We start from the raw sequence: 1101535 nt of genomic DNA, 5'->3' as shown, positions 1-1101535 counted from the left end.
GATTGGTGCTTAGCATGCTATAATCCCAGTAGACTGAAGATATCTGCCCGTGAATTCAGCAGTGATACGTCATGGATTAGAAAACCCGGAATAAAGTTCTACTGATGGAAGAGATTGTCATCTATAAGGTACTAGATGCCACTAATGCCTCTCAGATCCTGTAGTCAGCCACACAGTGTCAAGGACCCGCATGTAGGGTTGTTAATTGTTAGTAAGGATTTACTTAACAGGGAACGGGGGGGAGGGGGGTTGACTAGTGCTGCAGCATTTTAATATTCGCCTCAGGCAGCAAATATGCTAGAATCGGCCCTGGTCACTAGGTCCTCTTTTCAGGGGAGGGCTTATATTTCTAAAGTGAAAGAACAAAGGTAGCCGGCACTCATTGAAGGTAGATATGAAAAAATCTTTAGGAAGCTTTATTTAACAGGGATAAAAACTGCATATGAACAGTGGCATAGAAAAAGAGAAAGGAGTTGTAGAGCTCCGTGTCTTAAAAAGCGGTAATCGGACCTACGCGTTTCAGACGCTATGCATTATGGTCCTTAGTCATGGTCTACCTGTTACCGCTGTGAAGGCTTATTTAAAAGAGACTGCATGTGTTACGTCATGTTGCAGGGAAGGGCAATTAGCACCGGAAATAACATAAGTACATTTAAAAGGATACATAAAAAGCATACTATACAATGTAACCATTAATAGAAATACATAGTATCTGTTCTCTTGTTTAGACCGTATGGTACCCTAGTATTGATTTTCAGAATCCAATATATTTCTCTGTTGCGTAATATATGCAGTTTGTCCCCGCCTCTGGCAGGGGCGATGATTCTTTCTATTGCCACGGCTTGTAAGCCTGAAATATTACCTTGGTGGGTCTCTAGATTTTTAGCTTCATTGTAGTGTTTGTTTTTATTATCTAATAGTAGGAACTGTCTATCAATTGTGTCTACCTTTTTTTTGGCCATATTTAGGGAATGAGTAGAATAACCTCTGTTAATGAATCTTTTGTTCATAATGGATATCTCTTTATTGTATGCCTCCGGTGTACTACAGCTCCTTTTGGCTCGGATATATTCTCCTACCGGTAGATTTTGTATAATGTGGCCAGGGTGATTACTGGTGGCATGTAATAGAGAATTACCGCTAGTGGGTTTTCTGTATAGCGTAGAGGAAATGAGATTATTTTCTGAAGATCCTTCTAAAAGTAGATCCAAAAAATGGTATAGAATGTTTCTCGAAGGTATATGTAAAATGTAGATTGAAAGAATTGGAATTCATATATGTGACAAAGCTTTCCATATTCGGGACAGACCCCTGCCAGATAATGAGTAAATCGTCTAGAACACCTGGTTTTCTACAGGACTCTAAGTCAGTGCTTCAAAGTCTTTCCAATTTAGGCTGGTCGGACACATATATATGGTTAGCATGCGACATATCAGCGCTGTACACCTGTATACCGCATAACAAAGCTTTACAAGCCCTCGAATGGGCTACAAATAAATATACAACATACCCATCTGATCTTAAAAACTATATGATTACAGTCGCTGAATTTTAACTTCATAATAATAATTTATGTTTAATAACCAATTTTTCCTTCTAACACAAGGATGCCCCATGGGCTCTTGTTTTTCTCCATCTTTGGCGAATCTCTATGTTGCTATGTGGGAGGAAGTCTCCATATACAATACTGACAACCCCTTCCAGAGCCACATAGTGTGGTATGGAAGATATATAGACGATTTACTCATTATCTGGCAGGGGTCTGTCCCGAATATGGAAAGCTTTGTCACATATATGAATTCCAATTCTTTCAATCTACATTTTACATATACCTTCGAGAAACGTTCTCTACCATTTTTGAATCTACTTTTAGAAGATTCTTCAGAAAATAATCCCATTTCCTCTATGCTATACAGAAAACCCACTAGCGGTAATTCTCTATTACATGCCACCAGTAATCACCCTGGCCACATTATACAAAATCTACCGGTAGGAGAATATATCCGAGCCAAAAGGAGCTGTAGTACACCGGAGGCATACAATAAAGAGATATCCATTATGAACAAAAGATTCATTAATAGAGGTTATTCTACTCATACCCTAAATATGGCTAAAAAAAAGGTAGACACAATTGATAGACAGTTCCTACTATTAGATAATAAAAACAAACACTACAATGAAGCTAAAAATGTAGATCAAAAGAAATTAACCTTCTCTACCCAGTATAGCAAGGACTACTACGATATAGTGAAAATTGTGAAAAAATATCTCCCCATATTATCAGGAGATGAAAAAATTTACCATATATTGAAAGACGGATGTCAATTTGTAGCTAGAAAACCCATTACTATAGGAGGAGCGATTGCACCATCAGTATACATTTCGAAAAATAAACAACAGTCAGAAACGTGGCTATCATGCACAGGCTCATACCCATGTGGAGGAAAAAGATGCAATATGTGCCAATATATGACACCCACGAAAACATTTTCCTCCTGCAATAATGATAATACTTTCAGCATATCTTCTATTATTAATTGCAACAGCACATATATTGTCTATCTAATTACATGTACCAAATGCCAAATACAATACATTGGTAGCACCATTAGACCTCTCAAAACCAGACTTTCTGAACACATCCGAGATGCCAAAAAAACAAATAACATTATTACTAAAAACATGTCTATGCTTTCTAGACATTTTCTAGAGACCCACCAAGGTAATATTTCAGGCTTACAAGCCGTGGCAATAGAAAGAATCATCGCCCCTGCCAGAGGCGGGGACAAACTGCATATATTACGCAACAGGGAAATATATTGGATCCTGAAAATCAATACTAGGGTACCATACGGTCTAAACAAGAGAACAGATACTATGTATTTCTATTAATGGTTACATTGTATAGTATGCTTTTTATGTATCCTTTTAAATGTACTTATGTTATTTCCGGTGCTAATTGCCCATCCCTGCAACATGACGTAACACATGCAGTCTCTTTTAAATAAGCCTTCACAGCGGTAACAGGTAGACCATGACTAAGGACCATAATGCATAGCGTCCGAAACGCGTAGGTCCGATTACCGCTTTTTAAGACACGGAGCTCTACAGCTCCTTTCTCTTTTTCTATGCCACTGTTCATATTCAGTTTTTATCCCTGTTAAATAAAGCTTCCTAAAGATTTTTTCATATCTACCTTCAACAAGTGCCGGCTACCTTTGTTCTTTCACTTTGGATTTTCACCTGCATCGACACAGGACCTCCTTCTGCTCCGGGCACCGTTCACACGGATAAGCGATCCTACTGAGAACATCTAGACCAAGGGTGAGCTGTGATTTTTTTCATCTTCCTTTGAGCATATGAGAATGTTTATTCCCATATAAACACTGGAGATACATATTGTTTCCTTCCTCCTTTGTCGATACAAATCACTTGCTCCCGCATCTCCACTGGTCATAGACTTTTTATATACAAAAATAAATTTCCTATTAAGGATTGCTATATTATAACATAACAACAGGGATAAACTGCACTCACATCTTCCATAATGTCTAATACGAATGCAGCCTTTGAAGATATAAACAATGAGGACAGACAAAACAAAGCGGCTGCTATATCCTTGGGTGCCTCCACAAGCTCAGGAGGACCCAACCCCAATTTAATTAACCTTATGCATGAATTGGAAAACAACATGTGTGACCAACTAAAAATATGGTGGGATCATACAACTCTTCTCAACTATCTAGAAAAAGACATGATACCGAGAGGTCTAAGAATAAGAAATTATCCCACTAGTATATATGATGAAGATTTTACTAAGGAATGGTATGATATCCTATCTCAATGCTTAGCCAAACTTATGAGACTGATAGCAGATAGGGAAAACAAACGGTTGAATGAATTGGGAGACAATATAAAACAAGCTCAAGAATGTCTAAAAGCATATGTGGACACTGAGGAATTCAAACAACTGGACGATAACCTAAAGCTAAATTTAGCTAAATTAGAAAAAGATATTATGGAAGTAAAACAAAACAAGTTCAATCGGGACATGATGGACTATAAAAGGGGAGAGGTCTATACATGGCAAAGACGAAGAAACCCTTACAAGTCACATTCTCTCCCTAAGAACAGAAATAAAATACCCAAAGTATCTTTTGCATCATCGGAGCAAGACTCCTCAGATAATAATACTGATATATCAGATGGAGAAGGTATAATTGGCAACACCATAAACAAATCGCAACCAACTCGCAATGTGAACGGTGCCCAGACGAGCAACTCAAGACAGTACCATTCGCAACAACAACAAAAAAACCAGATGTTACCAACAAACACCAAACCTCCCCCAGAAAGAAAACCCGGAGAGCAGGAAAGAAGCACAGGAAACACAACATATTACCCCAATACGAGGACATACAGATCAAACAAGAAAAACAGGATTTAACTGTACTAAATCTATCAGCCAACATCATGAGTCAGTCTCAACTTCTAGTACTAAGTAAAGGTTTAAATTTTGTACCTACGAAACAGTTTAACTTTTATAATACACTCATGGACGTGAACAAATTTGTCAGATCGGTGACGGTGAAAAGACTTTTTTTTAACATTAACAAGGATGAAACAACTCACCTAATACAACAAGAAGCCTTACCCAACAATGAATATAAAAACATGGACTTTCAAACACAATGTGCCGTTCTAAATCTACAACACCTCACAGAGGACGACTGTAACATAGCCAAAATTGACATTAGCCATTTACCTCCTTTCCATATTAATAACCCCGATTTTTATCCAGTAGCGTCCAGAACAGCAGAGATGGATGATTTTCAATACTTAGTGGAAAGAGATTTAAAGATCCTACACGATAAAAAAACACAAGGTCCCTTTAATTTAAATAAAAAACAAATGCAAGCCATTAAAGAAATACAATCTAATAAAAACATTATAGTGAAAAGTGCAGACAAGGGAGGTGCCATTGTCATTCTAGATAGTGGTCTATACGAAAGGGAAATAAATAATATGTTAGAAGATACTCAAGTATACAAAAAGATTCCCACAGACCCTACGGAAGAAATCAGAACCAGTTTAAATAGACACATAAACTGGGGTGAGCAATTAGGCGTTCTATCCAAAAAAGAAGTAGAATATATAGTTCCCCAATACCCTAAAATTCCTATATTCCATGCCACACCAAAAATACACAAAGGTACATTTCCCCCACCTTTACGTCCCATAATATCGGGAGTTGATACTATACTTGAAAGATTCAGTACATGGCTAGATAGACTCTTGCAACCTATAGTACACAGAACACCTGGTTTTCTACAGGTCAGTGCTTCAAAGTCTTTCCAATTTAGGCTGGTCGGACACATATATATGGTTAGCATGCGACATATCAGCGCTGTACTCCTGTATACCGCATAACAAAGCTTTACAAGCCCTCGAATGGGCTACAAATAAATATACAACATACCCATCTGATCTTAAAAACTATATGATTACAGTCACTGAATTTTTACTTCATAATAATTATTTTATGTTTAATAACCAATTTTTCCTTCAAACACAAGGATGCCCCATGGGCTCTTGTTTTTCTCCATCTTTGGCGAATCTCTATGTTGCTATGTGGGAGGAAGTCTCCATATACAATACTGACAACCCCTTCCAGAGCCACATATTGTGGTATGGAAGATATATAGACGATTTACTCATTATCTGGCAGGGGTCTGTCCCGAATATGGAAAGCTTTGTCACATATATGAATTCCAATTCTTTCAATCTACATTTTACATATACCTTCGAGAAACATTCTATACCATTTTTGGATCTACTTTTAGAAGGATCTTCAGAAAATAATCTAATTTCCTCTACGCTATACAGAAAACCCACTAGCGGTAATTCTCTATTACATGCCACCAGTAATCAGCCTGGCCACATTATACAAAATCTACCGGTAGGAGAATATATCCGAGCCAAAAGGAGCTGTAGTACACCGGAGGCATACAATAAAGAGATATCCATTATGAACAAAAGATTCATTAACAGAGGTTATTCTACTCATACCCTAAATATGGCCAAAAAAAAAGGTAGACACAATTGATAGACAGTTCCTACTATTAGATAATAAAAACAAACACTACAATGAAGCTAAAAATGTAGATCAAAAGAAATTAACCTTCTCTACCCAGTATAGCAAGGACTACTACGATATAGTGAAAATTGTGAAAAAATATCTCCCCATATTATCAGGAGATGAAAAAATTTACCATATATTGAAAGACGGATGTCAATTTGTAGCTAGAAAACCCATTACTATAGGAGGAGCGATTGCACCATCAGTATACATTTCGAAAAATAAACAACAGTCAGAAACGTGGCTATCATGCACAGGCTTATACCCATGTGGAGGAAAAAGATGCAATATGTGCCAATATATGACACCCACGAAAACATTTTCCTCCTGCAATAATGATAATACTTTCAGCATATCTTCTATTATTAATTGCAACAGCACATATATTGTCTATCTAATTACATGTACCAAATGCCAAATACAATACATTGGTAGCACCATTAGACCTCTCAAAACCAGACTTTCTGAACACATCCGAGATGCCAAAAAAACAAATAACATTACCACTAAAAACATGTCTATGCTTTCTAGACATTTTCTAGAGACCCACCAAGGTAATATTTCAGGCCGTGCAATAGAAAGAATCATCGCCCCTGCCAGAGGCGGGGACAAACTGCATATATTACGCAACAGAGAAATATATTGGATCCTGAAAATCAATACTAGGGTACCATACGGTCTAAACAAGAGAACAGATACTATGTATTTCTATTAATGGTTACATTGTATAGTATGCTTTTTATGTATCCTTTTAAATGTACTTATGTTATTTCCGGTGCTAATTGCCCATCCCTGCAACATGACGTAACACATGCAGTCTCTTTTAAATAAGCCTTCACAGCGGTAACAGGTAGTTCCTTAGCATCAATTATAAAAGTTGAATTTAGGAGGATGGAAGCCATGGTTAACAAATATAGGAGGATTAACACAGTCACATTCCCTGGATCTATGAGTAAGTGCCCCTGGTTTATCATTCCTTAAATATTTTTTTAAAGGGAACCTGCCACCACCTATCTACCTATAAAGGTAGATCGGGTGGTAGGTGGATCTATAGGACGTGAGGATTAGCCCTTTTAAGGGCTTATCTTCACGTCCCCACAATCTTTTGCAAACTCTTATTAGACAAGTATGTAAATTTTCTAAAGCAGCTACTGGGGCGTGGAGTAGCCGGAGCTTAGGCTACATGGTGCGGCAACTCCACGCCCAGGTAGCTTCTTTGTTCCTCCTACCAAAAATCTTCGGCGCGCAGCTCCTCGTAGCTACGCGTCCTTGTCCAAGAATCCTGCCGTCTGCGCATGCACAGTGGCTCTGGCTCCGGAGCAGTGACCGCACAGCCACGGGCCTGCCCTTCCGCGCATGCGCAGAAGGCAGGATTCTCGGACAAGGGCACGCAGCTACGAGGAGCTGCACGCCGAAGATTTTTGCTAGGAGGAACAAAGAAGCTACTGGGGCGTGGAGTAGCCGCACCATATAGCCTCAGCTCCGGCTACTGCATGCCCCAGTAGCTGCTTTAGAAAATTTAGAAAAACCAGGGGCACTTACTCATAGATCCAGAAAATAGATCCAGAAAATCCTTACATCCTATAGATCCACCTACCACCCAATCTACCTTTATAGGTAGATATGTGGTGGTAGGTTCCTTTAGGAAATCTCTTTATTATATGAAAATCTTACACTTATAGATATCATGCAATAAAATTCCAATACTTACCGTACTATAAATTTGTATTTTAATACATACAAGAGAAATCGTCATCCTAATTTCTAACACCCTACCCACCCCTATCTACCCACATTTGGGTCAAAATGATGAAAATTGTATACCCTTCCTGTGTCCATGGTGTACTTTTTTATTTCGATCAATATAGAATCCAAAGTAGTCTCATATGTTTTAATTTTAAATGTGAAGTTTAGCCACTCCTTTACCAATTCCTAATCAAAAGTATCTAAAAATGAAAGTTTTAACATCAAAATATATTTATTTTTTCATAACAACTGTAGTATATAATAAACCTAGTAACCGAATCCAGAGAGATATTTATCTCTAATTTCTCATTCAATAGTTGAAATATTTATCTCCAAAATTGGAGGACACTAGTACAACTCCAGATCATATGAAAGATATTAGCATCAGTCATCTAACATTTAAAGCATTTTGAATTGTTTCTACAATTAAATTTTTCTGATAAAGCTGGAGAATAATACGATGTAAATATAATATTCTGTTGAATCAATCTATCTGTGACATTTTTAAATATAATCTCCCATTATTTCTTATCCAAAACACCATTTATTTTGACTAAAGTGAAATGAATCTTGATCCATCATCTCTCTGATTTTCTTATTTGTACGTGATAAATTTTTACCCAAACCGTGCTTCAAATTATAAATTAAAGGGTAGAACCTCTTGAGAATCTATTACAAAGAGGTCTCTATTTTTCTTTCTTATATGCATGACAAAATTGCAGGTATATAAACAAATCAGTTTTATATAGAACTATCTGTAGCTCCTGGTGTTGCCTGGGATCGTAAATACCTGTTCTTAGCTACAACAAAATAGAATGGGTTAACAAAAAATATTTTATATGTATCTATAGATTGTCTCATACTGTCTCTGGCCATCACTGTCACCGACTGTCCCTTTTTTATAAACTTTTTTGACCTTGTCTGTCGCTGGCACTCTCATTCCAGGGATTGTCTGTCGCTGGCAGTCTCATTCCAGGGACTGTCTGTCGCTGGCACTCTCATTCCAGCGACTGTCTGCCTCTGGCAGTCTCATTCCACTCAACAACTGCAAAATTTGGTGATTGTAAACGCGACAGTACAGATTCTTTTAGCAGACATACATACATACACACACACATACATACACTCAGCTTTATATATTTAATTTTTTTAGCGATAAGTGTATCAAGAGAAAAAAAATATTTAAATTATCTAATAATTGATCTACATAGTGAAGATCTTTTCTCTTCCAAAATATTTAATCAGTGAAAAGAAAAAACTTCCCCTAATTATGCCACAAAGAACTGTAGCTAATTGAACCTTGTATCCCTAATTTTTTTTTACACGATCTCCAACATTATTTAACAATGCAGGCAGTCCCTGGGTTGCATACAAGATAGGGTCTGTAGGTTTGTTCTTAAGTTGAATTTGTATGTAAGTCGGAACTGTGTAGTTTATCATTGTAATCCCAGCCAGAACTTTTTTGGTGTCTGTGACAATTGGATTTTAAAAATGTCGGGTTGTCATAAGAATCAATATTAACAGTAAAGCTTCATTACAGATACATTTGATAACTGTTACAGCTGTTTATTGTAGCCTAGGACTAAAGTACAATAAATTACCAATATCCAGAGGTCCGTTTGTAACTAGGGGTCGTATGTAAGTTGAGTGTTCTTAAGTAGGGGACCGCCTGTATAGAGGTGTATATGTAAATACCCTGATTCAAGTAGAGAAAATATGGAGTCATACTGTCCTCCTGCTAACCTCAAAAGGGTCTGAAGTACTGCACTTACCAATGAACTCTACCTGGGCTGAAATGTAATAATCAAAAAAGGAAGGACATTTTTCCTTGAATTTGGTGGTAGATTTCATTTAACTGTAAAGTGTGGGAAAGAAGCACATTGTTAGATTAATAAATACAAGTTTGCACTTGGCAGGCTAATTCATGTGGCCTTGATACTTCATGAGCAAATGAAAATAAGCTTCATTCACATGCATACTGCAGAAAGTTGAGAAATACAGTGGCCCACATTTATAAAACTGCTTGCACATGTATTTATGTAGTTTTTGCAATTTTGTTGTGGATGCACAAAACAAAAATCTACCTAAAGTGGCGTTCTGGTGCAGACTCACACACATTTATGTCGTGAGACTGACATAATTGTGGCACATACCCATCAAACTGAGTGCACGTAAGAAAAAATGGAACCGAAGAAAGGAAAATGGAAATAGAACTGTTGATTCTGCAATTTTAAGGGACACTTACTCATAGATCCAGGCACCGTGAATGTGCTAATCTTCTTATATTTGTTATCCATGGCCTCCTTCCTTCTAAAATCAGCTTTTACAGGGGCGGTTCCCAGAGCTCCTTTGTGCTGTAGCTTCACAGACTGTTAGACTATTGTCCCTTGTTTGCGGCTTGATGATGAGGTGAACTCCGGCGGACTTCGGCGCAGCATCGACACCTGGTGGATATCGGGCAGACAGAGCTTAGTGAATCCTGGCAGACCCGAATCCTCATCGGAGACCCGAATCTCTCACAGGATCCAGCCTGGGCGAGCACCTGGCCATGTGAATGCACCCTTATTCTCCATAGGATACTAAACTTCAAAACTTTCAGGCATAACTAATTTTGCTACCTTGATAGCTTTTGTCTTATATTATAGTTAGGGTCCCAATTTATCAAATTATATACAGTGATTTCCTGAGGTATTTCATATATAGCTCTAACCCATTTTTTATATGTGTATATATATATATATATATATATATATATATATCTATATATACACACACACACACATATATATGTATATATACATATAGAAAATTAGTTATACTTTCTACAGCACCCTCCCAATTCTTTACATACAGCACCCACTGAACCGGTGTTGTTACCGGTATATGTTTTATCCCAAATAATTTTGTTACATACAATTAAAACTCCACAATTATTTTTGTATACTGTTCATCAATTAATTTTATAATATACAAAACAACACCTGAATTAATTCTATCGTTTGCCACAATGAATTATACTATATGCATCAACAATATACCCACATGAGTTAATTGAAATACATAGCTCCCAGATTATTTATATTATCATATACAATTATGTTAACATATATTTTATATTTACCTGCGTACACTCCCAAGACTTCCACCTTTCCTTCTTATGGCTGAGCTCACACAGGGTGCAGATAACGATGGAGTCATTCCTCCACTTGTGTTAGGGTGATCTGCATGTACAGAGGCAAGGAAGCTCTCTGTGCTGCTTTCATAATCAGTTGTATCAGTATCTTAGAGATACACATACAAATGTTTATTCCTGTCCCACACTAATAGTACATGTGCAGTATGTTCTGACTAGCACCTGCCGGGGCCGCATGTTAAAGGGTTAAAGTTAAAGACTAAGTAGTGACAGCGCCTCTAGGTTAATGGGGCCTATTTGACCCCCATAGATAAGCCACTGTTGGGACTGCAGTGCACATAAAGTTGTCGTTCTCTACTGAAATGCCCCTAAAAAGAAAGACATTTTTAAAAATGCCCTGGAAAGCTGCCATAAAACCCCAAACTGATGTCATTAAGAGATTATATGTAGTACCCAGCCAGCAGGTGGTGTGTTCCCACCATGTTTATCAGGTATAAGTGGGAATAAAAGCAGGTGTACAAGAAATAAAGGCCAATCCCTGACACTAGCTCAATGTAGTCTATGAAGGCAAAACAGTATATATAGAGTGCCTTGCCTGTTATCATTCTAGCAATTTCAAAATGAAGGGTGTCCTAGCATTACTTGCCCTGGTGGCATCTGTCACCAGTATGGAGAATTACAGTGGGTAAGTACAATGGACTGGATGTAGTAAGGTCATGCACAGGTAAAGTGGAGTTTTTTGGTGCAGAAATTTGTAGTCCGTTTTTATTTATTATTGCCATGCACCAGTTTTAGGTACAAATTAAAAAGTAAAAATAGCGGTCACACAGAAATGAAACTTCACACTTTGCAAGAATATCTACCACTCTAACCATCTGTTTTCTAAAAGTTACATTTTTGTGTATATTTTACAACATTAAAAAATGTGGACCAATGGGGAAAATTTACTAGACAGTAAATTTAGTCCACAGTACAATGGAGAAAAACATATCAATTTGTACAGATGTACTTTGCTGTAAATTCTGTTGTAAATTATAGTAAATCTGCTGGGTCACAGAAGACCATGTCTCCCTCCACTATGGCAACAAAAAATGTTGTGAATATATTGTAAAAAGTGGATGAAATCTTCCCCAACATACTTTTTGAAAATAGAAGTTCTATCGCTATAAGATCAGAAACAATCTTGTATCGCTTGGAATTTAAATGTTTTTATAATGTAAAATGTCATCAAAAATGTTAATACTATGTGAATAAACACTAGTAATATCTTATTCCCCATTTTCACTACAGACAACAAGTCCTAAGAATTCTTCCAGCCAATGATAAAGAGGTGAACCTGGTGCAGGAGCTGGAAAACCATGCGGATCTGCAGGTAGTCAACCAAGTTCTAGAGTCCCAAGACATACCTGATTCATTTTATTAATAAATACAGGCAGTCCCCAGGTTACGTAGAAGATAGGGTCCGGAGGTTTGTTCTTAAGTTAAATTTGTATGTAAGTCGAAACTGTATATTTTATAATTGTAGATCCAGACAAAAAATTTTTTGTCCCCAGTGACAATTAAAGTTTAAACATTTTTTGCTGTAATGCGACCAAGGATTATCAATAAAGCTTAATTACAGACACTTTACAGCTGATTATTGCAATCTGGGACTATAGTAAAGCATCCAGAAAGCTTCACCAGAGGTCAGAGGGGTCTGTCTGTAACTATGGGTTGTCTGTAGTCGGATGTCCTTAAGTAGGGGACCGTCTGTACTGTACATATGAATATTTAGGTTGAGATGGATCAGAAGTGGTGTCATGTTATCCATTAAAAAGGGGCACATTTACTAAGGCCCTTGTGCCAGTTTTCCGTCGGATTGTAAACTGGTTGCACAGGTATTTAAGAAGTGTCTGCGACACATTTGTGTCGCACAAGACCCTTTTGTGGGTCTTAGGCTTTGTGCAATGCCCAACACCGATCCAGTCATTCTGCCACTATAAAATTATTCAACTAGCCCTCTCATGATTTGTTTTACAGCTGGATTTCTGGAGGGAGCCTAGTAAACCTGAGAGGTTTATTGACATCCGCGTACCCTTCTTCAGTCTTCAGGATGTAAAGGTCTATCTGGAGTTTCACAATATCCAGTACAGCATTATGATCCAAGACTTGCAGGTAAGCGTTGAGATTCACCATATCCAGATTTTTTTAAATTATTTTAGAGAATGGAAAAATTGAGGTAAAATATTGTGATGCAGTATATAAACAAGTTCAGTTGCCTTATAATTGCAAGTTAAGTAGTAAAGAAGACAAATGCCAAAGATTCTAGCACTTTTGACTGTATGGTGTAGTCCATAAATTGTCCATCAAACCCGTTTTTTTGGTAGCTATAATACAGTAATGAGAAGAAACCTAGTTGCAGCTAGGTGATGATGGATTACTATTGAGGTCTCAGTAGTGGAAGAATATGGAACACGTTCTATATTAGTACTATATTGTTTAAGCATCCATTACATAGAGCTGAGCAGATATAAGATTCCTTGTTAAAAAAAAAATGTATTATTTATACTGTTTTTGTTGACTTGTTGAGCTGCTAAAAAAGCTGGTGGATATAAGGAAAAGTTGTGTGGAGGCCCTAGAAAAACATGGAGCTCATGAGTCTTTAGCAACATCTCTGAATTCTGAGGTGAATGTATAAAGCAAATAACTTTATATATTTTTCTACTACAGGAATTGTTTGATGAAGAAAGGAGAGACATGAAAATTGGACGTGCCATGGAAAATGCCCGCTCTACTGACACATTTAACTATGCCACATATCACACCTTTGATGAGGTAAGATATAATGACTCTGCATATATAACACCAGTCCATATGTTCTCTTCTGCATTTAGCTGAAGTCACCAATGTAGGTACAGATATTATATCAAAATGGCAAAAACTATAACATAATGCAATAATGGCCAACTTTTGACAAGCGTTAGTAAAGCCAGAGCTCTTTCCCCCAACTAAATGTATTGCTTGTTTACACCCTGAAAAAAGCAAGGGACAATAGAACTGCCTTCCAAAATTGTTCTGTCAGCGGCAGATGGCTGGACCAGGGTCCGATCCAGTGACTACAACGAGCATGTGTGCTCCTTTCACCCTAGCCACTATCTTAAAGCAGCTACCAAAATCCCACCCTGCTGCCAGTAGACCCACCACTGTTACCGCTCAGCAAACTGGGGGAAGAGAACTTTTTGTTATTAGAGCTAAAAATATCACACAATTATTTTTTTAGTAGTTTAAAAGTTTAAAAAAAACGAGCTCAAAAGGTTGGCCATCATTGTCATAATGGATGAAATATACATTCAATTTATATTCAATGTTTTCCTGGATCAACAATTTTATAGATACTCTGGTGGCTGAGAATCCTAGCCTTGTGAGCAAGATTCAGATTGGCAGAAGCTATGAGGGTCGCCCGCTGAATGTTCTGAAGGTAAAATGAATCTATAGGTTTCATGTAATCTAGAGCAGTGGGGCACATTAATGTATTTCATTTCCATATCTAAGCTTTTTTGGCAGTTGTTAGGTAGATGTCACAGTGTTTAGTAGCACCTACTCTTGTATCTAGTGGTTGAAGCCTAATTCCTGCTGTTTCTTAGTTTACATCCGGTTACAGTGCCCTGTAAAAGTATTGATAAACCAACTATGTTGTTCAGTGAAAGAAAAAAACTCAGTAGTTTTTTTTTAAGGAAAATTAATAGAGTATACCAAATATATTTGTTCCACCTCCACCTTGAAACTGTGGTCCTGCAGCTCTTTCCATATTATTATACTGGAGTACTAAAAACAGCACAGTGCAATTGTGAATATGCCAAAAATTTCCAAGATGAAAATAAGTCGAAGATGTATTCTATATTTTATTGTAGTTCAGCACTGGTGCCAACCGCCCAGCATTCTGGATTGATACCGGAATTCACTCCCGTGAGTGGGTTACTCAGGCCAGTGGTTTGTGGTTTGCAAAGAAGGTAAAGAATCAGTACTCTTATTTTATATGTAATGGATGGAAAAATTAGTAATCAATCAATAATTGTATCATAACTTTATTATTATTTCTTAGTTTTGTCAATTAATTTTCTGCTACATTTTTAGAGCTAAATTTTCTAAAAGGCAAGGATTTTTACAAATCACGTTCCATTCTCATGCTGTGAAAAAACTTTCAGTGGAAAAACTATTTTTGCTGAATGTGCAGAAGGTCAATTGCTCATGTGCATTCTGGGTTTGGGGTTTAACCTATACAATGTAATGCAACCTTATAGTTATTATGATTGGTAAATTATCTCATCTATTCCATTATCTACAGATCACTAAGGATTATGGACATGACCCATCTCTTACTGCCACACTGAACAAAATGGACATCATCTTGGAAATTGTGACCAATCCTGATGGCTTTGTTTACACCCATACTACGGTAACTGTTGACTATGATGAAGGCATATTCAGTGAGCTGTTATTACTCTTTACCTGACACCAACTCACTGCTTATTTTAAAATATGAATTTGACTTTTTAATAATATTATATTACAGAACCGTATGTGGCGTAAGACCAGATCTCCCAATTCTGGCTCCTCCTGTGTTGGAACTGACCCCAACAGAAACTGGGATGCTGGTTTTGGAGGTAACAATGCTTATGTACATCTACCTGTTCCATGGTCTATTTTACTATCTGACTTATCAAATATATGTGTAAGACAAATATTAAAAGGGTATTCTCACCTGGACATTCTGTTTCATTAATCTGCCATATATAAACATTTCTTCAATTAGATGTTATTAAAAAAATTAATTGTGTGAAGATAATTTCTCATAAATGTAGAAAGTTCACATGAAGGAAAACTGGCAGGCACTATCTTCCATCAGAGCAGTATCCCCACTCGACACACATTAAGCCACAGACCAATCCTGGAACTAGAGATCGCGGTACAGGACCATGCGGTGGTGCTCAGTTAATAAACATAAAAGTCCATAAGCAACATGTAGAAGAAAGTAACGGCACTCACCCACTTGTTAGAAAAGTGCAATGTCCTTTATTCAGGTGAAGAAGCATAAAATCACATGCAGGGAGAAGCAAGCCTTGGCAACGGGGCCGTTTCGTGGTCAGTGGCGCTTTCTCAAGCCAATGCCTGAGAAAGCGCCACTGAGCGCGAAACGGCCCCGTTGCCAAGGCTTGCTTCTCCCTGCATGTGATTTTATGCTTCTTCACCTGAATAAAGGACATTGCACTTTTCTAACAAGTGGGTGAGTGCCGTTACTTTCTTCTACATGTTTCTCATAAATTTAGTCATATGGTCCCCACACAACGGGTGTTTGTATATGAAGTGTCCAGCAGTTATTGTATGTCCCACAGCCGTCCTGTGGTAATGATTGCTGAAGCCAGGTGGTCAGGAAGGACTCTATAGCGCATGTCTGGTCACTGCTGCCAAAATGTGAGGTGGCCGTATCTCAGGGACAACATGGCTACATCTATGAGAAATTATCTTCACAAGGGAACACTTTTTTTTCAATAACATCCAATTGAAGAAATGTTTAGTTTTGGAAAATTAATTAAAGTTAATGTAAATGCCCAGATGGGAATACCCCTTTAAGTTCAAGGTATGTTGACTTAAAAATGAGTGTTGGGGTGAAGACACATATTCACGTTGCTTTGATGCAGTTTTTGAAGTCCAAACCATAAGCTGATCATGATGAGGCGTGAGATGCTATAAATTTAAGATAATACTTTTCCAATTCTATTCTGGAATGGAATGTTTTTTAGTGGGCTTCTTTGCCAACTCCCTATATACATACACAATCCTTGTCAATATGCAGGAATACATTTATGAAAGTTGTGCTGCCTCCGAACTCAATGAAATGATTTGGATAAGATAATTTCCACTCTTTTTGGTCCATTTAGCAGCACACACAAGGGACTTGAAAGAAGTATTTTTAGTTGCAATTTGCTAAAGGCTGAACCCTAAAAGGTAGATGTGTCCAACTTTATAAACATTGGTAAAAAGGAACATTTGACTGCTTTTCAAATTCAAATGTCTTGTCTGAGACATCTCTCACCATGTCTGAGAGTAGTAAGAATATGCTTACGTTTTTAAAGCCACCTGAACTATGTTGATTTGCTGGGATTTTTACATCTCTATAATATTTCACAAAGAAACTGAGAATCAGAGTGGATGGTGTGTTCCCAAACAGGTAATAAAAGCGTGTCTGATATCTAAAGTTTGCAATATTTTCTGATGCAGACGGATAGATTCCCTAGTGACCTTAGGGATGCACTTGGACAGGTACATAAATGAAGGCAATCTCACAGAATATCTAGATAGGGGTCCATAAAGAAAACACCTTTGAATTCTCAGTGGGGCAAATTGTACTGCCTAGTGGTAACATTTAATATTATTTGCAATACACTGGAAAACTGGGAAAATATCTCAAATGCAGAGGAATTGACAAATAAAAACTGCAAATGTTCCAATTTTGGCAGGCTTTTTTTACAGCTTTTACTTTGGGATCCAAATTATCCATTCTCTTCACTATACTATGTGCAGTTTGCCTGTGTATAGTTCAGAGGGCCCCAGATTCAGGAATTCTGGCGCACGCTTTTCATTAATCTGGCGCTCCTTGCACTCCCCGACAGAGTGCACCACTCTTTTTTTTTTTTTTTTTTTTTGCACCTTTAACATGGGGTGTGCAACACAATTCTGTCAGACTTTGCATGTTAAATCTGGCGCACGGTCCGACTGAGCAGAGAAACACCCCCTAATTTGTGTTGCAAGAAGACTAGTGCAGCTGTGCCACAAAAAAGGGTCACTTGCAGCACAAATGTGGTGCAGACACTCCTTAAATAACTCTGCAAGCAGTGTCACATGACCCTTAGTAAATGTGCCTCATTATCCTTTAAATCTTGACTTAGTTTAAGGGGTTGATTATTTTTCCTCATATTTTCTGTAATATGTATGTAAGTAGGTCTTTTACCAATACACATCTATTAAAAGTTCTGCAAGGCTTTCTTGATATGTAAAGTGAAGTCCCATGTCTTTTTTAGGAATCTGTGGCCTATGCGGTAAAAGACTGGAGGCCTCACTTTACATATCAAGAAAGTGGCACCAAACTTTTAATAGATAGATATTGTTAAATGATCTAATATCTTGCCCCCACACTTACAGAGAAGCTATTTGACTTTCTGTTTTGTACATCCTGTTTTTTGCTTTTGTCACATCTAACCAATGCTATTAATTGACTATTGGTATAATATATCTACCTGCTAAAAGTGGCACATGTTTCGTTAATGCTTTAACCCAGCTGTCCATGTCGGTAACACTTCCCCACTTTTTTCCAGAGCCAATTTAAGTTCCTAGCCATCCAATAATTTCTTTTCAAACCAGATTTTGTTTAGTTCTTGGTGGATAAAGTTGATGACTTTATAAAATGTGTACATATATGTATATATGGCTATACACGTAAATGCTGCTATATTTGTAGAACATGTTGTTAATAAGCAACTGATAACAACTTCAAATTCTTATTCACAGAGTAGTTGGAAATAATAAGTGAAATTATTTACATTGCATTACTATTAGAAATAAATTGAATAAATTATATCTTATTTGTACCTAGGTGCTGGAGCAAGCTCCAACCCTTGCTCCGAGACCTACAGAGGACGCGCAGCTCATTCTGAGCCAGAGGTCAAGGCTATTGTTGACTTTGTGAAGAGCCATGGCAATATCAAGGGATTTGTTTCCATCCACAGCTATTCCCAGATGCTCCTTTACCCATATGGTTATACCACCACTCGTACCCCAGATAACGCCGAACTGGTACATTCTCTATATATTATTGGTTATAGTAAAAATCTGCTTTTATTAAACTTCTTGCCACAAAAAGACATAGTTTCCACTGACAGTCTATATTGCTTTGGTATACTCATTTCACCAATGCATTATAGAAATGATAAAATGTCCCAGAGTGGAATATACAGAGACATTTTTAAAAATAAAGTTTGCTCCAAAAATATAAAAAAACACATATAAGTAAAACCTTTTTTTGTATAAAAGGGTTTATTTGTAAAAGTAAAAAAAAAAACATACACATGTTTGGTATCACCATGACTGCGACAACCCCAAAAATAAAATGTAACATGACCCATACAGTGAGCAATATAAAAAACAATAAATATGTAAGAAAAAAAATTAAATTTTTCTCCCACTCCTTGTTGAAAAAATAAAGAAACCATAATCCTAATCCCAAAATACCGTATACCAAATTATTATGAATAAAAAAATTTTTTTTTTCCAAATTTAGACATAAAACATACAAAAATAATACATATAATAGTAATACATATTGGGTATACAGTAGACATCATTATAATGACCTAGATGAAGGTAAATAAGTACACATAGAAAACACTAAATACAAGGCCAGAATTGTTTAGTCCATCCTCCCACATTAATAATAGATATTTAATAAGCTTTATGAAACACAATTCACAAGACGCAACAGATCCTGCAAAAAACAACCCCTCATACAGCGCCAATAACAGAAAAAAAAGTAATGGGTTTAGGTTGATAACAATGAAAAAATATAAACTGTTTTTGGTCATGAGCAACATAGGTTCAGGGTTAAGGGGATAAAGGAGCTAAGTCATTAATAATAAAGGACTTCTGTCCTGCTTGCAGGGCTGCTAAGCATGACATAGCCATTGACAACTATAGAAATAAATCAAGGTACTAGGGCAACCTATGGCCAGATGTGGCTCTATTGAAGGCTACATCACAGACAAATCTTTAATAAATAGTGATTGGTGCCGTGTGCATATAAGACACACCGCTTATCACTGACCATTTCCGGCATTTTTTTGGTCATTTTTGAGGAATCTTGGGTCCAGCATCCACTCCTCTCTATGACCTAGGCGCTGACACCTAAGAAGCTTTGGCGACGCCTGGGTCATAGAGAAGAGGGTATGAGCGACAAAAAGCCAGCTGCAGGGAGCATGTGGACTACCTCTACTGGGGGGTATTTGCTGTGGTTATATACTACCTGGCATGTGCATATTGTATGGTTCTCACATAATTACATTTTAAAAAATGTTATGTTCATGGCTCTCTCAGCCAAAAAGGTTCCTGACATTAGTAAGTCATTATATTGAGAACTAGGCAAAATTGGTAATAGGCTTATATTACAAGCATGTTCAAAATGTTCTGATGTCCTTTGTTGTTAGTGATACAACCCCTTTAAAGATATGTCAATCTGAAAGCTAACTATACACAGTAGATTAATGATGGCCAAATCCTCTCATTTCAAATCATATAGCTTTTAATTATGGGGATTTCTCAACTCTGCTTCTGTTGGTAGATGGCATGGAAGAGAGGGATTGGATAGTTGAATGTTTAACATGCTTTGATCCTCTTGCTCTTTCAACAGGGTTGTCTGGCAACACCTATTCATTTAGAACACATGCCTAACATGCGTGTTTATGGGGTCACTTCTTTTATGATCAGTATGTGTATGGGGTTGTTACTTTTAATGACTATAATTATCATCCTACTGCTCTTTCTTATACACAGGACAGTGTTGCTAGAGCTGCAATTGGTGCATTGTCATCATTGTACGGAACAAAATACACATATGGAAGCATTATTACAACCATCTGTAAGTCCTGTTCTTTCTATTATTGGTACAACATGGCTAGTATTAAATAGGACCTTTCACCACCATTAATATACACATATTCAAGGGCACTTTTAATTTTCATTTCTAGCCCTCAAGGTTGCTGAGATATCAGTCCCAGTATGTGACCGTTATAATCCTCTCCACTGTCAGAGAGGAGGAACTTTGAAGGGGTGGTTGTTATGCTAATACTCTCATTGACTAGGTGTACGAGAAGATTAGCATAACACACACCCTCATCTGCTCCAGTATCTACTCTATGACAGTGGAGAGGAATATAATGGTCAGATACTGTGAATGTTATCTAAGCAACGGTAAGAGCTTGAAGGAATGTGCCTCTGAATCAGTGTAGCAGCCCCTACAACATTGTATGTTCACCTCCAAATGTATGAGGTGGTGAAAGTCATCTTTAAACGTACATACAATAGTAATGTTTTAATAGTAATTGAGGCTGATAGGTATATAAGACACAATATAGTTTTGACAGTGGGATGTTAAATTTAGATTCTTTGGACAACTTTGGACTCCTAGATAGGCTGACCTGGCAGGCAATGATACTGAACAGATATTTCAAGTTCTATTTCTAGTATCTGTTCCCAATCACTGGCCAGTTGTTTGCTGCCATTTGTTAGCAGTATATGACCACTTTTTTTAATAAGTTGATGTGCGGCCAATCTAGCATGTTTTCTGTTACATACATGATGTATGTAGTTTGCACATTTACAAGGGCCAATTATCAGATACAACTTCCTAGAAATGTTTTTTCCTGAGAATTGGCCTGACAATAGTCTTATAACTTTCAGCAGCATCTACCATATATCAAATCTATCATTTATTTTACTATTACTGCTGCCGTGCTGATCTAACCCTTGAGATAGAGTGACCTTCTGCTTCACTCTATTACCAGATGCTCTTCTCACAACCGTCTTCAGATCTATAAGACTGTCCCACACTTTTCATACCTTTAAACTTAACCTGAACAGCCACCTGTTCAACATTGCCTAAAACACACATTGGCCCACATTTATTAAAAACAGTACAAATTGCACCTGTGAAGCATGGAGGGTGCGCTAGATTTATCAATTGTAGTGCAAGTTCTTCATGAATCTGGTGCCCCTGCACTGCTCTGGAAGTGTGCACCATTTTTTTTGGTGCAGTTTTCATGCGCAACTAGTCCAACTAAGTACTAACACGCTACTTTTGGTGCACATTTTTCCTGTCTTGTTGGACACAGTGCAGCCGCATCACAAAACTGGTGCAGACTTTATAAATACATGTGCAAGCAGTTTGTAAGTTATTTTCAGTGCAAAGTCAGACAGAAAACTTGGTGCAAACGCTCCAGTAAATGTGGGCCATTAACTGCACTGCTCCCTCATCTCATGAGCTTTTACCGGAAGGGTCCTCCTCCCTTATTGATTGTGCAGCACTATAGAATTAATAGTGCCTATAAATAAATAATATTAATGAAAGTGAAGCAGAAGTGCTTGGGGGCATTAGCAGAGCCCCTCCAGGTTCCAGCTTCACTGTTTTTTTCACGTACCCTGCTTCTTTGGCACTGCTCAACCCAATGACGTCACCACTCTAAGGCAAAATTTTTGCCAGAGGGAGTTAAATGAGGCAGTGCAGATCTGATGGCCCCCAAGATTTCAGCTGAGAGTGCTGATGTCATAGGGATGTAGATACAAGTGGGGTAGAATAGTTAGTGATCACTCCTCAGAGATGTATGCTTCATTTACATAAATATCAAATATTATCTATAGGGAGAGCAGCCAGCATATATAAACATATGGCTGCAATCTCAAGGCTAAGATCTAGAAAGTAGCTCCAGCAGATTTAGCCTTTAACACAATACTTACAGTATATTAGCTTTAGGAAGATGTGGAACGAATGCGGCAAATGAAAAAAATTGCCAAATTTTAAGTGTTAATTGATTATTTTATTTAAAAAAATGTAATGCAAAGTTAAATCTAAATCCATCCAATATTTGTGGCCACCCTTTATCTTTAAAGCATCATCCATTCTTCACATATATGATGTGATGATGAAAATATAATCTTGGACTATGCTAAAACTATACTATATTGATAGACTGATAGACTGAAGAGTAGACTATTTATGATATAGTGGACATTTACTTGATGAACACTGTTTTGCCTCATATCTCTCAATTTACAATTGATTTTTTTTTACTCTACAGACCAAGCAAGTGGAGGTACCATTGACTGGACCTACAACCAGGGCATCAAGTACTCCTACACCTTTGAGCTTCGTGATACTGGCCGTTATGGTTTTGCCCTTCCAGCCAACCAGATTATTCCAACCGCTGAGGAGACCTGGCTGGCCCTTATCAAGCTCATTGAGCATACTCGTGATAACCTCTATTAAGTAATAAACTATGAAACCCAATAAAGATCCTTATTAAAAGTAAATCGAAATTACCTTTTTTAAATGTTATTTTTTTGTCACATACATGCAATGCATAAAATAATTTTTAACTCAGGAAATTAATTTCTCATTTTTCTACTACTACAACCTGTGCATAAAACTCAAATGAAAGTGGCTGTCCACTTTCAGCAAATAATTAATACTGTTTATGTAATGAAAAGTTATCTAATTTTCCAATATACTTCCTGTATCAATTCCTCATGATTTTCTAGAGCTCTGCTTGCTGTCATTCTATAGAAAGCTTCTATGTTTACTTTCAGCACATGGAAACCATTAGTATCACAGAGAGTAATGATACTATCGGCTTGTGTACCTGCATGTCCATGACAAGGCCATGGACAGATTTCTATGTGCTGTAAGAAAAACATAGAAGCTTTCCGTAAGCAGTGATCTATAAAATCATGAGGAATTGATACTGAAAGTATATTGGAAAATTAGATAACTTTTCATCACACAAACAATATTAATTATTTGCTGAAAGTGGACAACCCCTTTAACTGCAAAAAAACTCTCATTGAGACGGATACTAATTGTAATAGTACTTTTTACAGTTGGCATGGGTTGTAAGATGTGGTACCTTGCAATGTCTGTTTTTGAGAATAAGTGCCCAGCAGAGTATTCCACCCAACCTAAAAGACAAATTAAGTGGTACAGTATGAAACCTCACCCTTGGTGGGGGGGTGACAGTGTATGGGGGTGGCTGTCAATTAGGACTGGAGTGGCTGGCTTGATGGTGGCTGGGCAGCTGATATCACGGTAGCCTTATCCTAGCAGAGGCCTCATACACACCCATCACACCTAGCAAGATGAAGCAAGAAGTGGGGTTCCCGCTAGAGCACTCCTGATTTAGGTGACTGAATCCCGGCAGTTGGTAAATGAGAGGCCTGTGGTAGTAGCGGCAGGTCAGAGATGCACACAGAAAGCAGATATCTTGTAAACGTTTCATAGTTGACTGGCTAGGTAGTATAAGGTTCTTTAGATAGCAGGAACAAATAGCATTACCTCAGCCTGGATCCTTGATCAGCTTGGCTGGCAATGATCCAATGAGCCGTTTCGGTTCTGTTGCATCAGAATATCGTCCAACGACCCGCCCCCCGATTTTTGAAAGCCGATGAAAGCCAGCGCAGCTGCGCCACAATCCGATTGCGTACGACAGAATCCCAGCTAAATACCTGTCTCAGCGGCGCAAATCCCGGAAACATCGGAAAACCCAACAAAAGTGCGGCCGCGGACCCTTTGTAAATAAGCCCCACAGTCTGTATGTTTGTTAGCCCAAGGGCTGGATGTTTTATTTACATTAACTATGCAACAATTGTAACAATTGTATTGTATGATACAGATCTGTAATTAATGCAGCTGTTGAGACCTTTTCTTGCCACTTGGTGGTGGTGTTGTACAATGCAGCCTAATTTGGGAATTAAATGTTCTATATTAGTACATAAAGATGTTAAGTTGGAGCCTGAAACTAAGTAGTGACCTGGATCGCAGAGCCCACTGGGGTTATCAATCCCACAGAGAGACAAGACAAGAGCTTCAGGGCCCAGTTTTCGTAATGGGCCAACTACAGGACATTACACTGTGCACCATCCATATATACAACATAATTGAAAAATTATGCAAAAATGCAATCAGCATACAGAATGAAATGAGTGGTACTTTGTCCTGTCATGTATTCAGAATAATAGCAAATACTGCAATATTCATCTTTAAGCAGGAAAGCATACATGGTATTGTGCATACAAAGTTTGCGGATTACACCCATTATACGGGACAAGTGAAGTGGTACTTTGTAATTTTTATGTATACAAGATGTCAGGCTCAGAGGTAGTAGATCCTCTGAACAACTACGGACGATGACACAAGCAACTACCTGGGACCGGAGTCTAAATGGCAACCGGTTTTTACCAGAGCCCGCCGCAAAGCCGGTTGGACTTGCTGAGGTGTGATTCCACCAGGTCGTTCCACAGGCATGACTTGTCCGCAGTGGCAGCCAAGGTCGAGGTACAGAAACAGAAGGCAATCTCGTAGTCGGGGACAAGCAGGAAGTCAGGATGGGCATCACAGGATCAAAGTCGGAGACGTAGTAACAGGTCAGGGCAGGCGGCAAAAGAGTGAAGTCAGAAACAGAACTGGGGTCACAATGGGAAACAGAAATAGCGCATGGCATCAAACACAGGAACATCTGAGGGAACAGACAGAGGAAGTGGTGGGCGTGGAATTCATCTGTAAACAATAAAGAATGGGGCTTCACCAGCAGATTCCGAGTCCAGAGAGTTATAGGAGAACTCTGCCCACAGCAACAAAGTGGACCAGTCATCCTGATGGGCAGAGACAAAATGACGAAGGTAGCTGCCCAGAGTTTGGTTAACTCTCTCTACCTGTCCATTAGACTGCGGATAGTATGCAGAAGAGAAGTCCAATTTCACCCACAGCTGATTACATAGAGACAAACCGGAACCGTCGGTCCGAAACAATGTGCAACGGAAGTCCACGTAGACGAAAGATGTGGGTGAAGAACAGGCTAGCAAGGTGAGGAGCAGACAGCAGACCTGGCAGCGGGACAAAATGCAACATCTTAGAAAACCGGTCCGTTACCACCCAGATGACGGTATTGCCAGAGGAAGGCGGAAGGTCCGTGACAAAGTCCATAGCCACGGACCATGGACGATTGGGTATGGGCAACGGAAGCAAGAGACCAGCCAGTTTCAGATGAGAAGGCTTATTATGGGCACAGGAAGTGCAGGATCCCACAAGTCCCGAACATCCTTCACCAAATCAAGCCACCAGTAGTAGTGGGAGATGAGGGCCAAGGAGCGTTGCACCACAGGGTGCCCAGCCAGGCACAAAGAATGTCCCCAAGACCAAATTTTCTTCTGCAGTTCAGGTCGGACATATGTCTTGCCAGGGGGAAGCTGCAGAAGATCCACCGGAGCGGCAACAACCTAGTGTTCCAGAGAGATAATATGAAAGGGCTCTTCACCAACGACAGCGGATGCACGGGAAAGAGCATCCGCCTTGACATTCTTCTCCGAAGGTCGAAAGTGGATAAACAGATTGAAGCGTGAGAAAAAAGTGACCAACGGGCTTGCCCGGGATTAAGACGTTGGGCTGTCTGCAGATATAACAGTTTTTTATGATCTGTATATACGCAGAAGGGACGGTGAGCTCCCTCCAGAAGATATTGCCATTCCACCAGGGCAAGCTTAATGGCTAAAAGTTCTCTGTCCCCAATAAAGTAATTTCTCTCTGCAGGAGAAAAGGTTTTTGAAAAGAATCCGCATGTGAGTGTTCGGCCCTTTGGCCCCTTCTGAGTGAGCACCGCCTCAGCACCTACGGAAGATGCATCCACCTCGAGATGAAAGGGCTTCTTTGTGTCAGGCCTAGTCTCAGGCAAAGGCAGACTTTTACTTAGAGAAGGCCTCTTCAGCTCGCGAGGGCCAGGGCGTAAATTGTCACCCTTCTTGTTGAGCGCCACAATGGGAGACACCAGAGTAGAGAAATTGCATTACAAGGTACTCAAAATGTCATTCACGAGTGTTAAACGTTGTCTTCCATTCGTCACCCTTGCAGATGCGGATGAGGTTGTAGGCCCCACGAAGGTCCAGCTTGGAGAAAATCTTGGAGTCGCACAGGCGATCAAAAAGTTCTGTTATCAACGGCAGGGGGTATTGGTTCTTAACCGTGATTTTGTTTCGTCCACGATAATCTATGCAAGGTGTCACAATCTCTGGGAATAGTCCCTTAGGACTAAAGTCTTGTGGACTCCCTGGACCACCGCTGGAGATAAAGATGCCAGCCGCAACCCGGGAGCAGAGTCTAAGTGGACTCCTGTTCTTCGCCAGAGCCCGCAAAGCGGGATGGTCTTGCTTCGGCGGGGAGCCACCAGGTCGCTCCACGGGTGCAACTAGGCCCGCGGTGGCAGCCAAGGTAGGGAGGACCACGGTATGGACGGCTGGCAGGACCTCGGATGGACGGCTGGCAGGACCTTGCATGGACGGCTGGCAGGACCTCGGATGGACGGCTGGCAGGACCTTGGAAGACCACTAGGATACTGGACCGCCACAGGATAACCAGACCGCCACAGGATTACAGGACCGCCACAGGATTACAGGACCGCCACAGGATTACAGGACTGCCACAGGATTACAGGACCGACCACAGGAGTGGGATCAATGAGGAGATAACCAAAGGCTTGTCGAGTAGGACCACAGGGAAGGACCCACAGAACCGGAGTCCAAGAAAGCCGGGACCCGGAGCTGGGTGCAAATGCCAACGCTGAGGAGCCCTGGAATAGTCAAGAGTGGTGCTGGCGTTTCCCAGACATTGAAGATGGACTGGACACTTCCCAATGAAGTGCTCTGGGCTGGCACAATACAGACAGAGATTCTCCAGATGTTGTCTGGAATGCTCCTGGAGGGAGAGTCAAGTTGTGTCCACCTGCACAGGTTCTTCAGCAGACAATACAGGTGGGGGCTCAATCAGAGACCAGATTGCGGAACTGAACTGCATGCTCTCCCACAGTCACCTTGACGCAGGTTCAGCAATGCAGTCTCAGCGGAGGAGGCCTCTGCAGGTTCTTCAAATACAGACTGGAATTCTGCCAGAAATGCCATGTTAGTAGCCGTGACAGGATCGGCTCTGTCCTACAGGGGAGTAGCCCAGGCCATGGCTTTTCTGAACAGGAGACTGATGATAAATGCCACCTTTGATCGCTACATGACAAACTGTGTTGGCATGAGTTCAATGTGCAGGGAGCATTGGGTTATGAAACTTAGGGTCCCCATCATATTTATTGGGCACGGACAATCGTAACCTAGGTTCTGCAACAGGAAGGCAAGCCGGGGTATCAGGAGTTGCAGGAGCAGCCTCAGTGACCTGTTGCTCTTGCTGGGTAGCTAGCAGCTGTTGCAGCATGGCGGTGACTTGCTCCAGTTGTTTGTGTTGTGCAGCAATCTGCTGGGATTGGTGGAGCACGATGGTGGCAAGATCGGGCCGTCCGGGAAGCGGAACCTTGGCGGGATCCATGACTGGATCTTACTGTCAGGCTCAGAGGTAGCGGATCCTCTGAACCACTGCGGAAGATGACACAAGCCAATACCTGGGACCAGTCTAAGTGGCACCCGGTTTTCACTAGAGTCCGCCGCAAAGTGGGTTGGACTTGCTGCGGCGTGATACCACCAGGTTGTTGTTGCCTGGCAGTCGCAGCAGATTGCTGCCCAAGGAGAACTTTTAGGCCAAGTTGCTTTCACTCTCCAACAGCTGCTTGACTCTCGGCTACAGCATCAGGCCCTTGTGACTACTCCTGCGGCAGTTCCAGTGACTACCCCTGCGACTTCTCCTGTCATTCTGGCTAGTCCACTGGCACCAGAACGTAGACTAAGACTGTCTATGCCTAATAGATACGATGGTGTTCCAAAACTGTGCAGAGGATCACCCAATGCTCACTGCATATAGAGTTAATGCCATCTTAGTTTGTCAGGTGGCGTTCATCATCAGCCTTCTCACCGGGAAGGCCCTGGCCTGGGCTACTCCTCTGAGAGACAGGAATGTTACCGACACCCAGTTCTGGTCTGTGTTTGAGGAACCAGCACGAGCCTCCTGAGCGGAGACAGCACTACTGAACCTTAGCCGAGGAGACTCATCTGTGGGTGAGTACGCTGTCCAGTTCCACACCTTGTTGGAATGATGCAGCCTTATGTGCGACCTTTAAAAAAGGACTGTCCTCACGGGTTAAAGATGCATTGGCTGCCCATGATCTGCCGGCTAGTCTGAGTGGTCTTTTTACCTTGGCCACCCTGATAGACGTGCGGTTCTTGGAACGAGCTGAAGAGTTGCGGCACGAGCAACCACTAGTCCGGCTTCCACCTTCCACGTCTGCCTCGGTTGGCTCCGGTCTTCCAGAAGGCGTTCCAGCGTCCGCTCGTACAATCTGCAAATGAACCTATGCAGACAGAGCTCGACTTATGCCTGGGGAATGATCCAGCTGTTTCCAAGAAAATCTCTACTTGTACTGCGCCAGTCCCAAGCACCTCATCGGGACTTGTCCAGTCCGTCCCCATCATCCGGGAAACGCCAGCACCTAGGGCTTCTGGGACAAGTGTCCTTAGGTGTGAATTCAGCGTCTCCACACCTTACTATTCCAGTGCTCGTCGGTGTCGGTACCAGCCCTCCTGTGCAAGTCTCAGCATTTCTGGACTCTGGTTCCACAGGGAACTTTGTGGATGCCCCTCTGGTCTCACGGCATCACATTCCGGTGGTTCCCCTCAAGTCACCCCTGGTCATTTCTGCCGTGATTGAACAGCTTCTTTCCGATCCGGTCCGTTACTGCACGGAACCCATCTGCCTTCAAGTTGGAGTCCAACATCAAGAAAGACTGGTCTTCTATGTTCTGCCTCGCTCCACATCAGCGCTTCTTCTGGGTCTTCCTTGGCTTTCCTGTTGAGATCCTGCATTGGGGCCCTGAATGTCAAGCTCGATGCATGGTGGCACCACTTCCAGTCCTGACCTCTTCTGTGTCTTCCAAGTCTCTGGGGGTCTTCTGGGTTCCACTATCCCAAGAGGTCGTGTCTATCCACTTTATGTTCCCGAGAAGGCTGCCATGTCCGAATACATCAAGGAGAACCTGCAGAGGGGTTTCATATGCAAGTCCTCCTCTCCGGCTGGCGCAGGTTTTTTCTTTGTCACCAAGAAGGACGGCTCCTTACGTCCCTGTATAGACTTTCGTGGGCTGAACAAGATCACGGTTAAAAAACGTAGCTCCCTGCTGTTGATTATGGAACTCTTTGATCGGTGCGCGATTACAGGGTGTTCTCCAAGCTGGTACTTATAATCTCATCTGATCCGCAAAGGTGACGAGTGGAAGATGGCGTTTAATACCTGTGGCGGGCAGTTTGAATATTTAGTGATGCTCTTTGGACTGTGTAATGCCCTTGCTGTCTTTTTCCGGAATTTGTTAATGACATTTTCCGGGACCTTCTCTATACGTGTGTCATGGTCTACCTAGATGACATCTTGGTGTACTCTCCAGACCTGGAATCCCACCAGACACACGTACATCAAGTTCTTGGTCGACTTCGTGTCAATCATCTCTACACCAAGCTGGAGAAATGCGAGTTTCACCAACACAGCCTTCCATTCCTCGGTTATATAATTTCCGACAGAGGTCTCCAGATAGACCCCGCAAAACTGTCTGCAGTTCTTCAGTGGCCCCGCCCAGAAGGCCTCAGAGCCATACAGAGGTTTCTGGGTTTTGCGAACTATTACACGCAGTTTATTCTGAATTTCTCCACTCTGGTGTCTCCCATCGTGGCACTCACCACGAAGGGTGCCAATCCACGTGCCTGGTCTCCTACAGTTGAAGAGGCCTTCATCTTTAGGTGGCTGCGTCCTCCATAGGAGCTGGAGTGGTGCTCACCCAGAAAGGGCCCAAGGGCTAAACTTCCTCATGTGGCTTCTTTTCCAAGACCTATTCTCCAGCTGAGAGAAACTATTTGATTGGAGACAGAGAGCTGTTGGAAGAATGGCGGTATCTTCTGGAGGGAGCTCTCCATTCCGTGAGTGTGTACACCGACCATAAGAACCTACTGTACCTCTAGAAAGCTCAGCGCCTGAATCCCAGACAGGCCCGGTGGTCACTGTTTTTCTCCCGCTTCGACTTGCTGATTCATTTTCGTCCGGCTGACAGGAATATCAGGTCTGATGCCCTGTCCCATGCTTCAAATGGCGAAGAACCGGCTCATTGGCACATAATTTCTCTTGACCAGCATGTTGTTGCAGCTCCGGTGGATCTCTGGCAGCTACCTCCCGGCAAGACTTATGTTAGACCTGCTCTTCAGAAGAGGATTCTATCTTAGGGACATTCTTCTCATGTGGCTGGGTACCCTGGAGTTCAACTCACCATGGCTCTCATCTCCCGCTACTACTGGTGGTCAGACCTGGTCAAAGATGTTTGGGAGTTTGTGGGATCCTGCTCCTCCTGTGCCCGCAACAAAGCCTCTCGTCTCAAACCGGCTGGACTGTTACTTCCGTTGACGATACCCAGTTGTCCGTGGTCCCACGTGGCAATGGATTTTATCACCGATCTGCCTGTCTCTTCAGGCATACTGTCAATGGTCAAGTAAAGAGGGTGAACCAGACTTTGGGCTGCTATCTCCACCACTTTGTCTCAGCTCGTCAAGACAACTGGGCTGACCTTCTACCCTTGGCTGAGTTTTCCTACAATTTCTTGGACTCGGGGTCTACTGGCTCGGCTCCATTCTTTGTGGTCTATTCCTCGCCCTCCTCTTCTGCTGTCTACTCCCTCTGATGTTCCTGTGGTAGAGGATCTGGTGCAAGACCTCAAGTCTATTTGGAACCAGATCTGCCAGTCCCTTCTACAAGTTACAGACTGTATCTAGACCAAGGCTGATAAGAAATGTCAAGATCCTCCGGTCTTCTCTCCTGGTGACAAAATATGGTTATCCTCCAAATACGGCCGGCTTAAGATACCCAGCTACAAACTTGGTCCCCAGTTCCTTGGTCCCTTTGAGGTAATCAAGAGCATCAATCAAGTGGCCTACAAGCTCTGCTTTCCTCCATCTATGCGTATCCCGAACTCCTTCCATGTCCCCCTCCTGAAGCCTGTCATCTTGAATCCCCTCCTCCTGCTTCTGAGGTGGATTCCACTGATGCCTATGAAGTTAAGGAGGTTCTGGATGTGAAGATCGTGAGGGATAAGCGGTTCTTTCTTGTAGACTGGAAGGGGTTCGGGCCTGAGAAGAGATCCTGGGAGCCCGAGGAGAACATTTTGGATCGGACTCTCCTCCAGAGATTTATTGGGACCAGGAAGAAGAGGGGGAGGCCGAAGGGGGGGTACTGTCACGGGTGCTCCCGAAAACCTTGTCTCGGATGACGGAGCACCCGTATCCCTCTGTGTGCCCCCGGAACCCAGCAGTTTTCAACTCCTCTGGCTCCAATGGCGGTCACAGCTGCTCCCGCGGCTCACCGCGCATCCCCGTCTCCTAGGGCGCTCGCTCGCCGGCTCGCTACGATTTAAAGGGCCAGTGCGCGCATATTGGCACTGGACTGATATAAATTCCTGCCCCTTCCTGTGACCCTTGCCGAATCTTCAAGCCATTACCTGAAGAGAAAGCTCCCCTGCGTATCCTGCGTTCCTGTGTATCCTGCATTCCTGTGTATCCTGCGTTCCTGTGTGCCAGTCTGCTTATGTGTTCCTGATCCGTGTGCCAGCTCCTGCGAATCCTGAAGTGAGTCCTAGTGTGCCTTCCTGTGCTGTTCGCCTGCTGTGCCCCCGGTGACAGACCGTCTCCTGCATTACTACCTTGGCAGCCGTCACGGGCTAGTCGCACCTGTGGAACGACCTGGTGGTACCCCGCCGCAGCAAGTCCATCCCGCTTTGCGGCGGGCTCTGGTGAAGACCAGGTGCCACTAAGACTCCAGTCCCAGGTGTCAGCTAGTATCATCTCCCGCGGTGGTCCAGAGGGTCCACAGACTCCCAGCCCTGACATGCATTTTTCACAGTGCCTCTAACAACATAAACAAAATTATGACCTGGGCCTTGGTGCTGCTGTAGTGCCTAATTTTAAGCTCCTGTTTGCAAACATTTGAATACTTTGAGCTTTTGATTTATATCTAGAACATTGGGGCACATTTACTTACCCGTCTGCTGGAGTTCACAGTGCATTGTTCGACAACAATGCACTGTCCCACGATTCACTACTATCGTGAGCCCGATATCCTGCATGTGTTTCTTCCCCGCTCAGGTCCGCCAGAGTTGACCTTCTTTTTCCTGGTGTATGAAAGTGCATTGTCTTGTGACACAATTTGAAAGTTAAATTCCGTGCTCAGTCCGAATCATTCGGGTCGTACGATGGTGCGCTCCCCAATTTGTGTCGAATGGAAGCCAGCGCAGCTGCGCCAAAATCTGATCGTGTGCGACACAATCCTAGTGCAGACACCTGTTAAATACCTGTCAAACCCAAAAACAGTGCAAAGTCTGACGAAAGTGAGTAGCGCGACCCTTAGTACATAAGCCCCATTGTCTTCATTATACCCCTAGCTATCAGAAGGTAATATATTTCAGCTTGACTTGATTTTAATGGTCAGTAGGTGCAGTTGTCATAACCCATGTCCTCTGAATTGCATTTACTTAATACACCCTTTGGATTTTTTACCCATCCTATAAGCTCTATTACAAGGATCTGCTCTTTCTTCTGTTTCTAATGAAAAGTATGATTGGAGTATTCCCGGCTTTAGTTCTTGAGACCCAACAGCTGACAACTGAACTTTGTACTTGTTTATATCAATACTTTCTTGAGATTCAGAAGGGTTGAGGATTGTGCTTAAATAATTTGATTTCTCAGCTTTGATGTTCATTTTGACCTCCAGTTTAGCATTTGGGATAGGTAAATAGAAAAGGTGAATGTGGCTGTAGGATTGAGTTTTATTTTCAATATTCTGCTGAAATAGTTTGAAACATTAAAGTGAAATTCAATTTTAGCTTGAGTATTGTGTTCTTTGTATTTTGAATATACACTCACCGGCCACTTTATTAGGTACACCTGTCCAACTGCTCGTTAACACTTAATTTCTAATCAGCCAATCACATGGCGGCAACTCAGTGCATTTAGGCATGTAGACATGGTCAAGACAATCTCCTGCAGTTCAAACAGAGCATCAGTATGTGGAAGAAAGGTGATTTGAGTGCCTATGAACGTGGCATGGTTGTTGGTGCCAGAAAGGCTGGTCTGAGTATTTCAGAAACTGCTGATCTACTGGGATTTTCACGCACAACCATCTCTAGGGTTTACAGAGAATGGTCCGAAAAAGAAAAAACATCCAGTGAGCAGCAGTTCTGTTGCCGGAAATGCCTTGTTGATGCCAGAGGTCAGAGGAGAATGGGAAGACTGGTTCGAGCTGATAGAAAGGCAACAGTGACTCAAATCGCCACCCGTTACAACCAAGGTAGGCAGAAGAGCATCTCTGAACGCACAGTACGTCGAACTTTGAGGCAGATGGGTTACAGCAGCAGAAGACCACACCGGGTGCCACTCCTTTCAGCTAAGAACAGGAAACTGAGGCTACAAATTGCACAAGCTCATCGAAATTGGACAAACGTTGCCTGGTCTGATGAGTCTCGATTTCTGCTGCGACATTCGGATGGTAGGGTCAGAATTTGGCGTCCTGCCTTGCATCAATGGTTCAGGCTGGTGGTGGTGGTGTCATGGTGTGGGGAATATTTCCTTGGCACTCTTTGGGCCCCTTGGTACCAATTGAGCATCGTTGCAATGCCACAGCCTACCTGAGTATTGTTGCTGACCATGTCCATCCCTTTATGACCACAATGTACCCAACATCTGATGGCTACTTTCAGCAGGATAATGCGCCATGTCATAAAGCTGGAATCATCTCAGACTGGTTTCTTGAACATGACAATGAGTTCACTGTACTGAAATGGCCTCCACAGTCACCAGATCTTAATCCAATAGAGCATCTTTGGGATGTGGTGGAACGGGAGATTCGCATCATGAATGTGCAGCCGACAAATCTGCTGCAACTGTGTGATGCCATCATGTCAATATGGACCAAAATCTCTGAGAAATGCTTCCAGCACCTTGTTGAATCTATGCCACGAAGAATTGAGACAGTTCTGAAGGCAAAATGGGGTCCAACCCGTTACTAGCATGGTGTACCTAATAAAGTGGCCGGTGAGTGTATATCGGCCGTATATACGTCGGCCGTATATACGCTCCCCATACGTTCGTGTGAATATAGCCTAAGAAGGAACAGTGGGCCACATTTATTAAACTGTCTGTGCCAGTTTCCTGTCACACTTTAGACTGAAAAGAATGTTCAAAGTGCTTGCACATGTAATGTATTTATGAAGTGCTTGCGCCAGTTTTGTGTCGCTGCTGCACTGTGTCTGACACGTCACAAAATTCACCTAAAGTTCTCCAAGTTCAGCTACAATCTTTTTGCTTTTTTTTCACATTACTGCTGCTACTATAAACACACACAAAGGTATGGTTGCACAAATCTCCAAGACTGTTACCTAACACCCTCTGAACGTTTGTATGGTTACACTCCCTTTAAAGGGGTATTCCCACAAATATAGGATTCTTAAATATACTCAGAATAACAAAATAAGACATTTTATAATTCAATGTTATTAACAAAAATACAGTATTTCACAAATACTCAGAATAACAATACTCAGAATAACAAAATAAGACATTTTATAATTCAATGTTATTAACAAAAATACAGTATTTCACAAATATAATTCCAGCCTGTCTCAAACAGTCCTGGTATATACAATTTCAGGTGCCCCAGGATCCGACTGTAAATCTTCTGATTATGGTCAGACGGGGCAGATTCTTCTCATGAATAGCTTCTCCTGTCTGCTTCTCCTCTCTGCCTTCAGTCCCTCTCCCCTCCATTACAAGACAGGCTCATATGCAGACACTTCCTTCAGACAAGCAGTATGCAGAGCTTACTCTACAAGCTACAAATAACATAAGGTCTTTATCCGGTATTGTATCAGTCGGTATTTGTATTGTATAAGCATCACTAGGGGATTAAAATTTGAGAACTTTATTTCATGGGCAATAACTTTTAGCAACCCTCTCTCCTTGTGAATGAAACAGACTCAGTATTTGTGATCTTTAATACACTGAGATACTGATTCTGGAGCTGTAAGAAAGTATGAGAAACAATATAGTTCATGAAAGAGGCTACCCGTAAAGTGCTTAAAAATTAAATTCATAGGGAAGCGGATTAAAAAAGCAACCATTTCAATAAAGCAAAATAATTTCTGAACGCAGACAGTGAATGACAAAAGTAAAAAGTTCAACAACATGAAAAGTAATCAAAATGCCCTATCTACCCCACAATGGTGCCAATGAAAAGTACTAAAAGTTAAACTTTTAGTAGCTTGCATAATATGTAAACAACTCATGAATCACTAGATTCTTCACTGCAAACTGGAAGAAAAGAAAATCTATGAGGAATAAATAATCTGCACCAGAAGTGATTCCTCAGAATGCTCCCTCATCCTTTTTCAATATTGTTTATTCATATTTTCAAATAAAAGTAATTGCCATAAAGGGGTTAGATCATTTAAGTATAACAAATCTCTTATAAATAGAACATTGCTTGCAGCAATTATTCGACAGTTATAAAGTAGCAAAAAAGAGAGAAACTATTATAAAAATAGAAAAATAATATAAACAATATAATGCTATGTAGATCAAGGATTGCTAGAGTCCTGCGCAATCTGAATTTTCTTTGAAAATCATAGATTTTGTTCTTGTTAAAATTATAGATCTTTGCAAGTTTTGAAAACGTATTGTCATACAAATCATTGTTATACAAAAGTCCTATTAACCATTTTATTTGCTATTTTGGGTGATTTACTTTTAATAAATTCAATTAGCAGGGTGGTGTGTCTTCCACATAACTCATATGCATTCTGTTTCAACATCTAACCATCTTGTTTTCTGTTGGGTTCTCTAGTATTTTCCTAAAATCGATTAGGTTGCCTAATGTGTCTCTTGGAATATGATGTTTATTCATATAGAAAGGTAACCACACAAGGTAGAAAAAAACACCAGCTCACCCCACCTCGGAACTTCCATTGCAAGCTATGGCTCTTGAGACTCCTCTGGTGCATGGAGAAAAATCCAACCACGGCCGTCGGGTAACAAAGCAAAATATGGGTTAACCCTGTTATCTCCTTGTGTTGGACTATGCATTTTATCTTAATAAAGGATGTTTTCTTGATAAGATTCTCCGTTGTACTCTCTCATGAGTGCTGGTCCTTCTTGGTATGTCTTTAATTGATAGTAATTTAGTGAGTATTAGATTTTTTTAGATTGCCCCCCACTCAGAAATTAAATAGTGCAGGATTTGATATAACCAATAGGACTTGTTCAGTTTATACACCGTATGCTTCAGCTCTAGAAAATAAATGGTTGTGACTTAATTAGGTTGCAATGCTCACAAATTTTTAAAAAAATCTACAATTTCTGTTTCTTTTGAGTATGCTAAGTGTTTAACAATTACTATACACTTTGAGACATTCCCAGTACATTGATTAGCTTTCTTAAAGGGAAGCTACCACCACGGATCTACCTATAAAGGTAGATCGGTGGTAGGTGCATCTATAGTACATGAGGATAGCCTTTTTAATTCCCTACTATGTAAATTTTCTAAAGAGGCTACAGGGGTGTGGAGTAGCCGGAGCTGAGGCTACACGGCGCGACTTCTCCACGCCCCTGTAGCCTCTTTGATCCGGCTCGATCACTGCCCCGAAGCCAGAGCTGCACAGCCGTAGGCCTGCTGTTCTGCACATGTGCAGATGGTAGGCTTTGCAGACGAGGGCACGCAGCTACGAGGAGCTGCGTACTGAAGATGTCTGGTAGGAGGGTCAAAGAGGCTACTGGGGCGTGGAGTAGCCGCACCATGTAGCCTCAGCTCTGGCTATTCCACGCCCCAGCGTGGCCTCTTTAGAAAATTTACATAGTAAGGAATTAAAAGTTATTTAAAAATTGTGGGCATGTGAGGATTAGTCCTTAAAAGGCTGGATCTCTGTTCTTTTGTCATCTGTTCTGAGCTCATACTGCAAGTAGTAGGGAACGTCGGCCAGTTTCCACCTGTGGGTTAGTGCAGTGCCTGGCAAGCAAGAAGGGACAGGGGTTGTAGGTAAGTTCAGGGCCTTCACCCCTTCCTCTGGGCATTAAAAGTAAATCTGGCCCTTTATGTATTGAAGCAGCAAATTTAGAAGTTTGGTTACACATTTTTTATGTATCAAGGTAAAATGTATTAACCTAAATTTACCAATGAAATAACCTCAAAATCACAAGGGTAAGTTAAAGCAGTTCATAGTTATTACCACATAAAGTGACACATGTCAGATCTGCAGATCTGAAAAATTGGGCTTGGTCCTAACAATGAAAATACTTGCATCCTTAAGGATTAAGGTGTACCCTGACATTTTACCCTGACGTAAATTTAAAAAAAATATATATTGCTTTATGAATAGGAAGCAACAGATGTTTGTAGACACAAACACATTAGTTCAGAATGCAAAGTCACCGTATTGCCACAAAATTGCATAATATTTCAATAGTAGAGAAGGACCAGTTGATAAAAAAAAATGAATAAAAATAGTAACCAAACTAGCAGATGGTTTTTTCCCAGAATGTTTGTCACATATATGGGAACAGAAACAGGTGCACAAGGGAAACTGGCCAATCTCTGTGCAAGCTCACTGTTGTCTATGACATAAAAACAGTATATATACAGTGTTATGTATGGTAAGATTATAGCATTTCCAAGATGAAGGGGGTCTTGGCATTACTTGCCTTGGTGGCAGCTGTCACCAGCATGGAGAATTTCAGCGGGTAAGTAAAATGCCTTTAAGATTTTGCCCGCTCCTTATTCTACTACACCACATGTAAATGTCCTAGAAACATTGTTTTCTCTTTGCCCCTGCTTTATAAAAATAAGAATTTGTATTGATTGTTCTCAATCAATACAAATTTTCTTGTTTTTTGTCCCTGTACTTGGATATAAATTCCTTTCTTCATTTGTTACCTAAACAATACTTCAGGCAGTATATCTCACATTCTCCACGTTTTAGGGCTCTGAGGCTCATACCTTTAATGGCTATTTTCTACAGTAAACATTTCTCTGGATGGGTAGATTAAACCAATATAACAATTCAGATAATTCCATTTTGTACTACAGGGGGTTCCTAGACTCTGCGTGTAAGACTAACATAATGTACAATGCTATACATTACAGCATTATCACAAGTAAAGATACTGTAACACTGCATTAAAGAAGGGAATATAAGTAGTTGCAGATAAACCCGTCCCTTCCAACTTTACTTTTGATGTTTTTAATTTTACCAGCACACATCATATTGGCACAAATATGGCATCTGTGTGCTCAAAGGAATTAAAGTTGCAAACATTAAATATTTGTATACAATGTAGAAGAACATGTGTACTTGTTGAAAAAAATTAATTGTCCAGGTTTTAAAAAAACCCTTGCAAATATCCAGCTTTGCCTTTTTGTTGGTCATCCTGATCCCTATTTACATGTACATGGCATGTATTCATGACAATCTGTGACTGGGGCGGCCATGAGCCACACTGCTAGTAACATGGTACTCATTACTCTGTTACAATGTTACAAAGTAATACAGCATATGACCACTGTGTCCACCAATCACTGCAGAGATCAAATGCAACATCTAATGGTAAGAGAACCAGTCCCTAAGGAAGAAGACAACTGAGAACTCATTTATCAAAAAAATATTACTTTCATTACAAAGATTTGTTGTAATTATTCAACATAATTAAAAATGTAAAAGAAATTCGCATTCAAGAACCTGCCTATCCCCTTTTGGGTAGTCCCCAGGTTAAGTACACGTTTTTGTAGGTTTGTTTTTTTAAAGTTGACTTTGTATGTAAGTCAGATCTGGTATATTTTGCAAGTGTTACTCCAGGCAAAGTATTTTTTTCGTCACTGTGAAACTTTTTATAATAGTTATGACCATTGCAGCCTTGGTCAAAAGTTCAATAAATTGCCAGAATCCAGAGAGCTTTATTAGAGGTAACTGTGGGCAGAAAGGTCAGTTTTTAACTAGGAGTTGTCTGTAGGTTAGGTGTTCTTAAGTCAGGGACTGCTTTTATGTGGAGATACACTTAGGAATTCTGCATACATCATCCCCAGTAAATCAAGGAACAAGACAGGTAGGTTAGTTACTAAATCAGAATACAGAAAGTCCAAGGAAAACAAACCCCACTCTACCCAAGAAGAGCACAAAATGGGACTGTTCCTTACCAACTTATATTTATAATGTGAAGAGGCAGCATTGTGTACTTTACCAATACAAATCTGATTAACTATGTACTCGTCAACAATTGGTTTTGTTTGGCTTGATGTGGCACAATATCACTGTAGCTGAGGCTCATGAAAGGAGTGGTTTGTCCTTCATGCCCCTCTCATCAATAATTACTTTTTTACCATTCGAAATATATTGGGTGGAAGCTTCCATTTTGACCAAGGGCAGTAGAAATATTCTTGGAGACTTGGGGGTATGTTAATGGCATCTTCCATGATGGGCTTTAACAGTATGTTAAAGACACCTTCTAACACAATAGATGGTATCTGTCTAGGGTGAGGGATAATGATCCACTGATTTAGAATGGTGCAGATGTAACCAATAGGTGCTCGGGACCTGATAGCCTGTCATGTTTCCCCCTATGTACCCCCTTTAACACCCTCATGCCATCTGCTGCCTGGGTCTCTTGCTAACCCTGAAGGTTGTTCAGACACACCAATCACCAATTTCTACATTACCAATGCAAAAGGTCAATGTAAAATGACAATTGACCACACCTTTAGGATAAGACTTACCCATATGCAGTGTTAAAACATCCTCCTACCAAGGATTGAAGACTGACTATTGAAATGGTTAAATGTCTTTACAGGCAACAAGTCCTGCGAATTCTCCCTGCAAATGAAGAGCAGGTGGACTTGGTACGGGAGCTGGAAAACTATGAGGATCTGAAAGTAAGAATTTAATTCTAAGGCTTAGATAAATCACAGCTTTTACAATTATATGTATGTTATTCAGCAGATTTGGAGTAATTAGGAGCAAGGATGGTGTAACAGGTGCTGCCATTCTATTTATTCCTAATTATTGAATTACTTTATTCATGTTTTGTTTTATAGCTGGATTTCTGGATGGGGCCCACCAGACCTGAAAGATTTGTTGACATCCGCGTACCCTTCTTCAGTCTTCAGGATGTTAAGGTCTATCTGGAGTTTCACAATATCCAGTACAGCATTATGATCCAAGACCTGCAAGTAAGTTTTGGTTTCAACCAAAGAAAAATGTTTTATTTATTTCAGAGGAATAGAACCTTTAAGTTCACATACACGGATACCTAAGAAGGTGATCAAAACACTGAACATTATTGTCCTCCATTTTCAAAGCAGTGTCCTAAATGAAAAATATGTACTAAATGAAATAACATTGGATAAACATGCCTTGGAAAGGGAGTTTAACACTTAATGTGTGGTAATTGCTACTAGTACGAATGAATTTAACTAACATAAGGGAACATCCTGTTTTTTGAAGATAATTTGAACCTTAATTAGAGGGGTTTAGTTGTAGCAGAGAAGAGAGTTTTAGTAGGGATAGTAATGGGTGTAGACTACTATCAGTGTCTGAAGAAATAGTTGTAGTTACATCAAGTAATATAACCTATAATTATATGGTGCTAATTAAGAGGAAGGGGAAAAAACTACTGTACATTGCTATTTCCAGTTGGCCCATAGTAGGAAAAAATCCTTCCTGACTCCAATATAGCAGAAATTTTCTGGATCAAAGTCACACTACCAAGTTTGTTCCTATAATATTCCTATAATAATTTTAGTTGTCCACTTGAACATGCTCAAACAATCAGTCATTAGAATATCCTGTAGCAGAGAGATTGTTGTGATGGCTGCTATGTTGCAGATATAAATCCTGTGCTATACCCATCACCACAACCTTATATTGCCAATCTATATAATTATCAAGGTACTTGGTACTCAAATCTTCCTTTACATATTGAAAAGGAACTTTCCATTTTAAATACCCATTGATCCATCTGCCTTCTGTATCTAGCTGTGTACTTATTGCTACTATCGTGCATCATTTAGAGAAAGTAGATGGTAATTCTTTCAAGCTTGTATTGAATTCTGCTAATAAATATCTAAAGAAAAACATATTTTTTTTTATTTTTATCAGGAATTGTTAGATGAAGAAAGGAGAGACATGAAAATTGGACGTGCCTTGGAAAATGCCCGCTCTACTGACACATTTAACTATGCTGTATACCACACCTTTGATGAGGTAAGAAATTATGGCTGTCAGTACATTATTACCAAACCTTGTCCTCCTTGTCATCTTGTCTATATTAACCAAACCCGTTTTGATGTAAACGATGCCTGTATACTGCTGATAGTGCTGAGGGTAAAGTTGTAGGCATCCCTTATTACCAGTGGCTGCTTTGTTGTGATTTCATTATTGTTGTGATAAAATAATTGATATTGTTAGTGTAATGTATATATACATTTACAACCTTTTACAATTTTCTAATGTACTTTCTGTATCTATTTCTTGCAGTTTTCTAGTTCTCTGCTTGCTGTCATTCTATAGGAAGCTTCCATTTTTACTTCCAGGGGATAGGAATCTGTCCATGGTCATGTGATATACATACAGGTGTACAAGCCATTATTATCACACGGCTCTGATTACTCTCTGTGATAATAACGTCTGGTTTACCTGTGTCCATCACACGACCATGGACAGATTTCTATCCACTAGAAGTAAACATGGAAGCTTTCTATAGAATTACCGCAAGCTGAGATCTAGAAAATCATGAGGAAATGATAAAGAAAGTATATTGGAAAATTGTATAATTTTTCATTAAACATACAATATCAATTATTTGCTGAAATTGAACAACCCCTTTAATCATTTTTGTCAACATAGCAAAACTTAATGGATAAAATATACATTTCATTTATATTTAATGTGTTCCCAGATCAACAACTTTATTGACACTCTGGTGGCTGAAAATCCTAGCCTTGTGAGCAAGATTCAGATTGGCAGAAGCTATGAGGGTCGCCCATTGAATGTTCTGAAGGTAAAATGAACCCACAGGTTTCATGTAATCTAGAGCAGTGGGGCACATTTACAGTGTGAAAAACATGCACCATTTTTCTTTCAATTTCTTTGCTAGTTAGATGTTAGGTCCACAAACAGCTATTCTTTTCTTTATATCTTCAAAAATTAACCTGTGTTTACATTATTTACTATTACTATTTTATAATGCATCTACTTCCCATGATAATAAAATATCTGTATTTTCGATTACTTTGAACCACCTATTTAATCTTCAGGAATTGATCACTTTACTGTACTTTTTGGTCTTATTGTGATAATTTCTAAGGTCTATAGCAGTGATGGTGAACCGTTTAGATACAGAGTGCCCAGACTATAACCAAAACCCACTTTTATGTTGCAAAGTGTCAACATGACAATTTGAGCAGTAACCTATTGATCTCTGCTGTATCACAAGTCATGTAGATATACTAGGCAAAACAATGAGATAACAATACCCAGCATGCACTACATTCTAAAGCATGAATAATAGCTTGAAGCAACATATTTACACTACATATTTATACATTATTATTTACACATTAAATAAATGGTTGTCAGCTAATAAAATGTATGGCTCAAAATGAGTTAAAAACAGAAACTCATTCTTACCTCTTTAGTTATCCTGGGGTACCTATTCTGATCCCTCTCCCTACTAACACACATAAATAACTGGTCCTGCCAAGGTGGGACATTCCTTTACACGTTGACTGGCTGAAAAGTCATCATGTAATTGTGTTAAGGGGAAATAAGAAGAGAAGACAAGAGGAGGATTGGGCAGCACTGTAATATGAATCCATTCTGTGGCTTTACACAATCATTTATATAGGCCAAATAAGACCCTCAACTTAAATATATATTTTATATTCTATTCTAGTTCAGCACCGGTGCCAACCGCCCAGCATTCTGGATTGATACCGGAATTCACTCCCGTGAGTGGGTTACTCAGGCCAGTGGTTTGTGGTTTGCTAAGAAGGTAAGGAATACCTATTTTTGCATTGTGTTTATGGCTAGTTAAAAAAAATTGTCTAAAATAATGCATCATTATTTAACTGACATGTACATTCCTTCTGTATTATATTCACTAATTACACTTATGTTTCTTCTTTTTTTTACAAATTAATTTTGGGATATTAATTATATTTTATGCAAGACACATTAGTTAGAAATATATAGCCTGTATATGGCTTCAGCAAACATGCCTTATAAAATATTAATTATTTTATGTACTGATTTAATTATCTCTAGATCGCTAAGGATTATGGACGTGATGCATCTCTTACCTCCACCCTGAACAGAATGGACATCTACTTGGAAATTGTGACCAACCCTGATGGCTACGTTTACACCCACACCAGAGTAAATATTACTAACTTAGTTATAAAGAAGGCAATATTCTCTGTGTTCTGTCGTTTCTTTAAATGACAGCACATTTCATAGCAGTCATGACAAGACTTTATTTTACAATACAGGACCGTATGTGGCGTAAAACCAGATCTCCCAATACTGGCTCCACCTGTATCGGAACTGACCCTAACAGAAACTGGGATGCTGGTTTTGGAGGTAACCATTTTCATTGTTTCATCCTCAATTCACATGCTATCAGAAGAAATATAAATCTAATGTGAGCTCCAATATCAGAACCAAAGTAGAATGGCTTAAATCTGCGTATTAGGGTGTTAAGTGGATGAAAGTTATGGCTTTGGAACATGCTCTATTTGTAGAACATATTGGTAAGCAAAACAACTTCTGTGAAATTTGTAACTATGAAAGACTTAACACAAGACACAATGAAGGTTAGCTTAACTGTTTCAATGGATGCCATTTCACTAGCACGAGAGGACCTGGGCTGCAGGCAGTCAAGACAGAGGAATGAAAAAAGAACTACAGCTTGGAAATGGGATCATAAAAATGCTTAAAGCTTATTGCAGTCTTGCACTGCACACTTGAGCATATCCTTTGCCTTCCTGTTTGCACATGTTTTATCAAGAAGAAAAATAAATAATAAAATAAAATAAATAATAAATAATAAAATAATAAATAGTTCATCCTCAATGCTTAAAGCTTGTTACAGTCTTGCACAGTGGAGCCTTCATATGCTTTGCCTTCTTGTTTTTACATGTTTTAAAAGTAAAGCTGGAAGATTTTTATTTTAATGACCCCGTTTCCAAGTGGGAGTTGTTTTTTCATTCCTCTATGAAAAGTGAGAAAAGAGTGAAAAACAATAATAAATATCACAATAAAGCAATGTTGTAAAATGACAAAATGTTAATTTAGTACACTTAAGCAAAATGCATTAAATACATGATATCTTCTTACTGGTATCTAGGCGCTGGATCAAGCTCAAACCCTTGCTCTGAGACCTACAGAGGACGCGCAGCTCATTCTGAGCCAGAAGTCAAGGCTATCGTTGACTTTGTGAAGAGCCATGGCAATATCAAGGGATTCGTTTCCATCCACAGCTATTCCCAAATGCTCCTTTACCCATATGGTTACACCTCTGCACGTACCCCAGATAACGCTGAACTGGTACAATCTTTATATATGTTATTATTAATTATAATTGACAAAAATCTATATGTAATACAAGATATGTAAACATATATTATTAGTATGATCATCATTTTAATTTTCTATTTTGTATACAGGACAGTGTTGCTAGAACTGCAGTAACTGCATTGTCTTCACTTTATGGAACACAATACACATATGGAAGCATCATTACCACCATCTGTAAGTACTGCTTTTACTGAGTTTACTTCAAAGAAAAAAATAGAGATTTATTTTTTATTAACATACACTTTTTGTGAATATTTTTTATAATGAATAAGAGAAAAGAATTCATGTTCTATAAGTAAATAATAATTATTACAGTTCATATAGGGGAGTTCAATTAAGGAACCTTCACTAATGACCACCAGCTGTATACTTACAGCAGGTAGATCAGCTCCTGAAAGTTTTCTGACGGACGAATGTAGGGTATCCCTCTGTAAGCAGCTACAGGGCTCCCTGGTAAAAATGCAGTGGAAAAGTACTATATTTAAAGCAAAAAATAAATTAAAATTACATATACCTTTAAAGGACAGAAAATATATTTTTTTAGAGTAACATTACATTACTCCCTGATAAAAATAGCTAAAATGTAGAAGACATTTTTTAAAGAAAATGTTTTCAGGTTTTAAAATAATTTAAGTTACGGTAATAATAGAAATTATGCATTTGCAAAGCTGAGATCCATAAAAATAACACATGCGAAAAAAGTCATAAACACTGTGAGCCTGCCCCAGTTAGGGAGTATCTAGGAAAATTCAAATGTTGTTTAAGGAGGTTTCTAGGAATTCCAGGGCAAGTGTAAGAAAATAAATGGTTCCTACTATGTTCCAGTTTCCAGTTTTAGTGTTGCTTCAAGTGTCTAGTAATCAACACTCCCGGTTAGGAGAGAAGTGTTTGTGGTCATGCGGCTGTGGCCAATATATAGTCTTAGTGGGCCTCATTGCTGTTTCACGTTCTGGGGGGGGGGTCATCTTGGAGTGTTGGTGACCAGACAATAAAAGTGACACTGGAACTGGGAGAAAGAACAGGGTAAGTACATTTAGTTTGTTTTTCTTACATTGGCCCCCAAAGTGTAGGAAAAAAACCCTTCAATTGGCTTTAGATGGGGGCTCCATCATGACAAAACATTGCTCTCCCTAACCGAATTCCATGATACTCTTATTCAGAAGCTGCGCGGTTCCATGCTGATTTTTACTTCCTTACAGGAAATGCTTGAAAATTACCAAGCAGCCAATCACATGCTGCAGTGTTTAACTAGAAAGTGGAGAGAAGTTGAGATCTGGCCGGTATTTGGATCAGATCAGTGGGGGTTTAAGAGAAGCAATGTTTCGGAATGTTTAGCTGTATTAATTATATCTTCATATTAGACCCAGTTTTTATTTTTATTACAGCAGTTCTAGCAAGAAGAACCTACAGTATACTCGCATTGCATTGATATAAAGACTACTGATAAGTTATTCTGATATGGACATCAATAATAAATAGTTTATCCTCATTTCTCTTATTAACTGCTAACATTTCTTACTTTACAGACCAAGCAAGTGGAGGTACTGTTGACTGGACCTACAACCAGGGCATCAAGTACTCCTACACCTTTGAGCTTCGTGATACTGGCCGTTATGGTTTTGCCCTTCCAGCCAACCAGATTATTCCAACCGCTGAGGAGACCTGGCTGGCCCTTACCAAGCTCATTGAGCATACTCGCAATAACCTTTATTAAGTAATACCCCTTGAAATGCAATAAAGATCTTTTTCTGAAACTGCAAAGAATAGTCCTTGTGTTTTAATATTGGAAGTCAAATGTAAACTGTGCTTAAAAGGAACCTGTCACAAGCTTCAACATCACTTCCTACTATCCCCCTTTTTTTGTATTTACTCATCCTTTAAAAAATTGCCTTCATAGTCACATGCAAATGAAGTGAAAAGAATCACTTTTTGCTTGAGATAAATCCCTTTATGCTGAAGGTGGAGCGTAACTTTAGAAACTCCTCTGTCTCTATGACAGACACAGCGATGCTTCTTAAAGATGTGATTTCAAAGATTATCTTATATTTTAATATGCATCTGTATCTCCAGTTATAACTGGCCTGTGCGCCATAGATTGCTATGGAGAGGGGTCACCCCTCTCCCTCTCCATTACGGATGACGTATGCCCGCCTGGGCGTGCTATAATAAGTTAAATCCCGCGCTCAGTCCGAATTCGTCGGATCGTCTGACAGCTGCCCCCCGATTTCTGTGGCATGAAAGTCGGCGCGATTGAGTAAAATTATGTTGCAAGACCTGCACTTACATGCGCCGAGAAGAAGAAGGTGAACTCCGGCGGACCTGAGTGGGGAAGCGACGGATGCAGGAAAACGGGTGCACGATCTTTGTGTATCGCGGCAAAGTTAATTTTCCTCAGGACCGGGTAAGTAAATTTGCACCATTATGATCCAGTTCTGATCTAGTTCTGTGGGGTTTCAATGTGGTTATATTATCACGGTTCAGGGTTATATACACTTTCATCTGGCTACTGACATTGTTTTAATACACTGACACATAGAAAGAGAGAGATGAGACGGATGAGATATGATGAGATGCATAAGATGCCTATTACACAGGAGGCACAGAGCAGAGAGAGACAGAAACTCAGCAGCACGGAGTCTCACAGGAATCCAAGATGGCGGCCACCTGACCCTAAGTCAGAAGTTACAGGGTTGTGTCTAGGGACAACTGAAAGTTGTAAATAATGTTAATGTAAATTAATGTACTTAGTGAATTAGTACACAGTCATACATGGAGCTACAGCTGCATCACACAGCCATACATTGAGCTACAGCCACAATACACAGCCATACATGGAGCTACGGATGCAGTACACAGCCATACATGGATCTAGAGCTGCATCACAGAGCCATACAGTACATGGAGCTACAGCCGTGAAAGCAATACAAGAAAAAAAGAGTGCATTCAAGGGTTCTTGTATAGTACAAAGTGAAAATCCAAGTTTATTAGACAAAAAAGTTTATAATGACGAATGTTCAAAAAATACACACATTTAAAAATACTATATACATGAAATCATACAGTCACCTCAGGCTCCATACAAAATGCAAAAGATATATTGTAAGCAGATAAGCATGAAAAAAAGCATAAATGGATACCAAGGAGCAAAGCACGACTTCCTCAGGGGTATGTGAGGAAGTCGTGCTTTGCACGACGAAACGCGTGGGGAGCCCGCCACCCCCGTCCACTTGTGCCCTCCTTGACTGCTCATAGGTCCGCCGCTTATATCAGAGTCCTCTCCTTGGTATCCATTTATGCTTTTTTTCATGCTTATCTGCTTACAATATATCTTTTGCATTTTGTATGGAGCCTGAGGCCGCCATTTGGCTTTTGACATGTTCGGATAGGTTAGGGGACCCACCTTGTTTATTTGCATTCAGCAACTGAGCATTTATCTCACTGTTGGTCAGTCAGGTTGGCCTTGTACCACTTACCTTGTGTTGGTCGGGGGGTAGTTTACAGATTCACTATACCAGGTGACTGTATGATTTCATGTATATAGTATTTTTAAATGATTTTAAATGTGTGTTTTTAAAGCACGGGATAGAGCATCAGCCTTGACATTCTTGTCAGCCGGACGAAAATGGATTAGCAGGTTGAAACGGGAAAAGAACAATGAGCACCGGGCTTGCCTGGTATTCCTGGTATTTTGGGTGAGGACCGCTCCAGCTCCCACGGAGGACGCATCCACCTCAAGAAAGAAAGGTTTGTCTGTATCAGGCCTAGAGAGTACTGGAGCCGAGGCAAAAGTAGGCCTCTTCAGCCTCTTTAGGAAACCAGGAACGGGGATTGGCACCCTTCTTGGTGAGGGCCACGATGGGAGACACTACAGTGGAGAAATGGGGAATAAACTGTCGATAATAATTTGCAAACCCTAGGAACCTCTGTATGGCTCGGAGGCCCTCTGGGCGTGGCCGCTGAAGAACTGCTGACAGTTTCGCGGGATCCATCTGGAGGCCTCTGTCGGAAATTATATAACCGAGAAATGGAAGGATGTGCTGGTGAAACTGGCATTTCTCCAGTTTGGCGTAGAGATGGTTGGCACGAACTTGACGTACGTGTCTCTGGTGGGATTCAAGGTCCGGAGAGTACACCAGGATGTCATCCAGGTAGACCACGGCACACATTTAGAGGAGGTCCCGGAAAATGTCATTAATATATACCTGAAAGACAGCAAGGGCATTACTAAATATACAAAATGCCCGTCACGGGTATTAAACCCTGTCTTCCACTCGTCACCTTTGCGGATCCGGATGAGATTGTAAACACCCCGAAGATCCAGTTTGGAGAACACTTTGGCACCGCGCAGGTGATCAAAGAGTTCCGTGATCAAAGGCAAGGGGTATCGGTTTTTAACCGTGATCTTGTTCAGCCCACGATAGTCTATAAAGGGACGTAAGGAGCCGTCTTTCTTGGTGACAAAGAAGATTCCTGCACCAGCCGGAGAGGAGGACTTGCATATGAAACCCCTCTGCAGATTCTCCTTGATGTATTCAGAGATGTCAACCATCTCAGGAACAGAAAGCGGATAGACCCGACCTCTGGGGAGAGTGGCACTTAGAAGGAGATCCTTAGGGCATTCATAGGAACGATGTGGAGGTAGAGTCTCAGCTTGTCTCTTGGAAAACACATCTGCGAAGTCCATATACGGAGCGGGAAGTCTCTGCAGAGATTTGTGAGACAACATAGAAGTCCTGACAGGTAGTAGATGAAGGACCCGCATACAATGTGAAGAACAATCCGGACCCCAATGAAGAATCACCCCAGAAGACCAGTCCAGAACAGGGGCATGAAGCTGCAACCAGGGGAGACCCAGCAGAAGAGCAGATGTGCTTTGGGGCAGCACAAAAAAAGAAAGTCTCTCTTGATGTAGGGTACCAACTTGCAGAAGCAGGGGTTCCGTGCGAAACCAGATGGGCACGGAGAGAATCTGACCATTGTCTGAGGCAATGGACAATGGCTTCTCGATACGAACCACCGGGAAGTGATGCTGAGAGACCAGGGCAGCATCCACAAAGTTCGCTGTAGAGCCCGAATCCAGGAAGGCAGAAACCTGGATCTGGGTACCGGTGCCAGCGCTGAGGAGCACGGGAAGAGTCAGACGTGGAGAAGCTGTACTTACACCTAGGAACGCCTCTCCGAAGAAGCCTAGGTGCTGGCGTTTCCCGGACTTTGAGGACGGACAGGAAAGGAATCGATTAAGTGCTCTAGGCTGGCACAGTACAGACAGAATTCTGTCCACCTGCATAGGTTTCTCAGCAGACAATTCAGGCAGAGGCTGGAGAGGTCTTTGAAAAGCAGGAGCCAGGCGAGGAAAACGTCTTACCCGGGCTTGAGGGTGCTCGGTGCGGAGTTCCTCGCCGCGTTCCTTGAACCGAACATCAATCCGAGTGGCCAGTGTGATAAGACCACTCAGAGTTGACGGCAGGTCCCGAGAAGCCAGAGCGTCCTTGACCTGCGCAGAGAGTCCCTTCTTAAAAGTAGCTGCATCCTTCCAGGCAAGTTCAGAGGCCAGGGTGCGGAACTGAACCGCTTACTCTCTCACAGACGAGCTGCCTTGGCGCAGGTTCAGTAAAGCAGTCTCGGCAGAAGAGGCCCATGCAGGTTCTTCAAATACAGCCCGGAACTCTACCATAAAAGCCGTTAGAGTAGCCGTGAAAAGCTGTGAGAGTAGCCGTGACCGGGTCGCCTCTTTCCCAAAGAGGGGTAGCCCAGGCCAGGGCTTTCCCGGAGAAGAAGCTGACGAAGAATGCCACCTTAGACCGCTCCGAGACAAATTGCGAAGGCATGAGCTCTATTTGCAGAGAGCACTGAGTTATAAAGCCCTGGCAATCCTTGGGGTCTCCGTCAAACTTGCGGGGCGTAGACAGCCGTAGTCAGGGTTTAGCGGCAGGAGGACAGACTGGACCGGAAGGGGTCACGGGAACGGAAACAGGAGCCTGTTGCTGGGTGGCTAGCAGCTGTTGCAGCATGGTGGTGACTTGATCCAGCTGTTCTCGCTGAGCGGCAATCTCCCGGGTTTGCTGGACCACAATGGCGGCAAAGTTAGGATGAGTAGGAGGGGGAACCTCGGCGGGATCCATGGCCGGATCTTGGTACCAGCCGACACCTGGGACCGGAGTCCAAGTGACACCTGGTCTTCACCAGAGCCTGCCGCAAAGTGGGTTGGATTTGCTGTGGCAGGATACCACCAGGTTGTTCCGCGGTGGCAGCCGAGGTCTAGGTACCATAACAGGAGACAGTCTCGTGGTCGGTTCCAGGCACAGGGTCAAGGCAGGCGACAGAGATGCAAGGTCAAGTCCAATCCGGGGTCAGCAACGGGAGGTCCAGGTAGAAGGTGACGGGAACACAGGCACAGGAACACAGCAACACGGAGGAACACAGGTAACACGACAACACAGGAAGGCAGGGAGGAACGCTGGAGGACACAGGAACACAGGAATACTCGCAAGGAAGCTTTCTCTTAGGCTGTGAGGCTCAAAGATCCGGCAAGGGTCACAGGAAGGGGCAGAAACTTATAGCAGGCCAGTGCCAATTATTGGCGCGCTGGCCCTTTAAATCTTAGAGTGCAGTCGCGCGCGCGCCCTTGGAGACGGGGACGCGCGCGCCGAGCCGCGCGAGCCAGAGAGGACATCGCGGTAGCCAGGGAAGGTGAGCAGGGCCCGGGACCGGGGAAGCAGAAGGAACACAGGTGCGCCCGCGATCCGAGACAGCGATCGCGCGAGCACCCATGACAAGATGGTTCCCACAAAGTTGTCAGCAGTACATCAGTGGCCTTGCCCAGTAGGACTTCATGCTATTCAGAGATTCCTGGGCTTCGCTTATTCTTAGCGGCAGTTCATACCACATTTTTCCTCCCTCGTGTCTCCCATTGTGGCGCTGATCAAGAAAAACGCCAATCCTAAACTCTGGCCTCTGCGGCTGATGTTTCTTTCTCTATGCTGAAGTTTGCCTTTGCCTTTGTTCCCGTTCTCACCCAGCCTAATACTGAGAAACCGTTCCTGCTGGAGCCTCGGTTGGTGCTGGAGCCGTTCTCAACAAGAAAGGGCCCAAAGGTTGAACTCTCACTTGCGGCTTCTTCTCTAAAACCTTCTCAGATGCTGAGAGGAATTATTCCATAGGTGATGGGGAACTTCTAGCCATAATGCTTGCTTTGGAAGAATGGCGTTATCTTCTGACTGCTCAGCATCTCAATCCACGACAGGCTCGTTGGTCCCTTCTCTCGTTTCTATCACAACAGTTTTAACTTCCTGATCCATTTCCGTTTAGCAGAGAAGAATGTCAAAGTCGATGCCTTCTCCGATGTAATTGGGGAAGAACCAGCTCATCCACACATCGTTCCTCTTGAACGACTTGTTGGTGATGCTCCAGTGGATCTATGCCAGATTCCTCTAAGATGTCCCATTTCGTTCCTCTGCTAGGCCTGCCATCAGCTCCTCGTCTTGCCAGCCAGTTCTTCCTCCACATCTTCTGGCTTCATGGACTTCCTCAACACATTGTCTCGGACTGAGAGGTCAAGTTTGTTTCCAGGTTCTGGCGTTTCTTGTGCAACCAACTGCAAATAAAGCTGGACTTCTCTTCTGTATATCATCCGCAGACTAACAGGCAAGTGGAGAGGGTCAACTAGACTCTGGGCTGCTATCTAAGACACTTTGTCTCCGCTTGTTAGGACGATTGGTCTACTCTCTTGCTACCCTTCCTCTTGCTGCACTTGCTGACCTCCTACCTGTCCACCACTAGAAGATTGCCTGCCATTCCTGTACATCGACCTTGGCTGCCACCGCGGACAAGTCACGCCTGTGGAATGACCTGGTGGTACCACGCCACAGCAGGACCATCCTGCTTTGCGGTGGGCTCTGGTGAAGACTGGGTGCCACTTAGACTTTGGTCCCAGGTGTTGGCTTATGTCATCGTCCTCGATGGTGCAGAGGATCCACTACCTCCAATCCTGACCTCCCTTCTGAAACCTGTCATCCTGAATCGCTTCTCCGGCCAAGTACCACCTCCAGTTCTCGAGGCGGATTCCACAGATATCTATGAGGTAAAATAGGTACTGAATATGAAGTCGGTCAGAGGGAAGCAGTTCTTTCTTTTCGACTGGAATAGGTTCGAGGTCTTGGGAGTCCTAGGACAACATTCTGGACTGTGGTTTTCAGAGGTTTCTTCAGTCCAAGAAGAGGGGAAAGCCGAAGAGGGGGGTGTACTGTCACTGGTGCTCCCGCAACCCATGTCGCTAGCACACCCGTGTGTTTCCCTGTGCCTCTGGAGCCTGGCTGTAGCTGCGCTTACATTCCCTCGCTCCAGCGGCGGTCCCCTCACTCTGGCATGCGAATCCCAGCTTCCTCGGGCACGCACTTGTCGGCTCTGTAAGATTTAAAGGGCCAGTGTGCCGATGATTGGCGCTGCATGTCCGCCTACACTGATAAATTGCTGGCCCCTCCTTGTGTGATGTGCCGGATCTCTGAGCCTCGTGCCTTAGAAAAAGCTTCCCAGTCGTTTGTTCCTGTGCTATAGTGATTTCCTGTGCCGTCTGTCTTGACCAGGACTATGTCTCTGCCTTACAATTCTATACCTCGCCTTGGTCATCACAGGAAGTCCCGCTGCAGGAAGTCCAACGCCTTTTGCACCCACCTCTGGTGAAAACCGGGTGTCACTTAGACTCCGCTCCCAGGTGTTGGCTTACGTCATTGCTCGTGGTGGTTCAATGGGTCCACTACCCCTGATCCTGACACTTTGTAGAAGTCAACTGCCACCTAATTCTTCTAAGTCTAGAGCATTTTTAAGAGATACTTGAGCTATCAGATCTTTCCTGCTCTCCTTTACACATCAAATAGAACATTAAAGTTAGTATAAATAACCATCCATTGTTAACCAAAGCAATAGATGTCACCAGTTGTAATAGAACATCCTTTTAGGTCAGATCAATTCATACAGAAATTAAAATAATATAAGATATATACGGCTACAACACTTACAGCTTTCCTGATACAGATGTGTAGTTGTGGGAAGAAGAGGCAGATACAGAAATGTGACAATCGTGGGTCCCTCTTTCCCTGTAAGCCCAGTTGCATCAACTACAAACGCAAACAGTAAGCGCTTGGATGTCTTTGGCAAGTACCACCAACAACTTCTATGGAAGTGGTTATTATGGAGGGAGTGTGCACAGAAAAATGATTGCATAGCCTCTCCATCCACTGGAAGCCAGCAGGACAAGGGATGTCTGAGGAAGCCATGAGTACTGCTGCTTTTGGCACATGTGACCCACGGTTCAGGTCGGCTTTACAGAAGCTTTATGGGGTAAACCCCTTTACTTTAGTTCTGGTGTTGTAACTTCTACCTTCTGTATCTATGCAGTTTATACAAAAATGTTGTATTTATGTAGTGCTAAAGGGGCTGTATTTGTCTTTCAATTAATTCATTTAGATCAATAACTAAAGGTAGGTATATTAAAAACAATTTTATCCATGGTTAGTAAAATGTTTATATTAAATTCTATAGACTATAAAGTTGAAAAATGTAAATAAAACTGATTTTAGATACAGAAAGTTTGATTTAAATATTAAATTAATATAAATTGTATTTTAAATTTTGTAAGTGTTTATTAGAGTAGGTATGTTTTTGCACATATGAGATGTCTCCACAACAGACTTCCCACATGCAAAGTAGGGAGCCTGTTGTTAAAAATTTCTATCCCATCCCTGGCACAACCCAAATAGTATTGGTGGTGAACCTATGGCATTGGTGTCAGAGGTGGCACTCAGAGCACCCTTTGTGGACATCAGGCTGTCACCCCAGCACAGAGTTTGCAGTCTCATCATTGGAAGTCCTGCTCTGGACCCTATGATTCTTCGTGTTCAGGGTTCCCTGGAGAGAAACTACAATGATAATGCAAATTTCTCTATCTTCTTTCTACTGTATTGGTGTCTTCAGGGTGCCGATACAATTGAAAGCTGTGATAGCAATAAGCTACTGTTTAAATTGTCATGTTGGCACTTTGCGCCATATAAGTGGGCTTTAGTTGTATTTTGGCCACTCTTCCTCTAAAAGGTTTACCATTATTAGCCTGTGGATATCACGTACACTGCCTTTACACTGTCACTTTATGTACGCAGATACACTTATGTTATTTGTGTTAAAAACTGAATACAACTATTGAAACGTACAAGGTTCCCCATCACTGCAATACAGTATGTATTATGGGACCTACATTAGTCTCACTAATCAACAAATTCCTTTACTACAACATCTAGTTATCCATAATTTCTGATAATTTGTTGCTTGTCTGTTGCACTGAGCTGCTCTGCAATAAGAACATGTACATAACTGCATATTTTACAATTTATTGAGTAAGATGCAGGTATATTAGGAGATCAGGAGATCCATTATGTCTGTGCTTCCTATTTACAAGTACAACTAATAGGAACCGACAGCGTGATGGGCCTGAAATGCTGGAACCGGTTACCCCAGCACGGCCCTCGGCCCCCGGGCAGCCTGGCGGGAACACGAGCAGTGACCACAGCGTCCTTGTCGCCTAGCAACCACAGCGAACTGTCACCAGCCGCAGAAGCCCCGCCTCCCTGCACAATAACGACTCTTCTCGTTTGTCCTCTCTGAGCTTTACACCAATCAGCGCAGTGGTTGTAGGGAGGTGACCCGGCTGAGGCGGTAGAGCGGGGGAGGAGGCGGGCGGTTGTCGCTCTGGCTGCTGTGCGCTTCTGTTTGAAATAAAGAACATCATGTCGGCCCGGAGGAGTATCGGAGACCCAGAGGTGAGAGCCCAGGCCACACACTCAGCGCTGGCTGTCTGTAGCTGAGGGTGCGGTGCAGTGTGTACTGCTCTTTGGTTTTCTCCATGCAGATTTTATATGGATAACGGTTTCGTGTAGGTGTGATGTCCGCTATGGCTCTCCTGCTGTTGTGTGTCCTGTGGTGGTACTGCAGCAGATTGAGAAGTGTTGGGTGGGCAGTACATTGGTGAGGTGACTGCAGGATAACGGGGTCATAGGTGACACGTTGCATCAGGTGTCTCCAGCATAGCCTATCTCTATACCATGGGGCAGCTCCACAGGCTCCTGCCACTGGGCATCTTGTACAGTGTGATGGTTGTACAACCCGTCAATGCACCCATTATGAAGGGGACACCACAGATGGGCCGGCACCAATAAGGCCCAGTTCACACCTGCTCCAGAGGTTTCCATTACTCTCTCCATTATAGTTTATAAGATACTATGCATTACTTACCTGTTCCCAGTCTAGTGGGTCATAACATACTGTAGATGGTGTTAGTAAAAACGGCACTAGACTAAAACAGACGCAGCAGTGTTACAATGCTAACGTTATCGGAAACCTCCGATAACGCAAGCAAACACTGCCGCGATGTATGCTAGAAAGGCCGGACCACTCTCAATTTTAAATAAATTCTATGGAATCTTTAGGGTTTTTTTAAAAAAATTTTTTATAACTTTTTATAGATTTTTTTTTTTTTTTTTTTAAACTATGTTTCAGACTTCCTAGGGTTTTTTAATTCTAGGGTGTCTGATCCTACCATATACTGCCTACTACACTATGGCAGTATATCAGGGTTTTACACAGGCACACTGTAACAGATGCTGTTAAACTGCACAGCTTTGGGTCTTACAAATTGTTTCACCCCAATGACGTTGGGCAGGATGGCAGTGCCGATGCGCCACCCCCTTTTGACAGCCGTCTGCAATAAAAGGGTTAACACAGCAATAGGAGCCTCCTGTAAATTCTTGGGCTTGTGATCTCCCTGAGAGGCTCAATCATATTGAGGTCAAGAGACTGAGATGACTTCTCCAGAACCATTACCTTGTTCTGCTGTAGACAATGACAGGTTGACTTGGCCATGTCATTGGGTAGAATAAAATAATAACTTTATTATTCTCATAGGGGAAAATATCTCTGTCACAACATGCATTAAAATAAAACCATAAGTATGTACCCTAATACACACATAAACATTTGTCACCATTAAAATCTATCAGTCAGTAGCTCCTAACTTGTTGAATAGGCCAATCACATACGGGATAAAAGAGGATTTAAATCTGTTGGTCCTACATTTCAGTTGTAGGAGCCTGTCACTAAAAGTGCTACGCTGCCTGTTCAAGATAGTGTGCAGGGGGGTTGCAGGGGGTTGGATTTGTTGTTTAAAACAGAGTCCAATTTGGTCAACATTCTTGAACACAAAACTGTCTCCCAATTTTCCAACGGCGCACCCAAAATTGAGCTTTCTTTTCTCACTATCTTTTTCAATCTATTAGTCTGCGGCGCTCACATTGTTGCACCAACAGACCACTGCATAATAGAGTATGCTCGCCTCTACAGACTGATAAAATTCAATCAGCATTCGCCGTTCCACATCAAATGCCCTTAATGATCTGAGGAAGAAGAGTCTACCAGAGACTTTCCTGTTTACTTTATCAGAATTAATGTGCCAGGACAGTTTCTTGTCAAGATACACTCCCAGGTATTTATAGAAGGAGACCTGTTACACCTCAACGTCCCTGATCAGAAGGGATTCATGCTCTCCCTTTGCAGTTTTTGTAAAATCAATCACCATTTCTTTGGTTTTTGTTAGATTTTATTCCAGACCATTTACACCACACCAGGTCACAAATGAATCTACAGGCAACTTATACTCCTTCAGATCTCTTTGTTTTATACACCCAGTATCCGCATATTTTTGCATAAAGCACACGCTGCCGTTCTTCTTAAAATCTGCGATGTAAATGGTAAAAGGAAGCTAATACTGTCCCCTGTGGGGCTCCAACATTATTTACAGCCAGCTTCGATCTAGTAGTACCCATCCGCACCCTTTTTGTGGTCTCGCTGTAAGGTACTTAAAGATGCGCTGTATCGGAGTAGATCCTACCGCCATACTCCTTAGTTTGTCACAAAGACGTTCTGGAATTATTCTATTAAATGCGCTTACAAAATCAAAGAATAGAATCCTACCCGCTGAATCCGGGTTGTCCAAATGGCGGTAGACCCTATAAAGGTGTAAAAATTCCCCCAACCTCGGTTGGTACGCAAATTGCAGTGTGTCAAGATATGGCTGCACCTCTCCCGCCAGGTAATGTAGAATGAAACGCTCAAATACCTTCATTATTATTGGAGTCCGTGCAATTGGTCTAATGGGCACAATGCCCAACGTTTTCCAGAGCGTAGGCACCTGTCCTGAAGTCAGGCTCTTTTTGAAAATGTCACAGAACACTGGACCTAGTTCCCTCGAACACACACATGCAAAATTTTAGCACTTATGCGGTCCGGTTCTGGGGATTTTTTAACATTTAATTTACTTAATTCTTTACACACTTCCTCTTTAGCAATTTGAAAACCTTTCTCCTGTATCTTCTCCCTGGCCTCTCTAACCTCTGTATCTCCGGTATGGGTGGGCCTGCTATATTCGTTACTGTCTCCCTTTTGGCTCTCAACTTCACTGGTGAACCTATTTAAAACATCTGCAGTTTCCTGATCTCCTGCCAGGCTATCGTTCTTTGTCTGTAAGCCAGTAATGAGTTTCATGCCTCTCCGCACATCACACGACTGCTTACCGGCCAATTTTTGATCTAATTTTTCCCTATATCTTTTTTTACATTCCCTTATCTTAACCTTAACCTCCTTTTACTATAACCCTGTACTGATCCTTATCCTTTGAATAAAAATCTTTATATTTCCACCTTAGAAACTCTCTTAACTCTTTTATAACCAATGGCTTTGAATTTGGGTAGACTCTGATATTCTTTACCGGCACTGTAGCTCCTACACAAAAATTAATATATTCCGTCACCATGTCCACCCACACGTTGATGTCCCCCTGCGACTCCGTATGGAACAAATCCCACTCAGTTACTTCAAAACAGGCCTGTAGTTTACATTCTATCTCTTCTGTCCACAAGCTAACGTGTTGAGTGCGAACGGGCAATCTATATCTCACCGGGCAATACTTAGGATGTAGTAACGTTAGATTATGGTCAGATCTTCCTAAAGGTGGTAAAGTTACAGGGCATAAGCATCTCTTACATTTACAAACAGTGGGTTGAATACCTTCTCTCCTCTTGTTGGATTCACAACATATTGGGAAAGCCTGGGTAAAATCTTACTCCCGTCCACATGATTGAAGTTGCCTGTGATAAAAACTAAGCTGTCGAAATACCTATTTTGCATATCACAGACCACACCCTGCAATGCTTCACTGGCAGCTTCCTTAATTGCCGTTGGCGGAATATATGTCACTATCAGTACAGCTACAGTAAATTCCCTTGGTAGGTATATTGGTCTAATTGCTAGTGCCAAAAATTCAATGTCTTTACTACAACACGGGGCGCCTCAAGCCAAGGGTAAAATCTCATTGAAAGAAATTACTTTGTAAATCTCCTGCCGTCCCAACACTGATGTTGTGGTTATTAGGTTTTTAGCAGCTGCTCCTGCGGGGGCCCCATACCGCAGTGGGTGCGCGGCGCGGGGGGCCCCATACCGCAGTGGGTGCGCGGCGCGGGGTAGGAATGATTCCTTGGTCTAACCAGTGGTTCACAAGTGCACCCGATAAGCCCCATATTGTCCCTATTCCTCAGTACAAGGAGGCAGAGCAATTATATAAAGAGACAAAGAGATGTCAGTCAGAATAAAGGGGTCTGATTCACTGGCAGCCTGAGAGAGAAGAGTTACAGCCAGCAGACATGAGTCACAAAAGCTAATTTGCATATCATAAAAATGTTTGTAATTGAGGTACAGAGCCCCTCTGGCAGCTAATTCTAGGTGATATGGGGAGGGCTTGTAACCCTTTATCAGCAGGCATTGTTAGTCAGGGGGGTCAAAATCTGGTGACAGGTCCTCTGTAAGGCCAAAGGACATATATCCCCTTAAGCTGCAGGTAACTGCACGACAGCTGCTTGGTATAGCTTTGTATTCAGTTTTCCGATGCAGATTTTGACCAGAACACCCTCTATTCAGAGCAGTGTGTGACCAAATTAGGTTTCTAAAATAGAACATGTCCTATTATGTCACAGCTTTTCCAATGGTTTTATGTTTATTTTATTATCTGTTTATTTTAACCTTATGACCTTCAAATGCAAAATAAAAACCTCGTTCAGTGCTTTCTGCTTTGTAAATCTGGTTTCCTGGGTTGATTTTTATAAACTATGAATTCTTTTTATTTTAGATTCTTAAGAAAAGAATCCCTCAGAATCCAAATTACCAGCATGTCAGGACAAGGCTTGATACAGGTCAGTGTGTCGTAGTGTTGAGGAAATGTCATTTTAAAGGGAACCTGTCAGGACCATTTTTTAAGATGGGGACGGGTTCCACAAGTGCAAGATTTCCTTGCTGTGGTCAGCGAGATTAGTTTGAGGTGGAGGGAGGCTTGATATGAACAGTGACAAGAACAAGCATTTACCTCATGCGCAGGGATTCGGCTCATTTACTGTCCAGTGATAGATGAAGTTGAATAAGTTTTTATTCTGTTGTCCATTGCATATACCGTATATACTCGAGTATAAACCGACCCAAGTATAAGCAGAGATACCTAATTTTAACACAAAAAACTGGGAAAATCTATTGACTGAAGTATAAGCCAAGGGTGGAAAATGCATTGATCACAGCCTCCCCAGCATATAGCCAGCCCCTGCCCCTTAGTATATAGCCTGCCAGCCCATATCCCCCAGCAGTCGCCTGCCCCCTGGTACATGGCCAGCAGTCGTCTGCCCCACATTAAAAAAAAAACCCTCTGTACTCCTCTTTCTGACGCCCCCTGCAGGTCTTCTATCTTTAGCTTTTGGGCTCTCCCGTGGTCGCGTCACATACATCATTATGTCAGCCGCATGCTGACGTCATAGTGTTATGTGCCGATGGCGGCACGCACACTATGAAGTCGGCAAGGGGTCGACAGAGCCAGAGTTGAAGACAGAAGACCTGCAGAAAGGGGAGTACAGAGGTGTTTTTTTTTTTTTTTTTTACTTGAGTATAAGCCAAGTTGGGGTTTTTCAGCACCTTTTTTATGCTGAAAAGCTTGGCTTATACTCTAGTATATACGGTAATCTCTAGTGTGAATATTGGCACAAACCAGACTTTCTATCAGTAAATGGGGAGAGTTTAGTCTTGTCAATGATCAATATAGAAGTAAATCGTAAGGTACCTGTTTGCAGACTGTTTGTGTCTAGGGAATATTGAGTTTACTTCAGTGTATTTGGGTTAAATTCCCAGGTTAGTAGCATCAATTAATTTGTAGGCCTACTACCAGTAAAGAAAACAAACAAAAAAGCTGATTTCACTCTAGAGGTATCACTGTTGTAATACTATAATATAAATGCCCTTATTAGATGTAGATACTAAATTTGCCTGTAGCAGGTAGATACATGGAGCTTACTTCTAGCGCTGTTTTGCATTGGAACAACAAACAAGTGTTACTCAGGCATTAGGCAGTGGAATGATTTTGGCTTTGTCTGAATTCACTGCTGATGTTTGGAAGCAAATGGTTACTGTTACCAGAGTGTTTCACCAACAGACCATTTAGCCGGGTATGCATGAGTGAAGAATAAAGCTGCTCTTCTCTCTCATTATCTCAGCTCATCTTACAGCTCTGTGTTCTCTATCCAGTGCCTGCAGAGACCGCATTTCTGTTGCGCTCTGTTACGCCTGTAGTGCCTGTATTTCTGTTACGCTCCGAAATGAAACGCTTGTCCTTAACTTGAATATGGACTCAATTTTTTTTTTATGGACATTGCATTCTGACTTTTTACAGCAGTGCAAAACTAGTGGCACTGTCTGACTCAGTATAACACAGTATAACTTTTTATGTTGATGACATTTTCTAATACCCTAGCATATGCATAGAGATGAGTGGACCCATCCAGGACATATTGGTGGCTGAACAGCCAATCCAGCAAATTGACACAACTAGCCATGGCATGTCAATTTTCTGGACTGGTCTAAGGTAAACCTCCTGGTTTTGACTTCTACAGTTGAACCCTGGTGCCAGAAGTAGAACAGGAGAAAGTGCTGAAAGCACAAGGTATATGGCATGGGGTGGGCTCATCGGCTGTCATTATCAAGGTGTCCACAGTATAGCAGGCATGCAGGGTTACGACCACACCGCTCTTAGTTACTAGCATAGTCTGACACAGTAATGACCTCCAGTCCACAGGATTCAGCAGTTATAATGTGGTTATGTGTGTTGGGTAAGAGATTACCATTGCCCATTATAGATACTAATAGAGAAAAGAATAAAGCAGTGTGTTGGGCTGCTACCATAAGCCCAGAACACACGTGTCACAATGACTACAGATAAGAGACTGTGACCTCATAGCATGTAATAATCTGCTGTCTGATCACAACAACTTGTTTTAGGTGAGATTTAGAAGTGCCATGTCTCTCTCTCCAGGTAACAGCATGACCAAGTATATGGAGAAGATAGAAGAGATAAAGAGAAGTAAGTACAATCCTAATTCTATCCTTCTATAGATGGGTAGACTGGTGATGAGAGCACAGCAATCAGTCATCACACAGCTTTCAAGAGAACTCTAGGAAGTGGGAGCTGAGCTATGATTGGTTGCTATGGGCTACATTGACAGTTTCTTTTTTTTAATCACCTAATCGAAGGAAAGGGCATTCGTTTCATAATAGTTGGGGCCCGACACCCCCATTCAGCTCTTTGAAGCAGTCCTATCATGTAATAATATCACATCTATCAGTTACATGCCCATTGGTAGTTCAGTGAATGTGGCTAAGGTGCAGTACCAAGTGCAGCCACTATTCAATGTACAGCGCTTTGCTGGATGGACTATGAAGAAGCCACAGCAGTGTAAATGCTGCAGTTTCTTCTTGCATCTGACTAGTGGGGAATGCTGTTGTCTGACTTACCAGATATGACTTGGAAAGGTGATCAATAAAAAAAAAAATAAAAACCTAGAAGTTATTTGGTTTCTGGTATCTGACATGATGCCTGATGGCATCAGTTCTGTATGAAATCATGTAATAAGATGACTTCTGTTGATTCCTTGGAGTGATTAACCCTGACATTACAATATCTGTGTAGATTGTCTCCACTTTCCCGCTGCCACATTCTCCACTGTCCTACCAGGAGCAGTCGCACAAATACGCTTTTGTTGCATTGAATTCCCTCGATGCTCATCAGATTTCTTTTTATTTTTCTTCTCTTGTTGAGAAGAGTCTGGGGCACACACAAATCTCTGTCTATTCCATGCGCTGTATAATATACACCTTCAGTGTTCACTAGAATAGTTACTTTTGTGCCCCCTGGTAAGGGTACCTCCTATCCATGTGAAATCAAACCCAAGTTACAGTAATTCTGTCTTATGAGAACAACTGAGAGAATATGATGTCTAAAAGCCAGCACAATGGTCAGGACTGTCCCTGGGCATGGCATAATGAGAGAATGTAGGACCAGATGGACCATTCCTGACAGCTTTGCAGACCTGTGGAGTCGGCTCCTAGTCTTTGGACCAGAACCTACACAGTAGGGTATTTAAGGCCTCATCAATAATGTCCCAGGGTTCTGATGAAGCGTCTGGCCAGACAGAACCAGGTAATGGATTTCTGCTACTTACCTGGGATGTTGGTGTGTAGATTTGTCCCAAGGCTTGGTCCTACACAGTCCTGTCTTTACAGAATGCAAGTGCTATAAACTGTACCTTGTCAGATGTGCATGTCTGTGTCTGTCCAGCTTCCTTCCATTGTTTTACAGGGAAACAAACTTCTCCTTATTGGTTGCAGATGTTGAAATCTGTGGGCAAAATCCATATATTAAAATTCATGTGTAAATCATATCAATACAAGGCTGAAAGTTTGTTGTTTATGTGGTTTTCAATTATTCTCCCTTTTTATCGTTTCACATTCTTTTGACGTCTGCTGCCTTAAAAGACTAAATATTGTATGTTTATTTATGTTACTTTGCATCAAAATTATTTGACCACAGCCACTATCACAAGTCCTACATGGTTATTACATTGTCTAATTAACCCAGTGCTGCATAATTTTCGTAGTTGCACATGAAGCTCGGATATGAAGAGATTAATATATTACTGACAATGATGATGTTTAATTGATGCAGCTTTATGCATAAAAAAGGCAGATTCAAATTCGGCACAATATATATCTTAATGGCTCTTGCTTGATAGAAGCTGCATGTGTGTTTTCTGTGAGCTGTTGTCTCCTCCCTGTATTTCACCATTATGGATACAAATCTTAGTGGGATATTTAGTATTATGTAACTTTAATAGTGAGGCTATCCGCTTACTAGCGAGCCTGCCTTTTTACCACTAAGAAAGTCTTTATTTATCAAGTCACACTCGATTAATAATTTGGCCTTCTAGGTGAGCTACATCACAATCACAATGCGTTTTCGTTGCACTCCCCACCTTCAAAAATCCTTAATTTTTTTTCTTCGTTTTGGTTTTTTCGTTCATACTTTGGCATGCGTGGTGTAACTTTTTGCTGGACAAGCTGGCATATTTTGATAAATTGGGATGTGGGGAGTTCTAACATGTTTATGATTGTGTTAATTTGTTTATTTTTCTTTCTGATCTATGGAAAGTGGGGTGAAACAAAAAGATATATTTTTTTATATTTTATTTCTAGACCCCCCCCCCCAAAGCACAGTGACTGTGTTAATCTTCTTATTTGTTATCCATGACCTCCATTGTTACTCCAATTTTACTGCTGAGGCGATTCACAGGCTGCAGATTCCCATGGTGTGCTGAAACTTTCTGTGCTGCAGTGAGATTTCATAAGGCAAAGGGAAGGGGGAATGCTGAGCAGAGGGGGAAGGAGAGACATTGTAACAGTCTGTGAATCTGCAGCATGGAGGGGCTTTGGTAATGCCTTTTAGTAGCCCTTCAGGCTCATTAGCATATAGTTATAAGTTGATTTTAGAAGGAAGGAGGCCATAGTTAACAAATATAAAAAAATTACCACAGTCACAGAGCCTGTATCTATGAGTAAGTTTCCCTGATATATCATAATGGATTTTGATGATGGTAGATTTGAGTCCTTGCCTCTGTTATTTAAGCAGCTAGTGTAAATTAGCTTCTTACCTGTACACCAGTACAGGTGTTCCACTGAAAAATTATTTGTAAAATGTCTCCTCAAGCTGCATAAAATTTTCAATAACCCAGCCCCTCCCTTACTATCCCCTCAATATACACTTACTGCTCCATCGGTGAGGTCCCCACCTCAGGGGCTTGTCAATGACTGTTACGGTGGAGTACAGGGGGATCCTTGAGTATGGGCTCCATGAATATTAAATAGATATCCAAGTCAAGAAGAAGCTCAACCTATAGTCTTCACTACCACTATCTGTGCCGGGGAGAATAAATCTAATCAAGATGGTTGTCCAGCCATGTCCTACAACATGTTTTAGTGCCAATACCACACACCTTTTTGACATACTAGACTCTCTATCACTTCTTTCATTTGGGGTTCCTCACTTTCCCAGCTGAAGCTAGTAAAACTACAGTGCCCCAAAGAGCTAGCAGGAATGGTGATGCATGACTAAAATATCTAGGGAAATAGCTATCACCCCTACCCTCTACTTTCCCAGAATCCCTCCTGGAAGATTCTGCAGGTTTACTCCTCCTACAGGGGCAGACTACTGCCCATACACATGACACCCTGGAGGTAGTGGCGAGCAGCGAGACTGGTGGCCTGGGCCGTAGCTATTATAGCCGAGACCCCACTATGGGAAAATCCTGACACACCTAGCCCAGCTACAGGATACTCAAATCTGCAAGACGGTTGGTATGTGTGTCTTAATTGATCTGTACGAAGATAATGTCCTTTGAACAACTCGGGGTTAGACATCATATGCCTCATAACCAATTCTATAGCTATCTCCAATTGCGACCTCACTTCACAATTTCCTGAACCCACACCTCCCCATATCAGATTAACCACTCATTGGTTTCATCTGCTCCTAGGGCCCAGAGGCACTGGTCTCCATAATCTACTCCCAGCTAATATGAACTAAGGCAGAGGCAACCCCACTCCCTGCAGTTGCTATGTGGGGGGAACCGATGCCTACCCTAGACGATGACCTTCTATGTTCATACCTGCAGGTGCCACTGGCTGTGAATAACAAAATGATTCAGTTTCAATGTTCATCTTCATACAACAAAGCTACCTCAGTCCACTGCGGTTATTTAAGATGTACCATATCCCTTCCCCTGAATGTCATAGGTGCCATCATTTCCCTGCTGCATATTGGCATATGCTATAAGAATGTCCCGTGTTGCATCCATACAGGTCAGAGGTAGCTGACTTACTCTCCTTTGCGACCGGAGGGGGTGCCTCTTTACACTATTAGATGAGGAAATATGGCCCAAATATGTTAAGACCTTCTTAACGTCCACCCTCTCCTTGGCCAGAAAGACCATAGTCCTTGGATGGACCCATGTAGAAGGGCCTTGTTAACAACATAATACCATACGAAAAAGTGGTGTATAAGAATAGGAAGCGCCCAGAAAAGTTCTGTAAGATTTGGGACTGGTAGTGTACATCTGATCTAACCGCCTATGCCTCGAACAACCTGACCAATGCCATTTGGGCCTTTTTTGTTTTGTTTTTTCACTACTGTATTTGTTTGGTTTCTGGTTTACATTCTGTACATGTTGCAATATTTTTACAATATCTCATGCTCAGTAGAATGCATGCATACTGTGTGGGCCCGCTTCATCTGATATATTGAGCTGATGACTAATGGTACACTACCAGATGCTCAATACTGTATTCTCACTGTTTGTATGCTATTGCTACAATAAAATGAGTTATAAACCATAGACGGCCAAGACATTTTAACTCTATATGCCATCAAAATAAATGTAATCCCTTGCTTAATTCTCCAGTAACTAACACCAGTTTCTACAGATCATCAGTAACTATTTTATTACTTGTCAGGAAAATGTAAAGGTTTTCTATTTCTTCCACAGATTACAGGTATAAAAAAGATGAACTTTTCAAACGGATTAAGGTTACTACCTTTGCCCAACTGGTGAGTGAACTTATTTATCATATACACATTGGGGGTAAAACTGTTGTAGCTGTCCATGGCAATCAATCAGAGCTCAGCTTTAATTCTATAAACAGCTGAGAGAAAATTTAAAGATGATCTCTGAAGTTGCCCTGGTTAACTTGAACAGTTTGGCTCTCAGACACTTCTGAACAATCTCCCCCACATTCTGTACTGAATTCCCTACTTAATGTCTAAACTAACTGGCAGTGTCCATACATCCACATGTGAATGTGAGTTACTACACGATGCATTGCACTGATCGGCTGCTCCAACAGTGTAAAGCAGAAGCAATTGTGGGTGTCCATTGCTAGAGCGGCAGGTTGAGCATGTACCCAGCCAGAACTATGCAAATATCTTTTTCAGTACAGGATAAGGATAACATAGCCTCTTAGCTACCTTATAACGCAGCCCCCTTACCATCAACATGCCTTGGAGACTTACAGCCATTGATGCTTTACTATGGAATTAAGGGAAATATGTTTTCCAGGATAGGATAAGGAAATTAATACAGGCGTTACCCTACTTAAGAACACCCGACTTACAGATGACCTCTAGTTACAAACGGACCTTGGGATATTGGTAATTTACTGTACTTTAGTCTTGGGCTACAATAAAAAACTATAACAATTATCAAAGGTGTCTGCAATGAAGCTTTATTGTTAATCCTGGTTCTTATGAGAATCCAACATTTTTAAAATCACAGAGACCAAAAAGAATTTGGCTGGGGTTACAATTACAAAATATACAGTTCCGACTTACATACAAATGCAACTTAAGAACAAACCTAAATAACCTATCCTGTACATAGCCCGGGGACTGCCTGTACTCTGATATATCTCCCTAGGTACATGCCACAGATAAAACATCGTCTGCTATCCTTTATATAGTTAAAGGAAACCTACCATTTCAAATGGTAGGTTTAAGCTGTAAACACCGAGCACCAGCTCAGGGTGAGCTGGTGCCGGTGCTTAGTTTCGTTAGTGTTAAAACCGCGGTATCGCGGTTTTAACACTTTTTAAACTTTATAGCAGAAGCCGCTTCGGCGCTGCGCGCGACCGTGCGCGCGCAACGCCTGCGGCATTTCCTATGTAGGCGCGCATGATCGTGCGCACGCAGCGCCGAAGCAGTTTATGCTATAAAGTTTAAAAAGTGTTAAAACCGCGATACCGCGGTTTTAACACTAACGAAACTAAGCACCGGCACCAGCTCACCCTGAGCTGGTGCTCGGTGTTTACAGCTTAAACCTACCATTTGAAATGGTAGGTTTCCTTTAAGTCGCATTTTTGTATCAAGTGACACAGACCTTAGTAGGTGTTAAAGGATAACCAGAAGAAGACAACCGTATTTTAACTAAATTTATATGTTGTTTTTATGTAACAAATAAACTGACTTCGGTATATTACAAATGAATGTGTTTGGAGATTATGTAACTAATCTCAATAAGTTGGCACTGCATGTTCCATGGTTTAGCAGGTTATTTGTTGTGTAAGGATTTGTGTATTCTTTTTAGGTACTTCAAGTGGCATCTGTTTCGGATGAGACTGAAGCAGCTGACCTTACGAGCGAGGAGCTATTGAGACTGGAAGGTAATGAATATTTCAGAGGTTTGAGTATTAAATATCCGTCACCTGATCCGTCACCTTAATAACGTACTGACAAATGTCAAGAATGCGCTGCAAACCATTGTTCCCTCAATTGTATCTCAATTTCCTTTAGTAATTATTCCGGCTTACTGTGAATTTTTTATTATAGCAATGTTACAGCGGCCTGCATCCTTGTTGTGACCCAGGCACCCTTGCTGCCGGTGTGATGGAGCCTAGGTCATATAGAGGAGTGGACCCTGGCATCTCTAAGCACCGATGGAGTGCAGATAGGTGGCCACAGCAAAAGAGAAAGAATACTCCCCTATCTCATGTGCTGTGGCTACCTATCTAATAGGTTTTTTATCTGCATATGGCCCCCATCTACTGTATCCAAGGACAACAATCTCATTTCTAAGGGACCATATGACTACATTTATGGGAAATTATTTTTACACGGGTATTTATTTATTTTTTTAAACATCCAATTCAATAAATATTTATATGACAGATAAATTAAATCAAATATCAATGCCCAGATGAGAATACTCACAGACCCAATTGCAATAAATACTTCTGACATCTTCATATGCTAAACTTACAATCCAGTGAGCTTGTGTCTTTGTTTGGAGGTTTGAAGTTTCCATTCATAGTTGTCCAAATGTTGCAAATATGTATTGTGTAAGAGTCCAGTGTAAAAATTATTGCAGCCAGAAAGAATGGAGCAGCGTCCATTCAGATGTCAGCTCTCACCAATTCTGACCTCTGGATGTTGAGCTATATGAAAATAACCTTCACATCTGAAATGCAACTTTGCTTTGTAGCTGCCCTGTTTTAAATGTTTTTTTTTTTTTGTTTTGTTTAAGAGAGCAATTCTGTTATGTCAGAGGTGGAAGCAGAACTTGTGACAAACCGAAGTAATGGAAAAGGTAGTCCGTACAACATCCCTTTGAGTCCAGTCCAATTAATTGACACTATAGGAGGAGGAGAAGAAATAAGTTCTGCACGCTCTACATTGCAAAGGTGAGGATGGATTGCACAGTTGTCTGTGTTCCTTTTAACCCCTTAAGGATCCAGGGTATTTTTGCTCATTTCTCGCTCTCTATCTTCAAAAATCCATAACTTTTTCATTTTTCAGTGTACAGAGCTGTGTGAGGGCTTATTTTGTGCGTAACAAATTTTATTTTCCCGTGATGTTATTTATTATTCCCTGCCATGTAGTGGGAAGCCGTAAAAAAAATTCCAAATGTGGAAAAATTAAAGAAACGAGTGTGCGTCACGTTCTTGTGGGCTCAGTTTTTACGACTTTCACTCTGCGCTCCAAATAACACCTCAGCTTTATTCTTTGGTTCGGTGTGATCGCGGTGATACCAAACTTATACAGGTTTTTTTGCGTTTTAATACATTATCAAAAATTAAACGAATGTGTACAAAAAAGAAAAAAAAACATTTTGCCATCTTCTGACGCTAATAACTTTTTCATGCTTTGGTGTACGGAGCTGTGTGAGGTGTCATTTTTTCGGAAATGAGCCAACGTTTTCATTGCTATGATTTTGAGGACTGTACGACATTTTGATAATTTTTTATTACATTTTTTTTATGTCATGTAAAAAGGTGTAAAAGTCGCGTTTCTGACATTTGGTCGCCATTTGCCGTTTCGGAGGTCACCGCCGCCAATAACCGTTTTTATATTTTGATAGATCGGGCATTTTGGGATGCGGCGAGACCTAATGTGTCTGTTATTTTTACTATTTATTATATTTCAGTTCTAGGAAAAGGGGGGTGATTTGAACTTTTTAATATTTTATTTTATTTTTTTTACATTTTTTTTTTTTCTTTCTTTTTTTCCTTCGCTATTTTTTAGAGCATCTAGGGTACATTAACCCTAGATGGTCTGATCGTTTCTACCATATACTACAATACAACTGTATTGCAGTATATAGCATTTTTGCACACTATACATTACAATGAGCCAATGGATATGCAGAAGCCATGTAGCCTCGGGTCAAACGAAGACCCAAGGCTAACATGGCAACCGACCGCCATGCACTGCCATGCTTCCAGCGCTGCCGGCGGCAAAAAAAAGGTTAACACCCGCGATCGGTGCAAGAACCGACCGTGGGTGTTATATGAAGAGGACTCGTGAGCCCTCTTCATACAACTTTCACAGCTTCGTGGCGGATATATCCGCCACGGAACGTGAAGGGGTTAAATTGGGTTTCCTACATATGTAAGTATTGACAAGAACATGCTGCACTTTCACAAAGAACATTTGGTTAAATTACCTTTCAGTTTCCCTACATTATAAAAAGTTGCAGAATTTTCCAACATAAGGGGGATATTTATCAGGGCTTTTGTACCACGTCAGTGCCTTAGAAGCCCTGAAATAATCGCAAATGCTAGCTTATAGCACTTGTGATTATATTCCCCAAACTGCCACCTTCACACCAGAGGGATGTGAAGGGGGGGGTCCACAAGTGCTGATGTATGATAAATAACCCCCATAGTTTCTGTATCTGGGTTGGGTTTTTTCATAATGTCTTTTTACAACTTTTCATTATTGTACAGTGTCATCAGTGGAGTGGGAGAATTAGACCTGGAAAACGATCCAAAGAAAACAAGCAAAAAAGAGCCTCTTTCTAGCCCAAGATCCTTGGAAAAGCCATACCTAGATTGTCCATTCCTTCTGCTTGATGTCCGTGACCGAGATTGTTACGACCAGTGCCATGTTATTGGAGGTTAGAATGCGACTCCCGAGTTACCTTAAATAATTGTATATGTTTTTTTTCTCCAAGTCCAAAATAGATCTAAATTAAAAAATAGGCTAAAATAGGGGTTAATTGATTAACTACTGCTCCTTTTCTGCTGCAGCTCACATCCCTGATCATTGTCCTGAAGGGCATGTCAACGGTCAAACACCGATTATTTTTTTTTAATATATATTTATTTTTTTCCCCCATGTGTTTTTTTTTTTTTTATTTTCTACAGACCTGTGGTTTGCTAAAAATTTTTAGAGCCTGTCCCATTTTTTCATTGTGGCAGATCATTGAGTTCAATTGAAGTTTATGGCTCTGCAAAAAAAAAAAAAATAAACTGACCAGCAGTCAGTTACTGATGATGCTGGGGATGCCTTGTAAGAAATGTATAATTCTTTTTATTTTATTTTTTGATACTATATGTACGTAAAAAAAACAAAAGGATGCGGGTACGAAACAGATCAGTTTTTAACGGATATGCAAAAGGAAGGCCTGTGTGAATAAGTCTTGTTGCTGATGATCCCGTCACGTGACCCTCAATCCAACAGCAATAATCGGGCTGTGAGCTGCAGAGTTGCAAAAGCAGCAGCATTTTAACATAAGTTTCTGTTCGGCTGAGGTAGAGAAAAGTCTAATGTGTATTAATGTGCATAAAACTTTTCAAAGCATAAAATTGACAGTGCAAGCTTCTATACTTGCACAAGTGTTATTGTGATGTCGGGGAGACGCATTTACAACAATAAAGATGTTTTTACAGTAGATTTGACCACACTTGGCAAGGCAGATATTGGTGTAATACAGTGGGTCTCCTAGTATTATTTTTCACTTTATGACATCATTAGAAAACTGAATTATTAGAATCTGAATATGGAAATTTGGACAATTTTATAAAACTCCTTTCTTAGGCCTCTGACATGGCGTGATAAGCATTTATTTGTGGCAGCCCTTTGGGAGACCCTGGCTGCCCTAAAAACTATTGCCACCATTTCAGTGATTCAATGTCCCATTCAACGTTGACGGCTGCATCTAAGGGGCTATCAGTAGCCTTTGGGGAGTGTCTGACTGCTGGGCTCCTTTGGCGATTCCAAGGGCAGAAGTTATGCTCCTATATTATTACCTGGACATAATTATACTTCCTTACATGCTGCTGTGATCCGTGTGGCCATTAGCAGTGATTGTGCTGGCACAACTTCTCTGAACCTGTGTTCACCCTGATGTAACTGTACTTTATGTCCAGGTAAATTATCTGAAAAACTGGACATAACGTTTCATCAAACCATGGTAAATGATGAAAGATTTAATAGGTCTCATAGCTTGGAGATGGCCATCCCCAAACATTTCTAATAAATTATCCATGTGCCTTCATACTGCATGTTCCACCCATTTATAAAGATCTCAATATGCTGTGAATATTCTGTTAAATGATCATACTGTGATCTGCTGTGCACGATACCTAATGTAATATACTTATTTTTCTTTGCCTTTGCAGCCTACAGTTATCCTACATCAATGCTTTCCCGAACAATGAATCCATTTACACCAGAAATCCTAAATTACGTATCCTTTTGTGTCATTCTATACGTCGAATATGGCGATTCAGCTTCTCTAAAATGTGCCAAATTCTGACATAGTTAGTCTCTTAAAAAGGGGCACGAGGGGTCCGATGGGGTCCCACGTACATCCGTCGGACCCTTCGTTGCTCCGTCAGACTAATGGAGCAAACAGCCCTGCGTGACCATTCTGCTCCATTAATCTATAGGTAGCGGATAGAGATTGCCGAGCGTGGTGCTTGGCAATTTCCGTCAGTGCAATAGAGGATAGGGTCTACCCCTTTAACACTTTGGCAGTGGCTAGTGGTTTTTAGTAGGAATAGACGTTCACCAAGGAATAATCCTCAGAGTTGTTTAGATGTACATGCAATTACTCTTCAACAAAACTTAAAATGAATGCATGCAAATTACAAAAATGATCTGGAACAACGCGTTTCGCGCTTGTACCAAGCTTTATATCTAATACAATGCTATTACACTTAGGAGCGCCTCTTCTCTCTGTTTATGCACTTAGAGGATGGAGAGAGATTGTGGCATAAAGCATACCTAGATCTTAAAGCCTGGATACCTACTACACAACAAATGGAGCTGCCTACTTCCTGCTATGTCTTGTTTGGTTTGTAGAAAAACCCCAATCACCACTGCTCTCAATTAATTGTAGGGAAGTCATGCAAACTCCACGATCACCTATTAATGACCTTCCCTGTAAATAGGTAATTACTTGTTTTGGTCTAGAGAAAACCTTTTTCTCAAGCTCCTTCCATTCGCAAGCAATCAGTGCCATTGGTTTTGGAACCCAATACTTTCTGCTGTCCTGGAATGGGGCAGGCAGCCTGACAGTAGAGAGCCTAATGGGCATTTTGGGTGCCAAAGAGTTGGAGCGTGTGAAAAGTCCTATTTATATAAAATTATTCCAATTTATCTACTATTTACCTTTTTCTACTTAACAATTGTGTGAAGAAAAATGCCCATGGTAAAATTATTATCCTGTATGATGAAGATGAGAGGATAGCCAGCCAAGCCGCAACAACAATGTGCGAGAGAGGATTTGAGAATTTATTTATGCTTTCTGGAGGTAAGAAAATCATTAATTTACAATGAAAGGGGTTGTCCCTAGCATACAACTGTAACACATGTACCCGGGGTATTTACCACCAGATTACTGGCTGCTCGTTCTGTCTAGGGGATGGGGGTGCTGTGTTTTTTTTTTTTTTTTTTTTTTACACTTTTTCCAGCATCTTTTTTAACCAAATATTAACCTTGTAAAACAGCCGGAGGTGCTGAGGCTGACGACACCCAAACGCTTCTCTGCATCCCTGGCTTTTAATTTATGCACACGCCCCGCTGCAAGCCTCCTGCTGCTGGCCGGGGAACTAGAAGAGAGCTCACGCCACGGCTCTGATGTCACTGGCCAGATCCTAATCTAGCAGGAGGAGACTTGCAAAGTTTTACAAAGTTAATATTTAGTTATTAAAGATGCCAGAAAAAGTGTAAAAAATCTGTTGTCCCCCCCCCACCTCCTAGATGGAACGGGCAGCCCAATTAGGACACTCTACAACCAGTAATATGGTGCTTGATGTTCTTTAACACCTTCGTGCACCAGGACGAACTATATCATCCTCGTGCTGCAAGAGGTGTATGGAGAGAGAGCTCTCTCCATACACAGCGGGTGTCGGCTGTGTAATAGCCTTAACTCTCCTGCTATTTATAGGTTGGTTTCTTAAATAATAGTTTTAGTTTAAGCATGGTAAGATGTATGGTTGTGCTGGAAGACCCTTGCAAAACTGTTAGCCCCCAAGAAACTGACCTGTCCCTAGAGCAGCTCCTCTGCATTACTTTCTTTAATATCTGTTCTCTTATAACTGTGTGGATCATATGTTCAGAATAGGTTTGACACTAGTGGTTTTTGTTCAGGTTTGAAGGTCATAGCTCAGAAATTCCCAGATGGCCTTACAACTGGCACATTCCCAGTCACCTGCCTGCCCCAACCAACCCAATCCAAATCTGCTCGAAAACGGACCACTCCAAGAGAACCTACCACACCTGCTGGGAACCAGTGGAGATTTTCTAGTGAGGATCTGGAAAAGTTAGAGCAGCACCTAGAAAAACTTCTCATGCCAACGGACACTGCCAGTGAGTATATTTTACCTCTTGTGACTGTGCGCTGAAGCTTTCTTCTTTTTACCAGTGGAAAGGTTTTAGAGATATTCTTATTATTACTACAGTAATTTTTCAGTTTTACTGAATATGTTGCAGTGTTACGTTTATTGTCATTAACTGATTACTGTATATACTGGAGTATAAGCCAAGGCACCTAATTTTAACACAAAAACCCTGCCCACCCAGTATATAGCCTGCAGCCCCGGCTCCCACAGTATATAGCCTTCTTCCCTCCCTGTATACAGCCATAACCCCTGCTGAGGTATACCCAGCCTATAAGGAAAAATGGTGTACTCGCCTTCCGACACCCCTCTGTCAAGTCCTCTTCTATACATTGATGCTCTGGCATCGGCTCCGTGACCCCCGCTGTCCGTTGCATGCACCATGACGTCAGCGCTCACTGACAACATAGTGGGTGCCGATGGCTGACAGTGCAAGGACACGGAGCCGATGCCAGAGCATCAATGTATAGAAGAGGACTTGACGGAGGGGTGTCGGAAGGTGCGAACACTTAAATAACAGTTCTTATGCTTGGGATTTTTCTTGTTTGTCTGGGATTTTTCTTTCAAAATGTCAAAAAAAAAAGGCGCAAAATGCAGAAAAAGTCAGCGCATATTCACCAGAAGGGGTCTGGAGTGACCATGCAACTTTTTAAAAATGTTGCAAGTCCTGAATCTGTCTTTGCACAGTATTGCACTAGCAGCAGTTTTATGTTCACACCAGTATAGTGAAGTGGCGGGAATAGTCCTGTGTGACTTTTGAGCATTGAAAAGTCGCACCCTCTATGCACGTTTTATTGTGACTTTTATAAACCAAAAACCATGATAAATCTCCCCCTTTGTACCCAAAAGTAAACATGTGGTTTTGCAGCTCCCCTGTGCCTTTGTGTGCTGCTCCTTCCATCCTTTGTTCAAGTGTATTGGTTTCTTTCACGACAGATGCTCCCCCTTCTTTGTTACTTACTGGAGAGAGACACTGGTGACGACTTAAAGGGAACCTGACACCAGGGACCTCATTTTCACTAAAGACAGGTTACAGAATCCCATTACACCTGCAGTGAAAATCTGCCTTTCTGCTTTCTCTAAGCATTTGCAGCATTATATAATTATGTGTTTTAACTTTCCGTGCACCCTGACAGAATCCTCTGTGTAGTCCCAGGGGATGAGCTTTGGTTTGGATGCATTTCAAAAAACATGTGACTTGTCTGTGCTGCAGACTGCTCAGCTCTCAGCCCCCACCTTTGTGCTCTTGTACTGATATCAGCTAACCAGCCGTGAGCTCTGTTCCTGTAATTCCCTGGGATTACACACGGTTCAATCAGGATGCAGGTAAATTATAACACACAATTATATTGTAATGCAAGAGCTTAGAGAAAGCAGAAAGGCAGATTTGCAATGCAGGTGTGATGGGCTTCTGCTACCTGTCTTTAGTGAAAATGAGGTTTCTGGTGACCGGTTCTTTTTAATAACTTCAAATTATATTACTGGTGACAGAGTGTTTAGACCAGAGGTAGGGAACCTATGGCTCGGGAGCCAGATATGGCTCTTCTGCTGGCTGCATCTGGCTCACAGACAGATCTTTAATAAATAGTGATGGCTGCTGTGTGTCTCTTAGACTGATCACTGGACACAGGCAGTGATTTCACCGCTGCCTGCTTCCTTTGTACGACCCAGGCGCCATCTTCTAAGCCTGGGTCAAAGAGAAGGGAGCGCTAGTAAGTGAATATTCTTTTTTTTTTGCTGTGACTACCTATCTACTAGGGGGCATGTGCTGTGGCTACCTATCTACTAGGGGAATGTGCCGTGGCTACCTATCAACCTGGAGTATATGCTGGGGTTACTTACCTACTGGGAGTATGTGCTGTGGCTACCTTTCTACTGGGAGTATGTGCTGTGGCTACCTTTCTACTGGGAGTATGTGCTGTGGCTACCTATCTAACGGGAGTATGTGCTGCGGATACCTATATACTGGGGGGTATGTGCTGTGGCTACATATATACTGGAGGGCATGGGCTGTGGCTACCTATCTACTGGGGGAATGTGCTGTGGCTACCTATCAACCTGGAGTATGTGCTAGGGCTACCTTTCTACTGGGAGTATGTGCTGTGGCTACCTTTCTACTCGGAGCATGTGCTGTGGCTACCTATCTAACGGGAGTATGTGCTGCGGATACCTATATACTGGGGGCATGTGCTGTGGCTACCTGTCTACTTGAGGCATGTGCTGTTGCTCCCTATATACTGTGGACATGTGCTATGGCTACCTATCTGCACACACGCTGGTCACCGGGACGGGAGACAGCAAGTGGTGAGTTGAGTGAGCTCGGAAAGGGGCACCGCCACAGAGTGGGGCACAGGTGTGCCTGGGATCCAAGACCTAGATTGCAGGGGCACCTGTGACACTGGGACTACCTATCTACTGGGGGGCATGTGCACATGGTACGGCTCTTCCGGAATAACATTTTAAAATATGAGGCGTTCATGGCCCTCTCGGCCAAAAAGGTTCCTGACCCCTGGTTTAGACGCACAACAAAAAAAGTCTGATTTATTTTCATGTTGCTCCACAAAGTTCAGCTGTTTCCACCTCATCGGACTTGGCAAAGCTGCGGACTGAAATGTGGTTATGGCTGTTTCTTCTCTCTACTTTCAACATATTTAAAACAGGCTAGACCATTTTTTTGGCATAATGTTTCTGGAGTCTAAAACAAAATAAAGTGGTCTAATTCAAGCGGGGGGGGGGGGGGGACGACACTTTAGTCGGCAGTAAAAGTCTGCGCCACATGTAATAACAGCTGCACACCACATAAATATCAGCCAGCAATCCGACACTGAAGCACAATAATTAAGATGGAGGAAGTGCCAGTAATGGTAAATTCACAAACCCAAAATGACACATGGAGTGGTTCCCCTATTATTTTGCACTCATTAACCCAAAATAAAATGTTAAAAATCTTGACATTTGAAAGAAAATCAAATTAAATATTGCATTGAGCTTCAGATCCTATTCTCAGTTATTTATTAACTCCTTTAGTAGTGGTTACAGCCAGCAGTTGTCTTGGCTATGACGTCAACAGGTTTGCACATTGGTGGACAATTCAGGGCTCTGTGGGTAACAGTATTTTTTTATTTTTATTTCATTGAAACTTTTTTTGTTATACATTGTAAAAATTGAAAAACTGGTCCTTATTCTGTAACAAATGTGTCATAATGGATAATGCTTGCAGTGAAGATTTTATCCCCATTCTGTTTCTTGCCATCAGGTCGTCTCAGCAGATTATCCACTGGAAGATCAGAGTCAAAAACCTTCAACTCAAGAAACAGCCAAATCCCGTCATCTGCCAGTTCCATTAGTTCCAGATCTATCCGTAGCCTCAGCCCACAATCCAAGCCATGGAAATAACTGAGCTCTGTAATAAACAACTGTTCTCACCATCCCCTTGGTCTCAGCCCAGTAGAACATCCCTTTATCCATGCTCCAGCAGTATTGATGGGTAGGAGGGGACGTACCAATAGAACACTGTTTACAGGTTATTTAAATCAATGTATAGGAAGAATATTTAATTTATGTAGGTTTTATTTAAATCTAGTTGGTTGCTGTTTTCTTGTAAGTCATATAATAGGTCCCCAAGGCTCCTGAACGTTTCTCTTGTACCTTTCTTTGTACATAACACTACACCATGTACTGTGGCCACATCTCTTTGACTATCTGCCTTTGGCTTGCCTTTTATGGAATTGTAAGGATAGACACAAGCTGCATATGAACTGGGTTTTTATGATTTTATCTAGGATGATGTTTCATATTCATTGTTACCAGAGACTTTTCTTATCCATGCAGATTTCCCAACTTCTGGTTCGGTCATAATTGGGCACTTATTTATTATAAGTGTGCCCTCTGTTTGGCTTTTTAACACACATTGAAATTATTATTGTTTATATTTGGGAGATCTGGCAAGAAAGATTCACAAAGCTGCTAAGTAACCTTCCTGACGTAATATGTAGAGATAGAAAGGAGAAGAAAGAAAACATGGAATACCATAATGGAGCACATGGAAAACGTAAACTGTGGCTCAGAGTATGACAGATCGTTAAAACCATTCTGTTTAAATGCTGGTAGCTGCTGTGAGATTCTTTGCGGAGCCATCAGAATGATGAACTGTGAATCGAAAAAATTATATGTGTGTGTGTATATATATATATATATATATATATATATATATATATATATATATATATATATATATATATATATATATATATATTATATATAATAAATCAAGCCACTTTCCAAAGACAGAAATGATCACGTTAACAGAAATGCTAAAGTGACATCACATGATCACAGCATATAGGACTTGAGTGCCAGTCCTAATGTGCACGAATGTGGAAAATTTGCTGCCCCCATTGAGTTCTATTGTGCATGCACTGTGAATGTGCCACAAATTATAGAGCAGGTCCTAGTCCTATGTGGATTTGCAGCATGGCATTGTCCTACGGGCTGCAAACCGTGGCACAAAGCGTGAGAATTCTTTAAAGGACATCTACCACCAAGATGAAGGATTGTACACCAAGCACACTGACATACTGGTGTGCGCCCCCTCTGGCAGGGTTTGCTCCTCTTTTGAATGACACCTACCACCAGGATGAAAGACTATGCAAATGATGCATACAGTCTTTCATCCTGGTGGTATATTCCCTTTAAGCTTCCTATGCCCTTTTTTAAGGAAAAAGGGCTTTAAAAATATGCAAATTAGCCAAAGGGGCTCCAGGCTCAATTTAAACCTATGGTGATACACCTCAGACTGATTTGCATGATTTTAAAAACCTTTTTTGTTAAAAAAAAGGACATAAGAAGCTAAAAGAAGAGCAGATCCCGACAGAGGGGGCACACATACCAACCAGTATGTCAGTGTGCTTGGTGTACAATCCATGGTGGTAGATGTCCTTTGAATTAGCATGTCATATAGTTGCACATGTCAGAAGAAATAAACAAAAATCATTCTGCACCCTGAAACAATCCAGCTTTATCTTTTCTTAGAAGTTTTGGCTTTTGTAGATTCTTCTGTTATCCTGCGGGCCATGCCGTAATTTAGAACTTTGTTGGTTTCTAGAGGTTCTCCCACCCAGAGCAATATGATACGATTCACTACCATTTAACTACCATGGTTTGCTGTGTTAGTTTTTATTGTTAAAGTTAACATTAGGGTATTGTGGGTTTCAGAATGTCTCAGACAATTTAGCTGTAAATATGTTAAAAAAAACATTCCATAAAATAAAAATGGGTACTACTGATCTGTGATACTGAAGACAACATATCATAACCATGTACCTCCTTTCGATTAACAGCCTGGTAAGTCTGTTGTCCTTATGCAGGTTGCGAGAAAATAGTTTTTTTGTTGTTGTTGTGATACTTATTATATTGCCAAGATGGCCCTCCCGACTAAATACTTTTTTCAGCTCACAGCTTGAATGGTCACCACCAAACTTTGAGTCTTGTATACCCATACAATAGTATCCTTCATTTTGTTGAGGTTTTTTTTAAACTTGAAAATAAAAATAATGATCAGGTACCACAAATGTGGCAAACGTTTGAACATTAACTGTCCATGCCAGGATTAAAATTAAAAAAAAAAACAAAACCTTTTGCCCAGGTCCGGAGCTCTCAGCGCCTGCTCAATGCCGTCAGTAACTCAGCAGCACACCTTGGCTTCTTTATGCAAGAACCATTTCTTTAGCACATGTTCAATGTTAACGATTTAAGCGGCTCCTCTCAAGATGCTTCAATGAAGCCAGGATGAGAGCTTCAGATGTGACTCGCATCTTTTTATTGCGCCCACGGACAGAGCTCATATAGGGTGATTTGGAACACCAAACCACATGTCCATAAGGACATGTAGTTTCCAAAATTCTTTAAGTTTTATGACTTGCACAAAAAAGAGTTGTAGAATCAAACTGAATGTGGATAGCAAGTATGAGGTAAGATGCACCAAGGCCCACATTTTGCTGCATTTTTAGGAGTTTGGTAAGCCAGCTTAAATATAAAGGCACTGAGACCCCACTGATCAGCAAGTTAGGTCCTATCCCATGGATAGGGCCTAACTTTCCTTTGTGGGAAAACCCCTTTAAAGTGAGGTGTAAAGTTAAATAGTCTAATAATGGGATCTATTTATCTTTCAGCATTAGACACTAGAAAATGATATAAGTGTTGCATTCTAAGATACAGTTGACACAACGAATCTGTGTCATAATCATCTCTCGTGAAATCGGTTGGATGCCACAACTTGCAATGTAGTGCTTGTTGTTCACAATCTATGTCAGAAAGCCAGATAGAGGATTTTAATATGGGATTTAACCCAGATTTCCAGCAGAACTGTCAATCTTGCATTGGCTTTGAAATACATCCTATGGGGGAGATTTCAACCAATCAGACCTCCGCTTTCACTTTTCCACAGCTGTTAATAAAATTAAAGCTGAGTTCTGATTGGTTGCCCTGGCCAACTAGATCAGTTTTACCTCAGACACTTCTGATAAATCTCCCCCTATATCTTTTGTTGGCTTATTCTATGGGGCTTGATCTTGTGATAAATTTCTGACCTTTTATTGTCTGTAGTTTAGGAACTGTCAAGTAACATGTAAATGACTAATACTAAAGTTGCACTTTAATTTTCTCAGCTTGTCTTATAAAGTGACCTCTGTGTTTGAGTAAAACACTATATATAGGCAGTTGTGATATCTGTAGGCATTTTGTTTTAGATGATGTTTTCTAAAAGCCTTGGGAGTTCTTATAAAGCTATTGCCTTGCGCTTGCACTTATTGAAGCATGGCTTCTAGTCCATGTGTGTGAAAATTACATATCTCAGTGCTAAAAGATGATCTCAAACCTCATTACATTGTAAAATGTTTTAATTGATTGAACATTTTTGCAGACATATTTTCCTAGATTCATTTATGGCAGAAAGATGTCCTTACTAGCAGTGCGGTATAATTATTCTCTATATTTTTACTACTTCTATGTTCATTGTGTCCACATTTTTGTGTGTCAATTTAATAAAAATCTAGTTTCATTTATTTTACAGAATTGAGTTTTTCTAAGCATCTGAATAGAGCTTGGAGTTAAAAAATGAAGGCACAAATTGCTTTCTGGTTCCTCTCAAAACACATTAGGTTGGTGACACACGTGGCGTTTTGAACCTGTTTTTAGGCGGTTTGTAAGCAGTCCGTCAAAAAATGCATGCGTTTTAAAAACGTGTGGGTTTTTGAAAACACATCCGTTTTTTTTTTCAAGTTTTGTCTGTTTTTTCAATTAGCATAATTATCATAATTGGGAATACTCACAAAATGCTAAAAATGGATGCGTTTTCAAAAACACGTGTTGTTAAAACGCATGCATTTTTTAACGGACTACTTAAAAACTGCCTAAAAACAGGTTTAAAATGCCACATGTGCCACTACCCTAATGCTGAGACGGGTCGCTTCTGTGGCCATTGATTGCCTGTGTAGTTAGTTTTTGAGCGGGACAAGGAATCAGAAAGTAGAAGGGGTTTTAAAACCCTTTTTTTTCATTTGAAACAATGAGTTTTTAGTACTTTGCTCCCTCATTAGGGTGATGTCACACACAGCGTTTTAGGCCGTTTTTGGGCCGTTTTTAGTTCGTGCGTTAGTGCGTTTTCAGATTGTAAAAACCGCAAATGTTTTTAATTGCGCAAATTCGGAAAACCGGACAAATATGTATGCGTTTTTTAAAAAAAAAGCATGTGGTTTTTAAAAAACTGATGCTTTTGTTACGATCTGAAAACTATAAATGGTCCAAAAACGTCCTAAAAACACCATGTGTGACATCACCCTTGCCCCAGTTAATAAATTAGAAAGGCTGGATTTTTTTAGTCCTGTTATGTTTAAGACTTATACTTGCAGTAAAGGGCATTACCTCTATTAAATGATTAGATCCCATATGTAGGATATGAAATATCCTGTCTAGAATTGCCTCTTTTGTGTGATATCGCTGATTTTTCTGTAAAAAATTAGACTCCAAAGCCCTATGCAACTGAGGTGAAGACTGAGATGAGTCTGTTTTAGAGCTTGGAAAGGGAGTACAGGCAGTCCCCGGGTTACGTACAAGAAAGGGTCTGTAGGTTTGTTCTTAAGATGAATTTGTATGCAAGTCTGAACTGTATATTTAATAATTGTAACCCCAGACAAATTTTTTTTGGTCTCTGATTTTAAAAATGTTGGGTTGCCATTAGAACCAGGATTAACAATATAGCCTAATTACAGAGATATTTAATAACAGTTATAGCTGATTATTGTAGCCTTCGACTAAAGTACAGTAAATTACCAACTTCCAGAGGTCCGTTTGTAACTAGGGGTCGTCTGTAAGTCAGGCGTTCTTAAGTAGGGGACCGCCTGTATAACTTCAGATGGTCCTATCCTGTTGCTTTATGTCACCCAGAGCCATGCTTTAGATATGTTATTGTTAAGAATCTCCTTTTTCAAATCTCATGAGGCCGCGCTCACACGATGTGCTGCGTTGCATTTTTTGCTGCATTCCAAAGGCTTCACCCTTGATAACATTCTAAGGTTACATTGCGTTTCCACTGCATTTGCTAAAACACAATGTAACCTCAGCAGGTGGTCACGATTCAAGCCTCCTGGAATGCGTCAAAAACGCAGCAAAAACACAACGCATTGTGTGAACGTGGCCTAAGGTTTTTACAGAACCACAATCCTGATGTGCTCTGAAGATCTTTTTATGACACCAAAAGCATCTGAGAGGGCTAGTAGTTACCGTAATTAGGTAAAAGCTTGTGATTTGTTTCTCTTTAAAAATTTACATATTAGCGAAATAAAAGTTGGCAAAATATTGTGGGGACGTGAGGATTAGCCCTTAAAAGGGCTATCCTCACGTCCTATAGATGTACCTACCACCCGATCTATCTTTTATAGGTGGATATGTGGTGGTAGGATCCCTTTAAATCCATGTGGTGGATTTCCTCTAAAAACACAGCACATAAGTGATTGTATTATAACCTCAGTCATGATACATTTATTACTTATATTGTACATAATTAAAAAATGGACATTGTAGAATAACCCATTCAAATCCCTTTGGCTGCAGTAGGACACTGTACAATTGTGTAATAATATATCACACTGCACTTTAGTAAGAAAGGTCATTGCATATTTGGAGGATGTTTGGCCTGTATCAGATGTGCACATGATAGCTCTGTTATCACATTTTGTGCATCGTGTAATTGGAGACATCATTCATTTGTCAATCTGTTAACATTCACTTGTGGCCTATTCAAAAGGGTTCATGTAACAGGAAAATAATCATCTGACTTTAAAGGGCACCTACCACCACGGTTCTACCTATAAAGGTAGAACGGCTGGTATGTAGATGTATGGGACGTGAGGATAGCCCTTTTTAGAGCTAATCCTCATGTCCCATACATCCACCTACCACCTGTTCTACCTTTTATAGGTAGAATTGTGGTGGTAGGTGCCCTTTAAAGACACATGATTACAGTTAAAACTGACATTTCAAATTTGAGAAGAATTCTAAAAAAATGCCCAATTTGTAATCAATTGGACAGTTTTTCCTTTTTTTGGATTTGCAATTTCTCTTAATACGAAGTGGAAAGATCTGTGACCATAAGCAGCTCAGCCGTGTAGTGGTTGGGTTACACAGACTTACATAATGATATAAGAGATTTTGCTTTATAAATTAGGTGAAAATTATTTGTAATATGCCCCCGATTCATTGAAACAACATTAAAAAGTTATTTTTGCCTTGTTGTCCTCCTGCCGATCAAGCACTGTTGGTCTGGCATGTCCATGTTTTATTTTGTGAAGTGTAAGAAATGTGACCACTTCAGCAAATAGTCTACTGAAAGTCACATGCCATATTCATTGGCAGGATAGCTCGCTCATGGTAACCCTCATGCCAATGTACAGCTTGCGAATGCTTAGCCACTGAATGCTGCATTGGTCATGTGTCTCCTCTTTCACAACTGAGAGTGGGATTCAAAAGGAAAGATAAGTTGACTGCAATTGATGGTATTGTAATACTTCTACACTGGAGATCAAAATGAGAGAACACACAATTTCCTAAATGTCAAGGTTATTATAGTCCCATGTGAATATATACTTGCATGAGTAAAATGGCAGTGTTTTAAGTTTATTTCATACATTGTATATATTCTAAGGGTGATGGCACATGTGGTGTTTTGAACCCGTTTTGGGTCTGTTTTTAATCAGTAAGTTTTTTGACCAGTTTCAATTAAGATAATTGGTCAAACCTGTCAAAAACGGATGCCTTTTTGACGGACTGCTTAAAGACAGACCAAAAACGGGTTCCAAATGCCACATGTGCCATCACCCTTAAGCTCAGAATAAAATGTAAATGAGATCATTGTAAAAGAACATTGATCAAAATTAGAGAGCACTTTAGATACCGGTGTTGATCTCTCACCTGCTGATAATTTCCATAGAAATGCTGATGCAATCAAGCTGCGGCCAACCCTGGTGGGTGCAGCTTGGTCTGCGTTTGCAAACGCAGCCAAATGCAACGTGGCCCTGAAGGTAGTACCCTATCAATCATAGCAGGAGGAATTGGTTGTTGCAGTCTGATTTCTAGAATATTTTATCTTTATATCATCACAAACTCATTCCAGTCCTCCAAGAAGACTGCTTGCCCTCGCAAGACAAATGCAAGAGAGAACAGGATAACTCGGAAAATCTCCATGGCTAATTGTTTCAACACTGTAGCCGAAATTACATGAAAGTTCAGCATTGAACAGGGTTAGGATCTGTCTTGTGTCTCACTTTAACAGTGACCAAACCTGACCAAAAGAATTAATTTAAAAGGCTAGATAGAGAAAGCCATCTCGGCAATCTCCGTCAGCTCCATAGAGATGAACGGGCAGCTCACGCGTGCGTGAACGGCTGCTCTGGTCCTCTCTGGATGTGACGGGTACATCGGAGCACCGTTCTCGTAATCTGGGTGGGTCCTATCACTGACCCCCACCAATCAACAAATTAGGTCCTATCCTACTTAAAGTCGTCTGGGGGTAAAATGTAACATTTTTAACTACATAATTAACATATAAAAGATTACCTTTTTTATTGTTAAAAATTATAACAATTGCTGTCTGTTAATTCATTGACAATGCAGTTCTTGCTACATATTACACATGCACCAGGAGTTGGAGCTGCAGACTTCAGTTTGTACAGGTGCCTATGAGCTCAACTGTATGCGAAATTGGTGTTAAAAAAAAAAAAGAGAGATGATATAAAGAGAAGTATATTGTACCTATCTGCTTGATTTAGCACATGTAGCCCTAGTAACACTTGCCAGCAGTAAAGATGGCCGCCGCTTCGCCTCTTGCATGTTTCCGCCCTTGGTTCTCACAGGCGCGCGCAGCAGAACCTGCCTCCCTGTGGACGCGCACTACAAGGTGCAGGCGGCAGAATGGGAAGTTGAGCTCAGGTAAGGAGGAACTGAAGTCACCTCTGGGGGTGCAGCTGGTGTCCCGTGTACTCTCTCCTAGAACAGGGTGACAATGTGGTCGTGAAGCAGTGTAGCTTGCTATAGGATTAGTAGGCGGACGGGACGGTATGGACTGTGTAGACACATGGCTTCGTGGAGTCGGTAGGTGCAGAGTACGATCCTGACCATGTACACCTAAGAGGACTTATAGACATAGTATTATCTGTCCCAGAAGAGTCACCCTCTTACCAGAGACATAACGCCTCCATAACAAGGTGACTGTAATATCCCCATAGTATTATCTGTCCCAGAAGAGACCCTCTTACCAGAGACATAACGCCTCCATAACAAGGTGACTGTAATATCCCCATAGTATTATCTGTCCCAGAAGAGAGACCCTCTTACCAGAGACATAGCACCTCCATAACAAGGTGACCGTAGTATCCCCATAGTATTATCTGTCCCAGAAGAGTCACCCTCTTACCAGAGACATAGCACCTCCATAACAGGGTGACTGTAGTATCCCCATAGTATTATCTGTCCCAGAAGAGACCCTCTTACCATAGACATAGCACCTCCATAACAGGGTGACTGTAGTATCCCCATAGTATTATCTGTCCCAGAAGAGTCACCCTCTTACCAGAGACATAACGCCTCCATAACAGGGTGACTGTAGTATCCCCATAGTATTATCTGTCCCAGAAGAGACCCTCTTACCAGAGACATAGCACCTCCATAACAAGGTGACTGTAGTATCCCCATAGTATTATCTGTCCCAGAAGAGTCACCCTCTTACCAGAGACATAGCACCTCCATAACAGGGTGACTGTAGTATCCCCATAGTATTATCTGTCCCAGAAGAGACCCTCTTACCATAGACATAGCACCTCCATAACAGGGTGACTGTAGTATCCCCATAGTATTATCTGTCCCAGAAGAGTCACCCTCTTACCAGAGACATAGCACCTCCATAACAGGGTGACTGTAGTATCCCCATAGTATTATCTGTCCCAGAAGAGACCCTCTTACCAGAGACATAGCACCTCCATAACAGGGTGACTGTAGTATCCCCATAGTATTATCTGTCCCAGAAGAGACCCTCTTACCATAGACATAGCACCTCCATAACAGGGTGACTGTAGTATCCCCATAGTATTATCTGTCCCAGAAGAGTCACCCTCTTACCAGAGACATAGCACCTCCATAACAAGGTGACTGTAGTATCCCTATAGTATTATCTGTCCCAGAAGAGACCCTCTTACCATAGACATAGCACCTCCATAACAGGGTGACTGTAGTATCCCCATAGTATTATCTGTCCCAGAAGAGTCACCCTCTTACCAGAGACATAACGCCTCCATAACAGGGTGACTGTAGTATCCCCATAGTATTATCTGTCCCAGAAGAGACCCTCTTACCATAGACATAGCACCTCTATAACAAGGTGACCGTAGTATCCCCATAGTATTATCTGTCCCAGAAGAGTCACCCTCTTACCAGAGACATAACGCCTCCATAACAGGGTGACTGTAGTATCCCCATAGTATTATCTGTCCCAGAAGAGACCCTCTTACCAGAGACATAGAACCTCCATAACAAGGTGACTGTAGTATCCCCATAATATTATCTGTCCCAAAAGAGTCACCCTCTTACCATAGACATAGCACCTCCATAACAGGGTGACTGTAGTATCCCCATAGTATTATCTGTCCCAGATGCCAGTTGTGTGGGGCAAGGGAGATCTCTCGTTATATACAGTGACCTGTGGATGTTTCCAAGACAGAAGTACATTTTTTTCTTATATTTCTTATGTTTGTCACAGCAGAACCCTTGTAAAGAATCCATACTAGACAAGAGAAATGATCACTGCTTCTGTATGTGATTTGTGGGGATTAGTGACAGTACTAGTTCCTAATAATTGAGCTTTATGGGGAGCATTTTGTCCATCTGCACTTGCCAATCAGTTTTCTGCCATTACTGAAATGGGAACAGAGGAATGTCAATGTCCTATCTGTATTGTATCTGTACTCTGTACTTTATTGCTTGCACATAAAGGTTACCCAGCACTGTGACTTGGCAGGAGCTTGCAGATCCTGATATGTGTGTTGAAGGAAATGCCCACATTTCTTGTCAAAGTTGAAGAAAAACATGTAAAGGCATTTTAACAGCAAAAAATAAACTGGTCTCTATTCAGTTTCCTTAAATTCAGCAATTTATTTTATGTATTGAAAAGTCCAGACTATGGCTGATGCTGCTGCTGACCACCCCTCCCTCCACAAGACCAGAGTATGGCTGATCCAGCAAGACCCGACTATGACTGAAGCGCTGACCCCCTCCCAGACTAGACCAAACTATGGCTGACACTGTGACGTGCCCAAACCTATGACTGAAGCTGCAGGCCACCAGATGGTTGTTATGTTGGGTAAACTGGTAGTTTAACTGCAAGTTTACCCAACATTCTGCATTTGGTGGTGTTGGAAAGATACTTGGGATCTATCCTGTAGGTACTGTTGCACAATCACTATTACAACCCCCTCCCCCATCCATTTTTCCTTCTGTTATGCCCCGCATTGTGTCCCCCCCCCCCCCCCAACCTCACATATAAGTGCATCGTCGGAGCAGTGCACGCCGCGTGCGGAGGAGGTAGTGGTGCACGCGTTTTGACAACTTGCTACTAAAACTATAAACCCTCTAAAATTTGTTAAAAAAAAAAATTTGAACATTTGAAAGTTAAAAAATTTTAATTTTTTTCAAATTTTTCCTAGATTGTTGAATTTTTACCACCCAAATACCCGACCAATCAGCAAAATTCTACTACTGATATAAACTACAATGTGTCACGAGAAAACACTGGTCAGATTTCAAAAAAGGCTCAAACTGGCTGCATCCTGAAGGGGTTAAAAATAAAAAACAGAACCAGTCACAGCACATGATCAAGCTGTCAGCATGAACCTGTGTGTGTCATGTGACCGTAACATCAGCAGCCAATACAATATTGAATGACACTGCTCCGATCACATGACCTTCTGTTGTGACCATGATCTGCAGCTGCTTGGTGGATTTTTGAGGAATAAAACATGAAAGTGTCTTCTGGTTGTATTACTACAGGGATGAAGGTGGGCAGTAAATGACCTGATCCTCTCTGCAGATGTTTTACATTGCTCATTCTGATCCTGTTCTCAGTGTGTAGGTTTTCATCACATAACCACTACTCCCAACATTTCACAGCTGGGTCACAATAGGCGAAATAGTTGGCAGGTCATTAAAATGACTATCCTGCTTCCTATAGTCCCACTTCAAGTGCGTCATAGAGCTGCGTCTAGTAGTAGGGAAATCCCTTTTATACCCTCTTTGGCAATACAACTAGTATTGTATCATCACAGGGTTGATTGAACAGCCCTTCAGAGAGCAGATGGACAAGGACCCAAAATATACTGTGAAAGCAACCTAGGAGATCTTTAAGGCAGAGAAGTAGAATAGACTTGACACTTTCCATTGAATGAGCCCTAACGGTAAGGACACAGAAGATGATCCTGATTTTCTTAAGGAAAATCTACCATTAAAATCCATCATGATAAACCAGGGACAATTACTCATAGATACAGGCACCAGGACTGGGGTAATATTCTTATATTTGTTATCCAATGCTTTCTTTCTTCTAAAGGTCAACTTTTTAAATTATGCTAATGAGTCTGAGGAGCTCTGTAGGTGTCACTTTACATCCATTTCCATATATAGAATGACTGTCTTTCAGAGTGTATGAAGAAAGGTTTGCAGTAAAGGTTTTGTAGTCATATTTAGAGATGGTAGACGCTGTGCTATGTCCTGAGCAAGCAGAAATACTAAGAAGATTAAGTGTCTTTGCCCATAAAGCAGCTTAAAACTTATAAGTGCAATCTGTATTCCCCATTTTTGTCTTTGACCAGGAAGGCAGCAGTCAGCATACAGCCTGGTCCCTCAGGATGTACAATGTGACCCTCCTTTTTTAAAGAATATGAAATAAAAGAAGATGTTTTAGCAAATTTTGAGTGCCGGTCATACTCTACTTTTTTCTTGGACACAGCCGGCTTGTGCACAGTGGTATACACGTAAATGGCACACTCCTTAGATATGTGATACTTCAGTCCGCTGCTTGTAATAGAATATGATGTTATGTATTCATTGTAAAGCATAGCATGCTTTATGTAAACTTTCCCTGTTGGTCGACTACAGATTTGTTTTTAACAATCAGTCGCACATGCCCCATTCAGGTAGGACAATGTGGATGTACCCCCACTATGGCACATATGTATTGCAATCTATTTCATCTTGTACCTATGTGAAATTCTGAGATCATACCCTCCTGGGCACTTGTTTGAGCCTCTGTATCTCTGGTACTATAAAGCAGTGTTCCCCAACCACCGGTCCATGGCCCAAGACCGGGCCATGGAACACCTGGTTCCAGGCCGCACTGGACCTCTGTAAAAACAAACAAAAGAAAATATACTCACCTTCCCCGTTCCCCTGCAGCAGTCTTCTCTCCCATTACTTAATTTCCATGTAAATTCACTGTTCTATTGACGGTGAGCGAAGAGAAGACTGCTGCAGGGGAACAGGGAAGGTGAGTATTTTTTTGTTTTTAGTTCAGCTGGGATAGTAGAAGGTGGGGGGGCTTCTTCAGGAAATTGGACAATATAAGCTAGGCACACAGGGAGTTATGTGGGGCATGCAAACTTACATTTTTGGCTATGAAACAGAAACCAGACTGTATCCCCCCCACCTACTGGTCCCCGGAGAAAATATATGTTTACAGCCGGTCCCTGGGCAAAAAAAGGTTGGGGACCACTGATATAAAGCATTTGATTTTGGTACCTGCTGATATATCCACCTGAATAACTTTTCATATTTAAAGGGATGATGATCAAGAGAGTTACAAGTTGCTCATCCAATCAGAGCTCAGCTTTTCCCACAGCAGTTTTCTAAAATGAAAGCTGAGCTATGATTGGTTGCCATGAGCAACTAGAACAATTTTGCTCTCAGACCGCTTTGATAAATGACTGGCTCATAACACTGTCTCTTTTGTGAATCTTATAGTAGTGACCTCTGGGTGCATTATTGTACAGGCAGTCCCCGGGTTACATACAAGATAGGCTCTGTAAGTTTGTTCTTAAGTTGAATTTGTATGTAAGTCGGAACTGTATATTTTATCATTGTAATGCCAGCCAGAACCTTTTTAGTCTCTGTGACAATTGGATTTTAAAAATGTTGGATTGTCATAAGAACCAGGATTAACACTAAAGCTTAACTGCAGACATCTGTGATAACTGTTACAGCTGATCATTGTAGCCTAGCACTAAAGCACAATAAATTACCAATATCCAGAGGTCCGTTTGTAACTAGGGGTCGTATGTAAGTCGAGTGTTCTTAAGTAGGGGACCGCCTGTATATCCATTTCTATAGAAAGTAGTGGCTGACGAGAGGCTATTACAATCAGGATTTTTGTATAAATGCCTGTTGCCAATGCTAGAACAAAGTACAATTGTTTACAAGTCCAGACTCTCTGAGCCGAATACATCAGTGTTTTGTATCTGCAGTCATGAAAAATGAGCCTGTGGTGTATCGTGTTCAGTCCATACAACATGTATGGCCAGTAGGAGTCTTGTAGAGCCAGTAGGAGTCTTGTTGTTACGTGTTAGTTTATACATATCTCTCGTGACCATGTACATGTATATGTTGCAGGATGAAGGAATGGTGGATCCAGGTGGGGCTGATCGCGGTTCCTCTTCTCGCTGTGTACCTGCACATACCCCCGCCTAACCTCTCGCCGGCGCTCTACACATGGAGGTCCACTGGTGCATTTTTCACATACCAAGAGCAGCGCATCTTTTATAGAGGTTTTATTTTTATACCTTTTATTTATGTTAAGCTAAACCAATTATTGGACTATTATGTAGATGATTATAGTAATTGAAGGTCGCTTCACATTGGCGTTTTCACTGAACCCATTTTGGCTTATGGACACATACAGATTTGTTTTTCCCTTCCTGGTTGCAGTGACTTGTCACTGATGCCTTACTGACCCATTCCTTTCAATGGCCTTTTTCACACTTTGCTTTTTTCCACTGATCAGTTTTTGTTGCTAAACAGTGATCAGTTTAGAACCTGTTCTTTTTGTGTTCACTCACAACAACTGAAGTGTTAAAAAGCTCATTTGGGTTCATAGAAAAATTACTAATGTGAAAAAAACACTAATGTGAAACCACCCTGGGGTGTCATGCAGGTGTTTAGAGCCATGGTTTGAGTTCTTTTTGTCAAAACCAGGAAAACCTACTTATTTTGGCCTTTCCTGACCTTCCCAAAATCCTTGGCTCTAAGTATGTGTGTGTATATATATATATATATATATATATATATATTAATATATTTAACCCAGAAGCTATTTTTCAGCTCCTACCCTGGAACCTTTGTTGTGGACTTTTGGTGGGAGGATTCAGGATAGCACCCTTTCTTCAATTACCCCAGGCTGTGATGCTGTTTTTTTTCTTTTTCATGTACTGTATAATAAATATATATATAAAATCTTTTGCCTTCCTATTCAGACTCTTGGGGAGCTGTGGGAAGCTCAGATGTGGTAATTCTTTTACATGGATTTCCAACATCAAGCTACGACTGGTATAAGGTAAGGATTGTACATGTGTCAGTCGTAAGGTTCACAGTACATCATTAAATCCGTTTGGGATCTGTAGAATATTCCTTGTGAACATCATGTTCAACAACGTGTGTATTTCCCATTTTATTTCCTTTGTTGTATATGTCTTGGTCTTTATAGGTTTGTATTATATTCTTTTTCAGGTCTGGGAAGGCTTAACCCAAAGATTCCAAAGAGTAATTGCCCTGGACTTTATTGGTTTTGGTTTTAGTGACAAGCCAGTAAGTATAGAAGGTTATCTCCAAATGTATGTGATCATTGAATGATGTGCATGTATGATATGGTTTATCAATAGGTATTTTACTCCTCTTTTTATTCATAGTGAATTCTTACTCCTATTTTTTCATCGTTTTACTTTTACACACTTTGCATTAAGACTTTTTGGCATGAATTCTCTGCTCTATCTTGCTCTCCATTGTTATTTCTTTTTAAAAATAATGTTTCATCATTGCTTCCAACTCTTTTCCATCCTTGTGTCTGATTCCGGGCGAGATTCATCTTTGGAGGCACATTAGTTTTCTGGCGTACATATGTCTCCTAATTGCCTGCGACATTTGCCAACCTACTATACCTTTCACTTAAGCCAGATTTATCAAGAGAATCCAGACGTATTAGGCTTTTCAAAACTTAGTACATTTGGACAAAAAATCACTCAAGTCTCCTCCTGGTGTAAGAAATACTCAGCCACTCTGAGAAATATAACCTATATTAAAAAACCTCCTAAATATTTCCTTCACCAGAAGCCGACTGCAGTGGTTTTGCGTCCAAATTTATTACGTTTTGAAAAGCCTAGTCTGGAGAAATATGACCTGTATAATATAACTGGTGCAAGAAGCCTGCCTAATGATAAATCCACCCCAATGTGCTTTACAGCCAGATTTGTGGTCCTGTCTTGCTGGAGAACAGTGGTAGCTAAAGAAACAAAGGTTGGTGAAAGGTCCTTTTTAAATGTTTGCTCTTACCTTTGCTGGCCTCTAGTTACTCGATCATTTTGCGCCACTTCATTATTACAGAACAGTGAAATTGAATAAAAAGGGTTAAAAAAAGTTTCTAAGAACCCCAAAATGGTACATAAACTCAACTGATGAATAATTAAAAATCTTTTGGTAGGTGAAAATACCTACAAAGTGTGCATGGACAATTTACCCCTTATTGACCAATATGTTTTGGGACTAGGATTTGTATAAGTTTTACCTTCTTTTCTTTTGTGGCTCAGTTCCATACATTAATAACTTCATTTTGCAGAGATTCCACCGCTATTCCATTTTTGAGCAGGCCAGTATTGTAGAAGCTCTGGTCAATCACCTTGGCTTGATAGATCAGAAAGTGAACTTACTTTCTCACGACTATGGAGACACTGTCGCCCAGGAATTGCTTTATAGGTCAGTATTATATCCCTGAGTTTGTGTGTAGCTTTTATTTGTGTTGTGAACACAGTAAGATTATAGTAGCTGTAGTACTGCGTGTGGCACAAAAGTTACTTGTTTAGACATTAACATTGGGGAGGGTCATCTTTTACCACACTTTGTTTTTCCTTGTACTCTGCAGTGTATCAATATGTTAGTTTATACAAATCTTACTTTCTCTTTCATGTTTTTTCATAGGTATGAACACAGAAGACAAGGACACATTAACATTGGAAGTTTGTGTCTCTCCAATGGAGGTAAATGTTGTCTGCAGTTTGACCTGCTAGGAGATTGAGCAGCATTGCCAGCACTTGATTTGTTTCCCACAAGCCACTGTGTTGTGTAGTACAAAATATTAAAATGTTAATATTTAAGATTTTCTTTTTATTAAAAAACTGCGAGTGGTCGCCTGGGATTTTTTTTATTTTTGACACTTGGTTACTACCTGCAGCCCAGCACTAGTCTCTGTTAGTACACAAAGGATTTAGCTGTGACTTTTTGTTGGCCGTACCCACAACCTGCTAGAAATCTAAGGTGCAAACTGTAGCAGGTACAGGCTGTCAACAGGACGTCACTGCTGGGGTTCTGTATGTCAGCTTAGCCAAGGACCGATGTAAAGTTAATTTATTATTTTCACACCACTTGGAGCCAGTAAAAAAATATAAATCTAGGACAACCACTTTTAAAGAGGTATTCCTACAATTTGAAATTATGCTGGATACTGGATAGTTAAATAAGCAATGAAAAATAATGACTGCCAGAAGGTCTAAATAAAGAAAAAAAGTTCACTGTATTCATATATCTCATTTTGGGTTCCTGACAGACTTGGATCTGGAACATCAATGGCTGTAAGTCTCCACATGTCTGCAATGCGGTCTTAATTGGTTAAAGCTACATAAGGTTTCCTCTTACTTTCTGAGACTTACACTTGAGCATACACTTCTCTTGCTGGCGTAATGTGGGTTACATTGAGCAGTTATATCGTTCATATAAGCAGTTACCGTATATACTCGTGTATAAGCCGAGTTTTTCAGCACAAAAAATGTGCTGAAAAACGTCCCCTCGGCTTATACACAAATCAATACTGGTAAAAAAAATAATTAAAAATGGACAAAAAAAATAAACTTATATACTCTCCCTCCGGCTCCCCCGATGTCATCGCGGCTCCTCTTCTGGCTTCCCGACTCCTCTTCTTGCTTCCGCGCCGTCTTCTGTTTTCTTTACTGGGCGCCGCCATTGTTCTTCTCCCGTGCGGCGTACTAGGAGCCACACGGGAGAGAACAACACGATGTTAAAGAAGACAGAAGATGGCGCGGAAGCAAGAAGAGGAGCCGGGAAGCCAGAAGAGGAGCTGCGATGACATCGGGGGAGCAGCGCTGCGCATCGGGGCCACCGGAGGGTGAGTAAATAAGTTTTTTAAAAAAAAAAAATTCTGGGCTGACTGTATACTACTGGGGGCACGCTGTATATTATAGGGGGCTGGCTGGCTATATACTTGGCTGGGTCTGTGACCAATGCATTTCCCACCCTCGGCTTATACTCGAGTCAATAGGTTTTCCCAGTTTTTGGTGATAAAATTAGGGGTCTCGGCTTATACTCGGGTCGGCTTATACTCGAGTATATACGGTATTTATTATTGAGAATTATTGCTAGTTTGGAGAAACTACAGTCACTTTTGTTAACAAGGTATATCTATGTCTGGGATGATATATACATGGCCTTAACATTTTTTTTTCCTTATTTACAGGGATCTTCCCAGAGACTCATCATCCCAGACTGATTCAGAAGGTTGGTTTGTTTATGGGCTTGCACATATGAAGTTACAGATATACTGTAGCCCTTGTCCTATTATGTTGTATGGGAATGCTTAGAACATAAGAACTAGAGACCTTTGGGGTCATCTATAGTTAGGACTAGCTGGATATACACCGACATTATGATTGGGCCATGCATTGTGTAGTAGTAAGAGGATTGGAAATGGGAAATCATCACAATGTTTTACAAATTCTACAATCATGTATTAGAGCTAAATATTTCTCTCTCACAGCTGCTTAAGGATGGTGGCATTTTTTCTCCAGTATTAACTAGACTGATGAACTTTTACTTCTTTAGCAAAGGGTAAGTGGTAATAGAGATTTCACATTACAACCATTTCTAATTAGTAGAAAAATAAGTGTCCATTGTTGATCTCACTCCTCTAATGGTATTTCCTGCTTTTGTGTTGTCAGTATCGGTGAAGTATTTGGCCCTTATACACAGCCTTCAGAAACTGAATACTGGGATATGTGGACTGCTCTGAGGACCAATGATGGCAATCTAGTTGTAGACAGGTGAATAATACTTCTTGTCTTTGGGTTCCCCTAGGACACTGGGTCCCTTTTACCAAAGATGTCAATGTCTTTTCATAAACTCCAAGTGTACTTCTCATGATTCAAAACAGAAATCCGTGTTTGAGCTGTGGCTTGTATATTGTATCCGTGTTTGAGCTGTGGCTTTTAAGGGGCAGGTTTATGTGCTGACAGTTTTTCCAGCTTTATAGTAATGAGCTGGATATGTGGGAGTTAGCTGTTATACACCAGTAACTGCAAGAAAACAGCTGCACCCGTGGTGTTGTTTTTATTTAACGGCAGATGGATCTGTAAGGTTTCTGCTCCACATGTACTGTAGTCACATGGCTACTAGGTGTTGCATACACACAGATCTAATATTACTAACCTATCCTATGAATAGTGTATGAATACTATGAATATCGATAGTAGAGGCCAGAAATCCCTTTAACTTGTCACTCACAATTTCTACCTGAAAGACCATTCCTAACAGTAACATTCTCCACAATGACAAGTCTCATATAATGGCTTCAAAATGCCTTTACTGTTTATTTCTTGCAGCTGGATATCGATTAAATTTTGATTCCAATTGATTTTTTTTCCCGTTAGTATTTTACAATACATAAACCAGCGCAAAAAGCACCGAGATCGCTGGGTTGGTGCTTTGTCCAATACATCGGTTCCATGTGAGTATTGTGCTTTTATCCTCTATTCTTTAAGTTTTTAGAAAATGTCTTATTTGTGGAACTTAAAATATAACGTGCAATATCACAAAACATTTAGAGACACATTTACTAACAGTACTATATGCAGTTGACTTGTGTATAATGCAGGGTGCGCCAGATTCAGGATTTCTGCTGCATGTTCTTCATGAACCTGGTGATCCCTGCATGGCAAGGACCAAGTGCTGCAACATGGGGCATGTAAAACGTTTCTGACGGACTTTGAATGTTAAAGGGGTATTCCGGGAATATGAACGTCTGACACAAAAACCCATGAGGATATAAATAAATGAGTACAACAATACTCAATGTCATTAGTCACAAAATGGAGCTTCAATAGTTTGATTTTCTGATTTACAAAATTTATGGCCTCTCTAAAGTAGGTGAAGTTATCACTAAGATGGCCGCCACTTTAAACTACAAGTTCCATGATCCTTTAGTTCTCAGTAACTCCTCCTCCCTCTTATGCTCTGCTCCCAGTGATGATTTAATAGGTTTTCTTGCTCTGTTACCATAGTAATGATGTGCAACTGCCATCACCACAACACTGGCCATACTGGATGCACTGCAACCAACAGACTACAGCCAAACATAGTGGTGATCACATGACCTGCCCAGGCAGGTGCAGAACATGTGATTTGGACATGTGACCAGCGGCCATCTTCTGTCCTGTGTATGCTCTGCAACGGACCGCGCGGAGGAAATTAACGGACTGATTAAAGGGCCAGTAGCATTTTAATTCCTCATTACAGTCTATGTCATCAGCATTTTCTGCTAAGGGGAGCAAAATTTTTAATAACAACTAATTACATATTAGCTTATATTTTGAGTATGCATTTGTATATAAATTATGCTGATTCCTGGAATACCCCTTTAAGTGCAGCGCACAGTCCAACTTCGCACCGGAGCGTCCCCTTCAGTGCAGGAATTTGTTTTGCATGAAGAATAGTGAAGCAGCATCACAAAAGGGTCGCATGCGACACAAATGTGGTGCAGACACTTCTTAAATACCTGTGGAGGCAGTTTACACTAGAAAGAAACGTGCAAAGTCTGACAGAAAAGTGTCGCAAAGCCCTTAGTAAATGGGGCCACAGAACCAGTGCTTCGAAAGAGGACAGCATGCTACATGGTCTACTCTCCTAGTAGCCTAAAAGCAATAAATTAACAATATTACTAATTTTTTAAAAAAAAGTATAACTTTTATTTGGCAAACACCATTATTTATGAGAAGAGTTCTCCCCTCACTGCTGCTGTGGATACGCCATGTCACAAGCCGCTTTAGGAGTCATGGCAAACAGTATAGGTTTAAAATATGATGCATCTTAAATCTGTCATCAGAACAATAATTTGTATTCTGTACACACAGTGCATTTAATTTATGGACCCCTGGATCCTGTCAATCCCCATCCTGAGTTCTTAGATCAATTCAAGTGAGTATAATATGCATATATCATTATAAATCACATCAGGTTTTTTTTTTTTTAGAAAACTTTGACAGGAGCATATAAATCTATCAAAGAGAAGGAGGAGAAAAATGTTAGTAGGGTTGCACAATGCATCGTAATTACGGTACCTTTTTGGTTTTAAACGAGGGAGCACGGTTCAATACCAGGATTTCTTGTGGTGCGATGCTGAGCACGTGACCACTGCTCCACCAATCAGAGAGAAGGAATGGCTGCTGTGTGAGCGCGGGCAGTGGAGACAGGAGCAGCGAGATTCTGTGCTGTGGCGCTAGAGGAAACGGAGAGTCTACATTCCCCGCCCCTTATCTCTTCAGCCTGGACCTGTGTAACCTACCCGCTCAACCCATATGTCCAGCCCTCAGTGTTTTATTAGTATTAGCTCCCAATGCTGTGATAAAACACGGGAAAAGTTTAACCCCCTCAGCCCCATTACCCATGTGTCCTGCTCGCTGTCAGTATCTTCATGCTGTCGTAATGTCAGTGCTAATTAGAATTTCTACGTGTAGGCTTCTGGTGCCCCTGTAGGGTTATTTTTAAACGCTTTATTTTATTTTTTGAAAAAACACAGTATTCATCTTAAAATAAAAAAAAACATTCACTAAAATCCCCTCATATTTGTTATCGGTGAGTTCATATTGCCACAATCTATAAATATAATCCATTGTTTAACCCATTTGGGAGTGTCGTAAAAAATATCCCCAACAACTTCCGTAGAAATGTTTTTGTTACTATGATTTAAAAAAAAGTTACAAAAAGTGATCGTAAAGTCGATAAAAACCCTGAATGCTACCAAGGAAAATTATAGCTCATGACACAAAAATAAACCTCAACTAGCTCAGTCAGTGGGAAACATTTTGAATTCAATGCTTTTTTTTTTTCTTCTCAGGAAAAGTATCACATCGGCATCGAAATAGTTTTCTACATATCGTATCACACTCATAATTCTGGTGCACCCTACTTTGTTGTTACAGTATATACTGAGGTTCTAATCTCTCTCAGGCTCAAAAAAGCCCCAAATCAATAGAGAATTCCATAAACAAGTAGTGTGTGTGGACTAGCCAACAAAGAAACCCGATCTCAACTCCTTCAAATCCTAGATGGATTCCTAGGCTATTTCCAGCAGAGCTCTCTGTATAAAAGGACAAGAGTCTCAGTGTTGTAGTGATTGGGGATTTACGGTATGTTATACCTGGACAATTCCTTTGGCGCAGGCTCCTATAAGCTACTGTGTGCCTCATCTGGTGGCAGGAGATGGTTTAAAATGAGAGAGTACTACTGTATCTCATCAAATTATCCCCATCAACTACATGTAGCTGGCTGAGATTTTTTTTTCTGCATGGCACTAGATAGTGGAAAAACCTCAACAGTGCTTAAATCTAGTGAGCTGCTATAAGAAGAAAGCACGGACATGATATTGAAGTATATTCCTTATAACCACACATATATTTTCTTTCATACAGGAAACATATTCCCAAATCAACCTTCACTGTGCTGGATGATCACATCAGTCATTACCCTCAGCTGGAGGATCCCACTGGATTCCTGAACGCCTATCTAAATTTTATCAATTCTTTTTGAGCCACAGAGAACAAAATTAACTTGACTTTTTTACCTTATGCAAACCTGGAGCTCTGATATAGCAATAACAAGTTTACCTGATTTGGGCTCCTGAATTGCTCTGCACCAAAATACCAGCAGTGGCCACAACACCTCTCAGGGATGGCTTGTCTTTTACCTTTTATGTACAGTCATTTTTTTAATTGCCAAGTGTAATTCTAATTCCAGGGGAAACTAATCTTTTCACAAATGACAATGGAAATTAATTAGGAAGATGGACTGATAAAATGGTGTGGTTTTTTTTTTTGGGGGGGGGGGGGAGGCAAGGGGGATTAATTTTAAGCACCTTAAGCCATACATCAAGTGCACTAAACGGGCTACAGTGCTTGACCATCTTCAGGAAGGCTACAGCTTCCATTTTCTACATTAATAAAGATATTTTCAGTGGAATTACAGTGATCCTTTTTATACAATGGTGCCTACATCATAACCAAGTAAGCCAGTTTTACAGTGATTTCATGTCTAAAAAGCTAAACTATGTGTCTACATAGGCTACTTGTTTCTTTCTGAAACAAATTCTTGGAGAGTAACGTGTACATGCTGCAGAAACTATCCCACCCTGGCATATAATGGATTTGCTGAAATATCTGTGACAGATCTGCTACATGTGAGCATACTGTACCCTTTTACTCCAGCGCTGCATACACAATACAGTTTGTTGTAAAATATCTTGAACCCATTCCTGAACACATCCCTGTTTCCTTAGAAAAACTGCACTTTCTAAAGTGTTTATTACCGTATGCACTTATATATCTTAGTTTTACCAAAGATACAGGATAGGATTTCCTATTCTTAACTTGAGCTATTCGGCACCTAAACATGCAATTGCAGGCCGCAGACAACGGAGCCATGTTTACACACTTTGAGGGCTTCTTTTTTCACTGATCAGTTTAGAACCCGTTTGTATTCACTGACAACATATTCAGTGTGAAAAAACCCATTGAAAAGAATGGTTCAGTAAGGCATCAGCGAAACATCACTGAAGCCAGGAAGGAAAACCAATTCATATGTGCCAATAAGCCAAAATGGGTCCAGTGAAAAATCACTGATGTAAAAAAAAAACACCAATGTGAAAGTACCATTCGAGGTCTGCTCCCATGCCTAGTGAGCTCATTAAACTACACGGCACTGTGTGTTAGTCGTTAAAACAATGTCTAGCACACGGATGAAAACTTAATTCACGTGCATATAGCATTACACTTGGATTTTGTAGTGTAATGAATCGTGTGCCATATCTTTGTATAAGCAGCAGGTTATACCTGCGTCATACTGGATGCTTACTACCAGCATGTGTTGGTTCAGTATGAGCTTTGTATTTTCTGTGAACTTTTCCAACTGACTTTTTTTTTTTAACAAGGTGCTACAGAAAACCCATCATTCCTAACATAGAACTGGAATACTATGTAGTAACAGCAATAGAAATATGGTGTTTGGTGGGTAATCAAAGACCATGCCGCTGCAAGGTCCAGAACTGTAACAGACATTCCTCTTATATGCAAAATAATACTCGTGTAGAAGCCGAGTTTTTCATCACAAAAAAATGTAGTGAAAAACCTCATCTCGGCTTATACACGAGTCAATTAAAAAAAAAAAAAAAAAACTTGTATACTCACCCTCCAGCAGCCCTGATGCTCAGGGTGGCTCCCTGATGTCGGCGCGGCTTCTCTCCTTTCTTTGGTCTTCTATACAGCCGGCAGGGACGCGGCCATGTTATCTTCATGGCCGGCGCATACTATGTCATCAGCGGGCGCATCATAGTATGCGCGGGCCAGGAAGATAACATGGCCGCAGGGAAGACAATAGGAGCCGCACCGAGCATCGGGGCCGCCGGAGGGAGCGTATACAAGTTTTTTTTAAGTGCTGGCTGTATACTACATGGGGGCAGGCTGGGTTGGCTGGGTTGGCTGTATACTACTGTGGGGGTTTTTCCAGTTTTTGGTGGTAAAATTAGGTCTCGGCTTATACTCGAGTATATACGGTAAAAGGAAAAATGCTTCTCCTGTATGTGTGTAAAACCACCTTGTCAGTTTTCACAATACAGACTTTTCAAATGATCTCCTCCTCCCCCCCCCCCCCCCCCCCCCCCCCCCCCCCCAATTTTTAAAGTTTCAAATTTTTTTAGTATGACAGAGGTAATATATTGGCTACAAGCTTATACCCCTACAGTCAGCACCAGGTTGAGTTATTATCCAATCAATCACAGAGGGTGCTTCCATTTTGCCTCCATCTACCCATATGTCATATCCAGCTGGAAACAAAGGATGATAAAGCCTTGTACAATCTGCTTTTCCATCCTGTTGAAAAGAAATGGTTTACACTCAATGGAAGCCCTGAGGAACAGAGCCATATATAATATATATTATATATATAATATATATATATATATATCTTCCATCCTTGTTCTTAGTCGCATTAATTGTCCATATAACATACATCCTAAACATTGGTAATAGATAATCTATGTTCACTTCTCATTCTGCTTTCCGGGTGGAAGAGCTGAACCAGAGAACATACTCGCTTGCATTCTTGATTTTGCACTTTGTTACCTGTAAGTTTGTACTAGCGACAGTGTATAAAGTCTGCATTTTATTTGACAATAAAGCTGCAGTCAGTGGTGTAGTGGCCATCGTCAATGAGAGTGGCAACTACAGTCTAACAGCTCATTTGCAGGGCTGTACCCCCACTTATAACCTAGAAAATGCATATCCAGTGGATAGATTCTTAAATGTTTTGCAAAACCCCTTTATAGTTGGGTGCATGCAGTCACATTCTAGTTCTAACCATAAATCAAGTAAATAAACAAGGTGAGGAGACTGAATCTTGTCCCTGGAACTGAAAGTATAGCTCATGTTTTGAACAATTGCACTTGAACGGGGTTAAAAACAAAAAAACAAACAACTGATTCTTGACGATTACATTTATTTTACTAGACAAGTTACAGGCTAAGAAATACCAGTGTGTCCAGTACAGTTTCCAAATAAAAGTCAACATCTGCTAAAAAATATTGGAAACAAAAATAAAAATGCCACTTTGCTGTCATTTACAATAAAGGTAAAGACCTCTGGAAACATAGAGGTGGCAAAGAGTCTGCATTACAGGTATTCAGAAGGATAAGAGAAACAATCTCAATGAATACAAGAGGTCAAGTGATGGTTCTCCAGGACCATCCCCCTGCCCAATTGGAATGGGCAAGGGGACGGCAGGATCCTGGACTTTGATGCCACTCTGTGGCTTACTTAAGACTTAGATCGTTGTGGAGAAGGGACTCCAGAAATGTGAATAACCAGTGAGTGAAATGTATTGGATCCCTGGAAGGTCTAGCCAACAGAGGCCAGGATGACATCAGCCGGGGTCTCATCAGTACTCCGCACTGTTACCTGCATGGTAACTCCATCAGCCAGTGCAAGTCTGGATCTTACCAAAACATCATGGCCGCCTCTATATACTCCTAAATATGGATTTGAGAGGGGAGATAAAAAAAAAAATTATAAAGGATCAGTATGTATTTTGCGTCGATAATTATTTTATTATGCATTTTCCCAGGACAAAGACATGAGATAGTCATCAATAGAAACGTCTAGGAGACTGATGAGGATTTTTGAGCACAGTGCCCAGAGGATGAAAAGTGCACACAGAACCATAACCAAAATTAAAGGGGATGAATTGAGCCATCAGACACTTATAAAAGATCGTAGGTTGTGATTGTGGGCAACCCCTTTCAAATGATAACTACCCATATTTTCTTTAAAGAGAGGCTACATTGGTAACAACTCCTGATATTACCTCTACAAGGTGGGTTAATATTTATAGTGTTAATTTCCTGGTATTCTCAACTACCCTAGAGGCATTATAATGGAAATATGGAATCCATTTTAATGTGAATATTGCATATTATATTCAGATGTAATGTATACTGGGTGGTTGATTAATCTGTTAATAAAAGGAGTAATGGATTCCGTTTATAAACATCTATAGTAACCAAGTTAATATGTCCTACTAGGTAATATGAATAGTGTAAGGGTCTTATATTGTATACCTAGAGTAACTGCTCTGAAATTGGACTGAATAGACATGTGCTCAGCTTGTGCTCACCTGAGAGATACAGCACATGGGAGTTCTTGTTCTCTGGCACCTTGTCAGATCGCTCACATGGCTGCATCCCTAGAAACTTGATTATATTTGTCACAGCATCTGCATAAGGAAAAGTTATCAATACAAACATCTTTATAATACATGGACTTGACAGGTGCACCTTCTGATGTAAATTTATAGACACCACAAAACTAAACATGGCTTTTCTGCTACACTTTAATACAGCCAAAGGGGAAATCACTTGTGAACATGGCTTGTATGCCAAACAATTGAGTCGTCTAAGTGTATACATATATCCAGATAAATGGTTAATGCAGAGTGTTACTCACCTTCCAGGGTTTTTGTAGTACTGAGTGCAAAAGTCTCCTCTTTCTCATAGGCATCTCCAACCTCATCCCAGGCTGCACCAAAATTTGGCTTTAATACCTTTTGAATGTGGTCTTCAATAGTAACTTCCAAGTCTTCAAGCTTAACAGACAACAGAAGTCTTGTAACATATACCATTATGTTATGTCACACATGTGCAGTGTAGCACTTCTGAAAAAACTCTATACTGGAACTCTGGGGCAATAATGTACCTCCAGAACTGTGAAAAGCTAAGATATGCATTCACCATGTAGATCATAGGGACTGCCTATGCGGCTTTAGATCCCTGAAAATAGTTTACGCACCACATATTCATCGCTGTAACCTTCATCATCAGGAACTCCTGTGTGAGGGTCACAGTCTCTGACCACAAACTTCATTGTGCAGTTAAATGTGCAAGAAACTGCAGAAGGGAAACAAATTCATTAGATGCACAAAAAAGCAAGATTTCTGCAAGTCAAACAGTCTACAATTGTCCCAATTACGGGTATTGTAGGCAACGTGTCAATGATTTAAAGGGGTATTCCCACCTCAGCAATTTTTTTTTTTTAATGTTTAAGAAAGGTTCGGTAGAGATTCATGTGACTAACATACTTTATTTAAAAAAAAAAAAAAAGATGTGTGCAAAGAAGTGCAACAAAGCAGGAAGACGCTAGCCACAAAAAAGGCAACAGGCCCTTTCACGCTAGATATCACTTTTTCAAGCTACTGATGAGTTGGAAGCCAAGCTACATTTAGTGAACAGAGGATTCTTTTGTTCCCATTTACATACCTGCCGTGGACTCCTCTTCTGGAAGTCTGACCAGAGTGTAACATATGCCAGGTTGATTGTATGGTAGAGTTTGCAAGGGGACATAATAAACCACTTCATACCCTTCTGAAGGCTCCACCTGAACTATCACTTTTTCTAAGAGCTGATCATTCAGGGTATTGGTACAGTCAAACTAGAGGAATAAAGAAGAAAATCTATTTTCCTGAGGAATTCTCATGTAGTCAGCCCCTTAAAATATACAACAAATAAAGTGTACAAACCTGAAATACAATATGATCCGTGAATACATGCTTAATACAGCGTACAAAGTATTCCGTTTCTGCTTCTGTGAGCTGAACCGGTTCGGAGGACTTAAAGAGTGGCCCCAAGTTTTTGAATTCTGGAATGGCTGCTAGTTGCTCTGCATACAAAAATGAACACAGCATAAAAATTAAGTCTAAATACTTACATCATAATGTATTCATGAATGTGTACCTAATTACACTATCGGATACATCTCTTAAAGGGAACTTGTCACTGCGGTTTGAAAAAATTAAGTTGCGGGCAGGTTCCCATAGAGCCCATATAGCATGAGAGAAACCTTTCTTCAGCTAATAAAATCGCTGTGCAGAAAAGGAATAAGGTAAGCTTAAACTGAGAATCAGTATAAACACATGCAACAAAAATCACCTTTACCTTGAAATATGTCTTGGCGAACAGGCACGGCTTTACCAAGCTTCTTGCCTGCTACTGGTGCGAGATCTAAAAGAAAAGAAGGTATAGAAAAAGTCACTTCATACTTTATTTTATTATTATTATTATTCAATTTGAATAATTGTGATGGAATCAGTAGTGCACTAGTAAGGACTAAAGATGATCAATTGTATTTAATTTCTACAGTACGGAGACAACGTTACCTGCTTTCTGTTCAACAAGAGGAACTGTAGATAAAGGAACAGACTTCAAATCAAATGGTTTTTCTGATGGCTCTAGGGTGTACTGGTGTAAAGCCTTCTCCATGCCCAGAACAGACACAGTCAGACCTAAAAAAAAACAAAACATACAGTTAAACAGATCTCACACACACACTAAAATGAAAAAAGAAAAATTAAATAGCTGAGATAAAAGCAAAGCAAGAAGGAGCCCCAGATCAGATTTAATATATTCTAAGCAACACCACTCACAAAGGCAATAACAGGCAACTAAATACATGACTTAGGATCATAGAAAAACAATGCAGCCAATGACAGAGAATCTCAGTAGGAGAACAATATACATGCCCTACCATTCAGAATATAAGCAGCATTGAGATTTAATTGTTTCTGCTTAAGAACATTGAAATAAAATGTTGCTCTGTCTCGGACTTCGTCGTCACTGTCCATCATGCACCTGGAAAGAACAGAGGAACACAAAGTTAGAAGCGTAGACAAAATAAAGAGAACTCTGCAATACTCAGAGAAAGGCTCTGGAAATCATAATTCGAGAACAACACACATTTCCTAATTGTCAAGGCCATTGTGTGGTCCCATGTAAATATATATTAACATAGAGTAAAATAGCAGTATTTTAAGCCTATTTAATAAGTTCTATATATTTTAAAATGTCAATGTTCTTGTTATAATGATCTAATTTATATTTTTATTCTTTTCAATGGGCTTCATCACACTTTAGTTCTTTCCACTTATACAATGTGGTCAGTGAATACAAAAAAGGACAGGTTCTAAATTGTCTTTCACTGAAAAAAAACTGAAGCGTGAAGAACCAAAAGCTACTTAAACCCCTTGCCGCACCACAATGTTTCCCAATATCATTGTACAGCAGAAGATGTATTTACAGGGCTCACGGACTGAACCCTCTACATACACACTGAGCACTGATTGCGGTGTAATCATTTAAACCGCTGAGAGCGCTTAAAGGATATCTATCACCAGGATGAAGTGTTGTAAACCAAACACACTGACATATAGGTGTGTGCCCTCTGCCAGGATCTGCTCTTCTTATAGATTCTTATGCTACAAAAAAAAGGCTTTTTAAATTATGCAAATGAGCTTGAGGGGCTCCCGAGGTGTTAATGAAGCCTTGAGCCCCTTAGGCTCTTTTGCATAATTGTATTTTCTTAAAAACAAAGGCATTTAAAGCTTAAAGAGCAGATCTTGTCTGAGGGGGAACACACCAGTATCTCAGTTTGCTTGGTTTACAATCCTTCATCCTGGTGGTAGATGATGGCAGAGAATGGCCGCCGCCATCTTGGGCCATATCAGCTGTAAAAATAGGGCCCAAAAGCAAATTGATTATGTCAATTTTCACTGCATTTGGAATTTTCCACACAGCTTCCCAATACAGGCGGTCCCCTACTTAAGAACACTCGACGTACATACGACCCCTAGTTACAAACGGACCTCTGGATATTAGTAATTTACTGTACTTTAGTCCTAGGCTACAATAATCATCTGTAACAGTTATCAGAAGTGTCTGTAATGAAGCTTTAGTGTTAATCCTGGTTCTTATGACAACCCAACATTTTTAAAATCCAATTGTCACAGAGACCAAAAAAGTTCTGACTGGGATTACAATGATAAAATATACAGTTCCGACTTACATACAAACTCAACTTAAAAACAAACCTACAGACCCCATCTTGTATGTAACCCGGGGACTGGCTGTATATGGTATGGAATATAAAATTCCATCACTAGGAAGTACAAATTGTCACACATAAAACACGCCTTTGTACAGCTTTGTATGCTGAAAGATAAAAGAATTATGGAATTTTGAAAGTGGAGAGTGAAAAATGGAAACACAAAAAAGTGCTGCGTTCTTAATGTAACCGAGGGCAGCGAAGCTCCAAAAGACAGACATAGAACTGTCTCAAGGAGTAGCCGAATGATATTACCCCCCATTGAAACAATAAAGTGGCCAGCTCAGAGTCCTTATCTAAACCCAATAGAAAACCTCTGAAAAATCGTTGGTGATAAAGTTATGGTCAAGAAACCAACAGAAGTGTGGAGAATGTTATAAAAATAGACAAATATAACACCAGAGACATGCAAGAGGCTAATGTTGTCCTGTGGCTGCAGATGTGCAAAGACCTGTGCATTTCCTACTGATGGGTGACTGTTGTCACCAAACCTTCAGAAATTGTTATAATCTATCGCTGTGCTACAGTCATTGCTGTTCTCTAATTATGATCATCAAGTTTTTGCAAAATAAAGATTTTATGTTGATGTACTTTGGTAATTTTGTAAAACACTGTTCTAGTGGCATAATGTGCATAATATGCCATTTCTGAGAAAAAAAAAATCAAGTGATCATCCATTATTCTCCAATTGTCATCTGTAACGTACACTGTTCCCCACCCCTCACCAAGGACAAATGTTTCAAAATTAAAAGCAATTGTGTTACCTCTGTAAAAGCACCAAAACACTAGGAAGAAGACACTCATTCTGGGCACCAAACTTTGCCAATGCACTAACAGCAGCTGCAAAGAACAAAATTCATCTATTACTGTGTAGAATTGAGTTACGGTAAGTTGCACTACTTCTATACACTTCCTTTCCTTCTAGTGCATATCATTTATATTTTTTCTACTCATTGTTACACTTTTAATTGAAGAATTTATTTATTTATTTATTTTTATAAAAGACATTGTACACATTGCTATTTATTCTGTGATATTTTTGCACTTTGTTGCTTGGTGTACACCCATGAGCGATGCTTACTCTTGCATTGCAATGTACTCCCTCCATGATGAATTCTTTTTCAGATTATTACCATGAAATGATGATGTTACAAAAGTTTGACTGTTTTTTGGTAGGTTTTGTACATCTACAGACAACTTGTGTCAGGGTTTGTATGATAAGCAAGGGATGAATCATAGCACTGACTTACACTTGCCAGGTATATATATTAGAATATCAGGTTCAGAAAAGAGAAGCCAGCGTAAATGCAGTCCTATGGAAATGAGATGGTTTACTTTTCCTTAGAATTCCATTTAAAAGTAAACTATCATTACATCTAGCAGTACACTACAACTTGTGTCTTATTTAATGTAGCCTGTACTCACATTTTTCACCCAGCCTGTACAAGGGACACATTGCTTATACACACATATGTAAAAGGGAACCTGTTGCCACATTTTCACAAATACAACTAGTGACAGGTTCCACACAGCAGCATGCTCTAGCAGCGAGACCTGTCAATCAGGAACAATGAGGCAGGCAATACAAGTAAAATTTAATATGGAGGACTCTGTGTGATTGAACTCACATCAGGTGAGTTGCATATAAGTTAACTATTTTTTTTTTTTTAAATTTCAGGCATGGAAAGGAACCACTTAGGAATAAGGACAGTAAGTATTATTTAAGTATATGTATTTATTTTGTGTGGGTTAATTTTATATGGTCTAAATGAACCATTACTCCATGCAGCTTTATTTTGTATAAGCAAATCGTAGAAACCTGACTACAAACCAAAAATTTCACCCCAGGGATTCAATAAAGAAAGCAAAGCAAAGAAAACAAAATCTGTATTGTCTGTCCTTACCTGCCCTTACAGCCTCATTTTCAAGGACCACTCTGTTAAAAACAAAGCGGATGTATTTAGAAGGGTTGGGTGTTCGAGGACCTTCTCTGCCTAGTAGGTGTAAGATCTTTGTGGCAAGCACAGTATGTTCGCAGTCCTCAATGAACTCGCAGAGATGAGCTAGCCCAGATTCTTTGCTATCTGGGTTCTCCTCTATAATGCTGATAATGCAGTCCACAATAGCTCGCTTGTATTCAAAACCCCCCTGCAAAGAAATCAAAGGGTACAATTAGGCTTCATGCACACGAACGTTGTTACCTCAGGTGATATGGCTGCAGTTTTTGCGGCTGTCGCAGGGCTCCATGTATTTCTATGTGCTCATACACACAGCTGTGATTTGTCTCAACCTAGTGCCCCCGAGGTCCTATTCCTGGCCTTGTTTGCTCTCCCATATGGGGGATGTGAAAAATATAGCTCACATAAGGTGTGTCATCTGTATTTGCGGTGGGTAGCTAGATAACATCCTCCCTCGATTTGCAGATCTCCAAAAACGGGCTGTATCTCATATGGCTATATGTTGGAGACGGGGGAAATGCTGTTTACACAGGCCACAATAGGGCTACCATACGGCCGCCATATACTTTAGTGTGCATGTTTTTAAATACATGGTTAAACTTCATGCACTTGACCATGTGTGCTTAAGGGGCCTCAAACAGTCAGGAATAGGGCCTGCTTTATAATTTGCTAGCTATGAGCTAGCTAACAGCCATAAAATATGGTTGTGTCACTGACAGACCTTCCTGTCCACCCATGCATACTATGCAACCCGGGACTGATGGTGTCTGTGGGATTGGAGGACCCTCTTCTAATCTCCTCACACGCAATTGGCTGCTCCCCCCCTCCCCTTACTACACTTCCTTTCTTGTTTGGTGGTAGATGTTTAATGTTATCAATCTCTTATGCAAATCACCTGATACTCACATCATCCCTAAGCATGTTTGATAGAAACGTCATCATTACTGTGTGTTTACGTGGATATTTCTGGCATAAGGCACTAATAGCTTGTACAACCACAACCTGAAAACAAAAGAGTGAATATATTTTAAAATATTTTTAAAGCGATTTTATTAAATTTACAATAAAATGTGTTAAGCGCTAATATTAAAAAGCCACTAATCTACATTGCAGTAAAGTAAAGCAGTCATATGTAGTTCTGTGAATAAGCTGGTGGTCAAAAGATCTCCATTCTCACAATAAGTGCAAGTTACAGAGATGCATCTTAAACATATTAGTCATAGAAAGAACTTACCTTAAATTCATCAGAAATCTCAGACACAAAGGTAGAGATCTGTTTCATCAGCCTGTCCACACTGCTTTCGCTGCCAGTTTTCAGCAGTGTTGTGATAGCAAGGGTAGCAATACTGCGGTTGGAATCAGTTATAAGGTTTTCCAGGTCCAGGTTACATGCGGTGACCGCAGAAGGATGTTTCATTGCCACCTAAGAGAAAAATAAAACTATGTATGAGTTTACTCATTTGTTCCTTTAATGAGCATTTACAACATAAGGATCAGACAGAGTTACTGCATCATCTTTTCAAAAGTCCTTTAATACTAGTGCTTCCCCCATCACCCTACAACTGTTATATCTAACTGGGGCTTGTTTCGCAGGACAGCCCTGCATTTGGTGCAGACATTTATATAACATTTACATTTCTGTACCCAGTTTATTCTCTTATTTCATTCCTATGTCCATCTAGTAGATTTTTCCACTATTAGCATACTGAAATATAAGGCCTACCTTGTTAAGAGTCCTTACTGCAGCATACCTCAAAGCAGGCTTTGGAGAGCTACAGAATAGTTGTAGAACTGAAAAAAGGCACAAAACAACAAACTTCAGTTGTATTTTCATGACCGTTATAAACTAGAGCTGTTCTAAAATCAGCCTTTTATGTCTCATTCCCAACACGTTTAATCAATGTGAAATTATTATTAGGCTATGGTCTCACCTCTGTTCAGCCCTTCCGTTACAGTAGAAAAAAAAAAATATAGCGGAGCAGGCCGTGTCATATTATAATATAAAACATCTATACTTCCATACATGGAACTCATAAGGGGAGAGAAGAATGGAAGACTAAGTTCACCTTGCTTATTTCATTTCAAGTGGTATTTTTAAACTGAATTCACAATTTTGTAGAAATCAACACAGAGTGAGGGTATGCTATATAAAGATATTTATTGGGTACTAGGGGCAGCACTGACTACTGAGGCTTGGCTGCAGCACTGTGACTACTTTGGGGTAGGTGCTGTGCGTATTGCCACTGTAGGGGTACAATTGTGATCACTAAGGGAACAGAGAAGAACACTTAAATATGTCAAAAGAAGGTGGAGGCGATGGTCATAAACCTAAGTGAGGAACTTCTTTGCGTTTCTAAATCTTCCCAGGGTGCCTGCGTCTATGCGGTCAACAGAAGAAACGGGAGAAGAGAGCTGTGCGGCATGGGAGCACATTGACTGCAGGTAAGTATTTATTTTTCTTATTTTTACTGACCAATGATTTGGGAGGCTGTATATAAGTAAACTGGAGGGGGTGAGCTATACATTAGGACCAGATAGTAATTCCACTGGGGTGGTGTACTGTTTAAAATCCAGCCCATTAAAAAATCCATCAAAATTAAACTAGGGCGTGTACTGTATATTGCTTAACCCCTTCCCGACATTTGACATAATAGTACTGCATCGCGGGAGGTGCGTTCCCGCAAAATGCAGTACTATTACGTCATGCTTCTGTCCCCGGCTCCTAAACGGAGCCGGGGCCAGAAGCTGCGGGTGTCAGCTATATATTATAGCCGACACCTGCCTCTAACACCCGCAATCGGAGATTGCCGCGGCGTGTTAGGGGAAATTTAAAGTGAATCGGACCCCCTGCGGCGCTTACCGGGGGGGGGTCCGCTGTTCCGATCGCAGCCCCGGGACTTCCGGTGCCCGGGGCTGCGCGATCCTCCTTCCTGTAGCCGGGTCCGTGCCTTCTGACAGGACCCGGCTGTAACACACTGAGCATGCGCAGCATGCTCAGTGTGTTACATTACACAGTGTAATACATCTGTATTACACTGTGTAATGTGAAGAATAGCTTGAACAAGCGATCCGTGGATCGCTTCTTCAAGCTTACCTGTAAAAGTAAATAAAAACATTTTTGAATAAAAATAATTAAATAAAGTAAACACAAATATTCCCTACACACATTGCAATAAAGGGAGAAAAACCACAAAAATCGCCAAAAACCCCCACATATTTGGTATCTTCGCATCCGTAACAATCCGTACAATAACTCAGAAACATTATTGGACCCGCTCGGTGAACGCTGTAAAAACAAAACCTGAAAAACACGCCAAAAATGTACATTTTTCATAAAATCTCTGCACAAAAATGTTCTAAAAAGTGATCATAAAAAGGTATATGCGCCAAAATGGTACCACTGAAAAGAACAACTCAACACGTAAAAAATAAGCCCTAAACCAGCTCTGTCAACCAAAAAATATTAAAGTTACGTCTCCGAAAAGATGGTGATGCAAAAACAAATGAGATTTCCTCTATATTAGTTTTTATCCAGTAAAATTGTAAAAATAAATGAAAAACTATATAAATGAGGTATCACCGTAATCGTAGTGATCTGTAGAATAAAGATAATATAGTATTTTTAGTGTACGGTGTACGACCCCCAAAATATACAAAAAGAAAGGAAACCAAAATTGACAATTTTCTTTTCACCCATACATTCAAGAGTTCATAAAACCTCATCAATAAGCTAATGACCCACTAAAATTAAGTATTTGTAAAGTGCATCTCATGTCGCAAAAAATAAGCCCTTATATGTCCAAATTGCCCAAAAAATAAAGATTGTATAGCCAATAAAAAGTGACAATGCATAATCTGCTCTGAATGGCGCAGCTTCTCTTTGATGCCCTGGCGTGTGCCCATTCAGCAGGTTACCACCACATATGGGTTATTGTTATACGCGGGAGGGATAGGGTATAAAATTTTGTGGAGCGTTTTGGTATTTTATCCACTGAAAGTTTGTACATTTTTTGAAAAACACATTAATTTAGCCAAAAAAATTTCCCTTTCAAAATTGCATCCGATTTTGTTTTAACCCCTGTAAAACAATTAAAGGGTTAACAAGCTTCATAAAAGTTGTTTTACTTACGTTCAGGGGTATAGTTTCTATAATGGGGTAATTTATGGGGTTTTACTTTTATTTAGGTCTCTCAAAGTGATTTGAAACCTGAGCAGGTCCCTCAATAGCAGGATTTTGCGTTTATGAAAATGTGAAAAATCGCACCTAACGTTCAAAGCCCCATAACATCCTACAAAAATAAGAGTATGCATAAAAAACCATGTCCACATAAAGAAGACATTCGGTGAATGTTAGTTATTAAGTATTTTTGCGGTTATGACTATGTATGGAAAAAGTAGAACATTTTGAAGTTTGAAAATCAAGAATTTTTCCAAATTTTCACCAAATATCTGATTTTCTCATAAATAAATGCAAAACATACCACCAAAATTTTTCAACTAACATGAAGTACAATGTGTCACGAGAAAACTATTTTAAAATCACTTGGATATGTTAAAGTGTTCCGAAGTTATAACCACTTATAGTGACTCAGGGCATATTTGAAAAAATGGGCCGTGTCAGGAAGGTGAAAAGTGGCTTCAGCGTTAAGGGGTTAAACCCTAAATGGGGTACAGTATATAACTAAGCTGTGAGGGCTGTATATATGGGGCCAGATTTTATTTAAGATGGAGTGGATCTCACTCCTATTGTTCCATATGACTGTTTGTACTCTGTAATGTAATATATTTGAAAATGTTGTCTATGATTTGTAAAGCGCTATGGAACATGATGGCGCTATATAAAGATTATTATAAACATGGAACCTTGGTGTGTTAACACACACAGTGTCCCTTAAATGTGTACATAGTGAGTGGAGCAGTTGGAATACTGGGCAATACACAATTGCATTAAATAATTATTAACATACCGAATTTTAAAAATCGGCAGTTGCATACAAAGTGTTAATTTCTAGTTAATTTTACTGCTGTCTGCTTGGTAGTGAATGGCCATAAAGGAGTATTTTTCACCTGCTGGTCTTGGGCAGAAAGGAGGATAAAATGTACCAAACACATCAAAGTTATAGGTCTGCGAGCAGAATATTGTGGTTGTAAATGGACTTTGCCATAAATTCCCCAAAATGTGACTCCCTTTTGTGTATTTAGCTTCAGATTAAGTTTTAATGTCTTCACTGAAAACACAAAGAAAGTAGAAAAAGACTAGGCAGCCCTAATCTCATTGCCCATGAGAGAGTATGGTTTGACAAACAAAGAACGGTTATGCCGATTTCCATTTAGTTATTCTAGAAAGTTCAACTATACGAGTTTGTTATTCTGTTCTCATACAGGGGCAGAAAAAAAATGCCATCATGTACAAGTTGTTTAGGACAGAAAGAAATATCAAACAAACAGGGGGGAAGAGAGGGGGGGGGGGGGGGTTCTCCTGTAATATAATGATACAGACCACAAGCCCCCATGGTGGTGGTAATGCAGCGTATTACATATCAGCCACTGATAAACATGGTGCAGTTTCAGACAGCCTCTAGAAACCTGTCATTTAAAAAAAAATTTAAGAATTAAACAGATACCTGAGACTGCCGGGGCCAACTCCCTCGCCGTGCAGTTGGGTAGGTGAATAATTGCTGAGGCCGCTTCATAGATTACCATTTCATGTTTGTTTCTAAGGCATCCTTCAATGAAGTCAAACAAAGGGCTAGTATGTCTAGACAAACACAAAAAAAAAAAATTTTGATAAAAGAGGATTCAACACCAACCTACAATATGCATTACTTAGAGTAGAATTACTTTCACAGTCAAAAAAATATAATAATGGGTTGAGTTGTTTCTCTGAATCTATTCATATATGTAGACCCAAGATGGGAAAATTACATTGTGTGCCCCTCCGAGGACCAAGGCTGAAGGAAGTACAAACAGTATGTATATACTGAACTACAAGTAACTCTCACCCTTCATCAGACTCTTCCAGCAAGCGACTGGCAATTCGTATTAACATGCAGTATGCAAAGGGAGATTTCAGGCCAGATTTGGTAAATTTGTTAATCATTTTGGCAACAGCAAGGCGGTCATTTTTTCTCAGATAGTAAAGCAGTCCTAGTGCGTGATACTGTAAAAAACAATGACAAGGTTACCAATATGCAATAATAGATACAGAACCATTTTCACTACATTTATATTTGTGAAATGCAATGTGTTGCCAATGACAGCCCTGCAACCTACATAATTTATAACAATATAAATAATGGAAGACAGAAGACCTCTTTATCTCCAGTATATTGTTTCGGTTATGCTCTTCTACCGAGAAATGACGGCCAGTTTACTTGTGCGCCTTCAATGGAGTAAATAAACCAAGGCTGACACTGCCAAGTTGGACTAGACAGTCTTATATTGTCTGATGCTGGATGACATATATAGCTCAGTATAATACCATTTAGTCTATCTTTGCACCTCATATTGGTTGGCTTAGTTTTACACCATAAAATGTGCCAGAATGTTGCACACCAGTGGCGCAAAGCAAGTTTGACTGGTGCATTTTTCTTTTTTTTCCAGTCACCCTACACACACATACAGGGGGGGGGAAGGAAAAAAACAAACCAACTCAAGTTTTGAGATTCTTGAAGGAACTATATCAATGAGCTAAATTTCTACAAGGGGAATCAATGGGATGTATGTATCATCTCTGTCTTGATTGTCTTATGACTTTTTTTGGTTGTTTTTTCGCAGTTTGTCTTTTTTTGTGCGTTTGACGCGGTTTTTTTTAAAATAAATTTGAAATTTGAATTGGTTGAAAGCAGAATCTGTCATCATGCTTACATCAGACAAAAAATTTTAAGAAGCATCAACCCAAATGACTTTTGTGAGACAAATATGAGGATTAAACACATAACCATCCACATTATAGATACCTGGACCATGATGTTATCACTTGAAGCAGCCTCCTGGGCCTCATTTATCCAGCGTTTTACCACATCATAACTAATTTTCATCATATGCTGATAAAGAGAAAATGTACATATCACAATTAATATATAAAAACATTATCCAGAAAGTTATTCAGTGAAAATATTTGGATTTAGTCATTACAATGACAGCTTGGATATCCAATTTGTTCTTCAACAGTGATTGACATCTGCAGATCAGGGCACCTTAATCATTTCATTTGAGCTTGTAATCTGGAAAGCAGACAGCCCCATAGTGCATAGTGTAATTACTGTTCTACTAGATACAGAGAGATAGATATATATATATATATATATATATTTTACACACACACACTCACTGACCGCTTTATTAGGTACACCTGTCCAACTGCTCGTTAAATCTTAATTTCTAATCAGCCAATTACATGGCAGCAACTCAGTGCATTTAGGCATGTAGACATGGTCAAGACAATCTTCTGCAGTTCAAACCGAGCATCAGTATGGGGAAGAAAGGTGATTTGAGTGCCTTTGAACGTGGCATGGTTGTTGGTGCCAGAAGGGCTGGTCTGAGTATTTTCGAAACTGCTGATCTACTGGGATTTTCACACACAACCATCTCTAGGGTTTACAGAGAATGGTCCAAAAAAGAAAAAACATCCAGTGAGAGGCAGTTCTGTGGGCGGAAATGCCTTGTTGATGCCAGAGGAGAATGGGCAGACTGGTTCGAGCTGATAGAAAGGCAACAGTGACTCAAATGGCCACCCGTTACAACCAAGGTAGGCAGAAGAGCATCTCTGAACGCACAGTACGTCGAACTTTGAGGCAGATGGGCTACGGCAGCAGAAGACCACACCGGGTGCTACTCCTTTCAGCTAAGAATAGGAAACTGAGGCTACAATTTGCACAAGCTCATCGAAATTGGACAGTAGAAGATTGGAAAAACGTTGTCTGGTCTGATGAGTCTCGATTTCTGCTGCGACATTCGGATGGTAGGGTCAGAATTTGGCGTAAACAACATGAAAGCATGGATCCATCCTGCCTTGTATCAACGGTTCAGGCTGGTGGTGGTGGTGGTGGTGTCATGGTGTGGGGAATATTTTCTTGGCACTCTTTGGGCCCCTTGGTACCAATTGAGCATCGTTGCAACGCCAAAGCCTACCTGAGTATTGTTGCTGACCATGTCCATCCCTTTATGACCACAATGTACCCAACATCTGATGGCTACTTTCAGCAGGATAATGTGCCATGTCATAAAGCTGGAATCATCTCAGACTGGTTTCTTGAACATGACAATGAGTTCACTGTACTCAAATGGCCTCCACAGTCACCAGATCTCAATCCAATAGAGCAGTGATGGGGAACCTTTGAGAGACCGAGTGCCCAAACTACAACCAAAATCCACTTATTTACTGTAAAGTGCCAACATGAAATTGTAAGCAGTAACTTACCTGTTCTTACACATCTTTTAATCATATTGGCCCCCTGAAGCCACCAATACAGTTGAAAGGAGGAGGGCAAATTCAGACTATCATAGTTGCTTCTCTCCAGGGACTCCAGGGACATGTACAGGAAAAATGGTGGGTCTAGCAGGAGGACCTCCAAAGACATTGCAGTTCAGTCCGCACCTTCAGTCCACATTTTACCTGCAGTTCCAAACAGCCAATGAAGTTTTGCTTTAGAGTAGCGCCGAGAGCAGCATCTCTTAAGTTGCTTGGGACAGCAGGAAGATTTGGTGGATTTGGTCCTGTTTGGTGAACTCTGTCCTGAGTGCCCACAGAAATGGCTCTGAGTGCCACCTCTGGCACCCGTGCCATAGGTTCGCCACCACTGCAATAGAGCATCTTTGGGATGTGGTGGAACGGGAGATTCGCATCATAGATGTGCAGCCGACAAATCTGCGGCAACTGTGTGATGCCATCATGTCAATATGGACCAAAATCTCTGAGAAATGCTTCCAGCACCTTGTTGAATCTATGCCACAAAGAATTGAGGCAGTTCTGAAGGCAAAAGGGGGTCCAACCGGTTACTAGCATGGTGTACCTAATAAAGTGGCCGGTGAGTGTGTATATATATATTTTTTATTACACACCACATCTATACATAGAGTTCTTTAGGGAAAAATTCCTGGCAACAAGAAAAAACCCATAATTATATTACAATAGTGTCCATTCACATAGTACCTAAATATGCTCCAAAGTTTCGAATAAAAAAAAAAAAAACATTAAAAATAAAATAAAAGTAAATATGAACATACCAAGGAGGACACCAATGCAGAACTGGAAACACTGGGAACTTTATCCACAATTGCTTGTTTCATGTATCTTTCAATCGCCTGCAACATGGTGGCCTGAAAATATAAACAACCCATATTTCTCATAAAACTAATATTTGAACAGAAAAATAAAATCACCAGGTTATCATTCAGTTCAAGCTCATGTTCATTCTGAACAACAAAATCCTACATATCAGGAGTAAATCTTCACCGATATAATATAACATTGTGTATAACCTGCCTGAAAAACCACATATTTGGTGAAATTATATATTAGCAAAAGCTACAGTTTACAACTTAACCCTTTCCCTGCCAAGTGTTTCTGGCAGGGTGATTGTTCAGGAACAGATAGGGATCACATGATCACGTGGCCCCTCCATCTGTGGCCACTTTATGGCCTGGAATGTCTGGCTGATGAAGGAAAAGACAGGAGGCTTCACTTCACAAATCAAGAAAGCACTGCAGAACAGTAATAGATTTATATTGGTAAATTGCCCCCCCCACCCACACACACACATACATTAAAAAAATATGAGGAAATGTGGCCATCCCCTTTAATGCACACAACTGCCTTCTTGTAACTTTGGAGCAAACTAATAAAATGCAAAAATTACATGAACACTCGAACTTGCCACTAAAATGTACAAATCCAGAATACTTCTATAAAGAGAACATACTTTCCTAAAAACAGATGTGAGGAGTTCATACATACCCCATAAGTGCATAATCACCAAAATAAGCAGCAAAGGGAACTTTTAAATCCACAGGGTGCGCCAAACTACCAGTATTTTTGCTGAAAACTGCACTGAGCTTCACACAAATATATTATTGCAATTTACTTTGCATAAAAGTAACCAAAAAACTATTATCCATAAACCAAGCTAGTGAGAGGACAAAGGCGACTTTTAGATTGGTTTAACGTGCACATGTAACGTGGCATGAATAATGGAGGGATGGTGTGAAATACAAACTGTATTCAAGAATGTGTGTTTTTCACTTTACATTAAACTTTTTGGACAAGTTCTGAGTTGTGGCATTAATATGTTCACCACATTAGGTGAAGAAAATCGAATATTCATCCTCTCCCTCCATCATGTTAAAAAAAACAATATCACTCAATATATGACAAACAGTATGCTCAAAATATATCTACATATAAATTAATTGTGAGCTGCGAGAAGCTCCTCTGTTTATCCCTCTTTCTCTTCTTGCAGCCTGCCGACTCAGAGCCTGTTGGGGGAAGGCACACTTCAGAGGGCTATACCTTTGATCTCTGGCACCTAGAATCACCTTTTTCTTATGATCTAGGAATGCGTTTCAAGCTGACAGGGAATTGGAGATATTAACTGTTCTTATTAGAAATTGACACTTTAAATGTGATCATCACCAGAGACCTGGCACCTAAAAAGCAATGCTAGGTGCCTGAGATCCAAAGTTATGGCTCCTAGAATCTAGGACTTATCCAATATGTCCTCAGCCATCGAGGTGCCACTTCCTTGGCAATAAAAGGGTTAAAATGCTTTTATAGACACACAATATTTAGGTCTTATAAAATACAGCTTTCACAACCAACTGAAGCTGAAACCAATCAGGTAAATATCAGATAATACCTCCACATACCCATACATTGCAATGGCATGGGTTTTAGTGCAGCATATACATTTACACATGTGGATTTTGCCATTGGTGCCCATATCTTTAGGAAATACTAAAAATACTTTAATGCTTTTAATTCAGAAAGCCATGGCAACAACCTTAGCCCCTATGGCTACTTACGTCAGTAATCCGGCAGAGAGCTCGAATAGCAGGTCCGCGGTAAACATCTTCTTTCCCAGTCATATCCTTGGTCAGACTAATAAAATTCAATTATACAAAAAGGTTAATCCAATAACTTGTAGTATACATTTTATTGTGGTGTATCCTTATTCCTAAGTATGTCAAATGCACATGACAGGTTTCTGATCTATGAAGAAAGGTGCACTTAAAAATATATCATTAAGATTAACCGAAATGTCAGTTTCAACCCACTGCTGAAGTGACCTAAAGAAATCAATCAGATAAAAACACAGCGAGAAAGAAGGTCTGTTTGATAGCTATCCACTAGAATGGAGAGGTGAGTGTGAAGCCCTTTCCTTAGACTTTAGTCCAATGCATGTGGAGACCCGGTCCTTGTAGAACAGTGGTCCCTTTTTTTTGCTCAGGAATGTGAACATAAATTTTCTTCAGGGACAAGAGGGAAGGGGGTGGGTGATTAGCCAAAAATGTATGTTTTCACACCCCACGTAACACGCAACTCCCTGTGTGCCCAGCTTATATTGTCCCATTTCCTGTAGTTGCCCTCCTATTCCCATGGTTCCCTTACGGTTAGGGCTAACCCTGAACTGCCCCCCTCCTCTCATGTCTTCTTTTTCTGTTGTTCACCCCCCCACCCATCTGCTTCCTATGGTCACTTTCCCAGCCAAACTCTGTATAAAAAAAAAAATCTTTGGGTTCGGTGTGATCACGAGGATACCAAATTTGTATAGGTTTTATAATGTTTTAATACATGTACAAAAATAACAACTCTTGTAGAATTTTTTTAATTTTGCCATCTGGCGCTAATAACTTTTTTATACTTCGGTGTACAGAGCTGTAGGTGGTGTAATTTTTTGCGACTTCCGGTAAAATTTTTTAATGCTACCATATTTACGACTGTACGACCTTTTGATCACTTTTTAAATATTTTTCAAAATGGCAAAAAAAAGTGGCATTTTCGACTTTGGGCGCTATTTTCCGTTACGGGGTTAAACGCAGTGAAAAACAGTTATTCTATTTTGATAGATTAGGTATTGTCGCGTCCGAAAATGCCCAATGTGTTTGGGATTTTCACTATTTATATTTATATCAGTTCTAGGAAAAGGAGGACGATTTGAATTTTTAAGGTTTTTTATTATAATTTTTTTTTTTTTTTACTTTTTTTAGATTTTTACTTTTACCATTTTTCAGACTCCCTAGGGTACTTTAACCCTAGGTTGTCTGATCGATCCTACCATATACTGCCATACTACTGTATGGCAGAATATGGGGATTTTCCTCCTCATTCATTACAATGTGCTGATAGCACATTGTAATGAAAGGTTTAAAACGAGACAGCCTCAGGTCTTCGGAAGATGAGGTCACAGGGAGCAGCAATCCTCGTCAAGATGGTGGTGAGGGTGTTATCGGAAAGTCTTTGCTGCGATATACAGCAAAGACATACTGGCTATGGAGAGGGCTCAGCCCATGAGCCCTCTCCATGCACCAGGGGCCGACCCGTAACGTGCTATTTTGTCACAGGTCGTCAACGTGTTAAAGAAAACACATCATGAGATTTCGGTCCATGTAAAACTGTCATTAGTCATCAATTGTGCAGTGCACCCAAGCCGGGAGCAGAATGAAACATTAAGACTATCTGCACACGTTGCGGATTGCCATTCAGAAAAACAGTATGTAAATCAACATCATAAAATTCTGTTTACATTTTTTATGCAGATTTGTCCTGTGTGTAATGAGTTTTTGACACTTGTGTTATTTTTACTTGATCTGATTTAATTTCAAGCTCAAATCTGCAGAATTCATGCAGATATTCATAAGCCCATAGACTTCAATGTGAAAAAAAGCTAGTGTATTACATAGCAGATTCTTTGCGACAAAATCTACTCTGAAAATCTGCACCAAGTGCAGATAGTTTCATTACACCTAGTCTGGGGTAAAGGCCTTAAAATTCAGAACTAACTAGACAAGTGAACTTTTCTTAGTGTCCATTTCACACAGCCAAGTTCACAACACGTGTGCCCGATTTACCAACCTGAACTCCAATTAGCTGAAGTGAGCAGATCATTCTACCTGACAGCTTGTGTGAAATGGCCCTTGGAGAGGAAGGTGGATTCCATTAAACCTATACCTCAGGGGTTTTGGGAACATTTACATTTAATAAAAGGGAAAAAGAAAAGTTACCTGCTTGTGACAATAATGACATCCTCAGATATATTAGCCATTTCCTTAATAGTGAGGTAACACATCCTTCTCAGTGTTTGCTAACAGAGAGGAAAAGAAAGACACTGTAAGATCAATTAAAATAGTAAAACAAAGAAGTAGAAGGTCCAACTGACTACAGACCACCATGATCTCAAAATTTACCAAACAGTTACAAGCTTTATTGTTTTTCCAATTGTTCTCCTTTCACTCTCAGACTGTTAGGAGAGTGTAAAACAGTGTGCCCTGCCAGAGGGAGTATTCTTAGCAAGAGCACCCAGGAACAAATAAAGTAGAAAAACACATTGGGTATTACCACATCTGCAATGACTTTAGCTAAAAATGAGCTATTCCATAACTTAAAGAAACCTTAAATAGATTCTATATCGGTTTTCTTCTGAATCTACCAGAATACAGAAGGACGCCATTGTGATCCGGTCACAGCCCTCGATAACAGGTTGGTGGAAGTTTCCTCATGAATGTTTCTATTGAAGCCCTATTGTTAATGGTGCAAAATTTGTGTGAAGGGGATACTGTTGTTTTTTTTAGGGGCTTTTGATATGCTATTGAGGGGTCCCCCCCAAAAAAGGCTATATTGTAAAATTGTTCCCGTTTCTACGGGCTCATGCCATTGCTGTGGATTCCACATCGTTGTGAATGAGAAGACCACCCGTTCCGCAAAAGATGGGCAAGAATAGGACCTGCTCTATCTTTGTAGTCTAGGAACTCTTTTTCTATTGAAAAAACAGCACCTGTTTGTACCATTTTGAGACACCACATGCACACAAACTGAAGAAGCCTTGGATAAAACTACAGAGTTATAGGTGGCTCCTGAAATATGCCAATTCAACAAGGGGTTGGACACACTGTAATGATTTCTGTGGCTTAACTACTGCAGATCCTACAGCAGCAAGAAAAACACATCTTATCCCTGTGGACATTTGTAGAAGAAAAAAAATAAGCTCCAACCATTCATTTAACCTACATCATTAGATTGGAATAATCGGGTCATAGCAAAGAAAGCTTCTGTGGCTTCCATTGTTCCAAAATGTTCACCCTAAGAAAAAGAGGAGAAACAGTTTTATTATTAGAATTTTTGCCATTTTTTTTGCAGATTTTATGAAAACAACAATTGAACGTACAGCAGACGGCTACATGTAAGGGTTATACCTACACAGTATCTTATTGATGTAATGAGCTTTTTCATTAACGCTACATCTACAGTGGTCACAGTGATTCTGTGCTGTGCTGCTTGCATCAAAATGAAGTAATATTAGAGCAACTAATGTAACTAGGAATGCGCATAATATCAAACAAGATAAGAATAGGTAAAACACAACTATTAAATCAGTCTGCGATGTAATGGATTTAAATGTGACATAGGAGGTGAGGGAGGTAAACAGTGATGGGGTGATGTATTTGGGTGGTATAGGCCTATATACGTGGCTACATGGTCTCGTACCGGACGCAATGATGTTGCCAGAAATCATATTAAAGGGGTTGTCCGAGTTCTTGAAAAAAAGCTAAAAGTGGCCGGGACAGGGCTGCTTAAAAAAAATAAAGCTGTACTTACCTTCTGGTGCCCTCCGGTATCCAGCGCTGCTGTCACTCCGGTCCGGGCGCCATGTAAACAAACATGGCCGCCGGAGCAGCGCTGGATTCAGCTTCCGGCCGGCCGTGGCTGGGCACGCCTATCCGTCCCTATACACAGCATTGTGTATGGGGGCCGGAAGGTTGTCGGGTCCGGCCGGAACTGAGTCCAGCGCTGCTCCGGCGGCCATGTTTGTTTACATGGCGCCCCGACCGGAGTGACAGCAGCGCTGGATACCGGAGGGCACCGGAAGGTAAGTAGGACTTTATTTTTTTTAAGCAGCCCTGTCCCGGCCACTTTTAGCTTTTTTTCAAGAACTACGACAACCCCTTTAACATCAAATTGGCGGCCATGAAAGTTAGTGTTCAGCAGTTCTAATCTCCATAATATCCTCAGAGAATACTCTAATACTTTAAGCAAAAATGAAAACTGCAACCACTCAGGGCACCTCCCTGAAGGTATTGATCAGCTCGTCGGGTGTTGTCTTGTGTAAATAAATAATTATAAAACTTTTATTACACTTTAGATTTTGGATAGAGGTCAGAGAAAGGCAATGAAAGAATGTGACCATGTAATAACAAACATTCAGCCTTCTAACCCTAGACAGAATCACTACTTTGCACTGACATGCTTGAATGTTTGTATGTTTTAGGGAAATAAACTGTGGGTTGGGTAGGTTATCCCTGCGAGTTGCACCAGATATACTAAAAGGCTTTGTCCTTCTGGAGTAGAATTGCGCTATAACCTGAGCCTGGAATTGCACACTCCTTGCCAACTTGGCATGGATTTGCCGTAAGTGGCAAAATATATTCACAATTCCTTTTGTACCAGAGACAGAAAAGTATAATTTTAGTAAGTGCAGATTGATGTATATTAAAGGACATCTACCATCAGTAGTGTCCTAATAAGAAGTTCCTGAAACCGGGGACCAGGTGGGACCACTAGCGCTACAGGGGGAGTGCATAAATTAAAATATGAAGCTCCATGAGGCGCTTGGGTGATGTAGCTCGGGCTCCCCAGGGTAATTAGCATAACTTTTATATCTCTTTCCACAATCTGGGAATATAGAGTTACAATAAAAAAAGTCCTAAGGAAAGATGTTTCTAAGGAACTTCTTATTAGGACACATCTATCATGGTAGATGTCCTTTAACACAACCAAAGTGTTCAGTTTACCTGGTTCAATAAGTACAAAATCTTGGTTAGAATGTGAAGACATCGTCTTGGATTTATTGGAGTTTCGTTGAATAATCGAGCCTGCGGAGACAAAAACGATAATGGAACTATTTTTAAATTGAGATGTAAAACTGTACAATCAAAAACATGGCTCTGATCTTAAATTTCGGTGCATACACATTCTCGTACATGCACTGCCTAGACAAATATAACGGCACACAGCACAGAATAATTCAAAAGTTGTGGTCATCATTCTTTACACGGTGCACAGAAAATAAATGGGCAGGTTTAAAATTCACAGGCAAGCTAATTCTCCAAAAGCTGCCACCTGCAGAGGCTTACTGCTCTGCTTATGTAAACCCAATATGAAATAAAGGCAAGACAGTAATAGTCCTGGATGAACACCTCTATTAACACAGTGTAACTTTAGGGATTTTTCCACACAAGCATTTCTCAACTCTGTATGCAATCTGTTATTTTTGCCAATAGGAAATAATGGGTGAACATGCTATGTGGCCATTAACATTTTTTTCAGCTTTGTTAGCCCAAAAGAGCACTTATTAAAAGCTACATTACTTTGAGAGATGTGCAAGAGACCATTTTGGGGCAGTCGGAATAAAATAGACCGACTCCAGAAATATACACCGTTTATAAGTTGAGTTTTTTTAGCACAATTTTAACGCTGGAGAAGCTTCACTCCGCTTATACTCAAGCATATAAAAAAAAAAAGTTAGTACCCTCTGGTACTGACCACCAGTGCCCTCTTTGGATTCCGACCGGGCCGGCAGATGCACTTCTTTGCATTCTACCAGCACAGAAACCATGATGTGGCAGTATGTCATAGCTTCTGTGCCGGGAGATCCCATAAATGTTCCCGGCCGGGACGGCAGATGCACAAGAGGTCTCGAAGGTTCAGCACCAGAGGGTACTTAGTTCATTTTTTTATGGGCATTATACTAACTGGAGGCACTCTGCTGGGCATTATACTAATTGGAGGGGCTGCTGTGGACACTTAGTTTATGAGGGGAGATTATTGGACAATATATCAGAGCAGCGGCTGAATTGTTTTGTGGTAAAATTAGGTAGCTCGGCTTATATGGTAATAAATATAAGGAAAACATCTCAAATTCAGAAATAAATGCATGAAAAAAATACAATGGGTATAGAATCCAAGCCTTCATGTTACATAGCTCTGCTGGGCTGTGCTGCATTAAGATGTGAAACATTTGGTGATCTGTTCCCAGAGAAAAGCCCGATATTGAAAGTTCAGCTCAACAAAACTGACTGTTCATGAGGCAATTACTTTATATCCAGAAATTGTTAGAGATGTTGCCCGTGTGGCTAATGCATTGCCACCACCCATGTTAGTGTAGAGAGGCTGTTCTCTACTCTTAAATTAATTATGTCTGACTTGTGGTCATTTATGGAGGAGGATACTGTTTCTAAGAACAAATTCATAGACTTGCTAAACAAATATTATTCGGTCATTTTTGTTAAAACTCCCCTTTCCCCACAGTGTTTTGCACAATTACAGTTTACTATATAAACTTGAGTATAATCTGAGACCCCTAATTTTAACACAAAAAAACTGGAAGAAACTATTGACTCGGGTATAAGCCGAGGGTGGGAAATGCATTGGTCACAGCCTCCCCAGTATTTAGCCAGCAATCCCCCTGTAGTGTATAGCCCGCCGCCCCTGCCCCTTGTAGTGTATAGCCCGCTGCCCCTGCCACCAATATATTGCCTGTAAGAAAAAAAAACAAACAGTGTACTCACCTGCCGACTCCCCCCCGGCAGGTCCTCTTTTATACAGCGATGCTCCGGCATCGGCTTCGTGTCCCCACGCTGTCCGTCGCTTGCTGACATCATAGTGTGTGCCTATGCCGGCGCACGTAGTAGTCAGCATCTGATGTCATGATACCTGCAACGGACAGCACGGGTACACGCAGAGGACCTGTCGGGGGTGGGGGGCTTCGGAAGGTGAGTACACTGTGTTTGTTTTTCTTGACTCGAGTATAAGCTGAGTACTCAGCGTATACTCAAGTAAATACGGTATTAAAGTTCTAAGGTTGTATTCCAATAAATATTTTTATGTTCTACCTAAATAACTTACTGCATCATAATGACGCTATAAAGCCTTATTAGTCTAAATTCAGCACTGAAATATGATCCATGTATGTTGGTGACGAAGTCTGGGAAATTGAAGAGTCGGAGGTTTGGCTTATTGACTCCAAAGCTCTGGCTACTTCAATACAAGTGTAAGAAAATATGCAGCATGGGCAAGTGTCATTATAACAATACTTCATGAATAGTCAAGTCAAAACTCACTTCTTGAAGAACAGCGCTCTTCTCCAAGTGCTGGAAAGGATTTGAACCACTTCCTGAAAAATAAATAAAATGAGCTTCACAGATGTCCAATCTAGTTCATATAGTGCAGTGGTGGTGAACCTATGGCACCAGCGCCCTTTTTATGGGCACCCTTGCCATCAACCTAGGGTAGAGTTCGCCAGACAGAACTCAGTCCCAAGCAGCCCACGACCCCAGAAGGAAGCTACAATGATAATCCAAACGTCTTCTTCTTTCTACTGTATTGGTGTCCTCGGGTGCCTACACAATTTAAACCTGTGAAAGAGCAGGGAGTAATAAGTTACTGCTTAAATTGTCGCATTGGCACTTTGCGAAAAATACATGGGTTTTGGTTGTAGTTTGGGAACTCTGTGTCTAAAAGGTTTGCCATTACTGATATAGTGTATTCCTCCATGTATTTCATTTGTATTGTAAGCAATTGTACTAAAGCCAAGTGCACTAATCTACAGGCTGCAGGGCAATGTTACCAGTGTGACAGACACCTTACATATTCTGTTTATATAGGATGTGGTGAATAACAGAGCAGTCCATAATATAACAAATTCAGAAAGAAAGAAGAAATCACTGCAGTGGTAAAAAGTAAGGTTTATACCTCACACTAGTCCACTAGTTCCACATCCTTATAAGTTACACGGGGAGCTGCCCCTGGCAATCAGTATGGCACAGTGTACACTAACCCCGGGCAATGTGAGGCCACCATGTGCCCATATGTATGACTGAGGTATGTATGGCTGGTGTACGAGGCTGTGCACTGTTCACATGGAGAGGTGTGCACCCAGTTTACCAAATATCACATTCACCAATTATTTAGCCCTCATACTGGAGGGAGGGAAGATACAATGGTTCCCGCATATGACACTTCCTCCTGGTACCGGCTTTAGGTAAGTCCGCGGCTTTGAGGCCTGCAAGGAGAGGACTCGCCAGACTCAATGTTCCGTGATATAAAAAAGGCAGACAAGTCTCACCCGCCTCCTCGTCCTTCTTGTCAAATTTCTTAATCATTTCCGGTGCCGTTCTCCTCGTTCCCGGTATCGGTTGTAGAGCAACACAAGGTTCGGCACTGCGCATGCGTACAGCTTTAACACGGATACCACGTCCCAGAAAGAAGGAAACGTCTCCGGAATGGGCGAAGGCGTGAATCATGTGACTTCATACGTCGCGCAGAGAGCAATCCATGTAGTAGTGTCACCACGAGGTGGCGCTGGAGGGCGTGCAGTGGTCACACCTGAGTTGTTAGAGCCGGTGCTTAACCCCTTAAAGTCTGACCTATTAATACATTTTTAGTACTGACTAATTTCTTTTTAACGATGATTTCATTTGTAGCCAAACATTGGTGTCGTTTCACAAAGAATAAGTTAAATGGAAGACTTCTAGTGGATTTTTATACTCAATGGGTCACATTTACTAAGTGCTGTGCGCCAGTTTTCTGTCACACTTTGCACCTTTCATGTGCAAACACCTTGCACAGGTATTCAAGAAATGTACGTGCGGCTGCACTCTTAACACGACACAAATTTCACTTACATGGGCGGTTTGGTGCACACTAGGACCATGCGCCACATTTATCATGCAAAGTCCGACAGGAGTGTGTCACATGCCCCCTCTGTCAGGGGAACCGCGCAGAGCGTGCCAGATTCATGAATAACACGCGCCACAAATCATGAATCTGGCGCACCCAGCACACTACACAGGCAAACTGCATATAGTAAATGTGCCCCCTCAGATTCATTGCAGTCGATTTGCCTGGCATAAAGCCATTTTGATCTTCTGAAATAATACCTGTTATTATTTTTTAGGGTGCTCAGCGAGGATTTTTGCTATAATTTTGTTATTCAAGTTTATCAATGAGATTGGACGATATGATCTCGGATCTGTAAGATCTTTATCATGTTTTTTAATCAAAACTATCAGGGCCTCGGACATAGAATGTGGCAACTCTCCTGTTACAAAGATATTTCTTATTACCTGGTATAAGTATGGAGAGATTGAATCTCTATATTTTATATATACTTCTGCTGGAAACCCATCTAATCCCGTAGTCATATTATCTATAGCCCATTTTACCTCTTCTTCTGTTATAGGTAAGTCCATATATTGTTTCTCTTCTACTTTTAATCTAGGTAATTTAATTGCTTGTATGTATGTTACTTTTGTGCCATATAGCTCAGCATAAAATTCCAAGAATGTTTTACTAATTTCTTCATTATCTGAGGCTATATTGTTATTATACCCTTTTAATGCCTTTATATAGGAGATCTCCCTTTCATTTTTAACAACAGAGGCCAAAATTTTTCCCAACCTACTTCCTTCCATAAAGATTTTATCCTTAATTTTTGTATTTATCTTTTTCACTCTTTGTTCTGCTTCTATTTCATAAGCAACAATGCATTCTTACCATTCTGTCCTATTGATTTCACTTGGATTATTTAAGAATTTTTGTTCTCCCGCAATTACCATTTTTCTTTTATCTTCTACCCCTCACGATTTTGCTCTGTGGTGTCATTAATCCTCTAAAAAAATATTTAAATGTATCCCATACTATTCCCCTATTGTCTTAAAAAAAACCTTAATTTTATTGTGGAAAATTTTATGATCCGTAATTGAATTAATAGTATCCGCATATATTCTATTCCTTATAATTTTTGGTCTATCCCCCTCCACCTGTGTATATATAGGAAGATGGTCTGACATCCCCCTTGCCCCATGTGTGATTTTTTTTAGGTACGATAATATAAGGTCATTACCCAGTACGTAGTCTATCCGTGAAAAAATGTAATGTGTTTTAGAGTGACATGAATTTTTTTTTCATATGTCCATCCATCCAATCTCCTTTGTGAACTTATATAATGTTGTTTCTTTACCACTCTTCCCTAACTTATCTATCCTAAATCCATGTAGTTTCTCACACATAACCATAATCAAGTTTCCCAATAAAATCATCGGGCATCTAGGGAATTTCATACAAAAATTATTTAGTTTAATCAAAACTTCTAGTGTGGAAGGCGGAGGTGTATAAATTCCTGCCACTATTATTTTGACTCCATATGGGGTACCATATATAAACACATATCTCCCATATTCATCTATCCATTGTTCATGAATCTTGATACAAATATTGTTATGTATTATTATAGGGACCCCTCTAGAGTATTCAGAAAACACTGAATGTATTGCAGTCCCAATCCATCTTCTTGCTATAACATTTATTTTATCGGGCCTAAGGCTGGATTCACACGACCGTTGAAAAACGGCCGTATATACGGGCGTATATTCGTCCAGAATATGCTACCATTCATTCCTATGGGAGATACGGTGATACAAAGAATTGCCCTGTTTGTCACTGTAACGTACCGTACGTGTATGTGAGCCGTATAAAAAGATAGAGCATGTCCTATTTTTTCACGTTCTTGCGGCCGTATGCCCCATTGAAGTCTATGGGAACGTATAAAATACGGGTGACATACGTTGTGGCCACCGTATGCTGCCGTATATACGTTCTGTATCTAGGAATACCAGGAACTAGGGGAGGGGAGGACTTTCCTGGGAGTCAGAAGCAACATGGCTTATGTGCAGATGGAGAGGCTCCTGGCTCTGGTGCAAGCGCACCCTATCCTATGGGATAAGCGTTTGGAAGACTTCCACAACCGTGCCCTCAAGCACAAAAAGTGGGAGGAGATTACTGCAATACTGTTGCCGGACGAATGGGCTACTAGCAGTACCCGGGAACGTGCATCTCTTGGTAAGCTAATTTCCCTGCCCTGCAGCCATGTGCATACCCCACCCCTGCGGATCCCTGCAGCCATGCGCATGACCTTCCCCTGCAGACATTTGTAATGCATAATCCCAGCATCCATGTAGCCTGTATTAGCCCTGCAGCCATGTGCCCTGTATCACCCCTGCAGCCATGTGCCCTGTATCACCCCTGCAGCCCTGTGCCCTGTATCACCCCTGCAGCCATGTGCCCTGTATCACCCCTGCAGCCATGTGCCCTGTATCACCCCTGCAGCCATGTGCCCTGTGTCACCCCTGCAGCCATCAGGCCTGTATCACCCCTGCAGCCATGTGCCCTGTATCACCCCTGCAGCCATCAGGCCTGTATCACCCCTGCAGCCATGTGCCCTGTGTTACCCCTGCAGCCATGTGGCCTGTATCAGCCCTGCAGCCATGTGCCCTGTGTCACCCCTGCAGCCATGTGGCCTGTACCTTCTTATTACTATTCTGTATGATTGCTTGAAACCGCAAATTAATAAAACATTGTTTTTTTTATAGTAAAAAAGGTCTCCACACGATGGGTCTCAGCAAGAGACCAATATAAGAGGGAAAAGTCGGAGAAAGGGCGAAGTGGCAGTGGGAAACTGCACAAGAAACCGTACCTCTACACAAGTTTCATGCGTTTTTTGGATCCGGTGATGGACGTTGGAGAGTAAGTTATCAAAATATATTTTTACTTTAAAGCATTATTAATAAAAGAATTGTAAGTTCTTGTGTCCTCAGAATTGTCGTTGCATCAATGCACTATAGAATATGTGCACAAATTTTTTTTTTTTCTCTAGAACTGCGGATAATTTAGAGGACTCAGCCTCTATGCAGATTGGGGAAGATGTGTTGGAGGAGTCCTTTGAAGAGCAGGCAGAGGATCTATCCACCCAGTCACCAACACCTCAACCTCCATCTACACCACCACCACCACCACCGCCGATGCGTTCTCGTAGAAGGAGGCAGCTGGGAGTGTCAAGTCTCAGTATTGCTGCTGAGACGGAGGTCTTGGATCAGTTGAGGAGGAGGCGCAATGAATCGGCTGAGGACATCTGCATGCGCTCCATGGTGCAAGACCTTAAAGGAGTTCATGAGGATGATAGAATGAATTGCAGGGTAGCCATGATGGCTGTCCTGCAGATTTTTCAAAAGGGCACACCGAAGGACAAGTCCGAGGTGGCTCTTTTTTTGGAAAGACGGCGCCAGCATGTGGGTGGACTGCTACCTCCAAGCCCACCTCCATCCACCAGATACCCTGCCATGGCCCCTGTGTTCCATGGCCCCTACGAAGGCTCTTCAGCCATGGCTTCTCATGGCCAAGCAACATCAGGTCCATATACAAGAGAGCTGTATGAACTCTAAATACAGCATTTTGAATTGTATATATTGTTAATATTTGTTTATAAATTCGTTAAAAAAAAAAATTCTTCTTTCATTATTCTTTACTCCATCCACTAACATCCTGTATATGCATGCAAAAGAGACAGATGGGTACAGGGATCAAACAGCAAAGTAGCCTTGCACTCCTCTGTCTCTTCTTCTTACAGACGTACTTTTAAATCACCATCAAATCAAGCATGGATAAACCAGGTACACTTGCTCATAGATACGAGCACCTTGAATGTGGTAATCTTCTTATATTTGTTATAATACCTCCATCTCACTCACACCTCCTTTACTTACCCCTTTGTTAAAATTTGCAAATGTGCTTGAGGAACTCCAAGCTCCATTAACGACTATGATACCTGGAGCTCCACATGTACATTTGAATTATATCCTAAATATAAGGAACAAAGAAGCTAAAAGAAGAGCAGATACGGCCACATTTTTAAAACAATTTTTGAAGATTATTACATCCAAATTCAAATGCACACATAACCATCCATCCACATTGCTAATGTCTTAGAAAAAAAAACACATGACAAAGTATTGTGTATATAATTTTATTTAAAAAAAAAAGATTGGATGAGGTCTTAGTTTACTCCTTTGACTCATTTTCCAATGTCAGCCAAAAAGCAACTATTCGAATATGGGTCAAAGAAGTAGTAAGCTCACAACCCACGTCAAGGGGCCCCATCACTTGCGAGTCCCTACACTAAACTACCAAAACAAAAAAGGTTCAAAATAAAAAAAAACCACTAATCTAAAAGTCCAGAGCCTCAACGTCCACTAATAGCATCCATCTGCCAGGGAACGACACCCTCCGAAGAAAAGTAGGAGGCAAACTGCTCACGAACAAACAGTCCAGCCACTCCGGGTCGTCCTTGGAGAGTGTTGTCCAGGGGGATAGACGCTGTTGGATGTTGTCCCTCCACGTCACCATCTGAAGCACCATCGTGGATCCGAACGAAGTTGTGAAGAATAACGCAGGCTTGCACTACCTTCTTAACGTTGTCCGGGTCCATCTGAATAGAGCTATGTAGAACCCGCCACTTGCTGCAAAGAATCCCGAAGGCACACTCCACATACCGTCTTGCTCGGGTGAGCCGATAGTTGAAAATGCGCCTCCGTTCATCCAAACCACGCCGCAGGAATGGCCGCAGCACATGACGGGAAAGTCCAAAGCCTTCATCAGCAACGATAACAAATGGTGCAGGAGGTCCAGTAGATCCAGGTAGACATCTCGGCTCGGGCAGGGTCAGCTGGTTGGAGCGAAGTCGTTCACCCATTCTGGAAGCCCTGAAGACCGCTGCATCCGCAGAGCTTCCATAGGCCCCAATATCAACAATTATAAACTTGTAGTCACTGTCAGCCAAAGCCAACAAAACCACAGAAAAATATTGTTTATAATTGAAGAATTGGGACCCTGAGTGAGCTGGCTTCTTCACACGTATGTGTTTCCCATCCAGCGCCCCGATGCAATTTGGAAACTGTGCTGAGTCCAGGAAACCATCAGAAATCCGGATCCAGTCTTCAGCAGTTGGCACAGGCATGACCGCAGGTCTTAGTCGCTTCCATATCACTTCGCAGGTCAATCTCACGATCATTGAAATGGTGGAAACGCCCAGCAGGAACTCATAATGCAGCGAAGCAAACGAGTTCCCAGTGGCAAGAAACCTAAAAAAAAAAAATACATTTAATATTTAAAGAGACTGTCCAACTTGAAATAATGAAATGTATATACTTGAAAAAACTTACCGCAGTGTCACAATGAGCCGTTCCTCTGGTGTCACAGACCGCCTCATGTTGGTATCCTGAAACCGGAGCCCCGATCGCAGGTCCGCCAAAAGACGATCAAATGAAGTCACAGTCATCCGAACGTAGTTGTGAAACTTGTCCGGATGCTGGCGCAGGTCAGCGTACAAGTTCATGAAGTGACCCCTCCTAGGCCGCTCGGCAACAATGGGATGAATCCAAAATCGCCTAGTCGAGCGCCGCTCCTCCTCACGCATTGCAGAACACCTTCGGAGAAAGCGCAGAACAACCCAGTCCAGGAGCAGATCGTCTGTGGGATTGTACGCCATCGCAAAATATAAGAAGTGCCAGAAACCAGAACCAGAAGCAGCAATGGAGACTAAACCTTGCTCTCAGAAAAGTCAAAATGGAGTCTGGGCCGGTCAGGTGACCAAATTTGGGGATGGGCAAGCTTTTGTCATCATTTGTCATTATTTGCTGGCCCACCGTATTTTTTACGGACACGGTACGGATACGGTGCAATACGTGCGCATACGTGCGCATACGGGTAAAAACGGCACGTATATACGGCACAATACGCCAGAAATATACAGAACGTGAAAATTTAAAAGATCGTGTGAATGCAGCCTAAGATGTGTTTCCTGGAGACATACCGTATTATTGCTGGTGTGACTGTTGTAAAAGATCAAACACTGCTACTCTTTTTAGTCTAGTACCAAGCCCCCTGGTATTCCATGAAACAAAGTTAACTACAGTCATTTAACATTACGTAATGATAGTACTTGAGTTGAGCATACCATAAAGGGAAAAGGAAAAAGAAAGAGAAAAAAAAACACTCACAAAACAAAATAAAATAAATAACATTTCGCTCCTGCAGCTTAGTTCCCTCCCACCCTCCTCCCCTCACGCTTTCCCCAACACAATGGGGGTCATTTACTAAGGGCCCGATTCGCGTTTTCCAGACGTGTTACCCGAATATTTCCAATTTGCGCCGATTGTACCTGAATTACCCCGGGATTTTGGCGCACGCGATCGGTTTGTGGCGCATTGGCACCGGCATGCACGCGACGGAAATGGGGGGGCTTGGCCGAACGAAAACCCAACGGATTCGAAAAAACCGCCGCATTTAAAAAAGGAAATTGTGTCGGGGAGCTTGCACTCACCTTCATCCAGGATAGGATCGTAAACATCAGTGCATTTCAGGGAACCTCAGCGCAGCAGCGCCACCTGGTGGACGTCGGAGGAACTGCCTTGATGAATCCCGGACAGACCTGAATCCAGCGCAGAGAACGCGCCGCTGGATCGCGAACGGACCGGGTAAGTTAATCTGCCCCAATAGGTCCTGACTCTCAGTACCTTATTCACTTCTTGCCATTGCTAGTCCCCCCCCCCCCCCCACAGCCATATACAATGAAAAAAGTACTATATCGTCCTTATTACAGAACCTCACTATCCAACCATTCCGCTATTTCTTTAACGGCGGTAAACACTTGAACTTTCTCCTGGTAAATCACCCTTAGTTTAGCTGGATATATCACACCATACTGAATCTGGGCATGTCTAAACTTCTTCTTGACCTCTAGAAATCCTTGTTTTTTGTTTTTTTTCATAAACCCAGGGCTGATTCTAGCATATTTGCTGCCTGAGGCGAATACAAAAATGCTGCCCCCCCCGCTCCCTGTTAAGTAAATGCTGAAAACGTTACAAACAATTAACATCCCCACAGGCAGCTCCCTGACACTGTGTGACTGACTACAGGTTTCTGGGAGTCATTAGTGGCATCTAGTACCTTCTAGATGACAATCTCTTCCATCAGGAGGACTTTATTCTGCGTTCTCCAATCCATGAAGTATCAAAGGTGAATTCATGGCCAGATAGCTTCAGCTCCGTGCAGCATCTCCACCCGGGGTCCCTAAAAATACCACAGTCACTTACGGTATAAAGTCTCCTGGATAACAACACTGTGCTCCTAAATAATATATACCCCTCACAACACAACTGACCGCACTCTCCCCACATATAAAACATCCCTTCCTTATATATATATATATATATATATATATATATATATATATACATATATATATATATATATACACTCACCGGCCACTTTATTAGGTACACCTGTCCAACTGTTCGTTACCACTTAATTTCTAATCAGCCAATCACATGGCGGCAACTCAGTGCATTTAGGCATGTAGACATGGTCAAGACAATCTCCTGCAGTTCAAACCGAGCATCAGTATGGGGAAGAAAGGTGATTTGAGTGCCTTTGAACGTGGCATGGTTGTTGGTGCCAGAAGGGCTGGTCTGATTATTTCAGAAACTGCTGATCTACTGGGATTTTCATGCACAACCATCTCTAGGGTTTACAGAGAATGGTCCGAAAAAGAAAAAACTTCCAGTGAGCGGCAGTTCTGTAGGCGGAAATGCCTTGTTGATGCCAGAGGTCAGAGGAGAATGGGCAGACTGGTTCGAGCTGATAGAAAGGCAACAGTGACTCAAATCGCCACCCGTTACAACCAAGGTAGGCAGAAGAGCATCTCTGAACGCACAGTACGTCGAACTTTGAGGCAGATGGGCTACAGCAGCAGAAGACCACTCGGGTGCCACTCCTTTCAGATAAGAACAGGAAACTGTGGCTACAATTTGCACAAGCTCATCGAAATTGGACAGTAGAAGATTGGAAAACCGTTGCCTGGTCTGATGAGTCTTGATTTCTGCTGCAACATTCGGATGGTAGGGTCAGAATTTTGCGTCAACAACATGAAAGCATGGATCCATCCTGCCTTGTCTCAACGGTTCAGGCTGGTGGTGTCATGGTGTGGGGAATATTTTCTTGGCACTCTTTGGGCCCCTTGGTACCAATTGAGCATCGTTGCAACGCCACAGCCTACCTGAGTATTGTTGCTGACCATGTCCATCCCTTTATGACCACAATGTACCCAACATCTGATGGCTACTTTCAGCAGGATAATGCGCCATGCCATAAAGCTGGAATCATCTCAGACTGGTTTCTTGAACATGACAATGAGTTCACTGTACTCAAATGGCCTCCACAGTCACCAGATCTCAATCCAATAGAGCATCTTTGGGATGTGGTGGAACGGGAGATTCGCATCATGGATGTGCAGCCGACAAATCTGCGGCAACTGTGTGATGCCATCATGTCAATATGGACCAAAATCTCTGAGGAATGCTTCCAGCACCTTGTTGAATCTATGCCACGAAGAATTGAAGCAGTTCTGAAGGCAAAAGGGGGTCCAACCCGTTACTAGCATGGTGTACCTAATAAAGTGGCCAGTGAGTGTATATATATGTATATATATTTCTACTGGAATTATAGCATGCACAGCACCAATCAATATACAACACCCCTAATTTATTAATACAGACCCCTAACATTTTGTTTAAATGATGTAAAGTAATCTACCTTATAACTAATATATCCCACCCTGTTATTATGTTACATGATTTAACATACAGTGCTACCCTGACCAATGTGAATGTATAGCACCCCCTAATATACAGCCCCCCAGCTTAGTAATATACTGTATCCCATATACAGCCCCCCCAGCTTAGTAATATACTGTACCCCATATATAGCCCCCCCAGCTTAGTAATATACTGTATCCCATATACAGCCCCTCCAGCTTAGTAATATACTGTACCCCATATACAGCCCCCCCAGCTTAGTAATATACCGTATCCCATATACAGCCCCCACAGCTTAGTAATATACTGTACCCCATTTACAGCCCCCCAGCCTAGTAATATACTGTACCCCATATACGGCCCCCCCAGCTTAGTAATATACTGTACCCCATATACAGCCCCCAGCTTAGTAATATACTCTATCCCATATACAGCCCCACAGCTTAGTAATATACTGTATTCCATATACATCCCCGCAGCTTAGTAATATACTGTATCCCATATACAGCCCCCCAGCTTAGTAATATACTGTACCCCCCAGCTGAAATCTGATCCCATATAAATATATACCCCCCCCCCCAGGAAAAGAAGAATCTGGCCTCATATAATATATACAACCCCCAGTATAAAATTATTCTGGCCCCATATAATATATACTGCATCCCCCCCCAGTATAAAACAATTCTTGTCCCATATAATATATACACCCCTCCCACAGTATAAAACAATTCTGGCCCCATATAATATATACGCCCCCGCCACAGTATAAAACAAGTATGGCCGCATATAATATATACCCCCCCCCCCCACAGTATAAAACAATTCTGGCCCCATATAATATACACACACCCCCACAGTATGGCCACATATAATATATATACACCCACCCACACAGTATAAAACAAGTATGGCCCCATATAATATATACCCCCCTCCCCCCACAGTATAAAACAATAATGACCCCATATAATATATACACTCCCCCGGCCACAGTATAAAGCAATTATGGTCCCATATAATATATACAACCCCCCCCCCCCACAGTATAAAACAAGTATGGCCCCATATAAAATATACAGTACTTCCCCCCTCCCACGATAGCATGACACCTCCCCACTCCCCCTTATTAGCCAAATAGAATTAATGAAAGTGCATTAAAAATCATACTCACCTGCAGGCAGCTGCTCCCTCGGCATGCGGGTCCCGTCTTCACGTGGCTCTTCTGTGAGCCGCGGCTCCGCTGAGTGACACAGGCGGCGTGACGTCATGATGCCTGCGTCACTGATTGCAACGGAGCAACGCAGCAGCCGGAAAGGCGCTATTTCGCTCCGCATATAAATCGTGGCTGTGTCTTAAAGAGACAGGCGCGATTTATTTAGCTGGTGGGCGATTTGGATGTTAACGGGCGCCCGAATCGCCCACTTTAGAGCAGCCCTTTACAGGGATGCGCATTCTGCCGCCTGAGGCGAGATTTTCATCTTGCCTCATGGCAGATGCGGCCCTGCATAAACCCTAGCACTGCGTCCATGTAGTGGACTACAATATCCAGCCTAAGCGTTTCGAGCGCATTCACAAGCTCTTTGTCAAGCTTATAGTATCCTTGCGGCAAGAACCAAGAGGAAAAAATCCAAAAAAAAAAAAAAAACAATAAAAAATACAAAAGAAGGGAAAAAGTTATTCCAGTGGAACGGCAACTCAATGCTTCTTGCCTTGTTAGTGTCCACAACCTCCTTGTTATCTATATAGTTCCTCTTAACAATGGCAAATACACTAATCGGTATCACATTAAATCCGGAGCCCATTCCACATTAGTTGCTATTTATAGACTTACAATTTCTTTACAATAAGCTTCCTTAAACAGCGGGCTCTGTTTCATAAAGTTTTTTCTGACCAGGTTTCCAGGTTCATATATCAACACAGGTTGGGTTGGTGACTATAGGGAATGGTCTATATATGACTGTGTGATTTCTCAGGGCCCAGATTGGTGAAGCGGATTGAAGTCCACAATTTTTACGTTGCTAAGATAAGGGTAAAGGAAGAAGAAATAATTGCAACCGATACACTGGTCTGTAATCCCCAGTATTATCTCCTGTATTATCGCAGCCTGATCGCGAAATTCCTCACCAGCTAAAAATGATATTCACTTTAAGTCAGGAACTGCCTGTCCATTATTATTAATGATTTGGTCATTATTAACTGTTTGGTTTGGGGTCTTTTCATATTATTGTTTATCTGGGGTCTGTCTTATTATTGATACTCTGGTTTGGGCTCTGTATTAATTAGGACTGTCTGGTCCATGGTCTATACGGTAGTATCAGGGCCTATTTATTTGCTACCTGCGTTGAAAATTTAAATGCGGCCACTCCCCCTCCCCCCAACACCAGACCTCCCCTGCTTTGGGATATTAGTAACTGGCCCTCTGTGACACCATAAATGCTAACAGCTAGTCACTTAGTGACAGAGACAATAGTGGCATCTAGTACCTCACAGGTGACGATCTGCTCCATCAGGAAGAGGACATCATTACGTCTTCTCCCGCCCATGACTGTTGAATTTGCTGGCTATTCTTCGGCTCCCAGCACGACATCTCCACACTGCACCCATAAAATACCACAGTCACTTACAGTATAAAGTCCCCTAAATAACAGTGTTCCTAAATCATATAAACCTCTCACGACACAACAGACTACTCAGCCCCCTCCATCCCCTCCACACACTCAGAGTGGAAATAGAATCCACTTTGTGGCCCTTCTTCATTTATTTTAGAATTTATAATAAAAGCTCCTCTCCCCCCATTAAATTATATACAGGGTTTTCCTACAAAGACAAGTTAGAAACTATCCACAGGATGGGGCCTAACTTGCTGATCAATGGGGATCTCAGTGTTGAATCCCCCACAGATCGCGAAAAAAGTGGTCCGACCTACCCCTCGGTGCTCTAATGGAACTCCTAGACTAATGGAGCAGATGGCCGCGCATGACTGTGAATCCTAATCTTGTAATGTGGTGAAGAAGAAAGCCACTCGGCCACTGACATCAATGCTTATGTTTACTCACAAAAACACATGGGGAAGGAGGACATAAAGGGCATTCCAATGGTAAACCAACAGACGGTTTGCTCTGCAACTCCTTCCAGCTACCATTTAAAGGAAACCTACCACTTGAAGTGGCAGGTTTCAGAAGAAAATACCGAGCACCAGCTCAGGCTGAGCTGGTGCCGGAGCTTATTTTTGTTAGTGTTTTAAACCGCGGTATCGCCGGCGCAGGGAGGTACGCGCTCGGCGCTTACCATGCGCGCGACCGTGCGCGCGGCTACATAGGAAGTGAAGGAGAGCCACGCGAATGGTAAGCGCCGAGCTCGTACCTCCCTGCGCCGGCTATAAAGTTTAAAAAGTGTTTTAAACCGCGATACCGCTGTTTAAAACACTAACAAAAATAAGCTCTGGCACCAGCTCACCCTGAGCTGGTGCTCGGTATTTCCATCTGAAACCTGCCACTTCAAGTGATAGGTTTCCTTTAAAGGAAATCTGTCATCAGAAATTGACCTAATTAACCAAACAGATCAGTGTGATAGTATCATTCAGAAAATCAAAATCAGTTGTATAAAGTCATGGAGGTGCAGAGCTCAGTATTGAAGTCAAGCTCTCCTCACCTTTGAGATCTTGTTAGTGATGTGTCTGGACCATCAATTACAGTGAAAAGGGCATTCTGAAGTGAGGAAAGCTTGACTTCAGTGTTAAACTCTCCGCCTCCTTGACTTTATACAACCAAATTACATGTCACTTCAAAGTTGATTTTCTGGACAATGCCACCGCAGAGGGCCATGAAATAGACATGATCTAAAAGGTGTTCAGTTAATTGATGACATACTGATAGTCGTTTATTAGGTCAAATTTCTGCTGACAGGTTCCCTTTAAACGGTCACTATACCATTCCCTGTATTTTCTCCCTCTCCACCTGTTTTTGTAAGTATGTGAAATAAACTAGTATATGCAATGACGTAAGTAGGTGAGTAACATTCTTTTTTTCCTCCTCACATTGTTACCGGTTAGGGTTATTGCTATTATGAAATTACGATAATGAGGATCTATGGCTCCTGTGACTGGTTCTCACCCTAATTATGCACTGCTTTGGCATTGTCCTGCCCAGCATAAGCCGAGAATATGTCATCACTGTGTTGTCCTTGACAGGCAGAAGTAATCAATCGCTGCACCATTCCCCAGCTTCTGTGTATGAGTCATCCAGCTCAGGTTTATTAGTCCTGTCTGCACAGTTCAGGAAGCTCCATGTGTAATGTGTTTATATAGGCACCCAGCTTTCCCAAGGTTCTGAATTGTATAATTGTTTTTTTCAGCAGAAACACTCTGATATGTTTCTGCATCAGTTTTGCTGCAGCATTCTCAAGGCATGTTTGGTTCACAATACATAAAAACAAATGGTAAGCCACTTCACACTTTTCTTTGCATCCCTAAATCTTAATCTTGCATATATATTAAAGTTTCAAAATAAAATTCTGTTCTTTGATCCATACCAATAATGAACACGCTGCAGCATAAATCAGTGATTAGGATTCTTCTATGAATAAACACGAGTATAAGCTGACCCGAGTAATGACTCCAGTATAAGCCTAGGTTGCATGGGATCATGGGAGAGCGAGGTGCAGGGGCGTGCATAATTGGAAGCCGGAGTGCCGGACATCTTGCCTCCCAGTATACAGCCTGCTGCCCTGCTGCCGCCTGCTGCCCCTGCCTCCCAGTATATGGCTCGCAGACCCTGCCCCCCCCCCCCCCCAGTATACAGCATGGAGCCCCCTGTCCCAAGTATACAGGCTGGAGCACCCTGTCCCCAGTATACAGCCCCTTCCAGAGGAATGGGCAGCCTATAAGAATAAAAAAATGTGTACTCACCTTCTGACGCGCCGCCCCCCTTCCTCCGCGGTCCTCTTCATCTATGGATGTTCCGGCTTCAGCTCTGTGTCTGCGCTGTGCTGTCGCTTGCATTGTGACATCAGCTGCTCGTTGACATCATAGTGTGTGCCGATGGCGCCACACACTAGAATATAAGCGAGCAGCTGACGTTATCCAATATGCTGTGTCCTGCCCTTTCATATTCAGTAGCTACATATAACTATTTTATCACAGTGCTGTTACTGTTTGTAGAATTTATAGTGACAATCCAGCACATTATAAATTCAAATACAAACACCAGGTGGCGCCCTGTTTCCTTCTATAAGGGAATTAATATTTCAGTAAAGTACTGTATAAATATTGTAGCAGAATATGCTTATAAATAGATAATAGCAGAAACCAATTATATCTAATACAGATGGTCCCCTACTTAAGAACACCCGATTTACAGACGACCCCTAATTACACACGGACCTCTGGATGATGGTAATTTACTGTACTTTAGCCTTAGGCTACAATAATCAGCTGTAACAGTTATAACAGGTGTCTGCAATGAAGCTTTATTGTTAATCCTGGTTCTGATGACAATCCAACATTTTAAAAATCCAATTGTCACAGAGACCAAAAAAATTCTGCCTGGGTTTACAATTATAAAATATACAGTTCCAACTTACATACAAATTAAACTTAAGAACAAACCTACAGAACCTAACTTGTATGTAACCCGGGGACTGCCTGTAATTATCTTTATTTTTGCGTTTTGAGTAGTAAAATTTGAAGTAACTGCAAGACAGCAATTGACTACACTTCAGTGACCTTTATGAAAACAGTGTTGTGTAGGACTGATCACTTGCCAATATGTTTCCTGTCTGTCCTACATATGATTTTACGCACCTAGGTTTCTATTGGAAGAAACATGTCAGTAAACAATAAGCAATCATATTAATCAATCACCATTGGGGCGCCTATGTTGGGGTGAGCAAACCACATGATCTCTTTATTTCTTTGTCTCTTCAGGTGTTTAGAATAGCATAGGTCCACAGGTGTGTCTCTTGTGATTATACTTTACACAAATCATGTTATGGGGAACTTATAATCAGAATTTCACATTTTCACCTAATGACAGGTTCTCAGAGTCTATTTAATACTAATTCCCAATCTGCTTTTAAAAGTTGATAAAAGTATACCTGGCTCCCTGAGGCTGGAATCATAATTATTATCTGCACAACTATACACCGTGTTCCCTCCTTCCTGCAAACATGAGCTGACCCTGTGCTGCAACAGGGTCATTAGGTAAAAATGTGTGAGCCTGATGACACGTTCACTCTAAGAATACGCTGTTTGTGGGCTTCCAGACTGGCACACTGGATTTCCGCTGTCCCTCCGTCTGAAGGTGTGCTCAGAGGTTTTCCCCTATAGTCTGATTAGGTTTGATTCCCTAACACACACTAGGGTACTTAATAGTACCATAACTTGCATATGCGACATCTCCACACAGGAGCCTGATCTTTTGGGCTTGGGGGCAGCTGGATTCCCCTGGTACCTGAATGGCTGGCTTTAGCTTGTTATAGGTGGAACAGGCCTCGTCCACGGTGGGCAGGTGTCCGACAGGTGGTTTGTAAAAAAAGAGGGAGATGCTGCGGATGGATGGAAACAATTCTCCCTGGGGCATTCCATATGTATATGAATGGGAGGATCCCCGGGTAGATGGTAGGCCAAGATGTAAAACATCAACTCATGGTTCATTTATTCCAGAATACCAACTTGACAGAGGCAACAGGCCAAGGTAACAGTCAAACTAGTCCATGCCCCAGGTCACTGGTGGATTGTGTTTGGCAAAGGGTGCTCACAACCTATCTTAGGTAGCTTCAGGCTGGAGAGATGAGGAGCTGCTATATCAGTGCTCAAAGGCAGGTTCTGGTATGGCTGAGAGTCCTGCAGACCTGGAATCTCTGCAGGTCATGTGACAGCAAGTCTCAGAAACACTTGCAACACCCCTGCCAACGCTTTGGCAAGGGGGTAGTTGCGAATAGCGCCCTCTTCATGTTAGGAGCTGAGGAGAGACTAATCACCAGACTGATCTGTAGGAGGTTTCTAAATACTGGAGAACTTTATAATTGTAACAGTAGCCACTGCCTGGTAGGGAAAGAGTTAACAATGCCAAATGTTATATTTCAATGATATTTCTTAATAATATTAATAGTAATATTGTAATGCAAGATGGAAGCTGATTTGAGAGTGCTACCATCTGACCAAGGGAGTATAAAAACCTCTGGTGGGTGGGAGTACATGGTCTTCTGAGACCATGTACTCTCCTGGTCTGCAGAGTCAGAACTAGGACAGGGAGAGACTCCAAGCAAAACAACCAGAGGAGAGAGCAGCTCCTGCCAAGCTACACTAACCAGTGTCTTAATACCAGGAAGCAGAAGTGTCAAGGCAAGCTACCTGACACATTAGGGCAAGTCAGGAGACTTAAGCCCCAGAGCTGAGATCCACTATCTGGACTCAGCACCATCTCTACCAACCCAGCCCAAAGCTACTACCAGGCTGAGAGCAACCTTCCTGTGGAACAGCTATCTTCATCAACCTTATAGCTTTCTGAATTTGCTGCTACTGTTTGGCCATTGCCTGCTGTTTAAAGATGAATAAAGAACTGTAAGTTGAATTTCACAAAGTGCCTCCATCTAATCCTTGAATAAGGCTGCTTACCATCATGGGCTTCCCATCCATCATCCAGGGATTCATCCTACATACACCTCAGGGGTTGCCCCAGGGAGAAACCATTGCATCAACCTCTCCCTCCATAGTTCTTGCATACACCATCTGCTGGAGAACTGCCAGACTGTAGGGAAGCCCTCTGGTCCACATACCAAGCAGCGTGATTATAGCGTGCCCTAGGCCACATTAGCCAGCCACTCTGGTATTCAGGACCCGGCTGCCCCCAGGCCACAAGGAAACGCTAGGCAACGGTGGGGGATGTTGCATACTCTCATCAGGAAACTCATACTAGGCTGGCCTAAAACTTTCCAGCCACCAGGGAGTTGATATAAATTTCACCTGGGGTGGAGAGAGATTATACAACCAGGACCTTTGTATAAACATGACATCCATAAACATGACATCCATTCATAAAGATGACATCCTATTGGTCACAATGTAAAGCTTTCATTACCCAAGCAGATCTAATTGAGCTGCAAAACCATATATAGATATAGTAGATGGCACAAAGAGGTGATAAAGCCTTATGGGATATATTCAATGTACTGTATATACTTGAGTATAAGCTGAGTTTTTCAGCACAAAAATTTTGCTGAAAACCCTAACTCGGCTTATACTTGAGTCTATGAAAAAAAAACCTCTGTACTCACCCTTATGACCCCCCTTTCCCCCTTGCAGGTCCTCTTCTATCTTCTGGCAGGCACTGGCTATATACAAAGGGGTAAGCACTGACATTATACAAGGCGGCTGCTGGCTATATACTAAGGGGCAGGGAAATGGCTATATACCAGGGGGCTACTGGCTATATACTGGGGAACATGGCTATATAATGGGGGCAGAGGGCTACTGGCTATATACTAGGGGGCAAGCGCTTTGGTTGACATGTTTTGCATATACTCAAGTATAAGCCGACCAGAGTATAAGCTGAGGCACCTAATTTTACTGACTCAAGTATAAGCCTAGGGTGGAAAATGCATCGGTCACAGCCTCTCCAGTATATAGCCAGCAAGCACATGCCCCCAGTATACAGCCAGCCCCTGCTCCCTAGTATATAGCCAGCGCCAGGCCCCTAGTATATAGTCAGTAGCCCCCTGCCCCAGTATATAGCCAGCAGCCCATGTCCCCCATTAGATAGCCAGCAGTCCCCTTGTATATAGCCAGAGCTTGCCCCCCTGTATATAGCCAGCAGCCCATTTGTATTTATCCAGTGTCTGCCCCTTCTGTATAGCCAGTGCCTGCCCCCCTTGTCCCCTTGTATATAGCCATCAGCACCTTTTTATATAGCCAGTGCCAGACCCCCAGCATATAACCAGTACCGGCCCCCAAAATATAGCCAGTGCCTGCGCCCCAGTATATAGCCAGTGCCTGCGCCCCAGTATATAGCCAGTGTCTGCCCCCCAGTATATAGCCAGCAGCCCCCAGTATATAGCCAGCCCCTTCCCCCTAGTATATAGCCAACACCTGCCCCCTAGTATATAGCCAGTAGCCCCTGCCCCCAGTATATAGCCAGCAGCCCCTTAGTATATAGCCATCAGCCCCCTTGTATACAGCCAGAATCCCCCACGTATGTAGCCAGTGCCTGCCCTCTTATATACAGCCAGTGCCTTCCCCCTTGTATATAGCCAGTGCCTGCCCCCAGTATATAGTCAGTGCTTGCCCCCCAGTATATATCCAATACTTGCCCCGCAGTATATAGCCAGTGCCTGACCTCCCACTATACAGCCAGTAGCCCTCTGCCCAGCCTAAAAAAAACCTAACCTTTCCAACGCTCCCAGCAGGTCCTCTTCTGTCTTCAGCTCCGGCTACATCTTCAGGTCCCCGCGTGGTGCTGTTGCACATACCATGATGTCAGCTGCTTGCTGATGGCGATGCGCACACTATGATGTCGGCAAGCAGCTGATGTCATGGTGTTTGCAACGCAGCGCACAGGGACCCGAAGATGGACCTGAAGACAGAAGTATATACGTTAGTTATAAAAAAAAAGGAAATATTTGTTGAAAGAAAAATTCACTATTTTTAAAATTCTAAATTATCTTCTTTTCAGACAGATAGTGTTAACCAAAATGAGTTACTTACATTCCCCACATGTCTGTTTTATGTTTTCTTCCCTTTCAAAATTTCTTTTTATTCTATTACGATATTAGATGGCTTACAAATCAAACAGCACTTACAGATTTTGTAAGTTTTCAAAATTGACTTTTATCGGGTATCATTTTTGTTTTAACTGAGCTTTGAAATATGTAATATTTCATTTGCAAATCTAAACCCCTCAAACTATTAATGGCAGCTTTTAACCCAGAGAGAGCTTCATAGCTAAAATAAAACGGAGGTGAAACTTAGAATACTAAAATTTTGTTGGTAATGTTCATAATGGTCAATAATGTTCAATAATAAACTTCAATAATCTGGCAACATTTTTGTCGAGTGGCTGTAATAAATGTGGACCACAATATGAATTTACACCGGCACGCCCTTCTAACTGCAGAACGTTTTGGCCCAGTGGACACAATGCAGTTGCGCTACAAAACTCTCTCAGACACTTTACAAATACATATGCAAGTAATTTCTTTCTTGTCAAAGAAAGACAAGCTCGATACAAAACTGGCACAGCCAGTTTAATAGATGTGGCCCAATGTGGGGAAAAAATCTATAGTCTTTGCATTGCTGTATTCCAGGAGGTATAGCAATTTTTATTTTTTGAGCTGGTTATGAACTTATTCTTTGTGGGACATTCTGTACTTTACAACAGTACCAATCTGGAGTATATATACGTTTTTTTTTAGCAGTTTTTATTGCATTTGTAGTGGGACCAGATAGGTTAGAAGTACACATGTTGTGTGTTTTATTTATGGTGTTCCTTGTGTGGGTTCAATGATCACACAGTTGTGTACATGTGTGTAATTTTGCAGGATGTTATGGACATAACAATACAATAAGTATGTGTAGGGTTTGTGTGATGATTTTCACTTTTTTACCCATTATATTTAACTTTTATATGTAATGGGGGGTTAGCATACTTTTATGGATTGATTTATTTTTATTTAAAAACTTTTTTTAAACCCTTTTATGCTTTTGTTTTATTTGCCCCAATATGGGAGATGAACATGTATTGCAGGGTATTATCAGTGTAAACCTACGCAGACTGACACAGTGCCTGTAGGCTGACACAGTGCCTGTAAGATCCTGTCTGTGTGACAGGATCTTACAGTCTTTGACTATGGACAGGACCAACCAGGACCCCAGGGTTGCCATAGCAACTGTCAGTGCCCCCCGAAAGTGGTATGGGGTACCCAATCATGGTGGAAGAATCCACAGGCATTTAAATGACATGTCTGTCACTGAGCATTAACTAGCAAAGCTCAGTGACGGATATATCACACTGCAAATATAAACGAACGTAACTGATTTGTAAAGCGCTAATGAATATGATGGCACTATATAATATATACACATTATTATTTTTACTTACAAGCTCCTATTGTCACCCTTGTTCTGTTTGTTTCTAATTTCCATTGTTCTATCTTCTGATAGAACAAAGCAACAGACAAATGGCAACTTTAGTGTAGTTTTATATCCTCTGCTATCGATGGCATTTAGGTTAGACTACATTCAGATCTTGTATAGGACATGTTCAAACAACTGGAAAGCTTTCGGCATACATATGCTTTATACATTGCTGCCCACCATTGTAGGGATATGTTGGAAATTCTCTTACTTTTGCTTACAACAAAAGTCACAAAACATGTTATGAACGTAACTTTCTTTTTAACATTGTTATATGATAAGCATTTTGCAAATTCACTTCAAATTCATGTTGACATGTATTATTTATAACAGAATTACTTGCAAAATTTTTGTTTCTACTCTAAGAAAACATTACCAGTCCTCAGAAACTGAATATGATAATTCAGTAATCACTTCTTACATCCATTGTAATAAACTTTTTGGTGTCATAGAAACAAATGTGGCACTGATAGGTAAGCCATCCCCTTTTCTACCTATAGAATCTGTCTTCCCACTCTTTGTAAGTCACGTATCATATATTAATTTTAATCCCTGGAATGTGCATGTAGTCACATTATGGTGTGTACATGCATTCATCTGTTTAACCCTGCAGTGAATCATCAATGGATGAATCAACAAGCATCCTTTATTAATGGTCAGTAGTATGGCAGAGGCATGTAGTATTTTTAAATGTGACATATTTAAATGACATTCAACAATTTATATTCTGAAAGGTTAAACTTCTGAATGTACTGTAATATAATGTTAAAATAATCTTATCTTTTGCATCTGTAGAAATAGAGAGAAGGTTGTAGTTATTAAACTGATTTACAAAAATATTTGTTACAAGCTTTACTTGAGTTTAAGGTAGTTATAGCACTACTTTCAGCAATATCAGCCAAATTGACAAGAAATCATGGTATAAAAAATCCCAGATGTTACTGTAGGACTATCCAGTGGCATTGATCGAAGATATTATATTAGTAGATAAATTGGGAAGAGTATGGAGCCATTCTTCTTGACAAGATGTTAGTGATCTGTCTAGTACTTACGGTAATTTTTTTTTACATTAGGCACTACACCTTTTTGATGAAGGCACAGCATGCAATATCATAGGCATGTACTAGCAAGGCATACTGGAAGTATGTGTGTTAGTTGCTGTAGGAAGGGGGTCTTCTGACAGTATACGTTGACAGCACTTATTTCCTGAAATCCAACATTCCTCATCCTAAATTACATGTTTCAAAGAACTCAAAGAACATTTAACATTAGGTTTATATGTGATTTTATGAACAACCATCATATCAGGGTGATTTTAGAGGTATAAAAAGAGATGGCTTTGTGGTTTTATATTGCTTCTATAAAACTACAACTACCTTGCTACTATTAACTACTTGTCACTACAGCAGCCCTTTCAGAAATAGCCTTTGGCCTCCATACCCATACATGTTGAACAACAAGGTACTGATGCTCTTCACATACAAGTTGAAGCTCCATTAATTTAAATGAAAAATGAATTATATATATATCAATTTATATCTAAGACATTATATAAGGCATCCCCTCCAGAGCACATGTGACCTTTTATATGGTTTTAAACCTGTCTCAGTAGTGACCTGTTTGGAAAAAGCTTTTTGATCCCCACTGGCAGGAGTCTCCCATTCTCTTAGCAGCCTTATGCTGCTTTTGGTTAAACAGTCTCTGCATATTCAGTCAACTCAGATGAAGTCATTAATTATATATTTATTGAAAGTTTTAGCAATCTGATACATCTGTCTAATAAATATTTATTGAATAATTCTTTGGAAAGTGACTTAGCCACGCCCCTTTCTGGTCCCATTCCATTTTTTTTGCTGTGAAGAATAATTTGTATGAGATATGTTTTAGCCTGACAAAGGTCAGAGTTGCGAGATGAAACATTTTGCCAAATAAAACAACGGCCCATATTTATCAAAACTAGTGCAGTCTAAACTATCTGCGGTTTGCCTGTAGGGTGTGCGAATTCTTCCAGATTAATCAAAACTGGTGCACATTCTTCATGATTCTGCTAACCCCTGCAGTGCTCTGGAAGTGTTCACAATTTTTTTGGTGCACTTTGTTCATGCTGCAGAATTGTAGCGCAAGTTGGTAATAAATGAGGCGAAAACTCATTTTTTCCTGTCTTGTCGGTCATAATGCAGCAACGACCCAAAACTGGCGCTTACATGTGTAAGCAATTTGCATGTTCTTTTCAGTGCAAAGTAATAGAGAAAACCGGTGCAAACACTTTAACCCCTTAAGGACGGAGGGTTTTCCGGCTCATTTCTCGCTCTCCAACTTCAAAAATCCATAACTTTTTCATTTTTCCGTGTACAGACCTGTGTGAGGGCTTATTTTGTGCGTAACAAATTTTACTTTCCCGTAATGTTATTTATTATAACATGCCGTGTACTGCGAAGCTGAAAAAAAATTCCAAATGTGGAAAAATTGAAAAAAAACCGCACGTGCGTCACGTTCTTGTGGGCTCAGTTTTTACGACTTTCACTCTTCGCTCCAAATAACACGCCTACTTTATTCTTTGGTTCGGTGCGATCGCGGTGATACCAAATTTATATCGGTTTTATTGTGTTTTAATACATTTTCAAAAATTAAACGAATGTGTACAAAAAAGAAAAAAAAATTTTTGCCATCTTCTGACGCTAATAACTTTTTCATACTTTGGCGCACGGAAATGTGTGAGGGGTCATTTTTTGCGAAATGAGGCGACGTTTTCATTGCTACCATTTTGAGGTCTGTGCGACATTTTGATCATTTTTTATTTCATTTTTTATGTTATGTAAAAAGGTGTAAAAGTCGCATTTCGGACATTTGGGCGCCATTTCCCGCCTCGGAGGTCACCGCCGGCCGTAACCGTTTTTATATTTTGATAGATCGGGCATTTTGGGACGCGGCGATACCTAATATGTCTGTGATTTTTACTGTTTGTTATGTTTTATATCCGTTCTAGGGAAAGGGGGGTGATTTGAACTTTGAATATTTTATTAATTTTTTTTATTTTTTAAACTTTTTTTTTTCTTTTTTTTTTCACTATTTTTTAGACCATCTAGGGTACAATAACCCTAGATGATCAGATCGCTCCTACCATATACTGCAATACTACAGTATTGCAATATATGGCGTTTTTGCAGGTCTTACATTACAATGAGCCACTGGCTCATTGTAACGAACCTGCATAAACCATGTAGCCTCGTGTCAAGAGAAGACCCGAGGCTACCATGGTAACCGATCGCCGCCCCCCGATGACGTTCGGGGGCGTGGCGATCGAAAAAAAGATGGCGGCGCCCGCGCGCCGCCGTCTTTTAAACGCCGCCCGCGACTTTGCGGGCGGCGTTTAGAGGGTTAATAGCCGCGATCGGTGCAAGCACCGACCACGGTTATTAGCGGTGGGGGTTTTGTGCAAAATGCAAAAACCCCCACCTCTGTATGAAGAGGACTCAGCCCGTGAGCCCTCTTCATACTTCCCTTATACCTCTGCGCCGTAGAGCTACGGCGCAGAGCGTTAAGGGGTTAATAAATGTGGACCAATGTTTGACATACAACATGGTGTCCATCTGATTTATATTACGCCAACACCTCCAACTTTATAGATTCCTTTTGGATTCTTTGAACCTGGGGTCCCGTAAAATTTCAGATTTCAGTTTCAAGCTGCTTTGGAAAAAGAAACCTTTTAATATCATCAATAGATATCATACTTTAGTAAATGGATCTATAGATAAACAAATAGGGAGAAATGTGAAAAACTTATGATTTTTATGGTACTCATTTTTCCTAAACTATTCTTCAATAATAGCCATTACATGGCAACCTATAATGAATAATCACAGGGGGAGGTAAAATCATCCAGATATATAGATATAGACATAAAAGATATCTAATAAACCTTCATTTAACTCCACCAATTCAGTTAGCTGGATATATTGCCAATTATTTTATTAATAATATTTATGGGAAGCTTAGTGCAGTACATACTGGCACTTGTATAGAAAACTCTTTGGAGTGATGCTACCACTACTAGAGATTGTATTGAGATTCCTTAACTGTTTAATACTTTCACTATACAGTATTTCAGTTTATTCAGAAATTGACACAATAGTAATATGCAGCAAAGAAAATAAATATATAAGCAGGTCTTGGAACATATTCAGCTGTTTATTTTATTACAAAGAATGAAATAACTTCAGGCCTACGAGTGCTAGTGCTATATCACAGAAGATATGACAGAAATATTGCAGCTGTCAAAATTACTCAGCTGCCATTTGCAATGCTAAGGCTTCTCATAAAAGACAACAGGTGTTTACACAATTAAGCACCGATGTCTTGCCTCCAGCTCAGTTCATTCATTAAAATTCAGGCCCTCTATTAAGCCCACTGCTAAAGTTTAATTCACAAATCTGTCACCTCTGACAGTGGGGGGAAAGAGCAAGTGCGGGGTTATTTTTGCTAGACAGGTGGTTTGGATAATTACATTGTCCTCCCTTGTGTTTCAACCCAAGTGCCAATGTCAAGACGTTCAGCTTTTAGTCTGTTCAAGTCATTCATTCCCTTTTATGTGTATTAATGACATTTACTCTTTATTTTCTTTTTATTCCTACATCACATTTATAAATAGATGTCTTATGTTTTAGCATGAATTACAATACTTGTCATTATATAAACTATTTTAGACACACTCATCAGTGAGCTGCAACAAAGTCAATTGATAGATTATAGTTAGTCTATTAAATTAAGTACCATACTTCTTTCTTCGTTATATAGCCTCATAAACGTAACTTTATTACAGAACTATATCATTACAGTTCTGTATTTCACTGCTAATATAAGCCTATGAAGATTCCTGGATTTTTGTTTTATGGTAAAGACAGTACCTTGATTATGAACAAGATATGTTACAAACCTTTGTTCTTGAGTTGAATTTCTATGTAAATTAGAATTGGTATAATTTTCCCTGTGATAATTGAATTTTGAAACTTTTGGGGTGTCATGGGAACAATTATTAAAAATAGATATTTACTGCAGACACATTTGATAACTCTCCCAGTGAAGCTCTCTGGATGCGTCTCTAATGATCTGTAGACCCCGATGCAATGTCACTGTGAGGCGCTCCAGAGTGATGTCACATGAGTACAGTTAATTACCTGTATCCAGAGACCTTCAACAAAGATCAGATTGGGCAGAGGGGTTTGTTTGTAACTAGTAGTCCTTATTAAGCTGGGTGTTCTTAAAGCGTAATCAATGATTTTTGATATTGTGTGGGTTATGTTGTGAACATTTTTTTAATATTCTTCATAGTTTGTAAAGAAACAGACTGCTAAGTGACAATCAGTTACAATGTTACCTCTACGCTGCTATGGCAAATCTGTCTACAGGGTTGAAGACGGATCTCTCTCCTCTCTTAATAACAATAATAATAATTCTTTATTTATATAGCGCACACAGATTACGCAGCGCTGCACAAAGCATGTCAAATTGGTCCCTGTCCCCATGGGGCTCACAATCTAAACAACCTAACAGTATGTTTTTGAAGTGTGGGAGGAAACCGGAGTACCCGGAGGAAACCCACGCAAACACGGAGAGAACATACAAACTCTTTGCAGATGTTGACCTGGGTGGGATTCGAACCCAGGACCCCAGTGCTGCAAGGCAGATGTGCTACTCACTCAGCCACCGTGCCGCCCATTGTTTACGCAGCTGTGTGTTAGTGTTAACTAGAGATGAGCAGACCCGATCTTTAAGTTCGGGATTCGGGTGCATCTCACACGACCCAGACATATTTCTGGATTGGCGGCCATGTCAGCAAATTGAAGCCCCTATCTACTGTACATATTAAGTCTAATAGCTCAATTTCAAACACTTGTGGATTTTACAGGTACATCCATAGATTATATAAATATTCAACCAATAATAATAAAGACAGCAAAAGAATCAAAAAATTCAAGATTATAGATTTATAAACATATTATGAAAGTATATAAAAATATAAAACTAATTACATATAGAGAACAATAATAATACTAAAGAAAAATAAAATTAAATAAAACAAACTTGGTGTAATGACCTTAATGAGCTATATGAATCCAAATGTATATAGTTCACATCCACCAACTAGAAACCCTACAACATCCTAATTAGGGGTGCCTAAAGTTGCAACAAAAATAATGGAAAGAGACAAATTCATAAATGTATTGAGAATATAACCAGGACATTTTAACTATGGAGTCCTTTAGTATTTTTATTATGAACTTACTTGAAATGTGCTGACAAGGTGTGATTGTCAAAACCATTAGTTATATTGTTAATATGTTTGCTTACCCTTGTTTTAGGCTTCTGAAGGTGCGGCGTACTGTTTACCACACGGCATTCAATTAAATATATAACTGATGTTGTATTACCAGTAGAGATGAGCGAGTATACTCGTCTGAACTTGATGCTCGTTCAAGTATTAGCATACTTGAAACGGCTAGTTGCTCAGACGAGTATTTCGCCTGCTCGATAACGAGCTTTCACTTAACGAAACACAGTGAAGAACAGTGAAGAACACAGTGAAAATAGTGAACACAGTGAACACAGAATCATTTAAGTGAAGAACACAGTGAAGAACACAGTGAAGAACACATTGCAGATGTTTCCGTACATCTGCTAACTTATCCGAAGACACGAGTGCCAAACGGTGTTCTTCACAATAGTATGTCTACCACCCTGGACACTTTGTATATACAATTGGGGGTTTAGATGGAAGTAAAGGTCCAATGTCCTTATCTTCATGCAACAGATGCCAATGCCTGTCTATAATGTTATATTTGTTTGTATTATGCATTAAAGGGAAAAACTATCCTAGTGGAAATAATATCCTTATCTACTAAATTTGGCATGTTAATATCTGTATTTTTTGGGAAAAGGTTTGTCTATCTGACTCTCTAACTTTTTGTAAAGAGTTTTTAAGTACAGGCGGTCCCACCCAGCTTACAGACGTCTCATGGTTACAGACGGACCCCTCTGCCCACTGTGACCTCCGGTGAATAGACTATAGTCCTAGAGTGCAATAATCAGCTTAAAAGTGTCTGTAATGAAACTTTATTGATAATCCTTGGTCCAATTACGATTATCAAAAAAGTTTGAAACTCCAATTGTCACAATTGTCAAAAAATTTGTCTGGAGCTACAATTATAACATATACAATTTCGACTTACATACAAATTCAACCTAAGAACAAACCTACGGACCCTATCTTGTACATAACCCGGGGACTGCCTGTATTTGGTCAGGGTAATTTGAAAAACTTTGAAACTGTCTGGTAAGAATCTACAGCTTCCATTTCAAATTCTTCTATAATAGTGCAGTTGTGGCGTAATCTTCAATATCGTCCGTAAGGGATATGTAATAGCCATTGTGGTAGGTGAAAACGATCAAATGGGAAGAATCCATTCCTAGCTGTAGGTTTGTATTAAGTACAACTTATCAATTTATCGCCTTTTGTTTCTATCCGTAGATCTAGAAATTAAATTTTCGATATGCTTGTGGTAGGTGTAAATTTGAGATTGAATTCCTCTAAGTTATTTAAGAAGTCTAAGTTATTTAAGAAGGTTGTTAGTTCCTCTTTAGGGTGTTCCCAAATTAAGACAATGTAATCAATGATCTTATCTTCCCAGTATGTCATAAATAAATTAGCATAACTGGGTGTGAACCTGATCCCCATGGCCATTGTAAAAAGAATTCCTTATCGAAATAAAAATAGTTATGTGTGAGGATGTAGTTTATACTTTCGAGTATAGAGCATAGATGGTATTGTGTGGCTTCAAGTTCCTTTTCATGGTTACCACATGTATATAGTGAACTAACATCAAGTGTTCCTTAGATCCAGTGGTCTTGCCAGTGTATAACCTCCAGTATTTGGACTATTTGTGTGGTGTCTCTGAAGTAACTGGCTAACATACGGTTGAAGGTATTGGTCTGGGACAGATTGGATGTAAGTGAACCAATGCCTGACACTATGGGATGGCCTGGGGGTTGTTGGCATCCTTATGAATTTTTGGGATACAGTAAAAAAAATGAATCCTATAATGTTGTCCCAGTATATAGTCAAACTCTGGTTCTGATAAAATGCCATTCTCCTGTGCTTCTTCTAGTAAATTTTCTAATTCTCTCCCAAATTTCTCTGTAGGGTCCATTCCTAACTTTTTAAATACCCTATTGATTTTTAACCTTCTGGTCAACTGTTGTTTTGAAGTAATCATTTTGTCGCTCATTTCCTGTCTGGGATTTTTTTTTGCTTTTTGGCTTTAAATCTGTATGTTTGTATAGTTTGCTCATGGCAGGCTGTTTGATTATTGGATTTCCGATAAAATATTTTTTTAAGCATAAATATATATACTTATATATATAAGTGCTAAATTTGTCCAGTTTATTTGTTGGTATGTATTTCAAACCTTTATTTAATAATGAAATATGTGATGGTGAAAGTGTTGTTGAACTCAAATTCAATATAGCTTAATCATTTTGGGATATAGCCTCTTGTTTGTTTTTTCCCTTAATTCGATTTCTTCCCCTTCCACCGCTCCCTGCGCTCTTGTGTTTCATATTATGAGGTTGCTCCCTCGAGTTCCCTGAGTGTCTCCCTCTGGATTACTTGTTGTTGCAGATAGTGATGAGATAAGCAGACCCAAACTTTAAGTTGAGGTTCGGGATTCGGGTGCGCCCCACGTGACCCAGACAATTTGCCTGATTGGCAGCTGTGTTGGCAAATTTAAGCCCCTATCTACTAGCCATGGCTGTGATTGGGCAGAGGAATGCACCTGGACCTGAACTTGAAAAGGAATCCCACTCATCTCTAGTGTTATCCTTTCCTGCTTCTCTGCCTGGCTGTAGTATGCTATGTACATATGCTACCCTCACTGCCAGAGCTGTTGAAACACAGAAAGGGAGATTACATGGGAGATCATCGTCAGCTTGATAGACACACTATACAGGCTGGATTATGTATCTCAATGGGAATTGGTATCTTGTTTTTTTTTTTTATAAACTAAGTAGATGAACTAAGTAGATTTGTTATATTAGAAAAATGTTCAATACATCCCACTCACAATAATAAAAATGTTCTCTAATGATTGTTATGCTTTGAGCTGGGGACTTAATTGATTAAATTACATTATTTTTATTTAGCAAATAGTGCACCCACTTAGAAGCTAGGCTGGCTTCCTAGCTGCTGGGTTATTATGTGCTGTGCATCATACACCATCGGGCACATTTACTTACTGGTCCACCGGAATTTCCCGAAAGTACATTGTCTGACAAGAATGAACTGTGCTGTGATTCACTAAGATCGTGCGCCCGATATCCTGCATGTGTCGCGTCCCCGCTCAGGTCCGATGGAGTTCACCTTCTTCTTCCTGGTGTATGTAAGTGCATTGTCTTGCAACACAATTTGAAAGTTAAATCCCGCGCTCAGTCCGAATAAGTTGGATTGTCCGACTGAAAGCCATGCGCAGCTGCCCAAAATCCGATTGCGTGTGACACAATGCCAGTCCAGACCCCTGTTAAATACCTGTCACAGCCATGAAAACCCGAAAACATCAGAAAGTCCAACGAAAGTGCGCATTTCTTATGTCTGATCCCGAAGCATTAAAGAAAGTTTACCACCCAAAATAAGGGTCTGCCGGCAGTGTGTTGTAAGGAAATACACTGTAATTCCCAACCTACCTACATTCTATTTGTCCTTTGTCCATTCCCATTTCAATACTGATGTTAATGAGGTGCATCTGGGAAGTGCCCCAGCACCCTGAGCACATATATTCCTGCTTGGGCCATCCATTCTCCATCTCAAAATGGGGGCAATAAAAGAGCAATTGCCCTGCCATAAATAGTACTTAAAATATAACAAAAAATAAAAAATAAACTAAATTAATAAAAAACATGAAACTAAATAAAATTCTGTTAATGTCACTGTGCTAGAATAGGGTTTGGGTATACACATGTAGTTAATGTCACTGCACTATAAGGTGTTATGAGTATATACACACAGTGATTTTTACTGCACAATAATATTATATGGATATCCAGACACAGTTATTCTCACTTTGCTATAACACGCTATGGGTATCTATTTTTCACTTTTGTAGAAGACGCTATCAAAACAATTGCCCCGCCAAAATTGGGGTAGAGGAAGGACTTAAAGTAATAACAAAACATTAACAAAATTAAATAAAATTTAAGTAATTTTAAGTGGTGTTAGCGGCTTAGGAGGAGAAAGAAGAGTTGGATGTGGTGGTATAAGTGAAAGAAGTGGCAGTAGAGGAGGTAGCCAAAACTTTAACCACTCACCCAATTGCTGGCACATCCAAGTCCCATGGGATCCATGCCTGGTTCATCTTAATAAACAGAATAATGTCTGTGTTGCATGTGAACAGTTGGATCCTTTTGTGTGTGATAACACCCACGGAATTTCTGAACACACACTCTGATAGGACACTTGTCTACGACAGTCCAGCACCTCCAAAACATAAAGAGTAGAGATGAGCGAGCACTAAAATGCTTGAGTGCTCGTTATTTGGGTTGAACTTTTCCCGATGCTCGAGTGCTCATATCGAATAACGGACCTCATTGAAGTCAATGGGATACTCAAGCATTTTTTACTTAAAGCACACATTGAAAGAACACTAAAGAAGAACACTAAAGAAGAACACATTGCAGATGTTTTCACTGAAAGAACACATTGAAAGAACACAGTGAAGAACACATTGCAGATCTGCTACAAGCAAGCTTTGTCCGTGTTTAATGATTCATTTTATTGATATGGACAGCAAGACTTATAGAAAGCTAACTCCTTCCCATTTTATATGATATTTCCCAAATGCGCAGTGGCCTACAAAATACTTAAATTGAAGATGTAAAATGGAAAGGTCCATGGTAACAGATGAACCAAGCACCAATGATCACTATGGCTAAGCTTCTAAGAACCTGTGAACTTCCAAAAGGTCAACCAAAACTGCAGTACTCCATTCATCTGGGATTTATGGCAGAGTTGGCATAGAGACATTTCTCCTCAGTAAAAGACACGTCAATTTGTAAAATAAATAAAGGTCAATTTTAGACTGTGAGAAGCAAGATTCTCTGGTCTGATGAAACCAGAATTGCATTTTCTGACCTAAATTCAAATCATCATGTCTGGGAGAACCAATGCAATTCTCATAACCTGCCCAATACTATTGCTATAGTGCACACAGCCAAGACAGGAGTTTTTAGCAAAATCTCTGTGAATGTCTTTGGCTTGAACCCAATTGATAACCTATGGCAGTGGTGGCGAACCTATGGCACGGGTGCCAGAGGCAGCACTCAGATCCCTTTCTGTGGGCACCTGGGCCTTCACCCCAGCACACCAGACATGACTCAAAGAATCTTCCTGCAGTTCCATGCAACTTAAAACATGCAGCTTTCGGTCATATTTTGATACTTACTACTTGGGACTGTAGGAAGAGGGAGAATGTATAGACAGGGCTGAATTACCTTTGGAGGACCTTCTGCTGGCCCCACGATTTTCTGTGTACAGAGGGACACTGGAAATAAGGTATAATTATGTACATTTTCCATCTACTGTGTTGGTGTCCTCAGGAGGCCAATATAATTGAAATTTGTTGAAGAACAGGGAGTAATACCTTAATGCTTTAATTTTTGGTTGGCACCTTGCGATAAATAAGGGCGGTTTTGGGTCGTATTTTGGGCACTCGGCCACTAAAAGGTTCACCATCACTGACCTATGGGGAGGGCAGAAAATTGTTGACCAACATCTGTCCCCATCTAATCTGACTTCATACCTGGCACTATATAACCTAAAAGGATATATATATCAATGCATAAATGTGTGCACATAAGTGTATACATTTGTGACTATACAAATATGTAGAAAAATACAAAAGGCCACAGCATCCAATATGATGAAAAAAGGTGATAAACCTTTATTCACACAGGCATAGAAAAAACTGCAATGTTTCGATTCGCCATGAATCTTTGTCAAGCCTTGACAAAGATTCATGGCGAATCGAAACATTGCAGTTTTTTCTATGCCTGTGTAGCATCATATTGGATGCTGTGGCCTTTTCTCTTTTTCTGTCTTGGACTATGGATCCTGCACACTAGGACCCTGGGAAGCGTGCATTAAACAAAACAGCTTTTAGTAATTACATGGGTTGCTGTCTTTTTTATTTTTTTATACAAATATGTACCCTATATTTTCTAAAGGGAGTAGGGGGGTCCCATTCAGAAGACTGCTACTGGGCCCTGCCTCTCCTAGTTGAAACCATGCTGATATTATCTGAATTGCTATGAGCTACAAATTAAATATCTTCTTTCTGTGTGTCTACCCTCAATTATATCATGTTGTAGCCAGGCTTCCTTGTTAAAAACACAGATCCTTTCCTTGGTTGTTATATATTAAGTGAAACCCTCATTTATTTTAAATTTTAGAGAGAAAACTCATGTGGGATTTATATACTTTTCAAAGGTCGTTTTCTTCCTTTATAATAGTGTATATTTTTAGCAATTAAATGATTTGTAAACAAGCCGTTTTTGTGTTATGATTTATTGTGCAGTATACAGTTAAGTAATAAAATACATGATGTATTATACATTGAGATGTAGACATGTATATGCCACCATTTTAGACAACTCAGCATTAAGTCAGAACAGATATATTTTGTAAGTTTAACTTTTTTTAATTTTGTGTTATCGTGGTAACAAGGATTAACAACAAAGCTAATTTCAGACATTTTTGATAAGTCCTCCAGCTGACCATTGTATCCTGAGGGAATTGTCTGTAAGTCAGCTGTTGTTAAGTAAGGACTAGAGATGAGCGAGCACTAAAATGCTCGGGTACTCGTTATTCAAGACGAACTTTTCCCGATGCTCGAGTGCTCGTCTCGAATAACGGGCCCCATTGAAGTCAATGGGAGACTCGAGCATTTTTCAAGGGGACCAAGGCTCTGCACAGGGAAGCTTGGCCAAACACCTGGAAACCTCAGAAAAGGATGGAAACACCACGGAAATGGACAGGAAACAGCAGGGGCAGCATGCATGGATGCCTCTGAGGCTGCTTAAACGCACCATTATGCCAAAATTATGGGCAACAGCATGGCCATGACAGAGTGACAGAATGAAGCTAGATAGCATCTAAAACATCCAATAATTGACCCTGACACTATAGGGGACGGCATGCAGAGGCAGCGGCAGCAGTGGCAGGCTAGAGAGTCTCATGGCGACATACCCTAAATGGACTCAGGCTTCAAACCAATGGGTGGCAGAGAGGAACCAAAGGAGGTGAGCAAGAAGCGCTGAAATTATTTCCTCTGTGAACAAAAGGTTGACGGTATATTTAGTCGATAACACAGCATGGTGGCGACATAGTGACCAAGTTCCATAACGTATCTGGTGAAACACCCGAAAAATAAGCCTGACACAGCTCGTTTGATAAGAGGAAGACATTTGGAGGCAGCCATGGAGAGGACTTCCATGATTAAGAGCGACAGTATGGGGCATCCATATTGCGCTTCTATGATTGCAACTGCAGGTCTCCAGCATGGCGGCGACAGACGCGCCGAGTTCCACTATGTATGTGGTGAAACACCTGAAAATTCTGCCTGACACAGCTCGTTTGATAAGGGGACCATGTATGGAGGCAGTGAACTAGTAGTAGATTAAAGGTGCTGCAGTTAAAACTATGTTAGTTGGATCTTGGGATGGAGCTGGCGCTCCGCTGCCAGGCGAGCTTTTGCCAATCCAAGCCCCTGTCTCTAGGCTACTCCCCAAACAGCACTTCTAAGAACCTTTTGTATAAGATCAAGTGTAGAAGCGTTCTTATAAGTTTGGGATATGGCGGGTGAGGGGAATGTAAACAGATGCGCAAGAAGCGCTGAAATAATATCGGTTAATCATAAAAGTTTGCCAGTATATTTTGTGGATAACACAGCAGGGTGGCGACAAAGTTAACAACTTTGATGTGGAATGCCCTGTAATAGCTCTTGGGCGGTGTGCCTTTTATCGCCTAGGCTCAGCAGCTTGAGCACCGCCTGCTGTCGCTTAGCGACGGCACTGCTGCTGTGCCTAGAGCTACCGACTGATGGCGCCATGCCCACGGATGGTAATTCGGAGGAGAAGGAGGTGGAGGAGGGGTGGGAGGAGGAGGAGGTATAGTAGGCCTTTGAGACCTGGACCGAGGTAGGCCCCGCAATCCTCGGCGTCGGCAGTATATGACCAGCCCCAGGGTCAGACTCGGTCCCAGCCTCCACCAAGTTAAGTGCAGTAGCGTTCTTATAAGTTTGGGATATGGCGGGTGAGGGGAATGTAAACAGATGCGCAAGAAGCGCTGAAATAATATCGGTTAATCATAAAAGTTTGCCAGTATATTTTGTGGATAACACAGCAGGGTGGCGACAAAGTTAACAACTTTGATGTGGAATCCATGAAAACAACCCAAATTTCTGCCTGACACACCTCGTTTGATAAGGGGACGATGTATGGAGGCAGCTATATGGACGACTTTTGGAGGTAGCAATGGAGACAACGTGTGGAGGCTGCTATGGAGACAATTTAATTTGGATAGTGCCTGTATGTGGCAGTCCAAAAAAGTTTTCAAACCAGAGGAGCAGGTAGGTGGCCCTCCAGAAAAATGAAATAGATTGAGTGCCTGTATGTGGCAGTCCAAAAAAGTTTTCAAACCAGAGGAGCAGGTAGGTGGCCCTCCAGAAAAATGAAATAGATTGAGTGCCTGTATGTGGCAGTCCAAAAAAGTTTTCAAACCAGAGGAGTAGGTAGGTGGCCCTCCAGAAAAATTGAATAGATTGAGTGCCTGTATGTGGCAGTCCCAAAAATTGTTTAAAACAGAGGACCGGGTAGGTGGCCCTCCAGAAAAATTAAATGCATAGAGTACTATAGCTAGAGCCAGTGGGCCCTGTCAAAAAATAGCCAGTTTCCTCTGCTTTAGTGTACAAAGAGGAGGAGAAGGAGGAAAATGAGGAGGAGGAGTGCATAAATTATTCAGGTTGAGCTTCCTTCACCTGGTGGAGATTGGAAATTATGAGAAATCCAGGCTTTATTCATCTTAATAAGCGTCAGCCTGTCAGCGCTGTCAGTCGACAGGCGTGTACGCTTATCGGTGATGATGCCACCAGCTGCACTGAAAACCCGCTCGGACAACACGCTAGCGGCAGGGCAGGCAAGAACCTCCAAGGCGTACAGCGCCAGTTCGTGCCACATGTCCAGCTTTGAAACCCAGTAGTTGTAGGGAGCTGTGTGATCATTTAGGACGATGGTATGGTCAGCTACGTACTCCCTCACCATCTTTCTGTAAAGATCAGCCCTACTCTGCCGAGACTGGGGACAGGTGACAGTGTCTTGCTGGGGTGACATAAAGCTGGCAAAAGCCTTGTAAAGCGTACCCTTGCCAGTGCTGGACAAGCTGCCTGCTCGCCTACTCTCCCTCGCTACTTGTCCCGCAGAACTACGCACTCTGCCGCTAGCGCTGTCATAAGGGAAATACTGTTTCAGCTTGTGCATTCTCACACTCCTTTCCTCTCCAGGGATGAGAGTGGAAAGATTTTGCTTGTACCGTGGGTCCAGGAGAGTGAATACCCAGTAATCGGTGCTGGAATAAATTCTTTGAACGCGAGGGTCACGGGATAGGCAGCCTAGCATGAAATCTGCCATATGCGCCAGAGTACCAACGTGCAAGAATTCACTCCCCTCACTGGCCTGACTGTCCATTTCCTCCTCCTCCAACTCCTCCAACTCCTCTTCTTCTGCCCATACACGCTGAACAGTGAAGGACTGAACAATGGTCCCCTCTTGTGTCTCGCCAACATTCTCCTCCTCTTCCTCCTCATCCTCCTCCACCTCCTCCGATATGCGCTGAGAAACAGACCTGAGGGTGCTTTGGCTCCCAACAAGGGAATCTTCTTCCCCCGCCTCTTGTGACGAGCGCAAAGCTTCCGACTTCATGCTGATCAGAGAGTTTTTCAACAGGCCAAGCAGCGGGATGGTGAGGCTGATGATGGCGGCATCGCCACTGACCATCTGTGTTGACTCCTCGAAGTTACTCAGCACCTGACAGATATCAGACATCCACGTCCACTCCTCATTGTAGACTTGAGGAAGCTGACTGACCTGACTACCAGTTCTGGTGCAAGTTGACATCTGGCAGTCTACAATCGCTCTGCGCTGCTGGTAAACTCTGGATAACATGGTTAATGTTGAATTCCACCTCGTGGGCACGTCGCACAACAGTCGGTGAGCGGGCAGTTGGAGGCGGCGCTGCGCTGCCCTGAGAGTGGCAGCATCTGTGCTGGACTTCCTGAAATGCGCACAGATGCGGCGCACCTTCGTGAGCAAATCTGACAGATTGGGGTATGTCTTGAGGAAACGCTGAACTATCAGATTTAACACATGGGCCAGGCATGGCACATGTGTCAGTCTGCCGAGTTGCAGAGCCGCCACCAGGTTACGGCCGTTGTCACACACAACCATGCCTGGCTTCAGGTTCAGCGGTGCCAGCCACAGATCAGTCTGCGCCGTGATGCCCTGTAATAGTTCTTGGGCGGTGTGCCTTTTATCGCCTAGGCTCAGCAGTTTGAGCACCGCCTGCTGTCGCTTAGCGACGGAACTGCTGCTGTGCCTAGAGCTAGCGACTGATGGCGCCATGCCCACGGATGGTAGTTCGGAGGAGGAGGTGGAGGAGGGGTGGGAGGAGGAGGAGGCATAGTAGGCCTTTGAGACCTGGACCGAGGTAGGCCCCGCAATCCTCGGCGTCGGCAGTATATGACCAGCCCCAGGGTCAGACTCGGTCCCAGCCTCCACCAAGTTAACCCAATGTGCCGTCAGCGACATATAGTGGCCCTGCCCGGCAGCACTCGTCCACGTGTCCGTGGTCAGGTGGACCTTGTCAGAAACGGCGTTGACGGGCACGGATGATGTTGTCTGACACGTGCTGGTGCAGGGCTGGGACGGCACATCGGGAAAAGTAGTGGCGGCTGGGGACCGAATACCGAGGGGCGGCCGCCGCCATGAGGTTGCGAAAGGCCTCGGTCTCTACTAGCCTATAGGGCAGCATCTCCAGGCTAAGCAATCTGGAGATGTGGACATTAAGGGCTTGGGCGTGCGGGTGGGTTGCACTATATTTTCTTTTCCGCTCCAGCGTCTGGGGTATGGAGAGCTGAACGCTGGTGGATGCTGTGGAGGATCGTGGAGGCGACGATGGGGTTTTTGTGCCAGGGTCCTGGGCAGGGGGCTGACTATCAGCTGACACAGGGGAAGGAGCAGTGGTGTGCACGGCCGGAGGTGAACGGGCTTGGTGCCACTGATTCGGGTGTTTAGCATTCATATGCCTGCGCATACTGGTGGTAGTTAAGCTAGTAGTGGTGGAACCCCTGCTGATCCTTGTTTGGCAAAGGTTGCACACCACAGTCCGTCGGTCATCCGGTGTTTCCTTAAAGAACCTCCAGACTTCTGAAAATCTAGCCCTCGCCGCGGGAGCCCTCGCCACGGGAGCTTCACTACGTGACACATTTGGCGCTGATGCACCTGCTCTGGCCCTGCCTCTCCGTCTGGCCCCACCACTGCCTCTTCCAACCTGTTCTGCTATAGGACTCTCCTCCGTCTCAGAAGCACTGTGTTCACCCGGCCTCTCAACCCAGCTTGGGTCTGTCACCTCATCATCCTCCGATCCCTCAGTCTGCTCCCCCCTCGGACTTCCTGCCCTGACAACAACTTCACCACTGTCTGACAACCGTGTCTCCTCATCGTCGGACACCTCTTTACACACTTCTTCCACTAAGTCAAGAAGGTCATCATCACCCACAGACTGCGACTGGTGGAAAACCTGGGCATCGGAAAATTGCTCAGCAGCAACCGGACAAGTGGTTTGTGACTGTGGGAAGGGTCCAGAAAACAGTTCCTCAGAGTATGCCGGTTCAAATGCCAAATTTTCCTGGGAGGGGGCAGACTGGGGGGGAGGAGGCTGAGGTGCAGGAGCTGGAGGAGTGCCGATTTCGGTGACATGGGTGGACTGCGTGGAAGACTGACTGGTGGACAAATTGCTCGAAGCATTGTCGGCAATCCACGACATCACCTGTTCGCACTGTTCTGGCCTCAACAGTGCTCTACCACGAGTCCCAGTAACTTGAGACATGATGAACCTAGGGAGTGTAGCTCTGCGGCGTTCCCCTGCTCCCTCATCAGCAGGTGGTGTCTCACCCCACCCAGGACCACGGCCTCTGACCCCTGCAGTAGATGGACGCCCACGTCCCCGCCCTCGTCCTCTACCCCTAGCCCTCGGGTTAAACATTTTGAAAATGAAAGTTATATAACTTTAATTTTTTTTTAAACTTTTTTTTGTGTTTTTTAGTTTTTTTTTGTGTTTTTTAGTTTTTAAAACCAAACAATGCTATCCTATTGCTATGGCTATTTTCTAGCCAAGTATGAAAGCACACTGCTATGCCAGATGAGATGACGCTGAGTTATGAAAAAATAAACGTAAAATAAAAAGGAAATGGCAGACTGTGCCTAATTGAAATCCAACCCCTAATAAATTATCCCACTTCGGTCTTTGCGATGGATATGTGCGTCACTAAGCGCTAAACACAGCGGTCGCAAGTCTCACTCCAAATTCCTCACAATTGGCTAGTATATGCACTGCAGCAAGGACAGCCACCAGCAGATCAACCAGAAATAAAATATATATAACGCTATTGTAGGCGTAAGTAAGCCGTTTGGATTCTCCTTTGGCTATTTTCTAACCAAGTATGAAAGCACACTGATGAGATGACGCTGAGTTATGAAAAAATAAACGTAAAATAAAAAGAAACTGCCAGACTGTGCCTAATTGAAATCGAACCCCTAATAAATTATCCCACTTCGGTCTTTGCGATGGATATGTGCGTCACTAAGCGCTAAACACAGCGGTCGCAAGTCTCACTCCAAATTCCTCACAATTGGCTAGTATATGCACTGCAGCAAGGACAGCCACCAGCAGATCAACCAGAAATAAAATATTTATAACGCTATTGTAGGCGTAAGTAAGCCGTTTGGATTCTCCTTTGGCTATTTTCTAACCAAGTATGAAAGCACACTGATGAGATGACGCTGAGTTATGAAAAAATAAACGTAAAATAAAAAGGAAATGGCAGACTGTGCCTAATTGAAATCCAACCCCTAATAAATTTTCCCACTTCGGTCTTTGCGATGGATATGTGCGTCACTAAGCGCTAAATACAGCGGTCGCAAGTCTCACTCCAAATTCCTCACAATTGGCTAGTATATGCACTGCAGCAAGGACAGCCACCAGCAGATCAACAAGAAATAAAATATATATAACGCTATTGTAGGCGTAAGTAAGCCGTTTGGATTCTTCTTTGGCTATTTTCTAGCCAAGTATGAAAGAACACTGATGAGATGACGCTGAGTTATGAAAAAATAAACGTAAAATAAAAAGGAAATGGCAGACTGTGCCTAATTGAAATCCAACCCCTAATAAATTATCCCACTTCGGTCTTTGCGATGGATATGTGCGTCACTAAGCGCTAAACACAGCGGTCGCAAGTCTCACTCCAAATTCCTCACAATTGGCTAGTATATGCACTGCAGCAAGGACAGCCACCAGCAGATCAACCAGAAATAAAATATATATAACGCTATTGTAGGCGTAAGTAAGCCGTTTGGATTCTCCTTTGGCTATTTTCTAACCAAGTATGAAAGCACACTGATGAGATGACGCTGAGTTATGAAAAAATAAACGTAAAATAAAAAGAAACTGCCAGACTGTGCCTAATTGAAATCGAACCCCTAATAAATTATCCCACTTCGGTCTTTGCGATGGATATGTGCGTCACTAAGCGCTAAACACAGCGGTCGCAAGTCTCACTCCAAATTCCTCACAATTGGCTAGTATATGCACTGCAGCAAGGACAGCCACCAGCAGATCAACCAGAAATAAAATATTTATAACGCTATTGTAGGCGTAAGTAAGCCGTTTGGATTCTCCTTTGGCTATTTTCTAACCAAGTATGAAAGCACACTGATGAGATGACGCTGAGTTATGAAAAAATAAACGTAAAATAAAAAGGAAATGGCAGACTGTGCCTAATTGAAATCCAACCCCTAATAAATTTTCCCACTTCGGTCTTTGCGATGGATATGTGCGTCACTAAGCGCTAAATACAGCGGTCGCAAGTCTCACTCCAAATTCCTCACAATTGGCTAGTATATGCACTGCAGCAAGGACAGCCACCAGCAGATCAACAAGAAATAAAATATATATAACGCTATTGTAGGCGTAAGTAAGCCGTTTGGATTCTCCTTTGGCTATTTTCTAGCCAAGTATGAAAGAACACTGATGAGATGACGCTGAGTTATGAAAAAATAAACGTAAAATAAAAAGGAAATGGCAGACTGTGCCTAATTGAAATCCAACCCCTAATAAATTTTCCCACTTCGGTCTTTGCAATGGATATGTGCGTCACTAAGCGCAAAACACAGCGGTCGCAAGTCTCACTCCAAATTCCTCACAATTGGCTAGTATATGCACTGCAGCAAGGACAGCCACCAGCAGATCAACCAGAAATAAAATATATATAACGCTATTGTAGGCGTAAGTAAGCCGTTTGGATTCTCCTTTGGCTATTTTCTAGCCAAGTATGAAAGCACACTGATGAGATGACGCTGAGTTATGAAAAAATAAACGTAAAATAAAAAGAAACTGGCAGACTGTGCCTAATTGAAATCAAACCCCTAATAAATTTTCCCACTTTGGTGTTTGAGGTGGATATGTGTGTCACTAAGAGCTAAACACAACGGTAGCAAGTCCCCCTGCAAATTCCTCACAATATGGTACTAGCTGCACTACTAGTGCCAGCAAGCCCAGCCACAAGCAAACAAAAAAAAAAAAGTATAACGTTATTGTAGCCCTAAGAAGGGCTGTTGGGTTCTTGTTGAATCACTCCTGCCTAACACTATTCTAATAGAACACCCTAACGCTTTCCCTGACCAGCAGCAGCTCTCTCCCTAGCGGCATCCAGACACAGAATGATCCGAGCAGCGCGGGCAGCGGCTAGTCTATCCCAGGGTCACCTGATCTGGCCAGCCAACCACTGCTATCGACGTGTAAGGGTACCACGTCATGCTGGGTGGAGTGCAGAGTCTCCTGGCTTGTGATTGGCTCTGTTTCTGGCCGCCAAAAAGCAAAACGGCGGGAGCTGCCATTTTCTCGAGCGGGCGAAGTATTCGTCCGAGCAACAAGCAGTTTCGAGTACGCTAATGCTCGAACGAGCATCAAGCTCGGACGAGTATGTTCGCTCATCTCTAGTAAGGACTATCTGTATATAACACACACATATTGTGGGAGATTTGGCCCAGTAGAGACCGTGGTAGCGGGGTGCTGTGATGCAGTTCACGACAGTGACACCAAAGTACAGTCCAAAACAGGTCTCGCCTGCGTTTATTTCAGCAGGAACCTAATAAAACAGCCTTCACATTCAGGCATAAAAAACAAAATAATATCCTACCCGTCAGGGTGCTAACTAAACAAAGGTTCTCTGACTCACCACTTAACAGAACACTTTCGCTGTTTCAGGCACAGATGTCAAGGCTGCGTGCTCTCCAGCCTCCTTCCAGAGAGACAACACTTTCAGCTCTGCAGAGCGGCTTTATGCGGGCTGATTGGGCTGTTCCCACCACCAGTGTCCAAGGTGCTGGACAACACAACCTCAGCACTAAGGCCTTGCATAATAGCAAAACCTAGGGGAAACATACCGCCCATCCACAGTTAACCCCTTCAGTGTCTCACATACCCTCCCCCTCTGTTTGACCTTGTGGGGGCGAACACTTTTGGCCATCAGACAGTGGGTACGAGACAGGGCATCCGCATTCCCATGCAGCTTTCCTGCTCGATGTTCCACCGTGAATTTGAAATTCTGCAACATCAGGAACCACCTTGTGACCCTGGCGTTCCTCTCTTTAGCCTGACTCATCCAGGTGAGGGGAGAGTGATCGGTCACTAGTGTAAACTGTCGCCCTACCAAGTAATACCTCAGGGATTCCAGAGCCCATTTTATCGCCAAGCACTCCCTCTCAACTATGCTATAGTTCTTTTCAGGAGGTGTGAGCTTGCGGCTCAGGAATGTCACAGGATGTTCCTCACCCTCCACTACTTGGGACAGGACAGCCCCTAAGCCTACGTCAGAAGCGTCAGTCTGCACAATAAAGGTCTTGGTGAAGTTAGGGGTGATCAGTACCGGTCCCTTGCACAAAACCGTCTTAAGTCGCTGACACGCCCCCTCAGCCTCTTCACTCCACTTTACCATCACCGCCCTGCTACCCTTGGTCAGGTCAGTCAGGGGTGCCGCTATGGTAGCAAAATCGGGGATAAATCGGCGATAATAGCCCACTATGCCTAGGAAAGCCCTCACTTGCTTCTTGCTCATAGGTCGTAGCCACTGCTGGATTGCCTCCACTTTATTTACTTGGGGTTTGATGACACCTCGCCCAATACGGTACCCCAGGTAATGGGCCTCTTCCAGACCCAGTGCACATTTTTGGGGGTTTGCTGTCAACCCTGCTGCCCTCAGGGAGTCTACCACTGCTTGCACCTTGGCCAGGTGACTCTCCCAATCGTTACTATAAACTATGATGTCATCCAGGTAGGCCGAGGCATATCTCCGGTGAGGTTTTAGCACGAGATCCATTAACCTCTGGAATGTGGCGGGAGCCCCATGTAGCCCAAAGGGGAGTACCACGTACTGAAAAAGCCCATCAGGAGTAACAAAAGCGGTCTTCTCTTTGGCCCTGTCAGTAAGGGGTACCTGCCAATACCCTTTCGTCAGGTCAAGGGTGGAGAAGAACCTAGCCTGTCCAAGTCGTTCTATCAACTCGTCAACCCTGGGCATGGGATAAGAATCAAATTTGGACACCTCGTTCAACTTCCTAAAGTCATTGCAGAACCGTACGGAACCATCAGGTTTGGGAATCAACACAACAGGACTCGACCAGTCACTTTTAGACTCCTCGATAACCCCCAGGTCTAACATCTGCCTGACTTCTTCGGATATGGCAAGCCGGCTCGCTTCAGGGACTCGGTAGGGTTTTTGGTGTACCCGGATGTGGGGTTCGGTTATGATGTCATGCTTGATGACTGAAGTACGACCCGGTAACTTAGAGAACACATCCACGTTACGGAGCACAAACTCCTTCGCTTCCTGAATCTGGGCCCTGGAGAGGGACTCCGAGATCCGTACTTCAGGCACCTTGTCATCGGGTACACCTACCTCCGGTGTCCCCTTCTTGGGGACAGATGCTTTTTCTACTCCCATGGCCATCAGGGACTCTCTTTCCCTCCATGGCTTTAGGAGGTTCACGTGGTATATCTGTTCTGGTTTTCTCCTCCCCGGCTGAGATACCTTGTAGTTTACCTCCCCCACTTTCTCCATGACCTCATATGGTCCTTGCCATTTTGCCAAGAACTTGCCCTCAACGGTGGGCACCAGAACTAGCACTCTGTCGCCTGGGTTAAAGGTCCCGAGTCTGGCTGACCTATTGTAGACCCTAGACTGGGCCTCTTGTGCCCTTGTCATGTGCTCCTTTACAAGGGGCATTACCGCCGCTATGCGGTCCTGCATAAGGGAGACGTGTTCTATCACACTACGGTGGGGGGTCCTCTCCTGTTCCCAGGTCTCCTTGGCTACATCCAAAAGCCCACGTGGGGAACGGCCATATAACAGCTCAAAGGGTGAGAAACCCGTGGAGGACTGGGGAACTTCACCTATGGCAAACATCAAATAGGGCAACAAACAATCCCAGTCCTTCCCATCTTTGCTGACCACCCTCTTTAGCATCCCCTTCAAGGTCTTGTTAAACCTTTTGACCAGGCCATCTGTCTAAGGATGATACACAGAGGTGCGGAGCTGTTTAACCTGGAGTAATTTACACATCTCCTTCATTACCCTAGACATGAATGGGGTTCCCTGGTCAGTCAAGATTTCCTTGGGGAGGCCTGTACGGGAGAATACCTGGAACAGCTCCCTAGCAATGTTTTTGGAGGAGGTGTTCCTTAACGGGATTGCCTCCGGGTACCGCGTAGCATAGTCCAGGATAACCAGGATGTACTGGTGCCCCCTTGTGGACTTGACTATGGGCCAACCAAATCCATTGCAACCCGTTCAAACGGTACCTCTATGATTGGTAACGGTACCAGAGGACTCCTAAAGTGGGACACCGGGGCAGTAAGTTGGCACTCAGGGCAGGAGCTACAATACCGGCTTACCTCCTCCCACACCCCGGGCCAGATAAATCTCTGCAGGATCCTCTCTCGGGTCTTCTCAGCACCTAAGTGCCCTCCCAGCACATGTTTATGTGCCAAATCTAGCACCAGCCTACGGTGAGATTGGGGTACTACAAGTTGCTCAACCTCCTCACCCCGTATCTGGTCAACCCTGTACAACAGTTCCCCAACAATCACCATTCGGGGGTATATTTTGTCAGCCCCTGGTATTTGGAATACCCCATTTATCACTTTAACATTCTCCCGTGCTTTAAACAAGGTAGGGTCCTGTAGCTGTGCAGCCCCAAAATTTTCACGGGAAATCTCAAGGTCCGGCAGGTCGGCTACCTCCTCGTGGCCCTCGACATCACCAGCTAGGACCTCTAGGGGAGAGAATTCATCACATGGGGTCACCCCTACTGCTGGTGTGGGTACATCGGCCTCAAAGGGTTCAGGGGCCAAGGCCGGACATACCTAATGTCCATTATCTGCAACAGCACCTGAGGTGGGTCTTCATCTCCAGAGGTCCCAAAACACTGGTAAGTCTCTGCCGATAATAGCCTCATGAAACAGGGTCCCCACCACCCCCACTTCATGGGTAATAGTACCACAAGGTGTATGTAGGTTGATGACAGCAGTGGGATATTCGCGAGTGTCCCCATGTATACACAACACTCCCACTTTCCGCCCACTGTATAGTCCAGGATCAACCAAAGTTCCCCGCACCAAAGTGACCAGACTCCCTGAGTCTAGCAAGGCTTCCACTGTGTGACCCCCGATGGTGACCATACACACTTGGGGTTCTGCATCCGTGACCGACTTGGCTGCCAGAACCGGCCGGGCAAACAGTGACACTCGCCGGGTCTGGTTGCAGTCCATTGGCTCCACTGACAGTGGACAGTTGGCAGCAATATGGCCCATTTCATGGCATCGCCAGCACTGGATACGGCTATGACCTCTGTCACAAGCCTCACTGGGTTTCTGGGTATCCACGCCCCCCAATGAACCCCCTCCCAACCTGACCTGTCTCCCCTTTTCCGCAGTAGTAGTCTTGCCAGATGGTTTGGTGACCTTGTCACTGGTACTGCTTCGTGTGGGAGAGGTAAGTAGAAGATCCTCCGTAGCCCGATATCTCTCTACTAGGGACACGAGTTCCTCAGCATTTGTGGGACCGGCCTGTCCAACCCATCGCTGGAGCCGAGAGGGCAGAGAACGGGTGAACTTGTCGAGAACCACTCTCTCTACCATCTGTGCTGGGGTGCAGTCCTCTGGTTGTAGCCACTTCCGGACTAGATGGTTTAGGTCATGCATTTGGGAGGGTGGGGGTAGTTTTTCTGAGTAAGCCCACTGGTGGACCCGGCTGGAACGAACTTGAACGGTGACCCCAAGACGAGCCAGAACCTCCGCCTTTAGCTGGGGGTACTCACGGGCCTCCGTTTCACTCAGGTCGTAGTAAGCCTTCTGCGCTTCGCCCGTCAGGAACGGTGCCAGGACATCTGCCCACTGCTCAGCTGGTAACTCCTCTCGCTCAGCTACTCGCTCGAACACAGTGAGATACGCCTCCACGTCGTCGGTCACCGTCATTTTTTGTAAAGCCTTTTGTACTGCAGCCCGTGCGGAACGCTGGACAACCGGGTACCCTTGCAAACCAGTATGGGACCCCTCAGTAGTCGTCGCTTGCGGTCCTGCCATAATGCCAGAAAACTTTGCCATCATCAGCTGGAACATGGCTCGGGACTCTTCCTGCTGCTGGCGGGACCTCTCCTCCTGCAGCTGGAACATGGCTTGCTGCTGGCGGGACCTCTCCTCCTGCTGCTGGCGGGACCTCTCCTCCTGCAGCTGGAACATGGCTTGCTGCTGGCGGGACCTCTCCTCCTGCTGCTGGAACATGGCTTGCTGCTGGCGGGACCTCTCCTCCTGCTGCTGGAGCATGGCTTGCTGCAGCTGCCGAATTAGCCTGGGACTCTTCCTGCTGCTGCTGCCGATTAGCCCTGGACTCCTCTTGCAGGTATTTAATAAAGTCCTTCATCTTGGCTTTATCCTGCAATTTGCCTGCTGCTTTCACCCAGGCCATGCAATGTTGCAGGATGTAGCGAGCCTTTCAGGTGTGTGTCTTTTGAACTGCCCGCAATCCGAAGCACCATATGTGGGAGATTTGGCCCAGTAGAGACCGTGGTAGCGGGGTGCTGTGATGCAGTTCACGACAGTGACACCAAAGTACAGTCCAAAACAGGTCTCGCCTGCGTTTATTTCAGCAGGAACAAAATAAAACAGCCTTCACATTCAGGCATAAAAAACAAAATAATATCCTACCCGTCAGGGTGATAACTAAACAATGGTTCTCTGACTCACCACTTAACAAAACACTTTCGCTGTTTCAGGCACAGAGGTCAAGGCTGCGTGCTCTCCAGCCTCCTTCCAGAGAGACAACACTTTCAGCTCTGCTGAGCGGCTTTATGCGGGCTGATTGGGCTGTTCCCTTAACCTGTGTCCAAGGTGCTGGACAACACAACCTCAGCACCAGGGCCGGCTCCAGGTTTTAATGGGCCCCTGGGCGACAGAGCCCTAGTGGGCCCCTTTATGGGCCGCCCTCCAGTAGTCACACTGCCCCCCCCATCCCCGTGTACACATTCCTCCCCTCCCCCTGTATACACACTGCCCCCTCCTGTATACACATTGCCCCCCTTCCTGTATACACACTGCCCCCCTTCCTGTATACACACTGCCCCCCCTCCTGTATACACACTGCCACCCTCCTATATACACACTGCCCCCTCCTGTATACACACTGCCCCCTCCTGTATACACACTGCCCCCCTCCTATATACACACTGCCCCCTCCTGTATACACACTGCCCCCCTCCTGTATACACACTGCCCCCCTTCCTGTATACACACTGCCCCCCCTCCTGTATACACACTCCCCCCCTTCTGTATACACACTGAACCCCTCCTGTATACACACTGACTCCCTCCTGTATACACACTGCCCCCCTCCTGTATACACACTGCCCCCCTCCTGTATACACACTGACCCCCTCTTGTATACACACTGCCCCCCCTCCTGTATACACACTGCCCCCCTCCTCCTGTATACACACTGCCTCCCCTCCTGTATACACACTGCCCTCCTCCTGTATACACACTGCCCCCCCTCCTGTATACACACTGACCCCCTCCTGTATACACACTGACCCCCTCTTGTATACACACTGCCCCCCCCTCCTGTATACACACTGCCCCCCTCCTCCTGTATACACACTGCCTCCCCTCCTGTATACACACTGACCCCCTCCTGTATACACACTGACCCCCTCCTGTATACACACTGACCCTCTACTGTATACACACTGACCCCCTCCTGTATACACACTGCCCCCCCTCCTGTATACACACTGACCCCCTCCTGTATACACACTGACCCCCTCTTGTATACACACTGCCCCCCCTCCTGTATACACACTGCCCCCCTCCTCCTGTATACACACTGCCTCCCCTCCTCCTGTATACACACTGCCTCCCCTCCTGTATACACACTGCCCTCCTCCTGTATACACACTGCCTCCCCTCCTGTATACACACTGACCCCCTCCTGTATACACACTGACCCTCTACTGTATACACCCTGACCCCCTCCTGTATACACACTGACCCCCTCCTGTATACACACTGACCCCCTCCTGTATACACACTGCCCCCCTTCCTGTATACACACTTCCCCCTCGTGTATACACACTGCCCCCCTCCTATATACACACTGCCCCCTCCTGTATACACACTGCCCCCTCCTGTATACACACTGCCCCCTCCTGTATACACACTGCCCCCCTCCTGTATACACTGTCCCCCTCCTATATACACACTGCCCCCTTCTGTATACACACTGCCCCCTTCCTGTATACACACTGCCCCCCTTCCTGTATACACACTCCCCCCCTCCTGTATACACACTGAACCCCTCCTGTATACACACTGCCCCCCCTCCTCCTGTATACACACTGACCCCCTCCTGTATACACACTGACCTCCTCCTGTATACACACTGCCTCCCCTCCTGTATACACACTGACCCCCTCCTGTATACACACTGACCCCCTCCTGTATACACACTGACCCCATCCTGTATACACACTGACCCCCTCCTGTATACACACTGACCCCCTCCCTGGCCCCTGTCCTGTCTCCCCCTCACCTGATGCAGCTCTCTCCGTGTTGTTACTGCTTTCCCCGGCATGTCATGTGACCATGACATCATCAAAGGTCCTTCAGCCTTCAGCAGTGAGTGCAAATGCTGGGGAAAGCAGTGAGTGCAAATGCTCTCATCGCGATCTGTGTCCGGAGGACACAGATCGCAATGAGAGAGGAAAGGAATCTCCCGGGCAGCGGGGCAGATGTTCTGCTGACCCGGGGAGATCCGTGGGCCCCTCCAGTACACCGGGGCCCCGGCACTTGCCCAGGTTAGCCGGGTGCTGGCGCCGGGCCTGCTCAGCACTAAGGCCTTGCATAATAGCAAAACCTAGGGGAAACATACCGCCCATCCACAGTTAACCCCTTCAGTGTCTCACAATATATACTCATATATACCGTATATACTTGATTATTAGCCGACCCGAGGATAAGCCTAGGTACCTAATTTTACCACCAAAACTGGGAAAACCTACTGGTCACACCCTCCCCAGTATATAGCCATCCCCCAGTGGTATAAAGCCAGCCAGCTCCATGTATTATATAGCTAGCCCCACTGTAATATATAGCCAGCCAGCCCCCTTTAGTAAATAGCCTGCCAGACAGCCCGCTTGAGTATATAGCCTGCCAGCCAGTCCCCTTTAATATATAGCCTGCCAGCCAGCCCCCTTTAGTATATAGCCTGCCAGCCCACTTTAGTATATAGCCTGCCAGCAAGCCCAGTGTGGTATATACGGTATATAGATACCCATCTATCAATCTGTCTTTATTATTATAAATTATTTCCTAAACTTAGGAAATACTATATTTAGTATAGTAGCATTTTCTCATGAAAGGAGGAAAGACCATTTCTTTGAAATGTTATTATACCTAGTGTTCTCCTATACATTATATTTTTATTTAAGGTTTCTTTTCTAATGCCATCTACACAGAGAATATCATTAGAATAAAAATGATTAGAATATCATTAGGGGGCATATGTCCTATGAATAAGTCATCATTAGTAGAATGGTTTAAAACCGTTAAATGCATTATATTTTGTGGTAAAGTCAGATTGAGAGTATCGCTGTGTCTCCATTTAGAAACAGAATCAATGCGCACAGGGAGTGCCAAGGGCCGATGCCATCAGTAACCAGAATCCAACGTCTTGCATTTAAACAATACAACATGAGGTACACACTTTGTGTTAAAGCATTCAAATAAAATCTTGTATGTTTCAAATATTACTTGTTTTAATAAAAAAAAAATCACAGTTGGAGATGCAAACTTTTTTTAATCATTTTCAATTTGTGCATTCAATTCTCAAACGAAATGAAATACGAAGAAAATAATAAACAGAGATAAAAATTATATAGTAAAATCCATAGAACACTGATAAAGCTAAAATACTGTAAATTAAGGGAGTTGGTAAGAGAAAGACAGAGAAAAGTTAACAAAATAGAACAAAATAATTTTATTAATGAATTATAAAAGAGGGCAGGGAGGGTGACATATCACCCTGTGGGCATAGACATGTAGGAAGTAAATGCAGCTTTGAAGGACTCATAATATAGCAGTGTATTGTACAAATAAAGTTCCAAGGTGCGGCCATGTGTGGGTAGGGGGATTTCATGACACAAGTTCTGTGCTAATTTATCTACCTCCCTTTGTGTGCCACGCACGGCCTAGCCAGCCTTACTTTCGCCTACCAATCTGGGCCATCAGTTGGGCATTTGCTGCAGCTTTCGCCCTCATGTTTTTAGCCTTTGCAATATCGAATAGAATGTTCATTAGATTAGTAGGTACATCCAGTGAAAGAGTAAATTTGGTCCGGCGATCACTTTTGGCCTTGTTTTGATATACCTTGCCCTTCACCTGGGCCTGTGACAGATATCTGTAACGTGCTGCTGGAAATGTCCTTTTCTCTTTCTCTTCCTCTCCTTCCTCCTCTTCTTCTTGGGATAATAGGTTATCACTTGGTCCAAAGTCATAGCCCCTCTTGTTAAGAACCGAATTGTCTTCTAAACTTCTCCTTTTGGCTTCCTCAAGGACTTCTTTGAGACAGCTGAAAATTGACTCTGTTTTGTAAAAGTTATAGTGGAGACTTGACCGGGCCATGCACAGTATGAGCAGTAGCAGGAGTAGCCTAGTGTGTGGCATACTTCCACCATGCACCTATTGAAATGAAAAATATATGTTATATCCATATGTATTAAAAGTAGAAATATGTATTGAAATATACATTTATGCATAAAATATTAATAACCAAATGTAAAATATCATTATAACAACTTGATAGTAAATATTCTATTTCTTTGCAAAGATAAAAACCTGTGGGATTGTTTTATGGTGAAAGAAGAAAATTGGTACCTTAAGACATTAACCCCTTAAGGACGCAGGGTTTTTCCGCTCATTTCTCGCTCTCCAACTTCAAAAATCCATAACTTTTTCATTTTTATGTGTACAGACCTGTGTGAGGGCTTATTTTGTGCGAAACAAATTTTACTTTCCCATAATGTTATTTATTTTAACATGCCGTGTACTGCGAAGCTGAAAAAAAATTCCAAATGTTGAAAAATTGAAAAAAAAACGCACGTGGTCACGTTCTTGTGGGCTCAGTTTTTTCGACTTGCGCTCCAAATAACACCTCAGTTTTATTCTTTGGTTCGGTGCGATCACGGTGATACCAAATTTATATAGGTTTTATTGTGTTTTAATACATTTTCAAAAATTAAACAAATGTGTACAAAAAAGAAAAAAAAAATTTGCCATCTTCTGACGCTAATAACTTTTTCATACTTTGGTGCACGGAGATGTGTGAGGTGTCATTTTTTGCGAAATGAGCCGAAGTTTTTATTGCTACCATTCTGAGGTCTGTGCAATATTTTGATCATTTTTTATTTCATTTTTTATGTGATGTGAAAAGGTGTAAAAGTCGCATTTCGGACATTTGGGCGCCATTTCCTGCCTCGGAGGTCACTGCCGGCCGTAACCGTTTTTATATTTTGATAGATCGGGCATTTTGGAACGCGGCAATACCTAATATGTTTGTGATTTTTAATGTTTATTATGTTTTATATCAGTTCTGGGGAAAGGGGGTGATTAGAATTTTTTATATTTTATAAATTTTTTTTCTTTTTTAAACTTTTTTTTTTCTTTTTTTTCCCACTATTTCTTAGACCATCTAGGGTACATTAACCCTAGATGATCAGATCGCTCCTACCATATACTGCAATACTTCTGTATTGCAATATATGGCATTTTTGCAGCACATTCATTACAATGAGCCACTGGCTCATTGTAACAAATCTCCAGAAGCCATGTAGCCTCGTGTCAAACGAAGACCCGAGGCTACCATGGCAACCGATCGCCGCCCCCCGATGACGATCGACTTTGCCGGCGGCAATGAAGAGGTTAATACCCGCAATCAGTGCAAGCACCGACCGCGGTTATTAGCGGTGGGGGTTTTCTGCAATATGCAAAAACCCCCACCCTTGTATGAAGAGGACTCAGCCCGTGAGCCCTCTTCATACACTCCTTATACTTCTGCGCCGTAGAGCTACGGCGCAGAGTGTTAAGGGGTAAGGCAGTGTTTTATAGTTCAATTTAGATATACCTAACATTACAAAAACATTTCTATGTCTCCATCTTTAGCTTGATAGTTACAAGAAAAATAAGTAAATCTAATGGAATAGCCTGCATTTCTTGAATGGTTATTAACAAAATATATAAATAGACAAAGTCTAAACAACATAAGTACCTGCACTGTTTATGTTTTTTTAACATATTGGGAAAACCTCTACAGTGCAGACAGAAAAAGTAACCCTGATATTCAGCAATAAAAAATATTTAGCAGTAATCACCTCTACGAAATGTATTCTGGAAATGCTATTTCTTAATATTGGACCATGCTATGCTCTTGTCATTCCCTAGCATTTGACAATGTTAAAGATTCAGATCTCTACAAAACATCAGGAAATACTGGCAGACGCATGCTATACCATCCATTGTCCAGAGCGAAATTGGCTTTATTGAGCAATTTATTAGTCGAGAAATCATATTTACTATATTTCTGGAAATATGGCTATAGAAAAATTTTGTAAACATTTCATATCTTAGTTATTTTTAGCTATTGCTAATTTGTGAAGTTACCTAGCAGTCCTCTGAAAAGAGTTCAGACAATCATATATTGAACAGATGTCTCCTTCTATTAATTAACAAGAGCTTGTTGGTTATAGTTTATCTTCATTTGTAAAAGGAAATAATAATAAATAAATATAATTATAGCATTCACAATTTTTTTTGTTGACCTCATAAATTTTTTCTATTAATTAATGCACAATGGCTTTTGTAAAACGAAAATTGCAATTTTTCTACAAATATACCATTTTTTCCCAGTATCATACTCATGTCATGCCAATGCCAAGTCAGCTCGTAATCTATTATGCAGAGTTTTAAGGAACACCCTATATGTAGTCCTAATTTTATAGCTAGAAATAAGACCGGTATCAGGACCAGGATCAGGAGTGAAAGACAACCATGCACATTTTAGGTATATCACGGTCATTTCCACTGCACTGCTGATCAACAGCCCTGAAATGGCCCCTTAATGGGCATAGATATTTTTCAAATGTCAGAGTTACTTTCCAAAAAGTAAAACATAGCTTATGGTAAAAATTGTATTGTCTCCCAGTGTGTTGCACCAATGGTGTGTCAAAATAGACACACATCACATAAACCGTTATGTTTGTTGTTCCTGGTAAACAATCTGGAGTATCAAATGTACTGTTACATTTTGATACATATACATGTGGCCCAAGTAATAACAATAATATGTCAATGTTCCTGTTATAGATTGTGCATTGTATCCTGAAGATCCAGGTTGCCCCTAAACCTCAAGTAAGCTTTGACAATACCTAGCCACAGATTGATTGTTAGCAGTTCTGGAGATCTATATAGCTATACCTTTGTGTGTGTAGTAAAAAGCAGCAGGACTGCGAAAATTGATTTATATCCTAAGATTTTAGAATATGGTGTATTATTACCGAACACAACACACTGCCTTCCCCTGCTATGAGTCACTGCTGTTGCATGCTTCTTTTCATTTCACAATACGTTAATTAAGTTTTCAAGAAGAATGCGTTACATGTCCCGTGGCATTGTCTTACACACCAGTATACCACAATGCACCAAGCCCCTCTACAATCCTGGATTATAAATAATTTTTTGGTTACACAGCTCCCTACCTGCTACCTAAGACTTTCTTACACCTCCCCTTTAGATTTTATGGTAATGTTTTTCATTTATAAATATATATACGTCTATCTATTTGTATGTTTATGTTTGTTGTGATGACTTTTGATGGCAAAATAGTTTAAACAATATTATTCATATAGCAGAACAATGTACACTGACCCACATTTATCAAAACTGGCGCACAGATTTTATTACTCTGGCGCCCCCGAAACTGGAAGTGAGCACCATGTTTTTTGGTGCACTTTGTTCATGCTGCAGAATTCTGGTGCAGACAGAAACATCAGTAATAAATGTGGCACAAACTCTGACTAAGCACTAACATGCCCCTTTAGTTGCACATTTTTTCTGTCTTGCCGGACACAGTGCAGCCGCGACACAAAACTAGCGCAGGCACTTTATAAATACATTTGTAAGCAGTTTACACATTATTTTCAGTGCAAAGTCACACAGAAAACTGGTACAAACACTTTAATAAATGTGTTCCAATATCTCAATAAATGTGAATAAAACAAAGACAAGAAATATCTTCAGGAAGGAATCGTGGGTTGTGCAATAGATTTAATAAATGAGAGTGAGTAAGTTAGTCTTCTAGAAAATTTTATAGAGTCCTTAATTTGGAAGATATTTAATTAAAGATAAAGACCCACAATTATCAAACTGGCTGCTCCAGCTTTCTGTTGCGCAGACTGCTTGCACATGTATTTATGAAGCTTTTGTGTCAGCTTTGTGTCACAGCTGCACTGTCTCCGCTGCAACACAAAACTGTCACCATTAGGGACCTTCTGGTATGGATTTGCAATGGTCAGCCACATTTATTTTGGAAGTTCCGACATGATTGTGGCTCACGCCCATTAAACTGAGTACACAAGAGAAAATGTGGTGCATAATCAGCGTGTGCAGGGTGTGTCAGATTATTGAAGACCATGCACCGGTCTTTAATAAACTGCTGCATTCAGCACAATAGTGAGGCAAACTGCACATACTGGGGCACATTTACTTACCTGGTCCAGTCGCGATCCTGTGGAGCATTGTCTGACGAGGATTCGTGTCTGCCGGCATTCACTAAGGTTGTGCGCCCGATATTCACCAGGTGTTTGGCCGCTGCGCCGAGGTCCGCTGGAGTTCACCTTCTTCTTCCGGGTCCATGTAAGTGCTGATCTTGCAAAACAATTCTTTTTTCAAGTTACACGGTTTGTCCGAATCCGTCAGGTTGACCGACGGCCAAGCCCCCGATTTCTGTCGTGGTGCAGATGTGCCACAATCCGATCGCATGCGCCTGGGGCAATTCAGCGCAAAATGGCGCAAATCGGAAATATTTGGGAAAACCTGACGGTATTCCGACCGCAGGACCCTTAGTAAATGTGCTTCACTATTGTTAAATGTCAATGTTTTATTAATGGACTGATAGATTAGGTTATAAACCAGTGGTGGCGAACCTATGGCACGAGTGCCAGAGGTAGCACTCAGAGCCCTTTCTGTGGGCACTCAGGCCATTGTCCCAATTTAACCATACAGGACCAAATCCCCCAAATCTTCCTGCAGTCCCAAGCAACTTAAAAGAAACTGCTCTCAGAGCTATTTTAAAGCAACATTTCATTGGCTGTTTGAAATGCGGGAAAAGTGAGAAGGTCAGTGGACAGAACTGCATTGTCTTTGGAGGTCCTCCTGCTTGACCCACTATTCTTCCTGGAGAGAAGCTACAGCGATGGTCTGAATTTGCCCACCTTCTTTCAACTCTATTGGTGGCCTCAGGAGAGCCAATACAATTGAATGTTGTTGAAGAACAGGTAGCAATAAGTTACTGCTTGAAATGCCATGTTGGCACTTCATGGTAAATAAGTGGATTTTGGTTGTGGTTTGGGCACTCAGTCTCTAAAAGATTCGCCATCAATGGTATAAACAGTAAGAATGAACAATAAGGTGGGATATCTCTTGAAAGATTCCCATCAGTTATAATCTGTACTATTAGAATAAATCTAAACATTTCATATCTCCTATCAAATCTGATAAGAGGCAATTTTTACATCCAAAATTATTTAAGAATTATAACACAATTGATTCTGAAAATAAACTATAATTTGTCCATAAACTATGCATAGTTTCCCCAGGATCTTAAGGGATCTGTTGAATGAAATAAATGATAAAGGTTTATGATTTTTTTCTGCCTGACAAGATTGCCTGAAATCAGTCTGCATTTCCATTTGTGCCAAAGGCTCTATCATATATAGAAAACACTTCTCTCTACTTTTCTAGTCCTAAAGCACTTTTACATGCTCTATTCTGATCAGTACCTAAAGATGTCTTCCTCTAGAATCATCAATGTTGTTATCATTACAATAAAGACTAAATACGTTTTTGAAGGCAGGTTATAACTAAATTCATAATAAAACTGGCCACCACATCCATTATTTTTTAATAAAACTGTTGGCGAGTATTTTGTTTTCTTACAGTGTTACATGTTGCTGGCTATCATAATATATACAATTATTAGATTAGATGCAAGACAAGTGCTCACTGATTCCGATAGCTCCTGATCTGCCCTGGCTTCTGATGCTGGCTGTATGTGCTGGCATCAGGACCTAGGGTGGTGCAATGAGTGAGAAGGGACCTGTGCACTGAGAACATTTCAGCTGTTCTGCACTCACCACTCAGCTCCTCTCGTGCTCCAGGCGCTACACTTTCCTGGGTTCAAAGCAGTGGCGTAACTACCGGCGTAGCAGCCGTAGCGGTTGCTACGGGGCCCGTGAGCTTCAGGGGCCCGGGCAGTGGCACAATCACAATGTCTCCAGACTGCGCTGCATTTCCATACCCGGTCTGAACACCGCCCGGGCCCTGCTATACGGCGCATTAAGGTAAAGATCAATCCCATGGCCCGCCCCCTCTTTATCCCGCCCGCCCCAGAGTTTCTGACCCATCGGGCCCTGCCCCACTGCTACTGCGGCCGCCCACTACGCTGCTCCCACGGCTGCCAGGCCGGTACGGCCTGACCGTTCGCAACGCTGTTTCCGCGGGTGCCCGGTCCTCCACAATGCTTCCGCGGCTGCCCGGCCGGCACGATGCTCTCGCGGCTGCCCAGCCGGCACACTGGTCCGGGAGCTGCCCACCGGTCCTCCACACTGCTTCCGCGGCTGCCTGGCCGCCACGATGGTACCCTTGTCCCGCGCCCTCCACACTGCTCCCGCAGCTGCCCATCCGCCCTCTACATTGCTCCTGTGGCTGCCTGCCCTGCATAATGTACTCATGGCCACGCGGCCGGTAGCCTGGTCCTAAGGCCACGCGGCCGGCACACTGCTCCCGCAGTGTGCCACCCACCCTCCACACTGCTGCCCGGCTGGCATGATACTCTCACGGCTGCCCGGCCGGCACACTTCTCCTGCAGCCGTCCGGCCGGCACACTGGTCCGGGAGCTGTCCGCCGGCACTCAATGCTGTTCCCGCGGCTCACCGCCCTCAATGCTGCTCCCGCGGCCGCCCATCCTGGCACCCTGATCCCGCGGCCGCCCTTCCTCCACACTGCTTCCTCGGCCGCCATGTTGCTGCCGTGGCTGCCCGGCCGGCTCACTTCCTAGGCTGGCAGGATGCCTAACCGACCCACCCCACTACACATCAGCCGGTCTGCAAGAAATGTAAGTCCCTAAATATGTGTGTATAGTTAATGATTGTATGCTATATATGTGTATGTGTGTGTATATGCTGTGTGTGTACGCGGTGTGCGTGTGGGTATGCTGTGTGTGTCTATGGTGTGTGTATATGCTGTGTGTGTGTGTATGCTGTGTGTGTGTATATGCTGTGTGTGTGTATATGCTGTGTGTGTGTATATGCTGGGTGTGTGTGTATATGGTGAGTGTATGCTGTGTGTGTATGTGTGTGTGCGCTGTGTGTGTGTGTATATGGTGTGTGTGTGTGTGTGTGTGTGTATATGGTGTGTGTGTGTGTGTATATGGTGTGTGTGTGTGTGTATATGGTGTGTGTGTGTGTATATATGCTGTGTGTGTGTGTGTATATGCTGTGTGTGTGTGTATATGGTGTGTGTGTGTGTGTATATGGTGTGTGTGTGTGTATATGGTGTGTGTGTGTGTGTGTGTGTATATGGTGTGTGTGTGTATATGCTGTGTGTGTGTATATAGTGTGTGTGTGTGTGTATATGATGTGTGTGTGTGTATATGGTGTGTGTGTGTGTATATGGTGTGTGTATATGGTGTGTGTATATGGTGTGTGTGTGTATATGCTGTGTGTGTGTATATGCTGTGTGTGTATATGCTGTGTGTGTGTATATGCTGCATATACTGAATGTGTGATTATATGCTGTATGTATATGCATTTTGTGTGTGTATATACTGTATATATACACAGTATGTGTGTATATAAACAGTATGCATGCAACTTTGATGCATATATACTGTATGTATGTACAGGGAGTTTGTATATACTGTATGTATTAGTGTATAAATGTATATATGAGTATATAAATGTGTGCATATGAGTGTATACGTATGTTTGTGTGGACGAGTGTATAAAAGTGAGTGTAGAATGTTATGTTGTGTATTTAAGTGTGTAAATGTTAGTGATTGTATAAACGTGTGTGTATGTATGAATATTTTTAAGGGGGGCCCAATGCAAAAATCTGCTATGGGGCCCTGCTTCTCCTAGTTACGCCACTGGTTCAAAGGCTGACACATACAGCCAGAGGTCTTCAGTATTATTGCCTGCTGCAGGGTCTCTAGAGTATTAGTTCCTGCTCTGAGGGTTTCTAGTATTTATGCCTGCTCTGAGGGGTCTCAAGTATTAGTGCCTGCTCTGGGAGCAGGAGAAGAGCCGAGTGGTGAGCGCAGAACAACTGAAATGTTCTCACTGCTCATTTCCCTTCTCACTCTGGGGACTCTCCAGCATTATGTGCCTTCTCTGGGGTTCTCCAGTATTAGAGCCTGCTCTGGAGGGTCTCCTGTATTAGTGCATGCTCTGAGGATCTCCTGTATCAGTGTCTTCTCTGGGGGTCTAAAGTATGAATGCCTGGTCTGGGAGCGTTAAGGCACTTTTCCTAGTTAATCAGGGAAAAATATCATTATGCTAATGAGGCTCCAGCACTCCTGTGACCATCACACATGGTGCTCAGTGCTCAACCTTTAGCTTAATTATGTACGCCTCCAGCCTGAATTAGATAAAACTGCCTGCTCTTCCATTCCCCTTCCCAAGAGCTGGTGACATCACCAAGATTTCAATGCTGACACTTCACAGCACACTACCCATGACTTATGCACAAGCACTAGAGTTCCTGAGAGCTCAGTGACGTCACCAGCTCTCAGGATGGGGAATAGGAGGGTGGGCAGTGCTGTCTCATTCACACTGGAGACGTGAAAAATTAGGCTAATGGTAGAACGCCGGACGCTCTGCATGATGGTCACAGGAGTGCCAAAACCCCATTAGCATCATTTTAATTTGTTTTCAAAATAATATTTTCCCAGACTAACCAAAATATGTACCTGAATCCATATAACTACCGCAATCTAACATTATGTTTAAAATCTAACCAAATAGTAGATTTCCGCTAAAGTATTATATTATTCATTCATTTCATTTAGTGGTATTCCCAGCTTGGGCATTTATGATATGCCACTGAAATGCATGGGGCAAACTCTCCATTTGGCTGGGCTGTGGAAAATTATAGTTTGTTTATTACTGTAGGTTAAAGGGCACAGATAATTAAAGAGCTAAAATGATGTCAGTGTTTGGTTTTACTCCTTTTCGGCTTGGTCCAGTGCGATCACCTGATGCTGAAAGTCAGTCTCATAGGAATGAATGGAAACTGTGGCTTCCGGTCCACCCCTAACATGTGACATCATACACATTTCTTCTAGTTATGAATTGGGAGCTTCAATTGGTGCTAAACTTAATTTAAAGGACAACTGAATCCCCCAGCCACAGGGGAATCGGTCAGTGATTCGTAATGTTTTTAGGGTTCCAAGTGTCTTAACAATACTTACAATAATTATTTTTTGTTAAAGAAGTTTGGAGCATGATGAATCTTAATCGGAGTTAAAGTTTCTGTAGGAGTTAAGCAGATACCAGCGGCGGTGAAATATTTTTGCCTCTTGTTTGTGGGTTAAGACAGCTATCCACAGCAATCAACCATTATCATAGTGTATGCCTGGACTTCAGAAATTCTTCAGTCATTGGAGGAAATTTATCATATGCCGCAGCTTGTGAGATGGCGTATAATAAAGTCTCCATCTCACCGGTGCAGCTCTGACCCCCAGATATGTCCAACGGATGGCTCTGCCTGGCGTATAATAGTGCCACAGCCTGCAAACTTTCTCTCACAGTTTTCATGCTATAGCCAGTGTGGAGATGTGGGGTAAGGGCATGTCCCGACCTACTCCACCAGTGCCACCGCCCCTTCATGCCAACTTGAAGCCATTGAGCCCCAGTGCAAAATGTGTGCCCCCTGTTAAAGGGGAAAATGATCGCATTTACTGGAGGTTGACTAGTAATTGCAATTATTTCAGGCCTGAAACCTGCCATACAATGCCAGATAAATCTCCCCCATTGACTTTGTAGAATCTAAAAAATCTCATCTTCTCTTATTAGCATACCATGTCTAATGTATACTTAAATCTAACTTACTGTTAGCAGAAAGCGATACACAATTTTTGTTTATAACTATATGTATTATTCTTTTACAGCTATAAATCTGCAGGTCTGTATTAAGTTCTAATTAGCTGCAGGTGATAGCACTGTTTATATATTTCTTTCACACATTATTTGAAATTGAACATATGCTATTATTATGAGGAAATAATTCACACCACAAAAGAGTTATTCAAGTAAATATCTTCATTAAAAAGGCAACACAAAAGAAGCGTGGAAGATATTATTTAGAAGTAGTGCAAAGGTAAATCAAACTGTTTTAAAAGGGACCACAATATGATACAGATTCATGCAGGGACCACACAAAACTCCGCACAACTTGGTGAAGGATTTCTGTGTGGAATTATTTTGGACATTGGAGTTGCATTTATGATGAAATCCTTAACGCTTATCATTTTACACATGGAAACAAAGGGTCAGATTTATCAGAAGTGTTTGAGGACAAACCTGTTCTAGTTGCTCATGGCAACAAATCAGAGCTCAATTTTAGGGGTGCACTGGCCCTTTAAATTTCCCGAAGATGCCGCGCGCGCGCCCTAGGAGGCGGGGACGCGTGTGGCCGGAACCTGGCAGCGATTCCGGTGCGGGGAGAGGTGAGTCGCGCTGGCACCGTGCCTGCGAACCTTGGGATATGGGTCGCGGGACCACCCGTGACAGTACCCCCCCCCCCTTCGGCCTCCCCCTCTTCTTGGGTTGTAAAAATCTCTGTAGCAGATCATGGTCCAGGATGTTTTCTTCAGGCTCCCAAGATCTCTCCTCAGGCCAGAACCCCTTCCAGTCAACCAAGAAGAACCGCTTACCCTTTACGGTCTTCATGTCGAGGATCTCCTTTACCTCATAAATATCTGAGGAGTCAGCCACCAGAGCAGGAGGAGGTACTTGCCGGGAGAAGCGGTTCAGAATAACAAGCTTGAGTAGAGAGACATGGAAGTAGTTCGGGATGCGCATGGTGGAAGGAAGGCGCAGCTTGTAAGACACCGGATTTATGCAAGATATAACCTTGAAAGGACCTAAGAACCGTGGACCAAGCTTGTATCCAGGAATCTTTAACCGGATGTATCTAGCTGACAACCAGACCTTGTCCCCAGGAGAAAAAACAGGAGGTGGCCTGCGTTTCTTATCCGCTTGGAGCTTGGTACGGGCGGAAGCCTTCTTCAACGAAAGGCGAGTTTGTTCCCAAATGGTCTTAAGGTCTCGTACCAACTCGGACACAGGCAGAGGGAGAGGAGGACGTGGATGTTGTCCATAAACAATGAAGAAGGGAGTAGAACCAGAAGCTTCAGAGTCCAGGGAGTTGTATGAGCAGCCAAGGGTTTGATTGACTCTCTCTACCTGTCCATTCGACTGAGGATGATATGCTGACGAGAAGTCCAATTTCCCCTCGAGATGGTTACACAGGGATCGCCAGAAACGGGAGACAAACTGGACCCCACGGTCCGAAACAATGTGCAATGGGAGTCCATGCAGCCCAAAGATGTGGGAGAAGAACAGGCTGGCAAGACGCGGAGCAGATGGCAAACCTGGCAAGGAGACAAAATGGGACATTTTCGAGAACCGGTCGGTTACCACCCAGATGACAGTATTCTCCGAGGATGATGGCAGGTCAGTGACGAAGTCCATGGCCACATAAGTCCACGGGCGGCTGGGTATCGGCAACGGCATCAAGAGAACGGCAGGTTTGAGGCGTGATGACTTGTTTTGGGCACAGGAGATGCAGGAACCCACAAAATCCCGCACATCTTTGGCCAGGTCTGGCCACCAATAATAATGGGAAATAAGGGCTATGGAACACTGCATATGTTCACGAGAGCAATGTCCCCACATCAGGATCCTCTTACGAAGGGCAGGTTTGACGTACGTCTTGCCTGGTGGAAGCTGCCTAAGGTCCATTGGAGCTGCAAGGACCAGACGTTCCGGAGGCACAATATGACTGGGAACAGGGTCTTCTCCAACCAAATCCGAAGCACGGGAGAGAGCATCAGCCTTAACGTTCTTCTCCGCAGGACGGAAATGGATTAAGAAATCAAATCGGGAGAAGAAAAGAGACCAATGGGCTTGACGAGGATTCAGTCGCTGAGTGGTCTGGAGGTACAGGAGGTTCTTGTGGTCAGTATAAATGTGAAATGGGTGACGAGCCCCCTCCAGGAGATAGCGCCACTCCTCCAAAGCCAGCTTTATGGCCAACAGTTCCAATGGAATAATTCTTCTCGGCAGGAGAGATTGTCTTCGAGAAGAACCCGCAGGTGAAGGTACGACCCTTGGGCCCCTTCTGGGTAAGAACTGTTCCAGCACCAACGGATGAAGCATCCACCTCCAACTGAAAAGGCTTCTCCAAATCTGGTCTTGTAAGTACTGGCGCAGAGGCAAAGGCAGATTTTAACTTAGTAAAGGCTTCCTCAGCAGCTGGAGACCATTGTCTAGGATTGGCATTCTTCTTAGTCAATGCCACAATAGGAGCCACAAGTAAAGAGAAGTATGGAATAAACTGTCTATAGTAATTGGCAAAGCGCAGGAATCTCTGAACAGCACGCAGTCCCACTGGGCAAGGCCACTGAAGTACGGCTGCCAATTTAGAAGGATCCATCTGGAGTCCCTGGCCAGAAATGACGTATCCCAAAAAATGGAAGACTGCTCTGGTGGAATTGACACTTCTCGAGTTTGCCGTATAAATGATTAGTTCTTAAGCGTCTGAGAACCTGCCGGACGTGGTTTTGGTGAGAGTGAAGATCTGAAGAATACACCAAAATGTCGTCCAAGTAGACTATGACACAGGAGTAGAGCAGGTCTCTAAAAATATCATTAACAAACTCCTGGAATACCGCTGGAGCATTGCAGAGACCAAAGGGCATTACCAAATACTCAAAATGCCCGTCACGAGTATTGAAAGCTGTCTTCCACTCATCGCCCTCCCGAATTCGGATGAGATTATATGCTCCTCGCAGATCCAGCTTGGTAAACACTTTGGCACCTCGTAGACGGTCAAAGAGTTCGGTGATGAGAGGCAAAGGATAGCGGTTCTTCACCGTAACCTTGTTGAGACCGTGATAGTCTATGCAGGGTCGGAGGGAACCATCCTTTTTAGAGACAAAGAAAAATCCAGCTCCAGCGGGGGAGGAAGACTTGCGGATGAACCCCTTTTGCAGATTTTCCTTTATGTAAGCAGACATGGCTTCAGTCTAGGGTGCGGATAACGGATAAACCCGACCTCGTGGAGGAGACGTACCCGGCAGCAAATCAATGGGACAGTCATGGGGGCGATGTGGAGGCAGGACCTCTGCTTGCTTCTCAGAGAAAACGTCGGTAAAGTCTCGGTAGCAAACCGGAAGGTCCTTTATAGACTTGGCAACCACGGAAGTTAGCTTGAGAGGCACAGGGTGAGGAGCATCCAAGCAACGAGAATGGCAGTCAGGACACCAACGTAGAACCTCCCCCGTCCTCCAATCAAGGACTGGTGAATGGAACTTCAACCACGGAAGACCTAGCAGGAGGGGCGAGGTTGAGCGTGGCAGAACCAGGAAGGACAGAGTCTCCTTATGCAGAGCACCGACTTGCATGGTTATCGGCTCCGTGCGGTACCGTACTGGGTCCGAGAGAATTTGTCCACTAACCGAAGAAATAACGAGTGGTTTGTCAAGAAGAATCACTGGAATGTGGTACCGGGAAACCAATGCAGCATCCATGAAATTCCCAGCGGAGCCGGAGTCCAGGAAGGCAGATACTTGGGTTTGATTGCCGGAACCAACGCTGAGCAGCACCGGAATCAACAGGCATGGAGAAGTACTGTTCACACCTAGGGACGCTTCTCCCAAGAACCCTAGGTGCTGGCGTTTCCCAGGCGTTGGGGTCGGATAGGACAAGATGCAAGGAAATGCTCAGGACTACCGCAATAGAGGCAAAGGTTTCCTTGGCGTCTTCTGATACGCTCCTGAGGAGACAGTTTGGCTCTATCCACCTCCATAGACTCCTCTGCAGGTGGTACGACTGGAGACTGGAACGGTCTTTGGAAGACAGGAGCTAGTCGAAGAAGGCGTCGTTGTCGGACTGGAGTCTGCTCGAAACGTGACTCTTTGGCACGCTCCCTGAAGCTCACATCAATCCGGGTGGCTAGGGAGATGAGCCCACTCAGAGAAGATGGTAGATCACGAGAAGCCAGAGCGTCCTTAACCTGAGAGGATAGACCTTTCTTAAAAGCTGCAGACAAGGCCGTGTCGTTCCAGGAAAGTTCTGACGCTAAGGTACGGAACTGGACAGCATACTCTCCCACGGAGCAATTCCACTGACGAAAATTCAATAAAGCTGACTCTGCGGAGGAGGCCCGAGCCGGTTCTTCAAATACTGACCGGAATTCAGACAAAAAGGCTGCAAGAGAAGCCGTAACTGGGTCGTTCCTATCCCAAAGGGGAGTAGCCCAGGCCAAGGCTTTCCCCGAGAGAAGGCTGACTATAAATGCCACCTTGGATCGCTCTGTGATGAATTGGGTCGGCATAAGTTCTATGTGCAGGGAGCACTGAGTAATAAAACTCCGGCACATCTTGGGATCGCCGTCGTACTTGCTAGGCATAGACAACTGCATTTTAGGTTCAAGAGCAGGCAGACTAGTCGGAGCAGTAGGGGTCGCAAGAGCAGCCTCAGGTACCTGTTGCTGGTTAGCTAACAGTTGCTGAAGCATGGCGGTGACTTGCTCCAGTTGATCTCGCTGAGCAGCAATCTGCCGAGACTGGTGGATCACAATAGTGGCAAGATCTGGCTTGCTGGGAGACGGAACCTCGGCGGGATCCATGGCCGGATCTTACTGTCAGGCTTGCAGGTGTGGATCCTCTGGACCACTGCAGACGATGACACAAGCCACTACCTTGGACCGGAGTCTAAGTGGTACCCGGCTTTCACCAGAGCCCGCCGCAAGGCGGGTTAGACAAACTGTGGCATGGTACCACCAGGTCGTTTCTCAGGCGTGACTTGTCTGCAGTGGCGGCCAAGGTAGAAGTACAGAGATAGCTGACAATATCGTGGTAGAAGTCCAGGCACAAGGTCAGGGCAGGCGGCAGAGGTGCAACGTCAGAATCCGGTCCAGAGTCAGCAACAGGAGATCCAAGCAGAAGGGTACGGGAACACAGCCCACATGACAGCAGCACGGAGGAACACTGGTACACGGGAACACGGAGGAGGTCAGGTAACACTGGAACACGGAGGAAGTCAGGTAACACTGGAACACGGAGGAAGTCAGGTAACACTGGAACACGGAGGAAGTCAGGTACACAGGAGACACAGGAACGCAGAAGACACAGGAACGCAGAAGACACAGGAAAGCAGGAATCGCAGGCAAATAGCAGAATAGCTTTCTCTCAGGCTGTGAAGCACAAAGATCCGGCAAGAGTGTGAGGAAGGTGCAGGGTTTTTAAAGGGGAAGTGATCAGCCAGTGCACCAATTAGCCGTGCACTGGCCCTTTAAATTTCCTGAAGATGCCGCGCGCGTGCCCTAGGAGGCGCGCGCCTAGGAGGTGAGTCGCGCCGGCACCGCGCCTGCGAGCCTCGGGGAGCACGGGTGAGCCCGCGACCCGCGATATGGGTCGCGGGACCACCTGTGACATCAGTTCTAAAGTGTCATGGTGTACTGGTTCCATTTTATTCACTGGGGTAGGGAAAATGCTAGTGCAACATCAATAGGCTTGAAGGCTGAATCTGTCAAAAGGAACTGAAAATTTTCAGCAAGTCATATAGGCTACAACAGCACAATCCGATCCGTCCATATGTTCTATGAAAAGTTGTGTGTCTTCTGCATTTTGCAGCAGCAGAATTGCATGAAAGTTGTTTGTTTTGAAATGCTGCATAATGTTGGACATAATACAGTACATATTTGTATGCAGTTTCTGTTTCCTTATTTTCTGTTTCAGGTATAGGTAACCTTGTTGTATTAATTCATGCACCAACAAAGACATTGGCAGATGTAGTACAATACAAGTCTGATTTAAAACCATCACAAAGCCATTGTTATTTATCATTGACTAACACATGTACTGCAAAAGCTCATGTCCAGTCCTAACATACAAAGATCCTGATTCTCAAATGTATGTATTTACCTTAACAAACCTTTCCAAAGTAAGTTGTCTTCCTATCTTAATACCAATGTCTCCTAATGAGCAGTTCTGGGATTATATACAAAATGTATTACATCAATATTAATATCATGGTATAAGAAAACATATTAGACTGAATTCAAAGAAAGATGTTACCAAGATTAACTTAATTAAACTATGCCATGCAAGTTACTTTAATAATTCAGGGTTGTGGTTATGTGACCAATGAAAAGGAGTCTATCCACTGGGAACCCAAGATGATTTTGTCCACTGAATGAATGGTGTGGCTGGTTGTGTGTTTGGCTTTAAGGTTGTCCTAGAGAAGTGAATGAGGTAGCCATTCAATTCATTTGGGGGTACATAGGAACCCCATACTTGTATTTGCCTGGGGTCACACTAGTCAGACTAACTGTTTGGCTAGTTAGCCCCTATCCACAAGATACTGTAAATAGACCAGAATACTCTTTTAATACTATATGTGTGCTATATCCATTAGCAGGTCTAAAAATGCTAATTCATACCATTTTCACTAAAAAGGTAATAAATGAGTCATACTCTGTGTGACACTAACGTTCCATTTACTTTTCCCAATAGGGCAGCATGTGTAAGCACAAACTCTTATTGATTCCTTGAAGTTCACTGGAGGTACAAGAAAAAAATCGCATGCATTTCTTCTTCTATCAACCTGCTTATGAGTAGAGTGGGCTCACTAAGGAGTGGAAATCCACCAAGAAAACCACCACATCACAGTGGGTCTGCCATGTTTAGTGTGTTATTGAATATACAGGATGAAGGTAGTAACTAAGAATAATTTTATATAGTTTCTTTCTCTCTACCTATAAGACTATGTGAGCAAGCACACATATAACTGTTTTTAAGCAGGACTGCCCATAGGATGCTAAGAGATTTCAGTTGAGAGTTCTGCTTTCTCAGTAACTCCTGCTCTATAACATGCCACAGTCAGACCTGATACTATTTACAACATGAAAGGTTTCATTTAAAAGTAAGAGGCCTGTAGGTGAGGGTATTCTTTCAAAGTGCAAATATGCCACAGCTTTTATGAAAATGACCATATAAACAATCTCAATCCAAAATGTAATACATGTCAGATACACAAGGTAATTGTGTTTACTCTGTATCAGTACAGTTTGACTCAGTAATTATTATGTTGTATACAAAATATTAATAACCAGACAACTTTAAAGACAACATTCCATCCTACTCAAAATGGACAAGTTTCTGTACTCTGCCTTGTATTCATATGTCCCATCTAATTGCTAACTATAGTTTTACACAACTTTAGTGGCAGTCTTTATAAATCACACTTTGATGTCAGTTTGCCTTGAATTCAGCACTTTTCTCTGATAAGACAGAAAACATTTTACACATTGCTGTGATAATGATGCCATCCCCTCAGCAGACATGAAATGGTTCACTGCAAGTGATGAAAACTGTAAGCAGCTATCTTTTATTATAATCTACAGATATATGTTAAGCAGTGCTTTCTGTGGGGCTTGGTCACATATATAATATTCAGGATTACACATTAGTATTCATCAATTTAACCAATGTGAAATAAACAAATATACTTAAGTGCAATGATACAAGCCTTGCAGCCCTGGACCATCAAATGAATTGTGATATTTAAAGACCATATGGTTAGTTTTTATTGGCTTTTTAGTCAGTAACAAGCTTCACTGTACAGAATGTACAACACATGCTGCACTATATATTCTATTGCCCATGCTAAACATGTTACATTAAAAATGTGCTTTGGTTTATTGTAAGTCATTAGTATAGTGATCTGTTGCTCTCCACTACATTTTAACATTCATCAATCGCTTTCCTATCTATCTTCTAGTACCAACTCATCTGTACTACGTTTCTATCTCTAAATGTACTATCTATCTCTTTCCATCTATCTAGCTTACATTAATTATATTGTTACCTCTATTTAACCTTATTTTATTTGTTACTTTAACAGTTTTATTTTTTTATCTCATATAGCTGATGTAAACAGTTGAACTGCATAATGTTTGGATTACTAACAAATGTATAACATAATTTGCTCTCTAATGTATCAAACAATATCTAGCTCTCCCAATAAATATAGCTATTTGGGAATGTGATTAAAAAAGTGGAAAGTGGCAAAAACATAATTTGTTCTGATTTCTTATAAGTAAGTGTTCATCTTAGAATACAACTCTCCTTAGTTTATTAAATATTTATACAATAATTGTCTGTTTGCAATACAAAGTTATAAAAACCTTAATCAGTAAAAATTGTGTACATTTAATTGCTGGATATATTTGATATCTTCCATATGTAACATGTGTAATTTCTTAACTTGTTTCTGTACAAAAATATTTAACATTTTCAAACATGTCTAAAAAGAAAACTTAATTTCTTAATGATGCTGGTATCTTCATCACTCCCTAAGCTTAGATGGCCAACATCACTATTAAGTTATTAGAAAAAACATTATTCCACTTCTCAAAGAGAAGAACAAGTCATGTGAAAAACCACAATAGGTCTCTGTGAGATGATGCAGTCCGTGGAGAAAAGCACCATCTCCCCAAGCTTAGAGAGGACTTGTAGTTAAAAGTGTCAGCAACAGTGTGTACTCACCTGAATGTGGCAGTGCAGATGAGTGACGCTCCCTTCTCTTTGCCTCTCAGGATAAAGAAATCATCAGGAAGCTTGCCTCTGACTTGAAAGTCTGCTCCCCCCTCTCTCACATTCCCCCTCCTCACTCTTGTGGAAGGGGCTCTGATATTTTCTCTATGGAAACGATCCCCTCTCCAATGTAGAAAGCAATGGAATGATCACAGTGTCTCATCATAATCTGTAGACAAAGATAAGTTGTTAGAGTGGGGATGGTGATAGCTTGAGACCTCCATTCAGGTAGTTTTAAAATTTACAGTATTATAACTGACATAGCACATGGGACAGCTGTGAATAAAGAGCCTTTATCTGAGGATTCTGCATCTTAAAGGACTGTAGTTAGTATGTTGGCTAAATGGAAATATTGTCTATACCATGATTAAGAAATATGGAAATATTAATAAATAAATAGCCCTTTACAAATCTTGGATATTGCTGACAGGTAATAATTTGACAGAATTTATTTACATTGTATTACAGTATTTTCTGGACTATAAGGCACACTGGAGTATAAGGCGCACCATCAATAAATGCCTGCTAAAATGTCTAGGTTCATATATAAGGCGCACTGGACTATAAGGCGCACCTGATTATAAGGATGAATGACCAGCAGGTGGCAGACCTGTGCACAGTTCAAGGCAGCTGTTATCTGTCAGTATGGTTCATATATAAGGCGCACTGGACTATAAGGCGCACCTGATTATAAGGATGAATGACCAGCAGGTGGCAGACCTGTGCACAGTTCAAGGTAGCTGTTGTCTGTCAGTATGGTTCATATATAACAGGGGTCAGGAACCTTTTTGGCTGAGAGAGCCATGATCACCACATATTTTGAAATGTTATTCCATAAGAGCCATACAATATGCACATGCCCCCCAGTAGATAGGTAGTCCTAGTGTCACAGGTGCCCATGCAATGTATGTCTCGGATCACAGGCACACCTGTTCCCCTCTCAATGGCGGCGCCCCTTTACGAGTTCACTCACCTCTCCACTCTACTGATCCCATTCCGTCTGGCCAGTGTGTGCGCGCGCTACACCTTTCCCGGGTTCTTATAAAGACCGGTGGCTCCCAGCATTCCTCGCCGGATCTTAGTGCTTCATGCCTATGAGAAAGCTTTCCACAGTGTTTCCTTCCCAAGTGTTGACCTCCCGTTCTCACCCCGAAGCTGTTCCTGACTCTGCTCCTTCACTCCCAGCCCTGACCTCTTGCTCCATCCCCAACCTCGCATCATTGCTGCCTGGACCGTCTGCCTGTTCCAGACCACGAGACTGCCTAGTGATCCTGTACCTCGACCTTGGCTGCCACCGTGGACAAGTTGCGTCTGTGGAACGACCTGGTGGTACCACGCTGCAGCAAGACCATCCTGCTTTGCGGTGGGCTCTGGTGTCTGCTTATATCATAGTCTGTGGTGGTCCAGGGGGTTCACTATTCCAAATCCTGACACCCTGCACATGCCTCCAAGTTGATAGGTAGCCCCAGCACATACTCCCAGTAGATAGGAAGCTACAGCACATACTCCCTAGTAAATAGGTAGCCACAGCACATGCCCTCAAGTAATAGGCATCCACAGCACAAGCTTTCCAGGAGATAGGTACTCACAGAGCATGTCTCCCAGTATATAGTTAGCCCCAGCACATACCCCCAGTAGGTAGGTAGCCACAGCACATGCCTCCAAGTAGATAGGTAGCCACAGAACATCCCCCCAGTAGATAGGTTGCCACAGCACATGCCCCCCCAGTATATAGGTAGCCCCAACACATGCCCTCTAGTATATAGGTAGCCACAGAACATGCCTCCCAGTAGATAGGTAGCCACAGCACATGCCTCCCAGTAGATAGGTAGCCACAGCACCACATACCCCCAGTATATAGGTAGCCACAGCACATGCCCCCCAGTAGATAGGTAGCCACAGCACCACATACCCCCAGTATATAGGTAGCCACAGCACATGCCCCCCCAGTATATAGGTAGCCCCAACACATGCCCTCTAGTATATAGGTAGCCACAGAACATACCTCCCAGTAGATAGGTAGCCACAGCACATGCCTCCCAGTAGATAGGTAGCCACAGCACCACATACCCCCAGTATATAGGTAGCCACAGCACATGCCCCCCAGTATATAGGTAGCCCCAGCACATGCCCCCCAGTATATAGGTAGCCCCAGCACATGCCCCCCAGTATATAGGTAGCCACAGCACATGCTTCCCAGGAGATAGGTAGTTACAGCACATGCCCCCCAGTATATAGGTAACCACAGTACATGCCTCCTGGTAGATAGGAAACCACAGCACATGCCCCCAAGCAGATAGGAAGCCACAGCACATACTCCCAGGAGATAGGTGGCCTTAGCACATACCCCCAGGAGATATGTAGCCACAGCACATGCCCCCCAGTATATAGGTAACCACAGTACATGCCTCCTCGTAGATAGGTAGTCACAGCACAAACTTCCAGTAGATAGGTAGCTCCAGCACATAACCACAGTAGATAGGTAACCACATCACAGACTCCCAGTAGATAGGAAACCACAACACATACCCGCAGTAGATAGGTAGCCACAGCAAAAAAAAAGAATATAAACTTTCTAGCTCTCCCTGCAGCCAGCTCCTCATTGCTCCACGCTCTTCTCTTTGATACAGGCTTAGACGATAGCAGCGATGGCACCTGGGTCGTACAAAGGACGTAGGCAGCGGTAACATCACTGCCTGTGTACAGTGATCAGTCTAAGAGACACACAGCAGCCATCACTATTTATGAAAGATCTGTATGAGAGCCAGATGAAGCCAACAAAAGAGCCATATCTGGCTCCCGAGCCATAGGTTCCCTACCCCTGATATATAAGGTGCACTGGACTATAAGGCGCGCCTTTGATTTCTAAAAAAATCAAAGGATTTTTTTATGCGCCTTGCAGTCCGAAAAATACGGTACTTGTAGGACATAGCTCTTTCTGTTTTGCTCACTTTCTCAATTAATTCATAGAAACCAAAATAGAAATTAAGAAACGCAAAAAATTATCAATGAAATCACATATAAGTTAGCCCTGTCTACCTTCTGTGCATATGCAGATGTTAATATTTTAATAACCACTAAAGCTACAATGACATATGGGAATGATAGGAAGAGCTTTGCATTAAGAACAGGTATATAACCAATTGTTTCCTTTTAAGATAGCAAAAGACCCAAAACTGCCCTCCATTACAGTTGCTAGTTAGTTACCATAGAGATCATTTTAACCCCTTACTTTACAATTTAACTCAGTTTTATTGCTGTTTTAGCTCCTATCACTCTGGTCAGCTGGTCAGTGCTGGTCAATTCTCTCTGAGAAGACACATTACTGTATTATCCATCAAGTTCTGTGGGGTGAACATGTGGTTACATTATCAGGGTACAGGTGTATATTCACTTTCATCTGGCTTCTGTAGTAACACACTGACACATAGAGAGAGATGAGGCAGATCAGAGATGCATGAGATTACACAGACAAAGGCTGACAGACTTTTACACTGTTACACTGTGAGCTCTGCTACATCTCGCAGATATGTGCCTGTCTCCCCCTTCCCCCAGATCCCTTATCTCCTTGTAGTTTTTAGTTTGCTACCTCGCTCTCTGCTAGCAATCTCCTAGCAGGAAGTAATCAGTGAGTGTCTATGAGCTCCGTGCAGGGGGCATGGCTACAGGCACAAAGCAAAGAGACAGAAAAATCTGCACGCTGCAAATACAATTCCAAGATGGCTGCTGACCATAAGTCATAAGTTACAGGGTCATGTCTAGGGGCAACTGAAATTGTGTACAGCAGGACTGTCAATAGCAAATATGTAAGGTTGGTTGGATTTATGACAGGTTGGATTTATACCCGTGAAATGCTGCATTTTTGTTAATAACAGTGAATGAGAGGATGTGTTATTTTTTTTATGCTGAGTACATATAATAAACTTGTCTTTGTGGGAATAAACATGTACAGATAATCGTCCATTACAACATCTTACGGCAGTGAGTTCCACAGTCTTCATAGTAGGCAAAAATTTCTCCCAAACCTCGATATGGCATTCAGAATATCTCTCTGGATCAACATCAACTATTTACAAAATATTTTGTTCCCATAAACATTGAGATTTTTTATCTCTAGAAAGGTTTCCAGGTTCTCAAACATGTACAGATAATCATCCATTACAGCATCCTAAGGCAGAGAGTTCCACAGTATGGCGACTCTTATAATAAAGAATCCCTGTCTATGTATATGGTAGAACCCCCACCGCTCTAGGCACAGAGGATGCCTTCTTGTCTTGTCCCCTTCTCAAGGCTTAAAGGTTAACTGTCACCAGATGGTTAGATTCGCGTACTGTATAGTCGCCAGGGTGAGACATGCACTGTAATATAACGGCGTATTACGGTGCCAGCTCACGAGTGGAGCTAGCACCGCACAATACGGGTGTCAGATGCATATCATAACTACCGTAACACTCTGCTGTGATACCCACAACTGGAGATACATTTGTATTGCACTGTGTTGACTTAATATGACCTGGAATAAGCAATCAGAAGATTACTTGTTCAAGCCAACCTGTCAAAAAAAGAAAGTTTTAAAACAAAAGTTTTTAAAATCAAAATTAAATAATTTAATAAAGTCCCTTAAACACCACCATTCCCTATACACATCTAATAAAGTACTTTTTCCACACATTAAAGCATAACTGTAGAATTACTTGACAATATTCACCGAATATATACTTGAAGTGGACATGGATTTTTATGCATCCTCTCATTTTTGTAGGATGTTATGGGGCTTTTTTTCACATTTCATACAAAAACGCAAAATCATGCTTTTGAGGGACCTGCTCAGGTTTCAAGTACCTTTGAGAGGCTTAAATTGAAGTAAAACCCCATAAATTACCCCATTATAGAAACTACATCCCTCAACGTATGTAAAACAACTTTTATGTTAAGTTTGTGAACCCTTTAATTGTTCTACAGGGGTTAGAGCAATATTGGATGCAATTTTGAAATTTCAAAAATACCAAAATGCTCCACAAAGTTTCATACTCAATCTCTCCTGAGTATAACAATACCCCATATGTGGTGGTAAACTGCTGTATGGGCACACGCCAGGGCACCAAAGGTAAAGTGTACCATTCAGAGCATATTTGCATTGTCACTTTTTATTGATTAGACAATCTTTGGGTGATATTTGTCATACGCAGGCGCTCGTGATAGCCTCGACACTGCTTTTTCGCATTGCGATAAATGAAGAGGCTGAAGCCTCTTGATGTATCCGGCGGGGTCCTGTGCAGCGTCTATTTCTATGCCAGGCCCTGCCTGGCGTAGAAACAAATGCAGCCGGCAACTTATCACATGTGAAAAGTCGCCGGTTGAAGCAAGTGTGCAGGCCCACACCCACGGCTGGCCGCGCACTCCCTTCACGCCCCACTGGCATCAAGGTGGCTGAGAGGGCTAAATAATTGCAAGTGCTAGCAATAAGCTAGCATTTGCAATTATTTCAGGGTTTCTACACCACTGATATGGCACAGAGGCCTGATAAATATACCACTTTATTTTAGTGGGTCATTAGCTTATTGATTAGATTTTATAATCTCTTGAATATATGGAGGAAAAGAAAATCGTAAATTTTGGTAATTTTTGGCTATAGATCACTATGTTTAAGGTGATACCTGATTTATATTGTTTATTTATATATTTTTATAATTTTACTGGAAAAAAACTAATGTAAATAAAATCTAATTTCTTTGAATCGTCATCTTTTCGGAGACATAACTGTTATAATTTTTGGTTAACAGAGCTAGTTTAGGGCTTATTTTTTTACGTGTGGAGTTGTCCCTTTCAGTGGTGCTATTTAGTACTATTTTGGCACACAACTTTTTTTGATCACTTTTTAAAACTTTTTTGTGAAGGGATTTTATGAAAAACTGGCGTGTTTTGATTTTACAGAGTTCACTGAGTGGGTCCAATAATGTTATTGGAGTTATTGTACAGATTGTTAAGGATGCGTCAATAGCAAATATGTAAGGTTTTTTGGTGTTTTGTGTGTTTTTTTTTTACTATATTAGATGTGTATAGGGAATGTTTGTGTAGGGGACTTTTAGTTAATTGAATTAATTATTTTTATTACTTAATTTAGTGTTTTAAACTTTTTAAAATTTTTTTAATAGGTTGGCTTGAACAAGCAATTCTCTGATCATTCATATAACACATATACAAGCTCTCATTCATATAACACAGTGTTATACAGATGTATTACTTAGTGTTACGTAACACTCTGAGCGTGACCACGGCGTGTAAGGGGTTAACACCTGCGAACGGAGGAAGCTCCGATTGCGAGTGTTAGAGGCAACAAACGCAGCTTCTGGTGCCATGTCCATTCAGGAGCTAGTGCCAGAAGCTTGACGTAATAGTACTGCAAAATATGGGAACTCACCTCTCGCCATGCTGTGCTGTCACGGCAAATGTCGGGAAGGGGTTAAAGAGTGAATAAAATCTTACCAAACAACTAAACACCCACTAAAATTAAGTTTTTTTTAAAGTGCATCTAATCTTCCTGACAGCCATCCAACCTGCCACATGGATCGGAGGGGTTTTGCCATTACCTCAGTTCATGATAGCAAATATTTACTGGTCAATGCAGTCCAGCCAATAGCAGCAATTTTACTTATGTTGGCAGTAACGCCGATCACTGTGTCTGCAGACATGGTGAATGGGGCAGAATGGTGGCTGTCCCCAACAGCCATCCATCTTTTCTCAAGGAGTAGAGGGGTTTTGCCCCCATGACACCACCTAGAGAGCTCCGATTGGCTGATCTGTGCATCCACTGTGCACTCACTGATGGATGCGGGTTACCACCAGCGTGGTTAACTTTTGTTCCAGCAATCCAATAATCCAATCCCTCAGCTCCACAGGTACAGTAGCGTGCAGCACTCTACACAGAAAACAGAGGCCTCCCTGGATCCCTTAATAGACAGCCACTTAGAAAGGGGGGTATGAAGACACTCTGCAATCAGAACATGATTAAGTATAGGGACAAGAAGGATATCCTTGTTCTGACCACAATTCATGGGGACCCCAGAACCCTCACCTCTCTATGAGGTAGCACCTCAGCTGCCCCAAAGCCAGACTGCATCCTGGCTTACAATAAATACATGGGTGGAGTTGATATATCAGATCAGGTGCTGAAGCCTTACAGCGCTCTAGGAAAAATGAAGATACAAAAACCTGGCCCTGTGCATTGTACAGATGGCTCTGTACAACTCTTACGTTCTGTTTCAGTGTGCAGGTCATGCTGTATCATTTCACTATTTTTAAGAGGTGGTGATTAAGGCACTAATATTTGAACAACAAGGACAGGGCCCCAGTACCTCTGGATTAGCTGCCATTTGTCCTGTGCCAGGGCAATATTTTCCCAGGTGACGTCCCACAGACTGCTACTAAAGGAAAAGATGCAGAGTCTGTCCCAAAAGTATGGTTAGGAAGGAAGCTATATACCATTGTAAGACTATCCCTGACAAACCTGGCCTCTGCATGAAAGAGTACTTCACAATATACCATACAACTCCAAAGTAATTAAATTTTAGTTGGTCCCCTGGGATATTCCACCACCTTCTATGTAACGCATTCACAATTTACACAATTTATGCCAACCTGAATGTTGCGAATTCTTTTCAGTAAAAGCTATTATTGTACAACTGTTACGGTAAAATTCCTCATTATTTCCTTGAGGGGTATAGTTTGCAAACTAGGGTCACTTGTTGGTTTTATTTTATTTAGGTTTTCTATTTCCTTCCAAGCCTCTGGACTTGTTAGCAGATCCTTTGTAATCCTCCTTGTTCTGCCTGAAATACACATGACACTTTATCATTCCAGAGCCCTGTTGAGTCTTTCCCATTTCAGGAAACAAGGCTTCCTAATCAGAGACCTGACATTCCTCAGTGCATAAACTGGGCATCACATAATGGGCACTGAACTTACAATTTGCAATTTTCATCATAGGCATCCATTCAAAATGATAATCACAGCTTGTTAAACTCTCCAAGGGGTGTACTTTCAAAATGCTTTTCTCATCTGTTTTGTACCACTAGGGCTTTCCAAATGCATCTATGTAAAAGATTTGTTTGGCTTCTAACAGGCCAATGTCCCTCTTTCCCTCTACTATGCGCCCATACAACATTTTATAGGTACATGTGGGGCACTTCTACACTTGGGAGAAATAGTAGGTTCATCTTTTATTAGAAAAATTAGGGGGAAAAGTGACTTTTTGGAAAAATGCTCACCATTGTATGGCCTAATATTATCATACACCTTTAGGGGCAAATACACATATTGCATTGTGCTAAATTCTGCAAAGGGTGCACTTTCCAAAATGGTGTCACTTGTTGGGGTTTTCCTCTGGTTTGCACCACTCTGTCCAAATGCATAATGACACGTGTAAAAGATTTCAGGTTGTTTTGAATATTTTGAGGGGTACGACTTCTAAAATGTCATTTGTGTGGGTTTTTTATCATAAAGCATATGTACAAATTCCAGGTCCAGCTCGTAAAAACCTTGAACAATTAGCGCGTATTAAGAACATCCAGGTTACAATAAAATCCAAACGTCAACACGTTTCATGACTAAAGTGCAAGTGTGTACATCATCCATTTATGCTGGTTTCAAGGTTAAGCAACACCCATTTCCCAGCACAAATTGGAAAACGCCTACCCATGCACAATGCTTATACAAGTAAAACCGTTATACATTATATCTACCAAAATATGGAAAAAAACAGACACATAAAACAGTATCCACAACTTATAGTTAGAATTTTGAAAACAACAGCTTAGGTGCAGGAAGTTATCACTAGTCCATTGTTAACACAAATTGCTTTCTAAGAATTATCGCAGCAAGCCGCTTCAATGGCTGCATTTCAATCCAAGAGGAAAAGCAGCGAAACGCAAAACACTTCTAGGAATTGTCACAGCAAGCCGCTTAAATAACAATATCTCAATACAGGAGTAAAATGCCCACCAAAAACACCATACGATGGCTGCCGGGTGCCAATTCAAGAATTGATGCATTCACAGCATTAATATTTAATTTAGTATGGAATAATTAATATTTCCCAGAATATTAAAATGGTTGTCATCCCGGTGGCCATCGAATGTCTTGCCTAGGCTCCAATTCACACCGATGAGATAAAATAAAAACATGGATATAAATATAAAATAAATAAACTAAAATACCAGTGTATAAGACACTGTTAACCACTAGAGTATACAGTATATAGTCATATCAATCATTACATATCATATGTTTTGATTCACTTATATACCTAAACAAATATAGCAGTGTTCCCACATGAGTTAGGCATTTTCTATGTACTCCAAAATGGACCCATGGAAAAAAACTTTTGTTATATAGCACATGACAGGCAGTGTGGCAGTACAACAACAGTTGGCTAGATGCGATAACATGTAATTTCATGTGGATGAGTTGCAATGTCACTGCTCTCTATACATCAATACCACACAAGGTGGCTATTAATGCATTACAGTTCCATCTTCAACGATAGAGTGGTTACAGTGCTAATTTACAGGAATATATACTTGAAGTCTGCAATTATCTCTTAAAACATAACTACTTGATGTATATTTGACAGACAATTTTTATTTACAGACATATAGGGTTAGCATGGAGGCCACATTTTCTCCATCTTTAGCTAATTTGGTAATGTTGTGTATCTACCTTATCACCCTCATGTCATATATTAATGGCAATCAAGTCAACCTCAAATTTACTGATGTCATACAAAAGGAATGCCTCAGAGGCATACCTGTCATTCCTAAAACTTTTAGGAAAACCACTGCGGGCAACACATTGCTACATGCAAAAGCCAACATCCAAAGCACATCATAAAAGTTATCCCTGTGTGAGAGCAAAGAATGGATGCAGAGTTGTGTCTCGCAGAAATCGTACCTGAATCGAAACGTAATGGGGGTCATTTACTAAGCGCCCGATTCGCGTTTTCCCGACGTGTTACCCGAATATTTCCGATTTGCGCCGATTTTCCCTGAATTGCCCCGGGATTTTGGCACACGCGATCGGTTTGTGGCGCATCGGCGCTGGCATGCACGCGACGGAAATCGGGGGGGCTTGGCCAAACGGTAACCCGACGGATTCGGAAAAACCACCGCATTTAAAAAAAAAAAATTGGTCGCACGGGCCATACTCACATGCACCACGATGAAGACGATGAACTCCGGGGCACCTCGGCGGACGTCGGCGCATCAGCAGCGCCACCTGGTGGACATCGGGCGCAGGACCTTCATGAATCGCCGGAAGACCCGAACGCTCGTCAGAGAAGCCGCCGCTGGAACGCGAATGGACCGGGTAAGTAAATGTGCCCCATTTTCTCCTTCTTTGTTCCAGAGTACTGGGAAATCACGTACATGGTCACGAAGTGTTGGCTTTTTCAAATGCAATGCTATGAAATGCAAAACCTGCACGTTTGTATTGAATATTAAAAATTTAATGACTAGCGATTCGGCTAAAGAATATAAAACATAAAACATAAAACATATAAAAACATTTAATGAACTGTAACACGACCTGTGATATTAATATCATCACATGCAGCAGTTGCAATTTATCATTTGTGGGACAAACATGCAGAGCATTTAAAGTGAGATTCCTGGAACACAAAATCACATGTATATGTTAACCCCTTCCAGTCAAGGCCTTTTTTTCATTTTTGTGTTTTAATTTTTCACTCCCCACCTTCAAAAATCTTTAACTTTTTATTTTTCCATGTAAAGAGCTGTATAATAGCTTGTTTTCTGTGTAACAAATTGCACTTCAAAGTGAGTGCTACGCCGTATTCATAGCGACCATTTACGCTGTATTCTTTCACTGTGCTCCCCAAATTACACGTCTACTTCATTCTTTCAGCTGGTGCGATCACAGGGATATTCAATTTGTGTAGGTTTTATAATGTTTTCATACATTTACAAAAATTAAAACCTCCTGTAAAAAAAAAATCTTCATTTTGCCATTTTCTGGCGCTAATAACTTTTTCATACTTCAGTGTACGGAGCTGTGCGTGGTGTAACTTTTTTGAGACTTTTGATGATGTTTTCAATGCTATGATTTGTAGGACTGTACAGCCTTTTGATAACTTTTTAAAGAATTTTTAATATTTTTCAAAATAAAAAAAGTGGTATTTTTGACTCTGGGGCTATTTTCTGTTACAAGGTTAAACGCCGGGAATAACCGGATATAAATCGGACATTTTGAGACTAACATGTTTATGATTTTTACTGTTTATATTTATATTAGTGCTAGGGAAAGTGGGGTGATTGAATTTTTAATATCATTTTTAAAAAACTTAGGGTATATTAACCCCCTACCCCAGTTTAATGAAATTCTATGCCCTATATACAGATCCCACCCAGTATACTGTAATTATATACAGTAGGTTCCGGCCCACTTATACAGCCCCCAGTATAGTCAACACCCCTCCTATCCCCCCTCCCCTACCCATTTAATTCAGATCTGGACCCCATATGCAGCCCCAGAAATAGTCCCCCACTCCCCATTTGATTATGCCCCAGCCTTATGATATAAGTTACATTGTACAGACTTGCCAGCGGCAGATCCCTAATTCTGAGAGTGGTTTGAGCACTACCTGTTTTACAAATTAAGATCATGCCGCTCCCTCAGGGCTCTGTCATCTGCTGTGAGAGGTGGGATTTTCATCCCACCTCATGGGGGATGCAGCCCTGTGTGGTGCAGCAAAATAGACCAACTAATAGGAAGTGAAAAGTAGGATTTGCCAGTCTTATACTGCACCAGATTAATCATCAGACACATTGATACATTTGTATTATCACAGGAACTTATGTTTCACCTTTAGTGTGCAAGATTACAGATAGGATTCCTATTCAGTAAGGTTTTGTGATTAAATTGTAGATTTGTTTTCAGATTATTGTAGTGTTTTACAGATAAAAACCCAATTTATTCAATCCAAAGATCTGGACTTCACCACTCGTTTTGTTCATGCAAATACTTCCAGTCAGTTGAACAAAGATAAGTAACTCCATGGCTGAATTGTTATTTAAACATACAAGCTTCATAAAATAAATATATCAATCAGTAACTTGCTATACTTGACCTTTAGGCCCTGGCAGCAGAATGGGACTAGGATCTCAGTCCATCTTTAAATTTCCTCCTAAAGCGGTAAAACCAAAGCTAATGAAAATCTACGTGAACACTATTTTGATACAATTAATCTGTTTAATGATAAACACATTAGCACCTAAAGCATATCCTCCATTGGATCTGGCTTACAAAAGCATTATATCATTGTTGCAGCACCACAATAAAAATAAAAATATATATGGAAATTTACTGTGGTGATAATACCGATAATGACAAGTATAAAGTGTAAAGGGTACAGTGATTTTCCGTTACGGGGTTAAACTCACAAACTCAAGCAATCCCTGAACCCTTTTCTCTCTCCTTTTGACGGGAGAAAAAAAACGTGGACCTATCATATTTTGATAGATTGGGCATTTTTGGACGCGGCGATAATTAATGTGTTTATGATTTTTACTGTTTATTTATATTTATATCAGTTCTAGGGAAAGGGGGGTGATTTGAATTTTTAGTTTTTTTTATTATATATTTTTTTTTTACTTTTTTTTATAACTATTTTTCAGACTCCCTAGGGTACTTTAACCCTAGGGTGTCTGTACAATCCTATCATATACTGCCATACTACAGTATGGCAGTATATGGGGATTTTACTACTCATACATTACAATGTGCTGATATCACATTGTAATGCATGGGTTAACCCGAAGTAGCTTCGGGTCTTCATGAGACCCGAAGCTACCATGGCGACGGATCGCCTCTCCCCAATGACATCACGGGGAGCAACGACCCTCAGAAAGATGGCTGCGCCCGCGCGCCGCCGTCTTTTTGAAGCCGCCACCTTTGCCGGCGGCGATCACCAGTAAAACACCCGCGATCGGTGCCGGCACCAATTGCGGGTGTTACCGGTAAGCCTTTGCTGCAATATGCGGCAAAACTTACCGGCTGTGGAGAGGGCTCGGCCCGCGAGCCCTCTCCATGTACCAGGACCCGACATGTGACGTACTATTACATCACATGTCGGTAAGGGGTTAAAATGCTTAGACCTAGATCTGCTGGATAGTTTTACATGCATTTACACAAATGTATGCCGCTACGGCTGAGTGGGCATACGTCCGCCATCATGGAGAGTAGAAGGGGTAACCCCTGCCCTCTAAATAGAAATGCATTGGGTATGGGCTATAGCACGGGGAAAGATAGGACATGTCCGTGCAGCCTCTTTCCTTTTTGTGGTTCTTCTTTGTACCCTCTCAAATTCCAGGGTATCCTTTCACGGCAAAAAGAATTGAATCAAGCATGTACAGTCGTAAATTCCAATAAACCCCATCTTTATTCTGAATACATAGTCCTTTCAATAAAAAAACACTTTAGTCATAACATAGGTTGTTACAGAAAAGAAAGGTACAGCCATACAAGGCCAAAGCGTTTTCTGTATCATCCAAAACTTTTACTCATGACAGTGCATCGGTCTGCATGTGATCTGAAATGCGTACAAAACCAGAATCTACATCATGGATCAAACATCTGTTGTGTATCCTCCTGTTGAGCTCCTTGAGAGCAGCAAGTTGTTCAAAAAGTAATGAAACATTGAACTTTTGGACATTCCCATTCAAATATTTAGAGAAGGTCACATTACCTGTAAATACATTTTCAGTTCATCATTTCAGTGGTTTATGTGGTGTATATATGTATGTAATGTGACCATACCAATATAAGTGATATGTTTCACATTCAATATGGACGTGTAAACTAAATATAACCATTGATGATGAGAAGAATATAGTAGAACAAGTGAGGTTGCAAAATATAAGACATGTATAACATTTTTTGCCCACTCAGCATTTTGTAAATTCTTAAAAGTTTAAATATTATCACTAATAGCCATTGTGACTATTTTGTGGTCAAGGTCTCAGAGGGTCCTACAGCCTAGACTAGTCACCATGCAATAGTGATTTATAGATGTGAAGCGGTATTTTATGCAGTCCTCTTTTACCAGCATAATTATCTGTTAGGGTAGTCAAGAAGACAACATTTTATGTACTCTTTAACATATTTTGATGCGCTTGGGTGATGGCATCTTGTGAAGGTAAATACATGTGAATTATCACTAGTTGCCAGGTTCCCTACATGACACAGAACACTTTCTCTCCCTCTCAGTTACCTTACTTTTCATTGTTCTGCTATATTGCTAGTATCCTGACCCTTGCCTCCTTTGTTTGGCTACTCTTTTGCATCTCAATTCTGTACCTCTGAACACTATCTTGGTTATCCTGGTTATAGTGACTTTTCTTTTACCTGTTTATCTGTTGTTCTTCTGTGTTTGTCTATTCATCTGTTCTGAACACATACTCAGAGTAAGGACTGTCAACTAGTTTTCCCCTTCGGGTTACCACAGTTGGGGCAATTAGGCAGGGACAGGGTCGGGGCAGGGTCTGTGGGCAGCTCAGGGCCTGCACCTCTTTCCCTCCATTGACAATGTATCTACTTCATATTGACAACATAAATATAATTTAATGGTATTTTATTTTATTTGGAAATTTAGAGGCTTAGAAATCAAACCGCAATTTTCTACATTTTTAGGAAATTTGAAAATAAATTATTTATAAAACTGAACCCCAAACTATTCCAACAGCTTTCAGTAAGATTTTTAACCCTTTTAACCCTGCACGGCTGGTTCTTCCCATCTATACCTCCCCATGTCCCAGCAAGTCATGTGACCAGGGTGATGTCATCTAAGGTCCGTTACCCAGTTACATTTGCACCATCCACCCAATCTATATATTTGATCACTTGGCAGTATCATGGTATGATCACAGCATGCATGTTTTGCAGCAGTGAGACCTGTCAATCAGGAACAAGGGGGCAGGGCAGTGCATTAACCACTGAATATGCAGGGCCTCATTGGCCTCACTTAGTATACTGCCATACTGTATATGGTAGGATTAATCAGTCCACCTAGGGTTAAAGTAACCTAGGGGGATTGAATTAAATTAAATAAAGTAAAAAAATTACTTTAAAAAAACCTAAAAATTCAAATCACCCCCTTTCCCTAAAACTGATATAAAAATAAACTGTAAAAATCATAAACTATGAAAATCAAAATATAATAACAGTTATTCCCGGAGTTTAACCCTGTAACGTGAAATAGTGCCCAAATGTCTGAAACACCACTTTTTTGCACACCTTTTTACTGCATATAAAAAATGTAATAAAAGGGATCTAAAAACCTCACTGTCCTCAAAATGTTAACAATAAAAATGTCAGCGCATTTTGCAAAAAATGACATTTCCCACACCTCCATTTTTTTTTGTATAGAAGGTTTGAATTATTTTAAATGTATTATAACACATTAAAACCTATATAACTGTAGTTTCCCCACGATCATACCGACCCATATAAATTAGACATGTCAGTTTGGGGCACACAGTGAAAGGCATAAAATCCACAAGAATCCACCAATTTCACTGCATTTGGATTTTTTTTCCTGCTTCCCAGTACATGGCATGGAAAATTAACTTCAGTCATTCCGAAGTGCAATTTGTTACGCAGGAAAACAAGCCTTTATACAGCTCTTCAAAAACGACCCCTGTAGGGGTCACAACAGGAAATCAACAAACAGACGTTGGGCAAGGGTACAAGCTTTATCAACGGCATAGAGCACGGAAACTCCAGCAGGGTATGCTGGAAAAGGCCAGCTTTTAACTATATCCTGGAACGGCTAGTGCCAATCAGCGGTGCGCTGGCCCTTTAAATGTCTGCGAGCCGGCGTGCGTGCTCTAGGAGTCGGGGATGCATGCACAAAGCCATTGGAGCCCAAAGAGCAAAGGGGACAGGTGAGTGGTGTGAGCACTGCACTGGAAGGGTGAGAGGGGCACGGGTAAGTCCACGTTCCGCGATATGGGATAGAAAAAAACCCCCTTCGGCCTCCCCCTTTTCTTGGGCAAGAGAAATCTCTGCAAGAGATCATGGTCCAGGATATTGTCCTGGGGCCCCCAAAATCTCTCCTCAGCCCCAAACCCCTTCCAGTCTACCAAGAAGAACCGCTTACCTCTCTCGTCTTCATGTCTAGGATCTCTTTCACCTCGAAGACATGGGTGGACCCAGCCTCAGGAGCAGGAGGAGGAACTTCCCAGGAGAAGCGTTTCAGGATAACTGGCTTGAGTGGAGATACATGAAAGGAGTTCGTGAATCACATGGTGGGAGAAAGGCGCAGCTTGTAGGTCACATGATTGATGCGGCTGAGCGCCTCGGAGGGACCCAGGAATTGTGGACCAAGTTTTTAGCCAAGGATCTTTAGCCAGACATACCGAAAGGACATCCAGACTTTGTCACCTGGAGAGAAATTAGTAGGAGGCCTGCGTTTCTTGTCAGCCTGGAGCTTGGTACGGACAGAAGCCTGTAACAAGGAAAGGTGAGTCTGCTCCCAAATGGACTTCAGATCCCGTACCAATTCCTCAACAGCAGGGGCCACAGGCAGAGGAAGTGAAGGGTGTGGAAGCAGTCCATAGCTGAATCCAAAGAATTACAAGAAAACTCTGCCAACGGCAACAGAGTGGACCAGTCGTCCTGATGGGCAGGAACAAAATGACAGAGATAGCAGCCCAGACTCTGGTTAACTCTTTCTACTTGTCCATTGGACTGAGGGTGGTATGCATAGGAGAAATACAGCTTTACTTGAAGTTGACTGCAGAGAAAATGCCAGAAGCGGGAGAGAAACTGTCCCACCTGGTCAGAGACGATGTGCTCCTGAAGTCCATGTAGCCTAAAGATGTGGGTGAAGAACAGGGTGACAAGGGGAGGGGCAGATGGCAGACCTGGCAGAGGCAAAAAATGGGAAATCTTGGAGAAAAGGTCAGTTACCACCCAGATGATGGTATTCCCAGAGGAAGATGGAAAAACCGTGATCAAATCCATTGCCACGTGAGACCACGGGCAGATGGGTATCGGTAACGGCTGGTTTAAGGCAAGATGGCTTTTTACGAGCACAGGAAGTTCAGGAACATACAAAATCCTATTCAACCTTGACTAAATCAGGCCACCAATAGAAACGGGAAATGAGGGCTACAGAGCGTTGCACCACAGAGTGCCCTGCCACACGAGAGCAATGTCCCCAAGTCAATATCCTCTTTCTAAATGCAGGTCGGACATAGGTCTTGCCAGGAGGAAGCTGCCGAAGATCCTCTGGAGCAGCAACAACCAGTTGCTCAGGAGAAATAATATGCTAAGGAGACGGTTCTTGCCCAGAGGGGCCTCTGGGAGGTTCTCTTTGATTTAGTCTGACATGGCTGCGGTTTTAGGCACAGAGAGTGGGTACACCCAACCCCAAGTAGGAGACATACCCCGCATCAGATCAACAGGGCAGTTGTAGGGATGGTGTGGTAGCTTGCTTCTTCCAAAAGAGATCTGCAAAGTCTTGAAAGCTGGGAGACCCTCCAGAGGCTTAGAGAAAACAGAAGAGGCCATGACTGGTACTGGACGAGGAATCACCATGCACCATTAAGCACAGGTGCGTGGAGTTGCAACCACGGAGGACCTAACAGGAGGGAAGATGTGGACTGAGGTAGCACATAGAAAAACAGTCTATCTTTATGTAAAGCCCCGACTTGCAGTAAAAAAGACTCCGGACCAGATCGGAGAGGATTTGCCCACTGACTGAGGAGATGACCAGAGGCTTCTCGAGACGGTAAGTGATGCCGGGAGACCAGAGAGACATCCACAAAATTTCCTGCAAAGCCGGAATCCAGGAAGGCAGAGTCCGCATCAGCTCAATGTGCAGGGAGCACTGGGTGATAAAGCCCCTGCACAACTTAGGTAGATTGTGAGCCCCATGAGGACAGAGGCTGATTTGGCAAGCTCTGTGTAGTACTGTGGAATCTGTTTGTGCTATATAAATAAAGGAATTATTATTATTATTAGATTTCCATAAAATAAGTACAAGAGGGTGTTCATGATATAAATTCGTAGATCTTTATTAAATAAATCATTAACATGATTGAAAACCATTAAAAAGCACTCATGGTGCATAAGACAGAAAACAAAACAATAGTCCCGGCAAATAAGTCGATCAGGTAACACAACCATTGTTACCTACATAGTCACAGTTGGGTTGGTCATAAAGAGCCAGGGACTAAGGAGGAATCCCCACGCGTTCCGCCTGTGCAAGCAGGCTTCCTCAGGGGTAGTGTGCAGCCTTACAAAAACTCTAAAGTGTATATATAGCGTTCCCTGCCCTTGAAGTCTGACACCAAACAGGTGTGAAATGCGGTCCAGCTCGGCGGCGTGCGCGAAGTCCGCATCATTGCGTGTCACAGACCGGAAGTACGTCACTTCCGGAAGAAGAATAAAAGACATTACTGTGCATGCGCGGGTGATATGACGGCCGTGATCGGACCTGTCATACACATACATCGCAGAGCAATTATTCAGAGCTATGCGCTTGCGTTACAATAAAAAGTACAGGGTAACCACACCGAGGTGTGGGAGGATGATGTAATGTGTAAATGAGTGTACAAGGTGAGTGATGTGTGAAACAGCACAAGTAATGAAGTGACTGTAAAATAAAGTGGCCAGAATGGTGTTGTGTATATTAAGGTGTAAGGTGAAGAATGAGCATGCATACAAATTGTAGTAGTGAAGGTTGAGGCATATTGTATAAAAGATGTGTGGGACTCCATAGGCAGGGAACGAGATTTAAATAGGTACACCATTAAAGATAGCAATTAATAATATGGGAAAAGTAGCAAAAGACGTTAAAATACATATAGTTTTGTATAGTCCCAGAGAAAACCTAGTACAGATCTAGGTATCCAGATCGAGGATACAGGATATTTAAGTTCAAAACTGAAGGTAAGTAAATAACAAACCCATTCATATGGGCTGGTAGGTTGGGAAGGCCGGCCAGGGTTGGTTTTCACAGGTCTCGATGTAGTGGATGGGTGAGATCTCCAAGGTGGTTGTAGTCATTCGAGCAGGAGAGACAACATAATGGATCAGGTGAGGTAATCACGACAGGGACACTAGACTGAGGCACCTAATGTGAGAAGTCAAACAAAACAGAAATTACTGTGCGTAAGGGGACTTAATAGAATACAAAAAAGAATAATACTAATTATGATAAAGAAAAAGTGAAAGATAAGGTGAGTAGGAGTCTGGGCATATGGGCATCCAGTCAGCGGAGGGGGTCCCCCGAAAACAAGTCAGGGGGCCAGCCCCACGGACGAGGGGGGGGGCACATGAGCAGTCAAAATAAGGGTCCAAAATATATACAAGACAAAAAATATTATAGAAAACCTGTATGAGGACCTGTGTGTAAACCCAAACAAAATACAAAAGACAAACACCAGAAAACCTGAAAATTGCTGAGATGTTGAGTATTCAAGAAACCTAATCCTTGTAAAAGCCTGTGTATAGCAGGTCCTCATTTAGTCCTGTGGGGGCCAGGGAGCCCAATTGATATATCCATCTATTATTAGATTTCCGTTATGGCAAAATTGCAATGTTTACTTTTCATAGTTTCAGCTGTATATTTATTTCTGAAACATACGCTGATGAAACACCAGAGGGTCAAAATGCTCACTGCATCCATTTAAAACTTTCTTAAGGGGTGCAGTTTCCAAAATGTGGTCACTTCCAGCATAATTTTCTAAAGTGTAAAAACATTCAAAAACGGAGCCTATTTTATAGACTTCATGGCAAACAAAGAAAAAACCATTCAACTGTATTCACATCCATCTGTTGTTACAGTAAATCCATTTCTCGGTAGTTAGTAAACGGTCTTTTGGACTTTGAGAATATTAAAGGGGTTGTCCGAGTTTTGAAAAAAAAATATATGTGGCCGGGAGCGGGCTGCCTAAAACAATAAAGCTGTACTTACCTTCCGGTGCCCTCCCGTATCCAGCGCTGCTGTCGCTCCGGTCGGGGCCCCATGTAAACAAACATGGCCGCCGGAGCAGCGCTGCATTCAGCTTCCGGCCGGACATGACAACCTTCCGGCCCCCATACACAATACTGTGTATAGGGACGGATAGGCATACCCGGCCACGGCCGGCCGGAAGCTGAATGCGGGAGGGCACCGGAAGGTAAGTACAGCTTTATTATTTTAGGCAGCCCGCTCCCGGCCACATATATATATATATATATATATATATATATATATTTTTTTTTTTAAACTCGGACAACCCCTTTAATTCTTTAGTTTTAATATCAATGTTATATGTGGTCATTTATCACATTTCAGCATTTACTGAAAGAGATTAATATAAATATTCTATATGTAGATTTCCTGCGTTCGAGCTTCTCTCTTATACGTCCACTCACTGCTTTTCTACCACTGGTAAAAAAATAAGACTTAAAATCTCTATAATGATTTTGACAAAAGATAATTCATGGAACAGATGTATTGAAGGGCAAACCTGTATGTATGTATGCAAATTAATATCTGGTAGTTAATCTATCATATGTTTCTATTTGACTCTGCTTATATACATAACATACACATACACATACACAACAACAAATTAAAAATTCTAGTTTAAAAAATGTTAGGCTGAAATGTAAAGACAATTTGTAAAAATTAACACATTCATAGGAATTCAGTAGCAGCCAGGTGCCTCCAAGCAAATGTCCTGGATTAATTGATCATCAGCAAGTGTGACTGCTTACCCCTTGGCAGTTTAGTGGTCCTGAGCATTCAGACATGTATAAACACAATGCCATAGAGAAAAACATCAGCAATATTCTAAGACAAGCAATGTTTGCAGTCCATTGATATCTGTGACCTCGTAGGACTATATCTAATCCCTTTCAATCTCTTTAACCTCTTTTGGTAAATGAAAAGTAACTTCAACATACAACCAAGAGAATTTGTTATTTTCCTTTTCTTCTTTATTATGTTTATTCTGCTGTAGATTTTCTGGTTTGTTTGGGGTTATTTTCCTGTTGCATAATCCATGTCTAACTAGGCTTTGATGTTAGATAGATGGGCTCAAAACTATTTTACGCTATGTTATTTTGGTACACCTAGGTTTCAAAATCTAGTGACTGCCAGATGCCTAAATCCTATCATTGCAAAACATGCACACATCATCACCCCTTCAGCACCATAATTCATATAAAAAATGTTTGTATGAGGTGTTTGTGCTATTATGCTGTGTTTGGTTTTGCAAAACTTGATGCTGTGTATGTTGGCAAAACATATCCACTTCATCTGATTGTCCAGGATCATAAAAAAGGTCTACTTCTTACCAGAAACAGTCCCATATTAATGTATTAGTTGTACTCCATTTAAATACAATATAACACACAATCACTGGATAGACCTGGAAATGTTTTGGGAACTTATAGAACAGGTTTTTTTTTTATGTCAGAACCTCTTGAAAAGTTGAATGCTTCTCATACTTATCATTCTACAAAATGTTAACGGATGGATGAATAGATTAATTTTGGTTTCAGCAGGTTACCCCATAATGGATAACTTTATTTGCACTGCTTTCTGTTTAGCTTTGTCAACTACTATATCATGTTATGATATGATCTACTCAGATCTTTAGTTAAAATATATTTTTCTGAAACATTTCTAATTTGGGCTTGCAATGTGAGTAATGTTGATGCCAGGCAACCATGCTGTCACAGTTACTAGAAGCTTTTATGATATGAATTAAGCTCCACTGAACTGGCAATTACCCTTTATTATATGTATGTTAGTTATCTTATCTTACTTTATGTGGTGTTGGTGAAGTGTTCCAGTCTGAACCTAGTGGATAGCTGCCAAAATAATCAAGAGCCGGGATTGGATGGCCAATCTATCTGATGTACTTTTGTTACAGACATCTGAACACATGCTTTCCATATTAATATATATACCTTGAATTTCACATTGCTTGCGATTCTGCAAACCTTTAAGGATGTGCTATATCTTTTCTCAGAATGCACATTATTAGTTTTAAAATACCAAATACAGACTTTTATGTTCTTATGACATAAACAATCTATGAAACTACATTGATGTTTGTCTAGCAATGGTGACACAAAATTCAAACACATAATTGAATGTGTAATAAAGGTCTTGCTGGACCCTAATTCTATTCCACCTGACTACCTTTAGAATTCAGTTTTTACTATAAATTTACTGGCAGATTCTAAGGCCCTGCTCACAGTAGAATAATAGACCCAGTCTTGTTAATGAGATAAAAATCACTGGAACCAGGGGTGAACCAAGCCTTTATGCTGCCTGAGGTGAAAAGTGAAAAGGCTCCCAACACTTGACAGCCCGGGGCGGATTACAGGTGGGGTCCGTGGCCCCCACCACTTTGCCCTTAAAAGGGCCCCACCAAATGTGGGTGATTCGGGCAGTTCAAATCGCCCACAGTATGTGCAGTATTTTCAGGTTCGGCTCGACTGGGCAGTATATAATAGATTTGAGTCTATAGCAGAGCGAGGGAACAATAAGTTCCCTACTCTGCCATAGACAATTGGGTCCTAACAAAATGGTGACGCCTTGCCGCTGGCGGTGCAGTTTGTGATGTCACTGCGCCGCCAACGTCGGAGACCAATTGTATGCTGATACTGGGGGAGGAGGTAGGCGCGCATCTGGGGAACGGAGGAAGGTTATTGCTAAGTGGTGTATATAATTCTTATTGGAGGGTTGTATATAATTATAGGGGGCTGGATATAGTAATTATAGGGGGGCTGTACATAATTATTACAAGGGGCTGGATATAGGTTTTACAGGGGCCTTTATATATTTATTATAAGGAGGCTGTATATAGTTATAGGGGGTGTATATAGTTATTAGAGTGGGCTGTACATAGTTATAATGGGGGTCTGTATACAGTTATTACATGAGGGCTGCTTATATTTATAACAGTGGGGCACACTTACTTACCCGGTCCAGAGGAGATCCTGAAAGTGCATTGTCCGACGACAATGCACTGTGCCGAAGATTCGCTGAATGTGTTGTTTCCCCGATCAGGTCCGCCAGAGTTCACCATCTTCCTCCCGGTGTATGTAAGTGCTTGTCTTGCGACACAATTTTTAAGTTAAATCCCGCGGTTTGTCCGACTCCGTTGGATCGTCCGACGCCTACTACATACCTGTCCCAGCAACGCAATCCCTGAAAAAGTTGTTAAACCAGATGGAAATGCGACCGTGGGACCTTTAGTAAATAAGCCCCAGTGTGTATATATATATATATATATTACTGGAGGAGATGTGTATATATGTATTACTGGGGGGGCTGTATAAATATATTTCTAGCAACATTTACTAAAATTGTGAGGAGGGCCCCCACCAGTCTGCACCCCGGGGCCTCCACCACCCTTAATTCGGTACAATGTTCTGTTTCACGGACTGACCATGGTGCCAGGGATGAGACTCCTTGCATCATAGTGATCTGTAATACAATGTTTTTTACAATATTATACAATTTTAATATCAGGCAAAACATCAGTGGTAAACTGTTATCATGATCCCCAGGAAAACAGGGACTTCCTGCACCATATATAACTGTGATGCAAGGAGTCTCAACCCAGCACTATGCTTGAATCCGAAGCACCACACAGTCAAGTTTTTATGTACTGAGCATGGTTGTGTGCTGCTGGCCTGGTTTCTACCCCATGTGTTTTTAGCATTGCTGCTACAAATGTCCTGTCCCAGATATGAAATTTATGATATATCCTAACCATTTTTATTTTAGTGTGATAAGTGTCAGATTTCAGGAGCAAGTTCTGCTCTAAGACATTCCTGATAAATCTCCCCCATACTTCATACATAGAAATAAGATGCATTTCACATTATACACATATTACACTTTTACATACATACAGTATTTATGAATACATCTAATGCTACAAACACATGCAATTATAAAGTAACAGTAAGGTCCCTCCTTGCATCCTTGCAGAGGGAGGGGGGCCGATATCCGGCCACACAATTTGCAACCAGAAATATGTCCCCATTTGGCCTTTGGCACCCGGTCACAGTGTGATGAGCACACGCTGTCTCACCACACCGTGACTGAGCACGGAAAAATATGTTCTACACTTTGCCGTATTACGGCTCTTGCCACACTGTGCTGCTCCCCCTCATCTCTCCTGCACATGGCTGTATGCTTCGTGTGCATAGGGCCACATTACATATTACACTATAAAAAATCACCTTTATTGGAGATAGATGAGTCTTCATTCTTGTACCCAGAAGATTCACAAGAGAATTCTTGCAAGCGGGCTGAGTACCTAATAGGGATGTGTAAATTTCCAGTGTAGCACCCTTCCTCCATTCTGCTCGTCCCATTACGCTAGAAAAGGTGTACATCAGAGGCAGCACATAGGGAGCAGGGCTGCACTTTACATAAGAGGGTAGTGCAGGATGGAGCACGAAAATAGGTCAGTTGATGGGGCACATGTTAGGGAGGAAGGGGTGGAAGCAGAGCATGATAATAGAGCATAAGCAGCTCTTGTGTCGCTCACACTGAGTGTGCTGCCGCCCGAGGCAGAAATCTCACATTGCCTAATGGTAGATGTGGCACTGACTAGAACTCTCGTCAAGAGAACAAATATAATGGTTTCCAAAACAATAAAGTTTTCAATATTTGATAATTGTAATTCTTTGGTTCCCACCTTTAATTTATCAGAGTATCATTGAATGTGCCATTTCAACATTTATGTTCAGTTGTTTCATTTTAGCTGTTCTCTAACCAATACAATTAGAATCTTTATCTTTTTAATAATGGGATAGTAGACAGCAAGTAGAAAGGGATGTACAAGTTAGGCTGCTTTCATACTTATTTTTTGTGGTCCGTTGTAACAATACATTGGGAAGATTTCTGAGGTTCCTTTACAATGGCGGGCAGCAACGTATCCTACTGTGTGCTCATGTAGTGGGAAATGTTCCCCGGTTCCCCTGAAAGCTTAAGGAGGAGCAAATATCATCAGAAGGCAGTGCTTTGCTGCTTACAATGTCTAAAGTGTCATCTATGTTATGTAGCTGTCCATATTTGGACAGTAGCATCACTGCTGAAGCACCCCCAGCGTATGCTCAGTGGTGCATGGGGATGAATGCCATACAGTTGCATCCATCCCCCGCAGCCTCTAATGGCCTCCGCTGAGTGTATACTGCTCCTTCCAGCTGGCTAAAAAAGCACAGTCTGCTGAACACAACTTATACTGAGCACACACACACAGACACAAACACAATACCTCCGTTTGCCAGTATAAATCTATGGACATGTTCAGCATGTGTATCTGGAACTTTCTTCTATACTGGTTAAACATGTGCAATTAATGAAGTTTTACTGTAGCCTTATATCGAAATTACTGGTGAATTTCATCATTTTATGAAAATATAGCAGCTGGTGATAAATAGAAGAATGCGAGTAAGACTTGTTTTGTACAACTATATTTACAATCCTTATTCTATGTTTTGAGGTCTGTAGTTTGTTGCTAATAATAATCTATTTTGATAGTCGTTTGTCTTTTTCACATCCCTATTTATACATTTCTGTTTCTCCTAGTTTTTTTGGACAACTGTTAGTTGGCAATATACCAATTATTGTCTACAGGGAAGCATAAAAAGCAGATGCATCAGCATTTAATCAGTATATCATCACATTTCCATCAGTATTTACATTCACTGACATTTCTATTGGGTGAAAAAGCTGATTCGTTTTGCGTAGTATAAAGAAAAAATATAAAATGCAAATACAGGTAGAAATGCTAATAAAATAATGATCTATCCTTTGTTACTACATATACATATTACATATATGCTACCAGTTGACAGGTAGACCCTTACTTAAGAACACCCGACTTACAGACAACCCCTAGTTACAAACAGACCTCTGGATTTTGGTAATTTACTTTACTTTAGCCCCAGACTACAGCTATAACAGTTATCACAGGTCTCTGCAATGAAGCTTTATTGTTAATCCTGGTTCTTATGACAATCCAACATTTTTAAAATCCAATAGTCATCGAGACCCAAAAAATTTTGCCTGGTGCTCCAATTATAAAGTATACAAATCTGACTTACATACAAATCCAACTTAAGAACAAACCTGTAGAACCTATCTTGGACGTAACCCTAGGAACCGCCTGTACTGTCATATGAAACATAGCATAATGACTGGAAATTACCCCAGTGATTCCCTAACCATTCTGTAGGCATCAGAAACCAGGGTAAAACATCTGTTTTTGTCGCAGGGAGGCAGCCATGACATGATGTAGATACCCTCACTCTACAATACGCTACATGTATGGGCCAGATTTACATTACAGTATTTACAGGCAGTCCCCGGGTTACATACAAGATAGGGACTGTAGGTTTGTTCTTAAGTTGAATTTGTATGTAAGTCGAAACTGTATATTTTATCATTGTAGTTCCCGACAATTTTTTTTTTTGCCCCAGTGACAATTGGAGTTTCAAATTTTTTTGCTGTAATAGGACCAAGAATTATCAATAAAGCTTCATTGCAGACAATTTTAAGCTGATTATTGCAATCTGGGACTATTTTAAAGCATCCAGAGAGCTTCACCAGAGGTCACAGTGGGCAGAGGGGTCCGTCTGTAACTATGGGTTGTCTGTAAGTCGGGTGTCCTTAAGTAGGGGACCGCCTGTATATCTGGCCTATATGTTGCATTAGTATTTGGAAGGCAAAAACAATAATAGATTCTAAACACATGCTTGAAAATGTCTTTATAGAAAAGACGAAACGTCGCATCTATGGTGGAATAAAAAGTTTTCACTTCACCTTCCTTGGAGTGCTGCTTCATCCTTTGGCTGTATAGATTCTAAACACAGATGTTCAACTCTTGCCATTATATTTTTTTCTCTGTAGCATCCACTCCAGGTTTTGTCTTACAAATAACGTCAGAAAATACTACAAAATACTTGCAAATGACAACAGCCTCATGTTGTCAATACTGACATTGCATTAAGCAAATGTAACAGTGAGTAACGCATATATACGCACCAACAGGGATGTTACTTATAAACTTTCTAATTTCATTCCTAAAACTACAAAATTGTTTATTACTTGAAGATAAATAAATGTTTAACGTTTCTAACGTGACAATAGTTCCATTAAGACTTCTAATATTCATCTTCTCTAATCTGTGTCCACTTTTTAAAAATTTGTTTTGATATCAACACAAATAATGCCAATTAATAAAAAAAAAACAACTAGAATGTAAAGAAAACTGTCTGGCCAGTGTGCTCTGAATTCCTTGGAGGAGCAAGTGGAGGTCTTCTGAGAACAATTCTCTCTCTAAATACCATCAAATTTCTGACAGCGTCATGCCTTTCAGATTGTGTTTTAATTGCTTCTTTTCTTCATCTCTATTAATTAATGCAATCACAATATGTATTTTAACCCACCCTATACCAAAACTTTTTTTTTTAATTTAGAGATTGAGGCACTAACCATGATAATATGTTATTTATTCAAATATGCGATTTATATCTATACATGATCTTAAAATATAAAGCAGAATTTACTAAGCAAAAAACTAATTAAAATTGTCTTCTGCTTTTGTGTAATCAACAATCTGATTACAAGCCTTGTTAATGGATGTAAAGAAACATTGATTGTTATTGATGAACGTATACAATCATAGACAAAACAGAAATATGTCATAGCTGCATGTCTGAGGCAGCAGTGACAATTACGTCAGCTTGTAATGCACTGAGCACAATTGTTTCACTATTTAGATGCAGGTGTCAAAGTTGACAGCAGTATTTAAATGGTAGAGAGAAGGAGGAGGCTACTTCTCCTTCACCATCAGCACCACCACACTGCAAGTACAGGGTGCCAATGGGTGTCATGACAGTGGGGGGCATCAAAGAGACCAAGCTGCTGGAAGTGGCCACAAGAGGAAAGTTTATGACAAATTGAAGAGATGGATAGTAAATATGGTAAACTAAGAGCACAAATAAGTTCCAAAGAGATTAGAGGGGACCTGCAGGGTCAAGCTACATCAGTGTCAGATTGCACCATCTATTGCTGTCTTTGCCAAAGTGGATTTAATGGACTAGGAATGAGCAGGAAATGAATAACGAAAGCAAATCATAAAAAGCTAAATTGGAATTTGCCAAATTGCATATTATAAAGCTTCTAGGACAGCGGTTCTGGGTGGGTTGCGACCCAGACGGGGTCGAATGGCCAAAACACAGTGGTCGAGATTCTATTCCGTTTTTGCCGCAATTCGCTGTAATTGGCTGTAATTACACTACATAATATATGAGTTTCACTTTTTGAATTTACGTATTGAAAAAAACTAACTTTTTGCTGATATTCTTATTTATTGAGAAGCACTCATGTCTTGGTCAGGGCTGATTCTCAAAAATTGAGATACTCCCCTCCCAGCAACAGTTCAGCAACTGCTCTTAGCTATAACAAAAAAGAATGGGTTAATAAACATTATTTTGTTCTCTATCAATCTAGTTATCGCTCTATGGCTCTGTCTATCTCTGTCTATCTACATGTTTTTCTGTCTCTGTCTGTCTATGCCCTTGTTTTATAAGAAAAAAAAGTTTTACAATTATGCAAATGAGCATGGGGGCTCCAGGCTCCAATAACACTTATAGAACTTGGATCCCCTCGGGCTCATTTGCATAATTTTAAAAGCATTTTTTTAAATTGCTAAGACAGGAGGATTCACTTTACATATCGGAAAAAGGGGTGCAAAACTTTAAATAGAAGTATATTGGTCAATTACTGTATATACTCGAGTATAAGCTGACCCAAATATAAGCCAAGGTACCTCATTTTACCACAAAAACACTGGGGAAACTTGTATAAGCCTAAGGTAATAAATGCAGTTGATACTTTGTAATAAAATGTTTAGTAGCCTTCCCTTATTAAAAAAGATTTCCAGCAACCTTCCCTCATTAAAAATGCAGAGCCCTCATTATTAATAAAATGTCCTGCAGATCACCCCTTAATAATAAAATGTGATGCAGAGTTCCCCTTGAAGAGTAACCATTGTAGGGCAGGTAATAGCCCTTTTGCAATTGGATTAGTTAACTGAATCTTACTCCTTCCTATTGTATTCTGCAGACTCCCCCCTGTTGTCAGTGACTCCTTAGATAACTGTTGCTAGACACATTCCGACTTCACTGAGGAGCTGACTACGGAGGGAGAGACACACCCCCTCTCTCCCTGCTCCCAGCTGTTCACCTCACAGCTCATGTGCTTCCAGAAGCCCTAACTTATGTAGTAACCAAACACCTACACTTATCTCTCCCTCAGCTTTCCCTACACTTGTATATAAACAAATAATCCACACAGACACAAGATGCAGATCGATCACAATCCCATCCTCCTTCCCATTCCCCATTCCACAGCAGGAAATGGCAGAGAGACTCTCCAAGCTGAAACGTTGCCGCTGTTTTGGGATATGCAATAAAGAGGACTCTACATTTTCACTTTTATCCTGAAATGCTGCCTTTTTTCTATATACATGGACGATTCTAGCATATTTGCTGCCTGAGGTGAATATTAAAATGCTGCCCCCCCCCCCCCCCCCGCTGCTCCCTGTACAGTAAATTCTGAAAACTTTACTAACAATTAACATCCCCACAGGCAGCTCCCTGACACTGACTGGCTACAGGTTCTGGGAGTTATTAGTGGCATCTAGTACCTTATAGATGACAACCACATCACAATTGACCACACGCTCCACACATATAAAACATCCCTTCCTTATTATATATATATTCTACTGGAATTATAGCAAGCACAGCACCAATCAATATACACTCACCGGCCACTTTATTAGGTACACCATGCTAGTAACGGGTTTGACCCCCTTTTGCCTTCAGAACTGCCTCAATTCTTCATGGCATAGATTCAACAAGGTGCTGGAAGCATTCCTCAGAGACTTTGGTCCATATTGACATGATGGCATCACACAGTTGCTGCAGATTTGTCGGCTGCACATCCATGATGCGAATCTCCCGTTCCACCACATCCCAAAGATGCTCTATTGGATTGAGATCTGGTGACTGTGAAGGCCATTTGAGTACAGTGAACTCATTGTCATGTTCAAGAAACCAGTCTGAGATGATTCCAGCTTTATGACATGGCGCATTCTCCTGCTGAAAGTAGCCATCAGATGTTGGGTACATTGTGGTCATAAAGGGATGGACATGGTCAGCAACAATACTCAGGTAGGCTATGGCGTTGCAACGATGCTCAATTGGTACCAAGGGGCCCAAAGAGTGCCAAGAAAATCTCCCCCACACCATGACATCACCACCACCAGCCTGAACCATTGATACAAGGCAGGATGGATCCATGCTTTAATGTTAATGACGCCAAATTCTGACCCTACCATCCAAATGTTGCAGCAGAAATCGAGACTCATCAGACCAGGCAACGTTTTTCCAATCTTCTACTGTCCAATTTCGATGAGCTTGTGCAAATTGTAGCCTCAGTTTCCTGTTCTTAGCTGAAAGGAGTGGCACCCGGTATGGTATTCTGTTGCTGTAGCCCATCTGCCTCAAAGTTTGACGTACTGTGCGTTCAGAGATGCTCTTCTACCTACCTTGGTTGTAACGGGTGGCGATTTGAGTCACTGTTGCCTTTCTATCAGCTCGAACCAGTCTGCCCATTCTCCTCTGACATCAACAAGGCATTTCCGCCCACAGAACTGTCGCTCACTGGATGTTTTTTCTTTTTCGGACCATTCGCCTGATCAGAGACACAGGCGGCGTGACGTCATCATCTGCCGCCTGTGTCTCTGCTTAGAACGGAGCAACGCCAGCAGCCAGATAGGTGCTGCATCGCTCCTCTAATAAATCGTGCCTGTCTCTTAAAGAGACGGGAGCAATTTATTTAGCTGGTGGGCAATTTGGGCGTCAACGGAAGCCCAAATTACCCACATTAGAGCGGCAAATATCGCCACTCTTTAAAGGGCTCCGCATTCTGCCACCTGTCGCCTCATGGCAGATGTGGCCCTGTCTATATAGATAGAAAGATATTAGATGGACATGGTTACAACAAACTAGTGTGGTGTGTAAGAAACGATCCTCAAAGAGGTAGATTACATTTAGAAAAAACAAATATGCGTTTATTGATATACTAATAAAAACATTTAAAGATGCATGATATCATGCATTAACAGTTAATGGTCCCCTGAGGAAGACACAGTTGTGGCGCTAAGCGTGGGGCTTTGCCCACACTCCCCCTGAATGCAGACCTGACCCTGGTAATATACATACAATATCTGTGCTAGCATGCGGTTGTAATTGCATTGAAAGGCTATTTTAGCTAGCATTGGTATCTATGTGATCTTAATCATTTGCTTTAGCTATCCATACATATTGTTATCTGTATCTGTACATTCATTGTGCCTGCATCATCATGTTATGGGGGTAGTGTGGAGGGGCACTACTGGTTGTATCATAACCATTCCCTTTTAATGCATGTATAGATATCATGCATTTTTAAAATGTTTTTATTAGTGTATCAATAAATGCATATTTGTTTTTCTAACTGTAATCTACCTCATTTCTTACACACCACACTAGTTTGTTGTAACTATGTTTATTTTTGGTGGTGGTCCTTTGCATATGGGCCTTATTGTAGATCTTGCTACAATTTGTTTAAAGAAGAGGTACTAAATGAGGACCGAGAGGCAAAATTCTTTGAGGAATGATTCCCAGGGACACCTGGAGCAGAATTATGTTTTTGACTTTTTTTTTGCTCAGAATGACGGTTACACTTTAATAATAAAATGTCCTGCAGAACCCTCTTTAATAATAAAATGTGATGCAGAGTTCCCCTTAATAATAAAATGTCCTGCAGAGCCCCCCTTAAAAATAATTAACGTTGTACTCACAGCTTCCTCTTCTCCCCCAAGCTTGTCTTTTCCCTGTGGCTTTGTCTTTGGAGCAGCTACGAGCACTTATCTTAAAAGCCAGAGTTCTGCTCATGCGCAGTAGCTTCAGCTTCTCAGATGAGGCACTGTACGTCCTTGGCTCCTATAGCGGAGCTACAGCGCATGCACACAACTCTGACTTTTCAGACGAGTGCGTGCAGCTGCTGCAAGCTGTGCGCTGAAAGCAGGAGGGTAGGAGGGATTCAAAGAGGCTACTGAGGCGTGCAGTAGCAATTACTCCCACTCCACAGCCCTGCTACTCCACGCCCCAGTAGCCTCTTAAAATAATTTGCATATACATCAAATAAAAGATTTATTAAATTTGGTGCCACTACAGTTTTAGCTAAAGCATAGGCATACACTAGATTAGCGGAACCTGCTACCGTAGCCACCTTTTTATGTAGATCAATGATGGTAGGTTTCCTTTAACAGTTTGAATTCCATAATACATAAGGACAGATGAATAGCTCTCATCATACAAAGATGTGTCCATTCTTCCTCAGGGGTAGCCTCTGCTTGTCTAATGTGTTTGTAGCTATATTATAGTGAAATGATATGTGGATAGGAAGTTTTTATTGTAAAGGTAGTTTTTGTATGGCTTATTAGAAATTATATTAGAGCACAGTAAGCAATGCATTATATTTGTATTACATTAAGAGTTGAACATATTCTTGTTCTTTACTGACATCTTGTGGCCTTTAACCTTAAAAGAATATAGACAACTACTATTTATTCATACCCAGCATTTTATAAGTTAAAGCAGTATTCCATTTTTATAACTTTCATCTGTCCCTTAATTCTATGCTTATGAAGCTGGAAAATGCATTTACTGTAAAATGATTCTTAACCACCGAAGCCAAACGGCCAACGCAGTTTATGCTTTGGGTTTGTGTTCAGGAAAATCGCGGCAAGTTGCTTGATTGACTCCTGCGCAGCCAATCATCCATCTAGCAGCCCCTTAGCAACGACAGCCATGTCATCTATAGGTATGGCTGTGATTGGCCAGGCTGGACATGTGACTGTTTTCAGGGCACTTAGGTAGGGAAAGTAGGCTGCTTTGATAGAGACAGGTGTAAATCTGTTATAATTGCCCTTTTTAAGGAGCTGTGAATAACTGCAGTAAGGCTGCTATAGAGCAGGACCAGGGCCCTGGAGCCTGAGGCGAAAATTGAAATGCGCCCCCCCCCCCCCAACAACAGACCTCCCCTGCTTCCAGGATATGTTTGGCCCACTGAATTTCCACATTTTTAATGAAGCAATGACTCACCCTGACTCCTATCTCAGTCCCCTGCCGGCACTTGCGTCCTCTTCCCGGCTTTTCCAGCTGCCTTGTGCTCTGTGAAGGGACGCAGGCAGTGTGACGTCATCGCACGCTGCCTGATGCATCCAAAGCAACAGAGCGGCACGTACAGTCGTACTGTCTTAAAGAGACAGGTGCGATTGATTTTTCATGTGGGCGATTCGGGCAAATTATCCAACAATATCTTATTTGTAGCAATCTCAATGCAATTTGCAGTACCTGCCTCATACAGGCTTAAAACACCAGTCTTAGATCTATTTGCATCATTATTACCTTACAGTTCTAGTCTTAGTAGTATTTGCATCAGTCTTAATTCACACTACCAGTTTTACAAGTATTTGCTTCAGTGTTGACTTACACTACCAGTCTTTGTAATATTTGTGTCAGTGTGACAGAGTGACACTCAGTCCATCCTGTCAGTCCAGTCTTTGAGAAAGGGTCGTCTTACCCGAAATGCGCGTTAGCAAGACACCAAATTGTTTGTTTATATATATATATATATATATACATATATATGTATATATATATATATATGTATATATATATATATATATATATATATATATATATATATACAGTATATATACTGTATATACTGGCGTATAAGACTACTTTTTAACCCCTTAAAATAATGGCTACAGTGGGGGGTCCGCCTCTCACAGTCATTAGAAGAGGCTTAGTACGCGCTGACGGGGCGGCGCGCTGTATGCTAATGCAGCCGCCCTGTCACAGCGGTCGGCGTCACAGAGCTGGGGGTCACAGGCGGCACTTACAGAAGCATGTCGGATCTTCATTAATATCGCAGCTTACAGTTATGATCACCAGGCACTTGCTCTCTTGTTTGTTTTGCAAAGTTTTAAGCAGACTTTTTTTCATTTGGGAGAGGGGTAGTCTTATACAGTGAGTATATACCAAATTCTATATTTTTAGGGCAGAAGTTGGGGGTCGTTTTATACGCCCAGTCGTCTTATACGCCGGCATATACGGTATATATATATATAAATATATATATAATAGATTCGGGGAAATTGGTTTGTACAAGCATTGTAGACAAGAAACAATAAACAATACACTACACTACATAATTCCCATGGATAAAGACAATGAAGTGTGAAGTGTCAGTGTGAAATAAAATTACAAGCATAGTGAGGGGGGGGGGGGGGTGGGGGGGGGGCTAGTGTAGGGGGGTACACACGTTTTTTTGTCCTAGTTGTCCAGTGCTCTGTTGTACAGTTTAATTGATTTGGGGATAAAGAAGTTATGGAATCTGGCAGTACGACAACATACAGTAATTGACTATATCGGTTACTGATGTTGCTTTGTTGCTGGAGACATGGCGTGGAATTTATTGAGTGCACATGTTTCAAATTTGCGAAGGCATCTTTCTTCCTAAACCTTAAAGTACATCTACCACCAGGATGAATGACTGTATGCAAATGAACCTGAGGGGCTCCAGGCTCCATAGGTGTTGATGGAGCCTGAAGCCCCTCATGCTCATTTGCATACCGTCTTTCATCCTGGTGGTAGATGTCCTTTGAGAATGCTATTGGTGGCTTGCCGATGATGATGTATGCCTTTTTGGTGAACATTTTATTTTTGCCTCTATCCTTAACGCTACCGCACACAAGAGATGTGGAAGGATTTGAGTTGAGAAAGTACATAAGTGAACATGCTGTTTGTATGCTTTATCGCTGTTTGCCACCCACTCTAGTTTGTTGTCAATGATTACACCCGGGTATTTCTAGGTGCTCACCTGTTCAATTTCTCAGCCCTTGATATTGATGGGATTACAGAAGGGTTTATTATCTTGCTGGTTTATGATCATGTCCTTTGTTGCTCTCACTCCATTGCTCAAAGCTTTTGATGGCCTCCCTATAGTATTTGTCATTTGTCATTGTCATCTCTGATACATACAACGATTAGAGTCCTCAGAGAGATCTGTGTGCAGTGTGAAGTCAGCAGTGTACACAGTAAAAATGGTACATGGTAAAATAAGAAAGTACTGTGCCCTGGAGTGCTCCCCGGTTGCTAACTATTATCTATTATGGGATCAATGTTCAATTTTATTATTTTTATCTCCCATAATCACTGGGTTAATGTGTTAAAAGCGCTAAAAAAATCAAAGTAGGTGACTGACTGTGGTGCCCTTCTCTTGTAGGCAGGAGTAGGCCTTGTGCACCATGGGCAGAATGGTGTTGTCAATCCATAGTTTCTTGTTACACACGAGTTGTAGTTGGTCTAGGCACCCTCTTACTGCCTCCCTCAGATCAGACATAATGAGGCATATTTACTTACAGGGTCACCGGAGTCAACTGAAAGTCCATTGTCCATCTATAATGCAGCATGCGACGATTCACAAAGATCTTGTGTCAGAAATCATGAATGTGTCGCTTCCCTGCTCAGGGCTTTATTAAACAAATACATTAATATATATATATATATATATATATATATATATATATACAGTATATATTCATTAGGGGAGCTATATATTTACATTGGTCAGGGTATCACTGTATACAAAATCATATGTAACATAATAACAGGGTGTGATATGTTAGTTATACATACATACATACATACATACATATGTTAGTTATACAATTAGTTATACAATAGATTACTTTGCATCATTTAAACCTAATGTTGTATTAATAAATAAGTGTAGCTGTATATTTATTGGTGTGCTGTGCTTGCTATAATTCCAGTGGAATATATATGTGTATATATATATATATATATATATATATATATATATGCTTGCATAAACATGCTTGATAAAGGTGGATTAAAGCACCGAAATGTTGCTATGGAATAAAATTTCACCCTCATTTTTTGGACTACAACCTTGGAGTGCTGCCCATTTTTTGGTGATATTTATAAAGACCGCTTGCCACGGATCTTACGGCTTTACCACCTTACCATTTTGCCAGTAGTGCTGCTCTGGTGCTCTGGACTTTTCTTTAAACTTATATATATATATAAATATTTATAATGAAGGGATGTGTTATATGTGGGGAGAGTGCGGTCAGTTGTGTTGTGAGCGGTATATATTATTTAGGAGCGCAGTGTTTATACAGACTTTATACTGTAAGTGACTGTGGTATTTTTTGGGACATCGGGTGGAGATGCTGCACAGAGCTGAAGATTTCTGGCCGTGAATTCAGCATTGATTCGTCATGGATTGGAGAACCTGGAATAAAGTCCTCCTGATGGAAGAGATTGTCATCTATAAGGTTCTAGATGCCAGTAATGACTCTCAGAACCTGTAGTCAGTCACTAAGTGTCAGTGAGCCTGTCCGTGGAGATGTTAATTGTTCGTAAAGTTTTCAGCATTTACTGAACAGGGAGCGAACAATGGAACAGGAGTAGGAGGGGCCAGCAATAGTCGCCTTAGGCAGCAAATATGCTAGAATCGGCTCTGGTTGGGATAGCACTTGATTTCCTCCTCTGGAATTGAGTCCAGGGAGAAATTAAAGTAACACTGTTTTCCCATTCATTGCTGTCCTCAGCCTTGGGGCTGATGCAGAGAGGAGCTAGCTACAGTGTCAGACTACTAGACCCTGGACCTCTGATTTACGTCCAGATCCCGGGACAACCCAAAATTACACCAGGATTGATAGAGACAGGCTGGAATTATACCTGTGAAATGCTGTATTTTTGTTAATAATAGTAAATTAGACAATGTGTTATTTTCTTATCCGAGTATTTTTAAGAATCTTGTCTTTATTGGAATACCCTTTAATTATGCACATGCACCAATATTTGATGCATATTTTGGCAAAGTTGTAAAGTCAGACCGTGTTAAACTTAGCCAAATTTGTTACCAGATGACATCTTACTTGGCTCCTCTCTTATTGTACCTGATTGGACATGATATATGTCTTCTCTGTTTCTTAGCTTTGTGATAACCCCCCCCCCCCCAGCAGCCACGTTCCTCTGAATGCAGCCTAAGTGTTTGGTCCTGGTTGATAAATCTGTTGTAATGATAAACAATATACAATAGTATCTTTTCTCACTCTTTTAAAGCAAGTTAATAAGCCAGCACAGTCTTTACCTCTCCATGTGTTTTTAAAACAAGTAGAAACAGAAAGGGGTAATACAGTTCTCACTCAGAGTGGTGGGAGATGCTCAAGAAAAGGGTGGCGAGATTCTTCCGCCAGCTCTCGAGCCTCAGGAGCCTGGACAGGTACCGCCTACAGTACAGTCGCTGCACTGGCTGCCAGTCTCCATTCGAATACAGTTTAAAATAATAACCCTCATCCATAAAGCTCTGTATAATGCTGCACCCCCATACCTCTCCTCTCTTATCTCAGTCTATCGCCCAACCCGTGCTCTTAGATCCGCCAGTGATCTTAGATTAACCTCTACCCAAGTGCGGACCTCCCACTCGCGTCTCCAAGACTTCTCTAGAGCTGCACCAATTCTATGGAATGCTCTGCCCCGGACTATCAGACTAATACCTAACCTCCAAAGTTTCAAACGTGCTCTTAAAACCCATTTCTTTAGGCAAGCCTATAACACTCATTAACTGCATGAAGTTTTAACTCTTCTACTAACCCGTCCTGTGTCGTCCTCCCATCTGTTATCCAGCAACCAACAGGCACCAGACTTCTCTGCAGTCCCATTCACCCTGGACCTGGTATATAAGATGACGGCTGAGTGGTTCAAGCGACAGCAATTCCATTTATTATATTTTGTTCTATTCCCTAAGAAGAATGGCTTGACCATTAAATATTCTTTTACCTCGTGTTACCCCATCATCTTCATAAACCGTAAGCTCTGGCGAGCAGGGACCTCACTCCTGTTGTTCCATACAAATGTTGTGCTCTGTTATATTACATTTGTATTTGTTTCCTATGATTTGTAAAGCGCTACGGAATATGATGGCGCTATATAAATAAAGATTATTATTATTATTATTATTATTATTATGGAGGCAGTGAACTAGTAGTAGATTAAAGGTGCTGCAGTTAAAACTATGTTAGTTGGATCTTGGGATGGAGCTGGCGCTCCGCTGCCAGGCGAGCTTTCGCCAATCCAAGCCCCTGTCTCTAGGCTACTCCCCAAACAGCACTTCTAAGAACCTTTTGTATAAGATCAAGTGTAGTATAAGTTATATAAGTTATAAGTTTGGGATATGGCGGGTGAGGGGAATGTAAACAGACGCGCAAGAAGCGCTGAAATAATATCGGTAAATGATAAAAGTTTGCCAGTATATTTTGTGGATTACACAGCAGGGTGGCGACAAAGTTAACAAGTTTGATGTGGAATGCCCTGTAATAGCTCTTGGGCGGTGTGCCTTTTATCGCCTAGGCTTAGCAGTTTGAGCACCGCCTGCTGTCGCTTAGCGACGGCACTGCTGCTGTGCCTAGAGCTACCGACTGATGGCGCCATGCCCACGGATGGTAATTCGGAGGAGGAGGAGGTGGAGGAGGGGTGGGAGGAGGAGGAGGTATAGTAGGCCTTTGAGACCTGGACCGAGGTAGGCCCCGCAATCCTCGGCGTCGGCAGTATATGACCAGCCCCAGGGTCAGACTCGGTCCCAGCCTCCACCAAGTTAAGTGTAGTAGCGTTCTTATAAGTTTGGGATATGGCGGGTGAGGGGAATGTAAACAGATGCGCAAGAAGCGCTGAAATAATATCCGTAAATGGTAAAAGTTTGGCAGTATATTTTGTGGATTACACAGCAGTGTAATCAACAGATGCGCAAGAAGCGCTGAAATAATATCGGTTAATCATAAAAGTTTGCCAGTATATTTTGTGGATAACACAGCAGGGTGGCGACAAAGTTAACAACTTTGATGTGGAATCCATGAAAACAACCCAAATTTCTGCCTGACACACCTCGTTTGATAAGGGGACGATGTATAGAGGCAGCTATATGGACGACTTTTGGAGGTAGCAATGGAGACAACGTGTGGAGGCTGCTATGGAGACAATTTAATTTGGATAGTGCCTGTATGTGGCAGTCCAAAAAAGTTTTCAAACCAGAGGAGCAGGTAGGTGGCCCTCCAGAAAAATGAAATAGATTGAGTGCCTGTATGTGGCAGTCCAAAAAAGTTTTCAAACCAGAGGAGCAGGTAGGTGGCCCTCCAGAAAAATGAAATAGATTGAGTGCCTGTATGTGGCAGTCCAAAAAAGTTTTCAAACCAGAGGAGCAGGTAGGTGGCCCTCCAGAAAAATGAAATAGATTGAGTGCCTGTATGTGGCAGTCCAAAAAAGTTTTCAAACCAGAGGAGCAGGTAGGTGGCCCTCCAGAAAAATGAAATAGATTGAGTGCCTGTATGTGGCAGTCCAAAAAAGTTTTCAAACCAGAGGAGCAGGTAGGTGGCCCTCCAGAAAAATGAAATAGATTGAGTGCCTGTATGTGGCAGTCCAAAAAAGTTTTCAAACCAGAGGAGCAGGTAGGTGGCCCTCCAGAAAAATTGAATAGATTGAGTGCCTGTATGTGGCAGTCCCAAAAATTGTTTAAAACAGAGGACCGGGTAGGTGGCCCTCCAGAAAAATTAAATGCATAAAGTACTATAGCTAGAGCCAGTGGGCCCTGTCAAAAAATAGCCAGTTTCCTCTGCTTTAGTGTACAAAGAGGAGGAGAAGGAGGAAAATGAGGAGGAGGAGTGCATAAATTATTCAGGTTGAGCTTCCTTCACCTGGTGGAGATTGGAAATGATGAGAAATCCAGGCTTTAGTCATCTTAATAAGCGTCAGCCTGTCAGCGCTGTCAGTCGACAGGCGTGTACGCTTATCGGTGATGATGCCACCAGCTGCACTGAAAACCCGCTCGGACAACACGCTAGCGGCAGGGCAGGCAAGAACCTCCAAGGCGTACAGCGCCAGTTCGTGCCACATGTCCAGCTTTGAAACCCAGTAGTTGTAGGGAGCTGTGTGATCATTTAGGACGATGGTATGGTCAGCTACGTACTCCCTCACCATCTTTCTGTAAAGATCAGCCCTACTCTGCCAAGACTGGGGACAGGTGACAGTGTCTTGCTGGGGTGACATAAAGCTGGCAAAAGCCTTGTAAAGCGTACCCTTGCCAGTGCTGGACAAGCTGCCTGCTCGCCTACTCTCCCTCGCTACTTGTCCCGCAGAACTACGCACTCTGCCGCTAGCGCTGTCAGAAGGGGAATACTGTTTCAGCTTATGCAGCAGGGCCTGCTGGTATTCATGCATTCTCACACTCCTTTCCTCTCCAGGGATGAGAGTGGAAAGATTTTGCTTGTACCGTGGGTCCAGGAGAGTGAATACCCAGTAATCAGTGCTGGAATAAATTCTTTGAACGCGAGGGTCACGGGATAGGCAGCCTAGCATGAAATCTGCCATATGCGCCAGAGTCCCAACGTGCAAGAATTCACTCCCCTCACTGGCCTGACTCCCCATTTCCTCCTCCTCCAACTCCTCCAACTCCTCTTCTTCTGCCCATACACGCTGAACAGTGAAGGACTGAACAATGGTCCCCTCTTGTGTCTCGCCAACATTCTCCTCCTCTTCCTCCTCATCCTCCTCCACCTCCTCCGATATGCGCTGAGAAACAGACCTGAGGGTGCTTTGGCTATCAACAAGGGAATCTTCTTCCCCCGTCTCTTGTGACGAGCGCAAAGCTTCCGACTTCATGCTGATCAGAGAGTTTTTCAACAGGCCAAGCAGCGGGATGGTGAGGCTGATGATGGCGGCATCGCCACTGACCATCTGTGTTGACTCCTCGAAGTTACTCAGCACCTGACAGATATCAGACATCCACGTCCACTCCTCATTGTAGACTTGAGGAAGCTGACTGACCTGACTACCAGTTCTGGTGGAAGTTGACATCTGGCAGTCTACAATCGCTCTGCGCTGCTGGTAAACTCTGGATAACATGGTTAATGTTGAATTCCACCTTGTGGGCACGTCGCACAACAGTCGGTGAGCGGGCAGTTGGAGGCGGCGCTGCGCTGCCCTGAGAGTGGCAGCATCTGTGCTGGACTTCCTGAAATGCGCACAGATGCGGCGCACCTTCGTGAGCAAATCAGACAGATTGGGGTATGTCTTGAGGAAACGCTGAACTATGAGATTTAACACATGGGCCAGGCATGGCACATGTGTCAGTCTGCCGAGTTGCAGAGCCGCCACCAGGTTACGGCTGTCGTCACACACAACCATGCCTGGCTTCAGGTTCAGCGGTGCCAGCCACAGATCAGTCTGCGCCGTGATGCCCTGTAATAGTTCTTGGGCGTTGTGCCTTTTATCGCCTAGGCTCAGCAGTTTGAGCACCGCCTGCTGTCACTTAACGACGGCACTGCTGCTGTGCCTAGAGCTAGCGACTGATGGCGCCATGCCCACGGATGGTAGTTCGGAGGAGGAGGTGGAGGCATAGTAGGCCTGAAAGACCTGGACCGAGGTAGGCCCCGCAATCCTCGGCGTCGGCAGTATATGACCAGCCGCAGGGTCAGACTCGGTCCCAGCCTCCACCAAGTTAACCCAATGTGCCGTCAGCGATATATAGTGGCCCTGCCTGGCAGCACTCGTCCACGTGACCGTGGTCAGGTGGACCTTGTCAGAAACGGCGTTGGTCAGGGCACGGATGATGTTGTCTGACACGTGCTGGTGCAGGGCTGGGACGGCACATCGGGAAAAGTAGTGGCGGCTGGGGACCGAATACCGAGGGGCGGCCGCCGCCATGAGGTTGCGAAAAGGCCTCGGTCTCTACTAGCCTATAGGGCAGCATCTCCAGGCTAAGCAATCTGGAGATGTGGACATTAAGGGCTTGGGCGTGCGGGTGGGTTGCACTATATTTCCTTTTCCGCTCCAGCGTCTGGGGTATGGAGAGCTGAACGCTGGTGGATGCTGTGGAGGATCGTGGAGGCGACGATGGGGTTTTTGTGCCAGGGTCCTGGGCAGGGGGCTGACTATCAGCTGACACAGGGGAAGGAGCAGTGGTGTGCACGGCCGGAGGTGAACGGGCTTGGTGCCACTGAGTGGGGTGTTTAGCATTCATATGCCTGCGCATACTGGTGGTAGTTAAGCTAGTAGTGGTGGAACCCCTGCTGATCCTGGTTTGGCAAAGGTTGCGCACCACAGTCCGTCGGTCATCCGGTGTTTCCTTAAAGAACCTCCAGACTTCTGAAAATCTAGCCCTCGCCGCGGGAGCCCTCGCCACGGGAGCTTCACTACGTGACACATTTGGCGCTGATGCACCAGCTCTGGCCCTGCCTCTCCGTCTGGCCCCACCACTGCCTCTTCCAACCTGTTCTGGTCGAGGACCAGAAGCACTGCGTTCACCCGGCCTCTCAACCCAGCTTGGGTCTGTCACCTCATCATCCTCCGATCCCTCAGTCTGCTCCCCCCTCGGACTTCCTGCCCTGACAACAACTTCACCACTGTCTGACAACCGTGTCTCCTCATCGTCCGACACCTCTTTACACACTTCTTCCACTACGTCAAGAAGGTCATCATCACCCACAGACTGCGACTGGTGGAAAACCTGGGCATCGGAAAATTGCTCAGCAGCAACCGGACAAGTGGTTTGTGACTGTGGGAAGGGTCCAGAAAACAGTTCCTCAGAGTATGCCGGTTCAAATGCCAAATTTTACTGGGAGGGGGCAGACTGGGGGGGAGGAGGCTGAGGTGCAGGAGCTGGAGGAGTGCCGATTTCGGTGACATGGGTGGACTGCGTGGAAGACTGACTGGTGGACAAATTGCTCGAAGCATTGTCGGCAATCCACGACATCACCTGTTCGCACTGTTCTGGCCTCAACAGTGCTCTACCACGAGTCCCAGTAACTTCAGACATGAACCTAGGGAGTGTAGTTCTGCGGCGTTCCCCTGCTCCCTCATCAGCAGGTGGTGTCTCACCCCGCCCAGGACCACGGCCTCTGACCCCTGCAGTAGTTGGACGCCCACGTCCCCGCCCTCGTCCTCTACCCCTAGCCCTCGGGTTAAACATTTTGAAAATGAAAGTTATAACTTTAATTTTTTTTTTTTTTTTGTGTTTTTTAGTTTTTAAAACCAAACGATGCTATCCTATTGCTATGGCTATTTTCTAGCCAAGTATGAAAGCACACTGCTATGCCAGATGAGATGACGCTGAGTTAGGAAAAAATAAACGTAAAATAAAAAGTAAATGGCAGACTGTGCCTAATTGAAATCCAACCCCTAATAAATTGTCCCACTTCGGTCTTTGCGATGGATATGTGCGTCACTAAGCGCTAAACACAACGGTCGCAAGTCTCACTGCAAATTCCTCACAATATGGTAGTAGATGCACTACAGCAAGGCCAGCCACCAGCAGATCAACCAGAAATAAAATATATAACGCTATTGTAGGCCCAAGTAAGCCGTTTGGATTCTCCTATGGCTATTTTCTAGCCAAGTATGAAAGCACACTGCTATGCCAGATGAGATGACGCTGAGTTATGAAAAAATAAACGTAAAATAAAAAGTAAATGGCAGACTGTGCCTAATTGAAATCAAACCCCTAATAAATTGTCCCACTTCGGTCTATGCGACGGATATGTGCGTCACTAAGCGCTAAACACAACGGTCGCAAGTCTCACTGCAAATTCCTCACAATATGGTAGTAGATGCACTACAGCAAGGCCAGCCACCAGCAGATCAACCAGAAATAAAATATATAACGCTATTGTAGGCCCAAGTAAGCCGTTTGGATTCTCCTATGGCTATTTTCTAGCCAAGTATGAAAGCACACTGCTATGCCAGATGAGATGACGCTGAGTTATGAAAAAATAAACGTAAAATAAAAAGAAACTGGCAGACTGTGCCTAATTGAAATCAAACCCCTAATAAATTGTCCCACTTTGGTGTTTGAGGTGGATATGTGTGTCACTAAGAGCTAAACACAACGGTAGCAAGTCCCCCTGCAAATTCCTCACAATATGGTACTAGCTGCAAATAAAAAAAAAAAATGTATAACGTTATTGTAGCCCTAAGAAGGGCTGTTGGGTTCTTGTAGAATCACTCCTGCCTAACACTATTCTAATAGAACAGCCTAACGCTTTCCCTGACCAGCAGCAGCTTTTTCCCTAGCGGCATCCAGACACAGAATGATCCGAGCAGCGCAGGCAGGGGCTAGTCTATTCCAGGGTCACCTGATCTGGCCAGCCAACCACTGCTATCGACGTGTAAGGGTACCACGTCATGCTGGGTGGAGTGCAGAGTCTCCTGGCTTGTGATTGGCTCTGTTTCTGGCCGCCAAAAAGCAAAACGGCGGGAGATGCCATTTTCTCGAGCGGGCGAAGTATTCGTCCGAGCAACGAGCAGTTTCGAGTACGCTAATGCTCGAACGAGCATCAAGCTCGGACGAGTATGTTCGCTCATCTCTAGTGAGGACATCTCCAGAGTGAAATCTTTGCTGAAGAGGTGTCAGTACGATAGACACGCATCTTTGGTTTTGAGAGGGATTACGGGAAATACCGCTCACCCGACCCTTACAGAAACTGCAAGATGTCAATGAATGGTAAAGTTGTCACGGGACTGGTTGACAGTACGGGATCCCTGAAAAGGTCAAGATCAGGGATTCTGGAGGTCGTCAGATCCTTCTACTCACACCTCTTGGGCAGGAAGGATCTAGATCGGGATGTGATGTCGGCTTTCCTGGCTGAAACTGTCCCTGAGCCAGGAGTAGGCCCCTCTCTTGATGTTTTGACAGAGATGATCAGCGAAGAGGAAGTCAGCCTGGCGATTGAAGGGCTCGCCCTCGAGAAATCGCCAGGTCCGGATGGCTTAACATCCGAGTTTTATAAGACCTTTAAGGACGCCTTGGTTCCCCTCTTGACTGAGGTATTTAATGAGTGTCTTTCCTCGGGCGCTCTGCCGAAGTCAATGAGGAGGTCTGCCATGATCATCCTGTCAAAGGGTAAGGACCGATCTCGTATTGAGAACTGGCGTCCCATAGCGCTTCTCAATATGAAGAACGATATTCAGTTTACCCTTACTCACAAAAAAGAATGGGAAAAAAAAAAAAAAAACGCGCAAGGAGGATACAGGTTAAAAAGATCCAAAAAAATAACCAGTGAATGTTAGTACAAAATTGATTAATCCTCCGCCTCTACGTTCATCCACTCCACATTTAGGAAAAAAGGTGCAGTACCTTTCCAACCAGAGATTTTTGGTACTCACGGGGACAGTCCTTAGTCCATACCCAATGTCCTCAGCGTTGCATTCCTAGGGCATGAAAAATCCTCATACAGGGTAAGGTAGCTCGGCACGGCGTCCCTCCTGGGGATTCTCAAGGTAGCTCGTAGCTTCAGTGCTACTCCTAATTGTTCCCACCCGGGAACTTGTTCCTCCACTACTCGTTCCACTTTCTTCGTTCCTTCTTCTAATTATTATTAGATTTGGGAAGAAAAAGGAAAAAAACGATGGTGCAGTACTTTTTTGATCGTAAAAATTGTTTTAATGGAAATACTCACAAGAGTAAAGATTAAAAAGGCCTTATGGATAAAACAAACACGCTCGGTATACCGCCCGACTCCGAGTTTCGCCTGATATGGCTTCTTCCGGGGCTTCTCAATATGGACAGAAAGGTTTTGGCAAAGGTGCTGTTTAATCGGCTGGTGCAATTTGCACCCCGGCTCCTTTTGGGGACCCAGCACTGCTCTGTTCCAGGCCGCAGTACATTTAGTGCTGTGCTTTGTGTCCGGGAGGCAGTGGAGCAGGGCAGGGCTGTTAACTGGAAGGGGTACTTGCTGTCCTTGGATCAGGCAAAAGCGTTTGATCGGGTTGACCACAAGTACCTCTGGTCTGTCCTTCTGAGGTATGGCCTGCCGGGTGGGTTTGTCAATTGGCTGAAAGTTTTGTATGCAGGGGCAGAGAGTTTCCCGCTTGTGAACGGTTGGATTGGCCGCTCTTTTGAGGTCGGGTCTGGTGTTTGCCAGGGTTGTCCTCTGAGCCCACTACTGTACGTGTTCGCAATCAACCCATTCCTTAGGAGGGTTGATCATGGACCGTTGATGGGAGTCGGGATGGATCGGGCAGCACCGGAAGCCACTCTAAGGGTGGTAGCGTACGCCGATGATGTCACCGTTTTCGTGTCCTCGGGAGGGGAGGCGCAATGGGTGATGTCAGAGGTTGACCGCTACTCAGAGGCTTCTGGGTCCAAGATCAACCGGGATAAGTGTAAGAGTCTCTGGCTGGGAGAGGGAGGTCCAGGCTTTGATCTCCTGGACACTCTTCCAGGGCCCCAGGACTCCGCCAAAGTTCTCGGCATCGAATTTGGCCAGGGGGATTACCCCATGCAAAACTGGGACGGCAATCTTAAGATCGCCGCTCAGAAGGTGGACCAGTGGAAGGGTTGGTCCTTGACCCTCAGAAAAAAGGGTGAATCTGATCAAAACTTACCTGCTCCCGTTGCTGATTTATCTGGGCAGTGTGTGCATGTTGCCAGAACCCCTCTGGACCCGGGTCTACAGTCTGTTCTTCCAGCTGTTATGGGGGAATAGGCTGAATCTAATCAAGAGGGAGGTTACTTACCGCACGAGGAGACAAGGAGGGTTGTGTATGGTCAACCCTGTGGTGTTCCTAGTGAATACCTTTCTTAAGATCAATGTAGCAAACCTCTGGAAAGAGAGGGCTCCTCCGTGGGTATACTCCTGCAGGGGATGGTTTCGGCCTTTCTTCCAGGAATGGGAGACAGGAGGGCAAGTGAAGGATCTCCGCACACCGCATGGGCATCTTCCGGCTTACGTTACCCCGGTTCTGAAGGTGATTCGCCGGTGGGGTCTGGGAATGTGGGAGATCAGGACCATGTCGAGGAAACTCCTTGACAAAAGGGTTCTGTTGACCCATTTCCAGAAGCCTCTGGCCCTCAGGGATTGCCCAAGTCAGGATCTGAGGGTGGGTTTGAGTTTATTGAATTCCATCAGGATCCCCTTGAAGTTTTGGGACGTGACTTGGCGCTGCTTCCATGGAAAGCTGTGTGTGAGGGACAATCTGAAGTGTAGGAGCTCTGAGGAAAGGGGTTGCCCCCGGGAGGAGTGCGGTGGCCTGCTGGAGAGCATGGACCACTTCCTGCTTCAGTGCCCCTTTAACACAGAGGTGTACAACCGGGTGGGCGCTTCCATCCATTGGCCCGGGTTGGCTGGTCTCTCCTATGCGGAGTGGGCCTATGGAGAATTCAGAGGCCTGGGTGCCCGGGACCACTGCACGTTATTCCTAGTTAGCCTAGTGGTCAGGTACCACACGTGTGCTGAGATCCCCATAGATCACGAGAACGAGTGGTCTGTCGGACACCTCATTGCTCCCTCAGACTAATAGAACAGATGGCCATGCATGACCATTCTGCTCCATTAATCTCTATGGATCTGATGGAAATTGCCGAGCAAGGGCAAGGGCCACTCTCTCTCACTTCCTGTGCCCCTTTGAGCATGTGCATCCAGGGGCCGTCAGTGAAAATGATAATGAGCTGATAATATGTATGCCTATGGAGTGTGGAAGGTCAAAGTCGCCAAATCATTGATCATTCATATTCATAATAGCACAGTTTTGGGTTTTACATATCTTACTGGTGAACTTTTATTTTACCCCCCAGCTGCCACGTAATGCCATCAGCATCCTGCAATGACTTCTTTGGGATTTCTTTTGGGTCTCTCCTATGCGGAGTGGGCCTATGGAGCATTCAGAGGCCTGGGTGCCCGGGACCACTGCACGTTATTCCTAGTTAGCCTAGTGGTCAGGTACCACACGTGTGCTGAGATCCCCATAGATCACGAGAACGAGTGGTCTGTCGGACACCTCATTGCTCCCTCAGACTAATAGAACAGATGGCCATGCATGACCATTCTGCTCCATTAATCTCTATGGATCTGATGGAAATTGCCGAGCAAGGGCAAGGGCCACTCTCTCTCACTTCCTGTGCCCCTTTGAGCATGTGCATCCAGGGGCCGTCAGTGAAAATGATAATGAGCTGATAATATGTATGCCTACGGAGTGTGGAAGGTCAAAGTCGCCAAATCATTGATTCATATTCATAATAGCACAGTTTTGGGTTTTACATATCTTACTGGTGAACTTTTATTTTACCCCCCAGCTGCCACGTAATGCCATCAGCATCCTGCAATGACTTCTTTGGGATTTAAACATATAGCTTTTCTAAGCTTTTACCTATATCAAATTTGCCTTATAGAATTTCCTAAATTGGTATGCAGGAATCTATACAATTATCACCTCAACAACCCCTTTGAAATCGAAGGAACTGAATTTCTGCTCCGAATGTTTGTATCACTAGAACCATGTTTCTGGAATTATTTAACCAAAATACCTTTATTTTATGTTGACTAATTGTGTGGGTGTGACTGAAGATGAACTACCCCACAGCTCAGAAAGGTCAGTGACCCATGATTTTTCCTCCTTTTAATTAGGGCTCAATGAGAGTATTTCAAATTAAGTCATTGGTTATTCATGTACTCACAAAGGGCAGGATGTCAAGTGATTCTTACACCAGTAGAATGCTCTTTGCTAAGTGTACTCAAAAGGCCATCAAGAAGTCAACAGTGTGTAAGTCTTAAAGGAATTATTTTCTTGGACTCTTTTCTCAGCAGTTTCTGCTGATGTAAGACTGCTGACAGATTAGGTGTTGGGGTCTACTAACGTGACCCTGAGGTCCACAATTAATTAGCGTATTGTGCTGAATGATTCTTTATAAAAAAGCATATTAAACAAACATAATATGAAATATTAAGATGCAGCATGTCATATGTGGGAATATTAAATCATTATGGGATATGAAAGCATATAACATAGACAAGTAAAGTGCTCATGAAGTAATGCTTATTTCCTGGTCGTCCTACGGCAGCACTGAATGGGTTAAGTCTCACATCCTCCTATTGGACAGAAGATAACAATTAATTAGCAATAGAGATTGGCAGGCTGACTCCCTATAAAATACCCCTGAGCCAATGAACACACATGTTTTTTTCTGTTGTGGAAGTGGATAACAAGAAGTTTGGTTGAGCGTTGGCTCCCTGTCCCACGGTTTGGGTGCTCCATTCCCTTGGGACCGCTGCCCGATGGGAGCTTGCTGCATAACCCGAGTGTGTTACAGGGTCACTGCACAGCACAGGATGTTTGGCTTGCTGTATGCTGATATCAGCTGTTATCACCTCAGGCAAGTATCCCTGTGTTTCCCCGCTGTATTTGTTTCCCCCGCCTTACCACGCCTGCCAGGGGTGGAGTTGGGCTTGCCGGGTGTCATGTTGCTTGTTGCGCTGCATCGGCGACACACGGGGCGGTCTGCGCGTGCGCGAGGTGGGGGCGTGGCTTGATTTCTGTCGCGCCCCTTTCTGGCGCATGCGCGGTCTGTCGCTCGGGCGCCCCGACCATTGCGTATGCGTGAGTAGGAGGTCCAGTCTCACGAGGCTTCCTATTTAAACAGATATGACGCGGTACGTGGGTAGCGCTCGCCAGGCAGCAGAGCCTACCCACGGGAATTGTAAGTGCTCACCTCCGGTGCCCTGCTGGTTCTGCTTTATGACAGTGTGATAGTGTTCCTAATGTTGTGTGTCTTCCAGATGCCCTCAGGAAGAAAAGGTGCCAGAAAGAGCAGGCATAGATGTTGTACTACCTGTCACCAGCCCTTACCAGAGGATTGGGAACCAGACTTGTGTGAAGGATGCACTCCACACCAGGAGGAGATGAGTTTACAGGCAGATTCCACCAGGTTTTTTTCTTGGCTTAAAACCACTATTGCTCAGGCAGTAGCTGAAACCTCTCACTCCCAATGTACAAATAGAAAAAGATCATATCCTGTACTATCAGACTCCCCAGGGCCCTCTAGTCATGAGGAGTATAGGTCTGAGGGGGAGGTCAGCTCAGAGGAGGAGGCAGAAGCCTCTCCACATGATTTCTATCTGTTTAATAAAGAAGGTGTTTCTAGGCTTATAAAAGCCGTAAAAGAAGCAGTGGAATCAGATAAAGCCACTGAAGATCTCTCTAAAAGAAAAGCTCTTTATTATTTCCCTAAAAAGAAAGCCAAATATTTGGCCAGCCATCCAGATTTGAAGAATCTGATGGAGTCTGCTTGGAAAAAACCTGATAAAAACCCCAACCCTGGGGTTAGATTTAAATCTGTGTACAGATTGGATCCTGCTTTATCTGCTGAATGGGAGTCTCTCCCTAAAGTGAATATGTCCCTGGCAAAGTTAGCGCTTAACTCCATCGTTCCAGCTGAGGAGGCTACCCTCCTAAAGGATCCTATTGATAGGAAGATGGACTCGTTAATAAGACGGGCTTATACCCATTCTGCAAATATATGTAAAACTTCTCTGGCTTCTGTTCCGGTGGCAAGGGCATTGAGGATCTGGCTAAGCCAGCTTACCCATGATGTCAGGGATGGCGTATCGAGGAAATATATTTTAGAGAATATCTCTCTTCTCAAATCAGCGGCAGAGTTTCTTTGCGACTCTCATGTGGATACAATCAAGCTAACATCAGTTAGCCTGGCCTCCATAAATTCTATAAGCCGTGCGCTCTGGATAAAGCTCTGGCCAGGGGATGTCCCTGCTAAAACCCATTTTTGTAATCTACCATTTCAGCCGTCAAGTCTGTTTGTTCCACAGCTGGAAGAGATCCTGAAGGTCATTAATGATGACAAGGGCACTTCTTTCCCCAAGCCTAAGAAAAGAACAGCTTTTAAGTCCTTTCGTTCTAGACAAAGATCTCCACAAGTTAGAAGACAGTTTAGAAGAGATGACAAAAGGGGTTTCAGGAATCGGTTTGTCCAGAATAAAAAACCTCATTCGGAGCCCTCCACAAAATCCGAATTATGACGCCAGGCCTGTCAAAGTCGGAGCAAGGCTTTCCCAGTTTTCCCACATATGGGTCAAAACTTCTTCAGATGCATGGGTCAATTCTCTTGTGAGAAGAGGTTATTCTCTGGAGCTAACCAGCTTTCCTCCAGACAGGTTCTTCATCAACCTACCTTGTTCTGCGTCTTCTTCAGGAATTCATAGAAAAGGGTGCCTTGGAGCCTGTCCCCTATCCCCAGAGAGGTACAGGCGTTTATTCCAGAGTAGTTCCGGTCCCAAAACAAGGAGGATCTTGGAGGCTGGTGATAGATCTCACTAACCTCAACCAGTTTATTCTGAAAAGAGATTCAGGATGGAATCAATCAGAACAACCCTTCTTTTAATCTCCAGGAACTGCTTCATGACGACAGTGGATCTGAAAGATGCGTATCTGCATATTCCAGTACTTCAGAGTCACAGGAAGTTTCTCTGGGTCGCTATACTACAGGACAAAACAATACTGCATTACCAGTTCACGTGTCTACCCTTCGGTCTGAGTTCAGCGCCCAGAGTGTTTACGAAGGTCGCAGTGGTGTTATCGGCAGCCTTCAGGTTACAAGGCATCCAGGTGATACCCTATCTAGACAACTGGCTTCTGATAGCTCAAACGGAGCACTTGATGTACCACGATCTAGCAGTGGTCCTGAAGACTCTGGAGGTTCATGGGTTTGTGATCAACAAACAGAAGTTGTCTCTGGTTCCTGCAACCTATCAGAAATTTCTAGGTTTCATAGTAAACTCTTCCAACATGACGCTCTCTTTGTCATCAGCCAGAATTACCGCTCTGAAGAAAGCGATCAAGTATCTGATTCTGCACCCCAGGACAACAATCAGGAAAGTCATGGCAGTCCTAGGATGAATAACCTCGGCTTTAGAAGCAGTCCCGTGGGCAAAAACCCATATGAGGGGTCTCCAGGCATCCATTCTCTCCCAATGGTCAAGGAGTCTGCAGTCCTTGGACAAACCTATGACGATCTCAGTCCAAGCTATCAAGGACTTGATCTGGTGGTCCCGAAACCCACTATTAGGCAGATCCATCCAGTTCCTTCAGCCAGTGGTCCTTACATCAGACGCATCCAATTGGGGCTGGGGCGCCCTATTGGAAGGCCAGTGGGTTCAAAAGAGGTGGACACGGTTCAAGTCCAAATTGCCTTCGAACCTCAAAGAAATGAGGGCTGTACGTCTGGCACTTCTCCAGTCTCCTACTCGGGCAAGAAGTTTTGGTCCGATCAGACAACCTGGCAGTTGTTTTCTATATCAACAAACAGGGAGGCACGAGGAGCCGGTCTCTTGCCAGAGAGTGTTCCCTTCGGATGACCCAACTCTCAGCTTCCCCAGTTTTGCTCCCTGTACAAGCAGGAGAACCCAGTAGTGTTGGATGCACTCTCATTCGACTGGACAGACCAATTTCTTTACATATTCCCACCGTTCCCTCTCATTCCGAGAGTGTTACAGAAGATCAGGAGAGAAAAAACGACAGTCATAGCCGTGATTCCGTTTTTGCCGAGAAGGGCCCGGTTCCCTCTTCTGTCATTGTCAAGAGGGGAATTCTGGTTTCTTCCTCCCCTCTGAAGGACTTGCTACTCCAGAACGGGTTCATTCATCCCAACCCAGCACCTCTCTATCTGGTGGCCGGGAAGCTGAAAGGGGGAATCTAAGAAGGTCAGGGTTTTCGGATGAGGTTATTGACACATTGTCGGCCTCTAGGAAACCGAAGACGTTAAAAGTCTACCAACCTGTCTGGGGAATCTATAAGCAATGGTGCTTAACAAAAAGAGCTTCTTCTACTCATGTACCTTCCCTCCTTTAATTTCTGCAGGATGGCTTAAAGAAGGGCCTAAAGTTTAATACACTGAAAGTCTATTTTACCGCCATTAATTCTTCCTTAGGTGGAATCTTCTCTGAGAACCTGTTGGTCAGGAGATTCTTCAGGGGTCTGAAGAACTTAAAGCCTACAGTTATGTCACCTCTACCGTCTTGGGATCTTTCTATTGTTTTAAAGCATTTATGTCAGGAACCATTCGAACCAATCTCAGATATCCCTCTGCATCTTCTCTCCTGGAAGACTGTTTTCCTGGTGGCCATTTGTTCTGCAAGGAGGATTAGTGAAATCCACGCCTTCTCCTGTAAGGAACCGTATCTGAGAGTCATGGAAGACTGCATAATTCTTCGTACAATGCCGGGTTACTTGCCAAAAATACCTTCTCAATCAGCTTTAAATCAAGAGATCTTCCTTCCTGTCTTGGGTACAGATGCCCCAGAAGAAGAGCAAGGAAAGCTTCAAGCCCTGGATGTATCTCTAGAGGGCAGAAGTCTTTAGGGAGTCTGAAGCCCTGTTCTTACAGTTTAGAGGCCCTAATAAGGGAAAACGGGCTAGTAAGTCTACCCTAGCCAGATGGATTAAAGATACAATTTCCATGTGTTATGATCTAGAAGGCCTTCCATCTCCTCTTAATCTGAAAGCACATTCAACGAGGTCAACGGCTGCATCCTGGGCGGAAATAGCCCATATATCGTTGGATCAAATATGCAAGGCAGCAGTATGGTCGGGTCCTTCAACCTTCATCAGGCACTATAGGCTCAATGTGGGCCCCAGGGTAGGCTCGGCCTTTGGCAAGAGTGTAATTTGTACGGCTGCCTCAAAGTAACCCGCCCCTTATGTTCTACTGCTTTTCAAGTCCCATTCAGTGCTGCCATAGGACGACCAGGAATATCGAAATTTGCTCACCGAAATTTTGGTTTCCTGTAGTCCGTAGGCAGCACAAAGATCCCCCCCCCCAATAAAAAGTACTTATTGCTGCATAAGAAAACACATGTGTTCATTGGCTCAGGGGTATTTTATAGGGAGTCAGCCTGCCAATCTCTATTGCTAATTAATTGTTATCTTCTGTCCAATAGGAGGATGTGAGACTTAACCCATTCAGTGCTGGCTACGGACTACAGGAAACCAAAATTTCGGTGAGCAAATTTCGATAATATGCTTACATATTCTATACGACTCATAGAAAGAGTATATCCTGCTGCTAGTGATATTACTAGAGATGAGCGAACACAATCGTCCGAGCTTTATGCTCGTTCGAGCATTAGCGTATTCAAAACTGCTCATTGCTCGGACGAATATTTCGCCAGTTTGAGAAAATGGCATCTCCCACTGTTTTGATTTTTGGCGTCCAGAAACAGAGCCAATCACAAGCCAGGAAACTCTGCACTCAACCCAGCATCACGTGTTACACTTACACGTCGATAGCAGTGGTTGGCTGGCCTGAGCAGGTGACCCTGGAATAGACCAACCCCTGCCCGCACTGCTCGCATCATTCTCTGTCTGGATCCCGCTAGGGAGAGAGCTGCTGCTGCTGCAGGGATAGCGTTAGGGTGTTATATTAGCTTACTGTTAGGCAGGAGTGAGTCTACAAGAACCCAACAGCCCTTGTTAGGGCTAGAATATTTTTTTTTTCTTTGCTTGTGACTGGGCTTGCTGGCACTAGTAGTGCAGCTAGTACCATATTGTGACGAATTTGCAGGGAGACTTGCGAACGTTCTATTTAGCTTTTAGTGACACACATATCCATCTCAAACACCTAAGTGGGACAATTTATTAAGGGTTTGATTGAATTAGGCACAGTCTGCCGATTTTTATTTTTTTTTCAAAACTGAAAGTCATCACAGGCACAGCACAAAGTCCTGTTGTGTGCTGTCAGTGTAGGTTAGAAACTAGCCATAGCAATCATCATCATCTTCTGTGGTTGCTGTGTGATTTCTTCTGATCGTTTTGTTAAAATAGATGAAATATTCAAACGACCCCGCCAGCTTTGAAAATTATAATCTTTTCAAAGTAAACGCTTCTGGCCCCCAGGCCCATTTTGGGTGTGGAGTAGCCGAGAGACAGGGGCTTGGACAGGCGAAAGCTCGCCTGGCAGCGGACCGCCAGCTCCATCCCAAGATTAGGCAGCCTCAGAGGCATCCATGCATACTGCCCCTACTGTTTCCTGTCCATTTCGCCTCCACGATCCTACACAGAGTCCACCAATGTCTCCATGTGCAACTTTCAACTGTCTATACCCCAGAGGCTGGAGCGCGAGAGGTAATACAGCACATCATCCCCTTATCAAACGAGCTGTGTCAGGCAGAATTTTCAGTTGTTTCACCAGATACATAATGGAACTCGCCGCATCGCGGCCATGCTGGAGACCTGAAGTTGCAATCATAGCAGTGCAATATGGATGCTCCATACTATCGCTCTTAATCATGGAAGTCGTCTCCATGGCTGTCTCCACATGTCGTCTCCTTATCAAACGAGCTGTGTCAGGCTCATTTTTCAGGTGTTTCACCAGATACGTTATGGAACTTGGTCACTATGTCACCACCATGCTGTGTTTTCGACTAAATATACCGTCAACCTTTTGTTCACATAGAAAATCATTTCAGCGCTTCTTGCTCACCTCCTTTGGTTCCTCTCTGCCACCTTAACCAGGCAAAATACTGATACATACAGTGCTACACGTTATCCTCGCCAAAAGGAATTTTTTAAATTGGTTTGAAGCCTGAGTCCATTTGGGGTATGTCGCCATGCCACTCTCTAGCCTGCCGCTGCTGCCGCTGCGTGCCGTCTTCTATAGTGTCAGGGTCAATTATTGGATGTTTTAGATGCTATCTAGCCTCATTCGGTCACTCTGTCATCGCCATGCTGTTGCCCATAATTTTGGCATAATGGTGCTATTAAGCAGCCTCAGAGGCATCCATGGATGCTGCCTCTGCTGTTTCCTGTCCATTTCCGTGGTGTTTCTATCCTTTTCTGAGGTTCCCAGGTGTTTGGCCAAGCTTCCCTGTGCAGACCCTTGGTCCCCTTGAAAAATGCTCGAGTCTCCCATTGACTTCAAAGGGGCTCGTTATTCGAGACTAGCACTCGAGCAGCGGGAAAAGTTTGTCTCGAATAACGAGCACCCGAGCATTTTAGTGCACGCTCATCTCTAGATATTACCCTAAACTTCATGGATACAAACAAGAGCAGTAAATGAAGCCTAAAATAATAGTAAAATGACTATACAGTATTTCTGTAACTAGTCCAAAGAAAACAGCTAACCATATTAGAACCTTATTCTAAAAATATATTGATCCCTTATGTCAATTAATTTACATCATTATCATTTCTGCACAAAACCTAACTACATTTAAAGGCACAACCATTTTAAGTCTTAACAATTTTGTTCCATTTTAAGTCTTAACAATTTTGTTCCAATTGGAAAGGGCCAGAGACTGGACAGGTCATACACAAAACAATTTAAACAAATTCAGTTTTAGCCGTGGACTAAAAGTGCATGAAAATTTATACCAAGCTTTCCAATGCAATCCGGTTTTTGTACTTTTGGATTTCATTATAGATTTTGTTGTGAATTTAGGCACCCATTTCACGGATTTTTTTGCTTTGATTGAATTGAATTTGTCAAATGTTCTGTATTGTTCTTTACTAAGGAACTTAAACTTAATTGGCTAATGGCATATGGGATGTTAATGTCTAGAGTGGATGGGCAACTAAAAATGTGCAAAGATGCTAAAGATGGATCTGGATCCACATGAAAAATCTCACATGCCTCACATACAAAAAGTAGCAAATTTTCCACAGATCAGCAGATACAGGAAATTTGAGACATTGTAAAGACTGAAAACAGGTATATTTTGCTTTCTAACCTGAAGTTATAAACATGTGACATGCAAGGTACTGATAAGTACTGTAATGAAATGTACAAGTGATAAAGCACAGCTTTACATATTTTGAGTTATGTGGCAAATTTTTGAAAAAAGGCTGAGGATGGAATAAAATGATATTCACCTCAAAAACTACATATATTCTTGTTCCAAATAATTCTGGTACTCCTGCATTCCTTGAATCTTGTTGTTTCATGACACAAAAGAGGAGGTAAGTTTTTAGCTAATCAGCCCTGATTTATGGCACGGCTGCTCAGCTCCCTATGGAGAGGGCAGGGGTAAGAAGGAACAGGATGTAACACCCTTTATGATGTAACACATTGCTCATGTTTTTTTCCCGTTTAGCCAAATTATCAATTTCATTTGATTTACAGTATATCCGACCCAATAGTGCAAAGCTAAGAATCATGTGAGATGATGTGCAGAAGCTGCTGTAGTGTATTGCTGGGATTGAGAGGCATGGAAGCTTCTAAGGAATAACATGACAGAGTGTGAAAGGATATTTCTGTTTTGCTTTTAGTTGACTTGCTACATTTTGCAGTAGACAATCACAACAGCAAAATCACAAATACATTTTATTTAAATTTAATTTTTGTATATTTAATTCACCATATTTTTGTTTGTCACATAGTTTCAATGGAAAAATATAATTTACATCAATAATAATATATTTGTGTAATAAACAACAAGGTAAATACAAAGTTTAATGACACAATAAAACAAATATTAACTTTAGGTGTGAAGTCAAAAGTGAAATCTGCGACTGGAAAGTCCTTAATATGCAAACACAAGACCTTATCATACTTCTCAGTGGTTGTGCCCCATGCTTCGATGCCATGTTGCTTAAGGAATTTGGAATTATTTTGGCTTCAAATCCCTTCCTACATACACACAGACTATGAAGTCTTCAAATGCATGAAAAATGCATCATCTGCTAATACGATATATACGATCATCCAGGAACATTATCACCTCTCTGGGGATGGTTCTGAGAGACAAAACGATATGGTATACATTAGATTACTTCTTGAGCTGTCAGTTTAACTCTTGACAGTCATGCAGGGAAATTCTGTTAAGAAGGCTTGGTTTCATTACATTGCTACATAAATATGTTTACTTTGGATGCAAATGTTTGTATATTTGTATATAAGCTTAGATACAAATAGGAGACATAATAAACAAGAAACCTTTGGATTCATTTCATTGAATTTTCTTCTCCTTGTAATCTGTATTGCATTTGGTCTGTTCCCAGGATTACACGGTCATGACACATAGCGAAATCAGTGCTGACACAGATCCTAAGATGACGCATACTGTCTTGCTGCCTTTGCCAGTGATTAAAGTAGGATGTTCTGATGATTTGCAGAGTTGGAACAACATTAAAGGCAATTACTTATATTTCTACTCTACTTAATATACATCTGCCATTTTTATGTTTGCAGTACAAAGGAAAGGGCAGGAAGTACATTGGAAAGTGAATGAGTCTTAAAGACGTCCTGTAATCTCCTCTACACATCTTTAATGTCTTCTTGTTTTATGGTTTTCACCTATATTAGTATATCTGTATATTTATTGCATGCTGTTATATCTTTTTTTATTTTATGTTAATCTTTGCTGAGAAAGAAACTAAACTATTATTTGCCCAAATTAACAAAATATATGATTCCTATAATATCTACAAACACATATTTTTGGATGATTCTGGAATTCATCTAACCTGATTTTGTTTTACACTTCTGTTCACACTTCTCTTTGCTTTGAAAACGATTATGGTTTCCTCCACAACCACCATAAACAAATGGACGACATTCATTAGCTTTCCAATGGTAGTACCAAAGCAAGGTATAGTTTGTACAAAATCCTTCATCCATGGGTTGTAAACAAGGACCTAGAATGAGAGAAAACCCATCTTATAAACTGTTAGTTTACATTAAATTATGATCTGAAACCCACAATAAAATTAAGAGTGTATCACATTTTAAGGGAGCCCTTTAGTTTCCTGGTTACATAGACTTGTAGGAGAAGTGCCATAAGTTATAAGCATGCTTTATCTTAATTTTTTATATGCAAATGAGAATTAAGATACAACATGTGCATAGCTGTAAGTTCCATTGTACCATCTCTTGCCCAGTTATAGCACCCAACTCCTTAAACTAAGGTTTGATTTACAGCGACCTATCATATTGTAAGCTATGTGTATAAGGAAAAAACTGAAAGTATAATGTGAACATAGAAAAGAGATTAAAACGATTGAACATATTAAGCTTCTGTTTATGATATTCTAGTATAGAACAATAATGAAATAGATTGCTGTAATTAGGCTCCCACTTTCTTCTAATCTTCGTCTAATGTTGTTTGCTTTCTATATTATTATTTTTCCATCATGTTTTCTCATTCGGTCACTTTTTATATCATTGCCTATCTTTCTGATGCCTTGTTACCTAGCAACTATATCAGCATGCTGTCATCTAGCACCTCCCACAAAAAACATATAGATCAAATATTATTCCAAATTGTTAAAAGTGAAGTTCTTTTCTCAGTTATGTATACTTCCAAAAAATTGAAGATTATATTATTATATGCTCAGAACCTATACCTTTTCCTTTCACCTCAACTTAAATAGGTCCATTTCACCAATCTATATCTTAATACTGTGAGCCACCAACTCCCCTTGGCCTAAAAGTGAACCTGTGACCAGATTTAAACTTAAAGCACCCTCAGGTAGGGTATGAAATGTCCTTTCTAGAATCCCCTCATTTATGTGAAATCTAAGGATTTTAAAGATTGTAAAGGTGCCCCTTTCAGTGAACATCACACATTAATACCTAGATTGTAAAGGTGCTCATATCAGTGAATAGTGCATGCTAATATCTAGATCATAAAGGTGCTCCTATCAGTAAATAGAGTGCTCTAATACAAAGTATGTAAAGGTGCTCACGTCAGTGAATAGCGCACCCTAATACCAAGATAATAAAAGTGATCCTGTCAGTGATTAGTGCGCACTAATAGCTAGATCATAAAGGTCCTGCTGTCAGTGAATAATGTGCAGTAATACATAGATAATAAAGGATCTGTTGTCAGTGAATAGCATACAGTAATACAAAAAAAATGTAAGATGCTGTTGTCAGTGAATAGCGAGCATTAATACCTAGATTGTAAAAGTGCTCTGGTTAATGAATAGCACATACTAATATATCCATATTAAAAGTGTTCCTGTCAGTGAATTGCATGCACCAATGCCTAGATCATGATCATATAGGTGCTGTCAGTGAATAGTGTGCAGACACCTAGATCATAAAAGTGCTGCTTTCAGTAAACTGTGTGCAGTAACACTTAGATCTTAAAGGTGCTGTAACAACATAGTTTGGCACAGTAGGTTGCCATGTGCAGCTGCTGGTGGTACAGGGAGAAGTAGTGTTCGGTCTCAGCCAGCTCCAAGTTCTTCTGACCATCCTACAGGGTGTCTGCAGTGTGGTATTTTTTCTCACAGAATGCAGAAGACGTGTCATTTCCATGTACTGCCACCAGTCCATAAAGCGGGGCCAAATCACTGCACCACTGTCAACCTTCACCAAGCTGGTCCACACCATCTGTTCAGCTTTCCATACCCTAAATAAAGCGTAAGTTTGGCCCATCACATTTTTACATCTCATTATATGCCCACTGGGTCAATGCCCTCTGGGTAGTCCAGAAGCAGGAAGCACTCTGGCTCACATTCTGCCACGACCCAGAATTTCAGGACATCACTTCTCTCCTCCTTCCTTTTCCAGTCAGTGCAACACCCACACCACCACTTTTAGCAGAGCTATAAGGAAAAAGCAGCAAGCTGTGCTTAAACTCATTTGCCTGGGTGAAAGATTGCACACATCACCCAGGAGTTGTGGACTTCCACTGAACCTCAATCCCAGCATGGTGGTGTGCAACAATGGTTGGAACCTTGTAGCAGCTTAGGACAGGACCAGGTTGACGCACATCTCATGTATTGCTCATGTGGTCAACTGGTGCAATTGTTCCTGGCCAACTATACAGACCTGCTGGAGCTACTGCCTAAAGTGCTTGCTCACATTTTTGTAATTTAAATTTACACCCTGCTGCTGCTTGCCTATCTGCACTGCAGAAAAATGAAGGCCTGCCCACCCACTGTACCAACTACTTTTACTAGGTGTTATTTCACTTTACCAGTAGCTTATTGTTATTGTCACTAGTGTGTTGTGTAATTATTCCCATGTACGTAATGTAATGTGGTTATGTCAACCGTATTTTGCTGTATTGTATTTGTCCTGTAACTATGTAACTATAATTGGATGCAACAAAGAAACTAGTAACCAAGGAACGAGCTACATGAAGGAATGATGCAACGCCCATAGTGTATGTATGTGTTGGAACGTTAAAGTCTATCTCTATCTGTGTGTATCAATTGTATGTAAAAAAGATTCCCCCCGGGGGATCAATAAAGTATTATTTTATCATATCTCTTATCTTATCTTTATATATGCTGGAAGGAGTGTGTGAGCAGCAGCAGGAAATTTTGGATTTCCAACTCCAGGACTCCTGGGTGAACCAAATAGTGACCAGTAGCACTTTACCAACAACAACTGGGCCTCTATGAGAGATATTTGTCCAGTGCGGCACTGCTTCAAATATGCCAACAATATGGCCAGCGCCAAAGACGTCATCCAAAACTGTACCATATCCATCATGATGTAACGGTGGCAGACAAGTAAAAAGAGGAAGAATAGGTGCCAGGCCAGTCCATAAAATGTGGTGGGCTCCTGGACCAGTTGTCTACCATTGCACTGTCCAGCTAGGGAAAAGTTTTGGAGCAGGAGCATAAGTCAGGGGAGGGGTTGGGTGACACCGAGAGTTACCGAGAGTTCACAGGTGTTACTGGAGCAGGGCTGTGGAGATACCTCCAACTGAGGACAACTTGTCCTTGTCTCTGGGCAGCCTCGACCACATGAGCCACTATATGATCCAGTTCCTGCTCACTGACATTCTAGTTGCCCCGATACTTAACAGTAATGAATACTGGGTGACTACCTTGCTGGATCTAAGCTACAAGGATAGAATAGAATCCTTCATTCTAATGCTAAAGTATGAGACTAAAATGAGGGAGTAGAAGTGCACTTTAGTGCAAGCACTATTGGCGGAGTTCCCATTCAACACTGAGAGCTCAATAGCAGCATGAGGAGGTGGAAGTTGCCAACACAACATGAATACTTTGGGAGGGAGAGTGAGCATAGCCATGTTTACTTTTCCTCAACCTCCACCACCATTGGATGGGGGACGTGGTACCAGGAGGCCGAATGTGACTCACATGGTGGAGGATTGGAAACATGGCCGGAGCTTGCCCTCTATGCATTGCAGGTGTTGTCCTGAGCTGTGGCTAGTGTGCCATCAGCACTGCTGGTGGTATCCTCACCAAGAAGAGAATCTGCCTCTCTACAGCCAATATGGAAATCCTAATGTTCATTAAGATGAACCAGGAATGGGTCCCACACACCTTGTTTTTGGCAGTTTCTAATTTCTAAAGTATCCAAAGTTCTGCATTTTCCCAACTTCAACTGTAAATTTTTTTAACTTCACATTCCCCGAACTTCAACTTAAAATTTTTAAATTCATGGAAATTTTGACTTCTTGTATTACTGGAACTTGCACCTGATGTTTTGACCAAAAATCGAACATCTTTCCAAAATCAAATTTTGTTTCAAAATTTGGACAAACCCATCAAACCCAAATTTTGACCAACTCACTCATCTCAAATTGTAAGCTTTTGCAAACAAGGATCTTTTTCTATTGTTTAACTGATCACTATTTTATTACTCAGTACTGCATTACCAGTAAAGTGCTTTTGAATATAACAGTATTACAGAATTTTTATTTTTTAAAAACACCAAGTAGGACAAAGAGAATAAATACATCTTGCAATAATATTTTGTAAAGTATGTCTTAAAGTATAATTGTATCTGTTTGCAAGGGTAAAGAACACATTGTTATTGGGAACATTGTTATACTTGTATTAATAGGAATAATAATTTAAGATTACCTTCAGACATTATTCCAGAATAACGTTTCCTTCTCAGCAGTTTCCCACTTTCCTCTGTAGATACTTTTATATATGCAAAAAATGAAATGCACATTTAATACTGATCATCATTTGTAAGCTTCTGAAAGAGGACATTTCTCCTGCATCCAATTCTTAATCACTCTACTGTTAACAGTGCAGTTTGAAAGGTCTCTCTAGACCCAATTATTACTGAGCAAACAGTATTGTTAGTCTTGGCTTTCAATATGCTGATTAAAGGGGTCTGGGAAATGTCTTTTTTAATATATAACAGAAGTGATGGGAGGTGCTGTGCTATTGGGTTACAGAGTTAAGTATCACTTCCTATTTTTTTCCTATTTTTTTTAAGAGCCCTTGTCACTAATCACAAAATAAATAATGCAAACACCAAATGCACAACAATTTTCAAATCAGGTGTCAAAATTAATGCATTAATTGCTCAGGAATGGTGGTGGCTTTAGAAAAAAATTACAAAAATGCCAGAATCATGGAGCTACAAAGAATTAGAGTTGACGGACATAGTGAAGTTTATCTTTAAAAAATATGTAAATGTACCAATCGCTTTAAATGAATGCAATATTCTGCTCATCAAATGTAACAAATTAGGTCAGAATTCCATTGTAATCTTTTGTAGTCCAATTTTCCTATTTGCCCTACTGAAGTACAACTGCAGTCTAGAAGTAGCTAGCAATTGAAAGGCTAAAACCAGAAAGCCCCACCAGACCCAACTTAAGTGGGGCCCAATCACAGAATGCATTATCGTTATTAGTCATGGCTTTCCATAGGTCAATGGGTACAAAATGGCAAAAAACATTTTACATGGAAAAATGTATGATACAATTATGATTTCAAGTGTACTAGCATTGTGTGTGAGAAAGAATTTATGCTCAACATTTCCAAAATAAATCAGCAACACTTTACTACCTTTTAGGTTGTGCTTTGGCGTAGTGCTGGGAGGTTGTGTTGTGTTTAGTGTTTCATACAATTGAGTAGCGGCATTTGCATTTTCAGCCACAATATACCCATGGGACTCAGTCACCTCTTCACCTAAGTTATCATTGTCTTCATATCCTTCATCTGGGTGAGAGGACTTAATGATCAACTGGAATTCTTTGCCTGTGGGTGTGTCAAGCATTCATTATCAGGTGTCCACTATAGACAGTCGCACATACATGGTTTTAATAAAAGGAGACAGGCTGGCTTATTAAAGAATAAAGATGAAGAAAATCATATATATGCATGCAAATGTACACATATATGTATATTGAGGGAAACTGAATGGCAAGAAGAGTTAAAATTATCCGGGGAATCCTAAATGTCTGTAGTCAGGGTGCATCCACTAACTCTGGCTACTGCTTGATTCAATATGTTGTCATTAGGAATCATGGGTGCTGCCACATGTGGCATCTAGGGTATGAATGTGGCAGAGCTGTGTTTATAGTCCCTGTGACCATCTACTTTGTGAACTACTGCATTCTGTCTTTGTACTTTACCATAATAGGGACAAATTGTAACAGACAAGCAATGCTGATTGATATGTCATCTGACAAAATGATAAATTATGCCTCTATGTGAAATTAGAAATGGGTAAACTAGAGAATTTCAGGGTCCCATACTCTGTTTCATATTATGACTGTACTTACAGAGAGGCTACATGTATTTGGCAGTGTAATAGAAAAAAATTAAAGTGGTAATGTTTTTATGTTTGTGAATAAAACTTTTCATAGTGATTCTTGGTTAATTCTAAATTCATAATATATGGCTGGTGATATGCAGAAAGCTCAGCGCCAGAGGTGAGATATTCACTGCTGATACTCAAGTAAATGAACCTAATTTCCACACTGATTAAGGCAGAAAGATCATTTTCTGTAGGAACTGTAGAGGACCAGAGGTTAAAAATTATCATTTAAAATCTCATTGTGGCAGACACTGTGTATGTAGATGTCCATACACAATGTTAGCTTCTATAATACTTTTATGATTGTGTAGTTAGGTATACCTAACATAATATTTAACTACACACTTTAACTTAATGACTGTTTATCAGTTATAATTCTATCTGATCACAAGCCCTTTGTATTTTCTATTACAACTTTATACTAGGTCAGCTGTTGATATTTCTGTAATGCTCACATTAATGTGGAACATGTAGAAGGAAGTTTAAAACCAATAAGATTGGTCAGGATTGGTGTTTACTATACCTTTATTCAGCCACTGTATGTTGGACTGCAATGCACCTTTCAATGCCTTTTATTAAACTAGCCACATTACATTAAGGGTCTCAGTCTGAAATTTGGTGGGTGGTTTGGGTGGCCATGGGCCCCAGGCTACTGCCCAAACCATCTATATTTTAATTCCCTTCTAGTGGGACTGGGGGCTAAAGACAAGGAGACTACAGATTATTAGGATGGGGGTATAAATAACAGAACTCACCACTTTGAACTTCATCACTTATTCCTTTTTGTGCTGCTGGTTGTGATGTAGATGCAAATGTAAAAATAAGACAAAATATAGTAAAGGTATAACGGTTCATTTACCAAAGGTGCTGCAGTTAATCTCTTTTTGTGTCCAAGCTGAAGCCATACAGTGCAGCTTTTTCATATTAGTTGTGGAATGAGGCTGGGTGCAGTGATAGCATCACAAATAGCATAGAGAAGTGAAGAGCAGTTGTGATTTTTAATGGTGATGTTAGGCAAGTTGAAAGTTTACTCTTCTTCAGCATTGTCCCCTACATACATTCAATATCCCTAAGAAAGGAGGAGGAACAAAGTTGTTGTCTTAACCTTGTTCCTGTCTACCCACATATATCAGTGGACCAATACATTGGGGCAGATTTATCAAGTGTCCGAAAGTCAGAATATTTCCAGTTGCCCATGGCAACCAATCACAGCTCAGCTTTCATCTTACCAGTGCTCATGAATATTTTAAAGGGGACCTGTGATTGGTTGCCATGGGCAACTGGAAATATTCTGACTTTCAGACAGCTTGATAAATCTGCCCCATAATGTCTCTTTGTGGCCTCAAATGGCATAATTCCCCCTTGTAGACTCCTCAGTGTATAATACCTCTGACTTGTCATCTTCTCTGCCCCCACATTGTTTACTGCTCATCTTTTGTGGCTCACCTATTGTATAACAGCCCCTCCACTCCAATCCTCTTATTCCAAAAAAATTCTAATGAATACACTTCCTGTTCCCCTGCAGTAGGTTTTCTCCATTACTGCCTACATCCACTGGATTACACAAGGTGCCAGCAGCACAAGATTAATGGGTTAGCAGGGAGCAAATGGCTCACTACTTCACCATTGTATTCATATCTATTTGTGTCTTGAGGATGCATTTATAGTTGATGTCAAGTCATACTTTTATGCCACTGGGACTGCTTTTATGCCAGTCTGCTACTTCTGGGAATCAGGGAAAGTTAGGAGATATGTAAAATTTTATTATTGTAAAAACTGATACCAGTAACTGGGATGTGAGAATATGGATGCACTGTAAACATAATAAAAAGGGCAAATTCATTCTAGTAGTTGATTGTTGTTGATGCCGTGAAGGCTTGAAATAATGTTATTATTTATCAGTGATTTTTCACTTAACCCATTGTGGCTTAAGGATGCTTACAGATAGTTTTTCTCTTCTTATCATCAGTGACTGACCCATTACTGACCCATTGTTTTCAATGGGCTTTTTCACACTTCGGTTTTTTTCACTGATCGGTGTGAAAAGGCCCACTGAAAAGAATAGTTTAGTAAGGCATCTGTGAAAAGTAACTTAAGACAAGAAGGGTAAACCAATCTGTATGTGTCCATAAGCCAAAATGGGCTTATAACAAATGTGAAAAAATGCCAATGTGAAACCAATGTGCATATTCACAGGTGATGCTCCTTTATCTGTAATCACCACAGGCTTCATGTAGTCTAAAAAAACTATAATAAATCCATATAAATCCATTCTTGCTAGGGCCACAAGAGTGAAGCGATTGGCATTGATGACCACAGAAGCGATGGAAAGAATCAAGCAAGACAAGCAAACAGACAGGCAAGGCAAGGCAAAACTGGACAAATTGGAAAAGTAAAAACATAGGGTAAAGCAAATGAGAAAAAGGCAAACAAAGTGAAATTTTACAGCTAAATAATATTAATAAATTGCGTAACAATACATTAAACATTTATATGTTAGCTGGCAATGGTAAGGCCATCAAGTAGTAAAAATTTATAGAATTTGATTTAGGATACTTATACTTATTTCAGTGTAGTATAACCAGGTATTTTAAGTTAAACTAAACTGACACCAAATGGCAATGACAGTACAAAATTCAGGAACCATTACAGCTTTTCAACTCCACTTTAAATAAAGTATGCTCCAGGGGGAAACTAACACATTCATTTATTCTGTATACAGACATTACCATTAAATAAAAGTTATTGCATATTAAACATTTTAAATATTTCAAAAAACAATTTAGGTAAAGAATGGTAATGATACAGTGTATAGCCCCTGCTTACATCGTAAATGATCAAAGCAGGCAGATAGCTTAATATACTGTAAATACATGAGTCTAAATAATTAAGTTTTTCAGCACAATTTTTTGCTATAAAAGCCACACTTGGCTTATTCTCGAGTATATAAAAAATAATAAACTTAATACTTATCTCCACACAGCTCCTTTTCCCTCATGGCTTCCTGTGTAACAGCATTTGTAGAGACAGGTCCATGCAATCTACTGCACACACAGTATGACGAGGCAATGTCGCTGCCTAATAACATTGTAATGTGTGCATGGGCAGAGTGTATATACCGGTCTCTACCCATGTTGTTGCATAGGAAGCCATGAAGGAAGAACTGCAAGGAGTACCGGAGGTAAGTACTATGTTTATAATGCTTGGGGCTGCTGGGCTTTTCATTAATAGGGGAGGCTGCAGGGGATTTCGTTACTGGGTGAGACAACTGGGCATTTCATTCCTGGGTGAGACTGCTGAGCATTTCATTAATGAGGGGAAGCTGCTAGGCATTTCATTAGTGGGGAGACTGCTGAGCATTTCATTAGTGAGGGGCGGTTGCTGGGCATTTCATTAGTGAGGGGAGGCTGCTGGGCATGTAATTAGTGAGGGGAGGCTGCTAGGCATTGCCATAGTAAGGAGACTGCTGAGCATTTCATTAGTGAGGGGAGGCTGCTAGGCATGTGTGAGGGGAGGGGGAATTGCTGGGCATTTCATTAGTATGGTAAGCTGTGACCAATTTCCCACCTTTGGTTTATACTTGAGTCAATAAGTTTTTAGGTTACATAGATAATATGTTTAATATAAGACACATGTCCGTCAAGTTCAACCAAGGGAAGGAAGGGTCAGGCTTGGCTTATACTTGGGATATACGGTATGTAACTTATATAGGATTGAGCAGAATGGCTGTTAACATGTGTGCCTGAAGAATTTAACTGTTCTGGGAATTGTAGCCAGCCTGAATGGATAACTGAATGGTTGGGAAAGTGGCTTCTGTTTATTCCATATACAATATCCATTTTCTCCTCTGGACATAAAAAGCAGCATTCTTTTGGGGAAGCATTCCAGTCTTTACCTGAAAGGTGTATATCCTTTACCCACCTGTGCAGGCTGTAAAGAGTAAAAAAGTAAAATTGTTAGGGAGCGGAATAAAAGTAGTTAAATACTTAATATGAAAAACAAAATGTAAAAGCAGATTACACTAACAGGTCATAATAAACTACTGGATATACCTTTTACAGTGTCAGCCTGCCACTGTAATTTGTAAGCATAAATTATTAGAGGCATAGAGGGGTAAAGTATTTCCATTATCCAGCAAACCGCCTTCTCCACCCATTTGTGCCCCCAGCCTGAGGGTATTTTTCCATTCTGATTCAATCGATGAAGTTTACATTAGTATAGAAAAGGTATTCATGTATTCCTCTCATTTTTAAAGAATGACAGAGATCAGCGAATGCTTGACTTTTCAAAGTACCCCAAATTGCTAAAGTTTCTCTGCCAATATCAGAGCTGCAGCCATTGAGCCATTGCTGGGGGCCAGACACTTATTAACTGCCTTCAATCACCCATATCTGCAGCAGAAACCACCCAAACAAGTCACAAGTGGAGGGGATTTACAGTATTACATGTTGTGCTGCCCCCATGGCTCCTGCATATTGTATAACCTGCCTCAGAATCCTGGAGCAAGTTAGAGCAAATAAACTCCCCACTTCACTTTGCTCCCTTCCTGTCCACTTGACAGCTGCTTTACATGAAGGATGGATTCATAGGCAGCAAACTTTAATGGAGAGATGTTTAAAACTTGCAGAAATCCATGTAAAAACACAGACATTTAAATGACAATGATTTTCCATTGCATTTTCCATTCATACATTATATTTATGGCAGATTTTTTTTGACTGAACATGGGTTCCATACATTAGAATGCTAAAAAAAAATCTTTTTAAACAAAAGTCTTTAGAATGTGCATCATAAAACCTTCCGCTTATTAAACTTATGTTTCACACTTTCAGCATCATACAGTAACTATGGAAATGTGGACGTGAACAATGATTGGAGTATTCTAACAAAGGGTCAGAGGTCAAAGCAAGAATAGCTGAACTTATTTCCCCTTTCTATTTCAGCTATTAGATGTAATTTAATATTCTGCTGCAGATGGAAGAGTGGCAAACAACGACATTATATCCAACATTAAAAATCTATTTCTTTACATCAACTTTTAACAGATTTGTATGTGAAATTTTAATCAGTAGAGATCCGATTCTAGTATGTTTTGAGGAATAATAATTGGGACTGAATCTTAAATTCCAGTTCACTTTTTAAGAAAGATGCAGTCTAAATGAAATTACTGATATTTTAAGGTATTATTATAATGCTTAATGGAAGCAGAACCTGAGGTATCCATGGAGATGGCTACATTTAATGCATTGTCTCATAAAATAATCCTAAACAGTTTGATGGCTGTAGTTACAGCCATTTCAGCCCTGAGCAAAGAGAAAAAGATGATGCACTTAGAAATTGAACAATCTACATTGTAAATGTGCATATCGGGATAAGAGGGGGAAATTATCACAACCATGTTAACCAATTCTAGAATACACAGAAACATAGTCCACTTTACAACTTCATCAAAGGGAATCTCTTATCACATATGATGACCCTAAACCATCATAACTACTGCAGTATTTAAGGTCTCTGGAGACATTTCAGGACATGTCTATGTATTGAGCAATAATAAGGAATATAGTTTTAACAACTCATGTGTCATCCACTACTTTTTCTCCAAAGTACAAGTGTCTTGCAGTCTCTGCAGTCACAGGTTGCGTCAGACTTGACTGACATCTCTGACACTGCTAGCCTCATTCAATGTTCTGTCCAATGAGATGTCCCTCAAGCCGTGATGGAAAGCGTTGCTGCTGAGATCACAGCAAAAAGGGGAGTTTCTTATATGGCACAAAAGTTAATAAAACTTTTACATCTTCTGAACAGTTTCTTGAATTTCCAGACAACATAGTAGCACTCCCTGTCCCCCTTTCTGCCAGGAATCTCGGTAACAGTAAGTATGTGTTGGCAATGCCGGACGAAGCATTTGTGCTTCATTTAAATAAATATATAAATTCATTGATTGATTCATTGATAACAATAATGATAATAATATTATGACAAAAGTACCAGAGGAAAGGAACTAATAAACATTTAGCTGTAATCATGCTTCTGGGATCAGCGTCTAAGGGGTTTTCCCACAAAGCAAGTTAGGCCCCGGCCTAACATACTGATCGGTGGGGGTGTGAGTGATGGGATCCCCACAGATCACAAGAACGGGGGTACATCGTACTCAGCAATCTCTGTCAGCTCCATAGAGATGAACGGGGCATCCTGGCCATGCGCGACTGGCTGCTCCGGCTATCTCGGTGGTGCTGCGAGGGTTGCAATGGTTGTACATCTGACACACGTTCTCGTGATCTGTGGGGCTCCCATCTCCGTGTCCCCCACCAATCAGCAAATTAGGCCCTATCCTGTGGGAAAACCCCTTTAATGGTATGTAAAGCTCAAACAGAGTGGTAGATTTCCTTTAAACGGTTTGTGCTGGAAAAAAAATGGTTCCAATCTAATGAAAAAGACTTCTTAAAGTAACAAACTAAAAATGTTTTCTAATGCAACTTACCACACTTTCCAATCACTTCTTTTCTGACCAGGTCTTTTACATCTTCCTCCTACAAAAACAGGTATGAACACAATAAATACACACAAATGTAATGGAAAAGTAACACATGTTTGTCAGCTGCTAAAAAAATCTGCTTAAAATTGTTGTCTTCCTGTTTTAACAGAAAATGTTAGAGATCTGTAAATTAGCACTTGCTTATTAAACATTGATCAGTGCTCATCATGAACCTCATATTCGCTCATGTAAGGTCCTTACTTTAAAAATAATCCCTATTTCATCTCTGCTTAAAAAACATTTCAAATTCTAAAGAGATGACACGTGGCACAAGAAATATATAACCAATAAATGTCATAGTAAAAAGTATTTAATGGTTGGTATAGCACAGGAAGTATAGCCAAGTACAAGTATATAAGACAGTTGTGGGGGAGGGATATGCAATAAATTAGTTGTGTATTATAAGTAATTTTTGTCCCTATGAGTAATAGCGATCATGACACATTGTAGGTGCAGAAATAGTAGTGTTGTTATGTTATTTACACTCTGCTCAAATGTCATACTTTTTTCTTGCGGTTATCTAGGCTTCAAGCAGAAATATTCCACATAGGGATCTGCCGGTACTGCCCATATTCATACACTGGAGATATTCACATGACTGACTTGTAATTATAGCATGTGAGCAAGAGAAAGAGATCATAGAACTGACCTCTGAGATAAACTATATTCTACGCCTTGCATCATTCCCACAACACTGTTTACCGGTATTCTCACACATTAAGTAGTCACCAATATATGACATTTCTGCTGCACAATATGAATCATGAGTAGGATGATGGGTAGTCTTCAAACAGTGATAATCTTGACATACTGTATGCGGTTCTTTGAGATGTTGCTTTTTTTCTCTACTGCTGCAGTATAGTAATAAGGTGGGTGACAAATGAGAGCCACGAAAAGCTAACCACCTCAAACTTCTGCTCACTTTTTCTTACAAAGTGGTGTATTTACATGAGGCTGCATGTTAGGGGCTGGAAGGATGTTGTAGCATGGCACTGCAGTTAGAAAGCTGGAGGGAAATGAGGGATTTATTTAGATGGGACTGCATGTTAGGAGGCTGGGGGGGCAAGAGGGATGCATTTACATGGGATTGCGTGTTAGGAGAGTGGAAGACAGGAGGGATGTATTTACATAGGACTGCATATTAGGAGGCTGGGACAACAGGAGAGATGCATTTATGTGGGACTGCATGTTAGGAGATTTGATTTGTTTTGTTAGAGGGCTGGGGGAAAGGAGTGATTTATTTAAGTGGGACTACATGTTAGGAGGCTGACGGGGCAGGATGGATGTATTTACCTGGAACATGTCTGCTTCCATCCATTTACAGGTAGTGCATGGTATTACAGCTAAGCTACATTAAGGCTTCCACAGCTGAACTGCAATACCAGCACAAAGTGTAGTCATGTGTAGCACTTTTTGTGGAAGAAACTACCCATGCCAAATGCCAGACAGAACCTTTATAGAGAGAATTGTTTGTTGGTTTTTACATTGCTAATGTATGTTGAACAAAGATTTTTACGTAGAGGTGGCCAAATGATGATATCCACACAGGCAATCAGCACCCGGTAGGCCATATTCATATATGGGGGATGAATCACTCGCTGGTGCAAGGTATGCCAGTACAGCCAGTTTTGTGGTTGGACAACATCTCAGTGGGGCTGAGGTGATGGCAGTTACACACACATTATTATTATGGTAACAGAGAAGGAAAGTTTTTTAGATCATCACTGGGAGCAGAGCATGAGATGGAGGATCTGTTACAGAGAACTGGGGGCTCATGGGAGTTGTAGTGTCCTCTGCCTACTTTGGAAAGCCCATTAAATTTTGTGAATCAAAAAAGCTAACTATTTAAATAACATTTTGTGATTAGTGACATTGAGTTTTGTTTATAGCATTATGGGTTTTTGTATCAGGCATTTATATTCCTTTAAACATAGATATGAACATGGAAAATTAAAACAAATCACCAAAAAAATTGTAACATAAAAGTAAAATGAGAATAGATTACTGTGATCTTCATCTAGGTATTACTCTTATGTGCAGTACAGAAATTGACTTAAAAATGTACAAAGGAATTGTATTACTTACAGAAAGCCCAGGGTCACCCTTCTCACCCTTAAAACCTTCAGGTCCATCAGCTCCCTTAAAGAAAATTTTAGTATACATAAAAACTATTAAAACATACTGTAGAAATCACAGTGTTGCGCAGTCACTTACCACTCCCTTATCAAAGGACAGCCAAAGAGCCCCCAAACAGTACTAGCCATGAAGTCAGTGTACTACAATAGTCAAAGAACCCACATAACACCAGCCTTAAAGCTCCTGCTTAGTGCAAACTTGGGAGACTGACAATGATCAGTGATCAGGATCATCCAATATACCATAGCCACAATAGGGGTTGTTTATTGTTAGGCCAGCTCCTTGCAACAGTTCTATGTCTGTTTTTCATGCTCCGTTGCCCATCAGAATTATTTAAAGGGTTTCCCCACAAAACAAGTTAGGCCCTATCAGCAATCTCTGTCAACTCCAAAAAGAGATGAATGCAGCAGAAGGGACATGCGCGTCTGTCTGCTCCGCTCATCTCGGGGAGCAACGCGCCATCTGATGGAGGTGCCTTGGACCCCATCAGACCCCGTCCCTGTGATCTGTGGGGTCTCATCACTGAGTTCCCCACCGATCATCATATTAGGCCCTATCCTGTGGATAGCGCCTAACTTGTTTAATTAGAAAAGCCCTTTAGGTGGCTTTGGTAATAAATGTTCTAATTGCTGTCTAGGCTTTTTTTTTTTAAAAGTCTAAAGAAAGTCACAAAATACATAAAAAAATCCCAGCACATATAAGTACCGTGTCATGTATCTGCGTTTGCATAGTTTTGCTCTAGTAGTAGTTCTATTTTTACACTTTATTAATGGAGTGGCCTAAATAGTCATGTGGAGCTTTTTAGCAGTCCCAAAAAACCTAAACAAAACTTTTTTTTAGACTTTTTTAAACAAAAAAGCCCAGCAAAACCAATGACAATGAACCCCCAATGAGTTAAATGGAACAAACTCAGTTTATGGTTATGAAACTATGCAAGTTGAGTTTGGCACAATCCTAAATATAAATGAAAGCACTATGTGACTGTCGCTGGTAACAGAAGTGGTGACCTGCACCCCAACTTCAATGTAGATCCTAGATGGATCTACTAAAAACAGAATAAAAAACGGAGTACCTGCGCCAATCTATTTGTTAGTACAAACCACATAAAATGTGAATGGTAACTAGATGGATACCTGATGGAGAAAGATAGCAAAACTTCCCAGTCCGATGTGGAGCGGGTCCTTCTTAGTTCCGGAATGTGGTGGTAGAGATGAATCCCCAGATGTATTTTTCCAGGCAATCTCCTTCAGGTAATCCAATAACTTTCTTAGACTTGCAGGTCGCTGTTTGCACATGGAGTAGAGCACCGGCCGGCGGCTACTGCTCCATACACAGTTCTGATTACGGCCCGTGTGGCGACGTCACCAGGTATGGTAAGTCCAGAGAGACAAACTTATTCCTACGTGTTTCGAAGGCTGCTGCCTTCTTCGTCAGGGAATTGTGTCACTGTGCACATGGTGTGCTTTTATAGCGATAGAGCGTCTAACTAAGTACAATGAACTAAAACATTTTAGGTATATAAAATGTATCTTTCTATATGATTTCATGTTGTTAAAAACTGCTTTATTCAAAAAAAAATTTTTGCTAAAAACTGAAAATATACCTAGTGTACGTTAAAAATATTGGTGTTCTTTGTAGGATACTTCAACTATTTATTTGTAATATCCTATATGGTGTATCTAAGAAAACTTTGTTGTGTTAAAAAGTTAGAATTATTTGCCTTCTTGTAAATGGGAATCTAAACATATATTTTATCTCCTGGTTTAATCCTTCGGATGCTAAAGAGTCAAGTAAAAAAATCCATTTGCTTTCCATTCTTGACATCTGGGAGATATAGTTCCCTCCTCTCCAACTAGGGTTTGCTTTTTCTATAGCGAAAAAACCTGAACTAGAAAATTGTTTTTGATGGAATAATTTGTAGTGTTTTGACAGGGGGTGTTCTTCCAATCCTTTTGTAATATTACGTCTGTGCTCATTAATGCGATTTTTAAATTTTCTCTTGGTTCGACCCACATAAAGTTTCTTACAAGGGCATATAATACAGTATATGACTCCCTTAGTAGAACAATTCATATGGTTTTTTATCTTATATTTCTCTGGGCATGTATTAGGTCCAAAAGTTTTTTTTGCCTTCTTATTTTTTGAGGTTTTACATGCATTACAATGTGTACACGGAAAAAACCCATTCGCCTGTAAAAAAAATTTTTGTGTACCATTATGTTCTAATATTTTGTTCTTTACAGTTGGTGCTATTAGGGTCCCTATTTTCCTAGCTTTTGTAAAAATGAATTTAGGTTTTTTAGACAATTGTTGTCCGATGATTTTGTCCTGGGATAGGACATTCCAGTGGCGTTGGACGATATGTTTAAGGATTTCCCGGTCTTGTGTGTACTGGGTTATAATGGGGACTTCTATTAAAGAAGTGATTTTATCTTCCAGATTTAAACCCTTTTCTTTTTCTACTTCTTTTAGCAGACTTGATCGATACATATTTGCTATTATTTGTTCAGTATTTTTTAATTGGGTCTCTTCATATCCCTTTTCCTCAAATTTCTTTTGCAGTATTTTGGCTTCCTCTTTAAATTTTGTTAAGTCCGTACAATTCCTACGGTGACGGAGGTACTGGCTTTTTGGGATTGCATCTAATCATATCGGAAGATGACAGCTTGTTTTTCATCTACCACCACATTCCGGAACTAAGAAGGACCCGCTCCACATCGGACTGGGAAGTTTTGCTATCTTTCTCCATCAGGTATCCATCTAGTTACCATTCACATTTTAATACAATATAGAGCTCATCTACACATACATTGTATGAGTATCTTGTATATCATTATATATATATAAAATAGGTTTGTACTAACAAATAGATTGGCGCAGGTACTCCGTTTTTTATTCAGTTTATAGTTAGTAAGAAAAATGAAAACTGTAAATACTGAACACTGAAATGCAGATACACAGCATTATTTTGTGATTCTGTATGAGCCAACTAGCCATTTGCACAGATTGCTTTGCTTACCATGGATACACTGTTTAAAAGGTGAAACAGTTCTTAAGAAATGTAATCTAATCCGTGTAATTATAGTATTTCTAGAAATCTTAAACTGTGCAGTTTATTGTTAAATCTATTTCTTCCAAATAAAAGTTTTACCCTTTTACGGGTTATATCTTATAGTTAACCTATCAAGTGCTTGATGTAAAGCACAAGTCTCCTGTATGTGTACGAGTTGGGGCTGTGCTTTTTAAAGACTGCCAGGTCCTGCACTGCAAACTGTAATTGAAAGGTATCTAAGCAAATAAAGGGACTGTCCGAGACCTAAAAAAATATATATGTGGTCGGGAGGGGACTGCTTAAAAAAATAAACATTTTCTTAGCTCCGTTGTTCCTCCCTGTGTCCCGTGCTGCCGTATTTCTGTTCCGTGCCCCTGTAAAGAAGCTGAGCTGAGTTCAGCTTCTAAATAACACCCACTCGCCCCATATCTCAGCGCATGATACTGTGCTGGGAATGGTGTCAGGTGGGCGTGGCCAGCCACCTTGGCCGGCCAGAAGCTGAACTCAGCGGAGCTTATGTGCCCCTGTAAACATACAATGACACAGACCAGAGATAATGAGGGACAATGAGAGCAACTGTGGAAGTAAGTAAATGTTAATTTTTTTAAGCAGCCCCCTCCCACCACATATAATTTTTTTTAAGTCTCGGACAACCCCTTTAACTACCTGCTATGTGCCATGATATCTCATCTAAGTGATTGTTGAGGTGGTGTATTCATGACACAATTGTGGGTTGCTGTTGGTTTCTACCTAGAAGCTTAATAGTTGTCTACAGGTCAGCTATATGTGTACGGTGTAATAGGCTGCTAACATACAAAATACATACAAAGTTTGTAATATACTTGCTGTATTAATATTATCAATGAGGCATTATTTCAAGGTTATCTAATGTATGCAAGGTTTTTAATTACATTGAAGATAAACAATGCAGTGAAATCATTAAAACAATGTAAAAAATGCTTCAACATCATTCACCATTACACCCTTTACTCCTGGTATTCCTGGATCCCCTCTTGGACACAGCACGGTTTTTCCTTTTTTACCTTTCTCACCCTTGTCAAAATGAAAAAGAGTGTTGCGGTTATTTCAATAGGCAATATACATTTTATCACTTCCCTATAATTCAATGCTTTGGATAGATTATATTTTGCTAAAAATATGTATTAGGATTTTTTATGGACACTTCTACTTTACACTGGGTATATGAAAGGGCTTAACTACAGCTGTAGCAATTGCTATGGAGCATAGCAGGAACAGGGGCCCGTATTCGGCAGTGTGCCCTGGGCACATGTACAAGATCCAAAGTCGTTCTATTCAGTACAGAGTCAGACAGTTGTGCATTATACCGTTCTGCATGTGAATTTGGAGGTTCTGCAGCGGCTGACATGTGTATTGGGAGGTTCTGAAGCGGCTGGCACATGTATTGGGGTGTTCTGACGCAGCTGGGGCATGTATTTGGGGTACTGCAGTAGATGGCATGTGTATTTGGAGGTTCTGCAGTGGCTGGCACGTGTGTTGGAAGGTTCTGCAGCGGCTGGCACATGTATTAGGGGGTTCTGCAGCAGCTGGCACGTGTATTTGGAGGTCCTGCAGCAGCTGGAGTGTGTATTGGGAGGGTATGCAGCGGCTGGTGCATGTATTGGGAGGTTCTGCAGCGGCTGGCCCGTGTATTGGGAGGTTCTCCAGTGGCTGTCGTGTGTATTGTTCAGCAGTGGCTGCGTGTGTACTGGGAGGTTCTGCAGCAGCTAATACATGTATTGCAATGTTCTGTAGCGGCTGGCACGCATATTGGGGGGGTTCTGTAGCAGCTGTTGCATGTATTTGAGGTCAAAACTTTACTAACGGTCCCACTCATACCTAGTTATTCCACTGGTATATCAGATGATTTGTAATATATTACACTCATATATATGGACACTCATCTAAAATTAGCTTTAGATGGTTATTGGGACAGACCAGTATTGCTGAACATCTCAAGCAGTTATAGCGCTGATGCCTTTTTGTATTGTAGTACCTTTTAGTACATTTATTTGCTTATTGTTCTACTAATATTTTCTTTGTTTTCTTGATTGATCTTCAATTGTTTTTATATGATCTATTTATTTATACATACCATTAAAAACTTTTATATGAAAAAAACACCTTAAGGATAAATATATACAAGAATCTGTGGGAATACTAATTTATCATTTTCATTAACAGATTACCAGTAGAGATGAGCGAGTATACTCGTCCAAGCTTGATGCTCGTTCGAGTATTAAGGTACTCGAAACGGCTCGTTGCTCGGACGAGTATTTCCCCTGCTCGAGATCGAGCATTTAATTAAAAAAACACAGTGAAGAACAATGAAGAATAGAATAAAAACAGTGAACATAGTGAACACAGGATCATTTAAGTGAAAAACACATTGAAAAACACAGTGAAGAATAGATTACAGATGTTAAGCACATCTGCTTACTTGTCGGGAGATACGCGCGAAACGGTGCGAACAAAATAGCATGTGAAGAACACATTGAAGAACATGGTGAGCAGGACAGAGACACCAGGGAGCAGCACAGAGACATCGGGGAGCAGCACAGGCAGCGGCGGGCACGGAGACATCGGGGCAGCGGCGGGCACGGAGATAGCGGGGCAGCGGCGGGTACGGAGCCAGCGGGGCAGCGGCGGGCACGGAGACAGCGGGGCAGCGGCAGGCAGGGAGACAGTGGGGCAGCGGCAGGCATGGAGACAGCGGGGCAGCGGCAGGCACGGAGACACCGGGGCAGCAACAGGGGCAGCGGCAGGCACGGAGCCAGCGGGGCAGCAGCAGGCACGGAGACACCGGGGCAGCGGCAGGCACGGAGACATCGTGGGCAGCGGCAGGCACGGAGACACCGGGGCAGCGACAGGCACGGAGACACCGGGGCAGCGGCAGGCATGGAGACATCGGGCAGCGGCAGGCACGGAGACATCGTGGGCAGCGGCAGGCACGGAGACACCGGGGCAGCGGCACAGAGACATCAGGAAGGGCAGAGAGATCGGGGAGACTTCAGTGGAAGAAGAGGAGCGGATCCCGGGACAGCGTATCTCCCGACAAGTAAGCAGATGTGCAGAACATCTGCAATCTATTCTTCACTGTGTTTTTCACTGCGTTTTTCACTTAAATGATCCTGTGTTCACTGTGTTCACTGTTTTTATTCTATTCTTCACTGTTCTTCACATCTGATAACTTGTCGGGAGATAATATACGCGCGGAACAGTGAAGAATAGGTTGTAGATGTTTGCATACATCTGCTAACTTATCAGAAGACATTCTTTTTCAATTGAATAACACATGGTCCCTTTGAAAAATGCTCGGGTCTCCCATTGACTTCAATGGGGCTCGTTATTCGAGACGAGCACTCGAGCATCAGGAAAAGTTCGTTTCGAATAACGAGCACCCGAGCATTTTAGTGCTCGCTCATCTCTAATTACCAGCTTATTAGTACATTAATAGATGTATGTAATAGATTTGCAGCAGTTGCACAGCCTATTGTAAAATAAAATTATATTGCGGACATATAATTAATATCCTATTTGTGTCTAGCACATTTCCATTTGAAATGTTGATATTACTGTACAAATTAATATTGAGATTTAGCTGGAGATGTTTCTATATTTAAAAGTCTCATTTAAAACTCATCTAAATAGCTGAGCTATACCTGCTATTAGGCATTTATACACAAAATCACAAAATTGATGATAATTTTGGGAGTACAGCATTCCTTAAAGGGGTTGTTCATTATTTACAAATAAGTGCTATGTGGCAGCTTAAAGCTAAAACAACAATCTACCCACATTCACTAGGGGCCTGTGGAAAGATGAAGACATGTTTTTTGTTTTAATAAGTATCTTTTAAATGTCAGAAACTATTTTTGAAGAATTTTGGTTAAATCAATTTCACATTTGCATTTCATGGGTATGTGGTGCATCTTTTGTTGCATTCTTCGGTAAGTTTACTGTTGGAACACTTTAGTAATATAATGCTAAACGCTTGTTGTAAATCCATGGGCCTAGCATAAGACAAACTATATGGGTCAACAAATGCATTATGCAATCAAGATTATCTTACCTTTAATCCCCTATCACCCTTTGGCCCTGAAGGTCCTTGTAGCCCTGGAACCCCAGTCGGTCCTGAAGGCCCTGGTTGTCCCCTAAATCCACTTAATCCAGGAGATCCTTTACTTCCCTAAAAATCAGGGTAGGGATTTGATATACAAAACATTTCAACTTTGAAGGCATATTATCAATCTATAAAGTTATGGCTTATTATTAGAATGACCAGTGGAGATTCAACCACTCGGACCCAAATATGTTCTATTTTATGTTTTCCTTGCATATTGGCCTTTCTTCTTACCTGGCACTACACAAACCACCTTGGAATAGCTGTGCAGGCAATAATAGTGAACGGGACACAGTATAGTGACCCCTTCATTCTAAGGACAAGATTGTAATGACATTGAATAGCCGGTAGACGGATTATACAAAAAATGTCTGCTTTTTCTAGTAACCGTGTTGTTTCTGGTATTGTTGTTCCAAGTGGAGACACAATACCACTTACAACTTGTGGTAGGTCATCATGAGCACTTTGAAGTGAATAAGGTGGACTTTTTTGTATTTGCATTACTGTTAAATGATACTTGTTGAGCAGATGGCCATGAATGCATGAATTGTACTTATTAAGTAACATATCTGAGGGAGTTATCATGTTTAAATTTATATATTGCCAAATAATTATGACTTTTGCAAACTGTATTGTACATATATTCTTTCCAACATGGTTAGGGTGAGGAATATAAAAACAGTGGAAAATGAAAATGTTCTCTTCAGGTGAGCTGTAAAATAGGAGATGTAACAACAGTTTAAATTAAAGTTAAAAGAATTACCCTACTAATACAAAATGTTTTTTAATGACATCCATCAGCAAATTGACCAACTATATGATGAAAACTGGTAGTCTCCCATTAAAATATTTACAGGAATTTACAATTTAAAGGAAACCTACCATGTAGAATCTACCATCAGGTCTTTTTCTAATGGTAGATTCCTCATGGTAGATTCCACCTGCCTGCCTCTGCCCTAATCTATAATCCTGGAAACTAATCTAACTTGCTAAAAACTTTATATTAGTAATAATAACTACAGAGGCTATTGACACATGTACTAGCCTGGCTAGTCTGGGGATACCAAATTTATATAAGTTTTAAAATGTTTTCATACATTTACAAAAATTAAAACCTCCTGTACAAAAAGATTCTTAATACCTTTTTTCATACTGTATGTGGTGTAATTTTTGTGACTTTTGATCATTCATCTACATCCTTCAATACTACCATTTTGAGGACTGTACAGACATTTTGATCACTTTTTATTTATTTTTTTATTTTTTGCAAAAAGGCAAAAAAAAGTGGGATTTTCGACTTTGGGCGCTATTTTCCATTACAGGGTTAAACACCAGGTAATAGCCGTTATTATATTTTGATAGATCAGGCATTTTGGGATGTGATGATACCTAACATATTTATGTTTTTTCTGTTTATTTATATTTATTTCAGTTCTAGAGAAAGAGGGGGGGGTGATTTGAATTTTTATAGGTTTTTTTAATTTAATTTTTTTAATTTTTTACTATTTTTCAGACCCCCTATGGTACTTTAACCCTAGGTTGTCTGAATGATCCTACATTCCACATCCTCTATTACAATGTGCAAATCGCACATTGTATTAATGTGTTAAAACGAGACAGCCTCAGGTCTTTGTATGGCCGAGGCTTTTATAGTAAGAGATCCCCACTTCCCTATGATGTCACAGGGAGTGACGATCTAAGCCAACATGGTGGCGCCCACGCTACCCCGGCTTTTTAATGGTGACCAGAGGGTTGAAACACCAGCAGTCGGTGCTAGTCGTTACCGGTGAGTGTTTACTACAATATGCAGATACTTCTCACCAACATCCGACGCATGACATCACAAGTCATTAAGGGGTTAATTAAAGTATCCCTCCATGGTATCATATATTCTCACTCTGTGCTCAGTATCTCTATAAATGTGAAGCCTAGTAGACAAGTTGGAAATGGTAACTAACTTCTGAAATGAAGGGGTTGCTGCTCACTGCTCACTCTGGAGGGAGGGGACCTCTCTGCAGCTAGAAGGAGAGCTATGAGCCTGTGCATCTCGTGGGTGCAAATGTCTCTTGCACAGAATAGGTCTGGCAGATAGGCTGTCTGTTATCTATTAGTCTCTCTAGCCCATTTGTGATACTGTAACAACTTTGTGTCCCTCTGAAGGTCAGTCTGCACCACAGTCCCCTCCACTCTCTGCAGCTACCTTCTCCCTGCTCTTAGGCCACTTTATTATAAATGCAGCAATTGTTCTCACCTTGTCTCCTTTATCTCCAGCAGATCCAGGTGGTCCTTCAATTCCTTTCTCCCCTATTTCTCCCTAAAGGAAATTAAAACCACATCCCTATGACTTATAAAAACAAGTGTACAAAGACAGTATTACAAATCTTGAGTAATCTTAGCTAATTTTGTACAAAAATACTACTAATAAAGACCTAATAATTTTGTATTATGTTGATAGATTAGCTTATGGTCTGCAGAAAAAAATTATGTGATATTTTGGGGTTGTATTTTTTTATCTTAAATTCATAATATTTCAGCTTTTTACTATATTCCAACTAGTGAGTTACAGTTGCTATAACACACCGCATTACTGAAGTTGTTGTCACTATTAGACTTGCCATATTGACTCTGTTTCAAACAAAGGCTAATAGTCCTCTGTTGTTGGAAGACCCCAAGGTAATTTTCGAGCCTTGAGTTACCAAGACAACCTTCAGAAGTCCACTACTACTTACTATAATCATCTTGTTCTTAATCACTTTGGAATGGAGTTATGTCTGCCCCAGTGTTACAGTCAGATATAATGGGACTCCCAAGTGTATTGTACAGGTCTAACCCCCTCCCCTCCCTCTGCAATCACCTTGACATAGCTTGGGAAAAAATGTGGGAACACTTTTCTGCTTATGCTGTACATTTAAATTAATTTTTGGGAAAAGATTTTATCAGGTATAGCATAGGTTCATCCTGGCCGCAGTTATCCCATGCACCATGTAAAGACACTCACTTTCCCACATACATTAACGATAAATGATTAGTATAGAAAAACCTAGATTGGGGCGGTGCTCTAACACGGTTAACCAACCACCAATATTAAAAGTGCAATCAGAATTGGTGCCCATGTAATGTATAGATGGAGAATTACCCCTTATCATTTTCTTTAAATTAATTAAATATATATATATATATATATATATATATATATATATATATATATATATATATTCAGATATGAGTGCTACATAATTAAACAGAATTAAAGGATAACACACCTTTGGACCAGGAGGACCTGGAAGGCCTGGTAGACCAGGGTTTCCTTGTACACCAGTTTCACCCTAATTCAGACGTGAATACATAGCAACTAATAATTAGTTTCATAGAAAAACAAAATAGCAAAGCATCATCATACACCAAGTAAATAATCGATTAGCCAGAACTAACAATTAACTTTGAAGCAGAAGTTCTTTAGGTGGGAAATTCAATGAATTTCACTTTTAACATCAAATGCAAATGAATGTCTGTATTATAGGAACACATTTTTTTAAAATGATGAAGCAGAAAAAAACTCTTGAAATGTATCTTGGATGTGCTGGTGTATGACTTTAATTGGTACTGTTACAGTCACGCACCAGTAACTCTCGATTTCTGCTAAAGCCTTTTTTTGAAACTTTCCCTCATTTCTTCATGTATGCAGTCATAAATCTGAAGTTTGGTTCATTTTTTCTTGACCTCCGCCTGGTTATAGAAAACCTGTCAGAATGTTCCTACTACTTTCTTTTTTGGAAACTTATTTAAATCTTGTAGACATGAAACTATCAAAGCTATTACAGACAATCTGACCATCGCACATGACACTAATCAATAGCTTCACATACTTCTAAAATTATTGGCACAACTAGGACATGTGAAACACTATGATATGACACTATCAAAATAATACAATTATACACTAAGGACACTACCAGTGCACCAGGCACTGTGATTGTGATAAATCATATTAAATTTGTTATCCATGGCATCTTTCCTTCTAAAATTGAGTTTACAATTATGCTAACGAGCCAGAAGGGCTATTGGTGCGTTACCATAGATCCTCCATGTTGTTACACATTGTAGGAGAATGTCTCACTTTCGCTACTCCTCTCTACGCTTTCCCCCTCCCTCTGCCTGCAGTACTCTTGCGGCAGCAGTAGTCTTAGCGCACAGTGAGAGGAGGAAGTGTAACAGTCTGTGAAGCTAAACCACAGAGGGCTCCGATAGCGACCTCCAGAGCCCCCCTCGCTCAATAGCATAGTTTTCAGAATCAGTGGGGTCTAAGATAATAGACTCCCCATCTGTTAGCATATTCTAATGCTCAGCTATCACCTTATATAATGCAAAGGACCTTTAATGATGTCTTACCCATTAACAAATTAATGATTATTTCAGGCCTCACAAATACGTTGTGCTGTATTATAGCAAGTATTTGATATAAGACAAATACTTGAATGTCATTCCCAGGCCTATTTAGTATTACTGTACAAACTAAAACTGCTAGATTAGAGTGCTTTGTATTATGCTTCTAACAATTCATCCCACCCAATTAGAACTTCTCATCATTGCAGCATGTAATAGTACTGTGCATAAGCATAATGCCTCAGAAAATAGCTTCTATGTCCAGCATTAACAGAAACAAGTATGACAAACTTACTTTCACACCCATTATTCCGGGTTCTCCTGTTTTACCTGGATACCCCAACATCCCCTGGGAAAAATAATATTGGTTAATCCAAAGAAGAATTGTGAGTGACGAACACTGAACATCATTTTTGTAGCCTTAGAAATTGATTTGAACTATTGAGCTACATCTGCAGACAAATTAGTTTTTTTGCAATTCTGTGGGTTGAAATTATCATTTATTAAAAAAACAATATTGCTACAAAAAGCATGACCGGTATTTAAAGAGTTCCAAGCATCTCACTGTTAAACGGCCGAACATCCCCTCCTCATCTGTCTGTGGCAGCAAGGAGACAAGACACAGGAGCATAGGTGAGTACATGATTTTTTTTTAACGCCACAGTTCAGCTAACAGAAAAGGGGGTGGGGCGGCCCAGTATGTAAAATTAATGGAGGGACCCAGTATATAAAATTTTTTGGAGGGCCCAGTATGTAAAACTGATGAGGGCATCCATTATGTAAAATTAATGGGAGGGCACAGTATGCAAAGTTCATGGGGGAGGCAGTATGTAGCATTCATAAGGGTGCCCAGTATGTAAAATTCAGGAAGGGGTCCTGTATGTAAAATGAATAGGGGGCAGTATGTAAAATTCATGAGGGGCCTAATATGTAAAATTCAAAGGAGGCCAAATATGTGAAATTCATTGGAGGGCCCAGTATGTAAGACTAATGATGGGGCCAGTTTGTAAAATTCATGAGGTAGTCAAATATGTAAAGTTAATGGGGGCCCAGTATGTAAAATTCATAGGGAACCTGGTGTAATATTCATAAGGGGGCCCAGTATTTAAAATGATTGGGAAAAATATTTAAAATTAATAAGGGGGGAAGTATGTAAAATTCATAAAGGAGCTCACTGTGTAAAATTCTTGGGGGAGAGCAGGATAGTATGTAAAATTTATAAAGGGGCCTAGTATGTAAAATTCATGGGGCCCAGTAAGCAAAATTCTTAGAGGATTCAGAATGTAAAATTCTTAGGGGACCCAGAATGTAAAATTCATGAGGGAGTCAGTATGGAAAATGCATAGAAGTGACACAGAATATCAAATGTTTTTTTGGGGGGGGGTTGCAGTATACATAAATAAAACAATTGGGGGAAATAAAGGGAACTAGACAACAGCGAGTTTCTGTGTAAACCAGCAGCAGTGATATGTGCAGCATACAATCCCCTTTCTTTACAACCATTTGTAGACATACAAGGATTTTCAGCTTTACCACCTTGCCCATAATTTCATACCATTAGTATATCCTAGAACATCATATAAAAAATCAACAAAAAAAAATGGAACAGAACATCTTGTCACATATTTATTACAACTCACATATAAAAATAGCTTCTTCATATGGCAAGACACACTGTGCTTTTATTCATAAAAACACATCACTTACGGTACAAACATTTCCGCTCAAACATTCACACTTATGTGGCGTCGCATCATTAGGCACATTAACATTACTCACTCATATGTATAATTGAAATACAACTCTGTTAGGTTAAATAAGTTCAGCAGCTGTTATATGATGTAGGAGGCGTATTAAATGTTAAAATAAAAAGATTCTTTACAAAATATGGAACCAAGCATATTATTTAATTTTTTTGGTGGCCAATTTTAGAATCTTACAAAAATAATACACCAATAAGTAAAACTATATACAGTATGTGCAAAATGAAGGTATGACATAGAGTCCCGTGATCACCAATGCCTTGATACAAATTCACTGGACATATCTAAGAACTTTTTCACGGATGATGCCTCACCATTTTTGGACATCTTTTTGTGGAGGTGGCGTAAAGCCCTGATAAATGTCCCCCATTAATTAAACCATTTTTTGCTTGAATATAATATCAGAGCCATGCTCCTTATTTATAAAGAGGTGTGCTCCTCTATTGAATCTCCCCCATTATGTTGCATTTTCATGCAGATTTTGCTGTGGTTTTTAGGAACCAAAAGCAAGAAACAAATTCAGTAGATGAAAGAAGCATGAATCATTACTATATAACTATATTAAATGCTCTACTAGATTTGGCTAAAAAGAAACCTCATGGGCCATTTATTATTGGCTTTGTGGCACTTTTTATGGCACTTCTGTTTTTCTTTTTCTTCTGAGCAATTGCACCATATTTATTACAGAGATTATTACTGTCAGCGATACAATTCAGTTTCTTTTCTGACAGACCTTTATCTTTTTTTTTGCTCACTTTGGGTGCAATTTGCGAATCCCAACAATTTTCTTGCAATTCTAGCTTCCCGACACATTTTTGGTACATTTTTTGGTTCAAAACTAGACCAACAAAAAGCAAGTATTTCAACTTCTAAACCCCTTCTTAAATATGGTTTGACATTTCTGACACTCATTTTTTCTTCTTACAGTGCGCCAAACAATATAACATCACAGTGCATATCACCACTAAAATCGGAAGCAAAACAAAACAAACCGTCTCCAAAAATAATTCATGCCTCCAGCCATAGGGGGGGGGGGGGCTATTTATATTTTATATTTTGAGTGTCCTACCCCTTACAACAATATCTAAATCAATACTGTATTCTCATACTACTACTATAATTACTGCAACTGTTACCTTGTCTCCTTTTTTTCCGATATCTCCTTTTAATCCAGAGTCACCTTTTTCACCCTGTATCAAACAGGACAAATAGGACATATACAACAAATTAATTCTTCTCACTTATACCAAATAATACATTTTAGTACTGAATGTAAATAGGCCCCCATTTACTAAGGTACTTGCACCAGTTTTCTGGCGGACTTCTTTTATTGCAAACTACTTGCAGTGGAATTCTAGAAATGTCTAAGACACAATTGTGGCGCACGCTGCACTATACCCGACACAATACAAAATTCTGCACTGAAATGGGCTTTTCATGCGCCACATTTAACATGCAAAGTCCGACAGAAGTCTGTAGCATGCCCCACGTTAAAGACGTACCAAAAAAAAATGGTGCACTCTGTCAAAGCAGTGCAGACGATGCCAGATTCATCAAGAATGGGCGCCACAAATCATGAATCTGACGACATCTGCACACTACACAGGCAAATTGCACATAAGACACTGTTTTTAGCAAATGTGGGCCATAGTGTGCATATTTACATTTAAAGGGTTTGTCCAGTTTCTGCAATTGAATGACATTGTTGATTGCTGAATGATATTTTGAATTGAATGATACTTTCTGTATCAATAACTCAAGATTTTTCAGATCATGCTGTCATTCTCTAGCAAGCTTCATTTTTTTATTTCATTGGATAAAAATATGTCCATGGTCATGTGATATCACAAAGGTCCAGGGCTTATCACAGAGAGTAACTCGAGCAGTGTGTTATAACAAGTCGTGCACCTGTGTCACATCACAAGACCATGCACCGATTTCTATCCACTGGAAGTAAACCAATGACAGCAAGCAGAGATCTAGAAGACTGTGAGAAATGATGATGAAAGCTTATCAGAACTAAAGGTACTCTGGCGTTTCAATAATCAGACATCCAGGAATCAGGCACTTATCCTCCATTCTGTTATGTATCTGCAGCCAGGGTCGGACTGGGGTGCCAAGGGCCCACCAGTGAAATTAATTCTAGGGGCCCACCAACTGATTCATGGATATGTTTGCATTATTTTAAAATAATTTTTTTTGTAAAAACCAGGGAATAAGAAGCTAAAAGAAGAGCAGATCCTGCCAAAGGGGGCGCACACCAGTATGTCCGTGTGCTTGGTTTACAATCCTTGATCTGGTGATAGATGTCCTTTAAGTACTGCACATGGTACATGTATGTCCTTAACAGGTTCCAGGGTGAGCTGGAGCCGGAGCTTACTTTCGTTAGTGTTATAAACCGCTGTATCGCGATTTAAACAGACATGTAACGCGGGGTATGCTGATAATACTGAGGCTGCGGTCACACGTAACACGGGGTATGCTGGTAATACTGAGGCTGCAGTCACACGTAACGCGGGGTATGCTGGTAATACTGAGGCTGCAGTCACACGTAACGCGGGGTATGTTGGTAATAGTGAGGCTGCAGTCACACGTAACACGGAGTATGCTGGTAATACTGAGGCTGCAGTCACACCTAACGCGGGGTATGCTGGTAATACTGAGGCTGCAGTCACACGTAACGCGGGGTATGCTGGTAATAGTGAGGCTGCAGTCACACGTAACACGGAGTATGCTGGTAATACTGAGGCTGCAGTCACACCTAACGCGGGGTATGCTGGTAATACTGAGGCTGCAGTCACATCTAACGCAGGGTATGCTGGTAATACTGAGGCTACGGTCACACGTAACGCAGCGTATGCTGGTAATACTGAGGCTGCGGTCACACGTAACGCGGGGTATGCTGGTAATACGGAGGCTGCAGTCACACGTAACGCGGGGTATGCTGGTAATACTGAGGCTGCGGTCACACGTAACACATTGATTCCTTCAGAATTTGGACAATACAAGACACTGGGGCAGATTTATCAAGTGTCTGAAAGTCAGAATATTTCTAGTTGCCCATGGCAACCAATCACAGCTCAGCTTTCATTTTATCAGTGCTCATGAATATTTTAAAGGGGAGCTGTGATTGGTTGCCATGGGCAACTAGAAATATTCTGACTTTCAGACAGCTTGATAAATCTGCCCCACTGGGTGCGGGTTACACATCGCAAGCGTCTGCATAAAAGCGCATCCCACCTCCATGCGCTTTGATTCCATTTCTAAACAGAGTCAGCGCATTACGTGTGACATCACCCGTTGTTATACAGCAACACTTAATACAGTCAATCAAAGTACTACAACTTTCAGCATCTAATTCAACTGCTGGGAGTCCACTGTTATTCTCTTGGTTTGTACCTTTTTCTTGTGCTGGAAGCCATCAGCAGCTCCTCATCCATCCTGAGCTCACCACACATGAGTGCAGACTGTGCTGTGCCAGGGGGAGGACGCTCCAGCAGGACCAGGAGGAAGGGGGCCCACTGTGACAACTAGGGGTAACTCTGGTCTGTAATTAGTGACAGCTCACTGTCTGCTCCTCCAGTGAATCAGGGGCCATGTTCTCCTGCAGTGACGCAGGGGCTGAGGTGCTCAGTGCAGGGAGGAGGAAATGTCTTACTCACTGCCCCAGCGCTGCTGTGGGAAGAGCAGAGAACCTGTCTCTCCCTCCTGCAGGATGTCATAGTCCCCCCTGCTGCCCCCCTCCTCCAGCCTCAGCTGAATGTGCCTGCTCACAGACAGGAGATGGTGACTTATGATAAGGGCCCACCATAGGTTTGACCAGTATCCCGGCAGGCCAGTCCGAGCCTGTCTGCAGCGTATGGCCCACATTTATCAAAAAACGCAAACTGCACTATGAGCAGTTTACGTGTTGAGGGTGCAGTGTGCAACATATTTAATTAAATGTGTCACACATTCTTCAAGAATCTGGCGCCCCCTGCACTGCACCAGAAGAATGCACTATTTTTTTGTGCACTTTCTTAATTCTGTGGAATTGTGGCGCACAATCCTATTGTGCACTGACAAGCCCCTTTCGGTGCACATTTTTTCGGACAGAGTGAAGCTGCTACACAAAACTGGCGCAGAAACATGCAGGACATGTGCAAGAAGTTTGCACGTTCTTTCTAGTGCAAAGTCAAACAGAAAATTGGTGCAAACCTTTTAATAAATGTGGACTTATGACATTTGGGATTTGTGACATGTCAAAGAGCTTATGGTAGTTTGAATGGAACTCAACCAACAATGTGGTTTAATGTTACAGTTGATCAGTGTGTATCTGTTTATACTATTTACATGTCCATATGAAATATGTTATTACAGATTGCTTCTTAATGTCTTAGCAACTAGTTTTCAAAGACTGTTTTTGTTCTGATTTAATCTTAAGGTAACTATAGAAATGTCATTTACCAAACAAACAATCCTACATTACTTAGTTGTGTTAAAAAAATGTTTACTCTTAGCAGAAAGGATATGTAATAATCCTGCAAAATGCATGACAGAACATATCAGATCTGGAAAGTAAACATCCAGAGAGATAATTAGCTGGAGAAGTGAACCAAAAATCTTAAATTTAGAGCTCCCTAGATACTCATGTAACGTCTTTTCAATATCATCCCATACATTTGGGTAAATAGGATATTAACCCATCATGGTTTATATATTTGCGATATGTTTATTGAAAACTGCAAATATTGAGGGACACAGTTTGTGAAGTTTCAATCCGGTGTCCACTTTTAATGTCAGCAACATATTACAGTTAGGCCTCTTTCACACGGACATATGCTTACCTGGCCGTAGCCCGGGGGAGCATATAGCCACATGCCGGAGAGGCGGTGCTCACCACTTCCCTTCTCCATAGCGAGGCATGGTGCCCGGCTGTATACCTATGAAAATGCTCTTGCATGCTCTTTCTTTTTCCTGTGCACGGGATGGTGACACACGTGTGTGCTCACCATACTGTGCCCGGGTGCCATAGAAATCTATAGAGATGTATAGCCCTATATTTAAAAGCAATTAATTTTACTTGCTTATAGGTTAAGAGAGGACACAATATTTCTTTTCTGAAAGAAGTTGGTTGTATAGCATTAGGCGCTGAGCTAATTGCTATTATCAGCTCGTTTTATGCTATGAAGCAATACAGAGATAGTTGCTAATCACTAAAAGGACTTTTAGGATACAAAATGCAGAGTTATAAATCGAAAAATACAAGTTACACAGCTTACTGGAATACGCTGATAATGTCCTTATCCTTTAAATCAGTAACAGATTACAGATATATAGAGGGTATTGTGAACAGTAATAGTAGATAGATCAGTTCTATTGTCAGGCAGAGTAATTAATTAAATAAATTAATTAGCTAATAACGAAGACTAAACATCAACTGCTCTAACTTTATTTATAACTGTAATAAAGTGATTTTTATTACAAAGAGAAATGGGAAAGGGGAGAGAATATATAATCCTGTCAGTTAATTAATTTATTAGTTGATTAGCTTGTATTATGCCAAGCATAACACTGGGTCGGCAAGGCTAGCTATGGTATAGTAGCGCATAGCGTGCTGCATCTTTATGATGATAGGTTTCCCCTTAAAGAAGACATGTCACACTTAAAAAAAACCCCGATAAAGCTAGCAGACAGTGCAGTGCCATAGCCTTAGAATACCGGACCGAATTCCCAGTGTGGTCCAAGGAAGCGGTGACTGCCGCATGAAGCCCGGGAGTCACCGCTAGCCTATGGAGTGGGAGGGGTGGTCCGGAGAAGAAGTACCGCCTCGGCCTGCCCCCTCATAAATACACCGGACCGCTGTGAGCTTGGTCTGGTGTTCCTAGGGTACGGTGCTGCAGTGTCTGCTAGCTTTATCGGAGGGTTCCAATAAAGCTAACAGTTCAACACTGTTAAAAATGTGGTAGCGCTAGCAGCTGCTTACTTTAGTCAGTAGCTCTTAGTGCTTTTTTTTTAGCGTGAAAAGTCTACATCTGAGACATGACTTCAAACGCCGAGGAAGTACAGGTGTAAGTTTTACAAAAGCACAAAAGTACATTTTTAGCAGTATATATAACTATGTAGTATAACTATGTAGTATATATGATATATTTGTTTATGTATATAAAATATTATTAGAAACATTACCGGTTCTCCTTTATGTCCCTGTAGACCTCTGTCTCCTTTGGATCCTTTCAATCCATTAACTCCATCAAGTCCTGCTGTGCCCTAAAAAAACAACACAATATTAAAAGAAGTAAATTGAAATTTCCCCAGAAAAAAAGTGAGACTACGTATATGCAGAAAATAGGTTCACAGTTGTCTTTTCATTGTTGCACAGTTGTCATTTCATTGTTAGGATTTTGTATTTCAGTGAAATAAATTGATCAACATTGAATAATGTGTTTTTGTGTGAAATACATGTTTTCCTATATCGTCAGATGAAAAACAAATCATAGATCTAGATTATATTTGCAATTTTTTTGTTTATTTGTACTGTGTACTTTGACTTTATTGCCACTTATACAGATAACTTTCAAAAACACACTTAAAAGTGCAGCAAATCAGTGGATTTAGCCAACCATATAATGTGTATGGGGTTCTTCCGAACTAATAGAGTTCAACTGCTTGATTCTTTTGAGAATGTATATGTCAGGCAACATAACTGTCACTGATGTGCATGAATGACTAAAACATCTTTGCTCACCTGGGTGCTATGGCCCCTCAATCGGCTGAATAATGGGGATAGAAGGCATTGGACCCCTACAGATTTGTTACTGATGACCTTATCTTAATGTTGGAAGTTCCATTGTAAAAATGCCTTTGTACTTCCTGACTTTTTCAGTGTTATACAGTGGGAATATTTATCATTAGGCAGCCTCCTTGTAGCAGTGTTCAGACTGTCTTTGAGCTCTGCTGTCTGTCAGATGCATTATGGTGGATTACATTGCTTGTTATGCCTGATTTATGAGGTGTTAATGCCTGCAGTGATTTGGGGACTTTTTAGCTGCAAACCAATAGTAAATAATGTGCCTACATCTGAAAGCAGGAGAAATAAAAACACAAAAATAGTGCACCTAAGAAGTCAAGAAAATACAACCAAAAAACTGCCTCAAACTAAGATTTATTCCTATCATTCCATCAGTGTTTCAGGAGTATTTACATTCAGAAATATTGGGCTTATTTATCTTAGGTCTGGAACTTGCACCTTTTTTATTTTTGGTGGGTTTTGAGCTTTCTAAATTTAACAAGGGTGATATATCTGTGTCTGTTGGTTTTGAGACTTTATTTTGAAAAGTCGCTTAAGTAACCCCCTTCTAAACGTTTGCCTACACCTGCTCAGGACTATAGTTTGTTTTACAAAAAACTATGACATTTATCTGATTTTGCTAAAAATCTGTAGCACATTCATATGTGCATTCAGACGCAACACAGAAAAACTTGGCCATGGCGAACTTTGCTAGATGGATGAAAAAGTCACAATGTTTGATGCAAAACCAGACAGTCGCAAAAGTAAAATTGAAAAAAATGGAAGAAAGTAAAATAAATTACCCCTATTGCAAATTGGCAAAAAAAAAAATTATAAAAGGAAACCAACCACAAAACGGAAATATAGGAGATTTACTGCTGCATCCTGTATCATTGTACATTTGTATTATGGTTGGTTACAATATGTTGGTCTGAAGCAAACTGTATTTGTTCATATGGTATAATTGGCATGGATTTGGCAGGTTTTGATGTCATTTTTCCCACAATGTTACAGTATTGGCAATGCTGGCAGACAGGGACTCCTTGCTTCATATATAGAAAAGAGAGGACCCAATGTGTGAGTTCGGGGTTTGGCATTCGGCTGCCTGACTTAGACATGTTTTACCAGATCCAGCAAATCCAGCAAATTGACACCCATAACAACTAGCCATGACTATGATTGGCCAGGGGGGTCAATCACAGTGGCAGGCTGTCAGGACACACCCCTTTATTGGGGTAACACCCAGTTTTTAAAAATGGGCAGATGGCTGCACTAAAAGTAAAACTTCTTTAAACAATCAGTGCCCACTGCTGTTATTGGTTTTTCATGGCAAGAATGGCAAATAGATGTGTAAAGAATGGTGATAGATCCTTCAAGTCTTGTCAGGAATGACAAAAAATAGCATAGCCGCTCTACATTCTCGTGAGGTACAAGAAAATAGAATTGTGTATCATCATCATCAAGACTTAAATTACTAATTAGAAGTTGCCTTAGTCCCCAACAAAATCAGGTTTTACTATATATTCAATTATTGAATGAATGAAGATGTTTAAGCAACACACTTAAGTGACATGTAAAAAGGAGAATTAACCTTCCCGAATTTTCAGAATATTCTTCATAATGATATTGTACTGTTGAGAATCAACATTCACAAGATGGCTTGTCTTTTGTTTCTTAGTTAAACATTATATGCACAGTTGTAGACAGCTCTAAGGTTGATGTAGAGTTAAATGTGTCAAAATCCATTTGTTGATTTCGAATGTATTGTGGGAGGTAAATTCTTGATTTTCTAAATGCTTTTCGAAGATATTTTTGTAAATAATGCAGCAATTCAGTTAGAAAGTGCTTGTAAAGTGGTAATGGATTATCAATATGGAAATCTTTTTCCTCCTTTTTGTATAATCACATATTCACTGTCCTCTGAGAATTCATTTCAAGCCGCTCCAAGAAGTGGCTCTTATTCATCATCTCACAGAATCATGAACCATCTCCCCCATATTTATGTAATAGGTATTCCGTCATAATATGCTAAGTTACTTCGATTAGGCATTTTACGTCCACACAAAAGAAAAAACAAGTTTTCTTAAGTTAACTTTTATGTTACTGTTCTACATTCCCTTTTGTAATTAAATTCATTGAAATAAAAAAAATCCTTTATAACATTGGTAATATATGATTTGCAAGATTACCGGTAGTTTAATGCACATTTAGTAGATTAAGGGTGGATAAGACCATCATTAAAAACCATGCAGAAAAGTAGCAGGATTGATGGAGAATAGGTTTTTGTTATTGTTGTGTAATTTGTAATATTTGTAATATGGAAATATTGGAAAATGACAACTAAAAAGATATATAAGCAGCTGTGCATTATAATATTCAGGAAATATCTTTATTGGATGGCTTCAACACTTATTGTCTTCTTTATGTTACCTAGAAGGAATGGATGTGCAGTATGATAATAGGCACACCAGCTCAGTGAAAACACTCCGCCTGATTTATGTTTAGACTCCAGATTTTGACATTTAAAGTAGTTGCACAAAAACTCCTATTCCCCTGCTTGCACATCCACTGGAAGTAAACATAAAAGCTTCCTTAAGGAAGACAGCAAGCAGAGATCTAGAAAACAGTGAGGAATTTATGCAAAAGCATATTGGAAAAATGTATGACTTCTCCTTACACAAACCATATCAATTATTTGCTGAAACTGTACAAACCTTAAAGGAAACCTACCATTTGATTTGATGCATTACGAAGCAAACATACCTTGAGACTGCTGTAGCTACACTGATGCAGAATCATATCTTGGTTAATCATTTGTGCAGAGTGATAATGATAATAAACATTATGATAATGAAGTTCTGTCACTTCTATGGCTCCTTCATAGCTCGGTTCAGGCTTGTGTGTGTAATGTGTTTATGTCATCCAGCTTGACCCAGCTTTCGAAAGGCCATGAATGTTATAATTGTTTTTTCAGAAAAACCACAAAGCTGAAGTATTAACCAAGAAATGATCCTGCATCGGTGTAGCTACAGCATTCTCAAGGTATGTTTGCTTCATAATGCATCAAATCAAATGGGAGGTTTCCTTTAAAGGAATCCATGAGGAATCTACCAGAAGTGTATCTGATTATATATTCCTCTTGCCTGCCTCTGCCCTAATCTGTAATTTAATAATCCTGGAACCTAACTTGTTAAAAATGTTATTTTAGTAATATTTAAATTGGTCGTAGAAAAAGCCGTACAGGTAAAACCTTGGTCGGGCAATGAGTGTTTGGCGAAGGGTGGCTCCTTGGTTAAGAGATATTATATTATGCACAGATTTTATATTGAAATGTGAGAAGTTAGAATAAAAGCTATTTTAAAGGCTTCAGAATGGTTTGCACTATGTTCCCTTTTTTTCTATTAGCAGTATGCATCTGTTGCCTCTTAGCCTTTAATGGACGTATGCTGGAGGAATGTGTTGTCATTAATGATATTTCAAAATATACATGTGGAGAAACAACCGTGTGAACAACACCAAGAACGTGAAGCTGTGAAGAGATGTTTTCTTTCTCCTACTACTAGACTTTGATTGGCAATAGGAGTTAAGTGACTTTTTGATGTAAGACTTGGATTTAGGTTCATTTGGAAGCTTACCTGCTGTAAAGGGTCTAATACACATGAGAACAAAACATATTTTATATTTAGCTTCCAGTGCTTGGACAGGCTAGTACATGTCCCAGTAGCCTCTGCAGTTAATTTACATATTACTAAAATAAAGTTTGTTGACAAGTTAGGTTAGGTTCCAGGATTATTAAATTACAGATTAGGGCAAAGGAGGAATCTACCCTTAGATCTACTTCTGATGGTAGATTTCTCATAGTAGGTTTCCTTTAAGAATCTGTTTGTAACCGGGGGATTGCCTGTATTAGATTTAGGGGGCAATAATCTTTTCACATGGGTTCCTATAGGGATTGATTGCTTTTTTCCTTTCTAATGAAGACATTGATTTACAAACTGCATTTTGTGTTTACTTGTGTTACTAATCTCTGCATCTGTTTTCCACGTCAATGCTAAGGCTATTTTTAGTTTTTTGTCAACGCCTTCTATAAGGCGCCTTCTATAACTTTCTTTATTTTCCACTCACCATAGCTGGGTCTTGTTTTTTTTGGGACTGACTGTAATTTTGAGATTTGGGTTTCATGTGTTCTACTGTTGAATTTTTATTAACCCTTTCTGTGCGGTATATATTTTTTTAAAAAGCAAATCTGTTTTTTAGCTAATAAAAATGTTTTGGGTCAATATGTATACAGCGATACAAAATTATAGGAATTTTCTTTTTAAATGGCCTTCATTTGCATAATGGAACCTTTTGCATTATCCCTTTCTAAGCCACATAACTTTTGAATTTTTTTGTCAATGTGGCCTTGTGAGAGCTTATTTTTTGCATAAAGAACTGTAGTATTTATTTGTTCACATTTGGGGTTCATTAAGATTTTGGATTTTGAACTACAAAATGTGTCTGATTTTGAGTTTTTTTCTTTTAAAAAGAACCTGTCACCACATTTTTCACAAATTCAGTTTGTGACAAATTCCCATAGAGCTCTGTTAACACACTCCACCCAATCCTACAACAGATGATGTTGGAGGATGGTGTGGAGTATAAGGGAATAAGGACGGCCTCTTCCGACTTGCTGCTGGATCTAGGTATGCTATGCTAGGTAAGAGCACAAACTTTATTTTATGGTGGAAGACATTATGAGTTATAATGTAAATTCTCTTTTGAATGTAAACATTTTAACCCAGGAAGAGGTACAGCACCGCTCACAACCACTTAAATCACCAGGACAAGATGGCATACACCCAAGGGTACTGCTTGAACTATGTACCAAGATAGAGAGACCATTATTTTTTATATTTGAAGATTCCTTAAGCACTGGTTTTGTTCGACAGGACTGGCGCATAGCATATATAGGACCAATATATAAAAAAGGATCAAAAAGCGATCATGGAAACTACAGTAGCTGCTTTCCCCCGCCTACCCTGTGATCTTCGGCGCGCAGCTCCTGGCAGCTGCGCGCCCTCGTCCGAGAAGCCGGAGTTCTGCGCATGCGCAGTAACTCCGGCCTCGTTCCCGAGATCGCACATCTTGGCCGGAGTTACTGCGCATGCGCAGAACTCCGGCTTCTCGGACGAGGGCGCGCAGCTGCCAGGAGCTGCGCGCCGAAGATCACAGGGTAGGCGGGGGAAAGCAGCTACTGGGGCGTGGAGTAGCCGCGCCGTGTAGCCTCGTGTCCGGCTACTCCACGCCCCGGTAGCCGCTTAATTAAATTAACATATTAGGCCAATAAAGTTTATGCTAGGCTAGCGGGGACATGAGGATTAGCTCTAAAAAGGGCTATCCTCACGTCCCATACATCCACCTACCACCCGATCTACCTTTATAGGTAGATTCGTGGTGGTAGGTTCCCTTTAAGTGCACAGGCAATTTTTGTGTTTTGGTGTTTTTTATTTCCTTTTTATTACATAAAATTTTTTTTCAAGTGATAGGAGATCAGTTGATCACTAATATCATGTAGTTTCTGACATGCCTCTGGCATTTTCTAATAGAAGGATACTACAGGCAGCCCAGGGTCCCTTAGAGGACCCCTCGGCTGTCTGTGACATCATCTTCTTCTTGTGGCGCCGTAGAAGGGAGTTGCATCAGAAAAAAATACCCTTGATGAGTGCTGTTAAATTTGTTTGGTGATCTGAAACATGTAAGTCATCCAAACATCCAAAAGATTAAGAAATCAGGAAGGGGGCAATACATTTTCACACTACACCACTCTTGTGCCAATTGCGGTCTACACTGAATAGAATGTAATGGTAGCACAAATGATAAGTTATACCTTTGAAAGTAAATATGTAAAAAAAAGTCATTTGTGATATTTCTTTCTACATGTTTTAAAAATTGTGCATATTCCATGCTGGTAACCATAAATAACTTCAACTATTTATGGAATAAGGGTGCTATTGTGAGGTTTTTATTCAATGTCTCCGCAGAGATTTAAGAAAGCAAAGTACAGGACAATAAAAGCAGCTAAAAGCGTAACAGAAAAACAATTATAGATTTATCACAGACAGAGTTAGGAATAACATAACCTACTGACATCAACATGTCATACTCTCATTGGTACAAAAAGCTAGTTGCATTTTCTTTTTTACACAGTACTAGAAGTAGAAGTATTTGTTTCTGAGTGTTCTCTCTGAACAGATGAGAAAGCCATTAACTGAACCCACCTTATTAGAATGTTCTTCTGCTTTCCCCCATGCAACGTACAACTGGCTGACTATTCATTTGTAGCCTTGGAAACTAAAGGTCATATAATGCCTTATATAAGTTGGTATGGGCAAATAACTTAAAAAAGTTTTACTAATAATTCCAAATTGTAGACAAATGTTCAAGAAGCACTCAAAGAGCTTAATGAGCATGCTCATTTAAATATATAGGGGCAGATGTGATGGCTTGGAATATCCTTACACCATCAACAGGAAATTACACATTACAAAATATATATTAGAAAAGTACATTTGTGCACTGATATTCTATGCACTTTCAAACTTTCAAGCAATAGCTTAACCAATAAATTTCAAAAAAGTGAATGCAAAAATGTCTATACAGGCGGTCCCCTACTTAAGAACACCTGACTTACATAAGACCCATAGTTAAAAACAGCCCAACAGGATTATGTGAAAAATTGTAAACATTTAAAGCATGTGAAATAGTTACAATTTACATGTTAAAACATGGTCCACGAAAAAAAATCCTTCCACTGCACCTTCCCTGCACCAATCGCAAATATAGAAAGATAAAATATACATAAGGGGAAAGTGCAGACAAAGGTATACTTGAGTAACACCAGCAAAAGATGCAAAAAAGCAAAAAGTCACAAAAAAGAAAATAACAAGCAGAAATAAATATACATGTCCCCCTATATGTAAAGTGGCTATGTTGTGTGCGTTGGGAGGGAGAGTAATAGAACATGGATGAAATTCATGTCATGAGCCTGAATATATATGTTGGTATGTTACATTTTAAGTACATCTGGTTTCAATGAGTCAAAAGAACAAAAACTTTATATACAAAATACAAAAGCCAAGAACATAAATACAGACAATATTCTAGAAAATATATTCTAACTACAGAGACTTCAACATTAAAGTAAATAATTAGTACATTTTATTATTAAGCCCTATAATATTTGACAACCCTAGGGTACATTTTCAAGTTTAGGTTTTTGTATGGAAAGTTTAAACCCAAACCAGGAGGGGATTGAGAAAGAGAAGTCTTACCTCTCATTGAAACTTTCTCTACCCTCATAATGCAAGCCTTTTTGGTTTTAGAAAATACATCAACAAAAATTGGATGCGTCAATGGACCCTCAATGCATACTGTACATGTAGCCACTAAATTATTCATAAACAAACCTGCATGACTACTTACTGCAATTCCAGGAATCCCGGGTTCACCAGGTTCACCCTTTCATAAAAAGAGAAATATATTGTACCAGTTGCTACCAAATCTTTCTTTACAAGATACAGTTATGCCGATTTTACCAATCTGTAATTTACTTATTTCACACATTCCATCCAAATAAATGTGTCAAATTATTATTACCTACAGTATGGAGATGGAGACTTGATAACCTCAATTTCAAAGCTCATTGAAAAATGTGAGGTAAAATCTAGTAGTTGGGGCTTTATAGGAGGGTGATAGTCTTAAGATGCCTGCTCATTACATTCTTAATTCTGTATTAGGGCATTTTTGTTCATGAAAAGTTTTACAAAATTGCTATAAAAGCAATTTTCCAATAATTGGTAAAGACTCTATAGCTCCATAGGAAAGTTGTAATAGATGCCAAAACCAATACTTGCCTTGTTATGAATAGGTTTTTTTTTAATAAATGGATGTGGTTTATATGAAATACAAATATTCCCATTAAAATATATAACTTGGAAAATATATATTATAAAAATCCCAATATTACTTTTCCTATTAGTGAATTTATTGCACGTATGCATACCTTCTGCCCTACAGGTCCCCTCGCACCAAATAGTCCCATAGATCCTTTAGTGCCAGCATCGCCCTTAAAACCCTGTGAAGAAACGATAATACTGTTAATGACTTAATGCCCTATGACAGTGGTGGCGAACCTATGGCACTGGTGCCAGAGGCGGCACTCGGAGCCCTTTCTGTGGGCACCCAGGCCATTGCCCCAGCACACCACACAGGACTCAAAGAATCTTCCTGCAGTTCCAAGCAACTTAAAAGATGCTGCTTTAAGAAAGAAGCTAACATTTTCCATCTTTCTACTGTGTTGCTGTCCTCAGGAGGCCAATATGATTGACAGTTGTTGAAGACCGGGGAGCAATAAGTTACTGCTTTAATTTTTGGTTGGCACCTTGCAATAAATAAGGGGGGGTTTGGGTTGCTTTTTGGGCACTCGGCTGCTAAAAGGTTTGCCATCACTGCCCTTTGATGTGAATTAATGCTAAAAAAATGTGTCTCTAAAATAATCCATTTTCATTTACATTATTTGAATGTTCATTGTTGGAAGATTTTTTTTCCATTTAATAATTTTTTTTACGCAATTATAAATAGAAGATATGCTGTGGGGATACAAGTGTTACATTCAACTATTGTCAATGTTTTAGTTCTGTTGGATGGGAACTATAGCCAGGTATATACTCAGAAGATGGCTGAGTGATTGACATCGTGCTGCCTCTCTGAAGCTGGGGATAAGTCTCAGATGCAAGTTGGAGTGATGGACATCCAAACCGATGAACTACTGGTGACTTATTTCAGAGCCTATAAGACAAGTCTTTTGGATCTGGTATCTGTATAATCTACTGTGCTTTTGATTTGTGTTAATTACCGTTTTCTTGTACCTTTGGAAATTCTATTGCCTTATGATTTTGTGCCGCACTGACATCTTGGTACTGACTCGGTTTGCCTGTACTCACCATTTGTCTGTCTGTCTCTCTTGTTTGTTTTTTTCTAACTGTTCTGTACACAAACCCGAAGGACAGAAGGGGGCAGATTTACTTACCCGGTCCATTCGCGATCCAGCGGGGCGTTCTCTGCGGTGGATTCGGGTCTTCCTGTGATTCACTAAGGCAGTTCCTCCGACGTCCACCAGGTGTCGCTGCTGCGCTGAAGTCTGCCGAGGTCCGCCGGACTTCAAATGCGGCGGTTTCTCCGAATCTGTCGAGTTTTCGTTCGGCCATGCCCCCGATTTCCGTTGTGTGCATGTCGGCACCGATGCGCCAGAATCCGATCGCGTGCGCCAAAAACCCGGGGCAATTCAGGAAAAATCGGCGCAAATCGGAAATATTCGGGTAACACGTCAGGAAAACGCAAATCGGGTCCTTAGTAAATGACCCCCAAGGTGTGTATTTCTTCCCTGTCTTGACAACTTTCCTGTTTAAATTGGATGCTAAACATAGAAACTTAAAAGTATTAATTTAGCCTTACACACACCTAGTGTAAGGTTGCATATGATATTGAACTTTGTGAGCTAATCAAAATATACAGTACTCTAGAACAGATAAAAATAAAAGAAAATAGGGAACACAAACTTTCTCTCCTTGTGGCCCATCTTCTCCTTTTTCACCTTTATCTCCATTAAAACCAGGTTGTCCCCTTACACCCTACAAAAAAAAATGTTCATTTACAACAACAAAGAAATATAATTCTATTCCCACTGTGAGCTCAAATCCTATTATCTTTTCATACACTATATTATACATCTTTAAAAAAACTTGGTGGACCTAGCCCGTACAGGAATCTGTAACCAGATTTTATCCAATGAAACTATCGGTACCCTCTGGTAGGGTATGCAATGTGCACAATTCCCTCTTTTATGTTATATGTTTCCAATTAACCTATAAGAAAAACAAAGTAATATTAAAAAGATGAGATGAGTCACTTTTAGATGCTTCAGAGGGAGTGTCATTTTAGTTCCGCTTGTTTTAATGTTCCTACAAATGCCTTAAATGTTGATGTCATTCAATATAAAATGAAGTCAAGTAAAACAAACAAAATGATTTACCGGTTCTCCTTTGCTTCCTTTATATCCCGGAGTTCCCATTAATATCTTAGGGTCCCCCTATATGAAAGGATAAAATCTACATATTAAGGAAGACTAATGCCGAGATGTGTACCTCTTCCTGTTCAATTGTTCATTAGTATCAAGAGGCAAAAAAAAGAAAAAGAATATATCGTATATACTCGAGTATAAGCCGAGTTTTTCAGCACAATTTTTGTACCCGGTTATATAAAAAATTATATAAACTCGGTACTCACCATTCCGACGGCCTGGGAAGCTCCTCTTCTATCTTCATGTGCGCGGCAGCTCCACGGCAGCTCCATGGTCAGTGCCTCTTCTTTCTTCAAGTCAGCACCAAGTCCGCGGCACCTGGCACCGGCATGAAGAAAGAAGAAGCACTGACCACAGAGCTGATGCAGACCTGCCGCACACATGAAGATAGAAGAGGAGCTGCCCGGTCCGTCGGAATGATGAGCTCCGAGTTTATATTTTTTACGGGCAGACTATCTACTACAGGGGGCTGGCAGGCTATGTACTAGAGGGGGCTGGCAGGTTATAAACTACAGGGGGCAGACCGGATATATACTACAGGGGGCTGGCAGGTTATAAACTACAGGGGACAGACACGCTATATACTACAGGAAGCAGGCTGGCTATATACTAGATGGGCTGGCAGGCTATATACTACAGGGGGCTGGCTGGCTATATACTACAGGGGGCTGGCTGGCTATATGCCTGTTCTGTCCCACCCACAGCTTATAGTCAAGCCAATAGGTTTTTCCATTTTTTTGTGTTAAAATTAGGGGTTTCGGCTTATACTCGGGTCAGCTTATCCTCAAGTATATACACTATATTGTTGTTTCCCACCTGTGCTCTTAAACACATATTGTATCTCTGCTATCCAATCATTCAAGTTTATATTTTACCTTTTCTCCTTTGAAACCAGACAATCCTTTGTCCCCCTAAATAAAGACAAATATTGTTTTGTTCTTTTTAATTAAATGCATTTTTTTCAGAAAAAAACTAATGTATAATCAATTCACATGAACTCCAGTTCTATTATATTGAATCACCACAGTGTATGCAGAGGTCATTTATTCCCCTTGTTCTGAAACTTCAGTACGATTCACTATTCAACAAGTAGCATCTTTGTTTGGGGGATGCCCAAGAAGTTTGATAAAATAGTTAAAATGAGATGTTTTTGGCCAACCACTTATTTCCATTGAAGGGAGATGATGCCACAATATACAAAAACCTGTAAGACTATTGTTTAATTTTAACTTTTGTGGGTACAGTTTGGGGAAGAATGCTCATATTTCACAATATCTGTCCCAAAGTTCACTAAACAAAAAATGAATAATCATGGTTGGGTAAGTGTGGTGTGGTAGAACTTGATTGGCCTCCACAGAGCCTTGACTTCAACACCATGAATTACTTTGGGATGAAACAAAACAAAGTCTATAAACCAGGATCTATCACCTGATCTCACAAATGCTCTTCCAAATGATCTGGCAGATATTTCCACAGGCATACTTCCACATGTATTGAGAAATCCTTGCCAGAAAAGAAGATACCACTAAGGCCCGTTCCACACTCGCGTTGCAGATCACGTCAGTGTTTGATCAGGGTGCGATCAGAGTTTGGTCAGTGAAAAACTGACGTTTTTCATCAGAGTTCAATCAGTTTCCAGTCACAGTTTTTTTTTATGCACCTCCATAGACTTGTATGGTGCATTTTTCAAGCACGTGACTTGCAAAAGTAGAGCATGTCGAGATTTAGATCAGTTTTCAGTCAGAGTTTGTTCAGTGTCTCAGTTTTTCACCCGCATTTTCAATACATTTTTAATGCAATTTCAGTGCATTTTTCATGCGCAAATAACGCGCATGAAAAGGACTCAGGTCTGAGCTCTATCTTTTCTATGGCAATTGATGCGTGAAAAACGCATTGCACTTGCATTGCACTTGCAAGTGTCTCAGAGTGCAATGCGTTTTTGATGTAATGCAAGTTCTGCACGTCAAAAGCAAGCGCAGAACAAGCGCGTGAAAAAGGCAAGTGTCGAAGGGGCCTAAAGCTACAAAAGATTAACGCTCCAGATCTGTGAACAATGAAAGCCTTTGGGAACCCCTTAATATAAAATAATGGACTGGTTCCATCACAATCAGTAGGTTTGATCAATATATAACAAATGTGTTTGGGCTACTTTAAACAAATTTAGGGATGAGCAGATGTCTTAATAGTATTCATTATTCATTACAATTGTCTAAATAATTCATTTGTGGGACACTGTTTTAGTAAGAGACATCCTCAATCGCATAACTCCTATAAGAATATATTGACATTTTACAATACTTCAACAATATTGTAACTCTATGTCAGATGCGCTTTAATGAATGTCAGGTTCTAACTGTTCATCTGGTAAATTAGAGCCATGCGGCAAGATTTGTGGATTATACGGGTAGAAATAGTTTGAATTAAATTCTGCAAATGTTCTTTTAGGCTTATGTAGTCTTTTCATTTCTGATTATTTTTGGAAAGGACAAAAAAAACTTTGTTACTTTGTCAAAATGATGAGATGATTCTTGATCCTTTTGAAACTTTTAATTGCACAAAACAAACCATAGAAAATCTGTTCTGAGCAATAAGACAATAAGAAAGGGAAAAGTTCAAGGCTTAATGGGGATTTCTATATTAGTAAAAAAATCTATAGCATAGGAGTATCAGGTTTAAAAAGATTTTAATAAAGAAAAAACTTGAATGATAAAGAAAAGGACACCAAACTCAATTTACAAGGCTGTCAGTAAAATTGCATAGAAACAAGGTTCCTTGCTTTATCCGGGAATCAAAGGCTTATGCTAGACAGACAGGACCAAAATCTATCCAAACACTTTTTCCTCCTAATCTGACAGATTCACTGCATTTAGTTATATTATAGACCTGATTTTGGGGCTCATTTAGACCAGTCAAAAACAGGTCTACAATTTTCCACACCCATTCCTGGATTTTTTTTTATTCTTGATGCTCAGTTTGTGGAGTGGCAATGACAAATTATGAATGGCTGTAAGCCACAACCTAAAATCCCACTGATAAAGCACACTAAGTCGGGTGCAAGAAAATCGGCCTTTTGCCAAAAATGAATACAGTCCCCCTACATGCTCTGGACTGTTTGTTTCAGTTGGCTGTAGCTGTGTGTTCCTTTACATAACAATATACTTACTCTTTCACCTTTTACACCTGGAAGTCCTTTTAGGCCCTGTAAAAAAAAACACACATATTTGAAACATTTAAAGAAATCTGAATGAATTCTTATTGAACAAGTATTAGATATATAACTGTATATAACAGTTATCTAATAGCCAGAGAAATGGTCAACTACAAAGAGCATCTCTCATTCTTAGCAGAACAGGAACATGACAAATCCAGTTACTTCAATGGGGCACATTTACTTACCTGGTCCCTGCACGATCCCTGATCCAGACTGTCCGACGAGGATGAACTCTGCTGCGATTCATGAAGATCGCCCCCCCGATATCCTGCATGTGTCGCTTCCCCGATCAGGTCCGCCGGAGTTCACCATCTTCCTTTCGGTGTATATAAGTGCATTGGATGCGACACAAATTTAAATGTTAAATCCCGCACGTAGTCCGAATCCGTCATATTGCCCCCGATTTGTGTTGGGTGAAAGCCGATTGCGACACAATACGATCGCGTGCAACACAATCCCCGGGGGCAGTCCCCGAAAAGTTGGGAAACCTGACGAAACCTGACGAAAATAAGCCCTAATGTGCCCTTTCTTTGTCCTCTTGTGGAAATTGTAGAGGAAATAAAAACCTGTTACAAGCTTTCCTGCAAATCAGAACTCAATAGATCATATAAGACCTTACAATCTACATATTCTTCAAAGGTTACTGTATAATATACTAGTAGGTTTAAATACAGCTGAATTGTGAGGAGATGTGTGGCTCAGTTTTCTGTGGTTACACATCTGTATAAAAATCATTGGATGTACTGTAAGAGTTTTATGTTATACAATCCTACTTATTGAGGCAAGCTGTATCAGAGACTTTTACACCGTTTTGGTATATGGTTAGAATTATCCCATGTCTGTATAATTTTCTAAACAGAAATGTATTTCATGCTAAGATTCCATTTCGCTCCTTTTGAGCAAAAACTGTAATTACAACATTTATTTAGGGAAATAATGTAAACTTGCCAGCAGATGTTTTTTTGAGAAGCATGTGATAGCAAGGGTTACACCATCATTAATTCATATTAGTCTTCAGTGTGCTCACAGCTGGAAAGACTCAGGTGTCAAAGGGTTAATTAGATGACAAATATCTAAACATGAATTGGACAAAAAAGAGTTTCTGTGAAGCAAGAAATAAGTTGTTATGGAAACTGCAAACATTCAGATGTGATATGGACAAGAAAGATCTGTAATTGTTCTAACATTGAGACATATTATTCTAATGAGACTGGGCATTATTAAAAAAAATATCTGCAAATGTGATTAAAGCTCACATTCACGGCTTGAAAATGTCCAATGTGTGACTAAGGTATAACAATCAATAATACTACACACCAATTGTGTCCTTAAATGAATGACACCATGAATTCTATATACTGTATAGTATTAGGACGTTTACAATACAGAGTCCTATGCCCACACCAGCATATACATGGCATGACTTCCAGTATTGCTTAGTGAGGTTATTTCATATTGACTTTTTCTGCAGATTCAAGGACACCTGCAGAAATCAAGGACATTAAATTCCTGTAGGCAGGATTTTTCATCTGGTAAAAAAAAGACATTTCAGAATTTAGTGTATCCAGTCCTGCCTGTCGTAGAATTCTGCTGTAACCTCTGACCGGATTCTGTACCCAACACATTCCCATGCTAACTTGGTTTGACTGTGAAAAAAGTCCCAATTTGTGGCCATGTGGCTTTTTCATTGCTTGTGCACCAGTTTTCTGGCATGCAAACCATTTCTATCCATGTTTTCAACTTTTAGTGAACTAAAATGACACATCAGCCAACTTTGCTGCAACTGTTTATTTAACTCAAAGCATAACTAAATCTTTGAAGCCATTTTTTTATATCAGACATGAATTGTTAGGAAAACCCATGACTGGAATACTGTACACAAAAGAAGTCTAGGTGCAGGCTGACAGAACGGAGAGAATTGGCAAACTTATCCTGCACTAATCTACAAACTAGACCCTACCAAGGTAAAAACCCCCTTGAAGGTTGGGAGCCTCTGCCACAGGAACCTCCTATCTACCCTGCAAGGCCCTGGGAGGTGAGAGGAGCCCAAATAGGTCTGTCAGCCGTTGTGAGGTGGTATGGACAGTAAACTGAAATGTGAGGGTTAGGACAGTATTCAGACAGAGGGAAAAAAACAGGACGAACAACGATGAAACAAACAGGGTTCAAGACAGCAAAGAAAACTAAAGCAGATGCAAGAAGAGAACTAAAGATGGACAGACACACAACATGGAAGAGTGAGCAGAACCACCTGGTAACAGCAGAGAGTACGTCAAGGTCAAAAACGCTAGTCAAGGAATAGGAATCGAGCTAGGCTGTGAGTTCCAGAAGGACAAACACTGGCACAGTTGGAAGGACCAGATCCAATTTATGCAGCTTGAGATCCTCCCCCAGAATCCCATAGGAGCAGAAACCACCCAGGCTGGTTCAGAAGACAAACAGCATTAACTTCCCTAAAGTGTATGCGTCCAGGATTCCCGCTGCCCCAAGCGAGCAGCATGGATACTTGCTGCGGACAGGAGGCGGAGTTAATGTGGAGACGTGCAGAAACTCGGGGAAGACCGCTAGCATTGTCAGTATAGAGGGTGGAAGCACAAGCAGACACGGTGTCCCTTCCAGCAGATGTGACATGAATAGTTCAAGGAATAATATTAAACCATTAAGCTGCTTTTGCTTTATTCTTCTATAGTAAACAGGGCATTTGAAAACTTTCTGAGGTTGATCCACTAGAGACAGACAAGGAGGCTAATGATTAACTCTTTCCACAACCAGGGAACATTTCACTGCATGATTCAGCTCTCAAGGGACAGTGTGTGAAGAGTTAAGTCATTAGACACTTTATCAAGTTCTTTTATTTCTCAGTGGATAAAGGACAGAAAGCTGATTTATACAAACTGCTGGGATATAAGAAAGAAAGGCAGGGAGAAAAAGAAGGATACAGGAACATATTTATTTAATCCCTTAATGACAAGGCCTGAAAAGGCATTAATGACAAATGGGTTTGGGTTTTTTTGCTTAACAAATTTTACTTCCAATTGGCAGTACTTAATTTTCCATGGTGTTTGTAATAAATAGCATATATTTTTTTTATACTTTCAAATTAACTCATAATGAACATTCCAAATTAATTCCTTATTTTGTGATTTAAAAAAAAAATCTATAATATGCATATGCATACTCTCTGGCAAACAGGGAAGCTGGCGATTTTTATTATAGTGTAGAGGGGCAGTTTTTCATTTTATTGGGAAATATTAATGAGTATTTTTTCATATTCATTCATATTTTATGTTTGTGTTTTTTTACTTAATAAGTCTCTGATGAGGTCATTTAAGACAGTTTCTTCTTTGACCTGGGCATCTCTAAGGCCCCTTCCACAATTGCGTTGCAGATCACGTCAGAGTTTGATCAGGGTGCAATCAGGGTTTGGTCAGTGAAAAACTGACATTTTGCATCAATCAGTTCAATCAGTTTTCAGGTACAGTTTTTTTTTTTATGCACCTCCATAGACTTGTATGGTGCATTTTTCAAGTGCGTGACTTGCAAAAGTAGAGCATGCTGAGATTTAAACGCGCATTAAAAAAAACACACGTGTGTGCATGAAAAAAAATCCCCATTGATTACAATGGGTCAGAGTGCAATGCAAGTTCTGCTCTTCAACAGCATGGGCAGAACACACGCATGAAAAACACAAGTGTAGAAGGGGGTTTAGGAGACCCAGGTACAGGGGGAATGATCCCCTGTGCGGACAGATATGTGGAGCAGCACTTCTACTTCACTATGTAGCAAGGAAAGAAAAAGGCAGAAGCTAGTAGAATCGCATCTACCATCTCCCTAGCGTCTCCAGCTGTCTCTGTCGAAGGGTCAGTCGGAAACTAGTTAATAAAATGTATTACAAAGTTTACCTTTTATTTTAATTACTGATTTAATGAATTAATTATTTAACACTTGACTAGACAGAAGTAGTGCAAGCTGATGACATTTTAGCAAGCCTGTGTGCCTGAGTTCCTGCATCCGTCGCTTCTGCGCTGAGGTCAGCCGGAGTTCACCTTCTTCTTCCTGGTGCATGTGAGTGCTGATCTTGCGACACAATTCCTTTTTTAAATTGCCTGAATCCGTCGGGTTGTCCGACGTCCTGCCCCCCGATTTCTGTCGCGTGCAAGCCGGCGCTGATGCGCCAAAATCCAATTGCGTGCGCCAAAATCTCGGGGCAATTCGGCACAAAACGGAAATCGCCGGGAATCCCAACGAAAATGCATCCGACGGACCCATAGTAAATGAGCCCCAATGTCTCTTCTGTTTCATACAATAGATAGGGATTAATATAAGTTACCATTATTCCAGCAGGTCCAGGTATTCCTGGAATTCCATTTTCTCCCTACCAACAAAATATGAAAGCATAAGTATTTGTGAGACTTAATAGCTTACAACACCACCATAAACCAACTTCAAATGACAATTATGGCTCAGGCACTGGGTGCCACCTGCTGCAGTAAAAGGGTATTAAACTATATAGCATAGCTTACCCTGCATCCATTTATCGATGCAGCAAACCTTAATAGGAAAATTACCTAAGTAACAATTACCAGTATGCTGTGAAGCAGATGAGAACCTTTCAGATCATGTCAAGTTACAGTTTTCAACATTTGTACATATGTTTTTCTATGGATCTATACACTAGAGAGAGAATGAATTAGAAAGTTGTCAGCTGTATTGTCTAGTAGTGTAATGACATAGTTATAGTCTTACAGACCTTCCTTGTCTGTACTTTTGACATATTTATTGACCATTAAAGTAAGACTTTTGGATATTCGATTTCTTGAATCTATACAGTATAAAGCACATTGTAATTTTTATTGTATTTACAGCGTAAATTGGATTTTCTCTATTGCTTTTGTAAAAGGTGCATATCTGGCTCCATCTAGTGGTAAAACTAATATTGTTGCAGTAACCTTCAGACAGTATTTGGATTGTTGCATGATAATTGAAAATTGAGATTGTTTTTACAGAAACCCCTCTAAATAATGTGCTTAACAAAACTGAGGGCTATAGCCTTTCTTGCAGGATAAGTCCAAGAAATAGACTATACCTGTATAAATCTAAATAGGTCATATCTGTCTTCACATCATTACCTGAAAAAATGATAACTTACTCTTACACCAGGAAACCCACGTGGACCCCTAGGACCAGGCTCACCAACAACTCCTTCACCCTGCAAAAAATACACCAACTCACACATGACCAACTGAATATGTTATATACCTAATAGAAATCTGTATCTTCAGTTTTACTTTGGCATCAAGCTCTTAAAAGTGTAACCATCATTTCAGATAATTCTTGATATTGTGTGTGTGGTGGGGGAGAGTGCTGTAAACATTTTTCTAATATACTTCATCAAGAAATTCTCCTGCATTCACACTGCCGTATGGGGGACCTCTATACGACTGATGTATATACAGCGTATATATGTCCTCCATAGGCAAAGGGCAAAGGGCGCATGGCGCAGTACGGGGGCAGTACGGTGCTGCACAGTACCGTTCTGTAGCCAGAATACGGCACCGTGCCCCATGTTTCTCTATGGAGAGGGGCGGGGTGGGCGGGGTGAGCGGTGCTCCTCTCTCCGGCACCGACGTGTGCCCTACGTGTACATTTTTAACTACATGGTGGGGTTGGCAGCTGGATGCTTGCATCACTGAATTGCCGCTAGATAAGCCTGTATATATAGAGTGGGCCATAGCATTTGTCTCTTGGATCATGCAATGTAAATTTCTCTTTTAATTGATACTTAATAAAGACGTGATTTTATCAGTTTGGAGTGCTGGATACAGCTTTTTCTTTCCTTGAAAAACACCAGTAACATCTGTGATCGATGCAGACATAGATTGTAAATGTTAACCATCTAAATGCCTTCCAGCTTTCACAGCTGGTCAGTAGTGGTGTGAGGCATATGTATGATATATGCGGGGGCACAGCATGGTTAGTTGTATTGTGAGGGGCATGTATTGTTTAGGAGGACATAATTGGACATGGCTGCCAGAGAAGTCCCTATGATGTGCTGGCCCGGATAGAGACCAAAGTTGCTAGATGCCACTTTTACCTGCGCCTGAAAGGACTGTAGTCATTGGCCAACCTTTTAGACAGCATATATAGTGAATGGGTATTAATAAAACATGTCTGCCTTCTGAAGTAAGGGTGTGAGTCTGCCTTCTGAATCAGTATGTGAACACATAAGCAAGGACATGTCTCTTTATTAGGAACATTTCAGACAATAACATTTTTCAGCAGATATTATATAAATTGATCCACTGACCTTCTCACCCTTGATGCCAGGTGGTCCTTGCTTTCCCTGAAAATAGGAAATATATAACAGTCTTTTAGGATACTTGCGGTTTTCCAATCAAAAACGCTAAGGCCTCATTCACACGGGCCCTTGTTTGGACGTAAAGGTCCTCATAAACGCCTATGGAGCCTAGGCTCGGTAAGCACAACGTGTGCTCACTGTACCGTGCCCAGGCTGTATCTTTGCCTGTAAGAATGACTGTGCGGCGCTATTTCCGCTGACATATGCATGCCCGGGGTACGGCCAGGTGAGGGCACATCATTGTCAATGTACCCTAAGGCTATTTATCTTTGCAGAATTTACAAAGCAGTAATTTTGAAGCCAATCCACAAGCAACAGAAACAAACTGAAATCAGTGAGCCAGATATATTAAACTGGCTGTGCAATATAACATTGCAATGAAAAGGACATCTTTGGAGCTTGCCTATTTATTTAACAAGTCTCTGTGCCAGTTATGTGCTGCAGTTACACTGTGCCAAGACAGAAAAAGTGTGAACCTAAAGGGGCAAGTTAGTGCTTAGTCGGATTTTGCGACACATTTAATAAATGGACTTGACTGAATTGTGACGCACGCTGGATAGACCATATTATTGAAGACTATGCGCCACTTTTGGAAATAATTTGCCTCACCCTGCACATTAGTGAGACATTTAACAAATCAGGCTCAATTTGTGCAGATGGCAAGGTAGTATTGCAGTGTAAAAGCACAAGCTTAAAGGGGTATTCCCACGAAGACAAGTTTCTTAAATGTACTCGGGATAACAAAATAAAACATTCTCTAATTCACTGTAATTAATAAAACTGCAGCATTTCAGAGATATAAGTCCAACCTGTCTCTGTGCTCCCCAAAGAGGCCCCTACCCTTGCATTCCATAACGAAGCTCTCACTGATACACAGACACTGACATCCTGCCGACATGTACACAGCAAGCAGAACTGCAGGCTACATGCAGATATGTTCTTTATCTAGACGTGGGAAGGAGGCACAGCAGATCTCATAGTGTGTGTAGTTGGCATGTAGCAAGAGCTGGAGAATTTCAGTGTGTGTAATATGCATCTCACGGATCTCATCATCTCCCATCTCTGATCTGTCTCATCTCTCTTTCTATATGTCAGATACTAGTGAATGTTCAGAAGGTAAATGAAAGTGTCGCTATCCATGTCTCGGATCATGGGCACACTCGTTCTCCTCTCCGTTGTGGCTCCACCCCACCCCACCCCCCCGGCATCAAACTCAGCTCTCCATGCTCCCGTCCGCCCTGGTCCACGCGTGCTTTCCCGCTCCATAGGGGGCACGTGTGCCGGCACTCTAGAACTTAAAGGGCTGGCGCCCCGCTGATTGGCGCTGGTACTTCCTGGTTTCCTTAATGGCCTTCTGTTCCCAGGATTCCCTGCCAGATATTTGAGCTCAAAGCTTTAGAGAAAGCTCCCTTGTGGTGTTCCCTGCATTCCTGTGCCTGCCTGCCTTGATCTCCCGTTGTTGTTCCCGGACCTGACCTCTGCATCTCTGCTGCCTGCCCTGACTTCGTGCCTGTTCCTGACCTCAAGCCTGGATTCTGATTCTGTACCGTAACCTCGGCTGCCACCGCGGGCTAGTCGAGCCTGTGCGACAACCTGGTGGCAGCCCGCTGCAGCAAGACCATACCGCTTTGCGGCGGGCTCTGGTGAAAACCAGGTGCCACTTAGATTCCGGTCACAGGTGTCGGCTAGTACCATCTACGGTGGTGTTCCTGGGGGATCCCTGACAGTGCATATAAACCTGTGCCCTGATAATCTAACCACATTGTCATTTCCCAGAACTAGATGGGAATATTTGAAATTTGAGAATTTTCCTTAATTGGCAAACCCCTTTAAAAGCTGTGTCCCCACCTTAACTGCCAAGTTCTCACTGTATTACATAGTTTATTAAGTAGTTTAGAAACAATTTAGTGAACAAAGCACTTAATGGTGTAATGTACCTCCTTTCCAACCGGTCCAGAAACACCTGGCAATCCAGGGTTGCCATTCTTGCCCTTTTTTCCTCGTTCACCCTGTAGAAAAAAAGAACAGTTTAAACAAGTGGTAACATACCTTATAAAGATTCCTATAAATACATAAAGTTACCATTAGATTACCCAATAATCGTTTAATGCACTAGGATTGAAGAAATATAGGTCTTCAATAAAGTGCTTGTGCTTGCTCTTGCGACACAATTTGAATGTTAAATCCCATTTTTAACCCGAATCAACCGGATCGTCCGATGGACCCTTCCCCTCTCCTTCTGCCTAGTGAACTGTAATCCAATTTGCCAGAAAGAATAGTACACTTTCTTTTTTTTCGCCTACTTTGATTGATTAAACGCGTATACCTCTTCATTTAGTATATCTACATAACAATCCTTCCCACACAATGCTATTAATACTTACAGAACCAGACAGTACTATTTCACTTTCTGAGCAGAGAGCACCACACAATTGCAATGTGGAGTGCCGGCAGAGGCGAGTACAAGATTTACCTCTACTGGGAATTACTCGTGAACTACTGCCTCCTAACCATCTCTATGTCCACTGCTGGAATAATACTGGCAGCAGGCAATGATTTGGGTAGGAGAACATTCTTCCCAGGATCGCAATTGGGGGGTGAATACTGTACTACCTTTTCACCTCTTTGACTGCAAGAAAAGTAATTTGGAAGTGAAAAGGCAGTGTGGTAGTGGCAAGTGGTTAACCTACTAAATAAAGATTACCTAAGTAATTTATATTAGATTTAAAGGGAACCCGTCACCACTATTTTCACAAATACAGGTAGTGGCAGGTTCCTATAGAGCTCTAGTAACTATCTGACACCCTGCTTTTAGCTAAAAATTGTTCCCCTCAGATCCCCATAAAATCAGAGTTATAATCTTGCCTGGTATCTATGCAGCTTTGGAGCGAGTCCACGGGGGCGTGGCCTAATGTCATGTGACCAGGGTGACATCATCAAAGGTCCTTGAGCTACTTACTATGAAAACTATACCCCATGTACATATCTGACCACATAGAACAATCACAGCAGCCTCCATGGACTTCTACTCCTCTCCATGCAGGCTGCTGTGATTTCATGTGATAAAATATGCTGTGATTTCATGACATATATGCTTAATGTACAGTTCCTAAGGCAACAAAAGCTATAGGACCTGTGATGATGTCACCCTGGTCACATGACATTATAGCAGCATACAGAGATAGGGATGGGGAGGAGCTGCTGGATTCAGCCCGAGGAGGCCACGCCCACCTGGACACGCTGTAGCCATGGTTAGTTACCAGATAAAACTATAAAGTTGAATATATGGGAATCTCAGGGACATAATTTTTAGCTACAAGCAGGAGGTCAGATAGTTACTAGAGCTCTATAGGAACCTGTCACTACCTGTATTTGTGAAAATAGTGGTGACGGGTTCCCTTTAAACTACTACTATATTATTACGTAGATTTAGGCCAAAAAGTTACCATTACTTTGATACAAAATCATTAAAACTTACAGGAAGTCCTGGAGCACCAGGCAATCCTATTTGTCCTCTTTCACCAAGAGATCCAGAAATGCCTGGGTTTCCTCGGATGCCTTGGATTCCTTGGACACCAGGGAGTCCCTGTTCTCCTGGCTCACCCTGTAGCAGAGAATGAAGTGTAAAGATTAGCTATAAATTCGGTCTACATTCATAGTGCAAACTGAGAGGCTGGCAGCGATGGCCGGTACTGTGCTGGACCACAGTAGAGAACCTCACACAGATAAATGATCCTAGACAATTGTTTTCAGGCCCCACTAGTACGTTTTACGACACATTTACCTTAGTACCAGGAGGTCCAGCCTGACCCACGGGGCCTCTATGACCAACTCCTGGTTCTCCCTAAAAGACAAAATACAGTAACAATTATATGCAGAATCCTATACCAAATTTACCCTGTGATCCCTCAAAGATAGAAATGTATTATTAGTAACAGCAATTAATACTTAATTGACCAGCTTAATCATACTGTTCAGTGCAATTAGATCCCCAGTGTGTTCAAGGCATAACGGCACCTGCATCAGAATAGGTAAATTACAATGACACGATGAATTAACAAATAGTAACATGTTAACAACGGAAGGGTTGCAATATTATGGGAAATTACAACTGAGGACCAGAGACCTTATTACATTAGCTACATAGTTATTTTACTTAATTTTATTATTATTTAAAATACACTTACAAACTATTGAAAGTCCGCTCACCTCCTTCTGTGGATGGATTAGAAGATTTGTCCATGCAATGGATCACCTGGGCTTCTCAGGCACACACAAAGAGATACAGAGAAAGACAGAGCCTGCTGCAGATGTTCTTCTTAAAAAAGTAGTAGTAAATTCTTTATTTCATCTTATTAAAATCCATACAGGACAATAAATAGTTGGAAAGGCACATGAACGATTACTAGGCAAATCCTCAGCATTTTGACATAATCTTACTTATTACTAATGATGAGTTGAACTGCGTTGGCTTTGTCTGGTAATTGTTCATGTGCCTTTCCAACTATTCATTGCCCTTTATGGATTTTAATAAGATGAAATAAAGAATTTACTACTACTTTTTTAAGAAGTCTTCAGAGGGATCTGTCTTTCTCCGAATCTATTATTTAAAATTTCTCCAACCGCTCTCAAAGAAGCAGCTGACAAGCTATTGCCGCAGCATTCATCTAGGTTAAAAAATGTTTTCTAAAATAGTGGAACTGTCTGAAAGTTTGGGCATATTATCAAAAATAATATTATTTCATGTCATTGAAAAAATTGTGTAAAGTGAATAAAATTATCAAAATTATATAAATCTGTAATACAAAAGATACTGCTTAAATTTTAGTTTCATTTCTGTAATTTATGGCCTTAAAACTCTTAGGTGACTTTTTGTGATGCATGCGCACATTTGTTAAGCTAAAGACTAAAGACATTAAGCAAGTTTCCCCTGTTTGTGCAGCTAGCGCACAACATACATTTACAGTCTTTTGCATAAGGCCATACTCTAAGCCGCAAAAAGAGCAAAATGTGCAAAATTCCTTAAATGAATAAAAAGTTGATACGCCCCATAAACTCATAAACATACCATAAACCCCATAAACTCATAAACATTCTCATAAACATTTTTGGATGGGTACCCCCCAGCATCACAGTGCATTGTATTTTATGACTCTCCCACATGCTGCTCCCTTCCTTAACAGTTTTAAGGTACACTGCAGATTGTATTCATTAGAAATGCATATGGACATTCCATAGTATATTAAAGTAGCAGGGAATTGGATTAATGTTTACAAAACCTTATCCATAGACTATAGAAAAAACTGAATACTTTGAGTTGGGATTACATCTGTATTGTGATGAGTTTGCAATACATAAATTACAATCTGTGGCAAACCCACTCGATTCAGCACCAAAATTACACCTATACACATAAGTAATTTTAATTCTTAGCCAATGTTCCATTACCAAGGAACATACAATAATGTCAATAATTACGTATAGAAATATAGCTTACCTTTTGTCCCTTTTCACCAATATCTCCCTTTTCTCCCTAAAATAAATGTTTGAGGCTTGGTTACATAAAACACTTAAAGCTAGTTGAAGACAAGTAAAAAAATAACTAACTAGGAATTGTTCTTGATTTACAGAGTTTTCTTTTCAATGGCCTATTCTTAGGATAGGCCACCAAAATCTGATTGTGTGTGGGGGAGGGGGTGCAAACACCAATTTGCGGCTGCGAAAGCACATGCTCTATCTTTTACCTGTGTACGGCATGGATGTGTGGCACTGTACCGCCGCCATGCCGCCATTGCCGTCTATGTGGACGTATATGCGGCCGCAGAATTAGTAAAGTGCAATGAAGACCTAGGAGACTAAAGTATACTTTATCAGCCGCTTGGGCAGTTCACCCAACTGACTATATAAAGTAATTTGAAGACATAGCCCAATAAAGTTTAATGGAATCCATTTTTTCCGCCTTTAACAACTGTGTGTCATAAATAAATTTGCGCAATTACAATAAAATATTAATATCAATGATCTCTGCAGATAAGAAAAAATGGAGTTTATCTTTCTCTGCCGCAAAGCCACATCTAATGTGATGCATGTGAGGCATGGTTAAAGGGATGACAATTCCAGAGCACTTACTTCACTGTGTGGAAATCTGGCAAATTTGGCTCATGCCTAGTAACCCTCGCAGGTGATGACACCTGCATTGCTTTGGGGGCATTTTCTCCTTATAAGCTCCATCAAGAGATTCTTTACTCCTGCCTATGAATTTTTTATATCTATTTAATCATCTTTTCTAATGGGAAATTTTTACATGCTGTTCCATCCAGCCATAAGAGCACACTGAAATGGTGTATGTAGCAAAATGAAGTGTAGGATGTTTGATAGTACACATGAAAAGAAGATTATGACACCTGGCAAACATAACTAAGTAGCAAATAAATGTTCTGACTTTCTGTTAATGTCATCGTATTACACATTAGACATACACTTTGACATACTGTAGCTCCCAAAACATAACTACTTAACAGACATTAAAGGGGTGTTCCCATATCGTAAAATAAATGTAATTGTTTGTATAATGAAACATTATACAATCTTCCTAAATACTTTCTGTATCAATTCCTCACAGTTTTCTAGGTCTCTGCTTGCTGTCATTCTATAGAAATCTTCGATGTTTACTTCCAGTGGACAGAAATCTGACCATGGTCACACAGGTGCACGGCTCGTTATGTCCCATAGCTCTGATTACTCTCTGATACTAATGAGCCATGCACCTGTGTGACCTTGGTCAGATTTCTGTTCACTGGAAGTAAACATAGCCGCTTTCTATAGAATGACAGCAAGCAGAGATCTAGAAAACTGGGAGGAATTGATACCGAAAGTATATTAGAACAATGTATAATTTTTCATCATGCAAACAATAACATTAATTTGCTGAAATGAGAATGCCCCTTTAAGGAAAGGCAATGTAGGAAGGGAGAGATTTAGCATAAATTTTAAGCAAAGTAGAGTTTTTCTGAAATAAATAATATTATTAATACTATTGTTTCCTAAACTGCTTATAAAAATGTAACATGCATAATACTGATCACACGTTGACCAGACCAATAGAATGTGGCTCATTAGCACTGTAATGTAAAGAAATTGTAAAGAGTTACCTTTTGCCCAGGAAAGCCTGGATCTCCAGGATCCCCTGGTTCACCCTGATAAATTCAAACATTGTGAGTCATTATTACAGTTGGAGAATCAGTCTGTGATTTTTATGCATATTTTTAACAGTATTCAATTCACTAGACCACAGTATCTAAGAATGCAACAGAGAGAGTATAACAGTCTGTGAAGCCAGATAACAGAGGGGCTAGGGTAGCATCATTTTCAAAGTTGAAGGAAGATGGTTATGGATAACAAATATAAGAAGATTACCACAGTCACAGTGCCTGGATCTATGAGTAATGTTCCATGGTTTATCATGATGGATGTTGATGGCAGATTTCCTTTAAAGGACATCTACCACCAGAAATACTAATGGTAGAGTCATATGATTTACTTACTTGAGATGTCTTAAGTCCAATACTGTTTTTATTAAATCTTGGGACATGGCAATCCCCCTCAAAAACAGGTTTTTTAAAAAATTTGCTATTGAGCTGGAGGCATCAGGCTTATGTCACGGGAGCGCGTCTGAAAATCTTGAGCACTGACACTCCTTGAGAAACCATAGCTGCATTCAAGGAAAGTATCCACAAAATTTTCAGATTGCCGACTGACATCACCGGCACTGAGTGATCAGAAGGCAGGTTATGAAGAATAGGGGCGTGAATGTATACTATCAGCCCTCTGTCATTAACATATTTTATAAAACAGTATTTTAGGGAAATCGCCCTGTCCCAAGGACATTATTTCTGGTGGTAGATGTAGAGTATTTAGTTCTTTAGGCAATGAAAGTAGTACCTTCTGTGACCTGTCTCGATGTGGTCCAGAACGTCTCTTTCCTTCCTGTTGTGGAAAATACATGCATTTTTATATCAATTTTAAATATAAACTATATTCACCGTGTTTGGTGCATGGACATAAGTTACATTTTAAATGCTCTTTCTTAGGTCCTGTCATGTTTGGGCGATCTGCTCTACTGTAAGTCTATTTTGCTCAATAGGATTATGGGATTTGCACATTTGTGGGATTGTCTCTCTGTATGCTGAAACTTCACCCTCTCTTTTATAAAAGAAGCAGGATAGTTGATAACTGAACATAATAAACAAGGAGCCTTGTTTTGTATGTATTTTTATTACATCAAATGATCAAAAAAATCACAGGACGAGACACAGAGATATGTGTTAAGCAAATATTAAGTAATTTTATAGCAATAATCCTGTAAGTGTTAGCAAGGTGATATACATTTGAAAATAAAGCCTTGGTGAGACAGATATCTGGCTGTTATCTGTTGCAAGACCTCTTTATGTTTGTCTGTATGCTCCTCACTCTTTTGCTCCTTATTGTAGATAAATCTAACTAAGCAGTTTAGCAGGTCGAGAAGAGCGGAAAAGAGGGAATGTGATATATTCCTCTGATAAGCTGTATTACAAAGTTTTATATATTAGCCTTAAGTATTAATTTACAAACCATACAGTATTTGGTTGTAACTCTTTGAATATCAACAATTAAGGTATGTAACCTACTTATAAATTGATCTATACCTTATGTGTACTATAATACCCGAATGTAAGACCCGCATGGCAGCAACAGGCATTGCATTCAGGGGCGCACCTGCCATGAGGCGAGTTGAGCATCTCGACAAGGAGGCGGCACCGTGCTCCCACTCCACGTCAGCCGGCACCGAGTTCCCCGCCAGCAACGTGTGCCTGACCCCCCTCCCGCGGTCCCGGCTCTCCCTCCCCCAACCCTCACTGCTGGACTGCTGGATCCCGGCTACCGGCTCCGATCCCCCCTTCCCCCGCTCCTGCGGTCCCGACTCCCCCAACCCTCGCTCCCGGCCTGAAACCGCCACCGCTGGACAAGGCAGCAAACTTACCAAGACCCCAAGACCATAAAAGAAAGGTAATGGTATTTTATCTTTGCATATATACATATGTATGTATGTGTGTATATATGTATGTGTGTGTATATATATGTATGTGTGTGTGTATATGTGTATATGCTCGTGTGTGTATATGCGTGTGTGTGTATATATATGTATATGCGTGTGTGTGTATATGTGTATATGTGTGTGTGTATAAATGTATATCTGTGTTTGTATGTGTATATGCTTGTCTGTGTATATGTGTATATGCGTGCGTGTGTATATATGAATATGTGTGTGTGTGTATGTATATATAATGTATATGTGTGTATATTTGCTATATGTATGTGCAGTGTGTGTATATGCTGTATCTTCTGTTTGTATATGTGTATATATGCTGTATGTATATGTTGTATTTGTAATATTTATCAGGACTTCTATTTTGTACTACATGTTGGCACGCTATATGCATTTTATTCTACATGGGGGTACCCTGTATGCATTTTATCCTACATGGTGGCAGGCTGTATGCATTTTATACTACATGGCGGTACTCTGTATGCATTTTATACTACATGGTGGTACTCTGTATGCATTTTATACTACATGGTGGTACTCTGTATGCGTTTTATACTACATGGTGGTACGCTGTATGCATTTTATACTACTTGGTGGTACGCTCTATCTATCTTATTCTACATGGTGGCAGGCTGTATGCATTTTATTCTACATGGTGGTACGCTGTATGCATTTTATTCTACATGGTGTCACGCTGTATGCATTTTATACTACACGGTGGTACGCTGTATGCAGTCTATGCTACATGGCGTCACGCTGTATGCATTTTATACTACATGGCTGTACTCTGTATCTATTCTATACTTCATGGCGGTACACTGTATGAATTTTATACTACATGGCAGTAGTCTGTATGCATTTTATACTACATGGCGGTATACTGTATGCATTTTATACTACATGGCGGTACGCTGTATGCATTTTATACTACATGCCAGTACTCTCTATGCATTTTATACTAAATGGCAATATTCTGTATGCATTATATACTACATGGTGATATGCTGTATGCATTTTATACTACATAGCGGTACGCTATATGCATTTTATACTACATGGTGGTACGCTGTATGCATTTTATACTGCATGGCGGTATGATATGCTTTATCTATCTTATACTATATGGCGGCACGCTATATGCATTTTGCATTTCTTTATTTTTACACCAAACCAATATGATGGATCTGGTCCTGACATACCCTGATATGTTACATATATGGGGGGGGGGGGCGTCTCTCTATGGCTTGCCTCAGGCAGCAGACAGGCTTGGTACACCCCTGATTGCATTAGTAAGTGAAAAATCATATTATTAATATTGCGCGATTGCATAAAGACAACTGCATACAGCTTGATGCTTCCCTCTATTTTTGTCACTGTCATAAATAATAAGTAAAGACAACTGGGAAGATGAATGTATAAACATAATATACATAACTGCTATTCATAAAACACCTAAAACATCATTTGTTTTCATGCTTTATCTTATATTTAAAAGATCCTAGGCAAAAGTAAAGCAGTTTTACAAACCTTCTCCTTTCGGCCCTCTTCTTCTGCATATTCAATCTAAGGGGAATATTAAAATTAATTGTTTTGTATCTCACTGAGACCATATGTTTCAAATGTTGGTGAAATATTAAATACCTTTTTTCTTCTCCATCCCTCAGGACCTGGGTATGACTTTCGAACAAGAAGAGGATATATTACATACAAGAATTGATCAAAATGTAACAAAATTAATTCCGGAGAGGGAAATATAATTACACAACCGTTATTTCCACTATATTTATTAATGTGAATTTTAGACAGTCTGATAATTTTGTGAAATAGTGAAGCATAATCAATGTAAGATCAAGAGACTGTCTATCTTACAGTTCTTTCTTGCTCTTCAGATGCCATCCTTCTGGTTCGACTTTTCACAAGATCTTCTGTTCCACTCGTTCTATTATTCTGCTTTAAGATAATTATTTTAGATATAAGATGGATCTAAACAAGGATCTGCCAATGGCAACTCATATTCTAGACATTACTTATACACATAGCTATTATATGAAATGAAAACTATCTGTCAACAACATTATTAGCATTGATGTTAGAATTATCAACTAAATGAGAATATATATGCAGTATATTGTAAATGCATATAACAGTATTTCTGTGATGGTATCAGTATGCCTCCTTGTAAAGATCAGCTTAAGAGTTAAAATGGTATAAGAGCATAAGAGTTAGCAATGATTAACTTACATTACCTACTTTTAATCCCAAAGCTCCTGTAAAATATTTATCCATAATGGAAATATGATAATTCACACAAAAAAGCATAAAATATTTAATATTGCCAAGTAAGTTACCCAGCTGCTGCTACAGCTGGTTATCAAGAGTATTCATCAATCACCATCCACAATACAGAATCATTCAGAGTGTGATAATTTTAATTTGGAGAACATGTATATTCTATTACAGCAATGCTGTAAGAACTAGAAGGCAAATTCACAGAACACTTTGAGCATGTGATGGCAGCAACCAATGCATATAAGCTAACAAGCTCTGAGTCTTTATTAATTTACCAAGAAAAAGATAGGAAAGCTTTCAAAGTGATGCAGATAACCAGGGTCGGCTCCAGGTTTCAGAAGGTCCCTGGGCGGAAGAGCCTCAGTAGGCCCCTTTTCAGTGAACTTCCAAGCAGTCCTTTCATGGTTATTTTATGAGCTCCCCTCAAACCCCATGGATTCATTAGATACAGCCCCACACACTTGCCCAGGTATGCCTAGTGCTGGCAACTACCCTGCAGATAATAGATAGCAAAAGCTTTGAAGCTTTCATGTATAGGGAAATAAAAGTGAAGAGGCACTAAGGGAGCCCTGCGGAAATCTGTGGGAATGAGCTTCATAAGGACTTTGTGAGACTTCTTTTTGATCCATTAAAAAAAAAAATGGCAAAATAAATTATGGACTTTTAATTGTGCAATGACTTAATTTGGAAGATAATCATATTTAGAGACTACATAATCAGACATGTGTATTTATTTGCTATAGTACAGTGGTGCTGAACATATGGCACCCTGAGCCCTCTGTATGGGAATGCAGGCCGTCATCCAGCACAGAATTTGCCAGACAGGTCTCAAAGCATCATCCTGCAGTCCCAAGCAACACAGAACATGTGCAACAGATCTTAGGTTGTATGGGACTGCAGGGAGAGTAAGAAGGTGTGGAAAGGTTTGGATTATAGGTATCTTTAGTAAACCAATAAATTAAAAACTAGGGGAGCCATAAGCTAGCAATAAGTAACTGCTTAAATTGCTATGTTAGCAATTTGCAATAGGTGAGATATGGGTTGCACCTTTGGCACCTGTCTCTACAAAGCTTGCCATCACTGCTATAGCCCAAATGCAATGGTTTTTACATTCATCTTTATAGTGTATGTCAGCACATTGAAGCAATTTATTATCCCACACAACACAATCAAATACATTTTAGAAATAACATGGAGTATGTTTACATCTCTCTCTCAGCATTGAAGTAGAAATTAGGTATTTTAACAGGAAATAATCTTCATGGAGCTTTTTTACCACTATCGAAAGGTGGTAGCAGTGGTAGTAGATAGTATAGTCCATAAAGATTATAGCCCATGACTCAACAGGCTGAAAATGAAGAGCAACAGGCCTTTCGGCAGTCAACTGCAACTAGCATATGCATTCAAAAATTACACCTCCAAGACATAAAATGACTGATTAAATTAACATCAAGGTGTACTATATTTTGGGAAAAAAGAGAGAATCAGCAGAAATTGACTAAATAAACAAATATCAGTTTGCCTACCAGATCATTTTCAACAATTATCATTTTTATTTCATGGCCAAGAGTATTGGTGTCATCCAGAAATTTGAGGTGAGGTAAAAAAGTTATTACTGAAGTCAAGCTCTCCCTTCCTCAGAATGCCCCATTCACTTTAATTAACAACCCTACATCAAGCAACACCAGTAAGTCTGGTGCATGATGTCAATCACTGCAGAGGTAGCATTCTGCAGTAGGGGGGGGCCTTGGCTTTAGTTCTAAAATTTCCACCTCTAACTTCATACAACAAATTCTCGCTTCAAAGTTGATTTTCTGGATGCAGCCACTACTCTAGGCCATGAAAAAAACCATGATCTCAAATGTGTAAGCTGCTGACAACATAGTAGTAGAGTTTATTTGGTCAATTTCTTCTGACATGTTCCCTAACAGATGGAGAATTTCAGTGGGTCTCTTGAGGCTGGGATTGAAAACACACAAAACATAGAAGCCTACCGAAGTAATGACTTACAGACATAACGGTAAGTCTGGAAGAAGATGTAGAACACCAGATCACTAGCTATGACAAAGTACAGTTGAAGGCTGATTTCATTCAGAACGAGTGAACAGATTTATATAAAATTTTTTTATAAAATATTCAGAATAACTATTATTGTCTGTATTCAAATTTTCTATGTTTTGGGTTCAAGTGGTTTAACCCCTTAACGCTCTGCGCCGTAGCTGTACGGCACAGAGGTATAGGAAATGTATGAAGAGGGCTCACGGGCTGAGTCCTCTTCATACGAGGGTGGGGGTTGTTGCATATTGCAGCAAACCCCCACCGCTAATAACCGCGGTCGGTGCTTGCACCGATCACGGCTATTAACCCTTTCATTGCCGCCGGCAAAGTCGACAGCAGCATTTAAAAGCATCTTTATTCCGATCGCCGCGCCCCCGAACGTCATCGGGGGGGTGGTGATCGGTTGCCATGGTAGCCTCGGGTCTTCGTTTGACCCAAGGCTATCTGGCATCTGCAGATTCGTTACAATGAGCCAGTGGCTCATTGTAATGAATGAGCTGCAAAAATGCCATATATTGCAATACAGAAGTATTGCAGTATATGGTAGGAGCGATCTGACCATCTAGAGTTAATGTACCCTAGATGGTCTAAAAAATAGTGAAAAAAAAAAGTTTAAAAAATAAAAAATAATAATAAAATATAAAAAATTCAAATCACCCCCCTTTGGCTAGAACTGATATAAAACATAATAAACAGTAAAAATCACAGACACATTAGGTATCGCCGCGTCCCAAAATGCCCGATCTATCAAAATATAAAAACAGTTACGGCCTCCGAGACGGGAAATGGCGCCCAAATGTCCGAAATGCGACTTTTACACCTTTTTACATCACATAAAAAATGGAATAAAAAATGATCAAAATGTCGCACAGACCTCAAAATGATAGCAATGCAAACGTCGGCTCATTTCGCAAAAAATAAAAACCTCACACAGCTCCGTGCGCCAACGTATGAAAAAGTTATTAGCTTCAGAACATGGCATTTTTTTTTTCTTTTTTGTACACATTCGTTTCATTTTTGAAAATGAATTAAAACACAATAAAACCTATATAAATTTGGTATCACCGCGATCTCACCGAACCAAAGAATAAAGCTGAGGTGTTATTTTGAGTGCACAGTCAAAGTTGTAAAAACTGAGCCCACACACGTGCAGTTTTTTTTTCAATTTTTCCACATTTGGATTTTTTTTTCAGCTTCGCAGTACATGGCATGTTAAAATAAATAACATTACGGGAAAGTAAAATTTGTTACGCACAAAATAAGCCCTCACACAGGTCTGTACACGTGAAAATTAAAAAGTTATGGATTTTTGAAGGTGGAGAGCGAGAAATGAGCGAAAAAAACCTGCGTCCTTAAGGGGTTAATAATCTCTGTAAGTATATCCATATATCACATGCTGTTAATTACTGAGTAGAGCATGATGCATGTGAATAATACATCATATTTAAAGTTACAAATATTCATAAGACAAATCTGCAGATCATTTGCATGGATACTAAAATGTCAGATGAATTTTTGGCACACACAGTAAGTTTTCTTTGCTTAACCAATTTTTATTTATAGTGGAAAATTCATAATATTCGGCCTTCACCTTGAAATAGCTTTGTATCATGACATATTACATAATACATAAATTGATCAAAATATACGACGTTTCGGTCATCTCGACCTTTATCAAGTGTGATCTACACTCACCGGCCACTTTATTAGGTACACCATGCTAGTAACTGGTTGGGCCCCCTTTTGCCTTCAGAACTGCCTCAATTCTTCGTGGCATAGATTCAACAAGGTGCTGGAAGCATTCCTAACAGATTTTGGTCCATATTGACATGATGGCATCAAACAGTTGCCGCAGATTTGTCGGCTGCACATCCATGATGCGAATCTCCCGTTCCACCACATCCCAAAGATGCTCTATTGGATTGAGATCTGGTGACTGTGGAGGCCATTTGAGTACAGTGAACTCATTGTCATGTTCAAGAAACCAGTCTGAGATGATTCCAGCTTTATGACATGGCGCATTATCCTGCTGAAAGTAGCCATCAGATGTTGGGTACATTGTGGTCATAAAGGGATGGACATGGTCAGCAACAATACTCAGGTAGGCTGTGGCGTTGCAACGATGCTCTATTGGTACCAAGGGGCCCAAAGAGTGCTAAGTAGAGATGAGCGAACATACTCGTCCGAGCTTGATGCTCGTTCGAGCATTAGCGTACTCGAAACTGCTCGTTGCTCGGACGAATACTTCGCCCGCTCGAGAAAATGGCATCTCCCGCCGTTTTGCTTTTAGGCGGCCAGAAACAGAGCCAATCACAAGCCAGGAGACTCTGCACTCCACCCAGCATGACGTGGTACCCTTACACGTCGATAGCAGTGGTTGGCTGGCCAGATCAGGTGACCCTGGAATAGACTAGCCCCTGCCCGCGCTGCTCGGATCATTCTGTGTCTGGATGCCGCTAGGGAGAGAGCTGCTGCTGGTCAGGGAAAGCGTTAGGGTGTTCTATTAGAATAGTGTTAGGCAGGAGTGATTCTACAAGAACCCAACAGCCCTTCTTAGGGCTACAATAACGTTATACTTTTTTTTTTTTATTTGCTTGTGGCTGGGCTTGCTGGCACTAGTAGTGCAGCTAGTACCATATTGTGAGGAATTTGCAGGGGGACTTGCTACCGTTGTGTTTAGCTCTTAGTGACACACATATCCACCTCAAACACCAAAGTGGGACAATTTATTAGGGGTTTGATTAGAATTAGGCAGAGTCTGCTGATTTATTTTTTTTTTACCTTTATTTCATTTTATAGCTCAAACTCATCTTGCAAAGCAGTGTGCTTTCAGTGTAGGCTACAAAATAGCCATAGGAGAACCCCAACGGCTTACTTAGGCCTACAATAGCGTTATATTTTCCTTTTTTTTGTTTGCTTGTGGCTGGGCTTGCTGGCATTAGTAGTGCAGCTAGTACCATATTGTGAGGAATTTACTGGGAGACCTGCGACCGTTGTGTTTAGCTCTTAGTGACACGCATATCCATCTCAAACACCAAAGTGGGACAATTTATTAGGGGTTTGATTAGAATTTGGCAGAGTCTGCTGATTTTTTTTTTTTTTACCTTTATTTCATTTTATAGCTCAAACTCATCTTGCAAAGCAGTGTGCTTTCATTGTAGGCTACAAAATAGCCATAGGAGAACCCCAACGGCTTACTTAGGCCTACAATAGCGTTATATTTTCCTTTTTTTTGTTTGCTTGTGGCTGGGCTTGCTGGCATTAGTAGTGCAGCTAGTACCATATTGTGAGGAATTTGCTGGGAGACCTGCGACCGTTGTGTTTAGCTCTTAGTGACACGCATATCCACCTCAAACACCGAAGTGGGACAATTTATTAGGGGTTTGATTAGAATTAGGCAGAGTCTGCTGATTTATTTTTTTTTTACCTTTATTTTATTTTATAGCTCAAAGTCATCAGGCACAGCACAAAATCCAGTTGTGTGCTGTCAGTGTAGGTTAGAAACTAGCCATAGCAATAGGATAGCATCGTTTTGTTAAAAAAAATAAAAAAAATTAAAAAAAATAAACACAAAAAAAAAAAAATTAAAAGTTTACACTTCAATTTGGAAAATGTTTAACCCGAGGGCTAGGGGTAGAGGACGAGGGCGTGGACGTGGGCGTCCAACTACTGCAGGGGTCAGAGGCCGTGGTCCTGGGCGGGGTGAGACACCACCTGCTGATGAGGGAGCAGGGGAACGCCGCAGAGCTACACTCCCTAGGTTCATCATGTCTCAAGTTACTGGGACTCGTGGTAGAGCACTGTTGAGGCCAGAACAGTGCGAACAGGTGATGTCGTGGATTGCGGACAATGCTTCTAGCCATTTGTCCACCAGTCAGTCTTCCATGCAGTCCACCCATGTCACCGAAATCAGCACTCCTCCAGCTCCTCCACCTCAGCCTCCTTCCCCCCAGTCTGCCCCCTCCCAGCAAAAATTGGCATTTGAACCGGCATACTCTGAGGAACTGTTTTCTGGACCCTTCCCACAGTCACAAACCACTTGTCCGGTTGCTGCTGAGCAATTTTCCGATGCCCAGGTTTTCCACCAGTCGCAGTCTGTGGGTGATGATGACATTATTGACGTAGTGGAAGAAGTGTGTAAAGAGGTGTCGGACGATGAGGAGACACGGTTGTCAGACAGTGGTGAAGTTGTTGTCAGGGCAGGAAGTCCGAGGGGGGAGCAGACTGAGGGATCGGCGGATGATGAGGTGACAGACCCAAGCTGGGTTGATAGGCCGGGTGAACACAGTGCTTCTGAGACGGAGGCAAGTCCTATAGCAGAACAGGTTGGAAGAGGCAGTGGTGGGGCCAGACGGAGAGGCAGGGCCAGAGCTGGTGCATCAGCGCCAAATGTTGCCCGTAGTCAAGCTCCCGTGGCGAGGGCTAGATTTTCAGAAGTCTGGAGGTTCTTTAAAGAAACAACGGATGACCGACGGACTGTGGTGTGCAACCTTTGCCAAACCAGGATCAGCAGGGGTTCCACCACTACTAGCTTAACTACCACCAGTATGCGCAGGCAAATGAATGCTAAACACCCCACTCAATGGCACCAAGCCCGTTCACCTCCGGCCGGGCACACCACTGCTCCTTCCCCTGTGTCATCTGCTAGTCAGCCCCCTGCCCAGGACCACGGCCCAAACACCTCCCGTGCGAAAACCCCATCTTCGCCTCCACGATCCTCCACAGCATCCACCAGCGTTCAGCTCTCCATACCCCAGACGATGGAGCGCAAAAGGAAGTATAGTGCAACCCACCCACACGCCCAAGCCCTCAACGTCCACATCTCCAAGTTGCTTAGCCTGGAGATACAGCCCTATAGGCTGGTAGAGACAGAGGCCTTTCGAAACCTCATGGCGGCGGCCGCCCCTCGGTATTCGGTCCCCAGCCACCACTACTTTTCCCGATGTGCCGTCCCAGCCCTGCACAAGCACGTGTCAGAGAACATCATCCGTGCCCTGACCAACGCCATTTCTGACAAGGTCCACCTGACCATGGACACGTGGACGAGTGCTGCCGGGCAGGGTCACTATATATCGCTGACGGCACATTGGATTAACTTGGTGGAGGCTGGGACCGAGTCTGACCCTGGGGCTGCTCATATACTGCCGACGCCGAGGATTGCGGGGCCTACCTCGGTCCAGGTCTCAAAGGCCTACTATGCCTCCTCCTCCTCCCACCCCTCTTCCACCTCCTCCTCCTCCGAATTACCATCCGTGGGCATGGCGCCATCAGTCGGTAGCTCTAGGCACAGCAGCAGTGCCATCGCTAAGCGACAGCAGGCGGTGCTCAAACTGCTGAGCCTAGGCGATAAAAGGCACACCGCCCAAGAGTTATTACAGGGCATCACGGCGCAGACTGATCTGTGGCTGGCACCGCTGAACCTGAAGCCAGGCATGGTTGTGTGCGACAACGGCCGTAACCTGGTGGCGGCTCTGCAACTCGGCAGACTGACACATGTGCCATGCCTGGCCCATGTGTTAAATCTCATAGTTCAGCGTTTCCTCAAGACATACCCCAATCTGTCTGATTTGCTCACGAAGGTGGGCCGCATCTGTGCGCATTTCAGGAAGTCCAGCACAGATGCTGCCACTCTCAGGGAAGTGCAGCGCCGCCTCCAACTGCCCGCTCACCGACTGTTGTGCGACGTGCCCACGAGGTGGAATTCAACATCAACCATGTTATCCAGAGTTTACCAGCAGCGCAGAGCGATTGTAGACTGCCAGATGTCAACTTCCACCAGAACTGGTAGTCAGGTCAGTCAGCTTCCTCAAGTCTACAATGAGGAGTGGACGTGGATGTCTGATATCTGTCAGGTGCTGAGTAACTTTGAGGAGTCAACACAGATGGTCAGTGGCGATGCCGCCATCATCAGCCTCACCATCCCGCTGCTTGGCCTGTTGAAAAACTCTCTGGTCAGCATGAAGTCGGAAGCTTTGCGCTCGTCACAAGAGACGGGGGAAGAAGATTCCCTTGTTGATAGCCAAAGCACCCTTAGGTCTGTTTCTCAGCGCATATCGGAGGAGGTGGAGGAGGATGAGGAGGAAGAGGAGGAGAATGTTGGCGAGACAGAAGAGGGGACCATTGTTCAGTCCTTCACTGTTCAGCGTGTATGGGCAGAAGAAGAGGAGTTGGAGGAGGAGGAAATGGGCAGTCAGGCCAGTGAGGGGAGTGAATTCTTGCGCGTTCAAAGAATTTATTCCAGCCCCGATTACTGGGTATTCACTCTCCTGGACCCACGGTACAAGCAAAATCTTTCCACTCTCATCCCTGGAGAGGAAAGGAGTGTGAGAATGCATGAATACCAGCAGGCCCTGGTGCACAAGCTGAAACAGTATTTCCCTTCTGACAGCGCTAGCGGCAGAGGGCGTACTTCTGCGGGACAAGTAGCGAGGGAGAATAGGCGAGCAGGCAGCTTTTCCAGCACTGGCAGGGGTACGCTTTACAAGGCCTTTGCCAGTTTTATGTCACCCCAGCAAGACACTGTCACCTGTCCCCAGTCTCGGCAGAGTAGGGCTGATCTTTACAGAAAGATGGTGAGGGAGTACGTAGCTGACCATACCATCGTCCTAAATGATCACACAGCTCCCTACAACTACTGGGTTTCAAAGCTGGACATGTGGCACGAACTGGCGCTGTACGCCTTGGAGGTTCTTGCCTGCCCTGCCGCTAGCGTGTTGTCCGAGCGGGTTTTCAGTGCAGCTGGTGGCATCATCACCGATAAGCGTACACGCCTGTTGACTGACAGCGCTGACAGGCTGACGCTTATCAAGATGAATAAAGCCTGGATTTCTCCGGATTTTCATTCTCCACCAGGTGAAAGAAGCTCAACCTGAATAATGTATGCACTCCTCCTCCTCATTGTCCTCCTTCTCCTCCTCTTTATACACTAAAGCATAGGAAACTGGCTATTTTTTGCAAGGGCCAACTGGCTCTAGCTATAGTACTCTATGTATTTAATTTTTCTGGAGGGCCACCTACCCGGTCCTCTGTTTTAAGCAATTTTTGGGAGTGCCACATACAGGCACTCAATCTATTTGATTTTTCTGGAGGACCACCTACCTGCTCCTCTGGTTGGAAAACTTTTTTGGACTGCCACATACAGGCACTCAATTTATTTAATTTTTCTGGAGGACCACCTACCTGCTCCTCTGGTTTGAAAACTTTTTTGGACTGCCACATACAGGCACTATCCAAATTAAATTGTCTCCATAGCAGCCTCCACATGTCGTCTTTTTAGCTGGCTCCACACGTTGTCTCCATTGCTACCTCCACACGTCATCGCCATAGCTGCCTCCAAAAGTCGTCCATATAGCTGCCTCCATACATTGTCTCCTTATCAAACGAACTGTGTCAGGCAGAATTTTGGGTTGTTTTCATGGCTTCCACATCAAACTTGTTAACTTTGTCGCCACCCTGCTGTGTAATCCACAAAATATACTGGCAAACTTTTATCATTTACCAATATTATTTCAGCGCTTCTTGCGCATCTGTTTACATTTCCCTCACCCGCCATATCCCAAACTTATAAGAACGCTACTACACTTGATCTTATACAAAAGGTTCTTAGAAGTGCTGTTTGGGGAGTAGCCTAGAGACAGGGGCTTGGATTGGCGAAAGCTCGCCTGGCAGCGGAGCGCCAGCTCCATCTCAAGATCCAACTAACATAGTTTTAACTGCAGCACCTTTAATCTACTACTAGTTCACTGCCTCCATACATGGTCCCCTTATCAAACGAGCTGTGTCGGGCAGAATTTTGGGTTGTTTTCATGGCTTCCACATCAAACTTGTTAACTTTGTCGCCACCCTGCTGTGTAATCCACAAAATATACTGGCAAACTTTTATCATTTACCAATATTATTTCAGCGCTTCTTGCGCATCTGTTTACATTCCCCTCACCCGCCATATCCCAAACTTATAAGAACGCTACTACACTTGATTTTATACAAAAGGTTCTTAGAAGTGCTGTTTGGGGAGTAGCCTAGAGACAGGGGCTTGGATTGGCGAAAGCTCGCCTGGCAGCGGAGCGCCAGCTCCATCTCAAGATCCAACTAACATAGTTTTAACTGCAGCACCTTTAATCTACTACTAGTTCACTGCCTCCATACATCGTCCCCTTATCAAACGAGCTGTGTCGGGCAGAATTTTGGGTTGTTTTCATGGCTTCCACATCAAACTTGTTAACTTTGTCGCCACCCTGCTGTGTAATCCACAAAATACACTGGCAAATTTTTATCATTTACCAATATTATTTCAGTGCTTCTTGCGCATCTGTTTACATTCCCCTCACCCGCCATATCCTAAACTTATAAGAACGCTACTACACTTGATCTTATACAAAAGGTTCTTAGAAGTGCTGTTTGGGGAGTAGCCTAGAGACAGGGGCTTGGATTGGCGAAAGCTCGCCTGGCAGCGGAGCGCCAGCTCCATCTCAAGATCCAACTAACATAGTTTTAACTGCAGCACCTTTAATCTACTACTAGTTCACTGCCTCCATACATCGCCCCCTTATCAAACGAGCTGTGTCGGGCAGAATTTTGGGTTGCTTTCATGGCTTCCACATCAAACTTGTTAACTTTGTCGCCACCCTGCTGTGTAATCCACAAAATATACTGGCAAACTTTTATCATTTACCAATATTATTTCAGCGCTTCTTGCGCATCTGTTTACATTCCCCTCACCCGCCATATCCTAAACTTATAAGAACGCTACTACACTTGATCTTATACAAAAGGTTCTTAGAAGTGCTGTTTGGGGAGTAGCCTAGAGACAGGGGCTTGGATTGGCGAAAGCTCGCCTGGCAGCGGAGCGCCAGCTCCATCTCAAGATCCAACTAACATAGTTTTAACTGCAGCACCTTTAATCTACTACTAGTTCACTGCCTCCATACATCGTCCCCTTATCAAACGAGCTGTGTCAGGCAGAATTTTCAGGTGTTTCACCAGATACATAGTGGAACTCGGCCCATCTGTCGCCGCCATGCTGGAGACCTGAAGTTGCAATCATAGCAGCGCAATATGGATGCCCCATACTGTCGCTCTTAATCATGGAACCATTTCCGTAAAAACAATTAAAAATAGAACCACTATGCTATTCCATTATTCCTAGGTGAAATATTCAAACGACCCGGCCTGATTTGAAAATTATAATTATAAAGTAAACGCTTCTGGCCCCCAGGCCCATTTTGGGTGGGGAGGAGCCGAGAGACAGGGGCTTGGACAGGCGAAAGCTCGCCTGGCAGTGGACCGCCAGCTCCATCCCAAGATTAGGCAGCCTCAGAGGCATCCATGCATGCTGCCCCTGCTGTTTCCTGTCCATTTTGCCTCCACGATCCTCCACAGCGTCCACCAATGTCTTATATCATCCCCTTATCAAACGAGCTGTGTCAGGCAGAATTTTCAGGTGTTTCACCAGATACATAGTGGAACTCGGCCCATCTGTTGCCGCCATGCTGGAGACCTGAAGTTGCAATCATAGCAGCGCAATATGAATGCCCCATACTGTCGCTCTTAATCATGGAAGTCGTCTCCATGGCTGCCTCCACATGTCGTCCCCTTATCAAAAGAGCTGTGTCAGGCTCATTTTTCGGGTGTTTCACCAGATACGTTATGGAACTTGGTCACTATGTCACCACCATGCTGTGTTATCGACTAAATATACCGTCAACCTTTTGTTCACATAGGAAATCATTTCACCTCCTTTGGTGAAACCTGAGTCCATTTAGGGTATGTCGCCATGAGACTCTCTAGCCTGCCACTGATGCCTCTGCATGCCGTCCCCTATAGTGTCAGGGTCAATTATTGGATGTTTTAGATGCTATCTAGCCTCATTCGGTCACTCTGTCATGGCCATGCTGTTGCCCATAATTTTGGCATAATGGTGCGATTAAGCAGCCTCAGAGGCATCCATGCATGCTGCCCCTGCTGTTTCCTGTCCATTTCCGTGGTGTTTCCATCCTTTTCTGAGGTTCCCAGGTGTTTGGCCAAGCTTCCCTGTGCAGAGCCTTGGTCCCCTCGGGAAAAGTTCGTCTCGAATAACGAGTACCCGAGCATTTTAGTGCTCGCTCATCTCTAGTGCTAAGCAAATATTCCCCACACCATGACACCACCACCACCAGCCTGAACCGTTGAAACAAGGCAGGATGGATCCATGCTTTCATGTTGTTGATGCCAAATTCTGACCCTACCATCCGAATGTCGCAGCAGAAATCGAGACACAAGGCATTTCCGCCCACAGAACTGCCACTCACTGGATTTTTTTTCTTTTTCGGACCATTCTCTGTAAACCCTAGAGATGGTTGTGCGTGAAAATCCCAGTAGATCAGCCGTTTCTGAAAAACTCAGACCAGCCCTTCTGGCACCAACAACCATGCCACGTTCAAAGGCACTCAAATCACCTTTCTTCCCCATACTGATGCTCGGTTTCAACTGCAGGAGATTGTCTTGACCATGTCTACATGCCTAAATGCCATGTTGCCGCCATGTGATTGGCTGATTAGAAATTAAGTGTTAACCAGCAGTTGGACAGGTGTACCTAATAAAGTGGCCGGTGAGTGTATTTATACAGTGGAGGCATGTGAGGCTTAGGTGAGGAAAACTTATTGTGTGTGCCAAAAATTCATCTGACATTTTGGACCAAGTGGACTGAGAATCCCAATTTTTGAGCACCACATAGCCTTTGAAGAGTGCGGTACCTCTGCTACCATATATTGCATGGATACTGTCACCAGCCTTTACCCCACAAAACTACAAAGCACCCTTAGCTCATGGGCAGCACGGTGGCTGAGTGGTTAGCACTTCTGCCTTGCAGCAGGTCCTGAGTTCAAGTCCCACCCAGGTCAACATCTGCAAACAGTTTGCATGTTCTCTCTGTGTTTTTGCATGGGTTTCCTCCAGTTTCCTCCCACACTCCAAAAAGCATACTGGTAGGTTGGTAAGATTGTGAGCCCCATGGGGACAGGGACCAGTTTGGCAATTTCTGTGCAGCGCTGCGTAATCTGTGTGCGCTATATAAATAAAGAATTATTATTAATCTCTTTAATCTGAAATCTCCTTAACGTTTCATACACTGTAAGCTCTTGCGAGCAGGGCTCTCACTATAATTGCTCCATATGACTGTTTGCAATGTAATATTATATTTGTATTTGTCCCCTATTGATGTGTCTCCATTAGGTGTAAAGCAATACGGAACATGATGGCGCTATATAAATAAAGATTATGATTATTATTGTTATTACCTATCCCCCAAACCATCATTAGTACCTACAAAGCATCTCTGGAGTACAGTGTTAGAGGTGGAGACTAGTTAACCCCTTAACGCTCTGCGCTGTAGCTCTACGGCGCAGAGGTATAAGGGATGTATGAAGAGGGCTCACGGGCTGAGTCTTCTTCATACAAAGGTGGGGGTTTTTGCATATTGCAATTTTTCCACATTTGGAATTTTTTTTCAGCTTCGCAGTACACGGCATGTTAAAATAAATAACATTACGGGAAAGTAAAATTTGTTACGCACAAAATAAGCGCTCACACAGGTCTGTACACGTAAAAATGAAAAAGTTATGGATTTTTGAAGTTGGAGAGCGAGAAATGAGCCTAAAAACCCTGCATCCTTAAGGGGTTAAAGAAGTTAAACTCTGATCTTATCAAACATGGTCCCTGACCCCTAGTAACACTGCCAAAAGTAGGCCTAAGAAATGAAGAGTTTGATCTCTATTGTCACGCAAGTTAGGCACTAAACTGTTAGCTAAACAGTTCCCTTAAAATGTTTTTATTGAGAATCTTTTGTTTAGAACAACACCTGAGAAAATTTTATATCTCTTAGAAAATCATTGATACCAATTTTCTAGGTTTTAAAATACAGTGATACCCATGACCTTCTTTCTTCTGTTTTACCACCACTCCAAAATTAATGAGCTTTTGTTAGCAATAATGAGTTCAACTGTAAAATCTTTATGAGATCTAATTTTAAGAAGGTTAATCCATTACTTTATATGCTTCGAAACAATTAGGTTTATGGGTGATGACATACTTGTTAATTGATTTACCATCTGGTAAGAAACACAGACATCCTGCATCTCCAGCCTTATCAGTATATCTGATATAATATATTATTACTGTCTAATCCTGTTGTCGAGTTCAGAAGGTAAACAACTTAAGATGCACAATAACCCCAGATGATTGAAATCACCAATCTGTCACTTGCATTGCATTAGAATCCCCAAATGCCTTAACATTTACCATTATGCAAAGAATGTAAAGTCATTGAAACAGTTACACATTTATATATTTGTGTCTGCTTCTATTTAACATTATTTGTTGCAATAACCCCTTAAGGACGCAGCCATTTTGTAGCTTAAGGCTCAGCCCGATTTTTTGGATTCTGACCTGCGTCTCTTTATATGGTTATAACTTTTGAACACTGTTACTTATCAAAGCGATTCTGAGATTGTTTTTTCCCCACATGTTGTACTTCATTTTAGTGGTAAATTTTGGCTGATAAGTTTTGCGTTTATTTACAAAAAAAAAGAAAATATGATAAATTTTTTGAAAAATTTGCCATTTTCGAAATTCTAAGTCATTGCGTTTTCAGGCAGATAGAGTTACCACCTAAATAAGTTGCTGAATAACATTTCCCATTTGTCTACTTTACATTTTCATAATTTCTGAAATGTTTGGATAATTTATTTTGATGTCACGCGGCTTGCAAATAGAATATCGCTTTTCCGGATTTTCAGAATTGACTATTTTGGGGATAAATACAGTTTTGAATGAAATTTTACATATTTAGCATCAAAACCCCCTATATAATCTACCCATTTTCAAATCTGCACCCCTCAAACTATCAGAAACAGCTTTTACGAAGATTGTTAACCCCTTGAGATCTTCATAGTAATTGAATCAAAATGGAGGTGAAATTTAGAATGGTCATATTGTTCCCTTATACGTTCATTTAGCACTAAAATTTACACATTTCCAAAATATAAAAAGAGAAAACCCACCATACAATTTGTTCTGCAATTTCTCCTGAGTACAAAGACCCCCCACATGTGGCTGTGACTTGTGTTATGGGGGCACAGCGAGGTGCAGAAGGGAAGGAGGGCGCTGCAGCTGCCAGGATTTTAGTTTCCTCATTGGCCCCTTTTGAAGGCTATAAAATTTTCGCTTTTTCGTTATTGGGGCCATGTGACGGCATTTTTTTTGCGGGACGAGATGCTTTTTCCATTGTTACCATTTTGGGGTTGGTATCACCTATTGTTGAAAATTTAGGAACTTTTTTTGAGGGCAGGAGTAGAAAAGCATCAATTCTGTACTGGATTTTTTACTTTTTTTTTTTTTGGTGTTCACCGTATAGACTAATAATCATGTTATGTTTATTCTATGGGTTGATACGATTACAGGGATACCAGACATGAATATATTTTCTTACGTTTTACTAAATTTGTCAAACAAAACCCTAATGTGGGGAAAAATCTATCATTTATGTATTGCCGTCTTCCAAGTGGCATAACATTGTTACTTTTTTGGCTACGGAGCTGGTTGATGGCTTGTTTTTTGCGGGACATGTTGTACTTTGCACCAGTATCATGTCTGAGTACATATGGTTTTTTTTATCGCATTTTATAGCATTTTTTGTGGGATTGAAAAGGTAAAAATCATAATTTTTGGAAGGTTTATAGCAGTTTTTTTTTACGGCGTTTATCGTGGGGGTTCAATAATGATTTACTTTTATTCTACGGGTTGTTACGGACGCGGTGATACTATATATGTGGGGTTTGTGTTATGATTTAGACTTTTTTTTGAGTTATATGTCTCTTTATATGTTTTGGGAGTTTGGGGCATTTTTAGTGATTTATGACTTTATTTTTTTATTGAATAACTTTTTTTTTTTAACTTTTTCACTTTTATACCATGGGACATGAAGAAGCAATCATCTGATTGCTTCTTCATGATAATATTCTGCAATACTCATGTATTGCAGGATATTAGCAGTGTCAGCCTATACACTTGCATAGGCTGGCACTGTGCCAGTAAGATGACGTCACAGACGCCATCTTACTGGCAGTTCTTGCAGGTAACTCTGGGGTCCAGATCGGACCCCAGAGTTACTATAGCAACGATCGGCGCCCCCCGAAAACGGTTCGGGGGGGCCGATCGTGGGGGAAAGATCCCCCAGATGCATGTTAGATGCCGCGGTCGCGCTGACCGCGGCATTTAACGGGTTAAGCACCCGCGATCGGAGACAACTCCGATCGCGGGTGTTACACTGGGGTGCCGGCTATTAGTTACAGCCGGCACCCCGTGTCTCCCGATGCCGGTTCGGCTCTGATCCAGAGCCGAGCCGGCATAAGCGCCGTGGCGGATATATCCGCCACTGAGCGCTAAGTCACTGCGCTCCGTGGCGGATATATCCGCCACGGAGCGTGAAGGGGTTAATAAACTACTTTTAGTTCATTGCCTCTGCCATGGAACCTATAAATGTTATCTGTCTGAGGAATGCCATTGAAGGTGAGTAGTTTTAGCAGGCTGTACATAGACTTTGCCAATTAAGGCCACCTTGCAGGTGTCTGGAGACCTATAGCTATTGATGCACCACTAGGGGATTCTTGGAAATGTACAGAAAGGTTTTCTAGATGGGACAAGGAAAACAATGCCTCTTTTAGCTACCTTTTATGGAAGCCCCCTTACCATCAAGCTTGACTCTCAGAAAGTCTAATGACATGATGAAGGATTCAATCCTGATCAGTGTATCTATTCCAGAAGAAACAGATTCCCAACTTTAGACTGCACTGTGTTGACATGGTTGCATCTCTTCAATACAGTGTAAGGAACTCAATAAAAAAGAGATAGGGGGAGCAGCACAATGAAAAAATTAATTAGGACTTGTGGTGGGTGCAGGCTTCAAAAGGATCCGACTCCAAATCCCATAGGTAACCAAAATTCAAGACGGGGAAGCAGCACTCCATGGAAAAAAAATCAGTGTTTTATTTTGCCAGTGGGCAGATGCAACGTTTCAGCTGTCTCAATGCAGCCATTTTCAAGCATGTGTAAGGAACTGGTTTAGCTGAAATTTAGCACTTGACACTGAAGAAATTTTAAAAAATCTAGAATTTATAGAGATATTGATAAGGTTGAGATCATCATAGAGGTTCACATTTCTGTCAAAATTTCCATTACAGGTACATAAAAATGGAAATTACATTGGGAAAATAATCACAAAGATAGACACCATGACAAATACTTGGTAGACTCCATTGTAGTCAATGGGGCAGATTTATCAAGCAGTCTGAATGTCAGAATATTTCCAGTTGCCCATGGCAACCAATCACAGCTCAGCTTTCATTTGACCAGTGCTCATGAATATTTTAAAGGGGAGCTGTGATTGGTTGCCATGGGCAATTGGAAATATTCTGACTTTCAGACACTTGATAAATCTGCCCCAATGTGCCCCCATTTGCTGCTTCAAAGATTGAAAAAAAATGGAATGCGGGGGCATCCAATTCAACCTACATTCCAACAGTGGTGATATAAAGTAAGGCAGAAAAAAATCTATATGGTGTATGCCAAATGGTCCATAGTAGAAGAAAATTCCTTCATGATCCCAAATATGGCAGTCAGGTTATCTCCCTGGATAACATATGCAGTTTATCCTTTTCTCTATCTTACTTCTAACTATAATTTACTGGGTATTAAACAACAAAATAATTTTTTTCCTCCTCTCCTGCACAACCTATTGCATTGTCATGTCCCTCAAAAAATTGCAGAGGGGAGGTTATTGTTTAGTACAGCTTGCTCTCTGCTCTGATAAGACATTGGGGCAGATTTATCAAGCAGTCTGAAAGTCAGAATATTTCCAGTTGCCCATGGCAACCAATCACAGCTCACCTTTCATTTCACCAGTGCTCATGAATATTTTAAAGGGGAGCTGTGATTGGTTGCCATGGGCAATTGCAAATATTCTGACTTTCAGACTGCTTGATAAATCTGCCCCATGATCTGACATTTTAGATTTCTGTGCTATTTGCTATAATTTCCATCACATAAGCAGCTGTGTGGCTTCTTCCAGGAGTACATTGAAGGTTCTGGATTTAAGAAACATCAATGTGGACTGTGCAATTGTGGGAGCTGAGAGTGGCTTCAGCTTCAATATGCAGACTGGAAGGAGTGGAGGGTCTATCTGCAGTGCGGCAAAAGGACATTGATTACGTAGTCTGTTCACGTAAAGCACTTCAGACTCCAGATTCCATGGATTTTTAGTTGCAAAGAAATGACTACATGTATTAATGGCTGAACTATTTACGGTGTATTTATGAAAGAAAAATAGTTTTAATGTTTAAAATTTTGAAGCTTCTTGAAAATTCATCTACTAATCCTACAGATACACACATGTATGCTTAGCCGGGCGTGTATGAGTGGGGGGTAGGTTGCTAGCAGACAGCTTGTCTCTCAGGAGCTATAAAGAATTGGTCATGGAAATTCAACATGCACGATCCTTCGAGGATCTCTCTATATTCAGCTGGTCCCACAAAATGTGTGGGTTCGGCTGATTCAATATTTATGTGACTTTATTACTGCAATACCCGACTGTAGATACAAATCTTTCCTTATAAGCAGAGAAAACAATGAAGCTTGCTACAAGTAATTTTTAAAATTACTTTTATAAACAATTCAATGTGCAAAATACTATGTTAACATGAATTCGGAGCAAGTGGTACAATAGTGTCCAACTAAGAAAAGTCTCATTGGCCAATAAGTGCAGTCGAACAAGAGTAAGGGAATTGAATGTGAGTAAGTATTAAATATTGATTTGTTTTTAAGTTTATGGTTTATCCACAATCCAAACATTGAAGCTTATTCACACCGTTTAAGGTAAATAAAATAAAAATGTTTGGTAGCTTAGAAGCAACAGTTTTTCTTTTGTCATTGAACTTGAAATCCAAAGACAATTTCCAAAAGAACAGTCCTACTGTATCTGCAGAGTCCGCCCCAAATTTGCGCCAAATGATTTGCATCAAGTAGATGACTGCCAGTGGTATCTTAGTTCACAGACAGCTAGCATCAGTCTCAAGACTTTATAGCTTGTAGAGAGGTCATGGGCTGTTCATGTTAAGGGCAATAGTTCCTTCCTGTGTTTTGGACAGATGAATAGTTTTAAGATGGGTCCTGTGTGATTTAAACAAAGATGTCATGTTACAAAGCTTACAGCATCCATGACTGGTGCAGCCGGTTAATAGCGTTTACTTGCAGCAAGCGGAAGCATGAAGCTCTGTTAGAATTGCCACTGATTGCTAGCAAGTTATATAAAGGTGATTCGAAGTTCAATGTATTAGTTATGCTGGACAAGATACATGAAGGACAAAACATTGAAGACAAAAGCTTCCCAAAAGTTGATAAGGCTGTCTGGTGTAACACCTAATAAATATTTGGAATTAGGACAGTTTCACACTGCCGGGTTGGTCCTTGAATCACGGACCATGAATTGTCCTGTTTCACGGACTGACCACACTGTCAGGGATGGGATTCTTTGATAAAAGATGAAAGCAGTCCCTGTTTCCTGAGTGCTTGAAGAGTTATCATGATTTGTGTTCCATGATTTGACTTGTTGTTGTTTGATTTGACATTGCATTATTGTTTTTGTTCAACAGGGAAAACTGGCCAGAAATCAATGTGTGTCTTTAATTCCAATGGTTTATTTTGTGAGATAATATACGGTTTGTCTTTGTTGACATTAAAGATAAGAAAAAGAACCAAGCCATTCCCCTTATGCATCTGTAGAACACTTCCACCATGCTCATGCATGTTCTCACTGCAAAATCACTGAAGCAGGTTTCTTGTTAATCAGCACAGTGAAGTTTTGAGAAGAAATAGCACAGACAAGAGGTAGATTTGCCCATGGAATAAGACGAAAAGAAAACACACATGTAAAGCTAAGGATTAAAATTATTTCAAAATGCAGCATAAGGCATGTATATCAGCATGTATTCTTACAAGTCAATACAGACAAGAAAGAATATGCAACACAATGTGTAGTAATAATGGATTTCATGTAAACAATCCTCAGTTGTTGATACCTTTTATTGGCTAGCTAAAAGGATGATGGTATTGTATAAGACTGAACCTATTCTGGATATTTGGAAGGTATTCTCAAAGCTCTTGTTAAGGGTATGACCAGCTATTTGCAGGACACTACTGACCTTATGCATAAACTATAAGCAGTAAGTAATCTACCAGAGGGAACCATCATGGGGTACCCCTTGTTGTCACTTATATTGAATCTTGAAGGATTTGTATTACCAAACCCCCTCTTCTCTGCTATAGATAAGCCCCCAATTTAAAAAACATCATTTTTGGGAGCTCACTGCCATGTTCAGAAATAACAGGAACCCTGCAACCAGACAAGATTTAAAACGTCTCCTGAAATAATTGCCACTGACTGGATCCAGATTCCTAACTCCAATAGAGATTACATCATCCCAGGTAACTTCACCTGAACCTTACGCAATGTTGTCTAACTAATTGTGTGTTCCTACTGGAGGCCTCTATATTGGTGAAACAGGGCAGCAACTGAGATAATGGATGACCTCTCACCATTACACCATAAAGAAAATAGGATGGATCTTTCTGTGCCAAAACATTTTTGCATCCTTGACCACAAAAGATTTGAAAGTAGTTTTATTAAAAGACCATTTCAGAGAGAAAGGAGGGTCTGGGAGAAAAAGTTAACATTTGACATTCTCAGAACAGGGATGAATGTGTCACAGTGCTGTACGTCAGTTTATGACTCTTAAGAAATTTGCTCATCAGAACTGATGGGAGCATCACTGCCATGGACTCTCAAGTGCTAAAACATTTATTACCATTAGTGTTTACTTTTCTTCTCTCATTGATTTTTCAATTTCTTGTCGTTTGTCTCATTAACCATAGCATTACTGTATCCATTATTGTTTATATTTGTGTTCTATTCAGATATTGTCTTATTCCATGCCTGATGGAGAGACGTTTATAGTCTTGAAAGCTTGCAACTAACATCATCTTTTTGGTTAGCCAATAAATGGTATCAACTGAGGACTCTCAACTTTCATCTATCCACCGGCTTACACGGTACAAAGAATATTTTAGCTTATTTAAACAATACAAAATACAAAAAGAATTGTAACAAACTTCATTGTTTTCCTGATTAAGAAAATAATTCTCACAACACATTTTCATATTGTGGTTAAGCTAGTGGTAATCTCCTTTGTGGTGAGCACTCCTACAAAAACATTACTGGAAATTATTTACTGCAATTTTTAATCAGGTAGCCCATCAGATTCAGGATTCTGTAAATATCTATTCAAACATCAGTGCTCAATCTAGTCCTCAATGAGTGTGTAAGGTTGTTCTCATCCATAATTTGATGGATGCCACAAATGTGGAAAATGTGCATATTTCTTGGTAAAGGACCAATGTGAAAGGGGCCTCATGTCTATTTTAGCTGTGTGTCTCCTAAACCTCTATAGACCACTTAGAGTAAAACTATAAACTATAAAAATAGTGAAATAACTGGGAACTGGCAACTGGCTTTTAATCTGCTAATATTATAATTTACTTGTAATATCTATTGCACACATAATTATTTACATTTTATAAAATGATAGGTCTTTACCTGAACTTCTTGGGATTCTGAAATATTTTCAGTTGTTGTCTCCTGTAGATTAAAAGAAAGATTGTAAAATGTATATATGTTCCCCATCTTTCCATGTCACCATGTATATTTTATAAATAAATATAAATATTTTATAACCTGAAATTTTCCCAACAACTAAATGTTTTTCTAAACAAGAGACACCTTATTTTTGTAATAGATAATAGAAGACTAGCTAGGATTATAATAGAAGATAACACTATAACACTACTGACAATAGATGGTGTCACACCTCTTATTACATCTTCTATCACAACAAAACATTCATAGAAGTTCCTGTCAATGGCTACTTACAGCCAGGGTTGGCTCCAGCTTTCAGTAGGCCATTGGGCAACAGAGGCTCACTGGGCTCCTTTGCAGTGAACTCATGTGACAGTATTATAAATTCAAAAACTAAAACAGCCCCAGAAGAAGCCATCTAAGGCGAAACTCACTGTTGGGCATGAGCGTGTATTTTATGCAAAGCTTTTTTAACTTTTGTGTTTGTGAGTATATTCTTAAGAATTAAATACCTTAAAGAATTTAAAATTTATTGCACCATTGTAATCTCTTCCTTTATCCTGAGTTGTAAAGCGGCACGGACAGGAAGGAAGCGGAACTAGCAGTGGGGAAGCTGCTGTTCCCAGCCGGAGGATCTAGAAACAACACAGAGGCTTTCTGTGATTCCATCGAGACCTCCCGAATAGATGCCACCTCAGGACGGTGAGATCACATTTGGACATTATTCCTACTTGCGAGTTGTGACTGCAAGCCCAAAAGGTATTGTGCTTCCTGTTTGATTCCCTTCGTGACATATTGCCTTTGGAGGACGTAGAAGCAGAGGAACTTATTTGCTATTTTTCCTTGGACTTTGTGGTTTTGTTGGACCTTGCCATTTTTTGGTTCCCCTTGTGCCGTCTCTCTTAGCGGTTTAGGATATTTGGATTCATAAAGATAAAATGTTTAGTTGTTTTGAATTCCAATACCAATTCATTATGTGGTCTTAGGTGTATCTCCCATGTATCTAGATAATACTTGGCTGCTGTCTTACCCAAATGGTGGTGTATGGAGGTGGTCTATGTTAAAAATAGTGAGGAGTTTACTATTTGTATCACTGTCTGACAAGATTCCTAAGCATAAAGATCTATATGAGTCTGGGTGAGTCAAATATCAAAATGCCCCCCCCCCCCCTGCCCGAGTCAATTTCCTTTCCTTTTTCAAGGGATACATGAAGCTTGCAGCATGATACATTTTATCAGATTTTAATACACAAAATATTGGGAACCCATTCCCTCAAGCATTACAAAAGGGCATTCTTACTCTGCTTACTGTTGTGGAACTTAAATTTTCTTCGGTTATTGTGCTTTGCTTGGTACTTGCAACCTCGATGTCCCTTGGATCCTGCTCCAAATATTTCTCAGATAATAGATCAGTAAGACTAACATCTTGCTCAACAGTAATCTCTGTGGATATGTTTACAGCTTGGTTACTTTTCTTTTTGTCTCTCTTGCCTTGCCTGGTTACCTGAAAAAAAAAATCATCCAACAAAAAATTGGGCACATTTATCAAAAACAGTGCAAATATGTGCTCTGCCTGTGAAGTGTGCAGGGTCTGCCAGATTCAGGAATTGTGGCGCACCCTGCACTGCTCCGACAGATTGCACCACACTTCTGTCGGACTCCTTATTTTGCTCTCATTTCTACCTCTCTAGCGTTCCTATTCAATACAGGCTCAATTTTTCCCCATTTTTTTCTATTCTTTTTTCTGTTCTAATTTCATAAGCTTTTCCAATGGAGAATAATCACTTCTAGATACTTTTTCACATGAATTGAAGAACAATGAATGCTAATTTGTTGCATTACAATGTGCACGAGTGACATGCATGAACAAAAACAACATTTTTATATGTAAAGATGCAGAACTAAGTATTATGTATAAAGGGTATTTAAATTCTTGTCAAAGCTTTTCAGCTTTTTAGATTTTACCTTCAGAGGAACTCTCGTTTGAGTCTCTATTATTGCACTTTGATCAGTAGTAATGTCAAGGTTGATATCTTCATCTCTTGTATTATCTAATATGTTCAACCCTGTCGTAGATGTTGGAGCACTGGTAGGTTGTGCAGTGTTCATGTTTATTGCCCTGTCATATCCATAACTCTCCTCAGTCAGCAAGCTGGACAGCTTTTTGTCAGTTATTGGTTTTTCAAGGCGGCTTTTTTTTCTCTCTTTTCTAGACTCCTAAAAACAAAATGATAAATTTTCAGTTAAAATGATTCTATATTTACTTAATAATTAAATAATCAACAGAGTTACATAGTATGGTTGAAATAAAATACATTTGTTCATCATGTTAAACCAATGAAGGGTGAGGAGAAGAATATCAATGTTATTTTGCTGTTAAATAACATCTAGGACTTTTTTTGAAGTTCTCTGTTGCCCCTGATGTGCCTCCTGAGGCAGGCTATTCCACAGCATTATCTCCTCTGGAGATTAAATCTTAGATGCTCATGACATAGTTTTGTTCTTATATCACTGGTCAGATGGAATATTGTTTGCAGTTTTGGGCACCAGTGTATAAAAAGGACATAGAACTGAAACCTGTGCAGAGGAGAACAACCAAGATTATTAGGGGAATGGGGGGACTGGAATACAGAAACTTAGATATATTCAGGTATATATATTTTATACCTAGGTCTGTGGCCAAGAGAAGGGGGCATTCACTATACATAGTTTTTAACTGTAACATGAAATCTTCTGCTTAGAGGGTATTCAATTCAGGTATTATCTCCACCTGCTTAAAAAACAACTCCCCCTAAGCTTCTCATAATTCTTTCTAGACCCTCTGTTTGAGATAACCTCAAGCCAAGCAAATCAAAGATCTATACAAAATGCTCCAATCTTATTTAGGCCACATATCACACCTAGCAGTCCTATGTATACAACTTAATTAAGACTTGGGGTCTGTTCTCACAAGAGAGCAATGGTCTCATTGCTTTCCTGTGATGGTCTGAGTCCACTTGCCAAAGTGCCTAGATTACTGTTATATTGGAAACCTTGTTTAACCATTTCCCTGCCAAGAACATATCACACGTCCTCACCAGTTGGGACCTCTCTGAAAGAAACACAATCCTAGATTCATATAAAAGAAGAGGTTCTCCTTTTCCTGGGAAAAAACGCTGAGATTCTAGGTGCAAGGGATCCAAAGTTATAGCCCTTTTAATTGTTCCCCCTCCAGCTTCTTAGCTGGCAGGCTACAGGTAGAAGTTTGGAGGAAGGTGCAGAGAGAAGCTTCTTGCACAGATACAGTAAATATTCTGTAAGTATTATCTGTTGATAAATTTTAATAAGAGATTATGTTAAGTAATATTCATGGTATTAACCATCTCCTACCTAAAACAATCTCAGAGCAAACTTGCTCTCTGATTGTCTTATATTGTATGATATACTGTATATTGGGATGAACGTTCAATACTCTTTGCCTAATCTGGCTACATTGACACTGCAACCCAGATCTTGTCCAATAAGTTATATGTTACAAAAAAAACACACATATTTCTGAATAAAGTTCTTATTTTATACCATCCATCAATTATACCTATGTTATGGCGTTCTTACTCAAATTATTATGAACCCCAGAAGGTTCCATTATTGCACTGCTAATACAATGGTCCACATATTACACCCATCTAAAAGTGACCTTTGCTATCTCATTAGGTTGGTTTATGGATACACAGTGTATTATTTGGGTTACCGTTGTTTACTGGAGAGTACAATAATATATATGTGTGTGAAGCTCAGTGTAATTTTCTAGTTCCATTGGCTGCATAGTTTGGTGAATATACACATGTTTGGAATGCATGAACTCCTCAAATCTTAAAGTTTTTAGGAAAGGACATTTTCGTTATATAAGTAGTCTGGATTTGTATCTATTTTAGTGGAAATTTCGAATTTTCATGTAATTTTTGCATTTTATCACTGTTTGCTGCAATGTTGTATGTAGATGGTTGTGTGTATTAATAAAAAGGTTATTTCTATGTACATTCTAGGCTGTGTTTTCTAAAAAAATGAATAGGAGCTTTTTATTTTCTGTGTTGTATATTTTTAAACAGATTTTGGATTGCAACCAAATATTGCATGGTTTTTGATTTAGCATTTTTAAGAGTTGCATTTTCAATACATTTTTTTAATGATTTGTGCTTGTCACAAAGTCAGATGATGGTGGTACAGGCTGTCAATCACAAATGCAATTGCCGGGGTGTTTGCTTTCAAAAATTATATAGATATTAGTACTTTTTAAAAAGAAAATATGAAGCGGCACTCACCATATACGTGCCAAAGTTTTATTGGAACCAACAGAGTGATGACATGGACAGGTTGAAGACCGTGGCAAGCGACGGGCCGTTTCGCGCCTGTGTGGCGCCTGGTAGGCTTGAGAAAGCGCCACACAGGCGCGAAATGGCCCGTCGCTTGCCGCGGTCTGCAACCTGTCCATGTCATCACTCTGTTGGTTCCAATAAAACTTCCGCACGTATATGGTGAGTGCCGCTTCATATTTTATTTTAAAAAAGTATTATATCTTCTACGTTATATCTGCAAGCTGAGCACCACCTGAGTGCAGCCCAGGCTCCATATTGGAGAAGCACGCATGAAGGAGAGCATCCTCAAGGGGTAGTGCAGGGTCCTCGCTCTATTTACCACTTATATAGATATTAGGGGTTTTTCTATGTTTCATTATATTTTGCAGGTAATAAAATTTGTAGCTGAAAAGCAGTTTTGGGGTTATTTCAGTTTTAGTGATTTCATGACGATTTATTCAAGGGAACATATGACTATACAGTATTTATGAACTCTATACATGTTCATCTATTACATTTAGGAGCAAATTATTTTCTGGTTGGGACACAATTTTTGCCATAGAAGGCAATTTTTGTGCATTTAAAAAAAATAAAAAAATAATTTACATTGAATCAAAATTGCATGAAAGTGTCTATGGCTATAAACTCATTAATGCAATTTTGAAAATCTGGCAATTGTCTGCTTTCAGAAAATATATGGTTTGCTGGGGTTAAGTATAGTTCTTTAGGTTGTAATTTCAGTTTTATTTGTACATGTCAAAATTTCCAGAAATGCCTAGAAGCGAAAGGGTTAAACTACAAATTAGATTGTGTTTGGCTCCCACTAGAAATGTTCATGCAGCCCCAGGATACCTCACTAGTTGCTATATGGATGTACATTTCCAGAAAGGTCCTGTGCTAAAGTATTAGCAGGAAGGTCCTGTGCTAAAAAGACTGTTTTGGATACGGGTTTAATACCCTACTTACATGGTTACAGTCAATTAAAAAAAGGCTGTTTATAAAAAACATTTCACAAACACCACCTCTCAGAGACTGTGTACCTTGTCCTGCTTCCGACTTGGTCGCTCCATTTGTGCCGCCGTATGTGACATTATAAAGAGTTTACCATCCCCTATTGTAGTAGTTATCTGAGTAGGTAATGGTAATTGGGTGCTTTCTTGTAAATTTAACTGAAGTCCTTGTCCCTCAGAGATTTCCCCTTGCTCTTCTGTGACCACATTTGTAATAATATCAACAGCTTCAGCATCAATTTTTTTCTTCTTCTTTTGTTTTTTGCCTTCATTTGTCTCCTATATACAAAGACAATTCAGTCAAGACTAACATTAACACGATTCAAATACTTAACCACACTAAGATCTACAGTTGTGTCAGATTACAAGCTCAGGGTATAAATTGACACATATGCAGCACTACTAGAAAGTTGCTTCAACTAATTAAGGAATATTGTTTAGGTGAAGTTATGTATCTTAATTGATCCCCGTAGTTATAACCATAACCAAAAACCAACACATTGGTCTCATTGAAAATCCACATGTTCTCAAATTCCTGGTTTGATAATATCCACTCATACTGGGAAGCACAGCTTCAGATAGAAATACTATCTATATACATAGCTGCGCCTTCTTACATTGTAATCAGTAAATGTCTAGTGTCAATAGTTTCTTAGCAACACTAACTTAGAAACCCTTCTGTATTTCATCTAGGCTGCTCTGACTATGCTGGTTGCTGAATTGTTAATAAAAATCTCCAAGTGATAATAGATTTATAATAGAGAATTTAAAAAATAAATAAATAATCTTTTGTGTTCAAATTGTTAATATAAAGTTATAGTCAGTTAAAGGAGTTGTTTCTGCAAATAGATGTTATTGTTTGTACGATTTCTAAATCTCTGCTTGTAATTCAACAGGAAGCTTCATTGTTTACTTCCTGTAAGTAAATATCGGCATCAAATGACCATGGACAGATTTTTACCCACAGGAAGTAAACCATGAAGCTTCCCGTAGAATTATAGCAAAAAGAGATCTAACAAACAGTGAGGAATTAATAAAGAAAGTACATTGAAAAAATGCTACAACTTTTTATTACACAAACAATATCAGTAATTTTCTGAAAATAGTCAGCTTCTTTAAATGAGTGATACAAAAATGGGCAGTATAGTAGGGCTGCCAGAAAATAGCCATTGCAGGACAAAATACTTAACTATACTAAATTGCATTTCAAGAAACCTCAAAACTTCTGGAGCAACAGAAATATAAATACCGTATTTTTCGGACTATAAGGCGCACAAAAAATCCTTTTATATTTCTCAGAAATCAAAGGTGCGCCTTATAGTCTAGTGCGCCTTACATATGAACCTCACTTACAGACAACAGCTGCCTTGAAGTGTGCACAGTTCTGCCACCTGCTGGTCATTCATCCTTATATGATCAAGTGCGCCTTATAGTCCAGTGCGCCTTATATATGAACATAGACATTTTAGCAGGCATTTATTGATGGTGCGCCTTATAGTCCGAAAAATACTGTACATTTATTGATGGAAAAAATAAAACAAAAGAACTATTATTGTATTGATACAAATAATTAAATTATTATAAAGAAATGAAACCATGATCAACAGCAATCACTATTTTACTGTCATTGTGTTCTTTTACCTTTCAGTTGTTTATCATTTTTGTGCTTCTGTATTTTACTCCCTCATTCTAAAAGCTATAACTTTTTTATTTTTCAGTTTACAGAGATATGTGAAGACTTGTTATCTGTGGGACCTTTGTGTGTACCTTTTAGTAGTATAATTTAATATTCCATGCAATGTACAGAAAAGCTGGAAAAAAATTGCAAGCATGGTGAAATTGACAAAAAAGTACATTTGCTGTTTGAAGTACTACTGTATGATTATTGATATATACGATTTAGATGGAGCTGACACTGCATTTTCTTGTGAGCTCTGTTTTACGGCTTTAACTGTGCGCTCAAAATGACATCTCCCTTTTATTCTTTGGGACAGTACTGTCCCAGAGAGATACCAAATGTATATATGTTTTATTAGGTTTTAGTAGATTTTAAAAACATGTAATTGTCACGGCCGTACCCACGATCCTTGGAATGGATCACAGGTACACCGGTGCCCTCCTATGTGACACAGTGTCCCCGTCCCTCAGCCCGGACTCACCTCTCCTGATGCTGCCTCGGTCCCGTCCAGGCCACACAACGGCTTTCTTGACTAGGCCACGCACTCCCGCTGCTAGGGCGCTCACCGGGTTGTCCTGCCTTAAAGGGCCAGTGCCCTCCTGATTGGTGCTGGCTAATCAGGCTCAGCCCTTATAATCCAGCGCCTCCCTTCACTCCCCGCCGGATCTTCTCCTAGGATCTCCTATGGTTTCCATACCCAAGCCGTTCCTGAGGAAGAGAAAGCCATCCAGCGTTCCATATGCTCCAGCATTCTCATACACTCCTGTGTTCCTATCTACAGCGTTCCCATACGCTCCTGTGTTCCTGTCTCCAGCATTCCCATACGCTTCTGTGATCCTGTCTCCAGCGTTCTCTGTATGCTCCTGTGTCTCCAGTGTTCCTCCATGTTCCTGTCTCCAGCGTTACGTGTTCCTCCGTGTTCCTGTCTCCAGCGTTCCCATACGCTCCTGTGTCTTCAGTCTGCCTTCGAGCCTCCTGCTGTACCTTCCAGGATTCCAGTCCAGCGGTTTCTCCAACATTCCTATGCTCTCTGGTGTCTCCAGCATCCCTACGCTACAGTGTCCTGCTTCCTACCTTGACTGCCATCGAGGGACTAGTTGCACCTGTGGAAAATCAATCCTGCTTTGTGGCGGGCTCTGGCGAAGACTAGGTGCCACTTAGACTCCGGTCCCAGGTTGCGGCTAGCATAAACTCCCATGGTGGTCCAGAGGGTCCACAGACTCTTCCCAAAGAGTCCAATAACTTCTGAGGCCAATAATTTCTGTGTATGGGCCTATGTATGGTGTCATTTTTTTGCGGGATGTGCTGACGTTTTCATTTATATCAATTTGGGACCTATATTACCGTTAGACCATTTTCTAAAATAAAATATTTATGGATGGAAAAATGGCAGACATTTGGATGCTATTTTTTGATGGTGTTTATGGCCGGAAAATACATATTTATATTTTGATAGAATGGGCATTTTGGGACGTGGCAATACCTAACATTCCCTATTTGGGATTATTCAAGTTTTATTCTATTCTTTTTAAACTTAAAAAAAAAAATGTAGTATTATTTTAGACCACTAGGGATGGTGAACCTTTTAGTCACTGAGTGCCTGAACTGAAATCAAAATCCACTTATTTATCATAATGTACCAACATGGCAATTTAAGCAGTAGCATATTTGTAATTGCTCTGCCTCAGAATTAAATCATATAAATGCACCGTGGACATTGAAAGGAGGAGGGGAAATTTGGATTAATATTGTAGCATCCGTCCAGGATGATAGAAAAAATTGAGGGGCTCACTGTAGCCCTGTCCAAACCTCCTCGATCATCCTGCAGCACCAACAATGTGTTGTGGTTGCAAGTGCAGATGGATAACATAAGTCCTTTCTGGTCAACTCTATGATAGGGCAATGTCCTAGGTGCTCACAGAAATGCCACTGAGTGCCACCTCTGGCACCCGAGCCTTCTGTTTGCCACCACTGTCCTAACTCTGGATGGTCTGATCACTTATACAATGCACTGCATTACTACTGTATTGCAGTATATTGCAATTTTACTGCTAATCTCGGGTAGTGCCGATCAGCCATCAAAGATGGCGGCACCCACTGGCAGCGCTGTTAGGTGCTCTCTCCCTACACCCCCTGCAGTTGCACAAAGGGGTTAAAGAAGCTAAAAGATGCTCTTTAGTAGTTATATGTACTACTGGACATGTAGATTTGTTTCTTCAAGCTTTACCTGTGTTTGTATCTCATCTGTGAATGTGTTCTCCAGAATTGTACTCAAACTTAAATCCTCATCTTCTGTTTCATTTGAAATTTCATGTTTTGAAGCAACCTGCAACGTGATAAAATTTTCTTTTTAATGCCAAGACATGTGAGATGGCCATATATTTTTATTATTGTTGACAACACATTGGATATAACATAAACTTTTTTAACTATTATCTTTTCACTTCAGATTGTAAACACTATTTTTGAATGTTTATCCATATTAACTGTTTATCAAATTTAATATTTATTTTACATATTCATGTTTTGTCATTTTAACTTATATGTTTGAGTTGTCAATTTTTACTTTTTTGTAATTTTTGTTATTTTCTGTCAAGTGGAAGCATCTCTGTTATAGGTATCTATTACTTACATTATCTGCTTTATGTTTCAAGGTCTGTTTCTTTTTTGCTATCCTATCTTTCTTAGAACTTGAGAAATGCTGAAAAAAATCTTCAACTCCATTTTGTATGAGATGATCAGTTAATTCCTTCAATAGACTCAACTTAAAAAAAAAATAAAACATTGATTTGATAAAGAATTCATAACTAACAATGAAAGAAAATAATCTAATGGACAAAATTAACTACGTGCACTAACTGTACATCTTACTAAATGATTATACATGACCTTTGTACACTGCAAACGATTAACATTATCAAAAGCAATTATTAAATCACTGCAAAGTCGAGGTTAAAATTTGAAAGAAATTACATAAAATGAAACACATTCCATGTTGTAAGTTGTTTTTCATTACCTTTAATGCATATATGCTTATCCTTAAGTTAGTATGCTCAATGTGGAATAAAAAAATATAGGTCCTTATAATAAGTCTTTTTTATTATACGGCAACTGTATTATATGGTATTCTTACCTCTATTTCCCTCTATTTCCCTGGTATTCTGCATTCTGCTTATACTATACTTTTGCTTATACTATAGTCATTGAACCATGCTAGACTGTAAAGTATTGCTTTTAGGACATATCTTGCCTTAATATTTACCTTAATACCATATGATTCTAACAAAAACTCCAAATCCTAAGGAAAGAAGTGAGCGAAAAGTTAATTCATACATTATTGAAAAAAGACATCATACTTTAAAACATTCAAAAAATATTAGATGTTTCTTGCCAAAGTGTTTGTATTACTGGGCAGGACCATAGAATGTGCAGTAGGGAACCTCTGCCACCACAGTTTCTCCAACACTTTGGGGAAGTTGTAGGAAACATTTTGCTTAAGCGTGAAGGAGTAAAATACCATCTCAAATACTGTCCACCTTATTTAAAACAGCCATACTGTTTTTCTCTGCTTTGGCCATGCTTTTGATAGGAATGGACCAAACTCCCTCAACCCTATAGAGTGGTAACCATACACACCCTTATGGCCACTAAGCTGGTCATAACTAGACATTGAAAAGAGGTAACCTGCCCCAACATATGTGAAGTAGTGAACCAAATGAACACTAACTGCATTTATGAAAAATACATATATCTAGAAGAAAACAGATAACACAAATTTAAAAAAGATTGGGACTTATGGATATGGATTTGGACTTATCACCAAGAGTAAATTTTGAGTTTTCTCAGGTCATTGTTGTTATGGTTACTGTTACTATCTTTCTCCCGGCCATGGAACGGTATGGTGCCGCACGTGTGTGTGGCAACGTACCGCTCCCATACTGAACCACCATTTCCCTCTATGGGGGATGTATATACACCGTATATACGTCGGCCGTATATACGTCTCCTATATGGCAGTGTGAATGCAGCCTTAGTTTCAGAGGTTTTCCTAAAATCTCCATATATTCTATAATTAAATAAGCTACATCACTGGCCTAGCACTGTTGCTACTTAAGTATTTTAGTTCCTGTAAACACTATAGCAATTCTGTAGTCATTTCAGTCCTGGGATCAGTGAAGGAAACAAAACACCAAATGTAATTGATGTAAAGCAAAATATTTCTCCTTACCTTCATTTCAACATTTTTCCCAGGAATACCCTTAACACAAAAAGAGAAAACTAAGTGCATATTAAAGTATATCATCTCATATTTGTATAATGTATAATGTCTCTCTACATCAACATTTTAGGAACATAACTTAAATGGATATAAAGATGGTCTCTCTCTGCTTTCCTATCAATCTCATGGTGAATTAGAATGAAGCAAAGCAACGAGAGACAGACACAAGCTGAGAGTGCACTGTGATTATTCTCTTCTTCCTTAATCTTCTAAAAAAGTTGAGATACCCAAACTATACAGTTAGGTAAGCATAGATGTCAGTTCCCTATTTACAACTATGGGACAAGAATATATATTATTCTCTCCTATTGGTAACTATGAGCAGTTTCAGTTTCCCACTATGGAGATCCTCTGTGGTACTATGCACTCCAGTGCGAAAGTATTGTACGAAACTCAAGTATTGAAAGCATGCTACCTAAGGCAGATCACAAACAACCAGCCCATAGGGGAACCATTGTTTTTGGGTAGACTCTTCCGGAGAGACCAAAGCAAGCTACTTTTATTAGCAGTTAAATTCTGTATATTATAAAATAACATCACATTTGTTACAACAGATCAATACATAAAAGTTTTTAAATCATGTTACTACCTGTGGTCCTTGTGGCCCAGGAGGACCAACTGGTCCTATATCACCACGATCACCCTTTATCCCTATATCACTAGATTTTTCACTCTGTAAAGTATGTGAGGTTAGTGTTATGCTCATGTTGCAAACACACATATACAAAATATAAAATGTTGTATAGTTTATTTGAATGATAAATTAAAATCTTTCAAAAATCCCTGAAGTGCAACATAATAGGTAAATGTCAAGTACTGTTAAGAAAGGCATTTTTCTAATGTATAATTGATACTTATGCAAGATATCACAACATGCAAAAACATTTGCATCCATTTCTATAATTGCTTAAATATCAGTGGACACATCAATCACTATTGTGGGCACAACAACTAAATACAATTTTTATAAATTATATTTAAAACATTAAAAAAGTCTAAAAAATCAGTGACCCCCCCCCCCCCACACACACACATGTATACTGGAAGTGCCTGGAAGGACAGAATAGTAGAAAGCATCCCTATTTATTTATTTATTTATAAATGATTGTGTTTATATTTAGGGGGCATAAACAAACAGATGATAAAATAATGGACACCTCTTTCACAGCTAAAGTACCTTTGTTACAGCAATACTACTTTAATGTATATGGCTTGGTCTACGTCCTTTCTAAAGCTATGAGCTATCACCCTATCTTCACTTAGAGTCTTCTGAGAGACATCTGAACGTACTCTCACTGTTCTTCAATAAATAATTCTATTATACATTCAGACTAGGATGTAATAATTGATTTATTGGTTCATCAGGAAACAGAGCAAAGTAGCACAGTAGTGGGACATACTGGGGCACATTTACTTACCTGGTCCTGTCGCGATCCCCGAGGTACGTTGTCCGACGAGGATGAAGTCCGGCACGATTCAATAAGATCATGCACCCGATATCCTGCAAGTGTCACTACCCCGCTGAGGTCCGCCATCTTCTTCCCGGTGTATGTGAGTGCATTGTCTTGCGACACAATTTGAACTTTAAATCCCGTGCTTAATCCGAATCAGTCTGACAGCTCGCCCCCGATTTGTGTCACATGAAAGTTGTTGTGATTGCGCCAAAATCCGATCGCGTACACCAAAAACCCCTGTTATATGTGCCGCAAATCGGATATAGTCGGGAAACCCGTCGGAAATGCGGTGTGCGGACCCTTAGTAAATGTACCCCACTGTATGTCCTAAGCATCACAATTAGTGGCTGGACCCAACACAATGATTGATTCTAGGGACTGTTGTAATCACATGAGACAAGTTTTACCCAAGGGTAGAGATATTGGTAAGCATAAAGAATGTCAATTTTTTATTACTGTTTAATTGAACACCATTACACTTCAGAAATGGATATAAACTAATGACAATTTAACATTAGTTATCAAAATGAGGCATGGGCAGACACATTAAAGCGTAGCTTGACTTCACAATGGCCCACATTTACTAAGGGCCGTGCAACAGTTTTCTATCAGACTTTGCCTGCTGTTTTCAGTGTAAACTGCTTGCACAGGTATTTAAAAAGTATCTGAGACACATTTCTCAGACACTTTGTGGAACGCCCTGCATTATACACAGGCAAACACACTTTTTGTGCAGTTTGCACTACTCTTAGTAAATGTGCCCAAATGGTTTTTACCAAATTGTCAATTGTGATTCTCCCTATAAAAACAATTAGATGATGCCCATGTTGTGCAGCTTGCCCTTTTTTCCAGAATCATGATATTATCTGTTATGAAGCTGCTTTTCAGAAATCTTTCTCAGCAACAGTGAAGTGGGAGACTAAACTGTTTCTGTAGCTGCCCTGTAGCTAAGCCAAACTTAGACTGCCCACAATTCCCATGATGTTCTCTTATTAAGTAATTTAGCAGTAAATCCAGTGAGATTCCAAGAAGCTAATCTGGACATGGCCTATTGTACATACAAGATCTATTTAGTGATTAGCCTGTCAACTTGTATCACATGGAGGAGCATAAAGAATATAATAAGTAATAAAAACCAGCGGTGAAACAGTTACATGAAATGTAGTCTGTACTGTGTGTGCACTAAAGATTAACAGCTCCCTGCTATGAAGAAAGCCTCTGAGAAGCAGAAAGTGGGGGTGAGGAGTACATGACACAGCTTGAGGTGCGAGAGAGAAACAGAGAAAGTCCTGCAGAATCAAAGTCTGGGATGGAGGGACTTCTGCATCCACAGAGAAACACTCAGCTTTCCTGACGGTTACCCACAGAGAGCATTGTCACACGACCTCCCCCTCCTCCCCTAGAGTGAGCAGAGAGCAGTAGCCCCTCCCTCTGTGACTCTATAGCATTCTTTACAGGACAGCTTCAGAGAGATTATCAGCACAGCCAGGAGACACAGCTGCGGCAGGGACAGTCTAACAAGAGCAAAGAAACTCTTACATGTGGCATAAGATATTGATTTCTGAAAAATATGTGCTCTAGATATTTTTTTTTATAAAAAATGGAGCAGAATATTATAAGAAAAGCAGGCTTGTAACCATTTCTCTACAGCTTTATTACTATGGAGGTACTCCTATATACCTTACATATCATTAACCTATTGAATAGTCTGAACACTTCACTATTCTACCTGGAGTCATGTTCATTGTTAGTGATTCATTTTCTATAAAATACTTACATCTCCTGGCTCTCCTTTCTGTCCAGACTCTCCCTGCAAATGTCACAGTACATATTTAAATAAATACACATACTGTGTGATTATAAAAATAAATAATTTTTATTGATGTATTTGTTTGTGTTGATTCACTATTATTTTATTTATATATCACAGAACATGAATATATTAAACATTAAAGAGTACAATTATGCATCTCTTTGCCCAATATGTTATATTGAAGGACAGTAATTGGTGAAATATTGCTTGATTTGATTAGATTTGAATGTAAAGATAGAAATTTTCAGTTATCGTATATATACTAGAGTATAAGTTGACCCAAGTATAAGTTGAGGCCCTTACTTTTGCCATAAATAACTGGGAAAACTTACTTGAGTATAAGCCTAGGTTGGGAAATGCATTGGTCACAGCATACCCCAGTAAAGAAATGACCAGCAGCCTCCTCAATAATGAAATGCCTAATGCAGCCCTCCCCCAGTAAAGAAATGCCTTGCAGACCTCCTAGTAATGAAATGTACCATGAAGCCTCCCACAGTAAAGAAATGCCCTACAGCAGACTCCCTAGTAATGAAATGCCAGGCAGCAGACTCCCAAGTAATGGAATGCCCTGCAGCAGGCCCCCTAGTAATGAAATGCCATGCAGCAGACCCCCTAGTATTAAAATGCCCTGCAGCCCCCAAGATAATGTTATGCCCTGCCCCTCATTGTATAAAAAAATAAACTCACATACTCCCCTTCTGATACTCCACACGGCTCTGCCGCGTCATAGATTTAGCCGGCTGGCAGAGCGTATGGATGCTTCTCTGTCCACTCTGTTACCAGTGAAGAAGAGAAGGAAGAGGAGCTATTGGGAGCATTGTGAAGCATGATAAGGTGAGTATCTAAGTTTATTTTTTATATACTTGTGTATAAGCCGAGTTGGAGTTTTTCAACACATTTTTGTGCAGATAAACTTGGCTTATACACAAGTATATACATTTTATGTCCCATATGAAACTCCTTACTAATGCCAGCTGCATGCTTTGGTTTGTAGTTTAAATACTAGTGTTTAAATACTAGCGTGAAGAAATTATGTAGAACCTTTAGTCCAGGATTTCCAGGGATTCCATCTTTGCCATCAATGCCATTTTTTCCAGGGGAGCCTGAACTTCCCTATTGCAACAATAAACCAGGTATTACGTCCAATAGAAAAGAGCATATAATATACTGTATACAGTGTACAGGTTATTCATCTCTGACATTTATATTTCTGTACAATCCCCTTTAAAATCCTTGATGGGAAAATACAAAACATAAATTGATGTTACTTACATCTAGAAATGTTGCTCTAAAATTTATAAACCACTACTTAATATTGTCATTATTATTAATTATTAACCTAGTATTATTATTATTATTGTTATTATACTACTAATTATTGTCAAGCAAGGATTTTTATTTTATGTTAGAGTTTGTCAGTAACGTACTCTACCAAAATTGTATACTGAATATTGTAAAAACGAGTATTGACTTGTTTCAATAAAAATAGTTTAATGTAATTGGTCACTTTATATATTACTTCCTTTTCACACCATATTGATATCCATCCTGTTAGATTCCTTAAGAATGACCTCCATTAATGCGCTGATAGGAAGTGCAGCAAGTGACATATTTGGCCACTGAATCTTCACCTACACCTCCTTTTACTGTCACCTGTTATGGTTGTCCAATTTTTAATGTTACTGTGCAGCATACAGGGTGCATGAAAATATAAAGGCTGGTTTATTTCAGCTGTGATGAGCTGTTTGTGCCAGATGACTTCTTCAGCCAACCACAGACCTAAGCAGTGACCTCGGCACAAATGACACATCACATCACTGGCTGGGGCAAGTTTGTTTGTGAAGATATATTGCTAGATCAGCATTACCTTTTCCCCTTTTTCTCCTGTTTGTGTGATGGTTTCTAACTGTAAAGAGAAACCAGTGTTATTCCACATGTTGTTTTGGCAAAGTATATATAATAGACATAAATTCCACACAATAAGAAATGTGATGGAAGGCTAAACATCTATAAACTAGTAAGTAAACACACACTAACAAATTCATAAAACGTATTAAAAAGTACAACAAAGAGTACTAAACCAGTTGTGCAAAGTTGTGCACCTGTTAGTGATAAACCCCCATACAGTCCTCCCTATGCAATACTTGACTACCAGAGAAGGTAAACTTAACAATTGATGACCAAAAAATACAACCCAACAAATGAATGTTGGTAAATCAGAGATTACCCAAGTTGTAACATGACCAATAACATAGAGCAGAAGGTAACCAGAATTAGATTCACTGAGCTATAGTATAAAAGAGGCGGACTGGACGGATCCCCACACCTACCATGTAGAGGAGGATTCCTCGGGGGGAAAAGGAGAGTATGTAGGTGTATATATATAATTTATCTATGACAACCTGCTGAGTTTGTTATCTTACCTGCCTGAAAACACATGCATAAACAGTGAGCGTCCGTACAGAATGCACTTGTGTAATTCACTAGTGCACTGAATGCAGCTCAGCATCAAAAAGAAACCTTTAACTTCTGTATGGTGCTGCACTAATATCATTTACCAATTCCTAGATATAATAAAGTATAACATTTTGCTTTCTGTTTGCTGTATTGCGTATGATCATGATGTTTCTTATAACAATAACTCTTATAAAGTCAGACTTCATATTTGTAACGTCTGTGCCAAGACATTGTTTGTGAATGGCAGATTAGGTGGTGTTAGTTTCTGTGTGTGAACTGTGGCTTAGGGTTCGTCTGTTTTTGGAAGGCTTGAGCCACACTCTGCTTTCTGCAGTTCAGCTCTGTCCAGCAAAGGGTTACTGGTCTGATGGGCAGCTGATGCTGTCTGCTGCTGGAGGCGTATCCAGGTTCTGCTTTATATAACTGCCCCATTCCATCAGGCAGGGTTGATTATATTACATATCTCAGATTGTTTCTTGCTTTTGCTATTGCTGTTCTATTGCTTATTCTGTTTTTGATCTCAGCTATTGTACCTTCGACTAACCATCTTGGACTCTGTATTGCACCTGCTATCTTTTTGTTACCTTGACCGCCTGTGATTTTTGTGTGTTTGTTTTTCTTGCACTGTCGCTTAGGGAGGGACCGCCTCCGTGGTTGTCCCATATGCATGCGAGAGGAAAGTAGGCAGTTGACAGCTTTGGCGGGTTTTAGGGCTTGCTGTCTGTCCTCCCTGAGCCCCATGACACCCTGCTTACAATATTCTAATTATAAGATGAATGTCTTCAACAGAAAGAAACCTCTCCTTTTGTCTTATTTTTTGTTCAGATGACCGACATTCTGCTTGTTTGTTATCTCCACAGCTGGAAATCATTTTGATATGTTAGCATTTCATTACTAAAGTGATAAATCGATTCTATGTCTGTACTATGTGACCTGCAATGAGAAACTATTCAGTGCAACTCACCAAAGCCTCGCCTGGAGGTCCTGGGCGTCCTTCTGGCCCCTATATGTTAAAACGGTAGTTACTTATACAGTACATTAAACATATTGTTCAATGCTGTAAAATAAAAAAAATACAACCTCTCAGACTCGGAGTCAGACAGAGACAGAGACAGTCGGTGACAGAGAAAGTCGGAGACAGTGAGAGACAAATACAGTCAGTCGGAGACAGAGACAGTCAAAGACAGAGACAACTCGAGACAGAAGCAGTCTGAGACAGAGTCGGTCATAGACAGAGAAGGTCGGAGACAGATAGACACAGACAGGGACAGCCAGAGACTGAAATGTTTAGAGACAGTCAGAGACGGAGACAGTCTGAGACAGTAAGCCAGAGACAGTCAAAGAGAGAGATAAATATAAAGTATTTTTTGTTAACCCATTCTATTTTGTTATAGCTAAGAGCAGTTATTTCCTATCCCGGGCAACACTGGGAGCTACACCTAGTGCTTGTATATAATTGCTTAATTTATATACTGTATGTGTACACTCACCGGCCACTTTATTAGGTACACCTGTCCAACTGCTCGTTAACACTTAATTTCTAATCAGCCAATCACATGGCGGCAACTCAGTGCATTTAGGCATGTAGACATGGTCAAGACAATCTCCTGCAGTTCAAACCGAGCATCAGTATGGGGAAGAAAGGTGATTTGAGTGCATTTGAACGTGGCATTGTTGTTGGTGCCAGAAGGGCCAGAAACTGCTGATCTACTGGGATTTTCACGCACAACCATCTCTAGGGTTTACAGAGAATGGTCTGAAAAAGAAAAAACATCCAGTGAGCGGCAGTTCTGTGGGCGGAAATGCCTTGTTGATGCCAGAGGTCAGAGGAGAATGGGCAGACTGGTTCGAGCTGATAGAAAGGCAACAGTGACTCAAATCGCCACCCGTTACAACCAAGGTAGGCAGAAGAGCATCTCTGAACGCACAGTACGTCGAACTTTGAGGCAGATGGGCTACAGCACCAGAAGACCACACCGGGTGCCACTCCTTTCAGCTAAGGAAACAGGAAACTGAGGCTACAATTTGCACAAGCTCATCGAAATTGGACAGTAGAAGATTGGAAAAACGTGCCTGGTCTGATGAGTCTTGATTTCTGCTGCGACATTTGGATGGTAGGGTCAGAATTTGGCATCAACAACATGAAAGCATGGATCCATCCTACCTTGTATCAACGGTTCAGGCTGGTGGTGGTGGTGTCATGGTGTGGGGAATATTTATTTTGGCACTCTTTGGGCCCCTTGGTACCAATTGAGCATCATTGCAATGCCACAGCCTACCTGAGTATTGTCGCTGACCATGTCCATCCCTTTATGACCACAATTTACCCAACATCTGATGGCTACTTTCAGCAGGATAATGCGCCATGTCATAAAGCTGGAATCATCTCAGACTGGTTTCTTGAACATGACAATGGGTTCACTGTACTCAAATGGCCTCCACAGTCACCAGATCTCAATCCAATAGAGCATCTTTGGGATGTGGTGGAACGGGAGATTCGCATCATGGATGTGCAGCCAACAAATCTGCAGCAACTGTGTGATGCCACCATGTCAATATGGACCAAAATCTCTTAGGAATGCTTCCAGCACCTAGTTGAATCTATGCCACGAAGAATTGAGGCAGTTCTGAAGGCAAAATGGGGTCCAACCCGTTACTAGCATGGTGTACCTAATAAAGTGGCCAGTGAGTGTATGTGCTATGTGGCTATAGCTTTAGAACACTTCATATCCAGGGGATTTTGAGATTGTTTTGTTGTGACACATTGTCCTTTAAATTAGTATAAGAATTTGGATGATGTCTTTTGTGTTTAGTTATGAAAAAAATTTTAATTTGGCAAAAATTTTGAAAGATTCTCAATTTTCCAAGTACTAAGTTCTCTACTTTTGAAGCAGATAGTCAAAGCACCCAAATTAATTCATAACTTACAGGCTGCTTTATGTTGGCATGGTTTTTAAAGAATCCACATATTTTACTAGAATGTTATCAGGCTAAGAATTTGGGTGCTGTTTTTCAATTTTTTTGGAAAATCACAAAAACCTGTATTTAGAGGGACCTGATCAACTTTCAATTGACTGTGATCAGTTTTATAAATTACCCCATTATGGAAACTACACCCTTCAACATGTGAAAAAGCACTTTTGTTAACCCTTTAGGTGTTTTCTAAGGGTTAAAACAAGCATGTAAGGAGTTAATCCCTGAGATCAGAGACAACTCCAATTGCCGGTGTTTGAGTGTGGTGTCAGCTGTGCTATATAGCTGACACCTGCTGCATCTGATGCTAGCACCACTTGTGAGTTGGTGCCAGAAGCTGGATGAAATAGCATGTTCCTTGCGGGAAGTATCTTCCCGCAAGGACATACTATTACACCCAGTTGGAAAAGGGGTTGAACATTTTAAATATGCAGTATGCCTTAAATAAATTAAACCCCTTAAGGACCAGGCCATTTTCATTTTGTGTGTTTCTATTTTTCACTCTCCATCTTTAAAAATCCATAGCTTTTTTATTTCTCAGTTTAGAGCTGTTGGAGGGCTTGTTTTCTGTGTTAAAAAAATTGTGCTTCCTTGTGACTGGGAGGCTGAAATTTTAGAAAAAATGCATCTGTGCCATTTTCTTGTGGACACAGTTTTTATGAATAAGTGTGCTCCAAGTGACCCATCTTCCTTGTTCCTTTAATTTATACAGGTTTTATTATGCTTTAATAGATTTCAAAAAAATTAAAACCTTTTGTACAAAAAAAAATCTTAATTTTGCCCTATTTTGACGCTTTTAATGTTTTCACACTTTGGCATACTCACCTTTTTTTTTGCAGAACGTGATGATGTTTGCTATGTTACCATTTTGGGGAATGTATAACCATTTGATACATTTTTATTAAATATTTTTCTGTTGCAACATGGTGAAAAATTGGCATTTCAGGCATTTGGCTGCTATTTTCCGTTACACCGCTCACCACCAGGAATAACCATTTTTACATATTTATAGATTGGGATGCAGCAAGGGGGATGAATTGAATTAGAATTTTTTTAACTTATTTTTCTTTTTTTACTACTTTTAAGACCCACAAGCGTACATTAACTACTACTTCTGATCTTTCCTACCATATAATTGCTCCAGCACATTGTTATAGATCCTGCCCAATGACAGGTCCCCAAGTCTTAAACAGACCTCAGGCTGCCATGATACCTGATCATCGCTCCCTGATGACGTCACAGGGAGCAATTATCCAACTCAGAATGGCGACAACCACGCGCCTCTGGCAGCAGGTAAATGGTTTTACACCTGGTGGGTGTCAGCTGTGGGTGTTGGCTGCATAATGTAGCCAATGCCCACCATGTATGAAGAGGGTGAGCCCTCTACATACTTCCTTAACGCAGATATAGTGGACTTGTAAGTCATAATGAATTAAAGGGATAATGCTCTAGATCTCCAGACCGCTAATGCTCTCATAATGAAAAAAACTTACAATGCTTAAAACTTTGGAATTGCCATTTTAAAAAAAGGAAATACAGATGATAATGTTTTGATGCTTACTCTTGGTCCTGGTGGTCCAGAGTCTCCTTTTTCTCCTTTCAAACCAGGATTACCAGAAGAACCTACTTCTCCTTGAGCTCCCTAAATAATATATAAAAGTAATTTGAAAGAAGGTTTAAACATTTATACTGGTAGTGACCAAAGTGTGAATAACCATAAAAGTCATAAACTTTAGAAACTTACCTTTTCCCCTTTAACAAGTAAACTTTTATCCACTGTGGTAACCTGAAAATAAAAATATTCTTCTCATGTCATCAAATAATTGCCATCCTAACACAACTTCTTATATAAATATGTCAATACTTACTGTGCTTCCAGGTGGTCCTGGCTGCCCCTATAGAAAATAAAACACCATTCAAAATACAATATACAAAGTATGCCCAGTGGGAGGCAATTTATCAGAAAAACTAATTACATGCATAGAATACCTTTAATAATGAGTCAGTTCACCATAATTCCTTTAGGCATAACATTATTTTTGTGTACATGAATTCAATTCAGTATTTAGTGACTTACAGGATCTCCTTTGTTTCCTTTTTTGCCATCGATACCCTATAAAAAATAAGAAATTATTATTTCATTTTTTTTCTTTTCAGACAGAATGCAAATACTAACAAATGGCTAGTTTAATGTTATTATCTTTTGTCTTGTGTACAGAAATATGTACCTCACCCAAGGAGGGCTCTGTAGGGAAAGAGAAGACTGGGAAGGTTAGACCTTTCGCTTTGATCCTTAAAGGGGTTGACCACTCATTTACATAAATTGCCCATGTGCTTTTACTACCTTAATAATATTCCCTGAATGGTAGTACATGAAAGAGGAAACTTGCACAGCTCAATGCATACAAATACTATCCATAGTGTAAACAGGCCCACACAAAGAATATTCCCTGAATGCTCACCAATTGATTCATAATACCTGATGCTTCCTTTATCGCTGTGTGCAGACTCTCTATGCACTCTGCATAAACATGTAAACAAATATCCTACACTGATAAATAGGAGAAACCTGTAGCAGGAGATTATGACTCATCCTGCTAGTCCCCCTCCCCCCTGTGTGTGTCAATGAGATGGATGGAAAGAAAAAAGACACACTGGAGGCTGCCATTAGGACGGACTGAATGATTGAGAAACTCTCACAGGAAAAAGTACAGGTACATACACAGGCTGAGACCTGTCTAATGGAACAGATTTATTGAAAAGTGTCCAACCCCTTTAAATGTGTCTGTCTAGTGAGGAATATTTAGGACAGAGCTTTAAAAAATGATTTGTCAACTCTTCCCACATTGGCTTCATCCAAGGAAAGAAACAGGCTATGCTGAAGGACTGTGAAAGCCTGCTTATAAGGGAAATTGGTATGTTTGGGGTGCTGGCTGATAACTACAGGAAGTTACTAGTAGTCAGGGAAGAGTTGTGTTAGTGTCTGTATAGGCCCAGAATTTCTTGTGATTTTGAGTTATTTGCTTTGCACTTTACAATACCACTATTAAAAAAAAGTAATCTGGGATGAATGGTTTTGAAGTAATCAAACATGTGAGCCCCATTTCTGATAAAGATAACACACAAATCCAAACGGTCTGCTGATAATTTTAAAGTAAGCAATGGCTCTCAAGACTGAGGATGTACCTGAATAAAAATTTCCCCAGATAAATCTATTATGCTTCAGTAGCTGGAGGATTATTTTAAATATTGGGAGGATGGACACTACCTTGAGAGTTACACAGACTTCCATTACTATTATTATACCTGAAAAAGATCCTCTAGCTGTGGACTCATACAGGGTAATCTCTTTACTATATACTTATGTGAAAATATATGCTAAAGTATTGACAGTGTAATACACTCTTTTTTAAATGAATGGCTCTTTGGTTTCACTCTTTTGTGATATAATGATATATGTGTGCTCAATAAAGTTGTATTGATTGTTACAAAGTGAAAATAAGTACAAGTGCACATCTAAGAGGCTCAGATAGCCCATCCTATTTCCTAAAATATTTTAGGGAAATTGAGACATTTTCGTAAGGAAGTAAAGAAGGTTTCAGATGTAATCATTAATGAAAATATTAAACTGGGAAGTTTGGAAGACATTGGGGGAGATTTATTAATCTGTCTACTACAGAATTCTGTCTTAGCTTGCACTAAAAAAACCTGTCTGCACCACATTTATAAAGGGTTTGAGATAGTTTTCTGGCTCTCCTATGACTAGCCCTGCAAAAGGGGTGTGGCATGCAAAAGGGGGCCTGGTCTCACAGAACAAAGGTCAGTGAGCCAAAAATACTTCTGACCAGACAAAAATGTTTTCTTCATTTTCTGGCATAAAGTAAGCCAACTAATAGGAGGTGCAGAGTAGGACTAAATAGTCTTATACTGCACCATATTTATCATCCAGCACAAGACACTTATATGAATCTGGTGCAGAATAAGACTGTCTAGTCTAACTCTGCACTGTCTAACCTTAGGACACTTTTATAAATCATCCCCATTCTTTTTTTTGGAAAGGATTCAGTTTCAGTAATTCATTTTTAGGCATGCTAAAGAATCTTTGGCACATAATTGACGAAAGTACTAAATAAGAAGAAACTTTCTGTGTTGTATAAAGTTCTTTTGCATGGCTATGTTGAAGGTTTTTGTTACAGGTGTAAAGAAAAATGGATTATGGTAAACATCAGGGAACACATGGGAACATAACTGGAGGAGATTTTACCATAATGTTAAAAAATCATCAATGAATTTTAGACATTGTATTATTCAATATAACTGCCTAATCAGCTTTTTCGGGGGATGTGATCAAAAAAGATTTTGGGAAAGCTAGAGATACATATCCCTAGGATGACAAGACTTATGTTATTAGGGAAAAAAACATCTTATTAAAATGCTGTTCATGGGAAGATTCAAAGTTCACAAAAACAATGAAGTACTGTAAATTAGGAGTAAGAATATGGGCCACAAATTGGCTGATTTTGAGGTTTTTTTTAGTTCTTTTGTTTTGTATCCAGGTGGAGGAGAGATTGGGGAGCAGTAGTAGAGGGAAAATTGCGTGCTGGGGCAAAAGTTTTGAGAATGATACAAATGTTAATTTTTACAAAGTCTATTGCATCAGGTTTTATATGGCAATTTGCATATACTCCAGAATGTTATAAAGAGTGATCAGCTTAACAGCAATTAATTGCAAAGTCCATATTTGCCTAGAAAATGAACTCTTCGCCAATTTCAACTTCATTGCAGGCCTGCCTTAAAAGGAGCAGCTAACATCGTTTCAGTGATTGCTCCATTAACACAGGTGTGGGTGTTGATGAGGACAGGGCTGAGCGCCTTGCAGCGCTGGGGTCCTGAGTCTGAGTCCGACCCAGGTCAACATCTGCAAAGAGTTTGTATGTTCTCTCTGTGTTTTTGTGGGTTTCCTCCCACACTCCAAAAACATACTGTTAGGTTGTCTAGATTGTGAGCCCCATGGGGACAGGGACCAACTTGACATGCTTTGTACAGAGCTGTGTAATCTGTAGACTCTATATAAATAAAGAATTATTATTACTATCATTGTTTCTCTTCTGTTAACCAGAAGAAACATGTTAGGTCATCATTGCACTGCACAAATTTGGCCTAACAGGGAAGAGTATCGCAGCTAGAAAGATTGCACCTCAGTCAACAATCTATCGCATCATCAAGGAATTCAAGGAGAGAGGCTCCATTGTTGCCAAAAAGGCTCCAGGGCACCCAAGAAGGACCACCAAGTGCCAGGTCCATCTCTTAAAAGTGTTTCAGCTTCGGGATCAAGCTACCAACAGTGCAGAGCTTGCTCAGGAATGGTAGCAGGGTAGGTGTGAGTGCAACTGCCCGCCGTGTGAGGCGGAGACTCTTGGAGCAAGGCCTGGTGTCAAGGAGGAAAGCAAAGAAGCCACTTCTCTCCAGAAAAACCATCAGGGACAGGCTGATATTCTGCAAAAGGTACAGGGAATGGCCTGCTGAGGACTGGGGGAAAGTCATTTTCTCTGATGAATCCCCTTTCCGATTGTTTGGAACATCTGGAAAACAGCTTATTCAGAGAAGACAAGGTGAACGATATTTCCAGTCTTGTCTCATGCCAACTGTAAAGCATCCTGCAACCATTCATGTGTGGGGTTGCTTCTCAGCCAAGGAAATCGGCTCTCTCACAGTCTTGCCTAAAAACACATCCATGAATAAAGAATGGTACCAGAATGTCCACCAAGAGCAACTTCTCTCAACCGTCCAAGAGCAGTTTGGTGATCAACAATGCCTTTCCCAGCATGATGCAGCACCTTGCCATAAAGCAAAGGTGATAACTAAATGGCTCAGGGAACAATACATAGAGATTTTGGGTCCATGGCCTGGAAACTCCCCTGATCTTAATCCCATTGAGAACTTGGGGTCAATCATCAAGAGACGGGTGGACAAACAAAAACCAACAAATTGTGACAAAATGCAAGCATTGATTGCGCAAGAATGGACTGCTATCAGTCAGGATTTGGTCCAGAAGTTGATTGAGAGCTGCCAGGGAGAATTGCAGAGGTCCTGAAGAAGAAGGGTCAACACTGCAAATACTGACTTGCTGCATTAACTCCTTCTAACTGTCAATAAAAGCTTTTGTTACTCATAATATGATTGTACTTGTATTTCTGTATGTGATAAAAACATCTGACAAACACACAAAAACTAGAGGGCAACAGATCATGTGAAAATATAATATTTGTGTCATTCTCAAAACTTTTGGCCATGACTGTAAAGTTTAAAATAATATAAAAGCTTTCTTGCAATGCCATTCTGCTAACCCAGAACAGAGGATGCTGACAGTTAAACTAACATCAGGTTGTTATAATACCAAATCGTTATTCAGAAAGATTAAAATATAAAAGTAACCCTTACATCTTTTCCAGCTGGTCCCATTTCTCCCTTTTGGCCAGTATCACCAGTTCGACCAGAAGGTCCAGTGTTGCCCTAAATAAATATGGAACATAACAAATACTGTATAATTGAATCTGCATCATCCCTTATCTTACTTATTATAAAGTTAAAAAACACCAGTCATCAGTTCTCTCTCACTATTTCTGTCACCTCTACCTATTGGAACAGTTCACAAGGATTCCATCCCAGCCTTTATCTAGTCAATTCATACATTAATCATTGTAAAATCATCTTTTCTTTATTATGTAAATGAGGCTGGGCACATGGAGAAAGTTAGTGATGTCGACCCTGTTACCACTCCTCTCTCCTCCCCCTGCTCACGTCTGCATGTAATGTATAGTAAAGCATTGCTAGTGTCTGCTTTATCTGCTGACATGCTGTGTCCTCCTATACACATGTGAGAGACACAGACATCAGCTACACATGAATCTGTCATGGTCTGCTATAACATGGCTGCCTGGAGCTGTTGTATCTCTCCTATACACACACACAGGCTGCAGGCGGCCGCCAGCACCAGGAAGCACATGGAGGAGCCATTTTACCATTATACCTCACATCATTATACAGGCTGTCAGTCATGTGTATATGAGTATCTCATACACAGGCTGCAGGAGGTGCCAGCACCAGGAAGCACATAGAGGAGCCATTACACCATTATAATTCACATCATTATACAGGCTGTCAGTCAAGCACTGGCAGTGTGGCTGTGCCTCCCACTCATGAATAAGCTGGACAGCTGAATATGATATGGCTCATTGGACCCATCTCTTGTCATTTGCATACAGCTTTAGTACCTGAATGCTTAAGTTTACAGACATGTAGAGGGACAATGACTGGTTAGGGACAATGCTTTCTAATGACAGTTTATGAAAATATATTTTGTTTCAGGGGTTAATTTGCCTGACAGGTTTTCTTTAATATATTTAACTTTGAAGTGCTGATATAAAATATTAGCTGTATGGAGGACAACAAACAACTGATTTGCATCCTAGCCGATGTTTAATCTCAGCTTCTATTAAGAAGAAAAGACTTACTTTTTGTCCTTTTTCTCCTGGTTCACCTTTCATTCCAGCATCTCCCTAATTAATAAGATTAATTTTAGATTAATAAAATTAACATCACATTTTAGATTAAACTTGTAATGGCAAGCTATATATTTTTTTTTTCTTGCATAGAAAAAGGCAAAATGGCATGCACTTGTGAGGGAGGCCCATCATCTGAAGGATATGGACTTGAGGAAGGGATCATTACAATGACGAAACACGCTGTCATCAGTTTCCAGTCAGAGTTGGTCCAGCGTGTACGTTTTTCACTAAGGGAATATTTACTATGGCAATGGATCACTGAATCTTGCATGTTCAGTATTTTAGAGTATAATACGTTTTTAGAGACTTATACAGGGCATTTTTTACACCTGTGACCTGCATCTCCAAAAAAGTCGAAATGGTGCTACCAAGCTTCGGTGTATATGTGGCTGCCCTTGGACACATACCCTTTAAGGCCAAGCTATGCTTGGTCAGCTATGGCTTCAGAGAATCACTGTGAAATATCACAATTGCGCCCGATGAGGTAATCATCACTAAATAAGTATGGAAGTTTGGTTTTTTTTAACAGTGTTTGCATAGGGCTATTTGGGTAAATTATTTATCAGTCTATAATAATCTGCAATAATGTTTCAGCTATAGAAAGAAGTGGTTAAACAATTGGAAGAAAAACTTTCCTGCTTATATTTATTAAAAAGTTCCAATAGACCTACTAGAAAGTGATACAACATGTCATGATAACTAGAATCTACAGTTACCAAATGATACAATAGATATAAGGTAAAAGAGTAAATTCTTATACTGTATAATCGGCTATGATACCTTCATACCAGGATCGCCTTTTAAACCTTTTTCTCCCTGTAGAAAAGAAATTTGTTTATTTAAAATGTATTTTATCTTAACTTCTTTCAATAACTTCTATTGTATATTTATCAGTCCTGAAGTGAATAAATCAATGGATATGTTAAGGCTAGTGATGAGCGGACCCAAACTTCAAAGTTCAGGTCTATACCGTACATGCTGGGTTCATGTTCAGAAAAATACAGAAAGCTGGTTGCTTGCCAATCAACCAGCTTGCAGCCCACTAGCCACAACATCCATGCTCACATTTGGCATGGCTGTGATAAGCAAGGTGGGACATGTGAACCTGCTCTATGAGAGGCAGGGTTACATGTCCAGGCACCATTACAGACAGAAAACAGAGCCAGGGAGAGTATGGTGCCATTGTTAGTACAACTTGAATTTCCAGCACCATACAGCAATACATGAAAGTACTCTTGTTAACACTATTTGCAGTTCCAGCATCATACAGCAATATCTTACACTACCTTAGTAGTATTTGAATCACTGTTACCTTACACTACCAGTTTTAGAAGTATTTACATCAGTGTTACCTTACACTAGCAATCTTAGAACTATTTGTGTCAGTGTTACCTTAAAGTACTAGTCTTAGTAGTATTTGCATCAGTGTTGCCTTACATTACTAGTCTTAGTAGTATTTGCATCAGTGTTGCCTTACACTACTAGTCTTAGTAGTATTTGCATCAGTATTAACTTACTCTTCCGGCCCTAGAACAATTTGTGTCAGCGTTATCTTAAAGTACTAGCCTTAGTAGTATTTACATCAGTGTAACCTTACACTAGCAATCTTAGAACTATTTGTGTCAGTGTTGCCTTAAAGTACTAGTCTCAGTAGTATTTGCATCAGTGTTGCCTTACACTACTAGTCTTAGTAGTATTTGCATCAGTATTAACTTACTCTTCCGGCCCTAGAACAATTTGTGTCAGCGTTATCTTAAAGTACTAGCCTTAGTAGTATTTACATCAGTGTAACCTTACACTAGCAATCTTAGAAGTATTTGTGTCAGTGTTGCCTTAAAGTACTAGTCTCAGTAGTATTTGCATCAGTGTTGCCTTACACTACTAGTCTTAGTAGTATTTGCATCAGTATTAACTTACTCTTCCGGCCCTAGAACAATTTGTGTCAGCGTTATCTTAAAGTACTAGCCTTAGTAGTATTTACATCAGTGTAACCTTACACTAGCAATCTTAGAACTATTTGTGTCAGTGTTGCCTTAAAGTACTAGTCTCAGTAGTATTTGCATCAGTGTTGCCTTACACTACTAGTCTTAGTAGTATTTGCATCAGTATTAACTTACTCTTCCGGCCCTAGAACAATTTGTGTCAGCGTTATCTTAAAGTACTAGCCTTAGTAGTATTTACATCAGTGTAACCTTACACTAGCAATCTTAGAACTATTTGTGTCAGTGTTACCTTAAAGTACTAGTCTCAGTAGTATTTGCATCAGTGTTACCTTACTCTTCCAGTGCTAGAATAATTTGCGTCAGTGTTAGCATACAGTACTAGTCTTAGTAGTATTGGCATCAGTGACACCTTACCAGTTTTAGAAGTATTTGTGTCAGACTGGGACTACCAGTCTTACAACTATTTGCATCACTGTTATCTTACAGTACCAGTCTTTGTACTACAGGCAGTCCCCAGGTTACGTACAAGATAAGTTCTGTATGTTTGTTCTTAAGATTGATTTGTATGTAAGTCGGAACCGTATATTTTATAATTGTAGCTCTAGGCAATTTTTTTTTGGTCTCTGTGACAATTGGATTTTAAAAATGTTGGGTTGTCAAAAGAACCAGGATTAATAATAAAGCTTCATTGCAGACACCTTTAAAAACTGTTGTAGCTGTTTATTTTGGCCTAGGGTCAAAGTACAGTAAATTACCAATTTAGCTTTTAAACCATTAACATAATGATTTGTATACCATCCAGCGCTACATGCCTGCACGAAAAAAGAACCATAATGTGCTGAGCTGCAACACCAAGATCAGACAATATAGAATGTATGGCACAATACTAACTAGATTGAACACTGTTGTCTCGTAAAACTGCTGATAATCAGTGTGGCATTAGTGTTCTGATATTAATCACCTATTCTAGTTAAAAAAAATAAAAGCATATTGGTAATTTTCCCTAGCATACCTCAAGGTAGACGGATATAAAGAATGCTATAACGCTACCGATGTCACGTTACAGGCAACATTTTACAGAATATATAAAAACTACCATGGAAACATTCATTGATAGCTTATACTGTGTGCAACCATGTATATTCACTCCAATCCAGTCAATCTCAGCGCTGTGTGGTCACATGCTGTATATATGGCACATCACCGCTGAGTCATGATTGGCTGCAGCAGTCATGTGTTGGCCACAACAAAACAGAGACTAGAAGCTATGTGAGGAGTGCAGTGCCAGATCGCTGAAGAAAATAGAGATAAGTACTGTAGACTTTATTACGTTACTACTTTTGGGAACCATACCTAAAAAATTATACCATTCGGACAATCCACATAATAGATAGCACTAATAATATCATTAATAAGAAAACAAAATAAGTTAAATATCTTATAGACTTCAGATGTTTATTTGCTTTAAAAATTCTGTAGGACTCTACCATTTCTACTTACATCTTTACCTCTTATTCCAGGCATAGTCCATGAAGTTCCAGGTTCACCTTTATGACCTTTGTCACCTCCCTCTCCCTATTGAGAAAGTGAGGGTTAATTCACAATATTAGGTATAGAGGAACGATTTTCATCTGTTCCATGTGTTTGACCAGTCCTGGTCGTGGCTCACCAAAACAAGCCAAAAACTGATGAACTATGAGCTGTCTCTTAATCTTTAAAATCATCTTATCTTTACTGGAGATTTTGTCACTTTACTGATAGACATGAAATGATTGCAGAGAACATTATAGTAATTAATACTTCATGTGCAAGTTATGGTTCAGTCACAAAATAATGTAAATGTAATAATCTACATTGGTGTTTACAGGTTTAAACTGTGCTGATTTTCACATGGTCCAGTACTACACAGCGAATGAGGTTGCTCTGTTGCAGTGTTTTGGGGTCCAGAACCATGGGGCTTTGATGGTCAGTAGGGGTACTCTGGGCTGCTGAGTCTTGGTCCCTGCAGGTGCTGTGGTGCAGTGGCATTGGGCACTATGTGATGCTGCACCCACTAGCATAGGGACCCAATAAAACTAGGTCACCATTAAGTGGTTTGTGGGCTTATGCAATTTGTACAAAATGTAACTAAAAATCTTTGGTTTGATAATGTAGCTTAGTGGCAGTAGATCATTGTATAATGTCCAGATCCTCACTTCTTTATGTTCTTGAATGTTGCAAGTGGACATTCCCAGCCACAGCACTGCAAATGACTGATGCCAGGGCACTCTCTCTTTCTGTACTGGTCTGTCACCTAGTGAGCTTGATTACTCCTGTCTACCTCTTTTCTAATATGTAATTTAATAACTCTGGAACCTAAACTAACTTGTTAAAAACTTTATTTTAGTAATATGTAAATTAACTGCAGAGGCTACTGGTATTAGTCTGGTCGTCAACTGGGAGCAGCAGCTGGAGTTAATTAATATATTACTAAAATAAAGTTTTTAACAAGTTACGTTAGGTTCCAGAGTAAATAAATTACAGATTAAAAAAGAGGTAGGAATCTACCTTCCTACCTACTTCTGATAGTAGATTCCTCATGGTAGGTTTCCTCTAATGCTATGCTATGATATGCTATGTATCTCATCCTCATAAAACACACATATTACCAGCCTGACAGAACAAGCTACAGTGTTAAGCTATATTCACATTAACGTGTGCCCACCGTACTGTAGTGCATCAGGCACACGTCGGCGCCAGGAAGAGGAGGAGGGGGTGAGCGTAGTGATATATGGCGCACGACGCCATATTCCGGGGAAAGATAGGACATGTCCTTTCTTTCTCCCAGCTACGGAACAGTACGGTACCGCACGTGTGCTGCACCGTACAGCTCCCATAAGGCGCCGTGCGCCCATTACCATCTATGTCAGCTTTAAAGTGTAGCCATCATTTGAGATAACTTTTTATATTGTGTGCAGGGGATGGGGTGAACATTTTTCCAATATACTTCATTAACAAATTCTTCTTAGTTTGTAAAAACAATGAAGCCACTCACACCAATAGAGATGCATATTTCAGCCTGCACAATGTCTATAGAAGTTGCATGAGCTCACAACTAATCTCGCTGTGTTTGGTTATACATCTCTGAGATGGGGTAATTAATCTCTTCACTTTCAGCTTTCAAGAGAGAGCAGAAACAGAGAACCATACCGTTTCGTAGCCGGGAGAAAGATAGGACATGTCCTATCTTTCTCCCGTAATACGGCGCCATGGTCGTATATCGCTACAGAGAGGGACGGGGTGAACGGCGCTCATCCCCTCCTCCTCTCCCCGGCACCATACTACGGTACGCCGGGCATACATCGTGTGAATGTAGCCTAAGCAGAATTTCTTAATGATATATATTAGAAAAATGTTCACAACAAAACCCCACACACAATATCAAAAATCATCTGGAATGACGGTTGAAGCTTTAAAGCATTTTTTATGTAATTCTATGAGGCAGGGTTTTTTTGCTTTGTTTTTGTTTATTTTAATCTAATTTGTGGAGAATAAAGAGAATATGGATGAACACAAGCATATAAGTAAGTTTTTGTTATTGTGGTTCTACATGACTATCATATGTTCAGTTATTAACTTTGATAGAGGCACAACATTAAATATGTACTGCTATAAAATAATTATTTTAAGATAATTACCTTTGGCCCAGGCTTTCCTGATAATCCAATGTTACCCTTAAAGATAAAATCACAAGCCAAATGTCAGTATCATCTTAAATTAAATAAATACTACACCAGATACCATAAGAGATGGTATTGCTGATGTGTATTGCTAATACGTTGTCACAATGTCCAGGTAAGAAATTCATATATCAATATTGTACTCACAAATGGAGAAAAATTTAACATGGCCTTGAAGTAACCTTTTGTGATTTGCTTTTGCAGATCAAAAAACTTTTTTGTTACTCTGTTAACTGGCCCAATAGGAAGATGTCTAAGATAAATCTTGGGGCTTCTAGTAAGTCAATGTTCATGATAACTACACAGAAGACTTCATTTACAGGCACAGCAGGCAATGTATACCTTGCATACATTTATGTCATGCAGTATTAAGGGGCTAATATTATTTATTTACATACATTTCTGGAGGCTTTTTCCTTTTTAGACATTTTGTGCATTAATTTTCCTGGCATTGCAACTACCATGGAAAAGCCTATGTAGCAAATCGCAAGAACAAAATCCCTTCCCCTTCAGCCAGGCTTCCCGTCCTTCCCGCCCATCTGCCTGCTGTAGATTACCGCTTATCTGCCAGCGACTGCACCCCCCTTTGCGACCCCCTTTGCCCTCTTGGCATAGAGCCAGAAATTTTCATTATTTCAGGGCTTGTATGCCAGAAGACCTGATAAATATCCCCCAATGCATCTATAGCAAGCTTTAAATTGACAACAATACAACTGAACCCAAAGGTTCGGCTGTATTATTGTCAATTAGTTCTCTGGCAGGACCAAACAGGTGTAGTAATATTAAACCATTGTTAGCTATAGGGAACCATGCAATGTAATCAAGCTTTTCCAATCAGGTGGAGGAGGGAGCTGGGTCTATTTGTCTAACACTGTCCCAATCCCAATTGGTACAATGGGAGCTTAGCTGTAGGATTAATAACATTTAAATCACAATAACACTGCAATGAAATCAGTAAAAACATTTGCAAAATAATTCTAAAGGTCTGTTCACATGTAGAAGAAAATCTTTAGATTTTTCAACATGTAAGAAAAATGCTGAAATTCCTATTGCTTTTGATAGGTCAAATGAAGTCACCTTCTTGAGATTGTGATACATTTTAATGGCTAACTGAAATATAAGATTTTACAAGCAAGCATTTCAGCTGCGGACCGGAGCTTTCATCATCAGATGACTGATAAAAGCTACGGTCCGGAGCTGAATTGCGTCACAAATAGATTTAAGATATATATTTTAATTTAATAAATTATCATTTTATCTCACCGTGGATCTCCAAGTGGGTTGCATAGCGCCATCTAGCTCCTTCGGGTCACGCTGAATACGCTCACATGATCCCGTGATCCTGGTCTCTAGCGGAACGTAGTCTACATGGACTGGCTGTTATACAATACTTTCAAGCTTATATTATCTACAAGCAGATCAGAGTCCTGAACAAGTATCTTTCAACTAATATGTTTGCTGTGACGTTATAACACGATAGTCGCGCTTTGTTTTATCTCTTTTTATCATCTGATGGGGGTGTCCTAAGGATACCACTCGGCCCCCCATTCCAGATCCCTTTGGCTCAACTTTGTTATTGTTATTGTCCTTTAGTTTACATTTTGTTTGCATGTCTTCTATATCTATGGTGTACAAGATCTGTGTCACTTCAGAAAGACTGTCATAGCATGCCTAATGAAGGCACCTAAGATGTCCTGAAAGCTTGCTTGTAACATCTTATATTTCAGTTAGCCATTAAAAGGTATCACAATCTCAAGAAGGTGACTTTATTTGACCTATCAAAAGCAACAGGAATTTCTTCAATGTGCTAACACGGTGCAAAACTTTTTTTCTTTGGGTGTTTGAATAGAAGGCAAAAAGTATATTTATCCCAAAATAATAATGAATACAAATGTAATTCAATTTTCCTAAAACAAGATTTTACACAGTGAAAAAGTGATGGTTTAGAAAAAAAATTAAAACAATCTAGAGTGGCATTAAAGCATTTAACCCCTAATCTGTACATCTGTTTTCCACATTAATTTTTTTTTTCAATGCCTTCTGCAAGTTATAACTTCTTTATTTGTATTTTTAGGCCGAAATTTAGTTTTTTAAAGTAATATTTTGGTTTTCATATTTCCAACTTTAATTAACCCTTTATGTACAGTATATTTAAAGAAAAATCTAGCATTCTGTTTTCCAAATATTCTGCATTTATCATGGAATCTAAAGAACATTAAAACTATTTTTTCTGGATCAATAAGCATACAGCAGTACCAAATTTGTATATTTTTTTCAAATGACCTTAATTTGCATAATTAAATACTTTTTATATCTTCTCCTTGCAAGTGCTATAACTTTTTAATTTACAATGTGGCTGTCTAAGGGATTCTTTTTTGCATAAAGACCTGTTGTTTTTATGTGTACACACTTGGGTTTCATAACGTTTTTTGATCACATTTAATAAAAAGTTTTGTGTGATAGATAATTAAAAAATGGAAATTTGGGCATTATTTTCCGTTTACTTTATTTTTTTACATTTTGTGGCGTACGGGATAAATGCATATAATTTTCTAGCCTGGGTAGGTACAAAATGAGTTTGTTCTTTTTGTTTTGTTTTTTTAAGGGGGCAGACAAATTTTGTATGTTGACGTAGAGTTTAGATTTTTTATAATAAATAAATAAATAAATAACATTTTATTTTATGTAGTCCTATCCATTATTCTGTCAACTACTGATAGGTCTCCTGCCTGGTCTAATAAAGAAGCGACTCAAGGAACCCTGGGATCCTGCAGTTAATCCCTGAAGCACCTTCAATGGCTGCTGTAAAAAGCCAATACAGCGGTCGTTAAGGTATTAAAGGGAACCTGTCACCAGGAGTCCCATTTTTAGCACTCCCCCAGTCCCCACAGAGCATAGTACATACACTGCCAAAGTGTTTTTGTATTAAAAATTGGTTTTACAGAAAAAAAGATATGTTATATTGTAACATTAGCATCTGCTGTGTGACTAGGCAGTTGCCTTTTGGGAGGGGCTGGAAAGGAGCAGTTCCCCCCACCCCTGGGAAACATGTGACCTTTTCAAATATATGAATAACTCCCCACACTCGGGATTGGCTGTAGAGGAACAGGGGGCTTTGCTAAGCCCAGTGATGGGTGTTTTCATATATTTGAAAAGGTCACATGGAGAAGCTGTTCCCCAAGGGTGGGGGGGAACTGCTCCTTTCCAGACCCTCCCAATAGGCAACTGCCTAGTCACACAGCAGATGGTAATGAAAGGTACAATATAACATATCTTTTTTTCTGTAAAACCAATTGTGTGTATGTACTATGCTCTGTGGGGACTGGGGGAGTGCTAAAAATGGCTCTCCTGGTGACAGGTCCCCTTTAAAGCTATATAAAACTCAATGAAAAATAAGGATAAAGACTTCTAAGACTAAACTGTTCCACTGGTATGACCTCTGATCTAGCACAAGCATTTTGTAAAGATGAACTTCTATGAACAATTCTTACAACTGGGTTTCCTTTACAGAATACAGTATATAGTATATTAGAATGATAATTTTACTCACTCTTTCCCCAGGATCTCCCTTTAATCCAGGCTGACCAGGAATTCCATACCCCGGTTCTCCCTAAATAAAAATAGAAATATGTTTCATGTGTATAGTAAGTATTCAGTAGTAATGAATACATGTAAAATTCTCATTATGAAACATGAAACTATGAAATTGGTTGCAAGCTCAATATGTGTGTGCTGTGTTCTCCCCTCAGCCCCCTTTCTCCCCTTCCTTGGTTGAACTTGATGGACAGATGTATTTTTTCAAATGTAACAGAAAAACACAACAGAACAATATATGAATTGCTTAACACCGGGCACACTACATGGTGTCCACTATGTCCTTTAATTCTGTTTGGGCTCTCTGAGCTCAGTAACAAAGTTGGGAAACCATATTTCTCTTTTGTTCCAGCATTTTCATGGAGAAACAAAATAAGAGATATTTATAAAATGACAGAAGTTTAGGACCTGTCACCATAGTAATTTGTTTAATTATTGTAATAGGCAATTCTGCTACCTGGCTCCACTGTATCTTTGTATGTGCAGAAGAAGGCGCTAACTGAACAACTGTGATTACCACTTGCTGCGGTCAGCAAGAAAAGGAAGAAGAGTAGGGGCCAAGGAGGAGGCCCTGTGCTCCATTTAACTCCAGGAGCGACAAGCGACTGTGTCCGTTGTACCTCCGTTCTTGTGATCTGTGGGTTTCTCATCACTGAGACCGTCACCTATCAGCAAGTTAGACCCTATCCTGTGAATAGGGCCTAAATTGATTGGTGCGAAAACACCTTTTAGGGTTTTTTTGTAGTCTGCTGCACAAATGACAATAAGCTGGAACACTGTTCCTTGAAATTGTTTTTTTCTCAGAGCCATTTTCCATTTTTTATATAATTATTATTCTGCGTCTAATGGGATTTGTACCTTCACTCCTTTGTCTCCTTGATCTCCTTTGATCCCTTTAGGACCTGCTGGGCCAGTTTGTCCAATATCACCCTGAAAGACAGAGTTAACATGAATTTTTGTAATATCTAAAACCCCATATCTATTATTTTCATACCACGACTGTTTGATATATTCATATATCAGTCATTATATTGAAGGAACTGTAAAAAAAATCTTGCAGCAGGATTTTCGGACCTTTTTTAATTAACCGTGAATTAAACATGCTGTATATATCCATATGACCACTGTAGTCAATCAATGACCTCAGTAGTGATGCTATCACAATACAGAATGTGACTTCTGACTCCAGTGAGCTACATACAATAGTAAAAAGAGGAGCACGGGATTAGGTAGAAAAAATGTAACATATTTAATCCATATTAGTTAAAAGCATCATGAAAAAAAGGAAGTAATCCATGTCCATTCATGAGTTTCAAACGTTAAGTTCTTAAGCATAATATATAATAAGCATAATAATCTTATGATTAGGAACTAAATGTTTGAAACGCTTGAACAGACGTGCATTACTTCTTTCTTTTTCATGTGCACATGATGCTTACGGATTAAAGTTTGTTTTCAAAACTTTTTTTTCTACCTGATGACATGCTGGAATCTCCTCTTTATACTATTCATATGTATACTCAGAATGGCCTGACACTTCCTGTGCGTGCAGCAGGAATCTCATCATCGAGAAGCCTCCCTTCAACTGATGAGCTGGAAACATTTTTATCTTTTTTCATGCCATAAGCTACATCCAATGATCATTATTAATAAGATTTCACAAGGTTGGTAATGTATGTATTTATTTTTTCAGAAAATACTTTATATATTAAAATTACATATAGTTCCTTTAACTAAGGTAAAGACATAGTAAAATCTGCAAAGCATGTTATGTATTAATGTGTTTATACATACCCTAGAACCTTTCTTCCCAGTTGGTCCAACAACCTGAAGAATACAACATTGTTAAACAACATGTTAAATGTTTAAAAAAAGCATTAGTGTAAGAGATGGCCGAATTTTTTAAAAAATCGTTTCGCTGAGTTCCCCAGACAAAATAATCAAATAATGGCGAATCACGTTAAAAAACAGGTATTTCCTGGCTGCAGAGAGCCTGTAGGGTGTTGTAGAACTTTGTGCCATGTTCAAATATGCATAGTGAGCGTGGTTTGGTCTGTGGCATAATGAATAATTATGGAGGTGGTAGCAACAGCATAGGGTGGCAGAGTGGCATAATGATAATGAGTGTGGAGGTGGCGGCAGCAGCAGAAGGTCAGAGAGTGGCACAATGACAAATTCTGGAGGTGACGGAAACATGGTAGGCCACAGAGTGGCACAATCAAAGTGTGTGTAGGGGGGCGGCAGCAGTAGCAACAGCATGAGGCCAGAGAGTGGCACAATGACAAATTCTGGTGGTGGCAGCAACATAGTAGGCCACAGTGTGGCACTTTGACAGAGTGTGGAGGTGGCGACAGCAGAACACCAGAACTACAGAATACAGAACCCCAAAAACCGACACCCTGGACTTTGAGAAAAATCACTCCAGCAACTATGTGGATTTGACTGCTGGTCGCTGATTGCCTTACATGTCTGCACATGTGATCAAGGGTGTTCATTCTTCTTCCCAGAGTTCTCTGCCCCATGTAACACGTTGTGCCAGCAGGGGAAAAAAAATTGTTCCCATGAATCACCGTAAACTTCGAATTTGTGCAGAACCGAAGTTTTCCTGAAATTCTAAACGAATTCCACTTCGTGAGAATCAATGCGCCATTTCTACCGTATTTTTTGGACTATAAGGCGCACAAAAAATCCTTTGATTTTCTCAGAAATCAAAGGTTCGCCTTATATTCCAGTGCGCCTTATATATGAACCTTACTTACAGACAACAGCTGCCTTGAACTGTGCACAGGTCTGCCACCTGCTGGTCATTCATCCTTATAATCAGGTGCGCCTTATAGTCCAGTGCGCCTTATATATGAACCTAGACATTTTAGCAGGCATTTATTGATGGTGCGCCTTATACTCCGGTGCGCCTTATAGTCCGAAAAATACTGTAATTAGTATATATAATCTGCTCCATTTACCCATCATTTTAGGGTAACAACAGTACAAGAAACTTTCTTTTATTTCCACACAACATTAATGCAGAGCATTTTTAGACAATTTACTTCAGATTCCCAATTGTTTGTTCTCTGTATTAAAAAGGAATTAATTGAACAAACTAATGAATGAATGTATAACTTAATAAACAATTTATTAATAATTAAATAATAATGGTTACCCCCATTGCTGGAGCCCCGGGAAAACCTTGTATTCCCTGCAAAAATACAATACAATGCAATATTTGAAACATAAGTCAATAAATACAATCCAGTATGAATTATTATATCTTTATATAGCATACATACATTTTCCCCATGCACTTTTGTCAATAGATGCTGAAAAAGCCTGGGATTTCATACTGATCACTGGTCCAATTTGGACTCCGTAAGAACTTTTCCAGAACTGATAATGTTGTTATATAATAAGCCATAAGTTTTTGTCTAATAGCTAGTATTATGAATGGAACAAGGCATTGATGCCAGCTCTTGTCCATTTTTTACATTTTTTTTTTATAAAGACTCTAGCATAGACAGAATAAATTAGGTAATTCATTGAAAAAAATGTGGTCGTGCAGAATATAAGGTCGGGTTGTACACGGAAGATATTGTTATTACATGTGAAGACCCAGTAGCCTCTTTTGACCCTAAGGTAGCTGGAAATAAATTCCAAATGTGGTGAAATTGGCAAATATATACAGTTGCGTCGACTTGTGATGGACTTTATTTTCACAGATTTCAATGTGTGGTCCAGATGACACCTCTGCTTTATTCCTTGGGTCAGTATGATCATTGAGATAGCATAGTTTATATAATATAGTTATATCTCAATAACTATATTATAAAAATCCAGATTTGTTCAGATTGATCACAAAATACCAAATTTCTACAGATTGTTCATGTTTGTATATTTAAGTGCTACCTTTTTTTTAATCAACGTACAAGTTTAGAGGTATTTAAAACAAATTAACAGTTCATGGGATTTTCTTTTTTTGTGGAAATGGGGTTGATACCCATATTTAATGTGAAGGTTTCTTATTACCTGATCTCCTTTTTGTCCAGTAGGCCCAGGAAGTCCCTGTTAAAATATAATCAATAGGGATATACATATTTAAATAGCTCTAAGGGTTCACACATACAACTTGTAAACCTTATATGTTTTCAAAAGTGCTGCTATAGGGCAGAAGTAGAGGCCTATAAGTACTGTACCTCTATTTGCTTCTAATTTTATTTCAATTTATGTAACAAAAGAAAATATGTCATGCTCAATAAAATTTTGAATATACAGTGCTAGAATTATTGCTCCTTGGGGAGAATATCTCTGTAAACACTTTGTACAGTATATGTGAGCTGTCTCATGCATCCTTAGGCTGCAAACACAAATGCAGACAAAGCCGCACCCACTGGGGCGGGCCGCGGCCGATAGCATCGGCGTTTCTATGGAAACACCTGCGATTGGGAACGAGCCGCCGGTGTTTTGTATTAAATTAACGCAAAACACCGGCGTCTCGTTCCCGATCGCAGGCGTTTCCATAGAAACGCCAATGCGATCGGCCCGTGGCCCGCCCCAGTGGGTGCGGCTTTGTCTGAGTTTGCGTTTGAAATCACAGACAAAGCGGTGCGTGTGGCATCAGCCTTAACGACAATGGGACATTCTTGTAATCTTTTATCTGCAGAACATATTACCTGTTTTTCACTTTACTTGTTTTTTTAAAAAAAATATGGGTTAACCCAAAAGTAAAATAAGCCCAATATATCTAAAAAAAAATACTGTGTACAAATACTTGAATTCAGAACAAGAATAAAATTAAATAAAGAAATCATAAGGATTATCTGCAGTTACTCCAGTTATTTACTTACAGCTCTACCAGCAGGTCCAATGGGTCCAATATCCCCACGCTCTCCCTGCAAGTAAATATTATCTTCTTATTACAAGTAAGAACAAGTTGCTATTATTAACTTAAGATAATTGAGATGCCGTAAATACTGTATATTGTGTATGCGGTATAGATTGATTTTATAAGTAAACTATCAGCCAAATCATGAGGACTTACTTTTTCGCCTTTTTCACCATCTTGACCCTTCTTACCCTGAAGTAAACAAATATAATGAAATTATTTTATGAATTCCACTATTAAACAACTCCTTATTTAAACTTAGCCTACTTATATGACATTAAATAGTTTTTGTTTACCCTTAAACCAGCTGTTCCGTCAATTCCTTGTAAGCCTTGTGCACCCTTGATAAAAAAAAATGCATATTAATGAATATATTCATTAGTTGCAGTTCACATATTGTAGTAATCCCTTTAATAACTCATGGTTCGTCCCAGACATTTTGTACCAGCAGTTGGATCCAGATGGATCCAGCATTTAGAACCTATCCAGTAAAATGGTGATACTGGTGGAATTAAACTTCAAAATGAGAACTAGAAAATTACATGGATAGCTCACCACTTTTCAAACCTTAGTACAACCTCTTTAAAAGAATTTAAACAAACCTTTGGCCCAGGAGCCCCGGCAGGTCCCACAGATCCCTGATAAATAAAAATAATATAAATTAACAAAAATGTAAAAAAAATTCATATAAAAGTATATTAAAAGTTTTTTTGGTATAATTTGATGTTTTTATCTATGTATTGTAATAACTCCAAAAAGAGTTAAATAAACATGATGTTGTACAACTGCAAGCTTTATCATTTCTCCATGGCCTATGAACATGTGAGATGGAAAATAATCTATAGCATCATATCATCACGCATTATAAACAAGGGAGACTTAGGCTGCATTTACACGAACGTATGTGGGACATATAAATGACTGAAAATTTGCGCCCGGATAAACATCCCCCATAGTCGTCTATGACACCCGGGCTCGATACGGTGAGCACAATATAAGTACTGTGCTGTGTTTGCAAAAAGGACAGGGCTTGCTCTTTTTTTGGCCGTAAGAACGACCATGCAGCTCTATTATCTAAGGAGAGGGGAGGGGTAAGCTCACCTGTCCTCCTCTCCAGCGTGCCTAATGTGTCCTCCTCTCCAGCGTGCCTGCTAATGAACCATAAGGGCTCTGGGGGTGTTACCAGAGCCACCTTGTTTTGCAGCTACACAGGCTGTTAGACTGGCCATTGGTAACAAATATAGGAAGATTACCACAGTCACAGCATGACTGAGTAAAAGTCCTTGGGTTACCATGCTTGATTTTGATGAAATTACAAGACAAAACATAAACACTAAAGCAAAGTTCCTATATATTGTATGGAGCCCCGTTGTTTCTTTTCTTCCTTAATAACATTTCTAACAAAAAAAAATTGTCCCAGAATTGCTCATAACAATAGAAATCAATGGTTTGTAGGACTGATAGACTCAAGAGGTTTGAAGCACCAAATTGCAGCTTTCATTTTAACCCCTTAACGCTGAAGCCACTTTTCACCTTCCTGACACGGCCCATTTTTTAAAATCTGACATGCGTCTATTTAAGTGGTTATAACTTTGGAACGCTTTAACATATCCAGTTGATTTTGAGATTGTTTTTTCGTGACACATTGTACTTCATGTTGGTCGAGAAATTTAATCAATATGTTTAGTATTTATTTATGAAATAAATGGAAATTTGGCAAAAATTTTGAAAAAAACTATATTTTCCAAATTCAAAATTTTCTACTTTTTGGAAAGTTGGTCATATCACTAAAATAACTTGATAACTAACCTTTTCCATATTTGAAAAGTAGAGAAGTATTCCAGCACTCAAAAAATCTTCTAAAATCCCAACATTTTATTCTTTACATTAAAAACATGCAGCCATATCTTGTGTGACCACTGATACACGATCTACGCGTTTCGGACTAAATTGTTAAGTCCTTAGTCATGATCTATGTATGTCCACCAAACACACTACTAAAAAGGAACACAGACAGGTGAAACAGCACACAAGTAATTAGCACATGCGCATAGAACTTCAGCAGAGAAACAGAATGGTATATGATTATCAATATACTAAGGAATTGAGACATATACTCATGCATGGTTTTGTGAGCTGAACAGACAAATGTTGTATGTATGCCCTCTATTTCATGCCCTACCAAAATTACATAAAGAAGTGTTCCCTCCTCCCCTACGCCCCATTATATCGGGGGTCTATTCTTTATTAGAACGTCTTAGTATATGGTTAGATAGTCACTTGCAACCAATAGTGAAACAGACACCAGCTTATCTACAAGACACAAAACAGGTTCTTAGAACAATGTCTAAAATCACTTGGCATAAAGATTGCATATGGGTCACGTGTGACATAACAGCTCTGTACACAAGCATACCGCATAAAAAGGCTCTTTTGGCGTTGAAACATCATATGCAGTTATACACCGATTATTCTGAGGATTTACAACAATATATAATAACTGTCACAAATGTTCTTCTCAAAAATATTTTTTTTTCTTTTAATAAGAAGTATTTTTTGCAGACCCAAGGATGCCCTATGGGCTCATGTTTTTCTCCGTCACTAGCGAACATCTATGTTTCGTGGTGGGAACAGGAATTCATCTATTCTAGCAATAACAAATGGAAAGGCCCAACTGCATCCATAAATGATTTTATGAATTACATTAATGGTAATGATTATAATCTTGCATTTACACATGACATTGGAACCAGTAACATCACATTTTTAGATGTCACATTACAGGGAAACCCTGATACTGGTGTTATAGATTCTGTATTATACTGTAAGAAAATATCTGGTAACTCCATTTTACAAGCCAAGGGCTATTCCAGTACCTATATCAATAGAGCTAAACACATAGCAGAAAATAAATCAAGAGAATCTCTTTTAAAAGAACGCAGTAATACTCAACAAATTTCTTCCTCACAAAGAGTAGTTTTCTCCACCACCTAGAGTGAAGACTACAAAGAGATCACTAATATTATTAAAATATATCTACCAGTACTGTATGCTGACACTAAACTTAGGAACATCTTACATTCAGGTTGTCAATTTGTTTCTCGGAGAGCCTGCACAATAGGAAACACTGTTTCACCCTCTGATTTCAATAATAGACTGACCAATACTGAAACGTGGTTAAGCATTAAGGGGTCTTATGCATGCAGAGGGGCTAGGTGCAACACTTGTTGCTATATGGCAAATAAAAAATATTTAGTTTCTACACATGACAACATACAAAGAAACATAAAATCATTCATTAACTGCAACACCAAGTTTGTTGTTTACCAAGCCTGCTGCACTGTATGTAATATACAATATATTGGCAGCACCATACGCCCTCTGAAAAGAAGATTAGCCGAACACATAACAGATGGATCCAAACACACGGATAAAAATATATCCAATTTGTCAAAACACTTTTACAATATACATAAGGGAGATTTTTCTTCTCTGATAGTCACAGGCATCGAAAGGGTTACCATCCCCACCAGAGGAGGAAATAGAATACAAAAATTACGAAATCGCGAAATGTTCTGGATACTAAATCTGAATATGAGGGCACCACTGGGCTTAAATAATAAAACGGATACTATGTATCTGTATTAGGTCGCCATTATTTTCGCCATTTGTTCCCCGGACGATTATGCTGTGTGAACAGGCATCTGATCTCTGCGGTCTAGATCTCCATTAATACGTCCACATGTGTGAATTTTTTAAGCATAATGCATATCTATTACCGCTAGATACATATAACATTTGTCTGTTTAGCTCACAAAACCATGCATGAGTATGTCTCAATTCCTTAGTATATTGATAATCATATACCATTCTGTTTCTCTGCTGAAGCTCTATGTGCATGTGCTAATTACTTGTGTGCTGTTTCACCTGTGTTCGTTTTAAGTAGTGTGTTTTGTGGACATACATAGATCATGACTAAGGACTTAACAATTTAGTCCGAAACGCGTAGATCGTGTATCAGTGGTCACACAAGATATGGCTGCATGTTTTTAATGTAAAGAATAAAATGTTGGGATTTTAGAAGATTTTTCGAGTGCTGGAATACTTCTCTATTTTTCAAACATGTTCCAGTCGGCCTTTTCCATATGTCTGCTTTAACTTGGCATCATTTTTCAAACATCTTTTTCTTTTTCTAGGATGTTAGGAGGCTTATAACTTTAGGTGCAATTTTTCAGATTTTCACGAAAATCATCAAAACCTACTTTTGCAGGGTCAATTTAGTTAGAAGTGACTTTGTAAGGCCTACATGGCAGAAAACCCCCACAAATGACACCATTTTAGAAACTACACCCCTCAAAATATTCAAAACAACCTTTGTGAATTTTGTTAACCCTATTAGCGTTTCATGAAGGTGAAAGATAAATGAAAGTGAAATTACAGAAATGTAATTTTATCTTACTATAGATTCACTGAACACTAAAATTTGCACCTTCACAATGGGTTAAAAAGGAAAATGCAGTTTACAATGTTTAGGGCAATTCCTCCTGAGCATGCCAATACCCATTTTGTCACTGTACCCTGCTGTACGGGCACAGGGGGGCACTTGGAATGGAAAGAGCGTTGTTTCATTTTTGGAGGGCAAATATGGCTGAAAAAGTTTTCATGTGTCAGGATGCATTTGGAGAGCCATAATGGCATCAAAACTGAAAGCCCCAACAAGAGACACCATTTTGGAAAGTACACCCCTTGGAGAGTTTAGCAAGGTGTAATTTGTGTATTTGCCCCAACAGGTGTTTGATTAAATTTGGCCCCAAAAGGGAAAAAAGGTGAACATTTTCCCAAAAAAGTCTCTTTTAGGCTAATTTTTGCATCCCATAAGGCATTAAAGATGAAACAACCCCAAAATCCTGAGTATAAAATTGCCCCACAGATGCAAATAAAATGTTGTATGGGTACACAGTGAAGCTCAGAAGGGAAAGAGGGGCGTTGGCCTTTTAGAAGCCAAAATTGACATGTGTCAGGATGCATTTAGAGAGCCGTAGTGGTACCAAAACAGAGGGGAACCCCAACAAGTATCACCATTTTGGAAAGCACACCCCTTAGAGAATTTAGCAAGGTGTAATATGTGTATTTGTCCGTAAAGGTGAAAATTTTCTTATAAAGGTCATTTTACCCCTAATTTTTTTTATAGCCACAAGGGATAAAATAATTTAATAACCCCCAAAAATGTGTAAAGCTATTTCGCTCAAGTGTAGAAGTACCCCACATGTGTAAATAAAATGTTGTATGGGCGCACACTAAAAGGAAAGGGGGATGTTTGCCTTTTAGAAGCCAAATTTGACAGAAATGTTTGACATGCATTTGGAGAACCCTAGTGGTATAAAACAGATAAGAATCTGAAAAGTGACCCTAATTTTTGAATGCACACCCCTTAGAGAATTGAGCAATGTGTAATATATGTATTTGCCCCTACAGGTAAATGATCCAATTAGGCCCTAAACATTAAATAGGTGAAAATTTTCCTATAAATGTCACTTTACCCCTAATTTGTAGGCCACAAGGGAAAATATATTAAATAACCCCAAAAAAGGTGTAAAACTATTTCTCCCGAGTGTAGAAGTACCCCACATGTGCATATAAAATGCTTTATGGGCGCACAGTGGAGGAAAAGAGGAATGTTTGTCTTTTAGAGGCCAAATTTGACAGAAATCCTTCACATGTGTCAGGATTAGAGATGAGCGAGTATACTCGTCCGAGCTTGATGCTCGTTCGAGTATTAAGGTACTCGAAACGGCTCGTTGCTCGGACGAGTATTTCCCCTGCTCGAGATCGAGCATTTAATTAAAAAAACACAGTGAAGAACAATGAAGAATAGAATAAAAACAGTGAACACAGTGACCACAGGATCATTTAAGTGAAAAACACAGTGAAAAACACAGTGAAGAATAGATTACAGATGTTCGGCACATCTGCTTACTTGTCGGGAGATACGCGCGGAACGGTGCGAACAAAATAGTATGTGAAGAACAATATATATGTGTGAAGAACACATTGCAGAACACGGTGAGCAGGACAGAGACAACGAGGAGCAGCACAGAGACACCGGGGAGCAGCACAGAGACACCGGGGAGCAGCACGGAGACATGGGGCAGCGGCAGCACGAAGACATGGGGCAGCGGCAGCACGGAGACATCAGGCCGCGGCACGGAGCGGCACGGAGACATCGGGGCACGGAGACATCGGGGCACGGAGACATCGGGGAGCGGCGGGGAGCCGCACGGAGACATCGTTGCACGGAGACATCGGGGAGCGGCACGGAGCGGCACGGAGACATCGGGGCACGGAGACATCGGGGCACGGAGACAGCGGGGCACGGAGACAGCGGGGCACGGAGACAGCGGGGCACGGAGACAGCGGGGCGCGGAGACAGCGGGGCACGGAGACATCGGGGCACGGAGACAGCGGGGCACGGAGACAGCGGGGCACGGAGACAGCGGGGCACGGAGACAGCGGGGCACGGAGACAGCGGGGCACGGAGACAGCGGGGCACGGAGACAGCGGGGCACGGAGACAGCGTATCTCCCGACAAGTAAGCAGATGTGCCGAACATCTGCAATCTATTCTTCACTGTGTTTTTCACTTAAATGATCCTATTCTTCACTGTTCTTCACATCTGCTAACTTGTCGGGAGATAATATACGCGCGGAGCAGTGAAGAATAGATTGCAGATGTTTGCATACATCTGCTAACTTATCAGAAGACATTCTTTTTCAATTAATTAACACATTTTATTCCCGAACCATGGTCCCTTTGAAAAATGCTCGAGTCTCCCATTGACTTCAATGGGGCTCGTTATTCGAGACGAGCACTCGAGCATCTGGAAAAGTTCGTCTCGAATAACGAGCACTCGAGCATTTTAGTGCTCGCTCATCTCTAGTCAGGATACATTTGGAGAGCCGTAGTGGTACCAAAACAGAGGAAAACCCGAAAAGTGACCCTAATTGTTGAAAGTACACCCCTTGAGGAATATAGCATGGTGTAATATTTGGTGTAGTATAATACACGTGGTGAAATGAGCATTTTGAACATACAGGTGGTTTCCAAATATGATGTGCAATGGAGTCCAAGATGGAAATTGCAATTATTTCTGGAAAGTTCAGTGCCCGTTATGTGGCGCCCCTTATGAAATAATGTAGGGGTATAGGGAGCAACGTGACCTAACAGTTGTTACAATTATTCATTTTACCGAAATGAATTCACAACAGGTTGGGCGTGAATTGTGAATGTCTAGTGTATAAGGAGGTAGTATATATCAAGGGACCAACTAAACTTTTGTCACTCTGGAGTTGTCGCAGGTCTCTTAGTAGTATGTAGTGTCCATCCTAACTCCCAGTACCTCTGGTTTAGATGTTCCTGTGTTTTGCCAGGACAGCATTTTCCCGGTGAATTTTGCTGCTTCTAAAGGTAGGACTCAATAAAGAGTCTGTTCCAAAAGAGAAGCAGCAGAATTCACCGGGAAAATGCTGTCCTGGCAAAACACAGGAACATCTAAACCAGAGGTACTGGGGCCCCGTCCTTCTTGTCCCAATATTAGTTTCCTAATATCTTCCTCTTGAAAACGGAGAAATGATACGACAGGACCTGCACATTGGAACAGCTCGTAAGAGTTGTACAGCATCATCTGTACAATGTACACGGCCAGCTCTTTTGTACCATATCTTCGTTTTTCGTAGGGAAATTATTGCCAAGTGTTGCTCTTATTCACCCTAGCGATGCCCATTGTGACGAATACTGCTGCTTTCGGCTGGACCAAATCGACCAGCCAATATCGGCAAATATGGACAGAGGGGGGCAGCAAAAACCCCCTGGACTGCAAGGCACAATTGGTGGCTGTCAGGAACAGCCGCCACCCTGCCCCGCTCACCATGTCTACAGACATGGTGATCGGTATTACTGACGTCATAATTAAGTTCGCTGCTATTGGCTGGTCTGCATTGATGAGCTAATAGCAGCGATCATTAACTGGGAGGGATGCGGGGGGACGTAACCCTTCTGTTCCATGGGGCAGGATGGATGGCCGCCAGGAACAGCAGCCATCTTGCCCCGATCACTGTGTCTGAACCGTGTTGGCAAGTCACTACCCGCCGCACCGTTCTATGACAATGCACGTCGGGAATAGGCTATACAATCTTTGTTTATTTTTTAAGCAATTTAGACAAATAAGGGCTTATTTTTTGCGAGACAAGATACACTGTAAAAAAAAAAAACCTTTATTTTAGTGGGATTTTAGCTTATTGAAGCAATTTTATTAACAATTTTCTTGTGGAGGAAAATAAAATCATCAATTCTTGTTTTGGATTTTCAGCATTTTTTTTGGGGGGGGGTTCACTGTAGCATAACAATAATATGTTATATTTATTCTACGGATCACTACGATTACGGTGATACCTCATTTATATAGTTTTGTTTATATTTGTCCAATTTTATTGGAGGAAAACTAGAATAGAAAAAAATTGCATTTGTTTTAGTATATATGCAATTCATAGGGTACAAGATATTATCATGTAACTAGTCATCATAGATGCGCATATGCTGCAATAATCTTAGGACATGCGCACATCTTATTATATCTGCGCCCAAATGGTTAAGGAAACAGTTGCGCCCAATGGGGACGTGCGCCTGAATAACCAGTTTTTTATAGAGGTGCGATCGTTGTAGAATCCTAGTACATGCGCACATCCTATGATACGTGCGCCCAAATGGTTGAGAACACAGCTGCGCATGACAGGGACATGCACCTGAATATACAATGAGGCACATGCGCCCTTAACGGATATGCGACTGAATAGAACTAACCCAGTACCCGGAAGTTATTGACCGGGTTCACGCATGCGCAATAGCAACTTATACACGCCAAGAGGAGACACTTTATAAGGAGATCGCTAAGTGGGGGGAAGGCCACGTCCAAATAATTGTGCCCAGGCGTTGATTACATGCAAGCTAAGTATCCTGTCACCCTTTATGTTTTTGGTGTTACTACAAAGATTTAAAATGTAACACTATTTGGGGATGGTGCTGGAGGTTAAGGGAAATGTGCAATGTAATATATTGCGATAGTATCTAATCCTTCGCACAACAGCACTTTGGTATTCATCTATGGATGGTCTGTAATCCTTCTTTTCCCCTTATTTATATCTATCTCCCATGAAATTTCATATCATGGATTAAATGTATATATTATGAATTAAATGTATGCACTATACGGGCAAGGGTGCAATTTATGGTTATGCATTGGAGGATATGAAATTATTCAAGCTTGCTTTATGCTGGGTCTGAAAATAGATAGTCACTTTGTACTAACATGTGTACGAGATTAATGTAAAGACACAGATGCACTTTATGATTGCTTCTTTTGGTTTGGATGTCTGATAACCATGTGGTACCGTTTCTGTAATTATCAATACATAATAGTAAAAACCAGTTGTTATTATCTATAACTAATCGAATAGCCAAGTGCAATACTGTACATAAGAACTAGAGATGAGCGAGCACTAAAATGCTCGGGTACTCGTTATTCGAGACGAACTTTTCCCGATGCTGGAGTGCTCGTTTCGAGTAACGAGCCCCATTGAAGTCAATGGGAGACTCGAGCATTTTTCAAGGGGACCAAGGCTCTGCACAGGGAAGCTTGGCCAAACACCTGGGAACCTCAGAAAAGGATGGAAACACCACGGAAATGGACAGGAAACAGCAGGGGCAGCATGCATGGATGCCTCTGAGGCTGCTTAATCGCACCATTATGCCAAAATTATAGGCAACAGCATGGCCATGACAGAGTGACCGAATGAGGCTAGATAGCATCTAAAACATCCAATAATTGACCCTGACACTATAGGGGACGGCATGCAGAGGCAGCGGCAGCAGCGGCAGGCTAGAGAGTGGCATGGCAACATACCCTAAATGGACTCAGGCTTCAAACCAATGGGTGGCAGAGAGGAACCAAAGGAGGTGAGCAAGAAGCGCTCAAATAATATCGGTACATGATAAAAGTTTGCCAGTATATTTTGTGGATTACACAGCAGGGTGGCGACAAAGTTAACATGGAAGCCATGAAAACAATCCAAAATTCTGCCTGACACAGCTCGTTTGATAAGGGGACCATGTATGGAGGCAGTGAACTAGTAGTAGATTAAAGGTGCTGCAGTTAAAACTATGTTAGTTGGATCTTGGCATGGAGCTGGCGCTCCGCTGCCAGGCGAGCTTTTGCCAATCCAAGCCCCTGTCTCTAGGCTACTCCCCAAACAGCACTTCTAAGAACCTTTTGTATAAGATCAAGTGTAGTAGCGTTCTTATAAGTTTGGGATATGGCGGGTGAGGGGAATGTAAACATCTGCGCAAGAAGCGCTGAAATAATATCCGTAAATGAAAAAAGTTTTCCAGTATATTTTGTGGCTTACACAGCACGGTGGCGACAAAGTTAACAAGTTTGATGCGGAATGCCCTGTAATAGCTCTTGGGCGGTGTGCCTTTTATCACCTAGGCTCAGCAGTTTGAGCACCGCCTGCTGTCGCTTAGCGACGGCACTGCTGCTGTGCCTAGAGCTACCGACTGATGGCGCCATGCCCACGGATGGTAATTCGGAGGAGGAGGAGGAGGTGGAGGAGGGGTGGGAGGAGGAGGAGGCATAGTAGGCCTGAAACACCTGGACCGAGGTAGGCCCCGCAATCCTCTGCGTCGGCAGTATATGACCAGCCCCAGGGTCAGACTCGGTCCCAGCCTGCACCAAGTTAAGTGTAGTAGCGTTCTTATAAGTTTGGAATATGGCGGGTGAGGGGAATGTAAACAGATGCGCAAGAAGCGCTGAAATAATATCCGTAAATGGTAAAAGTTTGCCAGTATATTTTGAGGATTACACAGCAGGGTGGCGACAAAGTTAACAAGTTTGTTGTGGAAGCCATGAAAACAACCCAAAATTCTGCCTGACACTGCACGTTTGATAAGGCGGCCATGTATGGAGGCAGTGAACTAGTAGTAGATTAAAGGTGCTGCAGTTAAAACTATGTTAGTTGGTTCTTGGCATGGAGCTGGCGCTCCGCTGCCAGACGAGCTTTCGCCAATCCAAGCCCCTGTCTCTAGGCTACTCCCCAAACAGCACTTCTAAGAACCTTTTGTATAAGATCAAGTGTAGTAGCGTTCTTATAAGTTTAGGATATGGCGGGTGAGGGGAATGTAAACAGATGCGCAAGAAGCGCTGAAATAATATCCGTAAATGGTAAAAGTTTGCCAGTATATTTTGAGGATTACACAGCAGGGTGGCGACAAAGTTAACAAGTTTGTTGTGGAAGCCATGAAAACAACCCAAAATTCTGCCTGACACAGCACGTTTGATAAGGCGGCCATGTATGGAGGCAGTGAACTAGTAGTAGATTAAAGGTGCTGCAGTCAAAACTATGTTAGTTGGTTCTTGGCATGGAGCTGGCGCTCCGCTGCCAGGCGAGCTTTCGCCAATCCAAGCCCCTGTCTCTAGGCTACTCCCCAAAAAGCACTTCTAAGAACCTTTTGTATAAGATCAAGTGTAGTAGCGTTCTTATAAGTTTAGGATATGGCGGGTGAGGGGAATGTAAACAGATGCGCAAGAAGCGCTGAAATAATATCCGTAAATGGTAAAAGTTTGCCAGTGTATTTTGTGGATAACACAGCAGGGTGGCGACAAAGTTAACAACTTTGATGTGGAATCCATGAAAACAACCCAAATTTCGGCCTGACACACCTCGTTTGATAAAGGGACGATGTATGGAGGCAGCTATATGGACGACTTTTGGAGGTAGCAATGGAGACAACGTGTGGAGGCTGCTATGGAGACAATTCAATTTGGATAGTGCCTGTATGTGGCAGTCCAAAAAAGTTTTCAAACCAGAGGAGCAGGTAGGTGGCCCTCCATAAAAATGGAATAGATTGAGTGCCTGTATGTGGCAGTCCAAAAAAGTTTTCAAACCAGAGGAGCAGGTAGGTGGCCCTCCATAAAAATGGAATAGATTGAGTGCCTGTATGTGGCAGTCCAAAAAAGTTTTCAAACCAGAGGAGCAGGTAGGTGGCCCTCCATAAAAATGGAATAGATTGAGTGCCTGTATGTGGCAGTCCAAAAAAGTTTTCAAACCAGAGGAGCAGGTAGGTGGCCCTCCATAAAAATGGAATAGATTGAGTGCCTGTATGTGGCAGTCCAAAAAAGTTTTCAAACCAGAGGAGCAGGTAGGTGGCCCTCCATAAAAATGGAATAGATTGAGTGCCTGTACGTGGCAGTCCAAAAAAGTTTTCAAACCAGGGAGCAGGTAGGTGGCCCTCCATAAAAATGGAATAGATTGAGTGCCTGTATGTGGCACTCCCAAAAATTGTTTAAAACAGAGGACCGGGTCGGTGGCCCTCCATAAAAATTAAATGCATAAAGTACTATAGCTAGAGCCAGTGGGCCCTGTAAAAAAATAGCCAGTTTCCTCTGCTTTACTGTACAAAGAGGAGGAGAAGGAGGAAAATGAGGAGGAGGAGGAGTGGATAAATTATTCAGGTTGAGCTTCCTTCACCTGGTGGAGATTGGAAATTAGGAGAAATCCAGGCTTTATTCATCTTGATAAGCGTCAGCCTGTCAGCGCTGTCAGTCGACAGGCGTGTACGCTTATCGGTGATGATGCCACCAGCTGCACTGAAAACCCGCTCGGACAAGACGCTAGCGGCAGGGCAGGCAAGAACCTCCAAGGCGTACAGCGCCAGTTCGTGCCACATGTCCAGCTTTGAAACCCAGTAGTTGTAGGGAGCTGTGTGATCATTTAGGACGATGGTATGGTCAGCTACGTACTCCCTCACCATCTTTCTGTAAAGATCAGCCCTACTCTGCCGAGACTGGGGACAGGTGACAGTGTCTTGCTGGGGTGACATAAAGCTGGCAAAAGCCTTGTAAAGCGTACCCTTGCCAGTGCTGGACAAGCTGCCTGCTCGCCTACTCTCCCTCGCTACTTGTCCCGCAGAACTACGCACTCTGCCGCTAGCGCTGTCAGAAGGGAAATACTGTTTCAGCTTGTGCACCAGGGCCTGCTGGTATTCATGCATTCTCACACTCCTTTCCTCTCCAGGGATGAGAGTGGAAAGATTTTGCTTGTACCGTGGGTCCAGGAGAGTGAACACCCAGTAATCGGTGCTGGAATAAATTCTTTGAACGCGAGGGTCACGGGATAGGCAGCCTAGCATGAAATCTGCCATATGCGCCAGAGTACCAACGCGTAAGAATTCACTCCCCTCACTGGCCTGACTGTCCATTTCCTCCTCCTCCAACTCCTCCAACTCCTCTTCTTCTGCCCATACACGCTGAACAGTGAAGGACTCAACAATGGTCCCCTCTCGTGTCTCGCCAACATTCTCCTCCTCTTCCTCCTCATCCTCCTCCACCTCCACCTCCTCCGATATGCGCTGAGAAACAGACCTAAGGGTGCTTTGGCTATCAACAAGGGAATCTTCTTCCCCCGTCTCTTGTGACGAGCGCAAAGCTTCCGACTTCATGCTGATCAGAGAGTTTTTCAACAGGCCAAGCAGCGGGATGGTGAGGCTGATGATGGCGGCATCGCCACTGACCATCTGTGTTGACTCCTCAAAGTTACTCAGCACCTAACAGATATCAGACATCCACGTCCACTCCTCATTGTAGACTTGAGGAAGCTGACTGACCTGACTACCAGTTCTGGTGGAAGTTGACATCTGGCAGTCTACAATCGCTCGGCGCTGCTGGTAAACTCTGGATAACATGGTCAGTGTTGAATTCCACCTCGTGGGCACGTCGCACAACAGTCGGTGAGCGGGCAGTTGGAGGCGGCGCTGCGCTGCCCTGAGAGTGGCAGCATCTGTGCTGGACTTCCTGAAATGCGCACAGATGCGGCGCACCTTCGTGAGCAAATCAGACAGATTGGGGTATGTCTTGAGGAAACGCTAAACTATCAGATTTAACACATGGGCCAGGCATGGCACATGTGTCAGTCTGCCGAGTTGCAGAGCCGCCACCAGGTTACGGCCGTTGTCACACACAACCATGCCTGGCTTCAGGTTCAGCGGTGCCAGCCACAGATCAGTCTGCGCCGTGATGCCCTGTAATAGTTCTTGGACGGTGTGCCTTTTATCGCCTAGGCTCAGCAGTTTGAGCACCGCCTGCTGTCGCTTAGCGACGGCACTGCTGCTGTGCCTAGAGCTACCGACTGATGGCGCCATGCCCACGGATGGTCGTTCGGAGGAGGAGGTGGAGGAGGGGTGGGAGGAGGAGGAGGCATAGTAGGCCTGAAACACCTGGACCGAGGTAGGCCCCGCAATCCTCGGCGTCGGCAGTATATGACCAGCCGCAGGGTCAGACTCGGTCCCAGCCTCCACCAAGTTAACCCAATGTGCCGTCAGCTATATATAGTGGTCCTGCCCGGCAGCACTCGTCCACGTGTCCGTGGTCAGGTGGACCTTGTCAGAAACGGCGTTGGTCAGGGCACGGATTATGTTGTCTGACACGTGCTGGTGCAGGGCTGGGACGGCACATCGGGAAAAGTAGTGGCGGCTAGGAACCGAATACCGAGGGGCGGCCGCCGCCATGAGGCTGCGAAAGGCCTCGGTCTCTACTAGCCTATAGGGCAGCATCTCCAGGCTTAGCAATCTGGAGATGTGCACATTAAGGGCTTGGGCGTGCGGGTGGGTTGCACTATATTTGCGTTTCCGCTCCAGCGTCTGGGGTATGGAGAGCTGAACGCTGGTGGATGCTGTGGAGGATCGTGGAGGCGACGATGGGGTTTTTGTGGCAGGGTCCTGGGCAGGGGGCTGACTATCAGCTGACACAGGGGAAGGAGCAGTGGTGTGCACGGCCGGAGGTGAACGCGCTTGTTGCCACTGAGTGGGGTGTTTAGCATTCATATGCCTGCGCATACTGGTGGTAGTTAAGCTAGTAGTGGTGGAACCCCTGCTGATCCTGGTTTGGCAAATGTGGCACACCACAGTCCGTCGGTCATCCGGTGTTTCCTTAAAGAACCTCCAGACTTCTGAAAATCTAGCCCTCGCCGCAGGAGCCCTCGCCACGGGAGCTTCACTAGTTGACACATTTGGCGCTGATGCACCAGCTCTGGCCCTGCCTCTCCGTCTGGCCCCACCACTGCCTCTTCCAACCTGTTCTGGTCGAGGACTCTCCTCCGTCTCAGAAGCACTGTGTTCACCCGGCCTCTCAACCCAGCTTGGGTCTGTCACCTCATCATCCTCCGATCCCTCAGTCTGCTCCCCCCTCGGACTTCCTGCCCTGACAACAACTTCCCCACTGTCTGACAACCGTGTCTCCTCATCGTCGGACACCTCTTTACACACTTCTTCCACTACGTCAACAAGGTCATCATCACCCACAGACTGCGACTGGTGGAAAACCTGGGCATCGGAAAATTGCTCATCAGCAACCGGACAAGTGGTTTGTGACTGTGGGAAGGGTCCAGAAAACAGTTCCTCAGAGTATGCCGGTTCAAATGGCAAATTTTGCTGGGAGGGGGCAGACTGGGGGGGAGGAGGCTGAGGTGCAGGAGCTGGAGGAGTGCCGATTTCGGTGACATGGGTGGACTGCGTGGAAGACTGACTGGTGGACAAATTGCTCGAAGCATTGTCGGCAATCCACGACATCACCTGTTCGCACTGTTCTGGCCTCAACAGTGCTCTACCACGAGTCCCAGTAACTTCAGACATGAACCTAGGGAGTGTAGCTCTGCGGCGTTCCCCTGCTCCCTCATCAGCAGGTGGTGTCTCACCCCGCCCAGGACCACGGCCTCTGACCCCTGCAGTAGTTGGACGCCCACGTCCCCGCCCTCGTCCTCTACCCCTAGCCCTCGGGTTAAACATTTTGAAAATGAGAGTTATAACTTTAATTTTTTTTTTACCTTTTTTTTTGTGTTTTTTTTTTTGTGTGTGTTTTTTAGTTTTTAAAACCAAACGATGCTATCCTATTGCTATGGCTATTTTTTTTTTGTGTGTGTTTTTTAGTTTTTAAAACCAAACGATGCTATCCTATTGCTATGGCAACAACTACAGCCACCAGCAGATCAACCAGAAATCAAATATATATAACGCTACTGTAGACGTAAGTAAGCCGTTTGGATTCTCCTATGGCTATTTTCTAGCCAAGTATTAAAGCACACTACTATGCCAGATGAGATGACGCTGAGTTATGAAAAAAATAAACGTAAAATAAAAAAGGAAATGGCAGACTGTGCCTAATTGAAATCCAACCCCGGGCCCTAATAAATTTTCCCACTTCGGTCTTTGCGATGGATATGTGCGTCACTAAGCGCAAAACACAGTGGTCGCAAGTCTCACTCCAAATTGCTCACAATTTGCTAGTAGATGCACTGCAACAACTACAGCCACCAGCAGATCAACCAGAAATCAAATATATATAACGCTACTGTAGGCGTAAGTAAGCCGTTTGGATTCTCCTATGGCTATTTTCTAGCCAAGTATTAAAGCACACTACTATGCCAGATGAGATGACGCTGAGTTATGAAAAAAATAAACGTAAAATAAAAAAGGAAATGGCAGACTGTGCCTAATTGAAATCCAACCCCGGGCCCTAATAAATTTTCCCACTTCGGTCTTTGCGATGGATATGTGCGTCACTAAGCGCAAAACACAGTGGTCGCAAGTCTCACTCCAAATTGCTCACAATTTGCTAGTAGATGCACTGCAACAACTACAGCCACCAGCAGATCAACCAGAAATCAAATATATATAACGCTACTGTAGGCGTAAGTAAGCCGTTTGGATTCTCCTATGGCTATTTTCTAGCCAAGTATTAAAGCACACTACTATGCCAGATGAGATGACGCTGAGTTATGAAAAAAATAAACGTAAAATAAAAAAGGAAATGGCAGACTGTGCCTAATTGAAATCCAACCCCGGGCCCTAATAAATTTTCCCACTTCGGTCTTTGCGATGGATATGTGCGTCACTAAGCGCAAAACACAGTGGTCGCAAGTCTCACTCCAAATTGCTCACAATTTGCTAGTAGATGCACTGCAACAACTACAGCCACCAGCAGATCAACCAGAAATCAAATATATATAACGCTACTGTAGGCGTAAGTAAGCCGTTTGGATTCTCCTATGGCTATTTTCTAGCCAAGTATTAAAGCACACTACTATGCCAGATGAGATGACGCTGAGTTATGAAAAAAATAAACGTAAAATAAAAAAGGAAATGGCAGACTGTGCCTAATTGAAATCCAACCCCGGGCCCTAATAAATTTTCCCACTTCGGTCTTTGCGATGGATATGTGCGTCACTAAGCGCAAAACACAGTGGTCGCAAGTCTCACTCCAAATTGCTCACAATTTGCTAGTAGATGCACTGCAACAACTACAGCCACCAGCAGATCAACCAGAAATCAAATATATATAACGCTACTGTAGGCGTAAGTAAGCCGTTTGGATTCTCCTATGGCTATTTTCTAGCCAAGTATTAAAGCACACTACTATGCAAGATGAGATGACACTGAGTTATTAAAAAAATAAACGTAAAATAAAAAGAAACTGGCAGACTGTGCCTAATTGAAATCAAACCCCTAATAAATTTTCCCACTTTGGTGTTTGAGGTGGATATGTGTGTCACTAAGAGCTAAACACAACGGTAGCAAGTCCCCCTGCTAATTCCTCACAATATGGTACTAGCTGCACTACTAGTGCCAGCAAGCCCAGCCACAAGCAAATAAGAAAAAAAAGGATAACGTTATTGTAGCCCTAAGAAGGGCTGTTGTAGAATCACTCCTGCCTAACAGTAAGCTAATAGAACACCCTAACGCTTTCCCTGACCAGCAGCAGCTCTCTCCCTAGCGGCATCCAGACACAGAATGATCCGAGCAGCGCGGGCAGCGGCTAGTCTATCCCAGGGTCACCTGATCTGGCCAGCCAACCACTGCTATCGACGTGTAAGGGTACCACGTCATGCTGGGTGGAGTGCAGAGTCTCCTGGCTTGTGATTGGCTCTGTTTCTGGCCGCCAAAAAGCAAAACGGCGGGAGCTGCCATTTTCTCGAGCGGGCGAAATACTCGTTCGAGCAACGAGCAGTTACGAGTACGCTAATGCTCGATCGAGCATCAAGCTCGGACGAGTATGTTCGCTCATCTCTAATAAGAACCTCTTATATATGTATGAATTGGAAGAATGACATTTTTCTTGATAGACCTTTATTATTTTGCTGTAAAGCTTTAACCCCTTAACGACTTGGCCTTTTTTAGTTTTTTCACTTCCATTTTTCACTCCCCACCTTCAAAAATCTATAACTTTTTTATTTTTCCACATAAAGAGCTGTGCTATGGCTTATTTTCTGCGTAACAAATTGCACTTCGTAGTGACGGTATTTAATATTCCATGGTGCGTACTGGGAAGCAGGAAAAAAATTCCAAATGCAGTGAAAATGGTGAAAAAACACATTTGCGACGTTTTCTTGTGGGCTTGGATTTTACAGCTTTCACTGTGTGCCCCAAATGACATGTCTACTTTATTCTTTGGGTTGCTACAATTATGTGGATACCAAATTTGTATAGGTTTTATAATGTTTGCATACATTTAAAAAAATTTAAACCTCCTGTACAAAAATTTTTTTTTTTTGATTTTGCGTCTTCTGGCGGCAATAACTTTTTCATACTTTGGTGTACGGAGCTGTGGGTGGTATCATTTTTGCGACTTTTGATGGCGTTTTCATTGCTATCATTTTTAGGACTGTGCGACCTTTTGATCACTTTTTATTAATTTTTTTATATTTTCCAAAATGGCAAAAAAATTTCATTTTTGACTTTGGACGCTATTTTCCGTTACGGGGTTAAACACAGCGAAAAACCGTTATTATATTTTGATAGATCGGACATTTTCGGACGCGGCGATACTTAATGTGTTTATGATTTTTACTGTTTATTAATATTAATATCAGTTCGAGGGAAAGGGGAGTGATTTGAATTTTTAGGTTTTTTTATTATAATTTTTTTTTTTAACTTTTTTTTACTTTTATTTTTACTATTTTTCAGACTCCCTAGGGTACTTTAACCCTAGGTTGTCTGATCGATCCTACCATATACTGCCATACTGCAATATGACAGTATATGGGGATTTTACTCCTCATTCATTACAATGTGCTGATAGCACATTGTAATGAATGGGTTAAAACGAGACAGCTTTGGGCCTCCGTGAGGCCCGAAGCTGTCATGGCAATGGATCACCGCATTGCCGGCGGCGATCGTAGTGAAAGCACCCGCGATCGGTGCTAGCACCGATCGCGGGTGTTACCGGTAAGCCTTTGCTGCAATATGCAGCAAAGACTTACCGGCTATGGAGAGGGCCCGGCCCGCGAGCCCTCTCCATGCACCCAGACCCGGCGTGCGCCGTACTAGTACGGGCGCGTCGGGAAGGGGTTAAACTCTGTGAGAATACTACTTCCGCTCTCCCACAGTGAGACCTCTGAGGAGCCGTACTACCCCAGCGGCGAAACGTGTAGGGTTAGTGGGTCTATGTGATTCATGTCGTGAAGACATATACCATGAGTGTATCCATATTTATGGAATAGATAGAGTCCTGAGTTCGAAATTGGCATAACAAATATTGTATCTACCAGGACAATATCATTGCATGTTGTTATTATTGGGACAAATGTCCAACAAGAAAAAAAGTTTAATTTTTCTTTTTTAAAAGGGAATTAATAAAAGTTACGTTTTTTGGTGTTTTCGATATTGCTGTGAATTTGTTTTAGTATTGCCATTTTTATAGCTGCATAACTATAGTATTTTTTGGTTGACGGAGCTGGCTGTGAGCTTATTTTTTGCGTGACAAGTTGTTCTTTTCAGTGGTATCATTTGGGTGCTTGTAACTTTTTCAGATCACTTTTTAGAACATTTTTTGTAAAGCAATTTGATAAAAAAGTTTTAATTTTTGGCAAGTTTTTTTTTACCACGTTCACCGAGCGGGTCCAATTATGATTAGGATTTATTGTACAGATTGTTACGGACGCAGCGTTATCAAATAAGTGGGTTTTTTTTGTGATGTAGTGTTTTTTATACTTTATTACATGTGTACAGGGAAATGTGGTGTTTGGGGGGACTTTCACTTTCTTTGATTATTTATTTTTATTTTAAAAAACCTTTATTTATTGTTATAACTTTTTTTTTACAGTTAATGACATCTTAGCTTGAACAAGTGATCTTCTGATCGCTTGTTCAAGCTCTTTTACAGGTTACACAGTGCAATACAGTGTCTTACAGCCGGGTCCTGCCAGAAGGCAGGAACCCGGCTTCCGGATGAAGATCGCGCAGCCCCGGGCACTGGCAGTCCCGGGGCTGCGATCGGAGTAAGCGCCGCGGGGGGTCCGATTCCCTTTAAATAAACTTTAAATGTCAGCGCGACCGTGGCGTGTTAGGGGTTAACACCCGCGATCGGAGAAATCTCCGATCGTGGGTGTTAGAGGTGGGTGTCGGCTATAATATATAGCTTGACGTAATAATACTGCATTTTGCGGGAATGCACCTCCCGCCATGCAGTACTATTACGTCAAATGTCGGGAAGGGGTTAATAGCTTCCCGTCACTAATACGTCAAAAATTTCACTTTTAAATTTTATCATAGTCTGTCAAATAATTGTCAGAAATCTAAATGAACAATGTACTTACCCTTTCTCCTGGCATTCCCTTTACGCCAGGTATTCCAGGAAAGCCAATCCCTGCATCTCCCTGAAAAAAAAGTTTATTGTACTATGCTTTTATAAATATTTCTATGCTAATTCTAAACACATCAAAACAACACAACACTAAACATACGTTTGCAATTGATTATTCTGGAGTATAAATGTTCTGTTAATAAAGTTTGCAATCCACAATACAAAACCCTTCTTTCCCCCAAATCTGCCAGAGAGAGTCAGGACACTACCAAGAGATGAGTGATTTTCAGAGGCTGAAATACCAGTGTCATTTCAGATCTAAAACTTACCCCTCAGTAAGATTCTTTTTGTCAAAAACAATAAAATGCTGTTTGCTTTTGTGCTCCGTTCTTTCAAAGATTCCTTTAAGGGGTGTAGCATTTTTGACAAGAGGAATAGGAGTTTGCAGTGTTATACATGCAGTAACATCCATTTTAAACTTTAAAGGTCTTTGATAATTTATGTAACTTTTACATTTTGTCATGGATTCTTTCAATTTGTAAGTTTCAGCATTAGAAGTCTAAATTTTATTTAGTTTGCATACTGTACCTTATCTCCTTTTATTCCTTGAAGTCCTGGTAGACCATCAAGGCCTATAGGACCTGGCAAACCAGCTCTGCCCTGTATTCCAAATATTAATACATTTCAATTACTTAAATAAACATATTTGCAAAAACATCTAACTTACTTTCCTTAGCTTATATGAAGTAGTTATCTGAGAAGTTAGCATCAGATGCAATAATAAAACTGCACATCATTTCACATAATTTCAGCATACATTATAACTTATAATATGCATCTTATAGGAAAGAAGCAATAATATTTCACCTGTGTATAAAATTATAATGAACTTAAATTGTAAATAAATATAATCGCTAAAAATGGATATAACTGAATGCAGTTAATTACATCTTTGTTGACTTACACTCTCTCCTGCATCTCCTTTATCTCCTTTTGGTCCAGTTTTTCCACGAGGGCCCTATAGCATTTTGGATAACTACATTAGTATTGAAATTTACATTTTCATAGACATATAGGTTTAATTTCAGATATAACAAGAGGTTTTGTATTTCCAGGTTCACAAAATATAAGAAGTGTCCCTAAGTCAAATGAATAACAAATAGTAAAGATGAAAATATTAAAACAATACAGGCGGCCCTTTACTTAAGGACACCCGACTTACAGACAACCCATAGTTACAGACAGACCCCTCTGACCTCTGGTGAAGCTTTCTGAATGCTTTACTATAATCCTAGATTGCAATAATCAGCTGTAAGGTGTCTGTAATGAAGCTTTATTGATAATCCTTGGTCCCATTACAGCAAAAAATGTTTAAACTCCAATTGTCACTGGGGCCATTTTTTTTTTTTTTCTGGATTTACAATTATAAAATATACAGTTTCGGCTTACATACAAATTCAACTTAAGAACAAACCTGTACTTAATATATGTTTGATGAATTTAGAAATGATAATAAAAGCATGGTTTATTTTATGTAAAAAATTACCACCACACCTAAATAAAAAAGTTTGCTTGATTTTTTAGAATTTAGTGTCAATTAGAGATGGCCTCTCCATATACGGTAAGTCTTTGATGCATATTGTCAACCTGCAGATCACCACCGGCAAAGCTGCCGGTGGCATAAAAAAAATGGCAGCGCATCTTGTTGAGGATCATCCCTCCCCGTGATGTCATCAGGGGGAGGCGAACCATTACCATGACAGCCCCGGGTCTTCGGTTTAACCACTTCGTTACAATGTGCGATAAGGAGGGAAATCCCCATATACTGCCATACTGTAGTATGATAGGATCGATCAGACAACCTAGGGTTAAAATACCCTAGGGAGTCTGAAAAATAGTGAAAGTTTTAAAAAAAAAATTATAATTAAAAAAAACTAAGAATTCGAATCATCCCCTTCCCCTAGAACTGATATAAAAATAAATAACCAGCAAAAATCATATACACATTAGCTATCCCCACGTCCGAAAATGCCTGATCTATCAAAATATAATAACTTTTTTTTACTGTGTTTAACCCCGTAATGGATAATAGAGCCCAAAGTCGAAAATGGAACATTTTGAAAAATATTAAAAATTCTATAAAAAGTGAAAGAAAGGTCATACAGTCTTTAAAATGATAGCAATGAAAACGTCATCAAAAGTCACAAAAAATGACACCACCCACAGCTACACAGCTGATGAACACTACCGCCATACAGTGAGAAACACTACACCCATACAGTGAGGAACACTACGACCATACAGTGAGGGACACTACCGCCATACAATCAGGGACACTAGCCCCATACAGTGAGGAACACTACCCCCATACAGTGAGGAATATTACTTCCATACAGTGAGGAACACTAACCCCATACAGTGAGGAACACTACCCCCATACAGTGAGGGACACTACCCCCATACAGTGAGGGACACTACCGAAATACAGTGAGGAACACTACCGCCATACAGTGAGGAACACTACCCTATACAGTGAGGAACACTATCCCCATACAGTGAGGAACACTACCTCCATACAGAGTGGAACACTACTGCCATACAGTGAGGGACACTACCACCATAGAGTGAGGGACACTACCGCCATACAGTGGGGGACACTACCGCCATACAGTGAGGAACACTGCCTCCATACAGTGAGGAACACGACCACCATACAGTGAAGAACACTACTGCCATACAGTGAGGGACACTACCGCCATACAGTGAGGAACACTACCTCCATACAGTGAGGAATACAGCCATACAGTGAGGAACACTACCCCCATACAGTGAGGAACACTACTGCCATACAGTGAGGAATATTACCTCCATACAGTGAGGAACACTACCCCCATACAGTGAGGAATATTACCTCCATACAGTGAGGAACACTACCCCCATACAGTGAGGAACACTACCGCCATACAGTGAGGGACACTACCCCCATACAGTGAGGGACACTACCGAAATACAGTGAGGAACACTACCGCCATACAGTGAGGAACACTACCCTATTCAGTGAGGAACACTACCTCCATACAGAGAGGAACACTACCACCATACAGTGAGGAACACTACCGCCATACAGTGAGGGACACTTCCCCCATACAGTGAGGGACACTACCGAAATACAGTGAGGAACACTACCGCCATACAGTGAGGAACACTACCCTATTCAGTGAGGAACACTACCTCCATACAGAGAGGAACACTACCACCATACAGTGAGGAACACTACCACCATAGAGTGAGGAACACTACCCCCATACAGTGAGGAATATTACCTCCATACAGTGAGGAACACTACCCCCATACAGTGAGGAACACTACCGCCATACAGTGAGGGACACTACCCCCATACAGTGAGGGACACTACCGAAATACAGTGAGGAACACTACCGCCATACAGTGAGGAACACTACCCTATTCAGTGAGGAACACTACCTCCATACAGAGAGGAACACTACCACCATACAGTGAGGAACACTACCGCCATACAGTGAGGGACACTTCCCCCATACAGTGAGGGACACTACCGAAATACAGTGAGGAACACTACCGCCATACAGTGAGGAACACTACCCTATTCAGTGAGGAACACTACCTCCATACAGAGAGGAACACTACCACCATACAGTGAGGAACACTACCACCATAGAGTGAGGGACACTACCGCCATACATGGGGGGACACTAGCGCCATACAGTGAGGAACACTACCGCCATACAGTGAGGAACACTACCCCCATACAGTGAGGAATACTACCACCATAGAGTGAGGGACACTACCGCCATACATGGGGGGACACTACCGCCATACAGTGAGGAACACTGCCTCCATACAGTGAGGAACACTGCCTCCATACAGTGAGGAACACTACCACCATAGAGTGAGGGACACTACCGCCATACATGGGGGGACACTACCGAAATACAGTGAGGAACACTGCCTCCATACAGTGAGGAACACTGCCTCCATACAGTGAGGAACACTACCGCCATACAGTGAAGAACACTACTGCCATACAGTGAGGAACACTACCGCCATACAGTGAGGAATACAGCCATACAGTGAGGAACACTACTCCCATACAGTGAGGAACACTACTGCCATACAGTGAGGAACACTACCTCTATACAGTGAAGAATACAGGCATACAGTGAGGAACACTACTGCCATACAGTGAGGAACACTACCGCCATACAGTGAGGAATACAGCCATACAGTGAGGAACACTACCCCCATACAGTGAGGAACACTACCACCAAACAGGCAATATGGATATGGGCTGCATGTAAAACAAATTGAAAAAGATAAAGGGTTTCTCACTTAACAGATAAAAAGTAGGGCTGCGAGGAACAATTGTTCCTGTAATCTACAATAAATGAAGATCCTCCTCCCACTTTAACATTGAGAGCAGCATGAGATGGTTGGTTGCATGTAATTCCATATAATATTGGTCTCTAAAGAGAGTAAATATCTACAGATTCAAGTTCAGTGTATTTAACCTCCATATCACGAGGGAGAAGAGACAGAACAAAACCCTAAAAGTCTTGGAATCTGGAGGTAGATATTGAGTGTAAAACCTTGAAAGAAAATCCTAATTTTTACCCAATATGAAATCATGTAAACATAACAATTTATTGTCCAACCTCCTTCTCAAGTTAGGGGCTGAAATATCCGAGGCCAACATTGGATTAGGTCAAACAGGAAGAGCAATGGAAATAATAGACTGCAGTTTATACTGAAAATGGATCCGTTGCCATAGTCCTAGGGCATGAAACTTGAACAGGGATGATTTTAGAACCAGAGAGTTAATTGGGGAACAGAAGTCCAAATCAAAGACCCTAGAGAATGAGGTGCCACCAAATCAGATTCTAAAGGTTTACCAACCCTGGCAGGCACCAAGAGAAGTTGTGCTATCCTGGCTTCTTAAAAACAGGGAACCGAGAAACTACCTCTAGATTTATCAATATACATAATATGTCTCTTGATCATAGAGCATTTATTACACTAAATAAAACCAAAAACTTTTTGTTGCAAGGATACTAGTCAGTTCAAAATTTTTACATTATTTTTATTTCATAATAATCTGCTAGAAAATTGGAAGAAGGGATATTATATAACAAAAGTAAACTAAATATTATTTAAAAATGACAAAACAAATATCCTCACCTGGTTCCCTGTTTCACCTGGTTCACCCTGTGAAAAGATGTGGTTCAAATGATAAAATAAGTTGAATATATATTTTTTATATTTTATTTTCAGGGTTTGTACTAGATCTACAGAGTCCTATAAAGATAGACTAAGACTATATTTATAAAGTTATTTTTATAAAGTTTGCTCTTGTTCTTAAAAATGCATCAGTATTTTATATTTTCCACTTAACCAAGTCTAAGTTAGTTATGAGGTAAAAAGCAGACGTATGTATCTAGTTTATTATTATGACATAAACTTCCAGAAACGTGAGGAATTCTTAATTTATTAGAACACATTTATGCAACTCATCCTATAAAAATGACTTCATAAATTTTTTTTCAATAGCTCTTTGGATGTAGAATAACTTTGCCTATTATCTTTGTTACCTATATCCAGCAGTTTCTTTGCTATGCTCCTCAGTTTAGGGCAGCGCTGAGGTAGCTGCTTCCTCTGCCAGTCAAGCCCTGAAGACCATCCTGTAAACAACTCTAAGGACTCAAAGCTGGGGAGTGGCTGATGCTTCCTCCTCACAGAGGAGGAAGGAGAGGGAGGTCATGTGAAATTACTCCCTGTGTGTGTAGCAGAGTTTAAAGAGTTCAGTGCTGTGGCTACAAATGTCTCCTACACAGAATATTGAGGTACATGATCAGCCCTGTTCCCTCAGTCACTCTATCTCAGTCTGAGATTCTACAGAACTTTCTCTGTCTCTCTCTTCACTTCATTCTGCACTCCTCTCCCACCTTGCACACATCATATTCTGCACAATGCAGAGAAGACTATACACTTCATGTAACTGTTTTAGTTATGGTTTCTACCACTTATTACATGTTCCATGCTCCTCAATGTGATAAAAGCTCTAGTGGTAGGACATACCTACCATATGCTTCCTGCATGTAAACAGTGCAGTGTACAGTGTATTTACTTGTAGGAATCTCACTGGTTTTGCTGCTAAATTATTTAATCATGGGAGCTGTGGGCAGAGTGAATTGGACTCGGCTCAGGGCAGATACAGGAAGAAGTTAGTCTCCGCCCATTTCACCACTGGTGAGAAAGATTTTTGTCAAACATTTTTATAACAGAAAATCTCAAAACTTTGTTAAGAAAAGGGTGAGCAACACAATATGGACATGGTTCTGTTTGCTTTTAAAGGGGATCACATATTTGGTAAAATTATTATGACTCTGGAGTTACACTTTAAGCTATTTACCACATACCTTGATGGAAATTCCTGGGGGGCCCTGTGGCCCAGGAAATCCAGGAACACCAGGAGGTCCTGGAAGTCCAGGGGAACCTGGCTGACCCTTTGAGCCCTGCAAGTATAACGAGTTACAGTACAAAATAAAAAAAATATAATACTTATATTGTCTAAGACCAACATAGTGAATTATATTATTGAACTCATATTTTCATAAATTGTTTTTACTAATTTTATTTTACAAATAAACTAGCAATCAAAAACGTACAATGATTAATCAGGCTAAAAGCACCAGTAGTATCAACACTGTAAGATGGAGCTAGGCGAACTACAGCAGTCCCACATTGCCTCAAACAGTTCCAATACAATATGTGGTAGCCTCTGCTCAAATTTCTTGGATCATAAATATATGGCAAAAGCTATACCTCTACAATGTAGTGTCCAGCTAGGGAGAAGAGATTTCACAATGGGAGGTACATCACTCATCTCATTCCATGGTCAGAAGTGCATTTCACTATGAGCACTGGCTGGGTTGCGCAAAAAAGGGTCCCTTGGAAACACTTGTAGTAGGTTGCGCTCCTCACCATGAACCTAGACAAGTGAATTGTCTCCTGTTTTGAAGTCTCTACTCCCTAGCTGGACAATTCGTTATAGAGCTATAAAGGCATTTTTTTAAGGGCCTCTGCGCCACTTCAGTGGTATAGGAGCACTTAAATAATTGCAAATACTAGCGTGAAGGGGGGGAGGGCTCGGCTGTCCCTGCGCTTTGCACTTGCTGCAGCCGGCGAATTTTCACATGTGACAAGCAGGACCTGGCATAGAAACAAATGCTACACAGGACCCTCCCCGATACAGAGGCCGGAGATATGATAAATGCAGCAGTGGGGCTATGATAAATACCCCCATAGTTTTGGGCAAATCTTTGGAATTTAAGACAATTAAGTGCAGACTACCACATAATTTTATCAAAATAAAAATTTACTGAAAATACTAAATGAACTGAAAAATACTACTTTAAATGCAACTCTTCTTTTACACAAGAAAAGCAACAAATACACTTACTGGTGAACCAGGAACACCACCGAGCCCAGCCAATCCATCAACACCTCCTAGCATATAGCCAGGTTCCCCCTACGAAAAAAAATATGTATAAAATAACTAAATTATGAAAATCGGGCAACAATTTCAACTAAATGAATTAGTAAATAATTCACAAGATTCCAGTCTATCCTATTAAAATTATAATATTATTATAATTTTTAAAGTTTAAGTCATGAAAACTTTACAAAACATAACCTACCTAAATAGATGTTGTAATGAAAAGGATAAGATAATAATGGACGATGATGTAAGTCAACACCTGGGAGTGGAGTCTAAGTGGCATCCAGTTTTAACCAGAGCCCGCCGCCAAGCGGGTTAGACTTGTTGCAGCCTGGTACCACCAGGACGATCCACAGATGCCACTTTGTCTGCTGTGGGGCCAAGGTGTAGCACAGATTTGTAAGGCAAGCTCGAGGTCGGGGACAGGCAGAAGGTCGAGAAAGGAGAACAGAATCAGAATCGGGGACGTAGCAGTAGGTCAGGACAGGCAGCACAGGAGCAAAGTCAGGAACAGAGTCGAGGTCACAACAGGAAAGCAGTCTAAACGTAGAAGGCAAGGAATATAGCTTTCTCTCAGGCATAGAGCACAAAGATCCAGCAGGGTACACAGATAGGGGCTGGGAATTTAGTTGGTTTTCTACTCTTTTAATGTTTAACACCAAATAAAAGATCTTTCTTTACTAATGCACTTCTGGAAGTTTGCTTTTTATGACTATATATGAAGAGGTCTCAGTCTGTGAGCCCTTTCTATATGCACGGTAACATGCTTCCCTCATTAATAACTAGAAACAGCTAAATAATTTTTAATCCACACAGTTCTACTGCATTAACATTATTTTCCTGTTATTTTATGTAAAGTAGCAACCAAAGAGGCCGTGCTTTCTATTATTTCTGTAGGAGTTACACTTACAGCTCAGAAAATGTCATAAATGAGACATAAATGGTATAACAATGGGGGAGTATTGAGGCTGGAGGACTCTAGTGATCATCCATAAAAACTCTCAGTCACTACATACTTCAACTTCAAAAAGTGGCTATGCTTAATTGCTTCCTTTCTATTGAAACAAGCAAGCAGCCATAGCCTAAGATTGAGATAACCATTTAAATATCCTAATAACAGGAAAAAGAAATGACTTACTCTGTCCCCTTTTGGTCCAGGAGGACCCGGATATCCATGAGGTCCCTAAAATTTGTACAAAGTATTAAAATTAATTAATTAATATGAAAAATAGGACGAGTTAAAATTTCTCACAATACAATATGGAGAATGGGACAAGCTACATTTTCTCACAATAATTGTAATCTAGTATATATATCTAGTGGAAGTCATCCAGCAAATCAACAAAACAGAATAATTTAATGAAGATATAAATCTGAAATAAAAGCTTCAGTAGGACTTCTGTGTTTTACATCTATTCTATGTCAAATGTAGACATTTTGTCACATAGATATAATAGAGTTTTTAGCCACGGATGGCTTTTTAAAAAATGTATTAAACATGTTCTACTTCAATCTAAATCTACTTCTGTTTGAATACTCACAGTATCTCCTTGAAAGCCTTTATGACCCTAAAGAAGGAAATAAGTATCTCATAGTTAGCAATTTAAATAATCTGTAAAGGCATTTCATTGAATTTGGTGCTATTTATAGTTTTATACACAAATTATCAAAACATATTTATGCAACATTTAAGGATTTAGATACCTGTAGAATGGCATATTTTGGGAAAATGGCATCACTTCCCTACACTCTGTCAGACAGAAGTCAGACGCCAGAGTGATAATTTAGTTTCAAACATATTAATTTATTGATAAGCCAAAAGAGATTTACATACATACAGTAACATGATGTACAAATACATGATAAGAAATGATCAATTCCTAACAATGTAAACTAATCCACATCCCTATATTTCACTTAGTTCACGTGCTCACGGTTACAATATTTGACAGGCCGCGAAATAGGATAAGAAAGAGAATAAGGAGAAAAACACTATACCCCCTACAATGAAACATAATATTAGGGCAATGGGATGAGGATAACCAAGGATTGATAACCTTCCTGAATCTATCTATGTTATCAATTCTGACAGCATTACATTTTTCACACAGCATACTATTGTTAATTCTCTCAATGACACTAGAGAGCACCAAGTCTGTTTTATGCCACTGGGACACAATGTGGATGCACGCTCCTTCAATTGGCACAATTTAAACTTAGTGTAAGGGAAAGATTCAGGCTTATCGTTCAATAAGCAAAAGGTGGGGTCGTGCGGGACCGTGCACCCGGTTAATTGTCTCAGAAGCTGACCAATACTGTTCCAAAAGCTGGCTACAATCGGACAAGACCACCAAATAGGAAAGGTGGAGCTGTCCTCCTCATATCCTCTAAAGCATTGTGGTGAGACCTCTCGGTTAAAGGCATGGACCCGAGTGGGTGCAGTATTTTAAGGTTTGTCTCTGTAAGGGAGACTTGCTAGCTACCCCTACTTAATATATCACTGAAAACCCACCATCTGTCAATTGGTAGGGCCACCTGTAGGTCTTACTCCCATTTTAACATAAAAGGTAACTTCATATCCTTTGGAGGTTCATTTATCAGCCCATACAGTTGAGAAAGAGATGTTGATCGAGAGGAAGAGTATATTGCTATTGACTCGACAGTGGTGTATCATAATCCTGTCCCGTGGGGATAAGTGACTTAAAAAAAGTAAAACACCTGCCGAATTCTAAAGAACTCAGACTGCAGAGGTCGGAGCTTAGTATGGAAGCTATTCAAAGTTATCAACTTTTTTCCCCAAAAAAAGTCATGAACCTGCAAGAGCGGGTTGTCTATCCACCATTTCAAAGATGGTCCCAAAATGTCTGGGGCAAAGATAGCGTTGGCCCATATATATATATAGGGTCAGAGAGATAGGAGATTGAAATTTGAACTTGATAAATTAAGCTGACTTGGAGAGAAAGGCCATAATCAGGGTAGTAGCCTACATTAACAATTTTAACGAGTAAGGTGCTACCAGGGTTGACTCTAGCATACCCACAATGGTTAGTCAGTAGAAACATGTATTGACAACATCTGTGCAATCCTAACTATTTTATGAAGTTAGGCACTGAAAGAGACTTGTGAACACACATTATGTTTTTAGGTATTCTCAGCCTCTTTGCCTTCCAAATAAACTGAAAAACATCTCTCCGCAGGGCTAACAGGTCAGCTGCTTTCACCAGAATTGGGAGGGAGAAAAAAAAGTATAACAGTCTGGGGAGTACTACCATTTAAAATGTATTTAGACCCTTATCCAGGAGATTTGCGGAAAATCCCAGGTCAGAGTGTATCGACTTAAGCATGGACGAGTAATTGCAGCCATATAAATTATTCTACTTTTTGGGATGGGCACAAATAAGTAGAACAGTGGGTCAGAAGTGTCTGAGAAACCAAAGTTTATAGCCATTAACTTTCTAGTATGCTTCCACATATTGCAATACAGTACCTCTGACTTTGTTCTATTTAGAGAATCAGTGAGAAGGAGATCATTTGAAAACAAATTAGCTTTATATTGTTGTGTGACTATCTGAGCCCCCATTGTATCACAATTATTTCTGATGGTGATTGCCAGTGGCTCCATAGCAAAAGAGAATAAAGCAGGGGAAAGGGGGAATCCCTGCCTCGTACCTCTCTGGATATGAGTAGTGGATGGAACTGCTGCTGATAGCTTAAGATATACCTGTCTTAAAGAGACCACAAAACAACCAGCAATGTGCATTCCGTGAAGGACCCTAAACAGGTAGTCTCAGGACAGGCTATCAAAGGCTTTCTTGATCAGAATGATAATTTACATAAGAAGTAATCATATTACTATTCCCTTCATAGCCATTGTACATGGCCATAATTTTGCAAGAAAAAGTGAACTTAAAGCAAATTCATTTTCAAAGAACAAGCATTTAAAATAGTAAGTAAAGGAAACCCTTCATTTAGGACATTGCTGTGGATGTCTGCTGCAATTTCTAAAGTGACAGTAGACAACCCAATTATTTTTTGTTGGGTTCAACTGCTTTCTATTGAACTATGAAATCTATATTTGCAGTCAGGGCCTAATTATAAGGTGTGCATCTGGGTGTCCAACCCATGGCTCCCACTAGTGAACAGAAGGAGGGGGCCCCCACCATCCTGTCTACCGCCTCTTCTGCCTGCCACATAATTAGAGGCGTCAGTGTGCTGGGGACACTGATACTACAGACTCCCTTAGAGAACAGCGGGTATACTCTCTTTGCTACCCTAGTTTTTGTTTTTTTCCTGGTCCAGGAGCCAAACAGTTTGAGGGGGCAGAGTCATGAAACAAAGGGGCAGAGCCATGGAGCAGTGGGGCATATAGGTATTGTGACATAGCTGCAAGTATTAACCCTGTATTGTGACTTCACTGTTGGGTATTATCCTTATAAAGTGCATTATCCCTGTGTTGTGACATCACTGTGTGTATTACATAAATCTATTATTTATGGAAAGCAAAATTTTCTTTATTGAAAATAATTGGGCTCCCACCAGCTTGCACCCAGGGGCCTGCACCACCCTCAATCCAGCCCTTCTTGCAGTGTAAATCATTTTGCAGGGAATATTTTTTTGCCATGCATGTGTGATTTTTATTTTACCTATTCACTATCCTGCTAATGTCATTCAAGTAGCACACTACTACTGTCCCTGGCCTAAAAGAGTTTTCTAACAAATATGACTTCTTCCCTATATTCCATACACTCAAAAAATGTACGCATAGACTGGGATTATCATATAGTTACCATCAAACCTGGGGGGCCCGGCGGGCCTGTTCGGCCAGGACGTCCTGGAAGCCCCGGAACACCATCTTGGCCAGGAAGACCCTATTGGAAGAGATCATTTTAATATGCAATATAGTAAAAATGGACATCATATTAGAATAATAATGATGATAATAATCCCATAAAATGTAATAAATGTATATATGTATAACATGGATGCTAAAGAAAACTATTAATGTTAGAAAAATATTGATATTTTGGGTCGAAAAATAGCAGATGCAAGCATTGCATTGCTGTTCTTTTTGAGGACATGTGTGTACAAGATTGCTGACAGTATCCCTTGAAATTAAAATGTGTTGAAATTTAAGATATAGGACCACATTTACTAAGGTCCTTACACCAGTTTTCTGTCTGACTTTGCATGTTCTTTCATGTGCAAACTGTTTGCGCAGGTATTTAAGGGTTGCCTGCACCACATTTGTGTCGCATGCAACCATTTTGTGTTGCGGCTACACTATCCCTCATGCAACACAAATTTCTGCACTGAAATGGGCGTACTGGTGGTCAGTTGGTCCGTGCACCATATTTAACATGCAAAGATGGACAGAATTGTGTTGTACCCCTATGTTAAAGGTACACCAAAAAAAGTTGGTGCATTCTGTCGGGGCAGTGCACGGAGCGCCAGAAATCCTGAATCTCGCGCCCTCTGCACACTACACAGGCAAACTGCACATGGTGTTTTTAGTTAATGTGGGCCATGTGGTAGAAGATTTATATAATAAGTAAACATACCGTAATGTAATCCTCAAACATTATATACTGTAAACTTATAATCATACAATTAGTAAATATCAACACATCATCATGTCAATATCATAATACCCGTTCTCCTTTTTCTCCTTTTGAGTTCATGTTGAAGAGATCCACTCCCCCTGTCTGTAAACCTGTAAAAGTCTTTAGACACAGAGAAGACATAAGTAATATGGAAAAATACAACCACAAAGTAATGTATATTTATGGTATACCTAATAAAAATATCTTACATTTTTACAAATAAAGGCTTAACTTAATGCCAATACAGGACATTACATTGCATTAAGATATTAAGATGCATACACAGAGCTTTACAATGTTACATGCGCATCAACATGTACAATTTAGATATCATGTGAAACTTACATTCTGTCCTGGAGACCCTCTTTCGCCCTGTAAGAAATCAGTTAGTATAATGAATGTATAATTGGTCCTATAAATCAAGTGCCAACTCTACCATTTAAAGGAAACCTACCACCACAAATCTACCTATAAAGGTAGATCGGGTGGTAGGTGTATCAATGGGACGTGAGGATAGCCCTTTTAAGGGCTAATCCTCACGTCCCCGCACTGTTTTATAAACTTTTATTACATCAATATGTTAATTTACTTATGCGGCTACTGGGGCGTGGAGTAGCCGCATCTGAGGTTACACGAGGCGGCTACTCCACGCCCCGGTAGCCACATTACCCCTCCTACTCACCATGTTCGGCGCGCAGCTGCTCGTAGCTGCGCGCCCTCGTCCGCCGATCCTGACGTCTGCGCATGCGCAGAACAGCAGGCCCGCGCCTGCGCGGTCACTGCTCTGAAGCCGGGGCTGCGCAGGCGCGGGCCTGCTGTTCTGCGCATGCGCAGACGGCAGGATCGGCGGACGAGGGCGCGCAGCTACGAGCAGCTGCGCGCCGAACATGGTGAGTAGGAGGGGTAATGTGGCTACCGGGGCGTGGAGTAGCCGCCTCGTGTAACCTCAGATGCGGCTACTCCACGCCCCAGTAGCCGCATAAGTAAATTAACATATTAATGTAATAAAAGTTTATAAAACAGTGCGGGGACGTGAGGATTAGCCCTTAAAAGGGCTATCCTCACGTCCCATTGATTCACATACCACCCGATCTACCTTTATAGGTAGATTTGTGGTGGTAGGTGCCCTTTAAGCTTTAAATATTCTACATTCTTACTAAAAGAATAACGCTTTTTAGAAATGATGGTTATTTCAAAGACCAGGGATATTTTCTTACCTTTTCTCCCTTTTGTCCCTGCAAAAAAAAAAATATATATGTATTTATAAAAAAAGAATGTATATCGGAATTATTTTAATGAAAATTATTGGGGGAACAGAAAAGTTTCCCTGGCCACGCGCAATAACTTTTGACATTTTATTGACAATTTGGCTATGTGAGGGCTAATTTTTTTGACAAAAAAACCTCTAGATTTTATTTGTACACACTTCAAAAAAAGTTTTTTCATCATTATAAATATAATTTGTTGTGTGATGGATGATTAAAAATGACAAATTTGGGCATTACTTTTATTTACTTTGTTTTATGCTTTTTGTTGTAAAGGTTAAATACTATTATGGTATTGTAGCCTGGGTTAGTATGGGTGTGGTACAAAATGGGGCATATTTATCAAGCTGTCTGAAATTCTGAATATTCTCAGTTGCCCATGACAACCAAACACAGCCCCCCCCTTTAAAATATTCATGAACACAGGTAAAATGAAAGCTGAGCTGTAATTGGCTGCCATGGGCAACTAGGAATATTCTAATTTTCAGACAGCTTGATAAATCTGCCCCGATGTGTGTGATTTTACTTTTGTTTTAAATGGATGTGCAATTTTTGTGTGTTGTTTTTTTTAACATTGTTTTATTATTTTGTTTTATAAAACTTTTTTTTATAAAAGCTTTGGAGCTACAATTATAAAATATACAGTTCCTACTTACATACAAATTCAACTTAAGAACAAACCTAAAGAAGCTATTTTGTACGTAACCCGGGGACTGCCTGTATATGCTATGTATTAAAAATTTTAGTGGTCTATGTATATACTATTGCCATGTTAGTGTGGACACATTACCTGGTCTGTTCCGATTGTCTCTCCTGGTATACACAATTTTATGAATTATTGATTTTATTATTTTTTGTATATAATAAAGATCATTTTTAAATATTGATGCTGTCTTTTTTCCTCTAATTTTTTCTGTGTTGGTGTATTATGTGTATAATATAATATTCTGGTGTACACAGTATACTTATTTTCAATAATGTATAGACTATTTTCATTCATAGCTCTGTTTTGCATTGGCTTATAAGGTAGAGATTAATCTAACATCACTGGCAGATCAAAGAGTGCGGCTTAGGTGATAGACTAAAATAAGATAGAAGAGGTAGGGAGGTGTAGCATTATGGATAGCTTTGTGGAAGAGGGTGATTATTTTAAACTGTATTTGGATGCAGACAGGCAAACGTCTCAGACTGGACAGACTGGAGGCATCCAGAGAGTTGACTGCTGGGAAGAGAACTGTAAGAGATGTAAGGGGATGGAGTTACTGATGCAGCTAATGGTGTGAGCAGAGGAAAGGAGTCTGGAGACTTCTTCATCTGTGACTGGCCCAAAGGAGGAGAGCGAATAGGGTGGGGTACCGGATGGAAAATGATTACAGAAGCGAGTGGATTGAAAGATTATTTCCTGGCGAATGCAATCATTTTTGTCTTTAAAGTAGGTGGCCAGATCTTGAGTCCCAAGGTCTATGACAGGTGGCTGCACCTTAGGTGGTATTAAGGAGTGAAGAGTATCGAAGAGCCTTTGGAATTGTAAGAAAGAGAGGATATTAGATTAGTTAAATAGACATGTCTAGTGAGGTGCAGGGCAGAGTTATAGGTTCTGAGCAAAAATTTGAACTGTATAAAGTTAGCAATTTTTTCTCCCGAGAAGTACGGGACTCCTGGATCACTGTCAAAGTAAACAGGTTTTGTCTGTGTGCCTGCGTCTGTGTTGAAAATTTGGGATTGAGAGTGGAGCCATCTCATCTAATATTTATGACCTGCTCACTAAATATATAAAAAATTAGAATTATGATTACAGAGCAAATATAAATTACCTTTGAGCATGACGTGCATGGTCCTACTGGCTGGTCAGGAGGCTTCTCTTTGCTTTCTGGCTCTGTTGTTGCAAACTACAAAGACAAAAACTTTTGCAGTTGTTTTAAGATGTAATATTGATCTTATTTTTGGTCAATTGTTAACAGGATCCTGTGCAATTTAAAGATGGTTGTAGGTTAGGCCCTTTATTGCCACCTGAACAAGCTACAATGGATATCAAACAGTCTACAGGAGCTATTGTTGACCTGTGTTAGTCTTGTAAAATAATACATTTCTGGAGATGTGGAGTGTTATAGAAATCTACAAAAGGGGTCTGCCTCTTGCATTTAGGTGAACGTTGAAAGTGAGAAGTAACACTGCTTTAACGATCAAGAAAATAATTAATGGGAGCAGATGCTAAGTTAGCTCTGCAGCCAGTGATCTGACTAGTAGCTTGGTAAGATAGATGTAGAGAAGGGTGTTCCACAGGCCTGTTCTTCAAACTTTCCCTGACATAGTGTAGGATAAAAGCATCCCTGACCTAAAATAAATAATGTATTCATTAAATTTACTTATAATGCAATCCTAGGCAGCTGTCAGATGTCTTTGTAAATATGTATCATTGTTGCCATTTCTTATTTTCCTTTAATGAGAAGGCAGTGTTATAATAATGTATAGTTTTATTAGGTAAGCAAATATGTTGTAGACACCTTTTCCCTTCCTGTGATCCTTACCTGATGTTGATACTGTATGAGGACAGAGTGTAAAAGACCCACTCTTTCCTACAGTGCAGCCTGCTCTTTGCTCTCATCAGACACCATTATGACTGGTAGATTTCTCTTTGCTGTCTTCTTTATTACCCATAATGTATTAGCTGAGTATAACATGTTCTGCTACACACTGCACTAGCTTTACCTGCTGGAAGAGTGTAATAACCCTTCTTACTATATTCTCCTTCCGAATGTAAGAGACCAGACGTATATGATCAGGAGGCTGCACTGAGATCTGTATCTTTATTACTGTATGACAGAACTTCTCTCATAATTAGCAGTGGTTATGATAAGTGTTGTGCTTATTTGTTTGATTTAGTTTGTTTGAGGTTCTTTGATTTAGTTCATCAGTAAGAAGGGAGAGACCTCTGGTCAGATAGACAAATCCATGTAATTTTTCCAGATCACCATGAGACCACATGACCTAACTGAGAAGAAATTTTAAGATAGAAAGCAAAAACTAAATAAGGTAATACTTATGAAACTTATGTAAGTATTAGGATGCTAAGAATGGAAGGAGTATGAAAAATCACCAGTGTGTCTCTTTAAGACTGAACTGAACCCAGTCTAATTACCTCTGCTGGACGAATTTTTACAGGCTCTTCGCTTTGTGTGCACATTGTTTCTATCAGCTCCTGTACAATTGTTGGGAATTCATCAAAGGTGCTGACAAAAAATATGTCCTCCAGGTTACGATTCATCATGATAGCGCGAAGCTCATCCATATCTGCTGCTCCCACCCCAACAGCAAGCATTCGGATTCCTATAAAAAAAATAGTACTTGAATCTGCTGTGAACTGCTGCCCTATTCCACTTTATTATATGGGTTCTTGACCATTAGATGATCACATGTTGTGATACCTTGCAGAAGTAGCAGCGCCCATACTAACTGACATTCAAAACTGGTTCAGGTGATATATTTGGAGCCAGGCCCAGCTGATATATTTCATGGAGACCACATGGGTGCAAAATACTGATGAGACAACAACTCATACACTATTCATGAGGGGATCGGTGCTGTAGGATTGTTATCTTTGTATTTTAAATGTTCCTTTCAGAGACACACAGGACATGGGACCTAGTGACCTCCAGAATTTATCTGCACTCTAATGGTAAACTCTGCAGTGTTCAGCTTATGTGTAGTGCCAGTATAAAAAAAACGATTTTATTCAGATCAATAGGATGTCCATATATTGCACTTGTGTAACAAGTCCTCCAGAGCATGAAATATATACTGCTCTGCTCCCTCACCTTCTGTCTCCATCAACCCTCCATTATAGATTGTGTGCCATTTAGGCCAGAGACTTCCTTCCTTTGTTTTTGATCTCTTTTTTTATATTTTTTACTTGCATTTGCTCTCGTCTTAATGTAATATGTATAAATCCCTTACTGAATATACAGCAGCATGAAATTAATGGTGCTCTACAAATAAAAAGAATATTAACACCAGAAAGGAAGGTACAGCTGAAAGACCCAGGAAGCTAGTGCTGTAACAAAGTGATCAAACATAGCTTTTTATTTAGTTTAAACCTTTGCCGCAATAAATCAGCTTTCTGATTTGCTCTGTTAACCAATTTTTCACTCTGCTCCTTCAACAAGACATATCTTTTTGACTTTGCAGTTTACAAAGTTATATGAGCACTTGATCTCTGTGAGACACAATGGGGCAGATTTATCAAGTGGTCTGAAAGTCAGAAAATGTCTAGTTGCCAATGGCAACCAATCACAGCTCCCCTTTAAAATATTGATGAGCATGGGCTGTGATTGGTTGCCATGGGCAACTAGAAATTTTCTGAGTTTCAGACAGCTTGATAAATCTGCCCCCATGTACTTGGAAGCCAGAAAAAAACACAATTGCGTCATATTCTGATGGGCTTTATTTTTACAACTTTTAACCCCTTAACGCTGAAGCCACTTTTCACCTTCCTGACACGGCCCATTTTTTAAAATCTGACATGTGCCTATTTAAGTGGTTATAACTTTGGAACGCTTTAACATATCCAGTTGATTTTGAGATTGTTTTTTCGTGACACATTGTACTTCATGCTGGTTGAGAAATTTAATCAATATATTTAGTATTTATTTATGAAATAAATGGAAATTTGGCAAAAATTTGGAAAAAAACAATGTTTTCCAAATTCAAAATTTTCTACTTTTTGGAAAGTTGGTCATATCACTAAAATAACTTGATAACTAACATTTTCCATATGTCTGCTTTAACTTGGCATCATTTTTCAAACATCTTTTCCTTTATTTAGGATGTTAGGAGGCTTATAACTTTAGGTGCAATTTTTCAGATTTTCACGAAAATCATCAAAACCTACTTTTGGAGGGTCAATTTAGTTAGAAGTGATTTTATAAGGCCCACATGACAGAAAACCCCCACAAATGACACCATTTTAGAAACTACACCCCTCAAAATATTCAAAACAACCTTTGGGAATTTTGTTAACCCTATTAGTGTTTCATGAGGGTGAAAGATAAATGAAAGTGAAATTAGAGAAATGTAATTTTATCTTACTATAAATTCATTGAACACTAACATTTGCACCTTCACAATGGGTTAAAAATGAAAATGCATTTTACAATGTTTAGGGCAATTCCTCCTGAGCATGCCATTACCCATTTTGTCACTGTACCCTGCTGTACGGGCACAGGGGGGCACTTGGAATGGAAAGAGCGTTGTTTCGTTTTTGCAGGGCAAATATGGCTGAAAAAGTTTTCATGTGTCAGGATGCATTTGGAAAGCCATAATGGTACCAAAACAGAGGAAAGCCCCAACATGAGACACCATTTTGGAAAGTACACCCCTTGGAGAGTTTAGCAACGTGTAATTTGTGTATTTTCCCCAACAGGTGTTTGATTCAATTAGGCCCCAAAAGGGAAAAAAGGTGAAAATTTTCTCAAAAAAGTCACTTTTACCCCAAATTTTTGTAAGACACAAGGGATAAAAGATGAAACAACCCCATAAATGTGTAAAACTATTTCTCCTAAGCACAGAACTGCACCACTTTTGCATATAAAGTGTTGTATGGGTACACAGTAGGGCTCAGAAGGGAATGAGGGGCTTTGGCCTTTTAGAAGCCAGATTTGACAATCATCCTTTACATGTGTCAGGATGCATTTGGAGAGCCCTAGTGGTACCAAAACAGAGGGGAACCCCAACAAGTGTCACCATTTTGGAAAGTGCACCCTTTGGAGAATTCAGCAAGGTGTAATACGTGTATTTTCCCCTACAGGTGTTTGCTTCAATTAGGTCCCTAAAAGGAAAAAGGTGAACATTTTCCCAAAAAAGTCACTTTTACGGCTAATTTTTGAATCCCATAAGGCATTAAAGATGAAACAACCCCAAAAAATGTGTACTAGCATTTCTCCCAAGTATAAAATTGCCCCACACATGCAAATAAAATGTTGTATGGGTACGCAGTGAAGCTCAGAAGGGAAAGAGGGGCGTTGGCTTTTAGAAGCCAAATTTGACAGACATCCTTTACATATGTCAGGATGCATTTAGAGAGCCGTAGTAATACCAAAACAGAGCAGAACCCCAACAAGTATCACCATTTTGGAAAGCACACCCCTTAGAGAATTTAGCAAGGTGTAATATGTGTATTTGTCCATAAAGTTGTTTGATTTAATTAGGACTTAAATAGATAAAAGGTGAACATTTTCTTATAAAGGTCATTGTACCCCTACTTTTTTATAGCCACAAGGGATAAAAAAATGTAATAACCCCCCAAAATGTGTAAACCTATTTCTCTCAAGTGTAGAAGTACCCCACACGTGTATATAAAATGTTGTATGGGCGCACAGTAAAAGGAAAGGGGAATGTTTGCCTTTTAGAAGCCAAATTTGACAGAAATGTTTGACATGCATTTGGAGAACCCTAGTGGTATAAAACAGAGAAGAATCCGAAAAGTGACCCTAATTTTTGAATGCACACCCCTTAGAGAATTTTGCAATGTGTAATATATGTATTTGCCCCTACAGGTGAATGATCCAATTAGGCCCTAAACATTAAAAAGGTGACAATTTTCCTATAAATGTCACTTTACCGCTAATTTTTGCAAGCCACAAGGGATAATATATTAAATAACCCCAAAAAAGGTGTAAAACTATTTCTCCCAAGTGTAGAAGTACCCCACATGTGCATATAAAATGCTTTATGGGCGCACAGTAGAGTAAAAGAGGGATGTTTGTCTTTTAGAGGCCAAATTTGCAAGAAATCCTTCACATGTGTCAGGATTAGAGATGAGCGAACATGCTCGTCCGAGCTTGATGCTCGGTCGAGCATTAGCGTACTCGAAACTGCTCGTTGCTTGGACGAATACTTCGCCCGCTCGAGAAAATGGCAGCTCCCGCCGTTTTGCTTTTTGGCGGCCAGAAACAGAGCCAATCACAAGCCAGGAGACTCTGCACTCCACCCAGCATGACGTGGTACCCTTACACGTCGATAGCAGTGGTTGGCTGGCCAGATCAGGTGACCCTGGGATAGACTAGCCGCTCCCCGCGCTGCTCGGATCATTCTGTGTCTGGATGCCGCTAGGGAGAGAGCTGCTGCTGGTCAGGGAAAGCGTTAGGGTGTTCTATTAGCTTACTGTTAGGCAGGAGTGATTCTCCAAGAACCCAACAGCCCTTCTTAGGGCTACAATAACGTTCTACTTTTTTTTTTTTTATTTGCATCTAGTACCATTTTGTGAGGAATTAGCAGGGGGACTTGCTACCGTTGTGTTTAGCTCTTAGTGGCACACATATCCACCTCAAACACCAAAGTGGGAAAATTTAGTAGGGGTTGGATTTCAATTAGGCACAGTCTGCCATTTTTCCTTTTTTATTTTACGTTTATTTTGTTTAATAACTCAGTGTCATCTCATCTGGCATAGTAGTGTGCTTTCATACTTGGCTAGAAAATAGCCATAGGAGAATCCAAACGGCTTACGCCTACAGTAGCGTTATATATTTGATTTCTGGTTGATCTGCTGGTGGCTGTACTTGCTGCAGTGCATCTACTAGCCAATTGTGAGCAATTTGTAGTGAGACTTGCGACCGCTGTGTTTTGCGCTTAGTGACGCACATATCCATTGCAAAGACCGAAGTGGGAAAATTTAGTAGGGGTTGGATTTCAATTAGGCACAGTCTGCCATTTGTCCTTTTTTATTTTACGTTTATTTTGTTTAATAACTCAGCGTCATCTCATCTGGCATAGTAGTGTGCTTTCATACTTGGCTAGAAAATAGCCATAGGAGAATCCAAACGGCTTACGCCTACAGTAGCGTTATATATTTGATTTCTGGTTGATCTGCTGGTGGCTGTACTTGCTGCAGTGCATGTACTAGCCAATTCTGAGCAATTTGTAGTGAGACTTGCGACCGCTGTGTTTTGCGCCTAGTGACGCACATATCCATAGCAAAGACCGAAGTGGGAAAATTTAGTAGGGGTTGGATTTCAATTAGGCACAGTCTGCCATTTGTCCTTTTTTATTTTACGTTTATTTTGTTTAATAACTGAGCGTCATCTCATCTGGCATAGTAGTGTGCTTTCATACTTGGCTAGAAAATAGCCATAGGAGAATCCAAACGGCTTACACCTACAGTAGCGTTATATATTTGATTTCTGGTTGATCTGCTGGTGGCTGTACTTGCTGCAGTGCATGTACTAGCCAATTCTGAGCAATTTGTAGTGAGACTTGCGACCGCTGTGTTTTGCGCTTAGTGACGCACATATCCATAGCAAAGACCGAAGTGGGAAAATTTAGTAGGGGTTGGATTTCAATTAGGCACAGTCTGCCATTTGTCCTTTTTTATTTTACGTTTATTTTGTTTAATAACTCAGTGTCATCTCATCTGGCATAGTAGTGTGCTTTCATACTTGGCTAGAAAATAGCCATAGCAATAGGATAGCATCGTTTGGTTTTAAAAACTCAAAAACACAAAAAAAAACAAAAAAAACAAAAAACACAAAAAAAAACAAAAAACACAAAAAAAAGTAAAAAAAAAATTAAAGTTATAACTCTCATTTTAAAAATGTTTAACCCGAGGGCTAGGGGTAGAGGACGAGGGCGGGGACGTGGGCGTCCAACTACTGCAGGGGTCAGAGGCCGTGGTCCTTGGCGGGGTGAGACACCACCTGCTTATGAGGGAGCAGGGGAACGCCGCAGAGCTACACTCCCTAGGTTCATGTCTGAAGTTACTGGGACTCGTGGTAGAGCACTGTTGAGGCCAGAACAGTGCGAACAGGTGATGTCGTGGATTGCTGACAATGCTTCGAGCAATTTGTCCACCAGTCAGTCTTCCACGCAGTCCACCCATGTCACCGAAATCCCCACTCCTCCAGCTCCTGCACCTCAGCCTCCTCCCCCCCAGTCTGCCCCCTCCCAGGAAAATTTGGCATTTGAACCGGCATACTCTGAGGAACTGTTTTCTTGACCCTTCCCACAGTCACAAACCACTTGTCCGGTTGCTGCTGAGCAATTTTCCGATGCCCAGGTTTTCCACCAGTCACAGTCTGTGGGTGATGATGACCTTCTTGACGTAGTGGAAGTGTGTAAAGAGGTGTCCGACGATGAGGAGACACGGTTGTCAGACAGTGGGGAAGTTGTTGTCAGGGCAGGAAGTCCGAGGGGGGAGCAGACTGAGGGATCGGAGGATGATGAGGTGACAGACCCAAGCTGGTTTGAGAGGCCGGGTGAACACAGTGCTTCTGAGACGGAGGAGAGTCCTCGACCAGAACAGGTTGGAAGAGGCAGTGGTGGGGCCAGACGGAGAGGCAGGGCCAGAGCTGGTGCATCAGCGCCAAATGTGTCAACTAGTGAAGCTCCCGTGGTGAGGGCTCTTGCGGCGAGGGCTAGATCTTCAGAAGTCTGGAGGTTCTTTAAGGAAACACCGGATGACCGACGGACTGTGGTGTGCAACATTTGCCAAACCAGGCTCAGCAGGGGTTCCACCACTACTAGCTTAACTACCACCAGTATGCGCAGGCATATGAATGCTAAACACCCCACTCAGTGGCAACAAGCCCGTTCACCTCCGGCCGTGCACACCACTGCTCCTTCCCCTGTGTCAGCTGATAGTCAGCCCCCTGCCCAGGACCCTGCCACAAAAACCCCATCGTCGCCTCCACGATCCTCCACAGCATCCACCAGCGTTCAGCTCTCCATACCCCAGACGCTGGAGCGGAAACGCAAATATAGTGCAACCCACCCGCACGCCCAAGCCCTTAATGTGCACATCTCCAGATTGCTTAGCCTGGAGATGCTGCCCTATAGGCTAGTAGAGACCGAGGCCTTTCGCAACCTCATGGCGGCGGCCGCCCCTCGGTATTCGGTCCCCAGCCGCCACTACTTTTCCCGATGTGCCGTCCCAGCCCTGCACCAGCATGTGTCAGACAACATCACCCGTGCCCTGACCAACGCCGTTTCTGACAAGGTCCACCTGACCACGGACACGTGGACGAGTGCTGCCGGGCAGGGCCACTATATATCGCTGACGGCACATTGGGTTAACTTGGTGGAGGCTGGGACCGAGTCTGACCCTGGGGCTGGTCATATACTGCCGACGCCGAGGATTGCGGGGCCTACCTCGGTCCAGGTGTTTCAGGCCTACTATGCCTCCTCCTCCTCCCACCCCTCCTCCACCTCCTCCTCCGAACGACCATCCGTGGGCATGGCGCCATCAGTCGGTAGCTCTAGGCACAGCAGCAGTGCCGTCGCTAAGCGACAGCAGGCGGTGCTCAAACTGCTGAGCCTAGGCGACAAAAGGTACACCGCCCAAGAGCTATTACAGGGCATCACGGCGCAGACTGATCTGTGGCTGGCACCGCTGAACCTGAAGCCAGGCATGGTTGTGTGTGACAACGGCCGTAACCTGGTGGCGGCTCTGCAGCTCGGCAGACTGACACATGTGCCATGCCTGGCCCATGTGTTAAATCTGATAGTTCAGCGTTTCCTCAAGACATACCCCAATCTGTCTGATTTGCTCACGAAGGTGCGCCGCATCTGTGCGCATTTCAGGAAGTCCAGCCCAGATGCTGCCACTCTCAGGGCAGCGCAGCGCCGCCTCCAACTGCCCGCTCACCGACTGTTGTGCGACGTGCCCACGAGGTGGAATTCAACACTGACCATGTTATCCAGAGTTTACCAGCAGCGCAGAGCGATTGTAGACTGCCAGATGTCAACTTCCACCAGAAGTGGTAGTCAGGTCAGTCAGCTTCCTCAAGTCTACAATGAGGAGTGGACGTGGATGTCTGATATCTGTCAGGTGCTGAGTAACTTTGAGGAGTCAACACAGATGGTCAGTGGCGATGCCGCCATCATCAGCCTCACCATCCCGCTGCTTGGCCTGTTGAAAAACTCTCTGATCAGCATGAAGTCGGAAGCTTTGCGCTCGTCACAAGAGACGGGGGAAGAAGATTCCCTTGTTGATAGCCAAAGCACCCTCAGGTCTGTTTCTCAGCGCATATCGGAGGAGGTGGAGGTGGAGGAGGATGAGGAGGAAGAGGAGGAGAATGTTGGCGAGACACAAGAGGGGACCATTGTTGAGTCCTTCACTGTTCAGCGTGTATGGGCAGAAGAAGAGGAGTTGGAGGAGTTGGAGGAGGAGGAAATGGACAGTCAGGCCAGTGAGGGGAGTGAATTCTTACGCGTTGGTACTCTGGCGCATATGGCAGATTTCATGCTAGGCTGCCTATCCCGTGACCTTCGCGTTCAAAGAATTTATTCCAGCACCGATTACTGGGTGTTCACTCTCCTGGACCCACGGTACAAGCAAAATCTTTCCACTCTCATCCCTGGAGAGGAAAGGAGTGTGAGAATGCATGAATACCAGCAGGCCGTGGTGCACAAGCTGAAACAGTATTTCCCTTCTGACAGCGCTAGCTTCAGAGTGCGTAGTTCTGCGGGACAAGTAGCGAGGGAGAGTAGGCGAGCAGGCAGCTTGTCCAGCACTGGCAAGGGTACGCTTTACAAGGCTTTTGCCAGCTTTATGTCACCCCAGCAAGACACTGTCACCTGTCCCCAGTCTCGGCAGAGTAGGGCTGATCTTTACAGAAAGATGGTGAGGGAGTACGTAGCTGACCATACCATCGTCCTAAATGATCACACAGCTCCCTACAACTACTGGGTTTCAAAGCTGGACATGTGGCACGAACTGGCGCTGTACGCCTTGGAGGTTCTTGCCTGCCCTGCCGCTAGCGTCTTGTCCGAGCGGGTTTTCAGTGCAGTTGGTGGCATCATCACAGATAAGCGTACACGCCTGTCGACTGACAGCGCTGACAGGCTGACGCTTATTAAAATGAATAAAGGCTGGATTTCTCAGAATTTCCAATCTCCACCAGGTGAAGGAAGCTCAACCTGAATAATTGATCCACTCCTCCTCCTCCTCATTTTCCTCCTTCTCCTCCTCTTTGTACAGTAAAGCAGAGGAAACTGGCTATTTTTTGACAGGGCCCACTGGCTCTTGCTATAGTACTTTATGCATTTAATTTTTCTGGAGGGCCACCTACCCGGTCCTCTGTTTGAAACAATTTTTGTGAGTGCCACATACAGGCACTCAATCTATTCCATTTTTCTGGAGGGCCACCTACCCGGTCCTCTGTTTTAAAAAATTTTTGGGACTGCCACATACAGGCACTCAATCTATTCCATTTTACTGGAGGGCCACCTACCTGCTCCTCTGGTTTGAAAAATTTTTGGGACTGCCACATACAGGCACTCAATCTATTCCATTTTTCTGGAGGGACACCTACCTGCTCCTCTGGTTTGAAAACTTTTTGGGACTGCCACATACAGGCACTCAATCTATTCCATTTTTCTGGAGGGCCACCTACCTGCTCCTCTGGTTTGAAAACTTTTTGGGACTGCCACATACATGCACTCAATCTATTCCATTTTTCTGGAGGGACACCTACCTGCTCCTCTGGTTTGAAAACTTTTTGGGACTGCCACATACAGGCACTATCCAAATTAAATTGTCTCCATAGCAGCCTCCACACGTTGTCTCCATTGCTACCTCCAAAAGTCGTCCATATAGCAGCCTCCATACATCCTCCCCTTATCAAACGAGGTGTGTCAGGCAGAAATTTGGGTTGTTTTCATGGATTCCACATCAAAGTTGTTAACTTTGTCGCCACCCTGCTGTGTTATCCACAAAATATACTGGCAAACTTTTATCGGTAAATGAGACGCGAGTGGGAGGTCCGCACTAGGGTAGAGGTTAATCTAAGATCACTGGCGGATCTAAGAGCACGGGTTGGGCGATAGACTGAGATAAGAGAGGAGAGGTAGGGGGGTGCAGCATTATACAGAGCTTTATGGATGAGGGTTATTATTATTTTAAACTGTATTCGAAAGGAGACTGGCAGCCAGTGCAGCGACTGGCATGAACTGTAAGCATACATGGTCCCCTTATCAAACGAGCTGTGTCAGGCAGAATTTTGGGTTGTTTTCATGGCTTCCACAACAAACTTGTTAACTTTGTCGCCACCCTGCTGTGTAATCCACAAAAAATACTGGCAAACTTTTATCATTTACCGATATTATTTCAGCGCTTCTTGCGCAGCTGTTTACATTCCCCTCACCCGCCATATCCTAAACTTATAAGAACGCTACTACACTTGATCTTATACAAAAGGTTCTTAGAAGTGCTGTTTGGGGAGTAGCCTATAGACAGGGGCTTGGATTGGCGAAAGCTCGCCTGGCAGCGGAGCGCCAGCTCCATGCCAAGATCCAACTAACATAGTTTTAACTGCAGCACCTTTAATCTACTACTAGTTCACTGCCTCCATACATGGTCCCCTTATCAAACGAGCTGTGTCAGGCAGAATTTTGGGTTGTTTTCATGGCTTCCATGTTAACTTTGTCGCCACCCTGCTGTGTAATCCACAAAATATACTGGCAAACTTTTATCATGTACCGATATTATTTGAGCGCTTCTTGCTCACCTCCTTTGGTTCCTCTCTGCCACCCATTGGTTTGAAGCCTGAGTCCATTTAGGGTATGTCGCCATGACACTCTCTAGCCTGCTGCCGCTGCCTCTGCATGCCGTCCCCTATAGTGTCAGGGTCAATTATTGGATGTTTTAGATGCTATCTAGCTTCATTCTGTCACTCTGTCATGGCCATGCTGTTGCCCATAATTTTGGCATAATGTTGCGATTATGCAGCCTCAGAGGCATCCATGCATGCTGCCCCTGCTGTTTCCTGTCCATTTCCGTGGTGTTTCCATCCTTTTCTGAGGTTCCCAGGTGTTTGGCCAAGCTTCCCTGTGCAGAGCCTTGGTCCCCTTGAAAAATGCTCGAGTCTCCCATTGACTTCAATGGGGTTCGTTATTCGAGACGAGCACTCGAGCATCGGGAAAAGTTCGTCTCGAATAACGAGTACCCGAGCATTTTAGTGTTCGCTCATCTCTAGTCAGGATACATTTGGAGAGCCGTAGTGGTACCAAAACAGAGGAAAACCCGAAAAGTGACCCTAATTGTTGAATGTACACCCCTTGGGGAATTTAGCAAGGTGTAATATGTGGTGTAGTGTAATACACATGGGGAAATGAGCATTTTGAACATATAGGTGGTTTCCAAATACGATGTGCAATGGAGTCCAAGATGGAAATTGCAATTATTTCTGGAACGTTCAGTGCCCGTTATGTGGCGCCCCTTATGAAATAATGGAGGGGTATAGGGAGCAAAGGGACCTAACAGTTGTTACAATTATTCATTTTACCGAAATTAATTCACAACAGCTTGGGCGTGAATTGTGAATGTGTTGCGTATAAGGAGGTAGAATATACCAGGGGACCAACTAAACTTTTGTCACTCTGGAGGTGTCGCAGGTCTCTTAGTAGTATGTAGTGTCCATCCTAACTCCTCTTTTGGAACAGACTCTTTATTGAGTCCTACCATTAGAAGCAGCAGAATTCACCGGGAAAATGCTGTCCTAGCAAAACACAGGAACATCTAATCCAGAGGTACTGGGGCCGCGTCCTTCTTGTCCCAATATTAGTTTCCTAATATCTTCCTCTTGAAAACGGAGAAATGATACGGCAGGACGTGCACATTGGAACAGCACGTAAGAGTTGTACAGCATAATCTGTACATTGTGCATGGCCAGCGCTTTTGTACCATATCTTCGTTTTAGTAGGGAAATTATCGCCAAGTGTTGCTCTTATTCACCCAAGCGATGCCCATTGTGACGAATATTGCTGCTTTTGGCTGGACCAAATCGACCAGCCAATAGCGACAAACATGGACAGAGGGGGGCAACAAAACCCCTCTGGACCGCAAGGCAAAATTGGTGGCTGTCAGGAACAGCCACCATCCTGCCCCGATCACCGTGTCTACAGACATGGTGACCGGTATTACAGACGTCATAAGTAAATTCGCTGCTATTGGCTTGTCTGAATTGATGAGCCAATAGCAGCGATAATAAACTGGGGGTGTGGGGGGGACGTAACCCTTCTGGTCCATGGGGCAGGATGGATGGATGTCAGGAACAGCCGCTGTCTTACCCCGATCAGTGAACAGCCGCCGTCTTACCCTGACCGGTGTTGGAAAGTCACTACCCGCCGCACCGTTCTATAACAACGCTCGTTGGGAATAGGCTATACAATCTTTATTTATTTTTTAAGCAATTTAGACAAATAAGGGCTTATTTTTTGCGAGACGAGATGCACTGTAAAAAAACTTAATTTTAGTGGGTTTTTAGCTTATTGAAGCAATTTTATTAACTTTTTACGTGTGGAGAAAAATAAAATCATCAATTCTTGTTTTGGATTTTTAGCATTTTTTGGGGGGGTGTTCACTGTAGCATAACAATAATATATTATCTTTATTCTACGGATCACTATGATTACGGTGATACCTCATTTATATAGTTTTATTTTTATTTGTCCAATTTTATTGAAGGAAAACTAGAATAGAAAAAATTGCATTTGTTTTAGTATTGCCCTTTTTATAGCGGCATAATTATAGTATTTTTTAGTTGACGGAGCTGGTTGTAAGCTTATTTTTTGCGTGACAAGTTGCTCTTTTTATTGGTATCATTTTGGTGCTTGTAACTTTTTCGGATCACTTTTTAGAACATTTTTTGTAAAGCAATTTGATAAAAAGTTTTAATTTTTGGCAAGTTTTTGGGGTTTTTTTTTTTACCACGTTCACCGAGCGGGTCCAATTATGATTAGGATTTATTGTACAGATTGTTACGGACACAGCGATACCAAATAAGTGGGGTTTTTTCGTGATTTAGTGTTTTTTATACTTTATTACTTGTGTAAAGGGAAATGTGGTGTTTGGGGGGACTTTCACTTTCTTTTATTATTTATTTTTATTGTAAAAAACGTTTATTTATTTATTTTTACTTTTTTTACAGGTAATGACATCTAAGCTTGAACAAGTGATCTTCTGATCACTTGTTCAAGCTTTTTTACAGGTTACACAGTGCAATACAGATGTATTGCACTGTGTAATGTAAGACACTGAGCATGCTGCGCATGCCCAGTGTCTTACAGCCGGGTCCTGCCAGGAGGCAGGGACCCGGCTTCCGGAGGAAGATCTCGCAGCCCCGGGCACCGGCAGTCCCGGGGCTGCGATCGGAGCAGCGGACCCCCCCCGGTAAGCGCCGCGGGGGGGTCCGATTCAACTTCTATTAGATTTAAATGCCTCTGACACGCCGCGGTCAGCGCGACCGCGGTGTGTTAGGGGTTAACACCCGCGATCGGAGAAATCTCCGATCGCGGGTGTTAGAGGCAGGTGTCGGCTATAATATATAGCCGACACCCGCAGCTTCTGGCGCCGGCTCCGTTCAGGAGCCGGTGCCAGAAGCTTGACGTAATAATACTGCATTTTGCGGGAACGCACCTCCCGCCATGCAGTACTATTACGTCAAATGTCGGGAAGGGGTTAATGTGTGGTTGATATGACACCTCTCCTTTTATATTTGGGTCAGTACTATCATGGAGATACCAAATTTATATCTTTAGTATATCTTTAAAAAGAATCAAAAAACGTTCCTAAAAAATGCCATGCATCGCCATATTCTGACACCCATAACTTTTTAAAATTCTGTGTAAGATGTGTGTAAGGTGTCATTGTTTGGAGAATTGAATACCGTTTTCATTTATACCATTTTGACAACTGTAACTGCAACATCCAAAATGTTTATGATTTCACTTGTTTTTTATTTTTAAATGGGTTCAAGGTGAAAAGGGGTGATTTGAATTTTTTAAATATTATTTCATATTTAATTTTTAAAAAATATATTTTTTAAATATTATTTCAAACCCCTTAGGGTACTTAAACCATAGGGGGTCTGATCACTTATACAATATACTCCAATAGCAGTTACTTTTAGCTGTGCAACACACATGGAGAAGACTCAGTCCATGAGCTCTCTTCAAACACCCCTTCACAACCTCTTGATGGTAGAGAATGGGTTAAGTTAGATGTCCCTAAAAGGGTATTTGAATGCCACCTATAAACCAGACAATGCCTAATGACACAGATCTTCCAATGACATCACATGAAGAAACGAACAACAAGGATCTCAGCAGACGGGGGAGGGACAGGGGAAGATGACAGAAAAATATCCTATGTTATGGTATTGGATCCCCACCTCTATACCATAATACCCCTTATATAGTGTGTGCATCTAGTCTACTACCTCAAAACAAACAAAACAAATGGTATCACCCCAAATAAATTTTTGGGAAGAAGGGCGGAAAGACTAAACTCATTGGTGAATGAATAAAAATTTTAACTTTATTGATACAAGGTAAAAGAGTACAGACAAAGGGCACCAAGATTAAGATGCCCTAAAGATACAGAATATAGATTCGGTGAATCACAAATAGATTGCAGTCACAACCCAGGACAACATAGGGAACATAGTCAAATTAGGTATTTGCCATGACACTGAATCAATGTAAATAATACAGGGGGGAAGGCCTCTAAACTATCTCATGTATAATACATGTCATACCTTTAACTTAAGGGAATGATGGCTGTATTTCCTCACAAGAAGTATATATTGCAGTCCTTACCAAGTGATGGAAATATTAAAGGTTGCTTAGTCCGGGATGACGCACGCCCCGGCGCGCGTTTCGGCTCCGGATGAGCCTTCGTCTGGGGGTGACGTCATTGCGGTGGAAGGTCCTATGAAAAACAGTGAGCCAGCCAATGAGATTGTGTGAATGATGTACGTGATCGCATTGGCTGGCTCACTGTTTTTGTCTGTAATAGGTGCACTTGTGCACTATCTTTTACCTTGTATCAATAAAGTTATAATGTTTATTCATTCACCAATGAGTTTAGTCTTTCCTCCCTTCTTCCCAAAAATTTCTTTGGGTTGATACCATTTGTTTGATTCAATGACATCACATTAAAATTACATAAATCGGTTATGGTGTATAGTATCAACAGTTGCAAATGGAAAATATCACTAAGCAAAACATTAAATACAAAACTTAGAATGAAATGATGTAATATACTTCTATATATGAAGTTGGCGTAACGGATCAAATACAGCATGCACATTCAGTATCTGTTTATTAAGAAGAAAAATATTTGAAAGCATGTCACACTTTCATATGTGTGGATAATTGTAATTATAGATAGAAGGAAATGCACCAAATTGTTTCACAATTGTGTAATGTTCAATTTTTTCTTTCATGAGATTGGCAAAAATGTGACCCAAATATTCTGTAATACAGCTCTCATTTCATACATTTCATCTAGTAAGAGACTCTTTGAAACTATTTGCATAACACGTGAACTAAAGACAATGCATTAAGTTAAATATTTTAAAAGAAAATGAAATAATGAATAAAAATACATCATTATCATTCATTACACCCATTTCTAGTATGATATTATAAATTAAAGGTTTTGTCAGTCACACTATAAAAAAGTATACTATATCCAAAGAATTTAATCAAGTATTAATTTAGTTTTTTTTGTGATGCCCCCATTTCTCTAGTTTTCTCCTCTCTTACTTATATACCCCCAAGATTTCTATATTACATCTTCTTTATAACTTCTTGTCCTATATGCCCCTTGAATCTGTTTCACTTGTTTATATCTCTAGCCCCCATGCATCTATGTTACCACCATTTATTTTTCTATTCCCCCTCTATGTTCTCATCTCAGTTTGATGCCCCATAGACCTTTCTCAGTGACCTTCATTTTCTATGTTGCCCCCTTGTTCTCTTAACAAAAGAAACACCTGACAGTAGCTGGTGAGATAATCCTCCTAACTCCAGTGTTAGCTCTGGGGACATGTCCTTGGGCTACCTATTTATATACTGGAGGTGTGTGCTGGGTAGAGATGAGCGAACATGCTCGTCCGAGCTTGATGCTCGGTCGAGCATTAGGGTACTCGAAACTGCTCGTTACTCGGACGAATACTTCGCCCGCTCGAGAAAATGGCAGCTCCCGCCGTTTTGCTTTTTGGCGGCCAGAAACAGAGCCAATCACAAGCCAGGAGACTCTGCACTCCACCCAGCATGACGTGGTACCCTTACACGTCGATAGCAGTGGTTGGCTGGCCAGATCAGGTGACCCTGGGATAGACTAGCCGCTGGCCGCGCTGCTCGGATCATTCTGTCTCTGGATGCCGCTAGGGAGAGAGCTGCTGCTGGTCAGGGAAAGCGTTAGGGTGTTCTATTAGCTTACTGTTAGGCAGGAGTGATTCTCAAAGAACCCAACAGCCCTTCTTAGGGCTACAATAACGTTCTACTTTTTTTATTTTAATTTGCATCTTTTACCATTTTGTGAGGAATTAGCAGGGGGACTTGCTACCGTTGTGTTTAGCTCTTAGTGGCACACATATCCATAGCAAAGACCGAAGTGGGAAAATTCAGTAGGGGTTGGATTTCTATTAGGCAATAACTCAGTGTCATCTCATCTGGCATAGTAGTGTGCTTCCTTTGATACTTGGCTAGAAAATAGCCATAGGAGAATACAAACAGCTTCTTGAAGCCTACAGTAGCGTTCTATATATTTGATTTCTGGTTGATCTGCTGGTGGCTGTAGTTTCTGCAGTGCATGTACTTGCCAATTCTGAGCAATTTGTAGTGAGACTTGCGACCGCTGTGTTCTGCGCTTAGTGGCGCACATATCCATAGCAAAGGCCGAAGTGGCAAAATTCAGTAGGGGTTGGATTTCTATTAGGCAATAACTCAGTGTCATCTCATCTGGCATAGTAGTGTGCTTCCTTTGATACTTGGCTAGAAAATAGCCATAGGAGAATACAAACAGCTTCTTGAAGCCTACAGTAGCGTTCTATATATTTGATTTCTGGTTGATCTGCTGGTGGCTGTAGTTTCTGCAGTGCATGTACTTGCCAATTCTGAGCAATTTGTAGTGAGACTTGCGACCGCTGTGTTCTGCGCTTAGTGGCGCACATATCCATAGCAAAGGCCGAAGTGGCAAAATTCAGTAGGGGTTGGATTTCTATTAGGCACTAACTCAGTGTCATCTCATCTGGCATAGTAGTGTGCTTCCTTTGATACTTGGCTAGAAAATAGCCATAGGAGAATACAAACAGCTTCTTGAAGCCTACAGTAGCGTTCTATATATTTGATTTCTGGTTGATCTGCTGGTGGCTGTAGTTTCTGCAGTGCATGTACTTGCCAATTCTGAGCAATTTGTAGTGAGACTTGCGACCGCTGTGTTCTGCGCTTAGTGGCGCACATATCCATAGCAAAGGCCGAAGTGGCAAAATTCAGTAGGGGTTGGATTTCTATTAGGCAATAACTCAGTGTCATCTCATCTGGCATAGTAGTGTGCTTCCTTTGATACTTGGCTAGAAAATAGCCATAGGAGAATACAAACAGCTTCTTGAAGCCTACAGTAGCGTTCTATATATTTGATTTCTGGTTGATCTGCTGGTGGCTGTAGTTTCTGCAGTGCATGTACTTGCCAATTCTGAGCAATTTGTAGTGAGACTTGCGACCGCTGTGTTCTGCGCTTAGTGGCGCACATATCCATAGCAAAGGCCGAAGTGGCAAAATTCAGTAGGGGTTGGATTTCTATTAGGCAATAACTCAGTGTCATCTCATCTGGCATAGTAGTGTGCTTCCTTTGATACTTGGCTAGAAAATAGCCATAGGAGAATACAAACAGCTTCTTGAAGCCTACAGTAGCGTTCTATATATTTGATTTCTGGTTGATCTGCTGGTGGCTGTAGTTTCTGCAGTGCATGTACTTGCCAATTCTGAGCAATTTGTAGTGAGACTTGCGACCGCTGTGTTCTGCGCTTAGTGGCGCACATATCCATAGCAAAGGCCGAAGTGGCAAAATTCAGTAGGGGTTGGATTTCTATTAGGCAATAACTCAGTGTCATCTCATCTGGCATAGTAGTGTGCTTCCTTTGATACTTGGCTAGAAAATAGCCATAGGAGAATACAAACAGCTTCTTGAAGCCTACAGTAGCGTTCTATATATTTGATTTCTGGTTGATCTGCTGGTGGCTGTAGTTTCTGCAGTGCATGTACTTGCCAATTCTGAGCAATTTGTAGTGAGACTTGCGACCGCTGTGTTCTGCGCTTAGTGGCGCACATATCCATAGCAAAGGCCGAAGTGGCAAAATTCAGTAGGGGTTGGATTTCTATTAGGCACTAACTCAGTGTCATCTCATCTGGCATAGTAGTGTGCTTCCTTTGATACTTGGCTAGAAAATAGCCATAGCAATAGGATAGGATTGTTTGGTTTTAAAAACTCAAAAAAAAACAAAAAACACAAAAAACACAAAAAAAAAAAAACACAAAAAAACACAAAAAAAAACAAAAAGAAGTAAAAAAAAAAAAAAAGTTATAACTCTCATTTTAAAAATGTTTAACCCGAGGGCTAGGGGTAGAGGACGAGGGCGGGGACGTGGGCGTCCAACTACTGCAGGGGTCAGAGGCCGTGGTCCTGGGCGGGGTGAGACACCACCTGCTGATGAGGGAGCAGGGGAACGCCGCAGAGCTACACTCCCTAGGTTCATGTCTGAAGTTACTGGGACTCGTGGTAGAGCACTGTTGAGGCCAGAACAGTGCGAACAGGTGATGTCGTGGATTGCTGACAATGCTTCGAGCAATTTGTCCACCACCAGTCAGTCTTCCACGCAGTCCACCCATGTCACCGAAATCCCCACTCCTCCAGCTCCTGCACCTCAGCCTCCTCCCCCCCAGTCTGCCCCCTCCCAGGAAAATTTGGCATTTGAACCGGCATACTCTGAGGAACTGTTTTCTGGACCCTTCCCACAGTCACAAACCACTTGTCCGGTTGCTGCTGAGCAATTTTCCGATGCCCAGGTTTTCCACCAGTCACAGTCTGTGGGTGATGATGACCTTCTTGACATAGTGGAAGTGTGTAAAGAGGTGTCCGACGATGAGGAGACACGGTTGTCAGACAGTGGGGAAGTTGTTGTCAGGGCAGGAAGTCCGAGGGGGGAGCAGACTGAGGGATCGGAGGATGATGAGGTGACAGACCCAAGCTGGGTTGAGAGGCCGGGTGAACACAGTGCTTCTGAGACGGAGGAGAGTCCTCGACCTGAACAGGTTGGAAGAGGCAGTGGTGGGGCCAGACGGAGAGGCAGGGCCAGAGCTGGTGCATCAGCGCCACTGTCAACTAGTGAAGCTCCCGTGGTGAGGGCTCTTGCGGCGAGGGCTAGATCTTCAGAAGTGTGGAGGTTCTTTAAGGAAACACCGGATGACCGACGGACTGTGGTGTGCAACATTTGCCAAACCAGGCTCAGCAGGGGTTCCACCACTACTAGCTTAACTACCACCAGTATGCGCAGGCATATGAATGCTAAGCACCCCACTCAGTGGCAACAAGCCCGTTCACCTCCGGCCGTGCACACCACTGCTCCTTCCCCTGTGTCAGCTGCTAGTCAGCCCCCTGCCCAGGACCCTGGCACAAAAACCCCATCGTCGCCTCCACGATCCTCCACAGCATCCACCAGCGTTCAGCTCTCCATACCCCAGACGCTGGAGCGGAAACGCAAATATAGTGCAACCCACCCGCACGCCCAAGCCCTTAATGTGCACATCTCCAGATTGCTTAGCCTGGAGATGCTGCCCTATAGGCTAGTAGAGACTGAGGCCTTTCGCAACCTCATGGCGGCGGCCGCCCCTCGGTATTCGGTCCCCAGCCGCCACTACTTTTCCCGATGTGCCGTCCCAGCCCTGCAGCAGCACGTGTCAGACAACATCATCCGTGCCCTGACCAACGCCGTTTCTGACAAGGTCCACCTGACCACGGACACGTGGACGAGTGCTGCCGGGCAGGGCCACTATATATCGCTGACGGCACATTGGGTTAACTTGGTGGAGGCTGGGACCGAGTCTGACCCTGGGGCTGCTCATATACTGCCGACGCCGAGGATTGCGGGGCCTACCTCGGTCCAGGTGTTTCAGGCCTACTATGCCTCCTCCTCCTCCCACCCCTCCTCCACCTCCTCCTCCGAACTACCATCCGTGGGCACGGCGCCATCAGTCGGTAGCTCTAGGCACAGCAGCAGTGCCGTCGCTAAGCGACAGCAGGCGGTGCTGAAACTGCTGAGCCTAGGCGACAAAAGGCACACCGCCCAAGAGCTATTACAGGGCATCACGGCGCAGACTGATCTGTGGCTGGCACCGCTGAACCTCAAGCCGGGAATGGTTGTGTGTGACAACGGCCGTAACCTGGTGGCGGCTCTGCAACTCGGCAGACTGACACATGTGCCATGCCTGGCCCATGTGTTAAATCTGATAGTGCAGCGTTTCCTCAAGACATACCCCAATCTGTCTGATTTGCTCACGAAGGTGCGCCGCATCTGTGCGCATTTCAGGAAGTCCAGCCCAGATGCTGCCACTCTCAGGGCAGCGCAGCGCCGCCTCCAACTGCCCGCTCACCGACTGTTGTGCGACGTGCCCACGAGGTGGAATTCAACACTGACCATGTTATCCAGAGTTTACCAGCAGCGCAGAGCGATTGTAGACTGCCAGATGTCAACTTCCACCAGAACTGGTAGTCAGGTCAGTCAGCTTCCTCAAGTCTACAATGAGGAGTGGACGTGGATGTCTGATATCTGTCAGGTGCTGAGTAACTTTGAGGAGTCAACACAGATGGTCAGTGGCGATGCCGCCATCATCAGCCTCACCATCCCGCTGCTTGGCCTGTTGAAAAACTCTCTGGTCAGCATGAAGTCGGAAGCTTTGCGCTCGTCACAAGAGACGGGGGAAGAATATTCCCTTGTTGATAGCCAAAGCACCCTGAGGTCTGTTTCTCAGCGCATATCGGAGGAGGTGGAGGTGGAGGAGGATGAGGAGGAAGAGGAGGAGAATGTTGGCGAGACACAAGAGGGGACCATTGTTGAGTCCTTCACTGTTCAGCGTGTATGGGCAGAAGAAGAGGAGTTGGAGGAGTTGGAGGAGGAGGAAATGGACAGTCAGGCCAGTGAGGGGAGTGAATTCTTACGCGTTGGTACTCTGGCGCATATGGCAGATTTCATGCTAGGCTGCCTATCCCGTGACCCTCGCGTTCAAAGAATTTATTCCAGCACCGATTACTGGGTGTTCACTCTCCTGGACCCACGGTACAAGCAAAATCTTCCCACTCTCATCCCTGGAGAGGAAAGGAGTGTGAGAATGCATGAATACCAGCAGGCCCTGGTGCACAAGCTGAAACAGTATTTCCCTTCTGACAGCGCTAGCGGCAGAGTGCGTAGTTCTGCGGGACAAGTAGCGAGGGAGAGTAGGCGAGCAGGCAGCTTGTCCAGCACTGGCAAGGGTACGCTTTACAAGGCTTTTGCCAGCTTTATGTCACCCCAGCAAGACACTGTCACCTGTCCCCAGTCTCGGCAGAGTAGGGCTGATCTTTACAGAAAGATGGTGAGGGAGTACGTAGCTGACCATACCATCGTCCTAAATGATCACACAGCTCCCTACAACTACTGGGTTTCAAAGCTGGACATGTGGCACGAACTGGCGCTGTACGCCTTGGAGGTTCTTGCCTGCCCTGCCGCTAGCGTCTTGTCCGAGCGGGTTTTCAGTGCAGCTGGTGGCATCATCACCGATAAGCGTACACGCCTGTCGACTGACAGCGCTGACAGGCTGACGCTTATTAAAATGAATAAAGGCTGGATTTCTCAGAATTTCCAATCTCCACCAGGTGAAGGAAGCTCAACCTGAATAATTGATCCACTCCTCCTCCTCCTCATTTTCCTCATTCTCCTCCTCTTTGTACAGTAAAGCAGAGGAAAATGGCTATTTTTTGACAGGGCCCACTGGCTCTTGCTATAGTACTTCATGCATTTAATTTTACTGGAGGGCCACCTACCTGCTCCTCTGGTTTGAAGAATTTTTGGGACTGCCACATACAGGCACTCAATCTATTCCATTTTACTGGAGGGCCACCTACCTGCTCCTCTGGTTTGAAACATTTTTGGGACTGCCACATACAGGCACTCAATCTATCCCATTTTACTGGAGGGCCACCTACCTGCTCCTCTGGTTTGAAAAATGTTTGGGACTGCCACATACAGGCACTATCCAAATTAAATTGTCTCCATAGCAGCCTCCACACGTTGTCTCCATTGCTACCTCCAAAAGTCGTCCATATAGCTGCCTCCATACATCGTCCCTTTATCAAACGAGGTGTGTCAGGCAGAAATTTGGGTTGTTTTCATGGATTCCACATCAAAGTTGTTAACTTTGTCGCCACCCTGCTGTGTTATCCACAAAATATACTGGCAAACTTTTACCATTTAGGGATATTATTTCAGCGCTTCTTGCGCATCTGTTTACATTCCCCTCACCCGGCATATCCTAAACTTATAAGAACGCTACTACACTTGATCTTATACAAAAGGTTCTTAGAAGTGCTGTTTGGGGAGTAGCCTAGAGACAGGGGCTTGGATTGGCGAAAGCTCGCCTGGCAGCGGAACGCCAGCTCCATGCGCATCATGCGCTTCTTGCGCATCTGTTTACATTCCCCTCACCCGCCATATCCCAAACTTATAAGAACGCTACTACACTTAACTTGGTGCAGGCTGGGACCGAGTCTGACCCTGGGGCTGGTCATATACTGCCGACGCAGAGAATTGCGGGGCCTACCTCGGTCCAGGTCTCAAAGGCCTACTATACCTCCTCCCACCCCTCCTCCACCTCCTCCTCCTCCGAATTACCATCCGTGGGCATGGCGCCATCAGTCGGTAGCTCTAGGCACAGCAGCAGTGCCGTCGCTAAGCGACAGCAGGCGGTGCTGAAACTGCTGAGCCTAGGCGATAAAAGGCACACCGCCCAAGAGCTATTACAGGGCATTCCACATCAAAGTTGTTAACTTTGTCGCCACCCTGCTGTGTAATCCACAAAATATACTTGCAAACTTTTACCATTTAGGGATATTATTTCAGCGCTTCTTGCGCATCTGTTTACATTCCCCTCACCCGCCATATCCTAAACTTATAAGAACGCTACTACACTTGATCTTATACAAAAGGTTCTTAGAAGTGCTGTTTGGGGAGTAGCCTATAGACAGGGGCTTGGATTGGCGAAAGCTCGCCTGGCAGCGGAGCGCCAGCTCCATGCCAAGATCCAACTAACATAGTTTTAACTGCAGCACCTTTAATCTACTACTAGTTCACTGCCTCCATACATGGTCCCCTTATCAAACGAGCTGTGTCAGGCAGAATTTTGGGTTGTTTTCATGGCTTCCATGTTAACTTTGTCGCCACCCTGCTGTGTAATCCACAAAATATACTGGCAAACTTTTATCATGTACCGATATTATTTGAGCGCTTCTTGCTCACCTCCTTTGGTTCCTCTCTGCCACCCATTGGTTTGAAGCCTGAGTCCATTTAGGGTATGTCGCCATGACACTCTCTAGCCTGCTGCCGCTGCCTCTGCATGCCGTCCCCTATAGTGTCAGGGTCAATTATTGGATGTTTTAGATGCTATCTAGCTTCATTCTGTCACTCTGTCATGGCCATGCTGTTGCCCATAATTTTGGCATAATGTTGCGATTATGCAGCCTCAGAGGCATCCATGCATGCTGCCCCTGCTGTTTCCTGTCCATTTCCGTGGTGTTTCCATCCTTTTCTGAGGTTCCCAGGTGTTTGGCCAAGCTTCCCTGTGCAGAGCCTTGGTCCCCTTGAAAAATGCTCGAGTCTCCCATTGACTTCAATGGGGTTCGTTATTCGAGACGAGCACTCGAGCATCGGGAAAAGTTCGTCTCGAATAACGAGTACCCGAGCATTTTAGTGTTCGCTCATCTCTAGTGCTGGGACTACCTATCTATATACTGGAGGTATGTGCTGGGGCTACCTATCTATATTCTGGAGACATGTGCTGGGGCTACCAATCTATACACTGGGGATGTATGCTGGGGCTACCAATCTGTATACTGGAGGTGTGTGCTGGGGCTACCTATCTATATACTGGGGGCATGTGCTGGAGCTACCTATCTGTATACTGGAGGCATGTGCTGGGGCTACCTATGTATATAAAGGGACATGTGCTGGGGCTACCTATACACATGTCCCCCTATATACACAGGGGCTACCTATGTATATACTGGAGGCATGTGTATCCAAATGAAAGAAATGGTCCCGGCACTTCCAGGTAGCTTTAATTCTGGGTGTGTTTCGGCTCTCCTGAGCTTTTTTCAACAGCCTGTTTTAAAGGGCTCAGGAGAGCTGAAATGCGTCCGGAATATCAAATGGATGCTATACTTTGACAAATTGTACCTACAATAAAAAGAAGCTTAAAGCTACCTCGAAGTGCAGGAACAATTTCTTTCATTTGGATACTCAGCTACTACCCACAAGCACGAGGTAAGAAGCAGTTTGGGTGCCGTCCATATTTAGAACTTTGATTTACTGGAGGTATGTGCTGGGGTTACCTATCTAAATACCGGAGGGTGGGGTTGGGGCTACCTCTCTATATACTGGGGGCATGGGATGGGGCTAGCTATCTGTATAGATGAGACATGTGTTGGGGCTACCTATCTATATACTAGAGGCATGTGCTGTGGCTAACTATCTATTTTCCCGGGACATATGCTGGGGCTACCTATTTATATACTGGAGGTGTGTGCTCGGGACTACATATCTATATACTGGAGGTGTGGGCTGGGCTTACCTATCTACAGGAGGCTGGGTTTGGGGCTTCCACTCCATATACTGGGGGCATGTGCTGGGGCTACCTATCTATCCACTGGGAACATGTGCTGGGGCTACCTATCTATATACTGGAGGCATGTGCTGGGGCTACTTAGCTAAATACTGAAGGGTGGGGTTGGGGCTACATCTGTATATACTGGAGGCATGTGCTGGGGCTAGCTACCTCTATAGTCGGAACATGTGTTGGGGCTTCCTATCTATATAATAGAGGCATGTGCTGTGGCTAACTATCTACCGTATATACTCGAGTATAAGCCGAGTTTTTCAGCAAAACTTTTGTGCTAAAAATTCAACACTCGGCTTATACTCGGGTATACAAAATAATAAACTTACTACTCACCATTCCGACGGCCCGGACAGCTCCTCTTCATCTTCATGCCGCAGGTCCGCGGGAGCTCCGTGGCTGCGCCTCTTCTGTCTTCATGCCGGCTCGGGCCCGCGACAGCTCCGTGCGCACAACCCATCCGGCACTCACCTGTGATGTCAACCGCTGTTGACGTCACAGAGTGCACCGGGCGGGCCGTGCGCACTGAGCTGTCGCGGCCCCAAGCCGGCATGAAGACTGAAGAGGCGCGGCCACGGAGCTGCGGCATGAAGATGAAGATGGAGAGGAGCTGTCCAGGCCGTCGGAATGGTGAGTAGTAAGTTTATTATTTTTTTTACTGGCAACAGGGGGCTGGCAGGCATTAAAAACAAAGGGGCTGGCAGGCATTAAAAACAAAGGGGCTGGCAGGCATTAAAAACAAAGGGGCTGGCAGGCTACATAGTCAAAGGGGCTGGCAGGCTACATAGACAAAGGGGCTGGCAGGCTACATAGACAAAGGGGCTGGCAGGCTACATAGACAAAGGGGCTGGTAGGCTATATAGACAAAGGAGCTGGCAGGCTACATAGACAAAGGGGCTGGCAGGCTACATTGACAAAGGGGCTGGCAGGCTACATAGACAAAGGGGCTGGCAGGCTATATACTGAAGGGGGCTGGCAGCTATATACTGGGAGGCTGTGACCAATGCATTTCCCACCCTCGGCTTATACTCGAGTCAATAGGTTTTTCCAGTTTTTGGTGGTAAAACTAGGTACCTCGGCTTATACTCGGGTTGGCTTATACTCGAGTATATACGGTATATACCGGGTACATGTGCTAGGGGTACCTATCTATACGCTGGCAATGTGTGCTGGGGCTACCTATCTAAACACTGGGGATGCATGCTGGGGCTACCTATCTCTATACTGGGGACATGTGTTGGGGCTATCTATCTATATACTGGAGGTGTGTGTTGGGGCTACCTATCTATATACTGGAGGGTGGGGTTTGGGGCTACATCTTTATATACTGGGGGCATGTGCTGGGGTTACCTATCTATATACTTGGGACATGTGCTGGGGCTACCCTTCTTTATACTAGAAGCTTGTGTTGGTGCTACCTATGTATATACTGGGGACATGTGCTAGAGCTACCTATCTATAAACTGGGGAAGTGTGATGGGGCTACCTATCTGTATACTGGGGACATGTGTTGGAGCCTTATTTCTATATACTAGAGGTTTGTGCTGGGGTTACCACTCTATATACTGGGGATATACTGGGGGCATGTGCTGGGGCTACCTTTCTATATACTAGAGGCATGTGCTGGGGTTACCTATGTATATACTGGGGACATGTGCTGGGGCTACCTATCTATACACTGGGGATGTGTTCTGAGGCTACCTATCTATATACTGGAGACATGTGCTGGGGCTACCAAGATATATGGTGGTGATGTATGCTGGGGCTAACTATCTATATACTGGGGGCATGTGATGAGGCTTCATATCTACTTACATATATATACAAACTGGGGGGTGGCAGTGTGCACTAATAAAGGGAGCATAGTATATAATATAGGGGATACAATATATAGCTAATAGGAGGGGCAGAGTATAAATATCTAATAGAGGGGGGCACAGTATGTATATCTAATAGAGGGAGCACATTTGTACTTCTTTCAGCGACACATAGTAATTGTATATTATGTATTTTAAGCTGCTGTTCTGAATATTTATTGTTTGGATTCTTTCGTTTTCTCCTTGTGGGTACCAGTGCAGTGCTCCCGTCCTGCAGGATGATGGCTTAGTGGTATACAGCGTGTGATATCTATACAGATGCTTCATTACAGGGTGTGAATTAAAATGGGGGACTGCATGTATTAATTTATTATGGGGGTACTGTATACATATACATTAGAAGGCTCTGTACATATGTAAAAACATTTGGGATACTGTATATATGTATATAGGGACCTGGAATCCTGTGTTTCTGTATGAAGCTTGGTTCTAGTAGCGTACTTAGGTATTGAACTACAAACTGGTGCTGTATTTATGTACTAAGCTTTGTTCTGGTGAAGTATATATGTGAATTGCTATTATAATAATTAAAGACAGGCACAATATTATAATTAGAAACATTTGTACATTTTAATTAAATGGGGGCACTGTATATCTTAGAATTAATTTGTGATCAGCAATGTCTAAGCTAACTTAGTGGGATAGTGCTGCATAAACTATAATCCATACATTAATGCATGCCTCTAATATTTTATCATTTGGTGGGGTGTTGTTTAAGCAAAAATCATTATATATTCATCCATATAAAAATTATTGTATTTTAATGGCCTGCGGGGGTGATTTTTTTTAGATTACCTGATACCTAGAAACTTCCCTGGCTCTGCCCCATTTCATTTGCTTCACTCTTGGGGTATATAACTGTATGTATTCTCATTTCTTTAAAAACAGAGGGAGGAAGAGTAGTGAGCTCACAATTCTTAGAAAAATCTGAATAGTGCTCCTCTGAATGGGTAAATTCACAAAGTTTATTTTATTTTAACAGGAGCATTCAATTTTTGACCCAAGTTCAGCAATAGGAAGCAACCAATCCATGACCATTACAACAAATCTGGTTTGAAGATTTAGAGAAGGTTTACAAGGAACACATCTTCTTTTTAAACTCTTTATTTGTGATGGAATGGATGGATTTGTGATCTTATTGGGTGGCACACTGCACATTTCTTTTGCACTTTGGTAAAAGAGCACTTTTTTGGGGTTTAAAAATGTAAAAATAGATCCAACTATAATTTGAATTTCTAAATAAAATTATGGAGCTTCACTTTCAGGTTTCACCATAAATTGCCTCTGATCTTCAGTGGTTTGTTATCGTTCAAAACAGACAAATTCTTTACAAATCTATATTAATGTTTTCATTTATATCGAACAAGAGATTTACAAAAACAATGTTGTTGCTTGGAGACTTTGAGATGAATAAAAATGTTGCCATGTGAAACAATTCAACAAAAAAAAATGAATATAAATTGGAAACTATAAGATGACATTACCTAAAGCATGGGCCACTCTGGAAGGCTGCATGACATTATCCTGTGATCGACCATCGGTGACCAGCAATATCAAATGGGGAGATGAAGGCCTCATACCTTTAGATACTTGAAACATCTCCTTTAGAACATGTCCAATGCCTCGACCTTAGCAATATATAAATAGATGAATATGTTATTTTTACATGCCTATAAAGTAACTGTAATAATCAGCTGATCTAATGAACTGCAATGATTGGACCCTTTAACATGTTTCATTTAACTTATTTCCTTAACTTATTTTGATTATACCTTTCCCAAAATGGCCTATAAGGTGGTCTATGTAAGGAGTCATATTCTACAGTGCTGTAAGTTATTGGAACTAACAAGCATTATTCCAAATCATACATATAAATAGGTTTTTAATTTGTGGGGAAAGAAATGGCACCAGGAGGAAACATGAAAAGCTAGTAGTACATACAAACTGCATACTTACCATATGCTATAACATTGCCACCATTGTCAAGAATTTTTGGAAACATGACTGGCAAATAAAATCAGTAAACTCTGTCCTAGAAAGATCCAATAGTTGTCCAAATCGCACACAAAAAAGACATTGGTTGTTTGGAAGTGGACACAGGGAAGGTCGTAATGGCCTAATTATAATGTCATGCAGATGTTGACCTTGCACAGATTAGAAGGCAAAACATAACTACGCAAATCAACAATGCTAACCTCTGAGTGACTGTGCTGACTAATACTTTGATGCCAAAAGTTGCTTAGTAACAGGGTATAATCACCTCATCACCTCATCCACCTCTCCACAATGCTGCACCTCTCCTCAATCATTTCAGTCATTCACCAAACCAATGATCCTTGATCTTTCAGTGATCTTAGATTATTCTCTTCTTCAAAGGACATCTATCATCAGGATCAAGGATTATAAACCAAGAACAATTACATGTTTGTATGTGCCCCCTTCTTCTTTTAGTTTCTTATGCTTTTATTTTTACAAAAACAAGCATTTAAAAATTCTGCATATGCTCATTTGCATAATTCTAAAAGCTTTTTTTAAAACAAGGGCAAAAGAAGCTAAATATTAGAGCAGATCCTGCCAGAGGGGGCACACACCAACATGCAAGTGTGCTTGGTTTACAATACTTGATCCTGATGGTAGATTTCCCTTAATTCAAACCTCCCGCTCCCGTCTTCAGGGCTTCTCCTGAGCTCCACCAATTCTCTGGAATGCCCTACCCTGGACTATCGAACTAATATCCAAGCTCCAAAGCTTTAAAAACCCATCTCTTTGTGTCATCCTTGCTCTTATTGTTTCTATATGACTTCTTTATTATCCCTTTTCTGATTTTATTTGTCCCCATGATTTGTAGTGCGCTGCAGAATATGATGGTGCTATTAAAATAAAGATGGATGATGATTATTAAGCTAATTACCTGTATTGGTGTTGCCCCCAAAATATTGCATGTTTCTAATTGCCTTCAAAACAGAATTCCTGTCCTTGTGATGGTTCAAATGAAACTCTGTTCTGGGTTCTTCACTGTATTGAACAATAGCAATCTAATAAACAATAGGTATTACTTGTGAGCACTCTGAATAAGAGAACAATGCATATATATTATATCCTTGGGTAAGTATCATCATTTATATATGTTTATTTGCCTGCTAAGTTTAAAAAAAACATTAACCTGCTAATGCTGTATGAAGAAGGCTCAAGGGGTGAGCCCTCATCATACAAACGTGGGGTTTGCTGCATATTGCAGCAAATACCCACTGCTTATATCAATCGTAGAGGCAGAAAATGACATCTCACGGAGCTCTGTACACCAAAGTATGAATAAGTTATTAGGGTTTGCACACATTGAGGAACATTTACTGAGAACAATGCATACTGCACTATGTGCAGTTCACCTGTGTAGGATGCAGAGTGCGCCAGATTTATGATGTGTCTCACATTCTTCATGAATTTGGCGTTCCCTGCACTGCTCCGACAGAGTGCACCATTTTTTTTTCTGGTGCACCTTTAACATGGGGTTTGCGACACATTTCTGTATGACTTTGAATGATAAATGTGGTACAAAGTTCAACTAAGCACCCCTTCAGTGCAGAGTCGTGTGCGCCACAACTGTGTTGCATGCGCCAGAAATGTGTCTCAGACACTTCTTAAATACCTGTGCAAGCATATTGAAAAGAACAGGCAAAGTCCAACAGAAAATGGCCCACATCAAATGCACTGCATTGCTTTTATTTTTTTCATTAAAAGCAAACAAAATGAAATACATTTATGTGCTCATAGTGTAAAGAACCTGTACTGCATAGTTTTGTACCCTTACACATTTATACTGTATCATTACATATTTATAAAGATAGATAGATTCAGTCATAAGAAAAATAAAACATGTAAAATGTCCTGGCAGGGCAGATAAGAAAACCTTAAAATAGCATTGATCCTACCTGAGTCCCATCAGGTCCAATTTTTGGAAAATATGATACTATTCTATAGAGAAAATCTTTGACCTTGTTAAAATTACTTGGCCCGATACTAGAAGACTCATCCACCAGAAATACTATATCAGCTTTTGACTTTGCGCAAACTAGGAAAAAACGGAAGAAAATAATTATATAAATAAAGCTATAAATGCAATACAGTAGGAAGGCTCTATTTGATTGCATTTGCACAAATCTGCTTACTGTATGAATCACATAAAAAAACACATAAAAAAGAGATGCCTGACAGTGGCCTCCATCACCCTTATGAATGCATGTTAAAAGAAAAAAGTTTTCTCTTGCTGCACTAGATTTATTGTAGTGTCTGATGAGGGATGATAAATCTGGAGTAGTTTAAGACTTTTGAGTTGTACTTTGCACCATCTATTAATAGTTCTAGTTTACTGCCAGACTTTTGTGATTCAACTCAGTTTTTTGGCGCACGGACAACTGGAAGCCAGGCCCCACACCCTTTACAGAGGCACAGGAAAAGTTATTTTTCTTTATCTTTTTAGTAAGCCAGGAAAAGGTGTCAATGACTGAGTAGTCTCAATTGTAATTTAACTAACAGATCTGACATACATTTTGGTGGATTTCCTTTTAAACAATCAGTCTAACTCTTTTATAAACTGTAACCACTAGAAAAAGATTTTGCTAAACATTTAGGAGTTTTGAATTGATAACTATTTACTTGGCTCAGAGACAAGTGCTGAAGTTCCTCTAGCAGCAGCAGTAGTGTACTTGGACATTTGCGGTAACGTCAGTGGAGGACGTTCAATGGGTCTTGAAGTGGTTGTCCTTTCAATCCCTGTTGTGAGCCTAGGTCCATGAACAGTGGGGACAGGAATGACGGGTCTTTTCACTGGCCCAACTGCAAAGAAAATATTATGTTAAGGCGGTATTACCGTTTTTGTTTTATTCTGAACTGCAGAGTTTAAAAAAAAAATGGATTGTTTTGTAATATTATTGTTGTCTATATTCGGAGGTTTCAAACCTGTTTCGATCATGCCTTGCACCATAGAGAAATAAACTGATAACAGCTTCTGAATTTAAAAAAGGATGTTTGAGTTGACTAAACTGACTATGAACAATGGATGCAAAAAAAGGAAGTTAGAAAGTTGTATAAGTTATACAATCAAAAACTGTGTTTACAATCTACCCTGTGCCTGACAATTACGTATGTATCTACAAATTCTTACATATAGCTTGAGTCATAGTTTTCTCTGGTCCTTCCATCTCCCCAAACAATGGCTTTATTGCAAACACATAGCTTTTTCCATACTGCAATCCAGTAAGCCTGAATGATCTGTATGATGCTGACAACTGTTCCATGGACGCAACAGATTCTGTGAAGATAAAGTTATTGATAAACGCTGATAACATGGTCACTTGTGAAGATGCAGGTTCGATCAGTGAATGTTTCAGTGCTCAGGTACTCTATGAACACTCGCAAGAGGTGCAAAAGAAGGCATTTTTCAATTGCTCTATTTGTCTCTGTGATTAGTAAATGAAATTTCAGTACAGGCAGTCCCCGGGTTACATACAAGATAGGGTCTGGAGGTTTGTTCTTAAGTTGAATTTGTATGTAAGTCGAAACTGTATATTTTATAATGGAAGTTCTAGACAATTTTTTTTCTTTTGCCCCAGTGACAATTGGAGTTTCAAAATTTTTGGTGTAATTGGACCAAGAATTATCAATAAAGCTTCATTACAGACATCTTACAGCTGATCATTGCAGTCTGGGACTATAGTAAAGCATCCAGAGAGCTTCACCAGAGGTCACAGTGGGCAGAAGGGTCCGTCTGTAACTATGGGTTGTCTGTAAGTCGGGTGTCCTTAAGTAGGGGATCGCCTGTAATGCTTTTTTAATTACACGTTTGATGTAATGCAAAGAAGTCCTAAAGTGCATTGGTGGACAATTCCAGATATGACACAACAAAGGTGGGGAAGTTCAGCAAGGTCACTGTTAGCAGTGGCAATGCTGCTGCAGGCCAGGCAGCCTGTGTTCACCCAAACCAAAGCTATATATGGATGGCATGTGCATAGCAGACATTTGTGCTTGTTTCATTATTGAATATTGGTGACAGATTCCCCTTATGAATAGTGCCCCCATAAAAATCACTTGCTTGCAGTCACTAATTTTACTAAAATCAGACATTCCAAGTACAATAAAATTGACAAAAGAATGCAGTTCACTGACACTTCCTCTTTTATCAGTATAATAATCTAGTTCTTTTGTTTTAATATCTTTAATATTGTTAAAACCTTCTAAGAAAAGAATTCCCTGCATCTCCATATACTGAAAGCAATAACTTTCTCATAATTCGGTTTACAGAACTGTGTTTTATACGGGACAACCTGGCGTTTTAATAGATATTAATCTTGGGACTTTTTTCCTTTATGGGGTTCACCACTGAGACTCAATGGCTACCAACATGTTAACACTTGTTTATTATTTTTTCCATTCTAGGGAAAGGAGGATTTTTTTAACTTTCAGTTTTTGACATAGGGGTGACTTTTACCTGCTATGTATTGAGAGAGCCTGTGTGTGCTCTCCATACACCTTTAACAACATTGCACTGTAATGTATGGCGCACACTGTCACCGGAATTTTACTCCTCACTTCAGTAATACCTGCTGGTAAAGGGTTAAAACCCCTCCCCATATCGACTGAAATGATCTGCCACGCTTTCTCTCAACTGCCAGTGAACCCTGCCTCCTTCTTTTGACTGACAGTCCTCTCCCTGTCCACTTCCAGTCCCTACCCGAATGCTGTCCCTCTCACTGCATGGTGTATTTAGCAGTGAGCACTGTGTAGAATACTGCAGATCTTGATATTTCACGCAACCTGCAATGAGCGGAGCCAAGTAACGATAGGCTGAGCCAAGTGGATCCAACATAGACAAAGGCAGAAAAAGTTTGGGGATTTTACTGGTGGGACGAGGCAGTTTGAAGCTGGGAAGCCTGCACTGTACTTTTCAACAATGGCACAGTGGGGGGGAAGAATGAGTAAGGTTTATTGCACTTGTTTTTGATGACAGGTTCACTTTAAGGGGTTCAAAAAGCATACAACATTTCTGTACACATACCATTAGTTTATATTAGTATCTCTATAGAAGCAAGCATGAGTATGCCTTACCTGAAGTTAATCTCCATGTTAAAATATATGCAGATGCCCCAGTTACTCCAGACCAACTCAGTAGTACACTCTCCCCTGATGTTTCTTTAATTTCAAAGGTATCCACTTTTGGTAAGTCTACTACATAACAAGATAAGAATCAAAATTTAGATACATTTAGAATTTAAGGGAAAAGCTCACATTTTTAAAGTATTATTTACATTTAGAGAAGGGGTAGTCTGGTAATTTTAACTTGCTAAACTATTAGTGTTTAACCATATATAAATGAACATTATTGTATAATAATATAAATAAGGAAAGCTCAACTCAGGTGAGTATATACAGTACTTATCGTGCGTTGAATAAAAATACCAGGGTATCACTGGTACAAAACAATAAGAATAAACAAAACTGTTTGTAGAAAACCCCTTTATTAGGTATATGTACATATATTTGACAATAACAGACAATAATAAAAACATTAAAAATATATATATTTTATATGAATATATGAAAGTTATGTTTTTATAACATCCTGCCATCTGCCTCTTCAGTAAGGATAGCAGCCTCTTATAGCCTGCATTCCTATCTATGTGATGTTATGACCCCAGGGGATCAGAAGGATGAGAGGAGCTTTGGTGAGAAGCCAGCCAGTCACATCTTTCAGGGAAAGTCACTGTATGTAAGTATGCACATTGTATGTGTGTGTATATAAGAAGGGTCCAGCCTTTCCTAGTTACGCCCCTGGGAGCAGCCTGGAAATTTGTGGTACATGACATGTTACTCTCTGTATAAACACATGTCTCATAGTTGGTCAGTGCAAAGCTAAGACGCTGGATGATGAATCTGGTGTAGTTTAAGATTGTCTTTTTTTTGCAATTTAGACCACGATGAAGGAAATACCACTTTGATTGCACCTGACAGAAAAGTGTCAAAAAAATGGCTGAAAACTTTTGATAAATGTGGGGTTTTAGACTGATTTTTGGTGCGAATTACAACAGATTTCTGTCACAAACAGTTTGATAAATCCACCCGTTGTATACAGGTGCATTGTTGCCTCTGTGCTCCACCAGCTGTTAATTTATGCACGCCCCAACTCTACTCATCGCAGCCCTGCCTCACCCATCTATCATGATATCACCTGCTTCTGCGCGCTCTAGAGTTGGTCCAGGCTGCAAAGAACAGAGTGGGGGCGCGCATAAATGAGAGCAAAACGGGAGCTAGGGTTAAACTATATAATTTATGTGTAATGTTTCTGGATTCTGCAGTCTTCAGGGATCCATGTCCACTTTTGGTAAAAAAAAAAAATGCATAAAAAATAAAGATACATTTGTGGTTATATAAACAAATCATAGTGGGGCTCATTTACTAAGGGTCTGCAGACCGCACTATCATCGGAAAATTCTAGCGATTTCCGATTTGCGCAGCATTTAGAAGGGTTTTTTGGTGCATGTGCTCGGATTTTGGCGCATCAGCACTGGCTTTCATGCAACTGAAATCGTTTGACATGATGACATATGATTCTTTTGTATGTAATGTTTGCCTTGTAATTGCCTTGTAATTTTATCAACAAAACTTGACAACTTACATGTCTTTGCTGTAAGAAGAACAGGGCTTCCTTCTCGGTTTCCAACAATGGATGATACATAGATATTGTAAGTAGAGCTCTCCTTCAAGTCAGGTATTGAAAAAAATGAAGAATCAGCAGAGACAATCTTTGAGTTTCTAGCACCACCTAGTGTTTAAAAGATACATTTTTTCAGATTTTTACAGTTATCACTATTCTTCATCCATTGAATATATCCCATACTTTATAGGAAATGATTTTAAGATTTCGTAATAATGATCAAAATAAAATTAAAATTAAAAGAAATATCCACCTCTAATTCAGCTTATGAAAATTAATGATAATATTTTATGAAATTTGAAAACATTTACAAATACTAGCGTTACTTAAACATGTTGGTTTTGTAATATGTAATTTAACATAACATATACCTAGCCTAGTTTTGACATATAATCAATAATGATATATACATGGGGGGAGTTTCATCAAGACTAGGTGCATACTGAGTGAATCTTGATTTCATTTTTAGACATTTTTACAACCCATTTTTACCTGCAATAACTAATATATAATGTTCATCAAGTTTCCAATTTTTCACTAGCTAGAATAGTGTAGTATGTTTAATAAAATCTAATCATTAGCCTACCAAACCAATGATACAATGAAATTCTCATTATTGTATTATTAAAAATTAAGATTCCTCTGAAGCCACAGATTTTCTCAAAAAAGAAAAGCTTGCAATTTCATTTGCAAGGCCCTTTCATGTGGAAATTATTAAGATAATTAATAATTATTACTTTTATAGTGTACAAGATCTTACCATCAAATGGCACCCATGAAATTTTATAGTGAGTTATCCCAGGTGTTTTCTTCCAGGATAGTTTGAGAGTGTTGACTCCAGTATCAATAAGCTGCAAGTCTTTTACAGGAACGAGTTGGACAGGATTGGAGTCTAAAAGTAAAGAAGAAGAATACAATATAAGAAAGCCACTGGCTGATGTAGGCTAATCTATAAAACACTAAACAATTCAAAGAAGCATCAAGGGTTAAGATGGATCCAAACATGATACAAAATGTAACCAATGTCCAATTAGGTTGCATAGGGCATAGGACTGCAGAGGGAGAAAGTTATGGGACCATACCCACTTTTCTGTGCTTCCAAGTTGGCCACTTTCCTAAATTTAGCATATTGTTGTATGGGCAATCTTAGTTAAGGCATAAAGAGTAGAAGAACCAGAGCTATACCAGGGAAATAAATACAATAATATATAATAATCTGGAATTTTGAATAAATATTGAGCCTGAAGGTTGCGATTTGACTATGGAATTAGGGAGATAAATATTTAAGTTAATATTTAAAGGGAACCAGCCATTTCAATGAACCCACCAAAAATACTTCAAATATAAATAGTTCATAAAAACTATTATTAAAAAGCATTGCCCTTATCCCCAAATGGTTCCTTTCCATGGCTGCAATGTTAAAAAATCAGTTTGTAAACTTATATGGAACTCATCTGAGGTGAGTCAAATTACATTACAGGCAGTCCCCGGGTTACGTACAAGATAGGTTCTTTAGGTTTGTTCTTAAGTTGAATTTGTATGTAAGTTGGAAGTGTATAGTTTATAATTGTAACCCCAGCCAAAATTTTTTTGGTCCCTGTGACAATTGGATTTTAAAAATATTGGATTGTCATCAGAACCAGGATTATCAATAAAGCTTTATTTCAGATATCTTTGCTAACTGTTATAGCTTATTATTATAGATTATTGCAGCCCAAGGCTAAAGTACAGTAAATTACCATCATCCAGAGGTCCATGTGCAACTAGGGTTCATCTGTAAGTCAGGTGTTCTTAAGTAGGGGACTGCCTGTATTTGCATTGCTGTACCTCTGTTCCTTACTAACCAGACATGCTGCTGTATTAAACTAGTTCTTAGCAACTGTCTGCCAATATTCAAATACATACAGCCTCTGTTTACTACCCTGTTTCCCTGAAAATAAGACAGTGTCTTATATTAATTTTTCCTCCTAAAGAAGCAATAGGTCTTATTTTCACGGAATATCTTATTTTTCCATGAACAAGAATTCACAAATATTGTTGAACAAAAAAATCAACATTTATTAATATTTTGTAGTCATTCCATCACATAAATCAGCATATAATTCTGGATCCCATCAAGAAAGTCTTGCTACTCACTGTCTATGTACAACAATCTTTCCAACATTTCCAATCCTTGTATTTAAGGACAAAATGGAAGATTTGTTTTAAGTACCATTATGTCAAAAACTTTTCTAACATCCTTTTAACTCTCTGAACTGTGAATTCCGTGCTGCATGTCTTACGACTCCATCAATGACCCCTTCTCGTAGCATTTGCAACACAACAGTCAGTAATTTTATCCCATGAATTCTACACCTTTTTCACAACCTCTTGTAGTATCTAAATGATCTACTAATGCTAAAATATGGCGCAGGGGGAGATGTAACAATGACTGCTGCTACGTCTTATTTTCGTGGGAGGTCTTATATTTCTACATATTATTTGAGTTAAGCTGTAAATGCAGAGTCAAATGCCTTGCTGGAACATTGATAGAAAGTTGTCATTACATCATTGAGCACTTCATGTCATGTGATCAGGATGATGTCATCTAAGGTCTTTTAGCCAGTAACATTTGCTTTACCCAGTAACATTAACATCTACCCCATGTATGTACAGTAACATTAACATCTACCCCATGTATGTACAGTATCTGATCATATTAAATCACAGCATTTTTCCATGGACTTCTAGCTTTCCCTATGCCTTAATAAATGCATGCTGTGATTTAATGTGATCAGATAAATACATGAGGAATACTTTACATAAAGGACCTTAGATGATATCACCCTGGTCATGTGGCATAAGTAGATGGGTGGGGTTATATCACCCTTCTGATGCCTGGTAGGATGACATCAAGTTGATTTTATGGGGATGTGAGGGTTGCTTCCCTCACATCCTAATAAAATCAACTTTGTGTCAACTTTATGCTATCCTACATAAAGGGTCATCAGAAGGGTCATATTAGCTCATATTCTGCTAAAAGAGGTGTGCCTTTTAGTTAATAGGGCTTTATTAAAACCTGTATCTAGCTGTATTTTTGAAAAATGTGGTGACAGGTTTCCTTTAAGCATAAAACCTTCGGGATTTGATAGAGATTGTTACAGTATATTTCAATTTTCTTTATAACATTTTGAATGGGTGTATGAGGACATAAACTGTAAACAGGAGGTCAGTGTTTTATAATGACATATACTCTTTAAGGCTCAATTACATCTAATATTCATGAGATGTTTTTATATGACTCAGTTTATGAATAATTAATCCTAAATTCACTCAGATATAATTTAATATCAGTTAGATAAACTGTACTTACCTGTGCTTTGTATCAGAGTGGCTGGAGGACCTTCAGAGTTGCTGTAAACTGCCTGAACATTGACAATATACCTTGTGTTGGGCTGTAGATTGGTAATATGGTATGTTCGTATGTTGGGGGCCAGATATTGAGTTTTTGGAGTATCTGTTAAAATAATAAATTGGTATTTTTTAAAGAGAACATTGCTTCATCCTCATAGACTGTACGCTCTTACGAGCAGGGCCCTCACTCCTATTGTTCCATATGACTGTTTGTACTCTGTAATGAATGTAATATTATATTTGTATATGTCCCCTATGATTTGTAAAGTGCTACCAATTGTGATGGCACTATTTAAATAAAGATTATTATTTATAAATGGCGTCTCACCACAACACTGACCATACTGGATGTGTCACATACTTTACTGAAGTACCATGGGCCAGCGTGTGATAAATCTCCCCCTATATCAGTATGACCTGCCATGTGCTGATTGCCTCTCTGTACATCATCATCCAGTCCCCTCCATATAAAAATACCATCCACTACCTGTTTCCTACTACTAACTACTACTAACTTCTTTAAATCCACTAACAAGCAAAGTTAAAAATATATATATATATCATCTGGCCATTTATCTACTTAGTGGAGCAACATTTTAACAACTAATTACATATAAGCTTAAAATTGCCCTATTTGAATATTAATTATGGTTATTCCTGAAATAGTATAATCTAGTGGAAATTGCATATCAGTAACAATTAAGAAGTATTAAATAAAGATTGATGATAAGCATAATAACATTCAATTTGCACATAAAAAGTAACCTGATGTTGCAGGGTTCCAGGATACTTTATATTCAGTGGCTCCAATAGTGGAACTCCAGGCCAGGGAAATGGAAGTGCTGGTGTATCCAGTAACCTTGAAGTTTGATACATATCCAAGAGGTGCTGTACAATACCAAAGTTGATGCTATTAAAACCAAGCAAGGGGTGCTTAGTCATACTTGTACTTATAATACTTTAATCCACAGTGAAATAAAATAATGTACCGGCTGATAAAGAGCAATTCTCTCAAAATACATTGCCTGAGTATTCTGAGTGCGACTTTTTCTTATCATACTATAATATCAGACTATAATACATGGTTAGAGTGGTAAGAACTTTACAATCAGGTACTTTTCTGGGCCAGTACAGATAATCTTTAATATATAACATAAATAGAGTAACTTTCTCAATTTAATTTTGGGAAATGGGGATGGGGCTGAAGATATATTCAGACTGTAAAACCAGTGTAATAACACTCTACCAGTTTTAAGAATTATGAAAATAAAATGTGTTTTAACTCTGCTTTATAGTCACAGGGGCAGATTTACTTACCCAGTCCTGTCGCGATCCAGTTGCGCGTTCTCTGCCGAGGATTCGGGTCATCCCGCGATTCACAAAGGTAGTGCGCCCGATGTCCACCAGGTGTCGCTGTTGCGCTGAAGTCCACTGCAGTTCGCAGGAGTTCACGATTCTATCCTGGGTGCAGGTAAGCGTGTCTCAAGCGACACTATTCCGATTTCCATCGCCGGCGCCGATGTGCCACAATCCGATCGCGTGCGCCAAAATCCCGAGGCAATTCAGGGAAAAACTCGCAAATCAGACAAATACGGGAAATCCGGCGAAAATGCGCGAATCGGACCCTTAGTAAATGACCCCCACAGTGTTTCAGTCACACAGTTGCTCTAAAATAGTTTTTTTATGTTTTTTACTTACAGGTTCTAAGAGTTGTAGAGATTCCTGGTCCTACCGCAGAACCAAACAGCACATATAAAGAGATCACATATTCCGTGTTGTGTACCAGGTTTCTCAGCTCAAAAGATGTAAGTGTGTTATTTAGTGCAAGTTGTCTGGGGCGATCTCTTCCAATAAATTCTTCAAAGTAAAAAAAAATCATAAAATAAAAAAAAAAGTTTTTTTGTTGTTATAAATACAATTCTTCAACAATCAATCAATGTGTAAAGGGATTTCATCAGTATACACAGTTAATAAAAGTACGCTGCCCAGCATTAAGTTATTAATCAGTCCAGCGACTTTTATACATAATAAGAAAGAACTTTTCTGTTATAAATCTAGTGAACACGAATCCCTGGCAACCAATGCAAATAGTTTAGATATTATACTAACTTAGGCCTTTAATGTCAGGTAGTAGTTCCAGGGTTACACACCTGAAAATAGATTACTTAACCCCTATAAATAATTAAAAAGTTCAAATAACCCCCCTTTAGTTAGACATGTTGTATATCACAGTCCCAAAATGTTTAGTCTATCAAAATATAAAACCGATTATTCCCGCTATTGAACCCCATCTCGGATATGGTGGGCACTAAAGAAATAGTTCCAGCTGCACTGGAATTAGTGAAGTGGGTGGTGGAGATGGTGAAAGGTACTCTTCAAATGGGAATCTTTACCCACTATTCCCTACTGTTCCCTAACCCTTAAAAAGGACCTGTCAGGGTTGCAAATAATAATTAATAATAAATAATAATTAGCAAATTCCTATATTAAAATAATAAAAAATTTATACTTTTCTTGTTCTGGTGCTCCTTGCACTTGCGTAGTGACACAGTAAAGCTGCCGTACTATACCCAACGAAAGCAGGATGTGCTGCTCCGGCTTAATTGAATTACTGCACAGGTGCGGGGAGCAACAGAGGTGAGGACATCAGAGCAGATCCATCTTTAAGTAATTATAAAAGTTTTTCTTTTTCACAGAGGGACTAGCTAAAGGGCAATTTGGAACACTAAATCATAAGGACCTATGGGTGGTTCAGTGTCCGGAATGTCCCCGGCAGATCCTCCTTATGGTGTGGATGCAATCTTTGATGATATTCATTTGTCATAGCTTAAAAGTACTGTAAGGCATTTATTCATGGAGCTGTTGCATGGTTGAACCCCTATTTCTCTCTCATGAGCATACTAAAATGGCAAAAAGTGAAATAGGATAGGGAGGTTGGATTTTACTTAGTAAATACAAATAAAACTTACCTGGAGTTGGGCCCCATGCCAGTCTATACCCTGAAGCACCCTGTACTGCATTCCACGATATCAATGCTGCATTGATGGTCACTGCACTTGCTTTCAGACTCTGTACAGAGCTTGAAGCCACTAAAAATATGAGGGATTGCATACAGTTTGTAAAATACATCACATAAGAAATCAAAGGTTACAATTTATTAAGGGTTTTAGCCATCAAAGGTTTTAAAATCACATATCCATGCTCAACAACATTTGTTCCTGGAAACAGGTTATTTACCTGTTGCTATGATCTCAGGACATATTGTTCGTGGTGTAGTTTTCAAGGTACTTCCATTTCTGTTTCTCTTTGTATCAGCATGAGCTGTTTATCCACCTTCATTCCATATATCCAGCACACACTATCACTGCAGAAGGCTGTGTAGCCTACTTGTTTTACCCAGTTGTCCACACATTCATGACAGGCAGCAACGGAAGCAGATCACTGCAGCCCCTTCCTTTTTCCTTACTCTGCTGTATGGTGTAATTCATCATGTGAGCAGGTACAAGGGGCAGCTCACATGCCTTTCGCGTAAGACCATTTGACATGGTAATGTGCAATTCATGTTCTGTACATACCCCAAATTTTTATTTTACCCTAAGAGCCCCTTATCATATTCCTTTCACCAGAACAGGACCCGATCCTTGTCTCATCACTGCAGTTAGTGGAGAGGTGGCCAAAAAAAAATTCACGTCTCTAGGACTATTAGTTAGGTTGAGCTTGTCCACTCAAAAGTTCATTTTCTGAACACTATTGAAAATAACTAGAGAGCTGAATCACCGAATGCAGCCCAAAGACAAATGACAGAAGATACTTGCCCTCAAAACAGATACAGGTCCCAGTGATCAACTGGATGTTAATGGAATATCCACAGGATATACCATCATTTCCTAGATGGGAATACCCTTTTAATCATAAAAAAGAAATACCTCTTGATGGAAACATATACTCACAGGTTGTAGCTTTTGCAGTAACTACAGGTCCCTCTATGTCTATAAAGATTGGATTGATAGTAACTGTATACTCGGAGTCAGGACGCAGCCCTTGAATCAGGTACTGTGAGTAGCTGTCTGCCAGGTTGACATTTTGATCAAATCCTTCTGCATTATAAAAACACATGCAATTTACTAGTTATTTAAATGCCCCAAGGCTGGAAAATTGTTCACCCATGTAATGGGATTAAAAATAACTTTATAATTATATTAAAGTGAATCTAATGGCACCTTTACTGTATCAAAACTGTGGACAATTCATGGGGGATGATTTATCTTAGTTTCTTGTCTTTTTTTCTCTTGTATTTGTGACTTTTTTGGGCGCATTTGCAGATTTGCAGTAACATTATCTATAGAATGCAGATGTTGACATTTAAAAAGGTCACAATTTTGTGCATTTGTAAATATCCAGACATATAATGAATGATGCCTTTCAAAAGCATATTCACTAAGTAAGTTTAGTATTTTGTGCAGCTTGTGTTAGAAACTAGGTGACCTCATAAACTGTAGTGTACAGCACTGGTGAGTGAATGTCTATGTAATACCTATAATGCAGGCATAGGAACACCCACTGGTTTGTTTTTGCTCTTTTTATGTTGCATGTCCTAATTAAGACTATTTTTAAAATGTAAATTGCAATAAACTTTATGTGATTATACCTGTAGATGACCATGTAAGTCGATAGCCTGTGGCTCCCCGAACTGAAGTCCATTGTGCTCGAATTGATCCAGTCGTAATATTTTGTAGTGTCAAACTTTTAACAGAAAGCAACTTCACTGTCAAAATGTAAGCAAAAATAAACTATAAACACTGTATGTGTAAACCCCACATAATGTAAGTGGTTTGAAGTCAAGGTTCACATTTCCACAACAAACTAAATCTTATTCATACAGAAATTGACATAGTGGGAAACACAAAAGTAATACAAAGGCTATACAGTTTTCTTACATGTACGGCCCACTGCTGACACTGGCTGGCTGGGTCCTTCAGGATAAACAGCGTAGATACTGATAGTGTATTCTTTATCTTCTTCTAAGTTATCAATAGCATGTGAGGAGACATCTCCATTTAAAATTTGTTCATAAGTAAATCCAGGTCTGTTGGCTAACAACAAAGAGAATGTTAATTCCATAGAAAAAAGTACTAATGCTCTTGTTTATCTATTCTAGATTAATAATAGACTATATTTTATACAAAATGATAATAGGGGTCTCATGCAAATGTATCATTGGGCACCTACAAAAATCCACTTTTAGAAACCACTACAAGGTATGAGCCAAGCGGGGGGTATAGCTGGGCTGTATTACTGCCTTCATCTGATGGGCACTTATATCAACAAATATGAAAAAGTGCATGTGTATTATTTTTTCTTTGTAAAAAATAATAGATAAATATTACATTGTTTTATATGCATGATTTTAGACACTTATCCGGTATATGGAACATATAATAAAAAATTTTAAATGACATTTATAGATCAGTAGTGTGGCAGAAAATTTTATTGGCTTACTTGTTGTTATCACTTTCTATAAATACAGAAATACATGTAATGCATACAAGGAATGTTCCCATAATATCCAGGTATAATCCATACATACTATACATATAGGGGTATTTACTAAGGGCTTTGTGTCAGTTTTCTAACAGACCTTGCACATTCTTTTAGGTGTAAATTGCTTGCACAGGTATATGAGAAGTGTTTGCACCACAAATGTGATGCACGCAATCGCTTTGTGGCGCAGCTGGACTAGCCACCATTCAATACAAATTAGGGGGCGTTCCACTGCTTAGTCAGACTGTGCACTAGATTTAACATGCAAAGTCTGTTGCAAGTCCTATGTTAAAGGTGCACAACAAAAAGGCTGCTGAACTCTGTTGGGCCCGTGCAGGGAAGTGCCAGATTTATGATTTCTGGCGCACATTCTTAATGAACCTGAATGAAAAATGAATCTTTTAGTGAAGTTTCCCACAATCTTAGTAAATGTGCCCCATAGTCTTTTATATTGTAATTGGTGTAGTAGAATTTTGCACACCCTGTATTTTCTGTAATTGTCCCCTACTACCATGATAAACATAATATATGTTTTTGTTAGCTAGTTTATTTGTATCTGCTGACATACACATTTGTATGTTATTTTTTTTATTAACCATGCCTCCTATATATATATATATGTAGATAGTATGTAGTCAGGGTGGAGGAGGTGGAGACCCCAGAGCGCAAATTGGTGGGGGGGTCTTCCCAAAATGTGTTTCAAAATATTAAATGCTGCTCCCCAACAACAATAATGTTTCTTCAGAGATCCCAGATAGCAAAATTTTCCTTAATCACATACAAAATAAATATCACAGAACAAGGATAATACACACATTGATGTCACAGTACAAGGAGAAGACAAACAGTTTATTTTTATGTTTTTTCAGTTTAATGTATTTTGTAATACTTACATCTTGGAATATAAATTTTGTAACCATCAAGTTTCCCCAAAGGAGGAGTCCAGGCCACCTTTAGGCCGAAAAGCCTCTCTTCTATGACACGGAAATTAGTTACAGCAGGCACAGAAGCTTTTAAAGAAGGACAAACAGAAATGAATCTTTGTTTTTATATAAACATCTGAAGAAATCTGAAGATATCTATTATAACTAAGTTTAGTATCTAAATAAGTATCTGTAGGACATGTTAAATTACTTTGTTAAATAGTTATGTTTCCATGAATGTAGAATTTGTCCCTGTGCTATACATTGATTCAATGGATTGTACACAGACAAAAGTTCTTTCTACTGTCATACGTACATAAATAACCATGAGTCTATTGCTTGAGGCCCGAGAATGCACACAAATGTTTATGTGCAGGTAGGCTGAGATTGTAGGTTAGAAGAAGTTGTTAATTTATTTAAAAAATTATAGTAGAAATAGAGAATTGATAGTCAATTATTATATTATAGAAAAATTACTTATTTACTTCAACCATTACTAGACTTGAGATGTTTGGCCCTTAGCAATGGGAGAAAAGTTTCAATGAACAGCACAATAGTTTAGACTGAGTAGACAAGACTAGAATTGATGGGTGTGGCTAATTATTTTATGTTTGGTGTGATGCACTTTCTACTTACTGCATATGCACTAGAAAGCCATGCCAAACACATTTGTGTCATATGGAATATGATGCAATATATATTTGGAATATGTAAAATCGGAGAAGTGTGTGTTATTTTGCGGAAAGATTGCTTTAATGTTTTTTGTAATTTTGGTTGTTGGTTGTTTTGGTTGTTTTGGTTACTTTCATATGTTGGCCCTAGAGTTACTACCAGTCGTAGGCAAACAGATAGGTATGGGTTGCAGAATAAACGGTCTCAAAAATAACAGCAAGATTTATTTAAATGAAATTCCACCTATGATGAATCAATGAAACAGACAAGCTATTTAAAAAAAACTGGCACACTAATCCTGAACAATGATAAATGACCACCAATGAGTGTTGCTTTGATGGGCTCCTTTGACAGGGGACTTCATAGTACATGACTGATCTGTCAGATTGAGCTTAATAGTGCTGGTGCCATTACATATGGGTGCATGCAGCACTATCAAAAATACCACATAAATGAAAGCACTTCAGTTTTAAAAAATAGTTTCCCTTTATCCCTTAGTTTACATCTTCCTTTAAAGGGAACCTGTTAGCAGAAGGCCTTTTTAGCAGGCTACAGGTTCTCACAGACACAGAAATGTATACTCCCTACAAGTTTTTAAAAAAAGCTCTGAGTTCATCCTGAGGTGAATGGTTGTTCTTGTTCAAATAATACCTCCCTCCTCCTCCTTCCTCCGCCACTTGTGGCCACTTGTCTCCAATTTCTCTGTACATGGAAGTAGTAGCAGCTGACCACTCAAGCGCAAGATTTACTTGCTGCTGTAAGTGAGATGAGCCAGAGGAGGAGGGAGGAAGCCTGATTTGAACAATGTTGAGAACAAGCTTTTACCTCAGAAGGGGGAGGAATTATTTGCCCACAGATCCCTGGGACTCACACGTGAAAGCTAGCAGGGAGACAAGTAAAGTTTAAAATAGTTTATCTAAAGAACCATATACCTTTTTTAAAAACATGTCCCCTCTGGTGACAGGTTCCTTTTTAAAGATTGGGTTAAATACACAAATTAGAGCTGTCATAACATGAAGTATTAAAATACTTTTAAAACTAAAGTTGTTCATTGGACCAGTCTGGAAATTTTGAAAACGGCCACATAACTATATTTTATTAATGCAAAATAAGATTGTTGAAATGAAACAGAAATTGAAGATAAATATTTCCATAATAGGATGGAACACATTAGTACAGAAAACCGGACTCAGAACACGTACTTGTCTTCCCTCTAACTGTTGCTGAATCCCCAATAACATTAGGATATGTGGCTAAAACTGTAAATAAATATTCAGTAGAAGGCTTCAGATCAGTAATAAGTACTGTATTCTTGTTACGATCCAACATGATCTAATGAAGAAATAGAGACATTATATTACAGCAACACAATGCACTGACACTGACACTTTTCAGCATGAAAATCAAGAGTTATGAGGTTTTCTGCCTTCACGTCACTTTGGGCATGTTGGGGAGCAGGGCGATAGGTGTTCAAGTCCTTGAATCCTCTGGCCTATAGCTGATATCTCCACCAAGTCCAACCTGGCAGAGATTGTGCCCAGATCTATTAAGAGGCTGGGTTCAGGGGGTAAAGAATAGGAGGCGCACAGCAAGATGGGTAGTTCTCCAAAGGGTTTTATTAGTATTAAAAACCCTGTTTTTTGGGGATCAAAACATCCCCTTTCTCAAGTGAAAATATAGATTTGTTGGTTATTAAATGACAGTAAACATGTATCTAAAAATATATATAGATAAGGTTAGCTACAATGAATAGTAGATCGATAGGATATAGAATGAATATGTAAATATGAATGAAAGGTAAATAAGTAATAAATAAATATATGAATGGTATTTATGTGTGAGTTTCATTCCATACTGTCAGTGGGTGAATAAATAAGCACATGGTTGGATGATTTAATGGGGGGGAAGGATCAAAGTATCACATAATTGTGTTTGTGAATAAAAGTATCGTATGATTGTATGAAGTAAAGGGAATGGAAATATAATTAAAAAGTGTTAGGAATGACCGGGAATCGAACATTAGGATATGAAGAACAATAAAGAAAGGCATGTATATACAGATAAAAATGACAGATATTGGCAGCAAAATGAAGAAAAATAAAAATACAAATACATATAGACATATATAAAAAAATATTACATATAAAGTTGATACATACAAATTTAATACGTACACCATTGTTGGTATTAAGAAGGCATGAGTCCTACACCATAAAATTAAACACTTGTGTGAGGAATGGTAAATTCCTGTTTAGGGTTGATTACATGTGTAGAAAAATATGTCAAAGACTAAATAGGGTAATAAATAATTAATTGTAAAACTTCAGACTGACACATGAGGGGGGGGGGTGATAAACGTCTATGGTAGATTTCATTAAACACATAAATAATATTAGTAGATCGATTTTATAATTCAATATATAAATCAATACGTGTCAATAAGTGGATGGGAGAAGTTACATAGAAACTGGGCAGCACAAGTGGTGATGAGCACCCCATAAAAGCATAAAAGCAAACTATGACTTACCCTGGCCTGGTTAGTATTGGATTGTTGTCCCAGGAATGGGGCGAGTGGAGAGTTGCACGGTTTAAATAGCCATGGTGTATGGAGGATCTGGAGCGTGAATGCGAGGTGTGCGTCCGAAACAAAAAAGATGGTGGGTGGCTCCTAGGTGTGCGCCTGCACAAGGGGCAGAGGGAACTTAAAAGATGGCGCCTAGGTGTGTGGCGACCCAGCAGAGAGTTCCGGATCAGCAATCGTCCTGCGGAAAAGAATGTCAAAGCGGATGCCCTCTCTTGTGCCTCCGATGTCATTGGGGAAGAACCGGGTCCTCGGCATATTATTCCTCCCGAGCAACTGGTTGTTGTGGCCCCAATGGATCTTGGGCAGCTTCCTCCCGGCAAGACCTTTGTCCGACCTGCTCTGCGAAAGAAAATTTTGTGCATCCTGGGGTGCAATGCTCCATGGCCCTTATCGCCCGTTACTACTGGTGGTCTGACTTGGCAAAGGATGTTCGGGACTTTGTAGGATCCTGCACTTCCTGTGCCCGTAATAAACCTTCCCATTTGAAACCAGCTGGCCTCTTGCATCCGTTGCCGATACCCAGTCGCCCATGGTCGAACATGGCTACGGACTTTGTCATGGGCCTTCCGCCTTACCTGGCAATACCGGCAATACCGTTATCAGGGTGGTGACAGACTGGTTTTCGAAGATGTTGCATTTTGTTCCCCTTCCAGGTCTTCCATCTGCCCAATGTCTTGCCAACTTACTTTTTCAGCATATCTTCCGGCTGCATGGTCTTCCCCAACTCATTGTGTCTGACTGAGGAGTTCAGTCTGTGTCCAAGTTCTGGCAGTCCTTGTGCAATCAGTTGCAAGTGACATTGGACTTCTCCTCTGCCTACCACCCTCAGTCAAATGGCCAAGTGCAGAGGGTGAACCAAACTCTGGGCTGTTATCTCCGCCATTTTGTTTCTGCTCGACAGGATGATTGGTCCAGTCTGTTGCCATGGGCAGAGTTCTCCTATAACTCTCTGAACTCTGAGGCTGCCAAAGCAGCTCATTTCTTTTTGGTCTATGGATGAATTCCTCACCCCCCTCTTCCTCTGTCTGTTCCCTCAGAAGTCCCGGCAGTTGAAGACTTGATACTGGACCTCAAATCTGTCTGGGAACAGACCTGCCAGTCTCTTCTACAGGCCTCTGCTCGGACCAAGTCCTAGGCTGATAAGAGACTTAGGGCTCCTCCTATCTTCTCTCAGGGCAACAAGGTCTGGTTGTCTTCTAAGTATGTCAAATTGAAAATTCCCAGCTACAAGCTTGGTCCACGGTTTCTTGGTCCATTCAAGGTGTTGAAGCGCATAAATCCTGTAGCAAATAAGCTCCGCCTTCCTCCCACTATGCACATCCCGAACTCCTTCCATGTCTCCCTTCTGAAACCTGTCATCCTTCTCTCGGCAATCTCCTCCTCCTGCTCCAGAGGCCGACTCTGCAGATGTCTTAGATGGTAAAAGAGGTACTGGACATGAAGACCATGAGAGGGAAGCGGTTCTTATTTGTTGACTGGAAGACGTTCGGGCTCCGAGGAGAAATCTTGGGTGTCTGAGGAGAATACCCTGGACCGTAACCTCCTGCAAAGGTTTCTTCAACCCAAGAAGAGGGAGAGGCCGAAGGGGGGTACTGTTCACGGGTGGTTCCGCGACCCATATCAAGGGTCGCTGGCTCACCCATGCCCCTCCGTGTATGCAAGCGCAACTCACCTCTCCCCATTCCAGATCCATGGCCGAGTTCCATGCGCACGCGTCCCCGTCTCCTAGGGCTGAACACCTCCACCTTTATAAATCCGGCACCTCCCTTCTTGCCTTGCCGGATCTTTGTGCCTTGAGCCCTAGAGAAAGCTGTATTGATGCCTTGTGCTGTTTTTGAGAATTCCCGTTGTGACCCCCGGTTCTGTTTCTGACTTCGCTCCTTTGCCACCTGCCATGACCTGTTGCTACGTATCTGTCTCCAATCCTCTGCTGCCTGTCCTGACCTCCTGCCTGTCCCCGACTACGAAACTGCCTGCCGTTCTTGTACCACAACCTTGTACCACAACCTTGGAATGATCCGGGTTGTACCACGCCACAGCAAGTCCTTCCGGCTTGTGGAGGGCTATGGTGAAAACCGGGTGCCATTTAGACTCCGGTCCCAGGTAGTGGCTTGTGTCATCTTCCACAGTGGTTTAGAGGATCCACTACCTCTGAGCCTGACAATTGGTGATTGGGCTTCATTTGTTGTGTGTTCATAAATTGTTACATATTGTGTGGATCCACATCTGGGATCTCTTGTTTTGAGGGGGAAGTTTCAAGGAGGGGGAGGGGGGAAGGGGATGGATCTAAGTATAAAAAAGCGAAAGAAAATGGTAGTATTTTTTTTAAAAATTGTCTTCGAACATTTCATTTTTTCATTCAAGCCGGCTGGATGTAAACTGTTCAGTTTGAAGATCCAATAAATCTCTCTTTTGCGTAATTGCTAGAAGCGCTCATGATGTTTTTCGGATATCGTCTCGATGGGTGTAATAGAGGAGGCTGAGAAATCTTTATCATGGCAGGCTAGAGCATGTCTGGAGACGCTGTGTATGGTGTATCCATTAGTGACTTTGCTCCTATGACCATTCATTTGTGTTCGCAGGTTCAGGCAGGTTCGGCCTACGTACTGTAGGCCACAGGTACACTCCAGTAGGTAGACCACAAATGTTTCTGCACAGTTTCTGCACAGTACCTACTGTCTGTATGTTACTTAGATGCACTGAATGTGGTTTCCCTTCACTCATTTTAGCATCCTCTGTAATCTGATGCCATAGTTATGCTCCTATTATTCTCAGTGTCACTATCTAGAGGCCTTACCTTGGGCTGCCTATTATTTTCGCTATAATTGTGTATATCCTATACTGGCATTAGTCTGTTATCCTAAGGAACCTCTGCTGCTATACTTTTGAGTTTACATTGGGTACTGTGCAATTCTTTCTGTGTGTTGCTCCATTTTTGTTTGTCATTTAATATGTATAAAATAATAAAATGAAATTGACTTTTTAACCACAAGGTTGCTTACATCAATTATTGGCCTTTGTCTGTTCTTTGTAGGTATATATATATACCACAAATGTTGTAGAACAGTTGATAAATTGGTGGATTTTGAAGATTTCACCGGTTTGGTTACTGGTGAAAGATTCTCCTCTGTGTTGTATGTTGGAGCAGCACTTGCAGTTGACATGGCCGCATCTGTAGCTACAAATTGTATGCGGAAAAAAAGACACTGGTTTTGTTAGGGCCTTTTTTACCTGTAATTTGGTTGGGGCTAATATGCCTTTTAGTGTTTGGGATATTTTTAATTGATTTTAACTGACATGCAGTTATGTATTTCATGTATTGTTTAATAAAGACTGAATTGTATTTCAAAATCATTTATGGGTCCGAAATAGCACACTTCTTTTTTTCTTAGTGTATATGTTTGGGATATCCTGTAAATAATTTTGGGCTTTTTTGAGGAAAGAGTCAAAGTTTTTATAAAAGTTTTGGTGTCCGTCCAATTCAAGCGAATACGGAAGAACTGCACGGACACCGAAACATGAATGAATACACGACAAACGAAGCCTAATCACCAATTCAATTAATTACTTATTTATATATTTTTATCTATTTTTATATTTAAATATATATACACTAAATATAATTTCCAGCTATTTTAATGACCAACATCCAACCACTGACAGTTTAGTTCTCTTTAGCTGGTATCTACCACTCTTATTTCACCATCACTCAGGGAAATTAATTTTCTGATTCATAAATTCATAGACAAGTATATGACATCCACGATCCCAAACATTCACGATCCTAAACTTTCACAGGTACCTGGACCCTCTTCTGGGTCGCCACACATAGGCGCCATCTTTTAGGTTCCCTCTGCCCCTGGCGCAGGCGCACACCTCAGAGCTGCCCACCATCTTTTTTGTTTCCGACGCACACCTCCATACACCGCAGCTATTTAACCCTAGAATGCATGACCATAAAAATCTACACTTTTACATACCTGGGGCCTTTCAGGCCCGTGTGCAAATAACATGGAATAACTCAAATAAAAATACTTTTCAAAGTTTATTTGAAAAATGCAAAGTAAGGATGCATTCCTACTAGCGCTGGTGTCTGCCGGGAGGGGATCTGTAATGGATCTGACCTCCTGGTGTCCCCAGCTAAGGCTGGTAGAATCTGGGCATTCCGGCAGCCTTAACTGGAATTACCAAGAGATCATATCCATTATGGATCACCTCCTGGCAGACACCAGCGCTAGTGAGGATACATCCTAAGATGTGAATAATTCAAAACATTTTGTGCAAAAAAACCCCAAAGCAACTGAACGGCTTTAAAACGCCCAATATACTCATTCGACATAACTCTTTATAATAATGTTTTTTTGTCTAAAAGGTTTTTTTTTTATATAAAAGTTGCAGTAAACATGCTGCAGGAATTTCCCTTTTCAAAGTTTCAGTTTCAAATTTACTAATGACCGCAAAATCTTTCACATGTTATCTGTTCGGAATAATGATCCTTGCAGGCATTTTGTCCACAAGTGGTACAGACACGCTCTGTTTCCTGTCCTTCTTTGCTGGACAAATTTAACATCCCTTTCTTTTTTTATCTCTTCGCTCTGGATGTTCCTGAAAACGTATACCACATCTGATCATAGCTTACAGAAAATCTCTCTTTTGGACAAGAATTGTGGAATTCCTACAGTTCCTTGAGCAACTCTTACAATATTATGTGATGGGGTGCATCCAAGAACCCAAGGAGTACTGTCCCAAAAAACATTTGTTTTGGATGTTCTGGTTGTTCGTTCTGCTGGATCCATTTCTTCTTCATCATCTGAAGAATCACTCAATGATGAAGTAGAGACATTAGCTGGTGGCATGTACTCTTCATCAGACAAAGAAAGTTCACTATCTTCATCACTATAAAAAATGATTGCTTTGATTTCTTGGTCAGTCAAACCCCTGGATGTAGACTGTGCCATTGTAACCTTAGAAGTCAGTAAACTATAATGAAAAAAAATGATTACAATAGGGGTTGTAGAGTCTTGGTTAGTGTCTGTGCACTTCACCTGTCCCACCTTCAGCAGGTCACCACTTTCTTTTAGGTGAAGTGTAAACCTTTGGATTTTTGGAGCTCAAAGTTTCTTTTTCAAGAAACAAGAAATGATGTTTTGATGATGACATCATGAGGTAGCCTCCTTCCCAAGATCACATGACCATGTAGTCAGACACAATCCACACTCTGTGCAGCAACAGCCGAGTCCTAAAGACTAAGGCTACATTCACACGACAGCATGGGGGACGTATATACGGCCGATATACGTCCCCCATAGATGGCAATGGGCGCATGGCGCCCTACGGGAGAGGTACGGTGCAGCACACGTGCGGCACCGTACCGCTCCATACCCGGGAAAAAGATAGGACATGTCCTATCTTTTCCTGTAATACGGCACCGTGCGCCATGTTTCCCTATGGAGAGGGGCGGGGGTTAGTTGCGCTCACCTCCTCCCCCCGCACGCTGCCGTTGCCCTGCTACGGTACGGCGGGCAACGGCAGTGTGAATGCAGCCTAAGTCAAAGTTTCCCCCAGAAACAGAAAAGACAAAAAGACTTAGGATCACATGTAAACCGAGTACGGGCCTAAAAGGCCCCAGGTATGTAAATATGGGGTATTCACAAAAAACAGTTATTATACCGAAATGCCTGTAACGTAAAAATATATGAACAACTGGAAATGACTAATAACTATATAACTGAGGAATACCTAGAGTTTCAGAATTCTAACTAAAGTAATCTTGCAGTAAAAAGAAAACAACTAACAGAGCGGGCCTGCGAGGCCCCAGGTATGCATTCTAGGGTTAAAGCCTATTTAAACTCTCCACTCGCCCCACTCCTGGGACGAGAATCTAATACTACCCAGGCCAGGGTAAGTCATAGTTAAAATGCTTTTATGGGGTGTTCATCACTCATTGTGCCCAGCAATGGCTTCTATTATTCCCTATGTCCATCAGTTTCTATGTAACTTCTCCCATCCACTTATTGACACTTATTGATTTATATATTCATTTATGAAATATGCCTACCTATTAACTAATTTATTTATCAATTATTTATGTATTTAATGAAATCTACCATAGACGTTTATCACCCCCCATGTGTCCCTCTGAAGTTTTATAATTAATTATTTATTACCCTATTTAGTCCTTGAAATATTTTTCTACCCTAGACAGGAATTTACCATTCCTCACACAAGTGTTTAATTTTATTGCGCCTTTTCAATACCAACAATGGTGTACGTATTAAATTTGTATGTATTAACTTTATATGCAATCATTTCTATATATACGTCTATATGTATTTGTATTTTTATTTGTGTTCATTTTGCTGACAATATCTGTCATTTTTATCTGTATATACATGCCTTTATTTTTTTATTGTTCTTCATATCCTAATGTTCGATTCCCAGTCATCCCACTAGCCTTCTTATACTTATCTGCCTTTCAACAATGTATCACTTTTTAATCATATTTAAGTATTTTCTCATATTCATCTACTATTCTACAATGTATGACTTTTTAACCATTTTTCAATCACTTTTTAATTATATTTACATTCCCTCCCCTTCATACGATCATGTGATAGTTTTTATTCACGGACACAATTATGTGATACTTTGATCCTTCTCCCCCATTAAATCATCCCACTATGTGCTTATTCATTCACCTACTGACAGTATGGAATGAAACTCACACATAAATACCATTCATATATTTATTTATTACTTATTTACCTTTCATTCTTATTTACATATTCATTCTATATCCTATTGATCTACTATTCATTGTACCTAACCTTATCTATATTCATTTTTACATACATGTTTACTGTCATTTAATAACCAACATATCTATATTTTCACTTGAGAAAGGGGACGTTTTGATCCCCGAAATGCGTGGTGTACCTGTATGTGTTCCTTTTAATACTAATAAAACCCTTTGGAGAACTATCGGTCTTGCCTCCTATCCTTGACCCCCCTGAACCTATTGCCTGACTCCAACCAGCACCCCGACTTTGGAGACTTCAAAGATGCTGGCTGCACCTCTGACCATCTTCTTATACTTCTATACTAGAGTTGTGCCTTATGTTGAGCACAACTCCACCAGGTGAGCACCAACCAACTATATCACACATCTGAAACTGGACAATATCACCCTATGAGGGTTGTTGTTTTTTGTCTCTGCTACTTTTCCCTATTAAGAGGCTGGAGCATTTTATCAGATCTCGGCAGCAGAGCACTGGGGGGGGGGATTTTAAGACTGGCATTTAAAACTGCAGTCTTAATAAATTCCATCCCAGTATGATTTAAGTTACAGTCACTTAACAAACAAACATTTGGCCATTGTTGGATGATGTAATTTTTGGGAATGGTAATTTCTTGGAAAAATACAATAGTTCCCAATGTTTTCAAAATGTAAAATACCTTTAGGGCCTTATTCACACTTTCAATATGGAAATATAGTCAGTAATTTGCATCAATATACTTAAGCCTAAATCCAGCAGTGGGGTCATAAAAATAGGGTAAATATAATGGAAACATTTTTAGCCAAATCTCACTTACCTGTCTTTGGTCATGTGTATTAAGACGACCTGAAGGTGTTAGAGAATTCAAGACAACTTGGTAGCCTGTTATATCACCAGTGGCTGGGCTCCATGTAACACGCATTGAATTGTAGTTCTGTTCACTTACTATCAAATCACGTGGGCCAATAATTTGTTCAACTGTTTGAAACAATGAATACTTTAAATAATGAAATACTATAAATTAAGCAATAAAATAATAAGTAATAAAAATTATGTGAATGAAACATTGTTAGCTTTACCAGCCATAGGCAACATGACCCCACCTTAATTCTAGTGTTATGGGAGGATTATGGATCTGAGTTATTATTTGTATAGCTGATCAATTCAGTTTTAAATCAACTCACTTTCTATGATCTGTTTGATTGGTCTTGGAGGCTCTGAAGCAGCAAAACAGAGTTTCCTTGCAATCCGGGGTAGCATATCAAAGAGAGACCAGAAGTCTCTGACAATAATAACATGCTCTTCACTAGGGTCAGATGCAATTTTCATTAACTCTCTTTGGTCAGCATTCTTTATACCTAAGTGAAATATACAATGTTAAACATGCACCTGTATTTGCTCATTGTCACATTTACCTCAACATTTAGGGGAATAAGCAAGGGTATAAAATAACAGAGAATTACTTGCCTACTCAAAGACCTAAGTCATTTTATGTTTGTTGTTTTATACATAGTCCATCCATCTGTCAAACACCTTAGATGGCAAGGTAGTTTTGGACATCTAAGGGGTTAAATGGATGTCACATTACAGTAATGATGCTACATAGTAAATCAACTTCACAAACCTATAGCAAATAATGTAACTCCTCTGTCCTGCAATCGTTGTGCCTTTTCTTCCACGACATCACCAGATTTACCATCAGTCAGTAGCAAAACAATCTGTGCAGACAACGTTAGAAAAATGTCAACTTTTAGAACTGACAACGCAGGACTTAATTCATGTTCAAAAGGTTTTTAAAGTCGTGTCCCAACCTTTACTATAGCTTCCTGACCTAAGGCTGAAACTATGAAAGGGCCAAGGTAAATCCATAATATTAATGACCTATTGCCTCCAGCTGGATATTTATGGTCATGTTTTGTTGTGTTCTTACTTTAATCCCTGTAGTGAATTCTTTAACTGCTCACCTACATCTAGTAAACAAGCACACAGTGGTCATGTACTTGCTTGAATAACATCAATATACATTGGGCAAAAAACATTCCCATGTTTCTGGTGGGGGCAAAGGGGCTAAAGAAGAACGAGATTTAAAAAGAGCAAGTTCTGTTTTTCTTCCAACATAGCCCATTTTTTCATACACTCGATTATTTTATATACAATATATAAATTTCTTTTAAATTATAGAAGTTAAGTGTAGATAACAAGTTTGTTTCCTTAAATAAGCATAATCTTCAAAATCCTAATTGTTTATGGTGTCACAATCTCTCTGTTAAATAGATGCAATAAGATAGTTTTAAATGTTTTGAAACAATGTATGGATATTATTCATGGATCTTACTGCCTCACTGCAATATTCAGTATGGCATAACTCTATATTATATGTATCCAGCTCAAGTTTGAAACAGACTCAAGTTGAATAGTCTTCAGTAAGCATCCCTTTTGATGCTATACAGGCAGTCGCCTACTTAAGAACACCCGACTTACAGATGACCCTTAGGTTGAAGACACACATGGCGTTTTTGGGCCGTTTTTACTAAGTGCGTTTTCAGATCGTTAAAACCGCATGCGTTAAAAAACGCATCCGTTTTTTGAAAACGCATGCGTTTTTGTCCGTTTTTCATTGCGCAATTTCAGAAAAACGCATGCGTTTTTAACGATCTGAAAACGCACTTAGTAAAAACGGCCCAAAAACGCCATGTGTGTCTTCACCCTTAGTTACAAACGGAGCTCTGGATATTGGCAATTTACTGTACTTTAGCCCTAGGCATCAATAATCAGCTCTAACAGTTATCAGAGGTGTCTGTAATTAAGCTTTATTGTTAATCCTGGTTCTTATGACAACCCAACATTTTTAAAATCCAATTGTCACAAAGACCAAAAAAATCCTGTCTGAGGTTACCATTATAAAATATACAGTTACGGCTTATATACAATTTCAACTTAAGAACAAACATATAGAACCAATCCTGTACGTAAAGCGGGGACTGCCTGTATTTGAATAATTTTAGTTAGTTTTTAGTTCAGCTTTAAGATATTATTTGTGTCTTTTACATATATTTCCACTAAGTCATGCACATCTGATGCCTTATTAAATACATTTAGATGATTTTCACTATTATGTTCACTTACCTTTGGTACATCTTCTCGGGAAATGGAGGGGTTAAATACTCGATCTGCCAAAAAAGCAAGCGCTTCACCCGTCTTTGTGTTCCCACCTTTGTATGCAACATTTTGGAGTGCCAACAATACTTCTTGCGTTGTCTCATAATCTGACAATTCAATGCTCATCCTATGGTTATTTGAATATATTGATTCAATGCAAATGATTTATTACAATTAACAATAGCATATTTCCAGCAATTTGTGCAGCCTTGCTTTCAGAGACACCACTAGGGGCTACAGATTCGGACCTTCCTTTTCAGGATGTAATCATAGTTATATTTGCGTTACAACAGGTTAAACACTAATTAGTCACAAGACCCCTGTACTGCTTTCTTTCTTTGACAAAGGAGATATCCAAGGAAACATTAATGAACTTTTTTAAAATAAATGCCCTTGCCCGTGACTTGCAGGTTTCTTTAATTATTGGCCATGGTTATGTGATGCAGGAAGTAGCTGGGTCATTTGCTATGACAGAAGACTTTGTATCATGTGACCACAGGACAGGTAGTGACTTGTTTACCCCTCCCACTCAGAGATAGTTATAGTTACACTACCTCTCAAAAGTTTGGATCACCTGGACAATTTCAGGCAGGTGAATGTGGTTGATATCTGGTGACTGGGGTGGCCACTTCATTACAGATAGATACCAGCTGCCTGCTTCCTCCCTAAATGGTTCATGCATAAATTGGAGGTGTTCTTTAAGGCATTGTCCTGTTGTAGGATGAAATTGGCTCTAATCAAGCGCTGTCCACATGGTATGGCATGGTGTTGCAAAATGGAGTGGTGGCCTTCCTTATTCCAAATTCCTTTGACCTTGTACAGATCTCTCGCTTTACCAACACCAAAGCAACCAAACACCATTGCATCGTTTTTCCTTTATAAGTCCCCAAATAACCCCTAGATTGGAATCAAACCAGGGTCTGTGTGTAGCACAGTAATATAATAGTTAGGGACCCATGCTGACTTAAAATTACACTGTTCCTGAAAATCCCTGTGAATAGCCAAAGATTTTTTTTATTTAGATGCCCACTTATTGTAATTGAGTTTAAAAATAATTTTAGAATCTGTGAAGATAATACATTACCATTATTATCCTCATTAAAAACTTATCTCTGTGATCTGCCAAAAAATTTTGTAGCTTTTACAGGCTTTTATCAAGTATACGTACTATTCAACATGTGTTACCTTGGGGAATCTCCATAAACTGCAACTCCAAATCGTATTCCTTCCTTCCCAAGTACATCTGTATTCTGAAATGAGCTTATCACGCTTCTAATAAAGTCTTTGATAATCAGAAAGTTGTCTTCTCCTACACTCCATGACTCATCTATAAGGAACACAATGTCTGCTGCCTCTGCAGACCTGCAGTCTATATAAAACCAAAAACCAAAACACAAAAAGTAAATAATCAAACTGTAAATTTAGAAAAACCCAAAATACAAAAGTGTAATTAAAATGAGAATTATTTTTCAACCATGTTTGTTCGCTGAGAAGTTTACAGGAATGAATATTTATTCTATGAAGCAGAAATTCTATGTCAATGAGGAATAATGCTTTATATTGTGCAAACTTATTGACTGTAGATTCAGTATATTATACCAAAATACTGTACATCTGTTAATAGAGGTGATTGCATTTCCTCTTATATAACATGAATTTGAGGTTTTTGTTTTACTATATTTTGACAAAGGTTTTCAGTTAAATACTTCATTATAGAATTACTGCTAAGAGTAAGTTTAAGTAAACTAGATTTTGCCAAACTGTACCTTGTCCAGAAAAGTAGTTAGAGGGGTATTCCAGGAATAGGCATAATTCATATACAAATGGGTACTTAAAATATAAGCTAGTGTGTAATTAGTTGTGATTTTAATTTTGCTCCCCATAGCAGAAAAATGCAGGGTACATAGACTGTAATGAAGAATTAAAATGTTACTGGCCCTTTAATCAGTCCATTGATTTTCTTCACGGGGAACAGACACAGGACAGAAGATGGCCTCTGGTCACATGTCCACATCACAAGTCCTGTATCTGCCTGGTTATGTGATCACCACTATGTTTAGCTTTAGTTGGTTGGCTGCATTACATCTAGTGTGGCCAGTGTCAGACGTTCATATTCCTGGAATACCCCTTTAAGTAATACTGAAATCAGATAAGCTCTTATCTGTTGACTTTGTCCATGTACTATCCATTTACCATACCTTAATACTAGTGTTAAATGTATACTTGCCAATAGTCTCAAATTCTCAAATGCTAAAAATAATCTAGCATCAAAATGAAGCATGATAAACAAGGGGCATATACTCATAGATCCAGGCACTGTGACTGTGGCAATATCTTATATCTTCTTATATTTGTTATCCATGGCCTCCTTCCTTCTAAAATCAGCTTTTATAATTATGCTAATGCAAATGAGGGCTCCTGGAGGCATTAGCAGAGCCCCTCCATGCTCCAGATTCACAGGCTGTTAGACTGTATCCCCTCACTTCTCCCTTCCCTCTGCCTGCTGTTATTTCACGGCAGTACAAGAAATTTCATCACACAGTGGGAGGGAGAAGTGCTTCTGAACAGCGTAACAGCCTGTGAAGCTGCAACATATAGGCGCTATGGTAACACTTCCAGGAGCTCTTCAAGCTCATATTAAAATTTTAAAGTAGATTTTAGAAGGAAGGAGGTCATGGATAATATATATATAAGAAGGTTACCACAGTCTGTGCCTGGATCTACGAGTAAGTGTCCCTGGTTTAACATGATGCTTTATTTTGATTGCAGATGTCCTTTAAAGGTTTCCATACACATAACTGCACATTTTATGTCAGATTAAATTAGATTTTTATTAAACCTAGCCAATATGTTGGGACTGGCTTATTATCTAGGAGGTTTGCAGATATATATCTAATGTACAGGGACACCCTAACTCTACAAATACAGTCATTTTTAAGCTTTACAACAACTACAATCACTTTGAACTGAAAGAAATGTTTCATTGATATCATCTGCGTGTTGAGCTGAAATTTTTTTTGGCAGAAAAATAATCAATGTGCAATCTTACATAACAAATAGCAGCTGATACTTATATTCTGGCTCACATGGATTTAATAAAAGATATCAAGGAAATCTATTCTTCCAATGACCTGCATCAAAACATTCACAGTCACTGAGATCTTGATCCTGTGCCATATTGCTTACATCATATATATTTCTATGCATTGCATGTGTTCTATAGTCTTAATGTTTAACATACCTTCCAGCTGAGCTATCACTGACCATTTTGTTAAAATAACAGCAAGTGTTAGAATCCTTAATGGTAATGGTATCATTATAGGGTCCAGTTATCTATTTGCTTTTGGCTTTGGTTCGTCTTATTATACAAGTCCTGGAAGAAACAATATATGTTATAGGTGGTTTGCACCATGTTTTGTACAGAATTGCATGTAAAATTTAAGTGGAACTCTGAGCTGAATAAACAAAGAATTTATGTATTTAATTTACATAAGACTGCTTCTGTAGCTGCAGCTTGATACTAAAGCAAGATTTTGCTTTGAAAGTACAAAAGAGAAAAACTACAATATAGTGAAATGTTGTGCTTAAAACACTTCAGGAGTTAGCAGTCAAGTGAGATACAGTAAAAGAGTCATGTTTTATGATGCTTTTAAATCGCACTCAATTTATTTTCATTATTATTTCTCTTTGATGTCACCACAACCACTGCCATGTGTCTGCTACAGCTATTCTATGTGTACTGTACCAGTGTGAAACTGGCAAGTTAATGTGCCTACAATAAAGGATGGAATTTTAACCCCGCGGTGCTGGTCTTTCTTACTTTTACTTGCATACGTCTCTGGCCTATGGATCGTCATCCGAGCAACACATATTTACTGATTGGAGTGAATTTTCCCTTGTTTGCTACAGCATTAGTTTTACATTGTAGCATTCACGGCTGTGGTCGGGACAGCACCGCCAATCTCTATATGGAAACAGAGACCTAGCAATGACAGCTATAATCACGGCGGACAGACATGAGTACAACTTTTTTATTATTTTTTTAGGCACCTTCAGTCGTATATAAAAAAAAATTTACTCCGGGAAAACCCCAATTAAGTTTGTGTGATGCCATTCACAAGCTGCAATGGTCAGACATTGAAGGGTAAAGAACTTTCACTTAATATGAAATGCAGTGTGACTGCTACCAGGAAAACTAGAAGTTCCAATATTACCAATGAAAACATACAAAAAATTGCATTGGAGCACGTGTATCATTTGTTTTCTTTTGCAACTTCTTTTAAGATGGCTGAGGTTGGCATACTTTAGCAGTGCTATGTATCTTTCTAAATTTGCCTGTTATACAGATCTATTTTTCTTCTTTGTAGGTGATTTTTTGCGACTTTGGGGTGTATTTATGGAACTAAGCATGGGGTCAGTTGTATGTTCATTTTGCACCTAAAAAGTCTCTAATTTGCTCTAAAAGTCGCAAAACAAAGAAAACATCTGTCTTGAAAAGATACATTTAAGAACACTGCCACAGACACAAACACCGTCTCACTTCTTAAGACCCTGGCATAGTTGCAAAAATGCACCCAAAAAAGTCCAGAAAAGAAGTCCACAAATGAAGAGAACAAAAAAATGGTCTAAATAAAGATACATGTCCACCACAACAAAACAATACTTCTAAAGATCTAAGTGTATATCTAATATGTTAGAACAATATACATTATTGGTCTCTATTAAACTATCAAATCCTTATGAATACCTTTAAAATAATAATAATAATTTTTTCATTTTGGTTTAGAAATGTCATGAAAAGGGACATAAACTTACAAGATTTGAAGAAAACATTTTCAGAAACATGGAAACATTTTTGGTCTGACAGAAAACTGGCATTGAGGTCTTGATTAATTTCCTTCAATGTTTTGCTACATTTTACAAAATGATGCTTGATCAATCAAAGAAAAAGAAAATTCTAAATGAGGAAGTAATATAGACCCCAAAAATACTTGGTTTACTACTATTTAAAGAGGGCCTTTCACCGCCTCACACATGTGGAGATTAGAATACAATTCTGTAGGGGCTGCTACACAGATTCAGGGGCACTTTAAATTTTCTTTGTAGTTGGTTTAAGGGCCCAGAACCTAACCTAAGGTTCTCTATAAAATCGTTAAAATCCATGGTTCTATAAACATAATGTCACACAAAGTAATAAACCATGTCATAAGTAATTACAGTATTATGTAACAGATTATATCTGGAGCCAGTGAAGAATTGAACGGGTAGATGAAGACATGTAAAGATTGTGTAAATTCACAAATGGCTTAAGGCATCATCTCTTTAGTATACTTGCCCTTTTAATCCCTAGTGCTCTTAGAAATGTTAAGTGATGTCCCTGGTCTTCTTCATCTAATGACGAGTAATAGATTGTTTCACTTTACAAAGTTTTAATGTGGTATTCTTTAAAAAATGACAGGAGACAAACACACTTGCACTTTAGTCATGATTAAGAGCAGGTAACCTGCTTGAAACGTGGTGACAGTTGGAGTTATTGCAAACCTGGATGTCTTTTATATGTGCAAATAAAGAAGAGTTATAAAGATTTCCATGACCTGGATCTGGAACTTTTTTCATGTGAGGCAGCTGCAGCCTGTGTGCCTGTGTCTCCACATGCATTCTTCCTCTCCTCAAAACCAAGACGGACATAGGCACACACAGGCTGCAGCTGCCCTTTCCACGGGACTCACTATATGCTGCTGGCATAGAGCCAGTAATGCAAATTAAACTTTATATAAACTGCTAAAATGATTTCGTATGCTGACAAAGGTTTTTTTTTTTTAATTTGCATAGATTAGGCTATTGTAAACTATCATCAGCTAAAAATGACATTCCTGGTGACAGGTTCCTTTTAACTTACAAGGTTTACAGACAATAGCTTCTAGCAACAGCTTCAAAGAACAGAGTTTGTTTACTATAAAGTTCAGATTTATGCATATAGAAATTACTAAATTTGTCAACCACTGAAAACTGCAAACGCTTTTCAGAAATAAGATTTGCACATTTCTGATATTTGTAGCCTTCTTTATATCAGAAAACTGACATCAATCAGGGGCTTTAATTTCATTCGAGCCTTGGTCATTCTAATGTTTATTTTATATATAATCAACGTTTATTAGACAAGACAAAATATATAACAGTACAATACAATACAATGAGAAAATGATTGTACAAGGCAGATCAGGCAGGATCAGAAATATTGAGAACATTTGGTAATGGTAAGTTGTAAATTAGGGGTTGGAACTAATTTGTATTACATTGAATAAGAAGCCCCAAGGTGCCGTCTTGTACAGAGTAACTATCACAATATGGCCAACATGGCCGCATAAAGGAAAAGGGGATATAAACTGACAAACATATACATATAATAGGAGAAAAAAGGAAACGAGAAGGAGAGGGGGGAGGGAAAAGGGGGAGGGAAAGGTGTGTGAAAAGGAGGGGATATGTACAAGGGGTGGAGGACCTGTAAGACCGGGTTCCAGCGAATAGGGGAGGGCTGTGGCATGTGCCCGCTTATGATAGAAGATCGTGAAGTTCCTGAGAATTCGAGAATGTATCCCATGGGATCCAAGCTGTGTTCGCCTTGCCCGGGTCTGCTGAGTCACTAACTCCTTCATTCTACGAATAAACCCAAGCTCCTGGATCCATTCAACTATCGTGGGAGGATGTGGGCTCTTCCAATGTCTGGGAATTACTGTACGAGCTGCGGTTAAAAAGTGGCGAAGGAGGCCTTTCTTGATGGTAGAGATAGTACCGGGTATAATCGATAATAATGCTAGCTGAGGAGAGGGAGTAGCACTTTTACCAGTAACCTGATGGTAGACGTCAAAGACTTTATTCCAGAACGGCTGGAGGATCGGACAGCTCCACCATATATGGAGCAAAGTACCCACTTCCGCACCGCATCGCCAACACACGTCTGAAACCTCGGGGAAAATTCTATGAAGCCACGAGGGACATCTATACCACCTGGAGAGTATTTTATAGTTCTTTTCCTGAGCACTACAGGGAAGTGGCATTTTGTGCGAGAATAGAAAGGCCTTATCTAGTTCCTCGTCTATTAGCTCTATAGAGAGAGCTGTCTCCCATGCTCCAATGTAATTTGGCCTACCTGGAGTGGCATCCTCTAGCAACAGGCCATATATGGTTGAAAGAGCATGAGCTGGTGAGGAGGACAGGCTGAACAATGCTTCTAGGGCCGTGGGAGACGACCCGAACGCAGTACGATCAGGGTCGGCCGTTATGTACGATGCTAGTTGTCTATGCTCTAGCCATGATAGTGAAATATCAGGGTGGGAGGCCCTCAGGGACTCCATAGTGGGGATGGTCCCATCAACCACAATCTGGCCCAGACGGGTGTCAGAAGAAGCCTCCCAACAGAGGAATCGCTGTCTACCCACGCCAGGTGGGAATGCAGGATTATGAAATAGAGGAGTCAAAGGGCCCCCCATCCTGAGTAATGTATTCTTGCTCATCAGTCCGTCCCACGTGAAGAAGAAGTATGGGGAGAATAGTGAGTGAACAAGGTCCGGCGGCCTAGAATTAACCGGGATCCAGGGAAGGTAGCGTAGCGTAGGGGATACCAAGTCGCGTTCCAGCCGGGCCCACTGTTTAGTCTCTGTATTGTAAGTCCAGTCTACCAGCCGCTGGACGATGGCCGCTGTATGATATAGCCGTGGATCAGGGAGTCCCACCCCCCCCCCTAGCTTTTGTACGGGACAGCACGGAAAAGCTAATGCGACTAGAACCGCCTCCCCAGATAAACCTCCGAAAAGCGCTACGGAGTTTCGAGACTAATGTTTATTTTAACACAGTGCGGCTGATTGGTTAAAAAGTATAGCATGTCCCAATCAGACCCTATTTAACAGATCATTCATAGAATAGAATTCCTTTTTGAATCCATAGTGGTTTTTTCAAAACTTTCCATACTTTTTTTTTTAAAGAAATAAATACATTCTGAAAAAGTATGCATGTAACAATGTATGCACATAAACTGTACAAATGTGTTTCTGACAGATGGTCAAAAACATGCAAAGTGCAACACCCCTGCCAATGCATGGGCAGAGGAGTGGTTGCGAATTGGCCCCTTGTACCATTCAGCACATCTAGAGGTAATTATGCAGCTGTAGATTCTGCCTAGATAGGCAAGGGTTAATATTAATGCATACTGTTATTGTCCAATTACATGCTTCATTGTAAACTGGAGTGTGATTGGAGAGTGAGCCACCATCTGACCAGAGGAAGTAAAATAACCTATGGACAGGAATTGACAAATTCTCTTAGGACCAAGCTTCTGACGCATCTCTTAGAGCACACGCTCTTAATATAGGCCTCCTAAGCCTCAGCTCTCATACTATACTATAACTATAGAGTTTACAGAGTGTCAGTGCACCACTAGCACAGACACACAGAAGACCCAGGACAAAACTGCAGCTTCCAGCATTGGACACAGCTACATCCCAGCCTGCATCTGCAACCAGGCTGGTGACCAAACTCCTGTGGTTCACTCTCCCTGAGCACTTCCAGTACTCCGGATCCTAACCAGTAATCCGGCCATTTGTACGGAATCGTTTAGGCCGCTGCCTGCTGTTGGTTCGAATAAAGAACTGTAAGTTATTTTTGCACAACGGCTGTCACCATCAAGGGCTTCCCCATTCACATCCAGGGACTCATACTACAGACACTAAGGGGTTGCCCCAGAGAGAAGCAGTACATCAGCCTCTCCCTCATCTAATTTCTTGCACACACCACCTGCTGGAGACCTGCCAGGCTGTAGGACAGCCCTCCGGTCCCCATACCAAGCACCGTGACATCAGCGTGCCCTAGGCCCCAACCGCCAGTCACTCCGGTATTCTGGGCCCCGGCTGCCTCCAGGCCCCAAGAAAAGGCTAGGCCCTGGTGGGGGGATGTTGCACAAAGCAGCAGATTTAGTTTTTTTGTAGTGCTTTATAGGAACAAAAGAGTTCTGTCAGGACTGAGCCCTCTCCATAGATGGAGGGGGTTGGTTACATTATGTCTAACATGACCAATGATAAAATGGACACATGTTCACCCTTTCCCTATAACAGAAATAAAAATCAATAAACAAACATAGATATGTGAGATATTCCCAAATCCCAAAATGCCCAAAAAATACAATTATCCAATTAGACACTTTTTTTGCCATTTCACCACATATGATATCTTGAACAAAAAGTGAGAAAAAAGCTAGCAATGAAAATGTCAGCTCTTAGTTAAAGGGGTATTCCCATTTTAGCAAATTAATGTTATTGTTTGTTTTATAAAAAGTTATACAACTTTCCAATATACTCTGTATTAATTATTGTCTTATTAAATAACAAGCTCTCATAAAGCTCTCTAAATGGAATATTAAAAAAGTCATAACTTTTGGAAGGTGCAGAGTATAAAATGGGTACCCAAAAACAAAAAAAGGCCAGGCCATTAATAGGTTAAGGAACTAGACTATGTGTGAAAAATAAATGGGAGGAAAGTGCTGCTGCACACTACCAGTAGTTATAGGACATGTCCTATCTTTTCCCGTATTACGGCGCCGCGGCCACACATCGCTATGGAGAGGGGCGGGGTGAGCTGCGCTCACCTCCTCCTCCTCTACCCGCGCTGCCGTGGCAGTGGGAATGTAGCCTAAGTGAAAGCTAATGCGACCAAACAGAGGACATGATATTACCATGATATTACCCCCATTCTGAAATGCTCGGTCTAGTTTAGACTTTAGACTGATAGCTACTTCTGTCTAGTACTGTTTACCATATTTCTGGGTCTCTTATACTGTATATTGTATATTTAGTTCATGTATCTAAGGACGTATTACCTGGCGTGCTTTCTTGTATCCATTCTGAGATGCTTCTCAGTCTATTTTATACATTTTTATTGTTGTTCACTAATAAAGATTTTCACCTTTATGTTGTTGCATTGAAGCCTTGTCTTTTCCTCTTGTTTTCTCTTGTTTGGTATTTTATATGTGGAAGGTATAGGCCATAATAATAGGATGTAATACCTTTTCTGTGTCAATCACAAAAGATTAAATAACTTAGTGCCTGGACCTTTTTGCCTTGATAAAAAGTTTACATTGTTGTTAAGCCCTATAGGAGGAAATTCTACTAGAATTCTGTTCTCATTGTGCTGGAATGTATTTTGTAAGACATGCCTTTGAACAGTGTACTGTATTTATCTACAGAGCTACTCTTAAAAAATATGTGCCTAAATTACATGGCATGTTTGCCCTCTGACTGACAGAACTATGTAAAAACAACACTATCAATGGAACAGCTGTGTTGCGCTGTAACACATTTATTTGCTATGTTAACAGAAAGTCAGACATCATGATAAAGGTGTACCTGCCTAGAAATGTATTACTGTTACCATTTCAAAAGATTGCATTCTTCTGCAAGGTGAGATATTTCACTTTTCAGGAATAGGTTTTTAAATTTAAAGTTAATTCCGATCCGGACTGTTAGAGCAGGGTTCCGGCTGTCGTATAACGGCTGGGTCACTGTTCTTTCCTGCACAGGGAACCCATATCCGCCATGGAGATATTGAATTTATATAGTTGCTGATGTGCTAAAATAATTCTTCATATCACCATATTATGACACATGTAACTTTCAATGTACAGTGCTTTTTCAGGTTTTCATTAATACCATTTTAGGAACTTTATGACCTATTTATCACTTTGTATTCTAATTTTTAAAGGTTGTGAAATGGTGGACACATCAATAATCCAAATATTTGGACTTTTTCAGACTTTTTTTTGCACTTGAGGATGGCTAACATGTTTTGAAATGGTTTGTTTATTTTTTAAGTACATTTCAGAGAAGGGAATTTCGAATTTTTAAGCTTTTAAAGAAAATGTTTAACTTATCTTTTTAGGACCTCTTGAATGATTGATTGTCAATTCAATATAAAGCTCTATTGAAGTATATTATGAATATACTGCTTTACTAATGGAAATGTAATAGAGATACCTATATTGCTATATGATGGCTCCTGGTTGTCATGGCAACTAATCAACAATAGACGATGGGCTTCTCTGTTAATTATTTAACAATTAAACGTAAATCCAACTATAGACAAAGCCAGGGCATAGAACAGGACACTAATCCCAAGAACACCAGGAATACAATTTGTACAACAAAATGTGTTGTAATGACCATAAGAGAGTAGTCCTTTAATGAATGCCCACAAACCTTAATGACCTGAAGCAATGTTGTAAAGGAGAGAGAGATAGAATTCCTCCTGAACTCTGTGAGAGGCCATCCGTAAGAGGGTATTGTCAGAATCAGTGGTAAGTGACCCTCTGTACCACCGCAGACGATGATGTAAACCGACACCTGGGAAACGGAGTCTAAGTGGTAACCGTTTTTAACCAGAGCCCACCGCAAAGCATGTTGGACTTCTTGCAGCGTGGTACCACCAAGTCGCTCTACAGGGTAGAGGGCAAGGTACAGAGTTGTAGAGCAGAGTTGGAGGTCAGGGCAGGCAGCAAAGGCGTGTAGTCAGGTACGGAACCGTGGTCACAATAGGAATTCACCAAACAATCACAGAGCATAGGAACAAGCTTTTCACTGAGGCACAAGGCACAAAGATCTGGCGGGGTATAAGGGAAAAGCCTAGCTATTTATTAGATTGCCAGGTGGCCATCACCATTTAGTGGCACGCTGGCCCTTTAAATCTTGAGAAGCCGGCATGTGCGCCCTTAGGAGGAAGGGACACGTGCGCCAGATTGTGGGACACAACCTTGGATCACAGACAGGTGAGTGAGCCTGCTGCAATGCTGAGTGGGCACAGGGAGACACACATGTGCACCTGCGACCCGAGAGGGGGGGGTCGCAGGAACACCTGTGACAGGTATTATACCTAGGGGTAAACAGAAAATGTGTTTTATGAGTAGGTTTGCTATAGAAAAAGGTGGCTTAACACCACTTAAGTCAGTGTGGGGCTTCAGAAAGGGGGATTTTTATAAGTAGGCGCTAAAGTGAAGGATGCACATTATATGTTGGTGGATCACCTTTGGTGGTATTATATATGGAGCCCACAGTGGGGGCATTATACATTCTGTGGAGATGGCCACAGGAAACATCATTAAAAAATTAGTGGTTCAGAGGGGGCATTACACATGGTGTGGGGCGGGGTGTCACAGGAAGTGGGGCATTATATTGTGTGGGTATACAAGAGGGTGGGTAAAGGGGAAAAGCAAATAGTCTGGTTTAGTGTACAAAGATGTATGTCTCAAAAGTTGGAAGGTATGCCTTCTATGGACGTGATTCATTTAGTTTTCATTGCTAGGAATTGTGCATATTTCTCCCCTTATGCCACATCCACACAAAGTGGGCATGGAGGGGATTGAAGGGCAAACCTGGCAGTTGAGTGGGCTTGCGCAAGGCATCCCTGTCCATTCTTGCGCATTAGCTATAACCTGAGGAGCAGGCTATAATGCAATTCTAAGCCAACCCAGAAGTGGCACAGGACTGCCCTGCGGGTTCAGCACTTCACAGCAGCCTGCCAACATTGTGGAATGGGTGTCGCACATACATCATACAATGGAGCACCTAGCACCAGCATATGATAAATCTGCCTCATTGTGTATTGTGGGGAACTTGGATAAAGATTTTATCTTGAAAATCCCATGTTGTCTACATAAGTTATTTCTAAATTTATTCATAGACATTATTATCCTACAAAATCTTATGTATGCTTTTTTATTTCCCATGTTGATGTATGTGGGATTTCTCAGCTAATAATAAATAAGCAATGTTAAATAGTAAAACTTCAACTGACAACCTCTAGATTTAAACATGAATAGGGTTTTAAATGTCACGGTGACTTATAGGAAGGCATTACTTTCGTTACCATAGAGAATTTACTTCCTAGGATGCCTCCTAGTACGAGAAGGCCACTCATTGGATGAACTGGGGCCATGCCTCCCTGAAACTGCAAGCCGGGCACCAGCTTGAAAACCGTAGTGACGTAGGGTACCATAGTGACGCAGGGTATGTATGTGGGGGTTTTTTTTCCACCCCAGCCCCATAGGGGTTTTCCATTGTATTTACGGCATGTTTTAACTTTATTGACCATTCACACTGCTGGGTATCTCCCAACAGCATGAATCTGGGGATATATTTAATAGAAGTTTTAATAAGATGGTTAGCTTCTAAAATTAACTTTTAACTTTATTTAAATGAAGCACAAGTGCTTTGGGGGCATCACCAGAGCGCCTCGAGTCTCTGTGATGCTGGCTCTTACACACCCCTCCCCCTGAAGCACTTGTAACTCATCCCCCTGCTCTTACTGTCATTCCCTTCTTCCCCCTCCACAGTCTGCCAAAATAGCTTAGCAACATTAAGTGTATGATTCCCAAGGAATTCCACTTTTCACCTCAGCAGCCTGTAAGACCATACCCATTCTATAGCGCGAAAATTCCCTGGAGGCCGTAATTTACAGAATTTCTCAAACCTGGATAAAACCACTCTTATATGGAATGCATGCCTCTCCATGTTCACTAACCAATTTAATTTCACCACATACTCCATTTTGATAGGGCCCCTATCATCCAGCTGATGTTGCGCTATGAATTTTCTAGCCATTTAAATTAAACATGACACCACTAATTTGCAAAATATGAGGTAAACAATTCTTCTACTTAGCCCAGGCTGCATACATATAAAATTAAACCAAAACTACAATGTTAGACCTCTTTTTGCCATAGTCCGGGCAAGCATACAGCTGCGCACTGGAGAGCGCTGCTCACCCCTCCCTTCTCTATAGGGAGGAGTGCGGCATGGCTGTTAATAGGGGGAAAGATAGAGCAAGCTCTATCTTATTCCCTGTTATGGCAAGGTGGGCAATATGTCCATTAAAATGGATGGACGTATTGCCCACTGAAATGCATGTGGCCGAAACGGTATGGGCAGCATGTAACCAAAATAAAAACATCAGTGTGAAAGCACTCTCAGTAAGGTGCCATGTCGGGAACACTCATTATAACAGTCATCAAAGAAACATACCCTATATAACTAGACTGGAACTACTCATCACCAGTAGGTTTTATTAGGGTTTTTTGTATTACTTGGGATAGCTTCCTGTTGGAATGGTAGTTGATTAGGACTTACCCCAGAGTTGAGGCTAACAGGGTTTTCAAGGCTGCTTTTGGATAGGGCTACATTAGGGACTGATGTTGCTACACCCATTTTCTGCAGCAACTTAATACCCTCACGTCACACTAATTTCTTCCTTCTTACACAACTCCATTTCAATGATAAACATATACCTATGAAGGACTGATAATTTCACACAAGGAAATCTTTCGTGGAAACTAGTTTTGGCTCAAAAAGCATCAGTGGAAGGTAAGTACATTCCATTATTTGAGTACCGTTTTAATAATTATGGTATTGTTGGGTACTTTCTGATGCTATGTGAGTGGTTGAGCCTACAGTATTGTTTCTCTTAACAGTCCAGGAGCTGTAAATATCATTACAAACACATATTTATTGCTACAATTTTTATTATACATTTGAGTAAAAGTTACATTTTATTTTACATGGTCCCCCATTTAAAATATATGTACAAGAAAAAAAAAGAGGAAGAAGAGGAGTCGGTGCCCTGGATGAAATTATAAAGGCAAAAAGTGCTTGTGAAGGCAGCAGGGATCTGAAGGGAAACACCTGGGTACATGGTTTATGCCCATAAAGCCTTCCAAAACAAAGCTGCAGCAATGGCTTCCAATTTATTTCATAATAAAATGTCCACATCTGGATCAAAAGAGGTTAACGGCATTGTCTGGTAGTATAACATATTTCAGGCAAAGGCCTTTTTCCAACACAGACCTTAACCCCATAGCGCAATAAGACGTACGGCGCATGGGCGCCGCCATCTTGGCTCCGATCGTCACTCCCCGTGACGTCACCGGGGAGCGGCGATCCGTTGCCATGACAGCCTGGGATCACACAAAGATCCGAGGCTGTCATGATCGAGGCTATCTATTACAATGTGCGATCTGCACATTGTAATAGATGGTATGCAAAATCCCCATATACTGCCATACTGTAGAATGGCAGTATATGGTAGGATCAATCAGACAACCTAGGGTTAAAGTACCCTAGGGAGTCTGAAAAATAGTAAAAAAAATAAATAAAAAAAAGTAAAAAAAAAAAATTATATTAAAAAACCATAAAAATTCAAATCACCCCCCTTTCCCTAGAACTGATATAAATATAAATAAACCGTAAAAATCATAAACACATTAGGTATCGCCGTTTTTCACTGCGTTTAACCCCGTAGCGGAAAATAGCGCCCGAAGTCGCAAATGGCATTTTTTTGCCATTTTGAAAAATAGAAAAAATTCTATAAAAAGTGATCAAAAGGTCGCACAGTCCTAAAAATAGAAGCATTGAAAATGTCATCAGAAGTCGCAAAAAATGACACCACTCACAGCTCCATACACCGAAGTATGAAAAAGTTATTAGCGCAAGAACACGGCAAAATGAAGAATTTTTTTTCTGTACAGGAGGTTTTAATTTTTGTAAATGTATGAAAACATTATAAAACCTATACAAATTTGGTATCCCCGTGATCGTATTGACCTAATGAATGAAATAGACCTGTCATTTGGGGCGCACAGTGTAAGCTGTAAAAACCAAGCCCACAAGAAATGGCGCAAATGTGTTTTTTCATCATTTTCACTGCATTTAGAATTTTTTTCCTGCTTCCCAGTACACGGCATGGAATATTTAATACCATCACTACGAAGTGCAATTTGTTACTCAGAAAATAAGCCATCACATAGCTCTGTACACGGAAAAATAAAAAAGTTATAGATTTTTGAATGTGGGGAGTGAAAAATAAAAACGCAAAAACGAAAAAGGGCCTGGTCCTTAAGGGGTTAAACAAGCAAAGTCACCATAAAAACACATACATTTTATCTATATTTACAAACATAAATGCATGCACCTGTAACATGTCATAAGCAATGCTGAGAAAATAATTTGATACCATTCCTGATTTAACAGCAGTACTGGCATTCATCTGTAAGAAGTATCATGTAAGAAGTCACATCATGTATTGTACCAAAAGATAGAAAGCATCTCCATTTTAAGCAAATTACTAAGTAACTTCCATGTCTCCTGCTACAGATCTACCAATAAAGAAGTAGCATCTCTAAATGTGAAGAAGTATGTGAATACATAGTCAGAATGACAAAGGACCTCACACCACACTGGAACAGAGTAAAGGAACAAAATAATTTATCATAAAAATAGTAAGTATTTCAATATAAATCTTTGTAATATTGAAATTATATTGCAGGTGGATGAAAGGTAAAGAAAAATAGGAATGGGCTTTGGCCAAAATAGGTTAAACTATGAAACACAGCCAATAAACTTTTCTGATGAAATGTAATCAGCAAAGTTTAGGCATGGGGGCAGAGCATGCAAGGTGGTATCTCAGGATTACTCCAAAGTTAAAATGATGTTATTTTATCAAACCAATAATGCCCGGCCCTCAATCAGATCTCAGAATCACTCTTATTTTACATGAAGCAGAAGTCAAAACTTTTGTAATAAATTGACAGCTACATTGTTAATCTTTAAATGTGAAGCTATCTGTTGCCATTGTGAGAAAATATGAAAGAATAGATTCAATAGAAGGTGTTTAACTTTTTGAGAAAATCCTTCAGGGCATGACTATTTTAAAACACAAGTAAATAAAGTATGAAAAGTTTACAAGGAGTTTTCCATGTTAAGTCTCATGTAAAATAGAAGGCAGAACATTTGACTTAAAGCCATAAAATGTTATTGTTATATACGACAGCAACTTGATATTTTATTTCTTTTAGACTTCCGGCAGCAACATGTGCAGTTCCCAGGCAGCAAAAAATAGTGAATTGTTGTTTGCAGCCCTTCTGCCATAGATGTGAGTAGCAATAACTACAGCAGTGGTAAAAGGCAGAGCCACAATATATGCAGTGTGATGTGTAGTGCAGTGAAAGGGACATGAAACTCATAGGGGTGTTAAGGAACCTTTAGTTAGTTGATCATGGAGATTATGACCTATCTTAAGAATAGCTATTCAGTATATTGTTTGCTTTCTTATGTAATTACTTAAAGGGAGCCTGTCATCAGAAATTTTTTAATAAACCACCTCCAGTATGTTGCCAAGCACATTCCAGATCATGTTTCTTTCATCCAGCATCATCCAGAAAATCAACTGTGAAATGAGATGTAAATTAGTTGTATAAAGTCAAGGAGGTGGAGTTTTAACACTGAAGTCAAGCTCTCTCTTTCTCAGAAAGCCCCCTTCACTACATCCAGTGACATCACTAACCAAATCTCCTGAAGTCCAATGCACAATGTCAATCACAGAGAAGGAAGCATTAAGAGTCCCCGCCCATGATTTCAGTGTTAAACTCCCCGCCTCCCTGATTTTTTACAACCTGGACTTTATACACCACACTGGACTATGAAAGAAAAAATGTAAGGTGTTCCACTGCTTGACAATATACTAGTTTATTATATCAATTGCTGATGACAGGTTCCCTTTAACTTGATAGCAGAAATATGCACACTAATATTAGGATGAGTGATCATCATATTTTAGACTGTTGTTAGACTCCTACTGACATTTAAGGCCTACATTTAGAATAAGTCAGCAATATTATAGTACTGAAACCCCATTTAAAACTATGCATTCATTATATTCTGTCATCTTACATCATTGCTTAACTTTGCAGCTAATATATGCATACAGATATTAGGTTGAGTGATCATGATGTTCAGGGTTGGTTCCTGGTAGACAATATGCTCTTAAAATACACCTAATTGGCCATAGGATGCAAACTAAAACTAAATCAAAGCATTTGGCATTATTCTGTACCCAGGGATAACAGAAATTAAACATACAAAGAGGTCCATATGGGCACTGTCCACTTTGATATTGTATTATAACAGTGTAATACTTAAAGGGGTATTCCGGGAATATGAACGTCTGACACAAAAACCCATGATGATATAAATAAATGAATACAACAATACTCAATAATTTGATTTTATGATTTATAAAATTTATGGTCTCTCTAAAGTAGGTGGAGTTATCACTAAGATGGCCGCCACTGGAAACTACAAGTTCCATGATCCTTTAGTTCTCAGTAACTCCTCCTTCCTCTTATGCTCTGCTCCCAGCGATGATGTAACAGGTTTTCTTGCTCTGTTACCATAGTAATGATGTGTAACTGCCATCACCACAACACTGGCCATACAGGATGCACTGCAACCAACCGACTACAGCCAAATGTAGTGGTGATCACATGACCTGCCCAGGCAGGTGCAGGACATGTGATGTGGACATGTGACCAGCAGCCATCTTCTGTCCTGCAACGGACCGCACAGAGGAAATTAACGGACTGATTAAAGGGCCAGTAGCATTTTAATTCTTCATTACAGTCTATGTCACCAGCATTTTCTGCTAAGGGAAGCAAAATTTTATATAACAACTAATTACACATTAGCTTATATTTTGAGTGCCCACTTGTATATGAATTATGCTGATTCCTGGAATACCCCTTTAACTAGGTGAATCACATAAAGTTTAAATGCTTCTCTGTGATTGACATCACACAGCAGCATTAAGGAGAGCACTTTAGTGATATCCTTTGACACCGGCTGTCAGTTTCCATGATCTGAAAGCTGTTAAAATGCTTTACAACAAACCGATTGGTTTATAAGGTCAATTTCTGCTAAAGGTTTCCCTTTAAGGAGTAAATGGTCAGTGTCATTTGTCAAACTCTTATTAATGCTATAAGGAAATTCTCTTTCATACACATTTGCCCAATGTGCTGAAAAACCACAATGTACAGAAAAATAGCAGAAAACCACAATGTGTAAACCCAGCCCCACAATATCAATAAAAACAGTCCCTTGATTAAAACACCCATTGTAAAGCTTTTCCTATTTGAAGTTAGAGCTAAAAGGACATAAATTTGGATTTTCAATAAAAAGCATCTGTGTGTGGTTAAAGCGCGAGTTGTTTAGAGCAGTAATGCGCATTCTTCTTATATGTTATAGTAAGATGCCTCAGGATAATGCCTTCAATGTGTAACTTCAGGTTCTCCATTTGCTTTTACTAGGATGGAATTAGTGTTTCTAAGAAACCACAAAACATTTTTGAACATATTAATATATCATACATAGCTCTTGCTAACTGTACACATTTTCCCTCACTGTGGAAATAAACTCTATTGCCACATGGAGGGTGCGGGAAGGGTGGCAAAGACAGATCATGGTTGTTGTTTTGGGGGGTGGGTGAACTGTCATTTACTGTAATTTCCATACTATACTATATAATACAATAGTATACTACTACTATCCGTAATATCATGGGATGGAGCGGTTGCTGAATCAAAACAAGAAAAAACATAGATGTACCATACTTCAGATATATTTGACTACCTCGGTATTATTTGCTCCATTTGTATCTAGTAAGCAATTGTTTGGCTCATATAGATGCCAATGGGATGATCATAAAGTAAAATGCTCACCTTTTTGGTGTCTTGGTTTGTTGGCATATAGTATTGTCTATTTCAATGAAGAGCAGCATGCGGTGGAGGAAAACCACAGAGAGAAACGTCCAAATGTTTGCCCCGTTGTTGAAAAGAATAAAATTTGTGCAAGTAGGAGTGATCCACTCTAGTAGCACATCTTCATGGTTCTCATATGATATAAAACAACAATGCGTTCCGGCACTGAACAAGTGCCTTCGTCAGGTTGAAAAATGATAAAAACAGTATACAGGCGGTCCCCTACTTAAGAACACCTGACTTACATACGACCCCTAGTTACAAACGGACTTCTGGATTTTGTTAATTTACTGTACTTTAGTCCTAGACTACAATAAACAGCTGTAACAGTTATCAATGGTGCCTGTAATTAAGATTTATTGTTTAATCTAGTTCTTATGACAATCCAACATTTTTAAAATCAAATTGTCACAGAGACCAAAAAATTTTTGACTGGGGTTACAACAATAAAGTATACGGTTCCGACTTACATACAAACTCAACTTAAGAACAAACATACAGAACCTATCTTGTATGTAACCCGGGGACTGCCTGTATCATTAATATCCTGAATAAAAACTTGAGAACCATGAAGATGTGCTACTAGTGTGAATCACTCCTACTTGCGCAAATTTTATCCATGATAATAGCATCTTCTGTCAGTAGAATGTGCAGGGTTAGGTTGCTACTGTAGTTAGACTGATTGCACCATACCTGCTTCCTCAGCTCAGCAACTCAGCTCTATCCAGCAATGGTAAACTGGCTGTGATGGACAGACCTCTGCTCCAGTCAACTGGGGTGGAGGCTCTCTCACAACCTATTTTAGTTTTCATTCACAGCTAATCCAACAATGGTTATACTCTAAAGTAGCTACTATTTTTTGTACTTGCTATTTACTTCTGATATCTCTGGTTCTCCGATCTTGGCTTTAGAATTTTGACTTTCCCTTTTCAACTCCGATTCTGTACTCTACCCGCTATCCTCATTTTGTCCACAGTACTCAAAGTGTTATAACTGTACCACCACCTGAGATAATACCACCACTATGCCCGGATGGTCACTGGCTGGACTCCAGAGTATCCATAAGGTTGTTTGAAGAGAAAAATCATCCATCATGATGTTAAAAGTTCCCAAAGCTTTATTCTTCAATTCATTAAAATCTTGAAAGCCTCATAAATTGCACGTTTAGCAGTGAAATGCATGATTGATTGCAGTAGTAGCAGATAAGAGCCATATTGCAGCTAAACATGCAATTGATTATGCTTTCAAGATTTTAATGAATTGAAGACCAAAGCTTTGGAAACTTTTAATATGGTGCCCAATTACTTTTTCTCTTCAAACAACAGTTTTGGGGCTTAGTTCATTGCTTACTGTCCTATCTGTCATCTCTGACAGTCCTGACCTCCCATTACATTTACCTTTGTAAACACTTTGGCCCACTTTTATCGAGTGTGCAAAGTTCGCCAGATTCATGAATTTTCGTTGCTTTTGATGGATCAAATAAAAGTCACCAATAATTTCTTCCACTGGCTAACTTGGTGCAAAACTCTTATTCATGAATTGTGAAGCACTTTTTTCATGAATCTGGAACCCCATGCACTACTCCGACAGAATGCACAAACATTTTTTAGAACACCTTGAACATTGGACGTGCGACACAATTTTGTCAGACACTGCATGATAAATGTGCAACTGTGCAACGGGATGCACCTTTAAGTGCAGAAATTTGTGTCATATACAAGCAGTTTGCACTGAAAAGAACGTGCAAAGTCATACAGAAAACTGGTGCAGGTGCTCTAATGTGGGCTTTTGTGTTACAACAAGTAACATTTTAATACTGAATATGCAATTTAATAATAATCATTATATAGCACCATCAGATTCCTAGGCGCTTTACAAATTAAATAGCTACTCTGCAGGGGCCTCTACCACCTTGAGGCTGGAATTTTTTTTGCTCATTCTTCTTTTCAGTTGGTCTAATTTAGTCAGATTGATTAGAGAACATTTCTGAACAGCAATTTCAATTTAAAGCCCAAATCTCAATGGAATTTAGCTCTGGACTTTTACTGGACAATTTAAACATATGAATATGTTATGATATAAACCATTGAAGCTTTAACTGTATAGGTCTGTTCTGCTGGAAGGTGAACCCATTCCCCATTTTAAGTCTTTTGCACCCTCTAAAAAGTTTTCCTCCAGGATTGCCTTGTATTTATCTCCATCTATCTGGGGATCTGTTGATATGGAGCTCCATCTATCTTCTCCTTAACTCTGAGCATCCTCCCAGTCTTTGCTAAAGCAAAGCATCACACAGCATGATGCTGGCAACTCCATGCTTTACAGTGGGATGGGGTATTTGAAAGTAAGCCATTCATGTGTTTAAATTACTTAATCAAAGTCTAGATTTAAATCTTATTGAGAATCTGTGGCTATACTTCACAAATATTAACAGCTAATCTCTTATGTGCTAGATGTCTAGATGTGTAAGGCCCCTTCCACACTTGCGTTGCAGATCACGTCAGAGTTTGATCAGGGTGCGATCAGGGTTTGGTCAGTGAAAAACGCACATTTTGCATCAGAGTGCAATCAGTTTTCAGTCAGAGTTTGTTCAGTGTCTCAGTTTTTCACGCGCGTTTTCAATGCAATATTAAAGCAATTTATCTGCGCATGAAATGGACTCAGGGCTGAGCTCTATCTTTTCTATGGCAAATGATGCATGAAAAACGCATTGCACTTGCATTGCACTTGCAAGTGTCTCAGAGTGCAATGCGTTTTTGATGCATTCCATAGACTTGTATGGTGCGTTTTTCACGCACGTGACTTGCAAAAGTAGAGCATGTCGAGATTTAAACGCGCGTTAAAAAAAACGCACGTGTGTGCGTGAAAAAAAATGCAAGTCTGAAAAGACCCATAGGTTACAATGCACAAAGTTTGCATTCACTGACATTGTTCCCAGTCCCTACGGACAAATACACACATAAGGGTCCTTTACACAGGAATTTGCTAATGTGTTCTTAGACTGTAAGTTCTTGGAAGCAGGGCCGTCACTCCTGTTGCTCCATATGAGTGTCTGTACTCTGTAATGTATTATTATATTTGTATATGTCCCTTATGACATGTAAAGCACTACAGAATTTGTTAACACTATATAAATAAAGACTATTATAATTATTTATGAGCTCTTACTTTGAACAAACTAATTCAAGACTCTAAAGTTTTGTAAAATGTAAAACCAATTTTCACAATGTGGTGACATTTACATAAAAATGACAGACCTCTATCAGGTTTTTCATAAAGTGCAATAAAAAGTTTTTTGTCCTCACAAGGGATCTATATGATATATAAGTGTATATAAGAAAAGACAGCACTCCAGTAGTGTTTCAAGGTGATAAATTCAGGTGGTTGTATTCCATTGCATGGAATAAAACAACCTGATTTTTTCACCAATGGAATAAAACCACCGGATTATCACCTTGAAACACTACTGTTGCTTTTTCAGAGTTTTTTCTATGTATATGAAGTCTACCACACTTGGCTGGCACCTATTTCCAATAAAGGATTCTATTTGTGTTGCAGTGTGGCTCTGTAGTCTCCCTCTACTATATATGTATATTTATATATTTAGATAGATACCTGCAAAACAAAGTAAATGACAGCCTTCTTAGTCAACTAAATTAGTAATCGAGTCTTACCTGTACAATGCATGTCTCACATTAAAAACAAGCTCCTTTTTCTTCACAAGTGTCTGCCAATGACAATGGGAAAGTGATGCACAATTCCTACAATGCCAACCTGTGCCAACTCCAGAATAAATCCAGCATGATTAAGGTGTTCCAGTTACGGTGTTAGACTTGGCTGGAGTGTAATTGAAAGACTGGCTGAGGAGAAGTTATGAGAAATGAGGAGGAGTTGAATCCCACCCCTTCTCCATAAGTTCAGACAGCCCTGCCTTAAGAAAAGATGCATTGCTGTGTGGACCACTACCTCACACTTACAAAGAATGTGAAAGAAAAAAAATATCCCTTCTGGGGAAAATAACTTTGCAGTTATTAGGAATTTCTGAGCCAGGTCTGTAAAAGAAATCTTGAAAGGTAACTCACCTAGAGCAAAAACTAACATAAATTGTCAAAGAATATACAGGGGAAGTATAGGGGAATGGTGTAGCTGCAGAACGGAAGTACATCTATATCCATTATTTAACCTTGGCTGATAATGCTTGACTGGATGAGCCACATAAAGTGTAATAAATGTCCAGAAGTAATCATATATGTTCTGTTACACATAGTGAAATTTTATACATGTAAGACACTGATAGCTTTTAAACTCACTATGGGTATCCCTATATAGAGAACCATAGTGTGTTACATTGCGTTTACAATGCAAATCTATGGGGGTGGGGCTCAGCCCAATCACATTTCTATGCTTTTCCAATGTATTAATGATCATTAACAATATTCCAGGAATCAGCATAATTCAAATTCAAATGAGTCCTTAAAATATAAGCTTATATGTAATTAGTTGTTATTTAAAATTTTGCTTCCCTTAGCAGAAAAATGCTGTGAACATACAATGTAATGAAGAATTAAAATGCTACTGGCCCATTAATCAGTCCGTTAATTTCCTCTGCGTGGAGAAGACACAGGACAGAAGATGGACGCTGGTCACATGTCCACATCACATGTCCTGTACCTGCCTGGGCAGTTCATGTGATCAACACTACGTTTGGCTGTAGTTGGTTGGCTGCAGAGCATCCAGTATGGCCAATGTTTTGGTGATGGCAGTTACACATCATTACTATGGTAACAGAGCAAGAAAACCTGTTAGGCCCGTTCCACACTTGCGAGTGTGACATGCTGAATTTGCATCACACTCGCAGCGAGTACTGCCTGGAGCTTCCGGCCCGAACACTGCAAACCGGAACTGAAATGACCTACTGAGTTCAGTTCCGGTTTGCAGCGTTCGGGCCGGGAGATCCAGGCAGTACTCGCTGCGAGTGTGATGCAAGTGTGTAATGGGCCTTAGATCATCACTGGGAGCAGAGCATAAGAGGTAGGAGGAGTTACTGAGAACTAAAGGATCTTGGGACTTGTAGTTTCCAGTGGTGGCCATCTTGGTGATAACTCTGCATACATTAGAGAGGCCATATAATTTTGTGAATCATAAAATCAAACTATTTAAGCTCTATTTTGTGACTAATGACATTGAGTTTTGTTACATTCATTTATTTATAGAATCATGGGTTTGGGGTCTGGGTAAAAAAATATTTAATTGAATGACATGAAATAATTTAGAGACACTGAGGGAAATTTACTAAGGTGCTTGCACCAGTTTTCTGTCAGACTTTGCACGTTCTTTAATGTGCAAACCACTTGCACATGTATTAAAGAAGTGTCCGTGCCACATATGTGTCACATGCAACCTTTCTGTGTTGCGGCTGCACTATTCTTCATGTAACACAAATATTGTCACTGAAATGGGTGTTCTGGTGCATAGTCAGACCATGTAACCGATTTAACATGCTAAGTCCAACAGATGTGTGTCACACGGCTCATGCTAAAGGTGCACAAAAAAAAAGTTGGTGCACCCTGTCGGAGCAGCGCAAGGAGCCCCAGATTCATGAAGAACGTGCGCCACAATTCATGTTTCCTTTTTCTTTTTTGAATTGAAGAGATCATAACTGAAACCTTAACACAGATGTAAAGTCCAGGGCTTATTCGGCTGACAATTTTTCAAAGTTTCTGTCCTAATTTTTTTCACATATGTGGATCACAGACCACAATAGAATTCAATTGATCGGGGAGATTTATTATGCATTCTCTGCCAGGAAATTGGAAAATTTAAATCTCCCCATCTCTGCCTGTTCGAATTGTTTTCTGCCCCACACAGAACTTATGGCATGGCAGGGCAGAGAACAGGGAGGACAGGTGCATGAACACCCTTATCGAACACATTTACTATAGTCTCTCCCAGAAATCCGGAAGATACTATTGTTGAAATCTCTGCCAGGTCAGGCATTTATTAAAGTGTTTGCACCAGTTTTCTGTTTGACTTCACACTGAAAAGAATGTGTAAACTGCTTGTACATGTATTTATAAAGTGTCTGCACCAGTTTTGTGTCGGGGCTGCACTGTGACTAGTGCTCAGTCTTAGTTTGCACCACATTTATTACTGACATGCAGGGCCGGATTAAAGGTGGTGGGGGCCCCTGGGCGTAAACTGATGGGGACCCTACCAACAATGTTTTTGGAAGTATATAGCCTGCCAGCCCCCTGTAGTATATAGCCTGCCAGACCCATGTAGTATATAGCCTGCCAGCCCCCTGTAGTATACAGCCTGCCAGTCCCCTGTAGTATACAGCCTGCCAGACCCCTGTAGTATATAGCCTGCCTAATCCTGTAGTATACAGCCTGCAGCCCCCTGTAGTATACAGCCACCAGACCCCTGTAGTATACAGCCTGCCAGCCCCCTGTAGTATACAGCCTGCCAGACCCCTGTAGTATGTAGCCTGCCAGCCCCCTGTAGTATATAGCCTGCCTAATCCTGTAGTATACAGCCTGCAGCCCCCTGTAGTGTACAGCCACAAGACCCCTGTAGTATATAGCCTGCCAGCCCCCTGTAGTATACAGTCTGCCAGCCCCCTGAAGACACAGCAGCATGTAGTGATCGGACGCTGACAGCGTGACGTCATCACTCGCCGCCAGTGTCTTATCACAACCTGCTGCCACCAAAACAGTGCATGAGCTAACTCCCCCAGCGATGGCAGCTGTGTCTTACTGACACAGCTGACATCCTAGACCCCTAGGATGAGTCACTGACTGTGGGAAACTGGTGGGGGCCCCTTAAAAAGTGAAAGTGGTAGGGGCCCTGGGGCTAGAGCCCCAGGAGCCCCTCCTTTAATCCGGCCCTGCTGACGTGTGCCACTGTCTGCGCTATAATTATGCAGCAAAGAACAGACAGGAAAATGCTAAAGTAAAACATCACTTTTATTGAGTAAATTAAAAATTATTCACAAAGATAGCAAAAATGGCATATGCTATGTAGTGCACAGGGGAATGTGTGTTTAAAAACACAGTGTAGTCTGCATCATGTAGCGTCAGCTAAGCTAAATATAGTATTAGGGCATAGGGTAAAGGTATGGTTCATAAATAGTGTAGACCGGTTATCTCAACCACACTAATGGTCAGGTTAATATCAGAACCACTGTACAGTGTTAATAGTGTTTTATGGTTATTGAAAAGTATATAATAAAGGCCAAACTGCTGATCACCCTAAGGCGGTCTGGTAACTATACTGTAGACACTGTACTGTCACTGTATATGGTGAATGAAGGTCTGATTATATCAGTACAGCTAGATTTTTACAAAATTTCATAAACCATGTATAGTCTGACCCTATGTGTATAGGTAATCAGAACTATCTTAGTGCTCTGTCAGTTGTTTATACTTTAACGGTTTCTCTGTAAGTAGGAGGATGTTACATACGTGAGGACTGGGCATTAAGTGATTGTGAACATAAAGCAAAGTATTGTTAATTACTTGTATGGACCAGTCTTCATCACCACACTAGTGGTCAACTCGAGTCAGAGACACTATGTAGTGTTAACGGTTTGTTCTGCTACCCACCCTGGGGCTGCTACATCGGTCTGCTCACTATGTTGCAGACATAATTAAGCGTGGTACGCTGTATTAGTCGTCTAAAATATGGTGATGATTGGCTGAATATATTACGGCTGATATTTAGAGGTATATCCTAGAGTTCACATGATCTGCCTCTAGGTACACTACTACAGAATTCTGCAGCATTAACAAGGTGCACCAAAAAAAAAAAAATGGTGCGCACTTCCTGAGTAGTGCAGGGGGTACTAGATTAATGATCACTGTGTGCCAATTTGAATTAATCTGGCACAATTTGCAAACTCCACAGCCAAACTGCTCATAGTGCAGTTTGCACTAGTTTTGGTAAATGTGGGCCATTATAATTTCCTTGGAATACTGAGAATAAAACTGCTGTGTGAATAAGCACTTGCTCAATTTCGGTTTCTAACAAATTAACTAATTTTACTGAGCATATATAGAGGTTAGGCTCAGTTCATACCTGCATTCAGAATCTTTACTCATGTTCTTCCATTATTTAAAGCAAAAACATTGAATCCTGCATCACTTTTCTGAAATAAAAACATCAGAAACATCAGCCTAACATTGACGAGTTATAGCACCTCTGAATTATACAAATCTCTATACATTACAAGGTTTGTTCTGACATAATATAACTTGCAAGACTTGATGTCTGACTGGGTACTGAGCCTGTGTACATTTGCTTCTTGTTACTAAATTACTTTCAGACTTACATCATTGCATATTAGATAAATATGTTGGCTGATGGAAGCATTGATTCACGCATTCATGTTGATATGTTTCGCAGCAAAGACGAAAACAAAATTATAAAATTTATGTCCTAGTTAATAAATAAAACCACATTTTTTGTTCAAATATTTACAACATTAAGTATTTCTTAAATATGATATGTGAATCCCAAAGGCTATAAAGAATAATCATAGGATCCCAAATTAAAAAAAGTAGCGCTTTCCTTGATCCTCAACACTGTTGGTCACAGCAGTTGGACCCCCATCCATTTATCCACTATGCTGTGGAAAGGGAATAGGTGTCATTAATGGCACATTCCCAATAAAGCAGATGCAATATGTTATAGCATTGTTGGAAAAGAAATGGGGGTCAAGAGTTGTTAATAGAATAGCTAAAGTAAGAAATGTATAAAAGAGTTGACAGGCTAATTGACTGCATAATTAATGCTGCATTTACTATATTTGTTATAATTGACAACTTCACTAAATAGAACAGGGTAGCTTCCAACAGCAAAGAGAGCCATATACAGGCAGTCCCCAGGTTACATACAAGATAGGTTCCATAGGTTTGTTATTAAGTTGAATTTATATATCGAAAACTGTATACAGGCGGTCCCCTACTTAAGGACACCCGACTTACAGACAACCCATAGTTACAGACAGGCCCCTATGACTTCTGGTGAAGCTTTCTGAATGCTTTACTATAGTCCCAGATTGCAATAATCAGCTGAAAGGTGTCTGTAATGTAGCTTTATTGATAATCCTTGCTCCCATTACAGCAAAAAATGTTTAAACTCCAATTGTCACTGGGGCCAATTTTTTTTTGCCTGGATCTACAATTATAAAATATACAGTTTTGATTTACATACAAATTCAACTTAAGAACAAACCTCCGGACCCTATCTTGTACGTAACCTGGGGACTGCCTGTATTTTATAATTGTAGTTCCAGACAAAAAAAGTTTTTGCCCCAGTGACAATTGGAGTTTCAAAATTTTTTGCTGTAATGGGACCAAGGATTATCAATAAAGCTTCATTACAGACACCTTACAGCTGATCATTGCAGTCTGGGACTATAGTAAAACATTCAGAGAACTTCACCAAAGGTCACAGTGGGAAGAGGAGTCCGTCTGTAACTAGGGGTTGTCTGTAAGTTGGGTGTCCTTAATTAGGGGACCGCCTGTACTAGTAGTGAGGCAGCCATATCAAGTCGGAGTACGCTAGTCAAGAGTGTGTATGTTATAATAAAGAATTCTATATAGTAAGCACTTTCTATTGTAAAACAATATATCGCTTTGATCTAAATGATAGTAAATTACATGTGAATTGTCAGTAAACATGATATACTGTATCTTAATGAAGACATTTATTTAAAATATAACCATTTGACAAGTGAAACACCTTGTAATTCATACTGTCCATGGAAGATCCCAATATTTAAAGCAACTAAATGGTCACTAATTATAGGCCAGCCAAAAGTAAGAACACCTGCTTTATACGAGTGTCACAGCACAACCATCAATTCCTCTATAATTCCCCATCTTGTAGCTTCATGGTGGATGACTGTTGAAGTTGGACATATTTCTCCCACAGGAAATAAATCATGAATCATCACTTGGCATCTCTAGGGTAAGTTGTGACAAAAGACTTGCTGCTGCTTTCACAACCTGCAAAAAATAAAGCCACACTTCAATTTTTATACACATTTCAAAATATCATTTATATTGGAGAAAGTCAAACAACATGCATAATATTTGTTGATCACAAAAATATCCCATTGTTAAATGCAAACACATACAGAGGCAAGTGATTTGCCTGAAAGGTCTTATCTGCCCGTATCTATGATGCTCATAGCAAGGGCGGCACTGTGAATGGAGTAATGCATTGTTTATCAAAAAACATATTCAAAAATGGACACTGACATCATAGATGCAAAGAAACCAATTGATGCCGATATCATTTACATCCTATAAAACAAAGCTATCAAAGAACATTCACCAGTATAAAGTAAAATAATCTAAATGTTACTTATCACAGGCCAAATGGGACTCTCTCAGCTTATTTGCATATGACTTTGGAAGGAATTTTTATAGGCAATTGGGTAAGATTTCACATAAAAAAGGGAAAGTGACAGGTTCCTTTTAACAATGCCCTGCCTCTCAAATCAAGCAGGCAGAATGTATGCAGTAAACCTCATCAACCATTTCTCTGCCCACTCCTCAAGCTTCCACAAATCCCTCTGTAATGCTATATTTATTATTGACCTCAGTATTTATTACTTTACACAGCTTAGTATCTTCTGCAAATATTGAAACTTGACTGTGTAAACCCACTAGAAGATCATTAATAAAAATATTAAACAGGAGGGGGCCCAATACTGACCCCTGTGGCACTCCACTGACAAAGTCTACCCAATCTGGGAATGTGCCATTGATGACGACCCTCTGTTTTCAATCACTAAGCCAATTACTTACCCAAATACACAGATTGTCCCCTAGTCCCAGCAGTCTAATTTTAGGCAATAATAATATAATAATACCAACCTTTTATGCGGCGCTGGGTCAAATGCCTTTGAAAAGTCCAGATATACAACATCCAGAGCCTCCCCTAGTCTAGAACTTAATTCCTCATAGATGCCAATCAGATTAGTCTGACAGGACCGATCCATCATAAACCCATGCTGGTGCTTGTTTATAAGGTTATGTACAGTGAGATACTCCAAGATAGCATCTATAACCACTCAAATATTTTCCCGTCAACAGCAGTCAGACTCACAGGTCTGTAGTTTCCAGGATCGCTTTTTGATCCTTTTTTGTATATTGATACCATTTGCTATACGCCAGTCCTGTGGAACAGAACCAGACATCAAGGAATCTTCAAATATTTTAAAAAACGGTCTGTCTATCACGGTATCTAGTTAATGCAGAACCCGGATCTGTATGCCACCTGGCCCCGGTGATTTGTCTATCTTAGTGGTTGTGAGGTGGTACCGTACCTCTTCCTGGGTTAAACTGTTGGAATTCCAAAGAGAATTTACAGATGAGGTGACATTCTCCTCATCTCCTTCCACCATGCCCCCAGGTTATTCTTCAAAGGACTCACACTTGCTGTTTTTAGTTTCTCATCATTAACATATTTGAAAAATAATTTGGATTTATTTTTGCTCTCCTTAGCAATATTTCTCTCATTCTCTATTTTTGAGGCCTCTATTTTTTTCTCTATAATCCCATAATGCCTCATTGCTCCCTTTGTGTTTTAGTACCTTAAACGCCTTATCTTTCTTGCTTATTGCTCTCATTATACAAAACTAGTTAACCACATTGGACTTTCCTTGTTCCTCTTGCTTTTTCCCATATGTGTTTCTCATAGGCCTTTTTTAATATTTGTGAAAAACCCCATTTTTGGGGTGCCGTTGTCTTTGAGAACACTGTCCCAGTTTATGCCTATCCCTTAGCTGTTGAAAATTTTCCCTCCTGAAGTTTAGAGTGTTCGTTACCCCTCCACTAACGCTCTTAGTAAAGCGTAATACAAAATCAAAGATATTGTTGTCACTATTATCCAGGTTCCAACCGACATGTAATTTTGGTACCCTGTTAGGTCTGTTGGTTAGGCTAATGGCCAGCAGTGCACACCTTGTTGGCTCCAGGACGAGTTGTAACAGGTAATTGTCTTTTGTTGTTGACAAAAACCTTCTACCTTTGAAGGACATGCAGGTTTCTACTCCCAAGTCAGGGTAATTGAAGTACCCTATGATAAGTACTTTACCATACTTTGAAGCCACATCCATTTGACTTATCAGCAGTTCCTCTTTTTCCCTCCCCTTGTTTCCACCCATAGGGACACCACATTTTCATTTGAATACAAGAGAATATGTGGAAGAAAGGAATTGACAGAAAAAGTGTGCCACAAACAAAAACAGCAGTTAACTGCTAAAGTCCCTCAAATTTAAGTCCCTTAATCCTAAATCCCACTTTGGACACTGCACGTAGGAACAATGCACACTCTCAAAAACCTTTCCTTCCCCACAAAAGGCTCTATCATGTTTTCATTATCATTATTAATGACAAAAATGACAAGAGCTGCTGTGTGATTTGTTTCCATTACAAATAAAGGAATGTTATTACGGGATGGGGTTGACATAGACATGAACTTAGCCTTAGGCCTCACGGACTGATATCTGACAGATAGATAGATGCCTAAGCCGCGATACTGTGAGCACAGATGTGTGTTACTGTACCGTAACATGCACGGGAAAAAGATCCTCTATCTTTCCCTGTACATACGGTGGGGACCATGCTTCCCTATGGGGAGGAGAGGGGTGAGCAGCGCTCACCCCTCCGCATCTCCAGACTAACATATGCTATGCCCTGGTCCAAGGGGTCTAAACTTGACAAACTATTCTGCACTAGTAGTCCTTCTTACACATAGCTAATTTTTCTTGAGGAGAAATATGTAACAATATGCTTGAAAAATGTGTTATTTTTTTTAATACATAAGCTATCATTGATGAACACATGATGTAATCTCTATCACATGATGCATCCATCTATGAGACTGAACTAACCAAATACTCAAAAAGGGAATATTTCTTGAAGAGCTTAACAAACACCTAGGGGCTGCTGGATAAGCAATGCATAGCCATATATCATACTACCTGCCCCTCATTTTCACTAGGGCCTAAGGCTTCATAGACTGTTGGACCTGATAAGACAAGTCCTCTGTCTATACTTGCCTTGTGTTATATTCAGCTATAGCGCTGCTCTTGATCACAAAGCTTGATTTTATCAGAAAATCATATTGTTATGTATGTTTGAATTTTAGAAATAATACAGTACCTAGGACATTTAGCATGGAGCATGTGGCCCTATGAAGGAGACTTTAGCATGAAAGGAGCAAATGATTGCCTTGTATTACAGCATCATCAGGTGAGTACCATGGTTCAATAGACACAAGTATGCCTGCAGCTACTGTGCAGCTACAGTATCTGTCACTTAAAACAGCTAAGGAAACTGCAGTCCATCATCACATTTCTTATTGCTTCCCTTTTATCTTTTTTTTATGACATTAAAGATGTTAAAGTGACAGAAGAGTTAACCCCTTAAGGACGCAGGGTTTTTTTTTTTTGCTCATTTCTCTTCAAAATCCATAGCTTTTTAATTTTTTATGTACAGAGCTGTATGAGGACTTATTTTCGGCGTAACAAATTTTACTTCTCAGTGACGGTATTTATTATTCCATGCTATGTACAGGGAAGCTGGAAAAAAATTCCAAATGTGGTGAAATTGGCAAATAAACACATTTGCTTCACTTTCTTGTGGGCTCAGTTTTTACGACTTTCACTGTGTGCTCCAAATAACACCTCTGCTTTATTCTTTAGTTCGGTACAATCACGGTAGTACCAAATTTATATAGGTTGTATTGTGTTTTAATACTTTTTTAAAAGTTAAACAAAAGTGTGCAAAAAATGCTAATCAGAAGACAGTTTCATTGACATTTTCATTGCTACCATTTTGAAGACTGTGCAACATTTTGATCACTTTTTATTACATTTTTTACATTGCATAAAAGTAGCGTTTCATACTTTTGGGCGCTATTTTCCGATATGGGATTCACCTCTGGCAATAACCATTTTTATATTTTGATAAATCGGGGATTTTGAGATGCGATACCTAACGTGTTTGTGATTTTTACTGTTGATTTAGTTTTATATCAGTTCTAGGGAGAGGGCGTAATTTGAATTTTTAAGTTTTTTAGATTTTTTATTATTTTTTAGACTTTTTGTAAACTTTTTTTTTTACTATTTTTAGACCCTCTAGGGTATATAGACCCTAGATGGTCTAATTGTTCCTATCATATACTGCAACTGGCTCATTATAATGAATCTGCATATGCCATGCAGCCTTGGGTCTGATGAAGACCCGAGGGAGTCATGGCAACCATTCGCCACCCCCTGATGAAAACAGGGGAAGCGGCGATTAGAACAAAGATGGCGTCGCCTGTGCTTTTAAAAGTCACTGCGGGAATTAGCAGTGGGTGTTTGCTGCATTATGCAGCAAACCCATGTTTCGCTTCAGCCCAAGAGTCCTCTTCTTACACCCCCCGCACCTCTGCAACATACATATACGGCACAGAGGGTGACAGAGTTAAAATCACCAATGCAAAATACAATACAGGAATTATCACATTTCTTTCTCTTTTTTTGCACTTCCTTTTGCTACTTTTTGGATTTGGATAAATTGGACAAATTGTTGGATTTGCATATTTTTGAGCTTTTTTCACCCACCCAGCAAAGTTTTCTAGTGTTTCTGTGCCTGACTTCTGTGCCTGGTTTCTGCGCATCAACAGATGTTGATGTCTAAAAAAAGTCACAATTTTTTGCGCAAAAGCAGCAGAAAGTCACAAAGTTTTTTTCTCAAATATAAATTCACTCACCTGCTGCGTAGGAAAAATAATAGAAGTTGCAACTTTTGTGCAAATGTTGATCCTTTAACAAAAAAGTAGAACTCATATGCATGAAAATGCCAAAGGACAGCTTAATAAGGTGACAGGTTTTTTTTATGGTGCCTTAACTGAAGGCAGATTATTATAGGACAGAAGCTGGGATCCCTTCATAGACAGTGCTTGACAGATTTCCCTGGATACGTGTATTTATTTTGTTGGGTAATCACCAAACTAACAGTGACATTCAGTGGTTGGGACAAATCCCATAGCAAATTCTAAATGAGATTTCCAGTTTGAAGTGAGCTCTCAAGTGGCTTCTACTGTGTCAGGTGAGTCAAAACTATAGGATGTAGTGATCAGTTGGTAAATGTTACTTAAAGAGGACCTTTCACCACCCCACACATGTAGGGATTATAATACAAAGATTCAGGGGCACTTTGAATTTTCCTTCTAGCCCCCATGGTTGCAGAGATATCATTCCCAGTGTTTGACCATTGTAATCTGTGTTTGGTCAGAGAGGAGGAGCTGGGGCTAGAGGCGTGTGTTATGCTATTTGTCAGAAATTATGGGTTATGAGTTCCCTTCTTATGATTGAAAAAGAGTCACCTTTGCCCTATAAGATAACGTAATTAAGGGCAACAGATCCCAGATCCCCCCTCTGTGATTCCCTTTGTTCCCTTTCCCCCCCTTATCAAAAGAATTGGTAACTGGTTTCCTCTGTCCCTTAGAAGTGTTAATTGAACTGATAGACTTGGTGTCTCCAAAAGCCTCATGGTTTTTCATGTGTCTTAAAATGACTCCTTAAGAACATGAAAAATTATACTTCAAAGAAAACTTAGTCATAAAGCAAATATTTCAATTTCTGGTCAACGGATTTGGATCAGAATCCTCTTATAGTCCTGGGATGCCAAGCCCAAAGGATTTTAGAGGAAGGGAGCCAAGAAAATGGCGATTAGACAATTGGGCCAACATTTAATAAAGGTGTTTGGTATTGTAAGAATTGTTAATTCATGCTGGTAAATGTGGTGGGCATGTCCTCTTATCAGGGGACTCTTGGGAAAAGATATAACCTATTTTGGAAAAATGTCCCTGATTTTCCACATTGGTTAAGGTGTAGCCGAGGGGGTGGATCGAGTGTTTAGTTAAAAGTACCAGGCCACCATTGAATGGGTGTTGTCCATGGGGAATGCATTCAGCTGGCAGGACTTCCAAAATTTTCAACAGTTTTCCCCACCGCGGATCTTTATGCCTTTTATCCCTTTTTATTTTACTGTTTGCTGTTGTATATGTCTGTTATTTTACCCTTTTTGTAACCATTAAGCACTGTGCCTATTTTGCACATTAAATAGTCCGTTAATAAGTTTTCCCTTGTGCTCTATACGTTCCCATACCTGTGGAGAGGGGAATTACCGCTAAGCCGTGTTACAGTCTGTACTAGCAGTAGCTATAGGCAGTGCGTGTCTGTAGGCGAGTAGTAGCTATAGACCGTGTGGGTCCAGGTGAACTCTACTGCATCTAGAAGAGTGTGTATCTGGGTGTATGTGTGCGGTCCTGGTGTGGGCTTCCCGTAAGCCGTAATTACGAGTGGTGGCAGCTGTGATAAGTGTGGGCGTGGGCTGTATCGGGGTGCAGAGTGGCTCTGTGCAGTGGGGTTCCATAGGCACGTAAATGGTAGGGGGGGTACATAGTGTGGTTGTTCGGATGCGTTTGGTTTCCCTGACATGAGAATTGAGCTGAGTGGGTTTGTGGTGTGCTAGGGGAGTAGGAATTAGCGTAAGGACGCCATTTTGTGTGATTGGGCGGAGTTCAGGGCTAATTTGCGTGGTCCCCTGGCTTAAGCGAACCCTGTGTGTGAACTCCAATGAGTCGGGTTTGTGACACTAATCTTCTCTCATACTGTCCAATCAGTGGCCGGCAATGTCAGAGAAGCGATTATGAATATAGAGCTGTGAGTTTTTTTCTATGTTCATATAATGGTTGTGTTCACACACATTCTGCTCATATTCTCTTGACATTGCGTTAATATAATCACAATGTTTTGTCAATTTTGCTTGAGGTTGCATCTACGCAGTGTTTGGGTCGTGCTTACACTGCGTTTGCGCCATGGTTACGCTTATGCGGCTTTTGCGACACAGTTACTTTTACGTGGCGTTTGAAATACATTTACTTTTACACAACGTTTGTGTAACATTCACACTTACACAGTGTTTGCATCACGTTTACGCGACCGTTTGCATCACGTTTACAAGGCGTTTGCGTCACATTTACGCTTACACAATGCTTGCGTCACGTTTGCGCTTATGCACCCTTTGCATCACATTTGCGCTTAAGCAGCGTTTGCATCACGTTTGCGCTTATGCAGCATTTGCGTCACGTTTGTGCTTACGCAGCGTTTGCGTCACGGTTAAGCATACGCAGCATTTGCATCACATTTACGCGCCGTTTGCATCACATTTATGAGGCGTTTGCTTCACATTTACGCTTACACACCACTTGCGTTACGTCTGCGCTTATGCGGTGTTTGCGACACGTTTGCGCTTATGTGGCGTTTGCGTCATGGATACGCTTACGCGGCGTTTGCGTCACGGTTACATTTACGCAGCATTTGCGTCACGGTTATGCTTACGCGGCGCTTGTGGCATGGTTACACTTATGCAGCGCTTGCAGCACGGTTACACTTACACAGCCATTGAAGCATGGTTACACGCCGTTTGTATCACGGTTACACTTAAGCGGCGTTTGCGGCACGTCTACACTTATTCCGCATTTGCATCACGGTTACACTTACGCCGCGCTTGCATCACGTTTGTGTCACGTGTACTCTTATGTCCTGAACAAATCTCTAAACTGTTGTCCCTTATGTCTAGTATAAACTCACCTCAGCAGTTGGAGCATTGTGACTACTCATAGCAAAGGTAAAATGAAGGCCAAAAGGCCCCCATACTCAAACTTGTCCAACTTCAGATCTCAAATAGAATCTTAGTTCATTACTTAGTTCATGGTATATGATAGTACTTTATTGATCCTCTGCACACACAGTCCTGGCAATTTTTACACAGTTAGAGACAACTGTTACATGTCACAGTTACATGCATACAATACGAGAGTCATGTTCCTTAATGTTGCTAACAAAGATAGTTACAGGTCATTGCGATACAGCACAATACAGATTAACATGACCACATTACATTACATATGTGGAAATGATTACAGTACGAAATACCCTACTGATAATAAGAGACAGACACAGGCAAGACACAAATTCACAGGGGGTTACTGCAGTAGGGGTGCCACTGCGGCACAAGCAGTTATTGTGGTGAAACAGTGGTTTGGTGCTTTTGGTTTGACGGAAAAGACCTTGCTGTAGCCCCACTTTTGCCAAGTACGGGCGTTTAAGCCTTGGTACAGCGTTCCTCCTGACTTGCGGTAAGACACTAGTTGTGATCACTTACATTTCAGGTGTGACATTTCCAGTTGAGCTCCTACTGCTACCAATCCGCTTAGTGGTATAGGGGGTGATAGGGTGAGAGTACAAAGTTAGTGCCACAGGACGTGTGTGGGGTAAAAGCCAAACCCGAAATTTCAGAAGGACAGCATTTCAACAAACATTTTTGTTTTATTTAACCCACAGCGTGAAAAAAACAGCCATCAATACTTCAAGTATAGGCCATCTATGTTAGGTTAGTGTGCACCAACAATATTCTTCTTTATGTGTTGTTTGGAATAATAGTTCGAAACTGAAGAAACACACATTTGCGACCTTTTCCTGTTTGTTACACAGTAAGCCCATAGGGGGGACTCAAGATACATATAAATAACAACACAACTTGAGATAACATATAAATTATAATAAATACTGTATAATTAAATAATAAATTGTATATATTTAATTCAGTAATGAATTAAATCTATTTTATGTGGCTTTTTTATCCAATTAATGTAAATCACATAGTAGTAAATCACTTTACTGTTAATTAATGTATCATTTTACTATAAATCTCTTGAGCAAGGATGAATGCTGGTGTCAAGTCTGAATGTAAAGTTGCCAAATGAATAGTCTACTACCATTGTGCAGCCTCAACTTTATCTTTTATGGATAAACAGGTTAAACCGAGTGTATTTCCATTAGCACCCCCCTGAAAATGAATGTACACTACAAATAGATAACTGCACATTCCTTTTTTTATGCATAATTAACAACATGAAGGAGGTCTTAATACACATTCTACAACCTTAATGAAAAACTGGAATACATACATTGACTGTTCAAGCATGAACAAACACTCAACCAGAAAACACATGTACACATGGTAAACATATGTTAAAATATACTGAACACACATTAAAGGTCATTAAAATTTTCCAGCTGGGTTTATGCAGTAATTTAAATGTTGAGGCTAAAAAAGAATATGTAGGAACCATCTGTATCCCGGGAAATGCAAACCAGAAAGTTAAACACTTTGTGTATAGAAATTTAGACCTCCATCTCACATTATTTGAGTTGAATCTAACAGGTTGTTAACTTGTTAGATGCCATGGGCGTACCTTACTACTGCACTTAAACAGCAGTTGCGTATGGCTGACCCAAATTGATGGCCCATACTTCCATCATCTATCACTTCTTTCCTTTTTTTACAAAAAAAGGCAAATCCCCAGTCGCGACTTATGGATGTGTTCCCCAGGACCGGACTGAAATCTGTAAAAATACGCCAGCAAATATAAAAAATGCAGCACTTGCAATTGTTGAAGTCACAAATGAAAGAAGTGCTTTATTTGCCAAGAGTAAAACATTTTGCTCCTCAGTATTTTTTCAATCCTTGAAATGCTACACTGTGGGTACAGGTGCTCCTTTTATTTATTTTTTTTACATGTTACAGTACATGATACAGTGATGCCTATTTTTGTTTAATTTTATGTATTAAACAAACTGATCTAATTTCCAATATGGAATAAAAGGTTTCCTAATGGTTAATACATAGAGAAGGTCCCTTTGTTGTCATAGGGCTATTCCATAGTTCCTAAAAATTCCTAACATTTTTTAATAAGCTTCAGGCAATGGACTGTGGACGGTGCCTGATCTTTCACCTTATGTGGCAGTTTTATGGCAGGCACACCTGCAAAACAATAGTGCTAATGATGTCTATTATAAATAGAGCATGTAAAGGAAATACTTCATGGTATCCACAAAAAAAGAGGTAGCTGTAGTTTTTCCTGAAGACGTCTTAATGGGGGGTAAAAAGGACAACACATGGGTAAAGGGCAAAGCTTTTTAAACAGGATTGATTTATACATTATACTCAACTAGCTGCTTACATATAGTTACTATGAATAAAAAAATAGCACATTGATGACAAATATTATTTCATACACTACTAGTTAATATTAGTCGTCTTTAACATTGAGGATATTTCAAATAGTAAATGTGTTCACAATATCAAATTTTCTTTGCTTCTCACAGTGTGATTGTACTAGTATATACATTTCCTATCAAGACTAGCGATAACTGAACACACAAAAGTTACTAGTAGTGTAGATTTGTACCATGTTAGCCATGGAGAGCAGAAGAAGAAATCAGGCGATACCTTTTTGAGACTGAGCTTTGCGAGAATACTAGTTCTCTTCGTTAGACTTGATGTTATTCATAAAACATTTTATACAGACTAGGCAATGATCATCAAATGATATAAAAAGATCACTACCTAGTGTGTATAAAATGCTGTAAATTTTCTGTTTCATGCATAAAATCATGTCTAATGAAGAGAACTAGTATTCTTAAAAGCTCACCATCAAATATACTCAGTTAGCCTTAAAAAGGTATTGCCTGATTTATTCACTCTTCTCATGCAAATGTCACATATTTAAAAAAAAAATTAACATTATTTTCTGTATTAAAGAACTGCATTATATCATATAGCCCCTGTACCCTTATAAATATACATATCTGTAGATTTGTAAAGCTCTACAGAATTTGATGGTGTTATATACATAAAGATCATTATTATTCATTACACGCACACATGTTTATACAATCACACACATTTTATACACACATTTATACTCATATATATATATATATATATATCTATATATATATACTTAAATGTACAGTATACATTACTGACCAAAAGTCTGGACACACCTTCTCATTTGTATTTTCATGACTATTAAAATTGTAGATTCACACTGAAGGCATCAACACTATGAATTAACACATGTGGAATTATATACTTAACAAAAAGTGTGAAACAACTGAAAATATGTCTTATATTCTAGGTTCTTCATAGTATCAATCAAGTAGCTAGTAGCTTTGATAACTGCTTTACACACTCTTGGCATTCTTTAGATGAGCTTCAAGAGGTAGCCACCAGAAAAGGTTTTCATGTCACAGGTGTCCTGTTTAATAAGTGAAATTTCTTGCCTTATATATGGCTAGAAAAAAAACATCAAGTGCTACAAAGAAACTGGCTCACGTGAGGAAAGGAAGACCAGGAGACACCTCTGCTGCAGAGGATAAGTTCATCTAAGTCACCAGCCTCAGAAATCGCAGGTTAACAGCAGCTCAGATTAGAGACCAGGTCAATACCACACAGATGTCTAGCAGCATCTCTACAAAAACTGGTAAGAGAAGACTGTGTGCAGCAGCCTTCATGGTAAAATAGCTGCTAGGAAACCACTGCTAAAGTCAGGCAACAAGCAGAAGAGACTTGTTTGGGCTAAAGAACACAAGGAATGGACATAAGGCCAGTGGAAATCTGTGCTTTGGTCTGATGAGTCCAAATCTGAGATCTTTGGTTCCAACCACCGTGTCTTTATGCAATGCAGAAAAAGTGAACGAATGCACTGGTTCCCACAGTGAAGCATGGAGGAGGAGGTGTGATGGTGTGGGGGTGCTTTGCTGGAGACACTGTTGGGGATTTATTCAAAATCGAAGGTATACTAAACCATCATGGTTACCACAGCATCTTGCAGAGGCATGCTATTGGATCTGATTTGCGTTTAATTGGATCATGAGAATGCCATGAGTGTGCCTGGCGTAGAGTGTGCCTGGCGTAAAAATAAACTAAGCCAGTGAAATTTCACTGTGAAAATTCGCTGGCTGCAGAGAGTGCACAGGTGGGGGGACAGTAACTCCCTGCACAAGCCCATTCCCGGCCGTCCGCAACCTCCGCTCGGAGGGCCGCACCCCCCTTCAAGCCCCACTGGAGTGAACGTGGCGGATTGGGGTAAATAATCCAGCATTGAGCTAGCATTTGCGATTATTTCAGGACTTCTATGCAACTGACGTGGTGCACAGGCCCTTATATTCCCCATACAGTATATACCTATCAAAAACACACACGGTATGTATACATCATATTATTACACATACATCATACACACCACATATACTAATGTACATAGTATTAACACACCACTTAAACACAGTATGATAAACAGACATACAGTACACACACACACACACATACAGTATATACACACCTTTCACCATATGCACACACATACAGCATATACACATCATATTCACACACAAACAGCATTTACCCTTGACATATATACACCCATACTCCATATACACACATACATACAGTACCATATACAGACATACAGTACATATACACATGCATACAGTATATACACACCATACACAATATACACACATGCATACAGTATATACACACCATACACCATATAGACATATGGGGGAATATTTATCAGGGCCCCTGCGCTGCATCAGTGGTGTAGAGACCCTGAAATAATCTCAAATGCGAGCTAGCTTATTGCTAGCACTTTCGATACTTTGCTCTCTCCGCAACCTTTACGCCAGTGGGTGCAGCCGGCCAGGAGTGGGCGAGTGTGGGGCGTTACTCTCAGACTTTTTTACTTTATCAAAATATCCCCTTTATCAACGTTTTTGCACATATTTAAATTTTTAACGCCATGTGTCACCAAAACTGAAAAGGACCTAGATAAAAATCTATGTCATTTTTCCAGGGGAATTCCAATTATTCAATAAAAAATGGATTTTCCCATTTAAAGGACATCAACCACCATGATGACGGGTTATAAACCAAGCACACTGACATACCGGTGTGTTTCCAAACTGGTAGGTTCTGCTCTTCTTTCAGCTTCCTATGCCCTGGTTTTCACCAAAAAAAAAGGCTTTTAAAATTATGCAAATGAGTCTGAGGGGCTCTGGGTTCCATATGTGTTAATGGAATTTGGAGCCTCTTAGGCTCATTAGCATAATTTAAAAGCCTTTTTTTTCCCTTAAAAACAAGGGCATAAGAAGCTAAAACAATAGCAGATCCTACCAGAGAAGGCACAGGGAGCTGAGTGAATAAACTTTTGAAAAATATTTGACACATTTTTAGTTTTCCTAACCGATTACAGTATCTGATGACGGTCACGTAGAACGAAACGCTGCAAAAGAGCATACTGGTGTGGTAAGGGGTTACCACACACAGGGAGATCAGATGTAAGCCATAGTCAGCTGCATAGACAAACACTATACAGGCTAGAATACAGATCTCTAAGGGAGGGTGCTTTAAATAAATAGTGATCAGAAGGTCATGCTGATGCCAAAATGGTATCAATGAAAATGTTCGGGGTTTAAATCCGTGCACACTCTGGACATGCCAGGGACTAATTCAATAAAAATGTTAGTTTCCCGCTAAAAATTACACCTTACACAGCTCTGCTGCACTGAAGTATGGGAAAGTTATTGGCGTCAGAATATGGCAAAACTAAGATTTTTTTCTAGTGCAAAAATGTTTTATTTAATATAAATTTGGTATCTTTGGGATCATACCGACCCCTTGAATAAAGGTGACATGTTATTTGGGCCACACAGGAAAAGTTGTGAAAACAAAGCCCATAAGAATATGGCACAATTGCTTTGTTTTGACAATTCTACACAAAATTGGATTTTTTTTCCAATAAACATAATATAAAAAAGTGTTGCAATATTTAGCACTTTTATAGAGATGGCCATACTTGCTGATGATCAGATAATTGAGGTCAATTGACTAGCAGGAGATGGCTTCCACCATCTTACACAGTGTTTATGCATTTTAGCCATCAAATAAATAATAACATAGTAAAATTTGCCTTGTGTTGTTTATCTGAGTTTCCATGTTCAAATTTTAAGTCGTTCTTTGCAGTAGATGTTATTTATTGTAATGAGAAGTAAAAGCATCAAATATGATGTACCTATTATTTCTCTTGACTGTATTCATCTAAGTGACCATTGGTTACTCAAGTAATTCATCTGAAATATCAGCGGTTTGTTAAGGGTGAAGAAAGACAAACATGCTGGTCTCTGTGGCCTAATTCTAAAATAAATTATTTCTGTAATGGCAACTATGTTCTCAGGTAGGGGGAGAGAGAAATTGATTCCCGATATGAAAATTCCCCAATTCCCCTGCCTACATGACTATACAATGGCCTCCAACTGGGCAACATTTCCATAATTTAATGATGTGAGGGTTAGGGAGGAGGGAAAGTTGAAGCCAAGGTCAGCCAAGAGAGTTTATAAAAGAAAATTGTAATCAGAGGTCAGAGATACAGACCAAGAACATTACCAGATGGCAACGTAATACAGAATTAGGAAGTCAGGAATGGTCAGAAAACAAAGCAAAATGTAAGCAACTGAAATCCAGTGAGGCAGTATAAATACACTAGAATAGGTAAATCTAATTACTGGCAGAAAGTCCACTTCTAGAACTAAATGAGCTGGGATGAGAGTCGGCTGAAAAAAAACACTCTAGGTTTTAGATTTTGTTACGTTTTATGGATGTGCCGCTTTCATCTTCTTTTGGAAACTATAGGTTTTAAACCTTGCCTATCAATCAGACCTGAAAACGGGGAAAGTGACATATTTTTATCTTTAATTTTATTTTTTACTCTTTGCATTCTAAAAATGAAGTAGCACTGTATTTGTGCTGTAACATTCCTGTACATAAAGCAATATGATGATACCAACAATGCGTGACATTGTATACTTTGTATGCATAATTTTCATAATCTAAGAGTAGCCCCCTGAAAGTGCTCCCTGTGAGAATCCATCTTGTTCCATGCCTTTGATCTTCCATATGGCTATAGACATATATATGACTCACTTTGTACAGAATTTATATCTAGGAATGATTTTTGTAATGTACAGATTGTCAGCAGCTGAATATCCTTGTGTCAGAAATTAACCCGTTAACCACATAAAGCTTGAGAATCAAAAGATTAAATCCAAGTAACATTGTTGATATTTGTTTACTGATTTATGTTTATGGGTATATTGTAAAATTATAAGCTACCCAGGCTTGCCATGCAACACTTTTGTTAATTATCATTACATGCAGTATCTAGGTTATGTACAAGATAGGTTCTGCAAATTTGTTCTTAAAGGAAACCTACCATGCAGAATCTGCTCCTCAGAAGAAGATCTGATTGTAGATTCCTCCTGCCTGTCTCTGACCTAATCTGTAATTCAATAACCTTTGAACCTAACCTAACGTGTTAAAAACCTTATTTTAGTAATATGTAAATTAACTGAAGAGTCTACTGGGGCGTGTACTAGCCTGTTCAAGCACTGGAAGCTAAAGCTACTCCCCCCCCCCCCCAGTAGCCTCTTCTGTTATGTTACATGTTTCTAAAATAAAGTTTTTTAACAAGTAGGGTTAGGTTCCCGGATTCCTCATGGCAGGTTTCCTTTAAATTGAATTTGTATGTAAGTCGGACCAGGTATATTTTATAGACAAGTATTTTTTTCATTCCTGTGAATTGGATTTTCATAATCAATTTTTCACATCAATTTCTGTGACCAAATACCAATCCCATACATCTCAATAAGGAGCATATTTCTGCAGCATTTTCACACATTTTGACATGTTACATAAATGTTTCTGTTGACAGGACGTTGCCAACAAGAAATGCCCCCTCTCTTTTTTGTTCCTGGGGAAGTATACTGTCAGTACTTGCACTGCACCAAAGATGCCTAAAAATATTACATTATTAATTTTTACATACAATATTCTTTGTTTCAGGCTTATAATACTGGTATATGGATATTCAGGGGCGCACCTGCCATGAGGCGAGTTGAGAATCTCACCTCAGGCGGCACGCATCCTGCTGGATGAGGGGGCGGCGTCGGGCTTTCGCCCGCCACATGCTCCAGCCCGCTGGCACATCCCCTGCCCACCCTCCAACACATGTACCTGCCTGCCGGTCGGCACTTCACCATGACATTCCGTCTGCATATCCTCCGCCCACCCCCGGCACATTTACATGCCTGCCGGCCGGCACTTCCGGTGTTATCCGGCCGGAGGGAACATCCTCTGCCTGCCCCCCAGCACATGTACATGCCTGCCGCCGGCACTGCTCCGTGCGTCCCGCCGGGTGCCACATCCTCCGCCCATCTCCTCGCACAAGCACATGCCTGCAGGCCGGCACTACTCCAATATGTGCATGTACATGCTGGCCGGCACTGCTCCATTACATCCCGCCAGGCAGCATATCATCCGCCCGGCACATGTACGTGGCATCACCCTCCCGCTGGCCGGCACTTTCCACCCTGACAGTCGTCTGGCACATCCCGCCCTCCCGCACAGCCCCATAGCCCCCCGCAGCCCCACCTGTCCACTCCGGGTTCCCCCACTTCTCTCTGCTCCCGGCTGCTGTTCCTCCCCCCCTACCCGGCTCCGGTGTTTGTATATATGTATATTCTGAATATGGTGTGTGTGTATATTTGCTGTATGTATGTGCAGTGTGTGTATATACTGTTTGTATATGTGTATTTGCTGTATGCATACTCAGTATGTGTATAGATGTTGTATAAACTGTATGAGTGTATATATGCTATTTGTTTATGCTGTATTGGTGATATTTATAAGGGTTTCTGCACCATGTCAGTGGCGTAGAAGCCCTGAAATAATTGCAAATTTTAGTTTTATACTACACGGTGGCACTCTGTATGCATTTTATACTACATGGCGGCACGCTGTATGCATTTTATACTACATGGCGGCACGCTGTATGCATTTTATACTACGTGGCGGCACGCTGTATACATTTTATACTACGTGGCGGCACGCTGTATGCATTTTACATTACCTGGCGGCACGCTGTATGCATTTTATATTACGTGGCGGCACACTGTATGCATTTTACATTAAGTGGCGGCACGCTGTATGCATTTTATATTACGTGGCGGCACGCTATATGCATTTTATACTACATGGCGGCACGCTGTATGCATTTTATACTACATGGCGGCACGCTGTATGCATTTTATACTACATGGCGGCACGCTGTATGCATTTTATAATACAAGGTGCCATGCTGTATCTATTTTATACTACATCGCGGCACGCTGTATCTATTTTATACTACATCGCGGCACGCTGTATCTATTTTATACTACATCGCGGCACGCTGTATCTATTTTATACTACATGGAGGTACGCTGTATCTATTTTATACTACATGGAGGTACGCTGTATCTATTTTATACTACATGGAGGTAAGCTGTATCTATTTTCCACGCTGTATCTGATATATTACATATATGGGGGGGCGTCTTTCTATGGCTCGCCTCAGGCAGCAGACAGGCTTGGTACACCCCTGTGGATATTTATCCATAAATAGCTTTATACATTTCCATAGAACAGTATTGTGTGCATATAATGCACACAGGAGAGAGGGAAGAATTTCCTGCCATGTCAGAAAAAACTTCCTGTCGACAAATGAGAGAAAAACTCACATGAAATGTCAACATTTGTAATAATATTGTAGCGGTGGAGTGTTTATATGGCAGTAAGCTATATGATAAGTAATATAAAATCATACCTCTTCTGGTTTTGTCAGATGTTTAAATGATACATTTTCATGCTTTCTCTTCCCATTTTCCCAAAATCTGGTAAATAAATTCTGCTCAGTTGCCTTCTGAAGCTTGTCAGGGTCTATATTGAGAAACTCCTCCTGTGGAATGACATCAATATATCTATATAGAAAGAAAACAGTATAAAAAGTTGTGTACTAAGATATCCTTTATATTTACAATGTATAGATTTTTACAAATTCCAGTTAGACCTTGTGTGCAGAATATAGTCTCTAAAGTTGCCCTCATAAGACTAATGGTCAAGTCAGACAGTTACTAAAACAACCAATTCCTTACTTGAAAGGTATGAACTTGTTCCAAGACCTTGGCACATGGCAAAGGCTTTGTAGTGGGGCTTGTGTTTACTTTCAGAAACAACCTGACCAGGCCAGAAGTAAAAGATAGTTGGTCAAAGACTCTACAAGTCATTGGTCATTTTGGTCACTGTTACCCATTAAAAAAAACATTAATGTCTGTTTAATTTCATTTCACTCAGACGTATAATGCAAACAGGGGTTAGAGCTGACAGGGAGAAATTTGGTGTGAAGTCATTTTAGTATGTTTCAAGGAAATACTCCCGAATAGTGTTATGCACTGTATTTATAAGATTGTATTGCAAGATCGTCTCTTACAATATTTTTCACATATTTCTGTATATTATTAGGTCAAATCGTTTTTACAGCTGGCATGTGGACGTTCATTCCTGCCATGTGGGCAGACCCAGACAGCAAAACTTGGGTCTGTACCAAATTTTGTGGCGTTGGCACCAATAAACCTGGACGTAAGTGAGATGCTCAGGCTTCAGGACATGATAGAAAGCACCCAATCAACCATTTCTCAGGCCATTAAAAACCACAGTCGTGCCCATACTGGTGGGACATGCAACCCTGCTGTGTAAGAGCAGGGTCACATGTTCCAGTGTCATTACAGCCAAGAGAGAGCGACAGTGAGAGAAAGAATAGAACTTTAATAATTTCACAATTTTTCTTTTGAGGGCAAACAGATACGGAACACTGTTGAGGACAGATAAAAATAATTGCCCTTTTTAGGGCAATGTGAAGAAGTATGATAACCTTACTGCATCAAAAATCAATAAGAGAAATAGTAGCGCTCTTGCTGAAAAAGTATATTCCTAATTTGCAGAGTCGGTATTTACTGCATCCATGTTTTTCACAATAACAGTGTCAGCAATTGGTCAATCTGTATATCCCTAAATTGAAGAGTCTGTATTCACAACATCTCTGTTTTTCAAAACAGCAGTTCTTAGATGTGCTAAGTAGGTATATCCTTAAATTACAGAGTCTGTATTTAGTTCTTCCATCCGAAATAGCAATATCTTTGTTTCTTTATTTTCTTATCATAAGCTCCAGTCGTGGAATCAAGGATATTGTTTTATCTTTCTAATGCTAATCCAGCATGGTGGTCACCATGTAAGCAGCACTGGTGGCTATGGAAAAAACCTGGCCCTTTCTCTCACTGCCATAAAAGATGTATTTAGAAAACCAGAAAAAAACAATAAATGATGTAACAGAAAAAAACAGGTCCTTCCTCTCACTGCCATCAATGACACAATGGAGAAAATCAGGGCCTTCCCCTCACTACTGTTAAGGAGGTCGCACTGGTTTCGGACGCCATCTTTACTACTGTCCGCCATCTTAGATACAGCGGCCATGTTCCCTGACTTCATTTTATGTAACATGTTTGCTAGCCTGTCAGCTAATACCCTTTGACATTTAATGAGAAGCCAGTCTGTCCTCGATGCTGCATGATATTATGATTCTGGAGCCCACTTATCTTATTCTTCTCAGCAAATTAGTATAAACAATATCTGTGTACAAGGTCTCTGAGAACTGAGTACAATTAATTAACCTTTTCCCAGAATGTGCTGGTAAAAAACATAATGGCCAATAGAATCTAAGTGCCTTATCTCCATTCATACAACACCCCAAATGCTGATTTCTATGTGCTAAATACAGCTGTGTCTGTTTGAAATAAACAGTTTGATTTGAGTGAATCTAAAGACTGGACTGTGTCTTTCATTTACTCTGTCATCTCGCTGCCGGCAGCTATCTCATCCTCTCTCAAAGGGTTAATTAGGACTCACCTTACAAAAGTCAAGAGGGCTGTTGGGGCCCTGCATAAAAAATCCCTATCACTACCGTGATGCAAGGACAAGCTGTGCTCATTGGGGCAGATTTATCACGCTGTCTGAAAGTCAGAATATTTCTAGTTGCCCATGGCAACCAATCACAGCTCAGCTTTCATTTTACCAGGGCTCATGAATATTTTAAAGGGGAGCTGTGATTGGTTGCCATGGACAACTAGAAATATTCTGATTTTCAGACACTTGATAAATCTGCCCCATTGTCTCCTCCCCCTTTACAACCCCCAGCCAGGATTCAGTTTAACCTAAGAGTTGGCCTGAGTTTCACCCTGCTGTGAGGAAAACTCCTCTTCCTTCCTCCTGTTCCCTTGTTGGACATTGGAGTACATGGCTGCTATTGGACCAGCAACCCACTCAAACAGGTGTTGGCATTGGCCTGACACCTCTTCCTCCTCTGCATCCGCCTTTGCCACCATTTCATACTGAATCCTTACATAAAGTGTTATTTTCTAGTAGGAAAAGGATGGGGGTGGAAGTGCTAACAGTTCTGAAAATATTGCGAAGTGATGATGGTCTGTACTTCGACTCCCCCAGCGGTTCTGTTACTGGAACTAAACTAGCACCCTTTCCAACAAATGTAAAGTGCAATTACACCTGCTTACCACATCAAATATTAGATGTGGGTGGGAAGACCAAAAATGGGAGAGTAGGAGCATGGTGTGAACACAGAGTGTGCATAGATGGCACACACTTTATACAGCAGCTTTGTGCTGGCATGCATGCATAATTGTCTAGGAAGCTTTGCGCCAAGTTGAGCTCATGCGCAAGGCAAGGGATGTGCGTCAAGTAGGCTTGGCCCATGGCTGATACTCATTTCCTCCAGCGAAGTCTGGCTAAGGGCTTAGGGTTCAGCAGCATGGGAACAAAACTTTTTGTCAATAATTTACATTTTTGTTAATAGTTTCTTTTTTTAAAATTGTTTGTTTCTGTAAGTTGATTTCTTCTAGGCATCAGGAAGGAACTTTTCCCTATTTTAGGCAGTGTGTGGCTTTTTGCCCATACAGATGAGTTACAGCATAGCCTGCTGTTGTTTCCCCACGGCTGTGCTTAAACTGGTGGTGAAGGCACTACAATAACAGAATGAAGAGGCAAATAGTGCAATATGTCTTTGTCTTCTGTACTTTGCTTAAAAAAATGACACGCCATGGAAATCCTCTGGGTCGGCCTTTGTGTGCTCAGTCCTACCTTCATTTTAACACACTTGCAATTCTTGTCATTGCACTATAAGACAGTACCAGTATACACACTGCCTTGCAAAGGCCAATTATTTGAAATTTCTAGTCATTCATTGTTATTCTAGCTGCCTTCTCTCCCAGAAACAGTGAAGGTCAGGTCTACCTATCACTGCATTGACATAAAGCGCTTTCTTTTTTTAATATATTTTTTGTGTTTTATTATTTCTTTGTTTATTTTATATTTTATCCTGTTATCATTTGAAGTACTTTCCCTAGACTGTTTTTGGCAGGGTAACTAACCTGTTATTATGCCCATTTTACAGAACTCTACCTCCTTTTACCCCCATTTTAGAGTCATTTTAGGGGGTTTAAAATTCGGGTCCCCATTGATTTCAATGGGGTTTAGGTTTAGGTCCCGTACCAAAATTTTTTCCCGATGTTCAGATAATATCACTACTTGCGTGTCATCTGGTCGCTCAACTAATTCAAGTATCAAGTTATGAATGCATAGCTATAGAAGGAACATTTATAAAGCACAGTAGATGAGGCATACTAAATTGTAACATGCGTAACTAATCCTTATTCCCATATTCAAAAAGAGATAAACTCTCTATTGAGCCAGGTATTCACTTATCACAGGGAAAGAAAGAAAAAAACGTGACAGCAGAATTTCCTTTTGAAGGAGTAAGGAGAAGTAAGGAGGAGTAGACAGGGCCGGCGCTATGGGTAGGCAAAGTGGGCAATTGCCCAGGGCCCATGAATCTCTTTTTTCAAATGAATTTTGAATTTTTGTTTCTAGGTGCCCTGGATCCAGAGATATTCAGGTTTAAAGTGAGAATATCAGGTGCCATTTTTATATATAAAAATCACTCCCAAAGGCAGTTTAACAGTTAATATCTCCGTTTCCCTGACACTTAGAAACATAAATTTAAATTCATATAAAAGAGAGTGTCTTCTTTCATAGAAAAAAAAGAAGTGAGGTTCTATGTGTCACAGAGCCAGAGATACAGCCCCCTGAAGTGTGCACCCCCCTCCAGATTCTTAGCCATCAGGCTACAGGGAGAATTTCCTGCAAACAGGAGCTGTTGCACCTCACAGAAAATGGAAATATTCACTTTATATATTACTACATTTTGAGAAGGTATAATATCAACTAATATTCATGTTTTTAACCCTTCTCTATGCAGAACTAAGAACACACATTGGGGGTCATTTACTAAGGGCCCGATTCGCGTTTTCCCAACGTGTTACCCGAATATTTCCGATTTGCGCCAATTTCCCCTGTATTGCCCCGGGATTTTGGCGCACGCGATCGTATTGCGGTGCATCGGCACCGGCATGCGTGCGACAGAAATCGGGGGGCGTTGCCGAACGAAAACCCGACGTATTCGGAAAAACCGCCGCATTTAAAAACGGAAAATGTGTCGCTCGGGACGCGTTTACCTTCACTCAGCCGGCCTCGGTGAATTTCGGCGCGTTCAGATGCTCTTAAGCACAGCAGCGCCACCTGGTGGACGGCGGAGGAACTATCTTATTAAATCCCGGCCGGACCCGAATCCAGTGCAGAGAACGCGCCGCTGGATTGCGAATGGACTGGGTCAGTAAATCTGCCCCATTATCTCTTATTGCCTTTTATTTTGTGATAGTTTTTTTTTTACGATGATACGATGAACAGTCGATCCTCTTTGCTTAATGTCGCTATTATATATTAACACCGCAACCCAGAACATGTCCATAAAGCTTTATGTGACACCAAAAACACACACATGTTCTGGAATAAAGTTTTTATTTCACACCATCCTCCATTATTTACACCTATGTTATGACGTTCTCACTCTGATTCTTATGAAGCGTGGAAGGTTCTGTTATTGTGTGGCTAATACAATGGCGCACATCTAAAAGTGACTATTATTATCTCATAGCTCGGTTTATGGATATATATTATTTATTTGGATAACCATTATGTAAGGGAGCGCACAATGATAGATCTGTGTGAAGCTCAGTGCAATTTTCTGCAAAAATTGTTTGGTGTCCCCTTTGGATTTAACATTCCCTTTGCTGCATATTTTGGTGAATATACACATGTGGGGTCTGTATGATCTCCTCACATCTTACTGTTTTAGGAAAATATATTTTCTTTATATAAGTATTCTGGATTTGTACATATTTTAGAGGAAATTTTGAATGTTAATTGCCAAATGCCTCGCCTGGTTGTTGGCTTTCAAAATTATATAGGTTTTATTCAGGCGCCTTTACTTTTTATTCTGTTTTATTGCTATATTTTGCAGGTAGTGACTGTCTCAAAATTTGTAGCTGAAAAGCAGATATCTAGATATTACAGTTTTAGTGATATTATGTGGATTTACTTACGTGAACATATCATAATGAGGCATTTGTGAACTCTACACATGTCCATCTATTACATTTAGGAGATGTGAAGGTAAATATTTTCTGTTTGGAGCACATTTTTTTGCCAACAAAGTAAAATTTTTAGTATTTTTTTGTAAAATGTTTCAGTTCGAATCAAAATGGCTTGAAGGCGCCTATGTATATAAACTTTTTAATGCAATTTTGAAAATGGGGCAAGTGTCTGCTTTCAGAAAATATATGGTTTGTTGGGTTTACTTTAATTTTTAAATGTCAAAATTGTAAAAATCGCTCTGGTCAATAATGCGACAAAAAATTCAGAAATGCCGGTCGGTGAAATGGTTAATACCCGTTGGTTGAATTCCCGGGTGAAGATGCTTATCATCTATCTCCTGTCTATATATTTTCCGGGCCATTAGGCGCACCGGAATATAAGGCGCATCAGTCCGATGCGCCTTATATATGTAATAATTCCATATATAAGGCGCATCGGACTATAAGGCGCAGGGTCCGGGGGTGTGGCGGAGGTCCGGGGGCGGAGCGGAGACCCGACGGGACAAGACGCGACGCCGAGACGAGACGCGGAACGCGGGGAAGGTGAGGGGGAGGTGGAGAATGGCATACTTACATAGGTCCCCGCTACCGGAGACAGCAGATCTCCAGCGGGAACTGCAGACCGACGCGGCAGAAGTTGTTCGTGCCGCGTGGTCTGCAGTTCCCGCTGGAGATCTGCTGTCTCCGGTAGCGGGGACCTATGTAAGTAGGGTCCGCTGCCCTCCTATAGGGCGCACCGGACTATAAGGTGCACTTTGGATTTCCAAGGAAATCCAAGGCTTTTATGTGTGCCTTATAGTCCGGAAAATACGGTAGTCAATTTAATTGCATATACTGCATTTGGCTACAGAACCTTCATAAGGGAGGAGTCTCTATAGAGAGGGGCACATTTAGTAAGGTCCTTGCGCCAGTTTTCTGTTGAACTTTGCACATTCTTTCATGCGCAAACTGCTTGCACATGTATTGAAGAAGTGTCTGCTCCACATATGTATCGCATTATTCTTCACACAAATTTAGAATTTCAGCACTGAAATGGGCATTCTGATGCTCAGTCGGGTCGTGCGCCACATTTAACATGCAAAGTCCAACAATAGTGTGTCGCATCAAAAAAAGGTTGGTGCACTGTGTCTGGGCAGTGCAGAGGGCGGCAGATTTATGAAGAATGGGTGTCAGAAATCCTGAATCTCCTCAGTCACACTTGATCTTAGCTTTACCTCCCCCCCGTCCCATCCACTGCACTGGAGACTCAATAAAACGCTACTCACTAACCTAGCAATGCGAACAGAACTTCATCAATGCCTCTTGCGATACTTTGCAGTGAATACACCCTCTGCCCCTTCCCATAGCATTCTATGGGAAGCACACAAAGCAGTCATCCGGGGCGATTGTATCTCGGTCGCCTCTAGGAAAAAACACTTAAACCAGGCAGTCAGGGTGCAGTGTGAGAAAGAACTGCGTTCCATAGAAGCCAAATTGCTGGGTAACCCATCCCTTAGATTATTAAGACAAGTAGTTGACGCTAGAGCTAAATTGCGCGAATACCTACTAATGAGCTGCGAGAAACTTCTCCGCTATTCCCGTAGACGTTTCTACGAATATGGCAATAAAGCCCATACCCTCCTGGCCAGTCAATTAAGAGTCCAAACGGGAGATAGCAACCCTTATGGTATTAAGGACTCCTCTGGGGTAACTCAATATGACCCATCCAAGGTAGCACAAATATTCGAAGACTTCTATAGCCATCTGTATGCCCTCCCGCCCAGGATCCCCGGAGACAGCACAATAATGACAGACCGACTGCGCAATTACCTAGCGGACTGTAACCTACCGACCCTTCCTTCGGAAGCATTGAGCGACCTGCACCAAGAAATTACAATGGAGGAATTGGCAGCGGTGGTTAAAGCGCTGCCCAATGGCAAAGCTCCTGGGCCAGACGGCTTTACATATCTGTACTACAAAACATACGGGGAGATGTTGATGCCTCACATGGTTCGGTTATACAATGCCTTTTTGGAAGGGACCCCTATACCTGACACTATGCTAAACTCATATATTACAGTGATTCAAAAACCAGGTAAAGACCCATTGACTTGCGCTAGCTACAGACCAATAGCCCTCCTTAATTCAGACTTAAAAATCTTTACAAAATTATTAGCTGACAGGTTAAATAACTGGCTTCACCAACTGGTCCACAAGGACCAGGTGGGATTTGTCAGGTTTCGCCAAGCAGGGGATAACACGCGAAGAGCAGCCGACCTCCTGGAAGTTGTTAGACACCAGGGGGAGCAAGCACTCTTCCTTAGTCTCGATGCTGAAAAAGCATTTGACCGCTTAGACTGGACCTTTATGTTTGCCACCCTCCAACGCTTTGGGTTTAGGGGTCCTTTTTTACAAGCCTTACGGCACTATACTCCACCCCACACGTGGTGGTGCGTTTGCCACATGCTCACTCCTCCCCCTTCCCTATACGTAATGGCACACGCCAGGGTTGTCCACTCTCCCCGTTGCTATACGTTTTGAGCATCGAACCCCTAGCGGCCTACATTAGAGCAAACCCTGATGTGTCAGGAGTTAAGGTCCGCAATACGCAATTTAAAATCTCCCTATTTGCGGACGATGTTTTGCTCACCCTAACCAATCCGGTGGTGAGCTTACCAAACTTGCACGAAACCCTAAAACTGTATAGCAGTCTGTCGAGATATAAAATTAACCGCACAAAGACAGAGGCCCTGCCGATTAATATTCCCCAGGGGGAGCTGGAGGCATTGCAGTCGGCATTCCCGTATGCATGGAAAAGTTCCTCCTTAAAATATCTGGGTATTAACCTAACTCCTACATACGGTGCGCTTTATGGGGCCAATTTTATACCCTTATTTCAAGATATACAGTCCCTCTTAAACAAGTGGAAGCCTTTACATACTTCGCTACTGGGACGCATTGCAGCAATAAAAATGTCAGTTCTTCCTAAGCTACTCTATTTATTCGAAACGCTCCCAGTCAGGGTGCCGATGTCCTGGCTGAACAGGATGCAGTCTAGATGCTTGGATTATGTCTGGAATGGGTGCAGACACCGTATCCCCAAGACAGTCATGACAGCCGGGGTCTCCAATGGAGGTCTGGCGTTTCCTGACTTGAAACTGTACTATCTGGCGACCCACCTCAGACATATAGCCTCCTGGTCAGTCTTGCCGGCATTCAATAGGTGGACTGAAATAGAAAAATTATGGCTAGCTCCGTATCACCCGGCTACTTTAATATGGGGCCCTGTATCAGACATGATACCTTCCTCTCTTCTCGGTCCCATACAATTTACTAGGGACATCTGGCACAAAAGTAGGGTTCGCTTCCAGTTGGCCACCCTGCACTCACCAATGACTCCAGTACTATTTACTCCGCACCTCCCAGACAGTGTGTCGTCGGCAGGGTTCAGACCCTGGTCTCAGGCCCGGAAATTCCAGATAAAGGACTTTATAGATGCCCACACGCGACAAATCCTCCCGTTCTCTACGTTAGTGGACAGACACCCTGAACTGACGGGAGGGCTATTCTGCTACCAGCAGATTAAATCCTTTATAGTAGCTACCATGGGCCCAGATATAGTCCCGAGACCTACCCCTTTCGAGTGGCTTTGCGCCAGTGGTCCGTCCAGTAAAGGTCTGATTTCCTCTATTTATAGTATCCTTAATTCCCCGCTGTCACCAGGGTCCGTGAATCACAAATATATGGATAAGTGGGAGGCTTGGATAGGCACACAATTTTCAAAAGAACAATGGCAAGGTATTTGGGCTAGAGCCAAAAAATCTTCAATAAACACTCTTTACAAGGAAAACCAAATAAAGATCGTCATGCAATGGTATCACACCCCAGAATTACTACACAAAATTAACCCTGACATATCTGACCTGTGCTGGCGCTGTAACGGGGCAAAGGGATCTCTGTTGCACATATTTTGGGATTGCCCGCTTATACGACCCTATTGGAGCTTAGTTCAACAACTAGTTGTGGAATTACTAGGTAGGGATGTACCCCTGGATCCTGCTGTGTACCTTCTTAACCTCCTGCCTGGGGACATACGAGGCTCAAGTGCCAGGCTGCTCCTTCATGTACTCACCGCTGCCAAATGTCTAATCTCTCTCTTCTGGAAGAAACCTTCTTCATCATCCACTATTGATTTATACGCTCGAATCAAAGATGTAAGGTCAATGGAGCACTTAACCGCTCAATTAAATAACCAGATGGATAAATTCGATGCTGTATGGGCCACCTGGGACGCTTTTGCTATAACATTTGAACCGAGTTAATGGGCCAAGTGCCCTCGGTGCCCTCTCACTTTCTTGAGGCGAAACTCCTGTTTTCATGTTTATTGCTATAAACTTTATATATCCACATTTTGTTGTGCTGTTCACAGGCCTTCCTACTGGGTGAACCCCTCCTGCTGTGTCAGGAGGGTACACCATGAATATTTCCTTTATTTTGCCCTTGCCAGGGCCGATGCATCTGTGATTGTTATACTTAAAATTACAAATAAAGAGTTGAAAAAAAAAAAAAAAGAAATCCTGAATCTGGCTCCCTCTGCACACTACACAGGCACATAGTACAGTTTTCAATGTTTTTAATGAATGTGCCCCAATATCTTATGACAACTGGGCAAAAAAAGACATAAAAATTCTGTTGTAACATAAAACCTTAGATCTGGAAGAGATTTCATATTAATCTACTTAAGGAGAAGTAAATGCCCAACAAGAATTTAACTTATAAGATTTTATGCCATTTACCTGATACAATTTTCCATCTCTGCTTTCATTGTTTCCTCAAATTCTGTTAACTCCTCTTGTAAATACCTGAAAGTTAAATAATATATAACTACACGATCATGCATGGTAGAATAAATGCAGATTCACCAGAAGTAGGTCGATGGTTGAGAACTCATTAACATAATAATTGTCTGGTAAACCATCTTATAACTAATGGAGCCAAACACATTGTTTAGCATTGTCTAGCTCTAAAAGAGACTCCACGTTTTACCCCCCACCCCAGCCCCCTCAGGTAGCTTATAAAATGTCCTTTCCAGAATACCCTCTTTTATGTGAAATCTTAACTGTTTACCTATAAGAAATCTCCACCACAATCATGTGAAAATGAGCAGAAAAAAAGCATATTTTGCCTAAAAGGCTGCAGGGACAGCATCACTTCAAGAATTTCATGTTTCAGAAATCCTGCTTGTCGCATCTAGCTTATTGTTCGGTAAGTATCTTTATTTTTAACTCACATTTCAAACAATGTATTAAACACCATCTCACTCAGCAATGGATATATCCGTCAGCAAGCTCTGCTAGTTAACGCTCAGTGACAGATATATCCTCCGCTGAGTTGATGCCGGTTAAACTTATCACCGTAGCTGAGCCAGGATCAGGAAGCACATTTAAAACCTGCAGTCGGCACAAGCTCCGATTGCGGATGTTTAATCTGTTAAATGCCATGGCACAACTGCAGTTTTTAAATGCCTTCAAGGGGATTGTCCCACCTTAATCATCCTCCACCCTCCCTGCACAGTGCTGCTTTTGGGGGCACTAATCTTTGCTATGGCAACCCCAGGGTCCAACCAGAACCCCTGGAGTGTAAATAGTCATTGGCTGTGAGATCCTGTGTCAATGCCCCAAAGCTGCATCTATACTGACCTGTACGATAGAACTGTATCATTATTGAATCTGCACTTGTAAAAATAAAAATACCAATTATTTATGATTTTTACCTATCTTGTCCCTCAAAAATGCAATAAAAGTGATTTAAAAACTTACGGTATCTACACCAGAACGGTACTGGTTTAAAGTACAACACGTCCCTAAAATAAGTCCTCAACCAGCTCCGTAGACAAAAAAAATTACATGTTACACCTTCTGCAAAATATGTAAAACATAAGAAAAAAAGAAATATGGTATTGCTGTAATCATACTGACCCATAGAATAAAGGTAACATATTCATTATGCTATACGGCAGACCTGGGCGTTTTACGGCCCGGAGGCCACATCCGGCCCTCTAACTATCTCTGAGATAGCATGATATCTCTAAGATAGCAGATTGTTGAAAAATGTAAGCTCCTCTCCCTGTCATTAAATATTGATGCAAATAGGTCCTCTGTATTTTCATTTAATCAATGTTTTATTTACAGTTTTTTAATGAAAAGATAGGTTGTATACTGAATACAGTATATAGGCATTGGGAAGAACTGAGTTAAGTACATTATTCTGGCCCTCAAAAACCATTCCAATTTTTCATGTGGCCCCGTGGGAAAATTAACAACAAATACCAAATTATAAGATGTTTTTTTCTCATTTTAGCTATTGTCCATGTATACATTTTAGGGCTAAATGAATGGATTACCGAAAGAATTAGAGCATTCTCAATTTCACCTCCATTTTGTTTGAATTACTATAAAGCTCTCAAAGGTTAAAAAAGTTTGTACAGATTGTTATTGATTGGATTTAGTTTGAGGGGTGCATATTTAAAAATTGGGTGATGTATAGAGAGATTCTAATATTATATATTACAAAGCTCATTTCAACTAATATGATCTTGAAAAAAGGAAATTCTCACATCAAATCAATATCATGAAAACATAAAGCAGACAAATGGTAAATGTTAAAACATGTCAGCCAAAATTTACCACTGGCATGAAAAAACTATTTTAAAATCACGTTGGTAAATTAATGTGTTCAAATGTTATAATCATATAAACGACGTTTGTCAGATTGAAAAAAGTGGGGTTGAGCATTAAGCTACAAAGTGGCTGCATCTTCAAGAGGTTAACTGCCTGTAGCTAATGGAACTACAAGCCCAATGGGACTGAAAGATGAGATTCTTTGACACCAAAATAATGAAGTGACACTCCCGCGGCAGCCTCTAACTCCTCTCGGACCGCCCGCTGACTTTAGACGTCAGCAGGTGCAGGTCCGGAGTCTTCAGCGACGTCTTTAGACGTCGCTGCAGTTTCTGCTGCTCCCGCACTATTCGCGGGAGCAGGACCCGGTGTCCAGGTGTCAGAGGCACCCGGAGACCCTAGGGAGAAGGGAGATGCGGTTCTTTACCATTTCTCCCTTCTCCGATCCTCCCTGCATCGCGCTGAATGAGCGCGATGCATAGAGGAGCTGAGCGGCGTCGGCTCCATAGACTCGGCGGTCACGTGACCGCCGGGTCTAAAAGGGTTAATCAGAGCTGCTGGGTCAAATAAGACCCAGTACAGCTCTGATCACCTGTCCCCAGTGACAGGTGGGCATTTCCCCTGTAACTAAGGCTCTTATAGATGCCTTAGTTACAGGGGAAAACTTGTAATAGAAAAAAAAAAAGTAAAATGTAAAAAAAAAAAGTGAAAATGTCCCCCAGGGGTCTTTTATGACCTTCACACTCTGCATCCGATTTATCGGACGCTGAGCGCAGTGACATAACGCTCAGCGTCCGATATATCGGATGCGAGCGCTACTTGCATGGCATGGCAGCAGGTGTAGCGTGGAGGAGCAGGCGTAGCGTGGGGGAGCAGGCGTAGCGTGCAGGAGCAGGCGTAGCATGGGGGAGTAGGCGTTCTGTGGAAGAGTAGTAATAGCATGGAGGAGTAAGCGTTCTGTGTAGGAGTGTTCTGTGGTGGAGCAGGCGTAGCGTGGAGGAGCAGGCGTAGCGTGGAGGAGCAGGCGTAGCGTGGAGGAGCAGGCGTAGCGTGGAGGAGCAGGCGTAGCGTGGAGGAGTAGTAATAGTATGGAGGAGTAAGCGTTCTGTGCAGGAGTAAGCGTTCTGTGGTGGAGCAGGCGTTCTGTGGTGGAGCAGGCGTAGCGTGGAGGAGCAGGCGTTCTGTGGTGGAGCAGGCATAGCGTGGAGGAGTAGGCGTTGTGTGGAGGAGTAGTAATAGCGTGGGGGAGTAGAAGTTGTGTGGAGGGGCAGGCGTTGTGTGGAGGGGCAGGGGTTGTGTGGAGGGGCAGACGTTGTGTGGAGGGGCAGGCGTTGTGTGGAGGGGCAGGCGTTGTGTGGAGGGGCAGGCGTTGTGTGGAGGGGCAGGCGTTGTGTGGAGGGGCAGGCGTTGTTCTGTGTTGTTCTGCATAGGTTGTGTACTACCCCCACCATGTCCCAGAAGTCATACACTGACTTGGAGGTATATAATTATATGGCCTCTGATATGGAGTCTGCTAGTGGGGACGAGTGTGGGGACATTTTGTTTGTGTACCTCTTCCTCATAAAGCGACTCTGAGGAACCCCCGAGAAGGTGCTTTCGTAGTAGTGCTGAAGTACCTAGGTACAAGGACAAGAGAGAGGTTGCATCATGATTCTTGGGGTGTTTAACTTCCCGTGGCAGGAGCTGGGCACAAGATGACATAATAGATATTTAGTACTATCCATTATACATCATCCTTGGGGTCCACCTGTGGGGTTAAAATGCTCACTTCACCCCTAGATTAGTTCATGGAGGGATGTCGTTTTCAAATAGGGTCCGTTCTCAGGGATTTCTACTGTACTGATCCCTGAGGGCATCTACAAATGTTTCATGGTGCCAAAGAAAATGTAAATGTCAGTACTCCAAATGCCATTCTCTTCCGAGCCCTGTCCTGTCTCCATCTTTTAGATTATTGGCATGTACCCGGGAGAACCTGCATGATGATTTTTGGGGTGTTTGCCTCCAGTTGCATGAATTGGGTAAAATACTTTTGACACTACAATTACAAATTTAGAGAAATTGCAAAGCAAATTTTACTCGACACCGTTCAATTTGTGTTACATTTGAGGCAGGATCTTATGGGTTAAAATGCTCATACAACCCTAAATAAATTCTTTGAGGTTTGCTCTTTCCTAAAATGGGGTCACTACACGGGGGTTTCTATTGTACTGGTACCTCAGGGGCACCCCAACACCAGTCTAGTGAAACGGGTGCTCCAAAAGCTAGATTTTGCTTGTCCCTTCTCTGGCCTGCTGTGTCCCCAGCCTGTAGACTATTGCTACACATGGGGCATTGCCATACCCGAAGTAACCCACTGAATGATTTTTGGGGTGTTTATCCACAGTGGGATGAGTTGGGCTGAATACATTTCTTCCTATTTTGGCACAGTTGAGAAAACAATGCAATTTTACACTGCCCCCATCATTTGGTATTACATTTGACACAGCATCTCAGGGGTTGAAATGTTCATACAACCCTAGATAAATTCTTTGAAGGGTGCCCTTTCCTAAAATGGGGTCACTACTTGGGGGTTTCTATTGTACTGGTACACCCCAACACCAGTCTAGTGACAAGCCAATCCAAAAGCAAAATTTCGCTCTTTCCCTTCTCAGCCCTGCCATGTGCCCCGCCTGTCAATTTTTGGCACATGTGTGATATTACTGTACTCGGAACAACCCAAAGAATTATTTTTGTGGTGTTTGTCTGAAGTATACAGTATATTAGGTGCTAAAATGACATTTTTGAGATAAAAAAATTTTTAATAAGCACCAATTACTTTGCATTAAATTTTGACCATCATGTTGGGGGTTAAAATGCTCACAACACCCCAAGATAAATTCTTTGAGGGGTGTAGTTTCTAAAATGGTATAATTGGGGGTTTCTATTGCACTGGTACCTCACGGGCCCTGCGAACATGACATGACCCTCTAAATCCAAACGTGTGAAAGCGGAGCTGCAAAAGCAAAATTTCGCTCCTTTCCTTCTCAGCCCTGCTGTGTGCCCAGCCTGTCATTTTTTTTGGCACATGTGTGGTATTGCCGTACTCGGGACAACCCAAAGAATGTTTTTTGGGGTGGTTGTCTAAAGTGGCATGGGTTGGGCACAGTATATTAGGTACTAAAATGACATTTTTGAGATAAATACGCAATTTTTAATATGCACCATTTACTTTGCATTAAATTTTGACCATCATGTTGGGGGTTAAAATGCTCACCACACCCCAAGATAAATTCTTTGAGGGGGTCTAGTTTCCAAAATGGTATAATTTCTCAGGGGTTTCTATTGCACTGGTACCTCACGGGCCCTGCCAACATGACATGGCACTCCAAGTCCAGACAGGTGAAAATGGAGCTCCAAAAGCAAAATTTTGCTCCTTCCCTTCTCATCCCTTCTGTGTACCCAGCCTGTCAATTTTTGGCACATGTGTGGTATTGACGTACTCGGGACGACCCGCAGAATGATTTTTGGGGTGTTTGTCTAAAGTGGCATCGGTGGGATACAATAAATTAGGCAGTAAAATTACATTTGTGAGATAAAAACACATTTTTTACTCTGCACCATTTACTTTGCATTAGATTTTGGCCAGCATGTTGGGGGTTAAACTGCTCACCTCCAACCCCAGATAAGTCTTTGAGGGGTGTAGTTTCCAAAATGGTATAATTTCTCGGGGGTTTCTATTGCACTGGTAACTCACAGGCCCTGCGAACATGACATGGCACTCTAAATCCAAACATGTAAAAACGGAGCTGCAAAAGCAAAATTTTGCTCCTTCACTTCTCACCCCTGCTTTGTGCCCAGTCTGTCAATTATTGGCACATATGTGGTATTGCCATACTCGGGACAACCTGCAGAATGATTTTTGGGGTGTTTGTTTAAAGTGGCATGGGTTGGGCACAATATATTAGGCACTAAAATGACATTTTTGAGATAAAAATGCATCTTTTACTCTGCACCATTTACTTTGCATTATATTTTGGCCAGCATGTTGGGGGTTAAAATGCTCACCCCCAAGCCCAGATAAATTCTTTGAGGGGTCTAGTTTCCTAAATGGTGACATCTTTGGGAGTTTTCTATTATACTGTTACTTCAGGGGCTCTTCAAGTACACTGTGGCACCACAAAACATTTGCAGTCAAATTGGCCTTCCAAAAACCCAATAGTACAAACTCTGTTCTGGATATCACTGTACGACTAAAGAGCAGTTGACATCCACATGTCTGGTATTACCGTACTCGGAAGAAGCAGGGCAAAAATTTTGGGATGTATATTGACCTCAAATTCCTTCTGAATTTGTCCATTTTAGGGCTAAATGAAAACAATCTTATTCAAAAATTTTAATTTCAAAATTTTCAATCCATTTTTGTTTGCTTCCAGAGAAAGATTTAAAGGGTTAACAGACTTCTCAAATGTTGATTTGAATAGTTTGAGATGTTAGGTTCATAAAATGGTGTTACTTTTGGGGGTATATAGTACATAAGCCTTTATAGAACACTTCCAAACTGAATTGGTCACTAAAAATTTATCATTTTTCAAATCTCTTGAAAATCTGAGAAGTTGCTACTAAAACTTGAAACCTTCTCACATCCATAAAAAAATGTAAATGTAAAACAATTTATGGAAATAAAAATAAGACCAATGGCAAAAGGTTTCTACAAAAAAAAAAATTGTGGTATGACTTTTTGTCTAAAAAGTATAACGTTTGAAATTTGAAAATTGTCATTTTGTTTCAAATTTTTCCTAAATTATTGAATTTTTACCCCCAAAAAAGAAACTCATCACCGAAATGATAATACTAACATAAACTACAATATCTCACGTGAAAACAATCTCAAAATCACAAGGATATCTTAAAGTGTTGAAAAGTTATTACCACAGGAAGAGAAACTGGTCAAATTTTAAGAAAAAGGTCCGAGCATTAACTTAAAAACCGGCTGCGTCATTAAGGAGCTAAACTTGACTCATCTCAGTCAAATATAACTACTCTGTTTACTTACAGCTATACATATATCGGGCAATATTTCACATAAAAGAGGGAATTCTAGAAAAGAAATTTAAAACCCTACCTGAGGGGGATGGTCGTTTTATGGGGTCAAATCTGGTGACTGGTTCTCTTTAAAGACAGTAAAATACCACAACTGTAAAACTGTGTGAAGCATGGACACTCTCTCAAGGAACATTCTTTTAGGAAATATTCTTTCAAGAAATCTTTTCTCATGCGATCAGATGAAAATTCAAACAGAGGCGACTTTTTATCAATGATTAAGAATCATGATGGATGATATCATCCACCTATACCACTTCATATTATCTTATATTTTTGAACACCTGCAATTGCCTGCTTATGTTTAGACATATATTCCAGTAAAACATAGCTAAATAACTAAAGTACAAAGTTCTTGAAGCAAAGGTGGGATACATTATCAGATCATATCACTTAGAGATAATATTTCAGCTTAATATGCTGTGCTTCATATGGCATGTTATTTTAGCTATAAGTATATGTTTCTTCCTGCACGGAGCAAATCCATTAGGACGTCATTGCACAGTACAGTGTGTACGGAAAGTATTCGGACCCCCTTACATTCTTCACTCTTCGGTTCATTGCAGCCAATTAGTTACATCAAAAAAGTATTTTTTGCACATTATTGTACACTCTGCACCCCATATTGACAGCAAAAAAAAGGAATTTAGATTTTTTTTGACCATGTGATAATTCACTTTTTTTTGTTTAATAAATTAGCAAAAATATCAAGGGGGACAGATATCGTCTGTTAGTTAACCCTTTAAGGACCTGGCCCTTTTTGTTTTTTCATTTCTATTTTTCACTCCCCACAAGCTATAATCTACAACTTTTTTTTACACATAAAGAGCTGTGTGGCAGCTTGTTTTCTGCGTAACAAACTGCACTTCATAGTGATTGTATTTATTCTTCCATGCCGTGTACTGGGAAGCGGGAAAAGAACTCCAAATGCAGTGAAATTGGTGAAAAAAAGCAATTGCGCCATTTTCTTGTGGGCTTGGATTTTATGTCTTTCACTGTGCACCACAAATGACATGTCTACTTTATTCTTTGGGTCGTTGCGATTATGGGGATACCAAATTTTTATACATTTACATAAATTAAAACCTCCTGTACAAATTTTTTTTTTCAGTGTTTGCCATCTTCTGGCACTAATAACTGTTTCATACTTTGATACTTTGGTGTAGAGAGCTGTGGGTGGTGTCATTTTTTGTTACTTCTGATGAGGTTTTCAATGCTAGCATTTTTAGGGCTGTACAAACTTCTAATCACTTTTTATAGAATTTTTATATTTTTCAAAATGGCAAAAAAGTGCCATTTTTTACTTTGGGCACTAAATTCAGTTACAGGGTTAAACACAGTGAAAAACCATTGTTATATTTTGATAGATTGGGCATTTTTGGACGTCACGATACCTGATGTGTAGTAGCGTAACTAGGATGCCTCTCCTAGTAATGCCACTGCTTGTATTACTGGCAATAAAAAAAGCAGATTTCAATCACACACCATACATACATACAGCATATATACACATACATACAGTACCATATACACCCATGCATCATATACACAGACATTGATAAAATTTACATTTTTTAATTACATTCATATATTGTTATTCTGTAGAGGCAAGTCTAAGTTCATTCATAAGAATAACAACAATGGGGGGTATTTATCATACACTGGCTCCAGCCTCTTGATGTATCGGGCAGGATGCTGCGCAGCGCTTATTCTACGCCAGGCCCTGCCTGCCATAGAAATAAACACAGCCACCCCACGCCCCTTCACGACCCACTGGCGTCAAGGTGGCAGATTGAGCTAAATAATCTCAAGTGCAAGCAATAAACTAGCATTGTTGTCATTATATCTTTCCTTCACCATTATGCCATCATTTGAAGATATATATGTATAGGTCCTTTATTGTATATCTACATCAGTACATCTATGTGGCTTAATAGGGAATTTTCACGTAGATCTGTATATAGAGACATAGAAGTATATTCATATTCATCTATATATTTTAGGAATTGATCTATAGGATGTGCCAAGTAAATGCTTTACTATATGTCTATTATTTGGGTTGTGATAATGATACCCAATATTTTTGAAATATAAGCAACAAAATATCAAATGTACATACTGATTTATAAAATAATAAGATGTATTTTTTTTAATATAGGTGGTTTTATGGTAAACATTCAGGCTCTCTCTGGTAGAGCTTATTATGCATGAGGGACATATAATTTACGGATCCTTTAATCCAGACAAGGGCTTTGGACGAATCTAAACTATAATCCTATAAAAAAAATTCAGACCAGGTTCAGATGCCTCACAGGTTACTGAGAAATTAGCTAGTAGCTCTGAAACATATATAGCAGATTCTTGGTACTCGTCCTTCATAAAGGAAGTCTAAACCGAGGAAGATAAGAAATGTTTATATTTACTCACTGTGATATCAGTGTTTTTATTGGGACTTACAGTAGTGCCATGGTATACTACCACCACATTGCTGGTCAGCAGATTAAGACGCCAATACCAGCTGACCCGAGACACCAGGATTGACAGGGGATCCACAAAGAGGAAGGCTCAGGCACTTTTATGAGAATACTGTGAGCACATTATTTTTGCATCTTGACCTGGTTGAAAAGAACTGGCAAATGTATCTTTATTATATCCCTCATATTAGCCATATTTTGCCAACATTTGGGCACATGTATGATAAGTTTGGGGTTGTCCATCTGTTTTGGGGACTTTTCTTGGCTTTCTGCTGGTCAGATGTATCTTAGCAATTTTTCCTTATTGATACATGAGGTGTTTGGTCTTTAGTGAATTTGCGCTTTTTTAAAACACGAGTCGCAAAAAGTCGCAATCAATTCCAAGCTAATTTCTACACCTGGTCAGGGGCAGCCGTAGATTTGCTCAAAAATTTGAGACTTTTTTTGCAACTCTTTAAAAAAGCCGTAACTTTGACATCTGGATTCAGGTGATAACTTCAGATGCAAGCTGTACACATTTGTAGAGGTCCAGTTGTAACTTTCAGCTGGTGTAGTTCAGAATTTTATTTGGTTACATGCACATTAGACAATGAGATGTTGGCAGTTTTTTATTATGTTTTAATGTGTTATTATGCTTCTATAGGCTACTGATGTTTACATACAATAAATATAGATGTCTGTTGTGAATTGACTAATGGTCCCTGATTACAAATTATTATTTTTGCTAAGCTTTAGACCGAGGGACACATGGTCATTTCAAGGCACAATCTCAGCGGGTTCAATTAAATTACGGTGCCACCTTATGCGTTTTATAGTTTTATATACACAGCCATACAGCTTAAACACATCATGTATGCACACACATAGAAAATATACACATCACATATACACATACATACAAAAACATAAATAGACATAATGCATATACACACCCAGTACCTCAGATGCTGGGGCCCTCTGACTCTGTGGGCCCCTTAACTGCTGCTACCCCTGTAGTTAAGCCCCTGAATACAAGTAATAAACTTCTGTTAAAAGTGTTGAATTCTCACATAATCTCTCTGTGGAAATGATGGATACTACTTTCTAATGTATCTTTTTTCTTCTTAAGTCTCTCGAGTAGAGTTTTCTTAACTGCATCCTTCATTCTTTCCCTTGTGTATCCTTCTTTGTACATATTGGACAGTGATTCTCTGAGAATTGATTGGAATCCTGGTAACTGCTCAGCTTTAGGCGGGTATTTCAGAATAGAATTGTCCAAGATGCGTATACACGTGTGTTCCTTAAGTGATATGATGCATCTATTACTTTGAGCCAATGGATTTCCCTGTTAGGATACAAGTTAAAATTATTTCAAAATAACATATAGTTTATTTCCTTAGTAGAAAGCAACTACACAGCAATGCAATGAAATGAAGAAAAATAACTTTCCTTTTACTTTACAGTGCATTTTATTGACTTAAAAACTAACATATTTGATTAAAGATATTGGAGACAGATTTAATAATGTGCTAAAACTAAAAGGTGGTGCAAAGTTAAGAAAGGCAGTCTTTTGCCAGATGTACCATACAGCCTAAGTGTAATTCATTTATTTAGACTGTCAAAGTTTACACTGTGATCAGTAAGTATAGGACCCATATGCCATTTTTGTTCTCACTTACAATTAGCCTTAGTAACTGGCATCTTTAGAAACAGGAATAAAAAAAATAGTCAAATAACACATTAAAAAAAACCCTAAATTATAGGCCCAATATTTTATCAGGTATATCATTTTCCTGTTAGTTTCTGAAATATCTGTATCTATATACAACAAAAGTATATTGCCCGGTGGCATACCATGACATTATATTATGTTGCCAAATACATATGATAACCATGAAACATTAAGAAACACTTACACTTAATTTTACTTCACTGAGACGCTGCAGTCCATGCAATACATGCACAGTTTCTGACAATGAACTGATATTGTTATTGGAGACATCCAGGACATTCAGTGTGAATGAAGAAGCAAGAGGAAGAAGGCTGGAAATCTTGTTGTGTTGAACAAATAGTTCATAAAGTTTAGGTAGATTCTGAATTCCATCAAGAGAAAATAACTAATGACAAACACAAATGTAAATATATATGAAAATATAGTTATATAAACAGTGAAATCTCTCAATAAGGGCATCTGCTCTTAAGACCCCTTTTTTCTTTGCCCAATTTTCAGTTTTGGTAATCTTTTCTTGTTAATAAATACCCTCAAAATAACAATTTATCAAGTCAAATTCTTAAAGCTATCTTTAAATTGTGAAATTGTTCTTTTTTTCAAGTACCAAACCTTTTCCCCATGATATCAGGGGTTATTATCTCCATCAGCACCTCCATAACACATAGTAAGGACAGATAAGTGGCAGTGTTCCCTTTTCAACCTTATACTTACAATCTATGCTTATTTAAAAAATGGAAGATATTAGCTTTGTAAAAGTTCAGATTTACTACAATAGTAAAATTCATGAGGTTTACAGAAATTAACCTTAATCTCAGAATCTGTCCCAACTTGCCATTTCAATAACTGTGCTTTCAAAATATTTGTCATACTTTTCGAATGGGTGACTGAAGTCTCTAGTTTAGAGAAACTTAAAAGACAATGAATATACCTAACAGAATAACTAAGAAAAGCACTTATCTAATTAACCTCTGCACTTCCAGCAAAGTACAAACAAGGATGATACAAAGGTGTACAACTCACCTTCTGTAAATGAAAAAAGGTCACGCTTAAACCAAATTTCTACATGACTTTCATTAAAGTGAATAGATAAACAGTCATGGACACATGTTACAGAAATGGTATTAATACCCAAAATCTGGCACACGATCCAAACGAATATTTAAAACCATAATGTATGTGTAAAAGACACAAAATAGAGCTTGAACTACTAGCTAGTAAGAACTGAACTAACTGGTAGCAGTGGCACATAGCAACATTGGGTATACAATAGCAGAACAACATTATGAAGGTGTCCATTTTCTACATGCATGACCTTCTAAATACCATGGGGGGTATTTATCACTATTTTTTGGCTTGTTGACCGCTTTTGCACCTAAAAAGTCCCATATCCCAAGTGTGAATTTAAGACTTTTACCTCAAAAATTTTTAATCAAATAATAGAGGCAACCAGGACCATGACCAGACCTGTGTACAGCTAAATGTATACAATTGTAAAAGCAGTTAGCTTCATTCTTTTATTCCCTTCAATTTTAAATGACAGCCAGCAAGTATATGTAGAATGAAGTAAGACAATAACGTTATGTTATTATAATATAGTTAAGAAAATGCAAGTTTAAACTAATTCCTAGCCATAGGGAAAGGAAAACTGAGAAATACCAATGTCATTATCTCATATGAATGACATGTCAATGTCTTGCTTACATACATACACAATAAGGTGTTTAAAGGGTTTTTGGTTCACTTAAAAGCTCAAAGGGACATTATACAAAAAAACTTTAAGTATACACTATGGGCCACATGTATCATAGTTTTGTCTCTCTGAGGTGAATTTTAGAGACATTTGGTGGCTCTTTTTTGCGCCTTATGTATGATCCTGTCTTTTTACTTGTGATACTTGTTCAGTTTTGCCTATCCTGGCAGGTGCACATTTTGGCTTCTTTTTGAGACTTTTTGTTGCAAATGTCTCAAATCTACATGGACACAAGTCATGTGTGGGGGTTACATGCAGGAGTGGACACAAGACAGGTGAGGGGGTTATATACAGGAGTGGACACAATCCATGTGAGGGGGTTATATACAGGAGTGGACACAAGTCACGTGAGGGGGTTATATACAGGAGTGGACACAAGCCATGTGTCACGGGCACCCCCGCGATCCATACCACGGATCGCGAGTGCACCCATGCCTCTCTCTCCGCTGCCCCAGTCCCACTCACGTGCACTCACCTCTCCTGGCTCCCGCTCCCGTTCGGACTAGGTCCCGGGCGCGCACGCAGCAGTGTCTCCAGGTTTAAAGGGCCAGCGCGCAGGTGATTGGCGCTGGTCATTTCCTGTTTGGTATTTAACTCTATGTCTCCCATCATTCCCTGCCGGATCTTTGTGCCTCATAGCCCTAGAGAAAGCTTCCAAGCGAGTATTCCTGTGTATTCCTGCGTTCCTGTGTATTCCTGCGTTCCTGTGTATTCCGGCGTTCCTGTGTCCCCGCTCCTGAGTCCTGTGTTGCCGTGTTACCTAAGTTCCTCCGTGTTGCTGTGTTCCGTGTGCCTGTGTTCCCGTTCCCACCTGCCTGGACCTCTTGTTGATGAACCCGGACTTGGACTTGACGTTGCATCTCTGCCGCCTGCCCTGACCCTGTGCCTGGACCTGACTACGTGATCGTCATCCACTAAGGTACCTCGACCTCGGCTGCCACCGCGGGCTAGTCACACTTGGGAACGTCCTGGTGGTATCCTGCCGCAGCAAGTCCAACCCGCTTTGCGGCGGGCTCTGGTGAATACCAGGCGCCGCTAGGCTCTGGTCCCAGGTGTTGGCTAGTTCCACCTCCCGCAGTGGTCCAGAGGATCCACTGATCCTGACAGTAAGATCCGGCAATGGATCCCGTTGAGGTTCCACTCCCTGAGTTGGCTGATATCACCACGCTTCTGGCTCGACAGTCCCAGCGGATCAACGTGCAAGGTCAGCTGCTCGACCAGATCACTGCCATGCTGCGACATCTCTGGACTTCTCAGCCGCATCCGCCACAGCAGGCATCATCAGCTCCTTCTGTCTGCTGAACCCAGGTTGCGACTTTCCTTACCGTCTAAATATGACGGGGATCCCGAACTGTGCAGAGGCTTCATCACCCAGTGCACCCTGCATATTGAATTTATGCCGTTGCAGTTCTTCTCTGAGCGGTCCAAGGTGGCATTTATTATCAGTCTTCTGTCTGGGAAGGCCCTGGTATGGGTGACACCCCTCTGGGACAAGAAGGACCCCATTACGACTGACATCTCTTCCTTCCTCACGGAATTCCGGTCAGTCTTTGAGGAACCAGCCCGTGCATCATCAGCAGAGACGGCAATGCTGAATCTTACGCAAGGAGATGCTTCTGTGGGTGACTATGCTGTCCGTTGTCGCACCCTGGCTTCTGAATTATCTTGGAATGAAGCAGCTTTGATGGCATCTTTTAAAAAGGGACTTTCTGGTCACATTAAGGACGCTCTGTCTGCCCGGGACTTGCCATCTACACTGAGTGGTCTCATCTCTCTGGCCACTCGGATAGACATTCGTTTTTCGGAACGTTCCGAGGAATAACGTTTGGAACATGCCCAACCTCGGGCCCAACGCCCATTTCGATTGGCCCCGGTTTTTCAAAGACCAGCCCAGCTTCCGGTTCTCCCTGCTGCTGAGGAACCCAGGCGAGAGGATAGATCCCGGCTCTCCCCGCAAGAATGTTCCCGGCATCGGCTGGAGAACCTCTGCCTATATTCTGCCTCTCCTGGACATCTTCTCAAGACGTGTCCTATTCGTCCCCAGCGACGGGGAGGACGTTCTCACCTTGGTTTTATAGGGGAGTCGTCCCTAGGTGAGAGAGAGGCTTCTCCAAGATTGAACATTCCCATATTGCTCGGTTCTGGTTCTGGCTCCCTACGTCCCTGTATAGACTATCGTGGGCTGAATAAGATCACTGTAAAAAAACGTTACCCCCTGCCGTTGATTATAGAACTCTTTGATTGCCTGCATGGTTCCAAGGTGTTCTCCAAGCTGGACCTCCATGGTGCTTACAATCTTTGAGTATCTAGTAATGCCCTTTGGATTGTGTAATGCCCCTGCTGTTTTTCAGGAGTTTGTGAACTATATTTTTCGGGACCTTCTTTATACATGTGTCGTGGTCTACTTAGATGACATCTTAGTCTACTCTCCAGACCTTGAGTCCCACCAGGCACACGTACAACAAGTTCTTGATCGACTTCGGGCCAATCACCTCTACGCCAAGATAGAGAAATGCCTGTTTCACCAGCACTGCCTTCCTTTCCTCGGTTACACAATTTCCGATAGAGGCCTCCAGATGGACCCCGCGAAGTTGTCTGCAGTTCTTCAGTGGCCACGTCCAGAGGGTCTCCGAGCCATACAGAGATTCCTGGGGTTTGCGAGCTATTACCGGCAGTTTATTCCCCATTTCTCCTGGTGTCTCTGGTGTCTCCCATTGTGGCGCTCACCAAGAAGGGTGCCAATCCACGTGCCTAGTCCCCGGCTGCTGAAATGGCCTTCTCCAAGTTGAAGTCCGCTTTTGCCTCGGCTCCCGTGCTCACTAGGCCAGATACGAACAAACCCTTTCTTCTGGAGGTGGACGCATCCTCCGTAGGAGCTGGAGCGGTGCTCACTCAGAAAGGGCCCAAGGGCCGAACTTTGACTTGCGGTTTCTTTTCCAAGACTTTTTCCCCAGCTGAGAGAAATTATTCTATTGGAGACAGAGAACTGTTAGCCATTAAACTTGCTCTTGAGGAATGGCGGTATCTTCTGGAGGGAGCTCTCCATCCCGTTTGTGTGTACACTGACCACAAAAATCTACTGTACCTCCAGACAGCCCAGCGCCTGAATCCCAGGCAAGTCCGGTGGTCATTGTTCTTCTCCCGTTTTGACTTGCTGATTCATTTTCGTCCGGCAGACAAGAATGTCAAGGCTGATGCTCTGTCCCGTTCTTCGGATGTTGTTGGAGATGAACCAGTTCCTTGGCACATAATTTCTCCTGACCAGCTTGTTGTTGCAGCTCCGGTGGACCCTCGGCAGCTACCTCCTGGCAAGACATATGTTAGACCTGCTCTCCGGAAGAGGATTCTGTCTTAGGGACATTCTTCTCGTCTGGCTGGGCACCCTGGGGTGCAACGCTCCGTGGCCCTCATCTCCCACTACTACTGGTGGCCAGACCTGGTCAAAGATGTTCGGGAGTTTGTGGGATCCTGCTCCTCCTGTGCCTGCAATAAAGCCTCTCGTCTCAAACCGGATGGACTGTTACTCCCGTTGCCGATACCCAGTTGCCCGTGGTCTCACGTGGTAATGGACTTTGTTACTGATCTGCCTGTCTCCTCGGGCAATACTGTCATCTGGGTGGTGACGGACCGGTTTTCCAAAATGTCCCATTTTGTTTCCCTTCCAGGTCTTCCGTCTTCACCACAGCTTGCCAGTTTGTTCTTCAAACATATCTTTCGGCTGCATGGCCTTCCGCTTCACATTGTGTCCGATCGAGGAGTCCAGTTTGTGTCAAAGTTCTGGCGTTCCTTATGTAACCAGCTGCAGGTCATCCTTGACTTTTCCTCTGCTTACCACCCTCAGTCGAATGGTCAAGTAGAAAGGGTGAACCAGACTTTGGGTTGCTACCTGCGCCACTTCGTCTCAGCCCGTCAAGACAATTGGGCTGATCTTCTACCTTGGGCTGAGTTCTCTTACAATTCACTGGACTCGGGATTTACTGGTTCGGCTCCGTTCTTTGTGGTCTATGGACGTATTCCTCGCCCTCCTCTCCGGCTGTCTACTCCCTCTGTTGTCCCTGCGGTGGAGGATCTGGTGCAGGATCTCAAGGCTATTTGGGACCAGACCCGCCAGTCCCTTCTACGAGCTACAGACCGTACCAAGATCCAGGCTGATAAGAGACGTCAAGCTCCTCCTGTCTTCTCTCATTGTGACAAAATATGGCTATCATCCAGATACGTCCGGCTCAAGATACCCAGCTACAAACTTGGGCCCCGGTTCCTTGGTCCCTTTCAGGTAATCAAGCGCATCAATCAAGTGGCCTACAAGCTCTGCCTTCCTCCATCAATGCGCATCCCGAACTCCTTCCATGTGTCCCTCCTGAAGCCAGACCTCTTGAACCGCTTCACCCAGCAATTCCCTCCTCCTGCCCCTGAAGCTGATTCTCCAGATGTATATGAAGTCAAGGAGGTTCTGGACATGAAGTTCGTGAGGGGTAAGCGGTTCTTCCTTGTAGACTGGAAGGGGTTGGGGCCTGAGGAGAGATCCTGGGAGCCTGAAGAGAATATTCTTGATCGGACTCTCCTCCAGAGGTTTCTTGGGACCAAGATGAAGAGGGGGAGGCCGAAGGGGGGGGGGTACTGTCACGGGCACCCCCACGATCCATACCACGGATCGCGGGTGCACCCGTGCCTCTCTCTCCGCTGCCCCGGTCCCGCTCCCGTGCACCCACCTCTCCTGGCTCCCGCTCCCATCCGGACTAGGTCCACAGGAGTGGACACAAGTCACGTGAGGGGTTATATACAGAAGTGGACACAAGTCACGTGAGGGGGTTATATGCAGGAATGGACACAAGTCACGTGAGGGGGTTATATGCAGGAATGGACACAAGTCATGTGAGGGGGTTATATACAGGAGTGGACACAATTCACATGAGGGGGTTATATACAGGAGTGGACACAATTCACATGAGGGGGTTATATACAGGAGTGGACACAAGTTACATGAGGGGGTTATATAATGGACACAAGCCACTTGAGGGGGTTATATACAGATGTGGACACTACTGTTAATTTGGGATTTTTAATGCATTTTGAAACCTATTACAACAGCTGAAGAGAGGTGATTTTCCTAATTACATTACTGCTAACATTTGAATTTACAAAACGCATAGTAAACGCAATGTTAACACATGCATAACATGGCCTTTTTTATTACGTTTTGTAAACACAAATGTTAACAGTAATGAAATAAGGCAAATTACCTCTCCTCAGCTGTTGTAATTAGTTTCAAAATTCATTAAAAACGCTATTAAACCGCTACGTGTGACCTCACCCTTAGAAGTAACCAATAAAAAAAAAAGCAAAAATTAAGGAATTTTGACAAAAGAGGTTACTGTGCAAAATGTTAAACAACATGTGAAATAATTTCAATTGACATGTTAAAATCGGGTCCATGAAAAAAAACTTCCTTTGCACTTGCCCTGGACCAGGTGCAGATTTGCGCCAAAGATTTGCACAAAGGTGCAGTCAAGGCATACTTGAAAAAGAACAGAGTTAAAAGTCGCAAAAATGGTGCAAAAAAAGTCAAAAGTCGCTAAAATTTGACAATTTGCCTAGCTGAAACTATGATACATGTGCCCCAATGTCTATATACTATGGGGGAAATGTATCACTACTTCTACACCAGTTTTCTGAGCACTACAAGAATTTGTGATTATTATGCGACTATGCCACCTCCATGCCATGTGGGCGTAGAGTGGCATGGCCGGCGGAGTAGGTAGCCATGGGGCGTTCTTACCCTTTGTCTGCTTAACTTTTAAAAACCTGCAAAAGCCCTAATAAATATGTATGAGTAAGAGTTTATACATGTTTGTCATGTATATATTAGTGTAGAACTTTTTTTTGTGTATTGGAGTATATATATGTGTGCGATTTTACAAATATGCATATATTTTTTTGAGGGGACAGTGGCCCCATGCAGAAATCTGCTATAGGGCCCAGCCTCTCTAAGTTACGCCCCTGAGGGCCCCCTCTCATTATGGTCACCTCATCTCCCCCTCATAGTGTGGTCCTCTTTCCTACTCCTCCTTTCTTTGCTGGGAAACTAAAATAAAAACATATACTCACCTCTCCCAGGTCTACCACAGTAGTCCTCTCCTCTGCTCCTGCTATGTGCACTGTGATGCTGTCAGGTTCAATGACACAATGGGGGTCATTTACTAAGGGCCCAAATTGCGTTTTTACGTCGGGTTACCCGAAATTTTACCGTTTTGCGCCGATTTTCCCAAAATTGCCCCAGGATTTTGGCGCACACCATCGGATTGTGGCGCATCAGCACCAGCACGCACGCGACTGAAATGGGGGAGCGTGGTCGTCGGATTCGGAGAAACCGCCGTATTTTTAAAAAAAAAAGTGTCGCTTGACACGCGCTTACCTGCACCCGGCCTGGCTTGGTGAACTTCAGTGAACTCGGACGGAATTCAGCGCAGCAGCAACATCTGGTGGACATCGGGGGAACTACCTTAGTGAATCGCCGGAAGACCCGAATCCTTCACAGAGAACGCGCCGCTGGATCGTGACAGGACCGGGTAAGTAAATCTGCCCCAATCACATTGTGCCTGCTAGCTCTACAGCACAAAGCAGCAGCAGAGGCACAGTAATGATGTGCAAGAACTGACAGCTCTCTCCATCATCATTTTATTCAACTCTATCTGTCCAGATGGGGGCAAAGTCAGGGACATTGGGGTTGGGGGCATTGTGATCGGGGGCATAGTCAGCAGGTTCCTGGGTACTCCAGTGAATTTAACAGTACATCGTTGGGCCCGTCGAACCCTACAATTGATGATGGTTGGATTTAAGATCTCAGTGAGATGTTCAAAGTAGGTCTATTTTTATAGCTGTAGTTATATTGAGAATACATTACATACAGATGCACTCTATATACTAATGAGGTGACTTATAAATGCAATTGGACACACTGCATTTTATTTAGGTGTATTCAGAATACAGGAGGCAGTACATATGCATACAACACGCAAAAAAAATTGCAAATGCATGTATTATTTTCTTAATTTTCTGTATTTTGTGTTGCTCTATCATAAAAAGTATCAATAACCTACATTTATGTTTGTGGCTGTAAGATTCACTAAGAACAGTGCAAAGTGGAATTTGTGCAGTTTACCTGTGTCTAGTGCAGATTCAGGATTTTTGGCGCACATTCTGCATAAATCTCTTGCACTCTGCACTGCCCCAACAGAGTGCACCACTGTTTTTTGGTACAACTTTAACATAGGGCGTACAACACATTTTTGTTAGACTTAGCATGTTGAATCTGGTGCAGCTGCGCAACAAAAAGGTTGCATGCAACATAAATGTGGCAAGGACCCTTCTTAAAGGAAACCTACCATTTGCTTTTATGAACCAAACATACAGTACCCTGAGAATGCTTTAGCTACACTGATGCAGAAACATATCTTGTTTAATCCATGAACTGAGTGGTTTTGCTGAAAAAACTATTATAAAAATTATGATAATGATGATATGTAGCTCATGTGGCTTTCCTGGCACTCTCTTATTACCCTAATTATGCACTGCAACTGCCTTGTCCTGCCTAGCATAAGCCGAGAGTATGTCATCAATGTGTTGTTCCGGACAGGCAGAAGTAATCAATCGCTGCACTATCCCCCAGCTGCTGTTTATGAGTTATCCAGCTCAAGTTACTTAGCTCTGTCTGGACAATTCAGGCAGCTCCTGTGTATGTGGAAGTAATGTGTTAGTGTACGGCACCCAGCTTTTCCAAAATCCTGAATTTTATAATTTTTTTTTTTAGCAAAACCACTCAGTTCAGGTATTAAACCAGACATGTTTCTACATCAGTGTGACTACATCATTCTCAAAGTATTTTTGGTTCACAATGCATCAAAACAAAAGCTAGATTTCCTTTAAATACCTGTGTAAGACGTTTGCACCTAAAAGAAGTGCAACGTCCGACACATGGCCCTTAGTAAATATGTCCCATTGTTTTTGAAAGGTCACGTTAGAAATTTTCCTGGAAAGTGCTAAATAGCTAAATATAATCAAAATATTTCCTCTCGGATAATATCAATGTAGAAAGGAATACATAATTATTGGTAGCATTACAGGCGGTCCCCCAACTTAAGAACACTCGACTTACATACGACCCATAGTTACAAACGGACCCCTGGATATTGGTAATTTATTGTACTTTAGTCCTAGGCTACAATAAACAGCTGTAACAGTTATCAAATGTGTATGTAATGAAGCTTTAGTGTTAATATTGATTCTTATGACAACCCAACATTTTTAAAATCCAATTGTCACAGAGACCAAAAAAGTTCTGGCTGGGATTACAATGATAAAATATACAGTTCCGACTTACATACAAACTCAACTTAAGAACAAACCTACAGACCCTATCTTGTATGTAACCCGGGGACTGCCTGTATTGTAGTCTACTGTATCCAAAATATATGTATGCTGATAAAATTATATATACATTGGATTAAGAATTGAGAATTACCTTATTGGAATTCAAATGCAATTGTGTGAGGTTCACAAGTGATGGCAGCTCCTTAATACTTTGGATTTTGTTATGGGATAAATTCAAATGAACAAGTTGGGTACACACTTTAAATTGCTCTATTTCTGAAATTGCATTGTAACTTAGATCCAAAACTTGTAGATTAGACAACATGGCAAGACCTGGAAGACTACAAAATAAAGAATAACAGTTATACAATAACAGCGCTAAAAGAGAACATGAATGCTTACTCTACTGTATAATATTATAGATTATACTCTACCAATATTTTTATTGCGTGGATCACTGGCATATTCCGGTGCCAGTGTATGGAGGCCTCAGTCTCCTGCTATATCACATCCAGCTACTGCGCAATTCTACATCCGGCCCTTCCCTTCTTGAGAACAGGTGTAGGGTATAGTGGATGCGTGGGCACGGGACAGGACCACCCCACTCTGGCCAACTAAACTGTCAGGCACGACCATCCATGTCCACTTGGGGAACACTGGCATACAAACCTTTCTAAATCTCCCCCTATAGCTGCATGATGCTCAAGTCCCCTAGCTGCAAAAGAACACTTGGACTGCCTCACAACCCTTGGAATTATCCTCATTTTCATATGTTACAGCCACAAACTTATATGTAGGTTATTGGTATTTTATGTGATAGCCCATATCAGCACCCATTCACCACCATGTTTAACAGTTTGTATGTCTATATGATGGCCCAGATTTATGAAGCACTCTAGGCCTGAATTCTGTTGTATATTGCAAATAAATACATGTGCAAGCTGGTGACACGTGTATTTATGAAGTGTTTGCGCTGGTATTGTACATGCAACACAACACCCTGCACCTAAAGGGCCGTTCCGGTGCGGATTTACACTGGCGGCCACATTAATGTCAGAGGTTCAACAGAAATGTCGTGCACGGCCCATAAACTGAGTGCACCAGAAAAAAACGCACTCTGGGCGCCCGCAGGGTGCGCCAGATTGATGGGTGCGCCTTCATGAATGTGGCGGACGCTGCACATTAGTGAGGCAAACTAGATGTAGTGCAGTTTGCCTCACTTATAATAAATGTGGGCCAATGTGTTTTACACCAAGCATGGTACTGTGTATTATGCCCAAATAACTTAGCGGACCGAAAGACATTGGAGTTGGTATGTTAACCCCCATGCTCTGTGCACTTGCTTTAATTATATGCACTGTTGGCACCAGAATTCCGACCTCCCCAAAATAATCACAATATTAAAAATAATAGAAAATATATGACAGGTCACTGCTTTAGGATAGGAAATAGGATCAGCTCCCATTAATTTTTTCCTATGGGTTGTGTTCTGTGTGCATTGTCACAGAATGCAGCAGAAACCAGTAGTGACCAATTAACATTTCACAGGCTGGATTTTTGGCACATTTGGATTTCCTTTGGCATATTTCCACTTGCACCAAAAGTTGAATCCACCCCAGACAGGGCAGTTGTAGTGTAAAGATACAACCTCTACTTTTTTGATTCCCAAACTGGAGGCAAATGGCCATAAAGTAACAGTTTTCAAGCTGTGCACCAGAAATTACAACTTTCTTTATGCTTTGCACGTTGGAAGACTGACTTCAAAAGGCATGATATATACGATTATACGTCCAGGGCCATGGAGAGGAGGACGGGTGACCCCTCCCTTCTCCATAGAGATCCACGGCGTACGGGCCATAACACAGGGAAAGATAGGACATGACCTATCTTTTTCCAGTGTATGGAGCAGGAAGATGCCGCATGTGTGTGGCACAGTATCACTCCGTGAGGCCATTGCTGTCTATGGAGGACATATGTATGGCCGCAAGCTTGCGGTTTGACATATTTCCCTGACTGAACACATAAGGACCCTATTTCAAAATAGACCATGCACAGTATTTAGCACAGTCAGGTTTCATTGTACAGTGTATTCATGAGATAAAGAAAAGTTCACACCTGTGCAGAATGTTACAGGAGGCATTGAGATCTAAGAGGCTGCGAAGATGATAAAAGCCTTTAGCTTTCAATGTAGTCAATTCATTGAGAGACAAGTCCAATTTAAGAATTCTAAAGAGAAAAAATACAATTATTTCAGAAGTGCAGTACAGGAGTTGTCCAGTCTAATAACTGTAATAAAATACAATCTAAACAAATCCATTTAATCTGGCTCTGTTGTGTAATGGAAATAGTCCTCTAATGGTTAACCGAATACACTATCAATTTAGTCCTGCTGTACCTCAACTAGATTACTTCCAACACATTTGTCCTAAATGGCTACCATGTTACCTGAGCCTACAGTGTGCTTGGTCTCTGACGACTGTTTGTGATTGGAGAGTGAGCCACCACCTGACCAGGGCTTAACAAAACCCATGGACAGGAAGGGGCAAGGTCTCTTAGGCCCGAGCCTTTCTTCTGAGCACATGCTCTCACCACGTAAGAAGCTCTTAGGCCCCAGCTCTCCTAGAGAGCACACCTTCCAGAACGCACTGAGTGACCAGAGACGGTGTGCCTGCAGTTATTTGCACAACGTTGCCTCCGTCTGATCTCCGGATACAGCTGTATCACCATCACAGGCTGCCCATCCATTACCCTGGGACATATACTACAGACACTAAGGGGTTTCCCCAGAGAGAACCAGTACCTCAGCCTCTCCCTCCATATTTTCTTGCACACACCACCTGCTGGAGACCTGCCAGGCTGTAGGACAGCCCTCCGGTCCCCATACAAAGCACCGTGACATCAGCATGCCCTAGGCTGCATCCCCCAGCCACTCCAGTATTCTGGGCTCCCGGCTGACTCCAGGCCCCAGGTGGGGGATGTTGCATATGTAGCCTGTTTACACCTCTGTTTTTGCCAGATTATTCACCATGGGTCAGTACTAAAAAAATAGAAAATGAAAGTTCAGCTTACTTTTCTGGAAAATCTGTAACAGAGTAGTCTCCTCTGAAAAAAAAAACAGATTTTGACACGAAATGCAGTGGTCAGATTGTCTATAAGTTACAATTCTACATAAATACAACCTATGCTAACACATATTATTTATTTATTGTATCTTTTTTTATCCTTTTATAATACAGAAACATTCAGGAGCATTCAGTTAAATAACAAAACTTACATGATTTACATATTTCTATTTACACAGCTTGTGAAATAAATACCACCCAAAATGCCATAAAAATGCAAAAATAAAAAGAATATAGAAAATCAGTTTCCAAAGAACTCAAAAACAAACAAAACTTTTAAATGGTACCTGTCACCAGATTTGCACTAAAAAAAACCTTACAAAAGGTCCCCGCACCACTATGCTAACTATTGTCCACACTTTGTAGCTAAAAAAACATAGGGGTAGATTTATTACATGATAAAGACCACGCCCCTCTCTTCGCACTGGATACCTCAATAGGCTTAAGCCTCTTAATGTATCGGGCAGGTGGCGATGCCAGCTAGAAAAACTACAGTATGCAAGGTCTGTAAGAAAGTTCAAATGGAACTTTGCTGGTTTTGCTAAAGAACCCACCCGTGCCTGCTCCCTCCACTGGCCACCAACCCCCTCTATGCACTGTGCAAGAATTTGTGATTAATCCACTGCTTCTACACCAGAAAACTGGTGTAGAAGCAGTGATAAATCTCCCCCATAGTTCCTATCCCCAGAAATTGAACTTTGTAAGCCTACCAGGCACCCTGCTCAACTGAGCAGTGAGTCACAAGAGACATGTGTTATTCATGCAAGGCAGTGTGTGACACAACCCATGTCTCTAGCATGTGCCTCATCACCCCTCCTTCAGCAGACCACTGCAGAGGAAGATGTCAGCGATAAGAAAGGAGAAATGAGGGAGATGCTGGAGACATTGGTTGAGTCATACAGTGACTCACTTGAATACTACACACCCTTAGTGACTTCAAGCAGGTGACAGGTAGCCTTACAAAGTTTTTTTTTTCTTGGGATAGAAAGTATGCATTTTTTCAACTAAAAACAGTGTTGGCAGTTGTTAGCATAGTGCTGTGTCATTAGGTTTATTAGAGAAAATCTGGTGACAGTTTCCCTTTAAACTCCCTTTGAAGCACATACTAAACAACACAGTATATAGTTGGAATTTTAGGAACCTTGTACTTAAATAGTGCAAGTTTTAAAAAGACTTACCTGGAATAAGGAGACTCAAACTCAAAATCAAAAACAAGGTCTTTTATCCGTGACATTGTTAATGTGACACAGTAATAAGGACCAGGTGTTTTGACATTCCATGTAACTGGAATCACATCTATTACAGTTGCACGATCCTCCAAAAACTGACGTTTGATTGAGTAATCCATGAAAGTAAATAGCCCTATAAATATAGAAATGTTTAGTGATAAAATTGTCAGTAAACACTGGACAGTATTGAGAAGATGTGTTAAATTTAGAGATTTTCAAAGCTATTGACATCTTTGTGCAAGAAAAAGTAGTAATAACATATGGTTCTAGGCTGCTGCAGTAAAATATAATGTACATTTTTTGCACCAAGTTCTTATTGTCATATAGATTCATTAATCAATATTTCCTAATGGTGACCTCTTCAGACTTCCCCTAACTCTGGTCACATTTTATCTTTGGTGTGCTTGTATCTCACATGTATAAGACTGCTCTGCTCTCCCTCCCTTCCCCATTCACACTTCATAGCTACTATGTCAATAGAAGATTACAGGAGATGCTGGGGGAGATATATCTACCCTGTTTCCCCTAAAATAGGACAGCACGCGAGTACAATTTTGTTCAAGCTTAGAAATATAAGACGTCCCCTAAAAATAAGACCTAGAGGCAGGCATTGCAGCAGCTCCCCAACATCATACAAAAGTATTAGTAAACCTCGACAAAGAATGCAAATAAATTTTCCAAAGTGTTAAATGGAAAACAATACCTCCTTTTGCTACCTTGAATAATCCGACATAATATTTTTAGACTTCTTGTAGGTCATACTTGATGTTAAGGGGGCTGCCTTTCAAGGTAGCAAAAGGAGGTATTGTTTTCCATTTAACACCTTGGAAAACTTATTTGCATTCTTCCCAGAATTCCCTAGTGGAGCATTATGGCTTTAAGTCTCCACACGCCTTTAAGGTGGCCTTAATTGGCATTGTCTCCTTAAGGAGAACACCTACTGTATGTCCCTAAACCTCGACAAGAAAGGGTCATTGTAGGAAAGTGCAATTGCTAAACATGAGAGATTGCGGCCAATGATTCCAATAGTTTGGAGTTAAAAGGATGTTAGAGAAGTTGAAAATGAGATCTACTTATTTCCGGGGAAACATTGTAGGGGTGGGATCTGACCGTCTCTCTCTAGCTTGCCCAGTTGGGTTGTTAAATTTACAGCCGGCTCTGCAAGCCAAGAAGAAGTTGGACTGCGAGCCTTCTACCTTCTCCACTTCTTTAGTATAGCACAGATGTGGCAGCTCTGCACAGACTAGAGGGGCACAAAAGTGAAGGGAGAATGTTCTGTGTTATTTTATCCCCAGCATTGCTGTCACTCCTCTCCTCTACCAAAACTACGCTCTGCTTCCTGTAGCTGTCAGGACAGAGAGGCGGGGGGAAGGGACACAGCACAAAGGTTGAGAAGAAATCGGAAAGCAAGAAGCTATTTATTTCTGTCCTGTGTTCCCCTTCTTCTCCTATGTTGCTGAGACATCATGTGGTGCTGATCTCCTCCATTGATACCCTGTGGGTGGCCAATCAATGCATACATCTTTATTGTAAGCATCAAACATACCCAAAGAGTCATGAAGATAAGATCAGAAAAGGGAAGGGAGTGCCCCCCACAAACTCCCAGTCGCTCTGACCTGTAAAAGTAATAATAACAGGGGGAGCATTTATTCCACCATATTAGGTACTTATATGTCATTCATTTGCATTATTTCTGCATTCAGTGTCTGAAGAAGATCACCATTTGCCTGAACATCACTCATCTTAAATTAACTGAAAATAAAATACAATTCTACGGTATTGGAGAGCCAGGTCATTATTTCGGTACTTATCTACTGAAATTAGTTCTGGTGCTATATCTATGTACACTGCTTGATTTAGTACTGGGATCAGTACTGCTGCTGAATTTGTCAATATAACTTGATGCTGGTATTGTATGTGTTCTAAATTCTGGATCTATGCAGTTGACACAAAATGGAATTATAAAATTTGAGGATCAGACCATTTCCATTTTTTACTCCCCATATTTTAAAAAGTATTTTTCTGTTTATAAAGTTGTAGGAGGGCTTGTTTTCTGCTTAACCAATTGTACTGTCCAGCATTTCATATTCCATGACGGTTAATAGGAGGCTGGACACCAATAACTTTTTCATATTTTGTGTTACAGAGCTGTGTAACGTATCATTTTTTGTGGGGTGTGAGGACGTTTTTATTGTTATCATTATGGGGACTGTACGACCTTTTGATTACTTTTTATTCAATTATTTACGTCCAGCAAAATGGCAAAAAAGTGGTGTCTTGGGTTCTTGGGACACGACATGCACTTTAAATCAAATCAACTTTAGTAAAAAGGTTCATTTAAATATATTAATATAATAATCATTTTAAATATTGTAATTGTGGATTTTTATAGGTTTTATAAGTTGCACTACACAACTTCTCACTCCCAAAGTAGAGAGCCTTCTGTCTACACCAGAATACTAGAATAAAAGTCACCTGAAATACCATGCATCTAAAAAGGGCCTTGTCCTTGGTATAAGATGGCTTGACCTTACATAAAATAGCCCATATGCCAGGAAATTCAATATTGTGGCACAGCAAACAAGGTGGTGTTATGCTGATATATATAGATTTATCAACTGATATTGCTAGACAAGGGAGTAGAATCATTGGGCAGCAGGGTTAAGACAAGGGAGGGCTCTGTGCTCTATTACTGAGGGGGGGCCTGTGCTCTATTACTGAGGGGGGCCCTGTGCTCTATTACTGAGGGGGGCCCAGTGCTCTATTACTAAAGGGGGCCCAGTGCTCTACTACTGAGGGGGAGGAGTGCTCAATTACTAACGGGGGCCCAGTGCTCTACTACTGAGGGGGGAGGAGTGCTCAATTACTAACGGGGCCCAGTGCCCTATTACTAAGGGGGGCCCTGTGCTCTACTACTGAGGGGGCCCCAGTTATCAATTAGTAACGGGGGCACCCTGTTCTTAATTACTAGGCGGGGTTCTGTTCTATATCACTAAGGTTGGGTCCTGTGCTACATTACTGGGCGTTATTCTGGGCTTCATTACTTAGTGGGGTAGCTGTTATCAAGAGGATATTATACTGACTGTGATGTTTTTAGGGACGGAGTGTAAAGATGTATTCCCAAAATCAGATGGCGGCAAATTCTGCAGTGATAAGTAATGGCCGGAAGAAGTCACAATTACATTCTGTACCAAATGGAGGAGAATTGTCACTTATGAGGTGACCTATAGAATGAAGACCTGAAAGGACAAGGCCTGCACAGCGGGAGAAGTACACATCTACAACCTAATTACCCATAAAGTGATGGAAGGTTTCACTTCTAGGTAGCATTTATATCCTATATCCTGTCAGGCAATATATAACATTTTCTGTATATAAATATAATTTTTAACCTTTAATAAAATATCAGAAAAATTAAACATGTGTCTGGCCCCATTAATTGTCTGGCATCACTACAACAAAAATGTCATTGCTTGTTGTTTATTGCATTTGATTTTAATTTTTTGGGACTAAAGACATTTAGAGGGGTTTGCCCATGAAAGAAAGTTCTTAACCCTTTAAAGAGAACCTATCAGGCAAATTAACCCCTTAAACTTAATATATTTTCATAAACTGCCATTAGAAAGCATTGCCCCTATCCCTTCATTGTCCCTCTAGATGCCTGTAAACTTAAGCAATGAGGTCCTAAAGCTGTATGCAAATGACCTGTGAGATGTCCAATGAGTCATTATCATATTCAAGCTGTCCAGCTTATTCAGTGGGAGGCACAGCCACACCCCCAGTGCTTGACTGTATAATGATGTGAGGTATAATGGTGTAATGGCTCCTCCATGTGCTTCCTGGTGCTGACGCCCCCTGCAGCCTGTGTGTATGAGATACTCCTATATACATGACTGACAACCTGTATAATGATGTGAGGTATAATGGTGTAATGGCTTCTCCATGTGCTTCCTAGTGCTGGCGGCCACGTCCCCTGCAGCCTGTGTGTGTATAGGAGAGATACAACAGCTCCAGGCCGCCATGTTAAAAGCAGAACATGTCAGATTCATGTGTAGCTGATCTGTGTGCTCCAATAGGTAGAGGTGACAAAAATAGTGACAGAGACCTGAAGAAAGGTGTCCTTGAAGAACCTTGCCCTTTTTTGTTTTTTCATTTTTATTTTTCACTCCCCAAAATCCAAATCTTTCTTTTTTTTTTACACGTAAAGAGCTGTGTGACAGCTTGTTTTCTGCGTAACAAATTGCACTTCATAGTGATGGTATTGAATATTCCATGCCGTGTATGGGGATGCGGGACTTCTGGTGCTAATAACTTTTTCATACTTATAAAAGCTGTGGGTGGTATCTTTTTTTCCGACTTCTGATGAAGTTTTCAATGCTGCCATTTTTAGGACTGTACGATCTTTTGATCACTTTTAATTGATTTTTTTTATATTTTTCAAAATGGCAAAAAATTTTCGACTTTGGGCGCTATTTTCCGTTACAGGGTTAAATGCAGTGAAAAACCATTATTATATTTTGATAGATAGGGCATTTATTTTTGGAGGCGACGCTACCAAATGTGTTTGTGATTGTCACTGTTTATTTATATTTTAGGGAAAGGGAGGTGAGACAACCTTGAAAGAACCGAGGCTGTCATGGCGAAAGATCACCGCTCCCTGATGACGTCACGCTTTGCTGGTGTTGATGTGCGGATTAACATTCACGATCGGTGCTAGCAAAATGCAGCAAAGACTTACCAGCAATGGAGAGGGCTCAGCCTGTGAGCCCTCTCCATGCACCCGCAGCCGACCCATGACGTGCTGTTACGTTACAATTTTACTTGCTTACTTTACAAGTTTTTTTGTTGTTTTAGCTCCGATAACTCAGTGGTGGTCAGTGTAAGATTCCAGAGTGTGGATGGGGATTCTCTGAGCAGACACTTCATGATTCCTCTGTTCTATGAGCTGATGTGTGCTGACAATGTGCTTAAATTATCAGTACAGGTTTATCTACACTTTTATTTAGCTTCTGAACATTCACTAGTATCTGACACATAAAAAAAGAGAGATGAGATGGATGACAGAAGATGAGATCCATGAGATGGATGTAAAACACAATGACACTCTCAGTTCAGCTAACTAACCTAGTCAATAAAACACACAGTCAGCTCTGCTATATCTTGTAGAGTAAGTCTCTACACACTGCTGCTTGTTGGAAGGAAGTGCCTGTATCTGAGTAGATTTAATCTATCTTCATGGGAATACCCCTATAACACCTATAGGTATGATTTAGACAAATAACGATAGCACATCATTCTGAAGTCTCTAAGTAATGGTAAAATCAAAAGATTTTTTTCGGTAACTAAAAAATAAAATGATTAAGAACACAACAAAACCAAAATTCCCATGCACACAGTAACATTTCATTTCATTTTGTTGCCCCCAGATTTGTAGACTTACCTGTTAATACAATATCACCAACTTCAGAGTGTAGCACTGTTTATCCTACAATAAATACTCAGTTATTCTGTGCAGGGTTGCTAGGTTTCAGGGTACAAGCAATACAAGGAGGGGTTCTACAAATGTTACTAAGCGGTTAAATATTGACTTAGAAATCTGCACAGGCTCAAGTGCCTAGCAAGAAACAAACCTGTTTTGCTCTTACTGTATAGTTCAGTTTGTTTGCTGGAAACTTACATAAGAATGTACTGCCCAGACATTTTGGAGAATGATGTTGCACTCCCCCCCTCCCCCCAAAAAAAGAGACCTAAATGCGGGAAAACTGCAGGAAATATGCTTCAAAATGTGCCCTAAAATGAGTTCTGTCCACAGCAGTTATGCATGCCACAGGACACTCCACAGTCCTTGGAGACTGACACAGGCTGACATTGGCAGCCTGTCAATGACACTTCTGTGAAATCCACCTGTCCTGTTATGACTCAACACTAATTGTAAATCAATTTCTCCTGCTGCTGTGCAAATGGAACAGAGGACAGGTAGAAATGAGGCAATTACCAAGACAATGAAGGAGTGCTTCTGTAGGAGGTGACCACCAGACATTATTGCCCTCACCCCTAGAAGTAGTATGAGGTGGTGTCTACAACCCACAAAAGTTGCTGACGTATTGCAGCTCATCCAGGTTGTCACATCAATACGGGTTGTGACAAGAAGGTTAGCTGTGTCTGTCAGTACAGTTCACAAAGCATAGAGCAGATACCAGGAGACAGGCCAGTAAACCAGGGGATGTTGAGGGAGCAAAAGGAGGGCAACAACCCAGCAGTAGTACCGCTTCCTATGCCTTTGTGCAAGGAGTAACTGGAGGAGCAGTGCCAAAACCCTATAAAAAGACCCCCAGCATGCCAGTAATATCTACGTGTCTGCTCAAACTCAGTCAGAAACAGACTCCATGAGGGTGGTATGAGGGCAAAACATAGTCAATGTTGGTCTTAAAGCCGAGTGCAGGGTGATTTTTCTCATTTTCCAGAGATCACAAGGCTTGACATCGTTGCTCTGTGCTCTTCACACTAAGCACAAGTGACAGACCTGGCAGTCTGAAGATGCCATGCTGCCTGCAACATCCTCCAGCACGACTGGTTTGGCAGTGGGTTAGTAATGATGTGGGGAGGAAATTTATTTGGAGAATGTAATGTGTCAACAGTTTCTGAATTCAATGAAGAACATCAAGGACATCATGCCTGGTACCATCCGCCAACAACATGTTGCACCACAGACTATCCAGAAGTTGACTCATGCATTCATCTAGGCCTGGAAAGAGATCCCTTAGAACATCCACTTAGTCATCAGAAACATGCCGAGGCATTGTAGGGAGGGCATACGGGCACATAGAGGCCACACACACTACTGAGCATCATCAGGAGCATGCCAAAGCACCTGGCAGGACATTTCATTAAAGTGGGCATCGGGCAGGACATTTCATTAAAAGGGGGCATGTGGGGTGGACATTTCATTAAAATGGGGCATCTGGCAGGACATTTCATTTAAGGGGGGCATCTGGGTTGGACATTTCATTAAAGGGCACCACATAGACTAATCAGGAGTATGGCCAGGTGTTGTAGCAAGATCATACACACTACTGATTATTAGGGTGATGCCACACATGGTGTTTTGAACCTGTTTTTGGACCGTTTTTAAGCAGTTTTAATTAAGATAATTGGTAAAAACCTGTCAAAAACGGTTGCGTTTTTGTATGGACTGCTTAAAAAACGGACCAAAAACAGGTTCAAAACGCCATGTGTGGCATCACCCTAATTATTAGTGAGCCTTATGTCCATGCCTTTAGGTATTTCCACTGAATATGGATCAGCCAGCAATCCAGACCTCTATGGCAGAGGTCCCCAACCGCCGGTCCGTGGACCAGGACCGGGCCGTTGGAGTTTATCAGCTGGTCCGCGGCGCCACTGACAGCTAGCTCCGCAGCCCTGCGCCTGGTCAGAGCTTGCTCTGTGTGGATTTATAATGTTTTTTTCCATAGCCATGACAGCTCGCAGCTCCCGGCAGAGAACATTATGCAGGAAGGGGTGGGGCGGGTGGGTGCAGGAAAACAAGCCCAATGCTCCCACTGATTCAGGGAAACAAGCCTGGTGCTCCCACTCATTCTGAACCTATGGTAAGTTGAATCACATTCTCATTATAAATGTCATAATTATATAATAAGTATGCACTAAGCTCCACCCCTCCATAACCCCACCCCATATGACCAAAGCCCTGCCCCCACCGGGCCATGGAAAACTGGTCTAGCTTAAAGCCGGTCCCTGGTGCAAAAAAGGTTGGGGACCTCTGCTCTATGGGATATTCATTTTCATTACCATTGATCATTTTTTGTTAAATTGTTCTCAACCTATTACTTTATGTAATAAATAAAGAACTGTAACCAGAAGATTTAACCCATTGAGATGCAGTCTGTGGTGTTTTAGTGTTCCTTTTCTTGAGCAGTGTATAGTGTGCCCATGAATTGCCTCTATATACACCCCTCAGCTTATGCCCGCCTACACCATGTCCTGCTCTGTCCACGAGTTTCCACACACAGTACAAGAGGCTCCTATTCTGGAGCGGTCGACCCTGCGCCCTGAGCTCTCACTCCCTGAGCTCTACTGTCTCTCTCTCTGCGCTCCCCCGCTGGTTTTGAATTTCACTTTTTGTTCCTACTCGGCGGCTGCCAATAGCTAGCTCGTGACGTAGCACACTGTAAGGCGCATGCGTAGTGCTTCTTGGGAATTGTATTTCCTTTTGTTGCAGACAGAATGGCGTCTTAGCAACAGATGAACTACAGCTCCCAGAAGGCAGCGCGCTGTTGGCAGACGTGTCACATTGGTTTGGCTGCATCTTGTCATTTCAGCCGGAGGCCGGCCGGGAGAGTGTGTGCGGACTGAGGAGCCGGGGACGGTCGTCACCATGCACCCTGCTCTGGCCGTGGCACTGGTCTTCTCTGGGTGCTGCAGTAATGTGGTGTTTTTAGAACTTTTGGCCAGGTGAGGAGCCGTAGGCAGCCACTTATTCATTGGATAGAGCTACATTGATACTGTATTCAGTATAGCCCTAGTATAATAAACTGTGATTCCAGCCATTATATAATGGAGTATGCAGTATACACCTACTCTATAAGTAGCCTGATGACTGTACAATTATAGGTCATCATCTCACCATTCATCACTCCCTCTGAATGATATAATCTCTCTCTGTTGGTGTGTGTTCACACAGTGCCGCTGCGCATCGGTTTAAGCAGATTGTTTAGAACAGATGTGTTTTGCCGCATATTTCTGCTTTTCCTCAGTTTGCACTGATGACGCTCATTACAGTGTATTCACACACTGCACTTTGAAACACGATTGAAGCGCAGGGGGGGGAGTTCAGGGTTCATAAAGCAGATAATTTTAGATCTAAACGGTTGCATTTGGGCACCAGCAACGCACAACTTGCCTTGTCAATGCCTTCCTGGTGCGCTTGGATTGCGATTCAATTTCAGTGTGTGCGTGTAGTTTCAAGGTAACCACGAGAAACTGCTCCCTTCTATTAAATTGATCTCCGTTTCTTATAAAGATATTCCAAGAATTTGCAAATTTACCACAAAGGTGGTAAGTTTCGTCTAAAAATAGAAAAACATTATAATCTTCTCTTTGGACGCCCTTCATGGCTCAAGCCTGACTTCCTGACGTATAAGAACTGCCCCCTGTGTGTATTTTTTCCTGATATTCGCAAAACACTGTTAATGGCCACAGAGTTTTTTGCAGCTAAACTTGTAACTTCATACAGTCATTACACTGTACAAGTAGCGAACAATCTATTTTTAACATACTTATTACAGCGATATCTTATGTAACCACACAGTTTTCTTATCTGCCTTTACTTTAATGGTATTGTAACTTGTATTTATATAAGAGATCCTTTAAATCCAACCTAGGATTTGGAGCTCCTATTTAAAGGGGTATTCTGTGATTTTAATATTGATTGCCTATCCTCTTATATGTGTTCCAGTGACAAGTGACATCACATTCATTGATCAGATGGCCTTATGCCCTTGCCTTAGTGTGCGGATTGGAGTCAAAATAGACTATCAATGGGAAAAAATAACACTAAAGTCGTCCTGTATCACAAGTAGTTTATTAATAGTGATTATTCAACACCCTGCACATTGCCCTTATCCTGATATAACCCTGAATTGGCACATTTATATTATTTTACTACATTGCTTTTATTTATTTCTAGGAACTTCCCAGGATGTGGAAACATAGTGACGTTTGCCCAGTTCTTGTTTATTGCAATAGAAGGATTCATCTTCCAGTCAGATTTTGGAAGGAAGCGGCCCACCATTCCAATTAGGTAATTTGTACTTGTGCTGTTACTTGTGTAAATGGGGTATAGTTTTTTTGTATTGTAATTCAGATGTATTCATTCTATATTTATTTTCTTTTAGGTATTATATTACAATGGTGACTATGTTTTTTACTGTCAGTGTGGTAAATAACTATGCTCTCAATCTCAATATCTCAATGCCACTTCACATGATATTTAGATCGGTAAGTACCGTAGAAGTTTTTATAATACTGTCCATGCTGGGAGAAGAAGAGAGATAGGCGTTTTATTTTTATTTATTTTTTTAAACCTGGCTGAGCACATCCCCAAACAGGTTTTAAAAACCAGGCTTTTTTTTTTTTTTTTAGGTAAAAAGTTATATCAAAGTTTACTTATACCTCAGTGTCCCTTGTCCCAGGGGGGTGTCTAGTGAGGAGCGGTCGCCCCCCTCTCCTAAGAAAACCGCTGTTCACTAGACACACCCCTGAGACAAGGGACACTGAGGTACAAGTAAACTATGATATAACTTTTTATCTTAAAAAAAAAAAAAAAAAAAAGCCTGATGGATTTTAAAAACTTGAAAATTGAAGTGGTACTATATGGCAAACTAATATGACCTATTGCCGTACTACTGTTTACAAGTCCAATAGTTAATGCAAATGGAGTAAGTAAATATAAACAAAAGGCAAAAAGTCTACTTATGTATGTTTATTATACTCATAAAACTTGCACATAAGCTTAGACAAATTCATAAAAATAATATTGAATAGAAGTAAAAATTCAGACAATACAATGATTAAATTATTTGTTCAATATTGTGATCTACTACAACACAATATAAAATACACAAGAAACTTTTATTCGTATCCAGAGGTTTTATGCAGCAGAGCCTTGCCTATTCTTCATACAACAATTATTGGGGTTATATCTGGTATACTCTGTCTGTATAAGACACTACAATATAATTTATATAGTATTGTTCCGTTATGCAGTAAAAGAAAAGTTCTGTATATATTATGATCTTGCTTATATGCCACTGATGATACCGAGCAAATATCAACCGATGAGAAAATCCTGTAGGTATAATATAGTATCAAACATCGTGAATCTCACATTGGGTTAATTGCAGTAATATTATTCCCGATAGTTCCAAGACCTATTGCTTGTAACTACTTGTTTGTATATCTAGTCTTTACTCACTATGTTTACCATTTCATTAAAAAAAAAAAAACTGTTTTGGGATGTGCTAAGAATTGACTATGGGGGAATGGGGTGACTTAAAAAATGAATCCTGGTGACAAGTTCCCTTGAAATGTAGAGTGCTGCAGAAAGCCCAGAAGCAGGCATGGCCTAGGCCTAATAGGCTTTAATAACTAAAAGGTTTTCTGTTGTATAGCTGCTGTATTTTATTCACTGCGGCTTGCTGTTGTGCATGGAAATATCCCTCTTCTATATATTATCCGTCTCCTTAGTGGTAAGGAATAGGAATTCACCTCCCTTTCAGTTTATTTATCAGAGATAATAGATAAGTATACACTTAAATGTCAGGCTCCCCCTTTGCACAATGGAAAAAACAGAATGCAGTGTATATGGAAAGAATCCCCTAAAGAAGAGAAAGCAAGAAGATTTGGCGAAACCCCATTTAGGGTTTTTTTTGCAGCTAATGTCCCAGGCTGAAAACTTTCCATAAAAAACAAATTTGTGAATATATTGAGCAAAGTTATGGAAGATTGACCTGTACAAATGGCTTATTAATTATAAGGCTTCCATTTATTTTCTAGGGATCATTGATTGCAAACATGATCCTAGGTATAATTATTCTGAAGAAGAGGTAAGATTTTTAACCCATTGCTTGGCATGCATTGTTTATTAAAGGGGAATTCCGGGAATACGAAAACCCATAATGCTATAAATAAATGAGTAAAACAAAACTCAATGTCATTAATCACAAAATGGAGCTTGAATAGTTTGATTTTTATGATTCACAAAATTTTATGGCCTAACTAAAGTATGCAGAGTTATCAACAAGATGGCAGCCACAGGAAACTATAAGATCCTTGATCCTTTTCTTAGTAACTCCTCCTTCCCCTTATGCTCTGCTCCCAGTGATGATCTAACACACTGTCCTGCTCTGTTACCATAGTAATGATGTGTAACTGCCATCACTGCAGATTACCTCACTGACATGACGTCTCAACACTGGCCATACATGATGCACTGCAACCAACCCACTACAGCCAAACATAGTGATGATCACATGACCTGCCCAGGCAGGTGCAGGACATGTGATGTGGACATGTGACCAGCGGCCATCCTCTCTCCTGTATCTGCTCCACGCGGAGAAAATCAACAGACTGATTAATGTGCCAGTAGCATTGTAATTCTTTTATTACAGTGTATGTCAACGGCATTTTCTGCTAAGGGGAGCAATATTTTAAATAACTAATTACATATTTTTGTATATGAATTTGGCCAATACCCAGAATACCCCTTTAAGAATATTATACTGGTATGAGAAACTGACCCCTGCAGGCTGTAGCTACTGTATTACAACTTTTGAATGGAGCTCTTGCAACCTTCTGCTCCATTCATTGTCATAATGGGTATCAGCTCTGACCCTCACCAGTCAGCATATTATTAACTTTCCTGCAGAGGGTGAATCATTTTTAAACCCCTTTAATGAATTACATTGTTATACTACAAAGTCCAGAATATCATGTTTGCACAGGGAAATTATTGTACAGATTATTCCTTAACAGGAAGACCTTTTATAGCTTATTCACAGGATGTACCTTAAATGTCCGAAAGATGTCGGACTGCTTTAGCACCACTAAATGTACACGGTCAGGATTAAACATCACACAACTGAGCTTCTCTGTTTTGCCTCTCTCATATAAGTGAATAAGAGTTGGGTAAGCTCACATCTTTGTTAGGTTTTCTGTTATTTCCTTCAGTTAGGTCCCACACGGGTGTTGTGGGGACATTTATCTGGCTGTGGCACCCAGTAACCATAGTATGGTGACCACAGATGTATGGCACTGTAGGTACTGTGTACTTTAGCTGCATTTACACTAACGTATGCGGGCGGGCATACGTTTGTCGCGATGGAAAGGAGAAGGGGGTACCAATGCAATGGGTATGGGCCGTAACGCAGGTACATATGTCCCCCATACGGTCCTCTAAATGCAGCCTTTCCCTGTCTTTACAGCTGGATGTCGTGCCTCACTATGTAGAGGGGAGGGTTAAGCAGCGCTCCAGGCGAGCACACAGCAGTGTGAAAGTAGCCTTAGCATGGTTTCACATTTTTCACACGCTTTTTTTCACATCAGTGATTTTTCACTGAACCCATTTTGGCTTATGGACACATACACATTGGTTTTCTCTTCCTGGCTTCAGTGATTTTTCGCTGATGTCTTACCGATCTGCTATTTTCAATTGGCTTTTTCACACTTCAGTTTTTTTCACTGATCAATTTAGAACCAGTTCAGTAAAGCAGCCACATAACATGTTACAGAATGAAGGCCTATTAAATGGCCGGTTTACCAACCATTATTGACACTTTGTGGTTTTACCATTAGCTGGAAAATACTTACTTGTCGGTTAGCAACCATCAAAACGGTAGAAGTTTTCTATGTAGATTAGTAGATTACAGGACTTGCAATGTGCTTGAAGTACTTGTTGGATTTCTGTTCTGACATTTTACATAATTGACTTTTCAGGTACAGTGTTTCTAAGTACTTGTCTATCGTTTTGGTGTCTTTGGGAATCTTCATTTGCACATTGATGTCTGCAAGACAAGTGGTAAATATCATGTTTTAATCCAACAGTAAATATATTTTATAAATATAAAATGTTCCTGTTCATTTATCCAAGGCGTAAACAGAAGGTTTTGGTAGAAGAAGCAGGAGATGTTGGGAGGGATGGTGCTTCCAATCCCTAATGTACATATATAATAAGAATTGACTACATTATCTCAGGAAACTGCACAGATACAAAGTTCCTACGTTCTTGCAGTGGATAGTGGCTACCTTTTGTTTCTGGTATTTGTGGCCATAGGGGATGGACCTAACTTATCTATGTACAGTTGCTGAGATGTCTGTCTGTACCCCAAGTAGTGCTAGAAAAGGTTGCAGTGTAGACCTGACCTTTCAATCAGTCGTCTACTTATTTACATGTACAGGCAGTCCCTTGGTTACGTACACAATAGGTTCCTTGGGTTTGTTCTTACATTGAATTTCTATGTTAGTTGGAACTGTATATTTTATAATTGTACAGCGAGAATGGATTTTCAAAAGTTTTGTTGTCATGGGAACAATAATTATCAATAAAACTTCATTACAGACTCCCTACAGCTGATCATTTCAGGATGGGACTAAAGTAAAGCTTCCAGTGAGCTTCACTAGAGGTTGCATTGGACAGAGAGGTCTATCTGTAACTAGGGGCTGTCCTTAAGTAGGGGACCTCCTGCGTAACTAATCTAGTGAAATGTACGATTATTCCCTTCTTCTGTTTTTAGACATCTCCTTCAGAATCCAGTGAAGAAGCTAGCTTGACAACCTTTCTCTGGTGGCTTCTGGGTATGTGCTTTTTGTTGTCAGACCTTAAGTATTAATGAGTCTTTTTAGCTTTGGGCAATCCATACCTGGGCTGGTTACTTTACACTGTACTTCTGTTCTCTGAAGTGTGACTATCACACTGTATGTTTTAAATTAAGAACATGTTGCATGTGTCTGGGAATTGTCTCTTTTCCTCCTGACATTACTTTGCTTTCATTTCATTCTGTTTTATAAAGTGAAGCAATAAAACTGTCATTGATGGTTAAAATGTCACATCAAGCACACTTGTTTCTTCTTAAAGCAGAATGTTACTAGGAATGTTGGTTTAAAGAATAAGTGGTTGCTATAATGTGGCGTAATGGAGATTTTAGGATCCTGTTTTAATGACTTGACTTCTGTTGTGCTCTATAGGTATCGGTGCTTTGACCTTTGCTCTTTTAGTGTCAGCCAGAATGGGGATATTCCAGGAAACTCTCTATAAGGAATATGGAAAACATTCGAAAGAAGCCTTATTTTATAATGTAAGATGGTACAGGGAATATTTCATATAGAACTAAGCACTGTTAGGCTAATGGAAATGTTCCCCTTCCCCTTTATGAAGAATGTTTATAGACTGTTCTACATGGTGCAGTATATCTCATTTTTACTGGTTACCCCATCTGGTGTACTCAATTTGACTCCATTACTTTGTCACTTTTCATTTAAACTGGCAGAATAAAATACTTAAATCTAATAATAATGAAAATATTGCCCACATAAGTCAGACCTGTGGTGGCAGGCTGTTATGGATGGAGGATCCCTTTAAAGTCTACTCTAGAGCCCCTACAACATTGTGACAGTTGGAGATGGAAGAGGGGGATTTACCATTAAGCATTGTGTACCAGCGTATGATTAAACCCCTCCCAGCGTACCAGGAGGACACGGCTTTTTGATATATCTGGCGGGTAGTTACGCTGGCGTGCAATTCTGGGGTACAATGTGCACATTACCTAAACGGGAGCAGGCTATAGTCAAAGCACAGCCCCTTTTACACACCTCTTCTCTCACTTGGCTTGGAAGTGGCGTAAGTGGGGAAAATAGTCATAATTCTGTGTACCATGTATTGCCATTATTGAAAGGCTTATGTCTCCAATGTGTTAAAAAGCTACAACTAAAATTTAATTGTGTGAATTTTTTTCTTTACAAAAGCTTTTGCTTGTGTTTGGAGCATATTATACTAAACACATTTTTGTTAAACATTTAGCACCATGATAAAGGTTCCATCTTATTTACCAATAAAGCCAGCATTCCCCACAGACCCAAAGCATACATTTCAGGGTTTAGTGCCATACAGTGTACATAAAAATGTACACACTGCTGCCATATTATTATAACGTGAAAGCATAAGACCAAAAAAAAAAAAGGATTCTGTAACGTTTAAACCTTTATTTCCCATAATTGGTACAATTAAAAATAAATAAATATTTATTTTTAGATTGTGAGCCAGAACAGCTCTCCATTTGTATGGACACTGTATACCATTAAATGAGTATGTGCCTGGACCCTGAAGAAAATGGTTTCATAAGAAGTCATGGAGCATGGAATGTTTTGTAGCTCTTTTGGCACCGATATAATTGCATTTGAAAGAATTGAACTTCATTGAATAAACTTGCTTGTTGTGATTTTCTCCTCAGCATGCATTACCGCTGCCAGGATTCCTGCTTTTAGCCCCAGACATATACAACCATTCAGTGATGTTCTCACAGAGCGGTGAGTAGAAAGAGTACAGGACATAACAAAACTTCTATATTTCATCTTAAGCGATACAATGATTGTTACATAAAAGTAAACATTTAAAGTGATCTGCATATTGGTAAATTAAGCTACTTAAAATGATTGCTTAGTTATTTTTTTTAAATACATGAAGGCAGATTTTCTTTTCAATCTTTTTAGTATTGCTGTATTTTTATATTCATCACATATATGCATTTTTACATCTTTGCAAACTCAACATATTAGTCCCAGCAAAGGAGTGAAAGAAGATGCAAACACCATGCAGATGGAGGCAAAATAATGGTTCATAATGAGTCGTTTTGATGCCACAATTTGAAATTCGATAACAATACTTTGTGTAGTATCAAAATTCTCAATATATTGCCAACAAAGAAATTTGGGATTCCAGGATTGAAACCCAGCCAGCCATCCCCTGTCCACATTTGCAGCCACACAGAAAAAGTAGTTTAAGAATATATGTGGAACATTGTGGTATTATAGGAATAGGTTCGGTATAAGGGGGAACTAAAATTTCAGGCAAGTGGTGTAAAAGGAGAGAACTAAATAATAATATGAAACTAATGTGAGAGTTATTATGCCAGTAATTTTTCCCAATGAAATATCTTTATCAAAAAATCCTGTGTGAGAGAAGGTACCTACATGCAGTTCCTAGTGTCACATAGCTCTAATGAGCAAGAAGGACCATGTGCCATACGTAGTCTAGTATTCATGGTTCTCAGTTCCTGGTATGCAACCGTTCACAATAGAAGAGACTCTAAAATTTATTGCATCATGAGTCAGATGTTTTAAGTGTGTTTTACAAAAATGAAGATGCATATTTTACTGCAGAATATGTGGCTTTCTGAAGGTGTGTAAAATTAACTGTCCATGTTCTTGATGTGAATAATTTATGTATAGTGACCCTGTACTCTATTTAAGATGATATGACTGAACTGTCCATGTTCAATGCATTACAGAACCATTCCAGCTGCCGTTACTGGGAATCCAGATGCCGATCATGTGGTTTTATCTTCTCATGAATGTGATCACTCAGTATCCTTTCATTGATTTCCCAGCTGTTACACAGTTCACAGAGATAACCAGCAGGTCTGGTCTACAGCTGAGTAATACTGTAAAAGGTCACTGTGCATTGTATTTCTAAGTAGTTATGACATGTGGTATTCACCACACCAGCTCAGTGTTACACTAAATGCAACATAGAATATTCCCATTATAGCAAACAGTCTGATTGTGGAGCAGCACAGCGAGTATAATGGATCAAGTCCAAAGGTGGGTGCACACCTCCCACAAACCCGATCCACAGGTTTGTAAGATCAAAAATCCAGAAAAATACAACAAGGTAGCACTCCAGTAAGTATAAAGGTGGTCTTTATTCACCCATGCTTGATAATGCCTTATGGATGAGCTGAAATGTTGTACCTTATATATCCATGGGTGAATAAAGACCACCGTTATACTTACCGGAGTGCTGGCTCATCATATTTTTCTGAATATTCCCATTATGTATGGCTCTTGGGTTCCCTTTTCATGTTATTGGAGCATGCTTTGTGATCATGGCTGTGTTCATGGTGTTATATAGTTTGCCTTAACACATTTATAAAGATATATATGTATCCGTGGAGTATTCATTCTTACCACAGAATGTCCTTCACTTACTGTGACCTTAGTTGTCACCTTGCGGAAATTCCTAAGTCTTATCTTCTCCATTCTGTATTTCAAAAACCCTTTTACCACCTGGCACTGGATTGGCACCCTTCTCGTTTTTATGGGTACGCTACTGTACACTGAAGTATGGAACAGCATCCCGAGGATTCCTAGCAAGGACATAAAGGAAGCCAAAAAGGACTAGTTCTTATTTTTATGTAATGTGCTTCTGCCCTTAATTCTGTAAGGGTGGCAGCACTACAGGTGCCCCTTCTATAGTACCATGAAACGTATAGACGTATTCAATTGTTTTTATACTGTGAGATGGGCAAGGCATTCAGTATACAACTAAGCAGTTGGGTGCTGTTGGATAGTTAGTTTGTAAGAACCCTAGATGAATAGTAAACTAATGATCGGAAATGGTATTTATTTGTAATTTAATACGGGTGAAGCTTAGTTATGTTAACATACACCCACACCCTCTTTCCAATACTTCCTGGACATATTCGTGTTTTAATATTTTTTTCATTGTTTAGTCGGTATTGTATTTTTCTAAGTATCAGACATAAGGTCAAAAAGATGTGGTGAATTACGCAACAAGTCTTACTATTTAAAGGGAACCTGTCACCAGGAGACCCATTTTTAGCACTCCCCCAGTCCCCACAGAGCATAGTACATACACTGCCGACGTGTTTTTGTATTAAAAATTGGTTTTACAGAAAAAAAGATACCGTATGTTATATTGTACCTTTCATTAGCATCTGCTGTGTGACTAGGCAGTTGCCTAATAGGAGGGTCAGGAAAGGAGCAGCTCCCCCCCACCCTTGGGAAACATGTGACCTTTTCAAATATATGAATAACTCCCCTCACTCGGGATTGGCTGTAGAGGAGCAGGGGGCGTCGCTAAGCCCAGTGATGGGTGTTTTCATATATTTGAAAAGGTCACATGTGGGGGGGAACTGCTCCTTTCCAGACCCTCCCAATTGGCAACTGCCTTGTCACACAGCAGATGCTAATGAAAGGTACAATATAACATATCTTTTTTTCTGTAAAACCAATTTTTAATAAAAAAAACACTTTGGCAGTGTATGTACTATGCACTGTGGGGACTGTGGGAGTGCTAAAAATGGGTCTCCCGGTGACAGGTTGCCTTTAAAGTCTTAATCCTGTCTATTTTTATATGTCGGCTAGGTGTGTTTTGCTGTATTTGAATGCTTCTCAAGTTTTTTTTGGTGCAGAATATATTCATGAAGATTCATGTAAGCCCTGTCCTAACACATGGTGATATCAAAATATATCAGTGGTTTGGGTAGGGTTGTACAATGTTTCGAAACCTCAATACTTGTTCAATACTTTAAACTCAGGACGGTTCATGTGTCAGGCCAGTGGCAGAGCAGGAGCCACATCATGAGGGAAATATCATGCACTGTCTATATATGATGTTTCTACATCTCCCAGGACTTCCCCTTTCTCAAGGTCTCAAAGTTATTTTATGTTATTCAATTCAATCCCAGACAGGATTTGAACTCGCAACCTCCACCTTCTACCCACCATAGAGAAACCGTGCCTCCATCTACTAGGCTATGGACTTACTGGTTGTCAATGGGAGGATTTTATCTTACTAGAGCTTCCATAGCGTTACACTGTGACACAAGCTCAATGCACTGGTATACTCAGAGACCTCTCTATACATTACTACATAATCTTTAAAAAAAACTGTAATTAATACAGTTAAATTGAATTAATAATGTATAGAAAACTAAATATAAAATTTTGCATACAATAAACATAATAAACTGTCATAAAAATCTAAAGCTCTTTTTGCAAACTGCTGGTTAATCGTTACTGATTGCACGTATTTCATTGAAGCCCCACCCCCAGACATTTGTCTCAGACATCCTGCGGATGGAGGGAGATGTGTTGTCATAAATGTCTGCACAATTCACAAGCCTCACAATTTGTGATGACCATTGCCATATCAGTCGTTGGAGGGTCGTGGGGATACATCTGCACACCCCTCCAACCACTGAAATGAGAGTGGTTGTGATGGAGGGGGTGGTCAGACATTTTGGATACACTTCGTCCTCCATCCGCAGGAAATGGGATATCACAGTAAATCCCGAGTCCTGCTGCCAGTGGATCATGCTCCAGGTAGCAAACAACAAACCTCAACAGGTTTTTTAAAGGACCCCTGTCATCAGGCCTCTGTCACTATTTCTGTCACCTCTACCTGTTGTAGCAGCTCACAAGGATCCCTTCCCAGCCTTTATCTGGACTATTCATACATTAATCATTATAAAATAATCTTTTCTTTATTATGTAAATGAGGCCAAGCACATGGAGAAGTGATGTTACCCCTCCCCTTGCTCATGTCTGTGTGTAATGTATAGTAAAGCATTGCTAGTGTCTGTGCTTTATCTGCTGACATGCTCTCCCTCCTAATACACATGTGTGAGACACAGGCATCAGCTACACAAGTACCTGGCATGTTCTGCTATAACATGGCTGCCTTGTATCTCTCCTATACACACACAGGCTGCAGGGGCGCCAGCACCAGGAAGCACATGGAGGAGCCACCATTATACATCACATCATTATGTAACTGTGCCTCCCACTCATGAATAAGCTGGACAGCTTGAATATGATAATGGCCCATTGGACATCTCACAGGTCATTTGCATACAGCTGTAGGACCTCATTGCTTAAGTTTAAAGGAATGTAGAGGGACAATGAAGGGATAGAGGCAATGCTTTCTAATGGCAGTTTATGAAAATATATTTACTTTAGGGGGTTAATTTGCCTGATGGGTTCTCTTTAAAGGGTTAAGAACTTTCTTTCATGGGCAAACCCCTCTAAATGTCTTTAGTCCCAAAAAATTTAAATCAGATGCAATAAACAACAAGCAATGACATTTTTGTTGTAGTGATGCCAGACAATTAATGGGGCCAGACACATGTTTAATTTTTCGGATATTTTATTAAAGGTTAAAAATTATATTTATATACAGAAAATGTTATATATTGCCTGACAGGATATAGGATATAAATGCTACCTAGAAGTGAAACCTTCCATCACTTTATGGGTAATTAGGTTGTAGATGCAGTTTATGAAAATATATTTAGTTTAGGGGGTTAATTTGCCTGACGGGTTCTCTTTAAGATGGGTGACCTTATTAGGGTCTTATTCCTAGATTGTTAAAGTTTAGCCTAAGTGGCCAGGCCCTTTAAGATTTACAGTTCGAACTCAGAAAAATATTTATACAGCAGTAGTGGGGAGTATTCTGTCCATATGAACCAATATTAACCATCTGTAGTCCCGAGGCTCTACCCATATTTTTCTCTGGTCTTCAGCTCTTGTGTAGAATAAGGTAACCAGCTTCACAAAGTTAACTCAACTCACAAGGCTCAACCCAGCTCACACAGTTGACAAAAATACAGCATTTCACAGTGGTTTCTGACCCTGTATCTTCTGACATTATGGTCAGCAGCCGCTTTAGTTTTCCGTCTGACGGCTGTGGAGCTGAGATCTCTCTCCCGCTCCCCCTGCATTCGAGGACGAAGCTCTGACACTGATACAGACACTGACTTCCTGCCGGCAGCAGTGTGAAGAGTGTGAAGCTATACATAAGCTCTTTATCTGGGCAAGGGGAGAAAGGCACAGCAGATCTAGCTGTGTCGTGGAAAAGCAGAGATGTAGGAGAGCTGACAGTCATTGTTTTGCCTCACAAAAAAATCATGTGCCCCAAAATGATACCACTGAAGAAAACAACTCTTCTTGCAAAAAAGCCCCCAACCCACTCAAAATATACAGAAGGTATACCTCTGAAAAGAGAGCGATGCTAAAACTAATGAGATGTACTGCAAAATTTGCTTTTAAGTATTTATTTGTCTAATCCATTTAAAATGTGTTATTTTTTGGCCAAAATTAATGTTTTCCCCCCAAAAAAATTACAATTGATATATATCGCCTCTATTTTGCTTTAACTCCTGTGAAACACCTAAAGGGTTGACAAACTTAATAAAAGTGATTTTGCATACATTGAGGGGTTGAAGTTTCTATAATGGGGTCATTTATGGAGTTTGACTATTATTTAGACCTCTTAAAGTCACTTGAAAGCTAAGTTGTCCCTCAAAACCGAAGATTTGGCTATTCTCATGAAAATGTGAAAAATAGCACCTAAAGTACTAAGCCTCATAACATCATAAATTTAGAGGACGGATATAAATTCATAACAGTACATAGCAGACATTAGGTAAATGTTTGTTATTTTGGTGGTATGATCTGCCTGGAAAACAGAACATTTTAAACTTTTTCTTGCTCCCCCATGACCCCATGGAGAATAGCGCCACAATACCACTATGCAAGAGACAAATAACACTTTGACATCATGAGGCCACCATTACAACCACATAAATAACAGAATTCTGGTTATAAAGACCACTTTAGAAAGGCCAACATTACCAACGTGCCAAGTGTCGGCGAGGATGGGGTGATGTCACCGTCGGAGCACAGGAGCAGGCAGGAGGCATCGGGCGCCGGGACCCCGCAGGCCGGGGAACGGGGACAAGGAGGCATTGGGCACCGGGACCCCGCAACTCCGCAGGCAGCGGGACGGGGACAAGCAGACATCGGGCGCCGAGAACCCGCGACTCTGCAGGCAGCAGGACGGGGCCAAGCAGACGTTGGCGCGTTGGGACTCCGCAGGCAGTGAGCCGGTGCCTCGCTGACGACGCCGCGAACGAGCAGGCAGCGGGACGCCAGGGCCGCGCGGTCAACAGAGCACTGGGACCCGGCAGGCATCAGAGTGAACCGGGCTGCGTAGGTATCGTTGATGAGACTGGGGAGATGGTACGCGTGCCAGCAGAGAGAGTTCTGCGTGCCCTCTCATGGAGCAGCCAGAAAAAAGGGCTCCTGATGACAGGTTGCTTTTAACAGTCCAAGGCTGCTGTACGTACAACAGTACTGCCTAATTTTCGAATATAAAGGTTCAAGGGTCATCTGTGTTGATACAAATGTACAGTGGAAACCATAGTATTACACTGCAGCTGATTTCTAAGTTCAGTAAAATGTATCTTTAGCTGGCGGGTGACACCTTGCACCTCTTCTACACTTATAAATTTCCTCTCCGGAACTAGGCTACCTGCTTCCCTAATTGGATCTGATGAAGGGGGAAGTCCTCCCTCCAAAGGCATTATCCTGCTTTGACCAATAAAATTTTGACAAACCCCCTCCCCCATCGGTCCAGTGACTATGTCCGTTGTTTTCCTCTACATTATTGATGAGTAAAATGCAGTGACCTTCTTTTTAGGCATCCAAGAAAGCATTAGGGCAACTTCCCTGGGGTACAAGCAGATTCACCAATGATTTTTGTTCCTGATGTGAAAGCTACAGCTCACCCCTTCCTTGTGATACAGTCCATGTGGATCACCGTTGGCTGCAGTCTCCCACGCATGGTAGATGGCTCTCCAAAGCATTATCTCCAGCACCATGGTAAATGTATTTTAACAGATTGAAATAAAGAATTAACATCATTCCTGGAAGCAATTCAACGTGAAGTCCATCTCTTTTCTTAGAAAGACAATGCGTACATAGAAAAGTGAAGTATATAGGCAGTTTTCATTCTGGCCCACCTGTTCTTAAAGACACGCTTATATAGTGTGTATGTATGAATGAAATATATATATATATACTAGTTCCCAATCATGTTAGCTTCTGAAGATTTTTCATCTAGCTCTTTCCTTTAACCCCTTAAGGACCCATGGTGATTGCACCTTAAGGACCTTGCAAGATTTTGAAAATCTGGAGTATGTGGATACTTTATGGAATAACTCTGCAACATTTTAACATATCCAAGTCATTCTGGTGGGGTCTTTTTTTGTAACATGTTGATTTATCATTTAGTGATAAAATTAAATTCATATGATTTATTCTTACTTTTTAAAACTTGCAAAAATTGGCAATTTTTGGTAAAAAATGCAATTTTCTCCTATAATTAATCACAATATGTCACATGGAGTAAAGCAAACTGAGAAAATGGTCTTCAAATTGTATTTCACTGTTCCTTCTGTGCCGAAAAATGCACTCAACATGGCCATCATCTGCTTTTTGGAGAATTGGCAGGGCCTACAATGGAAGGAGCGCATTTGAGCTTTTCTGGCAACAATTCAGGCAGCAACCAATTCTAGACCCTATCCACCATTAGAAGAGAAATTTGGCAATGAAGATCACAGAAATCCCCCAGAAGTGATCCCATTTTGGATACTGCACCCTTTTTGGTCCATATATATGGGATTATCATGTATTTAGACCTTACCATTTTTTTCAGAATTAATGCAGAGCAAATATGAAAATTAAAAATTTTCATTATTTTCAGCGATATCTCACATTTGGGACAGTTTTTTTTGGCTCAAAATAAAGAGAATGACCAAAATGGTTCCCAGATTTAATATTTTAGTGTCTTCCATGATGAAAAATGCACTCAACATGGCCATTATCTGCTTTTTGGACAATTGGCAGGGCCTACAATGGAAGGAGCGCATTTTAGCTTTTCTGGCCACAACTCAGACTGCAACCAATTCTAGACCCTATCCACCATTAGAAGAGAAATTTGGCAATGAAGATCACAGAAATCCCCCAGAAGTGATCCCGTTTTGGATACTGCACCCTTTTTGGTCCATATATATGGGATTATCATGTATTTAGACCTTACCATTTTTTTCAGAATTAATGCAAAGCAAATATGAAAATTAAAAATTTTCATTATTTTCAGCGATATCTCACATTTGGGACAGTTTTTTTGGCTCAAAATAAAGAGAATGACCAAAATGGTTCCCAGATTTAATATTTTAGTGTCTTCCATGATGAAAAATGCACTCAACATGGCCATTATCTGCTTTTTGGACAATTGGCAGGGCCTACAATGGAAGGAGCGCATTTTAGCTTTTCTGGCAACAATTCAGGCAGCAACCAATTCTACACCCTATCCACCATTAGAAGAGAAATTTGGCAATGAAGATCACAGAAATCCCCCAGAAGTGATCCCATTTTGGATACTGCACCCTTTTTGGTCCATATATATGGGATTATCATGTATTTAGACCTTACCATTTTTTTCAGAATTAATGCAAAGCAAATATGAAAATTAAAAATTTTCATTATTTTCAGCGATATCTCACATTTGGGACAGTTTTTTTTGGCTTAAAATAAAGAGAATGACCAAAATGGTTCCCAGATTTAATATTTTAGTGTCTTCCATGATGAAAAATGCACTCAACATGGCCATTATCTGCTTTTTGGACAATTGGCAGGGCCTACAATGGAAGGAGCGCATTTTAGCTTTTCTGGCCACAATTTAGGCTGCAATGAATTACAGGTCCCATCTTCCTGGCAGAGGAATTGAGCAAGTGAATTATAGAATCCCTTCAGAAGTCACATCAGTGTGGAAACCTTATATTCCCAACTTTGTTACTTTTGTGAGTTTTGAGTAAGGAAATGGAACCCAATTTTTACAATCCGCATAATATTCATCTAGAGGTATAATGAGAATTTTAATTTTGAAGTGGCCAATAAATGTGAAGTGGGGGCACGGCATAAATATGCGGGCATTTCTGAATGACTAAATAAAAAAAATTAATATTCTAGTGAGGTATGGTATTTGCGGAAACATTCATGAATGCATAGCCCTGGTTGGTCATGGCATGTCATGCACTGATAACCAGTGTCCTTCCTAATCCCATTTTTATAGCAGACACGGCATCTTTTTTGAGGACGGGCCTTTTTTGCAGTTGGTGGGACTTGGGATGGGAAGTGCTGTCCTGCAACTATCCTGCTGGCATCACTTGATGTTTTTAGCCCTTGCTTCGCTACCCAGGTCTCCAAAAATTAAATTTTTTATTACTTTTTCCTGGTAGTCCAGGTAAGATCCCTGGTGGCCGGTCTTTTTGTAAATGACAAATGAATTGTACAGGGCCATTTGCAGCAGATTAATAGCCAGTTTCTTGTACCAGACCTTGGACTTCCTAACTGCGCTGTAGGGCTGCAGCATTTGATCCGCAAGGTCTACCCCTCCCATGTTCTTATTATATTGTTGTATGCAGAGAGGTTTTGAAGTGGTGGCATTTCTACCACGGACAGGAACAGGGCTGCTCTCATTAGCATGAATGGTGGTTAGCACATGCACATCCTTTTTATCTCTGTATTTTACCAGCAATAAATGATCATTGCAAAGAGCTTTGCATTCCCCGGCTTTTAATTTAAAATTTACCAGTGCCTTTGGAAGGCCTTTTTGCGTCCTCCTGATGGTGCCACAAGCCACAGTATTTTTTTCGAAAAGGGCTCTAAACAGGGGCACACTTGTATAAAAATTATCAACAAACAAGTGATACCCCTTGTCCAACAGTGGGTGAATTAGGTCCCAAACTATTCGGCCGCTAACATTAAGGTTGGGGGGACATTCAGGAGGATTAATTTTTGAATCTTTCCCTCGTATACCTGAAAATGGTGGGTAAAGCCACTGTTGCGTTCACAGACTTTATAAACTTTCATGCCATATTTGGCTCTCTTGCTTGGGAGATATTGTCTGAATTTTAATCTCCCCTTGAACAACACCAGGGATTCGTCAATTGCCAAATTTTTTTCAGGCATATATACCTCTGCAAATTTTAAATTAAAATGCTTCACGAGAGGCCTAATTTTAAATAGCCGATCATAGCTGGGGTCACTTGCTGGGGGACATAATGAGTTGTCACTGTAATGAATGAAGCGCATTATAGCCTCGAAGCATTTGCGCGGCATCACGTCCCGATACATAGGGGTGTCGTACAATACATCGGTTGACCAGTATGATCTGATTGTTGGCTTTTTTACAAGGCCCATATTCAAAAGAAGGCCCCAAAATAACAGCATTTCTGCCTGGTCAACTGGCTTCCACATGTTATCACGAACATAAAGTGATTCAGGGTGTGTAGCCAAAAATTGAGCGGCGTACACATTTGTTTGTTGGACTATTAGATTTATTAAATCTTCTGAAAAGAAGAACTTAAAAAAATCTGCCTCACAATAACCTGTGGTGTCTATCTTAACGCCGGGCACAGAAACAAAATCTGGAATTTGTGGGGCATATGATTCTGCGGACAGCCAGTCTGGGTCATTACTGCTAGTACTTGGCTGACTTTTGCTCAGCCTGGAGCGCATTGCTACTGGCTCATCGCTGTCACTAGATGACGATGAAGGAACGAAAAGTTCATCATCAATTTCACTTGCGGTATCTGTGTCTGAACAGATCATAGCATAGGCTTCCTCTGCAGTAAACATCCGCTGTGCCATTCTTTGAGATATATTCACAAAGTGTATATCTATACCTAGAACTACAACTGTATAGTAGTAAAAAAAAATTATATTTTATTCTTTTTTTTTTTTGTAGCTTTTTTTTTCTTTTAGGTAACAAACAACAACTAGTAACTAATATTCAGTGACAGGAGCAATCACTGTATTATTACTGGACACTATATGGACACTGGTCAGTGACAGGAGCAATCACTGTATTATTACTGGACACTATATGGACGCTGGTCAGTGACAGGAGCAATCACGGTATCACTGGACACTATATGGACGCTGGTCAGTGACAGGAGCAATCACTGTATTATTACTGGAGACTATATGGACGCTGGTCAGTGACAGGAGCAATCACGGTATCACTGGACACTATATGGACGCAGGTCACTGACAGGCGCAATCACGGTATTATTACTGGACACTATATGGACGCTGGTCAGTGACGGGAGCAATCACGGTATCACTGGACACTATATGGACGCTGGTCAGTGACAGGAGCAATCACGGTATCACTGGACACTATATGGACGCTGGTCAGTGACAGGAGCAATCACGGTATCACTGGACACTATATGGACGCTGGTCAGTGACAGGAGCAATCACGGTATCACTGGACACTATATGGACGCTGGTCAGTGACAGGAGCAATCACGGTATTATTACTGGACACTATATGGACGCTGGTCAGTGAAAGGAGCAATCACGGTATCACTGGACACTATATGGACACTGGTCAGTGACAGGAGCAATCACTGTATTATTACTGGACACTATATGGACGCTGGTCAGTGACAGGAGCAATCACGGTATCACTGGACACTATATGGACGCTGGTCAGTGACAGGAGCAATCACGGTATCACTGGACACTATATGGACGCTGGTCAGTGACAGGAGCAATCACTGTATTATTACTGGACACTATATGGACGCTGGTCAGTGAAAGGAGCAATCACGGTATCACTGGACACTATATGGACGCAGGTCACTGACAGGCGCAATCACGGTATTATTACTGGACACTATATGGACGCTGGTCAGTGACAGGAGCAATCACGGTATCACTGGACACTATATGGACGCTGGTCAGTGACAGGAGCAATCACTGTATTATTACTGGACACTATATGGACGCTGGTCAGTGACAGGAGCAATCACGGTATCACTGGACACTATATGGACGCTGGTCAGTGACAGGAGCAATCACTGTATTATTACTGGACACTATATGGACGCTGGTCACTGACAGGAGCAATCACGGTATCACTGGACACTATATGGACGCTGGTCAGTGACAGGAGCAATCACGGTATTATTACTGGACACTATATGGACGCTGGTCACTGACAGGAGCAATCACGGTATCACTGGACACTATATGGACGCTGGTCAGTGACAGGAGCAATCACGGTATCACTGGACACTATATGGACGCTGGTCAGTGACAGGAGCAATCACGGTATCACTGGACACTATATGGACGCTGGTCAGTGACAGGAGCAATCACGGTATCACTGGACACTATATGGACGCAGGTCACTGACAGGCGCAATCACGGTATCACTGGACACTATATGGACGCAGGTCACTGACAGGCGCAATCACGGTATCACTGGACACTATATGGAAGCAGGTCACTGACAGGCGCAATCACGGTATTATTACTGGACACTATATGGACGCAGGTCACTGACAGGCGCAATCACGGTATCACTGGACACTATATGGACGCTGGTCAGTGACAGGAGCAATCACGGTATCACTGGACACTATATGGACGCAGGTCACTGACAGGCGCAATCACGGTATCACTGGACACTATATGGACGCAGGTCACTGACAGGCGCAATCACGGTATCACTGGACACTATATGGACGCAGGTCACTGACAGGCGCAATCACGGTATCACTGGACACTATATGGACGCAGGTCACTGACAGGCGCAATCACGGTATCACTGGACAATGTAACTGGAAGAGCTGGTGAATATGAGGGGGCACACTAAGGGGTTAATCGAACTCTGTGGGGCACACTGCAACACAGTTTCGTTCTGAGAGGAGGCTCAGCAGACACAGCTCCGATCTCATCCACAACTCTGACTGAAATGACGAGATCGGAGCTGTATTCCAGCCTCCTCTCACAGGATACAGCTATGATTGGTCGGTGTGACGTCACCGACCAATCATAGCGATCGCTGGACAGGGAGCGCTGTGATTGGTCCCTGCATCGATGCCTGTGACACTCGGCTGTCTATGACAGCCGATGTCACAGTGTAGTCACCGTGTGTTTACACACGGTGACGATTTAAATGGATGACGAAAATGCACGTCCCGGTGCCGGAACGTGCACCCGACTTGGACGTGCATTTTCGTCATAGGTCCTGAAAGGGTTAAAGAGAGTACATACATAACAAAACATTGTATCCACATTTATCAAAAAGCACACGGAGAAAAAACAGGAATTGTAACCCGAATAAATACTATAACCCCAACATGCACCCTCCCACCCCGCCAACCCAGCCCCTCTGCCGTGAGGAAAGAAAAAAGAAGGAAAAAAAAAAAAAGAGAAAAAAGCCCACAAAAATTTAATAAAACTAGTATGCGGCCTTTTGCAAATTTTAGTAATAGTGATGCACAGAATTTTGCTAACTTTCTGCCCTTAGTCTACCTCATCCGTCATTCTCCGACTCTATACACCAAATCTTTTTCCACTTCTCAAGATATCCTCCCTTGATCGGCAGCCATTTCTCATACTTTTTACACTTCTCCACCTCTCCCTGGAATTCTTCCAGGGACAGGGTGGTCGGACACCCCCACTTCCGTGCGATGACCAGTCTTGCCAACAAGAGAACCTTGTTAACCACTGACTTTTTTCCCCTTTCCCCATTACTAAATTGGTAAAAACTAAGCAGGGCAGCCTGAATACAATGGGGCAAGTTTACTTTAAATTTTTTTTCCAAATATAGAAAGACCCTAGACCAGAAAAAATTAACTTTATTGCAGACGAATGACACATGTACAAAATCTGCATTCTCCAGGCTACACCGCAGACACTTAGAATTGTCTTTAAATTTCATTCTAAATAAACTGTAAGGGGAATAATACAATTGGTGCACAAAATTAAATTGGACCATTCTATGATTCCAAGAGAGGGAGGACAGCCCAATGCCCCTGTAACATTTTTCCCAATCTGCCTCAGACAGAAACCCCACTTGATCCTGCCATTTTCTTTTGGAGGGATGAGTAATTCCCTTTGAGAACCCATGGATCAAATAACTATAAACATGTGCTACCACCTTGTTCGGGGTGGAAGAACCCAATAGGAATTCCACCCCTGCATCAGTGCATAAATTAAACCTACTTTTATCCTCTACCGAATTATATGCGTGCTGCAATTGAAAAAGTCTTAAGAAACAAGTGTCAGAGCTTCTATTTCGGGTAATAAAGTCTGAAAAATCCTGTGAATGGTGAGGACTAATTAATTGTGAGAAAAAATTTACCCCCTTTATTATCCAATATCTACAATCCAGAATGGATCTAAACTCCTCAAAGTGATAATTCCCCCAAATTGGAGAGAAACAAAAAATCCCTTGAATACCTCTAATTTTCTTGTAAGCAATCCAACTCTTATCCAATAACCCCCCTATATGAGTACCTCTATATCTATCGTGCCCAAGTTCCCCACTTTCCAAGAGACTAAAAATAGAAACCCTTGTGACCTCACTTATTTGCACTAACTTCCGAAAGGCACTACACTCCGTCCTTGTGATCAAAAACGCAAGCTGGGCTGCAATAAAATATCCAAAAAGATATGGGACCCCCCTTTTTCGGGTGGGCAGCAAAGAGAGGACAACCCAATCCTAGGGCATTTTTTCCCCCAGATTAGATCCCTAATTAATCCCTCCATCAGCCTAAACAGTTTCTGGGGTAACCCAATTGGGGAGACAGAGAGGGGATACAAAAGCTGCGGGAGTAAAACCATTTTTACTATCCCTACCCTGTCTGCTCTAGAGAAGGGCATTTTGAGCCAACCGTTAATATTATGTCTGATTTTAGTTATAAGGGGAATAATATTTAATTCGGCAAACCGTCCAAAATCCGCTGACACATTAATCCCCAAATATTTAAAAGATTCATCTCTCCTAAGGACCTTAACCAAGTCCCCTCCCTCCTGAACAGCGCTATCCAGGGGGAGAAGAATCGACTTTTCCCAATTAATACTCAGGCCTTAGAAGGAGCCGAACTCGTTTACCAACTGGGTCACGTCTTGTATGGAGTTACTTGTATTCTGAATTGTCAACAGAATGTCATCGGCATAAAGCGATATTTTTTCTCCTTCCCCCCCGCACCCCCATCCCTTAATCCATTCCGCTTCGCGAATCTTAATGGCCAAAGGCTCTACAAAAAGGGCAAATAAAAGGGGGGAGAGGGGGCATCCCTGTCTAGTACCTCTAAACAACCGAAATGGCTCAGAATATATTCCATTTACACACATTCGTGCTCTGGGGGAATAATAGATTATTTTTATCCAGTCAATAAACTCCCTACCAATCCCAAATCTTTCTAAGACCTTCCATAGTGGCTGTTTTAATTCTCGTCCACTTTTTCTTTAAAAAAAAACGTTACATACTGGGGCTTATTTAGTAAGGTCCCGCGGCTGCACGTTTTTGGGATTTGCACTGGGACAGGTATTTAACTGGGGATTGTGTCACATGCGATTGGAATGTTGCGCTACGCTGGCTTTCATGTGATATAAATCGGGGGGCGGGCCGTCAGACGATCCTACTGATGGACTGAGCACGGGATTTAACGTTCAAATTGTTTCACAAGCCCAAGCACGTGTATATACATGTGTTATTTATATGCTATAATTAAAGGCTCTGCGTCATAGCACGACTGTTATTCCATTCGGGCATGATGTAATTTAACAGACTGAAATAAAGTTTCCATTTTACCTTGGGGTTGGAGGATGTTTGTGTTTTACCTTTTGATATGTTTTCATTCAAAGCTGTAGTATAAAATGTGACTTCTGATCAACAGATAAAACTATAATTTATTTACAGACAATTTACAAAAAGTAAAATCTTTTAGAGATTGATTTTTTTTTTTAATATTTAAGTCATAATTAGGCTTTAAGTAGGAAGAGTTATCTAGTTTGACAACCCATACACATCCATTTTTGAGAATTCCAATAATATTGGCAGCATTTTCTTATGGTGTTATATGCCGCTACCAGTGGGGTCTGTCCCCTGCTTGGCCCACAATGAAATACAACTGAAAGTTTGGTGGAGCCCATCCTGTAAGGTTTATAGGGTAGGGACCTTTGTTTGACTAACCATTATCTTCCGCCATGTCTTCTGCCGTTTTGTGTCTTAACTTTTATGTTATTATAATATTGTTATTTTAAATAGTACCAGGACATTCAAAGGGTTACATTTTTTTCAGTTTATTTCATGCAGATCCCAGACTTGAATGATTTTCTTCGTTTTAGACAGAAGCTTTTAAAGTTCTTTTATCCTGTGATTAGAAATGTGTAATTGTGTTTTTTTTTTTTCATGTATTACATAGGGCAGGGATTATATAAAATACATGCCATCTGACTTTTATATTTCTCTTATCCTCTTTATTAGTCACACATTCTTAAAAGTTTCATATTTCAGGCTCCGCTGCCTGTAAAAAGTTACAATTTACAAGGATGTTTATTATTTTTGGTGTATAAAACTGGTCAAAAACATTGCTTTTGATCTTGGTTTCCAGATGTTCTCCTATTATGTAAGTGCATGTATTTTATGGTATGTAGCTGAGAGGTGTGAGGTGTTAAACTACGTAGGTCTCCAAGGCACTATATAATATATATTGAAGGAAATCTACCATCAAAATCAAGCATGATAAACCAGGGACATCCGCAGCAGATTTATCTGTAAGGCCCGTTCGAAACTTGCGAGTGTGATGCAACAAACTCGCATCCCACTCGCAACACATGCTGCCCGGAGTTCATCGCATCACACTTGCAATTGTGGAACGGACCTAACTCTGCTACAGGCCTGCTTACAAGGTATAGTCACCACTGCAGCTCCCTTATTCCAGAGACCAGTAACAGCTAGAGCTGTGGTGCTGGAAAGGCAATATTATTCCTGAAACAAATGTGCATTATAGTCTATTTTCTAGTGAAAGTTTGAGTAAGGGCATTTCAAGGGCCACTATTGGTCCTGAACGGAGTCAGCACCAGAAGCTGCGGGTGTCAGATGTATATAACAGCCGCAATTTGAGATTCCTCCGATCACAGGTGTTAACCTCTTAAATGCTGTGGTCACGCATGATCGCGGTGTATAGGGGGCATCCCAAGTGATTTGGAATCCCCTGCGGCGCCTACTGGATCTAATAAAGTTAAAAAAGACACAAAATCACCACAAAAACCCTACATATTTGGTAATGTCACGTCCATAACAATCTGTACAATAAATCGGTAACATTATTGGACCCGCTCAATGAATGCCGTAAAAACAAAACGCAGAAAAAACATTTGAAATTTTTCATAAAATCCCTTCACAAAAATGTTCCAAAAAGTTATGTGCGACAAAATGGTACCACTGAAAACTCAACACATTAAAATTGTAAAAATCTATTTAAAAATCTATATAAATGAGGTATCACCATAATAGTAAAGATCTATAGAATAAAGATAATGTTATTTTTTGGTACGGTGTACAAAAATAAACAAAACCAGAATTCACAATTTTCCTGCATGCATTCAAGAGTTAATAAAATCTCATCAAAAAGCTAAAGACCCACTAATTGCATCTTGCAGAAAATAAGCCCTTACATGTCTAAATGACAAAAAAAATAAAGATTGTATAGCCATTAAAAAGTGACAATGAATAATCTGCTCTGAATGGCGCAGCTTCCCTTCGATGCCCTGGCGTGTGCCCATACAGCAGGTTACCACCACATATGGGGTATTGGAAATCACCAGAGAGATTGGGTATCAATCTTTATGGAGCGTTTTGGTATTTTATCCACTGAGAATGTCTACATTTATGAAAAACCCATTCAGTAAGCCCAAAAGATGTTAATGTCAAAATTGCAAACAATTTTGTTGTAACCCCTGTAAAACAATTAAAGGTTTAACAAACTTCATAAAAATTACATACATTGAGGGGTGTAGTTTCTATAAAGGGGTTATTTGTGGGTTTTACTATTATTTAGGCCTCTCACAGTGACTTGAAATCTGAGCAGGTCCCTAATTGCATGATTTTGTGTTTATTTTTATGAAAACGTTAAAAATCGCACCTAAAGTTCAAAGCCCCTTAACATCCTAAAGCATAAAAAACCATGTGTACATAAGGCAGACATTCGGAAAATGTTAGTTATCAAGTTTTTTGGCTGTTATTACTAGGTGTGAGAAAAGTAGAACATTTAGAATTTTGAAAAATCAAGCATTTTTTTTAAAATGTTCACCAAATATGTCTTTTTCATTAAGAAACGCAAAACACACCACCAAAATATTTCAACGAACATGAAATACAAAGTGTCATGAGAAAACAATTTCAAAATGATTTGGATATGTTAAAGCGTTCCAAAGTTATAACCACTTATAGTGATACAGGGCAGATCTGAAAATATGGGCTGTGTCAGGAAGGCAAAAAGTGGTTTTGGCCGTAAGGGGTTAAAAGACATGCGACCGATACAAGGGAGAGGGTATTTTGCAGGAGCACATATAAGGAACAAGTCGTTTTGCATTAATCCTAGTGCTTCATCTTGCCTATAAAGGCACTGATTAAAATGTGCATTAGGCTGAACAGTCTTCAGGGATAACAAGGTTTATTGTACGTTACCCTGGTTTACACATTTTGTTGGGCAGTTTTGTATGCTATCATTTTTTGGAAGAAGTTTTATAAATATATGCTGACAAAATATATTTGAAGATCATGTGCTGCTGTATCATATTTGCTATGGCAAATGTTACAGGGAACCTGTCAACAGAATTTTCACTAGTTGATTAACAGCACACACAGGATGGGGGAGTAATATGGGGAATCAATTGTTGTAAATTGGAAGAGGGCACTAAAGTATTGGAGTCTGGGTCATGGTTTGATGTGCTGGTGGGCAGAAGCTAAACTGAACCTGGCCTCAGTATTTTCACCTTACTGGAAACTTTGGTAGAAGGAGCTCCTCTAAAAGTTATTCAATGATTCCTGCACACAGTACACCAGTTAGAAACACTTTTCAGACGCTGGGTGATTTTCCATCAGTGGCTTCACCGCTGAGTCCTCTCCTGCAGTAGCGCAATCTTTCCTCAACCTCAAGGACCCCTTGTGTCTTGAAGGGGCCTGCTCCATCTGACCACTCTGCAGACTCTGGACCCTGTGGCACCAATCCCCTCTCTGAGCTTTCCTTCTGCCATGTGCTACACCCCTACATCTTCGCAGCAGCTGCAATGGCCTTCCAGAGAGATGACTGTGTCAAACAGCCTACAGTCATGGCCATAAGTTTTGAGAATGATACAAATGTTAATTTTTACAAAGTCTCCTGCATCAGGTTTTATAATGACAATTTGCATATACTCCAGAATGTTATAAAGAGTGATCAGCTTAACAGCAATTAACAGCAAAGTCAATATTTGCCTAGAAAATGAACTTTTCCCCCCAAACACATTTCACCTTCATTGCAGGCCTGCCTTAAAAGGAGCAGGTAACATCATTTCAGTGATTCATTAACACAGGTGTGGGTGTTGATGAGGACAGGGCTGGAGCTCAATCTGTCATGATTAAGTAAGAATCACACCACTGGACACTTTAAAAGGAGGCTGGTGCTTGGCATCATTGTTTCTCTTCTGTTAACCATGGTTATCTCTAAAGAAACACGTACAGTCATCATTGTACTGCACAAAAGTGGCCTAACAGGGAGAGTATTGCAGCTAGAAAGATTGCACCTCAGTCAACAATCTATCGCATCATTAAGGAATTCAAGGAGAGAGGTTCCATTGTTGCCAAAAAGGCTCTAGGGCCCCAAGAAGGACCAGCAAGTGCCAGGACCGTCTCTTAAAAGTGTTTCAGCTTTGGGATCGGGCTACCAGCAGTGGAGAGCTTGCTCAGGAATGGCAGCAGGCAGGTGTGAGTGCATCTGCACACACTATAAGGCGGAGACTCTTGGAGCAAGGCCTGGTGTCAAGGAGGGCAGCAAAGAAGCCACTTCTCTCCAGAAAAAAACATCAGGGACAGACTGATATTCTGCAAAAGGTACAAGGAGTAGACTGCTGAGGACTGTAGTAAAGTCATTTTCTTTGATGAATCCCGTTTCCGATTGTTTGGAACATCTGGAAAACAGCTTGTTTGGAGAAGACAAGGTGAGCGATACCACCAGTCTTGTCTCATGCCAACTGTAAAGCATCCTGCAGCCATTCATGTGTGGGGTTGCTTCTCAGCCAAGGGAATTGGCTCTCTCACAGTCTTGCCTAAAAACACATCCATGAATAAAGAATGGTACCAGAATGTCCTCCAAGAGCAACTTCTCCCAACCGCCGAAGAGCAGTTTGGTGATCAACAATGCCTTTTCCAGCATGATGGAGCACCTTGCCCTAAAGCAAAGGTGATAACTGAATGGCTCAGGGAACAAAACATAGAGATTTTGGGTCCATGGCCTGGAAACTCCCCAGATCTTTATTCCAATGAGAACTTGTGGTCAATCATCAAGAGACGGGTGGACAAACAAAAACCAATAAATTGTGACAAATGCAACCATTGATTGTACAAGAATGGACTTCTATCAGTCAGGATTTGGTCCAGAAGTTCATTGTGAGCATGCCAGGGAGAATTGCAGAGGTCCTGAAGAAGAAGGGTCAACACTGCAAATATTCACTTGCTGCATTAACTCATTCTGTCAATAAAAGCTTTTGTTACTCATAATATGATTGCACTTGTATTTCTGTAACACACATAAAAACCAGGGGGCAACAGATCATGTGAAAATATAATATTTGTGTCATTCTCAAAACTTATGGGCATGACTGTACCATTCAGGAATAGGAAATGAACAAAGTTACGGTAGAGATTGGGTGCAGGAAAAGAAAAAAAATTCCTACTGCGCTGCCTTCAATCATTCAATTTGTACAGGCATTTGCAGCAGAAATTCTGTATTTTTAACAGACTATGCATTTCAGTGTCGGAAACACACTGACATACTGATGTGTGACCCCTCTGGCAGGACCCATTCTTCTCTTAGCTTCTTATGACCCGGTTTTTACTAAAACAAAAAAGGCTTACACATTATGCAAATGAACCTGAGGGGGTCTGGGCTTCATTTGCAGCTATGTAGCATGAAGCCCCTCAGTCTTATTTACATAGTTCTTAAAGCCTTTTTACGTTAAAACAAGGGCATAGGGAGCTAAAAGATGAACAAATCCTGCCAGATAGGGTGCACACCAGCATCTGTAAGTGTGCTTGGTTTACAATCCTTGATGCTGCTGGTATATTTCCTGTACATGCATTTTGAGAAAACATGGTTCCCGCCTCAATAGAAAGGCTGGAAGAAAACCTGAGGCCTTGCTTAGCTCCCTACATCAACTACAAGCTAGCCATGAGTGGACTCGCCCACCTAAGGTCAAGAAAAGTACCTAGTGCTAAAGACATGATAAATTTCCCCCTTTGGATCTCAAGTGCAGACGTATCTTGTCTCACTGCTTGATGTTTTCCCTTCCCACAGTACTGGATATAACAAGAGTCGCCTGATACATCTTGTGGTCGGCCTGTGGCTAGGCAATTTTATACCATGTCCATCTGATTTAGAACTGTGCTATGACTTGTCAGGAAGTGGTGAGGAACTGATACTTTATCAAGGCTTGTGCACCTACACAAGCCTTGATAACCCCCCCCCCCCCCGAAATCTCCAAGATCTCAAAGGCTTGCATCATTTTTATGCGTAGAGTAAATAAACCTGGCTGCCCCTACTTTGGTGGTATACGACAGCCGGCCACATTTTACCTAGTGTTTCTTCTTTAGCTGTGTTAAGGAGGTCGCACTGGTTTCGGACGCCATCTTGACTACTGTCCGCCATCTTAGATACAGCGGCCACCTTGGGGGGGGGGGTATGCTTCCCTCTTAGAAGCTATAGGGTTAAATGTTTTAATTCAGCTATTTTTCTCATTTAAACTGTTGTTTGACTTTTCACAATATCCTTGGCATTTCTTACCGTCCTTCGGGCCTCTGTATTCTTGTTATTTATTTTGGTTATGAAGAAGCTTCTAGGAGCCATTGTGTAGATAAGCATGGCTGTAAACAAGGCCTAGTCATTTTTCTCAGAATGTGCTGGTACAAAAACATAATGGCCAATAGAATCTAAGTGTCTTATCAACATCCCAAATGCTGATCTTCATGTGTTAAAATATAGCGGTATTTGTTTGAAATAAACAGTTTGATGTGAGTGCATTGGAAGACCGACTGTGTTTTTCATTCACTCTGTCAGCTCGCTGCCGGCAGCTATCTCATCCTCCCTCAAAGGGTTAATTAGGACTCACCTTACAAAAGTCAATAGGGCTGTTGGGGCCCTGCATAAAAATCCCTAACAATATTTGGCGTGTCCCTGGTTGGGCTTAGAAGTAAACAACAACAACACCGAGACAGCCTCCGCGAAGTGTCCCCGCCGGCTCGGTGAACAGAACTGACCAGAGAGCTCTCAGGGTAAGCTGTTTTATTGTCTACCTTGATATGTCACTTCTGGTTCACTGGTTGGACGGACCGGGTAAGACTGTCTCTGTGTTATGTATTTGCCACTGTTGTTCACTGTAACCTAAGCTCAGAGTTTTTGGCAAAGAACCACTTTGTAAGGTGATGGACAGAGACTGAACAGAGACTGGACAGTGACGGATGGTCAGACAGTCTGTGATGTTAGCTGAAGCAGTGAGACGGGAAGTAGTAACCCTTAGATGTCTGCAATGCTAGAGTGGGAGAGTGGGAGATATTCTGTTGTGATTATCATAGTGTCTAGTACTGTTTGACTGGTGCCAATAGGGTTACCCATAGAGGTATAGAGCTCAATTTGTGCACGTGCAGCGGAGACCCGCCCTGATCAAGTGTGTGTTTAGCTTTCTTTTTTTGGGAGTCTGAACAGCCTCGTGGGACTGTAAGAACTAGTAGTGACTTAGTAAAGAGTCGGTAAGAGAGTGGACTTGGTGTAGTCGGTGAAAGAGTAGTGACAGGTCAGAGTTGACTTGGTGTAGAGTCCTCTGTGGAAGTCTGGTATCTAGTTTCTTTGGGGTCAGTAAATCGAGGTGTTGGCATTCGCTGTGTCTGTGGGGACAAGTTTGGTTGTGTTGCAGTAGTAGGCATTTATGATGAGTTGTGAATTGGAATTGAGCCAAGTGCATTGCAGACAAAAAGATGTAGGTAGACAGAAGATTGGCATGATGTAAGTAGACAGAAGGTTGTTGAGTTAAGTAGGACTGATGGAAAAGTGCAAGTTGACATGATCGGACATAAGGCTGGTAGTTTTGTGTTGAAATGAAAAGTAGTATTGAAGGTTTTGGGATGTGTCAGATGATCTGATGATTGTACAAGTGAGAAAACTTTGGAAACAGACACTTATAGCCTCTGACTTTGACGGACGGACCAGGACAGAGTGACAGGAATCCTTCAGAGTGCCCATTGAAGAAAGAGACAGGCGATAAGGGACATTTCAAAGTTTTTGATGTGGAAAGAATTTGAGGAAAAAGAGATTTTATTATATTTTCCTTGGAGTGAAAAATGGCCCCTGTAATGCAGACTCCACCCCTGTATCTGGTGGTTAGAGAAGATGACACGCCCTACCATTCTTCAGTGGCGGCCATCTTAAGACAGTTTATTTTTCAGTGGCAGCCATTTTAAGTTATATTCCCTTCAAGTCGATGAAAGTTGATTGCTGTTGGCAGCCGTAAAAGCTGTTGTGGGGCTTTGTAGGATAACAGCTGACCATGCTTGGGGCGTCTGCTAGGGGTCTTGGAGTGAGGGATGTTGTTTGAGTATTATTCAAATTTATTGATCCCGGCAATTAGAGAAAAATTACTATGAAAAAGTGTTACAATGTCTCCGGTACCTGCTTTCTGGCATTTAAGGGGTTAACAAAAGGGTGGGGGCTGTTGGAGCTGCGTTTTGTTTTGTGAAGAACTGACATGTTCACGGAAAACTGAATTTCTCCATATTGAGTTGCTTGGAATCTGTGTTCTGTTATCTTGCGGTTTACAGGCTAGTGAGAACATTTACATTTGGGAGGGGCAGATCGCTGCGTTTAGACTTCTCCCTGACAATCTAAAAAAGACTTGAAGGAATTTATTTGATTGTGGAACAGGGATACAGTATGATGTTATGTCCTCCTGTGTACCCCATGAACAGACTAAGCAAGAATGAGCCCCCCTACTGTATTACAGAGCCTATGACTGACTTTTGTTCCTTTTTGATTAACAATCAACACAAGTGTACCTGGATTTTATTGAGACGTTGGAGTCTGGCCAGAACTTTATAGGTAGCACAGAACACTGGGCTGGAGATGTGGTGGAGGACTCTGACACATTGACATACAGAGGGAATAGAGGATGTTTCACAGACCACGCCAAAGTGAGATTGACAACATCTCCGGAAGTCTCAACCGACCAACCCAAGTGGGCGTTGCGGGGAGGAGACATTACTTTAGTGAGTGGCAGAGACGGCCCCCACAGGGCAAGACAAGGGGGGTGGTTACGGACAAGGATGTTAGCGAGAACAGTCCCCCTCCTGAACGCCCCCCCCAAACAGAGTTATCGCCTTTCATTGTAGAATTCTCCCCTGCTAGTCCGATGATGATTTTAGCCCATTCCCGGTCAAGAAAAGACTCAGAAAGAGCAGCCGGATACATGTAGCATGGTCCATGACCTCCAAGCTGCCAATGAGTGTACTGAAGCCCAGTGGTCCCCAGCCCAAACTGGCAGCAGTCCCTGAGAGTGACATATTATTCACTGTTATTGATTTGGCAAATGTTCTCCTCTCTGTGCCCCTACATGAGGATTGCCAGGACCTATTTGCCTTTACCAGTTCAGTATTCCAGTATACCTGGTGTAGATTCCCACAAGGGGGGGGTAAAACTCACCCAGCCAATACCCCACGGCCCTACAGGGAGTAGACTGACAGACTAGCCCCTTACTGGATGTTCTCCTTTTCAGTATGCGGATGACCTACTGTTTTTGTTTGCCAGGATGCATTTATTGACCTTATGTGTTTTCTGTTCCAGAAGGGTTACAAGGTTCCCAGAGACAAACTCCAGTACTGCCAGGAGAAGGTGGTCTTCCTAGGCCACTGCTTCTCAGCCACAGGCAGATACCTGACAGAGGGAAGAAAGCTGGCAGTCCAGAATGTGCCCCTGCCCTGAGGCCCTAAGCCTCTTCACATGTTTCTAGGACTGGCCAGCTCCTGCAGCCTGGGATAAGGTCTGCTGCCTCCAGCCCAATGCTGCCCCTTTCTGACTGAATTGCCTCTTCCCCATTTGCCCTTAGTCAGGAGGCAATTGATGCATTCCATAGCCTTAAGCTGGTAAATCCTGTCTGCCCTGGCCCAAGGCACACCCCACTGAACCAGACCTTTTATTTTATTTTTCACGGAGTATCTAGGAGACAGGTGTCTTAGCCCAGGAACGTGGTGGCCTTACCAGTGGCCCACTATTAGGCCCGGTTAGACTCAGTCGTGAGTGGAGCCCCTCATGTGTCAGTAGCTGCAGCCAGCAATCTGCTCAGCAAGGCCAGTAAGCTGATCCTAGACCCTAGATCACTCAGTTACTGTGCAAACCCCACATACCTTGCACAGTGTCCTCACCCAAGTACAGCCCAAGCATCTGAGCAAAGGCCAGACAGCTCAGACTCCAGTGTGCACTCCTGATGCCCCAGGACACACTGATAAGGTGCACAGCTCTGAATCCTTCATTCTATCACCAGTCTTCCAGGATTCAGAGAGGGGGGAGAGAAGGGTGAGTAACCCAGATGTTGAGTTTTTTCTCATAGATGGCTCCAGGTCTGCAGGAGGAGACAGATGGTTCTACACTGGATATACAGTGGTCAGTGGCGCACATGAGGTAGTACAAGCAGAACCACTCCCTCCACACAGGTCAGCGCAGGAGGTGAAGTGACGGCACTCAGGGAAGCGCTACAGCTGGTGAAAGGTACAAGGGCGAACATCTATACTCAAGGTATAGTCCTGGGGTCTAAACACGACTATGAACCCTTATGGAAGGCTAGAGAATTCCTCACCTCTGCAGGGAACCCCTCTAAGCATGGCACGCTGGTTATAGAGCTCATGGATGCTCTCTTACTTCCACAAGAGGTGGGGATAATAAAAGAAAAAGCACACACAATTTGGTGACTCCACAAGCCAAGGGCAAGTATGTGGCTGACGGGATGGCGAAGGCAGCTGCACAGATGGAGCCCGGAGACTGTCCTGAAGTCTCAGCGGTGAGTTCTGAGCTAAAAGTTTGATCCACAGGTGTTCCAGTCCCTGGTGGCCCGAGAGTCATCAGAAGTGAAGGAAGAGTGGAGGAAAGCTGGAGCCCAGATGCCTATGGGACCTGGATGCTGGGAGAGAGGGTGTGCCTGCCAGGAGCCCTGCACCCGACAGTAAGTCAAGTAGCCCACGGACACACACACACATCCAAAATGGCCATGCTAGTGCACATAAACCACCAGTGGTTTGCCCCGGGCATTACTACCCCTGTCACTAGACTAGTGAAAGCCTTTATAGTCTGTGCCCGCCACAACCCGGGTAAGGTGGAAAAGACCCCACAGAAGGTGACACCCAAGCTGCTGTATCCCTTCCAGAGACTGCAGATGGATTATATCCAGCTACCAAAAAGTGGTACGTAGGAGTACGTGCCTGTGTGCATTGATCTCTTTCCAGGGTGGCCAGAAGCTTCTCCCATGGCCAAGGCTACTGCCAGAGCTGCAGCCAAGAAGTTGGTGAGTGAGGTTTTTTCTGCAGGTTTGGACTTCCAGAGACCAAAGAGTCCGGTCGCAGAACCCACTTCACTGGACAGGTAAAGACCTGAAACCTTGTCCCTCCTGGGTGTAGAACAGGCCCTGAACACCCCATACCCTTCCCAAGTTGGTGGTGCGTTTGAGATACTTTAAACAGCACTCTTAAGTTAGAGATCCAGGAGGCCATGGAAGAAACAGGGAAACCATGGCACGAGTGCTTTCCTGCTGCCCACTATTCAGTTAGGACCACACCCAACAGAAAGATGGGATTGTCCCCCTTTGAAGTATTTTTTGGCTGTTTTCCCCCCCGACTAGGCCTCTACTTCCCACAGACCCTATAGCTGATGGCAGGAAACCAGGTGGAACATGCCACACAGTGAGCCAGGCCTTGAAAAAGGTCTGCAAAAGTGTTTCTGATTCCTTTTTCAGATCCAGACAGAGACCTCAGGACGCATAACCTGAAGCCTGGAGACTACGGGTGGTGAAGACACACCAGAGAGAGAGAGTCTGGAGCCTCGCTAAGATGGTCCTTTCCAAGTCCTGCTGACCAGTGCCACGTCTGAAGCTAGAGGGAAGTCAGCACGCTTCCACGCTTTCTATTACAAACCTATTCTTCTTGCTAGCCGGTCTCTTCTGACTGACTGTATGCTCAGGGGCACCCCAACCATGACTATCACTGTATCTATAGGGCTGACCAGGATGCCCCCAGGGTAGGAGACTTTACCTACGGCTGGTGCAACAAGACAATGACCTTCTTTAACATTGACAGCACAGGTAACCCTGTATTAGCAGTGTCTGATGTGTACAGGATTTGTGGGGATAGGAGAGTCAGGTCAGGCCTAGAGGCTGGGAAGGTGAGTGTACGGTGATAACACTTGTGCATTCCTTCCTCGTGATCCCCAGGGATAAGGTTGATCAGACACATAAAGAAAAGGTAGAGAATCCCAAAGGATTCTGAAGGTCTGAGAGAGAAGCACCTAGATGACAACGTTTATATAGATACAGTGGGAGCACCAAGGGGGGGTTCCAGATGAGTACAAGGCCCACAATCAGATATGGGCAGGTCTTCCCCAGATCATTATTCCCCATGACATATCATTATTCCCCAGAGAGCTATGAACAAAGATGTTGGTTGGGTAACTGTCTTTTATTGTAATCAACAGAGATTTGTGAATTATATCGGAGATGCTTCCCAGAACCGCATGGCTTTGGACATGACCCTTGCTGAGAAGGGAGGAGTCTGTAAGATGGTGGGGGTGGCTTGTCGCATGTACATCCGGGATGACATCGCCCCCTATGGATCCATTACCCATGCTCGTGAAAAGATTGAAGGACTGTCCAGGGAACTCAAGAGAAACTCTGGGGTGGACACTTTACCCTTCACTTTGTGGTTGGGGGATTGGAAGGGTTTCCTGTAAGTGGGGGTGATATTGGGGATTGTGATTTTGCTCTTGTCACTTATTACGTGTTGTGTGGTCCCCCTCATCAAGTCCACCATGTCCCAGATGGCCGTCCGGGCAGTAAGAACCACCAGAGTAGAAGTGCTCGGAATGGAGAATGATTCCCATTTGGAGAACCAGCCTGATAATAAACCTATGAACCATGGGAACTCAGTGATGTGATTTGAGTGTGCAGACCTTTAACCCTTTTAGTGACTGGCCTCTGGGGGATCTGGTGAAGAGTTAACAAGTCCAGCAGGTACGGGCTTAGCCTACCTGTATGTACCTGGAGCTTGAGGAGGTCGCTTTAAGAGGTTGTAGGTCTGCAGTCTCAAACAAGGGGGGAATTGTTAAGGAGGTCGCACTGGTTTCGGACGCCATCTTGACTACTGTCCGCCATCTTAGATACAGCGGCCACCTTGGGGGGGGGGTATGCTTCCCTCTTAGAAGCTATAGGGTTAAATGTTTTAATTCAGCTATTTTTCTCATTTAAACTGTTGTTTGACTTTTCACAATATCCTTGGCATTTCTTACCGTCCTTCGGGCCTCTGTATTCTTGTTATTTATTTTGGTTATGAAGAAGCTTCTAGGAGCCATTGTGTAGATAAGCATGGCTGTAAACAAGGCCTAGTCATTTTTCTCAGAATGTGCTGGTACAAAAACATAATGGCCAATAGAATCTAAGTGTCTTATCAACATCCCAAATGCTGATCTTCATGTGTTAAAATATAGCGGTATTTGTTTGAAATAAACAGTTTGATGTGAGTGCATTGGAAGACCGACTGTGTTTTTCATTCACTCAGCTATCTCATCCTCCCTCAAAGAGTTAATTAGGACTCACCTTACAAAAGTCAATAGGGCTGTTGGGGCCCTGCATAAAAATCCCTAACAGCTGACTCCTTAGAACATAATATGGATGACATATATGAAGTGTTCTTAGCTAAAAAATATTGCAGATACTGCCAGAACCCTACCAGATGCTGTCAACCCAGCCCAGGCATCAGGCCTCTATCTGAGTCAGTACTTTTAAACCAATGGCTCTAGCCTCTCTCTCCCTTATACAGTGACATATTTGGAAGATCTCTTCACACAACTTCACATCTGTCGGCTGGACTGCAACTGCTGATCATGTGCAGGAGGCTTTAATAATAATAATCTTTATTTATATATTCCATAGCACTTTACAAATCATAGGGGACATATACAAATAAAATCCTACATTACAGAGTACAATCAGTCATATGGAACAATAGGAGTGAGAGCCCTGCTCGTAAGAGCTTAGAGACTATGCTTTACTCTTACTCCACAGTCATCTCCAAGGAAGATAAGGTCTCAAAACTGTGTGCCCCTTGGCCACAATAACTGACAACCTGTACTTTCCACTAGGGTTCCCCACTCCTCTCTCTGTCCTGTTCCCACCTATTCATTTTTGTGATGTTCTCCCCTTTAAAGCTTCCCTGCTTCCCTTCCACACGCTCATAGTTGGGTTAACACAGAATTATCTCTTTTTGTGTGGAGCCAGTCTTTCCTCTTTCACACGATTTCCCCAATTTATAATCTCCTGCTCAAATTTGTAGACCACCATCCTTGGTGCAGGGATGGGAATCAGTGTTGAGCTTTGTGCCAACCATTACTAGGGGTCACTAAATACTGTACTACAGATATTTCAATCCATTTGTTGATTTTTAACGCACATTTTATATCTCTCATCTTTTTTTTTTTTATAATTTTTTTATTTCTTCAAAAAAAAAAAAAAAAAAAGGATAAATCTTATGGTACACTTTGTGACTCTTGAGTGTATCCTAGTAAACATCCGTTGTTCATGGATGATACTTTCCATTCTTTACACTGATCCATTGTAGGGCATTTATCATGGTTTGTACTATTTTTCTGGTGTACAAGACCAGAAAAAGTTGCAACGGCACACTACTAGGAATTGTAACCCCCCCATGCCAAGTAGGCAGCATAGGGAGGGAACCGGCCCAGGGCATTCAATATATCCTGTGACAGGTAATAGCGTCTTTCTATGCCAGGTTGGACTTGCCATCGAATCAATCCAAGAGCCAGGGCCTCTTTGTGTATTGGCCGTAGGCAGTTGGAAATGATGTGTCAGCTCTTGATAAACTCTCCCTAATGATTTCTATTGGGTTTGAAAATGGCTCTGACTAGGATATGCTCTAATATTTACTGGAACAGACACTTCACAATGATCATGAATATGAGAAATTAATATGTTCCTGTAATAATCAATAATGTGAATTAACATTTCATATATTTATATTGTTTTCTGTTTAATTTGCTGTAGTACATTATTTCATTGATCAATTTCCAGCCAAATAATTGCTTGTGTATTTATTTATACATTGCCAGGAGAATTAAGGGGAACGGCACAATGTAGAGTACGGAGAGAAGTTGCTACAAAATATTTATTTGAGGGTAAAACCATTATTAAATGACACTTGTCAGCTGAGCTAATATGTCCTCTTAATCTTGACTCTTATTATACTGTGTATTGTAACAAATGTGCAATGCATACCATTAATGCAAGATACTATAAATATATTATACACTGAGCTGCAAACAAAATATATTCCTTACAAGCTAGAATCTTAGCGATGCGAGCTGAAAAATCATCATAAACAACACATCTGGTCAATGCCATGTGCGTGAAGCGTTGTGTTATTGAATGCTAAACCTAAGTTGTTGACTGTTTTCGTCCTGATGGAATAGGTGGTAGAACTGGTTTAGTGTTTGACCCTGAACGGCTTGTGTAGATCTGTGGTGAGGAGGACGATGATTTTGACTTGGAAGCGCTGACATCAGAACGATTTGAAGATGGAAGTCGTGGAGTCTCTGGAGTATTCCCTTCATATTTCAGATCACCTGTCAAGTTACACAAGTTAGGTATTTCATGACAACATGTCCTCAGTTATAATAAATGACATTTTATTGTTTTCTACAGATGTTTAGATATGAAAAACAGAATAAATTAGCATTGGGCAGGTCTGATGTGATAATAATGGCACACATGGCAGCTGCAGTGCCACTAACTGCACACAGCCAAGCCCCTGCCCATTTACTGCCACATATGGTATTAATTGTTTTTTCAGATTAAAATGGTTTTACCAGAAACATTGGACAAACAGGGTTTTGTGTGTGATAGACCACTCTGCTTTTTGGGACTTTTCTTAGCTTTTCTGCTGGTCAGATATATCTTACTATTTTTTCCTTATTGATACATGTGGTGTTTGCAACTTTTGTTTTAAACTGTCGCAAATTCACGATAGACCAAACAGTCTCCAAAAGTCACAATCAGTTCCAAGCTAACTTCTACACTTGCCCAGGGGCAGCCAAAGCTCTGCATTCAGGTGATAACTCAGGGGACACTGCAGAAAACTAGAAAATGGCGAACTTTGAAAGGAGACTTTTAGGCACAAAAAAGTCTCAAATGAACACAAGCACCATGATACATGTGGCCCAATGTGTTCCATTACTGTCATAGCTTTGCATTTGACAGCTTACCCAGGTCACACAGCAGGCTGCAGCCAATATGCAATCAAATTTATGACCATACGGGGTCACAGGCATAAAGACCCTCTGAGTTGGGGAACACATGTATATACAAATTCCACCCACATGCTGTGTATGATATGATTTATGCAGCTGGTTTAGAATCCAAGGCATTTCAATTATTGCTAAGGATATAAAGTGCAGAATTCTTCCTTTGCCATACAAAGATTAAACTCTGCTGCTAGGAAATTGTGTCTAAAAGTTATAGCAGAAACCATATTTGCAGTCCTGTATGCATAGGCCTTACCTATTCAATTAACCTGTGTTTGTAGGTTTACTGACTGATCAGAAGCATAAAAGTCATCCCATTTGCAGTCCATAGGACATTGGCAGGTGAGCGCCCCCCATCAATAGGTGGCCCGGGCAGTCGGCATTTCCGTGGTGCATGCACTGCAAGCGCTCAATAGTTTTAGGAGGTCATAAATTAGCCACTGTTTGTGCATCGTGCATGAAGCCTTAATCTGATCATCAGACCTAATAATAGTTACCCATACATAGACCTTCTGTATGCATAGGGTCTGCAGCTTGAATGTCTCCTTATAAACATCCGTTACATTTATCTGCATGGGGTTGGTTTAGAGACAAAAACTACCCATCACATAATCACAAACTTACCCCATACTAGCTCAATATTAATATGGTATAGCCACTATACTAAAGATTAAAATTTTTGGTTAAAGATAATTAGATTGAGAAGTAAGACTTTACCAACCTGAAACTGTATCTTGATCGTGTCCAATATCAGACAAATCTAAGGGTTCTATGTTATTTTCTGGAGGTGACTGAATATTAATTACAGGAGTTGAATGAGAGGATGATCTTCTTGCCGAAAAGGCACCAGCAGAGGACAACAAGGAGAGCCCTGAGCTTGGCCTTGAATCTCTGGAACTGAAATTTATCACATTTATTATGTGCAAAATATATAGAAGATAAAACAAAACATACAAGCTCTGAACCAAATCTGATGTGTCCTAGATCTACTATGTTTGTAAAACAACATCTGACTTTAATAAATGTTTAATGATGGATTGCAACCTCCTAGGCAAGATGTCTTTGATAAATAGAGAGAACATCTCATGCAATTGTTCAAAACCCTGAGGTCTCTGTGCTGCACTGTTACAAAGACTTATGCCAAATAAAAATCTCAGCGACATGCTATTTCTTTACATATTAATATGGAAGAATACCAAAGAAGTTCCTTAACAGTGCTTCCTGGGTATTTCAGAATGTTTACCCAACCTAAGGAAAGGTCAGCCACATCTCATTGGCAAACCTGCTGGGGTTTTGATACCCGTGCAACCCCAGAGATCGAATTTATGAGGAGACAACTGAATGTAGACTTGGTCTTTGAGCTAATAAACCAAACTCAGATGCTAAACAAGGTATGGCAATGTGGTTGATAAGTAGTGCAATTTAATTTATTTGAATGTACTATGTTGCAGCCAGACCTTGTCACTTACACTCACCACAACATGGCTGATCAGTGGAAACCATCAATGTCTAAATCCCAGCATACTGAATTCTCAAATATCTTTACCTGCTTTCAGGACTAGCTGGTGGAAAACTACGTTCTGCTGTAACATTACTTCCACTTGGCTGCATGGATGAACACGAAGTCGGGTCCAAAAGACGTCTATGGGTTCCCAAGGTTGCTGGAGCTGTTACAGGACCTCTGTAAATGAAAAATAATTTAAAAGTATTATATTGTCACTTCTGCCTGTACATTTTCTTAAGGTGATGCTGTGGCAAAAATCCACATTGGATTTCAGGAATAGATCTAAGATGTCTTTGCTCTGCTTCCCAGTTTAAAAAGACCTACGGTACCTCATCTAAGCTTTTATTGAAAAACTAAAATAATTCTGTTCTTTAGCTCTCACCTTTGAAAAAGTTGCGTGTACATCCCTGATGTCTTCCCTGCCAAAGCTTGTCGTGCTGCTTGCTGTCGCCGTTGTACTGATGCCTCTTCCTGAGTTAGAAAAGGTATGTAGCAATAAGGAAGAAAGTGTTACCCTTATGGTCGCATGGAAAAGTTCTGCTACTCAGGAAAGATATAGATGTGCTTACAGCAGGTGTCTTCTGTGGTGATACTTTTACAAAGATTTTAGCAGAAAAGTTTCTTGCAGCAGAATCCTGAAAATCGTTGTTTTGGGGGGATTTATACGGTCCATTTGAGAAGGATTCAGCAGGAGGCTTTCCTTGGTCTAAATGTAGGAAGAATGATGTAGCCATATAAAATAAGTGAATGAGAAAATTAAAAATAGCTATCTTTAGTATTGTGGAAACATTCTATTCATGTGAATAGAGCATATAATTCGGAAACTACTTGACCATAACTATGTTACATATTCAGGCATACTTTAAAAGTACTGCCCAATTCTGAAACCCAATTTTATGCCATATTAGAGAGTTCTTCATTCACAATTTGTGATCTGACTATTGTCAAGGGGTCCTTCTAAAAGGTAGGGACTGTCAAAAGTTGAGGGCCTGTTACACAAACTTACCAGTTCCAGATTTGGTTCTGCTGGTGCTCTCACTAGACAGTGCTGGTTCTATTAGGCCAAGGTATTCTTTAACCAACAATCTTAACTTGCTGTAGGCTTCATCTAATTCATCTGCAATGAAAAAAAAACTGTAAATATATGATATATATAAATATATTAGCATATTCCTATCTGTGTGACCGCACTTTTAGTGTCTGCTTCTCTAGATCTCTCTCATATCTTCTTCCCCTTACTGTTAGGGTTCCTCAAGGCTCAGTCCTAGGATTTGTTCTCTTTTCCCTTTATATCACCCCTATTGGACAAACCATTAGCAGACTATCCACAAAGCTCTGCATATGACTCCATGCACACGAACGGGCACATGTCGGTGCATGAGAGAGGAGGAGGGGTTAAGATCTATCTTTTCCCCGGGTACGGAATGGGGGATGTTGCGCTGGTGTATGATGCAAGTCCTGCCTCTTCGGATACATCAGGAGGCTCCGATGGTTGGCTAGTCTGGCATGAACAGTCAGCCGATAACAAGAGTGCAGGCCTACTCCCTGCTGGTTGCCTTCCACTTCACACCCCACCACGCACTCTTGGTGTGGAGGAATCATAAAATAATTGTGTTTATTTCAGGGCTTGTATGCCTGAAAATTGCCCTGTCCCCCAGCGAGTTTATGTCCAAGTGAATGTAATAAAAGCAATATTGAACTAATAAGAATAACGCACAGAGAACTGAGGAAAATGTGCCACATGTTCTTCAAATTCAGATTCAACATTAGTATGTACGTTACCAACGTTAATAACAGAATCAAAGAAGCCAGGGTGATCCTGGTGTATCTTCATGTACATATCCACTCTGGACACGGCAACATCTATTTCAGGTCTAGTGAACAAGCCCTTCCTCCTCAGCCATCCTTCATACTTCTCTTTGTTCATTGGCAGAAGCAATATGCAGCGGGGTTCGAAATAAGAATTCTTCAAGCTCCTTACACCCTAGAAGAAATATTTGTATTTCAACAGTTTTAATAGTTTATTTTACACCACTTAGCTCCCTGCCAGCAGTGTGTGGCGAATCCAAGGGGTGGGGTGGGGTCTTTCGGCTGCAGCCTGTGTTTCCTAATGCACTACCCTACTCCACACCATCTTGTCCCTCCCCTGCCTGCTCATTGCACATGACAGGAAGTGGGGAGGAGTGACGGAGTGTGAAGGAGAGGAGACTAACACAGGCAGGTACAGGCTGCGGCTACCTCCTTTCCCTGGGACTCATCACATGATGCTGACAGGGAGCCAGGTAATGTAAAATAAACTACTATACACTACTGAAATTATTCAGAATGCTGCCATTTTAAGCAGGGGTTATTGGAATCTGCCAAAGCTAAAAATTACATTTCTGGTGACAGGTCTGCTTTAATAAAATGGTAAAATATTAATCTATCTTGTGTTAAGATAGACAACAGTCAATGCTGGAATGTACCTACCTCTATTTCCAGGTGTGTGCAGCAGGCAAGACCTTCTCTTGCTACGGATTCTACAGCCTCTCTACTCAGACCATAGTAGTGTCCACTGTATTTCATAGTAAGGAGAAACTGACCCTAAATAATGCAATAACATAATCTGAATTTTGAACCCTATCACACATACACATGTTACATTTTTATAACGCCTACTTTATCTGCTAGGTCATTCACTGGACAGTTTTTGTTAGCAAGTTTTAATGGGAAAAGGAGAGGATTGGCTATGGAGAATATTATTTTGCACAATCCTATGTTTTCCCACCAAAGATCCCCATTAGTGTTTTTGGCTGAGCTGTATATGGTCTTCATGTGGTGACGTATATGCTGTAGAGTTTATGGACAGATCCTTATGTTATTACATACATCAAAATACAGAGAAATAAAGTGCAAAAGAACAGTCCTCCTCTTTAAGGAGAAATATAGACCTGATACAATGAAAAAGGGGAGACTAGGACAACACAACATGACCCAAACCAGAGTTAAGGCTGAAAATGTCCCCCCCTCCCTTCAATCTATGCTATACACATAAATATCCAGGCAAGGCTCATATCCAGATATTGGATATATTTGGAGGGACAGAGTTTACATCGTACCCTGCCGCAAGATGCAACAGCATGTGATAAATCCTCAAATTGAAAAGCAATACATTACTAAATAATGACGACAAATATGAATAAAATATGCACATTTGGCAAAGAAGGTAACCTACCATATACACTTGAGTGTATAAAATTAAATAACACTGTACTCACCTTTCACAAATAATTTTATGAAACTTTATCAATACATTAAATGGCATGTTAAATAGTAATGGGCAATTCTTTTTTTTTTTAAACAATATTATAAAGCATTACTTGACATTTTCTTACAGAGCAAGTCATTTCCTCAAACATCTCTGGTGAGACAAAATGGTAATCAAACCGCTTTTCTTCTCCAAAGTAGGGATTTCTAGTTGTATGACAGGGCCTAAAATAAGATAACATACTGTTACTCTGAAAGACAATTTCAGCAGTTTATCTATGCAATTTTAGCATTGTACTCTAGTTCCCTTCTAAACTACACAGCACAGCATATAAAGTAAAAATAAGGTTTCTAAGGAATTCTTGGGATATCATTGAAATAGATGTAGTTTCTAACCCTATTCACATGTATTTTATTGTACTCCGAAAAAAAGTTTGTCAGATTTTACTGAAAAGCATGAAACGTAGAAATCTGTAATAATTATAAGCAGGTGCTGTTTATGGTCCCCAGCCATAGTGTTATATATCGCTTTCAGCCATGTGTTAAACCCTGGTCTAAATTAAAACAGTGCAACACATGTGGATTTCATCATATTTCAAAGCCTGTTCTTTAGGGATCTTAAAAACGAGGCATCACCAAGTGAAGTGTCATAACTTAGAAGGTAAATCGGACAGTCTTCAATCTTCACGCATGGTGACTACGCCTAATGCTTCTGTTAAAACACCATTACAGTAAAAGTGATTTTATCTAATCCACTGCTCTTAAATTCCCTTATTAAGAAATTATTTACATGGAGTTAACCTGATCAGTATCTTTTTATAACTTGAAGTGGTAGGTATAACATGCATATACCGAGCACCAGCTCAGGGTGAGCTGGTGCCGGTGCTTACTTTCATTAGTGTCCTAAACCGCTGTATCGCGGTTTAAACACTTTTTATTCTTTACAGCCGAAGGAGCTTCAGCGCACCATGCTACGTGACCGTGCGTGCGCCTACATAGGAAGTGAAGGAGAGCCGGTGATAGTTTTGTTACCAATGGATAAAAACATGTGTTAATGATTGTTTTTTTGTAATAAAAGCCATTTTCCAGGCAAAACAAACAGCTGAAAGGGTGTTTTCAGAATCGGAATCAAAAACAGACTGAGAATGATGTAAAATTATAAAATAACTGATACCAGCCTAGCTGATCCCCATTACTCCTGTTCTGAGACTGTTCAGGCAGACTGTACAGGCTTTACACGGGTCTATACCTTTAGCTTGTTCTTGATACTCAGTGGATTACTGTTTAGCTCAATCGGCTAGAGTAGTTACCTGCCTAAGGCCCAGTGCAAGTGCAAGAATTTGCAATTAAAATAGTGAATACGCCACCTCCATCCCATATGTGAGTGGAGGGCGCATAAAGGGGCACGGCGGCCGGTGGAGGGGCAGGCATCAAGCTTTCCTGCCCCTTGCCTGCTTTCTTTTGAAAAAACAGTGGTCGGACCTGATAAATCTCCCCCATAAAGGTTTATTTATTATATCCAGTGAACCTCACAAAACTCAATTCTTCAAAGCTAGAAAAACAACCGTAATGTCTGTGAGTTAATTTGCAACTTACACCACTTTTTAAGTATGAACCAGCCATTTCACTTTTTGAAAGTACTTTAGGGGATAAACTGCCCCAAAATGAGGTTAATATTGTGATTTTTTTAATTTCACTTCAGAGCCTCTGCATTTGTCCAAAAATCTAGTATTACTCAAAAACCCTCAAAAGCCGATACAATTTAAGAAACAGAAGTTACACTTTACACAATTGTCACTTGTGGTACCCCCTTTCAAAACAAACAAACAAGAGCGGAGCAGACCCAACGTTTGCCAATTATTGACCAGGGCCATCATAGCCATGGCTAGAGGCTTCAATTTTCTGGATTGGCTGTTCGGCTGCCCATCTGGCTATATGTTCTATGTTCGGGTCAAGAGCCTGAATACAAATGTCGGGTGCACTCATCTCTTTTGCTCACCCCTTACTTTTCAGTTATGGCATTTTTTGTTCTGAAGCTACTTATCAGAAATCTTTCTCAGCATCAGTGATGTGGGGGTATGGGGGAGTAAAGCTTCAGGCACAGAGAGCCAGACAAAAAGTTATGCAGAATCACAGCCAGAGATGGAGTGATAGGGTACAAGGGAGCCCTTCAACCTAACTATTTTTTGCAGGAGACTTATGCACTCACACAACTGCAGACTCAAGGCTGTAAAGCTACTTAGAAAAAAAGAGCAGCATTACTTGACCTTCCCCTTCCTCTAGAGTGAGTAGGGAGCAGCAGCCTCTCCCCTCATGCAGTTCTATAATTTGTATAATACACAGTCTCACAGATCAGAGAGAGGAGTCAGCCACGGACATTTATGGGCTAAACTGAGGAGAATGTTGGACATAATAAGGAAAGCCATCTGTATGGTAAACTATTCACTACTTCTGCACGGCAATATTTTAACCATACCCAACATCTCACTATACTTTCTTGCGTCTTAGATAAGTTTTTTATCATCAGGCAAATGGCTCTCATTCTTCAGTACAAGCAAATCAAAGCATGTCCAAATATCCATTTTATATTAATTGTTATTAATGGCCAAAACTAATCCGTAACAGATGCTATAAATTGTATAAATATACATTCCATGCATTCATGCCGCAATCCAGCTCTTAACAGAAATGCTTAAATCTAGCTTTGACAACATTCTGTTCAAACTATTTGTGAAAATTGGTGTGAAGATTTAGTGTTGTATCCCTTTAATCTCCTTCATGGCCACATCTGTGTGGATACAGCTATTTGAAAAATGTGGATTTCTTATTTTGAGGCTTTTTTATTTGCCTGGACTCATTCACACTTTAGTTTTTTTCCATTGATCCAATGTTGTCAGTGAACACAAAAAGAACAGGTTCGAAATTGATCACTGATCAGTGAAAAAACTGGCGTGAAAAAGCCCATTGAAATGAATGTGTCAGTAAGACATCAGTGAAAAAAAAAAATCACTGAAGCCAGGAAGAATGGGTTCAGAGAAAAATCACTGATGTGAAAAAAACGCCAATGTGAAACCACCCAAATACGCTGTCATAGTGACTGAATTAGTGTTTCATCTTCCATAAAAATCTAAATAAATAGTGATCAAAAGTTTGTATATTTGCCAAAATAGTATCAATGAAAGTGATAGCTCATCCTGCAAATATTACTCCATACACAACTTATATACATGGAATTGATAAAAAGTTACATTGTTTTTAAGTTTTTAATTAATTTAAGGTATAAAAACATAACAAAATACCTGTAATCCATACTTGCATTTATGTGAACCAATTTGCAAATGATACAAGTGAGCACTTATTGTCCATACCGATAGTATCCAATTATTTTCTGGCTTTTAAAGAGTTGTCACATTTATTGTATTACTGGTCTGACACCTTGTGGCCAATGTGGAGCATGCAGCCTTACTTAGCAGTGAACTACTTCAGTTTTACTATGCTTTCATCAGACAGAATTATAGTAAGATATAGTGATTCAGCATGTGTTTTGTACACCTGTCTATAGTATACATTAAAACCAAAGCAACAAACTGCAATTTTATAAACAAGGGAGCACCGAAAGCAGAGACTTAAAATAAAGTAAAAGGTGGACCTGTCCACCTGCAGGTATAATGACAAGGCAGCCGAATCATAATTTAATATACAGTACTTAGAAATTAAATCAATGTATAAACCACTCGGAAGGTAGTATAGATAATATGCAAGGCCACCATCTGGCGGTAGGGTTACATTTACTGTAGAGGACACCTATGACTATACTGCCTATTGGGCACTATATTATGGGGAAATATATTGCCTATTATGGGGTAACTATAATGGCTACTGGGCCTAATAACTACATTCGCTACTTTGGAGGCACAGTTACTCAAGTGTCTACTATGGGAGCCCTGTTACTAGATTGACTACTGTGGGAGCCAATTTCACTATATTGGCTACTGTGGTGGCGACACTACTATATTAGATACTGTGGTGGCACCATTAATTTATTGTATATTGTGTGGGTACCGTGATTTACTTGTCTACTATGGTGGCATTGTAACTATATCAGCTACTATGGAGCTGTTAATACTTTAGAGGCTACTCTAGGAGCATTGTGTCCATGTTGGATACTTTGGGGACATTATTGCCATACCTGCTTTTGTGGGGGCATAGTTACTTTATTGGCTACTATATTTGCTTCTGCGGGGCATAGTAGTAATCTCTATGAGAGCAACAAAACAGTATTAAGTTTTTGTCTAGAAGGTGCTAAAAGAGGCATATCGGCTGGGAGAAGCTGACATTGCAACCAGGTAGAAAATGTCAAAGACATCATCTGTCACCAGATTTGCTAAATGCTGGTATTACTCACAAAATATAACTTTATAAGTAATACTCATAAACATAATATATATACTGTAAAAGGCGGGGTTCGTGCATGTATAATATATTTACTTCTAGGGGGCAGTGAAATGTTTATAATATGATTCATTGAGAATGCTCTGTGCACAATGTACTATATTCAAGGTGTCACTGTATGTAACAATTCAGTTGGGGCTATGGGTTTATGGGACCTGTATATATATATATATTATAATTAATTAAATGGCAGATCTGTATATATTTATTTAGTTGCCTGGAATGGGATGGTGAATTTTCTTGTATTTCCCTATGGCAGCAATGAGTGTGGATAGAGTATGGAGTCAAGGTTTTTAAACCATATGAAAACACATTAATACTTACCTTCATTTGAAGATCCTTACACTTGTGCATTACGGCAACTGAAGCCAGCTTAGTCCCCCTGGTTTCACAGCGCAAGTGCCATAGGTACCACGCATGTGCAATTAAACCAGGATATTATCCCAGCTTAACTTGCCGCAACGCAAAGGAGGAGTATAATTCTTTTTTAGCCATCTAAAATTAATATTCAGGTCCATACAGACCTGTAGTTGGTTTAGGGTCCCAAATCGATTTGACAGGTCCTCTTTAAGCAATTTTGTCATTACAAATACAGGGCAGTAATGTTATGTTATGTTGTTTTTAACACGTTTCAAACAATGGATGTAACACACTCACCATTGTTTCAGCCTCTGCTGAAAACATATTTATTTAGTTTTCTTTATGCTTTTAAATCCACATTGAAGCAGTAAGACTTTAAAAAAAGAGGTGCATTGCTTAAGATCTTAAATCTAGGATTATGACTTCAAAGAAACATTTAATCCCTGTCACTAGGGTTTGCTCCATTTTACACTAGATAGTTAAGCTCCAAAATATTGTCTGCCTAATTCAAAGCACATTTACATTGTGACAGATGGATGTCTTACCCATATCGAAAGAACTCCTTGAACTCTCTGCACATTCTGTGAGCCAGTTCCCGCTTCCCACAGGACTGGGGTCCCGTAAGAACTAGCATGGGGTAGGGGGTGTCCAGATTGGGCAATGTACTGTAACAAATGAGAAATGGATGTCATCATGATTTGCAGAGTCCGCTTTAAGCTGTTATTGATCTGGTAGACATTCTCATGCCATACCATATACTTTATGTGTTCAGTTTGAGTAGCACTAAAACGGTTAAGGACAAGCACATATACAAGACACCGTTAGGACTGAAGATAGAGCTATACAGTTGTCTGTATCATTATTACTGAATACATATATTTACCTCTGGTGGGATCACCTGACTGACGATATAGGGGTTGCATAATGATAACAACCCATGTTTGTGTGCCCTATTAGAACAGGGGAAGTGCTGTTCCGGAAAATCTTGATCTGCAATCAATTGGTGTGGCTGCCCCCTAACACTACAATCTCCCTTGCAGTGGGTGATGAAAGATGCCTAACTGGAACCAAGGAGATAAGTTGATTGTCTTGGGTGCACTGGGGAGTTCACTGATGGAGCAAGAGTAATATAATAACCAACAAGAAATATACCTGCCCCCCCCCAAAAAAAAGAGAAAAGAAACGGACAGAGCTCTTAAAATGTTTCTGCTTTCATTTGTAAGACTGCAAAAGGGGCCATTATTCTGTGGTATAACATTTTGAAGGTCCCAGTGCAAAATGTGTGCCAGGCACCCAATTATGTGTTTAATAATGTATAGCTTATAGTACTACCACATGGGCCCCATAGGCCTCTTGAGCCCAGTTGCGACCGCACACTTTGCACCCCCTCATGTTATGCTCCTGCCATTATCAATGGCAGATATGTGTCACCAAGGTGCCTGGCCTCAATGAGGTGTGCCGGTTAGTTTTTGGCCAGAAACCTTAGGTTTCTGTCATTTTTTAGTGTGGCTGCTTTCTGCAGTTGATCTGGGCTTTTATTGGAGTAGTCAAGGTCTAGGTTTCAGTAGGCTCCAGAGGCAACAGAGCCTCAGTAGGCCCCTTTGCAGTGCAAGTGCATCTCATCTGGGAAAAAATAAGCCCTCATATGTCAATATAAAAAAAAAAAATTATAGTTTTTACAATTTGACAATGCAAATCTCCTCTGAATGGCGCTTTTTGATGCAAACATTTGGGAAATGGAAATTATGAATTAATTTGGCCGGTCTTACTATCTGCCTGAAAAGAGAATTTAAGCCCTTAAGGACACAGGGGTTTTTTTTGCTCATTTCTCGCTCTCCACCGTCATAAATCCATAATTTTTTTCATTTTTCTGTGTACAGAGCTGCGTGACAATTTTTTGTTTTCTGTGATGATATTTATTATTTCATGCCGTGTACTGGGAAGCTGGAAACACAAAGACCCAAGGCCGTCATGGCAACCGATCGCCGCCCCCCCCCCCCCCCCGATGATGTTCAGGGGAGTGACAATCTAAAGAAAGATGGCGGCGTCCATGTCCCGCCGTCTTTTAAATACCGCTGGCAGCTTTGCCGGCGGCATTTGAAGGGTTAATACCTGCGATTGGTGCAAGCTTTCTTCACACATACCCCGCACCTCTGCGCCGTAGAGCTACGGCGCAGAGTTTTAAAGGGTTAGACTTTGAAAAAGAAAAACCTTTTGAAATTTTTGACAAATATTCGTTTTTTTCAGAACCAAATACATATATTTTTTATCAAATTATTTTAAGTAATTTTGAGCACAGTGGGCCACATTTACTAAGACTTTTGCAAACTGCACTTTGCCTGTGTATAGCGCAGAGGATGCCAGATTCGGGATTGCTGGCACCTGTTCTTCATGAATCTGGCACCCCCTGCATTGCTCTGACAGATTGCACTACCTTTTTTTGGTGCACCTTTAACATGGGCCGTGCAACACATTTCTGTTGGACTTTGTTAAATGTGGCACATGGTCCAACTAAGCACTGTGCAGATATTTGTCATATGATGAAGACAGTATAGAGAAAGAGAAAACTACCAGTTATGATGGTCAGAGTAGCACGGGAGGCTGCACTGCAGGAAAAAGCGTCTCTCTGCACTTCTTATATGTACATAGGAATGCAGGTAGTGGAAAAGTCTTTTCTCTCCAGTGTCATTTGAAGTGTGGAAATTACCTGTCAAAGATCTTCTGTGGTTGGATGATGCTGTACATAACATTGGCCATATGATCTCGGGCAGCAATTACCTCTGGAGGGGGGTCATACTTATTCACTGCTGCTACCTAGTTATTGTCAAAAATATAAAACAGCACAGATATTAGCTGTAACAGATGGCCATGTGAAACTACATTTGACCTATAAAGGTTTAGCATTTTGGTCAATTAGATTGTTTAGTATAGGAGAGTGTTATTTTTATGTGTGTTCTTGAGGGAATGAATTCCCGTAGTATGTTTGGTATTTTATCCATAGGTTTCTCAACTGGAGCTTAAATGGCAGAAATAAAAGGCTTTGTCTTATTATTCTACATTGTACAATATCTTTTATGACTAAATTGTTGGATTGTTTCCTTCAAACACACATTTATGGAAGAAAAACAATATGGGAGAGAATAGATACTCCAGAATCGTTATTTTATGGGGAATATATAGGATTAAAGGAAATCTACCATCAAAATCAACATTTTCTCAGAGATCCAGGTACCATAACTGTAGTAATCCTATTATTTTTGTTATCCATGTCCTCCTTTCTTCTAAAATAAGCTTTTAAAATTATGCTAATGAGCTAGAGGGGCTTTGGGCACGTCACCTTAAGCCCTCTGTCCTCTGGCTGCACAGACTGTGTAGGAGGACTTCTCTCCTCCCCCTGTTCATCTGTATTTCCACCGTTCCTCTGCCTGCTGTAATCTCCCATCAGCAGAGAAAGTTTCAGCACATCATGGAAGGGGACAGTGCTCTGCACAGTATAGCAACTTGTGAAGCTGCAGGGGCTCTGATTTCACAGGATGTTACACTCCCCCTCTGCTCTTTGTGTGCTGCCCCTTTCCTCTGCCTTATCTCACAGCAGCAGAGGAAGTTGGAGCAGACATTGAGAAGGGGAAGTGCTCTGCTATGAAACTACAATATGGTGGGTCTATGGTAAAACACCCAGGAGCACAATTTTAAAAGTTGTTATTAGAAGGTAGGTGGCCAAATAAAAAGATTACCATGCTGCCTGGATTTGAGTATGTGTCTCTGGTATACGATGCTTGATTTTGATGCTAAATTTCCTTAAAGTAAATAAGTTAACAGAGCTAAATAATTCTCTTTACTAGAAAATAGAACTGCTGCCCACTGACTCATCAGACTTGAAGCATGTAAGGCACATCCATCACATGACTAAACAGCAACAACAGGTCATTAAGGGGAAGCTCTAACCACAGGTTCCCCGTGGGGAGGAATGTGGAAGAGTAGAAGTCCATGCAGGCATGCCGTGATTTCACATTATCAGATACATACATGACATGGGGTAGATTTTGTCTACATGCCAGGTAAGATTACAAAGGGGATTTTATGGGGATTTGAGGGAAACTGCTTTTAACCAAAACAAGGGTGCAATTAAAGGGGTATTCTCGTCTGGACATTCACATTCAATTTCATTAATCTGCCATATATAAACATTTCTTAAATTAGATGTTATTAAAAAAAATGTACCTGTGTGAAGATAATTTCTTATAAATGTAGTCATATGGTCCCTTACAAACAGGACTGACTCCTCGGATACGGCCACCTCTGCTGGAGGGATTGCACAAAGACACAAAGGGTTCTTGTAAATGAAATGTCCGAAAGTTATTCCATGTCCCACAGACATCCTGTGGTAATGGTCGCTGAATCCAGGTCGTCAGGCAGGGGCTCAATAGCGCATGTCTGGCCACTGCTGCAAAAATCTGAAGTGGTCGTATCTGAGGAAGCCATCTCGTTTCTAAGGGACAACATGGCTATGTTTATGCGAAATTATCTTCACACAGGAATATTTTTTTATTGACATCCAATTGAAGAAATGTTGGCAAATTAATTAAATTAAATGTAAATGCCCAGATGGGAATACCCCTTTAAATTAATGGGGCTCTATGTGAACCTGTCACTAGCTGTATTTGTGAAAAATGTGGTGACAGATTCCCTTTAACCTCACCTCTTATGCATTTTTTTGGCAGATGATTCAGAGGAAGGCTCAAGCAGATAAAAAATGCAGACGCTAAATTGGTCTGCTTTAAGGGGTTGTTCACTTTCAGCAAATCGTTGATATAGTTTGTGTAAGGAAAAGTCATACAATTTCCTATTATACTTTTTGTATCAATTCCTCATGGTTTTCTAGATCTCTGCTTGCTGTACTTCACAGAAAGTTCTATGTTTACTTCCTGGTTTTTGCCAAAAACCATAGTGGTCCTTATACTCCATTTCTAGCCGATGGGCTATACATGGAAGTACCAAGAATACAGAAAGATGGCTATACCTGTAAGCAAATGTTTTAAGAGAAGGTGGGGGAACAGACTTAATGACAACTGGTCACCTCCAGAAACTTTCAAAGGTCATTGACCTTTCAGTGGAAATAGACTATGGTAAACATTCAATGCCACATACACAATCAAACAAGCCTGTTAGCTACAAGACAGGGTGTTCATACAAATATAGGCTTTGCAAATGTCAGCAGAGCAGCCAAATGACAGAATTAGTCTATTTTATATACAGTGTATATCACATTGATAAGACAATGAAAGATCAACCCAACTGTAACTGTAAACTGGCCGTATCCCATGTAACTGGGTCTCCTAAGTAACCCACTGCAAAGTGGGTTTTATGTTGCAATCTGAGGGCCAGTTCACGATGCGGCGAGAAATATGGTGCCCAAATACATAGCTGAATTCCCTATTTATGTCAATGGGGCCGTTTTTTTAGACACAAGAAATTAACAAATATTAAAAAAAAAAAAACTCAGAAAACGGTCATGTGCATGAGGCCGAAGTGTCCCTGGTTTATCATTCAGGATTTTGATGGTAGATTTTCTTTAAGGGCTTGTTGAGTACATAAAATGTTCATAATGGTATAAAATAGTAAAGATACAATAATGCTCAGAAGCTTCCCGGATCTACAGCCGACTAGTACAAAGGAAATACATAAACCTGCAGTGAACCTCTGAAAGCATCAGAACAGGAAGAGCTAAGAATTCAAAATCTTTCATTACTTGAAACCATCCTTTGCATTTGTTTTTTATCATATTGTATTCTTAGTGGGAGGACAACCCCGATGAACATTATATGAATGTCAGTACAGGATAATGCTTACCATAACTGTCTAAAACCTGATGTGTTTAAATATGTGAACACATGGGAGTCACGGCAGCCTGCTGGCATAGAGCCAGGTAATTTGCATTAAACTTATAAAAACTACAAAAATCATTCAAGATGCTGAGAAAGCCATTCAGCATAGCATAGCATCAGCATAGCATAGGCTTTTGGAACCTGTCACCAGCTAAAACTTACATTCCTGGTGACAGGTTCGCTTTAAGTCTTTAGTATTGCACACTTAGCAAACTGGATGCTCAAGATGCATGCTGTACAAAGATGTCTTTCTCAGCTCATGTCATTCCTCTGGGATTAACTATATTTTCCTCACTGCATCACCAATTACTAGGTAACACTGATTGCTTCGGGAAGATGTTTATTAATTGGAGGAAAGCAGGTGTTGAGATAAATACCTTCTCCTCAACTCTGATCTTCTTCTGATCCAGTTCAGTTAATCTCGGCAGCATAAACAGCACTGACAGCCAATATTCAGCTTGCTCCTAAAAACAATGTATTTAATGCAAAATCAATATACTGCGACTTTTGTGCTATACATACTCAATGCACAATACAAGTCGAGTATATTTCACAATAAAATATAATGGAAGTCCATTTACATTGCTTGCCACTAATGGCAGTAGCAAGTGCAGAAACATCTAACCATGAATGCAATGTTATAGAAATCCACAAGAGGGCAGGCACCATCCCAAAGAATACAACTAGGGCCCTGTTATGTTGTAACACTAACCTTACAAAAGAGGGGGGGGGGGGGCTGCACCAGCACTGGGCATACTGGGCAAGTGTCGAGGCCCAGAGTTGCTAGGGGGACCACATAAGGCTGTACATAAGGAACCCAGGTTGAGGGGGGGGGGGCTTTATATAAAATAACCAGGAGGGTCTGTTTCAGTTGATAACCTAGAGAATATATTAGGGAACAGGAGACTGTTTTAGTCTCTGACTTTTTAATGTGGCCATGTGAGTTCACTGCAAAGGGGCCCACTGAGGCTCTGTCGCCTAGGGGCCTACGGAAACCTGGAACCGACCCTGTCACTAAACAGTAAGTTTACCCCAGAGTCCGTTATTCTCTGGCTTGCAAATAATTTGTGGGCTCCTAGGAAGAAACACCTTCCTACCATTATGGTCCAGGCAGTCAAGACACAAATACCATTGCAATGAATTTATTAAATGCTTATACTATATTGACACCTACTGGATGTACACTGTATTCTATTACAATAAAGTTTTTATTAAAAAAAATATATATATTATATGTATATTTATATATATATTTCACACCATAATATTACATAAGTTTCAGTGGGTATGGTGGTTGTAAGGCTGCAGCCTTACAGGCTCACCCCATTGTGTCATGTACTTACCGTCATTTGACGTACTATTACATCACATGCAGGCTGCGGGTGTATGGGGAGGGCTCACGGGCCCTCTCCATACAAGATAGGCATATTGCAGCAAATAATCACCTGAAGAAGTGTTTCCTGACTGAAAAGGTATTTGCAAGAGAAGCAATTGTAAAAAAGCACGGTCTCTCAAAGATGCTAAAACAAAAGGAAATAAAAAATATATAACCAATGATCAACTCTCCTTTCAATATCAAAATTAAATTCCAAGAGAGTAAAAAGTTAAAGAAAGAGAACAGTAGAAGCGCTATTTTAAAACGATGTTTGTGAGTACCTTGGTAATAAATACCTATCTCTCTTAATCTTGGTGATCTTCACGATTGGCTTATCTCTCATCTATAGGATCTATTATTGTCCTTTCCCATTCAAAAGTGAGATCTTGCAAAGGGATTAATGTCATACATCATGACTGGGAGTAATGGCCAAGCTCTGAAGCACTGAGAGTCTTCCATTTAGGAAACTGGGTGGAGTGGTGTACGTGACCTCCAACTTGTAAGTGCTGTTCTCTTTCTTTACCTTTTTACTTCCTTGGAATTTAATTGTGATATTGCAAGGAGAGTTGAGCATCGGTTATTTATTTTTTATATTGCAGCAAATACCCACCGGTAACACCTGCGGTCGGTGCTGGCAACGATCATGGTTGTTGACCCTGTAAATGCCACTGGCAAAGCTGCCGGAGGCATTTAAATCGGTTATCGACTACCATGACAACCTCATGTCTTACAAAGAGCCAAGGCTGTCTCATTTTAACCTATTCATTACAATGTGCGATTTGCACATTGTAATGAATGATGTGGTAATTCCCCATATACTGCCTAATTGTTTTACAGATGACATTTGCAGGAGTTACTGCATGTCCCCCAGCCTTCCTGTGGTAATAGCCATTTGTTTAATAACTTCCAATTGAAGAAATAAATGTCTATGGCAGATGAAAGTTGACACAACTTACTTGCACTGGATTTTTTAGAAGATTTAGTATATGTAGCAATGGTAGGTCTTCAATGAATGCAATTTCACTTATTTGACAAATCTGTAAAGGAAAATATTGTAAGAAAGATCACAAACAACCAAGATACATAAACATATTTTGTCACCTAGTAAACTACAGGTGAAGTAAGTCTAACATTGTTTTCACTAAAAATCATCTATGGACAAATAATTTATTATAAATGAAAAGTTGCGGACAAATGTATTAGTGCTGTGTTTTTAGGTACGAGTCATAAATTAAGACACAAAAATCAGAAATGTCCATTACCTCATTATCTTGAAGGTCAAGAATCTGCAAAAATTCCAATCCTTCCAGACCTTCAAGACTAGTGATCTGGTTAGAAGACAGGTCCAGCATTTGCAATGATTTAAGCTTTTCCAAGCCACTGATATTCTTAATTTGATTTGAAGCCTTGTGCCGTAAGGATAAAAAAATAACATTTTATACTTTTTTTAATAGCATACTTCTGTAACAGAGAATATAAAAATACTTAACAATTGTTATAATACTACTACAATGAAGCTGCAATAGCCTGAACTGGCAGCTAGACCAACTCAAGATACCTCAACATAGGCTCGGATTGGCCCAATGGTGGATTGGTGAATCCGCTGCTGGGCCTGACAACTGCACCATGGCAAAGGCCTCTGCCCTATTGGGTTTGCAATAGAACTTGATGTGACTGGAACTGGTCGTTCGAGTACAACTTCTGAAGATGAGCTTGTCAATGGCATCTGCATCTTTAAGACGCAGATTCCATTGACACAGAATGCAACACGGCCAGGAGACTTATACACTGTATTTCACACTTTGACCCAGAAAGTGCCGCAGCATAATCTTGTCATCACGCCAGCAAGCTTCCTTCATGTCCATCATCCCATCTGCTTCAGAGAGGTCACGGGATTGCCAGCAGCAATAGCGGATTTTTTTTAGAGGACATTCGAGGACAGTTAAGGCACTGGATATAGTTTGTATTTTGGGCACATTTGTAAATTAATAATTTGTGGGCCCATGTATATTAATGAATAATTCAGTGTCCCTGTATATAAACTCATAATTTGTGGGACCCTATATTTATGAATTAAAAATTTGTGGGATCCTGTTCATAAGTTAATAATTTATGGGGCTCTGTATATAAATTCTTAATTATTGGGGCCCTATATATAAACTAAAGATTTTGGCCACTTACAAGGGTATGTATAACACACTAATAGGGTCACCCTTGTAGACAAAGTCTCCATTCTGGTTTGGCCGTGTGACCCAGGAATAATGCCGGATTGGCAGCCCTACAGCCAATCCGGCAAATTGACGCCCCTTGCAACTAGCCATGGCTGGTTTTAAGGGGCGTCAATTTGCCGGATAGGCTGTCCAGCCGGCAATCTGGCATTATGTCCAGGTTGCACAGAATAGAAGCTTGTACAGGCAATCTCGATCTACATGTGCTGGTATGTATTTACAGGCGTACACAGCTGAAAGGCCCAACTTTAAGGCAGGGACCAGTCAACAGGTTACTGACAGGACTCCCAGGACAAAGCCAATCCAAAGCAAGGGATTGGAAGCAAGCTAAATCAAGAAGTAATGCATTTCAGGATTCGGGGAATTGATGTCAAGAAATATTTGCATGTTCACTAATAGGCTTCGCAAACGGGTTCCACTAAAACAATGAACACATATCTAAATGAGGCTTGCAGAAATACATGTCCTGAAAAATAACCCTGAACAGATAAATCTGCTGCATGTGAACAAAAAGGATAAATATTTAAATAACTGGAAGGTAAAATAAAGTCAGTGAAGGTGCATAGCTTATAAAAGGGAAGCAGCTGAAACACCGGATGTATATAGCAAGGTTTCATGCTACTACCATGTTTCAGAAAGCCAATCCTGCTTCTGGCAGGAGGATAGTCAATCGGCGTTTGTACCATTTCATATAATGTGTAGCAAACAAAAAAACATCCATTAAAATGATATCAGTTAGAAGAGATCCATATGACAAGGGGGATAACACTGAAGTGAAAACACTGATATAATCCCGTTCTGAGATTTCACCTCCTGCTGGTACCTAATGCATTCTGAATAAAGAAGATGACAGATGAACAAGAGGATTCATTGCACATTTTGGTGTAAGAGGGATAAGATAATGACATGTTCAGATCTACAACCCTGGGATATTCAGCAAATACTCTCATTTGATCAAAGTGCCCCCATAATACTAAATTACATATATACACTTTATTTATCTGCTTTTTTTCTAGAAATGAAGCAAAAAAAAAATACAATATACTCTTCCTGTCAACCTTTTAAGGCATTTTTAAGTCTTTCCTTTTTATTCCCCACCTTCCAAAAGCCATAACTTTATTTTAAATTTAAACAGACGTATGAGGGCTTGTTTTCTGCAAAATAAATGGTACTTTCTAGTGGCACTATTCAATATTCCATGGAATCTACTGGAAAGCTGTATAAAAATTCCAAATGCAGCAAAATTACTGAAAAAACACAGAGGCACCACTTTTGTACGGCCTTTGATTTTACGCCTTTCTCTTGGGGGAAAAATGACATATTCTGTCTATTGTTCGGGTCAGTAATATCACAGAGAAATCATATTTATATTGCTGTGTTATATATTGATTTTTTTTCTGTCTCGACATTTTTTTGACACTAAGAACGCTTTTACAGGGGCCGGAAGAGGAGGAGGCATGAGAGCGTGAGGGCGGCTCGCGCGGCACGTAGACATCCCGCTCCCATGCTATGTGGTCTTGATCCGGAAGCTATGCAGCGCTGATGTGTGACAGCTGAGAACGCTGTAATCACGTGGAGAGGCGGATGCGGTGGAGTGGAGTGGCCGAAACAGCGTGTGAGCAGGTCTGCGATCCCCTGGCTGGCAAAGGTGATGTGAGGAGGTAATTTCTATGAACGTCTCTGATGGGCGAGATCCGGGTGTGCACTGGAGGAACATGCGGGTGACGGCCTGCCGGAGTGGGCTGTGATCCGTAGGAAACCAGCGGTGGTCGCCGAAGGATCCGGAGGAGATGTATATCCATCCCTGTGAAGTCAGTAGCGGTCAGACACAGAAGAAAAGAATGTAATGTATGAGAAATGCTTTCTTCTCCATGCCGCTTTTTAGGCTCACTATCGCTGCTTATTTTTTGCTTGCTAACCCTAACATCTGAGGCTGATACTCTACTATAGCTTCTCTGGAAGTAACCTCTGCTGGAACTCTGAAATTTCTTTCGGTTTAACGGAGAACTTTTTTGGTTCCCTTGGTTCTGTGTTTTTGTGCCTTTTTTCCTTCCCTCTTCCCTATTTTGGATAACACTGGACTAACATTGAGGGGATTTGCTGGAGTAAGCAATAACTAACCAATAACTAACCAACTGTGCTTCTCAAAAAAGTACTATAAACTTTTTTTTTTTTTTTTTTTTTTTATAGTACTGGACTGATATTTTGAGACTCGGACTAATAAGTAATAACTAACATTGATGAGATCTGCTACAGTAACTAATAACTAACGAACTTTGCATGTCTAACAGCTCTGGCTTTGATTTTTCTATGGAATCTATCTGTAAATTGTTACCAGATGATGTGTTCTCCCTGATCGGCATTAACCTTGGATAAGATCTAGATAGTGTCGCGAGACACTATTTAGTCCACTATATATATATAATCAATCTTGTATAATTCCAAGGGTTCTACTTTGATAATTGTTGTATTCTAGTACTTCTTTTTATTACTTGGCCTAACAGTCTAGGAGACCTTCTACTTTTATTTTGTAAAGCGTATACTGGGAGTTACTGTAGTCTACTATACATCAATAGTTTGGTATAACCGTATCGATTTTTTCTCAAAATCTGTATTTCTTTTACCAACTAAAGAGTGCTCTATCAAGGGTTTTTTGTATAGTATAGAACCTTCAGAATGGCGTCTAAAAATAAAGCATCTAAGAATAGGGGGACACCTGAAAGGATTCTATCACCGGGGGGTGATAATAAAGCAAAAAAAGTGGGTAAAATTGACAAATTCCTAAACAAGTCAGCTATGGATGAGACGCATGATTATGAGATAGCAGGTTCTCAAGGAGAGGGTCACAAGGACAACTTGTCTCTAAAGGACATTTCGGATCAGATCAAGCAATGTTTTGAGGTCGTGAAAGAGGTTAAACAAGAGCTGACCGTAATGAGGAAAGATTTTTCAGCGATTGGGGAAAGATTACAGGAAGTAGAGACAAGATTAGGTAATAATGAGGATTGTACTACAGAGCTGAGAAAGGAGTTACAGGTGGTTACACAGACCAATAAAATATTAGCACAGAAGATCTTAGACCTGGAGAATAGGTCCAGGAGGAATAATCTTAGGGTAGTTGGTTTACCCGAAAAGGAAGAAGGGGAGGATCCGGTTAAATTTTTTACTGAATGGTTTAAAAAGCTCGTTGACCCTAAGAAGTTACCGGAATGGTTCCAGATAGAGAGAGCTCATAGGGTCCCTATGATAAGAAGGGCTCCAGGGGCTATGCCAAGAGCTATCCTGGTTAGGTTCCTGTCAACTAACGATAAGGATTTGGTTTCCAGAGAGGTTAGGAACCAAGAAGTAAAATGGAACAATAATAAGGTTCTATTCTTCCCGGATTACCCAGCGGAGGTACAAAAGAAAAGAGTTTCTTTTAAAGATGTCAAGAAACAATTGCTAGAGAAGGGTATTAAATACTCCCTTATCTACCCCGCTAAAATGAAAATACTTTATGAGGGAGAATCTTATATTTGTGATTCACCTGAGGAAGTGTTAGGATGGATCAAAAGCCACGCTAAATGATGATGTACAGTGTTTATTTCGGGAGGGGGATGTTAAAGAGCCATGCTTTAGTTTAGGATCTACCTAAGGGTGGATACTTGTGGGTTTTTTTTTTTTTTTTTTTTTTGTTTTTGTTTTGTTTTTACTGTTCTTGTTTCCTTCATCTCCAGCGTACCTCTCCCCGCAACCTCTCAATGCTCTCTCTCGCAGATATCTTTTTTGTATTTTCCAATGTCCTCTGCTCGCAATATCTATACCTGTTGTTAGCATCCTGTCCTAAAACTACTCTATGACTAAGGATGTATTAAATATTCTGTCATGGAATATTAGAGGGCTTTCAAAGAGACTAAAGAGGTTAGCAGTGTTTAATGTTATTAGAAATTATTTGCCCGCTATTGTTTGTCTGCAAGAGACACATTTGGTTAAAGATAAGGTACAGGTTCTTTCTAAAGGTTGGATTGGGGCTAGCTTACACTCATACCACTCTTCTTATTCCAGGGGTGTCTCTATTTTATTCCATAAAAATTTACCGGTGGAAATACACTCAACTAAAATAGATGGTGAGGGAAGATTTATTTTCGTTTGTTGTACTATCTATGGCAAGAAAATGGTTTTGGCTGCAATTTATATCCCACCGCCATTTAATTCTGAAGTACTTTATACTTTATTTGATTTTTTGTTAGATAAAGGGGATGTAGTTTTGATAATTGTGGGCGATCTGAATAATGCACTCGACTTTAAGCAAATAGAAGGTGATGGATTAGCTAAAGGTAGTAAACGTAGGAACAATAAATTTAAGCTGTTACTTGAAGAATTGGGATGGATTGATTTATGGAGGGAAAAGTATCCAGATGGTAAGGCGTTTTCTTGCTTTTCCAAAACACACTTTAGATTCTCACGTATTGATTATTGTTTAGGGAATAAGCACACATTAGAGTCCTTGATAGATGTGTCATATGATACTAGGGGAATTTCAGATCACTCACCTGTTCACGTCAAATTGGGTATAAAAAAAGAGGAAAAATTTGCAATGTATAGATTTAATGCGGGTTGGTTAAGATTGATAGGTAATAAGGAGGGGTTAGAGAGGGAAATTAGGGAATTTTTGGATAAAAATAGAGGTACAGCCCCACAGAGAGTAGTTTGGGAGGTGTGTAAGGGTTTTATAAGGGATTTACTGTCTAAACAGGTTTCTCTATTTAAACGAAAGAGGAAAGCTAAAGAGCAGGAACTAACTAGGGCAATAAAAGATGCAGAACGGAGGGTAGGCGTGGCACCTACTAAAACTAACTGGGACACTTGGCAGAATAGCTTGGAGAACTATGAAGAATTTATCTTTTATAAAGCAGATCAAGAGCAGAGCTTATTACAGTATTATACTGATGTAGATTTATCAATGGGGGGTAAAAAGTTAGCAAATATTGTTAAAAATCAGAAGGACAAAAAATATATTTCTTCTATTAAAAAAGAGGATGGAACATGGGCAGTAGGGACGGAGCAAGTGAAGGACACCTTCTTTAAACACTTCAAGAATCTATATTCCTCATCTATCCCATATCACAGGGGGCGATGTAGAGAATTTCTATTGAAGGCGCACTTGGGTAAATTGAAAAGTCAGGAGGCTATTTGGTTGGATAGGCCCCTGGAGTTGGAAGAAGTGAGGGAGGCCTTGGTCGCATCAAAACGCGGGAAAGCCTCAGGGATAGATGCTATTCCGGTAGAGGTACTTCAAACCTTCGAAGAGGCCCTAGTAAATGATTTATTTGATACATTTAGGGAAGCCTATGAAAAAGGGGAACTTTTGGGGACTATGAAAGAAGCACTGATAATCTTAATTGCAAAAGAGGGGAAGGATAACTCCCTTGTAGAGGCCTATAGACCTATTTCCCTTATGTCAGCAGACGCTAAATTGTTGGCCAATGTATTGGCCATTCGATTGAGAAAAGTACTAGGGGATCTTGTCCATAAGGATCAGGCTGGTTTTATGACTGGGAGGGGTACGGATGAGAATCTTAGGAGGTTATTTTCTAATATACAGAAGAGCCCGGATAATGTTGGAGAGAGGTTGGTTCTATCGTTGGATGCGGCTAGAGCTTTTGACTCAATAGAATGGGAGTATATGTGGGAAGTATTGGAAATGGTAGGAATAGGACCAAATTATATCAGGTGGATAAAAATACTCTATTCCGATCCTACGGCTAGACTTTTAATAAATGGCTCCGTCTCAGAAACCTTCCCAGTTAGAAAGGGCACTAGGCAGGGGTGTCCTCTGTCACCTCTTTTATTTAATTTGATGATTGAGCCCCTTGCGTGTATTGTTAGGAACTCCAATGATATAATGGGATTTCAATATGGAAATAGGGTTGAAAAGATATCCTTGTTTGCAGACGACATTCTTTTGTATCTCGGCAGCATTGATGCTGTCGAGAAGGTATTGGAGGTTTTTCAACAATATGGGCAAGTTTCAGGAATCAAGATTAATTGGGGAAAATCCGTTATCATGCAGTTAGATCAAGGTAGGAAGCTGCCTTTACTCCCACTAAAAATTATAGGAAAGGGGGAACACTTTAGATATTTAGGGGTAAATGTATCAAGTAATATAAATGAATATATGGATTTGAATATCCTTCCAATGATAAGGTTCATTAGGAATAAGGTGCAAGCATGGAAGGGACTATTGTTGGGTATGGCTTCTAGGATAGCATTATTAAAAATGATTCTTTTACCTAAGATACTATATACGTTAATGAACTCCCCAATATGGATAAAACTAGGAATATTTAAGACAATTGATAGTATCCTATCGGATTTGGTCTGGAGGGGAAAGAAACCCAGAATGAAACTGGAAACAATGAAAAGGAGTACTCAGGAAGGGGGGTTGGCTATCCCAGACCTAAAATTATATTTCTTGGCCTCACAAATTAATAAAATGGTAAATTGGGAAGAAATGGAAAGCTGGGAGACCTATTTAGGTTCTGAAGAGCAGGTTTGGAAGAATTATAAAAGTAGGGAGATTTTCGAGATGGGAGTAAATAATCTATACAAAAAAGCATTGCCCTCAGTGGACAAGTATGTCTCTACATATAATGGCATTAGTGAAATTCTTCATAGTAAGGGGGTTTATGAGGATACTCCTATATGGGGTAATAGAGGATGGAAAGATGACTATTTTTTGCATGAATTCCCCTTTTGGACTAATAAAGGGATTAAATATATGGGACAAATTTTCCATAACCAGGCTCTCAAATCATGGCTAATGCTTAGGGAGGAATTTGGATTGGGAAACCATGATCTATTTAGATACTTTCAGTTGAGGCATGCCCTAAGAAGTCAAGTGATGGATATGAACCATGAAAAAAATCCAGTAAACGAGTTTCTAAAGAACTGTGAAAGTTTGGGGAAAAAGGGGAGAATGGCATCTATATATGGGAAACTCTTAAGAAAGAAATTTGAAACCCCCTGCTTGACTCCACTACATAAATGGGAGAAAGAGTTGGGTGTAAATGGATTAATAGGGATTGAAAATTGGCAAGATATCCTAAAAAGTATACCAGAGGTTTCATTTAACCCACAGTTGAGGATAATGCAGTTTTTTATTGTTAATAGGCTTTATTATACTCCTTACCGACTCTCTAGGATGTACAAGGAACACAACTCAAAATGTACTAAGTGTGGGGAAGAAAAGGCAGACTTTGTCCATTTGTTTTGGAGCTGTGCTCATATTCAAGAATATTGGGAAGGGATTATTGAGATTATAAATTTAAGACTCAATTTACAAATATTCTGTGATCCAGTACTATGTATATTTGGTAATCAGGGAACCTCTAAACTAGATAAGAAAGAAGGTAGGGTAGACAAGCTTCTATGTTGGGCACGGAAAGTTATTCTCTACAAATGGATCTCAACGGACCCCCCAAGGGTGAGGGATTGGATTATTTACACTAAAAAAATGTTGCTATATGAAAAAGTTTACCTGGAAAGAACTAATAAACCGAAGCTCTTTATGGAAATATGGGAGGGGTGGGGAGAGGGAGATTGAGGAAAATTCTAATTAGTGATTACTATTCTGGGAGAGTGGAGAGAGGGAAACAATGGGGGTCATTTATTAAGGGCCCGATTCGCGTTTTCCCGACGTGTTACCCGAATATTTCCGTTTTGCGCCGCGTGTACTTAAATTGCCCCGGGATTTTGGCGCACGCGATCGGATTGTGGCGCATCGGCGCTGGCATGCGCGCGACGGAAATCGGGGGGCGTGGCCGAACGAAAACCCGACGTATTCGGAAAAACCGCCGCATTTAAAAACCGAAAATGTGTCGCATAAGGACCGCTTACCTTCACCTGGTCCAGCTCGGTGCATTCCGGCGCGATGAGTTTACTTTCAGCGCAGCAGCGCCACCTGGTGGACGGCGGAAGAACTACCTTATTAAATCCCGGCCGGACCCGAATCCAGAGCGGAGAAGCCGCCGCTGGAACGCGAATGGACCGGGTAAGTAAATTTGCCCCAATGTATTTACTTTTGTCTGTGTTTTTTTTTTTTTTTTTTTTTTTTTTTGGGGGGGGGGGAGGATCGGTGGGTGGGGAGATAAGTATACTATGAAGTATAATCTCTAGATATATGTATATGTAGTATAACATCTCTTGCCTAAGGTTGGATGTTTAACTCCCAATATGCCAATATGTACAATATGTATTTTTGTCTAGGCTAGAGATGGGAAAGTATATTATCTATGTGATTGTTAGGTATATTATATGTAAATGTATTGGAGATTTATATATGTGGATTATAAGAAAATAAAAAAACTTTTTAATAAAAAAAAAAAAAGAACGCTTTTACACTTTTACATTTTGGAATATGTAATAATTTATAATATGTTTACATAAATGATGCATGTATGTGCTCCCATCAAAAATCATACTGCGTACCAGGCTGAGCGTTCTGATGGGCAAATGACCAAATCCACTGATGGTATGGATGTTATTGTGTGCCAAGTCGACATGTTTCAAACTGGTGCATTTTTCCAAGCCTGTAATTTCCTGTATGTTATTATCTTACACAAAAGTTAAGGTAAATATAATAAATGTTATATTACAAGTGGAAGACTGCCTTAATTTCATTTGTGTGGTAATATAACCATATGTTTTGTTTTAAAGTAGCCCATGGTAAGAGTGAGAGTTCTCCTTATGGAGACTTTGCCAATTAATGGCGTCTACTTATAGCCACTAGAAAAACATTGCCTTTTTTGCTACCTTGTAACGCCGTCCCCTTACCATCAAGCATGACTTTCAAGAAGCCTAATGACTTGATGTGGGACTACAAATGCACAACTGTAGGCAGCATTGTTTCGACATTGTGAATCTCTTCACTAAAGCGTAGGGAACTGGTTTAGCTGAGTGAGAGGCTATCGACTGGGTTGGGAAGTACTGAGGAGATGCAACTACGTTGTAACAGTGCTGTCTACAGGTGGGAATCTGTACCTTCTGAAACTGATATACTGGTATGGCTTCAAACCCACATCAAGTCATTAGGCTTCCTGACAGTCATGCTTGATTGTAAGGGGGCTGCCTTACATGGTAGCAAAAGAGAAAATGTTTTCCTTGTCCAGTCCTGGAAAACTAATTAGTATAGTGACAAAAGTACCCCATGTAAAGCTTTCGCTTTTGACTCACATAGTTACAGTTTGAGTCAGGTCTAAGTAATCTAGATAGATAAAGCTTTGTTTAGCAATTCCACTACCGCCAACATATTAATTAAGGTATTTGAGGATGGATACTGGCTCCTTGTATCAATGAGGAGACCATCTCTAGACCTATAGAGCACTGATATATTCTATAATTTCAGCTGAATTTAAGCAATGTTTGACCACACTAATTACATAGGTACAATTCCTTAAGATTCCAGGTTGACTAGTAGTGGTTACAAAAAGGATACTACTCAATATGAGTGTTGTCAAAGCTCTGTGAGCGGATAAGTCGGTCATAATGGAGATATTATTATAAGAAAGATCCACAACCTAAAAGTAAGTGATGGAAATAACATGTTATGACACATCATATATCAAGAGCCTCAGACAACATTTAGGAATTATTGCATAATGATGAACATTAATATGAAATCATAATGGTATAAGGATACAGCTGACCATTGTCCCTGCATTGTATGGTGCTCACCGTTAGATTTTTGGGGGGGATGAAGTCAAAGAACGTGCTCAGCTTATTCTTTGATGCACGCAGCTCAGCCAGGTATGGCATGTGACCAACACAAGACAAATCTAGAGAAAAAATGGAAACAACAATATAAATACATATTTGTATATAAAACATTCTTTTTATACATATTTTGCTATATAATATCATTGCAAATAAATTCAGCAAGAGTAGCAATAAGTACCCAAATGGAGACATAAATTAGGAGCCAAAATATAAGTGGTCACTGTTTTACCAGCAGCCCATGTGAAACATAATAAAAACTGTTCTTCAATATATTGCATTTTGGTCATTTTTAGATGCTTCAGCAATCAATAACTCAAGTAAGCATTTTACCAACATGAAATGGGGGCAACAATTTTTCAGGTAAAACAGGTATCATATGACCAGCTTCAAATTTTGCAATGTAATAACTGCAGGTGACCCTCAGCAAAAATCCCAAGTAGCTTAAAAGAGAACACACTGCTTATTTTCAAATGCCCACAATTACCACATTTTTGCAAGGTATGCACACCCCAATACAGGGCCCCACATATTGGACTTCCCCTGGCATAGTTTGGCTTTCTACCAGTTGCAGATCATTTGACTCAGGACATCCTGTGTCCTGCTGCACTATCATGGGCAACCCCTTTAATATACATATTTGCAGTGTTTTCCCAGTCACCTCCTCATTTATCTTGCAGATGTTAAATGTAACTTAGGTTCAACCCTAAAATATATCCATTCTAATGGAGCATACCAGCACCTTTTGGTTTTGTAAAACGCCCTTTCGGTTTCTGTCTATTGAAGACCAAGAAATGGACTGGAATTTAGTTTGCCAGAGGTGACACTCAGAGCCCTTTCTCTGGGCACCCAGGCCATCATCAAAGAGGACTCAAAGTATCCACTTGCACTCCCAGGCAGCCCAGGACTTGTCATGCTCAATGTTATTATAAAGCAACAGCGCTGCATGGGACTACAGAAAGGGTGGGAAGGAGTGGACAGATCAGAATAATCATTGTTGCTCCTTCTCCAGGCAAAATACTTCTTCCTGTTCTGGGGAACAGGAATAATTGGTCCTTATTCTATCTACTGTATTGGTGTCCTCAGAACACTGCCCAAAATGCAACTCAAACCCAACTTACTTATAGCAAAGTGCCAACACAAAAATTTTGAAAAAAAACAACATAGGTGTTTAACCCCTTAAGGACGCAGGGTTTTTCGGCTCATTTCTCACTCTCCAACTTCAAAAATCCATAACTTTTTCATTTTTACGTGTACAGACCTGTGTGAGGGCTTATTTTGTGCATAACAAATTTTACTTTCCCGTAATGTTATTTATTTTAACATGCCGTGTACTGCGAAGCTGAAAAAAAATTCCAAATGTGGAAAAATTGAAAAAAAACGCACGTGCGTCACGTTCTTGTGGGCTCAGTTTTTACGACTTTCACTCTTCGCTCCAAATAACACGCCTACTTTATTCTTTGGTTCGGTGCGATCGCGGTGATACCAAATTTATACAGGTTTTATTGTGTTTTAATAAATTTTCAAAAATTAAACGAATGTGTACAAAAAAGAAAAAAACATTTTTGCCATCTTCTGACGCTAATAACTTTTTCATACTTTGGCGCACGGAGATGTGTGAGGGGTCATTTTTTGCGAAATGAGGCGACGTTTTCATTGCTACCATTTTGAGGTCTGTGCGACATTTTGATCATTTTTTATTTCATTTTTTATGTTATGTAAAAAGGTGTAAAAGTCGCATTTCGGACATTTGGGCGCCATTTCCCGCCTCGGAGGTCACCGCCGCCCGTAACCGTTTTTATATTTTGATAGATCTGGCATTTTGGGACGCAGCGATACCTAATATGTTTGTGATTTTTACTGTTTATTATGTTTTATATCCGTTCTAGGGAAAGGGGGGTGATTTGAACTTTTAACATTTTATAAATTTTTTTTATTTTTTAAACTTTTTTTAAAAAAAAAATTTTCACTATTTTTTAGACCATCTAGGGTACATTAACCCTAGATAGTCAGATCGCTCCTACCATATACTGCAATAAACACAGTTGTTCGTGGTGCACAGTTTGCCCCTTAAGGAGCTACTCACGGTATAAGACCGGTCCACACAGTCTATGAAAAAGTCCACAAAAATAGAGAAAAATATTTTCACTATGACCGGAGCTCCAAGGATTCTTCTTCTCCCTCTTATTTTATCTTAAAACTTCGATGAACAGCACCAATATTCAATTTCTCCTGCTGAAAGTATGTCACCATTCAGACTAGAACCATCGCACTCTCATTCTCCTCTTTTAAGTGTATTGTAACTGGAAGAAAATATGCAGGCAGATGGTGTGGTACGTTCCAACAAGGTTAAAATTTATTCCAATTCATCAAACTCACAAAAATCCATTAAAAATGCGCATATCACAAATTCACATAACGGGACGCTAGCTTTCTATCCGCCCGACCCAGGGTTTCGCCGGCAAGGCTTCTTCCATGACATACTTTCAGCAGGAGAAATTGAAGATTGGTGCTGTTCATCGAAGTTTTAAGATAAAATAAGAGGGAAAAGAAGAATCCTTGGAGCTCCGGTCATAGTGAAAATATTTTTCTCTATTTTTGTGGACATATACTGCAATACTTCTGTATTGCAATATATGGCATTTTTGCAGCACATTCATTACAATGAGCCACTGGCTCATTGTAACGAATCTGCAGATGCCAGATAGTCTCGGGTCAAACGAAGACCCGAGGCTACCATGGCAACCGATCGCCGCCCCCCGATGACGTTCGGGGGCGCGGCAATCGTAATAAAGATGGCGCCGCCCGCGCACCGCCGTCTTTTAAACGCCGCCGGCGACTTTGCCGCCGGCGTTGAAAGGGTTAATAGCCGCGATCGGTGCAAGCACCGACCGCGGTTATTGGCGGTTGGGGTTTGCTGCAATATGCAACAACCCCCACCCGTGAGCCCTCTTCATACATTCCTTATACCTCTGTGCCGTAGAGCTACGGCGAAGAGCGTTAAGGGGTTAATATAGGGACTTGTGTAATAAACGTTAGACAATCTTGACAGTGTACTGCGGCTGTCCTCTGCTTGCCTAAAACTGTTTTATACTGTTCAGGGGAAGGATTGGGGCAGAGCTCAGGTACACCTGCAGTTGATAACCAGCATTATAGATAGAATTGCCCCATTTTAATATTGATGTATTTTATTTATAGCTATGTCATATGTCACATATAGGGGTCTACTGACCTTTATACATGACCCCAATCCCAGTGGCGTAACAAGACACCAGTGGGCCTAGATAGATAGATAGATAGATAGATAGATAGATAGATAGATATGTGACAGATATGAGATAGATAGATAGATAGATAGATAGATAGATAGATAGATAGATATGTGACAGATATGAGATAGATAGATAGATAGATAGATAGATAGATAGATATGTGACAGATATGAGATAGATAGATAGATAGATAGATAGATAGATAGATATGTGACAGATATGAGATAGATAGATAGATAGATAGATAGATAGATAGATAGATAGATAGATAGATAGATAGATAGATATGTGACAGATATGAGATAGATAGATAGATATGTGACAGATATGAGATAGATAGATAGATAGATAGATAGATAGATAGATAGATAGATAGATAGATAGATATGTGACAGATATGAGATAGATAGATAGATATGTGACAGATATGAGATAGATAGATAGATAGATAGATAGATATGTGACAGATATGAGATAGATAGATAGATAGATATGTGACAGATATGAGATAGATAGATAGATAGATAGATAGATAGATATGTGACAGATATGAGATAGATAGATAGATATGTGACAGATATGAGATAGATAGATAGATAGGGACTTGTGTAATAAACGTTAGACAATCTTGACAGTGTACTGCGGCTGTCCTCTGCTTGCCTAAAACTGTTTTATACTGTTCAGGGGAAGGATTGGGGCAGAGCTCAGGTACACCTGCAGTTGATAACCAGCATTATAGATAGAATTGCCCCATTTTAATATTGATGTATTTTATTTATAGCTATGTCATATGTCACATATAGGGGTCTACTGACCTTTATACATGACCCCAATCCCAGTGGCGTAACAAGACACCAGTGGGCCTAGATAGATAGATAGATAGATAGATAGATAGATAGATAGATATGTGACAGATATGAGATAGATAGATAGATAGATAGATAGATAGATAGATAGATATGTGACAGATATGAGATAGATAGATAGATAGATAGATAGATAGATAGATATGTGACAGATATGAGATAGATAGATAGATAGATAGATAGATAGATATGTGACAGATATGAGATAGATAGATAGATAGATAGATAGATAGATAGATAGATAGATAGATAGATAGATAGATAGATAGATATGTGACAGATATGAGATAGATAGATAGATATGTGACAGATATGAGATAGATAGATAGATAGATAGATAGATAGATAGATAGATAGATAGATAGATAGATAGATATGTGACAGATATGAGATAGATAGATAGATATGTGACAGATATGAGATAGATAGATAGATAGATAGATAGATATGTGACAGATATGAGATAGATAGATAGATAGATATGTGACAGATATGAGATAGATAGATAGATAGATAGATAGATAGATATGTGACAGATATGAGATAGATAGATAGATATGTGACAGATATGAGATAGATAGATAGATATGTGACAGATATGAGATAGATAGATAGATAGATAGATAGATAGATAGATAGATAGGTGACAGATATGAGATAGATAGATAGATAGATATGTGACAGATATGAGATAGATAGATAGATAGATAGATAGATAGATAGATAGATATGTGACAGATATGAGATAGATAGATAGATAGATATGTGACAGATATGAGATAGATAGATAGATAGATAGATAGATAGATATGTGACAGATATGAGATAGATAGATAGATATGTGACAGATATGAGATAGATAGATAGATAGATAGATAGATAGATAGATAGATAGATAGATAGATAGATAGATAGATATGTGACAGATATGAGATAGATAGATAGATATGTGACAGATATGAGATAGATAGATAGATATGTGACAGATATGAGATAGATAGATAGATAGATAGATAGATAGATAGATAGATAGATAGATAGATATGTGACAGATAGATAGATATGTGACAGATATGAGATAGATAGATAGATAGATAGATATGTGACAGATAGATAGATATGTGACAGATATGAGATAGATAGATAGATAGATAGATAGATAGATAGATATGTGACAGATATGAGATGGATAGATAGATACATACATACATACATACATGGATAGATAGATACATACATGGATAAATACATACATACATACATACATACATACATGGATAGATACATACATACATACATGGATAGATACATACATACATACATGGATAGATACATACATACATACATGGATAGATACATACATACATACATGGATAGATACATACATACATACATGGATAGATACATACATGGGCTCTGGTGATTCCTCCTCCCTCCTCTCCTATTGGCTGGTCGGGTCAGATGAGCAGCCCTCTGTGTGAGTCCCGGCTTTAGCAGGGGGAAGGCAGAGCAATGACTGCCTTCCTACCGACATTACTGTGCTCAGGGGTCCCAAAAGAGAACATTGAACAGTGACAGCCCACTATATCTTAGGGCCAGATCCTTATACCCCTGCCCAATTCTATTATGTCGGAGCAGATGTATCATGCTGCTCTCTTCTGCCCGCAGTGGTTTCTATGGGAACCACAATAACATTCAGCACTCCCGACAGCCGGAGCTTCAATGGTGACAGCGTGCGTGCCCACAGGAACGGCTCTGCGTTCCGCATATGGCACGCGTGCCATAGGTTCGCCATCGCTGCCCTAGAGTGACACTGAATACTTACCAGTGATTTCATTGCAGGACACATCCAACTTATGCAGGTGAATATAACTACACAAAATCTTAATATTATCTAATTTGCGATTCTGAAAGAGAAAGGATAGAATGTGAGACAATAGATAAAATGTGAGACAATATAATAAAAATATATGTATAAAACAGAACTATTATAAATAGAAACCCTCCCCTGATGCATTATAAAACATTAAAATAAAAAATGTGTCTTACATACTCTACTGAGCCTCAGTGATTTCACATGCAGATTAACCTCATCCAAAGGGAGATTGGCCAAAACATGGAAGGCTGCTTATTTTCCATATGCAGAAAAAAGTTGTTCCATTGTTCCTCCGACTGAAAACAATGGAAGGCAGATTGATTGGCATTTTCAGAGCCAGGACACCTCAAAATCTGCTGTGGAAACAGACTCTCATGATGACATAGATCACGTTATATTTCTATCAATGTCATTGAACATAATCCTACTGAATTTATTGCCATGAAAAATGCAACCTAGAAAAATTTGGATGGGAGATAGTCATCATCTGTGTATGGACTATAGGGCATAGGAATATTCCTGTTGTCAACGTATTTGTATATTTTCAGCTAACGGAAGAATCGACACAGATAAATAAGTATAGGAACGCCAAAATTGGTATTCTATGAGGTACAAGTATGTACTAAAGTGTCAGAAGAGCTGAAAGATCACATTCAACAAACATTTCTGTAATTGTAGACAACCCCTTTAATAAATTGTTTGATGACTGAACAATCCACAGAATATTAGTGCAAACAGCTTAGGGTCTGCTCACATCTCATTTACTCTATAAGTTATTCTGCATTTATAGTCTGGAGTGGAGACTGCACAGACATAAAGTATAATGGAAGGATGTGAACTATCCCCAAGGGTATGAGGTGGGATCAGACACTGTCAGCACTACTTTGACATCATTTGCATATAGAACCTTTTTCTATAGCAATATCTAAAACTTTGATTTCTAAGAAACAAAATCTAGTCTTTTTTACAACTGAGGATTATGTTTTGGGCAACTTTACCTATTTTTTATTATAGTGAATGTTTAATAATGAGACTTTCTGTAAGTTATCGGAAATCTACAATACAATTCTCCACTTGGTTTGCAGAAACATTTTCCAGTGGAAATATGATCTGGAAAAAGTGTATTAAGGGTAAAAGATACTCCTTTATTTCCAACATAACAGACACAGCGGGAGTTGTGAACATCCCATGATCCCTCATGTATTTTTCTACTGAACACAGCTTGTGTCACCAGGGGACAGTATTTGGGAACATGCTGTGACAAGATCATCCTAAATGCCATATTCTTTGTTCCATTACAGCTGATTTAATATATACACTTATTCTTTATTTTTGACAGTCAGCTGAACTCAGATCTAATCAGCAGGTCCTTATTTCAACCTCTGAGCCTTCCTTTAGGGAAAAATGTAAAAAAAATAAATAAACCACACAGGTTGGAAGTACTGCAGACTGTCTCCAGCACAAAATGGCATTTCCTCTCTCTCTCTATATATATATATTATCAAGGATATGGCAGAACAAAAGGTTGCAGCACTCCAATAAAAAAATTAGGGTAGTCAAAAAATCAAGTGGGTTTATTTCATGCTGCAACATTTCAGCTCCACCATGGAGCCTTTGTCAAGCAATTACACAAGGTGAGTTAGAGGAATATAAAATAACTGAATCACCAGTTACTTAAGTCACATGATTTCATAAAGTGATCAAATAAATTCTTATTTTTCATGTTATACAATTCATCAGTTCAGTGATAAACAATACAATACATAATATGTACCATATTTTTCAGACTACAAGATGCTTCTTACTATAGAACGCACCCCAGATTTAGGCTTCCAAAAAAGGAAAAATATATTTTGCACCAATTAATATATCCCTGTTGGTCGCACTAAAGCACAGCACACACATCTCTGCTTCATCCATACAGTTACACACGCAGCTCTGCTTCATCCATACAGTTACACACGCAGCTCTGCTTCATCCATACAGTTACACACGCAGCTCTGCTTCAGCCATACAGTTACACACACATCTCTGCTTCAGCCATACAGTTACACACGCAGTCCTGCTTCAGCCATACAGTTACACACGCAGCTCTGCTTCAGCCATACAGTTACACACGCAGCTCTGCTTCAGCCATACAGTTACACACGCAGCTCTGCTTCAGCCATACAGTTACACACGCAGCTCTGCTTCAGACATACAGTTACACACGCAGCTCTGCTTCAGCCATACAGTTACACACGCAGCTCAGCTATACACATATAAGGAAAACACAGGGAACTCCTATACACATGAATACATACACTGCTCTACTATACACATATAAGGAACACCCTGGGAACTACTGTACACATGAATACACACACAGCCTGCTATACACATATAAGGAACACTCTGGGAACTACTCGACACTCACAGAACCCCTTCCCCTATTCCCCTCTTCTTCTTACCCTCGCCAGGGGCTGTGCCGCCGGGCGCTCCCTCGCCAGGGGCTGTGCCGCCGGGCGCTCCCTCGCCAGGTACAAGTATTTACTGATCCTGGGTCCTCTCTCCCGCTTTGCTGGGTCACTCTGCTTTGTGTCCTTACATACAACCAGTGTCAGGAGCGGCAGGATTCATCAATGAAAGTCTTCAACAGCTGGACTCTGTTTCCCCGTGCTAAGTTGCACAGGCGCGCGTGTGCCGGGGAGATCGGTGACGTCACCGCCTCTCCAGCACGTTAGAATCCGGCGCACCCACAGGCACGCGCATGGTGCGCCGTGCCCAAGTGCGGTGCGCCGAGTTATAAGTTAATATAACTTATAAAACGGCGATAGGGGCTTTGTTCCCCTAACTAAAATATGCTCTGGCACCAGCTCACCCTGAGCTGGTGCCATGTATATGTGTCTAAACCTACCACTTGTAAGTGGTAGGTTTCCTTTAAGTGTAGATGAATGTGGCTGCACTTTATGTACATGCTCAGTAGCAAAGCTTCTCTACTACAGATCAGATGAATAAGGAACTGGGAAGCAATTACTGCATTCATCTCAGCAGAGATAACCAGGAAAACAGGACTGTGATGTCGGAGTCATGATGGTGGAGACCATTTTGGTGGAGCTGGAGTCGAAATGTTAGGGACATTTCCAGGTCCTTTCCCCATTCTACTGGGTGACCATAAGCTGAAATATCCAGAAAGAGATTCTTCATTCACACCCAAGTAAGGCATGGATAGAAATACCGCTTTATTTACTCTCATTTCCGATTTCTCTATTTACTTTCATTTTGGATGCAAGCGCACCATCTGACAGAGTGGAGAACAGGAGCCATTCCTCTCAACAACTCATTTCAGGCATATCCTACAACAGGTATTATACCATAGATACTTACTGACAGGTTTAAATGCAGATACACTTGTTCACTTCCAAGTGCTGAACGACCGAACATGGAGAGTCCTTCAGATATCATTTCCTCTTTCAGCTCACCATCAAATTGTACCTCAACACATAAGGACAGAAGTCATGTTAGAAGCAAGCACAACTTTGCTTCCATACTTCACTAAATATTGCTAATAAATATTTATGAGTAGCCTGAGAGTTTTTAGCTTGTTTTTTGTTAAATAAAGTGAATGCATTCCTTTAAGGGGGACATGTCACCAGCTTTTACATCACGAAGGTGAGGTAAGAAATATCCTTTCTGAAATTCCCTCATTTAAAGGAAACCTGTCACCAGGAATGTTATTTTTAGCTGGTGACAGGTTTCATTGGCCCATGCTATGCTTATTTTAAAAATACCTTTGTCAGCATTCTGAATCATTTTAGTACTTTATAAAATTTTATTTCACATTACTCATTTCCCCCCAGCAGCGCCTGGGAAGTCCCAGGGGGGCGGGGGGTTGCAGCTGCAGCCGCCTATGTCTCATAAATATGGGTCGTTCCCCAACGAGCAGGCCCAAAGAGCTGGCTCTTCACTGTAAACGAAGAGAGTCGGTTCACATTGGCTTGTTAGCACAACCCCTTTATGGCCAACTTCACCCGTAAATCAGAATCCACAACCCTTTTTATAATGGTTAAAAGGAGTGTGGATGGGTTTTAGCAACTGAACAGCGACTCCCTATATATTTAATAGAAGACCCGGCTCTTTTCAGTGAACTGAGCCTGATGATCCAACTCACTAAGAAATGCCAGACTGCCCATAACTTGTGTCTCAGTAGTAGCATTTCAAAGATTTTTAAGTTTTATATTTTTATTTTTTTCGATCTGATGTGTATTTTGCAAGATATTCCACCATCCCATCCTTCCCAATATATAAGTATAAAAGGGGTAACACTCCACACAATTTACAGTGTACAAAACTTAAGTTTCTTTTATGTCCATGTGTCCAGTCACGTTCCAGCTCCCAAGGACTGGAGCCATTACTCAAGAAGCGGTAGGAGGAATAACATCCCAAACTATCAGAAGGTCACAATATCCGGTCACTTGCATAATCCCCAATAGGCCAGTGACTATACATACACATATATATACATATATAGTGGGTGCTGGCCCCTCAGTCTTCTGGAAGCAGAATGCCCTGAGCACTAGGAGTGATAACATCAGGGGTTCCGCGCATCACTGCGTCTTACCTCCATCTTGTCCTCCTCCTGTTCGCTGCTGTCACTGTCACACTCCCTGGGGTCCCCATAGTAGTCAGGGCTGGGAGTCCCCCGGCTGGCCGCGCTCGGCACACGCTGCTGCTTCTCCATTGCAGGACGTCTTATATGGGAGAACTCTTCCTGGAAGCCGGGACTGAGCACTGCCACCGCCATGTTCCTCACCCGCAGTCCCCGGTACAGCGTTACCTCACTGCGCTGCTGGGAGACGGAATATCCAGGTGTCAGCCGCCATGTTGTGTACACACTGGTTACTAGGAGATAGAACCAGAGCGCAAAGCATCCCGGGAAATGTAGTATTCGCTTCATGGCTGCAATGCAATGCGAGGAGAGGGACAGAGCGCGGCCCGGGCACACAGCACACAGCTCTCTATAGTTCTTTGTATAGGGCCAAGCTATATATGTATCTCGCATTCTGTGGTGGTTTCCAGGACTCACCTTAGGGATATACATTGTATATATACAGTGCACTTTATTTATGTCACACATATTTCCCAACTTTTGGAGTTTCGAAAAAAGTGACAAAAGTAGCTCCTCGCATAGTACTTTACACACCCTTTGTCTGCCCCTTTCTCAACCAAACATAGTAGAATTAAGCCGCCAAGAATTAACCTTGTCTTCCCTTAATATCATGTCCCACTTAATATCATGTCATATTGTGGCCCTCTCATATTTGGGGCCAATTCATACTGTCCACCCCCCCCCCCCAGCTCGCTTTCATTCTGTGCCCATCTAGTAACCCCCTTCCTACTGTGCCCTCCCTAGAAGCTCCCCTTCATACTGTGCCCTCCCTAGCAGCTCCCCTTCATACTGTGCCCTTCCTAGCAGCTCCCCTTCATACTGTGCCTTCCATACGAGCTCCCCTTCATACTGTGCCCTCCCTAGCAGCTCCCCTTCATATGTACACTCTGCATCCCATGTTGACTGAAAAAACTGAAATGTAGATATTTTTGCTAACTTAGTAAACAAGAAAAACTCATATGTAACTCATAAGCTGCTCATTTCTTTCTGTTCCTCCTTGAGATGGCAGAGCACATGAGAATCATGAGGTCTAAGGAACTGCCCAGGGAGCTCAGAGACAGAATTGTGGCAAGGATCAGATCTGTCAGAGTGGGGAAGGTAAAGAAATAATGAATAAACATGATGAAATTGCAACATATGATAGTTAACAGAGATATGTACAGTATGTAATTACTGTACTGTGTTATTAGTGTGATATTGATCCTAAGGCTGTAATGCATAAAAGAAAAATGTATTCTAAACTTTGTAAGGAAGGCTAGATAATTGCTCTGCTGTTTTGCAGTATATTTTTATCCCTGTAACTATAGCATACAAATGTCTTCGTTTATGTTTAACGAAGGGTGCGGAGAGAAACAGGAGTGTCTTTATTTCTATTTATTCCTGGGCGGCTGTGTACATTTCCAATGTCCCTTTTTCCTGTAGCTGCCCCTCTTCCAATGTTCTCTTTTCCTGTAGCTGCCCCCCTTCCAATGCCCCCTTTTCCTGTTGCTGCGATTTGACTGCCATTTTGGCTTATGGACACATGCAGATTGGTTTTCTCTCCCTGGCTTCAGTGGTTTGTAACTGATGCCTTGCTGACCCATTCTTTTCAATGGGCCTTTTCACACTTCAGTTTGATCCAATGTTGTAAAATGTTGTAAACACAAAAATAACAGGTTCTAAAATAACTGAAATGTGGAAAAGCTAATTGAAAAGAATGGGTCAGTAAGGCATCAGTGACAAATCGCTGAAGCCAGGAAGAGAAAACCAACCTGTATGTGTCCAGAAGCCAAAATGGGTTCAGTGAAAAATCACTAATGGAAAAAAAAATTCCAATGTGAGTCCACCCAAAATGGGCCTTTACTGGGGGCTTGCCTAGCCAAGGGCAATGGAGCTGTGAATACAGCCATGTCAATGTGATAATGTCATTGCACCTATGGCTTTAGAGCTGTACATAGAGTATTTGGTGCTGTTACCCCAAACAAAGAGACGCCAATGGAGCCAACATGTATTGCAGCATTTTTTATAGCTGTATTTGATATTATTTGTAGTTTGTATATCTGGGTATTGGGAATTGCTATTTGTGCAGTTCTCTGATATGGGGCGGGGGTCTTCTTTAACATAAAGAGGTATAATATGGAATGAAGACAAGCAATATTCTACAAATCTGCAGAGGGATTGTTAATAAACATGTGCTTCTGCATTGACTTGCAAATTTGATTGCTCAGACACATCCATTATTTATACACAAGTCAATTTTATATTAAACCTGTAATGTTTGGAATAGTATGAGCAGAAATTATTAATAGGTTGTATAACATGACTTCTGTGACTCAGCTTTGCTTATATAGAAAATTCATTATATCTTCTAGATATTAAAGCAAGGGAATTTAAAGGAGAACCACCCATTTAAATAGATAAATGGCAGCTTATGTCATTGCTGTAACTGGCCCAACGTACATCTGTGGCCTCATGACAACCTATCTTGGATTTTCTTTTGTTTGCTGTCCTCAAAGGTACACTTTCTGGATCCAAACCACAATCTACATCCGGTTGAACACACAACAATCCGAAACATGCAATGGTAGTCAAATATGTCATACCGGATCTATAATCTTCCATTATCCTGTATAGGCCGGCTGCACATGAGTGTTTTTACCCATGGAAACAGACCTGTGTGCTGGTCAGATCCCATGGACCAAACACAGTGCAGTGGACAGAAGTCCTGTCTGTTGGTCGAACCACTGGGCCAACAATAAAACCCTTGTCAAAGTGTTGGAGCTGCAGTTTGGCCAGTAGACAGGGAATCCTTGTATCATAGTTCTGTAAGATGCAAGATTCCCTTCCTGTGCAATATGAGCAGTCCGTGGGATCTGACCTACACAGGTCAGATTCCATGGACTAAATACATTAGTGTAGAGCCATAGTAGTCATTGGAGGACTAAGACTGCCATGGGCCCTCGGCTGTATGAATTTTTTATCCCCTACAAGTCTGGAATTCACTTCCTACATATGGTACCAGAATCAAGCTTCTTGGAGAATGGAGGATGTGTCTCCTATGCCTCCTTTCAATCTGTGGTTTCAGGACCTTTGGAGGAAATCAAAGTTCCTGAAATGGCTCTAGTGTGCATGTGTATTGAGAGTATGAACAGATGTACAAGGATTTCATGAACCAAGCCCTTCTTAGTATAAAATTTGGTGAGTGGTTGGGGGGGCCATGGGCCCCCTAGAAGGCATGGGTCCCAGGCTACTGCCCATAATGATCAGCTGCTCCAGTTGCCTACTAACACTTAACTAGGGTTGTCACGAGGTGATTTGATTAAAAGGGCAAATCTGTAAATTCCAACAAATAATGTTGACACCTACCACAGGAGCTTAACATCCCAATATACACCATGGCTGTTGCAGACCTCCATTATACATACATTAGTTGTTGCATAACATTGCAATAAAAACTCAGCTGCTGCAGAACATCACAATACACCAGGCAGCTGCTGAGCCATGATTAAGACTTCATAGGGCTTTTTCATGCTAGATAGTTATGACTGCAATTTTTAATGTACAGACACAAAGATGAAATTAAATAAAGTGAAATTGTTTGGTCAATTGCTGGTGCTAGATCCTTTTTTTGAGCTATAAATGAATGAATGGATGAAAATCCTCAGCCACATGCTGAGCGCAGGCCATGTTAAACTTGTGCAGCAGTAGCTGTGATGCACTCCTCTGTGCCCCTCCCCCTTCCTCCATTATGGCAGCAGAAAACGGGCTGTATATAACAGACCTTGTGAATGTACTGGTGCAATCTCCAGGGTGACGATGCTGGTTCTGATGTAACATTTCACCACTAATCAAACAAAGAATTCTCCCCTTGTGTCCTAAATGAGTTAAAACAAATCTACCAGTAAGAAAAAATACTGCTTCCAAAGTCATATGTAAATGAGCTGAGAAAACTAAAACTAGTATTTTTTTTTTAAATTGGTAACCAGACAAGTTTTGACATCAAAAGGGAATGCTTTAAAGTGATATCAAAGTTTTAAAGAGAACCAAAAATGTGCTCAAGAGTTGATTTCTGGATTTATCAGAAAAATTAGGCCTTAGAACATAATATGACTGCCATGATCTACAGTAGAGCAGCCTTACCCTCCCCCATGCATTCATATTTTTGTTCCAATTACATTTAGAGAATCGGAAACTTAACCCACTAAATGGGCAGTGGAGGACGGCTGACCTCTCATATATACATCTCTCAGTCATACAATACAATAGACCTTTGACCCTTTAAGCAGGATTAATATATGAGATCATTGTGCGATAATACTGCAGCCATCTACGTCTAAATGATGCACTTAGATTATCATAAATCAATCCAAAAATAATTTCAGCGTTTGTTGCTGTCTCATGATTTATGTCTCGGGCCAGCTAATTATAAGTTTTTCCTGTTTGGGATCAATGTAAAGATATGCTTGTATTAATTAGAATTTAGGTGCAGAAATTCCTTGACAGTGATTAATGCTGCTGGCTGTGGGGCCGCACATATATGTAGGTTTATGCAATACTAATTGGCTATTTCAGTCACAGTGCATGCACAGCGAGGCGCCCGGCTGGATGCGTTCTGCTCCGGCTTCCTCTGGGAAAAGACTTGCTATTTTTTGAAATGTGCTTACTCGCACTGAGCATAATGTCTGACTATGGCAAACTGCTTCACTTATCAGGATGCAATTTTAGGAGTTATTGTGCACGGACAGGAAAATAGTTTATATAACATCAGGACATTCTCCATTGGGTATATATTGTATGGTTTACTCCTTCACTGCAATAAAAAGCTTCCTGAGATAGGATCCTACTACATCACAATAAGATTAAGTAAGATTGTCTCAGGACCAGCATCGTAGCACAATTTATGTATAAACAGGAATAAACATTCCTAATATACCTGTCATACGTGGCCATCAACATCAACCTTTTATTCTTCCAAACCCCTGGTTGATCTATGGGAAGGCAAAAAAAAATAACCAACATTGATCCATTTGTCATAAAGTAGGAACATTTCTTCTTGAATCCCTATTGGTAATCCCCCCTAACAGTCAGCATTGTACAGTACTGCCACCATAGACTCGTATACATCAGTGCTGTTTAGATGTTATATCCCGCTCAGTCTTTCTCCTTCTGAATAAAGGCATTTTCTCATATTACATTTTCCATATTTCTTTTTAACTGTTATGAAACATTTGCAAGGTTTTCTTTGGAGGAGGGGGTGTTCTTGACTGGATATTTAAAGTTAGTATAAGGGCTTGTGCACACATCCATTGTTTACCTTCCATTTTCTTCATAGTTCACGCACATATCCATGTCCGTATTGCATACATGGGTTTGCTTTTCACCAAATATTTATTGATTCCATGCTGTTTGAAAAAATTAAATAAAAAAGTGGACACCCTATATAAAGAGGGTTTGGATTGGTGTAATAGTATTTCACGTGTTAAAGGAAACCTACCATGCGTAATCTACCATCAGAAGTAGATCTGAGGGTAGATTCCTCCTGCCTCTGCTCTAATCTGTAATTTAATAATCCTGGAACCTATCCTAATTTATTAAATACTTTAGTTTAGTGACATGTAAACTAACTGCAGAGGCTACTGGGGCGTGGAGTAGCCTTAGCCCCCAGTGCCCGGCCAGGCTAGTACACAACCCAGTAGCCTCTGCAGTTAATTTACATATTGCTAAAATAAAGTATTTAACAAGTTATGTTCCAGGATTATTAAATTACAGATTAGGGCAGAGGCAGGCAGGAGGAATCTATCATCAGATCTACTTCTGATTGTAGATTCCGCATGGTAGGTTTCCTTTAAATACAAATATTCTGGGGATTGTTTAATACAAATTAGTTATATTGTAATTCCCTCCTTGTCCAGTTATAATGTGGTTAGCTCTATGTGTACCCAGTCTGATATTACTGCATTGCATGGTGTGTGCTGTTGGACAGTGGTGCCTCTGCCTATTGGTTCTACATCCTGTCTCTATGGGATGTAAAAGGCTAGTACTGGAAAGTTATGGGCAACATAGGAAGAAGACATTGGGGGAGATTTATTAATCTGTGTACGTCAGAATTCTGTCATAGCTTGCACTAAAAAAAAACTGTCTGCACCACATTTATAAAGGGTTTTAGACAGTTTTCTGGCTCTCCTAGGACTAGCTTGTCAAAAGGGGCATGACCTAAGAAAAAGGGGCGTGTCTGCACACCAAAAACGTCCGTGCGCCAGAAATACATCTGACCCGACAGAATTGTTTCCTAACTTTCTGGCCTAAAGTAAGCCAAATAATAGGAGGTGCAGAGTAAGACTAGATAGTTTTTACTGCACCAGACACTTTTATAAATCTGGTGCAGAATAAGACTCTCCAGTCTAACTCTGCACTTTCTAGTCTTAGGACACTTTTTATAAATCTGCCTCAGTGGATTCAACTGCAGGTACTGCTTGGACTCCAATGTTCCAACACAGTTACATTTTTTTTCTTTTCTAGAGGTATCCAACACATACTAGGTTTTTCAAATGACAGCAGGATATAAATTTAGCAAAACAAAGAAATAAAAAATTATTTCTGTGGGGGTGTTCTTCATTTAAATTGTCTGCATCATGTAGATGAGATCCAGTAAGAATCTTATCCACTTTGTGTCCCATGTGGACATACTAATTGGTAGTAAACACAAACTTAAGTGCATCCGACTTTCTTCCTATCGGGTGTCTCTGCCCTTGTCACACACCTCCACATATTACTCTCCTCCTCCTATTGTTTATATTCTTGATGTCATTTAGCACAGAATGGAGTATGAATTTTATAGTTTTTGAGAAAACTAAGTTTATCTCCTGGAGTCCCTTCTGGGATCATTAAACCATTGCTACAGCTAACATGCAGTATATTAGTGGATAGCTTATAACACAGACTAGTGGACAGGAAAATGGGAACAGAAAACTGCCGACAGGCTTTCAGAGTGATACAGAGAAATGCAGGTTTTTCTTCTGGCTTCTCTAACTATAAGATATTCATTTTTTCATTATTTACAACAAAGCTATAAAAGTAAATGTCTGTTTTTTAAGTACTTTTGCCCCAAGTATAGATCTGAACAAATAAAGATATTTTGCCCTAATGAATTCAGAGTTGTGAGCAAACAATCCTAGTTTCCAGATGAACTGTGAGCAATCTGTACTATGTATGCTGATGGAATCATTATCCAGCAAGAATGAATTCCTACTGCCTTCAGGAGAGGAAAAGCAGGACCCACTGGGACCATTCATAATGGACACTACATATGTACTGCAGACTGACTGACGACATAGTTACCTTTATCAAAAACATGTTACAATTAGTGTCTTGTACTTTATTAAAGGGGGTTTCCATCTCTTTTTCGATGGCAAGAATAGATCATCAATATTGGATCGCTGAAGGGATTACATGGGTAAAAGAGGTTTACCCATGAAAGATATTTATTACTAGAGATGAGCGAGCACTAAAATGCTCGGGTGCTCGTTATTCGAGATAAACTTTTCCTGATGCTCGAGTGCTCGTCTCGAATAACGAGCCCCATTGAAGTCAATGGGAGACCCGAGCATTTTTCAAAGAGACCATGGTTAGGGAATAAAATGTGTTATTTAATTGAAAAAGAATGTCTTCTGATAAGTTAGCAGATGTATGCAAACATCTGCGATCTATTCTTCACTGTCCTGCGCGTATATTATCTCCCGACAAGTTAGCAAACGTGAAGAACAGTGAAGAATAGAATAAAAACAGTGAACACAGAATAAAAACGCAGTGAAAAACACAGTGAAGAATAGATTGCAGATGTTCGGCACATCTGCTTACTTGTCGGGAGATACGCTGTCCCGGGATCCGCTCCTCTTCTTCCACTGAAGTCTCCCCGATCTCTCTGCCCTTCCCGATGTCTCTGTGCCGCTGCCCCAATGTCTCCGTGCCTGCCGCTGCCCCGGTGTCTCCGTGCCCGCCGCTCCCCCGCTGTCTCCGTGCCCACCGCTGCCCCGGTGTCTCCGTGCCTGCCGCTGCCCCGGTCTCTCCGTGCCTGCCGCTGCCCCGGTGTCTCCGTGCCCGCCGCTGCCCCGCTGTCTCCGTGCCTGCCGCTGCCTGTGCTGCTCCCCGGTGTCTCTGTGCTGCTCCCTGGTGTCTCTGTCCTGCTCACCGTGTTCTTCAATGTGTTCTTCACATACTATTTTGTTCGCACCCTTCTGTGGTGGGGAAAATATTTGAGGGGTTTGTTAGAGATGCTATCCTGGAGTATCTCACTGTGCACAACCTTATAACCCAGCGTCAGCATGGGTTTATGAGAGATCGGTCCTGTCAGACTAATCTGATTGGTTTCTACGAGGAGGTAAGTTCAAGACTGGATCTGGGGGACGCTGTGGATGTTGTATATCTGGACTTTTCAAAGGCATTTGACACCGTGCCACATAAAAGGTTGGTATATAAAATGAGACTGCTGGGAATAGGAGAAAATATGTGTATTTGGGTAAGTAATTGGCTTAGTTATAGAAAACAGAGGGTCGTCATTAATGGCACATTCTCAGATTGGGTTGAGGTTACTAGTGGAGTGTCACAGGGGTCAGTATTGGGGCCACTTCTTTTTAACATTTTTATTAATGACCTTGTAGTGGGTTTACACAGTGAAGTTTCAATATTTGCAGATGATACTAAGCTGTGTAAAGTAATAAATACTGAGGTCGATAAATGTAAAGTTATGCACTTGGGCCATGGAAACAAAAAGTATAATTATGTTCTAAACGGTCAATTACTTGGTAAAACTGGAGCTGAAAAGGACTTGGGGGTATTGGTGGATGGTAAACTTAATTTTAGTGACCAGAGCCAGGCAGCTGCTGCCAAAGCAAATAAAATTATGTGATGTATCAAGAGAGGAATAGATTCTCATGATAAAGACATAGTTGGTCAGACCACACATGGAATATTGTGTACAGTTTTGGGCACCAGTGTATAAAAAGGATATAGTAGAGCTGGAACGGGTGCAGAGGAGAGCAACCAGGATTATTAGGGGAATGGGGGGATTAGAATACAATGACAGATTACAAAATTTAGGGTTATTCAGTTTAGAAAAAAGACGACTGAGGGGAGACCTCATTACAATGTACAAATACCTGAACGGACAGTACAAGGATCTCTCCAAAGATCTTTTTATACCTCGGCCTGTGACCAGGACAAGGGGACATCCTCTACGCCTAGAGGAGAGGCGATTCTACCATAGCCATAATCAAAGGTTCTTTACTGTACGAGCAGTGAGACTATGGAACTCTCTGCCGCAGGAGGTTGTTATGGCGGACTCTATGTACATGTTCAAGAGAGGCCTGGATGCCTTTCTGGGTTATGGGGATAAAACATTTATTTAATTCTTAAAGGTTGGACTTGATGGACTTGTGTCTTTTTCCAGCCTTATATACTATGATACTATGATACCCTGTGCTTATTTTAGGTTTCATTGACTACAAGTCTGATACAACCTCCTTTACCATCACTAATGTGATCCATATCTTTCCCCATTGTAGAAGCTGCACATGCCATGCTCCAGAAGTCCTCTATGTGATCAGTGCCATCACTAATTACGAATGTTACTTGTGGGGGATTCATCCTAGTGATGAGCGGCCCCAACAAAGTTTAGGTTTAGCGAACTGGAACTTGGAAAGTCTGTTTGGGTTTGGATGCAATACTCAGAACTGGATTGACATTTCAAGTTCGGCTTTGGCCAAAACCAAACCAGCCTGGACCAAATGATGGTACATGTGGAAACGTTAGCAAATTGTTTCACCATAGGTAAATTTTACAACTTGCGATTATTCAGTCACCCTATTTACAGGGTAAAAAGTAGTGACGGTGCACACCATACTGAACATAAAACAGCAAAAGCTAGTAGTAAAGACTAACATGTTTAGGGCAAAGGCTATAAGAACATCTTCAACAACATGATGCTCCTGATACTATCGTTGCATTTAATATTTAGTGATTTAATAACTATGGGTGTCAGCACAGGGAGGAGGGATAGTGATTATAAATACTAAATCCCTTAAAGTGTGCCTTCCTACTTAACAAAATGAAGAGGAAGTGGAACAAGAGTCAGCAAGCCAAGTCAAAACCAGGATAGTATGTGTAAATATAATCAAACCATAGGATTACCAGGTGCACGCCAAAGTCCCAACAAGAAGTAGATGTGATGCCAAAATCAGATATATGAGAGAGTTCAGAAAAACAAGCCAATACTGTGAGCAGTAGTCAGGTATAGCAGTGTACACTCTTTTAAGATTGGGGGAACCTTATAAAATGGCACCTCTGTTAGAGCTTGGTGAGAATGAATGCCTGTTAAACCAGCTTTGCAGGGAGACAGGTGTGCACCAGGACTTCAGCCCATCATTGCTATGACAAACATGACAATGGGACTTAATATCGATAGACATTGCCAAAACAGTAGAATTGATGACAAATTGAAGAGAAAGATAATAAAAATGGTAACCGAGGAGCCCAGAAAAACTTCCAAGAGATTGCACCAGAGCATTCTAAATTTTGGGTTTCAAGGTTTCTTTGGAAACACTCCCTATTTCAAAAGTCATAACCTACATCATCATACCCAACAAAAATGTTTAAGATGTGTTAATTTATTCTGAAGGATGAGCAGAATTAAAAACAAATTTTACTTCAAAAACAGTCATGTAAAGAACACACATACAAAATTAAGTAAAGCCATAATGAATATATTTGTGTTATACCCTGGCAACCTAATACACCGTTACCAAAAAAGACAATAGAGTAAAATGCAGAACATGCAGATTCAGAGAAACGTTGGCAAAGGACAATATTTAATCCGAAAGCAGTCATCTCTAGTTTCTGGTAATTGTAATGCTTTCTAATAAGTGGAGAGATGCTAGTGCTGGAGGCTTCTTCCGGGACTGGTCACACAGTGGTTATTTTCTTGTCTTTGGTGGCCTGCTTGATGGCAGCCTGCTCACAGATGATCTCCTTGAGTCGCTGCAGCCTCATGTTTTGTGTAGTCTGGTCACCCACACCGGTCTGACTGCGATGGAGAAGGCTGAGGGCATTAATATACTCCAGTTCTGTGTATTTTACCCCTTGGTCCACCACCAGATTCAACAGCTCATCGGCAGTGTTGTACATCATTTCATAGTACTGCCTGAAAATGAACAAGACAAATTTAGTCAAGAAGAATGATTTATCATGTTTTCTAAAAAAACAACGACTAGTACATTCATGTAAAGGACATAAAGGAATGGCTGGGGTGCAAAGAGACCTGGGCACCGCACATGGAGAGGCCACACACTGAGGATTTACATGTGACATTCTCGGTCATGATCACTCAGCCAAGTATATTTCTCATCCCCTGTACAAGACTGATAGCAGTTTTGGGGAAGTCATGCTACCTATTTTGGAACGAACATTGAATGAAGGGACAGATCAAAACATGACACATCTTCAATTGTTAGGATCTGTGCAGTAATAATCCCCTCACGGCCCATTCATTTAATATACACTTGTACTATTTAGGGCAATTTAGAACACAAAATTGTCTTATCATCTGTCACTGAAGTAGGATACAAAATATCCCTCGTCTTGTAGGAATAAATCAGAGATATTTAATAATGTATGATTCCTCTACATCTCACTTGTGTCTTCTATCTCCAGCCATTTTCCCCTTCATCAACTTGTATGTTTTGAATTTTGAGCGGTACAAGACATTGTCTACTACTTGCTGAATACTGATTCACTGAGAGAAGAAAGTAGATGTTTCCAAGTAACCCATTACTGTCCTTGTGCTGTCCTGCTCTCTGCATCTTCTGGAATATGAACTATAAACTCACACCTGATCTTCTGGGCATGTACCATATTCTATATACAGGCCGTCCCTGACTTAAGAACACCCGAATTACAGATGGACCCCTCTGCCCCCTGTGACCTCTGGTGAAGCTCTCTGGATGCTTTACTTTACTCCCAGGATGCAACGATCAGCTGTAAGGGGTCTGTAATGAACCTTCATTAATAATTATACTGTATCCAATTTATCAAAGTATCTGTCTACATTAAACCCCTTTCTGACCAGGCCTGAAAAGGTTTAATGATGGGGATTTTTTTTTTTAGCAAACTTTCATATTTATTGGTCTAAGGGCCATAACTTCTTTTTTTGGCGCAATACCTTAAAAATTTTGGTGGTACTTTTTTTTTAGGGATAATTAAAAATAAAAGAAAAATCTTAGTTTAGTTTAGTTTTTTGGGGGCTAGTGTTACAAAAACTGGATAAACTGTGTTTTTTTTGTAATGTATAGTTTTCAAGTTAACTCATAAATGCCCATGGTAAATTAATTCCCTAGTGAAGTGATGGCGAACCTTTTAGTGGCCGAATGCCCAAACTGCAAAACCAACCCCCCCCCCCCCCTATTTATGGTGAGGTGCCAACCGAAAATGAGAGCAGTAACTTATTGCTCCCTGTTCTTCCAACAACTTTCGATCATATTGGCCTCCTAAGGACAAGATGAAAAATTTGCATTATTTTTGCTTCTTTCAAAGAGGTGCAGCGTATTCATGAGGGGGCAGGGTTACGGGAGGTGAATGCCGCATCACGCGCATCGGTCACAGCTGAACTATGGAGCGAGAGGGGTGGTCCAGGGAAGAGGAAGCGTCTTGGACTGCCCCCTCATGAATACACTGGAACGTTTTGAGAATGGTCCGGCATTTTTAATGTACAGCGCAGCGGTGTTAGTTAGTGTTATTGGAGGTTTCAGTATAACACTGCTGCGTGTGCTTTAGCAATAGTGCCGATTTTCAGGGTGACAGGTCCTCTTTAAGTTGCTTGAGATTGCAGGAAGCAGTCCTGTGTCCTGTCTTTGAGTCCGATCTGGTGTGCTGGGGTGATGGCCTGGTTGAGGGCTCTGAGTGCTGCCTTTGGCATCCGCACCATAGGTTCGCCACCACTGCCCTAGTGTGAAATGGTCATTTTCATATGTAATATGTATAGTCTTGAGCAAACGGGGCAACTGTGGTGATAAAATAATGTTTATTTCTAAATATTTATTAATGGATTGTGTGTGTGTTTTTTTTTTACTATATATGTCCCCCTTGAGGTCATAAAAGACCCATGGGGGAAATTTTCATATTAAAAAATATGCCTATGGGGCAGATGTCTGGGGTTAAGCTGTACTGTATTTGAACAGACCCAGCAGCTCTGCTTAATCATTTCGGACCAGGTGATCTACGTAGCTGGCAGCTCAGATATTGACTACATGGCACTACTACAGCAATCTGCAGTGAAGAAAGGAGATGGCAGAAGCAGTAAAAAACTACTTGTATCTGGATCTCTGGATATGTCTGGCAGCTGGAGAACCAACCCTGCTCTGCTTTGACTATTAGCGCAGGAGCAGGAGAAATTGCAGCAATGTCAAAAGACGTCACGGCTTACTCAGGACCTGCATCCCTGACATCTTTCGTCAGTGGGTGTTCAGGGATGAGTTAAGAATGACAAGTTGCTCTTTGTACCTTCTCTTCATTGGCTTAATTTATTGCAGAAAATGCACCATAATGTGGCCCTTTTCATGCAAAGCTGTACTTTTTTACCAAGACTGTGCCAATTGATAATGTGGCACAGAGCATATTAAACAGTTTTCGGTTTTAAATAGATTGAGAAGCATTGTCCACACTGTATGGTCACCTCATGACGAAAGCTCATTTTCAGCTATAAATCCTGGGTTAACTCTAGTCAGTCAAAATGTTTCTAGGAAAGTGAGACCTACAGATTTTATAGCACAGGCTAAAGCTAGTTTGTAGACGCAGGGCATTCATATTCCAAGCTTTGATAAATCCCCCACCCATCCCCCGGTGTTATTTTTTTATTTTCGGAGAAACACGGCAGAAGAAGGTCACCATTAAATACAATCAGCAAAATGAAACGATCATATAAAATAAGGAAATAGAGCGCTATTTAGACTGGTTATTAAAAAAAGAAGATGGAGGTTGAAATAGACAAGGAAACCCTGTTCCCATTTTGAAGAAATAATTGTCTGTGATGAAGGATTTAATAAATTGTAATGCTGCAAATGGATGTGTGTTATTCAACGGCTCGGTACAGTATGAAAGAGAATTGTGTTAAAATATCAGTGCCGTGAAGTAAATAGGTAAAAAATGAGCATGGAGCGTTTGTGACAGGGAGTAATAGAAAAGAAACAATAGATGCATCCGATCTAGAGGAGGAGGTAGAGTGATCTCTCATGTGCTATTAATACCTCTCTATTTATATGCTAATTCTCACCTCTCACCTAGCACAGTGGGAGGAGGGCCTTTAAGAAAGACCCAGAGAATTCACAATGAAATCCTAATTTCTCAGAGATATTCAATCTCTGCTCTGCCGAATGACCTGAGCATTTATGGCGGGTCCCGGTACATCATTTTCTTACACTGCTGCAAGGAGGAATTAAATGCTGGTGGCCCCAGTAACCATTCACCTGGTGGGGGGAATGTAAGGAGTCCGTCTTTCTAAATCTGAAGTGTCACTTGACAATTTCTGAATGAATTACTTGTTGGCAGATTAATAGTAAGAATATAACTGCATGCAGATATTAACCCTTTACTGCAGGCACAGTGTAGGGAACATGACAGACACACATCAGATATATCACTGAATTATTTTCTGGGCCCCCCGGATGCACTGACTGCAGTTGGAGTGGGAATCGTAATGGAGTTTGAAATAATTTGCATTCTTGGGTAAACTTATTAGGTTAATACTGCAGCTGTATGAAAAGAATAGGTAATAATATTTTTACAATATTTTTAATGTTAGAACATTTCTGTAGGTCTTATTTTATCAAATTAAACAGAAGAATTATGCATGCATTATATTTTATAAACAACTGAAATGATTATTCAAGAAGCGCTTGCCCTAAAGTTCTAAGCTGTGTTCACACACTATATTTTAAAACGCTTGGCCCCTCCTTATACCATTTTATATGGGGGTCCACGCCATCGCCCATTGTAAACTCTGAAGGATGCTTGAAGGGGAGGGGCTTTCCCCGATCAAATATGCATTTCTACTGAAGCATATATGATCAAGAATGAGCGCCACATGTTTTGCATTTGAACACAAGCCCCTCCCTGTGGCAGTTGAATTGAATTTCAGAATGCAAGTGAAGTACTACGGTACATGCGAAAGCTGCTTAGGTGTAGCATAGAACCTGAGCTGTATATATGTATATACACATATAAACAGGCGGTCCCCTACTTATGAATATCTGACTTACAGACAACCCCTAGTTATAAACGGACGACTGTTTATTGGTAATTTACTGTATTTTATCCTTAAGCTACAATAATCAGCTGTAACAGTTATCACAGGTGTCTGTAATGAAGCTTTATTGTTAATCCTGATTCTAATGACAGGAAAAAAAGAAGAAGGTAGATCGGCACTCACTGGGTCCGTTAAAATTCTTCAGCAATTTTATTCATCCGTAATAGGAACATACACTTGACGGCAAATACATGGATAAGGTGCTGTACACAGTTACATCTTACGCATTTCAGACCATTAGGTCCTTAGCTATGACTAACGGCAAATACAGACCTACAGCTATACAGTGTATATTATGTGTGTCCATATACAATACCTGAACCACCTACCAGGCTCAACACGACATAACTGGACAGCCATGGGGTGGAGGCTACTACCCAAAAAGTACATGCTATGATTGGTTAATTTGCCACAAGCAACAATTTGAAACTTTTTGTGCAGTTTCCACAACCATTTCAAAATATTGCTTGAGTATAAAATTACTCCAAAAAAACATCTAGTAATAAATCAGACCAACAGTTTGCTTTAGTCTCAACTGCAATACGAGACACTGACCAATGGACAAGATAAGTGCCATTTTTGTAAAAAAAAAAGTACCGTATATTCCGGCGTATAAGACGACTTTTGAAGACAGAAAAATCTTCTGTCTTCTCTGGGGTCGTCTTATACGGCGGCGGTCGGGTCGCGCTGCATGGAGAGGGCTCACGGGATGAGCCCTCTCCATAGCCGGTAAGTCTTTGCTGCATATTGCTTATCACAGCGTTGGCTGCCGGCAGCCTCAAACAGTGGCGTACCGATCGCGGTACCGTGGCCCGCACCTGACCCCTGTGCTGCGCTGATAACTCGGTGCAGCACAGCGGGCAGATGTTTTGAATTGTGACAGCCGCGGGCCTTTCCCCTACAGCGCACGGACTGTTCTGCATCTGGTCCGTGCGCTGGATCAGGAGGGCCCGGAGCTGTCACAATTTAAAATTTGAACGGCCCTGATCCGCCCCCGTCCCACCCACCTCATCCATCGACGCCGGCACAGGCTTAATGACGCACCTGCCTGCGCCGGGTCTGCTGAGGTCTATGACCCAGCACCTGACCTGGCAGACACGTCATCAGCCGTCGCCTGCGCCGATCTTTAGAAGAGAGAGAGGGCGCGAAGAGGAGCGGAATAACTAGGTAAGTTTTATTTTTCATTTTGCTTAAATCTATGGGGCCCTGTTTCTATTTGGGGGGGGGGGGCATAGGTGAAAGTTAGGAAATGGCTATTTGGGGGGGGGATATTACCTATGGGGGACATTAATCACGGCTACTGGTGGGGGGGACATTGATTATGGCTACTGCTAGGGGGGGCATTAATCACGGCTACTGCTGGGGGTGGGGACATTAATTATGGATACTGGTGAGGGGGGGACATTAATTATGGCTACTGGTGGGTGGGGGCATTAATTATGGCTACTGGTAGATGGGGGACATTAATTATGGCTACTGGTGAGGAGGTGTTCAATGTTTTTATGCATACCGATGGTAATGTTGTTGTTGTTGTATGCCTTATGTTTATGAGCGACAGTTTTCCTGCAATATACCTGCATGTCATAAGAATTGAAATTTAAAAAAGGACCATGTTAAATTCAAATCTGTTTTTTAAAAAAAAATTTCCGGTGTTTTGTATGCGTTGGAAAAGGGGTAGTCTTATACGGCGAATATATCTTAAACTCTATATTTTAAACAGGAAAGTAGGGGGGTCGTCTTATACACCAGGCCGTCTTATACGCCGGAATATACGGTAATTACCGTTTATAAAATGAGGCCTATTGTTCTGATCAGAATACAGGCAGTCCCTGAATGAAGAACTCCTGACTTACAGATGACCACTAGATACAACTGGACCTTTTGTCCCACTGTGACATCCAGTGAAGCTGTAAGATTTTTGCAACGACACTATTGTTAATATTTGTTCTATTTCAACCCAAAATGTTTAAAGTTCATTTGTCAAAATACAAAAAAGTACTTGTCTGGAGTTACACTTGTTCTAACTTGCATACAAATTCAACTTAGGAACAAACCTACAGAACCTATCTGGTATGTAACCTGGGTTACAATTTTTAGGCCACACAAGCAGCTATTTAATAGCAGTAATAAATGTACTGAGAAGAATTGGTGCCTGCTTGTATAATTAGATCTTACAGACACTACTGGATGTGTGATATTCTATATAACATTACACAGGGAACCAGATCACTGCTGGCAGATAAACAGAGACTGCCCATCGTATGGCAATGCATTTGTTATGTGCCATTGTGATACTGAATACATCTCATAACACAGTCTGCCGTTCATTATATACACTACAAAAAGCTTCTGTTCTCAGAGATGAAACAGCAACAAGACTTCAGTGATATTTTAGACATTAAGAAGCCCATTAAGTGCAATTAAATCAGATTTGTTTTTTTTTTAAATCCACTGATACAGGCACCGGGTTTCATAAACTTCACAACCGTCTGAAGTACGGCCTTTTTAATTTTCCACATTGAACTTTATGGGGTATTAAATAAGCTCTCTCAGCACTTATCTAAATCTTTAATTAGTTCTATAATATAGTGATGATATCAAGGCTAATTAAATTTATATAGATAAAGAGCTCTGGAAATTATAACCGACTGAGCTGGAAAACCTAGCCCTGATAATAAATGTAATGGTTTGGGTTGATAAATGCAATTTTCTATCACTAAATTTTAATTCAATTTACGTGTTGGGTGTTAATAGGCGTAGAGTATGGAAATCACAGGCCGGGCAGGTAATCATTGCTGAAAAGTGGTCCAGATGTCCATCTCAAGCCTGGGTTATTAATGGCACCCCTTCTAAATAAGCTGCGACATTTGCATATTTACTGCATAAAGAATGGAAATTATCTCTACCATATGCCACTTTGTTACAGTTTTCTCAGCCCTTCCCCTTCTTCTGCATGAATTAGGGAGGGGGGGAATTGGCAAGTTGAGGAAGCCAAGGGGGAGTCAGCAATTTGCCATAAGGCGTTCTTATACCAGCTTTCCTCAGCACAATGTGAACATGGCTGGAGCCGTCCCAGGGGAGACGTCATTAACCTGCCAGTCTCCTTAGCCAGTGAAAAATCAGAATCAGACAGTGTAATGTGATTAAAATGCGCACAAGATGGCTGCTCCCTGATGGCACCTTCGTTACATTGTTCCCATGTGGCCAAAGGCTGATGATTCCTTTAAAGACTAAATAGAAACTGCATCTAAAAGATGCATATTAATTAATGTGCCATTTTACTGCCAACTCATTATGAGATAATATAACGGATCAGAGCTGTTTATAGGTTTCTCTCTGGCACCACAAGATGCAATATAAAATTTATGGGTTAAAGTGGTTTGTGCTGATAGAGAATCTAAGGGCCCACAGTGGGAGAAGATGGATTTATGTCCATGTGACCAATTCCTGAAATCCTTCTGGGACCAGCAAAAATAATACATTACCTACATATCTGTTATAAAGTTATAACACGCCCAAGAAGAGACAACAAAAAATTTACTAAGGACTCTGAGGGGAGACAAACCAGTTATTGGTCTTCAAAATGTCTCACAATTGTCACATCTGCAGATTAGCGCCCTTTTTCCCCCAAGCTGCTCCACTTTCCATTTAAGACTACTTACTCCAGATTTATCATGTGAATCCAGATGTGGCAGGCACATTTTATGAAGTGAAACAAGTCGCAAATTTAGGCACAAATCCACTCCAGTCCATCGAAGGCGTAGAAAATATTTAGTAATAAGTTGTGCCAAACTTGCAACTTTTTAACTTAAAAATCTAATATCCAGGGCAGACATCGACACCTTATTTGCCAAATTTACCAAATTGTCTAAGCCACTATCATAAATCGGATGTAGTAAGATCCTGCATAATAATAATTCTGCCTCAATATTTCCTTAGTGACTAAAACAAAATAGAACAGAGGCCGGACATAAGAAAACAACCCCAAATCTATAGCTCACCCCTGTACAGATTACAGATCACAGTCTTCATTGAAAATCTGGGAATAAATCTCATGTTATGTAAAAACGGATTCAAAATATTTCTCGTTAAAAGGAAGGGGAGAGAATATAATTTTTTGAACTGACAAAAAAGGGAACAATAGGTTAAATATGAAACACATTTAATGTGAATTAAAGACATATTCCGAGCAAAATGTATAATCTTAAAGGGGTATTCTCGTCTGGGCATTCACATTCTGTTTCATTAATCTGCCGTATATAAACATTTCTTCAATTAAATGTTATTAAAAAAATGTCCCTTAGAAACATGACTGTGTCTTTTGATACGACCACCTCTGTTGGAGTGATTGCACAAAGGAAAAAAAGGTTTTTGTATATGAAAAGTTCAGGGGTTACTACATGTTACTACTAATGAATGCTGAAGCCAGGAGGTCAGGCAGGACTCAATAGCGCATGTCTGGCCATTGCTGCCAAACTGCGAGGTGGTCGTATCCGAGGAAGCCATCTGGTTTCTAAGGGAAAATATGGCTACATTTATGAGAAATGATCTTCACACAGTAACATTTTTTTTTTTAACATCCAATTGAAGAAATGTTTATATATGGCAAATACCCCTTTAAGTATTAAGTGGAATGCCATAAAGGAGGTATACTTACTCTCTAAACCTATCCTGAGATGGTTCTGACCTGTGAACCTGTACTTGTGTGAGATTCCCAGAATGGCAATACCTTGTAAGAGAATATTATTTTCTAGGCAAAACTCAAAATGTATAAAATCATTTTCTGTAACATTTTAGGGCCATCGATATGATATACCAAATAAAACCAAAGCTCTTTAACGTAATTTGTAATGTGATCTCAGGTATCCTAGGTTTATGGTACTGTGGGGAGTAGGAATATCCACACTGGTGGGGAGTATGTAGCACTTTCATTCATTATTGATGGGTACTTACAATAGGATCTGCTATAGTAGGATGTGTTTTCTTCAGCTTTTAGATACCACTATGAAACTAGAGGTTACGCATCATTTCTTCTACTACTTATATCACCTTCACTCAAAAACGGTATTTAATCCTTATAACATCTCCTTGTAAATGCTTAAAGGTTTCTGTCACATGCACAAATCCATCACATTATCCCAAGGGGCCAGCAGAGTCACACGTTACATTTTTTACAGCTCCACATGAATATGCAATCTTGATGCTAACACGGATCTTGTCACTTTCTCTCTCCCCCATATGACAATCAAAACTTTCTTCTCATGTAACTTATTCAGAGGAGCTATAGTGCTCACAAAATGTGCAGCAGATGGGGGAGGAGGCGGTGAGGTGAGATCCATGACCAAGACTTCTATAACATTGCCTGCAGTCTGTTTACCATGTTAGACTCTTGGATCCCCTCTTTAGTGCATCTTCAATCTCTTGTGAGAATGGTCTTATATTTATAACTATCCATTACAGGTTCCGTTAAAAAAAAAAAACAGTAATGGATAGTAATCGCTAACATCAAATAACCACAGTGCATGTGCCTCCTTTGAACAGTGGTCTAATGAAAGTGTTCATATACTTGTATGTGGAGGGATTTTGCATTGCTGCTTACCCTCTGATATTGTGGCGTCTAAGGCAATGAGAAAACCCATGACTGGAGTGATTGTAAGTGCCATTATATACAATCCAGTTTGATCAGACAAGCTCAGTCTGTGTATTAGCATGTGTTGGGTACAACTTTATCACATACTTTAAAGCGTAACTGTAAAGTTGTAATGATTGTACAAAATTATTATGTGTGATGTTTGAAAACAGAACGATGCCAACTTTGTGCTGCTCCCCCTTTTCTTTCCAGAGATACGTAGTTTTCTGTTCTGAAAGTGTTTAATGAAAATCTTTCTCACCAGAGGTGAAGTGGGCGGAAACTAATGTCTGTCAGTCTATGCCCTCATGTTTAGGACAGTTAGCTTGCCCACAGATCCCATGATGCCTTGTGTTCGCTCTCAAAGTAATTTAGCAGTAAATCCATTTGGTTTCCCACAAGTAAATCCACTGAACACTACACAGTGCACATACAGGATGCATACGGTGACTAGCCTGGCAGCTTCCATCACATAGAGGAGCAGGGAACATGTGAAAAGTGGTAGACTGGGAAGGTAGACTGGGATGGAGGGACTGATAGGGAACAGATCTCACATCCAGCACTGCTTAATACACAGAGAGTTCTGTCACATGATCTTCTCCACTGTGAGCAGCAGCCCCTCCCCTCCCCTCCCAGGAGTCTGTAGCGTTTGTTTATACTACGGGGCTTGTCAGCAGAGGGAGAGGAAGCAGCTATTGCAGCACTCAGATAATCTGAGGGGGGATAGCAAAGAAACTGTTAAATTTAGGTAAAAAAGATGATAGGCAAAGCTGTTTTACATCCCAACAGTTAAATCAGGTTAGTGAAAATGCATCAGCCCCTGATCTGTGAAAATTTAGAACATGTTATATTTTTTCACGGGTTTTGGGCATCACATGGCAGTCAAACATGATCATTTAAGTATAATCTATGGCCAAAATTTTAACATACATCCTCCCAGAGTGATGTGTTATTTTATCCGCGGAGCAAGCTATTTATAATGGGCTAATTTTGACTGAACCCATTATAGTCAAGAGAAAAAGATAAAATAATTGCACAACACTACAAGTCACAGAAACCAATGGATGTGATAGCAGTAGTCAAGTCTCAACACCCGAGGGTTGGACGAACCCTGGGGTGTTGAAATCTTCAGGATCAAGAAGCGTCTGGACTCCATTCAGATTTTTTAGATGTCGTTCACACCGATAAGGTTGAACTTGCCAATCTTCAACTGAAAACGTAGGAGAAGTCTGGTGTGAACGAGATCTAAGAGAACTGAACAGAGTGAAGACGCTTCTTGATCATGAAGATTTCGGTTTCTTCAACCCTGGGGTAGTGAGACCTGATCACTACTATTACATTCAGCTGTTTCTGTGACTTGACTTGTAGGGATGAGCAGCTACTTTAACCTTTTTCTTGTGACACGCTAAGGCAAGTTGCACAAAAGGGAGTTTGTCTGCGTTCGTAAAGTAAATTTGATGGCACAAACTCGCTTTTGTGAAATCACACTCAGGCCTCAAGCACACAACCGTGTATGGGGCCCGTGAAAAAGTCACAAAAATTGTGGCTAGACCATGGCCCCCGTTGATTGAATGGCCTATCCAAATGGTAAAATACCCAGACATCCCCTGCAGTAAGAATGAAATCAGGAGATGCCCCTTACACACAATTCAATTTAAGGGCTAAAATGTATTGTAACCTAGCTTCTCTCTGTTAATCTAGTGCCAGCTTTGTGCTACAGTCCTAAACCATAATATTAAAGGTACATGTCTACACCAACATCCAAAGCCAATGCCATCTTCTCTAAAGCATATACAAGGCATGCTGAGGTTATTATAGAAATCTGCCATGTATCTTATCTCTCATTTGCTTTCCTTCAGCTTTCACATTCATCTGATTAATGGCCGCCCCATATCTTAGCAGACAGAGTGCTAAACACGCAATGAAATCCATGTATCAAAAATGTCTCACAGAAAACGTACATGTTGCCCAGCTCATTTATCCCGCATATCCTGATGTAGTGCAGGAGAGGCAGGCAATCTACAAGATACTTCCACTGGTCACTTCATAGCAGTACTGCCAAAGGTTAATACATCGGCATGAAGCCATACTGCACCATATAAAATAAGAATCCTACTTATGAAGATTATCAAACACAAGCAAAAATACTTGCCACTCAAAAAGGTATTGTAAGGTTGGTAAGTGTGACAGAGATTATGGATCAGTTCCCCGGTCATATAAAGTAAACCTATGGCCTACCAGGTGGAGTACTGCACATCATAACAAGTCTTTCTTTCGAAAATATGTGCCCTGAATACAGAGAAATGTTCATTTTACTATTATGCAAATGAACAATTTGGTGTGGCAACGTTTATACTATATACTATCTTACTGACAGATAAAATTGAAGAGTATTATACAGGCTGTGAGAACATGAGGGGTAAACACTATTCTGTAGTAATCAGTATTATCTAACTTGTATCTACTATACATTAAAGGTCATCTACCACCAGGATGAAGGACTGTAAACCAAGCACACTTACATACTGGTGTCTGTGCCCTCTGGCAGGATATGATCTTATTTAAAGGACACCTGTCATCAGGTCTGTGTCACTTGTCCTGTCACCTCTACCTGTTGAAGCAGCTCACAAGGATCCCATCCCAGCCTTTATCTAGTTATTTCATACATTATTCATTGTAAAATCATCTATTTTTTATCATGTACATGAGGCTGGTCACATGGTCAGAGGCAGTGATGTCACCCCTGTTACCCCTCCCCTCTCCTCCCCCTGCTCATGTCTATGTGTAATGTATAGTAAAGCATAGCTAGTGTGTCTGCTGCATCCTCCTAATACACAGAGACACAGACATCAGCTGCACATGAATCTGACATGTTCTGCTGTAACATGGCTGCCTGGAGCTGCTGTATCTCTCCTAAACACACACATGCACACACAGGCTGCAGGGGGCGTGGCCACCAGCACCAGGAAGCACATCATTATACAGCCTCACATCATTATACAGGCTGTCAGTCAAGCACTGGGGGTGTGGCTGTACCTCCCACTCATGAATAGAGTGGACAGCTTGAATATGCTAATGCTTCATTGGACATTTCACAGGTCATTTGCATACAGCTTTAGGACCTCATTGCTTAGGTTTACAGGCATATAGAGGGACAATGAAGGGATAGAGGCAATGCTCTCTAATGGCAGTTTATGAAAATATATTTAGTTTAGGGGGGTTATTTTGCATGACGGGTTCTCTTTAAGCTTTCTATGCCCTTCTTTTTAGGAAAAAAGGCTTTAAAATTATGCAAATGAGCCTGAGGGGCTCTGGGCTCTATTAACACCTATAGATTCCAGAGTCCCTCGGGTTATTCGCATAATTTGAAACCCTTTTTTGTAAAAACCAGGGCATAAGAAGGTAAAAGTAGAGTAGATCCTGCCAGAGGGGGCACACACCAGTATGTCAGTGTACTTGGTTTACAATCCTTCATCCTGGTGGTAGATGTCCTTAAAAGAATATCCCACTCCCTTAATGCTATGGGTGGGGGCTTTATGGAGCAGATTTATCTAAAGGGTCTCAAATAATAGAGTGCAGAGTATGTCTAAACAGCCTTATACTGCACCAGATTTATCAAATACTGATGCTGGCTGATAAATCTGGCTTAGTATAAAACTGTCGAGAACAATCTATTAATTGATCTAAATCACGGCAGAAAACGGTGTCACAGTTTTCGTGCACAGACTTTTCCTGTCTAGCTACACTCTCATTTCCAAGGCCACTGCACATTTGTTGCACTAGTTGGGAAAGTCTATCTGTGGCATTTTAAAGAGTTTATTCTGTTGCATGCAGTTTATTAAATCTCCCCCAGTGGCTGAGACATATGTTTTACAGGGGAAATTTATCAGAACTTCTATGCCATTTTTTGGTAATATAGCAATATTAGGAAAAAAAAATTTTTTTCTATCTTCATGTAGATGCTTGGAGGCAAACTTCTGAATTTCTGATTATTGGTTAGCTTTAAAAAATGAAGCTTTCTGAGAAAAAAAGAAAAAATGAGCCCTGTCCTATCTGGCCTGCCCTATAAATGATCCCATATTTTCTTCCCTTCCATGCCAGCCAGGGGGTGTAGGGAGGAGGTGGATATTTGGGGCAATGCTTTGATGTTGATTTGTATTTGTAATGCATCTAATAAAACCAAATATATGCTAAAAAGTTGTATTAAAAGAAGGAGCTTTAAACATTAACCATTATCCTAAAACTATGAGATCTGATATAAGAGCATCAATGTGGGCAAGCACACTGGCTGGTTAGTCGTGCCAATATCTTCTCATAACTTATGCAGAAAAGGTCCTATATTTATGCACCCAACAATAAGTAGTAGTAAGCACATCAGTGGTACAACCAGCTCACACACACAGGTCTATTACTGTATCCTATGACCCTACTACTAGCACATAACTGTATAAATCTTTCATGGTTTCACTAAATGTATGTTGTAAATAGAGATATTACAACTAATGATCTGAGAAATCTTAGATGTCACAATAACCAGAACTTGGCACTAGATGGCAGTGTTACCCCAGCAATTCATCTCAGCATGTAGTGGACATGAAGAGCCCTGTAGCTGTTTTGGGCCATCTATAATAACTTTGCAGTAACAAAAATAACTTTACAGTTTGTTGAGCCATCTGTTGTTTTCCTGGGCTCAAGAAAAATTCACACCATAGCTGGACCAAATGATTTTGACAATATCACAGTAGACAGTTTAATGCTCTTCATAAAAAACCTCCAAGCAGTCCACCAACCAATAAAGAGGGTGACACTGCTCGGCAATCCTGGAAGATCCCCATTAACATTATTTAACCATGGAAGTCTAGTATAGCAGAGACAGATGGAGACTGACACACTATAATTTTTGGTGAATATTGAGCCAATAAAAGGGTTTAATACTAAGGCATCAGGGTTGCCATCAGAGCAGTACAGGGTGACTGCCAGTAAAATGTAAACCAGAATAGAAAAAGAAAATCATAGGAAGTTGCCAGTAGGGGGAGCTCACTGCAAAAGAATTCCTACAGCTCAATCGATGTTCAATATAAGCTTAACAGGGACAGGGGACAACTGTCTGATACCTGGGGGTCAGACTTCTGGGCTCCCCCAGCATTCATGAGAACGTTGTTGAATGTCTATCACAGAGAATAAGATAAGATAAGATAATCCTTTATTAGTCCCACAGTGGGGAAATTCACAGCGTTACAGCAGCAGAGAGAATACAGTGTGAAGTACAAACTATGACAACAATAATATTAGGGATAAATGAACAAAAAGAAAAGGGGGATAAAAAGACAAAAAAGAGACAAGCAATGATCGGCAGTTTGATGTTTAGTCTGTGGATGGGACCTGCAGGGACTGGTTAGGTGGGGGGCGCAGGTTACTTCTGTTTGGGCCTTGTTTGTTGAACAGCCTGATGGCAGCGGGGAGGAATGACTTACGATAACGCTCCCTCTCACACTTGGGGTGAAGCAGTCGGTCACTGAAGGTGCTCCCCAATGCCACCACAGTCTCATGCAAGGGATGGGAGCTATTCTCCAGCCTGCTTAACCTGTACTTTATTCATTTCTAGGGGGCATCGCCAGAAGTTATACAGAAGTAAATGGAGCCGGGTGGAGAATGGTTAACCATTTGGTATGGGTCACTTTATAGGGGGTTTTCTTAATCTTTTCTTCCATCGGATAGGAATCTAAATGGTTAATCCCCAACAATCAGACACTTCTCATTATAACTGTAATGTAAGGCTTCTTTGTGATATTTTCTTTAATTTCTATGACATTTTGTGGTAGTCAAATGTGTTATGTAAAAGTGTTATACTAGCAACTAAGCCTAATAATAGACTTATGCTGCCAGAAGACAACTGTACATTAGTAACATAATCGCCTGCCCACCTCCAATCTGCACTTGTTACCCCCTTGTGTGATGTCCCAGTGGAGGGATCCTAAATTATTCCTTTTATCCCATGGATAGAAGAGGGGATCTCACCTCTTGCAAGATAGTGGTTAAGAAGATAGCGTTACGTGGTGCCCTAGGGGGCCAAGGAGTAGATCTTGTGTGAAGAAGAATGTATGTAGCTGTGTGGTCTCTGAAGTGCGAGGCTGCAGCGTAACCTGTGTCCGTCAGTACCTTATATAGCTGACGGAATAGCAACTGAGTGTATGAAATTCAAAATGACAGGTTTTTGTATACGCGCTGTACCCGACGCCGAATCTTACTGCACGCCGTGGTGATGTGGTGCACGGCGTGCAGTAGGATCCCCTGGCTTGTCATCACATCGGCCGATATCTTACTAAACTCCCTGCCTCCTCGGATTATCGCTATTACTACCAGCACGAGGTTCACATTACTCACAGTCCAGCTGAGTCCTGTGCCTTCCATTTGTCATCTCTCCATCTTGCCCTACTGCTCCCAGTGTACATTATTTTATATTAGACCTGATGAAGAGGACTTTCCGCCCTCGAGGCGCGTTGCCCGAAAAAATTATTTAAATAGAAACTTCCTTTCACTTAATCGTCATCCATTTTAGTCTCAGGGACAGCCATCCTCGCTAATGAAATGTCCACAGCAGAACCCTCCTTTAATGAAATGTACACAGCAGAGCCCCTCTTTAATTTAATGTCCTCTGCAGAACCCCCCTTTAGTGAAATGCACACATCAAATCCCTCTTTAATGAAATGTCCACAGCGGAGCCCCCTTTGTGAAGTTGCTTCATGGGTGGTGTGCCCCTGGTTATCAGAAGTCCAAGCCAACTCTACAAAATAGTTGTATCCTTATCCAATATAATATTAAAATAAGTATACAATGTAGCAATCCAGATACTGCATATGGCAAAGAGATCAGCATATGATTCCTTGTGTCAAAGCTACATCTCACAGTTAAGTTAAAATGCACATAAATTCTGTCTTTTACTTACCTGCATTTTAACCCTTTAAATCACCAGTTAATTCTATTAACTGCTTTGTAGGATTTCAAGTATGTAATTGATAATGGCAGTGCTGTTATCTAGTATTAAAGAGTCATAGGTGGTAGGATTTATCTAGTATTAAAGAGTCATAGGTGGTATGATGGTAAAAAGTGGAGGCATTCAGCAGGATGAGGAAAGCTAGAACACACACAGGCAAAGAACATGAGTGGGACAACTTTCATTAACAGGAACAGCAGGGGACCCCTTCCAGAGGCTTGTGTGCCATGGATAATTCATTTCCTGTTGTACATATGACTCCTGACACATTGTCACTGACAGATAACAAGACAAACTGCAGCAATTAGCACCCCCCCCCTTTACAAAGATTTGGCAGCTGCACCCAGCCCTGGCGCCCACCACACTACATGAAATAAGAAGGTCAAGGGACTACTGTCTGCTATTACAATAGAGATATGTTAGATGCATCCAAGTGCAACACGTTTTGCTTTGAATATTTGGTACAAGTAACGGTACAATAGTTAAAAACTTTTGACAGTTATGTTTTCTCATTAACAGAACAGTCTCCATATTGCATGAGGAGAGGATCTGTGATCTACATTAAAAATTGCGTGTCTGCACTAGCTTAGCATGGGTTAAAAACTCCAAGTTTACTAAATTCAAAGCAGAGATAAAAAACCAGTGACATCACTTCAGGAAAAACAGGTAACACATTGCCATTCGGATGCTACACTGCTATACCCATATAAGAGGACGCCAGCTTAAGTGTGGGCGTGGGGAAGGCACGTTCCAAAATTGTGTAATGAGCTTTTGGTCATATTGAAAATGTATGCTCTCCAGACGGATTATACACATATATGGTGAAATGGTTAATTGAAATAGAAATGATGCAATATAAAATGTTCATTGCTTAGAAATACATAAATGATAAAAAAATAATAAAAAATATTATATATAGCGTATTATTCGGACTATAAGGAGCACAAAAAGTCCTTTGATTTTCTCAGAAATCAAAAGGTGTGCCTTATAGTCCAGTGTGCCTTATATATGAAATGTACTTACAGACAACAGCTGCCTTGAACTGTGCACAGGTCTGCCACCTGCTGGTCATTCATCCTTCTAATCAGGTGCGTCTTATAATCCGTGCGCCTTATATATGAACCTAGATTGTTTAGCAAGCATTTATTGATGGTGCGCCTTATAGTCCAAAAAATATGGTAAGCTCTGTAATCTATATTCTTGCATCTAATGTTTGTGAGGATAGACCACACATTGATTTCATGAAGCACACAGTTTTATCCTCGTTAGCTTGGTATGTTCTGCCATTGTTTCTCATATCCACTTATAGACAATTATTTAAAAGGTATTGCCTGATTTGGGTTAGATATTGTCTTTGTAGTAACAGGACATGACAGCTCTGATTACTCTCTCATACTAACGAGCTGTTCACCTGTGACATCACATGACCAGGGACACATTTCTATCCACTGGAAGAAAACATAGAAGCTTTCTATAGAAGGAAACCGTGAAAAATGAATACAGAGAGTATATTGGAAAATTGTATAACTTTTCATTATACAAACACTAATTTTTGTGAGCTGAAATGGGAACACCCCTTTAACCCCTTAAGGACTCAGCCTATTTTGGCCTCTAGGACGCGGCCACATTGTCCTTTGCCCCGTGTCACTATAAGTGGTTATAGCCTTGGAACGCTTTATTAAATCCAGGGGATTTTTAGATTGTTTTCTCGTGACATTTTGTACTTCAAATTAACTTTAAAATTTGGATGATATCTTTTGTGTTATTACAAAACTGAAATTTTGCAAAATTTCAAAAGATTCTCCATTTTTAAAGTTCTAAATTCTCTACTTTTGAAGCAGTTTTTCAAATCACCCAAATTATTCCATAACTTACATTTCCCAAATGTCTGCTTTATGTTGACATGTTTTTTTAAAGAATAGAGGTATATTACCAGAATATACAATTTTTGTGCCATTTTTTTGGAAAATCGCCAAATCCTTTATTTAGAGCAGCGTTTCTCAACCTGTGGGTCGCGACCCCAGAGGGGGTCGAACGACCAAAACACAGGGGTCACGATCCTATTACACATGTTATACGGAGTATAATATGTGTGATAACTCACTGCTTGAGGACCTTCCTGCTGTATAGAGGAGAAGCTTGAGGACCCTCTGGCTCCTCCTCTATACAGACTCCCGCGGAACAGGACTGCAGTGCTCACTGTGAGTAGAACCTGAAGCAGCAGGGGACACCAAAACTGGGGGCAGGAGGGGAAGCACTGGAACTGGGGGCAGGAGAAGGGGCAAAACTGGAGACAGGAGGGGGGGGACACCAAAACTGGGGACAGGAGGGGAAGTACTAGATCTGGGGGCAGGAGAAGGGGCAAAACTGGAGACAGCAGGGGGGGGGGACACCAAAACTGGGGGCAGGAGGGGAAGCACTAGAACGGGGGGCAGGAGAAGGGGCAAAACTGGAGACAGCAGGGGGGGGGCACCAAAACTGGGGGCAGGAAGGGAAGCACTAGAACTGGGGGCAGGAGAAGGGGCAAAACTGGAGGCAGCAGGGGGGAACACCAAAATTGGGGGCAGGAGGGGAAGCACTAGAACTGGGGGCAGGAGAAGGGGCAAAACTGGAGGCAGCAGGGGGGGCACAAAAACTGAGGGCAGGAGGGGAAGCACTAAAACTGGGGGCAGGAGAAGGGGCAAAACTGGAGACAGGAGGGGGAACCAAAACTATGGGAGGGGGGACAGTATTATAGTAGTTATATTCTTGTACATAGGGGCAGTATTATAGTAGTTATACTCTTGTACATAGGGGGCAGTATTATAGTAGTTATATTCTTGTACATAGGGGACAGTATTATAGTAGTTATATTCCTGTACATAGGAGCAGTATTATAGTAGTTATATTCTTGTACATAGGGGGCAGTATTATAGTAGTTATATTCTTGTACATAGGAGGCAGTATTATAGTAATTATATTCTTGTACATGGGGGACAGTATTATAGTCGTTATGGTCTTGTACATATCGGGCAGTATTATAGTCGTTATATTCTTGTACATAGGGAGCAGTATTATAGTAGTTATATTCCTGTACATAGGGAGCAGTATTATAGTAGTTATATTCCTGTACATAGGGGGCAGTATTATAGTAGTTATATTCCTGTACATAGGGAGCAGTATTATAGTAGTTATATTCTTGTACATAGGGGGCAGTATTATAGTAGTTATATTCTTGTACGTAGGGTGCAGTATTATAGTAGTTATATTCTTGTACATAGGGGGCAGTATTATAGTAGTTATATTCCTGTACATAGGGGGCAGTAATATAGTAGTTATATTCTTGTACATAGGGGGCAGTATTATAGTAGTTATATTCTTGTACATAGGGAGCAGTATTATAGTAGTTATATTCTTGTACATAGGGAGCAGTATTATAGTAGTTATATTCTTGTACATAGGGGGCAGTATTATAGTAGTTATACTCTTGTACGTAGGGTGCAGTATTATAGTAGTTATCTTCTTGTACATAGGGGACAGTATTATAGTAGATATATTCTTGTACATAGGGGGCAGTAATATAGTAGTTATATTCTTGTACATGGGGGGCAGTATTATAGTAGTTATATTCTTGTACATAGGGGGCAGTATTATAGTAGTTATATTCTTGTACATAGGGGGCAGTAATATAGTAGTTATATTCCTGTACATATGGGGCAGTATTATAGTAGTTATATTCTTGTACATATGGGGCAGTATTATAGTCGTTATAGTCTTGTACATGGTTTGGGGTCACCGCAACATAAGGAACTGTATTGCGGGGTCACAGCATTAGAAAAGTTGAGAACCACTGATTTAGAGGGACCTGCTCAACTTTCATTCGACAGTGAAATGCCTAAATAATAGCAAGACTCGTAAATTATTCCATTATGAAACCCTTCAACGTATGAAAAAGCACTTTGAAGAAGTTTGTTAACCCTTTAGATGTTTTATCGGGATTAAAACAAAATGGAGGAGCGGTCTACAAATTAAACATATCCAATAGATTAAATGGAAAAAGGCTCCACAAAGATGCCCAATTGCTCTTGAATATGCCAATACCCCATATGCAGATTTGCATTGTCAAATTGTACAGGCTATGATTTTTTTTATGTGGACATATAGGGGTTTATTTTTTGCCACATGAAATGCACTTTTCTGGTACATAATTTTGGTGCATCTATAGCTAATTGATGAAATTTTATTAACTCTTTAAAATTTTTTTGCTTTTTTTAATCAAGTGTTTGTATAGGAATGTGTAATTTCAGGGGCTTTGTTTTAAGCTTATTTTTATTTATTTTACTTATACAAAACTTGGACTTGAACCAAAAGAGAATACCGAAGAGTATCAGGAAAGGAAGAAAAAAAAAGAAAGAGTATTCTTTAATAAAGAATACTACAAATTTACTATTATCAAGTACACTACTGATTTCTAAAATTTGACTTAAACGTTTAGTTAAATGGTAAATGTACACAATATGGATTTTTCCCATACAAATCTAAACCAAAACCTACAACTATATCCACATGTGTTACATGCAGATTTAGTCGTTGAATTAGGAAGTTGGTGAAATATTCAACTAAAAAGGTTGGCCACTTCCTGGGGGCAGGATATTAGGTGACTGAGCTATGATCTTTATCTGTCCATGAGCAATCTCCCTTCCAAAACCTTAAGTATTCATGAATATAAGATTAAGGTCCTGGAAATAGATGGGTCATGGACAGTTAGGATCACATGACACTCCATCAGCGGCAAATTTATGGTTAGTAAGGTCTGGCTGATGAGGTAAAAGAAGTTTCTGAACAAGGGGCTTTACCTTTAATTTCATGAAGGCGGACAGAACATTTCCTATTACCCTGCTCCCAACACATTGCAAAAAAAGTGAAGCTGCCAATATAAAATTAAATTAAGATATGTTCCACATCAGAACACTGACCCTCCGCATTTTTGAAAATTTCTAACGCATTTCTGTTTCTTTACTGAAAAGTGTTCAGTATGTATATAGGGTTTTCTTATCCCACAGACATAAATGGTTCTGTATTACGCAGGCTATCTTGATACGTTCAATCACCCTTAAGTGCTCTAGAGTGGAGTTTTCTTGTAACGTTGCATTGACTCTATTCTATAGAACTTTTCTCCATTAAATGGTTTCTTAAAGTTGGTAAAAACACACAACCTTAAATTCTAGAAAAACATTACTTTTGTACTTTATCTCATATCTCCTTCCGCAAAGGGTTAATAAAGCATGCCTTGCAGTACTACGTAAAGAAACTGGCCACCACTTTTGCTTATGAACATTGATTCATGGAAAAAGCCATTGTTGCAAATTTTGCTGTATACACATAATCACATCCAGGCTTCCAGAGGACTGTTAACCCATTTTCTCAAAGTGTCAGCAAAGCTAAGCCTACGTGCAGTGTCAGCAAAAAGTACCAAGCAAAGAACCAGAAACATCTCAAAGAAAGAAGCGTCTTTCTGCTTCCTGGAAAGAATGGGCCTGACAATTATTCTACTATCCCACAGATAACCTCCTTGCATACTTGAAAATGTTATGAGACGTAGAAAGTAGAATATACACCACAGGTGAGAAGTTTGTAGCAAAAATGTCTTATTTCTTATACATAAGTATATATTTTTTAAATGTACATTCTTTTAGACAAAGAACAAGTAATTTTAGGGAAGTATTTCATAGTCACCAAGCACTGGTGAGAACCTGTATAGGAAACAGGGCAACACGCACCCGTCACTGACTAAGGCTACAACAAATGTAACTATTGTTTTCAGAAACTTCACATTAAAAAAAGCTATTTAATTCATCTGTCCTCATCCTGAAACAACGTTCACTAATGGATGAAGGAGCAAAGTGCAGAAGATAACGTAGAGAAGCAAGAAACAGACAGACACTGCTGGAGTGAATTAGTTTCTATTGCACCATAAGTGCTTTATTCACATTCATAAAGGTCACTTTTCCAGCACCGTCCTATAGAAAACTGCTGCTGTTTCTAAGAGAGCATAATAGAGCAGGCTCTCCTCTACTTTATTCAACTTATGGAAGAAATATTGCGTACCCACAGGCTCATACAGAACTGAAAGTCACAAACCACATAGCACCCAACTGTCCAGGGCGGATGGTAGATTGTCCCGGGCTGCCACTTTCTCCCCTGCCTCCTCATGGTCCCGTGCATGCAGAGCAAACGAAGCATCGGCGCCAGGAGGTGGTAGGATCCGGTCCCTTCTCTTTAGCAGACATGGGAGGGCTCACATATATCTCCTCCCCTGGCTAGCCCCACCCCCTACTACAAATCGCATTCAGATCCCTGGCAGAAGAGTAAGTGGGACTGCTGCAGGGGTACGAGGGAAGTTTTTTTTTTTATATAACAGCAACAAGAGGAGAAGAGGGACCACCAGAAGAGGAGGATGGATGACAAGGGGCCATGGTAAGAGGAGGTTGGAGGACAGGGGGACACTGTAAGAGGAGGATGGATGACAGGAATCCTCCAAGTTTGAGGAGATAAATAAAACTGGAGGGCCAAATGTTAAGAGAGGATAAAATTAAAAAGGTTATATTATATGTTCCTGAGCAGCAATAGGGGAAATAATTTTTTTTTTCTCTCCTCATGTTGGTTTCGTATATTCTATCCCTTCATTTATTTTGTTTTTTGCCTGGTCCCAGCACTCCACCCCATTCGACCCAGGTGCTTTTAAATTAGCAGGAGACTGCATATAGGGGCCGCCTACTTCTTCTCAGCTAGCGCCTGAGACTACATGGAACAGTGAGTATTCAACACCTGTTCACACATGGTGAGCCTTTTTCCTGTTCACATGGTGCGGTATTGCATGGCGTCCGCTGCTTCTGTTGTGCGGTGCTGGTGGGGACCTGTGCCTGGAGCCATGGGGGCTATCCCTGCCAGTATGGGGTGCTGGGGGGCAAACAGGTTTTGGTCTCTGCCGGCGCTGTGCTGCAGCGGTGGTGGACGCCATGTGGTGCCACACACAATATCGCAGGGACCCACCAAAAAGAGGTCACCGTGAAGTGGTTGGTGGGCTTGTACACCTTGATCAAAATGTAACTAAGATGCTCCTAGACATTTGATTTCTACAGTCTACGGGTGGTTGCTGAAGGAGAGGGCTGCGAAAATACCAATCCCATATAGACAAGCATGGGAAAGAGCTTTGAACAAATCATTTTCTGAGGAGGACTGGGACAAGGCGGCCATTCTGACTCATAAAATCTCTGTGTCAGCACAAATTCAAGAGACAAACTTTAAAATCATGGCCAGATGGTACCGAACCCCAGCAAAGCTACATAGGATGTTCCCCTCGGTGTCTGACGTTTGCTGGAGATGTGGCCGGGAGCAGGGTTCCATGCTACACGTCTGGTGGTCCTGCCCTGGGGTTCAGGATCTGTGGAAGGGGGTCTTCGCTCTTTACAACAAATTATGGTCAGATACTATTACACCACTCCCAGAGCTTGGGCTGCTGTCTATGTTCCCGGGTTCAATTTCAGCGGCGAAGAAAGGCTTTCTGAGACACTGCATTGCTGCCACTCGCCAAATAATTCCCAGGCTCTGGAAGTCCAGTATGTGCCCAACGAGAGCCCAGTGGGCAGAGGCTCTCAATAACATAATGAGGATGGAAGAAATGAGAGCCATAGAGGGGTTGACGGACTCGCAGTTCGATAAATATACTAAGACTTGGTCCCCCTGGATAGATTTCCGCAGCTCAACGGAATTTGCATCTTGGATAGAGGGGGTATAGGTTAGATAGGAGATATTTTAGGACCAGGCGGACGAATCCTCGCACCCCTTACCTACCCCCCCCTTCCCCCTTTGCTCCCCCTTTTTCTTTTCCTTTTTTCCTTTTCTTCCCCTATTGTGCTCCTTCCCTCCTACCCTCCCTCCACCCCTAATGTGGTTCCCGATATATGTTTGTTCTATGTGAGTAATGTTGTTAATATTGTAGTTATGTTAATCGAGTTATAGTCCTATACGACTTCTTTCTTTGCATCTTGATATAGAGATTGGCCTTTATTACAGCAGTAATATTATGTTTCATGTAACGGCTATTCATTTTTTCTAAATTGTACCTACGGTGTATGTCATTTGTTCTATATACACTATGATACGTATACTGACTTAGTTTGCACTTGTTCCAATGTTAATACTTTGAAAGTTTTTATATGCCATCTTCAATAAAAGTCTATTGAACAGAAAATGTAACTAAGAACCTCGAGTTCGTTATATAATTAGCCTAGCGGAAGTAGATCATTGTATGACGTGTGGATATGCGGCCCAGTTTTTTTTTCTCTCCTCATGTTGGACTAGGGGAAATTATATTGCCGCATAGGGAGTTTGGAAACTGGAAGGGGCATTCATTACATGCTGTGGGGACCATTAAAGTCGTTATGTATGTTATGCTTGTGAGTGAGACAATAGGCGTGTTAAGAAAAAAAGGGGTGGGGGACTTTTTGTCCCTCTTTCTGTAGCCCAAAATTTCAGAGGTATGTGTTAAATAAAGCACAATACTAAAGTCAAATAATGGCCAGAAATAGTGTTACATCCCATGAACACACATTTATGCAAAGTTTATGAAAGGCTGGAGATACTAAAATGTTTTAAACCCTTCATTACTTCCATACGGCTATACATTCTTCTGAACCATGGAACCTTAAAGGGGTTGGCCACTTTACCTTATGTTTTTTATATATAATATGTGTGTAAGTTTGTGTGTGTGTGTGTGTGGGGGGGTATATTAGGTAATTTGTCAATATCTATTAACAGTTTGGCACCACTTTATTGATATGTAAAGTGAAACCTCCTCCCTGACTTTTTTAATAAAAAAGAGCCTTTTTATTTTAAAAAATGTCTTTTTTTAGTTAAAAAAGATAATGTAGTGATATATAGAGACCATAGCATAGAATAGAAAACCAAAGGATGTAGCACAGCCCAAGTATATGTGAGCCGAATACACAAAAGACAAAGTCAAACCAAAGCATAAGAAAAAAGAGTGCATCCAAAAGGCTCATGGGGTAATGCAAAAACAAATATCAAATTTTATTGGTGCAAGACCGACAATCAACAACACTCTTTAAAAACATTTAAAATACATAATGTACATACCAAAACAATAAACAGTGACCTGGTGTAGGTACACCGTAGCTGCCCACTGTCAATCACTGAATAGTGATGTTGTACCTCCCAAGAATTCTCAGCCTAATCATAACACATGAATAAAGTGCCAAAAGTGCTACATGCATGAGAAAATCAACAGTACTCTATGTCTACAAAGCTAGAGAAAACCCACTGTCGTAGCATAAATAAGTCTGAAAGATGCCAAAAAGGGCATACCCCTGAGGAAGTTGCCCTTTTTGGCGAGGAAACGTGTGGGGAGCCCATTGCCTCTGTCCTTACTTACCTCCTTCCACTGCATGCAGGTCTCTCTGTGGTAACTCATCATCTTTATATTTTTTCCCCTTGATTATTGTCACGTTTACCATTGAATTGGCATCTTTCAGACTTATTTATGCTACATGAATGAAAAGGAGAAAAACAAAGAAAACAACCGAAGAGGACGGCGCCTCGTGTGATAACGTTTTTGAACGGTTTCTTTTAGGTGAGTGATAGAGGGTGCTCACCTGGTAGCCACTTGGCTAGTAGCATATATAAGTGTAGGGAACTGAGTTACCCTTGTTGGTGGATCCTTCCCAGGTTACCTCAGCAGCTTCCCAAACGCTCCAAGAACGGTATCCGTTGGAACCGTAAGTACAAGAGTATGGGTAGAAGAAAAGGTTTGGCGCTACGGATGGGTGCGCTTGTAACCCAGAGAGTTTTTACCACAACACAAATTGGTATCTTTGGGCTAGGTAAGTATTTATTGTAAATGGTTAAAATCTGGTTTCAAACATAGGTACCTATGTTTGAAACCAGATTTTAACCATTTACAATAAATACTTACCTAGCCCAAAGATACCAATTTGTGTTGTGGTAAAAACTCTCTGGGTTACAAGCGCACCCATCCGTAGCGCCAAACCTTTTCTTCTACCCATACTCTTATTTATGCTACGACAGTGGGTTTTCTCTAGCTTTGTAGACATAGAGTACTGTTGATTTTCTCATGCATGTAGCACTTTTGGCACTTTATTCATGTGTTATGATTAGGCTGAGAATTCTTGGGAGGTACAACATCACTATTCAGTGATTGACAGTGGGCAGCTACGGTGTACCTACACCAGGTCACTGTTTATTGTTTTGGTATGTACATTATGTATTTTAAATGTTTTTAAAGAGTGTTGTTGATTGTCTGTCTTGCACCAATAAAATTTGATATTTGTGTTTGCATTACCCCATGAGCCTTTTGGATGCACTCTTTTTTCTTATGCTTTGGTCTGATATAGAGACCATAGCAGAGCTGCAAAAATCCAAGAACATTCAGGAACCAATATCTATAAGGATTAGATACAGTTTTGAAAATATACTTCCTCTTCACAATTCATGATACGATGAAAGAGAGGAATAGTAAAAGACACAGTAATGACTAAAAATAAAAATAATAATGGTCTATTATTGCTAGCCTAAACTGATCATGGTGAGCCACCTGTGACACGGCATATAATTAATTAGAATATACACATTTAATTTCTATTTTTGGCCATGTGATTTCAGACCTTGATGGAATCTAGATGTGGTGAATGAAATGAGTAGAAAGGGATATATATCACCTTGCAAAATCCAGATCAGCTTCACGAGACATAGTGATATTTGTAAGGTTTTGCTGAAGCACAAATATATTTCGACACATCTTTTTGATCCCGGATTCGCTGATGCGCTTGAAATACTGGGCTCCATTAATGAGAATGCAGGAAATTAAATGGCCTAAGCCTGTGGAAGACAGAAGGTATAGAAAACAAACATTGTTATTCAACTTTATTACTCAACAAACAACTGAAATACAAAAATGTAGAAAAAAATGTAATATTTTCTATATAAAAAAAAATCCAACAATACATTGTTCCCATTACTGAATCCCTTACCTTATTATAGTGTACATAATGTAAGCGCAGAGTGTGACAGACCCTCCTGTCTGCTTTGAACAGACACCATATTGGCATTTTGATTTCTCCATCTCTGATTTCTGTTATCAAACACATATTACCTCAGCAAAGCATCACATGGGCAGCTTGATACAGTAGAATTTCTATCTGTGAGGAAAACGCTCTGACAATTCTTCTCTTAAGCAACTTTACATAGCTAACACCATGGGGTTAGGAGTAATATAAACTTATCTTATTAACCATCTATTACCCCACAGATGATAAACATGTTTGCTATCTAACAGTCATATATTGCGGTCTTTTGTTTACAGTAGAGGATGAGCAATTGATCATTTAAACGGGTTTTCCCATGTAGACTATTTGTGACAAATCCTCAGGACTTGTGTGTTGGAATTGATGTGGAGATAGTTGTGTGTCTATATGAAGTGAGTTTAGAGGCTTCACTTTACATATCAAGTAAGCAGAGCAGAACTTTTAACAGATGAGCCCTTCAGGCTCATTAGCATAATTGTAAGAGTTGATTTGAGAAGAAAATTGGCCATGGATAACAAATATAAGATGATAATCACAGTCATGGTGCTTGGATCTGTGAGTAAGCGCCTAAGGTTTATCATGCTTGATGTTGATGGTAGATTTCCTTCATAGATAACGACCAGGACCATTAATCTCAAGCATTTAATTTGGGGACTATTGGATATATCCTTTGGGGGATGGGAAGGGGGGCTGAAGTCTGGCCTGCCTCTGTCTAACTACCAGCATGGAGGATCTGGTTTGGTCAGCACAGATCTTGCATATGTATTATGTCTATATGTATTAAAGGATTAATGCAGTATTTCCATTGAATATCACGACATATACTGTTCCTCCACCTACTGATGAGCTTCAAAATGATCAAACGAATGAATTAACATGAATTAGTTGCTTGCTATTTGCATATATACATCTACTCATGAATTAACAGATTAATTCTAGGGATAAATATCTGGATAATATATGTGCAGTCATGATTGTGTAAAACGTTATTCATATTCTGCAATAATAAGTTTAATATGTCATGTGCCACTATTGAATTAATCAGTTATGTATTTGATGGCATTTAGAAGAATAATTTATTCTTTATTTTTTTCTTCTTTTAAAAAAAAATTTGCATTGTTTTTAATTAATAAGTAATTTTGATTATTATCAATAAAAGTTTAGGGCTAGATGAATGTTGGTAAATGACATAAAAACAATAAATTATATTGTAGTAAAATTATTTAGAATTATATTGAAAATTATATTGAATACCTTGTCATTTAATCATGGAAAACTTGCTCTTCTGACTTTAACTGTCCTAGTATGTTCTGTTACAACGACAGAACAATGAACGCACTTAAAAGGGAACCCGTCACCACTATTTTCACAAATACAGGTAGTGACAGGTTCCTATAGAGCTCTAATAACTATTTGACACCCTGCTTGTAGCTAAAAATTATGCCCCTGAGATTCCCATATATTCAACTTTATAGTTTTATTTGGTAACTAAGCATGGCTACATGGAGTCCAGGTGGGCGTGGCCTCCTCGGGCTGAATCCAGCAGCTCCTCCCCATCCCTATCTCTGTATGCTGCTATAATGTCATGTGACCAGGGTGACATCATCACAGGTCCTATAGCTTTTGTAGCATTAGGAACTGTACACTAAGCATATATGTCATGAAATCACAGCATATTTTATCACATGAAATCACAGCAGCCTGCATGGAGAGGAGTAGAAGTCCATGGAGGCTGCTGTGATGGTTTTATGTGGTCAGATATGTACATGGGGTATAGTTTTCATATTAAGTAGCTCAAGGACCTTTGATGATGTCACCCTGGTCACATGACATTAGGTCACGCCCCCCCGTGGACTCGCTCCAAAGCTGCATAGATACCAGGCAAGATTATAACTCTGATTTTATGGGGATCTGAGGGGAACAATTTTTAGCTAAAAGCAGGAGGTCAGATAGTTACTAGGGCTCTATAGGTACCTGCCACTACCTGTATTTGTGAAAATAGTGGTGACGGGTTCCCTTTAAAACAAACATGGAGCACAAAAATGGCTACAAGTTTAAGACTTATTTAGGAAAAATCTATCTCAACTCATCACCAGAATTATCCTTTCTTAATCTAAGTACAGAAGTACAGAGGGTTTTTAAAGAGGAACACTGAACCTAAACTTCATCTCTAGTAGTGATAAATAAAATGAAGGAAATATATCTATACAAGTGAAATTTTGAATGAAAAATTTTAAAAAATTAACGTGCCAATACACGTAAGGGATAGTCTATTTCTTTAACCCCTTCATATGTTCTATTTACACATCTCCCGCGCAAAAAGGACGTCTTCAAAGTGACCAACTTCAAAAGGCTATATCTCCGGATACATGGGGTTTGCAGTGTGCCCCTCTCCAGCCAGTCGGCTGAAGGCACAGTGTAGAAAGAGCTGCAGGAAACAATTAACTTACAGCTTGCAGAGCTGCAAAAGTACATGCACCCTCTGCACTTGTAACTGAACTTGGGGAAAGGGTGATAGAATGACGCTGTACATATTTATAACATATTTTGGTAAAAGTGTATTCAGTTTTACTACTTGTTAAAAAAATGTAATCTATCCAATCCTATCAAGTTCTATCTGATCAAGTTAAAGTCTCATGTCATTAAAAAAAAAAAAAAAAAAAAGAAGTAGATATTGTCTTTTAAAATGAATCTAGCACCAGAATCAAGGATTGTAAACCAAGCAAACTGACACACTGGTGAATGCCCCCTTTGGCAGGACCCACTTTGCCTTAATCCCTTAGGGCGCATTCTTACGACCGTATGGGGGACGTATGTACGGTCGCAAGCACGCGGCCGTACATACGCCCCCCCATAGAAGGCAATGGCCGCATGGAGCAATATGGTCTGCTCCATACACAATGGATCGCTATGTAGAGGGGAGGGGTCATCCCTTCTCCGTGGTACTGAACATATGCCCGCCCAGCTATGGCCCAGCGGGCACACATTCGTGTGAATGTAGCCTTAGTGACCAAGCTCATTTGTACCTTATTTTTTGAAAACCAGCATGTTCCACTTTATCTGTTAATAACTTTGAACGCTTTAACTTACTTGGTTTTGAGTTTGTTTTTCAGTGACATTTTGTACTTCCGTTAGTGTGAAATTTTGGTTTATATACATAGCAGTTATTTATGAAAAAAAGGGGAGTATTTATTTTGTAAAACAAAGTCAAACATAAAAAAGCTACATAAATGGGATATCACAGTAACCGGACTGACCCATAAAACATAAGACGCTCATAAAGGTTAAACAACGGTGTATTGCGCCTCCAAATAGTGTTACTGCAATCCTTGAAGGGTCTAGTTTTAAAAAAAGGTCCACTCTTTGGAGGTTTTTACTGCCCTACTATATAAGGGGATCAGCCTATGGGACATAGAACCTCAAATCTGTTCCAGCAAAAATCTGCCAATAGACGCTCCTTCCCTTCCGAGCCTCACTGTGCGCCCATACAGAAGTTTGTGATAACATGTGGGATATTGCCATTATTTCTTTAAACCTTTTCAAAAATAAAAATTTAAGGGCCAAGGTTTTTTTGGAATGGAAAGATTTTCACTTACAGAAGCCAATGTAAACACTTTCTATAAAACATCTGTGGTGGTAAAAAGCTCAATAGAAACCCTGATAAATTCTCTGGGTGGTGCATTTTCTAAAATAGGATCATTTCACTGTTCTTGTAGCTCAAGAATTTTTCAAATGTGTAACGTCACCTGAAAACAGAATCCTCAAATTCTGTCCTCCTTTTGGATGGATGGAGCTCAATGGCTCTGTCCGTTCTGCGCTCTGCTGTGGGCGCCTAAAGTAATATACATTCACATGTACATTCAAATTTTATATGTGTTTTCTCATTTTATCCTGCACGAACGTGTACATTATAGAAGAAAATAATAATTTTATTGTCAAAATTTTAAAATTCTAAATAGAACCTCAATTTTGTTTTAATTCTTGTGAGAAGCTTAAAGGGGTTGTCAATATTTGATATGGTTTGTGTAATTAAAAGTTATCCAATTTTCCAAAATACTTTCTGTGTCAATTCCTTAGGGTTTTCAAGATCTCTGCTTGCTGTCCTGCTATGGAAAGCTTCTTTGTTTACTTCCAGTGAATATAATCTGTCCACGTGATGTGATCCATCAGATGAACTGATTTTTATTCACTGGAAATAAAAATATAGGCTTTTATAGCAGGACAGCAAGCAGATATCTAGAAAATATCTAGAATTAATACAGAAATTATATTGGAAAACTTCCAACTTTTCCTTATACAAACCATATCAAATATTTGCTGAGAGTGGACAACCCCTTTAAAGTGTTAATAAGCTTATCAAAGGCTGTTTTGAATAGTTTGAGGGGTGCAGGTGACAAAAATGGGACAATTTGTGGGGAATTTCTAATAAATAGAACTTGGAAAACCCTTATGAAGATGAATCGTCCTCAAAAAAATTGAAATCTGAAATTCACTTAAAAATTTGGTGGCTCGCTGTTCAAACTGTAAGCCTCCTAACGTCCTAATAAAATAAATTAACGTATAAAAAAATGATGTCAGCACAAAGCAGACATATGATTTATGTTAGTTAGCAACCGACTGGGGCTGTTAGACTGACTGTATGATGAGCATAACATTTAGAAATCACAAAATCTTACATTTTTGTTTAAAATTTTTGCCAAATTTCCTTTTTTTAAAAATAAGTGCAAAAAAACTTAAACTAAAATATAGCATTTATGTGAAGTAATGTAATGTCATGAGAAAAAAGAAGTCTGAAAATAAACTCGGTAAGATAAAGCATTCCACAGTTATAACTACATATCGCGATGCAGATTTTAAAAATCGGACAGTGTCCTAAAGGTGAAAATGAGCTTGGTCCTTAAAGGGGTTAAAGAAGCACATAACAGAACTGCAAAAATTGAGGTGAACATTCAGGTATCAATGATCCTCGGGTTAATTTGGATTAATTTGGTTGAAAGACCAAGTGAAACAAGATATATACCTTCAAAAATGTACTGGTACTTGTGCTGCTGTATACTGGCACCCATCGCCTCTTCTATTCCACTTATGTCCTTGTTCAGCCTCACAATGAGAGGGTCATAATCCATGCTTTCCACATTAGCGACTATTGCATAGTTTCCTTGTTTTGCCAAGGGAATTAGATAATGGAAGCAATGAATTCTGAGAATTAAACAAAAATAAATAAATACATTCCTACTTTGTGACACTTGTCAAATTGTAACATTTTACAAGTTCTCTCAAACCTCATTTTTGAAATGAAAAACATTATGCTTAAATGTTATAAACTATGTTAGCACCAAAATAACATAATCTTTGTAGCACAGAATTAGGGTCAGATAATGTTGTGAAGCTTAAGGGAAATTTCATTTCTTGGCGCTTTTAAGGACACAGTGCCGCAGGTCACATTTTCTATAACCTCAGTCATGTCATTGAGACAGATTTTAATTTACCTGCATGGAGTTTCTCAAAGATCACCTGGAAAATAAAGCTCGTGATTGATGCCTTCAATGTGCACTCTGTTAATTCCTAGCACAGAGAACGAAAACTCTCTTATGAAAGTCTGACCCCGTGGGTCGCACACAAAATGTCAAATGCCTCTCAGCCTGGCACGTTACACATAGGTTTGCAGACGCTTCCCTCTATGAACTTTTCAGAGACCTCCCTATTATAGAAAACTTGTAATAGAAATGTTTTGGGCAAGATTGCAGCAAACCGGAGCTTAACTTGCTCTGACTGCAACCTTTTCCCGAAATAGTCAAGAAATATAAAGCTGCAGAAAATTTCTGCTTCCACATAGACAACAGCATAAAATATCAATTGTAAAGTTCTAAACACTACAAACTCCACTAGATTAGTCATTATATAAACCTAGTCCAACTTCCTCCTCATTTACATAATTAAATGACAATGCATCAACCCCATTGATTATAAAGGCAGAGAAGCTTACCATATGGAAAGCCTGCATTGAGCTGATTTTGTAATATAGATGGAAAGTTTTCCTACAAATGATACTTACTCCTTATCCATTGGTTTACAAAAGTGCTACAATTGGACCTTGCAAGTTCCAGAGTGCTCCAAATGAAACAATTCTCTATTGTACAAGCCCAACTAGCTCATTTACTTCTGTGGGACTTCTGGGACATCTCTCACAGTCCCACAGAAGTGAATGGAGAGTTTGTTAAGTACACGATTAACTGATCTTCCAATACAGGTCTCTTGTTGGGCACAAATGGATTGGCAACAACAAAAAATGCAACAAAGATCATAAAAATCAAACAGTGTAGATAAACTTTATTTATTAACACTTTATCCTGCATTATGAGAACTTTATCCTTAGGGCAGACTACATTTCATATGATATGGACTCAAAGAGGTTTCAAGATATTTACAAGTGCAAAATATTCAAGACAGAGAACAATTTTCAGATGGGAATGACTACACAAAACTGGCTCATGCAGCAGGGCAAGGTTATCAAGCACACCAGCAATGCAAACCTACCTGACTTCCAAATGCAAAACAAGCAGACAACGGTCAGACATGTCCTGGAAAGAATTAGCCAGTTCATTCAGAGTCTGCAATATTATTTCAGACACAGCAGGAATGTCCACACTGCTAAGACTGTCAGCACCAGGAGACATGGCTACAAAGAAGAGAGAGAAAAACGTATCTGATTATAACGCTCTTAATAACAGATGGGCAGGATGTCATGGGATTCCATTTACAGATATTAGTGGACAAACATTGGTGAAGATTTATTACTAACATCTAAACTTCAAACATTAAAAAAGAAATTACAGAAGGCCACAGCCTTTTCACAAGAAAATATGCCTTTTGCTGTACAAGTTGATAAATGTGGACAAGGTATTGGAGCATGTTAGTCTATTTTCATTATCTGAAACAGTTTGTTACAAATTTGTTACGCACAAAATAAGCCCTCACACAGCTCTGTCACAGAAAAATGAAAAAGTTATGAAATTTTTGAAGGTGGAGAGTGAGAAATGAGAGAAAAAACCCTGCGTCCTTAAGGGGTTAAAAGGGAACCTGTCACCAGGAACAGGCACAATAAACCTTACTCAACCCCTCCCACTGTGCCTTTGTTGAAATGAGCAGGCATCCCAACTTATATCTTCCACCTCCCACCATTTAAATCATTCCCCAAACTTTTTCTGTCTTTGTCTATGTTGGCTGTGCTTATTGCCCGGTGTGTGAAATGGTGAAAAGATCTGCAGTTTTCCACACAGTGCTCACTGCTAAATACACCATGCAGTGGGAGGGAGAGCATTCCAGTAAGGAGAGGAATTGGACAGGGAAAGGACTTCCTGTCTTCTCAAGGTGAGATCTGTCAGTCAAAAGAAGGCGTGGTTCACTGGCAGCCTGAAGAAAGCATGACTCTTCTCTTCAGAAGCTGACTCATCTCTACTCATTTGCATATCAGAAAATGTCAGTAATTGTGGTATAGTGTCTCAGTGGCAGATAATTTTAGGGGGAGGACTTTTAACCCTTTACCAGTAGGTAGTACTGGTGGGAAGGGTAAAAAGGCCTTATTTAAACTGGCTAAAATAGGAGTACTCTTTACTACCAATCCTTGTTAAATTCACCATTGGTTTATGCTTCTGGTGTATTTTGAGACAGAAAATCCAAACTCATCCAATCACTGGCAGCCATGTTAACCTACGTCATTCTGTCACTGACTCAGAAGGCATTTTTATATCATTTTCTTTCATGCTTTGATCACCACAAATAAGACACCTAGCAGCATTTTAGGTTAATTTGTTTGGCAGATAGTGGATAGGGAAATACAGTTTTTTTTTGTGGGAGCACTAGTGCTAGGCTCTAGTAAATACTGCAACGTTCACCATTTTCATGTATAACATACAAATACATTTTTCTATCATATAGCTTCTTTTATTTGAAATAGTTGGATTCATCTGAAAGTGAATCTTAGATTTAGATTTTAGAGGTTTAGGGATTTCAATAGGATTGACAAGACAGACAAGATGGCTGTAGTTAGTGGTATGCTGGAAAAAGTGTTCTGTAATTGGACAATAGTACAAGTGAAGGCAAACTGTTGGGAAGGCAAAAGAAAAAAGTTAATCTGAGAACTCAGAGTAAACTATTGTCAAATACGCAAAAGAAGCAAATGTTTGTTTTTAATTATCGCTGTGTTTGAGGCAAACTTTACACAGGACCATTTTCTGATTTCCAGCAGTATGTGATTTATAATTCATTTATCATGTTTTAATAATAATTAGGTTTGTAAGAAAAGATGAAGAGCATGTACAGAGAAGCCACAGGCACTCAATGTGTCAGCTCTCACCATTCGAGATTGGGAAAAGTAAACCTCAGTTATTTGATTTGGGCTTTTTCCTTTCCTTTTATATGCTGCACTGTCATCATGTCAAAGATGGGAGAAATAAAGTGACAAGAGGACAAATGGGGGGAAAAACTAATTTTGTGTACACTCAGGCTATTAGTTAGGGGTTTTCATGAAAACGCGGAGGGGTGAGACACCTGGAAGCTATATGACATATGACAAACAGCTGATCATAATCAACGCAATCAAATTATGTTGACCATAATATATAGATTATAAAATACAGATCAATATCCTTTACTCAAAGGACATAGGTGTAAAATTAGACCTTTCTAATTGCGCAAAGAAGATCCTTTCCCCGAAGACGTCCTTCAAGATCTTACATTAGTTCATAGCAAGGGCATTCATTTTCTCTTCTTTGTGCAGGGACATGTATCTCAAAGTATGGCCCTGCCTCATCCCAATCCTTTACTGAAGTGGCCCCATTGTACAGCATCCTCAGTTCTAAACAGAAATATTGTAAATGATAGCTTACTGACAAATAAAGACTTTTCTCAGAGAATGTCATTAAATTTGGAATATGTGGCTCAACACACTATGCTGCTGCCTTTGCTATTATGAGTTTGGAGTTCTGATCTCACCTGAGACACACCGGGGGGGGGGGGGGGGGGGGGGTATTTATATGCACCGGCAAATGATGAAAGGCACGGTGGATGCATTAAGACCTCTGCATGAATATGTCGGAAAAACTCTGCCTGGCTAGATTTACGTAAAAACCTACAGACCTGTAGAGTCGTGAATGTTATCCAGGTTTTAAGAAAGTGTGCAGACATGGGAGAGAAATGCCCCATGCTGCCACACTTATCACACAGCCGCTTCACACCCCCTCCATACCATGTGGCGTAGCTGCAAAAATAATCTCAATTTTTGCAAGAAAAGAAGCATTTCATTCCATTTGAAACTTTCTGTAAACAAAGTAGAGGCTCCAAAACATAGGTGAGATGTCAAAAGGTTTTATTAAATCAATAAAGCAAGTGTGACTGCATTACAACCTAACATTTAATCATAACCACTTAAAAAATTGGTCAACCAACACAAAACGATTTGTTCCCTTATATTGTGCCTATATAAATACAGCTTTCTGACAGATGTACAAGGAGCGGTATTACCATACATCAAACACAATAGTACTATTCCTGTGGGTAACTAGACCTACATTCAGATTTTCCAAACTAGAAGATTCTTATGACAGACATAAAGGAAAGGACTAACCACCATATAGAATGGTTTTGTGTATGTACCCAAGGGACAATTGGTGCTCAAAACCAAAGTAAAGTTGGAGCAGCCTATTTGTCCTCATACCCACCTTTACAAGGGCAGTGCCCAGTATCATATATGTTTCTGGTGTACCAATATGGTATGGTAAGATGCTATAAAAAAAAATGTACCTGTGTGAAGAAAATTTCCCATAACTTCACATAAACTTCCCATCCCTTGGATACGACCAACCCTGCTCCTTTGCAACGGTGGCCAGACACATGCTACTGACCACCAGAATTCAGCATTAGCTACCACAGGGTGGCTGGGGGACATTCAGTAACTACCAGCCATTTTATATGAAAAAACTAATTGTTAATTTGTGCAGTCACTCCAGCAGAGGTGGACGTGTCCAAGGAAAACAATCTAATTTCTAATGGACAACATGGCTACATTCATAGGAAATTATATTCACACATGTACATTTATTGTAATAACATAGTAGAAAAATGTTAAAAAATATGTATATGGATTATGAATTCAATTAAATGTCAATGACCAGATGGGAATATTCCTTTTAAGTTATAGCTTGCTATCATTATAATTGTTGTGTGACACTTATTTTAAAGCTGAACAAGTTATGATTTATGGAGTTTTTCTTTTTAAATGTTTTAACTGCAGTCTTCCTCTGTACTAAACCTAGGATTTCTCATCCATACAATGAGTAAGGAAAACTCTCGTATTGAGTGGGATTTTTATTAATTTTGTGCATTCACTGTGGCACTTTTAATACACGAAAAGGAGACACAATGTACAAAAATACTGTACTGTACTCATATTTAAAAAAATCTGCTTTGCAGAGAAAGTCTATGAACTCATCTGCTATGGACATCTGCTTCTTCTACGAGCCCCAGAGTAAAGAACACAATGTAACTTGTCCACCTAGATGACTGCTGATTGTAATACATTTACTGGAATACAGACATCACCTGGTAGAAACTACAGGTCTTGCTGATGACTTGCATGTTTAACATACTGTCACAGGAGGCTGAAACATAATGAAATATGGAAGTAAAGTAGCATATGCGGGAGATTGTTTTCCATAAGAGCAGTGATAAGCAGCACCCACCATGACTTCAGTAAACAGTGATGATGGAGAGAGTTCAGACTGTCACCCATGATAAAGAGCCCACTAAACACTCTATTAGTTTTTCATTTGCTGAATTAATGTTCTTTACGGGCCTCGTGCGCCGGCTGCTTAATGAATTGTCTCGTTAAAGCCGCCTGCGGTGCTGTTGGGCTCCCTACACTCCAAGGCATAAATTCAGACGAGAAATGAGCCACCGTAAAGAGGACATAACTCCTCTGGAAAAGGGTTTTGTTCTTCAGCATGTGTGCAGCCTTGGGAAAACCAAGAAAAAACACACAGAGGAATTTCTGACACCAAGCTTGCCATTACTAGGCGTACATCTACATAATGTACCAGGAGATCGCTTCTCTGAAATATGGGTCAATCTTTTCTATACAAGAACAACTTTCATCCCCTTTAACATCTCCATCACATTTATAGTGAAACACCACAAGATAATGAATCTGTTTCATTTATAAAGTTTTACCATAAAATTTTGCAATAAACAAAGCTGATTATCAGCAACATTATACATAAATAAAATAATAAAAAAAATTATACATCATCAGTAACTGTTAAGATAATTGCAAGAGGTGTATCCTAAAAATGTCCTGGTCTTGAAAAACTTTTCGTTTTCTAAACTGCATCTAAGGTTGGGTACAAATCACGTTTATCTGCATCCGCCTGACAGACATGTTTTTGACTGAAAACGTGTGGTACGGTGTATTCATTCATTCATGGACATGACGATTGCCAAAACAGTGTATGTTTGTTGTCATCTGTATTAGGGCTGCTGCTTTTTCCATGTCCTTATTGAAAATGTATGAAAAAAGTATATACATCTATATATACACACTCACCGGCCACTTTATTAGGTACACCATGCTAGTAACGGGTTGGACCCCCTTTTGCCTTCAGAACTGCCTCAATTCTTCGTGGCATAGATTCAACAAGGTGCTGGAAGCATTCCTCAGAGATTTTGGTCCATATTGACATGACGGCATCACACAGTTGCCGCAGATTTGTCGGCTGCACATCCATGATGCGAATCTCCCGTTCCACCACATCCCAAAGATGCTCTATTGGATTGAGATCTGGTGACTGTGGAGGCCATTTGAGTACAGTGAACTCATTGTCATGTTCAAGAAACCAGTCTGAGATGATTCCAGCTTTATGACATGGCGCATTATCCTGCTGAAAGTAGCCATCAGATGTTGGGTACATTGTGGTCATAAAGGGATGGATATGGTCAGCAACAATACTCAGGTAGGCTGTGGCATTGCAACGATGCTCAATTGGTACCAAGGGGCCCAAAGAGTGCCAAGAAAATATTCCCCACACCATGACACCACCACCACCAGCCTGAACCGTTGATACAAGGCAGGATGCTTTCATGTTGTTGACGCCAAATTCTGACCCTACCATCCGAATGTCGCAGCAGAAATCGAGACTCATCAGACCAGGCAACGTTTTTCCAATCTTCTACTGTCCAATTTCGATGAGCTTGTGCAAATTGTAGCCTCAGTTTCCTGTTCTTAGCTGAAAGGAGTGGCACCCGGTGTGGTCTTCTGCTGCTGTAGCCCATCTGCCTCAAAGTTCGATGTACCGTGCGTTCAGAGATGCTCTTCTGCCTACCTTGGTTGTAACGGGTGGCGATTTGAGTCACTGCTGCCTTTCTATCAGCTCGAACCAGTCTGCCCATTCTCCTCTGACCTCTGGCATCAACAAGGCATTTCCGCCCACAGAACTGCCGCTCACTGGATGTTTTTTCTTTTTCGGACCATTCTCTGTAAACCCTAGAGATGGTTGTGCATGAAAATCCCAGTAGATCAGCAGTTTCTTAAATACTCAGACCAGCCCTTCTGTTACCAACAACCATGCCACGTTCAAAGGCACTCAAATCACCTTTCTTCCCCATACTGATGCTCGTTTTGAACTGCAGGAGATTGTCTTGACCATGTCTACATGCCTAAATGCACTGAGTTGCCGCCATGTGATTGGCTGATTAGAAATTAAGTGTTAACGAGCAGTTGGACAGTTGTACCTAATAAAGTGGCCGGTGAGTGTGTAATTAATATATATATATATTTTTTTTTTATTTTTTTTTTGGGTTGTTTTTTTTTTTTTTTTTTTTAACATTGGTGTCTATGGATCACGTATGCAGAAAGTGCTCAAGCGTATGCATCAATCTGTTTTCATACCCATTTTTGGATCTTAAAATTCTCCATCTTATTAAGGACACATAGGAATGGCTTCAGAAGGTGCAGGAAGTGGAAGTGAAAAAGAAATGTATGTTTTTAAAGTGTAGAAACGGATTCAAACGGATGTGGTGTATACAAGGTTTATGTCAAACGTAGACGGAAGCCACAAAATGCATCTGTTTTTGTCAATTTTTAAACATACAGGCGGTCCCTTACTTAAGAACACCCGACTTACATACGACCCATAGTTACAAACGGATCCCTGGATGTTGGGAATTTACTGTACTTTTGCCTTAGGCTACAATAAACAGCTATACCAGTTATCACTGGTGTCTGCAACTAATATTTATTGTTATTCCTGGTTCTAATGACAATCCAACATTTTTTAAATCCAATTGTCATAGAGAAAAAAAAAGTTTGGCTTGTGTTACAATTATAAAGTATACAGTTCCGACTTACATACAAATTCAACTTAAGAACAAAGCTACAGAACCTATCTTGTACGTAACCCGGGGACTGCCTGTATATGTTTCAGCATACATAAGGCGAATGCAAAAAACATGCTTTGAACCCAGCTTTAATAACTACTTTATTTTCCATCTCGGTTTATGTTCATGTAAGACCTACAGCATTCTTCACTCAATTACATAGAGTTACAAAAATCATTCCTAAAGCGAAAAATACCATAGTTTTGAGACATATCATGTTATTCAATGAAAAACACATACAGATAAAACTCTGCATAGACGTCAAAACAGAAATGAGAAAAAAAAATAAAAAATGCTGCTTTTGGCAAAACAAGATGTTTATTTCAGCTCTTTATAATTTGTTGACCAAAGTGAGAATGTTCTGCATCTATTACATGAGGATGGATTTTATGGAAATTCACAAGACTTTTTTCTTATTCTTTGCTACGCAATTAATAATAACATTGCACTTCTAAAAAAAAGTCATAAGAAAAGTATAAGCTGCATCCATTCATTATTAATGTGTTTTGTAGTTTTCAAATGTTAATTGTAAAAAAGAAATATAATACCACTGAGTGTTTAATGGTCTGTGACTTACACCACATCAGTTCACAGATAAGGGATCCCTTTAATTAGTATGCTGCATATTTGTACCAGTCACAAAAAAATTGCATACACTTAACCCTTGCAGTGGTTTGCACTGTACTTTTGAAATAGTAATGACATTAACAAAGAGGGCACTGCATCTTGACTCGCTAGTCACTGTGCACAACTTGGTGTAACTTTGGACAGATCTGTGCCTTGGGCAGTTCCTTAGACCACATGATTCTCATGTGCTCTGACATGCACTGTGAGCTATGATGTCTCATACAGACAGGTCTGTGCCTTTCCTAATCATGTCCAATAAGAGTAATTAAACACAGCTGGTCTCCAACGAAGGAGTAGAACTATCTCATTGATAAATAAGAAACATAAGCCTTTAAAAATAATGGTAGAACTAGTACAGACATTTAATAGTAGTATGGTAAAATGAATAGAACACGGCGCCAATATCCTGTAGTGATGCTGCCATCTACAATGAAGACACAATGAAGAGGAGGCAGTGACATGGACACTGTGGCCCTTCAAAGCAGTGAAGACACAAAGTTGGCTGCCACAGATCTGATATTGCTAGCTTACTCTAATGATAGTTCTTTGGTATTAAGAACTTGTGAAGCTAAAATAAAAAGAAAAGAAATGTTTCTCTCAACAGAATGGTAACAAAATGCTAAGTTCATTATTACTATAGTTTATGTTCTATAAAACATGTACTGTCATAGGAAAAAGAATGTAAATCCTCTTTGAATACTATGGGGCACATTTACTTACCTGGTCCAGTCGCGATCCTGCGAGGATTCGGGTCTGCCGGGATTCACTAAGGTCCGTGCACCCGATATCCAGGAGATGTCGCTGCTGCGCCGAGGTCCCCCGGAGTTCACCTTCTTCTTCCAGGTGCATGTAAGTGCTGATCTTGCAACACAAATTCTTTTTTAAATTCTGCGTTTTTTCCGAATCCGTCGGGTTGTCTGACGGCCATGTCCCCCCATTTCTGTCGTGTGAAAGCTGGCGCTGATGCGGCAAAATCCGATCGCGTGCGCCAAAAACCCGGGGCAATTCGTCGCAAATCGGAAATCGTCTGGAAACCACATGAAAGTCCGCGATTCGGACCCTTAGTAAATGAGCCCCTATCCCTAAAAGGTCTCAAAATTAGGCAAAAACTAATTCCACAGTTTTATTGTTTATTTACCAATAGGGGCCCTGTTCCTTCTGTCTCTCTCCTTAGCTCCCGCAATCATGCTTGGTTGCGCAGTTAAGGGGTTAAACTGCCAGGCAAAGGAGAGAGCTCCCTGCTGCGGATCGCACTGGCACACTGAAAGTGCCAGCACAATCCAAAGGACAAAGTAGATTGTCCAAATACGGCAACGGCTTGCTAATTAGGACAATCTATTTCATCCTATGGCATCAACCATTTCAGTGAGTTACTGTGTTTATGTAACCCGCGTGCACCCACTTTTCATTTTTGTTTACCCATTGTCTGTTTTGATAGTACTTCTTGGATCTTTTCTTACTGTGTGTTTATGTGTGGAGAGATGGCTTTCTGAAACCCCAATTTATCACTACAAGTGGGATGCTGGTGGGCACCTGGCTTTCCCAATTGTGCTTGAGTCTTTTTCCTTCCCGCAAGCTAGGGAGCTTTCTGCTACAGTATTTAGGCCAAGCCAAAAGCTACTACTTGCAGTTCATAGAATAATCCTATGGTCCCCTTCCCCTGACAGAAACATATGACACAGAGGACTAAGTTTACTCTGCAACCCTAAATACTCAAATCCACTTGCTTAGGGGTCCCTGGATTGAGGATTTCCCACTAACAGTACATTTCTGTGGAAAGTACACCTAATGAATACTCTCACACTTTTTCACGTTTCAGCTTCCGTTTCTTCCACTTGGAACATGTCGCCAGCTAATATTTACATTTCTGTTGACAGGTTCCCATTAAAGGGAGCCCGTCATCAACAACAGGCACTATAAACCTTACTAACCCCCTCCCCCCCCCCCACACACACACACTGTGCCTTTGTTGAAAAGTGCAGGTGTCTTAGATTAATTCTGCTCCCTTCAAACTAAATTTTTCTCCAAACTCCAGTGGGTGGAGCCAACCTATGTCTAGGTTGGCTCCACCCACTGGTGCATGACTCCTCCCATCGCAGGTGCATGATAAGGCAAGAAGATATGCAGTTTCCCACACAGTGCTCACTGCTAAATTCAGAGGACTTCTTGTCAGCTCTGACAGAGATTTGAAGAGACGCATTGCTGTCAATCAAAAGAGGGAGGAGTGGTTTACTAGCAGCCTGGAGAAACCGGGACTCTTCTCTACTCATTTACTGTGCCACAGTGTCAGATAATTTTCAGTGATATGGAAAGACATTTAACCCTTTACCAGCAGGTGTGAGGGGTAAATTTCTTTAAAGTGGTTGTCTGAAGGCTCAAATATTTCTTTCTTCCAAAAATAGGAATTAACAATATTGCAACTAAGCTCCATTCATTTCCATACAGCTGTGCTGCAATACCAACACAAACCATGTCAGGTTGTGGTGCTGTTTCTGAAGAACTACTTTAAATGTCCGTGTTTGATTCAGTGAAGGTAATTTTGAAGCTCCTTCTACCTCAAGGAGTGGCCATGCACATAATTTATGATGAGGTGCACACCTAGTCTTCAAGTGACATTCTCATGTTTCATATTTATGACATACCCAAAGAATGTGCCATTAATATAGATACATTTATAGGACCTACCTCTACCTCAAAAACAGGGGCCAGAACATAAATATTAAACATGAAAATACGCCTTTATAGTATCTCTTTCCTGAGCTATCCCTGCGCTGAGCAGCATAAAGACTGGTGTACAAACCACTGGTCATGATAAATCCCTCACCAACTGCATCTGCATGTTGGTTTACCTTTTGCTGCATAACAACAAGATGGCATCTGTCATCTGCGTTTACTTCATTCTAAGACCTTTTCGAATAAACCCACAGGATGAGATTTATCAGTGCTTCTAGACACGGTTTTATGAAATAATCACAATTTCCTGCGCACTGCACGCCACTGCGCCAACTACACAACATGTGGGAATGTATAGGGCGTGAAGAGGTGTGGCCACCAGCGGAGTGAGCTGGCATGGGTTGTTCCTGCCCTGTGCCTGCACACTTTTTAAGAAACTGCAAACATTCACAGGTGAATGTAAGAAGGCTTTTATGCAAAACTACGCCAATGTAGAGCCTGGTGTGACTTTGCCTGGCAGTGTGGCCGCCGGATGGATACATCAAAAAGTCTAAGCCTCTTGATGTATTCGCTCCAATGGGAAGGAGGGGGGGGGATGTGCTGATGTATGATAAACTCCCCCCATAGAATGCAATACATATTTTATTTTTAAGGCTATGCTTACTGTGAAACTGCTTTTTCCAAGGTTCTTAATGATTGTAAGGCTTACAAGATCTTACTGTAAGTTAAATAATTTTTTGGGATATAACGCTTTATTTCTAGAAAAGGATGCTTAGGATGCCTCATTTCTTGATCTGTGCTTTACAGGCTACATCCAGGACTTGATACAGAATTCACACATAATATTTGACAGGAGCGGTTCCATGTCCTAATTCACTAGTGTGACAATACCCATAATCCCTAAATATAACGGTTATAAAAGGCAGGTGAGTTTTTATTTCTTTAAAATACAAAAAGGAAGAAAATGACTTGTCGCACCTGACCGCTTCGGTAATACAAAATCCAATTGTGAGTGAGGGGAGATAAGAGGAAAGAAATGGAAGGGCCATCACATCAGCAAACACTAAGTAATGAACAGGGCTTCCACTGTCTGCCATGATAAAACACTCCATTAGCCGCGCTGCTTTTAAATGAGTGATAATTGTGGCACCACAGCAGTGGAGGGTGATTGAATTTTTATCTCTAGCCTGGCGTCTTGACAAGCTGACCATGAGGCAAAGATGTCCCCAGTGTACAACATTATACACAGTGTGTGTCCTTTCCTATTTCCACGGTGGGGAACACTTCTGCAAACACTGCACCAATTAACACATTAACAGCACAATACAAAGCAGCCTAAAGTGATCTATGACAGGAAAAAACGGATTGTCTCCTTGGTATTTTAGATATGGGCTATGTTTGCCTGAATCAGCAGGATGTAAAAGGCAAAATCCTAACAAGAAAGTAAGAGAGAGACAGTAAATCAGCATTTGAAGCGGCCTTTTTAAATGTAATGACATCACTAAAAAAACTGCAACATTTTGTACATCAAATTTCTAGATGAGGCAAGGTTGGTCATGGTGCCTGGATCTATAAGTGTCTCTGGTTTATCATGCTTGATATTGATGGTAGATTTTCTTAAAACGGGGATAGAAGCTGGTGACACTACTACCCCTTCAGGTAAGGTATGAAAATTCCGTCTTATGTGAAATCTCAGCCATTTACCTAGAAATCTTGTGCAGAAGAGCTGTCATTTTGTGCCTTTATCTTTTGCTGTATGGCACCTAGAACCATGGTTTGCTATCATATTAAAGGCTTTCTGTGACATGTAATCACAAGCTGGGAATGTAATCTGCAGATAAAGATCTGACTTTATACTATGTCTTTAACTCCCTGTATCTTAAGTTGTGTAGTTCACAGAATCAAAAGCCTGCTGCCATTTTAAAGATGAGATTCTCATATGTAATATGATAATAACAAGAAAGCATGCTAGAAAGGATACCCTGAGGGGATTGGTAATTTAGTGGGGGAGAAGGTAGTGAAAGCTACCCTTTAGGGTAGAGCTAGAAAGAAGGAATTGCAAAGTATGGCTTGTTTTCAAAACAGAGTGCTTTAAAAGAGGAATTCCCATGAAAACAAAATTATTACATATACTCTGGATAACAAAATAACACATTTTCTAATTCAACATTATTTGACCATAAACTCCAGACTATTGTTGGGCAGATTCCTCTCTCATGAATAGCTTCTCTTGTACTGTATGGGGAGGGGCAGGAGTCAGAGAGCACAACAGACATAGGCACTTCCTGTCCAACAGCAGTGTGCAGAGGAGACAGCACTACAGACAAATTAAAGTCTCAATCCAAGGGGGGGGGGGCATAGCAGTGATGACTGTGTTTTAATGATTAGGTGAAGTAGCAAAAATTAGTGTGCCATTGTGTCTTATATCTACATCATGACTCTAATCTGTCTCATATTTCTTCTTCTATGTGTCAGATATAAGTAGAATAAAGTGTAGGTAAACCCTGTATCCTGATAACCTAAGCACAATGTCAGCACAAAGCATCTCATGGCACCGAGAAATCATGAAGTGTCTGATTAAAAAGTACCTGCCCACACTGCTGAATCTTAAACTGACCATCAATGAGTTAAAGGAATAAAATAGCAATAAAACTGCTTAAAATTGCAGAGAAAGGGGTTAAAAATTATCTTTATTGTGTAAACATTACTAGGGGATTAAAAATTGAGAACTTTCTTTTATGGGCAACCCCCTTTAAGAGGTCAATAGTTCACTGCATCTCCCAGTTGCTAAAGTAATGTTGCCCACTATAATTTATTAAGAAAAAAAACTTATGTTACATTCCATGTGGCACAATAATTCTGGGTGTATGTGTACAGGGACGCTGTGTCATAGGTGTACAAAAGCCTGGCTACAGCTCTGTATTTAAGAATAAAATCATTTAGTAATATAGAGCCATTATCATTATTCTTGTCACCTTAAACCTGTATAGGTGGCTAGAGCAGCAGTGTGCATCTGGCCCTGTCTTCAATGCTTCATTGCACCTCATCAAATATTCCATTTTTATCTTCAAATGGCTGACCCCCATTGAGTGATTACGGATTTAAAGATTTCTTTGGGTTCAGACATCATAACCTTAACTTTCTACAAAGTAGTAAATAATTCTTGCTGAATAAAGATCAGCAGAGTCCATGTAGGGAGCAGTACCGTGCAAAACCTCTCAGTAAGCTACATTAGACTAATGACCAGTGAAAAGACAGAGGGAACTACTGCTTAGTAATCTTTAATAAAGAAAAAAAAAGACTAAAATAAGCAACTAATTGCCATAAAAATCTCATGGAACCAGGAAGTGTTGGGGTAACCCAAGCCGCAGTTGTCATTGTAGGGCAGGAAGGGGTATCCCAGGCCTTTCTAATGCTCAGATGTTCATTTCTTTCTTGCTATATGTTCTTAATGTTTAATTTTTTATGCTCTAGGATCATCTGACTCTCACGCTATTTCTGTGAGCTAAGTATGCTCAATGGAGAGATCTGTCTTTGGGATGAGAGGTTACATCAAAAGAGGTCCCTAGGGGTTTGGCAGTGTTATATTGTATACTGATATAATTATAGGGTCACTGGAACTGTACTTTGACTCATCACCCCAGTAGGGATAGGTTCTTGGGTGGTTGATTGGGTTCGGCCGCCTCAGAAATATAATAAGGACTATTGTAGGCTGTAGTATACAAGGTAATCTGCCTTAGATAAGGTGTGTTTGGTGTGTTGTCTGTTTGTCTGGTTATTTGTTGTCTTGGTGTGTTCTTTCTTTTCCCTAAGTATCTCATCCTATTCACTTGTTAAATGCTAAACATGTCCTCGCTAACATTTGGCTCCTACAATGTCAGGGGGTTAAATAACTCTAGCAAGCGTGGGCAGATACCGTATCATCTTCATAGGCAGAGAGCTATGTTCCTTCTTCTGCATAACTCGTACAGTAGATTAGACTACCTGTTTGCGTTTCATGGTCCTCTTGATCTATCTCTTCTCTGCTCTACGGATAGACTGCTGTGGTCGATCATAGCCCAGTAATGGGCGCTTTCCGGATAGGAGCCCCTCCACAAAAGGTTCAGTCCTGGCACTTTAATGATAACCTGTTGAGGGACTTGGTTTGCGTGGAGAAGATTAAGAGGACCATTAGGGACTTACTCCCATGCTTTGCCCCTGAGCGGAATGACATCCCAGTCCAGTGGGAATCTCTGAAGTGTCGACTTCGAAGCCTCTTTATCTACCATGGGAGGAGGCTTTTGCGGGCTAGAAAGGAGAGGCCGATTTCCTTATTGTGAACTCATGCTGCCCTGGAGGAAGCCAATAAAAGGACGCAGACGGACTCTCTGCGAGCGGAACTAGCCACGTTAAGGCAGCAGATTTTTACAAATTTTGGTTAAAAAAATCCCAGTGTCCCAGGGATTGTCTACAGAAGGGTGGCAGCTGGCTAACGAGGGCTTTGCAACCTAAAGTACCTGCAGCGCATGTTATCCCTTCGACTCTTCCCTCAACTTTCCATCCTGGCAACTCCCCAACTGAGATTGCAGCCGAATCCCATTCTTTTTATGAGCAACTCTACGACCAGGGGGTAGAGGGGAATTGTGAGGATCCGGCCATGTAGGCATATCTGCAGGAGTATGCCCCCGCACGGATTCATATGGATTAGGTGACAGAACTGGAGGGGGAGTTCTCTCAACAGGAGATGCTCCAGGTGGTCAAAGGGTTAAAGATAATGGGGGTCATTTACTTCCCGACGTGTTACCCGAATATTTCCGATTTGCGCCGATTGTACCTGAATTGCCCCGGGATTTTGTGGCACACGATCGGATTGTGGCGCATCAGCACCGGCATGCACGCGACGGAAATCGGGGGGCGTGGCCGAACAAAAACCCGAAGGATTCGGAAAAACCGCCGCATTTAAAAAAGGAAATTGTGTCGCGGAGCTTGCACTCACCTTCATCCAGGATAGGATTGTGATCTTCAGTGCATTTCAGGGAACTTCAGCGCAGCAGCGCCACCTGGTGGACGTCGGAGGAACTACCTTGATGAATCCCGGCCGGACCCGAATCCAGCGCAGAGAACGCGCCGCTGGATCGCGAACGGACCGGGTAAGTAAATCTGCCCCAATATATACCACATATATTGGTTCTCCCCAAACCAGGCAGGGACGCATTGTGCTAACTTTAGGCCCACCTCCCTCATCAATATTGATATCAAAATCTACTCAAAGATGTTGAACATGTGATTGAAACCCCTTGTTTCAAATTTAATACACAGGGATTAGGTTGGTTTTGTCCCGGGACTAAAAGCCAAGGACAATACCATCAAGACTTTCTCTTTGAGGCATAGAGCCATGTTGAAACAAATTCCTATGTGCTTTCTGGGTTTAAACGCTCAGAAGGCATTCGATAGAGTGGGATGGGGCTTTCTGGGAGCCACGTTGCATAGTATGGGTAGGATCAACATCTTGAAAATGCATATTCCCCCAAAAATTTTGTATGTCTTTCAAACTGTTCCATGGGTGGTGCCTGGTTCCTTTCTACGTAAACTACGTTCCTTGGCCATGCAGTTTGTATGGGGTCATCGGGACCATGGTTGTCTTTCTCTACCCTTGCTAGGCCCAAGTGCGAGGGGGGAAGTGGGTCTCCCGGATTTTGTTTTGTATTATTCCACCACAGTGCTCTCCTGTTACATGGTTATCGGCATAGACTGTGGGTGGAAATTGAGACAACTAGCAATTTTTCTCCTATCCTAGCAGCTTTGTGGATTCCTCCTGGTCCACATTCAGGGCGACTATGCTTATCCCCTTTGTTTGATGTAGTCTTACAGGTATGGGATGGGGTGTTGCATAGGGGACTGGCCTCTTCTCGTCCAGATCCGCTTTCTCCTCTGTCCTATAATCCAAACTTCCCGTTAGGTTTGACGGACCATCTGTTTTTAATGATCCAGAAAGCCCAATAATTCAAATCTGTCATCTGCAACAGTACTGTCTTCAGCGAGTCTACAGTCTGTGGGTGACACATTGCCGCAAAACATGCGGAGGGATTGTAGATGGCTCTGTCTATAGATCAATAGTTTCTGCAAGTCCCTGGCTCCCTGGGAGGCCCTTACTAGAGATCTCACTACCTTTGAGGAGTGGAGTGTCACGTCTGCTCCTGCTTTGGAGAAGGAGTGGTCAAGATCTTTGGTGTTTATTCACAAAGCTTCGACTTCTTGCCTATTAGAGCAGACGGGCTACAAGATATTGTCACAATGGTACAGGACACCATCTGTTTTACACAGGTTTTACCTATCAGTGCCTGACAGTTGCTGGAGATGTGGGGTGGAGGAGGGGTCGATGCTCCATATATGGTGGGTGTGCCCTGTATCTGTGGGAGGCGGTTTTCACACTACATGATAGACTGCCTTTTTCCTCCATCACATGTAGTCCGGCTGTAGCTCTTCTCTCCATGTACTCTGGCACCTATAAGGAAGTTAGATCCGGGTTTCTGAGGGATTTGTTATGGCAATGAGATGTGTGATTCCCAGACTATGGAAGTCGACTATACCTCCCCTCCAGGGCCATGTGGTCTGCGGAAATGGCATACATTTTTAGGAAGGAGGAAATGATGGTGTTGGATGACTTCCGTCATGATGCAGCGTACCAATTTCATCTGTGATGGCCTCCATGGGTCTTGTTTAGAGGTCTGTAATCTGCAGTTAATTGATGGGATGCGTCCCTCACCCCCCCTTCCTTTCTGTCCCCTCTAGTTTGTGAGTGTTGTCTTGTGTGTCGGGATGGCTGTGTGTGTTGGATGTATGATGTCTTTGTATGGGTTCTTATTTAGATTAGGTATGTGTTAGTTGTCCTTAATGGGTTTGTTCTTAGGATATATTGCGGGTACCGCTTTTGCAGGCTACCCCGCACTCCTCACTGAGGGTTTGGAGGAGGAGGATAAAGTTCTTGTCACACAGCGTCACTCTCAGTGGTTAGGGATGTAGCAGAGACGAGTAACACAAAGCCGACGGTCTTAATTTAAATCTCTTTCTCACTCTTATCCCAGGAATTCTCTTTATCCTTGTTACCAGTGTCAGCACCAGTGAGGAAGTGGGTAGCTTGACTGTATACTGCTGCTCCTCACCTCCATGACTGGAACAGACAATAGAACTGGACAACAAAAGTGTTTTTTTAGAAGATTGGTTGCTTTAATACAATGATAGAGCCATCAGGTAATTTCTGATACTTTGTATTCTCCCAAGTCCTTAAGGGGCAATCAACAGCTGAAGAGAAATTTATATAATACTTATATTCAGATTCAGCACAGATTAACATGATTGGCTTACCCGTCAACTAGACTTGATAACACAGTCTGTAGTATAAGTGAATACAAGCAACTAAAAGTAGTAAAAGTATTGGAGCAATTTTACCGCTCTTCAAAACTAACAGTATTCTGGAGCTGTTTGGGATGTGTTAGCTGTTTTAGCATCAACCCAAATCAGAGTAGAGGTTATTCTCTGAATAGGGAGATCAAATGTGCAGGCATCCATGACTGAGGCAATACATTGTCTGAAAAACATTTGCCACAGCCCTGACTTGCACACAATGGCACAAAAGTAGAATATGACCACAAAGATATAAAATAGCAACCTTCAATGCTATTTATAAGCATGACAACCCCCATTGGTCAAACATATAAAGGTCCCACATTAAACACAGCAATATTAGTACTTACTCTGCATGCTTGGTAGATTTGAAATGGCAGATTTAAGTCTTCCTGCAAGCCACTCCAGACTCTCATGCAGATTGGCAAGGGCTTTCAAGTCACTAACATCAGTCATAATTTCATTTTGTGGAATCAGTTTATCGCCAAGGTTTCCAATAAGGACTTCAGACTCTTTAGCAAATGCAGCCCTAAATTTGGGAACAAAATGCACCAGATTTGTAGAAGTGTATGATCAACATAAGTATTGCAGGAACAAATCAAGACATTAAATTGTAGAATGTTCTAAAAAATGAGTTCTGTATCCCTATTAATTAGGAAATAAAAAAAACATGTGTGATTCTATCTATAGAGCAGATGACAAATATATAAATGAGTTTTCTGGGGAAACACAGCAATACATTTGAAGGCTATGTACAACTGTGCAACATTACTTTTTTAAGGGTTTTACCAAGTTCAAATGTTATCCCCTGTTAACAGGCTCTGATTTGTGGGGTTTATGCAGGTATTCTAACCAATCATGTGAACTGACCTCCATCCATCACGAGAACAGTGGTATAGTTTGCACCCATTGATTGAAACAGCAGGTCGGGCATATGTCCTATGGGAGCAGCAGAAACAGCGCTGTTTTCACTAGGACTCTCAAAGACAGTGTATGAGACTAACAGATCATGCAGCATCAGACACTGATAATGTGGTGCATTTTATGTCTGTCTAGGCTAATTTGAAACTGTTTTACTTTTAGACATGTATATTTTATGTCCCCCAAAGTGTAAACATGGATAATGCAGAAAACATTACAATGTAATGGCCTGGCTGGATTTCCTCACTGCTTCCGACATCAAACTATTACTGCAAGTAAAAAGCTTAAAGTGGTTTTCTGGCTACATAAAAATGTATCTGCTTTAAATGTATCATGATCAAACTTACTTTCACTGTAGTTGAGCCCCAATGTCCTGATTTTAGCATCAGTCCACTCCACTTCTGTGTTTGACACAGCAAATAAGCCTCCACCATACTTTATTGTTATGCTTGAGATAGGTTGGTGGTATGGCTAAGTTTCACAGCTAAAATAAATCCTTTCTATGCCTATATAGCTGCCATAATAGAGTGGTAAACTTCCTTTCTGTATCTAAACTGACCTTAAGGTAGAAATGGACCAGAGCTGTAAATCAGCCACTTACCATAATGACAGTGGCCCAAATACATAAATACTGGTGCAAATTGCCCTAGGGCAGTTTGCCTTACTCATGCAGAGGTTGTGGCAGATAATCCAATAGTTGTGCAAGCTCTGGGCTGTTTTCAGGATGTGGCTCCTTTTCATTTTAGTACACTTTGCTTCATGCTGTTGCCACATAATTGTGTCAAATCGCAGTAATACAAGTGTCGCAAACTGAAACTAAGCACTACAACGACCCTTTAAGTGCACTGTTTTCTAACGTGTTGTACAAAGTATAAACACAACACTAATGTGGTACAAACACTTCATAAATACATGTGCAAGCTCCAATGACAAAAAAACTGGCATAGACACAATAATAAACCTGGGCCAGTATAATATAAAATGTCATCAACTTGCACAAGATCTAATTTCTTTAAAACCATATTAAACACATACAAAAGACAACATATATACTGCATCTTCATAATAACTGTCCCGTTATTAATTCTCCAAAAATATACTCCCAACTAATATCATGTTTGTCCATATCCTAATTCTGCTAACCTATATTGGCTGAGCCACATCTTTGCTGCATCCATTGTATATGACAATAATGATCATCATGCTGCTGCTGTCAGACACCACTATGGATCCACAAGATCTTGAGAAAGGTACTGCACTAAAGGCAGCATGTTTTGGGGCAGAAATGACATGTTCCAGTGGATACTATACTACTACAGGTTGATAAAATAATAGCACTTATGGCTATTGACATGAAAAGGAAAAAAAAACAAAAACAAAATTGCTTGGTTATACAAGAAGAAAACAGGCCGGTCACGAGGGGGTTTAAAGAGGTTGTCCACTTTTAGCAAATAATTGATATTGTTTGTGTAATGAAATGTTACACAATTATACAATATACTTTCTTTATCAATTTCTCACGGTTTTCTAGATCTCTGCTTGCTGTCCTGCTATAGAAAACCTCAATGGTTACATGGTCATGTGACGGACAAACAGATGTACAATACATTATCACAGAGAATGTCAGAGTCATGTGATATTACGACCACACGACCATGAACAGAAAGTACATTGTAAAAAATATATAACTTTTTCTTATACAAACTATATCAATTATTTTCTGAAAGTGCACAGCCCCTTCAACATCATTTTTGCTAATGGGTAGATGATACGCTGCTGCCATACTAACATCATGTAGCTCTTGGATTGGATCACTGGCAATGGTAATACACATGGACGCCGATGTATTGTCCTACAAAAAGCAGCCACAAGTTGTTGAATCTAACTTCAAGACAGCCTACAGCCAAATCCTTATTAAAAGTGTTAGATCTAAAAATGTGATTCTGTAGGACCATATGCCTCTATATTTTTCCTTATTTCAAGATGCGCATTCTCATACTGACGATCAATTTAATAGACAGCCTTTTATTTTAGCTCAAGATTCCCTGCATAAAATAACAGCATAAGCCATTTTATAAAGATAAAAAAAGACTGCAATATAAAAGTACAAAAACTCTTGAAAGTGTCCTTGTAGGAAGAGTTCATTTCAGGCTGCCAATTATTCGGTATGTTTGGAAAGAAGTGCAATGCAGGGCATCCTAGAGTATAAACTATATGGACACATTTCCCTCTGCTAATATTTGCTCATACATTTACTTTTCCATTCTAGGCAATATTTAAATGTAGGTGTGTTTAATCTGCATAACATACATTAAGATAGATAAGAGTGCCTCAGCCATCATTTACTGATAGCACGGTGACTGCCTGAATATGCCTATTGACTATGGCTGTGCAGGGGACAGCTGTAATGATTTGTTATGCCTCCTACATCTCCTCGTCTTCTGTTCTCTCACATCAAAGTCAAGTCTGCTAATAATAAATGTACTTCTAGGGCTGGAATTTCTGTTCTGTTAATGAAATGAGAGGTAACCTTTATATGACTTGAAGGACACCAAGTGCCAAAAAGTCCTTAGGGCTTTAAAAACTAATTATACAAGGAGAATCCGTCCATTATTTCTTTCTTTGCCCTGGTGAGCAGAATGTGCTTAATATGCTGAAACCGTGACTGCTTACCTTGCCTGGATGATGGCTGTTGATGCACGCTACTACAACCTAAAGCTCCAAATACAATACACAGTGAAGAGTACTGGGACACAAGTATCTGCCTCTGTCAGGGGTAAAACTATAGGGGGCAGGAACATCAGTCACTCTCAGGTTACCTTCTTTGAGAAGCCACAAAGGATGGCACCAGTATTGTAAATGGGACACACTGGATGATGGTTCTCTTACAGTTTATTTAATTCACATATTCCATGAAGACACAAGATCAATTAAAGGACATCTACCACCAAATTACTGGTGGCAGAGTGTCCTAAAAGGCTGCTTGGGGTATTTTACATGTATTATGGCCTCTTTATTGCTGGAATAATACATTTGTAAAAGTGCGAAGGCACTCAGGCTGATGGCGCCCTAGGGCCTCTCGGCTTCCACAGACTTTAATTTATGCACGCCCCACTGCAAGCCTCCTTCTGCTGTCAGCCAGGGAACTAGCATGCATAAATTAACGTCCATGGAAGCTGAGAGGCGCTCGGGCACCGTCACTCTGAGCATCTCCGGCACTTTTACAGAGTTACAGAGTTATTATTTCGGGAACAAAGAAGACAAAATACATGTAAAACATACCCCCCCATCACCTACACATAACAAGCAGCCTATTTAGGATACTCTACAACCAGTGATCTGGTATCGCCTGGCTTGGTGTCACCCATTCTTTAAAAAAAAAATCTACCATCAAAATCAAACGTTGATAAACCAGGGGCACTTAATCATAGATCCAGGTCAGACCTGGGGTATCTTAGTCAGCCTGCCATGCTGGACGGCGGTGTAAGTTTCATGATGTAGCGGTCGTGGCTTTATCATACATGGGTGCACGAGTGCAGGCGTATGATAAATCTTACAGATGCTAGAGCTGGACTTGTAGATCCTGCATATTGCTAGAGTTGGTGTGCCATTTGGTGTGCCATTTGGTGTGCCAGCTGCTCCCCTGAATTTGATTGGCGATAATTATGTCAACCAGGCAGCCATAAAAAGTGCTACAATTCTTCTGAGACGTTCCAGGGAAACCCTTATCATGTTTTAGCCTGTATTATAGTGCTTTGTGGTCACAGAATAATGCTGTACAGATCACTGAGCAATTACTCATATCCGGGGTGGATGACTGTTGTATTCAATAGCTCTGTGGATCATCACACCAGGACTTAGAGAAAATGTGTCAATCCACAGAATAAGAGGTATTGAAGTGCACACAACATGGCCTCCATACTCCAAAACGATCAATGATTAATCTAAATTTGTTGTCTTTGTTGCTAAAGAACATGGTGGGAATTTATCATTGATTTCCGTCGTAGAAGCAGTAAAATAATAGCAATTCTTGCACACTTATGCAGAATAAGCCAGGTGCCACAGTAACCGTATACCGTATAGGTTAGTCCAGGCAACCGGCTGTACCTACCACCCAAGGGAAATTATATCTTAAAGGGAACCTGTCACCAGGAAACCTCGATTTTAGCCCTCCACACTTCCCCATAGAGCATTGCATGTACACTGCTAAACATCTTTTATCACAAGAATCGGCTTTACAGAGAAAAAGATAACTTATATTTTACCTTTGAAAGACCTGTGCAGTGTGACTACTCCAGTCGCCAAATGGGCGGGGTTGAAGAGGAGTATATTTCCCCCCACCCTCGGGAAACGTCTCCTCAGTGTCTCACTTTCAAATCAATATTACCGCCCCTCATACGCCCTTCGTCTTCATTTGAACGCCCCCTTGCTCGGCCCTACTGTTGACGTCACCTACTCACGCCCCGCCTGCTTGCTGCAGCTCTCGCTGACCGCGTCTGGCATTCTCGCGCCTGCACGGTCAGCATCGCTTGTGCTGTGCGCACAAACATGCGCAGATGAAGCAGTGCCGGACGCAAGGTTCCCGAATTCATCTGCGCATGCGCCACACTACGCTGACAACTCGCCCTAGGTAGTGTAGCGCATGCGCAGATGAATTCGGGGACCTTGCGGCTGGCACTGCTTCATCTGCGCATGTCTGTGCGCACAGCACAAGCGATGCTGACCGTGCAGGCGTGAGAATGCCAGACAGACCAGCCGCGCATCCGGTACTAACTATGCCGGGCTGCATGTTGAATGGAGCCACTGCTCTGTTTTTAAAGCACTAGCTATACGTCTTTTTTCTTCTTTCAATAGAGGACATCATAGAGCAGTGATGGCGAACCTATGGCACGGGTGCCAGAGGTGGCACTCTGAGCCCTTTCTGCGGGCACTCAGGCCATTGCCCCAGGACAGAGTTCACCAAACACTGAATCTTCAACTTAAGAGATGCTGCTCTCAGCGCTATTTTAAAGTGACACTTTATTGGGTGTTTGGAACTGCGGGGAAAGTGAGAAGGTGTGGACAGAACTGCATTATCTTTGAGGTCCTCCTGCTGGACCCACCATTTCTTCCTGTACAGAGAGACCCAGGAGAGAAGCTACAATGATAGTTTGAATTTGCCCTCCTTCTGTCAACTGTATTGGTGGCCTCAGGCGGCCGATACAATTGAAAGATGTGGAAGAACAGGTAACAATAAGTTAAGGTATAAAATTCCATGTTGGCACTTCACAGTAAATAAGTGGATTTTGGATGTAGTTTGGGCACTCAGTCTGTAAAAGGTTTGCCATCACTGTCATAGAGCTAAGGGATATACAGGGCCTCCGCATGAAGGGAACAAGCTGATGACCTGAGATCTGCAGGACTGGTAAGATTACCTTATGCTTTTCCTAATTCTCTCCATATGGAGTGGCGGACGGTAAGAATATGCCACGTGTTTACTGAATATGCGTGCCCACATTAATATTGTGCCCATATTGTGCCCACACTAAGGTTGTTTATAATGTGCTGGGACTGACAACAATTTGCTGTATCTGATAAACAATCTGTATACATCTAGCTTTTCCCGTACATACACCTGACTACCCCACGATGTTTACATAAGTCTCCATCTGATATAGGATAGCTATTTTGGACTATACAACGGTCTGCTATCCTCCTGACTAGTATGATTTGATATTATCTACTTGTTAGCAATCAATTCTTGCACACTACAACATTTTGATTATTATGGGACTATGCACCTCGACGATCTTGGCATGGAGGGGCATAGAGGGGCGCAGTCGCCAGTGGAGTGAGCGGGCATTCCGTTCCCTGCCTTCAAACGTTTGTTAGGAGGTTTTTAAGCAAAGCTACGCCAATCGGACCTGTTTTGCCTGGTAGCCGCACCACCCGGCGGATACATCAGGAAACTTAGGCGTTGAGGTATATCTGGTGGGATATGGGGGAATGCTGCAGCTATCATACGACACCACTACACACTTAGGCAACCATTGCTGACTGTCAACTGCAGAACATGTAATGGGAGCTGTGACAATTTCCCTCTGATAATCTCCTAGTAATGAATTTTGGAAAAGACAAGGGTATACAGTGAAGATGCCACTTGTTTCTGGATAGTTGACTACAAAACTGCTTGTGCATGTTGGCACAATCTTCTCTACTCTCCTCTGTATGGGCAGTCACACACAGTCAACCTCTCACTCTACTCTATCATTATCCTTCCTTAGAAAGTCTCTTTAACCATTGAATATTTCCACGTAAAACATTAGTCTATGATGCTCCCCTAGTCACGGAGGCTGTGCAATACACTCAGCTTTATATATTAGATAATTGAAATATAGATGTTATATTTTTTATTAATCTGAAGATTCCAGCAGCTGTTTGCATTATTATTACACAATATGATATTTGTATAATGTAGTTTGATGTGACTTAATGTTCTCTAAGAAAATATATAAATGGAAGATCTTAGTTACGTAAGCATTGAATAATGTATAATTTGTCATAGAGAATCGAGGACAAGCCAAGATTATTCAGTTCTGCATTATCTCTAGCCTTAGGTGGCAATGCTATCATTATACATACTATCCATGAAGCAGAAAAAGTAGCATGTTAAATACATTTTAGAAGTTTAATCCCTTGGTTGGCACTTTTTAAAAAAAAAATTCTGTGTGCAACTGGAAATATGGTTTCTGCATCAAGTTTTGACATCTCCCGCAGCTACACACATCCTTATCTGAAAACACATGTGCTTATCATGGGGCCAAAATCAACAGGGATTACAAATTCTTCCTATGGGCAAAGAAAACACAAACAAGATATAGATAAGTGTATGTGCCAAGTCTCCCTCGACCCTCGAAGATTCCTGCCAAACCTTCAAGCACCTCTTCAATTAATACTAATAAACGGTTGTCATAGGGTCTGTTTTTAGAGGTTTACAGTGACACCACAGTGCTGTCGATTTACCCATTTTCCTCTTTTATCTGCTCCGAGCCCACTCTACACCATGCTAGCATTTCCAGTAAAAGGTACACACACAGCATGTCAAACACAGAATGTCTTTTCATAGTCTCTTTTATTCTTTTAATATATTTTTTCTGACACAGTTTTATAGGATACAGAAATCCCAGTATGTAGCAACAATAAAAAGAAACTGCTAGCAACTTGCTTGACCAGAGTGTTTTTAAAGACACTTTCAAGCTACTCAATCCATTCCTATGGGTAATGAGAGATTAAAAAGTCCATGTGAAGACATTGTTCTGAAATAAGGATTACTTCTTTTTACTTGGTTGTTACAATATGTTCAGTGCCCAGGATTCAGGAATTCCACAGGAACCGGAATAGATTTTATTTAATAAAACAAGAACAGCAAGTCTGTAGTAAATGTACAAATGATTACTGTGAGGTCACACGATCATTGAAGATAACAATCATGGTCAATAGGGAATATAAGCGCTCATACAGGAGTTTGAATACTTAAAAGTAGAGAAAAAAACACAACATAGACCAGGAAGTTAAGAGAAATATTAAAAGTAGTCATAAGCATAAACAGGTCCAGGCTAACTAATGGATATGGTCCATTAAGAACTTATTTAAAAAGAATGAGGTAAACGTGTTGGATGTGAGTATAGAGGTCTAGAGAAGGGGGACTAAACACTTCCAAAATCGAAATCTTAGCTGCGCATTATGTAGGAATAATTTGGACCTCAATATCCCAGGGGAAGCCCTGACCGAAAAGCCACTGGGTCCCATTTCTATTGATGTCTCCAAGACCTCTACATTCTCAAACAATGTGGTATAGGGTAACCCCTGGAAAGTTCCTTTTCCAGCATATTTTAGGAATTCAATCTATGAAGTAAAGCATGAGTATGATATGTTCATCAATATCTTGCTTATTTTCCTTATACATGGCTAACAGTGAGCCTTTAGGGATCTTATCCCAAACCATTTTCCATAGAGGTGCAGGAATAGCCCTTTCTATCCAACCCTCCCATTACAACATATACGTATATGATTAACACATACCCAGTACAACTTTTTCTAAGTGTAACTATTTTTAAGCGCAAAAGAATTATACCAGAATATAGCAATATAGACTATGGCCTTGCATTCCATCATCATCTTCAATGTATTCATCTCCACCTGGTCCCACCATCAATCATTTCTCTCATTCACAGGTACGTCTGCTTAATTCGGCACCAAAAGTGCCAGCATCTCTTTTTTTTACTGCACCTTTCGTGTTTATTGGTATGCCTGCTTAATTCGACAGCAAAAGTCCGAGCGTCTCTTGACTTCTTCTGTACCTTTCATGTTTATTGGTATGTGAGCTTAATTTGGCAACAAAAGTCCCAGCGTCTCTTGTCTTTTTCTGTACCTTTCGTGTTTATTGGTATGCCTGCTTAAATCGACAGCAAAAGTCCGAGCGTCTCTTGACTTCTTCTGCACCTTTCATGTTTATTGGTATGTCAGCTTAATTTGGCAACAAAAGTCCCAGCGTCTCTTGTCTTTTTCTGCACCTTTCATATTTATTTCAAGTGTAACTATTTTAAGTGCAAAAGAATTATAACAGAATTGAACCAGAATGGAACAAAGGGACTTTATCTGTAAGAACTTGTCTAATTCTTGTTTTCAGTATGTTATCTGAAAAGCACCATAACCTCTTTCCTCCATCGCCTCTTCCCCCTCTGAATCTTGTGTACTTGTAGTGGTACTTGGGAAAAGATGCACTGCCAAGATGGTGCTGCTGCATGTGGCTGCCTGTGCATTAACTCCGGCTTTTGACAACCCAAACCCCACCCCCCCAATCGCCCTGTGGCACCTACTTGGCCTAAGACTACCCACTAAGCGTATCACTAGCAGCAGGGGTTCCATGTTGCACAACTGTTTGCAACAGAGTCCAGGAACCGGATCCTGGCAGCCAAGAGCACCAGTAGCGTCTTTATTGAAGCACCTGGAACGTCAGTGATCACAACCAGAGCCTTACTGCAAGCGAGGAGGAGCGCTGCACCAAGTGTCCAGTGGCAGCCAGAACCAGGCAGCTTAAGTGCCGGTACTTGTCAAAAGTGGAGCTACGGACGGTGTCTCTTCTACCAAACTAATACCAGCAGCAATTCACCACTAGTACGCCACAATACTGTTTGAGCCTCACCGGCACCCCTTGTGTAATATCCCCTACACATGTCTCTCTAGTCTGTGTGTTGCTTTCCCATATGTAATGTAATATGTCATGTAACCTGTATTGTGATGTATCGCAATGACATGTAACTATGTTTGTATGCAACCAAGGAATTAGCAACCTGTAAGAACACGCCACTAGAAGTATTTATGTATTTGTATCGTTAAAACTGTCTCTAACTGTGTAACAATCGCCGGAACACTATGTACAAAATAATTTCTACCCCAGGGAATCAGTAAAGTTGTATTGTATTGTATTGTATTAGAAGGATATATAGGTCTGGGATGAGTCCTTTAACGGCTGAACCCCTGAGACCAATGTGTTTAAATGAAGTGAGCATGGGGATATCAGCAGAATGCAGTATGGAGAGATGACAGCGTTGGTAAATTTGGGGATAGGGGCCGGCCGCTGGTGCAAAGTGTTCAGAGCCTGGTCATCAAACGTGAGAAGACATTTGGACTCTTATCTGGAAAGCATTGGCCTCCAAAAGCTAACAAAGTCAGATGTAAGACTATGAGGTAGAAGAGGAGTGTATAGGAAAGGTGTAAAGGGGAATCTATGAGATGCCAAATGAAAACTAATGCTGCGTTTTGACAGATGTCTAGGGGTGGCAAGTGTGCAAGAGTTCCTGAGAGTCACCGGACGTCAAAGGTTCTCGAGAACTGCGAAATAGGAAGGAGTGGGTAGATTACACAGCACACAGGAGGCGTGCATAATTAGAAGCAGAGGGAGCGCTGTATAAAAATTAATTTTTGGCGGAAATCACAAGGTTTTCTGGCTAATGAAGATAAGATAGTGCTTCAGTGTGCAAACAGTGACAAGGAGATATGCTTGTGGTTTCAAAGTGGTAGATTTCCTTTAATCATGCAGTCCACACCTAAGATCTAATTTCCTTATTTTAATGTAAACAATGTGGACCTTTCTGAGAAGGGGAGCAAGGGATGTGAAGATATATCTCTCTACACTTGCCTAAAACTCTATTTCTATTGGAAGTGATGTGTCCTACTTCTTTTTAGCCTAGTAGCCAGAGAAATAGTTTCTGAAAAACTGTTTTATCGGCCTCCCACAATATCAGAGGGTGTCAGAAGGTGCAGGAGGATTGTTTGCCTTAAAATAATTGGTCAAAACTGTCCACAATGACTCTCAGGAGACGGGGGACGCAAGGAGGGATTCAATGAGATGCCAATTGGGAGTTCAGGGTTGAGGGTATCTAATTGATGTGATTGTATTAGAAATCTAAACAAAAAAATTTAATTTTGCAATCAAGTTGTCAAAAAAAATGAAGTAACTGGAAAGTTGATTTTACATAGTCATAATTGAAAGATGCCATACTAGGTCAAGAGCAAAAGATTTAACATCTTTAAGTATGGAAGGACAAGGTGAGTTGTTGCTCTGGTGGCCATGTTGCTTGATTGCAACTTTTGTAAAAGCTTGATTGTGGAGTGTTGTCATCCAAGGTGATTATCACAAGAGATTAAAGCCGAAGACTAGCCTCTGTTTACACTACAATTTACAACAACCTACAGGTCTGCAATCAGACAAAAATTGCTTCAGTAAATTTAGTTTTGATCTGGATTTGCTAATCTCTAAATATGTATGTAACCATCACCAATCAAAGACACTAAAATAAGCAATCAGTGTGTGATTATGCAACTACACGCAAGTAATATTAATCACAAAAGAACAATAATTCGATTTTAAGAGGCCCCGCAACTACTTCTGACGTGTCTATGTTAGTAAACACTTGATTTTTGTTGTAAACACGGATCATGTCAGAGTGATAAGGCACTGGTAACACTCAGCTGTCATATTATTCATAGATTTCTAATAGGAAGTAAGAGGTTCATAAAAACACAATTATACCAAAAATATGCTAGAAGTCTTGAATTTGTCATTGGGAGTGCAGTCATTTACCAACACAGGCATATAAGGATATAAAACAGGCAGTCTTAAAATATCTCAAATGTGCTATGGACTGCAGAGACAACTATATTGCAATGTAGGGTTTTCAGCTTATTGAAGGGATCAAATTGAAATAGGAGCTTCATGTGATATTTTGGGGAAAAAACAAGAAGCCGCGTATCTTTATAAGGTTTTGAAATAATTGCTACTTACGTTATTCTCATGCTAAATCATATTATAACATATAATAACAATATGGTCAGTTCCAAGATAGAAAGACTCATCCGATCAACTGGCTATGCATAGTGAGGCAGGGATCTGCATATTCATCATTGATTTAGGAGATTGCACCCATGCTATCCATTCCATCACATTTACCAATCACTAGAAAAGTAAATAATTTGAGATGATGCGTTGCCAAAACACCAGGTGAAATATTTAAACTCGCAGTCAAAACAAACAAACACCACTATCATCTATCCTCCTTTTAACTCCTTAGCGCTATACTAATTAATTAGCGCTCAGCAGTGTACTAGTTCGGCGCTGAGCCGATGCCGGTTTGGCTCAGCATCGGAGCCGAACCGGCATTGGGAGTCGCGGGATGTCAGTGGTAATCTAAAGCTGACATCACTGAGTAACACCCGAGGTTGGAGTGGGCTCCAATCACAGGTGTCTAACTCATTGAATGCCGCGGTCAGCGTATAATGGGCAAAATTTGACCATGATCTCAAGGGGTTAACAATCGTCCTAAAAATTGTTTCCAATAGTTTGAGGGGTGCAGACTTGAAAATGGGATGATTATATAGGGGTTTTTAATCCAAAATATTTAAGATTTCATTCAAAACAGTATTTATCACCAAATTAGTAAATTCTGAAAATACGGAAAATCAATATTCGATTTGTAAGCCGCGTGACATCAAAATAAATTATCCAGACATTTCAAAAATGATGTAAATGTAGACGTATAGGAAATGTTATTCAGCAAATTATTTAGGTGGTAAATCTATCTGCCTGAAAACACGATGATTTCGGATTTCAAAAATGACAATTTGCCAACATTTACCACTAAAATGAAGTACAACGTGGAGAAAATACAATCTCAGAATCACTTTGATAAGTAACAGTGTTCAAAAGTTTTAACCATAAAAAGCAACGCAACTCAGAATCCAAAAAATGGGGCAGATCCTTAAGCTGTAAAATGGCTGCGTCCTTAAGGATAGTAACCAAGACATTTTTCTCTCATCTCTCACACTACAAAAAAAATTTCAATCTCATCTAACAAAGTCCAATATATACAACAAATTCAGAGGCTGCTATGCTACTACATATTGGGCATATTGAATATTGGGTGATAGTAGAAGTATTGGGAGACACCACAGAATCTAGCACTGAGGGGGTTATCCAAGTTTTCAAATAGTAAAAGCCGTTGAGAATGTTTTAATGTTATTAGGAAGGGGCGTAACTACAATGGTAGCAGCCGCTATGTCCTGGGGCCCTGTCACCGACCTGCTACACTGAAGAATGGAGGATGTGAACCATTATATACATATTACGCTGTAAATTGTGTAGCATAATTTGTATTTAACAGTTCACATCTTCCACAATGCAAAGCTCAACCCACAGCTCAGATAAGAAATGTTAAGGGAGGAGGAAGGGACAGCAGGACTATAGATTTTACATCTCTAATTCCTGCCCTATACTTCCCGCATGTTGTCAGCAGCTACTGGGCCATGGCATAAGAAAGCTGCTAGACAGTGAGTATATACATATATGTGTATGAGCGTATAAATGTATGGATGTGTATGGTGTGTACAGTATATTATGTAAGAACGTATCTATGTGCTGTATGCGTGTGTTTATGTGATATGTATATTCTCTATATGTGTATACTGTGTGTATGTATTATATGTGTATATGGTGTGTGTATACTGTATGTCATCACAGCGATCGCTGCCGGCAAAGCTGCCCAGCAGCCTCAAAAAGATAGCGGACGCCTTCTTACCTAGGATCGTCGCTCCCCGTGATAGCACATTGTAATGAATGAGGAGGAAAATCCCCATATACTGCCATACTGTAGTATGGCAGTATATGATAGGATCGATCAGACAACCTAGGGATAAAGTACCCTAGAGAGTCTGAAAAATAGTAAAAATAAAAAAAGTTAAAAAAAAAAAAAATTATAAAAAAAACTACAAATTCAAATCACCCCCCTTTCCCCAGAACTGGCATAAATATAAACACTAAAAATCATAAACACATTAGGTATCGACGCGTCCGAAAATTTTAACATGTTTAGAAAGCCTTTGCATGTGTTTTGGGTTAATTATTCTAATTTAATGACTTATGGGGTTTTCCTGGCTGTAAGCCATAATCATCAACATTAACATAAATAAACACTTGAAAAAGTTCACGCAGTTTGTAATGACTCTATATATTATACATGTTTCGCTTTGAATTGAATTACTGAAAAAAATTTATTGTACTTTAGTCCCAGCCTACAAAAATCAGCTGAAACAGTTATCAAAGGCGTCTGAAATGAAGCTTTAGTGTTAATGTTGATTCTTATGACAACCCAACATTTTTAACCCCTTAGCGCTCTGCGCCGTAGCTATACTGCGCTGAGTCCCGCGATTAGCGCTCAGCGCAGTACAGCTACTGCGCAGAGCCGATGCCTGTTCAGCGCTGCATAGCAGCCGGACCGGCATCGCTAGCCGCGGGATTTCAGCGGTAATTTACCGCTGACATCCCCGGCTAACACCCGCGGTCGGAGTGGGCTCCGATCGCGGGTGTTTAACCCGTTAAATGCCGCGGTCAACGCGACCGCGGCATTTAACATGCCTTCTGGGGGTCTTTACCCCACGATCGGCCCCCCCGCACCATTTTCGGGGGGGGGGGGGGGGCGATCGCTGTTTTGGCTCCTCTGGGGTCCGATCGGGACCCCAGAGAAGCCTGGAGGGTTTACCTTTAAGATGGCGTCTGATGGCTGTCACTGATAGTACCCTGCAATACATCAGTATTGCAGAGTATTATCAAGAACAAGCAATCAGATGATTGCTTATTCATATCCCATGGTGGATCATGTAAAAAATGTACAAAATAATGTTTTTCAATAAAAAATTACTTTATAAATCACTAAAAATGCCCATAAGCCCCAAAACATATAAAGAGACATATAACGCTCAAAAAAGTCTAAATCATAACACAAACCCCACATATATAGTATCACCGCGTCCGTAACAATCCATAGAATAAAACTAAATAACTATTGAACCCATATGATGAACGCCGTAAAAAAAAAAAAAAACGGCAAAAACCCGCCAAAAATTATGATTTTTACCTATTATATCCCACTAAAAATGCAATAAAAAGTGATCAACAAAACATATGTACTCCAGAATGATAATGTTGCAAAGAACAACATGTCCCGCAAAAAACAAGCCATCAACCAGCTCTGTAGCCAAAAACGTAACAATGTTATGCCACTTGGAAGACAGCGATGCAAAAATGATAAGAAAAAATATTCATGTCTGGTATCCCCGTAATCGTATCGACCCATAGAATAAAGATAATAGGATTATTAGGATATACGGTGAACACGAAAAAAAAAAAAAAGTAAAAAATCCAGTACAGAATTGATGCTTTTCTACTCATGACCTCAAAAAAAGTTCCAAAATTTTGAACAATAGGTGATACCAACCCCAAAATGGTAACACTGGAAAAAGCATCTCGTCCCGCAAAAAAAATGCCGTCACATGGCCCAAATAACGGAAAAGCGAAAATTTTATAGCCTTCAAAAGAGGGCAACCAGAAAACTAAAATCCTGGCAGCTGCAGGGTGCTCCTTCCCTTCTGCGCCTCGCTGTGCCCCCATAACACAAGTAACGGCCACGTGTGGGGGGTGGCTGCACTCAGGAGAAATTGTAGAACAAATTTTATGGTGAGTTTTCTCTTTTTATCTTTTGGAAATGTGTAAATTTTAGGGCTAAATGAACGTATAACCGACAAAATTTGACCATTCTAAATTTCACCGCCATTTTGATTCAATTACTATGAAGATCTCAAGGGGTTAACTATCTTTGTAAATGCTGTTTCTGATAGTTTGAGGGGTGCAGATTTGAAAATGGGTTGGTTATATAGGGGGTTTTGTTGCTAAATATGTAAAATTTGATTTCAAACAGTATTTATCCCCAAAATAGTAAATTCCGAAAATACGGAAAATCGCTATTCGGTTTGTAGGCCGCGTGACGTCAAAATAAATTATCCAAACATTTAAAAAATTATGAAAATGTAAAGTAGACAAATGGGAAATGTTATTCTGCAAGTTATTTAGGTGGTAAATCGATCTGCCTGAAAACGCGGTGATTTTGAATTTCGAAAATGGCAAATTTTTCTAAAAATTCATCATTTTTTTCTTTTTTTTGTAAATAAACGCAAAACTTATCAGCCAAAATTTACCACTAAAATGAAGTACAACATGTGGGGAAAAAACAATCTCAGAATCGTTTAGATAAGTAACAGTGTTCAAAAGTTATTACCACAGGAAGAGACACTGGTCAAATTAAAAAAAAAAGTTGCGAGCCTTAACCTGCAAACAGGCTGCGTCCTTAAGGGGTCAAAATCCAATTGTCACAGAGACCAAAAAAGTTCTGGCTGGGGTTACAATGATAAAATATACAGTTCCGACCTACATACAAACTCAACTTAAGAACAAACCTACAGACCCTGTCTTGTATGTAACCCAGGGACTGCCTGTATTCTAATTTATTGAGAAGCAATTGTACACTCACCGCGGCCACTTTATTAGGTACACCATGCTAGTAACGGGTTGGACCCCCTTTTGCCTTCAGAACTGCCTCAATTCTTCGTGGCATAGATTCAACAAGGTGCTGGAAGCATTCCTCAGAGATTTTGGTCCATATTGATATGATGGCATCACAGTTGCCGCAGATTTGTCGGCTGCACATCCATCATGCGAATCTCCCATTCCACCACAACCTAAAGATGCTCTATTGGATTGAGGTCTGGTGACTGTGGAGGCCATTTGAGTACAGTGAACTCATTGTCATGTTCAAGAAACCAGTCTGAGATGATTCTAGCTTTATGACATGGCGCATTATCCTGCTGAAAGTAGCCATCAGATGTTGGGTACATTGTGGTCATAAAGGGATGGACATGGTCAGCAACAATACTCAGGTAGGCTGTGGCATTGTAACGATGCTCAATTGGTACCAAGGGGCCCAAAGAGAGCCAAGAAAATATTCCCCACACCATGACACCCCCACCACCAGCCTGAACCGTTGATACAAGGCAGGATGGATCCATGCTTTCATGTTGTTGACGCCAAATTCTGACCCTACCATCCGAATGTCACAGCAGAAATCGAGACTCATCAGACCAGGCAATGTTTTTCCAATCTTCTACTGTCCAATTTCGATGAGCTTGTGCAAATTGTAGCCTCAGTTTCCTGTTCTTAGCTGAAAGGAGTCGCACCCGGTGTGGTCTTCTGCTGCTGTAGCCCATCTGCCTCAAAGTTCGACGTACTGTGCGTTCAGAGATGCTCTTCTGCCTACCTTGGTTGTAACGGGTGGCGATTTGAGTCACTGTTGCCTTTCTATCAGCTCGAACCAGTCTGCCCATTCTCCTCTGACCTCCGCACACAGAACTGCCGCTCACTGGATGTTTTTTCTTTTTCGGACCATTCTCTGTAAACCCCAGAGATGGTTGTGCGTGAAAATCCCAGTAGATCAGCAGTTTCTGAAATACTCAGACCAGCCCTTCTGGCACCAACAACCATGCCACATTCAAAGGCACTCAAATCACCTTTCTTCCCCATACTGATGCTCGGTTTGAACTGCAGGAGATTGTCTTGACCATGTCTACATTCCTAAATGCACTCAGTTGCCGCCATGTGATTGGCTGATTAGAAATTAAGTGTTAACGAGCAGTTGGACAGGTGTACCTAATAAAGTGGCCGGTGAGTGTATATTCTTAATGGAAAGAAACTAAGGGTTATTGCAATAGCATTGCAGTATTATTATTAATTGATGATTATTTAAACATTAACTTCATTTACCGTATAAAATCTTCATCATCTTCTCTTTTGGGCCTTAATTGCTTTGGCTGAGTCATGTTCATCCAGTTGGGAAGTGACTTCAATAGCCGTGTAATGTCATCATCCTTGGCCCAAGATGCACTGATCACCAATTTGTCATCAGACTGGACAATACCCCTAGGAGAAAAAGGAGGGAAATAGTGTTGTGAATAGAAATAAATACCTGTGAATTTTAGTAAAAAAAAAAATTACTCTTGATGGTGATGTAAAGGCAATATGTAATGTTGATCCTTGGAGATATTCTAAATGCCATATTTGGGTTGGGAAGGAATTTTTCCCTTATTTGGGCCAATAACCTAATCACCTTATAGGGTATTTTTACATTCCTCTGCATCAAAACTGTAGTATTTATGGGTTGGACTTGATGAACCATCTTTATTCACTGTGAACATGTCAAGTTGTCTTATTACACATTTCAGTAGTTTATACAAGTTTAATTCACAATACTTGGCTCTCTGCCAGCAGCGTGTGTTGAGTCTAAGGGGAGGGACAGCTGCAGCTTGCGTGTTCCTGTATCTCCTCATGTATTCTTCCTCTACTCCATCTCCCTCCCTCTTTCCCCTGCCTGATTAATGAACAACACAGAAAGTGGGAAGGGTTGAGGAGCTGCATGAGTGTGGAGTAGAGCAGACTGACACAGGTACACACAAGCTGCAGCTGTCCCTCCCCTGGGACTCACCACATGTTACTGGAAGGGAGTCAGGTAATGTAAATCACACTTACAAAACTATTGAAATGATTCAGAATGTTGGCAAAGGCAGCATAACATAGGCTATTGGAACAACCTAAAGATCACATTACAGGTGACAGGTTCACTTAAAATAATAATTTCATTTTTGCTCAGATCCCACTTGGCTCTGATTTAGGGTCAACTCCCTAATGTCAGATGTATGCTGTCTGCACCTAGTCAACAACTTCCTTCCTTAGTACTGTCAACACACACCATTAAAAGTATGCACAGGATCTTGTACAAACTGGATCTAATCCTTTTTTTCCATCATCTTGTCTTTACATGTGTACACATTTCCAAAGAGGATACAAAATAAACTGTTACTTAAGGGGAATCTGTCACCAGGAATGTGATTTCTAGCTTATAACAGGTTCCAATAGCCAGTAGTGGATTATAAAATAGGTGTTTTAGGCGGTAGCCCAGGGTCCAAACCTACCTAAACATACCTACCAAGCTTAGACTCAGAAGAAGCTTTGCCCATGAAATCTCATATATTTGTTTGTGCTCTCAATACAGATGTACACATCTGTCATTCCCTAAGAAGCTTGATTCTAGTCCCATATGTAGGAAGTGATTCCAGATTTCTGGGGCTATAATATTCATACATCTCAGGGCCTATGGCAGTCTTATCAGCCCCTGCCAATTTCCTATTAGAAATGCTTCCGTCAGTATTATGAATCATTTCCTTTGTACCTGCCATTAACTGAGTCCCTACCAGAAGTGTTAGTAAGCCCTGCTCAATGCACTATACAGTAAGTGGGGAGGGGGGAGAGGTGGATGAGTGTGGTGGAGACTGAGACACAGGCACACTCAGGCTGCTGCAGTGTCTGCACACTCAGGCTGCTGCAGAGTGTTGACAAAGGCTGTTTTTCAAAATTGGTATAGCATAGGTTATTGAAACTTGTTACAGGTGAAAGGTTCACTTTAAAGTGGTTGTCTGTAGGTTGAAAAAAATGTAAAATGCAACTAAGCTCCAATAATTTCTATACAGCTGGGCTACAATACCAAGACCAAACCATTGGATAGACTTTAAAGAGGACCCGTCATCCGGATTAAACCCTCTAGGAGCACTTACTAAAGCAAGAAGCTCCCTAGCCTTACCCCAGTAATAGAAGTGTTAAATCACTAGCTTTATAGGAACATACCAATCAGCTAGGAAACACTGCAGTACTTAGCCCTCTAAACACCGGACCTAGCTTACATCAGGGGGCGGTCCGAGGTGCTGCCCTCTCCATAGCTTCTCTCCCTAACAGCCACTCCCACACCATATGCAGCTTAAAGCCTGGCAGTCAGCGCCCCCTCATGAATATGCAAGACTGCTGTAAGACTGGTGCGACATTCAGAGGTATGTTCCGATAAAGCTAGTGATTTAACACTTCTATTACTGGGGTAAGGCTAGGGAGCTTCTTACTTTAGTAAGCAGTTCCTAGAGGGATTATTTTGGGTGTCCATGGTCAATTCAGTGGAGGTTATTTTAAAGCTTTCTGGAGTAAGCCCAGTGGTTTACATAAGTTATATTCACATTACCGGTCTCCCGGCCAGCAGCAAGGAAAAGGAGGGGAGCAGCAGCCGGTGTGTACATGTGTCTGTCTTCCCTCCTCCACACTCATGCAGGTCCCTCACACCTTCCCACCTACTGTCATGTGCATTGAGCAGAGGGGAGGGAGGGGGATGGTGTGGAGGAGAAGAAGAATGCATGACAAGATACAGGTACACACAGGCTACAGCTGCCCCTCCCTCCCCATAGACTCACCACACGCTGCTGGCAGGAAATTAGGTAATGTGAATCAAACTATTATGATTCTGAATGCTCACAAAGGAATTTTTTAAATCAGTTTACGATAGGCTATTGGAGCCTTTCACCAGCTAAAAATGACATTCCTGGTGACAGGTTCGCTTGAAAGAACTTTAGACAGAAAAGGGAATATAAAAGGATCACTGACATTGTCTACAGAGCCGAGAAAGAAACAGGATAAGGAGGAAACGTTCTTTGCAAAAAGTGTGCTGCTCCTGTCATATCATTACTTCTAATAATAATGATAACATTGTTTTAATATACTTGCATATTCTGCATATGAAATGTCCATAGGGGCATGCTTACAATGTTGTGGCATGCACTACTAGAGCCAAAGTCTGGCCTCACTGACTTGGTCATGTGTTGGTAAAACCCATCATTGCTTTAGGGATCACACACACAGTGTTGCAGGTAATGGACCTTAGATGATTCATATTCTTCATTATCATTACCGACAATAAGCTTCCTTACACAAGCCACTTCAGCCACTTTATAGCTGCTGCTAAAATATAATAAAGTGCTAGCAGTTGAAATATGACAAAAAACAAATGGGTACATAATATTAATAAAGAAATGCTAGGTAAATTAGCTTCTATGAAAATCAAGTTTACGACAAATTAGGAGAGTGTAGTGGTTGCATTTGCAATCATTAAACATGACTAAAGCTAATAGCAATCATTACTGACTGTCTTTGGCCCTGTGGTATCTTGAATAGTCCAATTAGCAATAAACAACAATGGTAATATATAGTTATGGCTTCATATATAATCATTAATGGCTGATTGCTAGGAAAGATAATAAAGCAAAGATTCTCCCTAAAGCAAGGCCACCAGGAAACATGTAGAAATAAACTTTTATATCTTCTACAATAACTAAAATCCAATATAATTACACAGACCAGCTGACCGAAAAAGATGCTGGTGGAATGGAGGCTAGCCAGTATAATTAGGTTAATTATTGTCTTCAGAAGCTATTAGAAGCTAATTAATTCACACATTTCCCAAGCCTCCTGTAACATAGACAATTTCTATATACAACTATATCCATATACATTAACATTCATATAGGACTTCTGATCAATAGAAATCTGCTCCATTGGTACAAACACTTTAAAATTGTTCCAAATCTCATAGTATCAAGGCCAAATATTATGACAGTATTTTTAACATAGTATCACATAACAATATTGCATATGTGTTTATGTGGCTGACCATTGTGTGTTTTGTAAATTGTAGCCTGTCCAGGATTTGGTTGGTAGGTCATAATGTTAATAATAATCTTTATTTATATAGTGCCATCAAATTCTGCAGCGCTTTACAAATCATAAACTTATACAAAGAAAATATTACATTACAACGTACTAACAGTCATAATGTTGTTAATATATTTTAACAAATTTCAACCTAAGTTTAGGTTGTCTCCATCAGGACTTTAACCAATGCGTTCCAGTGTTTCTGGTTAGAAGTATAAAATTATGTCTAGATACACAGCAAGAAGAACTTTTTGTGTTTTTTCCAACCAGAAAGCCAGCCCTCCTGGCTGCATCTTTCACCATCATTCTTACATATTTGGCTAGTCTCTGGTAATGCCCCAGAGCCCTTCAGGTTCATTAGCATAATTGTAAAAGTTGATATTAGAAGGAAGGAGCCCATGGATAAAAATATAAGAAGATTACCACAGTCACAATGTCTGGATCTAGTAAGTGTCCCTGGTTTATTATGATAGATTTTGATGGTAGATTTTGGATGGAATGACAGCTATTTACTGTCAGCCTGTTGAATATCTGTGAATGTGGAACCCCCACCTCAAAGTTATACCTCCAAATCAAATTAAGAAAAATAGTTGAGATAAAAAATAAATGAGATAAGATTCCTTCCATGATCAATTACTCTGGCTCTCCACATTTCTGTGTTTCTGGCAGCTCATAAACTACTGAGCTGTCAGATTACATTGAAGCTCAGTGAGCAGTGAGTCGCAGCAGCAAAGTCTTCACCCACCAGCTGAAAGTGCATTGCTTTCTGGTGTGGCACAGGTGGAAGCAGTCAGGGTGTGCAGCCCCTTTTAGCACATGTAATTGTAAATTTTTTTAAAGTGTAGTAATGCAGAACAAGATACTATATTATTTACTTGATCACATGCAGCTTTACTGTATAATTGGATTTTTTAAACAAAATTATTATGACTCAAAAGTCACATAATCTGATGCGTTTCAGACCGTACATGGTCCTTAGTCGTAGACTAATTATGTGACTTATTTTGTTCTGAGTATTTTGTTTTTAACCCTTTTTAGTGGCAGATTTTACACTTCACTTTTTGCGTGGATGCTGGATTCCTTTTCAGATTTCTCCCTTATTGTTTCTGTTCCCACACGGCTCTCCATGCATCGGCTGCTACCAGGACTGCATTAACCAGGGAGGTGAGCTGAAGCAAATCTTTTTTATGTTATTTTTAACAGAGTACTTGTCTTTGGGTAAACAATACAATAATTTCATAGCATTGCCGATGCATAGTCAAGTGCAGAGTTAGTGTCCTTTTAAGGGTGCGATAACAAGTGGCATTTACATAGCGTTTTGACACGCAATACAATACAGCTGTGAAGAAAATTACACCATGTTAACATTGTGTTATCATAATATTTATGACAAGTTTATGTAAACACTGTGTTAACACAATGTTAATGCAATGCAATTAGGCAAATCTCCTCTCCACAACTTTTGTATTGCATGTAAATGCTACATGTGACTGCACCCAAAGTCTTGCAGAGGATGCAAAGGTCAGCAGGAGCAGTCAGAACTAGTTCTCTAGTCAGTTCTCTCTGCATTTGCAAGTAATATTGGTCTTTAAATTTCGCATATGCATCACATACGAACAAAAATGTGTATAAAAAGTCTGTGTACCATGTGTAGACGTCTAGCAGAACTAGATGAGGCCCGATACTAACTTGTTGCTCTATGCTTGATAGTCCAGGGGAACTACACTGCTGGTCACCAGCCATCAGTGTGGACCGGCATTCTTGTTCATATCTTGGCCCTCTGTGAAGGTGAAGGGCTAAAGGAATAATACCACTAAATCCCCTGAGGTGTCAAAATATTAATGAAACGCGCAGGAAACGTAGGTGTATATGCATTAGGGCCAGGATAGCCACCTACAGGGACAGATTTTGGGTACTGTCCTAGTAAGGGCAGGAGTCATTGGGGTTGTAAGGGCACAGATAATAAGAAGGGATAGAGACATAGCTTCCTGATATACACCTTCTCCCTGAGACTCCTTACCACCACTCTATGAGGCTTTGGTAAGACCGATCCTTTTTAACTGTGCACAAGTGTTAAAGGTACACAGACTTTTTTTACAATTTTTGGTTTGTATGTGATGCATATGCAAAATTTTAATGATCAGAAGTAAACATTAAAGGGGTATTCCCACGAAGACAAGTTTCTTATATGTACTCAGGATATCAAAACAACAAATTCTCTATTCCACTGTTATTAACAAAAATGCAGCATTTCACAGATATAAGTCCAACCATCAGTCCTGGTGTACACAATTTCAGTTGCCCCTAGACACGACCCTGTAACTTCTGACTTGGGGTTGGGCACCATATGAGATTGTGCAGACGAGATTTCTGTCTCTCTGTGCTGTGTTCCTGTAGCCAAGCCCCCTCCATGGAGCTCAGAGACACTCACTGATCAATTCCTGCCAGAAGATCGTGAACAGAGAGAGAGGCTGCAAACTAAAAAGAGATAAGTGATCCAGGGGAAGGGGGAGGCAGGCACATATCTGTGATATGAAGCAGAGCTCACAGTGTAAAAGTCCATCAGCCTTAGTCTGTCATGCCTCTGTGTAATCCCATGCATCTCTAATCTGTCTTATCTCTTTTTCTATGTGTCAGTGTGTTAGTACAATGTCAGTAGCCAGATGAAAGTGCTTATGCACCTTGTACCCTGATAATGTAGCCACATTGTCACCCCACAGAATGGATAATACAGTAATGTGTCTGCTTAGAGAGGTCCCGCCCAAACCCTGGGATTTTGCACTGAGCAGCAGAGAGAGTGATATAAGCTAAAACAGCAATAACACTCAGTAACATTGTAAAGTAAGGGGTTAAAATGATCTTTATTGTGATAGCATCACTAGGGGATTGAGATGTGAGAATTTTCTTTCGTGGGAAAACCCCTTTAAGTTTTACTAATGGAAGTACTATACTTCAGATATATTTGACTACCTCGTTATTATTAGATCCATTTGTATCTGGTAAGCAATTCGTTGGCTTTTTCCTAATATTTGTCTTTACATAACACTAAAGATTCCAATATTTATTTGCTTTGTATAGAAATAAACACACAGACTATGTTAAAGCCAAAGTGAGCGATAAGCAATCCAATTTTCCACCTGAGAGGATTAGCACGTGTGGACGGATCATCACGTTGTGCTACAGGAAGCCAGCATTCTAGATTTCTATTAGCACCGTGCCTGGCAATGTACTCTGCTAATCCAATCATCAAAGCCATCACCAATAATTTGATTTCTTATTTCCCATTTGTAAACGCACAAACGTAACTAACATGCAATTTCACTTTGAGCCCTAGGAGAAGGAAAGGGTATGAGAGACAAAGCCCTCCTGACTACAGGACAGCCACACTGGCATTCATCTAGAACATTAACTACAAAGTATAGATTGTTCATGGCATGTGTGTGTGTGTAATTGCTTTTGCCCAGTATCCAGCATGCAAAACTAATTAAGTTCAGCAGGTCCCTAGTGATACACTAAACACACAATGCCTTTGATGATGTCGATTTAGTTACATTGAGGTTGGTATATAATACTGGCCTGTAACATAAAAGTTAAGAATATGATTACCGATGAGCTATTAGGCTGTTTATTTAACCCATAACTAATTCGGCACAATGGATGTATCGACCAATATCTATAAGTAATTGATAATAAAATGGTAATCATACAAAATAATTATCGGTTATACTAAGTGTTAATTTAATTGGGAATTTGACACTTTTTGTTATTCTTATCTTATCAACATGCAGTCCTTTCATGGCAATTTTGTAATTACTGCAAAAATAAAACAAACAAAACATTACCAGAACTGTATTGTAAAAATAATAATTTCCAATACGCTGTGGCAAACTATGCCTTTGTAAAAGGGGTTCTCTGGGAGTATAACACTGGTGGCTTATGTTTAGTATAGACCATCAATTTTAGATTCATGGAGGAAAGCGCAAAATGTGTATATATATTGCAAAAGGCGCAGAGGAAACCTGCTGGAAGATGTGTACTTTTCCCCTAGGTTTCCGTCCTACACATTCTAGGAAGTCAAAACACAGTCTGGGGGACCTTGCTGCTGCAGTATGGAGAAATGGGATTGGTATTTGTAGAGATTGTGGCCAGTCATCTGTAGGTGCACTAGGCGTTGGCTTGCTCTGTTCCTGGGATCGGGAAGTAAGAGCTCTCCTTTGATGCTCCACTGAGGATCTCTGAGAAATATGCAAATACGTTTTCCAGGATGGTATAACTTTTAGCTACCTTTTAAAGGCAGCCCCCTTACCATCAAGCATGAAGCCAGGGGCATAACCAGCAGAGGCTGGGCCTCATAGCAGACTTTTGAATGGGGTCCCCTTCCCCTAAAAAATACATACATATTTATACACACTCACATTTACACCATCATTTATACACTCATACACGTGTCTACAACATACACACAGATATGCAGCATATATATGCACAGCAACATAGACACAGATATACAGCATATATACACACACATGGACTCAGTATATAAAAAATATACACAGACATACAGTATATATATATATATATATATAATATATATACACACACACACATACACACACACACACACACACACACACACATACAAACACAAATATGAATCCAGTATATAGATCATATACACACGCATCCAGTATATACAACATACACACACATATAAAGTATATATAAAAATATATATATTTATACACACACACACATCCAGTACATATAACATACACACAGATATATAGCATATATACACCAGCATTCAGTATACACAACATACACACACATATATACAGCATATTTACACACACATATCTGGTATATACACACAGATAAAACATTTATACACATGCATACAGTATATACAATATATTATAATAATTCCTTTATTTCTATAGCGCACTCAGATTACGCAGCACTGTACATAGCTTGCCAAATCAGTCCCTGTCCCCATGGGGCTCACAATCTAAGCATCCTACCATATATAGCATATACACACAAACACATACATAGATACATACATACAAGCATTTCATATGCATTAGTTATACTCACCCACCTTCATAGCTGGAGTCCGACCAAGGAGAGGGCAGGCATGTCACATGTGAGGTGGGAGGGCCGGGCAGGTCAGCAGCATTCAGGAGAGGTAGTGGAACTGGCCGAGCTTGACAGCAGAATTATAATTTGTTAACGATGTGCCTCCGGGCCCGTACCACTTCCTCTCCGCTTCCTCTCCATATGTCATTATTCCTGCTTCCAAGAAGCCAATACAACTTCTTGTGACAAGTCGCACCAGACTTGTTTAGAGTGCACTGTGTCTATGATGTGCCAAAAAGTGCCAGGCTATCCTAGGAGATGGTGATCGAGCTAATCTCATTAAAGTATATATTTAAGATAGCATAATATGGTATGGTTAGAATTATAGCCAACATTAAGGCCATGTATGTAGCAACAGGATACATATAGAAGTACTAAAGAAATCTACCATCAAAATCCATCAGAATAAACCATTGACACTCATGGATCGAGGCAGTGACAATGGTAATATTCTTATATTTGTTATCCATGGCCTCTTTACTTTTAAAATAAAATGATGCTACATTGCATCAATGTACAATGAGGTCTCCCATCCCCCCCGCACGTCCTGTCATACATCCTATCACATCTGTTAAGCATTTGGTTGCATGTCCAATAATTAAAGCGTTAATAAACTTTCAAACACTATGAGTCCTAACAATAAAAACTGCAATGTACTGTAGTCATTTATTGTGTAGTGTTTCTATTGTATGTTTTATGAATGTGCACTTTGTGCCCACATGTATCGTGCACTATGCTTGCTTGTGCAGGTAAACAATTGACGTTTTACGGCCTAGTGCCATTCGTTTTTGCAAATAACTGTGGCCATACTTTAAACAAACGTGATTATTGCTGGAATTGACAAAAGAATATGGCTACTAATAACCATTACTTTGCAATGGGCGAGTTACTTGATCATGAAAAGTTTTCAATGTTCATATATACAGGAATTCCCAGACTGAAGAAACCAAAATTAAAGATGGCCACTGCAGATGGCTGCAGTGGTCAGCAGTAAGGTTACTGCAATGAAGCTTTATTGTTAATTTTTGTTCCCAAAATTTTCAAAATCAAATTGTCACATTGACCAATAAATAATTTGTCTGGAGTCACACAAAAAAGAATATACCTGATCTGACTTAAATGCAAATTCAATTTAGGAACAAACCTATTGAACTTATCTTGTACTAACCCAGGGACTGCCTGTACTTTGTATTCAATTCCTAAAACCATTCAATAGCTCTGGTTCCTATCAGTGGATTGAAACATTAATTGTATACATCCAGAGACAGAGAACCTATCCTAAATCATGTCCAATTATCAAAAAGTGCACGGCTAGTTAACCATGGCAGAGCTCTCGGCAGCCATGTAAGCCGATCATTCACAGGGCATGGAATAAAGATCTGTCTGTAAACAAGGTTCTTTGCAGTTCACCTACATTAAAAAGAAATGCTGACAAGTGTTAAAAATGGAATAAAAAAAAAAATAAAAGGCTGCAACTTTAACCCCTTAAGGACGCAGCCATTTTGTAGCTTAAGGCTCAGCCCGATTTTTTGGATTCTGACTTGCGTCTCTTTATATGGTTATAACTTTTGAACACTGTTACTTATCAAAGCGATTCTGAGATTGTTTTTTCCCCACATGTTGTACTTCATTTTAGTGGTAAATTCTGGCAGATAAGTTTTGCGTTTATTTACAAAAAAAAGAAAATATGATAAATTTTTTGAAAAATTTGCCATTTTCGAAATTCTAAATCATTGCGTTTTCAGGCAGATAGATTTACCACCTAAATAAGTTGCTGAATAACATTTCCCATTTGTCTACTTTACATTTTCATAATTTCTGAAATGTTTGGACAATTTATTTTGATGTCACGCGGCTTACAAATAGAATATCGCTTTTCCGGATTTTCAGAATTGACTATTTTGGGGATAAATACAGTTTTGAATGAAATTTTACATATTTAGCATCAAAACCCCCTATATAATCTACCCATTTTCAAATCTGCACCCCTCAAGCTATCAGAAACAGCTTTTACGAAGATTGTTAACCCCTTGAGATCTTCATAGTAATTGAATCAAAATGGAGGTGAAATTTAGAATGGTCATATTGTTCCCTTATACGTTCATTTAGCACTAAAATTTACACATTTCCAAAATATAAATAGAGAAAACCCACCATACAATTTGTTCTGCAATTTCTCCTGAGTGCAGCGACCCCCCACATGTGGCTGTGACTTGTTTTATGGGGGCACAGCGAGGTGCAGAAGGGAAGGAGGGCGCTGCAGCTGCCAGGATTTTAGTTTCCTCATTGGCCCCTTTTGAAGGCTATAAAATTTTCGCTTTTTCGTTATTGGGGCCATGTGACGGCATTTTTTTTTTGCAGGATGAGATGCTTTTTCCATTGTTACCATTTTGGGGTTGGTATCACCTATTGTTGAAAATTTAGGAACTTTTTTTGAGGGCAGGAGTAGAAAAGCATCAATTCTGTACTGGATTTTTTACTTTTTTTTTTTTGGTGTTCACCGTATAGACTAATAATCATGTTATCTTTATTCTATGGGTCGATACAATTACGGAGATACCAGACATGAATATATTTTCTTACGTTTTACTAAATTTGTCAAACAAAACCCTAATGTGGGGAAAAATCTATCATTTATGTATTGCCGTCTTCCAAGTGGCATAACATTGTTACTTTTTTGGCTACGGAGCTGGTTGATGGCTTGTTTTTTGCGGGACATGTTGTACTTTGCACCAGTATCATGTCTGAGTACATATGGTTTTTTGATCGCATTTTATAGCATTTTTTGTGGGATTGAAAAGGTAAAAATCATAATTTTTGGAGGGTTTAGAACAGTTTTTTTTTACGGCGTTTATCGTGGGGGTTCAATAATGATTTACTTTTATTCTACGGGTTGTTACGGACGCGGTGATACTATATATGTGGGGTTTGTGTTATGATTTAGACTTTTTTTTTAGTTATATGTCTCTTTATATGTTTTGGGAGTTTGGGGCATTTTTAGTGATTTATGACTTTATTTTTTTATTGAATAACTTTTTTTTTTTTACTTTTTCACTTTTATACCATGGGACATGAAGAAGCAATCTTCTGATTGCTTCTTCATGATAATATTCTGCAATACTGATGTATTGCAGAGTATTATCAGTGTCAGCCTATACACTTACATAGGCTGGCACTGTGCCAGTAAGATGACGTCACAGACGCCATCTTACTGGCAATTCTTGCAAGTAACTCTGGGGTCCAGATCGGACCCCAGAGTTGCTATGGCAACGATCGGCGCCCCCCGAAAACGGTTCGGGGGGGCCGATCGTGGGGGAAAGACCCCCCAGATGCTTGTTAGATGCCGCGGTCGCGCTGACCGCGGCATTTAACGGTTTAAGCACCCGCGATCGGAGACAACTCCGATCGCGGGTGTTACACTGGGGTGCCGGCTATTAGTTACAGCCGGCACCCCGTGTTTCCCGATGCCGGTTCGGCTCTGATCCAGAGCCGAGCCGGCATAAGCGCCGTGGCGGATATATCCGCCACTGAGCGCTAAGTCACTGCGCTCCGTGGCGGATATATCCGCCACGGAGCGTGAAGGGGTTAAATTCTAAATGATAATAATAATAATAAATAATCTAACAGGAAACTAGAGAACCCCCAGTATGTGATTTTAGTCATAGTTTGGTGCTATCATAAAACCTCCTATAAGCCCTTATAGGGGCAACATTATTAAATGGATTTTGAAAAAAAACAAGAAATAAATGAGGGATATTACATTACCTGAATGCTGTATAACATGCATCCTTATACTCCTGGAGTTTCACACACACCATATTCAAGAACTGATCCGAGTAAGCACTTAAGTCACGCATCAAATTCATAAGGTCCTGTATACTCTTCTCCACAATGACGGTGCTCTGGAATAACAGCATGACACATTATGCATTTTCCAGATAGGCGATTAGGGAAAAAAGTTATACAAAGTTATCTTTTTTTTTTCTAATTGCTGAAAGATGCAAACATTTCTGTGATTGCTCAAATCTTGTGCAGTCAAAAGAATACCCAGAAAGAACAAATATTGCAAATAAACAGAAACTTTTATTAATGTGTTGCCCAACAGCAACCTGTAGCAGCTCTATCAACAGGACGTAACTGGCATTGTCTTCCAAAAATGCAGAAAAATTTTGAATAAACGAGATGTGCATGACCCATCTAGAATGCCCCCATCACAATTTGATAATAAATGTGAAAGAGATTTAAGAGTATGTTGTTGAGTCCGACTGTCCTATCTACGCAGAAAAATGCTGTTCATACATTATTTACTAACTTTGTTATTTTTCTGGAAAACTTTTAATAAAAACAATTAAAAACAAAAGTACATATTTTTTCCCAAAGAAGAAAATATTTTTTGTACAGTGTTCGCCAGAGGTTGGATAGATAAAAGTTAGATAAAAGATTCAGTTTTTTATACCTTTTTTTGGTTAACTAAAAACGATTATGGCAATCATGAGCTATTAAGTCTACTTAGGTCTCTTCATCAGACCATGGTATAAGACAACATGTGAATAAAACACACATTCACACACAAATGGACACAGTAAAGCTATCATTGATGAGCCAAGTGGTAAGAAACTGATCTATGTAAGGAGAGAAGAGTAAATTACAATAGCATTCGATATCATGGATGGGTGTTGTTACCCCTTAACAAAAGAAACCTTCACTGGACCCATCCAGTGCTACTAACTACAGACCAGTTTCTAACCTCTCTTTCATCTCCAAACTCCTGGAATGCCGGGTCTATCCTCGACTAACCCGCTATCTCTCAGCTAATTCCCTCCTTGACCCCCTACTATCTGGTTTCCGCTCTATGCACTCCACTGAAACTGCTCTTTCTAAAGTCTCTAATGATCTCCTCACTGTTAAATCCAAAGGTGACTATTCGCTCCTCATTCTTCTGGATCTATCGGCAGTGTTCCATACTGTGGACCACCAGCTCCTCTCTATTGGCGTAAAGGACACTGTACTCTCTTGGTTTTCTTCTCATCTCTCTGACCACACTGGATCTTTCTCTTCTCATCTTCCTCTCAGTGTTGGGGTTCCAAAGGGCTCAGTCCTAGTTCCTCTTCTCTTCTCTCCCTATACTGCCCCCATTGGACAAACCATCAGCAGATTTGGTTTCCAGTATTATCTTTATGCTGATGACACCCAGCTATATACTTCTGCTCGTAACATCACCCCAGCCTTAATCCAAAACAATTGTGAATGTCTCTCTGCTGTCTCTAACATCATGTCCTCTCTCTTCTTGATACTTAATCTTTCTAAGACTGAACTTCTGGTCTTTCCACCATCTACTAACCGACCTAACCCTGTCCTATCAATCTCAGTCTGTGGGATCACTATAGCACCGAGGCAGCAGGCCCTCTGTCTTGGGGTTGTACTGGAATCTGACCTTGCTTTTTCACCAAATATTCAATCTCTTGCTCGCTCTTGCCGCATGCATCTTAGAAACACCTCCAGAATCCGACCGTTTCTGACAATTGAAACTTCTAAAATGCTAATTGTTGCGCTTATTCACTCTCGACTGGACTACTGTAACTCCCTACTAATCGGTCTTCCACTTACTCTACAATCTATTCTTAACCCAGCAACCAGTCTTGTCTTTCAGACCAAACGCTACATAGATGCCTCCAGTTTGTGCTAATCACTGCACTGGTTGCCTGTCTCCTTCCGTAATCACTTTAAAATAATAGCCCTCATCCACAAAGCTCTGCATAATGCTGCACCTCCCTATCTCTTTTCTTTCATCTTAGTCTACTGCCCTCCCTGTGCTCTTCCATCTGCCAGTGATATTAGATTAATCTCTACCTTTATTCGAACCTCTCATGAACGTCTCCAGAACTTCTCCCGAGTTGCTCCAATTCTCTGGAATGCCCTTCCCGGACTCTATGACTAATACACACCCTCCAAAGTTTCCTTGCTCTTAAAACCCATCTCTTTAGGCAAGCCTATCACACATGCATGTGATTACAGTAATGTAATATTATATTTGTATATGTCCCCTATGATTGCTAAAGCGCTAAAGAATTTGATGGCGCCATATAAATTAAAAAAATATTATTATAGCAGTAAATATTGTAGCATTTAGGGATGGTTTCATTATCTCTTGATTTAGATCTGGTCCAAAAAACATTTTTAAAGCAGGATTATCATCCAAGTACCACTGGAAATCAAATTGCCAGAGACATCAGGATTCCATGAAGTCATCTCCTGCAATACAAGTCAAAAAGACAGGGTAGCCCTTGTTGTCACCTACCTCCCATATCTTGAGGTGCTAAGGAGAATTGCATGCTAATTACACCCTATTTTACAGAAAGATACCAACCTGAAATCTATAATTCCAGACCCACTCTTTTCTGCAATAAAACCCCAATCTGAAAAAAAAACATCATTGTAAGGAGCTCACTGTTATCTCCAGCAATAACAGGAACATCTCCCTGCAACCAGACAAGATGTAAAACCTGACCAGACTCCAATAAGAATTACAAGATCCCATGTAATGTCACCTGCACCTCATACAATGTGGTCTAATTGTGTGTTACAGATAGAGGCTTCTATGTTGGTGAAACAAAGCAGCAACTCAGAACAAGGATACACTCTTATTGTCACACCATAATTCAAATCTCAGAAAGAAAGGAGGGTTTGGGAGTGCAAGTTTATGATAACATTTTACACTCTCAAAACAGGAATGAATGTGTCACATGGATATAAAAGTCCATTTATGACTTTTAAGGAAACTGCTCCTCAGACCTGGTGGGGTCATCACAGCCATGGACCAGATCTCAATTAAGGGACAATACAACCATCTCCCCAAGTGCTACAATATTTACTGCTATTAGCATTTACTCTTCTCCCTCATCAACCATAGCATTACTATGTCCATTTGTGTATAAATTTGTGTTCCAATCAGATGTTGTCTTATACCATGCCTGATGAAGAGACCTGAGTAGTCTTCAAAGCTTGCAATTGTCATCATTTTTAGTTAGCCAATAAAATGCATCAACAACTGAGGACTCTCAACTTTTAGCTATTTTTCACTTTTACCTTGCTATTACACTGTATTACACTATAGTGCCATTATGCTACCGAGGTTCCTTTCTGTATTCTGCTTTCGATATGATTAATGGGTGAGTGATAAATACTTACAAGTGAATGTACTATACTACATCGTAAAATATTATTTCAGAAATATAAAGTTGCTGTACTTGGCAAAAAGTTTCATAAAAAGTTCGGGACTGTAAAAGCACCATGAGTATATATTTCAAAACAAGTTGCTCGATAGTTATAATTATCTAATCTGTTAAATGTCAACATACAATTTGCATCTAATTAAAAGTGAATCATCTAGAAATATATCAAGATACTTGTCTCATCTTTGCTGCATACAGTTACGTCCTAATATCTGAGCACCATTAAATTCCCACTGAGAGATTTTGGAACATTACTCATTCCCACTGTTGTCAGTGACGGGGTCTCTTCGGCAGGGGGCTGCAGTGACCCGAGGTGGCAGCTCTCATTAGGGAAGAGATGCTCATCTATAAATCAAAATGTCAGTATCACAAGAGCCTGCTGCTGGTGGCAGCCTGGAAGAGCCGCTATGTTCTGCTCCATGCAGCTTCACCTGTCTTTGGGGAAGGGCTGCAGCTAATCATCCATTATACACTGACACCTTTTGCTGACTCAGCTCCCACTGTCGTCCTCCTAGCACACACTGGGAGATGTCTGATTCAGCTGATGGAATCTTGATCATTCCTACTGTACATTGGTCAAGACTTATTGGAAAACATTCCCGGCTAGTCAGAAATGATAACAGAAAGGATGCCTGAACACCAGAATATCATCTTTATATCATAAAATAGAAATATCACAGCAATGACAGCAATGTATTGTTTAGAAGAGTGGAGAGGAAAAATAAGAATAAAAATCTGTTTATTTAGAAAATATGTAGCGTAAATATGAAATGTGTAAACCCTGCCACTATTTTATAACCTATTGGCACTCTAAAGACTGAAACTCATGCAGTAGAAGGTGCATGGCTAGAAACAAGTGCCAGTGCTGATTTCTGTATACAAACAGAAACCAGCAGCGAAAACAGGCACCGCTGCGGAAGAACTGGAGCAGGAAGAGAAACAAGTGCTTTCTTTTTTTTTTTAAAAAAGAACCTCAGCCATATAAAAAATCCTATTCCTGGAAAAATTCTTTTAATATCTCCTTTACAATAAGGCATAACATATGCTAATAACAATGAGGGGGGGGGGGGATTTACTAGGAGTTGTACGCCAGTTTTTTGGCATAAAAGTTCTGCAATTATTGCAATTGCTAGCGAACTGCCAGTAATTGCATTTATGTCCCCATTCACACCATGTGTAAATGAAGGGCTGTGAAGAAGGTTGTGGTGGAGTGTTTCTGCCCCATGCCTGCAAAATAGCTATAGGCCGTATGCATTCAGGCCTGAGCACCCGAAGGATAAAGCAGGAGGACTGACTTTATCATACGTGCATCGGCATATGATAAATTTCCTCCAATGTATCAGCTATTTTACTGCACATATACTATAGCACATTATTTATAGAACATTTTACTAAGCATTGTCGCTGAAAAGAGAAAAGTGCCAAATGGAAGCAAAGACTAAATAAACAATTAATGAAAGGACCACCAAGCATATTGAAGGCATTTAAAGATGTTTTTCAGATGTATAAAACATTTAAAAGATTCTATTTACCGATGCTCCCACATCACTGCCATTTGATAGAACAGGAGCTGTCCAGCACTTTCTCTATTCTCTGTCACAACTCACCACTGGGGAAGCTCAATGCTTTTTTGTTCTTGTACCTGCAGCAAACTTGCTATAGGTAGGACTGACTGTATGGTTTATCACTTTAATAGTTTATAAATGCACAATCAATAATGTATTGAAAATATGTATTCTGCATGATACAAAACAAAGAAATTCACTACCACACTGGATATATGTACCGCACATTTTTTTCTGCAGGAAAGGACATTAAGAAAAACAGAAGTATTATTGGAGGAGCACAACCCTTACAGAACTGCAGAAATTTCACTTCACTCTCATTGCTGAGTTTATGATTTTACAGCAAATTGCATTAAATGGTGATTTGCTTATCATTATGGAGTCTTAATCAGCCATTCACAATCTCTTATCCCCTGCCATTCAGGGGACACCGGCTGCTGGAAAAAGCTGCATTGCGATTATGTAGTAGTTGGCTCTGCAGAGCTCTGCGGTGTTGCTGCTGCTCACGCCTTCTCTGCACAGCTCAGTAATACCCTGTTACAGCCAGCCACTATTGTGTCTGAAAACTAACACATCCAGCAACACCACCCATCTTTACGTATTTTCTCAGAGTTTCCATATTTTATCATTGTTTATAGCAGATTTCATAATATATGTATCTGCCACACAGAAACCTAGGGCCTGGGGAACCGATCAGCTCTTCTGCACCAGCATTGGCATTTTCAGAACACATAAGGTAATTTATCCTAAAGAAACTATTGCAGATATCTGCTGTAATAACTACTTAATAACCAAATGGCATTGGAGGTCTACTGGGTCTACCTGGAAACCCAGAATTAATTGTGTACTACCGTATCTATCTTCAGCCTATGCCGAGGCATGTACAAAAGAGGTGTACACATGGCTTAGATGTCAGATCAAACACTGTGTAAAATATTAATCTTGAAGGTATAAGAGTTGTTTAACTAGGGCAATTACTAAATTTGCTGAGATGTATGACAATTTGCATCTTTTAAAGTGTGCAGGTAGCTTTTTATGGCATCCTGGAGTTTTTAAAGCCTTTTAACCTCTGAACTGAAGACTGGTCTTTTCAGAGCCCAAAGAACATGTGGTCACCTATCCCCCCTAATATATGTATGGTGGTAAATGGCCTCATGTTCTGTACCCCCCCCCCCACCCCGCACACACACTTACTCACTCTTTATAAATACCGGGTACAACAGGAACTAAATGGGATTTCAGTGGAGAGCATGTAATTTATTTTAAAACATACAATATAAACCCACTTTCCCATATATATACAATGATATTTGATGCTTGTTAAAATTATATTTGGGGACAAGACAGATGTAAGTGATGACAATCTTTGTGCAATGGTGTAGCATAAAAATGCACTATATGAAGGTGTAAAAAAAAAAAAGATATAGAGTTGTGGATGAAACATATTTCATATATACTGGACAATGTACTATTTACTATACGTCATTACAAGCCAGATGTGGCACTTTTTAAGGCCGCCTCTGGCTCGCAGACAAATCTTTAATAGAGATCAGTGCTGTGTGCATCTAAGACACACACAGCACTGATCATGTAACATCGCAGCCTGGGTCCTTAGTGCAACCCAGGCACCATCGCAACAATGACGGCGGCTGTGGCACCTGAGTCATAGAGAAGAGCAACAAGGAGCCGACAGCTGGGAGCACAGGTATGTGAGTTTTTTTTTTTTTTGCTGTGGCTAACTATCTACTGGAGGGCATGTGCAGGGGCTACCTATCAACTGGTGGGCATGTACAGGGGCTACCTATCTACTGGTGGGCTTGTGCAGGGGCTACCTATCAACTGGTGGGCATGTACAGGGGCTACCTATCTACTGGTGGGCTTGTGCAGGGGCTACCTATCTACTTGTGGGCTTGTGCAGGGGCTACCTATCTACTTGTGGGCTTGTGCAGAGGCTACCTATCTACTTGTGGGCTTGTGCAGAGGCTACCTATCTACTTGTGGGCTTGTGCAGAGGCTACCTATCTACTTGTGCAGAAACAGAAACATTTTAAAATATGTGGAATTCATAGCTCTCTCAGCCAAGAAGGTTCCCGACCCCTGGTATAATGAAAGAGGCCATCATATCATCCTACCACAGAAAAAGCATTACCAACACTTACAATTTCCATAAACCACCAGTACCTGTAGGATACATTTCAACAGATGCTGCAGGTTTTTTTTTTTTTTTTTTTTGCAAGATTAATGTGAAACTTCTCACTTCTCACTATTGAGGCTTCCACTGACTCAAAGTCAGAGTGGGCAATTTACTTCCAGATTTCTGTGCTTTCTGACATATTAACCTTAAAAGTGTGATAATGCTCTGATATCATAAAAACCTAAAGATCTCAGAGTAAATTTGTTCCTGACTGGATACTATATAACACAGTGGTGAAACATGAGCTGGTGATGTTTGTCACAGGTAAATCCTATATAAAGATGCTGTAAGGATATTCCAATTGGTTTGTAATCTCACATTACTCTTTTAATCTAATCACCAAAATGGGACCTTCCAAAATTGTATTTGTGGAGCTAATCTTTGATAAACTATTATAATCTGAACCTCAACCATGGTAAATGAATGATATGCCCTGGAAGAATATAGTGAATGTCAGTACGTAGTGAATTACATAGCACAGGTTGCCACATCACATTTTTAATGTACAGGCGGTCCCCTACTTAAGGACACCCGACTTACAGACAACCCATAGTTACAGACAGACCCCTCTGACCTCTGGTGAAGCTTCTGAATGCTTTACTATAGTCCCAGATTGCAATAATCAGCTGTAAACTGTCTGTAATGAAGCTTTATTGATAATCCTTGGTCCCATCACAGCAAAAAAGGTTTAAACTCCAATTGTCACTGGGGCCAATTTTTTTTTTATCTTGATCTACAATTATAAAATATACAGTTTCGACTTACATACAAATTCAACTTAAGAACAAACCTCCAGACCCTATCTTGTACGTAACCCGGGGACTGCCTGTACATGATACGATGGGACATACATTGCATTTAATATCTATGGGTTAAGAGAGTGATTGGTCAAAACAACACTGAATGCTTTTCTCCCTCCTCACTTCACAGAGAGTAACAAACACTCCTCAAATCAATTTTCTCATCTTAGGTCAACACATTGTTCAAGACGAGCCTTCATTTTCTTCCTACAAATATTGCTCCGGATGCAGGTGTGAAATAAATCAAATTTCCCTGGTCTTAGATTGCCTTTTCCTGTGCAGTTTCATCAACTCTGGTCAGTTGCGATGTCAGCCTTCATTTAAAGGAGACAGTCCTTTCTCTCAGCTGCCTATCTAAGATGAAGGCGAAGGAAGATGGAAGATGTGAGCGACACATTCTGTGCTCTCTCTATCTGCGCTGCAGGTGAGTGACAGCTGGATCTCTATCACATGAGAGCTTATTATAAAGAAAGATCAAATGTAACTCAGGTCCCACAACGATGACTGGCAGCAGGTCAATGAGTTGATCTTTCCATATGAACAAACCACCAACACCCTGAGGATTGTTCAGAAAAAGGTATATAATATTGAGCGCTTTGCACCTTGATAATTCCATTAATACGGTTCATATACTACAATGTAAGTGTAATTACCTTAGTCCAATCTGCTCATATACTGCAATTCAAATGTAATTAACTTAGTCCAATCTGTTCAATATGGACAAAAACATTCTGTCCCTTGTCATTTGCTGGGATTTTATTAAAGATACATAATATGGATATTCACAATTCAAATACAATACTTCATTAATTATGTGCTTTTTCTCTATAGTGGTGAAAGATTAGCATTTCTGCACAAATAAATCAGAACATCTTAATAATCTTAACCAAATCTGAGAAAGTGAAGCATCATTGGAATGCCCTATCCAAACATGAGAATATTCACTCACAAATACGAAAAATGGCCAAAAACGAACAAAAAAATGAGGGAAAACTATCTTCTTTTCACATAAAAAATATTATTTATTAAAACGTTTATTATTAAAAATAACAATACATGGAATTGGATAACTGACCACAGTAATAGCCGCTCACAGAGACAATACATGCACATTAATGATTAGATGAGCCGAGTAATTTATATCTTCTCAGTATAACTGCATCATATCACCAAAATCGGAAATGACAAATCAATAATCATGTTAGCAGAAAAAAAGTATTAAAGTGCATAAAGTGCAAAGTGCATATAAACAGGTATATCTAAAGCTTTGAACTATTTAAAGGTAGTAAACATTGCAAATGTAGTAAGAATCAAAGGTTATAATACACATACCAATAAATAATCTATATCCCTTTGGCGTCTTCCCCAACAAGTGTTTCGGCGTGCCAAGCCTTTCTCTATGTGGCTGTTTGGGATATTTAATGGTGCTCCCACAATGGTGTTGGCTGGGAACGCCATTAATTATCCCAAACAGCCACATAGCAACACCCCTTGAGAAAGGCTTGGCACGCCGAAACACTTGTCGGGGAAGACGCCAAAGGGAGATAGATTATTTATTGGTGTATTTATTGTGTATTATAACCTTTGATGCTTACTACATTTGCAATGTTTACTACCTTTGAACTTCACATAGTTCATAGCTTTAGATATATATATATACTCGAGTATAAGCCTAGTTTTTCAGCACAAAAAATTATATATACTGGGAGTTATGGGCTGGCAGGCTATATACTGGGGAGGCTGTGACCAATGCATTTCTCACCCTCGGCTTATACTCAAGTCTTTTTTTTTCAAGTCTACTTTTTTGCTGCTAACATGATTATTGATTTGTCATTTCCGACTTTGGTGATATGATGCAGTTAAACTGAGAAGATATAAATTACTTGGCTCATCTAGTCATTAATGTGCATGTATTGTCTCTGTGAGCGGCTATTACTGCGGTCACTTATACTCAAAGAGAACTCGTCACCCCCCCTCCCCCAAGCACAGAAACTGTACCTTCTTCTTTAATATGTATGTCCCCTGGAGGTGTTTTTAACATATTTCTAGGTTGCAGCATGAATGAAAAATCTCCAGCTATATGGAAATGTAGTAGGCAGGGCTCGGACACCAGATGCATGGAGTGTACAGAGCAGCCTGACTGCCAGGAGGAGGGGTTACCCGACCGCAGGAGGCAGGGTTACCCGACCGCAGGAGGCAGGGTTACCCGACCGCAGGAGGCAGGGTTACCCGACTGTCTGACTGCATTATACAAAAGAATAAAAGATTATTTTTTTCACACATCCAGTTACCTGAAAATATGCTAAAAACACCTCAGTACCTCAGTCAGTACTTTCTTATTTTGTAAACTGTTTAAATTTGGTGGTATATCCCATTTTCTTTTTGATTTAACATTATGATACACTGATGCTCCTGATTTGTATACAATATAACATGTCTCTGCTCTCAATGCAAGACTCCCTGCTGGTCCCTCCTGTAGTTGGCCAAGATGTGATAAAAATATTTTTTTTTAAATGAAAAATAGAAAAATAAATCCAAAGGCGCTCCTTTGTAACTAGATACCCTAGACACAATGTGTAAAACAGTAAATACTATCACTGTTTAAGATGGAAAGCCTTTTAAAGTGGGTTTACATGCATCAATGAAGCAAAAGATTTAACTAATGGAAACCAGGCTGAATGTACCCTTAAAATTCTTGTCCATACCAGACCTTTAGGAAGTCATTATTCAGCAGTTCATACTGGCACATCTTTTAGACCTAACAAAAGGAAAAGTACTATACTCATTGATTCAGGCACTGTGACTGTGGTAATCTTCTTATAGTGGTTATCCATAGCCTCCTTCCTGATAAAATCAACTTTTAAAATTATGCCAATAAGTCTGAGAGGCTACCCTGGTTCCTCTGTGACCCAACCTGTAAAAGGTTACAGTGTCCCACATGTAAAAGCAGCGGGTTGGATAAAACAGTGTCTGTTTCAGCCTGAAATCTGATTTACCATGCGATATTAATTAAGGTTATCATTAACTATTTTTTATGTTTTATTGTTCTCAATGCATTCCACATGGTAATGAATAAAAAATTGCAAATGTTATATTTTACTCACTGGGTTCTGAATGTGGTATTTTAGTGTCCCCTTTATTTTTTGGAGCAGTGTACCCCTGTGTATCTTGTGTGCCGCTTTAGACTGGATCTGGTACACACTCTGTATCCTCTGAAGTTACAATCACACAGAAACATTGAGTTCAATGCAGGACTTAATGTGTATAGTGTCTTGTGTGCTGTAAAGCAATACAAGCAAAAGATCTTTTATGCAGGTCTGCGGTATATGACCTTTCAAAGCGTTTTCTCATAAATTATGTAAAGCTGCATTGTGTAAGTGAAAGAAAAAAATACATTTTTATATCATGAGAAGATCAGCGGAGCAAAGGTTAAAAATAAGTATCTTTTACAGCCAAAACTTTTCAGAGGGGAACTATTGATCCCCACTCCAGCTGACAATCTATTCCAACATTAGTGCTTGAATGTGCAGAAACAAGAACTCATGCGGGTTTACACCAAGACAAGAAAATCGATGTGTCAGCCTAGGAAGAAAAGGGGCATAGTCTGTCGATCAGAGGGGAACATGGGTTACCGCCAGGGAAATGTTACATTGGAAACTCCATGTTCAGTGGACTGTCCAAGCTGTCACTGAGTGCTGCTCATTTCAGGGGGCAATGGAGAAGGGTAAATGCACAAGTTAAACGCCAGAACAGAATCTTAGGTTTAAAGGCTTACAAAATAGACATCAAAATATAAGACAGAAAAAAGCTCAGAATTGTTTTGTTCATCTCAAAACTTTGATATCATTGTCTTTCCCACTTGATTCAGAAAATGCGGCTTTATCAAATGGGACATAGAGTACACAGTTAACCATTTGAGCACAGGCAGCAAATCAAACAGGTTCGATAGGACGGGAATTAATTATTTTGTATTTTGATGAATGACTTGGAGAAGGTTGTTTTCCTATTGTGATGTACTGTCAATAAAAAATGTGAAATATATTATGATTTATTACACAAAAAACTTACATGGAGGTGTATGTCTCTATGTCAATGGAGCCTGGGCCCATCAGGCACATTTGCATAATTTAAAACTTTTTTTTCATAAAAACAAGGGAATAAGAAGCTAAAAGAGCAGATTCTTCCAGAGGGTGCACACACCAGCATGCAACCACCAGCCTGGTTTACAATCCTTCATCCTGGTGGTAGACGTCCTTTAAAAGGAACTTCTCTGGTACATCCAGCCCCCCAAAACCGAAGATCCTACATCATTTACTGTATCGAGTTGCTCTGCATAATTATATTGAAATGAGTTAATGGCTATTGTGAATTATAAAAGGAACCTCCCCAGTCTGCATTGTGATTCTATGAATCAGGTTCTCACCCCCTTCCTCCTCTGGTAAACAGGCCCCATGCACACAACCTATACACACCTCCTGGTAAGCTGCAGCACCAAAAGAGGTGTTCAGAGGACAAAGGAGGAAAAGGGTGCTGCAGCATGACTGAGGTGACCTCAGGAACAGCATGACTCAGGTCAGCTCAGGTGCAGCTTGTGCTATGAGTAAGTCTGTTATCCTGAAAATAGTAGTAATAGAGTTTTTTCAAAGCTAGGTTACCAGAAATTCATATAGTGTAAAGTAGTCCTGTGTGTTGTTAGTAACAGCAAGACTGTAAAAAAAGCATTTATGTTACAAGATTTACAAGATTACAAGATTGGGGGTACACTCCTGTGTGACACTTTGTATGAATAATTGTAATTCACAGCAGTAGTGTTTAAGACACTATGCCAGGACTCCAATGCAGCTACAATCCTGGAAAATAAATGCATTTTTCACTGTCCTGCTTTTACACCTAAGGGTACGGTTACACAGATCTCCAGAGCTGCTTCCTAACACTGTCTGCAGCTACCTGGTCAATGCATAAGATCCAATCTATCTCCTACTGTTCAATCTGTATCTAATCTGTATATGTTACATTGTATATGACAATTCACAGCTAATTCTGTGATGGATTGAGAATGTGCTAAGAGGTCGGCACTGTGCACCCTTACTGGGATTTTGGCAGGGTAGAAATGTGAACGTAACCCCATATAATATGAGATTAAAGGCTTTATGAACTTTAGTACTAAAAAAATGTCACAGGGATGTTACCTCTTCAATTATACAAAGTTGGTAGCAGAATAAACTGGTGGATCAATACATACTTGTAACAGTGGCCGCTGGACACCCAGGATTTTCATTGTGTCAGCACTAGCCAAAAGCTTCAAAGGATCTGACACCTTGGTGACTCCTTCGATTTCTTTGTTGATCTCTGCCAACACTTGATTTAGGAAGATGTTCTTGATGTACATTGTAAGAAACTCTCTCAAGGGACATTGTTTAGTTGGTCCAAAACCAATGGCATGTTCAATCTCTTGAATAAACCTAAAAGGAAACAGGGCATTGGTTATTTATAACTAATACTTCTATACTATTTCCGTAACCAGTAACCATTCTTTATATGAATTACATATTGCCATAGTGCTCTTTATGATTTACTGTAACCATTTGTGGTGTTTAAGATGAAATCCACCACTTCCTATAGAGCAGTGATGGCTAACCTATGGCACTGGTGCCAGGGGTGGCACTCAGAGCCCTCTCAGTGGGCACTCAGGCCATCACCAGAGATGACTCCAGGTATCTTCCTGCAGTCCCAGACAGCCCAGGACTTGCTGTGCACAGAGCTATTTTAAAGTGACAGCTCTACCTGGGACTATTTTCTGCTTTATTGGTGTCCTCAGGGGCTGGTATCAATGAAAACTGTGACAGAGAAGGGAGTATAAATCACAAATTAAATTTCTGTGTTGGCACTTTGTGATAAATAAGCGGATCTTTGTTGTAGTTTGGGCACTCGATCTCTAAAAGGTTCGCCATCACTGCTATAGAGTATAAGATATAATTAATTGAATCTAATCACTTAAATACATTGCACCTGCCTTGTAATCACTTTCAGTCTTCTAGTTGCAGAGATAGATGTGTCTAGATTCTGAGAACACTGCATATGTATGAATGCAGCTGTCCCCAGACTCCCCTGGAAACCCAGCCTGACAGCGGTGGTATAAATGTGCCCTTCACTGCCTTGAGCCTTGTAAATGAAGTTGTCCTCTCCAAAAATGTAATTCACACCTGAGAGTGACTAACAGTAACTCTGATCACCTTCTACCCTTCTAAATAGAAATTATTAATGAATACGTGGATATGATAGGTTTTGATATTACACTATGTTGGGGTAATCGCATGTTTCATTATAAACCAGAATTTGGCCGAGAATGCGGTGGCTGGAAAAGTAAGCAAGTCCTTCTTAACTTTTTCTTCCTTTTCAAGATATATCAAGACCTTCATCTCCAATCTCCTGGAATGCTTGGTTTATTCTCGACTAACTTTTTATATCTCTTTTAATCTCCTTCTCTGGATCTTCATGGTTCCTCAGAGCTCAGTTCTAGGTCCTCTTCTCAACCCCCTTCCCCCCTATACTATGGCCACTGGACACACCACCAGCAGATTTGGTTTTCAGTACCATCTTTATGCTGATGATAACCATACTATATACTTCTGCATGTATCATCCCTCCTGCCTTACAAAAAATAAACACTACTGATTGTCTTTCTGCTGTCTCTAACATCATGTCCTCGCTCTGAAAGATTAAGCTTTAGGTAGAGACTGAACTTCTTAAATCTGCACCGTCTGCTAATCATTCTAACCCTGACGTCTCCATTTCCATTAGGACTATCACCATTACCATTCTATCACCATTATTGCCTCTCGTTTGCGCCTTACATAGAATCACAGAGCAACTCACTTGCAAAATCCTCCCGCTCACACCTCAAAACATTTCTAAAATCCATCTTTTTTTCACCATGGAAACCTCTAAAACACTAATTGTCACACTGATTCACTCTTATCTTGACTAATGTAACTGTCTAGTCAATTTGCTAAACTCTCTCCTACTATTCTTAATGCTTTAGTCAGAATAGTCTATCAATACCAGCGCTACACGGATGCCGCAACTTTGTCAGTTCCTACAGTCAAATATATGTAGGTGCAATTTCAGAAATGTGCATTGTGGGGTGAAATTACATACGTACAAATAAATTGCAATAAATAATAATAAATTCTTACGCTGTAAGGTCTGAAGTGAATGGCGGCTTTTGATAAATGCTCTAGCTCCCTATGTTAGTAAAACTCTTTATCGCAATATATTGTATACTAACAAACTGGTGATTACTGGTGAACACAAGATTATTTCATACACTTACAACTTGTTGTAAACTAGCCAGAAGCCATTGTTCTAGGTACTTAGTATGAGTTATTTCTCTGATGCTTGTTGGCCCATGCTGGGTTAGTGCTGGGAATGGCTCCCCTCGAGTGATATCCCCACTGTTTGTGCATAACTGCAGAAATCCACAGTACAGACACAGCTTCTTGTCTTGCTTCTTCAGCATTATGATTCCAAGGAGCTGCCTTTATTATCCCTACTTACAGGTAATTTCTCCCTTTGGTCTTTCCTTTCCATTAATAGCAGAAAGTTTTTTTGCATGAACACAATAAGATCTGTAACACACCATTCTAAATTCCATTACAACGATATCCTAAATGGACTTAAATATTTTTTTTCTTTTTACAAATATTAGTATGGGTGTAAGATACTGTCAAACCCTTAGGGTGTGTTCACACGTTGCAGTTAAAACTGCATCGCAATCAGCTTTGAGGTGGTTTTAGGTGCAGTTTTGTCAATTGAACAGGTGAAAGACATGAACTGAACGAGTGAATGACATTTGTGGAGCAGGTTTCCCCTTCAAAATCGAATTCACTTCATGTCTTTCACCTGTTCTATTGACAAAACTGCACCTAAAACCCCCTCAAAGCCGATTGCGATGCAGTTTTAACTGCAACGTGTGAACGCACTCTCAGACAAACATGGAAACATGATAAAATCACACACATTCTGTACCTCCATATCCAAACCAACCCTGGCTACACAACTATAACAGTATTTAAATGTATCCCATGCAACAAAAAATTTAAAAAATAAATGTAAAGTGAAGGCCAAATTGACATTTTTTAACAACATATCACACCAAAAATTATATTAAGCTTCTGAACCTTAAGTGTGTACAAATAAAATCTACAAGTCGAAAAAAAGCCCCCCCTCCCCATACAGCCCACATTGACAAAAAATTTCAAAAGTTTTTGTCCCTTCATTATACAATGGAAGGTCATTAAAAAAAATACCCCTATAAATTTGGTATCCCTATATGCATATTGACCCAGAGACCAAAGTTTTTATGTTATTTAGTTTGATTAAATTCTTTTTTTAGAAAAAAACAATGTTCGATTTGTGTTCTTTTTTTAATTATAGAACAGAAAAGGTTAATAAAAGTTCACCAGTAGGATAAATTAGACCCAAATTATGCTATTAAAAACTATATTTCATCCTGAAAAACCAAGATAGCTTCCATGAGAGAAAAAAATGAAAAGATATAACTTATAGAAGGCATTGACAAAAAGGTCCCTGAAAAATGGCCTAGACATTAACATAGAAAACATGTGTGGAGATAATGGGCTTTATAATTTATTTTTTTTGAATTTTGTTTGCCTTTCCTTTGGAGCTTTACTCATTCTGTACAATTCCTTTTCCACTACTGTATAGTCCGTTGAGTACACCGCCTTACTAGGAGTTGAACCCACACAATAGAGCCATCAATCAGACACAGACTCATTGTCCCAATGACATCACAACTTCTCCTATCTCAGTCCCTGAACCTGTACCTCATTTTGCACAGATTCTATATGACACCCATTAAAGTATGTAAACTAATGAACTAATGGGAACAAGCTGCAAGCCCAAAGTAGCTGGCATGAATCATGTTTTAAAGAGACATAGAACTAAGTATTTGTGTCAAAATGTTGACATGTATCCAAATTTCACGTACTTTTGCAACATAGGCTATACAGTATTTACGTTTTTTTGTTACAGTGAATTCCCACGTAGCCATTTAAAGGAGGAGAAATGTAGAGGAATATCACTGTTATTTGGCAATTAGGTCTATATGTTTTGTGGTCTACCTCGCTGTACAGAGCATTGGTAGATCACGAAATCTGGGTGGGCTGAGTGCTACTTATCTACTTTCAATCCCCATGTAAGCAAGGCACGCTTCTGGGAGCGTGGACTTCATTATTATCAGATTAGTTATGCTACAGTTGCCTGTGCTTCTGCCGGCTTATTTCAATCAGATAATAACGGTATAATAACTGGCTTTGTGTCTGTCAATCCAATTACTTCCTACTTTGTATGTGCCGACATTCTATTAAAACTCACAGACACATGTCAGGCTTTATTATTACCATCCGATTGTATAATTAGCCTCTACAGTGGGAATCCTTATCAATGAAATCTAAGTTTGCCACCTCCTGGCACAGCAAAGAAAATTTAAATATAAAATATGAAAAAAAACATAAACAAAGAGAAGTTGAACTAATCACACATGGAATGTAACCATAGTCATTAAACCTCTTCATCACAGGTTGTAAGGTTTAACATTTGGATGCCAGAGGAAAATATATATCTAAAATATTCAATCATTAAAGATTGACTTGTCACCTTATTCAAAGACACAAGAAATGATTAAATAACAGGATTTACAGACAGAAACTATAGGAGAACTAGAGTTTCAGCCATAACATATGCCCCTAAAATCCATGTGTATCAGTGTAAGCAGTTTTCAGCAATAATCAGAACTGTCTCAGACTGGCCTTAGATACATCAATGGGGAACTGAGGACGCACAAGACTAACAACAATAAAAGCACTTGCCTTCTTACAAATCTTTCACACATAAACCACCCATTTCCAATTTATATTGGTTGTTTGCTCAGCATCACAACCAATTCAATAAATAAGAAACAGTTATAACTGTCAAAAGGTATTTGTATGACTGCAAAGGGAAATTTCCGAAATGAATAGTGCAGGTAATAATAATAATAAACTTGCATTATACTTTATTAAGGAAAAAAAGCTTAAATGGGTGTTCTGGGCATTCACATTTAATTTAATTAATTTTTAATATGTAAACATTTTTTCAATTGGATGTTATTCAAAATAATGTTCCTGTGTGAAGATAATTTCTCATAAAGGTGGCTATGTTGTTCCTTAGAAACCAGATGGCTTCCTCAGATAAGACCACCTCACATTTTGGAGGCAGTGGCCAGATGTGCGCTATTGAGTCCTGCCTTACCACCTGGATTCAGCATTCTTTACAACAGGACAGCTGTAGGATATACAGTAACATTTTATATACAAAAGCCTTTTGTTTGTTTGTGCAATCACTCCAGCAGAGGTGGCCGTATCCAAGGACACAGTCTTGTTTCTAAGGGACCATAAGACTACATTTATGAGAAATTATCTTCACACAGGTAAACCATTTTTATATATATATATATATATATATATATATATATATATATATATATATCCTTCAAGATGTAGAGGAGAAGCAGGAGGGAAGACAGGAATGTATTACTGCTTATTTTTTTAAGAGAGAATGAGATGGTAAGCACAGGGGAGGGGACTTGAACTTGGGGGTCATCAGGTACTGGGGGCTGTGGTGGCCATTATACCAGGGGAGAATTTGTGTAGACGTCATAGGTATTAAGTATGGTCTGTTTTATTACATGTTCAGCAAACACACAATGTAGATCTTAGGCTGCATTCACACGACTGGTGCCCGCCGTACCGTAGCACGGCGGGCACACGGCAGCGTGCGGGGAGAGGAGGAGGGGGAGAGCGCTGCTCACCCCCGCCCCTCTCCATAGGGATATATGGCGCACAGCACCGTATGCCCTGAAAAAATAGGACATGTCCTATTTTTTCACGGGGCACGGAGCAGTACGGTGCCGCACGTGTGCGGCACCGTACCGCTCCCGTAGGGCGCCACACGCCCATTGCCGTCTATGGGGGACGTATATCGGCCGTATATACGTCGGCTGTATATACGTCCCCCATTGCGGCCGTGTGAATGCAGCCTTAGAATAAGGGTTATACATGTTATTCTATCAAGAATTTATTATTTGTGCATTTTTATTAGGACTTCCTGTGTAGGTCTATAAAAGTATTTTAGGGAGAGTGATAGGGATAGTACCAGTAAAACACTGTTAAGGGGATGAAGATGTAAGGACAATGAAGTACATAACATGTCTGTGTAGTAAACTCCACAGGGAAGACACATGGGTGGAAGAGTAGATGTTGGGGATTTTTGGCCTAATGGAGAAGATACATCACCTACAGTCACTGGATATAAAAAGTGGGGATTTATCCTGTGTTTTCTGTAGCTGTATATGTTAGGTACAGTTTTGCTCAAAAGTTTACATACCACAGCAGAATTTAGACTTTACCCCACCACTAATCATGAGTGGAAAAAAAGTTCAGTGTTATCATTCATATCCTCTGAAAAACGCCAAGAAAGGCAAAATTCTGCAGGGGTATGTATACTTTTGATACAAGTGCATCTTATAGGGGTAATGTAAAGGAGTGTACACTACTGAAAATGCAGTACATATGCATTGGGACCAGAGCCCCAGATCTTTTACAACCCTAGCATTGCCCTTGTTTCAGATATAAAAAAAAAAATTCCCTTTTAACTTAAGTTAATGAACTAAATAACCACTAGCTCTCATGATACTGTACAGCAACAATCTGTTATCCATGTTCACACTTCATTAAGGAGTATATTAATTAGGAATGTGACTTCCAGGTGCCAAGTGTCGACTCGCGTCCTGCTGATCGTGCAGGTTTACCATAGACGATGATGTGATTGGAAAAACATTGACGTTTTCACCACACTTCCAGTTTAAGGAGCTGTTCCGGATAGAATTATTGATGTTGCTACTGGATTCAACTGCTTTTCTTTGATAATTTGTTCATTAAAATCTCCTTAACACAGTAATGGTCCATTGCTGATATAATGATGCCAAAAAAGTGAAAGCTTTTATCAGTTAGGGGGAACATGAAATGAGGCCTTGTGCATGAAATGTGATTAACAGCTTCCGGTGCTACGGCCACAAGAACAGCAGAACACCCTTAGCCTTTCATTTAAGTTTGGATCTAGCAGAGCAGTCAATGTATTAAGACTTAACAAGGGACTGTGTTAGGGAATTATAGCTGTGCAATTATGTTACAGCCTGGAGAAATAACTTGGAGATGTTAACTGGAATTCACAAACAGCCATACACACATGAAATCATTTCTAAGTAAACCATTACTTCTGGCTGATTTGCAGGGCCCTAGTATTATTTCACAGGAATTAAGCTTCCAGTTCTCATCCCCAGAAGCGAGTCATCCTAAACTATAAGGTCTGATGTCCAATTTTTAGCATTTAACTAAAATTGGAAGGCAACAACAACTGTCAATATCGTCATCATTGACCTAATGTGACCCTTACCAGCTCCTAAGGTAAGGCAGAATGTCAGCTCTAAGCGTAAGCTCTGGGAAAGTTATGCATATCCCGCTACAGAAAAACAATGTATAATTTTTTATGTCATGTACAGAATTTGTGCTGTGACTCCAGATCTTTTATGCCTGCCAGTGAGCCATAATATTAAAGGAACTCTGTCAATAGCTTTTAAACTAGAACCCCCTGAATTAGGTGAAATATTCCATATGTTTTATTAAAACTTGATTACTTTCCTATTGAAAACAAATGTCTCCCTTGTCAAATGCAAATGGACTGAAAAGAGTGACTTTAAGAGGCTGGAGGAGCAGCGTCACTTCAGGTACCAATATCCTGAGCTCTATATTAGCTAAAACCATATATCTTAACTATAAGGAGGCACAATATATGTTTCTTGCCCTCTACCATGCCTTTGGCAATCTATAACAGATGACAGGGGGAATGCTAAAAATTATACTTTATACCCTACTTAAGGCTGCTGTTAATTTAGTAGTGTAAAAGCTGGTGACAGTGCCCCTTTAACATTTAAAGAGACACCCCCATAAATAGAGGAAGTTGGCGGCTCTGATACAAAAAGTTTTTCATCATGTGCAGTAATTGCATATTGCCCCACTTTGACTATAGTAATCCAACACCAGACAGCAAACGAGGAACTTGTCTTTCCGCATCAGACGGTTTCAAAATATTTCTTCAGCTTTATTGTTCAATCATCATAAAAAAAAATACATGCAGTACATGAAGACCCTTCTAGGTAAAAAGGGCTGGCCATTGATCTTATGCACTATAAAGTGGTTGACCAGTGCCAACGTATAATAGGGTCTATTTCTCTATTAGAAACTGAAGTTTGACCCTTGTTGTATTTCTATCAATGATGTTCCTACTAAACAGAAAGCAATATATACTTTATCTGTTAAGGGCAAGTAACCACAAGTATTCATTTACCTCTCTTCATTTTAATAAAATGTATTATGCGCTATAATTTGCGCAATTGTATACATTCAAGGAAACAAACAAAAGTAAAAGGATATGTGCAGTCACAGAGCACAGGCTATCATTTAAAAGCTGTGCTTCAAAGCCCAAGTACAAAAGGACAAGCATTTCGGCTGCTACAGTAGCTACGGTTTGTGCTACCTCAATTTTTCCTGCATTTGTCAATAAAACAATAAAATGAGCAGGAAGAAAATAAGAGAGGGTTTGATGGAGCTGCACGGAGAATGTAATGAGGAGGCACCATATGAGCCGGGGCGGCAACTTTTTTTTTTCCATAATGAAATGCTGTCTGAAGCAATGACTACACACATCCACATCTTGTGCTATAAAAGGACAGAATGCGTTCTAATTCTCTCCCCCTCTACCTACAATTAACACACCAGGTTTATACTGACAATAGGTCTCATTTTTCATTTCCACACTGCATCACTCACTGATACAAGATATAATAAAATGTCTATCCATAGAAAGTATGTTTGGGAAATTAGAATATGACTGGTGAATTGGCCGTTGTAGAGCAGCACAAATCAGCTAATATAACCAAATGAAATAGACAGTATAATAGTAATGGAAAACAAGTAGTAGTGGAAATTGTAATAGTAGCTTTAAGACAACCCCTCAACTAGACTGTTATATAAGTTGTCAGCTTTATTACAGTGTTTAATGCTGGGTGATACATATGGTGTGTTTTCATCTAATGACATAAAACTTATATAAAACTGGCTTAGTGTAGACTAAAGCAAATATTCTAAAAGATGCCCCTCCTTCCTTGACAGATGAGACTTCAATTATCTAAACCACCTAAAGGGGTATACCCAGCTGGGCACTGACATTTAATTTAATTCACCTGCCATATACATACTTTTCTTCAATTGGATGTTATTGAAAAAAAATACCTGTGTGAAGATAATTTGCTATAAATGTAGCCATGTTGTCCCTTAGAAACAAGACTGTTGTCCTTGGATAAAACCATCACTTCTGCAACAACTGTACAAAGTAGCAAATTGTCTTTGCAAATGAAATGCTCGGGAGTCACTGCATGTACCACGGTTGTCTTGTGGTAGTGACTGCTGAATCCCAGTGGTCTGGTGCCTCAATAATGCATGCAGAGCCACTTCTGGAATAGTGTGGAAGTCGCTGTATCCAAGGACAGCCATCTCGTTCACCTCTTCACACAGGTAAATCATTTTTAATAACATGCAGTTGAAGAAATGTATCTATGTGGCAAATTAATTCAATTATTATGAATACTCAGATGGGAATACCCTTTTAAAGCAAATTACCACCAAAATCCAGCATGATAACCCAGGGACACTTATTCATAAATCTTGGCACCGTGACTGCGGTAATCTTCTTATATTTGTTATCCATTGCCTCCTTCTTTTTAAAATCAGCTTTTTAAAATATGCTAATGAGCCTGATGGGCATTTCCTAGGGTCCCTCCAAGCTTAAGATTCAAAAGCTATTAGACTGTATCATCCTCCTGTGCTCTGGCTCGGCACTGCCCCCTCCTTCTTATTACAGCGCAGGAAGATTATGACCACAGTGAGAGGAGGAAGTGACCTTCCACACTGTAACAGCCTAAAGGAGGGGCTTTGGAACCCTCAGGCTAAATTGTCTGACATGGCCCAAAGAGCCTCAGGGTGTCTCTTCCTCATTAATCCAGGGGCACCTGTAACAGATTTTGTTTTGGGGCAGTTACGCCCCTGCCCAGTGAGTCTTATACCTGTCTAACGTATCAGAGCTAAATTGCCCTACTGATTCATACTATCATATGCTCATCAGAAGCATCAGACAGAAGGTGTTCTCCTTATGGAGAGATTGTCAATTAAGTCCACCTTAAAGGCATGTGGAGTCTTAAAGAGGACCTGCTACCCCCGAAAAATACTCCTAACAAACATGTTCCCCCTAATCTTGTCCCCAGCCCCTTTACATTTATACAATTTTTGTTAAAACGTGTGTGCAAACACAGTCGGCCGTATTCATGAGGGCCGGCTGACACACCCCCTCCACGCCCCTGTCAGTCAGGGACCTGTAAGAATTGCCAGCAGCAGCGCATGTATTGCACAATCGCAATTGCGCTGTGAATAAGCCCCTCTGCAGCCGTTGTCAGCGTGCCGCATCGCATTGAGCCGGCAGCGATTGCGCAATATATGCGTTGCTGCCGCCGATTCTTACAGGTCCCTGACTGACAGGGGCGTGAAGTGGGTGTGTCAGCCTGCCCCCTCATGAATATGGCCAACTTCTAGGGGACCTGTACGACAACCGACCTCTTATTTGGTAAGAGGTTGGATCGATTAAAACTAAGTTTGCACACACACATTTTAATAAAAATTGAATAAAAATAAAGGGGCTGGAAACAGGATTAGGGGGGACATTTGGTGGGGGTATTTTTTCAGGGGGTGACAGGTCCTCTTTAAAGCCATAGATGCTCCACCAGAGACTTCTGGGAAGTATGCAAAAAGTTTTTCAAGGTGTTGAATGGAAAACAATGCCTCCTTTTGCTAACTTTCTTTTTAGTAGGTCTAGAAATGTTACACATTTTCGGAGGCAATAATAGCCTATGGTAGTCAGATGCAACTGAATATCATCTATCCTTAACCTAAGCTCAACGTAGACCTTCCGTGTTTCATCAGAAATGTTACCGTACACATATGGACAGTTACATCACAAGAGAGGCACCCTAAACATTGGCAGCAGGAGAAAATCACGTATGCTGCTGATGTTCACCTCCTGATTTCAGGGGGGGGGGGGGTTCTGAATAAGAGGACATATCTTATACATTGGGATACTATGTCGCCCTCTGTTGTGAGTACATTTACAACAAAGGTAAAAACAAATGTGAATAGGGCGTGGCTAAGCGGCCGACGAGAGCAGTCGCATGTAAGAGCAGCTCCGCACTTACCCAGCGCTACTTACCTAATCCTGCAGATATCCTGCTGTCAAGATTCCGGGCAACAAGGTCAAACGTGGCTCCGGCCTTGGCCAGCGGAGAATGAGCAAGGCCAGAACCTCCGGGGCTGCTGCAAAACTCCGGGAATATGCATGGCGTGGCTCACAAGATGGCGCCGGCCCCTCAGAACCAGCGGTTCCCGCCACTCTCCCCGCACCTGATGATCAGGAGCAGGATTTCGAATCTGATTTAGAGGACGCCGACCTTACCCTCAAGGAGGTTTCTAGCCAACTGCTGACAGCCATACAAACCTCAACCACGTCCCTCACCTCCAAGATAGACGAGGTAAGAGTGGATGTAGGCCTAATTCGGCAGGACCTGCAGAGACTCAGATACCGGGTCAAGGAAACCGAGACCCGTATATCGCAAGTGGAGGACCTGACAGCTCCTATGCCGGAACGCCTGCAGTCTCTGGAGAAGGCGGCGGCCCTTTGGGCCCTCAAGTCGGACGACCTAGAGAACCGTCTCAGACGCAATAATGTGCGTATATTGGGCCTCCCTGAAAGGTCGGAAGGGAACGACCCAGTCGCCTTCATAGAAAAATGGTTCAAAGACGTCATACCCACTGCAACACTGTCTCCAGCCTATGCGGTCGAGCGAGCCCATCGCGTTCCCGCTAAACCACCGCCTCCGGGTGCGAGACCACGGCCATTCTTGGTTCGCCTGATGTGCAGTAAGGATCGCGATGCCATCTTACAGGCCTCAAGACGCATGGGGTCCATCTCATATCAAAGTGCGGACATTTCGCTGTTTCCAGATTTCTCTGCAGCGCTGCAGAAGACCAGAGCATCCTTCCTAGGAGTCAAGAAAAGGCTGCGGGAACAACAAGTGGCTTACTCCATGCTATTTCCAGCACGACTACGTGTGGTGTATGAAGACCGCACCATTTTCTTTGAGACGCCACAAGAAGCGGACGACTGGCTTAACACCAGGAGAAGGCCTCCTCGACGCTGAAACTCCCGCTAGCACCTGGGACTCAGTTCTCTAAAGGGACTGTTGTGATAAGTACCCAACATTTGTGATTTTATGCCCTCTTTTTGTTCTTGGGCCTGGCCCCATATTTTGTTCAGCAGAAGGTCTTCTGCCGTTACATATATAAATGTTACTAGCAAGCCAAACGGCCATAGAGGCGCACAAATTAGTCTATGCCATCAATAGTTTACCCTGGATGACAGCCGTTATCCGTGCGCTGGGTGTTCGGCGCATAGGTCTGTAGTTTTCCACCAAACTTACACAGACCTTCCCCGTTTCTATACTTGTTTTACTGGGTGGTCTCTCCCCGGGGCTCTCGCCACTGTCTCCCGAGCAAAGGGAGGCACGGCGGGTGCGCCGAGGTGCACACGACCCACAGACCTGGGCTGTCCATGGTGTGTACTGGACAGACCTAGTATATAAATATCTTGTATTCTATCTGTTTTGTTTTGTGGTAGTTAGATAGTTAGATAGTTAGTTAGTTAATAGGTAACACTCAAATGGCTTTGTCTGTATTAACATGGAACGTCAGGGGTATGAGAGACACCCGCAAACGCAATATTATATTTTCTTCCATAAGAGCTCAGAACCCTCATTTAGTATGTCTGCTGGAAACCCATATAGCCTCCGGCCATTCTAATAGAATAGATCGCCCCTGGGTCCAGTGGTCGGCACACGCGATGCTATCATCACATTCAAGAGGAGTGTCTCTACTGGTTCACAGAATGGTTAGGTGGGAGGTGGGAGCTGTATTAGTGGACCCGGAAGGGAGATATGTGTTTACCCAAGCCTGGATAAACTGTGTGTCATACGTTATCCTGTGCCTATATATTCCCCCCTCTTCAGGCTTATCGCTTCTATACGAGGCTGCTCGATTCGCTTCTAATTACCCCGGATCCTTAACCATTTGTATGGGGGATTGGAATACCATATTAGACCCATCTATAGATAGATTACATGGACCAAACCCCACCACACAGAGTAATCGCCCCACACCTCTGGCCAAATTTCTTGGTGAGATAGGATGGTCGGATCTTTGGCGAACTAGCCACCCAGAGACTAAAGAATATACATGTTACACCCCGGGAAGGGAAGCTTTGTCTCGTATAGATTATGTTTGTGGAAACGATAAGGCATGTCTGGCACTAATATCAGTGGAACATCTCCCCCGTGGTCCCTCGGATCACTCACCAATACTTGCAACATTTCAGCTTTCAGATCAATCAACAGGGGGGGCTAAGCGCAAAATACACCCGTTTTGGTTAGGTGTGATAGGCGACCAGGATCGCACTCCTGCGCTTCTAAACGATTATATTCTGTATAATAGTCCTAACAATGATTACAGTTATTATTGGGAGGCATTTAAATCATACTTGAGAGGTTGCCTACAGTCTGCTATCTCACATATCAAACGCTCAGCGGCTAGGGAGGAAGAGGCGCTGGCACTGAGCTGTAGCAGTTTGGAGGCAACATTTGTAGCTTCTCCCTCTGAAGAAAACAGAAGGGCATGGCTCCACCAGGGGAGAAACTACTTAAACTGTCTTTATGAGAAAAGCAAGAGGCGTTTATTCTTTACCCAACAAAAATATTACGAGCTGGGTAACCAATCCAGCAGCCTTCTAGCACATCTAATACATCGCAACACAGCCTCCCCAGCTATTCTTAAAATAATGAATGAAACAGGTACGGTGGTTAACACGACCAGAGACATTCTTTCAGCATTCTTGTCATTTTATAAAGACTTATATAGTTCCAAGGTAAATAGGACCCCACATCAAATAGATGACTACTTAGCTAATATTTCCTGCAAGACGCTAGACGCTGCACAGAGAGACTCATTAGAGGCCCCAATAAGTTTAGAGGAGTTACAGGAAGCCCTTTCCAGTATGTCTAAAGGTAAGGCCTCAGGGCCAGATGGCCTCCCTCTGGAGGCAGTAATAAAATACCAGGAATCACTACTCCCGGCCCTGCTTCAGGTTCTTAATGGTTCATTTAAGGAGGGCTGTCTGCCGCCATCCTTTTATGAAGCGGTCATAGTCATATTGCTCAAGCCAGGTAAAGACCCCGTGGACTGCGGATCGTATCGCCCTATCTCACTGCTCAACGCAGATTATAAAATTCTTACCAAGGTACTAGCTAACCGGTTGAACCGGGTGGTGGCATCGGTAGTCCATGGGGATCAGACTGGATTTATTCCTGGGCGCTGCACCACAGATAACCTCCGAAGAGTGCAGACCATGCTACAGATAGGGGTCGAGACCGGAGAGGATTGGGCCTTGGCCTCGCTGGATGCGGCCAAGGCCTTTGATTCCATTGAGTGGCCGTTTCTGCAAGGGGTCCTCCGGGCAATGGGCTTCGGCCCAGTCTTTCAGAAGTGGGTATCCATTTTGTACAAAGCTCCCAAAGCCTGTATATCTCTGAACGGGACCTGTTCCGATCAATTCCAACTGGCAAGGGGCACACGCCAGGGGTGCCCGCTGTCACCGCTCCTTTTTGCGCTGGCAGTGGAGCCACTGGCGGTGAAGATCCGGAGTGACCAGCTATATAGGGGCATCACTTACAAGTCCCGTGAGGAAAGGTTGGGGCTATATGCAGACGACCTCCTCCTCTTTTTGTCTGATCCTGAACAGTCCCTCAATAGGGCAGTGGATCTCATCGACGAATTTGGAAGTTACTCTGGCTTAACCATAAATTGGACTAAATCATGTGTTATGTACCTACAAGATAGACCGACTATGGGCCTCTCAGTTGCCAGTCAGGCACTGGAAAGGGTGCCTACTTTCAAATACCTGGGGATCCTTATATCTAGGTCACCATCAGAGATGTTAGCTAAGAATATTTGGCCCTTGATCGCTCATTTCAAATCCAAATTTGAAATCTGGTCCAAACTTCCTCTTTCAGTGGCAGGGCGTATAAACCTCATCAAAATGGTCGTGCAACCTAAATGTTTATATATGACTACTAATGTCTTTGTTCCCATCCCCAAAGCCTTTTTTAAAGACATGGAATCTATGTTTATCCCCTTCATTTGGGGGTCAGGTCGGTCCAAATTGAAATTGTCCAGCCTACAGCGTCCTAAATCCAGGGCAGGGATGGCCTTACCAGACATATACTTGTACTTTCTAGCGGGGCAATTAAAGCACTTGGGACCCTGGGTGGAAGATGGGATTCCTAGTACACCAGACTCACATCTAGCAACATACTTAGATTTAAAACAGCTTTGGCACCTCCTACATGCCCCTTGTTGGACAGGTAAAAAGCTTCTTCCAATACACAAAGTGGCCAGATTCGCGTGGCGGGAGGGTAGACGCCTTACCCGATACAAAGACATCCCCCTGGAAACACCTCTTTGGGAAAATCCTAGCCTGTCACATTTTTCTTCGAAACAAGGCTCGATTTTTTGGAGCTCTCACAGGGTGCACAGAATATCTGATGTTATGCAGGACAATGTTTTTATGTCATTTGAACAATTTTCCACTAAATTACAACTACATAAACACGATTTATACCGTTACTTCCAGCTCAGGCATGCCTTCCAGTCCCAATTTCCAGCAACCGCTAACCATATTTTCTCATCCTGTCCCTTGATAGGGGTGGTAAGGTCCCAAGGACCGGCGGGTTTGATTTCCACGATTTACTCTTTTCTTATTCAGGCCAAAACAGATGTCAACCAGGGCAAGGCACTCTCAGATTGGAAGATCTTAATTCCCACCTTAAGCGAGGAGGACTTCGCGGATCTACTCGAGTCGCACCGCTTTGTTTCCCCTTCCATTAATAACAAACTTATTCAACTTTATATAATTCACCAATGCTATCTCACTCCGATACGGTTGTACAAGATGGGCCGCATTACTGCCCCAAGTTGCCATAGGTGTAACCATTCACCCGCCAACTTTTGGCACATGATTTGGGCATGCCCATTTCTACAGACCTTTTGGAAAGAGGTAATTGACACCTTGATAGATATAGTCGAGACACCGATTGACATTTCCCCGACTATATGGCCCCATCACACTAGAATTTTCCTCCGAGAGGCATTGTTTATGGCCCGTAAGGCAGTGGCGCTCCGTTGGATGGACCCTCGTCCACCCAGATGCTCTCGTTGGAAAGCATTGGTTAATAACATAATTCCATATGAGAAAATAGTATTCTTGCATAGGAATCGCCCTGAAAAATTCACTAAGGTATGGGGGAAATGGTGTGACTCGCCCCTCACTATGTATTCTACCTCTGCTATGTCCTCCTCGCTCGAGGCTTTAGCTTGCCCTTGATTGAGGAGCAAGCTTCATACATCTTGAACTATTGAACTATTGCTATGTTTTCAATTTTGCATGTTGCTCCCCGACTGTTCCCCACATGCTCTGACTTATTGCAAAGCCATATGTTAAATGTTAAATGAGTGTATGCCATTACATGTGTTTGGTTATTCTTGTATATTTTATATGGTTGTATTTATTGAATATGCACATATCAGTGCTACTTATGCCATTATATCATCTCACACCAATATGGTGCCTTCAATAAGGATGACACTGCACTGAGAATAATGTCTATGTATGACTATTTGTTTTTATTATTCAATAAACGAGTTTAAAAAAAAAAAACAAATGTGAATGTAGCCTAAAAGTAGTGGCTCCTGCTGTCCAAACAGTTCAGATGGTTTAAGTAATACACCTCTTCAGTTAAAAAGGTTACATACATTTCTATGGATTTTCAATTTCCTGGCAATGCATGAACTGACAATCCACATTGTACAGAGTTGTATTCGATGCAGAAAGCCAGTTGTGCAGCAGATGAATCTTTTTTTAACCTCTTTATGTTGAAATTATGTTGTTTTGATGTTTCAATAGAATCTACTAAGATGCTTGTTTGTGTTGTCTTTATCATTACGGCAGCGCCACTGTAAACACAAGCCTTCCCAGATTCTTGAACAATTCCCATACTTATGTAGCACCACTAGTCTCCCAATTCCTTAAAACGTACTGGGCTCTGTTTTCTGGACCTCTACCCTTTACTTTCAGAATTGTTCTCTGGCTTCCCTGTGATTTCTTTGTTCCATTGAAACACAAGCCAGTATATTCACAATTGTTCTTAAAGGTTGTCCTATATCTTCTATTAAAGTCCTCTAAATCAGCCTTCATGTGACATAAACCTTGGATGACACATTTGTGACTTTCTTAATCCCATAAAATCGTGAAAAACATGCAGAGTCATCAAACAGATTGGTGCATGCAATTGCATTTCCATATTATCGAAACAGCTCAGTCCAAAATCGCTTTCCAGAAACCATGGGCTACATAAAGAATTGTGTTGCGAACAAATGTATATTAGGAGGATACGCGATGGACTTATAAATTGATGCAGCTGTACTGGAACTATGAGCTGAAAAGATTTAATTATATGGTTTGGGCACTTAGAACAGAGGCGTAATTGGAAATAACAAAGCATAGAAATGCTAATAAATGCTATTGTGTTTGATGGAGAAGGACAGGAGATGTCTACATGTAAGCAATTAAAAAGGGGCAGTAAGTCACAATGAAATATCACACTTCAAAAACATTGCACTGATTATATTTGCAGATGTCATATCTCACTGTAACTCAAATATTATATGAGCTGTAAGAAAATGATCGGAGGTTTAGGAAAAAAATTCAATAAATTAATGTTTTCTGCAATATTCAGAATCCATATTTTTACGTGCAACTAATTCACAGTCCCAGAATACAGAGTTCACTTAATGAAGAGACTTTTCATATACCCCTAGGATTTTCAGCTAAGCCCACAGAAATATAAAACTAAAGGGGGCACTACTAATGGTAACCCCCGCCCACAGCAGTGACAGTCTGAACATATGCCATAGTACGTAGTACGACAGTCTGAACATATGCCATAGTACGTAGCAGGAATGTAATGCCCTGGTATATGACATCGGCATCGACATCGGTACTCAGGCCCGGCGCCAGCACCCGGCTAACCCGGGCAAGTGCCAGGGTCCCGGGGTACTGGAGGGGCCCACCCGGACCCACGGATCTCCCCGGGTCAGCAGGACATCTGCCCCGCTGCCCGGGAGATTCCTTTCCTCTCTCATCGTGATCTGTGTCCTCCAGACACAGATCGCGATGAGAGCATTTGCACTCACTGCTTTCCCCAGAGGCTGAAGGCTGAAGGACCTTTGATGATGTCATGGTCACATGACATGCCGGGGAAAGCAGTAACAACACGGAGAGAGCTGCATCAGGTGAGGGGGAGACATGACAGGGGCCAGGGAGGGGTCAGTGTGTATACAGGGGGCAGTGTGTATACAGGAGGGGGAGGGGCAGTGTGTATACAGGAGGGGGGGCAGTGTGTATACAGGAGGGGGGGGGCAGTGTGTATACAGGAGGGGGGGGCAGTGTGTATACAGGAGGGGGGGGCAGTGTGTATACAGGAGGAGGGGGGGCAGTGTGTATACAGGAGGAGGGGGGGCAGTGTGTATACAGGAGGAGGGGGGGCAGTGTGTATACAGGAGGAGGGGGGGCAGTGTGTATACAGGAGGAGGGGGGGCAGTGTGTATACAGGAGGAGGGGGGGCAGTGTGTATACAGGAGGAGGGGGGGGCAGTGTGTATACAGGAGGAGGGGGGGCAGTGTGTATACAGGAGGGGGGGCAGTGTGTATACAGGAGGGGGCAGTGTGTATACAGGAGGGGGCAGTGTGTATACAGGAGGAGGGGGGCAGTGTGTATACAGGAGGAGGGGGGCAGTGTGTATACAGGAGGAGGGGGGGCAGTGTGTATACAGGAGGAGGGGGGGCAGTGTGTATACAGGAGGAGGGGGGCAGTGTGTATACAGGAGGGGGCAGTGTGTATACAGGAGGGGGCAGTGTGTATACAGGAGGGGGCAGTGTGTATACAGGAGGAGGGGGGCAGTGTGTATACAGGAGGGGGGGCAGTGTGTATACAGGAGGAGGGGGGCAGTGTGTATACAGGAGGGGGGGCAGTGTGTATACAGGAGGAGGGGGGCAGTGTGTATACAGGAGGAGGGGGGGCAGTGTGTATACAGGAGGAGGGGGGGCAGTGTGTATACAGGGGGCAGTGTGTATACAGGAGGGGGGGCAGTGTGTATACAGGAGGGGGGGCAGTGTGTATACAGGAGGGGGGGCAGTGTGTATACAGGAGGGGGGGCAGTGTGTATACAGGAGGAGGGGGGCAGTGTGTATACAGGAGGGGGCAGTGTGTATACAGGAGGGGGCAGTGTGTATACAGGAGGGGGCAGTGTGTATACAGGAGGGGGCAGTGTGTATACAGGAGGGGGCAGTGTGTATACAGGAGGGGGCAGTGTGTATACAGGAGGAGGGGGGCAGTGTGTATACAGGAGGAGGGGGGCAGTGTGTATACAGGAGGGGGGGCAGTGTGTATACAGGAGGAGGGGGGCAGTGTGTATACAGGGGGCAGTGTGTATACAGGAGGGGGGCAGTGTGTATACAGGAAGGGGGGCAGTGTGTATACAGGAGGGGGGCAGTGTGTATACAGGGGGAGGGGAGGAATGTGTACACGGGGATGAGGGAGCAGTGTGACTACTGGAGGGCGGCCCATAAAGGGGCCCACTAGGGCTCTGTCGCCCAGGGGCCCACTAAAACCTGGAGCCGGTCCTGGTTGTACTATAGTCCCAGACTGCAATGATCAGCTGTAAGGTGTCTGTAATGAAGCTTTATTGATAATCCTTGGTCCAATCAAAGCAAAAAAATTTGAAACTCCAATTTCACCTGAGGCAAAAATTTTTTTGTCTGGATCTTCAATTATAAAATATACAGTTCAGACTTGCATACAAATTCAATGCAATTTAACAAACCAATGGAACCTATCTTGTACGTAACCCAGGGACTGCTTTTAGGTTTGAGCTTTTACTTAGCTACTCTCTATGATATGCTAAGTTTATATTCTTTGTATATTTAGTCAGTCTCATATAAGCTATGAAATTGTCCTATGATTTTGAGTAAGCTATTGTGAACCTGTATCACTACAGCTAATTGTCGGATTTAATGGCTTTTCCAACAATGCTCATTAGGATAATTAGCCAGCAGGCAGCCAGTGCTCTGCAGCCGTCTTTTTGGGGAAAGGAGAGCGTGCATCAGTAATATTATTACACTACAGCTTCCATGGGAGGTTATGAGATCAGATTTGCCAATTATATTTTCCTCTGCGTCAGTACAGCTGCTGGAGGGGATACCTGCAACACATACAGGGTTCTTTTTGCTTCCTATAATGAAATTAGACTACACTATCACTGTATGATAATAGTAAACCACAGGAATATTCAGACGGTTTATAAAGGCCAAGTACAGATATTTGTCTATCTAGTTAGAAGATTGGGAATCTATGAAATATTTGATCTACTACCACATTACCACAATTTTTAAACAAAGATGTAAATTTAATAAGATTGCCTAATTCTAGTGTGTTAGAATTCAGAAACTGCAGCAGCATAATGCAGAAGTAAACAGATCAATGTACTTGAATAGGTATCCTTGTCATTCATTGGATATGTGGTAATTGCTGCATTGGTAAAGGTCTGACTATTCAGTCCACCAGCGATTGACAAAGTAGAGCAACCAAGCCCCTATATCCACTGCCCTAAGGTCATAGCTGGGAGTTGTGGTTGGGCCTATGCCTTGCTTTTCCATTCAAATATTGACGATGCCCTGAGTAATGGTTTTATATATGATATCAAGGTCATTAAACTAGTCCTATAGTAATTCACCCACAGTCCAGGCTAATATTTTGTAGTAGAAATAATGTGACAAAAGAGTCTGTAATCTTACAAATATACTTAAGTGTAAGAACTTATGGACACTTTAGAAATTATATTAATAAAAACAGTGAAAAACAATTTTTATTTTTAAGAGGTTGGACTGACAAAATAATAACTGCCAAGTACTACAGTTCAGCAAAAAATACCACCCCAGAAACCAAATACTGCTTTCAGAGACCCCAGAGCAGATAACAGTAGAGACCCCAGAGCAGATAACAGTAGAGACCCCAGAGCAGATAACAGTAGAGACCCCAGAGCAGATAACAGTAGAGACCCCAGAGCAGATAACAGTAGAGACCCCAGAGCAGATAAAAGTAGAGACCCCGGAGCAAATAATAAAATTAACTTATAAAGTATAAAACTACTAAAGCTAATAATGAAGACCCAAGAGAAGATAATAATAGTATTGAAGACTGCAGGCCAGACAACTATAAATATTACTAGAGAACCCATAGCATACTTACAATATTGGAGACCCTGAGAGCATAAAACCACTAATACTAGAAACCCCGGAAGCAGACAAACAGTCTACCATGCTACAAGGTGCCACAGCTTTACCCAAGCTTTCAACCAAGGTAAATTTAAGTAATTATAATACCTCTCTAAGAGGCAGCCTTCACTCCCTCTCCTCCTATCTCCCTGCTTCAGGAAACAGCAATGTTCTGCAGCCAGTCATCGAAGGGACCCAAAAACCCCTCCCCCTACAGACTACTGTCCTCGTCCAGACAGCTGCCTTTAAAAGTCTACACCAGCAGGAGTGATTTTCATGACATCCATTTACTGCTCGCTGTATAGACTGTCAGAGCCAGGAAGAAGCAGTAAATAAAAGAAAAAACTTATTCGCTAGCTCTCTGTCGAACTGCACTTCTCAGAGCCCCCTACACACCAGCGATCCAGGCAACTGCACATTGGGCCCGGTCCTAAAAGCGGCCCTGCAACCAACATCAGGAGACAGGGCACAGAGTAGAGTGGCAGGAGATGATCTGGAGCAGTAAGGACTTCTTTGCTGCACTCAACCAAACCCATCCTCCCGCATCAAGGAACGATGCTATTAGTTATGGAAGCAATCATAGGACCACGACTGCCAGCAGGCTGCGACTCGCCACTCATGGCTTGACAGGCTCCATGTGACTCACAGCTAAGGGTTGTATACTCCTCTTCTAGGCTTTTAGTTGAGATGAATGTGGCTACACTTTATGTACATGCTCAGCAGTGAATCTTCTCTACTACAGATCAAAAGAATAAGGCACTGGAAAAGAATGCCCGCATCTATCTCAAGCACTGCTAGAGTGACCAGGAAAACAGGACTGTGGAGTTAGAGTTAGAATTGGTGGCCAATTTGGTGTACCTGTACGTGCTAAAAAAAAGAAAAAAAAACAAAAACATTTGTATTCTTACCTAGGTCTGGAACTCCAGCACCTATTTACATACACAATGAAGCAGGCTTACTACTCTCCTGCCTCACTGTGCATGTGTTGTGGGTATGTTGCTTGTGCAATGGAGCCAGTGTGTATTGCTCAGGCTTCAATGAATCACTGCACAGGTGTGGGAAGCACCAGAGGTGGGCCCTATGTGCCTCATCAGACCCATTTTTAGTATAAAAGTTTTTTTGTTTTTTTTTATAGTAACCACAGAGTGATTGGTTACAAGGCCATGGGTTGGGAGATATTTAAAACCAGGGTGAACCAAAAAATGTGGGATAATAAGGTTCTGGACAACAATAGGGAGAAGCAGGGTGTGATTAAGAGGAACATTTTTCATTGTTATATTTTAAATGCCGTAGTGAAGGAAGGTGGTGACGGACTGGCGCTCAATCAGTAAAGAAAATGCGTATAGCTTTACGTGGCAAATGAAGGCTTTAATGTTATACTGCTGCAACGCGTTTCAGCTCCGTACCGGAGCTCTCATCAAGCATAAAAGCATATGGTGAAGATTCCAAATATATACACATACAAAAGGTACAGGGACCGGATGCTATGATGACATCACGACCAGGTGACCGGGGGAGGTCAAAGTTCATCTCTCTGGTGAACAGTGAGAATTAAAAACAATGTATAAATATAGATAAATGTAATGACTTCATCCGCATATACAATGTTAAAATTGCAAAAAAAATAAAATAAAAAATTATATATATTTCATGAATAGTAGATAAAAGCAAATATAGGTGTCCAAAAATTATGAATGGTAATCATAAGTAGCAATATATGTTTAAAAATGTGTGAGAATGAATAAAAAATACTACTTATGATTACCATTCATAATTTTTGTACACCTACATTTGTTTTTATCTACTCTTAAAATTCATGATATATATATATATATATTTTTATTCGCAATTTTAACATTGTATATGCTGATGAAATCATTACATTTATCTATATTTATACATTGTTTTTAATTCTCACTGTTCACCGAAGAGATGACCTTTTGTAAGTGTATATATTTGGAATGTTCACCATATGCTTTTATGCCTGATGAAAGCTCCGGTACGGAGCTGAAACGTGTCGCAGCAGTATAACATTAAAGCCTTCATTTGCCACCTAAGGCTGTACGCATTTTCTTCACTGAGTGCCAGTCCGTCACCACCTTCCTTCACTACGGGATTTAGCACATTTTCCACCTCGACGAAGTGGTTCCCTGGGTCCACGAGGCTACAGGTTGGACAGGCTGCCATCATTCCAAAGCTTTGGCTCATCTGAAACCAGGTGAGACTCTCCACAATATGTGTTGTCATGTTTGCACATCACCTATAAAATATCACGCTAGGGTTGCGCCTTTTGTTTTGTGCTTGCTCCCCCGGGATCACCAACACACGGAGAAGCCCGTGTGTCCCCATCCTCCAGGTTCACAGCATTGTTATATTTTAGTATTAAGAAACCAGCTGATTTATTTTGCAAATTCCACTTTCTTAGTGATTCTTAACAACTATATGTGGCTTGTAGTCATAAATAAGCAATAAGCCTAGTCTTTCAATAACACAAACTGTGTGAAATATATTAAATACAGTACATATACGAGCAGCCAAATATCATGTTCCGCTGCAAACGTAACTTTACCTCCAAATTTTCTTAGATATGTTTCGTTTCAATAACTGGTTTAAAACCGCCAGTAGCCAAGTACATAGCAACGCTTCTTGACTCCTATAGGAAATTTCCCAGAACTCCTCTCCTCTACCCAGTGCCCTAGCTGGTTTAATTACTTTTCAGAGATGTGGACAAGTAGCACATCAACTGAAATTGAGTCTTGAGAAACTGGTGATATTTTTTTCCCCCCTTTCTCCCAACTCTATGTGCGCTGAAAGATATCTCATAAACTTCCCAAGTTTGTTAATAAAGGAATGGCTGCTGGTTTTGTCAGCCTGCGGTAATAATTGTTCTAAAGTCCTCGGAAACGCAATGTTATTAAAAAAAAATATATATATAATATTAACATGTAGCCTGAAGGAGGCAGTTGAAATTCCAATCAAAACAATATCAAGAAAAATGTAGCCGGTTCCCAGCTCAGAAGAGTAGGTTATTCCAGTTTTATCTGTGATCTTTATTAAAGTTACACTGTTAAAAAACAAGATAAACTCACATCTTCATGAGTTATTGAATTAAAGCTTGGATATTAAGGATTACAATTCTCCTAACATACATAAAGACAACCAACCACAGTAACAACCAATACAGATTCTTAAAACTGTTCTGCTGGCATACCCATCTACTTCCATCACTGTATGGTACATTCTACCTAGTCTCCATTAATGGTCTTTATTCAGGTCAATACATTCCCACCTGCTCTGCCACAGCTGTTTAGGGAAATATGGCTACGGTCCATGAAGCAATAATTAATTACATCACTATGCTATTCTTCTGTTATGAATCCTAAAATCTAAGGCTAAGTTCACATCCCCTGTAGGTCTTAAAGGGAACCTGTCACCATCTACCCAGCTGTTAAACCCCCAAATATACCTTCTAGGGTGTATTAATTGCTGTCCAGGCATGTCCTTATATTGATTCTGAAACGGCCTCACGCTGAAATATCAACTTATATTCACTGGCAGGTAGCCTTGAAGGGGGTGGGGATTGGGGAAGAGCAGTCAAGAGCTTACTCGCCCGCCAGGCTGCTGAATCATGAAAACCTCGCCTAATGCACTCTGTTGAGCCAATACCTGTTCTGCCTCCCCGTCCTCCTGCGCTCTTGTTTCAAACATCGGACACGCGCAGTGAGCTTATTATCTCCTCTACGGCCCTACACGTATCCGGAGGGTGGGTGAGTTCTTGACTGCTCTACCCCAAACCCCAACACCACTACCTGCCGGTGAATAAATGTTGATATATTTCTCCATAAGGCCAGCTCACAATAATTATGAAAACATGCCTGGCCAACAATTAATAAACCCTATAAAATATGTTTGGGGGTTCCCTTTAAGTGATTGTGAGCCAAAACCAGGAATGGTTGAACACAAACCTAATGTATACACAATAGGTACAAGTCTTTCCATACCTATACCAAGTCTTACCTTACCTACAGAGGTAAGGTACTACAATGGAAAGACTTGCGCCTGTTTTTTGGTATTCAAGCGCTCCTGAATATAGGCAAGTTTTTTTTGTAAATGGGGATATAGAAAGTTGAAAGTCCTCAGCTGTTGATACCTTTATTGGCTAACTAAAAAGATTGCTGACAATGGGAAGCTTTCAAGACTACTCAGGTCTCTTCTTCAGGCATGGTCAATACCTTGGTCACGTGTTCCATTCATAGGATCCATTTAGATTCCTCTCTTATTGCAGGGTTCATAAAGCAGGAGATGACAGAGAAATGATACCATTCGCTGCATCATTTTATCCAAATCGTGAGAGTTCATGGAAGCTTTTCCATTGTAATACGTAATAAAAGCTGTGGGCCATTAGTAAGCCGCTCACAGCCTCTTCCAGTGACAGAAAAATGCAGAAATCTTTTTAAAACAACTAAATGTGAGCTTCATGAAATCAATGTTTCAGTGGGGTGTGCAATATGAATTTATTTATTCAATCGTTCAGCTCAAATGCCAAAAATGTATCACGTCACAACAGAAGGAAGGTTTTCTATAGCCTAGAGCTACTCTGCTGCCCTCACCCTGGCTTTGTGAGTGAAATCTTTTCATGTCAGTGTAATATCTTGGGAATACGATTGCAGATCTGTCTGATACTCACTGCAACATTCATTATTTAAGCTAATCTTAACCTTCTGTCTGGTCACCATACAATTACTTACAAAACCTCAGCGTCTCGGGGGAGGACTGCACAATGGATGTTGGTGGATTCAGTTCACCAGCTAATTTTCACAATAATCACTGCGTAGTAAAAGTGCACATGCATAGATTACCTCTAGAAAACACCACATTGCAAAAGGATGGTTATAAAATATAGCTAGGATCTATGTGTTAGATGGTCCACAGTCAAAGAAAACAACATTGGGAAGATTTCCACTGTACTGGGAGAAGCACTGACGCAAGACGACTTCCACTTAAAATGATTTTGTTAAACCAAAAATCAGACGTGAAGTACAATGAAACTAGAAGTAACGAACTGAAATAAAAACTTCAAGCAATAACAGCGTAGCATGAAGCAGACGCTGCCTAAAGGAAAATGGGAAATGATTTCATCAAATTTACAGGCAGCATTAGTGGATCTTTAGGTTCTGAAGTGTTTTAGAAGCAAATAGATCTATGTGCCAGTCTGTAAGGATCCACTGCAGAGAGTTACATTATAGTATGATGGTTAACATAAAACACTTTCAGTTTACACACGGTTTATAATAGCCTGTCCTGCAATGGACATCTTTACTGTAAAAGATCTTTATCTAGGGCTCAAACAGCCCTTCTCACTTCTAAGGTGACTTCCAGAACAAAAATGGCTGCCGGTATCGGGATGAGAGCAGAACCCAAGACACACACTCCAGTCTCTTAGAATATGCAAACTCACAATTTATTAACATGCAGCCGTATATATAAAACACAGAAAATGATCTGCATAGGGGCATGAAAAGGTGATAAAACACTACAATACTTATAGGCCAGCTGAACATACCAGACATTAAATGTTGATGAACTGTGCACCGTTTCTTTCAGAGGCCTTGTTCTCACATAAGCAGAATGTTTATATTATACCAGCTACAAAATGTACTGAGAACATCTCCTTAGTAACCCAAAATAAGATAAGGAAAAGAAAACAGGCTGAAGGTCAACTATCTCTGACAAGAGTCAAGGAGAAGCAGGCAAACAAGCAAACAGATTACAAAAGATGGCTGAATCATAACATGGCTGGGCGGTGGATAACAAGACCAGATGGCATCTGATTGGTCAAGATGGCGCCTGTAGAGAAATATATCCAGACTCCCCATAGACAAGCTCACTTAATTGATTTCACACTAGACATTGCATGTACAGGTTTATGTCACACAGGAGCAAATGACTGAGCATGTTAACATCCAATATATCCAGATCCTTTTTACCCCTAAACAGTTCCCCTCCAGGAACTAGAAGGAAAGGCTCTAGAAGGAAAGGCTGGTGATCTCATACACATTACATAGTATTCTGGCTCTACTGGAAATTGATTCTGTCAATTTATGTCTTATGCGAAAAGCCTCATTTACCTTTTAAACCAGGATCTCAAATAACTTAAAATGGGTTGTCTCTCACTCTGATATCTGTCTGTGCTGTGCCCCTAATTGTTTAAAGGGGCACGGCTCCTCCACTCCGACTTCTTTCACTGGTGTGGCATGCCCACCCATCCCCTGTCCCAGCGCTGCAGCTGTAGCACTGGGATGGTTGGATATGCCAGGCAGATGGATGTAGTCCGAGTAGAGGTGGCGTATCCTGGTAAACAAACAGGGAGAGCCAGAGGAGGTAAGTAAACAATTATTCTTTTTTACGGCCACCGCACCCCCACCCCCCAAAGATTTTAAAGCAAGACGGAAAACCCCTTTAAGTAGCCCAATGTTAGCCTCCAAGAAAAACAGCACATGGCCTGTAGCTGGCTGAATATAGCTCTGTAAAAGAAGTGATGAATATGAAATTGGGTGGAGGAGTGGGGATCATTGTGTATCACTGAATATGAAGGGTGTTTCCTAGGGAAATAGTGATAAGGCTTACAGAAAATGAAGAAACAGAGGATTATGCATGGCTGCATAACAAGTAGGAAACACAAATGAAAAATGTTTAGGTACAAATAAACTACTGTAATTAAGAATAGACAACAGCTTAATATGATCCAACTTTGCGCCTCTGCTGGTACGAGGCTGTAGATGGTAGCATTTCCAAATCTCTGCAGTGCACACTTATAAATGAGCCACGTGGATGGGAAGCTGAATGCAGGCGGGAGTTAATAGTATAATATCAGCAATGAGAAGAATGAAGTCTGGATGCACTCTGTTATACTAGGATAATAGCATCATGTTTCATTATCTGGTTTCTCCCCTTGTATTCTATTTCCTATAACTAACCTAATTCATTATAACTGTCAGGAGATTTTGTGACACATTACCAAGAAGCTGCTCTGTTTCATCAAGTTAATTGAGACTGTTTTCACTGGTTAGTCAGAATCTCCGGCTGGGGAAGCAAACAAGGGCCACAGATAGCAAGAAGATAGCAGAACTGTGCAATCTTACACACAACCCCTTATCCTTACTGAAGCACATTTGTTCAAAGCAATCAACTCATTTACAGCATTTGGTGAATATTTTCATGATGTGATGAAATGACTGGAGAACAGAGGTGTCTAATATAAGATTTATACTTGTATGAATGGGGACAGGGGCTGGCAGGCTATATAATGGGGGGCAGGAAATGGCAGGCTGTTTACGGGGGGGGGGAGGAAATGGCAGGCTGTTTACTAGGGGGGCAGGGGTTGGCAGGCTATATACTGGAGGCAGGGGCTGCAGGCTATGTATATACTGGGGGCAGGGGCTGACAGGCTATATACTGGAGGGCAGGGGCTGGCAGGCTATATACTGGGGGGGCAGGGGCTGGCAGGCTAAATACTGGGGGAGCAGGGGCTGGCAGGCTATATATTGGGGGCAGTGGTTGGCAGGCTATATACTGGGGGCAGGAGATGGCAGGTTATATACTAGGGGGCAGGTGCTGGCTGGCTATATACTGGGGCAGCGGCTGGCTATATACTGAGGGGGCAGGGGCTGGCAGGTTATATACTGGGGGCATGGGCTGGCTGGCTATATATGGGGGACAGGGGCTGGCTGGCTATATATGGGGGACAGGGGCTGGCAGGCTATACACTGGGGGGCAGGGGCTGGCAGGCTATATACTGGGGGACAGGAGCTGGCAGGCTATATACTGGGGGACAGGAGCTGGCAGGCTATATACTGGGGGACAGGAGCTGGCAGGCTATATACTAGGGGGCAGGTGCTGGCTGGCTGGCTATATACTGGGGGGTAGGTGCTGGCAGGCTATATACTGGGGGGCAGGGGCTGGTTATATACTGAGGGACATCGGCTGGTTGCTTATATACTGGGGGGTCAGGGGTTGCCTATATACTAGATGAACAGGGACTGGAAGGCTATATACTGGGGGACAGGGGGCTGGCTAGCTATATATTTTGGGGGGGGCTGGTAAGCTTTATACTGGCTGGAGGCTGTGACCAATACATTTCCCACCCTAGGCTTATACTTGAGTCAATAGGTTTTACCAGTTTTTTGTGTTAAAATTTGTGACCTCGGCTTATACTACATTTTCTGTATTATGATATTCAGACAAGCATACATTTTCAACACTACAGAGTACAGTGCGTTAGTGTGTAAGGTGTCATTTTTCTGTGGAACGACCTGATGTTTTCATCGATACCATTTTGGTAATTGTACAACTTTTTGATTACTAATTAATTAAATTCATATGGGCAGTAAAATGTCAAAAAAAAGTGTTGATCAGGATATTTGGGTGGTTTTTATTCAGTTACTAGGTTCACTGTAAGGGATGATTATTTTTTCATTTTGGGATTTGTGCATACCTATCATACCTGTTTAACCCCTTATCACCGATGCCTGTTTTCAGCTCAATGACCAGACTCGATTTTTCGAAACTGCCCTGTCTCACGATAATTGGTTATATCTTTAGAATGCTTAAACATATCCAGGTGATTTTGAGATTGTTTTCTCGAGACACATTGTACTTCATGATAATGGTAAAATTTAAGGGGGTAAGTTTTGCGGTTCATTTTGGAAAAAAATGAAAAGTTTGAAATGTTCTGCATTCTAGACAGGAAATAAAAATGTTCATGAAAATCAACAAAACTCACATTTTGAGGGACAACTCAGCTTCTGTGTGACTTTGAAAGGCCTAAATCATAGTAAATCCCCATAAATTACCCCACTTTATAAACGACACCCCTCAACGTATGTAAAACAACTTCTATTAAGTCTATTAACCCTTTAAGTTTTTCACACGGGAAGTGCGATTTAGAAACTTTTGACTTATCTTCTTCTGCCGCGCTGCCATAACGAGGCGTTGCGTCAGAAGAAGTACCCTTAATGACCGACGTAGAATCCTGATAGGGATGTCATTAAGGGGTTAATAAAGCAGACACCTGCACTATATAGAAAGGGTTCAGCCTTTGAACCATTCGAACAGTGTACACAACCAAAAGGAGGTTAAATAAGATGCTGAGGGTTCACTGATTATCGGTTATTATTGGTAATATCACATACAACATACAGCTGGTGTAGAGACTCATATTAAAGAACTTGCAACACCACAAAATACAAATAATACTACTATACATAAAAAGCTATGCTTCAGATCTTAAAGGTTTATGTGCATTTGTATGTACTGTTGTCAATGTAGCTATGAACCACCCTGCTGCTTGATATACATTTTCTAGGTCTCAAGTAAGTGGCTGACATTATAGAAGGCTCGAGACTATTGGTTTTATTGCACAGAAAATGAGCAAGCTACTGTAGTTGTTCAGGTTCATTTGCTATTTGCAGATTACAAGTAGTACACTTAAATCTATTATTTAATGTTAGTTTCCAGCCGATAACAGGATACTACACTACTGGTCAAAAGGTTTAAAGGGGTATTCCCATGAAGACAAGATTCTTAAATAGCACACTATAATTTACTGTGTAATCAACAAATATACATCATATCACAGATATAATTATAACCTGTCTGCCTCAGTGGTGGTGTTTACAATTTTGGTTGCCCCTAGATCCAAACGTAAATCTTCTGACTATGGTCAGATACTTCTCATGAATAGCTTCTCTTTTCTGCACACTGCAGTGCCCTCTGCCTCCTGCCCTTCCTTCTGCATTACAAGACTAGCTCAGACACAGGCACATCCTGCCACCAAGCAGCTAAACTAGCAACAGGCAAGATGAGGTCTTTATCTTGGAGGGACATTGCTCACTCTGTGTGTGTTATAGGTGAGTTAGCAGAGCTGAGAGTGTAACTGTGCTTGGATCTCATGGATCTCATAATCTCTCATCTCTGATCTGTCTTCTCTCTCTTTTTCTAAGTGTCAGATGCTAGTAGATTGAAAGTCTAGATAAACCCTGGACACTGATAATCTAAGAACATTATCAGCACACAGCATCACATAGCACAGAGGAATCATGAAGTGACTGCTTAGAGAGTCCCCGCCCACAATCTGGAGTTTTACACTGACCAGTGATAGGAGCTAAAATAGCAATAAAAACTGAGTAAAATGGTATAGTAAGGGGTCAAAATGATCTTTATTGTGTAAACAGAACTTTCTTTCATGGGCAAACCCCATGAATACATAGACTTGACAAGTCCTCCAAAGGGAGAGATGCTCTTTTTTAGCCTCTCTGCTCTTGATAAAAGACGAGGACTCTAAACTGGGGACAATTTTTTATAATCTGATAATGTAAGCTAATACTAGAAAGGGTTTTCTAAACCAAACTACATGGTTTTTATTACACATTTTAAAACAACGTTACACCTCCGGATTCACACGTATTTCTATACCATCAAATATATCTGCGTTAGTACACACACACTGGATACATAGTATCACTCTTCTGGCTACTGGTAAGTCTGAACCCAGCTCCACAGGTTGCAAATTGAAATGTTTAGTGGCCCATTGCAGATAGATTGAATCTGAAAAGAATATGGCAATAAGTGTGAACCGAAGCATCAATATAAAACAGTAAACCTCTCAGCAATGACAGTGATGATGGAAGGAGAACGGGTGAGCATTTGTTAAACTTCTAGCATTGTGAGAGCAACCTATCATTTTTCTGCTTGTTCTTCCAAACGCCTCAATCACCAGCAGAACAAGTCAGTGAACAATAATGCAGTTCATTTTCTGCCGGTTTTGTGCGCAATTTAGAAAAGTCGAATGTTTTACTCCTCCCCCTGTCGCTCCTACTCATTTACTTGTATAAGCGTAGTTTTCCCCTGGCGGGATGTTGCAAGATAATTATTCTTAAGAAAGACTGTTAAGCGTGCCAATCCTGCTACCTTCACAATTATTACAGTGTTGGGTGATTTAACATATTGTTATTAAATGTACTGTGCTTGTTTTTATCGCTTGGTCTTTTCTTTTCAGCTGTCAATATCATGACAGTAGATCCAAGAGTAACGTACAATGATATCAAAGACTTTTACTATGGCACTAAAATTACTGAGCAATTTAGGCAAATCCATAGCATTTCTCACACTTTCTTATACAGAGCAGAAAGCTCAGGTTCTCATCCATTACACATTGTAGCCTCTTCCAATATACTCAGAAATTGCATATTTCAGTCTTGTAAATTTATAATGTATCAGTATTCTTCATTGATTTTCATGTGAATGTGAATTATTAACCAACTACCGCCTATACATACAACCTATGGTTTAGGGTCACAAATCGACGATTGTGGATTATGAATTTTTGCCTTCCGCATTTATTTTTTTTGTCAATTCTATTTTTATTGGTAATCCACATAAAACAAATAGACATACATTCTCCACAAGGCATTTGACGTTACAAGATGTGCATCAATAAAGCCATTCTTAAAATCCTTAAGTTTCTTCTTTCATTATGTTGAAGCAAGTGATTGCAGACACAACATGTCATAAACAAACGGAAGTGGTACATGGAAAAAAGAACAGTATGGTGAAAACAGTCCTGCAAGGTTAACCTTCAGGGATGGGGGGGTTCCTCCCTCGAGCCCCATCGGCATCTGCCCCTTTATTTATTTAGGCAGTCCAGGGGGCTGAGAGTGTGTATGCAGTGACCAGCTAGAGAGTTCCTCTAACCTGTACATCTGCATCACTTTATCTTTAATGCCAGATTAGTCTCATCTTGTACATGAAGGTGCCACTCACCCAGTCCACTACCGACACTGCAAACACAGGGAGAAATAGGACCTGCCCTATCTAATGCATGGTGCATCAAGGTGCACGCAAAAAACTACAAACATGCCCAATACAAATTATGGGGCCATGAGTTGAGCGCTGTTTGTGCGTCCAAAGCATAGGTGTGTAAGGCCTAATTCTGTATTATTTATAAACCAGTTAAAACAATGAAATAGGGATATATTACTTGTTACCAGTCAGAATATAAATCATATTCCTAATATTTCTGGAGGGGTTCTTTGATTCAGATTTCAAACATACCTTTTGAAGCAGCACATGTCTGCTTGCATGTTAACCCTATGTCATCAGCAATGAAAGGCTTCATATAACACCAGATTTTTATTGATATATAAAGGCACAGTACCTCCCTACCTCTCCTACTTAATGTATGAAATTTTCCCCATCAGTAGTGAGGACCCAGAATTTGAGCACTTGCGTGCATTTCCAATAGAATTAGCTCATCACTAACATAAACCAATGTATGTGCATTTTACAGACTGCTCACGTCATAAAAGCTTTCTCGGTTAAAGAACAATTTAATCTTTTCCCAGCAGTAAATCCTAATGAAAAACGGCTTTATGGCGCGATTTAAAGTGCTGACCTCTTTGGAAGATGTCTTTCAATAAAACTACAGAAAAAAGGTGGACAGCTTGGGGACTCTTTCAGTGTGTAATTTATTATGGAATCCTTTGAGCGGATTGGAAGATAAAGACCGGTCCCTTGTCGAAGTATGAAAACTTAGCATTGAATGATTACCACAAAGAAATGACAAAAGCCTTTGTCAAAAGCTGACAAGTAAAATGAGGAAGTGATGAAAGCCAGGCGTTCATTATCTGAGCACCTTGCAATTGTGTGTTTTATCTTTTGTGTGTGTGTGACAAAGTCTTCAGCTGGCTACTATTAAAGCGCTCTGATTAAAAGAATCTGCATGCAAATTTTTACTGTCATACTTTCCTCAATTACAAGGATTTCAGAAACAGATGTTGGACATTAAGGATTGTGCCTATTATCATTTACATTTCATTGCCATTTTCTGCACTGCAGTACAATGTGGCAGACCATAGCCATGTGACTATTAACATACAATGCAGGCCATGACTATTACCCTAAGGCTAGTTTGACATTACGCTTTGTGCCATACGTTGTAAGGACATTTGAGTGGGATTCAGACATGTCCTTAGAAGACATGCCCTTGGTACAGACACATTCCACTGTGTGCTTATACAGTGACATACGTCACCAAGGAACTTATCTATCCTAATGTTGCCAAAGAAGATGAAGATTTACGTTCAAATAATGAAGAAATAATATTCTGCCTGAATGAGAATGCTTAAAAAATAGTTTATTTGGTTTAAATATTAATAAAATGGCTATAATTCAGCCATATAAATATCAAAATCAGGCTATCAGCGTTGTCAAAACTACAAATGTGAGAAACAATGTTGAACCAGACTGGTCTTATGAGTATCAAAACATATCTTGTGTACATGAGACACTCAAAAGCATCAAAACCATGCAGATGGCTCTCAGATATGATGCACCAGGCATTAGGGCAACTACACTCATTTGATAATTTGTTGACTCACTATTTTTCCACCTTTGCAACATATTTAGGAGTGTACTACGAGAGCTAATATCTTGTGGGCATCAGCGTAGTACTCGTGTTTACTCTTCCATGATTCCACATCAAATAACATTATGCCATTACTAGCGCTAAGCATAGGTAGTATTGACCTCCCTAGCTCAGCTATTCTGATATCACATTGACCTAATGCGTTTCTACACCATCATTTGTAGACAGTGTTTCATCAGAGGTATGAATATCAATGATAATACACATACAGTTGCACCATATCACGTTGAGATGCATCTTTCTGCGAGTACCGGCACTAGTGAGGCCATGCACCCAGATTGTACATGTGCGGCCTATAGAGAGTAACGGGGGACCAATAGGGTGGTAAGGGATTGCCTCGATCTGGAGGCTTGTCCTGATTCCGTAAAATGATGCTTATGTCCCAAGCTGCAATGAGGATACCAGTCGGACTACCAGCCACAGCCCTCTACAAGGCAGCGCCGTCAAGCGAGCACCAATAGGATCAGGAGGCTCGGGTCATACAGGCAATCAAATACTCGGCATTTGGGCCCCATAACTTGCAATTATTTTAGTGCTTCTAGCCAAAAAACTTGTGTGGAAGAGCTGATAAAATTCCCCCTATATACATGTCTGAATGGCGGCAGACATATTTCTTGGTCAGTAGTTTGTATCTCTGTTCATCTCTGACTACAAAACAAAGAGGAACAGAATGTTGATACATTTTTTAAAAAATGGAAAATTTTTAAGAATATTTGCGCAATGCTGTCACATTCTTTATGATGTCTTTAAAGTGAACTAATCAGCTGATTTCTTCTGCCCTACATAACAGTATAACTTAGAGGAAGGGGAGCGGAGCTCTCTTATACACAAGCTAATATGATTTGGGGTATGATTAATCAAGCATGATAAACCAGGGACACTTACTCATTAGTATCCTTGGTTCTGGGGTTTGTTACCGAAGCCCCTTAGTGCTGCAGATTGTTACAATGAGCAGAACATGCACTTCGCTTCTCCCTGTCTCTTTCCTCTGCCTGTTTAATATAGCAGCAAAAAAAAGTGCAGGTTGGTACCTACCTCCAAAAGAGAGTGATAGGTACAAGGGGCTACAACTACAGTAATCAATAAACATAACCTGGGGAATTCGCATACAGTGCTGTTAGATAGCAACCCACAAACAGCGCAAGCAGAATGTGCCTGATAAATATTTTCATTAAAATGCCCACTTCCCAAGTGTGCCAACCTACCTAGATTAAAAGCCTAGGGTGTCTCCAGCCACCCCTAAGGTAAGGCTCTGAATAAATTTTAATATACCTACATAGGTAAGCCATCATTGCATCAAAGATAAGTATAAGGTTGAAAAACAAATTCACTTATGTTTTAGGCATTGGCCAAAATCCTTGCAAGGAGAAGACATTGTACCATGTGGGAATTTTAACCTAAAATAAGTAATTAACCATTTTTTTAGCTAGTCAATGAACAGCTGTACATAGAAAAATTGAACAGATTGTAAGCTCTTTGAAGCCGGACCCTCTTTCCTATTGTTTCATCTGATTATGTTATTACTCGGTAGTCTAGTTTTTTCTGTATATGTGCCCCTTGATCTGTACAGTGTTGCGGAGTATGATGGCGCTATATGAAGCTTTATTTTTACCAGTATTATAAGGATTGAAAAGCCACTTCAATTTTAGAAACAATAGACACATTGTGACACCACCAGAACAGTACAGACACCTATCAGACACTAATTTTAGCTTTAGAAGTCTCCTCCCAGCACTTAACACGTGGAAGGGCACCATAAAGGATACATTTCACATAAAAGCACCTAGAGAAAAGCAAAATGTATCTTAATCTTTCCCTCACTTAATTTTATGTTCTCCACAATCTGTGAAATGTATAAATTAATGCTCTCGCAGAGTTCAATATCTTTTCATTTTAAATTCATTCTTTTTGATTAAAATGTTCTGAGAAATGAAGTCATTTGACCTCACCATTAATCCTATGTCAGTCATTAAACCATGTGATGGTGAGAGACAATACCTAATGGCATTCACACACCTTTACCGTCTACAATAGGTCTTTCAACTTCTTATGAACGTCTTTCAGTGAGATAAAGACTTGGTTATAAAGCGTAGGTGGAAGCACTGTTTCCAAGAAATGTACACATTATTTTCTACTGAAAGGAAGCAATGTTCCCAACTTTCCATTATCAGCAAAAGAAATGTCATGAAATGTGGATCTAAACATATGTGCAAGCAAGTAAGTCTTAAATGGCAAAATAAATAGATGAAAGGTTATAGAGAGTATCAAGATGCCAACCAAATTGTTGTAACCCTAAGACGGCTAAACAAGTAACTCATTAAACGGAGACAGTCAAAAGATATGTGATGCCCTCCTATGACACAAAATAATTTATAAAAAACCCAGCTTCTCTGAGAAAGCATCATTTTAACCCCTACGGGACTCAGCCTATTTTGGCCTTAAGGACACGGCCCCATTTTTCAAATCTGGCCTGTGTCATAAGTGCTTATAGCTTTGGAACAATATAAGATATGCAGGGGATTTCGAGATTGTACTTTAAATTGGTTTAAAAATTTGGATGAAATCTTTTGTGTTTAGTTATGAAAAAAAAACTAAATTTGGAAAAATTCTTTATTTTCAAAGTTCTAAATTCTCTACTTTTGATGCAGATAGTCGTAGCACCCAAATAAATTCATAACTTACATTTCCCAAATGTCTGCTTTATGTTGGCATGGTTTTTTTTAAGATTCCACGTATTTTACTAGAATGTTATGAGGCTCAGAATTTGGGTTCCATTTTTCAAATTTTTGGGAAAATCCCCAAAACTAATATTTAGACGGACCTGCTCAACTTCTAATTGACACTGAGAGGCCTAAATAATAGCTAGACTCGTAAATTACCCCATTATGGAAACTACACCCATCAACGTATGAAAAACCACTTTTAAGAAGTTTGTTAACCCTTTAGGTGTTTTATAGGGGTTAAAACAAAATTGAGGTGTGGTCTACAAATTGTAATATTTTTTGACAGTGCATTCATTTTGGGTGGAAAATTAAACATCTGTAATGGATTAAATGAAAAAAGGCTCCACAAAGTTTGATACCCAATTTCTCTCGAGTACACCGATACCCCATATGTGGTGGTAACCTGCTGTATGGGCGCACGGCCGGGCATAGAAGGGGAGGAGGCGCCATGCAGATCAGATTTGCTATGTCACATTGTACAGGCTATAATTTTTTAGTTTTTTTTATTGTGGACTTATTTTTTGCCACATGAGATGCACTTTTCTGGTACATAATTTTGGGGCATCTATAGCTAATTGGTGAGATTTTATTAACTCTTTGTTGGTGGGGGAAATGAAAAGCATCAATTTTTAGGAACTTTTTTTGTTTTTTTTTGGGCCGTTCACCATACCGTAAAAATAGTATTTTATTTTTATTCTATGGGTCTCCAAGATTACGAAAAGACCTTATTTATATAGTTTTTAAAAAACAAATTCCCATTTTACTGCATAAAAACTAATTAGGCAAAAATGTACATTTTAGCATCACCGTCTTTCATATGCATAACTTTTTTATTTTTCGGCTCACAAATCTGGTTAGGGGTTTATTTTTTGCGAGAAGGATTGTTCTTTTTAGTGGTCTTATTTTAAAGTGTGTAACTTTTTTAAATCCCTTTTTAGAGCATTTTTTAAAAGGGTATTATTTGAAAATTATCTTTTTTTCGCAGCGTTTTTGAGGTTTTATTTAACGGGGTTCATTTTGCAGGTCCAATAATGATTCTGTTTTATTATGCAGATTGTCACGGACGTAGCAATACCAAATATGTGGGGGGTTTGTCTATTTTATTAAATTTTACTGAATAAAAACTAATTTGGAGACAATTTTGTTCATTTTAGCATCACCCTTTTTTCATATGCATAACTTTTTTATTTTTCGGCTGACAAATCTGGTTAGGGGATTATTTTTTGCGAGAAGAGTTGTTCTTTTTAGTTGTCTTATTTTAGAGTGCATAACATTTTTTTAATCACTTTTTAGATCTTTTTTGATCTTTTTTTAGTGTTTAGTGATTTTACTTGTTTTTACTTATACTTACTTGAACCAGCGATGCTCTGAAGAGGATCGGATCCCCCGGTAAACGGCACGGGGGACCCGATCCACAGCAGGAACACCCTTACACCCGCTTCGATCGCGGGTGTTACAGCGCGGTGTCACCTGTGATAGACAGCTGATAGCCGCTGATTCTGGTACCAGCTCCGTTCATGAGCCGTTATACTACGTCCCGGTGCGCCTTGGGGTTAATAAAACTTGCATGGAACTAGGTGTCCCATGGGCACCTCCCCTTCAGCTTCTACTCACCATGCTCATCTTGATTGACAGGTCTGCAAGGTGTCCAGCGTCCAATGGCCACCCTCCCCCCTTCAACTTCTACCCACCCTTCTCAGTTTGATTGACAGATCTGCTAGGTGTCCAGTGAGCACCTTTCTTTGGCTTCTACTTACCCTTGTCAACTTCATTGACATGTTTTCTAGGTGTCCAGTGAGCACCTCTCTCCAGCTTCTACCCACCATGCTCAGCTTCACTGCCGGGTTTGCTAGATGTCCAGTGGGCACCTCTCTTTAGCTTCTACTCACACTGCTTTGTCTGAGATGTGCCTAACGTTTCCCCAGATCATTAGCCCACACTGGCTGACTTCACCCACATTTAGACTAATGACTGCTACCTATCTGTGAACGCTCCACACTTCTTTACCTATACAAAAAAGATGGACCAATATATGGCAGGACATACAAGTGTTTGTATAACCTATTTTTGGCACATGGTACAAATAGCGTATACTGTACTAAGGGTTGAAATGCCCAGATATTTCAAACTGACAAGGTAAATGGTAGAGAAGGACTGCAAACCAGCTCTGACCATTACTAGATCTACAGCTGTTAGGTTATAGATAACTGGATAATTAAAATAAAAAGGTGACACTGAATGGGATCACTCTTCAAAGAGCTTCATTCGACATCATACAAACAACTGGCTTACAGGAAACCTACCATTTGATTTTATGTGTTATGATGCACTGATGCAGAAACATATCTTGCTTAATCCTTGATCCAAGTGGTTTGGACCAAGTGGGTACTGAATGAATCCTTGTATTTGCATCTTTTGTGTACAATCCATCCACAATTCGTATTATTATTATTATTATTATTAATAATTAATATTATCATTATTATCAATATTATTATTACCAAGGAAAAGCTTCCTTTTTATTGCCATGTATCTTTAGTATTAAAGTCAAGAGGGGTATTCTCATTTAAGCAAATTAATGCTATTGTTTGCATGATGAAAAATAATATATTTTACCAATATACTTTCTGTATCAGTTTCACATGGTTTTCTAGAACTATTTGCAATCATTCTATAGACAGCCTCTATATTTATTTCCAGTGGACAGAAAACTTACCATTGTCACACAGGTGCACTGCTCATTAGTATCAGAGAGTAATTAGAGCTGTGATATAACGAGCCGTGCACCTGTGTGACCTTGGTCAGATTTCTGTTCACTGGAAGTAAACATAAAGGCTTTATATAGAATGACAGCAAGCAGAGATCTAGAAAACTGTTTGAAAATAGTATACCTTTTTATTATACAAACAATAACATTTATTTGCTGAATTAGGAATACCACTTTAAATAACCAGCAACACAGATCAAATGCAATTGATTACATATACGATAATAAAAATTATATTGTATTCTATGTAACTGTGCAATGTTTTTGTAGAGTTGTTAGTAAACTGTCGTACACCCGAAAGCGACACCTGAAGAAACTGCTAGTCAAAGCTCTGACAGCAACGTCTGGTGCTCATGAGTTCACACATCATCGGTTATTATTAGAAATAAAGCAAGTGACCTGGAAGAATTAGGGCAGAATGGTGCAATGATTTTATTGCCTTTTATCTACCTGATGACACTAACAAAAAGAGTCAGCTGCACAAACAAGGTCTGTCCTTCTTGTGCACCAATGTAGAACTGAGAAAAGTAGAAAGAAAAGGAAAAAATACAGAATGAATGGAAGAGGTTATTCTTTTAAGTAGAAAATTAGCTTTGCCTGATGAACCTTTTCTAAAAAGAAACTGGTGCTACAATGCCCTGACATGGAGTACACAGGGTATATAGTACAGACTCAACACACTTCCCAGTACACAGCATGGCATACTAAATACCATCACTAGTAAGTACAATTTCTTACACAGAAAAAAAAACCTTATAGAGCTTAGTACACAGAAATATGATTTTTTGAAAGTGAGGAAGGAAAAATATAAACACTAAAAACGCTGTGTCCTTAACGGGTTAATGGCCATATATAACTTCTTCCAGAACACACAATAAAAGCACAAGTCTGACTTATCAGATTCCAGTGGACGGCTCATCTGAAATAATATATATTGCCCATCTTACATGTGGGTAAACAGTGGGACTTGTAAACCAATTTAATGTGATTTAATTGCAAAATAGAGATTTCCTTCCTGCAATCAGACCCCACGTTAGGAATTGTAATTCTTCCTTTATTAGGTTCTGATATGTAAATGGTGACCGAGGGAGACATGAGAATTTTCATCAATTCTTCATAGTTTTAGTTGTGCTAGTCTTCCTGTAGAGAAGATAATCACTAGACTTCTTCCTTGTATGCTTTGCAGGGACCATGACTCAGTATATTGTGTTTTAGAAGGCTGGATAAATGGCAGAATTTAACCCATTCTCTTCCACACAAACTGCATACGATCTTTACTTACAACCCTTGTGCCTTTTCAAGATTTGTAAGACTGCAGACATCTTCAAATTAGACCTGGACGGATCATAATAAACATCTAAGTGGACACCTATAAAACACAGTCACCAAGTCACCCAGCTACAAGCAAGTATGGCTTTTACATTAGGACACAACCCCTATTTATCACAAGGAGCAACTTACTGGTATACCTGACAAACAATAACAATCTATCAAGACTGAAGCTGCGGGGAACTAGGAAGTGAGGACAAAGGGCATTGAAATAGTGTGCAGAGGTCAGAATTGTCTTTGGATCATTATGCTTAGATGACCTATACGGATCCTTGCCACATGACAGCAAACGGACAACATTATATGTAGGAAGGGGCTATGACATACCAGTGTGATGCTTGTACAATTATCAAATAAACTATCCTGCTTCATCCCTATAACATATAATAAAATCACTATTATCATACGTACAGCACTTGTGTAATAGGGAGATCGAGACTCTTTTACAATGAAAACTTTGCTTGTGTTCACTGCATACATGTAACCTGGAGTAACAGATTACATGTATGGGACAAACTGAATGTTTTATATAAACCAATGTTATATATCAATGCATAACCTATATGTTGTGCTTTTTGGTGGCTCCAGAAGTGTGTAGATAAACAAGAGTAATGGAACCACATTGTAGAATACAAATATGTTTTGTGTCAGACTTTTCTAGAGAATTCATTACGCAGCACAAAGAATACACAGAATGGCATAACTAGGAAAGGCTACAGTCATTTTAGAATCGTATACACATGGACACACAGTATATCTTTAATAAAATATCTCTGCAAAAATGGGAGACCTAAAAAAATGCTATTTAATCTCCATTCTCAATCAATGACAAACTCAAGTTCTGAAACACACAAAAAAACAAGGTTTACCAATCCATTTTAAATCAGTCCTCTGAAAAAAATAGAACATGTCTAAATGACAATAAAAAAAACAAACAAAAAAAAAGACTTTAATTTGGATGTGCAAGAGGGTTGTCATAAATGTATCTGCCCTAGCATTGCCTCCATCAGCATAGCGACAAAACAAATTTGTAGATGTTAACACAAACGGCGAAACGTCAGTTTAGTAGTTTTAGAAGTGTCTATTACAGAAAGTCACCATCGAGCTCTAGGGGTAGCACAAAAAATACAGAGAAAAAGAATTCAGTTTACTTCTGCTGTAATGTTACACTTCCCAATTTATTCTAAGCTTAAGAAAAGGTTTTGTCCAACTAGTGCAGTTAAAAAGAATAAAAAATATTTTAAAAAAAATTTTGAAATTTCCATAATTTCCAAAATATCCATAATAGAAAAACTCCATAGATTCAAGTCCTTCCAGGCAGCAACTACTAACCTTACACACTGACAACCAATATTAAATATACTCACAGCCTAAAAAAAATTCTCAAATACAATTGGCAATTTTAGTGCCACCAATAGGAAGTTGGCTTTTAAATAAATATCTGACCTAACATCAAGCCCAAGAGAGAGAAAATTGACATTTTAACCATAGCACTACCTGGCACTTCCTCTCTACGGTTTTTAGAAATTTTGAACTGTGGGCAAGGGTGCAGGAACAGATTTTTTAGCATTGGGACACAAGAATTTAACCCCTTAATGCCCTGGCCCTTTTGTGTTCTATGTGTTCCATTTTCTTGCATTTTTCAATCCCCACCTTCAAAAATCTATAACTTTTTTATTTTTACTCGTAAAGTGCTCTATGAGGGCTTGTTTTCTGCGTAACAAATTGCACTTCATAGAGATGGTATTGAATATTCCATGCCATGCACTGGGAAGCGTAAAAAAATCCAAAGGAAGTGAAAACGGTGAAAAACCACATTTGAACCATTTTCTTGTAGGCTTGGATTTTACGGCTTTCACTGTGCGCTCCAAATGACATGTCTACTTTATTCTTTCAGTCGGTGCGATCACGGGGATAACAAATTTGTATAGGTTTTATAATGTTTTCACACATTTACAAAAATTAAAACCTCCTGTACAAAAATTTGGTGGGAGATTTTGCCGTCTTCTGGCGCTAATAACTTTTTCATACTTCGGTGTACAGAGTTGTGGGTGGTGTCATTATTTGCGACTTTTGATGTTTTCAATGCTACAATTTTTCAAACTGTATGACCTTTTGATCACTTTTATTGAATTTTTTATATATTTCAAAATGACAAAAATGTGCCATTTTCAACTTCGGGTGCCATTTAATTTAATGGGGTTAAACGCAGTGAAGAACCGTTAATATATTTTCATAGATCGGGCATTTTTGGACGTGGCAATACCTAATGTGTTTATGATTTTTACTGTTTATTTATATCAGTTCTAGGGGAAGGGGGTAATTTGAATTTTTTGGGTTTTTTTATTATAATTTTTTTTTTTTTTTTTTTACTTTTACTATTTTTCAGACCCCCTAGGTTACTTTAACCTTAGGTTGTCTGATTGTTCCTACCATATACTGCCATACTTCAGTATTCTCCTCATTCATTCTCCATGGACACGCACTTAACACACACCGTACTATTACGGCCCCCGCGTTATTGGGTTAAAGGGAACCTGTCGCCAGGAATGTAATTTATAGCTTCCAATATCATATGCTATGCCGATTTTTAAAAAATGCCTTTGTCAGTAGCTGAATCATTTCAGTAGTGTATGGGGATGATGTGGAGGAGAAGAAAAATGCATGAAGAGATACAGGTACACACAGGCTGCACCTGCCCCTCCCCCGGGACTCACCACATGCTGCTGGCAGGGAGCCAGGTTATGCAAATCAAACTATTCTGAAATGAATCAAAATGTTGACAATGGCATTCCTGAAATTCCTGGTGATAGGTTTGCTTCACGTTATGCTAATCTGGTTAAAGTCCAAAAAGAACAAATAACTACGGTAATTTCCATTATTTTGTTATAATATTTTCAGAGGGTAAAGGATCATTTTCATAAACATTATAAGATAAAAATATCAATGTGCTATTAATTCTGAAAATAAGCATCTATTTATGCCATGTGTATCAGTACATTTATTAACTGCAATGCAAAAACTGAAAATGCAGTAATTGAAACTGGAAGTTTACAAGTATTTTCCCTTTTTCCCCACTGTTAGCTTAGTGTGACATTAAGAAAAACATCTATTCTGCCTGTGAATCACCCCTGTCTCTTTTATGCCCACTGTGCACATTAGGCATCATGCCGCCTATTGTCTGAGAGCAGAAGCCCTGCTGTGGGCAGCCTAATAAAATAAACTATTGTGGCTGCTGTCCTGTTGTTTTTAATAGATGTGCCTAATGGACTCTGAAATACAAGGCAAAACTCTGCATAGGAGTCTGTGTCACTGTTCACAAACATGTATATTGGGGCAACTATTGACAAATAAAGTCCCCTTTGAAAGTCATAGGCTTAAAGCTCCTATTATATCCTAATGACAAAATGTTATAAATGATTAGACAAGTCATGTGTCATTTAGGGTGCTCAATGGGATCTTTCAATGCATCCTATGATAAATATCTACTGGTAGCATGAAACCTGTAAAAATCATAGTAAAATAAATAATGTGTTATGGAAAACTGAAATATAACAACGAAAAACATACACACCGTGTGTGAACCAATGGCAAATGATAGTGTTAGTAAGACTCTAAGGGGCTTCATAGGTGAACCATACAAAGCGGCAGTTATTATTAGGTAGCAGACAAGAAGTGCTGTGGAATTATACCTTTGTGTATGTTGTTAATAGTGACAGGACTGTGAAAAGTGAATTGTAATCCAGCTCTTGCAAAGTCTGGGTGTGTCTTTTAGCCTGAAGAGCTTTCTGCACTCTTCTGCTCCACTGCACCTCCTCTCTGTCATGAGTCGGCCTGTATCAGGAATGGAGTTGTATACATACAGCAGTCACTGAGAGCAAAGGGGAGGGGCTGTGGAACTGTTCACCGCAAAGAGAAGAAAGCTCTTCAGACTGAAAGACCCACCAGAGCACTTGCCACAACTGCAAACCCGGATTACAAATTCCTTTTTCACAGTCTTTCTGCTTCTTTATATACACAGGTATAGCTACACAGCTCTACATAACACTGTCTACATTCTGTTCATGGATCCCCTAAAAAAGCAGCATGTCTCAAAGACAATTTGGGACAGGTAATCTTTATGGGCTCTCCCACTGTACCTGCTACCTTCAACTTTTACATTGTACTGCAGATATAAAAAGCTCCAGGAGTGCAGGTTTTTGTCACGGCATGTGGATTACATTTTCTTCAGATTATCATCAATTGCCAATACAGCAATTTTTAGCAGCAGCTCTCGCATAGAAAACTATTTTGATGTGCAAACAGCATTTAGCAAGCCCATAAAAGCTAATAGAGGTAAGTTGACCTTGTGGTTACGTGATGCTTTGTTAAAGGCATTGGCCAGGGTTATAATTGATAGACTATACGCAGGATAGGTCATCAATATCTGACATTTTGCCCCTAAACTGACCAACAGTTATTCTAGATCATAAACAGAGAGGAATGAGCTAGAAGCAGAACAACAAGGAAAACAGTGTGTAGACATGATTACAATGGACTAATATATATATCTTGAAATAGAGATAATTAATCTCTCTGACTCACAAAACTTACCAATTGCATGGATGGGTTAATAATAGCCCTTGTAATTGCATTTCAAGAAGGATTTGCTAGATCTGCATTGCTTACACAAAGTGATATACACAAAGATATAATAGAAATCAGAGTGATGAGTTTTACAGGTGGGCTGTCAGTCACGCTTTCCATGACCCAGTAAGGTGACTTGTGCAGCTGTGAGAAAAGCTTGCCCTGGGACAGCGTACACACACATTCCCATTCAGCTGAGATCCAGAACAAGCTGTCACCTTCCATTCCGTTTCTGCAGCACTGAGAAGATAAGCTTTAGGAAGGTTGTTAAAGGCTGTTAGAGGCAACGCTATCCTTCTGAATGATGTTACAAATGACAGTGACATGGCAAGTGTGATCTGACATCTTGCTTTTCCTCTCAGCCCTGCAGGGGGGACTGCTTCCAGGCTTGAAAGAAGAATTCGGAATGCAAGCAGTGCCTTGGACATGAGAGCAGACCCCAGGAAATGAGCAAGCAGGTCTTACAAAGGAGCTGAAAGCCATTTCTGAGCTGTATAATGAAGATCACTGATGAGCTGTGACAGACACCACCACTGCATGGGGTTCAGAACATGAGCAAACTACATGTACACATTCATTATCCTTATATTTCCAGGCCATTAGGATGGGCAAAAATGCTAAAATGCATGAAAGCATTTTTCAATAATTCCAATATCCTGGTATGTGCAGCTACTTATCCATCCACATTGTAGCCCAACAGTGAGTTCTAAGGCTACTTTAACATGAATGTGTGTTACACCTGGGTCGGGTTGGGTTGGAGAGATGGAGGGATGGGCACTACTCACCATAGCGAGGCATGGGGCCCTGTTGTAAACACGGGAGAAAAAAGCATGCTTCAGATTTTACCCCTGGACCGCATGGTATGGTGAAACATGTGGTGACCTCACTGCAGCCAAGCCAAGCCAAGCTTCTATGGGAACTGATATCTGGCCACAAATTGTGCAAAATTTGTGTTGGGTTACCCCCAAGTATTCTAGTTCTCTCCAATATATCAAGTGGCTTACATCAATATTTTGAGATGAAATGCCAATGTTTTTAAGCAATTAACTAGTCCTTTGACTCCTCAATTACATACTGCATTAATTAGCCACTAATACTCATGAAATGAAGTTGACTTGCACCTACAACAATCTACAACCCACATGGGATCTGAATGATCCACTGTGCAATTGATGAATTTTAACAACTTCATGGCCCAAAGACACCTTGGACTTGCCATACAAATGAGGGCCAAAAAAGACTAGTGTAATTGCTCCATGAATCACAGAACTGTAGTGGCTGGATTTCACAGACTGACCACATTGCCGGAACTTATTGCATCAAAGATATATATTATACTAGGGGACTCTTCTTCCCAGCTAATCCACAGCAGCAAAGTTTAATCATTAATACAGTGTTGAGGAATGGACTCCTTGCATCATATATCACTATGGACACCATGGTTGGTCACTGAAAATCCAGTTGGAACACAGTTGAGGACTTACAAAACAATGACAGTCATCAGAAAGAGCGCTAACAAGGCTATTGGGTAAACAGTCCGCTGACAGCAGTCTGGAATTGTAAAGACAACAGGTATAGGCCATTTTTACCTGCCACAGGCACTGGGTGATATTTAAGACTACTGGTCAGCAAATTTGTAGCTGAGCCGCTATTACTCTCAGGCAATTTCAACTTTGAGTAATAGTAAAAGAGAAAAGCTAACTGCGGAATTATTAACACCTAAAACTTAACTTTTCAGAAATATCTTTAAAAATGGCAGAAGGCACACCTACTCCGATATATAAAAAAAATTGCACATTGACATAGACAAACCCACCCCTAAAATAAAAGTGTAATATGTGAACGATAAGGTAATTTCCCATTGCAAAAGTTGCTTCTTCACATCTCTTCCACTATGGTCCCTGAGAACTTAGATTGGGGACTTAAATTGCATATATTACAAAGTGCTACCAATTTAAGTGCTCGTTTAGCTAAGCACATTTCATTCTCAGAGTCCCTTCAAGAAAATAGCCACTCATGCGTGGTAAAATATATTAATATGTATGATTCAGCAACTATCAATCTGTCTGTATTACACCATGAGAACTTTTTTTTCTATTTTGCTTCTGTATTCCAGTATCCATCACAAATGACAATGATGTTCTTCACAATGAGTAAACAATTAATGGGTTGTGGCTCTGTAATATAGAAGAGCTTTGTGTTAGTTGTAAATTAGGCAGTCAAAAGCCTTAAAGTACTATTTACAAAAAGTTCCTGCATCTGACATCGGATGAGGTTTGAATTTCACAATACTGTTTATTATCTTCGGTATCTTAAATAGATAGATAACTAGATAGACGCAAACTTAGAATATCAACATATGACAAATTACACTGTGTCTTTATTTAAAGGTACACTCCAGTCAAAGCTAATTCCTTAAAGGGATCGTCCGAGTTTAAAAAAATATATATATATGTGGCCGGGAGCGGGCTGCCTAAAATAATAAAGCTGTACTTAGCTTCCGGTGCACTCTGGTATCCAGCACTTGTGGATTATGCCATACAGTTCATGTCTGGGGAAGAGTTTCAGCTTAATTTCTGCTTATGATCTTTAATCAGGTTTTGCTGCAGTTATTGTGAGACAAGACCAGGAGCGTTCTCCCTCCCTCTAGGGAGGCCACAACTGGTTTTGGTTAGATATAACTACATACAAAAATTAATGTGATCACAGAGATACCAACTGGTCATTGGTTGTTTATTTCAAATTACATTAAGAGTATACAGATATGTTCAGCCATTTCTTTTGGCCATGCGTATGTCAACAGCTCATCAGCCTACCTACAACTCCATCAAAGTTCCACACAACTTAGTCTTCACTACAGGAGGGATAGTTAAGGTAATGAAAATGGATTTATTGAGAAAAATACAATTAATTTTAAAGGAAGATAAATGAAGATGAGAAAAAGATGTACCATGTTGTGGCATATGCCCTTTAGAATGATATATTGTATATTTTCAAAGACAATAAATGTCTTTACTGAGAAGGGATCACAGATGACCCATCAGTAAAGTGTAACTAGAAAACCTATAATGCTTCTCGGCCAAATCAGTTTCCCTTTACCGGGGTTAATAACAATCCATAGAGGTGATAAAAAAGGTGACTGATTAGTAAATGTCTCATAAATGGACAAATACAAACTATTCTTTATTGATCTGGTCAACCAGTAGATGAAAGTGACCTTTATTGTGAAATTCAATCAACATGAAAATCTAAAGGCTTTATTACATTATAGACATACTTCTGTATAGTGAATGGACATCAAGACTCCTCTGGCAGCTGCTAGGTAGTAATGCAGGAAGCACGGACACATGTAGGTTACACTCCAAACCAAGTCTTTTATTTGCACACAGCATAAATTCAGCCTCAGCATAAACAAAAACAAAACCTACTCGCCTGAGTACTAACACTATTACAGCTCCCTGTCTTTACATGCACCTGGCTGCCAGGCACCCACTCTTGGAGGCACTTAGTTACCTTTACTGTATGAAACCTCATAAAGATGTGGGCCACAACAGCAGTAAATAAAATAGTTTCCTTTATTGAATGTCACATTAAACATGAATGTCACACAAAAAGTGTATTCAGAGAGAGGAACGCAAGATATACAGAAGATACAGGCAGTGTGGCCATATACAATTATGCACAATATATAGTATATATTCGAGTGTGAAAGACTTGAAGAAATAAATTGCTTCACAATACAGCTACTACATTATCCCCAACACCATATCTCACATGAATATCATGCAAGTATAGGCTATGTAGCTCAATGTTCACAAATCCTAAGGAAAAATAACTGGTGCATTACAAATGTAATATTAAATTGCAACAGTTTCAATAAAATATACCTTCACACAGAAAGATATAAGAGTGTAGACACACTGCCTGGCGCCCACCCGACGCACATTTCAACTTCACAGGTCTGGATCAACCTCAGTCCAGCATTCAGATACCTAGGTAGTGCTTCACCTACTGATTCAACCTGAAGTATATATCAGGCTCTAACAATTCCAGTGACCTGTACCTGTGGGCTCAACTACAACCCAGGACCAAATCTCCGATGGAGTAGGCGTCCCACTACCAGCCTACCCCTACTCCATAGTAAGCAGACTCAGTATGGAAGTTACAAACGGGTCTATGCTAGCTAGACCAGCACAGACAGAACAAAATATTCCTACTCACTACATGTCTACCTTAACCCTTAGGTCACTGCTACCAAACACGCTTCATTTGTCTGTACGTCAGACACCTGTCCTCCAAAACTACACCCGTCACTTTCTCACTAAATAAACTGTATATCTGAGAAATGGAGTTTACCATATAAAAATATAATTAAGGGGTGGAAAATTCAATTATCGCTAGGCAAGCCACACAATAATATAAGCAAATGACATATACAAGGCAGTACATATGGTGACTTGGCAGTATATAATACAACCTGAAAGCTTGGTATTTTACTTTTATGGACACTACATGTAAACAAACATAGATTGCTGCTCCCAAAGAGAAGAAATGCCTATTTTCACAGTGAAATGATTCGCCAGGAAACTCAAGTCTTTGAGAAGGCATGAAAAATTACTTGCATAATGCCTATGATTTGGTGATTAATCAGACATACAAATCATTCCGTATAAAGAATGCATTTTAACCTGATAATCCCTTCATAACGTGGTGAAATTGTAATCTTTACAGTACATACACTAGAGCAGCGATGGCGAACCTATGGCACGCGTGCCAGAGAGGGCACGCAGAGCCCTCACTGCTGGCACGCGCCCCATCCTCCCAACCACTGCCAGGTGCGGACAACCACTGTCCACACCTGGTTGTCATGGCTGTTAGCAGTATCGGAGCTGCGCTCCGATAATGCTAACAGCCATGACAGAGCAGGGCGCTGACACTGCCTGCTGTCACTCTGATCACTGCAGCGCACAGGACGGTAAGCATCCCCGCGCTGGCAGCGAAATGATGTCATTACGCTGCCAGCGCTGGGCACCTTACTCCGTGTGCGCTGCAGTGATCAGCCGGAGGAACGAGTCTGAGGTGAGTGTATTTATTTTTTTAATTCGGCGCATCCATCCTGCCCGCTCCCGCACCTCCCATAAAACTCCGCCCGCAACCGGGCCGAAACTCACGGCCCAAACTGCGCCCGCTACAACAAGCCCCCCCCGGCGCGCCCGAACCCCAGCCTGTTATGCCCGCTACCGCAACCCGCCGCCCCCCCCCCCCCGCAAGGACTCCGGCCGCTCTCACTCCCCCCCCCTTCCCCCCGCTCAACTCCGGTCACTGCCCCCCATCACCCCCTCCCCTGAAACTCATGCCTCATAACCACACTGAAACGAACTCCAGATGCTGCACCCCGACCCCCCCCCCCCCTGGAACAACAGACACCTGAGCAAGAGTAAGTAGCATATGTATTTTTATTTATGTATTTATGTATATGCATATTATATTATAAATTTATATGTGCATTTATATATACCTGTGTGAGGGCTTATTTTTTGCGTAACATATTTTACTTCTCATTTATTATTCCATGTCGTGTACTGGGAAGCTGGATTTTAATACTTTCGCTGTGCGCTCCAAATCATTTGTGTCCTTTATTCTTTGGTTCGGTCCTATCGCAGTGATACCAGATTTGTAGGTTTTATTGTGTTTTAATGCTTTTTCTATCATCAAAACAGTGTACGAAAAAGAAAATAGTTTCGCCATCTTGTGACGCTAATAACTTTAGTGCACGGAGCTGGGGAGATTTGGGTTTTTTTGCTTAATGAGCCGTTGTTTTCATTGCTACCATTTTGAGGACTGCGTGACCTTTTGATAACTTTTTATTACTCTTTTATGTGATGTAAAATGGTGTAAAAGTGGCGTTTCAGTGTGTATAGGACTGCTGTAACCTGTGTAAATTGATTCTAAACTAAACCGTCAGTTTTCTGGTTAAATAGCCGTACTGGCACTTTGCGATAAGTAATAAGGTTTTGGGTTGCAGTTTAGGCACTCGGTCTCTAAAAGGTTCGCCATCACTGCACTAGAGGGACTACATTTACACAGGGAGATTTGTGTTTTTAGCATAAGGTAAGATCTATCTTTTCCAAGTCAAATCATCATAGAGGAGTTTACATGTTGAATTCTCTCCAACAGGCTATATTTACACATTACATATTATGGTGTTCATGGCTAAAGCCATCCGAAATATCTATTTTTCAATGAATTTAGGCGACCCCTGGGGTCGCGACCCACAAGTTGAGAGCTGCTGATTTAGTGGATCTATTAAATAGACCCCAAAAATTGGGACAAATAAAGGCCAAAAAAGAACATTCTTTTGTATCCACTTGCCACTTACTTCAATGTTATGGGAACACGTCACCACATTTGCACATATACAGGTTCCTATAGAGCCCTATTAACTAACTGCCTCCCTTTTTTTAGCTAAACATTGTTGAGCTTACATCCACATAAATCGCATTTTATTTTATATTACCCGGCATCAGAGGGTGTGTGTTCTGCTCAGCCGACCCCTCCCATCTATTCTTCCCCTTGCCTTATGCCTCCTTACTATTTAGTAGTTGAGGTCATGTGACCACAGTGACATAATCTCATGTCCTTTAGCCTCTTAACAATAGCAAGCTCCATGTATGTATGTATCTGACCACTTGAAGCCTCCACGGACTTCTACTCTTCTCCATCCTCCATGGAGGCTGCTGTGATTTTATGTGATCACATACATGGTATATAGTTTGCCATTGTTAGAAGGCTAAAGGACCTGCAATGATGTCACTCTAGTCACGTGACATGAATGTAACACGAGGCAAAACAAAATTTACACGATATTTCCCATAAGGAAATAGCGCTTTATTTGTCTGTATTTGAATATTAGCAGACAGTCACTAAATATAAGGGGGCAGGGCAGTGAATTGAAGAGACACAGAGCTGTCAGTCAGCAAAATGTGGTGAGGTTCTCTGGCAGCCTAGGAGAGGAGAAGAGTCAGGAAAGTTAATTTGCAAATAAAAGAAATGGCTGTAATTAAGGTAAAGCTCTTCACTGGCAGCTCATTTTAGGTGATGTGGGGAGGACTTGTAACCCTTTATCAGTAGGCATTGTTAGTCAGGATGATAAAATTTTGGTGACAGGTATTTAAGGAAAAAAACAAATCAATAGGTATTTTTTTGTCTGATAGAAAAATTACACTTTTTAACAATGCAAATTATGTAGAAGAGAAGAAGAGAATCTATGTCCTTTCATTGGAAGACAAGCAGATGATGTGGAGACAATATTAACGATGCATGTAAAGACATCTAAATGTGAATAGAAAGTTTTTATTTTTTTTTTTTAAATTAAACCTCAAATATGCTTAACCCCTTAATGACCGCCGTATCGGCTTTTTACGGCGGTCATTATGGGTACTTCTTCTGACGCGTACGCCTTTCTACGAAGATTTCGTGACACCGGGTCTCGCTGGTGCCGGTGTCGGGCTGTGATCTTACAGCCCAGACCCGGCACTAACACCCGGGATCGGAAAAACTCAGATCCCGGGTGTTTAACCCCTTACACGCCGCGGTCAAGCATCACCGCGGCGTTCAAGTGTGTCCCCCCTGGATCGGACCCCCCCCCCCGGTGTGCTTACAGGGGGATCCGATCCCTCCTGCCGTAGCCCCGGGTTCCGACGAGTGACCCGGGGCTTCCAGCTCCTCTACCCACCGGGTTCTGCCTTCCTGGCAGGACCCGGCTGTAAGTAACTGAGCAGCTCGGTGAACGACGTAAAAAAAAAAAACCTCGAAAAACTTCCCGTAATACACAATTTTTCATCAAACACCATCACAAAAAATGTTCTAAAAAGTGATCAAAAAAAGTTACGTTCCCTAATATAATACAACTGAAAAGAACAACTCTTTTCGCAAAAAAATAAGCCCTCAACCAGGTCTGACAACTGAAAAATACAGAAGTTATGGCCCTAAAAAGTTGTCAATCGTAAGAACAATGCGATATTCTCCAAAATTGGTTTTGCTCAGGAAAATTGGGCAAAGATAAGAAAAACTATATAAATGAGGTATCAAAGCAATCATAGTGAACCAGAGAATAAAGATAAAATATTATTTTCATGTTACGGTGAGCGGAGGAAAAAAAAATGCTAAAAATCCAAAATAAAAATTGATGATTTTGCTTGTGTCCCCCTTGAAATAGTTAATAAAATCTCATGAATAAGCTATACACCCCCAAAATGAATTATCTATACATTGTATCTCATCCCGTAAAAAATAAGCACTCATATGTTCGCATTACCAAAAAAAATTAAAAATTTATAGGTCGTACAATGTGACAATACAAATCTGCTTTGAATTGCGCCTCCATTCATTCTATACCCGGCCGTGCGCCCGTACAGCAGTTTACCACCACATATGGGGTATCAGTACACTCGGGAGGAATTGGGCATCAAACGTTGCAGTGCGTTTCATCATTTAATTTATTCTGAAACTCAGTTTGGCATAAATGAATGTATTTTCCAAAAAAATTCTATAGTTTCTAAATCGCAGGTCCATATTATTTTAACCCATGTGAAACACTTAAAGGGTTAATGGACTTAATAGAAGTTGTTTTACATATGTTGGGGGGTGAAGCTTCTATAGTGGGGTAATTTATGGGGTGTTACTATTATTTAGGCCTTTCAAAGTCACTTGGAAGCGGAGTTGTCCCTCAAAATGTGAGTTTTGGCAATTTTCATGAAAATTAGAAAAAAAATCGCACCTAAAGTTCTGCACCTCATAACATCCTAGAAAAGTGAGAGGATGCATAAAATATCATCTCAACATAAAGAAGACATTCCGTAAATGTTAATTATCAAGCTTTTTGGGTAGTTTTACTTCCTGTCTGGAAAGCAGAACATTTCAAACTTGGAAAAAGAAGAATTTTTACAAACTTTTGCCAAATTTTCACTTTTTTTCAGAACGAATCGCAAAACTTATCACTTAAATTTTGTAACTAACATGAAGTACAATGTATCACGAGAAAACATTCTCAAAATCACCAGGATATCTTAAAGCGTTCCGAAGTTATAACCAATTATCTTGAGACATGTCAGATTTGAAAAATCGAGTCTGGTCATTGAGCTGAAAACTAGTTTCGGTGATAAGGGGTTAAAGGGATTCCTCTCTCAGTGAATTTATGAGCTGTGCTCTGCTTAGGACATGGCTTATCTGATCCATTATCACTAACCTGATTATCATGCTGAAACCTCATTGACTTGCCTAATCAGACAGATCAATACTGTCATGCTGTACACCAAAATTACATATCTTTTCTACGTCACAAGGAATTTTACTCACTTTCTCTTCACACTGAGGTTTGTGTAGGGATGAAGAGTAAGCTACTCACACTCATACAAAAATATCTTCCCAGTGGTGTACTGCACTCACTCATCTTGGTCTACCAACCTACCGGTGCTCTATGGTCTGTCCGGACACATCCCCTCAACATTGATCATCTATCTGGCCTACTATAAATACAGAGGAAGGAGACCGAATCAGTTCTGGCCTGAGGTCAGGAAGTCCTCCACGAAATAGACATGGATAGGCTATCATGGCTACATGTTCAGCTTCCATAAAAACATGCTTGTAATATTCTTACTTTTTGCCCAAATAGATATTACAATAGGATCTGGAGTCCAGACACAATGGGATAATGCTTTCATTTTTAAAAATAAGACATAAAAAAGATTTCATATTGTAGGAATGAACGAATGACAAAATAATATTTATATATGCTTTATCTTGCATATATAGTGCAACACACAGAAGATTTTACGGAATTAAAATGATTTCACAAAATTCCTTTAGTACCAGGGTGTGTTGGCACAGCTGGCTCCCCGGGGCACTGCTATACAGCTATATGCGGATTTCAACATGCTGTCAGATTTTAGACATAAAAGGACAAAATCGATTTATAAACCTGATCTTGACTAATCAAATGTTGCACCTTTTTGACAGCCTGTCTAGGACAAATGAATTGCATATTAGTATTTTTTCTTTCTGAGGGAGGATGAAAGATTTTAGGCGCTGTCATGAAGAATGAAAAGACTTATCTTAACATTTTTAGAAGCTGTCAAGTTTTGTAAAACAGATATGGTCCAGAAATGTCAATTTGGATAAGACACTAAAGTGGCAAATTGTTAGAAACACTTTAAGTGACAATGTTCTCAGATGCTCTAAAAATTCAACTATCTAGTAACAAGACAAAAGTAATAAACAAAACAGCTCAATACACATTCTTGGTAATATATCAATGACTATGTTTCCAATGAAAGTAATGGAACAGCCAGATGAGGCACAATTTAAAGTGGTTTGAGATATATTTTTTTATATTCTGTTAAGGGGAGTGTGGAGTTTAACCCTTTCTGTTCTCTGCTCTTTCAGTTATATTATTCTATATAGTAAATTTGTATTCATATACAGTAACAGTCTCTGACTGGTAAGAGAGTTATACCTTATCTTAGCTGAAAGTGAAAGTGGACTGAAAAGCTAAAAAAAAAAAAAAAATAGGCCCCTCAGCCTATTTTGTGGGGTCGACAGAGAGGGAAGACCGAATGAGGACCCCCAGTGCTGCCAGGCAAGTAAAGTCATGTAATTCCCCTCCCCCTCCATTACAGAGAGGAGGAGGCCTCTCACAGTTCATCCTGCAGAGACAGGAAAAACACGAGGGGGACGAAATGGAAACACGTGAAATTACCTTTTTGGCATTCCCAGTCTCCTGTTCCGCGCTCCACCTGATACAACAGTGGGACAGCGTGGCCGTGCCAGGTGGGCGGAAGTTGTCAACAAAACAGGGGCACAACTCCGACGGCCGCGGTGTGGGAGTCTAGGAGCTCCGGAGAAGGTAAGTACACGTTTGTTGGACAACCTTTCTCCACCCATTTTTTACCTCAGAAAAGGGCCTATTTGTACACTCACCGGCGACTTTATTAGGTACACCATACTAGTAACGGGTTGGACCCCCTTTTGCCTTCAGAACTGCCTCAATTCTTCGTGGCATAGATTCAACAAGGTGCTGGAAGCATTCCTCAGAGATTTTGGTCCATATTGACATGATGGCATCACACAGTTGCCGCAGATTTGTCGGCTGCACATCCATGATGCGAATCTCCCGTTCCACCACATCCCAAAGATGCTCTATTGGATTGAGATCTGGTGACTGTGGAGGCCATTTGAGTACAGTGACCTCATTGTCATGTTCAAGAAACCAGTCTGAGATGATTCCAGCTTTATGACATGGCGCATTATCCTGCTGAAAGTAGCCATCAGATGTTGGGTACATTGTGGTCATAAAGGGATGGACATGGTCAGCAACATTACTCAGGTAGGCTGTGGCGTTGCAACCATGCTCAATTGGTACCAAGGGGCCCAAAGAGTGCCAAGAAAATATTCCCCACACCATGACACCACCACCACCAGCCTGAACTGTTGATACAAGGCAGGATGGATCCATGCTTTCATGTTGTTGACACCAAATTCTGACCCTACCATCCGAATGTCGCAGCAGAAATCGAGACTCATCAGACCAGGCAACGTTTTTCCAATCTTCTACTGTCCAATTTCGATGAGCTTGTGCAAATTGTAGCCTCAGTTTCCTGTTCTTAGCTGAAAGGAGTGGCACCCGGTGTGGTCTTCTGCTGCTGTAGCCCATCTGCCTCAAAGTTCGACGTACTGTGCGTTCAGAGATGCTCTTCTGCCTACCTTGGTTGTAACGGGTGGCGATTTGAGTCACTGTTGCCTTTCTATCAGCTCGAACCAGTCTGCCCATTCTCCTCTGACCTCTGGCATCAACAAGGCATTTCTGCCCACAGAACTGCCGCTCACTGGATGTTTTTTCTTTTTTGGACCATTCTCTGTAAACCCTAGAGATGGTTGTGCGTGAAAATCACAGTAGATCAGCAGTTTCTGAAATACTCAGACCAGCCCTTCTGGCACCAACAACCATGCCACGTTCAAAGGCACTCAAATCACCTTTCTTCCCCATACTGATGCTCGATTTGAATTGCAGGAGATTGTCTTGGCCATGTCTACATGCCTAAATGCACTGACTTGCCGCCATGTGATTGGCTGATTAGAAATTAAGTGTTAACGAGCAGTTGGACAGGTGTACCTAATAAAGTGGCCGGTGAGTGTACATGGTTGCAAGTGTAACACAGATCCGAACACATAATAGTCCATAATAATTTATCAATAATTTTCTCATATTTTACATAGATCCATTTGCAAAAGATGTCAGCATCACATTACAGCACTGCTTGGTAACATGTAGCACTACGCACTTATTTTATGTATTCGCTACTCACTCACTCTCTATCCATTGCCAATGCTCTGAATCTCATGATGCTTCAGCACAGATACGTTGACCAGACAGAAACACATCAGTTTACCCTATTACTATCCTGCTCTCAGAGATTTATATAGAAAACTAACAATCTAAGTTATTATAACCAGACAGATAGGCAGAGATGACTACGAGATGGCAACCTATTTATAATTATAAATGAGAAGGCAGATTATGTACAGAATTGTCCATCATACCAGAAGTTCTGTGCTATCCCATTCAATAGATTATTTTGTAACAGAGGTTCTTATTCCTACAACAATAAAATCACTTTAGATTAGCAGAGAGGAACTTATTTGTCCGGGGTATATTGCCTTCCTGTTAATTCTTAATTGATACTAATAAGATGTGGCTGATATGTGTACTTGCATCTTTCCTTTGCTCAACAGTGTGAATTCAGAGCCTGTTAGCCTAGCTGCCAGTCTTAGACAATGCCCAGCACATAACATTCCCCTGGCACCACGCTTCAGACATCTGTAACCGAACGCTCTGTAAAACATATGTTTGATCATTACCGGCCTCCAGAGCCAAGTGCTTCTGGGTCATGAATAGTAAAGTGCACATCAGAACTGTACTTCATACCAGAAGGTTTTACTTTAGAAAGATATTTTGTGCCAGGCAAAATGATCAGCAACTTAGGTGGATACTTGAACTAAAAGCCTATTATAACCAGGTGACACTGCCCACCAATACCAGCGACGGTTCAGTGTCTGGTCCATCGATTAGAGGAAAGTAAGCTGCACAAAAATGGGCATTGATCTTGTATTCCATGTCCTAGACATGTCATGTGCAGACAAAAGTAAGATTTCCACCAATGCACTGCTTTATCACATGCTAGTTTCCATACCAGGAACCAATTAGGATGCAATAGGTGCCGTGGTGAACTCCATGACGGCATCGAAGAGAGTTAAAAAGGCAGTTTCCTTAGTAAGACAGTACAAGTATAATACTCTTTTAGAAGTGAAGAGCATTATACAAGCAATCAAATAATTCAATGTTAAAGACTCTATATGGGATTACTAACAAAATATATATATATTTGTTATAGAAAATTAAAGAAAATAAACATAATGGCTATTGGCTTATTACAACCTAATCCATAAGTATAACATGATATTTATTATCTGTGGTGAAAGACGATAAATGACATTGGGTATTTTGGACTCAGGGATGCCTAACATGTAAATGGTTTTTTGTATCTGTGTTCTAAGGAATTAGGATTTTTTAAATTTGTTTAACTATTCTTTCAGGTCCTAGGGTATTTGATGCCCAGATGGCTCATAGAATACACTGCAATAATGTTATGTTGAAGTATATTGCCAATATACCTTACTCCTACTTTGTACTAGGCCATACAGAATGGGAGGCTCCACACTGTCAGCATCAGTGTACCTGAACACCCTAAATGTAAACATGTCAGAATATATTTTATTCCCACCACCAAATGGTCAGCAAAAATTTATCAATCAGTTCTATGTACCTCAAAATGTCACTAATAAAAAATTAAACCAAAACCCATAAAAAACAAGCCCTCATATAACTTTGATAGAGTTTTTACCTACTATATAACTAGAAAATATTTTTTTTTAAAATGACATAACTTTTACATTGAAAGCTTTACAAAAATTAGATGTTTATTTTCAGATGTTTTTATGCATATGGCCCTAGGTTGAAGGAGAATATAACTAAGTGGACATGAAAAAAAACCTCAGTATCTCTACAACACTACCAATTAAGTTTTCCTGGTGCTGGAGTGTAATGTATAATACATACGCTGTATCGTATTTCAAATCCCTTAGCTGATATTTGTACTGTGCAATGTGCAATGCAAGTAGCCAATGCCGAGCATCAACATATTTGAAAGGTACATGGAGCCAAACACAGCCTTTTTTGGAAGTAGTAAAGCATTTTTACCAAATAGAAGGCTAAAAACAAGAAAGCCAACTTCATACAAAGGCCCACATTTATCAAAAACAGTGTACCCCGCAGTAGTTGCAGCTGACCTGTGTAGTGTGCGCAAGATTCATGAATTGTGGTGCACGTTCTTCCTTGTGGTGCTCTCACAGAGTGCAGTGCGTCACAATTCTATTTAATGCTGCACAATAAATATGCACGGCCCGACTGTGCACCGAAACGCCCCTTTCAGGGCAGAATTTTGTGTCACGTTGGGCATAGTGCAGCTGCGCCACAAATGAGTAGCAGACAATTTATAAATACATGTGCAAGCAGTTTACACTGAAAAGAACGTGAACAGTCAAACATAAAACTGGTGGAGGGGCTTTAATACATGTGGGCCAATATTTCTTCATTTTTAGACAGCAAATGGAAGAAAAAGCACTCAATTCTCCCAGAGTTTCAGAAGTGAAATTGGACTTTTATGGCACATACCTTAATGTACCATACCCCTAAGTGGAGAAACTAATTGTTGTTCAGTGTTAAATAACTGGAGTTATATATGGTACTGAGGGGTATTGGAGAGTTTCGTGGGGAGGGGAAAAATAGGGAAAAGGGGGAAAAGAAAAATAAATGCATAGGGAAACCGATATCTTAGGTTTTGGCAATTGTCATATAAATGTGAAAAAATTGCACCCACAGTTCTAAGAACCATGCTAACCTAGCAAAATGAGAGGATGCATAAAAAGCCATGCCAACACAAGACAGACATTCTGAAAATGTTATTTATAAAGTTATTTGAGTGCTATAACTATCTACTTGAAAAGCAAAGAATTTAGAACTTTGAAAATTGAATACCTTAAGGCAGTGGTGGCGAATCTATGGCACGGGTGCCAGAGGTGGCACTCAGAGCCCTTTCTGCGGGCACCCAGGCCATCGCAGCATTACAGTGTTCGCCAAACACTGAATCTTCCTGCAGTCCCAGGCAAGAGATGCTGCTCTCAGCACTATTTTAAAGTGACACTTTATTGGCTGTTTGGAACTTCGGGAAAAGTGAGAAGGTTTTGACAGAACTGCATTATCTTTGGAGGTTCTCCTGGTGGACCAACCATTCTTTCTTTTTAGAGAACCTGGAGAAAAGCTACTATGATAGTATGAATTTGCCCCCCTTCTATCAACTGTATTTGTGGCCTCAGGTGGCCGATACAATTAAAAGATGTGGAAGAACAGGTAGCAATAAGTTACTTCTTAAAATTCCATGTTGGCACTTTACGGTAAATAAGTGGATTTTGGTTGTAGTTTTGGCACTCAGTCTCTAAAAGGTTCGCCATCACTGCCTTAAGGGGTTAAAGTGGAGAAGGGCAATGGATTAATGCTGCAGATTATTTTTTTCAATTTCACTACTTAGAAAACTTTGATGTGAAAAATGACAAAAAGTGTATTATTTTCACATTTTAGTCATGTGTCTTCTAATTCTACAGAGATAATACATTTGATTAATACAACTATACAATCAAGTTAAAGTCTTGCATGTCAAGAAAAAAAAAAGCAAAAATTGTTATGACATGTAAAATTATTCCAAAGAAAGGGCATAACCGAACTGCAAAATTTGACCTGGGCATTCAGACACCAAAGAGCCTTGGTCAAGTAAGGGTTAAAAGGATAACAGATAGATTGCATAAAGCCTGTAAAACGTACATTAATAATAATTAGTAATAGTATTATAACCTAAATTTTACAGTAAAAATCATGCTAAAAATTAATATAACATCACAAGTCGTAACTTCATTAAATGTCCTAAAATATCCGGGCGTTTCTTTTATTTAAAAAACTGTAAACATATGACTATGTTTGATGTGATGCTTCCACTTGAGTTATGGGACTGCACACCTACTGTACATCTCTCTGTGGGTTTATGTTACTGAATTAAGCACTGATAGAAACAATGCTTTTAACAGATTGGTTCTGGTTATGGGTAAACTGAACATTTAAGTAGTTCATCAATGTTTACCAAAAACTTTGTTGAAACTTTGAAAGGACTGACCTCCTGTCAGCATCTCTCTATTACTCACACCAAGTTGGCGACTGCCTCATTGTTCAAAATGAGGAGAAATTAAATTTAATTTCACCTTTCCAGCTCAACCTCTGACCGCGCTCCAACTCTATCAGATCAAAATAGAAGCTTAATCATCTCTCCATCTCTTTTGGTCTCTCCATCCCTCTCTGCGTTGACCTGAATAGCACCAACAGCACGCTGCAGCTAAATTGTCCTCTGAAAATGTGTTGTTCAGATCAATGTAAGAAATTCACAGCACAGTACCTACAGTAATAAATGCACTATGGCAGCAGAAAACATCCATCAAAACTTAGGTTTCTCAAATTTTTCATTTTTTAATAATAAAATAGACATGTTCCAGCTGAATTTCATTACCTAAATTACCACATATACTCAGGTATAAGCCAACCGGAGTAAACAAGCTGGGAAAACCTATTGACTCAAGTGTAAGCGGAGGGTGGGAAATGTATTGGTCACAGCCTTCACCCAGTATATAGCTAGCCAACCACCTGCCCCCAAGTATAGAACCAGCCAGCCCCCTGCCCCCCAGTATAATATAGTCAGCCACACAGCCACCAGTATATAGCCAGCTAGCCCACTGTACAAAACCAGCCACGGCCCCCCAGTAAATAGGAAGGACTCTGACCCCAAGCATATAGCCAGCCAGTCCGTGCCCTGTATATAGCCAGCCCCCTGTATATAGCCAGCACGTCCTCTGTATGTGGCCAGACAGCACGTCCTCTGTATGTGGCCAGCGAGCCCGTCTCCTGTATATGGCCAGCGAGCCCGTCCCCTGTATGTAGCCAGCGAGCCCGTCCCCTGTATGTAGCCAGCCAGCCCGTCCCCTGTATGTAGCCAGCCAGCCCGTCCCCTGTATGTAGCCAGCCAGCCCGTCCCCTGTATGTAGCCAGCCAGCCCGTCCCCTGTATGTAGCCAGCCAGCCCGTCCCCTGTATGTAGCCAGCCAGCCCGTCCCCTGTATGTAGCCAGCCAGCCCGTCCCCTGTATGTAGCCAGCCAGCACGTCCCCTGTATGTAGCCAGCCAGCACGTCCCCTGTATGTAGCCAGCCAGCACGTCCCCTGTATGTAGCCAGCCAGCACGTCCCCTGTATGTAGCCAGCCAGCACGTCCCCTGTATGTAGCCAGCCAGCACGTCCCCTGTATGTAGCCAGACAGCACGTCCCCTGTATGTAGCCAGACAGCACGTCCCCTGTATGTAGCCAGACAGCACGTCCCCTGTATGTAGCCAGACAGCACGTCCCCTGTATGTAGCCAGACAGCACGTCCCCTGTATGTAGCCAGACAGCACGTCCCCTGTATGTAGCCAGACAGCACGTCCCCTGTATGTAGCCAGACAGCACGTCCTCTGTATGTAGCCAGACAGCACGTCCTCTGTATGTAGCCAGACAGCACGTCCTCTGTATGTAGCCAGACAGCACGTCCTCTGTATGTAGCCAGCCCATCCCAAGTATATAGCCAGACAGCCCCAGTATATAGCCAGACAGCCCCAGTATATAGCCAGACAGCCCCAGTATATAGCCAGACAGTCCCCAGTATATAGCCAGACAGTCCCCAGTATATAACCAGCCCTGAGTACATAGCCGTCCCTTGTATATGGCCAGTCAGCCCGTCCCCTGTATATGGCCAGTCAGCCCGTCCCCTGTATATGGCCAACCCTCTGTTCCCAGTATATAGTCAGTCAGCTGGTCCCCTTTATATAGCCAGTCAGCCCCAGTATATAGTCAGCCAGCCCCAGTATATAGTCAGCCAGCACCCTGCCTAGCACATAAAAATAAACTCTGTACTCACCTTTCTGCGCTTTCCACTACTTGATCCAGTCCCACACACGCTGTCCACGCACAGAGTATGATGTCAGCCCCTTGCCAATATCAGTCTGTGCACTACTAGCGCCCACGGACCTTGCAGGAATCAAGAAGAGGACTTGCTTCGGGGGGGAGGGGAGTGGGAAAGGTGAGTACAGAGTTTATTTATTTTTAGATGCCCAAGTATAATCCTTATACTCCAGTATATATGGTAATTGAAAGAAGAGTCATTGTGACAGCCATCAATTTGTGGTGTCCCCCTTTCGGACCACCTCAAGAATTAAAAGCAGAGAAGCCATGAAGTTTGTTCTAATGAAAGAGAACTGTTCACCAAATACATGGAAAGTTAATCATTTAAATAGCGAGTATGGTTAGGCTAAGTTCACACTACCGTTCAAACCTCTGTTCCTTACCTCTGTAAAAAAAAATAAATAATAAATTAAAAAAAGATAAAAACAACAGAAGTTTAACATATCAGTTAAAAATCCCATTATAATGAATATAAATTTTATGTCATCTGTTATAATCAGCAAACATCCGTTATCCATGCAGCAGCCACCATAATTTTTCCAAAATACTGGTTACCTACCTAAACGGAAAATAACAGATGACATAAAATTTTAATTTTTAATGGAGGTAAAGAACGAAAGTTTGAATGTAAACTTTTGAACTGTGATTCTTTCCCTTAAAAACTTAAAGGACACCTGTCATCAGGTCTCTGCCACTAGTCCTGTCACCTCTACCTGTTGGAGCAGCTCACAAGGATCCCATCCCAGCCTTTATCTAGTTATTTCATACATTATTCATTGTAAAATCATCTATTCTTTATCATGTAAATGAGGCTGGTCACATGGTCAGAGGCAGTGATGTCACCCCTGTTACCCCTCCCCTCTCCTCCCCCTGCTCATGTCTGTGTGTAATGTATAGTAAAGCATGGCTAGTGTGTGTGCTGTATCTGCTGACATGCTGCATCCTCCTAATATACAGGTGAGAGACACAGACATCAGCTACACATGAATCTGACATGTTCTGCTGTAACATGGCTGCCTGGAGCTGCTGTATCTCTCCTAAACACACAGACATGCACACACAGGCTTCAGGGGGCGTGGCCACCAGCACCAGGAAGCACATCATTATACAGCCTCACACCATTATACAGGCTGTCAGTCAAGCACTGGGGGTGTGGCTGTGCCTCCCACTCATGAATAGAGTGGACAGCTTGAATATGCTAATGCTTCATTGGACATTTCACAGGTCATTTGCATACAGCTTTAGGACCTCATTGCTTAGGTTTACAGGCATGTAGAGGGACAATGAAGGGATAGAGGCAATGCTCTCTAATGGCAGTTTATGAAAATATATTTAGTTTAGGGGGGTTATTTTGCATGACGGGTTCTCTTTAAATAGCTGCTCCCAGTTGATCTCCTGGATTTGGTTCTACAAGATGCTTTTATAGTATTGAAAAGAAGCATCATCTTCCTGGCAAACTCACACATTCTGTTTGTTTTTTTGTTTTCTGTACAACCTTTCAATTTATACATAGTGATCACTGGTGCTGAAAACAGAACGTGACTGACAAAGTAATGTTCGATCACAAATAAAGCGGATTACTTTTTTCATATACTGTATGTAGTATCACTAACATGTGACTGAGTTGTTACAGTAAGGCCTCTTCCACATGAATGTTTGATTTCTCCAGTCGTGTATTTCTGAGCCATATGAATCCGAGTATATGTGACGTTTTTCATCCACATGTGCATTTATGTCACTGTATCTGTACTGTATCTGTATAACATACAGTGGACTGGCAAATGATGGCTGGTTGATTGTTGGTTGACAGAATGCACCTCCCACTGGTTCCTGTCTCCATGGATACTGCACACTGCAACATGCATCTTATACGTTCCCATAGGCTCCTGTGGGGCGTATGGAATAGAAATACTGGAGAAAATATGACACGCTCTACAGTTTTTTACGTCTTGCTCACAGTACGCTGTGGTACAATGGACTTTACGGCCATTTAAATGGATTGCCGTATTACCAATTAAAAAGGGCAATATGGGTGTATACTACCTGAATGAAAAGTACGGGTAGCATATGGTTGTTTTCAAACGTTCTTCCGAAAGAGGACTAAAATGGACAAACTTTTTTCATCTCCTGAACAACAAACATGGTATAAAACACATAATCACATTGGATGCCATCTTACTTGAGCAAAGGGTGGAATATGATTGTAATGTTCCTGGCCCCTGGTTTGCAGACGAACCTTGAACCGCCCCCAATTAAATTGTCATGACCACCTATGATTAGGAGAAAAAAGAATGATAGAATTAAGAAGAATACTGTGTTAAGTGAGATTATCTGAGCCTAAAGTGTACTATGGCAATGATAAATATACCTAGAAGCCAGCAGAAGAGAAAATTAGTGACAATTTACATTTTCTCATTTACAGTGGAATTTAAAGGACATCAGTTTACCGATTAGACTAGTTTTCAGGACTTCTTTTATTATAATAGTATTCACCAGAATTTCAGTGTACAACTTGTCTTCTAATTTATTCACCTGTTACTCTACAAGTCCTACCTGGTCTCTGACGTCACCTGTTCTATGCACTGTGGACAGGCGGGAAATGATGTGCCTCAGAGCGCCTCTTCTAATTTATTCACTCCTTCGTTACTCTACAAGTCCCGCCTGTCCACAGTGCATTGAGCAGGCGACATCAGGGACCAGGCAAGACTTGTAGAATAACGGGAGAGTGAATAAATTAAAAGACTAGTTGCTATGAGGAGCTTCGCTGATGTAGCCAATGTGCCCCAGATGGATTACCATCATTTTTATAACTATATATTGCTGAAATTGCGGCATATAGAGTTATACTATAAGAAGTCCTGAGAAGAATAGTGCCTTAGTAAAACTAATGGTAACTGTACTTTACAAAGGAACTTTCACCACCCCAAACATCCTAAAGTGAACAAACCAACATGTAGACACTTGCATCACGATTCAGGGGCACTTAGAATTTTCCTCTTAGCCTCCGTTCCTCAGATATGAGCCTGTATTCACTGTGCTGTATTGTCAGATAGGAGGAGCTGCAGCACGGGTGGGGGTATGTGATTATGCTAACATACTCTGACATCGTCCAATCAGCAGCGGAGGAAGTCAAAGAAGAGATTCCTTTCTATATCTGTGAGTACGCGCCTATCTGCGGCTGCACGCTCCCGCACTGCTGTCTCCTGTCAGCTTACGGCTTTGGGATGGAACACAGCGCACCCGGCAGTGCAGACACAGGATCTAGGGAGCGTGCAGCCACAGATAGGCGCATACTCACAGATACAGAATGGCATACCTTTTCTGGCACCCTCCGCTGCTGATTGGATGGTGTCAGAGAATGTTAGCGTAATCACATACCCCACCCTAAATCATGATGCAAGCGCCTGCATGATGGTATGTTCACTTTAGGATGTTTGGGGTCCTTTAGTAAAAATTACCCTTCTGGAATGCAGTTAACACTGAACAGGGAAGAGTAAGGTCACCTATTCTCAAAATATAAAGCAAAAGTAGGTTATGTCTACCAAAGTATAAGTATATATTACAAAAAGTATATGACATTATCGCCTTTGGATTCATCAATACAGAAATATAGTGATTTAGTACAATTTATTTTTTTTCCATTGGCCCTAACGTGGTGCAAGGAGCCATATGGAATTAGAAAACAATTTACATATGTACTGTAGACCTGCTTCTCATTTGATGATCTACTTTTGGAGTAATGTGCATTAGCAATAACCAATACATATAAGGCATTACAGTGCTACTTTATGGGACAGCAGTTTGGACTGGGCCCATTATGATTAGTAAACACCTATACAGATATATAGTAAAATTATGTTTAGATAATGGTAAATTAAATGAAAACTTTAATGTATGACTGTCAATTAAAAAAATACATAAAAACAAGCAAACAGGCAATAACACCATTGTGATTCAGCCACGACTAAATGTGCCTTTCAATGTCATGGTATTAAAATGTACAACCTCTGGGACTCTCACATAAAAAATCTTTAGCAGATCTTTATACTAAATAATTGGCTGTACTTCAGAAGCCAATTATGATTGGGTCAGCAAAATTCACTTGTCAAAAAACTTATGAGTATCATCGTGCTCCCCCCCTGGAAGATCAGTATGACAGCAGCTAGGGAAATAGAGTTCTTCCATCTAGTTTAATTAGCGAGAAAATGTTTAATATGGTTATAATCTGCTGGTTGAAATCACAAAAGAAACCCCTAAAGACAGACTAAGTAGACTCATTTCATCATAGTACAAGTTCTTTCCACATAGTAAATAGGAGGATGTTCGGTGATTTAAAAACGAAATTTGGACATTCAGCCGTTATAAAACTCGTCAGATTCTGAAAATGAAGTTATACCTTGGGGAGAAAGCAAATCATTGCACTCAAATTAGTGTAGTACTAGTAATTTAGGTGCCCAGAACACCCCATTAACAAGGTTTTCAAACATACCCACCATCAACAGGATCAGAGAATAGTGGTCAGGAAGTGTCCTATGTGAAAAGTGTGCTGATAAGAGTCGGCCTGTGGTAATGAATGCTGAATGAAAGTGGTCAGGCACGGCTCAACACCACGTGCCTGGCCCCCGCTGCCAGAGTGCTTGGGTGGTCATGTCCAAGGACAACATGACCATATTTAGGAGAAATTATTCTACAGTAAACTACAAGTCAGAAAAGTACATTTTTTTCACAAAACATTAGCTGCCTGTGGAGATGTCTAGTGTTGACTTCTTCCTCTGTCCTCATTGAGCTAGGATGATCATTAACATTATGGAGTTGGGAAGAACTATAGGGCAAGCTTTAGTTTTACAAACCGTGAAAACATTATGATACAAGATTTGTCGGAATGCACAAATATGCAAGCTCTTTTGTGTTTATAGGAGATTAGTTATGTTGCCCAGATAGTTCTTCAAACCATCTCCAACATTTTAAGATTAAAGAGTTTAGAATTTTACAGCAAAACATCAAATTCAAGATCTGGAAAGATTTCATAAGATACAAATCTACCAACAAACCTAGCTTGCTAAAATGAGTAAAGAAATCATCTAAAAACTATGCATTTTTGGACTATGGAAAGGTCTCATTGTGCGTTACAAATATCGCAACATCAATATTGCCAAGAACATATTTCATTTAATTTCAAGTGAAGGGAGAGGAGATAAGTTATGAGACACAATTTACAGAACTGATTGCATACGACAGACAGAAAAAAAAATGACTCCAGCCCAAACATTAGTATATTGACTGCTTGTCGGGTGGAATCCATTGCCCCTAAGTAATTATTGCTGCCAAGGCTCATACAGTTATTAGGCATCTTCAAACTTTGCGCACATTCCAACTGGATAATTTAAATGTAAATGAGGAGTGAAATGCTCAAACAAAATCTGTACTTTGCTCCCAAGGTGAAGGCAATTTTCAATTTTGCTCCCTGCATCAAAGAAAATTAATATTTTGGAAACATACATATTTGAAGCACTGTGTTCTTAAAAAAAGATAAAGTGCACATTTAAAGCAAGAACACAATTTTATAGCATCATTCCAACATATTCTAAATTTTCATGCTTTATTATTTTAAGTGTTCCCAGCCTTTTGATCACAGAGTAGGTTTTTGTATAATAAAATTAAAAAAGGGAAAAATATACAATTTCTTAAATTACATAGCAGAAAACACCAGTTTTCGTAACATTTAAATAAATCACAAGTAGACGGGTAGAAAGTTGAAAATCTGTAACATTTCACATATAAAAACCGATCTACCGAATATACTCGTGTATAAGCCTAGTGATGAAAAAACCTATGCACGAGTCAACTTTAAAAAAAAAAAAAAAACCTTAAATACTCACCCTCCGGCACCCCGATGCTGGGCGCGGCTTCTCTATTCTGCATTAGCTGGCAGGGATGCACCCATGCGCTGTGCACGCTGTGATGCGATATTTGCTGCTGATGACGTCACAGTGTGCGGCGGCCAGCAGATTGCGTGGGTGCATCTCTGCAAGCTGTTACAGCAGAGAGAAGAAGAGGAGTCACAGTGACAGGAGCATCAAGGTGCTGTGCCGAGCATCAGGACCGCCCGAAGGTGAGTATGTAAGTGTTTTTTTATGTGCTTGGCAAACTGCGGCCTGGCTGTACACTTAAGGGGGCTGGCAGGCTGTATACTACTGGGGGCTGGCTGGCTATATACTACTGGGTTCTGGCTGGCTATATACTACTGGGTTCTGGCTGGCTATATACTACTGGGTTCTGGCTGGCTATATACTACTGGGTTCTGGCTGGCTATATACTACTGGGTTCTGGCTGGCTATATACTACTGGGTTCTGGCTGGCTATATACTACTGGGTTCTGGCTGGCTATATAATACTGGGTTCTGGCTGGCTATATAATACTGGGGGCTGGCTGGCTATATAATACTGGGGGCTGGCTGGCTATATAATACTGGGGGCTGTCTGGCTATATAATACTGGGGGCTGGCTGGCTATATACTGGGAGGCTGTGACCAATGCATTTACCACCCTTGGCTAAAACTCGAGTCAATAGGTTTTCCCAGTTTTGGTGGTAAAATTAGGGGTATCGGCTTATACTCGAGTATATACGGTAAGTAAATAGTATGTGTACAGTGTTTTTGTGCTTTATGGTAACAGCTAAACTAATTCTAAAATGGCCAAACATGGGCTAAATAACTAACTCTTGTTTTTAGTCACAAGTCTCAATGGCACTGTAGCAAATGAATAGCTTTCCATTAATTTATGGTGGTGGTGGGGATTAATAGGATTTTTTTTTAATCTGTTGCTATTCGTTGTGCAGTATTAAAGGAAATTTACCATTCCTAAAAAAAGTTAAAAAAAACCCTACAGATACTCACCTTCCCTATTCTTGATCTGTATTCCGGCATTTGTCTTCTCTAATCACACCGGGATTACCAAGAAAAAAAGACTTATAATTAGCAGACAGGAGCGTGGGGACGAATTGTCCGGTGCTCCAGGGTGCTAATTATGCACAACCCATGTGTGACGTAACCTCCCTATCCAACATGGGAGAGGGAGCCATCTATCATGGAAAAGGCATGAATTAACGCCTCTCAAATGACATCACCTGCAGGGATCTTGACACACTGGGATCACCTAGAAGATGAAGACTTATAATTAAGATTCATAATTTATAAGAGTAAAACTTATAATTAGCAATCCGGAGCACAGGGTTGCGTGAATAATTAGCAGCCCAGTGCACCATAAATTGTGTCCCTGCGCTCCAGGCTGGTTTTCATATCGTTTTTTTTTTTCTAGGTGATCCTGGTTTGTCAAGATCAGAGAAGACGCCAGGATCAGGATAAAGAGGGGACAGGTGAATGTATCGGTTTTCTTTAATTGTGAGTGGTAGATTTCCTTTAATTGAAGAGGACCTGTTGTCAAGTACACAGTGAGGCTCAAGTATCATAAGTCTTGATTTGTGCATGTTTTTTTTTTTTTTTTTGCTTTTCTACTGGTCTCCATCTTAATGTTTTTTCCTTATTGAGACATGTACCGATTGCTCTTAGAGACTATCTGTGACTTTTTTTTTTTAAATGTTAAATGTGACTTTTTAAAAAAAGTTGTACCTTTCACATCTGGATATAGGCGATAACTGGGGGAATACTGAAAAAAAAATTAAAGATAAGGCCAAGCAAAAAGTTTAATACGTCAACCTAAGTGTATTTCTTGTAATTGTAGCTGTGCAACTGATGGCCTACTCGATGGTAAGCCTTTGGCCAATAAGAGTTTATTTGTGAATCATCTTACCCCTTAACCTTTTATTTTCTGAGGAGGGTTATCTCTGAATGCAGTATAAATAAAAAGTTACCACAAACTTTTGTTTACCATATCTTATAATAGGAAAAAAAATATGAAAAATAAAAGAAGCGAAGGTATGTCATTCAGTATTTTGTACTTAATAACTATGAATGTACACAAAGGAAAATGTGATATAAAAAAACCTCAAGTCTGTAAAATATTATAGTAAGCCCAGTGGTTTAGATAAAAGTTGTATAAATAAAAATGATCTCTCATTACCACTGGTGATGTATTCAGTGGTTATTATATGCCACGATGCTAGGACTCACAGGTATGACTAAGCTGCCGTCTGCCTAGTCACATACAGAGTTATAAGAATGCCTTATAGGTGAATGTAAGGCCGGCAGAAAGCCTGGCAATGTGCATACATCAAGGGGAAATTACGGCGGCATACACAAATGTCCTCATTAAATCTCTCTCTCTGTGAAACAACACTGCTAAACTTGTACAGGCTCAACAAGCTATCACAGAAGCATCAAAGACGCTTTACTTTGAAGCTGGTTCAGAACATGCGACCATGGCTGGTGTTATGACCCTACATGAAGACAATCTTCATCTCAAAGCAATCTACGGTTATAATGGCTGCTGCTTTGATAACAATTCGGGATCAGAGAGCTGAGGCTCGTTGCTCTTTAGAGTCTGTACATCGTGTCTGAGAATAACTGTGCGCTCTCTAGTTTAGAAACTAGTCTGCGTTCTCCCAGACATGGGCAAAAGATCAAAACCAAAAGACCGGCCAAAACAGCAATGGCTAACCTTATTTTACCTCACAATGACATTTAACAACTGACTTTATCCAAACGCAAAGTTTTGTCACAATTAAATCACCTCGCTGCTTAATATTCTGTACTGGGTTACAGGAAGATACTTCCTTCATCTAGAAAAAAGAACTAAGGATATAGTTCAATTGTAATCCACACATAAAGAAGGATGTGCTGAGGGAGCAGAGGGAGGGTGAGGTGTGCTCCTACACAGTGTAACAGCCTGTGAAGCTACAGTGTGGAAGGGCTCTGGTAATGCACCCCCAGAGCCCTTCTGCCTTATTAGCAGTATTTTATCACAATGGATTTTCATGGTAGATTTCCTTTGAACAGCGGATATCTCTGGTTCTCTGTCACCTCGAAACACATACTATATTAAAAGAGAGAGGACACATAATAATAATAAAAGGGGAGATTCTTTAACATTAAACCAGAATTGTGTTTCTAGGTGCAATGGTTCAGGAAATTTAGCTGTTTCATATAAGTGTCAGCTGAAGGGAGAATGCAAAAGACACTGGGGCACATTTAAGGGTCCGCAGCCACGAATCCGTCGGGTTTTTCCCGAATATTTCCGCTTTGCGCTGTATTTCACGGGATTGTGGCACATGCAATCGATTTTTGGCGCAATCGCGCCGACTTTCGCGCGACAGAAATCGGGGGGCCTGGCCACCGGACAACCTGAAGGATTCGGAAAAACCGCAGAATTTAAAAAGCCATTTGTGTCGCAAGATCAAGCACTCACATACACCAGAAAAAAAGCAGGTGAACTCCAGCGGACCTCGGCGCAGCAGCGACACCTGGTGAATATCGGCGCACGGACCTTAGTGAATCCCGGCAGAACCCGAATCAGCGCCGGAGAACCCGCCGCTGGATCGCGACTGGACCGGGTAAGTAAATGTGCCCCACTGTGTAGGAGTACATGTACCTTCTACATCTGTCTCTAAACCTGGGAAAGGGTGATGGATTATCCCTGTATATATTTATAACAAATTTTGGTAACTGTTTATACAATTTTACCCATTGTAAAAGATGCTATGGTATGTAAAGCAGTTCCAAAGATATCATAATTTAATGAAGAGCAGGGCAGAACATGATGATGGGGGACAGGCAGTGACTTAGGGTCTCAGAGCAACAGATGAGTGGCCATGTCTGCTTGGGTAGTTGTTATCCACTTTTTTGTAAAATATATCATCACTGGTTTACATAGGTGATGCTGGTTGGTTCTGGGAAAGATAGAAAGATGCAAAGGAGTGCACTGAAAATGTAATTTGCAAAAAGAAAAACACTTAATTTTCTCTAAAATGACAAAAGAAAATATGGGTCTGGAAAGCTTTTAAGGGGAACCAGCGTTTTTATTAACCCACTCCAAATAAATGCCTTTATGCCTAAATGGTTCCTCTCCACGGCTGCAATGTTGGAAAATAAGTGTGTAAACTTATATATAACTCACCTGAAGTGAGTCCTGCATATTAAATTTTACTTGCATTGCCCTGGCTGCTTTTTCCTGATCGACAGGTCTCGCTGCTAGGACATGCTGCTGTATGGACCTAATACTTAGGGAACGTCTTCCGATTTTCAACTACAGGCATATACAGCTCTGTTTACTTATTAGAAGTAGGTAGAAAATGCTGTGTCAGTTGTTACACAGCACCTAAAACAAGGGGCATTGAACTGGTGCCACAACCAACACGTAGAAGAAATTGGAATCGTATACTCCTACAAAGGGAACTAAAGTGGATGTTCACTTTAAACACAGTAACACCTTATAGCTTAAATGAACAACATAGCTTTAATTGCTTTATAATAAATGCTGATGATATGTTTGCGTGATAATGCTCAGACCAATTTGTTGATTGATGTGACAGGTTTTATTGTCAGTGAAAGACGCCTCATTTTTATGTGAAATGTTTGCTATGCGAATAAGCTTTTGTTATTCCCTGTTTTGATCATCATCCGAATATTATCCTGGCCTTCATGATCTTTCTAAAATCATTAGCCAGGAGAACTATGGGTTACCATTAACATACCTTTTGTTGTAGATACAATATACTATATGCTCCCCAATACGACGGCCCAATGTGGAGGCAGATTTGTTTATAGAAACTTACGTGTCAGCGTGTCCTAAAAAAGTAACCAACTACCCCTGGAACTGCTTACAATATAGTGCGCATGCGTCAGTGCTCTTAACTGTGAACCTCACACCGCTGAGCGGGATCTTGCGCTGTATGGCTCACATCAGAGCTGACAGCTTCTAAGCCAGTGTACGGGCAGAGGAGTCTTCACTACATGGCAGGTATGACCAGTGATCTTACACCTTTAAAGTTTAGTGATCCTCTGCTCTTAATGTATAAGTTCATTGATAAATCTCACCGACTGGTCCTTTGTATATTTGTTATGTTACAGCCCTCTAAAGAGTCTAAGTTGATGAAATGTGTCAGGGCATGCGATTTCTTACTGGTGACTACTAAGATACACTTAAGTGCACTTATGTAAGGGCAGGAGTTCATTGTTCCTTGGGGCAGGGAATAACCCAGGGATATCTAGGGCGATTACCTTTGACGAGTCCTACCATTGTTTAAACCTGGCATACTTATGTGACGTACATCGGGCAAGACCATTCCAGTCTCTATTTGACATCAACTGTATAACCGACATATTCATTTACGACACAGTGGGGCAGATTTATCAAGTGTCTGAGAGTCAGAATATTTCCAGTTGCCCATGGCAACCAATCACAGCTCAGCTTTCATTTTACCAGTGCTCATGAATATTTTAAAGGCGAGCTGTGATTGGTTACCATGGGCAACTGGAAATATTCCGACTTTCAGACACTTGTTAAATCTGCCCCAGTGTGGCAAATATGATTTGAATTCACATTTTAAATTGAGCAATTTTTTAGCAAGGAGCCTCCCTGAGTTTTAGTCTAGCTCTGCTTCAGGCACCTAAATCTTGGGGTGGGTTAGCAGCTTCTGATTTATACTTATACTATCTGGATGCTCAGATGGTGTACGCCTAATGGTGGATTGACATTGACAGAGACAAGGCCTCTGCTGCACTAGCAGGTGCCATAGTGGGTTCCTATGAAGCCCTTACAAATTAAATCTGCTTTATCGATATAAATCTCTATCTAATGTTCCACTCCCTATGCATGCCCTGGAGGTGTGCCGGCACAGTTGTGTCATGCTTTTAAGGTCCAGTTTGGTTCTTTCAGCCTGAAAGTCGAATTTTCAAAGCTGGAGACTCTGATGAACACCCCGGACCTCCCTAAACCACTCACACAGGTATACGCTCTCCTGCAAGAACAAAGGACCAGACCCTTTGATAAAGCATTTGAATGTAGGAGGGTTGACATTCCTGACCTGTCACATCATGACTAGAGGGAAATTGTCCTACTTTACATCTGTGGTGAGTGCAAGGGACTTCCTAATCCAATCAAAATTCCTACACCGGGTATACTTCACCCCTGCAAAACTATTTTGCAAGGGAATAATACCCAATGATTTGTGTTTTCACTGTCAGGCTGAGACTGGATGCTCACTAAATTGTGTCTGGACCTGCTCTAAAATTAGTATCTTCTGGTCAGAAGTCCTGGAATTCCTAAATAGGGATTTTGAATTCTTCCGCTTAATGTCCCCTACAGTATGTCTCTTAGGTATTATGAGTGAAGTCATTAATGGCCACCACGACAACACTTTTCTTTTGGTTTACCCTGTAGAATGCACGCCCCCCTGAAAAGATGGATCCTGCTTGTTAATAGTGCCATCCCCCATTATCTCTTACTCTATACTAATAGGAAATGCTCTCCTGGTCCAGGTGTTGTGTGAATCCTTAAACTGCCTTATAAGTCCCCAGGCCCTCTCCCTCTACAACAAAGGAGATGGTGTATGTTGGTATGGGTGTGAGATTGTCTGTTAGTCTTGTGTCACTGCAGTTTTATGTTATTAACAAGTGGGCTGTCTACAGTACTATGGCCTTTATTGCTGCATGTATGCATACCACATTCATCTATACTGAAAATCTAAAATCCATTAACATATACCCCATGTATTTATCTGATCACATGAAATCACAGCATTTCTCCATGGACTTCTAGATCTCTATACGCCTATACATACATGGGGTAGACTTTGCAATATTACAGGGTAAAGGACTTTAGTCACATAACTTGAAGTACTGAATGGTGAAGAGGGATGGGACATGGGGAGGTGTAGATGGGAGGGGTCGGCTGAGCAGGACAGACTTCCTCTGATGTCAAGTAGTATAACATAAAGTTGATTTTATGAGGATGTTAAGGAAACAATCTTGAGCTAAAATAAGGGTTGCATTTAGTTTATAGGGCTCTATGGGAACCTGCCATTAACTGTATTTGTGAAAAATGTGGTGACAGGTACCCTTTTAAAGTGCTGTACACAATGCTATATTAACTTGTGAGTGAGTTAGGAAGTGGTAGACTGCCTTTTAAACCCATCCAGTGAATAAGAGTAATATTTATTTGTGGATATTCTAATTATTACAGGAAACGGTCACCTGGTAACAAAAAAATGACAGTATGAGGCTAGAAGTATTTTTCATGTTATGCGAAGATGAAAAATAATAGTAATACATTAGACAGTTCATTTACAGGGCTTTTTTAAGTGTTAAGTCCAATACTCCCATAGCTAGCCAAACAGCTGACAATCTAATTTCTAACAGTGGACATAATCAAACCATAAACTGCTGACAAAAAGGGAAATTTGATAATATTACCTTGAAGACAGCATGGGGGAGAAGGATAGATACACAAACGCCAGCAACTGCAATGGTAACTCAACCCTCGACAGACATTAGTAGTTTCAGGAAAACAGCCAAGACTTTAATCACATTTCTTTTCAAACACAGCCAGGGATTTGGAATTGCTGTTATTCCAGGAGATGACCCTAATACAGTGCTTAATCAAAGTCGTTGCCAGCGAGAGAGCATCCTGCAGGCTTTAATAAAAACCAATTTCACAAAAGTCACTATGTCAAAATCATGCTGAACCTGATTAAAAAAATACCTCTATGGGGAGAGGGAAAAAAGCCACCAAAAAGAAAAAAAACACTTTGCATCTATGGACAATAACACAATAATATTGGGGAAATCTCTACAGTAAACAGGTGTTTTATGATTTCATTTGATCAGGGATTTCCCATTACATACGCTAATCACTTGAAATCTATTTCATTGCTTTCCAGAGTCTCAAAACGCTGGCATCAGCTGCATACTAGAGGTCTTGTTAGTGTATATGGAAATTGAGAGAAAAATTACCCTATGCGGAGGTCAACATAACCTGCAAATTCAAAGGTTGCAAGCACAGCAAGGTCAGTCTTGTGTCTCACTGATAAAAAGAGAAATAAGCGCAACTAGTAGACTGGAGAGCCATGTAAAATCATCGAAAAATCCTTGTAGTCTTGGGATGAAATTCTAACCGTTTTAATGGCTAGGAAACTTGTAAATACAACAGAAAAATACTTACATCTGCTTTATGTAAATATGAGGGTTTGTGCTTGTCATATTTCCTCAAATATATGTTCTTATACATTGATTTATAATTGAAGATGAGCTCAGTTTATGGGAGACAAATTGGGAGATAACAATGAGCTATGGTTTAGGTAATCCCATGAGCTAAGCTTAACAAAGGATACACCGTATTGGGTTGTTGACTCAGATGGACAAACCCAATACCTCATGTGTATAAACATATAAACAATTTTAAAAAATACTTAGTATGAAATAAAAGTTTTTATAACTTAGGAAACTTTTTAGAGGAGAAATAAATGTTTTCCGGCTGATCTAAAATGTAGAATTTTCCCGAGGAGAAGCTGTCATTGAAAGAACATCAAAATACTGATCTTGAAGACCTTTTTTTAGACTATGGATTATGGGGAGTATATGAGCCAGGGTTGTCAGACTGAAGATTGTGTGGAGACCCCAATTCATAGCATCATAGATCTCTATGATGCTGGGGGTAACGGCCTTCCTGTGGTTCTCCAATACTGCTCTGGAAAGCTCAGGTTTGAGAGAGGACAACCATTATAATATCTCAATTTTCAATTCAAGTCTTACAGACTCACATACTCCTTTATTTCTTATTTTTATATTTTCGTTTAAATGCAACCTGAAACAAGTCGCCTGCTTTTCTATTGTATGTTTTCTTGACATGATCACATCTAGCTTTTAATGTATACCATTAAAATATAAGTGTTTAACTTTTTCTACTTCTATTCCTTAAAACACGGAGTGTGGAAAACATTTTTTTTATTTGTCTACTCCTTTATTATCTGTCTGGCAACTGCTCAACCATAAACTGCTAGACCAGACAAACTCAACAAGTGGCACAGCTCAGTTCCGAAATATTTGATGCCTAAAATCTCCTAAAATCTTGAGGTGCCATAAGAGTTTGTGCATTAGAGTTTGATGAAATGTTGCATTTTCATTTTTTGAGCAGCTACGCACAATTTCAAGATCGCCATGTGTAATGTATAGCTTGTGTAAGATATTTTGGCAGCATGGTTAAAGAAAAAAGGTTTGGTATATATGTTGGATAACATCATGTTAATAAATATTTCCCAAGGTGAAATGTTGTCAGTTCTCAGTATGTAGGCAACATCTCCCATTTCTGGCGGAATGTTAAAGACAATTCATTGCTTCCAATTTTGTACCAAAGGTTTGGGGAAGATTCTTACCTGTTTGGAAGACATACTTTGAAAAATATGTTGTAAAATAAAACAAGTGTCAGACCTTCTATATTATAGGTAGAGACAATGTGGAGGCTGGCAAAATTGCAAAAGAATGCCAGTGTACCAAGAGTAGCCTAATGCAGGGAACTATCCTCCGAGTTTCAACCGTATAGAGTCACTTGACAGGGTTGTCCTCTCTACCCCTTATTATTCTCACTTGCTATCGCACTGTGCCATGCACACCAGAGATTTGTCTACTGGGATTAATATCTGGAGAGACATGGTCATGTTCCCCTAAGATATTCCTACAAGAATTTTTATGGCTAGGAAATGCATATCTTTGCGGTTAGATGACCCAAACACCTGTACCGACAGAATGTGGAAAGTTCACATTGATCAAACACTCGCTTATAATAATAATAATAATTGCTTTCTTTATATTGCGCACACAGATTACGCAGCATTGCACAGAGTTTGCCAAATTCGTCTCTGTCCCCAATGGGGCTGACAATCTAATCAACCTACCAGTATGTTTTGGAGTGTGGGAGGAAACCGGAGGACCCAGAGCAAACCCATGCAAACACGGAGAGGACCTACAAACTCTTTGCAGATGTTGACCAGTGTTTGAATCCCTGGTTTACAAACATAGGAACTGCCCGGACAAATTCTGTGCCATTTGGGGAATCTGGTGTGATCTACCCACAATAATTAGCTTTCTGTCAGATTTAGGAATTTGCTTTCTAGCCTTCTTTGCCAAATATAACATGCAAGTCTATGTAACTATATGTCAGGTTCGCTAGGGAGATTGCTGGGACTTCTGGTACTTCTGGTGGTACCAGCAGCGTTCTCCGAACCCCGGCGCGTATCCGCGCAAACTCCACCTCTCGTCCTGGGCAGCGGCTGCTAAGATCTCGCGCTGTCTAGGAGTGGCTGGGACTTTGAACCTCTGCTTGGTGCTTGGTTGTTTCTGCACCTTGAGGGGTTAATTCCCAGATGCTGTCCAGCACCTATCAGGTTCTGGAGGTGGAGTTCTGGCTGCATAAATTGCAGCTTCACTAGTCACCAGTGCCAGTGTATGAAAATCCCTTTCTCCACCTGGTTGCTGCTAGTTTGTATTGCTCTGTATCTGTATCTATATTGTTGCTAACTCGGCTAGTTTTGGACTTTGACTCTTGCTTACTGATTCTGCTTTTGACTCCGGCTTGTTTACGATTCTTTTATGTTTTATGTTTGTCAGTCTGTTTGTGTTCCCCTTCCCACACTTACCCAGAATATTTCGAGTCTTCAAGTAGTCGCCCCACGGTTTAGCGTGGGGGGGCTATAGGAAGGGACAGAGGTTGGGGCAAGCTCAGGGCACACTATCCCCTGTCTTTTTGTGTACCAATCCTAACAGAAACACTGGCCACACATAGGTCTGCATCCTGTATCCGACCTGCTACATTCTCTCCTTCCATGGAGCCTTTGTCAGCTGTGGTCGCTCAGGTCCAGACCCTAACTCAGCTTGTTCAGGATCTAGCTTCCCGTCTCCAAATTCAGGAATCTATGCAGGTTCCACGGCAGACATCACCGCAGGATCCACTGCCACCCACGCCTGAACCTAAGGTTCCTCTCCCTGACGTGTTTTTTGGTGACCGTAAGAAATTTTTTTCATTTCGGGAGGGCTGTAAACTTTACTTTTCTTTACGCCCTCGTTCATCGGGCACAGAGATTCAAAGGGTGGGCGTGGTAATTTCCCTGTTGCGTGGGGATCCGCAAAATTGGGCTTTTTCTCTCCCACCTGACTCTCCATCCCGTTCTTCTCTTGACGCTTTTTTTTCTGCTTTAGGCCAGATTTATGACGAACCTGACCGGCGAGCACTTGCAGTTTCCCACCTTAGATCTCTGTGTCAGGGAAAACGGACAGCAGAAGATTATTGTGCCCAGTTCAGACAGTATGTGACTGACTCTCAATGGAATGACTGCGCCCTAAAAGACCAATTTATGTCCGGACTGTCAGACAGAGTACAGGACTTAGTCTTAGCTTATGCCGAGCCTCAGACATTAGATGATGCTATGACTCTGGTCATCCGAGTTGATCGTCGCCTAAGATCCAGGCGATCACCTCGGGTGTCCTCGGACTGTCAGCCAGCGGCCAGTCTGTCTCCAGGTAGTCCAGAATTGGAATCCATGGAGCTGGATAGCATCTCTCCTGCACAGCGGAAGCAACATCGAATAAGACGCCATCTTTGTTTCTACTGTGGAAGTCCTGATCATCAGATCAACACCTGTTCCAAGAGGCAGCAGCAGGAAAACTTCCGCTCCTAAGCAGTAGTCGGGGGGACTGCTTAGGAGCTCAGGTACTCCCTATTGTGTCTAGAATGTATTTACCTTGTACGGTTAAGTTTCAGTCTGTTTCCTGCACTGGTCGCGCCTTTTTGGATTCAGGTGCTGCGACTAATTTAATCGATTATAATTTTGTCTCTCAGTTTTGCATGTCATTGATTCCATTGTCCACTCCTATCCAGATGTCGGGTGCGGATTTGACCCCTCTACAGGCAGGGTTGATCAAATTCCGAACCCCGCAGATAAAGCTTATGGTAGGAGCTATGCATGAAGAATGGTGTTCTTTTCTAGTTATGGAAAACCTGTCTGAAAATGTCATTCTTGGTCTACCCTGGCTCCGGATCCATAATCCGGTAATTAATTGGGAAACTCTGGAGCTGGTTCATTGGGGTCCTCTCTGTAAGGAGCACCTGACCAGAGTTTCACTATGTACAGTAGTGACGGAAGATCAGGGTCTTCCAGGTTTTCTCTCGGACTACTCAGATGTGTTTTCAAAACCCTTGTCCCAAGTCCTTCCTCCTCACAGGGAGTTTGATTGTAAAATTGACCTTCTTCCTGATGCTAGATTGCCAAAGGGTCGTATATATAACTTGTCGGTACCAGAACGGGAGGCACTGAAGAGTTATATTGATGAGAGTTTGGCAATCGGACATATTCGTCCCTCTGAGTCGCCCACTGGGGCCGGGTTCTTTTTTGTTGAGAAAAAAGATGGTGGTTTACGGCCGTGTATTGACTATCGAGAATTAAATAAGATAACGGTAAAAAACTCAGGTCCCCTCCCCTTGATCCCGGATCTCTTAAATCAGGTTTCTGGGGCCCAAGTTTTCTCTAAATTAGATCTCAGAGGGGCTTATAACCTGATTCGGGTCCGAGAAGGGGATGAGTGGAAAACCGCATTTAATACACCTTTGGGGCACTTTGAATACCTGGTTATGCCCTTTGGTTTGAGTAATGCCCCAGCGGTTTTTCAAGGCTTTATGAACTCCATTTTTCATGATTACATCGGTGTGTTTATGGTGGTGTATCTAGACGATATTTTGATTTTTTCTCCTGATATGGTTTCTCACCAGCAACATCTCCGCCAAGTACTTACCAGGTTGCGCAAAAACCACCTCTTCGCTAAGCTGGAAAAGTGTGTTTTTTGCGTCCAGAAGGTTTCCTTCTTAGGTTATGTTGTGACTCCCTCTGATGTACAGATGGATCCGAGTAAGGTTCAGGCGCTCACGGACTGGGTTCGGCCTACCAATCTTAAGGCCCTACAACGATTTTTAGGTTTCGCTAACTATTATCGGAACTTTATAAAGAACTTTTCTGTGATCGCCAAACCCCTCACGGATCTAACCCGTAAGGGTGCTGATCCAAACAACTGGTCCCCTGCCGCTTGCTCAGCGTTTGAAACTTTAAAAGCGGCATTCTCGTCAGCCCCAGTTTTGGTTCAACCTGACCTCTCTCTACCGTTTGTTGTGGAGGTTGATGCCTCCGAGGTAGGAGTAGGTGCAGTGTTGTCTCAAGGGTCCTCCACTCTCACCAGACTTAGGCCCTGTGCATATTTCTCTAGAAAGTTTTCCTCTTGTGAGAGGAATTATGATATTGGTAATCGAGAGCTCCTTGCCATTAAGTGGGCATTTGAAGTCTGGCGACACTTTTTGGAAGGAGCTCTTCATCCGATAACTGTGCTCACAGATCATAAGAACTTAGTATATTTGGATACTGCTAAGCGTTTGAACTCACGTCAGGCTAGGTGGGCCTTGTTTTTCTCTCGCTTTAATTTTGTGGTCACCTACCGACCTGGGTCAAAAAATGTGAAGGCTGATGCCTTGTCCCGTAGCTTCGGGACTCCTGAGCTTCCAGCGACTACGGACAGTAATATTTTGTCTCCAGGTGTTGTGTTGGCAGCTGTCTCCTCCCACCTCTCCTCTCAAATTTTAGCAGGACAAAAATCTGCACCCAAAGACCTTCCGGAAGGCAAATTATTTGTTCCTCTTTCTTGTCGTTTGAGAGTGTTGGAGGAGACGCATTGCTCAGTATTGGCAGGTCATCCGGGAATGCGGAGTACCTTGGATCTCTTAAAGAGAAGTTACTGGTGGCCTCACATGACTAATGATGTGCACGCATTTGTCCAAGCCTGTCAGGTCTGTGCGCGAGGAAAGACTCCCAGGAGACGTCCTGAGGGGCCTCTTCTTCCGCTTCCAGTTCCCACCAGGCCATGGTCCAAAGTGTCAATGGATTTTGTCACTGATCTGCCAGCATCTCAAGGCTATACAGTGATTTGGGTGGTAGTGGACCGTTTCTCCAAGATGGGACACTTTGTTCCATTAAAAAAAGTTACCTTCAGCTGAAGAATTGGCTGATTTGTTTATACAGAACATTGTACGCCTCCATGGTATACCAGATGATATTGTGTCTGATAGGGGCGTACAATTTGTTTCCAAATTTTGGCGAGCATTTTGTTCTAGACTGGAAGTTAATCTGTCGTTCTCCTCAGCGTTTCATCCTGAGTCTAATGGTCAGTCCGAGAGAATGAATCAGGAGATGATTCAATATCTGCGACTCTTTGTCTCGGACAGTCAGGACCAGTGGGTGAAATTCCTTCCGTTGGCAGAATTTGCTATTAATAACCACTGTAGTTCGTCCACACAGGTATCTCCGTTTTTCTGCAATTATGGTTTTCATCCACGTTTCTCTTTTTCATCTGTGCCTGTCTCTAATATTCCTCGAGCGGAAGCCATTACGTCCAAGTTGCGCTCGCTCTGGTCACAAGTTCGGGAGAATATTCAGAGGGCACAAAATTCTATGGTCCAACAAACTGAAAGAAGGCGCACTAAATCTGATACGTTTGTGGTGGGGGATAAAGTGTGGTTATCAACAAAAAACCTTAAATTGAAGGTCCCCTCTTTGAAGTTTGCGCCCAGGTTTGTGGGTCCGTTTGTTGTTACTCATATTGTTAACCCGGTTTCCTTCAAGATTACACTTCCAGCAGGGTGGCGGGTCCATAACACCTTCCATAAGAGTCTTCTGAAGCGCTATGTTGAGCCTGTTTTGCCTCTTTCTGACCCTCCTTCTCCATCTATTGTGGAGGGGAATCTGGAATTTGAGGTGGAAAAGGTGGTGAATTCCAGATGGGTAGGTAACTCCCTGCAGTACCTGGTCCATTGGAAAGGTTTTGGTCCTGAGGATAGGTCTTGGGTTCCGGCTAGAGATGTTCATGCTCCACGGTTACTCAGGTTATTTCATCAGACCTACCCTCAGAAGCCATCTTTAAGATCTAGGGGTCCGAAGGCCCCCCGTCAGGGGGGGGGTACTGTCAGGTTCGCTAGGGAGATTGCTGGGACTTCTGGTTCTTCTGGTGGTACCAGCAGCGTTCTCCGAACCCCGGCGCGTATCCGCGCAAACTCCACCTCTCGTCCTGGGCAGCGGCTGCTAAGATCTCGCGCTGTCTAGGAGTGGCTGGGACTTTGAACCTCTGCTTGGTGCTTGGTTGTTTCTGCACCTTGAGGGGTTAATTCCCAGATGCTGTCCAGCACCTATCAGGTTCTGGAGGTGGAGTTCTGGCTGCATAAATTGCAGCTTCACTAGTCACCAGTGCCAGTGTATGAAAATCCCTTTCTCCACCTGGTTGCTGCTAGTTTGTATTGCTCTGTATCTGTATCTATATTGTTGCTAACTCGGCTAGTTTTGGACTTTGACTCTTGCTTACTGATTCTGCTTTTGACGTACCCTCTAGTTGTGACTCCGGCTTGTTTACGATTCTTTTATGTTTTATGTTTGTCAGTCTGTTTGTGTTCCCCTTCCCACACTTACCCAGAATATTTCGAGTCTTCAAGTAGTCGCCCCACGGTTTAGCGTGGGGGGGCTATAGGAAGGGACAGAGGTTGGGGCAAGCTCAGGGCACACTATCCCCTGTCTTTTTGTGTACCAATCCTAACACTATATTTACTATTTCTGCAAATATTCCTTGTTATGATGATGGAAGTGTACTTTGTTCTCAATACAACAGTTTAAAGAAAGGATAAACGTACACTTCACTTCATGTCCGATATCACATATATTTTAAAAACTTGGTTGCACCAGTTGAGGTTTAAAAGTAAAGAACATCACAAAATCGATCTAAATCCTAAAGTAGAATGTGTGCGTAATTATTTAACCCAGTTAAATAAGTGAAGGAAAAACAAAAATATGCAGCTTATTACCGGGCATTCACTTGAAATGTTATTAAAGTTGTTTTAGCTAAGTCACAAGGGAAGAGATACAGGAAAGTAAAGCAGGAAGGTGTCAAGACAAACCTTTGACACTGACAGGTAATTATACTTTAATATTTTTAATTGCACCCATTGGGTACAGGCACAATTAAAAGGTGATTGAACATGCGTTAGGAGCCAACTTTCTTCTTGACTTGTGCTCCTCTTCTATACACATCCAAGACATGCGTAATCAATTTTTCATTTCGGTCCAATCATCTTAATACATGACAGGTCTACAACTACTGCTAATGAGTGTTTGGAGACCCACCACACCCCCAGAAAAAGGAAGCAAATTAATATTTTACATTCCATTACTGAGTATGCAAAATCAAGTGGCATTGCTAAATAATTTCAGAATACAGATCTCCGACTCCTCAGCAAAAAGGAACAAATGGATATCTGGCTTGTTCATTAATAATGAAATAGGAGGAACCTTTCTCTACAATACACAAGGACTCTTAAGTACAGGTGTCATCAAAGGAAATATAAAATAGAGGCAGTTCCATGCAGCGTAAGGGCAGGGTCCGATGATTAGCTATCCTCGCTCCCCAGGTGCAGCGCCAGCAGCCGTTTTCTTCCTTCCCGCTGTACGTGCAGGCTCTGAAGCCGGCACATGTGAAGATGTCACGTGCCAAGTTCAGAGCTGGCACGTACAGCAAATGCAAGCTGGGGGAAGAATATGCGGAAGCAAGGAAAGGCGAGTCTAAATTGACAAGAGTATAAGCCGAGGCCCCTAATTTTAACGCAAAAGACTGTGGAAACCTATTGACTCGAATATAAGCCGAGGGTGGGAAATCCATTGGTCACATGTCCCCCAGTAAATAGCCAGAACCTGCCCCCTTGCATACAGCCAAGTGCCTGCCCCCTCCCCCCAGTATATATCTTCAGCTCTGGCTCCATCTTCGGCCTGTCGCATACACCATGACGTCAGCTGCTTGTTGACATTGTAGTGTGTGCCGCTGGTGGTGCACAAACTATGATGTCAGCAAGCGGCTGACGTTATGGTGTGTGCAACGGGACTGTGTGGGGAGCTGGAGCTGAAGACAGAAGAGGACCTGCGGAGAGCGTCGGAAGGGTGAGTACAGAGTTTTTATTTCATCGACTTGAGTATAAGCAGAGTTAGGCTTTTTCAGCACATTTTTTTGTGCTGAAAAACCCGGATTATACTCGAGTGCATATGGTAATTAAAGGGGTGTTCCCCCAAAGACAAGTTTTTTAAATGTACTCAGGATAACAAAATAACAGATTCTCTAATTTAATGTTATTAACAAAATACATTTCACAGATATAAGTCCTACCTGTCTCTATCAGTCCTGATGTACACAATTTCAGTTTCCAATGGTAACCGACCCTGTATCTTCTGACTTTAGGGTCGGCATCCATCTTGTCTGACGCTGTGGAGCTGAGCCAGCTTCCACCAGTAGTGGGACTGCTCTGAGAGGCTGTGGCCTTGTCCAACAAAGCCAAGTTCCCCTATTGGGTTTAACCCATTTAGGACTAAGGCATTGTATTGCTTTAGGACAAAACATTATTTTTCCAATCTGCCCAGAAGTGATTATAATTTTGTAACATATCAAGGGTATTTTGAGACTGTTTTCTCATCACACGTTGTACTTCAAAATAAGTTGAAAAAGATGGATGATAGCTTTTGTGATAAGCTATGAAAAAAACGTTCTGAATTTTCAGCTTTTCAGACAGCTGGTCATGTCACCCTATTAACCTCATAACAAACATTTCCAAATGTTTTCTTTATATCGGCATGGCTTTTATGCATATTTTCTTTATTCTGTGGGTCACCACGATTATGGCAATACACCATTTATATAGCTTTTTATGGTTCACTTTTTTGCAGAATATAGAAATCATTTGGTGAGAAATTTGCTTGTTTTTACATCGACATGTATTAATGGGCATAACATTTTTATTTGTTTATAGAGCTATTTTAGGACTTGTATTTTGTGGGAAAAGCTGTACTTTTTATTGGTATCATGTCAGGTACATATCACTTTTTGATCATGAGTTTATGGCGTTCAGCGTACAGGTTTATTTTATTGTACGGGTTGTTATGGACATAGTGATATCCAACATGTAGTGTTTTTTAATTATTTAAACTTTTTTATTTTGTATTTGTTTTTTTGAGGCTTCAAAGACAAATTTTTTTATTTGCACTTTTTTTTTTTTAAATACTTGCTCAGTGTAGCATACTGCAATAATAATTTAATGACCTGCATGGAGGGTGCAGATCGTTCCTGTAATGCATTGTAGGCACTGCAGTCACCATGACCGTAGCATCTATAGGATTGAACAGCCAGGATCACAATAGTCGGCATCCCAGCTTTTACTGTCGGAGCACGGCTCTCACATGCCACGGTATGATCCCACGGTAATCGCACAGGCTCAGCTTCTAAGCCCAGGTGATCACCATGACGTAAGCCCATAGACCAGTGGTGTCGAACCTATGGCACGGGTGCCAGAGCCCTCTCACCCAGACCATCACCCAGGTTACCATTTAGGACTCAAAACCTTCTCCTGCAGTCAGAGGCACCCCAGTACGTGCCACGTTCAGCGCTATTTGAAAGTGACTGGAAGTGTAGGAGGAGCAATGAGGTGCTGACAGAGCTGGATTATCATTGTAGACCGTTCTCCGGATCTGTGATTCATCCTGTTGAGAGACCTTAGAGGGAAATTACAATACTAATCCTAATTTCTCCTTCTTTCTACTGTAATGGTGTTCTCAGCGCGCAAATATGTTTGAAACTTTTTTAGTTACTTTAAATTGCCATTTGGAACTTTGTGAAAAATGCGTGTCTTTTGCTTGTAGTTTCGGCACTCAGTCCCCAAAAGGTTCGTCATCACTGCCATAGACTGTAAGCTCTTGCGAGCAGGGGCCTCATTCCTTTTGTTCCATATGAATGTTTGTGTTCTGTAATGTTTTATCATATTTGTATTTGTCCCCTATGATTTGTAAAGCGATACAGAATATGATGGCCCTATATAAAGATTATTATTATTATTTATGATGCAGCAGCTACCCGCACCTAATAACGTACAGTTACGTCAGGGTGTGGCAAGGTGTTATAGCAAAGCTGTCAACAGGATTGTCATTTTTAGCAGGTGAAAGGTTCCAATAGGCCTATGCTATGGTGATTTTAAAAATGCATTTGTCAACATTCATGGTGTGGAGAAAAGAAAGAATGCATAAAGAGACACAGCTGGCTACTTTTCCCCTGGGATTCTCCACATGCTACTGGTTGGGAGCCTAGAAATGTGAATTAAACTTAAATTAAGTACTGAAATGAATCAGAATGCAGAGAAAGGCATTTTTAAATTCAGCATAGCATAAGCTATTGGAACCTGTCACCTGCTAAAAATCACATTCCTGGTGACAGGTTTGCTTTAACCCCTTCACGTAACTGTACGTCATAATGTGCAGGTAGTTGTTGCACCATGACATACAGTTAAGAGCTAAAAATTACATTTCTAGTGACTGGTGTGGTTTAACACCTTTCCGCTCTGCGTCTGATATATCGGACGCTAAGCGCAATGTCTTTGCACTCAGTGTACGATATATTGGACGCAGAGCTGATGCTCTTTTCCCCTCAATCGCCCCCCCCCCCCCTTGCGCCTTTTTCGGGGGGCGACGATCGTTGCTATGTCAACTCTAGGGTCTCTGAAGTACAACATGTGGGGAAAAAAAAAAAAAAAAAAAACACTATCTCAGAATCACTTTGATAAGTAACATTGTTCAAAAGATATAACCGTATAAAGTGACACAAGGAAGAAACCAAAAAATGGGGCTGAGCCTTAAGCTACAAAATGGCTGCATCCTTAATGGGTTAAAGGAAACCGACCATGAGGAATCTACCATCAGAAGCACATCTGATGGTAGATTCCTCATGACTACCTCTGCCCTAATGTTTATTTAACTAATCTGGAAACCTAACCTAACTTTCAAAAAATGTTATCAAAGTAATATGTAAATTACTTGAAGAGGCTACTGGGGCGTGTAGTACTTAGCCAAAAGACTAAATTGCAGTATGAAAATCTACACTTTTTTATTAATTACACCATTAAAACATAAAAATTCATGAGTAGTTAAAAACAACCAAGGGACTGACTACAAAAAAGGACAACTGTGTAAAAGCTTGCGTCTTTTAACCCCGCAAAATAAATTATGACTTATATACTTATATATGCATGTGTGTGACCATACAGTACAGACCAAAAGACACACCTCATTCAAATATTATTTTGTATTTTCATGACCATAAAAATTGTAGATTCACATTAAAGGCATCAAAACTATGAATTAACACATGTGGAATTATATATGTAGCAAAAAAGCATGAAACAAGTGAAACATTCTTATATTCTAGGTTCTTCAAAGTAGCCACCTTTTGTTTTGATTACTGCTTTGCACACTCTTGGCATTCTCTTGAGGAGCTTCAAGAGGTAGTCACCAGAAAAGGTTTTTTACATCACAGGTGTGCCCTATCAGGTTTAATAAGTGGGATTTCTTGCCTTATAAATGTGGTTGGGACAATCAGTTGTGTTATGCAGAAGTCAGGTAAGTACATAGTTGATAGTCCTACTGAATAGACTGTTAGAAGTTGTATTATGGCTAGAAAAAAAAAACAGTCAAGAAAAACAAGTGGCCATCATTACTTTAAGAAATAAAGGTCTGTTAGTGACAAAAATTGGGAAAACTTTAAAGTGGCCCTAAGTGCAGTTGCAAAAACAATCAAAACTACAAAGAAACTGGCTCACATGAGGACTGCCACCAGTAAAGGAAGACCATGAGTCACCTCTGCTGCAGAGGATAAGTTGCTAGTACTGTAGATTTGTACCGTGTTAGCCAATGAGAGCAGAAGAAGAGTGAAGAAATCAGGCAATACCTTTTTGAGGCTAACTGAGTATATTTGATGGTGAGCTTTCGAGAATATTAGTTCTCTTCGTCAGACATGAGGTTATGATAACATGATGTCTGACGAAGAGAACTAGTATTCTCGAAAGCTCACCATCAAATATACTCAGTTAGCCTCAAAAAGGTATTGCCTGATTTCTTCACTCTTCTTCTGCAGAGGATAAGTTAATCAGAGTCACCAGCCTCAGAAATTGCAGGTTAACAGCAGCTCAGATTAGAGACCAGGTCACTGCTACACAGAGTTCTAGCAGCAGACACATTTATGGTAAAAACCTGCTAGGAAACCACTGCTAAGGACATACAAAAAGCAGAAGAGACTTGTTTGGGCTAAAGAACATAAGGAATGGACATTAGACCAGTTGAAATCTGTGCTTTGGTCTGATGAGTCCAAATTTGACATCTTCAGTTCCAACCCCCGTGTCTTTGTGTGACGCAGAAGAGGTGAACGAATGGACTTTATATGCCTGGTTCCCACCGTGAAGCATAGAAAAGTAGGTGTGATGGTGTGGGGGTGCTTTTCTGGTGACTCTGTTGGGGATTCATTCAAAATCAAAGGTATACTGAATCAGTATGGTTACCACAGCATCTTGCAGCGGCATGCTATTCCATCCGGTCTGTGTTTAGTTGGACTATCATTTATTTTTCAACAGGAAAATGACCCTATTACACACCTCCAGGCTGTGCACCTGTGTGTTTGACCAAGAAGGAGAGTGATGGGAGTGCTACGCTAGATGACATGGCCTCCACAATCATCAGACCTGAACCCAATCGAGATGGTTTAAAGTGAGACGGACTGCAGAGTGAAGGCAAAAGGGCCAACAAGTGCTAGGTATTTCTGGGAACTCCTTCAAGACTGTTAGAAGACCATTTCAGGCGACTACCTCTTGAAGCTTATCAAGAAAATGCCAAGAATGTGCAAAGCAGTAATCAAAGCAAAAGGTGGCTACTTTGTAGAAAATAGAAGACATATTTTCAGTTTTCTCACACTTTTTGTGAAGTATATAATTCAACATGTGTTAATGCATAGTTTTAATGGCTCCAGTGTGAATCTACATTTTTTATAGTCTTGAAAATACAGAAAACTCTTCGAATGAGAAGGTGTGTCCAAACTTTTGGTCTGTACTGTATATGCATACAAACACATGCCTTTAAAAGGCATTGATGTCAGTGGCATAATTTGCGAGGGGAGATGCGAACTTCTACACAGTTGTGCTGAGCGCACACAAGTTTATTCATTCTAACAAGCATGCGCAGCAGCCCGTTGTGTGTAACATGTAACCGAAAGAAGAATATGCAGGAGGCTAATACTACATGCCCCAGTAGTCTCTGCAGGTAATTTACATATTACTTTGATAATGTTTTTTAAAAAGTTAGGTTAGGTTTCCAGATTAGTTAAATAAAGATTAGAGCAGAGGTAGAAGTTGGTATGGTAGGTTTCCTTTAAGGGTGAATAGCGACAAGGTAAAGCCCTTGCCATTAGTCTTAATTAAAACCAGTCTGATGGCATAGGTGACTAGAAAAAAAAATTATATTAGTCCATTTACATACAATGAATCAAATCTTTAATTTAGGTTTCCATTTGAATGTAGTAAGTTCCTGCTTAAAATCTTGTAAGGAGGGCAAAATGAAACATACAAGGATCATGAATGATGCCGTTTAACAGCGCAGAAGGGCCGCTTTTACGGTTATTTTGAACATTATTTAAGCTGAGAGTGTCAAATTTTACAACAAACTGCATAAAACAATCCTGCTTTCCAGATAGTGCTGAAGTCCTGTTATATGTTATAGCTCAGTGAGCAAAAATAAGTGCATCTGATGGGGCCATTCTCTCTGACAATGATTTAAGTGCCTTCTATAATCTAATAAAAGCTCGGTTAAAGGAAGGGAATAAAATGGAATAACGCGCTTAAAAACAAAATTAGGTTTAAACTAAAAATCTTTAAAACCATTTGACATCTCATCTACACAAAGGGCTTGAATATTTTACACTTTAGCAAGCAAGATGGCCATTATGTTCTTCTAGAAATTAAATCATGTTCATAAGACAGAATGGGGGCTCTGGCTAAGAGGGAGCAAAATAAGATAAAACAAACACTGCCATTTTTGTGCAAGACGCCAGAAAAACAAAGAACAAAAAATGTTATTGGCTTGTTAAACTTATAATGTTTTCTTGCATTTGACATTTCAGTAACCAAATTGACATTAAATGTAACCAATTCATTTGCTTCAAAAATCAATATCATCCACTTATTCGCTGCACTGTTAAAGGGACACTGTCACTATATTTTATGCTATTAAAACAAAGGCCCCTTCAGGGAGGCTGAAATGTCCTTTTCTAGATTTCTCTCTTTATCTGAAATCTCCCTATATTTACCCATATAAAAAAGAAAATCTAAAACCATGTAAAAATTAGCAGAGAAGAGTCATATTTTGGCTTGAATGGTTCAAGTTTAGAGGCTGGAGGAGGAGTATCACATATGATGCCTATAGAAAAAATGCTTTTGGTGTTATATTAAAGATAAAATTTCTATCTTTAAGACCACACCAGGCTTCTGGTTCTGTGAGCTACAGAACCAGAGATACAGACACTAAACCCCTTGCCACAAACTGGTGTACTATTACGTTGATGGACAGCAAGTGGAGTAAGGTGAGAGCTCACCATAAAGTCCAGGTGTTTGCTTCATATTACAAACAAACACTAGCACCCGGGGGTGTTAACCAATTAAATGCTCCCGGAGAAATTTAATCTAGGATCACATCGTCACCCCTCTCCTCGACTCCAGGGCCTTTCATTAGGAGAGATCTGTCAGGGCCTGTGCATTACATGTCAAGACAGATCACACATAGTGCTGCCATCTACTGTAATACATTAGTATTGCAGTATATGGCAGGATTGATCAGACCACCCTAGGGAAAGGGTGTCAAACTCATTCTCCTCGGGGGCCACATGAGACTTGTCGTTGCCTTAAAGAAGCCAAATGTAATTTTATTATTCAATCTGTTTAGTAGTTGCATTTATACTGATTAGCCAGTACTCTTTGCGGGCAACTACAAAGCTGAATACATTGTTTAAAAAACGCCATGGTAAGCATGTGGGTCTACACTAGCTAACTGTCAGGCTGCCCCCACACAGTAGCCAATAGTCAAAGTCCCCACAAATACACGACAGCCAGAATAAATAAAGAATTATTATTATAATGCCCCGCCCACCAGCTTCCGGTGTGGTCCCTGTAGTAGCTCCTGCCCCTCTCTCAATGTATGTCCCGCTGTGGGGGAAACAAACATTTACTCTCCTTCCCCACTCCCCTGAAACAGCCACAGTGTTCTCCTTTATTGCTGCATGCAGCGATTGTACATGCAGATCTGTAGCTGGCAGTCCAATACATACTTAAAGACCACTATTTCGGGGAGCCCCTATGCTGTGCTCCCTACTAGTGCAGCACAGGGGCAGTAAGCCAGAGGCGGATAGAATAACACAAGACGGGTAGGACTTGGCCCGCAGATCTTGTGTTTCACACCCATTCCCCTCGGGAGTCTATAAATACAGCAAAGAAAAAAAAATAAATGCCCTAAAAGTTCAAATCACACCCCAGAACCAATAAAAAACAAAAACAAAAATCCCGTTCGTTACTGCTGCGTCCCAAAATTATGATCAAAATATTAAAAGTTATTCCCAGTGCAGAAAATAGTACCAAAACCGCCGCCTTACATCATTTAGAAATTCGGAAAAATTTAAATAAAAAGTTAATGGTTCAAAAAATGACCGGAATGAAAATGTAATCACCTTAAACAGCTCCATACACCAGGGTATGAAAAAGTTAGAATATGGCTCATTTGTTGTAATGAGTGAAATAAATTGTACGTTTTAGCCTGGCTACAGTGTCTTTATAAAGACAAAAACTTCTCTTCCCTCTCTTCAAGAAGACTTGTGTATTAGCGTGCACATGTCGGAATCCGTCTATGAAACTTTCCTTTTATCAACACACTTTCTACTCTAAAGGCACACAAGTACACACAAGAAAGAGCCCATGCAGCTCGAAAAATATGATGATGAAGCTGTCAGGCTGCAGGCTCAGCAATTAGAGCTGCTACAGGAAGGAAAGTTAGATTTGTGGAAATCAAACACTCGTGTTCTAGCAAGGTACAAAGAAAATCATACAGGCTGCTGCAAAACTTTTAAAGTGAACATTTCACCTTTCTGACATGTAACATAAAATATAAGTGAAATGTATAATATTTTAATCAAATAGTTGGGAAAAAACTAAATGCAGTCAAAATGTCGATCTCTTCACTTCTTAAGTACTTTAAGAAAAAACATGCAAAACAGATGTGTTTTATTAGTCTTTTTTCTTGGAATAAATAGAAGACTAACACAATGGTGGATCATGAAATTCACTGTATAAATTATGAAGCAATGCTTTGCCCTCCTTTTAAATTAGCCTGGTGTGCTCACTATATACTGTAACTGGTTTCTGCCCTTCCACTAAACCTATTCAGGTTTAAAGGAAACCTACCACTGCTCGCATGATGAAATCATGCGAGCAGACCACCCTGTAGGCTACTTAATGCTGATGCCTGCACATAGCGTAGTTAGGCTCGGCGAACTTTAGTTTTGCCAAAAAAAACGATTCTTACATATGTAAATGAGCCCTACATCATCTTCGGCTGGCGATGGCTTCCGATGTTTAATTATTCCCGCCTCCTTCATATTAACTGTCCTCCTTCAGGTGCCGAGAGCCGTGACGTCACCAAGCTCTCGGCACTTATCGCGCATGCGCAAGCACCAAGTCTCGCACAGCCGGCAGGCGATAGGTGCCAAGAGCTTGGTGACGTCACGTCTCTCGGCACCTTCTTACATATGTAAGAAAATCGTTTTTTTTAGCAAAACTAAAGTTCGCCGAGCCTAACTACACTATGTGCCTGCATCAGCATTAAGTAGCCTACAGGGTGGTCTGCTCGCATGATTTCATCATGCGAGCATTGGTAGGTTTCCTTTAAGGCTGGTATCGCACCGTCTGTGATCGGCCCATCGCAGGAATTGTGCAATATATGATGCATGGATACAATGTAATCAAACTACAGTATTGGTGCGGCTGTTTAGTGGGGAAAATCTGCACGATTTGTGATTAGGGATAATGTGAAACAACTCTTACCCCTTTACCTGTATCGTATTTCACTTTTACTTGTCTGCCTTTCCAACACCTGCTGAGGTACAGCTAAATTTCAACTCTCAGCTTGCCCCTCACCTAAGTTTTGGTTTCCCGATGACTATTTTGCTACAGATTTCTCAGTAATAACCCTGTAACCCACATAGCAAGGAAGAGGAGGAAACCAAAAATAATTTCTGCGTCAGTTTATAGATTTCTGCGTCAGTTTATACTAGCTTTGCCTGCAGTCCTCTTTTGTCTTCCATATAGGTTTCCAATGTGGGATGTATTTCTTTTTAATGCTGTATAAATAAATCATGAAGATTTTATGGAATCGCAAATCCAAGCTGGATTGTGTTTTTTCAAATCCCTAAGTGTTTCCTTTGGGCAAAGGTTTGATCCGTGCTTTAGCAGCCGTTCATCTTCAACCCCGGTGTCCAGGTGAGCTGACTTTCCCTTAGTATAAACTTGTGAATATAGACAAACTACTTGTTTGTTAGTTATACTAACTGAACTACCTTGAGTGATGTCACATGCTCCAGATTGTCCAATTACCCACATGCTGTCCTGATTTATGTGAAAAGCCTCAGTGCCCTTAGCTGATGTCACAACCAGAAAGTGCCGCCCACTTCAGGAATAGCTGAATATGATTTTACAAGAAGGGCTGATAGATATACCAGGCTGTATCTGAGGCTAGGAAGAAGCCAGCACCATGATAAAGGCATCGTAGGAATTGTTGTCAAAGGCCCTTCCAGATGTGCTAAAACGTTTTTTTTCAGTAACTTTACAATAACGCTTTACGGAACTTACATGCAAAGTTCTCATTACTTTATGTCATCACGGTACAATTTCCATGATTTTAATAATTTCAGTGGTAATTTTTTTTGATGGGACTTTCTTTTCACCAGATGAAGAAATCTGCCAACATGCTGGGATAGGCTGGACATGACTGATCCAGTGCCAGATATGATTATCTGGCCCACTGGATTTATTGGGATTACATACCTTTTTGGTATACAGTAAAAAATATTATTCTGTGTTGTGCACTTGTAATTGTAGTGTTGTCTACTGACTATATTAGCTTAAAGTAACATATTACATATTTACTGTAATCGTGTAACATATTGTTCAATATTAATACCGGAAAGTCTCCAGCATATTTCAGTGAAGAATGCAAATAAGTTTTCCAAGGTGTTAAATGGATGTTTCATATGTGCATATTTCAGTATGAGATAACTGTCTTAATAGCTCAGTGCTTCTTGATCAGATACACAAAGAATATAACTCTTCTTTTCATTTTTAAAGGGATTTTTGATTTTTACAGAAAACCTATGTAGGGGCAAGCCTTTGTGGGAAAATAAGAGAATAACCTCTTTAATAAGGTTCACTGCGCATGTGACATCTGGGCTAATCCTGGGGTAGTATTATTTGTCACCGTGGAGACATTTTATAAATCATGCAGTGAGGGTTCTGCTCAAACTATTTAATGATTTTCTTCCTATAAATCTTGGCCACAGTAATAACGTGTATATATAATATTCAGATTAGGCTACATTCACATTAACGTTTGCCCACTGTACCGTAGCACTGCAGGCACACATCGTCGCCGGGAAGAGGAGAAGGGGATGAGCGCTGCTCACCCTCGCCCCTCTCCATAGAGAAACATGGGGCACGGCGCCATATCCCAGAGAAAGATAGGAAATGTCCTATCGTTTCTCGTAGTACAGAGCCGCAATTGTGCAGCACCGTACACCTCCCATGTTGCCATGCACCCATTGCTGTCTGTAGGGAACGTATATCCGACGTATATACATCGGCCGTATATACGTACCCCATATGGCTGTGTGAATGCAGCCCAGGACAGTTTTTATATTCCTGATTTAATTTTATGAAATATATATGCTTATTTAGACGTGTTTGCATGGGTTTCTTCCAGCTCCTCAAGTTTCCTCCCACACTCCAAAACATACTGGTAGGTTGATTATATTGTGAGCCCCAAGGGTAAAAGGAATGATTTGGTAAGCTCTGTGCAGCTCAATGAAGGTCTTCTGTGATCAAGGCATTACTTTACAGTATTTTTACAGGCATAGTGGAATGAATCACAGACGGTTAATCATTATTGCAAATTATTTACTACTAAACGGCTGCAATGTTGATTAATATGCTTTGATTCCCCCACCATGAATAAAACAAAGACTGCAAAGTTTGGAAGAAATCCTCTTGAGGTGACATGGCTTGTCCTTGATTAAAGTTTACACAAGCAAGCTTGGTCCATCACAGATGTAGCTGATGAGCATCCTATTTGGACGCACACTGAGCAGTGATTTCCATCCACTTTACTAATCAGCAAGTGGCGATTAGCGGCTAATGCGGCAGTGACGGTGGAGAAATGACAGCTTCAGGCTGATTAAAACCAGGGAGAGGATTGCTACTAGTGGCCCGAAGAGAGCACTGAAAAACAGAGGTGACTATGATACCAAAGTAACAAGAGCAATTACTAGAAAGCTTAGCACACACCTCTTCACCACTGGAATGGTAGCCATTAAAAGGCTGCTGCAAAACTAAAGTCACAGCCATTTATAAACGTGCGTGTCCTTCCATTTTAATGGATAATTCTGCTTCTCAGTTCATTTGGAAGATATTTTTTTTAAGAACGCAGCAGGAAGGATTAACTAAAGCCGGCAGAGGACAGCAGCTAATACTGTATGTGGGCAGCATAAGATTAATGTTCTGAAATTCTGATAAATTAAAACATTTTAATCTGGGCCGCAAAGTTAATTAATCTTATTACTAAAAGAGGAGAGAAAAGGTTCTGCAGTACATGTACGAGAGTGTGTATGGAATACATGTAAAGCTTAAAGGAAACCTACCACCACGACTCTACCTATTAAAGGAAATCATCCACTGTGAAAGAGTGGGGTTTTTTAGCGCAGGTCACTTAGCTATCGGTAGATACGCGGGGACCACAGATATCTTTGTTAGTCCCAGAGGGGCCGCGTTTTAAACAGATACTGATAACAGCATGGTGCACCAGAGAAGAGGTCTGGCGCTCCCATATTACATAATTATGTACACTTCTTGAGTTGGCACTCATACAGGGGAATGGGACGAAGGAGGAGGGAAGAAGCAAACACAAAGTGGCACTTCTTCCTCCTCCGTCCCATTCCCTTGTGAGAGTGCCGGCTCGCGCACCTAAGAGGTGTGTGGTACCTGGGCTTCTGACCAAAATGATGCCTCCATGACCCCTGTACACATGACTAACGATGGCTGAGTGGTCAAATAAACTATAAACATGACATCACTTGCAGTTCAAAAGAGATCAAAACAGCAGTTTACAAATTGAAGGAGAGTGGAAAGTCATGTATAGTGTTATGAACACACAGATTACATTTTACTATCACGAATATTGAAAAAATTTAAAGCTCTAAAGGCAGTAATGTGAAATGGTCAGATATGTCCGATCCCCACTAGGTGACTGATATGTCACAATAATTTCTTAAAAACACAGTCCAAAGAAGAATACACTTATCTGGCTGATATTGAAACAGTTCTATCTTTCACTGTTAATAGGCAGACTACTAAGATCAGAAATTCTAGGTCGAGATCACTGACATTATCTTTGCTATACTTCTACTGTAGAAGAATGAATAGATTATTCACCCTTATAAAGTTTGCATTTAAGTCATAGTCATTTCTATCTTTTTTTATTTTACAACTGTTTGTGTGTGTATGTACTGTATGTATGTTCTTTTAACCATTTCTTTCTTTTAATTGACAATCTGTTTTATGTCTGCACTGCACATCCATGTATTAAATCTTCAAAACTTTATAAATTTCTGCTTGCCGTCTTAAATAATTTTGTTATTTAAGTTATTTCTTATTTGTATAGTACACAAAACAACCGGAAGAAAAAAATTTTTGAACCACACCTTTATCCAATCCTCTTCCCCATTATTACATCAATCTGATGTTTGGATACCTGTTTCAGGAAGGATTCCCTGACTTTTCTTTACAGTGAAACATTTGAATACTGGTATCCCTTCAGTGTGTTTCTCAGAAATTTTTCCACAAGTAAAGGAGCACTGAAGGATTCTGGTTTCTACATCAGTAGCCTACCCAGTACATTAAAGCATGGGTGATTACACCTGAACAATAACAACATTGTCAATTATAATGACTGCTTTTTCTACACACCAGGCATTGTATAATTTCAAAGAGTTTCTAAATAAATCTATTAGAGGCTGAGATGTGAAACACAATAATAATTACAACTGAATTGAAGTATATGAAGAATATGAATATATTGAAGAATATGAATATAGATGAATATACCAATAACTTTGAAAACATTTTTTTCAGTGTATTGTTCCACTGACCGCTGACATTCAGAGTCATATATTTAAAGGAAATCTGTCACTGCATACCATTTGTGCGGTGTAACCTTATCTGAATCTCATGACAACCTACTCTTTTGATTTAGGGTGTGTTATGGAACCCCAACTGCTGTGCAGGCTTCTTTCCAGGTGGTGTCTGTCCCTATTCAGATTCTACATGTAATTGTGAGGAGGAGGGGATTTCAAACCATAGATTATGGCCATATGTTGTGATATTGCCACAGATTTCTTCATATTACATGAATACTGGGTATATAAAAAAATAGAATTTTTGTATATTAAAATATTTTATTGTTCCATTTTAAAAATCTGGACAACGCCTGATCCATACAAGTGGAGGTTTACCTTGAAACCATCTGTAATTTGAATTAGGAAAACATATAGAGACAGCACACAGGGTCCTAGTCCCGCAGTGAAGTGGATCCTCCAGATGAGTATATAGTATACTGGGCAAGACAAAAAGCTTGACTTTTCTGGGTGTCCACTCTGTCCACTCTGATATGTAGACTGAATATCTACATATCTACTACCATCTTCTCAGGACTGCTATTTTATCACTATCCCACATCTGAGATGCAGAGAGAGTTCATATCATCGAAGCTTTATTCTGGATGGTCTGACCTTTACAGGAACAAATGCCATTCCTATGTCTCTGGCTTATCCCTTTGTTTCAGTCTTTAGTTTCATAGATCTTAAAATGTTGAATAAATCTAAAACCTAAGAAATTGACTGACAAGGCACAATACACATTGAAACACATTACTTTGTGTTCGTACTTATAGTGCAGATGGAAACTGTACAGTGCCTTCCACACAAACAATACAGAGGCTCCCAGCTGTCATGGCAAGTGATTGGTGTCACAGGCGGGGTGCCACCAGGTCGTTCCACAGGTGTGACTAGCCAGGAGTGCAGGAAATAGTCCAGACCTGAGACGAGAGCAGGAGTATAGCGCTAGAAGGAACCCTGGAACTTCACAGTAGGAACACGGTAGCAGGCTGGGACACAGGAGCGCAGGAACGCCGGAGACACAGGAGCGTAGGAACGCCGGAGACACAGGAGCGTAGGAACGCCGGAGACACAGGAGCGTAGGAACGCCGGAGACACAGGAGCGTAGGAACGCCGGAGACACAGGAGCGTAGGAACGCCGGAGACACAGGAGCGTAGGAACGCCGGAGACACAGGAGCGTAGGAACGCCGGAGACACAGGAGCGTAGGAACGCCGGAGACACAGGAGCGTAGGAACACCGGAGACACAGGAGCGTAGGAACGCCGGAGACACAGGAGCGTAGGAACGCCGGAGACACAAGAGCGTAGGAATGCCGGAGACACAGGAGCGTAGGACCGCTGGATGGCTTTCTTTTCTTTTTCTTATATTTTGCCCAGCAAAGTGATCCGATGCCATGAACCTCTACGAGAGCCGTAACCTGACCACTAATTTTACGGCCCCCATAATGGTCATATGCATAAGGCCTAGGAGCAATTGTATTTCTGTATAAACATACTGTAAAGGAGATTTATCAGAAGTGTCTGAGAGCAGAACTGTTCAAGATGGCCATGGCAACCAATCACAGATTAATTTCATAAAAAGCTGTGGGAAAATAATAAGTGAGCTCCGATTTGTTGCTATGGGTAACTAAAACAGTTCTGCTTTAAGTCACTTATGATAAATCGTCCTCTGTATTCCTATAATATGTTAATGAATATGAAAATAGCAGAGAAATTATCTAGTTAATGACAACACTTTGATTGTTATAAGAAAGTCAATGTCATCTGAATTTGTTAAGTTATTCATCTGAATTTGTTAAGTTATTCATTCTTTATTATAACCAGTTCTTCTTCAGATTATAGTATATACTGTGTGTAAATCAAACTAGGATATTCCTCCCCCCTCAGGCTGTATTCTTGATTAAATCTAACCAACAAAATCAAGAAACAAATTATTTTCTTACACGTTGAAACTCTCCGCTGTCAAGTGCCTGACCCCTGTTTGATAATCTTATTTCCTGAGAATCAAAAAGCTGGAAATCTAAGCTTCCTAGAGTGTTAATTGCAGCCTTGCTCTGTTGCTAATCAAAAAATTGGATGTTTTGCATGAAAATACTCTACTAATTAATTCTCAGTCATAAAGCTGCCTGGTATTAATAACCCCTCCTTGATTGGATGGTCTTTGTAGAGAGACAGCAACTAATCCAACATGTAGGAAAGAACACACAGGAAAGAAATAAGTGGTCTTAAAATGCCTGGATAAGGTGACTGCTTTCACAGATAACCAAGGCACACCTGCCTTTACCTTAGATACTAACAAAGAAGCCTTCTGATGAATTATACTAAACAAACCAGATATTAAAAAAGAAAGAAAAAATAATGCAAAAGACAATTCTAGGAAACCCACTAAAAAGTAGAACAACAAGGTGGCCTTATATAAGACAGCTGATTGCCCACAAGTGTATCGGGCAAACTCTCTCCATGTGCTTGTAGGATTTACTGGACCCAACTAATAATCTCTGAACTAAGATCAACATGTTTCTAGGTGATGGACAAAACATGCTCGTAGGCAATAGTCTTTAAATGAAAATATACCTGTTAATCAATACGGCGTACCTAAAGTTGTCTGTAAATCAGAAGAAAATGACATCTCCTGACATCTTTGTTGCTGTCCACAAATCATAAGCTCTACAAACAGTAATACAACTTTGCCTATTATCTTTTATTACCTATATTCAGTAGTTTCTATGCAATAGCCCTTAGATTACCTTAGTGCTGCAATGGCTGCTTCCTCTCCATGTGCTGATAAGCCCCAGAGTCCATAAGGAAAACAAAGTGTAAACAAACTACGGATTCATGGGAGTGTTTAGAACAGTGAATGCAGATGTCTCCTGCACAGAATAGTGAGGTATAAGATCTCCCTGTTCCCTCCCTGCATCCCAGTCTGTGATTCAACCGAAGTTTCTCTGTCTGTCTCTGCTCTTCTCGCTGCTCCCTTCCCCCACCTTGTCATCGGCAGTATCAGCTCTGTCCAGATAGTACAGGCTATAGACGGGATATAACTGGGTTACTTAGGTTTTATTTCACTTGTTACATGTTCCCTGCTCTCAATGTGATGGAAGCTGCCAGGCTGTCACCATATACACCCTGTATATTCAGTGTGCAGTGTTCACTAGATTTAAGTGTGGGAAACTAAACTCTAGTGAGAAACACTTTGTGAGAACAGAAAATGCCATAACTTTCTAAAGAAAAGGGTGAGCAGCATAAAGTAGGCATCATTCTGTTTCTTTTCAAAGGGGGAATCACATATAATAATTTGGTAAAAATCACTATAGCTTTACAGTTACACTAACTTTTAGAAGTTACAAAGCTTCATTTAAAAGCACAGTAAATACAGATGACATGCGTACCTTGAAGTTCACCACTTTTGCTATACAATTCTCTTCTTTGTTCTCGTAAATATGCACTCATACTTATCGCATGTGAGGAGGACTCAAACCTTAAGCAAACACAAAAATTTAGGAAATAAGCAGCTGCCTGCATACATTAAACACTATATGTTACATGTTCAGATCTTGTTCAGCCATCAGTTATTCCTTCTGACCTGCCATACATATGCATGCTGGGTGCAGCTGTGGGTGCATGTGTTCTACCTTTCCTCTCTATGACAAATGCTGTCAGGGGTGACCCCTAAATAATAATTTTGTCACCATTCACCTTATGTATGCAGCCACCATATTATTTTGGTGGGTGTAATGAGAAGTGTAATAAAACAAATGGAAGCCCTTAAGGACACGGTCTATATTGGCCTTCAGGTCACAGACTTTTTTTAACTTTTTTTCCTGCTCAAATTCCAAAAGATATAACTTTTTTTATTTTTTTTTCTGACATGGGAATATAAGGGCTTGTTTTTTGCTGGAACATTTGTATTTTTCAATGGGTTTATTTTTATGGTAGAAAAAGCAATGATTCAGATTACGGTAAAACAGGTGTTTTGCTGCTTGTTTTTTTAATTTAAACATTTACTCAGTTCACCATACAGTATAATAAATAAGATATAATTATTCTATAGGTTAGTACAGTTAAGAAGATATATAAAACATGTACAGGTTTTCTTATATTTTACTACTTTAGCAAATAAAAACTCCTTTTTATGGAGACTTCTCTAAGTGTCGCCATATTCTGAGAGCTATAACTTTTTAATTCCTCAATCAAAAGAGGGTCATTAGGACTAGTTTATTAGGTAATGGTTAGATTGGTACTGTTATAGGGTACATCTGACTTATTGATCGCTTTCTATTACATGCTTTTGGGAGGTAGGAAGCACTAAAATTGCAATTTTTAGTTAGTTTTTTATTTTTTATACACCTGACAATATGGGTATAATAATGTAAAGACCAAGTAGAAAGGATGGCACTCACCCACGTCCAGTTTGCAAGGATGATTCTTCTTTATTTGGTAAACAATAGTACTCACATGAAGTAGGACAGGCAAGGGAGGGGGTGAGGAGTGATGCTACAGAAAGGCAACGGCCGTTTCGCGCGGGTTGCGCTTCTTCCGGCCTCCGTGCATAGTGACTATACATTCGTGAAGGGTATAAATGCTATATCAAACAACCGACAAATTAGAAACACCTGTTGCCCAATGGGCGTAAACATATCACGCATTACGTGTTCCACCAATAGGGTATACAGCAAGGCTAAAACTCACCCTGGTGAGCGGACGCTCAGCCAATCCTGTGGTGCAGACACTCCGGTGCAAATGACTTTTTGTCCGCCCTGAGTGAGCAAACTTGGCAGGATACTTGGTTTTTAGCATCTATTGATGTGGAAAGTTTGTATACCCGGATACCACATAAAGAAGGAGTACAAGCGGTTAGGGACGTGGTTCAGAAAACACAGAAAGGAGATGACTATACCAACTTTGTTTGTGAGGCCCTACATTTTATTCTATCCCACAATGCATTCGTTTTTGATAGTAAATGGTATGTGCAGAGGGACGGGACTGCAATGGGCACTCCCGTCTCCTGCACCTATGCTAATATATTCCTCGCAGTCTTTGAGAATATTTACATATACAGTGACAGAAACCCATATGTTAAATTTATTCAAATGTACCGAAGGTTTGTGGACGATGTCTTCATCCTATGGTCCGGTACAGAAGACAAATTCAGAGAGATGGTTGAATCCCTTAATGTAGAGAATGACATGAATATGCTCTTTACATACACGATAAGTGACAGAGTACTAGAGTTTTTGGATGTACTTGTTGAAATACAGGATGGGAGGATTACCACCTCCGTACATAGAAAAAAGACGGCCACGAACGCACTCCTCCATTTTGATAGCTATCACCCTATACACGTCAAGCGAGCTATCCCATATGGGCAATTTCTCAGATTAAGACGAATTAATAACACTGAGGAAGGGTATGAAAGACAAGCGGGGGAGCTAAAAGAGAGACTCATGAGAAGAGGGTATCCTGTTAAATTAGTAGATGAGGCTTACCAGAAAGTAAAAGAGGAAAATCAACTGGACCTCCTTAGGAAGAAGAACAGGGATAGAAAGAGAAAACAGGAAAAATTCTCCTTTACCTTTGATTTCTCCCCGATGGCCAACCTCATAAAAAAAGCATTCAAGGATAACTGGCACGTTATAGAAAATGACAGAGACTTAGCCAAAGTAGCAGAAGGTGGTCCGGTGGTGAGCTTTAGAAGGGGAAAAACAGTCAGATCAGAATTGGCTAGTAGTGCTTACCGATCAATACACCGATCAGACCCCTGGCTCGAGAGAAGTACAGTGGTGGGAAACTTCAGGTGTGGTAGGTGTAAGTGTTGCCCGTACAACTCAGGAGAGAAAACAGTGCATTTTGGAGGTCTGAAGGTTGAAGTGAAAAGTTTTATAAATTGTAAAACCACTTTTGTGGTATATGTCATAAAATGTACTTGCCAAAGATATTATATCGGGAAAACGATCAGGAACCTATACTTGAGAGTAAAAGAGCACCTTAGATCAATAGAAACTGGAGTAGGGGCCCCACGCCTTGTACAACATATCAGAGAGGAACATGGAGGGGATAATAGGGCTCTTAGATTCGCAGGCATAGAGGTTATCAAGCACCCGGTAAAAGGAGGGGATAGGCAGCGCCTACTGCTGCAAGCTGAAAGCAGGTGGATTCTGCGTTCGAACGCCATGGGGCCGGTGGGTCTTAATGACAAAATCGACTTCGGGATTTTCTTATAATGATAAAAGAATATGTGACATATTCCTAGACTAAATAACGAATAAGACGAAACAGACACAGTGTGATTTTAGTGACTGATTCAGGTGTAAGAACGATCTTACTCATCACCGATCAGTTTTTAATCATTATGTGGTATATGCTACAAACGACCTTAGGTAGATATCTCCTGTTTTTAGGCTTACTTTACCACTATGAAAGAGAGATTGTTACACAGGCTTCGTATCACCCTACTGGTTTGAGGTATCTGCTCGCCTTCCTCCTCCTCCCCTGCACCGTTGCCGCAAATCCTTAGATGTGATGACGCTACACCTGTTATTATGGTAATGCGTCATGTGATCGGGAGGCACGGCGGGCCGGGGTGTGAGTCATGTGATGCACCCCAGGTAACAGAGCGCGCTGTGGGCGGAACGGCATCCCGGCTTCCGGATGGAGGCATGAGAGGCCCCGACGATCACGCCGCTGCACCGGAGTGTCTGCACCACAGGATTGGCTGAGCGTCCGCTCACCAGGGTGAGTTTTAGCCTTGCTGTATACCCTATTGGTGGAACACGTAATGCGTGATATGTTTACGCCCATTGGGCAACAGGTGTTTCTAATTTGTCAGTTGTTTGATATAGCATTTATACCCTTCACGAATGTATAGTCACTATGCACGGAGGCCGGAAGAAGCGCAACCCGCGCGAAACGGCCGTTGCCTTTCTGTAGCATCACTCCTCACCCCCTCCCTTGCCTGTCCTACTTCATGTGAGTACTATTGTTTACCAAATAAAGAAGAATCATCCTTGCAAACTGGACGTGGGTGAGTGCCATCCTTTCTACTTGGTCTTTGCCTATTTTGATGTTTAAACATACCTCTAGGATTTTGAGCACCACTACTTCTTTGGAACTCACAATACCTGTGCCATACATATATATCACAAGCGTTCCATAAATGTTTTGGTAGTGCCGTGACCACCCTTTTTCACTTTTCTATGTATAATAATGTAATAGATGCTTGGCCAAGGTCGCTACAGACACGACAATACCAATTCTGTATTTACGGGTTCATTTTAATTATTTTATTATATATATAAGTGTGTATACAGGCAGTCCCGGGTTACATATAAGATAGGTTCTATAGGTTTGTTCTTAAGTTGAATTTGGATGCAAGTCAGAACTGTAAATTTTATAATTGTAACCCCAGACAAATGTTTTTTGGTCTCTGTGACAATTGGATTTTAAAAATGTTGGGTTGTCATAAGAACCAGGATTAACAATAAAGCTTTGATAACTGTTAAAGCTGTGTATTGTAGCCGAGGGCTTAAGTACAGTACAACATCCAGAGGCCCGTTTGTAACTAGGGGTCATCTGTACATCCGGTGTTCTCTCCTTAGCTGCTGCGTGTGTACTCGATCTTGGCAGTTAAGGAGTTTAATTGCAGACGAAGCAAGGACCAGGCTGTATGTAATTCAAATGTATATTTTGATCATGTATGATCCCAAAGACTATGTATAAATCGTCCTCATGCAGCAACAGCCCGCTGATGAGGACGATCTACATCGCCTTTGGCTCCTTAAGGGGTTAAAGAGAACCAGTCACCAGGTTTTACCACACTAAACTACTAACTCTCTCAAGTAGGGTATGAAATGTGCTTTCTAGAATTCCCTGTTATGTGAAATCTCACCCGTTTACCTTTAACACATCTACCCCAAAGTCAGGCAAATATGACTCTTCTCAACTCTTTTTCACTTTGGATGAATCAAGTTTAGTGGCTGCAGAGGAAGTGTCACCTCAAAAGACCCCATCTTCTTTTCTTATAGTACATGGGAACATACTTAGGATCTCATCTTTGAGGTACAGAACCAGAGATACAGGCAGCTACAGACATAGGACATAGGAAATGCAAGCAAGATAAAGACCCAGTTCCCATCCATTTTTTAACTGCCTGTATGTCCAGTTCTGTAGCTCATGATGGGATCTAACAGATAAGATTTGTATCTTCAATACGATTCTTGTTTCTAGGTACTATAGAACAGAAGTTAAAGGCTTCTGAAGTGAAACTCCCCCTGCAACCACTAAACTTGACTCATTTCATGTTAAAATGAGGCGAAAAGAGTCATATTTGCTTGACTTTGGGGAACATTTTTTTTTTTATAGGCAAACAGAGGTAAAGGGAGTTCTATAAAGGACATTTCATTTCCTACTTTTACTACTAGGCTAGTAATGAAGTTATAATACTGGACACATTTCAAACAGATCTTTGAAAACTGTTATTATACAGCAGTGCAACAGTTGTTCCTCTTTGGTCTGTAAACTTCCAAAGACCGTTTGGAAAGTTGACTCCCATCTTTGCATACTCGTCTTCTTCTAGCTAATCTACACCTCCAGCGTCCTGCTTGACCAGGGGCCTACTTCCTCTACAGTTAAGTCAGCTACGCTCTGCTACATCATTCACCCCTCCCACAGAAATGAAAAATACGTTGCCTGTGCTGTATAGGACTCTGAAGAGAATTCCTGAGGGAGGTGTGAATAAGGGGCTTGAGAGGCGCACTGACTGCGAGCAAGAAATCAGCTCCTCATTCATACCTCCCTCAGGCATTCTCTTCAGCGACACACATGGGGTCATTTGCATAGATGGAGAGTCAACTTTAAAACAGAATGTGGAACTTTACAGTCCATATAGTTTACACATTTTATCAACTATATGTATACATATACACAAACACACAATTAAGAAAACCGTTGCATACTTAAAAAGTGAGTTTTTGGGCCTTTGAGGCTTCTTCTTTGCAAAGAAAGCTGCAAATTCTCGTCCAGTGCTAGCATAGCTTAGCTGAGCAGATGGTTCAGAAGAAGTCTTGGTGTTCTTCATATCCAGATACTCGGTCAGAAGGATCTACAGTAAACACAATGGTTTAATCGACCATGATTAAGGCTTTTTACACACAACAAGAAAGCTTCAAATGGCAATGCGCATAACGAATTCTTAAGTGCATTTAACAAGTATGGAGGTATCCTATATTATAACTATATCTACATTGTTGTATACCATGTCTCTAATGTCTATACAAATAGTTCACTTTTCACAGTTCTGCTGCTACTTACTACACACACAAAAGTTTAGTATCATGATGGATTCCCATTAAAGAATGCATGTGTGAATTGATTCATTAAAATGTGCTGTCCATTTTTCACTTTTGTGGCTATGACCCCAAAAGGTGCACTTTCAACAGCTGCATAACAGAGCCAAACAGAATCGTCATACACTTCCATACTCAGTTTAGGTGAGTATACATGAATTAATATAAGAAGGGGGTGGCATAAATAACCATCAGACACCTCTGGTAGAAACAAACTTATCTTCTGTCAGAAAGGATCGGTTTGAACTTCAACATAACCACATCATCCTATCTCCAAACACCTTTAATAGTCCATACAAAGAGGAAGGGGCCTTATATTCATCATAAGTTATCCCTTTTCCAATCTTTCTCAGAAATAATACACATATAATATAATTGCTCCACAGATTTTAACTTGCCCTCTGCCATAAAAAAGGAAGTGTGGATTGGCTTTAATCTGAATTGCCCCCATGAAAGACTAACAGAAAAAATCTCAATTTAACACTATAGGAAGTATACTTTGGCCTTAAAGGACACCTGTCATCAAGTCTGTGTCACTTGTCCTGTCACCTCTACCTGTTGGAGCAGCTCACATGGATCCCATCCCAGCCTTTATCTAGTTATTTCATACATTATTCATTGTAAAATCATCTATTTTTTATCTTGTAAATGAGGCTGGTCACATGGTCAGAGGCAGTGATGTCACCCCTGTTCCCCCTCCCCTCTCCTCCCCCTGCTCATGTCTGTGTGTAATGTATAGTAAAGCATGGCTAGTGTGTGTATGTCATCTGCTGACATGCTGCATCCTCCTAATATACAGGTGAGAGACACAGACATCAGCTACACATGAATCTGACATGTTCTGCTGTAACATGGCTGCCTGGAGCTGCTGTATCTCTCCTATACACACACATGCACACACAGGCTGCAGGGGGCGCGGCCACCAGCACCAGGAAGCACATCATTACACAGCCTCACTCCATTATACAGGTTGTCAGTCATGCACTGGGGGTGTGGCTGTGCCTCCCACTCATGAATAGAGTGGACAGCTTGAATATGCTAATGCTTCATTGGACATTTCACAGGTCATTTGCATACAGCTTTAGGACCTCATTGCTTAGGTTTACAGACATGTAGAGGGACAATGAAGGGATAGAGGCAATGCTCTCTAATGGCAGTTTATGAAAATATATTTAGTTTAGGGGGGTTATTTTGCATGACGGGTTCTCTTTAAAAGTACCTACATGAGAACAGCCAAACAAGTTACCTTGATACTGTACAAAAAAGACAAAACATTACCAGTAAAGCTCCAAGAGTAATTTAGGTAATGAAATTGCTGCCAGCTGAATTAAATCCATTAGCAATGCCAATTGTACAATTAGAAACACCATTAATGTAGATTTGCTAATGTTTCTTAACTCAATGAAAACAAAAATTAAAACCTTTTACTTGATAGAAGCACTTTAGCAAACTCTGAGAGAGGGCATTTAATTGCTTAAGCACCATAAACTCTACTAAAATGCTTCAGGCAAAGACGCTTCAATGTCTTGAATGTTCACTTAATAAGACTATTTCAATCATTAACCCTTACACAGACAGAAGCACTCATGAATTTTACCTTGGAAATAGTGGACATAGAAGCCCTGCATTATTAAGCAAATTTAACTTACTATATATTCTCATGTATAAGCAGACTTTTTCAGCCCAAAAAAATGTGCAGGCACTACACAGTGAAGCAATATAGTGAAAATCAGAATAAATCTTATTTGGAAGTATCAGTTTTCAACAAGACAGAATAAATTGTGTTTTATTTAGCAATGCAGCACATCATTCCATTATAAATGAAGATATTCTTACACTTAGGAGGCAAACATCTTTTTACACATTTTTAAAATTACTTCAGCGCATTGTTCAGTTTTGTGGCCACTGGTACAGTTTTGTGACAGCCATAGCTTAGGATTCTAATTTTTATAAATTGAGACACACCACAATAACTGCAGTCATGTAATAATCCTAAACTGTGAGAAGCCTACATAGCTTTATTTTTTTTTTAAAGCGTATTGAATTTAAATGATTCCTTTCTCCATGTAATTTTTTAAAGCAGGAATATGACCCTATAAAGGACACAAATACTATGTTATTTATCACTGAATTGAATGTTTACAAGTCAAATTGAAGCGTCCACTGAAATGCTTTGCATCCTTCGGGTGCTTCCAGATTAACAACAAATATACTAACTTTATAGCTAGAATATTCAAGGTATTCCCTGGTATAACTCTTAATTTAAAGTACAACTGTAAAATATAAAAGCTTTTGCCTAATTCTGCACTAAACATCTGCAGCCGTTTAGGAGGTAGCAGAGGTTTTATTTTGCCCCCCAGTCTTCACAAAGACTCTTATCGGTTATATCCTCTATCAAACATCTGGATCAGTCCGGCTTTATGCCCAATCGCTCCACAGCCATTAATGTCCGCAGTTGTTTCTCAACTTGCAGCTCCGGGTAGATGACCCTGGAGACAGGGTCATTTGCTCACTGGATGTTGCTAAAGCATTAAATTGTGTTGAATGTGGTTATCTCTGGGGGGTACTGGATAGGTTTGGCCTGGGCAAACAGTTCTCGACTAGGGTGTAGCTTCTCTACAGTGCACCAATAAAATAAAACTGAACAGCCAATTCTCTCCCAGCGGTTATGTCACTTAATAAGGAATTTGGCGTATATTCTGGTTTACCGATTAATTGGGATAGGTCCATCTTGATTGAATTGGATGTCCCAGGGGCAGTAGAAGAGAATGGTCGATTTGGGTAACAGGTAGTTAATGACTTTAAATATTTAGGCATTTAAGTCTCCTGTCGTATAGCAGATTATGAAGCTCAGAATTTAACCCCTCTACTTAATAGGTTTAAATATAAACTTGACTGCTGGGCTAAATTTCTGTTGACAGTGATAGGGAGAACCAATCTCATAAACAAAACATTTTGGATGCTGAAGCTTCTATACTTATTACACAACTCATTCTGGATTCCCCTTAGATTTTTTTCATTTAGTCAACCGGTTACTGAGCAGGTTGATTTGGAGGGGTGGCTCAGATTCGCTTGGAAACTTTGCAGAGGGCAAAGTGTGATGGGAGTTTGGCATTACCTAACCCATGGGCATATTGTTTTAGCATTGCAGCTTCAGTATGTGAGGGGTTGGGAGTTTGAAGAAACTACTTCACTAAAGCCCTTCTATAGGGGTATTTGAATGCAGGCAATTTGTATGAAGCATTGGAAACCAATGCTTTTAAACGCTCTAGTTCCTCATCTCCTACTCTAACTCTGCTTCATTGGTGGAAAATCAGAGATATGCAGGGAATTCAGGAATTCTCACAATATTCCCCACTGTGGGACATCCCTCAACTCCCAAGCCTGCTCCTCCTCGAGGGAGTCCATAGGTGGAAGCAGAAGAGGGTTTGAAAAGTAGCAGATCTCATTTTCATTTGACAGGCTAAAAACATTTCAGCAGCTGCAGACTAAATTTGTATTGGCCTCAACAGAATCTTTTAGATATCTTCAAATCCAACATGGTTTTAGGTCTGATAACCCAAGGGGCGAGAATTTTATATCCAATAATAAAATTATTTGCGTTATTGAAAAGAGATGAGATTCCTCATTGGTTATTTCTATAGTGTATCAGTATATACTGGACCTTATTTTGGGAGGATTTTCTGTAGTAGTGTACGTTGGCAGGGGGATATAGAACCTATAGAGAAAGATCAGTAGAAAGAAATCTTAGAGTATGCTCCCTCTCTCTTAGTGAAGCTCACATACTATCACATAACTGTTCCTGCTCCACAGAGTCTAGAGAACCCCCAAATTTATGTAAGATGTAGGAGCTTGGTATGATGCCCACTGCCCTCGTCATGCTGCGATGGCAGATTTGCACCACATGATTTGGTCCTGCCCAAATTTAGAGGGCTTCTGGAAGGTGGTGGTAGATATCATTAATGATGTATATTCAGTACAGATTAAGCTTTCTCCGTTTGTGTGTTGGGATATGTGGAGGACCTACCTACCACAGAGGCGGGCAAAAAGGCAGGGGCCTGCTTATTATATATGGCACGTAAACCAATTGCGAGCAGTGGCAGCTGTGACAAAGTATGGGCGCTTGACTGTACCGGAGTGCATTGTTGCTCTGTGCAGTACGGTTCCATAGGTATGGAAGTGGTGTGGGAGGGTACATAGTGTGGTTGGGTGCCCCCAGGGCTCTGCGTGAGTGGTGTGTAGTGCCTGGGATTTTGATGCATTTGGTTTCCCTGACATGAGAATTGAGTTGACTGGGTGTGCTGTGTGCTAGGAATTAGCGGAATTAGCGTAAGAACGCCATTTTGTTACATGGGCGGAGCTTAAGGGCTAATTTGCGTACCCCAGTGTGGAGGGTTTGTGGCAATCACATTGTATGATTTTATAATATTTAACATTTTATTGCATGAAGTAAGCATTAGATAAAAAGAGAAAAACAGAACTTCATTTTTGGTACAGAAACGATTGTTTGCAATAATAGAGGTCATATGTTTCCTGTAGTTCTTGCCCAAGTATACACACAGTGCAGCAGGGATTTTGGTCCACTCCTCCATACAGATCTTCCCCAGATATTTCAGGTTTCTGGGCTGTCGCTGGGCAACATTGAGTTTTAGCTCCCACCAAAGATTTTCAATGAGTTCAGGTCTGGAGACTGGAAGAGCCTTATGGTGCTTCTTATGGAGCTCTTACTGAGGAAAGAAGGCTAGTAGACAAAATCTCAACACATGGCCCCATTCGTCTTCCCTTCAATAAAGTATGATGTTGCCAACCTCATACCTCACGTTTAGGATGGTTTTCTTAGGGTTGTATTAATTCTTCTTCCCTCCTCTAAACATGGCAAGTGGAGTCGATATCAAAGAGTTAATTTAGTCACATCTGATCACATGACCTTCTCCCATGCATCCTCTGGATGTTCATTGGCGAAGTTAAAACAGGCCTCGACATGTAATGTCATGGGGATCTTGAATGCCCAGCATGATTTTTATACATGACAGTATAGACACATACTAATGGTAATCTTAAAATCTTCATCCCAGCTTTCTTCAGGTCACTCTCCCATTTATTTCTGGACCTTTCACAGAATCATACTTACTCCATGAGGTGAGATCTTGCATGGAGCCCCAAACCATGGAAGACTGACAGCCATATTGTGCTTTTTCCATTTTCTAATAATTGCACCAACAGTTGTCTTCACACCAAGCTGCTTGCCTATTGTTCCGTGGCCCATCCTAGCCTTGTGCAGGTCTACAATTTTGTCAATGTTGTCCTCAGTTAGCTCTTTGGTCTCAGCCAATAGATAGAGCGTGGATGTGGGAATTTTAACTGGTGTGAAGTATAAGTTTTACCTTTTTTTAATTTCAAAATCTGGGGTTCCTCTTAAAGTACAAAAAATACAGTATTTGAAAAAAAAAAAATTGTGATTTTCTGGCTATTGTTTAGACTCTGCCTGTCATAGTTAAAATGTACCTTACAGAATGCTGTAGGTGAGAAGTCAGCAATTTATCAAATACTTATTTTCTCCAATGTAGACCCCCTGTGTACTTTTTTTCCACCCGTCTTTCTTACTCATTTAAGTAGTTTTTATCAGCCAATACATAGGTCATTAGAAACTTTTTTGGGTTCCTTAACTCTTTAGATTTCAGATTTCAATCACCCCAAAGAGTTCATGATACATATTTTCTAGGTATGGAAAGAGTTGATCATTTGCCTACTGATCTCACTGAAATGGAGGGACCTCAAAAGTCTTTGAGAAACACTGCTCTCTGCAGGAGAAAGAGCAGAAAACAAGTCGACTTGACAAAAGAAGATATATAAAGAATTGTGCAGTAAAAGTACTCCTTATCTACTACTGGTACTCAGAATTGGTTCTGTGTACCGTGAAATTTCTGCAAAAGACCACCTCTTTAAAAATGACCAGCCTCCTATTCGGACCAAATATAATGTGATATTTTCACTTTGTTAAAGAGGACCTGTCACCCACATTTTCGGCACTAGGAGCTGCTTACTAAAGTAAGCAGCTCCTAGTGCTTGATAAAACACTGCAGTGTTAGAGTGATAGCGTTACCGGAAAAGCTGTCCGACGTATTCATGTGGGGGCGGGGTTGGGGCGTGGCTAGGGGCAATGACTGCCACCTAGCGCGCTGCAGTCACTGCCGGCCTATGGAGCTAGCGGGGCGGTCCGGGGAAGAGGCAGTGCCTCGGACCGCCCACTCTTGAATACATCAGACAGCTTTGTAAGCTGCCCGATGATTACACTGTACCCCGCCGCAGGTTTCCGGTAACGCTATCACTCTAACACTGCGGCGTTTGATCAAGCACTAGGAGCTGCTTACTTTAGTCCTCTTTAAGTTTTTATATACCTGTGTAAATGGGTATGTATTTATGCATCATCAGGATAGGAAATAAACTTAAAGAGGACTAAAGTAAGCAGCTCCTAGTGCTTGAACAAATTCTGCAGTGTTAGAGTGATAGCGTTACTGGAAACCTCCGGTAACGCTATCAAACACTGAAGCGGGGTACAGTGTAATGAACGAACCGCTCGCAAAGCGGTCCGATGTATTCATGATGGGGTGGTCCGAGGAGCTGCCTCTTCCCCGGACCGCCCCGCTCTCTCCATAGGCCGGCAGTGACTGTAACGCGCCAGGCGGCAGTCACCGCCCCTAGCCACACCCCAACACCGCCCCCTCATAAATACGTCGGACAGGTTTGCGAACTGTTAAACAATTACCCCGCCGCAGTGTTTGATAGCGTTGCCGGAGGTTTCCAGTAACGCTATCACTCCAACACTGCAGCGTTTGTTCAAGCACTAGGAGCTGTTTACTTTAGTAAGCAGCTCCTAGTGCCTAAAATTTGGGTGACAGGTCCTCTTTAAATCTATAGAGGACATAGTGTGTGAACAGAGCATCCCATCTCAAAGACCAACAACATGGAAATGAAGGTTAGAATCCCTGCCATACCTAGTTCTGGATGTAGTTATTTCAGAGGGAATGATTAATTTTATTTTCATGGTCTTCTATTTCCATATTGCTTTTTACAAGTTATTAGAAGAATGTGCACTTGTAAGGATACGGTTTGTATGGGATTGTCACAAGCATTCTGACAAACTGCTTTTAATGGAGCGGCTTCTTTGTTTTGTGCAATGGCCATTATTACGCTGCATTACCTTCAGGAGAAGTGCGGCAAATAAAGAAAATACCTAGTGTTTATTGCTTTACTTACTTGAGGGGAGCTTGTTAAATTGACTTATTTTGGCACCCTGTCTCATTAGCTCCCCTAGAAAGAAAAAAACTCTGGCTCATGCCTAGGGGTAACGGTAACTGAAACATTGCTGATGTAACAAAACATAGAGAGATAGTTCTTTGATTCCAGGTACATAAAGATACATACAGTATTTTACAAATCTGCTGTTTAAGGCAGTAATGTAGGGGGAGATTTATCATTAGGCAGGATTTTGAGCAGTTGTCTATGTGTTAGACAGGTTTCCAACAGTCGGATTTATAGTCTGGTGTATGTGCAGTGTTACATGCCTTCAGGTGTGTGTGCTCTATGCATATAGACTGCACCAGTAATGCCAATGTTTAACATCTGCCCAATTTCTTTTTTGCGATGTTTTTGCACAGGAAATTCTCAGATACCTCAAACATAAAGTTGAGAAAAAAACTTTAAAATTGTGCAAGTTTGAGATAAATCTCCCGCTGTAGTGGCAATGGACCCACATGCACCACCTCCTAGGTGTAGGTGTAGTTTTGCAATTAAATTTGTGTTCTTTTAAAAATTCTCAGTTGATAAATGTGGTGTTGCATGGTGTCGAACACTCTGTGGTGTATTTTTTCCGCCATTGCGTGACTTTAGAGTTGTGTTTTTTTCTCACTACAAAAAACCAGCAAAAACACTGTTTGCGCAAAAATTTGTGACAATTATACCACAAGAAGCTTCATATGACTAATGATAAATCTCCCCCATAGGTGGCTAATTTGAAGCAACAAAAAATTTAAAGAGAACCTGTCAGGCAAATTAACCCCCAAAACCAAATATATTTTCTTAAACTGCTATTAGAAAGCGTTGCCCCTATCCCTTCATTGTCCTTCTACATGCCTGTAAACTTAAGCAATCAGGTTTTTATAAAGCTGAGAGAGGTACAATGAATCATTATCATATTCAGCTGTCCAGCTTATTAATGAGTGGGAGGTACAGGCACACTCCCCAGTGCTTGACTGACAGCCTGTATAATGATGTGAGGTATAATGGTGTAATGGCTCCTTCATGTGCTTCCAGGTGCTGGCAGCCATGCCCCCTGCAGCCTGTGTGTGTTTAGGAGAGATACAGCAGCTCCAGGCCGCCATGTTACAGCAGACCATGACAGATTCATGGGTAACTGATGTCTGTGTCTCTCACATGTGTATGGGAGGAGAGAGCATGTCAGCAGATAAAGCACAGACACTAGCAATGCTTTACTATACATTACACACAGACATGAGCAGGAAGAGGAGAGGGGAGGGATAACAGGAGTGACATCACTGCCTGTGGCCATGTGACCAGCCTCATTCCATAATAAAGAAAAAAGATGATTTTAGAATGATTAATGTATGAATTGACTAGAGGCTGGGATGAATCCTTGTGAGCTGCTGCAACAGGTAGAGGTGACAAAATTAGTGACAGAGACCTGATGACTGGTCTCCATGCTCCAGAGCTATTTCCAAAAGTTCTAGAATGGGACATAGAAAAAAAAACAGGAAAGGCACACCTATCCCCCCAAATCAAAGGTCCTACCACATTTACGGATATTGAAATGAGTCAGCGGCTGAGATGAACGAGTCAGACTGAAACACCCCCTTCCTTCTATGTACACGCCTCCTGTACACACCGTTAAGTTGCAGCGCAGAAAGGGGTGTGAATGATATGTGCAGGGGGTGTGCAGGGTTTTACAAGAGGAAAAAGGAAGTGTTGCAGCCTGGAACACACAGACGACTCAATTCACAGGGTTACAATGCAAAGTGGGGAGTAATTTTATAATTCAGAGCCACTGACTCATTTCAATATCATCATGCTACTCAATACAATTAGGTAGTAACTACGGTTTGAGGGACTACATTTGTCTGACAGGTTCCCTTTAATTTAAAGGAAACATACCATGATGAATCTACTATCAGAAGTAGATCTGGTGGCAGATTCCTTCTTCTGGTCTCTGCCCTAATCTTTACTTTAATAATCCTGGAACCTAAACTAACTTCTTAAATACTTAATTTTAGTAATAAGTGAATGAGCTGCAGAAGCTACAGAGGTGTGTACTAGCCTGGCCAAGAACTGGGGGCTAAATAGCCTTTGCAATTAATTTACATATTACCAAAATAAAGTTGTCCTTTAACTTCTACATAGCAATAGTAGTGTTATTATAGATATTAGGCGGCTCATTTAAAAAAAATAATTTTTTATTTATGTAAAATGTTGCAGAAGTGGTTATACCTACCCACAGAATAGCCTCTACCTTACTAATCTGTGTAGTCCAAAAAAGGTTCCCTTTTCACTTATAGGTGAAAATGAATAAAGCGGATTTACATTGTACATTCCACTTCATTCACTTTAAGAGTTGGCCAGAGATAGCCGAATAGTCAAAATACTACTTTGATATCATTAGAAACATATTAATCTGTTCAGATCTTTTTCCTTCCAACATTCTCTGACAGATGAGCCTATATTTTTTTTTATGACACAGGTTCCCTTTTCCATTTCTGTATCAATTTCTCAGTTTTCCAAATCCTGTCCTAGTGATACAATGATCACATAGCTGCTTGTTTTAACCTTGTTATATCTATATACTGCCAAAAACCCAGAGAAGAGCCATACATGCTCACTATCCCAGCAAACTACAAGAATAAAAAAAAAAAAAAAGACGGAAAACCATAAATTATTTTAACAATGTACCATCAAAATCAATCATGCTAAACCAGTTGAACTTATTCATAGATCCAGGTAATGTGAGTGTGCTAATCATATTATATTTGTTATCCATAGCCTTCTTCTAAAATAAACTTTTAAAATTATGCTGATAAGCCTGATGTGATATCTTTTCACTGGTTGTTACAATGAGCAGAGCAGGGCTCCCCTTCCCCTGCACTCAGCTGCTGCCAAATTACACAGGCAGAGGGAGGAGGAAGAGAACAGGGAGAGGGGGAGACTCATGTTCTGCTCATTGTAACAGCCTCTGAGTATATATATAAAATATATATATACACTACAGGGGGAATGAGCCAACTGCCCAAACTGCAAATATTGGAGCAGGTCCTTTTACTGATGGTGTTTGAAGCCTGGGCAGATTTCTTTGGTCTGTTGTTTGGAGGTAGATTAAACTGAATATATTGTGTTTTTCATTTCAACAGTTAGGAAACAGAACTGTATAATATATACCAGTGGTGGCGAACCTATGGCACTGGTGCCAGAGATGGCACTTGGAGGCATCTCTGTGGGCACACGGGCTGTCTTCCAGGCACAGGGTTTGCCAGACATGGCATCTTCCTGCAGTCTCAGGCAGTCCAAGTAGTACCCTGCTATTTTAAAGTGACCCATCCTGTGCTGCTTGGTCCTGTCCGAAGGGTGAAAAGGTGTCGGATTGGAGCTCAAAGACTCTGGTAGCAATAAGTTTGTTACTGCCTAAATTGCCATGTTGGCACTTTGGGAAAAGCTAATGGTTTTTGGGTCTCATTTTGGGCACTCGATCTCTAAAAGATTCACCATCACTGATATATACTATGGAACAAGAATCACTCAGTAGCACGCGTGACAGAAGCATACGTGACATAGTTCGCACAGCCCATCTCTGTGATGATTTTACAATAATCATGAAAATATTACAGACAAGTCATAATAAAATTTCCATTTGTGTCTATTTAAAAAATAGAGCAATAAATAGTGACATTAATCATGTACAACATAATCAACACATGTATAATATTTACTTATATTCCTACTTAATGTGAAAAACTTGAAACTAAAAATAACACAGGATATCATTTGGCCTTTCCAGACTGGTTATTCTCACTGTAATAGCACTACATCAAAGAGGTAGACCAAGGCGGGGAAAAAAATACCCAACTTTAGAGAGATGAAAAAAACAGGGTCATTTTTAGCAGACCCGACCTTGAGAGCTTTTGTAGCAGACAGATTTTAATATAACAAGCAAAGCTTTATTCTTCCAAACATTCACCTATGCAGTATCTTACACGCTTGGCGTAGTCTGAAGTTAGCTTCACTCTGATCCTCCCTCAAGTCATAAGAAATATAGGGACCTATTATATCTGACTGTTCTGCTGCAGGCACTCTATAAGAGCAGCCTCGAGCCATTTATAATTGCCCAAAGATGCTTTTTTTAAGGCAAAAGTTTGCCTTAACCTAATGATTCCATTCCCTAAAGTAAAAGCCTAACAAGAGCAAGTGTAAAAATGTCTTAAGAAAGAAGCGGTCAAAGTCCAAACTTAAGTCATTGTGCACCTAAGACTAAAATGTTCAATTACCAGCCTCCCAGCATTGATCTGACAGACACCATTAGAACACACTCAGGAGTTATATCTATCTCCCAAACATGTTTCACAATTATCAACAAATTTTCACACAGTATTCCGGTGCAGATACCGTATATACTCGAGTATAAGCCAAGTTTTTCAGCACAATTTTTGTGCTGAAAATTCCCCACTCGGCTTATACTCGGGTATATTTAACAAAAAAAAAACCCCTCTGTACTCACCATTCCGACGGCCCGGGCAGCGGCAAGTCCGCGGCAGCTCCTCCTGCAGTGTCTCTTCTTACTTCAAGCCGGCACCAAGGCCAGATACAAGGGGCTGGCAGGCTGTTACAGGGGGCTGGCAGGCTGTTACAGGGGGCTGGCAGGCTGCTACAGGGGGCTGGCAGGCTGCTACAGGGGGCTGGCAGGCTGCTACAGGGGGCTGGCAGGCTGCTACAGGGGGCTGGCAGGCTGCTACAGGGGGCTGGCAGGCTGCTACAGGGGGCTGGCAGGCTGCTACAGGGGGCTGGCAGGCTGCTACAGGGGGCTGGCAGGCTGCTACAGGGGGCTGGCAGGCTGCTACAGGGTGCTGGCAGGCTGCTACAGGGTGCTGGCAGGCTGCTACAGGGTGCTGGCAGGCTGCTATCTGGCTACTACTGGGTGCTGGCAGGCTATATACTGGGGCTGTGACCAATGCATTTCCCACCCTCGGCTTATACTCGAGTCAATAGGTTTTTTCCGTTTTTTTGTGCTAAAATTAGGGCTTATACTCGGGTCGAAAAAAAAAATATATATATATTATACACACACAAATGTATATACTATGATGTAAATGTTTCCTTTCCGACTGTCATGTGATCCATCTTGTAACTTCCCTCTTACACACCCCCTTCACGCCCACCACTCTGTTTCTGGTGGCGTTCTCCTCCATCTCTCCTGAAATGCGTCACCAGCATCATTTCCTTTTTCTTTCGTGATATCACTTTTTAAGATGTTTTTAAGATGTTTTTCTACTTTTTCACAGCTGCTTGTGCGGATAGCCTTAACTTTTCTACTTTATCTACATACCTAGCCTTGGATCCGGACCAAGCGTTTTTCTTCATCCAGCAGATCCATGACATGGAGCGTACCATTGGAAGGGTGAGCATACACAGTAACATTTTTTCTTTTTCTTCCTTAGTAAATGTGCCCCATGGTGTTTTCCAATTTTCTGCATATCCCTCTATACAAGATATAGCATGAGACGCAGCACAAAATCAGCAATGTATAATTTTGCAACCTATGTGGATCTACCTTTTCATCTCAACTGTACCCAACATGAAATCCATAATGTTCATATTATTTTCTTGCTGTATTGTAAAAACAGCAGGTTGGCAAAATCTACTGTGCTAACCAAGCAGTTTACTTTGGGCCAGCACTAATATTATCCTGGTTTTCACCCTAAGCCTAACTGCACAAGAGTAGGAAATGAGGATGTGTGCTTGCTGCTGTTACAACTAGAACACATCTATAACTTCTATAGGCTTATGTACACAGCAGTGAATTTCACAGCCCACTGTATGAGTTGACTTTCTGAGACGTGATAGATAGAGCAGGTCCTGTTCCTGCTTGTATTTACGTCCATGGCAGTCACTTTCAATGGTCATCAGCGCACCACGGATGACACATGGGATGCCAACAAAGGTCCACAGGATGCAGACAAATAGCCTTTTTCTGAGAACTGGACTTCAGTATGGAGCTACTGCAAGGTCACTAACTCTGGTGGGAGTTCCAAGTTGGCAGATCAGGGGATGCCGCTGCAAAGGGGTCTGGCAGGCATAGTCAAACACAGCAAGTTGTCAGGGAAAACGGCAATCCAGCAGCATCCAGCAACAAGCCAGAGGTTGGTGCAGGAAGATACAGAAGAGAGTCAGGAAAAGCCTGGCTTATCAATAATGCAGGATATAGAAATGAAGTCAAGGGATGGAACTGGGGTCAACCCAGAGAATTGAAATAGAACAGATTTATTGACAATTTATACAGTACGTGAGCACACTGACCCTTTAAACATTAGGAACCATAATGAACCCCTGCCCTAGGACCCAGGAGAAGGAAGATGTGTGGCAGCCAGATCATGCCGAGCAGCAGTGACAGCACCAGGCCGAGTACGGCAGGTGACACAGCAGCAAGCACTGAGTTGTTAACCAAGGTAATTACACCAGGTGCCATAGGCCGTCTCTATGAGTTATATTACAATTAAAATTGTAAGTAATTGTAATTAATGTAAATGATGTCTAAAAATGAATAATTAAGACAACTTTAAAACTGCTATTAGCAAAAGTGAAAAAAGAAAAATAGTAAGGAGTTCCTTCTTGTTGCTAGTAATACATTTGCTATACTGTATGTTTTCTTCTAATGCAGTGATGATGCAAGTAACCTGCGATTTTAGTAAAATGCTATATTTATGCTTTGCTTTACTGAAGTCTGAGAAGGAAAGATCTTATGTACTTTTCAGTGTCTAGAAGCAAAGCATAATCCCATGGTGAGCCTGCTGCTCAGCTTATGCGATTATAGGGCCTTTCATGCACCAGAACCTGGATATCTGTTATCAAACATAAGAGTATCCAAAGTAGTAGAGATAATACTAAAAGGGATGAGAACGACCCCTTTCGAGGCTGAAAGGGATCTTGTTAGGTGTCAGTGCTTGAAGTGGTCTAATGCCAGGATGGCAGAATAGCAGCGGTATACTTTACAGGAGGGATCAGGCAGAATGCCATTACAAGCTGTGCTAACATTTCCTCTGAAGGGATAAACAGCAAAGACCCGAGAGAACCGATTTTTACTAATACCTTTGAAGAAAATGATGAAAGAAATCAAGGATATTAGAAGGCAGTAAGAACATATTAGCACATTATCTTGTCTAGTGGTCTACAGTCCTCTGCAAAACCAATATGAAAATTAAATTACAGAGCTGACACTGCATTGAAATGACAGGCTCTGACATTTTGATTTACTATACGTTTTTGTCTGGCGAGACAAATCTTTTATAGACAATGCAGATAGAGCAAAGATCTCCCTTAGTACATAAAATATCTAGGAAAAATAAAAAAATAACTTGCAAATAGTTTAATTTGCAAATTTCTGCAGATAACTTGCACCTAAGTGGAAGGGGGGCTGCTGTGCTGGGGGAGAAGATCCTAGCAGGGGTGGCAGAGTATTTAAACTAGGCTTGGGGGAGGAGGAAAAGGAAGACAGTGAAGGGGTAGACAGGTCAGAGAGGGGGCAGGTTATGTTGGTGGGTGGTGAGGTGGGCGGTGTATGGGGGCCTAAGGCAGTGGATAAGGAGATCCACAAGTTACAGAACAGTGGTGAGGATATATGTGCCAGTAAAATTACTTTAAATCAGATAAATAACTGTGGAAAATTAAATTGTATGTTCACAAATGCCAGAAGTATCTCAGGCAAAATGGGCGAGCTTGAGGCTCTGATATTAGAGGAACAGTTAGATGTTGTTGGTGTAGCGGAGACATGGCTTGATGCATCACATGATTGGGGTGTTAATATTCAAGGTTTTACACTCTTTCGGAAAGACAGGGCAAATAGGAGGGGAGGTGGTGTATGTCTGTATGTCAGAAGAGACTTAAAAGCGATTGTGAAAGAGTCAGTGGTCTCAGAAGAGTGTGAGGAGGCTGAAACTTTGTGGGTTGAAATTCAAAACCAGGAGAGTGTTGAGAAAATTATTTTTGGTGTAATTTATAGACCCCCTAACATCTCTGAGGAAATAGAGGGTCACCCATATAAACAGATGGAGCGGGCTGCACAGGAGGGGACCGTAGTGATAATGGGAGACTTTAACTTTCCAAATATAAATTGGGGTCAGGGCTCGTCTTTATCTATGAAGGGGAGACATTTTATCAACTTTCTGCAGGATAATTTTATGTTGCAGCTTGTAGAAGATCCCACAAGAGGTGACGCATTGTTGGACCTTGTGATTTCTAACAATGAGGAGATTGTCCAAAATGTCAGTATCCGGGAACCCCTTGGGAACAGCGATCATAATATAATTATTTTCCTCTTAAACTTTAAAAAGCAGAAACAGGTGGGAAAATCGAAAACTTTGAATTTTAAGAGGGCTAATTTCCAAAACTTGAGGGCTGCAATACAGGATATAGACTGGGATCAGATACTGTCACATGGTGATACTAATGTTAAATGGGAGAAATTCAAATCTGTCCTGGGTTTTTATACTTCTAAATTTATTCCAATAGGTAACAAGTATAGACGGGCTAGATTACACCCCGCGTGGCTTACAGCTACAGTTAAAAGGGCAATTAATGAGAAAAAGAGGGCATTTAAAAAATATAAATCTGACGGGTCACCTGAGGCTTTCAATACTTACAAAAAACTTACCAAAATCTGTAAAAAAGAAATCAAATCAGCCAAAATACAAAATGAAAGACAGGTAGCTAAAGATAGCAAAACAAATCCCAAGAAATTTTTTAGGTATATCAATGCAAAAAAAAATGGGTCACAACAGGTTGGACCCCTTTATTCTGAAAATGGGGCATCGGTGACTGGAGACCAGGAGAAGGCGGAGATACTTAATACGTTTTTTAGCTCCGTTTATACAATAGAAGAGAGAACTTCTGACTTGGGTGGTGCCAGTGCGGGTCATGGATCCTGTGATATACTAGGCTGGCTAAATGTAGACATTATCCAATCTAAGCTCAATAAAATCAATGTGTACAAAGCTCCTGGACCAGATGGGTTACACCCCAGAGTTCTTAAAGAACTCAGTTCTGTTATTGCTGTACCGCTGGCTAAAATCTTCAGGGATTCCGTAATGTCTGGTGTGGTGCCAAGTGACTGGCGCAAGGCAAATGTGGTGCCAATATATAAAAAGGGCTCTAGAACTTCGCCTGGCAATTACAGGCCTGTAAGCTTAACTTCCATTGTGGGGAAAGTATTGGAAGGGTTAGTAAAAGACTACATACTGGAGTATGTGACATCAAATAGTATAATAAGTGACAGCCAGCATGGGTTTACTAAGAATAGAAGTTGTCAAACTAACCTTATCTGCTTCTATGAAGAGGTGAGCAGGTGCCTGGATGGAGGAGCAGCTGTGGATATTGTGTTCTTGGACTATGCAAAGGCATTTGACACTGTCCCTCATAGACGCCTGATGGGTAAAATTAGGGCTATTGGTTTGGCAGAAATCATTTGCAATTGGATTGAAAACTGGCTGAAGGATCGTATCCAGAGAGTTGTGGTCAATGATTCCTACTCGGAATGGTCACCAGTTATGAGTGGTGTACCCCAGGGTTCTGTGCTTGGCCCACTACTATTTAATATATTTATTAATGATATAGAGGTAGGAATTAATAGCACTGTGTCTATTTTTGCAGATGACACCAAACTGTGTAGTGTAATACAGTCTATGGAGGATGTTCATAGGCTGCAGGGTGACTTGGACAAACTGAATCCACTTGGCAAATGAGGTTTAATGTGGATAAATGTAAGGTTATGCACCTGGGGGCCAATAATCCAAAGGCAAAATATGTCCTTGGGGGAGTAAATCTGGGAGAGTCCCTTGTTGAGAAGGACCTGGGGGTACTAGTAGATCATAAATTGAATAACAGCATGCAATGTCAATCAGCTGTCTCTAAAGCCAGTAGGATCTTGTCATGTATCAAAAGTGGTATGGACTCTCGTGATAGGGATGTAATATTACCACTATACAAGGCACTGGTTCGGCCACACCTGGAATATGCTGTTCAGTTCTGGGCACCGGTCCATAAAAAGGATGCCCTGGAGCTGGAGAGGGTTCAACGTAGAGCCACAAAAATGATAAGGGGTATGGAGGGTCTCAGTTATGAGGAAAGATTAAAACAACTAGATTTATTTAGTCTGGAAAAGAGACGACTACGAGGGGACATGATTAATTTATTTAAATATATGAATGGTCCATACAAAAAATATGGTGGTAAGTTGTTTCAGATTAGATCAAATCAAAAGACGAGGGGGCACTGTCTCCGTTTGGAGAAATCAAGGTTTAATCACCGGAGGCGACAGGGCTTTTTTACTATGAGAACTGTCAATCTGTGGAATAGCCTGCCTCAGGCGCTGGTCACAGCAGGGACAGCGGATAGCTTCAAGAAGGGTCTAGATGCCTTTTTACACCTAAATAACATTGATGGTTATGTTATATAGAATTGTTTCCCCTAAATCCCTTCCTCATCCAATCCCTTCCCTTCCTTGGTTGAACTTGATGGACAAGTGTCTTTCTTCAACCGTAGAAACTATGAAACTATGAAATAAGCAAAATACAAGCCACAAATTTTCTTTGGGTATTCTGTAAAATATTGCTTAAAAGGTAGGTAGTCTAGATTTTATGGAATAATTCTACTGAAAATAATGGACACCCATAAAAAGTAACAGTCAAACCCACCTCTCCCAAGCTATACCAACATGACATACCTCCCTTCCATTATGGAACTGGGTAGTCATGAGTGTAGAATGACAGCCTAAATGTGAATGCAATAAGAAGTAATAGAGACAAAAAATGGTTACTTACAACTGATGGATCCATTCACATTTAACCTCAATGTTCAAGGTCTATGATGAGCTTTTACACTGCACTCACTAGTTTTATGAAAAGTGGACTTGGTGTGCGTGGGATGGGGGAGGGTCTTTCATGGCTCGGCAAATTAATGGTATTACTATTAATATTACTACAACGATATTACTACAAATAAATGGTATACTATTGTGTGTCTCTTCTTCCAGCACGTAGTAGAGCAAGACTGGCATATTAAAAAGCCATTCTTGATAAATGGCCCTCATAACCGTTCAAATACCTGTACTTGACTTAACTAGTCCTTATACAGATATGGGGCATTTTTAACAATTTTGAGCTGTTGAGCTAGGGGATTGTATATTGAATATAAATTTATGAGGCAAATATTTTTCAAAAGGTAAAAACATAGTTTAAATCACTGAACAAAAGAGACCGGTGAAGAGTTTAGGACTGTACACTGTGGAAAGGAATACACTATTGCACAAGACTATCAAGCTACTGAACCATCAAGCCAAGGAACCATCAAGCTAAGAAACTTGCCAAGGCACCACCCAGTGGAGTAAGGCCTCACGATCAGGCATGTGCAGGGAGTGAAAGGGACACGATTCACATGGGTGTACTGGTACTGGTAACTCTGTGTACTTGCCATGTATCTTCAGACCCAAGAGCCAGCGTTAGCCGGTAGGACCAAGCGAAGCAGCCAGGCGCTGGTGTGTATTAAGTACTGCAGAGCATAATGTACCATTGCCCTTGAAGATATCCAAAATTACCTGCAGGTTATGATGAGGCTGCCAGTTCATATTTGGTTTTCTCCAGACTTTATTTAGAACACATTTTTCCTCTCATCTTTATTCCAGACACAAGCTGCTTTCCTAGTATATCTTTCCCCACATCCATATCACTGAGCTACTCATTCATTGATAATTTTAACAGGTCTCATTCACCAAAAGGCCACGAAGAGTTTTGTTGTGACAACTGAGCGCTTAATTGTGTTGTTCTGTGAACCATGAATATTCATTGCAACAGAGTAACAATTAAACGCTCTGTCACCACGCATGTAAAGCAGAGGAGAGGGCATGTCTGACCTGCAATCTGTCAGCCTGGCTGCCACTAGCAAAATGACAGAGAGCCTTAGTGATGAAGAGTTAAGACATATGAAACGCAAGGTTTCTTCAGAAGGAGGGTTACTGTAGGCAGCAAGCAATTAAGAGATTCTTAGCCCGCAAGGAACTGTCAGGAGGAGTTCTGCTGGTAATGCCATTCTGCTAGCCAACTACCTTGCAGAAAAATATATTTACAGATAACCTGTCACCAGGAATGTCATTTTTAGCTGGTGACAGGTTCCAATAGCCTATACCATGCAGATTTAAAAAATGCTTTTGCCTGAATTCTTAATACTGCCCCTACTACAAAGGGTCCAATGGGTCAAAGGACAAGTCTGGATGCAGCGACTGATTAAATAATGGCACAGCCTCAAGAACTGCTGGTTGTACGTAGTTTATTTTACGCATAAAAGCATGCATATGGAGTCTATAGCTATGTCAAACAGACTGTTATATATAATTATATATATTTAGTGTATGTGGATGACATGGACACTGAATGCACAGCACAAAAGGTTGTGGAATTTGCAGCTAATTTGGAGATACATGGTATCCTCATTTTTCCACCAAATATGCAGCTATTGTAGTGTTGTTTGCATGTGACCTCTGCCTTAAATTGTCTGCCCTCAAGACATTACAAGAATAGGTTTCAATGTTGCCAGTTCGGCAATGGGATGTCTACCCAGAACCATAAACTGTAGCAGACATTCTTTAGCAGCAGTGAATCAATGCTGTGGTCATATTCCTATGCATTAACATATCGATGGTAGACAAGGATGCAGAAAGCCCAGACAGCTGTTTAATGTGAATGGTCAGGGTTGGGGTATGAGTAGTTAGCAAGAAAGGGCAGCCATTATATCTGCTGAGATCCATGTATATTAGGCTGCTGACAGGATCTGCTGACAAAACCCATCATCGATGAACTAGTTTACTTGCTCACAATACAAGCGCTTGTACCACCTATACACCTAGCTGCATTTAAATCATGATTGAAAACTACTAGAAAAAGTCATTTTGCTATTTGCCCTTTTGGTATATTTAATAATATCAGTCATCAGACTGATAAAAAGCTTTCGTTCTGACAGCAGTTAAATGTCTGCACCCAGATGAAAGCAGGTTTTTCTATTAATTTTGAAGGAAAGATTCGTGGCACAGACAAGTAGAAAGGCTCTTGTATTTCATTACAGGAGTACAATGATGAATTTAAAGAGAATGAGGAGCATCTGACATCTGTTTCCTAGGTGTTCCTGCCGGTTTGATTCATAACTATTCTAGTGTGCAGCATATTTTTATCCTCATTCTTTCCAAATACGGAAGCTAAGCAAGCAGAAGCGCCAATACTGCTGCAATAAATAACACAGAAAGCTTGATTTGTGCTGCGCCGAGTACATTAAAGCCAATTATCTTCAGAAAGAAATTGAATAAGGAGGCTGCGTACAATAAAAATGACAACCTGGGCATGTCTGAAAAACATCCTGCAATTTGTATTCCATGTGCATTACTTCAGGAAAAAGTAATCACTTTAATTAAGAACATTGCAACACAGTTCTAAGTAAATTAGGGTTTAATTAAAAAAGGAAAACATTTACGGAAACGGTTACCGCCACGCTTAGTGATAAAACAACGTAAAGCATTAACCTGTCCCAAATTAAAAGGACTCTCCAGCAGCGGCGGCTGTATTAACATTACTGACCATGTCCCTCAATGAAATCATGCAGCAAGATAATTTTTCCAACTTAGCAAAGTGTTACACTAAGCGATTTTACTCTAATACCACAACGGCAACTGCTGCTAACAGCAATTTAGTCCGGCAAATCGAAATGACTGGAAAATGCTGCTGTATTGAAATCAATGCAATCTGACAACTAGCTGGCACAAGGAGAATAATATATGTTAATTTGGAAAGTCTTCTCTACCCTTTTGTTAAAAATAATATCTCTAGAAAGAAATTCCCTCTAGATGTGGAGTGTTATTTCTATTTCTTTATTAACCATTTAAAGGGGAACCCACTACTTTACACAGGAGTGGGACTAAGTTTCTGTTCTTTGATGGTCTGTACTAGAGCACCCCTGCAAAGGAGTCCCAAATTATCCTCTATTACCGTATTACCGTATCCAAGGCGCACTTAAAAGCCTTGGATTTCCTTGGAAATCCAAAGTGCGCCTTATAGTCCGGTGCGCCCTATGTATGGCGCTGGGGAGCGGACCATACTTACATAGGTCCCCGCTACCGGAGACAGCAGATCTCCAGCGGGAACTGCAGACCACGCGGCACGAACAACTTCTGCGGTAGCGGGGACCTATGTAAGTATGGTCCGCTGCCCTCCTCCACCTCCCCCTCACCTTCCCCACTCACCTTCCCCACTCACCTTCCCCGCGTCTCGTCGGGTCTCGTCTTCGGGTCGCGTCGCGTCTCTTCTCCGCGTCGCGTCGGGTCTCCGCTCCGCCCCCGGACCTCCGACACGCCCCCGGACCCCGCGCCTTATAGTCCGATGCGCCTTATATATGTAATTATTACATATATAAGGCGCATCGGACTAATGCGCCTTATATTCCGGTGCGCCTAATGGCCCGGAAAATACGATAATACAGCAGTCGTGCACATGCACTACTTCTATGGAACTGAGGTCCCTGTCCAATAAAATTGAAAAAAAGTTAAAAAGATAAAAGTGGCCTGGAATCATAGCTAGATCTCAACTATGAGAGACAATGAGAAAATAAATCCAGATAATCACATTGTCTGATTTTTAAAGAATTTCTTTGCAAATTATGGGGAAAATAAGTATTTGGTCACCTACAAACAAGCAAGATTTCTCTCACAGACCTGTCACGGAGGTTGCCTGTAGTAATGTCTCCTTTGTGAACTTGTTATCAGTATAAAAGACACCTGTCCACAACCTCAGACAATCACACTCCAAACTTCACTACGGTGAAGACCAAAGAGCTGTGGAAGGACACACGAAACAAAATTCTCAGCCTGGTACAGGTCTACAAGGCTTAACATGCAATAGGCAAGAAGCTCGGTGAGAAGAAATCAACTGTGGGGGCAATAAGACATACAAGACCACTGATCTCCCTTGAACAGGGGCTCTTTGCAACATGTAACCTGGGGTCAAAAAGATCACACGAATGGTGATCAAAAATCCCAAAAACAAACCACACCTAGTGAATGACCCGCAGAAAGCTGGGACCAACATAACAAAGGCTACCTTCAGTAACACACTAAATGGCTAGGGACTCATATCCTGCAGTGCAAGAAGTATTCCCTGCTTAAGTCAGTTTGTATCCCGACCTGTCGGAAGTTTGCTAGAGGGCATTTGGTTGTTCCAGAAGAGCACTGGGCGAATGTCATATGGTCAGATGACCACAACTCGTCGTGTTTGGGTATTTGGAGAAGAGTGAATGCTGAGTTGCACCCAAAAAACACCATGCCTACAGTGAATCATGGGGTGGCAACATCATGCTTCGGGGCTGTTTCTCTGCAATGGGACCAGAAAGATCCGTGTACATGAAAGAATAAATGGGGCCATGTATCGTGAGATTTTGAGTGCAAACCTCCATCCATCAGCAAAGCCATTGAAGATGAAACATGGCTGGGTCTTTCAGCACGACAGTGATCCCAACCACACCGCTGCCAGGGCAACAAAGGAGTAGCTTTGTAAGAAGCCTTTCTAGGTCCTGGGGTGGCTTAGTCAGTCTTCTAATCTCTCATACCCGTAGAAAACCTTTGGAGAGAGTTGAAAGTCTGTGTTGCCCGGCTACAGCAATGCTCTAGAGGAGATCTCCATGGGCCAACATACCAGCAATAGTGTGTGCCAACCTTGTGAAGACTTACAGAAAAGCTCGGTCATTGCTAACAAAGGATATATAGCAAATAATTGAGATGAACTTTTGTTATTGACCAAATTTTTAACTTTTAGAGACAGCCTCAGCAAATTTGGTCAATCTCTAGTTCAACAAAAGGGAAACGGCTTGCAAAATCCTGACCCAAAGTGGACAGCCCTGCTCATATTCGGGGTATGACAGTACATTTGTATGCTAGTCCATGGAGAAGGAGTTAAAGGGACAACTTAAGCAGATTTTATCCCATTAAACTATTAGCACCTTAAGTAGGGTATGAAGCATTATTTCTGGTATTCCTTCTTTCATTTGAAATCTTACCAGTTTACCTAAAAAAAAAAAACTCCTCCAAAGACATTTTGAAATAAACAAAGAAGAGTCATGTTGTCTGGGAAATGAGTCAGTTTGAAGTAACACTCCTCTGGCAGCCTTTAAACTTCTGATACCCCCTTTATCAGTTCTATATTACCTGGAAATATGCTTTTGGGGTCATATTAAAGATAAACATGTCATATTTCAGGTCACTTAAGATTCTGTGAGCTACAGAAACGGGCAGTTCAGGACAAATTTTGGGAATGGGAGCAGCAAAAAAAAAAGATCCAGAGATTCTTATCTTTGGTGTCTGACGTCTCCCTGCAACCTCTAAACTCAACTCATCACAGGCAAAATGTGACTCTTCTATGCTCATTTTCACATGACTTTTTAAGAGGCATAGAAGAAGGCATTCTAGAAAGAACCTTTCATACCCTACCTGAAGGCGATAGTAATATAAAGGGCTAAAATGTAAGGGCAGAGTTCTTTAACCCAATAACCAACTGCAAAGTTAAGTATAAAAGAAATACAAGAGAATTTGCTAATGTAACTATATTACTAACTCAAAACCACTTCCAGTGCCATACAGAGAAATACTAGTCTACTAATGTAAATATCGCTCATGGGAGTAGAAATAGGCTTACTGCAAAATCCTATGTTTATTGAGGTACCTCTCCTGTTTTCCTCAGGAGAGGAACCAGCTAGCTGGAGGAGATACCATTAAGTAGTAATGAAAAAGTGCAAGCATTTATTGGTTACATTGTGTTTGATAAAAACATGTATAAAAAAAATCTCTAGTGACCAGGTAACTATGAGTACAGACTTGGTACTTTCAGCTGTGTCAAATGTATAGGGTTAATGACTAGTTTAGTCACCTGATGATGTATATGTCAATATCATTTCACTGCTGTTAATTATTTGGGCATATATACTGCTATAACGTATTTACTGAATTTTGTTATTAGCATGCTTTTTACTTTGTAGCACTCATTGTCTGTATCTCAAGTTCCTGGTCTATATGAACTTCTGTCTCCTGCAGCCAGTTTTCCTTTTGTTTTTTATACATGTTTTTATCAAACACAATGTAACCAATAAATGCTTGCACTTTTTCATTACTACTTAATGGTATCTTAGTCTTCATTCATTTCCCCTTTCTCTAGTTTTTTTGATCTATAAGTGCTATATGTGGGGATAGAGTATACCTTCCTGGTGTATTTTTTATACAGGCATAGGTGCGTTGTCACCTTACTAATACACTTTTACCATTTTTATCACAAGCTATATATATTTTGATAGCTGGAGGAGATCCTGGGATTTGGATCATCTGTAGTCACCTTAACCAAATTGTGCTGTAATGCAAAAAATTACCTGAATAACTGTTTGGATCTTCACCCACACCTCAGCCATGTCGTACAGTTTAATGTCCCCATCTTGGCTAGTGGGAGAAGCGACTGTCTCCTGCAGATATCCCAAGACTACAGAATGAGCAGCAGCCACGGCATTAAATTTATCAAATAGAAGCTCCAGAAGCTCTAGAAGAAGCCTGAAGGAAGTAAAGGGTACAGCAGGTTATTGCCGGGTACATCAGAGCCTAAAGAACACATACAGTGAGTACACTACACACAAAAGCTTACTTGTTGCTTCACAAATTCCACCTATTGCATCCAAGCAGCAAACTTCAACTAATATACATCCTTAATATGGCTGCTAACAACCACATCATTACAAGTATAACTTCATTTATTAAAAAATGTTATGCAGTTTACCCTATATCTTACCATGGTGACTTTCATCTGGGGAAGCCAGAATTTATACTTGTATTGATGTGGCTGTAAGCCGCTATATAAAGGATGTATATCAGTTGAACTTTGCTATTTGGATGCACTGGCACTTTACTGTGAACTAGTCTGTGACAAACACTATATCCTGCTGTTGTCTATGTATATACTGGTGTGTAATGAATTTATCGTATATGGCCCTCTTTGTGTACTGACCTATTTTATCCCGAAAATCAATAATACAAAAAAAATGTAGTTTATTTACTTACTTTTATGATTATTTTATGACTGCAAGTGTGAGGGCTAGCTATCCGTATATTTTTGGCTATATTGTGACTATTTTGTAATTGTTTTAATGCAATGTGACCTGAAAATTCGGGCCTCCATTAAGCATACAAGTTAGGTTATTATGCATGATTTTGGGATGGCAACATGTTTGTGTATAAAGAGCGTGAGCTACACTTCTGACTATTTATGATAAAATGTCTGGTTCATAAACACATTACCGTATATACTCGTGTATAAACCGAGTTTTTCAGCACAAAAAATGTGCTGAAAAACGTCCCCTCGGCTTAAAAAATATACTTAAAAAATATTTAAAAAATAATAAACTTATATACTCATCCTCCGGTGGCCACGGTGCGTGCAGTGCTGCTCCCCCGATGTCTTCTGTCTTCTCTAACTTCGTGCTGGGTGCCATGTTTTCCTCCCAGGCGGCGCCTAGTAGGACGTCAGCAGCGGCGCGTCACAATAGGCGCCGTACAGGGGGGAGAACAATGGCGGCGCCCAGCACGTCGGGGCCACCGGAGGGTGAGTATATAAGTTTATTATTTTTTTTTTTTAATGCTGGACAGGCTGTATACTACCGGGGGCAGGCTGTATACTACCGGGGGCAGGCTGTATACTACCGGGGGCAGGCTGTATACTACCGGGGGCAGGCTGTATACTACCGGGGGCAGGCTGTATACTACCGGGGGCAGGCTGTATACTACCGGGGGCAGGCTGTATACTACCGGGGGCAGGCTGTATACTACCGGGGGCAGGCTGTATACTACCGGGGGCAGGCTGAATACTACCGGGGGCAGGCTGAATACTACCGGGGGCAGGCTGTATACTACCGGGGGCAGTGCTGTATACTACCGGGGGCAGTGCTGTATACTACCGGGGGCAGGCTGTATACTACCGGGGGCAGGCTGTATACTACCGGGGGCAGGCTGAATACTACCGGGGGCAGGCTGAATACTACCGGGGGCAGGCTGAATACTACCGTGGGCAGGCTGTATACTACCGGGGGCAGTGCTGTATACTACTGGGGGCTGTGCTGTATACTACTGGGGGCTGTGCTGTATACTACTGGGGGCTGTGCTGTATACTACTGGGGGCTGTGCTGTATACTACTGGGGGCTGTGCTGTATACTACTGGGGGCTGTGCTGTATACTACTGGGGGCTGTGCTGTATACTACTGGGGGCTGTGCTGTATACTACTGGGGGCTGTGCTGTATACTACTGGGGGCTGTGCTGTATACTACTGGGGGCAGTGCTGTATACTACTGGGGGCAGGCTGTATACTACTGGGGGCAGGCTGGCTGCATACTTAGGGGGGGGGGGGGCTGTGAAGAATGCATTTTCCACCCTTGGCTTATACTCAAGTCAATAGGTTTTCCCAGTTTTTGATGGTAAAATTAGGGGTCTTGGCCTATACTCGGGTCGGCTTATACTTGAGTATATACGGTATTTAATTGACATTTCATAAAAGGTACTATAACTTATAAATATAAACTAGACAGACATCTGTACAAAATTCAATCTTCTGAAAAAAAAAAAACTTCCCAAACTACTGAAACAAGTGACTTATAAAAAAAAAAAAAAGTGGCAACATGACTTAAGGGCAGACTATACAACTAAGTAGACAAAAGTCTGTAAATGACAGATGTCCTTGGGGTTCTCATCATTCCTTAGCCTGTTGAAATGTGTGACCTTATTTGATGTGACTGGTACTCTTCAACCAAAAAACCAAAAGCACAACATGTTCTTCATCAACAATTCTACACAACTACAGTAAATATTGTCCAGATGAGTATTTTGTTGAAAAAAAAGCAACAACCAGCAAATTTAAAAAACGTAATATTTAAAGGGATTAAAAATTGGCCCAATAAACCACTACCAGTATGTTGTCAAGCAGCTGAACAGGTTCCAGATGATGTTTCTCTCATGGCCCAGCTTGGTGGCATCATCCAGAAAATCTACTTTGAAGTGCGATGTTAATTGGTTGTATAAAGTCAGGTAGGAGGAAAGTTGAACAATGAAGTCAAGTTTACCTGCCTCTGAACACCTCCTTGTGATTGACAATGTGCGCTGGACTTCAGGAGATCTGGTCAATTATGTCCCTGCATGCAGAACCATAATGACAGTGAAGGAGTTTTCTAAAGCAGGGAAAGCTTGACTTCAGTGTTAAACTCTCCGCCTCCTTGACTTCTTTAAACCAATTTACATCTCGATATAAAGTTGATTTTATGGATGATGCCACCACACCAAGCCATGAAAGAAACATGATCTTGAAGCTGCTAAACAACATACTGGTATAATAAGCCAGTCTTTGATGACAGGTTCCGTTTAAAGCAATTAAACCTATTTTATTGATCAATGTGTTTGAAATGCAAGCAGCATGTTATAAAGCAGGATGAGCTGAAGGAATTCATATATATATAATATAATTAATTGGGAAAAATATAAACAAAATATATAAACAAAAAACAAACAGTCAGTAAAGTCACAGCTTCTTTGGGATCCAGTAAGCGGTAATCAAGGGTTGACAGTCATCTTTGTACGAGCTTCCTTATAACTGGGAAGCTACTCAACACCGAATATGATGGTTATGCAGTTACTGAAGATATGTTAAAGGAAATCTACCATTAGAATCAAGGATTGAAAACCAAGCCCACTAACAAACTGGTGTGCTCCCCTCCGACAGATTCTGCTCTTCTTTAGCTCCTTATGTCCTTGTTTTTTATGAAAAAAGGCCTTAAAAATTATGAAAGTGAGCCTGAGGGGCTCTGGGCTAAATTAACAGCTATTGAGCCTGGAGCCCCTCAGAATAATTTGCATAATTTTTAAAGCTTTTTTTTTTTTAATAAAGACATAAGAAGCTAAAAGAAGAGCAAATCCTGGCTGAGGATCTGCCTGCATGGAAGTGTGCTTGGTTTAGAATACTTAATCCGAGTGATAGATTTCCTTTAAGTCAAACTTTTACATTTGCCTAGTACATATAAAATGGGAAAAAAAACATGAAATTAAAGTATCTGCACAGTCTGTATAGGAGCTGTAGAAACAAATAGCAGGTTGGCAACTGTGTCACAGTTTGGCTTTGCACTATTTCAAAGTACATTTTCCAAGCTTCCCTGGGGTCTTGATTTTGGCATGTGAGGTCTGCTAAGATGTCGATGACAGTAGAAATAGGAATAGGAACTACAGTAAAATTCTGCTGTTCGGCCAGTCTACTCTCACATGGGGCAGTGGAAACCACATCTAGTTATTTGAGCCCATGTAAAAGCACTTCTCTATGTGCTATTCACTAAACCAACAGAAAGCACATGGACAAATTCTAGATCTGTGAATCTAGCCATGGGACCCGAGACAGAGTCCAACACAGAAATCCAAATATCACTTGGACCCATGGAACCTTAATGTTCAGGCCCTCCCTACTAGTAAAAGGTCCAAGGATGTGCAAATTTGCCCAATGGCACGCGTGTTTTAGGATTAGAGCCACAGAGGGAGACCATCGTTCAGAAGCACAGCACAGAGTGAACAGCAGCAGTCTATTACTGAAAATACTTATACTGAAAAACAGGTTTGAAGCACAAAGAGACATAATATTATTTATAGGATTCTATTACCAATAAGGCAACATTTTGTAACTCATTAAAAGGAGTTTTTACAACGGACACGTCAGTAGGACAAAAGTATGATCACTTATCTGATAACTAGGACCTGAGACAATTCAGAAAAATGCTGGGATGGAAAATATTTCAGCCAAGGAAATAGCAAGGAACTAAGTGTGGGGATGTATTTCACCAACGCCTGCATTCAAAAAAGATGTGATGCACAAAACCTCTTGAAAGAAAGAATTACCGTATACATGGTTCAAATTGCAACATATGTGCCAAAGATCACTGGGTACTGACCTTCTTGGGGTTAATTTATACCAACTTATTCCCGCCCGGTTACAGTGGCGCACTGGTGACCCCTCCCTTTCCATAGAAAGTAATGGCGCACGGCCGTTGCTCTATCTTTTTTTAAGGCCATGGCATGGAATGTGCTCCCTGTAACTAGCCTAAGTGCTATAGCATCCTAGGTGGGACGTATATACAGTAATATATACGTATATACAGTAATGCCCCAATTGTGAATGAACCCTTATTAATGGTTTAAATTTAGAAACAAATTTATTGTTATGGAAGGTGCAGTCACAAACCTTACAAGTTCTTCCCAATATGCATGATAATAGGTATGAAGCATGCTCCACACCCTTTATTAAGTATCTTACCGTGGCTGGTTTTCCTGACTCACAGTTTCTGCACGCTGATAGCCGTTGTCTGCCACTTGAGTAGTGGAACGTTTTACGATCTGTTTAAGCTCGTGTTCTAGACGCTCCTTTATGGCCTTCACTGTTTCTGGAATCTTTTTCAGTTTTGCTAGGCCTTTTATAAGAACTCCCATAAAAACAATGCTGTTCTCCTCGGGGTCAGAATCAGGATCTTCTTTGATATCTTGAAGGTTTAGGTCCTTAACTGAGAAATGAATAACTATTAAAATAAATCTAATAGAACAAAAAGGGGGCAATATAACACATTCAGCTATGCAAACAATGAAAAAGCAGCCAAATTATCACCAGTAGTATTTTATTTTAAAGGGTATTGCTATTATCTTTATACTTTAGTTGTCACTGTCTCAGTGGCCATCCGAAACAGAGTGCATGAGTAGCCTATTATACTCCATAAAGAAATATACTAGTAAGCCAGAAGGTCTAACCTAGCCACTCTCTTTTATCACAACGCAAGCTCACAGGGTCGTACCTTGGCCTGATCACAAGTGCTTTTCCAGGGAAACACATGGGATTGGTAACCAGACCTTGGTGCCTTGTACTGTTTAAATGCAAGACCCAGGTGCTGGTTAACAATCGCATGCATTTCACTGGAAACGCATATGCGATGTGTCCCAAGACACTAGGTGCTGATTAATGATCAGATGCATTTCCACATAAGTGCACATGCAATCAAGCCGTGGCATGTCCCATGCCATTCTCTGTGACGTCATCAGTGGGTGCCAATTGTTGCAATGACACGGTATCAATGAGGACGTCATCGTAGCCTGCAAACAACGGCACATTCCACAGCTCTGCTGATGTATGGGAGATTTACAGGTGTCAAAAGACGGCGATGAAAGGCATTTTTTGTGCTAAGTTTTTGCAATTTTTTTAACGGTATTAAGACATAACTAAACCATATAAATTTCGCTGTGATTGTACTGTTCCAAACAATAAAGGAGACTGCAAATTGCAAGGCAAAAAATAAAACCCATCAAAATATGGCACAACTGTGTTTTTTTCCACTTTCACCACATTAGGATTTTTTTCCAGCTTCCCAGTAAATAACACAGAATATTACATCCTGCAACTAGAAAATACAATTTATCATGCAGATAACAAGCCCTCATATAGCTTTTTAAACTAAAAACTAGGTCATGAAGGGGTTAAAGAAAAACTTAGAGGACAGACATGAAGTCTGCAGCTAAATTAGACTGAAGGAGTAAAAATAAAAATTCAATTATATATCAGTGACGCTTCAGTTCCCCTTTAATGTTTTAGTAGAAAGCTTGCAGACACAACACACAATGTTAAGAAAAATATCATGCATAATAAACCTTACAAGGAACTTACCAGTGGAACAGCCTGGAGTGCCGAACTGAGAATTATCTAGGAACTTTCGTGGAGTAGACAAATTTGTTACATCAAGAAGAGGAAGTGGAGAATCCTTAGCCAGCGAACTGAAAAAATAAAATGAAAAGATAATAAATTCAATTTATCAAAACTATCAATGCGTTCTCTGCACTGGATTAAGGACACACCTAATTTATTAAAAGGTGCCTCAATACAGCACCCTTTGTTAAAGTGCCAAGTGGGTATGCACATGAACCATAAATTTTACAATACAAACGGATGTAAAATATATAAAATGTATGTTAAAGCGAACCTGTTGCCAGGAATGTTATTTTAGCAGGTGACAGGTTCCAATAGCTTATGCTAGGCTTTGTCAGTATTGTCAGCATTCTGGATAATTTCAGTAGTTTATAATTATTTATTTAACAGGACCTGGCTCCTGGCCAGCAGCATCTGGTGAGTCCTGGGGGAGGGGTAGCTGGAGCTTGTGTCTGCCTGTATCTCCCCATGCATTCTTCCTCTACTCCACACCATTCCCCTGGATATGGATGAGTGCAGAGGAGAGGAAACCGACACAGGAACACACAGGTTACAGCTGACCCCTCCTAGAACTCACCACATGCTGCTGACAGGGAGCCAGGTTATGTGAATTGAACTGCTATAAACTACTGAAATGATTATGAATACTGACAAAGGCATTTTTAAAATCCGCATAACATATGTCGTTCAGAAACCTAAAAGCAAATGTCAAGTTACACAAAAAAAAAATATAATAGTTTAATGTCGTCCAGAAAAAGCAAAGGAAAATGCTTGCTCATCTTTAGATACATGAACATGTAGCTTTCTAGCATATACCAGCTGTACAGATGTCAAAAAGGAGCCTCTTAACTTGTATGGGCTAAATGAGGGCCTATGGACACATCTAAGGTACCTACAGGGTGCTTCCCTCAGAATGTGCATTACTAATGGACTGTAAACAGAGCCCAAAACAATTAAGAAAAAACTTCAAATACTATACATACATGAACTGTTCTGCTTTTACAAGGAAAGCCTTCATATGCAACTATACTTCTCATTTATTTCAGCAGCTCCTTCTTTAAGTATTCATCTACTGATGCAAATCTCTATGAATATACATACACACACAATATACATACACACAAACACAGTTGGTTCTCTGACACACAGAATTTAGTTTGGCATATTTCCTTAACACCTACGGATGTGAACGCAATATCTAACCATCTAAAAATCGAAACATCCATTTATAATTCGCCCTGTGCACTCAGTAAGCGTCCTCCAACATCTATTAGCGTTGCCGTATAGCGAATGCTGGAGAAATGGCTACATCAGCATTCTATGTACTTCCTGGCTGACTGATTTCCCTTGGAAAATGAAGGAGATTCTACAGCTTCAATATGTGCTGACTGGTGACCTTATATGATAATACAGCTCCTGTGGGTAATGCCCTCAAATTAAAAGCCACAGAAAAAATGTCACGGTGGAACCAGGTTCCATTCAAACAATACCACAAGGATAATGTGCTATCTTTAGGAAATAAATGCACATTTCATAAGAGACCATAAAAGCTACAAATATAGCCATGGTATTAAAGCAACATGCATGTCAATTTTACATCACCCATAGACTACTGGAGAATAACAGTACATTTTATTGGTATCAAGCGAAATCCCCTTCATTTAATATAAGTGAAGCTACACTACATACATATCACGTTTTAGCCATCTGTTCTATGGATATGCTGGTCTGATTACAGACATGTCCTTACAACGGAGGGTAGGACGTATCCCACTGTATGCTCATATGGAGTGAGAAGTGGTCCTGCCCTTCCCCTTCCACCTGAAAGCGTGAGGAGGAGTCAGTTTGGCTGCTGCCGATGTTCAGGTTCAGGGATGTCTGTGTACACTCAACTGAGGCCGGATACAGATACAGTGTTGTTGGACCCATCCCCTATAGACGATAATATGTCGCTCAACAGAAGGGAGCAGGATGGAAAGAAGTAGAGTGTTTTCTGCTGGATGCAACATATATTCTGCAACCAGGGATAAAAAGAATGCCATCTTCTTCCAGTATAGTCTATGGATACTTTCGGCATATACGCTGGAAGCTTTCCTGGAGTATAAATGTATAACCAGAAAATAAATGTAGCCTTACAACTAACATGCCTGCACAGAAATGTCCTTTCCATTATGGCTCTATTATTTATAATGCAAACAACAGCATGGAAGTATGTCAGAAGGTAGATAACAAAGCAGGGGCTTCTATTTTATTAACATTTTGTTATAGTCCTGCATATTAGAGGGGAATAACGAAAATCTATAACAATGATGTGAACTTGTCCTAACCATAACACTATTATCTGAAGCACAAACTTCATAATCTTTAAAGAGTGGGTAATGCGTAAGAAGATTTGACAGTGTACCCGCTTCTGTTCTTATCCTGATTCCATTGCCCCACACGACTGGTAGATTTGATGTAGAGGTGACGATGGAGCTCGTCTATCAGCACCGAGTGCATGTTCATCTTCTTGCTGTGAAGTTCAAGACGTAGATCACTGAGACCTTCCACCTGGAGTAAAGGTCCTTCCAGAGAGTCCACTGCAGACACCTAGACAAAAACATATATTATATTGACATAGAAGAAATTACACATTCATTACCATTTTTAATATTCTTCAAGGTTATCCAAGGGAAATGCTGGAAGCAGAGTACCACTTTGCATCCCGATTCTAGGGATCCTTACACAATGTAATGGTAAGAGCTCACAAGTGTTTGCTGAGAAGCACAAAGCAATGGTCAACAACTAATGGCAATCCTGTTGTGAAGACCTCAACAAAATGCTAAGATAGCCGAACAGTCAATCCATAAATTTAACGCTCAGAAGCTACCTACCATGACTGTGATTGGGCAAGGGGACACCCCTGGCAATCAAAGCAAAATCGCTAGAAGCCAAACCGGCAATATGTACGAATTGTACGGGCCCACTCAACCCAAACTAGAAGTTCGGGTCCGCTCATCTCTACTCAGGAGGCCCCTATATGAATTACATTAAATGGTCAGCCAACTCAGATTACTTTAATGTGTATGATCTGTTTAACCCCTTAGGGACGTGGCCCTTTTTCGTTTTTGCATTTTCATTTTTCACTCCCCACTTTCAAAAATCTGTAACTTTTTTATTTTAAAGAGCTCTGTTTGGGCTTGTTTTCTGCGTAACAAATTGAACTTCATAGTGATGGTATTTATTATTCCATGCCGTATACTGGGAAGCGGGAAAAAATTCAGAACGCAGTGAAAATGATGAAAAAACGCATTTGCGCCGGTTTCTTGTGGGCTTGGATTTTACAGCTTTCATTTAGCGCCCCAAATCACATGTCTATTTTATTCTTTGGTTCGGTACCAAAGCACCGATCACGGCAGTGGCAGGCGGGTGTTGGCCGTATTATACAGCCGTTACCCGCTGTGTATGGAAAGGGCTCAGCTCGTGAGCTCTCTCCATACACCCCTTGCCGCACAAGGACGATATAGTTCTTCCTCAGTCGGCAAGGTGTCAAAGAGTAAATGTTTACCAACTCAACATATCCATTTCTAATGCTGCTCAATACACCACATTTGAGAAATCACATCTTAATATGTTACTTTCCCGCTCTATTGTTAGGTGGGTGGTTCTAACTTAGAGAAGACAACAAGAATGCAAAGAGTGGAGAAGTGGAGCAAGATGATTTATAAGAGTCTGCACCATTCTCCGCTCCATTCACCCTTTCATTTTTAACTGCAGAATAAGACTACACTGGGTTTGTCTTGTACAATGAAGACGCAGAGTCGTAGAAGGACTTTTAAAGGGGTTGTACGATCCCTGAACCTCCAAAACAAACTCATGGGTGTGATAAATACACCCCCTATTGCTGAAAATACAATAACTTCCACTTAAATGTCGTGGTAATTGCTATTTTTACAAAAAAAATGATCTCTTTATTGCTGCAAACAGGAACCGAGAAAGCAAGATGGCCGTCGCCGTATGCATTGAGACTATAAGTCCCATGATGCTTTGCTCCCATGAACCAGAGTGTGCTCATGCAATTGGCTGCTTGTTGTGTGATCTTGTATCATAGAGGGGTCGGAGGCAGGCACTGTCTATACAAGGAAGTAGGCTTTATGGAGAGTAACACTGTGTGCAGCACATCTGCGGGCACGCAGGAGGGTGAAGACTGCAAGTGGCGGTTGATCGCAGACTGCTTACCACGCATGCGCGACCAGCGCTGGGGACTGTGAAATTGTTGTTTCTCTGGAGATGGGCGACTATAAACACCTAGTGATCTTATAACTTTACAATACATTATCTCTAAAACTCCTTAGAATAGCTAGTAACATTAAATGAGTGAAGGGAGTGACTTTGGATTATCTAAAAGGTGTTTGGCAATGTCTCCGACTGTACAACCCCTTTAATGGAGACTATTTGCAGAGCCAAATTTTGTTTTAGATATTCTGGTAAAATACTAATTTATGAAACTAGACATAGCCTGGATATGGACATAATGTATTATGAAAATTGCCAGCGCTCGGCAATTTCCGTAAACTCCATAAAGATTAATAGAGCAGAATGGTCATGCACGGCCGTCTGCTCCATTGGTCTAAGGAGCAACGAGAGGTCTGATGGACCCCTCGTTTTTGCGATCTGCAGGATCTCCGTGGATAGGGCCTAACTTTTGTTGGTGGGAAAACCCCTTTAAGGAAGAGAAGCAAAGGAAATGTATTTTATATACTGTACACTATACAGTTAATATCTACTCTAATATTTATATATCTTCGTCCCACTTTAATAATGGTTTTAACATCTGTAAAGACAAGTACAAAAAAACTGAACAAACATTACTGTAATATATTTTGATTCAAACAATCATTTTTATTCTGTGTCAATATGTTAAGCGTTTAGACGGGAGGCTCATTTTTATTAATATTCTGGCATTGTTGTAAAGCAACCAGGGAGGGGAAAAAAAGAACATTTGCCATAAAATTACAATCAAATGTTCCAGTTGATGCATTTATTAGATACAGTCATTTGATTGCACCACTATTCTCTATTCATAGGGTTAATTTAGGTTTGAAATTGTATGCCGTTTTGTTCCTAAAGCTTTTGGAAAAGATGTCTAGTATTACAACTGAAGTACAGTGTGTTGATACAAAAATTTTGCGTAAAAGTTTATGTTTTTATTGTTGAGGTATTAAAAAAGTGACTTACAAGAAAGACTTTATCACTTGACAATGACTAGATCTATCTAGGGAGTCTGCATACTCCACCCACCATATACAGTTATCACCAACTTTATGCATGTAGACAGTCCCAGGCTATCCAAAAAACAATTATTAGATGGTTCCCAGAGGTCCTCTGGGCCTTTGTCTGATGATGCTCAGGCCTTCTTCATTTGTTTTAGACCTCCTGCCATAGTCATCATGTCCAACCCAAGTGATTGTATAGTCTTGAAGCATAACACATGCCAAACCCAAATGACCACAACAGGATCAGTGAGGGAGGACCTGGGCGCCTATGATGGAATAGCTATATATATGTTGTGGTAGGGACCTCCATATATTTACAATAACGTTATACGGTGATTTGTGCAGACCCTCCCCCAGTAACCGGTTGAGGTGTCACAAGTGAAATTATGGTCACAAGAAGAAATAGATCCAGTTTACAAATACTACAATGTGGGAGCCCAGTCCCTCCCCTCAATCCAGCACAATTGTGAAGGATATAACCAACCCTATGAATTCTTTTTTCCGGGTGCCGGGGCTTTCACCTATGCAGTTTTGCATGGCCAGAACTGCTGACAGACCCACAGAATTTCTGGAGATGCTAAATACTAGGCCGCTCAGTAACCTTGGACACACTTGTTAATAGTAATCACATCCACACAATGATCAGTAAATTATCAGTAAATTGGCTAGTCTCTCCTCATAAATCACAGCTCATAACTCATGTGCTTTGTGTATGCAAATAAAATTAAGGGTCATCTCCAAAACCAGGTGAATCCGCTTTCCTTTTAGTGGTCTAAAAGTGTATTTGTTCCCTGAGAAAACAAATCATTTTTTTCTTGCCACTATAATTACAATTATTTCCTCTTCTACACCCCACAACATGCAGGCGTTTTACCCTTCAGATGGCCTTGGAAATGACTGCGGTGAAAAGCCTTGGATATTCACAAGTTAATCCACAGAATGTAAAGTGGACATTAGCCACATAATGATCTGACTTTTTCGCGCCAAGATGTCATTTCACATCTTAACTTCTTTCTTCAATCATCAAAACCGTATACAGGCTTGTTTTTGACATTTTTTTTAAAAAGGCATCTACCACCAGTATGAAGGACTATAGGCTCCATAGGTGTTAATGCACCCTCAGACTCATTTACATACAGTCTGTCATCCTGGATGTAGATGTCCTTTAATGACCAAGTTTTGAGGTATGGCTTGTTTCTTATGTGACAACTTGTATTTTTTACAACTATTTTCAGTTTCATCTTATTTTATCATTTTAAAAAAAAAATTTTTTTTACCATGGATGGTTTAACAAAAGTCACATTTGTTTTAATTTTTCTTTTTTTTTTTTTTTAATTACAGTACAGGCGGTCCCCTACTTAGGAACACCTGACTTACATACGACCCCTAGTTACAAACGGACCTCTGGATATTGGTAATTTATTGTACTTTAGTCCAAGGCTACAATAAACAACTGTAACAGTTATCACAGGTGTCTGTAATGAAGCTTTATTGTTAATCCTGGTTCTTATAACAACTCAACATTTTTAAAGTCCAATTGTCACAGAGACCAAAAAAGTTCTGGCTGGGATTACAATGATAAAATATACAGTTCCGACTTACATACAAATTCAACTTCAGAACAAACCTGCCTGTATATACTCGAGTATAAACAAAAAACAGCAAAAAATGTGCTGTAAAACCCTAACTCGGTTTATACTAAAGTCTATTTAAAAGAAGAAAAAAAAAAAAGTGTCCTCACCCTCCGACACACCCCCCTGGGAGGTCCTCTTCTGTCCAACGATTTTCCGGCTCCCTCTCTCCGTGCGGTGTCATGGCTCGAGCTGTGACATCAGCGGCTCGCTGACATCTCAGTGTGTGCCGAAGGCAGCGCACACACCTTTAATTATTATTCAGTTACATCAGCTATGGAAGCGCTCATTGGACTCAAGGGTTGGACTTAAGGGTTGACAGGCTGCGTGTGGCCTGTCTGTGCAGCTCGTAAACCCCGGATCCCCCTTTTAGTTGAGATGAATGTGGCTGAACTTTATGTACAGGCTTTGGAGTGAAACCCCCTGCCATAGATAAGAGGAATAAAGCACTGGGAGTCAAAGTTGAAGATTCAGGGTTTGGCTTACCGACCCCACAGTCCTGCTTTAGACCATGCCTCTCAGGATCTAAGAGGCAAATGATGAGGACAGACCTGGGAGCCTTTATTTGGCCCTCAACTGTACTCCATCATGGATTTCAGGCTCAGCATTCCTGCCCAGCTTCCTGCAACCTGAAAGCAAAGTACCAATAATGGAAAGAAGCCGGGTACGAATGGGGTATAAAATACCAGATACATTTGCATTGTATTTGAATATAAGCATGAATCTGAACCTAAACATTTTAAATATTCTAAAATGAGTGAACATACCCTAAATGAAAGCAGCTATTCTTTAACAGAAAAAACCCAAGGGCAACAATAAAGGGCACTAATATAAAGAGGCCAGTCTGGATTGCAGATTTTCGTATAGCCTATGATCTATAGTTTATAATACTTAAATCAACACATTAAAAGAAATCTACCATCGGGAAACTACTTTCTGAAATAGTTTGATGCACATTGCCAGTCCAATCTCCAAACCGTTTTAGATAACTCTTGTCTGCAGCCTTTGTTAAAATAAACTTTAGTTATTCTTTATGCAAATTAATTGCAGGAGTTACAGGGGGCGTGGAGTAGACTCAAAGAGCTCTGGGGGCAAAGGCTATTCCACACCCCCAGTAGCCCTTGCAGATCCGCCTACCCGCTCGTCTTTTTGTTTGTGCGCGATTCTGGCAGCAAGGGCTATAGCTCCTGTTCCACTTTTGGGGATGCGCCCACAGACTGGGGGCTCTGCATTTGGGTGCGATTCTGGCAGCAAGGGCAGTAGCTCCTGTTCCACTTCCGGGGATTTGCCCGCAAACGGGGAGCGAGTCGTTGGCAGCAGGGGAGCTCTGTGTACAGACTGTTCCCAGGTTGCAGGTGCATTGCAGGCAGTGGAACTGAATTTACTGCATTTGCGCACAGCTTGCATGCTGCCGGAGATGCACCCCAAACAAAAAAAACGAGCGTGTAGGTGGATCTGCAGGGGCTATTGGGGGCATGGAGTAGCCTTCCATTCATTAAAAAGAATTCAGAAAGAAGTCTGATATGCACTACACAGAAAGTTACTGCAGATTATGCCATGAAAGGCAAACTAGTGATCACCTTACCCTTCACTTAATTACACGGAAGGGCTAGGCAAATTAAAACAAGGCAATAACGAAATCTTCTGTCTCACCACTTCAGCATCAAATTGTATTAACCTTCCTCAATTACTACAGATCCCATCTGCTGGTGAAAGGGTCATAACAGAAACGATACCCAGAACCACCGTGAAATCAGACATAGCTAACTACAGGTTTTAATTAATCTGTATTCATCCAGATGAAAAATCCTTTATTAGATGAGCTAACACTTGGGTGATCATGCTCTAGGGAAATACTGCATGTGTTGCTGAATTAAGCAAAGGGGTGAAGAGGTTGGGGGTCAAGAATGTATGAATGCAAATTAAGGCAACCTAGGAGAAGATAGTGGTAATGGGTAGCAGTAATGATAATGGAATCTGAAAGATGCAGAGTGAGAGAAGGGGTAGGGGTCTGCAATTAGACACAGACAGACATAAGAATACTTTGTCAATGGTGTTAAACCACGGCTCATATGCATAATTGGGAGCAAGTTCAGCAAACTTTCAGTCTCTAGAGGGATTGTAGAATTTAATGCAAAAAATAAGATGTTTAGCACTATATTGGCAAGAAAAAAGTTTTGATGTTTGATAAAAGGCAATAATTAAAGGAAACCTACCACCATGGATTTGCCTATTAAGGTAGATCCGGTGGCAGGTTTATCTAATCTATAGTAGGACAGCCCTTGTTATGGCTAATCCTTTAGTCCACCATGTCTTTTACAATTTTTAATTTCCCTAATATGCAAATTTACTAAAAAGAGACTAGTGGGGGGTGGATGCTACATAGGGCAGCTACTCCACGACCCAGTTGGCTCTTGTGATCCGCCTACCAATCCATCTTCAGCGCGCAGCTTCATGTAACTGTGCGCACTTGTCCGCGAATCAGAGTTCTGTGCATGCGCCGTAACTCAGTCTTCAGAGGCTTTCCGACAAGTGTGTGCAGCTACGAGGAGCTGCTCGCTGATGATGGATTGGAAGGCGGATTGCATAGGAGTAGCAGCGCCATGAAGCCTCAGCTCAGGCTACTCTACGTCCCAGTAGTCTCTTTAGTAAATTTGCATATAAGGGAAATTAAAAATTATAAAAGTTATGGGGGACAAGAGAATTGGCCATAATAAAAAAAAAAAATAAACATGTACCCACTCTGCCCCCCCCCCCCCCCCATTTTTCGCACCACAGCCCTTCTGTGAAGGTTTATTTTTTTAAGCAGCCCCTCCCCGGCCACCTCGCTCTTTTTACATACTCTCTGACAGCCCCTTTAACCACGCCCTCAGGAGGGAATTGAGAGAGACTCTGGCTGTTCCTCCTCATTAGCAAGTCACATTTCTCTCTCATTCCAGGGTGAAATTAGAGAGGGGTGGGTAAGCAGTGTCAGCATCAGTGTAGTGCCATAGGGCTCAGTATTGGGGCCACTTGTTTTTATATTAATATAAAATAATATTAATATAATATTTTTATTAATGACCTTGTAGTGGGTTTACACAGTCATGTTTCAATATTTGCAGATGATACCAAGGTGTGTAAAGTAATAAATACTGAGGTCGATAGTTTAGCATTATAGAAGGATTTGTGGAAGCTTGAGGAGAGAAATGGTTGATGAGGCTTAATGTAGATAAATGTAAAGTTATGCACTTAGGCCATGGAAACAAAGTATAAATAAGTTCTAAACAGTTAATACTTAGTAAAACTGGAGTTGAAAAGGACTAAGGGGTATTGGTGGATGGTAAACTTAATTTTAGTGACCAGAGCCAGGTGGCTGCTGCTAAGGCAAATAAAATTATGGGATGTATCAAGAGAAAAATAGATTCTCATGCTAAAGACATAGTTCTGCCCTTACACAAATCACTGGTCAGACCACACATGGAATATTGTGTACAGTTTTGGGCACCAGTGTATGAAAAGGACATAGTAAAACTGGAATGGGTGCAGAGGAGAGCAACCAAGATTATTAGGGGAATGGGAGGACTAGAATACAATGACAGACAAAACATTTGATATTATTCAGTTGAAGGAATAAATGGAGGGGAGACCTCATTACAATGTACAAATACCTGAACGGACAGTACAAGGATCTCTGCAAAGATCTTTTATACCTAGACCTGTGACCAGGACAAGGGGGCATCCTCTGCGCCTAGAGGAGAGGCGATTCTACCATCAACATAGACAAAGGTTCTTTACTGTACGAGCAGTGAGACTGTGGAACTCTCTGCCGCAGGAGGTTGTTATGGCGGACTCTATGTACATGTTCAAGAGAGGCTTGGGTGACTTTCCGGAGAGAAAAAATATCACAGGTTATGGGGAAAAAAACATTTATTTAAATCTTAAAGGTTGGACTTGATGGACTTGCGTCTCCTTCCAGCCTTATATACCATGATAGATTTCCTGTAAGTGAAGTTTCTCAGTAAAATCGATTTATTGGGATAACCCTTTTAAACATCACTTACTGTATGTCCATTCCAAATCTTTTGAGCCTCCTTCCAATCTAACTGGAAGATGACAATAGTCAAAATGCCAAAACATTTGTTTTGTTTTTGCTTCTGCCTCTCGTAATAGTTTTCACATAAAACTGAACGTCTGCTATAATTCCACTGAACTACAGCAGACGGAGGGTAAAACCAGCTCCATAAAGCTGTCAAAATAGTACTTCATGTTTACCCCATCCTACTGGGAAAAAGCTGCCATTCTTCTTCTAATAATTCTTCCTGGCATTAATCAGTCATTGTACATTAGAAGCAGCAGCTGGAGTGTTCCGAGTGATAATGAAACCTGCAACAAGCCATCTTCAGCCGTCTCTCGCAGACAATAAGGGAATTAAAATTTCAATTTAAATGCAGAGGTCTGAAACACGCTTCAGTGGCAAAATTACTTCAATTAATGTGAACGGAATATAAAGAGATGGCTGCGCCAAAGGTGATGCAGCAAACTTAAGAGTTGTGTCAATTAATGAACCCGGAGCTGAGCCACTGTCTGCCAGAGGTGTATATCACAGCATTAACCCATACAAGCAGTCATGTACCAGAATCAACTTGCATATAAAGTACGTAGCAATGTTACTCAACACAATTAGTAGGATGCTTTTATATTAAACGCTTGTATAAGATACTACATTAGGGTTGCACCAATATCAAAATTTTGTGCGCGATACAATACCCAGAAAAGTATTGCGATACTCGATGCAATATTTTCAACAAAAGAAAAAAAGTATTATCTGAATGTTTAGGGTGAGGTCACATGGGCGTTAACATTGCATTTAGAAATGCAAGAAGTAGATTAGAAACCTATCAGCTTTTTTTGCATATGTGAAAAAAAACGGATGGCCTACGGATACAATATGAACTGATCACATCCACATTTTTTGCAGATGAGCAACAGACACGCCCGTCTGAATGAGCCATTATTTTTTGTCTTATACATTTTTATTCCTTTAATTTAACTGTATTATATGCTTTAAATATTATAATCTCCATATTATTATAATCATCTCCATAATAATAATCTCCTTAATAATAATAATCATCTCCATAAAAATAATTTCAATAATAATCATCTCTATAATAATAATAATAATAATAATAATCTCTGAGAAGATCCTTTTCTGTATCCTAGAGGATAGAGGCTCTGTCCTGTATCTCTATGGCAGGTGGAGTGTGGAGGTTGTGTATTCAGATGCCGGGCTGGGCTAAAAATATTTAATTTTTAATTTAAAATATTTAATTTATTTAATTTAAATAGAGACCTTGAGTCTGGGGAAGCCCTGGGAGATGTGGAATCCATATATGGACAGATAGTGATATCTCCCTGATTACGTGGCTCCGGCTCTGCCGCTAACCCGAAACATCTACATGTGTCTCAGCTCTGAAGCCGGAGCTACTGCGCACGCGCAGAACCAAGCTTCGCAGATGAGTACGCGCAGCTCCTAGTAGTTGTGTGACGTAGATGCATTGGTAGGTGAAATGCAAGAGGCTACTCGAGGCTGCTCCAGCTAATGCACGCCCCAGTAGCCTCTTTAGGAAATTTGCATATTGGAGGAAGTAAAATTTATAATATTTCCGGGCCACTAAAGAATTAGCCCTAAAAAGGGCTACACTACTATACAATAAAAGGAACCTGCCACCGGATCTACCTTAATAGGTAGATCCGTGGTGGTAGGTTTTCTTTAAAACACATCTTTTTAGGCAGGCCTATCACACTCTGCTAACAGAAATGTCAACTCTCTCTTTACTAATCCATTCAATGTCCTCCTCCCGTCTGTTATCCAACAAACACCAGATATATACCAATTTCCAGGCTTCTCTGCAGTTACTTTCACCTTGGACCATGTATATAAAGTGATGTCTGACTATGGGTTCATTTAGCAGAATTTTTGATAAATTACTTTGTACTGTTCCCTTCATTAAGCGCGGGGCCCATGTCCGCTGGGTACTTCATTAAGCGCACTCCATAACCAAAGTTATGGAGGTAGGGGATCAAAGAGGCTACTGGAGCGTGGACTAGCCTCGCCATGAAGCCTCAGCTCCGGCTAATCCACAGCCCAGTAGCCTCTTTAGAAAATTAGCATATTAGGGAAATAAAAGTTATAAAAAGATACAGGGGACGTGAGGATTAGCCCTTAAAAGGGCTATCCTCACGTACAATAGAGGCACCTACCACCCGATCTACCTTAATATGTAGATCCTTGGTGGTAGATTTCCTTTAATAAGATGAAATACACCATTTCATATAAGTGCATGCAATAATGACTTACCATATAAACCCGTGTATCAGCAAAGATTTTCAGCTCAATTTTTGAGCTGAAAAATCACGACTCTCTGTATACACAAGCCAGTGTAAAATCTCAATTAAATACGGGTGTGGGGGGGTGGGGGGTCTGTGTTCCACGGCCGCCCAATCACCCTTATGTCAGCAAAAGATCAGACATGCGGTGTGCATATACGAGGTCTGCGGTGGCGTCAGACGCGGCACCATAGCACTAACCTATTGTTGGTGCAGCGCTGTGCTGCTCTCTTACCAGGCCTCTTGGTGTGCTGTAGCAGAAGGGAAGGAGTGTTCGGCGGCTGCATACTGTAATGACGAAGTATGCAGCTGCAGCTCCTGGTCGGGAGACTTCACTATGGTGCTTCCTAAGTCCCGCGGTGGGTGGAGGGGGGCTGGCAATTCTTCAAAATGGCAGCAGTGTGCCCAGATTGACAATATACCACCTAGACCAGTGATGGCGAACCTTTTAGAGCCTCAGTGCCCAAACTTCAACCAAAAGCCACTTATTTATTGCAAAGTGCCAGCGCAGCAATTTAAGCAGTAATGTATTTCTCCTTGTTCATTGACAACTTTCAATCCTTCAGCCTCCCAATGACACCAACCCAGTTGAAAGGAGGAGGGCAAATTCACATACCATTGTAGGAAGATTCTCCAGGCAGATTCTTTGAGTTCTGTCTGGTGAACTTCATTCTGGGGTGATGGCCTGGGTGCCCACAGAAAGGGCTCAGAGTGCCGCCTCTGGCACCCGTGCCATAGGTTCGCCACCACTGACCTAGACTGTCACAGTATATATATTTATCTGTCTGTGACAGTCTGTGAGGGCTGATCTTAGTCAGGGTGGGGAAGGGATTGGACAGGTGCTGCTGTCATAAAACACCTCCTCCAATCAGATCAATGCCATATGAGGTCACAGACCATGCTGTGTGCCAGCCTCTTTCGCTCAGTGTATCCTCGGAGGTTGACTGAAGGAGCTGTGCAGTGTCCATTTTAACTCCATACAAACTCCAACCAATACATTTTCAAAAACACTTATCCTACTGATGTCTGTAATTTTATTGGTATTCCTTTTTATTTTTGAAACATACCAGTAGCTGCGGCATTTTCCAACCTCGGCTTATACTCGAGTCAATAAGTTTTCCCAGTATTTTGTGGAAAAAGTGGATACCTCGGCTTATACTAGAGTATATACGGTATATACTGATTGTCTAAGCTTCAGTAAGCTAGTTTGGGTGACCCTTGCATTATAGTAACCTTTCTATGCCATCTACTAGCGATGTTAAATATCCATAAATGTAGTCCATGTCCCCCAAAAGGCATCTAAAATTAGTTTCAAGCTGTCTGAATATGGTGATCACTGGTTTAATGTATTAGTGGACTGTAGTTCTTACCAGCATGTCGGTGGCATTTAGATAGTGTTTACTAGCCATGCATTGTTCCAGTTTCTGTGGCACCTGCTTGATATTCTCAATTTCATCCAAAAGATTCAAGACGTGCTTGTGTTCTATCCCTTCAATCCACAACTTTCTGAGCTCATCACGTTTGCAATGAAGAAGCATCTTACAGGACAAAAGGTTCTCTTTAACCTGGCATGAAAATGGAACAGACCATAAGAAGAAGGATCACTGCAGTTCACTCACAATTCACGGGGATATTCCCATTTTGCATGGATATGGCATCAAGCTGGAATCAACCTCAGGGACCTGTACAAAGCCTGCGTATTTTGCAGGGAACATGTGAATGCAGTGGTTGCAGCTGACTGCAGAAAGGCTGGGAGAACCCATGTGCGGGAAATATCCAGCAATACACAAGCAATCTTAAAATCTATACGGAGTCTTGCCGACAAGCAAGTCCGATAAGTCAATCTCACATTGTGTGCTTGCTGCAACGTCCGGCCCGACACCAAGCATGTAAGTTCAGTTCCGGTTTCAACATCAAGCCGGACGTTCCAGCAATTGATGCATCAAACTCGCTTGTGGGCAAGAGGCCCAAGACTCACAAATGATGAAACCTTACTTGTGTCTAACAAATAATTTGGAATAAAAAAAGAAATGTCAAGGTTCTTGCATTTAAGCCTATAGTAACATGCGAGAAAAATATTCCAGCAGCAGCAAAATGGAAATAACATGGGCCCAGTTAACACTTGTGTTTGGAACTCCATTATGATAACGTATAATTAAAGTTACAGAAGTATTAGGGGTTAAACACATCCCTTAAGGACCAGGTCCTTTTTCGCTATTGTGTTTTTATTTTTCACTCCAGACCTTCAAAAATCTATAACTTTTTTTTATTTTTCCATGTAAAGAGCTGCGTGAGGGCTTGTTTTCTTCATAAGAAATCATTGTGACTATATTTAATATTCCATGCTGTGTACTGGGAAAAAAATTCAGAATGCAGTGAAATTGGTGAAAACATCAATTTGCGCCATTTTCTTATGGGCTTTGATTTTACGGCTTTCACTGTGCGCCCCAAATGACACGTCTACCTTATTCTTTGGGGCGGTACGATCACGGGGATACCAAATGTATGCAGGTTTTATTACGCTTTCATACATTTACAAAATCTAAAACCTCCTTTGCAAATAACTTTTTTATACTTTGCTGTAAGGAGCTGTGTGTGGAGTCAATTCTTGCTACTTTTTATGACGTTTTCAATGCTACCATATTGGTGACTGTACGGCCTTTCAATCACTTTTTATTATATTTTTAATATTTTTGCCAAATGCCAAAAAGTGGCATTTTGGGCACTTTTTTCCCGTCACGGGGGTTAAACGTCAGGAATAAGCGTTATTATATTTTTCTATATTGCTGATTTATATTAGTTCTAAGGAAAGGGGGGTGATTTGAAATTTTATGCTTTTTTTCTATTTTTCAGACCCCCTAGGGTACTTTAACCCTAGGATGTCTGATTGATCCTACGATATACTGCCATACTACAGTATGGTCAGGACCCAGAGTAGAGCGCCCGCAGGAGAGGACCCAGGAGTGATAAGTCATTGTCAGCTGCACTGTACTTCTCTTGGGTCCTCTCCTTCCCCTTGCGCATTTCTGCTCCGGGTCCTGAACCCACGGCATGTGGGATACAGAGCTGCACCTGTAAGAGAGAAGAGCCGGCAGTCAAGGGCTAGGCTCTGAGGGGCTCCAGCATCGGCAAGGGCTAGGCTCTGAGGGGCTCCAGCATCGGCAAGGGCTAGGCTCTGAGGGGCTCCAGCATCGGCAAGGGCTAGGCTCTGAGGGGCTCCAGCATCGGCAAGGGCTAGGCTCTGAGGGGCTCCAGCATCGGCAAGGGCGAGGCTCTGAGGGGCTCCAGCATCGGCAAGGGCGAGGCTCTGAGGGGCTCCAGCATCGGCAAGGGCGAGGCTCTGAGGGGCTCCAGCATTGGCAAGGGCTAGGCTCTGAGGGGCTCCAGCATTGGCAGGGCTATGCTCTGAGGGGTTCCAGCATTGGCAGGGCTATGCTCTGAGGGGCTCCAGCATTGGCAGGGCTATGCTCTGAGGGGCTCCAGCTTTGGCAGGGCTATGCTCTGGAGTCTCCAGTACTATTATTGTCTACTCTGAGTGCAGCACTTATGACATTTTGGCCCTGGGACCAATAAATGTTTCTCACCACTAGCCAAAATCATTAGAACAGACATTTAAAAGAAATGCTTATCATTTATTATATGTTTGTGGAGTCGTAGTCGGTGTACTTTATCACCAAAGCGACAACGTGTAAGGACTGGGACATCACAGGGGAACCACCCCGAACATTGGCAGTAACCAATCACTGGCTGCTGCCGATTTCTACAACCCCCCCCCCCCCCCCCAAAACCCAATCTGACACTTAATGACTGTGGTAATCTTTTTATATTTGTTATTCATGGTCTCTGTCCTTCTAAAATCAACTTTTTAACTTATGTTAACAAACCTGAAAGGCTACCGGGGTGGTTCCCAGAGCCCCTCCATGCTGCAGATTCAAAGGATGTTACCCTGTCTCACCCTGCAACAGAGGAAGTTTTATGATAATTTTAAAAGTTGCTTTTATAAGGAAGGAGGCCATGGATAGCAAATATCTTACGATTACCACAGCCACAAGGCCTGGATCTATTAGTAGGTCTCTCTGGTTCATTCATGCTGGATTTTCCACAATTGTGCTTGACCCACGCAATAAATTATTCCAGCCCTTGTGGTAAAATACTGAAGAAATATTTGTATTATAACATCATTTTAGGTATATATACAGCATCGAGCAAATATTTTTTACAAACTATTTTATTCAGGACAGATACAGACACTTTGCTAGTGACTGACCTGCTTGATCTTATTGCGGGAGTTGGTGATCCGTTCAGTTATGTTCTGGTAGGTGCGTATGGCAGTAGTCAGCTCTGTGAAGTGCTGCTCTATCTTCTTGTCCAGGTCCTTATCACAGCTCTCATAAGCTGCCTCCAAACGCCCCCTCTCCGTCTCTCTGTCTTCCACATCATCACTAGCTGAAAGGGTCCTGGAACAGAGGGAAACATTTTCTAGGCAATTAACAATATACTAGACACTAGTAAGTACTAGACATGGGACATTTGCAGGTTATTTAAGGTGTTCATGCACATAAAATGGCCAAGTAAACTTATCTGTACTGGTGTCCCCCCCCCCCACTACCCAGACAAGGGTAATATCAGGAAAGAGAAACAACAGCATCAGTCAGATCTCAGCATAGCTGATAATTGTTTTCCTCTCCTAACTGTGAACCTGCACACCTTCATCTAAACCGCGCATCCATGTGTAAGAGCAGGGAGGAATATAGCAGCGCTGTACAGCAACTTCACATTGAACTTACTGTACATGGCAGAAATTAACCAAAGCCTTTTCCGGTAAAAAAAAATAAAATAAAAACTAAAAACTGGGAACATTTACTAAGCCAAATGTTCCAGAATTCTTATTAAATTTGCTGAACCACCCTGTGACCAACAAAGAAGCAAGGGATACACAAAAACAAAACAGCACAACTATTTAATGCACATAAGACAATCCCTTTTATTGGCAGCAGAGGTCTTCGTCCCTGCACTGCGGCAGTAGAAGTGACCTATGTACTTAGGTAACCTGTCACCAGGGACCTCATTTTCACTTAAGACAGGTTACAGTAGCCCATTACAGCTGCATTGCAAATCTGCCTTTCTGCTTTATTCTGCCTTTCTGCTCTATTGTAAGGTAAATGCCTTACAATACAATTGTGTGTTATAACTTGACTTGCACCCTGACAGAGTCCTATGTGTAGTTCAAGGGGTTGAGCTTAGGTTTGGATGAATTTCAAACAACACATGACTTGTCTGTGCTCAGCTCTCAGCCCCCACCTCTGTGCTCCTGTACAGCTCCTCCCTCCTGCTCCTTCACATAGCTCACCGCCTAGTGAGCTGACATCAGTGGGAGAGGAAGGAGCTGTACATGTGGGGGCCAAGAGCTATGCAGTCTGCAGCACAGAAATGTTTTTTTTAAATGCATTCAAACCAAAGAACAACCCCTAGGACTAGACAGAGGATTCTGTCGGGGTGCATGGTAAGTTATAACACACAATTATATTGTAATGCAAATGCTTAGAGAAAGCAGAAAGGCAGATTTACACTGCAGTTGTAATGGGCTTTTGCAAACTGCCTTTAGTGAAAAGGTCCCTGGTGACAGGTTCCCTTTAAGAACTCCTGTGTGCCCATGACGCTGCCCAATGCAGTAAAGATCCAGCCATATTTCCCTATTCTGCTACCAACCATCTGCTACCCCATATCAACTATGTTTTTTTACTTTGTTTCTTTTTATGTGATCACATAGACATGGGTAGGGGGATATGGACATCTGCTTTCTGGACATATAGTGCAGAACTGGTGTAGGCAATTAACTGTACTATTTTTATTCTCCTTGCTGCAGTATGAGAGGAGCTAGAAGAACACAAACACTCAGTAATGGTGGCAGTAAACTGCACTCCTTCTTCTCCCGTGTATGCAGTAGAGAGAAGGGTCGATCACTGCCACTATGATCGGGCAATGTAATATAGACATTGGTCAGTGTTCCTCTGCCCACTATTATTATACCTAAACAAGATACTGCTGAGAATATTCTACAGGTCCAAACAGTTGGCATTGAAACATGAACTCTCTTCCACTTGTTGAATACCCCAGCCCTAGGCAGTGGATAAACCAGAAAGAGCTCTACATGCCGGCTAGCTGCTGCTACCATTAGAGGGAGCCTTAATGCTTACTGCACTAGATGGAGCTCTCGGTCCTTCTAGTGGCAGGGGTAGGGGTAGGAAGCTCATACTGGTGATGAATTTCTCACATATGCTGAAACACCAGACACTTCCACTAGAAATAAGCCCCCCCCCCCCCCCCCCCATTGTAGAGAAAATCTAGTGCCTTCCTGTGTCCCACATGAGTTCTGAGCAATCCGGAAATAGATATTTTGGAGCATCCTGTCCATTTGTACACTTTCATGTAGATTCTCTTCCTGACTCACTTTTGTACAAGTACACTTCCTAAGCAAACTCCCATCAAAGTGAATGGAGAGAGACGCACATGTGGCCATGGCTCCATGATTCACAGCAGTCATGTCATCAGGCAGGATAAAACCCCTGGAAAGGCCCATGGTTAAGGACACTACATTTTAGAAAAAAAAACTTCATGGATTTATTTGAATCAAAAGAAAATATATCTACAAGAACAAATCACTATTCCCTTTTACTTTAGGGCCAACATCTGTCACAGCTTTATTACTACAAAAAAAGGGAAAAAAAACCTGACTGGCTGCAGCAGTCTCATGTCACACTGGACAACCCCTTAGACCAGTGATGGCGAACCTTTTAGCGTCCGAGTGCCCAAACTGCAACCCAAAACCCCCCTTATTTATCGCGAAGTGCCAAGCAAAAATTAAAGTATTACCTTATTGCTTCCCTGTTCAACAACTTTCAATCATATTTGCCTCCTGAGGACAGCAACACAATAGAAAGATGGAAAATTTTCATCATTTTAGCTGCTTTCCAGTGTCCCTATGTACACAGAGAATCGTGGGGCAGCAGGAGGTCCTCCAAAGATAATTTGCCCCTGTCTAATTCTCCCTCTTCCTACTGTCCCAAGTAACAAAGTAATTATTAAAATATGACTGAAAGCAGCGTCTCTTAAGTTGCTTGGAACTGCAAGAAGATTCTTTGAGTCCTGTCCGGTGTGCTGGGGCGATGGCCCGGGTGCCCACAGAAAGAGCTCTGAGTGCTGCCTCTGGCACCCGTGCCATAGGTTCGCCACCACTGCCTTAGACCATGGTGACTGCTGGACACTGCTGTGTACCCATGCTGTGATGTTCTTGGCATGCACATACTTGGTTTCCTTTGAATGAGATAGGAATGGAGTAACACAAATGGAAAAATGAAACGCACATCAGCAGATGAAAAGTTGATCCAGCTGAGCTGAGCTGTTTCTTCATCAGCAGCATGGATTTTTTAGAATCTAGTTATTTTTCCAATTTTTATGAACATGTCCACCCTTGTTACATATGGAAATCGCAAACGGGACAGGAGAGGTGCCCAGCTTGTAAAGGAACAGCCTACAGTGAAACAGGCCTGTGTACTGCACAAATGGCACCACAGTGACCCTAAACACTCTACATCTGACCCAGGAATTGGTGGCCCTGCACACTGCCCAGAAGTAAATGGCCAAACACAATGCCAGTCTAATGCAGGAATGAATGTCTCTGCACAGCTAGAAGAGGAAAGCATGGCACTGCAAACTGCCCTGCTGTCACATGAATACATTGCCCTGCTCATTGCCACAGGAATGAATGAACCAACTTACTTCCTTGTTGGAAGAAGAATGGCCTAGCGTACTAAGTAGTTGGCACAAGAATGGCTAGACCTGTATCCTTCTCATCTGTCACTGGAATGGATGATCCTGCACAGTGGACAACTGGCACGGAAATGGGTTCAAGTCCCACCCAGGTCAACATCTGCAAAGAGTTTGTATATTCTGTCTGTGTTTGCGTGGGTTTCCTCTGGGTCCTCCAGTTTCCTCCCACACTCCAAAACATACTGTTAGGTTGATTAGATTGTGAGCACCATTGGGGACAGGGACCAATTTGGCAAGCTCTGTGCAGCGCTGCGTAATCTGTGTGCGCTAAATAAATAAAGGAATTATTATTATATTTCTGCATACTGCTCAGCAGGCACTAGCATACATGGCAATGCACATACATACAGTATGAACTGTCCTGTATGATGCATAGCTGGCATATGAATGGTTGTTCCTGCATATACTGAACATCTTTTGTGACACTGCAGGCGCTCACTGCCCAGCTGGCTCAAGAATGGGAAGTCCTGCAAACTTCCCAGCTGGCACAAGAATGGGTGGTCCTGCATACTGTCCAGCTGGCACAAGAATGGGAGGTCCTGCATACTGCCCAGCTGGCTCAAGAATGGGAGGTCCAGCAAACTTCCCAGCTGGCACAAGAATGGGAGGTCCTGCATACTGCCCAGCTGGCACAAGAATGGGAGGCCCTGCATACTGCCCAGCTGGCTCAAGAATGGGAAGTCCAGCAAACTTCCCAGCTGGCACAAGAATGGGAGGTCCTGCATACTGCCCACCTGGCACAAGAATGGGAGGTCCTGCATACTGCCCAGCTGGCACAAGAATGGGAGGCCCTGCATACTGCCCAGCTGGCACAAGAATGGGAAGTCCAGCAAACTTCCCAGCTGGCACAAGAATGGGAAGTCCTGCAAACTTCCCAGCTGGCACAAGAATGGGTGGTCCTGCATACTGTCCAGCTGGCACAAGAATGGGAGGTCCTGCATACTGCCCAGCTGGCTCAAGAATGGGAGGCCCTGCATACTGCCCAGCTGGCTCAAGAATGGGAAGTCCAGCAAACTTCCCAGCTGGCACAAGAATGGGAGGTCCTGCATACTGCCCAGCTGGCACAAGAATGGGAGGTCCTGCATACTGCCCAGCTGGCACAAGAATGGGAGGCCCTGCATACTGCCCAGCTGGCACAAGAATGGGAAGTCCAGCAAACTTCCCAGCTGGCACAAGAATGGGAAGTCCAGCAAACTTCCCAGCTGGCACAAGAATGGGAGGTCCTGCATACTGCCCAGATGGCTCAAGAATGGGAAGTCCTGCAAACTTCCCAGCTGGCACAAGAATGGTAAGTTCTGCATACTGCCCAGATGGCACAAGAAAGGGAGGTCCTGCATACTGCCCTGCTGGCACAAGAATGGGAGGTCCTGTATACTGCCCAGCTGACACAAGAATGGGAGGTCCTGCATACTGCCAGCTGGCACAAGAATGGGAGGCCCTGGATACTGCCAAGCTGGCACAAGAATGGGAGGCCCTGCATACTGCCCAGCTGGCACAAGAATGGGAAGTCCTGCATACAGACTAGCTGGCACAAGAATGGGAAGTCCTGCATACAGACTAGCTGGCACAAGAATGGGAGGTCCTGCATACTTGCCAGCTGGCACAAGAATGGGAGGTCCTGCATACTTGCCAGCTGGCACAAGAATGGGAGGTCCTGCATACTGCCCAGCTGGCACAAGAATGGGAGATCCTGCATACTGCCCAGCTGGCACAAGAATGGGAGGTCCTGCATACTGCCCAGCTGGCACAAGAATGGGAGGTCCTGCATACTGCCCAGCTGGCACAAGAATGGGAGGTCCTGCATACTGCCCAGCTGGCACAAGAATGGGAGGTCCTGCATACTGCCCAGCTGGCACAAGAATGGGAGGTCCTGCATACAGACTAGCTGGCACAAGAATGGGAGATCCTGCATACTGCCCAGCTGGCACAAGAATGGGAGATCCTGCATACTGCCCAGCTGGCACAAGAATGGGAGATCCTGCATACTGCCCAGCTGGCACAAGAATGGGAGATCCTGCATACTGCCCAGCTGGCACAAGAATGGGAGGCCCTGCATACTGCCCAGCTGGCACAAGAATGGGAGGTCCTGCATACTGCCCAGCTGGCACAAGAATGGGAGGCCCTGCATACTGCCCAGCCATTTGCCACTGGCACAGCAATGCATGATCTTGACTACCACTCAGCAGGAACAATAATGGATGGCCTTGCATAGTGATGTGTAGTGATGGCACATACACGTTATACAAATGTTACTATTTTACATCATATCCCAAGAGCAGATATAAACCCCTATGAGAAGCGACATATCACTGGGCACCCAGTCACACACAGATGAATGCGGGGGCACACACACAAGTTCCGGTACATCACCCACCTAATGACAGAGATCAGTAACCCGGACGGGTCTTTGCTTTTTCCCATCTGGGCCCGGTATCCGGACATCTTTAGGTTCTCGCTTCTTACTCACACCAAAACACTGTCACACTGTAGCACTGTAGCACCGCGCAGCCGCAGATCGGCCTCAGCCAATAAGATGTCAGTGAAGCCCGGAACTCAGGCAGTAGATGCTAAAGCTAAAGGACCTTAGGTGATGTCATGATCACGTGATCAGTCACGTGTGTGGGAGGAGCCAAAATCCGCGTTTTGCTGCTAGTGCTGGAGGAGTTCTGTGAACAGGATCATATTTATCATCGCTATCAAACCCGATTTTTCTTATCTGACACTTGTCACTATGTGCAGCCAGAAATTTAGAGCCGGGTAACTTATCCCGCTGATTTTTTTTGAGGCACTTCATGGTAGTGGTAAATTCTGGTTGATGTTTTGTATTTATCTATGGATAAAACTAAGAACTTTTGTGAAAACTTTGAACATTTTATAAGAACGTCCTGCCACCCGAGTTACTAACTGTTACCTTGTTACTTCTCTATGTTATCATTTTTAATCAGGAATGATTATACGATTACAAATTCAACATCAATTTTACAAATTTTAAAGGGAACCTGTCACCACTGTTTGAAAAAATTAAGTTCCCTTAGAGCCCTTATAGCATAAGGACAATCTTTCTTCAGCTAATAAAATCGCTGCGCAGAAAAGGAAAAAATGAACATTTATTCTCTGCTGGTAACCAGACAGAGAGTCTAGCGAGTCGAGGTGGGCGGATACATACGTGCGAGGCCCGCGGCTTGCTCACACCTCCTTCCCCTACGTCACCCAGCTGTCGGCTGAATTATAACACAAATGCCTACGACGCATGTGCGGCGTGACGGCTTAGCTTAGCTTCCCTGCATGGCAGCCGTAGGCATGTGTTATAATTCAGCCGGATGACGTAGGGAAAGGAGGTGTGAGCAAGCCACGGGACTGGCACGTATGTATCTGCCCAGACTATGCGCTAGACTAATTTTTTCCTTATCTGCGCAGCGATTTTATTAGCTGAAGAAAGGTTGCCCTAATGCTAGAAGGGCTCTACGGCAGTGGTTCTCAACCTGTGGGTCGGGACCCCAGCGGGGGTCAAACGACCAAAACCGGGGGTCACCTAAAGCCATTGGAGCCGCAATTTTATTGTGTTTTTACTGCAAGTTGCTTGGTTTGGGGGTCACCACAGCATGAGGAACTGTATTGCGGGGTCACAGCATTAGAAAGGTTGAGAACCACTGCTCTACGGGAACCTGCCCGCCACTTAATTTTTTCAAACAGCGGTCACAGAATCAATTTGCAACACCCTTGCCAACGCATAGGCAGGCTGATAGTTGTGAATAGCGCCCACTCCAGGTACGGAGCTGTTTATAACTGCTCTAGGAAGGTTCTAGAACCTGAGTATTGTGTAATTGCAGCTGTAACTATTCCCTTTAGTTTTCATCAAGATTCATATGCATTATGTGTACACCTTTGAATAAAATCGCTTGTCCTATTGGACCATTAATATTCCAGACAAAAATAAGGCACCATCCAGACACGGAACTGCTCAAATGTACTTAAGTCCTTAGGATTCTCCTAGTAGCATATCCCACTATACAGAGAAAAAAAATGCGGACATAGTGTAGACAGTTCCACAAATTCAGTAGTTTATTATCGAATCTTCTCACATAAAATCAGATAAAATTGCACAATGTAAAATCCACGAGGACGCCAAGTCACTGCCCGACCCTGGGTTTCGCACCTTAGCTTCTTCCAGGGCTGTGATATTTTTAGTTTCACAGTGTGGAGATGTGCCACGCAGAGGTGAAGATATCTGGTGGAAAATTCTCCATTGATAAGAAAAAAAAGGGAGAAGTCGTCCTGCAATTCAGTACCAATAGGAGAAGACGTGTGACATGTGAGGTGCTGAATCCCACTTCTGAGTCTGATAACTGTAATTGTCTAGACTATTTCTATAATGTAAGTGATTAGTCTTCTTATGTGCTGCAGAGAACATACGGAGAAGGTGAAGGGTTATAGTTAGTTATCCTTATTGTTAAGTTAGTGTTAAGCACAATGCAGCCACTGTGAACTCCTGTGAAATAACAAATATTTCTAGGTAGCGGTATGGTGGGCCCCCAGAATCAATTTCCCTGGTGGGCCCAGGCACCCCAGTCCGAGCCTGCCCCCCACACTCAGTAAGAGCACACTACATTTAGTGAGAGTTGTCCCACATGTAGTAATAGGGCCCTCCCCCCACACTTATTAATAGCATCTCCTGAACAACCTTAGCTAAAGCCACGCTTTGTAATAGCCACCCACAATTAGTAATATAGCCCTCCAGCTATGCTTAATAATAGCCCCTCCTCCAAACACTTAGTAATAGCCCATCCTCAACACACTTAATAATAGCCTCCACACACTTAGTTATGGCCCCCACACAGTAATGCCCTCCCCCATAGACAGTAATGCCCTCCCCATCCCCCACTCTTAGTAATAACCCACACACACACACACTAATAGCTCCCACACAATTAGTAGTAGGCCTTTCCCCCACGCTAAGTAAGAGACCCACTCACACACTTCGCAATAGCCCCTCTCCCACACTCAAAAATAGCCTTAGGAATGCACCCAGACCCCCATAAAAACTGCATAGTTAAAAAAACAAACTCATGTACTCATCTCTCTCCTTCTGATTCTCCCCTATCTGCAGGACCTGGCACGGTGACATCTCTTCATTGCACCTCCTGCTCCAAGCTGCTGTACTGAACTTCCCGAAGCAGGAGACGCAATGTGGGGACGTCATCACCTGCAGAGCCCCTGGCTGTGCTGTATACAGCAGCATGGAGCACAGAGCTTTAGGCTCCCTGCTGCACTACAGTAATCATCCCTTTTTTGCCTGGGTGACACAAATAGGAATGAGAGTATGGAAAGATGACTAGTGTCCTGCTGTCAGAGGAGATTCAGGACTAAGGGCACATGCACCAGATCATTTGATCCAGCGACACCCCTGGTCTACACCATGTATGTATCTGATCACATGAAATAACAGCATGCCTTCATGGACTTCTACTCCTCCCCATGCTTCCAAGGAGGCAAGCTGTGATGTGATCAGATACATACATGGGATAGAGGGGATTTAAGAGCTTAGATAACATCACTCTGCTTACAAGACATGAAGTGCCCAATGATGTAACATAGCTCTCAATGTTCCACACAGCAGCATATCCTAGCAGTGAGACCTGTTAATCAGGAACAAGAGGGCAAGGCAATGCAAGTAAAATTTTATATGCAGGACTCACTTAATGTGATTGCATTCACATCAGGTGATTTGCATATAAGTTTACAAACTGATTTTTATTTTATTATTGCAGCCATGGAAACCATTTTGTGATAACTACAATTTGTATATTGTTTACAACCTCCAGTGTACAATATACAACCCTTAGTAACTAATATATAGCCCCCATAATGTATAACAAGCCCCCAGTAAAATAATGAATCAGTACTCACCTTCACCCAATGCGGGCGACCTAATCCTCCCATTCCTTCAGGATATCAGCATCATGGTGCAGGGTGTGATGTCACCACGCCACCAGTGCCAGAATGCCGACATCCTTGCGCACCAAACACATAGTGGGCAAAATTGTGATTGCCTGCACACGGGATTGCCTGAATCGTCCACACTTGGTGGGGGCCATTTAAGGGAAAAGTGGTGGGGAACCCTGGGTGTGCACCCCATGTGCCCACCCTATCAATCAGCCCAGGGTGGGATTGTGATCCCTGTCATTTTTAGAACAGTGGCTGTACCTTACTTCTCTTTGAGCTACTCTGTATGTTGGAGTTAGTGTCTGCATAACCTTATTTCTATAAATATACGCTCTTCATACTGAACCTCTACTATTAACTCCCTTGCTATGTCCTAAACTTGGTGGTGAATTGCTAGATGTGTCTGTTTGATTATTACTTATCGATGCATATTGATTGGCTATTATCTATACACATTTTCACCTTTCTCTTATAGCTTTTTTTGCTCCATGCCGTCTGGGAAAAAAGTATTTATTTAAGCTCTCCCACTTAAAAAAAGAATTTATTTGCAAATTATGGCGGAAAATAAGTATTTGGTCACCACCAAACACCAAGAATACTGGCGCTCACAGACCGGTAACTTCTACCATAAGAGGATCCTATGTCCGCCACTCATTACCTATAGTAATGGCTCCTGTGTGAACTTGTTATTAGTATAAAAGACACCTGTCCACAACCTCAGACAGTCACACTACAAAGTCCACTATGGTGAAGACCAAAGAGCTGTCTAAGGGCACATGAAACAAAATTCTCCCTTCCTGAGGCAGGTCTACAAGACTTAATATGCGATAGGCAAGCAGCTTGGTGAGATGAAATCAACCGTGGGAGCAATAATTACTAAATAAATGACCACTGATAATCTCCCTCATTGAGGACTTCCACGCAAATGGGGTCAAAATTATCACAGTAATGGTGAACAAAATTCCTAGAACCACATGGAGGGACCTAGTGAATGACCTGCAGAAAGCTAAGACCAACGTGAGAAAGGCTACCATCAGTAACACACTACGCCGCCAGGGACTCAGATCCTGCAGTTCCAGACTTGTCTCCTGCTTAAGACAGTACATATCCTGGCAAGTCTGAAGTTTGCTAGAGAGCATTTGGATGTTCCGGAAGAGTACTGGGAGAATGTCATATGGTCAGATGAAACCAAAGTAGACCTGTTTGGTAGAAACACAACTCATCTTGTTTGGAGGAGACTGAATGCTGAGTTGCATCCAGTGAAGCATGGGGGTGGCAACATCATGCATAGGGTTGTTTCTCTACAAAGGGACCAGGACAACTGATCCATGTGCATGAAAGAATGAATGGGGCCTTGTATCGAGAGACTGCAAACCTCATTCCATCAGCAAGAGCATTGAAAGTGAAACGTGGCTTGGTCTTTCAGCATGACAATGATCCCAAGCACACCACCAGAGAAACAAAGGAGCAGATTCATGAAGGATCTCAAGGTCCTGGATTGGCCAAGCCAATCTCCAGATCTCAACCCCATAGAAAACCTTTAGAGGGAGTTGAAAATCTGTGTAAAAATAAAGGTTACCTAAGTGAATTCGTATTTTTTGTCTGCCTCTTTCCATCCTCAGCACACCATTTAGCAATACCAACAAGTCAGTTATTGAGGTATGAAAGAATATATTCAACTAATGATGATTTTTATCAACAAGCTGAGGATCTTAGGTAATGTTTTCAAGAAAGAGCATATTCTAATTGTTGCTTTAACAAGGCATATATATAATCAAGCAAAAAAGACACCTAGAACGAAACTTCGTCAACCACAGAAAAGACTGCCTAATTATGATCCGATTAGGTACGTCACAACTTTTCATAATAGTTGGCCCAAGATTCAAACAATCATGTTTTAAGAAATACTGGGAAATTTTGTGATTGCATCCTGTCTTGGATAAAAATTTTACTGATATATCCTGCTCTTTTTTTCAGAGAGCCAGAAATATACGTGAGTTCATCCTTAGTGTAGGAATAGAACAGACATTTATAGGGCATCCCATAATTTCAAAATTATGAAAAAAATATTCAGCACATACTGCAGTGAACTAATTATATTATTTTTTCAATCAGATCCGGTCCATTTTATACCGACTCCACGACTCAGACTTTGCGTCTTGCTACAGCTTACATTCATGTGTCATACATAATGAGCTGAACTACCTGAGCAACTTCAATGGGTGAGACCAATGAAATTGATTTACAATCGTTGTTGATTCATAACTGGGGGGGGGGGGGGGGAATTTGATTTCACAGAAGTGTGATTGCCTTGGAATTACAGTGTATCGTAGCCAGCTCCGATTGCGATTGTTAAAGGGGTATTCCAGGAATCAGCATAATTGATATACAAATGGGTACTCAAAATATAAGCTAATATGTAATTAGTTGTTATTTAAAATTTTGCTCCACTTAGCAGAAAATTCTGGTGACATACAATGTAATGAAGAATTAAAATGCTACTGGCCCTTAAATCAGTCCGTTAATTTCCTCCGCGCGGTCCGTTGTGGAGAAGACACAGGACAGAAGATGGCCGCTGGTCACATGTCCACATCACATGTGCTGCACCTGCCTAGGCAGGTAAAATCAAACAATCTAAGCTTCGTTTTGTGACTTATGACATTGAGTATTGTTGTATTCATTTATTTATATCATCATGGGTTTTTGTATCAGACGTTCATATTCCCGTAATACCCCTTTAACAGCTTACATGCCATGGTCAAGCATGATTGAGGCATGTATGCCAAGTGCCCCGGGTATGCCCGATGTTCTCGGCAATCAGACCCCTTCCCAGATCTGACTGTAAACAGTCTTCGCATGCGTGAGCATGGCAGACAGTTTACACTGCTCTACAATGAATTAGTATTGTAGATCAGAGTATTGGACTTGATCAGAGCATCGCTGGTTCAAGTTCAAGTTTGTATAACGTAAAGAAAAAACGTAACGTAAAGAAAAAAAAGTGTAAAACAAATGAAGTGTTTAAACAAATAAAAAATAAATTAGTAAAATGTAAGGCACTAAAATGTCACTTTCCCACACAAACACAAGGTATAAAAAAACACAAATACCCCATATATTTGGTTTCATCTATATGTCACACACGGAGGCGTGGGTGAGTCTCTTGAGCTAAAGTCTGTGGACTCCCTGGACCACCGCGGGAGATGATGGTACTAGCCGCAACCCGTTACCGGAATATAAGTGGCCCCTGGTCTTCGCCAGAGCGCACCGCAAAGCGGGATGGTCTTGCTGTGGCGGGAAGCCACCAGGTCATTCCACGGGTGCGACTAGGCCCGCAGTGGCAGCCAAAGTAGGAACACTGGGAAGGCAGGACCTCTGGAGGCAGGGGCAACTCTTGGGGAGCCGCTGGAGCAGCACCGGGAAGCTGCGGAGGCTGGGGCGACTCTTGGGGAGCCACTGAAGCAGCACTGGGAAGCTGCGGAGGCCTGGCTGCCTCTTGGGGAGCCGCTGAAGCAGCACTGGGGCGCCGCTGGCTGGGGTGACTCTTGGAGAGGCTGTAGGCACACCGGAGACTGGAGTGGCTCTGCAGCTGCCTCTGGGAAGGCCGGAGACTCTGGAGCGGCCTCTGGGAAGGCCGGAGACTCTGGAGCGGCTTCTGGGAAGGTTGGAGACTCTGAAGCGGCCTCTGGGAAGGCCGGAGACTCTGGATACACCAGGGACAAGCAGGGCAGGCATGGAAGCCAGACTTGAGGTTGTTCTAACCTGGACCAGTTTTTTGCCAGAAACATGGTATAGGTAGCCATATCCGGATCACCACTGTCCCAGAAAGGAGTAGCCCAGACCAGGTCCCCTCTGGAGAGAAAAGAGAAAACAAATCCCAGTTAGAGCGTTCGTTAAAGCTCCTGCAAAAATTGGGGTTGCCATCAAATTTGTTAGGCATAAAAAATTTGGGTTCAGACTCTACTGCCAGAAAACATGGCAGGGTGACTGGAGCAACAGGAAGAGGAGTCGCGGGAGCCTGCTACTGGGAGGCAATCATCCAAAGAGTGGCAATGACTTTGTCCAGGAGTTCTTTTTGGACAGCAATCTTTTGAGACTGCTGGGAAATACGGCTGGGAAGGTCACCCAGTAGCTGGAGTGGGTCCTTGGGCTTTAACAGGATACATGAACATGGCAGAGTCCATGGCCAGATCTTACTGTCACACACGGGGGTGTGGGTGAGTCTGTGGACTCCCTGGACCACCGCGGTAGATGATGGTACTAGCCACAACCTGGGACCGGAATCTAAGTGGCCCCTGGTCTTCCGCAAAGCCACCAGGTCATTCCACGGGTGCGACTAGGCCCGGTGGCAGCCAAAGTAGGGACGCTGGGATGGCAGGACCTCGGGATGGCAGGACCTCGGGATGGCAGGAACTCAGGACCGCCACAGAAACACAGGACCGCCACAGGAACACAGGACCGCCACAGGAACACAGGACCGCCACAGGAGTACAGGACCGTCACAGGAACACAGGACCGCCACAGGAAAATAGGACCGCCACTGGAACTTGAAGACTTGACTTGAAGATCCGGCAGGGGATGCTGGGAGCTGCCAGGCTACAGGGGAGCCTGGAAGTAGCCAGCCTCAATGAGGAGGACGCTGGCTCTTTAAGTTCCTGGAGAGTCTGCGCGTGCGTGCCCTAGCAGCGGAAACGCACAGCCTAGCCAGGACCGCGGCGGGGCCATCAGGAGCCGGGAGAGGTGAGTACGGACCCGGGGAAGGGGGGACAGCGGCAGCGGGCATGGGTGCACCCGCGATCCGTACCGAGGATACTATTGATCTTTACAGCTGTGTAACCATGGTCAGATCTCTATCCACTGGAAGTAAACACTGAGGCTTTCTATAGTATGACAGAAAGCAGAGATCTAGAAAACCATGAGGAATTGATACAGAAAGTATTTTTGAACATTTTAGAACTTTTCATTATACAAACAATAACATTAATTTGGTAAAATGGGAATACCCCTTTAACGGGTCACTTTATTGATGATGTCACAAGGTCACACTGCATTTTGTGGCAATAGTGCCCCTTCATCAAGTGTATAAAAGACAGGTGCCTGTGACTTTTAATTATGTGGCTGCAAGGCAGGTGAAAGAATATAATTAATTCCCCATAATGTATTTTATAGTGGTTAGAGAGATAGAGATCAAATAATAATTAATAATTAAGACATATAATAATTAATCATATATAGATAGTTGTGACAGGACAGTTATCTATAGATGTCCTATAACATAGAGGTGGCCCAGTGGAATCATTTATTTATGTTCATCTTGCGTATGTTTTACCCAAAAAAGGTAACTAAAATTGACCAACAAAGAAACAAAAGTAATAACTATAATGCAAGTGTAGTCATGCTGACAGATCTGCATTTGACAAACAGAGCCTACCTGAGTGCACATTTATAATCATCATGCTCTTTCTTTTGTATTGTGTCATTCACTTTTACAAAGTCACAGACAAATAATTTGTTTGCCTTCCTGGTAATTTGGCAAATGATTGTTTTATAATTGTGGGGGGTTGTACAAGGATTCTACACAGGAAATAATCATTTGACAGAATATGACAATCAATGCAGCACAAAAGTACAATACATTTACAGAAAAAGTGTCTCTGGAACATTCACTCCCTTCTTATTCACTTTCTAATACAATACCAAGTCAGAATAACCTTGATTTAACAAAGAAGACAGAAATGTTCTTCTAATTAGGGGATGCAAGGGAATCATGATCAGCATGTTCTTCTCATGTCCCTTGAATTCACAATTCAAGTACTTCCATATACTCTATTTTTCTTATTTCCTTTCATATATATAATTGTAACAAAATAACAATGCAAGGCATGTCCTTTAATACTCAAAACTGAGCTCCAGACATAACCTATATGCTTCAGTAATGAGCACACTATAAATGGGCCATGGCGAACACTGTCAGGGTCATTAGTCATAGTCACGGACCTATGTGTTTTATGTTTCATGGTTGGCAGGGGAAGTGTAAGGTGTCCATTGAGGGAGTTTTTATGGCTCTGTTCACTGACCATTATAGTTTATTTTCCTCAGCCAAACTCATAAAGTAAAACTTTGGCTAGGCCAGAAAATAGTTTCCTGGATATTACAACACAATGGAAATATAAGCACATAGCCAAAGGGATGAAAGTAACTTAAAACTGAGATGTTTAGTTATTTTTCAGTTTTTGATTTTAATCAGAACTGCATATTTGTTCCTTTAAAAAAAAAAAAAATTAACTAGTGTATGTCCCAGCATCAGGGAAAGGTAAGTAATCTCAAATTAAACGAAAATCTCCAATAAATGGGTTGTCCAGCCAATACTGGTCTCTGCCCCCCCCCCCCCCCCGCGATCTTTCTCAAACAAGGAATGAATGTTCAGTCAGTCATAGATGTTAACTCACCTCCCCAATACCAGGTAATTGGCTGGCTGCTGTTTCTTTTGTATTCGTATGTCAGAAAAAACATGGCAAAAAACAATTGTGCAGATGCCATGTTTTTGCTAATAAAAACCCCTCAGAATTTAAGAACAAAATATTTTAGATTTATTTTTACCTTTACTGCAACCCTTATAAACAATTTAATTGTTTATATACTGGAGGAGGCTGTGCCCCATGAGGACAGGGACCGATTTGGCGAGCTCTGTGTATCACTGCGTACTCTACACTCACCGGCCACTTTATTAGGTACACCATGCTAGTAATGGGTTGGACCCCCTTTTGCCTTCAGAACTGCCTCATTTCTTCGTGGCATAGATTCAACAAGGTGCTGGAAGCATTCCTCAGAGATTTTGGTCCATATTGACATGATGGCATCACACAGTTGGAATCTCCCGTTCCACCACATCCCAAAGATGCTGTATTGGATTGAGATCTGGTGACTGTGGAGGCCATTTGAGTACAGTGAACTCATTGTCATGTTCAAGAAACCAGTCTGAGATAATTCCAGCTTTATGACATGGCGCATTATCCTGCTGAAAGTAGCCATCAGATGTTGGGTACATTGTGGTCATAAAGGGATGGACATGGTCAGCAACAATACTCAGGTAGGCTGTGGCGTTGCAACGATGCTCAATTGGTACCAAGGGGCCCAAAGAGTGCCAAGAAAATATTCCCCACACCATGATACCACCACCACCAGCCTGAACCGTTGATACAAGGCAGGATGGATCCATGCTTTCATGTTGTTGACGCCAAATTCTGACCCTACCATCCGAATGTTGCAGCAGAAATCGAGACTCATCAGACCAGGCAACGTTTTTCCAATCTTCTACTGTCCAATTTCAATGAGCTTGTGCAAATTGTAGCCTCAGTTTCCTGTTCTTAGCTGAAAGGAGTGGCACCCGGTGTGGTCTTCTGCTGCCATAGCCTATCTGCCTCAAAGTTCGACGTACTGTGCGTTCAGAGATGCTCTTCTGGCTACCTTGGTTGTAACAGGTGGCGATTTGAGTCACTGTTGCCTTTCTATCAGCTCGAACCAGTCTCCCCATTCTCCTCTGACCTCTGGCATCAACAAGGCATTTCCGCCCACAGAACTGCCGCTCTTTAAATGTTTTTTCTTTTTCGGACTATCCTCTGTAAACCCAAGAGATGGTTGTGCGTGAAAATCCCAGTAGATCAGCAGTTTCTGAAATACTCAGACCAGCCCTTCTGGCACCAACAACCATGCCACGTTCAAAGGCATTCAAATCACCTTTCTTCCCCATACTGATGCTCGGTTTGAACTGCAGGACCATGTCTTCATGCCTAAATGCATGTGATTGCCGCCATGTGATTGGCTGATTAGAAATTAAGTGTTAACGAGCAGTTGGACAGGTGTACCTAATAAAGTGGCCAGTGAGTGTATGTGCGCTATATAAATAATGGAATTATCATTATACAGGGGAGGCTGTGTATACATGTGGAAGAATTTGCACGATCTGACTAAAGTGCAGCGAAAAGCCCTTAGTAAATGTGCCGCAACATTATGCTTTGGGGATTGTTTTTATGCTTTGGGAGGGGCATTAGTCAAGGTGGAGGGAATCATGAATAATTTCGATTATCATATAATTCTGGAACAAAATCTCAAGGCCTCTGTAAAAACATGTAAAATGTGAATTTAATCTTTCAGCAAGACAATTTCCCTAAGAACAACTCCATATAAGAATAGAATAGAATAAAACTTTATGAAATCCCATTGGGAAATTGTTTTGTGCATCATTACTCCAGGCAAGGCATGACCAGGGTTTCACATAATAAACAACACAAATAACATTACAGTTACTACCTTAATTTTGGGAGGTAGGGAGAGGGTTTGAGTTGAGAGGGAATGAGGGTGTGACTTAGTCCTTTGGGATGGAGGAGTTGTGAAACCTCGTGGTACGGCAATACACCTGGCAGTAGCGTTGCTGCAGTAGTGTGTCGTGTAGTGGGTGGCTGTCATTTTTTGTAATGGCATTAATTTTCCTAAGGCATCTGGTTTGCCGGACTTCCTCTAGCGGATGCAGGGTCTCCCCAACAGTGCTCTGGGCTCTCCGGATGACCTTGTTGAGTCGGTTCTTTTCTCTACTGTTTAAGCCTCCTCCCCAACAGACAACTGCATAGAACAATATGCTCGCCATCATTGTTTGGTAAAATATTTTTAATATTAGGGTGGCTTCCTCAACAAGTGCGACCTGGTCATGGCCTTTCCGCATAACAAGTCGATATTGGTCCTCCATTCAAGGATGTCATGAATGTGCACCTCACGAAGGATGCAAGTCTATCGGCGCCGAGCTAAGAGGCTGCCTGTGCACTAGCTCCAGGATTTTTGTTAGTTTTAAGGTAGTTTTTTTATGTTCTTTTTCTTTTTCTCAGCAGCTGCTGCAGCTCCACTGTTCCAGCCCTAACACAGACCAGCGGCAACCCTGCTCTCGGAACATAGACGCCAGCATACGACCCTGCACTACGAAACAGCGAACACTACACCCCCCAACAGCGAACAACCCCTCCAGCTTTAAATGGCAACTGTGGCTACCTAAAGGACATTTTTACTTTAATGGCTACTGTGGCTTAATGATCTTAGATGGCATAAGAAAACAACATTAAAAGTTATGGCTAAACTAGAGTTATATCTAAAAATAATGAGAATGCATATGAAAATCTCTAATTGTCATCATACCTCATCCTATGATTGACAACTCAATCAAAAAAAAACTCCCCACCATCAAAAATCTATAACTTTTTTATTTTTACACGTAAAGAGCTTTGTGACGGCTTATTTCCTGCGTAACAAATTGCACTTCATAGTATGTAATATTTCATGCCGTGTACTGGGTAGTGAGAAAAAAATTCCAAATGCAGTGAAAGTGGTGGAAAAACGCATTTGCGCCATTTTGTGGTGGGCTTGGATTTTAAGGATTTCACTGTATGCCCAAATGTCTTGTCTACGTTATTCTTTAGGTGGGTGCGATCACAGGGATACCAAATTTGTATAGGTTTTATAATGTTTTCATACATTTACAAAAATTAAAACCTCCTGTACAAAAATATTTTTGGGGGGATTTTGCCATCTTCTGGCACCTATAACTTTTTCATACTTCGGTTTACAGAGCTGTGCATGGTGTCATTTTTTGCAAATTTTGATGACGTTTTCATTGCTATTATTTTTAGGACTGTGAGACTTTTTGATAACTTTTGATAGATTTTTTTTATATTTTTCAAAATGGCAAAAAAGTGCCATTTTCACCTTTGGGTGCTATTTTCCGTTACAGGATTAAACGCAATGAAAAAATGTTATTATATTTTGATAGATCGGGCATTTTCGGACACGGTGTTACCTAATGTGTTTAGGTGATTTTTAGTGTTTGTTAATATTTATATCAGTTCTAGGGAAAGGGGGATGATTAGAATTTTTAGGGTTTTTTAATAATTTTTTTTCTTTTACTTTTTTTCAGACTACCTAGGGTACTTTAACCCTAGGTTGTCTGATCAATCCTATAATATACTATAGTATGGCAGTATATGGGGATCTTCCTCCTCATTCATTGAAATATGCTAATAGCCCATTGTAATGAAAGGGTTAAAACGAGACAGCCTCAGGTCTTCGGAAGACCCCAGGCTGTCATGGCGATGGATCGCCGCATCCCCGATGACGTCACGGGGAGCGGCGATCCTCGTCAAGATGGCGGCACTCGCCGCCAGCAGCATTGCCAATATGCAACAAAGACTTAATGGCTGTGGAGAGGGCTCCGCCCATCAAGCCCTCTCCATGCACTCGGACTGCGTGCGCCGGTAAGGGGTTAATGTGAATGATGAAGTAGTTTTTAAAGTGGTTATCCACTTGCATTAAATCTATCCACTTGCATCAAATTTAAATTAAATTTTCTGGTCAATAATCCTACATATATCTTACCACAACAGCACTGATGTGGTGCAACAAGTGTTATGGTGTATAATACGAAACACTTGATCATTCCTTGAACTATGGAAAGTGTTGTTTTTCACTATTTGTTTACATATGGAACAAAATCTCCACAGGTGTGTAGACTCAAAAATATATTGCGTCAATATTCTTACTACTTTTTTTTCTGCGAGTAGTCCCTCAAATCTCTATCCTGTCTCAAGATTGGCCAGTATTTATGAAAGATCTCCAACATATCTCACCATTTCAAATGGTGGTTCTCACCTCCTGTTGAACATGGAGATTTTCCTTCTTTTCCTAAAATGTTGTTTAATTACATGGGGCTCTATTTCAAATCAGTCATGTAGATTGTGATTTCCATGTCCTCAAAAATTGTCTTGTCAGAATTGCTTGTACTGTAATGTATATTCAGGATCTGTTGATCTTTATCCTTGTGTGCCCATGACATAATGAATCCACCTATAGAGTCAAACTAAGTAATTCCATAGCTAGCTAGGTAGTCTTACTAGGTCACTTGAAGGACACATCCCTTTGAGGAAGCGACAGTAAAACATGTGTTGTGGTGCTGTGGTGGTCATTGGGTTCCTCCTCTCCCCCTTTACTGATAGAGTGATATGTTGAAAGTATTGTACTTGAATTGACTTTGTGCTTGTAGACCGCCAGTATGTAGTTTTCAATTTTGGGTTTTATATGTCCTACTGGTGAACTTTTATTCACCCCGTATGTGCAGTATATTTAAAGAAAAATGTAAAAATTGTTTTTTTCTAATAAAAAGTTTTGGCCTATATTATCAAACCTAAATAATATTAAAACTTTTTTCCTGTGGCCCAATACACATACATATATAGTTTTTTTTAATTTGACCTTTCTTTGCATGATGAAATATGTTATTGGTGTAAAATATTTTTTTGCATCACCACCTTCCAAGCACCATCATTTTTTGTGGCTGTGTGAGGGCTTTTTTTTGCTAAAAGACCTGAAGATTTTATGTGTGCACTTTTGGAGATCATAAAGTTTTTGATTCCAATAAATTTAATTGTTTATGAGACATGGGTTGTTTATGTTAATGGGTTGAAGTGCACTTTCACTGCAGCCACTAAGCCACCCATGTTTGAAAAAGCTCCAATCCTGGGCGTTAGTGGCAAGGGTGGGCTGTGATACCACTGCAAACTGTCCTGCAAACTTCTTCTGATGCTGTGCTGCAGAAAAGTGTCACGCCAGATGAAGTACCCTTTAATGACCACTGTAAAAAGGTTCTACAGCAGTCAGGGGTTAAATAAAACATTGTTGATATTCAATATTTAGGAACTGTATGCCTTTGTTTTTATTTTCCGTCTGCTCCTTCCATGCCAAAAGTTTAGAAATATGAAAACTAGGCTCAAGTGCTTTGGAGGGCATTAGTAGAGCAAAGCTCCAGTTCTAGAGCAATAACAACACACCCATTTAAATGTCCAGTGACTTCTTTCATCCTTCATCTAGCTATGACATGCAGCTATGTCGCTCCTGAGTCCAGCCAGATGTGGAGCTCAATCCCTGAGGTCCTCTGCTAAAGCACATCAGCCTCATTTGCATATTTCTAAAGTAAAGTTTTTTCATGGAACTAGCAGACAATAAAAACAAATGTATGGATGGCAATTGTGGGCATAGCCCAAAATACAAGTTACTGGATAATACTCATTTATTTATTGAAGATTATTTTGGGAATATGAACATCTGATAGAAAAAGCCATAATGCTCTAAATAAATGAATACAACAAAACTCAATGTCAATATTCACAAATGGATTGGTTTCATGATTCACAAAATTTATGGGCTTTCTAAAGTAGGTGGAGTAAACTCCAAGATGGCCGCCATAGTTTTTAGTAACTTCACCTCCCTCTTATGCTCTGCTCCCAGTGATGATCTAACAGACTGCATTGTTCTGTTACCATAGTAATGATGTGTAACTGCCATCACTGCACATTACATCACTGAGATGACGTCTCAGCACAACACTGGTCATACTGACTGCACGGCAACCAACTGACTACAGGTTATCATAGAGGTGATCACATGATCTGCCAAGATAGGTGCAAGAAGTGATGTGGACATTTCACCAGTGGGCATCTTCTGTCCTGTGGCTCCTCCACAAAATAAATAGACTGATTAAAGGGCAAGTAGCATTTTAATTCTTCATTACATTCTATTCTATGTCCACAACATTTTCTGCTTAGGGGAGCACAATTTTAAATAACAACTTATTACATATTGGCTTATATTTTAATGACCCATTTAAATATGGGTTGTGCTAATTCCTGAAATACAGCTTTAACCATTATTGCTATTTGATATTTTTAATGTGTTTGTAGTTTTACAACACTATTAACACATTAAAATATCAAACATGTGATTCTGTCCTTTTATCATAATATACTGGTGCCTAGTTGATATAGATTTACATTGATTGTTATTGGCAACAATAGAAACACAGCTAGGTATAAGAAAAAGTGTCAGCTTTGTCAATAATTTATATTAAAATGTATGTGAATTATTATAACATATTTTATATGGTACAAATTGAACTCTTCCTTTAATTGAAAAGATTTATTGGACTACTGTTTTGTTTTATCACCAGAAAGCAAACCACTTCAACTACTGGTTGATTATTGCTTCTCATGTCTTTTTGTTATCATCATGTTCATGGATCTAGGTTTGTCTATTCTACAGTCATGGCCATAAATTTTGAGAATGACACAAATATTATATTTTCACATGATCTGTTGCCCTCTGGTTTTTATGTGTGTTTATCAGATGTTTTTACCATATACAGAAATACAAGTACAATCATATTATGAGTAACAAAAGCTTTTATTGAAAGTAAGAATGCTTTAATGCAGCAATATTTGCCGTATTGACCCTTCTTCTTCAGGACCTCTGCAATTCTCCCTGGCATGCTCGGAGTCAACTTCTGGACCAAATCCTGACTGATAGCAGTCCATTCTTACACAATCAATGCTTGCATTTTGTCACAATTTGTTGGTTTTTGTCTGTCCACCCGTCTCTTGATGATTGACCACAAGTTCTCAATGGGATTAAGATCTGGGGAGTTTCCAGGCCATGGACCCAAAATCTCTATGTTTTGTTCCCTGAGCCATTTAGTTATCACCTTTGCTTTATGGCAAGATGCTCCATCATGCTGGAAAAGGCATTGTTGATCACCAAACTGCTCTTGGACGGTTGGGAGAAGTTGCTCTTGGAGGATATTCTGGTACCATTCTTTATTCATGGATGTGTTTTTAGGCAAGACTGTGAGAGAGCCGATTCCCTTGGCTGAGAAGCAACCCCACACATGAATGGTTGCAGGATGATTTACAGTTGGCATGAGACAAGACTGGTGGTATCGCTCACCTTGTTCCTCTGAACAAGCTGTTTTCCAGATGTTCTAAACAATCGGAAAGGGGATTCATCAGAGAAAATGACTTTACCCCAGTCCTCAGCAGTCCACTCCCAGTACCTTTTGCAGAATATCAGTCTATCCCTGATGTTTTTTCTGGAGAGAAGTGGCTTCTTTGCTGCCCTCCTTGACACCAGGCCTAGCTCCAAGAGTCTCCGCCTCACAGTGCATGTAGATGCACTCACACCTGCCTGCTGCCATTCCTGAGCAAGCTCTGCACTGCTGGGAGCCCGGTCCCAAAGCTGAAACACTTTTAAGAGACGGTCCTGGCGCCTGCTGTTCCTTCTTGGGCACCCTGGAGCCTTTTTGGCAACAATAGAACCTCTCTCCTTGAATTCCTTGATGCGATAGATTGTTGACAGAGGTGCAATCATTCTAGCTGCGATATTCTTCCCTGTTAGGCCAGTTTTGTGCAGTGCAATGATGACTGCACGTGTTTCTTTAAAGATAACCATGGTTAACAGAAGAGAAACAATGATGCCAAGCAGCAGTCTCTTTTAAAGTGTCCAGTGGTGTGATTCTTACTTAATCATGACAGATTGATCTCCAGCCCTGTCCTCATCAACACCCACACCTGTGTTACTGGAACAATCACTGAAACGATGTTAGCTGCTCCTTTTAAGGCAGGCCTGCAATGAAGCTGAACTGTGTTTTGGGAGAAAAAGTTCATTTGCTAGGCAAATATTGGCTTTGCAATTACAGAATTTTTCGGACTATAAGGCACACCAGAGTATAAGGCGCACCATCAATAAATGCCTGCTAAAACGTCTAGGTTCATATATAAGGCGCACCTGATTATAAGGCTGGTGGCAGATCTGTGCACAGTTCAAGGCAGCTGTTGTCTGTAAGTACAGTGTATATATAAGGCGCACCTTTGATTTCTGAGAAAATCAAAGGATTTTTAGTGTGCCTTATAGTCCGAAAAATACGGTAGTTGCTGTTAAGCTGATCACTCTTTATAACATTCTGGAGTATATGCAAATTGCTATTATAAAACCTGATACAGTAGACTTGGTAAAAATTAACATTTGTATCATTCTCAAAACTTTTGGCCATGAATGTACATCAAAACGATCCTGTTGAAGCTATGAAGAGGTTGTCCCACAGTAAGATGTTTCCTTATCCAGGGGATAGGTGATAAATACTGATTGCTGGATGTCTTACCTTTGACATCCCCAACAACTAAAAGAACAGTGGCCTAAAAGTGCCCAATGTGTCTGGAGGATTTGTGGAAATAGAATTATAAGACCATTGCTCTTGTCTCTTTAATTGGACTTTGGTTTCAGCACAAAAGAAATGAACTGAGTAATGGTAGTGCGTGGGTAACATTATGAATTATAAAGTAGGTGTCCATAATATTTTTTCAGTGCTCACAGTCGCCTAATTGAACAACATTTTTATGTCTTTCTCGGCTGGCAGTTGTATGGACTGGTGAGTTTAATATGTCCTTACAGAGAGCCAAATATCAAGCTGATGAATCCCCTTTAAGTATGTTGAAAGTTGTTTAATTTTTTTTGTTGGAATCCTATGGGTTGTTCATTCTATTTCTTCCTGTTTCTGTCCTAAGGATTTAATTACAAAGTGCATTCAGCCAATATCCATCACATCATCTTAGCTGCACAATCTGATTTGGGTCACTTGTTTCTCTCCTCATCTCTTTCTTAATACTGTGGCTTTTTAACAAATACTTTTCTTGGACAAAGAATATGGGCTCAAAGTGTGGGTCAATTATGTTCTCCAGTGACTCTGATAATTACTTGCATTGAGTCAATATAGCTTGGGATCAACAAATCATCTTAGAATTATTTGGGTCATTTACTTGCTGCCCTTGTTTTTCCGTTATGGCCTTGGTATTTTGGTTAGATTGTGCTCCAGTGTTATAAATAATAACACCTTCAAAGTATTGCATTTCTCCAAAGTAACAAACAAATTGAACAATCTAATTGAAGAAGATGCAGGCAATGAAAATGGTTGGTAAAATAAAAATGGTTATATGACTAGATTTGATATGGAGTCTACTAGAATATTTTACCCATGTTCTACACAGATATAAAATAAACTCAATAATGGACACTACAGGACACTAATCCACTAGGCATAGACTCTATCTCTCACTTTACCATTTTATGGAGGTGTGCAGTATGGATATAAGCTGTGCTGAAATGTCTGAATAATGAGCAGTTAAAGAGGAAAATAAATTGGATCCTTGTACTTCACCTTATTTTGTAATACAACTCAGTGTTGTACATGTCAAATTGTGTATGCTTTGAAGAACAATGTTTGTGCTTTGAAGGCCACTTTTTTTTCAGCAGTTTTCTGTCTGACTTTGAAAAGTGCCATCAAATATAGCGCTCATTATATAGCACCATCAAATTCCCTAGCGCTTTACAAATCAGTTTTGTGTCTTGGCTGCACTGTGACTGTGTCCATCAAGACAAAAAGGGTGAACATAAAGGGACTGGTTAGGGCTTACTCGTAATTTGCGCCACATTTATTATTGACCCGCGACATAATTCTTTCTGCGACACAGTTCTGCAGCATAAACAAAGTGCACTAAAAAAATGGTACACACTTCCTGTACAGTGCAGGGGGTGTCAGATTAATGAAGACCGTGCGCCAGTTTTGATAAATCTGGCACACTCTGCACACTCCACGGGCAAACTGCCACGCTCAAGCCAGCCACTCTCCAGGTGCCAGGAGAAACCAGCTGCCCCCAAGCCTAAATGGTCAGTCCTCGATGGGGGGGGGGATGTTGCAAATGTATTTATTGACATATGTGTCATGGTCATTATTTTTATTTATAATAGAAGACATGCAATGGAGTGCACTGAACTTTTTCCCACCTATGTGTCCATTTCTTTTTTGGAGCTAATAGCTACCAATGGTGGAGTACACATCAGAGTTATACATGTAGCGTAAAATCAACTTGGTAAAGATATAGGGGTAGTTTCTAAGTAATTTATAATCACGTTTTGTGGTTATCATAAATAATGCATGTGCTCTGAAGTGAGAATCACGTTGAGATATGTATGGGTTTAAATGAAATTTCCCTGTGACCAAGTATTACTGTTTCATGTCAGTTTTTGCTTCTCTGAAGATGAGATTCTTTTTCACTTCCTGCCATGGAGCTGACAAGCTCTGATTGGCCCTTGGCAGTGACTGGCAGCTGGAGACGAGTGGAACAGAATAAATACAGGTGTATGAAGATTTCATTGTGGACAGGCATCTGTTCCTGAACTATAGAACATGAGGCTGTTTGCTCTTTCAATTACAGTGCAGACAGGCATGGTATTACTCACTTTTTTTCCCTCGTCAAAACTCCATAACAATTACGCTTCTTCTCTCTAGCAGTCTGATCCGTCTGACAAACAAAAAAACAAAAGAAGGTTTCTTTCATTATTAGTTAATTTACTTTTTTGGCTACAAATCTGATTTTTTTATTCTTAATTTTGTGTATGAGGCTTGAACATTTAGCTTTCTTTCAGGGCCTTTAATGCAGCGCACAAAAATTACTGGGAGGTTAAGAAACCACTTCAGATCCAAACATTTTATCGGGACACTAAGGTTCCTTGTCAAAAGCTCATTGCCACAATTCATATCCTGATGTCCTATGTGGTGCTCCTGTTTTTTCATTGTCAGTGTTAATCTTTTCATCTATAAGGATCAGGCCTGAACAGAAGAGCATCTTCTATTTGCTTGTTATATAGTTGACTAAATCTATCTAACCCACATGTGGCTCATCACAGATCACATAAATTTGTACATTTGAGGAAGCTGATGTGAATAACTAGGTGTACAGCTTGATATGTTTTTAACTATATAGGAACCAGTTAGCTAATAATGAAAAGAAAATGTTAGGGATCACAAGGGCGCACGCTATGGGTATGATTGGAACCGTTGCCGTCGCTGGTATCAGCGGTGTGCCTCTCCACCTCTATTAACTAAAAGAAGGAGCAATGATAAGGTATATCTGCGCTGGCTGGAAAGAGTGAGTGTATGTGTGTTATAAAAAAAAAAAAGGAATTGTGCAAGGGGGAAAGGACTGGACTTCTTAACACTGCGATTATCTCTAAAAAAGACCAGTTGTCATGTTTTGGTGGAACACTAACCTGTAGCACCACTTCTAGCGGGTTTCCGCGGGTCCAGCAAAATGAATCCAACAGTGTGATTTCTTTGGTCCAGGTTCACACTATAGTCCCCGTTGTAGTCCAAGCAATAGTTGAGCAATAGCGAAGCCCCGGCCGGTAGCTTCGCTAAGTCAGACTAGTAAAAACAGATGTACCGGTGACGTCACCCACAAGGTACGGATGGTCCAGAAGAACAAACAGGAATATCCACCGACGCGTTGTCGAAAGCAACGGCTTTCTTCCTCAGGGTAAGATTCCTGGGTCTGGTGATGATGATGGTGTTTATATAGAATCCGTACTCTATGGTACTAATCCGTTCTTGAGAGATGTTTCAATGTGAGTTGTTATAATCGTTCCAACATTTAGTCATCTCTGTCTTTGCTTGTTTCACAACTTGAGTTCCTTGCTTCTTGTTTTTATATATATATTTCCTATTACTGCATATGTTTTTGGACCCTGGAATTCTATCTAGTGGGATCGCTCTTAATTTAGTGTTATTCTTTATTGTTCTAAAAAATACTAATGATAAAATCTATTGTGGGAAAAACTTTATTACTTCAGTTAAAAAATATATATATTAAGATATATATGTTCGTTGCTCCATCTTCGGACAGGATGGAGCAAATCTGAACATTGTAAAATATCACAGATTATATATACATCGTACAGTATGTAAGCTGTTTTAAGAAAAAATAAATAAATAAATTTAAAAAAATGTTTTCTTTTTTTTTTTCCCTTTCCTTTCTTCTTTTCTTTGATTTAATATTTTAATTTTTTAATATTTTAATAATAATAGCGGTATTCATAAAAACCAAGGTAAAAATTTGAAAATCAAAAGGCAAATAGCTCTATTTCAAAAATCAAACAACTTTCTGCTTGAGACATGTATTTTATAAAGTTGCCACGCCTCCAGTCTCGTCTCACCTGTTCTATTCCAAATATGACACTACCTTTGATTTGACCATCATGTTTCTCCTTGTAGTGTCGTGATAGGGGGTGGCCCTCAAGTCGTTTAGTTATATTTCTCAGATGTTCCTTTATCCTTGTCATAAGTTTTCTCTTTGTGCGACCGATATATTTTTTCCCACATTGGCATTGTATACAATAAATTACCCCTTTTGTGTTACAATTAATATGTTGCTTGATTTTGTGGGAATTATTGTCGCCAAACTTGTGGATAACAGACCGTGCGTTGGTACTTCTGCATATCTTACAATGTTTACAGGGGTGGAAACCTGGTTGTTTGAGAAAGTTCTTAATGTTATTATTCTCTTTCTTAGATTCCCCCTGTTTGCTATTCTTCCTATTTTGGATAGTGGGCGCAATCAGGTTTCCCAAATTTTGTGATTTCCTGAACACAAACTTCGGGTTATTGGGGAGGTATTCACCTATGATTTTGTCATGTGACAATATGTTCCAATGCTTCCGAATAATGCGTTTGAAGACATAATGATCCTTGGAGAATTGTGTGATTATTGGAATTTTTGTGATATCACCGTGGATGTCAAAAACATGTTGTTGTTGTTTGTTTTTCTCCTTGTTTAGCAGTGAATCCCTAGAAGTGCCGGCTATTTCTAATTTTGTTTTGCGGATGGAATCCATTTCGTAGCCCTTCTCAATAAATTTACATTCCAAATTGTCAGCTTCCCTTAGGAAGTCACTTAATTCGGTGCAGTTCCTCCGGTGCCGTAGAAATTGACTTTTGGGAATATTGTCCAGCTACAAAGGCAAATGGCAACTGTCTTTCAATATAAAACTGTTACTGTCCGTTGGTTTGATATATGTTTTTGTCTTCAGTTGTCCGTCTTGAATATAAATTGTTAGATCAAGAAAGTGGACCTCCTCCTGACTAAAGGTCGAGGTAAACTCCAGAAAGAAACTGTTGACATTAATTTCCCCAAGAAAAGTTTTCAGGGACTCCTCACCCCCAGCCCAAATGAAGATGATGTCATCTATAAATGTACGCCATAGGACCAAGTCTGCGCCGAGTTCACCTAGTGGGTGAATAGTCTCCTGCTCCCATCTTCCCACATACAAATTGGCGTAACTCGGCGCAAACTTGGTCCCCATGGCGGTCCCCCATTTCTGTCTATAGAATGTATCCTCATACATAAAATAGTTGTGGTCTAAGATAAATGCTATAGATTCAATTATGAAATCAATCTGAGTCTTGGGTAACTCATTTGCTTTTTGTAGGCAGTGTTTCACTGCTTGGCAACCCTTTTGATGTTCAATAACTGTGTACAAAGACGTTATGTTTAATGTGCCAAGAATGTAATGCGGTTGCCATGTGGTGTTCTGTAATATTTCCAAAATGTGTTTAGTATCTCTTAAGTACGTTGGCAGTGTGCACACGTACTACTGGAGTTGGTGATCTAAATACTGGGATAGGTTTGAGGTCACACAATCAATACCCGAGACAATGGGGCGGCCGGGTGGATTGGTACATGACTTGTGAATTTTAGGTAAATAATATAGCACCGCCAGTCTGGGATTCTGGTTATTGATAAATTGAAATTCCTGTTTCGTTAAGATACCTATGGATTTTCCTTTTTTGGAAAGGGAATCTAATTGTTTCTTTTATTGGTTGGTCGGGTCAGATTTTAATTTCTCATATGTACGGCTATCATCTAAAATGCGGTTAACTTCCTTATTATAATCTTCTTGGTTTAATATAACTATGCTCCCCCCCTTGTTGGCGGGGCGTATAACAATTTTTTCATTTCTTTGCAGGGATTGGATGGCTTCTATTTCTTTTGCATTCAAATTGTTACCATATCCGGAATGTTTTTTTGCCCTTTTAACCTTTTTTATATCACGAACCACTAAATGTTCAAAGGTATTCATGGCCTCAGAATATTCGTTTAGTGGATTAAATGAGGATTTATTTTTCAATGAAGTGTGGGTATATTGATCCCCGGTTAAATGGTTAGTGATACTTGGTTTACACCCTGACCCCCTCTGAAAAAGCCATACTCCTCAAAGGGTTAAAATTTGCACCCACCAGCACGTTCAATAAATTCAACGCCTTTATAGGGGTTAAAAAATACATGCGGAATTTAGCATTAAAAAAGTACTTTTTAAAGAAGAAACCAAGTACCACTAACCATTTAACCGGGGATAAATATACCCACACTTCATTGAAAAATAAATCCTCATTTAATCCACTAAACGAATATTCTGAGGCCATGAATACCTTTGAACATTTAGTGGTTCGTGATATAAAAAAGGTTAAAAGGGCAAAAAAACATTCCGGATACGGTAACAATTTGAATGCAAAAGAAATAGAAGCCATCCAATCCCTGCAAAGAAATGAAAAAATTGTTATACGCCCCGCCAACAAGGGGGGGAGCATAGTTATATTAAACCAAGAAGATTATAATAAGGAAGTTAACCGCATTTTAGATGATAGCCGTACATATGAGAAATTAAAATCTGACCCGACCAACCAATAAAAGAAACAATTAGATTCCCTTTCCAAAAAAGGAAAATCCATAGGTATCTTAACGAAACAGGAATTTCAATTTATCAATAACCAGAATCCCAGACTGGCGGTGCTATATTATTTACCTAAAATTCAAAAGTCATGTACCAATCCACCCGTCCGCCCCATTGTCTCGGGTATTGATTGTTTGACCTCAAACCTATCCCAGTATGTAGATCACCAACTCCAGAAGAACGTGTGCACACTGCCAACATACTTAAGAGATACTAAACACATTTTGGAAATATTACAGAACACCACATGGCAACCGCATTACATTCTTGGCACATTAGACATAACGTCTTTGTACACAGTTATTGAACATCAAAAGGGTTGCCAAGCAGTGAAACACTGCTTACAAAAAGCAAATGAGTTACCCAAGACTCAGATTGATTTCATAATTGAATCTATAGCATTTATCTTAGACCACAACTATTTTATGTATGAGGATACATTCTATACAGAAATGGGGGACCGCCATGGGGACCAAGTTTGCGCCGAGTTACGCCAATTTGTATGTGGGAAGATGGGAGCAGGAGACTATTCACCCACTAGGTCAGTGGTGGCGAACCTATGGCACTGGTGCTAGAGGCGGCACTCGGAACCCTCTGTGTGGGCACCCAGGCCATCACCCCAGCATGAAGTTCACCAGACAGGACTCAAAGAATCTTCCTGGAGAATGTTCCTACAATGATTTGCCCTCCTCCTTTCAACTGTGTTAGTGTCCTTAGGAGGCTGAAAAATTGAAAATTGTCAAAGAAAAAGGAGAAAAAAATTACTTCTTAAATTGCTGTGCTGGCACCTTGCAATAAATAAGTGGCTTTTAGTTGGAGTTTGGGCACTCCAACTCTAAAAGGTTCGCCATCACTGCACTAGGTGAACTCGGCGCGGACTTGGTCCTATGGCGTACATTTATAGATGACATCATCTTCATTTGGGCTGGGGGTGAGGAGTCCCTGAAAACTTTTCTTGGGGAAATTAATGTCAACAGTTTCTTTCTGGAGTTTACCTCGACCTTTAGTCAGGAGGAGGTCCACTTTCTTGATCTAACAATTTATATTCAAGACGGACAACTGAAGACAAAAACATATATCAAACCAACGGACAGTAACAGTTTTATATTGAAGGACAGTTGCCATTTGCCTTTGTGGCTGGACAATATTCCCAAAAGTCAATTTCTACGGCACCGGAGGAACTGCACCGAATTAAGTGACTTCCTAAGGGAAGCTGACAATTTGGAATGTAAATTTATTGAGAAGGGCTACGAAGTGGATTCCATCCGCAAAACAAAATTAGAAATAGCCGGCACTTCTAGGGATTCACTGCTAAACAAGGAGAAAAACAAACAACAACAACATGTTTTTGACATCCACAGTGATATCACAAAAATTCCAATAATCACACAATTCTCCAAGGATCATTATGTCTTCAAACGCATTATTCGGAAGCATTGGAGCATATAGTCACATGACAAAATCATAGGTGAATACCTCCCCAATAACCCGAAGTTTGTGTTCAGGAAATCACAAAATTTGGGAAACCTGATTGCGCCCACTATCCAAAATAGGAAGAATAGCAAACAGGGGGAATCTAAGAAAGAGAATAATAACATTAAGAACTTTCTCAAACAACCAGGTTTCCACCCCTGTAAACATTGTAAGATATGCAGAAGTACCAACGCATGGTCTGTTATCCACAAGTTTGGCGACAATAATTCCCACAAAATCAAGCAACATATTATTTGTAACACAAAAGGGGTAATTTATTGTATACAATGCCCATGTGGGAAAAAATATATCGGTCGCACAAAGAGAAAACTTATGACAAGGATAAAGGAACATCTGAGAAATATAACTAAACGACTTGAGGGCCACCCCCTATCACGACACTACAAGGAGAAACATGATGGTCAAATCAAAGGTAGTGTCATATTTGGAATAGAACAGGTGAGACGAGACTGGAGGGGTGGCAACTTTATAAAATACATGTCTCAAGCAGAAAGTTGTTTGATTTTTGAACTCGACACGCTAGTACCCAATGGCTTAAATAGCGAAATAGAGCTATTTGCCTTTTGATTTTCAAATTTTTACCTTGGTTTTTATGAATACCGCTATTATTATTAAAATCTTAAAAAATTAAAATATTAAATCAAAGAAAAGAAGAAAGGAAAGGGGAAAAAAAAGGGGAATTTTTTTTTTTTTTTTTTAAACCAGCTTACATACTGTACGATGTATATATAATCTGTGATATTTTACAATGTTCAGATTTGCTCCATCCTGTCCGAAGATGGAGCAACGAACATATATATCTTAATATATATATTTTTTAACTGAAGTAATAAAGTTTTTCCCCACAATAGATTTTATCATTAGTATTTTTTAGAACAATAAAGAATAACACTAAATTAGATAGAATTCCAGGGTCCAAAAACATATGCAGTAATAGGAAATATATATATAAAAACAAGAAGCAAGGAACTCAAGTTGTGAAACAAGCAAAGACAGAGATGACTAAATGTTGGAACAATTATAACAACTCACATTGAAACATCTCTTAAGAACGGATTAGTACCATAGAGTACGGATTCTATATAAACACCATCATCATCACCAGACCCAGGAATCTTACCCTGAGGAAGAAAGCCGTTGCTTTCGACAATGCGTCGGTGGATATTCCTGTTTGTCCTTCTGGACCATCCGTACCTTGTGAGTGACGTCACCGGTACATCTGTTTTTACTAGTCTGACTTAGCGAAGCTACCGGCCGGGGCTTCGCTATTGCTCAACTATTGCTTGGACTACAACGGGGACTATAGTGTGAACCTGGACCAAAGAAATCACACTGTTGGATTCATTTTGCTGGACCTGCGGAAACCCGCTAGAAGTGGTGCTACAGGTTAGTGTTCCACCAAAACATGACAACTGGTCTTTTTTAGAGATAATCGCAGTGTTAAGAAGTCCAGTCCTTTCCCCCTTGCACAATTCCTTTTTTTTATAACACACATACACTCACTCTTTCCAGCCAGCGCAGGTATACCTTATCATTGCTCCTAATAATGAAAAGAGAAACGGGAAGACTCGTTTGGATAGAAGTTAAAGGGAACCTGTCACCAGGGACCTTATTTTCACTTAAGACAGAAGCATGTGACTTGTCTGTGTTACTCCTCAGAGCTTGGCCCCCACCTTTGTGCTCCTGTACAGCTCCTCCTCCTGCTCCTTCTCAGAGGTCACAGCCTGGTGAGATGACATCAGTGAGGGAGGGACAGAGCTGTACAGGAGCACAAAGATGGAGGCAGCCTGCAGCTCAGACAAGTTACATGTTGTTTTTTGAAATGCATCCAAACCAAAGCCCAGTCCCTGTGACTACCCCAGGATTTTGTCAGGGTGCAAGAGTAATTTACAACACACAATTATATTGTAATGCAAATGCTTAGAAAAGGCAGAGAGGCATCTGTGCAATGCAGGTGTCATGGGCTTTTTTAATCTGCCTTTAGTGAAAATGAGGTCCCTGGTGACAGGTTCCCTTTAAGATGGATGGTAAAAAATATAGTGGATCTCTTTAGGAAAACCTGTTCCTTTTAGAAACAGATGCTGCTTGAGTTCCAGTTGCAATATTAAGGTAATAAAATGCAATGATTTGTATTTCACTTTATTGAAATCTGCATGGTGGTTGTATACAATTGATTTGATTTCGGCAACTTAAAGTGAAAAATAAAGTAATCTGCATTTGACATTGCGTGTCGTGGCATACCTAGCTGTTGAGCTGAACTAACTCCACCAATGAACAACTGAATAGGGGGGATTTTGGTATGTTGTACTACTTATTGAGACCTTTTTGTTATTTTGTAGTACAAGAAACAAGCCAACATGGTGATAAATCCACCCAATAAGTAGTACAACAAACCAGAAACATGGTCATAATTCCCCCCCAAATAATCCTAAACTAAGCTGTGCAGTACCACTGATTCCTATATTAAAGAGATTTTAGGATCACCATGCAACAAGACAATAATCCAAAACATACTGCTAAAACAATACTGGAGTGAAAACATATAAACTTATTTAAATGACCTATTCAAAGCCCATACTGTAAACATGAAAATATGTTTTCCAGCATGAGATAAGCAAAACATTGACTCTTGGCTACCTATTCCTTTTCTGGAAAATGTATTTATTTCCCAGAATCACCTAGTGGAGCCTCGATAGCTATAAGTCTCCCTAAATCTGCAAAGTCTCCGTAAGGAGTCTTCTTACTTCCCTGACCATAGCTTAGTGCTTCAGTTAAGAATCAACATTTTCCATTATAGTGTATGTCCGTCTCTCACTTGTTCTTCTTCTCCTAGGGGTGTATCTTTTGTACAAAGCCCATGCTGTGTCATGCCATACACTGCTGGATAAAACTCTTTTCAATAATAAAAAACATGCTCTTCTTCTTGCTGTCTCCTGCTCTGTATATCACTTTAGGATAATAGCTTAGTAGCAGTGTAAAGCTGCCTCCAGCCTCCTTGTTTTGTGAAAATTGTATGGGCACACCACAGGGATCACAAAAACTCCTACCAGACTTATTAAGCATTATTAGCTCACAGTTCAGCCTCCCTGATGACATACTTATGGTATCTCAGCCTATTTTGAGCACATTGGAAGAGAGGAGAACTGCTGTGCACAGATGGTTCTATTTCTAATTGGCCATGTGATGATGTGCTGAGGCATCATGGTATTAACGGAAATCTAATCAAAATTGAGCATGATGAACCAGGAGCACTTCCTCATAGATCCAGACATTGTAACTGTGGTAATCTTCTCATATTTGTTTTCCATGGCCTTCCCCCTACTAAAATCAACTTTTAGTAACCTCTCTGTGCTCCAGCTTCACAGGCTGTCAAACTGTCTTTCTCTAGTCCCTCTGCCTGATGTAATCTCGCTTCAGCAGAGGAAGTTTTAGCACACAGTAGGAAGGAAAAGTTTTTCTTTCAAACTGGGACAGCCTGCGAATCTGTAGTATGGAGGGGCTCTGGTAACAACCACGGAGCCCATCATGAGCATCATTTTAAAAGTTGATTTTATAGAGGAAAAGGCAGTGGATAACAGAAATAAGAAGATTACCACAGTCATGGTTCCTGGGTCTTTAACCCCTTATCTTCGGCCTGGCCTAATAGATAATTATCACAGGCAGCCCTGGGTTCCTTCACTAGACCCCGGGATGCCATACAACACCATCGGCACTCTGTGATTACAGTGATAACACAGCCCAGTCCCAGCACTAGCAGGACGCGATGCCCTGCAATATTCTTCTGATGTGATGTCATAGAAAGGCAGTGCATGAAAAATAGTACCCTTAATGACTGCTATAGGATCCCGATATGGTGTTCATTAAGGGGTTAAAGAGTACCTTTTACCACCTCATACATGTGGAGCTGAACATACCATAGCATGTGGAGCTGAACATACCATGCTTTCGAGGCTGCTACACAGATTCAGGGGCACTTTCATCTCCACATGTGTGGTAAAAGGTCCTTTTTAGGTAAGTGTCCCTGGTTTCCTAGATTTCCTTTAACAGCAAAATAGAGATGGAAACGAACAGGATAATTATTCATTGTCATTTTCTAGGCAGCAGAAAGGCTGCACTGCACCCATCAAGTGCTTCAGAGTGTAATATACAGTCTCCATAGTTACAGCAGAATATTGAAAGTAACATGATTTGATTATTATAGGAACACTCTGGTCAGAGTCAGATCTAATTGAATGATGCATGTTGTAGGGACTGAAGGGAGGAGCAGGACTCATTTTCATTGTATTTCTAGAACCTTGCTAGAATCTGGAGACATGCTCCTCCCTGCACCATACGTTATTCAACGAATGAATCAGCTTTGACTGGAGTTTTCCTCTAATAGTGGATTCAGCTAATGAAAGATATGAGACTTTTTCTGATTGATTATTGGCACTGTAAACGCTTTCACCCAATTTGTAATACAAAAGGTAACATCAGTGTTGGACTGGTCCACCAGAATACCAGAGGATCCTATGGTGGTCCCAAGCTCTTAAACAATGCTGAACTCCAACTAAAGATAACACACTTTAATGGTTTTTAGGATCTATTCTTTAGTGGTTGATGGAGGGTGGGCTCAAAACATCATTTTATCTGGTGGCCAAAGGAACTCCGACACTGGTCAACATGGTAAATAATGAGGCTTACCTAGCTTATCTGGGGTTGATTTTAAAGGCCATGTTTTAAAGATCAGTCAGGACTGTAATCAGATATGTCAATAATCTATATTGTAATATCTCTCAGCAGCAGAAGCTTTGAGACAAGATGTCAATAGAGTGTAGATCAGTCAGGAAAGAGAAACTTTGTGTCAAAACAGCCCCTACTCCTACATGAGGGAGCCACCTCTACAATACAGAGATGTAAAAGATCAGACTTTTAGAAAACTAGGATTCACAGTTTAAAAGGAAAAACAGGATCTGGTTTCCAATACATAAGATCAGCTCCATTATGGTTATAAATAGCTAGAAAATTAATTCTGAATACATTGTCAATGGTAAAATGCAAATCCAACAAATCTCTGCAAGGCTTTATGCAAGGTTGGCTGCACCCAATCGACCATGACTTGGACCATAGTGGATTCCACACAGAAAGCACAGGGTACTTGGATTACTCAGAGTACTTGGAGTTCAAACTCTTACTGTGCATATAAAGTTTGACACGTCAAAATGATAGGTCTATGTAATTGAAAAAAACTGTTAAAAAATAATCTGTAAAATTCAGTTGAAAAGAGACTGACATTTTTAAGGGTGCAAAAATAAACAACTAAAATAATGTAGTTCCTTAAGAATACAAACTCTTAATCTAATACTTTATTGAAGTACTTTGTTGACAGCTTTGGTTTGAGTCTAGAAGGAAGGCACACACTTTCATGGCAATCTTTGTCCACTCTTCCATTAAAAAAGTGCTCCAAATATCAGGTTACTAGAGCATTTCCTGAGTGCAGTCCACTTCAAGTCAACACAAAGAATTTTAATTCAGGTCTGGGCTCTTGCTTGGCTATTGCAAAACTTTGATTTTTTTCCTGCCATCCTTTCATAGATGTGGAGGTATGCTTTTAATCATTGTTGACCTGAAATTCTACTTCACTTGCAGCTTTTTTTTTTTTTTTGCCGAGGTCTCAAGGTTTTGTAACAAAATTAACATTTGATAATTTGCTTCTAAAGCATCACTGTGGGAATGGTTTTCTTTAGGAGATGCATAGTGTTAGTTTTGGGCCAAACATAAAGCTGTTCTTTATTGGACCATAACATGCTTTGTAGTCATCATCAACACCTTATCTATTCTCCCGATCCTGGAATAAAAAGTATTACCCAATAAGTCGTTTTGTCAATAAATGGATATGAAAAAAATACCTTCTGGACCTTTTTTGGTCAAATTTATAGATACACATGAGACACAGAAGTTGAGAAAATATACATTGTGCAGCAAGGCCATATATTTTTATGGGTGGGGGTCAAGATATAGATCACAATAGTACTACTAGGTATTCTGCACATTTTAATGGAAAATCTTTAAAATTATACATATACACAGTCATTTGTAAGAAATGGTTGAGTGTTATGACATTAGAGGACTACCAAACTCTGGAGAAAGCTGACGTGCTTTTCACCAAATTGGCCACTTCTACTGCCAATATTTTCCTCTTTTATATTATCAAAATTCAGAAGCATGAAAGTTGAAACAGGGTCGGAGTATTATAAATCATTTACATGTACAGTAAAGTTACACTGTAGGGCACATTAAGCAAATAAATGTGTGTCCTGCTCCACCCCCCTAAAAGTAAGCTTGAGCTCTGAACTGTTTTAAGCAGGAGATTCGTACATCTGCTAATGGGTGCTACTTGCAAATTTATTTTTCTTAGTATAAAGTGTGTGAGTAATCCAAAAAGAATTAAAGTTTTTATGATTAAATATATTTTTAGGTAGTCAAATGCTTTAGCCTGTAAATATTAGGTTACAAATAAATTCAGTGCTCTATAAACCACATTATTTGAAGTACTTTACTCCCAGCATCAGAATTCCTTTCCATATGTGACAGAATGCCAGCATCTTCATTGCCGTCTTCTCTGAATGTAATAATCCTGTTTTCCTCTTATTCCGCTCTGTTTATAATCTGTCTCGCTTTTGTTACAGAACAATCACATTTGGTCTTTTTCCTAAGGCAGAAGTTGCACCAGAAGTGTTTTATCTTCTAAAGACAATAATGGAAATGAAATGAAGGCATTTTACATTCTTCCTGCACATAAACCTTAGAACAAATGTGTTGTTGATGTCATTTACATTTTAAGCACAGCCCTTTTAATTGCTGGGACACAAGGGCAATGGATGAATTTCTATGCTTATAACATTGTGTGTTCTGATCTTTCCGTAAACAGCCTAATCAGTGTAGCAACACTTCAATTAGTTAGCGGGCATTTCATTTCCCTACTTTTGTTTGTTTCCTCTAGAATACATTCATGTTGTGTTATGTTGTCTCGGAACAGAATCGGTATTTCTTCAGTACATCAGCTACATATTATTGGTATTGTATTATCCTATGTTTTTCAATGGGTGAACAAAAGAACACTTTATCACCAAGATAACACTGCAGTGCTGCTTTCATGGCATTTGGTTAGGTTCCTTAAAGGGAACCTGTCATCAGAAATTGACCTAATAAACCACTACAAGTATGTTGCCAAGCAACTGAACACCTTCCATATGTTTTTTCTTCATGATCCAGTGCGGTGGCATTATTCAGAAAATCAACTTTAAAGTGAGATGTACTGTATATACTTAAGTAAAAGCAGAGACCCCTAATTCTAACACAAAACAACTGGAAAAATCTATTGACCCAAGTATAAGCCGAGGGTGGGAACTGCATTGGTCACAGCCTCCCCAGTAAATAGCCTGCCAGCTCCCTGTAGTATATAGCCTGCCTTCTCCTGTAGTGTATAGCCTGCCAGCCCCCTGTAGTATATAGCCTGCCACCTCCTGTAGTGTATAGCTTGCCAGCCCCCTAGTATAAAGCCTGCAGCCCCTCTAGTATATATTCTGCCATATATTCTGCCGTGTGTTCCATCGCAGGCAACATGACGTCAGCTGCTCGCTGACATCATAGTGTGTGCCTTTGCCGGTGTGCCGATGCCGGTGCACATAGTAGAATGTCAGGGATCGGCTGATGTCATGATCTCTGTGACGGACAGCGCGGGGACACAGAGCCGATGCTGGACTCAGGTATAAGCCAAGGTGAGGTTTTTCAGCACATGAAAAACTCGGCTAATACTCGAGTATATGCGGTAAATTGGTTGTATAAAGTCAAGGAGTAGGAGATTTTAACACTGAAGTCAAGCTCTCTCTTCCGCTGCCCCCTTTACTGTAATTGATGATCCTACATCCAAAGACATCATTAAACAGATCACCTGAAGTCCGATGCACAGTGTCAATTACAGCGGAGGAGGCGTTCAGCTTTACTTCAGTGTTAAACTCTCCGCCTCCATGACTTTATACAGCCAATTTCTGGATGATGCCATCACACTGGACCATGAAAGAAACATAAACTAGAAGGTGTTACGCTGCCTGACAATATAATAGTAGTGGTTTATTAGGCCAATTTCTGATGACAGTTCCCTTTATGTCCGGCTGTTTATACTGTGCTGGATCATTTGGTTCAGCTCACTACAAAGAGTCGTGCGATTTTAGCCCCTGAACAGCTTTCTATCCAATGCATTGTAAAAATTCTAAATTAAAGCAGCAAACCCTGGCTCATTCCTGATCGGCCCATCACTTTTCTGGCCTGCTGAATTGTTCACCCCTTTGAAGACTAGATCCTTTTTTACCCTGCCCTTTGTTTCTTGATTGGCATTGTATATGAAATATACTGTTTGAAACTAATAATCTTTCCATTATAACACAGTACTTTGGACTTAAAGGGGTTTGCCCATGAAACAACATTCTCAAATTCCGATCCCCTAGTGATGCTTAACCCCTTTCTTTGGAGTTTTATTGCTGTTTTAGCTCCTATCACTCCCTGGGCTGGTCAGTGCAAAATTCCAGAGTGTGGGTGGGGATTCTCTTAGCAGACACATTATGATCCCTGTGTGCAGACAATGTGGTTAGATTATCCAGGTTTATTTACAGTTTGATTTAGCTTTTGAACATTCACTAGTATCTGACACATAGAAAAAGAGATGAAAGATACGATGAGATGCCTATAACTCATGACATTCGCAACTCTGCTATCATAGCCATAACAAACACTGTCAGCTCTGCTGTGCCTCCCTCCCACTCCCCTAGATCTAGACCTTATCAGTATGTAGCTTGTAGCTTTACTTTCTTCTCGCTGCTTGCCGGCAGGAAGTCTATATGTGTGTGTGAGCTCATCTTGGAATGCAAGGGTGCTGGCCACTGCAGAGAGGAGCTCAATGCAGTGTCAGACAGGAGAACAATATGTCTTTCCGACCCTAAAGTCAGAATTTTGTGTGCAACAGGACTGATAAAGACAGATTGGAATTATATCTGTGAAATGTTGTATTTTTGTTAATTACAGTGAAAAAGAGAATGGGTTATTTTGTTATCCTGAATATATTTAAGAATCTTGTCTTTGTGAGAATACCCCTTTATCCATCATAATCCATGGCTCTACACTCTTCCTTTTCCCTAAAGTCTGCTGCTTTGGAGACATCTTTGAGTATGCCTTATCTTTTATGCCTCACATATAGGACCTTACTACAATCTGATGCCTCCACGTCAAGAACATCTCTCACATCTGAGCCTTACTTAATACAGAGTTTAGCCATGCCCTCATCATCATCCATTTGAACTGCTGCAATATTTTCCTCTGTGGTCTTCCAGATCACTCTCTAACACTCCTTTAATCCATCCTTAAATCGGCTGCCTGGCTAATCCATCTCCTCTGCCTCTCCTCTCTGCCAGTCTCTTAACTAGTTACCCATTTCACAACAAATTCAATTTAAATACTAGCTATGACTTATAAAGTCATCCATAACCTACCCCTCCATATATCTGAACTAAACAGCCAATACAGTCCCACACAAAATCTCCTTTACATTTTGCATTCCAAGAACGGAGTAAGTACAGTGCAAAGTGATTTGATATGTTTACCACAGAGTTGGAGCCAAGAAACAGCCAAAAAATTAGGAAATTTTTTAGATGTTTGCAAGTACTTTCCTGATTCCTTAGAGGTCAGTTAATTATCATATTCCACAAGTGTTCAATATTCAATTTTTTAATTCGACTGCAATGATCTCACAGCAGAGAGTTTCAAGAAGGGTCTAGATGCTTTTTTACACCTAAATAACATTGATGGTTATGTTATATAGAATTGTTTCCCCTAAATTCCTTTCTCACCCCTTCCCTTCCCTTCCTTGGTGGAACATGTGTCTTTTCTCAACCGTATAAACTATGACACTATGCTTTAATTTAATCTGTTGAAGACTGGATTTTTTATTTCTCTCCAGTATTTTAGCAGCATTTAGAAGGTATGGAATCACAGTGTTTTATGTATGATTTGTTTATCACTTACATTGAGAAGAACTGTAGGAGCAGTTAATAATATATTAGATAAAAAATTACTGATAATGGGGCATATTTACTTACCCGGTCACCAGAGTTCACAGAAAGTGCATTGTCCGACTATAATGCACCGTGCCACGATTCACTGAGATCTTACACCCGAAGCTTCTCTGCTCAGGTCCAACAGAGTTCACCATCTTTTTAGTGGTGCATCCAAGTGCTTGGGCTTGCAAAACAATTTGAAAGTTAAATACCGCACTTAGTCCGAATCAGTCGGACTGTCGCTCAATAATTTGCAAAGAACAGAAGCTAGCGCAGCTGCGCCACAAAAAGGGTCGCACGCGCCACAATCACAGTGCACACACTTATTAAATACCCTTTTTAGCACCGAAAACTGTGCACAGTCTGACTAAAGTGCATGTACAACCTTTAGTAAATGAGCCCCAATATCTTGTATAAAGTCTTAATATGGTCTTAACTTGGAACATGAGAATAGAATATGTGACAAATTACCTATTTCTTGGTTGCACATTAGTGACACATATGGTTGCACATATGTTTTAATATTCAGTTCTTTTATTTACATAACTTTGAGAGTTATATAAAAAGTGTTGTTTTGTGTGCTTTTTTTGCAATTCCTACTCATACTAAAGGGTAGTAAATGGGTGGTTTCCTTGTGGCAAAGTCTAGAGCATTGTTCAGGGTCTACAGGATAGAAAACAATGGGGCAGATTTACTTACCCGGTCCATTCGCGATCCAGCGGCGCGTTCTCTGCGCTGGATTCGGGTCCAGCCGGAATTCATTAAGATAGTTCCTCTGCCGTCCACCAGGTGGCACTGCACTGAAAAGCATCGGAACGCACTGGAGTTCACCAAGCCGGGCTGAGTGAAGCTAAGTGCAAGCTCCGCAACAGATTTTTTTTTTTAAATGCGGCGGTTTTTCCGAATCCGTCAGGTTTTTGTTCGGCCACGCCCCCGATTTCCATGGCGTGCATGCCAGCATGGATGCGCCACAATCGGAAATATTCGGGTAACACGTCGGGAAAACGCGAATCAGGCCCTTAGTAAATGACCCCCAATGTATCTCACAGCCAGTTACTAAATGTTACATTTTGATTCCCTGTGCCTCTTCTTCCTGTTGATACTGTCATTTCTGTACATTGAAGAAGGTTTTATGTTTTTTAGCCGATTTTGGTACTGTAGCTATAGCAATCATACCGTTTTCAGTTGTGATTATGAGTCCTCCCTTCTGTCTTTGTACTATGATTTATGATACACAGGCTTCCACAGATGGCGCCTAGTCAGAAGTTTATTAATATTTTAAAAGTAGCAGTTAGTTACAATTGGGAAGTAGGAAAGTTTATGTCAGCTGCAAGGATTACAGTGTTCTTTTTTACTGAGGGAGGTAACTATACTATACTTCTTGTTGTGTACATCTGATTTCTAAGCAGAAAAATACCATACATGAAGCTTATCTGCTAGATTTTACATAAAGTTGCTATAGATTTGTGTTTTTTTCATGCATACACAAATGCATACACTGATGCATACATAATACAATGACACATACAAGATTACTATTTTATTAACTTTGGTCCCTCAAACCAGAGTTCACCAGGATACTTTTATCATAAAGTGTGGTTTTGTGATGGAAGATGCAGGCAAAGGTGTGGGTGGCATGTGTGGGCATAATCCTACATAACATAGCAGTTAGTTTATCAAAAATATTTTGTATTTGTTAAGTTAATATTAAGTTAAATGTATAATATATAAACTATTATAAGTAATACTCATCACAGTTTTGACAGTTCGAATTTTCTCAGCTTACACCATGTCCCTGTAGAATTTAGAGCTTACATAATATTGTATGTAGTATCTTATTTAGTTTATCCAGAAGCATGTAATTGTCACGTGTAGAGCAATGCAAGCAGTGGGCTGCACTGGGCTCTATCAATCAGCCATCCAGCAAGTAATGCAGAGCGGCAGTGAAAGCCATTCCAGTAAATAACTCACATTGCTGGCAACTAATGTGTTTTTAATGAATTTGATTTGTGAGGGATGGAGTATCTGCTGAAAGCACATTTTACAGTAGCTACTTTGACTTGTAATAACACATCCTAAAGTTCAAATAAAGCGGAGTCAGGGAAACAAATCTGTGTTACTGCTGCTGGAAATCTACAGTACTTTTGATGTGTAACGGTAGGCAGAGCCACCATCAGGGCAGTACTGGAGGTACTACTGTGATGAGCCATTCACAGCACTATGGAAGAGTCTGGGCACGGCAACAACCAAACACATTTATTAGAATTTACTCCAGAATATTGGTGTAGATGGTAGTTTAACTATGTATAGCTCATGTCTGCTGTAGATGTAAAGTTGTTAATAGGGTTTACTTGTAACTAGGGGAGTAACATATGACTTATAAAATATGCCATGAACCCTTATAAATTATATGACATTCCCCCTAATAAACCATATGCTATGCCCCCTGATAAATTAAATGGCACAAATCCTCCAACACCAACCACCCTCCCCCCACTGTGAAATAAACTGATAAAGTGGCCCATTTTAGGGTTCTCTGTTTACTACCACCATAACTACACAGGCTTCACATTGTGCTCTCTGTATACAGTCTGCTGGAAGTCAGAATAAGCAGTGAGAAGACAGGCTGAATTGGCACTGCACAGATAATTAATGGTATCCTTATCTTAAAGAGGACCTGCCACCCCAATAATCTATCTTGGAGCTGCCTAATAAAGTAAGCATCTTCCTAGCCCTACCCCAGTTGCAGCAGCGTTGAATTGCTAGCTTTGTCGGAACCTTCTGATAAAGCTAGCAAACACTGCACTACATAGCCCTCCGAACACCAGCCCAAGCTTACAATTCTTTAAAGAAATGGATAACATGTTTTTTTGTTGTAAGGAGTTATAGTACTCAAGCAGCACTCTATGACCACTAAAGCAGGGTTAGGGGGCCCCTGAACAGTTGCCCAGTTTGCCTTTTCTAATGTTGGCCTTACGTGACCCCCTGGAGCAGCTGCTTTGGTTTGTTTAGAACTGTGGATAGGTTTATAGTTGCATATATGTTTAGAACTGGCATACTACATGCCAATCAAACTTGCCCCAAAATAATTGGTCTACATTAAAATGATGATAGATGACGATAGATATAACAAAGTTTATTTTATATATTTTTCCTCTTATCATACCCCAAAATTGGTATTATTAATCAAGCAATGTAAAATCTGAAAAAAGTGGTTAACTTGTCTTTCTGGATGTGCCAGAGTGACAAGCAGCATATACCACTGTGATGAATTTGGCACATAGTCTAGTTCTAAAATGTCTACATTTTAGATAGTATTAATAAATCTGCCCCTCTATTTTGCACTGAATTATACTACTTTCACCCTTTTCACTTGCTACCGTTCATCCAGGGTTGATAGCACATTATGAATTTAATAGATATTTCAAAATCCTATACACTGTTCAGTGATAAACTGCCAGCAATGCTTCACATGGAATAGGAATTTATGCTCAGTGTTGTTTCCTAGAAATTGCTGTGAGACATGGATTGGCTGTTTGCTTAGTTATTCTTGTTGCTGCCACTGACCTGTTTAGCAGATTCATTATTATTGTAGTAGGTTGCATTGTCAATCTGTATTGTCATATTATTGTCAAAGGATCTGCCGGTGTGAGTAATAATAAAAGGTTACGAAAGCATTATACAGAATACATTACTTAAAGGGCATCTACCACCAGGATGAAGGATTGTAAACCAAGCACTTACATACTGATGTGTGACCCCAGTGCCAGCATCCACTTTGCTTTAAGCTTTTTATGTCCTTGTTTTTTTAGAATAAAGGGCTTTAAAAAATTATGCAAATAAGCCTAAGGGGCGGCAGACTCAATTAAAACCTATGGAGCCTGGAGCCCCTCAGTCACATTTGCATAATTTTAAAAGTATTTTTTATTTTAAAAAAAAGGGAAATAAGAAGCTAAAAGAAGAGTGGATCCTGCCAGAGGACACACACCAGTAAGTCACTGTCCTTGGTTTAAAATCCTGATCCTGGTGATAAAATAACAATCATTTCATAGCTATATATGTATGCAGCCAGAAAATGCTCCAAAAGTCTGTAATTTATGCAAAAAATGAGTAAAAGTTTTATAATACATTTATTATGTTTTTTATGAAGCTTAACTTTAACATTTTTTCACCAATGCCACAACATTAGAACAAGTAGGCAGGCCTTGGCAGGTAGGGATAGCTCACTGCAATTTACAACAGTCTGCTCCTGTACTATTACTCTAGGCACTAGAACCATTAATAGTTTCTGCCTCTCAAAGACAATTGATACTGAGAGCACCTTGGCATAAAAGCTTTCTCCTTGACACAGGTGTTGTGATGACATAATAGTACAGCCTGCAGTGGGAATGCTGTGAAGTAAATTATTTTAATATGAGCCACAGTTGTAGGGGGCATTATGTAAGGAAGAAACTGTATATAAATGTATTAAAATGAGGCACAACAATAATGGGGGGAATTATATCATATATAAATATGTAGTCTAAAAGATACAATAAGTATCAGAGCTTTCTGTTACAGTCTCCAATTAAAGAAAGGGTAACAACAGCTAAAAACAGAATGTGTATGGAAGGTCTTCAGTTCTCTTTCCCTTCCTCAAAGACTTTAATGAATGGAAGCTTACCTTCTATTACATGGGTTACTGCAGTAGTTTCTACACTTTTAATAATGGAGTGTGTAACAGAAACTGTTGATAAGGCTTAAGATCCTGATGCTGGCCCACTCCTGCCTCTCATCAAAGCTGGTTTAACTGGCATAAATACTCATTGGGCTGTAACATTTACCAGTCAATTTGGTTCCTAGGAGTGTGAACACTGCTAGATCGGACTACTGCTGTCACTCTCACCTTGTTTTTTCTGACTACTTTATTGTCCTGGGAAATCCTTTGTTTTCTGATTTTGTCTATTGATATATAGTATCCTGGTTTTGACTTGACTTGCTGACAGCTTTTAATGTCCGTGCAAAAACATCCCTCTATCCGCAGTTGGCAGAATAGGTGGCGTTAATTTGTGTGTGAACTTTGGCTTAGCGTTTGTGTTTGGATTAACTGAGCCACACCCTGCTCCTTGCATTTCAGCCCTGCCCAGCAAGGGTTACTAGCCTGATTTACAGTTCCCACAGTGCACTGCTGGAGGTGGGTCCAGGAACTGCCTTATATACCTGCCTACTCCATCAGACCTTTCTGGTTATTCAGTCTGATCTCTGTATCTACCACTATCATGATGTTTTCACTAGCTCTCTTGTAAATTTCTAGTTTCTGGTTTCTGATCTATTTCCTGTGTCTTGACTACTCTATTTGGATTGTGAATTGGTTATTGTTATTCCCCCCTTTTGACGACTCGGATTGTATACCTCGCCTTATTGTGTTTGTCTGTATTGTTTTGTGTTCACATCAAACCCAGGGAGGGAACGTCGCCCAGTTATTGGCCTCCATTTAGGGGGGACCCAATAAGTAGGTAGGGACATAGTTGGAGTCTCAGTGCCAGGGCTCACTGTCCTGGTTTGTGTCCTGCCATTACACAGCTCTTCTTTTCCCTTACCCTTCATATTATAAAGTGTATGTAACATCATCCTGCTGGGGGTCATCATTTAGGGTGGTCATCAAGTAGGCAGGGTCTCTTCATTTTCATCTAATTTCTGGGACAAAATGACACAGCGGAACATGTTGTGAATTGTTAGCCATCTAAGGATGTAAATATATTAATTTTAAAACCTTCTAATTATCAGATTTGTTTTAGATATTCAATTAGCAAAACTATAGAATATTTTGTCATGATTCTTTACATGTGCAACATGAGATCAGCCTTGTACTTACAGGTACACTTCTCATCTGTGATTATTTTACAACTGGCTACTTTAAAGGGAAGAAGAATGGGTTGTTACTATAATTTAGGTAACAGGTCTTTGAGCAAGATCACATAGCAGACAGGAAAACTGTCACTTGTTCAAAGGCATTGTGTTCTCTGTATGTTCCCTATTATGTCCTTGAGACACAAGTATGTATAATAATATAAGCTTTGGGACCCTTTAATCTTGCTGGTATTCAGCTAATAGCTCATAAGCTTAAACAAGCTTGTTTTACGTCTGAGTTCCAGGCAGCACATATCTTTAATCAATCTACCGTATTCACTGCTTATACAGTCTTATTGATCTGTGCCCTGGGGAGAATCAATGCATGTAACCCATGTTATTTCATTTAAACGGAAACTAGTGTGGATGAGGTAAGAGTAAATGGACGTGTTTCAAATGTATTTCATTTTAATTTCCATCCTTTCTCACCCATAACAGTATTTTAGCATAAACAGAGTCCCCCAAGCAAATGAAAAATACTAGAGACATGCATTTATGTATGGATTTTAGAGAATGTTGTACTATCCAACTAAGTTACCTTATACATTGCTCTCCCTAAATTAATTCTACGGTGTCAAATTGTAATATTGTGCCTGTCTTGAAGTATTGTAATTGTATTGGTAGAAATAAAATTTACATGTATACTTCACCAGAGCAAAGCTTAATACATAAATACAGCACTAGTATGCACTTCAATTCATAAGTACAGTACTAGAACCAAGCTACATATAGAAACAGAGCAAAAGGACCAATTCCCGTTCGCTAAATACTTATATACAGTATCCCAAATTATTTTACATATGTACAGAGCCCACTGATTTACATGTAAACAGTACCCCCATACTAGATAAAAACATGAAGTCCACCTTTTTACTCATACTGTGCACCCTGTAATAAATATAGATAGATATCGTGCCCCCTGTATTACCTATGTACTGTGCCCTCTCTATTAAATACCACCCTCACTTTATTATATATATATATATATATATATATATATATATATATATATATATATATGTGTATATATATATATATAAAATTGATCACACGTATACCACTAAGGTATTGCCCCTGCAGGATGGGGAATGCTGAGCTGGTAACTTCAGTGAAAAAAATTCCACAGTGAAATAGAGTCCAAACAATGAATATTCAGAACGGCAACTTAATATACATAATATATAATGTCTATTCTGAGTCGCTGAAAGAAGTACAAATGTGCCCCCTCTATTAACTATATATATACTGTGCTACCCTTTATTAGAAATATATTCTGTGCCCCCTCTATTAGCTATATACATTGTGCCCCCTCCTAGCTATATACTGTATACTGTGCCCCCTTTATTATATACTAACCTCCCTTTATTAGATATATACCCGCACACACCCACCACCTCCCAGTATACAGGTAGCTCCAGCACACTACCATTAAAAAAATAAAATCATTACTTACCTTCCAGATGCTCCCTGCGGATCCTCTTCTCCCCTCTTCTTTTGAAGCAGTGGTGGCACAACCAGCTCTGAGCGGCCTGCGTGCAGTATGAGGTTGCAACTGGTGCTAGGTATGGAAAATAAATATAAGAAGATTACCACAGTGATGCCTAGATCTATGAAAAAGTGTCCCTGGGTTATCATGCTTGATTTTGATGGTAGATTTCATTTAAATTATAACTGTATATTAAGAAATGTGTATTGCCACCCACAAAGTATTATGTATTCACAGTTACTTTATATGTTTATGTATAGTTTATGTAAGAGCTCTCCTTACAAAGACTTTGCTAATCAAGGTCGTCTTGCAGGCATACAGAGATGAATAGCCATTGATGCTCCACTGGGGGATTCTGGGGAATATACAAATACATTTTCCAGGATGGGATATGGAAAACATTACCTATTTTGGCTAACTGGTAAGGCACCCCTTTTAACATGAAGAATGACTTTCAGGAAGCCTAATTGACAGGAAGCGGGATTAAAGCCAAAGCAGTATATTTAATCCAGAAGAAACAGATTCCCAAATCTGTACAGTGCTGTTTCAATGGGGGTCATTTATTAAGGGCCCGATTCGCGTTTTCCCGACGTGTTACCCGAATATTTCCGTTTTGCGCCGCTTGTACTTAAATTGCCCCGGGATTTTGGCGCACGCGATCGGATTGTGGCGCATCGGCGCTGGCATGCGCGCGACGGAAATCGGGGGGCGTGGCCGAACGAAAACCCGACGTATTCGGAAAAACCGCCGCATTTAAAAACCGAAAATGTGTCGCATAAGGACCGCTTACCTTCACCTGGTCCAGCTCGGTGCATTCCGGCGCGATGAGTTTACTTTCAGCGCAGCAGCGCCACCTGGTGGACGGCGGAAGAACTACCTTATTAAATCCCGGCCGGACCCGAATCCAGAGCGGAGAAGCCGCCGCTGGAACGCGAATGGACCGGGTAAGTAAATTTGCCCCAATGTCTTTGAAATTTATAAGTAGAGTGTAGGGGACTGGTTTAACTGAGTGTTTAATCACTTTCTCCTCAAGCTACTGGTACAAATACAGCATACTGGACTGTACCAATTATACTGAAGCTCTGTGTATACGTCAATCCGAGCGCTCAAGGATTTCCCACACTCCCGATATATTTAATTAATATCGGATTTTATTGGTCGGACCTTCGTCAGGCAATCCATATGTGTTTCTTTTACATGTGGTATATATATTTTCTAAAAAGACCGGAAGTACTCCGTTGCCGGTAATCGTGATTGACTTCCGGTTCAGGGTCTTACCGGTATCGGTAAAAGCATATAAGTTATACATCATAATATAAACAACCTAAAATATATATAGTTACATCACCTAAAAACCTTTCCAGTACATATAACATTGCTTTTCCCCCTCGTGTATACATTACTTTTTCCCCCGACGGGCTTTCCGTTGCCGTGGAGGTGATGGAATTAAAAGACATTCCTGGTTGTATAGGGACGCTTGTAGTCATGGTGATCCTAGCTAGTGCTCGTCAGTTTTGTCTTGCTACGGAAGCCTAGAAGGATTAAAAACGCCAAACCGGCAGTCTTGTGTTGACGTATCTTACTTGTGACGGCCGTGCAGTCTGTGTTGTTATGGTGTATGTTCGATTTTGGTTCTATGTGAATAGACTGGCATATGGGAACCCCATCTCCTATATTTCAAGGTAAGTGTGTGGGTTTTTTTGAGAATGTTTCTACAGCCTCTGGTAAAAACCCTTCCATCCTACCTAAGAGACTCCACTAGTCTAGTGGTGGATTTGGAAGGGTTTATATGGAAAGAGGAATATGGCTTTCTGACATTGGATATATCATCTCTTTATTCCAATATTAAGCATAATCTGGGTGTAGAAGCCTCCCGCTGGTATCTCAAGGAAACAACCAATATGCCACCAGAACAAATTGAGTTTCTAATAGAAGGCCTACTTTTCGTATTAAAACATAATTATTTTCAATTTGAAGACTAATTATATTTACAAAAATGTGGGACGGCAATGGGTACTCGAGCCGCCCCAAGCTATGCAAATTTGTTTATGGGGCGGTTCGAGGACCAATACATCTATGGTGCACCCCAATGGACAAAAAATATAATCTATTATAAGCGTTATATAGATGACCTATTCTTCGTATGGAACGGTATGAAAAATGAAGCTGAATTGTTTGTTAACTCGTTGAATACCAACACATGGGGGATTACTTTCACCGAAAATTTTGACAAGAACCTAGCTATTTTTCTGGATCTGGAAATTAGTCATGATAAAGAGAATATGGTCACGAGAACACATTTCAAAAGTGTTGATAGTAATGGCTTCTTAGATTACAAAAGTGGCCACTATCAAAAGTGGTTAAAAAATATTCCATTTAGTCAATTTTATCGAATCCGAAAAAACTGCACACATACTTCAGACTATACAGCACAAGCAAAAAATCTAAAAGAAAAATTTAATGAAAAGAACTACCCTAAAGCTGTAGTAAATGAAGCGTATATTCGTAATTTGGATCGCTCACAAAAGGACTGTTTAAAACCAAGACAGAAAGGGAAAGAAACCACACAGCCCTTTACGTCTAACTTCCTCACCACATTTGATAAGGGAAACAATCAAATTAGAAAAATCCTTAATAAACACTGGGGCATACTTTTAAAAGACCCGTACCTAAAAGAAATAATACCTAAACAAGCTAAAATTACATTTAGGAAAGCTACAACAATAAAAAGTATAATTGCCCCTAGCAAACTAAGGAACCCTCAAAAAACAATTGATAATAAACAGATATCATTGGGTATAAAAAAATGTGGTCACAAAAAATGTTTATGTTGTGATGTTATCCAAGATGGAAGTATATCATTTAAATCAAACACTACGGGTGAGAGGTTTAATATTAAACAAAAGCTATCATGTGCATCGGATTATGTGATATACCTGATAAACTGCACCTGCGGTTTACAATATGTTGGACGTACTGTCCAAACACTTCGAGTCCGCCTAAATGGCCACAGGCATAAAGCAAAAATAGGATATCCGAAACACAGCTTATCCAAACATCTATTGCTTGAACACGAAAGAAACTTTGGAGCCATTACTATAATTCCTATAGAACAAATTCCCAAAGATGTGAAGAATCGGGTAAAAACTCTAAATAGGAGAGAGTCATACTGGATTTTTAAGTTGGGCACTCTCCATCCCCTAGGTCTCAACGAAGTAATTTTAACTTTAATTTAACGAGTCAATTTAACATAAAGGACACATTCTGGAACCATTCTCAAAAAAACCCACACACTTACCTTGAAATATAGGAGATGGGGTTCCCATATGCCAGTCTATTCACATAGAACCAAAATCGAACATACACCATAACAACACAGACTGCACGGCCGTCACAAGTAAGATACGTCAACACAAGACTGCCGGTTTGGCTTTTTGATCCTTCTAGGCTTCCGTAGCAAGACAAAACTGACGAGCACTAGCTAGGATCACCATGACTACAAGCGTCCCTATACAACCAGGAATGTCTTTTAATTCCATCACCTCCACGGCAACGGAAAGCCCGTCGGGGGAAAAAGTAATGTATACACGAGGGGGAAAAGCAATGTTATATGTACTGGAAAGGTTTTTAGGTGATGTAACTATATATATTTTAGGTTGTTTATATTATGATGTATAACTTATATGCTTTTACCGATACCGGTAAGACCCTGAACCGGAAGTCAATCACGATTACCGGCAACGGAGTACTTCCGGTCTTTTTAGAAAATATATATACCACATGTAAAAGAATCACATATGGATTGCCTGACGAAGGTCCGAGTACCGGACCGAAACGCGTTGCGAGTTTGATGTTTTAATCAATAAAATCCGATATTAATTAAATATATCGGGAGTGTGGGAAATCCTTGAGCGCTCGGATTGACGTATACACAGAGCTTCAGTATAATTGGTACATCAAGAAACCTTCCCCGGGTACCCCTGGAACACGGAGGACGGGACGTACACACATGCTGAGCAGCCGGATACCCGCAACTAAAAACCCTACATGCTGTACACTGATCATCGATCAGGTGAGAGTCCTATAGGACAAAAATTTCTTTTCACTTAAATACCATCGTGTAATACACTAGGAGAGCGCTCCGTCTTGCTTTCTCTTTGTCTCTATACTATCACTTTTGGAGGAAGTTTGCAGGCTGTGCATCACCTACTCCAATCCCAGGTTTCTATATTAGCATACTGGACTGAACACCTACATAAATTATACTTTTCAGTCAAGATATTTTGTTCACTGATCTAAACTTTACACATTTTGACTTTGAGTGTAATCATTGCCAAGTTCGGAAAGTATGTAACTTATTACATTGATAAAATCTAAAGATTCATCTTACAAAGCTGCTTATGCTCTATTGATTCTAGATTCAGCAGACGTCAAACTGCTCTTATAATTACATTTATAAAAGAGTTATCCAATCTTTCAGTGGCACAAGGCATTGACTTAGCAGGAGATACTTCAAGGTTCTTTGGAAATGATTTCATGTAGAAAAGGTGATCATTACAATAACAAGTAGTTTGAATAACCACTAGATACTATACTAACACAGGAGTCAACTCCATTTGGGACTCCAAAGTGATGGCTAAAGGGGTCTTCCAATTGTTGGAATTGTTTAATGAATGTTTCTGAAACTACTAGTTTCTATTCATCAGCCTTTCCATGATGTATGATCAGTATCTAAATGAAGATGCTAAAACCTAAAATTTTACAACTGAGGGTTTGATATAAGTGGTAATATTTATCTAAACTAGTGCAAGAGAAATGGATCAGTTGCTGATAGCAGAATGTAGTTCAAAAAAGAAAAGAAGGGAAGAACAATTGCTCCATCTTTCCCTTGTTCTAGCTTTCACAAATCTCTATTCAATGTACCTGTGTAAAGCACTCTCCCCTGTAGCTGTTCCACTTCATGGATTCTGTTTAGAGATAAGTGAATATATTCAAAATATTTCAAATCTATCTGGTCCAAAGTGATGTTGCCCCATTGTTCAGGAAATTGATATATTTGCCTAAGATTAGTTAAAGGACTTCTACCACCAGGACTGAGGATTGTAAACACTGACATACCAGCAGAATATCCCTATGGCGGGATACACTCTTCCTTTATCTTATGTCCTAGTCTTTTTTTTTTTTTTTTTTTTTTAAGGCTAAAAAAAATATGCAAATCAGCCTGCGGGGCTTTGGGCTCCATAGTTGTTAATGGAGCCTGGAGCTCCTCAAGGTCATTTGCATAACTGAAAGCCTTTTTTTCTTAAAAACAAGGGCATAAGAAGCTTAAAGAAGAGTGGATCCTGCCAGAAGGGGGCCCAGTATGTCAGTGTGCTCAGTTTACAATCCTTAATCCTGGTGGTAGATGTCCTGTGTCTAGATGCTACAGGGGAAATATTAATTCAGACTCCTCTATCTTTAGCTATATGCTACCTGAAAACATGTTTTCATATGGTCTCATATTAAAGATAAGAATCATCTTTCAGATCAGGATCAAGCTTGTGGTTCTGTGTTCCTCAGAACCAGAGATATAATTATATATATAGTTGAAAATGCGAGCTTCACATAAAAATCCAATTCTTGCCTTTTTTTAACTGTCTGTATCTCTAGTTGTGTAGCTTATGGTGCCACAAGTGTAATGTGATCTGAAAGATGACATTCTTATATATTCTATATATTTATACATTCTTTATTATGAGACCCAAGCCATGTTTCTTGGTACTAGCGAACAGAAGATAGGGGCGTCTGAAGTGATGCCACCCCTGCAACCCTTAAACTTGACTCATCTCAAAGAATATAGGCAGTCCCCGGGTTACATACAAGATAGGGTCTATAGGTTTGTTGAGTTAAGTTGAATTTGTATGTAAGTCGGAACTGTATATTTTATAATTGTAGCCCCAGCCAGAATTTTTGTGGTCTCTGTGACAAGTGAATTTTAAAAAATGTTGGGTTGCCAAAAGAACCAGGATTAACAATAAAGCTTCATTGCAGACACCTTTAATACCTGTAATCAGGGGCGTTGCTAGGGTGGTAAAAGATTCGGGACACGGGCCCCAATGCATGTGTATTGCACTTTCAGTAATGCCCCCTCCTGTACATAACCCCCTCACATGTGGTTGTGCCAATAACAAGGTTACTTCTGGTATATACAGCTACAGAGAACAAAGGAGAAATCCCCATCACCACATCTTATGTTCCTCATTGTCCCTACATCTTTGTTCCCTGGAAGTGTTATCCTGCTGCCGCCCCTAACAATCCCCCCAAATACTGTAAGGCTGCGCTCACACTTTGTCTTGCATTTAAACAACACCAGGAGCTTGTTACCCATCACATGTGTATTACTGGAAAATATATGTGATCAAACCGAGGCCTGTCCTAGTGCCATGTGTGAACACTCTCCAATAAATGTCCCCCACACAGCCCCCCAGTAATGTGCTCACACAGCCCCCCAGTAAGTAATGTGCCTCACACACAGCCCCCCAGTAAATAATGTGCCCCACACAGTCCCCCAGTAAGTAATGTGCCTCACACACAGCCCCCCAGTAAGTAATGTCCTCACACAGCCCCCAGTAAGTAATGTGCCTCACACAGCCCCCCATTAAGTAATGTGCCTCACACAGCCCCCCAGTAAGTAATGTGCCTCACACACAGCCCCCCAGTAAGTAATGTGCCTCACACAGCCCCCAGTAAGTAATGTGCCTCACACAGCCCCCCAGTAAGTAATGTGCCTCACACAGCCCCCCAGTAAGTAATGTGCCTCACACAGCCCCCCAGTAAGTAATGTGCCCAAACAGCCCCCCAGTAAGTAATGTGCCCCACACAGCCCCCCCCCCCCAGTAAGTAATGTGCCCACACAGCCCCCCCAGGAAATAATGTGCCTCACACAGTCCCCCCAGTAAATAATGTGCCTCACACACAGCCCCCCAGTAAGTAATGTGCCTCACACAGCCCCCCCCAGTAAGTAATGTGCCTCACACAGCCCCCCAGTAAGTAATGTGCCTCCTACAGCCCCCCAGTAAGTAATGTGCCTCACACACAGCCCCCCAGGAAGTAATGTGCCTCACACACAGCCCCCCCAGTAAGTAATGTGCCTCACACAGCCCTCCCAGTAAGTAATGTGCCTCACACAGCCCCCCCATAAGTAAAGTGCCTCACACACAGCCCCCAGTAAGTAATGTGCCTCACACATAGCCCCCCAGTAAATAATGTGCCTCACACAGCTCCCCAGTAAATAATGTGCCTCACACAGCCCCCCAGTAAATAATGTGCCTCACACAGCCCCCCAGTAAGTAATGTGCTCACAGTCCCCCCAGTAAGTAATGTGCCTCACACACAGCCCCCCAGTAAGTAATGTGCCTCACACACAGCCCCCCAGTAAGTAATGTGCCTCACACACAGCCCCCCAGTAAGTAATGTGCCTCACACACAGCCCCCCAGTAAATAATGTGCCCCACACAGTCCCCCCAGTAAATAATGTGCCCCACACAGCCCCCCAGTAAATAATGTGCTCACAGTCCCCCCAGTAAATAATGTGCCTCACACAGTCCCCCCAGGAAATAATGTGCCTCACACAGCCCCCCAGGAAATAATGTGCCTCACACAGCCCCCCAGGAAATAATGTGCCTCACACAGTCCCCCAGTAAGTAATGTGCCCCACACAGCCCCCCAGTAAGTAATGTGCCTCACACAGCCCCCCCCCCGTAAGTAATGTGCCTCACACACAGCCCCCCAGTAAGTAATGTGCCTCACACACAGCCCCCAGTAAGTAATGTGCCTCACACACAGCCCCCCCAGTAAGTAATGTGCCTCACACAGCCCCCCAGTAAATAATGTGCCTCACATAGCCCCCCAGTAAGTAATGTGCCTCACACACAGCCCCCCCCAGTAAGTAATGTGCCTCACACACAGCCCCCCCAGTAAGTAATGTGCCTCACACAGCCCCCACCAGTAAGTAATGTGCCTCACACACAGCCCCCCCAGTAAGTAATGTGCCTCACACAGCCCCCCAGTAAGTAATGTGCCTCACACAGCCCTCCCAGTAAGTAATGTGCCTCACACAGCCCCCCAGTAAGTAATGTGCCTCACACACAGCCCCCCAGTAAGTAATGTGCTCACACACAGCCCCCAGTAAGTAATGTGCCTCACACACAGCCCCCAGTAAGTAATGTGCCTCACACATAGCCCCCCAGTAAATAATGTGCCTCACACAGCTCCCCAGGAAATAATGTGCCTCACACAGCCCCCCAGGAAATAATGTGCCTCACACAGCCCCCCAGGAAATAATGTGCCTCACACAGCCCCCCAGTAAATAATGTGCTCACAGTCCCCCCAGTAAATAATGTGCCTCACACAGTCCCCCCAGGAAATAATGTGCCTCACACAGTCCCCCCAGGAAATAATGTGCCTCACACAGCCCCCCAGGAAATAATGTGCCTCACACAGCCCCCCAGGAAATAATGTGCCTCACACAGTCCCCCAGTAAGTAATGTGCCCCACACAGCCCCCCAGGAAATAATGTGCCTCACACAGCCCCCCCCCCAGTAAGTAATGTGCCTCACACAGCCCCCCAGTAAATAATGTGCCTCACACAGCCCCCCCAGTAAGTAATGTGCCTCACACACAGCCCCCCCAGTAAGCAATGTGCCTCACACACAGCCCCCCCAGTAAGTAATGTGCTCACACAGCCCCCACCAGTAAGTAATGTGCCTCACACACAGCCCCCCCAGTAAGTAATGTGCCTTACACAGCCCCCCAGTAAGTAATGTGCCCCACACAGCCCCCCCAGTAAGTAATGTGCCTTACACACAGCCCCCCCAGTAAGTAATGTGCCTCACACAGTCCCCCCAGTAAGTAATGTGCCTCACACAGTCCCCCCACTAAGTAATGTGCCTCACACACAGCCCCCAGTAAGTAATGTGCCTCACACACAGCCCCCCCAGTAAGTAATGTGCCTCACACACAGCCCCCCCAGTAAGTAATGTGCCTCACACACAGCCCCCCCAGTAAGTAATGTGCCTCACACACAGCCCCCCCAGTAAGTAATGTGCCTCACACACAGCCCCCCCAGTAAGTAATGTGCCTCACACACAGCCCCCCCAGTAAGTAATGTGCCTCACACACAGCCCCCCCAGTAAGTAATGTGCCTCACACACAGCCCCCCCAGTAAGTAATGTGCCTCACACAGTCCCCCCAGTAAATAATGTGCCTCACACAGCCCCCCAGTAAGTAATGTGCCTCACACACAGCCCCCCAGTAAATAATGTGCCCCACAATGTTCTCCCCCTTCCCTAGTCCCTATCATGTTTCTCACCTCACAGATGCAGCTCTCTCTTTCTGTGCGCTGCTTTCCCCTGCAGATCATGTGATCATGACATCATCACAGGTCTTTCATCCTCTGGAATTCCCGGAGGTAAGGTCCTTGCAGGGGAAAGCAGCGCCTGCACTCGTTCTCATCACGATCTGAGGATACAGATCGTGATGAGAACGAGAGGGAAGGAATCTCCCGGGCAGCGGGGCAGATGATCTGCTGACCCGAGGAGATTCGGGGCACTGGCCAAAAGATCCGGGGCACGAGCCCCGGATCTTTTGACCTAGCGACGCCCCTGCCTGTAATAGCTGTTTATTGTAGCCTAGAGCTAAAGTACAGTAAATTGTTAATATCCAGTGGTCCGTTTGTAACTAGGGGTCTTCTGTAAGTCAGATGTTCTTAAATAGGGGACCGCCTGTACATTAATATTCTCTGTTCATTTGCATCTCATTTTGGAGGAGATAGGTAAACAGTCAATATTGCACATAAAAGAGGGGATTATATGTTCCCTATAATGAAAGCCCTCTATCTGGTGTTGTACATAGTTAGCATCCCACCATCTTAAGCTTTGGGAAGAATCTTCTACCTGAAAAAAAATTCAGATTTGTAACAAATTCACAAATCAACACATAGATTTTCTCTTTCTCTTTCTGTTGAACAATTAATATAACAAATAGGGGCATATTTATCAAGCTGTGTGAAAGTCAGAATATTTCTAGTTGCCCATGGCAACCAATCACAGCTCACCATTAAAATATTCATAAGCACTGGTAAAAAGAAAGCTGAGCTGTAATTGGTTTCCATGGGCAACCAGGAATATTCTGACTTTCAGACAGCTTGATAAATCTGTCCCATAGTGTTGTGAAACGATTTATAAGGTAATATAAGGAATATGACATATTATACAAGGTTTGCTGTACTTTAGTGCATTAAAAATAAAACTTTCCCTGATCAGTCTACCCATATGTATAGTGTATATGCATTTGATAATTGCAGCCTGACAATTAATATCCAACATAATGCATGGAAACTGGCAGACATAATTTCACCATTTATGCTGTTAATAGCTTTACAGCACTGTGTGGCTTAATGAATTACTTAATGGACTTACATGAATATTTAACTCATTTATAAATTCATTTGTTGAACACAAAAAAGAGAAAATTTCAGTGCCCCAGGAATGTGAATATGCTTGTATGCTTTATGAAAGCAGCCATATGGCCATCTTTGAGGACATTAACATTCTGGCTAATCTGATTTTAAATGTTATGTCTTATTTTGCTCGCATAATTCCGTATCTGGCCATAGAACTTGCATGTACTGTAAGCATAAAAGCTTCAGTGTAGTCATTATTAGAAACAATTTTAAGCCATTATATACAAAAATAAGATAATGTAATTTATGCTCAATATAACATACCCCTCTACAAGCACTTTCAAGCATTTATTGCATATTTCTCTCCCTTTATCTGTTCCTTAAAGTAATCCTACCATGAGGAATCGCTGTTAGAAGTAGATCTGAGGGCAGATTCCTCCCGCCTGCCTACTCCCCAATCTATAATTTAATAATCCTGAAACCTAACATAACTGGTTAAAAGCTTTATTTTAGTAATATGTAAATTAACTGCAGAGGCTACTGGGGTGTGTACTAGCCTGGCCGGGCACTGGGAGCTAAGGCTACTCCACGCCCCAGTAGCCTCTGCTGTTAATTTACATATTATTAAAATAAAGTTTTTTAACAAGTTAGGCTGGGTTCCAGGATTATTAAATTACAGATTTGGGCAGAGGAGGAATATACCACCAGATCTACTTCTCATAGTAGACTTTTCATGGTAGGTTTCCTTTAATTGTACTGGTCATCCATTTAAAGTTATATGTACAATCATATGTGATGGAATGGAACACATCACATCTAATTTCAGTGTACATAACTACAGTGACATTTTGTGTGTGAAAAAAGTAGTTGTGGCATCACAAAATTGTTTCTGTTACATAGGCTGCTGTAACATCATAAATGCATTCAGAAAGGTACGATACTGTGAAGTTAAAAAAGTGTATACCTGTAAAAACCTGTATTGGCATCCCTGCTAGCTCTCATAGCATGTACTATGTGTAATCCTGTAAAATTCTAATTCTTAAAATAAACCTACCATTTGATGCATTATGAAGCAAACATACCTTGAGAATGCTGCTACACCGATGCAGGATAATATATTGGTTAATCCCTGTGCTGAGTGGTTTTTCTGATAAAACAATTATAAAATTATGATAATGAAGCTGTCTGGCTATTGTGGCTGGCTCGGCACTTCTCCTACCACATCAGTTATTCACTGCTTCACATGATAATGTAATCTCTGGGTTTAACCTGAAGGCAAAATAATCCATTTTTGCACCATCCCCCAGCTGCTGTGTGTAATAAAAAGATGCATGTGTAATGCGTTTATGTAGGCAGTCAGCCTCATCCAGCTTTCCCAAGGTCCTGAATATTACAATTATTTTTTCAGCAATACCACTCAACTCAGGGATTAACCAAGATATTATCCTGCATCAGAGTAGCTACAGCATTCTCAAGGTATGTTTGGTTCATAATGCATCAAATGTTAAGTTTCCTTTAAGGAGTACACCCTGCCACCTGGTTAAGTTAAACCCTATTGCTATGAATCAAGGGCTATCCTATTAAAACCCATCTTTTCCAGTTGTATACATGTTTGCTTGTATTTATTCTTTATGAAAGGGGTATTCCGGGAATATGAACACCTGATTCAAAAACCCATACTGCTACAGATAAATTAATACAACAAAACTCAGTGTCATTAATTACATTATGGAGATTAAATTGGTTGCTTTTATGATTCCCAAAATACTATGGGCTTTCTAAAGTAGACCTCCAAGATGGCCAAAATCTACAACTCCCATGATCCCTCAATAACAACTCTTATGCTTTGCTACCATTGATGATCTAACAGACTGTCTTGCTATCTTACCATTGTAATGACATAGTACTGCACATTTCCCCACTGATATGATGTCTCACCACAAAATTGCAACCGAATACAGCCAGACATAGTGGTGATCACATGACCTGTCAGCCCAGGTACGTGCAGGACATGTGGTGTGGACATGTGACCAGCAGCCATCTTCTGTCCTGTGTCTCCTTCACAGGGACAAAATAAGTGGGCTGATTAAAGGGCCAGTGCCATTTTATTTCTCCATTACAGTGTATGTCCTCTGCAGTTTTCTGTGGAGGAGAGCTAAATTTTAAATTACAACTAATTACATATTAGCTTATATTTTAACGACCCATTTGAATATGAATTATGCTTATTCCTGGAATCTACCCAGCAGTGGTTTACAGTATCACTATACTTATGTTAGGATGTCTGTAACAAGTGTCTACAGCTGGCTGTGCCGACTTTACACACTATTAGCCCGACCCCTGATGAAGCCGGTGCTCCGGTGAAACATGTCGGGGGGCTAATTCTTTGTTGTTTTTAATATCAGGATTACCTTGGCTCTTCCTATGACCTTTTCTGCTACTTAGCGATTATGTAGGATGGGTTCTAATACAGGGTCCAGCTAGAGACTAGACTTGCACCTCCGTGAGAACTAGCTATAATAATAGTGGCTTGGCACTTAGCCTTATGTGAGCACAGTTACACCTCAACTCGAGGGATATTGCTTTGGTCGGTAGGTGAAGGGATCTCAACTGATCCCCCCACTACCGAACCTGCTGTATTGGGTTTAAATACAATAACCCTCTACACAAGGAATGCACTGTACTAGTCTCCCTAGCCACTTGAGGTACCCTCAGTTTCCCTTACACATTGTGGAGAGCACATATTCTCCTAACTACAAGCGCATTTCCCCTCCTACATGTGTTCGCCACAGCCTACTATAGACTTCTTAAGAGCCACAGGCACCTGTACTTTTAATGTATAGTTTCTCAAGTGAAGTAGTTAAATCTATCGGACTACCACTTTTTACCCTCTATTACTAATAAAAGTGACGTTTTACAATTTTCTGTCCGGATATGGGCATCTCTTTGCGCTACCGTGAGTAGCGTTAATTGACTAAGTGCAATACTATATCCCTGCCGTGACAGTAGGTCCTAAAAGTTTTTTCTCCTTTTTTTGTTTATCATAGACTTTACAAATAGATCACAGAAGTTTCCTTGGCATGCTTCCCCTTTATGGCAACTCCAGAGGATGGAAGCTAATAGCAATGAGGATGCTAAACCGGAGTTGGTATAATGCATTTGGACTATCATTATTCTACCTTCTCATCTACTACCTGCGTCTCTGAACGGTCAGCCCATCACATTTCAACATAATAAAACACCTCTATAACTTTGCCTCATCTGCTTTTAGTCTCTTGTCCTGTTATTAAAAAGTGCTACCAATGTAGTGTTTTTTTATTTCACTAGTTTTTTACAGATCATAGAGGAGCTATGATAGCCCCTCATGTTCATTAGCATATGTTAAAAAGTTGATTTTAGAAGGAAGGACGCCATGGATAAAAAATATAAGATTACCATTAGCTGGATTGCAGAAAACCTTAAAATGTGCACATGTCTGTAGGCACATCTCTGTACCATAACTGCACATGGATTTTAATGCGCTTTGTAGATTTGCTTATTTTCTAGTAGGGAAAAGAAGAAATTGCTGCTTGCTTCACTGAAAAATGAGGGACCCAGGAATTATCCAAAGGGTATACTACAAATGTGTGATAAATGTCTCTTCAGAAATTTTCAACTAAGTTTCTTGCAAAATAAATTTAACTTACCAGCCTATAGATTTGTCTTTGTCCTTGAACCTTTATTTTTAACTCAGTCTTGAACATAACATACACAACGTACAAGAAAAATACGACATAGCAGCAACAGTAAGTATAGTAATAAGTAAAATAAACCTTATACATCAGAAGTAAAAAAAGGTCTCAGATGAGCCTGTCCAAATAATATAGTGTTAATACATGAATACATAGGGGAAGAGGGTGAGGAAGGCAATGTGGATATAGTAGGAGGGAGCTAAGTGGAGAATTGTGTGAAGAGGCTTAATATTAGCTTAGGTACTACCTGCATGTAGAGTACCCTGACCATACATATCCAAATAAATAGTTTAACAACCAAAGTGCGCAATTCTTTGAAAACTCGAGGCTGTAAATCATCCGGCACAGGGGCTTCATTTACATTTTTTTCCAAACCTCTTTGGATGATTACTTTATTTAACCAGAAAAAGTAATTCTGTCATTCTGACTTCTCAATGTCACCTATGACCAAATTACTTTAATAATCATACCTGTATCTGAAAATTCTAGTAGATTCTAGTAGAAAATTCTAGTAGATTTTTATTATTGATACTACTAAAATATTTTTTGAGATACATTTACTGTTCTCTTGAATTTACTTCTAATTATTCTTCTTTTGCTTCTCATTTAACTTATTGCAGCTTCCATGGCATAGAAAGAATGAGAAAAAAAATTGGAAAAAATACATCTAAAGTCGTTCAACACATTTTCAACTCTCAAGTGTTTAATCCTTTTCAGCGGAGATCCCAAGGCTGCCATCTATGAACAGTTCTAAAATACTCCAATACACTACTGTATGGCAATATTGAAGTAAACTGTAATCTTTTCATGCCAAGAGGTCTCTCATATGTCCTCACAGAGTGGCACCTCTATGGCCAAGGACATATTTAAAGGGGTTTGCCATGAAAGAAAATTTGGGCTGAAACAAATTTCAATCAGATAATTTTTAATCCTTTTAATGAACAATTTTTTTTTTGTTTTATTGCTGTTTTAGCTCCTATCACTCCCTAGGCTCTCTAAGGACTCTCTAAGCATACGCATTATAACCCATCTAGTTCTGTGAGCTGACAATGTGGTTAGATTATCGGAGTAAGAGTTTTATGTACACTTTCATTTATCTTCTGGTCATTGTACTAGAATCTGACACATAAATAGAGATAGATCAGAGAAGATGAGATCCATGAGATTCCTATAACACACAATGACACAGTCAACTCTCCTACATCTGTGCTATTCCACAACACACTGCTAGATCTTCTGTGCCTTCCTTCCCCTCCCCATATACAGAACTTATCTGTATGTAGCGTTACACTCCTCCCGCTTCTGCTGGCAGAAACTCAGTGGGGCTTATTTACTAAGGGTCCTGTGGCCGCATTTTCGTCGGGTTTCCTGACTTTTCGTTGATCGCGCCAGGGATTGTGTCGCACGAGATCGGATTGTGTAGAAAGCAATAAGAGAACATTCATGTTATTACCCCTCTGTTACCTGTCACACTTGTGGGAACAAGTGTAGGGAAAAGTCTCTATGGGAAGAGTCTGTGGACCCTCTGGACCACCGCGAGGGATGATGGTACTAGCCATACTTCGCCAGAGCTCACCGCAAAGCGGGAAGGTCTTGCAGGACCTCAGGATGACCACAGTAATACAGGACCACCACAGGGATACAGGACCGCCACAGGGATACAGGACTGCCACAGGGATACAGGAACGCCACAGGAATACCGGAAACACAGAAAACCCAAGAAACACTGGAACACGGAGGAACACTAGGAAACTCAGGAGGGCTTTCACTACAGGGATAATGACTTGAAGATCCCAAAGTGCTGAATGTTCACAATTGCACAAGCTGGGTAACAACATGTTGTGCACTAAAGTGCCGTTTACATTGAGAATATGCAATTTTTACTGTTCACCTGCCCTATATGTTTTGGTATGTTATGGAAGTCTGCATGAAACATAACCTCTAATATGTATTCCAGTAAAAGTGATGTACTTTCTATAATGGGAAAATTTGTTGGAGGTTTCTACTGTTCTTGTACCACAGGGGCACTGGAAGAATATTTGGAGCTATTAGCTCTGTGATTTTCAAGGATTAGAATTTTGGTAGAATTTCCGGGCTGAGTCCTCTTCATACAAGGGTGGGGGTTGTTGCATATTGCAGCAAACCCCCACCGCTAATAACCGCGGTCGTTGCTTGCACCGATCGCGGCTATTAACCGGTCCGTTGCCGCCGCCATCTTTATTCTGATCGCCGCGCCCCCGAACGTCATCGGGGGGCGGCAATCGGTTGCCATGGTAGCCTCGGGTCTTCGTTTGACCCGAAGCTATCTGGCTTCTGCAGATTCGTTACAATGAGCCAGTGGCTCATTGTAATGAATGAGCTGCAAAAATGCCATATATTGCAATACAGAAGTATTGCAGTATATAATAGGAACGATCTGACCATCTAGGGTTAATGTACCCTGGATCGTCTAAAAAAATAGTGAAAAAAAAAAGTTTAAAAAAGAAAAAAAATGTATAAAATATTAAAAATTCAAATCACCCCCCTTTCCCTAGAACTGATATAAAACATAATAAACAGTAAAAATCACAGACACATTAGGTATCAAAATATAAAGTGGTTACGGCCGGCGGTGACCTCCGAGGCGGGAAATGGCGCCCAAATGTCCGAAATGCGACTTTTACACCTTTTTACATCACATAAAAAATGGAATAAAAAATGATCAATATGTCGCACAGACCTCAAAATGGTAGCAATGAAAAGCCGCCTCATTTCGCCAAAAATGACACCTCACACATCTCCGTGCGCCAAAGTATGAAAAAGTTATTAGCTTCAGAAAATGGCAATTTTTTTTTCTTTTTTGTACACATTTGTTAAATTTTTTTAAATGTATTAAAACACAATAAAACCTGTATAAATTTGGTATCAACGCGATCGCACCGAACCAAAGAATAAAGCTGAACTGTTATTTTGAGTGCACAGTCAAAGTCGTAAAAACTGAGCCCACAAGAACGTGACGCACGTGCGTTTTTTTTTTTCAATTTTTCTACATTTGGAATTTTTTTTCAGCTTCGCAGTACACGGCATGTTAAAATAAATAACATTACGGGAAAGTAAAATTTGTTACGCACAAAATAAGCCCTCACACAGTTCTGTACACGTAAAAATGAAAAAGTTATGGATTTTTGAAGGTGGAGAGCGAGAAATGAGCGAAAAAACCCTGCGTCCTTAAGGGGTTAATGCCTTGGTATATAGAGAGGGATCTTCTCAGAGATTATTGTAATTATTGCGACTATTATTATTATTATTATTATTATTATTATTATTATTATTGAGATGATTATTATTATTTTTTCTATTATTAATAATCATCTCCATAATAATAAAAATAATAAAATTTATAATAATAATAATAATAATAATAATAGTCTGAATAATTACAATAATAATCTCTGAGAAGATCCCTCTCTATATATCAGTGCATTAGTCTGTGTCACATTGTAACACTGGCTGATAACATGTCTTAGTTACCAGAAATCCTCAGCTCTGTATCACTGGGCTTATAGCTCAGTTAGTTAAGCTCCTGTCTATGTTGCAGAGGGTCCCAGGTTCGAATCTCAGCCTGGGCAAAACTTTATGTAATTTAATTATATTAAAGAGCTTGTGTCTGGGGAAGCCCTGGAGACCATATATGGACAGATGCTGATCTGAGCTGATGACGTGGTCCCTGCTCTCCAGCTAAGCCCGACACTTCTCTGAAAAGGATTCCCTGCCCGATGTCTGCTCTGGGGAACCCTAGGAGATGCAGTGACCATATATGGACAGATGGTGATCTGAAGCTGATGACGTGGTCTCTGCTCTCTCCGCTAAGCCGACACTTCTATGAAAAGGATTCCCTCCCGATGTCTGTAGAAGCCATTCTGTACTGTGAGTTCAGGCTTTCAAAGTATTTACTATGGGGACACAGCGGGACCTGGGGGGAGAATCCGTGACAAGCTCATAGCTGCCCGTGACGCGGGCAGAGGTACGAAAAATGGGAAAGTCCCGTCAAAATCGGGACGGTTGGGAGCTATGACTATGTGATTGGCAATGTAAATGTTTACCTAGGTACCAGGATGCACGAGTACCCTGACGCGCGTTTCGGCACGCTGCCTTCGTCAAGGGGTATTAACACACAGACAGGGGAAACCTTTTAAAATACCCAGTAGCCAATAGATACAAGGAACAGCACAATATCCACCTGATTATAATTTGTCTCCGGTTAATGTGTCTGCCACTCCAAAGATTATGCACCTAAGGAGGCGTTCCAGTCCAGAGTCAGACCGGCGCCACATTTATTACAGAGACTAGACTGCATTGTGTTCAAGCTGGCTGAAAGTCAGAATATTTCTAGTTGCCCACGGCAACCAATTACAGCTCCCCTTTAAAATATTCATGAGCACTGGTAAAATGAAAGCTGAGCTGTCATTGGTTGCCATGCGCAACTAGAAATATTCTGATTTTCAGACAGCTTGATAAATCTGCCCCTGTATGTTAAAGGTGCACCATAAAAAAGATGGTGTACACTTCCCGAGCAATATAGGGTGCGCTAGATTAATGAAGATCCTGTGCCAATATTCAATAATCTGGCACACTCTGCACATTGGTGAGGCAAAGTGCACATAGTACAGCACTACTTTTGATAAATTAGGGCCAGTGTGTTTTCAAACCAAAGATCACGAAAGCACATATGACTAGTAAACCATTATTTGAACACCGACTTTTACTTATTTATTACCATTTTCAGTAATTAATATTGGTGTTCCATGTATATCTTATAAATAATGATAAAGGCTAAACATACTTTTTGAATATAAAATCATTTAGAATAACTACATGTGAAGCTACATGTGGGAACAAAACGGTAGTTCTACTGTTGACCAACAGGTGGAAACATGTGACCTGGAAACATCTTGCTTGATAAATCTTCAATGCATTGTATAGTTTTGCTTTTTGTATGGTAAATATGTAACTAATGCATACATTGTATGAGTTGTTACATACACTTAAGTATGGAGTGATGAAATGTAACTTTAATAAAGCAAAGAAATAGTAATATCTCTGGGTCCTGTTCATTTCACTTGTATATGTCACAGTCCTCTGAATGGACTCAGAGCTGGTGAGCAACACTCAGGGCTGCCTTGCTGGGAGCTGATGGACAGCGGGCTTGCAGTATCTGATTCCCCTGCGTAAGGTCTGAACACGTAACAAAACAGACAAACAAACACAATAAGGCAAGGTATACAATCCGAGTCGGGAATAACAATAACCAAAACACAATCCAAATACAGAAGTAGAGACACAGGCAAGAGATCAGAAACCAGGACTACAGAATGCAAGAGAAGCTAGAAAACACAGCAAGATAGCAGTATGACCAGCAAGGTCTGATGGAAGTAGGCCGGTATATATGCAGTTCCCAGACACGCCTCCAGCAGCACACTGGAGGAACTGAGAATCAGGCTAGTAACCCTTGCTGGGCAGGGCTGAAATGCAAGAAGCAGGGTGTGGCTCAGAAAATCCAAGCCACAGTGCACACACAAATCAACGCCACCTATTCTGCCAACAGCGGATAGAGAGACGTTTTGGCACGGACGTTACAGTGCCAATACATTTACTATTTTCTTTCTTTTTTTTATATAACATCACAGAAGTATTTTTATATGTAACTCCCATAATAATTTTTTTTTCACAATTCAATAAGTTTTATGATGGGATAACTTTGCCTTTTACTGTCATTATCTATCTAGTAGTTTACTTGCTATCCTCCTCAGCTTAGCCTGTAGTTGTTGCCTCCTCTGTATGTGCTATGTTATCTCTGTGATACTGTAGTTTGCTTACACAAGAAATTCTACAGAATTTAACTCATGGAGGGTGTTGCTGCTTCCTGCTCATTCTGGAGGGAGTGGGAGATCATGTGATGCTACTAGGTAGAGAGCCTTCTGTCTAAAACTGTGTGAATCTCAGGCTGTGTCATATACTCTTCACTTCTTGGAAGCACCCTTATCCTAACCTCTAATTCCAGACACTATGGGGGTCATTTACTGACGTGTTACCCGAATATTTCCGATTTGCGGCAATTTTCCCTGTATTGCCCCGGGATTTTGGCGCAAGCGATCGGATTGTGGCGCATCGGCGCTGGCATGCACGCGATGGAAATCGGGGGGCGTGGCCGAACTAAAACCCGACGGATTCGGAAAAAACGCTGCATTTAAAAAAAAGTGTTGCGGGACTTGCGCTTACCTTCACCAGGAATAGGCCGGTGAACTTCAGCGCAGCAGCAACACCTGATGGACGTCGGAGGATTTACCTTAGTGAATCCCGGCCGGACCCGAATCCACCGTAGAGAACGTGCCGCTAGATCAGGTAAGTAAATCTGCCCCTATATTCGCTGCAGGTAAGCTGTTAACCTTCAGTGCTCATATTGCACATACTACACTACACTTTTGCATTGTGTATGGGGGGGGTATATATATATATATAACATGTATAATTTATATTTTATCAAGTACTTTTGCTATATTTGTTGGAAAGAGAGAGTGGAGCAGGCAGTCAGTGATCAGTGCCAACCATCTGATTTTAAAGTCACTATAGTATTATCTATTGAAGGCAGGGGGAGTAGAGGCAGCCTATTGAGTCAGCCTTGATATGTACTACTTGCCATATTAACTATGTAAAAAATACCCTATACATGCTGAATATGGACTGAATGCATGGCTGTATATGAAGTGTTGCTAGAAGAGACCTTTAAAACAGTTTGTTGTATGTGGAATATGTAGCACCATATAAATAAAGATTTACTATTATTAATATTATCATTGCTGTAGTCTAATGTTGAATGATAGAGCTGAGAAAATGTTGGGGGAGATTTATCAAGCTCTGGCAGACTATGCACCTTAAAGTTCCCCCTATCCTTTGGTTACCCAGTAAATAGCAGGAGGTTCCCGTCTCTTAGTATATTCGGCGCTCCTGACCATGTGGCTGGACAATTCTGGCACAGAATCGTGGGGCATTCACAGTTCGGCACACCATATTCAACACCTCTTCACGACCACTTGACATGGAGATGGCATAAGGGGGGGAATAGTTGCAGTTCCTGGCCATGCACTACAAATTTATCAAGGTTTGTATCCCAGTATGATATTTACAACGATATGAGAAAACTAGTCTGGGTAATTAAACCTACTAAGGGTTATTTATCATTTGCGAACGCTCGTGTGCACGATAGCCCCGCTGCTGCTCAGGCGCAGCTGGATACATCAAGAGGCTCTGGATGAGGGGCTATGCAGAGTTATTTCTACATCAAGCCCTACCAGGCCCTTCATACTTAAAAATTTGCCGCCTGTAGTGAGTGCGCAGGTGCAGAGACAGGAATGCCCCTTACTTACTCTCCGTCGCCCACATCCACCCCCTGGCTGGCCGCACACCCTCTTCACTACCTCTGGCATTGAGGTGGCAGAAAGGGAGAAATAAAGTGCTATCAATAAGCATTTGTAATTATTTTAGGGCTTCTCCGCCCTGTCTTGATATTTGCAGCTGCACTACAGCCTCAGGGCTGAAAATTGGGTATTAAGCAAATGTGTACATAAAAAAATCTAATTTTACCACTAAATAAATCATGAAATACAAGAAATGTCCAGTGTTGAAAGGAAAAAGAATTCTTTGACATTTTTATTTCTAACCTTATCGTTAAAACATCTTTGTATCTCATCAATAGTAATTGGTTAGGAAATCTTACATGGTCTACACAATTTTCAACCCAGCAAAATATAATTCCCACAAATAGACAATTTATTTCATGTCTTATTTAAACAGCAGGTCACTTGGAACTGTACAGGGTCCCCACTTTTTAGAACAATCATGTGTTGATGAAAAATATGGATTGTAGAGTTTAAATAAGTGTAAATCTTTTTATAAGGCGCTAACATTATTAAGTCAGCCGAACAGAGCAGAAGGTAAAATATAAAGCTGTCTTAGAAATCTTACTATGTAATCCATAGATCAGTTGACAAGCTGCCAGTTAATCCACAATTTTATTTTGGAATATAAGCTTCTTCTTAGTTTGAGGAGGTTTTTTCAGGCCACAGAAAAGTTACACTTGAAACGGTTAACTTTGTTTCATTACTTTTCCATTCCTACATAATTTTTCTGAGTATTTAACTTGCACTAGGTTATATCATCAAGCATGAGGACAATTTAGGTTCAGTTTACATGTAGTGTCATGTTTAACACTATTATAAGTACGACAGCTTCTGCTTCACCTGATGCTGCTTTCACGCATTCTCATTGTATTGTGTTTAGAAATTAAATTCAACCATAACAGGGCGGAGCTTGGCCCAATTGCATATGTATTCCAACTGAGACATGAAATCCGTAAAAAGCTCCACTTGTTTTGCATGAAAAACAATACATGCCGCTGTTTCGGCACAGCTGGATAAATCAAGAGGCTTCGGCCTGGGACAGGAACTTCTGGAGTGCGGAAGCAGATTTAGGCCTGGATGTTGGCGCTGCATTTTTCAACATAGGTACAGTGGGGGCAGGGGGTTGGGCATAAGGGTTATTGGGCATGTTCTTGATGTCAGGTGCCCTTTAAAAAAATAAAAATAAACCATATTCTACACACATGTGCAATACACCCACACTGAAAAGAGGCTCAAATCAAACTCTTACACAAGAAATAAAAAGATCCCCTAGATCTAGTGTAAATGGCCAAGGTGGCAATTCACAGGTAGAATTTATCAAGGGGAGAGTGGCAGCAAAAAGGTATTTGCAGTCCACAGCTGCGAGAACATCAAGCTTTATTAACCCTAGATGTGGGAAAAGCGTTTGACAAGATCCATTAGCCTTGGCTGTGGGAGGTATTTGGTATCTCTGGTAAATTTTGTATTCTTTTAGCAGGCCTCTATGACTCCCCCTAGCACGTATTCACACGGGTGGGTTTCTATCCTCTATGTTCCTATTACAAAGAGGCACACACCCTGGGTGGCTGTTGTCACCCCCTGTTGTTTGATCCAACAATAGATCCCCTAACAATATCGCTGGATGATTCACCCCTTGTTAAAGGCATGAATATTGGAGAGGAGGAGGTGAAACTGGCAATGTTCACAAATGACATTCTTGTATTCTTGTCAAACCCCACACGGTTCACACCATTTTAACTTTGGCCAATTCGAAGATCTCCATATTAACATCTCCAAAAGCAAGTTACTTGACCTTAGGAGCAAGACATCCAGGCTAGGGACACAGCTGCAGGCTGACATAGCAGTTGAATCAGGGTTCTCACATATCTTTTACTTGGGGATCAAAATAGGGCTTACGCCAGACGTCTGCAAACTGAGCTATCTCCCCTTATTTGGGAAAATTCAGGACGAACAATGTAAGAGGAAAGGCATCAAAATAGCAGGTGACATGTTGCATGATACTGAACCAAGTTGGCGAAGTAAGAGGTGAGTGATAAATATGCCCTACCCGGCCGATTGTCTTTTGCTTTTTCAAACCACCTTCCTAAACTAAAGGGTGTGAGCAGTGGAGGGGGAGCAAAAGATACAGTGTATGGATATTTTGGGGGACTGGAAAGCACAGTATTTCTGTACTCTACAGTGAAATTAGGAAACTCCAGTGAAGAAAGCATACTTAGCAAACAGTGGTATGAAACAGATTTTCATATCATACACCACACTTGACCCAATGCTTCTAGTTGTCCACATAGAAGAGACGAGTGCTGATAGTGATAACAAGGTTACTCTCCTAAACCCACTTCCCACCATAATACAAGTACTCTTACTAGATGCAGTGTGATCCATCATGGCAAATTGGTTATCTTCATCAGTACCCTGAATAGTGGAGGTTATTGAAAGATTGAAATATAAAGGGAGGCTTAAAAGACTGGAAATTATTCGACACAAAGAGAAATAGAGGAAAAAAATGTCATAAGTGGAAATCTTTTATTGTTTCTCATATGTTCAGGGAGGAGATACTTGACCTAGTGACTCCATGCAGACTCACCCAATTGTATAACATGGCCAACTTAAAGGGAACCTGTCATCATGGACCTCATTTTCACTAAAGTCAGGTTGCAGAAGCCCATTATAGCTGGATTGCAAAGATGTCTTTCTGCCTTTTCTGTGTATTTGCATTACAATATAATTGTGTGTTTAAACTTACCTTGCACCCTGACAAAATAATCTGGTGGGTCGCAGAGTGACTTGCTGCTCACTCCTAAGCTCTCTGCCACCCATCTTTGTGCTCCTTTACACCTGCTCTGTTCACTCACAGAGCTCACAGTCTGGTGAGCTGACATCAGCGGGTCAGGGAGGAGCTGTACAGGAGCACAACGTGGGGTGTTAGAGCTGAGGAGTGAGCAGCACAGAAGAGTCACATGTTTTTTGTTTAAATGCAGCCAAACCAATACAAAACTGAGACTCAGAACAGGATTTTGTCAGCATAAGGTAAGTTAAAAAACACATTTATATTGTAATGAAAAATTCACAGAAAAGGCAGAAAGACATCTTACCAATCCAGCTATAATGGACTCTGTCTTTACTGAAAGTGAGGTCCCTAGAAAATACTGTTGTCAGAATAACGCAGAACCACAAACTACGAACAAAGTGTTTGAAGCTTTGATTGCATAATAATAGTTATGTTAAAGTTATACATGAGGTTGGAGTGCATTAAATGTAACCTATTCTTCATGCTCATTTTAATGCCCATGTAGGGCAAACTGTATATGTAATTCTGCATCATTATTTAAGTTTTGAAAATTTAATAAAATGTGTTAAAAAAAAAAAAGCTAGTGTAATACACAAAATTCACTGAATATTCACTGAATGTGAGCAAGGTCTCTCAATTTCTTAGCCAAACGCCTCCTAGGTTATTTGGAGACCCTGTCGCTACTTAAACCCTTATGCACACAACTGCGGAAGATTCCTCGTCACCAGATCATAACCTAGTATCTCTGGGAAAGAAGCCGTGTTTTCGGCTTCATTATTCCCATAGAAGTCATTTGCAGTTATTGTGATTATTTCAGGGCTGCTACGCCACTGACGTGACGCAGAGGCCCTGGTAAATATCCCCCATCTGCTGTACATGAGATATAGGAGAAAAACATCTTACATCCACATGAATAATCCACATTGACTTCATACATGCTGATCCAGAATACTGGATATAAGTGACTAAAATGTATAAAAATATCTGAATTCCCTTTCAAAGTAAATATGTTCATCTAAACACATTTTAAACATTTAGATTATGAATAATTTGCTAAATATCAATGTCAAAAACCACTATACAATCACGGTACATAAAATCTTTCAAGAAAATGACGGTCAATTATTACAGAAGCATAGATACATTCTAGGCAGTGATGTCCCCTTATCACTGATGTACTGCTATTAGGCAGAATTACAAGAGATAGAACTTTTCCTCATTAGATGTGCATCAGCCATTTTCTGCCACTAATAACATGTTCATTGTATAACCCTGGGCTGACAGCACTCAAAAAGTAAATGTTATCAGTGGCAGAAAGACAATGATGGGAAATTGTGACTGTTATTTATATTGGTCAGCATGACAGTCTGTCAGTACATGTCATGAGCCAGTATTATATTGGTATTGTTGATTAGAAGCTATAGAGAAAAACAAAAGCTAAACTAACTGTAGCATAAAAAAGCGTGTCAAACTTTATATTTATCTTCTTTAGAGGTTTTAAAGGGTTGTTTTAACATAAATTTACATACTGGAATGAGAGCATCATAAAATGTTATTGTGAGCTCATGTTTAACATCAACATTTACTGTAAATCTGGGGACAGGCGACGCCTTTGATTGGAGGACTTCATATTTACTTCTTCTACTTGGCCGCCATATGCGCTTCTAACAGCTACCATTCATCTCTGTAGATTTAGCAACAAAAAAATATTGCACCTTCTTAATACTTTTCTGCTGTTCCCATAGAGATCACTATTATGCCCCCACAATAACCAATATAGTCACCATGCACCCACAGCAGCCAATATAGTACCAATAATCCCACTGTAGCCAATATAGAAACAGTGCTGTCAAATACCTGTCCAGCAAGCAGCGTAACCACAAACAGACTTGGTGGAAGCTGTAACACTGGGAAAGTGGTGGCGAACTCACCCTGTGATGTCCCTGCCTAAAGCAGATGTACCACCCTGATAATGGGGGTTCCACTATCTGGAACCTGCTAGCACACCGTGAGAGACCCTGCAAGTGGAAAAGGCAGAACTTACTTTGTATGGCAGCTTCTGGATATTACACCCAAAAGGACACAGATGGACAAATAACATATACAGAAAATAAGCAGAACTGGGTCGAAACCAAACAAAAAATTTAATAACTAGAGAGAGGTCGAGTTAAAGAGAACCCGTCAGGCAAAATAACCCCCCTAAACTAAATATATTTTCATGAACTGCCATTAGAGAGCATTGCCTCTATCCCTTCATTGTCCCTCTACATGCCTGTAAACCTAAGCAATGAGGTCCTAAAGCTGTATGCAAATGACCTGTGAAATGTCCAATGAGTAATTAGCATATTCAAGCTGTCCAGCTTATTCATGAGAGGGCGGCACAGCCACACCCCCAGTGCATGACTGACAGCCTGTATAATGGTGTGAGGCTGTATAATGATGTCCTCCCTGGTGCCGGTGGCCACACCCCCTGCAGCCTGTGTGTGCATGTGTGTGTGTTTAGGAGAGATACAGCAGCTCCAGGCAGCCATGTTATAGCAGAACATGTCAGGTACATGTGTAGCTGATGTCTGTGTCTCTGTGTATTAGGAGGATGCAGCATGTCAGCAGATGCAGCACACACACCAACTATGCTTTACTGTACATTACACACAGACATGAGCAGGGGGAGGAGAGGGGAGGGGTAACAGGGGTGAAATCACTGCCTCTGACCATGTGACCAGCCTCATTTACATAATAAAGAATTGATGATTTTACAATGATTAATGTATGAAATGACTAGATAAAGGCTGGGATGGGATCCTTGTGAGCTGCTCCAACAGGTAGTAGTGACAGTACAAGTGACACAGACCTGATGACAGGTGTCCTTTAATGTAGCAAATGTTGGATACGTGGAATAGCAAAGTGAAAAGGTATGAGGAGACTAGTAGAGAACTGGACAGGTACATAAAGTAGTTCCTGGACGACGCCACTAGCAGCCAACTGGATCAGGCTTTCATCACTCTAGTAACCCTGCCACGGTTTTTTTTGGAGCTTGTATTGGACCTATTCATACCGTTGAGCACCACTTTGCCTGCATGACTTGGATTTACTTATATAGAAAGAAAGAACTGCAGTGGTGAATGCAGAAGCTTGCATATTTTATATGGATAGTAACAGTGACCCCATAATAGCCAATATATTCACAGTGCTCCCACAGTTTCAAAAATAGTCATAGGGGCAGATTTATCAAGCTGTCTGAAAGTCAGAATATTTCTAGTTGCCCATGGCAACCAATCACAGCTCCCCTTTAAAATATTCATGCGCGCTGGTAAAATGAAAGCTGAGCTGTGATTGGTTGCCATGGGCAACTAGAAATATTCTGACTTTCAGACACCTTGATAAAGCTGCCCCATAGTGTCCTCATAGTAACCAATATAGTAACAATGCCACCACAGTAGCCGATATAGTAATGGTGACCGCAAAGTAGCCAATATAGTCACAGTGCCACCACAGTAGTCAATATAGTGACATTGCCTCCACAGAAGCTAATATAGCAACAGTGCTGCCATAGTAACCACACAGTAGACACTACAGTTATGGTGCTGTCCAAATTATTGATTATAGTCACGATTTCCCCAAAGTAGCCAATGTAGTTACAGTGCACCCACAGTAGCCAATAAAGTCACAGGAATGGAGTGGGGATGGGTGGCTGGCTGGCTGCCAGAAAATGAAACTCTATGTAATTACATAGGGAGCCGTTCAGGAGCCAAATATTCATAATGAGCAGAGCATAATCATTCAGCTCTTTCTAAAGAGCCAGACTCTATACAGAGCCGGACACTATAGGCTACGACTGCATGTTCAGTAAAGGGTGAGCAGGGGGGCTATGCAGTGCACTTGTCCATCTCTGCTCAGTGATTATAGGAAGCAGCTCCTTCATGTCTGCTTTCACCTATCTACAATCTTTCCATCATGTCTGCCCACAGTGCATAGGTGTACATGGGTGTGTGTAATATCATGTGTGTATAGGTTACTATAACTGTAATGTATGTGCAACACCCCTGCCAATGCATGGGCAAGGTGGTAGATGCGAATAGCGCCCTCTCCAGGTCAGGAGCTGTTAGGGGGACTGATCATCTTTCTAGGAAGTTTCTAGAACTTGTAATATTGAGTAATTGCAGCTGTTGCTACTGCTTGACAAGGCAACAGTTAACATTGTGTTATATGACTGTCCAATGATATTCTTGCAATACAAGCTGAAAGGTGATTGGAGAGGTGCTACCACCTGACCAGGGAGTATATAAACCCCTCCTGGGCGGAAGCACATGGGTTCAGTCTGCAGAGTCAAGTCAGAGTGAGCAGCACATGTTAGTGTGGCCACAGCTGCTGTCCAATCCCAGGAACTACAGGTGCCTCATGCCTACTGCCTAGCACCCAGGACAAGTCTGGAGACTTAAGCCCAGAACTGAGATGTGCACCAACCCAGCATGAACCTACTACCAGGCTGTGTGTAACCTTCTTGTGGACCAGCTCTCCATGACTCTTCCAGCTTGAGAATCTGATGTTAATTCTTTTATCCGTTACCTGCTGTTCAATAAAGAACTGTAAGTTGATTTGCACAACGTTGCCTTAGGCTGCATTCACACAACAGTATGGGGGACGTATATACGGCCGACGTATATGCGGCCGATATACGTCCCCCATACACTTCTATGGGCTTTCGGCGCCCTACAGGAGCGGTACGGTGCACGTGCGGCATCGTACTGCTCCGTAGCCTGGGAAAAGATAGGACATGTCCTATCTTTTCCCGTATTACGGCGCCGCGGCCATACATCGCTATGGAGAGTGGCGGGGGTGAGCTGCGCTCACCTCCTCCTCCTCTCCCCGCGCTACGGTGCGGCGGGCTCACGGCAGTGTGCATGCAGCCTTAGTCTGATCCCTGGCTCTTCTTACTGAGCTGAGCCTAATGAGCCAGCTCACTAAGAAGAGGCGGAATTCCCATCACTAAAGGCTGCACAATTTGTGGATGTGCATTGAGGTCTAGTCCGCTCATCTTTCTATGGAGAAGGGAGGGGAGCGGAGCGCTCACCCCTCATCCACCCTCCTGCTCTCCTAGGTTATGGCCCAGTTGAGCAGGTATTCATGTGCAAGGGGCCTTAGCTGATATAACACCACTACAGATGTAGGGCTGATAGATATATGAGACTGGATCTCAGGCTAGGGAGAAGCCAGCAGGCATCCCTGGTATTGTCGTAAAAGGCTGTCTCAGGCAGTACGAAACTATTTTTGGCCAGGTAATTTCAGAGTTAAAATCAACATTTTCATTCTCTCGCCATAGTTTGAGCAGTCATTTCAGAAGTGCTTAATGATTTGTCGTGGAGCCTAACAAGCGTCACAGCTTGATATAAAGATGCTCATTCTCTCCATTGTCCAGGCTGCACCAGGATTATGCTATGTAATGAACACCGCGTATCCTGGCACAGCCGCACCGCACACTGCACTTCACAGTACAGAAACTTTCCGCTTCTGCCTCGTCCAGTCATTAGTCCACCAATGCGCGTCTGGAATCCTCATCTGTAGGCGTGGCGTCCATGACACTAACCAATCAGTAGCGGTGTAGTTGATGAGCCGCTGCCGGCTCCTGTCCCATAGTTGCGGCCTGTGCTGTGTGACCTGGCTGCTGTCCCCGGGATAGTGGCTGTCAGGCGGCGGACTGTGTGACATGGGAGGCAGCGGCAGCACCAGGAGAGTCTCCTTCGAGGCGGACGAGAATGATAACATAACTGTAGTTAAAGGAATCCGGGTGAGTGATGGCGGAGGACTTGACAAGGGCATCACACATGGCATGGAGATGTGATGGGATACAGGGCTACCTGCCTACAGGGCAGTGTCACCAGTGTGCACATAGGCACATGCAGACCGCTGGGGGAGCGCTTTACGGCAACAGCTGCCTCCTCGCTGCACGTCTCCCCGAATAAAGTTGTCATCCCCTGTGACCTCTGGGTGTATGTGTGTGGTGCTCAGGTACGAGCATGGAGGAAACTGCACTCACGGAAAGTCTAGGTAGATGTCTTCTCTACTTTCCCAAACATGACCTTCCTCAAGGTGCCCCTGTCCCCTTCATCCCGGGGCTGCACTGACTCTTCTCATTACTTGCTCTTTATTATTATAGCTCTGGAGCTGCAGATCACCTGTAGGCTACAGGCTGCCATAAATTACATGTGTGTCTATAGAAATATATATACGAGTACTAGGTCTCCATACTAATATCTCAGATTGCAGATCACCTGTCAGCTTCAGACTACAGACTGCCATATATTACATGTGTGTCTATAGAATTATATATCTGAGTACTTGGTCACCACACTAAAGCTAAAATATCTCAGACTGCAGATCACCTGTAGACTACAGACTGCCATATATTACATGTGTGTCTGGTAATAGGCTACCAGACTACAGCTCCAATATCTGACTGTAGACGACTATAAGGGATTTTCCAGTTATGGCTCTATATAATCTATAAACACTTGGCATGAAGCTAGTCTCTGCCCATTGACTCCATTGAGGAAACTGTTCTGAAATGTATTATGTGCTAGGCCTGTCTCCTTCCAAACTTATTTGTTGCTTACCTACATTACAGTCAGACTCTGTGTGACATAGGAGACAGCACGCTGGGTAAAGGCATCAAACTACCTATCCCTACACTCCACCCAAACTCTGGGGGAGATGTATTTAACCCCTTAAGGACGCAGGGTTTTTCGGCCGATTTCTCGCTCTCCAACTTCAAAAATCCATAACTTTTTCATTTTTACGTGTACAGACCTGTGGGAGGGCTTATTTTGTGCGTAACAAATTTTACTTTCCCGTGATGTTATTTATTTTAACATGCCGTGTACTGCGTAGCTGAAAAAAAATTCCAAATGTGGAAAAATTGAAGAAAAACGTCACGTGCGTCACGTTCTTGTGGGCTCAGTTTTTACGACTTTCACTCTTCGCTCCAAATAACATGCCTACTTTATTCTTTGGTTCGGTGCGATCGCGGTGATACCAAATTTATATAGGTTTTATTGTGTTTTAATACATTTTCAAAAATTAAACGAATGTGTACAAAAAAGAAAAAAAATGTTTTGCCATCTTCTGACGCTAATAACTTTTTCATACTTTGGCGCACGGAGATGTGTGAGGTGTCATTTTTTGCGAAATGAGGCGACGTTTTCATTGCTTCCATTTTGAGGTCTGTGCGATATTTTGATCATTTTTTATTTCATTTTTTATGTTATGTAAAAAGGTGTAAAAGTCGCATTTCGGACATTTGGGCGCCATTTCCCGCCTCGGAGGTCACGCCGGCTGTAACCGTTTTTATATTTTGATAGATCGGGCATTTTGGGACGCGGCGATACCTAATATGTTTGTGATTTTTACTGTTAATTATGTTTTATATCCGTTCTAGGGAAAGGGGGGTGATTTGAACTTTTAATATTTTATTAATTTTTTTTATTTTTTAAACTTTTTTTTTTCTTTTTTTTTTCACTATCTTTTAGACCATCTAGGGTACATTAACCCTAGATGGTCAGATCGCTGCTACCATATACTGCAATACTTCTGTATTGCAATATATGGCATTTTTGCAGCACATTCATTACAATGAGCCACTGGCTCATTGTAACGAATCTGCAGCTGCCAGATAGCCTCGTGTCAAAAGAAGACACGAGGCTACCATGGCAACCGATCGCCGCCCCCCGATGACGTTCGGGGGCGTGGCGATCGAAAAAAAGATGGCGGCGCCCGCGCGCCGCCGTCTTTTAAATGCCGCCGGCGACTTTGCCGGCGGCAACGGGGGGGGTTAATAGCCGCGATCGGTGTTAGCACCGACCGCGGTTATTAGCGGTGGGGGTTTTATGCATTTTGCAAAAACCCCCACCTTTGTATGAAGAGGACTCAGCCCGTGAGCCCTCTTCATACATCCCTTATACCTCTGCGCCGTAGAGCTACGGCGCAGAGCGTTAAGGGGTTAAGGGGTTATCCGAGACAAATTAAAAATACAGCCAGGATGGGGAAGCTAAAAAAATAGTGCTATAAACCTCTACAGCACCTCCCATCTTTCCGCTGCTCCATATTTATCATCCAGCATCAGACATTGATAAATCTGGTGCGGGAGAAAACTGTCTACTCGTACTCTGCACTGGTCTAATGTAGGACACGTTAAAGGGGTATTCTGAGCCAAATGAAAAATACATATGTGGCCGGTGGGGGGCCGCTTAAAATAATAAAGTTGTACTTACCTCTGCATCCTCTCCCGGTGTCCCACACCGCCGCCTCCCCGGTTGGTGCCCCTGTTTGTTTACAGGAAGCTGCGCTGTCAATAGTGCTTTCGGCAATGAGAAATGGGGACAGGTGGGCGTGGACGGCCGGAAGCTATTGACAGTGCAGCTTCCGTGCCCCTTTAAACACACAGGGACATAGATGCTGCGAGGGATAGTGGAGGGAGGGGGAATCTATTTCGGGAACTACTGTATTTTTTGGACTATAAGACACACACAAAATGGCGGAAAAAACGGTGTTGTGTCTTATAGTCCGGATGTAGCTGCAGGAGGGAATGGAGGGCACCTGGCTGCGCTCTGCCAGCTAATGCTTCACCGTAAAGCGCAGGCGAGTGCCGCTGTGCTCCCCTCTCCCCTCTCCTGTATGTGTGCTCCCATATAGTGGGGCTGTGGACATCGCTCCCTGAGAATGGGACAGGCAGCTGTGAGCTGAGTGTCTCTGGCTGGAGCAATGGTCTGCAGCGCTGCAGACCATTGCTCCACATCAGAGACACTTGGCTCCCAGCATAAACACAAGGTACAGACATTTCCTAGATCCTGCGGTGTGTGAGGTGTATGGGATTTGATATCACTTGATGTCACGGAAATGGGTGGGGAGCTCAACTGGAACAAGATATGTATGTTTTGTGGGACTGCATGGCTGGTGTGGCTGAGGTGTATGTTACATGGGACTGCATGGCTGGTATGGCTGAGGTGTATGTTACACGGGACTGCATGGCTGGTATGGCTGAGGTGTATGTTACATGGGACTGCATGGCTGGTATGGCTGAGGTGTATGTTACATGGGACTGCGTGGCTGGTGGGGGACTGAAGTGTATATAGATGTATTACTGAGGGGTTGGTGGCTGTATGCGGATGTATTACTGACGGGTTGGTGGCTGTATGCGGATGTATTACTGACGGGTTGGTGGCTGTATGCGGATGTATTACTGACGGGTTGGTGGCTGTATGCGGATGTATTACTGACGGGTTGGTGGCTGTATGCGGATGTATTACTGACGGGTTGGTGGCTGTATGCGGATGTATTACTGACGGGTTGGTGGCTGTATGCGGATGTATTACTGACGGGTTGACGGCTGGAACAAGATATGTATGTTTCGTGGGACTGCATGGCTGGTATGGCTGAGGTGTATGTTATATGGGACTGCATGGCTGTTATAGCTGAGGTGTATGTTATATGGGACTCCATGGCTGGTATGGCTGAGGTGTATGTTACATGGGACTGCGTGGCTGGTATGGCTGAGGTGTATGTTACATGGGACTGCGTGGCTGGTGGGGGACTGAAGTGTATATAGATGTATTACTGAGGGGTTGGTGGCTGTATGCGGATGTATTACTGAGGGGTTGGCGGCTGTATGCGGATGTATTACTGAGGGGTTGGCGGCTGTATGCGGATGTATTACTGAGGGGTTGGCGGCTGTATGCGGATGTATTACTGAGGGGTTGGCGGCTGTATGCGGATGTATTACTGAGGGGTTGGCGGCTGTATGCGGATGTATTACTGGGGGGTTGGCGGCTGTATGCGGATGTATTACTGGGGGGTTGGCGGCTGTATGCGGATGTATTACTGGGGGGTTGGCGGCTGTATGCGGATGTATTACTGGGGGGTTGGCGGCTGTATGCGGATGTATTACTGGTCGGAAAGTAGATATGTTATATTGTACCTTTCATTAGCATCTGCTGTGTGACTAGGCAGTTGCCAAAAGGGAGGGTCTGGAAAAGAGCAGTTCCCCCCACCCTTGGGGAACAGCTACTCCATGTGACCTTTTCAAATATATGAAAACACCCATCACTTGGCTTAGCGACTCCCCCTGCTCCTCTAAAGCGAATACCGAGTGAGGGGAGTTATTCATATATATGAAAAGGTCACATGTTTCCCAAGGGTGGGGGTGGGGGGGAAACTGCTCCTTTCCAGACCCTCCCTTTTGCCTAGTCACACAGCAGATGCTAATGAAAGGTACAATATAACAAATCTTTTTTTCTGTAAAACCAATTTTTTTTTATACAAAAGCACTTTGGCAGTGTATGTACTATGCTCTGTGGGGACTGGGGGAGTGCTAAAAATGGGTCTCCTGGTGACAGGTTCCCTTTAAGGCAGCGGCAGCATGCAGTGTATGCTGACTGGACTATTCTGCCCCCAACACTGGTTGGCTCAGCTTGCTGTTAGCCAATCTGTGTTGGGTTAAAGAAACAACACTCCCCCCGACCACCAAGTTTTCTGTATAGGGCTGTATCTGATAGAACACTTGTACTGTTGGCAAGGGAGTCATCCTTCAGCATCAGTTAACAGTGTCCCATAAATTGTCCCCCAATAAAGTCTCCCTGAACACAGTACACTATTAAAACTTCACTAAATGTCACACAATGACCCCTAATAAAAGTATCCCCTACACAGTACCCTTAGGCTACATTCACAAGAATGTGTGCCCTTCGTACCGTAGCACTGCGGGCACATGTCGTTGCCCGGGAGAGGAGGAGGGGGTGAGCGCTGCTCGTCCCTGCCCCTTTCCAAAGAGAAACATGGCTGCACCGCTCCGTACGGTGCCGTTACTTTACTGTTACTTTATTAAATATTTTATCACACTATGTGGGGGAAAAAAAAATGTTTCTCTTATTTTTCCTCCTCTAAAACCTAGGTGCGTCTTATGGTCCAGTGCGTCTTATAGTCCGAAAAATATGGACAGTAGATAGATTTCCTTTTAATAGTTAGATTTGAGCCATTGGGGCAGATTTACTAATATTGTCTAAACAGTGTAAAGTTAGACAGTATAAGGCTGCAATCACATGAACCCACGGGGGACGTATATATGGCCGCAAATTTTCGGTTGGATATATGTCCTCCATAGTTGTTTATGGTGCACAGTCTCAAAAAAAGCTAGAACATGATCTATCTTTGGCCATAAGAATGGCTGTTCTTCTCTATTTTCTATGGAGATGAACGCAGCGCTCATCCCACCTCCTCTCCAGTGCGCCTTACGTGTGCCCTCCCAGCCGTAACCGTGTGCGTGAACACACAGCCTAAGAACGATGGATGATAAATCCGTCCCATGATGAGAATTGTTAGTATGACTTTCTATTTGTTGCTTTGGTTTATTTAAGAAAACTTTTAGGGTGTTTATGGTGCATAATGCTAAAACCTTGAGCATACACTTAATGTCTACAAAGCTCAACTCCACTCCCCTACAAAGCACAGACAGGTTTTTAGACACAAGCATTAGATGGGGTTTTTTTTTTTTTTACAACAAGTATAGTTGTATCAGTATGTTTCCATTTCTGATATGTCCTACAGTAGACTACATAATAAATATTTAGCTGAGGAAGTTAAGTCACTGGAACCTTCAAGGTGTCTAGGACTAACACATTATTTATTTCCTTTTTTCCGGTATAATGTAACTTCCGCCCAATGTAATATAGGTACTACAACTCTGGCATGTAGTACAGAAAAGATTTCAGTGACAATCCCATTACCATTGCCTTCAAGCCTGTTGCCCATGATCAAGTTTATTCCAACAAGCTTGCTCCGTGTTATTGCAGGATTTACCGGACCAAACCTAGAATAACTGCACATAATTCAGCATGTCCATTCAATACAGTCTGGTAAATCCCGTAAGAACATGGAGCAAGTTTGTCGTAAAATAAAACTTGCATGTGTGCACTGGGATTTAATCGCATGGATATATGGAATTCATCGGTCCAATAAGATTCTTCATACGATAATTTAGGTCAGGATTTATTTATATGTGTAAAAAAAGGAATGTGTTGTGATTTGATATTTTTCTTTCTGCAGTAACTAACATTTATTATTGTTTTCCTTTTTTTTTTTTTTTTTTTAAATAGCTTTCTGAAAATGTTATCAACCGTATGAGAGAAGCAAGCTCTCCTCCCAGGCCGCAATCACCGCCTGCACAGCCAAAGCTTCCTAGTGAGCAGCCTGTCTCTACTAGTTATGCAGGTATGGATGCAGATTTTCTTTCCAGCGTGTTCATTGTTGAATATTTTGAGACTGTTAGCGCACAGTGTTCTAGTTTTTCCACTCTTGGGTTTGAAAGTCACACAGGGAGCTTTCTTTCATGGTTTAACCTGCTAAAAACACCTGAGTGAAGTTGGCCCCCCCCCACCTTGTTCAAATCAAACAAAATTGGTGTCAAACGTTTGTGCTACGTTTGTGCTACGTTTGTGCTACGTTTGTGCTACGTTTGTGCTACGTTTGTGCTACGTTTGTGCTACGTTTGTGCTACGTTTGTGCTACGTTTGTGCTACGTTTGTGCTACGTTTGTGCTACGTTTGTGCTACGTTTGTGCTTCGTTTGTGCTTCGTTTGTGCTTCGTTTGTGCTTCGTTTGTGCTTCGTTTGTGCTTCGTTTGTGCTTCGTTTGTGCTTCGTTTGTGCTTCGTTTGTGCTTCGTTTGTGCTTCGTTTGTGCTTCGTTTGTGCTACGTTTGTGCTACGTTTGTGCTACGTTTGTGCTGCAGAAATTTTCGTTTGTGCCGCTATCGTTTTTAAGATTTTAATGAAATTTTCCAGAGGTCATCAAAGGTCAACCAGCCCCCCCCCCCCCACATTGCCCAAATCAAACAAAACTGGTGCCGAACAATTCTGCTACGTTTGTGCTGGTTTGTGCAGCAAAAATTTTCGTTGGTGCCACTATCATTTTTAATATAGGTTATCAGAGTTCACTTCTTCCAAATGTGTTTGCTAGCTCCCCCTGGTGATAAAACCGGGGAATTGTTTTGTACCAGTTCATCCTAAACACCTTTAACCTATGCAAACACCTGAACATACCTTAAAAATGAGGCACAAATGAAATTTTTGCTGCACAAACGTAGCACTAACGTTTGACACCAGTTTTGTTAACCAGATTCGGTTAATGTGGGGGGGCTACTTGAACTTTTGACCTTTAATTTTTTGTTCATTTATTCAAAACAAAAGCAGCACAAATGTAGCAGAATTGTTCGCACCAGTTTTGTTTGATTTTGGCGATGTGGGGGGGCTGGTTGACCTCTGATGACCTCTGGAAACTTTAATTAAAATCTTCAAAACGATAGCGGCACAAACGTAGCACAAACGTTTGACACCAATTTTGTTTGATTTGAACAAGGTGGTGGGGGGGGGGGCAACTTCACTCAGGTGCTAAAAACACCCAGTTAAAGGGGGTTTCCCACGAACATAAGTTGGGTCCTAACCACTCAGTGCAGTGCGAAATTGAGGGGTGCGATGGGGTCCCATGTACCTCTGTCGGACCCCTCATTGCTCCATCAGATTAAAGGAACTGATTGTCGTGCATGACCGTTCTGCACCATTCATCTCTATGGATAGGGCCTGACTTTTGTTCGTGGAAAAACCCCTTTAATGCTACTGACATGTCTGAATACCAAATCCAACTTTATACCTTGAAAGGGTCTAGTATTAGTTTATCTATAAATTATAACTGACCTAGACCTATTCTGTGTGGGAGCAGTTTGCGGACGGATATCTGTCCCCATAGAAGCCTATGGTACACGGCCATGATCTGTTGACCACGTGTGTCACCCTACTGTCCACGGAAAAAAGATAGATCATGCTCTTTACCCGTATGCATGTCTGCAATCCATGGCTCGCTATAGAGAAGGGAGGGGTGAGAGCATGGCTGTGTGCTTGAGCATACATTTGTGTGAAAGAGGCCTTAGGGCAAGAACACTCTAGTGGACCTGAAAAAGTACTAAAAATGTAATAAACTAAATTAAAATCTAAATAAATAAAAAGTGAAAATTCAATCTATTCCTCTTTTCTAGGATACATATATAAAAAATAAAATGATAAAAATATTATGTATCGCACAATACCCTATTTGTGAAAATATAACAATATTTATTCCATATGGTGAAATCAATGGTGGAAATAAAAAGTAACACACTTTGACTATTTTGTCACCTAGAAAACTTTGCATAAGAGCTTATCAAAAGGTTGTACAATTGGTTTTAATAGGCATGACACCTTACGCAGCTGCATACAACAAAAAGTTATTAGCGTCAGAATAGGGTTTATGATTTATGCAGGATACTCTCTGTAGTTATTTGCTAGTTATTTAGCAAGTGTTTCGGACCACATTTCCTCTTTATCTTCTTTCCTTTTCTAACTAACCACTGATGACTTAATGCAGAGATTACTGAAACAGTGACTTGGAACAGACCTCAACTATAAAATACAAAAGTGGTGACCTGACCAGTTGTCATGGACAACTTCCCCATGTAATGTCTATCATCACTTCTTATGGGTTTGATCAACACATGTTCTCCAAAGTGTCTGTCTCACTATAGGAAATCATTCTTGATGTCAGCCGTGAGGCCATGAAACAAGAATGGCTGTCTGATTGAAGAGCTTACATTGTAGAGTGAATGCCTCAGCCTAGCGCAGTAGAGTCTCTCTCTTTCCACAAGTGATAAGCATCTTGGGATGCGGAGGACCTGTAATCTCTTGTGAATAATTGTTTGCCAAACTCCTCATTGTTACGGAGAAGTGTTTCCTTAATATTTGGTGTGTGCAGCTGCTCTGTTCTTTACAGACTCTCACATCAGGCACACAATGTAATGCTTTCCATGGCTTTTTATTCCCCATATGTTCTTCTGTGTAACCACGCAGAAGGCAAGCACTCAGAATATCCAAGAGGCATCTGTACTTTCCGTGCTGAATGTGTAATTAGTTTGATCTCCTTCTGTAGAGCCCTATTTACAGCATTTATGAAAATGTGACCTTTTGCAGTTTTGGCAAAGTTTCTGGCTTATCGACACGCTTTCTCCAGGTTTCTAATTCATCTTTTTCTGCAGTATTATAACAGAAATAGAACACATTTTCTTGGGCTTATGTTACTCTGTGAAGAATATATATTTATATTTTTTTAAAGAGAATGTGTCACATTTTGTTAAATTTAAAATCAGTGTTTTATTAAGAGATATTCAATAAATATTTCTTGCCATTATTTTGGCATAAATGTGTCACATTTTATGTAGCCCCATGTAGCACCATATGGCATATCACTGTTTACGTTTAATGGTGCATTCCACAAACTTATCTTATAGATCACATATCGAGGGCAGGCGATTAACCCCATAGCGCAATAAGACGTAACCGCATGGGGGAGTATGAAGAGGATTCACGGGCTGAGCCTTCTTCATACTCACCAGGTGTTTGCTTTATTGTGCTAGCACCGATTGCGGGTGTTAACCCTTTGATCGCCGCCAGCAAAGCTGCCAACTTGGCTCCGATCGTCGCTCTCCGTGACGTCATCGGGGAGTGGCGATCTGTTGTCATAACAGCATTGGGTCACACAAAGACCCGAGGCTATCATGTTTTAGGCTATCTATTGCAATGTGCGATTTGCACATTGTATTAGATGTTGTGCAAAATCCCCATATGCTGCCATACTGTAGTATGGCAGTATATGGTGGGATCAATTAGACAACCTAGGGTAAAAGTACCCTAGGGCAGTGGTGGCGAACCTATGGCACGCGTGCCAGACAGGGCACGCAGAGCCCTCTCTGCTGGCACGCACGCCATCATCCTCCACCGTGTGCAGTGCCAGGGAGTGCACTTGCGACTGGGCCCTTGAGAGAGAGAGGCACGCAGGTCCTCTGTTTAGAAGAACAGCATCTGCCCCTTGCGCTCAGATACAGAGCAGACAGGTCACACTGCACGGGGTAGATGCAGTTCTTCTAAACTGAGGACCTGTGGGCCCCTCTGATACAGCACACAGCCGGGTGCAGGATAATGCCTGTGGTCCTGTCTGTGCTCTAAATGTTTATAAGAAGTTCCCAGTGCAGCGCTGGGAGCAGGAAGCAGCGGGGGTGAAGCTTGTACCTCCTACTAGGAGACCTAAAGTGGAGCCGGGACAGAGAGAGAGGGGGAGGGGGATGCTGTGTGCCTTCCTCATAGATAACTGTAAGTTGTACAGTGTCTAAAATTTGTTTATACAGTTCACATACATATATACCTGTGCAATATGTATATGTGACATTTACACACATGTGCATAACACAGATATATGATATGTCTTTGTTATGCACATGTGTGTGTGTGTTTGTCTGTGTTATGTGTATATAAGTATATGGGTGTGTCTATCTGTGCTGTGCATATTTGTGTGTATATGTGTATATATATGTGCCATGCATACGGTATATATGTGTACTGTATATGTCTGTGTTATGCATGCTGTATATATGTGTGCATTGTATATGTCTGTGTTATGCATACTGTATATATGTGTGCACTGTATGTTTGTGTTATGCATACTGTATATACACTCACCGGCCACTTTATTAGGTACACCATGCTAGTAACGGGTTGGACCCCCTTTTGCCTTCAGAACTGGCTCAATTCTTTGTGGCATCGATTCAACAAGGTGCTGGAAGCATTCCTCAGAGATTTTGGTCCATATTGACATGATGGCATCACACAGTTGCCGCAGATTTGTCGGCTGCACATCCATGATGTGAATCTCCCGTTCCATCACATCCCAAAGATGCTCTATTGGATTGAGATCTGGTGACTGTGGAGGCCATTTGAGTACAGTGAACTCACTGTCATGTTCAAGAAACCAGTCTGAGATGATTCCAGCTTTATGACATGGCGCATTATCCTGCTGAAAGTAGCCATCAGATGTTGGGTACATTGTGGTCATAAAGGGATGGACATGGCCAGCAACAATACTCAGGTAGGCTGTGGCATTGCAACGATGCTCAATTGGTACCAAGGGGCCCAAAGAGTGCCAAGAAAATATTCCCCACACCATGACACCACCACCACCAGCCTGAACCGTTGATACAAGGCAGGATGGATCCATGCTTTCATGTTGTTGACGCCAAATTCTGACCCTACCATCCGAATGTCGCAGCAGAAATCGAGACTCATCAGACCAGGCAACGTTTTTCAAATCTTCTACTGTCCAATTTCGATGAGCTTGTGCAAATTGTAGCCTCAGTTTCCGGTTCTTAGCTGAAAGGAGTGGCACCCGGTGTGGTCTTCTGCTGCTGTAGCCCATCTGCCTCAAAGTTCGACGTACTGTGCGTTCAGAGATGCTCTTCTGCCTACCTTGGTTGTAACGGGTGGCGATTTGAGTCACTGTTGCCTTTCTATCAGCTCGAACCAGTCTGCCCATTCTCCTCTGACCTCTGGCATCAACAAAGCATTTCCGCCCACAGAACTGCCTCTCACTGGATGTTTTTTCTTTTTCGGACCATTCTCTGTAAACCCTAGAGATGGTTGTGCGTGAAAATCCCAGTAGATCAGCAGTTTCTGAAATACTCAGACCAGCCCTTCTGGCACCAACAACCATGCCACGTTCAAAGACACTCAAATCACCTTTCTTCCCCATACTGATGCTCGGTTTGAACTGCAGGAGATTGTCTTGACCATGTCTACATGCCTAAATGCACTGAGTTGCCGCCATGTGATTGGCTGATTAGAAATTAAGTGTTAACGAGCAGTTGGACAGGTGTACCTAATAAAGTGGCCGGTGAGTGTATGTGTGTACTGTATATGTCTGTGTAATGCATACTGTATATATGTGTGCACTGTATGTGTCTGTGTTATGCATACTAATAGTGGGGGTAAACATGTGGCAGTATTATTTGGCCCTTATGTAGGTAATATTGCTCTAAATTACCATGTTGGCACTTTGTGGTAGATAAGTGGGTTTTGGCTTGCAGTTTGGGCACTTGATCGCTAAAAGGTTCGCCATTACTGCCCTAGGGAGTCTGAAAAAGTAAAAAAAAAAATTATATCAAAGAAACATAAAAATTCAAATCGCCCCCGTTTCCCTTGAACTGATATAAATAACAGTAAAAATCATAAACACATTAGGTATCACCGCGTTCGAAAATGCCCGATCTATCAAAATATGATAACATTTTTTTCACTTTTTTTACCTCGTAACGGAAAATAGCGCTCGGAGTCACAAATGGCATTTTTTTGCCATTTTGAAAAATAGAAAAACTTCTATAAAAAGTGATCAAAAGGTCGTACAGTCCTAAAAATAGACGCATTGAAAACGTCATCAAAAGTCGCAAAAATGACACCACCCATAGCTCCGTAGACTAAAGTATGAAAAAGTTATTAACGCAAGAAGATGGCAAAATGAAGAATTTTTTTCTTGTACAGGAGCTTTTAATTTTTGTATGAAAACATTATAAAACCTATACAAAATTGGTATCCCTGTGATCGTATTGACCCTTTGAATGAAGTAGACCTGTCATTTGGGGCGCACAGTGAAAGCTATAAAAACCAAGCCCACAAGAAATGGCGCAAATGGGTTTTTCATCATTTTCATTGCATTTAGAATTTTTTTCCCAATTCCCAGTACACTGCATAGAATATTGAATACTACCACTATGAAGTGCAATTTGTTATGCAAAAAATAAGCCCATACACAGCTCTTTACATGGAAAAATAAAAAAGTTATAGACTTTTGAAGGTGGGGAGTGAAAAATAGACGCAAAAACGAAAAAGGGCGTGGTCCTTAAGGGGTTAATATCAGATTGGCGCAAGTGTGGCACATTGTTCCCCCATCTGTGAAGAGTTTATAGCGTCCATATGAGCATCATGGCTTCTTTAGTCTGCCGTCACTGTATAATGGCTGTGCTTGGGATTGCAGATCAGCCCCATTTACTAGAATGCAAATAACTCCAAACAAGCCATGTCACTGAGGAAGCAGTCAGGCTGGGTACAGAACCCTAGGAAGTGCACCGGGCCTTTAAAAGTAACGTATGCATTGGGTGCATGCCCTGTGGATCAAGTGTTGCCAACCCTTGATGCTGGATAGAGCAGGTGTTGACAGTCACGGACTATGGCTGTTGTATTTGGCTGTGTGCTAAACATTGTTTTATTGGGTAGCACGTGGTCCCATGTGATTCTATGAGCCCATAAACACAACTGTGAGTGGGAACTGCCTGCCTGAGCTGAAACATTATGGAACAGATCCCATTCCTGGCTTAATTTGCTCCCAGGGCTGTCTTTTCTATTGTCATTGCTGTGTGAGTGGACAAAACCTCCGCTATTGCAGTTAGCGTATGCAAGAATATGTAATGTCCTCTAGGACATCTACCAGGGGCATGTAGTCTTAGATCCAGACTCATCCTCTCATATTTGTTATTCATGACCTCCTTACTTCTAAAATCAACTTTTAAAATTATGCTAATGAGTCATAGGTGCTCTGGGGGCATTATCAGAGCCCCTCTCTGCTGTAACAGCCTTATACTGTGCAGGAGTATGTCTCCTGCCTCCTGTAATCTTATAGGCACCCCTGTTACAGCTCTATACACAATGGAGCTGTATATTTTACCTTTTCTAACCTTATTATATGAGCATTGGAATGCAATTACTAGTATAGCTGCATTTACATACACTTATTTGACCAGTGTCCTCATAGCCTAGGCCTATGTATGAGCATCTTGTAAATCTACTACACAGTATAAATAGTAAATCTGCACAGATCGCTATAGGTCAGTGATGGCGAACCTACGGCACGGGTGCCAGAGGTGGCACTCAGAGCCCTTTCTGTGGGCACCTGCACCATCACCCCAGGGCAGGGTTCACCAGACAGGACTCAAGGCCTCTTGCAGTCCCAGGCAGCCCAGGACCCTAGAGGGAATCTACAATGATAATCCAAAACTTCTTCTCCTTATTTCTACTGTATTGGTGTCCTCAGGTACCTATACAATTTAATCCTGTGACAGAGCAGGGAGTAATAAGTTACTGCTTAAATTGTGGCATTGGCACTCTGCAAAAGATAATTGGGTTTCGGTCGTAGTTTGGGCACTCGGCATCTAAAAGGTTTGCCATCACTGCTATAGCTGGTTGACATCGCCTGAAGTATCTGCCTACAACATATGGATTTCAGGTCTTGTCTGCTACATTGTGCTCATGAGCTTATAGAGGGAAAAAAAAAATCCAATGAAACTTCGATATTTTATTAAGCAAGCCCCTGTATGTTTAGTACATTGCAATAAAGTCTGATAATAAACACTTTATTTTTATTTCTCTGCAATGTCTTCCTGGACTAGACGAATGACATAGCTGTCACTGATATTTCTTATCAAGATCCAAAAGCTCATATATTTCTCTTCACGATTGTGGCATTCATAAAGATGCTTTGTCTTCATGTGGCGTGCAATATCCAAGCGTGACACATCCTGCAGTCCTTATTAGGTGGCGCACAATAAAATGAAGATTATTTGCATATTATGCGTTTCAAATTGGAATGAAATAAAGAAGCAGATTAATCCTGAAGGAGCAATAAAAGCAGATAATAAACTCCCGCCTTGGTGCAGGTCACTGTACTGTTTGTAACTCTCTGCTTTCTGATTTAATATTTATGATTATTAGTGTGTTGTTAAGACTTTTCTTTTTGACATCTTCATTAACTTTTATGTCTGTAGAGCTGCTGCCGCCCTGCCAGCTACTGTACCGGGGCAGATGGTGCTGTCATAAAAAGGCCTTAGGACTGCCGTCCTTTATTGGGAGTTCATGAATTGAGAAATTAAGTGCAAATTTGAGCTGTAAATAATTTTTGTTTTCAGTTTGGTTACCAATTAATCCTTAAAGTGCCTAATAACTTTACCCAAATGACAATTACTCCCACATGTTCCCTTCCCTTTTGCCGTGTCTTGTTGGTATATTACATTACCCAGAGATGGAAATAATCTACTGGCTACTTATATTATGTTGTGAAGGGACAAGCGATATGTATAGTGCTTTTTAATTGTTAAAAAAAACCTTCTACCAACAGGATCAAGGATTGAAAACCAAGCTCACTGACATACTGGTGTGTACCCCCCTCTGGCAGGATCTTCCCTTATTTTAGTTTTTTATGCCCTGATTTTTTTTTTTTTTTTTTTTAGGCTTCTAAAATTATGCAAAGGAGCTTGAGGGGCTCCGGGTTCCATAGGAGTTGATGGAGACTGGAGGCCCTCAGGCTCATTTGCATCATTTTTAAAGTAAAGGCATAAGAAACTTAAAGAAGGGGGGCACATACCAGTATGTCAGTGTGCTTGGACTGCAATTCTTGATCCTGGCGGTAGATGTCCATTTCAAAATTTTAGGTGCCTTGATGATTTCTTGAATTTATATAGCACACCCTGGATATCTTATTTCCTTGTTTTGTGTATAATTGTATCTATTTGTTATGGGCAATGGCTGGGGCTATGCACCTTCATGATTGTAGATTGTGCCGGCCTAAGCAAGTAAAATATGTTTCATGTTGTTAGTGAGAGGTAATTAAGCCACAGCATCTTACTGGTCATGAATATTGAAATCCAACATACTGTACCATTCTTTTTCTTTCATTGATATGGAGCATATTAGATATTTGGCTGTTATTATTAAATTGGTAGGTTTTGCCCTAAATTTCGCTTCTGTTTGTATTGTGTCAAAAGGACTGCATAAGCATAGCTTGTAGCCATGATGAAACGTAATCTTTGTTTTTAGACCTCATGTACACAAACATTAGTTTGTGTTTGTGTGCATTCTATTGATTCAGTTGAAAACAGTAGGACACAGTAATTTCTATAGGCTCATACACATGACTGTAGTTTTCACAGCCTCGTGTGTGAGCCGACTGCTCGAGCTGCAAAATTTGAAGCCCTCCTATTCCTTCCCGAGTTCTGCGGCTCTGGCAGTCTTTATTGTGGTCATCGACGTGTGAGCATGTCACACATGGGATATGCACACAACACCATTACTTGGTGACCTTGCTTTGCTCAAATTTTAATCTCTTAGTGATGTTTATACATTAAAGATAATTTTAACCACCTTGCGTTACCATTTGACTCAGTTTTTTTGCAGTTTTAGCTCCTATAACTCAGTGATGGTGAGGGTAAAATTCCAGAGTGTGTGCGGGGACTCTCTAAGCAGACACTTCAGACACTCGATGCTATGAGATGCTGTGTGGTAACAATATGCTTAGATTATCATGGTACATGATTTATCGACACTTTTAATTAGCTTCTGACATTCTACTAGTATCTAACACATAGAAAAAGGGAGATGAGATTGATCAGAGAGGATGACATCCATGAGATGCAAATAAAATACAATGACACTCTCGGCTCTGCTAACTCACCAATAACACACACACACAGTCAGCTTTGCTATATGCCTTCTTTCCTCCCCTGGATAAAGACCTTATCTGTCTGTAGCTTGTAGAGTAAATCTCTGCGCGCTGCTTGCCAGCAGGAAGTGCCTGTGTCTGAGCTGGTCTTGTAATGTCGGGGGCAGGAGGCAGAGAGCACTGCATTCGTGCAGACAAGAGAAGCTATTCCTTAGAAGAGTTAGACCGTAGTCAAAAGATTCCAGGTCGGATCCAGGTGCAACCAAATTGTGTACAGCAGGACTGATAGAGACGGGTTGTAATTATATCTGTGAAATTCTGTATTTCTGTTAATCACTGTAAATTAGAGAATGTAATATTTTGTTATCCTGAGTATATTTAACACCTTCCCGCACTTGGACATCCCTGCAGGAAGATGCTTCTCGTACAGGGACGTTCTTTTACTTCCCGCTCACTAACGGAGCCAGCACAAGAAGCAGCGGCTGTCAGCTGTATATTACAGCTGATGCCGTGCTCTGACACTCGAGTGTTAATCCCTTACTTTTTTTCACAGTTTGTGGCGTGTAAGTTTTTAAAACCTTAAAATAAATAAAAAATAAACAAAAATAAAAGCCCCCAAAATGTTACTTTCCCATACAAACACTTAATAAAGTATAAAATACACATCCCCTCCCCCTCCCCCAAGCACATACAGGCGGTCCCCTACCTAACCCCTTACCGGCATTTGACGTAATAGTACTGCAGCGCAGGAGGTGCATTCTCGCAACTTGCAGAGCCGCACCAGAAGCTGAGGGCGTCAGCTATATATTATAGCCGACACCCGCCTCTAACACCCACGATCGGAGATTTCTCCGATCACGGTTCTTAACCCCTAACACGGCGCGGCCACACTGACAGTGGCGTGCTAGGGGCATTTAACAAGAATTTAACAAGCGCGATCCTCTTCCCGGGAGCAGCATGCTCAGTGTGTTACATTACACAGTGTAATACATCTGTATTACACTGTGTAAGGTGAAGTAGAGCTTGAACAAGCGATCAGTGGATCGCTTGTTCAAGCTGACCTGTAAAAGAAAGAAAAATAAGTTAAACATTAAATTAAAACATTTTTTAATAAAAAGAATTAATTAAATAAAGTTAAAGTTCCCTATACAGATGTAATAAAGTAAAAAAAAAACCAAAAATCGCCAAAATCACCGCGTCCATAACAATCCGTACTATAACTCAAACATTATTGGGCCCGCTCGGTGAACGCCGTAAAAACAAAACACGAAAAACTCGCCAAAAATTTAAATTTTTCATAAAATCTCTGCACAAAAATGTTCTAAAAAGTGATCCAAAAAAATTATGTGCTCCAAAATGGTACCACTGAAAAGAACAACTCAACATGTAAAAAATAAGCCTTAAACTAGTTTTGTCAACCAAAAAATATTAAAGTTGCGTCTCCGAAAAGAAGGCGATGCAAAAACAAATGAGATTTCCTCTATATTAGTTTTTTTCCAGTAAAATTGTAAAAATAAATGAAAACTATATAAATGAGGTATCATCGTAATCGTAGTGATCTGTAGAATAAAGATAATATAGTATTTTTAGTGTACGGTGTACGACCCCCAAAAAATACAAAAAGAAAGGAAACCAAAATTGACAATTTTCTTTTCACCCATACATTCAAGAGTTAATAAAATCTCATCAATAAGATAATGACCCACTAAAATGAAGTATTTGTAAAGTGCATCTCATGTCGCAAAAAATAAGCCCTTATATGTCCAAATTGCCTAAAAAATAAAGATTTATAGCCAATAAACAGTGACAATGCGTAATCTGCTCTGAATGGCACAGCTTCCCTTCGATGCCCTGGCGTGTGCCCATACAGCAGGTTACCACCACATATGGGGATTGTTATACGCGGGAGGGATTGGGTATCAAACTTTGTGGTGCGTTTTGGTATTTTATCCACTGAGAATTAGAACATTTTTTGAAAAACACATTAATTTAGCCCCAAAAAATGTTACTTTCAAAATTGTATCCGATTTTGTTTTAACCCCTGTAAAGCAATTAAAGGGTTAACAAACTTCATAAAAGTTGTTTTACATACGTTGAGGGGTGTAGTTTCTTTAATGGGGTAATTTATGGGGTTTTACTTTTATTTAGGCCTCTCAAAGTGACTTGAAACCTGAGCAGGTTCCTCAATAGCAGGATTTTGCTTTTTTAATGAAAATGTGAAAAATCGCACCTAACGTTCAAAGGCCCATAACATCCTACAAAAATAAGAGTATGCATAAAAAACCATGTCCACATAAGGTAGACATTCGGTGAATGTTAGTTATTACATTTTTTTCTGTTATGACTAGGTGTGGAAAAAGAACATTTTGAAGTTTGAAAATCACGAATTTTTCCAAATTTTCACCAAATATCTGATTTTCTCATAAAGAAATGCAAAACATACCACCAAAATTTTTCAACTAACGCGAAGTACAAACTGTCACGAGAAAACAATTTGAAACACTTTAACATATCCAAGTGATTTTAAAAGTTATAATCATTTATAGTGACACAGGGCAGATTTGAAAAAATGGGCCGTGTCAGGAAGATGAAAAGTGGCTTCGGCGTTAAAGGGGTTATGCCACAAAACAATTGACTGCAAAAAGCTGTCAAAGAGGTTAAAATATTTCAAAAATCTATATGTAATGGTTACCTGGAATTAAAGATGCCTTTCTATTTGTTATTATGATGCTTGTTCTGCCTCTATTCTGCTCCACAGAGAAGCAGATGTGGGAGGAGCCAGGCACATGCACAGCACTGACAGCTGCATTTATTGCACAACTCAGTGCTACAGAGCGCTCAGCCTTCGGAGTCTCCTTCCACCTGCTGTGCTCAAATAGTCCCTGCATTACTGATCCAATAGAAATGTGTCATACGCTCCATGTTAAAAGTGCACCAAAAAAAGTTGGTGCAGTCTGTCAAAGCAGTGCAGGGGGCACCAGATTCATGAAGAACGTGCGCTAGAAATCCTGAATCTGGCGCCCCCCGCACACTACACAGGACACTGCACATAGTTCACATGTACTATGTATTCTCACAGCATCATGGTCGGTCAGGCTGACATGCATGGATGCATAGATAAATAGGTGACAGCTTCTCACATGTTACTGATCCTTTAGCTACTTCCCTGCTAGTCAGGGACAGGGGCCCCTTTGCAGGACAGCAGGGTAGCATGGAGGGAGAGTGAATGGTGGAGAGTACAGGAGGAGGACTGCAGGACAGCAGTGTAACATGGAGGGAGAGTGAATGGTGGAGAGTACAGGAGATGCATCAGGAGAGGTCAGAGCTCAGCCTGTTACTTGTGTTATCTCTGCAGCCTCCTGTGTGACCTGACTAATGGTGGAGGGAGCAAGGGCTGCCATATTGCTATGATCCATGTTATGGAGGACTCCTCTGTGCAGCAGATAGTCATGTATGTCTGCAGTTACCTTGTATCTGCTGCTGGAAGCAACTGTGGAGCAGTGGAAATCACATCATTCACTGGTGTAGACGGCTGAGCTCTCTGCCCCCTGTCTCACTTCCTATTGGCTGAGAGATCACTTGACACACTGCAGTGTGGAGAGGAGCTGTGATCCCGTGGAGTGATCTGTAGTGCATAGCTGCTGGCTGACTCCCTGTGCGCAGACTCGGCAGATCAGCTGTAGCTCAGGGCGGGACACAGCTACCAGCAGGGGGCGCCAGCAACCAGGACAAAAGGAGTTATCTCAGTAAGGCTGCATATTTTTTAATAAGTGTAAATGGTGAAAGTACTTGTCACAATGCATTGGACACAATTACAGCCATTTGCTACGGTGACACAACCCCTTTAAGGACACCCGACTTACAGACGACCCATAGTTAAAGATGGACCCCTCTGCCCATTGTGACCTCTGGTGAAGCTTCCTGGATCCTTTACTATGGTCCCAGGGTGCAATGATCAGCTGTAAGGTGTCTGTAATGAAGCTTTATTGATAATCCTAACTCCAATTGTCACTGGGACAAAAAAAAACATTTTTTGCCTCGAACTACAACTATAAAATATACAGTTTCGACTTACACACAAATTCAACTTAAGAACAAACCTTCGGAACCTATCTTGTACGTAACCCTGGGACTGACTGTATTTGGTATTGCTGCGTCCGTAACAATCTGCATAATAAAACCGAATCATTACTGGACCCGCACAGCAGACACCAGGTGGGGGGGGGGGGGGGGGATGAACCAAAACTGTAAAATTGATTTAAACAATTACATACTATGAAATAAGACCACTACAAAGAACAGCTCTTCTTTCAAAAAATAAGCCCTTAACCAGATTTGTCAGCCTGGAAAAATTAAAAATTAAAAAAGGAATGCATCTGAAAATATGGTGATGCTAAAATGAAGAAGATTTTCTCCAAATTAGTTTTTGAGTAAAATTGTGGGAAATCTTTATAAATGAGCTATAACTGTAATTGTGGCGACCCAAAGAATAAAAAGAATATATTATTTTTATTGTATGGTGAACGGCCAAAAAAACTCAACAAAAAAATCTTACTAAAAATTGATGATTTTAATTTTCTCCACCAACAAAGAGTGAATAAAATCTTATCAATTGGCTATAGATGCCCCAAAATCATGTACCAAAAAGTGCATCTCAGTTGACAAAACAATAAGCCCGTTTATGTCCACATTAAAAAAAGAAAAAAATTATAGCCTGTACAATATGACACTGCAAATCTGCTCTGGATACTGCAGGATACCACCAATATGGGGTATTGTTACACCCGGGAGAAATTGGGTATTAAACTTTGTGGAGCCTTTTTTCATTTAATCCATTGCGAAAGTTTGATTTTCTGTCCAAAAATTTGTAGACCGCCCCTCTATTTTGTTTTAACCACCGATTAAACACCTAAAGGGATAACAAACTTCATGCTTTTGAGGTGTGTAGTTTCCATAATTATTTAGGCCTGTCACAGTCAGTGTAAAGTTGGGCAGATTTTCCCAAAAAATTTGAAAAATGGCACCCAAATTCTGAGACTCATAACATTCTAGTAAAATACATGGAATCTTCAAAAAACATCTCAACATAAAGCAGACATTTATAATGTAAGTTATGAATTTCTTTGGGAGCTACGACTATCTGCTTCAAAAGTAGAGAATTTTTCAAGATTTTTGCCAAATTGCATTTTTTTTAAAAATAAGTAAACACAAAAGATATCATCCAAATTTTTAAACTAATTTGAAGTACAATGTGTCACAAGAAAACAGTCTCAAAATCTTATAGCGTTTCAAAACTATAACCACTTTTAGTAACACGGGACAGATTTGAAAAATGGGACCATGTCCTTCAGGCCAAAAGAGGCCGAAGAGTCCTGAAGGGATTGAGAGTCTTGTCTTTGTGGGAATGCCCCTTTAAGTTTTGTTTAAACTCAAGTATGCAATCCAGTGTGTGCACTTTATGTGATGAGAACATTCTATCATGCAGTGAAACCATTCGGTGTCTAATGGAAAAATCTGTTTTCTTAATAGATGCCCCAAACTTACCTTTATTTCACTGTGCAAACAGAAAATGTTACATTTCTGCTGCTAGAATTAATGGGATTATGTGCTTAGCTTTTATTCCATATCATTTTCTCAAAGGTCTACAGCTTCTGGAATTATTAATTTTCAGAGAAGTCATAGAAATTCCTCTGGGAATTACAAGTTGCTACAATATATTAAGGAGATAGATTCCATTTATTAGCATAGTAATACCGAAACTGCCTTAAAATACATCTGCTAAGATCATAACATCAATACCTTGTAAGATATATTGTGTCAAGGGCAGTTTTTTAGAAAGATGAGTGTGGCAAAAGTTTAGAGGGATGTCAAGATTTTTTTTTCCCTTTCTTTCTTGGTCTTCAATAGCCTGCATATTTTCTCAGACTGTACAGATTGATCTATCTCCCCCTATCAGAGTAAGGGGTCCTGGGTTAGCCAAATAAGCTGACATGAGGTCATAGATTGTTGTCCAGGAGGGGCTACCTGCCACCCACACTGATCAGCTGTTCCCACTGGCTTGATGCTCTACTTAGTAGCCAGAAGCTGGGATTGCAGCTAGGCTTCTGTACCAGCTGATTGTGAAAGCGGAGATGAAGAGAGAGTAAATGGTATAATCTGCACATGCGGGGGACAAGCTATAGGGCACATCCTAGCGGTAATTTAGCCATTCTACAATTGTTTCATAGCACAATTTAAATGTTATTGCTCGTTTAATGGGAAGTTTTACAATTTTTCAATCCTTCAATTTTTAAAATTTACATTTAAAATTTACATTTTCTCTCCAGTCCTTCCACAAGCTGCATTTTTTTTAAATTCTTCTATGTATAAAGCAATATGAGCACTAGTTATCTGAGAGACAAATTGTATTTTCTAGTGGCACAATTTAACTTTCTGTCTCATGTACTGAGAAGCTGTAAACAGGGCCCACAAGAAAATGGCGCAAAAGTGTGTTTGAGGTTTCCCTAGAACTGATAAAAATCCTAAACCTATTAGGTATTTCCATTTCCAAAAATGTTTGATCTATCAAAATATAATACCAGTTATTCTTGCCGTTTAACCACGTAACTGGAAATAGCGACCAAAGTCGAAAATGGCATGTTTATTGCCAATATGCAACATATAGAAAAATGGAATCAAAAGCGACCAAAAGGCAGTGCAGTCCTCAAAATAGTAGCATTGACCACCTCATCTCATCTCACAAAGAATGATACTACACACAGCTCTGTACATTGAAGTATGAAAAAGTTATTAGCGCCATAAGATGGCAAAATTATTATTATTTTTTTAAGGTTTTATTTTTGTAAATCTAGGAAGACATTATAAAATCTATATAAATGTAGTATCCCTGTGATCATACCAACCCAAAGAATAAAGTAGACATGTCATTTGGGGTGCACAGTGAAAGCCGTTAAAACCAAGCCCAAAACCAAGAAAATTGCGCAAATGCATTTTTTTCACCAATTTTACTGTATTTGAAATTCTTTTCCCACTTCCCAGTACAGGGCATGGGATATTAAATACTATCACCATGAAGTGCAATTTATTACACTGTAAACAAGCTCTCATACAGCTCTTTAAATGGAAAAATATATAAAGTTATAGATTTTTGAAGGTGGGAGTGGAAAGTGGAAATCAAATACAAAAAAGGGTTTGGTCATAATGGGGATAAATACTGCCAATAGTAAGTAAAATTTTTAGGCAGAAGCAAAGCCCTACAAGGAAAAATTTAAAAAAAGTTATGAATTTTTACAGAATGGGAACAAATAAAGGAAATGCTAAAAAAGGGCATACAAAAACCTGTTATGTTGGTCCTTAAGACTTTCCTGCAGCTCCTTCTACATTCTGCCTTCAGCTGATAGGCTTGAGGGTTGTACGCTGCAAACGCCTTTATCTCCTGAACCCTCCTGAATACACAAGGATGCTTCACAGAACCGGAAATATCCACTCATAAAGTTGCAATCGGACATCTTGGAAATAGTAAGCTGCATATAAAAATCAACATTGTTTTAACTAAATATTTTAAAGTAGATGTCTCTGGTTCTATGAAGGGTCCATACACAATTGGATATCACATTAAATGGGAGAATTGTGTTTCTAGGTGCCAGGGTTCAATAGATATGGCCATTTCTGCAGGGAGCATGTGAAAATAGAACGTATATAGCCACATGGCAGTCATGAAGGGGTTTAAAGGGATCCTGTCACCAGGCAAACCGCTTATAAACCAGCAAATGTATGTTATATGTGCTTTTTTAATGGTTTCTTCACATGTGTTTATCAATGTCCAACGCTACCTTTATTCTTAAAAATATAGTTATATCCGTGGAAAGTAACCAGTCAGGGGGGCGGGGCTCGGGTAACAGTAGTCATGCATTCATCCACCCTCCCAGCCGCCTCATCAGGTTACTCCTGCCTCCTTACCTGCGTGGAGCTGGCACCAGCCCTGCCTCCTTACCCGCGTGAAGCTGGCACCAGCCCTGCCTCCTTGTTCTTTGTCTCCTCCCCTTAATGCCCACGGTCTCATCTCAAAACTCACACATGCGCAGAGAGCACAGACCTGTAGGGAGAAATGTACACTGCGCATGGTAAGGAGGCGGGAGTGACCTGACGAGGCGGCAGGGGTGGGGGGTGAATGAATGCTTGACTACTGCTCCCCGAACCCCACCCCCCTGACTGGATACTGTCCACGGATATAACTGACAGGTTCCCTTTTAAGGTGCTCAACAAGTGTTAATAATACCAACTGGTAATGTTCCAAAGTACAAATCTTCAAACAAGCCCTCAACCAGTGTACGTGGGGAATTGGGGGCTCCGTATTGCTATAAGGGAAAAAAATTCCTCTCCTTAAAAGCCAATTTTATTTGGACTGACTTTGTGTACAAGCAGAATTACATAAATTACATATAAATTACTTAAAACATAAACACAATCTTCGAACTCGAGGATGGATTTTGGATACACTTTAAAAAGGTGTTATGGAGCTTTGAACATGTAGTGAAGGTCTTTCAGTACAGTGCATGTATGTATGTATGTATGTATGTATCTATAATGGCCTCATACCGTATATACTCGAGTATAAGCCGGCCTGAGTACAAGCGAGGTACCTAATTTTAACACACAAAACTGGGAAAACCTATTGACTTGAGTATAAGCCTAGGATGGGAAATGCATTGGTCACAGCCTTCAACCAATGTAAAGCTGGCCAGCCCCTGCCCCCCCCCCAGTATATAGCCTGCCAGCCCCTGCCCCCCCCCAGTATATAGCCTGCCAGCCCCTGTAGTATATAGCCAGCCAGCCCCTGTTCCGAGTATGCCAAGTCTTTATTAAAAATAATTAACACTGTACTCCCCTTTCTGATGCCTCCTGCAGGTCCTCTTCTTGCTTCGGATGCTCCGGTTCCTCTTCAGGTTGTTCGGCACCTCTTCGGGTCGTTCAGCTCATCTTCAGGTCCCCATACACGGCCAGCACACACAATGATATTGGCCCCTTGACAACATCATTGTTTGTGCACCGTTGGCAAAAAGGTACCAGAGCATCCGAAGCAAGAAGTGGGGGTCGTTGGAAAGCTGAGTACAGGGTTTTTTATACACTCAAGTATAAGCTGAGTTTGTTTTTTCACCACAGTTTTTGTGCTGAAAAACTCTACTTATACTCGAGTATATACAGTAATCCGCAATAATACTGTACTTCTAATCTAAAATTTATTGCACCAAATGTTTTACAGGGCTACATTTCACCCTCCCAATGAAAGCATTTAAAAACCTTTTGGTGGAATTTCATCTTGGATTTGTAGTGCTGCTTCATTGCTGATTTTGATGCTGTTTATATGGCAAGGCTGAGCCAGCCTTCTAGAAGTCTGCTGCCTATATACTTTTACATGTCTTGCTCCAAAATATTTAGTTATCTTTTTATATGTACTATATCATGGCATGTAGTGTTGGAATTTGACTGTTCTAACTTTTTATGGTTTTTGTAGTTGCATTTTCCATTGAAATACTGGTGTAATTTTGGACTCTTGTCTTCATTAGTCAATGAAGAAGAACTGCGGAGAAAAATTGCAGAGGAACTGGCTTTTGAACAAGCGAGAAGAGAATCTGAGAATAAAAAAAGGTTTGTATCTCTGAGTTATGATGACTCCATTAAGTTGAAGAAATGCCCTATCTTGCAGGATTTAAAGAACTCATGATAAATGCAGGTTACTATAGGAAAAAACCTTAAATCTGTTCCCTTTGCTTCCATACAAGGTAGCTAAGAGCCAGTCTATTTCTAATCTCATCCTGAAAAACATATTTGTGTAGTTCCCAGAATTCCCCAGTGGAGCATCAGTGGCTGTAGAGGTAGCCTTTAATGACAAAGTCTCCATAAAGATTCATCTTCCTTCCCTCACCTATGTTTATTTGGTTGTGCCAAAGTTTTGTCCCCTAAATGTGAAAATTAAACAAGTTTGAAAATGATTTGTACAAATAAAAAAAGAAAACAAAAAAAAAAATAGTTGTTATTGCTGTATCTCGTACTATAACACTGTGTCGGTATTAAAACCCAAGGTGTGATGATGTCCTAGTCATAAAAGTGATACTATTTAGCACATCTGGACACACGTTTAAGAGGTTTCTTATTGATTGGCAAGTCTAGGTTGATGGCATGAATGACTTGGCAGGGGCAGATGGTACCATGCATCATGAACCTTTGGAAAGGGAACATACTGCTGCTCCATTAACTCCTGCCTGAAAATCTGTGCCACAGCCTTGCAACCCCAATGAAAAGTGCAAGTAATAAAGATTAACCAGCTATGAGGTTCATATCCATATAAAGAAGAAATATGTTTCTCACACAAACCATGTTACAAGCCAAAGAAGTGTATATAACTACCTTAAAGGGAACCTACCACCACGATTCTACCTATAAAGGTAGAACGGGTGGTAGGTGGATGAATGGGATGTGAGGATAGCCCTTTTTTGGGCTAATCCTCATGTCCGGCTATCTTTTAGTAAACTTTAATCCGCGGATATGTAAATTTTTATAAGCGGCTACTGGGGCGTGGAGTAGCTGGACATGAGGCTACACATCGCGGCTACTCCACGCCCCAGTAGCCTCTTTACTCCTCCTACCATTTCATCTTCGGCCTTGCACAAATACCAGTCGTTCTTCGCATGCGCGGCCACAGCCCCGAGGCCGGAGCTACTGCGCATGCGCAGAACGTCGCAGATGCCGGGTACTCGTAGCTGCGCGCCGAAGATGAAATGGTAGGAGAAAAGAGGCTACTGGGGCGTGGAGTAGCTGCGACGTGTAGCCTCATGTCTGGCTACTCCATACCCTAGTTTCCATATCAGCGGATTAAAGTTTTCTTAAAGATAACCAGGACGTGATGATTAGCCCATACATCCACCTACCACCCGTTCTACCTTTATAGGTAGAATCGGGGTGGTAGGTGCCCTTTAACACAAGTCACATTTGCTGGTTGTAATATCTGTTAACAATTGGAGATATGGAGACTATGGCTACTTTTAAAGGAACACTCCCACTCACAGCTGATTCGTTGACTTATACCTTGTGCTAGGCTTGAAGGGAGGAGCATGACTCTAGGGTCCAGCAAGGTTCTAGAAATATTGTGGAAACCCTGCACCAGGCATTATTCAATGAAATAGCTTTGACTGGAGTCTTCCTTTAAATGTCATATTTAAATGAAACTTACTCTTGGTATACTCATAGTTGGATATTTATGGAACATGATTTATAGGAATACAGGCGGTCCCCTACTTAAGAACACTCGACTTACATACAACCCCTAGTTACAAACAGACCTCTGGATATTGGCAATTTATTGGTACTTTAGTCCTAGGCTACAATAATCAGCTGTAACAGTTATCACAGGTGTCTGTAATGAAGCTTTACTGTTAATCTTGATTCTTATGACAACCCAACATTTTTAAAATCCAATTGTCACAGAGACCAAAAAAGTTCTGGCTGGGATTACAATGATAAAATATACAGTTCCGATTTACATACAAACTCAACTTAAGAACATACCTACAGACCCTGTCTTGTATGTAACCCGGGGACTGCCTGTACTTCTTTTATTTTGCCACATTTACCCCTTTAATAGGCTTTTTTTTACTTCTATGGTTATTGATGAAACTGCCAACCAAGAAAGCTTAGTTTTTCCTTAGAGGGGTTGTACTAGGTTTGTATTTTATCTCCTATCACAAGGTAGGAAATGACCCCCTATAATCTGGAAAACTGGGTCCCATTTTCCCAAGTGGCTGGACCGGCAGGTGGAGCATGTGTCCTGCCACACTTTTTGCAATAGTATGTGAAAATTGGTGGAAATTGCCAAGCACAACCCTCTGCTGTCTCCAATGGATGGCATTGCTGGAGATAGCAGTGATATACTTGCCAATTGCTGACACTGCCACACTATTGAATGGAACAGCAAGATTCATGCTCCAGCTCCCACTTCATCCATTCGTAAGATAAGGTCCCCCATTATCCAGATCATGGGGGTCCATTTTTGTGATCAGTGGGAATCCCAGCATTTTGACCCTCACTCATCAGATTGTTTTCCCATATCCTGTGCAAACTTGGTACTACCCTGTTAAGGTGTTCACTTCCAGAAGGGCCATTTCTTTCAGTCCTAAAGAAGTGTATGAATCCTACACCTTTCCACTGTACTAATTGGGCAAACTCCTTTAATCCACTAAATGTATGCAGTGACTCCTCATCACAGATGTAAACTATGGGCCTATTTATCATAGATGGAGCTCCGTGTGTGGCATATGATGTAGCCTCACCCCCTGCCATCATGGGGGAAACATCATCAGGCTTAGACCTCGTGATGTGAGGCGACACGCGTTGCTGGCAAGCAAAACTATGCAAGGTCCGACCTGAATGCAGATTTTTAGAAAATGGGCAGGCCCAGGGTGGTAACATGGCCCACACCGCTGGCAGCAGCACCCCTCCACGCACCCTCCACGCCCATATGGGAACGCTTTTTATTTTTTTTCTTCACCAGCATAGTTGCAATCTAGGAGAGTTTTATTTCCTGCTAGAAGAAATGTAAACTTCAGCTGTCTGTATATTCCTTTAATATAATTGAGCTTCATCAATATATTTTAGTCTTTTTCCCAGTCAATAGTCTACTATTTCCCGCACAGAAAAGCACATTTCCCAGTTCTGATACAAAGTGAAAGAAAAATGAAGAGTAATATTAAAAAGGAACCCTTTGGGAAGCGGAGCGAAAAGTGTTATATTAAAATCAATACTTGGGGTGTAACCTTTTGTGGTTTGGTACACACTGAGGCTTTTTTTTCTTATTGATCTCTGTTTTAATAACATGTTTATTCTAGTTTCCTTGGCCGGGCCTTGAGAGAGTAAACATAACAGATTAAATTCTTTATTATCTCAATGACTTGGGTCTGGCAATGGTATTCCCTCTTGTAGCTCATGTTTCTGTTTGTCTATATGTTGTGTGGTTATTGAGGATGAAGTCTTAGAAAAATGAACTTTATCCTGATTATTTGTAGCCAACATGTGTGCTCCTGGTTTACAGGTTAGCAGAGGTCAAAGGGGGCTCTTTATAATCATGTTGTACCACCACATACACAATGCCAAAAAAAATACCAAGGGAATATTTACTAATGAAAATATGCTATAATTCTGGTAGAGTTTATGTCAAAAACTGGCCACAATTATTTATTATTTTGGGTAATGCTTACAACATGGCCAACATTGGGGCTTGGATTTTTGGAAAATGGGCAGGACTAAAGATTCAGCATTTTCTGTCAAAATGTATAATTTTAGGGCCAGGAATACCATACTATGTTGTCAGCCGGTAATACATTTTTATAAAAGTTCTGCAAAATAATTAGAGGTATTTTTTATTTTATTGCAATTTACTGGATGACAAAGTTTTATGGCTAAAGAAAAGAAGATTGTGTATATGCATGAAAATGTGATTTCTCTGTGACTTCAGCTTAAAGGGGTATTCCCATCTGGGCATTTTACATTTCATTAATTCACCATATGTCAACATTTCTTCAGTTGGATCATTTAAAAAAAATGTTCTTGTGTGAAGATAATTTCTCAGAAATGTAGTCATATGTCCCTTAGAAACGAGAGAGCTTCCTCGGATACGACCACCTCACACTCTAGCAGCAGTGGCCAGACATGCGCTATAGAGTCCTGCCTGACCACCTGGCTTCAGCGTTCATTACCACATGATGGCTGTGCGACATATAATAACTGCTGAACACTTCGTATGCAAAAACCTTTTGTGTCTTTGTGCAATCCCTCCAGCAGAGGTTCTTCGGTGATCCGAGGAAGCCATCTCGTTTCTAAGGGACAACATGGCAACATTTATGGGAAATTATCTTCACACGGGAACATTTTTTTTAAATAACATCCAATTGAAGAAATGTTTACATATGGCAAATGAATTCAATTAAACGTAGATGCCCAGATGGGAAAACCCCTTTAAAACAACAAAGGGCAAGTGGTTGATTTCCTTTTAAAGGGGTTTTCCCACTAACAAAAGTTAGGCCTTATGCACGGGATAGGGCCTAACTTGCTGATCGGTGGGGGTCTCAGTGCTGACACACCCACGGATCACAAAAACGAGGTTTCTGATGGGGCCCACGTACCTCCATCGGACCCCTCGTCGCTCCGCCAAACTAATGGAGCAGGCGGCTGCGCATAGCTGTTCTGATCCATTAATCTCCATGGAGCTGACTGAAAGTGTTGATTTCGTGAACTGTGGGGGTCTCTTCTCTGAGACCCCGACTGATCAACAAGTTAGGTCCTATCCTGTGGATAGGGCCTAACTTTTGTTTGTGAGAAACCCCTTTTACCCCTAAAATGGCTGCATCTCCTTACAATTCTCAGGTTAAGAGCCAGGTCTCCATCCCAGTCAGACAAATCATTATTTGACGGGGGGGGGACATTTTCAAAGCAGAAGTCGGGGTACAGAAGAGACAAGCTCAGTTTTGTACATGTCACCACCCATAAATTGTTACTCCCTGTGTTACAGATAACTTTGTTTTTTATTTATTACATTTTATTCTACATCAGATATTATATAAAATACAGGTAATAATATTATGACAATATTATTTTCTTAATGGGGTTTTTCCCATGAAAGAAAATTCTCAAATATCAAGTGATGTTAACACAATAAAAATAATTTTTAACCCTTTACTTCACAATTTACTCAGTTTTATTGCTGTTTTAGCTCCTATTACTCCCTATGCTGTTTTAGCTCCTCTTACTCCCTAAGATTCCGGGGTGTGGGCAGGGACTCTCTAGGCAGACACATTATGCTCCCTCTAGTTCTGTGAGCTGACACTGTGGTTAGATTATCAGGGTACAGGTTTTATATACACTTTCATCTGGCTTCTGAACATTTTCTACGTGTCAGATACTTGTGAGAGATAAGTCAGATCAGAAATGATGAGATCCATGAGATGCCTATTGCACACAATGACAGTCAGCTCTCCTACATCTGTGCTATTCCACAACACACTAGATCTGCTGTGTCTTCCTCCCCTCCCTAGATAAATAACTTGTCTGTCTGTAGCTTGTGGTTCACCTCATGCTGCTGCTGCCTCGGGAACTCGGGGTCTAGGTATCAGTGTGAACTTAAACCTGGACTGTAGGGGGTTGGGGATAGAGTGCAGGGAGCAGAGATAAAGAAACTCAGCTCCACAGCGGTCACACAGAAATCCAAGATGCAGTCCCTGACCTTAAGTCAGAAGTTACATGGTTCGTGTCTAGGGGCAACTGAAATTGTATACACCATGCCTGATAAACAGGTTGGCATTAGATTTGTGAAATGCTGTGTTTTTGTTAATAACAAGAAATTGGTGAAAGTGTTATTTTATTATCCTGAGTATATTTAAGAAACTTGTCTTCCAGGAAATACCTCTTTTAATATTGTCAAAAATTATTGGGACAAAAAAAAGTTTGTCTAAAATTTACCTGTTCTGAGTTGCATACAAATTCAACTTAAAGGACGCCTGTCATCAGGTCTCTGTCACTCATTATGTCACCCCCACCTGTTGGAGCAGTTTCCAAGGATTCCAGCCCAGCTTTTATGTAGTCAATTCATTCATTAATCATTGTAAAATCATTTTTCCTTTATTATGTAAATGAGGCTGGGCACATGGAGAGAGAAAGTGATGTCACCAGTAACACCCCCCCCCCTTTGCTCATGTCTATGTGTAATGTACAGTAAAGCATTGCCAGTGTCTGTGCTTTACCTGCTGATATGCTGTGTTCTAATATACACGTGTGAGACACAGACATGGATGCATGGAGCAAATTTACAGGCATGTAGTGGGACAATAAAGGGATGGAGGCAATGCTTTCTTATGGCAGTTTATGAAAATATATTTAATTTTGGGGGTTAATTTGCCTGACGGGTTCTCTTGAATTTACTGCCTGTAAATGGAATCCTGCTGGAGTTCAGGTGCCTTGGAGTCACTTGGCAGTGGTACATAACCTGGGCCACAAAGCACCAGGAAGCACTGAGTGTTGATTACTGCAGCTTGTAGAATAAAATGGCTTGGAAAGGAATGTCCTGGTGAACTATTATTTTTGCCACAGTATGCTAACGGGAAGGAGAAGAAGAGACTATTTTGTCTTCTGTGTCACCATGAATGCTTTTAGATATTTTTTACCTATACATTGGAAGCCCTCCTGGGATAATACACCACAAAAATAAAGCTGGTGGTGGGCCTAGTGTATTTCAGCTTGTTTTTATTATTATTTTATTTTCAAAAAAACATTGTTGACTTATTATTATTATTATTATTATTATTATTATTATTATTATTATTATTAGAATGCAGTTTGTTTTTGCTTTTTTTCCTCCAGTTGAGTAGATGATGGAAAAACTGCATGTGGCGGTATTGATGTGTACAGAAAAAGTGACATTTTCGCCAAAGCTTCCCCAGTATTTTCAGCTGTAGGCTAAATACTTCCTTTGGTTTAGTGATTTCATATTGCAGTAAACCATTGCTACAGATCAAGCTCTCTAAGATGTGCAGGTAGATTCTTAGAATTTCCTATTTACCCCCTCCCATCCCTCTGTTCCAGTGACTAAGCTCCAATCCTTGATTGTTTGAGAATCATTTTAAACACAAGTTGTTTTCTGGAAACTCTTGCAATTGTTGTGTTCTCTGTGCAGTGAACCTTGCTGGAAATGTACTGTAAAAGGTATGTATAATCAATGCTTAATCATCAGCCTCTGAAGCTCTAATGGCAGCTACGTACATGTGGTCAGCTTGACGTCTGCTGCTGAATTTCCTGATTCTCGTGGAGGAGAATAGGAAGACTGAACTTTTTAATTACAATATTGACTTTCTTTGTGATTGTGGAAGTAATTGAATCCTGTGGGAACGTGCTTCATTACACTTTTTTTTCCCCTGAATTGACTGATTTACCTTGTTGGCAATTATTGCTATTTTCATATAGTTACACTTAGCGCCAGGCCTGATAGCTTTGGGTATAATGAAGCTGAACGGATGGCGAGCTAAATTATTCATGTTATTATTGTAAGAGCGTCTGCTTTATGTTGGGATAGGATTGGTATATGCTAATTCTCAGGATAAGGATTAACATCCACCAGTGGCTGACCAAGGGGTCCCTTTTGCTTGGTTACATTTAGATTTTGTTGTGATGTCTTAGTTTGTTCTTGGGTAACTATATGTATACTATTAGAACGCTGATGAACATATGGAAGGTGGGGGGGGGGGGATAATGGGACAAGAAAAACGACCTCCCTAAATCATCTTCTACTGATTTCTGTTTATTTCATATTCCAGTTGAAACTGAGAAGTATATAAAGCAGTATTGTCATTGTGTCTCAAGACATCTCCCCCTCCTCATCGTCTTGGGACAGTCTGCAGCAGGAATCTCTGTGTTGTGCCCTTTTTTAGTTTTAGATTTATCCATTGTTTTTTTTTTGTCAGTATTGGTATTTGTTTGACAAGAAAGACTGGTTAGATAATCTTGTTTTGTGTTTATGGTGGCTTCTTGAACACTTGGTAATGGTGGTGCAAGTACTGTAGTGAAATGACATTGACTGAAGTTACTTCACAGCAATGTGCAGATATTTCACAAGCTTACTTGTGCTGCATGGCCAGAACACCATGTATCAATGTAGAAATGATGTCATAGTTTTTAAGACACAAGGCTACCTTGTTAACAATGTGTTATTTGTTTTTCCTGAGATGCCTTTTCACAATACTTTCTGTTTCTGTGAGATTCAGTGGCCATTTATCCTGAATGGGCAACAATGTGGTATAAGATGTTGGTTCACCGCTGGTACATGCTGGAATACAAACAAAGTCTAGAGGAGTAGTGCTAAGGACTCTGTGGACCATTTAAGCTGCACATGTCTCTTCATAGACCTAGCTTATAAGCAAAAAAGAAAATATTGCTAATGTACCTTGCAAATTATCATGTTGATGCAGACGTTTTATTGATTGAAAATTGTTTTCTTTTTCAGATTAGAACATGGTAAACTCTTGATGCAGGATGAAATAGGAAAAGCTTTGGAGAGGGAGAGAGCAGCCTCTACTGAACAGCTTACAAGGTCAATGCTCCGGGAGAAGGCTGCCACCGAGGAGGAACGGCTGAAAGCAAGAACCTTTGTAAGTGTTGTTGTGTTATCTACTCTACAAGTTAAAGAACATCTACCATCAAGAACCTGCATCTACCTGCCTGTCCTGTGCGCACCTGCAGTTAGCTTCTTTTAGTATGTTATAGAAGTGGCGCATTTTGTAGAAATAAAGCTTTTACAAATATGCAAGGAGCTTGAGGCACTCTGCTGTGCGCCTGTTAGGACAGGCAATAAGTATTTCATTTGTGGCTCCCGGCCCCACTGACTCCAACTACACAGCGGTCAGAGAGCTGGTGACATTACTGGCTGTCCCCCTGCAGTTCTCGCCCTATTCGTGATCATCGCATTACCTCTATACACTCTGCTATGATTGCGCATAGCCCGAGAATTGCAGAGAAAGAGCCAGCGGCTCTCTGACCGCTGTGTAGGTGTGCCAGGCGCACCGGGAGCCATAAATTTAATTACTTATCGGCGGAGTCAGGCAATGCTCAAGCTCATTTGCATATTTTAAAAAGCTTTATTTCTATGAAATGCCGCACTTTTATAACGTACTAAAAGAAATTTACTGCAGATGCGCACTGGTTGTGGAGGTGAGTAGTGAGCATCTACCATCCGGTAATCTGATAGTAGATGTCCTTTAAAAGGCTTCACTTGCATGCATTTTTAGCACTATACAAATTATCATGTTAAGCATGGGAACACTTTGTTTGTTCTGGGCGCCAAACACATATTACACACAGATAATATTTGAGACTGATTTTCTGTTACACAATATGCCTTCTGCAAAATGGTTACTCGATTTGGAAGAATAAAAACATGCTATTTTTATCGACAATATGCCTAGTATAGGACACGGCTCTCCACCACGGTATGCCAAGCAGTTTCCTGTGATCAGAATTCTCCTTTCTTACCTATTGTATGATTGCTGCTATGTCATTACTTGATTAGGTATTTTTATTCTCCAGCAATTCTGCAGTACACAGAGGAAACTTATTATAGCATATGCTCAAGTACTGGATTTCTTTATACACTTCTGCTTTCAAATGGATGAAATTGCTAAGGAAACAAGTTGTCCTAGGAATTTAACCAAAAAGGAGATCTCAATAAAGACAGTTTGTGCTGAGACCCAAAATATCCTTGTTTTATTAGACGGAAAATGAAAAGTATAGCTTTGTACCCTGGAATTAGCTCCACTCTTGTCCTTTGGCTATTTCAGGTATTGCATCTTGTCATCACTCATTTGAAAAGGGTGGAGCAGAAATATTACACACAACTAGAGAATTGCGGTGCTTGGTGGAAAGCTCACTCTGACATAAGTTGGCTTAGTGCATTTAAAGGGGTATTCCAGGAATCAGCATAATTCATATACAAATGGGTACTCAAAATATAAGCTAATATGTAATTAGTTATTTAAAATTTTGCTCCACTTAGCAGAAAATTCTGGTGACATAGACTGTAATGAAGAATTAAAATGCTACTGGCCCTTTAATCAGTCCGTTAATTTCCTCCGCGCGGTCCGTTGTGGAGAAGACACAGGACAGAAGATGGCCGCTGGTCACATGTCCACATCACATGTGCTGCACCTGCCTGGGCAGGTCATGTGATCAGCACTATGTTTGGCTGTAGTCGGTTGGTTGCAGTGCATCCAGCACGGCCGGTGTTTTGGTAATGGCAGTTACACATCATTACTATGGTAACAGAGCAAGAAAACCTGTTACATCATCACCAGGAGCAGAGCATAAGAGGGGGAGGAGTTACTGAGAACTAAAGGATCATGGAACTTGTAGTCTCCAGTGGCGGCCATCTTAGTGATAACTCCACCTACTTTAGAGGGGCCATTAATTTTGTAAATCCTAAAATCGAACAATTTAAGCTTAGTTTTGTGACTAATGACATTGAGTATTGTGGTATTCATTTATTTATATCATCATGGGTTTTTGTCAGACGTTCATATTCCCGGAATACCCCTTTAACTGTTATTTCCATGTTACATAGTTCAATGTTTTCCGTGTTGTGGATAACCTAATTTTAGATGTTATTAGATAAATATCAACATGATTAAATTCTACAAGTCTGTATCTCATGTATACGTCTAAATATCTGGGCTGCTTCCAACTGGCAAAAAAATGCAGCAGGTGCAGGAGGCACATTTGTAGAGTTTTCTCCAGAAAAGCTGCAAAGGGGAGATTTCTGTAATATGGTTATCAGATTGAAATTTATCAATTATGTAATTAAGTACCTGCTGCACTAATAGGTACCACTAACATGATTAGTGGATCATAACTCAGAAGCCTGGAGTGAAAGGTATAATAATCAGCCCTTATGAAGCTTCATTGTCTCGGGTCTCTAAAGCTCTAACTACTTGTCCTGTATAACATGCAGTTATACATTATAGCTGAAATACAGTAATACCCAGATGGGGTAGATCTCTGCCTGAGTAGATCACAATGCCTTAAACTAGCCAAACACTGTAGCAAGTATACATTTATCTTAAAGGGGTGGACATTCACATTTAATATAATTCATCTGACATACAGATATATTTCTTCAATTGCTTGATATTGAAAAATATACCAGTGTGAAGATATTTTCCCATAAATGAACCTGTGTTTTCTCTTCAAAACAAGGTAGCTGTCCTTGGATATGACTACTCTGCACCCTGGCAGTGGTGGACAGATATGTATTATTGAGCCCTGCCTGACCACCTGGATTCAGGAGTCATTACCACAGGACAGCAGCGGAACCTGCAGCAACTGCGGACATTTCTTATGAAATAGCTATTTGTTTCTATGTAGAATCACAGCATCAGTAGCGGTCGTATCCAGGGACAACAATCTCGTTTTAGGGGACAACACGGCTATAATTTATGGCCATACGCCAGTGTCAACCTCCACAGTGAAGAGGTGACTCCAGGATGCTGGCCTTCAGGACATGGTGGCAAAGAAAAAGCCATATCTGAGACTGGCTAATAAAAGGAAACAGTTAATATGGGCAAAAGAACATAGACGTTGGACAGAAGAAGATTGGAAAAAATTGTTATGGAGGTGTTATGTTGAGGTGTTTGGATCCCACAGAAGAACATTTGTGAGACACAATAAAACTGAAAAGATTCTGGAAGATGAATGACGCCAGCTGTCAAGCATAGTGGAGGTAATGTGATGGCCTGGGGTTGTTTTGGGAGATTTGTACAAGGTGAAAGGGATTTTGAATAAGGACGACTATCACTCCATTTTGCAATGCTAGGCCATACTTTGGGGATAGCGCTTGATTTCATCCTACAACAGGACAATGTCATAAAGCACATCTCCAAATTATGCATAAACTATTTAGGGAAGAAGCAGGCAGCTGGGATTCTATCTGTAATGGAGTGGCCGGCCCAGTCACCAGATCTCAACCCCATTCAGCTGTTGTGGGAGAAGCTTGACCTTATGTTTCGCAAAAAGTGCCCATCAAGGCAATTGAAATTGTGGGAGGGGCTTCTGGAAGCATGGGGTAACGTTTCTCCAGATTACCTCAGCAAATTTACTGCTACAATACCAAAGCTCTGCAAAGCTGAAATTGCTGCAATCGGATCACCGCTGCACAACTCTCTCCCTGATTGATGCCGATCTGTAGTACAGGAGGTGGACAAAGCTTAAGTCTGGAGAGAATTGTCAGAAAGCCTCACCTCAATTCATGAATGGAACATGGTGAATAAACCATATACAGGCAGTCCCCGGGTTACGTACAAGATAGGGACCATAGGTTTGTTGTTAAGTTGAATTTGTATGCAAGTTGAAACTGTATATTTTATAATTGTAGCTCCAGAAAAAAATTTTTTTTGCCCTAGTGACAATTGTAGTTTCAAAATTGTTTTGCTGTAATGGGACCAAGGATTATCGGTAAAGGTTAATTACAGACACCTTACAGCTGCTCATTGCAGCCCGAGACTATAGTAAACCATCCAGAGGTCACAGGGGGCAGAGGGTTCAGTCTTTAACTAGGGGTTGTCTGTAAGTTGGGTGATTTGTAGCAAAGCTCCATGTGAATGACCTCTACAGTGTGACTGTGTGTAGCAGACTTGCCCCCCACTAATCTTGCAATACCATGAAAAGAGGTATTAGACCTCCACTTTCTTCCTGTATTTTGGTATGTGGAGTACAATTTGAAGTAAGATACGTCTTATAGTCCGAAAAATACGGTAATTGTTTGAGGGTTTTTTTTTTTTTTTTGATAAATTCTATTATGATTTGACATACACATATTCTCAAAATTTCGCTCGGTCTGAATAATTTATAAGATAGCTTTAATATATTCATATTTAAGCCCATAAAAAATAAAGTGCCTGAAATAATTTTCCCTTTCAGTAGCGGGTAAGTATACTGTATTCAGCTCACTCCCTCTTTTGATTGCTTCTGGTCTTTTGAAGTACGCAAAGCGTGCATGACAAGCAACAACAAAAGAGGAATCACTAAGTTGTCAGGTTTTGTCCTTGTAAATGACATATGACAGATGCATGCATTGGTTTAAAAGATGTTTCCCTTGACAAGCATCTCAATATAACACAAGAAAGGACCCCTGGTATCTCACAGCAGGATCGGCTACATTGAAACTATATTTCTGTTCATCCATCAATATACTTAAATTTGTAGAATATTAAGATTAGTCATTCATATATGTTTGATTTAATGTCTCCTGAAAGGACATTTACGGAATCCCCTTTAACCTCTTATTCCCGTTCCTGTTTTCCATGTTAATGCCCAGGCCATTTTTTTAAATTTTTTTTCTCATCAACACATTTTTCTCTCACTGTAGTTGCATGGGGTCTTGTTTTTTTTCAGGACAAAGGGTAGTTTTTAAAAGCACAATTTTGGGTTTCATATATCCTACTGGTGAACTTTTGCTTTCTCGTTAACCCACTGTGTACAGTGTATTTTAATAAAGCTGAAGTTTTTTGACTTGTATAACATAAAAACTTATTTCTCTGGGTCAATGTATACAGCAATATTAATAGCTAATAAAATAGTTTGAGGGGGTGACAGTGTGAGGACTTATTTTTTGTGAAAAGACCTGTAGATTTTATGTGTACACATTTGAAGTACATAAAGTTTTTTTTTTACTGTCATTTTTTGTGTGATGGATGATTAAAAAATGTCAATTTGGGCATTAATTTTTGGCTCACATATTTTATTTTTAGTTTTTTGTCGTATGGGATAAATACTATTATAGTAGTGTATCCTGGGTTGGTACATGTGTGGAGTATGGAGTTTTTTTTTTTTTTTTCAATATTACATTACATATACGGTATTTTTTGGACTATAAGGCGCACCGGAGTATAAGGCGCACCATCAATAAATGCCTGCTAAAATGTCTAGGTTCACATATAAGGCGCACCAAACTATAAGGCGCACCTGATTATAAGGGTGAATGACCAGCAGGTGGCAGACTTGTGCACAGTTCAAGGCAGCTGTTGTCTGTAAGTATGGTTCATATATAAGGCGCACTGGACTATAAGGTGCACCTTTGATTTCTGAGAAAATCAAAGGATTTTTAGTGCGCCTTATAGTCCGAAGAATACGGTAATTTATATTAGATTTTCCCACACATGTGATCCCTGAGAGGCCTCTCACCAGAGACCAGCTCCAGGGTCCTTCAGTGGATCACTGCTGTTGTGTTTGCCACTGCTGTAAAAGTTTTTTTTTTTTTTTTTTATTCAAAGAAATGCATATTTTGGCTTATTGTACAGCTAGGCAAAAGTTTTTATACTTTTACAGTTGTACTTTAAATCTAATAAATATGTACATTGCAATATGTAAACTTGTGCTAATTATGACATATTCTAACAAATGTCTTTTGATTCACAGCACTAGAACAATATTTCTGTGATTTCCATTTTCCTAATTATCATGCAGATAAACAGTGGGGATCTGAACATTAGGATAAGTGAGTTCAATATGATACTGCTTTACAGAGTGAGTACCCCTCACTGCTCCTTCCCTGTAGGCTACATGGGGATAATAAATGAGCAAGTTCAGAGCACTTTATGATAGATGGTTAATGTGCTGTGCGAGAGCCAACAGGCCTGTATCCTCGGCATCTGTCACAATTCCTAGTCATTAGCATACCTTTAATGGTTTCTTTTCAAAATAATTTCATCCGTGACGTGTGGAATACTGTACATCAGTAAATAAAAGGCTACTGGGTTGTAGACAAATTCTGGTGTCCATATCTTTTACTGAGATTTCCAAAGTAGTTTCTCGTTTTGAGAAGCAAAGGTGTCTGTTTTCTTGACCTTGTATAGATTAAAATAGAATTCAGATTTTTTTGTTGAATCTTAGTTACAAATGAAAAGTCCTAACCCAATCCTACACAGATGGCTTTCAGGATTAGCCGTCATGTATATGTAAGTAAAAACACCACTTCTGACCATTGTTTTTTTACTAATTGTAACTTGGGGTGCAGCAACATTTGTAGTGCATTTACAAACGCAAATCAAACGCACAGTCAGCGCATATGCAATTGGGCTGAGCCCCGAGAGTTTGCCTTGTGTTTGTAAACGCCATTGGTATTGCCACACGGCACCCTTACCCCTGAGCCAGTGGGTGGATATCAGCTGCTGTGATGTCTCCCATTGACACCACATGAAGTAAATTGGAGACTTCACTCTCATTTTCCCCAAAGCAACAGAAGCGCCATATTAGACGACATTGAGCAATGTACCATGGCCTGTTGTAGTTTCCTCAGTTAAGAAAATGCTGTAAGGATCCATAATCCTTTACTGTCAGCTAAAAAGGACAGCTGGTACTTCTGCATTATTTTTTCCCAGAGAGAATGCTCGATCGAGTGTTATATGGGTATATTAAATCTGCTTTTTTGTTTTTGTCTCCACGTAACTCTGGAAAATTAATAGGGCATTACATTCTAACTGCAGCGTGTCAGGGAAGTATTCCGTGTACCAATTGTCCTTTGACAAATTAAAGATCATTCCTGTTCATTGTGTAGTGCAGTGCAATGTAGCCATCCACCATATTAAAGCTTAATCCATAACAATGTTCCATTAATTACTGGAACGACTTTATATATTGGCTAGATTGCTGTTTGTAAATGTTGGATTACATTAACCAAAGCATCTAATTGCCAGATGGAAAATAACCATCAGGTTTGCTGCAAGCCTCAATCACAATGTTTCGGCTGTCAGGACAGCCTCATATTTCTGTCAATGGTGAGAATGAAGTAATGGCATTATAAATACATTTATTATACAGGCTGATTACTTCTAAAATTCATGTGACTGTTATTGCATTACAACTGCACTATGAAGTATGAGTTATTCAATGCAATGCGGCTGCAGCAATATTGAGGAATAGTTGAGCAGGGAAATAAAATAAATAAATGAGCAGTCTATGAATCATTATGTGGATTTTTTTTTTTAAAGGTAACCTGATAGACAATCCATTTTCCTCCAGTCTAAAGCATCAGAGCTTTTATGTACGTTAACCATCATTCTATGAAAAAAAAAAACCGAACATAATTCTGCTACAGATGTCCCTGGGAATCATTCCTCAAAGTAGGGGGTTGAACCATTCCACAAAGGAGGGGAAGCTCCATGTAATGTGTTTATGAACGGCAGTCAGCTTGCAACCCAGCTTCCCTGAGGTCCTGAATTTTATAATTGTTTTTGAAGCAAAAAAAGATATGTTTCTGCATCAGTGTCGCTACAGCATTCTCAAGGTCACAATACATGAAAATAAATGGTATATTACCTTAAACTCCTTCATTACAATGTGCGATTGTAAAACCTCTGTATATTGCCATACTGTAGTATGGCAGTACATGGTAGGATCAATCAGACAACCTAGGTTGAAAGTACCCTAGGGGGTCTGAAAAATAGTAAAGAAAAAAGTTAAAAACTGTAAAAATCATAATCATGTTGGATATAACCACGTCTTAAAATGTTCGATCTATCAAAATGTAACAATTTTTTTCCCCATAACCTCTATCCTGGCGGTGTCCTTCTTTAACCCCTTAAGGGTACTGCTTCTGACGCGACGCCTTTCTACGGCGGCGCGTCAGAAGATGATTTCGGGACATCGGGTCCTGCAAGTGCCGGTGTCGGGCTGTGAACTCCGATCCCGGGTGTCAAGCATGACCGCGGCGTGTAAGTCGCATGTGGATCGGACCCCCCTGGTTTGCTTACCGGGGGATCCGATTCCTCCTGCCGCAGCCCCGGGTTCTGACGAGTGACCCGGGGCTGTCGGCTCCTCTCTGTGCTGGGTTCCGCCTCCTGGCAGGACCTGGCTGTATGTAACTGAGCATGCTCAGCATTCTCAGTTACTTACACTATACACTGCAATACAAGTGTATTGCAGTGTAAAGGCTTGAACAAGCGATCGAATGATCGCTTGTTCAAGCCAAGAAGTAGAAAATGTAAAAAAAGTAATCTATTTTTTTTTTTTTAAGTCATTTTATAATATAATTAAATAAATAAAATAAGAGTCCCATAATCTCCCCAGTTACACATCAAATGCAAGTAAAGTATATAAAACACAAAAACCTGTACATATTTGATATCACCGCGTCCGTATCAAACTGTACAATAAATCTAAATCAACATTGAACCCGCTCGGTGAACGACGTAAAAAAAAAAACTCGAAAAACTTCCCATAATATACAATTTTTCATCCAACACCATCACAAAAAATGTTCTAAAGAGTGATCAAAAAAAGTTACGTTCCCTAATACAACTGAAAAGAACTACTCTTTTCGCAAAAAATAAGCCCTCAACCAGATCTGACAACAGAAAAGTACAGAAGTTATGGCCCTAAAAAGTTGTCAATAGTAAAAACAATGCGATTTTCTACAATATTGGTTTTGCTCAGGAAAATTGAGCAAAGATAAGGAAAACTATATAAATGAGGTATCACCGCAATCGTAGTGAACCAGAGAATAAAGATAAAATATTATTTTTACGTTACAGTGAGCGGGGGAAAAATTATGATAAAAATTGATGATTAAGACCCCCTAAAATGAATTATCTATACATTGTATCTCATCCCGTAAAAAATAAGCCCTCATATGTTCGCATTACCAAAAAAAAAAAAAATTTGTGTGACAATACAAATCTGCTGTGAATGGCACCTCCATTCATTCTATACTCGGCCGTGCGCCCATGCAGCAGTTACCACCACATATGGGGTATCAGTAAACTCGGGAGGAATTGGGCATCAAGCTTTTCAGTGCGTTTCATCATTTAATTTATTCTGAAACTGTCTGAAACTTTCAAACTTGGAAAATGAAGAATTTTTACAAACTTTTGCCAAATTTTCACTTTTTTTCAGAACGAAACGCAAAACTTAGCACTTAAATTTTACAACTAACATGAAGTACAATGCGTCACGAGAAAACATTCTCAAAATGACCTAGATATGTTAAAGCGTTCCGAAGTTAGAACCAATTATCGTAAGACAGGGCAGATTTGAAAAATCGAGTCTGGTCATTGAGCTGAAAACTAGTTTCGGTGATAAGGGGTTAAGCTTGACACGCTGGGATCACCTAGAAAAGGAAGGTGAGGTCACGCAGGAGGTGTGCAAAATTAGCAGCCTAAGTGCAAGACAACCTGTCAGCGCTTCTGGCTGCTAATTATAATATCTTTTTCTGGGTGATCCCGGTGTGTCAAGCTTAAAGGAGGACACCGCCAGGATTAACGTCAAGAAGAGCCTAAGTATTTGTAGTTTAATATGTCTACCAGCTAATGGTAGGCACTTGCCCAAACCTACTGTGGCCCTGTCCTGTGGTTAAAGGAAATCTGAGGTTACACAGAACTCAGGGCACAAATCTGGGAAGCCTGGATGGAATTTGTGAACTCTTGCAGTCATTAGATACCAGTTAGAGATAAATGTCTGATAATATTCTGTACAACTTAACTCTTTACAGATAATCACCTCAGAGAGGTCAAGAGGGCCGCAGGATACTTTTTTACTATTTCCTTATTTTAAACAATACATGAAAGTATTAACAATAGCAGGACACGTTTTTGCCACTCCACAAGCCTGTGTTAACCGCTGAATTGGGACACAGAACATAGACTCTAGCTCAGGTGTGATCCATTCAACAAGAGATCTTGAGGCTGCGTTCACACATGGCACTAACACTGCATTTTTAAATGCAATACTACAGCTGAGGAGATTTGCCTTGCTGTTAACATTGGCGTTTACTAAATACACGTAAATGCTATTTTAACACATGTTAACAATGGGGCATATTCACTAAGAATAGTGCAAACTGCAAAACGTGCACCTAAAAGAACGTGCAAAGTCCATCAGAAAACTGACGCACGGCCCCAATGTGTTAACAAATATGGTAACACAATATTAACATGGCATTAACATTATGTTTTGTAAATGTTAACAGCAATTTAATACGGGAAATCTCCTTTTCCTAGTTGTCTTGTTTCAAAATGCAACATAAACGTCATGTGTTACTCCAGCCTGAGGAAGTTCGGTTAAATTTGTATGCAAGGCTAAAACAAAAGAATAGTAACAATGTCAATGTGCATAGGCAAAATAAACCATAATAAACTGTCAATAGCAAGTAAAGCTTACAGGGAAATATTGAATTCCACATATACGAGTAAATAGCCCATTATGCGGTATCTTCATACACCCCAGAGAGCTGATTCTTTAAGGGAAATGTTATCTATGGATGAAAAGATTTAAAGAGGACCTGTCACCCCCCCAAAAAGACCCCCACCAATATATGCCCCCCATTAATCCTCTCTCCAGCCCCTTTCTATATATGCCAATTTATTTTTTTACATTTATGTTAGGAAAGTTGGTTGTAATAGATCTGACCTCTTACAGATAAGAGGTCGGATCCTCGTATGCTGTGCGCTGGCAGTCGGCCTTATTCATGAGGGGGGCCGGCCGACACTCCCCCACTACGCCACTGTCAGCGGGGACCTGTAAGAATAGCTGGCAGCAGCACATATATTGCCATCTCTCTGCGAGTACAGTGCTGGCCGCGCCAAATTAACGGTGGCTGTGGTCGCACTGTGCTTATTCACGTGAATAAGCATGCTGTGGCCACAGCCGCGGTCAGTGTGTTGTGGCCGGCCGCCGCTGTCATAAAGCACAGTGCGACTCTTACCTAGGAACATCCAGAGTGGTGCTTGTTCTCGAGGTATCCTATGGCTTTTTCATACAACCCTTTCAAAATGTTAGTCCATAATAATAATAATAATTCCTTTATTTGTATAGTGCACACAGATTACGCAGCACTGCACAGAGCTTGCCAAATCAGTCCCCAATGGGATCACAATCAACCTACCAGTATGTTTTGGAGTGTGGGAGGAAACCGGAGGACCCGGAGGAAACCCACTCAAACATGGAGAGAACTTACAAACTCTTTGTAGATGTTGACCCTGGTATTATGAAATTTGTCCCAGCTACTATTCCAGCCAGTTTGCTTGAGATCAGATATTATCCCATATTTACAGTGACTCATTGAACACATGCTCAAAATTGTACATAAGATTGCGGCTACAAAATAACACTGTGTCTGATATGTCCTTTTTGACTACTCAATGAGATCTTACATCTGAGCATAGATGATTGCTCAGGCAGGGTGGCACTACTGACTGCACAGGAGGCATGTGATATACCTGCAATCCGTTGTGAAGCTTATTTGCTGTTGCGGTTTGGAAAAATTCGTATTTACAGATACGCAAAGCTATTTTTGGACAAGTATAAAAGTTCTTGTATGACAGGAAGGAAAAAATAAAAAAAAATGAACAGAAAGTTGTAGTGATAGTAAGGATTTAAAATCAGAACGATCTCACGTTTTGTCATTTTTAAAGGAAAAATCTTAATATTTTGCTTGTGAGCACTAATCCAATTTTACAAGAAACAAAGGCCATTTATTAGCCTTTAGTTTTACGTTTATCCCTACACAATATTTCTTCAATTTACTTACCGTTTTAGAATTGCATAAACTTTATTTTTCATTTTCTTCTTCAAATTTGGTCTTTCAGAGATCCCTTTGCGTCTAAAAGAGCTTTTTAAAGACAAAACACTTCCGACTTCAAAGGGCATGAAATCCTTTTCATCACTAGGAATAAAAGGATTCTTGGCGTTCTTACTATTTTACATGGCTGAAAATCTATTCCTGCTGTTGTGTCCTGCAGTACATTGTGAATGTGGTCTATATCTATTTACTCATTTTCCAAGGACATTTGACCAGTTACTCTTTGCTGCTTAAGAATAGTACTGTTGATTTTTTTTGGAGGTCAATTAACATGATGATATGGTGGGTAGTTTTAGGGGGCTAATGTATAGTATTGGTGATGATTGCACATACACAATTCAGCCATGAGGGTTAGAAAATTGTGCCGTGCGCTACTTTTGTCTGCTTTTATTCAGTGTGCATTTTCCTTCTACGTGACACGGAAAGAAACTGGCAACTTTTAACCGGTTCGCGAAAACAAGCCGTCACACAGCTCTTTACGTGTAAAAATAAAAAAGTTATAGATTTTTGAAGGTGGGGAGTCAAAAATTGACATGAAAACAGGAACTTAACCAGTTAAGTTGTAAGACGAACTTTATAAGCTGAGGCGCGTTACATTTTTTTATGTAAATACTCCTCCCAGCATTAGGACCACTTTTAGTGGCAGAGGTGTACACAATGGAGAATCGTCGGCAGAATTACCTGCTGTCATACAATTAGTCCTGTATTTTATGGTGGACAGTTGAAAACCTCTGTGGATTTTTTTTTAAAACCTCGTGTTAACTAGATTTACCATTAGAAGCAAGTTATTTTCTCTTTCTTTTAAATCTTGAAAAGTTGTCGTTAAGAAATTCATATCTGGGGATCCAACACTTGAGACTCAAGCCGCAGGTTGACTCGACAACAAGTTTCTGCAAGCCAGTCCTTCTGGACTGGCTTACAGGATAGCCAAAATCTGGAATGGACCTGTTCAGGGGAACTTGAGGATGCCTATTCTGCGGATTGCAGGGGCTTTGGCTTAAAGAGGACCTGTCACCCAATTTATCGGCACTAGGAGCTGCTTACTAAAGTGATAGCGTTACCGGAAAAGCTGTCCGACGTATTCATGTGGGGGCGGGGTTGGGGCGTGACTAGGGGCAATGACTGCCACCTAGCGCGCTGTAGTCACTGCCGGCCTATGGAGCTAGCGGGGCGGTCCGGGGAAGAGGCAGTGCCTCGGACCGCCCACTCTTGAATACATCAGACAGCTTTGTATGCTGTCCGATGATTACACTGTATCCCGCCGCAGGTTTCCGGTAACGCTATCACTCTAACACTGCGGCGTTTGATCAAGCACTAGGAGCTGCTTACTTTAGTAAGCAGCTCCTATTGCCGAAAATTTAGTTGACAGGTCCTCTTTAAGTTTATTTCCTATCCTGATGATGCATAAATACATACCCATTTACACAGGTATATAAAAATACAGATTAAACTTATAGAAAACACATTTTTACATCCCACAATACACATATATTTAGTGCATGTGTGTGTACATATGTGTATATACGTATACATACAGCGCAAATAGAAGCACATCAGTCAATATATCTAATGGATCCGTGTTTTACAGCACAGCAGCAGAAAGCCTATATTAACAGGCACTGGTGGCAAAGTAAGTACAGAGATGCACATCTTTCTGGTTCTGCTCTTCCCCCTCCCTCTATCCCATCTGCAACCTTCGTGTATAAGTGTAGAAATTTTCTCTCATCTGTAAGCACTGTTGGTAATGTTTTCTGAGTAACCTGTTCCATCTTCTCACCATGATGGTAATCTTATCCTTTCAACCTTTTCCCACCACCATATACACAATCAAACTCCACCACCATTTGCAGTAGCATCCAGCGTGTGGGATGGAAGTGTAAGGACAGCCCTTCAGCTTCATGTGACAGGGCCGTCACGGGGTCTGCAGCAGGAGCACTAATGAAGATCCCATAATTGCTGCTGTTGTTGTGACACTGCATCTAAAAGCTGAATTGACTTTCTACCTGCTGCAAACCTTGTGGGCCACCTAAAAGAAGGGGAGGAGTTACTCTATAGAGTTGTATGTTCTTGTCCAGCATAAGGAGAATCTTGCACCAGGACATTTGCTTGGTTGTTCTTTCCTAGCTAGGATTGATGGAATGATGTAGAACTAAGTGCAACCCAGACATGACTACAAAGTACTTGTATATTGTTGGTGAATAGCCCATTAGCCATATTTACATTTTGCCCATTGGTCATACAGTATGTTGAGCAGAAGCTGTTTATTGCATTAATTTGTCTTGTTCTGCAACATTTCAGCAGTCTGTGTACTTAAAGATTGACTTCATTACTGAACTGTTAATCACAATGCTCATTGACTGTTTACTGCAGAGCGTGTCCCGCTAATCAGAGGAGGCTTTCCCAGCCATGGATCACTTCTGACCACTAATCGCCTATAATCAATGTGCCTTGTGTATTGGATTATGGGGAACATTGCTGTTCAGTCATCTAGACCAACAGAGTGGATGTTTCACTTGATGTAGCAAAAAACAAGCTATATTTTTGGCCACTAAAAATAAGCACCTGTAAGTGGGGGATTTCTTACTGTTCTGTCACTTTGGGAAAATACCTGCTAAACCCATTTTCTTGGATGAATAGCAAATAGAAGACCTGATTAGGATGTAGGACAGTGGTGGCGAACCTTTGGCACGGGTGCCAGAGGTGGCATTCGGAGCCATTTCTGTGGGCACTCAGACCATCACCCCAGGACAGAGTTTACCAAATAGGACCAAATCCACCAAGTCCCAGGCAACTTAAGAGATGCTGCTCTCAGTGCTATTTTAAAGCGACAATTCATTGGCTGTTTGAAACTGCTGGAAAAGTGAGAAGGTGTTGACAGAAGTGCAATATCTTTGGAGGTCATCCTGCTGGACCAACCATTCTTCCTCTACAGAGAGACCCTGGAGAGAAGCTACAACGAGAGTCTGAATTTGCCCTACTTCTTTTAAGGGATAAACAAATATATGCAGTATATTTTTTTAGCATTTAAAAACAATAGGCAAGGGAGGGTTATGGTTGATAAATACATCTGCATCTGTATCTTTTTTCCATGACTTGCAAATGGATGCTACTTGTTAATGCATGTGCAATGTCATACAGCTTAGTAAGCAGATTTGTATGTATTTCTCTGATGAAGGCTTGATGGATCTGCCTTACAGTATGCAGAAGGAAGACTCTATGCTGATGTAGTTATAATAGATCACCATTTAGCGTGTTTGACTTGATGCCCCCAACCATTTGTGTAAGATCAGAGCAGTGGTCAGACGGGACTCCACCCTTGACCTTTAAGTCTCTGTGGGGAAGGCAAGCTGTCTCTTTCTGTAATGACTTGTGCATTTAACATGGATTTTTCCAACAACCGAGCACATCATCATTGGATTTATTTCTCCCTTTCACTTGTTACTGGCTGTTCCTGACATTAACAAATGCCTCCATGATGCATATGGTTAGCTGATTGTTTTTAAACACAATAAAACCCTGGACAGACCTCTGCAGAATTGGATAGCTGCTTTCTTCCACCTCCTCTAATCTGCAATACCAGGCACAACCTGTGGAAAAGCGTGGTACTCTTTTTACGATAAAACCGTTTTATGGCTGTACTTTATACATCCTTCACTTGTGAAGTGCCTAGGAAAATGTAATGGACATATCTATTACAGCAAAAGGGTGAAGATGGTGTCTCCTGATGGCATCTCACTGAATGGAAAAGTGACAATTCTCTTCATTTATGTCTATGGCTGCTATTCTCCATCCCTGTCCATCCATTTGTCCCATAATCTCTTAGTAGGACATCCTATAGGCAACTACAGACTAACCCATCTTGATCTGCTGGGGGACAGTATAATTATAATTACAGTATACCATTCTCACTCTATTCTTCTACAAAACAGACCTGAAGTATTCAAATAGGAGGGTGCATTTCACATATATCAATATTACTGAAATAAAAAGAGGAAAAAATAATTTATGTCCTTTAGTACTCATCCCTTTTTGTTTTTGCATTTCTGTTTTTTTTTCCCCCCCCGATATTCCCAAAGCCATAACCTTTTTTTGTCCATTTCCAGAGCTGTATTAGGGCCTGTTTGCTGAAAAACAAATTATTTAGTGCCATCGTATAATATTTTATACAGTGTACTGGAAAGCTGGAAAAGATGTAAAAAAGGCAAAATTCACAAAAACACGCTATTTTCTTAGGTGGTTTGTTTTTACAGCTTTCTCGGTGAGGCCCATATGGTGTCTTCCCTTTTATTCTTTGGGTAACTCCAATGTCAATGATATGAAATTTGATATATTTATGATATTTCTTTACATGTTTGGAGACCTAACACAGCTTTACTAACGTTCTTTTACTGGGAGTTCTGTGTATCTCTCCACTCCACTGCCTGGGTCCTAGATTGAGACCCAGGCAGGTGTCGCATCCATTCTCCATATCTATGGAAATGTAACCGGTATTTGGCTAGGACATACCAGAACCCCGTATGAAATAACGGCTTCAACTCTTCTTTGGGGTTTCTTTTGAAGTAGGGCAGATTCCTAGAAGAATCTTGGTTTAGGGCCCCTTGTATATTCGCCCACAGTGATGTCGATGGGAAAAAGCTAGAGCATGCCCTATCTTTTCCCGTAGGTACGGCCGGGCGCTAAAATTCCCTGTGGTGAGTGGAAGGGGTGAGCAGTGCTGGAAGTTTGCTATGTCCGGGTTGCGTCCCAGGCATAGCACACGTTCATGTGCATGTAGCCCCAGGTGGGTTGCTTTTGACACTGAACCACCTGCTGATATAGATGTCCTGTCTCTGCATTTTATATGTGACTGTAATCCCCTGACCTGACATGATATCAGACCCCCACAAATGCGTTACATGGAAAGGGGATGGTTAGGGTTTTTATTTAACAGGAAATGCTATTGATGGCTGAGACCTTTAGTAGTTGATCATATTGCTTTTATTATTAGAAATTCTTTTCCTTGTTTGTGTTGGGTTTCTGTGGTACTTCTAGATCCAAAGCATTGCTGCCATATCTGAGGTTGGAAATCACTTCATCACCGCTTAAAGTGATAAATGTAAGAGCAGGCAATTCCTGTTGGTGTCTATATGAGTGCCATCTTGATAGATGGGTCTCCCACATCAAAAGCTATAATCTGATTTATGTAAGGCTCTGCACATGGCAAATCAGATTGCGGGGGGGGGGGGGGGGCATGCAGTTTTCACTCTGCAGTTGTATTGCTAAAGGGCTTTAGTTTATTTACAGAGCTGAAGTGTTAACATCTGTGTAATGCTGCCCTCTTGCAGACCTGCTTTTTATTATGTTTCTTGAAAGCTATTATGATTTTTAAAGACTAATTGTGAAACATGTTACTGCATAAAGACTTGCATAAATAGTGTATTTGATGATAGACACATAGGGGGTCATTTACTAAAGGCCCGATTCGCGTTTTCCCGACGTGTTACGCGAATATTTCCGATTTGCGCCGATTGTACCTGAATTGCCCCGGGATTGTGGCGCACGCGATCGGATTGTGGCGCATCGGCGCCGGCATGCGCGCGACGGAAATCGGGGGGCGTGGCCGAACTAAAACCCGACGTATTCGGAAAAACCGCCGCATTTAAAAACCGAAAAAGTGTCGCTTGGGGACCGCTTACCTTCACTTGGTCCGAGGTGGTGAATTCCGGCGCGATGAGATGACTTTCAGCGCAGCAGCGCCACCTGGTGGACGGCGGAAGAACTACATTCATAAATCCCGGCCGGACCCGAATGCAGAGCAGAGAACGCGCCGCTGGATCGCGACTGGACCGGGTAAGTAAATGTGCCCCATAGTGTGGCACGGGTGAGCCACACATCAGCTTCTGCAGGTCAGTGGACAACATTTCTAACCTTTTTAAAGGTTTAAGCACAATACACTAAATACAGGAGATAAATAAAATTGTATAATGGAAAGATTTGCCACCTTTCACTGATTCTAGGCATTTGCTTCCAAATCCCGATGAAGAAAAATTCTAACCAAATACTAGTTGTGAAACTGGCCTAAAAAGAAGTATATATAAACAATCTTGTTTGTGTAAGATAACTGGTTGGAGCAGAGGCTTCACTACTGTACTCTGCCTGCTGTGGATCTAGAAATCATTAAGCCCCCGCCCCTCTACCTGGTCACCTTACCAAAAGGGGGACAATCACCAGAGTTCATGTCATGGGACCAGAATGATGTCATCTAAGGTCCTATACCCTTTACATTTTGCAAAATTTACCCCATGCATGCATCTAATCACACGAAAGGACAGCAGCCTCCATGGAGGATGGAGAGGAGTAGAAGTCCTTGGCGGCTGCTGTGTTTTCATGTGATCAGATGCATACATGGGGTACATTCTTTTTAAATGTAAAGTCTTTAGGACCTTTAATGCTATCACCATGGTTACATGACATGAACCGCTGAATAGTAAGGATGCATAAGGCATGGGAAGGGCCGTCCAAGCAGGACACGTCCCCTCTCACTTCAGGGAATATAACATAAAGTTATTTTATGGCAATGTAATGGAAACAATTTTTAGTTTAAAAAAAAGGTTGTCGGTTAGTTACTACGGCTCTATAGGAACCTGTCGCTAGCTGTATTTGTGAAATCTGGGGACCGGTTCCCTTTATCTGCCTAGATTTACCACAAACCATTATGCATGATTTATTTTGTGATGTAAGTAAGTCCTATAGGTTGAACTATTTTAACCTTTTCTTTGTGACAGCTGTTTTGAAGAACAATGTAGGGGAGAGTTGGTGACCTAAAGGCTCAGTCCAGATTTTATGTATTCAATAGTAGACATCCATTGCGTTATTAAGATTAGCTTTAAAATGTGAATATTTATTTTGCTATTTACAGTTCATCTACAAAACAAATTGAGAGGTTGTTTTTGAGTCATTTTGAATATTTAAAGGGAAATATTTAGTAACAGCTGTAGAATCACCTGTGTGTCTTTTTCAACAGCTGCCAAAAAATGCTATGAATTCTGGCCACTGATCTTTTCTTCTTGTGCCTCTTGTTTTTCCAACTGTGAATTTAAATTGTATTTTATATATGTAGAACTCGAAGTCCAAATTGCTTCTAACTGTTCTGTGTAGACTCCTGCCGGGATATTGTATTCATTATTTTAGGGTCTTTTTTTTGCACTTTTTATTTTAGGAATCTTTATTGCTTCTGTTTTTGTCTTTAAAATATATTTGATGGGGAAATATTTTTTGGGTTATAGCATTTAGTATTTACTAGATATCCTTGAGGTATTCTTTTATTGGTGTACTCAGAGTCCTGATGTTGAAGGTCACAATTGTAAGAGCTGCTCGTCTTTTGACCTTTCATGATCTTGACCTTCTCGTTTGTGTGTACCAGTCAGAATGTTCATATGTTTTCCATGTTGTGTGACCTTTTTCTTTCTCTGCAAGTAGCTGGATTGCAATGGAACAATGCTCAGGACCCTAAAATAATTTTAATAGGAAACAACAAGAGCAAGAAATCATATAGAATAATACACTTATTATGGTCTGTAGGACTGTATAGAAAAACAAACCTAGATATAGCACAATCTACTTAGATATAATGTAATAGATATGCACATTGCTTGCTCTGTCCTGTTTTTATTTGTATTTTTTAGAAATGTTTTGCCGTGTTTTAAGATACTTTACATGTGCATAAAGGAAAACAAAAATATATAATGTCCAAAAAAATATCCCAGCACTTTTTCCATTCACCCTTTCATGATTGGGATGTTTTGCACCTTTGTGATGAGAGCAAAATTCAGGCGATTCATTAGATAGCACCATGTAATAAAACAATCGCAAATTTAAAATGGAAAAGAGCATGTGACGAACCCAGGCCTATAGTATTCATAAATATGTATAACTCTTATTACAAAAATACAGAGAAATAAAAACCTCTTTAAAAAAAAAAAGGAAAAAAAAATGTAAATTTGGGTAAAGGTTGGTCCCTTTTAACTATACCAAATGGTGACCACCTACAACAACCCCACACTCCTCCTCCTACCTTCTCAATAGAGACATCACAATCTAATATATAAAGCTGATTGTGTGTATGTATGTATGTCCGCTAAAGGAATCTATACCGCCCCGTTTACAATCGCCAAATTTTGCACAGTTGGTGACTCAGGGAATGTCTTAGACCATGTTTTGAGCCGAAATTTTCTAAATGTCTGCTGCTGTGTCAGTTGAAAGCTGAGCCGTGATTATTTGCTGTTCTGCCACAGGTCATTAGTATGAGCTCTGAGCTGTTATTGGTTACTATAGGCAATGAGTAGAAGACAACTTATGTTTGAGGTAAGATGGATAGAGATGCAGAGATAGAGATATAGGGGGAGATTTATCAGAAATGTCTGAGATAAAACTGTTCCAGTTGCCCAGAGATCAGCTGTAATTTTATAAACAGCTGTGCAAAAATGAAACTTGAGCTCTGATTGGTTGCCATGGGCAGCTAGAGCAGTTCTCCTCTGACACTTCTGCTCTGACACTTCTGATAATCTCCCATGTCAGAGACAGTCACTGAAATGAGAGTGTCAAAAAAGTTTATAAAAAAGGGACGGTCGGTGAAAGAGGTGGTCAATGACACTCTGAGACAGTATATAGATACATATAAAATATTTTTTTTAACCTATTCTATTTTGTTGTAGCTAAGAGCAGTTATTTACTATCCTGGGCAACGCCGGGAGCTACAGCTAGTAATAAATATACATGAATAGAGTGAACATCCAGCTGTATAATTCTGAATATCCTGCATTCATGGAAATGCAGAGATATTGAACTGTACCAATAGAGGAACAAATATAAACCCACATATCAGTATTAATTCTCAAACCTTAGGATAAAGTAAGCAACAGCACATAAGGGTGACATATCTTCCAGACAGTTAAAGTGCTATAGAGGTTCACAGTGAACCACAAGAGGCACCTGTAAGTAAGTAAGAAGAAAGAAATATGGACCTGGGAGAAGGAGGGGAAAATATGGCTCTCTCAGGGTTTGATGCTCTAGACCAGTGGTGGCGAACCTATGGCACGAGTGCCAGAGTTGGCACTTAGAGCCTTTTCTGTGGGCACCCAGGCCTTCACCCCAACACAGAGTTTGCCAGATAGGACTCAAGGCTTCCTCCTGTGGTCCAAGACAGCACCGGACATGCCATGCTCAGCCCTATTTTAAAGTGACATCCTTGGCTGCCAGGACAGGAGGAGCCAGAAGGTGTGGATAGAAACGGATTGTCATTGGAGCTCCTGCTCTGGGAACCCTGATTGTTCCTCTTTAGGGGTCTCCATCATCTTTCTATTGTGTTGGTGAACTCAGGACTTCAATACAATTAAAACCTGTGATACAGCAGGGATCAAGAAGTTAATGCTTAAATTGTCATGTTGGCACTTTACAACATATAAGTGGGTTTTGGTTGTAGCTTGGGCACTCCGTCTCCAAAAGGTTCGCCATCACTGTTCTAGACCTATGTATTTAGTGTACATTATAACTTTGCCTAATCCATTTTTCTGTGTGTACCATAAGAAACATCTATGACTTTCTTGGGAAATCTAATACAAATACCTTAACACCTACAAAAACCCTGATGTAGCGATAATGCCTACTATATCTGTTTTGTAAAAAAAAAACTTTTTAAGAGAAAAGAAACCACATCTATGGGCTTTTTATGATGGGTGAATAGAGGAGTGTTTGGATTCCACAGATGCTGCTTTTCTTCTGGGGGAAGGGGGGGACTTTCCATCCCTTCCTTTTGAATAGCCGTAGACCCATGTGCTACTTTCTCATTTTTTGTACTTTAAACTATTTACACTTTTATATTTCCAGCACAATGATGCAGCAAAAACCAAGGCTAGTCAGGACTGCATGACATGAAGATAATATGCAATAATATGTTACAGATGAAGGTAATTGGGATGCTAGAACAGGTTGGGAACGTCTGCTCACCACAGTGTGATTATGATGGAGTCACTCAGCGCACAGAAGATGTAGTAGTTCAAAGGCAAAGGAAATTCATTTGAGGAAATGTAATATCCAGCACTCCAGGATCTATAGATAAAATCATTTTTATTTCATATCCATTACAAAAAAAGCATGTAACAGGTGCTCAACGTGAACACAGATATTGAACTCCAGTGACCTATGCGTTTTGACTTTAGCAAGTCGTCATGGAGTACTGGATATTACATTTCTTCAAATTGGGGTGCTAGATCTAATAACTCCAGCAACGGCTCCTACGGCAGATAAGCATGTTCCTTTGGTAGGGACAGTGTGCAACAATATTTAGTGGACAAATAATGTGCCATATCGTAAATGTAGATCATACTGACTAATGTTACAGGATATGCTCTTTTTTTGGTTTGCATATATACCCTAATGTATCCAATAGTATACTGAGTTATTGTTATGCCGCTTCCACACCCGAAGTATGTATGGATCAAGTTCTGAACCATTGTCAATGAGATCTGAAAGCTTAATCTGGAAATAAATTACAATTCCTCCTCACCCATAGAACAATATTAGTGAGTAACTTCTCTCAATCACCTTTTAAAGGACATCTACCACCAGTATGCTGGTGGTACAGTTTCCTAATTAGACTGCTTGTTCAGCTTAGGGAATGGGGGGGGGGGGTGTTTTTAATAGGTTTTCTTGCATCTTTATTAAGGAAATTATAACTTTGTAAAAGAGCCAAAGGCGCTTAGGCTCACGGTGCCCAAGTGCCAGTCAGCATCCCCAGCTTTTAATTTATGCATGCTCATCACTGCAAGCCTCCTCCTGCTCCCGCCTGGGGAATTAGGATCTGGCCGGTAGAATGAAAGCTGGGGCGTGGAGAGAGCGGGGTGTGTGCTCTCTCCTAGTTCCCTGGCCGGGAGCAAGAGGGGGCTTGCAGCGGGGTGTGCATAAATTAAAAGCCAGGGAAGCTAAGAGGTGCCCGGGCGTCATCAGCCAGAGTGGCTCCGGCTATTTTACAAAGTTAATATTTTGTTAATAAAGATGCCAGAAAACCTGTTAAAAATGGCCCCTCCATCCATTAGACTGAACGAGCAACCTAATTAGGACACTATCACCAGTAAACTTTCATAGGGCAGTTAAAAATGAATCACTGCTGCGTTGTAAATAAAACAAAAAATCCAATAAAATTTTCTTACAATACGTTTTTATTTGCTATGTGTGAACATACCCTAAAGTTCCATACTGTCTTATTAGTTTAATAATAATAATTCCTTTATTTATATATAACACACAGATTATGTAGCGCTACACGAAAATTAGTTTCTTCAATGTACATTACAACTATATTAATGCTGCCAAATTGAACAAAGACAGTGGAATGCCAGTTTTCATGAAAGAAACTGGAAATAAAAAATAAATAGAATAAAGCCTCATTGTTAATGTTACTTGACAGGTATATTTTTCCTTTTTTCTCCTCCATGCAACTGTATAAGGAATTGTTTGGGCAAGTAAGTAGATTTTTGCATCATTGATGCATCATTTTGTTTACTTAAAAGCATTTGTTTATTGTTTCCCGCTACATACAAAAGTTCTTGTTGGGGGTTATGTTACTAAACAAAAAAATATTAGGTTTCCTAGCAGGCATTTTTATGTACAGCTCTGAATAGGTTAAAAAAGAATTGTAAGCATAACTGACCGTACTGTTCCTTATTACAGATTCCAGTGCTTGACTGCATTCCCTCTGGTCTCCAGTTCATGGTCACTTTTACCACACTAGAAATTACTGCTTGACTAGTTACTAGCCATAGAGTCGAGCGTCGTCATGCATTGATTCATCAAGTACCATCTGGTGGTTCTTTATATACTCAAGAACTTGCCTGGCATGAGTCAGGCAGTATCAGAATAAAAGAGACCAGTAAGGGTGCAGTCACACAATGAAGTCTAAACTGCATTGGAAAGAGCTGCATTCAATGTTGATGCTGTCTTTGGCGTAGTTTTTTAAAATGTAATTTTACAGTTCTTTTTTAAGCGGTTTTGATGCTGTTTTAGCTGCACTAGGTGAATATTGCCCCATGCTGAGTGATATTTAAAAAAATAATTTCCTGCCTGGAGTGTACATTGTATATTTTAATTTTTAACCTTATTTCATTATAGGCTAAGAAGCTGGAAGAAAAGGAGCGAGAGCTCAAAAGGCAGGATGAATATTATAAGGAGCAGCTGGCCAGACTTGAAGAGAGAGTAAGTATACATGGCGCAGAGGGATAATTTTATATAGCTTTGAGTATAAATATAATGGCATTTTGTTGAGATAAAATTTGTAGTATGAATATCTACTTTATGTCAACTATATGAAAGTGTGTCAGATTATGAAGTAATTTGGACCAACCTTCATGATTATTAGAGAGAATCACAAAGAAGTATATTCTACGTTTACAGGTTGCCGATTTGTACGAATTGCCTGATTTTGTTTGTGCCCAAACATCAGTGGCCAATGTCAATTTTAGTGTGTATGAATAATATATTTTTTTCTCCACAAATCATTAGCTCTTTGGATGTAGGACAACTTTGCCTTTTACTTTCATTATTTATGTCCAGAAGTTCTTTTGCTATCCTCCTTCGTTTAGCCCGTCTCTGCACTAGCTGTCTTTTCTAGCTGTGCTGTTTATATCTGTTTACACTAGAAACCTGATGGATTATAACTGATGGGGGGAGGAGCTGCCAGGGCAGTCATGTGATGCTCTCTCCATGTAGCTAGCAGGAGAGCCTTCATCTCCCTTGCAAAGAATATTGAGGTAGCTGATTTCTGAAGTAGCTTCAGAGCAGAAAATTGCATAACTTTGGGAAAAAAAGGGTAAGCAGCGCAACATGGGCATCGTTCTGTTTGTTTTGAAGGGCTAAATCTCATATGACAATTTTGATAAATACAATCATTATAAAATAGGTGTTACACTTTAAGATAATTTTCAACATTTGTCAAATGAATCCATATAGTTCATACAACATCATAGGCACATATTGTTATTATGGCAGGGAGGTGATCATAACCCTGTATATAGTAACCCTCGGTGTACATTTAAGAGAAACAAAACCTTGCTATGGTTTATAAACAATTACTAAATGACAAAATATTAAAGTAGTGCTCTTTAGTCGATAATTACTCTCGCTCTGCACAGATTAGATTAGATTAGAAGTGTGCTTACAGGGGAGGATATGTTACAAAGGAATTATAATGCAGCATGCATAGAGCAATATAGGTCACAAGAGATTCAAGGCACCCACTATACATGGTCTGTATGTAATTGCTTGCAGTCTGATACAACAAGTTTTCTTTTATTCCATTACTGATGGGAGAGAAAAGTTCTTGTTTACATATATGTTCATCAAACAATTTTAATGCCCTTACAGACTGCACTTGCAATAACGGCAATTAACTTCTATTGCATGTGACAACTTTGGGTCATTTCAGTTATTACTGCCAACACAGTTTATAGCAGCATTGTGCCCAGGATGGTAACATGATAATCCTGCCCACTCTCTTATCATGCTGGGTTTTAATATCTAATCCTAACTACTCCAGATCTAATGGCCACTCTTCAGCCCTCCCTCATATTACTTGTAGCTTTTTTTGTTTGTTTCATCCTCCCTGGATAGGTGACATGTCTTCTCTGCAGACTGCTTGATCTTTTAAATGTGACAGCCATCATCTGCTAGTGAACGTGTATAATAATTTCTCCTCATAAGGAGCTGGCTGAACTGACACTAATCTGTTCTCTTGTCATCTCCCTTTATTATTATTGCTTCTGCTTTTTCTCCTCTTAGCACAATATAGGAAGCGTCTAATTGGAAAAACCAAAGTAATCAAAAAGTCAATTAATCATATAGATGAGCTGTGACACTTGGTGATGCAATCACCAGGAACACATTGCCAGCGAGATGGCAAGGTATTAGAAAGTGCCTTTTAATTTGCTCATGATGTGAAGATTTCCATGACATTTACTGAAGGATAAGTGGCCTTGACACACTTCTTATTGACTTTTAAATAATCGGATAATCCATTTCTAAGTTTGGAATATGTTGCAATGTAAATGTTTTATATTTTTTGTTACTTTTTTTATTACATTAATTTGATTGTTTTTTTTTTTTTTTATCATTAAAAAAAATTCCAGCTCTTTTCCCAGTGTCATTAATATACATTGTATGCCAATTAATTGTGCAGAGCGATGGTCACATCCCATACCTCATGATTTGTTTCCCAGTAGTCATTTCTCCATTTTCACATATTCCGTGGCCCTCCAATCACTTTCTTGTCCCTTTTATTAGTCCTGTACAGCTATTGAGAGATAGTCGCAGCTACTTGAAGAGTTTTTTCTACTGGAATTTCTGGTTTAATGTTCACTCTGAAAAAAAAATGAAATCCAACCCAGATATGATCCCTTATAAGTCCATGTTGTTCCATCGGTATGGCAGTGCTGAGGATGCTGAATACCATCTTATGTATGTAAAAAAAAAAAAATTTTTAAAAATACTCCGGTAAGTATAAAGGTTGTCTTTATACCCCCATGGCTCATTCACCCATTCAGCTCATCTATAGAGCCATTATCAAGCATCTAGTATGGCTAGATAGATGAGCAGAAACGTTGCACCTTATATTGCCATGGGTGAATAAAGATCACCTTTATGCTTACTGGAGTGCTGCCTTGTCACATTTTTTTTAAATATTTGACCTTACAGACCTGTGGATCGGGTTTGTGAGAGGTGTGCACCCACCTTTGGACTTGATCCATTGTACCTGCTGTGCTGCTCCACAATAGGACTGTTTGATCTTATGTATCCAGGTACCAGAACCGTGATTCTAGGGCCACCTGTCTTATAGGGTGAGCTCAGAACTGGTGGCGCTTTTGTATTGGACTTATATTTGAAGTTGAAGTTTGAAGAACACCCCTTGTTTATCGTTGGAATTTCTCCTTTTTCCTATTCGGTGTTTTGAATAAATAATTTACATGTCTGTCTAGAGAATATTGTATCCATCAGCAGACATGTGTTTTGTTTTTCTAGATCAGTCCATTATTTAGAGATTAGTTTTTATATTGGCTAGAAAGAATGATGTAGCCACATTTCTCCAGCATCTGAATATTTCCATATCTTCAGATTATATAATGTGTTCCCATTCAAACCGCACAACTTTATTGACTTGCTCTGTTCTTTAGAGGGGACTTGGTGTCTCCCAATGTGGTTATGAGCCATCAGCCTAGTAAGCCAATTGTAACTACAGAACTAGCTGTTTAGAAGTTTCCAACAACTGAGTTAAAAGAAGAATTTTTTGGTCCTCTGAAGTTTTAGACATTTTCGTTATGCTACAATTACATGAAATCTGCAGTCCCCATTAAAAACAAGCTGTTTACTTTACTTATCAGGAATGGACGACAAACCATATGAAGCGGATTTCACTCCGTCCTCCAGGTATTAAATAGTATTATCAACCCTGCCTTCTGCAGTAAATAGGATTTCACCATTATGATGTGTCAGGATTTTCCGCAAAATGAAATTTATGAGACACTAAATGTCCATCTCCACAGCAGAGCAGCTTTATTCTGTAACTCTGCTTTCACACTAATCCGTTTGGTAGGATATACTCGTAGCAATTGTGCAGGAGAATGATAATGTAATGATCTCTTCTTTCTCTCTATTCAGGGCTTAGCAAAGTGTCACCGTGCTTTTCAATAATAGCCTGTGGGCGCACGACAGCAGGAACTATATAATAAAGAATTCAGTTTTATGGACAAGACGTCTTTTTGGTGTCTGTGTATAATAAGAGCCACGCCATGGCCCATTTATCTACCTAGTATTTAGGATGGGGGGGGGGGGGGTTTCCTTCATTCATTGAATAGTTGCGGTGTTGAGACCTTGTGTGGTTCAGTTATGAGTATTTGATTGCATGGTATTATTATTCACATACATTATATTAAGACAAAAACAGGTGCCAGTACAAAATGTAAAACTACAGTGATCAGGAGACAAGTAGGAGGATCCTGCCAGTTAGGGCTCACAATCTATGGGGGGTGGGGGGGTAGATAGACATGAGATGAGGGAGCACTGCGGTTAATGTGCGTTGTAAGCAAACCTGAACAGGTGAGTTTTCAGGTTACGTTTGAAGGTTTGGAAACTGGTGGATAGTGACACATTTTGGTAGAAAGTTCCAGAGTTTGGGAGATGCACGGGAGAAGAGCAGATGGTAATAGAGTAAAGCTGAAGGTCCTGTGAGGAATGGAGATTACGTGTGGGGAAGTATTGCCTGATGAGATATATGGAGGGGACATGTTGTGGATGGCTGCAGAGTTTAGGATAAATTGGAGGGGTGTTAGTGAGTAAGCTAGGAGACCGCAGAGAAGAGTGTTGCAGTAGTCCACGCGAGAAATGATGAGGGCATGGACTAGTAATTTTGTAGACTCTGGATTGTGGAAGGGTTGAATGTAATAGATGTTCTTGAGATACAGGTGGCAGGTTGTAGTTAGGGCCTGTATGTGAGGCTTAATGGATAAGGTAGATTCAAAGGTGGCTCCAAGTCAACAGACTTTAGGGCCCGGGGAGAGTGTGGAGCCATGAATTGTGATGGTTAGGTCAGGTGGGAGGGATGTGTTAGGCGAAGGAAAGATTATGAGTTCTGTTTTGTCAATGTTAAGTTTAAGAAAACGGGAAAAGAAAGAGGATAAGGCTGACAGACACTCTGTTATCCTGGCTAGAAGAGAAGAGATATCTGGACCAGAAATCTAGATCTGTGTGTCATCTGCATATGAATGGTATTGGAAGCCATGGGTCTTATTTAGGTGTCCCAGGACAGAGGTGTAGAGGGTGAAGAGCAGGGCTCACAGCACAGAGCCCTTAGGGACGCCAACAGAGAGGGGTTGAGGTAATGAGGTGGTGTGAGAGTGATAGACACTGAATGTCCGGTTGGAAACGTATGAGGAGATCCAGGAGAGGGCAGGGTCAGTGATGCCAAGAGAACAAAGTGTCTGTAGCAGGAGAGAACTTTCGACAGTGTCAAAGGCAGAGGACAAGTCAAGGAGGAGAAGAACAAAGTAGTGATGTTTTCCCTTGGCTGACCGTAGGTCATCAGAAACTTTGGTCAGGGCAGTCTCAGATACTCAGAAACAATTGAGATAGACATTGAGCTCTCCCTACAGGTGTGAATGGTACTTATTCAAAACGTTAGTCAATATGTTGTAAAAAATTGTCATGTCTTTGCTAGACTGTTGCCACTTCAGTTCCATTTATACCCATTGCCCTGTGCTGCAGCAGTTTAGATTTGTCATAGAAACACTGCAGCACAATGGGAAAACTGCAGATTCAGTATCTTTACTATTGTACCGAGAAAGGCAAAATGAAAGTGAAGCATTATTTATGCTGCACAGTGAATGATGCAGAATTTACAATGAAACAATGCCAGAATGTAGCACTTATTATCCCTACTAGAAGGCCTGAGGCCTGCCCTACTACACCACAACTGCAGCTGTGATTTGGGGATCAACAAATGGGTAAGTTTTACTTTTATTATTCACCAAAAGATTTTTCTGCACTAAAGTAGCAAAGGATTTGAGATAGATCCTTTAGGTCATTAGGGCACCTTTTAATATACTTTGTAGGATGTGTGTGGAATCTTCAAGATAAATGTGTACTTAATCAGCCATTTGTTTTCCCAGGCCTCAGAGTATGTCTAAGTACATATAGTACAAATCAGAGCTGTCCAAGTGCTCATCTGCTGGGCATAAAGTCTACATATGTTTTCATCTCCAGAATATTTGTAGTGTGATATTACATCTAAAGACAGAAATACTTTCCTGACTCTCTGCTGCTCTGGGTATGACACCGTGATGGGGAGGTTGCAGTCTTGACTTTAGGAGATTAGAAAATTTCCTGCCAATTTTAGGTTGTCAAATCGCGACTTGTCATCTGACCAAATGATTTGCAGGCAACAATATTACACTGAAGCAACTCTCCCCAAGTACACAATATCTCAGTTTTCTTTTGTTCTTGTGTTTTCCTTCTCTCAAATATTTTGACTCAAATTATTTATAATTATTGGATACATATTATTTAGATATTTGGTTCCACTTTATAAACATAACTGTGTTTTTCCCACAAATCCTGGGTCCTTTACCCCAAAAATGTATATTTAATGGCATGCACCAAAGGTGTTGGCAATTCTGCAATTGCCAAAAGGATTGATGTGTCTTATGTTTATTCCTGGTATTTATAATAGTATTTCATTATTTGTATTTCTAGCAAAATTTTTGCTGTTACCAAATTAAAGGACATCTAAAGTCGATTACTTATATAGCAGGGGTGCATAACCTTTATTGGTTGGAGGGCCACATTCTTCCTCTTCAGGGGACCCGGGAGGGAATTCTACAGTTTTCTTCTCATTCTGTCTAACTTTGTTGACAAGTCGATCCTTAGCTCCCAGTGCCTGGCTAGGCTAGTGCACGCCCCAGTAGCCTCTGCAGTCAAATTAACATATTACTAAAATAAAGTTTTTAACAATTAGGTTCCAGGATTATTATATTACAGATTAGAAAAGAGGCCGGTAGGAGAAATCACAAGATCTACTTCTGATGGTAGATTCCTCAGTGTAGGTTTCCATTAAATTGGCATGTTGGCACTTTACTATAAAAATGTGGCTTTTAGTTAGTTGTAGTTTGGGCACTCGGGGGGGGGGGTGGGGGGGGTGGTTATATATATACATATATCAATTAAAATCGCGAATACGTCACCTCCACACCACCTGAACGTGGAGGGACATAGTGGCCGGTGGAAGTGGCCCGTGCCTGCCTTTTACTGAGAAACAAGTTCACTGGTTTTCACGCCGCCTGGCAGACAAATTAAGAGCAGCAGCTTCTGATAAATCTCTAAAAGGTTTGCCATAGGGTTGAGCATGGCATGTTGCTTGATGTGCTACAGAGCCAATTGGGATTGTACACCTTGTGGAAACACCTGGCCACTCACAGCAATGCCTAGTTGCTAGGCAACTAGACCATATAATTTTGACTGTCTTATGCGTTGTGCTTATTTGTGATATCCGCATGACGACCTTTCCAGTAACTGATTGCTTTTGTGATAAGTATGAAATAAATGGCTTATGAAAATGGTCTTCAAAGAACTTAAATTCAGTTTGTTTATCTTCAAGACGGAACGTAATGTATTTGTAGATTCTGACTTCACTTTTCAACTTTAATTGCACTTTCAATATAAACTGATATTACTTTAGAAGTGCTCTTTTTATCACAGAGTTAAAATAAAACCTACATTTCTGCCGCAGTCAAAAAAAATAAAGTGGCTTTGTTGGTGGTCTTGATTACCGGGATAGCCCTAAATTTTTCAAAATTTGCCCTAATTTAGTAACCGGAGTAAAAATAAAAATCCTGCTTTTACCTTTTTAAGCTTGCTGCCTTCCCTTTGCTCCCCACAGATACGACAGCAAAGCATCCTGCTTATTTTGATGTTTTGAATGATGAATGTTCAATAATTAAAAATGATATATAGTAATAAAAAGTCTACTGGAAGAGAATTGACTTTTGAGTATAGGAAACCTATTTTAGTTGTTTTTGAAAATCCTGGAAAACGCCTATAAACAATATTCTACTTTTTGATGCATTGAGCTCCTCTCCGGAGCTTCTCCCCTGTGGAGTGTTGCAACCATAGCTGTCATACATTAAAGGATTTGACAAGAACCCCATTGGTATTGGTAAGAAAACTGCATGTTTCCTAAGTTGACTAGTTTTAGTGTCTACAAGTTATTGACAGCTAGCCTCAGTGTTAACCGTTCTCTGCGAATGTTTTTCTTGAACACAGATCGAACTGTATTTTTTTTTTCCCAAAAGGTGGTTGTTAGAAGGGAATTCATATCCATGATTTAATGTTGACATTAGTGGCCAATAGAAATCGCTTCCTGATCATTTATATGATTTGATATCCTAAAACAAACCAAAAACTTTATAATTATTATTCCTTCTAGGCTTCTAGGATTACTTTTTTGTTTGTATTTGACTTAAAGGCATTGGCCATTTCTTAACATAAGTTGTGATTTTACTACCTTGTAGGTAATTCCTGAATGTTCATCAAGTGATTTGCAATACAATATTACTTTTTCGATCCCCCTGGGCCGAGATACTTTTGTACAAAGGGCTCATGCATATTTTTATAATTCCCAGAAAACATAGAGCCCATATCCAAACTTAATTATTAAAACATCACTTTTATTGATAATTATTTGATGCCCAATTCAACTAATTGTGTGCAAAGGTGATTTAAAATCACAGTATGTCACTCTAAGTAAGAGACAAAATGGCTCTTATAGAAGGTTAATACAATCCTAATACGTAATTATCTTGAAGTATATGTCCCTTGGACTTATCGACTATAAACTTTTTTTTTTTTGAGTTTCAGGCATATTGTTACAACTGGTATGGATACATATATGGTTACGGCCAACACCTTTAAGCAGTCCTGCAGCTTACTTTTCTACTGTGCGCAGAGCTCTGTGTCTGAGCACTGCTGATTTGGTGGAGCTCTATGCTGCATTCACACTTTCAGTTTTTCAGATGCAGTTTTTGAAGCCAAAACCAGGTGTTGAACATAATGGATCAGATAATTAATTGAAGGGTGCTGCTCCTCCTATTTTTACTCCATTCCTACTTTGGACATCAAATATTCCATCTGAAAAACTGAATGTGTGATTGCACCCTCCAAAAAACTCCCTACCTATATTATTACAGGGCAGCGTGCTGAGGAGGTAAAGACGCACGTGAATATACACGCATAGAGATGTCTAATAGAAGAAATTTATTGAAAAGTATGTCACAGTTTGGCCTCATGCACATCACCGTGTGCTAAGACTGTGCACCGTGCTTCACCCTACTGGGAATGTGCTGACTACCCACACATAGATTGGGCAGCTCCGGTCACTGGTAGTCCCATCCTATGGACATTGGCTGATGTTAGATGGGCAACAAACCACATCTAATGAACTGTGTATAATTGCAAAAATATGTTTATATAAATCTCTGCATTATCTGTAAATTGTATCTGTGCTGTTTAGTTGATTAAAAGATTGTCCTTAAATGCTGTTATGTATCCACTTTCCCCCCTGGAAGTGTTGGGATCCCGCTTTATGAAATCTTTAAGATCATTAAGAGTATCTGTAAAGTATAAAAACTTTTGCCTAGTTTTTGCACTAAGCCAAAATAAGCAATTCTCAAATTTACTCTCATTAGCTATCTGCAGCCGTTTGTCAGCTAATAGGCTGGAAGCTAGCATGAACTTATCTCTCTCTGGCTGCTTGGCTTGGTTGGATTGCCATTTGATTCCATAGCTAGATGGGGGAGATGAAGGTAGGGGGAGGGGTCACTAGCAAATGCACACTCCTTATCAGTAAAAGCTCCCAGCAGCTGCAGCTCCTGCTGGGATGTCATAAGCATGTTACTGATCACATGCTTCAGGTCATCCAATTACATACCAGGAATGGGATGTAGTAGGGCTATTTGTGTTTAAACATTGTAGAAATGCATGGAAGTTTAATTGCACAAATAAAGACAAAGTTTAGGTCCCCATCAGTTCTAATGAATGGATCAGTTCCTGCACACACAGCACAATGTATATAAAGTGCAACCTCTTTGAGAAGATATCTCCTATCTCCGAGTGGTGGTCGGCAGATAGGAGCCAGCTTCCACAGAGTATAATGGCAAAAAAGTTTAAATAAATCCATGATTGAACTAAAAAAAAACTCTGAGGATGTGGACACATGTTTAGTTTTTCAGATGCAGTTTGTTTGTTTTATGAAACTCTCGCAATGGCCAAAAAATTACTTTGCTGTGAAACTTGACAGTCTATTCCTTTTCTTGGAAATTAAGGCATTTCCATGCAACAAATTGTCAAGAGACTGAAGATTTCCTACAACAGTGTGTACTACTCCCTTCAGTGGAGAGCACAAACGGGCTCTAACCAGGGTAGAAAGAGAAGTGGGAGGCCCCGTTACACAACTAAGCACAAGATGAATACACTAGAATCTTTTAGTTTGAGAAACAGGCGCCTCACAGATCCTCAACTGGCATCTTCATTAAATCGTTCCAGTTCCAATTTGTTCCACAATTGTCTGTCAGTAAATGGAACTGGCCTGCATTTTCACTAGGCTTTCAACCCCCTTCTCTTGCTCTTTCACAATCTCAACAATTATATATACAAGGTTTGGGTCATAAATGTTTTATATACATCCAAAAAACAGTATCCTTTAACTGAAAAAAAAAACCGGATGTCCCAAAAGGATAAGATAAATACAATCACTTTATTAGTTCATAAAAAAAATAAGAGGATAAAAACATTTAAAAAGCACATTAAGATGCTATATAATACCTAGTGTCCCCAGTATACCAGTATACATTAGCAATCATGGTAGAACAGGCTATATTTATACAAAGTAAAAATTGTTAGTGATTAAATACAATACTTCAATGATGATATCCACAAGTGTGGTAAAAGACATTATCAAACATATAGTACAATAATAGCCATGCATTACCTAGGTGAACACGGGTCAGTGCTGGACACTGGGGACAATGTGTATACAGGCTTCCTCAGGGGTAAGAAAGTAATCAAGAGACTAGGAATATATATAGTATGCTCTTTCACAATCTCTGTTTTTTTTTCTATATTGAGGCAATAATGTGAACTAATCTTTCATACATGTGTTTTTGTTTTTCAGAGTGCTCAATTTTATAAAGTGACCACTGAACAATACCAGTCAGCTGCAAACACTGTGGAGGCAAGATTCAAGTAAGACCTTTTTGCTGCTTTTTTTAAAAAACTACTTTTTTCAGTATATAAAATAGTACAATTAACAATATGTCGTGAAGCTTATAACGTGGATGTATGAGTACTGTAATGGTTTCTTACATTATAGGTAGCATTTGTAAAATTCTCTTTAATATTAGGGAATGCAGTAAACTTTGTAATATATCTAATCAGAGTAAAGTGCCTCTTTTTTACTTGATTTATTATTAACAGAAATATTGGGAAGAAACAGGCTCTATCTTTTTGAGGATAACTGACTATATTGTATAGGGAGCTTTCGAGAATATTTGTTCTCTTTGTCAAACATGATATTCATGAAACTTGGCCATTAAGTCACATGATCAGATTCAGTGCTAGGCTATATTATCACCACATTTTCCCTCCATTGTAAGGATGCTTTGGGTGGATTCCTGATGTATCCTTACAACAGAGGACAAGAATACATCCCTCTATATGCACATACAGTGGGATATGTCATCCTGTTTCTCCCCCTCGGCCCTGAAGGTGGGAGGAGGGAACTTCAGCAGCAGCCAGTGATTTACTGCAGTTACATGTGTTTCCCCTGTTGGCCAGTGACATCACTGGGGACCTCCCTGAGTGTATGCTCAGTAAAGGCCATTGATGGATGTAATCGCATCCGTTCCCCATATTGTATCCTCCATTGAGGGCATACTTCAGTCAGCAGGATGGAAGGACACGGCTTGCTACCCTGTTTCCCCGAAAATAAGACAGTGTCTTATATTAATTTTTGCTTCTAAAGAGGCACTAGGTCTTATTTTCAGGGGATGTCTTATTTTTCCATGAACAAGAATTTACATTTATCGTTGAACAAAAAATCAACTCTCTAACTTCTTTATGACTCTCCAAACTCTGAATTTCAGGCTGTATTTCTTGTGACTCCATTTCTATTAGAATTATTGGTCCCAATCTCTCATGTTTAGTAAAAGCACTATCTGTAAATTACCCCTTCTTATCCTGGTAGCTGCTGGGATCACGTTTGCAGCACAACAACCAGTGATTTACGTCCATGAATTCTTCCCCATGTCACATCCTTCTGCAGCATCTAAAAGATTTCCTAATACTAATGTATGGCGTGTGGGGAGCTGCTGCAATGGCTGCCGCTAGCTCTTATTTTCAGGGGAGGCCTTATATTACTAAGCCTGAACAAAATTGTACTAGGTCTTACTTTCGGGGGATGTCTTATTTTAGGGGAAACAGGGTACTTCTTTTCATCTCCATCTGCCAGTATATGTGTATGTGTACACACACGTTGTGAATGCAGTGATATTCCTCATGTACACAAATTGGACTACTACCGTATTTTTCGGACTATAAGACGCACTGGACCATAAGACGCACCTAGGTTTTAGAGGTGGAAAAATAAGAAAAAAAGTTTTTTTCCCCAAATAGTGTGCTAAAACATTTAATAAAGTAACAGTAAAGTAGCGGCGCCTTACGGGGCGGTGCAGCCATGTTTCTCTTTGGAAAGGGGTAGGGGGGAGCAGACTTTATTAGGGGACATTTTATGGGACACTGTTACCTGGTGCTGAAGGATGGCTCCCGTGCTGACACTACAAGTGTTCTGTCAGATTCTGCTCTATACAGAACACTTGATGGTAGGGGAGAGTGTTGTTCCTTTGACCCAACACTAATTAGCTAGGGCTTGGCTAGCAACAAGCTCAGCCAACCAGTGTTGGGGGCAGAATTAGTGATGGGAATTACGCTCTTTAGATAGAATTATGCTGACACGTAGTCAGGGGGTCTCAAGAGTTACCAGGGCTGTATAGGTATGAGTATATGTGACAATGGTCACAAGAGCTTACAATCTATGAGGAGGAAGGGCACTGGCGGTGACAATGCTTGTACAATGGTCACAAGAGCTTACAATCTATAAGGAGGAGGACACAGGAGATGACAGTGCTTGTACAATGGTCACAAGAGCTTACAATCTATGAGGAGGAGGGGACACAAGAGGTGACAATGCTTGTACAATGGCCACAAGAGCTTACAGTCTATGAGGAGGAGGACACAGGAGGTGACAGCGCTTGTACAATGGTCAGAAGAGCTTACACTCTATGAGGAGGAGGAGGACACAGGAGATGACAGTGCTTGTACAATGGTCACAAGAGCTTACAATCTATGAGGAGGAGGAGGACACAGGAGGTGACAGTGCTTGTACAATGGTCACAAGAGCTTACACTCTATGAGGAGGAGGGGACACAGGAGATGACAGTGCTTGTACAATGGTCACAAGAGCTTACAATCTATGAGGAGGAGGACACAGGAGGGGACAGTGCTTGTACAATGGTCACAAGAGCTTACAATCTATGAGGAGGATGAGGGGACACAGGAGGGGACAGTCCTTGTACAATGACCACAAGAGCTTACAATCTATGAGGAGGAGGGGACACAAGAGGTGACAATGCATGTACAATGGCCACAAGAGCTTAGTCTATGAGGAGGAGGACACAGGAGATGACAGTGCTTGTACAATGGTCACAAGAGCTTACACTCTATGAGGAGGAGGAGGACACAGGAGGTGACATAGACTGTAAGCTCCTGTGATTTTGTACAAGCACTATTTGGGAATTGTTCAGTTTCACACACCTTCTGGTACTGGTCACATCTTCAGTGTTATTTGATGCCCCTGCAGCATGAGCAGCTGGGAGAAGACAGTGACCTGTCCGGCATCAGTCACAGTGAGAGCTCCGTGCTGAGGGGGCGTGGCTTGTGCTTCCCTTCATCAGATAACCTGGAAGTGGTGTCACAGTCAGTGTGCACTGCACCAGCTCCGCTGCTCACAGAAACTAGCAGGCGGCAGCTGTGAGTGGAGCAGAGCTCAGCACTGCCCCTGCTGCGCTTACTGCCATGTGCCGTCCTCCATTCCCTCTGGCACATTCGGACTATAAGACGCACCACAATTTTTTCCCCATCTTCTGGGGAAAAAATGTGCGTCTTATAGTCCAAAAAATACGGTAAGTTATACAAAGTATATAATTATTTCCAATGCATAATGAGCTATAAGATGCAAACTGATAACACACAGTGTGTTATAACTGATAGCCCAAAGAGTCCCAACTCATAACACTGCTGGTACAGTGTGTAAAATTGTCCTGCACTCAATGACAGTTGTCATAGGTATAAAGATGTTAAAACATTGGTGTCATGATAAGACAATGCCACCTGAATGTCTGTATTGGAAGAAGCTTAATACCCATTTCTCCTAGTGAAAATGAGCTTACAATTATGCACACTCTTGATAAATGCCTTATCTTTGCTTGGCCTAAAGAAACATTGATCAAATTCCCAATGATCAAATGCTTTATCTCTCTGAGGCACTAATTCACATTGATCACATTCTAAATGATCAAGTTCAATGGGCTCCTGCACAGCACAAATTGCATTAAAAGAACATTACTAAAACATGCTACTGTTTCTAATGCAAGAATAATATTTCCAGCAGTTGCATTATAACCATTTTTATTAGATTATGAAGATGTCTTCTTTGTAATGAAAAGTTTACACAAGAAGAGAAGAATGTGATATTACAGGAAGAACATGGCTTTGGGCTAGGATTTGGGCTTTTACAAAGTAATTACATTTCTACATTTGTATTAGCTTTTCTCCCCTTTGTAATTAAAGGGATGGTAGCAGGAAACACAGCAGATGCCTCAGTAACATAGGATTCCCCGTGGCCATCTGAGTCAAAGCATAACGGCTTTATTATTCTACGATAATTACCATAATTACCACACAGATATTGCATACAGCTTTTTTTTTTTTTTTTTAGGAATAACTGCCCAAAATGTTTAATTTTCCATTTATTTCCGATTAGATCTTTATGAAATTAGTTTACTGAATTAATTCCTATTATTCTACATCATGGTACCATCCTGGCCAAGGAAGGGGATACTAGACTAATTTTCTATTACCTATACCTTTTGTCGTATCCCGGTACCTTGGAGAACACCCCAAACATTTAAAACATGTGTAGGGGGAAGGCTTCACTTTCCTCTGAGGAAGCCACCGTGAGTGGCGATACGCGTGGGGCTCTCCCAGCCCCCTCCCCATTTGTCCGGCCTGCCTGGTAATTATACTTATCGCCTTTGTCTTATATACTGTATGCTGCAACCTTGCATACTCTTTGGCTACCTTTTTTATCTTTAATCATTCTTGCTATTTGACAGGCTTAGGGTTTGGGGCTGGGTAGGTAGGTGTTGTTTTTTGGTGGGCCTTATCATGTGCCCCACCCTCCCCTGGGTTTTGTACAGAGGATCTTGTATCCTTTTTAAATGTTTTTATTGGTTTTTGGTTTGGTGTATATTATTTATGTGATGTTTAATAACGATTGTGTACTATGGCATAGCACATGGTTGTTTCGTATTTTTGCTTAGTTTGCTTATTCATGTGCCCAGTTTTCTACCATTATGTGTAGTTCCTCCTTTATGATTTTGATAGTGAAGCCCAGGAACCACTCATACCAATTAATGGAAGAGGTATACAGGCAGTCCCCGTTTTACATACAAGATAGGGTCTGTAGGTTTGTTCTTAAGTTGAATTTGTATGTAAGTCGGAACTGTATATTTTATTTACTTTTTTGGTGTTTTTGACAATTGGATTTTAAAAATGTTGGGTTGCCATAAGAATCAGGATTAACACTAAAGCTTCATTACAAACATATTTGATAACTATTATAGCTGTTTACTGTAGCCTAGGACTAAAGTACAATAAATTACCACTATCCAGAGGTCCATTTGTAACTAGGGGTCGTATGTAAGTTGAGTGTTCTTAAGTAGGGGACCGCCTGTATACACAATCTACTGCCATGCAGTTGTATTGTAAGATATTATATGAGAAGATTGGGTTCAAACTACCTTGGGGACCTTAAAAGAATAAAGGATATCTCTTCCTTTTGCTAGCACACAAATAAAAATGAGTAAAGAAACAAGTTTATAACTGTATTGTAGGTAGATGCCCTATCTAACCTTCCCATGCAGTGAATGCCGTAATTTAGCACCAACCTATTCACATTTTGAATAAAAAGAAATCAAATTCCGAAAACAGTATCAATGAAAATGTCAGCTTGTCCTGCAAGTTGTCAAAGTACAACAAAAGTAGAATTATCAGAATAAGGTGATTTTATAGAGAATTTTTTTTCCTTAAAGATTTAAACTTAATTTAAAGGTCTTAATCTACAAGAATCCTATAAGAATTTGATTAACCCAAAGAATAATGGAATGTGTCTTTGGACTGCAACGTGAAAGTCATTAAAAACACCCATAAAAATACTTTTAAAGCATGTTGACTTATTTTCCCTGCTTCCCAGTACTTAACATGAAATATTAAGAAATAGTAGTAGTAATAGTAGTTATCCAGTAGGCTGCTACATCTTTTACTCAAAGCAGAGGCTATTCAGCATTTTAAATGCAGATATTTAACACTATAGCAGTTTGAAGAGACTCCCCCATGCTCCAAGTACATCTACAATCCTGGGATGTAATAACATTTTTCACAGCATTCAGCATTCCAATAGTCTGTTACAACAACTGTTTTCTTTATTGGAGATTCGCCATATACCGTAACACGGTGACAGAAGGAACAAGAAAACCTGGCCATCATGTTTTCACCTTAATGGACATCTATCACCGGATTACTAGTGATAGTGTCCTAATTAGACTGCTCATTTGGTCTAAGGTATGGGGGGACTGTTTTTAAGAAGTTCTCTTCCTTGTTTATAGCGAAATATGAACTTTGTAGGTGACAGAGTCGCTCATACTGGAATCTGAAATACTGAACGTGTGGAAGCAACCTAAAGAAGTATTTCCACAAAGGATAACTGGATAACTCAGAATAACAAAATAACACATTCTCTACTTCAATGTTTTTTTTTTTTAATAAAGCATTTATAGAAGTGCTGACTGTATGTGAGGTAGCAGAGCTAAGTGTGTCATTGTGTCTTATATCCATCTCGTGACTCTGATCTGTCTCATCTCTTTTTTTTTTCTATGTGTCAATTACTAGTAGAATAGAAGTTAAATGAAATTGTAGATAAACCCTGTGTCCTGATAATCTAAGAACATTGTCAGCATACAGCATTTCTTTTTTTTTTTTTTTTTTTACAATGCAGTTTCTGATACAACAAGTGAGAATACATATAGAAATTAACATGCAATCATCAATTTGTGTGGGAATATTATGCATATTGAATGAGGATGCCCTGGGGAGGGTACGTCATCTTGTTTGTGCTACTATCTGTTGCTACGACCCGCTGCTTCAGAGGTCGCATTAACTTTTTCAAGGCAGAGTAAAAATACTCCTCTTGGCATTTTGGAGGAGTATTTTTAGCCGACAAGGAGTACACACCCTAGAAACACATAGGTTATTGTCCCAAGGCCCGTCCTCGTACGCTAGTGCTGTGTTTGTAAATGCAGTGCTAGCAGTATGTGTGACCGCACCCTTACACATCACATGAGTTTCAGCTGAAACACGTATGTGATCGCACAAAGCTTGATTTGAGTTTCTAAACACAAGTCAACTGGAATGCGTAAAAGCAGCCTAAATTGTATTACCTTTACCCTATAACCATATAACTGATAGTGATGCAATAGTAAACATGGGCAGGCGGGCTATCCTTGTCGTTAATGGCTCTCACTTTTTCTACTTTTTTTTTTTTTTGCCGAATTCCTTGTGGAGTAGGGGAGCATGTGCGGCACATTTACTAAGAACAGTGCAGTCTGTACTATGTGCAGATGCCTGTGTAATGTGCAGAAGGCACAGGGTACAGGATTTCTGGCGCACGTTCTTCATGAATCTGGTGCCACCAGCACTTCCTCAACACAGTGCACCACTTTTTTTTCTGGTGCACCTGATGAGAAATCTGGCGCCCCATTCAGTAAAGAAATTTGTGTCGTGTGAAGACTAGTGCAGCGCGGCACAAAACAGCAGCGTGCAACACTAATGTGGCATAGACACTTGTTAAATACCTGCACAAGCAATTTGCACCTAATAGAATGTGCGAAGTTAGACAGAAAACTGGTGCACTGCCCTTTGTAAATGTGTCCCAGTATATTTACACAAACGCACAGACCTGCTTACACATATATGAAGTGTTGTGTACAAAATACATACATAAGATATTTTGACATGTGTTCTCCCTGTTGTACATGTCATACATGTCAGTCACATGTAAGGAGGATGGCAGAGATAAATAACATGATAGATGAATGACAGGACACAGGGCTCCGCAGCTTACCAGATGCAGTTATTGACCATCTATTACAATGCATTGGCCTCTGTGCCCTGCAGTCCTATCAGCAGAGCTGGCAGTGCCCCTGGGGACGAAAAGGGCAGCTGAGGGAGCTTGGGGCAGCTGAGGGAGCCTCTGCACAACTTGTTGCTCCTCTGCCATGATGATCGCTGATGCTGGACTCAGTGTGTGAGGGAGGGGTAGAAGCAGGACTACGGACGCAGCTCTGCACACTTGGCCTTTACCCCGACCTCCAGTATATCACCTCCCGTGGCTATAGGGACATGAGGCCGGCAGCTTGTCCGGGGGAGGGGAGGAACGAGGGCAGCTAGTGCCATACAGCAGCGTGGAGCAGGGTTTGCTTGGGCTGGAGGACAGTACAGGGCCAAGTGATAGGAGCAGGATGGGAGCTGGCAAATGGCTTTTTTGTACCTGGTTCTGCAGTACTGTGGAGCAGAGGAGCGTGTGTGAATGAAGTCTGGCAGCCGCACAAACTAATGAAACATGTGCAGACTCTAGTGTACTAGTAATATACACACAAGCACTAGGGCCTGTACACAGTGTCGCCCCCTGTGGCAGTGCCCAGTGACAGGGATGTCAGACTCAGGTTGTCAGCAATGTCCGGACCAGACATTTCACAGTAATCTTTGGACCGTGTGAGGATTCCCCCCGTCACCCTCCCCCTCATATCCCCGAGGTTTACACTTACTGGAAGGAAGTAGTGGGGATCCCGCCCAGCACCCGCCGGGTCTCCCATGCAGAGCCTGACTAATCCATCCGCGACACTATGCTGCAGGGAGATACACAGACTCGACCGGTCTACCGGCGATACTTTACAGCCAATAACAAAGCCCCTTACATGCTGCTTAATTCTGGCAGCGTAAAGGAGCTTTGCTATTGGTCTTGTGCTGAGCAGTGCCCGCGCGCTGCGATCACAGTGATACTCTCCTCTACGACTGCAGCGCGCTAGACTGCTTATCCAGCACCTTACAGGGGGATAATTGCCAAGCGTACTTTTACGCTTGGCAATTATTCTGGGGAGTAATGGCGCCTCATCATGCGTCTATGACGCTTGGTGAGGCGTTAATGCGACCTCTGCGCTGCTTGTTCCACCGTGGGGAGGACGGTGGTCCTTAGTGACCTTCCCTTACGGTTCTGCCAGTCTGATTTTCACAATTGCAGAGCTCCTAATGAGCCTTTTAGAAATTGTGTGTTGTACCATTCAGTGAGACGAAATGGAGTTACTAATTCTACTATTTCTGCCCTTGTCATATGTGTTGTAATAAAGGTTTTCCATTTTCTAAAAAAAACTTTTGCCTGTTGTTCTTTGTCTCAGAGTTTCTAGGCGGTCTAGTCTTATTAGGTATTTCATTTGTATTATAACTTCCGTGATAGTAGGTATTGTCTGTTGAATCCAATGATTCATTATACACCTTTTTGCTACCAGTAGAAGAGCGTGTATATCAAGTTGTATGGTGTAATCGTCGTCTTTGTCCTCCCCTCCCTCTTCTACGTGTAAAATAAAAAGCAGCGGGTCCATGGGTAGGTTAACTTTCCATTTTGCCAGAATGTGTTCTTTGACTGATTGCCAGTAGTTTTGTGAATGGTCACATTGCCACAGACCATGCCACAAGTCAGTGTTCGGTTCTAAGCACTTCGGGCACGCTATCAGTCTGTCTGGTTTGGAGGGTGTTCTGGGTAAGTTAAAGCCATAGTAGGCATGGTGCAAGGTTCTAAAGTAGGTTTCCCTCCATTGCTCGCTCGCTACACACTTCCTGACTTTGGCCCAACCTTTTAACCTTCCCTCATAAACTTCTCCCTGGGAATTTTCTAACCCAGTACTTTCCTACCTGCTGTTGTGTCCCTTTTGAGCAATTGTCCTTTTATCGTTGTGAACAGGGAGGAGATGGCGCGCTTACTCTGTGCGGACCCTAAGAATGAGGTGAAGGTGGTTTCTGAGGCTTCTTTTGTCTCGTCAGCTAATCTTTCCCTAAGAAAGTGGTGTAATTGATGATATGTAAATGTGACACATCGGGTTAGTGAGTACTTGTCTTTTAGATCCTGTTCTGTCAACCATCTCGGTCCAGTCTCGTGAAGTAGGTCTCCTACTTTCTGAATTCCCCTTTCTTTCCAAGGTCTGTAGAGCACTCTTTCTGTACCCCGTGTGAATTCTCTATGCCTCCAAAGGGGCATGCGCTTAGAGAGAAGGAAGGGAAGGGAGTATAATTTTCGCACTTCTTTCCATGCTATCAGTGTATCTCTTAATACTATCGAGGCTTTTGCTATTGCGGGCCATCTATTGTACTTTGTGTGCATGAGCGCTATTAGGTCATAAGGGGTTGCTAGCTCTGCTTCTAGTTCTGTGTTGGAAAATTTGTTTGTGTTGTGGATCCAGTCTAGTACATGGCGGAAGAGACTCGCCAGATTATAACCGCGGATATTGGGTAGGTTGACACCCCCCTCGAATTTGTCCAGCATTAGTTTTTGGGCTTTTATCCGGGGTTTCATCCCCCTACAAATGAAGGTCTGAAATGCCCTCATCAATTTATTTACGTCTGTATGTTTTAGGAGCATGGGAATGGTTTGCAGTGGGTAAAGCAGCCTGGGGAATGGAATAATTTTTATTAGGTGACATCGCCCCAGAATTGTGAGGGGGAGTTGTTGCCAACGTGTTAATTCTGCTAGTATCTTTGATATGAGTGGTGGGTAATTTAGGGAGTATATTGTGTTTGGTGTTTTGCCCACCCGCACTCCCAGATAGGTGATGTGTGTATCCACCTACATGATATCCTTGTTGGCTATATGCCAATTAGGGCCACTGCAATGTGGGCAGAGATCAAGGGCTTCGCTCTTTGTGATGTTTATGTGCAAGCCCGCAAACTTTCCAAACTTCCCTATGTGGTCTAATATCCGCTGGAGATCTTGGGCCGGGTTGGAGAGAAACAGCAGTATGTCATCCATGGCTAGTTTGACCTCTTTATCTCCTACTCTTATACCCTTAAATAATTCTGTATCCTCTAGTGCTCTGACCAAAGGTTCCTTGGCTCATGCCCTTATGGAGTTTGAAGGTGTCAGACAAGCACACAGCATTTCATAGCACAGAGGGATCATGGAGTGTCTGCTTAGAGTCCCTGCCCACATACTGGAGTTTTGCACTGACCATCCTAGGGAGTTAAAATGGAAATAAAATGAGTAAAATTGCAAAGTAAGGGGTTAAAAATTATCTGTATTATGTAAACATCAGTGGGGGTGAAAATTTGAGACCTTGTTTTCATGGGTAAACCACTTTGATCTATGTGACCTGTTGATTCAATGAGAGGACAGAATATGGTGTGCGCATAGCTTTAGCCATCTGAGGACAAGTAAAGGAAGATAGTTCAGACTGCGGTCACACGTTTCGTTTGTTTGTGTTTAACGCATGCGTTTTCACACAGCGGAAGAGGAGATTTGCCTAATTAATTGTTGTCAACATGGCGTTTCCAAAGCCCATGCGTTAACACTTTAACGCACACATTTGTTAATGCTTTGTTAACACACGTGTTAACCCCTTAAGGACGCAGGGTTTTTCCGCTCATTTCTCGCTCTCCAATTTCAAAAATCCATAACTTTTTCATTTTTATGTGTACAGACCTGTGTGAGGGCTTATTTTGTGCGTAACTTTACTTTCCCTTAATGTTATTTATTTTAACATGCCGTGTACTGCGAAGCTGAAAAAAAATTCCAAATGTGGAAAAATTGAAAAAAAAAACACGTTCTTGTGGGCTCAGTTTTTTCGACTTTGACTGTGCACTCAAAATAACACCTCAGCTTTATTCTTTGGTTTGGTGCGATCGCGGTGATACCAAATTTATATAGGTTATTTTTGTGTTTTAATACATTTTCAAAAATTAAACGAATGTGTACAAAAAAGAAAAATAAATTTTGCCATCTTCTGATGCTAATAAGTTTTTCATACTTTGGGTTTCGGAGATGTGTGAGGTGTCATTTTTTGCGAAATGAGGCGACGTTTTCATTGCTACCATTTTGAGGTCTGTGCGACATTTTGATGATTTTTTATTTCATTTTTTATGTGGTGTAAAAGTCGCATTTCGGACATTTGGGTGCCATTTCCCGCCTCGGAGTTCACCGCCGGCCGTAAACGTTTTTATATTTTGATAGATCGGGCATTTTGGGACGCGGCGATACCTAATATGTTTGTGATTTTTACTGTTTATTATGTTTTATATCAGTTCTAGGGAAAGGGGGGTGATTTGAATTTTTAATATTTTATTAATTTTTTTTATTTTTTAAACTTTTTTTTTTTTTTCCCCCACTATTTCTTAGACCATCTAGGGTACATTAACCCTAGATGGTCAGATCGCTCCTACCATATACTGCAATACTTCTGTATTGTAATATATGGCATTTTCGCAGGTCATTCATTACAATGAGCCACTGGCTCATTGTAACGAATCTCCAGAAGCCATGTAGCCTTGTGTCAAAAGAAGACCCGAGGCTACCATGGCAACCGATCGCCGCACCCCGATGACGTTCGGGGGCGCGGCGATCGTAAGAAAGATGGCGACGCCCGCGCGCCGCCGTCTTTTAAATGCCGCCGGCGACTTTGCCGGCGGCAATGACATGGTTAATAGCCGCAATCGGTGCAAGCACCGACCGCGGTTATTAGCGGTGGGGGTTTTCTGCAAAATGCAAAAACCCCCACCTTTGTATGAAGAGGACTCAGCCCGTGAGCCCTCTTCACACACTCCTTATACCTCTGCGCAGAGCGCAAATTGTAGCCTCAGTTTCCTGTTCTTAGCTGAGAACTAGAGTGGCACCCAGTGTGGTCTTCTGCTGCTGTAGCCCACCTGCCTCAAAGTTCGACATACTGTGCGTTCAGAGATGCTCTTCTGCCTACCTTGGTTGTAACGGGTGGCGATTTGAGTCACTGTTGCCAGAGAAGAGCATCTCTGAACGCACAGTACGTCGAACTTTGAGGCAGACGGGGCTACAGCAGCAGAAGACCACACCGGGTGCCACTCCTTTCAGCTAAGAACAGGAAACTGAGGCTACAATTTGCACAAGCTCATCGAAATTGGACAGTAGAAGATTGGAAAAACGTTGCCTGGTCTGATGAGTCTCAATTTCTGCTGCGACATTCGAATGGTAGGGTCAGAATTTGGCGTCATCAACATGAAAGCATGGATCCATCCTGCCTTGTATCAACGGTTCAGACTGGTGGTGGTGGTGTCATGGTGTGGGGAATATTTTCTTGGCACTCTTTGGGCCCCTTGGTACCAAATGAGCATCGTTGCAACGCCACAGCCTACCTGAGTATTGTTGCTGACCATGTCCATCCCTTTATGACCACAATGTACCCAACATCTTCTGGCTACTTTCAGCAGGATAATGCGCCATGTCATAAAGCTGGAATCATCTCAGACTGGTTTCTTGAACATGACAATGAGTTCACTGTACTCAAATGGCCTCCACAGTCACCAGATCTCAATCCAATAGAACATCTTTTGGGATGTGGTGGAACGGGAGATTCGCATCATGGATGTGCAGCCGACAAATCTGCGGCAACTGTGTGATGCCATCATGTGCAGGAAGATCCAACGATCATGCACTCTTGCGATTCACTAAGGTCGTGCAATATCCTGCTTGGGTCGTTTCTCTGCTCTGGTCCGACGGAGTTCACCTTCTTCTTCCTGGTGCATACAAGTGCTCGGTCTTGCGACACAATTTGAAAGTTAAATCCCAAGTCAGAAACGGTCAGATCCTACGATGGCGGCACCCCCCCTCCCCTATTTCTGCTGCATGAAAGCCAGTGCAGTGGTGCCGAAATCTGATTTGCGTGTGAAACAATCCCCTGTTAAATACCTGCAAAACCAGTCCGACATAGGTGCGTCCGTGGACCCTTAGTAAATAAGCCCCATAATTTATAATTGTGTGGATTTGTGTGTTTTTTGGCTGAACTAGCGGAAGTGAAATCCTCTTGTAGCCTGGTGTGCGACTTCTCGCGCAGCTGTGCACATGCATTCATCTGCTCCTCTTAGCCGCGACAAAGCTCAACCTATTATTGATTATGATGGTAAAAGAATCTGAGTGCGGGAGGATGAGGCAAGTCTATTTCAAGAGCTCTTAATTCATGAGCAACTGTATTGGATTGCGGATTAAACTAATGTGCCATATGCTCAACACTTGCCAAGACAAACACCTGTAGATGTTTAAATATTTGTCCCTTCATCTGACACCAATGAAGATTCTACCTGATGAATAATAAATCTTCTATTTCCACCGAAGGAAATTTAGCAGAGCTTTAATAAAAATGTAAATTTTTTAGTAAAATTGTTTTGCTCATTTTTAAATTGCTTTAATGGAAATCCATCCGCTCTTTGTAAGACACGTTATTGGAAGCCTTGTTATTTGTAATGCCCCACTACTTCTGTGTAATGTGGGTCCATACTAGGCTTTCTTCTTCTCACAATAAACAGATCGTCCCTTCATACTTCTGCCTTATTACTTTGTCTATTGCTTGTTGAAGGAAACGAGTAGTGGAACCAGGGTGTATGAACAAATATATTGATATGTTTTGTACATTTGCTACATATTTGTATCATGTGAAGGTTAAACACATCATTATGTGTCGGCGTTAGAACCCAAGCCCCGAACAGTGAGTACATGTAGGCTGTTATGAACTCACTGCTCAGGTCCACTCCTTCTCTTGGGCGCTGCACTGCCCAGGGTCCAAATTGAATCAGTGTCCAGACACTGAGCAGTGCAGCAGCAAGGATCCTGGAGATTATATTGGTTTATTTTTATCTGATCTGGAGGTCTCCTGTATTGTAGTCAGTAAAGTACGTCTGCTCTGGGGGTCCCCAGTATTATTGTCTTCTCCAGGGTCTCCATTATTATTATCTGCTCTGGGGGTCTCCACCAGTATCTGCTCTGGGGGACTACGCTATTATTATCCAGTATTATGCATCTGCTCTAGGGGGGTTTCCAAAATTATTATCGTCTGGTTTGTGCAATGGATTTGTAGTTTATTCTGGTGCCTCTCAAGTTGTAGTAAAAATGGAGTGTTTGGTTCCTGGGGTGGCATTTTTGGTGTACTTGTGGTGCATCTAGGGTTCTGGTTACTAGTGCAGCCTCTTGAAGCTGAGCATCATGAAAATGCGGCCCTCAGACTCTTAAACGTTGCTCACCCCTGCTTTACAGGAATCCAATGTAAGGATCATTTACCTCATGAGCGGCTATTTTGCAGCAGTGAGCTGATTGTGCCTTTTTTATTGTTTCACTGTATGTGGAGTGTTTTTGTGTCTAAAAAGTTGTGTTCCACAATTGTCCCATTTTTTGGTGCAATCACGGACATTCAACTTTTTAGGTCTAATAACATGCCTCAGAGTGCTACTGTCCACTGCATAAGTTTATAAAGTTGCAATATATAGGCACAATGGGCTCTTTGCATCAAAATAGGTTCAGATAGATGCACATGATGAAAGAAAGAATTATGATAAATGACCCCCAATATGTACCAATACTGTGGGGGCGTGTATTAAACTGTCTTCAAAATACTGAAGTAATGCTGTACACCACATTTATTGAGGCTTAAATAGTTTAAACAGTTAAAAAAAGGATACATGTCCATCAAGTTTTAACCAAGGAGTCTAGATCAATTTTAGTCAACTTTCCGACTTGTTCAAAATAGGTGCAGCAAACTGGACCAACTAATTGGAGGTGCAAAGAATGACTCACCAGTTTTATACAGCCCCAGTTCAATCATCCGGCATCAGGCACAAAGATTAATCTGGCGCAGCAGAGACCTGTCTAGTTCTACTCTGCACTGGTCTAAAGGTCCACACTTTTAAAGTACCTCTACCATCAGATTTACTGACTGTAGACTGTCCAAACTTACTTGCTCGTTATTTACTCTCGAGGATGGCAACGTCTTTCTAATATCCAGGAACGTCCAGATTCATCTAAAAAAAAAAAAGCCACATCTAACTATTTATGCATGTCCCTACTCTGTTCAGCCTTGTTCCGCCCATCACTCTCACAGATAGCTGGTGACATATGCATAACGCCTGCGACTCATCTGCATATTTTTACAAAGCCTTTTTTTAGACCAATTCAGTTGTTCCTGGAGATAAGACGTTGCCATCCCTTGGAGTAAAGGACAAGCAAGTAAGTTTGGACAGTCTACAGTCAGTAAATGTGATGACAGATGTCCTTTAATACATCTTCCCCTGTGGGGTCGGTTTTTAATATCTGAAGATTCCATGAGGACTGGTTATGTCCACAAGACTGGAGCATAACAAATGTGGTACCAATAAACAAAAAAGGATTAAAAAGCGATCCTGGAGACTACAGACCTGTGAGTATAACTTCTACAGACTACAGACCTGTGAGTATAACTTGTGTTGAGGGGTTTGTTAGAGATTCTATCTTGGAGTATCTCACTGTATATAACCTTCTAACCTAGTATCAGCATGGGTTTATGAGAGATCGGTCCTGTCAGACTAATCTGATTGGCTTCTATGAGGAAGTAAGTTCCAGACTGGTTCTGGGGGACGCTGTGAATGTTGTATATCTGGACTTTTCAAAGGCATTTGACACTGTGCCGCCTAAAAGGCTGGTACATAAAATGAGACTGCTGAGATTGGGGAAAATCTGTGTATATGGGTAAGTAATAGAAAACAGAGGGTCGTCATTAATGGCACATTCTCAGATTGGGTTGACATACCAGTGAAGTTCCAGTCAGTATTGGGACCACTTCTTTTTAATATTTTTATTAATGACCTTGTAGTGGGTTTACACAGTCAAGTTTTAATATTTGCAGATGATACTAAGCTATGTAAAGTAATTAATACGAAGGTTGATAGTTTAGCATTACAGAGGGATTTGTGAAAGCTTGAGGAGTGGGCAGAGAAATGGTTGATGAGGTTTAATGTAGATAAATGTTAACTTATTCACTTGGGCCATGGAAACAAAAAGTATAATTATGTTCTAAACCGTTAATTAGGTGGTAAAACTGGAGCTGAAAAAGACTTGGGGGTATTGGTGGATGGTAAATTAGTGATTAGTAATTTTAGTGACCAGAGCCAGGTGGCTGCTGCAAAGCAAATAAAATTATGGTATGTATCAAGAGAGGGATAGATTCTCATGATAAGGACGTACTTTTTTCCTTATACAAAACACTGGTCAGACCACACATGGAATATTGTGTACAGTTTTGGGCACCAGTTTACAAAAAAGGACATAGGAGAATTGGAACGGGTGCAGAGGAGAACAACCAAGATTATTAGGGGAATGGGAGGACTAGAATACAATGACAGATTACAACATTTGGGATTATTCAGAAAAAAAGACAACTGGGGGAGACCTCATTACAATGTACAAATACCTGAACGGGCAGTACAAGGATGACTCTAAAGATCTTTTTATACCTAGGCCTGTGACCAGGACAAGGGGGCATCCTCTACGCCTAGAGAAGAGGCGATTCTACCATCAACATAGACAAAGGTTCTTTACTGCAAGACAGTGATGGCGAACCTTTTAGAGCCTGAGTGCCCAGACTTCAACCAAAAGCCACTTATTTATCGCAAAGTGCCAGGGCAGCAATTCAAGCAGTAATTTATTTCTCCTTGTTCTTTGACAACTGTTAGTCGTTCAGCCTCCTAAAGACACCAACGCAGTTGAAAGGAGGAGGGCAAATTGGTCTATCATTGTAGGAAGATTCTTTGAGTCCTGTCTGGTGAACTTCATGCTTGGGTGATGGCCTGGGTGCCTACAGAGAGGGCTCAGAGTGCCGCCTCTGGCACCAGTGCCATAGGTTCGCCACCCTTGCTGTAAGAGCAGTGAGACCATGGAACTCTCTGCCGCAGGAGGTTGTTATGGCGGACTCTATGTACATGTTCAGGAGACGCCTGGATGCTTTCTTGGGTTATGGGGAAAAAAAAATTTGTTCAGTTCTTAAAGGTTGGACTTTATGGACTTGCGCCTTTTTCCAGCCTTGTATACTAAGATACTATCAGGTAAGACACTGCAGAGTTAAACCCAGCGCAGAATGAGACTGTCTATCACTATGTCTGATGCTGGATGATAAATCTGGCGTAATTTTAGACTGTCTACTTCTACTTTGCACCTCCTTTTAGTTTGGTAGCTTACACCAGAAAGTTGCGCTAAATTCTGGCACATTAGCCTTATTTTTGGTGCACAGACTTTTTTCTTTGCAGGAAACTACGCCCCTTGTTGTATTCACCACAAAAGTGTCTGAATACTGTCTAAAACCCTTTTAGAAATGTGGCAAAGACATTTTTTGTGCAAATTACAACAGCGTTCTGATGTAAACAAATAGATAACTCTGCCCCACTCTCTTCTTCAGGCCATATGATGAACACTGTTTCAGGATGTTTGACTGATAGCCAGCCCCAGGTGTAAATCTTTTCTTAGATGTCTTTCTATAGTAATGTGCCTGTATTGCATTTCTATGCCTAGTGATTCCCTCCTTCCCCAATAACAGCATGAAGCACCATTTATTAATGGTTTTATCAACTTTATAGTGTCTCCACAACAAGATCTGCCGTAACTCGGGTGAAGACCATATTTAAGCTGTATGTAAATTACAACATGAAATTCCTTTTTATCTGGTTTCTAGTGTTACTTGTGTGAAAACGCATTGTAATCTAATCTTGAAGAAACATATCCATCTTCTAGGAGCCAGGGGCTTAATTGTCAGATGTGTTTATTCTTTATTCAGATATGCAAAAAAAGAAAAAAAAATCCCAAGAGGCAAAGGCCAATATCAACACAATTCTCTCCGAACTAAAATAGTTTCATTTTCCCCTGCAGCAGTACAGACATTTAGCTGTTGTGTTTTGATCAATACAGCCCATTAAGAATGCAGTGTAACAAACACAGTGCATGAAATATTAATTGCCTGCATTTAAGCTAGATAAATGCAGATTCATCTTTCACAATCGAAGCGCCACTGGTGATGTTATTCCGCCTAGATCTATAACAAAGAGATTTATATTGTAGACAGGATTGCTCGTCTCCAAACTTTGGGCTTTACTTCTATTTTTCTAGTTGAGCTGCAGATGGTGGTCATATACATTGAGCCATAAGATTTACAATCTACATAGTTGCCATTTAGCTTCAGAAATAATGTACTGAAATCTGAAGTTCTGATTCATTTAAGGGGTATTCCAACAAAGACAAGATTCTTAAATATACTTGGGGTAAAACTACAGCATTTCACAGATATAATTCCTACCTGTCTCTATCAGTCCTGCTGTTCACAAATTTGGTTGTCCCTGGATCTGACCATGAATAATCTGACTATGATCGGGCAGATTCATCTCAGGAATGGCTTCTTTTTTCTGTCTCCAGCCCCCCGCATTAAAAGACCAACTTCATGTCAGCAAGCAGCAGTGTGAAGAGACTTACTCTACTATCTATGGATAGTAGACAAGATAAGGTCTTTATCTGGGAGGGAGGCATATAACAGAGCTGACTCTGTGTGTGTTATAGTTGAGTTGGCAGAGCTGAGAGTGTCATTATGTTTTATATCCATCTCATGGATGTCATCATCTCTGATGTGTCATCTCTTTTTTTTCCTTCTGTCTCAGATACTAGTAGAATCTGAAGAAGCTAAATAAGTGTAAATAAACCCTATACTCTGATAATCGAAGCACATTGTCAGCACACAACATCTATCACAGTCCAAATGTGGCTGCTTAGAGAATTTTACACTGACCACCACTGAGTTATAGGAGCTAAAACAGCAATAAAACTGAGTAAAATTGTAAAGTATGGAGGTTAAAAATTATCTTTGTGTAAACGTCACTAGGAGAGTCAAATCTGAGAACTTTCTTTCATGGGAAAATCCCTTTAATTACCTACATTGTTGGTTAGTGTTAAATGGACACGTGCCAGGTCTTATTAGCTAGAGCATGTTATCTGCCTAATAGGAAACTTGTAATAAGGACAGATGTGATTTCCTAGATTCCTGCCTAAATTAGGAGGAGCGTGCCGCGCGTGATCTATCTCACTGCTGTAAATGCAGTACATGATTTTCTCTGTTACCATCACTTTCAGCGGGTCGCACTAATGACGATTGCAGATCTATATTGGTAATAGCTTCTCTATTAAATGGATTCTGTAAAATCCATTCAGTCCTTGAGTCTGCTGATGATGTGAGTGCCCAGCCAGTTCTCAGATGTGTAGTCAAGGAGAGGACGAACCATCGTGTATAGTGCGACAAGGCTGTAAAGTAAGTGTAGATATAGGGGGAAATAGACAGTATTTAATATTCACTGCGACATACTGCAGTGCTTGTACTGTAATTACCATCAATTACCATTAATCATCATTAATCAATTTTATCTTACTTTGAATCAATTATGAAAAGTTTATGGACTGTAATTATGTGCAAAAGGCTCTCCACAGCCACCTACTGGCCCCAGTGGTGTATGACACAATTAAGGAAAGTCAGTTACAAGGTAGTTGTATTAGAATAATTACAAAACCTTTTTAGATCATCTAGCAACATATTGTGCTGCAATATATTGTTGTGTGTTGGTTATTGGGATATTAGGTCATCTGTTTAGGTCAGTTATATGTTCTTGCCCTTTATGATTCGGACCCGAGCTTGATTTAAAAAACTGTATTGGAACCCTGAGTTGATGGCCTGTGCTATATGTCTCTTGAAGTATAGGATAGAGCTAACAAATTCTCTGCCAGAAAACCCTGCAGCAGAGTTTGAACAGAATTTGATACAGACTTTTCAGAAATATCCTTTGAATTGGTGTTACAGGATTGGCAGCCCCATGTGCCCCACATTATACAAACATTGTTTATGGGATGAAGGATGAGGACTAATTCATTATTTAGCCTCCTCTTGGTCAGATGTACACATCATTGTTATTTACTGAAAATAATTATTCTCTTCTTTCTCATTGTTTTATATTTTGAACATTTTACAAGAAGATGGTGAAAACTGTATAAAGTTTCTGCCATTTGCACGCAGCAGTGTGGGAGGTCGGTATAGCTAACCTTGTTTTTTCCTAGAAGATATCTTAAACACCATGAAGCCATGAAAGCAAAATGTCAGCCAAAGCGTGGACTCCTCACCTTGTTGCTTCTTTATGAAAATAAATATTGCCAAGTACTTATTAAAGGAAATCAGCCACTTGAAAAAACAAAAAAAGGCTCAAAATACTCACCTTCGCTCTTATTCATCTTGATTCCGGCGCTAGTCTTGACAAACCAGGTTCATCTAGAGCAGTGATGGCAAACCTTTTGGGGACTGAGTGCCGAAACTACAAGCAAAAGCCACATATTTTTCACAAAGTGCCAAATGCCAATTTAAAGTAACAGGCTTCAAACATATACAGTAAAAAAGAAGAAATTCTGATTATCATTATTGTAGTTTCCATCTAAGGTCCCTTAACAGGATCAATCACAGGTCTAGAGAAGGGTCTACAATGATAATCCAGCTATGCCAGCAGCTCCTTGCTTCTCCTGCACTTCTAGTCACTTTAAAATAGCGCTGAATGTGGCATGTACTGGCTACCAGTGACTGCAGAAGAAGGTATTAAGTCCTAAATGGTGACCTGGGTGATGGCCTGGGTGCCCACAGAGAGGGCTCCAAGTGCCACCTCTGGCACCCGTGCCATAGGTTCGCCACTGCTGATCTGGAGGTTACGCGAGGCCACCCCCCTCTTCATGGGTGAGGGTGTGAATAATTAGCAACTCAGAGCGCCGGACATCTTCTCCCCGCTCCCCCGCTCTCCGTGCTGCTAATTATAACTTTCTTTTCTAAAGGAACCTGGCATGTAAAGACTAGCGCCGGGAGGTGAGTATAGGAGTGGAGGTGAGTATTTCTAGCCTTTTTTTGTTGTTTTTTTAATAGCGTGATTTCATTTAATGCATGCCAGGCAATTCCTACTAGAGTTTATGCTACAGTTCTTTTTTTATTCACGAAACTGTCAGTGAACTTTTAGTCATGCCAGGTGTTGGGGAAATAAATGTAACATTTTCTTACACCATGCCATACATTTGTCATAGGAAGTGCATATCTAATGCTCCATGCGATAAATAGATGACATGGTGAAACCTGCTGCATTTCCTGTTACATCAAGTTGCACAGAATTGAGAAGGAAGAGTTGAGAAGCTGTGTATATACCTATTCTAAATAGAGGTCCCTATTATTGTGTATCCCCTGATATCTGGCATCGGAATCCTGGTTCTGTTGCATAGGTTTTTACAGAACAGGAAGTTTCAGCCCGGTGTAAGGTTCAAAGGAATTTAAAGAGAACCCGTCATGCAAAATAACCCCCCTAAACTAAATATATTTTCATAAACTGCCATTAGAGAGCATTGCCTCTATCCCTTCATTGTCCCTCTACATGCCTGTAAACCTAAGCAATGAGGTCCTAAAGCTGTATGCAAATGACCTATGAAATGTCCAATGAAGCATTAGCATATTCAAGCTGTCCACTCTATTCATGAGTGGGAGGCACAGCCACACCCCCAGTGCTTGACTGACAGCCTGTATAATGGTGTGAGGCTGTATAATGATGTGCTTGCTGGTGCTGGTGGCCACGCCCCCTGCAGCCTGTGTGTGTATATGTGTGTGTGTTTAGGAGAGATACAGCAGCTCCAGGCAGCCATGTTACAGCAGAACATGTCAGATTCATGTGTAGCTGATGTCTGTGTCTCTCACCTGTGTATTAGGAGGATGCAGCATGTCAGCAGATGACATACACACACTAGCAATGCTTTACTATACATTACACACAGACATGAGCAGGGGGAGGAGAGGGGAGGGGTAACAGGGGTGACATCACTGCCTCTGACCATGTGACCAGCCACATTTACATGATAAAGAATAGATGATTTTACAATGAATAATGTATGAAATAACTAGATAAAGGCTGGGATGGGATCCTTGTGAGCTGCTCCAACAGGTAGTAGTGACAGGACAAGTGACACAGACTTGATGACAGGTGTCCTTTAAATTAGCCTAATAAACCACTATCAGTATATTGGCAAATACCTTCTAGTTTTTGTTTCTTTCATGGTCCAGTATGATGGTATTGTCTAAAAAATCAATTTTGAGGTGCAATATAATTTGTATGAAGTCAAAGAGGAGGAGAGTTGAACACTGAAGTCAAGCTGGGGAGCTCTGAACGCCTCCTCCTCGATTGACATCCTGCATCACACTTAAGGAGATGCAGGTTATGTCTCTGAATGCAGAACCCTCAATTACAGTAATGGGTACTTTCTGAGAAAGAGAGAGCATGACTTCAGTGTTACAATCTCCACTTCCTTTATTCTGGAAGGGTTTCAGTTGTTTAGCAACATACTAGTAGTGGTTTATTAGGTCAATTTTTGCTTACAGGTTCCCTTTTAAGGATATTTACCATCAGATTGCCTGATGGTAGATGTGTATTACTCACCTCCCCGTCCCGTTCCCAGTAGCATGGGTCTTTATAACTTGGAAGGCCATAATTTCGTCATAATAAAAGTTTCTAAAATATTCAAATCAGCCTGAGGTTCACTGCAGCAATCTAATTTATTCACACAATGGTTTCTCTTGGCAACAGCTTGCGAGTGTTCAGAGAGATGACGTCACAGACTGTCTCTGCAAATCTCGTGCACCTCTCCACTGCGCAAGGAAATCTTGAGATGTAGAGTTAGCCAGCTTCGTGGGCAGAGGCACCAAAGCGTAAATAAATTAGATTTCGTCAGTGCATGGAGGTACTGACATGAAATTTTTTATAAACTTTTATTTTGACAAAATGCGCAAGTTATAATGAAAGAAGATCCGTTCTACCGAGGGTGGGGAGGCGAGTAAGACAAATCTACCATCAGGTGATCTGATGGTAATGTCCTTCAATGCGCACAGTGAAAGCATAATTTTCATAAAAATTTTTTTTTTTTTGTCTTTAAACAAGTCTTTACTTTTATGTTTTATTTAAAAACTTGGTAATTTTGTGATTACACACTCCCTATAATTTCTGCATACCAACTAGCCATATTATAACTAGATCAGTGTATGATAAATCAACATCTCGAGGATCCATATTCATTGAGCTCCCTTTTATGATAAAAGGGCCGAGCACTTATTGTCTCCACACTTCCTGCAGTTAATGTGCACAGCCATCTATAGACCATTGTCAGAGGGAGCTCTTATGTGCATGCATTACCAGCACAGTAATGGGGGAGAAGGCATGCCATATCATGGACACATTTGGAAAGATTGATGGAAGGCTGGCATCAGCGTTAACTTCAGTTGTTACACAGGCTGGAAAGAAGACTGCTTTGTATTGGCTTTTCCTTTGATTTGTGAAAAGGTTGCAGTATAAAAGAAGTTATCACTTCCAGTAGACAAAGGTGGCATTAGCTGTATGGAGCGCAGCATTAAGAATAGCAAACAGCAGTTATTCTCTTTACAAGTCCTAAAGCTCCCTATATACACAATGGTTCCCTTTCAGAAATATTTACTGAGTCAGTGGTGGTAGCGGCGGCGGATGCGGAGAGCTGACCTTACATAAATTGCTAATATTTGTTATTCTCATACTTGAGAGGATTATATGTTACTTTTAGGGGCTTTCCAAGATCAGCACACTCATCTTCTGATGGCATGAAGCAGCCTACATTTCATTTTCTCTCACTGAAAGCATCATATTAAAACATAAATGACCATGCTAGTGGAGGTTCCTGCTGTTACTGTTCTGTTGGGCTTTTTGGTGATGGTACAAATGCCACTTCTCTTTCATTGAACTATATAACTAGTTAATTAAATAAACAATAATGAAAATAAATGGCTTAATAGACATAAAATAATCGGATATGCTGGTAAGCAAAAAGTGTTGGCCTCTCTAAAAGACTTTGCAAAGATCTGCAGCATATCATTAGAAATGTGGCAATTTCAGGTGGCCATCTTCCATCATTGTTCTAGCCACGACCATGTGAACTAAATACACAACTCATTTATGATGTTGATAGTTTAGGTTATACGGATACCGAAGGAGCACAGTGGTCTTGTATGTATGAAAAAATGTCCTACAATAAATATATGCAGTCCCCTACTTAAGGACACCCGACTTACAAACGACCCCTAGTTACAGATGGACCCCTCAGCCCACTGTGACCTCTGGTGAATCTTTTTGGAATCTTTACTTTACCCAGACTGCAATGATCATCTGTAAGGTGTCTGTTATAAAGTTTTACTAATAATCCTTGGTCCCATTACAGCAAAAAATGTTGAAAATTACATTGTCACTCTGACAAAAAAATTTTTTGTCAAGAGCTACAGTTGTAAAATATACAGTTCCGACTTACATATAAATTCAACTTAAGTACAAACCCATCGGGTATGTTCCCTGGGGACTGCCTGTACATATAGTAACTTTTGTGTTGGCTTTGTTTGTAGTTATCCACTTTTCACATTAAAGCCTTTGTTCTCTAAATAAAGAAATGGGTTCTTAAGATTAATCTTTGTCAATAAATTAGGTTTCTTGTAAGCTCCTGCCTTCCAAAAATATAATTATCCTTCATGTGACAGCCCTGGAAATTGTACATGGCTGCTAATAGCTTAAGCGGTTGGTACATTTGACAGTTTGTAGGATGAGTTGTATGCAGGGTCACAACATAGAAACCATTAATCCCGAGTTACCTCATTTATTCTACGTTCTGACTTGTAATGGAGGAGAAATTAGAGCTTCCTGCCAATGAAACTTGTAATAATAGGACATTGTTGGAACGGTTCCTATTCCTGATTGCCAATCAAAGGAAAGAGCTTTGGAGAAGAGCAGTAAATAGACAACGAGGAGTCTTGGCAAGTTCTCCAATCATCACATTTAAGATGGGTCAGAAGCCTTCAGAAGATACACATCGGGCTGTATTTAATGCCAAGACCATTTTCTAGAAGTTATTCTCCTACCCTGGGTCGTCTCGTTTCTTTACGTTGTTTGAATCAAATTTTTCATCATGTTCCTGTTATGCAGGGGCGTAACTTGAGGGGATGCAGAGGGCGCGGCTGCTAATCAGCCCAAGAACCCTGGGGGGGTTCACCTAGTGTACCTTTCCTAGAAAACTAATGCTCTAAACAATACATTAAAATTGGCGGCCTGGTACACACTTTGCACTGGAGCTCGACCGCTTCAAGTTACACCACTGCTGTTATGGCATACCATTTAAGCCTCACGACCCATCAAGTCCTCAGCTCAGTTCACCTAAACTCACATTATCATCTGAACATTTGTACCTTTTGTGTTGTTGGATAAAGGTGTTCAGGACTAGGCAGGAAAAAATGCAGTCATCCTACAGATGAAGATAGCATCTGGCTTTATTGGTTGTACAACCCATTTTGGCCTAGTACGCAGACCTTCATCAGGTTCAATGATTTGTAATGATGTGACTTGTGATCTCACTGTACTATTCTCATAGATGCTTTGAGTACTTGTCACTAGAGCTGCAGTTGGACGTCTGTTCATGGGATCTACAGAAAAGGCTGTCATCACACCAATCTTGTTCCCTGGAACAGCCACCTGTTTTTACACCTATTTAGAAGCCACCTTATCATCTATAAGGATGGGTTGGCTAGATTCTACGGGCGCTGACCACCGACTGAGAGTATCAGCGAATGTATCACTGGTTACAAATCCAAATAATTTATTGATAAAACCAGAATGGTAAAACAAAAGTACAGGAATGTATAGTATATCCTCCTAACGCGTTTCGGGTCGGACGACCCTTTCTCAAAGATAGGAATGCTGTAATGGTAAGTATACAGGTATTTAAACAGGAAATCACATGTCTAGGACAGCTGGACAATTAGTGACAATCAGCGCCCGTAGAATCTAGCCAACCCATCCTTATATATTGTATACCGCTGACTCCGCTTCTTGGAATTGGCGTCTTCGTTTTTGGGCTAGAGGAGCAGCAGACCGGGACCGCGTCCATTCCCTTGCTACCCTGTTGAAGGGCTTGATGCATACTAGCCAAGGTGGCTAATGGTGAGCACCCAATTTGGGACTTTCTTTACATTCACTAATTGCCTTACGATATCACCCGAGGCGCCGCCCTCCGTTGTCTCTGTTTTTTGTCTTTATTTTTTACCTTATCATCTAGGAAGCCTTGATGGAAGGTCTACATGTTTTCCCTCTCCTCTTCCTGTATGATGTGTTTCTGAAAATGATAAACAATAAGTAAAGCTTCTTCTAATATTTTTGCGAAACTTATTTAATCATCAGTCTTATTGATAAAGCGTAATGGTTTCATACAGGAACCTAGCATCTGCAGCCATTTTATGGTCAGAATTGTCTGGCTGATGTGGTAAAGGACAGTAGGCTTCGCCTTACATATCAATAAAGCGGTGCAGAACTTTTAGTAGATATACATTGGTAAATTACCTAATATCCTGCCCTCCAAACTTACACGCACATTACAAAAAACATGAGGTAAAGTGGCCAACCCCTTTTAAGTAATGCAGTGTATTGACTCACTATTGTACTTTTAGACAATGTGGACATACTGCACCCCTTAAAGTAGAATTATGTAAAGTCTCCCAGAGCGAATAAATATATACCCCCTGTTATTTCCTGGGCTTGTTACCTAGTTGTATCCGGCACATGATCACTGCAGTAGAAAAATATGTCATTAAGGGAGATGGGGAGCACTTCAGCACTGGGATAGAAAGCTGTGCTGCTTTTCTTCTTTTAACACGTTTACTATTGGGCGGTTTTTGCTTGGCCCTAAAATATCCTGTTTTTCCCATAGTCCTATAAGCTTTTAATTGTTATAACTGCCTTGTTTGTGTGTTGGAGTTACAATAAATGCTACGAATGACTTATGAAGGATGTTCAGTGCTAGCAAGGCTTGAAATTCGTAAGTATGCTTGGAGTGGTGTCTTGCCCTATGTTTTATGGCTGTATGATGTCTGACAGTAATCTCATTTAAGGTTTTCCCAAAAGTGTAAACCGTGCATTAAGCAGCATAACAAATACCTTGAATCAATAAAAGGCCACCACTTTTCCCTTGGAAGCTAATCCCGGAAAATTCTTTTGGCTCTGCTGGAGTTGCCGGAGCCATTTTTGTTGATGCTCATCAATATCGCGTTCGAGGGCCTAAAGAGATAGGAAATGGATATGGGAGCATATGAAAATACAATGAGCGCTAGGCATAAGCAGACAGGATGTCAAGGGACTGAAATGGGTATTGACTGTGGAATGAGAAAGCTCATTTGATTTATTACATGTCAAGAGTGTTGATATTTGTGGATCTTGGCTAATATCACCCCTGGCATTGTGTATAATGATACTGTTCTGCTCCTTGCCTTCCATGCAATCCAGAATTTTGTAAGCTTGAGGAATTGTAGTCAATCGTTTCCCTCTACAAGAGGTAATTGTCTGTCTAGAAAAGATTTAGAAATATTTCATGAACTTGCATCATTTTAAATCACATGACTCCATTAAGTGCTGTATCAAGGTTGGTTGTATAGAGCTAGACATACAACAGACTTGCAAGCGAAACATGTGATTTCTTCGCTCAATCCCTTAGTTTGGTTAAACCCGGCAGAGATATGAGTCAATAAACACACAAAACAAAAAATGCCTGTACATCTTATTATCGACATATAGAAGAGTGAAGCCGGGATTTAAATATTCACGTTCACATGTGTTTACATTTAATATAAAATAGTGCGAAAAAAAAATATGCTTCACATTTTTATACATTGCATCTGGTTTTGTCTTCCCCAGGAAATATGAGTCTCACCCAGTATGTGCTGACCTGCAGGCCCAAATTCTCCAATGCTATCAGCAGAACCCACAACAGACTTTGAGCTGCTCTGTTTTGGCAAGACAATACCTACAGTGTGTCAACAGCGCCAAACAGGTGAGATGAAGTGAACTGCACATTTTGGGTCCATGGTATCATGCTAAGTGGAGTCACTGTGCCTTAGGCATTAGACTGCAGTAGAGCACCCTGTGGTGCATGCCCCATGTAAGCCAAGGCACAGGGCTTCTTTTTACCATCTCTGGTTTTTACTATTATTTCAGACCGAGCTAGGCTATACATTCCTTTAGTGACCAACGCATAGTTCCATAGTATAAGCTTTTGTATACATTGACACTTAAGGGAAATCTACCTCCAGGATGAAGGATTATAAACCAAGCACACTTACATACTGGTGTGTGCCCCTCTGACAGGATCTGCTCTTCTTTTAGCTTTTAAAAAAGGCTTTAAAAATTGAGTGCAGAGCCCCTCAGGCTCATTTGCATGATTTTAAAGCCTTTTTTTAAAAGCTAAAAGAAGAGAGTGGCAAACACCAGTATGTAAGTGTGCTTGGTTTACAGTCCTTGGGTGGTAGATATTCTTTAAGGCTGGTGAAATAACATTTTTTATAAGGTCCCCCCTATCTTGTCTTCTGCATTTGGAATCATTTCTACAACCATAAGACATGATTTTCCTTAGTTTTCCTTGGCAATATATCCACTGTTAGGTTCGTGAGTATTCTCTCATCTTTTGGATTTCTATCCTAAAGCTCTGCTTAGTTTTGTTGGATTTACTTGTTTGTTTCCCCGATTATCTCTGAATATGCATAATGTGCTTAAAGAATTCCATAAAGAATGTAAATAGACTGTTTTGCAAATAAGGAAATCTTAATGACTGCGGATCTAGATTATAGGCCTTTACGCTGTTTTATTCAATGCCAGACACTGAAATGGGCAAGGAAGCAATGGTAGAAGTAATGAGCCATCCTGCTGTTCTGTAGCGCAGAAGACCATGTACTGCAGACAGCACCAGCACTGCCGTTTCTGCTCTGTGTGACACAGCAGTGTCTGGTTGCTCCTAACTGATGTGTTTGAAGTGATAATATGTTTTCAGATAGACGACAACACGTATCAGACTGTAACGTCACATTTAGCGTGTTTTTCTGTGTAATAGCATGCTGAGCTTACTGTAGTGACAAGAGGATGTGCATTTTCATAGAAAACGGAACAAAACGCTAGGAATATATGTTATAATATTGAAAGAGATCATCGCAGGAAAGAGAAATTAACCCAAAAGCAAAACATAAAGTGCTACATTCATTTAGTACTTCTCCAGAAATAATATTTTGTATATTATTTAAGGAAGGAAGCTTCCTGCTATATTGTATGCATAACAGGTTTTATGCCACTGTACAAAACTGGCACCTACAGCACAGGGTGTGCGTAATTAAAGTATTAATATAAATATATTACCATTTATATATTACAGAGAGACTATTTGAGCCCATTGGTGACTTTGACCATTTCCGAGAAACATGTATTGTATAGGAACAGCTTCTGCATGTATGAGGCCGTGTTACAAACAGACCATGTGCATATAAATTTGGACACACACCTCTCATGAAGTTTAGGGTTTTTTCCTGGATAAAGTATTGTTTTAGTATTGTGATACTAAATTAAATATCAATGTACAATTCCAAATGTGCAATTCTGGCATTGGTCAAACCCTAGTTTATTGTCACTTGCTTTTTCCTTCTATTTCTACAGAGCATGCTTGGAAGAGGTGGATAAGACCATTCACACTACTCCAGCTGCAATTAGTGTTGCAGGAGCATCCGAACATTGTTTAATATGAAGAGAGAAGCAGACCTCGGCCTTAGCAGAGTCCCACTGACAGTACATATTCTCTGCACAAAGCAATCTACCGGAATTTCCTTTATTTTCTATAGCTGCCCATTGTTCCTCGCCACCTTCCTTCACTCTATCTGTATGATCGTATTGACATTCTTTCACCTCTTTCTTTAAATTGTGTTTCTGATGTCTCCTTTAACAGATTGCAGATTATATTATCATGACTTATTGTATTGGACATTTACCTATTGGCAAGTCCTGATTCCTAATAAATATATATTTTCCAAATTATGTTTTGCACCAATGTTTTTTTTCATGTACAAACTCGTAAATTATATTTGGTGAAATTAGTGCTACCTTCAGCACTAAATTTACAGTGGCAGTGGCCACATAATTCTTCAATGTTCTTCCACGTAGCTTACCTATAAGGCAGTGGTCCCTAACCTTTTTTGCACCAGGTGCAAGTTGCATATGAGACAATTTTTCCAGGCATCATTGGGAAAGTAGAGGAGGAGGTGGTGTCAGGCCAATACAATAAGATCATATGTATTAATTATTACATTCAAGTGAATTACT

The 1101535-nt window shown here is 41.0% G+C and overlaps 12 protein-coding genes and 1 long non-coding RNA gene across 21 annotated transcripts; 6 read left to right on the top strand and 7 right to left on the bottom strand.

Moving 5' to 3' along the window:
• The first annotated feature begins 11568 nt into the window (after window positions 1-11568).
• LOC140127153 (carboxypeptidase A1-like) lies at window positions 11569-23129 on the top strand. The gene is made up of 11 exons (XM_072147497.1): window positions 11569-11703; window positions 12309-12390; window positions 13038-13172; window positions 13728-13832; window positions 14374-14475; window positions 14909-15007; window positions 15343-15453; window positions 15571-15661; window positions 18649-18848; window positions 20598-20682; window positions 22898-23129. Exons 1-11 carry the CDS (start codon window positions 11639-11641, stop codon window positions 23083-23085), a joined length of 1263 nt encoding a protein of 420 aa, XP_072003598.1. The 5' UTR covers window positions 11569-11638; the 3' UTR covers window positions 23086-23129.
• A 15301-nt stretch (window positions 23130-38430) lies between these two features.
• Window positions 38431-47184, top strand: LOC140127151 (carboxypeptidase A1-like). Its single transcript, XM_072147494.1, has 11 exons — window positions 38431-38546; window positions 40647-40728; window positions 40891-41025; window positions 41954-42058; window positions 42753-42854; window positions 43749-43847; window positions 44120-44230; window positions 44344-44434; window positions 45201-45400; window positions 45520-45604; window positions 46957-47184. The coding sequence occupies exons 1-11, from the start codon at window positions 38482-38484 to the stop codon at window positions 47142-47144; spliced, it is 1263 nt and encodes a 420-aa protein (XP_072003595.1). The 5' UTR covers window positions 38431-38481; the 3' UTR covers window positions 47145-47184.
• Window positions 47185-56018: 8834 nt separating this feature from the next.
• Window positions 56019-78987, top strand: CEP41 (centrosomal protein 41). Its single transcript, XM_072147495.1, has 11 exons — window positions 56019-56238; window positions 60651-60714; window positions 62868-62915; window positions 67429-67490; window positions 69022-69097; window positions 69958-70114; window positions 71660-71829; window positions 73337-73404; window positions 74358-74472; window positions 75312-75530; window positions 78816-78987. Exons 1-11 carry the CDS (start codon window positions 56206-56208, stop codon window positions 78953-78955), a joined length of 1152 nt encoding a protein of 383 aa, XP_072003596.1. The 5' UTR covers window positions 56019-56205; the 3' UTR covers window positions 78956-78987.
• Window positions 78988-86927: 7940 nt separating this feature from the next.
• On the top strand, window positions 86928-101530 carry MEST (mesoderm specific transcript). Of its 4 annotated transcripts, none has more exons than XM_072147483.1 (12): window positions 86928-87040; window positions 92759-92913; window positions 93619-93698; window positions 93872-93949; window positions 94974-95110; window positions 95333-95391; window positions 96882-96922; window positions 97182-97252; window positions 97363-97464; window positions 98071-98147; window positions 99550-99613; window positions 101107-101530. In XM_072147483.1, exons 1-12 carry the CDS (start codon window positions 86940-86942, stop codon window positions 101222-101224), a joined length of 1083 nt encoding a protein of 360 aa, XP_072003584.1. In that variant the 5' UTR covers window positions 86928-86939; the 3' UTR covers window positions 101225-101530. The 4 variants fall into 4 exon arrangements, with proteins under 4 accessions (XP_072003584.1, XP_072003586.1, XP_072003587.1 ...); XM_072147485.1 differs by lacking the exon at window positions 101107-101530 and adding an exon at window positions 100533-101089; XM_072147484.1 differs by lacking the exon at window positions 86928-87040 and adding an exon at window positions 87052-87202.
• A 2635-nt stretch (window positions 101531-104165) lies between these two features.
• COPG2 (COPI coat complex subunit gamma 2) lies at window positions 104166-130570 on the bottom strand. The gene is made up of 24 exons (XM_072147482.1): window positions 130406-130570; window positions 129402-129454; window positions 127074-127154; window positions 125293-125364; window positions 124290-124369; window positions 122091-122166; window positions 120297-120389; window positions 118028-118114; window positions 117071-117228; window positions 116693-116826; window positions 112792-112859; window positions 112303-112491; window positions 111975-112070; window positions 111015-111258; window positions 109875-109950; window positions 107758-107861; window positions 107390-107515; window positions 107169-107234; window positions 106754-106893; window positions 106494-106665; window positions 106027-106124; window positions 105685-105823; window positions 105356-105454; window positions 104166-104711 (listed from the first exon to the last, which is right to left on the bottom strand). Exons 1-24 carry the CDS (start codon window positions 130506-130508, stop codon window positions 104581-104583), a joined length of 2685 nt encoding a protein of 894 aa, XP_072003583.1. The 5' UTR covers window positions 130509-130570; the 3' UTR covers window positions 104166-104580.
• Window positions 130571-180707: 50137 nt separating this feature from the next.
• UCN3 (urocortin 3) lies at window positions 180708-219141 on the bottom strand. The gene is made up of 3 exons (XM_072144516.1): window positions 219017-219141; window positions 199983-200199; window positions 180708-181555 (listed from the first exon to the last, which is right to left on the bottom strand). The coding sequence occupies exon 3, from the start codon at window positions 181538-181540 to the stop codon at window positions 181076-181078; it is 465 nt and encodes a 154-aa protein (XP_072000617.1). The 5' UTR covers window positions 181541-181555; window positions 199983-200199; window positions 219017-219141; the 3' UTR covers window positions 180708-181075.
• A 48573-nt stretch (window positions 219142-267714) lies between these two features.
• Window positions 267715-513808, bottom strand: LOC140127149 (uncharacterized). Of its 3 annotated transcripts, XM_072147489.1 has the most exons (98): window positions 513723-513808; window positions 511968-512037; window positions 487515-487646; window positions 485459-485642; window positions 484241-484400; window positions 482739-482832; window positions 482299-482472; window positions 481932-482092; window positions 472957-473086; window positions 471053-471169; window positions 469556-469711; window positions 469267-469383; window positions 468569-468715; window positions 467588-467707; window positions 466317-466475; window positions 465384-465506; window positions 464578-464721; window positions 461986-462117; window positions 461187-461333; window positions 459620-459739; window positions 457680-457826; window positions 457172-457351; window positions 456448-456587; window positions 455430-455553; window positions 454003-454146; window positions 426085-426272; window positions 424760-424834; window positions 422898-422915; window positions 422026-422052; window positions 421729-421800; window positions 420868-420948; window positions 417622-417648; window positions 417219-417263; window positions 416042-416110; window positions 414999-415094; window positions 413761-413787; window positions 409511-409564; window positions 409135-409206; window positions 408560-408619; window positions 388469-388504; window positions 388163-388207; window positions 388023-388058; window positions 387829-387873; window positions 387011-387046; window positions 386151-386186; window positions 384785-384817; window positions 383849-383920; window positions 382947-383006; window positions 379355-379390; window positions 377178-377252; window positions 374515-374550; window positions 373684-373728; window positions 372611-372682; window positions 368247-368282; window positions 368038-368064; window positions 367914-367955; window positions 367731-367811; window positions 364161-364199; window positions 362607-362645; window positions 361781-361852; window positions 360704-360736; window positions 358062-358145; window positions 357422-357451; window positions 356456-356491; window positions 355826-355957; window positions 355421-355519; window positions 351546-351794; window positions 348137-348388; window positions 347472-347675; window positions 346134-346175; window positions 323978-324058; window positions 323750-323785; window positions 323636-323671; window positions 320965-321009; window positions 320175-320219; window positions 318521-318556; window positions 316808-316867; window positions 316502-316627; window positions 314961-315032; window positions 312973-313008; window positions 311815-311874; window positions 310996-311040; window positions 306618-306653; window positions 304330-304365; window positions 303407-303463; window positions 302934-303005; window positions 301379-301450; window positions 300799-300834; window positions 292734-292814; window positions 287702-287755; window positions 285098-285151; window positions 283683-283745; window positions 282671-282733; window positions 280369-280485; window positions 277254-277331; window positions 273176-273229; window positions 271037-271085; window positions 267715-268482 (listed from the first exon to the last, which is right to left on the bottom strand). In XM_072147489.1, the coding sequence occupies exons 3-98, from the start codon at window positions 487588-487590 to the stop codon at window positions 268466-268468; spliced, it is 7884 nt and encodes a 2627-aa protein (XP_072003590.1). In that variant the 5' UTR covers window positions 487591-487646; window positions 511968-512037; window positions 513723-513808; the 3' UTR covers window positions 267715-268465. The 3 variants fall into 3 exon arrangements, with proteins under 3 accessions (XP_072003590.1, XP_072003591.1, XP_072003589.1); XM_072147490.1 differs by lacking the exon at window positions 513723-513808 and having other exon boundaries at window positions 511968-512829; XM_072147488.1 differs by lacking the exons at window positions 511968-512037; window positions 513723-513808 and adding an exon at window positions 507566-508157.
• Window positions 513763-574048, bottom strand: LOC140127150 (uncharacterized). Of its 3 annotated transcripts, none has more exons than XM_072147493.1 (11): window positions 573135-574048; window positions 569241-569310; window positions 567644-567827; window positions 566413-566445; window positions 565459-565569; window positions 563495-563684; window positions 553411-553545; window positions 552565-552839; window positions 542079-542144; window positions 531513-531666; window positions 513763-513901 (listed from the first exon to the last, which is right to left on the bottom strand). In XM_072147493.1, the coding sequence occupies exons 3-11, from the start codon at window positions 567811-567813 to the stop codon at window positions 513836-513838; spliced, it is 1200 nt and encodes a 399-aa protein (XP_072003594.1). In that variant the 5' UTR covers window positions 567814-567827; window positions 569241-569310; window positions 573135-574048; the 3' UTR covers window positions 513763-513835. The 3 variants fall into 3 exon arrangements, with proteins under 3 accessions (XP_072003594.1, XP_072003592.1, XP_072003593.1); XM_072147491.1 differs by having other exon boundaries at window positions 553411-553611; window positions 573135-574045; XM_072147492.1 differs by lacking the exon at window positions 569241-569310 and having other exon boundaries at window positions 553411-553611; window positions 573135-574045.
• A 1831-nt stretch (window positions 574049-575879) lies between these two features.
• On the top strand, window positions 575880-586132 carry SLC35B4 (solute carrier family 35 member B4). The gene is made up of 10 exons (XM_072147481.1): window positions 575880-576163; window positions 577398-577511; window positions 577606-577708; window positions 579266-579315; window positions 581204-581285; window positions 582001-582061; window positions 582452-582561; window positions 583714-583789; window positions 584770-584845; window positions 585416-586132. The coding sequence occupies exons 1-10, from the start codon at window positions 576087-576089 to the stop codon at window positions 585660-585662; spliced, it is 996 nt and encodes a 331-aa protein (XP_072003582.1). The 5' UTR covers window positions 575880-576086; the 3' UTR covers window positions 585663-586132.
• A 27226-nt stretch (window positions 586133-613358) lies between these two features.
• On the bottom strand, window positions 613359-655480 carry LRGUK (leucine rich repeats and guanylate kinase domain containing). The gene is made up of 20 exons (XM_072147480.1): window positions 655171-655480; window positions 653937-654044; window positions 650520-650601; window positions 644518-644618; window positions 644279-644360; window positions 643273-643397; window positions 633838-633981; window positions 633532-633612; window positions 631578-631664; window positions 628023-628129; window positions 625861-625980; window positions 620632-620728; window positions 619727-619840; window positions 619040-619241; window positions 618264-618374; window positions 617827-617963; window positions 617640-617728; window positions 617300-617434; window positions 616475-616650; window positions 613359-615075 (listed from the first exon to the last, which is right to left on the bottom strand). The coding sequence occupies exons 1-20, from the start codon at window positions 655351-655353 to the stop codon at window positions 614888-614890; spliced, it is 2469 nt and encodes an 822-aa protein (XP_072003581.1). The 5' UTR covers window positions 655354-655480; the 3' UTR covers window positions 613359-614887.
• Window positions 655481-665938: 10458 nt separating this feature from the next.
• On the bottom strand, window positions 665939-927519 carry EXOC4 (exocyst complex component 4). Its single transcript, XM_072147478.1, has 18 exons — window positions 927330-927519; window positions 921393-921582; window positions 918496-918690; window positions 906272-906456; window positions 903829-903935; window positions 902437-902680; window positions 897483-897657; window positions 872382-872527; window positions 866820-866908; window positions 829257-829347; window positions 762477-762696; window positions 749209-749345; window positions 736489-736644; window positions 718733-718911; window positions 700809-700950; window positions 699292-699470; window positions 693906-694065; window positions 665939-666391 (listed from the first exon to the last, which is right to left on the bottom strand). The coding sequence occupies exons 1-18, from the start codon at window positions 927395-927397 to the stop codon at window positions 666154-666156; spliced, it is 2901 nt and encodes a 966-aa protein (XP_072003579.1). The 5' UTR covers window positions 927398-927519; the 3' UTR covers window positions 665939-666153.
• Window positions 927520-959602: 32083 nt separating this feature from the next.
• On the bottom strand, window positions 959603-960991 carry LOC140125643 (uncharacterized). The gene is made up of 2 exons (XR_011854667.1): window positions 960407-960991; window positions 959603-959699 (listed from the first exon to the last, which is right to left on the bottom strand). It is a non-coding gene; the product is annotated as an uncharacterized lncRNA (long non-coding RNA).
• Window positions 960992-1001307: 40316 nt separating this feature from the next.
• On the top strand, window positions 1001308-1101250 carry CHCHD3 (coiled-coil-helix-coiled-coil-helix domain containing 3). Of its 2 annotated transcripts, XM_072147477.1 has the most exons (9): window positions 1001308-1001516; window positions 1007872-1007986; window positions 1027677-1027758; window positions 1036151-1036295; window positions 1059748-1059762; window positions 1060409-1060492; window positions 1071006-1071076; window positions 1099094-1099229; window positions 1100876-1101250. In XM_072147477.1, the coding sequence occupies exons 1-9, from the start codon at window positions 1001436-1001438 to the stop codon at window positions 1100897-1100899; spliced, it is 753 nt and encodes a 250-aa protein (XP_072003578.1). In that variant the 5' UTR covers window positions 1001308-1001435; the 3' UTR covers window positions 1100900-1101250. The 2 variants fall into 2 exon arrangements, with proteins under 2 accessions (XP_072003578.1, XP_072003577.1); XM_072147476.1 differs by lacking the exon at window positions 1059748-1059762 and having other exon boundaries at window positions 1001408-1001516.
• The last annotated feature ends 285 nt before the right edge of the window (window positions 1101251-1101535 follow it).

Source organism: Engystomops pustulosus, chromosome 4 (assembly GCF_040894005.1).
Source record: "Engystomops pustulosus chromosome 4, aEngPut4.maternal, whole genome shotgun sequence".
In the NCBI taxonomy this organism is placed as follows: domain Eukaryota; kingdom Metazoa; phylum Chordata; class Amphibia; order Anura; family Leptodactylidae; genus Engystomops; species Engystomops pustulosus.
Note: the sequence above shows the minus strand (reverse complement) of the source record. Positions and strands in the feature narration are given on the sequence as shown.

Excerpts from the sequence above, each read along its gene's own strand:
- LRGUK (XM_072147480.1), bottom strand. The coding sequence starts at position 655,353 with ATGGCGGTGGCAGTGCTCAGTCCCGGCTTCCAGGAAGAGTTCTCCCAT. Across the intron at positions 650,602-653,936 it reads ATCTGCATTTAAACCTGTCA|AATCGCAAATTAGATAATAT; the intron begins GTAAGTATCTAT and ends TTTCTCTTTCAG. Across the intron at positions 618,375-619,039 it reads TGATTCTGTTATTAACGTTG|ATGAATTAGATGAAGCCTAC; the intron begins GTAACGTACATA and ends TTTTCATTGCAG.
- COPG2 (XM_072147482.1), bottom strand. The coding sequence starts at position 130,508 with ATGCGCAGTGCCGAACCTTGTGTTGCTCTACAACCGATACCGGGAACG. Across the intron at positions 112,492-112,791 it reads CAGTAAGGACTCTTAACAAG|GTGGCAATGAAACATCCTTC; the intron begins GTAGGCCTTATA and ends TTTTTCTCTTAG. Across the intron at positions 106,125-106,493 it reads AGAAGAGGAGTCCACGGCAG|TTTCTTGCACATTTAACTGC; the intron begins GTATGTAAATGG and ends TCCCTTCTGCAG.
- LOC140127149 (XM_072147489.1), bottom strand. The coding sequence starts at position 487,590 with ATGATACCATTACCATTAAGGATTCTAACACTTGCTGTTATTTTAACA. Across the intron at positions 473,087-481,931 it reads ATACACATGACCAAAGACAG|ATCATGTTGGATCGTAACAA; the intron begins GTAAGTGAGATT and ends TTTCTTCATTAG. Across the intron at positions 459,740-461,186 it reads TCTTCTTACAGCAAAGACAT|TAGACTTACCAAAAGTGGAT; the intron begins GTAAGTTGTCAA and ends CTTGTTATGTAG.
- LOC140127151 (XM_072147494.1), top strand. The coding sequence starts at position 38,482 with ATGAAGGGGGTCTTGGCATTACTTGCCTTGGTGGCAGCTGTCACCAGC. Across the intron at positions 42,059-42,752 it reads TATACCACACCTTTGATGAG|ATCAACAACTTTATTGACAC; the intron begins GTAAGAAATTAT and ends ATGTGTTCCCAG. Across the intron at positions 42,855-43,748 it reads GCCCATTGAATGTTCTGAAG|TTCAGCACCGGTGCCAACCG; the intron begins GTAAAATGAACC and ends ATTCTATTCTAG.
- MEST (XM_072147483.1), top strand. The coding sequence starts at position 86,940 with ATGTTTCCGCCCTTGGTTCTCACAGGCGCGCGCAGCAGAACCTGCCTC. Across the intron at positions 97,253-97,362 it reads TTTTACTTCTTTAGCAAAGG|TATCGGTGAAGTATTTGGCC; the intron begins GTAAGTGGTAAT and ends TTGTGTTGTCAG. Across the intron at positions 97,465-98,070 it reads GGCAATCTAGTTGTAGACAG|TATTTTACAATACATAAACC; the intron begins GTGAATAATACT and ends TTTTCCCGTTAG.
- LOC140127150 (XM_072147491.1), bottom strand. The coding sequence starts at position 567,813 with ATGGATTACTCAATCAAACGTCAGTTTTTGGAGGATCGTGCAACTGTA. Across the intron at positions 565,570-566,412 it reads GTTACAGATTTTCCAGAAAA|AATTCTTAAATTGGACTTGT; the intron begins GTAAGCTGAACT and ends TTTTCTCTTTAG. Across the intron at positions 513,902-531,512 it reads ATCTGACAAAACCAGAAGAG|GTTGTGAAAGCAGCAGCAAG; the intron begins GTATGATTTTAT and ends TATTTTTTGCAG.
- CEP41 (XM_072147495.1), top strand. The coding sequence starts at position 56,206 with ATGTCGGCCCGGAGGAGTATCGGAGACCCAGAG. Across the intron at positions 62,916-67,428 it reads GATAGAAGAGATAAAGAGAA|ATTACAGGTATAAAAAAGAT; the intron begins GTAAGTACAATC and ends TTTCTTCCACAG. Across the intron at positions 70,115-71,659 it reads GCACGCTCTACATTGCAAAG|TGTCATCAGTGGAGTGGGAG; the intron begins GTGAGGATGGAT and ends ATTATTGTACAG.
- CHCHD3 (XM_072147477.1), top strand. The coding sequence starts at position 1,001,436 with ATGGGAGGCAGCGGCAGCACCAGGAGAGTCTCCTTCGAGGCGGACGAG. Across the intron at positions 1,027,759-1,036,150 it reads GAATCTGAGAATAAAAAAAG|ATTAGAACATGGTAAACTCT; the intron begins GTTTGTATCTCT and ends TTTCTTTTTCAG. Across the intron at positions 1,060,493-1,071,005 it reads TGGCCAGACTTGAAGAGAGA|AGTGCTCAATTTTATAAAGT; the intron begins GTAAGTATACAT and ends TTTGTTTTTCAG.
- SLC35B4 (XM_072147481.1), top strand. The coding sequence starts at position 576,087 with ATGCACCCTGCTCTGGCCGTGGCACTGGTCTTCTCTGGGTGCTGCAGT. Across the intron at positions 577,512-577,605 it reads CGGCCCACCATTCCAATTAG|GTATTATATTACAATGGTGA; the intron begins GTAATTTGTACT and ends ATTTTCTTTTAG. Across the intron at positions 577,709-579,265 it reads TTCACATGATATTTAGATCG|GGATCATTGATTGCAAACAT; the intron begins GTAAGTACCGTA and ends TTTATTTTCTAG.
- EXOC4 (XM_072147478.1), bottom strand. The coding sequence starts at position 927,397 with ATGTCCGGATACCGGGCCCAGATGGGAAAAAGCAAAGACCCGTCCGGG. Across the intron at positions 906,457-918,495 it reads TAAATGCCACCGACATGCTG|GTGTCTGCAGTGGACTCTCT; the intron begins GTAAGAACTACA and ends GTTTTTGTCTAG. Across the intron at positions 699,471-700,808 it reads GTTTTGCATTTGGAAGTCAG|AATTCATTGCTTCCATTATC; the intron begins GTAGGTTTGCAT and ends TTTAATTCTCAG.
- LOC140127153 (XM_072147497.1), top strand. The coding sequence starts at position 11,639 with ATGAAGGGTGTCCTAGCATTACTTGCCCTGGTGGCATCTGTCACCAGT. Across the intron at positions 11,704-12,308 it reads AGTATGGAGAATTACAGTGG|ACAACAAGTCCTAAGAATTC; the intron begins GTAAGTACAATG and ends TTTTCACTACAG. Across the intron at positions 13,833-14,373 it reads CATATCACACCTTTGATGAG|ATCAACAATTTTATAGATAC; the intron begins GTAAGATATAAT and ends ATGTTTTCCTGG.
- UCN3 (XM_072144516.1), bottom strand. The coding sequence starts at position 181,540 with ATGCCACACACTAGGCTACTCCTGCTACTGCTCATACTGTGCATGGCC.